The following is a 1,153,433-nucleotide window of genomic DNA, read 5'->3' as shown; positions in this document are numbered from 1 at the left end:
TGGCAGGTGTACCTTTCTCTCTGTGATAAAACCCTGAATTTCTGTGGCTGATTGTCTTCCCTGTCTGGATGTCTAGTATCCAGCTCACTAGACCACAGGCAGCTCAAGGACAAGGACTCTGTCTATTCGGTCTTATGTCTTTAGCACTGAGCACAGTGCTAGGCACATGTTTGTTGAATGAATTTATCCTGAAAGATGAAAATAAGCAGGCTTAAGGCAGGGCGCCTCCAGGTGGACTGGCACGCAGTGTGGGGAACAAAGCTCCAGCATGCATGTTGGCTTCTTGCCTCTGTGAACTTGCTTCTCTCCCCAGCGGGGTGAGGTTCAACCCGCCCCTATGGTGCCAGGAACTGCCAACAGAAATTGTGGGTCTGATGCTGTGGGTTATGCCGGTCAAGACAGGCCTAAGCCACTACTGTTCACAAAGACTGTCAGATGTTAATGGCATGAGGACGCTGGCCATCTGCCATTGGAGGCTGAACAGCTGCCTGGCAGGGAGAGACGTACCATCTATTTACCAAGAGCCTGAAGGGGAAGCTTAAGGTCTGAGACATGAGTGAGTCAAGAGTCGGGCAAGAAGGGGCGATGGGGATTTGCTTGGCTGATGAGAATGACTAATAGCACTGGGCGTTGATGGCATGCCAGGCAGCATGCCCAGACTTTCTGTGTGTTATCTCTTCCAATCTTCACAACAACCCTCCGAAGAAGGTATCCTTAATCCCGGTTTACAATTGAGAAAATGAAAGTCGCAGGGTTCAGTTTTCCTAGGGACACTTGGCCAGCAAGAGGAGGGCAGAGAATTGGGCCCAGGCAGTCGGAACCCACAGGGCATGGTGCACCCCCAGCTGCAGGGCACCATACGCTCTCCTCATGCTTCCCATGGCCTCAGAATGCTCCCCAGTTGGGACATGATCCTGCATCTCATCTTTCTGACCAGACCATAACTTGCCACATCTTTTAGTCCCCCACTAAACTTTGCAAATGTCTCTAATGAAATTAGACTGCAAGGGGGTGGGAGGAGATACCCAGGACTTGAGCCCCAGCTCGGCCACTAAGCAGCAGCCCTCCAACCTGAGGTCACTTTTCTGCCAAATAGGACTAGTTGACCCCTAAGAGACTCCCATTCAAACGGTCTATGATTCAGTGAATTGCTATCCCACTGATTGCATTTCACAGGACTGCACCCAGCCTGCGTGGAGATCATCAACCCCAACTAGGCTCTGTTTAAAAATGTCACTCTAGAAATCTGTCTTTAGGGTCGGCCCCGTGGCCGAGTGGTTAGGTTCACACGCTCCACTTCAGTGGCCCAGGGTTTCGCTGGTTTGGATCCTGGGCGCGGACATGGCACCGCTCGTCAAGCCATGTTGAGGCGGTGTCCCACATGCCACAACTAGAAGGACCCACAACTAAAACATGCAACTCTGTAGCAGGGGGCTTTGGGGAGAAAAGGAAAAATAAAATCTTTAAAAAGAAAAGAAGTCTGTCCTTAGAGATAAGTGTGCAGGACGAATGGCAGAGTCTGGCTCCCAAATAAAACATATTAAAATAAGCATGGATATTTTGAGTGCAGGGGCTGCAAAGTTGGCTACGAACATCAGAAAAACTGCAAGGAAGACCCCAGCCATCTAACTGGCAGACCCTGAGGCTGCAATTCAAACAAACAGGGACAGGTGTGGCTTGAAAGCACACATCCCCTGTTAGCAGTCTCTCGCTCTTATTGGCTCAGCTCCACCCAGAAATCTCATCACTAAGCAGCCCAGACAAATGGTTTCAACTCTATCCATTACACCAGCTCTCCAGTCCCACAGGGCGGCCCAACATAGGGAGGATTTCTTAAGGGAATAAAACATCCAAAACCTATAGATCTTCTGCCACAGGAAACCATCCCCTCTCTGGAGCACAGCACACATTTCTCCTAAAGCTGTTTCACGTAGCATCCGCATAATTCCTGGCGCCGTGAAGGAGAAGCTACAGCCTGAGCAGGCTCCTCGTGTGCAGCCCCTGGCGCCTCTGACGAGACGATGCTGTCGACAGCAGCACACAATATTGGTACTCAGATCAACGTCTTTAACGTCTAGCTCCAAAATGAACAAGACCTAAGGAAAATAAGGAGCCCAACTTCTACTTTACAATCTTTGAATGGGAGCAAACCAGACTTTCTGGCTAAATTCTTAGATTTTTAGCAGAGCCACCGAATTTTAGACACTTCACAACTTCTAAAGAACCCATGAAAATTGCTCAACAACCTAGAAATAGATGGTGAATGTGGAGGACGTCTTGGTGAACCAAGGGTCTGGGCACTGCTTTTCCTCCCGGCAGGTGAAGAGCCTGCCTATCCCAAGGCCAGCTCTAATCCATCATCACTCAGGCGCTATCTGCCAGCCGTTGGCAAGTTTTTGGCCCCTTGACAGCACCTGTCTGGTGATCTGGGCTGATTGCCAGCTGCTCTCCAGTCCCTCTTGCTGAGCACAGGGGACAGCCTTCCCTCAGCCCCCATTCCTTCCAATCCACGTCCTCCCCCAACCCCAACACACACACGCGCACGCGCGCGCAACTCCGGGGTGACAAATGAGCAGTCAATTTCATTTCACTGCCCTCAACAAGAACGCATACCAGATGGAAGGCCATAGAAAGCGCTGAGCGCCTTGGAAGGCGAGGGGTGGGCTGTTTGGGGGGCTGTCACCATAACAACAGGAAAAGCACTGCTGAGGTTTCTATTTTGGTGCTGCCACTAATTACCATGAATGTTTCATTCGCCCTGTGATCAGCCGTCCCCAAGGCAGCCTGTTACCGGCAGATGGCTTGTTTTCTTCTCTCTAGAAAGTAAGCCAAAGACCACAGTTGTATTTGGTTGTTTTATTCTTTTTTAAAACACTGACAGGCTTAAGAATGCTTTGTTTTTACATTGTATTGCAAGAACTCAGATGCCTCAAGATTCTCTCCAAACAAACCCCATTCTGTGGAAATGAAAGGGAGCATTAGCTAAGTTAGTGTTAAACGCATTCGGGCAGGGTGGGAGGCTACCCCGCACTTACACTTCGAGATACTTCCTAAGTCTCCCTGTTGACCCCTCTGACAAGTAGATCAATAAGAGATTATTTTTGCAAGTTAATCTTTCCCTATTTACATATTAGAAGTTGAACTCTCCAAGATTGATCCTGGACAAGCTTGGTGTTGACACGGAGCCACCCTTCAAACCAGTGCAGGGTTGGGTGGGTTTGGTGTGGCTCTGGGGGCAAAAGTGACACCAAGTTTCACCAAGGATGACAAAAATTCAACGTCCTTTAAAAAATCTATTTCTATTAACAATGTTTCATAAAGGTTTGAGGCAACTGATCAAAAAATATGTATAATATTTAAAAATAAATATTTCAGGGAAGTGATATCATAAAAACAATGGGTATGAAAATAATAAAACTAAGATGAGAATAAGACAAAGAAATGCATGCCATATAGCTCTGTACACTGGCTAGAGGAAAAAAACCACCACGTTACAAGATATTTATTTCTCCCAGAAGCTAAAACAAACCAGATATTCACAAGAAGCACAGCTTTTCCTGATGCCGGGCCCTGCGGGAAATGCCCCACCTCCTCGTGAAGAGACGCTGTTAAAGAGAACATCATGCGACACTTGTGAAAGAATGGTCAGGCAGACTTCATTCAGGGAGCTGTTGGGCCGGGTGTGAGGACCCTGCGGTGGGATTCTGAGGCGGGGAGAGAGAGTGGGCTCGACTCCAAATACAACAAGGGAAAGTGGGAATTGACAGGCAAGAAGCAGAGTCAGGGTCAGTGGAAGGAAGATCACTAAGAGAAACATCAAGGATAAGGGGGATTCTGGCTGAATCTCCCTGACAGGATTCTTGCTGAAGGCAGGCCAGGTGATCAGACGTCACCAGGGGTGGTGAGGGATGAGGATGCCAATCAAATAGCCAGGGTGACCAGATATGGAGGGTAAGGGATTCTGGCTAAATTGACTTAGCAGGATTCTTGCTAAAATGCGACAATGCAGAGACAAACACAGAAGCCCAAAAGTCAAGGCCTAGTTGAAAAAGAGCTCAGAGGAACCTCGTTAGAGTTTGGTCAAGGAGAGCATCTTGGTCAGCACTCATGGCAGCTTTCCAGTTGGAGCAGTCTCTGGGCAGCCTGCATGACTTAGAAAGTACCTCATGCTCTTATCTGAGCAGGCAAAATGCAATGCTTCAGGTGCACGGCCCTCAGATGCTCAAGCACCAGGAAGAATCTTCTGACAGAAATTGCTGTCCACAATGGAGCCCATCTTGCCCCTGCAGATGAGCAATTCAAAATGGGAGAGGGGTGGAGAACCACTCTATCACTGAGTCAGAACCAAGAGGGTGTCATTTTAAAAAGTGTATTCATTATTATTATATAATTTTCTATTGAAAAATCAGAAAAAATATTTTCAAGACAGAAATAAAAGAAATAAATTGACAAAAACCTAGATTCTGGAAATCCACAGAAGGCAATAATTCTCAATCAGGAGGATGTAGCATAATCTTCAGGGTACGTGAACTTTCTGTTAATCAAAAGAATGCAGAATCAAAAGCAATGAGAGGAGGATTCCAAGATGGCGCCGTGAGTAGTCCTCTTTGTCTCTCGCTCTTCGAGTCTACAATTATTTGGATACTTATCGCTTGACAAAGGATATCCAGACAGCATCTCAGGACGTCTGAGACACCCACGCGACTATACATCGGAAGGCGGACGGACTTTCCTCCGGGAGGATGTGGAAATAGGTGAAAACTCTCCGACCCCGACGGGCAGCCTAGTACCCGCAAGCGGCTTTCTTCCAACGGACGCCCCCAGAGGATCCACACACATCTAGGGCAGGAGCGAGAACACAACAGAGGAGCGACGGTGGAAACAGGTGACCAGAACCCTACTTAAACCCCCTGCAATTACTCCTAAACGCAGAGGGAAACTTTGGAGTTGCACACCTGAGCCCGCGGGGAGAGTCTCTCCCCGCCATTGGCGGGGAGACCCAGCCTGGTGCTCGGGGCGCCCGGAGGGTCCCAGAGAGACGCCCGCCCCGGGGGACTAGGGATTGCCGGAGATCTCGGAGAGGACCGGGGCGGGGGAACTTTCAAAGGCGGGTCCGGCGACCCGGTGGGGAAGCGCCGGAGCTCCGCCAGGCAGCAGACAAAACTCTGTCTGCCGGTAGCAGAGGGGCCACGCTGAGCACTCAGGGCTCCCAGCAGAGGCCCGGAGAGAAGCCCAGAGGGCGGGGCGACCCCCAGCTGCCGTTGCCCGCCCCGGGGGACTAGGGATTGCCGGAGATCTCGGAGAGGACCGGGGCGGGGGAACTTTCAAAGGCGGGTCCGGCGACCCGGAGGGGAAGCGCCGGAGCTCCCCCAGGCAGCAGACAAAACTCTCTGTCTGCCGGTAGCAGAGGGGCCACGCTGAGCATTCAGAGCTCCCGGCAGAGGCCCGGAGAGAAGCCCAGAGGACGGGGCGACCCCCAGCTGCCGTTGCCCACCCGGTGAGGCTAGGGATTGCCGGAGATCTCGGAGAGGACTGGGGCTGGAGAGAGTTCCAGAGACCCAGCTTAGTAGCCTAGGGGGAAACCCTACAGGCTCACAGAAGCCTTAGGGAAAGCCTCTGCACAGCACCAGTAGAAGGCACCCAGCCGCCAGCCACAAGGCTGGAAGACCCCAGGGCAAAAGCAGCATAGCTAGGTGTACTAACCACAGACTGTAGAAGATGCCAATAGCTCTCCTGCGACCCATAGAGGACAAGTGAGATTTGGTGGGTGCCGACAGCAACGGAGCGACAAATATAAGTGATCCCACCCCTGGCCGCTGGAAAAGCCCATAACACCGTTGCAGACCCCAAGGAGAGAGCGCATCTAGGTGGGCAACAACAGTAGGCCCCTGCAGCCTGAAGCCCCCCGTGACGGCCCCCACGGCAGAGGAGGGAATCCAAAGGGCCACTGTGGCTACGAAGAGGGGCCCAGGCCCAGTTAGCAACTACGGACAGGGTTCCTGGTTGGTGAAGTATAAACAGCTGCTCCCCCCACCGCAGCAGCTGAAACAAGTGAAAGGAGCAACTAAACTCTATCTCCATGCGGAGGCACAAATCAACATCATCAAGCAATATGAAAAAATACATTAAATCTCCAGAACAGAAAGAAAGTAACAAATACACAGAAAACAATCCCAAAGAAAATGAGATATATAACCTAAATGATGATGACTTCAAAACAGCCATCATTAAAATACTCACTGAGTTAAGAGAGAATTCTGACCGACAACTCAACGAGTTCAGGAGCTATGTCACAAAAGAGTTTGATACGATAAAGAAGAACCAAACAGAAATATTGGAAATGAAGAACACAATAGAGGAGATTAAGAAAAATCTAGATGCTCTGAACAGTAGGGCCGATAATATGGAGGAAAGAATTAGCAATTTGGAAGATGGCAATATAGAATTGTTGCAGGCAGAGGAGGAGAGAGAAGCAAGACTTAAAAGAAATGAAGAAACTCTCCGAGAATTATCAGACACAATTAGGAGATGCAACGTAAGGATTATAGGTATACCAGAGGGAGAAGAGAAGGAGAAAGGGGCAGAAAACCTATTCAAAGAAATAATGGCTGAGAACTTCCCAAATCTGGTGAGGGAGATGGATCTTCAGGTGACAGAAGCCAATAGATCTCCAAACTTTATCAATGCAAGAAGACCAACTCCACGGCATATAGTAGTGAAGCTAGCAAAAGTCAACGACAAGGAGAAAATATTAAGGACAGCCAGGCAAAAGAAACTAACCTACAAAGGAACCCCCATCAGGCTATCAGCAGATTTCTCAGCAGAAACTTTACAGGCTAGAAGAGAGTGGAATGATATATTCAAAAATCTGAAGGACAAAAACCTACAGCCGAGAATTCTCTACCCAGCGAAAATATCCTTCAAATACGATGGAGAAATAAAAACTTTCCCAGATAAACAAAAATTAAGGGAGTTCATTGCCACAAAACCTCCTCTTCAGGAAATCCTCAGGAAAACCCTCATTCCTGAAAAATCCAAAAAAGGAAAGGGGCTACAAAACCAAGAGCAGAGGAGATAAGTAGAAGGACAACAACAGAGAGTAGCAGCTCTACATCAGAACAGATTAAACCATGGGACGAGAAACAAAGGAAACTGAAGAAAACCGGAAAACAAGACACAAAATGGTAGTGGTAGGCCCCCACGTCTCAATAATCACTCTAAATGTAAATGGATTGAACTCCCCAATCAAAAGACACAGAGTGGCAGGATGGATCAAAGAACAAGATCCAACAATATGCTGCCTCCAGAAAACACACCTCAGCCCCAAAGACAAACACAGACTCAGAGTGAAGGGATGGAGAACAATACTCCAAGCTAATAATGAACAAAAGAAAGCAGGTGTCGCTATACTAATATCAGACAAGGTAGATTTCAAAGCAAAACAGATAAAGAAAGACAAAGAGGGACAGTATATAATGATAAAAGGGACTCTCCACCAAGAAGACATAACACTTATAAATATATACGCACCCAACACAGGAGCACCAAAATTTGTAAAGCAACTCTTAATAGAACTAAAAGAAGACATCAACAACAATACAATAATAGTAGGGGACCTCAACACACCATTAACACCAATGGACAGAACATCCAGACAGAAAATCAACAAGGAAATAATAGAATTAAATGAAAAATTAGACCAGATGGACTTAATAGATATATATAGAACACTTCATCCAAAAACAGCAGGTTACACATTCTTCTCAAGTGCACATGGAACATTCTCAAGGATTGACCATATTTTGGGAACCAAAGCAAACATCAATAAATACAAGAGAGTTGAAATAATATCAAGCATCTTTTCTGATCATAACGCTATTAAACTAGAAATCAACTACAAGAAAAAAGCAGAGAAAGGTGCAAAAATGTGGAGACTAAACAACACGCTTCTCAACAAACAATGGATCATTGAAGAAATTAAAGAAGAAATCAAATATTATCTGGAGACAAATGAAAATGAGAACACGACATACCAAATCATTTGGGATGCAGCAAAAGCAGTCCTAAGAGGGAAATTCATCGCAATACAGGCTCACCTCACTAAACAAGAAAAAGCTCACGTAAGCAACCTCAAACGACACCTAACAGAACTAGAAAAAGAAGAACAAACAAGGCCCAGAGTCAGTAGAAGGAGGGAAATAATAAAAATAAGAGCAGAAATAAACGATATTGAAACAAAAAAGACAATAGAAAGGATCAATGAAACAAAGAGTTGGTTCTTCGAAAGAATTAACAAAATTGACAAACCCCTAGCCAGACTCACCAAGAAAAGAAGAGAGAAATCGCAAATTAATAAAATCAGGAATGACAGAGGAGAAATCACAACAGATACCAATGAAATACAAGAGATCATAAGAGAATACTATGAAAAACTATATGCCAACAAATTGAACAACCTGGAAGAAATGGACAAATTCCTAGACTCCTACAATCTCCCCAAACTGAATCAGGAAGAAATGGAGAATCTGAATAGACCAATCACAAGTAAGGAAATAGAAACGGTAATCAAAAACCTCCCCAAAAATAAGAGTCCAGGACCAGACGGCTTCTCTGGAGAATTCTACCAAACATTCAAAGAAGACTTAATACCTATTCTCCTCAAACTGTTCCAGAAAATTGAGAAAGATGGAGAACTCCCTAACACATTCTATGAAGCCAACATCACTCTGATCCCCAAACCTGACAAGGACAACACAAAGAAGGAGAACTACAGGCCGATATCACTGATGAACATAGATGCAAAAATCCTCAACAAAATTTTGGCTAACCGATTACAGCAATACATCAAAAAGATTATACACCATGATCAAGTGGGATTTATACCAGGGACACAGGGATGGTTCAACATCCGCAAGTCAATCAACGTGATACACTACATCAACAAAATGAAAACCAAAAACCACATGATCATCTCAATAGATGCAGAGAAAGCATTCGACAAGATCCAACACCCATTTATGATAAAAACCCTCAGTAAAATGGGTATAGAAGGAAAGTACCTCAGCATAATAAAGGCCATATATGATAGACCCACAGCCAACATCATACTCAATGGACAAAAGCTGAAAGCCATCCCTCTGAGGACAGGAACAAGACAAGGGTGCCCACTTTCACCACTCCTATTCAACATAGTTCTGGAGGTGCTGGCCAGAGCAATTCGGCAGGAAAAAGAAATAAAAGGAATCCAAATAGGTAACGAAGAAGTAAAACTCTCGTTGTTTGCAGACGACATGATCTTATACATAGAAAACCCCAAAGAATCCACAGAAAAACTATTAGAAATAATCAACAACTACAGCAAAGTAGCAGGGTATAAAATTAACGTGCATAAATCAGTAGCATTTCTATACACTAACAATAAACTAACAGAAAAAGAACTCAAGAACTCTATCCCATTCACAATCGCAACGAAAAGAATAAAATACCTTGGGATAAACTTAACCAAGGAAGTGAAGGATCTATACAATGAAAACTACAAGACTTTCTTGAAAGAAATAGGCGATGACATAAAGAGATGGAAAAACATTCCTTGCACATGGATTGGAAGAATAAACATAGTTAAAATGTCCATACTACCTAAAGCAATATACAGGTTCAATGCTATCCCAATCAGAATCCCAAGAACATTCTTCACAGAAATTGAACAAACAATCCTAAAATTCATATGGGGCAACAAAAGACCGCGAATTGCTAAAGCAATCCTGAGCAAGAAAAACAAAGCCGGCGGAATCACAATCCCCGATTTCAAAACATACTACAAAGCTACAGTGATCAAAACAGCATGGTACTGGTACAAAAACAGGTCCACAGATCAATGGAACAGAATTGAAAGCCCAGAGATAAAACCACACATCTATGGACAGCTAATCTTCGACAAAGGAGCAGAGGGCCTACAATGGAGAAAAGAAAGTCTCTTCAACAAATGGTGCTGGGAAAACTGGACAGCCACATGCAAAAGATTGAAAATTGACCATTCTTTTTCACCACACACCAAAATAAACTCAAAATGGATCAAAGACCTAAAGATTAGGCCTGAGACAATAAGTCTTTTGGAAGAGAATATAGGCAGTACACTCTTTGACATCAGTTTCAAAAGAATCTTTTCGGACACTGTAACTCCTCAGTTGAGGGAAACAATAGAAAGAATAAACAAATGGGACTTCATCAGACTAAAGAGCTTCTTCAAGGCAAGGGAAAACAGGATTGAAACAAAAAAACAGCTCACTAATTGGGAAAAAATATTTACAAGCCACTTATCCGACAAAGGGTTAATCTCCATAATATACAAAGAACTCACACTGCTTAACAACAAAAAAACAAACAACCCGATCAAAAAATGGGCAGAGGACATGAACAGACATTTCTCAAAAGAAGATATGAATATGGCCAATAGACACATGAAAAGATGTTCATCATCGCTAATCATCAGGGAAATGCAAATCAAAACTACACTAAGATATCACCTTACCCCTGTTAGATTGGCAAAAACATCCAAAACCAAGAGCGACAAATGTTGGAGAGGGTGTGGAGAAAGAGGAACCCTCATACACTGTTGGTGGGAATGCAAACTGGTACAGCCACTATGGAAAACAGTATGGAGATTTCTCAAAAAGTTAAAAATAGAAATACCCTATGACCCAGCCATCCCATTACTGGGTATCTATCCTAAGAACCTGATATCAGATATCTCAAGAGTCCGTTGCACCCCTATGTTCATCGCAGCATTATTTACAATAGCCAAGACGTGGAACCAGCCTACATGCCCAGAAACTGATGACTGGATAAAGAAGATGTGGTATATATACACAATGGAATACTACTCAGCCATAAAAAAAGACGAAATTGGCCCATTCACAACAATGTGGATGGACCTCGAGGGCATTATGTTAAGCGAAATAAGTCAGTCAGAGAAAGACGAACTCTATATGACTCCACTCATAGGTGGAAATTAGCATATTGATAAGGAGATCTGATCGGTGGTTACCAGGGAAAAGGGGGGGTGGGGGGAGTGTACGGAGGGGGAAGTGGTGTACCCACAACATGACTAACAAAAATGTACAACTGAAATCTCACAAGGTTGTAATCTATCATAACATTAATAAAAAAAAAAAAAAACAAACAAAAAAAAAAACAAAAGCAATGAGATAGACTGCTGGTCAGGTGATTAGTAGACAGAATTCAAAGCATGGGATAGCAGCTACACTTTTAAATACTAGAAAGTACTCTGGGAATTGTGCCATTAAAACCAGGAGTGACACTCATGCTAAAATTCATGTGGAATCTCAAGGCACTCTGAATAGCCTGACCAGCCTTGAAAAAGGAGAACAAAGTTGAAGGACTCACAACTCCTGATTTCCAAACTTACTGCAAAGTTATGGTAATCAAATCAGTGTGATACTGGCATAAGGACAGACATACAGACCAATGAAATAGAATAGAAAGCCCGGAAATAAACCCTTGCATATATGGACAAATGATTTTTGACAACGGTGCCAAGACCATTAAATGAGGGAAAGACAGTCTTTTCAGCTAATGATGCTGGGACAATTGGGTATCTGCATGCAAAAGAATAAAGTTAGGCCTTTCCCTTATTCCATATACGAAAATTAATTCAAAATGGATTCAAAATGGATTAAAGACCTAAACATAAGAGCTAAAAACTATAAAACTCAGAAAAAAATCATTGCGGAAAAGCTTCATGACCTTAGATTTGGCAGCGAACTCATGGATATGACACCAAAAGCACAGGTAACAAAAGAAAAATAGACAAGTTGAGCTTCATCAAAATTTAAAACTTTTGTGCATCAAAGGAAACTATTAAGAGTAAAAAGAAAAGACAACCCACAAAATGGGGGAAAATATTTGCAAATCATATATCTGATAAGGAATTAATATCTGGAATATATAAAGAACTTTCACAACTCAGCAACAGGAAAAACAAACAACCTGATTGAAAAATGGGCAAAAGACTGGAATAGACATTTCTCCAAAGATATGCAGATGGCCAATAAGCACATGAAAAGATGCTCAACATCACTAGTCATTAAGGAAATGCAAATGGAAACTACCATGAGATACTACTTGACACCCATGAGGAGGGCTATTGTTAAAAAGATGGAAAATAAGGGGGCTGGCCCCGTGGCCAAGTGGTTAAGTTCACGCGCTCCGCTGCAGGTGGCCCAGTGTTTCGTTGGTTCGAATCCTGGGCGTGGTCATGGCACTGCTCATGAAACCACGCTGAGGCAGCGTCCCACATGCCACAACTAGAAGGACCCACAACGAAGAATATACAACTATGTACCAGGGGGCTTTGGGGAAAAAAAGGAAAAAAATAAAATCTTAAAAAAAAAAAGATGGAAAATAAGCATTGCCAAGGATGTGGAAAAATTGAAACCCTCACACATTGCTGGTGGGAAGGTAAAATGGTGCAACTGCTGTAGAAAGCAGTTTGGTGATTCCTTAAAAAGCTGAACAACGAATTACTGTATAACCCAGCAATTTCACTCCAGGGTATATACCCCAAAGGACTGAAAAAGGGACTCAGACAGATACTTGTACACCAATGTCATTGCAACATTATTCATAATAGCCAAAAGGTGGAAACAACCCAAATGCCCATTGACAGGTGAATGGATAAACAAAATGTGGTTTATCTATGGAATGGAATATTATTCAGCCTTAAAAAGCAAAGAAATTCTGACACGTGCTACAACATGGATGAACCTTGAGGACACTATGCTGAGTGAAATAAGCCAGTCACACAGAGACAAATAATACATGATTTCACTTATATGAGAGCGCTGAGCGGTCAAATCCACAGAGACAGAAGGCAGAACGGTGGGTGCCAGAGGCTGGGGCGAGGGATGGGGAGTCAGTGTTCAAGGAGGGCAGAGTTGCAGTTTGTGATGGTGAAAAGGTTCTGGAGATGGATGGTGTGATGGTTGCACAGCAATGTGAACGTACCTAATGTTTGTTATTGAGCTGTACACTTAAAAATGGTTAAAATGGTACATTTTATGTTATGCCTGTTTACCACAATTAAAAAACACAAAAGATTCGAAAGCCCATTAGTGGCAACTGTTCCTTCTCTTTGGTAAAATGTAAATTTGTATTTAACATAGTTTTCCCTCAAACAGAGGCTCTGCATCTGTGAGAAGTGTGGGCCCCGAGGAGAGGAGTCTGGGTAAGTGCGGCCAGCTTAGCACCGAGCTGAGCACTGTGAACAGCCAAGGAGCTCTCACTCGTTAATAAGCAGCTTTCAATCTTCCTTATTCTTAGTCTAATCCCAGCTGAAGACGCGAGCGGAAGGGACACTGATGATCAAATCCAACAATTTATCAGGGAGCATAGACTTGGGAATAACTCTGCAAATTCACCTCATCACGTTTTTCCTGTGCTGTGCAGAAATCCTCTTACCCTCCCTTGCCTATATTCGGCAGTCATGGTGAGCCCCGCAGCTGTGGGGCAGATGTGTGGTCACACCTCCTTGGGCAGCAAGGGAGGGCGTGTCCACGTGGTCAGGCAAGGCAGCCCAAAAGGAAGCTCACGAGCATAGAGCGGTTGGGAACACCACCAGAAGTAATGCAGGAAAAGTTGGGGTAGGAGGTAATGGGTGCAGCCAAGACATGTTAGCACCCATCCCACCACTGGGGAGCCTCAGACACACAAAGCGGGGACTGCGTTCCTTCCAGTCGTGCAGCTGATTCTGGAAGCCTGGAGAACTTGAGGAGCTTTGGGTTACACAACTTACACATAAAATGAAGAAGGACAGGAAAGAGGCTTTTAAAGGGCAAAAGTCTGACACAGGTGAAGCCTAGTTTTAAATTCTCAGTGCAGGGTCTTTGAGCCTGTGCAATGCCACATGAGTGATGAATGGGGACAGACCAGCACTAGTCGGGCTTCCAGGCCCAGCTCAAATGTCACCTCTTTTGAGAAGCTACTCTCTTAGCCGTCCCTCTCTGTGCTCCGGTGTAGGCAGTCTGTGTCTCTGTTACTGCACTGAGGAGGGTGGCAGAGAGGGAGGCAGCGTGGTCCACAGAGTGGACTGAGCACAGGCTAGATTTCAGGTCCTGCTCTTCCAGAAGCTATGCAAATTTGGGCACGTGTCTTAACCTTCCTGAGTTTCCTCATTTGGAAAGCAATCATTCCTACCTCCTAGTGTTATTATAACATTTTATAAAAGGCTGTCTACAATGAGCACATAGCACTCACTAAATAAAAGCTACTTTCCTCCAATAGCCAAGATATGGAAACAACCTGAGTGTCCGTCAATAGATGAGGCAGTACAGAAGATGTGGTATGTGTACAAAATGGAATATTATTCAGCCATGAAAAGAAGGAAATCTTGCCATTTGCAACAGCATAGATGGACCTGGAGAGCACTATGCTAAGTGAAATAAGTCAGACAAAGACAAATGCTGTATGATCTCACTCATACATGGAATCTTAAAAAAAAAAGCTCATACAGAGAACAGACTGGTGATTGCCAGAAAGGAGTGAAGATGGTCAAAAAGTACAAACTTCTAGTAATAAAATAAAAAGCCCTGGGGATGTAATGTACAGCATGGTGACTATAGCTAATAATACTGTAGTGCGTATTTGAAAGTTGCTAAGAGAACAGATCTTAAAAGTTGTCAACATAAGAAAAAAAAGGTTTTGTAACTATGGAAATGGATGATAACTAGACTTGTTGTGATGATCATTTTGCAATATATACAAATATTGAATCACCATGTTGTACACCTGAAACTAACATAATGTTATATATCAATTATATCTCAATTTAAAAAAAGAAAAGAATAGAAACTACCCTCATGGCTGTGATGACCATGTCTCCATTCTGCTAAACTGAATCCTCCTGGGAGGGCAGGAATTTATCTTGGCATCTCTGCCTCTCTCCCCTCAGCCAGGACACACAGCTCCTGGCTTATGTTGGATGGTCAGTGAATGAATGAATGAGCAAGTGCGTGAATGAATGAGTGTGGCATCGACCTATTGTCCAGGGGGCCTTCCTGGGGTAGGAGCAGCTTGGATAAGTTACCCCCGGCACCAAGCTTAGTCTCTTTAATTCCAAGTAAGCCCAATGCAAACACTCACCTTCTCTTGGCAGCCGACGGCCTCCTCCAGCTGGTTCCTTGGGACCTCAGAACACTGAAACATCCCAAGTCCCTCTGAAACCAAAGGGCTTCTGCCAAAAAAAAAGAGAAAAAAACCCTCTTGGCTTCCGTTTTGGATTTCAGTGATGTTTGTTTTTCCCAAAGTTCTCATGACCCTTCGTAATGTGTGAAACATGATATCCCATCAGATTTAGGAAAATATCAAGAGAACAGTGTTACTTCTACTCTAACTGCATTGTCAGTTTAATGCTGATAAGACCCAAGTTCTTGTTTATTAACCATAAACCAGTGGTTCATAACTGAGTTTGGGGTGGGGGGTGATTTTGCCCCCCAGGGGACATTTAACAATGCCAGGAGACGTTTTTGGTTGTTATGACTGGGGAGGGCGGGGAGTGCCATAAGCATCTAGTGGATGGAGGCCAGGGATGCTGCTAAACATCCTACAATCAGGGACAGGCCCCATGGCCAAGAATGATCCCGCCAAAAATGTCAAGAGTGCGGAGGTTGAAAAAGCCTACTATAAACTGAAACAGGAGAAGAAAGACAGTCACTGTTAAAAGACGATTTTCAAAAAAAGATAAAATCATGATTGTCACACAGATAAAAAATGAACCCATGTTAAAGATTTTATTTAACTCATGAGGGAAGCAAATCTCATAGCCAGTTCTAAAGAGAATCTGAAGAACACATTCATAGATCAGGTGTGAAATTAATATGCAAATTGAGGCAAAACTGGCTTTCCACAGTTGGGAGGGAAATAAATTGAAGCTCTACCAGACAGGATGTAATTTGCCTCTTTATCAGTCACAGTGACACTACACAGAATGCAAAATAGCTCTCAGAGAACCAGGATCACTTGGAAAGGGTGCCATATACAGTGTGGGGGCCAAACACTGATGCTTGTTAGAATTAAGTGTTTGCCATGTCAAGGTCAGTTTAAGAGTCACGTGGGGATTACTGACTAATTTGAAGCTTCCACATGAGAGCATTGAATCTGTTTTAGTCCCATCCAACAAACCCGCAACCCCAAAGCTGGACCTAGATTCATAAGACTCTGAAATCCATGGCCTTACTGAGATTTCACTTGCTGAAGGGCTGGTGCAGTTCAGTGACTGGTGGGATGGGGAGCTTCTTTCAAGGCTGGTTTGGGACAGCTGTCTCCGTCTTCCTGCCTCACATCTCTGCCCATCATCAGGAACATGCCTCCTCCGGTTGCTTAGCGTGGAGTTTCTCAAATTTTAATGTGCGTATATGTCACCTGGGATCTTGTGAAAATGCAAATTCTGATTGGGTGGGTCTGGGGTGGAGTTTGGTGCTACAAATTTCTAATGAGCTCCAAAGTTAGACTAGTCAACACTGCTCATTCATGGCCACACTTTGAGGAGAAGAGTTAGAGAGAAGAACGTTCTTTATTACAAGGTGAGGAAAACAAAACACAGACTCCACAAATAGATATCTTACAGATCTCACCAGTCTCCTGAGCTGAGAAATAAGCCTTTGAAATTCTGCAAGCACCTGGAGCAGCAGAATTTGCCAGACACAGGACCAGGTCAGGGTTCTGGGATTTCTTCTGGGTGTGGAAAACTAGCACACTCTGGGAAGAGGGGCGGGCGGATGCTGGTGGAGGAAAAGGCTTAAAGGGAAAGGACTTGAGAAGGGATAGAGGGAAGAGGAAGGGCCAGCTGGGAAGCCCTGCAACCGCAGAGTGAAGGAACGTGGAGTCAGACTGGGAGCCGTGAGCCGCTCGGTCCATGTGCAGCTTTGGGAGTGTTACCTGATCTCAAGAAACAAATGCATTGATCTGGGGAACAGCATACACTGAAGATGAGCAGGGCAGTGTTCAGACCCAGCGGCGGGGATCTCACTCTGAGTGATCCGGATGCATCATTCAGGGCAGTAGGTATCCAGGAGATTCTACCTACCAAGAAGTCCTCAGCTAGAGAAACAAAGGATGATTCTGCTTCAGCCCCCTTTCTTCTTTGGAAGTAGCCTCTAGAACGCAGTGAGGAGGCTGCCTCCAACCCTGATTGTAGCTGTTGCCCCTGGTGTTGATGAGGATTTTTAGGCTGCTTAATTTTAAAACGGTTTATGATGAGGACTTTTAGGCTGGTTACTTTTAAAACTACAGATGAGAAGCAGGCTCCAAGGAGTGAATTTGCTTGCTTGTCCCTTTGTTGGCAAAGATTTACATTTCTAAGGGAAACCTCTATCTGTAAAGATGCCTCCCTCTCTGTGCCAGGAAGAAGGGGGATGGCCTTATCTCTAGAAAGTCTTAATGCCAGAGGCAAGAACTTAAGTTGGTTGCTGTCTGGCAATCTCATGTAACTGATTTAGGGTGGTGGCTTCTAACCTTTCTAACCTTTACTTAATCCGATTTGATTCTTGTCTAAAAGTCATGGGATCACCCAATGACCAGACCCCACCTGCACTGGTAACCATTTTAACTTTTTTTTCATGTTCTTTCCTTTATCTTGTAAAGAAATGACTCACATACCCATGCCTTATAAAATCAGCCCTAACCCTCAACTCGGGGCAGCAGCAGGAGCTCTGCCTGCCCATGGGTCCTGTCCCCATGCCAGTGGGGGCAGCAGAAGCGGCGGCAGCAGAAGCTCTGACTGCCCATGGGCCCTGTCCCCATGCTATTCCACACTATTCTCTAAATAAAAGAGCACTACTGCCAGATCTTGAGAGTCCAAAAAAATCTTTCTTTCGACTCCTCAGCTCACCGACCCCGCATCAGTGTGAGCCTCGGGCAGGCTGAGGAGCTCCGAGAGGGTGTGGGTGAGACTGTGTTCTCCATCAGATACCCCAGATGTCGAATCTGAAGCTACGAACTGGGCCTGGACACTGTTAAGTTAAACAAGGAGGCTATTAGACTGCGGTGGCTCTGACGCGGTGGTGGCCCACGTGTACAAACCAAAACCTTCAAATGCCTCAAGGTCGTGAAATCGAAACACAGAGGACAACCAATCACAAACAGCCAGTGAGGCTTTAAGCTACAGCCAGTCAACAATTTCCTGACTTTGCTTCTGGCTTTCTCTATGTAAGTCTTTCCCCTGGCTCCTGGTGGTGGAGAGCTAACCATTTCTGGTTTGGCACTGGCTGATTCAAATAGATTTTTGCTCGAATAAAATCTTCAAAATTTTATATGCCTTAGTTTATCTTTTAACAGCACAAACCAGAGAACCCATGCTTCTTGCAATGCTTGTTTGGAAGAGCAGTGTGCAGTATTCATTTGCTCTAAATTGGGTTTTTTAATATGGGAATGCAGCTTTATTATTTTCTAGTACAAACAATAACTTGGGCTTGGCTAACCAATGTTGCATAATTGAAGGAACCTGCTTTAATATGTAGATAAAATGATTTCTGTTTAGCACAGTCACTCATGGGTAAAAAAATGCTTTGTTGGGGAGGAAAATTCCTCTTACCTTCTAAGTTCTTCTAGCTAGTCTAAGAATTAAACTGACATGAGACAAGTTACCAAGAGAAAATCAAGTTTAATTTCATACATACAGAGCCCCCATAAGAAAAAATGCGACACACAGAGAGTCAGCCAATTGAAGTTTGTATACTATTGTGAGCCAAGAAGAAGTGGGTGTGTCTAGGACTTCAAAGGGGAGGAAGAAAATTCACAGGGAGATGGGAAGAGCAAATGTTTGGTAAACAAATGTTTGCGATGCCCTGCGGAGAAGTCTTTCTTATGTAAAGCGAAGTTATCTTTGGTAATAGCTCTCTCATCCTGGGATAGGCTCCCCATCTAAATTCTGTCAGGCAGTTACAGGGGGAGGTAAAAAGAAAAATGTCTTGACACTTCTTTTTCTTGAAACGAATCAGCCTAAAATAATCCTCATGCCAAAGAGACACATTTTGGGGTGGCAAATTTTGCTCCCCTACAGCTTCCATGATGCATGAAAATAACTTATCTTGTAGAGACATCTGGTTCTGTGATCACTCCACTACTTGTTTGAGTAAGCCCTTCCCGACGCAGAGTTCAAATATAAACTTGACTTCCTTCCCCCAGATCACAACATACATCAGCTTAGTGAAACAAATGGAGGACTTTTACCACGTTGCTGCATGTTCAATCGATGATAGAGACCAACTTTTTGCGACCTGAGCATTTTCAGCAAAGGAACTAAATCTAAATTAATGAAATATGTCTGTTCACAATGTGAATACAAGGACACCCAAAAACTGAGTTTATAGCATTCTGTCACTGACTAACTGCCCCAGTAACTCAAAGGAGGTTTGGGAAGCGCTTAACTGTCTCTTCAGCGATGTTAAGAGCTGCAATTACCAACCCCCCCAACTGGTCCAAACCCACCGCAAGAGAGACGCCTGTGCAGACAGACGGCCCAGACGCGTCCAGGAGCTACCTTCGCTTCATATTAATGTTAAGATCTCCACCCCAGAAGGAGCCTAAGCCTTATTAGCATAACAAGTGATGTAAGTGAAAGCGTGTTTTCAAACTACGTCTGTGAGAACTTATACCCACCTCTGCACGTGATGACAAAACTTCCCTTTTTGTTCATTCCCCATCCAAAATAAAAGACACCTGTTTTCGGGGCTGGCCCTGTGGCCGAGTGGTTAAGTTCGCGCACTCCGCTGCAAGCGGCCCAGTGTTTCGTCGGTTCGAATCCTGGGCGCGGACATGGCACTGCTCATCAAACCACGCTGAGGCAGCGTCCCACATGCCACAACTAGAAGGACCCACAACGAAGAATATACAACTATGTACCGGGGGGCTTTGGGGAGAAAAAGGAAAAAAAATAAAATCTTAAAAAAAAAAAAAAAGACACCTGTTTTCCTTTGTTTAGGGAGCCACGGTTTTGGAAGCGATTCCCTGTGGTCTCCTTTATTTTCTGCAAATAAATTTTACTTTGTGTGACAACTACTTCTGGTGAAGGCTTTGATTTCGGCTCACCAAGAAGCAAACCCACTTTGGTTTGGTAACAATTCCAGTTAATAACTTACTGGTTTAAATATGCAAAAAACCATTTTATTTGGGCACATTCATGAAGAGTAGAAGTAGCTGGATTCTTTAAGCTGCAGTAACCAAGAGGGTTTACACTGGTCAGGATGTAACAGTAGCTTTAAGCAATTGAATGCTCTAGGAAGGGCTGAGAAGGACTGCAAACGCAGTGCAACTTGATGGCAAACATCCTTTTGTTTGAATGATACTGAGCCTGACCATTCAGCCTGATTAGCCTGATGTAGTGATGCAAAGACTATCCAGTAGTCCATTTGGGGATTTATCTTGGAAAAATTCACGTTCTAGAGCAGACACAGAGAAACTCTGGTCAGACACTGCCAAAAGATGGTGAGTGGGCATGTGTGTTGCTTTCCATTTTGATCAGTAGTCAGCATTTAAACTCAGGAGCTTTCCCCTAAGTATCGGAGTTCTGGCTTCTCTGGAAGACTGGGAAGAGCCGGCCACACAGGGCCGATGTTCCTGATGGCTATGGCCATGGACATGAGCACAGTTGCCCCCTTAGATGTTCTCCCCTTCATCATGGATGCTCCAGTCACCTGCGGTCTCCCCAGCATGAAGCAAAGGTCAGTTACCAGTTACCCTATGATCATGCATTTTAATTATTGGTAGAGCTATCAGGAAAATGAGATGATTCTTCTACCCATAACTCTAATAAAACCTAAAGTAGACCAAGACTTTCCTGTGTAGGGGAGGAAAACATTTTCCTCAACCCTCTTAGTGTCCCCGGCTGGGTCTGAAAATCAAAGTGACAAAGACAGCTTAATAGGAGAAAAACACACGGATTTATTTAATGTAAGTTTTAGGTGACACAGGAGCCTTCATAAGAAAATGAAGACCCCACAGAAGCAGACCTGTGTCCTTTTCTGCTGGGTTTGGTGAAGAGCGGACTGTTGTGGAGGAGTGGGATGCGTTAAGGAGGGTGAGGGAAGTGTCACACACTGGGGGAGACCGAGCAAGGCCTGTTTCTTCAGAGTCCTCCCGCCTCCCTCCTTTCCCCTGGTTCAGCGAGGCCACCTCTCCCATGGGGGTTTATGACCTGTTTCAGGGCAGAAGGACCAGAGAGAGAGGAGGCCGGAGTGACCTTCCTGCTCCTGCCATTTTCAGCTTAAAATAGTCGCATACCAAGGTGCCATATTTGGGGTAGCACGTCCTGAACCCTATCACTAAACAGAGTGGGGAGTTCATATTTCTTTGGAAATGAAGTATATTCCTAAATGTTTAATATAAAAGTGTGTCTGTAATGAAAGGATATTTGTTTTTTAAACCCATTTCACTCATTTGCAGTTCCCTACCTGATGCCTAGGGATTTGAGTTTTCCTCCCTGGTGTCAACCAGTTATAAGAAAATGTTTTCTTTAATTAAAAAGGGCCTACTGACGTGTCAACTAAACACAATATGTGGATGTTTTTTGGTTCACGATTAAACAAACCAACTCTAATAAAACAGTTTTGAGACAATCTAAAGTTTAAACGTAGACTGAGGTTTGCATGATATTAAGGAATTATTATGCTTTTTTTAGTGAGATAATGGTTTTTTTTTTTTTACGTTTTAAAAGTTTTCACTGTTTAAGATGCACGGTGACATATTTACAGGTGAAAGATGATCTGTGAGATTTGCTCTAAAATATTCCAGAAAACGTGCTCTTTTGGAAATTTTCCATAATAGATGGTTTAAGGAACACTGTCTCCCTGACCTGGCTGGGTCTCTGAGCCTGTGTCGTGCAGTGGCCCTGTGTCCTCCTCCCCCGTGTCTTCTTGTTCCCCTGAAACTGCTGCAGATCAACACTCCTGCACTGGTACTAACGTCTTTCTTTATGCTGGGAAACCTTTCAATAGTACCATTCCTTTAAATATATTAACAGATTATTCGACAGTAGTTTTTATTTAAGACACTTATTTTTGAATTTTATATTTACATATATATTTATGTTGTATCTATTTATATATAATAAATTAAATTATAATTTAAAGTAATATTTAAAAGGATATTTATTTAAAAATGAGAATGTTTATAGTTCTGGAGGATTCTGTCTCCATTCCACCTTACTACAAGTCGGAACAGGCTGAAGTTCAGTGGGGGCCTGACGCTGGCCCAGGCGTGCTCTCAAAGAGAGAGGTCTTGGATCCGCGAGGTTCTCTTCCCACCACGCCTTCCTCACCCCTCGATGAGCTCAGGAACACAGGCTGCAGATGTGTTCGGTGATGTGGTTCACAGAGGACCCCCTCCACGGGGCTACTGGGGAGCCACTGGTGCCGGATGAGAAGCACAGGGGCTGAGATTTTCAGTGTACCTGTCTTTCAGTCAGCCTAATTCCAGACAGGAGCTTCCTCAAGAAATTCCCTGAAGCTAAAAATGATCCTTTTCTAGGTCCACAAATTATAGTTCTCTTTTCCGATGTCGGACATAATTATTTTCCTAAGAGGCACGTATGCCCAACACTGCCCTTTGCATCTGCTGGCTCAAGTCTTAAATGCTTGAAGGAAAACTGCACTTAAATGAGTCAGTCTGCACCCTCCTACCATACCAGGGCAAATGGAAACTAACTCAGCTGTCAGGAAGACATGGAGATTTTCATAACTGTAGGACTAAAGGCCGTATTATAACCCTCAACTCAAAATTTCTTACTTTATAGTTCCTGCTCAGTCTCTTTAAGAATATTGTAAGACTCCGCTCTCAGTCCACGCATTACAGACATTGTACCATTTGTTTCACAGGCTGCCTTCTCTGTGAGTGGGAAGGGCTGGTAGGAGAAGATACACCTTGCTAGATAGATGTCCTTAACAGGCTGTGTGAACTTGGACAGGTCTCTTAACACTCCTAGATCCCCCGCTTGTATATATGAGTGAGAGATGGAATATGCAAAAGGACAAAAGCCTGACCGTATGTAAAAATACAGCTCTGATCCCTATCTACAGCAATATGGGAAACAACACGTTATCTATAATAACCAGCCTAGGAAACCAACAAACTATGTGTAAGTCAGACTTGTAAGAAGTCAGCCCACTATCTCTGGCAAATAGTCCAAAGAATAGCCCCTATAATAACTGGCCCCAAGTGGCCAGGACTTGACTAATAACTGACAGCTTCCCTGATTTTTGTGCCTGCTTCCAATCTAGGACCAAACAGAAAAAGCCAAGTATGTACCACTAACCAACCACATAGGATGCCCCACTTCTAGTTAGCCCACCTGTAGCTTCCCTGTGCCCACAACCTCCATTCAGAGCATACCTTGAAGCCTTCCCTTCTTTCCACTAAAAGCCTTTCTACTCCTCTGCCTGCTCTGACCAACTAGCCTCCACTTGTTCTTGTTTGAGTGGTCTTCATTTATTTCTATACGAGAAAGGGGTAGCCCAGGTGATCAGTCCATGGCCCTGATGTTTTTGGATTCTATAAGAACTTACATTTATTCAACAAATATTTACTAAGCAGCTGGTTCATGCCAAGCACTGTGCTGCATGCAAGAGCTACTTGGTAAGCTTCCAGTCTGGAGAGAGAGAATGTCATCAATCAAATAATTATCCCAACAAATGTAAAATTGCAACTGTGACAAGGAGCTATGCACCATGTTATGAGAGCCTAACTTAGTTGGCCTAGTCGAGGAAAAAGGAGAGGATTTCTCTGAGGAAGTGGCATTTGCACTGAGATTTGAACAGGATGAGCATTTACCAGGTGAACAAGAGGAAAAAGAAGTAAGGTCCAGGCCGAGGTCATAGGGTGGCAAGAAGCACAGAAAGTATGAGGACCTGGAGCAAAGTGAGCCTGGATGGAGTGCAGAGAGCAAGAGGGGACACTGCAGATGAAGTCTAAGAGAGTGCAAGGGATCAAACCACACAGGGTCTCACAGGCATTGTTAAGGAATTTTGTGTCTTTCTGAAAGTAACAACAATAGCAATGTGGTAGCTAATACTTATTGACTGCTAACTATGAATCAGATATACTTCTGAACCCTTTGGAGACTTGTTACACTTACAGTAACATCTTTTATTGATTAAAAGTCAAAAAACTAGTAAGAGGTGGATAAGATTGCTGGAAGTGGAGAAAGTGGACAGCTATGTGTGAAATTTAAGAGGTAAAGGTCAGAGGACTTGGCAATGAATAGGGTGTAGAAAATGAGAAAGGAGGAGATTTCAAGGATGACTTTGAACTTTTTGGCTTTTGAAATGGATAGATGATATTTCTCACTAGGATAATAAACACCAGAAGAGGACATATTGTGGATGTGTTAAATCAGAAGGCTTGAGACACGCAAAAGGAGCTGTCAAGGATCCAGTTGGTTGTGGTAGGCAGAATGGCCCCCGAAGATGTCCCCATCCTGATCTCTGGATCCTGTAAATACATTACCTTACATGGCAAAAGGGACATTGCAGATGTGATTAAGGTTAAAAGCCTTAGGGATATTTCTGGATTATCTATGTGAGCCCAATATAATCACATGAGCCTTAAAAAGCAGAGAGATTTCCTTAAATACGATACCAAAAACACAAGCAACCAAAGAAAAATAGATTCAATGGATTTAGTCAAGGTTAAAAACCTTTGTACAGCATAGGACTCTATCAAGAAAGTGTAAAGAGTAAGTGAAAATATTTGCAAATCACATATCTGACAAAGGTCTAGTATCCTGAATATATAAAGAACTCTTACATTGCAACAATAAAAAGACAAAAACCCAATTGTAAATAGGGCAAAGGACTTGAACAGACATTTCTCCAAAGAGGATATGCAAATAGTCAAAAGCACATGGAAAGATGTTCAATATTATTAGTCATTAGGGAAATGCAAATTAAATCCACAATAAGATACCACTAGGATGACTATAATAAGAAAAAAAAAAACAAAAAATAACAAGTGTTGGTGAGGACTTGGAGAAACCGGAACCCTCGTATATTGCTGGTAGGAATGTAAAATGGTGCAAATACTGTGGAAAGCAGTTATGCAGTTCCTCAAAAAGTTAAACATGGAGCTACCATATGACCCAGCAATTCCACTCCTAAGCACATACCCAAGGGAAATGAAAACATATGTTTGCACAAAAACTCGTATGTGAATGTTCACAGCAGCATTATCACAATAGCCAAGGGTGTAAACAACTGAAATATCTAACAACTGATGAATGGATAAACAAAATATGGTACATCCACACGAAGGAATATTATTTGGCCATAAAAATGATTACGTGCTGATATGTGGTACAACATGGGTGAATCTTGAAAACATGCTGAATGAAAGAATCCAGGCACAAAAAAATCACACACTGTATGATTCCGTTTATACGAAATGTCCAAAATAGACAAATCCATAGAAGCAGAAAATAGATTAGTGGGTGCCATGGAACAGGGAGAGGGGAGAATAGAGAGTGACTGCTAACAGGTATCTGATTCCCTTTTGGGAAGATGGAAATGTTCTGGAATTAGGTAGTGGTGATGGTTATACAACACTGTGAATATACTAAAAGCTACTGAATTATGTGGTGAATTTCATCTCAATAAAAAATTGCAAAAATGTCAGAGAGAAAAAGCAGAGAATTTTCTCTGACTGCAATCAGAAAAAATGAGATTGAAGGAGAAGCCAGAAAGATTTGAGGCATGAGAAGGACTTGAGGCACCATTGCCAGGTTTGAAGAGGGAGGGGGCGGTGTGACAGTGAATGCAGGTGCCTTAAAGAACTGAGAGAGGCTCTCAGCTGACAGCCAACAAGGAAGCAGGAACCTCAGCCCTACCCCGACAAGGACTGAATTCTACCAACAATCTGAATAAGCTGCAAGTGGTCTCTTTCCTAGAGCCACCAAAGGGAATGCTACCCTGCTGAGACCTTGATTTCAGCCTGTGGGACTGTCCACAGAGGTCCTGCTGAGCCACACTGTACTGGCACTTCTAACCTATAGAACACTGAAATAATAAATGGATATCGTTTTGTGACTAGGTTTGTGGTAATTTGTTACAGTAGCAATAAAAAACTAATATGTTAGTTCTATGCAGAAAAGGAGTTTGGACACATCACCATGCACCATTTTTCCATTTTTTTTTTTTTTTAAAGATTTCATTTTTTCCTTTTTCTCCCCAAAGCCCCCCGGTACATAGTTGTGTATTCTTCATTGTGGGTTCCTCTAGTTGTGGCATGTGGGACGCTGCCTCAGCGTGGTCTGACGAGCAGTGCCATGTCCGCGCCCAGGATTCGAACCGACGAAACACTGGGCTGCCTCCAGCGGAGCGCGGGAACGTAACCACTCGGCCACGGGGCCAGCCCCACCATGCACCATTTTATACAGGGGCTGACTGCAGCGTGGACATGGATGCGAGTGTCAAGGGACGGGGAGGACAAGAAGATGAAGGAGCCTAGGACTGAGCTCTGGGGACTGGTTCATGTCGTGGCGGATGGGAGCAGAGGGAAGAGTCACGAGGCACAGGGAAGACGAGGAGAGTGCTTGGTCATCCTCACTGGCAGTGCTCAATCAAGTGGCAGTATGGAGCCAGCCTTTCACAAGATAGACCTTCTGTTCCTAAGAAATTTCTGGGAAGACCCTCTGAGAGCTGGTGAAATCATTGTTTTTAAAGTTGAAGGATGAGACATTCCAATAGTTCACAGAGTAATCAAAGTTCATGAAAAAGATAATGGAGATACCAAATTTCTGACTAAAGGAGATAATAATGCAGTTGATGACAGAGGCTTATACAAAGAAGGCCAGAACTGGCTTGAAAAGAAGGTCGTGGTGGGAAGAGTCAGAGGGTCTTTACTATCTGTATGTCTGGTCACCATAATAATGCGTGACTATACAAGATTCAAGTATGCTCTTGTGGCTGCAATGGGTACATGTCTGTTACTAAAACATGAATCCTAAAATGAGAAGCAGTTCCTGTGACCAGATTGAAATGAATTTTGTTGAAAAAGAGAAAAAAACTAATATATTTGAAATGTTCCACTTTCTGTATAAAAGAAAACAATATGGAGATGTTTTTGTCTTGTCCAAATAAATGATCCATCAGTTTAATAAAAAAAAAGAAGAGATCACTGTTTTGGCAATATTCTTAGTCTCAGACAACAGAATCCATGCTAGCTAATTCAAATAAAAGAGATTTATTAAAAGTCATAGGCAACTTATAGAATTGTTAGGAAAGGCAAGGAAACAGACTCTAGGCTGAACTTCCAGGAATAACTCACAAAAGCACACTGCAGAATAGGTCCTCCACCACAACGTGCACCAGCACGAAGGATACGTCAAGCTGTCCCTCTACCCTTTGTCTCAGTTTCAAATGGTGGTCCTCTGAGAGGGTATCTAGTTGGTGAAAGCTAAATCTCATCTGGAAACGGTGGCAAGGGGAAATGTTGCTAGCTTTCTCCCCTCTGTCAAGAAGGTAGGGGAGAAGGGAGTGAATGAATGTGGACTGAGCCAACCCACTGTGTTGTCCACAGAAGGCAAGGAAGACAGGATTTCAAGGAGGGAGAGGTCAAGTCAGTGGTGCCAGTGATGCTGAGAGAGCAAGTTCAATTAAAACTGAAAACATTCTTGAACAGAGTGATCATTGGACACCTAAACAGGAGCTGGACCAACTCATTCACAGAATTGGAGCAGCTGAAGAGCGAATGCAAACAAAGGAAAGGAAGCTGGCGAGTATCATCAGGAATTTTGAGAAATTTGGCTGTAAAGAGGTGGAAAGAGGTAGGGCAGTAACAGCTTTATGGCCGGGGGAGAAGCGGTGTTTACCTTCTTTTCTTCTGACTTGGATTGGTTTGGTTTGCAGATATTTAAATGCTGATCATAAAGAGCCCTTTGGGAGGTGAAAGATGTGTACACTGAAAACTATAAAACGTTGAAAGAAATTGAAGAAGATACAAAGTAATGGAAAGATATTCCATGGTCTTGAATTGGAAGAATTAGCATAGTTGAAGTGGCCATACTTCCTAAAGCAATCTGCAGATTCAATGTAATCCTTATCAAAGTTCCAACGCCATTTTTCACAGAAATAGAACAAAGAATCCTAAAGTTTATATGGAACAACAGAAGACCCCGAATAGCCAAAGGAATCTTGAGAGAAAAGAACAAAGCTGGAGGTATCACACTCCCTGATTTCAAAATATACTGCAAAGCTGTAGTAACCAAAACAGCATGGTACTGGCACAAAAACAGACACACAGATCAACGGAACAAGAATCAAGAGCCCAGCAATAAACCCACACATATACGGACAACTAACTTTTGACAAGGGAGCCAAGAGCATACAATGGAGGAAGGAAAGTCTCTTGAATAAATAGTGTTGGGAAAACTGGACAGCCACATGCAAAAGAATGAAAGTAGACCATATCTTACACCAGGAACAAAATCAACTGAAAATGGATTAAAGACTTGAATGTAAGATCTGAAACCATTAAACTTCTAGAAGAAAACATAGGCAATACACTTTTCGATGTTGGTCTTAGCAGCGTTTTTTTCAAATATCATGTCTTACCGGGCAAGGGAAACAATAGAAAAAAATAGACAAATGGGACGAGATCAAACTAGATAGCTCCTGCACAGCAAAGGAAACCATCAACAAAACGAAAGGACAACCTAACAATTGGGAGAAGATATTTGCAAACCATATGTCAGATAAAGGGTTAATATCCAAAATACACAAAGAACTCATACAATTCAACAACAACAAAAGTGAACAGTGCGGTTAAAAAATGGGCCAAAGATCTGAACAGAGATTTGTCCAAAGAAGTTATATGAATGGCCAACAGACACACGAAATGGTGTTCAACATCATTAACTATCAGGAAAATGCAAATCAAAACTACACTGAGACATCACTTCACTCCAGTCAGAATGGCTATAATTAACAAGACAGGAAACAATAAGTGTTGGAGAGGATGTGGAGAGAAGGGAACCCTCATACACTGCTGGTGGGAGTGCAAACTGGTACAGCCACTATGGAAAACCGTATGGAATTTCCTCAGAAAATTAAGAATAGGTCTACCATATGATCCAGCTATCCCACTGCTGGGTATTTATGCAAAGAATTTGAAAACACAAATTCATAAAGGTACATGCACCCCTATGTTCATCAATAGCCAAGAAGTGGAAGCAACCTTGGTGCCCATCAAGGGACAAATGGATAAAGAAGATGTGGTATATATACACAATGAAATACTACACAGCCATAAGAAATTATGAAATCTGGCCATTTGTGACAACATGGATGGATCTTGAGGGCATTATGCTGAGTGAAATAAGTCAGAGTGAGAAAGTCAAATAATGTATGATCTCACTCATAAGTAGAAGATAAAAACAACAACAAACACACACATAGCAACAGAGATTGGATTAGTGGTTACCAGAGGGGAGGGGGGAAGGGAGGAGAGTGAAAAGGGTGATTAGGCACATGTGTGTGGTTATGGATTGTAATTAGTCTTTGTTCACCATGAAGCAATCTACACAGAATTCAAAATATATTACCACGTACACCTGAAATTTATATAATGTTATAAACCAATGTTACCTCAATAAAAAAAAAATTTATTTTGAAAAAAAGAGCACTTTGGGAAGGAGGAGTTGAATATAAAAGATAAAAGGGATAACGCAAGAAAAAAAAAAGAATGATCCAGAGTGTGAGGTTTCTGAGAAGGCAAGACGGGTAGGGGGCAGGTGGCATCGAGCACAGGTGAGGAGTGGAACCTTGGCTGGTTTCTCCCTGAGAAAGATTAGAATGGGGATGCTTACAGGAGGTTTGCAGAGATGGTAGCAGAAAGACAAGGGCATATCCATCTGGTAGCTTCTATTTTCTCCATGAAGTGGGATGCTCAGTCATCTGCTGAAAGGGAGGAGGAGGAGTGGGCATCTGAGAGTGAGGAGAGGTGATGTTTGAAATGATCATCTGGAGACTGAGGGAGTGAGGCCTAGCAGAGAGACATAAAGGACCACGAGGCAGCTCTGTGGTCCCATGGAGCTTGATGGTCCCAGGGCAGAGTGGGACCAGTGGGCTCTGGTGTGTAATTCTTCCCAAGCAGAGAGAAAGTACATATATGTAAAGTTTTTTTGTCTCATCTGTGATTGGGTTTTGCCAGATGAGTGCAACAAGAAGAAAAAAGAGCTGGGGAGCTTGTTCTGTAAGCCAAGCTGGTTGGAGAGGAAGTAAAGAAAGGAGAGCTGCTGGAGTGGGAGAAGCAGAGGCCGCTGCACCAGGAGGTTGGGTGGGCTCAAGGAGCCTTGTGGTGGGGGGAGGTGAGCAAGCAAGCTGAGGGAGAAAAGGTCATGCTCAGAGAGGGGTTCTGCTGATTTAGTGATGTGCACTATTTTTGAATGACTACTATTTCCCAGGCCATGTAATAGACTAAAAAGTAAGCAGTCCCAGTGAAAGTCTAATGGCGACAGCATGTCAACAGAGGGCAGATTTACCACGAAGCCGTGAAACTTAAGCTTCGAGGCTGCTTACTGGCAGGGCTCCTTCTAAGGCCCCAGAAGGGCCCTATCAATTTCATATTTGTTATTTCACATTTATGGACAAGCTTTGGGGCCCACGAAACTGGGATTCATCCCTGGGCCTTCCCAATCTTGGAAGAAGCCATGCAAATGAGGAACCCCAAAGTCGAAGCTTCCTTAGCATCACAGTAATTCCATCCCTTCGTATCATCTAACTATAGAGAAATAAATGAATATAGTCTAGTGGCAAGATTATGGCTTTTGGGTTCAATTAGAACAAGGTTAAAATTCTGGCTTTTGCCTCTTAATAGTTAGAGTATTGCCTGATCTGGCTGAGTTTAAATTTCTACTTATATATGCAGAGAGACTTTAAGGTGGCTGCCTTGATCTCTGTGACTTGCTCCTAACCAACAAAATATGACAAAGGTGATGGGATGTCACTCCCATGATTGTTATGTTATGTAAGACTCCATCTTGTTAGAAGGCTTGCTCTAGAGGCTTGCTCTCCTTGAAAGTTTTGAAGAAGCAAGCTACCATGAGATCTACCTCTGCAAGGAAATAAGTCCTCCTTTTACCTAAGTGAGACTGGAAGCAGACCTTTCTCCATTCGAGCCACCAGATGAGAACCCAGCCCTGGTCAAGACCTTAATTGCAGTTTTGCCAATGACCAATGAAGCTGTGCCTGGACTCCCCACCCACAGACTGAGATGATAAATGTGTGCTGTTGTAAGCCACTAAGTCTGTGGTAATTTGTTACACAGCATAAAAAACTAATACGATATGTAAACATAGGATAATAGCATTTGCTTTGCTGGTTTGATGTGAGGATAGCACGAGAGTGGCCAACACACTTCCAGGCGTGGGTGGACACTTCCTAGTCTGTCTTTCCAGGGCGTCTTACAGTTCCAGTAAGAAGTGGCTCATTCCAACAAAGGGATCAGGAAAAGCAAGAAAGGAGTATTTCATCTGGATCTTGAATAATTAGTGGGATGATGCTTTGTAGAGAATGAAAGGAAAAGAAACTCCAGATAGAAAGAATAGCAAAGCAAAGGCAAAGAGTCCTAAAAGTGAATGACACGGGCAGTAACCCCAAGTAACACCATGCAGCCCAACTGTGGTCTCATTGGGAAATGTCATGAGAAACCTGACAAGGTCGTTTGGGACTAGGTCATGGGGACCTGGGAACATTAAGCTAGGGGAATCTTAATACTTTCAGTTAATCACACGCCCATTTATTTTTTTTCCAAATTGAACTTGAGACTAGAGGATTTAGTCAGATTTAAACACCGATTTAGCAATCGTAGAGTATATTATCATGAAGACTTAAATCTTATGCTTTTACCCAGAAAAAGATTATTTAATGATAGCAATAAATCAAAAGAAAAACTTTCTTATGTATCTGTCTATCCTTTGTGAGACGCTGTGTGTGTGTGTGGCAGCTGTGGGAAGCATCTGTCACATCTCCAACTGCCTGGAGAGTGACTGAGCGAGGACCCAGCTGCTGCTCTCTGAATCCATTACTGAGTTCGCCCCGAGGCCCTGGTTTTCATGCTCTGCTCCTGCCCACGACTGAGCACAGCCGGATGCTAAGACAGGCCCTTCCTGTGAGTCTGATGGGCAACTTTGTCTTAAGGACAACAGCCTTGTGGAAGTTCTGTCTGAGAACTGCGAACCAACTGGAAGCTTCCATCTACACGTCCCGCCCTCTCTTCTGCTTTCACTTGTGCTCAGACTTGCACTGCAGGCTGATGGTTCATCTTTTCTCCCCCAGCTCCCGCCTCATCATCTCCCACAGGCCTTTACCCTAATAAATTCTTGCACAATTAATGCTGTCACAGCATCTGCTTCTTGGAGGACCCAGAATAACACAAGTTGGGACAGGAACAGTTTGAGAAATCAGGCAGTAAGATGGGCATGTGGAACTGGCCCATCCACCTCGAGCAGGTGAGGAGCTTGCTGTTCTGGTCAGCAGGCGGGGCACTGAGAGACCCTGGGGTAAGGCAGTGGCTCACTTGCTCAAGATGTCACAGTGGTAATCTGGAAAATGTCCTGGTGGAGGGGAATGCTGTGGCAGGTGTCATGCGGCAAGCATTTAAAAAATACAAGTGGAAAAACACTTACAAAAACAGGAGCGTGTGCTGGATGCAGCTAAGTTGTTTTGATGCCCCGCAGAAGAAGAGTGAGCGACTGCGGCCTGTAAACATAGGGTCTCTGTGATCACTTACAAAGGGGCCTTCATCTCCTGCAGAGGAAGGACAGACACAGCCAAGACGCAGGCTGAACACCTCATTGTTAGAGTCCTGGAGCTCCAGAGAGGTTTAAATGCTCAGCCCAGTCAACTCTGTTAGGCAAAACTAGGGTCTTGCTGGGGAAAACCTGGGATCTTGAAAGGTGGAACAGAGACTTTTAGATGGACAGTCCCGAGGAAGTTGATTCTACAGTGCCCCCTGGACCCTCTGGGTTTGCAGAGGTGGCCCACCCCTCCCTAGTGAGGTCTAGTACTTTCACTGTGCCGGCAGATGCTGCAGAGGTCTCTGCTCCAGACAACAGTTCCCTGGAGGAGCTGCCCCACCTCTTCTCCTGGCTTAGCAAAGACCTTCAGCATGGAGAAGAAAACGGAGGACTGGAGAATGATAGTGAGAACTGCCCCTGCCTTAAATAATCCTGGGAACAAGCAAAAATTTCTTTATGGGCTGGCCCAATGGCCTGGTGGTTAAGTTCAAGCACTCCACTTCAGCAGCTGGGGGTTTTCAGGTTCGGATCCTAGGCGCAGACCTACATACCACTCATTAAGCCATGCTGTGGCGGTGTCTCACATACAAAATAGAGAAAGATTGGCACAGATGTTAGCTCAGGGCCAATCTTCCTCACCAAAAAACCAAAATAAAACAAAAAAACTTTGTACTTGGTCCTGGAAGATAAAACTGTGAACCAATTAAAGTAGCTTATCAAAATAGCTTGGTCATCAAGAAATGAATAAGGAATTATATCAATGAATGCACTTCACATGTGAGGTTGAAGGAAACAGTTGTCTCCTCACCTGAGGGAGGAAATAAAACCTGTTATCAATGACTTTCTTACTCCTGTAAGAGTTCCTTGATGCCCTTACCTTCTTTATTCAACCTAGAATGTTACATACTCTGTCTGCATTTATTCACTTGAATAGGATTTATCTTGGCTAGTTAATGGCTAACTTTTGGCTGGCCTTTCCAGGTTCCAAAATAGTTGCCAAAGGTGTAATTTGTGCACTGGTGATATGAAGAGCAATATCTAGCACACCTGGGCTATTTGGGCACTTAAAGGACAGGTCACATTTTGATAGGAATGTCTCTTTCAATGGCTGCAGACTTTGGCCCCATTGACAAGAGACTTCATTGTCAAGTTGCTCATTTGAGGGTCTCTGTGATTACTCTGGCAAACAAAGGAGATAAACCTATGGGAAGATTTGTGTGTTTGTCATTGTTCTTGCTATGCATGTTCATATTTTTTAAATGTATTTTTATGGATTTAAAAATATATTCCTAATATAATGGGCATTAAAAGAAACAGATACAACTTTCCACATACACCGCCTATGTCTCAAATACAAACTCCAAACAAATACATGCAGGCCTGCACAGCTTCTACTCCCTGCTCAGGAGATACTCCCTAGAGTTGAGAACAAATCAAAGTTCACAAGTCTGGTTCTTTTCCCCTTGGTGTTCATTATAACTTCCTGTTTCATTTTCATTTCTAATAAGAAATGTGTCCTGAGCAGTTACTATGTGGGTTACTCACTGACTCTCCCAGTGAGTCTGTAATTTGGTTATCTCGTTACAGATCTAGGTACACGCGACATCGTCACCGTAGTTCAAAAGAGTTGGTGATCAATGCCAAATAGGCGGTCACTCAATAAGGTCCTAGTTGCAGTTTGAATATCTAGCTTTGAATATCTGCCTCATCCCTGCTGACCTGTGCCTTTCTGCCAAGTAGTTAATCTGCAAATAAACTCTTAAATATACTCAAGGCGTTCCTATTCTTAAAGCACTGTTTTGATTGTATTACTCCCCTGATCCAGACTTTCCACCACCTCCTGATAAAAGTCCAAAGTCCTTAGGCTGAATTTCAGGTTTTCTAAAATCAGATCCCTATTTATCCTTCCAGGCTTAACTTCTAGTAGTCTCTTCTGCAATCCAGAGCCTCCGACCTGATGGAACTAGTCACTATTCCCTGCACATTTCTGGCATTTTTCTCCCCCAAGCCCTTCTGATCTTCATCATTTCAGGGCCGTCCTCCCTGCTTCAGAGGCTCAGCCAGCTATAGTGTTTAGAAGGAACCAACCTGAGGTGAGGTGACCACAGGGAAGGAGGTGGGCCTTGCACTTCAACTGGGGTGGGATAATTAACATAAAGATGCATCACTCTTAAGATCTCTTTCTCTACTTGTTTCATCTCCTGCTTTCTTTAAACTTTCTGTTAACATCTTTTTAGTCATGATTTTAGCAATAGTCACGTGAATGTCAGGGCAGAAAAATTTTCTTTCTACCCTTTTAGGTTCTTTGGATGGTCTGATAATTAAATTGACATGAGACAGATTAACAGGAGAAAAACAAGTTTAATTTTGTACGTACAGGAGGCCCATAAAAAAATGAGATCCAAAGGCAGTCAGGTAATTGAGGATTATATGCCATCTTGAGCTAAGGAATGGGATAGGCGTCTGGGGCTTCAAAGGGGAGGGGGGAAATTCCCGGGAAGATAAGAAGAGCAGATGTTCGGTAACCAGACGTTTACCCTGACATGCAGGTAGCTCTTTCAGATGAAAAGTTGTCTCTGGAATAGCTCTCTTTCTGGGCCAGGCACCCTATCTACATTCTTTTGGGCAGTTAAGGGAGAGGTAGAAGGTTTTCTTGAGTCTGCCGGGTCTTGATTGCCTTCCACTCAAAAGAATCCACATGCCAACATGGCACATTTTGGGGGGACATATTCTGCTCCCTTTCATGAACATACCTTACAAACTATTTAAATATGCTTGGGGAGAATGACCACTTCTCTTGCTTCCTGACCCGCAAACACCATCTGGCTGTGTTCAGTCTGCTCTGTCTCTGCGCATTGATAGCACTGCTTTCTCCAGCCCCAGCTCCTCCCTCCCCCATTGGATTCCCATGGACTTTTTTTGTAACCAGCAGTATGATACTAGGGTCCTTCACACATACAAATATTTTGTAGGTATTTGGGTTCCTTCCTCATCTGTTCTTTGAGGGCTGGGATTCTGCCTCACAGGCATCTCTATTCCCAAATCTCCTAGTAGATGGTTTGCCTGTGGTACATTATATTGAATCAACCAAAGAAAAGCAACAAAAGAGCAAATATTTTTGTAATCTGAAGAATGCCATTGTAATGAGAGTCATCATTTGTTAATTATCTGTAGTGTGTGTCAAGCTCGGTTAAAGAAGAGCCACATGTGTGGATCATCAACTTGCTTCCCTGTTTGTTCACTCTCTCTCTCAATTTTTGCCTAAAGTTGGAAGAAGGTGAGGAGGAACAGAATTTGCCACTCTAAAATATGCCTCTTTGGATAAGGATTATTTTCAGCTGGTTATTTTTAAGATGCTCCAGACACAGGAGAAGCTCTGAAAACCAAGTAAAAGTTATCCTTTTATAAGAGACATTTACATTTATAAGAAAAATCTCCATTTGTAAGACTGTCTCCCTCTTTGTACCAGAAGAGGAGGATGACTAAATCTCTAGAAACTCTCATCAGTGGAGACAGAACTGACTTAAATCTGCATAACAAGCATATACTTGTTCATTGTGCTTTGCATGAAAATCTCCCATAAGTGGCTCCCCAACCCCCAACGTCATCTTTTGTCTTTAGCTGGAGATGGTATTTAAGGTCATGGCTTGGACCATTTCACGGAATTGTTTGGTTTTCCTGGGCCTCTCCTATGGATACAGGAGGTATACATGTTATTAAACTTCTGTTTTTCTCCTGTTAGTCTGTTTTTTTAATTGCAGGGGAGACTCAGGCAAGAAGCTGGAAGGGTAGAAGGAAAATTAGTTTTCCTCCCCTCCAAAGGCAAGTGTCCACTTTGGGTCTATCTCGTCTAGAAAAGTGGCAGAAGTTGTCTGTAATTCATACAATAGGTTGTTTTATCTGTATAGTGCCAAATAATTAGAATAACTTGTTTTTTAGTTATTGAATTGATTTGAGCAAGCAATAGTTTAGGTAACTCAAAACAGCCTGAATTGACTAAAGAGAAAGAGTCATACAAAAACAAGGGTATTTCATGTAGCATATGAGGTTTTATTTTTGAGCAAGAAGGTTTCCAAGGTTTCAAGGCAAAAGCCCTGAAGTGTAGGTTTAGAAAAGGCAGCAGCAAATTCTTATCCTTACTTTAAACCTGAAGTTCTTGGACCTTCGTGAAAGCAGTGCTTTGTGGAGTCCTTATCGAGCAGGCAGTTGCTAGCGAGTCACCTCTTGTGAGGCTTTGCCCTCAAAAGATGCTTTAGTAGGCCACATAATAATGATTAAGGCCTCCCAAAGAACAGGCCGTGACAACAGTAAATGGCTTCTTTGCTTCCTGCACCTGTTTTTGTTCCCTTCTAAGTCCCTGGAGAACCAAGGAAGGCTTTCTGCTGCTCTGAGAAATTATTCTGTCTAGAATATTTGATCACACACCAGAACAGGTGCCAAATAGAAAATAATATGCCAGCTGTCCACCCGGGCAACAGGAAGTTGGCCAGAACACTGCATCTCCTCATTTAAAAGACCCCAAACCTCACATTAAGCCTGAACTAATCTTCTCTGTGATCCCACTGTCACAGATCCTAGCGTCCCAGCATGCTGGAAAACAGAAGTCCTGCGGTTCATTGCACTCATTTTTCAAGCGGAGAGTCAGACTCTCTGAGACCCAGACGGGTTAAATGATGTCCCCATCAATTAATTGCTAACTAGCGGCAGATCCGGTTCTAGAAGGAACCCAGGTGTTATAACTGCAAACTAACAGGAAAAAGTGATCTTTATTCATTATTACATTCCAGAACCTAGGATGAAGACAGTTCATTTCAGAAACCATGACTCACTCCCAGTGGATTTCAGTAGATAACATGGAGAAGACTTGAACCAGATAAATCTATCCTAGAAAAGTGTACGGTATGTGTCAAACGCAGGGAAGGTAAGGGTTTGAATATTCATTAAGTCAGACTCCAAATTTTTTATCCCAAGAAATCACTGGAGAATAAAGAGTCATATTTTTGGCAGTCACACATCACAGAACTGTGTATTAAAATAACACCTTAAGACTGCTTGGCTATCTTTAAGGAAATTAAGTATATGAATAGGCTTCCATGATCTGTTGGAATTTTTCCCCAAGTGCATTTGTAAGCAGGCAACTTGGAGCTCAGTGGGCCTTTTGCCATAGGAAAAGGATCTTCTGTAGAAGGGAGATTACTGAGCTGGCCTATCTGACAACAAGGTCGGAGAACTCCAGTCCTTCCAGGCCTGTCCTGAGTCCTCTCTGGACCCCAAGGGACCCCAAGACTCTGCAGAAGTGAGGGGAACGTCAGTGACCAGAAGGAAGGTGGCATCAGGGAAAGAGCACGGAGCCTTCAACAGCTACTCTGACCATCACCAGCCCCACGACCCTTGAACTAATTCCTTATTGTCTTTGACCCTCAGTTGCCTCTCCTGTAAAATGGAGATAATAACTGTTGCGAGGATGAAATGAGCTGGGTGTATGTGAAGCTTCTAGCACTGTGCCTGGCACTGAACCGGTACTCAGTGAACTCTCCTCCCTAACCTCCCCACCGGCCTAGTGCGGTCAGCCCTAGACGAGGGTCTGAATACTCACCTCTTTCCCTGGATTACTGTGTTTTTTCCCCAAGACCCCAGTTTACTAATCGTGCCCTAAGCCCTTCACAGGGGCACCTCAGCTGCTCTCGCATCCCTGGCCCGCAATCAAAACCCTCTCCCTATGTCCAGTTAGGTGTTAAAAAGGAAAAATATCCGATTGACTGGGTCCACACTCCATGGCTATCAGCTTCAGCATCCTCTGGGAAGTACGTATGTTTTTGAAAGAAGCTGCTCAATAACCAAGGTGAATCTCAAATCAATTGAATTTCAGGCATAATAACAAAACCAAAAGAAATTCTTTTTTTTTTTTTTTTTTTTTTTTTCCATTTTGTAACCTTTTAGTTTTTATCCAAGAACTGATTTGACAAGACTTAAAAAACACTACACAAATTCTAATACAATCCTAAAACAATTTACACAAACCACAGAATATGACAAGTATTAGAAAATGTTGCTGTTCTGTATCTGATAAACATTTTAGGGCTCGCAAATCTTATCTGAAACAATGTGTGGATCAGGTGTGTTTGATGAAAAGCATCTTTAAGCAGTCTTTTATCACTTTTAGACTCTGCTGCTTGAATTTAAAACCTCTTCTCACCATCTCACCCATTCAAAAGCTTCAAGCCACATCAAAATAAAGGTGTATGCACTTCCAGAATTTTGCCATCTTTGAATCCAAAAGCTACATAATATATAAAGAACTGCAAAGTCAGCCACCACAGTATAGGATAATGTTCAAAGACGGTATTGGTACAAGAATGCTTAAATGTCACCACCATAGTAAGTAAACCTCAAGCCAATGAGATCATGCATTAATATGCAAGGAATTACTACATTTTATTCTAGTTTTCAGATGTCTGAAAACTAGAGACATTCTGCCTCATTTCTAACTTTGACACATTATTTCTATCCAACAGCAGCACGAAAGGCTTAACATATTTGTGTGTTGCAACTCTAGTAAGTTTAGTTTGCTATTTTATTTATCCACGCTACCCCTAGTTCTCCATTAGCCATGGTTATCAGTCTCTGCTGTACAGAATAAGCCTATTTAAACAATTCAGACTTGAATTTTCAATGAGAAGCTATTTTCCACATGAATTCCTTCAGTAAATATAAAGAGTGACATAGTATATTCTTTAAATCATGAAGATTGTTAGATAAACTTTGGTAAACAGACAGAGAGACTTCAGAAAAACATATTGAAGTGATTTCATTTAAAAACGTTATTATGTGTTGGTTAAAAAAGAGGATCAACATCAATATCAGTGAAATCAGTGTAACTATAACAATGTTTAGAATCTTAAAAAATTCAACTTCTCTTTCATCCTTATCAGACCAGGAACATGACATCCTTTTTGAAGAAATTTTCATTTCAGGAATGAGAAGTTTCTTGATTTGTCCAATTTCCGTTCTGCTCCAATCTTCTTTCAATACTTGGCTGACTCGAGGATAAATTTCAACAGGCTGGAGCTCAGGAAGTGGTCTTCGTTTCAAGGTCTGCACACGTTGGCGGACATCATCAACTTTTTCAAGAAATTTAAGTGGCGACTCTTCTTGTAAAGATGTTGTCAATGTCATTAATTCAAGCTGCTGCTCTCTGATGTTTTTCATTCTTTCAATTTGTGGAGTATATTCTTGATTAATCAGATTGCCAACATTGCAGAGAGCACTGAGAAATTTTTTTTTTTTCTGTTCTAATGTATCACTAAGCTCCTTAAAATACTGGAGAATAACTTCCTTATCACCTTGGACCACTTTCTCCGAATGAGATTTTTGTTCTTCCAGCTTTTCAATAAGACAAGTAAGATGTGTCCAGTGTGTGTCAGTTAACTGTTGGAGCAGTTTTTGAGGAGTGTCCTTTTCCTTCAGATAGGCACTCTGAAGATCATCTATAGGATGACCATGGTGCTGACCTATCGTAAGGCAATGACCACATACCAATTTTTTATCTAGTAGACAGTAAACATTTAATGGTTGCCTGTAATGTTCAGGGCAGGTGATGATGTCTGGATGGTCTTCCTGCTGGTACTTTTCAATAATAGCTCTTAATGCAAAATTAACAGGTAAAGATTCAATGCCAGTTGGAGCAATTTCAATAATACTTCTGCAATTAGGGCATTTGAGTGGAATTCGTAAAGGTCTCCATATATAAAAGTTACCAGATGCCTGAAGAACGTTTTCTAAGCAGTTTCTACAAAATGTATGAGAGCATGGGAGTACACGAGGATCTTCAAAAATACTGTAGCAAATAGGACACGTTAACTCATCCTCAAAATTGTGCATTTCCTACTTTGATGATCTTCTGGCTTGGAGACGGAATACACTTTATCTTCTCCAGCTTTTTCAGATTCTTTTATTCTAAAACTAAAACAGTTTTAAAGTTTCAGATTTACATTCTCAAGAAACACATTAACTACGGCATCCCAGGAATGGTTACTCCACTGCCTTTGATGTTCACCTCCTCTGCCTCAGGCGTTTTTCCAAAAGAAATTCTTGAGACAGTGCTAAAAGAAACCATCATGATGGGCGGATCCAGACCTGCCAAGCCTACGATAAATCATCCACCAAAGTATTCTTGCTTTTCCTATTGTCTAACATTTCTCTGGATGCTACCTCTCCCACCAAACTTTGGTTGCCGGGGCCCAGGAGTGGGACTCTGGCAGATATAGTGAGAGGGTGGTTGCTAAGACCTCTAATGGTCGGGGTCATTTGTAGGTAGGGGTCACATTTGCTAGTCTGCCCTCCCTCTGGGCAGTTGTTCTCCATCCTTTAGGAAAGAGATATTCCAAATGATGTATTTGTTTGAGTATGGGTGGTCAAAGTCTCAAACCCCATCTTCCTCAGCCTGAGATATGGTGTCTCCTGATTTTGAGGGCAAGCATACTTTACTTGTGCCTATAACCCCCATGGATATAATTGCATTTAGTACAGGCATCAAATACAATTGCATCTAGTACAGGCATCAAATACATTAATTGAATGAATGAGTGAGCGGAGCAAATGAAATTCTAATATCTGGTAGACATTACTAGCGCTCACTTCCAGGTCTCTTCTCCTCCAGGCACTTGAAAGGCTAAATGTCAAACCTCCCCGCCATTAAATGGGGCCATCTGACTAGTCCCGGCCAATGATCAGCAAGCAGAAGTGGTATGTGTCACGTCTGGTCTGAACCACAGATGTGAGCTCTCCGTGCAGAATCTTTCCTCGCCTAGGCTACCATCCACATTAGAGATGGCAAACCCTCTGTTCCTGGGTTCCTGGGTGACTGTGTGGAACAGATTACTCCTCCACACCTGCTGACCTGTGTTGGATATATAGCATGAACAAGAAATATGCATTTGTTGAACGAGTTCGGGGTCTCTTTGTTCTGCAGTATAACCCAGCCTATCCTGACTAATATAGCCAGTGGTCACTTAAAAGGAAAGGCAAAGAAGCTGCATATTTTATAAAATACATAAGTGCTCCTGAGGATATTTTCTTGTCCAAACTTTGGCCGTTCTCTGGCTTCACTTGTTTTAGTCAGGCAGGATCTGGAGGTTACAAGCCTCTTAGGAAGGCTACTCGACCTGCAGAGTTTCACCCATGGCAGAGCAGAAAGGTACGCAGCCTGCCGTTACAGTGAGCCAGGCCCCTGTCGCGTGGCAAGCTAGAACAAGGCAGACCATCGGGGAATGTGCAAGACACTGTGAAAACAGCCCCATGGCATCAGACTCATATCCTTGGAACCATATTCTTGATTGATCTGTGCATAAATGTTTAAAACGCACTTTATTTCATTTTTGGGGTTTGAAATGAGGAGCTGACATTTGCAAGAATGAGCACCATATGTGCCTTGTCAAGTCAGCAGCAGCATGCTCAGTGGGGCAAACCCAGCCCCCGTGCATGGCGTCATCTACTTAGCCACCTCCCAGGAGACCTTGTTGTTCATCCACGGACAGCATTTGGCAGAGATGAGAGGCAGGCGGGCCGGCGCAGGGAGAGCCCACTTTTTGCCTGTGTCTCCAAATTCACCTCACCAAAAATTCCAATTGTTTTGGTTCCCGTGTTGGCAGTGAATTTCACTACGATGGGTACCATGTGCTCTAGTGTTTCTGAAACCATCCCAGTTTCTAATATTTTACTTGTCTCTGTAACCCATCAAAATGCCCCAGAAATTCCAATATTTTAGTATACAAACTGTATCTATCAGACAACTTCTCTCACTAGGAAGCAATACAAAAATCCATTTTGAGAGCCTGTGGCTCAACTTTTGGTTGAGACTAATTCACTGTACCTTCATATACCAGCAAACTAAATGACGATGAGGTTTACTTCTGCCCCAGGAAATTCCAGACGAAAGGGCGGTGTATCAGGTCACCAGTCTGGAGCATCTGTTTCAGAACGCGATCCCACTGAGCCCCTTAGTGGTATCATGCATTCTTTAGCAGAAAGTTTCTGCTCTGCTCACCAGTAGTGAGCACATCCCAGGGGTTCTGTGAGATGAACTTCCAAGCATGGAAATATCACTCACCTCTGAACAGTTCCGTCAGAAACGTGTGCCACCGCAGGTTCCGAGTGACCGGTCAAGTTCAGATTTCCAGGCTGCTGTTCCCTCCACTCCAGCACTAGTCTCAGCCCAGGAAGAGTGGGCGGTGGGGCCCACAGTGGGATCTGAAGTGCGGAGTGGAGGTCAACTCCTCAGTCGCTGCTGCCCAGGGTTCTGTCCCAAGAGTCTGAAGTGCTGTCATTAAGGAGTCCTCCTTAGGTTGAAATCAGGGGACCTGTTAAACCAAATGCCCCAGGGAGCCCCACACCTTAAATTACAGACTGCTAACCTGTGGTGTGAGTGTGTTAGGAGCTGCTTTCCAAGCCGCATCCGCAGGGAGGGCAGCCTGGGCCGAGGCAGGTGGGGGCTCTGGGGGAGAGGGCAGCAGGGCGGACTTGGGGTGCAGCCGGAGGGAGAAGGGACTTCCAGGTGGAGAGGGTGTGGCCACGACATGCAAAGGACTAAGGGGGTTAACCTTTGTCAAGCCTTTATTCTACTCCAGGCCCTACACGAAATGCTTTCTGTGTGTTTTTATCTGTTTGAATTCCCTCAATGATCTTGGGAAGTAAAACATTACTCTCCCTTTACAGGTGAGGAATGGACCAGCCAAGGAGGTTGATGACATCCCCAGGATCATACAGCTGGGGGTGATGGAGCCATGACCTGAGCCCACTCTCCCTCTAAAGCACTTACTGTCCCACTCTCTGAGTTGGCCTCGGCCTCAGCGCCAACTCTGATATAATAAACCCCTATGACCCAACCTTGTTGGTCCAGACACTGAGACGGTAGAGTTTAACAAATTAGGAGGAAGAAAACAGTTCAGCAGTTTCTCAAAAAATTAAACATAGTATAACCATATGATTCAGCAAATGCACTTGTAGGTATACACCTAAAAGAATTGAAAGCAGGGGCTCAAACAGATGTTTGAGTGCACCAATGTTCATAGCAGGATTATTCACAATAGCCACAAGTGGAAACAACCTAAGAGGCCACTGATGGATGAATGTATAAATAAAATGTGGTCTATTCATATAATGGATTATTCAGCCTTAAAAAAAGAAGGAAATTCTGGGGCCAGCCCAGTGTCATTGTGGTTAAGTTCACCCACTCTGCTTCAGTGGCCCAGGATTCACAGGTTCGGATCCCGGGTGTGGACCTCGTCAAGCCACACTGTGGCAGCATCCCACATAAAATGGAGGAAGATCGGCACAGATGTTAGCTCAGTGACAATCTTCTTCAAGAGGAAGATTGGCAACAGGTGTTAGCTCAGAGCCAATCTTCCTCACCAAATAAAAAGAAAAAGGAGGAGGAAATTCTGACACACGCTGCGACATGAGTGAACCTGGAGGACACTATGCTAAGTGAAATAAGCCAGTCAAAAAAAGGACAAATACCGTATGATTCCACTTATATGAGGGACCTAGAGTGGTCAAATTCAAAGTAGGAGGGTGGATGCCAGAGGTCGGGGGAGATGAAATGGGGAGTTATTTAACGGGTACAGAGTTTTAGTTTGGGTTGATGAAAATGTTCTGGAGATGGATGGTAGCGATGGTCGCACAACATTGTGAATGTACTTAATGTCACTGAGCTGTATATGTGAAAATGATTAAAATGGTCAATTTTATGTATATTTTATCACAACAAAAAAGGATAAACTCACAAGGGCAGGAATTTAGACTTTGCCCTTAAATATCCTCTTCCATTCCTGAGCACAAAGCATTTTCCCCATACTATGCTATTCTGCTATGTGGTCATGAGGTGGGCAAAGTCAGTAGCTAGAAGAAGCCAGCCGGAGGAAATAAATATAAACGTTCTGAAGGAAACAGGCAGCTTTAGCTACTTGAGAAAACTGACTAGTTCTAACGACTAAATTTGCAGAAGGGGAAGCTGAGAGCTGAAATAACCTGGCTGAGGCCACGAAACAAGGGAAGTCAGCCTTCAGTGGCCTGGGGCACCTAAAGCCTTGGCTGCCCTGCCCAGCTTTATCCTCTATGACACGCTTGAGAAATGGAGAGGATGAAACGGATGGAATGGTGTGCACGTGTGCACGTTTACTCATCCAAAGGTAAGAGCACGTACATAATTTGCACCTGAGATTCCAGTACAATATCGTTAACCGTTTCAGTTTGCCAAAAGATCCTGGAACTGAACGCTTACTTCCTCTCGCAGTTGCTGTTCATCAACCTTTTTCACCCTGCGTGTGCAAGAAATTAGTCTGTTGCCTGGCTCTTAACTGTCAAAACAAATTCCTGCTAAACAGAGGGAAAAATCTTCATGGAAATAAAATTCCTTCGATTTTTTATGCATCAAATACTTCTTGAGCACCTATTCTATGCCAGAGACTGTGGTAGCTCAGGGAATATCGCTGAGAACAAGCCATGCGTCGTCCTGCCCTCATGAAGTTCTGCCCTCACACACGTACACGGGATGTCACACGAAGAGATATCGAATAGCTAGGGGATGACTTGGGGAATTACAGGATTGTGTTGTAAAGGCTGTGATGGGGAAGTTTGCATAGCTAGGGAAGGAGCTGGGATGGCATATCAGGGCTCAGAGAAGCAGAACCGCTAGGAGATAGAGGGAGAGATAAGTAGTGCCTCGAACTGAAAGTTTGTGTCCCCCCAAAATTCATATGTTCAATTCCTAACCCGACATGATGGTCTCAGGAGGTGGGGCCCATGGGAGATGATGAGGTCACGAGGGTGGAGCCCTCATGAATGGAGTTAGTGCCCTTAGAAAAGAGACCCCGGAGAGCTCCCTTGCTCCTTCCATGTGAGGTTACAATGAGAAGATGGTGTCACTGAGGAAGAGTGCACTCACCAGACACTGAATCTGCCAGAGAAGACTTGACCTTGGTCTTCCTAGACTCCAGAGCAGTGAGAAATAAATTTCTGTTGTTTATAGGCCTCCCAGTCTGTGGCATTTCGTTAGAGCAGCCTGAACTGACTAAGACAGGTAGGTGGGTGTTCAGGGATTTTGCTGAGGTCAGCCATGTAGGCATGGAGTGCTCTCCTGACCGGCCTCAGCTACTCAGATTCCAGCCTCTCCAAACTGATGCAGCATGGCCAAGCCGCCCCCGTAAATCACGCTGTGAGCCTAGATTATCTAATGTGACCCAGTGCCCCGGGGAAATAAACCACTCTGATGGGGCAGGGAATTCCGTGAGCCTAGAGTTCTCTCTCAGGAACGAGTCAGGGGCTAAGCTTTTCTCTGGAATGTGCAGGGTTTGAACAACTCGAGCCTGCTGGGTCAGCCGTGTACTGCTCATCCACTTGTGTTTGTTCTTCAGTTTTCCCGTCTCTAGTTTCCAGTGTGGAGTCTGAGAATCGCAGGGTCTTCCGTTGGCAACGTCAGTCAAAAAGCTTCCTGTCACTAACATGTTAAGACCTGTAAGGTCTCTTTGCTTTGTTTCCTCACCTGTGAGAAGATGGCAGGAATTTCCTGAAAGGTGCAATGGGAATCACATGACCTGTGGATCGCAGCTGAGGCCCAGGTGTTGCTAACGTCAGGGCCAACAAGGCGTGGAGGTCAAATGGCCACCCTGGGGCTTCTGTCTATCGAACAGCCATTTCCTCTTTCCCCCCAAACGGTTATCAAATGCTTACTATGTGCCAGGTACTGTGTCAAGTGCTTCTGTGGACTATCTTGTTTAATCCTCCACTCATTCTCTGAGGATGGCGCCATTGTCACGCCTGTTTGAGAGGACTGAGGTTCGGTCAGGTTGCTTCAGGCACCTCTCTAGTGCAGTAGCAGAGACAGCTTTTAAAGTGCCCAGAGATGACCAGAGCCGGAAGAACAAACCTCAGGGGACGGCTTGCCAGACAAGGAAGGCTGCCTCCCTCACTCCATCGCGTGCTCAGTGAGTCTCCCTTAGTTAAAAGGAAAGGCTGCATATGGGATAAGAAGGAAAGGCTTTGCTACCACAGGTGGGATTCTTATTGAAGGGTGTCATTTGATTATTTGAGAAGAGGGTTGTGAAGTCTCCTTTGGAACTGTTCATCACTCTGGGTTTTGCCACAAAAGTGCTGTTGTCAACAGGTCTAAATGAGGTGTGCAATTAAGACTAAGCAGGCTCAGGTGACAGCTGGGGTGTTGGTATGCACCTGAGGACTGGGGACATCTTTCTTTGCAGAACGGAGGCGTCCGTCTCCAGGGCCGGAGATCAGACGTTCCCATATCCGACCAGCTTTGCTCCGCGTCAGCTGTCTTCCCTCCAGCTCCCAGCCCCTCAAAGCTAAACAACCCATCAGGGAACTCAGATTGCCTTTTGAATTCACATTTTGTCAGTATCATTGTCTTTAAGGAAAACCTCATTTTTATTAGAGAATTGCAGAAGTAAATACCACATTTGGCAGTGATTTCTTCTTCTATGTAGGCTAGTATGCTGGCCTTGTATTCCAAGATAAATCTAGAAGAGGTGACAACTGTTCAGTTGCTACAAATCACAGGAACACTGGTGCAAAAATCTCCATACAGGGCTTCAGAGGGATCTATGTCATAAGGCAGAATCTAAAGGAGAGGCAGAAGAGTGGGCGAAACGCAGAAGGATTTACACAGAGGCAGATCTGACATTCTGTGAAAGGAATGAATGAGGGAAAGGCTACCCGCAGTGGGGACAAATGCAGGCTTCCAGTGTCACCTCGAGTCTTGTGGACGAGAGCCTCTGAAAGGAGCCTCGATCAGAAAATATGCATCAAGAGGAGATTTGGGAGGGTGTGCAGGACGTGGAGATTGCCGCCAGGAAAAGAATCTGCTTTTGAGAAGAGAGAGCTTAGAAGGGCCCCAAATGTCCGGGAAAAAGAAGGATCATCAAAACAGAGTCAGTTTTCAATAAGCCACTTTAGGGATTATCTGAAACATTTACTATTGTTATTACTTTAATGCCAGAAAGAACGGAGGTGTTCTCAGAATATGTAAACATTACTTACAAACAAAAATGGAGAATTAAAGTTTCTAAGTCCATTGCTCCTTACTCTGCCCCACCCTCTCACCTCCATTCACGGAAATGTCAATAAAGAGACCCTCTGTCATAGTCCCAAGCAGACTGAGGAACAGATGCTGTGGAATTTGAGTTTCTGACTGAACACGGCCTATTTTTCCTGCCCCAATGATCTAGAACCTGGCCCCTGGGAGGCGTTTCTTTTTCTGACAGTGTAACTTCTGCCCGTGAGGTGACACCTCATCCAATGACAACAGTATTCAACACTGCAGTTCAGTTCTGCTGCTAACTGCCTGGAGTTGGCACAGGCCCCACAGGTGGAGGGCTCAGTCTCCACTAAGTCTGCCGTCACTTCACACAACAGCTGCAAGTTTCGGGGTCCCCAGGCCACTCGTACTTCTGACCAACTGGCTACAAATTTGGGGTTCCCGTGGCCCCCTCAGGTTCAATAATCACTAGAATGATCTGTAGAACCCAGAAAGTGGTATACTTACAATTACAGTTTCGTTATAAAAAATGCAAATCAGGAATGGCCACATGAAGAGACCCATAGGGTGAGGTTTGGGAGGGTCCTGAATGCTGACCTTCCATGTCCTCTCCCTGTGGAATCCAGACACGTCACCCTCCAGCGCATCAGTGTGCTCACCAGCCTCTGGTGATGTCCAGGGTTTTCCTGGGGGGTCCATTAGGTAGGCGGCGTGATTGAGTCATTGGCCACGTGATTGAATTCAAACTCCAGTCCCCCTCCTCAGATGTCGGCAGGTTAAACTGACATCACAACGGACCCACATCCTGAGTCAGCTCGTTAGCATAAACTCCGTGTGGTCCAAGGGCCCAGCGTGAGTAACAAAGACGCTCCTATCATTCAGGAAATCGCTAAGGTTTAGAAGGTCTGTGCCAGAGACCTGGGACAAAGGGCAGACAAATGCTTTATTATACAGCACAGTGACAACAACTAACATTTAATGAGGTTTTCTGGATGCTAGGGTCTGCGCTGGGTACTTCATAAACATCTCGTTTGATCTTTAAAATAATCTTATCTGCTAGATATATTATTACCCCATTTTACAGATGAGAAAACCAAGGCACAGAGAGGGGGAAGTAACTTGCTTAAATTCACATGGCTGGTAAGTGGCAGAGCAGGGGTTTGGACTCATTTGTCATGTATGTGGCTACGTCCCTCTAGAGCTGATTATAAAAAGGGAGAAACCAAGAGGTTAGATATAACTCAAGGACCCAGACTTACTTCAAATTCTTGGGGGTAAAAACAATCTAGGTTTTGCCTTTGAAAGAATTCAGTCTTTTAGAGTCAGAAGAGCTGCTCTAAATCCCAGCTCTACCAATTACTAGTTGAGTGGTGCAGGAGAAAAAAGGCACCAACCTCTTGGACCTGCAGCGTCTCCATCAGTCAGTGGAGATACTAGTAACACCCACCTCACGAGCTTCATCTGAGGAATAGAGGGGATCATTCATTTGAAAGTTAAAAACACCATACCAGTGTCAGCCTTTTCTTTTCTTTTCCATTCTGTCTGTCCCTGGTGTTTCACCCACAGAATTTATTTTCTCTCTACCCAACCTGCTACTTATCCCTCGTGTCTCACATGATGCCCTCAAGCCTCTCTAATTCCCTTGGATTGTATTTTTATTTCCTTAGCTCAATTATTTTTACCCTGTTCACATGGACTATTACTTCAGCTGCAGAAAACACCAGCCTGAAAAAGCATTTATTAAGCACCTAATTATACATGGCATTGTAATTGGAACAGCCGACGGGAGCCCGGGCCAGCATGGTGTGGTGGGAAAGGTCAGGAGCACGCCTCAGAAGACCTGGGTATAGCCCCACTTCTGCCTCTTACTAGCTTGTCATCTGAGAAGAGACCCTTAGCCTCTCTGAGCGTCAGGCCGCTCATTGTAAAATAGCACCAATTCCGCCTGTCTTGCTAACTTCATGGGCAGGTGGGAGGGTTGCACCAGAGAATACATGTGGAGTCTTTAGAAACCGATACACCTCTTTATGAATAGAGGAAATAATTATGTAAGACTGCATTTAAGCAGACATAGAATCCCACATGCAGAAATCTACAAAAATCCAAGAATAATCTCATACAATGAGCATAGAGAAACATGGCACAGCACATGCACGAGAATAAACAAGTGTTCAAATCACAGCGTCAGGTTCATTTCTGGAAGGCAGTTGGCAGGGAGGGCTGGAGAGGAGGTGAGGGGTGGTTGGTGTTTGCAAATCTGACTGTCTGGGAGCAGAAACACTTATGAAGCTGGTGGCCATGTGGAAAAATCCAATGACAAAAAGGAAGAATGCCCGTAAGTGTGTCTTGAGGATGACCTGATGTGATTCCCCGGGTGGCTCTAGTGCATTCTACAACGGTGTTCGAGGTGCTCCATTCTTGTAATGAACATGGATTTCTGTGGCACCTCCACATGAGGTGGGTGGGAAGAAACCCACAGCTGCCCAGGCAGCTGGTTCAGATGAAAGCCACGTGGCTGGCTTTGTCTGCATAAAATCTCCAAACATTATTTCCTTACAGGACACAAAAGAGATGAATTGAGTGTCTTTATAAAAAACAAAGACAGCTTTGGGTAATACCTAAGTTGGTGCTAAAGTTGGAATAAAATACCTCATTTGACATCTTGCCTTGGCTACTTTTGTTCATTCATTTAACAAACGTTTACTCAGCATTTACCTTGTGGCAGCAATCTTCTAAGCTGTTGGGATACCCCAGTGATGTAACTGACAAAAATCCCTGCCTTTGTAGGCAGGCGGATTCCCGTGGGGGTGGACAGAATATATGCAATAAACCTCATAACAAGGAAGCTAAAGGAGAAGCGAGAAAGTGATCAATGCTGCAGGAGAAGAAAAGAACTTCAAGGGCATTAGAAGTGCAGGGTAGGGCAGCTGCACTTTCCAATCCTGGGGTCGTCTTGAGCATGTTGCTTAGCCTCACCAGACCTCCCTTCCTTTGCCATAAAATGGATCTCAGCCCTGCCTCATAGGGTCACAGTGGTGACGGAACAAGGTGGTGCTGTTCACACACTTAGTACAGAACGATGCCCACAGAGCCATCACGGGCACTATCATTTACTTGAGTGTTGTACACTGGACTGCCCGTACACATAGAAAGAGACAGTTAGTAACTGGGTGACTGTGGAATTTCTGTGCTCTCTCCCACCAGCACCACTGAGCCTAGACTGACTTTAAGTGGGAGCAAAGGACTTTTTGATCCACGGTAATAGAAAAGGTTTTGAAAGCAAACACGTTTGAGATAGAAAGCACAGAGAGTGAACTCTCAGTTCTTTTCTCCTTGTGTTGAGCACTGTGTGGGTGGAGGAGGGTAAGGCCGGGATGAGAAGAGAGAGCATAGCGGCCTGAGGGCCGGAGGAGGAGGCAAATATCCACAGGGGATGGGAAGACGGCAATTAAGGGCCCTGAGTACTAGCTGGCTTCTGGACTTTATTCCCAATTTTCTGACCAAGAGATGCTCAGTAACGCTTTGTTTAATGAAATGCCAACTCTACCCAAAAAGCTTAGAGTTCAAGGCACAGGGCAGAGCTGAGGGAACCTCAGTGAAGGTCGAGGGCCTGCTTAGTCTCATGGACTGTGTGGGGAGCCGGAGAAACAGCTTGCACTGGAGATAGGCGCTCCAACCCGGGAGCAGAACTAACAAGGAGGTAAGCCTTCATGTTTGGTCTGTGGTGCTCAAAACCAGAAATGACTTCTTACTGACCCCAACTATCTACCATCCTGGCCAGTTTATGCCTCACGACCCCCCACTTGCTGCAGGCCAGCATTGGTTTTAGTTCCAATAGCTATTGAGGCTCAAGGCTAATGTGTTTGTTGTTCTTTACTAGCTGTTTACTTCTGACAAGTGTCATAAGGAACTGATCAATCAAGAATTAACATAGAAATATATTTCTATTTATCTGTATAACAAATGTTATAAATCCATTGTAACGGTCTCTAAAAATTCAGCTCCTTCTGGTTTGCCTTGGTCACTTCTAGGCCTGGGAGGGGGCATCCGATGGATCGGATGCCATACGAGGAAACTATCCTCTGGCTGTGCCAGTTGCTAAGGAACCAGGGGACGTAGATGCGAACTCAAGGGCTGGCTTTGCTCATCCTCACCACCGGTTACTGGTGGGAGTGGCCACCCACATGCAACCCACCTGGGTCAGGGGAGCCCCCTCCACCAGCCTGTAAAGCCACAGTTCCCCACCATTTCAGGTATGAGATGTCACCAAATCAAAAACTTCACGGGCCTCATTAAGAGTACTCGCGCCATTTGTTTTAAAAATACTTATGGACGAGAAACTGCAATAAATTCGGTGACATTTTTCAGTTAATTTCACCTTTCTTGGATCGCAGCAACACCCTCCTACACTGTGCACAGTTCAGTCTACAGACAGCACTTGGTGGACGTGTTGACGTGATGATCCACACAGGTTCTTCAGACACAGGATTTGGTAGGAAAAACATGGGGATTATTTTAGAAGAACTGATGGAATGAACAAACGGCCATTTGCCAACAGTTAACATAAACCTAATACACAGGGGAAAACTGCGCTCACGCCCAGCTGCAGGTGGGTCGTCTGGGCGCCGATCCTGAGCTGCCGTTTTCTCGGGTGGGCTCTGTTATTTGCCTCCAGCCGTGATGGACACTGTGTGGTGCTCACGGAGGGAGCACTCCGTCACTTTGCATCTCTCCACCGCAGCTCTTCAAGCACAGGTTTTCCGCCCAACTTCACAGAACAAGAGCGTTGCAATTGTTCTCACTCTTGCTCTCGTGCTTCCTGGGGGTCCAGATCCATAAACCCAGCCCTTGCAGGTGGTGGCCCTGAGGACGGGCCCTGTGGCAGAAGGGAGAGGCTTACAGCCACAGGCTTTGTGCTGCCTGAAAGATTCTCCTCCGTCCTCAGTGGCCTTTCCCGCAGGCCTCATTTCCCTTTCTCACTGCTCATGAGCTCAACTCTCCTTCCAGGTGGACCCTGGGTGAGCCCCCCGAGAGCCATGGTCATTACTGCAGGCGGCGGGCCAAGGGCTGGGATCTGGGCTGCTGTCAGCATCTGGCCGAGTTCCTGAGACTCTGCCAAGGAAAGAGGAGAATTCCCATGAGAAGGGACTAACAAGTCTGAGTGGCCATTTCAGTGCCTAACTGGGGGACAGTGGCAACACTGTGAGGACATCTCAGGGCCTTCAATATCACAGCAGTAGATGAGAGAAGGGGTTCCAATTTCTCTCTTCAAAGCTGCAGGTAGGGGAGGATAGCTGAGGCATCTCCCACAAGGGCAAGAAGCCCTCAGGAGGCCCTGCCACAAGAGTGCTCTCCTGAAGGTAACATCCCATTCTGCGGGGAGCTCTCGCGCTGCCGGCCCTGAGCATCCTGGGCGGAGCCTCAGCCCAGGTCCAGCAGAGCTGCGAGTGATGGGGCTGAGGGGAGGGATTCTCGACTCATCCTACTTGTTATTATTATTTGACTGAACCAACTTCTGAGAAGCAGTCAAATTAAAAGTGAAAAGAAGTTCAACCTGGCAGCCAGCCAGTTCTGGACAAATCCCCACTCTGGTCCTTCCTGGTTGTCAGCTCAGCAAGCCCTGAGCCTCTGTATGTCCCCATTTCTTGCCCTGTAAAATGGCCATCACAGCAGCACCCACTTACAGGGTACTAACAGCAAATAGGCTTGCAATGAACTTGGACTATAATTGTAGCACGATTCAGGGCTGCAGGTTAACAAGCTGGATTCCAAATGTGGCACAAAGTATGCGCTCAATAAATATGAATTCAATGAATCAAGATCAATAACAAATTCTGCAGGAGACATAGCTGGAAGTAAATGTCCCACACAGAGTGAGTTTCACAAGGGAATGAGGATACTTGGTGAGTTGACGTGGCACAGAGCCTTAAATGGAAAATTTCAGAGGAAAAATAAACACGTGGTTCTGTGGGCAGGGCCCTGGCATCAGGAGACCTGAATTCTGTCCTCATTCCACTGTGGCGCTGCCTGGTGGCATTGTGCAGGCCTGCCTCAGGCTCTGCTTGTTTTCCCTCTGTCAACGGAAGAAGGTGGACCTGATGACATGTAAGGTTCCTTCTGCTCAGTGTCTGGTTCAGTGATGGTCTCAGGTGCTTCTGCAAGAACCGCTACTTGTGGAACAGGTCGAAAGTGGTTTTAAGGAGAGAAAAGATCTGTATCCTATTGAGAAATATGCCTAATTGTCACCAGGATAAAAATCATCATCATCGTGAGTCACCATTATCACTATCACCATTGTCCCTGTCACTTACTGTTCACCGCACGCCGGATTCTGCACCAGAGCATGTCACACACCCCATTTCAGCCAATCCTCTCAAAAATGCTTAGCATTTCATAAGATCCCTTCAGAACAGAGATTTATGTTCCCTGAAAGAAGAATGGGACAGTTACGGAGTGTGTGACTAAAAGCCACCATTTAGCAGAGTCTCCTGCGTGCCAGGTGCTGTATGACCCAGTTTTTGAATCCCCACAGCAACCCTGCAAAGCAGGTGGTCCAGTCCTGAGGTAGTTTTCTTTTGCTGCGCACAAATTACCCCAGTTGTGGAGGCTTAAGCCACTCATTACCCTGGGTCAGGAGCCCCTCATGGCTCGGCTGGGTCCTCTGCTCAGGGTCCCACGAGGCTGCAGTCAGGGTGTCAGCTGGGCTGTGATCCCATCTCATCAAAGTCCTCTTCCAAGTCCACTGCTTGTCACCCCCCGAGGTGACTGGCCCCTGAAATGACAAAGTTCCTTGCGGCTGCAGCACGAGGTCTCTGCTTTCCTGCTGGCGGTCGATGGGGCCGTTCTCCGGCAGGTGGTCTTCTCCACAGCACGGCTGTTTGCTTCTTCAAGGCCAGCAGAGGAATCTTCCTGACTTCTCTCTTTGACCTCTAGACCGTCTTTTCTAGGGCTTGCCTGATTAGGTCAGGCCCACCCAGGATAATCTCCCTTTTATTAACTCAAAATCAACTGATTTGGTACCTTGATTGCTTCTGCAGAATCGCCTCACCTTTGCCATATAACGTCAGCCAATCACGGGTGTGATATCCCACCACATCACAGGTCCCGCCAGACTCAGGGGAGGGGATCATCCAGAGTGTGCTCACAGTGGGCAGGAATCTTGGGGACTATCCTAGAACTCTGCCACAGGCCTTATCTTAGGAGTCATAAGGTGCTAGTCTAAAGCCCCATGGGTAATAAGGAGCGAAATTGGACTTGCTTTCAAGTGTGAGAGTCCTGAGCCCAAGCCACTTCTTTCACACCACACCCCTGTTCTAACAGCAAACTTCACGTCCCCCAAATAAACCCTTTACTGAAGACATCTGGGGCACCTGTGATTCATAAAATACTTTACTACATGTAAAATTCACTGTGAGTAAATTGAGTTCAAGATTTCCCTGGGAGCCTCTCTCAGCACACATGTCAATCAACTCCAGGCTGAGCCATCAAACCCAATCATGCAGACACCAGCTGATATAAACTAATAACAAAGCCATACGAAGCATGGGAGCAGACATCCTTCCTCTGCCGTCTTCTCTCTCTTCTCCTCCCCCCGCACTGGCTTTGCCCGGGTGTCACACCAGTGTTCACAAAGCTTCCGCACTTGGCCAGTTCCCCATCTCGGCTTGTCATACTTCTCTTGCCTGGTCCTGTGCCTTGCACAGATCGAGCACTCGAGAAACATCTGGTGGACTGAACAGACATCACCTGGTAATAAGCATATTTCAGTCCACCTTGATTTTCTCCCCTAAAGTTTCAAGTGTTTGGGGCGCTTGAGTTGGCTGGTGTTCCCTGTGTGTAGAGCTGTGTCCGTGTGGACAATGCCTTCACCCTCCGGCATCTCCCCAGCCAAGCACATGGAGCACATGGCTGCAAGTGGGCTTAGACACCTCCCTCCCTTCTCTGCACAGGAGCGAGATGTGGCTCTTCTCCTCCACTAGAGAGCAGAGGGTAAGGAACTGACATCGGTTGAACACGCACCAAAGGCCATATACTGCACACATACAGTTACCTATGACCTCTCACACTTGTGGAACCCAAGGCTCAGAGAGATTAAATAACATGTTGGAACATGCAGCTGTTTGTGCAGCAGCGAGGAGCTGAAGCCGGAACTGTGTGATGGGAAAGCCACGCTCTTTCCATACTTTGCTGTTGAATTGGTTTTCTTCCTCAAATTGAGTGTGGTCCACAAAACTTTGAACGTGTTCAGTTAGGTATGAGCTGTAAGGGGAACTTCATGGGTCCTGATGGGGCTTCATATGACAGATACGTATTTCTCAAACGCGGCAACAGAACAGATTAATGTTCTAAGATTTGATATTTCTGTAGAATTTCCCACACATATCTGCTCCTTAGTGCCTGTGCCGGGCTGAGACCTATTAGTCTTTGAGGACTATCTGCAGAGGGAAAGGCAGGAAGGGAAGAGAGGACAGCGTGCGGGGGCTTGGTGGGAGGGGGCGCGTGCTCGGGGGAGCAGCACAGCCTGGAGGGGACACTCTCAGCGCTGCCGCGTGCTTCTGGCGCCACCTGGCCGTCCTGGGGAGGAATGCGCCTCTTGGGCAAGTTGTCCGCCGTGTCAGTTGACCCCTTCAGGTGAGTGCCTTTAGACTCCTGAGTCCACAGTCCTTCCCACGATGAGCGCCTGTTTCTTTTTTTCATTAGGAGCCTTCTTTAGTAGTTGTTTCCAAGGCCTATTGCATTTAAGGAGAAATGTAAAAATTTGTATCGCTGAGGATTGGCAACACTTAAGTCTTCTCAGCCCCAAAGAGGGGGATTTGTCACCTCCTGAGAAGCTCTGTGCCGGTGAGCACAGTGCCTTGTTCCTCTCTGAGTCCCCGACTCCACCAGAACGGCCCGGGTGCGCCTGTCCATAGCCCGCCTTGGCTTTAGGACCGGGTGCAACGCTGTCTCCTCCGCGGCCGCGCACGGCAGTGGCACCTGCTAATCCCACGTTCGCCACACACCAGGGGCTGCGGGAGCGCGGGGTCCTGCAGTGCTCACGGCCATCCTGTGAGGTGCGTGTGATTATTTCCCTCTTATAGCCGAGGGAACTGAGGCAGAGGGAGGGACCCAGCTCATCCTTGCCAAAGCTGTATTCAAATCCGGTTAGTCCCCTCCCCAGGCCTCGGACGCTCGTCTCATCGCAGGTTCCTTTTCTCTCCTGGCGACTTTGTGAGCATTTGTTTCTGGCTCCTCTGTGCCATTTTTTACCCCTCCCTCCTTTAGATTGTATTTCCTCTTTCTCTAAATTCAGACTCCATCAGGGACATTGTCCTCTGCCGTGTCATCTTTCACACAGAGAACCTCACACGTGGTGGGTGCTCAGGAAATGTGCTCATTCCTTCACTGAACTTGTGAAATTGCAACTGCTTCAATTACCAAAGGGCGATTGGTTCTGAGTTCGAGTTTCCCAAAGGTGGGCTCTGAGGAACCCTGGCGTCAGAAGAACTGGAGACCTTCAGTGAGTTACTGGCGTACAAACGTGCTCTGCTCTGAGGGAGAATGGTCAACAGGGTGTTGCTGGGAATAAAGGCCAAGTGAGATTCCCAGCTGAGCAGCCACAGCGCGCCGAGAGCTGCCGGTGTCTGCAGACGGGCCTGGCTGGGGACAGCGAGGCGGTCCACACGTGTCTGGGAAACTGATCAGCAAGGGGGCAGAGACGTCAGTCTGGGCTCCGTGTCCTTGGGCAGGCTGAGTAGGGGCATCGAAGAAACAATTCTCACAACCTTGGGAGTCTGGCTGTGGCATGAGAGACGGGCTGTCTGCGTAACATGTCCAGGGTCCTCACCTTAGATAGGCGGCCCGCACCGCACCATACCTGATCCGATGCCCCACCCCCCCCCCCCACCCCCCCCAAGGTGAGCGCTCTCTGACCCAGGACGCTGCCGCGACTGAGCGGAGGAAGGCCAGCCATCCTTCCGTGCAGAAGGGAGAGCCAGCCTCGGGCTCGGAGAGAAAGGAGTCCTGGCCCGCAGATTGAAGGAGCGTGGGATCAGGGGGGTGGCCCAAAGCAGAATTTGGGGTGAATAGGCAGGAAACTAAGAGTGAAAAAAAGGAAAAGAAAGAAATAAGTGTAGGCAGAGGTTAAGTCCACAACTTTGAACAAGCATGCAGGGCGGACACGGGCCAATCTGACAGATGGTGTTGAGGTTCTGAAGGCCCTGCTATGCCAGGCATGATCCTTCCCCCCCACTTGCATTCTTGGGGAGGTCCAGATAGCCAGAGAGGTGCCCAGTGAGTGGGCACGCAGGGACCGGGACACTGGCTACTGACCACTACAGAGCAGTTTAGTAGTTTGTCAACCGCTGCTCTCATATGGTATACACTGGTTGAATATCTGTACTGGGAGGAGGCAAGAGAAACTTGAATATTTAGGATCATAAAAGGCTGTGGAAGCCAATGACAAAGGGAAATTGGCAGCAGTATTGAGGAGTTGCCCTTCAGGTCAAATTAGGCTTCCTCCTGTAACCTCCCATCAAGATGGGTCTGGCAGCCCCTATGGTCATAGATGTTGACCCTGTCTACCTGGGGAAGGCAGCCTGGCAGGAGCACCCGTCCAGCTGGCTGAATGGCAGCCCGGATTTCCAAGGCAGGGTAACCAGCTGGTGAGCTGGGTGGAAGCCCAGAGCGCTGAGACTTGCAGCCTAATTCCTCTCATCACTGCCCACAGCCCACAGGTGGCTCTCCTCCACATGCTGGAGTCAAAAACAAAATCCTGCCAGCTGAGAAGGAGCAGCTGAGCCATTTGCCTTGGACTTCACAAAGTGTGTGATACCACTCACACCCTCCGACCTAGAATTTCTAAGAGATCCAGAACTTCTGACTATCCAAGAAGGAACCCAGCACCCAGAGCTTTGTGAAAAATAACAGATATAAACATTTTCAGAGTCAGTTCCTCAATGTCTACAGGTTCCAAAAAATTGCAAAACCATAATCACCTCTTCAGAGTCCCCCACGTGTCATTAAAATCGCAGTCAGCAGTTGATCCCACAGCGCCCTGAGTATGTTTTTGTGGTTGTTTCTCATTACTCCCTGCACTTGGGGAATTCATTGCGCTCACGGTTTTGCTTTGGGCCATCGGAAACTATTTCTGTCTTGCCATATGTGTTTGGCTATCGCTAACTGGGGAAAGTTATTTTTAGTATTTCCTCTCTTTTCCATCTTTGCAGATCTGTCCTACTTAGGGGAAAAAATCTAGAAAACAGTAGTTTTGGGTTTTTTAGAGGAATACCAGAGACGCTTTTAAAGTTGTACAAGCAATCTTTTCCTGGTCAGTGTATGGGTCGGAAAGGGGAGTAAGAATCCCAAATCCTGAATTTTCTCCCCTACTGTCTGCTGTCGTGGAAAGAAAACCGAGGACCCTTTTAACCTTTCAAGACCCAAGTCAGTGTCATCTCCTCTAATAGGTCCTCTCCTATGTACCCGCCTCCCACTCCTGCTTCGGGCAGACGGGTGTTCCCTGAATTCAACAACCACACTAGAACTGCACCTTGCTACCTTGCTATGGTTTTTTTTTAATTGAGGTAACGTTGGTTTATAACACATAAATTTCAGGTGTACATCATTATATTTCAACTTTCAATGTGCAGGCTACATTGTATTCACTACCAAAAGTCTAGTTGTCGTCTGTCATGGTACAAATGTACCCCTTTACCTCTTTCGCCCTCCCCGGACCCCCTTGTCCTCTGTAACCGCCTATCTCTTCTCTGTTATCTACCTGTTTGTTTGTTTGTTTATCTTCTGTGTATGAGTGAAACCATATGATATTTGGCTTTTTCCATCTGATTTATTTCATTTAGCATAATACCGTCAAGGTCCATCCATGTTGTCACAAAAGGCAAAATTTCATCTTTTTAATGACTGAGTAGGATTCCATTGTGTATATATACCATATCTTCCTTATCCGTTCGTCCATTGATGGGCACTTAGGCTGTTTCCAAGTCTTGGCTATTGTGAATAATGCTGCAATCAAATAGTGATGGGTATATCTTTTTGACTTAATGTTTTCATGTTCTTTGCACAAATACCAAGAAGTAGAATAGCTGGATCGTGTGGTAGTTCTATTTTTAATTTTTTGAGGAATCTTCATACTATTTTCCATAGTGGCTGCACCAGTTTCCATTCCCATCAACAGTGTACGAGAGTCCCCTTTCCTCCACATCTCTCCAACACTTGTTATTTCTTGACTTGTTAATTATAGCCATTCTTATGAGTGTGAGGTGATATCTCCTTGTGGTTTTGATTTGCATTTTCCTAATAATTAGTGACGTTGGATATCTTTTCATGTACCTTTTGGCCATCTGTGTATTTTCTTTGGAAAAATGTCTGTTCAGATCCTCTGCCCATTTTTAAATCATGTTGTTTGTTTTTTTGTTCTTTAGTCGTGTGAGTTCTTCATATATTTTGGATGTTAATTCCTTATTGGATATATGATTTGCAAATATCTTCTTCCAATTGGTAGGTTGTCTTTTCATTCCATTGATGGTTTCCTTTGGCATGCAGAAGGTTTTTTGTTTGATGTAGTCCCATTTGTTTATTTTTTCATTTGTTTCTCTCACTTGAGGAGACTGCTAAGACTGATGTCAAAGAGTGTACTGCCTATGTTTTCTTCTAGGAGTTTCATGGTTTCAGCTCTTACGTTCAAGTCTTTAATTCACTTTGAGTTAATTTTTGTGTGTGGTATAAAATAATGGTCTACTTTCATTCTTTTGCATGTGTCTGTCCAGTTTTCCCAACACCATTTATTGAAGAGACTTTCCTTTCTCCATTGTATGTTCTTGGCTCCTTTATCAACAATTAGCTGTCCATAAATGTATGGGTTTATTTCTGGGCTTTCATTTCTGTTCCACTGGTCCGTGTGTCTGTTTTTGTGCCAGTGCCATGCTGTCTTGATTACTCTAGCTTTGTAGGATACTTTGAAGTCAGGGATTGTGAGCCTCCAGCTTTGTTCTTTTTTCTTGGAATTGCTTTGGCCATTTGGGGTCTTTTGTTGTTCCATATAAATTTTAGGATTCTTTGTTCTATTTTCTTGAAAAATGTCCTTGGGGCTTTGATAGGGGTTGTGTTGAATCTGTAGATGGCTTTAGGTGATATGGACATTTTAACCATGTTAATTCTTCCAATCCATGAGCACTCATCTCTCCATTTCTTTGACTTCTTTCAACAATGTTTTATAGTTTTTTGTGTACAGATCTTTCACTTCCTTAGTTAAATTTATTCTTAGGTATTTTATTCTTTTTGTTGCAATTATTGATGGGATTGTATTCTTGATTTATCTTTCTTCTAGTTTGTTGTTAGTGTATGGAAATGCAACAGATGTTCGCATGTTGATTTTGTACCCTGCAACTTTGCTGTAGTTGTTGATTATTTCTAATAGTTTTCTGGTGGATTCTTTAGGGTTTTCTATATACAGAATGATGTTGTCTGCAAACAGCGAGAGTTTCACTTCTTCCTTTCCAATTTAGATACCTTTTATTTCTTTTTCCAGCCTTATTGCTCTGACCAAAACCTCCAGTACTATGTTGAAAAGGAGTGGTGAGAGTGCGCACCCTTGTCTCGCTCCTGCTCTCTGAGGGATGGCTTTAGTGTTTCACCATTAGGTATGATGTTGGCTATGGATTTGTCATATATGGCCTCCTTTATTATATTGAGGTACTTTCCATCTATACCCCTTTTACTGAGAGTTTTTATCATAAATGGATGCTGAATCTTGAATGCTTTCTCTGCATCTATTGAGATGATTATGTGATTTTTATTCTTCATTTTGTTAATGTGGTGTATCACATTGATTGATTTGCAGATGTTGAACCATCCTTGCATCCCTGAAATAAATCCCACTATATTGTGACGTATGATCCTTTTAATGTATTGTATTTGATTTGCTAACATTTTGTTGAGGATTTTTGCATCTATGTTCATCAGTGATATTGGCCTGTGGTTTTCCTTTTTTGTGTTGTCCTTGTCTGGTTTTGGTATCAGGGTAATGTAGGCCTCACTAATGAGTTAGAAACCATCCTTTCCCCTTCAATTTTTTGGAAGAGTTTGAGAAGGATAGGTATTAAATGTTCTTTGAGTGTTTGGTAGAATTTACCAGGGAAGCCATTTGGTCCTGGACTTTTGTGTTTTGAGGCTTTTTTTTAAAGATTTTATTTTTTTCCTTTTTCTCCCCAAAGATCCCCAGTGCATAGTTGTACACTCTTCGTTGTGGGTCCTTCTAGTTGTGGCATGTGGGACGCTGCCTCAGCGTGGTTTGATGAGCAGTGCCATGTCTGCGCCCAGGATTCGAACCAATGAAACACTGGGCCACCTGCAGCGGAGCGTGCAAACTTAACCACTTGGCCACGGGGCCAGCCCCTGTGTTTTGAGGTTTTTGATAAATGTTTCAATCTCCTTACTAATGATCAGTCTATTCAAATTCTCTATTTCTTCTTGATTCAGTTTTGGAAGTTTGTATGATTCTAAGAATTTATCTATTTCTTGTATGTTATCCAATTTGTTGGCATATAGCTTTTCATAGTATTCTCTCACAATCTTTTGCATTTCTGAAGTATCTGTTATAATTTCTTCTCTTTCATTTTTGACTTTATTTGAGCCTTCTCTCTTTTTTCTGGGTAAGTCTAGCTGAAAGTTTATCAATCTTGTTTTTCTTTTCAAAGAACCAGCTCTTAGTTTCATTGATCTTTTTAATTGTCATTTTAGTCTCTATTTTATTTATTTCCACTCTGACTTTTATTATTTACTTCCTTATACTGATTTTAGGATTCATTTGGTCTTCTTTTTCTAGTTCCTTTAAGTGAATTGTTAGATTGTTTATTTAAGATTTTTCTTGTTTTTTTGAGGTAGAGCTGTATTGCTATAAACTTCCCTCTTAGTACTGTTTTTGCTGTATCCTATAGATTTTGGTATGTCATATTTTCATTTTCGTTTTGATTTCTTCTTTGATTTCTTCACTGACCCAATGTTGTTCAGTTGCTTTTAGTTTAGTCTTTTCCAGTTTTCTTCTAGCAGTTGATTTCTAGTTTTATACCATTGTGGTCAGAAAAGATGCTTGATATTATTTCAATCTTCTTAAATTTATTGAGAGTTGTTTCGTGGCCTAATATGTGATCTATCCTGAAGAACGTTCCATGTACATTTGAAAAGAATGTGTATTCTTCTGTTTTTGGATGAAATGTTCTGTGTATATCTACTAAGTCCATCTGATCTAATGTGTCATTTAATGCCAATGTTTCCTTATTCATCTTCTGTCTGTATGATCTATCCATTAATGTAAGTGAGGTGTTAAAGTCCCCTACTATTATTGTGTTACTGTCTATTTCTCTTTTTATGTCTGTTAATAACTGCTTTATATATTTTGGTGCTACTACACTGGGTGCATAGATATTTACAAGCGTTATATCCTCTTGTTGAATTGTTTCCTGTATCATTACGTAATGCCATTCTTTGTCTCTCATTGTAGTTTTTTTTAGTCTACTTTTTCTGATATAAGTATTGCTACCCCAGCTTTCTTTTCATTTCTGTTTGCACGGAATATCTTTTTTCTTCCCCTCCCTGTTAGTCTAGGAGTGTCTTTAGGTCTGCAGTGTGTCTTTTGTATGCTGAATACATATAGGTCTTGTTTTTTTTATCCATTCAGCAACCTGTGTGTTTTGATTGAAGCATTTAATCCATTTACATTTAAAGTAATTATTGATAGTTATGTACCTATTGCCATTTATTACCTTTTTTCTGAATGTTTGTAGGTCGTCTCTGTTCCTTTCTTCTTCTCTTAATCTCTTCCCTTGTGATTTGATGACTTTTTTAAGTGCTATGTTTGGGTCTTTTCTTTTTATTTTTTGTGTGTGGTTCCTATGAGGTTCATATATAATGACCTATGTAAATAGCAATCTATATTAAGTTGATGGTCTCTTAAGTTTGACCTCATACCAAGAGCCCTACACTTCTACCCTGCCCCCCATGTTTTATGTTTTGACATCATATTTTACCTCTTTTAATTTTGTGCATCCCTAACCTCTTATCATAGATATAGATGATTTTAGTACTTTGGTCTTTTGACCTTCATACTAGCTTTATAGATGGTTGATCTGCTACCTTTACCGTATAATTGCCTTTACCAGTGATGTTTTTATTTGATAATTTTCTGATTTCTAATGTGGGCTTTTCTTTTCCACTTAAAGAAGTCCCTTTAACGTTTCTTGTAAGGCCAGTTTAGTGGTGATGAACTCCTTTAGCTTTCTCTTGTCTGGAAAACTCTTTCTCTCTCCTTCCATTCTGAATGATAACCTTGCCAGGTAGAGTATTCTTGGTTGTAAGATTTTTCCTTTCATCACTTTGAATATATCATGCCACTCCCTTCTTGCCTGTAAGGTTTCTGATGAAAAGAGAGCTCACAGACTTATGGGGTTTCCCATTGTACGTAACATGTGACTTTTCTTTTACAGCTTTTAAGATTCTTTCTTTATCTTTAATTATTGACATTTTAATGATAATGTGTCTTGGTCTGTACCTCTTTGGGTTCATCTTGTTTGGTGCTCTCTGTGCTTCCTGTACGTGGAAGTCTGTTTCCTTCCCCAGGTTAGGGAAGTTTTCAACTACTGTTTCTTCAAATAAGTTCTATGCCCCTTTGTCTCTCTCTTCTCCTCCTGGGACATCTTTAATGTGACTGTTAGTATGCTTGATGTTGTCCCAGGAATCCCTTCAATTGTTCTTTTTAACTCTTTTTTCTTTTTCCTGTTCAGCTTGGGTGATTTCCTCTACTCTATTGTCTAGATCACTGACCCATTCCGTGTCATCTACTCTGCTGTTGATTCCCTCTAGTGAATTTTTCACTTCAATTATTGTATTCTTCAGTTCTGATTGCTTCTATTTAATATTTTCTAACTCTTTGTTGAAGTTCTCACTGTGTTCATCTGTTCTCCTGAGTTCAGTAAGCATCTTATGATACTTACTTTGTACTCTGTTTTTCAATTTTTATTTTTTACTTTGTACTCTTTGTCAGGTAGATTGTTTATCTCTGTTTCACTTAGTTCTCTTTCTGAGGATTTGCCATGTTCTTTGATTTTGAAAATATTCTGTCTCCTCATCATGCCTACTTCACTGTGCTTATTTCTGTATATTAGGTAGATATGCTACATCTCCTGATTTTAGAAATGTAGCCCTATGTAGGAGATGTCTTATGGGGCCCAGCAGCATGCTCACCTCTCATCACCTATGCTAAGTGTTCCAAGGGTGTCTGCTGTGTGGGCTGCATGCACCCTTCTGTTGTGGTAGGGCTACTATTGCTGTGGGTAGGTAGGAAGGTGAGGCTTGCTTCTGGGCCAGCTGGTTGCAAGGACCAGCACATATGGCTGCTAAGAGTGCATTACTGGACAGGGCAAGCCCCTGATGCAGCTGGCTATGAGGCCTGGTAGTGCACAACTACTGAGGGTTTGCTGGTGAGCAGGTCAGACCCCCAGTGTGGCTGGTTGTAGGACCCACTGGTGAATGACTGCTGCAGACTCACTTGTGTGCAGGGCAGGCCCCCGGTGTGGCTGGTTGCTAGCCTCAGAGATGTGCAATTACTTCAGGCACCCAGTGTGGCTGGCCACGTGGCCTGGCGGTGTTTGGCTGCTTCAGGTGCACTGGTGGGTGAGGCAGGCCATCCCCACCCCCACCCATGAGGTTGGCTGCTGGCCCATGAGGACTGATGCTAGTTCACTGGTGAGTGGGGCAGATCCACGGGGTGGGCTTCCTATACTGCCTAGATGCACTCAATTGCCTCGGTGCTCTAGTGGGTGGGGCAGGCTGCTGCACTAACAGGCTAGAGGAAGGATTCCAAAATGGTGCCTGCCACTGTCTGTGTCAGCATGGCTGAACTGTGTCACAAAAATGGCTGCCACCAGTGTCTCAGTCCCTAGAGGAGGGGCCCAGCTGCCTCCTGCTCTCTGGGATGCTCTCCAAGCTTAGTAAGTGAGTCTCTTTTACCAATGGAATACACACTTTTCTATCTAGTGTTTTTTGTGCTGGTTTCTGGGTTGAGCGAGTCTGTGCATGGGATCTCTAAGAGCAGGTTTGTTCTATAGTTTTCCTGGACATATTCCCCATTGGTTTTTAAAGCCTGGTATTTTTGGATCTTGTCTCTCTTGTGCTGCATCTAAGGGCTGGGGTGCCTAATGTGGAGCTCAAATCCCTCAGTCCTTTGGGAAAAGCTCCATACCTTTGAGAAATTGCTCCTGACTGTGAAGCGTGGCGGCCGGGGTGTGGTTTTCCCCCAGCAGGGCTGTCCCTCTCCCTCTGCCCCGCTCCATGTGTCGTCCCTTGTTGTGGGCATTCTTTTCACCCAGTTTCCAGATCTCTCTCAGGAGAAATTGTTCTACAGGGAGTTGTAGGTTTGTCATGTCTGTTGGAGGAGGTGAGCTCAGGATCCTCCTGTGCTGCCATTTCCTCACTGTGGGGTTTATATATATATATTATATATATAAATATAATATATATATATTATATATATGTTAATAATATATATATTAGATACTGCCTGCACCCCCAAAGAATTCTGTGAAGTTTAAGGTATATTTTTAAAATAAAATATGAAGAATTGAAATCAGATTTTAAATTAGTTTTACCTAATCTGTACCCAAAGAAACTTATATCAATTAGTAAACTGACAAGCAGCTTTAGAATTATTTTAGTATTGAATTTAAAATAACAATCTCAGCACTCAAATATTCATTTACTGATGTCAAAAATAAGAAATGGTATTTTGTTATCATTTGGTTTAATATTTTGTTTTTAACTATGATTTATCAAAAATAATAAAGAAGCAGTTTTGAGCCACATAGAAACATGAATCTTTTACTAACTTTGGTCGGGGTAGACCTGGTAGTGGTACTCAGAAACCAGTTACCATTGAAGCAGTTGGATTTTTTCAGTTTTTCATTACTCAGAGACTCACGATTAGCGCCTCTTTCAAATATGTGAGCAGAGAGCTTCACAAAAAGTTAATTAGAGAAGAATTAACTTATTATGCACATATTAGAATGGTCCAAATCCAAACTACTGACAGCACCAAACGCTGGTGAGGATGTGGAGAAACAGGGCCTCTCACTTGTTGATGACGGGAATGCAGGATAGTGCAGCCACTTTGGAAGACAATTTGGAGGTTTCTCACAAAACCAAACATACTCTTAACATATGATCCAGCCATCGCTCTCCTTGGTATTTACCCAAATGAATTGACAACTTATATCCACACAAAAACCTGTACATAGATGTTTATGGCAGCTTCCTTCATGAATGCCAAAACTTGGAAGCAACCAAGGTGTCCTTCAGGAGGTGAAGGGATGAACACACTGTGGCACATGCAGACAATGGAATATTGTTCAGAGCTAAAAAGAAATGAGCTATCAAGCCAGAAAAAGACATGGAGGAAACTTAAATGCATATTAAAGAAAGAAGCCAATCTGAAAGGCTACATGCTGTTGTAGCCAACTATATAACATTCTGGAAAAGGCAAAACTATGGAGACAGTAAAAGGATCAGTAGTTGCCAGAGGTTGGGGAGGAGAGATGGATGACTAAGCAGAGCACAGAGGACTTTTAGGGCAGTGAAACTTTTCTATATGATACTATAATGTCATTATACTTTTGTCTAAACCCACAGAATGTATAACACTAAGAGCGAACTCTACTATAGACTATGAACTCTGGGTGATAACGATGTGTCAGTGTAAATTCATTGATTGTAACAAATGGACTACTTTGATGCAGGATGTTGATAACGGGGGAGGCTGTGTGTATGTGAGGGCAGAGAGTATATAGGAAATCGCTGGACCTTCCACTCAATTTTGATGTGAACCTAAAACTGCTCTAAAAAATAAATTCTATAAAAAAATAAAATAAAAAAGAATTAACTAGGTCTTATTCAAAGACTTTGTAGAAAATTAAGCTTAAGAAGAACTATAACTATATTTTGGTGATCGCTATCTTCCCAGTCTCTCTCATTATCCTGTACATCCAAGAAACTAACCTGGGGAATGAGGGGGGAAGCTCTTGTTTTCATACGCTGGTAAGACATTCTAGTATCACCATGTCCAAACATAGGCTTTACAATTATAGCCCAGTGTGGGACTCTGCTGTTATTGGAAAATAAAGTAGATCCATCTCTGCTGGTTAAATAAGAGGGGATATGTAGAAAATACAAGCAGGGTCAGAGCAGACTAAAGCAGTGCTTCTCAAACTGGAATATGAGTACAAATCACCCAGGGAGCTTGTTCAAATGGAGATTCTGATCCAGTAGGTCTGGGACAGGACTGGAAATTCCTCATTTCTGCCAAGCCCAGGTGTCATCTATGCTGCTGGTTCCAAGACCTCTTCGGTGGCAAGGATGTGTATCTATTGTTGTAATTAGTCTTCCTATTGGCCCCGAGACCTTCTTACTTGTTTTATGCTCACCAGCACCTAGAAAGTACCTAATATCAAGCTGACAGTCAACACATATCTATAGAATGAAGGAATCTGAGCCTTTTTTTCTATGGAAAATGGGGAGAGCACCTCTCTCAGATCTGGGTGAGAAAACATCCAAAAGTATGTCCTACTCTTCCAAGTTGGAAGGAGACCTGCAAAGAGAAAATCTGAAAATCTTCCAGCACAACACGTGCTCATCATTCTGCCCATATCCACTTCCTCTTTGTAGAAACGATAGATGCAAAAAGAAAGAAAATATCTTGGTGAGACTAGATGGTTACTCTCTAACCTCCCAGATTAGATGAGAAGATTCCAGAGGGTGTGAACACGGTAAGGGCTCCAGCTAGCACATTAGGAAAGAGTCCTTTTCCTAGCAGACGTAGTCAGGTGCCACATTCTAAATGGTGATTTGCAAACACAGCCATGAGAAACATCGTTAGAAACTGAACCCATATGTGCCAACATAACAATTTCCTTAAAATTGTTTGATTCTAACAAGATCAACAGAGAGTATGCATGTCCTTTCAATGACATTCTGGGGCATTAACAAGCACACTGGGGATTATTTAATTCTCTAGGAGAATATCCTTGTGTTTGCCTTTGTGTTTACTATTTGAATATAGCCCAGACACTATGAAGTTATGTGTTACTTTATAGATTTCTGTCTGGTAAAAAAGATTGTCACAAAAGTTGTGGTCTTCTTGCCCTGTAGGATATGAAGCAGTTTTGTATCTAACCTGGCCATCATATTTGAACATCCTTTTTTTCAAAATGCCTATAAATACCCAGATCCTCAATTTGTCTTTTGAACCATTTTTAACATCTTACTGTATCCCTCATTAATGGATAAATATTTGACACACGTTCATTTTGCATTTCTATGAGAGTCACGTTTTTAACTTTTTGAAAATTATGTTTTGACAGAATGCATTCCCAGAAGTAGAACTTGTCTCCCTACTTTATGTGTCTTCAGATCAAGAGCTACTGTGCCCAAGAGATTCTACATTCTTGACCATATTTGAGGAACCTCACTTGTAGCTGAAATACATTCGATGTCAACATCCTGGATTTTCACTGATAGTTTATAAGGATGAGACTTTTGGGGGATCTTGACAGGGGATGAGTGTATTTTGCAAGTGGAATGTAATTGATCTGTGGCCAATGGGCAAACTGTGCCAGTTTTTAAGATATGTCCACAAATTCTTTGATTCTCATCCCTTTGAGTGTGGGCTGAACTTAATGACTCACTTCTAATGAACAGAATTTGTTCATTTCATAAATGACATAAAAGACATTGTGGCTTCCATCTTGCTCTTTGATTACTTGCCCCAGGGGAAGTCAGCTGCCATGTCTTAATGACTCTCAAGCAGGCCTATGGCCCACATGGCAAAACCAAGGCTTCCTGCCAACAGCCATGAGAATGAGCCATCTTGGGAGAAGATCTCCCAGCCCCAGTCAAGCCTTCAGATGACTGCAACCCCAGCTGACGTCTCAAGTGCAACGTCATAAGAGATCTTGAGCTAGAGCAACCTAGCTAAGCCCTTCTCAAATTCCACAGAAACCAGGAAATAATGCATACTTATTGCTTCAAGAGACTAAGTTTTGGGTAATTTTTTATACAGCTATAGTTGACTAATACAGCTGGCTCATCAGGCACATGTTAAGGCTTTTCATGTATATTGCAAAATTCCCTTCCTGAAATGTTATATCAATTTACACTCCCATCAGTAGTTTCATAATAGTGCTCATTTCTCCAATCACTCTTGTTAAATCCTACTATTTTTTTATCCTTTCCCCATATGAAAATAGAAAATGGTATTTCATTGTTCTATCGCTTTGATTTTTATCATTTCAAGTGAGGTTGAACTTTTTTCATATATTTATTGCCTATTTTGTGAATTTCTGAGTAGGTGCATCCTTAGCATATATTTTAAATTGTGGCATTCATTTTTTGTTCATTGATTCCTTGAGGTCTTTGACTGTTAAGTGTTTTAACCTTTTGCCTGTCATTATGCTGCAATGTTTCCTCCACTTTGCCTATAAGTATCTAGATATCCTTGTGTAGTGGATATGGAGGTGCAGTGCCTGCAACCCTTTCAAGGAAGGACTTGTGCCAGCTGTCAGTGATCTCCAGCTGCCCCTTGAGTCATTTGCAGAGAGCTGACTTGCCCGAGTACATGCTCTTCCTGGGAGAACCGTATCCACTGACCGATTGTGGTAGGAGACAAAGGGCCAGCCATTTCATCCCAACATGGGACCCCTGTGACAGGCCATTTCTGCTCCAGAGCCCTCCAGAGGGTCACCATTGTTGGCCTGCAGGGTAGTTTAACCCTCAGACAAATCCTGCTTCCTTCCCCTCCATTCCACAGATGTTGATCTCTAATGGATACCCTGCACATTAACTCCATCTCAGCCTGTTTCTGGGAAACCCAGCCTGTGACATCTTGGAACTTAATTGCTTAATTAATAATTGACATAATATATACCTTTACATACAAATACACTATCCTTGAAACGAGTGTATTTTGTTTTTATCAAACGGGAAACTGGTTCTTTTATAGACTGATTATTGGAATGAAAGATTCAAAAGTTGAACACCAAAAAAGCAAGTTGAATTATCAAAACACAGTATTTTTCTAACCACTATTATACAAATCCATTATCTAAATTATGTTCCTCCAAATATAAACCACCCTTTTACTTGGAGATATATTCCCTATCACTTGTTACCCCATTTATCTTGCTTTATTTCTCTTCATAGCCTTTTCTTTGGATACCTTTTATATCTCTATCTGCCTCCCAGCACCTAGGATGGAGCATGACGTACAATAGGTGTTCAATAAACATTGGCTGAATACATAAATGAATAGATGAATAAATGAATAAGCGACTTAGGGCCAAAGGCGGATGAAACATATAGAATAATACCACAATTGGGGTTCTTCTTCAGGAAAATGAAGTGCAGCATTAACTCACCTCATACAAAAGTTGCCCCAAATATTCACTGTGTATGCACAGATGGCCAGAGACCACTCTGGACAACATTTTCCTTTGCTCCCTTCTTTCTCGCAGCCTCACCCTTTAGTTGCAGGCTGCAGGATTGCATAGCTTCAGGGGAGCTTGCAAGAAGGTTGTGTTCAGCGGATCAGGAATGGTAACAGATGGCTAGATGGCCTCAATTTGCAGATGCCTCTATATCTGAGCTGCTTAAAAGCATTTTAACTAGTATAGGGTAAGATGTGTATTATCTTTTGGTCACAGCCCAAGTTTCTAGAGTCCCAGATTAGTGCCCAGTCCCCTAAACCTTGTGGCTGCTAATCTTCTGTGATGGTTCTCATGCACCTGTTGCTGTTTGGTACTTTCAGATCTCAGGGAGTTCTGCTTCATTATATCTCGTTTGGGGCTGGATTTTCCCCAACATTAGATCTTTGGCTAATGTGGTCAGCTCATATTGTTTTGTTAGACTATTTAAAGACAAGCAAATAAACCTGAGGAGGTCAGTAAAGATGATACAGGAGACCCGAGATGGAGCTAGGACTTGCCCTCGATCCTAGTCATCAGAAGCAGTCACGAACCTTATCACTGTCATGTGCCAGGATGGTGGGGAAGCACGGGTCGATTTAGAGATTTGGTAAAATGGGAACAGCCAGTCCCCAATTCTTCTGTGGAAGAGCTGACCCAAGAACATAACTGCAGTGCACGGAACATCAGAAAGGCACAGTCCGTGTTCATATTTAGGCTCGCCTGCAGCATTTTGGTCACCTTTAGCTACCGTCAGAAGACCTTTAAAGCTGGAATTGCCCAATAGCTTTCCATCTGAAAGAAATGAATGTTTGTTATGCTCAATTTTTAAGCAGTAGAATCTTTCTTAGTTCCTAAATGAACCTTTTCCAGTTTAAGTAGTTTTCACAGGGGGAAAATGTCATCTTTTGTTTTTTTTCCTCAGAAGGAACTGATTAGACAGAACAAATACAGAGGCCCTAAATATCAAAATCAGCAGACGTTTAAATTGCAGAGAATCAAATTTCTTTAAAAATTTCTACCTGTGTTGCTCAAAGTAGAGCTCAGAAATCCATTAGCTCTTGGCCTTTTTTTCCATTTTTGTAATTATTGTTATCTTTTCCTCTATTGTAAAGTATCTATTATGCAAATCCCACAGGAGTGGCTTTTCCACCGTAATCAGCTCATCCCCACTGTCAGCACAGAGCTCCCTGGAGCCCTCACTGGATGTCTACCCAGAGAAGAAAGGAGACGAGAGCTTGAGGAGTTTTGTTAGCGGGCGATTGTTGCAGTCTCCATTGCAGCTGAGCTTTGCCGAAACGTTTGGGATGCTTTTGACATATGAAATCATCTCAGAGAAGATATCCAGGCTTTGGGGTATTTTTCATCCTTTTTCACAAAGACGTGACCAGCCACATTTTAAGGGCCACAGACGGAATAAAACCTTTTCCTCTGGTGGTAATTATTTTTGTTGCGTTTGTAATTTTAGAGTAACTGACATGGGGGAAAAGTCCATCGCCCCCAGGAAGGCAAGTGGAAGACAGAACCTGACAAATCTTCTCAAAGAGGAGATTTAGGTAGACTGTAAAATCATAATCCTGAAGAATGGGACCATTCATCTGTCAATAATCTCTACTATGTAAGCCAAGATTCGAAGATGTCTCTCAATTAGGAACCAGGGAAGTAGTGTCATGTACAACAGAGCATATGAGCTTTGAAACTGAAGGACTATTACTGGCCACTAGCAGGGAACTAGTGAAGACAGACAGGCTTCTGGAAGTATGATTTTTGGTAAATATAGTTGACTAAGTGTGCATGGAAGAGATTTGTTGCCATCCCCCTACCATCTTTCTCTAAACATATATAACTCCCTAAAAATAGGCTTAAATGCATAGCCCAGCTTCCACAATTTAGGAATGTGGTCCAAAATAAAAAGGAAAGGAAAGCCAGAGCGGTAACTAAGAGGTGAGGCAGCGTGGCCCAGGGATTAGCATGCCCAAATAGAGGTCCTGTCAGCGGGGAGTTGGCGTTTTAACACATATTGGGACAGGAGGGTGCCTTCCAGGGCCGTGGGAAAAGGAGACCCGCAAAAAGTCAGGAATCTCAAAATTCCATCTTTTTCATGAATTTATGAATTAAAAAACTCTTCTTATTTGCCTGGGGAAGAAAGAAGAATATTGCCATCTACTGCAGTCTTGGATAAAAAGAGCCACTCACGATACATCAAAATGGAGGTGTGACGTCTGAATTTACAATTTGGATATGGTGGGGAAAAAACCCATGCTAAGAAATTAATGTAAAAATACAGAAATGCGTGAAGCCACTAGAAACACAGCAGAGGTCCCTGCAAATCTGTTCTATAGAGACGTTGCTTTACCCTCGTTATGCGCTGAATTATGTCCTCCCACAACGCATATGCTGAAGCTGTGGCCCCAGCGTGACTGATTCAGGAATAGGGCCCTTAAAGAGGTAATTAAGATTCTGTGAGGTCATAGGATGAGGCCCTGATCCAATAGGACTGGTGTCCTTAAAGGAAAGGAAGACACATCAAGGATGCTCACACACAGAAGAAAGACCATGTGAGGACACAAGGGTAAGGTGGCTGTGTGCAAACCAAGGAGAGACGCCTCGGGAGAAACCAACCCTGCTGACACCTGGATCCTGAACTGCCAGCCTCCACACTTATTTAAGTGGGAAACTAAATGATGGTTGTTTCAGCTCCCCAGGCTGTAGCGTTTGTTGTGGCAGCCTGAGCTGACGGAGACACGCCTGGGTATGTGGCACCCTGGATACCCTCACTGAAGATAACTTCACAAGAGAAATCTGTAGACTTCACAAAGAAAGAGTCACAAGAAATGACAAACAGGAGAATTTTCACTCTCCCAAATGAAAGGTAATGGAAAAAGCTGGATGTGGTTATAAAATAAGTTGGTTTAATATATTTAGAGATAAAAGGTGGTAAAGTGGGGCAGCCCTGTGGCATAGTCGTTAAGTTTGCGCTCCACTTTGACAGCCTGGGGTTCATGGGTTTGGATCCCGGGTGCAGACATACACACCTCTCATCAAGCCATGCTGTGGCAGCAGCATCCCACATACAAAATAGAGGAATACTGGCATAAGATGTTAGCTCAGCAACAATCTTCCTCAAGCAAAAAGAGGAAGATTGGTAACAGATGTTAGCTCAGGGTCAAAGATGTTAGCTCAGGGCCAATCTTCCTCACCAAAAAAAAAAAAAAAAGAGAAGAAGGTATAAAAACCATAAGTACAGGGTAATATGGGAAAAGAACACCTGCTCTTGAAAGGCAGCCATATATAAACTGTGGAAATAAAAGGTATAACTATTGATATTAAAGATGTAGTAGGTGGGAAAACAGCATATTAGACCCAGGTAAACAGAAAATTAGTGAATTGAAATATAAATCTAAAAAAATCTTTAGCATAGGGATAAAAATAGCAAAGAGAGGCCAAGATACATGAAGGATAGAATGAGAAATCCCCAAATATGTCTGGTAAGAATTGCAAAAGAACACAACAGAAAAAATGGGGAGGGGGCAGTCTTTGAAAAGTTAAAAACTAAAAACTTTCCTGATTGAGGAAGGAATCCGTCTTCAGACCAAAGGAACATATCAGGACCTGAGCAGGAAAAAGAAAACAAAATCCCATCTAGACATATTGTAATGAAATGGCACATTATCAAAACTAAAGAAAAAATCCTTAAAAACTACCAGGTCATTTATCAAAGAATGGCAATCATCCTGGAGAAGGCTTCTCAACAATAGAAATGACGATGGAGTGACATTTCAAAGTTCTGAGGAAAAAAATGACTGTCTCCCAAGCATTCCATCCAGTGTCACTATCATTCAAGAGAGAGAGCAAAGTAAAGATGTTTTCAGATGAGCCAGTTCACTAAGCGCAGACTTTCCCGAGACAACTGGCTAATCATCTACCACAGAAAGAATGAAGTTGAGCGGTGAGCAAGAAGCCCAGGGAAGGAGGTTGGTAAATCTAAGTCAGCATTTACTGTAAATAATGATAGTGAGGATGCTGACTAGAGAGATGGAAGTCGGGGGTAAAAACAAGGTGGAATTCAAGCACCAGCAAGTGAGAATGCGGCAGATAGAAGAGTTCCAAGGTCTTTATATCGTTAAGAAAAAGGATAGAAATATTGACTTTACAATCTAACTAAATATGTGTGTTAAAAATTAAGAATAACAAATAATTTCTTAAATTAACGGAGGGGCGTAGAAAGGAAAATAAAGACAGACCTGATCAATTCAATAGAAGTCAGGGGTTGGGGGGAGGACCATGGTAAGTGGAAAGCACAGAATAAAATGATAGAAAAAATCCAAAGTATCAGCAAGCAACATAAATGTAAATAGAATTCATTTGTCTGTTAAAATCCGGAGACTTTCAGACTCCACGTACAAAATCCAGCTAGATACTTCCCTACTCTTTCTGTCTTGCATTTTTACTGACGAGAAGTTAGTCTGCTGTTGTTCCTATCTTTGTTACTCTCTATGTAATGTGGGGTTTTTTTCCTCTGGCTGCTTAGAAGCTTTTTTTTTTTTTTTAAGATTTTATCTTTTTCCTTTTTCTCCCCAAAGCCCCCTGGTACATAGTTGTATATTCTTCGTTGTGGGTCCTTCTAGTTGTGGCATGTGGGATGCTGCCTCAGCGTGGTTTGATGAGCAGTGCCATGTCCGCACCCAGGATTCGAACCAACGAAACACTGGGCAGCCTGCAGTGGAGTGTGCGAACTTAACCACTTGGCCATCGGGCCAGGCCCTAGAAGCGTTTTTTTTTTTTTTTTTAAGATTTTATTTTTTTGCTTTTTCTCCCCAAAGCCCCCTGGTACATAGTTGCATATTCTTTGTTGTGGGTCCTTCCAGTTGTGGCATGTGGGATGCTGCCTCAGCGTGGTTTGATGAGCAGTGCCATGTCCGCGCCCAGGATTCGAACCAACGAAACACTGGGCCGCCTTCAGTGGAGCACGCGAACTTAACCACTCAGCCACGGGGCCAGCCCCTCAGCCCCTAGAAACGTTTTTTAATTATTGGTTTTAAGCAATTTGATTATGAAATTATAGTGGCATTTATCCCCAAATTGACCTACAGATACAACACAATCATAACAAGCTTTTAAAAAAAATTTTGTAGAGCTTGATAAGCTTACTGTAAAATTTATGTGAATATGAAAACGACCTAGAATAGCTAAAACAACTTAGAAAAAAGTTGGAAAACTTATAGTACCTGATTTATACTACCTGATTTCTAAGCTTATTATAAACCAACAGTAATTGAGCCAGTGTAATCAAGACAACAGATCAATGGAACAGAATAGACAGTCTAGAAATGGACCTACACTTATATGGTAGATGGATTTTTGACAAAGGCAATTCAGTGGAGAAAAAAGTGTTTTCAACAAATTGTGCTGGAAAAATTGGATACCTATAAGGCAATGAGAAAATGAACTTGAATCTATACCTTATACCATATACATAAATTAAATGGATCAGAGACCTAAACGTACGAACTGAAACCATAAAACTTCTAGAAGAAAAATAGGAGAAAATCTTTGGTTTGGTAAAGATTTCTTAAACAGAACAAACCGTGAAAGCAATCCTTCCCTCCCCTTTCCACCTCCCCCTACCTGTTTCCTATACCACTGATGTTCTTTCTGTCACTATGGAATAGTTCGAATTTTCTAGAAATTTCATATAAATGGAAACATACAATAGATAGTCTTTTGTGTCTGGCTTCTTTCACTTAGCAGAATGTTTTTAAAGTTCATTCTTGTTGCGTGTGTCAGTAGTTTTTTTTTTTTTAATTGCTAAGTAGTTTCCCATCGTAAGGACATATTCCACATTTTGTTTGCCCATTTCCCAGCTAATGGACTTCAGGGTTGTTTCCACTTTGCGGCTATTATGAATAATGCTACTATGAATAGTCACAAATGAATGGATACAAGTCCTTGTGTGTGGACATATATTTTCATTTCTCTTGGAGTTTTTCAATTCCCCAGGAGTGGAACTGAAAGGTCATATGCTAAGTGTATATTTAACCATTTAATCAACTTCCAAAATTATTTTCAAAGTGGTTGTTATGTTACATTTCCACTAGAAATGCATTAGTGTTGCAGTTTCTCCATATCCTCATTAACACCAGTTATTATCTGTTTGAGTAGAGTCATGGGTGATATATAGTAGTACCTTATTTTTATTTTAATTTCATTTCCCTAATGATCTTGGGTCCCTTTTCATGTTCTTATACATCATCAATATATCAATTTTGGTGACTATTAAAATATTTTGTTCATTTAAAAACTTGGCTTGCTTGTATTTGTATTGATTTATGAGTTTTTAAAAATTCTAGATACAAGTCCATTGTCCGCTATATAATTTGCAAAGATTAACTCCCAGTCTATGGCTTGTTTTTCATTTTTTTTAAGGTGTCTTTTGAAGGACAAAAGTTTTTTATTTTGGTGAATTTTAGTGTACCAATTTTTTTCTTTAATGTATCATTCTTTTGGTATCATATATAAAAATCTTTGCCCAGTCTAAGGAGCCTAGACATAATTTCTCCTTTGTCTCTTTCCGGAAGTTTTATAGGTTTACTTAGTTCTTAAATTAGATCTATGATACATTTTTAATTATTTTTTGGGTACTGACTGGGTTCATTAAAGACATTTTTTTTGAGTACAAAGACAGTCAATTGTCTGTGTCCTACATGTTGGATAACAAATACAACCAAAAAAAAGACTGTCTTTATATACAAGACAGATTGAACAGTCATACATAAACACATAAGCACAATTATTGTCTGGAAAATTTTATACCATCTCAAGACCTTCTGTTAGGAACAGGAAGCATTTATTTCGGCTCCCATCTCACACTGGTTAAAGTTTTGACCCACGAGCACTAACTCTCTCACACTTACAGCTTGCACATACGCGGACACTGAACATTTCCGAGGTGTTCTACACCCCGGGATCAACAGGGAAGCCCCAGGACAGGAAGCAAGAGGCCACAACACGTGCCTGAGGCAAGAAGCTCCCAGGCTGTACCCGCATGAAACTAGCTGGAACCCATGAGAACTGGTCTCAGTGGCTGGAATGCAAGTCAGGTAAACCAAGGGATCTTGAAGTGATGCACAAGAAGTGTCCGAAATAATGTCTTATCCCTGTCTGCAAAAAGAGGAGCTGTAGTTGCAGGACTATTTTTCTGGACCACAAGCAGCAGAATGCAAAGGTGGCATAGTTGAAATCCGATTGCACAGCAATAACAGCACGAAGCAAACTCTCTGTCACAGCAAGAGAGACAGCTGCATTAGCAGCCGAGAGGAGCACCTCAACCTCGGGCAAAGGAGGCTTAGAGGGAGATTGGGGGCAAGACCAAGGGTCAGTATCAGCAGCAGTGACGCTCCCGAGCCCCCGGGTACCATCAGGGTGGCCTGACCAAGGATCCGTGACGAGTGCCGTGGGAACCAGGCGTGCCAAGTGCAAAATAGGAGTGTGGGGGACTAAAGTGGCAAGACCTCTAGTTTCAAGGCCCCTGTGGATTAACGGCTGTTTGGGAAGTTCATTACTTAAACACGCCAGGCAGGCTGTTGCCTCACCTAAGGTGTTACAGGGATGGGAATGACCCTACATCGAGAGAGGTGCCTAGGGTAGGAGGCTACAATGTAAGCAGAACAGTGCCTCCTGGCACTGGGGAGACAGCCTTGGGTAGGTCTGAACTGTCCCAGCGAAGAGCAAAGCTAAGGTTGTGGCATGAGAACGTGTGTGACAATGACCGTCTAATCCAAGGGTGGTGCTCAAAATACTTAACCACAGGCAGGCACGGGCGCTGCCTAGTAAGAACGGATGCTGGCTGTAAAGAATCAGCGGGTCATACTGGGCACACGGATGAACACTGGCCCTGACCTGGGCCTTGTCTTGCGCCAGCTAATGCAGCTTACACAAGGGCAACATTAGGTTAAAACCAAGTGACAGTGGATTTCTCCTTGTGTGCTAACCATGATCTATTCATAGTTGCTGCCTGGAGCGCTGTCAAGAAGAATTCTAGTGGTTACGTCCCAGCTTAGTGGGAAAGAATGTGTGATCAGTGATCAATTAGTGATGTCTGCTATGGTCAAGGTGCTGGAAATGTCAGCATTTGGGCTGGTACAGACTAACTGGCCCTGGGTTAAATGTTTACATTCATTCATTCAACAAACATTTATTGCTTTTGTACTGTGTGTGTGGCCTCTTATTAAATATAAAGTTGATACAAAGATGAAAAAGGCACAATTCCTACACTGAACAAGATCTTAATCTAGTTAGGAAGACAGGTATGTAAACAGATTATTTCAACACAAATAAGAATAGATCATTAGAGATATACACAAGGTATCATTATAAAGACATAAAAGAACATTACGTTAATACAATTTTCCAGGCATATGAATTTAGATGTGGTAATAAATGTATTATATCAGAGTTCACATAAGGAAAAGAGAAGGATTAGGGCAGAGAATACCCACTTTATAAACTGACCTGCACAGAGTGCTGAAAGCTTGGAAAGCTAAACACTCCGAGTGGTCACCATCTGCATCATCCAAGCTTATCTGGATGTTTTTGGTATTTGTAGATTATGCCCAGAGCAAACCGGTGACCGATTAGTAAGCTTCCGGTTCTCCACAAGTTCATTTTTGTGAATTGGTCCGTGCATTCCGAAGGCCTTTGTGGACTGTGGGGCAGGTGTGCTGCCGTCACGCTGCCGTGCACCCCTCCAGGATGGGCTGTTGGCCAGGTGTAGGCAGTGGGGGAGAGACAACTGGTGAGCAGAAGAAAAGTCTTAATACACATTCTTTAATTCTCAACTCCCTTAAAAAGAGAAATGCAGAGATGGAAAGAAATCACTAAGTCTACTTACCTCTGAAGCCAATACCTTAGCAAGCAGCATTGCTTTTTTTAAAAAAGCATATAAAATCAGAACAAGACACATTAATTCCACCAAATGGACGGAACGTTCTCTTCAATAAGACCAAATGTGACCACATTCACTTACCCTTTTTTTCCACTCTGGCTGCGGCTTTCCAGCCAAGGAGTTCTGACTCGTTGCTTTTCCTGGCTCATCCGGGCTGGACAATGGGCCCTGTGAACCAGCTACTGCAAGCTTAACCTCAAGCTGAAGGTGGAAGTGTGAGGAAACTGAAGCCCAGAGAGGTCAAATGACTCGCCCCAAATCACTCACTCAACAAGTGTTTGCTGAGCATCACTCTGTGCTGCGCTCTGTTTAACACCTGCAGGACCACACTGTGGAGGCAAATTCCAGACTGGAATCTGTGATCTTAAATACCAACTTAGGGCCTTTTCCCTGCCCCGCTCTGCCCTGGCGGTCCCATGTGTGGGTATCCAAGGCAAGCAGGATTTGATTCCAGGAGACCAGGGCTTCCAGGACTGCAGGGCAGAGACAAGAATCAGAGAGTCTCAGTCCCAGATGAGGGAGAGGCTTGACACTGCTTGAATCATGAGAGAACAGAAGTGCTGGGGCTTAGAAGAAGGTTCTCCTGGTTCTGGAAGGGGATGAAGAGTAGGCCCAGGAGCAGAGGGACCTACTACATTACAGAACTCCACATGGGGCAAAACCTCGGGGAATGGCCTGCATGGTACGCTAGAGGGGTTGTCCCCTGGGTTTGAGGGTCTCGGCCTCAGCAAACCTGTCCTGGGCCGGTTTGTCATGGAAGTCATGGCGCCACACATCCTTTAAGAACTGTAAGAATTCAGACCTGAGCACAGAAGGCCCTCCCCAAAAGCTGGCCTGCAATGAGACTCCATAACCTTTGCAGGACCCTGAGAGGGTTGGAGGACAGAACCACAATAATGACCCAGATCAAATTTTCAACAATCCCTAGAGAGTAGGAGCTTGGGAGTTAACTTACCTTGATTTTTTAAAATAAAATAGTTTGGGGTCAGCCCAGTGGTGTAGTGAAGTTGGCATGCTCCACTTTGGCGGCCTGGGGTTCACAGGTTTGGATCCTGGGCACGGACCTACACATGGCTCATCAAGCCATGCTGTGGTGGCATCCCACATACAAAAGAGAGTATGATTGGCACAGATGTTAGCTCAGGGCCAAGCTTCCTCACCAATAAATAAATAAATAAATAAATAAATAAATAAATAATTTGTTGTATCTTGCTGTGAAGGTCATGGTACAAAAAAATCCATATGCACTATACCTATTTTTAGAACTCTAAGCTATTATTAGACCAATGTGTTTCAAGCTGTAGGTTGAAACCCACTAGTAGGTCATGAAATCAATTTAGTGGGTCTTGACCAGCCAGTTTTCATTAAATGGAATAGAAAAGAAAAAAATATCCAAGTGGTATTTCTGGGTTTTCTTTTCAGTTATAGATCAGTATGTGTATACAGGGTAGCAATGTAAATGTATTTCATATTCTGGGTCATGGTCAAAAAGGTTGAGAAGCACTGAATCAGACCGCATCGCTGTGAGTAATTCCCCCTCCACCAGCTAGTGACATTTCCTCTCCTATTTCTGTAGGAGGAAATATATAGTCTAATGATTCCCAACCTGAGATCCTTAAAAGAAATAAAGGGGATATTACAAGCTATTTTTAGTAAAAATGATCACCACTTATTAAGCCTACCCTGGACAAGGGGTATATGGAGTATACCATCTCTATTTTCTAGATAAGCTAAGGTCACTCATACACACCTTTTAAATCCAGGTTCTTCCAACTCCAAAAAAGCTTCTTTTCCAATATACTACACTGCATCCCCCCTTCAAAAATTTATAAAGCTTACTGAAAATACTATAAGTGCCCACAGTAAGGCTGCCCAACCAAAAAGAAAAGAACAGCTTTGAGAATATTTTGTAACATTGGCTAATTCATGTGAAAAATCAAGTAATAAGAGGACATGTGTGAAATATTTGATAAATAATATAGCAAACAAAAATACAAGGTGGTCAGACAAGACGGTTTTGGTGTCTTTTCGTCAGATCTCCCAGCTCCAATAAGTCATCTCATCCCACAACAGGTCAGTTAGGGTTGGCCTAACCACGCCATCTGGAGCCCTCTTTCTGGAAATTTCCGTGCGCACAGGAGCCTTCGTGTCACCTCCTGCGTGTTCCTGTCCTGCTGCTGTTCTCTCCACTGGCGTTTCCTCTCCTGCCCCGTCTCCTTTCCATGCAAGTGCACAGCAGACTCCTTCCTTCTGCCTGAGCATCTGTGCCTCTCACTCTCAACACGGTCTTGGCAATTTATCAGGATTCACTTCTAGCAGAAAAACAAGCTGAGAGCCAAATTTATGGTCAATTTCTATATTAACTTCAGGCTCCATTTCATATCCTTATCTTTGTTTTTATTCGTATGTTTTCTCTCCTGCTTCAATTTTTGTGTCTCCTTGTATTGCAGTAAGCCATCTTAAATCCTTTCTGGAACAAGATAGGGACGGAGATAAATTTTTTTAACTTATAAAGAGAGGCGGTTTTGTGTTCCAGGTTTTCTGAGTCAGCACTGTCTTTCTTCCCGGTCTAACAGAGGCGTGCTGGAACGGTCTCCGCCGGAAGATTCCTGGCTCAGCTCGGCTTCTATAGTCATGGATCCGGTAGGAGCCTATTTTATTTCGACAACTCTGCATCTGTCTTCTTCCGGCCCCAGAAACAATTATGTCCAGGAATTGTTCAAGAATAGAATGGACTCTTTCAGCCTGAGAGCTAATGCTCACCTGATTGAGTCCCAAACAACCTCATTCTCAGGTTTTGTTCTCGTTTTTTTTTTTTTTTTTTTTTTTGTTTAACAATGTACCTTTAAAAATGGACCAATGAGCTTCCTTCATCATATTTTTGTCCTCAGCTTCGAGCCAGAGGATATTTATCAAAGGAAGAAGGAACAGTACATTTAAAAAGGAAGAGTCCTAGGGCTGGCCTGCTGGCGCAGCGGTTAAGTTCGCAAGTTCTGCTTCTCGGCGGCCTGGCGTTCACTGGTTCAGCTCCCGGGTGCGGATATGGCACCGCTTGGCAAGTCATGCTGTGGTAGGTGTCCCCTGTATAAAGTAGAGGAAGATGGGCATGGATGTTAGCTCAGGGCCAGGCTTCCTCAGCAAAAAGAGGAGGATTGGCAGCAGTTAGCTCAGGGCTAATCCTCCCCTTCCCCCCAACCCCCGGCAAAAAAAAGAGTCCTCAGGAGTAAAGTTCCTCAGAACTAATTGGAGACTCAGGGTCCTAAGTGGGGAAGGCTGGGCAGCCCTGTGAGCCTGCTGGAGAGGGGCCTTCCACACAAACCAGCCGAAGCTGCCCCGCTGGATTGCTGTTTCGCTCATGAAGACCTGAGCCAATCTAGTAAGTAACTGCTGTCTACTGAGTGCCTGCTATATGCTAGGAAAACGGTTTTAAATTTATATTTCTAAGCAGGAGACTTTTAAAAAATGAAATATTACACTGAATTTCGATATATAAATGGTAGGTGGAGCTGGCTGGACTAAAGTGAGGGAAATGGAGGGCGGATAGTGGGAAAGAGAAAGCATCTCCGTGATTGGACTATTTCATTCATTCATTCAACATGTACTCCCATTTGGAGATTCTTTTTCCAGAATCCTTTAGCAAACCTGAAGTGCCTTGTGTTCAGTTTCAACAAATCAATGTTCTCATACACGGAATGTGAAAGGACTTTGTAAAGGTCTTTCTCTGCCTTCCTGCTCTTGACCTGGGCCCATGAGGCCAGTTCAAGACTGTGGACAGTTACACATGTTATATACTGCACAAGGACATTACATTTAAAGGGGTAAATTTCACATGTATATATATCAGGACAGCTTTCTGGCAGATGGAAGTACGGGCTTGTACTAACAGGGTCTAGTGTATTATGACAATTTTCCCGACGAATAGAAATATAGTTCCTTGAGGAAGATGTGCCTTTTCCCACCAGCATAAGGGCGCTGTGCCACACCCAGTTGGTGCACCTCCCCAGATGTGCTTGTCCTGACTCCTGGGCCCCAGCTGCTTGCTCCAGGAACAGCCCCACTTGCCACACCTCCGCCGGATACTGCCGCCCGCCTCAGCCTCAGGCATGGCGGCCACCACATCCGCTGTGGTGGGCCTGAAGCCCTAGCTCCCCTGTGCGAGCAGATCCAGAGGCTCTGACCCCTGGGGGCTACCCAGAGAGGCCGGGTCTCTCACACCCGCACACGCACACGTTCGCGCGCGCGCACACACACGGGCAGGGGCCGTGAGGGGTTAATGGCCGGGGGAGTGCACCTGGACCAGTGAGGGTCAGGAGATGGGAAATTGCTCACTCATTTTCACACGCGCAGTGGCTAGCCCAGGAGCAATGGTCCCACACAGCCTCTCCAGAGTGACCTGTGCACACTGCTCTCTTCCTCGGGGGTCGGGGGGGGGTGGGGGTGCGGGGGGGTGCGGGGGGGTGCGGGGGGAGGGCTGGCCACTTTGAATTGTACCTCCTTTTATTTGCTTTCCCTCCTTCCCTGCCTCAGGGTCCTTTCTCCTCCCCCCACGCCCTGGGCTGTTGTCTGGGGAACCTGGGCGGAAGCTGGCATGCTGGGCCAATCGCTTCCCTGGGCCGCTGCACTTACAAATACACATAGAAACGCACATCAGATTCCAATGTGGGGAAAAGCAGTTTGGGTCTTTACGGAAGTGTTTTTGAGGCTATGTCAAGAGAAGAGAGTTTGCCCCACATACCACATGGAAAACCTCCTAAAACCCCAGTTTCGATCTACCTTTCCCCCAAAGTCTCCTGCCCTGCTCTGGCGGCTCATGTTTCCCTCTGATATCTCCGGACCCTCCACACCCTTCCCGGCAGCCTTCCCACCACTCAACTGCAGATCGATCACTTTCCTCTCCCTTCCCGGGCTCTCCCTTCATCGCACACGTTTCCCATTTAAATTACCCCTTCCCACGCACCTCCAGGAAAGGCTGGTGCACAACCAAACAAAGGGTCAGTCTCCTAGCAGGGAGACAGAGGGCTGTGATGGGTCAGAACTGTACCCCAGGTGTAAATCACTTAACGCTGTTCTCACTTTTGTTGTCCATCCACACCTTCTTACCACATTTGACCTTGAGACCAATGGCGTGTTTTGAAAAGAGGGCTGGCGAGGTGCAAGGGGGCAGTCCGTGGCCGTGCACACCCCGCTGGCGCAGCCTGGCCCTCTGGGCACAAGGGGCCCTTGCAGGGGCGGTTCTCTCCCTGCTGTCGGCCCTCCCAGCCCAGGTCTCGTCCCCTTCACACAGGACGTCTGGTGCCCTCCCCCATCCCACAGCTTCACCTGAAGCTCAAAGAGGAAGGAAGGGACTGGAGCATCTGGGGGACGTGAGGTGGTCTTCCGGCTTAAGGACAGACACGGCCCATGGCCAGAAGCAGCCTGTCCGAGTCACGCTGAGCTGGCCGTGACTCAGCGGCGGGCGGCCGGCGCCCTGGCGGCCACACTTGAAGCCTGCACCCGGGTAGATGTGTTCCTCAGCGCAGGGTTTCTCCGCTTCTCTGCAGAAGACAGGGCAGTCTCCGGGTAGGCTGCTCTCTTGAACAATAAGCAATCCTTTTCCTCCTAAAGTGGGGTTTCCCTCTGAGACAACCGTATGCTCCCGCCAAGAGGAGGTGGGCGCTGCCCCTGGGGTGCCCGGCGTGTCTCCGCCTGGGGCCAGCGGGGAGGGGAACAAGCTGCCACGGAGAGGGTTGCCAGCACAGCCGGCTGCACAAGTGAGCGGGTTGCACAAGTCAGTGGGCACTCTGTGTTTTTTCCCCAACTGCCTCCTCTTTTGGGTCCCCCCTGAGCCGGCAAATGGGCCTCAGTGCAATTTCTCCTGTGGGTTTGGTGAGTCAGGGCTGGCTCCCACGCAAACACCACGCAGCAGCCCGGTGACTGACGTGCTTCCAGGGACAAGAGGAGCCGTTCCCTCTCCCCCATCTCGGCGGGGCCCACAGCTCCCGAAGCCTCGCGGGTGCAGTTCACGTCAGTGAGAGAGAAGGCTCCACACGCCCCTTGTCTAGCAGAGGTGAGTGCACAACAAAGACCAAGACCCGGATCCTGTGGTGAACCCCGTGAGGCGGGGCGCAACCACGCCCAGCGGGAGGAGGCCCCCACTGGACCAGGACCGGCCGTTTAGTCACAGTGGGCCTCACCATTTCCTTAGTGAGAAGGAACTGAAGACAGGTTCCAGAGCTTGCTCTATTTGGAACGTGTGGTTCATTGCGTGTAAGTAAACTCATACGATCTGATTCCATGGAATTGATTCAGCCATTTTAGAAAAATTATGCTGTTGTTTACATAAAGGCTGCAGTTTGCAAAAATGTAAGTATCCCCCTCTAGGGATACCCGAAACTCACCGGGCCCTACCTTTTGAATAGTTTTTTATTAGTTTTAATTTTGAATAGAAAATACATTCATATATTCAGATAACAAATCCATATAAAATGATAGACAGTAAGAGTTCTCTCTTCCACCCTGTCCCAGTCCCCATTGCCCGTCTGCATAGATGGCCACTTTTACTATTTTCTTATGTATCCTCCCAGTGTTTCTTTATGCAAATAGAAACAAAAATAAATATATATATGCGGTAGTCAGAATAATGACCCCTAACGATGTCCATATCCTGATCCCCAGAACCTGTAAATATACTTCTTTACGTGGCAAAAGGGACTCTGCAGACGTGATTCGGTGAGGGATCTTGAGATGGGAAGATGGTCCTGTGTTATCCAGGTGGGCCCAGTGTCATCACAGGGGTCCTTATAGGAGGTGGGAGGGGCCAAGGACAGAGGAAAATAGAGAGGGATTGGGAGATGCTACACTGCTGACTTTGAAGATGGAGGAAGGGGCTACGAGCCAAGGAATGCAAGAGGCTTCTAGACGATAGAAAAGACAAGGAAGTGGGTCCCCCTCCACCCTCCAGAAGGAACCTGCCCCGCCTACCCATTTCAGACTTCTGAACTCCAGAGCTAGCAGAAGATAAATTTGAATCGTTTGACACTGATGCGGGGTCGATGAGCCGAGGAGTCGAAAGAAAGATTTCTTAGACTCTTAAGATCTGGCAGTAGTGCTCTTTTATTTGGAGAATAGAATAGCATGGGGACAGGACCCATGGGCAGTCAGAGCTTCTGCTGCTGCTGCTTCTGCTGCCCCCGCTGGCATGGGGACAGGACCCACGGGCAGTCAGAGCTCCTGCTGCTGCCCCGAGTTGAGGGTTAGGGCTAATTTTATAAGGCATGGGTACGTGAGTCATCTCTTCACAAGACAAAGGAAAGAACATGAAAAAAAAGTTAAAATGGTATCAGAGACAGGTGGGGTCTGGTCATTGGGTGATCCCATGACTTTTAGACAAGAATCAAATCAGATTAAGTAAAGGTCAGAAGCCACCACCCTAAATCAGTTACATGAGATTGCCAGACAGCAACCAACTTAAGTTCTTGCCTTCCCCATTAAGAGTTTCTAGGGATAAGGTCATCTCTCTTCTTCCTGGTACAGAAAGGGAGGCACCTTTTACAGATAGAGATTTACCTTACAAATGTAAATGTGTCCCAACAAGGGCAAGTTCCATTCCTCAGAGCCTCCTTCCCTGTCCCAGTTTATCAAAAGCAATCAGCCCCAAAACAATCCCGATGCCAAAGAGACATATCTTGGGGTGGCCAATTTCAGGTCCCTACAAGGTCATCCCCCTTCCTTCACAAATGCAAACGTCTCTCAAAAGGGCAAGCAAAATTCCAGTCCTCGGAGCCTGCTTCTCATCTGTAGTTTAAAAAATAACCAGCCTAAAATCCTCATCAGACACCACTAGGTTTGTGGTCATTTGTGACAGAAAGAACAGGAAACTAACACAACTTATCTTCACTATTGTCTTAAACAAAAACTAGTGCACCCTGGACAGGGCGTCCCAGGAGGCCTGGGCCGAAGGCTTTAATAGCTTCTGAAGTACAAACGCCACAAACTTGCAAGCAACACGTTAGCAAGTTTTAATATTTGAATCTCTTTTACTCTTGTTGAGTTATGTGAATTTTAAGTAATACATTTGATTTTAATTTTGTTTCAGTATCTCTGAGTGAAGATAGCAAATACTGACTGCAACAAAAGCATTAAATTAAAATTTATTATTCCAAATTCATGAAACTAAGTGAAGAAGAAATGTACACAATTTAGTTTTCAAATCATCCTTTTCTAAAGTTTATAGTGTTTGTACTTCTGACATTATTAAGGTTTAAAACTGCACTAAGACTTTTGGGGCACAGTGTTCCTTCTTCAGCATTTTGATTTTCGTCAGTCAGCAATATGTCCTAGACACCTCTCTGTGCCCAAACATCAGCACCTCCTAATTCCTCCTGCAGCTGCAGTGTCCTGCCGTGTCGGTGTGTTACTGAAACTGAAGTGGGCTCCCTCCTGGCGAGTTAAATCAGACTGTCCGCCAGAAGCAGTTGTCTCACCAAGTGAAGTATATTTGTGGCAAATAGGAGACCATGCAGAATCATTTCAAAAGTCATGGCGTCCTCGAACAAAGGGAAGCAGCGACATTTATTTTGCATGGGGAATGAATATGCATAAGGGAGAGGTGGGGATTCGATGGCACAGGCTCAGTTGTGTTACCGCACCAGGTTTGTTTTTGCCCGCCGCCCAGAAAGCCAAACAGCAAGACAACGAGATTGCAGCAGAGGGAGGGTTTAATCACAAGGCAGCCACGTGAGGAAGCGAGAGCAGGAGCCTCAAATCCGCTTCCCTGGAAACAGGGACTCAGGGATATCTGTGGGATGGGGGCAAGGTGGTCTGAAATGCGGAGAGAGGTGATTGGAGGTGAGGAGAGGTGAGGGAATTGATGATCTTCTCAAGCATTGTCAGACTTCATGCCTCTTCACAGGACGTGTGCTCACAAAATGGCGGTGTTAGCATGAGCTGAGGGTGGAGTTTTTAGCCTCTTGACAACAGAAGGTTGCCTATTGACATCCACAGGCCCAGTTGATGAGTTGGTGGTCTAAACCGGCCTGGAGTAGACAAGGGGTTCTAATTCCTGAAGAACAGCTCACACACCCGTTACCATTGTGACCCAGGCTCCAGGGAGATGTTGTCTATAGGAGCTTAGCGGGAGTCAGGTAGCATATTGCCCAAGCAGCATAGTTAAGGATGAGTGGGTTAAACAGCTAAAAGCTGTAATCAGTGATTGCAAAAAGGAAAAAAAACTTTAGTTCCTAGCTACTTAATTATCACTGGCTAACTCTCTGCTGGTTTCAGTTGGAAAACATGCTTCCACATACACTGCAGGTTACGGTAATAAGGCCTCAGCTCCTCCTGGAGGGATCTTAGCATTAAAAATAAGGCAAAGGTCATAGGCGTGGCTCACGTGGTGAGGCTGGGTCTGGTTCAGGGTGGTTGGTGATCACATCTCATTAACATAACAAGAGGAAAGAAAACAATTTAAACAACAATTAAATGCTTCTGAACTCACCCTTGACTTCCTCAGGCAACTAGTCAGTGCCAAAATCCCTCTAGTGTTTATCCTGCTCCTCACAGGTTGAAGGTCCATCTTCTGTAACTGCTTCCTGCTGAGCAGGGGCATTGCATAGGGACCAGTAGAGAAGCAGAATTTACAGCTAGTCTCAAATAGGTTTGTGGGTCACCACAGGCAAAGACCCGAGTTGTTCACAGCAACCACCTGTAATTTAATAGCCTCAGTGCATTTAGTACAATATGTTTAGTACATGGTTAGGATCTGGGCATACTTGTCTCCTCCCTCCAGATTCCACCAGCTCTTTTGTAGTCTAGATACTGGGTTGCCCATCCCTCTCTGATGGACCTAGTCTTGCTGCCCAGGAACGTGCAAACTTCTTGGAAGCACAGCGTACCTAAATGGTATAGGGTTGGTTAGGATCCAGGGCAGAGCCTGGGGTGGATAACCAGTCACTCAAAGGTTGACAGTGATGAGGATTATTTTGGGCTGGTTACTTTTAAAAACTGCAGACGGAAAGGAGGCTCTGAGGAGTAGAATTTACTTACCCTTTGTTAAGAGACATTTACATTGTAAAGGAACTCTCCATCTGTAAAGGTGTCTCCCTCTCTGTACCAGGAAGAAGGGGGGATGACCTTACCTCTAGAAATTCTTAATCAATGCCAAAGGCAAGGACTTAAATCTGCATTTTGTTTACTGTACTTGTGTGGTAATCTCCCATGATTGACTCCCCCTCCACCCCCAATATCCTCCTTTGTCTCTAGCTAAAAATAATATTTAAGGTGGTGGCTTCAGCCATTTACTTAATCCAGTTTGATTCTTATCTAAAAGTTATAGGACCACTCAATAACCAGACCCCACCTGCACTGATACCATTTTAACAACATTTTTAATGTAGTCTTTCCTTTGTCTTGTAAAGAGAGAACTCACATACCTATGCCTTAAATTTAGCCCTACCCTCGACCCATGTTTGCAGCAGCAGCTCTGACTGCCCATGGGTCCTGGCCCCATGCTCTTCCACACTATTCTCTGAATAAAAGAGCACTACTGCCAGACCTTGAGAGTCCAAGAAATCTTTCTTTCGACTCGTCAGCTCACCGACCCACATCAGCAGGTCGTTGGGATTTACTTATCTGTATAGTGTCACTGAAACAACAGTTTCAAATCAGAGAGTGGTTTGCAGGCAAATTTGGAGTTATCAGTTGTCTGTGATGATCTCTCGTGATGTTCAGGCGTGGGTGCCTTTTCTACTCTTGTGTGGTGGGTCCAAGGAGTGACTACTTCTAATTTTAGGGAAGAGTGAGTGGTTAAACACCAAGTGAGGCCCTAACCAAATAGGATTTAGCGGATCTTGGGGTTAACAGCTTTTCCAAGTTTTAAGACAGCATGAACACTCTTAAGTAGCCCCCAAGCTGTTGGTTTTGGGGCCCAAATCTTCCCTTGTTGGTTTATTGTCCAGCCCTTGACTATTGGGGACCACTGGTAACCCTGTGTAGTGGCTTCCCTTACTTCATCAGGGAAATATACTTGTGTAAATTCATAGAAGGATAGAGTGGGAATTAATGGTAATTGGAGAAGCTCTCCAGATATAGTGGCCCTGTTTGCAGCTGCATGTGCCAAGTTATTCTCTTTTGTGGCCTCTCATTCCCCACTTTGATGGCCTTTACAATGGACCACAGATACATCCTTGGGACCCTGTACCATTTTGAGCAGTTTAACGATCTCTGGCCCATGTTTAATTTCTTTATTGCTGCTGTTAAGAAGTCCTCTTTCTTTCCAAATGGCTCTGTGAGAGTGAATTACAGAGAAAGCATACTTTGTCTTTCTGTGTATATTGTTATTATATCTTCCATTAGCAAGTTTTTAAGCCTGTTGAAAGCTTGGTCACATAGCTCATCCCTGTCAAAGGGGTCCGTTTCTGGCCCCTGTAGTTTATCATAGAGAGGCTTAGCAATTAATCCAAAGTTAGGGATCCACATGCAGCAAAAGCCAGCCATCTCCAAGAATCCTCGTAGCTGCCTATGAGCTTTTGGTGAAGCAAATTGACATATTACCAATTTCCTCTCTAGGGAAAGGCTGCCTTGTCCTCTTGAAATAATGAACCCCAAATACTTTACAATCTCTTTAGATATTTGTGCCTTCCCTTTAGACACGTTATATCCCTTACTGGCTAAGAAGTTTAGATATTTAACTCAATTCTGACACTATCTACCTGGGGATAGAATCATGTCTCACAGGTGTGGGGGACTGGAAATGGCCACCCCAAGATATGTCTCTTTGGCATGAGGATTATTTTGGGCTGGTTACTTTTAAAAAGCTACAGACAGGAGAGAAATCCTGAGAAGCAGAAGTTACCCTTTGTTAATAGATATTTACATTTGTAAAGGAAATCTCCATCTGCAAAGGTGTCTCCCTCTCTGTACAGGAAGAAGGGGATGACCTTATCTCTAGAAACTCTTATTAATGCGGAAGGCAAGGACTTAAATCTGCATAATAACCTTACCCATGTTTACTCTGCTTTTCTGGTAATCTCCCATAACTGACTCCCCTCACCCCCAACATCCTCCTTTGTCTTTAGCTGAGGGTGGTATTTAAGGTGAGAGCTTCTGCCATTAGGCGAGTTGCTCAGTTTGCCTGAGCCTCTCCCATGTATACATGTTATAAAGGTTTGTTTAATTTTCTCCTGTTATCTGTCTCATGTGAATTTAATTCGTTCTCTGCCAGAAGGACCCAGAGCGGGTAGAGGAAATGTCTTCCCCTCCTACACAGATTAAGGATTCAGTCCCACAGGATTATCCTTCAGCTTCCAGTTTAGATGCCAATTGAAAGTCCAGGTTGTCACCTGTGCATCTGACCAACCAGCCACAGACAAGAGGTTACCACAATCCCCTCCTTTGGTTTGATTACTTTGATAGAGGGGCTCACAGGACTCAGGAAAACATTTTGCTTAGCCAGATGGAAGAGATGCATAAAGCAAAATACGTGGGGAAGGGACTGGAGCTCCCAGATCCTGTCTGGGTGTGCTGCTCTCTCCCAATCTCCACGTGTCCACCAACCCAGAAGCTCTCCGAACCCCATCCTTTTGGGTTTTAATGGCATAGTTTTTGGGTTTTATATAGGCATAGTTTATTAGATCACTGGATGTAGGCAATTGAACTCAATCTTCAGCCCCTCTCTCCACCTCCCCAAGGTGTGGGGAGGGAGATGGGGCTAAAGCTCCAACCCTCAAATCACACAATTGGTTTCCCTGGCAACCAGCCCCCACCCTTAGGGGCTTTCCAAAACTTACCTTTCTGACATAAATTCAGGTGGGGTTGAAAGGGGCTTGTTAGGAATAACACAAGACAAACCATTTCACCTTTATTGCTCTGGAGTTATTTCAGGAACTGAGGGCTAAAGTAATTATTATAACAAAAGATGCCCCTATGGCTCTTATATGGGACATTACAAGAGTTTTAGGAGCTCTGTGCCAGAAACAAATGAAGATACTTACTGTTATAACTCCAGGAGCGAGCATACAGCATTGACAGCACTAAGGTCTTGAACAAATCTATATTCCCCGGTTCTAAAAGACTATTGATTACAGGAAAGGTTCCTCTTTGTGGCTTCTGGTTCCAAGGGGTTTTGTTTTACCCTGGGGCCAGTGATCTACCCGCTTCAATTTTACCTTTATTGGCTTGGCACTGGCTGCTCATTCCACCTGTCCCTGTGACCATAATTCCGAGTTAGCTTGGGTTAAAACATTTAGGGGAATCTCTTCCTTCTCAAGTGCTGGTGTATCCTTTAAGAGGGCCATAAGCTCACCTCCCCAACTTTTGGGGACTTGGATCTCTATTTTATCTTGTTCCCAGCCTGTTGAGGCCCCTAACTTAGATAGCATGTCCCTCCCTAGAAGGAGAGTGGAACGGGGCATTTGGTACACACAGTAAGGAGTGCTTCAGCAGTTTTGATCCTATTTCACAGGTCCAGGGCTCCAGAAATCTTTGGGTGTCTCCTTTTCCTGAGACCTCTTTCAGTTCACACTTTCCTTCAGAAAGGTTTCCCTTTGGGACATTCAACACCGAGAGCATGGCTCCACTAAGGAACAAAGATTCAATCTGCTCTCCTCCTCCTGTCAAGGTCACCCAGGCCTCCTGGAGCCAACTGGGGAGCACCACAGCCCCATCACATCTCATCTGTAGTCAAGGGAAGCTGCCACAGCTCAATCTTGTTCAATCCCTTCCCTCTCTAGGGACGGTTCAGACAATCCTGCCACCAATGCGCTTCCTGTAGGCAGTATGCACACCGATTAGCCTCAAACGTTGTTGGTGGTTTTCTGGTCCCTTGATGGGCACCAGGGTCACTCAACCATGGCATATTCCTTCTCTCGCTCTGGTTACCTTGAGTAGACTGGAGGGCCACAGCAAGCAGGGTGGCTTGCCTTTTCATCTTCTTGTCTTCCTTTTCATCCTCAGCTTCATCTTGGTCATGAAGCACCCTAAATGCAGCCTCTTGTAGTTGTGCAGGACTGATATCGAGACCTATAGCCAACTTTTGGAGTTTCCTATGGATGTCTGGAGAACTTTCATATACTGATGCCAGCCCTGATATCAGTTCCCCTACATTAAACGCAGCATATGTGAGGTTACAACTAAAGCACTCTTTTCCCTGCTTACTCCCTGGCTCCAGAATCCACCATCCACCAAAAGACAAACAACCAAGGTCGCCCACCTGCAATTCCCTGATCATCCTCCTCCCTGCAAGCAGTGTCCCAAGGCTGAATGCAGGCTGGTGGGGAAGCTCCAAGCAGCAAGGTCACTGACTCACCCCCACCCCATCTACAAGCAGCCACACTCCTCACAAACCTTTAAAAACCCTTCACCTCACCTCTTTTGGGGAGAGGAGATGAAATGAGACAAATTTGAGGCTCAATCTCGTCTCCTGGCTGATATCACCCACAACAAAAACCCTTTCATTGCCATAAGCCTGGCGTTCCAGTTTTTATTTGGCCCCTCTTGTGTGGTGGGTAAGGAACCTATGTTTGTAGGTGGTAACAATCTAGTGAGCCGGCCAGGAGGCTCTTGCCCATGGCTCTGTGGCCCCAGGCTGACTGGGACTTCCTGGAAAGCAGTCCAGCAGCTGCATAGGTGATCTGCCCTAGGGACTGTCCCCAGTACTTTCCGTCTGACCTGGCACCGCTGACCCTAGGTATGTTTTCTTATGGCAAGAAAACAGGTTCTAGATTTGTTTGTAATGTTTATTTGTTTGTTCTTCGTTCTGATGAGTTGACAGACTCTGAAATAGGGTAAGTCACCTTGGAGACACCGTGAACTTCCTTCCCCTCCTCTGGGGTCCCTTCCATTCATGGAGGGGCCATCTGGGGTCCTTTTCTTCCACGGAGGGACCATCTGGGGTCCTTTCTGCTCTAGGAGGGTCCATCTGGGTGTGCATTCAGAGTGGGAACAGTTATAGGACTTTCTACCCTCAATCTGGGAACCAGTTCACTAGTGTCTGGCTTTTCTGTGTCTGGATATATGTGTCTGTCTGTGTGTATCGGAATGGGAAACATCCTGTCTGTCCGCAAGCAGAGCCCATTGGGGCTAATTCTGAGTAGATGGTCTAATTATAGTCATAAGCCAATGTCTAAAGAGGGATGATTTTCTTTTTTCCTTTTTTATTGAGTTCACAATAGTTTATATCAATGTGAGACTTCAGTTGTACATTATTTCTTGACTGTCACCACATGAGTGCTCCCCTTCACCCCCTGTGCCCACCCCCCACTCCATTTCCCTTAATGACCACTGAACTGTTTTCTTTGCCCTTGTGCTTGTTCATATTCCACATATAAATGAAATCATCTGGTGTTTGTCTTTCTCAGTCTGGTTTATTTATTTATTTATTTATTTTTATTGAGTTTATGATAGTTTACAACCTTGTGAAATTTCAGTTGTACATTATTGTTTGTCAGTCATGTTGTAGATGCACCCCTTCACCCTTTGTGCCCACCCCCCACCCCACCTTTCCCCTGGTAGCCACTAATCTGTTCTCTTTGTGCACATGTTTAAATTCCTCATATGAGTGGAGTCATACAGAGATTGTCCTTCTCTATCTGGCTTATTTCACTTAACATAATTCCCTCAAGGTCCATCCATGTTGTTGCGAATGGGATGATTTTATCCTTTTTTATGACTGAGTAGTATTCCATTGTATATATATACCATATGTTCTTTATCCAATCATCAGTTGATGGGCACTTAGGTTGCTGCCACATCTTAGCTATTGTAAATAATGCTGCAATGAACATAGGGATGCATGGGACTTTTGGAATTGCTGATTTCAAGTTCTTTGGATAGATACCCAGTAGTGGGATGGCTGGGTAATATGGTATTTCTATTTTTAATTTTTTGAGAATTCTCCATACTGTGTTCCATAGTGGCTGCACAGTCTGGCTTATTTTGCTTAGTATAATACCCTCCAGATCCTTCCATGTTGTTGCAAATGGGATGAATTTGTCTTTTTTTCTGGCTGAGTAGTATTCTATTGTATATATATATACCACATCTTCTTTATCCAATCATCAGTCAATGGGCACTTGGGCTGCTTCCATGTCTTGGCTATTGTGAATAATGCTGCAATGAACATAGGGGTGCATATGTAACTTTGGATTGTTGATTTCAAGTTGTTTGGGTGGATACCCAGCAGTGGAATAGCTGGGTCATATGGTAGTTCTCTTTTTAGTTTTTTGAGAAATCTCCATACTGTTTTCCATAGTGGCTGCACCAATTTGCATTCCCACAAGCAGTGGATGAGTGTTCCCTTTTCCCCACACCCTCTGCAACAATTGTTATTTTTAGTCTTAGTGATTATAGCCATTTTAACAGGTGTAAGGTGGTATCTTAGTGTAGTTCTGATTTGAATTTCTCTGATGATTAGTGATGTCGAACATCTTTTCATGTGGTTATTGGCCATCTGTATATCTTTGGGAAAACTTCTATTCATATAGTCTGCCTATTTTTTGATCAGCCTTTTTTTTTTTTATCATTGAGTTGTATGAGTTCCTTATATATTATGGACATTAACCCCTTGTCAGATATACAATTTGCAAATATTGTCTCCCAATTGGTCAGTTGTCTCTTTGTTTTAATTCTGGTTTCTTTTTCCTCGCAGAAGCTCTTTAGTCTCATGAACTCCCACTTGTTTGTTTTTTCTTTTGTTTCCCTTGTCTGAGAAGACATGGTATTCAAAAAGATCCTTTTTAGTTCGATGTCAAAGAGTGTACTACCTGTATCATCTTCCAGGAGTCTTATGGTTTTAGGACTTATCTTCAAGTCTTTGATCCATTTTGAGTTTATTTTTGTGTATGGCATGAGATAATGGTCTACCTTCATTCTATTGCATGTGGGTGTCCAGTTTTCCCAACACCATTTACTGAAGAGACTATCTTTTCTCCATTGTATGTTGTTGGCACCTTTGTTGAAGATTAGTTGTCCATACATATGTGGTTTTATTTCTGGGCTTTCAGTTCTGTTCCATTGATCTGTGTGCCTGTTTTTTTACCAGGACCATGCCGTTTTGATCACTATGGCTTTGTAGCACACTTTGAAGCCAGGGATTGTGATGCTTCCAGCTTTGTTCTTTTTTCTCAGGATTGCTTTAGCAATTCAAGGTCTTTGGTTGCCCCATACGAATTTTAGGATTCTTTGTTCTATTTCCATGAAGAATGTCATTGGAATTCTGATTGGGATTGCATTGAATCTGGAGATTGCTTTGGGTAGTATGAACATTTTAACTATGTTTATTCTAATCCATGAGCATCGAATCTCTTTCCATCTCTTTATGTCATTATCAATTTATTTCAGTAATGTCTTATAGTTTTAATTGTATGAGTCCTTCACCTCCTTGGTTACATTTATTCCTAGGTGCTTTATGTTTTTTGTTGTGGTTGTAAATAGAATTGTATTCTTGAGTTCTCCTTCTGTAAGTTTGTTATTAGAGTATAGAAAAGCAATTGATACTTGTAAGTTGATTTTGTACCCTGCAACTTTAATTAATTTTTGTACCCTGCAAAAATAATTGTTAATTATGTCTATTAGTTTTCTGATGGATTCTTTGGGGTTTTCTTTATATAAGATCATGTCATCTGCAAACAGCGAGAGTTTCACTTCTTCCCTCCCTATTTGGATTCCTTTTATCCCTTTCTCTTGCCTAATTGCTCTGGCCAAAACCTCCAGTACTATGTTGAATAAGAGTGGTGATAGTGGGCATCCTTGTCTTGTTCCTGTTCTCAGGGGGATGGTGTTCAGTTTTTTCCCACTGAGTATGATGTTGACTGTGGGTTTGTCATATATGGCCTTTATTATGTTGAGGTAGTTCCCTTCTATCCCCATTTTGTTAAGAGTTTTTATTGTAAATGGCTGTTGAATCTTGTCAAATGCTTTCTCTGCATCTATTGAGATGGTCATGTTGTTTTTATTCCTCAATTTGTTGATGTGGTGTATCCACATTGATTGATTTGCAGATGTTGGGCCATCCCTGTGTCCCTGGTGTAAATCCTACTTGATCATGATATATGATCCTTTTGATGTATTGCTGAATTCAGGTTGCCAAAATTTTGTTAAGGATTTTTGCATCTACGTTCATCAGTGATATTGGCCTGTAGTTCTCCATTTTTGTGCTGTCCTTGTCAGGCTTTGATATCAGAGTGATGTTGACTTTGTAGAATGTGTTAGGAAGTGTTCCATCTTCCCTAATTTTTTGGAATAGCTTGAGAAAGATAGGTATTAAATCCTCTCTGAAACTTTGGTAGAATTCCCCAGGGAAGCTGTCTGTTCCTGGGGTTTTATTCTTTGGGATGATTTGATTACTGTTTCAATCTCTTTCCTTGTGATTGGTCTATTCAGATTATCTATTTCTTCTTGATTCAGCCTTAGGAGGTTGAAAGAGTCTAAGAATTTATCCATTTCCTCTAGGTTATCCATTTTGTTGGCATATAGTTTTTTGTAGTATTCTCTTATAATCCATTGTATTTTGTGGTGTCCTCTTTCATTTGCAATTTTGTTTATTTGAGCTTTCTCTCTTTTTTCTTTGTCAGTCTGGCTAGAGGTTTGTCAATTTTATTTATCTTCTCAAGGAACCAGCCCTTTGTTTCATTGATCCTTTCTACTGCCTTTTTTGTTTCAATAGTGTTTATTTCTGCTCTGATTTTTATTATTTCTCTCCTTCTGCTGACTTTGGGCTTTGTTTGTTCTTCTTTTTCTAATTCCGTTAGGTATAATTTGAGATTGCTTATTTGGAATTTTTCTTGTTTGTCAAGGTGTGCCTGAATTGCGATGAATTTCCCTCTTAATACAGCTTTTGCTGCATTCCATGTGAGTTGGTATTTTATGTTTTCATTTTCATTTGTCTCCAGATATTTTTTGATTTCTCCTTTATTTTCTTCAATGATCCATTGTTTGTTCAATAGCTTGTTGTTTAGTCTCCACATCTGTCCCTTTCTCAGCTTTTTTCTTGTAATCAATTTCTAGCTTTATATCATTGTGATCAGGAAAGATACTGTTATTATATCAATTTTCTTAAATTTATTGAGGGTTGATTTGTTTCCCAACATATGGTCTACCCTTGAGAATGTTCTGTGCGTACTTGAGTAGAATGTATGTTTCCTGATCTTTTTGGATGGAGGGTTCTATATATGTCTATTAAGTCCAACTGGTCTAGCTTTTCATTTAATTCCACTGTTTCCTTGTTGATTTTCTGTCTGGATGATCTATCCATTGATGTGAGTGGGGTGTTGAGGTCCTCTACTATTATTGTGTTATTATTAATATTTTTTTTTAGGTTTGTTAATACTTGCTTTATGAACTTTGGTGCTCCTGTGTTCAGTGCCTAGATATTTATAAGTGCTATTTCTTGATGGAGGGTCCCTTTGATCATTATGTACTGCCCCTCTTTGTCTGTCTACCTGTCTTATCTTAAAGTCTACTTTGTCTGATATAACTATTGTGACACCTGCTTTCTTTTATTTGCCATTAGCTTGGAGTATCATCTTCCATCCCTTCACTCTGAGCCTGTGTTTGTCATTGGAGCTAAGATGTGTTTCCTGGAGGCAGCATATTGTTGGGTCTTATTCTTTAATCCATCTCTTCACTCTGTCTTTTTATTGGAGAATTCAATCCATTTATGTTTAGGGTGATTATTGATGTATGGGGGCTTAATGCTGCCATTTTGTCACTTGTTTTCTGGTTCTCCTGCATTTCCTTTGTTTCACGTCCTGTGTGTTTTTGTCTACCCATTGAATTATGTAGTTTTTTATGATGTGTTTCTTTTTTTTCTCCTTATTTATTATTTGTGTCTCTGTTCTGCTTTTTTGTATAATGGTTACCATGAGGTTTGTATGCAGAATCTCGTGTAGAAGATAGTCCATTTTCTGATGACTTCTTATTTCCTTAGTCTAAACCAAACCAGTTCCTTTCCTCCTCCCCTCCTAAGTTGTTTTCCTCACATCTATTCCATCTTGTGTTGTGAGTTTGTGGTTAAAACGACAAGATTATCTTTGTTTTTGGTGTTTTCCTTCCCTTCGTCTTTAATGCTATACTTGAGTATTTGCTGTCCTGTCCTGATTCTGTCTACCTGTTCATCTCCTTACTCCATGCTTTGTGACCCCTTTCTCCCTTTTTTTCACGTATTAGGGCCTTCTTGAGGATTTCTTGTAGGAGGGGTCTCGTGGCTATGAACTCCCTTAGCATTTGTTTGGGAAAGTTTTTATTTCTACATCATATTTCAAGGATATTTTTGCTGGATAGAGTATTCTTGGCTGAAGATTTTTTTCTCTTAAGATTTGAATATGTCATTCCATTCTCTCCCAGCTTGTAAGATTTCTGACAAGAAATCCACTGAAAGCCTGATAGGGGTTCCTTTGTAGGTTATTTTCTTCTGCCTTGCTGTCCTTAGTATTCTTTCTTTGTCATTCATTTTTGCCAGTTTTACTACTATATGCCTTGCAGTAGGTCTTTTTACATCGACATATCTAGGAGATCTGGAATCCTCTTCCACACACGTTTCACTCTCTTTCCCTAGGTTTGAGATGTTCTCTGGTATTATTTCTTTGAATATGCTTTCTGCTCCATTCTCCTTCTCTTCTCTTTCTTGAACACTTATAATTCTTATGTTGCATTTCCAAATTGAGTTGGATATTTCTTGGAGACTTTCTTCATTTATTTTTATTCTTAGTTGTCTCTCCTTCTCTGTCTGGAGTATTTCAACATGTCTATCTTCGATTATGCTGATTCGCTCCCCTATGATGTCTACTTGAGCATTTAGGGAATTTGTATTTTGTTTTATCTCTTCCATTGTGTCTGTCATCTCTAATATTTCTGATTAATTCTTCTTTATAGTTTGAATCTCTTTTGTGAAGTAGCTTCTGAACTTGTTGAATTGTTTCTCTACATTTTATTTCACCTCATTGAGTTTTTTGATGAAAGCTATTTTGAATTCATTGTCACTTACATATTTTTGTGTCCTCAGGACTGAATTCTGAGTACTTGTCATTTTCTCTCTGGTCTGGAGATTTGATATAATTTTTGATATTGCTAGAGGAGATGACTCAGATCTTATGCATCCTGATATTATTTGGTTGCAGTTACTGCCTATCACCACTGAGTGGGGGTCAAGAACTGTGTATGCTGCACCCTCTGCCTTTAGCCAAGATTCTAGGCTGTGGAGCAGGCACAGAGCAGGTGGGGGGAGGTGTGCTTTCTTTTGTATGCACTCTGGGCTTCCTCAGTCTGCTCTCACTATCTGCTCTCCTGGGGTGGGTTGGCTTGATGATGTCACCCCCAACGAAAGCTTTCCACCCAGTAGAGGTCTTCCTTGTAGGCTGCAGAGCTCCTTGGGGGTCCTTGAAGTTCCCAGGAACAAACCTCCCTTCCCCCACTCCTTCCCTCACGGATCCTCCTGTAGTCATGGATTGCAGTCTTTAGGGGAGGGAATGAAGGTCTCTCTTACCCCATTCCAGCTCCCCCAAGTGGGGCTCCAGCCTCTCTGCCCTGTGTCATATGGCTGCATGTCTCTCCAACGCTTTTGTGTTGTGTTAGGATGTCCTCTGTTGGAGTGTGGATGCCCCTTCTTGTTTCACGTTGGAGGGGAGAGAATCTCAGGAAAGTTCTCTCTGCAGTGATGCTGACTTCACTCTGGATGATTTTCTCCTGTATCACTGCATGGCCACCATGTTCTTTAAACTCCAGAGAGAAAATAGCCAAACAATGGATCCTTAAGGTGGAAAATTTTTAGAGAGCTCTAGTCATAAACAGCTGTTTTATTGGTACTTATGGAAAGACCAAATTAAAAGGAAAATAGAATGACTAGTATTAAAAACTTAAACTTGGGGTCTCAGCTTCTTCTAGTGGTTTTACAGATGCTAATGAAAACAGCAAATTAACAAAGAGAAATCAGAAAAGGAAGAGTCACAGGACTCATCCGAATAGGATGAAAATCTTTAGTCATTAAAAAGGAAAATGGGATAAATAGAACAGACATAAATAAAGTTAAAACAAAGCTTTTATTAAAACACTGCCTAAGGTTGGATAGGCTAAAGGGACCCCCCTATTTGCCCTCCAACATAAAAGGACATCAGACAAACCTGTTCTATTCACCCCAGTTTGAAAAAAATTTAAAAGGTCAAGAGACTGAAATCACCGTGAGAAAGCTGACCAACAATTGTTTGGGGCAATAGTTAGGCTGCATGGATTAACAAGACTATAAAAATTAAAGTGTTTAATCTAATATTATGTGAAGAGTTTATGGCAACTTTTCCTGAATATTTTTTTTGGAATAGATGTTATGTCTAGCTCAGAATGCTTTCCCTACACAACATTGTAGTACTGAAACTTGTTAATGGAATACTAATATGTTATATTTAAATGTATAAGAGTTGGTAAAGGTTAAGATAAAGTTTTGTAAAATTGGTACATTTAAATGGGCTTTATATAAAATAATTACATCTCTTTTGCCCAATTGTATTATAGATTATGTTGTGGGGATAAACATGCCTCACTAGGGGACATTTCCTCTGCCTGATATTTTAAGAGCATATAAATCAACCCTCAGACAATGTTAATTAAACATGCTAAAGTACATCTCACTTTAATATGGACAAAATGGGGCAATTTCAGTTTACCCAAACTGATGTATGCAATTGGAAAAAGCCAGCTACAACAATGGGAAGCCTGTTTTAATCTTTTGAGGCTTCTAAATGAAATCAGAAATACTTTACTGCCTCTTTAAGAGAAAATAATTAAATAATTAAACAAACCAGCAGCAGAAGCCAAATCTGCTGCTTCTCTCTCTTCTTTCACTGAGATTTGCCACTTCAACTCCTCCAAAATTCCTGATCTAAAATTAAGCAAGTAAAAATAAATAAACTTTTGAGACAATTTGGGATTGTAACAGCCATTCTGGGGAACCTCTGTTTAGAATGAGTCCAACTTAGATGTCACTCTTAAAAGAGAGGATTCAAAATCTCTCATAATGGAATGCAGTCTTTGATTAATATACAGAAATTTCTACAAGACAAAGTTATTTAACACGATATAAAATGATCTTTGGTAAGTAAAAGGCTATTTAAGTTTACTGGTTTGATTTAAAATAGACATGTCCCCAGAGTTATCAGCACTGGCCGTGATGCAGACATACAGCCTGGGTTTCCTGGTCGAATGAGCTCATGTTATCTCTGTTACAAAATTTATCAGCAACACTAATAACTTAGTATAACAGCTGATTTTGGTTAATGTCTCGTGAGGTTTTTATAGATGGACTAAATATAATTGTTGAGAACAGGTAAACTAAATAAATGTAAAAGGATAAATATTTTTTAAAAACTTTTTAACAATAATTATGTGTTATAATGTATGTACTTAAAACAACTTAAGATGATGTTAACTGCTTTGATGTCACATGAAGTTTTTAAGAGTAATCAAAACATAATTGTTAAAACTGGATAAGACTTCTTAAGTACAATAATTATGTTTTATGGTCTATGCACTTAAAAAACATCTTCCAAATTCTTTTTGGAAACAAACCTTAAAGCTTTACTAAGTTAAGTTAAATAATAACAGTTTATTGGGTACCTAGATCATTTCCACATAAGATGAAATATTCAAAGTTGATTACTAGGCATAGATTTGTCTCCCTTTGGTTTCGTGTCTCAAAGAAACTAAAGGGTGCTTAGGTTTATTGATAAACATGTTTTATGTATGGTGAGGAATTTTCTGTAAGAAAACATATATTTATAAAAGGTCTGTGTACAAGAAAAGTAAAATGTATGTTTTCAGTAAAAGGTATAAAAAATAAATGTACTTTTACTTGTTGGACTTTAAAAAAAGATAAATTTGTCCTAAAGTACTAAAAGAAAACCTGGGAGAAATCCTACATATAAAAAAGTAAGTGACAAAAGTTTTATAAAAGTAAAACACTGAGGAGTTTTATGCCTGGTCAGGTTGTCTAAGATTAAAGTAAATCCAATTAAGTAAATAAGTTTTAAATGTCAAAAGTAAACTGGTACAAAATTAAATCTTGGTCTTCTCTTTCTTAAAAAGATAGCTTTCATAAACTTTTAGTCTGCTCATAGTAAAAAAAGATTATAAAATGTTTCTTTTTTGAGTTGTCTACCAGAAGGATAGGGATGTTATGTTTTGTCAAAATAAATTTCCTATATTCTTTTTTTTTTTAAGATTTTATTTTTTCCTTTTTCTCCCCAAAGCTCCCCGGTACATAGTTGCATATTCTTTGTTGTGGGTCCTTCTAGTTGTGGCATGTGGGACGCTGTCTCAGCGTGGTTTGATGAGCAGTGCCATGTCCGCGCCCTGGATTCGAACCAGCAAAACACTGGGCTGCCTGCAACGGAGCGCGTGAACTTAACCACTCAGCCGTGGGGCCAGCCCCCCTATATTCTTTTTATCAGGTCCTTAATCACAGATGCTAAGGTTTTTCTTACAACTATTTGATTCTCTGCATTCACCTAAAGTTCTTTAACTGTCACCATGATTAAAGGGATAATTAAACATTGCTCCATGGGGACCTATAATATTATATGGGCAAATGTTATTGATATAAATGTTTAAAAATTGTGTAAATTTCCTGAAATTCTGATTGTCAGCCATGATTCTGGTTATTATCTCAAGGTGTTATATCTCACAAGAATGGTAAAGTGTCTTTGTTAATTGCCACTTTAAAATATTTTATTATCTACAGATGGTTGTTTTACTCTGATATCTTTGCAAATGAAACATATTTTCAGAGAAATTCATGGAAAGGACTCTGGCGCTTACTCTAGAGTACGGGTTTCTGATAAACTTCCAGATCATAAAACTACACTGGGAAAAAAGTTACAGAACTCTAACAGAAAAACTGATGATCTCATAAAACTGCTGACAGAAGATTAAGATCAAGAACCAATTACATGAGACTGAATAAACTGATAGGGGTGATTATAATTTTTGTGACTTCTTCTTTAAAATATTGCTGACATTTTCAATTGTTTTGTGTTTTGTTTTCTCAGATTTAAGGAAATCTTTTCCTCTTTTCTCTTATGCTAACTATGACTTATAGCAATTTAATAAATTATACATTTGTAAACAGAATTAAGACATTTATCTTTTTCTCCCTGTCTGATCCCTCCAGAATTTAAAAACTCCTGATGAGTAAATATTCTTATTTTCATGGCTATATAGTTGTTTGCATAAGTTCAACAAGAGTCTGTTCTTCTTATAACAAGACACAATTGGAAACACTGGTTATAATACCAAGGGTTTGACTGGAATATCATATTTGAAAAAAACATACAGGCTCAGATATGATCAGACAGCTTTTGAGGAAAAAAGGTTGACTTTCTGGAATAAAGCCACTTGGAAATATTGGCCTGGTACCTTGCTTATGGGTTGTCAGCAACCTAGTAAGGTTGAGTAAAGAATGTCACTCCCTCTGGGAGGTGCCAAGAACCCCAGGACATTTTGGGGACTTCAGAAGAGAGGAATTCACCCAAATCTGTAGGTGTTGCGAGTGATATCTTCTATTTTTTTATTTTTTGAGGAAGATTAACCCTGAGCTAACTGCTGCCAGTCCTCCTCTTTTTGCTGAGGACTCCAGCTGCCAAAGCGGAACATGTGAACTTAACTGCTGCACCACCAGGCCAGCCCCTGCAAGCGAAATTTGATGACAAGTTCTTGCTCTGGCTTTCCTGGTCTTGAGAGGCCCCTAAAGTTCAATCTGAGATTCCTTATAAAATGTTCCAGCAAGGCAGGTTTAAAAGAGCCTATATGATTTGTTGTTTGTCTTGCTGTACTTATGTAAATAAGTGGGCCAGGCTTATTAAAACTAGACTTATTTTGTAAACCAGTGGGTCTTAATTTGGCTATCTTTGGTAAAAATGAGTGTGATTTTAGAGAGAAAAGTTATGTTTCAATAAAAACTATAATACACATTTATAATTATTGGATTTTGGTTTTGTCAATTGTCTCTGAGGTTTTTGTTTTATATCTGTAAACTGAACTAGATCCTGAATTCTTCTCATCTCCTGAAATATGTGAAATAATAAACCTGCAAACTAATGTATTCCATTTTTTCCACCATTTTCACTTGAAATCATTAAAAACTGAATCTGCACTTTTTCCTGAAGGCTTACAAACTGGAGCTGTACAACTTGATATAAACTCAAGAGAGATTCATGTCTGCTGCCATGTAAGCCACTCAAAAAAGCTACCTGAGTGCCTGATGACACCATCAGAAGCATTCAAACTGCAAAAGATGCTTTGACCTTGACGTGTAAGAATCTTGACTGACTGCTCCCTGGGCTCAGGAACTGATTTACAATTTGCTCCAACCATTAACCTTGTTTTTTCTTTTTGTTTCTCTAAAAATGCTTCTTATTAAATACGTTTACTTACTTATATGATACAGGCCTAACTTTGGGAGCCCACCTATATCGTCACCTTATTATAAGGCTGCTTCAGTGAGATGAAACAACCTACACCTCAATTCAGCAGGAAGTAGCTAGATTGGTCGTCACCCCAAATCCCCCAAGATTGAGAAATGAATATAAATTTAGGGGGAATTGATGCTGGCCCTGATATCAGTTCGCCTACATTAAACCCAGCATATATGGGGTTAAAACCAGAGCACTCTTTTCTCTTCTTACTCCCCAGCTCCCTGGCTCCAGAATCCACTATCCACCATGGTGACAAACAGCCAAGGTTGCCCACCTGCAATTCCCTTATCATCCTCCTTGCTGCAAGCAGTGTCCCAAGGCTGAACGCAAGCTGTTGGGGAAGCTCTGACCAGCAAGGCCATTGACTCCCCTCCTCCCCCCCATCTACAAGCAGCCACATTCCTCACAAACCTTTAAAACCCTTCACCTCCCATCTGTTGGAGAGACAAGATGAAATGAGACAAATTTGAGGGCTCATTCTCATCTTCTGGTTGATATCACCCAAAATAAAAACACTTTCCTTGCCATAAGCCTGGTGTTCCAGTTTTTATTTTGCTCGTCTTGGGTGGCGGGTAAGGAACCTATGTTTGCAGGTGGTAACAGTATGAAATAGGTATTAAGAACCACTGTACTGCCCTGGGCCTTGGGGTCCCAATTCATACATCTCCTGAGGCAGTCCTTCTGCCTCTGGAAAAAAGCAGAGGGGTTTTCCTCAGCATCTTGTTGGACCTCTCTTAATTTAGACAGAGAATGGGTGGCTGGCTTACTATTTTCGTGGCTTTCAAAGGCAGAGCTGAAAATATCCTAGCTTTTCTTGATCATCAGGATGATACTGAGCAATGGGCTCACTCTGCTCGCCGTGATCTGAGCCTATTAATTACGGGTTAGAGATCGAGAAAGGAAATTTTAATTCAATTAGCCAGTATAATTGGTAAGATGGCAGACTAATATCTCAAAAAAGAAACATTTTCTAGGGTTACAGAATCCTGAGGCCGTTATATAGGAAACACGGGCAGTGAGGAGGGGTCCGGGGATGTTGATCTCTAGGCATGATGAGCTCCAGGCATCACATTGTTCCATTTTTCTGTCAGCTGTGATGGATAGCTTATCAGTGTGTTTCCTGCCTGAGATCAGCCTGTTCCTAGAGAGAGAAACTCATAGAACAAAGTTTTAATTTATCAAGGTATGGGGGAGTACATATATAAGCAGAGGCCATAAATCAGGAGAACACATGAATTCTTTAGAGTATGTGCAGAGCAGTGAGTAGTCACACAGAGGAGGGACTGGGGCCATTTAGCATAACAAGATGGCCTCACTTATGCTCATTTACAAGCATCTTTGGGATTCCATGCTGGATCAGTCCCTGGCACACCTGTTCGGTCCTGGGTCATCTTCCTTATCTGTGGATGTCCGGTCCTGGGTCATCTTCCTTATCTGCTTGTTCTCTAGCTTTTAACAGAACAGATGACTTTCCCTTGGCAGTGAGGAGTGTAGTTAACAGGCTTGAATATCTGCCCAGGTTGGATCATGAGTGGAGAAGATTCCCTTGGTCAGCTTTATGAACTCCTCTGGGTCAGCACTCAACCCTTTAGTGTGTGCCTTTGACTTATACAGATCAGAGGTGGGAAAAGGGACATGCACATTAATGTGTCCCCTGTCCATCAGGCACCTCTCTTAGGGGCTACATCCCAGGTGTGTAACTGGTTCCTAATCTAGTTGTACTATCTGGAAGAGGAGGGTGAAGCGTCTTTGGTTGTTGCAGAGTCCAATTCCCTGTAGAGGGATTGCTCAGGGGTTTGGGGGGTGGGGGACAGTAAGCAGTTTGACCCCATTACAGCCTCTGGCTTAAGGAGGGGTGAGGTAGGGGAATAAGGTGGAGGTCTCAGGGCTCGCTAGCTGGTCTAATGGTGGGGCCAAAGCTGGGGTATGTGAGTGAGGTGTATTCTGAGGCGGGCTTTCCTTATGATACTGGCTCAACACAAGGTTAACATAAGGGGAGCCATATTGTAGAAAATCATATTGCAACTTTAAATGACCTCTGATTAACTATCCCAGACATGCTCGGTAGGTTTTATGGCCCCTCCAAGCTGCAACAAGATGATAACTTCCTTCTTTTGAGTTCTCTAGGAATGTGATGACTCCTGGGCAGAGAGTCTGCTGATAGCCATCATCAATGACAACTCTAACATCAGGGTTTAGGGCATTTTTCCCACCTCTGATGCATATCTAGTAAAACAAAGGGCTATCAGCAACTGGACTCCCACCTGGAGACCAGCCACCTCTATAACTGGCTTATAGTCTCCGTTCTATAAGATGGTTCTTTCAGATGGGAGTCGGCCATCTTCCCTCTTGCTAGAAAGCAGTAGTAAAAAACCCTTTCTCTCCAACATCTTGCCTCCTGACTATTGGCATGTCTTGCGGTGAGCAGACTATACCCCTTGGGCAGTAGCAGTCTCATGTTTCCTGAGTTGGAGGAGCAGGTCTTCCTCATCAGAAAGATCTTATAATACGGGAAGTATTTTTGAAGACTTAGATTCAACCTTTAACCTTTCATTGGAACACAGTGCCACGAAGCTCTGGGTAGAAGAGATTTCTTCCTCTTTCTTGGTTCTCTTGCAAATTAGATCTAATTGTAGTATGGTGTTAACACTTAGGGTCTCATTTTTGGGCTGTCTTTCCCCATCTTCCAGTGAATATTGTGGCCAGGCTCAGTCACATAAAAGCATCATGTCCTCTTGGGTCAATGGGGAATACCTAAGGCCTTCCAACTCTGGAGGATGCAGCACAACGGGCTTTCCTCTGGGATGGAGCTTGCTCCCCCATGTTCTAGCGTCTTTTCCAACCTTCCAGGCACAACTTGTAACAGATAGTGGTGACACAGATGCCACAAGGCTGTGCCAGAGGAGGTTTAGTCCCCTAATAGCCTGAAACTAGACCCAGGCTGAGTCACTAAACCCTTAAAGGGAAAAGAAAACTGCTGGATGCTGGGTTTCACTCAGGGGTCACTGATGGGGAGGATGAGGGGAAAAAAAGAAAAGAAAAAGGAGACCCAGGAGTCCAGAAAAGCTAGAACTGTGGGAAAACAAGATTGATGTTGAGCATCCTCAACAGAAACAGACAAACAAACAAACAAAAAACAGACTCAGCAACTCCAGAGGGGGCTTGACCCCATCTAAGGGGACCCCTCCTCTGATCACAAGCACAACACAAAGACAGACTCACTGACTTCAGTGGGCCCTCAAACCCCCACCTCATCACTCCAGAAGAGACTCCATTTCCAGAGGGGACTCGAGCCCCTGACTAGTCAACAGGGATTGCTCCCGTTCCACCAGAGCTGAGCATTGGCCGTTCTGGAGTGGCCAGGTCATGTACGCCTTCCAAGCAGAGGGGACTCTCACTCCGCTGAGCCAGGCTATCCCCTGATGGGGACTCGAACCCTGAAGCCAGGCCCCAACAGAAAGGCTTTGTGAGACAACTTAAAGAAAGAACTCTTATAGCCGTGCTGTGGGGTTGGCACCATTCACCTCCACTGAGAGATCCTCCAAGCAAAGTGCTCAGTGTGGCTTCTGGGTCTCCTGATGAGGAAGTGACAGCAAGCCAGCAGCACAAGCACCACGAAGGGGTAAGCCCCACTTTGGGCGCCAATTTGTTACCTACTGAAACCGAAGTGGGTTTGCATCCTGGTGAGTTAAATCAGACTCGCCAGAAGTAGTTGTCTCACAAAGTAAGGTATACTTGCAGCAAATAGGAGACCATCAGGAATCGTTTCCAGAGTCACGGTGTCCCTGAGCAAAGGGAAGCAGGGATATTTATTTCAGACGGGGAGTGAATATTCCAAAGGGAGAGGTGAGTATCCTCTTGCGTAAGCTCAGTTGGAAAACATGCTTACACACACATTGCAGGTGATGGTAATAAGGCCTCAGCTCCTCCTGGAGGGATCTTAGCATTAAAAATAAGGCAAAGGTCATAGGCGTGGCTCTTGTGGTGAGGCTTGGTCTGGTTCAGGGAGGTTGCTGATTGCATCTCCTTAACATAGCAAAAGGAAAAAAACAATTTGGAACAACAGTTAAATGCTTCCAAACCCACCCTTGAGTTTCTGGGAGAAACCAATCGGTGACAGGTGTCCCAGGCCCCTGCTGATGGCCACTTGGGTTGTTTCTAATCACAGGGAATGCTACAGTGAATAATCTTTCACATACATCATTTTGTATGTGGGCAGGTCTCTCTGCAGGGCACGTTATCAGATGTGGGGATGTGGGGTCTAATCCTACTTTTTAGAACAAGAGTAGGGTATGGCTGATTGTTGGCAAAGATGGTTATGGTAATCCCTCCCATCTCTGTGTGCACATCCTTTTGCAACGTGACTTTCCCGTTCCTGTTTTCAAGAGGTGGAGTTCATTTCCCCACGCCTGGAATCTGGCCTGTGACTTGCTTTGGTTAATAGAATGTAGGGACGGTGCTATTGTAGGACTTCCAGATCCTCAGCCTCCAAAGGCCCTGCAGCAACTTCTCTCTCTCTCTCAGAATCCTGAGTCCTCAAGTGAAGAAAGCTGGACGAGCCCCGACGAGGGGAGAGACCTGAGAGACAGGCGCAGCCAACAGCCAGCACTAAGGAGAAAGACCATCCAGCCACAGCCCCAGTGGAGCCGACAGATGACCGCAGCAGCAGTGCCCCCGGGAGAGACAGCAGGAATGTCAAGCTAGGCCAGCCCAGCTGCCAACCCAAAGACCTGCAGGCGTGTAAAGCCACCCATTTTTTAGGTGATTTATTATGCAACAACAGACAACTGATATCTCAAGGAAGCAGTTTCTCTTAACGAGACTTATTTTGAAAGCATGTATAATATGTTAGCCACGGCAAGTCAATGACCTCCTTCTAGAGCAGTCTGTGGACTCTCAGAAGTTTTCTGAGCAAGTCCGATTCAGTCTTGTGTTTAGCGGTAGGTGTCATAACTACTGATACACACCTCAACTGTGAGCATGCCAAAAAACCTACAGGCCCACCAAATCATCTCACTTTCAAAAAGAGACAATAGACAGCTGGCGTGTGTGGCAGGGTGGCTAGATTAGGGGTCCACTTCACGAGGCATCACATTTCACTGTTGGACAACCTTCATTGTTAAGGAAAACACTCCCCTGCTCATCCCTCTGGCGCAAACCAGGCTCTTCTCAGTCCAAGACATCAGGAACATGAAGAGTCAGAGAGTGCCCAGGTTAGCTTGCTCTGGCTCAAAGGAAAGAGGACATTTGATTTCAACATATGAACTAGCACGCCAGGGTTTCTCAAGATGAAGAAAATCAATTTAGTGTGCTGCATTAAAATTTTTAAATGATATTTATACAGCCATGTTCATAGCAGCATTATTCACAATACCCAAAAGGTGGAATCAACCCAAGTATACATCGATGGATGAATGCATAAACAAAGTGTGGTCTCCATACAATGGAATATTATTCAGCCTTAGAAAGGAAGGAAATTCTGACACATGCCCCAACATGGATGAGCTTAGAGGACATTACAGTAAGTGACATAAGCCAGGTACAATAAGACAAATACTGTATGATTCCACTTATATGAGGTCCTTAAAGCAGTCAAATCCATAGAGACAGAAAGTGGAATGGTGGTGGCCAGGGGCTGGGGGAGGAGGAAATGAGGAGTTGTTGTTTAATGGGGACAGAGTTTCAGTTTGGAAAGTTGAAAAATGTTCTAGAGATGGATGGTAGTGACGGTTACACAACAGTGTGAATGTACTTAATGCCACAGAACTATATATTTAACAATGGTTAAAATCATAAATTTTGTGTTACGTATATTTTACCACAATAAAAAAAATAATTATAATAAAATGAAGTGAAATAAAATATAGGTTACATGGATGTGTTCACTGTGTGAAAATTCACTGAACTCTACAATTATAATTATGTACTTTTCTATGTATTTGCTATGCTTCAATAAAAGAATTAGTTATTAAAAACTAGAATAGAATAGAAAATGTCAGAGTGCATTGCCTGTAATAAAGGTAAGTGCTGTTTTGTGAAACTTTTGTTATAGTTAGGTGCGTGTGTGTGTATACTGAACCATCACATAAAATGTATTTCTGATTGTGGTTTTAAAAAATTGAAAAAACATTGTGCTAGGGGCTAGTCTCCATTTCCCATTGCTGTAGCTCCTTCCTTTTAAAATTTGATATGCTTTTCCCAGTGGAAGTGATTTAATTTTGACATTCATTTATTCAAGCAGAAAAATCTTTCCCTGGGGTCTTCTCTTCATGATAATCATTTTTCTCCATCTGACTGCTCACGGTAACTAGATTTCGTATGTTAGATTAGCCAGTAAATTCATGGACAGACATTCTATCATCTTGTTCCACGAACTGTTGAGGGAAGCATTAGCATACACTGTGATGAGAGATTATGATGTGGGCTTTCTGCTTCAGTGCAGAAAAACCAGAGTTCCCTTAAGTCATAGAGTGTTTGAATTTAAAGTCCCTAGTGGTTATGGCTTCTAAACCTCTTCTGCTCATAGGCATCCTCTCTCTAACATCCAAATGGTGGGTTGCTCATCTTGTGTCTGAATACTTCCAATGACAATGAGTCGCTCACTTCATTGAGTAGCTTCCATTGCTAGAGAGTGTGTAAGAGCAGTTTCACAGCAGAATTGGGTGGTGAATCACTCTAAAGCTTATAGGAACATCTCTGATCAGCTGAGCTGTGGTCAAGCGAACAGATGCTTGGACATATTCATTACCCGCGTTTCAAAGGCATCCTTCACAGGGCGTGTGCACAGGCCAACAAGAGTGCACTTTAATGTTCCATGTGCTTTAACAGAAGTGAGCACTTAATACCAGGCACTCCCAAAATAGAAGGAGAGGAGCCATTTCTCTGGGGATTGTGAACAAAGGATCAAGGGGCATTGTCCACTGGTCATTCCAATCTACACGCATGGTCCTGGGGAGAGAGTGTCTCATGACCTGGGGGATCTTCCTCTTGGATGGATGTGGCCTCTGCTCCCCGTACCCTCCCTGATATAGGACCCACCTCCAGTGGGCAGTGGAGAGGCCTGAAGTGCTCCAGCAACACTTCTGGCTGGTGAGTGTCTAATGCTGAGAATTAGTATTTGGAAGTCCACTTGTCTGGTTATATAAGCCACATTCTCCAATATCTGTTTTATCTATAATGAAGGCGATATTTTAGCGCCCCTTGTCTTACATTTTTATCTTAGAGGATGTTGCTCAATAGGCCTCCTTGAATGCCAGGAACAAAGACTCCTACACGCAAATGGCTGACAGAAGTTGCACAACTGTGCAGATTTGTGGAACCACAAGTTAGACTCAGGCCATCTATGGCTACTCCTCAGTCCTTTCACCTGGCTTCAGCCAATTTCCTTTCCTATCCTCCTCATCAGTTATTCCAAATCGTCCTCAGTCATGAAGCCTCCTCCCCACCTTTCCTACTGCCACTGCACATTCCTCCAACCTCAAGAAGAAAGTGAGGCCATGGCAGAAACATCGCAACTCCCTTCTTCCCTTCTATGAACTCTTCCCCAAGGAAAGAAGAGAATACCAATGTCACAGACATTCTGAAATTATTAGACTTATAGGCAGGAGGAAAAAAACAACTTGTCATGGTGAAGATCTTCCGTTACCAGCACACTGTACAAGAAAAATTAAGTGGAACAGTAGATAAAATGGAAACTAGAATAGAGGAAGAAAAGAAACAAACGAAAAGAATGTGGAAAAAGCTCCTCAAAAGAGGCAGTTATTGGGGGCTGGCCCCGTGGCCGAGTGGTTGAGTTCGCGCGCTCCGCTGTAGGGGGCCCAGTGTTTCGTTGGTTCGAATCCTGGGCGCGGACATGACACTGCTCATCAAACCACGCTGAGGCGGCGTCCCACATGCCACAACTAGAAGGACCCACAACGAAGAATATACAACTATGTACTGGGGGGGCTTTGGGGAGAAAAAGGAAAAAATAAAATCTTTAAAAAAAAAAAAAGAGGCAGTTATTTAGCAGTACTACTGTCACATGTTCACAGCGTATCTATTTCTACTTAAATTCCCCCCAAGACTCCGAGACAATTTCCTAAAGTTATGACCCAGTCCATCCTTTCTGATCTTTCCAAGATGCTGCTTCATCAATTACTCCTCGTGCTCCCAGGTTGTCATCTCTCCTTGAACACTAACTTACCTCTTTAGCTTATAAACAAACTCTCCTATCCCTGAAACACACCCTGATCCTGTGCCATGTCTGTTATCAACCCATCTCTCCTGATATTTACATCCAGATGTTTCAAACATCCTTTATTCACTGTCTGCACATCCACACTCCCCATTCACCACTCCAAAATCTGCCTCATGCTTCCACCACTGCCCTAAAATTATGCTTGCAGAGAGCATAAATAATACCCGAATTCTCAGATCTTCTGAGCATGGTCCAGACATGTAGCATTTGACTGAGCTACTTTCTTCTCCTTGAACACTTTTTGTCTCTTGATAGGAACTGTTTTAAGCATATTTCCATATCAATGTCTGACATGGAGCCTATCATGATGAATGCTTAATGCATCTCTAGCTTTGGATGTCTCGGTTAAAACTGAAAGAGAAGGGGCCAGCCCGGTGGTGTAGTGGTTAAGCTGGTGCATTCTGCTTCGGCGGCCCAGGGTTTGCCTGTTTGGATCCTAGACGTGGACCTACACACTGCTCATCAAGCCATGCTGCAGTGGCATCCCACATACAAGAACCAGAAGGACTTACAACTAAGATATACAACTATGTACTGGGGCTTCAGGGAGAAAAAACAGAGGAAGATTGGCAACAGATGTTAGCTCAGAGCCAAAGTTCCTCACCAGAAAGCGTACCTTTAAAAAAAAAAAAAAACTGAAAGCGAAATGATGACTTTCTAACCGGTACCAGATTAGCTTCATAAGGTAAAATTACTAGGGCAAACTTGGGAATTTCTGTGAACTTTTTATATATTGTATATTTTTTCTAATTCTTCAGGGATCAGGACTGTTCTTTGAGTACCTAGAATTCTGCCAGAAGATATGTGGACAAGATCATGGCTATTTCCCACCTTTCCATTTGCATGGCTATTTCTATAAAAATTAGTACTTTCTGTTTCTTGGTAACAAATTAATTTTGTTACTTCAATGAAGTGATAAAAAATCTTAATGAAATTACTCCTCATCTGGGGCATATAGTAGCAATGGCTATATTAGATATGATTGGTGGATTAATTTGTCTTTCATAAATGAAAATCCTTTTAATGCCCTGTTAGAGACACTAGATTGCAGAACACTTTATTAATCATTAAATTGTGTGAGTCCCAAGGCTCTAAGCACACTGAAATACTTTGGAAAAGTGGAGACTTCTGGAACAATGGACCATCGTGTTGTTCCTCGTCTCAGGATACAAAATGAGAGTGTTCAACCTGTGAAACTAGATGCAAAGCAAGAGTAGGTATGGGCCCTTCAGATGAGTGGGAAAAGACAATAGTGAAAGCTTACCCACTGGTCCTCACAAGGAGTCACAGCAAATTTGAACTGAAAAAGGCAAGTCAGCCCAGCTGTGTGGATAGGGAGTATGGGGACCACCTGGCACTTTGGCAGTTGATTCTCATGTACATGAGACTGAACCTGAGAAGTGAATGGAAACAGAAGAAGAAAATAGAAGTGCCACACCATACTCCCGATGAGCAGTCATCACCACAAGACTCTGGTCAGAGATTGGATTAGCCAGTGGGAGTCCACAGGTGGCCTGGACATTATTTTTGTATTCCTTATCCTTATTTTAGTAATAGGCAATTTTCACTGAATTGGAAACCACTTTGTTTGAGCCTGGAAGTGAGTTTCAACAGTGAAATCGGAGACCGAACAACTTGACACAGACATGGATATCTTGCACTCATCTCTGTAGGTATACCATGCACTTTGAGGGAGATAAGTTCTCATCAAAAAGAAGGCATGATAGAGAGGTATTGGTGTTACCGCACCAGGTTCATTTTTGCCCACCGCCCAGTAAGCCAAACACCGAGACTTGGAGCAGAGAGAGAGTTTACTTACAAGGCAGCCTTGTGGGGAAGCGAGAGCATGAGCCTCAAATTCACTTCCCCAAAAATAGAGACTCAGGGATATTTATGGGATGGGGGCAAGGTGGTCTGAAATGTGGAGAGAGGTGATTGGAGGTAAGGAGAGGTGAGGTAATTGATGATTTGCGGAAGCGTACTCAAACTTCATGTCTCTTCATAGGACGCATGTTCACAAAATGGTGGTGTTAGCATGATCTGAGGGTGGAGTTTTTAGCCTCTTGACATCAAAAGGTCGCCTATCAGACATCTGCATGGGCTCAGTTGATGAGTTGGTGGTCTCAACAAGCCTGGAGTGGACAAGGAGTTCTAATTCCTGAAAAACAGCTCACATACCCACTACTATGGTGACCCAGGCTCCAGGAAGATGTTATCGATAGGAACCAAGTGGGAGTCAGATAGCATATTGCCTAAACAGCACAGTTATCAATGGGTGGGTTAAACAGCTAAAAGCTATAATCAGTAATTGCAAAAAGGAAAAAACTTTAGCACCTAGATACTTAATCATCAATGGCTGTTTGCCAGTTTCATTGGGAATATTTATGTAATCATAATACAGAAAAAGAATGAAGAAACTAGAAGACAAAATATTGACCTCAAATGTATGAAGCCAAAGCTGATTTTTCAGTGATGTCCTATAATATATCTTAGGGAGACTTATTGGAAGACAATTCACACCACGATAGACATTCCCATCGGCCAGTATTACAATGGAGTTTTAGGTTTCTCAGTATTCCAAGAAACTACAACATTAATGTAGATGTACTTTGATGGCAAGAAGTCCAAGACAATTATGAGACAGAGGTTAGATCAAGTCTGGAATCATTTGCCACCACTGGGAATACAAATGTGGACAGGAAGAAAACATGACGACCTCCATTTGCTTCTCACGTTTCAGATGTTAGCCCTTATCAGCGAACCCATAGGATTTCTACCACACTGACATTCCTCTGTTGGAGAGAGAGTGTTAGATTAGTGTTACTCTTGCAGCTCAACATTCAGTGTGCTGCTCCTGCAATCTCTGTAGCTAATACACATTTATTATAAATCCAAGTTGATGTGATGTCAAGCTGGCCCAACTGGCAATACTAGCAACAGAGATGCTCAGTGTTGCCCATCAGAAAGATGAAAGCTTCTGCCACGTTATTATGTTTGGTAACTTTAATTCCCTTCTTGTTCTCTACTGTTTCACAAAGGAAGGAACACTGAATTATAAAGAACTTGCCATAGGAAAGGTATCAGGCCAGGAACCATCTTTATAGGAACAAGGAATTTTACCTTTTCTAACTGTGGGCATGAAGTAAAGCAAGAATCAAAAGTAGAAAAGACAGAAGGTGATAAGACACACAGACAGCTGGAGAAAACAGAGGTCCTAAGTGATTGCTGAAAAATTTTATCTTCAAATGTACAGCATCCTTTCAGCTCACCATCTGTTTACTACATCAATTCCTGTCACTAGGATTCTAGGAGTGAACACTTGTCTTCATGAAGTGCCACACCACACATTCTATTGTCTGCTTTTCAGTAAAGGAATGTATGTTCCTGGGCAGTCTCACTTGGTGGCTTGAAACTCTAGCTACGCTGTCACTCCAGAGCAAGACTTTCAAGTTCATGAGCTTCCAGATGAAAATAACTTCCCAGCTCATCAGCCCTTATTGTCAAGGTTCAGACTTGAGCTCTCACACTTCTTCCAGTCTACACACAGTGTTTTTCCCATCCTGTTTTCTTTTAAAGGAAGGCGAAGTTGGTCCTAAGAGTTTGCGTGTTATTAATTTTTCCATCGTGGAGTTTTTGAAGAAGTTACATAAAGTGATTACAGAAGTGTCCTGCTCAATGAGATATCAGGACAAACAAGTTTACAATAATTTTTTCAATAAAGAAAATATTTGCCAGACTACTGAGATGTAAATGGTTTTATTGCAAAAGAGATGTAGATATTTTTATATTTGAAATTCCAGTAGAATTGACAGTGGTTTTTAAATACAATGTACCCACTTTAGTCCTCTTTAGCAAGTTATATCATGATTCAAAGTATCTTTATTTTGACTCTTGCAAACTACAACTAGTTTCCTTTCCAGAAGTTCTGATTTTGTTGAAAGAATACTGAGTTTGTAAAATATTAATTAGCTCACCTGAGAAATCGTTATGAGCTGTTCACAAATGTTCAACAAACCAGTATAAGTAATTCTTGTGGAGAAGAGAAATGCCTTTTAAGACAGTAAAAATATGGATTTCCTGATATAACTCTCCTGGACAATCTAATGTTACTGCATTTTCTGGTGAAAGGTCTGGAAATGCAGGCCCACCATCCTTAGGCAGAGGACAAAGTACTTCGCGGAGGCCCATTCTTTACATCTTGGTAACCTAACAGAGACATGAACTCTGGAATTCTGCCTTTGTTTCTTTGGCCTTCTTTTTCTATCTTCTATTCAATCTCAAGAAAAGATCCCCAGGTCAGGATATAGGTTTTATTTTACTGAACAAATTTATAGAAATTTGTTTTTTTAGGAAAATTGTCTTTGGAATGCAAAAGCAGCTATGATTGTTTTGAAGCATAAGCTGTTATGCCTCAAAAATGTGAGAAATAATGGTGAAAAATGGACAGGATTTCCCCTAAGATTAGGAACAAGATAAGGATACCTGCTTTTGCTACTTTTATTTAACATTATATTGGAAATTGTAACCAGTATAATTAGGCAGGAAAAAGAAATAAAAGGCATCTAGATTGGTAAGGAAGAAGTAAAACTATCTCTATTTGCAGATGACATGATCTCATATAGAAAATCAAAGAACAATAATAATAAAAACCCCAACCACTGTTAGAGCTAATAAATAAATTCAGCAAAGTTGCAGGATACAAGATAAACATACAAAAATCGTTTGTATTTCCAGACACTAGAAACAAATAATCTGAAAGGAAATTAAGAAAACAATTCCACTTACAATAGCATCAAGAAAATACTCAGCTATAGATTTAACCGTGGCAATGTAAGACTCTTAAAACTAGAAAACATTGCTTGAAGAATTAAAGACCTAGACAACCCTTAGAAGAAAACATAGGAGTAAATTTTCATGACCTGGGATTTGGCAATGGATTCTTAGATATGACACCAAAAGCACAAACAATAAAAGACAAAATAGATACTTGGACTTCACCAAAATTAAAAACTTTTATATGCCAAAGGACACTAGAAGAAAGTAAAAATATGCTCACAGAATGGGAGAAAAATTTGCAGTTCATATATCTGATAAGGATCTAGTATCTAGAATATACAAAGAACTTGTACAATTCAACAACAAAAAGACAAGAAATCTAATTTTAAAATCAACAAAGGATGAATAGATGTTTCTCCAAAAAAGATACAAAAATGGGCAATAAGCACATGAAAAGATGTACATCACTAGCCACCAGGGAAACACAAATCAAAACCACAACAAGATACCACTTCACAGTCAGTAGGATGGCTAGAATCAAAAAGCCAGAAAATATCAAATGTTGCTGAGGACATAGAGAAATTAGAACCCTCATACATTGCTGGTGGGAATGTAAAAACTGCAGTCACTATGGAAAATAGTTTGGCAGTTCCTCAAAAAATTAAATATAGAATTACACCATATGATCCAGCAATTCCAGTCCTTGGAATATTCTCAAAAGAACTGAAAACACATATTCACACAAAGTCTTGTACATAAAATGTTCATAGTGGCACTATTCATAATAGCCACAAAGTGGGAACAGCCCAAATGTCCTCCAAGTGATGAATGGATAAACAAAATTGTATCAACACAACGAAATGAAGTCATAAAAAAGAATGCAGTACTGTACATGCTACAACATGAATGAACCTTGACAACATTATGTGAAATGAAAGAAGCCAGATGCAAAAGGTCACATATTGTATGATTCCATTTGTATGAAATATCTAGAATAGGCCAATCTATGGAAACAGAAAGCAGATTAATGATCACCAGAGGCTGGGGAAGGGGGAGTGGGGAATTGATACCGACCCTGATATCAGTTTCCCTACATTAAACCCAGCATATGCGGGGTTGAAACCAAAACATTCTTTCCCTGCTTACTCCCTGGCTTCCTGGCTCCAGAATCCACTGTCCTCCCTGGAGACAGACACCACCAAGGACAAGCACCTGGATTCATCATCTCCCTCCTGCAAAGGGATACAGGCTGGTGGGAAAGCTCTGACCAGCAAGGCCATACACTCCCCCCCCGCCAAACCCCAAATAAAAACCCTTCCTTTTAGTTTTTCGGGGAGTTTGGGATTTCAGCGTTAGCTGCCCTTTCTCCCTGCTCAGCACTGTGAAAATAATAAAAGTTCTACTTTCTTCTGCTACACCTGGTGTCAGAGATTGGCTTGCTGCTCAATGGATGAGCGAACTCACTTCAGGTTCGATATCAGAATGACTGCTTAATGGATACCATACATTAAAGTGAACTTGAAAAGAATGCTAGACCTAAATCTAAAAGTTAAAACTATAAAATTTATACAAAAAAATATGAGAAATCTTTGGAAGCTTGGGGTAAGCAGAGATTTCTTAAGACATCAGAAACATGGGTCACTAAAGAAAAAAAGTAATAAATTAGACTTCATCGAAATTAAAATTTTCTACTCTTCAGAAATATAAATAAGAAAACACAAAGACAAGCCACATACTGAGAGGAAATAGGTACAGTGTCTGACAAAAGACTCATGTTCAGAATATATAAAAAATACTTGCAACTCAATAATAAGAAGACAATAATCCAATTTAAAATTTGTAAGAGATTTAAGTGAACTCTTCACCAAAGAAGATACACAGGTGTCAAGTGAGGACAGGAAGTGGTGCTCAACATTGTCAGTCCTCAGGGAAGGCACATTGTGACTGCAGGAGATACCTCTGCGCACCCACTGGAATGTCTGAGTTAGAAGCTTGAAAATACCAAGTGTTGGGGAGGTTGTGAAGCAACCAAAACGCTCATACATATGTAAAATAGTATAACCACTTTGGAAAACAGCTTGGCAATTCCTGGTAGAGTCAAACACATCCTTACCGTATGAGCCTGCCATTCCACCTGAAGGATTCTTCTCCAAGAGACATGAAAACCTATGTCCAAAGACCTGTACAGTAATGGTCATAGCAGCTTTACTCATATCAACCCCAAACAGAAAACAACTCAAATGCTCATCAACAGTTGAATAAATAAATTGTGTATATCCACTGAACAGACTATGTCAGCAATAAAAAGGACCAAATTACCGACACATAGATGAATCTCACAAATATGCTGAGCAAGAGAAGCCACAAAAGAGTAAATACTGTGTGATTTTATTAATACAAAACTCTAGAAAAGACAAGCCTAATCTTTAGTGACAGAAGGGAGATGGGGCAGAGAGGACTTTTTGGAGTGATGGAAACGTGCTGTATCTCAGTCACAGTGGTAGCTCATGGCTGTACGCAACCATCAAGTTTCACGGAACAGAATACTTACAATGGGTGCATTTTAGTGCATGTAAAGGATACTTCAATAAAGTTGATTTAAAGAAATTCTCTCTTCCCTGTATTTCCCCTTCTCCCCAAATCAGCTTACTTTATTATTATTTTCAATAAACCTTTATTCATTCATTTATTTAATCTTTCCTGGATGGAAAAATATGTAACACATACATATACTTTCCCAGAGTAATTCTACTTTATTGGGGTACACTTATGCTGAGGATCAGAAAGATTTAGAAAACAAAACAAACAAACAAAAATCCAAGCTATCTAAAACGTTCAAGAATCTTGGATGAGGTTAGGAGTCCACAAAGCGAAAATTAAATGTGCTTAAAAAAATCTCGCAAAAAGTGAGAAAGCTAGTAATCATGAGAGATTCTTTGAAGATGTCTAGAAGAGTTTCCCCCTCAGATTGTTTCATTGGTTATTGCTGACCCCCCCACTGCCGCAAACTCAGCCTATTAATTTCCCTTTTGTCCTTTTAAAACAAGAACAAGACTTAACAACTCTCTCTGAAGCCTTGGTTTTCCTTCATCAACTGTTTTCTGATAGGATGAACGTGTTTCTTGTGCCAGCTGCAGTTAGTATACAAAATCCCCTTTTGTGTTCTACTTTAATACATAATATTTGAATAAACATCAGATAAATCCCATATTTTCTCCAGGAGGTTGGCGGATGTTAATTTACGATTATTATCAGATGTCACGTGACCCAGACACACTGCTTTACAGAAGAACCTAGGTAACTATCACAAGCAAAGGACACACACAAATCAAAGGTCCTTTGAGCAGAAGTTATTTGACTTAGGGATTTGGTGATGTTCTTTGTTGTTGCTGCTGCTTGTTTGTTTGTTTTGTTAAAAAAAAAATAGCAGCCAAATGCACAAATTTAAGATATTTCAATCACAAGTTTACCGAAGAGCAATTCACTTATTGTCTTTCTAGTATTTCCAGCTACCTTCATGCTCTCCTATGTCCTAACCCAGGACAACGTACTCAGTGGCTATTTCAGCAGACCTTATTCAGGAACTTTCAGCATCAAAGCAGTTTTTGCATTGTTGCTGTTCTTGTTTATATCAAACTAGAAAGGTTGGCAACAAAATGATACAGCCAAAAATTAGGGCAGGATACACTTCAAAGTACTCAGAAGCAAATTTACATATGTCCAAGTGTTCCCGGCTTTTTGTTCCAAATCACACGGGAAAAATCTCAATACTAAATTCTAAGTAGGAAAACACTCAGAATAAAACATGTATAATTAATTCTTTTTAGGAGCTAAATCAGATAGAACGGCTGCTTGTGGTAGTAATGAAATTAGAGCCTGTTCTTAAAGATTTGTCTAATGGGTATTTTTCTCTCTTAATGACTGATGGGGCACAGGACACACTCCCCTAGAATCTGGCACCGGGGCATATTGAGGACCTCAAGCTGAGGGGACACAAGAAACAGCAGGTGCAGCAGGGACTCTGACCGCCCACCGAAGCAGGTCAGAGGCCCTCCTGTGAGAGGGGCCTCCCTGTGCCTGGAGGAAGGGTGGGCCCTGATCCGAGGACATAAGGACACTGAGGGAGGCTGCGGAGCCCTCGCTAAGTCCCTGTTTAACACACTCAGCTCACACCCATTGTCCTCGCACATCTTCCCTTGACTTTTCCCTCTTCATCAGGCAGCATAAAAACACTCAAGTTTAACTGCTTCTTTGGGGTCTTCGTTTCCTTGTGAAGGCTCCTGGGTCACATGAAACTTATATTAAATACATTTCTGTGCTTTTCTCTTGTTAATCTGTCTTTTGTTACAGAGACCCAGCCAAGAATCTAAGATGGATAGAGGAAAGATATTTCCCCCCACCACATCACAAACTAAGTTTGGTTTTAGACTCCCAACATTAGAATATTTAATAAGTTTTTTCACTGACTGGAGATTTTGTTTTCAGATACTCGTTTAATTTAAGGATTATTCTAAAGATCAGGACTAATGGACAGATTCTAAGAATCTCTCCCCAGTCCTGTGAGTTCTCCCAGGTATCAGATTAAGGAGGAAAACAATTCAAGCCTAATTGTCTTGGAAAATAGGACTAGAGGACTTTTTTGCTTTTTTTAATCAAGGACTGTTAATCCACAGGAAAAGAAAAAAACCAGCCACAGGTCCCCTGGTTTGGCTTTTCTGCCTTTTTTTAAAAGTAACGTTATTTTTTAAGATAAAGATATAAAATCTCCTACTTATCTGCTTTTCATATTAATAGCAAGAACTATAAAGCTCAACTGATTATGTAAGTTAAAATGCATTTTTTTTGTTTTTTGAGGAAGATTAGCCCTCAGCTAACTACTGCCAGTCCTCCTCTTTTTGCTGAGGAAGCCTGGCTCTGAGCTAACATCCATGCCCATCTTCCTCTACTTTATATGTGGGACGCCTGCCACAGCATGGCTGCCAAGCGGTGCCATGTCCGCACCCGGGATCCGAACCAGCGAACCCCGGGACACCAAGAAGCGGAACGTGCGAACTTAACCGCTGTGCCACCGGGCCGGCCCCAAGTTAAAATGCATTTTGTTTTTATATTAAGACCAGTTACAGCAGACAAGAAAAGTAAGACAAGTGAAGAGAAGGCATGGACACATGCCTGTCAAGGGAAGTGCAGGGGCCACCTGTAGAGAAAATGGGACCCAGAAAACAACAGGGAGTTTAGACTTTCGTGGAAGAATAGCCCTTTTCCCCTATCTGGATATTTCCTCAAAGACTTTGAAAATCCTCGTTTCATTAGTACAGACCTCAGCATAAATATCAATATCACCAGGATCCAAATAAACTTGAGTGTGAACATGGGTCTGCTCACTGGAGCTATGAGATTTCAATCTATGAAACCGCTTACTCCACTCACCCAGGGTTTTAAACTATCTTTAAACCTCACTTTTCAGAACTTGGTAAATCAGGAAATCCAAAAGCAGCCAAGACTCCAGATCAAGTCCTAAGTCTTGGGTCCTTTCCTCACTTTTGACCTGTAGTCCAGGAGCAATGGAGGGCCCCAGCTTCTCAAAAGGCAGAGTGCCTAATGGGTAAGGACTAAGACTCTTGGCCACAACCAGACCGACCAGGGAGTGAAGACAAGCTCCACAACATACTAAATGACCTTTAGAAACAGCTTCAGCTGTAAAGTAGGCGTAATAATAATGGCACTGTATTTACTAATAAGATTTTATTACATCCAAAGAAAGAAACTATTAAAAACGCTTGACACAGTACCTGTCATTGAATAACCACTCATTAGATATCAGCTATTACCCTAACTAAGCCTACCTTCTCTTTAGTGACACTCAATCTTGCCCCTGAAATAGACTGATGTGTATTGTCTAGACAACAGAAATAGGGTTTAGGGAGACACAGTTTCAGCTCAATAAAGAGTCCACGGCCTCTGAAGGGGAAGCATCTCTTTGTGATTTGTGTCACATGGAGAGAATCTGGATGAGAGGGTCCCTAAGGTTGCCTGCAACCAAATACCTGTAAGGTTCTTTGAAATCTAGGGTCCTTAGAAAGAGATCTGGAGAAGCAGCCATTCTGCCCTCTTGTACAATCATACCCGCTTCCCACCCTCCTACAGTCTCTAGCTTCCTCCTTCCTCCAGCACACAGCTGGGCTCAAACCACACATTAATGAACAGCACTGGCTTCCTTATCAAGTCATACAAATATGGATTAGATCCTGTCGAGGTTCCTTTTTACTGAAAGACAAAAAGAAGAGCTCAGTTTCTGTTCTGTATGTATGGAGCTTGGAAGTCACCACTCCATTCTAACAACAAGTAGAAAGTTGAACAGACTGAAAAATCAACAACTCTTCTTGGATTCATAAGTGAGAGGAGGACACAGGGCAAAGTGCTGCCCCAAGATTGGAGAGATGGACAGGCAAATACAGAGAATGACAACTTACTGGAACAGAGATTCACGAGCAGAAACCACCATGGGGACAGGGCTGGGGCAGGAGAACCCGCACTGTAATGGACAAATTGCTGGAGGCTCAGTGTGGACAATTCAGAGTTAGAAACTCCAGAGGATCCGATCATAGGGAGCCCCACAGTGTTGTGAGATTTATCTCTAGTTGCTGGACCAGGTTTGAACAGGAGCTCAACCACAGTGAGTATCAGAGAAAAACCCCCTCACATCCAGGACAGGGAGGGCAAAAGGAACCATTTTGAAATACGCCAGAGCACTGCGTCTTCTTAAGAAAAAAACCTGCCCTTGGGAGAAACTAGTTCACCAAAGCCTAACCTGCAGGGGTATTACCAGAGCCTAACAGACTTGGGGGAAGGGAAATACCTAACTCCAGCTAGCTCTAGCTGTCCTGTCCCACCTGAGCGGGAAGAACAAAACTGAGAAGTACTTGTGAAGGTCACAGTCCAGACGCATGGGCTCACTAAAAGACTGAGACCTACTCACAGGACTACAGAACGCTCCCCTCCCCACACCTCACCAACACATTGGTAAAGGCCTATTTATAGCAGTTCCTTTCACCAGGCCCCTCATGTCTGGCTATCAAGAAAAAGTTGCAAGGCATACCAAAATGCAAAAACAAACAAACAAAATTTGAAGAGACAGAGCAAGCATCAGAACCAGACATAGCAAGGATATTGGAATTATCAGGCCATAAATTTAAAATAACTATGATTAATATGCTAAGAGCTCTAACAGATAAAGTAGACAGCATAGAAGAACAGATGGATGATGTAAACAGAGAGATGGAAATCCTAAGAGAGGACCAAAAAGAAATGCTAGAGATCAAAAACAATGCTGGAGAGGGCCAGCCCTAGTGGCCTAGTGGTCAAAGTTCATTGCATTCCACTTCAGTGGCCCGGGTTTGGTTCCCGGGCATGGAACCGCCCCACCCATCTGTCAGTAGCCTTGCTCTGGTGGTGGCTCACATAGAAGAATTAGAAGGACTTACAACTAGAGTATACAACTATGTACTGGGGCTTTGGGGAGGGGGAAAAAAAAGAGGAAGATTGGCAACAGATGTTAGCTCAGGGCAAATGTTTCCCTGCAAGAACGACAATGCTAGAGAAAGCCTCTGAGGGACTTACTAGCAGATTGGACACGGCTGAGAAAAGAATCTCTGTGCTCGAGGGTATCTCCATAGAAAACTCCAAAACTGAAAAGCAAAGAGAACAAAGGCTAAAAAAAACAGAACAGAATCTCCAAGGATTGTGGGACAACTACTAAAGGTATCACATATGCATAATGCGAATATCAGAAGGAGAAGAAAAAGAGAAAGAAACAGAAGAAAGATTTGAAACGATAATGAGAATTATCTTTCTCATTATTCCCAGTCTCATTTGAGATCTAGGATGGTCCAGGAAGCTCTGAGAATACAAAGCAGGATAAATGCCAAAAAAAAAAAAAAACCCTAAACAAACCCCACTACACTTAGGCATATACTTTTCTAACTACAGAAAATCAAAGATAAAGAAAAAATCCTGAAAGAAGCCAAAGGGAAAAACACTTGACCTACAGAGGAATAAAGATAACAATTACATTTGACTCCTCCTCAGAAACGATGCAAGCCAGAGAGTGAAGTACAATGTTTAAAGTATTGAGAGAAAAAACCCAGCAATGTAGAATTCTGTACCTGGCAAAATGGTCCTTCAAAAGGAAAGGAGAATAAAGGCTTTCAGACAAACAAAAATGGCGGGAATTTCTGCTTTGCAAGAAATGTTAAAAGTTCTTTAGAGAAAAGTAAAGTGGTATAGGGCAGAAACTCAGATGTACCTAAAGAAAGGAAGAGCATAAAAAAAGAATTAGTTGAAGGTAAAATAAAGACTCTGTTTTTCCTATGCTTAATTGAGTGAACAGATAGTTTGTTCAAAACAATAATAGTAACACATAGTCACTGATCTTTGACAAACGAGCGAAGGCAGTACAATGGAGCAAAGAGAGTCACTTCAACAAACAATGCTGGAACAAGTGGACATCCACATGTAAAAAAAATGAATCTAGACACAGACCTTACACCCTTCACAAAAATTAACTCAAAATGGATCACAGACCTAAATGTAAAATACAAAACTATAAGACTCCTAGATGATAATAGAAGAAAATCTAGACAACTTTGAGTATGGTGATGGCTTTTCAGATATAGGATGAAAGACATGATGGATGAAAGAAATCATTGATAAGCTGGACAATGTCAAGAGAATGAGAAGACAAGCCATACACTGGGAGAAAATATTTGCAAAAGACACATCTGATAAAGGACCATTATCCAAAATATACAAAGAATTCTTAAAACTCAGCAATAAGAAAACAAACAACCTAATTAAAAAATGAGTCAAAGACCTTAACAGACACCTCATCAAAGAAGATTTGTAGATGGCAAACGAGAATATGGAAAGACACTCTACATCATACATCATCAGGGAAACGCAAATTAATACAGCAATGAGATACCACGACCTACCTCTTAGAATGGTTAAAATCCAGAACACTGACAACACCAAATAGTGACAAGGATGTGGAGCAACAGGAACGCTCATTCATTGCTGGTGGGAATGCAAAATAGTACAATTTGAAAGACAGCTTGGCAGTTTTTCACAAAACTGAACATACTCTTACCATATGATCCATTAGTTGTGCTCCTTGCTATTTACCCAAATGAGTTGAAAACTTATGTCCACACAAAAATCTGCACACAGATGCTTAGAAAAGCTTTATTCATAATTGGCAAAACACAGAAGCAACCAAGATGTCCTTCGGTAGGTGAATGGATTAATGAACTATGATACATCCAGACGGTGGAATATTATTCAGAGCTAAAAAGAAATGAGCTATCAAGCCACAAAGAAACATGGAGGAAGCTTAAATGCGTATTACTTAGTGAAAGAAGCTAATCTGAAAAGGCTACATACTCCATGATTTCAACTATATGACATTCTGGAAAGGGCAGAACTATGGAGACAGTAAAAAGATCAGAGGTTGCTGTCAGCTGGGAGCAGCAGGGGTGGCGGGAGGAGATGAGTAGGAAGAGCACAGAACATTTTTAGGGCAGGGAAATACTCTGTGCGATACCATAATGATGGATATATGTCATTATATATTTGTTCAAACCCATAGAATGTACAACGCCAAGAGTGAACCTTAATGTAAACTATGGACATTGAATAATTATGTTGTGTAAATGTAGGTTCATCAGTTGTTCAACAATTGTAACAAACTCTGATGGGGGAGGCATGTCTGAGGGAAGAGAGCTTATGGGAAATCTCTGTACCTTCCTCTTAATTTTGCTGTGAACCTAAAACTGCTCTAAAACAAAGAAAGTCTTCAAAAAAATAAAATTTAAAATATAAACATTAATTAATTAAATTATTTATTATTATTATTTTTTAAAAAGCTATGCCTTGCTCTGGGATGGGAGTGCTCACTATTGAATAGCAGGGTGCCTGGTAAATTAGGTCTTAACCACCAGAATTATGCTGGTTACATCTACTTTTGGAGGTTATATTAGCCTGCCTAGGCTACCATAACAGAATATCACAGATTGGGTGGATTAAACAATGGGGATTTACTTTCTCACAGCTTTGGAGCAATGAAGGCCAAGATGAAGGTGCTGTCAGGGTTGGTTTCTGGTGAAGCTCTGTCCTTGGCTCACAGAAGGCACCCTCTCTCTGTGTTCTCATGTGGCCTTTTCTCTATGCGCACACAGAGAAAGAGAGAGCGCTAGTGTCTCCTCCTCTTCTTACAAGGACAGCAGTCCTCTTGGGTTAGGGCCCACCCATGTGAGCTCATTTGAACTTAAACACCTCTTTAAAAGGCCCTGTCTCCAAATACAGTCACATTAGGGCGTATGGGCTTCAACATGTGAATTTTGGGGGACACAATTCAGTCCGTAACAGAGGTAAATGCTGTAAGTCACTCTGGAGAAAATGTTTATTATTACAGGAAAAATCACTTTGGTAATTCTAGTGTTGATCTAAAGCTACCTCTTGCATTAGACCAAATTGTTTACCAATCTAGTCATTGAGGAGGCAGGGAGTAAATTGTCATAGAAACCATGGAGTCTACAGAGGGGACAGGCTCTGATACTTTCCCTTTTGAGGTTCAATGTTAGAATAACTCTAGCAGGTTGAAGGCATTACAAATGATGAATGCTAGCAAGAAAGCACACCAAGGACCCTGATGGGGAACTCAACCTGAGGGAGAGGGTAGTCTAGACTGGTGACCCAGGCTTAGGCGAGGAGCCTGTCTCTGTAACGGCATAGCAGCAGAAGTTGGAATGCCTTTCTCACCAGCCACCCTCAGACAGAGTGCCATATTTGCAGAATGACTGTAGCATGCATGAATTAAAACAGCTCTAACATTGGAACTCTGGCACAGAGTTCTCTTCTTGATCAAGCTGGACCGGTAGGAATGCCACTGTGGGGAAGAATAAGAATAGATCAAACTCATATGAAAATGCATGAGACTCAAACTAGCCAAAACAATCTTGAAAAAGAAAAACAAAGTTGGAGGACTCACACTTCTTGATTTCAAAACTTATTACAGAACAATGGTAACCAGGAAAGTGTGATACTGGCATAAAGATAGACATATAGACCAATGGAATAGAATTGAGATTTCAGCAATAAACCCATACATTTAAAGTCAATTGATTTTCTACAAGGGTGCCATTGTAGTGTCAACAAATGATGCTGGAACAACTGGGAAGCCACATGCAAACAAATGAAGTTGGACTCTTCTCTCACACTATATACAAAAATTAACTCCAAGTGGATCAAAGACCTAAACATAAGGGCTAAAACTATAAAATTTTTAGAAGATAACATAGGGGAAAATCTTCATAACTTCACATTTGGCATTGACTTCTTAGATATGACACAAAGCATAGCCAACAAAAGAAAGAATAGATAAATTGGATTACATCAAAATTTAAAACTTCTGTGCATCAAAGAACATAGTCAACAGATTAAAAAACAGCCCACTGAATGATAGAAAATATTTCCAAATCTTATATCTGATGAGATATTAAAATCCACAATATATAAAGAACTCTTACAACTCAACAACAACAAAAAAACCCAAAAGCAAACAACTCAATTAAAAAATTGGCAAAGGACTTGAACAGACATTTTTCCAAAGAAGATGTACAAAAGGCCAACAAGCATATGAAAAGATGATCAACATCATCATCCATCAAGGAAATGCAAATTAAAACCACAATTAGATACCACTTCACACCCACTAGGACAGTTAGAATCAAAAAAGTAGAAAATAACAAATGTTGGTGAGGATGTAGAGAAATTAGAACCCTCATACATTGCTGATCAGTATGTAAAATAGTGCAGCCACTGTGGAAAACTGGCAGTTCCTCAAAAAGTTAAAGATAGAGTTATTATATGGCCCAGCAATTCAACTACTAGTTATATAGCCAAGAAAAATGAAAATATATCTCTACACAGATATTTGTACATGATTGTTTACTTGAGCATTTTTCATTATGCCCAAAAGGTAGAAACCATCCAAATGTCCAACTGTGGAAATATGGATAAACAAAATGTTGTATACCCATATTATCAGCTATAAAAAGAAATGAAATACTAATACAAGCTACAACATGGGCAAACCTTGAAAACATCATGCTAAGTGAAGGAAGCCAGTCATAAAAGACCACATATTACATAATTCCATTTATATGACATGTCCAGATCCGGCAAATCTATAGAGACACAAAGTAGATTGATGATTGCTTCTGACTCGGGGGAGAGGGGTTGTTAGAGGGTGACAGCTAAAAGGTATGAGATTTCTTTTTTAGGCGATGAAAATGTTGTAAAATTGACTCCATAGTCATCCACTGATGACCTCATATATCTGCGGATATACTAAAAAATCATTTGTTTGTAAACTTTACATGGATGAATTGTATGGTATGTAAATTATAGCTCAATAAAGCTGTTTAAGAAAAGAAGAAGAGGGGCCAGCCCTGTGCCTGAGTGGTCGAGTTCATGCACTCCGCTTCAGCGGCCCAGGGTTTCGCCAGTTCGGATCCTTGGTGTGGACATGGTACCGCTCATCAAGCCATGCTGAGGTGGTGTCCCACATGCCACAACTAGAAGGACCCACAACTAAAAATATACAACTGTGTACCGGGGGGCTGGGAGAAAAAGGAAAAATAAAATCTTAAAAAAAAATGAAGAAGAAACAGGCCTTTGAAGACCCAGAGGAAGGCACCTAAAGCATCGTCTTAAGGTTTTGTTGTATCACCAATGCCTGGTGCATTGTGGGTGCTGAATAAATGTCTGCTGAATTGCATTAACTTCAAGCTCCATTTCAAAGAAGTAAGTATCTGGAATACCTATGTTTAAAGAAAAAGCATCAACCTGAATTCTAAACACATTTTCCCTCTTCAAAGATTTGTTGCTTAAAAATGCCAAACCGCTGTAGATTTTTTCCTCACCGGAGAATCTGAACTCAAAGGTATAGTGTTGAAAGTAAACTGGGTAGATATTGTGTTACATAAACATTTTCACATCATCCTAGAAAAGATGCTCTTTCTGCCAAATTTGCATCTGTAAAATGGAGACTTAACATCTATCTCATAAAGTTATCTGGAGAATTAAATAAAATTATGTATGAAAGTGCTTAGCAAAGTATCTGGAACAGAGTTAGTCCTCAATAAATGGTAATTATAACTATTATCCCCTGCAAGAAAAATTTTAAAAATATCTTTATTTATGAATCTGACTATCCAAACAAGAACCAGACATCAAATTGTATTGATTTATAATCATTTCAATTTCTTTCACTTTCTGATTTGAAATGATTTTTTTAAGCAAAATTGTTTTAAAAAAGTCACTCACTTAAAATTTGCAATGATGGAGGGAGGAATAAGACTTGTAATACTTTAATAAACAAATTAATTTCTTTTGATTCAAGTCCAAAAAGAAATCAAATTCAACAATTATATAGACAGCTAAGGAGCTATTCAATATATGTAACATAGTCACGTTCACTTAATTTTTTGGCCTCAGCTACATAAAACCCTCTTTTTAAAATTCTACACAAATGGCAACTATTAAAGTGTTGGTTATATATATGAAGAAAGGATACTAGAGGGAACGAACTTTGCTTTACTACATGCTAAAGGAAGGCTACCAGCCCTGAATATTTTATTTCAAAAGCATATTTCAAGATACTGAAAAACAAAAAGAATGAAAGTCAGAGGAGTGGTTTTATTTGGAGTCTGCAGTAGAGGACTATTATTGCTGTCATAGCAACTGGACCACTAGATGGCTTTGCAAAGGAAGCATCTCTCCAGACCAGCTGCCTAGTGTAAAGGATAACAGCTGCATTGTTACTCTCCCATTATTTACATCTTTCCCACTAAAGGTGCTTCCAAAATGTTTCTAGGAGATGTCATCATCATGGTGGTGTGAGAGGATGCTTTTGTCTCTCCTCTTTAATCTATAGCAAGTAAAACATCCATAACTTGGCAAAGGCTACATTGCACAACACACCAGGATGCCAGAAAGATTCACTCATCAGTATATACAAAGGTGGGAGAATTGGAGCACACAGAGGAGTCTAAATAGAGAAACAGCAGAGGCAGAGCCCAGGATCCTGGATCCCTGGCTGAGGCAGCTGAGCCAGCTACCCCCAGCCCCAGAGAACTCGGTGGACAGCAGCAGAGGCATGCATGTGACTCCAGCTAGCCAGTCACAGTGGTACCTGTGGCCACAGGAAGCAGAGCAGCTGTGGAGGCAGAACCCTGTGATCCTGGGTCCCCCTGCCATAGCTAGGAGCCTAGTAGCAGCAGCAGAGATGCACACAGGACACCTACAACCCAACTGCAGTGGCACCTGTGGCCACAAGCTAATAGGCAACAGCTGAGATGGTGCCTTGCATACCTGGCTCCTTCCCCATACTCTTCCCTCCCCCGCCATGAGAGCAGAGCTTTCAACCCAGGTGATCTCAGATGTCTGAGGCATCTGCCATCCCTCTGTCCACAGTGGCAAAGCCAATGACCACAGTGACACCAGCAACAGCAAGGCAGCAATGACCCCCAGAAGTGTGGGAGGGAGATGATAAGAGTACCAGTGACACCCCAAATAGAAGCAGTGGAGGGTAGAACATGCAAAGCCTCAAATATAGCCAGAGGCAGTTCAGGTAAGAAAGACCAACTAGCACTATAGCACCACCTACTGAAAAATAGAAGAAAGGTTTGTAATCTCCAAGCAGTTGAAAAGCTTGAATCAAGAGAAACGAAGTTATACCTAAATAAAAAATGTGTTTACTACAACAAATGCAGAAGAATAACTCAAAAGGCACCACAAAAAGCCATGGTACCACAGCATTACAAAAAGAAAACAATTCTCCAGAAGCCAAACATAAAGGCAAGGAAGATTGTGACCTAATTGATAAAGAATTCAAAATAATGCTCATCAAGAAACTCAAGCTACAAGAAGACTCATAAAAGCAATTCAATGAGCTCAGGAATTAAATCAATGAACAGAAGGAATACTTTATATACTAGAGTGAAGTTCTAAAAAAGAACCAAACAAAAAGTCCGGAGCTGAAGAACTTAATAAATGAGATGAAGAATGCACTAAAAAGCACTGGAAATACAGCAGATCATATGAAAGAGAGAATTAGTGAGCTCAAAGACAGAAACCTAGAAATAATGCAGGTAGAGGAGAGAGAAGTAAGACTTAAAAATGTAGAAATTCTTTGAGAATTATCAGACTGCTAGAAAGGGCAATGTAAGGGTAATGGGCATCTCAGAAGGAGAAGAGAGAGAAGGACACAGAGAGCTTACTTAAAGAAATAATAGCTGAGAACTTCCCAAACTGGGGGAAGGAATCGGATATACAAATCCATGAAGCTAATAGAACACTCAATTATCTCAACACAAAAAGACATTCTTTAAGACACATGATAATAAAACTGTCAAAAATCAATGACAAAGAAAGAATATTAAAAGCAGCCAGGGAAAATATAAGAAAATAACCTACAAGGGAATCCCCATTAGGCTATCAGTAGATGTCTCAGCAGAAACTGTAATGGCCAGGAAAGAGTAGAAAGATACATTCAAAATGTTGAAAGATAAAAATTGTCAGCCAAGAATACTCTATCCAGTAAAGTTATCTTTCAGATATGAAGGAGAAGTAGAGGCTTTCTCAGACAAAGCTGAGGGAGTTCATCTCCACTAGACTTGCCTTATGAGAAATGTTGAAAGGAACACTCCTACCAGAAATGAAAAGGTAAAGGTATAGAAAGCTTTAAGCAAGGTGATAAATAGAGAGACAGAATCAGAAAATTGCAAATCTATATCAGAATAGGATAGTATACACTTAATTATAACATAAAAGTTAAAAGGGAGAGAAAGCATTAAAAATAACTATAACCACTTCAATTTGGTGATGAACTCCAATACAAAAAGGGATGATTTGTGACAACAAAAACATAGGGGAGGAAGAGGAAAAGGATGGAACCTACACAGGAAAATGAAGATAAGAGGCTTTCAGCAGAAAAAGGACCGTCTCATCTATGATATCTTTTATACAAAACTCATAGCAACCATAAAACAAAAATTTGGAGCAGAGGCATGAAACGCAAAAAAGGAGGAAAATCAGAAACGCATCACAGAAAACCACTTAACTGAAATGGCAGACAGAAACACAAGGAAAAAGAAACAGTAGAGATAGTAGACATTATATAATGATGAAGGGGACAATCCATCAAGAAGAAACAGCATTTATTAATATATATACACCTAACACAGGAGCACCAAAGCATGTAAGGTAAATATTAACAGACCTAAAGGGAGAAATTAACAGCAACACAATAATAGTAGCAGATTTTAATATACCGCTTACATCAATTCATAGATCATCCAGACAGAAAGTCAACAGGAAAAAAAATAGCCTTAAATAAAACACTAGACCAGATGGAATTAATAGACATATAGCAAACATTCCATCCAAAAATAGCAGAATACACATTCTTTTCAAGTACACATGGAACACTCTCAAAGATCGACCATGTGTTGGGAAACAAAACAAGTCTCAATAAATTCAAGAAGGTTGAAATTATATCAAGCATCTTTTTCAACCACAATGATATGAAACTAGAAATCAACTATGAGAAGAAAACTGGAAAAGCCATAAACATGTGGAGACTAAACAACATGCTACTGAACAACGATTGGATCAATGAAGAAATCAAAGGAGAAATAAAAAAACGCCTGGAGACAAATTAAAATGAAAACACAACATACCAAAATTTATGGGATGCAAAAGCAGTACCAAGTGAAGAAACAAGAAAAATCTCAAATAAACAATCTAACATTATAGCTAAAGAAACTAGAAAAAGAAGAACAAATGAAGCCCAAAATCAGTAGAAGGATGGAAATAAAAAAAAAAAATCAGCAGAAATAAATGAAATAGAGATGAAAAAGACAATAGAAAAGATCAATGAAACTAAGAGTTGGTCTTTTGAAAAGATAAACAAAATTGATAAACCTTTAGCTAAGCAAAAGAGGGCAGGCTCAAATATATAAAATCAGAAACAAAAGAGGAGAAATTATAACAGATACCTCAGAAATACAAGGAATTATAACAGAATACTGTGAAAAGCTATATGCCAAGAAATTGGATAACCTAGAAGAAAGGAACAAATTCCTAAAACCACAGAACATTTCAAAACCGAATCAATAAGAAACAGAGATTCTGAATAGACCAATCACTAGTCAGGAGATTGAAACAGTAATCAAAATCTCCTAATCACAAAAGTCCAGCACCAGACGGCTTCTCTGGTGAATTCCACCACACATTCAAAGAAGACTTAATACCTGTCCTTCTCACACTCTTCCAAAAAATTGAAGAGGAGGAGACTCTTCCTAACCCATTTTACAAGGTCAACATTACACTGATGCCAAAATCGGACAAGGGTGACACAAAAAAGGAAAATTACAGGCCGATATCACTGATGAATATAAATGCAAAAATCCTCAACAAAATATTAGCAAACTGAATACAACAATATGTTAAAATGATCATACACCATGATTGAGTGGGATTTATTCCAGGGATGCAAGGATGGTTCAACATCCACAAATCAATCAATGTGATAGACCACATTAAAAAAGTGAACAATAAAAATCACATAATCATCTTAACAGATGCAGGGAAAGCATTCAACAAGATTCAGCATCCATATATGATAAAAACTCTCAATAAAATGGGTATAGAAGGAAAATACCTCAACATAATAAAGGCCATATATGACAAACCCACAGCTAACATTATACTCAATAGTTAAAAACTGAAAGCTATCCCCCTGAGAACAGGAATAAGACAAGGATACTCGTTCTTGCCACTCTTATTCAACAGTTTTGGAAGCCCTTGCCAGAGCAATTAGGCAAGAATAAGAAGTAACATTTCTCCAAATTGGAAAGAAAGAAGTAAAACTGTCACTATTTGCAGATGACATAATTTTATGTATAGAAAACCCTGAAGAATCCACCAAAACAACTATTAGAAATAATAAACAAATACAGTAAAACTGCAGGGTACAGATTTAACATACAAACATTAGTTTCCTTTCTATATACTAACAACGAGCTAGCAAAAAGAAAAATCAGGAACATAATCCCATTACAATCACAACGAAAAGAAAAAAACCTAGGAATAAACTTAACCAAAGAGGTAAAACACTTGTACACTGAAAACCATAAAGCATTGTTGAAAGAAATCACACAAGATAATGGAAAGATATCCTGTGCTCATGGATTGGAAGAATTAGCATAGTTAAAATGTCCATATTACCTAAAGCAATCTACAGATTCAGTGCAACCTCTATCAAATCCCAGTGACATTTTCATGGAAATAGAACAAAGAATCCTAAAATTTATATGGAACAACAAAAGGCCCCGAATAGCCAGAGGAATCTTGAGAAAAAAGAACAAAGCTGGAGATACCACACTCTCTGATTTAAAAACGTACTACAAAGATATAGTAATCAAAACAGCATGGTACTGGCACAAAAAAAGACGCACAGATCAATGGAACAAAAGTGAGAGCCCAGAAGCAAACCTACTCATCTATGGACAGCTAATTTTCAACAAAGGAGCCAGCATCATACAATGGAGAAAGGAATAATAATAAGCGGTGTTGGGAAAACTGGACAGCCACATGCGAAGGAATGAATGTAGACCATTATTTTACACCATGCACAAAAATAAATTCAAAATGGATAAAGACTTGAGTGTAAGACCTGAAACCATAAAACTCCTAGAAGAAAACATAAGCAGTACACTCTTTAACATTGGTCTTAGCAGTATCTTTTTGAATATGTCTCCTCAGGCATGGGAAACAAAAGAAAAAATAAATGGGACTACATCAAACAAAAAAGCTTCTTCATGGCAAAGGAAACCATCAACAAAAGAAAAAGACAACCTACCAATTGGGAGAAGATATTTGCAAACCATACATCAGATAATGGGGTTAATATCCAAAATTTACACAGAACTCATGCAACTCAGCAAGAAAACAACCTGATTAAAAAACAGGCAGAGGATCTGAACAGATATTTTTCCAAAGAAGATATACAGATGGCCAATCAAAACTACAACAAGATATCACCTTACACCTGTCAGAATGCCTGTTATTAATAAGACAAGAAATAAGAAGTGTTGGAGGGGATGTGGAGAAAAGGGAACACTCATACACTGCTGGTGGGAATGTAAATTGGTGCAGCCCCTCTGGAAAACAGTATGGAGATTGCCCCCAAAAATTAAAAATAGAACTACCATATGATCCAGCTATTCCACTTCTGAGTATTTATCCAAAAAACACAAAAACACTAATTCAAAAACATATTTGCACCCCTATGTTCACTGCAGTGTTATTTGCAATAGCCAAGACTTGGAAGCAACCTAAGTGCCCATTGACAGATGATTGGATAAAGAAGATGTGTTATATATACACAATGGAATACTATTCAGCCATAAAAAAGATGAAATCTTGCTATTTGTGACAACATGGGTGGACTTTGAGGGTATTATGCCCAACAAAATAAGTCAGATGGAGAAAGACAAATACCATATGATTTTACTCATATGTGGAAGATAAACAAATAAACACACAGATACAGAGAACAGATTGGTGGTTACCAGGGGGAAGGGTGAAAGGGGTAAAGGGACACATGTGTATGGTGACAGATGGAAACTAGACTTTTGGTGTTGAATGTGATGTAGTCTATACAGAAGACAAAATATAATGATGTATAGCTGAAATTTATATAATGTCACAAATCAATGTTACCTCAATAAAAACAATGTTTCTCAAACGTTGATTTAAATTTTATGAAACCATAGTTATGACCTCCTCTCTGTTCCTCTCTATCCCACAACCAGCTCCCTTACTCACAAAGTTCAGAACCAGGATCAATTCTCCCCCTCCCCACCCTGCCCTTGTAGAAGACAGTGATTTATCACATGATGAAACAAATATTGCCAGCGGACTTGGAGTCAGCCCTTTTATTCTTAAAATATAATCCTCGGCAGAGACCCATTCAAGTTTTTAGTTATGAGGCACTGCTCTCAATTATTGAAACTAAGGCCAGTACTTGGAGAATGGAAGTAGCAGAGAAGAGTGGTTGGGGCCTAGACATTACGGTTGTATACACTGGATGCCAAAGGTCAAGTTCCCCCTGCCCCACCTCCCCATACCCCCCAACCATGGAAACTCTGAGGCAGAGATTTTTATGTAGGAGTTATTGGAGAACACCATCTGTAAAAGGAAAGGGGAAGCAGGATTGTGCAGAGGGAGGAGTTCAATTGCAATTCATTTGCAATAGAGGCCTGGCCGACCCTGCGGGGAGCAATGGAGCTGTTCTGGCCCTTCAGGGTAGGCCTTCCTTGGCTCCGATTTGCCAGAAAGTTGATTTGGCAAAATCGGTGCACCACAGAGACTTGCAGCTCAAGAAGGTCATTATACCGTTGGACATCAGAGGTCCCACCGGCTTCCTAGCACCCGTAAAACAAACCTCTACCTGGCAGCTGCAGACTGAAGTGGCTTACGTGAGTGTTCAGTGATGCTGAAAACCATCCATCTTGAATGAGGTCCGTGTGTTCAGTGTCTTCAGCAAGGACCCCTCCTTCAAGTAACTCCAGAAATAATTCTAGACTTTTGTCGAACACTTCAGAGCCTGATGCTAAAGTCTTAAAAAATTGCTTAAAGGTGTTCTTCCAGAGAGTAACCCCTAAGGTCTAGATGTCCCTGTGCTTCCTTTAAGATCAGGAATTCCAGTTAATAGTGTATAAAGATGTGATTTTGTGTACCATTCACATTGGTCTTTTAACATTGCTTTGAGCTTATGCACTGTACGTACTGGGGTTTGTTTTTGTTTTTTTCCCTGCAAAAATGGGTATAATTTTCCCTAAATACAGGTATATGACAACAAGGGAAGTTGCTTGCATGCTGATTCAAATTGTTCTATATAAAAATGCTGTTAACGGATATGGCAAATTTATCTTAGTATCTTAGTTGTTTTTTTTATTTGAAACTTTAGGCCAAGCCCTTCAAGAAGACCATGGCAGTGAAAAACAGTGTACTTTTTAAAAAAAAAATCACCGCATATAAAATGAGAAATCTGATTTCATTTCACATGTGCAGACGCAAATTATGTAGGAATACAATAATCAACACTAATTTTTGTAGATGTTCATGACACTTTTTTTACACGGTTTCAATGCTAGTCCGTATTCTACAAAAGAAAATGGTCTTATAAATTACTCGATTTAAAAGTAGGTGCCAGTGGTCTATATTTTTTATTTAAAAAGTAGATTTCATGTAGTGAATCTTAAAAGAAAGTTGCTGGACAGCTTCTAATGTTGGTTGGTTTGGGCCCCATTCAAAGGATACTAATTAGCAAGTTATTTTCCATTGCTGCTGAACAAATTGCCACAAACTTAGTGGTTTGAAACAACACCCATTTATTAGCTCACTGTTCTGTAGATCAGAAAGCTTGGTGAGCTTGGCTGGGTTCTCTGCTTAACATCTCACATGGCTGAAATCAAGGTCACAGGCAGGCTAGGCTCTTATCTGGAGTTTGTTCAGCTGCAGGACTGAGGTCCCCATTTCCTTGCTGGCTATTGGCCAGGTGGGTCACTCAGTCCTAGAAGCCAACCTCCGATCCTCATGCGTTGCCCTCTCCATCTGCAAGGCCAGCAAATGGGTTGAACACTTCTCCTGCTTCCACTCTTTCTGACTTCCTCTTCTGCCACCATCTCATGAAAACTCGATGCTTAAGAGGGCTCATGCTGGGTTAGGTCCACCTGGATAATCTCCCTATTTTAAGCTCAATTGATTATTAACCTGAATTACATCTGCAAAATCTCTTTTGCCACATAAATGACATAAGTGTGGGAGTAAAACTGAGGGGGAAGACCACGGAGCCATCTTAGAATTCTGCCTACCACAGCCCCTGTAAAGGACCAAGCAGAACGCCCAAGTGAGATACACTGTCCCCAACACTCTGGCCTCCTTTGAGATGCCCAGAGGCCAAATAGACAGCAAGTTTTCCTTGATTGCTGGAGGGACTGATCATGTGAATCTACCCACATAGTCCCAAGAAACTTTTCTCGGTGAGCAGACCCCAGAATCGTGTGGAGGTTTATCAGACCCTCCTACAGACAGACGTGTGAAAATGCGGATGTCAGCGTCATTGAGACTGAGACTTCTGACTCATCAACCAACAGAATATCATCTATTTAGTGAACACTTTGGACATCAGAGGGTAGAGGCACTTGCATTAAATCTTGACCTGCTCATTGGTACCAAGTAGCAGAGAAATTTATCTCACTCACTCTTCTTCCCCAGTGGCTCCTCCTGATCAGGAGGATGCCCTCTGGCACTCATGGGATGGGGAAGTGCAAGCATATAACACATCTATTCCTCCTTACACATTTAAATGTAGATGCTATAACAGTACACTGATTTGGCCCAAAGGCTCCATCTGCTAGTTCATATTAGCTCCCTTTTCCCCATGAGATTCCTGCCCAAACCCCATCAGTGCACCCGAGTGCCCTTCTCCCCAAAGGACCAGATGTGATGGTCACTTGGGTGCCTGTGTTCAGCAAAGCCATAAAACTTTGAGGCACTGCCCACTCCACCACCCAAATCCCCCAGCATGCTTAGATGGGTGTGTGTGATCTCTGTGCTTCTTGGGGACAGAGAGACCTGAGCCACCTCTCTAATCATTTTATCCTTAAAGCAGCTAAGGGCCAGGGAGCGGGGGGGTGAGGGGGGTGGTCAGAGGACACAAAAGGAGAGAGCTGCTCTGTGCCAGTAAACAAGGCACATTTATTTTCAGTTCAAGTGACTACCTACTCAGGCTCAATCAAACAACTTTGGATTCTGGCCCACCCAAAACTCTATGTCCTCATTGCTGACACCATTTATTTTAGCGTTGGGGACCCTTTGACTTAGTAGCCAAGCCACATTGCCTTCTGGCCGGGTTTGCAGGGCATGATAACATCCCTTCCTCCTCCTGCACGTAGGAGAGTCAACAATAACCAAAGCACCATTTGGAAGTCTTGTTTCAATCTCGCCACTCAGACTCTAAATATTCATTAAAAGTCAAGATGGGGAGGGAACATTACTCCCCACCCACCATTACTTTGGCACAAGCATTCACTCCCACATCCCAGGGAGCCTTCTCATATCACCTAACCCAGCCCATGGGACCTTTCTCTTTCCTATTCCAGAAAGCCAAGACTTTATCAGAATCCCGTCTTCAAAACCAAAACTGTCAAGAACTGGGAAGGGTCTGAGATTTTACCCTGGTTTCAAGCTAACAATTTAGCCTGCTACTGTTTCATGGATGCTGGTAGAGACGCAAGACTCCTGAGTCAGAGACAAAGAACTTTATCACTCATGGCACAGCAGGCAGTTAGAGCTTCAGATTGGAGTCACTTCCCACCAAGCTCCACAGGGGCAACATGGAGGGACCCAAGTGGAGGTTACACACACAGTGGGTTTATATCACAGCTGAGGAACCCTGAGCTGCAAGCAACCCTACCTGACCTTTGCCCCAGAGGGAGAGATTATCTTTATTATACTGGACAGCAGACAAACCTCCCCACTGCTCTGCCTTCCGAGATCCTTGAAAAGATAGTCCAGAACAAGAGCTGCCAGTGCTCGTGCTCACAAGACATTCAGAAATGTGAGAGAGCCATGGAGATTTGTTTCCCTATAAGGACATACACTCTACCTCGTGGGGGGAAAATGGCAAGTTTCCAGAAGAGCACATATGATGGGAAATACTGTTGGACCCATTTCTGAAAAAATACTATTTGCTACAGAGAACTTGGGCGATTAATCTTTCAGTGCCTTCCTTTCCCTAACTTAAAAGTGGTGGTTTGATAATATCTACCACTTAGGGTTGTTGGGTAGACTCTTTAATACATGTAAAGAATTTGAATAGTGTATTCCACATAGTAAAGGTGAAGGAAATACTGCCGTTCTTATGATTAATTACACATAGCTAATACATTCACCTTAGTATTGCTAAAGGATAGAGTCTATGAAGTGAAATTGCTGGGTCGTGGGATATACGTTTGTTCAATTTTTGATTAGATAGTAGTAAGTTGCCTTCCTAAAATGTTGTAGTCTACATTCCCACCAACAGCATTCAAGAATGCAGATCCAGTCTTTAAAAAAATTTTTTTAAACATCTTAATGTTGGTCTTGTTTTTAAGTATATACAGCACAGCACTTAAGAATCAAATGTGGATTTGTGTTCCAGATCCACAGATTATGAGTGACCTTGGCCTGTGTGCTTTACTTCCCCAAACTTCAATCTCTTCATCCATAAAATGGAGACAAGGCTGTCCATATCTACCCCATGAGACCAAATGCATGTGAAGGCAGGTTACAAACAGTAAAGGTGTCATTTATAGAGCAGGTCTATATCTTTATAGCCTGCGTTACCATATGAATATGTAGACCTACTAAATAAATATTAATAAGTACTTAAGTGATTACGGTAAACTTCAAGTAGCTATTATGAATCTCACAACTCTGGTCTCTATTGGCTCTAAAACCACCCAGGACACTCACCGTGAGAAAAACTATTCTAGGATGAGGGTAAGGAGATTTTCAAAGTGATCTACCAACTTCCTAAGCATAAAAACAATGGAATAAGAACTGAGAAAAGAACTCAATACATTTGACTAAATAACATTTTTCAATTTCTCTTTTTAAAAAAATATTGAGAAACATTAAAAGTTAAATGACAGGGTGGGAGGAGTTCACCATGGACTCGAGAGTCCAGCAAGCACTGAGGAGAGTGTTGGGAAGGAGGTCCTACAACAGGAGGAACTTGGGAGGAGAGCCCAGCAACAACGGGGTGGGAGGGCATGGGAGTAAAGCAGAGAGCGGAAAACTAGGAAAATTGGGATTTGAGGTGACAGTGGCAGAATATGATGAAACTCAAGGTTGGCAATAAAATTGGTAGAGTGACGACCCATGGCCATGAAAACTAGAGCCCCAATTAGTGTTTTAGATCTAAACAAGCTTGGCAGTCTATAGCCTCCACTGGCCTTAATTCAGGAAGTAGAGTATGGAGCACAGTTACGATCTTATAGCTGAAAAGTTGGCTCCCTGCCTGAAAGGGAAGAGGGCATTCATTTGCCATGAAGGCCCTCACCTTTTGGTGGAAATAATGATTGCCCACAGAAAAATGGGGAGTTGAGGCTTCTGAGGAATACCAAATGCCCCACAATATCTTAATGAACAAAGAGATGTACCCAAAGTCACTCACAGTCTCAGGATAGGAGATCTCCCCGTACTGAGAGTCCCAATATTTTGGACGTAATTTTTTGCTCTCTACACCATTTTTAGAGATATTCTTATTTTCCCACTCCCCTTTTTTGTCTACCATGTTACTGTCTCAACGATCAAGGTCCCCCTGGCTCTTTCTTAACATATCCTTCAGAAATAACTCTAATCTTTCTCTCTGAGCCTAGAGGCTTCTATGCTTTCTACTTTTTAAGCCTCTGACTCACTCCCTTGTATTCTTCAAAAAGAAGGAAGAGGATCTTCAGCAAAGGTACCAAGAATACACAATGGAGAAAGGATACTCTCTTCAACACATGGTGTTGGAAAAACTGGATATCCACATGCAGAAGAATGATATTGGACACATTGTGCACTGGATTACAGACTTAAATGTAAGACCTAAAACTATAAAATCCCTAGAAGAAAACATAGGAGAAAACTCCATGACATTGGTCTTGGCAATGATTTCACGGACATGACACCAAAAGCACGGGCAACAAAAGCAGAACTAGACAAGTGGAACTATGTCAAGCTAAAGAGCTTCTGCACAGCAAACAATCAACAGAGTAAAAAAGCAACCTACGGAATGGGAGAAAATATTTGAAAACCATTTTTCTGATAGGAGGTAATTCTTAAAATACACAAGAAACTCCTGCAACTCAACAGCAAAAAAAATAACCCAATTAAAAAATGGGCTAAGGACTTGGATAGACATTTCTCCAAAGAAGTGATCCAAACAGCCAACAGGTATATGAAAAGATCATGTCACTAATTATTAGGGAAACGCAAATCAAAACCACAACAAGATAAATCACCTCGTACCTGTCAAGATGGCTATTATTGAAAGAAAAAAAAAGACAACAAGTTTTCGTGAGAATGTGGAGAAATTGAAATGCTTGTACACCATTGGTGGCAATGCAAAATGGTGCAGCAGCTATGGAAAACAATAGGGAGGTTCTTCAAAAAGTTGAAAATAGAAATACTACGTGATCCAGAAAGCCCACTTCTCAGTTTCTATCTCAAAGGATTGAAATCAGGATCTCGAAGAGATACTAGCACTCTTGTGTTCACGGAAATACTGTTCATAATAGCGAAGATGTGGAAACAACCAAAATGTCTATCCACAGATGAAGGGATAAAGAAAATGTGGTATATACACACAATGGAATACTATTCAGCCTTAAAAAAGAGGAAATTCTATAATATGTGACAATATGGATGGACCTTGAGGACATTATACTAAGTGAAATAAGCCAGTCACAAAAGGACAAATACCACGTGATTCCACTTATATGAGGTACCTAAAATAGTCAAATTCACAGAGTCAAATTGTGGAATGGTGGTTGCCAGGGGCTGGGGGAAAGGAGAAGTGGGGAGATGCTAATCAACAGGCGTAAAGTTTCCGTTAAGCAAGATGAGTAAGTTCAGAGATCTGCTGTATGACAGCGTACTTACAGTTAACAATACTGTATTGTACACTTAAAATTTTGTTGAGTAGATCTCATGTTAAATGTCCTTACCGCAATAAAATAATTTTTTTTAAAGAACAAAAAAATTAAAATAAAAAAAGAAGAAGAGGAAGAGAAAGTCCCTTTCAAGGCACTGTCCTCTTCTTTTTTATGAGGGAAAATAGAGATGTGGAGTAATGGATATGAACCTGGATCTAGATACACACTTCATGGGTTTGAGTCCTAGCTTTTCCATGTTGGCTATATGACCTTGGACAAGTTACTTAGCAGCCCTGTGACTCCATTTCCCCAGCTGTAAAATGGACATGATAGTATCTTTTCATAGGGGTTCTGTGAGCCATATAGGAGTCAATCCATGTAACGACACTTTGGCTCTGGGACCCAATAAATGTTAGTTACTACTAAATGGATTCCTGAATGAATGATTTAAACAATAACTCATATGGAATATGTAAACCAATTAAACATTCATCCTTAGAATATTTATACAAGTGTAGTTCTATTATTTATTTTCTTCAACTGACCAAACCACAATAATGGTGGATATACGTGTAAGTTTTCCTAATAGGAAGGAAGAGGGCGTAGGGTGATTGAGTGACGGCTGTTTGCCAGGCACTGTGTAGGTAGTTTCACATATATTGATTGTTTCACCTTATTCTCATAACAAGCCTGCAAAATGGGTATTTTGTCACCATTTTTCCTTGGTGCCTAGGGAGGTCTGGATGTGAACTCAGGTCTATCTGACTACAATAGACAATGTATCAACACAGGTGCCCATAAGTTTGTTTTGTATGTAGCCACCTGATTTCATGAATGGAGAAGACGAATTGAAATCCTTAGTTTTGAAGGAGTTCAGTGCCAGTAAGAGTCAAATTATTTATTGGCTATGCCAGACTGTCCTATTTAAGCAAGACACTGGTGTAGGTGTAATAATCTAGATGACCAGACCTTTGCTTTAATCAGTAAGCAGCCTATCTCGCAAGAAAGCAAAGTTATAAAGGAAAAATATTTGCTGAGATTTGAAGGATAAATTAATGCAGATGCCTGAGAAAAGATGGGATGGGGTGATTGGGGCAAAATGGACTACCGCTATTTCTGAGTTTTATTTTATTCAATACTCTCTTGGCACGTGTAGACACAAGCTACCATTCAGTGAGACCTACCTACTCTCTGTCATAGGGGAATCATCATGAAGGTTTTTAGGAGGCCCTGTTTTAAAAGTTCAGACATAGAAGCAACCATCCACTGCTGGAAAAGTAAATCAAATAAATAAAAGAAAATGTCTTGTATTCGTTTGCTGTAGCAGTATCTGTATCAAGTCAGCAATGTTGTTCTAAAGAGGCTCAGGATATGCATTATTTACTTGCTTAGGTAACTTTTACTCACTATTTTCCTTTTGTGGTGAGTAAAGGAACGGGGGAATAAGAACAAGACACCTTTCCATTTTGTCCTAAAACAGAAGACGGGAAAAGTGAGCGCTGCCATCTGTTGGTTACACAAGGTAATAATTTAGATATTACACTTTGGCCAGAAGAATGCTGTTAGTGAACAGAAACACTTGCTTCCCTGGCATGAATCAATTCTTTAAACTATTTCCTAATAGCATCTTTCTTCTGGAAAATAATCACAAAGATTCCAAAATCTAATTTTTCTTTTAATAGAGCCGTAGATCGAAAGTCCTGGTGGGTTGTTTAGACACTCTTAAAGACTACTGACAGTCCTGATTATATCTAATAATTCTAAAGCATTCAGAGTGGACAAGGACAGAGGAGAAGTGAAAAACTTTTTTTGTTTAATCATTAAAGCCAATTTGGCAATTGCCTGAGGGGCTGAGACCGTGAGTGAAAGGCTGGACTTCCTTAGATGAGGAAACGCTGCGGCAGAGGCCGCCAGATCACCCACTACAGGGCTCCACCTCCACCAAGCAAGAGAAAAAGGATAGGGAGACTGGGCAGGGAACAGGCATCTTCGGGAATGTTCTCTCTCCCAAGGAAATAGTGTGCTACCATAAAAGGAAGCTCTGGGAAGTTTCCTGAAGGGCCTGTCAGGGGCGGCCTCTCTGTTCCCTGTGCCAGCTGCACGCAAGCTGCTGGCCCTGTTGCAACAAGACACACGTTTCCCTAAAGCGGACCTGAAGAAAAGACTCGGAGGAGGTAGGTAGAGAGCATAAACTTTTAAGAGGAAACTTGTGTACTTGAAGAAAAGAGAAATCTGGAAAGGAAATATACTCCTTTCGGATCACGTGTGGATCCAGAGAGGAAGATAGCAACATAAGCTTTTTAAAAGCCTCATCAGGGTGGTAGAAAATAAAAACCCAAATGAGGATTCTAGGATATTTGAAATAAAAAAGGAAATATGGAAATACTGTAGCAGTTGAAAGGAAGTGAACTTGACGCTTATCTGGACATCCTGGAGGCTGTCCTGATACTGTCCTCTTGCTGTAGAGATGCCTATCATTTTTCCACATATACTGACATGTTTTTGGAGATGAAAGAGCGGAACGTACCTCTTCCTGCTATTAAACCAAACGTTTCCACAGCGTACCAGAGAGCACGCTGGGTGGGGTCCTGGTTTCCAGCTCCACGTCTCCGCGGGCGGGGCGCCCTGCTCGTGAGCGCCCTCTCCTGATCCTCACGGTCAGTGTTGGCTTCTGTCGGGGCTTCTCTGGCTGGGGTCCGAGGACGACTCCGCCTCTGTGGATCATTTTCAAGGGCCCCCTAGGTCCTCTCGTTAGAGAAATATCAGACTAAATCATTTCTAATGGCCTTGCTAGCTCTAAAATTCTAAGAGAAAAATAATTTTTTTTCTTCACTAAATCCGCCAGGACTTAGAGAAGGAAGAAAAGTCAACCCACTTCTTTTTTCCTGTGTATTCCTTCTCCCTTTCTGACGTGAGTCATTCTACTGTTCTGAATTTTTAGAGCAGTGCTCTCCAACAGAAATCCATTTAATTTAAAATTTTCTAGTGGCCACATTTGTAAAAGTAAAATGAAACAGGTGAAGTTAATTTTAATATTATATTTTATTTAACTCAATATATCCAAAATATTATTTCGACGTCATATTTGTAAAACTTAGTGAGATGGTTTACAGTCTTTTTTTTTGGTACAAAGTCTTTGAATATCTGGTGTGTATTTTCTTTTACACTTAGAACACACCTTAATTCAAACCAGCCACATCGTGAGTGCTCGGCATGTGGCTGATGTTGGAAGATCCCATGTCCAGGAGAAGACAGTGCACCAACAGAGCCCTGTTGATGAGAGCCAATGCTCTGCCGCAGGTTCTCCAAAAAGTAGCCCAGTTGGATTTCTCAGTCCTGGAACCTGGAGATCTGGAACCCACAGAAAAGACTCAGAACCTGAAAGAAAATTTTTTTTTTTTATTTTGGTGAGGAAGATTGGCCCTGAGCGAACAGCTGTGCCAATCTTCCTCTATTTTGTATGTGGGAAGCTGCAACATCATGGCTAGATGAGTGGTGTGTAGGTTCGCACCCAGGATCCAATCCAGAAATCCCAGGCTGCTGAAGCGGAACATGTGAATTTGCTGTGCTACTGGGCCGGCCCTGATTTCTTCATTTTTTAAACAACGTGGAAACTTCCATTAATTTGCCAGCTCTATTGCAAGAGACTTGATTCAGAGACTGTAATTAACGTATTTTTTGTTGTATGACATGACAGCAAAAGAGGATGGAAACAGAATCTAATTTTTCGTCAGTGATCTAGATTTCACTTTGATACATTATGCCTGTCCTTTTACATAAACAGATGGAACAGCGAGTAAAAGGAGTAAATTAGAAATTTTACAAATTGAGATAAGGTAGTGTATTTTGTATGAAAGAAGATATTCTTTTTTTTATTGAACCAACACACCATGTAAAACGAAAGTACCATATGCATAGAAGTCAGAGCCTCCTACTTCTTATCAAAGTGGCTTCTGGCATCTCCAAATTTCATCTTTCCACTTCCTCATCTATTTGGGATGGCAGCAGTTTAGAGGGGTAAAGAAAAGCACTGGATTCAAGTATTTCCTGCTTTCTTAGGGAAAAAACGAGCACAGACTATCTAGACCAACATCAGCCTATTTATGTATCGTTTGCCACAGTGTGCCGTTCCAATCCGCTCCTGCATCCCTCTAAGAACAGATTTTGGCTAGAAGGGCTGGAGACGTTAGTGGGGACATTGGATAAACCACTGACGACATTTCTGGTGGGAAGATGAAACCTCGCTCTTGCTCACTCAAGCCTGTTGCTGCGATATCAACTAATCTGTGTGCTCTTTCCCTTGATGGTTCCAGACACGCACCATCCCCCTTCCTCCCCCCCCACTTTTCCATCTTTGTGATCAACTCAAAAAGAGGAGCCCCAACAGGAAAAAGAGGGATTACACCGCACATAGTATAAAGATTGGATTTGCAATGCTGCGTGAATTCAGTCCATTACTGAATTAGTGCTATCCATTTTTAAAAGGTTGGCACATGCTGAAGTGATGTCCCTTCCAATGTTCCCGTAAACAATCGGTAACTCCTCTGCGTCTTTGCACTCCCCCCAGCACGTGCGATGGGTGTCTGCCAGCTGCTCCTTCTCTGAGCATCAGTTCCACAGAGGAGGGAGTTGAACTCAAGAGTAAAGATTGTGAATGGGGAAGCTTCAGCACTCCAGTGGCCTAGCCAGGCTTAAATTTCTTAAAAATAAGTCCACGACCCTCTTTGTAAAAATAAAAGTCCTGCATTTTTTGTGGTCTAGCTACCTGTCCATCCCTAGGCAAAAGTGGACTAGGATTTCCTTTGTTTTCAGCCGCCATTATCTGCTAGCTTTACCCTGAAAATGATCTTTCTGCTCGTCCCCACCCTTTACTCAATCCTAAAGGAGTGTAGAAAGGACTCACATTTACCACCATATGATGAGCAAAGGGGTAAAAACAAATTGAAAATTAGTCTAAGTCCTTCAGCTCCAATTAGTCAGTCTTCTTCATGGTGCCCCACCTGGTACTTCATTCAGAAGCGAAGCCCCTAGGATGAAATACAGGCATCTTGCAGTTTCAGCTAGAGACCACCGAATAGAGCAAATATCGCAATGAAGCAAGTCACACAAATTCTTTGGTTTCCCAGTGCACATAAAAGTTATGTTTATGCTATACTGTAGTCCATCGTGTGCAACAGCATTATGTCTAAAAAACTGTACATACCTTAGTTAAAAAATACTTGATTGCTAAAAAATGCTATCATCTGCAGGTGGAAGGTCTTGCTTCTGTGTTGTTGGCTGCTGACTGGTCAAGGTAGTGGTTGCTGAAGGTTGAGGTGGCTCTGGCAATTTCTTAAAATAAGATGACAATGATGTTTACCCCGTAAATTGACTCTTTCTTTGACAAACAATTTCTCTGTAGCATGTGATGCTGTCAGATAGCATTTTACCCCCAGTAGAGCTTCTTTCAAAATTGGAGTCAATCCTCTCAAACCCTGCCGCTGCTTTATCAACTAAGTTTATGTCACATTCGAAATCCCTTGCTGTCATTTCAACAGTCTTCACAGCATCTTCACCAGGAGCAGATTCCATCTCGAGAAACCACTTTCTTTGCTCATCCATAGAAGCAACTCCTCATCTGTTCAAGTTTTATCCTGAGATGGCAGCAATTCAGTCCCATCTTCAGGCTCCACTTCTGATTCTAGTTCTCTTGCTATTTCCACCACATCTGCACTTACTTCCTCCAACAATGTCTTGAACCCCTCAAAGCCATCCATGAGGGTTGGAATCAATTTCTTCCAAACTCCTGTCAATGTTAATATTGTGACCTCTTCCCATGAACCACAAATGTTCTTAATGGCATCTAGAATAGTGAATCCTTTTCAGAATATTTCAATTTACTTTGCCCAAATCCATTAGAGTAATTATCTATGGCAGGTATAGCCTTCTGAAATGTATTTCTTAAATAATAAGGCTTGAAAGTCAAAATTACTCCTTGATTCATGGGCTATAGAATGGATGTTGTGTTAACAGACATGAAAACAACATTAATCTTGTTGTACATCTCCATCAGAGATCTGGAGTGACCAGGTACATTGCCAATAAATGGTAATATTTTGAAAAAAAATCTTGTTTTCTGAGCAGTAGTTCTCAACAGTGGGCTTAAAATATTCAGTAAACTGTGTTGTAAACAGATGTGCTGTCACCTGGACTTTGTTGTTCCATTTATAGAGCACAGGCAGAGTAGATTTAGCATCATTCTTAAGGACCCTAGGATTTTTAGAATGGTAATTAGTTTCATCTTATAGTAATTAGCTGAATTAACCCCTAAGAGAGTCAGCCTGTCCTTTGAAGCTTTGAAGCCAGGCATTGACTTCTCCTCTCTAGCTATGAAGGTCCTAGATGGCATCGTCTTCCAATATAAGCTACACTGAAAGGCTGTTGTTTCGTGTAGTCACCTTCATTAATGATCTTAGCTGGATCTTCTGGATAACTTGCTGCAGCTTCTACATCAGCACTTGCTGCTTCACTTTGCACTTTTATGTTATGGAGATGGCTTCTCTCCTTAAACCTCATGAACTGACCTCTGCCAGATTCACATTTTCTTCTGCAGCTTCCTCACCTCTCTCAGCCTTCATGGAATTGAAGAGAGTTAGGGTCTTGCTCTGGATTGGGCTGTGGCTTAAGGGAATGTTGTGGCTGGTTTGATCTTCTATCCAGACACTAAAACTTTTCCCAACAGCAATAAAGCTATTTCACTTTATTATCATTCACATGTTCAGTGGAGTAGCACTTTTAATTTCTTCCAAGAAGTTTTCCTCTGCATTCACAACTTGGCTAACTGTTTGGCACAAGAGGCCTAGCTCTTGGCCTGTCTTGGCTTTCAATGTGCCTTCTTCGCTAAGCTTAATCATTTCTAGCTTTTGATTTAAAATGAGAGGTGTGTGACTCTTCCATTGACTTGAACACTTAGAGACCATTGTAGGGTTATTAATTGGCCTAATTTCAATATTATTTTTTCTCAGGGAATAGGAAGGCCTGAGGAGAGGCAGAGACATGGGGGAATGGCCTGTTGGTGGAGCAGTCAGAAAACACACAACATTTATCTGTTAAGCTTGCCGTCTTATATGGGTTTGGATGTGGCGTCAAAACACTTACAACAGTAACATCAAAGATCACTGATAATAGATTGCCATAAACATAATAATAATGGAAAACTTTGAAATACTACAAGAATTACCAAAAATGTGACACAGGAACATGAAGTGAGCAAATGCTCTTGGAAAAGTGGTGCTGATAGACTTGCTTGACACAGGGTTGCCACAAACCATCAATTTCTAAGAAACACAACATCTTTGGAGTGCAATAAAGTGAAGCACACTAAAATGAGGTATGCCTATATAGGAAACAATGAGCCTCACATGCCCTTGCCACCCCACGTAGCTGAGTAACATCCTTTCCCCAGCTACATCAGGAGACCAGAGATTTTCTGGCAGAAAAATTGAACCAGAGGAAAAGAGGGTGATTAGATGAAAAAGTATATACTTATTGATGAGAACTTAAGCTCCCTTCCCTCATGTGGATCCAAGGTGTTCACAGACAGACTCACACCTCTCAGGGTCCCTCCTAGCAGAACCTGATCATGCCAAGAGAAAAGGCCTAAAGATGTTGATAATTGCAGACCCTGAAATGCAGTGGACAACCCAACTTACTGTACAGTGAAACACATTGGTCAATAAATAATCCCTCCCCCAATACACAGAACTTCTAATGAACTTTTTTAGTGCCTTGTCCTGAAAGAAGGCAGCCAAAGATCACTAGACATTCCAGGACACCCCCACAACATGGAAGGCAGAAGCTAAGACAAATAAAATAAGGAACTTAGAGGAAACAATGACAACACAGGGAACAGAATAAAAGCTCTAAAAAATTATAATTTAAGTGATATCAGCAGCATGGCAGAGTGAGTTGCTCCCTTTGTCTGTCTCCTTTAAGTTACAACCAGTAGGACATTCACTGGCCAACAAAGGACTCTCTACACAGCACACCAGAATGCCTGAGAGATTCACAAAACTCTACATCTGAAGTTGGGTGGGCTGGACCTTGTGATAATGGTAGAACCAGGGGAGCAGTGGCAGCAACTCCCAAGACCATAGTCTCCAGGAACTGTGACTGTGCCTATGACCAGAGGCTCCAGAATCTACGGTAGCACCTGAAAACAGAGGCCTCGGATCCAAGGCAGCCCACACTCTTGGAGGCTTCAGGAGCCACTGGGGTGCCCATAACCAGAGACTCCAGGAACTGTGGCAGTGCCTGTGACCAAGCCCATCCCCCACCACGTGCTGGTGCCTCCAACTCCAGCCCTCCCAGCAGTGGGGGCTGCATCCAAGACCATGGCACGCCTGGCAGCAGTGGTGGTGCTGGTGACTGAGGTTTCAGGAATCACATTGGTGCCTGAGTCCAGAGGCTCCAGAAACCACACTGGCACTTGTGACTCAGCCCCTCACACTCCCCCAGCACTTGTGAGCAGAAGCTTCAGGAACTGCTGCTGTGCCTCAGACCAGAGGCTCCAGGAACTGTAGCGGTGCGTGAAACCCAGCTACCTCTCCCTCCTCTGGTGGTGGCAGCACCTCTGACACTGGCTCTGACAACATGGGGCCTGCATCCAGGATGCCTGTGCCCCCAGCAGTGGTGCAGTTCTTGTGGCCTGAGGTTCCAGGAACCATATTGACACCCAAGACTAGATACTTCAGGAACTGCAGCAATGCCCACAACCCAGGTACCTCTCCCCCCGTGGCAGTGGCAGTGGAAGATGTGACCTCAGCTCACCCAACAGTAGCAGTGCCATCTGCAAACCCAGTGCCTCTGTCACTGGTGGTGCCAGCTCCCCCAGATAACCTGAGAACAGCAGCACAGGTTGGGCATGCTGCAGCAGCATCCAAGACTGTGGAGACCCTGGGAGCAGTGACTCACAATACAAACAGGGAAAAGTTGTGACAACAAAAACGGAAGGGGAAGAGGAAAGGATGGAACCTGCATAGGAAAATGGAGATGAGATGCTATCAGTAGAAAACGGGCTATCTCATCTATGAGATCTTTTATACAAAACTCATAGTAACCATAAAAAAAAATTTGGAGCAGAGGCATGAAACATAACAAAAGGGGGGAATCAAGAAACACATCACATAAAACCACTCAACTGAAATGGCGGACAGAAACACAAGGAAAAAGAAACAGTAGAAATATAGAGCAACCAGAAAACAAAAGATAAAATGGCAGTATTAAGTCCTCAAATATCAATAATCACCCTAAATGTAAATGGATTGAATTCATCAATCAAAAGACACAGAGTCATTGGATGGATTGAAAAACAAGACCCAACAAGATGCTGCATCCAGGAATCACATCTCAGCTCTAAAGACAAACAGGCTCAAAGCATCAAAGTGAAGGGATGGAAGATGATACTCCAAGTAAACAGCAGCCAAAAGAAAGTAGGGGTAGCCATATTTATATCAGACAAAATAGACTTCAAGCAAAAAAAGTAACAAAAGACAAAGATGGACATTATATAATGATGAAGGGGACAATCCATAAAAAGAAGACATAACATTTATTAATACATATATTTCCCTAATATAGGAGCACCAAAGTATATAGAGCAACTATTAACAGATCTAAAGGGAGAACCTGACAGCAACACAATAATAGTAGGGGACTTTAATACCCACTTACATCAACAGACAGATCATCCAGGCAGAAACTTAACAAGGAAACATTGGCCTTAAATGAAACACTAGATCAGATGGACTTTATATATACATATATATAGAACATTCCATCCCAAAACAGCAGAATACACATTCTTCCCAAGTGCACATGGAACATTCTCAAAGATAGACCATGTGTTGGGAAACAAAACAAATCTCAATAAATTTAAGAAGATTGAAATCATATCAAGCATCTTTTCCAACCGCAATGGTAGACAACTAGAAATCAACTACAAGAAGAAAGCTGGAAAAATCACAAATATTTGGAGACTAAACAATACACTACTGAAAAACCATTGGATCAATGAAGAAATCAAAGGAGAAATCAGAAAATGCCCGGAGACAATGAAAATAACATACCAAAACCTGTGGGATGCAGCAAAAGCAGTACCAAGAGGGAAGTTTATAGCAATACAAGCCTATTTTAAGAAACAAGAAAATTTCAAATAATCTAACAATACTCCTAAAGGAACAAAAAAAGTAAGAATAAACAGAGCCCAAAGTCAGTAGAAGGAAGGAAATATTAAATATCAAAATGGAAATAAATAAAATAGGGACTAAAAAGACAGTAGAAAAGACCAATGAAACTAAGAGCTGGTTCATTAAAAGGATAAACAAAATTGACAAATCTTTAGCTAGATTCACTAAGAAAAGAGAGAGAAGACTCAAATATACAAGATCAGAAATGAAACAGAAGAAAGTACAATGGATAGTCTGAAATACAAAAGAGTATAAGAGAATACTACAAAAAGTTATATATAACAAGATGGATAGCCTAGAAGAAATGGACAAATACCTAGAATCACAAAATCTCCCTAAACTGAATCAAGGAAAAGATAATGTGAATAGATCAATCACTAGTAAACAGATTGAAACAATAATCAACATCCCCTACCCCCAAATCAAAAGTCCAGGACCATGCAGCTTCTCTGATTAATTCTACCAAACATTGAAAGAAGATATAATATCTATCCTTCTCAAACTCTTCCAAAAATTTGAAGAGGAAGGAATGCTTCCTAACTCATTTTACGAAGCCAACATTCCCCTGATACCAAAACCAGACAAGGATGCCACAAAAAAAGGAAAATTACAGGCTAATATCACTGATGAACATAGATGCAAAACTCCTCAACAAAATATTAGCAAATCAAAGACAACAACACATTAAAAGGATCATACACAATTACTGAATGGTGTATTTATTCCAGGGATGCAGGGATGGTTCAACATCTGCAAATCAATCAACATGATACACCACATTAACAAAATGAAGAATAAAACCAGATGATCATCTCAGTAGAAACAGGGAAAGCATTTGACAAGACTCGGCATCCATTTATGATTTAAAAAAAAAAACTCTCAATAAAATGGGTATAAAGGGAAAATTACCTCAACATAAGAAAGGCCATATACAACAGACCCACAGCTAACATCATATGCAATAGTGAAAACTGAAAGCTATCCCTCTAAGAACAGGAACAAGACAAAGATGGTCACTGTCACCACTTTTATTCAACATAGTACTGGAAGTCCTAGCCAAAGCAATTAGAAAGAAAAAGAAATAAAACATATCCAAATTGGAAAATAAGAAGTAAGACTGTCACTACTTGGGGATGATATGATCTTATATATACATAAACCTCTAAAGAATACACCAAAAAACTATCAGAAATAATAAACAAATACAGTAAAGTTGCAACATACAAGATAAATATACAAAAATTAGTTGCATTTCTATACACTAATAATGACCTAGCAGAAAGAGAAATCAAGAATACAATCCCATTTACAATTGCAACAAAAAGAATAAAATATCTAGGGATAAATTTAACCAAGGAGGTGAAAGACCTGTACACTGAAAACTATAAGACATTGTTGGAGGAAAAAGAAGAAGACACAAAGAAATGGACAGATATTCTGTCCTCATGGACTGGAAGAATTAACATAGTTTAAATATCCATATTACCTAAAGCAATCTACAGATTCAATGCAATCTCTATCAAAATCCCAATGATATTTTCCACGAAAATAGAATAAAGAATCTTAAAATTTACATGGAACAAAGAAAGACCCCAAGGTAGCCAAAACAATCCTGAGAAAAAAGAACAAAGCTGGATGTATCACACTTCTTGAATTCAAAATATGCTACAAAGCTATAGTAATCAAAACAGCATGGTACTGGCACAAAAAGAGACACACAGATCAATGGAACAGAACTGAGAGCCCAGAAATAAACCCTCACATCTATGGACAGCCAATCTTTGACAAGGGAGCCAAGAGCATACAATGTAGAAAGGAAAGTCTCTTCGATAAATGGTGTTGGGAAAACTGGACAGCCATATGCAAAAGAATGAAAGTAGACCATTATCTTACACCACACAGAGAAACTAAACTAAAAACGGATTAAAAACTTGAATGTAAGACCTGAAACCATAAAACTCCTAGAAGAAAACATAGGCAGTACTCCCTTTGACAACAGTCTTAGCAGCATCTTTTTGAATAGCCTGTCTACTCAGGCAAGAGAAACAAAAGAAAAAGTAAAGAAATCGTACTACCTCAAATCAAAAATCTTCTGCATAGCAAAAGAAACCATCAGCAAAATGAAAAGACAATTTACCAACAGGGAGAGGATGTTTGCAAATCATATATCTGATGAAAGGTTAATATCCAAAACACATAAAGAACTCATACAACTCAACAACCAAAAAGCAAACACCACAATTAAAAAATGGGCAGCGGATCTGAACAGACATTTTTTCCAAAGAAGATATACAGATGGCCAACAGGCACATGAAAAGATGTTCAACATCACCAATTATTGGGGAAATGCAAATCAAAACCACAATGAGATATCACCTCATGCTTGTCAGAATGGCTATTATTAACAAGACAAGAAATAACAAGTGCTGGAGGGGATGTGGAGAGAAGGGAACACTGATAGTGGGAATGTAAATTCGTGCAGTCACTATGAAAAACAGTATGAACATTCCTCAGAAAATTAAGAATAGAATGACCCTATTATCCAGCTTTTCCACTTCTGCATATTTATCGAGAGAACATGAAAACACTAATTCAAAAAGATATTTGCACCCCTATGTTCATTGTAGCATTAGTCACAGTAGCCAAGATTTGGAAACAACCTAAGTGTCCATGAACAGATGAACGGATAATGAAGACGTGGTATATATATGTCTACATACACAGACACACACACAACGGAATACTAGTCAGTCATAAAAAAGATGAAATTTTGCCATTTGTGACAACATGGATAGGCCATATTATGCTAATTAAAATAAGCCAGATTGAGAAAGACAAATACCATATGATTTTACTCATACGTGGAAAATAAGCAAACAGACACATAGATACAGAGACCATATTGGTGGTTACTAGGGAGGAAGGTGGGAGGGGGAGGGCAAAAAGGCTAAAGGAGCACATTTGTATGGTGATGGATGGTAACTGGACTTTCAGTGGTGAATGCGATGTAGTCTATACAGAAGGCGAAAAATAGTGATGTGCACCTGAAATTTATATAATGCTATAAATCAATGTTATCTCAATAAAAGAAAAGAAAAGAAAACATTTTAATTTCTACGTTCACAGTTTCATGAAACAAGAACAATGGGTTCATCCATCGTCAGGAAATAGTAAAACTCTGAGAGCAGAAATGAATAACTGAATAGAAGAGTTGGATGATAAAGTGATGATAAATCTCCCAGAATGCAGAACAACAGAAGATATAATATAGGAGAAAAATAATCAGAAAACTAAAGGATCATTCCAAGATGTCCAATGAACAAACAATAGGCATTCCAGGATTGTAGAATAAAGAAAATATAGGGGGAAAAATTCAGACAAATGATTCAAGTTTTATCAGAGCTGAAAGACAGGGGTGCCCAGTTTGAAAGGATTCATTGAGCATTCAATACACGTGTGAAAAAAGGCCCATATGAAGGCATGTTAACATGAACTTTGAGAGCACTAGAGAAAAGAATAGATTCTTCTATCTTCCAAATGAAAAACAGGTAATAGAAAGTGGTTCAGAAATCAGAATGGCAAGAGACTTCCCAGCAGCAACACTGGCTGTTAGAGAAACAGTGGAGCGATGCCCTCCAAATCCAGAGGGAAAGGAATCCCGGACCTGGAACTCTATCATCTCCTCACGTTATCCATCAAGGACAAGGGTCGGGTGCCGAGATCTCAGACGTGCAAGGTCCTACATTTCACTTTCCATGTATTCTCTCTGAGAAAGCCACTGGAACGCATCCTTCCTTCAGGTAGGGAGCCGCCCAGAAGAGGAAGGCGCTGGCACGGGAAGACGACAGGGCTCCCAGAAGGAGGGCTTGAGACAAAACACCACGTTGATAAGATTATCTGAAGGGTTTGAACACACGGAGAGGAGATTATATAAATGGTAGAGAATTGGGGGATAAACTACCAATAGATAAAAAGAAAACTAAGACAAAAGCCACAACAAAATAAAATTGTAAAAGAGGAGAAATTTAAGTAGTGTACATGTATGACTCAGCTGCAAATAATATTTAATTATCATTAGAATGTAAACTTGAGGGTGGGGGGATGTGTGTGTATGTGTTTCTGTGGATTGGAGTAAAAAAGAGCTATATCTTCGGGGCCGGCTCAGTGGCGCAGCGGTTAAGTTCCCACTTTCCGCTTCTCGGCAGCCCGGGGTTCGCTGGTTCGGATCCCGGGTGCGAACATGGCACTGCCTGGCACGCCATGCTGTGGCGGGCATCCCACATATAAAGTAGAGGAAGATGGGCACGGATGTTAGCTCAGAGCCGGGCTTCCTCAGCAAAAAAAGAGGAGGACTGGCAGTAGTTAGCGCAGGGCTAATCTTCCTCAAAAAAAAAAGGGAAAAAAAGCTATATCTTCATCTCCTATAACAGAAACCAATAAGCACTAAACTAAAAGTTAAAAGAAAATTCAAGAAATTGCAGCACTCACATTTTATTTAGAAATATGGAGGCAAAAACCAGAAATAAAAATTAAAAGAGTGGTTGCCTTCTGTGGCATCAGAGCTGGCAGTGAGGAAGGGTGGAGAAGCGGACTTCTCTTTTTTTGTTAGAAGCCTTTTATAAATATTTATTTATATTTTGAGGTGCTTGTATACATAAAATGTTGCTCAGAACGGAGGAGAGGAAGAAAGAGAGGAGGGAGGAATGAGGACCTGATAAATTAGTTCGTATTAAGATAATTATGATCCATAACAGTTTAATGCATTACCGTTCCCAAGAGTACTCACATTTTAAAAGGTGACAGAAAATCCATTTACACTTTAAGCCAAAGAAATTAACCAGGCCCTGCAACAGGTAAATGAGGGATACAGGTGGGAGCCGTGTCATCTGGGGAGATTACTCAGCACCTTGCAAACCATGGGTGGAAGAACAGGTACAGTTCGGGAAGCTGGAGAGAAGCCAGTCAGTCGTTGCAGAAGGCGAGAGGACCACGCAGCAGGGATCGATCGCTTTCCTAATCCGCGGCTATCTAGAGCCCAGCACCTCTCGGGCGAGTGATGGAACATGGAGTCGAGCATGAGCTTGGGGAGCTTAGGGAAGGACCTGGTCCTTCCTGAGAAGAGGGTGGGGTGCAGACAGGAATAAAGGTGGAAACTGTGTGTGTTGCTTGTGTGTGTGTGTACAGGATGGGTAGGTACCTACTATGAAGGGCGTGGGAATTCAGGCCGAGGAGGTGTCACTGAACCTTGCCGGAGGTTTCACTTACTCACTGAGAGAAGGATGGTGATGACCTGGTTGGCAGTCATTCTGAGTCCTTTCCTAACATCATGTACCTTGTGCAAAGAATACAGCTCACATAAGTATCCTCAGGCATTGTTTGTGGAATGTCAATGGGTACATTCTTTCGGAAAGCCATGGTAACAGAGGCCTGGGAAAATGTTAATCCCCTTTGATGCAGGCATTTCACTTTTGGGACTGTATCTTGGAGCAGTAATTCCAAATCTAGAGTGACTTTTGCTCAAAGATGCATACTGCAGTATTAGTTATAATGGCAAGGAACAAGAAGTAATCTTGGCTTACATATTTATTTCTTGTTTTGTGTATTTTTAATAACAATGTAAATGTATGTCTGTGCAAAAATTTTTGTCTATATTAATGTTGTTAAGCTGTCATTAAAATGACGTTTATAAAGAATTTGGTAACACGCAGATACTGTGTTGTAATGTTAGTGGGAAAATGAAACAATGTATCTATTATTATTACAAACTATGTTTAAAAAATGACATAAAAAGACAAAAAACATGAAAGCAATACAATAAAATATTAACAGCAATAAGAATATGAGTAATTTATCTTCTTGTTATATTTATGCTCTCTTTCAAATTTGTATAACGAATATGCATTGCTTTTTAATGTAAAGTATAATAAACGCTTGCAAGCAAAGCTCTTATAGAATTGATAAATTTGTATCATTGAAATCAGGTAATATACAACCTCTTCAAAGATCCCAAGATTTTAAGACCCTTTTAACATATTTAGCTATGAACACTTATATCAAATATTGAATTTTTAAAAATTAATTTAAAAATTCAATTATTACAATATCTTTCTATCTGCAGAGTTATTGTGGATCTCAAGTTATTCTTCACATGCTCTGCTAGACGTGTCAAGCTTATTCCAAGTGGTTCAAGAAGTTACTATACCGTACACTCGAAATTTATAGAATTTTATAAACCAATGTTACCACAATGAAAATAAAATAAAATGCAATTTAAAAAAAGGAAGTTAGTATACTATTCCTTTAAAGATTTGCTAAGAATTTTTATTAGATTTTCTCCAGGCTACATAGCAGTCATAATTAACAAACCCAGCTGTCATTCAAACTGGAGTACATCAAATCCAAAGGCCACAGAGCATGTTTGCAGGCAGTGCTGTCTGCGTCTCCCTGAAAGCAGGATAATGCCAGCAAGCGCAGAGCCTGCGGATGGTGCATTCTTCCTATAGATAGTGTATCCGGGACACTGACATCGACCTACACTGTTTCACAGAAACACTGAAACACAGAGACATCTGACTCATTCTGCTGAAATTTCTTTTCCCAAAGGTAGCCAGGTCTCAGACCTTGAGAACTGCTGAAAATTCTGAAATGTCTCCTATCTATTGGTACTGTCTTCTCGTCACATGGAAAAAGCTAGACAGCCTTTTCTCCTGGCCTCCAGTAAATTAGTTGTGTAGGGCCGGGAACAGATGAACATGGTTTTCGTGAAGCTTTAGAGATTCCCAGAGCTCAAGTTCTTGTCATCCTTAAGCTGCCCTCTTCTTTGCCTATTCATTCCTTATTAGCCACTTTCCCCTACTCAGAAGGGGTCTACAAACACTTGCACAGTGTGGTGTGAAGGGACACATATTATTGATTACAAACAGGGATTGGTCCCCAGCCACACTGGAGCCCCGCTGGTACAGGAGAAAGGCTCAGGGCAGTGCGTGTCCTTGGAACCATATCGCATGGAGCCACAAGATGGCTCTGTCGCCACAGCAAAGGTTTTGCTAAGTCCCTGGGACGTTCTCTATTATGGAGTCTTCTACTGGTGGCAAGCCCTCCCCCAGGCCTGTGTGTGGCACTGTTGATGGTGATGACAGCTACTCCGTCCTGGTTAAGTTCTAGAGGCAGCCAAGCTTTCTATCTTTTTCTTTAATAGTTTCTTAATTTGTTACTCGGTTACTTTAATGTGCTAACAAACAGGACACCAACACTATATAAAAGCACATTTGTAAACAGGTAGTTTTTACAGGGTTGTTCCAGGCACTACCATTTTTTTCTTATAAACTTTGTTTACTTGGGGAAAAAATAAGCTGTGCTAAAATTGCAGAACAGTTTTTGTACTATAAATCCCCAAGAACACATTTCTCACTGCAATTTTCAAAATGGTTTGGTTTCTGCTATTAATAGGCAAGAAACACTGTATCTTGTAGTCTGATTCAGTTGGAAAGCACTTAGTTCGGTGTCTCAAGGGCAAGGGCAATTTATTAGGGTTCAGGCAGCTCTCTGTTTTCACCTACGGAAAACGGCATTTTCCTGAACAGACCAAGTGCGGGGCTGTGGTAACACGAGCAGTCATGTTTGTGTTGGTTGTTCTTGGCAAAGGTCCCTTCTTCCCCAGCCATGACAATGAGTCTGACACACATTTACTTGGTCCTAGAGCAGCCCAGCAGAGTTAGCAGAGCATGAAGCATGAAGGTAGGGGCTTCCAGACTGAGGGGGAGGGCAGTCATCTCTCCGAGTGGGTGTGACATGAGACGTTCTGAAAGGAGCCGACATACCTTCCCCACCGCCCTGCCTGGGCACTGCCCTCCAGCAGGGTCCTCAGAGCCAAGTGAGAGAGGCACGAGCTGGGAGCACATAAGACATGTGTCAAACAATTCTGAGGTGTGGATTTACAGTCTAGGGTGGGGACAGGCAGTGATGTTTGAAAACTACCCCCGAGTGTGTCCAGACAGGGCAAAGAAGCATTGGGTCAGTGAGCTAACGGGATAGAAGGTACCAGAGTAGGAGACACACACCAGCCCCCTCCCCGCTAAGAACCTCGAGAGTATTTGAGAGGTTGCCCCACAGCACCTTAGATCCTCTGGAGGCACAGAGAGGTTGAGGATTTGTAATAGTGGCTGGGGCCATCAGAGGCAGGCAAGGTAACTTCTACAGGAAGTGTTGGACCCCAACCAACCCTGAATGTGCAGCAAAGGAGAAGCAGAAATGATCCAATAGTCAGGACCCTCAGGGACCGCGTGTCTGCATTTATGCTACTTCGTGTACCCTCACCACCTCCCCTGTACGGTGAGTGTCACCCCTTTACTGCTGAAGAAAGTCCAGCATCTCTTGGTGATTCTCTGCTGTGCCTAAAGCCATGTAGGAAGTGAATATAAAGATGAGGGCTTGCCACTGAAAGCAAGCCTAGGATGAAAGGATGGGGAAGCCTGGAGAACAGACACGTGGCACACAGAGATGGCCACCAACCAGTAAAAGGGCATCTGGCTCCAGCAACACACAGCCTCAGTCTGCACCGACTCGGGAGCAACTTGATCCTGGAGACCAGTGACCCCGCACCATGCCTTGTGCCGATGGTCTTGGTCCTACTATCATCAGCCCCATTTTACAGATGAAGAAACTGGGACTCAGAGAGGTTAAGTAACTCTCCCAAGGCCTCACAGCAAGAGTAGGGCCGGGATGTGGTCTCAGGCACCGCACTGTGCTCACTGCCTCCCTGCAGGCTCATGCTCCTCTCCCTCTGAAGTTTCTCATTTGCTTTGAAACCTTTGCTTCGTGGCACACTCTTAGCATCCTCCATCTCCACCTCTCCAGCTGCTGGCTCTACCTGAAACTGGCCTCTCCACAAGGCCTCTCCGAGGAGCACCTGCTCACCCTGTACCCCAGGACCACACGGCCCAGAGGCAGGGTCGGCATTTGCCTGCTCCCCAAGCTGTTTCTGAGGAATTACCACCCCCCTACTCAAAACCCTCTGCTCACAGCCTCTGCCGTTCAGTTTTTTTCTTTTTTGCTTGCCTGTGCTCCTCGTGTACCGAGGCTGCTAACTCTCTGTTTATCTAAAGTCCCTGTCACCTGAGTGAGCTCACTGTCCCCCAATGACAAACCAGCTCCTCAGCAGCCCTATGCCCTGAACCCTAGTCACCTGGGTCTCGATTCCACGTTGGCCACCCACATTGTCCTGGACCTTTCTGACATCTGGATGATTCCAACTCCAGAGACCTTGAACTCCACTGTCCCCTCTCAGAACCTGCAAGCGAGTGGTGCTCACGCTTTAGGTGCAGCAGAGGCTCCCAGAGAGTGTTTTAAAACATGGCTGGCTGGGCCCCCTCCCTGAAAGTTCTGATGCAGCAGGTCTGGGATGGAGCCGATCACTGTGCCTGTCTGAGCAGCAGCCAGGTGCCGCTGCTGCTGCTGTGGGGCCCGTGGAGAGGCTCTGCTTCAAGCCGGTCCTCGGCCCTGACTGCGTATTTGAGTCACCTGGGGAACATTACAAGCCAGCTATGCCCACAATCCACCCTAGGCTAATTAAACCAGAGCCTCCGGAGACGGGCATTCCTATACTTTTCCGGCTCCCAGGTGATTCTGAGGAGCAGCCAGGATGCAGAGCTGCTGCTGTAACTATCTTGACCTCACATCTGTTTCCTCAGTCCTTGCCTTGCTTAGCAAAATTGCAATCCTAGGTCAGTCCAACTTTCTTCTGCTTCCACTTCTAAACCTGGGCAGCTGAACATGCACAACTGCGGATCCAGACCATCAAAAATGTAGTTTCCAGTCTCCGTGGGGTACTCAACGCTGCTCAGCATCCCTTGACGGGTCCCTCGTCAGCTCTCTCTCCCAGGCTCCATGACAGCACTTTCTTCTTCAGGCTCCTCAAGCCCTGTGCCTCAGTCACAGGCCTCCGCCAGGTAACAAAACCTCTTAGCCCCAGTTATCCCGTCTGTCAAAGGGCAATACTGACTACCCAGCAGAGGACAGTCAGAGGAGTAGAGGTGGTGGCGCAGTGCCAGGCGCACGAGGACCTCACCTACAGTGTAGGTGCTGTCAGGCTACGTGGGTGTTGCTTACTCTTGGTAGATGGTCCCACCATCAACTGAATAAGGACCATGAACCCCTCCATTTCCTGTTTGCCTGCCTCCAAATTTTTATGAAAGTGTCAGGGGAAATATCTCCTCCTGCTGTTCCTGCCTAGGACTATTAAATATGAAATCTTACCCTTCTGGAAAAATCCAGACATTAGGAAGAGCCTCTCTGCCCTTGTCTCCTCCCCCTGGCTCACTCCCACCACAGCTGAGTCTGGGAGAAGGATGAGCACCGAGGACCCGCCCACTTCTTTCTCGCTCTTTGGAGGGGCTGTCGCTAGAAGCCAATGGCTCCTCCTTGGCCACGCCGGGTGAGTGGGCTTCTCTGCACAGGACGCTGTGATTGCAGCTTGTGCTGTGCCCTGACGGGGAAGGACAGAACGCTTCTTCCAGGGCTGAGCTCGGACAGTGTGTGTGTTGGGGTGGGGTGGAGAGCAGAGAGGAGGTGCTCTGGCCCCACGCGCAAACCAAGCTCTCTCAGCACAGTAACTCGGGTGCTCAGTCTCCGGATCCTTATTGCTCAGTTGGTTCCAAATAGGGAAGGAAGGAACACAGGGGCATGATTTCAGCTCCCCGAGACCCCATCAGAGGTCACATCTCCCGGTGCCCCTCCACGGCTCATTTTTCCATCTGGGCCGGAACCTACGCCCTCTGCATTCCTCAGGGACGAAGCTCTCTCAATCACCCCTTCTCCCGAACGCAGCTGCAGCCTCTCTTTTTTGGCCGGTTCTTTCTCGACAGCGTTTGTATCTCCATATAGCATTTGTATAATATATAATTATACATAATAGAAATAAATTTATTAAATGTATAATTTACTTAATTTTCTATAATTTAATTTACATAATATAATTATGTATATAAATATTACAAACATAATACATATAAATATAAATTTTAAATCTTTTCTCTCTTAGATAAAACACAAAAACCCAGCTCCCTCACTAGGCTGGGCCTCCATCTCTGCTCACAGCCAGCTGAGTGCTCACGCCGTCCACACTCGCCCTCCCCCCTTCCTCACCTCCGGCCCCTCTTCCACCTGCTCCTGCCTGCAGCTCCAACCACTCAGTGGAAACTGTTCTCCCCAAGGCCTTTGCTGGCCTCCTTGTAGCTAAATTCAGTGCTCGCTTTCACCCCTTAGCTTACTTAGTGAGGCTACAGCACTTGACACTGTTGACCAAACCCATTTGTTTGAGAGTCAACTCAATTTATTTCCTTTCTCGGTTCTCCTTTTGAGAACTGCTTGATGCTCCTTCTCCGACCCTTTTGAAGCCTCTTTCTCCTCCTGCTGCCCCTGAAATGCCAGTGCTCCTTGGGGTGGCATCTGTCCCTCCTCCTCCCACACGTCCCCTGGTCTGAAAGGACCCTCCCATTTCCTCCTGGAGGGCACTCTCGAGCCCCAGACCACATGTTCTGCTGCTGTGGACCACCCTGCCTGGGTGTCTCAGGGGCATCCCAACCAGAGGCCAAAACTCACCTAGCTGGTCTCTAGTCCCCACTGTCCCCCACAGCCCCACCGGTGAACCCCAGCAAGAGAGGGAATGCTTCAGCACCGCGCCCTCCCTACCCCAGTGTGGGAGGGGGCCTGATGCTCCGTAACCTCCCATCTGACTAGCTGTGCAGCCTCGTCTCCAGTCACCGCCACTTGAGCCTTCGTGCCCCAGGAAACAGGAGCCCCTGTGGGTCACCCACAGGCTGAGCTGATTACCCCCACCACACTTTGCTCATGTGGTTGACCCTGCCCAGCCTGGCCTTTTTCATGAAGCCTGAAGACTCAGCTTGCCATCATTTCCTCTACGAAGGCTCCCCAGGTCCCATCTGGCTGGGTTGGGTACTCCCTTATGAATTACCCCAACACCAGGTGTACGGATCTAGCATATCGCTGAAAGCTTTGTGTTGTAAACTATCTTCCACTCTGTCCCTCACACCCTCCTTAGAGGCTGTGAGCTCCTTGAGCTCCCTGGGGATTCTGCATCAAAGCTTAGTACTTAGGGGTTCTGCATCAGTACTTAGTACTTAGTACACAGACCTTAGTACCATGTGCTCAATAAACGTTTGGTCTCACCAACGATCAGGCTCCACTCAAGGAGTCAGAAGACAGATGGGAATACTGCATAACCCTGGCTCTCTGACTTAGCGGTTGGGTGACCTTGGTCTTCGTTTCTGTAGCCATGAAATGTGATGGTGACTTTAAATGAGTTAGTGCTTGTTGAGTGATTAACTAGCCGCTGGCACTCAGTAAGCATTATTACTGATGGGGGTGTAATCTAGATTCTGTGAGGAAGGATCTGCTTATCAGACCAGAAAGGAGAGGGGAAACGGCTTTTCTCTACGGAGAGGTTGGAGGGAGGGCGAAGGGAGGGAGAGGAAGGGACAGGGAGAGAGCAGTGTAAGGTGAACTCTGGGAAAATGGGTGGATAACATATCTTCGTTTCATCAAGAAAAGGAAAATCTCCCATTTCTTCTTCCCAGTGCCGTGTTGGGGTGCTTGGGTGCATGTGTGTGTGTGTGTGTGTGTGTGTGTGTGTGGAAGTGGCACAGTTTGCACTCTGGGCTTTTGGATGTTGGAAGCTTGAGCATGAGTCTGTAAGGGTATGGCTTATTCTTTAACCACTTTAAATCCTAGATTCCTCATTTATAAATCAGGGGTTATAATGCTTTTTTCAGAGAGATACCACAAGAATTAAGTTACGATTGTAAAAATTTTTCTCAACTTCTTTTGAAGGTATTACATAAGGAGAGAGCATTCTAGTGATATTATCGTGAGTCAGGCCTATAACCTTCAAACCATGCATCTTGTTGAATTTTTAAAATACATTTTTAATCCTTTTTCCCACTGGCTATCACAGATGCCAGCAGAACTCTAAAATATAATGAACAATGATAAAAGTAAATGGAAACTGAGTCAAATATTGAAGCAAATGGTAAGAAGTCCTGACATATGGCTCTGTTATAAAACAGATCAGAGATAAATGTACATGGAAGTGATTTTAGTTCATATAATAATCACTTTGTGAATTATGTTTTCAAATTAAAAACACTCCCAGTCCAACAACAACAAAAAAGTCAAAAATGTTTTTTTCTCTTAGATTTGCTAGACTGCCTTTCAAAATACCCTGTTAGAGTTGAGGCGTGCAGCGCTGAAATTACTGAAGATGCGATGGACTCACTTCCCTTTGCTTCATAGGACACTTATATCAAGACATACCAAGTTCTACTACCTTCTCTGTGAGGGCAGACCACAGATCGGGTCATGCCCAGCATTCCCTAAGGACAGCTTGTCTTATGTCACCTAGAGAGGTAGGCTTTAAGAAGTTAGATGGCTCACCACCACCTGTAAACACCCCTGAAGATTTCTTAGCTGTGACAGAATCTTAAACTCGGTCGGTTCCTCTTTTCAATCACCAATACTCAATAAAAGGTAGCACACTGTTTCTAACTTCTTAGCATTCGTGGGTTCATCAGGGGGACATTGATGATTATCTTGGCTTCCTTCTCTGGTTGTCAGCGCCATCCTTGCTGACAAGGAAAGAAAGATGGCAGGTGGGAGTGTATGGAAAAGAGTGACTTAAGTAAATGGCACAAGCACGTGAGGAAATGAGAGGGGAGGGGAGTTTAGAGAGGACGCGCTGCTTTGGCATGGGGGCTGGAATTACTACATCCCAGGCCAGCTGGTGTGGTTGACTGGAGCCAACAACCCTGACTCAGAATTGGCCCTCATTAGGTGTGTCACATGAGGGGAGACTGGGACATCTTAGGTCTTTGCTGTCACTTCGAATGTTCATCAGCAACAAACTTAGTGTCTAGGTTTGTGGGTCAATCCAGAGAGGCATTCGCTGTTCATGTATTTACCCATTCATTCCATCAACATTCCTGAGTACCACTTCATGGGAGTGATCTAGTAAAAAAATAAAATAAAATAAAATCCAAACTCTTTGGCCATTCTGGAAAAATCCAGATATACTCTTTTTCCTCTGGGCCCTTTGGTTTTTCTCCCTGCTGCTATGGCTCTTGCCCTCGAAAGACTCAACCTGGTTTTCCAAGATGATGAGAGTGGGCTTGAAGATGCAAATAATCAAAACTAGGCTGCCTTAGCTGACTAACTTGCATATTTGAAGATATGATATCATGGCCTCCAGTCTCTGATTAGTTTAATGAATCTCATCTTGTGATGACTCTGAAGGAAAACATATTCCTGAGTGCAAAGGATGGTCAGGTTTTCATTACCTCCTGGAAGCTGAGTGCCCATTGAGGAAGGCTGCGTCCAACTGAAGAATTTACCAAAGAAGAAAAGAGGTTTAAGTGGCCTGACACCATTTTTGTCATCAAAGCCTCTAGAAAAAATTTAATACATAGTCCTATACTCTAAATAAGTGACCTCTAATTCACCAGCTCCTTCCTACCCACTCTTAGAAAGGACCCTGGACAGTAGGTAACTGGCACGAGCCTCTTTCTCTCCTGCTTACGCTGCTGCTGCTGAAAAAGACGTGCCTGGCCATGTCTGAACAAACTCAGAGTACAGATATCATCTATTCTAAAATGGAGGCCAATTTCCTAATTTTCTACAGAGAACTGTGTGGGTTTTGCATCAGAAAAAAAAGTAATTTTTGATGTAAAACACTGAATATGAAAACTTCTTGATACATCAAAGCAGACCAGAACACAATACTTCGATAAGAAACATGAATGTCCCCTCCAAGACTCTTAAAATTAACCCCCAACTTTTGTCAACTAGCAGCGCCCGATAGAACCGTGGTGGTCGATGTGCTGGGAAAAGCGCACCAGACCAGCTCACCACTGGGGGCAAGGGTGGAGACTGGAACCCGCGCATCGTGCCTGAGCTGAGCAGAGACCAGCCCAAGTATCCATAAAAGGGTACATGATAAGTTTTTCCTGTTGATCAGTGAGAGTATCAGTGGTGACTGAGCTTCCTGAAGCTTCAAAGGTCGCAATGACTCATTTGATCCTTCAGTTCTGCTGGTGGGAACTCTCAGGCTGCCAGTCCCGGTCATGGGAATTATCCATGTGGTTTCTTCAGATATGGAAAGACTTCTCAAACCTGGCAAGTCCTGGAAGATGGCACGGATCCACTGAATAGTGGGTATTTTTCCTTCTGGGGAGAATGGGTTTTTTGAAAATCCTTGTGCTTTGAATCCATCTTCTTTAAGACTATGAGAAAGGGTGGTTCCCTTAACATACGGAGACTAACAGGCTACCTTCTAGTGAGACCCGCCCGTGTGCTGGCCACTGTATGATGCACTTGATGTGCATTTTCCTCACTTAACCCTCCCAACAAGCCTGTGAAACTGGTGTCAATATCTAGATGAATAGATGAGGAAACTGAGGCTTTCGGAAGTGACGTGACCACACCAGTGACGTGCTGCTAAACTGGCACATAGAAACAGACAATGAAATTAGATCACCCTGCCGTGCAGCATTTGCAGATTTCCATGGTGTAGTATTTCCTTTCTGGCCAGTTTCAAGGTACCAACAGTTTACCACTGGCTCACAAAATTCATGCATATTTAACCATCAGGTCACCCAAGCTGACAGAGCCAGCTCCAGCAGAGACCCGGCTATGGCACGAGGGCACTTCTGAATAATCCCTGAACCCACCACACCATACTTCCCTTTACATAAATGGACGTGGGATCAGTGAGGGCCAGGCCAGTAATTAGGGCAGTTCCCCACTGGATTTAGGAATGAAGGCCTAGAGATTCACTGATTCATACAACAAACATTTATTCTGTTTCTACAGGTTCGCCTGATAACCAAGGCCAACAGGATTTTATTTCCTTTGAAAGACTTTTGTCTCATGTAAGAGTGATAGATGTTATTGCCTCATGGAGGGCACCCCACAGATTGCTACAATGATGCAGGTGGCTGCCCAGCACAGACAGAGGAGACCTCTAGGAAGCCCTCTCTCCTTACTCCGTGCCTGTATCACTTTCACTCTGTCATCTGTGTGTTATTTTCTGCCTCACCCTGCTAATGTCGTCTCCCGGTGTTAAAGGCTTATCCCTCTAGCTGGTCTCAAGTTCCTCGGTAGGGCTCAGAGAGTCAACCCTGTGAGTGCACAGCTCAGCATCTTGCACAAAGTACAGGCTCAAAAAATGGCTTTGGAGCCGTCAAACTCCATATACTCATGTCAACAAGCGCACTTCCAGAATTGACCGTGTCCCAGACAAGTTTTGTTCTGGTCTCAATTTTCCGGCTAAAAAGCATCATGCACAGAAAAGCCTCTCTCCATTGTAATTAGAGGCAGATGGCAGGGTGCAGAGATCATCCTGGCTACAAGAGAGCTTGGGTTGAGATGACTGTACCAGAGTTTGCAAGTCCCATGCCCAGGCTGGCCCCTGGGACTCAGATGTCCTTCCTTAGGAACTACCTAGGAGAGCAATAGTCAGCCCTCAGATTAGACTCAAAGTATTCCTCATGGCAAAAGCAGGAAGCAGTGTTCCGGAACTTGGAAGAAGGTTGGCACAATGAGGACTGAACAAGCTAGGGGGAAAGCAGAGCTCTCTAGATCCTCTGCCAATTGCTAGGTCTAATGAGCATGGTGTCAGGGTAGGAGACCGCTGTTAAAAACGCAAGTGCCTGCAGCTGGTCTCCATAGAGATCATGGCAGGAACTCTGTTCCTGGTTCAGAAGAGAGCTTGGGAAAAGAGATGGGGCTGGCAGTACTGGGAACCCTGACACTGACTCAGCCCTAACTCCCCTCAGTTTCTGTGGCAGAGCCCAGGTCACGTATTGTGGGATTGATTTGTTTTGTATCGCGTCTTACATAAAATATTTCACTCCTCTTTCTGCTCAGATGGCAAAGCAGAACCCACGTTGTTCTGGAGACGGCATCTGGAATGGCAGCCAAAAGTGCAGAGCTGAGAGCACAGAAGCCAAAGGCTTGTCTCTCCATGAGACGCCGTGGGATTTGGGGAAGTCACATAAGCCCACATACCAAGTGGGCTCAACTGCCAGATACAAGTGACAGCACGTCCAGCTAGAACCTGGCCACAGGTGTGGCAATGGTTACTCTCTCCTTAGATGTTGTATTTGGCTCAGAACCCATCAGACAGGAATTGAGAGAGACAGGTGTTAGGATGGCCGTTCACAATGAGTCTCACGGGAAGTTAGCAAATAGGATGGAGAAAGTGGTTTTGGTGGCTCTTCCTTGGGAAAGATTGAGGGCAAAGCAGAGCATTTCTTTTCTCTTATTTGTTGATTTAATGTTGTTAGCCCACCCCGACCCCAGAAGAGAACTAGATGGATGAGTCAAATCTGGTATGAAGGAAAGCACAGCTGCGATTGCATCATTTCTCATGATTGTGGCCCACTATACAGGCCAGTACCCTGCCTGCCTCCGTCAGGGAAGCCGACAGGGTGCCTGGGACAGCCAGGTGGGTGTTTGCCTCTGGAAGCTTCTCATCCTTTCTGGAGAACCCTCAGGCTGTCTGTCTGAGCTCTTGTTACTCCGTTTTGCCTTTTGTCGTGTTTGGATCTCAGAGAAACAAGTCAGCAGGGTCTTATTTCCAATCTACTTTACCCCCTCTGCCTTTAAACTGAAAATAACAAGTTTGGGGAAGAATTCGTCCACAGCTCCTACCCCAATCTGGACTCACACTAATAGCATTAACAACAACGCAACCAGCTGCTGAGAGGCACGTCATTTCTAAGAATAAATCATAACCCTGCTCCCTGACACAGGTTTCCAGGCCTGAGGCTTTGCTTCTGGTTCCTGCAAGCGGACAGCTGCCATGTCCCAGACCAGCGGATGTCACTTCTGCACCTGGGTCCGTGCACCGTGTGCCCGATGTGTGCTCTGGGCAGAGAACTGCCCTACCATCGAGAAGAGGCTACCCTGGCAATCACGCTAATAGCGAGTGTGCCAGCAGGAACCGTTCAGTCGCTTCCCCGCAGGGTCGGCCTTCTTTCACCTGCTGTTCTATTTCACAGTCCACTTACATCCTATTGCAATCGATAGACACATCAGCACGTTCTGCTGCAGCCAGGCACATGGGCAATCTGGGAGGTGGGTTCCCAGAGGGTCCTGGCATGGCGCATTAGGCAGGGGGCCAGCAGGCTCACATCCGAGAACGCTCTCCATCTCATTAGTTTCTCCCTATACAGCAAAAAGCATGGTCATCTAGGTTATAGCAATCAGGGCAGAATAGCTCAAAGTTGTGCTGGGAGACGGACTAGATTTCGGAGACTTTAGACAATGCTGTTCTGTGGACTGTAGAGGCCTAAAGCAGAGCTAACGCAGGCATGGGGAGTGGGTTGATCCAGCCCAGACATTGGGGTTTTTGCTACTTTGTTCTGAAGGGCAAGTGGAGAAATGCTTCCAGGTGTCAGCGTTAGATCGTCAACAATCTCAAAGAAGCTCTTCTCTTCCTTAACAGCAACACATAAGTCGTTTTGGGAAAAAGCAGAAAATGTATTTTGCTCTGCTATGAATCCTAGTAGGGGCTTTAGAGTCAAACAGGATTTGAGAGCCGAGAGATCTTTCTATCTATGAAGTTCATTTGGGCCACAGGGGCCCGCCCCGTGGCCGAAGGGTTGAGTTCACGCGCTCCACTTCAGTGGCCCAGGGTTTCGCTGGTTCGGATCCTGGGCGCGGACATGGCACCGCTCACCAGGCCAGGGTGAGATGGCATCCCATATAGCAGATCTAGAAAGACCTACAACTAGAATATACAACTATGTACTGGGGGGCTTTGGGGAGAAGAAAAAAAAGAGCAAGATTGGCAACAGATGTTAGCTCAGGGACAATCTTTAAAAATAAATAAATAAATAAATAAATAAATAAATAAAAATAAATTGGGCCTGAGAGTAACGCTGAAATGCCCGTGGTGTCTGGGCGTATGTGGATGGACAAGGGAGAAATTGTTTCACAGGATTATTATTGATCCCACCATTCATCTAATTTTCAGGCGCTCATGCACTTTCTTAACTGAAAGAAAGCTAGGGAACCAAACGGGTAGATGACAGGCTTAACACCCATGAACACATTTCTATAATTTCTATGAATTGTTCAGTTCAGTTTGACACTTTTAGAGTCTGCTAAATTTTAGTCATGTGCTGGGCCTAAGATTGATCCTTGAAACCTCCCAGTTTATGGGCTGATGGGCCGGGTAGACAGACACTTAAACACATCGTTTCAGTATAATGAGAGATGGTGGCAGTCAGCCTCAGTCCCGGCCGGGGCCTAGAGAAAGCCAGCACGTGAAGTGAGGCCTGGGCTGAGTCTGGGTGCTTGTCCGCACAGACTCCAGGTCCGGGCTAGGGAGGTTTTTTGCTGGAGTGGTCTGGCCCGGCTGGTCTGGTGAGACCTCCTACTGGTGGCAGAGACTCAACACCCTCCTATGCTTAGCCCGGCTGGAGGGGTCAGGCGTGGAGGCCTCTGGAACTGGACGGCAGTCAGCTGTGAGAGGGAAGTTCTGGAGACAGGTGCAGGGAGGGGTGGGACCTATTACCAGCTGTGGGTAATAGCAGTAAAGATGAGACACCCACCGTGCTACAGTGAGCCTGTCTCTTTCCTGACGGAGCTTCCCACCTTGGGGATACACAGGAACAGCCTAGAACCTGAGGGGCCCCCACAGAACTTTAGAAGCAGTTTGCCTTTGAGCTTTTGTAAAATATGCAGGGCTCCCTGGGCCTCTGTCTCCCACCTTCCAGGCCTCAGGACAGGCTGTGTGTGAGCTGCATGATGGGGTCTGAGCACCCCTGTGAGGTGATTGGAAGGGGGGATGCACTTCCTCGCAGGTCCCGGCCCAGTTCCTGCCTTCCTTCTGTATTCTCTCAGGTGGGTTTCCTGCAGCAACAGCTCCTGGCATGTGACCCTCACCAGGAAGGCCTAAGGAAAGGGCCTGGGCACAGGAGTGACGATGCCCGGGTTCCAGACCTCACACACTGCACGTGGCTGCAAAGCACAACCACCTGTCAAGCAGCAGCCACTTTCCGCTTATTCCTTTCCCTCCGTGTCCAAATCCAATCCATCAGTGAAATCCGCCAATCTTCCCCTGTCCCACTCCTGTTTGTTGGGAGGTGGGCATGCTGGTGCCCACGTGCCCCTTCCCAGAGCATGCTGAGCTCTGTTCAGGCTCCTGCCCTTGCACTCGGTGGGCCACGTGTGTCAGGGAAAGCTGGCCTTGTTGACCTGAGGGTCAGCAAGTGCCTCTTGCTTGGGATTGGGCAGGACCTTGGCCACAGGCATGGGTTCAGGAACTGATACTGGCTCTGGTGTCAGTTTCCCCACGTTAAACTCAGCATATATGGGGTCAAAACCGAAACACTCATTCCCTGCTTACTTCTTGGCTTCCTGGCTCCAGAATCCACTGTCCTCCATGGAGACAGACACCACCAAGGACAAGCACCTGGATTCATTATCTCCTCCCTGCAAAGGGATACAGGCTGGTGGGAAAGCTGCTGACCAGCAAGGTCACAGGCTCCCCCTCCCCTACGTAAAACCCCAAATAAAAAACCCTTCCTTTCAGCTTTTTGGGGAGTTCAGGATTTCAGCATCAGCTGCCCTCTCTCCTTGCTCAGCACTGTGCAATAATAAAATTCCTACTTTCTTCCACCACACCTGGTATCAGAGATTGGCTTACTGCACAACGGGTGAGGGAACTCACTTCAGGTTCAGTATCAATTTCGTGACCCAGATGGGACAGTGTCCCAGGTGGACGTCTTGCCTGTGGCACACTGGCCTCTGGCTAAAGGCCTGTCTTGGAAGCTGTCCTGCAGCTGCCTGAGCCCCTTGTCTCAGGGACAGCCCCAAGTGACTGGCTGCTAGGCAGACGTCGTTGGCCCATGGCACTGTTGCTTTGGTGGTGGAAGAAACTAGGTTTAGGACTTAGGGAGACGTCTCTTGTAAGTAGCTGGTAGTTTTTGGTTTTGTCCTTGTGCTAACCTTTTCCAACAGGACTGGCCAGAAATAACGGGTACCTTGGCAGCCCTCTGGGCTCCGTTTGTTTTGAAGTCATGACGCCCCGGCCAGGTTTTGGTGAGTCCCCCTGGTGTGCACAACCGAGGTCCCCTGTCCTTGCTCATTTGGGAAGATTTGCATAGCAGATCTTCATTTGTTGGGCGCCCCCCGAGTGTAGGACACGGACTAAGCTGGGACTGGAAGCACTTTGGTTTTTGGTTTTGCTCTTTGTTTTGGCTTGTTTGTCACCAAGGGTTTTTGGGAAAGTGTGCTTGTTTGGTATTTGCTGTGGTTTGTCTGTTTATCTGTCCTTTTAAAAGTGTTAACATGGAAGGTGCCGCATCTATTTCACCTAAGAGCACCTTGGGAAAAACTTTGGCTGGTGGTCGACCTATAGTTATAAGCCAATGTTTAAATGGGGATGATTTTCTTTTGTAACACCACGTGGCCACAATATTCTTTAGACTCTGGAAAGAAAAAAATGGCCAAACAATGGATCCTTAACTTGGAAAACTTTTAAGATGGCTCTCATGATAAACAGTTGTTTTATTGGTACCTATGAAAAGACCAAATTAAAAGGAAAATACAATGACTAGTCTTCAGAACTTAATCAAACTTGGAGTCTCAGCTTCTTCTCATGATCTTACAGATGCTAAAGAAAACATTAAGTTAACAAAGAGAAATCAGAAAGGGAAGAGTCACAGGACTCAGCCCAACAGGGTCAAAATCTTTAGGTAGTTATTAAAAAAGAAAAATGGGATAAATGGAACAGACATGAGTAAAGTTAAAACAAAGATTTTAATAAAACCCTGCCTAAGTTTGGATTGGCTAAAGGGACCCCCTAGTGGCCCCCCCAACATTAGAAAACGTCAGACAAACCTGTTCTATTCACTCCAGTTTGAGAAATTTTAAAAGATCAGGAGGCAAAAATCAGAGTAAAAAACCTGACCAGTAATTCTTTGAGGCAATAGTTAGGCTACTAAAGTTGATAAGACTATAAAGATTAAAGTGTTTAAGCTAATATCATATGAAGAGGTTATGTCAACTTGGCCCGGATGTTTGCTTTGGGAATAAATGTTCTGTCTAACTGGGAATGCTTTGCCTACACAATATTGTAATACCAAAAGTTGTTAATAGAACTCTAATGTAAGTTATAATTAAAAGTATGAGTTGAAAAACTAAGATAAAGGTTTTAAAAATTGATATACTTAAATGGGCCAATTTCAGTTCACCCAAACTGGTATATTTACGTGTGCAATTGGGAAAAACCAGCTACAATAATGGGAAGCCTGTTTTAATCTTTTGACACTTCTAAATAAAATCAGAAATACTTTACGCCTCTTTAAGAGAAAATAATTAAATAATTAAACATGCCTACAGCTGTACCCAAATCTGCTGCTTTTCTCTTCTCTCTTGCTGAGTTTCCCAGCAAGCTGAGCTTTGCTTCAACTCCCCCAAAATTCCTGATCTACAATTGAACAAGTAAAAGTAAGTAAACTTTGCAGAGAAATTAAAATTGTAATGGCCATCTGGGAAACCTCTGTTTCAGAAAAGAGAGGATTCAAAATCTCTCATAATAAAATGCAGTCTTTTATTAATATGCAAAAACTTCTAGGAGTGTTATTTAACATGATATAAAACAGTCTTTGGTAAATAAGAACCTGTTTTAAGTTACCAGGTTTGATTTAGAATAGATGCGTCCTTAGAGTTATCAGCACTGCATGTGATGCAGACGTACATCCTGGGTTTCCTGGTCAGATGAGCTCACGTCACCTCTGTTACAAAATTTATCAGCAAAACTAATAACTCAGTATAATAGCTAATTTTGTTTGATGTTTCATGAGGTTTTTGTAGACGATCTAAATATAATTGTTAAAGACAGGTAAACTAAATAAATGTAAAAGGATAAAAGTTTTTGGAAAAACTTTTAGACAATAATTATATGTATTATAATGTATGTATTTAAAACAACTGAAGGTGATGATTAACTGCTGTAATGTCACATGAAGTTTTTAAGAGTAATTGTTAAAACTGTGTAAGAGCGTTAAGTACATTAAGTATGTTTTGTAGTCTGCATACTTAAAAAGCAGCTTCCAAAATCTTTTTGGAAACTTAAACTCTGTAGCTTTACTAAGTTAAGTTAGATAATAAAAATTTATTGGATATCTAGGTCATGTCCACATAAGATAAAATATTAAAGGTTAACTACTAAGCATATATTTGTCTGCCTTTGGTTCCTTATATCAAAGAAACTAAAAAGTGCTTAGGTTTATTGATAAACATGTTTTATATATGCTGAGAAACGTTCTATGAGAAAACACATATTTCTAAAAGGTCTGTATACGAGGAAGGTAAAATATATATTTTCAGTAAAAAAAGGTATAAAGGATGAAAATATTTTTGTGTCTTGAGTTAATAAAGATAAGCTGTCCTAAAGTACTGGGACAAATTCTGAGTGTAAAAGATAAGTAACCAAAAGTTTGTAAAAATAAAACCCTGTATAATTTTGTGCATGGTCAAGTTGGCTAAGACTAAAGTAAATCCAATTAAGTAAATAAATTTATATGTCAAAAGTAAACTGGTACAAAATTAAAACTTAGTATCCTCTTTCTTAAAAGAATAATTTTCCTAGACTTTTATCTGCTCTTAAGAAAAGATTATAAAAAGGTTTTTTGACTATTTTGACTTTGTTTCCCCTTGACTGGTTCTGTTGTCTCTTTGAACAGATACCTGAACATGACTTCTCAGTGAGCTTTGTTTCCTATCTGAACAAATGTTTTAAAGCTTTTAATATTTTTGACAAGCTCCCTGACACACACAAATATTTGAGTCCTGAATAAAAGCTTTCTTTTGACCTGAAAGAGGAGGGAGAGTTTCTCTGCGGACTTTTAGAGGGCCCCTGAGGGATTTGCTCTCTTCCTCTAAAAAAAAATGCTAAACTAATTAGGCTTGTTTGGTATGTTAAGTTGCGTGGGAAGCGTTGTCAAATAAGTAATGATAAACTTTCTTAAATGGTATTATGTGGATGAGTGTTATTGATACAAGTATTTTAAAGATTATTTAAAATTCTGATCTGTTCTGATTGTTAACCATGATTCTGGTTATTATCTGAAAATATTGTACATCATGGAGATGGTCAAATGTCTTTGTAAATTGCCACTTTTTAAATGTTTTGTTATTTACAGACAGTTTGATATTTTTCCAAATGCGTTTCATCTTCAGAGAAAATCATGAAAAGGACTCTGACACTTACTCTAGAGTACAGGTTCTGATAAACGTTCAGATTGTAAAACTAAACTGGGTAGAAATTACAGAACTCTAACAGAAAAACTGATGGCCTCATAAAACTGCTCACAGAAGATTAAGATCAGGAACCAATTACACAGGACAAAATACACTGATAGAGAGGATTATAATTTTTATGGCTTTTTGCTTAAAATATTGCTGATTTTTGATGTTTTGTTTTTTCCAGATTTAAGAAAACCTTTTTCTCTATTCTCTTAAGGAACTGTGATTTATAGCAATTTGTAAACAAAATTGAAACATTTATCTTTTTCTCCCTATCTGAGCCCTCCAAAATGTAAAAACTCCTGATGGATAAGTATTCTTATTCTCGTGGCAATACGGTTGTGTGCATAAGTTCAATAAGAATCTGTTCTTCTTATAACAGGACACAATTAGAAACACTGGTTATAACACCAAGGCTTTGACTGGAACATCATATTTGAGAAAAACACACAAGCTCAGAGATGACAAGACAGCTTTTGAGGAATGAAGGTTGATATTCTGGAATAAAACTACTTGGAAATATTGGCCTGGTACTGTTCTTATGGGTTTCCAGTGACCTGGTAAGGTTGAGCAACCTAGCAGGTATGAGGAACCTCAATATTTTGGGGACCTCCTGAAGAGAGGAAGTCACCAAATCTGTAGGTATCACAGGCAAAATTTGATGACAAGTTCTTGGTCTGGCTTTCCTGGCCTTGAGAGGCCTTTAAAGTTCAACCTGAGATTCCTTATAAGGTTCCAGCAAAGCAGATTTAAAAGAACTTATATAATCAATTACTATTCTTGCTGTACTTGTGTAAATAATTGTGCCAAATTTATTAAGACTAGATTTATTTTGCAAACCAGTTAGTCTTAATTTGGCTATGTCTAGTAAAATTGAGGGTGATTTTAGAGAGAGAAAAATTATGTTTCAATAGAAAACATAATACACATTTATGGATATTGGATTTTGGTTCTGTCAGTTAAGATTTTTTGTTACATCTGTAAACTGGACTGATCCTGAATTCTTTTAGTCTCCTAAAATATCTGGCTACAAACCTCCAAACTAACATTTTCAGGGTTTTTTTCCCATCACTTTCACTCAGAATCATTAAAAACTAAACCTGCCCTTTTTTTCCTGAAGCCTTGCAAAGTGAAGCTGGAGAACTTAATATAAACTTAATAGAGATTCATGTCTACTGCTGTGTAAGCCTCTCAAAAAGCTACCTGAGTGCCCGATGACACCATCAGAGACATCTCAAACTGCAAAAGATGCTTTGACCCTAACTTCTAGGAATCTTGATTGACTGACCCCTGGGCTCGAGAACTGGTTTATAATTTGCTCCAACCATTAATTTTGTTTTTCTCTTTTTGTTTCTCTAGAAAAACTTCTTATTAAATATCTGGTTACTTACTGACATGATACAGGCCTAACTTTGGGAGCCCACTAACATCACCGCCTTATTGAAAAACTGGTTCAATGAGATAAAACAACCTACACCCCAATTCAACAGGAAGTAGCTAGATAGGTCGCTACCCCAATCCCTCAAGATTTAGGGATGGACATAAAATAGGGGGGAATTGATACTAGACCTGATATCAGTTTCCCCACATTAAACCCAGCATATATGAGGTTAAAACCAAAACATTCTTTCCCTGCTTACTCCCTGGCTTCCTGGCTCCAGAATCCACTATCCTCCATGAAGACAGACACCATCAAGGACAAGCACCTGGATTCATTATCTCCTCCCCACAAGGACATACAGGCTGGTGGGAAAGCTCCTGACCAGCAAGGCCATATGCTCCCCTCCCCTACCTAAAACCCCAAATGAAAAACCCTTCCTTTTAGCTTTTCGGGGAGTTTGGGATTTCAGTGTTAGCTGCCCTCTCTCCTTGTTCAGTGCTGTGCAATAATAAAGTCCTACTTTCTTCCACTACACCCAGTATCAGAAATTGCCTTGCTGCGCAACAGGTGAGTGAACTCACTTCAGGTTCGATATCAGAATGGCCAACAAGAAAGGCCAAAGGAAGTTTTCCAGGGATCTTGAGGGAAAGAATTGTCCTTGCTCTTAAGAGTGAGCCACAGGAAGGATGTTCATTCTTGCTGAGGACATGGTGTAGGGGCTGAGACCTGAACCTGCTCCAGCACCCCAGTTGCTTACAGGAACCAATGAATCTGCACGGGAGAGTGGAGCCAGGATAACCCCATGAGGTGCAGTCGACCAGCCATGCTTTCCCTTATGTGGGCCAACAAATTCCAGTTGTTGTTTAAGCTGATTCTACTGGGGGTTTTTTCTTGACCCCAAAGCATCCTAGAGGAAGTTATCTTTTTCTCACTGAACCTACCAGAGCTTCATTTAAAGTGTTGCCATCCCGACTTACCTGGACCAGCCTGGCCTCCCCATGCACCCTCCACACACCGCCAGAGGGAGGCGCCCACACACAATCGCCCTGCCCCTCCCCTTTCTGCAGTTGCCATTGCCTGCCCCTGAGAGTGCAGGCTGGTCCCAATCTGTCCCCACCACCGCACCACCTGCTATTTCAGCTTCCGGCCCAGATCTCCCAGCCTGGAAGGCTCAGGATGCCTCCCCACTCCACCACCTGTGGAATGACCAACCATCCTGGCTTTCCCCAGCCTAAGAACGTTGCCTGGACAAGAGACTCTCAGTGCTAACACCCAGAAAGCCCCCACCTAACCAGGGTGACTTGGTCACCTTAACTCTCTATCCCTCAAACTCTTACCATGAAGCTCACTCAAACCTGCCCTGTTTCACGTAGTCTGGACAGTGGCCAACCAAACATTCAAACACATGTCTTCCTGATGCCCAAAGCCCTGCTCCTTCTGCCATATCATGTGGCTTCCTCACAACCTCCTGGCCCAGCTCCAAGAGCAAGAAGAATGAAAGGAGATGCCGGAAGTAAAGTATGTTTAGAAAATCTTTTACATTGGAAGGTATTCCAAACTGCCTGTCATAGACTTAATTGTTGTCTCCTCAAAATATAGGTATGATTTTCACCATATTGTTAAACTTAACCATTTTCTGTCGTGCTAAGGAAAAATGCTGCACATTAAAACCAGCAGGAGACCAGCGTGGATGCTTCTCCAATTTGTAGACAGACCACTCTGTGGTTGGATTGGGAACAGTGGCCTGTCCCACAGTCCCTAAACCCCCTAATAAGCAGAATGGTCATATTGGCAAGTGTCCCTTAGCACACCCCAATATGGTGCTGATGTGAGTGACTGACGTCTGGGGTACAGGTCTATTAAAAAGTGCCTAAGCTTTTGGCCAAGAAAATATAAGAACATAAATCACATGTTGCTTTACACAGAAATTGCATGTTAAAAATTTATTAACCGCACACCCTCCTTATTTTTCCATTACATTGTGTTGTGAGAACTTACCCGCCTCCCAGTGAGCTGCCTACCCCTAGGGGGACTGGAGATTTGTTGGTCCCATTCCCTCCTTGCCCCCTAAAGTAATAAAAAAAATAGTAAAGACCATCAGTAGTGATTGATTAATTTCAATAACATAAATAATGGTTGTAATTGCAATTGAAAGAGAAATCCTTTCCTCTTTGATTAATCTGACCCTCTGGGCCACCATTAACACAAGCGTTAGAATGCTAATCAGGAAATGAATGCAGAGAAACAGACACACTTGCCAGGAGTCCAGCTCTGCCCAGTCTTCCCCAACACAGCCGGCCGCTCTCCTTCCAACCCAACCCGTTTATCTTTTGCACTGTGACCCAGCACACCTCTCTGCCAAACAGGAAACACCGCACTCCACTTTCAAAGCCGGCTCCTCTCTTGGAGCTGTTACCACTAGAGAAGCATCCGGGTTGGTACCATGAACGTCGCCCTTGGTGATTTTAAAGCTCTGTGTGACCATCAGTGGCTGGGAGAGTTGGCTAAGTGGCTGGATCATTATCCCCATTTACAGATTACTGGGTAGAGACACTGAGAGATTAAGTGACACCCCCAACCAGCCAGCAGGTGGGAGGCAATAACGGAAGCAAATGTGTTCCACCAGATCCTACATTCCAGCTGAGTCTCTCGCATAAACTACTGAAAGTGCTCCAGGGCCGCCTCCCCTGCTGACTCACCCTGCTATCCCTTCTTCTGGGGTCATCCTCAGGCCTCCTGGGCCACTCCCTGCCTCCTCTCACCCTCTCCACCTGTCACACCCAAGCCTACAGAGCCCTTGCTTTTGATCAGCCAACTGGACTACCTTTAAGCTCCTTTTTCTATTACAGCTCTTAGGGTCTGGGACAGCATCCAGGGGACTGACCTCAGGAAGCCAGCTAGTTTTCATTGCTTTTAGTCCCGCTTGGAAACACTGTCACTTTGTCCCTGCACCCTGTGAAAGCGGGGCCAAAGTGCAGAGTGGCAATAGAGAGAGGAACCTGGCAAAATATGTCTGTGGGGACCTGCTACCTAGGAGCCCTCATGCCTCATCTCTCCAAGCTCCCTCACAAAGCCTGTTCTCAGTGATCTTCCCTCACGTGTTGCTGACAGAGGTACTCTACTCCCAGCCCCTGCAATTTAAAAGGAGTCCAAGTCTTAAGTTAAAGGAATACATCCTTCAATGAGAACATTCTGGACCTCATAGGGGAAAGAGGGTCATGGAAAAAAAAAAAAAGCCACGGGTTCTACTTTGAACTTGGAAGAGCAGACTGGTTATTATGGGCTGGCTGGCAGGCAGGACCAGGGGAATGTCAGCCCTGGGGAACATTCCTGGAGACTCCAGCCTTCCAGACACCCCTGAAATCCCATACCCAAACTGATCCTAAACCTAGAAATTCTTTCCCAGGATTGAAAAGCACTCTTTGCATCAATGAACGATCAAAACAAGGCATTTGGTCCTCCTTTTCCAGGGAAGCCATGCCTGACGTGCCTTCCCTTGAGTTCCAGGAGAGTTGAGAAACGTGTGGCTTCTTAATCTTTTTACAGAAACCAGAGCCTCCAGATCCATTTTGTAAAAGAACGTGAAGCCACATGAAAGAAGAAAAGGTCATAATTTTATGTAGACAATTTCCCTTCATTCATTTAGTAGTGCTGCGACAATGTCTAACACTCTTTTTATCGGCAAGTGGTCAACAGAGCCTTCCTTTCGATAATCTGTTTGAAATTTAGCAGCTTATGCATTCTGGCGCCAACCATCTTGCAGCTGGCACAGATCCTCCATGATTCCAGAGGGTCTGCGAGAACTTTCTAGAGCCGCGGCAGGGATCCGGGGTGGCACAAGGCGGCCTTGGAGACTCACTCACCAGGAGACAGGTGGCAGTGGTGTCAGCTTTCCAGATGCCCATCAGAGTCCTTTCTCCTTCGGTGATCAAGAGGAAATCTCACATCTGTGCTGTGAATGTTAGGCCTAAATTAAATCAGTTTTTGTTTGTTTTTTTAAACAGTGAATTCCAACAATCCCACTTTATATATGTCTGCCTTCATCTTTTTCCATCTGTGTCTGAGTGTTTCTCTGCACCACGTTCACTCTTTTTCTTTGTCCTTCTCTCTATTTCTCCCTCACGTCACTATTTTCTTCTCTGTCACGCTTAACTGATCACCATATAGATAGGAAATTTGTTTAAACTTTTTGCTTTATTTATTTGAAATATCATTCTTGTTACAAAAGATGAATGGAATATTTTTATTCCTCTTTCTGTCTCAAAAAACAACACCCAGCAACTCCACAATGTAACATTGTCCATACACGTGGCCTCCGACTGAGTGTCTGTCCACGGGGAGTCAGCAGCTCTCTAAAGGCAGCTTCTCCACTTGCACAAGAACAGCCGCTAAGTGCATCCACTAGGGAGTGGAAAGGCTTAAGATTTTCTTAGACAACATTATGTCCAAAAGGAATGGAGTTGATGATTTAAGAAAGGAAAGATGAGGAGTTTGTGAGATGTCTTCAATCTGATGCTTGAGGACCATTAGGAGGAGTTTAGACCACTATCCAAGCAGCCAGGGCAGGACTGAGTGTTCTGTTCTTCAGGCCTGCATCACTGGAAAATACCCATTTTTGCTTCCTTTCCCACTAAGCCAGACATGAGCCAGCACTGTAGGGAGCTGCTTTCCTGAGAACTGACCATCCGGCAACACTACCCAAAAATTACCCTCTCCCACACACTCACACTCATACTCACACACTCTGTAAAAGTTCTCAAAATCTAAAAGGGGGCACTTCATATCCCAGAGGTATTGATTCCGTCCTCAGAGCCTGCTCACCGTCATTCACTTCTGCTCTGAGGTCTGAGGGTCCCAGATCAGGAACTGTCATTGTCACCTTTGGAGACTGACAGCTTATGCAGTGACCCTGAGAGAGAGTAATTTGCGTGGAAGAGTGTGTAAAGGCTGAAGTTATATTCAGAGATTTGTATCTAGCATTTCTGTTTGTAAATAAAAACTCAAAAAAGATATGTGATTATTTAACTATGTTAAATATAACATAGAGGTCAAATGGATTTTTCTCAAAAACAAGTACAGAAAAAGAAGACTAATTGGGTAATTCTATACTTTATAAAGATGCAGGATTCTAAGTATGTCAGAGTGTGTAATTCTTCTCAAATTTAAAAGCAGTTGAAATGATTTTCTTTCAAGAAGTGACAACCATGATTTGCCTTGCCCACGCCCCGAAGGGCCAGCCCCTCCTCCCGAGCAGTTCACGCCTTTTTCCTGTTACGGCAACGGCAACGCAGGGATGGTGCTGCGAGGCTGGCTGCTGCAGCGTGAATTCCCGCTAAACTGTGGGGAAATCCTATGGCACTGACATGACTTTCTTTTTGTTACCATCAAGCCTACAAAAGACAATTTTTCAAGATCACACTTATCTATGCTGTAGATTTCATGTGTCAAACTGCAGTAATTTCTTAGCAGAGTGAAAAATATTCACTGCTCAAAAATAACATTGGGAGTAGTGGAGGTTTTTTTCCCTTTCTGGGCAATCACTAAACTTCAAACAGCTGCTGGTGAATAGCTTCCTTCCCCATCCTCCTGTCAGGTTAAAAAACAAAAACCAAACCAATACAAAAAAACACCACAACAGCAGGAAATGCGACAACATACACTGCGCTTAAATTCAAGCAAAGAGAAAATCTAGGTTGTATACATTATTCTGCCCTGAGCTAAGGAAAGTATCTTAGCAAATAAACGTCTTCTACAAACAGAGCATTTTTTTCTCTCTTTTCCAATAGTCTACATTCTTGGGAAAGGGGATTTCCGCCCCTAAGGTTATGGTATATTAGAAGAAACAAGGACAGGATATTTTTCAGGGAGATCATTCCAGGGAAATGACAAATTCTTTAGAGCACAGCTTGGCTTGGAAGTTATCTAGAGCCCAAGAACCTCCTGGCCAGCTCCCAGTCCTGAAGTCCTACAGCCAAGAATCTTAAGCAATCCACATTTCTTCCAAAAATTGAGGGGTTACGTTTCTAGCTGCCCTCGGGTTTCCTTGTTGCAATCGTGTACCGTCTTCCCTACCTGAAAAATGCTTTCCACTGGTTACCTCCACTTGTCCAGGGAAGGTGTTCTGATTTGAGGAATCGATGTAAGAATTCCACGTTTGCTCCATGGTGACTGAGATGTTTTTCTCCCAAGGGACGTGGTCAGCATCACTCAAGGAGAAGCTGTCCTTCATGGGCAGGTAATCAGCACATGACCAGGAAAGGGAGAACAGAAAATGGCTCAGCTTGTCCAGAAGGAGGGCTGCGATGGAAAATACTGATCATCTGGAAAATACTCTCTCTCAGCTCTGTAGGACTCACCTCCAGATCACAGTGTCTCAAACTCCAACGTGCATAAATCACCCAGGATCTTGTGAAAATGCAGACTCCGATTCCGCAGGTCTGCAGTGGGTGGGGTCTGGTCATTTGCATTTCTGGCAGGCTTCTAGGCGATGCTGCTGCGGCTGCTTCTTAGATACTCTTTGAGGAGCAAGGTGCTAGAGAAGTGAGAGCTGCAGGGCGCTATCCAAAGTGTGGTCTGTAGATCATAGCATCACCTGGGAGCTTGTTAGCAATGCAGGTTGCCTGGTCCTGCCCAGACCTCGGCAGTTGAAATCTCTGGGTGTGGGCCCAGCTATCTGTGTCTAACAAACTGTCCAGGACAGTCTCGTGTATGCTGAATTTGAGAAACTGCCCTGGAGCCACGCCACTCAAGGTGGTTCTCAGACGGGCAACAGCCCTGTCACCCAGAAGCTTACTAGAAATGCGGAATCTCAGGCCCTGCCCCTGACATTCTGAATCAGAGTCTGCATTTGAACAAGACGCCCTAGTGATTGGTTTGTCCTAGAGGACTTTCAGAAAAGCAGCAATGACCCTGAGCACTCAAGGTGAGGACACACGTTAAACCTGAGGGGCGGCCGCCGTCCAGTGTGGATTGGCCCGCCTGCAGCCTTGGCCGAGGAGTCAGTGGAGGGCCTTCTGCCAGGGCCCACTCCGCTCAGGACTGAGCCTCCCTGCAGGACATAACCGGACCCAAGAGGGTCACCTGCAGGCTCAGCCACATGCCTCACCCACCACAGCCCACCAGGGCCGGCATCCACTACCCCAGCCAGTGCTGGCATCCAAGCCACTGGGCCACTGGGCCACTGGGCCTTCACTCTGGTATGTATTCTTCTTTATTTAATTGGAAAAGTAATATACGTCTACTGTGGGAAATATAAAGTGTGAAGAAGAAAAGAAAGTCCCCCATAATCTCATCACCCAGGGAGAACTATTGTTTACATTTTGGTGTATTTTCTTCTGGTCTTTTTTTCTATGCATTGTTAGAATTCCACATGTTTTCACTTATTATTGTTTTAGGCCTTAAAAGTGCTTGATAAGCACAATTTTAATATCTATAAACACTCAATTGAAATAGCAGGAATTAAAAATTTTTGTGCTAATGTTGACATTTGGATCATTTAACAATCTTCTTTCTATACATGCAAGGAAGATCTTTATATATATTTTTAATTTCCTTCCAAAAGAGTCCTAAAGGTGTCATTACAGTCATTACTGAGCTGCCATGTTCTAATAATTTGTAGGCTTTCGTTATCTATGGCCACTTTGCTTTTTGGAAGGTTTTGAACAATTGAAACTCTCACTGGTACGTCAGGGCGGCCTCACCTTGCCCTCACCAGTTTTGTGGACTCTTGTGGGAACATTTGCTAATGTGATGAAAAATAGCATATTGTTGCTGCCTGCCTGTTTCTCCACGTGGTGATGAGCACCTGTTCATTTGTGCGGCCCATACTGTGGATGGAACCTGCAGGAGCCATACAGCCCAAGGCAACTCTGCTTCTTCCCTTGTCTGGCCTAGCAACCTCCCTCCACTTCTGGGCATCCAGTGGCCACACCCAGCCTTTTCTTTGGGGGTCTCCTCAAGCCTCCAGAGCATGACCTTGTGCAGTCTAAGCTGACCCCAAGCCCCACCAGGCCCACACCTAGACCTGGCCGTGGTCCAGGCAACTGCTTCCCAGTCCAGCTCTTACTCCAGGACTTTGGTTCCAGGTCAGTGTAAGTTGCATGTGCATGTGGCAAATTAGGTGTCTTTCCTCCTGGTGGATGCGGCCTGTAGGGGAGGAAGAATTTTCCTCTACCTAATGTGGGTTCATCTGGCCGGAGAACGAATTAAATTCACATGAGACAGAATAGCAAGAGATAATTAAACAAAGCTTTATGAGGACCACGGCCCAGGGCCTTTCTTCCCAAAGGAAAAAAGGGCACCAAAGAAGTGGGGTGCACAGAGTGGTTATATACCCCCAAACAGGATGTTTCACATATGATTGAAATGTCCCTCCCACAATAGTCACAAGATTGCCCTGTCGGCACAGCGCTTTAGGGACACAGCAGGTAGTGGTCTGCTATCTCGGAGGACGTAGCAGGAGGCAAGTCTATTGTCTCGAGCTGGGTGGTCACAGGTGAGCACAGCAATCAGTTCCTAGCCTAAGGAAAGATGCTTAATCCTTAAGGAGATGCCAGCGTTGGGAGCGGGAGGGAAGTCAGTTACAGGAGGTTACCAGAGAAGCACAGTGAACAAAATGCAGATTTAAGTCCTTGCCTTTGGCATCAATTAAGAGTTTCTAGAGACCTTCTTCCTGGTACAGAGGGAGATATCTTTACAGATGGAGAGTTCCTTTACAATGTAAGTGTCTCTTACAAAGGATAAGTAAATTCTACTTTTCAGTTGCTTTCCTGTCTGCAAAGTAACTAGCCTCAAATAATCATCATGCCAAAGAGACATGTCTTGGGGTGGCCAAATCCAGGTCCCCACAGGCCCCATAGAGGCGTATGCAGGCCTTGGTGAGGGGAAAGGGTTTAGTTTCAGCCCCACTTACCTGTTGACCAGGTATCCTTCTGCAAGGCAAACCTGCACAGCTCTACAAGGTGGCCCCGAGGATGGAGCTCTCTGAGGAGTCTTCATGAAACCTCCACGCTAGATTTGAGAAAGGAAAATACCTGCTCCCCCTCACTGTGAGCAATGGCTCTCTCCAGGAATCCTTTCCTCTCGTCTGGACATTTCAGCAACTCTTCCCCTTGAAGTGGGTGTTGAACTAAGGGCTGCACACTCTAGGTTTTCCTGTATCCGCTTTTGGAATGAGGAAGTTGCTGAGACAGACACTTGTTTTAACTTCCTGCTACACAGGTTTATTATCTATTTGCTTTTTTCATTCTAAAGCTAGATCTTCCATCTGACAGTCTCTGAATGCCTTCCTCCCAAATCCTTCCTCTTCTCAGCTGGGGCTTGTGGCCTTGGAGCTGGACCAGCCTACATCTCTCTTGGGGAAGAAGCAGCTGTCATACCATGACATGTGCAGGTCTTTACTTTTTTTTTTTTTTGGTGAGGAAGATTGGCCCTGAGCTAACATCCACTACCAATCTTCCTCTTTTTGCAGAGGAAGATTAGCCTTGAGCTAACATTGGTGCCCATCTTCCTCTGTTTTTTATATGGGATGGCACCACAGCATGGCTTGATGAGTGGTGCCAGGTCTGCGCCAGGGATCTGAAACTATGAACCCCGGGCCACCAAAGTGGAGCATGCGAACTTAGCCACTACACCCCTGGGCCAGCCCCTACATGTCTCTACCTAGGGCCCAAGAAGGAGGATGTGGTTGGGGTGCTGGCTTAGGGAGAAGAGCAAGTGGAGAAGAGAGTCTACCTGTCTTGGTGTAACAACTGGAAAGATGGAGAAGTCACAGGCCATCAGGTCTAAATGACAGTCCCCCAGGAAAGGAACTCAGTAGTAGTTTCCTCCTGGTATAAAAGATCATCAGAGATAAACAGAAATGACAGTCAGTGTTGCAAACCCTGCTGCTGTCATACCTAAATGTGAGAGGCATGCTTCTGAAATCCCAACAAAGATCTCATCCTGGGGTGTCTATTTTCTGCTACTGGTAGCTGGAAACGGTATAGAAAATTGTCAGGGTTATGTTTTTGTCTATAAGTTTAGTTTCTAAATGAATCTCCATGCTGTTAATAATCATCACCAAAAGTAATACCCTTTCAGTAGCAACCTCATTCACTTTCTGCATACATCCCCCAGGGGTCGGGGTGGGGTCTGCAGGACTCTAGTGTGAGAGAAGTGGGGAGGAAAGGCTTCCTGGGGGAGCAGAGCACCCTCTTTCCCGAGCCACTTTGAGTGTGTGCAGTGTTCTCCTAAAATGACATCAGGCTTATATGTTGAAGATCATAACAGAATGCTATGGAGGGAAAAAAATCTCTCCACAAACTTACGTAACACTAAATGTAACAGCTCACTCATGCATCCATGAGCATGAAATACAAGGTCAGCTCCACCACAGATGATGCCCAGAACCATCCCCATTCATGGACAGAGTCTGAAAGCACAACACAAAACAAAGACACTCTGAATGGGAAGCAGGTCAGGCGACTGGGTTTGCTGTTTTGGCCACTGTATGGAAATTTCTTTCTTATAGGAAGTGTGGATGAAAATAACCAATCTATAAATGAAAATTGGGGTGAGTTTATTATGAGCCAAATCTGAGGACTAGTTTAGTGGGAGCCTTCTTTCTTCAAGGAAGGAAGGGCACCAAAGAAGTAGGTTGTACAGAGTGGTTATATACCCTCAAAGAGCATGTTTCACATATGACTGAAATGTCCCTTTCACAATAGTCACGAGACCGCTCTGTTGGCACAGCAATTGAGGACATAGCAGGTATCAGGTCTGCTGTCTCAGGGGACACAGCAGGTAGCAGGTCTGCTGTCTTGAGCTGGGTGGTCACAGGGTGAGCACAGCAATCAAATCCTAGCCTAGGGAGAGATGCTTATCCTCAAGGAAATGCCAATGTCGGGGAAGTTGCACCTTTATCTTAAGGGCATTTGTTTTTGTCTTTGGGACACAGAAAATGCTTAAAGCAGATACACAACGCATGCTCAACGGCCACGTCAGGCCCTTTTGGAAAAACAAGGTCAGGCCAAATTAGGTTTACACTAAATGGTTTCCTCATATACTCCAATATATCCTAGTGCTTGCCATTTGTCTGTCAGAAGCAACCCTCAACCAAATAAAAGATTTGACCTAACTAATTAAAAGTGAACTTCAAGCTGTCTGGGCAGCTGAATCCTACAGAATTTGTGTATATGTGGATTTCCTCCATAAACAAGCATCCCATGCAGAGAAAACAATATTCTGAGATCATTATTTTTTACCAAAAAGGAGTTTTCCTTGTAGTTATGTTGCTCTTTTGTTCAAAATTCTCAACACCGTCCAGGGAGGTGCTTTATTGGTGTTTCATATATTATCAGGTTTATGTTTGACAATTTTAATTCTTCTGAACCATTGTATACTTCTGCCTCACCAAAGAGTGACACTGAGTATAACAGTTATATTAGAACATAGTAACACAAGCGAACAAAAGATTTATAGGTTACAAGTCCTTGAAACCGCTATCAATGAAGAGTGTTGATTGAATTCTGCATAGATGTTTTGGGGTGGCCTCCTATGGAAAGCAGAGAACCATGTTTAGGAGGTCAGGCTGACTACCAAGCTCATCCTGTGAGACAGAGCCCAAATCCACCATGCCAGGTGAGTCCCGAGACTTCTGATCTGCAGACATCCAGGGCAAATGGGGATTGAGAAAGGAGAGTGGGGAATGAGCCCTAACAGTGCGGCACAACTGCATCTCTGCCTGCAATGAGTGAGCGTGGGGGCAGGTGTTACCAGATTCTCCAGTGATTGAAGGCCCAGAACTTCAGCCCATCTTTTCATTCGACATGTGGGCAAATTTCGCCTGTGCAATACAGAAGTCTCAATGCAGACAGACCAAAAAAACTGAGTGGCAACATGTCCCAGAGGCAAATGACCACATCGGATGTTATGTGCATTTCCATTTTGGCCAAATTGCATTCTAAGCCCCAGAGGCCTTACACACAATGACTCTTAACTGCTCAAGAAGGTGGGCAGCAGCCAGTCAATCACACAGTCTCTCTGGAAACCTGGAGCTGGGAAGGATGCCTTCTGGCCCCTAGGCCAACATCATCCCCAGAGAGGGAATCCCTGGCCTGGGGGTCTCATTTAGCCTCTAATGTTAGAGGATTCCTTTCCTTCTGCGGCTGACTATTCTATTGTAAATCACTCTGAATGTTGTCACATTCTTTCTCTTTTTGACTTAAATTTCGCTTTCTCGAAACTTCTATTCCTTGGCCCTATTGAATCAACCCAATATGTAGGTCTACTTTGTCTTCTTTTCAACTGTTTTCAAAATATTTGAGGACACTCCCATGTTTAAGTGTTTTCATTTTCAATGTTAGCACACTGAGTTTTCCCACTTTTCTTCCCGCGGCATGGATTCTATTTGCGCTTTGCAGTCAGACAGTCCTGAGTGTGAGGACCTTGGGCAAATTACCAAGTCTCTCTGAGCCCAAGTTTTCTGCTTTGTAAAATGAGGACAGTAATGCTGTCTTAATTACTTATTGTTGCATAATGTCATAGGTTAAAAAGTGTTTATTTAGGCTTATGGTTCTGCTGGGTGGTTCTTCTGTTAAGGCTGAGTGGGCTAATCTCAGCTGGCCTTGTACGTGTGTGAGGTCAGTTGACAGGGTGGCTGCATGTTGGTGGTCCAAGGTGGCCTCATTCATGTCTGATGGTCAGAGGTGACAGGAATGACTGGGTCATATGTCTCTCAGGCTGGCCTGGGCTTATTCACATGGTGATAATGTTCTAAGAAGCCTCAATGCACACACCCTTTGAAGCCTCTGCTTACATCTCATTTACCAAGGTAAGTAACGTGGTCAGCCAGATTCAAGCGGTAGGGGACGGGACTCTGCTTCTTTACAGGGAGAGTGGAGGATTTTGGGTGTCTTTAGAATCTATCCTAAGTGTCAACCACATAGTGACGGCATGAGGATTAAATGATAAAAAAAATGCAAAGGCCCAAGCACAGAGCTTGGCACATAGTAGGCATGCAATAAACCTTGATCTTCCTCATCCATGACACTTCCTCACCAGGTTTAGCAAGTGGGTAGGGCCCTCCAGACCCCATCGCCACAAAACCTGCCCGTCAGGGATTAATTAGGTTTAAAAATTGCCTGGTAAAACTCTATTTGCTCTTTCAAGATATGCAGGATGTAAATTTAAGGTGTTATTACATTATTATGGCTTTCCCATCCTGGCTTGGGCTGCAAAATCAAGACTATCAAATATTATAGGCCTTTATTCTATTTTTACTGTTGGAGTACTGAAATATAAATTATAATGGTAGAGACTGAAAAGTAAGATGACCTCTTTCCTACCAATTGTATCAGTTGAGAATTGAGGTCTAAACTTTGAGAACTGCGAATCTTCTTCCAATGGGGAAAAATGACTTAGTGGTTTAAATTCACGTATGAGGGTTTTTGCAAAGGTGGTAAAAATAGCCTGTCTATGAAGCTGTTCCCTCCTTGGGCAATTTTATTGAATAAAGCTTAATAGTGACTAGTCTTAGCTGAACTAGAGTTTTTTCCATGTCTTTTCATCAAGTCAAAGTATATATTTTTCTTTTTCTCATTTATTTTAAAACACGATTTAAAAATATTGAAGTACTATTTCTTTAAAGATGCTTGTTCCAAGCTGAGCGCCTAAGGGTTTTTCCCCCAGCGTTTAAACTGTAATTTTGTAGGTTACACTCATTTGCAGATTTTAGAAAGTACCTTTTATTCTTCTCTAAGTGTTAAAGCAATTTAGATTAATGGGCCTCGGACTCTTTGATACCTGTTTTTAAGGCTTTTCAAAATGTGTAGAAGACGATATCCTTTTATATGTGATAAGTAAAAATCTTGGCAGATGAAAGACTTTTTTCTTTTTGTTTTTGCACAAAAGAAATCTTTGGAGCAGTAGAAAAACTGCAGAGGAGACAGGAAAGATCTTCCATATCACGATTTTCTTCTCTCCCCCACTCCCCCTTTGGGAACTCTGCTCTTTGCAGCTGCTGGCAGGAAATGGGAAAAGATGCAGCAAGATACCAGCTCCATAGAGAGGGGACAAAGGATGGCTAGGCTGACGCTCTTTATGAGCCACTTTATGCTCTGTGCCTAATGGTCACCGCCTGTTCCTGAAACAAGATGCTTCCGCAGCCTAATATTCCACCTCCTGCCCCTTCCATCAGCACACGATGGCTCTATGAGAACCAGTGTTCTCTAATGAAGATTGTAATCCAGGCCCTGGAGGGTGAACTGGCTGATAGAAGCCCTGAGCGGTGCTAAAGACCCTAGGAGGAGGGCCTTTGTACAGGCCACCAGCTGGGAGCAAGGCCTGTGGAGTAGACGCTGTGTCAACAGTTGTCAGTCATTTCCTTTTAAGGATGGTCAGATCCCAGGTCTCCACTGCACTTAAAGGGGGCTTACAGAGGCCTGTCTAGACTGCTGGCACAGCTCGAGCTTGGCGCGCTTCTGTGTCTGTGTGTCTCTGTGCATGTATTTCTGTCCATTTGTCTGTCTGGTAGAAAGGATGGTTAAGGGTGAGGAGAAAAGGAGACAAAGAAGTCGCATAGTACTGTACCGCCCCTGGTCACAGCCTCTCCCTTTTTCTTTTCTTTGATTGAGACAAATGCCAGGATGGAGGTGAATTATAACTTGGTGCCTATGTGAACAGAGACACCCCAGCCAAACACACAGAGAGGGCTGCGATTGGCAGAGACTGCTGGGCTGTGTGCTGGAGAGGGGAGGTCTCCTGAGAGACCGTGTTAACTCCCCTTGGCTTAGCTCCTGTGACCCCTCCCTCAGCTGCGTGGTAGTGTGATCAGAGTCATGGGGTTTCAGAGTCAGGAAAGGTCACTCCAGAGGTTCCTAATATTAACACCACCAGGGGTGCATTTTATTGTTTTTTCCCTCCAAGGAGTCCACATTTTGAAAGATTTTGTTTATCAAATTGCACACAGTTATGTTAGAACTGAAGACATCCCCCAAGAACCTCCAGAAAGTTGAAAATAATTATAATGCATCTGATTTTGCTAGTAGGTTTTGAAATTTAAAAAAAATCAAGTATGTATTTTTTTCCTTTTATGTTAATCAAAAACATATCAAGAATTTGGGGTAGTTGAAGTAATAGCAGCTGGATAAATCGGGATTTCCCAACATATCCTCGAAAAATCAGTAGAGAACAGCAGGAAGAATAAATGGAACCACATGAAACCCAACTCTCGGCAGAACGGAAGACAGGGAATGCCTGAACTGAAAACAGCCCTGGGTAGAAAAATGAACGACAAACCTGAGGAAGCTATTTTTCACCCCATCTCAAGATTGTGGAAAGCAAGGGCATTCTGGGAAAAACTGAATGGAAGACTGAAGAGGGAATGTAGTGGTAGGACTAAGATTGACCTAAAATCATTTAAACGCAAAAACGCCCAGCCCGTGAGCTTAGCTGGAAGGAGCAGTCTTCAAAAGTCATTGCTTTGGGGGAGAAACTATAAGGAAGGAGACGCACTCTCTGGAGAACGGGTAGTATGGAGGAGAGAGCAAAAGGCAAAAGTTTTAGGGCTCTTCAGGGCAAGAGAGAAGCAAAACCTGTTCACGCAATCCCTTACCCACACACCTCCAGAGAAAGCCATCCAGGAAAGAAAGCACAGTTTTCTACGTTGACAGAAGAGCTGCCCTTGAATGAGGAAACTTGTCAGCCACTCAGTAGAGTGAATAGAGAAACAGACCGAATATGTACAAAACCACTAGAACAGAGAGAACCCCTCGGCTGATTGAAAACTACTTCCCCCAAATGATCAAAGAGCGGAAGAGAAATGTAACGTAAGACTCAAAACTGAATTAAACATCATCAACAAGCATTTTAGCATATAAAATCCCACCTGGATCAGAAATTCAAAAGCTAAAATCAGAAATAGGCAGAAATAGGAAGAAATGAAAAGAGAGCTGATTGATCTCAGAAAAGAAAAGGAAGAAAAAGACAAAATGATCTCAGAAATGAAAAATAAGTTACAAGTTGCTCAAGGGGGAATAGACTCAAATAAAAATTTAATAAGGAGTATTGAAGAAAGGTAGGAAAGTAGCCTAAACAATGAAAATGATATAAAGAAAGAACTAAAAATGCCCAGAGAGAAGGGAATTGACGAAACAGAGGCAGACAAAAAACAGCATAGGTAATTGGGAACACGAAGAAGGAAAACACAGCAAGGAGCAAAACTAACATTTAAAACTATAACACAAGAAAAAATTTCCAGAAATAAGAGGAAACTTGAATCTACATATTGAAAGACCCACTTAGTACCTGGGAAAATTGACCAAAAACAATCAATTCTGAGACATATTCTAGTGAAGCTATTAAAATTTTATTAAAATTTAAAGATAAAGAAAAAATCCCCGAAGCTCAAAAATCCCCAAGCAAAAAGATCAAATCATTTACAAGGGCAAGAGAATAAGGGAGCAGAAAAGAATAATATCTCATCGATGGCTATATAGGTTGTTAGGGGGAGACACGGTAAAAGATAAAAACAAAGTAACTAGAGATTAGTGGAATTTAAAAAGCTGTGAGTAAAAGATAAACATTAGAACAAAACTTTGTTTTCCTAAATACCAAAAGAAAATTAAAAAAGCAATGAAAACACTTGACACAGGAAAAAGAACCCACACAGCATCTTCAACATAATGTGGTAATTTTAACATAAAGTAATGTGACATTGTTGAGACCAAACACAGCCTTCTGCTCTCCAGAACCAAGAGCAAATAAATTCCCATTGGTTTAAGTCACCTCGCTTGTGGTGCCTGTTACAGGAGCCCGAGGAAACAAATACAGCAATTAATAATCAATAAATCAATATCCTGTTTAAAAAGTACCAAAATAGACAAGCCACTAGCTAATTTAAAAAAGAAGAAAAAAAAGCGGAGGGAAAGAAAGCACAAACCCATAAACTAAGAAATGGAAAAGGGGAAGTAACTCGACACAGAAAAAATTTAAATAATCATGAGTCCACTTTATAGGCTTCTCTGCAAATATATTTGAAAATGTAGTTGAAAGGAATAATTTCCTAAAGAAATACAGTTTATCAAAATTGAGCCCATTACAGACAGAAAACACATAAACAGACAAATTTCTGCAGCAAAAAGAGAATTATTAAGGAATTACTACATTAAAAAAAGAACCAGACTCATACGGTTTTACAGGATAATTCTACCAAACCTTCAAAGATTGGATATTCCTAATGATCCATAAATTGTTCCAAAGCATTAAAAAAGAAGGAAATTTCCTAATTCATTTTATGAAGCAACTATAACATTGACACTTTAGATTGACCTAAATCTGATTTTAAACGTATGAAAAAGAGAAAATAACAATGTCACATAAATATTGATGCAAATTTTCTAGATAAAATATTATTGTAAACTTATCTTGTATTAAGAAAATTATGACCAAGTGGGATTTATTCCAGGAGTGGAAGCATGGTTCAATGTTAGGAAATCCATGAATATAATTTACATATTAATAGACCTAAGGAGAAAATCCATACGGTTATTATCATAGTTGCTGAAAAGTCTTTCAGTAAAACTCAATATCCATTCTTGATAAAAACACCAAAGAACGTTGGATTTGATGGCTACTTTTTTAATTACAAGAATTATGTCCTTAGTCCTAAAGCTAGTACCTTAACGGGGAAATGCTAGAGAAATTTCCACTAACTCTAGAATATGGCAAGGAAGCTCACAGCATCTACTACTCCAGCATTACATTGGACATATTAGCACTGTACTGGACATAGTTAGTAACTATAAAATTATACAAGGGAAATAAATTAAAGGTATACAAATTGAAAAAGAAGTAAAACTAGATGTATCTTTGCATGTATGATAAAATACTTTGAAAATTCTAGAGAACCAATGATAAAACTAACTCAAACGATAAACAAAAATTTAGTGAAGTAGCAGGGTATAAAACTAATATACAGAAATCAACAGTCTTCATTAACTAGTCAGAAGGTACGATGGTAGAGAAAACCCTATTTTCAATAGAAACAAAGAAGATAAAATACTCTAGAATAAACTTAACTAGAAATATTCAAAATCTAAATGAGAAAAACTTATAAAATCTCTGAAAAGTGCAAGATTAGGCTTGAACAAGCCTCAAGGCATCCTTTGCTCTTGGATAAGACAATTCAGCAATATAAAGATGTCAGTTCTCTCTATTTTAATTTATAAACTTAACACAATCCCAATAAAAATACCAACAAACTTTTAAAACGCAGACAAGTTGATACTAAAGCTTAGATGGAAAAATAAACGTGGTACAACCAGAATGCCCTTTAAAAAAAAGTATGAGAGCACCTGGCTCTATCAGACATTAAAACATAGTAAAGCCTTTACGATTAAAATTGCTATACTGGCCCATGAAGGGACAAAAAGGGCTATGGAATAATCAGAAAGACAAGAAATAGACCCAACTACATTTGAAAACCTAATATATGATAAAGGTGGCATCTTAAATCCCTGGGGCAAAGATGGACTTTTTAATAAATGATTCTGGGACAACTGGTTAACCATTTGGAAAAAGATGAAAAATAGGTCCATACCTCACACCGCACAAAGGAAGAGACTGGGTCAGAGGTCCAAATGTAAAACTGAAGCCACACAATAACCAAAGGAAAACGTGAATGAATTCTACTATAACCTATAAACTGGGCATAGGGAAAAGCTATCTATGGCCCAAAACCTAAATGAAATAAAGATTGATAAGTTCAACTACCTAAAAATACAAAGAATTTCTGCATATCAAAAGAAAAATGAAGATCTGGGAGAAAATATTTGCAACAAATCTAAGAGATAAAGAACTAATATTCTATTATATATGTATATATAATAGAAAAAATGGGTAAAGATATCAATAATCACAAGAATATATAAAACATATGAACATATGAAACATATGAAAAAGAGTTCATCACTCTTAATAAGAGGAGGACAAATTAAAAGTAATTAAAATAGGGACCAGCCTGGTGGCATAGTGGTTAAGCGCACGTACTCTGCTTTGGCCGCCCAGGGTTCACGGATTCAGAGCCCAGGTGCGACCTATACACTGCTCATCAAGGCATGCTGTGGTAGCATCCCCCATACAAAGTGGAGGAAGATTGGAACAGACGTTAGCTCAGCGACAGTCTTCCTCACCAAATAAATAAATAAATAAATAAAATATACTGTTTCTTATCTATCAGATTGTCAAAGTTAAAAAGTATAGCTACCGTCTGAACGTGTCCCTCCAAAATTCCTGTGTTGAAACTTAATCCTGAATGTGATGGCCTTAGGAGGCAGTCACTTTGGGAGATGATAGGGTCATAGGGCTGAGCCCTCATGAATCAGAACAGTCCCTCGTAACAAGGCCAGAGACAGCTCCCTTCCTCTCTGTCCTGTGAGGTTACAAGGAGCTCTCACCCGACCATGCGGGCGCCCTCCAGAACCGGGAAGAATAAATTCCCGCTGTTTATAAGCCCCTCGTAGGGCTGGTCTCCACAGAGCAGGTTGCTTGCCCCTGTGTGAAGAACGAGAGAGAGAGAAAGAGAGAGAATGGTAGAGATTCAGCCATAAGATGATAAGGTAAATGTGGTAAAATGTTAACATTTTGGGAGTCTTGGTTAAGGATATATGGGAATTTTTGTTCTACTCCTGCAATTTTCCTGGAAGTCCAAAATTAAGTCAAAAAAAATTTTTTTTTCTTTTTTAGGAAATGACTCCAGAACTATACAAAATCTACTGAAGTACAGGTCAAAGACTCTGATCCCCATTTGCTAAGCAGAGCTGCCACATAGGCTCGGTGTACACTGAGCATTGTTCTCGCTTACTTCTCCTAAATGCTTGATTTTCCTACATAATGTTAAAATACTAAACATTGAATGACGAGAACCAGGGATCCCAGACAGTGAGCCACGATTAGTCTCCTTTCTGTGCAGATGGAGACACCGAGGAGGTTCTGCTCTTGTCCTGGAGTGAGCCCCTGGATGTTGACCTTCTAGCTGACACCTAAGGGGCTGAGCGGAGAGGATGGTGTAGGACAGGTGGGCACAGCTTTTGTCACCTCCCCAGGAAGAAGTTCCCACCTGCCACCTCTTTCCCCAGCCAGATCTGCCCACTCGGTTTCATCGCCATTGCAGCTTGAGAGCTTAAAATGAAGGTTTATCTATTGCTCTTCTGTGGTCAGTTCCACCCTTAGTTGACCCAATTCCAAGATGTAGTCTGAGGTCAGGGTTAACAAATGTGGGCTGTTTCAGATAGATGAAAAAGCTAATCTATTGCAGTTGTCCTGTGGAGCCACTTGACAACACTGATAGATTATTCGGGAGCAAGCACAAATTTCTAATATCAGTAGCGATGGTCAGTGCCCATGCATTCCACTTGTCACTTCCTCTAAAGTTTCTCTCCTTCTGTCTCATGAGATATCACTCATCATCTTTACATTCTTCTCATTCTCTCTAAACTTCCTGCACAAGAGAGGTTGAAAAAAGGGGAGTTGTTCACATCTGTTTACCAAGAAATGGTGCAAAGCTCAGTGCACTTGTTTGGATTAATCTCTTATAAAAGTAACAGATACTTCTAAGTTCAGAATCTGGGCTTTTCCCAACTCCCCCCTTGCCCTTCCACTGCTCCCCACCAGCCCACCCTGGAGGGAACTCAGGAGGCCCTGAAAAGGAGAGGCTTCTCCCGGTGGCCTCACACCCCTGAGTGCAGCCTGAGGAGCCTGGGTGGGAATGCTCTTTTGCTAAGGCCATCACTTTGAAAAACAAACTTGGGAAACCCAAAGCACTGCCTTCCCCATTTTTAGAGAGCTGGTTTAAGTAGCGATATTTTCCCACTTGCCCGGTTGGCTGGGCATTTGAGGAATGTTCCAGTACAACATCTAGAAGGCATGTTGGCTCTGGACCCTATTGCCAGGGCTCGAATCTCAGTTTGCTGGGGAACTTGAGAAACTGAGACAACTTTAGTTTGTTTGTCTGCAAATGGGGCTAATACTTGCATCTGACTCCGAGTGGTGATGAGGATTAAAGAAGCTAATAGATTGAAGCGACAGTTCCAGCAAACACCAAAAGGCAAATAAAGGCAGCCCCTCCTCTCCCCACGGAAAGCACGTTTCTCCACGCTTGGCCAAAACGTCACGTGACCAGGTACAGTGGACACCAGTGGCCTGAGCGCCAGGTGCCTTCCTGTTGCACTCTCTTTTTATAGGGGCTCTTGGGGGCTGAGAACCCCAGACCAAGCTGGAGGAGAGAGGACTTTATGGCAGTGAGGGTGCCCTTGCTGGAAGAGAGGTCAGCTGCCTAAGGAGACTGCTGCTACTGCTGACGTCTCCCAGAGACCTTGTGCTTGTGGCAAGTTGAGACCTCAGACAGCTCTCCTCTCCTCTGAGGGGAGAGGGAGCCCTTATTCCCAGGTGAGGTCGGCAGAGTTCTGAAGATTCCCATCCACGATGATCCATCCAAACACTAGTTAGGCACCACGCCAAGAGGGCTTTGCAGATGCAATTACATGGCTCAACAGCTGACTTTAAAATAGGAAGGTTATCCTGGACTTTTCAGATGGGTCCAATCTGATCACTTGGGCCCTTAAAAGCAGAAAAATTTCTCTGGTTGGAGTCAGGTGGACTCAAAGAGATTCAGTGAAAGAGGACAGCAGGGAAGATGAGGCGGGTGGGGGATCAAAGAGATTCAAAGCTTGAGAGAGACTCATTTGCTGTTGCTGGTTTTGAAGAGGGCAGGAATGGGGATGGGGTGGCCTCTGGAATCTGGAAACAACCCCTGGCCATGCCAGCAAGGAAACAGTCCTACCGCCACATGGAACTGAGTTCCACCAATATACAAGATGACCCTGGAAACATATTCTCCCCTATGCCTCCAGAAAGGGACGTGGCCTTGCTGGCTGACGCCTTGAATTTGGCCTCGTGAGACTCTAAGCAGAAAGCCAGCTGAGCCGCGCTGTGCCTGCGCTTCTGACCCACAGAAACTGGATAATAAATGGGTGCTCTTATAAGCCACGATGTTTGTGGTAATTTATCACAGCAGCAATAGGAAAACACTAACACACAGGTCATCGGGAGAGTGTGGGCTGGGGGTGGGGTGACCCAGCCATCAACCCTGTTGGTCTCTCTCAGATCTGTCAAGAAGTCAGGAGAGTGCTTGATTCGGGGTAAAAGCTTGTGAAAAGTTAACGGTGGTGATGACAGTTATGACAACCATGAGGACACGGGGACCTATGGGAGACCACAAAGCTGGGACCTTCAGCCTACAGACTCACACTGAGTCCACCTTTACCAGCCCCTCCTCCCAAGACAACGAATTTGATGATACTTTGCCAGTCAGTCAGAAAAATGTCCCGAGTGTCTGTGTGTGCAGGGCCTTGATGGGGAATGTTCAGGGAGGGGAACGGGGACGGCTCACGCGGGTGCAGTTACTCAAACCCCAAGGCCTCTCTGAGTCCTGGGGGCTCCATATCTGTTGTGGAGGGCCCAGCAGAACTGCAATCATTTTATTTGAAATTTTTTTACAATTATTTTTCATTTTTATTGGTTTTATACTTGGGTCAATGGTACTATGCCTTCCAGGATGTGGGGTGGGGCTGTACCTAAGTTTGATGATTGTTCAAGGTCATAGGTGTCAAGGATGATCCCTTGGTCTCTTCAGCCACTCTGAGTGACACCTGGCCCCACCTGGTGTGCTCCATGGGACCGGGGTTGGACTTCACTCAAGCTGCCTCAGATTCTTAGGCCTCAGTTTCCTCATCTAAAATGAGAGGGAGGGGTGAAATTAAAAAGTCTAAGACTTCTTTGACCTTTAAAAACTTGTGATTTCTGCATCTGGGCAAAGTGTTACAGCCCCTGCCATCTTCATCCTACTTAATTGGTCGCCATGTCTGTCTCTTGGGGTGACCACAGGGTAGGCCCTTTCTCACAGCACCACTCCTCCTTCTTGCCATCCCACTCAGTCATAAGATCTCTTTTGTGAGCAAATAGGTATATATCTTTGGGGCCTAGGGGGAAATTCTGACCACAGTCCTGGAGGGGCTAACTGCTGATCTCTGAGGTCTCTTCCTAGTTGCACACAGCCTGTTTGTAAACGTGTTTTCAACGTATCCGTTTTCCTAATTGGGTGATATAAACACATGTCACATATGTGTGGTGCGTTCAAGCTGTGTGATAGCTGCTGGTGGTTCGTGTGCAGGCTTTAGTCCTGGTAGCCCTGAAGTGCTGCTGCTGTCACAGCAGTCTGGAGAGGCACAGCACCCAGGCGGGGTTTCATCCAAGCCCATGAGCTGGGCTAGTTAAGCCCACCACTCTCCAGAGCCGACAGAGCTGACTTTGGAAGGTCAGGCACAAAGGGCTCTGTGCTTCAGAACTAAGCAACTCCCGTTAAAACAGTCAGTCAGGATCCAGGCAGGAGACAGAAACTATACTGTAATTTGAAAGTTTAATGTAAAGAATCATTAACTATTATAGGGGACATATAATAGTAACAGGAAACTGGCTACTAAGAAACAAAGGGAGCTCTAAACAACACAGGGGTCACAGACACAAGCAGCAGCCACACCTAAGGGCTGAGACAGAACACCCAAGGCAGAGGTGCCCACACCCCAGGGCTGAGATCCAGACCTCACTGGAGGTGGAGGGCACGGTTGTGGCTCATGGGTGGGCAGAGAAGAGACCTGGTGCTGCCCCAACAGAGCTTTATGGTCATCTGCCCTCTGAGAAGATGGGGATCCTGTCCCCAAAGAGGGGCCGCATGTCAGAACTCGCTGCAAAGCTGTCCTCTGGCGTGTTGGGGACAGCTGCTCCTGCTGGCCACTGGCCTGCCAGAAGCCCGTCCTGGGGAAGCTGCAGGCTGTAGGAGCCTGGTGAGAGATGCACGCCAGGACCAGAGAGAGAAAACACCCTCCTTATCCAGTGTCCCTCCAGCGGCCTCCTCCGACAAAGGGTAACACTGTGCCAGCCAGCAGGGGAGAAATACTTGCAGGGCCCAGCTCCATTTTTTCAGAGCAGCCAAAGAATTTTGCATTTGGAACTGAGAGGCAATCAATTGATAACTGAATTTATTAACTGAGTTAAAGTTGATTAAATTAATTGGTTCACTGAATTGAAGTCAGTTGAATCCCCAGCAGTGAAGAAGACTGAGGTGTGGCAGAGGTAGAAGCACTTCCCTCCTCTCCCCTCCCGGGAGCCAGCGCCCAGGAGGAGGTCAAGACCAGCGATGGGGGCAGGGCTGCTGGCTGGGGCTGCCCAGGCTAAGGACCCAGAACTCCAGGGAGGCCCCTCCAAGACTTCACTGTGAATGGCCCCTTGATGCTGTGCAACTTGGCGTCCTACTTTGGAGAGGTTAGTCACGTGTTGCCAGATGAGGACCAGTTGTCCCTAGGAAAGGACAGAGTCAGTGGCAGAGTAAAGACTGTAGACCTGGGTTCAACACCATCGGCCCTCCCTATGAGGACGCAGGGAACGCCTAACACAGCCTCAATGAGACCGACCAGCTGTGCATTTTTGGGAAAGTTATTCTGCACGCCTCAGTTTCTACAACTATGAACAAAGGGGCTGGGACGAGATAATATTTTATGTCGTATTAGCTCTGAAATTATACATGTGCATACTTCATTTATTCATTCTCCTACTCAGTTATTTATCAGCTCAGTGCAGATTTACTGTGAAACCACTGGAGTTGAAACCTCAGAGTCCCTTGCTTGCACTGGCCCCTTTGAAAGCTCTGTCTTTTTCTGTCTATAAGTTTCATTCTTTCTCTTCAAGTGGACCCCCAAATTGTATAAGCTTCAGGTCCCACAAAACCTAGCTTACCCTGTGCCCTCACCAAATCTTTGTTGAGAACCCCTTCTGAGGTCAGACACTGCACCAGGCTCAGTGACACCTGTGCTAGCTCCTGCCTCTGTCATGTGACAGCTGCACTGCCTCGAGGAGATTACTCCACTCTCTGAGCCTCACTGCTGTCATCTCAAAGCCCAGGTTGTTGTGAGGACCCCAGGAGGGAGCACGTGCAAAGGCACTGCACGCTGAGCAGATCCTCCAGCAACAGCAGCCCCATCCCCACATGGGGAGAAAAAGGGGAAGCTCTGGGAAGTTTGGGCAGGAGGCTCAGAGTTGAGAGGTATGCCCTAGGCTGTGAGGCTGCAGGGGAGCCTCTGAGCTGCAAGATGCAGAATCAGCTCCTGTGTAATATATCAAAGGATCCTCGAAGCAGCGGAGGGCAAGGGTGTGAGCATACGACGGCGTGGGGTCTATTTTTTGTGGGGTCCCTGTCTATATAAATAATTTGATTTAAAATGTATTAAAAAATTCACGAGCCCACGTGAGGTTTAGTGACTGACTGCTGAAGATTCAGAACAACAGTGGGAAGAGGCCGCTTCCTCCTGTCTGTTGTCCAGTCGGTGTGTGAAGGTTCTTCGTGGCGTCCAGGCACCATCTCTTCCTGCTCTTTCTTGTCAGGTCACCATTCTGGCTAATGTCACAGCTCCTGTGTGAGAAGCAGCAGCCATGTGGTCACTCCTCGCAATGCCAGGGCTCCGCCACATGTGGGCTGACACAATGGAGACCCTTCTGCCTCGGTGGCCCCTGGGGATGACGGATGGCTGTGACGCTGCTGCATCGTCACTCGGGAGGCTGCCCACGTGCTCACGGCTGAATCGTGTCCCCACAAATTCATGTATTGAAGTCCTATCCCCCAGTACCTCAGAATGTCCCTCTGTTCGGAGATACGGCGTTTACCAAGCTAAAGTGAGGCTGCCAGGGTGGCCCTAACCCCGCATGACTGGTGTCCTCATTACACGGGTGAATCTGGAGGCGGACTCACGTTCAGAGAGAGTGCTACGCGAACAAGAAGACAGCCCTGGACAAGCCAAGGAGAGAAGTCTGGAACAGACCCTTCCCTCGAAGACCGCAGGAGGAACCGATCCTGCCAGCACCCCGATTCTGCACGTCTAGTCTCAACAGCCGCGAGATAACAAGCTTCTTGCGCGCGAGCGCCCCAGTCTGCGATGTTCCGTTACAGCCGCCGAGCTGGCTCACGCATAGTGAGCACTGGCTTCCCACGGTGTCTTCTCACGACCTTCTTAGACGCAAACGCTGAATCTTTAGAACGGGATCTCCTTCAATCGTAACTGCCATTTTAGTCCCTTCAGGCTGCTGTCACAAAGTGCCACAGACCGGGTGGCTGAGAAACAACAGACATTTATTTCTCACTGTCCTAGAGGCTGCAAGTCCGAGGTTAGGGTGCAGCACCGTCCGTTCTGGCGGAAGCCCTCTGGGTTGCAGACGGCCGGTTTCTCATCGTATCCTCACTAGGCAGAAAGAGGGTGAGAGAGCTCTCTGGGCTCTCTTTTATAAGGGCACTACTCCCATTTCTGAGGGCTCCACCCTCGTGATCTCATCACCTCCCCAAAGCTCCACGTCCTAACATCACCTTGGGGGTTAGGATTTCAACATATGAATCGCAAGGGGACACAAACATTCATTTAGTCCACAAGAACTGGAGCAGGGACGTTAGCCAGGGGCCCAGGCAGAGTGAGTAGAGGCGCCCCCTCCTGCAAGAACTGCTTGTCCCTCATCTGACACACGCAGCTCGAGACCAAGCAGGAGTGCACACCGTCACCACATGGACTGGGGCAGGAGAGGGTGCATCAGAAGGCCCACTGGTTGCAGTGTGAGGACCTCCAAAGTGTTGGGGAGAGGGTGTGGCCACCCCAGAGGCTCCTGTGTTGGAGTGGTTGACATGGTGAAGGACGCCTGGTGCTGCCCCTGTCCCCATCGGCTGCTGGAGTCCAGAGGTGGCACTGCAGCAGGGGAGACAAAGTTCAGGCCCCAGGATGGGTGGTGGACAGTTGCTATCCTAGAGGCTGAACTCTTTCTGCATCTCACGTGAGTGAGAGTCACTCAGAATCAGTGTGAGCACTGTTCTGGCAGCCCATACATGCACTTCACAAAAAACAAAGTACACGCCAGCAGCAGCCATCTGCTCCCCAGCCCACACTCCCGGCACTGGGGTCTGGCCACAGGCCATTGGGGCAACCCCATAGGCTCCAGTTCTAGAGCTCCTGGGGGCCTCTAGCAAATCCCCACATAGGACAGAGGGTCAGAATGCCCTGAAAGGGAGAAACAGAGATGGGCCCCCGGGGTCTTGGGTATTTTGCCTGGACAGCTCTATTGCCCCTGCAGGTCGCAAGCACCAGACAGAGACTCAGACAACTTCCAGGAAGGTGACTGGAGCCCTGCCGGAGCCTGTCCTGGGTGTGCCTGCCTCTCCCATGGGGAACTGCTGGCCTCTGCTGGCTGCAACCACCGGAAGAGACTTGGAAAATTTCTGAACAGATAGTTTTTGCTACTGGGACTCATGCAGGACTGAGTACAAGCTCAAGGAGCCCTGCCCAGATGGCCCCCTCTGCCCTGGCCAGTCCCAGGCACGAGAGAGAGACAGAAAGTTTTTTGTTTTAGCTTCTAACGTCAACTACTAATTTAATTTTTCCCTGCTTTACTGAGGTATAAATGACAAATAAAAATTGTACATATTTATGATGTTCAACATGATGTTTGATACACATAGACATTGTAAAATGATTACCACAATCAGGCTAATTAACATATCCATCCCTTCACATAGTTATCATTTTTTTTTTTTTTGGTGTGGTGAGAATATTTAAGATCTACAATCTTAGAAAATTTCAAATGTACAAGACCGTATTATTAGAGACAGAAATTTTAAAGAAATTCCCTCCAAAGGGCAAGAAGAAGGTGAGGGAAGATGAAGCGTGGGTCTGGGACAGGATCTCTGCTTGCCTGGGTCTATGGGGGGTACAGGTGAGTCTGTCCGGCTGAGCAGAATGTTCTAGGAAGCCCTCAGCTACAGCCAACTTGAATCAGAAGTCTAGTAGTCAACAGCATGGGCACGACATTCAGACACACCTGGGTAGAGAGCTGACACTTCTACTCAGCTCGGTGACCTTGGATGACTGACTCAGCCTCTCTGAACTTCAGTTTCCTAATGTGTAAAACCAAGAGGAGTAATCATACCATTGGCTACTGGGGCTAAGCTCATACCATCTGGCCTCGTTGGCTCTGTTGTCGCCTTGTATCTGCGTTACCTTGGCATGTGACTGAGGCTTTCTATGCCTCAGTTTCCTCATCTATAAAGCAAGGATAATAACGGTATGTCATAAGAACATGTACAACGGCTTGTGAGGATTCAGTAGCCAGTACAGACAGAGAGCACACAGCACCCACTCAGCGTCAGCCATCGTTACTGTCACCAGGACAAGGTTCAGGCTGCAGGCTTTCCTGCACGTGGCACCTTACCCCATGACTGGCACACGGCAGACACTCAAAGGTTAGCCAGTCCATCTCCACAGTGGGCGGAGGGAGCCCCTGGGCTGGAGTGGGGGATGGGGTTATCCTCCCAGCTTAGTCAAGTGGAGAGTGAATTGACTACACGGGACCTCGCGCCCTTCATGGCCCAATGAGGACTCTGAGGTCCCCGCTCAGCCCCACATTCTACGCTTTCTTTCTGTTCCACCCACCCACTGTGAGCACAAAAGCCAGACCGCGTGTGACAAGCCCCTCAAGGGGTAACAGCTCTGGGAGTGAGCTTCCTAGGGAAGGCCACTGGAAAAGCCAGAAAAGACAAAACAAGTGGGTGAAAAGTCGGCCAACCAGAGGAAAAGGTCAGAAATGGTAACAAGAAAAGAAAAGCATCTACAACGTTTCAGACAAGGCAACAGAGTGAGAGGAGAAAAGGAGATGAGGTGATAAAGAATAAGGAGATGGACGATCTAAGAGGCAGCCAAGAGAGGGGCTGCTGAAGAAGGAAGAGTCAGAAGAAAACGAGCGTGTTGCCTGTTGACAGAGGCCCCGGGACCCACACTGGGTTTGCACTCTCTGTCTGCTCAGGAGCTGCCATCAGGCCCTGTGCTGTCAGCTGCCCGAGGCCTGGGGGACAGCAAGGCTGCTCGTTTCTCCTGTTCCTTGTCGGCAGTGGGCACTTCAGGGAGAACTTGTACTTGGTCGTGGGGTCTGCCACACCAGGGAGATGAGGATGCGTATCTGCGCCTGCACTGGGGGAAGCTGAGGCTGTGCTTTCCCAGGAGTCACATTAGAGGGAAGAAGCCTGGAAACAGGTGTTGGCACTGCTCCTGACATCCAGGCTGTCCAAAGAGGTATTTTCCTTGCTTCCCTCTTTCTTTACGTCATTTAGAATATAATAATAAGAGAAAATAAATGATGCCAGGCACAGCTATACACATTCTACAATTACTGGCTCATTTAACACTCTGTACAACCTTATGAAGCAGTGTGATGCCCGTCCCCCATCCGCAGAGGGGGACATGGAGGCCAGAGAGATGAAGGGGCTAGTTTGGGGCACCCAGCAAGTGGGCGGAGCTAGAATTCAAACCCGGGGCTGCCTCCTGTGGCCCCGGCTGGGAGCGCTCCACACTTGGGGACATGGCAACTTTGCCTTTCCTTTTGTTATTTTTAAATCATACTAGCAGTGCATTTATTTTACGCCACAATGGACTGCTGCTGCTTGATGAAAAGGGAAACAGGACTTCTGCGCCTCTGCAGTTTGGGACGTTTACTGGTTAGATTGAGATTTAACGAGTGGAAATAAAAAAATACTTTGAGCGTATATACCTTATCAGGTAATATATATTCAAAACAAGATATTCAAAAATTAAGCATCTGCTAAGACACACTAATTTGCGGGGGAACGCTATTGCCTCATTCTGGCATAAATTCGCTGACAAAATCCATCACTCTGTACTTGCCAACTGGCTTTCAAGCCCTGGGCAGGCGCCTCTGCCTGGATGGGCCGAGTGTGACACGCGGTGTCAGCGGCTAAAAGGCCGTTAACCACAAGGAAGACAGGAATTGTAGCTGATGGCCTTCTGGGCAGTGTTGACAGAAGACTCTACGTTCTGGGCGTGTCCTTCCTGGTTGCCGCAGTCGACTGGGCTCCTGCTCTTGCCCAGCTCGCTCCCCCGACCCTGAGGAGCTGGATTTCAAATCACACCAGAGAGGCTGTGACAACTAGGTGACATGGAGTGTGCTGCCATAACTAGTCTATCAAAGGGGGCAATGTTACCTCTGAGGAGGAGGCCACCCGTGCGTCACCCCCAACATGGCAGGCTGAGCCAGGAGGCGCTGGATCCTGCTGTGGGAAGGTACACCTCACGCTGGAGGCCTGGCCTGGTGGGACATAGAGCCCTCTGCCTGGCGGGGCTCACCTCCTTGCAGGGAGCACTAGCGGCCATGGAGTGCAAAAGCAGAAGCTTGTGGGCTGTCTTCTCCCCAAGGCCAGACAAGGGACACTCAGGACATAGGTCTTGAAGCTCCTGCTCTCTGGAGACCACCCTTCCCCGGCAAGAGAGACGGAACACCTTCCTGTACTGGAACACAAAGGCCTAGGCTTCTGCTCACACGGAGGGTTTATTGAACAGGCACAGAAACCTATACGTTGCTACAGGACAGAAGGTTCACTTTGAGTAACAGATATGCCGCTCCACAAAAGTTAGGAGGGAGACTCATCCTTATTCACATGATCCATAGACACACTTCGTTTCATTGCACTTCACTTTATTGTGCTTCACAGATACTGTGTTTCTTGGAAATTGAAGGTTTGTGGCAACCCTGCATCAGGCAAGTCTGTCGGCACCATTTCTGCAACAGCATTTGCTCACTTCGTGTTCCTGTGTCATATTTTGGTAATTCTCTCAATATTTCAAACTTCTTCATTATTATTATATTTGTTATGATGATCTGTGACCAGTGACCTTTGCTGTTACTCATATAATTGCTTGGGCGCACCACAAACCACGCCCATGTGGGATGGCGAACTTAACTGATAAATGTTGTGTGTTCTGACTGCTCCACCAGGCGGCCGTTCCATCTCCCTCCCTCTCCTCAGGCCCCCCATTCCCTCAGACACAACAATACTGCAATTAAGCCAATTAATAATTCTACAACGGCCTCTAAGAGTTCAAATGAGAGGAAGAGTTGCATGTCTCTCATTTTAAATCAAAAGCTAGAAATGATTAAGCTTAGCAAGGAAGGCACGTCCAAAGCCAAGATAGGCTGAAAGCTAGGCTTCTTGTGCCAAACAGTCTAGCATAACTTTTATGTGCACTGGGAAACCCAAAAATTCGTGACTTACTTTTATTGTGGTGGTCTGGAGTGGAACCTGCAATATCTCCAAGGTATGCCCGTTTTTGACAGTGCCTTGTTTGTGGTTGGTTGGAAGGGTAAAGCACGTTGATGGAGAATGGAGAACCTGACAAATTTTTCTCTGTGGGGGGTTGGGAGGGTGAAATGGTTGATGGAAAATGTAGGTTATGACAATGCCGCCACATGGAGGTTGGGTGGACAATGGAGATTATGATGCTTTCCCCTTGGGTGGGTGGAGGGTGAGGGGGCTGATGGAAAATGGAGGTTATGACCACACCTCTCCCCACACGGCCAGGGAGTGGCAGTAGTGGAAAGTTATGTGGTGACTTGAGCCCACAGGGCCCTGGGTGGGGTCTAAACAGGACCCATTGACACGCTTGGAATGTGCAGGATTGGGAGAGCAGGGGGGAGCGCTGTCTGCACTGAGGCTGGAAAGATGGGCAGGAGTCCCTACCCGGCCAGACACAGAAAGGCCTGTGATACCAAGGAGAGCCCCACCCACACCCTGGTGTGATTGGCCCTCGAGGCTGCCTCTCTTCTGCCTTTTGGCCAGTCCCAGCTGACCCCCAGGGCCCTCACCTCAACCCCTCCAGTGCTGCCCAGTGACCCCCAGTCTCTTTCCTAGGGTCCATCCACACCAGCAGCATCTAGAGACCACCTACCAATCCCTGATGTGTCCCCCAACCACCACCTAGCTGTGGTGGAGTCAATGGGGGCAGAGCTCAGACCCCGCATGGTGCCCCTGAGTCTGCACCTCCTCAGACTCTGCCACAGTCTGTCCCACTCAGGAACTTCTTCCTTGCTACGCTATGCCATCCTCCCCGTTGGCCCTGTCATCTCTGCCACCTCAGGCTCTCAGCACCTTCCCGAACTGGCCCACATGCAGCCTCCCCTAATAACCTCACCTGTCCGTGGTCCAGCCCCAAAGGATCTCCAGCCTGAGTCTTCTGGAGGAGGAGAAGGGCATCTCCAGCCAGCAGACAGGAAGGTGGGGTGCAGTCACTGTGCATCTCCCGAGGCATCGCTGGACACTGGACAGGCTGGTGGCCGGCCCGTGGCCTCTTTCATCAGCCACCTCCAAAGATGGAAAGTGGAAGAGTGTCCTCAAGCTAGCAAGGACCTGGTAAAGGGAATCCAGAGTTGCTTGTGTATCCACCATGGGGCTGTGTTGGGCAGGAGGTGGCCCGTGGCAGGCAGGGAGCCCGCACTTTCATGTGCTCTTCATGGGGTTCTCCCCACGCCCCGGGGACTGGGTCTCCCATCACGCCCACTTTCAGGGTCGCAGCGGTCTCCTGCCTGAAATTGTACAGTGAGAAAGGGGTTGGGCAGAAAATCCATGCCAGGGCCTTCTGTTTGAGGCCAACACCCTTGCTGGCCCTGCCTGTGCTGACAGGAGCATATTGACCTCTCAGAAGCAGAAACACGAAGGCTCATGAGGCTCAGCATGTGTGAGCACCTTCCTTGTGCGAGGACCGTGCTCAGAACTGGGGATACGGCGGGTAACGAAACGGGGCTGCCTGCTTTCAGGTTGCCCAGTGTCATGGGGAAGGGAGACAGCAATCAGATGGACCCACAAATGCATTTGTGGTTACAATGGTGATAGGACAGTGATAAAGGCAGGGGAGTCTGAGCTAGCAGGGGGCCAGGAGGGCGCCCTGGAGGAGATGACTGAGCTGATGATGGGCAGGCCTAGCCAGGTGGCCGACACCCAGGGCGAGGGAGGAGCACACGCAGAGGCCCAGAGGTGTGAAGGAGATGGGCCAGTTCTGGGAACAGCCAAAGAGGAGGGGACTTTAGAACTGTGGGCATGGGCAGGTGAGGAGCCCCGTTCCTGGGACCGCAGCAGCTGATCGGGAGACGCCAGCCTGGCAGACCCCTTCCCCGGGAGCTGTGGAGTGGGGAGGAGCCCTGGATAGTCAGGGATCAGAGCATCTGCATATAACAAAATGTCAACCTAGCAATGACTGGGAAAAAGAATGTGAAGTTCTTCTCTATCCTGTAAATAAGTCTGGATTCTCCGTGCCAAGATTAGGGCCCTGTCTCTGTCTTTCTGCTCCATCACCCTCCCGTGGCTTCCACCCCTGAGGTGCCACATGAGGGGGACCAGCCATCACGTGCCCACTCCGTATCTGCAGGAGGAAGGAGAGGTGGCAGTGAAGGGGCTGCTGCCTCACTTCCAGATCCTCCTCAGAAGTCCCACACAGCCCTTCTGCTCAAAACTTAGTCACGTGACCACACCAGGGCTCAAGGGAGCCAAGAGCCTGGTCTTCTTGGGATGGGTGTGTGGCTCCATAAGGAAGAGGAAGAGGGTGTGTGCACTGAGATGACAGGAGCCGCCTGAACAACTGCCAACCCCCTACTGGCGTGTCCCCGACAAGCTCATCTGATGGTCCGCAGACGAATTCCTGGGCAGGAGGCAGGTTTCCCTCCCGCAGGGATTGGGGGACACAGGCCCTTCATCCTCGGGGTCCTCCTTCCTCTGGGCCGGGCCTAGACTTGTCCTCTGACTTGCTTTCCCAGCAGAGACCCAAGGAGTCCACTGGGCTGTTCAGGTTCTCCATCTCTCTCTCTGTTTTTCCTTGTTTTGTCTTGTTTTACAGTAGTAAAGATATTGATCTGGGTGAAGGGCTGTGCTCTGTCGATGGCCCCGACTGTAAACCATTCGTTACACACTTGTAGTCATTACACATGTTTAGCACTGACTGTGAGGGAAGCACGATGCTAGGACCCTGGAGGACACAACAGAATGAGACACGACTTTGACCTACAGCGGTCTATGTCTCAACAGGAGAAACACACATTTTGGAAGTTAGTGGAATCAGCACAAGAAATATTTAGATATTTAGATTATTCTGGGGATGAGGTGGATCAGCTAGGGTGCCTTCAGCTTCATATCAGAATTTCCGGCCCAAAGTGGCTTCAGTGAAGGTGGCTATGGTCTCACCAACAAGGAGCCCAGCGTTGGGAGGCCCCAGGGCTGATGAATGCATCAGGGGCAGCCTTGCCTCAGCTCCCCTGGGATTCTCTCCACCTCTTTCCTCAGGGTCTCACTGTGGCTGCTACAGCTGCTACCATCACATACTCACCCCACCAGGTCAAAGGCAGAGAGCGATGACCGATTCCTCCCATCTGCCTTTCTTTAGTTAAAGAGAGAAAACTTTCCCAAACACCACATGCCTCCTACAGAGGCGTCCTCTTGGGCCCTATTGGCCAGACCTGGGTCAAATGCCCTCTTTGCCCTCAGACAATCCTAGTAAAGCAGAAGGGGAGGACCATGACTGATTCCCTTCAGTCATGATCATTCCCTGGGAACAGGCCACTCCCTCTGAGCCCATGGCATCAGGAGACTATAACGATTTACATTTTATTTATTGGTATTACCGTTATTCAGTGTAGAGGAAAGAAATGACTGCTGGGGAAAATACCAACAATGCTTGCAACAGGAGGCAAGGAGGTCAACGACCAAACGTCCAGGTGTAGATAATGGATTGTCACTGTAGATGTAGAAGTCACAGAAATGACCACAGGGGTGTGGTGGTGCCAGCAGAGAGCAGGCGTAACGTCTTCAGTGAGGATCACAGCGATGGGGAAGGGGCAGACAACTGCATCGGAGGGGGGATGGGTGCCGTCCAGGAAGGTGCTTCCACCTTCTCAGATGGGCAGCCTACTCCCTCTGTTGCGCTGGACCCTCAGCGTGAGGACCCTTCCTCTTCTTGGAGTCTCGTCTCCTCTGTCCTTGCCCCAGGCCACCTGCAGCCCGCCTACCCTGCACTCTATCTCACTTTCCTTGAGGTCCCCTCCTCAGAACCTCTGTCAGATGGGAAAAGCTGCAGTCGCAATGGGAGAAGTTGCAGCGTTAGGATCCAGGTGCGCTTAGTGTCACCATGGAAACCCAGGGCGGAGCTTCGGCGATGGGCGGGGCTCCAGGGAGGACCCGAGGAACAGCCCACCCTCCGCCGGCTCTCAGATCCCAGCTGGTCCTGGGAGCACCTGTTGGGGCTGCCTCCTGTGGGCAGGTCACTGCCCCCACCCCCAGTGGCGCCATCTGTGAGATGAAGACTGCAAGGGGAGAGGGAGCCAGGCGCTGCAAGGGGCAAGGGCCTGTGAGGGCGCCTGACCGCCATGTAGTGGATGAAGGATGGTGTCTGCTTGGTGATGTCAGGAGGGCAGTGGTGAGAGCCTCCTGGCGATTGGCCAGCTGAGCTGCCTGGTGATTGGACGCACAAGCAAGGCTCCCCCCGCCCCGCCCCCCGTGATAGCCATCTGGCGATTGGTCTGGGGCACAGATGTGAATGGCAGGAGGAGGCAGGGTGGTTATAAAAGCCAGGGTGCCGGTGGAGGCCTCACTGAGGGGAGAGATGGCATTTCCACGGCAGCCTTTCTTGCTCTTCCCAGCGTTGTCTGCTCTGTTCTCCAGCCGGATGACCATGCCCTTCCACTCCCACCCCCAACCCCCGACACCCATCCTGCCCTGGGCCTGTCGCCCACACCCTGTGCTCCATCTTCATGTTCAGGTTCACTTTGGCGTCCCTCTGGGGTCCCGCAAGTCCTGGAACGCACACCCAGTGCCTCATGGATTTGCGCCCCTGGGCGCTCCTCACCTACTGCCTTCCCAATAGGCAGGGGGAAGTTGAGCACCAGGAGTCAGAGTACAAAGGGAGGACCTCACCAAAGAGTACATCAAGACAGGGTGGACCTCTCCCAGACCTCCAGCATGGCAACCCAGTTCAGCACAGGGCAAGTGAGTCTGCTGGACACCCAGCCCACTGGAAGCCCCTGACCCAGGGCAGCTGCTGACACACACACACACACCCATCCTCCGGGACCCAACCCAGTTGCACATGATGTGTCCAGCCCCAAGTCTTCCCTGTCCATTTCCCGAGTCCTCATCTGCCTGTGGCCGTCAGCACCTCTGCCAGGCCCAGGTGAGCTGGCTGGAAGAGGCCGCTCCCTGGTAGAAGACACCTCACAGTAGTCATCATGTACCCCCCCCACCCCCCACCATGCTGCACTCAAAAAATCTGAGCCCAGAAGTCGCAGACAGTGAGGAGAGCAGCCTCAGAAACCTCCCATCGCCTCCTGGCAGCCTCGGCCCTGGCCGTGTCCTTCGTTCCCAGATGCTGCCCCAACCACCTGAAAGGGAAGAACCGGTCCCAGCGGCCCCTCCTGCTCATGAGGATTCAGTCAGCGTGTAAGACAGAAGGCAGGCCAGGAACCAGGGCAGGGAGAACAAGCTGAATTCAAAAAGTGGGGCATCTTGACGCAGACGTGAGACATCTGAGGTCCCGGGCCAGGCGGAAATCCACCTTCCAGCGGAGGGGCTGGTCGGCGCTGTCTGTGAGGGCAGAGGCTGCTGCCCCTGTCCGAGGTGGCTCAGAAACATCAGTGGTTGGTGTCCAGGCGCCTGGAGCCATTCAGAGCGCATCCCCCTGATGGGTCACTGTGCCCAGGTGCTGGTGGGCTCATGGCCTGAAGACCTTTGGTCTGGGACTGACTTCAGCCTGATGTCCTGGTGGCACGTCACTTGGGGAGCCTTTCTCTGGGGAGTTCTCTTGTCCAGAGGGAGCAAAGGCGGCCATGCGTTAGAACAGGAGAACGAGCGGAAGTTGGAGGAGCTGTCCGTGGAAATCCAGCGTCTAGAGAAGGGTTTGACAGACTCTGAGGGAAAGCTCAAGTTGACCAAAACAGCTCTTAACACTGGCAGGGAAATTAATGAAAATCTGCGTGAGGGAGTGTCCGAGCCAAAGGGTTTCCTAAAACTGTGTGAAGAAAATCAAAAGCTGAAAAATTCACTTGTCAACTTGGCGTCCCAGCAAGGACATGATTTAAAGCACTTTCCAGAGGACCAGGCCTCCCTGGACACGGCACGAGATGAGGAGGGGGCGTGCCAGCAAGTTCTGGAGGAGACCGGGCCTGAGCCCAGAGGAGTCCCGGCTGAGCCCCCCAAGGCCGAGGACAGGGCCTCCGGAGGAGGGGACAGGGCGACGTCACAAGGACAGGCCGAGCAGCGGAGTTGGCCGCACCCGGGCCGTGAGCTGGGGAGCTTCCACCAAGAAATGTGGGGTTCCCGGAAGCATTTGCCTTCCAGGCAACATTTCCACAGTACCAGGGCTGACATCCCTGCATACGGCCACCCCAGGAGGATGTGGAGCTGGCGTGGAATGTGGTCCCTCCTTGAGTGAGGTGGTGTGAGCTTCACGATGTCTGTGGGTTTTAAACACAGAAGTGTCCCAGGTGGTTGTGATGGACAGCCCGGGGTCACAGTCACTACACCGCCACACGAGCTGTCTCATCCTCCAGCTGGCCAGTCCCGACAGGGCCAGTGTCTAATTTGACCCTGAGAGCAGAGCCGTGAGGGGGCAGGGGTCCCCACGGCTCTGAGAAGGTGTTGGGAACCACAGGGAGGTGACACTGAGCACAGCCTGCCCATCCTGTCAGCGCTTCTCGTACGTGGTGACTCCTCTGAAACTCAAAGCCACGCTGAGGTGGGCGCCCTCCTGCTGGGAAGGAGGCGGAGCCAGTCCGCACCCAGGTGTTTCTACCGAGACCAGTTCTGGCCAAGACCTCCCAGCCAGTTTGTGGCAGACATGATGGCTCCGAACTCTGGCCCGGCAGCCAGTTGGAACCACCAATCTGTTCTCCACCTTTGGAGTTGTGTCAATTTGAGGTTGTTGCATGAATGGAATCACAGCTGTGACATTTTGAGATTGATTGTGATTTTTTCCACTCAGCATCATGCCCCTGAGATCCAGCCAAGTTGCACTAGCGGTTCTTTCTCTTTTGTTGCTGAGCAGGGTTCCATAGTGTAAACATACCACAGTTGTCCATCTATTCACCTTTGAGGAACACTTTGGGTGTTTCCAGGTTTTTGGCTATCACAAATAAATAAACTGCAGTAAACATCTGTGCACAGGTTTTGGTGGGAACTGAAGTTTCGTTCTCTGGGATGATGATCCAGGAGTGTGACTGCTGGGTTGTAGGGTACATTTACGTTTAGCTTTTTAAGAACCTCTCAGACTGTCTTACGAGTGTGGCTGTGCCATGCACGTCCTCACCAGCACGTATGAGAGATCCACATTCTTGCCAACATTTGATGTTGTCACTGTTTTTTCTTTTACCCAGCTGTTCTAATAGGTGGGTAGTGATGTCTCATTCATGTTTTCATTAGAATTTTCCTAATGGCGAGTGATGTGGAGTGTCTTTTCATGTGCTTATTTGCCATCTGTATATTCTCTTTTGTGAAATGTCTGTTCATGTCTTTTGCCCATTTTCTATTTGGCTAGTTCAGTTTTTTTACTGTTAAGTTTTGAGAGTTCCTTATATATTCTAGATACAAGTCCTTTGTCAGATATGTGCTTTACAAATACATTCTCCTAGTCTGTAGCTGTCTTTTCATCCTCCTAACAGTATCGTTAATAGAGCAAAAGATTTTAATTTTGATAAAATTCAATTTATCATCTTGTTTTCTTTCATGGATAGTGCTTTTAGTGTCGTGTCTAAGAATTCTTCACCAAGCCCTAGGTCCTGAAGATTTTCTCCTATGCTTCCTTCTAAAAGTTTTACAGTTTTACATTTTACTTTTAAATCTATGCTGTGAACAATTTGAGTTCGTTTGTGTATAAGGGATGAAGTTTAGGTCAAGGTATTTTTGTTCATTTGTTCTGTTTTTCCTGTGGATGTCCAATTGCTCTGGCACCATTTGTTGAAAAGACTGTCTTCCATTAAACTGATTTTCACCTTTGTCAAAATCAGTGAGTTGTGCCTGCGTAGGTCTATGCTGGGTCCTCTATTCTGGTCCACTGATCATGTCTTTTCCTCCACCGATACCACAGTCTTGAGGTGGTTATACTGATTCCTCCCATCTTATTCCTCTTCGAACTTGTTTTAGCCATCCTAGTTCCTTAGAATTTCCATATAAACTTTAGAATAATCTTGTCTATGTCTATAAAAGAAAACTTTCTGGGATTTTTATAGGAATTGTGTTAAACCAGCATATAAATCTGGGGAGAACTGACGTCTTTACTGTGTTGCATCTTCTAATCCACAAGCATGGTATGTCTTTTCATTCATTTACATTTTTTATTTCCTTCATCAGTGCTATATAGATTTTAGCAAACATCTGTACAAACTTTTTAGATTTACATCTGTTTTAATGATTATAAATGGTATATTTAAAATTTCGGTTTCCATGTGTTCATTGCTAGGGTATAGAAATAAAATTGATATCAGTGTGATTACCCTGTTATCCTGAAACCTCGCTGAACTCACGTATTAATTCTAAAGTGGTTTCTTGTTGTTTTGTTTTGTTTGTACATTCACTGGAATTCTCTACATAGACAATCATGCTGTCTACACAAAGGGACGGTTTTACTTTCCCCTTTCCAATTTGTCTGCCCCCCCCCCCCACTTGCCTTACTGCATGGGCTAACTTCCTGCACAATGCTGAATGAGAGGGATGAGAGCGGACATCCCTGCCTTGTTCCCGATCTTAGGAGAAAAGCATTCAGTCTGTCACCATTCGATGTGATGTTAGCTGGAGGTTTTTGTAGATGCTCTTTATCAAGTTGAGGAATTTCCTCTGTTTTGATTTTTTCTGAGAGTTTTTATCATGACTGGGTGTTGAATTTTGTCAAATGCTCCTTCTGCATCAACTGAGGTGCTCATGTGATTTTCCCTTTTCAGCCTGTTGATATGGTAGATTATGCTGATGGATTTTCAAGTGTTGAAACTGCCTTCATCTCCGGAATAAACCCCACTTGGTCATGGTGTACGATTCTTTTCATATAGTGCTGAATTCTATGTGATAATGTTTTATTGTGGATTTTTGGCATCTCTATTCATGGGGGATATTAGTTTGTGGGGTTTTTTTCTATATTATCTTTGTCAAGTTGAGTGTCAGAGTAATACTGGCTGCATAAAATAAGGTGGGAAGTGCTCTCTTGTTTCCTATTTCTGGAAAATATTATGTAAAATTGATGTTAATTCTTCTTTAAATGTTTGGAAAAATTCTCCAGTGAAGCAATGTAGGCCTGGAGATCTTTTTTGAGAGCTTTAAAATTATCAATTCAATTTCTTTGATAGTTATAGGGGTATTTAAATTACCTGTTTCAAGTGGGGGATATATAGTAGTTTGTGCTTTTTGAGAAATTGGTCCATTTCACCTAAGGTGTCAGTTTGTGTCGGGGGAGTATTCCCTTATTATTCTTTTGTTGTCTGCAGGCTCTGGGCTGATCGCCCTTGTTTCATCTCCAGTATTCATAATTTGTGTCTTCTCTGTATCAATTTAACAAGAAGTTTGTCAGTTTTATTGATTGCTGTTTCATTGATTTTCTCTATTTTTCCTTTTTCAATTTCATTGATTCCTGCTCTTATTGTTGTTTTCTTTCTTTTGCTTGCCTTGGGTTTGTTTTGCTCTTCTTTTTTCTAGTTACCTAAGGTGCAAGTTTAGATGATTGATTTGAGATTTTTCCTTTTTTTTTTTTTTTTGCTGAGGAAGATCTGCCCTGAGTTAACATCTGTTGCCAATCTTCCTCTTTTTGCTTGCAAAAAATTATCCCTGAGCTAACATCTGTGCCACTCTTCCTCTATTTTGTATGAGGGACACTGTCACAGCATGGCCACTGAGAAGTGGTGTAGGTCTGTGCCTCGGGAACTGAACCCAGGCTGCCAAAGCAGAGCATGCTGAGCTTAACCACTAGGCAACAGGGCCAGGCCCTGAGATTTTTCCTCTGTTTTAATGTCAGCATTTAATGCTGTAAATTTCCCTCTTGGCACTGCATGAACTGTGTTCCACAAATTTTAATATGCTTTGTTTAATTGTAATTTAGTTCAATGATTTTAATTTCCCTGACACTTGCTCTTTGCCCCATGAATTCTGTAGCTGTGTGTTGTTTAGTTTCCAAGAGTTTGGAGATTTTCCTGAAATCTCTCTATTATTTTTTCAGTATGACTCCATTGTCGTTGGAGAACATACTCTGTATGATTTCAATTCTTTTAAATTTGTTGAGATTTGCTTCATGACCCACAACACAGCCTATCTTGTTATATGTTCCGTGGGGACTTGAAAACAATATGAATTTTGCTCTTGTTGATTGGAGTGTTTTATAAATGTCCATGTCAATAATCTAAACTCGCATCTTGAGAAACTAGAAGAAAGAAGAGCAGAATAAACCCAAAACAAACAGAAGGAAGGAAAGCATAGAAGTAAGAGCAGAAATGAACAAAGTTGAAAAAAGAAAAATAGAGAAAATCAATGAAACAGCAATCAATAAAACTGACAAACCTCTAGCAAAACTGATAGGAAGAGAAGACAGACATTAGATTGTGTTGGTTGGGGGTGTTGCTCAGTTTCTTCTCTATCCCTGCGCATTTTCCGTGTAGCTGTTCTATTGCTCGTTGAGAGGGCAGCGTTGAAGTCAACCACCATAAGTGTTGTTCTTCTTTCAATTCCATCAGTTTTTGCTTCCTGTGTTTTGCAGCTTTGTTGTTTGTTGCATACACACTTAAGAGTGCTGTGTCTTCTTGGTGAAAGCATACTTTTATCTTTCTGTAATGTCCCTCTCTGTCTCCGGAAAGTTTTTTGCTCCAAAGTCTACCTTATTTGATATTAATTTAGCCATCCCTGTTTTCTTTTAATACTCACATGACTTATCTTTGTCCATCCTTTTACTTTTAATCTGCCTATATTGATATATTTGAAGTAAGTTTTTTTGTATACAGAATATGGCCAAATTAAACTTTTTTCATCCACTCTGCCCATCTCTTAGTTGTTTTATTTAAACCATTTACACTTGATCTAATTTTTGATGTTAGGGCTTAAGTCTGACATTTTATTTTTTGTTTTCTGTGGGTTCTCTCTGTTTTTTGTTTCCATTTTTTCTTTACCTTCCTGTGGGTGACTTGAACATTTTTTGTAATCTTATTTTGACTTGTGTTTTTCAGTGTATCTCTTTGTATAGTTTTTTTTGTGTTTGTTCTAAGTGTGATGTTACACATACATAACATCACAGTCCACTGGTCTCCACACTTTACAGTTTGAGTGATGTGTAGGCACCTTACCTCCCCTTAGGTCACCTTAGCCTCCCCTGTTGATAATATAATTGTCTTCAATATTCCCTTTTCTTATATTGAGAACCACTGTCAGACAAAAATGTTATAATTTTTGCTTCAACCATCAAACATAATTTAGAAATATCAAGAGGAGAAGAAAAGTTTATTGTATTTACTCATATTTTCACTCTTTCTGTTTTTCTTTGTGATGTTCCGGGATTTTTAAAAAATTTCTTTCCTCTCAAGAACTTCTTTCAGCTCTTCTTTTAGGGTAGGTCTGATGGTGACAAACTCTTAATGTTCCTTCATCTGAGAGTCTTGATTTCATTTTCGTCCTTTAAAAACATTTTCACAGAATATAGAATTATGGGCTGGCAGTGATTTTCCTTCAGCACTTGAAAAATGGCATGCCATTTCTGGTTTCTATGGTTTCTAATGAGAAAGCCACTATCATTCAAGTGTTTTCTCCTCTATGGGTAAGACGTTATTTCTCTCTCACTGCTTTCAAGACCTTTTCTTTGTCTTTAGTTTTCAGAAGTTTGATAATCATGTGTGGTCTTAGTCTTCTCAGGCTGCCATAATGAAATACCACAGGCTGGCCAGCTGAAACAGCAGAAATTTATTTCTCACACTTCTGGAGGCTGGAGGTCTGAGATCAGGGTGACAGCACAGTCAGCTTCCAGTGGGCACCCTCATCCTGGCTCGCAGACGGCTACCTTCTCACTGTGTCCACACATGGCAGGGAGAGAGCAAGAGAGCATTTCTTCTCATAAGGGCACTAATCCCATCATGGAGGTCCCACACTCACAACCTCATCTAAACCTAAGTACCTCCCAAAAGCCCCACCTCCAAATACCGTCACACAGGGCTTAGGACGTCAACATGTGAATTTTGGAAGGACAAAGCATGTGTTTTGGTGTAGATTTCTTTGGATTTATCCTCTTTAGGTTTTACTCGGTTTCTTGAATCTTTAGGATAATATCTCTTGCAAAATTTGGAACATTATCAGGCATTTTTTCTTCAAATAGTTTTTAATCTCCACTTTTTTTCTTTTCTTATTCTGGGATTCCAATGACTCAAAGGTTAGATTTTTTGCTATAGTTTTATAGGTACCAGAGGTTCTGTTATTTTTTTTTCTTTTCTTCATTCTATTTCTCTCTTTTGTTCAGATGAGGTAATTTTTATTGTTCTGTCTTCAAATTTACTGACTCTTTCCTCTGTCTTCTCCATTCTGCTATTGAGCTCATTTATTGTATTTTGAAATTTCAGTTTTTGTGTTTCTTCAGTTCTAAATTGTCAATTTAGTTCTTCACATCATCTGTTTCTTTGCTCAGACTTTGTACTTTTTAATTTGTTTCAATCATGTTTGTAATTGTTTGTTGAAGCATTTTTATGATGGCCACTTTAAAATCCTCATCAGATAATTGCAATATCTGTGTCATCTCAGTGTTGGGGGTCTTTTGATTGTTTAACTTATTCAGGATGGTATTTTCCTGGTCTTTATCCCCTCATCCCCAACGCCAAATTGTAGTCACAGAAGGAGAATAGCCTGCTGGTCACCTCACCTGGAAATGCCAAAGGCCAGTCTGTCCCTCTCCCTGCATCAGCCCAGGGCAGGCCTCTAGTCCTCCCACATCCACCTGGGCACTCCCTTGGGGAAATGGACCCCTCACCAGCAACTCCAGGACCAGGTGTCTCATGGAGGATTCTCCCTCTAGGTAGCCATCTGGGACCTTTCCCAGGCTCCACCCAGCCTCCTCTGGCTGCAAGCCACAGATGCCTCTGATGCATTCCCTCTTGCTCAGGTTAATCAAGGCCAACCTCTCAACTTGCACCAGAAAACCCAGGTAATACAGAACTGCTAAAATAAGTTGACTTTTCTCATAACCCCAATTAGTTAGAATGAAGGGAATATCCTTACTCTCCCCAAAACATGGATCAGGCATTTCAACCTGAGTCCATCTACACCCAAAGTGCCTCCCCATACCATGGATCATGGCTGGCCCCCTAGACAAGGCAGTCCATTCACTCATGGATAATGAAAACATATCTTTGGGAAATACTTTTGCTGAAAGTAACCCTGACCCCTTTCTACATGGAAGCTGGTTTCCTGAAATGGAAATGGTGGCCTGAACCACATTCTCAGAGTCAGGGGTTTCAATCCACAAGACTTCTTTGGCTGAACTGAAGGTGAGCTCACCGTGTTCATCTCATGCTCCTCAGTGTGGCAGCGGTGGGAGGCCTGGACCAGAGCGGGTAGCCCAGGGTGCAGCTGCAGTGATGCCCCAGATGCAGCTGCTGGACTCAGGGTTCTGTGGGTATTGCAGGACAGTCAGCCTGGAGGGAGCATCACTGTGCAGAGTCTTGTAGAAGCCCCTGCCTTTGTAGACATCTGCTTTCTATTATGAAAATGAGTGCAACTAGGCGGGCTGAGCCCTCTGTCCAACACGGCAAAACGAGAGATCAGATTCAATGACATGGGACCCAGGAGAAGAGGTGCTGGCTCTCTGGACAAATCACGGAAGTAAAGCTGATGTTTCAATACTCCATTTTTGAATATCAGATTTTCTAATGCAAATGTAAAATATAATGTATTCATGTGATAGTTTGCAGTAAACTGTGTTTCCCACAGCTCAGCAGGAAGGAAGACGTCCCCCCATTTTTGCCCTGATTGTCCCTGCTGTCCCCCTTGCTTTCTGCCATCTGCGCTCATGGCCCTGAGCTGGCCTCTGTCCTGCTGGCCACAGGGAAATGGAACGGACGTGTAGTAATTTCTGAATCAGAGCAACATAGATGTCACTGAAAACACAAAATGGGTTGAAAGAAGAGGCAGCAGAGAGGGATGGAGGCTGAGGACTCTGTCCATCGTCCACCCATTTGACAAGGATGACCACAGGGCTTCTCCTGGCTTCGAGGGCAGGGGACGTGCTGGGCACGGGGCGCAGAGGGGGCCTGGGTCTGTGGGACAACCCTGCAAGAACCCCACAGAGATGGTCACCCCAACTCCCCACTTGCTCTTCCTCCCACTTGCTTACGCCCCAAAGTGTCATCCTGGCCCCCCTCCTCCCCAGACAGCCCCCGTCACTGTGGCCAAGCTCCCCCGCCCGGGCCGCCGTTCTCCCTGCAGGAGCCTGAGTGACCCACGGTCTATCTCATCCTCTGCATCCTGCCCAGCCCTGCTCGAACCTCCCGTAGCTTCCAGGACACACGCTCCTCACCTGCCCTGCCCTTGGGAGCCCCTAGGCCTGCGTGCCACCCCCTCCTTCACTGATCACCTCCCCTGGAAGGCTCCTCCCCATCTCCATGCGCCTTTGCCACCTCAGGACCCCCCTGGGGACCCCCGCAGAGAGGGCCTGCTCCCCCAACTAGCCTGTCACCCAGCCCCCTCCGTCCATCCCCTGAGCTCACGTTGCCCCTCCTCACACACTGGACTGGCGTCTGTGCCCCAGAAGGTGACCTCAGTGGGCCCAGGGACTGCTCTGAACCCCTCAACTTAGTGCAGGCCCTGCAGGTTGTTTGCGCTAACGACCGCATGCTCTTTAGGGGAGGCCACGTTTAAGGAAACAGGCAAACTCGAGCTGGTTGTACGCAGTAGAGAGTAACATCTGACAGTAGCTGCTCGTCCGTGGTCCCGCACTGACCCCAGATCTTTGTGAAGGCCTGTGCCTTAGAGCATGGGCCCCGTGAGCAGGACGGGCTCCGCCCGCGGACGGCGTGGGCGGCTCCGTTGCTGGTGAACCACGCGGTGGACGCAAGTGGCGACTGCGAGTTCCTGGGGCAGACGGAGCTTCGGGACGCGGGACCCCGGAGGGACGAAGCCCGGCTCCGAGGGGCCCGCGGCCGGCCGTCGGGGCGCCGTCAGGTCCGCGCTGCTCCAGCCTCATCCGCCTCCCGCCGGCGCCCCCCGCGCAGCATCTCGGCCTCCGCGGCCCCCGCTCCAGAGCGCAGACCGGGCCTGAAACGGGAAAGGGGGCCGCAGCTCGGGTTTCCAGAGCGCAGAGGAGCACCGGGGGAGGCGAACGCGGCTTGTCCGCCCGCAGACGCTGGAAAGGCGCGGGCCGCCCCGCCCAGGGCCCTCCGCCCCGCAGCTTCTGGGCGGTGCCGGCCGTCACGTGCGCGCCCTCCGAGCCTTCGAAAGGCGAAAGGCCGCCGGGGCTCGGGCTCCGCCGCCTGGGGAGGAGGGACCCTGCCGCTGTTCACGCATCGCTGGTCCGTCGCGGCGGGTTTAGGGGACGAGGGGGGTGAGCGTTTCTCGCTACAAATGCTGGCGGCAAGTGCTGTGTCGAGAGGCACTTGGTTCTGGCTGGGTCGGGGTGTTGAGCGAGCCACGCGAGTGACCTCGTCTCGTCTGTCCCAATCTGACCCCACCCAGGGCGCCCTTCACACACCGGTGATGCAGACAGAGACGCGGTAAAGGTTTGTTGAGTGAACCTGTGCACAGAGGAATGAGGCACCAGGGCCAGAAGGGGTGTGGCGGCAAGTGGCCACACTCCAGACCCGGGAATCGGGGATGGGGCACCCTCAAGCTGGACTCCCACGCTTTTGATTTCAGGAGCCAACCGTCCAGGGCGTGCTGGAGGGTTGGCACCTTTCTATTTTAGGAATAAGAGCATGAGGGGCAGTTCCGTCCACACCGTCACCGCCTCATCTAAGGAGGGAGATTTTCCCAGCCCCTGGGAAGGACACAACTTCAGAGACAAGCCAGACCCTTCCAAGAAACAGGGACAGGTGGCTGATTGTCCTGGCCAGACCCCTTTCAGGGTGAAGGGACGTTCCCCACCATCATAGGACAGGGGGACAACAGGCCTCACCAGTGGTCAGGCACAGAGGATGTGCAGTCACCTGCCAGGAGAGGGCGCTGGGACGCAGGTGCACTGCGGAGCCTGCTGTCCTGGAACCCACACGGAGAAGGTGCCTCAGAGAAGCAGGTGTGGTCAGTGTGTCAGTTGCTGAGGGGCCAGGATGGGGGCACAGTTGTGCACCAGCTGGTGGGGGTCAGGTGGTCCTGCTGGTCCCCTTGTGTCCCTCTTGCTGGTTCCGTGGGCCGCCCCCAGCTGCTGCATCGTGGGCCGCTGCAGGCTCCTGCAGAGCACTGCCTGCGTGATGGGCCACTTAGGCCCAGTTGCAGGGAGTGGAAGCGACGGGTACTCAGGCTGCCCCCAGGACCCCCGAGCCTTTAAGCCTTCGGCTGACTGGCACTGGAGGAGGCAAGTGTAACTTGTGCCCAGGGCCCCACAGGATCAGATGGCGTCCGTACACCACGTGGCCTCTGGGATGCTTTGCAGTGGACGTGGCCCACTGGGAAGCAGCCCGCCAGCCCGGACCGCCATCCGCACTTAGAACGCCGCCGACCGGCGGCAGACGGGCTGAGCCTGGAGGGGAAAGCTCTCCCTTCGGAGCCACAGCGGGCGTCCTGGATGGCCAAGGGCTCTGCCCCAGGCTCTGTGCCCTCCTTCCACACACAGTGGAACGAGAGCACGGGACAGCGATGGGTGGATGGGCAGGTGAAGGATTTCCCACCTTTTGTGATGCACAGGTAGCTGTTTGAAGTACTCTGATGTCCTCTATTTAAATAAGCTAGACGTCCCCTGCTTGTCACCATCTCTGGTCCAACCTTTCTACAACCATGTGATCATTTAGGAAACCTCTTGTGTGACTTGTGACCAGTCAAGCCCTCAGCCGGCCTCAGGTCAGGTCACCTGCCAGCTGCGGGAGGAGAACTTCCCGGGCTGGGCCGCCTCCACCCATGGTGGGGGCCAGCTGCTGCCTCTGACGCCCTGTGTGCCCAGCTTCTGAGAGAACGGGGTCTCGGCAGTGCTGAGAGCCAAAGTCAGAGGCTCACACACCCGAGCCAGGTCAGCCCCTTGGCCCTCATCCCCCCTCATCCCCAAACAGAGCCAGCCGGGACCCTGCAGGGGCTCCAGAACCATCAGCATCGGCACCACGGGAATGCGGACCCGCCCGGGACCAGGATGTCCCACCCTCAGAGCAGTCAGGGGTTGGGCCGGAGGAAATCACAGGACATAGGATTTGGAGATGGAATTTGGTGACAGCTGCTGACCTGTCCACCAGTCAAGACCCTCCATCAGCAAAAAGATTATGACTCGCTGAAGGCTCAGATGATGGTTAGCACTTTTTAGCAATAAAGTATTTTTTAATTAAGGTGTGGACATTGCTTTTTAGACGTAATGCTATTGCATACTTAGTGGACTACAGCACAATGTGAACGTCACTTTTACGTGCATTGGGAGACAAGGAATCCGCGTGACTCACTTTATGGTGATACTCGCTTTATTGAGGTGCTCTGGAACCGAGCCAGCACTACCTCTGAGGTGTGCCTGCATTTTGAGCTCTCGAGTTAACAACAACTACCATTTATTAAGTACTTGTTAGGCGCTTTTCATACTGCCTCAGTCGGAGTGTTTTTCGTTACAAATGACAGAAAACATACTTGAAATTTGTTTGAATAAAAGGGACTTCAGGGACCAGCCCCGTGGCTGAGAGGTTAAGTTCACACGCTCCACTTCAGTGGCCGAGGGTTTTCTGGGTTCAAATCCTGGGCAGGGACATGGCACCACTCATCAAGCCATGCTGAGGCAGCGTCCCACATACCACAACTAGAAGGACCCACAACTAAAAATATACAACTATGTACTGGGGGGCTTTGGGGAGAAAAAGGAAAAATAAAATCTTAAAAAAAATTGCCATTGAAAAAGAAAAAAATGGAACTTCAGGGCTCACATAACCAAAATAGCATAGGGACCAGATGAGGCTTAAGTGGGCACTGGCTCAGTTTCTCCCAGCTCTTTCTCCACTGGCCTCCCCCCATGGTCAGCCTGTACCTCAGGATGGCTCCCCCAGTAGCCCATGGCTCTCAGGGTCACAGGCCTCATGGAATCTATGTCATCAGGGAAAAGAAAACGTTGCTTCCCCAAACCATCTAAATCCTGAGCTTGGCTCTCATTGGACCAACCCAGGTCACATGCCACAGGTCACATGACTGGGATTAAGCCAATCAAGCTGTGACCAGGTCAATCCCACCCAAGCCGCATGGTTGTTTACTTTGGGAAGGATGCCAAGGAGCCGACTGTCATTCAGAGGGTCTGCAATGTACACGCCGTCTCATCTGATCCTCCTAACAACCCCAGGACATGGTAGTTAGTTTTCTCCTCCCAGATGAAGAGACTCAGGCTGATGGGCAAAGAGGAGTGACGTGCAGAATCAGCCGGCCTTCCAGGGTGGAGCTGGGGCTGAATCCACGTCTGTGACACGCAGCTCATACTTTTAACCCCGTACCTTACTGCCTCCCATTTTAGAGATGGTTGACAGCACAGCTGATGGAAATTAGTGCATCTGTTTGGCAGCGTGGGGTAGAAATAGGCTGGAATTACACGGAAAGGAGGTGCTTTGAAAAAGAGAAGTGGCAGAAAAGAATGAGGTTCTGAAGCAGGAGAAGGAGCTGCCAGACTCTGTGGGGGCGGGGGGAGGTGAGAAGGGCCTGAGAGCAGGGGCTGGCTCCAGAGAGTCTCCGTGGAAGGGAAAGTCTTGGGGAGAGGGCGCCTCTTGGAATCCAGAGAGAACCACAGTATTGGAGTCCAGGTGGCCGTGCAGCAGGCAGGTCAAGCCTGAGGGCTGGGAATTTATACCTGGCAGTAAAACATCCTGTTTCATAGGAACTAAGAAGCCTTCCATTCAAAGATGCACCCAGATCACCGTGGAAGAAAAACTGGCAATAAAGCTGATATGATGCATTTTTAGCCGTGCAAACTTTTCTTTATATTTATTGAAAGAGCTCTTTTGGACTTCATAGACATGGATTTTTATCATCCATCGCTCTTGTGCTGACATAAAATTGAACGAATCAGTGCAATCCATCAGTTAGGGTATTTCTGATCAGCTACGTGGCGTCCCCCTTGGGTTCAGGGCGCGGGCCTGTGTTTCCCGTGCTCACTGGGCCCTAAAGGGTGGGAGAGAAGCAGCTTTTTTCTAAAGCGTTTCCAGGGTCTCGTGACCTCTCGGCCTCCAGCTGCGTCTCTGATGGGGACGGGCAATCCATTTTCACGGATTACTCTCCGTGGGCGTCTCTCTTTGTTAGCACTCCGCTGTTGCTTTGCAAGAAAACACGAAATTGCAATGTGAAGTATTTGCTTCTTTAACGTCAAATTTACACCCTGACAGTCTGTGTCCATGCTCATCACATACACAATATTTTTTCATTTCAAGGCCGAATCATACTGTAATATTTTTGAAAATATTTTAAAACAGCAATTGAACTCACTGTGTGTAGTACTGATAATGCCCGTAACCGGATTAAAGTGACGACCACAGGAAATACTTTGATGGAGTGAGCACATGCATAGTTAACGACAACCATGGCAGGTTGTCATACCTGTCACCTACCTGACAGTGTTGTAAGAAATGTCCCTGGCTCTTGAAATGTGCCTCTTAGATTCGACTCAGTGTGCTGGTTCCATGAGCATGTATTACCAAAGGCAGGAGAGGGCCCAAGGAAGAGCTGTCCGTGGGTCTGGCCCGCACGCTGGAATTGCCTGGGGACTCTACAGATAACCTCCGCCCAGGCCGCAGCCCCAGAGTTTCCGATGTGGAACAGGACTGAAGTGGAGCTCCCTGCATCCCAGTGGTTTAGAAGGTCCCCAGGCGATTCTGGTGTGCCTCTAGGGTTAGGTGGCAGTGGCCAGGAGGTTCCAAGGTTTCTGGGAGAGGAGGGGCGTGGCCCTTATCAGGGCTGCACCTGCTGCCTGGGTGGGTCCCCGAGAGCTGGCTGTGTCCCCCTGCAGTGCTGCAGCCATTTGCTACCAAAACACAAAACCTGGAAGTGCACACGCGGCTGTGGCCCCTCAGGACTCCCTGGCCAAGGAGAAGGCAGATTGTCCCTGTCCCTCACTCTGTGGAGCACCTGGGAGGAGTGTCCCAGGTGTTCCAGGACAAGAGCTCTTTAGGTTTTGTTCCGTGGCCCTGCCCTCCAGGGGGGACCAGACAGCAGACATTGGTGTGGCTCTGAGACACCTGGCTCTGCCTCCAGGTGTGCACTCCTGAGGACCCGCTTCCCCGTGCAAATCGCCTCCCATAAGGATGGCTGACTATCAGGGCACGAACCCTCCAGCACACCCGGGCATCTGGGCAGAGGCTCAGCCACCAGCTGTGTTAAATCCAGGGGGACCTTGCATTTCCTGTTCAGACGGGGTGGGTTTGTAGGAAATGTTCCCCTCGCGGTGGACGACACGTACTGGCTGATCACAGAGCTCTTGCGACCCAAGCTGGGTAATTCCAGCAGCCAGGGCCCTTCAACTGGCACTGCCCCGGGGGAACTCTGCGCCCATTCCGGTGAAGCCTCTCCTGGGCCACGGGACACAAATTCCTATGCAGTTAACTTGCAAACTATGGTCTCCGGCTCCCTGACTGATTCCCTGTGAAAGTGTGCGCCAGAGGGGTTCAGGATGGGGACTTGTGGCCAGAGCTGCAGGCCGTCAGAGGGGAGAGGCAGGCGTGGGGAAGACTCCTGTTCGAACAGGACAACGGAGGCGGGTCTGCCTCCTGCCCCGCAAGCTGTCCTCTCCGGCACCTTCCCTCCGCGCCCGCCCGCGTCTGGCTCTCTGCGCCAGCCCTGCCCTCCGGGGCCCTGGGAGCTGCTCCCTAACCCGGGGCTGTCACCCCGCTGAGGTCCGCGCTGGGGAAGGTCGCGGTGCAGACATTCAGCTGTGCGTAATCCTCCGAAGCGATGATGCGCTTCACGCAGCGTATCAGCCATGCGCTGATTTGAAACTTTGGGGAAGAAACTAATTATCCAGAGCAGAGATAGACGTGTGGCCCGAGGATGGGCTTCAGGGATGGAAACGGAAGCCGCAGTGTTTGTGGGAGTGCGTGCGCTTTTTTAAGTGGGACAGGGTTCAAAACTTTTTTAGATTCTCGAATGGGTTGGTGGCCCCAGAAATGGTTAAGGACCTTTTCGTTTGTGGGAAGGCTCATTTGATTTTGGACTTTCGTCTCTCACATCGATATTGGAACTCCTGCTGCTTAGGTAGTTTGACAGAATTTCCTGAGGGGCCACAACGGAGGCTGATGTCAGTCACAGGGAAGCATAAATTAGAAGTAGAGGAGAAAGGAAAAGGAAAACACAAGGGTTGGAACACAAAACAGAATTAAGACTGTCAAGGCCAATACCAGCCTTGTTTACAATAGCCCAAAGGTGGAAACCAATCAATGTCCAGTGTCAGAAGAATGGACAGACCAAATGCGGTCCATCCACACAACGGGATATTATTCCGCCTTAAAAAGGAAGGAAATTCTGACACACGCCACAGCGTGGATCAACCTTGAAGACGTTATTGCAAGTGAAATAAGCCTGACCCAAGAGGACAAATACTGTATGATTCCACGTATATGAGGTACCTGGAGGAGTCAGATCCACAGAGGCTGAAAGGGCGGGTGCCAGGGGCTGGGGAGGGAACTGGGGAGTTAGTGTTTGACACCTGCAGAGCTCCAGCTGGGGATGATGAGACAGTTCTGGAGATGGATGGTGGTGATGGTTGCACACAATGTGAATGTACTTGGTGCCACTGAACTGTACACTCAAAATGATACATTTTATGTTATGTGTATTTTACCAAAGTTTTAAAAATGAAAAACAAAAAGACTGAGGCCAATGTCAAAATGCCAGCGTCCTATATACATGTTACAGTGGGTTACACACTTGGCTCTAAGCTTTCAGCAGCCGAGTCTCAAGCCTGTTTCCTTGGAGAGTGAGGGGCTTACCTGACTTATGAAGCAAAACACTTTGTCCCAATGGCCACTTAAGTACTGACAATTAAAACCAATACCTATTACACGGCCATTTAAATGTGTAACAATTTGCTAACGCTTTTATAAGCTAATGGGACCTGAAAGAGAAGGTGAATTATGTTAAAGTGATATATGTAATTTAAAATGAGAGTAATATCCGATAAATTGGTGTTTTACCAAATAGATGGAGACGCTGAGATAGCATGAAGAAGCGGGGAAACTTGGGAGAATGGACACAGATCCCTCTTTAAATCAGCAGATGAATGAAAACCAAGCATTCTGCCTCAGCTTGGGGAGGGAGAGCCAGCCCTGGGGTCACGTGCATCCCAAACCCTACGTTTCCAGCACCAGGAAAATCTCGCTTCAGCGCAGGGAAGGCTGCCACTAGCTTCTGCTGCTTTGCTGACCAGCCAGGACCCATGCGGTCTCATGACCCAGGATCTAATGATGCTGGAAGGATGCGGAAGCCCTTACACACAGCCCCTGAACGGCACATTCTCTTGCCAGGCTGGAGCAGACCCCCAGGAAAGCGCAGCTGCCCCTGCTGGCCGGCTCCTATAGTGGCCTGGCTCCAGCACGAGGTGCCTGGGGGGTGGAATCCGCCTGGGTTGCTAGTCCTGTCCTCCTGGTCCCCTGCTTGCGTCACCTCTCAGGGAGTTCTAGGCTCCTTTCTCCTGTTGCCAGCTCACACTCTCTGGAGGTGGCAAGTGGGCCTGAAACCATCCAGAAAAACAGTCGCCTGCTCTTCAGGGAGGCCAGGGGTCTCCCTCACCCAACTGCGCTCTGGGCCTGAACTCTCAGGAAAAGACCCCTTGCACCCCACCGAGAGATGGCTCCCCCAACCCTCACCTCCTGGCCGCCGGCCCCATTGTCCTGATTCAGTGCCTGTGTGGGCACTGCTCTGTCAAAAACCCACCCTCAAGTGCAGTGACCAGGGCCAGGGCAGGGTTTCCCTGCTTCACAGGGGCTGCATTCTGCTGACCCGTGGATAGCAGGGCCAACCCGCCATCGCCCCGCCGCCTCCTCCTAGGGAGCAGGAGTGCACCCCAAAGCATTAACAGCCAGTGGGGGCGGGTGAGGAGAGGGGCCACCCTCAGCCTCCCTCCCCGAGGGGGCTTCAGTCCCAGCACCCCCTGCAGGACTGCCCCTTCTCCATCCTTCTGCAAGGTGCGGGAGGAGGGAGGCGTGGGTGCCGGACAAGGCGGGGGCCGCGGGCAGCCGGGCCTGTCGGGGGCAGGAGGGCAGCTGCCATTCAGCCTCTGGGGCCCCGGGGGCCTCTCTGCGCCCCGCGCTGTAACCCGAGAGTGCGGGCCACCGGCCTAGTGAGGCGTCCGCCGGTTTCAGCGCTCCCTCCAGCGGCCGGGGGACTCCACCGTCCGGAGGCTCAGGAGCTTGGGGCCGCCTCCGTGCCTGCCGCGCGCGCCAGGGTCTGCGCTGGCCGGGGAAGCCCGGAGCCGGGGGGGCCCCGCGCCTCGGGCGCCTCTGCGTCTCCGCAGCACCGGCCCTGGCGGTCCGCGCCGCCCCCGGTCCCCGGCGCTTCTCGGTCTGGCCTGTTTTCCAGGGACCCCCGGGCGGCGCTGCAGCGAGCGCTCCCCCGGCGTTCACGCGCGTTCCCAGGCTCGCCGATCCCAGCTGCGTGTCCTCCTCCCGCGAAGTCGCCGCTCCTCTGCCGGGTCCACACGGAGAAAGTGGAGGGAGACGCCTCTGCGGAAACGCGCCGGGCGGACTGCCAGGGCGAGAGCAGTCGTCCGACAGCGGTTCGTCTTCAGGGGGAAAGGAAGGGAGGCAAAGAACCCACGTGTTTTCTCGAAACCTGCCAGCTGCCAAGAAGCGCCCGACCGAGCTGTGCAGATGCGGAAACCAAGACAGAGAGATTAGATAGTAGATGGACTGCCCAAGATCAACAGCCGAAGAGCCCAGTGGCCATGGCTTGAACCCAGGAAGTTGGCTCCAGAGCCTGGACCCTCCGGGGAGGGCCTGTGGGGTGCGGGGGTGCAGGCAGCCTGAGTTCAAGTCCTGCCACGGCCCCATGGCAATGGCGCAAGCTCGGGGGAACCCCCCCTCCCCCCAAGAGCAGTTTCTGCGCCTGAGACACGGGGTTGACAACACCAGCTTCCTGGGGCCCTTTGGGAGGAGTAAAGGGCGCAGTCTGCCGCGAGCTCGTGCGGACAAATGGCTCCAAGGCCAGTCTTTTCTACACCGGGAGCAAGGGGCGGCTTTCAGACGCGTTCTTAGTTAGGTTAGCTGTGGTAATTACATTTTCATTCGATCATTTATATTAACATGGAGGGATAAGGGGGCATCTTACTGTGCTTTGATGAACCGAGAGAAACCTCTGCGGACTGCCCAGCAGAGCGTCTGCCGCCCGTGGTGGCAGTATTTCTGTTGACGGGCCCAGTGACTGCTCTCTGAGCTCCAGGGCCTGGGGGCCCCAGCTCGGTCATGGACGCAGCTGCAAGAGCCCGGAGTCCACGCTGGCGTCACTGCCCAGACGCAGCAGCGAAGGGCGACTTCTTCCGATGCCTGACGATTGCAGTTAGCTGCATCGATCAACGCTGTATTTACCGCAAGTTTTACTTTCTCCCTGCGGAAGTCCTTGGGTAGATATAATTCCTCACCCTGACGCCGTGTCGGCTGCAGTGGACGTCCATGTGGCTCCTGTTTCCTTCTGTCCCATACCACGTCCCTGTGGGAAACAGGGAAGACCCTGCCTCTGGACAGGTGAGGGAGTGGAGGCCGGGCAGTGGCCGGCCAGGCGGGCCCTGCGTGGGCTGTGGAGGTTTAGTTTCATTTCCGTCTCACAGGGGGCAGCAGGGGCTTTGGGACACAGTTTCTGCTCTCTTAGAGGAAGAGAGAGGAGTGAATCGCTGTCCTGTTCTTTCTCTAATTACTGTACACTTGACAAGCATCCAGTGACATCAGGTTTCTAGGGTCACTGGTGACTTGAGTGGTGCGCTCAGATTCTCACAACCAGAGAGGCTGAGGCCCGCCCCATTTCTCTAACAGGAAAAGGTGAGGGGGTGAAACGATTAAGTGCCCCCGCCCGCACATGATCGGGAGATCGTATTAAAATGGCTGTTACGCCGCATCTTTTGTTTAATGGGTTCCAAGCTCACCGCTAGCACAGTAACAGCAGCTGGAAGGTCAAGGCAGGGCCCGAGACAAGCATCTGGTCCGGCCCTTTTCTTGCAGCAGCTCCAGCCCTTCCTAGAGAGAGAGAAGTGGGGAAGAAGACCTCGCAGAAAGGGAAGGCTTTGTCATAGAGCTATTACTTGGGCTGATGTTCACATAAGCTGCCTGACATGGATGTTTCCTGAAGGCTGAGAGCCCACTGAGAGACACAGTGAGGGCCCCGAGGGTCTGCGGGCTGCGGTGAGCTGGAAGGATCCGGAACCGGTCAGGAGGGCTTAGAGGTTTACACAAGCAAATGCTCCATCACTGTTCTGCAAGTCATCCGCGTTTGTCGCTTCATGCTACTAAGAAAAAAATCAGCACTTGGATTCCTCTCGAAATCCTCCAAAGGCAAACCTAAGACCCACGGGCGTTCTACGCAGACAGGAAACTCAGGGCCAGGGGTTTTCCAGCTGTTATCCCCAGAGCCCCAGGGCCCCCGCAGAGGCAAAGGCTGTGATAGGCCCTGGGGCTGGGGGACAGTGCAGAGCGGGCTGCTGACAGCGGGCTGATTCGACCTGTGAGAGACGCCCTGTGTGAGCCCTGCAAGCTCCAGTAACGGGAAGATCGAGGCATCTTCTTCACCTCACAGGGAAGGAGGAGAGGTTTTTGTTTTGTTTTGTATTATTGTGGTAAAATATGCAGACATAAAATTTATCACTTAACCATTTTTAAGTGTATGGTTCAGTAGCATTAAATACATTCATATTGTTGTCAACCATCAGCACCATCCAGCTCCAGAACTTTTTCATCTTCCCAAACTGAAACTGTGTACCCATTAAATAATAATTCCCATTTCACCTCTAGCCCAGCCCTTGGCCACAACTATTCTACTTTCTGTCCCTATGTATATGACTACTCTAGGGCCCTCATATAAGTGGAATCAAACAGCATTTGTCCCTTTGTGACTGGCTTATTTCCCTTAGCATGATGCCCTCAAGGTTCATCCAAGTTGTAGCATGTGTCAGAATTTCCTTCCTTTTTGAGGCTAAGATCCCAATGTTTATCCACTCATCCTCTGATGGACATCTGGGTTGTTGCTGCCCTTTGGCTAATTGTGAATAGTGCTGCTATGAACATGGATGTACAAATATCTGTTCTAGCTCTTGTTTTCAGTTCTTTTAGGTATATGCCCAGAAGTGGAATTGTTGGATCATTTGGTAATTCTGTATTTAATTTTTTGAGGAACTTCCATACTATTTTCCACAGCTATTGCATTATTGTACATTTCTACCAGAAGCACACAAGGGTTCCAATTTCTCCACATTCTTGCCAACACTTGTTATTTTCTGTTTTTCTTTCTACAATTTTTTTTTTCCTGAGGAAGATTCGCTCTGAGCTAACATTTGTGCCAATCTTCCTGTATTTTGTATGTGAGTCGCTACCACAGCATGACTGATGAGTGGTGTAGGTCCATGCCTAGGATCCAAACCTGTGAACCCAGGCCACCAAAGCAGAGAGCACTAAACTCAAGCACTGTGCCATGGGGCCGGTCCCCTGTTTTCCTGATAATAGACATCCAAATGGACGTGAAATGGTATCTCATCGTGATTTGGGAAAGGCAAGTTTTTAAAAGGTCAAAACAGGAAGCGATGGTGAAAGAAGAGCTTTTCAGGCCACTTGGCTCTTCCCACCGAAATCTCCATCTGTTGCCCCCTGGCCTAATCCAGTTCCTAAAGATTTCATGTGTGGGCTGCCTCCTTCTCCTCCGGAAAAAGAGGGATGGTAGATTGGGTAGAGAGGAAAGCCTGGGGCTGGAACAGGAATTGGAGAAAGGAACTGAAGTAGGGAGGTAATTGCCAGTGTTGGGGATTTGGCAGTCATCTTTCTAGTGCCCGCCTGATAATAATAATAATAATAATAATAATAGCAATAACAACAACGACAGTAGCCAGTCACTGAGATCTTACTGCTTATTGTGTTCCAGACTTTATTTCATCAGAGTCTCACAACAATCCTTTTTAAAGCTGAAGTTGGTGGGTTTGAGCTCAAGGTGACACAGCTAGTTGATCAGGATGCCGAGCTGGGAACTGGGGCCTGACTCCAGAGTCTATATCCTTAACCTCACATCCTCTTGCATAGGTTCCGTGGAAATCCACCCACATTGCTGAGCACCTGGTAGGTACATGGTGACTGTTCACCGACAAGTAAATTCTAGTAAATTCAGTGTAGGACATCATCAGGCTACCCAAGACCTGCCCCCTCCACTGAAGACTGTTTCCTGGGCTAGAATAAATTGGAGAGGGGTCTCCTGTGAGTGGTCTGTGGCGGAGTTAGGGAGTGAAGAGGAAGCTATGAGGTGGTGATAGATAAGCTGGGCGTGCTTTCTGTAAGAGGACAGGAAGGGTGAGTGATTGGATGGGCTGTATAATGAAGAATTTGTCTAGTCTTTGTCCCAGGTTACTGGCATGAAATTTCTAAACCCTTAGAATTTCCTGAGTGATAGGAGTCTTTGTTGTTTATAAGCCCCCTGGATCACACCTGAGTTTATGCTAATGAGGGGGTTCATGGTGGCCCCTAGATAGCTTCGGGATGGAGACTGGTCACCAGAAAGACAACCACGTGGTTATAGGGTTGGGACTGTGAGCCAGCTTGACCTCCAGGGAGGAATGGGGGCCTGGCGATTGAGTTCAATCACGTGGCCAATGATTTAATCAATCGTGCCTGAGTAATGAAACCCCAATAAAACCTCTGGACACTGAAGCTCGGTGGGGCGTCCTGGTTGGTGGCACATTGATGTCGGGGGTCAGGGGTCATGCTGTGACCCCGTGGGAAGAGAGCATGGAAGCACTGCATTCAGGCCCCCCCAGACCTCTCCCTATGGGTCTCTTCATTTGACTGTTCCTGACTTGTGTTCTTTACAGTAAATTGCAGTCATGAGCATCATGCTTTCTTGAGTTTTGTGAGTCATTCCAGCATACTATCAAACCTGAGGGGGTCATGGGAACCATTGAATTTTAGCCAGTTCATCAGAAGTGCAGGTGGCCTGGGGACCCCTGAACTTTTAGCCAGCATCTGAAATGACAGCAGCCTTGTGGGACTGAGCCCTTAACTTGTGCTAACTCTGGGTGGTTAGTGCCAGAATTGAATTGCAGTACACCAACTGGGGTTAGACCAGTTGGTCAAACTGAAGCCTTGTGGGGAAAATCCTCACCTCCCCTAGGTCTGCAGCTGGATGAAACGTCCCAGAGAATGGCCACAGCCACTGGCCAAGCGACAGGTGTGGGGGGCTGGTTCCCAGTGAGTTCTCAGGAAGCCATTATTTAGTTTGCTATTTTAAATCTCTCTGCTTCCTGAGATTTGGTCAGGATATGGGATTTTTCTAAAAATTAGCAAAAGGAAGGTGGTAGCAGGGTAGAGAAATAGGGGAGTGAACATTTCCAGAATTATGGAACACGCTTCAAACTCTGAAGGGTCATAGTCTGCTCAGACGTGAAGGAACTTGACCTTTTTTTGAAATTGAGATATAATTGACATGTAACATTGCATTAGCTTCAGGTGTACAACATAATGATTCGATATTTGTATATATTATGAAACAATCACCACACTAAGTCTAATTAACATCCATCACTACACATAGTTAAAAATTTTTTTTCTTGTGATGAGAACTTTTAAGATCTACTCTCTTAACAACTTCCAAATATACGATACAGTATTGTTAGCTACAGTCACCATGCTGTACGTTACATTTCCAAGACATTATTTTATAACTGGAAGTTTGTACCTTTTGATCACCTTCTTGCATTTCATCCCCTCTACCTCCCACCCCGGCAACCTCCAATCTGTTCCCTGTATGAGTTCAAGTTTTGTTTTTTGTTTTTTGTTTGTTCTAGATGCCACATATAAGTGAGATCATACAGTATTCTCCTTTCTCTGTCTGACTTCACTTAGCATAATGCCTTCAGGGTCCATCCATGTTGTTGCAAATGGCAGGATTTCTTTCTTTTTTAATGCCTGAATAATATTCCATTATATATATATATATATATATATTATATAACATCATATGTATATAATCATATATATATATATAAGATAATAGATTAAGACATTTTCTTAATTTATTCATCTATCCATGGACATTTAGGTTGTTTCCATGTCTTGGCTACTGTAAATAATGCTGCAATGAACATGAGGGTATAGATATCTTTTTGAGTTAGTGTTTTCATTTCCTTCAGATAAATACCCAGAAGTGGAATTGTTGGATCGTATGGTAGTTCTATTTTTAATTTTAGGGGGAACCTCCATACTGTTTTTCGTAGTGGCTACACCAGTTTGCACTCCCACCAGCAGAGCACAAGTTTTCCCTTTTTTGCACTTGCTCACTGACGCTTGGTATTTCTTGGCTATTAACAAATTAGCTAAATATGCTTAAAAGAAGAAAGAGCAAATCCCATACATACTCCCTGTTTTCTCAAGGAATGGAACCTCTGGATAACTCCACTAATTATAACGAGATACTAAAAGTCCATCAGCTTCCCATTAGGCTAATAGACCAGGTTAATAAACCATAATTATTGGACAAAAAGCAGAGGCCACATACAAAACTTAGAAACCACTTCTTTCCTGGAAAAGACACCAAGTCTCAAAGTCAACATCATTCAGAAAGAAAGATAAGAACCAAAAAGCCCCATGATATTACAAGTGCAGCTTCCTTGTAATACAAAGAAATTCACCTCGATGATCAGTGGCTCAGGTTTGAATCAACTTGGTCTGCACAACCACGTCCTGACCAAGAATCAATAGTCACCAGCTCAAGGCTTCCCATCTCCCAGTGGGATCAGGGCAATATTCACTTACTTAGGGATCTGGTAAGACTTCTACAATTCTAGAAAGGCATAAAGTATCAGTTATTAAACTCATAGAGTTACTGAAATCTTAGGACAATGTAAAGCATGTGACACTGGGTATGTGCAAAAATAAGAATAAGGATCAAAAAAAGGACACAAATTGACGCTGTTATATCAATGTCGTTGTAACCTCTTTTGGTGAAAGGGCATCAGTCAACTTTGTAGTTTCCATTTTTTGTGTGACCATTTTGCATTTAAAGAGTCTTGTAACATTGAAGGGAATTCAGATGTTGGATTTGAGATTTTAATTAAATGCCTAAAAGTGCTGGGTTAAGTTTGTAATCTAGGTTTCTTATTGATTGGGAACATTAGTTAAATCAATAATTTTTTACTTATCAGTTGTAAATAATTGTAAATATTTAGAGCAATGTTGATTGTTTAATATCTAAAAGAATGCTGATTGTTTAATAAATTCCCAAGATTAATGATTGGGTCATTGCCTAAATTACAATTAGTAGTGAATATTCCTGTCCACGCACACATGCCCCTCAGACACTAAGAAATCCATCAGCACTGAAAATGGAAAACCAGCGCTTTTCTAATGCACAGTGAAATAAACTCAGAAATGTTGTAAAAATAAGTGCTCATCGTTTCACCAGCTACAGTTATCTTGTGAACCATCCGTAGTTTGTGCGCCGCACTGTGAAGAACCCCTGAGCAGAAGGTTCCAGAACCAAGGGGATAATAAAGTCCATTGATCTACACCTTTAAATTTCCAGGCTAGAAGTACTTCTTTCTAGAAACTTCTATTAGGTATTTTTAGCACCACCTAAATAGCTAAGATAAATACAGCCCATGGTTAACATAGGTTAACATAAGGGAAGCCATCTTATAGAAGGGAACCATGTTAGGATTATAAATGACCCTGATCCTCAAGACATCCCCCACTCCTTGTCAGCAATGCTTTAGTTTTCACGTAGCCTAGATAAGTCCACGCCTGCTTGTGAGAAATACGCATGCTCCGCTATTTCCCTAGTCTTGGCTTATACATAGACCTTCCTATTCGGTAAGGCAGTAACTTTGTTCTTAAATTTTCCCGGGGATGTGACGACCTCCGGGAACAAGCCCTCTGCTGGCATCCGTCACCAGGGACAAGAGGAAGGGATGATCCGGAGTCTCAAGGACGACAACACCAGATGGTCAACACTCCGAGGCACCCCGCCCGCCCCCCGCTTCAGCCCATTTGCCCTGTATACCTGCTTCAAAGTTTTGTAGTTTTAAGATGGTTCTTTAGGACACTAGTCTGCCATCTTCCCCCTTGCTAGTAAGCTGTAATCGAAAGACCCTTTCTCTCCTACCACCTTGTCCCTGGACTGTTGGCTTATCTTTGTGGCAAGTAGAAGACCCCTTTTGGTGGTTACAGTACCAGAACTGGAATCTAAGTCAGAGATACAGAATTATCCTTAAAACCCAGCACCTTAAAATAACAAATATTTATTATCTCACAGAGTTTCCGAGGTCAAGAATCTGGGAGCAGCTTAGGTGTGTGGTTCTGGCTCAATGTCTCTCATGAAGTCGCACCCAAGGTGTGGGCTGGGATGAGACAGTCATTTGAAGGCTGACCTGGGGCTGGAAAATCCTCTTCCCAGCTGTTTAGTGGCTGTTGGCTGAGGACCCAGTTCCCCACCAGGTGGGTCTTCCTCATGGGGTGTTCATCAGGGCATCTGGCTTCCCCCAATATGGGTGGGCCGTGAGAGAGCGAGGGCCAGCAGGACCCTTCAGTGCCTTTTCATGACCTTGTCTCAGAAGTCCCACACTTTCTTCCACTGCGTCCGATTTGTTAAAAACAAGTCACTAGCCCCAGCCTCACTCAAAGGAGAATGGGCTCCACCTCTTGAAGGGAGGCTGGTAGAGAATTTGTGGACCTATTTTTCAAACCGCCGGGGGAGCACGGGTGCTGGGGACGAAGCCAGGGTGGCTATTCTGAGCGTGGAGAGCAGCAGCCCGTGTGGATGTCGCTCCCACACCTCAGATGGCAGGTTTCCTTCCGGAGCTCAGAGCTGGCATCACTCAGGGCTGAACCCCTGAATCCCTGCAGTCATTTAAGCGCCATTACTTGGAACACGGACAGTGAAAACGACGCATTATCTGCCGACTGCCTGCGTTCTAGCTTCTACTCCTTTAGAACATGTGCACTTCCTTTTGCTTTCCTTTCTTTTTTCTTTATGTCAGGGCCAGGACCAATACCGGATTCCTTCCTTCTAGCCCAGATGAGCTGGGCTTTCTAGTCGTTTCCCAAGCAAGAGCAGATATTTTTTTCCTGAATGTTTCAGAGTTCTTCAAGACCCAGAACAGATTCTCTAAGTATAGACGGCTTGCCTGCATATACTAAAAGGCACAGTAACTTGTTTATTTGTTCCTTCTCCCAGTCTCAATAAACATGCTGAGGTGGGCCCTGAGTCAGGCTCCTCACCCAAGGAGCTCCAGTCTGCTGGGTGACACAGACACGGAGCACACAGATACAGAGCCCTGGCACTGAGGGTTACCGGGGCGACGGTAGGGTCTGAAGAGACACAGCAACGTGTTCTGGAGGCCAGGGAGGGCTCTCGGAAAGGAGGAAGGATACCTTTTTGCGTTGGGGTTTCCTTCTGGTGGGTTACCACTTCCCCTTGCCCATGGAAGCAGGAGCTGAGGCTCTCCACATCCTGGTCACAGGGAATCTTGGTAGGTGGGAGCGGGGTAGAAGTTGCCTGTCTGCCCCATCTGTTGGCGGCTTTGTTACAGGAGTGCTGAGGGTGGGCTGGGGTTGCAGGGTGACTGGGAGAAGCAGCACAAGGAGAAACAACGTCCCAGGGCTGGTAGGGGGAGAGGGCTGCGGATTCCTGGAAAGTGAGTGGGCAGCTATGCACCAGTCTGTGGTTACAACCCAAGGAGGTGGCAAGATCCCAGGGAGGCTGGCTGTATGGTGCCCCCAAAGCACAGGACCCTTGACGCCAGGCTGTCCAATCTTCCTGTGTCCTGTGGTTCAGGCAGGTTGATGCGGTGTGATGCCCCCCCGGGCGGGACAAGGGTTTCCTGACTATCACGGGGACAGATGATGGGGGCTCCTAACTACAGAAGAGCCAGAATTCTGTACAGTTTTGTGGGTGGGTAGTGTGGGGGAGGAAGAACTATTCCTTTGTGCTCTAGGTTCTTCTGGAAGAAGATTCTGGCTGGTCTAAGATTAAATTGACATGAGACAGAATAACAGGAGAAAATCAAAGTTTAATAACATGTATACATGGGAGAAACCCAGGAAATCTGAGTCACTCACCAAAATGGCGGAAGCCGCTGCCTTGAATACCATCTTCAGCCAACCACAAAGGAGGCCCGCTGTTGGGGGTAGTGGTTGGGACTTCAAAGGGGAGGAAGGCAGTTTACATGGAGATGGGAAAGCAAGTGTTTGATAAGCAAATGTTGACCCTGTTTTGCAGAGACAGTGAGGGATGGAGAGGACTTGGATCCAATGGGCCTGGTTGGGCCCCTCCCTGTCCATCACGCCTAGTTTATGTCCTACTGCACTCATCTGTGCTGTTAGCTCCTTCCTGGCACGGGCCTTCTGTCTTAAGTTCTGTTAGGCAGTTAGGGGGAGGGCCAGAGCTTCTCTCAGAGTCTTTTGTTCTTAAAAATAAGCCAAAGAGACACATTTTGGGGTGGCAAATTCTGATCTCCTCCAGTAGGGTGAAAGCCTCAAGAAAGACTGAGATCTAATTTCCCTCCACCTACGCGTAACAGGGGCTGGAATCTTATGTAAGTTGACTTGAAGAAAATAGGACGACGCTTCCCGCATCCCCAGAGTTTGTCGTTGGAACCGTCCTGCTACTTGGAGGGACAGATGTTTGAAACAAAGCTGAGAGCTGAATGGTGCGCCCAGGAGAGGAGTCACAGGCGAGAATTGCTCTCAAGGTTGAGGAAGAGCACGTGTGAGCATTTTTGACATGAGCTGTGGGAGATGTGAAAGATGACTGTGGCCCAGAGGATAGGGGCGGCTGCTGGAGGGGGAAGGTCCCATGAGGCCAATTGAAGAGCCAGGGCTCTTCCTTGAAGGCAGTGCAGTGGGGAGGCAGGAAGGGAGAAGCAGGGATGGGAGGGGTGACAGGAGCACGTTTGGCTTTCTAAAAGGTCTCTCTGGGTGCAGCCTGGGGAATAGGGTGAGAGGGGCATGATCAAACACCAGAGAGGAGTTTGCAGGCTGTTGTAGAGACCAGAGAAATGGTGCCTGGAAGAGTGTTGTTTTGGTGGGGGTAGAGAGGAGAGAACAGGTCTGAGAGATATTTAGAAGACAGTCTGAAAGTGCCCAGGTTTCCTGAATAAGCAACTAGGGGAATGGGCTGTCAAATCACATGGCAGAGAGAAGGATTTCCCAAGGAGAGAGAGAGAAAGCTACCTGCCCATCTCCGATACAGCCCTAGGCCCAGGGCTTCAGAGATGATTCCTGCCCTCAGGACTGTCTCTTGAAGGATTGTCTCCTGAATTTGTTGAAAAGAAGATGAGATGGGTGTGGAGACAGATACCTTTATAGATATGAAGATGGACCATTTGTTTTTCCTGTGAAGTAGGAAATAAAGCCATTGTACAGTGTAGGTAGCTTGAGTGTGGAGAAGGCTTGGATTATTGGAGAGTGGGAAAGGAAAGATGGATACCATGAATTTACAGCATGGATAATATGCCCATTTGAGTAATTTTTTTCTAGCAGCTCTCAGCAGCTTGGATGTATTAAAGAAAGCAGCAGATGGATGGGGTTCTTTATTTGTTTATGTTTACACTGGGTTTCTTGTAGGCGGCATATAGTTGGGTCTTGCTTTTTTTAATCCAATCAGAGAATGTCTGACTTTTAATTGGGGAATTTAGCCCATTTACATTGTAATGTGATTATTGATATAGCCAAGTTTGAATCTACCATCTTGCTCTGTTTTCTATTTGTCCCATCTGTGCTTTGTTTCTTTGTTTTTTTTTCTGCTTTCTTTAGGATTAATTGAGTCTTTTTTTATGATTCCAGTTTTATCTCCTTTGTAGGCTTAGTAGCCATAATTCTTCCTTGTGTTATTTTAGTGTTTGCTGTAGGGTTTATCGTGTACATCTTTAACTTACCGCTCACCTTCAAGTGACATTTCATGGCTGCATGCGGACAGGAAGAGTCTTACAGTGGGGTACTTCCATTTCTTCCCTCTCTGCCTTTATGCTTTGTTGTCATACTTTGCTGTCATACTTTGCTTCTACCTGTGTTATAAACCACACACTGCATTGTTATTATTTCTGATTTAAACAGTCAATTATCTTTCAACAATATTTAAATACTAAGAAAAGAAATCTTTTACGTTTATCCATGTAGTTACTCTTTCTGGTGTTGTCCATTCCGTTGTGTAGATGTATGTTTCCACCTGAGACATTCCCTTCATTTCTTGTATCATAAGTCTCCTGGTGGTGAGTTCTTTCAACTTTTGTATGTCAAAAGGTGCCTTTATTTTACCTTTGTTTTGGTAAATATTCTTGCTAGGTGTGGAATTCTAGGTTGACAGTTTTTATTTTATTCAGCACTTTCAACTGTTGCTCTGCTGTCTTCTGTCTTGCATTGTGTCCAAAGAGATGTCTGCTGTAATGCTTATCTTTCTCTGCACACAGTGTGTTTTTTTCTCTGGCTGCTTTGAGATTTTGTCTTTATCATTGGTTTTAAGCAATTTGCTTATGACATACTTTGGTGTGGTTTTCTTCATGTTTCTTGTGCTTGAAGTTTATTTGGTTTCTAGGATCTGTGGGTTCATAATTTCTATCAAGTTTAGAAAATTTTGGCCATTATTTCTTCAAATATTTTTTCCATTCCCTCTCTCCCCCACTTCAGGGAGAGTTAAAAAGTTCACTGATGCTCTGTTCATTTTTGTCCAATCTTTTCTCCTTGTGTTTTATTTTAAATAGTTTCTAAGGATGTCATCAAGTTCAGTGCTTTTTTCTTCTGCAGTCTAATCTGATGTTAACCCCATCTAGGATATTTTTTATCTTTTTGTAATTTTCATCTCTTAAAGTTCTATTTTGGTCTTTTTTATTTGTATCTTCCGTATCTTTGCTTAAATATGCTAAATATTTTCTCACACTTCTTGATCATCTGGAACACAGTTATTTAATAGCTCCTTTAATGTTCTTGTTCACTAATTCCATTACCCATGTTATTTCTGGGTCAGTTTTGATTGATTTCTTTTTCTCCTCATTGTATGTCATATTTTCCTGCTTCTTTGTGTGCCTGCCAATTTTGATTGGATCAAAAACACTGTTAATTTTATGTTCCTGACTGCTGGATATTTTTGTATTCCTATAACTATTTTTGAGTTTTGTTTTGTGAAGCAGTTAAATTACTTGAAAACCATTTGATCCTTTCAGTTATTGCTTTGTTGGGCAGGACCACGGCTGAGTTTAGTCTAGAGATAACTTTGGCCCATTGACTGAGGCAAAACCTTTCTGAGTTTTTTAGCTAATGGAAACTGGAGCTATTCTGGCCCTGGTGAACTTTGAATATTGTTCTCTCTGGTTTTTGGGGGAAGTTCTTTCTTTGGCCTCAGGTAACTTCCTTACATGCTGATCCTGATCAGGACTTAGCTGAAGGCTTGAGGGGCACAGTCTACAGATCTTCAGCACGCCTTCTCTTGCAGTGCTTTCGTCTCTGTTCCTCTGCCCTGGAAACTCTAGCTGCCTTGGATGTTTCAAACTCTCAACTCAAATAAGAGAACTCTTGTTTCAAATAAGGAAGACCCCTGGGCTACACCAAGGTCCCCCCTCCTTGCACCCATTGTCTGGACATCCTCTCCAGGATGTAAGCTGGGGAAATCCTAAGCTTCATCTAATTTGTTTCCTGTTTTCTTCATTACTTGATGTCTAGTGTCTTGAAAACCATTTTTTTTTTTTTAAATATATTTTCCCCAGTTTTTTAGTTGTTTCACTGAGGAGGGTAAATCTGGTCTTTGTTACTCTAGCTTGTCCGGGATTGGAAGTCCTGGATGAGTTTCTTTAAAACTGACGATTTGCAGGATAGATGTGATGGAACTATAAGGAGTCACGAGCATTGAGGGTGTTGGCGAAACTGGATGGAGTGTTCCATCGTGAGGCTTAAGCTGTCTGAGGAAAGAAAGTAAGAAGGGGAGCCATATTCAGAGAGTGGACTGAAGGGCTTCACAAATTCAGAGAACAAAGATGGCAGGAATAAAGCAAAGAGAAAGCTAGCAATTGAAGAGATTTCGGTCAGAATTTGGGATTTTTTTTTAAGATTTCAGAGGTGAGGCAGTTCAACGTGACAAGCTGCAGGGTGTGGCCATCAGCTGGCTCAAGTGGAGTATGAAGGGCAAGTGAAACTGAGGAAGTTTTTGGAATGTGGAAGAATGAGTTACCTCTGCCTGAGAGAATTTCAATTTCAATTTCTTTGGGAGCAACAGAAAGAGAATCTCATGTTAATTAAGGCTGTGGGGGAAGTTTATTTACAACTGAATAAAAGTTCTTTAAGGCATAGTAAAAATGACTGGACATAACGTCAGCAGAAGTAGCTGGGAGGACAAAAATGTATAGCAATACGGAGAGGACAGAACATGAGAGGAGTGAGCTTGATTGACAGGCTAAGCATTCCAGAGATGAGACTTACTATGTTCCAGTGAACAAGCCTGCATCAGTAGAGGTGCCAGCTGATGTGGGTGTCTTGAAGCAGGCTGGCAGGTGGTAGCCAACCTCCCAGACGGCTTCCAATGAGTCTCACCTCCTGGGATTTGTGCTCTGGTGTATCCCCTCCCACACTGAATAAGGCTGACTATTTGTAAACAATAGGATATTGTGGAAATGATGGAATATGACTTTCAAAGCTAGGGTATAAGATAACTACTGGCTTTTGCTTTTCTCCTTCTTGGGTCACTGGAAGAAGCCAGCTATCATGCTGCAAGGACAGTTAAGTAGCTTTTGAAGAGGCCCACGTGGACAGGAACCGAGCCCTCCTGCCAACAACCAGCACCAGCCTGCCAGGTGCGTGAGTCAGCCACCTTGGAAGCGTGTTCCCCACCCCAGTCAAGCTCTCAGATCACTGTAGTCCTGACCCAACATTTTGACAGTCACTTCGTGAGTGACCTTAGAGCCTTAGCGCTAAGCTTCTCCTGAATTTCTGACCCATAGAAACTGCATGAGATAATAAATATTTATTGGTCTTTTAGCATTTAAATTTTGGTGCAATCTGTTATTTAGCAGTAGATAACTAAGGCTGATCTTGGTACCCAGAACTGGGATGTCTTAACAAAACCTAAAAATCCAGGCATGGGTTTGGATCCAGACAGTGAGCAGAGCTGGAAGGACCCTGAGGAGAGCGCCGGTGGGCAGCTCATGCACACTGCCACTTATCTGCTGGTCCACCTTGTTGGCACAGGGCAGCAGCTGGGCCTGCGGCTGCTCCACCTTCTGAGTGTGAAAACAAGATAGCTGCTGCTTCTCTTCTGCCCTCAACGTCTTGCACAAAATGACCTCTGAGGCTCACCTAACTGGAAATATATAGAGAACGGAATTCTGGGAAATGCAGTTTAGTGAAGCCAAGTTGACATATTGCAAAGCCACCATAGCACCCAAATGGAAGGCTGTTAAGAAGTTGTCCTTGACCAGGACCATGTCAGGAAGTCAGGGGTGGGATTATCTGGTTTGCGCAGTATCACAGGCATTGAAGTCTCTGGGAGGTTGCGGATGCCACAATGGAGGGGAACCCAGAGTATCAGGAGAAGGCAGAGAAGTGACACTTAGCCAGGAGCTCAGCTTCTTTTGTTTGCAAGGGGCAGAGACTCACTCATGTATTGAAAGTAACGGGACTCTCAATCATGATGCAAGGGCTCATGGGAAATCAGGAAAAGACACAAAATGCCTCTTCTCTTCTATCACTATTTCTGCTAAGAGGTGAAACCAAGTGAAAGAAAAATAAAAATCCCAGAGATTCAAAAGTCTAGAGGAAACTATTGGCTTCAATATGAGATGGAGCTTGACAGTGAAGGGATTGACTAGGCAATGGGTGGTATAGTTGAACTCAAGGTCACTTCTGCACCATGCTCAAATGGGTTCTCCTTCATCCAGGCTAGGGACTGAAGACCAGAGCCCTGCCAGTGTAGACGAAAGCCAAAGATGCCACATTTTCCCCTTGTCCTGGCCCAGTGGGCTCAGAAGGGGTGCAGCTTTCCATGTCTCTTCATCCCTCTTCCTGTATCCCGGAGAAACCGTTTTGAAGACATACACAAGAGCAGTTTTTAATCTTTTAGGAGCTTATCAAAGAGAACCGGGTGGGGCTGATGAGAGGCCACGTCCTGCAGGATCCTGAGCAGTGAGGTAGGTGTTCAGTCGACTCAGCTCAGCTCCGGCCAGCTCTTCCTGAGCGTGTGTTCCGTCCCACTCCCTTTAGGGGGGCTGGGAAACTTACGTCAGTCGGGGAGTATGGATTGTATACTCAGAGAACAAAGCAGCGCGGGCCTAAGATGCAGATGTCGACGTCAGTCCCCTGGGCAGACAACCTCCACTCCTCTCCCTCTCCTCCTTAGACTCTTAGGCAGGAATGACCACCCTCCAGCCTCCTCCCTTCCAGAGTGGGCAATGGGACCCGTCTCTCTGTCTCAGGTGTTGTAAACAAGGGTGCCAGCGCTGCTGCCGCTGTCCCTCTGCCTCCCTGGGCTCTGGAGGCACCTGGCGCTGAGTGGCTGGGGGGACTTTGGACAAGTTACTTAATCTCTTCTAACCTAGTCTCTCCCGCAGTAGGATGGCTCCACATCTGTACCCAGATCCTACTGTCCTGGGGGGGATCTCCTGCCACACAGGAAAGCACCCTGCACAGTTTCCGGCACAGGTTGGTGTTTGAGCAACATCATCTATTGGTCATCATTTAGCATAGCCTGGAACTCAGTTTTACACTCACGTTGTAAGTCCACGGCACAGCTTCCTTCTTGAGAGGTCAGGCAGAGCCCGGGACAGCTCGGGCAGCCGCCCTGCCGGCCTCCCTCCTGCAGGAACTGTCTTACGCAGCTTGCAGCTTGTGTCCTGCTTAAATGCGCCTGACCCCATAATCCTTTAAAAAGTTTCAGGCTTGACTGAGGCCTGGAGAGGACAGATATTACCCCCAGTTGGCCGAGGTGAAACAGAGGGAGGAGGGGTTGCTCCCCACTGGCGTCCAGCCCAGAGCGCTCCGCAGCAGCCTCCCCACCCCTCCCGGGGAGCATTCACCCCAGGGCGGACCCCGTGGCTTGTGTTTCCTCGGCACCAGCGGGGACTCCCAGGATGGACCTAGATTTCTCACTGACTAAAGTTCCCTCTCAAAATCCCAACTTGCTCTGCTTCAGGCCAACGTCCCAGGTGCAATCTCTGCCAACGGCCTGGGGTGAGTGCAGCTGCCCCCACCGCTTGGGTGCTGGGACACCAGGAATACACCACAACTGGTCATGGGTCTTTATTTATTGAGTCGAGAATGCACACAAGGTCACATCACACAGCAGATCATTACCAGGGCTCAATAAAAATGATTGTCACTCATTGTGCTTCACAAAAATTTCTTTTAATGAATAAATAATTTGATGAAATCAAAAATATTTACAATATAAACAAGTGGAAAAGCTTTGGATCTTTGAATCTGATCATCGAGCTTTGCATTTCTGAACTGAATTCCTCCCAAGCTTTTCCCTTGGAAACAATATAAATCTGATAGAAACAGCAACTCATACAACATATCTTTGTTCATTATACGTTTATCTGTTAGTCTTGGAAAGCTACATACGCTTATATTATGCAACATGTTAAAATACAAATATTAACTAAAATAATATATTATCATAATGCCAGGGAGCATTCTCCACGGAACAAAAATGTACACTCAGCTGTAACAATAACAAAGGTTCACGGGCCACAAAGTAATACCCTAAAGGTACAAATTCCTTCATAAGAATATAATTGTGCTCTTCAGTTTACCAGATGTCTACGCTGCCCTAGCGAGCCGCCGGCCAGGAGCACGGCACGGACGGCTGTCTGCTGTGGGCTGTTTCTGTCAGGCAGCAGCATTACTGGGAATCGGGCAGTGCAAGCAGGTTTTTTTTTGCAAGCAGTTTTATGAACACTTTCTTGGGCTCTTAAAAAGAGCCAATTATGCAAAGCAAAAAAGCACACTGAGAAGTCTTCATCTCATCCGCACGAACACCATGGAGTCTCGGTTTTGTGGGATGAAAGCATTTGCTGGCAGGGCTCTTCATGCCGTCAGCCCGAATTCAAGTACTCCAGGGCCACCTCGTAGCAGAACTTGTACTGATCCTGGAAAGCAGAAGGGATGAAATGTCATCTCTATGACATCTAAATGTTGTTCCTATTAAAGCAGTTACACCAGATTAGGTTTTAATTGGAAGAAATCAAACTGCTAAGGATTTGAATCAGAAATGACTCGGAAGTGGCAGTTCTGAACCACAAACACGCGGGCTGTTTGTAGCTGTTCCCCACCAGGCCTGATGAAAGGCATTGTGCTATCCATGCTCATTAGAATTCCTGCTATGTTCTAGACAACTGAAACACATATATATGTTTGTCCACGTACATCAACATCCTAAGCACAAAGTATAGGGAAATCAAGAGGTAGAAGGAGAGAGAATGAGGCTGGAGGAAATGCGTTCGTGACTTGCTCATATAAGGCCCTCGATAAATAAACGTGGCTTCACTCCTGGCTCAGCTTTACCTTTGATTTTCAGTCAGCAGGATTTCCTACATTTTACGAGAATTTATTAAGCACCTCTTAAGTACCAAGCACCTTGACCTGGCTTCCCTGACTTTGAGAAGTCCACGGTCCAAGGGGGATGAGATGGGAACCCAATGACAACACCCAAGGCAGAGACCAGTGCGGCCACAGAGGTCCTCTATCAGAGGTCAGTAGGGAAGAGAGCAGAACTTGTCAGGGAAGATCTGCAAAGAGGTAGCAGGCAACAGGAGAGAGAAGGAAGGCATGGAGCTGGGGTCGGTGGTTACACGCCTTGGGTGCCCAGGACAGTCCTGATTTATGCCTATTGTCCTGGTGTGATTGTTAGTAGCATCCTCTTTCACTCTCAAAAGCATTCCAGTTTAATGATGAAGTATATGGTCCTCCTACCTGGGATTGAACAGGTCTTCCAGGGAGACGCATCAGGATAAGGAAAGGCATAGAGGGGAAGTATTTGATCCCTCTGGGAGTCACATCCCAGTTCTGGACCAGGCAGTGAATTCATTTTCCTTGAGCACACCTTTCTTAGATCATAGCTTGGCCTGAGCAAGCCCTGTGGTAGGGGAGGCCATTCTGCACCTGTGTTTATGCAGCGTGCTGATGGATGCTCACCTGGGTGTGGCATCTGAACTGAGCAGAGGGACACCGGGCTTGAGGATGCCACCATCGGCCACCTGGCAGCAGCCAGGGTCTGGGATGGAGGGGTTGAGCAACTGTAAGGCTCTCTTCCCACCTAAGAGACGAGCTTTCACCAGTTGTGAGAGTCAGCGCCACTGTCTCATTATCCAACGCAATGGCCACAACCAAGGAAACGGATCTCTTATTGTTGGATTTGTGAAATTAATTAAAAATAAATTTCCATATTTTTTATATCTGCCTCCTAAGTAGTCATTGCAATTTTCCTTTCTTCATCTACATTTTGTTTTCTCAATGCCCCACTAGTCCAATCTATTTATTTAAAGACAAGGGTCACAGTTTGCCCTTCTGAATATAACACACTAGTTCTTGGCACAGAACCTGACACACAGTTGAGGGAGTCAAATGTTAGTTGTATATGGAAATGATGAGAAAATATGGGTTTAGCAGAATTTGATTCAACACAATAAACATTTAAGGCTACAGACTGGGGATTCAAGATACAGCCTCAGTCCTTCAGGAGCTCACAATCTAGAGGTGAAGATAGAAAGCAAACATCGTTTCAATATACTGAAGGTGCCACAAGATTAAAAATCAGTAGCAGTAACATCCTCCAGGATGGTTAAGATAAAAAAAAGACAATAACAAGTGTTGGTGAGGACGTGGAGAACGGGACCTTAGCACACTGCTGGTGGGAGTGTGAGCTCACGCAGCCGCCACGGAAAACTACGGCAGTGCCTCAAAAGCTTAAACCTAGTTACCCTCGGACCCAGCGACCCTACTCCCAGGTGTACACTCAAGAGAACTGACAATATGTCTACACAAAAACTTTCTGACGCACATTCCAGTATTTATTATTTCAGGATTTGACACTTTTATTTTCAGAATATTTAAAAGAAATTATTTGAATTTCAAAATTCTACAAGGCCATGTTTTCAAATCACTGGGCTGACATTGCTTACGACGTGCTCTCACCATTTCTGTTTTTGTGAATCACAGAACAAGTATTTTCATGGAAATCTGAGAGAGCCAATCCCTTATTGCATAAACATGATTTTGTACAAACCTAACTGTGAAATTAACTTCAGTGCCTACCATGAACCATCCTTTTAACAAACTGAAATGCTTGTAGAGGAGAAATGTGGCTGCTGGCCTCAGGCCACAGCACAGGCTGGGCAGCAGGTACCTGAGGGGTTTTGGGCTTCACTGCTAAGGGGAGGCTGAGCTGGAAGTCACTGAAGTTGCCCTGTCACAGGCATGACTGTAATTTTCAAAACGAACTCTTCCTCTCTCATCATACCCCTCCTAAGCAAGCTGCCAATCCCCACAGATTCTGTGATGACTGGTTTCTGAATCAGAAAAATAAGGGGAATGAGCAAGAAGACCATAAATTGTCGCGTGCCCTCCCCGAAGCACCCTGGGAAATGCCTGGACGCCCCTACATTGGAAACCTGTGGGGCTCGATTGTCAGGTGCAGGGCTGTCTTCTGCTCCTCCCCTCCTCTCACTTGCTTCTGAACAGTGTAACTAAGCCACACAAGCTGTCCTTGTACTTCAGGGAAAAAAGAACATTTACGTCTTGGTCCCAAGCTCTCTGATTTGGGTGACATTAGCTGGCTTTGGGCGTGAAGAAGTGACTTGAACAGGGGCTCCACCTTGCGCAGGACAGCAACCAGAGTGACAGCTATTTCTCTCTGAGACGCCCGACCCATCTTCTCCCCAGACTACATCTCTGGTTCCCAGGAAGAGGGAGAAAGTGACATCTGAATGGGCGCCTAAATGTGCTTTTAAGTAAAACATGCTTTAAAAGTCCCTGCTCTCTGAGGGAGGGCTCCGGAGGCTCCCCAGAAGGCTCACGCTGTGCCTCCGTTGACACACGCTGCCTGTGTCTGAGGAACGGGGCCCACAGTCAGCATGGCTCTCCCAACACCCCGCGTCGCCAGCCGAAGAAGATTCAGAAAGAACGGTCTGCACGGCTCACCGGAGCAAAGCTTCCCTCCCTCGGCACCCACTTACTGAAACTAAGACAAATCTCCCAGCTTCAGACGGGTCTTCTGCCGACAGAGCTCTCAATCTGGACAAAATCCTTCTGATTGATACCCCTTGCCAGGAGGGTGAAATAGTCCCCATGTGCCAATAATTGTGGGTGGGACCATTTGGTTCAATGTTCCCAGCCAGGTCACACTGGGTGATCAGCCACTGTGCCAAGGAGACCCGGCGATGAGACAGCTGTGTGTCTCTGACAATGAACAGAACGGGTCATTGCTCTCATCGACATCTCTAAAAATGTATGGAGAACTTTCTTCCCTCAAAGCCTTGTGCACAGGCCCTGCCTGGTTCTGTATTCAGACCCATCAGCATGTAGCCACAGTCGTCCTTAGGGTCCAGAGGGCAGCCAGGGGCAGCTCAGGATGCATGTGGGTCTGGCTGCAGAGAAGGAATGTCCAGTCACTCAGCAAATATTTACTGGGTCCCTCCTTGGAGCCAGGAGCTCTGCTCGTGCTGAGGGGCGTGGCTGGCCCCTGCTTCAAGGAGATCAGAGTCTGGTGGCAGGAGGAAGGGCCAAGGCATTCACAGAGGTTACTCCAAATGCTTCCCTAAGAGCGCAGGAAGACCGACCACAAGAGGACTCAAGGAGAGGGAGGGCTGTGTGGCAGGGCCAGGCCCAAGGGAAGTAGAATGGCACCGAGTGTCCCCAGAGACAGGCCACACAGCTGGTCGGGGGCACAGCTCAGGGATCTGAGCGAGCCTCTCTGATTCTCAACCCGAGCCTACACCTCCACCCCAACATGCGCACCACCCTCCACATCCACACCCACAAGACACTCACACATATACCCACACACACACACCCCTCACCTTTCAAATAGCCCGTAAATGTCATGTAACTTCACAGGGAGAGCTATAGAGAGGCAGTTTATACACAGAAGTGAGTAGATTTGTTGTGTTGTCCGCACAAGGGGGAGAAGTGTAGACCCCACACCATGTGCCATCTTGCAGGGAGTACCTTGCACAGCATACGGTTTTTAGTATACTGAAGAGGAAAGTGGGGCCATGTCTGGGTGGCCAGTCTAAATTACAGGGCGGGGGAGACACTGCAGAGGTCTGAGACAGAGCAGGGGGGATGGCGGTGAGGGGGTGGGCTTGGACACTCCTGTCAGCCAGCAGGAGGCCTCTTCATCCTGCTGGCCCTGTCTCCCGCCCCGCAGCACAGGGAGTCACCTGCGCTGGCTCCATTCCAGGGCCTGGGCTTTGTTGGTCTGGGGCGTGGCCTGGGCACCAGCATTTGTGAGTGCGCCCCAGGAGATTGTGACGTGCAGCCCGGGCTGAGAGCCATTCTAGACTAGACAGTGAGTTTCCTAACCTTGGCTGCACACCAAGATCACTGTGGGGTGGGGGGGGCGGGGGCTGTTAATGTTCTGCTGCTGAAGCCAGGTCCCAGATCAGTTGGATCAGAGGCTCTGGGCTGGGTCCAGGGATCTGAATTTTTTTAAAGCTCCCATTTAAAAGAACAGCCAATTTTATAGAAACAGAGAATAGAATGGTGGTTGCTAGAGACGGGGGGAAGGCGGAATGGGGTGATGTTGGTCAAAGGGTACAAAGTTTCAGTTATGAGAAGAATAGGCTTTGAGGCTCTAACGTCCAGCAGGTTAATAACATGTATTGTGTACGTGAAAGTTTCTGAGAGCAGATCTTCAGTGTTCTCCCCACAACCATACACAATAGAGCCCACCAGGTGAGGTGCCGGGCACACTACTCATCTTGATCTTGGTAACCATTCTACAGTGTATGTGTATCAAGTCATCACGTTGGCTTGTCCCCACCACATGCCAGGGGAAAGTACGTTCTCTGCTCAAAACCTGTCCCTTAAAGGCCGTGTCTCTGTTAAGACACAGCCCTGGAAACTTCAAAAGCCAAGCGAGGAGGACAGAGGAGAGAGGGGCCCTGCTGGCTGAAACAGGCTGTTTTCCCGCCACTGTAATAGCTTCAGAGGACCTGGGCGCTGAGGACTCCATCTGAATCTGACCAGGCAAGTAGTGGCGAATGTCAGGCTGCACCCGCCTGTCCTGTCCCCTGGGCCCCAGTCCTTTGATGGGGACTCGAGGCTGGCTGAAGAGGAGGATAACTTATAAGCGCGGCTGAAAAAGGGGTCAAGAAAAATCCAGCTGTCCCCGCTGGATAAAAAAATCTAGTCTTGTGTTATAAATTATTCCACTTCCCAGCAATCACCTGGCTTTTCTCTAGAGCCCCCAAACCTAAAAATTCGAAGCAAGAAATCTCAGGGCCTCCTGGATCTCCCTTGAGAGTGCCATGCTTCAAAATGGATGCATGAATTTCAAACTCAGAAGCAATTTAGAAAAATCAGAGCCACAAAAGGAGAGGAGGACGGACACACTGACCTCTCTGCACACTCAGCCCATGTGGCAGGGAGGGTGTGCCGTCGTGGCAGGGGACCATGGCTACTTCTCAGCTTTAGCTTGAATCTCGACTCTCTCTTTAGCCCCTTTATCATATTTTAAGTCTTAACCCTACTGCCGCAGTGCTGGGGACCCAAAAACACAGGCTTTCCAAACTTGTCAGCATCAGCCATCTCTTCCTCCCTCTCTCTCACCCCAGGCCATTCTCACGACCTTGGGATTAGTCCTACTGTTTCCTTCAGATCCTTCCCCCACTGACAGAGAAGCACAAAAACCTAATCTAAAAGCATCCTCCTTTAAGCTATTTTACTATTCTTCAGTCACAGTGGTTGGCATTTCAACAGCTCCATACAAAAAGAGAAATTTTGTGAAAGACTCTAAGAAAATAATTGCACACAGTCCTTTGTTTCTCCACTCCTTTAATCCTTTTCTCAGATATGGTCACCATAATTAAATGCAATATTCTGGATGTCAAACTAAAATTCACAGCTTTGATAAATATTAGGTGATTAAGCTATTTATAAAATATATAATTTGAAAATCTGGCATTTCATGTGCTATGATTATTTCTTCTCCGTGGAGACTAAGCTCTTAGCCATGCGGAAGGCACTGCCAGGAACTGAAATTAATAAGGATGTTCACTTGTGAGTTTCAACTATTTCCACATTCCAAATGTGTTGAGATGAAGTCTCCTTGTGAAAACGCAAAGTGAGAGAGGAAGAGGGAGAAAAACTCTTACAAGCAAAGCGACTCATTACGCTTTTGCAAATCCCGTTTCCCTGCACATCTGTGAGCGCCTCAGCTACCCGGGAAGACGCCCACCCAGCAGGACAGAGGGAGGGGCCTACCAGGAGGTCCACCATGTTGGGCTTGTTGTTCCTCAGCGTCTTCACCGCGTGGAAAACATCGACCGTCCTCTGGTGCCGGAGCATCTCGCAGACAATGCTGATGGCACAGAATGTCCCACTGCGGCCTCCCCCGTTCCTGTCAGAAGAGAAATCAGATGGTTGGACCACATTCGCCCTTAGATGGCATTGCTCACACAATCTGTGGAGATGCCGCCCACACCCTAGAGAACCGGGCCCGGTGAAGCTCTCTGAGGCCAGGAACTTCTAATTAAGGCAAATGGAGGCAACGAGCCTCAGCGTTGGGCCCACAGGTCCCTTGATGGGAGGAGACAAGAAGCTGGCACACCCTGTTCTCCCAGCTCCGCCTCAGCCCTAGATTATGTGAACGGAAACAGCACTTTATCAATTTTTATTGCAAGGGCCCACCACGAAAGCTTTTCAGTGAACAGACACATCATCTAGTATCTGCCAGGATGGCTGGTGACGAGTATGGGTTATGTTCAAAGATGGACTTGGCCTTAAAAAAAACCCATTAGTGTTTCATTATTTAGGTCTAAAACATAAGGGCTCTTTTTAAAGACAACTTTTATTTTGAACTAATTTTAGATGTACAGAATCACTGCAAAACTAGCATAGAGAGTTCCCTTGCATAGGCACTTTCCCCTGATGTGAACGTCTTACAAGCACAGAACATGATGGAACCCAGGAAAGTAACTGGTACAACACTACTAACTAAACCACAGATCTTAGCCCCATGTCACCAGTTTTTTCACAAGTGTCCTTTCTCTGGTCCAGGATCCCACTTCGCATTTAACTGTCCTATCTTCTTAGTTTCCTCTCTTCTGTGGTGGGTTCTCAGTCTTTCCTGACCCTGAGCATTTTTGAAGAGTACTGGTCAGTTATTTTGTAGAACAGAAAATAGAGAATGTAGATGTAGAAAGTAGCCATGGTTGTCATCCACAATTTAAGAAGTCATTACAAAATATAAATTGTAGAATGTCCCTTTATTTGGGTTTGTCTGATGCTTTCTCATGATTGGAAATGAGGTTATGCATTTTGGCCAGAAAACCACAGACAGGCCGCTGCATCCTTTGAGGGGTTCATGGTGGTGTTCTGCCTTATTGCTGGTGATTTTAACCTTGATCACTTATCAAGACAGTGGGTTTGGAGAGATTTGTTTCGCTGTGTAGTTACTATCTTTTTCTACTTTGAATTTTGGATAATTGGAATCATACAGTATATACTCTTTTGAGTCTAGCTCATTTCACTTAATATTATCTGTGAGAATCATCCGTGTTGTTTCAGCAGTTTATTCTTTTCTATTTCTGAGATGAACTCATTGGACGGATATGCTTCTGTATAATTTATTTCTCCAAGAGCTGATCTCAGAAAATTTGGGCTATTTCCAGCTCTTGATGTTATGAGTAAACCTGCTGTAAACCTTCCTCATGATGCACATGACTGATTTCTGTAGTCATATACATAGCAGCAGACAAGCTCAGTCAGAGAAAACATTTCTACTTAGCTTTAGGAGATGCTGTCAAACAGTTCCAAGTGGTTGTACCACACTGCTTTCTTACCAGCAGGGTACAGGAGTTCCAGTTACTCCACATTTTCACCAACACTTGGTATTATCACTTATTTGTTTGTCTTTTAAATTTCAGTCATTCTGGTGATTATGCAGTGGCATCCAAACCTGGTTTAAACTGTATCATCTTGAAAACTAATTATGCCGAGTACCTTTTCTGTGCTTACTGGCTATTCTTTTTTTTGAAAAATGAGGTTCCTGTCAAGTGTTTTGCCCATGGAAACAACTGGCTTGTCTCTTTTTCCTACTGACCTGCAGAAGTTCCGAGCCATCCTGGCTGAGAGTCCTTTGTCAGGTGTGTGTGTTGCAAACTCTGTGTCTGCTCTCTGTCTTGCTTTTTCACTCTCTTACTGGTGTCTTTTGATGAGCAGAAGTGCTTAACTTTAATGAAATCGAATTTATCAACATGTTCCTTCACAGCTAGTGTTCTGTGTCCGGTGTAACACATCCTTGGTTACCTTACGGTCATTAAGATTTTCTCCTAGAAGCTTCATTGTTTTCCTTTTCATGTTTTGGTCTACAGCGCGTCTGGAAATGACTTCTGCATGTTGTGTGAGGGGGGAGACCGTGAACACAGGCACTCTTCCCACTCCCCTGCCGTGGGGGTGTGGCTGTGGAGTCTCTGTTGTAGATCAGGCAACCCTGAGGTGCGGCTTGCCCTGGACCTTCTTTCTGCACCATCAGTCTCTTTTCTATCCTTGCACTGAGACCACACTGCTTTTTCCCCATCAGCTTTTTACCTAATGCTTTCAGTAGCTGTCGACGACCATTGTCTACATCCTTTATTTTCATTAAGTCTTGAAAAATGGCAGTATCTTAATTCTATCCATTTCTTCCGGTTTTATTAGCTGGAAGACATGTATAAAGAAAAACATTCCCTATTGCTCACCTTGAGTATTCACAGCTCAAGGAGCCATTCACAGTACCTGGAGGTCTGACTTGGCAGGGACGCTCTGCCCACACCCATCAGCTGGTGCTACGCTTTGCTGAATACCATGGCTGTTCTTATCTCAGGAACAGCAGGGAGCTGCCGTGGTTTAAAGCATTCATTCTGGCCTATCCTGGAGGATACCAATTTACAGTAACTTCATTTCTCACGACTAAAAATCTTAGATTTAGATATATAAATCTAAACAACAACAAACACTCTCACCAGGCCTGGCTCTCATGCCCAGCCTGATGCCAAGAGAGCAAGACGCAGCCCCATGGGAACCACAGGGGCCTGAGTGAGGGAGAGAGATTCCCAGAGGAAAGTCAAGGTTCTCTCGCCAGCAGAAGGGGACGGGTGCTGGGCCGGCAGGAGGGGTGAAACAGCAGACACCCACCACTGCCCACTACAATGACAGAACAGCCCACAGTTTCAGATATCACATGGAGTTGCTCAGGCCAAGGTCAGCGCTGGGTCTTGGAAGCGTGGAGCCAGTGGGTGCGTACAAGATACAGGGATTTCAGGGCTCCTGGTGTCTCCTCTTCCATGGATCCTGGTGTCTCAGGCCCACTGGGCCTTAGGCCTTTGCCCCACAGCACTGGCCCCTGTTAGGTAGCTGCCAGCCCTGCACGCATTATGCTCCTAGCTCTATATGCTGCTGGTCTCCAGACACAGAAATGGGTATCTGCAAACTATTTTTATTTTTTTCGTGAGGAAGATTGGCCCTGAGCTAACATCTGTTGCCAATCCTCCTCTTTTTGCTTGAGGAAGATTGTTGCTGAGCTCACATCTGTGCCCATCTTCCTCTATTTTATGAGGGATGCCACCACAGCATGGCTTGACGAGTAGTGCTAGGTCTGTGCCTGGGATGCAAACCCACGAACCCTGGGCTGCCGAAGCAGAGTGTGTGAACTTAACCACTATGCTCCGGGGCCGGCCCCTCTGCAAACTATTTTTAGTACTTCAAAACCTAACAGGTATAATACAACTCTAACTAAAATGTCAGTTTTTCTTGCTGGGATTGTATGAACTCACATTGGTGACCCTCTGATCTCATGCTGATCAGAGCCTATATCTGGACTAAGAGAAATAAAAATGGGGATGTGAACTGTTAATCAATCCTTTTTGGCATTTTCTTGGTGGAGACAGTTTCAAGGAACCGGGTCCAGGAGAAGGAAGGGGAAAATCGGAAGGGGGAGGGGCTAAGACCAGTTTCAGAGGACCAAGGGTCGGGCCCTCTGGTTGAGGAGAAGCACGAGCAAGTTCAGGAGACTCTTCCCGAGGGCACGTCCGCTTTCTGCTGGAGGAGGTGCTGCCACGTTCTGACTTGCTGAGCGGCAGGCCAGAGCTGGGCTGCCAGGGGGCATTGCGGGAGTCGTGGGCACCAAGGGGAGAGTAACCCAGGCCCTTAGCTGAGCTTGCCATTTCAACCAGCCTCGGTCTGCCCAGAGGAAGACGTGGGAGAGATCTCATTGTGTGTTTCTAATGACACTCCACTGAAAAGAGACATAAGCTTATACTTAAAGTTTCCACAAATTCTCTAAACGTCTTCCCTAACTGCCATTACTTTCTAATTGCCGGTTCCATTAAGCTGATTCCAGCTGGCTGATTAGCTACAGCTCATCGGCAAGGAGAAAATGCAGGTAAAAGTGCTCTGAAAAGCATGGAAGTCTCTATTCTGCGGCTCTCAGTCTTGGCTGTACATTGAAATAATCTAGGAGCTAAAAAAAAACACACTGATGTCTAGGTCCCACCCCTAGATATTTTGATTTAATTACTTTGGAGGTGGCCCGGGTATTTTTTTGCAAAGCTCCCTAAATGACTCTCAACAGGCAGCTGAGGTTGGGAACGATTGCTCTGCAGCAGAGGTTCTCCCGTTTCAGCACCTGCTACAACTCCTGGCCTGCAGGCCACGCTTTGGAGATGCTGACTCTAAGCAAATCTTCCCAACACAGACACTCCTAGCCAAAACCACCCAAATCCAAAAGTACAAAGAAAAAGGAGCCAGCGCCTCTGAAGTTTCTGACATGATTTCCAATAGAATTACCGACTAGTGTGATGGTAAACCAGCTTTGCTGGGTGGGAGGAGCCCTGATTTGTAGCATTTGCTGATTCCTGTGATGTAAATACTTCCCCATAAATGATTTCAAGTTACCAACAGTTTAGAAAATTCAGCCAGCTCAGAAAATTCTTGAAAACTTAACAGTTGTCTCTCAAGACCCACAAGGAGCCCACCCGGGTGTCTTTTTGCGAAGAGGTCCCAATCACAGTGTCAAGGCTTATTTTTATAGCAGTGACACCCCAACCAAATGCAAAATGTGTGTGTCTTTTTTTCTGCAAAGCAAACCAAACCCTTAATGAGTAGAATGATCATCTCCTTTCACCCAGACCTGCTTATTTCTTCTCCATTTATAGTGAAACAAAAGATAGTGAAGGAGGAGGTACCAGCCGGCGTGGGCCTGGCCATTCTGAGACGGAAGCTCTATCTGAGCACTTACAAGCAGTGCACAACTGTGCGGCCTTCGCCGCCGTTGTATTCCTCCTGCCACTTGTCCACCTGGCGAATGAGCTTCAGGAAGGAGCGCTTGGACACCGGTGTGTCCCTGTACATCGGCCAGCCCAGGAACTGGAATTGCTGCACCATCCGATATCCATCTTGGGGCTACAGAGAGTCAGGCAACAATCAAGGAGAGGAAAGGAAACGGGCATTATTTACTTTACTGAATTCCAGGGGGCTGATTCCACCTGCTTGGTCTTCTCATCAAAGCAGGACATTATGGAAGGAGAGGCCTGGAAATAATGAAGGGCGTTTCTACTGGCCTGGAGAGTTATGAGTTTTAATCTCGAGATGTTATAAAAAAGCAGATGTTTTAAATAACAGGCCAGACAAATAAAAGTGAAGCAGAATGCTTACAATTTTGCAGAAGCCAAGTGAAAAATAACACAACAGGAGCATTGACCACACTGTGCAGTGAGTGGTAAAAGGGCTTTACTATAAGTACTGGTGAATTAAAAGTAAAGGATAAATTGTAATCTGGGGATGTTCGCGAGTTCAGGGTGATACAGATTACATTGTGTTTCCTGTGAGTATAATACGGTTTTGCTTATTTGTGTGAATTTTGCTGAGATATCAATAGTTAATTAATCTTTGGTCATAATTAAATGGAATTGCAGGATTCAAGAAAGTGTTAGACAGCGGCCACACAGCTGCACTCTGGCCATGGCTAAATCACTTGGACTAAAGCTTCCTGGCCTTCAGCAGCGTTTGACCCAGGTGACCACTGTCTTCGGGCTGACACACTTTCTGCTCTCAGCTGTCCCACCCCCTCACGGGTCTTCCCGGCCTGCCCGCCTCCCTCGACTGCCTGCTGAGGACAGCGCCAGGCTCAGGCTCTGGGTCTTTTCTCCTCTCTGTCTCTCATGTGATGATGTCATTCAGTGTCATGGTTTTAAACATTCCAGTAAGTCTCCACTTTATATTGCCAGTTCAGACCTCTCTCCTGAGTTTCCCCCACAGACTCAAAGGCCTACTCGTACATCCACTTCAGTGTCTAGCAGTCACCTCCAACATGGCACGTTTCAGAGTGAACTCGTGGCTCTCTCTCCATGTGTGCCCCACCCCCAAACAGGCCTCTTACACCCACAGTCTTTCCTAACTCTGCTAATATCAATTCCAGCATTCTGGTTCTCGGGACCAAATTCTTGAGAGTCACCCTTGACCCTCTGGGATCCAACCAACTGCCAGTCCTCCCGGCTCTGCTGCCAGAATCTATCCACCGCTTACTTGCTCCTGCTGCCACTGCTCTTGTCTTGCCACTGTCATTTCTCACCTGGATTGATGGGTCTCCCGTACAGTCTACTCACATCACAGAAGCCAGAGTGCTCCTTGTAGAAGGTAAATTATATCATGTGATTCTTCTACTCACAACCCTATAACGGCTCCTTATTTCCTTCAGAGCAAAAGCCCAAATCCTAGGAGTGGCCTGGAAGGCCCTAGAAGATCTCTGGCCACTACCTCCCCACTCCAACTTTCCTGCTAGGTGACGTTAGTTTACTGTGCTCCAGCACATCAGTCCCCTTACTGTTCCTGGAACTCACCAGGCAAGCCCTCACCTCAGGGCCTTTGCACTATCACTCTTGCCTGGAAAGCCATCTCTACAGAGAGCCATACGTCTGCTCCCTCACTTCTATTAGGTCTTTGCTCACAAAGCACATCAATTTAAGACAGAGCCTTGCTCTCTCTCCTGTTCATGACCCTAGCACATTCTACCTCCCCATGTTTTTTTCCATAGCATTTATTACTTTCTAAATACTACATCTATTACTATATCTGTTATACCCATTACTTTTCAGCTGTCTTCTCCCATTAGAGTAGAAGCTCCACACGGCAGGGAGCGTGGCTCTGTTCATTGCTATAGTTCAAGCTCCTGGAACAGTGACTGACAGAGCGGGGGCTCTAAGGATTCAACGGATGAGGAAAAAATGAAACCACAACGTGAGCCATGTTGGCTGCGATTCTTACTCTGGCTGCATTATAAATGCGGAATATCCTGCTGATGATGTCTTCTTCTAAATCAGCAGAAACAAATTCCACTTGGATAGGGCCGTGTCTGTGTACTCCATTCTCTGGCCAGTACTGCGGACACAACTGCATTCAAAACACAGAAACACAAGGTTATTTACAAAAATAAATTTACTCCTAACAGTTTGGACAAGGTCACTGTTGACATTCAGTAATTTTTAATACTTCATTGATTCACTTCCATTTCCTTCTTTTCTCTCTTCCTTCCAGCAAGTAGACTTAGCACTTTCTTGTTGGCTGATTCTTCAACTCCTCCTGTCCTTCTTCTAGTATTATTTTCTCAGAAAAGCATCTTTAAACCATGAGCAGTTCTGCTATCCAAGGAGGTCACGCAGACACTGTTTATCACATCCGTTGTAACATCCCTGTTGCATGTTGTAAGGAACTCTTATCATGCCACTGGCTGCCATGACAAGAGCAGAGATACTCAAGATGGCACACACACCTGTCAATGCCCAAATCTCCATTCTCCCCTGCCCGGGCTGCACTGTCACTTGTAGTCATGTCTGGGAATAGGGCTATTTTGTGACAAGACATCGATAACAGTGTTGGGTTGCATTTTCATGCTCTGGTCCAAACCCTCCCAGCTCAGATCTAGGAAACCCAGTGTAATGAGAGGAAATGCTTTGCTGTTTTATGGGGAAGTGACTTTAATTAAAAAGGAAATTTCCTGGTGTCTCAAACTACAGGTATTGGTGATCCTGGGTAACCAGAACTTTCGTATGAATGTGACACACAGCTCAGCATGCTGGGAGGCCTGCTGGGAGGGTGGCTTATGAAAGAGGCACTTTCATTTGCCACCACCCCACAGAAATACGAAGCCTGGAGACAGGTGAGGGAATGCCAAGATCTCTTCTTCTCACAAACCTTTCCTAAAACCCCAAGACCCTTGCAGGCATTTTAAGTCTGAAAGTAAACTTCTTTTAGGACTTGGCATCCAGTGATGTTTTGGGGAGGGACTTACCTGAGGGACAAATGGCCTGTGGTGAGGCAAGAGGAAACGACTTCATTATTTTATAAGTGGTTTCAACTGGCCAAGAGCAGATGAAAAACATATCATCTCATTTTGAGCAGAATGAGCATCCAGAGGTTGAAATTTTTTTTTGATGACTTTTATTTTCCACAGGATCTAAAATCTCATGTTAAAGGTTGGTTTATACCCAAGATTGCAAGATAGTTTTCAGTTAACAGTGGGTCAGTGGAAACAGCAATCTCCCTCTCTCTATTATAAAGAAGTTAAAACTTTGGACTTTATGATCACGAATGAACGTAGGATGACTAAGAGTACTTTTCACGTCAGCTAAGTTTATAGTATTTTAGAAATTACATTCCCTTATTTTTAAACAATGCTCCCATGAAATTTTTTCTTCCTCACCAGCACTTCCTGATGACAAGTTATAAAACTGCCTTGTCAAACCATAGCATGCTGATGTTTCTTTTCTTTTTTTTGGTGAGGAAGACTGGCCCTGAGCTAACATCTGTGCCAATTTTCCTCTATTTTGTATGTGGAATGCCACCACAGCATGGCTTGATGAGCAGTGTATAGGTCTGCACCTGGGATCTGAAGCCATGAACCCCGGGCCACCAAAGTGGAGTGTGCAAACTTAACCACTACACCACTGGGCCAGCCCCTATTTTCTTTTTGATACCAACATGCACCCACTGTTAAAACTTACAGCCATTATGATGGGACTCCGAGATGGGAATCAAAGCCTTAACATGCCTGTTTGAACTGTTCTGCCCATTTTTCTTCTGACTGGGCGGGCTTCGCTTTTTGCTTCCTCTCTCAGTTCCAGCCCTGATCAAAAGCTTGTCATTCACACCAGAGAAATACAAATGGCCCAGGCCAGCACTTGGCTCCTGGCACACTCCATCCTGCACTCTGCCCAAGTAAACCGGGGAGAAAATGGCTTAAATGGTGCATAACATGCCCATGAACTGGACCTATAAATACTTAAAATAGTTGAGTGCTATTCCTGTACAATTGCAAAGCCTTTAAGTTCAAATGCGCAGTTTGGTGTTCTCTGCAAGACTGGGTCCCAAGAGCCTCTCCTCCCTCACTCTGAAATCAGCTCTGTCTGCCGAGCGGAACTGGAGTCCGTCTCTGCTACCACTGGCAAGCCAATGCCTGGTCTGCGTCCAGCAGCTCGGGCCTGGAATGCAGCTTTAGAGTTCAAACACCATTGTTCAAAAGAACACGCCCAAATCACTAATGTCTGGCTCACGAATGTGAGCAAAACCAGTATATCACTATATTTCAAGATTCACATGAGGGGAAATAGAAGGACTCTGAAGAGGGAACAAGTCTCTTATCCTGTAACTGTCGATGACGAAGGAATCTTGAATCAGTGAAACTTAGCCCATGGCATTGTCAATTAGAAAATCAGGATCACTGCTCCTATTTTGAGTTGTGTCTTTGAAGTTCCCCAAGCTGTCGCGTGTGCTTGTCTTTATAAACGGTTGCAATCTATCCTTCGGAGAGGATCTATGGGGAAGAATTCTAAAACATTTAAGCTTCTTAAGTAAAAAGGACTCACTGAGGACAAGGATTATCATTATTATTTCATTAACTGGCTTTCAGGCTAGAGCCTTAAAAATATAATGTAGTGCCTCAAACATAATTAAAAACATTATAGAGTTGAAGTGATGTCCATGCTATTTATGGCAGGTTGATGGCAATAAAATGGATTTTCGGAAGGGAAAATCTTGTCCAGTTTGGATGCTGAAATACTTCAGACCTCGTTTTTTCTTTTTTTTTTTAAAAGAGAATTTGTAGCTACTAGATGGGAAATTAATTCCATTCCAGAACAAGTTTATTCTTAAAACACACTAAGTTCAAACCTCCCATAATGCCCTAGGTCATGGTAGTTAAGCCTGGACTGGCAGAGCCGTCCCCTAGAGCAGCGAGTTCAGCTCCTAAAGGGCTCTGTGCCCACACTTGCCTGACAAATCCCTTTAAGAAAATGTTTCCAACCTCAACACTAATATTGAGTCATCATTGTCCATTCTTTCTCTTTTTATGTTTAAGAAAGGGAGCTGTGCAAAAGCCACACTTATCATTCTGAGCTTCTCTTACGTTCAAGTCCAGTCTTCTTTCTTTTTAATAGCTTTATCAAAGAGCTGACAAAACTAATTGCTGTCCCTTAAAATCACGTGTTGGTCTCCCCTGTCACCCGACCATGATGATCTCTCTCTCCTGCAGGCTCCAGGTGAGCTGTGCCAGGAAGCACACAGATGCCCAGGACACGACTGAGGGCAGAGTCAGAGGCCCACTCCTCTCTTCACGACTCTCTGGTTTGCCTGCCCTGCCCTCAGCTCTGCGACAGTCACGTTCCAGGTGAGCTCCGGCTCCACCCACACCTCGTGTCTCCCCCAGTAGTGCTTCCATCCCCTGGGAACAGCCCCACTTCTGACCCTGTCTTGCCCTGTTGCTTCCACCATCTATGATTTCAGTCTGTCTTTCCAGTTTCGGTCTACTTTCTGCCCTGATCCCTAATTCCACCTGATTTTTGACATCCATGTTTCGACATGTCCAGTTCTTGATGCTGGCCTGGCTTTTGTGACCTGGCACTGGAGCCTGTACTTCTCAGAGAGCGACAGAGCAACCACAGGTTTGACCTGGGCACAGCCCGCCTGCGGGGATCCACGAGTCTCACCTGGGCAGGATCCACGTCGTTCAGCATCACGACAGACGTGCAGTGATAATCCAGCACTAGTCTCCAGAAGTCTTTCACCGTGTTTGGCAAAGGATGCTGGGTGACTATGAAAGCTGAAGGCTGTTTATAGCTCTGGAATCACAAACAAGAAAGATCCGAATACACCCCAGGAAAACGTGGAGGGCGGGAGCTAAGTTATCAGTGCACACGGGAGCTTGTGACAGAAGACACTGAGCATACTTAACACTGCTGAATTCTACTACCACGTCCATGCCAAAATAGACTAAATGTAAACTCACCCGCAGAATAATACTGATCAAATACTCCCACTTTGATACTAGGAAAGCTTAATAAGTATATCTTACAAATTTTTTGATGTTTCTGGTAGAAAAGCAATATCGACCCTATACATAATTATTTTAATAGGGAAAATTTAACTTTACTTTAAAAAATATGCACAATTAAAACAGTCCTGCTTTCCCCAAAATCTTATCATTTACATGTGTGATGGTGTTACTTAATCCTGCCATAAAAGGACACCCAGGCCTTTTACAGCTCCGGAGAGCTCCAAACAAGTGTAAGGACCTCTTTACTGACACCACACCGGTAGAATTAAGATTTCCATATTAGCACTGAAAATATCCATTCACTTTTTCCATCAACTAAATAGCAAATGCTCATTCAGTTAGAAGTCAACAGACTGACAGGAAGTAATGAGTTGTGTACTATTTGTACTGACAGGCAAATTTTTCCCCATGTTAATTACTGCCTAAATTAGGAGGAACGGGAACTAGAGTAACGCTGCAAACCGTATTATCCCACTTCACTTCCTTAGTGACTTAATAGCTGTCTCTTGCTCTCCGGGCGGCAGGGTGGAAATTAAGAGCTCAGAGAGTAACCAGGACACGCTTCATTTATCAATACTTTGGGACAGGTGGTCCCCGAGAGACCAAGAACCTCGGCCCCGACACAAAAACATACATGGAATCTGAAAGGCACTTTGTTGAAAAACCAGTTTATGTCTTAAAGAAAAACAAGTGCAGATGAGCGGAAGGAGGAGAGCCAGGCCCCGCCTGCCATCTTCCCAGGGCTCCTCCTTGAGAGAAATCTCCCCGTCTCCTTGCGAGGGCAGGTGAGCCGGCTTACGTCCATGAGGGCGGCGTTGATGTAGTTGCTGCTCTCCCCGTCGATGGTGATGAGGAAGGGCAGGCAGCGGTCTGGCGGCAGGATGTCCATGCACCGGTTCTTCTCATGGTTCCGGGGCAGAAGTGCGATGCTGCAGTCCTCCACGCGCAGGGTCGGTGTTACCATGTTCAGGGTCTAGATGGAGAAACACAGACACGTGGGGAAGAAACACTGGATGGCACATGGTTTCAGCTTCACACGTCAGAAGATCCAGCCTGCTTGCAGCTGACCACAAGATGGTCCTGTCCCTCACTTGCCCCATATCGCCACTTACACAGTTACATTTTTATTTCTCTTTTCTCTCCTTGGATTTTGTCCACAGACAGTACCCATCAGACATAAGGGCCACTGTGGATCTGTAAGATTAAGTGCCATAAAGTCCGACTAGGGCTGGACCTCTGGGTCTTGGGAGTAAAAGGTTGAGTAGAGTTTGGCCTAGAGCCAAGTACATTTAGACTGAAAGTGAATATGAGGGATGCAATGAAGAACTCTTGCCTGGTAAGTACACTGAATGCACCTTGCTTGGTGTAGCTGCACCAGTGTGACACTGTGGGACTGCCTGGTGTCTGCTTTCAAACGGGGAAATGGCTCTGCTACACCAGTGGTCCTTGACTAGGTAACTATCCCCCCCAGGGGACAGTGGCAATTTCTGTACACATTTTTGGTTATCACAACAGATGTGGTAGAGGCCTCCTGGCACCCAGGGTAGAGGCCAGGGATGCTGCTAAACATCCTACATGACAGCCCCCACAGCACAGAATTGTCAATAGTGCCGAGGCTGAGAAACCCTATGTTGGCTCAAGAGTTCAAGAGCTAACTTCGAGATACTTCTTAAGGAGCAAAGTCACAGCCAGTCGTCTCTCCCTTTAGCGTGACTTACCCGGAATTCCTCTTTAATCTGGCTTGAATTCGTCTGTGGATCCAGTTTGTTCATGTCATAATACAGAGACCTAACTTGGGAAGCAGGGATGGAGGTGTCTCCACAAAGACAGGCTTCTAGGATGGCATCATGGATAAACACATATTGCTCCTGGTAAAGCAGATGGGACTAATTAGTAACAGAGAAACCAAGGCAACCCAAGAGAACTAGAGAAGGAGAGAAGCAGCTCCACGTGGTCAAGGTAATGGAACCGTGGTCTATCACAGACAATGTATCCCCGACAGAAAGGCTAAGTATGAAGACCTGACTGCTAGGAGGGGGTCTTCCAGCACCAGAAATCCTGTACCCACATGGGATGGCTGGGACATTCCTGAGTGGCCATGTGCGGCAGTATGAGGAAGGAAGGGAGGAAGAGACAAACGGGCTCAATGCAGAAGTGTTACATGGACTGATCAGAACCCATCAGACACGGATAAATCTCAGAGCAGGCACTGTAATTCTGATCCCACGAGTGTGGAACACAATATCCCAGATGATGAAATGAGCAGAATCTTATCTATCTAGGATGAAAAGAGAATTTGCTAACCAAATTAATAGTGCAAAGGAGTTCCAGGGAAACTTGACATCACTGTGAAAACAAACAGTTCCAAGCACTTAAAGCTACTGATTGTGAAACACTAATTAATGTGATAATAACAAAAGTCTTATGTGTCCATAGAAGAGCTCTCGTTTGTATGTACAAATCCACAGTTTAAAAATAGGTACTCTCCTAATTCAGAATTGGCACTGACTTCTCCTACAGTTAATTACCAAAGTTTTACCATATTTATGATTGATTTTCAATTACACGAGATGCAAAAATCTCATTTTTTACCTTGATTTCTATAAATAAGTAGGACTCTTAATCCTTAAAAACAGCCCACTCTCTAAAACAACACCTCAAAAAAGAGGATCAAGTGAGAAATTGGATGTGGCAACATTTGATTAACTGTAACATATATTAAAAAATACATTATCATTATCTTTAAAACAAAGAATCCCTATTTTAAAGAGAAAAAGACCACGAAAGTAGCATTTACAGTTTTTGCTATTTTTCTTTATGTTAGTAAAAAAAAAAAAGGAATTCAGTTTCCTAGTGGCTTTTGTCAACTTTAATGTACAAACAAAATGTAAGGGATTCTTATTTATTCTTCATTCTACTTCAGGAATCATTTTCCAGGTGGTGGATGTAATACCTACTTAAAATGATGAAATAGTAAAAATATGAATTTCCTAAGAGCAGGATACAATACTTATTCTTAAAAACTTAAATTCCTGATAGCCCTTGAATTCTAATTAATGGAAGTACTAGTTTGTACAGAGTGCTTCTACAAAATGGGCAAATGCGCATGAGCCAGGCCACTGCGCCGAAGTTCCAGGAATAGGAGGAGAAGAACAAAATGTGCAGAGATGCCCTTGAGCCACTTGGCAAATGCCTGGCTATTTTCAGGAGTGGTCTTGCTCTGGTTACCAGGCAGTTTAAAAAGAAATGGTATTGAAATCCTGAATGCTTAATGTGGAGACTCTACTGGGCTCCTTGACACAGAAGCATAAGGAAATTTAGGGTCATGGCCACAGACACCAGCACCTGGGAGACTCCTGCCCTTTTCTGTTTGTTTCTGAAAGGAAAAACCAAAGGAAAAAGGGAGGAAGGGGAGGAGGGAGTGAGGGAGGAGGGAGGAAGGGGAGGAGGGAGTGAGGGAGGAGGGAGGAAGGCAGGCGGGATTGCCAGGTATTTCACTGTTTTCTTCCAGGGAGTTCTGAGGAGAGGACTGCTGGGGCTCCTCTCCCCTTGGCTGTGGCTCTGGGAGGTGGTGATGCCGGAGAGGCCCTGGGGACCCAGCCAAGGCCCGCCAGGGAGCACCTACCTCAGTCTGCACCATGTTCACTCTCCGCGAGCGCAGCTCCCTGACACAGTTATAGATGTCTACCACCCCTTCCCTGTCCGCCATGTCCAGCATGATATCGATGACGATGAAACAGCCTGTCCTCCCGGCACCGGCACTGAAGGGAAAGAGGGTCTGTCAGTGGAAGAGGAAGGATCCCTGCGCTGCTGCTGCTGCCGCCTTTACAAAAGCTTTATGATGTTGAAATTCACATAACATAAAATACACTATTTTAAAGCATACGATTCAGTGGCATTTTGCACCTTCACAAGGTGGTGCTACCATCACCCCTATCGGGTCCCAACACATTTTCATCACCCCAAAGGCCGCCTGCACCCACTGCCCACTGTGCTTCCTTCCGGAGGCCCCCAGCGCTCTGCTTACCTGCAGTGCACCACCAACGGGCCTGCACTGGGCGGGCTCTTGGATTTGACCTGCCGGACGAATCCCAGCAGCCCCGTGGCATGGTAAGGGACCCCGTGATCCGGCCAGCCAGTGAAGTGGAACTGTCTGATCTCTCGGATTTCATGAACGCCTCTCTGCCATCAGCCAGTCAGCAGAACACAGGACGAGAGCAAAGGAAAATAAGCGATGAGCAACCCAGAGACTGCAGTACCCCCGAGCAGTCAGCAAGCCTGCCGTGGGACTGTTTACTGCCGGGAAGGAGGGCTTTCTTAGAATTAGTGAGCACCATGAAGCCTTATCGCAGGCAGAAAGGTGTCTGTGGGCGTGACAGGGGAGGTAATATTGGGGAAAACCCTAACTGACAGGTGCAATTCCAGCAAATGAATGGATCTCTCTGATTCCTTGAAATTCCTTTCTAACAGTTTGTGAGTCACTTAGATCCTACCGTGTGAGGGGCAGGTCTGCAGAGAAAGAAGTGCAGAACGGGGACCAGAGGAATTAAAAGGGGATCTGTGGGCTCAAAACCAGCTACTGAAATGCAAGACTCTTGTTCTCTCTCTTCTGTCATCTGGTACCTTTGTGCCAGGTACACACTGTGGATGCTCAGAGAACATCCCTGGAAGAACGAATGAGGACTACTTTCTAACGAGATAGGCCAGAGAACTCATTTTCATTTGCAGCTCAGTTTGTTAGATTTCTCTTTTTAATTTGGGTAAACATTTAATGCATTCACCAACAATCTGAGTAAATGCAGTGCTTAAGGCATGATGCCAGGTGCTGGGGACACACGGGGACGAAGACAGTGTTTCTCGTCTTTAAGCGGCTGTCACAGTCAGCTTGTGGGAAACAGGCATGTAAGCAAAGATCTACCATGGAAATGAAGTTCTGCTGGAATTCTGTTAGATCACTAAGCTGAGGTGGGAGGGTTGCCTGCCATTGAACTAAAGCGAAGGCAGAAGAAAAGGGACTTTAAGGTTATTTGTTTTTTTAATTTACTCTTGTTTTGAGAATAATTAAGTTGATTTATATCTATCAACTTTGTTTTTCTAACTATGAACCTATGAATTAGGACAATGTCTTAAAGCAAAAATCTGCTTTGAAAACAACAATTACTTCCAGAATCAAGGCTAGATGTGAACTGGGGGTCAAATTTGACTTTCTCCCTCCTCTCATTCAATGATCAATTACCAAATACCAGCTCTGTGTTAGGCCCTGGGTTTGGTTTTATTATACCTTAACATTAAATACCCACTAACCTCATAACACTCACCATCAGTTAGTGTTCACACATACTTAATGAGCAAAACAGAAATTTAGAATTTTTACGTGCTTTGAAAGACTAGGAGAGACAAACAATTGCAGATTTTAAGATAAGACTTATTTGCTATCAGTGTGTTAATATGACTTTTTAATAACTCACAAATGCTGAAGCCTTATTTCTCTTTGAAAATCATCCTATTCTTTAATGGAGTTTAAACATTAAGGAATTAGTCCGTCAGGGATTCACATATGAAAATCAACGCTGTCATCGGCTAAACATGCTCTGTAACATACCCCAGAGTAATATTACTAGGTGGTTAGGAGCCCATATTTCTCATCAGTGAAACCATGGTACCATTTGGCTGGTCCCAAAGTCTCCATCAGAAGACGCTGGTTGAATCTGTCACCCTCTAATCCCCAGAAAGCCCCCCCTGGCTTTACTCACAACCAGGGCTGGGTGGTCCCATGAAGTGGGAAAGCCTATAACAAACATTGATTTATTCCAAAGAGGACCAAAGGGCATTTATTTCTTCCGTATACTGTCTTTTTATTTTTACTTTTTGAGAACTTCCCCTTCTAGCTTTGCTAGATTTCAGCTGCAGCATCCCCAAGTCCTGAACTCCAGCTGTCATAGGATGGGCCCCCAACTGATCTTAGACTCGCTTCCTGAGCAACGTCAATGTCGGCTTCTGGGATGCAAAAAACTTCCTCCCAAAATAAACCCCCACCTTTGAATATGTTCACTATTGAGAAGATTAGCAAAGGACATTGCCTCCGAGCCAACTCTTATTCTTGTGCGTTGACATCGCAGTCTCTCCTCTTGCTGTTTCGTAATACATTTTGGGAAAAAACCCCATAGATGTGATCAGTGATCACAGCCCAAATACTTCTCAGTTTGATATCAATTAGGTTTTTTTTTTTCACTATAACACGTATTAATGCTATAGGAAAAAACTGATATTCACTTCATTTTCCCATGTAATATAATGGGAAGGAAGAACCCAAGACATACAATAGGGCCTAGCCCAAAGTGGGTACATAATAAATATTTGTGGAATGAATGAATCGCTAAGTACAGGCTCTGTCTCTGAGATAGCAGGACCATATTCCACTGCCTTCTCTGAGTCCCAGGCACCTCCTGGGCAGAGAAAATTCAGTGGCTGTTGTCAACTTCCTTTCTGCTAGGACAGACGGGGACAGATTCACTAGACAGCCTGGATCCATGGAGACTTATGAGTTCTCTTCCTCCTGACACAAAAGGCACTAAATGTTATTTAAAATCTGTTTAGCTTTGAGTCATCAGCTACATGGGAAAGGAAAGATGACAATCTCATGCAGAACAGGAATTCATCAGTTTCTAACCGCAACAAGTCTACTTGTTTCACAGAGCGGAGCCCAAAACCATTTTTCACCTTTAGGTCCCTCGATGCAACCTACTCTCAAAATAGAATCAGAATTTCAGGACTCTCGCAGTACATGCTTGATTGTTTTTTTCTTTCTCTTCTAATGAGAAAGTTTAAATCCTACAAGAAGTGCTCCACAGAAGTACTAATGATTTGTTTTCCTTAAAGGTTCCAGTTGCCCAGTTAGAAAATCTCTAACGTGTCATTCTGGTTTCCCCAGATGCCTCAGTAAGCTCCTCATCCTTCCCTTCCTTCCACCACCTCTTCGCTGGCTGACTGATGACTAAAATAACCGGGTATTTCGGAAACCTTTCGGTGCAGCCGGGGATGTAGGAGAGCACAATAAGAGGTTAAAAAAGAGCAAAGACATAAACAGACACCCCCCGAAGCAGCAGAGATGCGTTTTCAGCTTATTAGAGAGCTGACTACTGTTCAAAGAACTCCATGTTTAAGTGATGGTCTTTGGATGATTTTTTTTTAAAGAAAAAAATATCGAGGGTCTTTTATCGCTGTGTTTTAATGCAGTTATTCATGAGTGCTCTTGCCAAAAGCTATACTAAAATCCTCCATGTGTTTTTTTCCCCAGTCCTGCCTAGGAAGGAAAAAAATTGACATCAAAGTGTGAGGTTCAGAACTTGAAGAATTGAGTCAAGCAGAACTCCACATTCTTTGAAGTCTCCAAGCCTCCTGCCTGCTTATTAAAAAAGACAGGCTAAGGAAAAAAAATGCTAAATAGTATGAAAAACAGATTAAAATAAAGTCTTTTCAGCCTTGTGATTCAGTGAGAAATACGGATTTGAAAACCAGGATAGGTAGTTCAAAACATCAAGATAAATTAGCCAACAAGCAAACTCTGCCATTTCCTTCATTTCCTAAAACTGGTCTTGTTAATCAGAAAGTGCGCTCGGATGCAATGAGAAGAGAAGGAGGATGGCCAAGCACTGCCCAGCAGTCCCCTTACACCCAGGTCCTCCCAGGACCTGCTACCATTAAATGAGTGCAGGGTTTCACCGAACAAATTCGTGACAGAATAGCTACGTCCACGGCAGGGCTCAGCTCTGGAGAATCAGCTCTTGATAGAAAAGTCTGTGGAACTCAGAGACAAAAGCCTGTTTCCCCTTCATCGAAGGCAAGATGAGGACTGGAAGGCAGAGCATTTCTCAGCCACATCACTTCCACCTTCCCCGCAGCCTACCTGTGACACTTCTCTGGATGGGCTGCAGTTTGCTTCACTTCCGGCCCCTCCCTATGTCAGCGGAAAGAGGGGGAATAAGGAAATTCCCTGTTATGCCCTACAACGAATCCCAGAGAAAAAGCCCCATCCATGCACATGGGATGAGGCAGAGGAGAGCCAAAGCACAGCATTCTCAACCCATCACCAGCAAGTATGAAAGGCTAAAACCAGTATGGGAGTGAGTATGAATGGAGGCGTTGGTTCATGCAAGAGAATCCCGTGTCTACTTGTGTTTCCAGAGGGGTCATTTCCAACTGGAAAGCCCATCAGTCCATATTAAACCACAGGCCTGAAAAGCCTCAAGGAAGCAGAAAGATTCCAGAAGGAGTTAGGACCTGTGTCGCAACACTGATACTAACTCATTCCTGGGAAACCCATATGGACAGACAACATGAAGGACAGTTACCAAACTGCAAACAAAGAACTTAGAGAGATGGGCCGAAAAATATCAACCAGGTTAAAATAAGGAAAAGGAAATAGGCATTATCTTTTGGTTTAGCTGCAAATTACAGATTCTAATGAAATGGGAATGATTTGCTTCAAAGATGGAACTGAGCTATTATAGAATCAGAGGGCAAGATGCAGTCTGGAGAAATCACTAGAGAGCGCCTACCTGCATTCAGGTGTGACCACATCTAAATTACCCAGATACGTTCCTGAGGCCAGCAACACTGTCCGACCACAGCTTTTCAAAGCAATGTGAAAACTTACCTTTTCAACAGCAAATGTTCTTATCACATATTCTGCCAGTAGTTCTGTTTCCATTAGGGTAACTTTAATGTCTTTATATATCTCTGTGTCATCTGGCCAGTATTTGCAGCATTTGACCTTTAGAAACACAAAGGAAATGAAGGGTTTAGCGTTTTTTTTTTGGAGTTCCCCAAATGATGGGTCACAGTATGATTTATAGGATAAAATTTGCACACAAAAACAGAAGTGAAGCTGCACAGTCAAGAGCAAGGTGTATTTATTTAGATCACCTACGCTTTTTTTCTCTCCCCAGAAAAAAGCAAAATTTGAGTTATGGGAGGAGTAAAGTCTAGGTCTAAAGTTAACAAATTATATATATACTGCAAATATCCCAGTTATAATAACCATTAACTTTTTGTTTATGTCTACTCAGGGAATGGCCTGGAAAAATAAACTGTGAAACATAGTTTTTGGGGCCAGGCCTGTGCCTAGTGGTTAAGTTCGGCACGCTCTGCTTCAGTGGCTCGGGGCTCGGTTCCCAGGCGCGGACATACACTGCTCGTCAGCAGTCATGCTGAGATGGCAATCCACATACCAAACAGAGGAAGACTGGCACACATGCCAGCTGAGGGTGAATCCTCCTCAGGAAAAAAAAGGTAGTTTGCAATATTTTAGCTCCTCTGAATTTTAAATTCCTCCTAGTTTCAGAAATCAATTGAACACTTTTGAGGAAGAGTGAGCAGGAAATCAGAGCCAACAGTAAAGATTAGAGATTTTTTCTGAAGAAGGAAGTAGCTATGTATTTTTCCCAAGTTAGAATTACAGATTTGTTTTAAAGTAAATTCAATATACAAAACCAGGTAAAATATGAACACAGTCTTTCCATATTGCTGGAAGCCTCTAATCTAAGGATTTTTCAGGTGCAAGGCACTTGTTAGACTCAGCCCCTCCTAGAAAATTGTTTTTTTGTCCTGTACTGTAGCTCTTCCAGACATCAGCAAAAGCCTGGGATGAGGGAGGAGCAGTGGAAGCTGGGCAGGGCCACGTAGCTTGGTCCCCGTAGCTCTGTCCTTAGCCTCAGCTGCTCTGTCCTGAATTCCTGGCAGCTTCATCCACTCCTGTTGCCATCCCTCCATGGATGAACTTCTGCACCTCTGGCCCTATTTCTCCAAGTGTTGAATCCCATTTCTAACTTCTTTTGTGGGCATTTCCCTTGGCGGTCCTGCCAGCACCTCAAAGGCAATATGTTTAAAGGAGAATTCTTTGTCCCACATCCACTGCTTTCCTCCTGACTCCCTATGTTAATAACGCTATGATTTCCCAGTCACCCAGGCACAAAGTCTGGCGATTCCTTCTCCAAAACCCAACCAACTGCCACATCTAAGAAGTTTTTGAAATATCTCTCAAACATGTTTTCCAACTTTTTATTCTCTCTGCCGTATCTTAGTTCAAGTTCTGGGAACCTCCTGCATGGGCATTCTACACGTGCTAGTACCAAAAAAACCCTTCCAAAGCGTCATCCCAAAGGCTCTGCTCTCTCAGTAAGCTCTATTTTGAACTGCTGCCTGTGAAATTAAAGAGAAAGTCAATCTGGCCTACCATTAGGCATCTTTTATTCGCCCAGAAAGAGCATTTCATCCTTATCTTTCACTACTCTCCTGTCTGTTCACATATATTTTATGTTCAAAGACAAGTGACTTGCCCCGACCCCCAAACAGACCTCATGATCCAGACTCCTACTCATGCCCTTCCTTCTGTTTAGAATGTTCTCCTCCCACCCATACCTTCCTAGCTGAAAATTTCATCCATTCTTCAAGGCATATTTCCAGTGCCACACCGCTTCAAAGTCTTCCTCCATAGATGTGAGCTCTCTCTCTTTGTGATCCTCTGATAAAATGTGCATGTTCTGCTAGTATGACACCATTCTTATACTGCTGGATACCTGCTTATTACCTGCCAACATGGAAGGGGTGTTGTATCGCTTATTTCTGCAAACCTGCAACATCTGGCTTGTGTCCCATATACACCGAATACGCAATAGATACATGTAGAACTGAATTTCATGGAGAAAATCACACGATTAGTGTAGGAAGTAAAATTCCAGATTGGGAAAGTTTACGAAAAGAAATATTTGACTAAGGTGACCTTTTCCACAAAGCAAAACACCTTAGCACACTAGTGTTTCCAGTGTGGTACAGGGCTGGTCATTATCTTAGCTGGCTTCCTCAGGAAACTTTCTGGCAGCTGGTTCCAGAGTAGCCTCATTACCTTGACTTGCAAGATGTAAGCCAGACACATCTGGAGTTGGAGAGACAGTGCAGCATAAGACAAAGGTGGTCCTGCCCCACTACATTTTCAGTTTCCTTTGGGAATCTTTTTCTTTTTCTCATGAGAACACTATCTGTGACTTAATGAAGCATAGATATTTATAAATATTATGGTTTATCCAGAATATCTCAAAGATTTACACCATGAATACCTGTGCTGGATCTAAACTATTCCAGAATGAGAGAGATCTGTAATTTCTCCTGTTTGTTTCCTAGATGTACAGTGAATCTGAGCAGACCATGCGTATTTGTGGAGATTTCTAATTTGATAGCAACCCTAGTTTCACTTGCAGAATGTCTCATTACTTTCACAATGTTAATTAATAGGTGCTTCTATGGTACACACTGGAGTCTCCTCTATATTGGGGGACTTGCTTTACCTTTCTCTGACTTCAATTACTCAAGCAGAGGGTAGTGAATACAAAGAGAGTACATAAGTGCACTTTTAAAATGAAACAATTCTTGATGGAATGAACATGTAATTCAAAAACGCATGTAGTTCTCTGAAAATTACAAGAGAACAAACACACGCCTGCAACCTACGTTAACTTGGTGTTATCTTTAATAAAAGTATCTTATTAGAACGCAGTGGATGCAGGACATCCAGTATGGTCACCTATTCTTCTATTTTAGACTCCTTACCCTTTCAGTACCCAAATTTTCAATAAATATGGACGTGGGGGCTTCAACGCCTTGGAGTCAGAGAAACCAAAAGCCTCTGCAACGTACTGAAGGCTGAGTATCTCTTTCCAATTCCCTTGGGTGAGCTTGGGTTCCACGGGAAATCCGACCCGCCCTGCCCTTCTAGGCCCCTCTGGCCACCACCCCCCGCGCCCCACCCCGCACCCTCGGCCGGACGCAGCCGGGCGCCCCCGCGCGTCGGCGGCAGGAAACAGCCGCGCGGTCCAGGAGGAGCCGCGCCCCCGTGGGACAGGTGCCGCCGGTCTGCCTGCGATGGAAAAAAAAGGCGGTCTGCTCCGAACCGCGGCGTGCTAACTCCGCGCCCTCCGGACGCCGCAGATGGGCGGTAATTAGAGAAAGGAAGCCTTGGGGTTGCTTCCTTCCAGAACCTGGTTACCGGCAGAGCCTTCTCCCGTGCAGAGGCACCTGGCTGGTCGGGCCCAGAAAAGGCAGACCAGCCATTTCAAATCCTGCCGTCACCATCTCATCTCCCAGTATATCCTGAAATGGTTTGCCACATCTGTTTTTAGCCTACTAAAAACCTTTCTAAATTGGGTTCCTTTTAGTGTCTTTTTAACTGCTTGGATTGTGTCAGATTATTATTTTGCTTAAAAAAAAAAGAGGAATGTATGCTGCTTTCTGGATGCAGACTTTCCATGCCTGGGGAGTCTGGGTCTTGAGTAGCCTCCTGTCCTCTGAGGTCTGCATACAGGGACATTAAGACCAGTGGTTTGGGGGTGCCTGTTGGAACCCAGGAACTGCAGAACCAGACGCTGAACCACGCTCCCCTGCTTGTGGGTCAGGCTCCGCTGCCTTCTGCACCCTGGTGCTACCAGCACAGCTTCTAGGAGAGGCTGTGCTTCCCATGCATCTTAATCACCTTCTGCAACAGCCTTCAGCCCAGAAAGCTAGGCCCTGATCAGGCTCCACCAGTTACCTGCCCTAGCCTGGTTCCATGGGCTGTCAACCAGGCACTGGCTTCCAAGCCCTACTGCCTCCCACACGCAATCATTGTTGGCTTTAAATTTGCATTTCAACCAAGCTCCCAGGTGCCGCTGCTCTGCCTGTAGAGCACACTTTGAGCAGCAAGGATTTGATGGCAGTCTGCCTCTCTCCTTAAAGTCGCAGTGAACTTGGGTACATCACTCAAGTTTGCCCAAGGTTCCTTACCTGTAAAGAGGGGATGCATTTAGTTTCTCTCTCAGAGTGTTCTAAGGTTAAATCAGGGGTTGCCAAATTTGTCTGTAGATTAGAATAACTTTGGAGGGTACTGAATTCCAAAGCCGAGGCCACACTCCAGGCCAATTAAATCCTAATTTCTGGGGTGAGACAGAGGCATTCATGGTTTCTTGTAGCTCCCTGGGCGACTCCAAAGTACAGATGGGTTTGGGAATCACTGGATTAAGTGATCTAATGCAATGAAAACATTTGCCCCAGTGCTAGTTTATTCTAAGTGTTCAAAAATGGAAACTCATTTTTATTACGTGATAACTTTGTGATCTGGATTATAGGTGACCACAGGAGTTGAAAGGCAGGGAGCCCACTAAGGGCCTGGAGCGGTGAGCAGGGTTTTCTGGAGAAGGAAGAGGGAAACAGCGGGCATGGCAGCTGAGCATGGTTTATGATGGGGAGACTGCAGGCGAGAACAAAGCAAAGGGAGACTCCAGCCTGGCCTCCTGTGAAGCTGTCCTGCGAACCTCACTCCCGGTGGTCAGGAGGCTCTACAGAGTGGGCGGCAGGTCTCTTCTCCACGAGGCTGCTTTGATGAACTCCCAACAGAAATTCGCAATGGTGTCTGTGATTTGCAGGGAGACGCGTATCAAATAGAGTGGCGAGGAATCACAGAGACAGACAGTTTCCAAACATTCACTTTCCAAATCATTACAAGTGCCAGACACAAGCCTTCCACGCTTGCATTTTGCTGCCTGGAATTGCCGCCTTCTCACAACTGTGGCTTCACTCGGCAGCTCAGGGTGGGCAAGTGATTGGCCTGAGAGAAGAGAGCCAGCACGAGCCACGTGTCCTAAAATGAAGTGGAAAGCAGGCCCAGGGAGGGCGAGTGACTGTTCCAGGGAACAAGCTGGATGGGGCGAGGGAGAGGCTGCAGACCCAGGCTCTGGCCCCAGCGCAGGGCTCTTGGGAGGGTGGAACTCAAGGCGCATATGCTTTCCAGTCTGGCCAGGTCTGGCTTCAGGAGCAGATCCCAGGTAGGAAGCCTTGGACTGCCTTTAGCTACCTTGGCTTTTTGGAGGTGAGTGAGGGTATGAAGGGTGGAGGGGCAGGAAGAACAGAATCACACTCTGAAACCATTACTCATTTTTGTCCCTGATCGTGTGTTGCTGTGTTTCTGCTGGAGCCTTCCATATCACCAGCTCCACGGGCCAGCAGGAAGGAGGCTGGGGTGGGATGTGAAGGGCTGTTTAAGTGCACTGGGCATGGGTCCAAGGACTCACTGCGCTAAGAAACCCATGATTAGAAGGATTAAGGAATTGAATGTTAGCTCGTCACCTGGGGGCACCATAGTGTGATCTAATAAATGTAACTTTAAAGGGGTGGAAGGGAAGAAAAACAAAAAGGCTCTCAGAAGTTTTGATTCTGCAAGAGGTTTTCAACAGATTTTTTTTTTTTTAAGAGACATCCAAAGAGAGTGACCACAGTGCTATTAAGTTGTGTTTGGGCCAGCTGAGGACAGCTTTGATGGAGATATTGGATATGAGAGCAAAAAGGCGGCTTACGCCGAAGAAGTTACCAAGAAGAGGCCCAGCCAAGAGCAGCTGCCAGCAAGGCTTCCAAGAGAACAGACTGCATCCAAATTTGTTTTACAGAGCTCTCACAGCAATAAAAACATTCACGCACTTAAATATCCTGAAAATACGGATTCCTTTGGCTCGGTGTGATGGCGTAAGGGGGAAGCGCATTTGCTTTTTCTTTTTTTGCTAACTTGTGATACTGTAGCCAGTGACTTATACCGCTGAGCCTCAGTTTTCTCATGCATAACACGGGATAAGAGCATTGATTTCTTAGGGAGGCTGAGGATTAAATGAGATAATATGGATCAAGGCTTTGCATAAGTACAGTACCTGGCTTATAATAGGTTTCCTAGTTCTTCCCTTCCACACCTGCCCCATTTGGGCCTGGGGCCTCCCCTGGGCAATGGCCTGGATGCCTATTTCAAACCTGGCACTAAATGAAGAACTTCTGGAGGTCTGGATGGTTTGAATTTGTGAAAACCACTTCATAGCCTGAGTAAATCCCTCTTTCACACCTTCAGGCTCCTGTCTAAAGTTCTCCCCCACAAGGCTTCTGGTTTTCTATCCAGTCTTCCAATTACATCTATTAATTAACGTTATTAATTGATGGACATACAGTACTTATAATGCACACGCTGTCACATCCATATCCATAACATTGGTTTTCCTCAGCTGTGCAGAAACAGGTGGACTGGCACCTCCTGTGGAATTTTAAGTGTCACCTTACAGACCACCCAAGAAATGTGTCTTGTATCTTTTCTCTCTTAACCTCACGTGGATGTAAAGGGTCCTACCCACTAGAGCAGAAAGCATCAGCACTTTGAAGAAACATACTTATCCAGAATGCCTGTTCTCTACTTTATTCAATAGATTTGGCTCTAACTTTTAGCCAATCGCAAAATTTAAGTCCTCTTGCCAAAGGAGGGAGATTTGCCATCAGTGAGGACAATAAAAATTGTGTGCCACATACTCTAAACATTCTGATCAAAGAGTTTCAGAAGTCTTTTGAGCAATGACAATATTATTAGAACATATATATCTATCTATCTATATCTCAATTGTCTGAGGTACATCAGAGAAGACATTTCTTAGAGTGATCTCTGATGTATCTTTGAGAAAAGAATCCGTATTTTCTCTTACTGGCAGTTTTAACATGTATCAGGTTACAATTTAGATCCATGGAGGACTGCGTAGCTCCTAAAGGTTCATGTCTGTTCACTTTGTGCAAGTCACAGAGCGGTCCTGGCTAGACCACGTGGAGGTTACAATCATTCCGAGGCCTCAACCTACCTGATTACTTGCCACCTCATACTAATTTTGTGGAGGACACAATATTATCCCAATTTTCTGCATTATCCCACATAATCTGAATCTGGGAGAGGAGAAGAGGCAGAATTGGAAGATTTAAGGGATCAGCATCATGGCTGCAACGTGGCAAAGCCTGTGTCTGAGCTCAGGGCGGTGACATGCAGGCTGCCCTGGGGCACAGAGAGCAATGAGCTGTGGTCTAATGCGCGTGAAGAACAGGTTAGTGTAAACAGCAAACCTAACTCAGGGCAGAAGGAGAGGCAAGCTCAGAGGTCGAGAGCACATTCCCTGGAGCCACACTGTCTGGGTTCAAATCTTGGCCCCATTTATTAGCTGTGTGACCTTGGGCAAGTTACTTAATCTCTCTGTGGCTCCATTTTCCCATTTGTAGAATGGGGATCATAAGAGTTGTTAGGAAGATTAACTAAATTCTTTTTTTGTGAAGCTCTTGGAACATGCTTGGCACAAGTACATGTTTGCTAAAATTAAAAAAAAGAAAGAAAACTGCTATTGGAATTCAGAAAAAAGAACATGAATTCTAAGGGAAGAGATTCAAAGCTTCACAAGGGAGACTGTGTTACAGATGAGACCAGAAAGATGAAGTGCGGTTTCCATGGGTGGATAGAAGGGGGAGGGCATTCTCATTGAGGAAGTGGGCAGAGGGCATTCAGGGCAGCCTGAGTGGTCCTGGAGCCTGCCGGTGGGGCCTAGAAGGATGGGGCCCCTGTTTCCTGACCTCCGGCCCCTCTGGCACTGTCCTGGATGGACTTCCTTGGTGCTGTATTTTGAAATAACAGGAATGGTATTGGGACAGAATGTGTGTACGTGAGGAGAAGGGGAGGGTGCAGGAAACGGATTTCTGCAGGACTACATTTTTAAAGGGTACTAGTCCCTTTGAGTGAGTACACTTATTCACTGGAACCACCTCGGGACTCTGTGCAGCCAAGCCAGCTGTCCTGCTGGGGCGGGCTGCTAAGTGCAGAGTACAAACTGGATGCTGGAATGCACGTGTGAGTGGGCTGAGCATGGGGGAGTTAGGAGCAGTCGAGTGCCCAGGTACATGTGTTTGGCATCTCTGTCACCAGCTGCTGAGTAGACAGCTGTGGCCTGTTGCCTCAGAAGCAGGATGGTCTGATCCCCATAACAGGGACACCTGAGGGTTCCTAGAGCAGGTGAGCTCAGGGACTGGGCCTTGTGCGTCTCCCAGGTTGCCAGGATGTGACCTCTTGGGCTTAGTTACAGACCTGGAAACGTTCTCAGAGCATACCACTCTCAACACACACACACACACACACACACACACACACACACACACACATATTCTTCTAGGTAGAGGGATAACATTTTGTTTTTAAAGAAGGTTTTTCCAACCTCTCTTAAAAACTCACATTTGATGACACAGCATGGTATAATGGAAAGAGGACTGGCTGGTGTGCAGGAGGGCCTTGGGCTAATTCTAACTGTGGTACAATCTAGCCACATGACCTTCTGCAAGTTGCAGAACCACTCTGGTCCTCAGTTTCCTTTTTTGCAAAAGAGGATGGTAGACCCTATGGCTGTTAAAATTATTCTGAGAGTTATCCAATTACATGACTCTGGAATGAGGTTCTTTGGAGCCATTTAGCATAGCGGTCAGGAGTCTGGTTCTGCAGATCCACTTCCAGGCCTGACATTTACTAGCTGCATGACCTTGGACCAGTTTCTTAACCTCTGAGAGCTTCAGTTTATTATCTGGTAAACTGGGATAACAATAATGCCTACATCACAGTCATTGTGAGGGTCTAAAGATCCATTTCTTGGGTCTTTAGTGAGAAATGTCCTTTCACTGTTAGTGGCAGTTGCCACTGGTGCCGTCTTACCATTGCGTCAGCACCTCTATTCTTAAGGAGGGAAGAGTTCACAGTACAGAGCTCCAGGTGTTCTATTTATTGTAGCAGCTCACACCTTATGGTCTATACCAGGATGAGGAAGACAATGGACTTTAATTTCAGAGACACTGATTTGGGTTAAATTCATCTGAGATAGTCTGAGGTACACCCTTGTCCCAATTAATCTCTTTGGGGAGGTAATGGCTCTGGGGTTCAGGAAGCACGGAAGAGGCACATCCAAAGGCACTGGCCCAGGGTCTTGTATCTTCACTGGTTCCATCGCCCTCTTCCTTAGGTTATCACAGGAGCTGCTACACAGAGCAGAAGACTTTGGAGAACAGAGTGGCATGAAGACCTGAGCGGCCTCATTCTTGACTGAGCATCATGTAAGTTGTCCTAAGTATATGGAGTATGAGATTCAACCAGTCGAATGGATTACAAATCCTACAAATTCACTCTTGATTTGGATACTCTACCCCACAATATCAGAATCTATCTTTGGTGAGATGAATATAACATCTTTTTCTAGAACAAAGAATTCTTTCTCCAGAATTTTAAGTGATAAGGGTTCTGTTTGCATGTCAGAGTGGACAGTCTGAAGGTGAAAGATGTAAACCCACTGTTGGGTTTTGAAATGTCTATTTCCTCTTACTGTTCATATTCCCTTCTGTGGGCAGGATTCTTCCACTATGTCACTGGTCTCCTTCAGCTGTTCCCTGTCAGGCCTTATTCTTCTTAGTAACTCCTAGCAAGGGATCCAGTGAGATCCCTGGAGGTTAACATTTCCACCGCCTAGACTCACCACTGGCCTAAGCGACCCGTCCACTTCCATAATCTGACAGCTCTTTCACAATTGTTATGTAATGTTACCCACATACATATTCCTAATCCTAAGGGCTACTGGGAAGAAAGCAATTTATGAGACAGCTTCTTGTCAAGTGTGAAGGGGGCTCTTCGATGGGATTTTATATCAGATAAGTGTCCAGAGCTATCGCACATTCTCATGGCTAGAAACCTGGGCCCAGAGGAATAAGGTGGTGGCTTATGCCCTAAGCTGTTGTCCTGCTCTGGTCTTAAACATATGGCAGGTATTTAGGAGAAAAGCTTCTGAGGCAGTGAATTCTGGTTGTCTGTCAGCCTAGCAAATTACATTCTTCTGCACTTAAATTCCTTAATTAGTTAAAGTAGAGACACTGATGTCTTGCCTCTTGGTTAATCTGGAAGAAGCTGTAGACAGACTATAAAACTGCTCACTGGCTTATTTTGCCTCTTTGGCTTCCTCCTCCTGGGAGGCACCCAGCATTTACTCACATATTTACTTAGCCAGATAATCCCAAATCTTCAGGGAAAGGCAGAGCGCGGAGGCCTCAGAAGATGAAGTAAGCAGATTTAGAAAGAAGAGTAGGAAAAAAAGAATTCTGCATTCAAGATAGGACATCATTTACTATTTTTCAACAAATTATTCAAGAATAGGATATACCTGCAGTGCAAAGTGGGGAAAAACCCCCAATTTCCAAGTGCTCATGTGAGCAGAACAAAGGAGGAGGGCTATGGCAGCCCTGAAACCATCCCATATTGCATCCAGTTACCTGCCAAGAAACCACAGGGGGACGCTGCCCGAGCAGCTACGAATGGGACTGGGGCTCTGCTATAAAACCTCTCAGGCTATGAGGCATTTGTCCCTGGGACACTTGTCCAGCTGCTACACATTCAGGCCCCACCCTCTAAAGCACTTTATAGACACTAAGGCAGGTGACCACCTACATGCACCCCAAAGATAATGGCAGAAAATTAGAGGTGACAGAGTGAGACAGCAGAGGATCCAATGCCAGGCCAGTAGAACGGGGACTATACAGGAAGCCCAGACACAGAGGAACATGAGGATTGTCCAGTGGCAGGCAACTGTGGCAAAGCAGCGAGTGTCTCCTGAAGGCGGGCGACAGGGCTTGACACTGATGATCATGGAAGCGGGCACCGCCACACAGGTCGTCTCCATGGGTTCAGCCAGAGAATGTGGAAGAGCTGATCCGCACGCAGCTCGCAGTTCCCTGGGGAGCTAGGAGCATGGGCTCTGGGGAACACTTGTTATCCAGACCGGCACATTTGCTTTGATCCTGCAACAGTCTGCCACCGTGGCAGTGTTAGAGATGGCTGATACAAAAGCGTAAGATGACTTACAGCACATAAAGAATTGTTTCCAAACTTAATTTATAATCCATCAATATTTGAGTAAAAATGACTTTGCTTTTTTTAAAGGGACATGATGGATTAGGCTGAACTGTTAAGAACTTAATACAAAAGGATTAATTAGGCTAAATGTAGATATATTTCTGTCATATCAAACAGAGCTGTGGTGAACTCCATTCACATCTAGCGTGACCATGTCATACACACATGTGTGGCTTTAGATTTCAGTGTGTTCTCCCAGCGTAGAAGAAATCAAGGGAAGAAGAGCAGTAAACAGAGGTTCCCCTCATATGAAATACGTAATTTTGCACTAGCTTGTATGTGCCTTTGGAATTATTCTCCCACCTCTTCACAAACATTCACTGCATACTTTCTAATCTCTTCTGTGTCCGGCCTTTTGGGATTCATAGAGGAAACAACCTGGCCTCTGCTCACGAGGCCTGCGGCTGGTAGGGGAGGGAAAAATGGTACCTGTAGGGGTTTCGTTTTTTCTTGTATACAATTGTATGTTGTACCTCTATAATTGGATTTTAAATGTCTTGAAGGTAGGGTTCCTGTCTTCTGTTTTTCTGGCCTTCACCTAGAGTAGGTTGAGAGGTCACTCGATACCCACATGTTAACTAGTTATGTGTGTACCAGGAAAGCCACAAAAGAGATGAAGAAAGACTCCAAGGGGTTAAGATTTCTAACACTGACAACAGCAGAGAAACGGGGGTGTGAGCAAAAGATAGGAGACTGAGCTTGTCTTCCCCATGGGAAATTTACTAATTCACTGTGACAACTCGTACAGAATTCAGAAAAAAAGAGACAATGGTCTGCACTTAGAACAAATGGCAGCTTGCTATTCCCAACAAAGTACAGACACTTCTGAAGCTGAGGTAAAGATGTGTGAGCAAGGAAGCGTGTGTGTGTGTGATACATACATGTGGGAAGAATCTTTTATCAGGTACAGGGCATGTGGACGCGTGAAGAAATCTAGTGTGGTACTCAGGTAAGCAAATGTGAGGGAGGGGAGTAGCTAGCCTTAAAAAAATGCACGTGTGTACACACGTATGTGCGCGCACACACACACGCACATTTATTTCAGGAACACTATCAGAGGAAAGTTTCCCGAAGGTGGGGTTAGCATTACAGAGATGAACTTTTATATCAGAAACCTCATTACTTTAAGCTTTAAAATGCTATACTTAGTATTTAATTTAAAATACTTAATGAGCCTTGAGTAAGATTGAAGAAAAAAGTTTTGTGGTTTTCTCCTTGCTTTATTCTGAGCCTCTTTATTTTCCTTTCATCTCACATTTTTCAAAATCACCACCCAATTTAGTAGTCAATGAAATGCTCCTTTAGATAGATTTGTTTTATAACTGTATCTGTTCTTGCATGCTCTTTATATCACGGTTTACCTTGCAATTAAATAGATTTTCTATTCAAATTGGACTGATGGACATTAAGTGATGATAATGATTCTCTATGGATTTTGGAGGGGGTAAAATAACTATTTCTGTGCACAAGGAGATCTCCTTCCAGATGCAAAAGTCATACTTGCAGTTACACTGAACACAATGGGGTGTGCACAGCTTTCTTTATTAAACGTTCATAAGAGTTCTCCAAAGGCGCCGTGTTCTCCCACGACCCCACTCCTGCTGCATGTGAGAACAGATGTGGTAGCTGATCACCGCTGAAAGAAACAGCAGTGTGCTTGGAAGGTGAGGTTGCTTGATTGTGCTAGTTGATAAACCTGTGGATTGTTATTTTAAGAATTTTTGAAAAGAATATATTCTCTCAAAATTGTAGTTTACTGAGGTCAGATTATATCATTTTCAAAAAAGTTCCATAAATTACAGACTGAGTATCTTTTATGGTCTGCATATATTAAACATCGGTGGAGCACGTACAGACTTCGTCTCGTTGGCACCTAATCACACACTGTGATCCCCTGCCCCACATCTGCACCTTGTGTGCAACAGTGCAGAAGGAACCCAGGTGACAGCTCTCTCCTAAGGAAGTGAATCATTCTACTTGAACATCCAGCCTCCACACTTTTCTCCCACTGTTGATATTCAGAGCACACACAGCGGGAGCCAGGAGGCCACACGGATTAAGCATATCTGGGCTGCAGATGCACCTATTAGCAAATGGATCACTGAGCCAACAGTAAACAACACACAGAAAAATATTTGTCATATAAATAAACATGGAATTTTAGAGTTCGTTTGGCCAACTTTCCTTCATTTCGGGGATGTGTAGAGTAAGGCTTGGAGGTGGGAACTGGTTGGTATAAGGTCACTGAGAAAGGCCTACGATGCCCTAGTGTGGTTACCATTCACCTCAGAGTCAGTTCTCTAGGACTCTGGCCACTGGTTGTCCCAGGATTCCCATGCCCCCAGGTCCTGCTGCCACAACTGAGTCTTGTTTGGTTCTGCCTCTATTCTTGTCTCCTCCCCTCTAAGAGAGGAGCCCGCCAGCTCCTACTCCAGGCCAACCCATCACCTGTGTTCTCCCTGCCTCCTGAAAATCCCCATTCCCCCAATTTCTTCAGGTCTCAGCCCATGGCCTTGCTCCTATCTTCACCCAGAAAACTGATGTTCTCAGGAGAGGGTGCCATTCCAAGTTTGGTGTTTACGTTTTTGTTGTATTTATTTAACTGCATCCTCATCTCCTCTGTTCTCTGGGCCCAGAGGAAAAGGCTCGTCCTTAGACAGCTGAACTGAAGACCTGCACTCTGGAGCCCTTCCCTCCTGCCTCCTTGGGAAACACCCTCCTCAGCTGTCCACTTTCTAATATTTCAATCTCTCCCTCCCTCCTGATTCTTTCCTCAACACACAACATTTTCAAAGATCTTCCACCTTTAAACTGTCCTTTGATTGCAAAGCCTCCTCTGTTTATAGCCGTTTCTCTCTTCCCTTCTCAGCTAAGCTGCTGACCAGTTTAACCTCAGTCTCTCCATCCTCACTCTTGCCTCTGTAGACTGCCTTCAGTCCTCACCCTTTGTAGTGAATGCATGTTGTTTTTGGTCACTCAACATCCGTTTCATCCATTCCTCCTTCCTAATATGTCTTTGACTTCCTTTTAGGAAATTGGGGTGGCTTGTCAATTCGGGGCCTTGGATGGCTAGGGAGGAGCACATGAACCAACCTGGGGGAGTCAGATGCTCTGTTCTTGTTATTTGAATCCTGATCACAGTGAAAAAGCCTTGGAATTGTTAACGCTCATCTTCTTGGTGGCAGTGCCCTGACCAAACTGGCTGTGAGCCCCTCTGCTCCCTGGCCCTCTGGAGTTGGTGCCTGCTTTCCTGTTTGTTGGCAAGCCTTATTCTTCACATCAACATTTTGAGCTCCTTATGTTCTTTCCATAAATTTCCCTTTGGCTTAAATTAGCCTGAGTTGATTTCGGTTGCATGCAATCAAAGAACTCTGATAGGTCATCCCTCTGGAACGACTCAGGCAAAAGGTTACCAATGACCTTTTCCTCGTTAAATCCAGTGGCTATTTTCCTGCTTTAGGTTACTTACTCTCTCTCTGCAGCATCTCCACTATGTCCCTTTCTCCATGTTGCTCCCTCACTCACTCCTTCAAGGGCTCTCTGTTGGCCACAAAGTGAAGCCAGACTCCTCATGTGCCTATCTAGCTCTCTATGACAAAGTCTCGATTGCCTCACTATTTCCCCCTCTCTCCGTGTTCATTGTGAACACATCTGAAGTTTCCCTCAGGGGTCCTGTGTTTGCCTCTGCCCTGAACACCCTTCCCTCCCTTCTTTGCTGATTAAATCCTATTTGTTCCTCCACACTCAGCCCCACACACCACTTTCTCTGGAAAGTATTTATTGACGAACCCCTCCAGCCTCCACTCCCTGTCTGATGAGGCGCCTCTTTCATGAACCGCCAGAGCACTCTGTGAAACCTTTCTCACAGAAGTTAAACACCTTGTTTGATTCTCCATTTCCGTGGACAGGGCTGCACGTAGCTTCTTCGTAGCTCCAGCTGCTTGTGTCTACACATATTGACTGGTGTGTAGCATGTGCTTGTTAACTGAAGGAATCCTCTCCTACCTCATCTGTGATTTTCCTCTGTCACCCTTTTCCCTTTCTTATATTGTACTTTCAATCTCTGCTTCCAATTACATCTTCTTTTCAGACTCTCAGTTATGCTCATGTCTACCCAGCACCGTGCACACACACACGTGCATACACACACACACCCCCAACCACGATAATCATACCTCAACCTTGCTTCCCTTGTAGTTGCTGCTCCATCTCTTTCCTTTGATTCAGTTCTCCAAGAACAAGCTGCACTATTATCTTGACCACACACATAGCCACTACTCCACTGCCATGAGGGGCATGGTTCTTTCACGCCACTGAGGCCTGCTATGTACCAAAGGCCTCTTGGTTGTTAAGAGGGCAGCACTGTGGAGCTGTGGAGAGGGCATGGGCTTTGGAACTAGACAGACCAAGATTTCAATTCTAGTTCTGTGCCCTTGGCCAAATTATGTATCCTCACTGAGCCCTAGTTTCTTAATTTTGAAATTAAGGAATCTTTATGTGTATCTCATAGGGTAGCTGTGATAATGAAGAGAAACAAGCTTGTGAACCATTTAGCAGAATGCCTGGCACAGAGTAGGTGCTTGACACATTTTGTTATCTACCTTCCTCTCCCGAGTCCCATGTACCCTGCCCCTCTGCGCCTTGGTCACACTGCTTGCCTTCTTCTTGCTGAAACTCTATCCTCTCCTACTTCACATGCTTCTGGGGTGCCTTAGTTCTCACCCTGTTTCTCTTGCTGCTCTTTCTCAGACTCCATTCCCAGTTCTTCTTCCCCTATCTGTCCTGGATGGGATCCTCTCCAGTGCTCTGTCTCCAGTGCTCCTCTTCTCTCTCTCTGTTTTCTCTCGAGAATGCCATGCTTCTGGTACAGTGCTTATCACTTCACATTGTACTTTTCCATTTGCCGTCTTTTTTTTTTTAGAGGAAGATTAGCACTGAGCTAACTACTGCCAATCCTCCCCTTTTTTGTTTTTTTTTGCTGAGGAAGACTGGCCCTGAGCTAACATCCATGCCCATCTTCCTCTACTTTATACGTGGAATGCCTACCACAGTATGGCGTGCCAAGCAGTGCCATGTCCGCACCCAGGATCTGAACCAGCAAACCCAGGGCCTCCAAGAAGCGGAACGTGTGAACTTAACCACTGCGCCACCAAGCTGGCTCCCCATTTACCGTCTTTCTATCCCTTAGACTGTGCCATGTCTTTTCATCTTGCTATCCCCACTCTAGCCCAAGGCCTAGCACACAGTAGCTGCTCAGTAAACGAAGGGAGAATTTCACATTTCATAGCTTGTCTCTATGTCTTCATCTCATGTGTCCCTCCTGAGCTTTCTGGAAAGCCCCCGTTGTTGTTCATTCAGTGTCTCACACTTAGCAGGTCCAAAATGAATCATGTTGCCTTTCTCCTAAACCTGCTCTTTTTTGGGGGAGGAGAAAGGGATTCTCATTCTTGGTTAATAAACTTTACATCAGTCCAAGTCACAGTGGTAGAAACCTTGGTTCACAGTCAAGTTCTTTTCTCTTATCAGCATCCCCAAACAACACCCAAATTGTATATTTCCCATAAATTCCCAATGCCACTGCCACAACTCAAGCCACCTCCTTTCTCACCTAGAGTCTTGCTCTAAGCTCACCTGTCTCCGTGCCCTTCTATAACCTGCCTAAACCTTTTTTGAGTGGCCTCCAGAACTGTCTTTCACCAACACCAATCAGAACATAGGATTCACCGGCTCAGTGCCTTCCATTACAACAGACAAACACTCCTCCGCTTCTGCTTCTACTGTTGCCTCCTCCTAGAAAGGCGTTTGAGACCCCCACTGACAAGGCCTCAGTGAGCTTTCAGCCTCAGAGGTCACTATGCTTCCCCATCACCTCTCTGACACAGCTGTGCCAGACCACTCACTCTTTCCCCATCTTGCCATTGACTCCCCTTTCTCTGTGTTCTTCCTGAAGTGGCTGTTGTCTCATCCGGCCATTTAAAATCCTTTCTCCCAGCTCCTCACACATTCTCCATGAAGTCCTCCTGGATCTTCTCAGGCAGAAGTAGGCCCTTTGCAAGTGCTATCATCATTCTGACTTACCCGTGTTACAGTTAATTGTTTAAATGGTTCTCTGTTACATAGTTTATGTTCTTTGAGGACAAGTGAATTATAAATACCTTTGTATTTCTTAGTGCCGTGGATACAGTAAGCGTATCAATAAATGTTGGATACATTGTGCTGACAAGGGATTAGAAAGCCTACTTTTGCGTTAGTTTGTGAACAAGACAAATTGGGCTCTTTAGCTGATTTTCTCACTTTGTACAGAGGGGCACTGAGATCTTTGGGCAGAGAAAACCTCAAAGGTTCAGAGGGGCAGCTAGGGCGTCACCTTTCCTGGAAGAGCCGGCTGGCAAGAGGGGTCTGTAGAGGGCCCCTCTCCTGCTGCTCATAGCTCAGTCCCAGTTAGTCCCTGGTTTCTTGGGTGATGTGCTGGGGGAGGTGACGTGAAGTGTGGCAGTGCCTGGGTGGGAATCATCGTGGGCTACAGAGTGCCAACTTCATCTTTTCCCTAGCTCTGTGTGAAAGTTATGGAGAGAGGGAAGGCTTGAATCAGCTACATTAATATGATTGTTGAAGTGGTCAACAGTAGATTGAAATGGAGAGCAAAGTTTGTTGAACAAGTATAACCTAATCAAAGTTTAAGACTGTAACTACCCGAGTCACAAAATATCAATCTTAAATATCCAGTTCACTTAAAAAGTTCTATGAAAGGCAATAGCAAGAGTTCAAGACAGAATAATTTCAGCAATGTCTATAAAAAGAATTTGTCTCTTCCCTTTCATGTATGAGTTTGATATCTTGGAACAACTCAAGAGATCTTCTAAAAAATACTACTATTATTTTGTACTGTTAGGCGTTATCTACATAATTCTTACTATTAAGCAATATTTCAACATTTTATCCAGGTCAACCTTGACTCTCTCTTCTTCTTCCATTGATCCTGGATCTGGTGGCTTTTGTAGAAAAGCAGATTTTTTGTTGTATGTGATAGGAGCACTTGGAATCTTAATATACCTTCCTTGCATGTGAATTAGGTTAATTCTGACATCAAGTGTTCATCTTAAACTTTTTTCTTTCACTACTTTTTTAGTGATAAATGTTGTGAAAGTCACCCTCTTTTGGTAGATAATAATCTTTAAAGCATCCATTTAGGGGGTCCCTCCCATCCTCTGCATTGATTAGAGGTTAACATCTCTGGTCTCTACTTCTCTTAGCTCCAAAACACTTATCACCTGTTATCAGAACTATTCGGAGCAACTCAACAATAATTTTCCTACATGACTATGAGACTTCATTTGGATTTTTAATAAATAGTCACATTCTAATGAGGTCTTCACAAAACTGACTAAATATGTTTAGAAATCATTAGCTTAAATTACCGGTGCAAAAATCTCCTTTGGGAGTCTCGCAGATTTGGTTATAAGATTTTTGGCAGATGGATCAGTACAACAACACAACAGAGTCTCTGAATCTCCACACAAACACTGTAAATGGGAATGCCTGGGAAACAGGCGACTGGATAAAAAGCCAAATGTCCCCTCAGGTGGGTTCATTAGAGAGGAAAACAATCACAACACATTCCAGCGCAATTTAAAAGCCAGGTGTGCAGCCATGGGCAGGTGCCAGGAAAACTAACAAGGGTCCCTTCCCAGAACACACGGGCTGAAAGGGGACACTCAGCGGTGACAAGGAAGTCTTAGATAATGACAGCTCCTGGCAGATGTACCGAGGACCCGCTGGAAGGAACAGCAGCGTCCGCGTTTTCTGCACCAGGTGCTGCGACAGGGAAAGCCTCCCAGTGGCTCCAACACCAGCAATTACACCGCCTAACGCAGAGTGCTTTGGGCAAAAATCAGGAGGAGTGGGTTCCCAGCTCCGACTTAATGAACCGCCAGCAGTCTGGGTAAACAAACAGGCCTCCGCCTAGCTCATGCCTAATTCATGACGGACACACCATGTGCGTAAACATGTTCAGTAGGTAGCTGCTGCCTGAAAAACCATGTCATTTTGATTTCTTTGGTGGTTTGTTATTGCTGTTTTTAAGCATGGAAAATGGGGAAGTTATCTCCAAACAAATGTGCGGGATTAACAATGGGAACCGGCCTGCAATAAGGTTAGCCCCTTTTCCCGGAGGGAATGTGACCTTTTGTCAAAACCCCCAAATCACGCCAGACATTTCAAGGACAGATGCCATTACATTCATTACTAACTGAAGACAGGCTGAGGCAGGGGGCTGGTGGTAACGAGGCGAGCACGCTTCAGAGCTTACCACACCCCACAAACCTGGTGAGGATATGGAAGGATTTTTTTTAAATAAGCTTACAAGATCTAAAATTGTGTTACTTTAAGCCCATAGGCTTCCATTTTTGGGTAAACCTGAAACCTAGTCACTGTCTCTCCTTCGGCTGCACACTGTTAGCTGGAATTTCATGGTTATTTGTCAGAAGGACTAATTTCCATCAAAAAATACAGTGACCACCCTTATGGGTTAGGTCCTCGTGCTGATGGAAGGAACAGGCCATACTGCATGGCCTTTTTATTTTCTGCTTTTCTAAAGTAGGTACCTCAAGACGAAACCTGGCTCCCTGCAAAATGTGCCCCATCCAAGAGACAGCGGGCTTCAGTGCGAGGCCTCTCCTCCACCGTAGAAATTTGACAACACATGCTTCTTTCCACCTTTCAGCCAAAGCCTAAGTTGTCCTCACCATTCCTGAAAGTGAAAGGTTTATCACAGGAAAAGAGCCTACCTCCTGAGTCACCGAGTCGAATTTCAATTAAGAAAAAATACACATGTGCCTTTATTTTAAAAAATCTAGCAGAAGTTGTTACTTTTAATAATTATCTACTTTTCGAAATAATTTACCTTGGTATTATTTTAGGTGAGCTCTGATGCAAACATGTAAAATTTGAGGTGGTGACTAACTTTTCAGGACCAGCATTACTGTGAAGTAAAGCCCCGTGGGAGCAGCCTCCAGGTGCCTTTCTCCTTATCGTACGTAAGCAGTCAGTGTACATTTGTGAAATGAAGTGAAGGATTCAGAATGAATCACACATTTCAGGGGAAGAAACCCAAGAACATAAACATAGACAAAATATTTAGCTTAGCTATTTCACAGTTAACCTGGCATACGCTAATGGCTCTCTGATGCTAATTTGGAAGAATTCTCATTTGTTCATTCATTTCATTGCGCATTTACTGAGAACCAGGAGGGAGAGGCCCACAATGTGCAAAAGGCGAAAGATTTATGCGATCTGAAGAGAAACCAGAGTATAGAGGCCCACAATTTGTAAGGCTGTCTCTTCCCTTAAAGAAGCTTGCCTTCTGGGGGAGCTAAAAAGTTTTTTTTTTCATGTGTCATTACTGCTTTCATAGCAAAAGAAGGTAGATTTAGGGGGTAAAAAAGGTAATTATAGACACCACTGTAGGTCCCAGGTTTGTTGGTGGAAAGGTGAAGGTTACATTAACACGTATATTCAGGAAGTCCTCAGAAGGGGCTGGAACTTCTCCAACCACCTGACAGGTACGTAGAAACTCCCTGACTCTTTACAGGAACCCTGTGAAGCAGGGGCTACTGCATCCCCACTGCCCAGGCGAAAGGTCGGCGGTGGAGAGGCTCCGTGACCTCCTCTAGGCTCATCATCGGTGAGCACCTGCCACCCCAAGCTCCAGGCCCGCTCCCCTGCTCTCACTGTCTCCCAGAAGGGAGGGAATTGAAAGATATAAATGGTTTTTATACTTTTAGTAGATAAAATATTGCTTTGTAAGTTTTTACACTTTACATAATGGTCCCATAGTACCTCCCCTCTTGTCTTGTCACATATCCTTTATCGTATAGAAAATTTTACATTTTAATACAGTCAAATTTCTCTATCCTTATTTTAACATGTTGAGTTTTTGGTATTTTTGGAACATTCTTAAAAAAAAAAGGTCATATTTTCCCCCATATTTTATTTTGAAAGTTTGTTACATTTTGGTCTTTATTTGGTATTCATTCTTGGGCGTTTTATGAAGGAGGCATTTTTTTTTTTGTCCAGTTGGGTAACCAATGTCCCAGCTCAACTGACTGAAAAGCTCATGCTTTCCCCACTAATTACACATTTTCCCACATATGTCTACAGTCAACATCTGGGTTCTCTATTCTGATCTATTGGTCTTCTTTTCCCAATTTGTGGTACCTACAATATTTCTTTTTCCTATGTCCTTGCCTGGTTTTGATATCAAGGTTATACTAGCCTCTTAAAATAAAATGGAGGAACAGTCTTTCTTTTTTTCTTCTCTTAAAATAATTTTTATAAGATTTGAATTATCCATTCCTTGAATATTTAGTATAACATACCTGTATATATATTTGGGACTGGTGTTTTTCCATGGTTAAATTTTTAACCATAATTCACTTTTTAAATAATTATTGTCTATTCAGAATTTGTTTCTTTTTGAGACAGTTTTGGAAAATCATATTTGTCAATAAAGTTGCCTAATTGATCTCAATTTTCAAATTTATTGTTTGTTATTCATATTATCTATTATGATAAAAAATCTTTATTTTGTTCCTAATATTGGTTATTTTTGGTTTTCTTGCTTTTAGTTCTGATTGTCAGATGTTTATTTCATTAGTCTTCTCACAAAACCTCTTTATCTTGCTTTTTATTAGTTTCTTTGCTTGTCATTAACCATTTTCTGCACTTGTTTATTTTTCTGTTCCTTTTTCTTTCTTTGCTTGTACTCTGTTCTTCACTGTCTTTCTGAATGAGATGCTCAGCTATTCTTTTCTCTTTTCAAATAACAACCTTTAAGAACATATATACCTTTTAGGGACCATTCTGTTTGCATCCTGCAGGTTCAGTGTATGATGCTGTATGTTTCCCAGTTCTAAGTATTTCCTGATTGATATCGGGTGTTTCCCCTTGACCCAGGAGTCAGTGCAAGTGCTTCCTCACCCAGATGCTAAGTGAAGACCAATTCACTTCCTTGTCATCTTTCTGTGCTGGTGTCGGGCTGGCTTCTCCCCACACATACCCCGACCCCAGTTTGCCCCTTCTCTGAGTGTCTACCCTTTGTGGGTTTCTTTCTCCTCCTAGAGTTTCAAAATTACTATCTTAAAATTTTTTCCCCAGTTTTATTGAGATATAATTGACACACAGCACTGTGTAAGTTTAAGGTGTACAGCATAATAACTTGACTTATATATATTGTGAAATGATTACCATAATAATTTTAGTTAAAATCCATTATCTCATATAGGTACAGAAAAAAGAAAAGGAGAAAAAAATGCTTTTTCTCTTGTGATGAGAACTCTTAGGATCTACACTCTTAACAACTTTCCTATATACCACTTGGCTGTGTTACCTGCAGTCACCCTGCCGCACATCACATCCCCAGGTCTTATTTATCTTATCACCGGGAGTCAGTTTCTTTTGACCATCTTCCTCCAGTTCCTCCCCTCAGGATTTTGGTTTTACGTGGTAGGCTCAGTCCAAATTCTTGGTGCTGCACAGGTCCAAGACGTTATCTCCCATTCTTGGTGGGCTTTAAAACCCAAGATCCAAGATCTCGAAGACTGAAGCCCCCTACCCTCTCACCAAGACTGACGTCCACCACGCCGCCCAGCCTTCGAAGGACAGCTGCAGCGTCCACTCTCTCTGGTCTCTAGTCCTCACTTTATTTCTGGTCTCCAGTTGTTTACTTTCCTGAGAGCTAAGCTAATTATTTTTAACTCATATATTTACATATACATGTGATATATACAAACATATTAAGACATTTATATTTTGTCTAGAATTTCTAGATTTTTGTAGGAGGAAGGATTTGGGTTAATTGGCATTTTTGCTAGAATTATAACTATCTCCCACTTCTTAATGTCTCTATTCTTCCTGGATTTTGCCTCCTGATAGCTTCTGAGAATCCGTTTTTTTGACAGCTTTATTGAAGATTAATTGATATAGAAAGAACTGCACATGTTTAATGTGTACAATGTGATGAGTTTCCACATACACAAACACCCTTGCTACCATCACATGGTTGAGGTAATAGAGATACCCAGCGCCTCCCAGCCTCTCAGAGTCTCCTGTGTACCTTTTCTCTTGTGGTAAGAACACATAAAGTGAGATCCACCTTCTTAGTAAATTAAGTGCACAATGCTGTATCGTTAACCATAAGCACTATTTTGTATAGCACATCTCCAGAATTTATTCATCTAGCATAACTGACACTTTATACCTGGCACATGAACTCCCCATTCTCCCTCCTCCAAGCGCCTGGCAACCACTATTGTATTCTCTGCTTCTATGAATTTGACTTTCAGATGCCTCTTATAAGCAGAATCATGCAGTATCTGTCTGTCTGTGACTGGCTTATTTCACTTACCACAATGTCCTCCAGGTTCATCCATGTTGTCATAAATGGCAGGATTTCCCTCTTTTTTAAGCTGACTGAGAATCTTAAGAGACAACTGCTTTATGGTTTCTGCCCTAATCTTTCAATTCTAGGCTAACATCTTTGCTGAGGGTAAGTCTCACAATGTCAACTTCTCTAAGAAGTAATGCGTTCCTCTCTTGAGTTGAGCAGAACCACGGAATCAAGCCTACTATAAAACAAAGCAACTGCACTCTGTGTATTTTCTCATTTTTAAATTTCACTTTGAAAATAATGCTATAGCATACGACTACCGAAATTATAAGTACTTAGGAGTTTCCTGATTAAATAAAAGTAGCACCCCTTAACTGTTACTACAGATAAAGTAATCCAAGGCCTTGAGGGCAGATTATGATCTCCATTTCACAGGTGAGGAGATGGAGGCACAGGAAAGGAAAGTCTCAGCAAGAGGAGATGCTGGAATTCTATCCTGAGGACAGAATCCAGGGCTGCACACTGGTTTGAGAGTCAATATTCCAGAGTTGGGGAATGTAGCCCTGTCTAATGCAGCACCCATTGACTTTTGACACCCAGCAACGATCACTCATGCTTAAAGGTATTTTTGTGTGCTCAATATAGCCAGATGATAACTGCTTTTAAATCTTGACTGCCTTTCCTGTCTGTTGCTATCGCAACAAATGAAAGCAATTCAGGCTATGTTTACTGATAATTTATAAGCAAGCACAGCAAGTGATAGGAGGAATGCAGTAGTAAATGTTTTCGGGAGTACACATAGTACTTCAAAAGCTGGCGCCTGCCTTGCTACCAAGTAAACAAGGAACAAATGCCGTGAGGTGGACGGCCCACTTACCCGCCCCACCTCCACGAGGTTGGTCACCATTATTATGCTTGCGGTGTTTTCGTGCCACACCATCCTCCAGAAGTCATAGATGGTTTCTTGCATTGGTCCTGCGGGAAAACATAACAGAGGCTTTTTTTTTTCTTCCTAAGTCTGTAACTGGAAAATTTCTGGGGCTTACAAATAAATGTATTAATACCCACATATGGTTCCCTCACTTTTTAGAGGGCCAGAGCCCTCCTTTCTAGTGTTATACAGAAGGGTCCTCTTTCTAAACCAGCACCTACAGAAATACTGAAGTTTTCACACACGGTTGAATTTTCTCATGTCATCAAATGTATCTGCATTTGAGCTCTTTTTACTCCTCTTAAACTGCTGCCGTGAAAGAGATTTCTCCATCATTTAGCTATTTATCTCCATAATACTCAAGAGTGAAATTTAAAAAAAATGGATAACATTACTCTTCCTGCTAACAACTGGCAGCTATCCCAGGGAAATGGTACACAGAATGAAATGAGCCTCTATAGGAAAAATGGCCTTTCCTTGTTTCTAATATTTTTCTCATTCCATGCTATCTGTCAAATTAATGCATTTTTTTTGCCTGACTTCCTAAACGGAGAGAGAAGTTCGAGTTTCAGCAGCTGTGCTTCCTCTCACTGAACATGATCAGCTTTTGGGATCTGAATATTAAAAACCTCCTTCTTATGGACTGGGGGAAAAAAAGAGGGGAAATAGATATTACAAAACGCTAGTGCTATAGATACTAGCAGGTACAGAAAATTGGAATTTCAAATTTCTCCTCATCCAGGAATTTAAAAATGTAGACAAAGACAACAGATTAGTGGCTACCAGGGGAAAGATGGGGTGGGGGGTGGACACGAAGGGTGAAGGGGTGCACCTACAACACGACTGACAAACAATAATGCACAACTGAAATCTCACAAGATTGTAACCTATCATTAACTCAATAAAAATTAAAAAAAAAATAAAAAAAAATTTCTCCTCATCCAGATTTTTTAAAAGCCCAAATTCTACTTTATGCCCATGCATATTTTGAGGGTACAAATGTAACAGTATAAATCTGTATAAGACAAGCAGAAATGCAAGGAAATGAGAGGAACACAACTTCAGTGGCATGAAGAGTCCCATACTGTATGTGGATCATACTGATGTTCAGGTGGGAGCTGGGACCAGGACGCAGTCATCCTGTAGTATCTTGACGCTGCAGATTACTAAATTTGGAGCTCAAATATGTGAATTACAGAGTTGCCTCTGCCTTTTAACCAGCTGTGTGATTTTTGGCAAATTACTTAGCCACTCTGAGCTTCAGTGTCTTCATCTTTACCTATATACTGATTTCAACAATGCTTCTCAAGGTTATTTTGAGGATTTGTGGAGTTAACGCACTTAGGCATTTTATGAATAGTAAAGCATTAGAACAAAAACAAGGTGTATTTAAAGATATTTATTAACAGTCGCTCCTTGGCTAAAGTCGGGACACTGAGCAATGATGGCACACACCCGAGGGGCCCCTTCGGTTCCCTCCCATTCGTCTTGGCCAATTACCAATTGCTTCTTGTGTAACTTTTCCTCTCCTTCCTCACCGTCCTCCTTCCCTTCTGTCCACAACACAAACGTCTATCATCCCTCCTTGCTGCTCTGGCTCCACTCTCACCCTCCCCGTGAAAACCGACTCCATTTCCTGATGTCTCTGTGTCTAGTCCCTTTATGGGACCATGCACGCCACCTCCCATGATGCTGCTCCTGCCATCTTGGCCCCTGTCCCTTGGCATGTGTGTACCACTGTCCCACTGTCCAGGCTGCGAATTTCAGTGACTTCAGTCTGAGGGTACAGAGGGGACAAATCAACGTCGGATCCCAGCAACCACTGCATTCCTGGCTTGTGCAGAGGTGCATTCATTGTGTACTTAACAGCTTGTTACTTATTTACAAGGAAAAAAAAAAAACGCCCTGAGTCCATCTCTGCGCAGAGTCTTGCCATTGTGACCCCTGAAGCAAAGGGTGGCCTGTACACTTTGTGCTTCCTTCACTAGATACACAAGCCTGTGCCACCTATTCTGAACCTTACGGAAACAGTTCTGATGACAATGGCTATAGTGGGCGGGTCAGGTGTGCCAGCACCTTAGATGGTGTGTGCCTGCAGGAAGAAAAGCCACCTCTCCTCTTAGTGCCCAACAGGAGTCTCCCAGAGACACTCTGGCCAGGGGCAAGTTCCAAGTCCAACTCACTTACCCTGGTTTACCATCAGAGGCCCTTGATTACTGATTTCAAGTTACCTCCTGAGGGAAACTTGGCTGTCAACTGCCTGCTGCTTCCTTGGTGCACTGTGGAATCTCTGGCACATAGCAGAGCTCAATGAATAAATGAATGAGTGAATGATTCAGTATGCATGTGGATAAAGAGTATTATTTATTATTAAAATATCATATTATATAGAGAGATATGAAATAATATTAACATATAATATTTGTATGAGTCCCTTTCTCAACTGATGGTTCAGAGCTTACAGTAGTAGCTTGAAAGCACGCTGCTTTACCCCTTTCAGCTCCTCGAAAGGGGGGCATCTTTTGCAAGGTTTCTTCAGACGGGAGTGGCGATGGCCCTGGCCTGAGAGCGCAGCCTCGGGGCGCTGCTGTTGAACCACTGCTCCCAGGCACTGAGCAGGCGGCTCCTCTGATCTCCCTGCCCCAAGGCTTTGCCTCCAGGCTTCACTCAGTTCATCACCCTTCTCGATCGAAGGCAGTGGTTCTCAACTCTGGCTGCATATTACAGGTGCTGTGGATTTAAAAAAAAATTCTGACGTCCTAACCCAAGGGACTCTGATTTACTTGGTGTGGGTGAGGGTTAGGTCTGGGTGTTTTCAAATCCCTGTTGGTAGAGAACCATGGACCCACAGCGTCAGAGGCATTTGGCTCCGTCTTCAGACCTACCCGCAGGTGGCTTGCGCAGAGGTGTCATTGTGGAAGATCACACATTTGTTTGTTTTGAATCTACTGATTAGTCTAACGCAGTACACAAGCTCTTTGAATCAAGACATTCCATTTCTCTGATCTAGAAGGAACTTCACTCATAAAATGTCGTCTAGGAACATGGTGTACCACCTCACCAAGGGGCTGAGTCACAGGTAAGATGACACAGGTTTTTTAATGTTTACATAACTAAACTTGGGTTATCTTTAAAATAAAGGGCATTGATAAGCATTAGTGGCTCACTTGGGTGATGACATATACTTTAGTCTTGATGATTTTCTTACCCACTGACCTAGGCTAAAAAAAGATTAGGATGGAAAAATGCATTAAGCGAGGTTCTTTTCAATGCTTAAAATTAGGTAACAAGTAACCAGAAGAACTCAAACAATTTGGTGTTAAGATCTGAAAATGAAATGGGATAACAAGATTATCCTAAATTGATCCCAGGAAGAAAAAGAAGTCTGAGGAAAGGGCCCCCAGCGCCTGCTGCCGCAGCTCTGCCTCGTCCTTCCCCCGTCTCTTCTCCCCACCACTGGCGGGCCCTGTCCGTGCCGCGCCACAAGGGCTCTCTCCCCGACCTGCTCACTAGGGCAGGTCAGCAGTCAAACTGCTCAGAGGTGGGCGCTGGACGTTCTTGGCTGATGATTCAAGATATGTTCGCGAATGTTCATTCAAATCTGTTTTCTTTTTTTTTTTGGAGGAAAAAAATGGAAGAAGGAAGGCACCTGGATTTAAGATTTTTAATGCAAAATTTGTCAATCCTCCTTTTCTTTTCTCTTTGACACATTTCAAATTATTTCCTGAGATCTGCATAAATTATGACTCAGGGATACATGTCTCCTGACAACACCAAAGAGCATTCTGGAGGCCGGGGCAGGGGAGGTTTACTGACCCTGAGAACTACACCATTTGATTTCAGCAGCTCCTGGTGGGGTCTGAGAGAGTGTGGCCATCATGAGCCAACATTCCAGGTCTACAGATGTGTCCCTGGTACATAAGGCAGTTATTCTCAGCACCCATGCCCTCCCAGGGCTGAAAGTCGGGGAGGAAAACCATGGGAGCGTCAGTATTCCTCCACCTGCCACGTCTGTCTTTGGAAAGCTGGTGTGGCAAACACCCTTGCCACGATAGAGAGGTCCCTGGGGATCGCTCACAGGGTGGACAAACAACTCAGCTGCCAAGACAAGGGATCCAACACAGCAAGCAAAGGACTGAGATACGTCCCTCCCTCCAGGTGTGAACATCTGCAGTTGACAGCCCCAGTATCTGATTTCCACAGGTTCTGGCTGGGGCTGCCGCTACCTCAGTGTGGCTGCGCATTTACAGATGCTGCACAACAGGCAAGAAGGTTACTGATGGGGTTCAGGGTAGGCCGCCCCAAGATGCGCCACTCTGGTATGAGGATTATTTCGAGCTGAAGACAGTAAAGGCTCAGACTCAGGAAGAACATTCGACCTTTCCCCCTTAACTTCCTAAAAGAAAGAAAATAAAGGCCCGTTCCCAGGACAGGGCATCACCATGGATAACTTTAGGTTCTAGCAGACTAGGACGATCCTTGCTAAGCCCACTCTTATCAAAGTTCTATTTACCAAACATTTGCTTTTCCATTGCCTTGAGAGTTGCCTCCCTCCCCTTTGAAGCCCCAAATAACTACCCCAAACGTCCTCCTTGTCTGTAGCTGAAGATACTTAAACAGGAAGCCTCGGCCAGTTGGCTGAGTTACTCAGCTTCTCCTGAGTGTCTCCCATGTATACATGTTATTAAACTTTGTTTGATTTTCTTCTGCTAGCCTGCCTTTTTAATTATTTGATCAGCCATAAGGACCTTAAGGGAAAGCGAGGGGAAATTCTCCCACTTCCCCGACATTATTCTCACAGTGCTCTCCCCATAGGGCTAAGCCCCAAAATTTCAATAATATCAGGCTGGTAATATATTCCATTTCCCTCCCAAGAGTTGGCCCCCACAGATCTCTGTGGAGAAGGAACCGTGCAAGGGGCCTACTTCCTACCACCCAGCCCCGCAGGAGCCACAGAAAAGGGCAGAAAGAACGAGAGCACAATAAAAAAATTAAAAACACAAGTGAAAGACACTCAAGAACAGACTCTATAGTGTAAGACAAATTCTCTCGTTAGTGGGACGTGAGAGATGTTAAAAATTACAATTTAAAACCTTGAAAGATGGCTTGTATCCCTTCTTTTCACATTCTAATTTCTATACAGCATGTTTTCTGTGTTAACTAGAGCTGTGGAGAGGACAAGATCCTTTAAGCTCACAATGGCATATTAGAGTGTTTTGAAGGGAAGAAAGATAGTACAAACACGGGTTGGTATTCCACCACAAACAGAATGATACTTAAGGTCTTCTGAGCACTTTATACTTCTCAGGTCCCATTTGAAGTATTCTGCGTGTGTTATCTCACTGAATTTAAACATTGCAATCCCATGGTGATGGGGCTATTGTTCGCCCCCATTTTACGGAAAGGAGCCTGAGGCCTAGGCAAGTCGGGTGAATTGCCCACGGTCACATGGCGAGTGAGTCGTGGAGTTGAGTTTTGAGGCCTGACCCCGTTGTGTCACACTGCCTCCATCTGAATGTCAAAGACCCTCGGGAGGGTTCTGCCTGACAGGTGTGTGCACAGTCATCACGATCCCAGCATGAGGAAAAGAGGCAACCACCCGAAAATGACCTCGTTAAACATGTTTTTATGCCAGGTCCTTGCCCTCCTTTAAACCTCCCATGGTCCCACTGCTGCAGAATAAATCCAACTTCATGAGCACAGCCAGCTCCCAAGACTCCTTCTCCGCTGCCAACCTCTCTGACATCCCGAGCTGCAGCCTCCCAGGAGCTTTTCCAGGACGCAGCACATCCTGTTGACTGCTCCACTCCCCCATCCGAGGCCAAGCCACATGATGGCTCAGGCCAGAGCGCCCCACTCGGCTCTCTCCCCCTACTCTCTGCACCTCAGCCTCAGCCCATCTCTGAGAAACCTTCATTTTCCCCGCTTAAAATCTTCCAAGGGCTTCTACTGCTCTTAGAGCAACACTTACATTCTTTTTTTATTGAGAAGTTTTGTGTGTACAACATTATCATTCAGCTCACATACACACTACAGTGTGCTCGCCACCAAAATCTAGTATCACCATATAATTGACCCCCTCTACCCGTTTTGTCCTTCCCCCACCTCCCTTTCCCTCTGGTGACCACCAATTTGCTCTCTGCAGAACCCAAATCCTTTAGGAAGGCACCCACGGCCCCGCACAGCCTGTGCCTGGCCTGGTCTCTGGTCTCTGCTTTCCCTGCGGCAGCTGTCACCCTCCCTGGCTGCCCCCCGAGACCTAGTGGTACAGAAAAAAAGGGTCTCTGCTTTCCCTCCAGGCACTGTCGTCCTCCTCCCACTTGTGCTTCAATTCAAGCCCACATATCCCATCTCGCTGGTCTCAGCTTGACAGGCTGAAAGTCACTTCCTCAGGCAAGTTTTCCAAGACTCCAGCTTGGTTTCCATTTCTTCCTAACGTTCACTGTTAGGTGTGGTGCCAGTGTGTTCCTAATGCCCGTCTTCCTCAGCGGCCCGTGAACGTGGATCTGCCCATGCAGGTCACACCGCTTCCCTGTGCCTTGTGACATACCCCTAGCTTGCTTCCTTCCTTCAGATGCCTTTCCTGGTGGCCCCAGTGGGAATTTGAGTGCACAGCCTATCTACAGGTAAGCAGTGAGGCTGCTCTGTGCTCAGCATTCTGTGAGGGACGGCAAGCGGTGCAAGGTGAGTAATAGAAATACAGCCCCCACTTTCAGGAAGCCTGTACTTGCATAAGGTAGAGGTGAGGCAAGAACAGACCACATTCTCATAGAAAGTGCAGTAAGGGAACTTCAAAGTGATACAGGCACACCCCTGGAGACATGTGGAGACTTTCCAAGCCATATGTGAGTAGTTTTAAAGTATTAATTTCAAGACATAACTTCTATATGGACTCTGCCAAAACTGATCTCCCTAAGAAAAAGCCCCCATGCAAAAGGGTTTTCCTCCTTCTTGACAAAACCCTCACCCATCTCAAATATTACCACGGGGCACTGCCCAGGTGTAAAACCCACAGGTCTGACATAAGGGGATGGATTGAAACACTGACTCTGAAAACTCACAGGGCTTCCTGCCTTCCATGTCTGAAACATATTTCTGTTAAGAGTAAAACTTGGTGGTAGAAATGGGGTATTTTGGTTCATATTGGGATGCTCTGAATTCAGAACTCCTGAAGCAACAGAGGCTGGTAATGCTTATTGTTTTAAACGTAACTGGAATGTTTTGCAGGGTCACCAAATTTTTTGGGATGAAATCCATGGGTGAAAGTTTCATGTGTTTTTTTCAGGTTAGGTATGCTTTAATCTATGAGGTAGTTAAAATATATTTATCACATTATAAAATACTTATTCTAATTACATCAATCTTCATTTTGTCTTAGAAAATTTTTAATACCGTTCCTCTCCTACTAAAATGCTTACATAAACACACAAATAAAATTTTAGATATCAACTTAAAATGTCCAAAAGAGGTACATAATTTTTTCAAACTTCCTTTGGTGATATACAAGCAAAAACGTTTGAAGACCACGGTCAGTAAGTGATGTACGAGTGCGTCTACAGTAGCCAAAGTCAGGAAGAGATTCCATCTCACCGGCAAAGAGGCAGCAGGAAAGCATTATGAAAGACAGTGCACCTGCAAGGGGCCTCAAAGGATGGATACGACCTTGAAGTGTCCGAATGAGGGTGGAGGGTGGGGGTGGTAGGTCCTCCAGGTGGAACATCCAGCGGAAGTGACTTCAGTGCCACCCGAGAGGGGTAGGGGATACGCATGGAGCCATCTTGTGAGAAAACGTGAAATTTTTATAAAAATTGCAGGTTCAGTGTTTATGAGTAGGAAAACAAGACCGATATTAAAAAACACAACTAGGAAGAAATCTTTTAGATTGAAAGCTCGGCAAGTCAGAGGAAGAAGGCAGAGGAAGAAGTGTTTGGTCATCTGAGCAGACACCAGGGGAGGCATGTGAACTGTAAAGAAGTTTTAACAGCTGTGGGCTCAGCCCAACGTGTGACAAGGTGGAAGCCACGAAGAAGGAAGGAAGGAAGAGGGAGCTGGAGGAGGAGGGCGCGGTGGCCAGCGGGCTGGGCTCTCTTGCGGGATGCACACAGAGGTCAGTGTCCAGGGTGTGGGGAGCTACTGTTTACTGAACAAAAACTCCCAGGAAATATGTTGAATGTGAACAGTAAAGAAGAGTAAATAAAGAGATCATGCTGCATATTGATTAATGAGAGGGAAACATTTTAAATATTTTCCTCTAGATATATTAAAAAATGCTACAGTAACACTCTGAGGATGGCTCCCTGGGTACCCTAAGGGCCGGTGGAGATCAGAATCCCAAGGACAGCAGCATATGGCCCCAGGGGGTGATTCACATGGAGCCCGGGAGGCAGGAAGGTCAGAGCAGTTCTGGGCAGGGTGACAGGCCCCCAGCTGGCATCACACTGCTGGCACAGCTGGGGCGGGACCCAAGTATCCCCAGTGCTGAGACCAGGCTCAGGTAGGCCTCTGGGCTTGGGAACCAGTGGGTCCCGGCTTACATCTGAACAAGAGTGGGGAAGACTGGGGCTGCCCTTGGAGGGCAGCTTTGGATGAAACAGGGCAGGACTCGTGGGGTCCCCAGTACAAGACTTTCACTTTGTCAGCAAAGCAGCTGAGGGTTCTGGGCTGGAAAGTACAGGGGGCCCAGAGAGGGGGTTGACAAGGCTGGTGGACAGTTAATTAAATGACACACAAGGGTGATAAACCCAATAGGCCAGGTGTCGTAAGCTATGCTCATTTATTCACCACTGCAACCGTGTAAGTTTTCATCTTAAGATGAGAACGGGGCTTAGGAGACAAAGTGACTTGGAAGCTGGGATTCCAACCCAGGATTTCAATCCAGCTGCACTTTTTAAATCTCAGAATGACCTGAACAGACTGGGGGCCTTGTCTGTGCTTGTCGGTGCTCTAACTCCCTGACCAGACTGGTCCCGGGAGGGTGCGGAGCGCCTGTGTGTGGTGTGGGGTGCACACTGAAAGGTGCAAGGACAGAGGGCAGGGGCAGCGACCCTAGGGGCAAAGCAGCTGCAGAAAACCTAGGAGTCCTTACTTTGGGCACTGGCCTGGCCTGAGCTTGGTCAAGTCCTTCAGGATCCAGTTCACTCCATCAGAATTGAAGGTGGAATATGAATGTGAAAAAAGATAAACCTGGGATTTACACATTCATCTTAAAGCTCTTTCTCATAAACAAAAGTGGCCCTAAAGTTTTGATCCATTATTGTTATTATCGTTGCTGGTGATCATCTAGAATAAGTATTATGAAGTAAGTTATTCAACATTCAGAGCATTAGGTGTCCCTTCAGTGGTTTCTGAGTTTTTATTATAAAACTTTGTGACTTTTCAATATGATACTTCTACAACACTTACGTCTATAAATTTACATTTAGTAGCTTTTCATGTTTGCAGCAGTGAAACGCAAAAGGTAAAATATGCCACATGCTTTACGGACTGAATCTGTCTCCTGTGTCACAAATGCAATAATGGTGACACAGAGAACAGCTGGCCTGTGCATTCATATTCCTCAGTAACACTTACTGGATTGGTGCATTTTGCTCTCCCCTGAGGCTACTTATGTTAAAATCATGGAATTTTTATGAATAATTTTTGGTTTCAGCTGCAGAAAAAGAAAACCAAAGTTGAGATGGCTGAGTGCACGGGACGTGATTTGCTCATCTTCCTGAATCGCTAAGAACGCCCTCCCCCCAATACCACTTAAAAGCAGCAAGGAAAATCAGCGAATGAATTAAAAGCAAACACTGAGAATTGTTCTATGGTGGGGAAAACTTGTGAATACTTGAACCTAAATTCAAAAATACAACCGGCAGCGTGTTAAAATAGCATTTTCTAGGGATAGCTCTCATGTGAAATACCCTTTATGTCCAGAGTTACAGGCTTAGAAATGTTCACCAGTCCAGTGGAATTCTAATTTGGTGACAGTAAAAGAGGAGAAAATAGTCATTGGAGCTGTAATAAAACGCACCTTTTTAGAAGTGGTGTCAAAAACGATGACTTACATAATGACGTTAAGTAGTGGTTTTCCCGTGAATAACTTCCCGTGCTCACACACAGCGACAATGCCTTCTCGTGCTGGAGAAGGTTCCTCCTGTGGGAGTCTGTCCCTTCCCCTGGCTCGCTCTGCTAGCAGGCACTTGCTTACTACCCTATTTCTTCTAAATTGGCTCACAAGGTTTGTGCTCTGCTTCTACCTAACACTAGGCATGCACTTCCTGCTGTATCTGTGAATAACATTTCCTCTCACACATAATCTGCATGCTGATGTTTACATTTCACTCATACCCTCCCCTAAAATTCTCCTTTCAGACTGAAATAAGAATGTGAGCCAACAGTAACTGTGCAAAGATTCGTAGCTCTCTCTAGATAATTAGTTTAGGAAATGTCGGCTTCCAGGTGCGTCACCAGAACATATGAAATTCTGACTGGACACCAAAAGGTCATGTCAGTTTAATGAAGAGAAAATCGGTGTAAACCAAACACTAACGGACAGGCTGCACGCAAATTCTAAAACAGCCTGGGAACCCTCTGTCTGCAGTATCCCTTATAACCTTCAACCCGTAGCTCTTTTTTGGTTAATAATCTGACTTTCATCTTATTCATTTATTAAATTAAAAGTAATTATGAAATATTGATAATCAAAAAGGACAAAGAATAATATACTACATATTATTTAATATGTCTTAATAAAGATAATTTAATTTATAGCCACTTTCTTCCTAAGAAAGTGTATTTTTAATTCTAATCATTACCTTCCCATTTTTCATATTTGCATTGTCTAGCATCTTAATTCCTATATGAGTTCACCCTACCTTGATTAACCATTATTATAATTCTTTTCTCTTGTAAATTTTTATATGCCTTCATAGCTTTTTATTTTTTGCTGAGGAAGTTTCACTCTGAGCTAGTATGTGTTGCCAATCTTCCTCTTCTTTTTTTTTTTTTTCTTGAGGAAGATTTGCCCAGAGTTAACATCCATGCCAGTCTTCCTCTATTTCGCATGTGGGATGCCAACACAGCATGGATTGACAAGTGGTGTAGGTCTTCACCAGGGATGTGAACCCACGATCCTGGGCTGCTGAAGTGGAGATCAACAGATTTAACCTCTATGCCATGAAGCTGGCCCACCTTCATAGTTTTTATTGCGGTTTTCCTTAATTTATGTTTACTAGGATAAAGTTTGTGCATTTCCACACTACTCCTAACAATGTTTCAAGTCATGGCAAAAACAGAGACAGAGGGACATCTTGTGAAAAAGTAAACTGAGAACAAAATGACTCAAGTATTCTGCATATTTTCTTCCTTTCCCTTGCTCATTATTTTAAAACCTTAAAAAAGAAAATAAATGGAAATACTGACTTTGAAACCTAAGTTTGTCATGATATTTTTAGAAATTTTTTTTTTTCTTAAAAGCCACACGTGCTAAAATTAATCTGAATGAAGCATTTCAAAATAAAAATCTACAAGATCACCCTTGGGAGTCTTCAAATAAATTCTTTCTGATCCACAAATATATACACTCTCCTAACTATTTAGATACCTTCATGTGTTAAGAAAATCCAAAATAAAGATTAAAAAAGAAAAAGTCATTTAAAAAATAACTGGTTACTCTCCTACCACATATGCCATATGATGATATAAATCATAATCATGGGCTTTATTAAAAAATAAAAAACCAACGCATATTATCTATAAAACCACTGGCGCACAAACTCAAAACGAAGTTTCTTCGAAGTGATACAAATGTTCTAAATGTTAAGAAAATTTTTTTTTAAATCTTTATATTCATAAAATAGAAGTGGAATAAGACTGATCTGATTGCGTTGCTAGGCAATTTGTTTTGGAAAGCTGTTAGTAAATTATTGGTTGATAATAAATCATCCTTCTTGCTTTCCCTGTGTGTTAGTGAGGCTTTGGGCGTGGGTCAGTGTGGGAGTCACTCGTAAGTGTTCGAAGCTATGGGCACAATTACTTACTAGTGTAGTGTCAATGTTTTACTGCCTGTATCTAAATATTTCACTTGGTATCTGTATTTTTCTTAAAGAACATAACCATGATACTGTTATATTACTTTAAAAAGAACAATAATTACTTAAAATCAACAAATGGCCATCAACTATTGACTCCAACGTCCTTTTCCTAAGCTGACATGCAGCGTGTGGGGCACACCTGCATTTCCTGGGACTCCACCCTTGGGGAGTCGATCTGAGAAGTGGCCTGGAGGTGTTTCTTTCAGTTCAGTCCACTGTGTCTACTGCCTCCTGAGGGGTTGTGACCGGCCACTTTCAGGCACCTGGTCAACATCTACCCAAACAGAAGCCAGTGTGGGCCTAGCCAGCCCCATCAACACAGTTGAGTTGCAGAAGCAGGCCAACAGTTTACATCTTTCTTTCTGTCTCCTTCTCATTTCACCCCCTGCTCCTCTGTCATTATTAGTTTCGCTCCCAGAAGATCATTTCCCTGTGGTTTCTTAGCCTTTTGTTCTCAGTGCTTTCACGGCCTTCCAAAGCTCCTCTCTAAAACATCCTCGTGTGAATTCTGATCTCAGAAACTGGTTTGCATTAAGCCTGTTGGGAAGGAACTCGTCTGGTCTTTGGAATTAAGCTGTTTCCCTGGTATGTAGTTCACCTTGAAATGTGCATCAGGGAAGCCTTCAGAACTCCAAGGCTGGGGTCCTTTGTTGCTATCAGAGTAGCTCAATTTCTGTAAGACTTCAAAAACTGAAGGAAAATATGCTTTTCCAAGCTTATGATATAGCTTATTGTCTTCCCAACCCCTATTTGTCTTTTGTTTAAAAGTTAACAATGAGGATAATCTTTGTACTTTGGAGGGGGTGCAGAATGTTTGAAAATACAGGGGGCTCCCTTTGATACAACCTTCTGGAAGGAAACATTAACAAGTGTACAACGTAATAGCTTTTATCAAACTATATGAGTATACACTACACTTGAGTTAAAGCCTGAACTGCCCCTGTGCTATTGAGAGAGATGTCTTTTGGAATCCATAGGATCATAATGATAATGATAAGAACTGTGGTTAATATTTATTGAGAGGTTGCTTGCAGAGCTGGTATCTGAGAGCAGGCTATCCAACTCTAGAGTCTATACTCTGTTGCCCGTTGTGGGGGAGAAAGTCTTGTCCCAGTTACTGACATAAGACACATTTGCACATGGAAGGGATTTTAGGGCCAAGTTTCAAAGACTAGGTTGTGAACATGTCGCATAAGCAAACGAATATTTGTGAATCAAATCAATAATGGGGTGACTCCTAGCATGACTTGCACTTGGAAGTGAAATGTCCCAAGGCGTTTCTGGAAACACCACTCCCTCAAACGGGCTGTTGTTTGGATTTTGTTCTTTTCAGCCTCTATTCAGCCCTCCTCTCGAGTTGTGCCCCCCTAGCAGTTACAGAAACATTTCAGCTTGCAGTGGTACTGCTGTCACTGGGAATGCAAAGGCGGCTATCATTCTCAACACGGAACGCGGAATGATAAAGGCAGACAAATCAGAGTTGAGCGCGGCGAGGTAAAGATTAAGCCTCCAAAGAGAAACTCTTATACGGAAAAGAATAAAAGGGTTGGCAGGCAGCGTGTGGCAACAGTCTACCCTTGATGCAGAGACAGAGGCACTGCTACTGGCGGGACCTTTGGTCCCTGCTCCCTGGGACAGGTTGACGGGCAAGAGAAAGTGTTCACAGCCACAGAAGGGAGCAACAGAACAGATGTTCCACCACAAGAGCCTCCTGCTGGCTGAGTCACAGAGCAGTCATCAGGCCTGTCTCCAAAGAGAATCCTCAGAAACCCATCATGAATATCTGTTCATGCTGTAAAGAGGAGAACAAAGACAAGGCAATCAAGGAGGACAAACAAGAATGACAGCCTTCAAAATGGAGGGATTTGGGGACCCAAAGGATCTGGCTGCCTTCTGTCAAGGACAAGTAAAGTGAGGGGGCAACCTACATTCACATGCTTCAGGGGCCCCTGCCAGAGAAATAAAAGCTTTCATTAGTTTCCATCTTCTTTAAGTAAGCTTTTTCCAGTACACAAGTGGGATCTACTTTTATTTAAGAAAAAAGAGAATAAATCTAAGAAATGAATAAAATAGAGGTAAGTTGACTCCCTAGACATAGCTTAGTGCCACCAACCTCAATTTTCAATGGCAGTGTGAGGCACTGCATCAGGAAATTTCCAGAAGCATCCTTTTGAGTGAGAAGGCAAGAAAAAAGTAACTTGCAATGGCCAGAAACTTCCTAAACTGTGTCCATGGATGATACAGGAACCTGGTCCCAAGAGTCAAGAAAAGTGGTGCAAGGACTGCACTGGGTCTCACTTTTTCACCTGCTAAAGGGGGTAGGGATGGGGGAGAGAAATACCTGCAAGCAGTCTCCAAATCTGGTGTTGTGGCAAACTATAATTATTAACAGTTGGTTGTGTATATATACACCCACACTGTGTAATTCCTGAGGTCACTGCTGCATTCTTGACCCTGGACTGAGCGAGGGAACTTGGCAGGTGCAAAGAAATACCTGTTCAATTTTGGATGAACTATGTTTGAAAGGAATGGCTTGGCTTTGCAAGGGTCTGTGGTGCTGGAGGCCCTGGGAAGCCAGCACCAGGGAAAGGACAAGGACATTTAGTTTCAGCTCTGTCCTCTCAAAGGGCTGAATCTGGAAGAAAGACGGGACTTCATATTTTTTCCTCCCTGTTGGACAAAAGCCACTTAGGAGACCAGAAATACATTAGGTTTCTCCAAAGTTGAACACTGCATACACTCTATTAAATAGGAATGTTAGTCCATATAGTTAGCAAATACTTTTGCATACATGACCCACTTGAACTCACATGGATGAAAGTCACTCAGATCAATTTGTTCTTTAAGTTTCAACAATTTCAACTACAAAACAAGGGAGTTGAAGCTAAAGAGTTTTAAAGTTTCTGCCAGCTCTAAAGGATTCTACAATTGTCTGCCTCAAACGAATAACACCTCTAAGTTACCCTTAATGTAAAACTGGGGCCTGCTGAACAGCAGGACATCACTTTTCTTCAAGTTATTCTGTGTTAACTTAGGTTCCACTGCTTGAGGGAGATGTTTCTGCTGTGGCATCTGTAACAAGAGGGGTGGATGTTACCAACATGATCTATTTTGGTTTCACTTTTTAATTTTCAACCTGTTTTTAAACGTTCTCACTACTAATGAGCAAGTTTATTAAGAGCACAAGGATGAGAGATGTCTATGATCTGACCTTTCAGCTAATTGGCCAATATCTATTTAAGTTAATCTGGTGAAGAGACACTATCGTTTCTAAGGAAGTTTGTGGATAAGCTATTAATTGCAATTGTTCATTTCCCTTGGAAAACTACAGATGGAGAGTTACGTGCAGGTGGGCCCCACCTGGAGGACTTGGCACAGGGCGTTTGGCACACACAGACCTCGTGAGGGGTCACTTTGCCTGTGTATCAATCACACTTCCTCAAAGCCTCCCTATTTAAATGTGAAAACTTGAGAATGTTCCACTTTACCAGGCAATACTCTTAAAACAATCTCAAATAGGATATAAATGAATCCAAACATAACGCACACCCACTGACACCGTGGGAGCATCAAGCCGGGCAGAGCCGTGTCAGCTACCACAGGCTCTGTTCTGGAAGCGCAAGCCGCACTGGGGCTTGGAGGAAGAAAAACAAAAGTTGTTTACTGAAGACTTAGCTTTGGATTTAAAATTTTTGTCTTTCAATTCTACTGAGAAATAATTTCAAGTGTTCATCTCCATCTGGAGGCCAGCATGCAGGAGATAAAAGCCTCTTTACAGAGTGTGTAGGACTGGCACTGACGCTCTGACAAGTCTCTGTGACAAGAATGACTTGCTGAGGAAAGTTACGTGTCCTACTCTGAGCACTATTATTTACTGCTTCAGGGGTCTGAAGGAGAATTTTGAGCTGGGAAAATAAAAACCATATTTCTCTTTCTGAAAATCCTTATTAAAAATGTGCATTCCACACTGAGTACGTGGAAGAAATGTAGAAGAAAGCCAGACTAAGAGCAAACAGAAGGAAGTCACGACAGCAAAGCTGCAGGTGCCGTGCAGCAGGTGAGGGTCTGAGACATGCGCACTGTCAACCTTCACCCCACATCGGCATCATTTTCACTAAAAGTCTGCTTCTAGCTCAATGTCTCTGCAGGAAATTTTTTCAGGTTTTTCTTTTACAAATTATCAAGAAATCATTATCATGGACAAATAAGACTGATTATATAAGTGTATATGGGAGGGGGTTATGCATACACAGGGTGAGGGCAGAACAGCAAAGTTAGTTTACCAAGATGGACTGTCTCCAAAAACACTGCCTGGATTGAGTGATGCCTAAAAGAAAGTGTCTGTAAGAATAGGAGTGGACCAACCCTTAATGTAGAAAAGACATAGGCACAGTACAGGAGATAACAATCGCAAATCCACCCAGGTGAACAGATGCTCTGTCAGGCCAGCATGAGATATCCTTCTTGCCTGGTTAGAACAGTCTATGGCCTGACTGCTATCGAGCGCACAGTAACTCCCAAATCGTCATTTAGCCATTCATTCATCCTCACTGTTCTTGTCTTGTCACTGAGCAGCTGCTTTGTGCCAGGAGTCCATTGGGCAGTTGGTAGGCACCTGTGGAATCAATGAACTTCGTGGCCCTTCTGTGCCAGGTCATGAAACAACCTTCTGCCAAGTCATCTTCCTTCTTAGCTGGCCTGTGACACAGAATGCCCTTACGAGGCTGAGGGCAGTTCTGTCTGCTGGACAGTGACATTTCTCATTGTAAATAACTATCTGGTACCTGGTTTTCTGCATCAGTTCCTGTGGCCTATGCCAATGTGACTTGGCATCCAGAAATAGACACTGAGCATCCAGAGTTTCTAAGCATACAACGCAGATGGTGACAAGGTTAATGGCATGTCGTGGAGGCCCTCTGCAGGCCACAATTTCTATGAATTGTGCCTAGGCTTCTTAAAAATATGTAACTTAGCTTTATTCACATGTGAGAAATGCAAGTTCACGTCACTAGCTATTTAGAAGTTTATACAAGACTACTCACATTTTGAAATGTAGACACATTATTAGTAAGACCTGCTTTGTGTTGTTTGTGTACCTTTTCAAGGTCAGTGAAGGAGGATATTATTTATCCTATAAACACCTATATGGTTCAAGGTCCTGGACACTATCCTAAGCTCTCCCACTTCCTAGGTCTATGACCCTGAACAAGTTACTTCAAGTCTCTGTGCCTCGGTCTCCCCATGTATAAATCCAGCACAGTAACAGTACTTACCCTCCATATTCATGGTAAAGATGAAATGAATTAGTAAATGTAAACGCTTAGAACACTGTCTGGCATGCAGTAAACACCAGGTAAGAATTTGCTCTTACAATGATTATTATTACTGTTTTCCAGACACTAGGACTCCACCTTACATAAATTTAGGAGGTTTGGATAACTCTTCCGTGGCAGCACAAGAATTTGGATCCAGGCCTTCTGGCTGAGGTACCTGTGTTACTTCCAGTACATCCACTTTTAAGAAATAAATGCAAGCTATGGGACTGCCGTTCCAGTGTCTCATCATTGAGAGAGACTGTTTTCTAATATAAATGCTAAAATTGCTGAAAAGTGAGCAAAGCCATAAACTTTTCAGCAACAAGAGCAAAATGATAACATCAGCCAGCAAACCCAGCCTGAGACAAACAGGAAAACCCAGCCTTGACTGACCGTGGTTCACAATATTAAAGATTATAATAATAACTCCAGGATCTTTCAGGAAGAGATTAGGCTAGTAAATAATTTTGATGCTGTCAGAAGTATATTTCACACAGTTATAAACAATCTATGACTTTTTTTTTCCCCAAAGGTAAAGGTGTTGCCTCAACAACTTCATGAGTTGTAACAGCACACCCAGCATGATATTTACTACTGTCTTTTTTTTTTCCCGAGGAAGATCTGCCCTGAGCTAACATCTGCTGCCAATCTTCCTCTTTTTGGTATGTGAGCTGCTACCACAGCATGGCCATTAACAGTGGTGTATGTGCCAGGGAACTGAACCTGGGCTGCTAAAGTGGAGCATGCCAAACTTAACCACTAGGCCACCAGGGCTGGCCATCAATGTATGACATTTTTTAACCCCTAAGAAATATGCTTTTTTTTTTTTAATTAACTCTGTGCTTTTTGTCTTACTACAAAATAGCTTTAAGTTTCTGACCAAAGTGAAGCTCTTACTCTGAGGTCCACACAGCCTGAGATAATTTGTAAATGGGAGTCAGTGGCTGGTGTGTGTCCACGAACCATCTTAAATTATATAAAATGTTGCATATGTGTGCACATTTAAAATTTTCTTTCCGGGGAGAGGCTCTCTAGATTTCCCCAGCTACTGAGAGAAGTTCCTTGCCTCCTGAAGGTGAGGAACCGGGGGCCAGGGCACACAGGCTGGGCAGCCCTGGGGAGCGCGTGGTGGGACGCAGGGGTCTCCCTGTTCCCACGTGGCATCTGGGCACCTGTCTGGAGACCCACTAGTCCAAGACTCACCAAGGGTACTGCACGGAGCTAACACTGATGGTGACAGAGAGACTGGAGCCAATCAGTAGCCAGCCCTGTCATACTGCCTAATGCCGAGAAAAGCAACGATGAAGTGAAGTCCGTGTCAAGGCAACTATACTCAAAAGAGGAGTTGTGTGGATTTTACCACTCTAGAGTTAAAGTTACAACATCAAAGACAGTTTTAATTAAGAGGCATTTGAAGATATGACTGTATTGTAGAAAATTTGCTTTTTGAGAAGCACTGTAACTTAGAAGAAAGGGGTTGGAGCCTAGATTCCTTTTATTAAAGATTAACCACATGATTTTGAGGGCTGAGCTTCATAAAGCCCGGGTACAGCATGCAGTACATGAAAAGGAGCACAGACTCAGCCTCTGCTCAGGGCCGAATACCCCGTGTACATGCAGCACGAGGGGTCCCAGGGGCAGAAGCACCGCGCCCCATGCGCCCAGCAGCACTCAGCTACAGGTTGGTTCTGTGGTCAGCCTCTGCCCCTCCTCAGGGGTCTCAATTCTACTTACGAAATGAGACTAGTGATATCTAGAATGGTCAGAGCACAGAAAATGCATTAAATTAGTTATAGCACAAAGTCTAGCGCATTATAGGCACTTAATATTTATTGAACGAATGGATAAATAAAAACGCTGAATTTCAGAAAGAACAGCATCATATCAACCCAAACCACTAATGGAGAAAGAAAACGTATTTATCACTTTTTATTAAACGAAAAGGAAATATACTAAGAAATCAGCAGTTTTTGACTTTATAGTATAGTTAATATTAGAAAACATATTTTAGTCATATGTAACACCTAGATCATTGAATATAATAAAAACACAACTGCCTCACTGCCATTATTGTAGTCTGAATTCTTCATTTCTATCCCAGATTTTTTTGTGTTTACTCCCCATCTTCTTTGTTTCCAGTTCTCTCTCCAGGATAATTCCACACTAATTATTCTCCTTAAAGCGCTCTCTTCGCCACCACATGGCGCCGGAACATCCTTCCTTCTCCCTCCGCGCCTTTCTGCCTTTCATTAGATAACATGCCTGTTCAAAGCCTTCTGACAAGCGTCCTCGCCCTACCTGTCAGTTCTCTGTTCTCAGCCCCTCTGACTCAGGGGATTTCATCTGGGCTGCACAGATGTTTCAGGCTGGATCTTACTAAGTCTGAATGCCTATGTAAAATTGTGCACATGTGAATTTGTCCTGAGAGAGGATCCATTTCAACAAGTGGCCAAGAAGACCCAAGAGGCACAGAGGTGAAGACCCTTCCCAGCTCAGTTAGCTCTCTCCTGTGCCTTCTGCTGAGGGCCAGGGGGCCTGCTCCTTCTGGACTGCGGCAGGCAGTCCTCCCACTCGTCCTGTCCTCTGATAAGGGAACCTTTCCTTCAAGGTTGGCTGAAGACCTGCCTCCCCCACAAACCCCATAACCGCCCTCTACCCCATCTCCAGCTCCTCTGAAATCCCAGGCAAGTGCTGCTGCACCACCACACGACTATGACGTGCCCTCCAGATTTCACGATGCAGTCTGCTCCTCCTGAGGGAATCACAGGCAAGTTCCTGTAGGATCCTTCCATGCATCTCCAGCCCACAGATGAGCTCAGAAGTGAGGAAGAGGAACTCTGTGCTGGGCAGGCCATGTCCATCACAGACTTACAGCATTTCCTTCCACAACTACCTTGCACCGTCTCTCCTGAGTTCTCTAAAGCAGGACTCTTGAAGTCAGCATTAAAAATAAAACTAAACAATAATAAAAAGAACACTTCTCCAGGGCCCCCCTGTTCGTGCACCACGGGCCAGCAGATGTTCTCCCCAATCATTTTGGAGGAGCCGTTCTAAATGTGTGCCTCGAGCTCGTGGCCCACGTCGTCTCTGTGGGGTATCTTTTGGTTGTGAAATATGATCAGTTCTGGGCAATCCTACCCACCTGCGTACTCCTCTGGCCCCCACTGTGAACTCTGCTTTTGAAATACCACCTCTGCCCTGGCTCTGAGTACGGACATGCGGTAACAGACGTGACTTCCTCTCCTTTGAACCCTGGTGTGTCAAATCATAAATCCTGAATGTTACAATTGCATTAACAGCAGGTCAGGCAGACGTGATGAAGCGAATACAGGGTCATCAATATATTAGCTGCCAGATGGAAAACCATTAAATGAAGGGGAGACAGGAAGAACACACTAAAAAAGCCACAGATCTGCCTTGAATGTGGTCCCTTCAATTTGCAGGAACATTACCATTATCATCAAAGGTCAAAGTCAGTTACTGGTAGAAAAATCAATAAAGTTGGGGGAGAGATAGAGGCCAAATAGATAAATTCATGACATGTCTTCTGTACTGCAGGAACTTGGTATTTCACACTCTTGGGGATAAAACTGGTTGTCAGTAAATTAGATCATTCGTGTAGTTTCATGTGTTCCTGCTATGAATAGGTTTTAAAGAATTATATCACTGCAGGATAGGAAAAAAAGAGCAAGGAGAGACTTTAAAATTGCATCTGCCTATTAGTCTTTATCATCTATTTTGTTGGACTCTTACAATTTGGTGTTTATGTGCTTGTTTTTAAAGAAGACAATCCACAAGCATGTTCCACCTCTCCATGGCAATTACTGCAGATGATCAAAAATCTCTATATGGGCAATCTGAGGCCATCAGTTACAATATGCTTATGGCATATACTGGAAAAGAGATTATAATTTTTTAATATGAACATCATGGTCTGAACATATTACTCTTAACGTGATGTTTACTGTCTTGCCTGAAGGTTAGATTAAAAATCTTTGCTCACTTCTTCTCTCTCCCCCTGCACCAATAGCAGAGATGCAGTTTTTGAGTCCAATCTGTAACCCACTCCAGACCGGGGAAGGCGCCAGGCACTGGTGAGCAGGGCATTACGCAGAGCCCTTCTCCTTTCAGGCCCATTGGTCGTCTACTACCAACTGGTTACATTTGCCATTTCTTAGCTGACAACAGATATATTTGCTCATTAACACTTGATAGGTTGAATGTTGCTGAAGAGGACTACTGACAATTCAGTACCATTCAAACTAATTCTGAAGGGGCCAGAAAGTGACATCTCTAGAGGCATTTTTCTTCACAGAATAATCTCCCTCAGGGAGAAAGGGGCTGAGAATGAACAAGGGAAGCCAGCCCAGGGGCCACACATAGGACTTGGGAGTTTCAATCTCAACTTCAGCTGGTTGTCTGGTCACATTAATCTAGAGGTCCTCAACTTTGAAAATTCAAATAAATTTAACTTTATGTTCATGCTATCTACAAAAACATGGGTTGCCATTCAAGGACTCAGTAGTATTTTGTATATTTTATGATCAAATTTTCACATACATTTGTAAGACCTGCTAATTTCAAATTACTGTGAAATTTATTATTTCAGATCGGTTACGACCCTAACTCTAGAATGTTCTGAAAGCCACTAGTATGGATGTAAAGAACTAATGATGCATTCCTCTAAAGGCATTGATTAGTTCAGTTTGGAGGCAGCCACGACTGGACATAGGGGTCCTGGACACATATCCTTGTTCTGTCCCAGATGGGACAGCTTGAGCCAGGCACCTGCTTCCTGAAGACCTGAACAACTCCTATGCAAGAGCCCGCTTTTTGCCAAGTTCACGCTGGCACTCCCTGTGCGATGTTTCTTATGACTAGCAAACGACCTTGGAACGAGACATTACTAACTTCATTTCAGAGAAGGAAACATACTTGGAGGTCAACCAGGTGTCCTAGATCTGGGTGTAGAGTCCGTAAGTGATGACCTGAGACTGGGGACTCTACGTATGGTGCCACCCAGGTTCTCACTGAGGCTGTGGGGATGAGGAGGATAAGGCTCCGTTTCAGCCACACTGTCCAACACCACCAGTAACGAATAGCCAAATGAAGCTATTTAAATCAACATTAAAACTTAAAATTCAGTTCATTTGCAGTAGATACATTTTGAGTATTAGTAGCCACATGTGAATAAGGGCTTCCATATTGGGTAGTGTAGATAGAGAAAATTTCCACCATTGCAGAAAGTTCTACTGGTAGTCCTGCTCAAATGTTGGCATCTGGTCTCTGGGTACAACCACCTCTTTTCCCATCCTGTGACTCATGAACTGAACCTGGCCTCTATCCTTTAGCTCCTTCTCTCTCCTCGTGGCCCTTTGAACACCTCTGGGCTCCCTGCCTCCAAGCCTAGAATTTCCAACCATGGCTCTCTTGGCATCCTTGATTCCCTTGCTCCTTGACTTTCTGTTAGGCATCTCTCTGCCAATCCCTAACCATTGGCAGGTCACATCCTTTTGATATCCCTGTTCCTGCTTCTGGGATATAATGCATCACTGGTAACAATGCTAAAATAATAAAATGGAGAGAATGTACACTTTTCAGCCCTAACTGGGTCCTCTCTGCCTCTTAGCACTTCTTCAGTTCACCTTACACTGATTCACTAACTCGTCCCTGAAAACCTCAGATCTCTCATGATCCTCATTCTCCACAGATGACCTACCTCATAGTCGGTGGGTAAGACAATACAAAAAACATGCCATGAACTTCCCCAAGATGTTTCTCCAGCTTCCCTTTGATTTTCTTTAATCAAAGTGATCCACCAACTGCTTTCCAGCCAGGAGTACTAATTTCCTGCTTTCAGATCTTTGCTTGTGATGTCTCTGTCATTTAGAAGTTCTCCTCCCAATCTCACCTCTTCCACAAAGCTGTTTTTGGATCATCTCATCTGAAAGTAACCTCTTTCTTGCCCAAGTTTTCTTCGCATTTTCTCTGTACTTCTTGCAGCAGTTTTTAATTGGTGTTGCATGTACTAATGTACAGGTCGCCTCACATCCTCCCCACTAAACCACAACCAGTGTGAGAGGGGGTGCTTGCTGGATTCAGCTTGCATCCCCAGCAGCAACTAGCACAGGTCTTTATATAGAGAGTATTCAGTATCTATTAATTGAATGAATATCTATATATATATATATTTTTGCAAATGTCATATTAATTCCTAAGGTAGATTTAATCCAATAATTAATTAATGAACACATTTCTTCTAATGATTTCAACATGAAGTTCTAACTAAACAATTAAATTACCAGAAGTTCTGACGGGAAAACAAGAGTGTATGTGTTAATGACTAGAACTGCAATAAATGGTGCTACAGCAGTGTGTGATATCTTTCTGAGGGAGGTTGAAGCAGGTGCAAAATGCTAGAGAATGGGTAAACAACCAAAGAAAGACAGCAAAGCTGAAATAAACTTACCTTGAGTAGCAATATAATGATTGGGTCGATGATAACCCTAAAAATAAATGAGAAAGAATATTGGACAAACTTAAAATCAATAAGCAGCAGAGAAGTCACATGCTAAGTTTGCCAAAATGAATGCACATACAAATAGCAACAGCCCCACCATCCGAAAGTTAAACCACCACACCTAGTGCCACTGAGTTCCCCTTGACAAGCGAAGGTGCAGCAATATGAGAGTTCTGACGCTTGCACAGGGGTGTGAGTGACGTGACCATACACTGGCTATGAGATGATGGACGAGCAATAAACACTAACGACTTATGGATTCTTTGAAATAACATAACCACAACTCTGATTAGAGTGCAAACAGACCAGGAATATGCAATAGAATTTCATTTGTGTTTGAGATGTTGTTGGCAATGTGCCAAAGCTTTAAGACCTATTCGGTTATATCAGTATAGGCAGTTATGTCAATAATACTACTAACTATCATTCTTAAACCCTGCTAATACCATGCCATGATGCTATAGCCTGGGCCAGGGATTTAAAAAGGCAGAAATTTTGCAAGACCCCTTATCATGACCCTATAAGAGGAGGGAAAGATGATAATTGAGACCAAAGAACGAAAGGAGAAAAGAACATTGTAGATCAATATCTGCGAAAGAGAAAGCCAATTTAGAGAAAACTACACACAGTAACATATATCACCAAGGACCTCAATACTTTCCAATTCTATCCCCTGAGATTACCCAAAATACTGTGTCTAAAGCCAGCTGGAACACAGAATAAAGAAACTTGAAGAGGAAATACAGATTTCTGAGACAACTTAAACGCATACCTGTTAGATTTTGCTCTTAAAGCAAGCTGACAATAATGAACAACCAAGGAAACACATCCTTTTTTTTTTTTCTTCAGGAGGACTGTTGCTGAGCTAACATCTGTGTCCAACTGCCTCTGCTTGGTACGTGGGACACCTGCCACAGCATGGCTTGATGAGCAGTGTGTAGGTCCACATGTGGGATTTGAACCCGCAAATCCCAAGCTGCTGAAGTGGAGCACATGAACTTAACTACTACGCCACTGGGCTGGCCCCGAAACACATTCTTTTATACAACTGACCTGCTGTAGGTCTCAAATATAGAATCATGACATGTATTAAAGAAGATTATTTAGATGATTCCTCATTTCTTGCTAGCTGATAAGCTCCACAAGGCAAGACCCTGGTCCAACTTATTCGCTGTATATGTCAGTCCTAGCAAGGTGCTAGGAGATAGGAGGAGCTCATTTGTTAAACTGAAACAGTCCACACAGTCCGTGAATTACCTACGTCAATGACAATGGTCATTTCCCAGTCCTCATCTAGTTGACCTATGAGCAGCAGGAACACAGTTAATCCTCTTGAAATACCTTCTCCGTTGGCCTCCAGGATACACCCTTTCCTCGTTTTCTTCCTCCCTCCCTGGCTCCTCCTCTTCTTTCATTTGTTCATTCCTCCCTTTCATCTTGATGGTGACGTTGGAATGCTCAGTTCTTGGACTCTTTCCTCTATCCATACTCACTCCCTTGGTGATCTCATCCAGTCTCCTGACCTTCCATACCACCATCTGTGTAACGATGAGTCTTGCATTCTAACTTCCAGCCTGGGTCTTTCTCCTGAAATCCTGATGTGTTATCAATCACCTCCTCAACACCTCCACTTAGATGTATAATATATATTCAAAGCTTAACACATCTAAAACTAAATTCCTCATTTCCTCTCTATTTCCCACCGGAATCTGCTCCACCCTCACTCCTTCTCAGATAATGGCAACTCCATCTCTTGAAAACATCCTTGACCCCTCTCTTCCTCCTACACCCCTTAGCCAATCCGTCAGCAAATTCATCCGCTCTGCCTTCAACAAAGATCCAGGATCCTACAAATTCTCTCCTTCCAGTGCACCACCTGGGCCAAGCCACCATCATCTCTCCGATTGCTTCCACAGCCGTCTAGCAGGTCTCCTTGCTTCTACTCGTACCTACCTACAGTTATTCTCCTCTCAGCTTCCAGATCACGTCACTCGTCTGCTCAAAGCCCTCTAATGACTGCCCATCTCACAGCAAAGGCTAAAGTCCTTACGATTGTTCATACTGCCTGGCCCCACAACCTCTCTCGCTTCATCACCTATGACTCTACCCCCTTCACACCACTCCACCAAAACTCACCTGCTTGTTTTGCTTCAAATGCACCAGGCATGCTCCTTAGTCAGGCCTTTCGTGAGCTATTTCTCAGCCTATAATGCTCATTCCCCAGATATCTACATGGCTCAATCCTTCATCTTCTTTGTTCAAATGTCAGCTTCTCAGTGGAGCTAACTTTAGCCACTCTATTCAAAATTGCAATCCACCTCTAAGCCTGGTGCTCCTATTCCCCCTTTATGGCTTTTATTTTCTCCATTGTACATATTACCTTCTAATACCATATAGAATTAACTGGCTTATTTCATTTATTATCTATTTCTCCCAATTAGAACCTCAGCTCCACTAGGTCAGAGGGTGGTTTTCTGATTTTAGTCTGAATTATTCACAGTTACAACTCCAGTACCTAGAACAGTACCTGACCTATGACAGGTGCTCAGTAAGATCTTACTGACGGTGAATAAAGGGGCCCTGAATATTGACTCTTTTCTCTGCTAAAATTGAAACCGATTAATCTGATATTTTCATTACTTTTGTGTTTCCTTCCTCTGTATCTCTACCCGCTCATTCTTTAAAGCTTAGTTCAAATGACCTCCTCTACAATGCCTACTCTGATCACATTTACTCCTTCAGGCAGTGATTCATCAAACACTTATTATGTGCTTACAATATTTCAGGCACGTACAGGTACAGGGGATACGAGGATGAGTAGGGCACTGTCCCCATGCTCGAGGACCCAGGAGGGGTTGTAGGAGCTGGGACTGGGGCATGAATATCTCCCAAGAGAAGGAGTGTCATAGAGAAGATGTTTCTTACTTCAGCTTCTAAATTGGGAGGCCTTGGGGAGACGGTGACAAGTCTTGGACACCTCTGAGTACTCCATTCCTGTAAGGTACTCATTAAACATTTGCTGAATAAAGGAATAAATGCAATGTAACTTAGGAAGAAATTCTGCTTAAATAAAAAAAAAAATCTAACTTGGGTTGGGTTGTTGTTGGTCATTTTCAAATGTAGGGGTCTTTGTTTGAAGAACAAGATATAAACTGTTCTTCAAATAATCATCCCCCAGGCCCCACTCTCAAATCTATAAATAAAAATGCCACATCTTTCCAATTAGCACTAAAAATAACATTCTTATAGTTATTTTTAGATAACTTTCAGAGATTGTGTTGCTAGTACTTTTAGTAGCATCTGAGTAATACTCAACCAAGACAATAAAAGAATCCACATACATGGATAAAGCCCGTCCACGGAAGTATTGATGGACTAAGAAACAGCGTGAGGTCCAAGCACAGTCTGCCTGGGGAACTACAAAGGAGCTGAAACCTGCTTAATGTAAACTTGGGGCTTGGAGGTAACAGCAACTTCCCCTTGATTTTCAGTCTGCTTTTGATTTCGTTCATTCTTTCAACTGAAAACATGCTGTTTCCTAAAGAATTTATTCTAATGTAAGGCATTAAGTTAACATGATGCAGAATGAACAAAGAAGCAGACTTCAATAATTAAAGAGTCTACATATTTAATGACATGTCTTGCGTGCATCACAAGTCCTGGTTAACAGCTGCAGAGTACTTTGAAGGCAACTTAAAAGTGCAGTGATGACAAGAGATTGCAAATCATCGAATTAGGAATTAGAGTGTTTTGTCCTATTAATATGCAAACATTTTTTTAAGTGCCAAATAATCTAAGTTATTGACAAAAAATGGAAATAACATCTTCTTAGTCCACATAAGAACGGGGCAGCAAAGAAGACACAGAATGTTACAGAGGAGTTCACCAGCCCATAGGCTGACATATCTTCACTGTAAAGTTCTGTGGTGTATGGGGCAACATTAATGTGTGTTTGCTTCTGGAGTTGGACCAACGTGTGTCCACCAATCTCATAGTGGACACACGATGTGGTATGTGTCAGAATGGTTGGGTTTACTGACAGTTTCAAAATACATACATCGATATAATTTCCATTGATATAGTCTGAGTTGGTGTCTCCTTCTATCGTTTGCAGCCTCACCCGGGAATGATCATCTGCAAAGAAAAAGGAAAAGAAAACAACAATTAGCAAAAGCAATCCATTGGGCTGCTCAGAGCTCCCGGATGTAAGCACACTGCAAGAGATAGATCATCCACATCCACGCTGCTTCAAAGATGAACCAAGAACTAAATACTACAGACCTTCTACACTTCCTATTTTGCTATTAAGACTGGGAAGAATTTATGATTCTTTGCATTTTACAGTAAATCTCATTAACTTATTCTTTGATCATTTACAGACGTCAAGTGTTGGCAGAGGTCTGAAATTCCTACGTAGAATTCTGTGAATCGCAAGAGAATCATTTCTTGGGTTGGAAGTTTAGCAACTTCACTAAATCACATGCAAGCCCTGAGACTGTGAAGGTTGCCCACGACAGCCCCCTTGACAAATGATGGTTATAGAGCATGGCTCAGCGTCCTGGGAGGTGCAGACGCAGTTCTAACCTCAGTCATGGTCCCTGAGTTCTCTAAGCACTCCTTCTGCACCAGAGGGCTCTGGCGGGTGGAGCAAGGCTGTCCCCCACCAGCCATGTGGCTTCAGGCCACTCAATTATGCCACCAAGCCTCACCAAACTGGGCTGTTTTAAGGTTTCAGTGAGAACACAAATTGCCAAGCATGATGTCTGATACACAGCAAGTGCTGCAGGGGGGTTGTGACTGTGGTGTGACTTCATTATACTTCAATTTTTTTCTGAATGAAAAATTTTCTCCGCAAATACTATTGAGACTTCTCAATTATTTCCTTGGAAATCTGTATTTCAAAAAGGAAAGTGCTAAAAGCCCTATAAAGGCAGGGTTCTCCCTGTTTTGCTCACTGCTTACTCCTGACCCCTAGATTAGTGTCTGGAACATAGCAGATTTCCCCCAAAATATTTTTTAAATCAGTAAAAAGTGAATCTTTTGTTTTTTAAAAAATATGTCCTTTAAAAAATTATTTTCCTAAATGAATATTCTTTTTAGCAGAGGAACCCTCCTTTCAATTAAAGCTTACACACAAACCCAATATTTGGAACAGATAAGAGGAGCCACTCTGAAAGGGAGGCACTCGAGGTTTCTGAGCGGTGGCCTGGGGAGAACACTTGCAACACTCCAACGGCGCTGGTGCAGTGGGCGGGCCTGCCACCAGTCTGCTACCTCTGCCCACACTTCATTTGGGATGATGGGGGTGAAAGGATGTCCTCAGTTTGAGCCAAGTGCCAGCAGACCTGCAGATGACAGGCCATTTTGTCTGCAATCACTGGAGGAAGCTGATTTGGACCTGTTCCTTGGCTTGACGTGCTAATGGGTGAGTCAGCATTTCTATTGGTCCCTCACATTCAGCCTCCTGTGGGAGGAATGTTGAGTCTGTTTTCAGCAGTGCAGGCAGGAGGAAATCTGTGTACCTTCACTGGTGGGACTTTACACTTCTGTCACGACAGTCACATTATTTCACGTCAGGGCCTTACAAGTAGTCGGGGCTCTATCAGTTTACCTGGAATGTGGTCACACATTGGGCCAGACAAGAGAAAAACTTGGAGGAAGCCATGTCTTTCTGTTCTGCTCAGAAGAGAAGACGGGTAGTGGCACGCATGCGAGCTCCAACGTCAGGTGTGAGGTGATTTGGGGCAAGTTGCTTTATCTTTCTGTGCTTTAGCTTCCTTATCTGTACACTGGGGATTAGCAGTGCCTACCTCATGGAATTATTGTGAGCATGACTATAAGACACAAAAAGAGATTAGAAAAAAGCCTAGGCTAGAGAAAGTGATGGATAGCATCAGTTGTTGTTATCAAGTGCTGTGCAATAAAGCCCCACAATTTTCTTCTATCTTTATAGTTGATGCCCAAAGAGACAACAGCAACCCAGAAATGGACCCAAATGCAGTCAAAATTTTTCCTCATGGTGACCTGCTTTAAGAACTAGTTTCCTAGAATATATTTTGCTTAAAACCTGAGGCTCCCTCTCCATATTTTGCCAGGCTGTGGGGGAGGTGAGTGGTCGGGGCGCAGGGCACGCATGGATTGTGGCGGCTTTTGTATTGTTAGGAGACCCAGCACATACACAGTTATTTCAGAATGGAGCTACGGGCAATTCCCCTGGTGAAGCCATTTGAGCTTTGAGAATGAGAGATGCTACAGGAGAGCTGATCACGGCTCTTCCACAGCACCAGGCTTTCCGTCAGCTCCTCTGAAGGGAGAGTAGGTTTACCTTCCTGTGCTCCGTGACTCTCCCGGGCAAGTCTTCAACAGGCAGGCACTGCCTTAGAGTCTCCAGTCTTGGAAGCAGGGCTGTCTTAGATCTACTGTACCCCCTTGTCAGAATCCTCCCTCTTTCCTACTTTATTTCTCTTAGGACCTCAGGATGATGCCGCCCATTCCCCAGGATTTACCAGCCTTGGGCTTCCCAAATTGTTCTGGAATGTTCTTGTTAGTGACTTCAATCTCTCCTAAGACTGCACTCTCATCTCACACAAACTGCCTTTGAAACAGTTCCCCATTACCCCCTCACTGTTCAGCCGGTTACCCACCCCTCAATTTTTTTAACTTTGCTGCTACTTCTCCAAATTTCATTGCTTCGCTCACTTAATGAAATTGACAAGACAAATGTACAGCATATTTCCTAAGAAGACTAAGCTTGTTTTTATTTCTCTTTATACAGATGGTAGTATCTTTCTGTTTATTTTAAAGTTGATTCTACCAGATTATAACCTCTTGTGGTCAGAGAGCACACGGTGCCCATTCTGAATATCCCTGAGAGCGCCTTTCCCCAAGGCCACAGTGCCCACCCAGGGGCTCCACTCCCAGCGCAGCCTGCACTGCCATACACAGCGGTCCTGCCTAACACACCCCAGACAAGCACAAAGATTTAACTCTTCATCACGCTAACGAATATGGTGACTCGACAGCCACTATCTCAGTGGAAGAAGCGGCAAGCTGTGATCAAGCGAGGCTCACTGGGGCTTTCCAGGGTGCTGGTAATGGTCCTGTTGTAGACCTGGTTTGTGTTTTTTTGGGTTTTTTTGCAGGGAAAGATTCACCCTGAGCTAACGCCTGTTGCCAATCTTCCTCTTCTTTTTTTCCTCCCCAAAGCCCCAGTAGGTAGTTGTATATCCTCACTGTAAGTTGTTCTAGTTCTTCTACATGAGCCACTGCCACAGGATGGCAAGCGACAGATGGGTGGTGTGGTTCCACACCTGGGAAGCAAACCCGGGCAGCCAAAGTGGTGAGAGCATCACGCTTTAACCACTAGGCCATCAGGGCTGGCTTGGTGAATGGTTTTATGAGTGTTTGCTTTACAACAATCTATTAAATTGTATATGAATGTTTTATACCCAGGCCAGCGGCATAGTGGTTAAGTTCACGTGCTCTGCTTTGGCAGCCTGGGGTTCGTAGGTTTGGATCCTGGGTGTGGACCTACACACTGCTCATCAAGCCATGCTGTGGAGGCATCCCATGTACAAAATAGAGGAAGATTGGCATGAATGTTAGCTCAGAGACAATCTTCCTCAAGCAAGAAAGGGGAGGATTGGCAGCAGATGTTAGCTCAGGGCCAATCTTCCTCACCAAAAAAAAAAAAAAAAAAAAAGGAGAAGAAGAAGAAGAAGAAGAAGAGACCACCTTGAGAACATTATGCTAAGTGAAATAAGCCAGACACAAAAGGGCAAATACTGTATGGTCCCCACTTATATGAAGTACCTAAAGTGGTCAAATTCATAGAAACAGCAAGTAGAATGGTCGTTGTCAGGGGCTGGGGGAGGGGCAATGGGGAGTTAGTGTCTAATGGGTGCAGTTTCAGTTTGGGAAGACAGAAGTTCCAGAGACGGATGGTGGTGACGGTTGCACAACAATGTGAATGAACTTCATCCCACTCAACTGTACACTTAAAAATGGTTAAGATGGTAAGTTTTGTCTTATGCATATTTTACCACACTTAAAAAAAATGAGTCCTATTTCTCCCTTTGTGCCTCATAGAACACCTCCTCACGCTGCACTCTGACCCTGGACGTGGTAGGGAACAGTGCCTGCAGAGGGGGAGGACATCTCGCGCACTTGCAGTCTCATAGCCCTTGGGACTCCTCTGCTGGTGGACTCTCCTGAGAGGGGCTGCTCCCCTCCCCCCGGTGGAATAAAGGCAGTGGTGGCAGTGACTCTATGGCTGGATCCTAGAGGACAACGGTCATACATTATTAACATGTTCTCAGTGGAAATGGTTAAGAGTTATGGAAGTGAGTTTTACGAGGTGTTCTTTCTTCCAGTGATAAAGTAAGTGTGAGCAGTGACAAGTGAATGTATCTTAAGGCAGGGAGACAGACATTTTAGCAGAGTGGGCTGAATCTCGAGGAGGGAGTCCCGCTGTGGAGGAGGACACAGGAACATGAGTTTTGTCCATGGAGAGGAAGCTGGTCATCGCATGGCTGCACTTCTTGACCGTAATGGGTCAGCATTTATCACGTTAATCCTCTGCCTTCTGGCAGGTGCATGTGAAAACCAGCCTTCCTAATCAGCAATAAAATAAATAGGAAAGCATCAGTGTCACCCACATGGAGTCAGGGAAAGAAAAAGCACAAGCAGTAGGATGATGTGTTCCTACAGCCGGGCGTGCTTTCTCTGCCCGCTGCTCGGAGCTCTGAGACGGGCTCCTGACGCAAACTGGGCTTCTCAGGTGTCCTCTTTTAAAGCAAGCTCTCAGCTGGCTGTAAGAGCAATAAATATAGATGGTGGGGGTCAAATAAATCAGTACATAAAGGCTATTCACCATATTGTCCTGAAATCTCATTCATCTTGAATCACATACCAATTAAGAAGACTAACATATATCAACTACTCGTTTTAGGAAAACTTAATTTCAAGCCTAGAGGACATTTCCGGCATGTGGCATATATGGCAAAAGCGCCATAGAAATGCCAACAGTCCACTGGCTGAGCCCTGTCCTGCCAGTCTGCTTTGTAGGCCAACCAGCTGGGAAAGGGCCTTTCTCTGTGCCAGGAGCTCCCATTTGGGTTGAAAGGAGGAGGAAGCTTGGAGAACTCAACTGCTCAAGTATAAAAGTTTGGAAAATTCAGCAGAATGTGTGGTTAACCATAGGTCAACTATTGACCATGAAAGCCAAGGGGTGAAGTCTATAAGGACTTGGCATCTGGGAGACACAGCCTGATGAGGCTGAAAAGACCTGAGCTCTAGAGTTACAAATTACCATCCTGTTTCTCAGTGTGGGTGTTTTTTTCTTGGTTATTCCAAAGCCATTTCACGTTGATACCGCATAGTAAATGAAAATATCAGGGCTTTGGTGTCCTGGAGACCATGATTTGAATGCTGGCTCTACTACTCCCACGAATTGTGAACCTAGACAAACTCTGAATCTTGCTGAGTTTCATCTGTAAAAAGGGGGTGGTAACGGGCAGCTTTACAGGCAGCGTTGGGAAGACCAAGTGAGGTACTTGTCAAATGCCTGGAACATAGGACAGTTAGTTTCCATTGAAAAGAGATGACCCTCTTATGTGAATAAAAGTGATGGCTTTCTTAAAGCTAAGCAGTTCACACCAGAAGAAGCCCAGTATGCTCGTCTGGGGAACAGTAGAGCAGGGTAGAACTGACAACTCCAAGAAGCCACTCTTTGGGGAAGACGAGTTTGACCTTGTTTTAAAGAGGAAACAGGAAAAGGTTTGGAAACAGGCTGAATACTTAATAAGTCCTAACTCTTAATCCCCTGGCATCTATCCAACAACTTTTCTCTTCCATCCTTATTTCTGTACAACACAGCACAGAGACTCTGGAGCCAGAACCTGTGGGTTTCCCTCCCAGTCCTCACTCTTTCCAGCTGTAGGACCTGGCGCAAGTTATTTAACCTCTCTGTGCCTCAGTTTCTTCAATTGTAAAATGAAGATTAAGTGAGTGAATATAAGCAATGCATTAGTATGCATCTGGTACATAGTGAGAACCAAGTAAGAGGGAGCTATCATTTGTAGCATTACTGACTCAATTCAAGACCTGACAATTTTTCACCTGGACTATTTTATTTCTGCCTACAATGAATCCATGCTAAGAGTTGCTTTTCTAAAACACAACTTGTTCTATCCCCACCTAGTTTAAACCAGTCAATGATATCAACAAGGTACTGATCAACAGTGGTCTTATAAAACAATGGAATCTGATGCAATCATTAAGAAGTATTACTATACCTTTAATTTCTTTACCTGAAAAGATCTCTATGACAAATTGTAGAGTAAAATACAGCAGGTTACAAAGCTGCATGTCTCAAAAGAGTCTATTTATATGAAATAATAAATAATGCATTTGTATACGTGTGTAGGAATGCATATGGGGTAACTAAAAGGACGGGCTTTCTGCTGGGTGGTAAAATTTGAAGTGATACTTATTTTACTATTTATGATTTTATGTGCTACTTCAATTGTCTATATAGTTTATACTGTCTTAGTAATCAGACAGGAAAACAATAAACCTATTTTTACTTTAACAAATAAAGCCAACAACTTCAAGACATAGAAAAACAGATTTGAAGGAAATAGAAAAAAAAATGTTAGCAGGATTTGAACTTGGTTGCTGAGGTTCTGGGCAATTTTTCCCAACTATTCTTTTATGCACAAATTTTCTTTAATATGTATGAACTACTATAGCCACAGATGACTGAAATATGATCAAAATCCAACTAATGTTTATATTATAATCACACCTCAATGTTACCCCATCAAGAAAGGTTAGAAACTCTGCCAATTTGAGAAACTCAATCTGCATAAAGAACTTGTTGCTATTCCTATCATTTCTTTCATAAAAGCTTTTACTACATAAAATAGGGCAAAAATAATATTTCTGGGTAAGAAACAGGCACATAAAGACCTGGCATAAAGCATAACAAACCATTGTTTACTGCTGAAAAATTATAATCTGTGGGCAGTTTCCCCCATGTATGCATGCATGTATTTATGTATATGTATGCAAGCATATATGTATTTATGCATGCATACATGCACTTATGTGTTTATGTATGAGTGTACATGCATTATGCATGAGTTTACTTATTCATGTGCACACACACCTGCATGTATACACATGTATTCATTTATGCATGTGCACAAAAACACATTTATGGATGGATGCATGTACACGCACACGTCTTTGTATGTGCGTGCATGTGTTCATGTATGTATATGCACACATGTATTTATGCGTGTGTGCATGCACATATGCATTATGTATGAATGTACACGTGCACATGTGTAGGTATGCATGTATTTATGGATGTGTGTATGCGTGCACACCTGCTTGCATTCATGCATTAGGATGGGGTAATTAGAGATTTAAAGCTGGTCTCTATGCTCTACTCTCACTCCCTAAAACATGTTACTTATGCCCTTTTCATCAAATAACATGTTTAAAATAGCAGAAATGGAGTATGTCACTGATAATCTTTCACCTCTAACCAATTCTCTTTCTGCTAAATATTGATGACATATTTAAGGTAAATTGGAAATCACAATGATCTAAGTAACATTCGCCCTCTGAGAGGAGACTTGAAATTAATTTTAACTGCAATTAATCTCTGCAAATACTGGTTTGCTCCTCCTGTGGTTCCATTCTTGCCACGGACTGCTAAACCACCAGCTCCCAGGCACAAGGTGCGGAGGTGCCAAGGCACCCGTTGGGAAGTGCTCCGTGGCCTGTCCCTCGCTGACCCCTTCTCCAGTCTGGGATCCCTGTTCAGGCCCACCTTGGGGCTCAGGCCGTGCAGGCTCCAAGCATGGGGCAAATAAGGAGCCTTTGCGTTCCGTGGAGGGGGCTGCCTGTGAAGCTTTGCTCTTGCTGCTGGTTTCATGTGATGCTAACTTAGTCTTGCCCTGTTTCTGACTCTTTTTTATCTAGACCTCTGTCAGAGACTCTTACTCCTTATTCTTTAGATTCCTGGTAGGACCTCTGACTCTTATTTTGTCTGCTTTTTCTAGATTTTACTCTTTGGCTTCCTAAACACGTTGTGTCGATCTGTTTCTCCCTTACTCTCTTCCACTTCACTTTTAATGCTGAAAGCTCTCCCAGCCAGTCCATTCTTATCTAACAAAATTCTTGTTCCCTCCTCCTCATTTCACCTGCATTTATACATAAACTGGATCATGACATTAGTAGATTCCTAAAGTGACACTGTCGGAGTCGCTCAACTAGCAGAGAGAAGCACATGGCTATAAAACAAAATCCTGGAGAAGTGAAGTCTGCAGCGTGGGCCATCAATACTGGGTTACTGTTTAAAAGAATCACGTGGGACAGATGGGGTCAGGGGTCTCACTCTCCTCTTTGTTACCTCACTATTACCTGGGGAAAAAGAGTAGGAGAGCATGGGTAAATCAATCAAGATGGAAACCCGCGCTCACTAGGGCCCCTTGTCTCTCTTCACCTTCATAACTGCAGCTGTCTATCCTCGCTGTCATGTTCTCACTCACTTGCCTCCTCCTCCCTCTCCGGCTCCATTCAAAGCAGCTCTTGATAATTTCATGAGTAATCCTCACGTTGCCACATCGGGGTCTTCACTGTATCACATATTCTAGCAACACACTATCGATGCCCCCTTTTCTCCATGAGAGAATGCTCCTTTGTGCCTGTTAAGCAGTTTTGTCTTAGGATTTCTCATTATTGAAGTCCCTGCAGGCTGGGTCATAGGCTCTTTATGCCTTCTATGCTCCCTCCACAGATAATCTTAGCACACCAATGGCCTCAACCACCACTTATCTGCCCGTGATTCAGTAATTCATATTCAGGCCCACACCCCCTCTCTGTGTTTCAGAGCAGTCTGTATAACTGCCTGCTTGACATCTCATTTGAATATTTCAAAGGCATCTCAGTATGCCCCCAAATTAAACTCACAAGCTTTCCCTGCCTTTGCCAACCTCATGCCTACCTCTGAGCTCCCCTCCAAATCTGGTTCCCTTCCAGTGTTTCCTATCTGAGTAAATGGGCCATCTTCCCATCTGTCTGTCTGTCCATGCATCCACCCACCCATCCATCCGTCCATCCTCCTGCAAGCCAGAAGCACAGGAGTCATCTCTGATCCCTTGTTTTCTTACCACTCATCCGATCCATTCAGTTTGATCAATTACTTCCCTTGAATCCATCTGCTTCTCTTCTTTTGAGTCCACATTATGATCACTTCTCTCCTGGGCTACTGAGAGACTCTCTTAACTAGTGTCCCCTTCCAATTCATTTTTTACTTTGTAGTCAGATTAAATTTTCCAAATGCAAATTTGATTAATAACCCCTGTCCTTCCCCCCAAAAAGCCCTTTAATGAGGTTTCCCTTGTTCTTACAATAGACTAAAATCTTTAATCTGCCCTAGAAGGCCCTGCAGGCCTGGCTTCCACCTCCCTCTTCCTGGCCTACCTCACCCTCCCAACCCTCCCAGCTCTGGCCACCTGGCCTCCCTTCAGGTCCTCAGACTCAAGGGGTTCCGTCACGTGAAGGCTCTGTTCCCATGAGGCACCCTCTGTCTGCACCACCCCCTGCTCTAGCCCTTTATCCAGTGATCTTCCATTTCACATCCCCAGGGAAGACTTCCCACGCCTTCTGAATAAGTCATCCTCACATTACGGGTTCTCACAGGACCATGGACCTCTTCTTTGTGGCCCTTAACTTCTATTTCATTTATTTGTATAATCATGTAATTCACTTGTATAATAATTTAAGTCTCTCCTCCACCGCCCCCATAGGAAACATCAGGGGCTGTGTCCATTTTGGCTCACTGTGGTCACCCTAGTGTCTTCACACTGCCACCTCTCCCCACTCTCACTCTGCTCCAGTAACGTTGGTTCCTTGCTGTCCCCTAACAGGCACCACGCTAAGGGAGGTGTGTCCCCCGCTCAGGGACTCTGCCTGGACTGGTTCCCTTCCTCACCTGCATCAGGTGCTGGTTTGCATCTTATCCTCTCAGGGAGGCCTTCTTGACCACAATTTAAAAATGGCAACCTCCGCCCCACTCATCTCCCTTCCTTGCTTTATTTTCTCAGTTACAAGCCTCACTTTCTAATATACATACTCTACAGTTGACTTAGTGATTGTTTCTCTGTTGCCCCACAAGAGTGTTAAGCACTATAAGGACAAGGAATCCTGTTTTGTTCCCTGCTCTCTCCCTGACACCTAGAATAGTGCCTGGCGTGAAGGCACTCAATAAATATCTGTTGAAAGAATGACTTCAGCTTGGCACGAAGCCAGGCACAGGGGCGGACCAATACGTATTTGTTGAATGGACCACAGAAAGGGGTAGAGAGCCTGGGAAGGACCTGCAGATTCTGGCTCCTTATCTCCAATTGCAGCAGCACAAAAGAAGATCCCTGGCCCCAGGGGGCTGCCATTAGCAGGGAGATTTGGTGTATTGATGTGAGTCTTAAACTTAGAGTTAATGACAATTAGAAACTGTCTGTCATTAGCTGCAAGTGTCGGGTATCAGGAGGGCTATATTTTGCGGTGGCAATGGTGGCCCGAATATTCCTTCATATGTGGTAAGGGCTATCTCAGCACATTTATGGTGTGAATAAGGGAAAAGTTTAACTTACTTAAGAGGAAAAGCCAATAAACAGTTTTTAAGCACCATAAAGACCATTTTATTTGCAAACACTGTTGCAAAACAATGAATGTGATCATTACAAGCACTGCTCTGTTCTCTGAAAAGCACTAACAAGAGTCTCTAAGATGTGCTGACCGAATCCCCCAATCCCTCATCCCAGTTAGCGTGTTACTCCCGGGCCTAGGCTCTCGGCAGGAGGCTTCCCAATCCGTGAAACTGATCTTTCTACAATTACATAATTTTTTAGGGGGAGAGGAGATGGTAACACTCTTCTCTGTGCCTATAAAGAAACAACCGATATGGGTGTATGCATAAGCGTGATTTAGATAAGTATTTCTATTCTTTTTATTCCCCAAATTCTTCCACAAGTCTAACAGTATCGAAGATTTATTTTCACTGCTGTAACTAAAGACACACAGACAGCCTCAAATGAAGCATTCCCAAATGACGATTCTCAGAGAGGTACTGAGCCCAGCAGTGGCTTCATCAGACTCGACTGGGGAGCCCAGGCTGGACAGGGGCCACCCCCTAGGGAAAGGGCACTCAGACTGGAAGAGGGTGAACCAGGAGGTTCCAGTGCTTAAGCCAACAGTGTTGGGATTCACAACCCATAGCCGCATCAAACTTATCCTATTTATCGAGGGGTGGACTAACAGTAGTGTCTAAGGATTTGGATATCCTGTTTCAAAAGCATTACTAACTGTTTGGCAGGTGGTCTGAGTGACTGCTATCTAAGGATCTGCCAGCAGAGAGCCTTATATGTTATTATATAAATACCCACAGACAGTTCTAGAGGGATTTTAGAAAACAATAGAAAACAAGAGGAAAAGATAACCATTGCAACATCACAGATAAAAGTGAAAGCCAGACACAGAAAGAAAAAAACTGCATGATCTGACTGATATTTGGAATCTAAAACTGTGGAATACATGGAAGCAGAGAGTAGAACTGAGCGTACCAGGAGCAGGGAGGGGAGGACATGGGGAGATGTTGGTCAAAGGGGACAGAGTTATGTGGGATGAGTACGTCCAGAGATCTAAAGTACAGCACGATGACTTGGTTAACAAAACTGTAATGAATCTGGAAATTTGCCAAGAGAGTAGATTTCAGGGGTTTTTACCACACATAAAAAAATGGTAACTATGTGAAGAGAAGACATGTCGATTAGCTTGATGTAGTAATCATTTCACTATGTATACGTACATTACATCATCATGTTGCACACCTTAAATAGAGACAATTTTAATTTTAAAAATACACGGAGAAAAAGAAAAAGATCCTGTGTGTGTAGGGAAAGGCTTCAGGACGCCGCAGAAGCTAAGGAGTAAAACCAGGAGATTGAGCAGCCAGCGTTGAGAAGTCCCCTTTTTGACATTGTTCCTAGAAAGGCACAAAAACAATGCAACCTGATGAAGACACACTGAAAGAGCCTGGGAGGGAACAGGACAGAGGCCAGGTGAGAGCTAGAAAATCAGCCCCAGCGATCAGGAATAAAGGCCACAGCCAGGCAGACTACCCAGAAATGGAGCCCAGAGTCACAGTCTGTCACAAACCAGGTTGACAGCAGAGTGGTGCTAACAGTTAGGGAGCAATTATCTACCAGCTCATCGTTTTGAACCTGAGTCTTCCAAATGCTGATTATTTTTTCCATTTTAAATTACCTTATGAGTTGCCTAAGCTGAAAAAGAGTAAAGAGCAATTCAGGAGTAATAAAGAAGAAAAGATGTGATTTTTCTCCAGGTAACAACAATCAACGTTGTTTTTATGTGGCATTTCAGTACACTTCCACAACGGGTAGTGTTCTCAGGAAACTATGACATTGAGAAGTTCATAACTCACCCAAGGTCATTTGGCTAGTACTTGGTGGGGCGAAGCCTCCCACTGGATCTTCCAACTCCAAATCCTATGTTCCTCTCTCTTGCTCAAAAGGTCTTTCTTCCTTAGTCTACCCTCACTAGTTACCCATCTCCTACCAGCTCATGCATGTCTCGGTCTGCTCCAGCCCATACATTGTAAAGTCATGGGCGTGGGAGGTGGACTTGAACCTTTTCTGCCTCTGGCGACACCGTGCTAGACACACAGACTACACGCAGTGCCTATACATATGGCGTGATGAAATGGTAGGTCCTACGTGCAGGGTCTGGAGGTTGAAGATGGTCTTGGTGGTGGAAGAAATGTGCCCCGGGTGGTAGGAATGCCAGGCTCTGCTGGTGGGATCCGTTCTCCACTACAGCAGGAGTCAGCAAACTCCAGCCTGTGGGCCGAATCCAGCCCAGGGCCTGATTTTGAAAATACAGTTTCACTGGAACATAGACAGGCCCATTCATTCATGTATTGTCTATGGCTGCTTTTGGACTCAACAGCAGAGCTGAGGAGGTGAAATGAGATGGGCAGGTCTGCAAAGCCTAAAATAGTTATTATTTGGCCCCTTACAGAAAGAATGTGCCCAACCCAGCAATAGATTGTGATTGTTGGGAGGGCAGTACCCCACTATGTTTAGCCATCTTTCCGTAACAGTTCCTAGCATGGGGTCTGGCAAATACTAGGTGATAAATAAATATTTGTTGACTGAAGGGATGAACTATTGGGTCTATTTAACCACATACTCTTGGTCTAGCTGTGAGGAGAAATCAGGTAGAGGAACGGGATTTAGTGTTTCTGTGCACACCCAACCCAGGGAAGGGTCAGGGCAGAGAGAAGGTGGCAGCACCTCTGGAGGCTGAAAAGAACTTTACAGGAGAGAATTCACTTGGAAAGCCCTGGAGAGCCTGCAGACTGTCCCGGAAAGCAAAGGAAGCAATCAATACAGGCCACCCCTGCGTTCGCCTTGAGGGGCTATGCCTCTCCCTGAGTCCATAGAAACGAAATTTTCTAAGTAATTAAACTAGAAAATCAATTTTACATCACAAAAGGACAACTACCTACTCACGTGATCACAGGCAAGTCACTTTAAAGATGAGGACAGCACTTAGTAGAGTTAAAATATTTTAAATTTGTATAGATTTTGTGGTTTTTAAATGTTTTCATGAAAAAGACGGTAAAAATTCTGATTGCAGTAAAGTTGGGAGGTAGGTTAGGCCATGCTCATCTCTTATTCTGCTTCCCTTCCCATCCCACATTGAAACGTGCTGGCCAGTGCCCTGCAGCCAGCCCACCCAGAGTACAGACCAGGCAGGATGCAGCTACTGCCTTGCTCATCATCAGCCCATGATGAAATGTCCTCTGACATCTTGTCACCTCGGCACCCATTCTGAGCTAGGTGACAATTAGTGATACTGGGTTAACAATTAACACAGAAATGAGACCCTGTCCACACTATTCTTCTTAGACAATAGACATGAAACTGTCAAAAATGAACTTCTGCAGAAGGCCCTTAAGAGTGGCAGCTCCAGAATTTCTCTCCAGGGGGCCTGGGGGTCAGCATGGGGGCTAGAGGACTTAGCTTGAAGCTACCTTTGAACAGCAAGTGCACAGTTTTTAGTTTGCATACTTATCAGGGGTGGCCTAGGGAGATAAAGGATGGGGAGGGAGGTGACTAAAGTCTCCTTACGCTGCGCCTTGTCACTGACATTGGCCTCTGCAGACTGTGACGCAATGGTGAAAACTTCAGGCACAGCAGCAAGCCGGTGGGGACCAGCCATCCAACTGCCCACTGGGTGGTGATTATAAAAGCTGCTCCTGGCTTGAAATCCTGCCTCCACATCTCATTAACTGTCTAACCCTTTTACCTTCTTTATGCTCAATTTCCTCTCCTGTGAAATAGACACAATCATATTACCTATTTCATGGTGCTATTATGGGAAGTGCGTGAATCAACACTAACACGTGTGAAGTGCTTAGAGTGGTGTTTCGCATACAGTAAGTGCTCAGAAAATGCTAGCTTTTATTAGTTCGTTCACTAATCATTCAAAAATATTTCTCAAGTGTCTACCAAGTGCAGGTATTAAATTATACGTCAGGAAGGAGCGGACTCAAAGTTACACCGAACGGAAGTCAGTTGGATCTCTGAGCGCACTTCAAAATCACCCCACTGACATTGCCTTCTGCATCTCTGCATGTGCCCCACATCCGGGATACTATAGCCGCAGCAAGACAGAGGCTCCTCAGCCTCCCCTTCCACGAGGTATGGAGGGATGCCCCGGGCACTGCTGTGAGTTCCTCATTTTACCTCTGTGAATCCCCTTGGAGTTTGCTACAGAGCTGAAGGAACTCCTCAAAGGATCCTGCAAGCCACAACGAGCAGTCTGGATCCTTCTAACAGTGCAAAGCCTTAGTGGGCTCCTAGAGAATATGAAGGAAGTTGGAAGGATCTACATTGGTTAATTAACACCTCCCATGATGTCTGGCAAGAAATGATGGTTTCCTTCTCTGAGCCTCGATAAGACTGTATGCACAGCTCCTATATAGCCCAGTCTCATGGTGCTAGACAGGAGTCACAATGCTCTTATTATGTGCCTGGTCTGCTCTGTCCTGGGAGCAGGGACGTCGTCTCCATCACCTTGGAGTCCTCAGTGTGAGCCCAGTGTCTGGTGCTCCATAAGTGTCGATCAAATTCACTGAGGGGCAATTAAGCCTGAGATCTCAGGGAAACATCTTCTATCTAAAAAGGGCTCCGACGACCAAATGAAGCACTAACTAAAGGAACAAACAAAGCACTCAGAGCCAGCACTTCTCACCTGCAAAACCAGTAGTTTGGTTTTCTAAGTGGCCAAATGGAAAACAGGGCATGCTCATGCTCAGGCAGGACCATTCATATTAAACGTAAACCCCGCCACCTTTTTTTTTTTTGTAAAACACACTATAGATCTGCACTGTCCAATATGGGAGCCTCGTGTACCATTTAAACTCAAAATAATTAAAATTAAACACAATTTAAAACTCAGTTCCTCCGTCTCACCAGCCACATTTCAAGTGCTCGTGTGGTGAGTGTCTACTGCATCAGACAGCGCAGACACAGGACATTTCTACAGTCACAGAAAATCCGCTGGGCAGTGCTGCTACAGAATCTCTACTGTCCCACTAAGAAATGGTAACTCAGGCAAATACAATTTAACTGCACTTTCACAATCAATAAAGCTAATATATTGCTCCCCTGGACTATCCAAACCTTTCAAGTTTGTTCTCTTAAAAGTAATACGACATGATGGGCTAGATGCTCTCTAGGTCTATTCTCACGTTGCCTTTTTTTTTAATGTATGTATCTTCAGACATAGTATTAATTCGGTGAGTCCTCGTCAGTATGTTGGTGCAGTCATGTGTGACAGTGCGGTGACTGCAGAGGATGGATGGCTTCAGCCTTGGGAGAAGGAGGCTCATCAATCGACCGTGCGCCTCAGCATCGTTACAGGACATTAATGAGGTTGGGCTAGATTTAAGAACCTTCCAAGGTGTTATGAATTGGTAACATTCAGTCTCACCGCAATGGGGAATTTCTGAGATATAATGCTAGCTCTTTTGCTAATGAGTGTTGTGATATGAGGACTACCATTTAACTTCTGAGTTTCAGTTTCCTGTCCTTAAAATGCGGCTATTACTGACCTACCTAACCCAAGTGTCCAGAGGATGAATGAGTCCCTGTTTGCTGAGAACCCCGAGCTCCTGGCATTAAGGCATGCTGTGCATCGTTATTTCTATTTATTCTCATGTAGCAGCTGGGAAACATTAAGACTGTTATGTTTACTCCTTCTAAAATGCATTTTCATTTTCAGCATTTTAACATTACCTACGTTACCCAAACCTTAAATATAAAAGTAAAACTAGCCCCACAGCAGGACACATTGACAGAGGAGGGTATTTAGGTAGTTTCTGCTTTCTTTAATAGGAGCATAACACTAGCTTTTCCAGCAGGATGAAGGCAGTAATTGCACCGCAAATTCTCACTGCATGAGGCTGGCGGCCAGTCTTAGCAGGTGCAGAAAGAAAGTTACACGACAGTGCAATTACAGCAGCAGCACTTACACGCAATGATGTTCCCGTATCTGTTCTTCATCCTGTTCTCATCCTTCTTAGCAGAGTCCCATGGTGCAGACTGCCCTTCAAAGAAGCTCTGGAGGAAGGAAAAGAGCGACACTAAGAGATGCAATTTGGTGCAGGAAACACAGGGAGCTCAATGATGGAGGACATTCTCAAGAAATGGACACCAAGGGTCAGGAAGGAAAAGAATGTTCAGGGAATGGGATAATTGATTATTAAACTACTTTACATCTGAAATATTTCATTTAGCTTTCGTTTTCGTTTAGGTCCTGTGGTACAAATACGGAGCAGGGCTGAAGAGTGACCCACAATTTATCTGTACAATCCATTAAAAACTGCTGAGTGCTCCTCCCTATCCTACTTGAATATTCATTAGAGAAAAATATGACCTTTCGCTCAACTTCTTAATTATGTTACCATTTTTCAACATTCTCCTAAGACATATAAAGATATCATTTTTCTTCCCAATTGCTAACTGAAATAAAGTTATTTTTGGTTAAAACTGTGAAAGTAGGTAAGCTAAGACTTCACGACTTCAAGGCTAAAATCTTGTAATAAATTCTGCCAGAGTTTTCTCTTCATTTTTAATGTACCTTAGCTGTCCATTTATTTAAGGATTTGGCATTATTATGCCCAGGGTCTTTAATCTTCATGTGATTAGTCAGACATATATTTTTCCTGTTCAAGTTATAATGAAAATGTACTCTGTTATCAGTTGACAAGTGAAAGAAAATCTAGGACTTTCAGTTCCATTTCAGCCGCATTCCATTTTACCTTCAGGTAGCCAACTCAATAAGGAGGAAATGGGAAGAAGGCTGGTAGCAAGAAACATTTAGTAAAACTGATTTCTTGTCTTTGCTCCAGCTACTCATACTTCTTGGCACCAACTGGGAAAGAGGAAAGAGAAGGAAGACAGCATAAAGGTGGAGCAGATGAAGGAAGGCACTGTTCCAAAATGCTGTGGGGCTGTTCCGCTCTGGCTTTAGGGCCAGAGATGTGACGTCAGGAACTCACACCCTCAAACATGTGCCAGGATTGCTTTTTAAGTTGTCTCTTTAGAACTGAGGCTCTTTTCTACTCCCCTAATCTCCATCCCACCTATGGTGTTTGGCCGTCTTGGCCATTTCCACCAATTACCAATATTTAGTGATTAGTCTGTGGTTCAACAGGACCTCCTTATTATTCCTTTCTATGGGTCCAGTTATGCCTTATTAGTTAAACTGCTCCTTGGTGCTGCTGCACTAGGTGGGACATCTGCTCACAGACCCTACAGTGAGCCCCGGTCACCTGCATCTCGCACAGACCTGATCATGCAGAGGACAGTGCTCGGCGCCTTCTACTGTCTCTGCCACCAGACTGGATTCTGAGGGCCGGGACTGCGTTTGTACAGAGGCTGTTCCTCACGGTAGGAATCTGATTGATAATCAGTTATTGAATGAATGACTGACTGCAGTGTTTGGCGACAGTCTTTTTGGCTTTGATCTCAAAATGAAACTTAACTTCTGCAGCTTAAGTGTGTGAGTGGTTCAAATGCTTGGAAAACCTGTGTGTACACAGTTTGCAGATTTCATTCTGCCAGTTTGTGAGTCCACACCCTATTTGTGACCTGCTGTGTGTTGATACCGCTGATACCACACAGCTCAGCCCTCATCAGAGCCTGGCTGGAAAAGAGCCCTGTCCCAGCTCTGTCCCACTGGCACCAGGACTTCCAGGCAACAAAACAGAAGGGGAGGACACACTATGTTATAACATGCAAGAGTGAAAGGATAACAGTGCAAACATAAGAGTTAGAGTTTTAGGGGCTGGCCCTGTGGCTGAGTGGTTAAGTTCGCGCGCTCCGCTTCAGCGGCCCAGGGTTTTGCTGGTTTGGATCCTGGGTGAGGATATGGCACCACTCACCAGGCCATGCTGAGGCGGCATCCCACATGCCACAACTAGAAGGACCCACAACTAAAAATACACAACTACGTACCGGGGGCCTTTGGGAGAAAAAGGAAAAGTAAAATCTTAAAAAAAAAAAATTACTTTAAAAAAAAAAAAAAGATTACAGTTTTAAATTGCCCGTCTTAATTTCAGCTCCCATCATGATCATCTTTGACACCTTATTATCATAACAGTTTTTACATTATATTTATGATCTTGAAGAAAACATGGGGGCAGGCCAGGATCAGATGTACTATATACCTACAGGTATATTAACAAATTCACAATATACATTGCTAACTGAAGGGTAAAATACTGTATGATGCAGGACAAATTCAAGTAAAAAAAACTTTCAGGTTATTAATGAATTAAGTCACTAGAAATACTAGCAGTAAAAATCACTAGTTAATTCCACCTAGAACAACACCATTATATGATCAGGGGATTTATTTAAACATGTAACTTCTATTGTCCTATAAAACGTGCACTGAAAAATAGCTTTAGGGATTTTAAAGTCACACTCTTTTTCTGAATAGTGTCTTTGTTACTCTATGAATGACAATCATTTTACAGTTGAGTAATAACTATTATTTGACTTCCCTTATAACAATTTAATTTTACTTTGAGTTTGTCATGATGTAATTACAAATTTCATTTCCTTCTGCCTTTTCCACCCTTCTTAAAGTTTTCACATTTTGTTTATTGTAGGAAGATGAAGAAGGAAGCTGTCTTTGAGGGAGAACTTGCTGTCTTCCAACATGTCCATGGTCACTAGTTAACACTGTCACAGGATGGAGGAGAAAGCGAGGAGAAAGGGGTCAATGGTGGATTAGGGGAGACGCATTTGTTGAACTAGTAAAAGAAAATGCTCCTAAGTAAGTCACCTCAGACAAATCCACACTGAGCCACGCCAGTCCCTTCCGTTCTTGACAAACAGACGCTGTCCTGTGCCGCACGTTGCTCACATCCCAGCTGTGTTTCTTTAGCATTTGTGGTAATCATAGGATTTCCAATAGCCCTTGCTTTTAAAAACAGCTATTTTAATTTGCTTGTTTTCATTTAACTGATGACCAGGAAACAGACACGAATCAACAATGAAACAATAGCCAATCTCCTTATACTTGAGTACTACAAGTAGTTTCCAGCATGTTTTCATAGGGGTGGGCCCCAGTGCTGCCCATCCCCGAGCACTGATTATGGTGGGCATCAACACACGCTTGCAGGATGAAGGAGTCCATCCTCTCAACCAGTCCTCATGCGAGGGGTCAGGCCCGGAGCCAGCCTCCCTGCTCTACAGCCAAGGGGTAAGAGAAAAGACCACAACCAGTTCACAACACACCACCTGGGTCAGACCTTCACGGCTCAGACTCTTATGCCATGGATCTTTTTGTCCCACCTCTACCCTGACAAGGACTTTGAAGGGGAAACCGTGTTAAATCTACTTAAATACACATGGCCAACAACTGCTTTCCATGCCTAGATTGCATCTCCTTGTCTCTAAAGGAAGGTTTACAACAAGACAAAATGAAAGATGTCAAGTAAACTTTGTTTCATTGTTGATTACTTTTACGAGATAGGAACTTTTGCTATCTGTGAGCACAACGTGATCACCGCAGCGAAGCAGCAGCAGGAGGGCCACAGCAGAAGGGGAAGTTCCAGCCTGAGCCTCCCCAACTTCCTATCCAGGAATTATGTGAGTCACTTTAAGTGGCTAAATGCATTTTTTCTTAAACAAAAGCAAATCAAAACAAAAAAGAGCTGTTCCAAGAAACAGATCAGATGGCTAGTGCTATCCAGAGTTCTGACTTCTACAGATATGGTGACCAGGTCTTGCACTTTCTGGAACAGCTCTGCTTCCAATTATTTGCCAATCTCCCCATGAATACATATGCATTATTAAGACCATGTGTCCTTATCCTTGGCCTGGAAAATAAGTAGTATACCTATGTGGAGCCCAGAGAGAGGAGGGAAGGGCTTTCCGGATGGGCTAACTTGGCTTTTGTTTCCTTTTGTTATGGTGATGATTATATTTTTTATTTTCTAAGAGGGATCCAGTTTTAAATGTTATAGTTTTTTGTTTTCATACATTTTCAAAATATCTGAAAAGATATTTACCTTAGACTTGACTCCCTCTTATGCTTGAAGTAGGACAAAATTTCTAGTTAGAAAATAAAACTTTATCTAGAGCTCTAGAGCCAATGGGCACTCAGAGAAATTGACATGATATATAGGTGTCTCACACTGTGGGCCGATGGCTACTTTCCTGGCTTGGGAATTCTAAGCAAGAATGACAATCGTGGCAGGAATGCAGGTCATCAGTGCTGTAGAATACTGTCTCCTGTCTGGTCCACAGCCAGGCCTCGCACACACATGTGACTTCCGAGGCAGCAGACATGCTTCCTCCATTCCTTGTTTCTGGAGAAACTGAACCTTCTCTGACTACTTGTCTCCTTTTTCTGGTACACCATGAGATGGACAGATAGTCACTAAAAAACTCACCAGCAAAATATGTCTTAGGAAAATTAAATAATTTTGCTATGTAATCATTCTACTATGTCCTATTTCACATAGTTTTTGGCTTTTAAACATCTTTTAATAAATTAAGCAAATCAATGCACATTTTATATGACTTTTCTCCTGTGCATTTTTCTTTGGGAAAGAACAAAAAGTTCTTTAGCTATTTTTTTATCTTCAAGAAGGTCAAAAGTTATATGTGTTCCTCTAAAATTACGCAGGGCCCGGTGGCACAGTGGTTAAGTTCGTGTGCTCCCTTCGGCAGCTGGGAGTTCACAGCATAACAAAAGTTATGAGCAGGTTCACTAAATCAGATTCAACCAAAGCACAGGGGGTACTTTGAAAACCGGCCCAATGAGAGAGCTGATGTGATGGCTACGCGAAGTACGGCCAAAATCATCCTGTGGCGACTGATGACGTCTCACCCTCGGGGCAGCTGGTGGGACAGGCTTGGGAGACAGAGGACGGCCCATGCTCCCAGGACACTATTTATGAGAGGAATTGTAAATACAATATGCACATTTAGGCAATATTTAGCGCTTAGGGCAGATTTTTAATATGCCGATACAATTTCACACACAAACTGTGGACTTTTATTTATGAAAAAAACACTGCGTATTTTGGGGATTTAAGTTAATGGGCCCACTGCACCCTCTGTTAGAATTCTCATAAATATACTTATGCTTTGACTCTACTTAAAATGTAATTAAAGTGTCTCCTCTGACCACCTCAGATCATATACACTGAGAAAAGGCAGCAAACTGGGGAGCCACTCTGCAAGGGTAATAAGTTTCTGAAACAGTAAAATGAAACTACGCAAGCTCCAGCGAATGCCAACAACTTCCCCGCTCTGAGACGCTTTACTCTGCAAGGGCTCAGGGCTCGGGCAGAAGGAGCCTGAACATCCCCCACACAGCCATTTATTTCTGCACAGGAAACATGTTTCTGTGATTCAGTAGCCTCCTCCCCCACCTGGGATACCACCGTCATCTTCCGCAGGATAATTAATACATCTCAGTTGCCCATCTCAATAGAGCGTTACTCCAAAATGATGCAGTCTGTTAAAAATGCCACAGCTCCAAGATATTACAAAAGGAGAAAAAAGTCCCATTCAACAGAAAAGCTGCCAGGAAGAAAGGGACGCAGGTCGAGGAGCCTGCAGGTAAGGCGCGTGTGCTTCCAGGCAGGGTGGGGCTAGTGCTCTCAGAAGCTCCACAAATCAGCTTCGCCTTCCTTTCTCAATGAATCAAACCGTGCATGTAAAATGACTAAAATCATCACCCTGAAAGAAAGAAGATGAACCCACTGGGGCATGCGACGTCTCTGAACTTTGTTTTTGGCCCAAACTTCTCTTCTGGTTCCTCAAAGCACCGCATTTTACTGGGTCAGAAACTACTGATTGCTGTTGCAGTGAACCAACTGAAGACCCCAACGTTGCCCAACAGGCCATGGAGTGGAGTGCCATCGGGAAGGTGGCCCCAGAAGCCCAGGTACAGCGGCAGCAGTGGTCACCAGTCACTGTCATTATCCAATACCCTGGACGGGGGCAGCCAAAGGGAGCATGTGATGCCTTAAGGGCAAAAGAGGTGAAGACGGCGAAAACAAGAACTAGACACACGAACTGTGTTAATTCTAAACAAACTGAAATCTGAATGTGAACTTCTTGATATTTTTGAAGAAGGTGCTAACTGATCTCACACTTCAAATGGCCATGTTTCATTGCAACTCAATAAATTCCAAATTTTGCAGAATTTTTCTCTTTGCAGGATTCAGGCAGGTGATGATCTTGGCAATAGCTTCATAGTGCCTTCCTCTACCTAACACCTCTTTCTCTTTTCATAATGGAATTGAGGTTTGCAGCCTAAAAAAATTATATGATATTTTAGTGCCCAGAAACTGTTCCCCCTGACATTTGGCTGAGCTCTAGAACATGTTTTTTTATTCTGTTGAAGATTACTCCAAATGAGTGACTTTTCACAGCAACGTCATATACTTCCCGTAGAATAATATCTGCTTATGAGTGTCTGAAGCTCTATCAGGTAAGCATTTTTATTCCTACTGCGTAGATAAGCAATTTAGGATTGATGGCATGAAGTTGATTGCCTGAGATCATGCAGCCAGTAAGCAGAAGTTGGGACCCTGGACCCAAGGTCATCTGGCTTTGAACTCAAGTGCTTCTGGCACTTGTCCGCAGAGCTGGCCAAGAACACGTGGCTTCATGCCCACTGCAGGGCACTGTGCAGGCAGCTTTCTGAAGTCACCCTTGCAGTGGGTCATGAGCCACCAGGCATTTCTGGGTTTCCACTTCTTATGGAATAAGCCTGTTCGATTCCACATAGCTCTGTTACCATCTGCGCAGTGATTCCCCCGGGACCGTGAAGCTATGCGTACCCTCGAGGCACCCTCAATCTACCTGCTTTTCTTTAAATTTGCCCAATTTCAAAACTCCTTTTCTTTCTACCTTCAGAATTACTGCAGTCGAAGCTCCCACTAATGATGTGACATATTCTTCAAGCATATCGAAGCAAAAAATATTTGAAAACCACTGATCAAGTGGCTGGAGAGAAAGAATACTCTTCACCTGAGTGAGAGAGTAAAAAGTGGTGAAAACGGTAACTGCAAAGCATTGGCTGTTTCAGAACATTCCACAGACAAGGCCAATATTCCCTCGAATTATATAGACTGATGCACAGGAAGGTGGTTTTAAAAGGGGGGCTATTTTGATATAATTGGGGTGAGTTTGGTTGAGCATTACTTTTAAGAGGCAGAGAGTAGCTGTTCAGGAATATTCAACACTGCCTTGGCCTGCCTTTCTCTTCCCTTTGTTCTCTAGAAGAGAGCTTAATGATGAAGCGCTCCCATTTTCAGCTGTACCCAGCACCTCCTCATCCAGGAAGCCTTCTCAGGGCTGGAAGCCTGCCTTCCTGCACATGTGATGAAGTCCTCACCCACTGATGCTGCAGAGGCAGCAAGAAGCTCCAGGGAGTCCCTGGTTCCCTGGCACTTGTCCTTGAAGGAGGCTTTCAAGGGCTCATCACAAGGATATTCATCAGTTTGAAACTCAAAGGCTACACCTGCAGACTCATTCTTCCAGATGGTCGTTGTAGGGCGCCCTCATGCGTCCCACGCAATGAGGACCGGGGTAGTGGAGTGGCACCACTGCAAGGGATATATTAGAAGCATTTATACTGATTATATAAAACTTGGTCGAAGTTTACTTTTTTGAGTTAGGCATTGCCTATCCCTTGATCATGGTGGACATCATGAGATCAATCAATTTTGCAAAGATTCTGGAATTTGGGGCTGGCCCTATACTTACTGTGCTACCCTGGCACCTCCAAGAGGCTACAGTAATTGGAAGGGTGTCAAAACAGTGATGTCAATACGCTGCTTGTCACAGATGGCACCAAAAAGAGGACTGCTTTGCTTTAAAGGAAGGTGAAAGTATCTGACTCAATTGTTTTGTAGTTTCTCTAGATCACTCTGGGTTTGAGTCCTACCTCCAGGATTGCCACCCACATGTCAGAGAGAGCGCAATTTTCATTTCCCTTCAGATGAGATCTTGCCAGGGCTTGCGATGTTAATACCACTAGAGAACTGTAATTTCCTCCGCCTCTGCACCTGCCTTGAAAGAGTGATTTGTCAGCGAGCTTGTGCTAAGGGTGCCTGGATCTTCAGAGACAAGCAAGGGGCCTTCCTTAGGAAGAGCCCCCCCTAAAACATCCAGAGAACAAATGGATGCTTTTACAGAAATCTAGCTGCTCCTTTCCTTCTGAGAGCTGCCAGAAACGTTGAGGTCCTACCAATCTCTTGCCTGCATTATTGCAGTAGCTTTCTACCTGGTTGCTTCACCCCGCTCCAGCCTACACACTTCTCCCAGAGTGAGCTTTTGAAAACACACCTGGGCACCTGCCACTTTGTTATTTGAAAACTGACAGCATGGTGGCCATAAAGACCATGAAACTCACCACGTGCAACACACTTAGTGCACAGTAAGTGCCTAATCAGGGCCAGCAATTACTGTTCTTGTGCTAATATTAAAGCTTGAGCCTTTGATGACAACAAAGCTTTACTGACGCTGCTGTCAGGTTTGTTACTGTCTCACTAACCACAGTCCTTTTCGGTTTTTCTGCTGGCGCCTCTACATTCTTCCTGCACTGATTGTACACAGGATTTAGAAGTGGGGCGATCGTTGTTTTGTTCTTCCCCTTGTTTTTGGAGAACTGTGAGTTTTAAAATGTCCTCACCTCAGAAATCACAGCACATAGGTTTTACCAAATGTGATTGAAAATCTAAGGATACTTTTTAGACATGACAGACTTGGAAATGAATAAGTGTAGCAGAAAAAGCAATTTTAATGAGAGATTTGTGACTCTCTTTTTGACATCTATTAATTTATAAAACCTATCAGCACAATTCCCAGGCCCTGCCTGTAGTACTTAAGTCATGACAATTAAAGATAAAAATTTAGAAGGAAGAATTATTTTAGAAATTTGGAAATCAAGGTTAGACATACCTTTTCAAACAGTTTAGTGAAGAATAATTGAATCTCAATTTACTCTGTCCAAAAGTTCAACTTCTACTCTTAAAAGCAAACATTTTCATTGAAAATTATAACCCGTTATGAAATTAGTCACAACTGTTCTCCTTTATCGACTGATGTAGCCAAACGTCATTTCTTATTGAAGACTGTGGACGCCACTACTTTACAGGTCCATTGACTACTTCTTGTGAGGAAAGTCTTGGCTCTCAGACTTAGTCTGCAGGCATGAGGAGGGGATTCTAAACAAAGTCAAAACAATGAGCCTGCACCAGGCACAGAGGAGAAATCCTTGCATGTGGAAGTCTCTACATGTTGCTGATCACCCCTCCATAGAGACAGAGCCACTCACAACCTCTGTGGGGAATCCTGAAGGAACGAATTCACCTCTCAAACAGATTAAACATTTATTGGTAGAAATCATCTTACTACAGACCTTGGGTGGAACGCCTTCCTCACCTGAACGTGCTCCCTACAAACTGTTATCATCTCAGCAGGAAGCTTTGGGATTGGAAGTTGTGCAGGCAAACAGAAAGATGAAACAAGAACCCTCGAAAGGTGAGAGATGATGAGAGAGGGGTCTGCAGCAACCACAAGTTCTGCCCAAATTGTAGTCATTGGTGAACGACCTTCACCACTTCCCTCTAATTTATTTAAGGATTTAAATACATTTATTTGGAAATGAAATTTCCTATCATTACAGTAAATGGAAAGCCAAAACACCACAGGTAAAGATAACAGAAAAAGTAAATACAATGAAAACAAAACAATGATATTAATCTCAGACGGGCAGTACAGCTTGGCTGTGTTCTGAGCCTGAGGCCTCTACTACGTCGGGTGAGAGAGATGTCAAAACACTACCCCAAACCAAGGCTCACTGATGAATCAAAGGATTGAAAGAACTAACTGGACAAGCAATCACTTTCTCACCCTGAAATTCAGCACAGTTTATGCCTTGTGAGTGGACCTCCTAAAATTCACCTTGTACATCATTGGTTGTCTGCATCTCACACTTGGGGAGAACTCTGAATTCACCGTCCATCTTGGCTCACAACACGGTGTAGGAGAGGACAGAGCACGGGATCTAGGACCAGAGGACTTGGGTTTAAATCCCATTTCTGACTGATTCCCGAGTGTGTGGCCACAGGGCAGTTACTGAATGTGTTTTTTAATTTATACAGTAGGAAAATACTACAATGATTTAAATTACTTCACAGGATTGCTTTCAGTATTAAAACCAATGAATGTCAGTGAAAAGAACATGTAGGGAGCTTGTACACATAAAGTGCCATACAACTGTCACGTGATAAGTGTAACGTATGCACCTGTAGAACTTCTCTGGTGATGCACGGGGCATAAAGCATGAAGGCCTCTCTCCTCGCCACCAGGTGCCCCATTGGAGAGGGGCTGAGCATTTATGGAGCCTCAGTACTGAGAATCGACCTGCCATATAGGAGGAGCTCTGTAAGTATTAAGTGAATGAAAAGGTGACAATTATAAATCAGAAGATTCCCACATCATAAATGTATTTGAATTTAAAATTTTTGAGGCCTCATTCTTCAAAACGTTTTTAAAAATTATATGCTTATATCTAGTTTTAAGTAAATTATCATCATGATTGAGAGAGTAATCCTGAAAAGTCACACTCTACAAGGAGGGCATGGCACTCAGAATTTTAAAAATTCCTCTCAAGTCCTATAGCATAGTTTTTATTGTTGTTCTTTAGAATCACAATCTGCTGAAAGGATAACAATTAGTTTAAGTGAACCAAGGTCAAATGATAAAAGCAAGTAGCCAAAAGTTGTATTTAGAATCTGCTGATGCTTTAAAAAATGAAGACTTGGCTCTAATTCAAGGAACCAGATATTAGAGTAAAACCTTGGGGGCATATGGTTCAAATTTTTGTTTAGAACTACAAGGTTTGGTATTACACTAAAAATAAGATGCTTCGTGTCATTAGAAGTCCTACCTTAAAACATTTTAGAGAAGGCAAGATAGTTGAAAGTAAATTAAAGTGAACTTGAGGGTCAGTTTTGAAATGCAAACAGCAGAGATCTAATGTCCTTGGAGGACCTGCATTACCGTCTCCATCACAAAACAGAATATCCAAAGATTGTTGTTTCAGCAAAGAAAATCCCTGAAAGGGGATTTGAATTTTGGCCAAGAAGAAGTGTAACAAAGAAAAAACTTTGGCTCAAAATATTTTGATTACATTAAGAATTCTTTTAGTGAAATCACAAGAAGCTATCAATTCAGTAGTATTAATAAGAACAGATATTAATAATAACACACGATAACAAGTGCAGCATACTTGCTATGTTCTAAACACTACTCTAGGGGTTTTACCATAATCGCTCGAGGATATTACAGAATCATATGTCTGTTATTTATCTATCACATCTCATAGATGTCTCTTCTTAACACACAGGAATCCTTTAATCATTGTCTTGTTACAGCTGTAACTTACGCTCATGAAAAGAGACTCCAACATATTTATAAATAAAAGTTAACCTTATAATTATCATCACCAGTGAGCTAAGGGATCACTATGTTGGCAACCAATAAGTTTGAAATGAATTTTAAATTATATGAAAGAGTAATTTTAACTTTTTATTTCTAAATAATTATGGATTCACAGGAAGTTGCAAAGATACTACAGAGAGGTCCCATGTACTCCTCAATTTTCCCCAATGGTTCCCACATCACTGTAGTACAATATCAAAACCAGGAAACAGAACTCGGTACAATGTGCCTGTTTATTCTATGACATTTTAGTGGGGAAGGGTGTAAGTTTTCATTTCTCTGAGATAAAAGCCTGGGAGTGCGATTGTTGGGTAGAATGTTAAATCCGTGTTTAATGTTTTAAGAAACCCCAAACTATTTTCCAGAGTGGCTCTACATTTTCTATTCTCATCAGTAACTTATGAGCAATCCGGTGTCTCCACATTCTCACCAGCATTTGGTATTGTCTCTATTTTTTATTTTAGCTAATATGTGTGTAGTGGTACCTCCATGTGGTCTTAATTTGCATTTTCTTAACGGCTAACCATGTTGAATATCTCTTCATGTGCTTATTTGCCCTCTATATGGCCTCTAGTGAAGTGTCTTCCATGGCTTCACTCATTTCTAATTGGGTTATTTGTGTTTTTACTGTTGAGTTTTGAGAGTCCTTTACATGTTCTAGACACAAGTTGTTTGTCAGATATGTGGGTTACAAATACTTTTTACCAGACTAGAGCTTGTATTTTCATCCTCTTAACACAATATTTCACAGAGCAAATATTTTTAATTTTGATGAAGTCCAGTTTCCTAATTTTTTTCTTTTTGGATCACACTTTTGGTGTGATGTCTAAAAACTCTTCAACAAGTATTAGGTCCCGAAAGAATAACTTTTATTTGATTTAAAACACTGCAAAAATCTGTAATGTCTGAAAATTAAATTACTAAATTGAATAGCAATTATAACTGAGTAATCAACATTGAATCAGTGATTCAGTGTTAGTATCTGTACTTAAGACATCAGACGCCTTCTTAATGCATCAGTGGACCTCCATAACCCGGGTACTGCAAGATGACTCTTCAGTGCCCTTCCTTCCCTACTCCACTTCCACCTCTGAATAAACTGGGAGGTGGTCCCCATTTCCTAGGATTATTGAATGCCTTCTGTATGCTCTAGAGAAAGGATGCTGTTGTGAAAGGGCTAAGGCAAAAGAAGCTGCTGATTCTCAATGTATGGCTCATTCAAGCTCCCTGAACAACCCAAAGGGGTTCTAGCCCTGATGCTCAGTTCCTCAGTCACTCCAGCACACTGCAAGTGCTCACTAGCACAAGTGGCTGGTGGCCATGGTACTGGATAGCAGACTTCCGTCCTTACAGGAGGGGCCCTGCTCAATTGATCTGGTTGTCATGAAGGTAATCTTGCAACAAGCATCCTACTGTAGATTGAGGAGGAGAGCAGGAACAAAACAGTTCTATAGGCAGACAGTAGAAAGAAGGAAATCTTTGTAGATCTGCTAGGATGTGTAAGAGCCCAAGGTTGTACCAATGAATGAACAGGAAAGGCTAAGAAAGGAACAAGAGAAGCTAAGAAGTGAAAAGGAGAGAATGAAAGCATCGACATTAATGTAGGTCCAAGATAAAGGTCATAATGAGAGCTGTCTTCCATGTCTATCTATGTTCTAATTTATGAGGGACCTGACATTGCTCTAGCAGGGGGCCCTTCCTTCCCTTGCCTTGCCTTGAAAAGTTGATCTTAATACTGTACTTTGCTCAAACCTACCTCTTCTGTGATTTTCTTCTCCAGTTTCCATTGATCTTTTTTTCTTCCAAAATTCTATTGTGGCTACTGGCATGTCCCACTTACCTTTTCTTTACAGATCTGACATTTAATATTTTACGTTATTGTTTTTAAGCTTTTTTTGTGTGTGTGTGAGGAAGACTGGCCCTGAGCTAACAACTGTTGCCAATCTTCCTCTTTTTGCTTGGGGAAGATTGCCACTGAGCTAACACCTGTACCAACCTTCCTCTATTTTATGTGGGACAATGGCACAGCATGGCTTGACAAGCGGTGCTTGGTCAGGGCCCAGGATCCAAACCTGCAAAACCCAGGCTGCCAAAGTGGAGCGCACGAACCCAACCACCACATCACTGGGCCAGCCCCAATATTTTATGTTATTTTTATCACAATTAGAGTATGTGTTGACTGAAGAGAGGGCCCATGTCCCCACTTTTAATGTGCGCAGCAGAGAGCTCACAAAGCACATAGCTGTAAGATACCTGTTGCAGGGATGACCTTAATGACTGTCAAAGCCATTGAGCATGGCCCTTCCAGAACAGGAAATGTAATGGCGGTTCTACAGTGATTGAAATGTTCTACATTCTCACTCTCTAATACAATGGCTACTAGCCACTTGTGGCTATTGAGTATTTGCAATGAGGCTAGGGTGACTGAGGAACTGAATTTAAAATTTTATTTAACTTAAATTGACTTAGGTTTAAATAGGCACACGTGGCTAGTAGCTGCCATATTGGACAGCTCAGGTTATGATTTATAGCAAACCAGCGAGGCTGACGGACAGGAGCTGCCAGAGGATTGCCTCTCCCAATCTCTCAGGAAAAGCCCCTTGGTTGGGTCTCAAATTGTAAGATCTCTCAGCCTTCCTGGATATGAAATGTAATTTTCTTAGTGTTAAGAGATGAATTGTCTCCCTCCCTGCCAAATTCATATGTTGAAGCCTTAACCCCCAGTACCTCAGAACGTGACTGTATTTGGAGACAAGGCCATTAAAGAAGTAACTAAGTTAAATGAGGTCATATGGGTGGCCTGAATCCAAGACGACTCGTGTCTTTATAAGAGGAGATTTACACAGAGGGATGACCATATGAAGCAGCACCAAGAGGGCAGCCATTTGCAAGCCAAGGAAAGAGACCTCAGAGGAAACCCACTCATCAAGGCGCCCACGACTTGATCATGGACTTCTAGCCTCCAGAACCATGAGAAAATAGATATGTGTGGTTTAAGCCCCTTAGTCTGTCATGGCAGCCCAGGCAAACTAACAAACTTAGCACTTAAGAGCTGAATCCTTCCCAGTCATGGATGTGCAGGTATGAAACTGAAGTGACTCCAATGTGTAACCTCGAATGTTAACGTTCTACTTTAAAACGGGGATACTTTCTTTCCAAGTGTCCGTTATATCCGTGGTGCTGTATGAAGTGGCACTACCCGGAAAGCCGAGCTGTTACGCTGCTGCTGACACTGGCTGGTGAGCGTAGGGTTGGCGTAAGCAAAGTGGGATGTTTTGCGGGAATCAGTCATCGGAGTGCCGGAAACAGAAAACCTGGCTCAGGCAGACACAGGTCTCTTGCTGTAGCCTGACATTCAGTGGTGGATATACACACACAATTTTTGCTTCTCTGAACATCTTTTCCATACTGAACATTCATATTCTTAATTTTTTTGAGTGTTATTATCACTGAATTCTTAGTGAGGCTGTAGTTCACGCAGCAGGGAGACATTCTGCTTCAATACTGCAGACCTGGGATGTGTTGACAAAACAGACCCACTCACAGAGGCAGGCACACCGCACAGCCATAGCCTTCAAGACACAGCATCAAATGAAAGGAAATGTGGTCCATGGGCTACGAACCCACTCCTCAGCTAGGGCTTCTTTTGTAACGATACAGGGTGGGCAACTCCGGCAGCCAGCATTAATTAAGAACTATATGGGCATGCTGAAAAGCCAGCAGCAATCTGCAGAGTCCTGGCAGTTAATTAAGGGTCAGAAAAGAGTCTTCCTGCTTTCTTGCTCTGTCTGCTATGTCGGGCCTCAAAGCTGTGAAGTCTTGCGCATATGCCGACTTCATGCCTTTTCCATTTCACATTCCTAGTGGTAGAAGATGACCTCAAGAGAGGTCATTATTGCACTGCGATCTTTTCAAAATACTCATATTTAAATCATCCTCGACAGATGCAAATATTTTCCAGGATACATGACCTACAAAAAAGGGCATTTCACAACCTTCCTAAAGAGTTTTGTCTATTTAGACTTGCTTTCAAAGGAGGCAGTTACAAAACCACTTTGAAAAAGAAGTAAATGGTGCATGTTAGCTACATAAATGCAACTGTGGGTGGAGAACCAGGTCAAGAAAAAGAGCGGACATTTCACTAGACAGGAGAGTTGGGAGCTAAACAGGGCATGCAGGGTTGGAGATCAGCATCAGTGGTGAGCCCCCTGCCCTCCTGTGCCCATTCCACCTGAGGGTCACCGTCAGGTTCACAGGATGCTGGCTGGCATGGCCCCTTCTGTATTTTCAGCAGCTACGTGCAATGTGCACATCCCAAGAACTTGAAATGAACTTACAAGCAATTACATTTCCACAGAAATGTATAACGTGATGAGGTTTTTCATTTATTTATTTTTTCATCTTGTCTCTGCTCTCCCTGACAACTGCAGCAATCCCTCAATCAGAAGTGAAGGCTGAGGTTTAATGACTTCATGTATAATTTAGTTATCTGCATATGCCTCCTCACTTTCCGTCCTGCAGAAGCTTAGGAAAGTATGACAGTTGATCAGATCTTCAAGGACACCAAAGATACACATTCTGGCTCTACCTTTTTATCCTACAACTTCTTTCATTAGACCTGTGCACTCAAGTTAAATGAGCTACTGTAAAATATCACAAAAGTTCAGCCCAGGAGATAGGAGATGACTTTGTTTTTTGTATTGCTCCCCACATAAAAATTTTCAGGACACTTTAGCTGCTATGTAAACATTATCTTTACACTGACTCCAGGCCTTTCTTTTTCATTAGATTCATTAGAGGTTAATTAGTCAGCTTCCTAAACTATATATGGGGTATGGACTGAGAAGCAGATATAGGGTGTTGGCCAAAAAAAAGAGCTACCCATTCAGGACACCAAAATGAAATATTATATATTAAGAAACCAAAATCCTCTGTGCAGACATGCTCATGTATTTCCATAGTTTTGTGGGTTTTTTTCCTTTTCTACTTTTCCTCCTACTGATGTGAAATTAGAAGCACACAAAATATATTGGCTTTTTTCCATTTAAATCATTGTTATTGGGGCTGGCCCCGTGGCCGAGTGGTTAAGTTGGCGCGCTCCGCTGCAGGTGGCCCACTGTTTCGTTGGTTCGAATCCTGGGCGTGGACACGGCACTGCTCATCAAACCACGCTGAGGCAGCGTCCCACATGCCACAACTAGATGGACCCACAACAAAGAATATACAACTATGTACCAGGGGGCTTTGGGGAGAAAAAGGAAAAATAAATAAATAAATAAATAAATAAAATCTTAAAAAAAAAAAATCATTGTTATCCAAAGACTTGAAAAGCACCTACTGTGCTAGAAACAGAAGTTACTTTAAAAGCTGTATTTCTTCTGGTAGCATGCCCATGATGGTCAGTGGAGCTCCTTCCAGCCCACCATGCCAAGAAAACTTTAAACACAAAACACAAATGCACACGTTTGCACACATAAAACAATAAGCTTTTACAAATCTCGATCACTTTAAGCTTTGCCTTTACCCTGAAAGATTTTAATTAAATTTTGAAAGTTTGTATAAGTGGGAGACTGACTTTTTGAAGTATGTTTATTTCTACATATCAAACATTGACAAATAATTTCAGTGTCTCTTTTTCCACTGCTCTGTTACTTGATCACACATATTGCACTTACTGCAGAAAAGCATTACAGTGTTTGAAGTGCAATACAGCATCACGCTGGTGGCCAGCACCAAAGGACAAATCCACTTTGCTCTCGTCAGCCCTCTGCCACCACGCCTCTTCAGTGGTTGACTGAAGCAAATCTACACTGACGTCTGACTCGTAACACTTCCAAATAAAGAGAAAATTGTACACACAGAATACAGAAAACAGGTCACTTTACAAGATGAAATTTCTTACAACACCATATTATCTTGCAGCCAATAAATTAACTTCCAACATTTCTACCATTTCTTTATATTTTGGGAAATTGTGACCTGCCATTTTCAGTTAGGAGAAAGTTGTCAAGCTTTCTGGGGATCTGATATATATAGAATCCCTGTTCCAACCATCTCATCTTCTCCAGCCCTTTAGGTTTTACAGGCCCAAAGCATGGGAGAGATGACAAGGGAGATTCTATTTCCTTGTGTACCCAGAAGGTGGCATGGGCCTTGGAGTCAGTGTCCTGGGTTCATATTCTAGCAACCCCCAGGAGCTCCATGTCAGGGTAAGAGATTGAACACTCTAAGCCTCGGTTTCCTCATCTGTAGTGAAGGCATATGCGTGGGGAAGGTATGGCAAGTTTCAAATGAGATAATGCACCAAAGTGCCTAGCCCAGTACCCGGCCCATGGCTGATGCTCAACCAATGTTAGTTGCTATTATGATGAAAATGCTCATTTCTATTACTGTCACCATGAAGATGTACACCACCTGTTTCTAATAATTTTCAAAAACATGAAATTATAATGATTGGTTATTAATCTTTGGCATCACTGGCCTGTGTTGACATATCATAAGACAGTCCTGTAAAGATTTCCTTGCTGCAGTCAACCAGCACGCCTATTAGCTGCTAAGCATAGTGCTGGACACTGCAGACACCACAGCACAGAACAGCAGTCCTCATCCTGGAGAAGACACAATCCAGTGTAGCATTTGTGAAACAGACAGCAAATGGTACAGAGCGGTTAAATAGAGGCTATATTATGCAGCATGGACTCTGACATGCAGTAACGGTTTGGAGAAAGGAGAGATTAGTAAGGGGGTGATAGTTGGTGGGAGAAGGCTTCATGGAGATGAAACTCACAGTGGTCCTCCTAGAACCAACTAGAAGGACCTTGAAAGGTAGTGGGAGACAGGATTGGGCTCTAAGAAGAGGCAAGTGACGCCTGCAACAAAGACAGAGGTGTGGGAATTAGGGAAAGGGAGATGATCTGACTTAAGTGAAAGATTTTTATGACTGAACAAGGGGCTACAAGGAGAGGTGGGAAAAGTTCACAGGTGGGAGTCATAACCACTCAGTGCTTTAGACACTGGGAGTTTCTATGCACAGGGGAATGAGCAATATTTCAATGTGAAAGTGAAGCCTGGTGGGGGTATAATAACTGATTTGATTGGGGTGGTGGCTTGATGGCTCTGGCAGTGATGCAAGAATAGAGGGGCCCAGCTCTGGAACACAGTGAAAAGACAAATATTTATGCATGCACACAGATGTACACACCGAATATCATTCCCACAACAGTCCTATGAGAGAGACATTCATCCCCTTTTCTCAACCAAGACTTGGAGGTTTCAAGAGGTGCACAGGAAGGGGCGACCATAGCAAAGTGTGCCTTCGTGTAGGCAGCACAGGAAGATGGCAGGAAATGCCTTTTTTTTAAAAAAAAAAAAAGGATGTGTTTCGTACTTAGTAACCATCATAGCAAAGCTGACTGAAAGAGAAAACTGGATGATAAAGGGCCTGAACAGAAGTGACAGGGGCCTCCTTTGAAATGTCTTATGATTTTAAGACTTCCTGCTCTCATTCATGTCTTACCTAAACAGCAGAACAATTCCTTTAGTTACCTGCTCTTATATTTGTTTTCCTGCAAAGGTCTGAACACAAGAGTCTCTTGGAACCATTAAAGTATTTACTTGTTCATTATTAGCCTCCTCATAAATCACATGGACATCTCTGAAAGAGGATGCTTTGATTTTTATGACCCATTTAATCACAACTTTAAAATCTAGTACTAACTTTTATGCAGTCACTTTCTTACAGCACCTACCAGTTGCAAGTTGCAGTAGAAACACGCTGTCTACAATGACAGTGGGCTGAAGGATAATCACATGTGTTCCATAAATTAAGGGGAGACCCCGCTAGTTACCCTTCAACAGGCGATGCTGGAATGGTGCCTGATGTCAATCAAAATCCCAACGAGCTCTTCCTTGATTAATTATGTATGCAAGCTCTTGACAATGACATTGCAGGAGTGTTTCCTGAGGACAATGAGCTGTGACTCTTATCTACCCTTGCTGAAAGTTTTCTAACTTTCCTTCACCTGGTGTTCTGGCACTGACAGTGGTGCACAGACTGTGTTCCTAAGGCTCTGAATGTCTAACCGTACTCCTGAGGGCCCTTGTGGAAAATGTGTTTAGAGGTCTAATTATTTAACAAGTGCTTAGAGAGATGTCATACTGAAAAACGGTCTTTCAAGAGCAATGCCAACACAGCTCAAGCACTGATTACACTGGTTGGACATAATTGCCAGTTCACAACAGTCTTGACAGCCACTACTCAAACAATTTTGGAGGGAAAACTATTGAAAAGAGTCACATGGGAAAAGCATTGGAAAAGCAATTATGAAGAATCATTTATTTATTTTATGAGAATACCGATGTCAAATATTGGCATTTTTTTTTAAATTAAAGTTATCTGACCAATGCAGTAATCATGGCTAGAAGTGGAAAAGTTAATTTAAAATTTTTATTCAGTGCAAAATAGATCAAATTCCATGTTCTGAAACCACCCAATGCTCCTTAAAATACTTAAGAGGTCAATAATATTAATGAGGTCTCTGCCAAGGTATAAACAAAAAGTTGGACAAGGAGATTGGGCATCAAGATCCTAAACAAAGCATAAACTACTGAAGACTCCTTGAAAGATTTACTCCCCCACCAACAATGCATGGAGCAGCATGACAATGAGCAGGGCCAGCCAGTTGCATTTACCAGTGTCACCCAAAGCTCCTATGCAGTGACGATGGTTTCAAAGCATACTGGGAGCGGGTCAGCTGCCACTCCGCTGTAGAAGGGCTGAGGGACCGAAATGAAAACTTTACAGGACTGCACATTGACAGTCAGAACTAATGGCCAGAGGACTTTCCAAAGGGCAGAGGAAAATGGGCAAACTATACAGGGCTCTTCAGTAATTACTTTTTCATTAGTTTTAAATTGTTTATCCAGTTCCAATTTCTCCTCCTTTGTGCTCATCAGACTTGCACTACAATGCCTAAGTATAGGCAGCCTTGAATTGCAAATACAACTAATAAAAGACCCATATACACCAACTATTACTACTGTACCTGTTGATTCCCCTCAACCTCTGACAAATGAGAAGATGTTTCTACTGGGAGGGTCTTGTTTAAAAATCAGAGCTAATTTTGGACAAAGATCCAAAGGCTCAAGAGTGGAAGGAGGAGAAGAAGGAATAGGAGCTGCGATGGGAGATGTATGGGCCTGGCTGAAGTCCAGGCTGTGGGGCAGTGACAAGAGAGAGAGGAAGATGAATGATGAGCACAGGGAAGCATGAAAGAAGAGGTAACTGAGCAGAGGGAGTGGAACACATAATCTCATTTTTCAAAACCACTGTGATTCATAGAGGAAAGTCAGGCTGGCAGGGGGCTCACACAAATGATCAAGACTAGAGAGATCTGCGTACCAAAGGGAAACTGGACAGGTGCGTTCACTCCATTTTACACATATGTCCTGTGCAGACAGATGAGGAGCAAAACTGGAAGGCAAACATAGAGGTAAGGAGTCTGTGATCAGAGGAGAAAAATGCAACAACTGGCTACTGCAGGAGCATCTCTCAAAACAGGAGGATGGCGGCCGAGCATGACAACTGTCATTAGTCACCAAGACCCAAGGGTAGCAAAGGCCCATGTTGCAAGGGAAGTGTTGCCACCATTGTTATAAGCCTGCGACCCTGCAACCATTGGAACTATGTCACAACCAGGTTGAAGACATGGTTTTAGGATTAAGAAAGATATATACTCTTTGGTAGGTTCCTACTTACTCTGGTAGGGGAAGAGACAAAGGGGTGGTCTTAAAGACTGAAACCAAGATTTATTGATCTTTTTAATCCTAGACCTAGCTTTGACGGTCCTCAGTAAACATCTGCTAAATGCATGAATGAATAAATTAAAGAAGTGCTACCTTGTAGCTGCTGCAAATCCCAGGGGGTCTCTGTTATCAGGGAATCTCCTTCTCATGAGACATTTGGAGAGGAAGAAAGATGTCTGTGAGAAGAAGTGTAAGCAATTAAATTAATTCTAGATTTTTAAATATGCATGCTAACATTTCTAGAGTGATTAGTAAAAGAAAAGAGAGTATGTCATTTCCAGACCGGTAGAGGGAAAAATAGAATGAGATAAATGAAAATTCAATTAATTAAAAATAGGCAGGAAAAGGTAGGGTAGGGGGAAGGAGCATAAGAAAATGTGGAACAAACATAACTCACAAAAGGAGGTGACGGGAATGGACTCAAAAACATCAATAATCACAGCAAATTAAAAAGACACTAAGCAGTCAATTAGTAGAGTTTAAAGGTAAAAGCTATAAGACTTGACTGAAATAATAAAATACAGCTAGATGCTATTTACTAGACTCACAATTAAAATAGAGAGGTTGAAAATACATCCAGGAAAACACTAATGAGGAGGAAACTGGCATAGTCATACTGAAATTAGACAAAAATAAATTGTAAAGTAAAAATATTACTAAAGACAATGGTGTCACTGCCTAATGGTGAAATGTTCAATTTGCTTGGAAGAGATGTCAGTTCTAAACTTGTATTTACCCAATAACTCAGCTTCAAAATATACGACCTCTTTTACCATAACTCTTTCAGTACCCGGTAGATTAAACAGACAAAAGGCTAGAAAATGTGAGCAAAAAAAAATTCTAAAACTTGATCTAAAGAACATATAGACCACTGCACTCAACATTGTTGTTAAGAATACATAAGATATTTAAGAAAATCAACCATGGTAAGGCTCTAAAAAGTGTCCATAAATTTCAATGAATTTCCTCTGATCATAATGCAATGAAGTAAGACATCATTCATAGAAAGACAACAAAAAATTTCCATGCACACACTCATGTACTTACAGGCTCTAAGTAACTCAGGGGTCAAAAAAGAAACTGTAATGAAAATTTTAAGGTACTTAATATTTAATGATAACAGTACTTAACTGTCAGAGGAAAAATTAATAGTTTTAAATAAATGCTTATATTAGAAAAAAGAAAGACGGGGAAAATTAATGTGTTTAGCACTCTGTTTAAGAATAAGAACAGAATAAACTCAAAGAAAGTAGAAGAGCAGGAATAGAAGAAATTTTTAAAATGCAATGTGAAAGATCAACAAAACCAAAAGTTATTTCTTTGAAAAGACTAATAAAACCAACGAACTACTGGCAAGAATATTCAAGAAAAAAGAAAGATAGAAGGCACAAATAAACAATATTAATGATAATAAAGAAAAAAAGGAACATGAGTACAAATAAAAAAGATAAGAATATATTAACAAATGTATGCCACTACATAAAAAGTAGACATACCAATTCCTGTGAAAATATTAACTATAAAATTAACCCGAGGAAAACTAGAAATCCAGAATAGTCCTATAATTACTGAAAAAGATAGTAATTAAAAATTTTGCCATGAGGAAAATGCCAGATATAGCCAGTTTCACAGGCGAGTTCTAAAGATAATCTGAATCTTTCAGGAACTCTTTTGAGAGAATGGAAAGAATACAAAATGCCATCTCATTGATTTTAAAAAGCAAAAATACTTTTCATTCTAAAATGAGAAAATAAATATGAGAAGGATAAATAAGAGACTAGTCAGTCATGAACATAGCAAAAATCATTAGTGAACAGTATTCAGAAATGTTTAACATGTATCATGACCAAGTTAGATTTATCCCAGGAATGAAGGGTTGGTTCAATATTAGAATGTTAATTACATTAATTAACTCACTACACTAACATATTAAAGAGAAATCAAATAATTATTTTGTATAACAATCAATGCTGAAAAAGCCTTTCATCAAATTTAATATCTATTCATGCTAAATAATATTAATAAACTAAGAATGGAAGGGAATATCCTTAATTTAATCAAAACTAATTGTTAACCACTAAAGGCCTTTTCTCTGAAAATCAGGACCAAGATAATGATGCTTGCCAATCTAAGTTTTATTCAGGGTTGTACTGGAGGTTCTAGTCAGCTTTATTAACAAGAAAAAATAAGTAAAATGAATGAGGTTTAAAAAAAATCAAAACTGTCATTAATGAGAGTTGACATGATTTCTCCATAGAAAACTCCAGAATAATATACAGACAAATGACTGAAATAAAGACTGCTGAAAAAAGTTTCTGGACAAAAGAGCAACATACAAAAGGCAATAAGATATATATGTGTGTGTATCTATATACATATACACACACATGTGTATAGATCTATATATTTATACACATACTCTATATACTTGAAATAAAAAGAAAATATAATTTTAAAAGATACTGTTGCCATAACAAAAAAAGTATACATAACTAAAAGATGTACAAGACTCTGGAGAACATTTTGAAACTTTATTGAAAAATATAAAAGAAGATCCAAATAAATGGAGACATAAACCACATTAAGGGACAGGGTGAGCCAATATTGCCAAGAAGTCCACTCTCTAAAGCCTTATAAATAGATCCCATGCAATTCTAAAATTACACAGAGTTTTTTAAGAAGTTGACTGTATAAAACGTCCACATTTTCCAAAGATGAGGTGATCCTAAAATCACGGAAGCACAAAGCCTAAGGATTGCAAACATATTTCTAAAGAACAAGGGAGGCCATGGGAGAGCTCACGCAAGTCAGCAAGAGACATCAGCATTCCAGCAAAAAAGGAGGCAAAGCGTATGGACAATTCACAAAAGAAGAGTTTTCCATGGTCAATAAACACATGAAGGCATGTCGAGTTTCAAATGATACTCTTTTTTCACCCATCAAATTGTCAAAGATTAAAAAAAAGACTAATGCTCATTTTGGTGCAGGTGTGTTAGGTAAGCATTCTCACGGAGAGTGCTGGTGGCCAGGGTGCACTGGTACAACCTTTCTGCAAAGTTGGCTGTCAATATGTATAAAGAACTTTAAGGATTTTTTGCACTTTGAACCAGTAACTTCACCTCTTGACATCTATCTATAGAAAATAACGTAGTTAATCCAAAGAATTATTCATAGCCATGTTCACAGAAAAGACATAGGAAACATCTGTGATATATTTTAAGCGGGAAAACAAGATATGAAACTCTTTATATAAAGGTTCTAATGCATTAAAATATTGGATGGAAATATAGAAAATTGATAGTGGGTTTATTGGTAATTTTTGTCTTTTTTTCTTTACCGCCTATTCTTAAAATTTCCAAATTTCTTTCAAAAACTATGTGCTGCTTTTAAAGGAAAATAACAATAAAATTGGGACTTCAGAACCTTTAAAACCATATCTTGTTACTCTGTATCCTTACAAGTGTTTTTCATTATTAAAACAGGGAAAAAATAAAATCAAGCATTCTCTTTTAGACAGATAAATTATGTTCATTGGATTTATAGTATATTCTCTTCATGTTTCAAGAAGTAAGCTTAAAACACACTTAGTAATCAGCCAAATAAAATGTTTTGGCCATAAAACTGGCAAGCTACTCAAATGTATAAGCACCTAAAGCACATAAATACAATACACATAAAACATACGCCGTATATTTATAATTAACACTGAATACATTATAATTATTCAGTATCTCTTGTATAATTTCCCTAAACTAAACAGATAAAAGGTTTTCCATATGTCCCTAAAGGGCAACAACAGAGGATAAAGGGCGTGAAGAAGTTTTTTACATTTTTAGGATACTAAACAATATGGGTGAATTCCATCAAGGACATAGAACTTATTTTATTTCAGAAGATGCAATAGAAGAAATTGGAAAAGTCAGCATGTTCTCTCTCTTTTCAATGAAACAGCAGGTCAAAAAGATTATGGGCTCTGATTCAATATTATTTTGGTCTGAATAACACATGTAACAATAATGTGAATTTATACTATATAAAATGTGTAATAAATTAATTCAAAACATTTAATCTATATATTTCCTTATTATTCATGATCCTTAAAAACTGGGACAGTGGGGATTAGAGATGTAATGGAACTATGATCACAAACACATTTCACACATTGTGAGTGCTTGATACAAAAATGGATTAATATCATTAGCATATCCTCTCAACTCAGAGTTCCTAGTGCTTTGGAGATGGAGCGGGGTTAGAGGTTAGAGGTGAGAGTGGAAGAGGTTGACATGGGAGAAGAGAGAGGAGGAAAAGATAGGAAGGGCACATCAGAATAGAAAGCCCTCATTCAGAAATGCTGAATAAATTCAAAACTGGCAAGAGAGAGCCAGAGAACTGCCCGTGGATCCTAAGTGATGGCACTCTCCAGCAGTGACCTCCAAGCTGTGGCTCTCAGGCAGCTGGTCAGTGTGGTCCAATGGAAAACATCTCACCCATGGAAATATGTCAACCAAACTGGAAGTCTGGCATCGCTGAAGTGAAGGCACTAGTAATAATATCAGAGCTGTTTAGTGAGCACGTGGTCTTCACAACTGTTGGAGTTGCTTCAGGAAATTGGAGCGATTCTCTCAAGGGCCCAGCGTTAGGGTCTCAGCAGAGACTCTTCAGTGACATGACAGGTCAAAGACTTGGGACCCAAGTCTTCTGATTGTCAATCTATTGTCCTTTCTACTATACAGCACTATTGTTTGGGAAAAATAATTGACTTTTCAGCTGGGTTTTTTTGTATCATTTAATCAAAGCTTACAGGTATTATCTTGGTTCCACCTGGAGGTCAGAGATCCAGTTAACAAGGTTGTCACCATCATGTTGTACCAACTCATTGAAAAAAGATTCAACATCTTCCAGAGAGGATGTTTTAGAAAAACTTGGGCTTTCACACACAACTCAAGTTTACACATGCATTTTCTCCCTCCCTCCTCCCTTCCTTCCTCTACTGGGTTGGTTGGCAGTAACAGTCCAGGGAGGCAGCATATGGAATCTACGCTCTTGAGAGCTATAGCTTGATTTTAACTTACAACTGCTCCTGGTGGGTTTCCAGTGAGCCAGGCAGGCTGATACCTGCAGAATGATTTCCCTGCATTTCTTAACAATCAAAAACTAGAGCAAGAGAGGAGCAATATTGGAGTGACCTCATTCTCCAAGCTGGGGCACTCAGCGAGGTTAATGGGCAGCAACTGCTGCCGCTGAGATGTTGTAACACACTAGAGTTGGTGCTTCAACGGGGCCCCCAGGGCTGGATGGGTCCTCTGCCAAGGGACAGAACACTTCAAGCAAACAAAACTGCACAGAGGAAAAATAACACTCTTGCTATGAAATTACAAGTCAAATCAATAAAACACAAGGTTAATCTCTGTGGTGTTGCATGAGGAAGGGATATGGTGTAATGGAAAGAACATGGAGTTTAGGGTCAACAGATTAGGGAATAAACTCTACCACTCCATAGTGTGATGTCCTTGGGCAAGTTACCTGAATTCTGAGTTATTTCTTCATTTGTGAAGTGGATATGACAATAACATAATAGCCCTGTGGTTAGAAATATCTCTGTGTATGTGTATCTTTGTGCAGTGCTGACACATTAGGTGTTAGACAAAGGTAGGTACCATCAAGATTATCACCAAAATTCTAAGAGCCAAGCAAGACCTTATGAAAAGTCTACTCTTCAAAGCCTTGCTCCCCACTGACATTTGTCCATGATAGCACAAATTACTTCTACAAGCTTTGAAACTCTGTATGGTGACATTTTATCTCTTAGAATAATCATGTTATGAAATGTACTCTAAGTCTCATCTAAATAATTCACACTGTTTCTATATTGGGGTTAAAAAACAAATTTAAAGCAAATATGGATTAAAAGTATTTATCCTAAAATTTTTAAACATACGGTTGGCATTTGACAAGTAAAATGATTAGACAGAACCACATCTATTCTTACCATTTTTAAATGGTATTGGTGAGGTTCAAATTGGTCAGCACAGCTTTTTATGACTGGGTGCTGCTAACCCACTCAATCCTGTATGATGATTTGCACCATTCTGAACATGTATTTCATAATACTTCTAGCCATGTTTATTTTCATTTCTCTTCTAGGGCTGTAAGCATTTAAATACAGAGAAATTAATATAAACTAATTTATAAAGTAACTCATATTTAGTAGTGCTTGTCAAATATCTATTAAGTAAATCAGCTAATATATAACCTACCATCCTATCAGTTAATACACTGCCCATTGTATTATCAATTAACATACTGCCCACTGTATTATCAATTAGTGCATTGCCCACTGTGTTATCAATTAAGGTGTTACATGTTGCCTTCCACGTTTTGAAACCCAGAGCTATGAGACTGTGGAGAGAACGGTTGTTTTTGATCAGGAGATCAAGGAAAGCTTCAGGAGGAGGTAACATCTGTGTTGGGTCTGAAGGGATTTAGCAAGTGAAGAAGAAGCTGGAAGTCCCTCTAGGCAGAGGCCACAACATGAAGCACAGCCCTGAGACATGAAGATGCTCAGAGTGTGAGGGATGGTGAGTGATTCAGAAGAGCTGGACCATAAGGCACACAGTGGAAAGCTGCTGCAGGTAAAATTAACGCCTGAAATGCAGGCAAAGGTCATGTCATGGAGGCCTGAGATGCCATGGTAAGGAGTTTCTTATTTTTTATAGACTCTATAGCAGATACTGGAGCAAGATAGAGTAATATCTATGTTTTACAAAGAAAACTGGCTGCAGAGTGGAGGATAGACTTGAAGGAGGGAGACTAAATGTCAAGAGTTAAATTAGGGGACTCTCACAACAGTTGAGGCAAGAGACCAGGGCCAGGCAGTGGGACTGGAGAGGAAGGGATGGAAATGGTAACCGTGGGGAGGGAAAGTCGTTGGGACTTGTGACCTCTGATGTGGAGGTGAGGGAGGGGGCTGGAGAATGACAACTGTGCTGAAGCTAGCTAGACCAAGTTAGTGGGTGGTGACACTATCCAACTGACACCAGATACACCTGAGGTCAGCAAGTGCTAGGACACAGGGGCCTTTACAGTCCCTTCTGGGCTGGGTCCTGTGACTAATGGTATCTGACACTAAAAGCATGTTAACAAGTGGGAAAAGTACTTAACTTCTTGCAGCATAGAAAAGAAAATGCTAATAACGAGCTTCAAAATGGAAACCAGACAGCTGGCCACAGGTGCTTCAAACAAATTGGTCAATGTTCACCACCATGAACTACCATAAGAGGGAGGAGGGAGGGCCATAGAAAATAACAATGTTTAATGCAAGTTTCTGAAGTTTGAGCTCGTGCTTGATATTATCAGGGGCATGGGGAAAAGGAAACTGGATTAAAAAATCAGCCAACACATAAAGGGTCCTGAAAGCAAGCATAACAAAATGGAGCATGCAACAAATAAAACAGGTTGTTCTGTACTCGTAGTTTAGAAAAAATAAACCAAGTATTCACTGTAAAATCAACTCTACTGCACTATTTAAAAATCTGCAGACTTTTTTCTCCTAAGACAGTATCCATAAATACCTATGCTTGACTTGCCCCAAATATCTTGAGGCAACCTCAAAATTTGAGAGAGCAGCTTTGTCATTTTCTTGTGGACCTGGCCCAGTATTACCATAATGATTAAAGGAAAAACATATCAAAACTCACTTGGCCGCTACAGCATTTGGAGGCACAGCTGTTGTAATTCTCAACGCATTTACAGTGCTTGCCAATGCTCCCCCAACTCCTCATCCTTAGCTTTCAATGGTTTTGTTGTTTGTTTTGTATCCTGTGGGACAGAAAATAACCTGCACTGATTGTAGCAACCGATTGACTCAGCTGGTGCCTCAGAATATGAAATGGGACCTGAACCGCACATCTGAAAAGTGTGTGGACTGGAGGTGAGGGGAAGGGAGCACCTGCACCCTGGACTGCTCAGAAGCATGGAACCAGCTGTGTCAGGCAAAGGTCCTATCAGCCAAGTAACACCAAGTGCCTCTTACTCCACCTGCCCCACCTCTGTTGTCAAACCCAGCAAAGGCCTGCTGTGCACTGTTGTTAGAACTTCTCTAGAAGCACGTGCAGTTCTCCCTTGGCCAAGGAGCCTCTCCCAGGAGACGAGGCATGAGGTAGCCACGTGCTCTCCTCTCCAGCTCTGCTGCGGCCCCTCTGACGAGCAGGGCCTGTCTTCCCAGCTAAGCGTCTGCCCCTTCTAAGGGCATCTGACCAGGGAATTATACTCACATCCTCCGCAGGGAGGAGGTGCTTTTCAGGGAGTGGTTTTCTTTTAGGTTCCACTGGCTTCCCTGTGGTGGACAGCAAGTAAACAGAAAACAGGTTTGGAGGGCAAGAGAGACATTTTAATGAAAATTCCTGCTTAACTTGCCACAACTTTGTCAAACAGAGACAAAGGCATCAAATGTAATATTGTGCTTGCATTTAACAAAATAAGCTATTTTACTTAGAAAACAGAGGGAAGGATGAGCAGGGAAGATAGGCAATCCATACATTTTTAAAAAGATTTACATGGAGATTCAAGGAGCTAGACATGTTTACAGAAAATCCAGGTTCCTCAGAAGAATGCACAGGTTGTACCTAAGCCTGAAGATTTTGGCATAATGTCTTTAATTCCCATTTAAATTGAGCTAAAAAAAACAAACTCCATGTTCCATTATAAGCTCAATCCCCAGTGTTTGCGCCCTGGAGAAATACACAGGAGAATAGTAGGTGGGGTAAGGAGGATGCTTTTCTAAGTCTATGTAGATACATATCTACACACATGCATATTTTTCTCAAGAGCAGGCTGCAAAGAGTTACTTAGGGTATGTAAGTGTCAGCTCTAGTAACTGGAAAACAATTTTGTTTTTAAAGATTGGCACCTGAGCTAACAACTGTTGCCAATCTTCTTTTTTTTCCCTGCTTTTTCTCCCTCAATCCCCCCAGTACATAGTTGCATATTTTAGTTGTGAGTCCTTCTAGTTGTGGCATGTGGAATGCCGCCTCAGCGTGGCCTGACGAGCGGTGCCATGTCCGTGCCCAGGATCGGAACCAGTGAAACCCTGGGCCGCCAAAGCGGGGGGCGGGGCGTGAATTTGACCACTCAGCCATGGGTCGGCCCCTGGAAAATAAAGTTTTGAGCCCCAAAGCGATGTTGTTTATTAGTTAATGAACAGTTCTGTCTGTGTTTTTCAGGATGCTGTATCTGGCAGTAGTTTTAAATTGCTTGTTCGTCCTTGATCTTAATTTTACAATGACAGCAAACCATATTCTTTCAGAATTACATGACTGTTTTCCTACTTAAGGTTAATATCTTTCTCCAAAGAGACTTAGGATCAGTTTGAAAATTGAGGACTAAAGACGCCTTCTGGGGATGACAGAGGGGGAGAAATTCACTCTCCAACCCCACAGGGTCACCAGTGAGGCGGCCCCCTCCATCTCTTCTGGCTCCCTGTGGCAGGATGGAGCAGTTCACAGCTCCAAGGCTGCTGGAGCGAGGAGGAGTAACGTGCCCAGGACACCCAGGTCAGGATGGGGCCCGTGGGTTCAGGGCAGGTAGAATACTGGCACATCTCCCTCTTCCACTCAGGTGATAAATGTCCGGGCATCTGCAGGGCAAGATCGCTCAGGCCTACACTGCTCCCTTGAGTGCAGCTCTCTCCTTTCTCCATTCTTGGTAAACCCACCGATTTTCCCTAAAAGGTTGGCACAGCCTGCTCTTGGCTTGTTTGGAAACAGATCAGCTCCTCTTTCACAGCCACGTAAACAAACTTGCCCTTTGCACTTGCCTTTCTCCTGAGATCCTGAACCCCTTCCCGCTGACAACACGCCATCTTCTGCTCAATTCAGTATGTTTACTTTTTCACTGTGATTCAGGTCTGAGTTTCTTTTGAATCACATTATTGCATTTCCCTGGTGAGATATGCCATGTGACGATCTTGTTAGACCAAAATCAAATATGAAACTTGCACTGCTCTTTTTCTCTGGTTTGGACACACTTATGGCAGCTGCTTGGGCAGGAATGAATCCCTCCAGCCTGCAGGCCAACTTTCAGACATTTTTGTCTTGGAAAAGATGAAGACGAGTTGGTTGAAGCAGTGTCAACAGAGAGGAAGTCACTATTTCAAAATTATTTTACAATCTAGACGGCTGGTTTTCCCCAATACACATGGATGGAGGAAAACCAGAAAGACCGATTGGATGATTATGCTGAGTGACAGAAGCTACTGGAGACTTTCTTGACATTTTATCCCCAGAGACACTTCAGGATTGAAGTAATTCATTGCTTCACCAAGTGTTGAAGCCAAGCATTCCACAGCAATTTTGGAATGGAGATGGAGCAATGTAGTTCATATTACATTTTTTCAGCAAACTTATCCTCTCCCCTTCACTTTTTCTGTGTGTGTGTGTGAGGAAGATTGGCCCTGAGCTAATATCTGTGCCAGTCTTCCTCTATTTTGTATGTGGGACACCACCACAGCATGGCTTGAGGAGTAGTGTGTAGGTCCACACCCAGGATCCGAACCTGCCAACCCTGGGCCACTGAAGCAGAGCACGCAAACTTAACCACTACGCCACTGGGCCAGTCCCTTCTGTTCCCTTTTTTGGGTGTGGATTATCTTTCAAGCCATTCCTATGTGTCTCTTATAAACAATGCTTAAAACATTAAGCTGATCATACTAAATAGATCTCCATCCAAGTATGGGAATGAGACTCACATTATCTGAGTCTGTCTTCTCCTCCCACAGCTTCCAGAATGACGTCCAAGCTTCTCAGTGAGACACATGGGCCCCTGTGCGATGGGAGCCCTGACTACCCTCGCCCAACCAGCCCTGCCCAAGATTCTGTTTCCCAGTGCACCTTGCTCTCTTGCTTTGTGTCTACCTGGCATGCTGCCCTCTTCGCCTTCTCCTGGCCAATGCCCACTCATCCTGCAAGGGAAGACTCACCCCTGCCCAGTCCTGCTCCCCGGGCTGGCTCAGGAACCCCCTATGGCCTTCAAAGTAACACTGCAAATCTCTCTTGTGGGGTTTAGCTGGATGGACGTGCTGCAGCTGCTACAGGGCAGCTTCCTCCTGCAGAGTGAGCTTCCTGAGGGCAGGGTGTGCAGGTCCCCTCTGCGTCCCCAGCACCCAGCAGTGTCAGATTCACAGCATCTGCTTAGTACTCTCTGCTGAACTAATGAGTGCAACTTGTCAGGTTAAACTTACCCCCAAATCCTACCCAGCCAAAGATGCCAGTACAACTATTTTTTTAAGAGTATTCTGTGGCCTGCAGTCACAGCATTCCTTAGGACTTTCCTAACTTAGATATGGAAAGACTATTTTAGCAATAAAAGGTGACAGCATATATTTTAAAATACTGATTTTCCCAGTTCTCAAACTCTTTTTCCACAGAATCAAACCTACCTACTTATTTAAGTTACTTTTTAACGAGAACTTCTGACGATATGACACAGGGTAAAGGGATTACAGGGTAGTCCTGGAGTGGAGCAAAAACGTACAGAGCCCTTTCCATAAAGCAACTGGCTCCCTCTCTCCTCAGAGTGCTGGACATGAGAGACAACAGAGATGTATTAAAACCACAATATGACACAGTTTCCCTAGAAAGAACACGGTGTGAACTTCTTCTCTTGGATCTTACTATAAGTTAGTATTTTTCTTTTACTAGCTAACACTTCAACTGAATGCTGGCTATAATTCTAGCACTTATGATGCATTAAATGAGTTAATCCTCACAATAACCTTATGAGGTCGATAGTTATTCCATTTTACAGATGAGGAAACTGAGGCCCAGAAAGGTTAGAGCTTGCCAGAGGTCACAAGCTGATGAGAAGCAGAGCTGACTTGGAACACACGCAGTCTGGCACCAGAGCCTGTGTCTCAGTGTCTGATCTGTGAGATTCACATGACACCAGGCAGCCACAACATTCCTGACTTTCAATGTGGGTTAAAGGGAAGAACGCATATTTAACAGTATGAGTCAAAGACGTACATTTGGGTAGAGTTCTATAGAACTCTAAAAAATAACTGCTTAAGGACTTTCTAGATTCGCACTAGAATAAAAATTCCCTGGCGTTAGAGAAACTGCAGCCTGGGACCTTTCACGGCCCTGCTAGTTCTCATGAAATTGGCTGTGCCTCTAGAAAAGATGTGGCATGTGATGCAGTGACACGGCAGGCAAGGATGGCGAGGGCCAGGCGTCAGGCTTTAGGGGAGACACTTCCAACTGGCGTCCCCTTCACCCTGGAGCCACTACATAGGTTCCTCGTGAACCCCATCCCTCCTCACGTCCCGCTACTCTCTCCCACCACGGTCCTCCTGCCAACATCAGCATCCCCCCAGGAGGGTAGCAGGAGGGGGTACTTAATAATCTGAAAGTTACTGAGTGCCTTGATTACTCCTAACAGAATTTTCCATTTCATGGTTCTCTTAGTAGCACATTCCTATTTGTTCCTGCTTTACTCTCCAGTGTATCATGTTCTCCCCTTCCATTTTTTTTTTTTTTTAAACAGATACTGGTTTTGGTGTGTAAAAGTATTTACTTCTTTCCCCCACCTTTATTGAGCTATAACTGATATATAACATTATGTAAATTTAAGGTGTACAATGTAATGACTTGATACACATCTTATTACTTTGTGAGTGTATGAGAGGAAGATGACTGGCCCTGAGCTAACACCTGTGCCAACCTTCCTCTATTTTATGTGGGACTCTGCCACAGGGTGGCTTGACAAGCGGTGCTAGGTCTGTGCCTGGGATTTGAACTTGCAAACCCCAGGCCACCAAAGTGGAGTGTGTGAACTTAACCACTATGCCACTGGGCCGGCCCCCACATCTTTTTACTTTTAAGCAATCTTCTCTGATCCACTGACTAGGTAGAATGAGACAAAGAGTTTTTTGAAATGTAATTAATTAAACCTGGTGGTCTAGTGGTTAAGAATTGGTGGTCTCACCACCATGGCCTGGGTTCATTTCCTGTCAGGGAACCACACCATCTTTCTGTAAGTAGTCATACCATGGTGCCTGTGTTGCTGTGATGCTGAAAGCTATGCCACTGGTATTTCAAATACCAGCAGGTCACCTGTGGTGGACAAGTTTCAGCGGAGCTTCCAGACTAAGACAGACTAGGAAGAAGGACCTGGCCACCGACGTCCGAAAAAACGAAAATCCTATGAAGAGCAGTGGAGCATTATCTGATCCAGCCCTGGAAGGTGAGAGGATGGCACAGAAAGGCCGGGCAGGGTTTCACTCTGCTGGACACAGGGTCACTAGGAGTCGGAATCGACTCGATGGCACCATCAACAACAATTAATTAATACAACGTTTTACTTCAGAGTATAACAACTCTTAATGAATCATCAATTATAATGTGCTTGAAAAGAGTATAAACCATTTCAGTTTGCACTTATAAATCATGTTTCTTCAGGAGATCTGAATGGGAAATAATTTTTGCATATGTTCAAATGTGTTATAAAAGCCCCGAGGTAGGTATTTTAAAATAGTCTGTGAAAAATTGGACTCGGGCTATTTTATAAACTGTTATTTGAGCCTATAACTAATCTCTTTGACATTAACATCTTTAACAAACATTTGTGCAATATCTGCATTCAGAAGATTGGATAGAACTAAGACATCATCTCTATTCATTAGGCTTATATTTTCCCAATAACCTAATTTTGTCTTTCATAAGATATTAATGCTTTTGGAAGTCTTACTCTTAATCCTATTAATTCCTAAGCTAGCCTTTAAAAGTGCATGAGGAAATATGCACAGGCAGTCAGTTTCACTGAATTATAAGTTAAATTGCTAAAGGGAAATCTAAGAATTTCAGGGTTGCTAAAAAAAAAACTTCATCTGAAAATATTTTCTGGACTTAAACCCTTGGGGTCTGGTTTGAGTTAGTTTCCTTGGCTTTGCAGTCTTCTGAACTAAGGTCACTGGCAACATACAAGGATGCACATTCAGCAGAGCAAAGTGTGTCTGTTTGTCTGTACTGGACCAAAGACCTAGTCTTCAAGGAAGCATAGCAGTGGCATGCTCTGCCTGCTCTAACGAATCTTTGGTGAGTGAGCTTGGAAATGGAGCTAACCCAAGACAAGGCAGCTTCTGGAGCATTCACGGAGTATATGAGTGTGCCCCTGAGAGGAGAAAGAAGCAGAGTTTGAAACTTGTAGGATATGGAGGTGGTAGGAACTGATTTCACAACTGCTCTAATTCCAGACAAGATGTTTCCTAACTGTGAGCTAGTTAGGTAGATACAGGACCAGAAACACATTCTAAGATTTTAAAAAACACACATCCATATAATCTTATTTTTGCTGTAAGCACAGTATCTTATCTTCACCAATGACTGTGAACTACTTTTAATAAGGTAAAAAGAGAAATCCATCTCCCCACCTTCCCCCGCTCATACACACATTCACACACACCCACACACACACTCTCAGGTGATGGTGTGCTTCTTTGTATCAGACTTCTCCAAATCAATTAATTCTCTTCAGTTCTTGAATGACTTTCCAAGAGAATTAGCTAAGGGCAGAGGCTGTGAAGGGAGTGAGCCCTACATCTTATATTTGGTGAGAGAACATCACTGCTCCTGGAAAAGCCCCTGAAAGCTGTCCGCACTAGATCCCAGGCCAGTGACACACTCTCTGGGCTGGCAGGACAATAACAGCCATGAGACTAGCCAGTCCCTTTACTGTTGTCTAATCTCCACCACATGATATCACTAGTTGGTCTATAATTGCTTTAGGTGGACAGTTTCTTCCTGTGGTAACCACTACAAAACTATTAGGATTTAACATCATACTTAATTATAGGAAAATCTAAGAAAGGCGATCAGGAATCACTGGGGCAGTGAGCCAGGCAGGCCTCTATGTTCACTGCATATTTATGTAGAATAAGGGAAAAGGTGAAGTGGTGCCCCTTTTTCCATTTAACATATGTTAGCTTCCTGGTAACAAGTCTCACAGGCAGACGGAAATACACTCCAGATGAAAGGCCTGGTCCCTTTCTGGCAGCCCTTATGGGGTCTCACTGGCTGGCCAGATGAGTTGGGAGGACAGTAGCTGGCATCAGGCCCCAGAAGGCTGAGAAGGAGCCCTGGTGAGGAGCTCGTGCTCACCTCGTACTCTTCCTTGAAGCCGTAGCCCTCGGCGCACTTCATCTGCGTGATGTGTTGGAGCAGGTCCGCCACCCGGATGGCGGGGTGAAGCTGCCCCGTCTGGTAGGGCACGTCGGCTGGCTCGCGCTTCTTGTAAGTGTGGGACTGCACCAAGCTGCTGGTGTCGCTGGCCATCGTATGGGTCTCGTCTAGGAATAGAAGGCACAGGGAAAGTGAGGGAGAACCAGTGGGCTATGGCAGGGTCACTGAGAACGCTAGGAAGCTGCCGCTGACATCCCTCAACCTACGGCTGCAGTAATCCCTACGATGGCTCCGCAAAAAGGAAAAGTTAAATGCTTAGAAATTTAAATGGGATTGGCAACACTGATAGGAATGAGGCAGAAATCTTTGTTTTTACAAAGCAGTCCAAACGATATATTGCTTTCACAAAGCTAGTTGATAAGAACCCTTTAGCCTTTGGGTGCTAAAGTTTGTTAGAAGTTTCAGTCTGAAACTTCATCAAGGCCTGGTGCAAAACCAGCCTTGCATTCTTCCAAAGATTAGTTGACTAGTTTGTATGATGAAGTAAATAAACTCTGTACAAATGTTCTGTGAGCAAAATAAAAGTGCACAAAATGATTTGGCTTATAAAGCTAGCAATGAAAATGTGGACTTGATACATGAAATCTAAGCAAAGTGGAAAAAGAAAAGGGAAGTTGGTTTGATGAGTCACGGTGCATGCTGCAGGATCAGAAAGCTTGACAACGTGCTGTCGACCCACACACCACACATGGAATGTTCTACGAGAGCTAACATGCAGGCCAACACACAGCACAACTGACTGGCTTTGTCAGAACCTACAGAGAAGACACATACCCCCATTACCTCCACACCTTTTCCATGGGGCGAATGGGGGACTTACCATTTATTGGCACTTTTAAGAAGATACATATAAGGAGAAAAGAGGAAAAAAAGGAAACAGGGCATAAGCAATAGTACTGTGTGAATAACTCCAGGCTGTTGCTATTTGGTGCTTTCATTTTACAGTTAAGTTTTCTAGTCACAGGTGGTCAGGGGGCCAAGCCTCAATTCTCCCTTCACGTCAGGATGGAGGTGTTGAATTTAAGCACTCAATACCAAAAGGAGGTTAAAATAGTATCATAATTGCTTTTCATTCCCCATGAACCAAGTCAAGACTAAAATAAGTCTTATTTGTATTCGACACATTTTCTCATTTAAATTCCTTGAAAAGTCAACCAAATTGTACTATAGAATTAATGTTAAAATTTGGTCAAATAAGCCTAAAGAGGCTATATTTTAATGGAAGACTACTAGTAAATTAGATTAACAAACTGAAGAAATTGTAGCTATTAAAAATGTCTTATGCAGGAAAGTGCTATTAGATTTAGAGTTCCCCATTTTCCACATTAACTCATTATAATGCTGAATCTCTAGCCATTTTATGATTGAGGAGGTGTCTCATCAAACTATAATGCTGAAGTCACTTAAAATGAGACTATGAAATCAAAATTAATTTCAGGTACAAAGAATTAAAACATATAAGAAAGGATATGTTCAATTTTTTTAATAAAAATTACCAGATTGTTTATCAACAGGGAATTCAGCTATGGGGTTTTTTTGTTTTTGTTTCTAAAACTGAGAAACTCAGCTCCAAAGGGTATTAATTTCCTTCAAAGGCGTTTGGTTTGCTGGGCCTGGTTTTGAAACCTCCCTTCCATCTGCATTGCAAAGCACTTGGGGATGCATGGCATGAAGGTGGCACACAGCGTGTCGCTATGTTGCTGTTGCTGAAATGGCACCTGGATCACTACAACGTGGCTAAAGACACAGAGACAAAATAAAAAAGGGTGGTAAGTGGATTTTATGATTTTCTTCATTTGGATTTGCTTTGAAATTTAGCAATTCATATGTTCCCATGTTCTTAGAATAGTCACAAATAAACTGGGAGATTCTCACGTCGGCTTTGCCTGCTGGCACCTGCCAGGCTCCTAAAGCGGGATGCAGATCCCTGCTGAAATCCTGAACCCGCCAGGCTGCAGCTACTCCAGTGGAAGTTCTGCTCTTTATACCAGAATAAATGGAATATTAATTAGTTTCCCCTGTGCCTCTCTCATTCTCTCAGTTTCGTAGCTTTGGGGAGGAACACAGTTAAGGGCCCTCCACTGTGCACTCACTTCTACACTTCCCTTAAATGGATCACTGCGGCCTGGCATGTGGATCCCTGCAACCTCGCAGCACTCTGATCCCAGGGCCAGGCACTCTTGGAAGTTGCAACTCCACAGAGCTGCAACCACTGTCACCACTGTATGTATCACCCCTGCTGCATTAGGACATCTGGCCTCATCACCAGTGTGGATGCGTCCTAAAGCATTTAAACACCAGCCAGGCCATCAAAGAAAAGGCTGCATCCGTCATCTAGTACATAGATAGCGAAGAGGGAATAGGAGGTGTCTCTTGCAATGTGTGTTATGAAATTGGGTCACCCACACTATTAGAAATTCTTGATTTCACCAAAATTAGTGATTAATCAGTTTCCTCTGACTTCTTAAAAGATTACTACTGATAAAATATCACTTTAATTTTCTTATATTTGTTAAAAGTACCCACCAACAATTTTTTTACTTAAAAATTATGCCTAAGAGGAAATCAGAAGTAAAGCTTCTCGCTAACCGTCCTGATGGTTCTCTAAGAACTGAGGACTAATTCTACCTGTATTTTTTAATAAACTAGTTTGAATTTTTAACAACCCAGCTGAAAAATCTAGAATTGAAATGAGTGCTATGTTTTTGAGGTGGGGGAGGTTCTATCTATCAATCAATCTATTTATCTATCTATCTAACTTTTTTTGCAAGAAAATGATGGAAAGGCATCCTAAAGCTCCATCCATTAGGGCTGGGCACCTCAGCACATGAGAGCAAAAGGTGGAGGCAGGTGCTAGAGGATTTAAGTGCTGAGCTCTGAGTCACAACAGAACACTTCTTTTTGTCTTATTGTGAATTGTAATAGTACTACAGCCAAAAAGTGCCAGAGTAAGGTATAGCTTATCTTCTTCCCATGGTTTTAAGTGACACCTCAATAATCCTTACTATACAATATATAGATTCATATTTACAGCAATGTGGAAAGAATAGTCCCCAAGCACTACCATTTGTTGCACTGGTTCATATATAAGCTAGACATGATAACAGTTATTTGTTGATCTGGCTGACTTATTTTTCACAATGTGCATCATTTTTGCTATTTGAATTGTCTGTTCAATTGATTCTCTCTCCGTAAAGCCTAACAAACTTTAAAAGATGCTATTAGTGTTCATAATAACAAAGTAGTGACTTTAAAAAATGATATTTGTTTAATAAGCTTATCTTAAATCCTGCTGCGAAATCTGAACATTTTCTTCCCTCTGACAATGCACATCTTAGCCCTCCCCACTCACAGCTCCCCCGAGGTCAGAACATCTACTAGAGAAACCGTGGAATGAATGCCACAGCACACAAAGAAGTCGCAAATCTTTGCCTATTGAAAGATTCTGCAAATGTCATCTGCATGGAGATTGCATTGTCGGGTGCCTGAGATTAGCCCATGCCCCTCGCTTATGAAAAGAATAAAAATGCCACCTTCTTTCCCTTATAGTTGGTATTAAATGGAGAGGGCTTAGTGAGCTTTGTTTGTTACCCTTCAAAATGATGCAAATTCAAAATTCTGGTATATGTCCATTCTTAAACTTCTGAGTTCACTTTTTTCCTCAGGCAACAAACTTGCTTAAGCCCAGAAAGCACTATAAGGAGGAAAAATCACCCTCTATACAAAAATTGTAACAACTCAGAGAAAAGAGAAGCACAGGGGGAAAAATTATGCTGCAAAGATATAAACCCTTCTAAAGAGAATTAGGAAGCAGAAACGGCATAGCCGAGGATGGAACTCTCGCTCTGATGGACTGTCACACACCTTGAAGTCCTGCTGTGCTCCTTTTCGGTAAGGTTAGTAGCAAGAAAGGAAGGCAGCTGGGACACACTTGGGTTATTTATGCATCTCAAATGCAAGGGCAGCTCATGCCTCTTTGCTCATCATAGCCAGGTAATGCCATTTCTCCTCACCCTTCTTACACTGGACGAATGGGATTTTTTTTCTTTAACTCCCTGCTAGGACCATTTCATACTTTTAATGCATTCTGCCCCACTGAGCTAACATTTTATTTCATTTCTAGTGACATCTGACACATAGTAAACCACGTGATTATAAAGGGCCATCTTGTCATTTTGCTGTTGAGAACATCAGCTCCTTTGAAATTCCACTGTGTGACAGACACTTTGGAATGCTAGGGCTGCCCTGAGTGGCTCCAGGGAGGGAGCTCTATTATGATTGTTTTTCTGTATATGATTTGGCATAATTAGAAAAATGCTATTTTTGGAATTGAAGTTTTTAGCGCTTAGCAATAAGTGAAAATAATAAGAAACTATTTTCACTTTTACGACTGTCACATTGGACAGAATTCAGCTCTTAGAAGTACACAGCTGAGTGATGACATGCTGTGTTTTTCCCTGGATCAGAGCTAACTTTAAATTCCAAACATAGAAAGGAGGAATACTGGAGCTGGGATTGTTCATTTGAACCTTTTGGTATCATTGCCAACATACATGCAGCAAACTCTTCTTATGAATGGAAACTGTTTGGAGAAAAGTCTTTTTATTATCTACATACTCCCCTGCCCCCCAGGCCACCCACCACCCCCATGTCCTGCTTACAATCACTGCATCATACAGAATTAAAACTCCAATCTCCTAGAGAGGCCACTGACTTTCTAAATTACTCCTGCAATAAACTGTGATAAAGGGAAATGTTCTCACCTAAAATTGCAGTTGGCACAAATGGGTCTGTCATACATCATAAGCAGGTCAATGCAGAGAAAGTAAAAAGAGAAAGAACAGTAAATGATTGATGAAAGGCCCCCAATTTTCCCATAGAAAGCATCAGGGTACAACACATCAAACATGTTAAACTCCTAAAGCTTCATGGACAGCAAAGTGAGCACGGACTGATGCTGATGCTCAGGGGTCAGGAAGAGATGAAACAATGGAAAAATCTGTTACCTGGGTAATAGGAGTTCGGCACCGATGTGCTCAGAGTATTTGTTTTCATTGTAAAAGATGATGGTGAAGACACAGCTGTAAACAAGATAAAGGCTAGTCAGCGGTTGTGCAGAGGCAACATCGGGAGACACGGCACTCTGAGGTCACTCACAGGGACACCATGCTGGTGTAGACTGCACTGAAGAAACCTCAGAGAAGCCCTGCAGTCTGTGTGGTAATTATTACCATTCCCCGCCGTCTCCGGGGACTTACTCAGACTTCAGAGGACAAGCACCCTTTTATCACTTAAAAGATTTTCTTACCCCACAAATGAAGAAAACACCCGATAACCACAACTGCTATTTTGAATTGAGAAATTCACTGGACTTCTAGCCTTTGCTTGCAGCAGTCTAGTATCATGCCGAGCTGATTTTTCACAACTAAGAGTGCGAGAATGTGTCCACACACGGCTTTTGGAGCATATCCTGACTGTTAGTGTTTTTGTAGTCTGCTGAGGCCCCTCCTTCCTCATATTGGATATTCCACAACACTATGACCTGGTTTATGAAAAACAAATGCGATGCTCCACGTCTGCTATATTTAAGCTGAAAGTTTGCATGCCTACATATTGTTCTATTAGTCTTTTCAATCCTTATAAAAATGTTCATTTTTCTTTAAAATATTTCTCTGAAATACTGAAGATTTAACCATTACGTATTCTCTTCCTATTATTAAGAGGGAAAGTCAATCCCATTCAACTTATCTGATTCCACTGAAAGTGGGTATTTCCTATTTTTAAAGCCGTTTGTTAAAAAAGTCTTCAACATCTTAATTGATTAGTGCTTTAAAAACACTTTAATTTCATTAAAGTGTAAGGATAAACGATTTGACTATGCTCAAGTGCTCAAACTGGCTAATGTAAACCTTAACTCCTCTGATGCAGGTCCTTATCTACTAGACGCTGAGTTCCTGATCGGACACTAAAGCTCAAGCACAACACTGTATCATGGGAGCCATTCCTAATCCCTGTGGGTATTGCATGTTATCTTTATCCTGATGACTTGTTAAAATATTTTAGCTCTCCTGGAGCAGTTCCTTTAGGACAGTGTTTTTACCTATGTTCATATTTTCAAGTGTAGAATTAATAAATAATAAAACAAGGACCAGGACCCAGGCTGCCTGTCATTTATAAGATATTTTTCTAAAATAGAGAAGTATCACATTTATAATGCTCATTTATGGAAAGCTGCCAGGAGAAAATAAGAGAAATTGATGAAAATAAGAACAAAAAACCTGAGTACCTATAAAACATGTTTGGGTCAGCAAGAATAATGCCTATTATCTGCGAACATTTTTATGTGGTTGGTAAAATGTGCAAGCAGATAAAAAATAACTATGCTTATTTTCACCTTTAAAAAAGATATTTACATTTGTCTTCTAGTATAAAAATTAAACCCATTCCCACTATACCCATCTATTTTCCCCTTCTTATGTACAATTCCCATTTGCTTTGGTGGACAGATGATTCCCCATTCTCATAAATGTGCTCATGCTTATTTCTAAATTCTCCAATCTCATTTTTCTGTCTCCTTTCTAAAAGCCACTCACCTCCCAACTGCCAGCACTTTCTCCCAACCCTAGAAGATCTCAAACATCCCCAGACCTGTTACAGGTTTGGGGTTGGAAGCCTAGTGGTCCAATGAACACTTTTCCTGCACGTTTCCTCCCCCAGTAACTGCTTTCTTTTTTTTCAGGCATTAAGAGAGCATTATGATAAAGTTCACCATTGGCGTCACTCTCAACGGATGGGATTCGATGGAACTACTCATTGCCCAAAGAGTGGGAGGAAAATGGAATGCCCGCTGCCACTTCTACAGGCTCTACTGATGGCAGGTAATGATGCTCAATGGCTGCTGAGCCAAGGAAGCCGGCGCCAGCCTCTGCAGCAGTCCTCTTCAATGGGCACTCGTGGATTTCCACTGACATGTTCACTTTTTAAAAAGGAACTGCCAAATTAAATTTCCTGTCCAGAGGCATTATCCCTTGTTGCTCAAACTTCAAAAGCCTGGAAATTACTAATGTAGGTTTCTGCTCTTTGGGCAGGTAATTCCAAGTAAATTTAGTCATGAGCAATTTCACCATGAAATACAAAATTTGGAACATTAACGGGTTATCCTGGAAAGTGAGAACATATAGCCAGTGGTCCCTTTCAGACTGACTTGCAAGAACTAACTGCTACTACAAAAATTCCAACCGTGTCTGTGGTGGGAAGGACTTTTCCCACCCGAGTCCACAATAAATGCACCAGCAATAAATTGCTTTATTTTGGTAGTTAAATGCATTGTATAGATATATATACGTACATACGCACATACATACATATGTATATACATATCTTTTTAATTAAAAATATAATATTTGCTAAAAAAAAGCAGAAAAAATTCTCTGAAAAAATGGGATGCTGTTTGTGGTATACTGAAGCCCCACAGACTCACCTACACTGAAAATGACGTGAAAGAGCAAAGAACAACGACCAAGGAGGAGGAGTGCTGTCCTGCCCACCCGGGTCTAAGCCGAGTCTCCCTGTGTGTGCACTCCTGCTCCACTGGGCCAGGTGTGCATGTAGAACAAATAAATGAGATAGGGTGGACAACTGTAACAATATAAAGTGGCTCTCCGTGGGATAAGGCAGACAACTGTAGCCACTATAAACAGAAAGAAAAAGCCTCTCTATGAAGGCTTGCTGAAGGGAGGAGAAAGGCACAGAAGGCACATGTGTTGACTACGTGGTGATCAGAGAGAGAAGGAGTCAACTGGGCTGGGCTGCAGAATCAGAACAGGCCCAATGGGTGTCAAGACATGAGCACACACTGTGCACACTGGTATCAGCCCTCTCCCCCCAGAGACGGATTTCTGTGCTGCTCACACTCAGAGGCCCCAAGCCTTTATGCATTTACACTAGTAACAGTGACGGCTGTACTTTTATTCCATCCCCACACTGACTAACACCCAAGCTATGCAGCCAGGATGAGCAGCAGCTTGTGGGTGTGAATTGCACATGGCAAAGAAACCTCTGACCTTGAACCCAGGAGGGCTGTGAACCACAGAGTCAGGCCACATCAGGGATTTACTTCTAGTCTCTGAGGAGATCTCTAGGGACACAAGAACCACTCCTTTTGTACTTCAAATAATCAATGTAGTTGTTAGCTTCCTAAAATAATGCCTTGTACCTGGATACTGGTGGTGGTGTGGGAAGGAATTAGCCCAGCTCAGTTTACCACCTGGCGGGAAATGTAAGACCTGTGAAGCGGGAATACAGTTTAACTTATTAATTGCCACTAACAGGCCTATAATAAAGGCAGAACCTGTCAGCCAAACAAACAAACAATTAACTTGTTACTGCCATTTAGTGAACTGTTTTATAACAGGCTTCTCTTGTGGAATCCCACACCTGACTAGCTTACAAACAGGATCTAAACAACAAAAAGGATGCTGAGAAGCAGGTGCCTTCCTCTTCGAGAAGAGAGAAGCCTTCACATCACTGCTCTCTAAGTCTTTACAGACACTTAACTGTGGCTGCCTCTGCTCTCCCATCTGGCCCTATCACCTTTGCAACACCTTTTCTCCTAAGCCACCCACGGCACACAGAGGGGTTTTGGGGGTCGTTTAAGGGGACTGGAGAAACCAACAGGGCACAAGAATTTCTTAGGGAGTTTTTGTTTTCTAATCCCCCAGTACTATCTGGAATCTTGGAAAACCAGAGAGACGTATGAGAAGCCAGGAAAGGGGTGCACTTACATCTCCCGTTCAGATTGTGCGTGTCCATGAATGAGAACGCCTCGTCGCAGTTTGTGCCTTGCTCGGCATAGCTCTTGTCCATCGAGTTCACCATCACAGTCATCTCCTGGCGGGTGCTGCTCATCGTCTCCTTCCGCTTCTTGGCTAGTTTCCTTTGAACAAAGAATTCATCATATAGACATGCATGTGAACGGAAAATGGGGGCATTGACACGTGTATTAACCAATGATCAGGAATAACTTGTGTTGAATTAATCGTATTCATCTATAACATTGATTTATGGTGACTTCTAGATGTTGGGTTTTCTGCCAACTGCAGAGACACAGAGATGAAAAATATCCACTGCCTATCCTCAAAAAAACCCACTGTGATATTAGCCTAAAACATCACGTTCTGTTTCTCCTACTAAAAGCCAAATTAAAATGGTCAATGGCCCCACTACAATGCAATCATAATCTATTTACTGATATGCTCCTAGAATTACTTTTTAGTTTGGTGCCATATTCACTGTCAAAGAGTAAATACCCCTAGTAAATATTTGCCATACAAAACTGAAATAATCCAAGGATGAATCTAAGAAGCATATTGTAGAGCGAAAGAGCAAAACTGGGCGAGGAATGAAGACAGTCTAACTGCAGTGCATGCGTACAGAAAGCAAGCAGTGACACGGAGCCCACACGGGACAAGGAGCTCAGGCCTCAGGAGCGCTGGAGGGCAAAGCCTAAATGCTCACGTGGTGATCACACTGGATAAAATCCCAAATGAACCCAAATTAGATCCCCATCTGGGCTGGTCAACAGAGCAGAAGATAAAAAATGTCAAGTTGTTGGCTTCCCTGGAAAGTTTAGCAGAGGAGTAAGTCCCCGTGTTCCCTCAGTCAGTGGAAGAGAATGCAAAAAGGTCAAGGAAGGCAGAGATTTCCAAGTCTTTTGGAGACAGTTTAATCCTGGCCTCTGCATCCTACTCATTGACCACCAAAAACTCCTAATTTGAAGTTACAGATACTTGGACAAAAGCCATAAAAACCTAAGTGAAATTGACATACAAATAAACAGATGAAACAAATTTTTACAGGTTTTACTACTGGAAGTTGTTTTATGCACCCAAGACAGACGAGATTAGAATTAGAGCTGCTTAAGAAGAAGGAATAAAGTGAAAAGGTTTAAGAAGACCACAGCATCATAATACCAAAAATATTATGTCCTAAAATATTCTAATTCTGCCTAAGCACTTAGCAGCATTTACAACAGAAAATGGCAGCTATTCCTAGTAAATCATCTTGACTCTGATTGACCTAGGACACAGCAGAATTTAAAGTGAGCCCCATAATCAAAATCACCCCCATATTAGGTGATTGCTAATACAATGAAAGGCATTGACAACATTAGACCATACGGATAAACTTTATTATCATTTCCAAATGCCACATAATCCAAATGCTTTCTTGCCTGTAGTTATAATAAGCTTTTAATTTCATACTTTGAAGGCAGAAGGGTTTCATTAATAATTAGTTGCCCTTTTTATTGCTAAAAGTTGTTGAAAAAAGATACATTTTTAAACAGAAAAATGAAAATCATCTAGAACTTCTTTGACAGTATTAACGTTGTGAAGATTTTTGAAAGGTAAAGCCAGCATGGCTCCTCTGGTGCTGGTGTTCCTCTCTCGTCAGCATGCAGACCATGATTATCCTCTGAGAGCCCGTTGTCCAGACAACCACACTAGTCCGGGCGCCAGGGTCTGGCCCTGGCTGCTCCCCGCAGGTGTCCTGGGCACAGGTAGCATCAGGCTCAAGCTGCACAGCAGTGGTTACAACACCCTTTCTCTCCACTTCTGAATCTGCCAGCTCATTGGAAAAGCATTCTCAGGCCAGGTCTCCCCAGGAACACTGAAGTGGAGGACTGAGATAATTAGTTCCGTAATTCAGGCAAAACGTCCCCTTTTTGCTGAATTTCTCTGATTTGCTTTAGACTGACTACGCAGATAACTGCCTCACTATTCTCTTTTGTTCTGCCTATGAAGAAAGGCATATTCAAGTTCCCCAGACTTCTCTGTCTGCTCTTGCTTCTATTCCTCGAATCCTTACAGGTTAGGAAACGACAGTGAATGCGCTTCCGACATTGACACGAGGTATGTGTACACCAATAAAAGCTGGGCTTGTACTAGAAAAGATGTTTCTCTTTTCTAATCCTCCATTGTGGGAACTAATTTCAGTGCTGTCAAGCTACACGCTTCATTAATGATCTTTAAGCACAAAAGAAGGCCATTAAGGATTTGTGAGAGCCTGCTCAAATCAAAGAGGTCCAGTCAGAGACCCACAGCTTTAAGCTCATCTCCACTAAGCACATACTCTTGGTCTGTGAACCTTCTTCAAAACCCAGCTTACATGTCCTCAGCAAGCCTTCCTGAGTTAACGTTACCTGTTCACCACATTTTTACTCTCATCAGATGTCGCAAACACAAACGTCTCCCCGGGGCCAGGCAGGTCATGTAAGTGAGTAACACAGGTGTAAGAGAATAAGGAGTGGTGGAGACTGGAGAAACGGAAGGGGGAAACACCCACTCAGCTCCAACTGATCGATGCCCATGGACGTCCCAGACATTGTAAATTTCAGGAGAAATCAGAAATCCAAGTTTTATGTAAACTCGTTTAATTTTTAAGTGTTGTCAAATAATTCAAATTAAAAAAATAAAATACAAATGAAGCATGTGTGTGGGCACTTCTGTTCTCCATTAATAACAGAACTTAGACACTTAATTGTCTTGGAGCAGAAGGGAGTGGAAACTAACATAGTGCACAACTAGTGTATGACATGATTCTACAAGTGTGACCTCATGTAATCCCAGGAACCTTGCAGGAGTTCTCCTTACTTCCTACTTCACAGATGAGGGACTGAGTCTCAGAGAAGTTAAGTAACTTATCCGAATGGTGGAGCTGAGATTGCACCCCAGATGTCTTTGACTCCAAAGATACTCATTCTAGAACACTGTGCTATCTTTTCTAGTGTATTTGTTAATTTACATTTCCTAACAAGTTACATTATAATTATCACAAAACTGCTTTCAATTGAATACTCTATCGCTTCATAACTGAATACTATGCTTAGAAACAGTAGGATTAATTTACTGGCACCTAGTCAACGCTTTGTTGTTCTTAGCGCCATTGAGAGATTCTGACTCCTAGTGACCCTGTATGCAGAGTGCAACCCTGCCTGTTCTTTTCACGCCATCCTCTCACCTTCCAGCACTGTATCAGACTATTGTCTGATGCTATTCACAGGGTCTTCACGGCCAATTTTTTTGGAAGTGGGTGGCCAGGTCCTTCTTCCTAGTCTGTCTTAGTCTGGAAGCTCCACTGCAGCCTTCCACCACAGGTGACCCTGCTGGTATTTCAAATACTGGTGGCATAGCTTTCGGCATCACAGCAACACAGCCGCCAGAGTATGAGAACCGACAGATGGGTCATGTGGTTCCCTGACTGGAAACAAACCCAGGCCATGGCTATGAGAGTGCTGAATCTTAACCACTGGATCATCAGTCAATGCTTTACACAAGCTCAATATGCCTGTTAATTGAATTAATCATTGTCATACCAAAGTATTAGTAAGGAGAGTTCTTTTACAGCCTACTCATCAGAAGTAGCTTGCCTGGTCATGGAGGCTGTGAGTTGTTGCCTGGGAGTTTCCTTTGTTCTTATACACAGCTAAAGGCTGTAGTCCATAATTACAGAAGGTTGAGGAAGGTTAGATTTAGAATTGAGGCTTGGGATGACTGGGGATAAATTATTTACTTCTCTTTCTCTTTTTCTCTGTTTCTCTCTTGGGCTTTGTGTTTTAGACCGGCATTTTTTTTTTCCCCAAATGAAAATTGGAAACTGTAGGAAAACTTTGTGACTTAATGAAATAAAGTGTTTTGTACAGGGAAACTCCTAAAGTAGAAGGAATTTTCTTTGCAATCTTATCTAAAGACACAAGCAAATTTATTTTCAATTTTTATTTATTTACTTATTTATTTTTTTATTTTTTTGAGGAAGATTAGCCCTGAGCTAACATCTTCTGCCAATCCTCCTCTTTTTGCTGAGGAAGCCTGGCCCTGAGCTAACATCCATGCCCATCTTCCTCTACTTTTTATACGTGGGATGCCTGCCACAGCATGGCCTGCCAAGTGGTGCCATGTCCGCACCTGGGATGCAAACCGGCAAACCCAGGGCCGCCGAGAAGTGGAACGTGCAAACTTGACTGCTGCGCTGCTGGGCCGGCCCCTCAATTTTTATTTTTAACAAATGGTTTGCCTGAAATATTTTAATCTCTAATCTCCAAATGTGGACTGCATAAATAGCAGAGGCCCTTAGTAATAATAATAATAATAATTCCTACTGACATCTAAAAATGGACCAGAAAAAATTAGAGAGGGCTTCCAGTTTATGTACAGCATGTAAAGAGCTCTGTCCTAACAACAAGTAAAAAGCTGAACAAACTAAAACCCAGCAACTCTTCTTAGCTTTGTCAGATGACTGAGGTCACAGGGAAAACTGCTGCCCCCCCAAATTACAGAGACAAACGGGGATACAGAGAGTCACTTCTCACCAGAGAAGAAACCCATGAGCAGAAATCTCTGCAAGAACCAGAAGCAGGACGGGAAAGCCTAAACTGTAATTGGTAAATTACTGGAGGCTCAGTGTGGACACGTCTGAGACTTAAACACTCCGGGGGGGTGTCGAGTGAGTTTTACCTCCATGATCCCTAGCAGGTTCCCACAGTAAAGAATAGAGAAAAAAATCTCTTTGGGCTTCTGACAGGAGGAGGGGGGAAAGCAGTCATCTGAAATATACTCAGAGCATTCTGTGCTTCTTAAAAGGGCTTGTCTTCAGAAAGACTATTTTACTAGAGCCTAACCTGCTGCAGTTTTATCAGGGCATAACCAACCTGGGGGAAGGGAAATATCCAACTCTAGCTCCCTCCAGCCCTCCTGTCCCATGCAAGGGGGGGCTACCGAGAAGCACTTGTGAAGGTCACAGCCCAGGGTCACGAGTTCACTAAAAGACTGAGACCTAATCAAAGGACTATGGAATGCCTTCATCTCCCTTGACACAATCACATTACTGAAGATCTATTTACAGCAGTTCCTTTCACATCATATCTAGCAGTTCCTAGTATATAAAATCTGGGTTTAAAAAAAATTACAAGGCATACTAAAAAATACAGAGCAAGCATCTGTCTGAAAAGACAGAGCAAGCATTAGAATAAGACTCAGACATGGCAGGGATTTTGGAACTACCAAACTGGGAATTTAAAATAACTATGATTAATATGCTAAAGGCTCTAATGGAAAAAGTAGATCACATGTAGAAACAGATGGATAACATAAGCAAAGAGATAGCAATACTAGGAAAGAATCAGAAAGAAATGCTAGAGATCAAAAATACTGTAACAAACATGAAGAATGCCCTTGACAGGCTCATTCATTAGTAGGGTCGACATGGCTCATGAAAGAATCTCTAAGCTTGAAGATATGACCACAGAAGCTTCTCAAACTGAAAAGCAAAGAAAAAAAAAAGACTGAAAAACAAAAGAACAGAATATCCCAAATCTGTGGGACAACTCCAAAGGGTGCAATATGTGTGCAGTGAGAAACCAGAAGGAGAAGAGAGAGAGAAAGAAATAGAAGCAATATTTGAAGCAATAGTGACTGAGAACTTCCCCCAAATTAATGTCAGATACCAAAACTCAGATTCAAGCAGCTCAGGGAATAACAAGCAGGATAAATGCCAAAATATCTACACTGAGGCATATCATATTCAAATTTCAGAAAGTCAAAGATAAAAAAAATAGTCTTGAAAGAAGCTAGAGGAAAAAACACGTGAGCAAGAAGATGATTATATTCGATGATTATAGTTTATATATAAGTGAAATGGATGACAGCAATGATACAAGGCACGGGAGGGAGGAACCAGGAGGACTTTGTTGTCATAAAGTATTTACACTGTCTGTGATGCAGTATAGTGTTATTTGAAAGTAGGTTTGGATTAGTTGTAAACGTATATTGCTAATTCTAGGGCAATGCTAAAAATACTAAAAAAAGAAAGTAAGAAAGAAGAGAAAATGGAATAATATAAAATGCTCAATTAAAACCACAAAGGTGGAAAAAGAATGGAAGGCAAAAATGGGAATAAAGAATATGAGCAACAATAGAAAACAGTAAAAAATAGAGTAGAAAGTAATCCAACTATACAAATAATCACTTTAAATGTCAATGGTCTAACTACATCAATTAAAAGACAGAGCTTGTCAGAGTAGATCACAAAACAAAACCTAACTAATATGTTATTTACAAGAAACCCACTTTAAAAATAAAGATACATATAGCTTAAAAGTAAAGGGATGCTGGGGCTGGCCCCGTGGCCGAGTGGTTAAGTTTGCGTGCTCCGCTGCAGGCGGCCCAGTGTTTCGTTGGTTCGAATCCTGGGCGTGGTCATGGCACTGCTCATCAAACCACGCTGAGGCAGCGTCCCAATACCACAACTAGATGGACCCACAACGAAGAATATACAACTATGTACCTGGGGGCTTTGGGGAGAAAAAGGAAAAAAATAAAATCTTTAAAAAAAAAAACGAAAAAAAAAGTAAAGGGATGCATACAATATACCATGCTAATATTAATCAAAACAAAGTGAGAGTAGGGGCTGGCCTGGTGGTGTAGTGGTTAAGTTCATGTGCTCCACTTTGGTTGCCCAGGGTTTCTGGGTTTGGATCTTGGGTGTGGACCTACATACCACTTGCTAAGCTATGCTGTAGCAGCATCCCATATACAAAAAACAGAGGAAGCTTGGCATGGGTGTTAGCTCAGGGTGAATCTTCCTCAAGCAAAAAGAGGAAGTTTGGCAACAGACGTTAGCTCAGCGCCAATCTTCTTCACCAAGAAAAAAAAAAGTGGGAGTAGTTATATTAATTTCACACAGAGCAGATGTCAGAGAAAGGGAAGTTAGAGGTAAAGAAAGGCATTATATAATGATAAAAGAGTCAGTTCTCCAAGAACACTTAACAATCCTTAATGTGTATGTGCCTAACAACAGAACATCAAACTATGTGAGGTAAAACCCGAGAGAACTGCAAGGAGGAACAGCTGAGTCTACTACTGTACTTGGAGACTTCAACACCCCTCTCTCAGGAGTGGACAGATCTATAAGGCAGAAAGTCAGTAAGGATGTAGTTGAACTCAACAGCATCATCAATCAACTTGCTACAATTGACATCTACAGAATACTTCATCTGACAATACTAGAATACATATTCTTCTCAAGTTCACAGAGAACATTCACAAAGGCAGACCACATTCCCGACCATAAAACACACCTTGATAAATTCAAAAGGGTAAAAATCATGCAATGTATGCTCTTAGACCCAATGGAATTAAACTAAAAATCACTAGGAGAAAGATAGCTGGCAAATCTCACAATACATGTGGAGATTAAACAGTGTACGTCTTAACACATGGGTCAAAGAAGAAATCTCAGGAGAAATTTTAAAAATACTTTAAACCACATGAAAATAAAAATACGATATCAGAATTTGTGGGATGCATCAAAAGTGGGGCTTAGAGGAAATTTATGGCACTGAACACAAAAATTAGAAAGGAATAAAGATCTACAATCAATAGTTTAAGTTTCTATGTAAGGAAAAAGAAGAGTAAATTAAATCCAAGTAAAGAGAATAAAATAAATAATAAAAATTAGAGCAGAAATCAATAAAATTGAAAAAAGGAAATCAATAGAAAAAAATCAATGAAACCAAAAGCTGATTCTTTGCAAAATTCAATAAAATTGATAAGCCTTTAACTAAGCTATCTAAGAAAAAAAGAGAGAAGACACACGTTACTAAAAGCAAAAATGAAAGAGAGAAGTGCTTGCTCCATGGCATAGCAGTTAAGTTCGCACACTCCACTCCGGAAGCCCAGGGTTCACCAGTTCGGATCCTGGGTGTGGACCTACGCACTGCTGTCAAGCCATGCTGTGGTGGATGTCCCACATATAAAGTAGAGGAAGATGGGCATGGATGTTAGCTCAGGGCCAATCTTCCTCAGCAAAAAGAAAGAGGAGGTTTGGTAGAGGACGTTAGCTCAGGGCTAATCTTCCTCAAAAAAAAAAAAAAAAGAAAAGAAAGTGTAAAAAAAAAAAAGGACATCACTACAGATCTCATGGGCATTAAAATGATAATAAAGGAATGCTATAAACTATTCTATGACCACAATTCGACAACCTAGATGAAACAGACCAATTCCTTGAATGGCATAACCTGTCAAAAGTCACACAAACAGAAATAGACAATATGAACAGGCCTATGGCTATTTAAAACATTAAATCAATACTTAACCTTCCCAAAACAGAAAGCACTATGCCTACATGGATTCACTGGTGAATTCTACCAAATATTTAAGAAAGATATTATACCAGTTCTCTACAATCTTTTCCAGAAGACAGAAACAGTGGGGCTACTTCTTAACTCATTTTATGAGGTCAGCATTACCCTAATACAAAACTCAGACAAAGAGATTACAGGAAAAGGAAACCATAGCCAATTTCTCCCATGAACATACATGTAAAAATCCTCAATGAAATGTTAGCAAATTGAATCCAACAATGTATAAAAAGAATTATACATAATGACCAAATGATATTTATTTCAGGTATGCAAGGCTGGTTCAACATTCAAACATCAATTAATGTAAATCACCACACTGACAGGCTAGAGAAGAAGCATCACATGATGATACCAATAGATGCAGGAAAAGCATGAAGTGAAGTCCAGCACCCATTCATGAGAAAACACTCTCAGCAAACTAGGAATAGAGAGGGGACTCCCCCAACTTGATAAAGAACATCAATAAAAAACCTACATCTAACACCATGTTTAATGGTGAGAAACTAAAAGCTTTCCTGCTAAGATTAGGGACAAGGCAAGGATGTCCCCTCTTACTATTCATTTTCAACATTATACTGGAACTCCTGGCTAATGCAATATGACAACAAAAGGTATACCATTTGGGAAGGAAGAAACAAAATTGTCTTTGTTTGCAGATGACATGATTGTCTATTTAGAAAGTACCAGTTACAGTATATAGGAGTGGAATTTTAAATTAAAAACACAATACCATTTATATTAGCACTCCCCAAAATAAACTACTTAGCTATAAATTTAACAAATATGCACAAAATCTACATGAGGAAAACTAAAAAATTCTGATGAAGGAAATCAAAGAAGAACTAAATGAATGGAGAGATAATCCAAGTTTATGGATGGGAAGACCCACTATTATCTAGATGTCAGTTCTTACCAGTTTGATATATGGATTCAATGTAATCCCAATTAAATCTTAACAGGTTATTTTGTGGATATCAACAAACTGATTCTAAAGGTTACAGGGAGAGGCAGAAGACCCAAAATAGCCACTATAATGTTGATGCAGGAAAACATGCATGGAGGACTGGTACTACACAACTTCAAGACTTACTATAAAGCTACAATAATTAAGACAGTGAGGTTCTGGTGAAAAAAGAGACAAATAAATCAGTGAGACAGAATAGAGAGCCTGGAAAGAGACAGATACAAATACAGTCAACTGATCTTCGACAAAACAAAAGGAATACAATGGAGAAAAAGATAGTCTTTTCAACAAATGGTGCTGGAACAAGTGGACATCCACATGCAAAAAATGAATCTAGGCACAGACCTTACACCCTTCATAAAAATTAACTCAAATTGATCATATTCTTAAATGTGAAATGTAAAACATGTTAACTAGAAGATAAAAAAGGAGAAAATCTAGATGACTTGGTGTTTGGCAATGACTTTTTAAATAAAACAACAAAGTCATGACCTATGAATTAATAATTGGTAAGTTTAGACTTCATTAAAATTAAAAAGTTCTGCTCTGTGAAAGACATTGTCAAGAAATAAAAGAATGAGCCACAGACTGAGTGAAAATATTTGCAAAAGACACATGTGATAAAGGACTGTTATCCAAAATATACAAAGAACTTTTAAAACTCAGCAATAAGCCATATGACCCATCCACCCCACTATGGAATGTCTATCCTAAGAACTTGAGATCAGCAATTCAAAGGGACTTATGCACCCCTATGTTCACCGCAGCATTATTCACAACAACCAAGACATGGAAGCAACCTAAGTACCCATCAACTGATGACTAGATAAAGAAAATTTGGTGTACATATATATAATGGAATACAACTCACCCATAAAAAATGAAAAAGTCATCCCATTCACAACAACATGGATGGACCTTGAGGGTATTATGTTAAGCGAAATAAGCCAGATAGAGAACGACAAACACTGTACAATTCCACTCATATGTGGAAGATAAACACATGGAGAAAGAGAACAGATTAGTGGTTACTGGGGGAAGGGGGTGGGGGTTGGGCACAAAGGGTGAAGGGGTGCACCTATAAGATGACTGACATAATATACAACTGAAATTTCACCATGTTGTAAACTATCATAACCTCAATTAAATAAAACCTCAACAATAAGAAAACAAACAACCTGATTTAAACATGGGGAAAAGACCTTAACAAATATCTCACCAAAGAAGATATACAGATGGCATGAAGCATACGAAAAGATGTTTCACATGACATGTCATGAGGGAAATGCAAATTAAAATAACAAGATACCATTATGTACCCATTCAAATGGCCAAAATCCACAACACTGACAACACCAAATGCTGACAAGCATGTGGAGCAACAGGAGCTCTCATTCATTGCTGGTGGGAAGGCAAAGTGATGCAGCCACTTCAGAAGACAGTTTGATGGTTTCTTACAAAACTAAACATACTCTTCCCATATGATCCAGCAATTGTGTTCCTTGGTATTCACCGAAAAGAGTTGAAAATTATGTCCAGACAAAAATCTGCACACGGCTGTTTAAAGTTGCTAAAAACCATAGTGTGTACAACACCAACAGTGATACCTAATGTAAACTCTAAATTTTGGGTAATAATGATGTGTCAATGTGTGTTCATCAGTTGTAACAAATGTACCATGCTGATGCAGGATGTTGACAGTGGGGAAGTTGTGAGTGTGTATGGGGCGGGGGGTACAGAAAGTATGTAGGAACCCTCTGCTCTCTCGCTCTACTTTCTGCTCAATTTTGTTGTAAATCTAAAACTCTTCCAAAAAATAAAGTTATTTAAAAAACTGCAATACTTGCTGGAAAAAATTAGAGGAAGAAAAATATAGTTATAGCCCTAAATTTTCAAACTAGAATAAAGGTGGGGAAAAAAGAAAAATGTGGGATGAATTAAAATTAAAAGGGTAGTCCTTCATGCTTATTATATTCCAATATTTCTCTTGTATTTATTTCCAATTATAAAAATTAAAAACAAGGAGTGGAGGTGAGGGAAACAGAAGAAAACTTCTTGGCAAGTTATCTATGTGCTGCGTATGAGTCAGAACCAGCAAAGAAAATATGGTGACGAATGAACTCTTCAACACCGTGTCCTACAGAAGGAAGAGCTACAGGACAAACAGCTGCCCATTAGGAGACCCAAGAGCGGCACGGTTGGAAGGAGAGGAGAAATAACTCTTCCTATTTTCCTCTTTGAAACCCAGCCCAGTGGCAATTGTGAGAGGATGAGCACGGAAGGCCACGTTTTCCACGAATACCAAGCAGATTCAAGGGGAAGGAATCTGAGGGTCAACCTCAGTATAGACCCTAGTCACATTCCTTGTTTATTGTGACTCAGGGTTATAGGACATGGTTCACCAGAGAGCCTGACTGCCCCCTCTCCCACCCCTATCAGAGATCCTACCACACTGGGTTATGCCAACAAAGACCACGACTGAGAAATGACTTGGCATCACTGACCTGAAGATCAGTTGTTGGCTCTAGACAAGGGGTCTTCATTTTTAAATTACCTGTCACTTAAAATTCTACAGGGATGGCAAAACTGGAGGATTTACTAGTTGCATCTAGACATAGGAATGAAAGAGCAAATGGTTTTCTGGTTCTGGCTTCTACAATTAAGGGTGTGCTTAGACTGAGGCAGACGCTGGAACTGAGAAGCATTTAATTTTTCTCACAGTAGGGATGAAATAGATATTGGTTGAGTCAAAGAAAGCATACATTATATGAAATTGCCAAGATTCAGCGGAATAAATCTAAATGAATAAGGGGCTGTGGCCTTAAAGATGGATCTCTGAGAATTATCAGATAGTGTTGTTTTTAAAGGCAAAATTTAAAGAAAAAAAAGCAGTGGTGTGACATTTAATTATTTCAACTCAAAAGAACTAGAACTACAACAGCTGATAGAAAAACAATGAAAACAATAATGACCAAACTTACGTAGCACTTCAGATAAGCCAGGCATTTTATGTTTATTAACTCTTTTAATTCTTACAACAGCCCAGTGAAGAAATTACTATTTTATCCCTATCTTAGCGAAAGGGAAACTGAGGCACAGTAGCGTTAAGTTGCCACATGGCTAGAGAACTCTAGGCATCTGGCATTGTTTCCCTATGTTGAGATAAAATCATCTTCATGAGACCGTCATTGGCATCACTAACCAAACTTTATTTGTTGCTTAAATCAGGTCACTGAAAATAGTCTAGTGTACTTTGCCTGCTGGGACTTTGCAGTTGACAACTGAGGCAAGAGTGTTCTTCTAATATCACTGCTAACTGCGTTACCACTTAAGAAAGCCACTCAATCCATCCCTTATACACAGCACTATGGCGCACGCTCCCTGCCTACCCAGCTGCTCTCTGGTTTTCACTGACTAGTAAACGTGGCACGTGGTTAGCACGAAGCAGATAGTTTCACGATAAGATGAGTCAGGGTTTTGATCTTTCTTGGGTCTCTGCTTCAGAGTTTACCTCTTGACCATGTGATGAGATAAAATGATAGGCTGATGTGGCCAAAAGAAGACTGGGAGGAGGGCCTAGAAACTTGTCTTCCTACCCTGCTACCGAGAAGCGCGGACAGGCTTTATTAACATACCACTTTAGACTGCAGCTTTATTTTGGTGACCTAGTGGCAAAGACACCCTAGACGCTTCATTGGCAAGTCAGGGCATCTGCAGAGGAACACAGACTAGGGCAAGGGAAGCAAAGATCCACGGGGACCTCTTAGGCAGGTTGTCAGGGTCTCTACACGTGTGCGCACACACACGTAACCATGTGCCTTTCATGCTGAAGAAGCTCAAATAACAGTTATAGTATACAAATTTAATAAAAATCAGTCTTTCTCTCTCAAACCTATAAGTTGAAAATGAAATATTTGGAAAAGGTTGGCTTTCTTTTGAAACAAGTTGAAATTACATGTATTACAATCTTGAATCACTTCAAAATCATGATGCGTATCTTTTGCATGACTGTGATGATAGTCACTATTATCATAAGTACAATAAACAAGGGGATTGGGATTCATATCTTATTTATTGCAGCAAAATTCAGGGACTCCTAAGTTAACTCAACATGTGGAAACAAAAATCATTTCAATATCCTCATATATTAAACTTTTTATTTTTGGAATTAATAAAATTAAAGACAGAGCCTGCCATTTTTGGAGGGAGCTGAATACCTAAAGCTTTCTAACAGTAGGGTGTTTGACTATGAGAAGGAAACTTTTCCTCAGTCTTGAATTTCAAAGGAAGCTCCGATTAGAAAGTATTATCCGTATAAGGTTTGAGAGCCATTGTTTTCATTCTCAGCCAACAGGTATTTTACTATGCTTCTAGGCAAATGTTACTGTCGACTGCATGAGGACAGGGTTTTTGCCAATTCAGTTTGCTGAACGTCCCCTGTCCTAGAACTGGGTCTGGCATGTGGTGGGCACTCAACAAGTACTTGCATTTGTTCCTATTATTCCAATTATCTGATTAATCGTAATACCTTACTTCCAGATCATAAAAAATATATGATGAACATAACTGTGTGTGTGTGTGTGTGTGTGTGTGTGTGTGCGTGCGCGCGAGAGAGACAGAGACAGAGAGAGAGATGCACAGCTGATGACTTGGAAGCTTCCTGGTCATAGCCTGAAGATGACATGTACTTCTCGTGGCTTAATCCCATGGTATAGCTTTTCACTTTATGTAAAGAATGAAAAGGACCCTGGCATTTGAAAACACATAACCATTTCATAGATGTACATATTTTATCTTTGAATTTTTCTAAGTGGTGAAAAGGAATTAAAAAAAACCACACAACTTTGTTTTGAAACTTGAATTTAAAATTATTCATATAACAGCCTTGGAGGAAAAGCCTGTGGGTTAATCCTGAAATGCACTTAACTATCACTCTCCCTCATTTTACTTGTGTGCTCAGGCACCTTCCGTACTGCCCTAGGTTATCTTTGCCACCAAGGAGAAATGCCTTGTTAACCCCACATTTCCTCATTTCCTCCCTCATTCTATACTTGGCTCGTGTGCCTGCAGGGTGACAGCTCCTGTTTTGTAACTTGTTGATGGTGCCTTAAGCTGGGCTCCTCTGAACACATGCTGCAGCAAGGAACAAAAATGCACACACATTCTATTCTCCAAGATCTACCTGCAGAGACAGCCCTCCTGACCAGCACATCCTCCACTGGGGAGTAAATCACAGCTCATATGAGCACCCAAGGTAATTTCCCACAGCAGCTGAAAATTTTTAAACACTAAAAAAAGTCAGCAGTAAAAATAATAGATGCAGTATCTGTCACCCTGAGTAATATTTTGTTTAGTTTTATTTCTCACATCAGGGCAATATGAACCCAGAGGGACTGGAACCAGCGATGGCACAGAAAATATGAAAACGGGTATAATCCACAAATAGAGCAAAATGGGAATAAAGTGACATCAGTGATAGCAGGGCCCCACTCACAGTCAGCTTATGTTGTTGAATTCTGTGTGTGCACATTATCTTGAAATTTAATGGTTTCAAAAATGTCACTCTGCAGCAAGACTAAATTGGTATACTGTTGATCCTTGATCAAACTATAAATACAAGTGAGAAAGAGAGGAATTTTTAATGCATGTCATAGTGGGATAGTACCTCCAGTTTCCTCTGAAGTTTGTTAAGCTCACTAAAAAATAGGAATGCCGCTGTCTAATAAAAACGGAGCAAGCCATTGGAGTCAGCACAGGGAAATCAAAGCCCAATAAACAAGAAAATTGCATGTTCTGTATCCTAAGTTAAGCAGTGACATTACCATAAAATGCAGGTGACCCCTTGGGTATGCAGAAATAAGCACCCAAGAAGCTCATGAACATACAGGATGAAAATTTTAAAAGAATCATTCTATTCCAAGTTTAAATTATAATTGCTGGTTAATTCATTCAGGAGCAAATACAACCCATTTCTTTAGGGGCTCTAGCAAACTGCATGGAACACAGCAAATAAAAGAGATTGCTCCAGAAGCACTAGCTTTAGCCCAGGAAGGGATGTTCATCTGTGCTTGGATTCAGAGCTCAATCACTAGGCAGAATGGCCCCTCAAAGATGTCCACTTCCTAATTTTGGAAGCTGTGAATATGTTAGGCTACATGGTGAAAGGAATTAAGGCTGCAGACGGAAGTGAGGCTGCTAATCAGTTGATCATAAGGTAGGGAGGTTATCCTAAATTATCTGGGTGGGCTGATATAATTACAGGACGTCCTCATATTTTATCACTTACAGACATTCCTATTGTCATTTGACTGACCATTTTGGCCTTTTTAAAACACCTGTTTATCTGTCAACTCTTCTTCCTAACATAGGCCTACATTTTCTTATTAATTTATCCTAAATGACTGTCATTTTATTGTCAACAATATCTTTTTCCCCTGGAGAAATATAAAAATCATGCTTTAAAAATCTTTACCTTTGAGCGGCGCAGGGAGCGGCGGCCCGGGCGGCCTCACATCGGCGGCGCCTGCCGGCGGGGACAAGAAGGTCATCGCAACGAAGGTTTTGGGAACAGTAAAATGGTTCAATGTAAGAAACGGATATGGTTTCATCAACAGGAATGACACCAAGTAAGACGTATTTGTACACCAGACTGCCATAAAGAAGAATAACCCCAGGAAGTACCTTCGCAGTGTAGGAGATGGAGAGACTGTGGAGTTTGATGTTGTTGAAGGAGAAAAGGGTGCGGAGGCAGCAAATGTTACAGGCCCTGGTGGAGTTCCAGTGCAAGGCAGTAAATATGCAGCAGACCGTAACCATTATAGACGCTATCCACGTCGCAGGGGTCCTCCACGCAATTACCAGCAGAATTACCAGAATAGTGAGAGTGGGGAAAAGAATGAGGGATCGGAGAGCGCTCCCGAAGGCCAGGCTCAACAGCGCCGGCCCTACCGCAGGCGACGGTTCCCACCTTACTACATGCGGAGACCCTATGGGCGTCGACCACAGTATTCCAACCCTCCTGTGCAAGGAGAAGTGATGGAGGGTGCTGACAACCAGGGTGCAGGAGAACAAGGTAGACCAGTGAGGCAGAATATGTATCGGGGTTATAGACCACGATTCCGCAGGGGCCCTCCTCGCCAAAGACAGCCTAGAGAGGATGGCAATGAAGAAGATAAGGAAAATCAAGGAGATGAGACCCAAGGTCAGCAGCCACCTCAACGTCGGTACCGCCGCAACTTCAATTACCGACGCAGACGCCCAGAAAACCCTAAACCACAAGATGGCAAAGAGACAAAAGCAGCCGATCCACCAGCTGAGAATTCGTCCGCTCCCGAGGCTGAGCAGGGCGGGGCTGAGTAAATGCCGGCTTACCATCTCTACCATCATCCGGTTTAGTCATCCAACAAGAAGAAATGAATATGAAATTCCAGCAATAAGAAATGAACAAAAGATTGGAGCTGAAGACCTTAAGTGCTTGCTTTTTGCCTGTTGACCAGATAACTAGAACTATCTGCATTATCTATGCAGCATGGGGTTTTTATTATTTTTACCTAAAGATGTCTCTTTTTGGTAATGACAAACGTGTTTTTTTAAAAAAAAAAAAGCCTGGTTTTTCTCAATACACCTTTAAAGGTTTTTAAATTGTTTCATATCTGGTCAAGTTGAGATTTTTAAGAACCTCATTTTTAATTTGTAATAAAAGTTTACAACTTGATTTTTTCAAAAAAGTCAACAAACTGCAAGCACCTGTTAATAAAGGTCTTAAATAATAAAAAAAAAAAAAAAAAAAAAAAAATCTTTACCTTTGATTCTGAATTTGTAAGTTTCCCTTTTTTACAGATAAAGGCAAAGCAACCTAGACTTATTTTAGAACTTTGTTACACTGGTAGTGAAAGGTTCTTACTTGTTAACAGAAGTGTGAAAAGCAAATAATGTGGCCTTTACATGCTATTTACTTATGTGTGTGTGTGGTGGGGTGGAAAACAGGAATTTACTTTTTTCAAAATTAAAATGAAGTCTCAAAAGTATCACCAAAGTTGTACTAAATTAGCTTATTTAACAAATTGTGTTTTCCCATATACTCACGAACACTTGATATCAATTACCAAAAGGTCTGCCAATCTGATAGGTGAAAAAACGGCATCTCATATTACGTTGATTTGCACATACCTGATTACGTGTGAGGTTGAATATCTTTTCAAATGTTACTTAGCCCTGCACTGCTTTTCTACAAATTGTCTGTGTATATTTTATATCCATTGTTCTATTTGGGTTGTTTTTTCTTACCGATGTCTAGATATTTTTTATATTTAGGTCACTAATACTTTGACATAAATATTAGAAATACTTTCTCCTAATCTATAGCTTGTTTTAAAATTTTGTTTATGGTGTCTTCAGGTAGACACTAGCTTAAAAATTTGATGTAATCTAATTCATCAATTATATCTATTATGGTTAAGGGCATTCCCCACCTTGAAGTCATAAAGATATTCTCCTATAATTTATCATATACCAAAGGCTTTTTTCTTCCTAGTAACAGAAACAAAGGGGAGGAGTTAGATGCTAGCTTGTCAGATATGGCAGAAAGATAAGCAGACAATAGGGTTAAAGATGGTGGTGAAAGTAGCTGATGTAACTTTATAAGCAATAGCTGACATGGTTCAATGATTACCTCTTGCAACCAGATTATGATCTCTAAATGCCATTTATCACTAAAAGAAACCAGAGTTTCTTGGAGAAATGGCTGATTCCAGTCATGGGGAAGGCAATGCATAAGACGAGCTGAGAACATCCTGCTGTAACATGAAGTCAAGAAAGCTCTCAAAGAGTTCTGGAGTGATGTCAAAAGCACACGAGATATAGTGCAAATGGGCTCCTACTGGCCGAAGATGAGACACTCTGAACGTCCAAACACTACATACTGTATAGTATTGAAACATATCAAATACATTAAATTCCCTGAGTCCATAATGACACTATTAGTCGTCATATAAAGTCGTTATGGCACCAATTCGTTCTGAAATTGGAAAATAAAGGGAATAAGTCAAACGTTTATCTCGAGTTTCCTATATGAACTGTATTTCAGGGTAACTAAACAGTTGAGTAGAGAATGGTACTTAGTAAATAAAGAAGGAATGATAGAATTAGAATGTCACCATTTTGAAACCCCTAATAAAATAACAGATCTAAGCAATCATCATCAGTAGCTTAAAAAACCATTAAGTGAAAGACTGATGTGGAACTTTATAATGGATGCATCAGGTTGGCAAAACCACCAGCCATTAATCAATCTGAGCATTCTGTGCTTCCTGATGCAATGTAATGGGAAGTACAAAGCAGCACCTACAAACAACTGTGACCAAAACAAGAAACCCGAATCTGATTAAGCCTCTAGTTCTTGCCTCAGTTCACAGGAAATACAAATAATAAAAGGATATGTTAAATGACACCATAAGAGAGCATCAGCCAAGTTCAGAATGTGAAAAATTCTACAGGATGAATGGTTTCCTCAACAAATAAATGAGCTAGGGATAGAACAGACTATTCCATGTTACAAATGACGGATCAGATATGAAAGGTTAGGTGACTTGCTGTGGAACCAGAATAAAAACCCAGGTCTCCATTACTTTAATTCATTTTGTCCAGTGTATTCTGACCAAGATCTCTAGCTTGATAAGCTCAGAGTCAGAACTAACTTTCATACGGACAATTTGGTTTTTCCATGTTTCAATGGAAATTCATAGAAAAATAAATTGAGATGAACATGCCATATGAGGCCACTGAAGAGGCTGTGCTAAATACCTAGTTCGAAAGGTAACAATAAGGCTGATTTTTGAAGACAGACAAATAGCTTTCCTTTTAAATGAGCGTTTCATCTTGAAAGGGGGTTCTCCTTTTCCTCATTGACTGTCTTCCTCCTTTTCTTATGACTGAAGATCACACGATTTAAAGAAAAAGAGAGAACCTGAGTTTCCTCAGATGATAGCCGTGTGATTCTTAGGAGCAAATAACACAGACATGAAAGACATTTCCTGCAATGTATGACAGACTTTCAGATTATCTCTCTAGCTAATTAGCATTTTAGAAAAATTGAGTTTAATCATTGAAGAAGCCATCTGCTTATCTGGGAGCTGTCTGGTGAATAGTGCTGGCAACTTCCAAGGGATATGTACCCAGCAGGTACTGCACTTTCTTTTGATTTCTGAAGCAAAGAGAAAGACTCTACCATCTCCCTCCCCACATCCAACTAATTCAAACATAATGCCCTGCCTGTGTCAGGCTATGGTGCTCTTCACTCACATCCAAGAGTTAAGGGGGAGCAGAGGCTGGGTGGAAGGTATTTGAAAGCTCCTCTTGCATATACTTCATATACAGAGAAGAGATTTTTGGCTTTAGTTTCTAAAACACCTGTTTTCCCCCCCATATTAAATGTCATGACAGCAAACACATACTGGCATTTGACATACATCACAATTCCCAGACTGTGTGAGGTGTTGTTTTGAGCAGTCTGAACAATTAAGACTTCTGGAGGTGGAAGAATCAGCAAAAATGGGCCCAAATCCTCCTCAGTCACACACAGATTTCTTTTTCAGTCCTGCGACTTCAGATTGCTTTGGTGGCTGTGCCAGCAGATATTCTACTGTGAAGGGTCTGCTCACCGAGTCACGAGGAGAATGCTCAGCAAGTTACTCTGCTAATGAGGCTTAAAACTAAAAACAACTACATGAAAAATATCTGTAATATTTAAGACTGTCATATATTAAGATTAATAGAATTGAAAATCTTTTGCTAAACTATCCATTGGAAAGATTGGTTGCATCTCTACCCACCAACTCTAAGCCACTGACTTGAAGCCGCCCTAACATTTCATTCTCGCAAGATACAATAACAAATTCTTATCATTACTATCATATGGCTCTGCATTTCAGAGTTTATTTACAATTAGCCAACCAACTCTTAGAAAAATAGATAAGGTATGAGTGGTGTATAGTGAAGCCCTGGGGACATTCTGTGGAAGGCCTTGGGGGCAAAGCTGAGGAAGTGGGACACAATGCTTAAACAAGAAAAGTTATGCTGAGCAGGAAATAATAAAATAGGGATTGCATTTAGGAAAACAAATTTTCCATTTTCTCTTATCTCCTCATGAGTCCATTACCCTTTCCCTCTTCTGTCAGATGAATACTTCTTATTTCACCGAGTAAATAGCTGCAACCAGAGAAGATCACCTCCCCATCCCTCCACATACTCAGTCAGTTCTAGCTTTTCATATGAAAGACACAGAAACTTCCCTGAGCCTTGGTCCCCCCATATATATATATTATGGGGAGAGCGTATCACCTACTTTGTAGGGTGATTATGAGAATTAAATGAGAATACAGGTAAAGCACACTTCCTGATACTTGGTAAGGACTCAATAGTTAGGAGGGAAACTGAGAACCTTCTCTAACAGCTGAATGTTGATTTAAACAACACTACTTCATCTTGGATGTCTGGGTATCCATGAAAGATGTCTTTCATCCTTTTCCAGTATTCATTCATTCAGTATTTCATATGCACTCTCTGTGAGCTAGCAATGTGTTGGCAGTTTGGGATACATGGTGAAGACAACAGCCCTTGCTTCGGAGAAACTCCCACTACTAGGATAGATGGGCATGCAAAAACAGCCACAGTGGCCACAACAGCAGCACCAAAGCATGTTAGGGTACAGGCTCTATAAAGTAGTAGGGACAGAGGTAACTGAGGGAACACACTCTTGATTATCATTTGGATAATGCTTTTCTTCATGTCTACTCCTGTCTTACTCTTCTATGACAAATTCCTCTAATAGTAGTTTGCAAAACAAATACCCTCTCAAATCAGCAGTAGCTCAGCAGGGAAAAAATAGAAGAAAAAGAGTTCAAGCTAAACAAAATGCCTCTACTTTTCAAGGGCAATCATTTAACTATTATTTCATCTGATTACCATCATTTTGTTCACGGGAACTTATCTCCTAAGGATTTCGTGCAGTATTTGATGAGTAAACTACCCTCACTCTGATGGTTCTCATTAATTATTATGAAGAAAATGTAGTGTTTAACGACATCCATCAGCACAAAAATGCTTACATTTAGTCCAAAGTAACATTAAGTACTAAGAACAAGAATGACCTTTGGATAGGTAATTCAAGGGATGATCAAAGAAAACACTCCTATTGTAAATGGAACCAGCAAATATAGTCACAGCTGTCAAAACAGATACCCAAGAGCTAGGTTCAGTCTTGGCTCTTTTCCCCAAAGGAGTTTTATTTGGGAGAAACTATAGCTTTCCTAACTAAAAAAAATATATATGGATTTAGTGGATCTATCCACTACACGTTGTGTTTTTTCCTGATTCTCTCTTGACAATTGCTTCTACTTGGACAGGTTCACATGGGGAATGCCCCAACCTGGCCAGCGGGAGCATTGAGTGTAAATTCCTTAGCTTTTTCAAAATAGCAAAAGAAAATGAATCCCTTTGTATGCATATGTGTGTGCATGTGTGTATGTGTAATGAAAAGCAGGAGTACTTTATGACTGCTCTATGCTATATAAAAGGACTTTGATAAATGTCTTGCATTATGTAATGTCTGCATGCCCCAAAATGCAAGTTGATATGCATCTTTGAAGGATGTACATTCAGAACCAGCAGAAATACTTTAAACTTTCTGAAATCAGTACTCACAGTTTCCACATTTTCTTGGTCTTGTTTTTCCCTCCCTCTCTAATCTTTTATCTCCTTCTTTCCCTTTAATTCTTGTTATGTTTCTTTCATAATTTTATATTAAATTTTGCAGTTCTTCTTGATAATATCTAATGATTGTACTACTTAAGGTTGCCTCAATCCAGTACAAAGTGAGCATTAGATTAGAATTTGCATAAAAACTGAAACGAGAAACAATGCCCTAAGAGGAAACAAGGCTGACTTCCATCATCCTGTGAGGCTCCATACTGTGGCATAGGAAGCAAGGAACGCACTGTTCAGCACTCCTTCCACACACAACACGCCGAGGGTGGAAAGCCTGGCTGAGATCATTTATGGCGAGGTTTTCTTCTCTTGAATTCTAAGAACCACAAATCATTACTCTTTCCCAAGGATAGGCTCACAGCAACCTGAATTCTACTTCTTCTTTGGAGGGCATTATGTCACCGTTCAATTCAAGAACAGCCAAGAGAAATAACACCTGCACACGTGGCACTCCTCAGTGCTTTTCCTTTAAAGCCCCAGAAGGCTCTGACAACTATTACCCATTACCAACACTTCACTTACCAATGCTTCACATACAAAATGGACAAAGTGGAAGACAGAGAGAAATGAGAATCAGAAAAATTTTCTTTCCATTGAGCACCACCTTGCCCCTTTGCCATGGCTCCCCAAGATCCCCACAAAAGGGCAACAGTTAATCCGCTGTTTACTCAAAACCACTGACAGAAGTTAATAGACAGTTATAAACTAATTGAGTGTGTCTGTGATGTTGTCTCCTCATTCATCTGGTTATTCAATTTAACTCCCTTAGTCTTCCATAAGGCACAGTGTCCCTGCTGCTCAAAACAGTCGCTTCTTGCAAGAAGGCCCTGGAACAACAGGAAACTAATAGTTTAAGTGTTCCTCTAAATTTGTTTGACAAAACTGACATTTAGTGCATTGTGTCACATTGCCGGTAATCTGCAATTTACCCCTGGGCATGCAGTGCATGCTCATTTTATTTACCTCTCATCGTTAAAAGCGTAATTAATATTCCACTCTGTAACAAAGATTAGAGATTTGACAAACATTGTAATTTAAATTCTCCATTATGGCAAACATTAAAATCAAACATCTTCCACACGCTCCATTGCATAAAGGACACGTGTAGCTGTAATTTAACTTTTTAGTTTTTAACACCACAAACTAATTTCTGCTGTCAGTGTAATGAGCTGGAAAACACAAATCTTGCTGCTCTCCGTGTGGGCACGGGGCTGTGAGAGATGAACTGAAGGGAGGGAGAGCACCAGTTTCTTTCAAAACGTATTTCCAAATGCACCAAGAAAATTGTATATGCATAATCTAGCAAATGCAGTGTGATACCATGGATCCCCGAAACCATTTTAAGCCTTTAAAAAAACAGCTGCAAAAATAAAACATTTCAAGAGAAAAGAAAGAAATTACTCTGGTATTCTTTTAAGTAAAGGTGTGTATGTATAAGGGAAATATATGCAGATACTGACCCCACACAAAACAAAACAACAACAAAGCCGCACTTGTGCATACTGAGACTTACTAAGACCAAGGTGGTCATTACGATGTCCATCACCAACAGAGCCCTTCCCAGAACACTGTCAGGGGAATATAAGGTGGCCAGCCTGCTGACGGAGTTCTCAAAGATGTACTACCACTCTTCTAATTCATGCTAATTTTCACTGGAATCTCAGCTTCATAAATTTTATGTGACTGATTAAAATTATTGTATGTAGAATACCTTCAGGCAGCTAAAATGGCTCATTAAACAAGGAAGCTAGCTGGGAATTATCAGTAATGGAACAAATTTGTATACGATGAATTTGATGTCTTTAGAAAGAACGTAGGAGGAAGTGTAAGTCCCTCTTCCCCACTGGAGCTGGGCTCCGGAGGGGAGGGAAGGGACGCCTTGATCTCCAAGAGGCTTGCCTATTCCCACTCTTCCTCCCTGAAATGCAGAAACCCCCTGACTTGCCGACTTCTGCATGAGACTTCATTAGTCACTGCCAACTTCAATCTGCTTCAGTTATTTCACATTCAGATCCCAGGGGGAAACATACTCTCTGCTGCAATTTCAGGCTAAACCAAAGATAAACTGATTCACTTTAGAAAATGACAAGCCAGCATGTCCCAACTTACACTAACATCTCACAACACAGAGAAAAGTTTGTGCAAATACTATTAACCCTGCCAAAGGATTAAATGAAACAGATACACATTGCCAAGGCAGAAGACTTCCAAATGGTCTAAGAGTCAAACACTCTACACAAAGCTGTTTCCATAAGCAACACAGTTCTGGAGTTAAGCACATCCGTTTCCCTCCACCCAGGGTAGGCGCAAGAGCCCTCCTAATGGATTTCCTCCTAAATGGTTCTTCTCCCAGGCATCCCATCTCAGCGGCACTGGAGGAGACCCGAGATCACTCCTGAGGAGCATGAATAGTGTACTAGTTTATAGCACTTAAAATGAAAATCTTTGCCAGCTCCTTGTAAAAAAGAGCACTCATTTCTATGAAATGCCTGTAATTTCCCACAAAATGCTTACGTATTCCCCATGGAAATAATATGTCACCAGATGATTCAGAGACGATTTATAAACTAGTTGGGCAAAAAACTAAATCAAAACATACCTGGTAGTTAAAAAACAAAATTTTGAAAAAGAATAACCAAATGAGAGATTTGGCCTTCCAGAAAACAAAACAAAATAGAATTATCCTTCCCCCCCCTCCCAAAAACAGGAAAAAAAATTGAAAACAAACTAAAACAAGTATATTATCAACACAATCACACTGAATCAGAAAGAAAGAAATCAGCAGAACGTGTTTTCTTTACCTTACAGTCTATTATGAGCATTAATTACAGGTTTTGCATGTCTGAACTATTATTAATGTTATGTGTAGATACAACTGTCTGCGGGTCTAGAAATTATTTATTTATTGAAATTAATTAGAATAGGATATCATGATCTCTTTTCAACCATAAATTCTCTTTATTCAAAATTTTAGTGCACATAAATTTAAATCTCCAAATATTTGAAGTCATTTCGGAAAATTTCAGATACAGAGGATGTGAATGGCCAGGCAATCCTACTGGGAATAAGTAAAAAGAGAGAGATCTGGGGTCAGAAATAGAAAACCAAGGTAAAGTTGAATATGGAGCAGAAAAAGGTTTTTGCAATAAAACCAATCAACATGAAGGAAAATGAGGAAGAAAGCAGAACCATAGAACTTCACTCTTAAGAGAAAGACACGTCCCTCGGCACGTGCTTTAGCTGAGGCTAAGTAACCCACAGTTATTGGTGGGGAGAGGTTATGTGAAATATGTTGTGTAGAATAGGAAAGGCTACTCCAAGCCTTTTTCATTCAAAGCATCCAAGTTACTCTTGCCTCAGGGAACCAGGTAAAAAGAGGGAGGTAGGACTTGAGGAAAGAATTAAAGCAAGGAGAGAATAATCGAGTCTTAAAATCAAAAAGGCTTTGAACAACTGTCTATAATGCCAGACACATGGGAAATGGCTCTTAATATGTATATTTCCAGGAATAATAAAAAATGCTTTCTGAGTATCTTCATGAAATTTTGGGAATGGCAAGTCTTGCAAAGTTTCTACCAAGCAAGAGATGGTAAATGACACATTGCACAATATTGGTTATTACTATTTTAAAATACATTTAGGCAGTTGATGGCCCATTTATATAGTGCTTCATCTTCATTGTATTATAGAATGGAGATAGGACACTTTTAGGGGTGTCATAGATTCCTCTTCCCATTGCTTCCCAATCTTGTTCCTCAACCATAAATTTTCCTAGTACATGATTTTTCAGAAACCCAGTTCTGGACATAGGGAAGGTACTTTTAAGAGAATAACTTTCAAATTTCATCCTATTCTCTGGGGTTAATGAAGTGGTCAAAATGGTACTAGTCAAAGAAAATCCAGCTTGGTCCTACAGAAAAATGTATTTAAATCATTAACAAGGATGTTCTGAATTTCATATGAGAAACACAAACTACTCACTGAAAACTCAAAGTCTGGATTTAAAATTCAAAGAGCCAGAGTCACTGCAGATAAAAAGAAAATGCATCAAGTGATTTTCAGAATTATAACAATACAATCTGCATTTTCTTTGCCATCATGGGTAATAACCAAACCTCTTAACAACACTTAAATAAACAAAATTAGAAACAACCATCGCTTCAGCTTTTGAAGCTGCGGTTCAGAAACTGCTACCTAATGTTATTGCTGATTAATGTTGTCACTGTGTCGTTACAAATGCACCACCAAACAGAAGCACACCTTTTCTGACAGGAATCCAGGGGTCACAATTTCATCCAGTGACTCACTAACACCTACTTTCCGCATTACTCAGAGCTTCTGTGTGCCTTTCCTCAAAGGCTGTGCTCACAGGATCCTGGTTCCTGCTGTACCAATTGCCACCACCCAAAGCCCTCTATGGGTGGGGCCTGGTATTTCAAACCCGGGAGAATCCTAGTGGCTTTGAGAATTCTTTGAGTCTCCAAAATTTTCTGGGCCTGAATTTATTGTGTGATACGACTAATTCCCATTTCAAAGTTTAACCCAGTCAAAAGTAGTATAAACTTGGGTGACAAATACCTGAATCCCAGGACTCTTTTGTTGAGGATGTCCTTCATTTGTGAAGTATCAAAAGCATGCTGATAGGGAGTCTATTTTATGCTATGTCCTGTCAAAGTCCTGCCATCGAATATGTGCTTAATGAATGCTAGGTGAATGTGAAACTGACCATCCTGAATAGTTCATTTTGAACACAGCCTCATAGATGTGAAGGCTTGTTTAGGCCAAGAATAATTATCAGTCATTCTCTACCTCATTATCCAATTTCAAATTTCTGCACAGCACATACCACTATCTTATATTTGTCTCATACCCTCATTTTTTTCAAGTCCTCTTCTCACTAGAATGCAAGTTCATCTCTCTGGTTCACTCCTGTAGTCCTAGCCCCTACAACAGCAGGCTTTCAGCAGGCATCAGTTGAATAAGGGAATGAATGAGATAGGTGCCACTCTAACACTCTCTCTCTCTCTATGAAATCTATTCATCATATCCTTTACCACTGTCTTATCCACAGATTCCTTTACACAACTGCTGCAAACATGCCACTTTCAGAGAATGTGCTCCAATAGAGCGCCTGCTTTCTTTGCTGCTCCTCCCTCAACATACTTCTGCATCAGGGGAATGTGTATAGCCCCCCTTTCCAATAAACCTTCTCTGGTTCATAAGGTTTTGTTAAATGGGATTTCTCTAGGTTTACGACTAATCAGGTCTAGTGCTAACTGGATACAGCTTCCTTTACCATCTTGGGTGTGAGGTTTCAGAACACTATAATCAGCATGCTGTAGGTCCTAGAGGACTCAATTATGTTACGACACATTCTGGAGCCTGTTGAGTTTTCCTGTGCTGAGTATTACCATCTTAAGTCATGCTGTTACTGCTTAAGCATTTAAGAAAATATTATGCATAAAAACTACCCTCACAGAATATACTTAGCATAAATGACCTCTGTTATTTTTGTGATGAAACAAACCAAAAGAAAAAACTTAAAACCTCCATTGAAATGTTCATGATTCACAGCCAAGAGGCTAGGGCATCAAAGCCTAGTAAGCTCCACACATCACTCCTAATATTGGTGCGTGTTATTTGCTGGGAACCCAAACTAAACATACTAGAGTTTGAGTTTTATATTTTCAAGTTGGCCTTCTGGAATGTTGGCAGACAGAATATAATGAAGGCCAGAAAATGAGGAATTGGCCTAAAAGTGGCTAGGAAGAATGTTCAGGAAGTTAGAGGAAGCAAGTTGGGACGAGGGTGGTTGGTGGGCAGAAGGTGAAGAGAAACAATGGACTTTTGTTCTGTAGTCATAAGATGTAAATGTTAGTTAAAAATCTCACATATATAATTTATATTATAAAAAATTATACATATATACACACATATACATACATACATGCTGGGGAGTGACAAAGAAGTATTAAATTTTTAATTAAGAAATATAATCATTACTGTTCATAACCCTAGACAGTGAAGAACATAGTTTCTAGACCTGTTAAAAAATGCATTAACTACAGACCAAACATTCACTGTCATCCCTGGGGTTCACATTTGTACATGGCATTTTCTTTTCGTATCTGCCCATTCCTCACATGCCCAGCTGTCAAATTTCCATCCTTTCTTTCTGACTTCCTCTCTGAAGTCCTTCCTGTCCTCCTACCCTGGCACATGTGACCTTTTCCCCTCTGGGGACATTCTCATTTCCTCTTCCACAGTCCTCTTTTGTAGCCCTGATCATTGTCTTTTCTTGACTCTTTTCTTTACCAGACTGTGAATTGTGAATTGTTTGAGATGACCGTTTCCTTCGTTTTTTTTAATCTCTGCCCATTCATTTAACAAGGTTTTTATATCTTCTCATGTCCTCACTTCTCTTCTTACCCAGTTATGACAATCATTCCCTTACAAAGCTCGCAACTCTTCAGCTCCTCCATCACATCACAAAACCCTGCAGTAAGTCCACTCTCCACCTCTCTGGCTTGCATCCTTACTGGTGGATATGGCTGGGAAAACATGCGCAGCCATTCTGATGAGGACAGGATCGCTAATCTCCAACGAGCCCTTAAGGCTCTCTGTCAATCACACCGTGTCTCCCTGGACCATTTGCCTTCCTTCTCTGCTCCAAAACAATTTCATACCTATTCCTCTCTTCTTGAATCTTCATTCCACATCTTCACTCTCAGCTGATGACTTTGCTTCCTGTTTCAGTGAGAAAACTGAGGAAATGTAAAGAAACCTACACAAGTGTCCACCGCACCTCTCCCCACATCCCCTGCCTTCCATTCCGTTATGATGGATAAAATGACTGTGCCTCTGAGGCAAACTCTCCCGCTGTGCATCATGTCCCATGCATCCTATTACTCAAAGAGACTGCCCTAACGATTTTCCCCTCTTTTGCTACATCCCCAATTTTCCTTCTGTTATTCATCCTATCTTTACTCTGCATTCTCCTCCACCTGGATCCCATCGCTCTGCTTCTTTTTATAGCAAAACTCCTCTAAAGAGTTGCTTATACTCACTGTCTCTAATTTCTCTCCAATTTTCTCTTGAAACCATTGCAGTAAAGATTTTGCTCCTAGCTGAAGCCATTAGGCAAGATTTCTTGTGACCTCCATGTTGATAAATCCCATGGTCTCTTTTTTTAGTCTTCACCTTACACAACCTATCAGCAGTTTTTGGTCAAGATGAGCAGTCCTCTCTCAGTATTTACTTGGAAACTATCCTTCCCCGGTTTTCCGCCTCCATCACTAGCAATGCCTTCACTTTGCTTGTTCATCCTCATCTCCCAAAGGTAACGCTTAAGGTTTTTAGACATAATTTCTAACTTGTGAATATCTGTCAATCAAACATATTTCTCTCAAATTGCCAAAATTTTTTTAAAGGTTTTATCCTTTGCTATGAATTTTATTATCTGTTTTGTAAGCCAGCAAACCAAAAAATGGTACAAATATTAGAATTAATGCTTTTCTGCAATTCATTATCATTTTATTATGTAAAAACACTTGCTATAGTAAAAATTATAAATTTCATCCTAAAGTTATCACTTTCCTTTAGTTTTTATCTATTTGAACATTCTTAATTGTTGTTTATACAGTTGGCAATGTTCACAGTAATCATTAGTTAGGGTCATTTTTACTCCTTTATAATAAAAACACAGGTATACTTCAAGTGATTGGTAGAATTTCCACCAAAAGAGACCCCAAGGAGATTTTCACTCATCTGTCATCAAGCATTTTGCTGATTTTTGCTGGTTTTAAGTTTTAATGACTAAACAATACTTAATCAAATGGTTGTATCATCATTTTTTTAAATCATGTCACTGTTGTTGGAAATTTAGGTAGCTTCCAAATAATTCAGTCGTATATAATCCTGCGATGACCATCCTTATCTTTAAAACTGAAAATTCCCTTATAAGAAATTCTGAGCAATATTGGATTAATTAGCATGCCCATTTAAAATAACAGTGATGCAAACAATAAATTGCTTTAAAAAAACTTTGTACCAGTTTCTACTCTCACCACAAAATGCATGAGGATGTGCTTCTCACTAGACTCTAACTGGATTTTAAAAGTAATTGTCAATTTGATGTGAAAAATAAACTATTTTATTTTCTAAATTTATATTTCATCATTTATGAATGAAGTTGAACAGATTTTAATGTATATATTGATCATTTGCATTTCCACTTTTATAAATCGACTGTTCATATCCTTCGCCCATTTTTCTATTAAAATCTCAGTGCATCATTCATGGATTTGAATGGATTACATCAAGAGTATCAGCTATTAGTTATTCACAAAATGTTCAGCCTTGATAGCAGTCTTTTGTTGCCTCTACTGTTCTCTCTCCATTCATCTCATTGTGCATTTCCTCTCTTCTTTCACAACCAGAACTAATTCTTTCCCATCCTTCAAGGCTCAGCTCCTTGATGCATCTAACATTTTGGTCTGTGGTGACCTCACTTTTCTCTGAACTCAAAAGAAATCATTACCTCCACCTCATCCTGTCTTATTTAATTAATCACCTTTCAATATGTATAGTGTCCTATGAGACCCATGAGGTAAGAAGCCATTTCTCACACTTCACAGGCTCAGCACATTGCCACTAGACAATAGTGTTCCTAATCACTGGGCCCTCCAAACACCAATGCCAAACAAAAGTTAGCACTGATGTAAAAAGCATTTGCAATTTTCCTCTCCCTGAAGTATGTTTTCCCGAAGAAGGAAAATGTGATCAAATATAAACAATTCTCAGATAATAGAAATTCATTATGTATCTAGATGAGATTATTTTATATTACACAGTCCAAGCTGACATTATGTCCTGAGACGAACAAGTAAGTAATTATGTGTGAAAGCTAGCAGTGTGCAAATGGAAATATTTTTGGCAGATGTGATATCCACTGAACATAGTGGATGTGTCAAATTATTTTTATAACTCAAGCATAACATATCATTCCAAATATGACTATATACGGATCACAGCCATATTGCATATTGCTGTATTCTAAAACACCAAAATATTGAAAGTTATAAGGTCATGACCAATTAAACATATATACATATACTAAAGAATAAGGAAAGCAAATCCAAAGAACTTAGTGTAGTTTATTATTAGTTATGGAAACCATATGCCTGTTTGTACACATTTCTAAATATGAAACCATATAAGCGTAACCTAAGGCCATACATTCACATAGGAATAGAAGGGATGTCTGTCTGGAGAACCCACAAGGCAGCCTAATGGAGTGTTTTTTTAGTACCAAATGGGTAAACTTGATATGTATACTCCTTTTGTGTATAGGGACAGAATTTATAGTAGTGAGAAATGACTGTTTCTGTGTCTATTAAGTGCATAGTTCTTCAAGCTTTCTACTAACTAAATGTTTTAATATTTCAGCTTTGAACTTTAGATCACATTCTTAATTTTTTTATGATGAACATACTTTGTTCCCAAGGCTAGAATAGTTGTCTAATTGTCAAGCAAATTGGATAAACTGAAATCATTTAGCTACATGATATTTGGGCTGTTAACAATGTAAGAGCAACTCTAAAAAAAAGAAAAAAACCTAGGCACTTAATAGTAATTTAAACAGCAGATATCATTTTATGCTTGCAAATGCATATGAAACAAACAGAATATGGCACATGTTGATAACACAAACTCTTTCCACACTCAGACCAGAAGAATAACAAAACCTGATATACTAGAGAGAAAATAAGAGACTATAATTTTCAAAAACTTTTCTGGTTTTAAGGTGGGAAGCATTAGTGTTTTGCTTTGTTTTGTTTTAGTTACCGTATAAGGATTACCTATGAAGAAGAGCTCTTGATCAAGTCATTTTCTGCGTCACGTCCAAATGCAGCTTTGGACAACTCTCACATGAAGCAAAGCACAGTCAGACGGCCCTGCTGTCACACTGCTTCCCACCAGCACACGAACACTGCCTGGGTGGAGCAGCGCTCAGGCTGGGGGGCTTCCCCTCGTGTCCTCCCCATAGCTGGGACTGACATCAACGCATAGGCTTCATTTTTTTTCCTTCCCATTTTTTTGGTATTTTCTAAGATGGCATTGTGCTTCCAGAACTAATCTTCCTTCTATTTATATATTAATTTAAAAAACCCCTTACTGAACTATTTCACTAAACAAGTAGAGGAATTTAAACAGTAAACAAACCTATTTAATTTCAAAATGTCAAGACTAATTCATGTCCCCACACATTTCAACACACACATAAAGAAGAGAGTAAAATACATCCCCAAGTATGGTAAGTGATGATAAATAAAAAGTGTCCAATTTGGGGCGGGGACGCTGCTATTGCTGAAACTGCAGGAAGGTAAGAGGTGAACGATAAAGACTGCCACGCACCGCTCCCCTTCCACGCCCCCTGCAAGCCAGAGAATGACACTGCAACAGTCGGCAATCCTTTTTAGATCATTCTGCATCAAATGATTTAAATTTCTTGGGTTCATTTTTTCAAGAAATAGCAGAGAAAAACCTCTTGCAGTTAGCATGCAGTTTGGTTTACTTCTGCACATAGGGAACCAGTGACTTCCTGGAGCACGCAGAGCACCCTTAGGATGTGTTTCCACCCTGCACCTTGAAAGGGAAGGTCTTGGGGTGCCGGCCTCTCCTGCTGCCCACACCCTTTACTTTGCCTCACAGAGCCTAAGAAAAATCTTTTATTTATCAGTAGGAAAGCTAATTTAGAAACCAAACTTTCACTCACTCAGAAGAAGTAAGGAATGACAAGAATGAATCTTTGCACCTTAGATTTCCCCTTCTCTCTCGTGTGTGCACACATATATAAGTGCATATATATACACACATACATACATGCACGTATTTTGCTGAACCTTTTGAAAGTTAGTTGCAGACATTATGACAATACAATTTACCCCTAACGCTTTAGCATGTATCACCTAAGAACAAGGAATTCTATATAATGCTCTCAAGAAATCTTAACAATACAAAAGTATTATCTAATACATATGCATATTCAAATCTTCCAAATTGTCCTGATAATGTCCTTTATAGTTTTTTTTTTTGGCTTGAGAATCAATCAAGGACCATGCATTGTGATTACCTGACATGTTTCTTTAGTCTCTTTAATCTAGAATAGTGCCCTGAATTTTTTACATTGACCTTTTTGAAGAATACAAGCTAGTTATTTTACAAAAACTTCCTGAAATCTATGTGGTCTTCTTTTTTCAATATGACATATATTGAGGAATTTACTTCATAGAAGTCTGTACTATGCTTCTCTGAGTTCTAGTTATTTTAAAGAGCAAAGGAGCTCTAAGAATGCTAATATTTACAGTATCAGTTACATGTTACCTTCAACACCTAAGAATGGTGCTATACTAGGAGCTGAACCAAATTGAATCAGAGGGGAGTTCCTCCCTGCATTTGCCAAGAATAATCTGCACTAGCAGTAATTACACAGATACACATTCAGTTTAATTCACTGTAAAAAAAATACATATATTTTATATTTTCAAATTAAAGTGCAAGCTCATTTTTAGGGGTGATGACTGGGAAAGTAATCCCAGCTCCATGCCCGCTGAGCTGAGGTGAGTGGGCCCTTCACGTAGGAAGAGGAACCGTGTGGGGACGTGGAGACAAGAAGGAGATAAGCTGGCGAGCTAGAGTGGGACGCTTTCCCCTATAAATGAAGGCCTACTGGAATCATGCGGAGCTTTCATTATATTTAACTAAGATAAGGTGATTGCCTAGGAGAAGGTGAAGCAGAGGACAACTGACACAGAGTCAAGGAGAAAAACACCAAACGACAGGACAATGGTCTCGATTTGTCAGAAATAAAAAATGGAAATAAAAATCAGTTACGGGACAATGAACTGATACAGTGGACAGGTTACACGAATTACCACAGCTTGCTAAATGTCAGGAGTTCACTGAGAAGTCTGCCGATTTCTTACCATTTCCAAAAAAAAAATAAGAGAACCAGTGCAAGTGGGAAGGAAGAATTATAAATTTGACAAATCATACACAAACATCTTAAAGGACTGAATTATTCTAGATACACACAAATCGGTGTTTTTTGTTTCATATAGACAAATTTCTGGATATGAGCTAAAAGGCAGGTAAAAAAGTAAAGGTGCTTACAGGATGCACATTATTCAGTCTTCTTTGGGCCCAAATTGAACACAGAATAAATGGAATATGACAAATATAACATAACAGAAACAGGTACCTCCTCTTTGTAGCATCACTTCAAAATATGTCCATTTATTGTAAAATACGCTTGTATAATATTTTAAAATGTGACCACTAGGTGTTGCCATGGGAAGGCTGGGAAAATGGGATTATTATCATCATTATTATCACTAAATAAAAAATCAAAAGAGTCTGCAGGTGGGGAAGGGAGAAGATGAGATGGCTGGAACCGGAGCAGGCTGATCTGACCTTTCTTCACCTTAAAGGTCCCATATATCTGAAGGAGGGTGAGGCTAGCATCCTGTTCCTCCAGGTAGGCTCTGGAGCATGTGCCTCTTTTGCTGCCATCTCTACACAACACAATAATAATTGGTAATTTGGAGAAGTCAGTCCAGCCAGCCCAGTTAAACACATCATCTTAATAACTGATTTACTTAATTGATTCTGGAATGTGGCAGATATAACCAGGCAGGGCTATATTCATAGAGACTTTGACAAAGCAGGCCATCTAAGTGGTGACAGCCTCAAGGCTGAGGTGGAGAGCTCTCGATTCATTACTCAAACAACAGATGCAACGCTTCGGACTGCATGCTTAGATTGTTCCTCTCACCACTACTGGCCAGCACTGGGCAGGGTGCCAAGCACGAGGAGGTGCTCAGTAAATATCTGTTGAATGAATGATCATTGCAGCTGATTTATTTTGTTATAAATCTGAGGGCATCTTTAATTAAGGAGACACAACTTCAGTTTACAATTATCCAATATCTAACAATCAAAGGCAAAGTTTGACTTTAGTGAAATGAATACACATATCTTCCTTGTTCACAGTCTAGCCAAAGGATCTGATCTTCCAACAGATATTCAGTTTTTGAAACTTCCAGAAGCAGACTGTACACACAGGAAAATGTGGGCAAAGAGCAGGGATGATCTGTTTCCACCCATTAAACTTGGAACATTCTCATTCCGGCAGGCTTCTTAGTGGCCCCTTGGAGGTCAGAATTTCTGGAATGAGCTTCTAGCAATTGGTGAAGGCCTGCATGAAGCTTCACTGAGAATGTGCTTGGCTGCCAAACGCGTGGGCTCTCTCTGTCTTCCCATTATATAGTTAAAGGACATTATCTTGTTCACCAACCGTAACAGAAAAGCTAAACTTCATCTTTAATTACGTCTGAACATTCAGCTGTTAGGACTGCTTCCATACTGCTCTGTAAGGCTTTTTGTGTGTGGTGTGAAAGTGAAAATGCTGATGTAACTGAGAACTATATTAGTGAAACCACAGGACGGCATGTGGCCTGATTAATCTTATGAACTCAGCATCAACACATTGCTGGAACATAATGCAGATTATAAATTTATGAATGTACAATACCAACTCCCAATAAACAGAAAAGCTTACTCCTAAGAATTTCTTAATTCTATTTCTCTTATCCTTGTCCTATGAACAAAAATTAAAGTGCCAAAGTAGTGGGTCATAAAATTTCACAAATTGATAAAAAGTAACATTTTTCAGTTTTCCCATCCTTTTATTATAAATATATCCTTCCAATAATTTAAGGTTGATGACCACATTAAAATTTATATATAATAGTTAATTGCATGATTATTAATGATGTTCCATAGATGCTTAGCTTAGTGACGCAGCATCTGTGTAACATACTATTTTCCATGAAAACATACACTGGGTAGATAGCAACATTATTACCTAAAATAATACATAAGAACCTTGAAGGATTTGCCTTGGCTTTCTACATAATATACTCCCAATTAACTACTCAGAGGCAACCAAAATTTAGAGTTATTAATGGCCCTCCAGTTTGCTTGTTTCCATACCCTCAGGTCAGATATTTGCCTAAAGTATGACACAGATACAGTGGGAGCCATTTTCATCTCACCACATACCTCCTGCAATTCTGAATTCTAAGCGTCCAGAGACTTCTCTGAGGAACTTCACGGTTTAGAAGGACAGCGGCTTCTACCCTGAGCTCATGATAGGGGAGGCCGGGAACAGTATGGGAACAATGCAACATCGCACACCATTTAGAAACGTCAGAGCTGGAGTCCATGCAACTGACAAGTGTTACTCCAAACTGCTTTTTCACATAATCTAATGGTCTTTCTTAACATAGCTGCCGTCAAATGTGAAAAATAATTTGAAAGCCAACTACAATGAGAATTTTCCTGTCAACCCCCATAGTGGGCACTGATCCTAGACAGCTGAACATTCTAGGCAAATGCTGTGTGCAAATAGGACAATTTCTGAGTACTGCAGAACCAGTATGCTGGTACATGGTCCGCCTGCACAGCACTCCCTCATATCGACAGCACTTTTCTTCAAGGAGGCAGCCACTGCTTATTGTACTCCTTCCTACTCCCATCTCTGTACAGTAACAGCAATAAGGAATAGAGGTATAACACTTGACCTGAAAAAAAGAGATGGTATCTGACAGCTTTCACTACATCTGTGGTAAAAACCTTTGACGGACCTAAGGTATCCTAAAGGCAGGCTTACTTATACACTGTGGAAAAAACTGATGTAAAAGGGCCTATCTCAGATTTCTTAAGAGATGCTGATGCAAGGAAATCCCATAAACCTCCCTGACCACCAGTTAAATGCATCCCAAATTACGGCTCAAACTCTAGAGGACAGCTAACCTAATGGGAGCAGGGGCTCAGTAATTCTAGTTCTTGAAGACCTTCTTAAAAGTTGGCTACCAGCTGGTCCAAGTGCTTAACTGGAAAGAAACACCAGCAACAAGATACTACTCAAGGTTGGGTAAGGATGCAAATGCGCCCTTTTTGTTTTTTCTCATATGATGTCAAGATTGATTTTATATTTCTTTTTTTACTGCCCCTTTGCCCATTCCAAATGGATGGTCTAGCTTGGTGCTGGCAGAGTCTCTCCACAATGTAACAGCTACTGAGCTTTGCTAAAAGGCAGCCATCACTGAACAAACTTATGCCAATTTTGTGTGTGATGGAACCACAAAGCAAATATATACTTCAGCCAGAGGTTACAATTTGCTAATGGAGTCAGTGTGAAAGGCTCTGTTTTTGGCTTTCCTGGAACATTAAAAAAAAGAAATTGTAAGAGTTGAGAATTTTGACTCCTTTTCACCCTGGCTACTGCCCAGTGGCTCTCGCCAAAGTGTGGATAACAACACCGCAGCTCCTGAGCGGTTTCTGAGCAGAGATGTCTTCATAGGCAGAAAGCTGCCCTGGGGCGGCTGGCACCTCGGAGTAAGGCAGTTTCCAGGAGATCTCTGACTCCACCGAGGGGAAGAATTTGCACGCCCGATCCTCCCAGTCATAAACCGGGCTCTTGCAGCTCAGATCTGACAAAACAGAGAAGACAACCCAAGTCTTTGGCTGACTAACACTATTTCACTCAAAGTATGTGGATTCCCAAACAGGAGTGCACAGCACAACAGTATTTCAAAAGCAAGCAGGAAAAGAAAAAAAAAAAAAGCAGCACAAAAATGTCATTGAGAAGTGGATTTCTACATTCACTTTGAACAGACAGGATGTGGGATGAAGGCAGCTGTGGCTGCACTATTTCCTGCTCAGAGCGCTTCCAGAGGCCAACACCATAAATCACTCTAAGACTGCAACCGCAACAACAAACACGGCCGAATGAAGGAATGCCCCTGCCACCACAGACAGTCGGGAAGCTCCCACCATAAAGGTGTTGGTGGGTTTCCAGGCTGAAGTCCAGCGTGCTCCATTACTCACTCAGGGCCCTGAGCACAGTGTTCCTCTATGGATAACCTTCCACAAAGTTCTAGACAGAACTTTCTAGACACATAGAACCTTGTTATTTAAATTTTCCTGTTTCCCACATATTTTCTCTTAGTTTTGAACAACTTTCTCATACTTCTTCCATCATTCTCAAAACTTCTGGCTGAAACAACCTGTACACTTGGTTACCATGGTTATCACGCCAACCATTCAACCATGTGACTATGGATGCAACTAGCTTTTAAACCAGAGAAACTGCCAAAGGAGGTTACAGGGATGAGGACAGAAAGACTAGGAAAAGGAGATGGCACAGAAGTGTTAATACTGTCAAATATTCTAAACATATTTTGAACTGTGGTGTTTAGACATGTAAAGTATGGGGGAAAATGGGGGAGGATGAATGGCTGGAAATAAAAGTTGTTGCTTGGTTTCAAAAATGGCTTTTCATAACAAGGAGGACGTTTCTAGCAGAGTGACATTACAGAGGGTCACTGAGAGAAGATCTTCAACGTCAATACAAACCTGTTGTAGCAGACCCTATGACCTGGGGCTTTCCTTAATATGGCATTCAAAATTTAAGACCCTGTGCCTGAAACAATTTAAAAAACCCACAGCACTTTTGTAAGACAGGCTAAAGTACAGAGTGGGCCACAGGGCTGAGGGCCCTGTCCATTTGGCCACCAAGCTTGGAATGGAGACAGCGCAGCACCCTCCCTCTAAACCTTGGCCTGCAGCCCTGGTCTCTAACTCAGGAAGCCCTAGTGCCCTCTCCGCCATTCTGCATCTTAATCAAAGCAGAAGGTGGCCAGCTGTGCACTGCTGCTGCCCTCCAACTCCCCGCTCCCCACATGTTGGGCCCTACTGACAGGAGTACCCTGAGTCTGCACAAGAGGCTGCTCTGGGGGTGGCAGGCATCTGGCCACGGGCTGCAGGACAGCTGCCCTGGGCCACTTATGCTCATTACAGCTGACTCTAACTCATTGGGAGAAGGAAACTCTTACGCTGTCATCTGATAATATTGTTTAAAGGGCTTTGGGAGTTACATACATTTTGTTGACTTAACTTTTATACTGGAAACTATAAAACTGGAAAGAAGAATAAAAATAACAGGAAATCAATCTATAAGCATCTGTAAGAGTAAATGCAGCTGTACTACTGTACTACTTGATAACTTTCTACCCCACAACTTTTTATCCTGAAAATCCTCAAGTCTACAGTAAAGGCAAAAGTATAGTACAATATACATCTGAATACCCTTCACTGAGATTCAGCAATTGCAAGTGCTTGCTTTCTCTCACTATCTTTTCCAGTATCTATATATATCTGTATCTTCCATGAGTTCTTCTCAGCAGCATCTGATAGTTAGTTTTAGATATTATTTCCACATGTAAATACTACTCAGCATATACCTCCTATATAAGCACAATACTATCATCACAACTGAGAAAACTAATGATTCTACAATGTTATTTAATATGCAGTCTGCACTCATTCAGTATGCCCAATTGTCCCCCAAATGCTTTGTTCTTTTCACTCTGCATACAGGTTCAAACACTGCTTTTCGTTATGTCTCTTCAGCCTCCTTTAATCCAGAACAGAACAATCTGCCTTTTTTTTTTAAACATCATTGACTTTTTGAAGAGTCCAGGCTAGCTGTATTGCAGAATGTCTTACATTCTAGATAGATATTTCTATTTGTTCCCAGATTAAACATTTATGTCACAACTACTACACAGGTGATTCTGTATCTTTCTAATTGCACCACATTAGGAGGCACATACTATTAAATTGTCCTACTATTAGCTTTGCTAAATATGACAAGACATTGGCCACTAGATCTTTCCCTTCTACAGGTTCAATTTTCTTTCATAGTAAGTAACCTGTAAGGTGACAATTTAAGATTGTGTGAATATTCTGACTTCCAGACTCTCTCTCACTCAGTCTTTTTTTTTGGGGGGGGGGAAGATTAGCCCTGAGCTAACACCTGCCACCAATCTTCCTCTTTTTGCTGAGGAAGACAGGCCCTGAGCTAACATCTGTGACTATCTTCCTCTACTTTATATGTGGGACACCTGCCACAGTGTGGCTTGACAAGCGGTGTGTAGGTCCACACCCGGGATCTGAACCGGTGAACCCCAGGTCGCCAAAGTGGAACACGTGAACTTAACCACTGCACCACTGGACTGGCCCTCACCCAGTCTTTTTAACAAACACTGATGATGCTTATCTGAATCAATTATTATATTGGGCTTTGCAGAACGGTGATTTTCTAATCCTCTCATTTTTACATTTACTTACAGGTATTGCTCTGTAAAGAAAAACTTCCCTCGTCCCCTTCTCTTTATTTCTTTTTAATTTTTTGGGGTTTTAAAAGTTTACTATAAATGCGTGAATTTTAAAAAATTCAGTGTGTTATAATCAATTACTGCAATTATTCTTTGGGATGATCAAATTGTCCCAAGTTTTGCCTGTGGCAGACCTTTCACGTTGGCCCCTGTGCTCTTTTGACATTATCCCCTTAGTCGTTGAATACAACCTTGCTTTCTGGCATAAGATGCTACAGGCTTACCTGGTTTTTCCCTAACCAGACGTGGAATTAGTCATTTCTCCAAGAAGCTTTAGTTTTTTAACGGGGAAGAGCATTTAGAAATCGAGATCTTGGTGTTACGTACGCTCACTGCAACTAGAGCTTCATCGTTTCTAGCTCATTTGAGTGAACAGAACTTGGGAAATTTTATATCTATTACATATTGTATACTTTTTAATTATGACTCATACTGATATTTCCAATTCAAATTTAACATTACAGAGATTTACTTTTCTTTTTTAAAGTATTTGCATCTTTTCTCTTACAGTGAGACTTTGGTCCCTAGTTATATTAATCTACTAGCTTATTTCCTTTATTCTACTATACATAAAACAATTTTAGAAAAACAATACCAATATTACTGTGAAAAATAAATCTATTGAAAAAAGTTCAAGATTTCATTGTAGTTCTTTTTGTCCTTAGAATACGTCCCACAAGGAATGTATAGTCAGGGAGTTGGATTCAAAAGTTACTGGAATTCATTTTTTTCTCTGGGTGGTAAAATTATCAATTTGATATATACTTAGATTCATCTGTTTTCATATATATTCAATCTCAGGATTAGTTTGCCTTATATTTTTAATTTTATTTTTGAATATGCAAAACATTTACATGCTTCAAAAGTCAAAACTATTATAAAAATAATACTCAGAGAAACCTCTTGCTTATCATCCTTTATTCCTTCCATTCCATTCCCACTCACCTATCCAAATTTTCAGGTGTTCTTGGATTCTCTTTGTAAAAATAATGTGTGTGTGCGTGATAGACAAACATATACGTATATTTACTTATTCCTCTTTTTTTCTTACTCAAGAGATATCACTCCACATACAATCATTTGCACCTTATACTTCACTGGTCTTTTCAAAATGGTGGAATTCTAATCCGACCATTCCTTCTCTATTTATTAGCTGGCATCCTTCTATAAAGAAGAGATTTTTCTTCTTCCTGTTTCCTTCTCTGGAAATCACTCTACTTCTGTTCTGTGAAGTCTTTTTCCATCCCTTTTACAGCTGGGTGGTACTCTAGTGTGTATTGCATAGTTTTGCACAGCTTTTCAATAAGATGGGCCATTCAGACGTGTCTTCTATGTTCTACCAAACTCTACCTTAAACTCAACCTCCAGGCACACTGGTTAAGCATCAAGCGACACAGCCTACATTCAGAGGTGACAACCTGAAGAGCACCCTACGAAAGCTGAGGTCGCAGGTGAACTCAGGGTGGGCTACTTTGACTGGCTGGGCAAGGCTGCAAACAGGCTCAGTCTGACTGCAGCCTCCCTCAGCAATCCTACAACTTCTCTGTTAATTCCTCCTACAGCAAATGCAGACTTCTCCAGGGGCCCAGCCAATTTCCTAATCATGCTCTTAGGAGATGTTCACCTAATAAGATAGTAATTAATCTCTTCTATGCCAGCCTAGAACAGTAACAGTATGACCTATTCCACAAGACACCCCCCCAAAACAAATATACACCTGATTTTTTTCATTAAGAGGAAATCCAGTCTAGTTATATTAGCAGGAAAAAACCTGCCACGAATAAGTCGTTTCCCACATATATTCTCTGGGCTTACAACTATCTGTAGTCAATAAAGCAATCAGCCTGTACATTACTTTTAGTATCTCTGTATTTGAAATCTAATTTATCTGTTAAATTAACTGTATTTTATAAGAAATTACTACCTATAAACGTGGAACATGGATTTATTATTTTCAAACAGGGTAGACTAAAACATAAGACACTCAAATAAAATTTAGGTACTGATTATTAAACACATTGTATTCTGTCTTTTTGAAAGCCAAAAAGTCTAGAACAACTACTAGAAAACCTATGTTTGCAGCTGTAACTGTTCTATCATCTCAGAAAAGTGAGATAAAGTAAACCCAGTCTTACAGGGTCAGTATTGAGTATGTGTTTAAAATATAGCATTGTTACTTTAATTTTTAAGCAAATAATTAAAAGCAACTGTGTAGAAAGATAGGCATATTCCTAACAATTTACAATACAACCAATTCATATGCCAGTCAAATAAATTTATTAACAATATCTTGTTGCATCTTAAAAGACGATTCTTTAAAGTCTCAGGGTGATGGGAAACCCTGTGGTCACTCTGGGGTCAGGTCTTCCAGGAGAGAATTTCCCCTGGACATGCCAGGCCGGCTGAGGAGTGACCTGTGGGCAATGACAACCCCCACACTCCTCATGCAATGGGTTACCTTCCCTTCCACTCCACTCCAAGGAGGGAACAAATGAAGACCTTACACATCAGCTCTGAAGGATGCCAATTTCAGGCACAGACAAATAGTTCTCAAAATTTCTTTGTATTATCTCACTTCGGACTGGAAATACAATTAGAAAGTCCGCTTACTTAGCAGCAGGAGTGCTTTAGCTTTTATAAGGAGGACTGGGCTGACAACATACTGTCCGTGGTGATGTGCTGAAGAGCAGGGTCAGCACGCCATTGCCTTGACGACTTAGAAACAACAGTACCACCCCGAGCTGATCTCTCTAAAAAACAGGGAACTATGCTTTCTCCATTGACCTTCAACCCTGAGATCTTTGAACGCATGAAACAAAAATAACTCATACCTAACAATCTTCAGAAAGGCATTTTCTGAAAAAGTGGTTGAATGTGGCCACTACTCTTGTCTCATTAATCCAACGGCTTTTAACTGGAAGTGTGGTGTAACATTTTTTTTAATGCTATAAATTTTTAAAGTAAACACGTTTGTACATCATCCCTGGAGATTCGTGGTGAGTCTAGGGGAGAGTCTGAATCTCTATATTGAAAAATAAAAGCTCTCCAGGTGCTTCTGATGTACAACCATTTTAACAAAATATTTTGTCCATTAAACTAGTTATAGAGAAACTAAGAAAAATTTCAAATTAAAGAGCTTAACTTAATCGTCTTCACTGTTAAGTCATTCGCTGTTTACCAAATTTAAACAGAGCATCACTGCGTCATTGTCTCTCAAGGGCTGAATATAATATATGCAAGCCACGGTGGCCTGAGACTAGTCCTTAAGATGTGCATGTTCTTTAACATTACGGTAATGCACTGCCTGTTAGGTACAGGAAACATTTGGCACTTACTTCATTATAGAAAGCATTATTCACTTAAATATTTCCTACAGAGTCTGCTTCAAAATTATGAGTTGGTTCAGTGCTATAGAATGCAGAAAAATGTTGGCTGTTGCTACAATGAAGGGCTGTAAAAATTCCAGCTGTGCACATCCTTTGTATAAAGTGCAGAGGAACCTTCCCTCTGACTACAAGGTATTCAAACTTTAAGCACAACCATGGCTAGCTTTATGCTGAACTGCATGCCTTCTGGACTTTTTTCTTTTGTTTTACCTTTTAAAAATAAGATACTCTGCTGAGCATTTCCTTTCCACCTCTCCACCAACATCTGAAAAATAATTTATGTTAGCAAGTTTATTTTTTGGCAGTTTGTTCTGTTTACGGAATGAAATATATTTTTAGCTCATGAAATGGAAAGCTTATATGATTTTAAGAATGGCTGGAAAGAAACAGAAAAAATATGATGTTAAATACAAGCATCTGAAATTGCCATCTGCATACAAATCTCCGAAAGGCAAATGGAATAAAGCATGACGTATTGTTCAACACAAACAGGGGAGCTGTTCCTCAAGGATGAAGCGGCTCAGAGAGACCGTGTGTGCATCTCCTCATGGTGGTCCTGAGTCCATACACTCCCCAGGGGCGGTGCAGTTCCACACCTAGTGCTCAACTTCACTCTCATATTGTGGCCAACTCGATGAGCAGCGCTGCCGTGCCTCCTGCACCCCTGCCTCACCCAACAGCCTAGTCTAAGTCCTGCTAACTTCACCTCTTGAATCTGTCCAGTTTTCTACATCTCCTCATTGTCAACAGGTCTAGGCTTCCAAAATCTCTTGCAATGGGCTCCCTGCAGATTTCTTGAAGCCACACTGGCCCCACTCCAATCTGCTCTGCACACTGTCATCAGAGAGAGCTTTGAAAACCCAAATCTAATCACATGATGCTCTTACTTAAAACACAGTACTGGTTTCTACTTCTCCTTCGATGAGAGCAAAATTCTTCCCCCGACCTAGAAGGCACCATGTGTTCCAGCCTGTATCTTCAGCAGCCTTGCGTACCAGGCTCTGCTTCTACCCCGAGAAGCCTTTCTCTCTTGGGGCTTTTTCCAGTCACTCACACTTGCCATGTTCCCTCCTGCCACAGGGCCCACTGCAGTTGTTGCTTCTACTACTTAAAATGTGCTACCTTCGACTTCAGCTCATTAACTCCTTTCAACATGCAGATCTCACTGGAGTCTCTTTCCGAGGGAAGACTTCTTCGACCAGGTTAAGTCACCCCTCCTATTATGGGCTTGTAGATAGAACACTGTGTGCCCCACCTTCCGTTATACTTGTCACAGAGCATGTGTACATCCGTTTTGTGCTTATTTTATTAGTACCTGTCTTCTCAACTACAGTGAAAGGCCCACGAGGGCCGGCATGAGGCTGCCTTAGTTTTTCACTATATTTTACCTAGCACTGTGCCTGGTCCATTGAGTGTAATATGGTGGCTAAGCAGATATTCTGGAGTCGGCTGGCCCTGTGTTAACTGTATGACTTTGGGAAGTCACTTAACCTCCTTGCACCAAAGTTTCTCCACCTGCAAAATGGACTAAAAATAGAGGTGAGAGGATTAAATGAGTTAATTACATATAGGGCTTAGAACGCTGTCTGGCACATAGTCTTATCTAAGTGTTTGTACCACTATCACCACCACCACTACTACCACTTCTGTTATTATTGTTAAAGGCACTAAAAATATTGCATGAATGAATGATTTTCTAGGGAATTCTAAAAGACCACAGAGTATACTTTGGTCCATATTCCTGTGGAGGGGGAGAAATGGCACTGACATAGAAATTGTCCACGTCAGAGTTGTCCGTGGAGAGCAGCTTTGAGGGCTGCACACAAGGGTGGTCAGGAAAGGTGTTGTTGTAAAAGCAAAAACAAAGCAAAAGAACATCCTGGAAATTACCTGCATCTCCACTAATAAAGGAATGTTAAAACGCTAAGCAATGGTTTAAAGGAATAACACAGATCAACATATCCCGCTGATATGGAAAGAGCCCTAAGTCGTGTTAAACTATATAAAAAGTCATAGACTATCAGGATGGAACGATTCAATTTATAACAGGTACACATTAGTATGCTGTATTTTTCAGATCTAGGAACCAGATTACTTCTCTGGGGAACGAGACTGTGCATGGAGGGGGCAAAGGAGCAGCCTGCGGAGACGCTTTCCTTATTTACTTTACGGCTATACTTGCTGATTAACTTAATTCAATTCAATTTAATTTGTTATTATTATTATTTACAAATGAGTCCATATTCATCTCTTGGCTACAACTCAGATATTTAGCTAATGTTTTATGTTAGTCTGATCCCAAAGAATTCTGTCTCATTTTCCCCCGGCTGAGGAAAACAATAAAAGAAGCTAATAATCATTTAATTTATACATTAACACAGTCTCTAAGTATTTTATCTTACTTTGTTCTTTTGCTCTGTGCTACTCAAGAATCCTCTCTCTTCAGATGAGGCCCCGGGCCCCACATGGTCATATGACTTTCACATTCTGTTGCATAAAGTTGTTCCAGAGAAACTTTTCACAGAAGACCTACGACAGGTCCCCTCTGAGGATGAGGATGTGAACCCGACACGGGAGGCATGTCTGTCGTGACACTCTGTTTACTTGTTTCTTTTCAGTCTCCTCCCCAAACTGTGCACTACATCTGTTATCCCTCTCACGACACTGCTGCTGAGCGTCCCGGAATGCTGCAGGCCCTCAGCCAGGCCTTCCTCCCGACTGGATGAAGGACACTGTCCAGGGAGGCTCCTGAAGGAGGCATGAGGGCAGAGAGGGGCCAAGAAAGAAGGAAAAAGCAGCCGGGAAACCTTGATTAAAAACAAAATGAAAGACTCATCTCAGGACAACAACCCAGGATGCTCAGCCACTCTTTCTTTATATAATTACAGTTTTACAATTTTCCTTCCTCCTTTTTGTCTCATGATAATATTATGGACAACAACAGGGATTCTGATAAGAAAGTCACAACGTCACATCTTTAGAAATAATATTAAAAATTAGGGTTTGAGGGGCTGGCTCCGTGGCCGAGTGGTTAAGTCTGTGCGCTCTGCTGCAGGTGGCCCAGTGTTTCGTTGGTTCGAATCCTGGGCACGGACATGGCACTGCTCATCAAACCACGCTGAGGCAGCGTCCCACATGCTACAACTAGAAGGACCCACAACAAAGAATATACAACTATGTACCGGGGGGCTTTGGGGAGAAAAAGGAAAAAATAAATTCTTAAAAAAAAAAAAAAAATTAGGGTTTGAATCATAGCACAATTTAGTCATATTTAAAAACTTGTAGAGGGTTTTTTTTAAATCAAGAAGAAAAGGTATTTATTTTTAGTATACTTCTAATGTTTAAAGCCATTTAGAAACTATGGTTTATTTTGTTTAGGTTTTAGAAATAAGAAAGCTGGTGACTTTCACTTAGAACAAAGAATGTGGACATGAGGAGCTTTTCCAAATGTTTTCAGGTATCTGTAGGGGTAGTTTAGAATCTGACAAAAGTGAACTTTTTGAAAGAAAGGTAGACTCACCTAATCGTAAGGACTGTGTGACTATAAGGTCAATTTCCTGTTCAAGTGGAGCGCGTGGAGACTACTGACTGATATTGAACTGTTAACTATAACTCGTCACGGCAAGATGTTTGTGACACTGTGAAGAAAACGAGCTTGAAAACAGCACATCAGCACTGTTCCGCTTCCACGGGATGTTCAGACAGACACACTCATGTCCACACACACATGTGCATACACATGGCGATGTGTGAAACGATGGTTGTCAGGACCATCACAGAACTCGGCAGCGGGGAAAGAGAGTAGATTATTTTCCTTCTTTCTTGGCACTTTTCTGCTATGATTAAACATTTTATAATAAACACGCATTAACTTTCCAAAGACAAGAAGACTCTTAAAGCTACCCTTTAGTCAGTTATCTAATCGCCACAGCATGTGCTTTTGAGCAGACTACAATGGCAGTTCCCACATAGCATCACCTGCAGTGCTTTGTAAAGAATAGAGACCTCTGGTTCTTCTCTGTTTGGGGCAATGTGGGGTGGGAGCTAAGAAGTCCCTTAGACGATCTGATTTGGAGGTAAGTTTAAGAGAAAAGGGTACTACAACCTGTACAACATTCATAAAGATCACCTTATCTTTAAAATATTTAAAATGCACTAAGTTTAGCTAAGACAGTATCTCAGAGTCTGAGCCCTGCCTTGGAGGTGAGACTTTTTTTATTTTTTAAAATAAACGAGAGTCTTTAACACATTGAGCAACTATAAATATATTTACACCCCTGTTCAATTCTGCTCTACAGTGAACAATCTGAGGTATTTCCTTTGATGATATAATTATGGCAGAAGAAAAATAATTAAATCAGAATAAGAATGGAAATATCAAAGGCAGCCCATAAGGTGAGCCAGAGACCCAGGATAATTAAAGTCCACAAACTAATGCTACTAATCTTCATCCTAAAATTGAATTAAAGTATTTAAAAGAACAGGCTCCCTTTGATTTCCAGTTTCTCTTTTTTAGAAAGTATTAAAAGGTTGAACTACTTTTAGGATGCCCAACCACAGAGAACTGTCTTTGCAGCGTTGCCAGCACTGATGGAGGAAAATGGGTTCCAAACCATGAATCTGGGGAAAACCTGCATCCGGTGTACATTTCCCCACAGGCCCTCAGCTTGTTTGATTTAACTGAATGTCCTGAGAAGCAGCCAATGGAGATATTTCATAATATAATTCCACTCTTCTAAGATGCATCAGCAGCAGAAAATAACCAAGTTAGGCATAACCCCAGCTGCGCAGAGCAGCCACCTTTTCTGCCCTAGGGCATACTCGTTCACCTTCTCCACTTAGTCCAGCCCAGCCTCATTTAGCCTCACCGCCTTGGTCCAGCCATCTTCCCCCTTCGGAAGGACAAACGTGCTCCACTTGACAGCTCCCACCCTCTGCGAGGCCCCCACATCTTCCAGGGGGCATAGCACAACACAGCTCCAGGTCCCACTGCTCCTATGTCCCTGTCCACAGAGGTCCCTGCCTTCCTGCCAGAGGCCACCTGCTCCCCATGCCTCCCTCCATTCCTGCCTCCCTTCCTCGCCCTGCAGAGGCTCTGATTCATCTCTGCCTCCAGAAGTGCCATGTGCTCTGTGGCCTAGTCTCAGTAGACTGTGGTCATTTCACCAACACTAAGCAAAATGAAGAAGACTGAGCTACACTTGAGAAAGACCAAAGCACTCTCAGCTCCCATTCTTTCCTCCTTGATTATTGCTTATTATTCTAAAATTGCTGACGCATCTTCGAATCTCCAGAGGGGTCAAGATTCCTGCTAATTTTGTTCACTGCTGCATTCACAATGTCTAGAACAGTGTTGGCATGCAATAGGATCTCAAAAAATTGTTGAACAGATAGATAAAGAGGCATGAAAAACTTTGTAAAGAATTACTAAAGAAACTACTTATTTTGTTGGGCGGGTGATGGGCTGAGAAAGTATACACTGTGAGTCTAAGAAAAGCTCATACTTGTAAAAAGGTAAAAAAAAACCCTTAAAAATCCATTAGGTTGTTCCAGTATCTAATGAGTAATATGAAAACACATCTCCTCAGAAAGGCAGGAGAAAATGGAGTTGACAGAAAAAATTTAAAAAGAAGTAAAAAGTAACTAAGAAATCAATGCACATGTAAACAAAGGACAGAAAAAAGGAATGGCAAAAGGAAAAGATGGAAAAGAAACAAACGTATTTCTGTTCAGTCTGCTCCACAATAATTAGAAATAAAACTGTCTACAGGGCTTTGGAGCCACAGTGCAGCATATCAGTCACCAACTCTGCCCGGGTTTGTGCACTGACGGACAGTGGCAGCTGCTGTTGATTCCTGGGGTTGACTTCCCTGTTGGAAGGTTTCTGGCCTTGATCTTTTCCCTTGACTGGCCGTTGGTGTTTTGCTAATCAGAGCAAAATCCTTCTTGAGTAACAACTGGGTGTTTCTGCAGCTAATCTTCGAGTGACCTTTCTCTCAGCCCTTCGTGCGACAGTCATTTGGACATTCAAAAGACATCACAAATTACCATCCTCTGGCAGAAGCTGTGCACTTTGGTTCCCTTTATTAACAGAGATAGCTCTTGGGGTTAAGCTTAATAATTGACAGCAACCTTCTATAATGGGAGTACTGAATTCTAGATTTTTTTTTCACAGAACGACATTCGGAATAAAGAAATCACATCTATATTTATATTTGCAGGAATAAACATGGGAATTACAAAGGGGAAGGGGCTTAAGCAGTCACCAGGTCCGACTCCCTGCCCCCAGGCATTGCATCTGAAATCTATGAAGATGGATGGCTGTCCGACCTATTTTTAGAGATTGTGATGGATAGAGATTACAGAGCCTCCCTTGTTAGCTTGCTTCCAAAAAGAACTTCTAGATTATGTCTAACTGTACTTTTTCTCCCTTTTGTACTGCCATACAATGAGCAATTCATTAATCGCTCAAAATACTAGATGAATTTGCCCTCAGCAAACTATTAACAATATAAGCTCATAAATTTTTAAACTTTTAAATTTGACCCTGGATGGACTAAATCTTTAATTTTTAACACTTTGTGAATATTGCTTCTCTTAATTAACATGCAAAGCTTTTAACTCTTAAAGGTGCTTCTTTCCCCCTTGTTAGTCATAGGAAGAACACACACTTGTCCTCTAGTCTTTGGCATCACAGAAATGAGAAAAACGTAAGAAAACGCAGAGCCACAAGGGGTGGGCAGCTCACGAATGAATCTGCTGTTTGTTTTTAGTGAGAAAACATAATTCTCTGCCTGTGAAAACAATCCTCTTACTGAGATATGTAAGGTTTCAAAGTAGAAATCCTTGCAATTCTAATTCTAAACTCTGTGCAACCAACGAAATTCCTTGAAGATACCTATCTGACTCAGTATGCTAAGCCAAGCCAACCCGCTTAAGGCTATTTACTTCCTGGAAGCTGAATATAACTGGTCACAGTTCACTGGCTGTAAACATTTGGCCTAAGGTATTAATAGGTGGAGACCTTAAAACAAGAAAATTATATACTGTCTAATGCAACTCGCAGTTGCAAATGCTGAAAGTTGGTATAGGAAGAGGGTATTTATAGATCCTAGTGTGATTACTATAACATCGGAATATAAAAACAGCACCTTTCACAAACAACTCAAAAGTCAAAACAAAGCAATTATACATTCAAGCTTTGACAGGAATTTTGGAGGGTTTTTTTTTTTTTGCTAAAATATAGCTTTTATCTCTAATTTCCTCATGGGGTGAATATTGATTAACTCCAGTTAAAGAAGTCTTTCTTGAGCACAAAACATCATTTCCTTATTTTAGACTTCTGCAGGTCACTGAAAAGTCAAAGAATAATATGATAAATTAATTTTTCTTGACTGTAGGATAACAACTGTAATTAGCAGCAAATCCTTTTGCCCTATTTGCATCCTATTTTCATGTGCTGAATTTTCCTTAATTACTCTGCAGTCTAATTAGGAAGCTCAATCTAGAGACGAGCTCACAAAATCCAGTGATGCAGAGAGCAGAAGACTGCTTGTTCCACCTCATCGATTTACTGCTTGGGAATCCTGTAGTAAACCAGTTGGAACAGAGTCTATTTGTGAGGGCATTAACATGTAAACAGTGTCAGAGAGAAGACGCATGGTGCAGACTGGCCATGCTAATGGAAAGTGATATTGAGTTTACTAATTCAGATAAGGGCACACAGATTGCCTTTTCTCCAAAGCACAGGGACTGTCAGAGAAATAAATGCATGGCCCATGTTGCAATTAATTTGATTCTTGTTCTTTTAAGGCTCTACTTGTAGACTTAATTAAAGCTTTCACACACTGGGCACATTCAGGACGTATGTGAGTTTAATGGCTTCTTTTGAATGAAAGCAGCAGTGGAAGTTATGATTCAAATAGTAACAGGCAATCATAAGACAAAGATATTTTTAATAAGAAAGTATGCTCATTCTCACTCATGGAGCAATTCATTCTTTATTTTAATAAGAGACAGCAAATTGCACTTTCTCCATAGGTATTTTCGCCCTCTTCTTACTGCTCTATTATTTCTGAGCTAATTCTTCTCAATAGTCCATCAGTATTATACTTCTACCATTAGGTTGATGATGTCTTTCATCAAATTAACTATACTACCCATTCTTATGTTATGAAACCACAAACCTATCTGCTTTTGATTTGATCTTTAAGTTTAATTCCAAAATCACACTTACTTTCACTTGCTTTGTAAATGGACCAAGATCCTTTGTTGGAAAGCAGTACTTTTCTCAACTGCCCTGTTTCTATCACTCAGCAGAAGCAGTGACATGAAATGAGCAAGCTAGGCACTCTGATGTAGCAAGTGTTATGAAATATTATGAGAACAATTACTAATAATGATAACAGTCCGACAACACATACTGCCACTTGTTTTACATTTTTTATATCTGAAAATTTCAACATAACTGCCACCTCCTCCTTGAAGTTTTCTGGATTCCTACAGCTGAAAGCAAGTTCTCTCTGTGAACTGGCAAAGCCTTTCCTTCTACATCCTATGGTGTTTTATCATTTTCAACCTAATACTGTCTTTATCTACATGTCTTCTGCTTCCTACGAGGCTATAATGCTCTTGAGATCCTTGGCTTAGTCTGATTTGTGTTGTCCTCGCAGCACCTTGGATAAGCAGGCACTCAAGGATTCATTGAATGAATCAGTGTGTCACTCTACCACTCTCAACCCCCAACTGAGCACAAACCTTTATTAAGAATGATGAAACAAATTCATCATAAATTAAGAAAAAAGTATGTGTGTTTGTGTGCATACATACATGTACATACATAGATATACATAGAACTTTGTCCTAGGTATTAGCACACTCTGACACAAGTAATTATGGTAGCAGATGAATCTATCTAGGATCCATTCAAGGCTAGTTTTTGCCATACCAAAGGTGTTTGCTATGGGATTGTCACACTACCAGCCGAATCAGGACCAAAGAACAAGGTTCGCTTGAAATTTTCCTTCTGGTTCAATGGGCTATCCTGAGGTTAAGCATTTTGTTCTTGTGATGTTTAAGCTCACATGCTATGGTTGAGAATCTTCTTCATAATTAGGGTCCTGTTAGGACTCTAACAAGGAATGTTGGCAGCTGGCCCAGCTTTCTACTGGTGGTGTTTTGTCTTTTTTTTTCTGAGGAAGATTAACCTTGAGCTAACATCTACCCCCAATCCTCTTCTTTTTGCTGAAGATGATTGGCCCTGAGCTAACAGCTGTACCCATCAGCTTCTACTTTATATGTGGGATGCCTGCCACAGCATGGCTTGATAAGCAGTGCATAGGTCCACCCCTGGGATCCAAACTGGTAAACCCAGGGCCACCTAAGCAAAGTGCGCGAACTTAACCACTGTGCCACTGGGTGAGCCCTGGGGCAGTGTTTCTTAATGTCAGTAAGGATTACTACATCACCTGGAAACTTGTTATACACATTCGCCCCTCCCCCTATTCTAATTCACTATGTCTGAGGGCATGACCCAGAAGTATTCACTATCGTAAGCACCCCAGGTGAGTCTGAGGCAGGGGGTCCTCGGGCCACACATTGAGGAACACAGTTCTGCATCTTGAAACAGCTATGACCTGCACAATGCTGAACTTCCCAGTGCACAAAAGACCTAGCTATTAATTGGCTGTGAATAGCAGCAAGACCATAAAACAAGGCTGGGATGATGGCCACCTTGCCTGTGTTGCAGAGAGAGGATCAGTTTATAAAGTAAGAAAGGCCAGAAACTTGAAATGTTACATAGGAATAGTCAGGGTTATTTGCACCACTTGCCATCTTTCATCCATCATATAAATCTGAGTGACATGAGGGCAAATGTCTGAAAATGTATTAATCAATCCTTGTTTAATCATTCACATAGTCCCTTAAGCTAATGGAATGATGTGCACAGGGTTGGGGCAACAGTAAGTCATTACCCTAAAGAGAGTAGCTGAGAGCAAGATCAGGTGCATGCGAGAGTACAATTAATAAGTTCAAACTTTATCTGCAGCCATCACATGGAATAAATATAATAAGAAACAAGTTCTCCTATTCAATTGAGGCTTCAGATCTGACAGACTACAGTGATTGTCATAGAAATAAACAAATCAAATAAGTGGACAAGAGTTCTCACAGAAGCACTCTGAGTTTTAGTTTATCCAATTTATTTCTTTGTTGTAAATATCACAGCTGGTAATACTAGAATCGGACCTCAACAGTGCTAAGACAATCTTTAAGCATTATGTGGGAGTTCTTGAATTGATCAAATAAGAGAGGCCAAGAGAGGTCTCAGGACTTGCCAAAGTCACAGACTGACTTAGTGGCCCTGCTGGGGCTATGATCCAGGCGCCTGGACACAGCTCAATGTCTGCACTTCCAAAACAGGATGAGCTTATCCTTTTCAGAAGACTCAGCATTTTTACTTCACTAGGATTCCCTTGAACGATCTGCAAGAAGTGACTACTGTCCTATAAAATGGGTACAAATAAACACAGAGCCATCACCATGGTTTTTACATGGAACTTGACAAGAAGAGGTTATCTTCTTTCCTTTGGCTTTCAACCTCTTTTCTAGGATGAGCAGCTAAGGACTGGCCCAGGACCCGAAGGAATGACACAAGCCAGGTTTCCAACTACATTGTCCACTTCTGTCTAAAAGTACTTAGAGAAAACTGAAGACTTTCAGCTTCACATAAAAGCTAATCCAGGTTACACTGGACATTTAGTTATCTAGACAGAGAATCTCCCCATGGATATGCATCCTTATGAACCTGACGATTCATCTTTAAACCCACAATTTTTGCTTTAATTGGCAAGTACATTTGTATGTTTAACATATCCTTCTCGATGCATGTGGCCCTCTGCAGAGGACTCTTGGGCACAGTTAGGGTGGGCCATGTGGAGACAAGAGGCTCTTTAAATAAGACAGAGACATGCTTTGAAATGCCAACTTCTAAAATTCTAAGCAAAATGAACAGGATGATGCTCAAAAAAGTGTCTGAAGTTGAAACAGTTGCTTATAGAGAAGAAGAAATATCTAATAATACTTATCTTTCCTAAAGAGAAAAATGAAAATTTGAACTCACATGTTGACTAATTTTTCTTTCTTTGAGAAACCACCTTTTGTCCTGACATTGGTAATAAAAAAAAATGGAATAGTCTTAAAACATTAGAGAAAGAGTCTAATTGTTCGGGATCTTAAAATGACATGCAAGAATTTCATTCTTCTTTGCAAAAATCTTTTAGTTCAATCCTGATGCCACTTATCTGATAAAATTGATGAAAATGGGAATATAGCAAAAACATATCCAGTGGAATTATAGGGCTATTCAGAGGATTAACACTGGACAACAACAACAACACAAAAAAGCTCAGCCCCTGTCACCTACCTCCAGATTTAGACAGCTCTTCTGGCTAATGGAAAGGGCCGCAGGCTAGACACAGCCTCCTACTCTAAATGAGCCCAGGATGTGGGTGCCGACGCGGTTGTGTGAAACCTGCCATGTTTTCTCTTGGCTGTGACTCTTTCACTAAAGCCTCAATTCTTTCCTCCTCACAGAGGTCTGAGCTGTTTACAAAGCAACATTTCCTCATTTCTCACAGTCCCACAGCCATGGCAGACCAGTGGCATCTGGTTCAATATTTCATTAAATCCTCCTGAAAACTAACAGTTCAATCTATTAGAAAACTACAGTCCCCGAGGAACATAAATTACCTAGCAGGCTGCGGGTGGAGCACGCCGCACGGCCCATTTGCTGTGCAGACGTTTATAGCTGCAGACTTTCTGCACATTCCGGGTGCAAGAAGCGTAGCCTTTATAAGCCTCCCTCAGACACTAAACACCGAAACTTTAAATAAAAAAGTTTTTACCAAGAAAAGGTCATTTAGGTGTAGAATGAATAATTTTTGTGTTTTGCCTTAATTATCCAGGAATTTAACGTAGACTCTTTTCTTGGGAATACGAGTTTTGTGCCCCTCCTGTAGCCTGAGGATCCTCCATCCTCTCCTCGCCCTCAGCAAAGCGACTGGAGAACATTCACACCATGGTCCCATCAGAAGGCTCTGCTCGACAGGAAATCTAGAGCTAATTTGCTTTTGCTGCAGGGCGTCTGCACGTTTCATGACTCAGAAGTAGCTTCAGAGGAACAGCTTCATCCTGGACTAGCTTTGGCAGTCAGTGGTCAGTATGCGCCACCTTCAAACGTGGTTGTCACCTCACTGGTCATAGAAGCTTGGACACCTCGGATGGCCATCAGGAGGGGTGGGAAGGTGTCCTACTCCAGCTACAGGAATAACGCCGGGGCAGACACAAGGGCCGGGCCTGGCCGGGAGGTCGATTCTTCAGGAATCGTCCTGCAGCTTGCTCCTCTGATGAGTTGTTCCTCCTACCCCAGCCATGAGTCTGAACTTCTATTTGTAATAATAAACAGAAAGGTAGGAAAATCTTTGCACATTACTTTCAAGGGCCCCAGACAAACTAGCCACAGGCCTAAGACCGCCTATATGTAATTTGAGGGCTTTTTATTTCTTGAGTGAGTTTAAGGTTATATGTTTGTTGCATCGAGAAACAGTAAAATGAAGCTTTAATAAGAACAAATGTTCAACTCATTTACAAATTTACTGCTTGGCAGTTTGAGGGAGCAAAGACTGGAACTGTAATTGTGCGGCTGGCACAGCCATCAGTCACACCGGGGCCTTTTCAGTGGGGCCTGTCACAGATTAAGACTTCCTGCTTAGCAGAGCTCACCTAGCTGCACTAGAAAAATACACACGTTCTCAAATGAATCGTGTGGCCCTTGCATTGTCAATGACTTGTCGTGAAATTAGCATAGCTGACATCATTCAGTTAAGCAGTCACCAGAAAAGTCACATTAAAGAAATCTGTGCAGAAATTGCAAATTAGGATTTGCAGCTGTGGGTTCCCCTCCCCCCACCAAAGCATTTAACTTATCTGGGTTTCTGTTTTTTCATCTCTAAAATGAGAAGTTAGGAATTGACGAATTCTGAGGCTTCTTGTAGCTCTTGAAATTCTGTGCATCATTTAGTTTGAACAATCTTGTGCATTAAATGCATTCCAAATGATAGGAGTGTAAAGGGAATACTTGCATACTAAATCATGTTTCTGAATTACTGACACTGTTGTTTCAGGAATAAGGACTTAGAGAAAACAAAAAATGTACCCAGGATTAAAAAAAATCATATTTCTGGGAATTAGTACCCATTCAGCCTATATGAATACACATACTTTGCAGAAAAAGAAGACAAATTAGCAATCAATCCACGTGATTCCCCAAGACTAGAGAAAGGTTCACACATACATCACACTAAACTCCTGCCTTGGGTGGAATTCTTACCAACCCTATGAATTATATGGAATCTCATGACAGCTCCAGATTAGCCAGCTCAGGATTTCCCTCTCTGTCGCTGGTGCTGCTGTCTCTGTGTAAACGCCTGCATCTGGAAACGCCGTGTGGAGGCTCACTAACGACGCGTCCAGAGCAGGCACTCAGCAGCGGGGTAAGGGCTGTAGATAAAGCTCCTCCTCTCACCCTGCCCTCACCCTCAAAAGCAAACAGAAAGTGTTTGTCTTATTGATTTGATAAGTGATATTTCCCTTATTCAACATGATATCTTTGGAAATTTGACTTTTGGGGCAGCGGTTGCTAACATGTGTCTGCCATACTTGGCAATAGGACTTTCTAACAACTTTTTGGGGGAAGAGAAAGAAAATAATGAACATAAGATGGTAGGAGAAAACAGACTTGTCTCCTGTCTTGTGGTGGTTCTCACTGTGATCCATCAGTGACATTTATCCTTTCAGTTTTCATTTTCCTTCCATATACTCACAATATTTCTTTAAGGAAACCATCTTTAAGGGGGTTGATATGATATTTATAGAGAAATTTAATTCCAAAGTCAAACAGGAATGCAGAGTATTTTATTTAGCTTTTTCTATCGAGTCTAGGCAGAGCTTACATGTGGGACATTAGAGAGAATCTGGATGACGGGTGAGCAAATGTTCCTGTTTATAAACTCTCTGGTGATGGGCTCTGTGGGCCCACACAACTGTAAGCCCCTAGTGTGGGGAATCCATTGCAGTGATAGTGTCATTATGCAGATCTGCGTTGGTTAAATCCTGCTTTGGACAGTTAATAAAGAGAGGGGTGAGTGGTCCATAAATCAGCTTTGTTCCACAAAATCCAGCACTTTTCCCCTACATAAACAATTTGTGATTATCTACTGTTTTATCTGGATCTTTTCTCTCCTCCATTAACACAAATAATAGAGTGCTGAATCTACTTATAAAAGGAAGTTTGGAAAATAGTTATTTTAAGAAAAATGAATATGGAACTAGCTTATTTTTTTCATGATGAAAAAGAAACAGTCTGCAAATTACCAAATTTAGCAAATTTGCTAGTGAGAGAGAGGAAAAAAATTAAAACCAAGAGTACTGCAGGCATTAAATGTAGTCTACACATTTATCTTTGCTAAGTTTAATTTAAAATATTTATGATGATACTTCAAAGTGTACTTTAGAATGTAAGAATGACAAAAGACTTATAAAGACCTTACCATAGTTTCCTATTGCTTAGCCTTGGCTATAAAGCAGTCTGGGGCTGCCAGGTTTAATGTGAAAACCAAACAATTTGGCATAAAATTGAGATCAGCCGTGATCAAAAATGAAAATATGTCCTTGTCAGATTCATTTAAAAATATTTAACAGTTCTCAGGAAATACCTTTCAGACTAAGATTAATACTGTAAAATAATGCTGAAATAGATGAAAAAGAACATTCAGATGCCGGTAAATATTTTCAGCTGAGTGCTAGGAACACACTCAGTGCTGTCCAGAGCTGAGAAGCTGAGGCCATTTCCCACCCAGCAGAAGATGATCCGAATGGGAAACACTTACATGTGGGAACAAGCAGGCAAGGGCAGAAAGTGGTACGAAGATCAGTCTAGAGCCCTAAAGTCATCCAAATGACAGGTGTACATCACTGCAAGGCTCTCTGTCACTGGACAGTAACACTTATCTCAGCGTCAGAAGCCGCCCTACGTCAGCAGAGATAGAAAGCAGAGCTGCTCTGCCACGTTCCTCTCACCCCATTTTCCACATCTCAGAACCACACGCCAGCCCCGCCTGTTTCTGAAGGAAGGGTTTGCAAGCCCACGTGGGGAGCCTGGATCTGGCTTGCTAAAGTGCAAACCTCACGCTGCATGACATCTTTTCACTCAGGACACTAGACTTCTCGCCTTCGAACCGCAGAGGCTTCCACCAACACAAGCAAGCTACTCCTCACTAGTCCTGTGGAGGTGCAGCAGCCATGAAATGCAGAGCTGGAGTGTGTTCCAACCACAGGCTGGCAGCCTGAACTTCTCCTCTCAGAATCTAACAAGTGAGCACGTGAGAAACGAGAAGAACACAGCTGGAGTTTCAAGTTCCAGCCTTTTCTGTGGGTTCCAAACAGGCTACTAATTATGGACTTCTGAGTCACAAAGGTGAGCCCAGCTGATCAGGGCAATGCTGAGAAGCAGTGAGCCTGGCCCTCTTGGGTAATTCAGTGAAAACACAGCAACGACAGGTGTTGTTGGTTGGAGTCACGGGCCTAACGCCACACGGTGCTACAAGTGGGGGAGCTATGAGGATTTCCATAGCAAGTATTCACTGCATTTGTATGAGAGGCTGCTAAACCAACTTGGATTTCTACAATGTGTGTACCATGGGGCTTGGAAATTATTTATGCGGGCAGGTGGCCATTCATTTGTAGCATATTTCAAGCCTAGTGAGGTGCTTGATATGGCAAAGGCTTCTAAAGGAACACAGGTAACCCAGGTCATCTCTGCTGCCTGACCTAAGTGAGCAGAGCTGACATCCAGGGGCAGCTTCCAGACCTCCCACCTGGCTCTGCAAGGTCCCTCTCACATGGGGTACAATGTTCTTTCACGAGATGAGTGAGATGAGAAATAGGACAATACTGGTTACAATATAGTCATGGGATTTTCTTGTGGCTTCTTTCCAGCTCAGTGGGTAGATATTGCGTCACCTTTTACTATGTCTATTACATTTCAGCCAAAGAACCATAATGGTTTAGACTGGTAGCTCTGGAGACAGGTGGGCTGGGTTCACCTCTTGGTTCTGTCCTTACCAACTGTGTGACTTTAAACAACTTACTTTTCTCTGTCTCAGTTTCCTTGACTGTAAAAATAGGGTCTCAGAACATATGTCACAGTGTTGTTAGAAAGCCTAACAGCAATAATACTCATAAAAAATGTATGGTGGTGACTAGTATGAGGCAAAGGCTTAATATACATAGGCAATCATCATCATCATCATCATCGCTACGAAGTAAGTAACAAGCAGTAGAAATGCAAAGAAGAATTTAGAAGAGTTAACTCATGTTCACTCATGGATGTGTTATTAGTAATTTAGATTATTCAAGGTAAATCTTGCTTTTATCATTTTTCGAGTCATTATCACTTCTTAATAAATTTATTTGGAGGAAAGATGGGCCCTACAAGGAGCTTCTGACAGATGTCATATACAACATATAAACAAATAGTGCCTCAAATTGGATAGTTAAGCAAAATTCTATTCCTGGGCACTGTCTTCTTCACAGTGACTCTGATCACAAAAAGAAGTTGCAGTTCAGGGAAAGCAGTTTTGCAGGAAGAAGACAGTGGGAAGCAAGAGTAGGATTGATTCCTTGCCTTAGTAATGACATGAAGCAAGTGGTTTTGAGTCAGCCAAGCCTCTTTTAGGAGCTAGGGGAAGGGGCCCTACAAAGGGCTCACATATGGTGGGACCTGCTGTTTACTCGCTCATTTATTCAATGATCCACAGTTATCTGCTCTAGGTTAGGAATGGGGGAGAGAAGGTGATTAACCATGGTTCCTGACCTCAAAGAGTTTCCAGTGAACTCAGAGCTACCAAGACTGCTCTGGATAGAGAAGCTACTTAGAAACAGTCAAACCAGGGGCCAGCCCTGTGTAGTGGCTGAGTTTGCCCACTCTGCTTTGGTGGCCCAGGGTTTGTGAGTTTGGTTCCTGGGCACTGACCTACATGCCGCCCATCAAGCCATGCTGTGGCAGCATCCCACATACAAAATGGAAGAAGATTGGCAGAGATGTTAGCTCAAGGTTTGGTTAGCTTCCTCACCAAGAAAAAAAAGAAACAGTCAAACCAGACAACAATTCAGGATCCACTAACTGCAGCTTCATTTAAGTGACAGGAACACGAGACCTAAGTTTTAGGCAGCATATACTGAATTTATTTTATTTATTTATTTTTAATCAAACCCATAAGAGTGAAATTATACAAATTCTGAGGCCTGCTGTAGCCGCCCCTGATGCAGGAAGGGTTAATAATCACTGGAAAAGGCTTGCCAACAAACTGTGACCTGGAGGTGAGAAGGCTGGTTAGCCAATGACGGGTAAGACCTCCAGGGGGAGGCAACCTAAGCCAGGCACGGTCGCCCAGGGGCACAAATGGAGACACGATATCAGGAGCAGGAGGGGCTGTTGCCTAGGAGGCCTTGCATGCTCTGAGATAAAAATATACGAGCACACCAACAACATGATAATATCAAAACAGAGGCTGAGGGAGGGCTCCTTGAGAAATCACTAAGAATTCTTGGCATTGGCTAATCACTTTGTCCAGAACACCTGTGTATGTTTAACAGATGTAAGTTATGTATATATTGAAACACTGGTTATAATAAACTCAGAGTGGCCATCAGCCCTCTCCGCATCTATCCTGGTGTGTACATTGGATCACAACACCGACACCTGCATGTGGGGAGCTATGTGGATTTGATTTGAAGCACTGTGAGCTTCCAGAATGCTGGACACATTTATATTCTGTTTGTTGATGATGTGTGCCATAGTCACAGTTACTAGTGAAGCAAATAAAAAACTGACAGCTGTGAAAGCCGTTGGCCTTACACTACCCATATTTCACTCTCTGGTGTCTAAAAACAATGCAGAGGACATACGGCTTTCTTCATCATTACTGCGACAATCAGTGCATCTCCAGTAATCTGAGCTCGTGTTTCGGCTGGTTCCAGGTTCATCACTGCCCTGCCTTGCTTCAGGGGTATAATGGTAACAACTGAGGGAGTACTTTTCAGAGGCTGTCACTCTCACCACTGTTAGTAACAGTACTGGAATACTTGAGCCTTCACGCTTCAGATGCGACGATGTATTTCTGTGGCCCTCCTTGCATCAGGTAAACATGTACTAATTGCATCCACATTCTCTTGCTGTGAGCTGGACAAAGAAACTATCCTAGCCAGCCCAGCTCGAACAGTCCAAAAGGCAGACGCTGCATTGAAAGCCTCGTCTACAATACTATCAGCTGGGCTAACACTCTGAGGCTGACCACTGATGAGAATGGTGAGAGCTGTACTGAGAGTTCAAAACCTGTCTACACATCACTCTGTCTACCAATATTGAAACCTTTTTTATTGTGGTAAAATACACATAACACAAAATTTACTGACTTAACCATTATTAAGTTCAGCAGCAGTAAGTACATTCACTTCCTTGTGCAACCATCAGCACCATCCATCTCCAGACCTTTTTCGTCTTCCCAAACTGAAAGTCGGTGTCTGTTAAACACTAACCCTCCATTCCCCATCCCCTGGCATTCACCATTCTATTTTCTGTCTCTATGAATTTGACTCCTCTAGATGCCTCATATAAGTGGAATCATACAGTATTTGTCCTTCCGTGACTGGTCTATTTCACTTAGCATAATGGCCTCAAAGTTCATCCATGTTGTAGCATGTGTCAGAATTTCCTTCCTTTTTAAGACTAATATTCCATTGTATGTATATCCCACATTTTGTTTATCCATTCATCCATCAATGGGCATTTGGGTTGTTTCCACGTTTGGGCTGTTGCAAATAATGCTGAAGTGAACATGGGTGTGTGAATATTTGTTCAAGCCCCTGCTTTCACTTCTTTTGGGTGTATGCTCAGAAAGGAAGGCATTTCTGTAAATAAAACCAGTAGGGCTGTATTTCTGGGTCTCAGTTTGGTTCATTTTTCATTTTATGCACACCTAAAAAAGGGATTGCACGTTGCTAAAGAAATAAATTTAACAGACTATGTTTGCCAAATCACAAAATTAACTAATGAAGAGATTTATTTGCTAATATATCCTCTTCCAGTGGGCTCCTCAAGTCATGATAATAAATAATATTTCAGAATCTCCAAATCTACTTTAATTTGTTTTTCTATAATTCTTCTTAGTTTCTCTTTGAATTTATGGATCTTTCCTTACGGCTATTTCATTTACCTTAGCTTAACCTAATTTATTATTTATTCAGAGCTCCAGTTTAATTGTTTTAAGTTGTTCACAAATTATCACCAAAATGAGCAGTGTAAGATCTGAAAGAGAAATGATTGCTGAGTGCCCTCAATTTAACCTAAAAAATGCTAAAGCTAATGCATTAGTCAGGATACTAATCAAAAAATATTTTGAGAATTCAAAATTTTGTAAGTCACAGAACACATGGTATTAAAAGAACTCTTGGTAATGTCCTTTCACTCTGTGTTAGGACAAGGACCTGAACATCAGTGAAGAGTGGCATACCGTACATACTCAGATCTATAATTGCGGCCTTTCAAACTGTGAACTTGTTAATAATGCTCATTAATCAACCCCATTCATCCTAGAGTCAGTCTGTCCCTTCACATAATGAACTATCATTTTACTTAGCAACTTGTAACTTCAGTTAACTTTCATTGCCACTGCTGTTCTTTATATCAGAGGTGATCAGAAAAGTAAAAAGGTACACAGAATAAGAACCATTTATTTACACTGTGTTCCTTTCTTAAATTATTGTCAGGGGCTCTGTGTTTGGAAGGCTTCCCTTGGGAGTAATCACTAACAACCTGGGTATCAGCCGTGGACGGCAGAAGGACACTTCAGGCTAATTATAGGGTGACACACAGAGCCTGGACCTCACACTACAACACTGATGAGTATGTCATCACTTGTGGGGACATTCAATAAGCTAGACTTAATCTAGAGTTAGGCAAGGTTTGGAGAATCAGGCTAGTACCTCGAAATTCCAGGTAAAAAAAAACCCCACAATTTTAGAATTTAGAGAGAAGTTTTAGAACAAGAGTTAGAAGCTATTTGGAGATCCAAATAGATGGGTTATTTATTTAAGTCCAGGCAACAGCACAGCAATTAGGACAGTGGGAAATTAAATTGCTCTTGAAGCTAAGCCTGTGGAGCTCAGGAATCTGAGCAATTTCCTGCCAAGGCATGAAAGTGGGTTGGCCTGGCCCTGGGGAGCCAGCTGTGGCAGGGCCAGGGAGTGGCTCATAGGCTTCAGTGGGCTCCTTGGAAGGTGCTAGATGTTGCTGAGGAGAGGGTGGCAGGGCTGTGGTGTCAGGTGTGTCAGACATGTCATGATGGCTCCAGCATTCACTGTAGCCTAAAGCAGCAGAACACTTTCATAACTACAGCCTGATGTCAAGACCAAGTGGGGTCACCAGGCTGTGGACTGGACACTGGGACAGCTCAAAAACTTTAGAGCATCAGAGACTGTTTAAATTTGGATTCTTTTTCTTAAAGACAAGTCGTAAATACGTGTGTATCTGTGTATGCCTGCATGTGTGTGTCTGTGTTAGGGCAGAGGGTAAAGAATATACGGGTAAATATAGTATCTTTTCATTCTCGGATTATAGCAGACTAATAAATTTTACTCCTTCTCAAACCCAGCATAAAGGAATCAACAGCCACAGTGTTAGCACACACCCTGTTCTCACACCATCTCCAGGTGTCTTGGCTTTGTTATCTGGGCTGGACTGAGCAGCAGGAGAACCTACAGGTGAAGGGCTCTGACTAGGTCAGTAGGCGCAATCATCAGGAGGTCACTCTAGGAAGGAGGGCCTTGCTGGTATGGGCTGGCTTCCCTCCTGAGAACCCACAATGATGAGCACTGTCATAGTCAGCCTAGGAATATCTCCTACACTGCAGGAACTGTTTTAAAAGACCAGCAAGATGATTAATATGAACCAAATTTAAGAAAGTTAACGTTAGTCTTAAGCACTCTAATAGATGTTACTATCTGAGGTTCATCTAGTCTCCAAAGATTCCACCCCGTATTACAGAGAAATTCTGGAGTCAACAGTAGTTCTAAGGGCAGAAATGCAGGGATGGGCTCAAGTTATAACCTGGAGACACACTTAATTCAAACCACTGGCAACATCACCAACAAGAGAAGCTTAAGTTGTCCTGGATTTCCAAGTAGGAACCACCTATTCACAAAATACATAGCAGGCCAGTTTTGCTATTTTAGGGCATCATGGGTACTAATGAGTACGTGGGTAGAGAGGAAGCTTGGGCAAGGAAAGAGTCTATTGTCTTCTTCTGGCATAAGACAAGACCTATTAAGCAATTCTCAGCAAAGACACCTTCATGCATTTCCAAGTGTCCCTAAGGGGGCAATACCATTCCCAGACGACAGCCACTGAGTTAAGAATTTCAGTAAATGCTATGTCACCATTTCATTTTAAAGATCTTAATATATTTCTGAGATTTCCCTCTCTTCCTTTTTTAGTAAAGGTGAAGAAGACCATACTTAAGAATTAGGCACTGATAGCTGACCAACTCTCTTTCAGGAGTGGCCAATTTCTTTAGTGACTAACTGCTAACTTCAAACCCACAACTCGGCTTCTAGAGAAATCGAGTAAAAGGATAAAGGACTTTTTGCTTGCTCCCAATAACTGTACACTTTCACGCAGCTGTTCAGTAAATAGCCTTTTCCTGATTTTCTTTCTATTAATGTTTTCTTTCTGACATAAGGACAGTGAACTAGCGTTTATCTAAACTTCTTATCAAACACACTGGAAGGAACAATGCCATGCAAGCGTGCAGTGGTAGGGCCATTAGAGGCTGAAGAGCTGGAAATGAGAAGACCCGAATGATTTGCGAGGAGCCCTGGCATAGCCACTGAAGACGTCAGTGTGAACATTTCCACTGTAAGCCGACTTAATAAAAGACCTGAAAAACTGGATATTTTAATTTCTTTAGAACTAATGTTCCTAGCATAAAGAATAATTCATCCTGAGGCTGCTTATTCATTTTTTGAATATAATAATTTTTATCTAAATTGATGTTGCTTGTACAAAATATGCAATGGAGCACATTATTTATAAAAAATGTTTCAAAGGTGGTTTCAAAATAAATGATAATTTATGTAAATGATAGTTTTGAGCCCATTTTTCTTTTATTAAGCTAGATCTGAATTGAAATATACCCCTATTCATTTAAACTATTTTAATATATCATATTAAAAACCTAAGGAACTGTTAGTCAAACTTTTAAAAATCATACTATTTGAAATAGGGAATCTGTCCACCAGAATGCCTACACTTCAGGAAAATCAATAAAATACCTTATGATATTATAAAACTTATATCACTCCAAATAAATAAGATACCGAAGCAATTCAAAGCCCAGTGTTGCTCTGAAGCGCTTGCATTAAAGAAGAGCTTTTGTCTTCAGTCACTGAATCTACCATGTGTCCACTATGAGCAAAGTCCCGTGCTGGACATGAGAGCGGGGTGTCCGAGATGACTGAAAAGGACCACATCACACTGTGAGCACTGTCACCAGGAGTGGGTGAGGACAGCACCACATCCCTGCGTCGACCATGGGACCCTGGTGTTCAGGCAGGGGCTGCTTCAAGCCGTCTCAGGAACACAACTAACTTTTGCAAGTTGTATTCATGCCTGCACGTGTGCAGAAGAGAGAAAATGGGCCATTCTTAGATGGGATAACCTGGGCTACATTTTTACCAATTTTTTGTTTTGTGTTTTGTTTTTGCAAACAAATAGAAGTATGTTGAATTTAATAAATGAGTCAATTTTTACTTGTTGCAGTGAAACCCATAAAAATAGCTTCGCTTTAGTTCCACCGCAGCAGTGCCAACAAGGAAACAGTACATATGAAAACAGCAACCACCACCAAAATTACTTCCACAAGATTTAGTGAAGCATCATTTTCACTTTCAAAGGCATACTCTGTGAAGACACTGGGCAAAAACATGCCTTTCCTGTTCTGGTCAATATATTATTTACCATAGTATTGCATCTTGTATTGGTGAGATCGGCCAAAAAAAAAGAGCATTCCTCTCTCCATCCACGCAGCAGTTCCTCTCCCTCCTCTTTAAATGGGAGCATGTCATTTTCTACAAACGAGCGTAAGTTAAACATTCCAGATATAATTCCTTTCCTGGTTAAAAAGAAATTCAGACTTATGTTAGAAGAAGAGGGATCGCGAATCTAGCCCAAAGAAAATCAGGTTAGAAATTGGCCTTTCTTTTTTAATGTATTTTTTCCTTATATTCTATGTGTTTTCATTATGGTTTTATTCATTAATACAAAACAAAACTAGAAAGAATTGAAGAAGTGATAATATTAAGTTTGAATTCCTGGATTCACTAACCAAGATGACAGGTTTAAACAACCACCCCACAGAGCATCCCCAGTTTTCACACCCCAGGTATTCCCACGACACAAACCAGAAAGCGAAGACTCAATGTCATGAATGGAGATACACACCCTCCAAAGAACACGAAGAGCCTGGGTAGGAATGAGCTGAGGATGTCAACACATACCATCTGAAGACATCAGCTGTAGAGAATGATCAATTTTAGTGGTACACATGCAACCTCCTCTTAACACCTTGTATGTACTGTTAGACATAAGCTTCAAAGGTAAGATACACAGAAAGAACAAGTTTTAATAAGCTTTGCTAATGGAGACAGGATAAGAACGAGCTGTGCTAAAAAGTTACAGGGTAAATGCGTTAAAAACAGGAATCAATAGGACAACTGTGCCCTGAGATGGCTGGTGAGAGCCCCACTCAATGTGTGCAGGTTCAGGGCTGGTGCCTGGTCACACGGTAAGGGGGTTCACACTCCAGATGACTCCGGAGGCCTATCCCCATATCCAGGAGTTGAGGCGGTTGGCTGAGTAGCGTCTAAGACAGGCTCAGGGAGCCCAAATAGATGCATGTTACTATTAAGCACACTGAAAAGAGTAACGCTGTCCTCTTCTGACCTCCGGAGGCAGATCACTCGGCCCCTTACAAGGTCTGGGTCTGACAGGTTTTGATATCCAAAGTTTTTGCGTTGAACGCCAAAGCCATGCCCACTCAGAAGAATTTGGGGCTTAGAGGGAAGTCTCCAAAGTGGTAGTACCGATACCACTGATTTTGCCTGACATCTCTGTAGACAGGGTTTTTTCCATATTCCAGCAGCCCCCTTGACTGAGCAGGAGCCTCTGCATAAGGAATATGGAGAGTGAGGATGCCTGAAGAGCAGTCTCTCTTCGTGATTTCAGCTGTGGTACCTCACCAAGGTCTGGCCTCAAGCTTCGGGACAGTGGGCTATCTTACTCCAGGCAGCTGTGTTCCTAGCTATCTTCATAATTGCAGATGCAAGCTCTCCATGGGCAAGGACATTCCCCTCTAAAGGAGAAACAGCTCCTTGTCCTTGCTCATGTCCTGAGTATGGAAACAAAGACTTGGAGGCATTCACACAATGGGCATTGAAAGGAGAGAGTTAGCTACAGCTCATATAGAAAAGTAGGATAATATGTACATTACATATATAGTTAATATTTATTGGGGCCAGCACTCTAATGGCAATAAGTCACTTTCTTTTCCTAACGCTCTTTTGGGATAAGTACTATTATTATGCTCCTGGTATACCAAGGGAAACTGAGGGACACAAGGCTGAGCAGCTTGCCCATAGTCACACAGCTAGTGAGCCACAGAGCCAAGGTGTGCATGTGGGCAGCTGTCTTCAGGGCCCACTGTCACCTGTGTGGCTCCCAGACTCTCATGCTTGTCTCTGAGGAGGAAGGGGTGGAGCTAATGCTCCCCTGCTTCACAACATACTAGAAAGCTTAGCAAAGTTCTCTTTCGCTAAACCAGACAAGGATACAGCATCCTCACTGTTGTGAGCTACTACAAGTAAACTCGTGACTCAAAGGATGACACAAAACACATATTTGAAAGGATTTAAAAAATACCTCTATAAAGAAGGAAGTGGAAAAACCTTTTATTTAGCTAATTCTCCAATGTTCTCTCAAAAATAAGATTGAAACATGCTGGCAGAGTTTCAAATAGCCGAAGACCTGCAGCAACAGGAAGCTGCAGCAAGCTGACGACTGCAGTGTTGCCCGCAAATGATCGCATGGAGGCCCTGCGTTTTACAGAGAGGCATCTCCGAGTTTTATTGCTGTGGCCAGTATAGCAGGGTGGTTACAAATCAGACAGACCTGGATTTGTCCCGGGCTCTGCCACCTACTGCGTGTGTCACCTTGGACAAGTTTCCCAACTCCTGGGTCCCTAAGCAATTATTTATCAAGCACCAACTATGTACATGAGTTATCTCACTTAGTCTTCATGTTTCCCCCATGAAGTTCACATCATCATCACCATCATCATCACATTTCACTCATGCAAAGTGAGTGAGGAGGTTAAGTAACTCATCTAAATTTACCCTGTTGCCAAGTAGGAGCTGGGATGTGAACCCAGGTTTGTAAATTCTAAAGCTCTGACACTTTCCTCCTATACAATAAAAAGTTGGTACCTACATTTCCCACTCTCCTTCAGACAATAAAATCTTCTTTATAAAAGAGCTCCCAAAGAAGCCCTGGTAGAACATAGTTAAATAAACCATTGGCTTGAGTCCAGAAACAGTGGCTAATACAGAAGCTATTAGGGTAATCATATGAAGTCTAGGTTAGCGGAGGCTTTTAAAAAGGTCAACTTGCTTAACTGACCTCTGTATACCAAACCCACTCAGTTGTCATCTAGAAAACGGAAGGACATAGATAATTGACAGATTAGGGTGACATATCTGTACCTATTTTGTACACATAAATCCTGTTTCACACACCAGAGCCAGTGCTAGAGTAGAAAAGTCTCAGCATCTGGTTATTATTTACATGGCTGCATATTAAGTACACATGTTCTAAATAAGAATCACAAAGCAACGTCTATATATTTTTCAGCGCAGTTTCAGAAAATGTGATTTTGAAAGAGGACTCTGAATGAAGCATCCAGACTTAAGACATTTTCCGCATACTACTCACACTTAGCTATAGCAGAAAAAAAATTCCTCTCTTGTATGTAAACAGGTATAGCGGGAGAACTGTAGTTAACGTCAGTTTGCCTCCAGCCACATGCAGCAGGAATCTCTTTGAAAACAGGGCTTTCATCAAATTTTCTCTCTTATCTTTTTTGTTTCATGACGTCTTCAGAAATAGTTTCTATTTTTATTGAGTTTTTTCTTGGTAGTACCACTATTGCTTAAATATAATAGAACGGGTCCTAATATTTAATGACATGCGCTGCATTTGCAAAAAGTACATCTGTTAAAAAATGTTATGGAAAGGAGACAGAGTTCTAGTGCTTAGGATTAAGTAGTTAGATATACTTATAACAGGTGTTCATGCAGCACAAGAGCTAACATTTGTATTTTGAGCAAGAATGCTTATCTCTTTAATTATTTTCATGCAGCCACAACTTTTATAATTTCTAATTACTACAATGGCTGAAACAGGAATATTACTGTAATTAATACAAATGTTCTCAAATTTCTCAAAGATCTACAGCAATTTTAGAAACAATAGTAAGTGTAATTAATCAGGGTAGAACTGAAGGTGCTTGTACGCTAAATTCCATCAAACGTTATTGAGATAAATTATTCCTTATGAAAAATGTTGAAAATGCAGGTATTTTCATTTATACAAATATACTTAATTATACATGGATGAAACATGATAAAAACTAAGTATCTCCTACTCAACTTGTTTTGAGAGTATGTTGTTCTGTAGCTCTGGATGAAATTTTTATTTCATAGATATTCATCTCACACCCTTTCTTAACATTCACTGCATCAAAACACTGTACTCTCAAAAGAAAATACATTTTTTGGAAAAATAAAATAGTAAGAAATTGCTTTGTTTATAGAATACAATAAAAATAAATGTAAAGGTTTTGTAAAAGTTTTTAAGGAAAAAGGGTTTCACATTATAATAGTCCAGGCAAGGCTCAAATGGATTAATATTCCTATACAAATTAACAGCATCATGAATTTGTGATAGGTTTAGAAAACATTAGTATAGCCAGATAAAACTGATGGTCACCTCAGCTTTTAGTCATTATTGCCTAGATGTAAAGAATTCCGTGAGTCAGGATGAGCTGAACAGATTTTACATGTTCTATCAGAGGCCGAGCTTCAACAACTATTTTTACGGAAGGCCAGGCCTTCAGAAGGCAACATGGTCTTAGCTAAGCTAATAACTGACAGGGCCACCCAATAAAGTTTGCTGTCCCCCTCCCAAGAGCTCAGCCCACCTGGCCTGGCATGCTGACAAACACAGGCGGTATACTGACTTCTCCCCAGCAGGACAGATTTCCAGCTGCATTGTCAGAAACACTGATGAAAGTGGTTTCACCACTTTCTCCTGGCCCCAGTCTGTCTTTGTGACGATGGCGTATATTTGCGTGGGCAGGCTCAGCGCGCTGTGGGTAGAGCCAAATAGGCTAACTAGCCCACACAGGGATGGCACTCGCGTTTGGTCAGCGTCAGGCTCTCACCACGAAACATGCCTGTAATACACCGGAACCGCCCCTGAGGCCCTGCTTTTTCCGCCCACTCTCTCCTTCCTCATTTCCCCACTGCTCCCCACTTTTAACTGAGTGCCTCCTGAGTGACAGTGGGGGACATGTGGTTAAAAGATAAACTGCTCACCAACTAACACTCTGGACTTGAAGTGACTAGACAGAGAGCCTTTGGAAGAGCTGCTGGGCACGTCTGAATGATGAAATACAGTAACGAGCCACCACTGCACTGCTAGAATAGCGAGTGTATATTGTCACCATGGGCAGCCACTTAACAGAAAACCTGATATGCTGGAATTGGGAGGGACTTCAGGGATCATCTAGTGAAATTTTCTCAATTTACAAATGAGGAAACTAAGGGCCAGAGAAGTTCGGAATCACAAAGTTAGTTAAAATACAGATGTAGGAATTCCAGATCTAAATTCAGTGTTCATCTGGGGAGTTGGGGTGTAGGCGAAATGGGGGAAGGGGGTCACAAATTATAAACTTCCAGCTGTAAAGTAAATAAGTCATGTATAGCATAGTGACTATAGTAATAATAGTTAATAATATTGTATATTTGAAAGTTGCGAAGAAAGTAAACCTTAAAAGTCCTCATTACAAGAAAAAATAATTTTATAACTATGTATGGTAAGGAATCTTAACTAGGCTTATTGTGGTGATCATTTCACAATATATACAAATATCATATCATTATGTTGCATACCTGAAACTAATATAATCTGATTATACCTTAATAAAAAAAATAAACTCAGTGTTCTTCTAACCAAACAATGTAGCTTATTACATATCAATAACACTTCAGCAACTTATCCACAATTAATACTATGTTTTAACTATTCTGTTTAAAACTACAACTTTTAAAATTTAGACTTAAATTTTGGGGAAAAACCCTGAACAATTAGAATTTTTAAGAATTTCTATTAAAAATGACAGTTTGTACCACATGACTGTTCAGGTCTAAATCTTACAAGTTTTGTATTTATACTGCATAGTATATTGGCAAATTTGCCTTAAAGAGAACATATTCTATATTTCAGAAAAAGCAAACACAAAAGTGGCACATGCTGTGAAAATAACCCTTTTAAGACTATCATCTAATAAATAATCCTGTAAATTTGATATGAGTTATTGGTGTTTAGTCTAAAGTTGTATCAAGGCCATATGTTACCACAGGCAACCTCTTCAAATGCATAACTTATGACATAAGCTCTGTGACTACCTGAGAGACTTAGGTAGAATAATGAATTAACCCAGCAGAAATCGACCCTTGAGGAATGAGTTAACATTTAGCTAAGGTCACAAACGCAACTGGATTAGTACTTTCAGTCTATTCCTCATAGAGAGCTTGCCAGATGACATGAAAATCCAACATATTTCCACAACTTAAAATAAGTCTCTCCAAAATATTTAGTTTGAATATCCAGGCATGGAAGGGCCCAGTGTTACTTAGAATTTATATTGGATCATATTTTAAAAAACCAGTCCAAAGCACTGGTACCAAAGATAAGCTGTCTACATACACACTGAGGTGGGGAGCGATGAAGAACATGCAGGACGAACATGTATAAGCTGTGACAGAGATGTAAAAGAGGAAGAAAAAGAAGAGAAATATGGAGGAGGAAAGAGAGATACATAGTAGAGAAGATTGAAATGAAAAGGAAAGAAAGAATTAAAAATGAGGGGACTTCCAGCTATAAAATAAATCAGTTCTGGGGATGTAAAGTACAGCATGATGACTATAGCTAACAATACTGTACTGCATATTTGAAAGTTGCTAAGAGAGTAGATCTTAAAAGTTTTCATCACCAGAAAAAAATTTTTTTAAAAAAAGGAGAGAAATTAAATGATTGGTGAAAAAAGAGAGACAGGAATAGAGGACCCACAACAAGTGGGAAGGAGGAGGTGAAATGATGGCACAGTTAGTGATAAACATACAGCTGGGACTGAGCGACGGTTTGTCCCGAGGCCTAACAAGCACATTAAACATAAAATGGAGGAAGAAGTAAGAAAAGAAGAACACGTATGCATATATATTTGGATATTAACTCATGCCTTAAATATTGCTGTTACCCAAGGTTTTATCTTCATCCTTGACATCCTTCTTCTCACACCACAGCAACTTTGAGTGACCTCACCCAAACCCATGGCTTTAGCTCACCATATGTCGATGACTCTGACTATGGAAAGTATTATTCCTGGTCCACACCAGCATATCCAACTGGCCAGAGGACATTTCCACTTAACTTTACAGGAATAGTGAACTGGAAAAGTACAAAGCTCTCCATCTTTACTCCCCACATACGTGCCACTTCCTATATCCCACATTTTGGTGAAAGGTAAGATCTCCACTACGTTGTCCAAGCCAGTAACTAGGTTCTTTCTATACTGTTCCTCCTGCCTTGGCTTCTGCCTCCAAATGGTATGAAAACTTACCTCCTAATATTTCTAAAGCTGCCCCTCTCCTCATTCACCTGGTCTTCCTGACTTGAGTTCTCTTCCCTCCTCACTGCTCAACCCTAGTATCAGAATGATCTAAGGCAAAAATGACATTATGTTACTACCTGCTTAGAGGCCACCAGTGGATTTTAGGACCAGGTCCAGCCTCCTCAGATGATCAGACAAGATTTCAAGACCATGCTTTGCCAACCTCTCCATCCTCACCTCCTACCATCCAAGACCTTACTCTCACTCTGGAATTGTTTTTAAAATACAGAAAAAAGGAACAAGATTTGAGAATTCTCTCTGTTTGGGAGAATTTATCCTATTGTTTCTTACCATCTATATTTTTATGTTGATAATTTTATATAAATTGAACATTGTATTATTAAGCAAATTTTTACCTATTTCTGCAAAACAGAAGACTGCGTATTTCTCAAGAATTGGAAGTGAAGATTGTTTATTACAGCAATATCTGTTTTCTACTCCTTTAGACCACCCCTTGGTTAGACAGGGCAATCTTACAACACCCAATGTGCTCCAGGTCTTGTCCTTATCCATGTCCAAACCTTGTGTTTCTGTCAGGCTGTTAATTACAGGGTCCTGTTCTGATTAAGCCTCCAGCATGGTGCCTGCATATAACATGGGCTCAACCAATTCTGTCATCATCACTATCTTCATTATAATGAGAAGGAAAGGTCTCCTTTCTCATAGCCTCAAGAACATCAAATACGTTAATATCTTGGTAATAAATACTAAAATTTCCTGGTGAATAAGTGGTTTTAAAGATCCTGCAGACCTTTATGTACCAATTTGTGGGAAAACAAATGATTCTTTTGTTAACTAGGCAGAATATGCTTCGCATGTTCATACAAAAATCACAGCCACTTACTCTAAATTTTGACTCATAACCTTGAATCCTATATGATAAAAAATATCAACAATCAGAGTCATAGGTGTGTCTTGGTCATCAAAGCCAGTTCAATAAGTGACTATTTTCAAACACATGAAGCAAGCTGGCAAACAATGAGATAGAACCATGTCCTTGGTAAAGCTAGGAGCTTACCTTTTCTTCATCACCAACACAACTCCAAGGAATATAATGACGAAAAGCAAGATGCCAGCAATGACTCCAGCAATTTTAACTGTATGGTCTGTTTGTTTTTCGGGTTCTGGGACTGGTTTTGGAGTGGCAGCTCCTGAAAATGAAAGGAAATGAAAAAGGACAGACAGTGGGTAAGAGAGAATAAAGACATTACTTTTTAAAAAATTTTGCTGCATTTAACAGAATAATAAGACTTATCAGAGCCAGCAGCAGACAAGCTTTGATTTTTTTCAACAGCTTTCATATGCACCAAAAGGAGTGTAATTGTTCACATTGTTCTTCAATATTTTACTAACCCATAACATAAGATGGATACCCCACCCACGCCTGAGCCTTTTAGCAGAGACTCTTCTCAAACACACCTTTTATATTTTTATTATCTCTATCGGCTCCCTGCTCTTTTTGCCCTTTAAAAACCTGCTAAAAATACAATAGCTATCCTAAGCCTTTACCCAATTTGATTTGCTGGAACTTGATTTGCTCAATTATTTTTCATAAATGAAGCAGTAATTCCATAACATATTAGCCCAAACACCTGGAAAAGTGAGATAAGCTCATTTACCATGCATTTTGCCAGCAATTGTTTTTTTTTAACACAATAGAGATTTTCCCCCTGCCTTTGGAAATCTAAATGTAGGTCACATCTGGTAAGCAAAAGACTCCTTCTAAGCAATTTATTCACAAAGTGGGAAGCAGCTGATGATCACACTCCTAGCACCTACATTTAATATCTGTTTAAATGAGAGAACCAGAGCCTTCCAGTGTCTACTGTCTTAGCTCTCCTGCTTTCCCATTTCCAAAACACCATTTGTCCTGTTTACAGCATATTGTGATGGAACGTCAAATCCATGTCTGATGAAATATCCATTTCCTCTGCTAACTGAGTTCAGGACAAAAAGCATTAGGAACGTGACGTTCAATTCACGAAACAGAAGCCGTTTGTCAAGGGCTTCTACCTCTCTAACCAGAACACAGCGGCGCTCCGCACCATCGCGTCACCCTCACCAGGTAGACACATCATTCCAAAAGTAGGAATTTTATGTCCAAATTTCTCACCTTAGAATTTTCTTCTTGTGTTTGGTAAAAAATATAATTAAAACTGAAAGTCGGTACCAGCCCTTTCTACCCTTTCTTTGGGTTTTCCACTCACACTTCATCTGATTCTTGAAAAACTTAACCATCATTGTGTCTTGTGTATTCCAGCCTGGGCTTATTCTAAGATGAGTCACGGCAGAGAAATAGGGAGTGTCAAGCTATAACTTTCCATCTGTTTCCAATGGGAACATACAAACAATGTTTCTTTCAAAAGTTATTCATATTAAGATTTTACACCAGACTCTGCATCCTAAACACAGCTGTGGCCGCCAGACCGACAAGTTGGTCAAGACTGCAGACAAACATAAGGCAGGAGACGGAGGGCCGTGGTCATCTGAGTTTCCACTCCATGCGCACATTCCAGTCAAAGTGTCAGTCGTAACGAGAGTAGTCGTGATGTGAAAATCACACCTTATCAAATACAAACCCTTCTGGATAACCCTTTATAGGTCATTTTTATTTCTGACAATTTCAGGAGGATGTCCTGTTATTTTGTTTGAATGAATATCCCTCAACTAGTTGTCCAGAAAAGCTTGAAAATATTAATGTTTACTATTTTTTATTGTAATTACATCTTAAGTATACCATTCCACTGGAACATATAACCAAGTAGTAAATTTGAAAGATACTGTTACGTTAAATAAATTGCTAAGAAAAATTTAAAAATAAAATGTGTGTTATAAAAAGATGAATAAGAACTGGAAAAAAAACAATCTATGTAAAAATAAATAACATTTCAAATTCACAAAACTAAGAAAAGGTCCAATGTTTTACAATTTTGATTTTTTTATCCAATTAAAAATACAACTCAAAAAAAATGGCTTCATTCTTCCAAATGTTGGCATATTGGGAGCCATTCCATTTGTCTCACTAGTTATAGACTGCAAGTTCTCCAAATATATTTTCTAAATGAATGATTCACTAAGTTTTTTGTATCTAAATTACCTTAATAAATAAAATACTTGAGAAAGAAATTATTTAGAAAAACTTTATTTAGCTTAAAAAATTTAAATGTAAAAAATAACACAGATGCATTATGACCCATACATGGTAAACACTCAGTGAGAGAAGAGTTTGTGCTGTGAATGGTCACACGTTTGCTCCTGTTGACTAACAACTAGCTATGCTTTCCTGTAGCCTCTTACCTAAGCTCTAGAGACCTGGTGATGACTCTGCACGTGCTTGGGTCAGGAGACGCCATCCCCTGCAGCCTGCCATGGCCTTTAGGAAGCAGGCACGCACACTGAGATGCAGCCAGCATGAGCTCAGTATTGTCCTTCTTTAGCACTTACTTGTAACTCATCTCGCATTGCAGGTCAAGAAAATGAAATGTGCTCTCTCTGCAGGACGCAGTTCCAATGTGATTATGGTAGCAGTCATGCAAAATGGGAGAGCAACTCAAAAAAGGCGAGGGAGGCTACCCTGTGCTGTCTGTGAGGGACCCTCCCTTTGCCTGTAACGGGGCACGGCCACCACATCACTGCAGGGTGCTGAGTGAAGGGACTGATGCTGACGTCTGGTTTAGGGCTGCTCTGGGGAAGCATCAACATAAACCTAAGTTGGGATGAAGTAAGTCACAGCCCTGAGATGATCTCATGGAGGTCTGTGTCATTAATCCCAGGTTCACTGTGGGCCCACACCTGAGATGATCTTGCGGAGGTGTGTCATTCATTCCAGGTCAACTCTGGGTCCACACCTGAGATGATCCATGGATATGCGTTTCATTAATCCTACATTCACTCTTGGTCCACACTTCAGATGACCTCATGGAGGTGTGTGTCAATCATTCCAGGTTCACTCCGGGTCCACACTTGAGATGCTTCACGGAGGTGTGTGTTATCATTCCACGTTCACTCTGGGTCCAGACCATCGTTGCCTATCTCTGCGTGCTCTGCCCCTCTACCTCCCACAGAAATGGGCATCTTTATCTTCTCTCCACTTGTGTTTCTTTGGAAACACTTTCTGTTTCTTGTGTCAGTCAGCCTCAGACAGAGGTTAATTTGTGACAGAATGTGGTTGCAACTGATAGCTTGTTTTTTGTTTTTTCCCTCACCCAAATCTATGAATTTAACAGTACAATTTACAAACTGCTTTTGGCAAAAGAGTTGTTTTCACAATATTTTCCCCTCAGTCTTGTTATTTTCTTGCCAAGTTTCTAACAGTGTAAACTTTTACTCTTTTTCTTGGTATAAATTCTAATTCTTCATAGGAAGGTATATCTCTCCTACTGTGCATTCTGTTTAGAGTTTACTGCACATTTAGTTCCTTTTAAAGAGAATAAATTCAAAGGTATGCATTCAACAGTAGGCATTATGTAGGCTTGAACATATTCATTAAAATGATGAATAAGCTAAATATTTCAAGGAGATTAAGGACGAGAAGCTGCTAGAATCATCTTCACAGATGCCCACTCCATCAAATCCTGGTGATAGTTCTGGGGTTTTTTGTTTTGTTGTTCTTTTAACGACCAAGAAAATAAAAAAGGGGGGTATTCCAGTGAATCCACATTAAGTTTTCAGATATAATGTCTAATGTGAAAAATCTCAAAACAAAGGGAACAATTACCCAATGCCATATTTGGTTGGTTTTCAACTTGGCAGAAAACAGTCAGTGCTGGCCCAGTGTTGGATATTAAATTAAATAATGGCACCATGCCAGGCTGAGAACCCGGAGTACTCAGCCACTGGCTTGATGTTTGGGCCGAATTTTGACAGTGAACTGGTTGCATGGATTTTCCCAGAAGACCCAGGGCTGCAAGCCCAGAAGGCTGTGAGGCCATCACTGCTGCCTGGAGCTCCCGATGCTGCTGCCCTAGCATGAGGACTGTCTCACCTTGAGAAAACAGGAAGCCTTCCTAAAGGGGAGGGAGAGGAAGATCAGGAAGCACCGAGGGGGCAGCTGAGCCACCCAGAACCTCTGCATGATGGTGACTAGTGCTAGGCTGTCCTTGAATGTGGTGGCAAACCAGCAATATTCTTCATCTATTCAACAAGTGTTTGTTGAGTACCCAATATGTGCCATGCACTACATTAGGAAAACAGCAGCAAACAAATGGGAAGCCAAAACCTCGTCCTTGTGGAAGTTATATTCTTGTGGGGAAAGACAGACCCAGATGTAAACAAGTACTGTAGGCAGGATGTTACTCGGTACTCAGTACTGCAGAGAAACGTGCAGAATGGTGTGGGGACTCGAGGACGGGATAGTTGCTACTAAGATCTGAGACGGGGGATCAGAGAAGGAATTATTGAGAAAATAACATTTGAGCAGCGACCTGAAAGGAATGAGATATACTGATACGCAAGGTGGAGCACACTAGGCAGTGGGAAGAAAATCTTAAAGGATACAAGATGAGACTGTGAAATAGTGAGGTGTGACTGGAGTGGAGTCATCCAGGGGCAAGTGGTGGGACACACCTCAGAGTTGGGGGGACACCTCTGCACATCACTGGGAGGACTCTGCTTTTTCTCCACATGAGATGGGAGCTGTGGGAAGATTCTGAGTAGAGGAGCGATGTGATCCAGCTTATCTTTTAACAGGATCACACTGGCAGTGGTGTTTAGAATAGACCATAGGGTGTCCATGGTGAAACAGGAATGCCAGTTATGAGGGTACTGCAATAATCCAGGCAAGAGATTAGGATGGTTTGGAACAAGATGGTAGCAGTGGAGGTGGTAAGACATGGTTACACTTGAGATCTATTTTGACAGTCAAGCTATCAATATTTGCCCATGAACTGGACATAGAGTGTGCTGGGATACCATCCAAGTTTCTGGCACGAGTAACGAGAAAGATGGAGTTGGCATTTACTGAAATGTAGAAGATGGAGAAGAGCAGATTTGGAGAGATAAGTGGGGAAATCAGGAGTATGGTGTTGGACAAGCAAAGTTTTGAGATATTATACATTCAAGGGAGACATTAAATAGGTAGTTGGAAAGAAAGGGGAGAGATCTAGGTTTAGGGCATAAATTTTAGGGTTGTCAGTGAAAAAATGGTATTTAAAGCCATGAGAGTGCTTGAGGGCAATTAGGAGGTGAAAGGCGGGGCGGGGGCGGGAGGGGGGGGGTGTGTGAAAAGGAGCAGCCAACTGTGGAAGGAAGGAAATCAGGGAGGAAGAAGAAATCAGTGTGAATACAGACAAACAGGGAGCATCAATATGGAGGAGTCAGAGAGGAATGTGGGGATCAAGTGAAGTTTTTCTCTCAAAATGGGAGAACTTACAGCATTTTTGAATGCTAATGCTTATGATCCAATAGAGAGGGAAAAGTTGATGATGCAGGAGAGAAAGGAGATGACTGGTGGAGAAATGTCCTTGAAGGGGCAGGCAGGGATGGGCCCCAGTGCACAGAGAGGGGTTGGCTTCAGTCACAGGACAGACATTTCACCCAGAGGAACAGGAGGGACAAGAAGCACATGGACACAAAAGCTTGATATACTGGTCTCATAGTGGAACATTTGAATAGTCTCTTCTGATGGCTTCATTTTCCCAGTGATAAAGGAGGCAAGATGATCAGGTGTGACTGTGGAAGAGGGAGGAGGTGTGGTTAATTTGGGCAGGGAGGAAAAGTTTTGAAATACTTGCCCAAGACAGCGGGGAGGCGAAGGGATAAGGTTGAGGATGTATGGAATTTGCTGCTGACTGACCTTAAGTCCCAGAGGACACAGAGGAAAGTTTTGAGAGTGAGAGACGAAGGAGAAAAAGTTGTACAGGGTGGTAAGGGGGTCAAAGTCTAGGGGAAGAAGGGAGAGCTAGACACCTGGGCTTCTTGAGAAAAAGGGCATAATGAGATGAATCCTGATGATCTCAAGACAGATAGTGATGGTGAGGTGTGAGGGTTTGAGGTAGGGGCTGTGGCTTTATCCAGGAGCACAGAGCTCTGAGGTCCTCTCCTCACTCTTCATAAGTAGGATGAAGAAGGGGAAGAGGAGGAGAAAAAGGCAGAGGGTGGTCCTACTCAGAGTTACATCCCAAAGGTGGGGAGGGGAGTGATCTGTGATCAAATTAGTGGTGGAAGAATTCCTGGAATGGACACTTGAACAATCCTATTCATATGGTACAGCTAATCTCGGTTTTCACAGTCATCAAGTTAACAACTCCTTACTGAGTACCTTTCATGCTCAAGGTACTGTAACCAGGCTCTGCAGGGGCATTTGAGATGAGTGAGAAGACTGACACTTCCTCCTTCAGTGCACAGTAAAGGAAGCCACGTGAAGTGCCATGGGTGAGCTACAGAACCCAACCAGGGGAGAGTGAAGAGGGAGATCTGGAAAGGTCCTTCTCAGAGGGTTCAACACAAACGGGCTTGAAGCACAGGGAGGATTCCAACAGACGGTGGGAAAGATGCCTCTCAAGCCAAGACAGAGAGGTAGGGAGCACAAAGAGCTCTCTGTGATCTTTCACTCATTTAGCTTGGCTGGAGCCTGGATGCACCTCGGGGAACACTTGAGAAACTGAGGTTTGATGGTGTAATGGGCATTGTTTACTGATTGGAACAGCCTGTAAGAAATTTAAGAAGTAAGGAGCTGCAGAGGATAACGAGCTGTGCCTTGAGGAGGGTAGCTGTGCAGTACTGCACAGGCCACTGAAGAAAGGAAGGGAAGGACGTCGGAGAGCACTGGGAAGGCTCCTGCCTCACCTTGGCCGGGAGCCTCCAATGTCTGATCTAAGGAACGACTGGAACTGAAGGGACACAAGGACCTCACGGAGGACAGCTCGGCTCTCAGAGGGCCAGGGACTGGCTGGACGTTGGCGCCATTTATGGAAATAACGCAGCCGGCTTCCTGCCGTGGGAAGTGTGTTTGGGCTCAATGTTCGAAGTGAATTCAAGCAACAAAATACTTCATTCTCACAACATGCAAAACATTTCAGCAGCAAATCAAACACCAAAATACACTCCTGATTATTTGGGGAGAAAAGAGAGAAACGTTAGGGAGAGCAACCATGGGAACTGCTGAAAAGAGAACTGAGGAGGTTGAGAAAACTTATGAGATGAGAGATGAGCAAAAATAAAACTAGAAAATAAAATGGAAGCTGTGGAAATCCAAAGTGTGTTTCAAAGAGCACTAGTCTCAAAAGATATTCTAAAATTTCAACTGAGGAGGCCTCAGCCTCTTTGTACTAGTATTTTTATGACTTTATGGAATAGAGAACCTAGTTTAATTAATTTTCATAGGTTTTGTTTATCTGTTTACCTCTTGCAGCAGTAGATTTTGTTTCTTTTTCTCAAAAATAGCAACCCTGGCTTCACAGAGGACCGTAAGAACTACAGTCGTGTCTTGCTGCTCAGAGAATTAGAATTCCTTGCAATCTGTGTTTAGTTTTCTCGGTTGTACCTTATTATCCATTATCATGGGACATCTCCAAGAGTTTTCATTTAAATTACATATCATTGTTTTTCTTTCTGGGATGCAAAGTCAGTCACTGCTCCTTGAATAGCCTACATTCACACTTTATGTGGAATATGCAACCTGATTATGCTCGTGAATTTGTAACTCTCCCAGTGTCCCTAATTTCCACCAGAGAGCATGCAGAGCATATACGACTTATGCGTATAATCAGAAACATAATTTTTCATATAAAACTGAGAAACTGAATTGTTTGATATATAGTGTCTCTAAAAAATTAATCTACTTTTTTATTTTTCTTCTAATTTCACGACAGTAACTGCTTTCATTTCTTGATGTGGCCAACACCCTGTCGGTAAGATGATCTATGAAAGCCTTCCCACTTACTATCTGGCACTAAAATTTCCAAGAGAATTACTAGTGCTGTTACTATTCTGATGAAATAGCTTTATTTTTTCCATTTGCATTTCTCAAATCATGGTCAAGTAATAAAATGAGGAAAAAATCTGTCAATAATAAGGTACCCGCTCTGTTCCCCTTTCATTTAAAGTGAATAATCAATAAAGGGATGTGAGTGGCTGCTTCTGAAGTAGATGCTTTTGAGGATGCACCAGGAAGAGTGAATTTTCCCAAGAGTTTGTTTGAAACTAAACTTTTAAGGCATTAAAATAAAAATCTACTGTCCCTCAAATATTCTTCCAGACTCTGTGCCTTGGGTCATGGTCTAGCTTATGTTTAGCTCTTCAACATCATTCCTGGGGAAGAAAGGATGACCATAGCTGCCTGCACAAAGTAGTAGCTGTTTGCAAAAACCCTTTGTAGCTTTCTCTGCTGCCTGAAATTGGTCATTCGCGATCTTACCAAAAAGTAAGTGTACCTATATGCTTGCTAGAAGAATCAGTATGTCTGAGGTTCAAAAAATGTACAGAGTCTAGCAAACTGCATGCAGAAGTGTGATGTGTCTTTCACATGGCCAACGAGCCACACGCACAAAGGACGGCCCTTAGAAATGCAATAAGGATTCCTGGGGTCTTAGGAGAGAGTGGGGTCATATAATTCTCTGACTCTCATTTAGTTATATACAATTTTTCCTCAAATAATGAAGTTTTTTAATAAATAAGGCTTATATTAATTGTGTCATTCTGTTCAATATATTCTAGAACAGAGGTTCTCTAATTATAGAGAATTTACGAATCATTTGGAGAGCTTCTGAAACACGCAATGGCTGGGTTCCCCGGGGACTCTGGCTCGAAGGTCTGAGGTAGGACCCAGGAACTGATATGGTCCACCTTAGGGGATTCTCCAAAACATGAAGAGGAGTCAAACCTGAGAACCACTGGTCCTAAATATCTGTGAGGAAGTTTTCACAGACCATGGTAAAATGGGAAAAATATTTTAATTGGGTTATTTTTAAAACCTCCTGATATATTAATATCTTACTTTATCAGTTAGCTAATTTCCTTCACCAAACTAGTTTAAAAGATCCTTTCATACAATTAAGAGCCAAACCTACTGGAATCAGACCCTAGTTTTATGATCAGCCACAGTAAGTAGGGATTGGAAGATATTATTAACTGTAAAGGAATTTAAAGTCTGTGGACCAATTACCCAGAAGCCACTACATTAGATAAGAAGGAAGTGGCTGACCTTTTTGAAGACCTACCTTATGTGCCAGGTGTCTTACATAGCTTTTATTTAATATTACACCATGAGGTATAATTAACAGTATTTTACAAATGAGGACACAGAGGCAGCAGAAGCAGTCAGGATAGGTAGCTTGTCCAAAGTCAGTGAGAAGGGAAGGGAGGGGGCTACACTCTGCATCCAGATGTGCCTGTGAAGCCCACTCTTGTTTCACTGCATCACAACGTTCCCCCATAATACAGAAAACTTGGGTGATCACTGCTAACGCTGTGGAAGACAAGACTCAAGTTTAAAATCATCTTCATCAGTCACAAAGAGGAGAGCCTAATAAAAGAATGAAAAGAAACAAACAGAAGTGCAGAACAATGAAATAAGGAAATTAAAATCCTGAAAGAAAAATAAGGTAAATATATGAGGACAAAGGACTTCCTGGACCTAAATGCAGAAAAGAAAGTCCTAGTAATATAGTCAATGTGATTCTGAAGTGTAGAGAAGTGACATGCATGTGATCCTTCCAGAGTGCAACATGCTGGTCAAGGTAGAGATGCTGAAAGAGAATCAAAGAAAAGAAACACAAATAAATGATTGACAGGGTAGAAAAGAAGGACCATGTAAAAGAGAAAAGGAATTGAGGTCATTTATCTACCCAAGGAGAAGACAGACCAGTGGGTGCTGTGATATCGTCTTCCACTGGAGATTTTCAAGAGTAACAACTATTCCTTATCCATCTCTGACTTCTAGTAATCAACACAATGTTTTTAATGTAGTGGTCGACTGATAAGTGTTTATGGAATGAAAGTCTTAACCACACACAGGAGGCATTTATGAAGAGAACAATGACCATGTGTGATCTGTGCATAGAAGTGGAATATATTTGAACATATAGGCTTCAACAAAATGAGTTCAAGTTCTAACAGAGAAATGCAGCACCCTTTCTCTCTCTACATCCTTAGTGCCTAGAATGTAGCATGTACTCAATAAAAGTCAGAGCAAGTAATGAATTTTGGTTGTGCATAAAGGACATTTTGACCCTCGGCACATAAGAATGAAATATTTTGACATGAAAGGCGGTTCGTCCATTCCGTCCCTGGGTTGAAGAATCATCACCTAACATTAGACAGGTCAGTTCCCACGCCCCTGCCAATCTCTAAGAAGTCAGAAAACGCTGCATTTTCCCCATCTCTTCTCCATTCCCACTGCCATGAACCTGGTTTATTTTTCTGCTGGACTCTTGTACTTGACTCCCAGGAAGACATCCCACTGCAGCCATATTAATCTTCCTGAAGAATAGCTCTAATAAGGTCACTCTTTCATTTAAAAAACACTACAACAAAACAAGAGTTTCCTCATGCTTATTTCGAAGGACAGTCAGGGCCTTCCACGGGCTAGCCCCCACTCCCTTTCCTAACTTCATGCCTCTCCTCTCTCTGCTTTCCTTCCTCCACCTACGTTCCAGCCAGATGGACATGCTCGGTTTTCCCCACACATCCAGCATTCCCCTCCTCAGGCCTATGCTCCTGCTGCTCCTTCTCCCTACTCACTTTTATAGGTTCAAATCCGTCAAAGGCCACATTGTTCAAAAACTGTTCCTGATGGCTTTGTAGAAAGCACTGTCTTTCCTACTGAGCTGTGGCGGCACCTTGTTTCACCCCTCTTGCAGAGAACTTACCATTTTCAACCTTGAGTTCGGTTATTTTGTAAATCCCTTATAGCTATACTAATATAAGTTCCTTGGGACAAAGCTGGTTTTACTTCTTGGCCTTCACATGACCTGTCCTAGTATCTTATTCTGTGTTCACAGTAGATGCGAGAACACTTTGCTGAATCAAAGCTCTCTCACAATAAATCTCATTTGAATTTCTCATTTCTACTTTCTTCATAGCCCAGCTATTCTCTTCTATTTGCGTTGAAGTTCTCAGACATGGGGCAATGAGTATACAGGGAAAGAAAAAGGAGCAAAAAGTAGAAGTGGAAAGTAAAGGCCACAGGTGCTATTTTGTGGTCTTTCCTCCACTGATTCCCAGTGTTTAGTGGGGGGTTATTAAGAAGAGAGGCATCTGCAGCTATTTGCCAATGCCCCTTCATGAGCATCCAGACAACACGCTGAGAAAGGAGGAAAATGCCTGAACACTGGCTCTACTGAGCATGTGGAGAGACAGCCAGTACACAGAAGAAGAGTTTTTCTCATTATGCTGATGATGGACAAAAGTCCTTACCAGGAAATTTACTGACCAAACTTTCATCAATGATACAATGAGATTAATAGAAAGAGCATGGAAATAAACACTAGTGGCAAAATGTTTTATTTTCAGCACCAAAGCAGTGAAATATATATCCATCAATGATGAGAAAGTTAACTGGGTACGTATCAGAGAGACAGGAAGTGAGTACCTGTCAAGAATAAAGTGTTATGAACTCAATACTGGTAATGATTAAGTAACTATAGACCATTTTTCACGATCATATATGGAGTTTGTTTTAGAAGTCTTTAAACTAGCCAAAATTTCTGCTGGAGAGTAATTACAATGGACTCAGCCTTTTTAGAAAGCAAACAAAGAGAAACTTCTAACAACACAAGGCTAATACGATTCAAACTATTCAGAATAATTTTACTTAATAAAATGGTTATATCATTCCTATGACCCTGCTTTGGAAGCATTTTCTAACTTCCTTGTTACTCATAAAAGAAATAAGGTAGAAATCTGAAAAGGTTCTGTATTAAGCTCCTACACTGGCAAAAAGACACACGTAACTCACTCTGATGTGGTCTTTACCCATGTGAATATGTGTGTATGTGTGCACATTTTTACCTAAATATACACCAATATTTAAAGAAATTATTCAAAGACACATAAGGAGAACCCAAGTTGATAATACTATACAAAGAGAATTTTGTTTCTTATGTTTACAGTGAAGTTATATATAATCTTGAGTAAAAAAGACAAAACTAAACCACTGCAAGGACAGCACCTAGGCCAAACTCCAGACACAAATTGGTATGCCGATATGTGCTCTGACCAAGAGCTCCAGCTTGAACGAAATGTTCTAATGAATAATAAGTCATAATTAATAATTACATCATTAGCAATACCAATAAGTAAATTATACATATTTAACTGAATATCAATTACACTGCTAAAGTGATGTATTGCTTGAATATGTACTGGAGTAAATAGGAAAACTCATCAGAGATACTGACAGATGTGCTGAGTAGACGCCATTCATTAACTCCAAGGCAGGTGCCAGGCTTATTTTCAAAGATTGCTTCTCAGAGATATTATTTATTCTTCTAAATGAAAGCAACATGTTGAAGAAAACGTGTGATGCTTCTCATTCCCTTACAAACTGCTCTGTATTCTCCCAACTTCATACCTGTCTCTGAAAAGGTTATTCGGTGAGATAATCTATATCCCTTCTTAATAGAGTTCTATTAAAGTGCGTGCTCTCATGCTCTCTAGAGAATTGTGTCACTGAAGGACAAACACAAAGAAAGGTGTCTGCAGTTAAACCAAGGACAGTGAGGAACAAAGGAACCCCAAATGGCCAGGACAACAAAGGGAGCCTGGTGTTTTTATTCTGCGTGCTGGGCTACAGGGAAGCACAGAATAGGTTATATACTGCTTTAGGCTATTCTTGCTTCAAATAGAGTAGTTGTCTTTGAAAACGCAGTCGCTTTTTTCATCATTATCATCATCACCATCATTGCCAGTAGCAAGATAATAGCCTGGGTCATGCTGATGCTGTTTATATCCCAAAAACAGGCAAGTGGAAAATACCATCTGTGGGGGACACATTACAGGTCTTAACATATGATACAACAATGACGTTCCTCTCACGCTCCAGTGTGCCTGGAGCCCACCGCACACACATGGTGTTCAGGTAAATAACACCCTACTCAGCATCAAGAAATCCACTCATTTTCCCAGAAGTTCAATTTTCGACCTCTCTGAAAGTCTGCAGCATTCAAATTTGGGAGTGGCAGTGGCCTGGATTAATTACCTAGTTCTCTTGAAAGCCCCAAGGGCCATAAAACAATCCTCTATTAGAATAACAATAACAACATCACAAAAGAAGTTACCAGCAAATGCCAATTCCTCCACCTTCACCCAGAGCCAGCTTTGGGGGAGGACCCTTATATATTATATAGGTCATCGTATTCATTCTCCTGCAGCCCACTGTGAGGTTAAAAGGAGTCTCCCCGTTTTGCAGAGAGGGAAGCTGAGATAGGGAGTTTAAGAGTTTGCCCAAGAAGTCTGGACTTGAACTCACTACCTTCTATCTAAAGCAAGTGCTTTCTACATCATGGGCACTGGGATCAGAGTTCCTGTGTGAACTACTCTATTAAAATCTAGTGCAGTTATTGGTCAGGTCCAGATTCCTGTCTGACGTGTTTGAGAACTGCCCTAGGACACCATGTGGTTTTGAAAATGATCTGGAGTCTAAACCAGAGGGCCCTCACTGTTCCCTATCAGCTAGCTTGTCACGGGGATGCCTTGACTCTTCAACTTTTCCATCATTTGCCCCCCAAGGGCAGATGAGAGAGAACAAGTACCAGTGCAAATCTGAGGTTTCTCTCAAGTTGCTTACCACTGGCTTCACATTTCCTTGAAGTCTGTTGTTTGATCTTTTGAAATAAAGCAGGCAAATTTTCCATTTTACTTCATGACATACTGATTTTTAATAAAAATAATGTTTTAAATGATTTATCATCAAGGAAATGATACTCCCTTTGCGAAGCCCTGGATTCCACCAGGACAAGCGTGAGATGGGAAAACAGCTGGAGAGATGCTGCAGTTCCACAAACAGCTGGAGAGATGCTGCAGTTCCACAAGGAGAGCGGCCCTCTCTCTTCCCTTCCCTTAGGGCAGCCTTCACACGGAGGGAAAGGCTATTGGAGTAAGACTGTGGTAGCTAAACTGGAAGAGCCATGGCTTGAGAACACATCAGATATTAAAAGCCAAACCCAAGATCCTCACACATTAAAAACAATGACAATTCTAAAGGTAGTTGGGGGGGGAGGGGTGGTAATTTTAACATGCTAGAATTTCAGAAGTCAAACCTTTTTAAAGACTTTGGGCCTGGAGACTTCAACGAACAAATTTTGACACTGAAGTTGTCAAAAGGAGAAAAGAAAGGAGTCAGTTCTGTTGAAAAGACTGTGCTTTTTCTCCTTTCATTTGTAGGTCCGGGCTTTCCTTGATTCTTTTACAAGGTCAGTAGAATGTTTAAAATAAGAATTTTTTCTTCAAAAAGGAGTTTTGTTTATTCTCAGTCTATCCTTGATATTTTCTGGATATGCTGCCTCCTTGACATCCTGCCTTGTTAAGATAGTGAAGGAAATTCTGACTTCCTTTCCATTCTGACTAAATATATTGAATCGCACTCATAAATACTTTAAAAGAACTCTCACAAATACTAAGTATTTTACAGTATTCTAAAAATACTTATTTACAAGAGAGACTAGTCCAAAGTCAACCAAAAAGTTAATCGCCAGCAGGACATCATGGCCCTCTGCCTACAAATTCTGAATGGAATTCACTCGTACCTTAGATGTAAAGCTATTGGAATGAATTGTGATGTTTATATTCTCAATTGTAGTAACATTTTCTTAAGCAAGTAAAGGGACGACAATTAAAATATCACAATCGGTATCTACCGACAATAGTCAATGAACAGCTACTATGTGTCTGGTTCCATGCTAGGTACTGGGGTAAGAAGAAAGACCTAGTAAAACAGAGATTGTCACTCAGTTTTGATAAATATTTTTAAAATATCCAGGCCTTTTCCACATTTACTAATATCAAGGATGAATTAATTTAATTTTCCCATAAAATTGAAATATTTCCTTATAGAAAAGACAAGAATAATTTAACTCATTGCTATAAAATTTTTCATGTAAAAATCTTAAACTATTTTTCAAACTGCAATTACTTTCTTTTTCCCAGTATCTTGCATCTATTACTAATATCTTGGTTTATTTTGAGCTCAAAACTTTACTTTCAGCATTCCTTTTGGACATGAAATTCAAAGGTAGATTTCTTAAAATATAAAATTTTAATTTATGCTTTTCAAGCTAGAAAGCTCTATGCCCTAAGCAAATAAAAGACGCTTAAATACATTGTTTCATTTTCCTTTATCACACTGCTGATAGAAAGAGAAAACACAAAAGAATCTTGAAAATTAAATGGTTCCCTTACATTGAAAATCTCTTACATAGAAATCCTAATGTTTATGTAGTAAAAATAAAAAACAATACTATTTCAGCGTAATAGACCTTTTAAAATATATTATTTCTGAAACAAAATGCTTGACATTTGACTCAGTATTTCCTTCCAAAAATGACAAGGAAAAAGGAACAGAATCTCCCATGGCAGACCTGCATTCTCTCACGATTTCCTTCTAACTATACTGTTTTATAGATGAAACTGCCATCGCAAAATGACAAATATAACATATAAAAGAACAAAAAAGGGCAATAAATCACCAGTGACACTACAGCCCATTAAAATGCATTCAGCTGGTGTTGCAAAAAGAATGAAAATTTCCCCTCACTTTATATTCTTTGCAGCTGGAAAGGAAATTTTAGAATCTTCAAGCAACCCTTACAAGAGATGCTGCAATTCCTACCAAATTCTCCTCACACTAACTTTCTACACTGGCTCCAAGGCCATATCTATCTATCTATCTATCTATCTATAGATAGATAGATAGATAGCACTGATACCCACATTCACTGTTTAAGAAGAAATGCCCCAGCTGGGGACATGTGAGTTGTTAATCCTCCATACTGATATGATTCTGCATTTGAAAAAAACAGGGTCTAGGGCCAGCCCTGATGGCTTGTGGTTAGAGTTCGGTGTACCCTGCTTTGGCAGCCTGGGTATGGTCCCCACACAACACTTTATGAGTCTAATGACTAAACTCTTGAAAGGGCAAAATATAACCGTCTGCAGCGAAAGGTGGTGAGGTTTTATCTCAGTGCCCATATTAAAATGATATTGCTGAGTCTTGTTTTCCTTTATGTTCTTTGCCAGTCTTGATTCACATGCATACCCCAGTACACAGCTCTCAACATAAATGAAGTGGATGCCTCAGGCAGAGCTTAAATGAAACCATTCTACCTCGAAGGTACTCAAAGTGCCCCTTTGATACCTTTGAGCCTAGCCCTTGACTCCCCTGTCATGTGCTCTCCCATGCCCAGTGGAGATTATCAGTAACCCAGGGCCAGCACTTGGACTGCATAATTTCCTGCATTGAGCTCTTCTATTTACATCCGCTCACTGTTCTTTTCTCTAGGCTGGAGGACACCTTCCATTTCTTAGAGTTTTACTTCTGTCTTTTGGCCTCTTTCATCTCTCCTCCAACGTTTCTAGTGTGGCTGGAGTGTATAGTGCAAACTTGAACCTGTCTGCCACTCCAGAAAACACCTCAATTGCTTCCTACTGCTCCTGGGATCAAGACCAAAGTCCTTGATGTAACTTACAAGGTCACAGTCGGCCTCTTTCTGCCTGTACAACCTGACTGGTTCACCACACAGCCTTCTAGTCATGAATGCCTTTTCGTAATTCTTCACTCTTGGTCATGCTACTTCCCACCACAGGGCCTTTACACCTGCTGTTCCTGCCACTGACTGAGCTAAAGTTCAGTGAACAATCCCACCATCTTCAAGCTGTGCAGTGGTCTGGGCTGGGGCGGCCATGCGAAGGTGAGAGGAATTAACAGGGATCCATAAGAGTAAGTTGGAGGCCAGGTACAGTGCTTGTGTGGTGGTCTAGGCTGGGGTGGCAGCCATGAGAAGGCGAGATGTCACTGAATCTAGAACCTATTCTTGAAGGAGACTTGACCAGACTGGCTAATACAGAAACTCCAAACTTGTATTAGAGGTCTTATAACAAGATCTGAATTATTGGAGAAATTTATCCCATTTTCACAGTCACAATGGTGTGTAAATTTACTAAGATTCCACTGAGAATCTCAGTGGCATTTTGGAGTCTTCCCTGCCTAGTGTGCAGCAGGCTGCTGTCTCGTGCCTAGGACATGTCTGAACACAGCAGATGAGATTCCTGCTCTCAGGTGCTTCTATTTTAGGAGTGGGGAAGACAGCAGCAAATGTGACAGATAAGCACAAGAGGTGATAAGTGCTGTCAAAAAGGGGAAAGTAGCAGCGTAAGGGATCAGTTGTGTGGGAGGGACAGAGAGAGGAGTCATGGCAGGCTGTAGTGTTAAGAAGGGTGAGTATTCGAGGCAGATTTCACTGAGAAGGTGGAATTGTAGGAGGTGAAAGGGTTCGCCAAGTGTGTATCTGGGGAAGAATACTCTGCAGGAAGGGAAATGCTGGAGCAAAGCCTGCAGGTTGGCACACAGCGATGTGTGCAAAGCACAACGGGGGCAGCACGACTGGCGCAGGATGAGGAGGAGGGAGGAAGGGGAGAGGAGTTAAAGACGGAGGGGCTGGGCAGGCCACTGTAGTGGTGAGGGAGTTTTGACAATTAGGAGAAAATTCTAGTTTTATCATAGAATAAAATATCCAGCATAAATAGCCAGCATAATCAAAAGATTATGACAATGGCGTAAAAGAGACAAAGAGGACTACAGCAGAATCTATATGTGAGAACTTAATATATGACAATACGCATTTCAATTCTATGAGAAAATAACTTTATTTAATAGTGACAGCTGGCCTAACTGGTTGTTTATCTGGAAAAAAGCTAGACCTCTGCCCGGGAACACTCTACGCCGTATCAGTGGTAATTTCTAGATGATTCAAGAGCTAAAATTCAGGGTTATGGCTAAACAATCTGAGAGATGTGAAGATCTTCTTAAGCAAAACAAACATCTTGGAGAAACAGAGGAAAATGGGGGCATATTTGATTATCTAAAAATGAAAACTTTATTCCAAAAGACAAAGTCAAAAGAACAGTGATTGACAGGAATAAATATGAACAGATACAGAAGAAGAAATGTAAATGGCCAACAAACGTAAATCCTCAGCTTCAGGTAAAGTCACTAGAATACCATTTTCACCCATCACACTAGAAAAATTAAGTCGTAAACATCCAGAGCAGCTGGAGATGTGAGAAAGGGGCACTTAGACACTTGGTGGGAGAGTGAATTGCTACAATTTCGGAGGAAAGTAATCTGGTCAGTTCTACATAAAAAAATTGCCATTGGACCCATATTGGGAAATACTTAGAAATAAAAGTTGTAATAGAAAGAACATGTATAGAAGGTTCTTTATTCTAGTTTTTTGTTGTTGTTGTTAGTAGGAAAAAACTAGTGAAAATCTGAATGTCCATTAAGAAGGAACTGCATGAATAGATCCTAAGGTCTGTTCCATACAGAGGCCAGCATCCAACCATTAAAGAGAATGTCGTAGACTGGTATGCATTGCTGCAGGGAACCTCGTGACATGCTAAGTGAAAAAGGCAAGTTGCAGAGTCAAGTATACGGACGTGAGGTGAAGAAATCGTGTGTAGACGCTTGTGTACTTTTACATACATAGAGGGAAAGGTGTGGAAGTTTCAAAACCTGGATGAGGTTGGTGTAGACACAGGGTAAACTTTTTCAGTATATCTGAGTGTTTATAAGCTTTGTTTACTGAGCTATCTCAAGAGGCTAGCACAGTGTCTAGCATACAGCAGACAGGAAAAATGTGCTCAACTAATCAAGAAAGACATGACAGAGTAGGCATTCTTCACATAATTTAAAAAGATGTGTAACGGTAGGAAAGCAATAATATCTAACATTTATTGAGGGTTTACTAAGTACCTTATTTGTTCACTTACGAGTAGGTAAAACTATAATTCCCACTTCACAGATGAGCAAACTGAGGAACAAGATGCTACGTAATTTGCCCACAGTCACTGTGATGGCAAGGGGCACAGCTGGGATTTGGATGTATGCCTTTTGGTTCTAGAGCCCACCCTCTTATCCACCATGCCACCCACGGCTCTCCTAAACTGAAGCTGCTGCCCCGCCCAGAGATCTGTGGGAAAAGGGGCTCCTAAGCCTTTTCCAGGGAACCCCACAGAGCACCAATTGAGAACCAACTGGACCAGACACTTCATAGGGTTTCCACCTCTGAGGGTCTATGATATGGCAACTGACTAATGAACGTTTGTGTAATGAAGGATTTGAGATCCTTGCCTTCCCTGGTGTACCCCCCGCCCACAGTCACCACCAAATTTAGATCCTAATTTAGCCTTTCTGCCTAGTTGCAGCCCTTGTCTAGGGCTAAAAATCCATAAACTGGAGACATATTAGATATAGGACTCTGTTTCATTCTTTGTAAAGATGGCAGGATAAACTTCTAGAAAGGTAGTGTTAGGGCTTCAGGGTGTACTTACATTTGATATTTGATATAGACCCACTGATCAATGAGACTCCCAGAAATTTGGTGGAGTTCAATTATGGTTTTTGTTCCTCAGGAAAAGTCGTCCTTCTCTGTGACCCAATGGCTAGGACCACTAGGGGCATAAGGAAGGCCTAATCTGCCAGGGCTGGCAAAGGGTTGCCTGCCCAGAAGAGAGGGCCCAGCAATGGAAGGGGTCACTTGACCAAATCATCTTCGGGCTCATGGCTGAGAGAGTAGCTACGGTGGGGGTGGAGGGCAACGTTCTACCATAGCACATGCAGGAGACACTCATCGATCAGCAAAGAACAGCAAAGGCGGAGGCTTGGGGGGCACAAAGCACACACCTTGAGTAGAATTAAAATCTGCCTGTTTCTGCCATTTCTCCAGCAACACTTGGAAGGAGCCAAGAAAGGTGATGGGATTTTTCTCAAGTGGGGACCAGCATGATGTGTGGTAGAGGGCAAGTTGGCAAGGAGCCAAAGGGGTCCAGGTGTTGGTGAGAACCCAACTGAAAGGGCCGCATAGGGTGTCAGGGCCAGGTGGGAAACCAGTGAGGACTAGAGGGTGAAAAGGGGGATGTTCAAGTGGATGCTGGGGTCAGAGGACCCGAGGGCTCAAGTTACAAAGCCTGGGATCAAATTTACGTCCCCGACTCGACAGAATATTGGACTTCTGGAGCCCATGGAGGTGAGTATAATTCCTCTGAGTTTCCTTTTCTTGTCTGAAAAGTGTAACGATGTTTCTCTCAGGTGACCATTGTGAGAAGTTAGTGAAATAATGCCTGTGGAAGTCTCCAGCACAGTATCTAGAACACAGAAGTTTCTCCATAAATACTATAAGTTGTTTTTCTTCCTCAGTGGGGATCTAGTTCAGTGACTTAGATGTTTTATATTTTACATTAAAAAAATCTACTTGCTTAAAGAGCCACCTTAAGGAAAATAAGAAATTCCTTGGGATTTATTTCATGATCGCTTTGCCTATATACTGTGAAAATCAATAAAGAGGATCCTCATTTAAAATGGAGTCAGGAAGTCAGAAAAGGGAGTTCCCAGGCAGTCCCACTGCAGGTCAATTACAGAAAAGATGGTTAATTACAGACCCCAAAAGAAAGAAGTCAACAGGAAGGAATTGTCAATTATTGGAAGAAATACACATTGCATCCCAAACAGAAATTGACTACCCCAGCAACTCAGCCAATGAGAAACCATGCTGAACTCTCACTTTTCTCCAATGGACTTTTGTCACAAAACAACCCCTCCCAATTTCCTCTTTTTTTCCTTATAAAATAACATTCCTCTCCCTTGTTTGTTGGATTTGCCTATGGTCCACTATAGCACGCACATCCCAAATTGTACTTCTTTGGCTATTCCTGAGTAAAGTTGTTTGGCTGGTAAATAGCTGCTGTTTTATGTTCAAGGTTGACAATGCTGACAAACATTCTCTGTGTGACCATACTCTAGCCAGGCTTTTCAGAGCCCTTTTGACACAAAAGAACATTTGCGTTCTGAGGACCACACCCAGAAGAAGCTGGTCAAATATCCTCAGTTCCTTTTTCAAAGTCATCAATCTGACGAGTCACTGCTCTTCCCATGGGAAGGAGTGAGAAGCGACCAAGTTTCTCTCTCTGCGCACACTCTAGACAGGCTCCTCTGAGTCATCTTCTCCACTAGGCCTCAATGTTGGCCTATAAAGACTGGAACAAACACTAACAGTTTCTAACAGCTCCAGGCTGCTTCCCTACGATGACCGTAGTCTCCCTCATAGTGCCTGCCTGAGAAAACTCAAAGTTGCCAAAAGAATTTACTATTTGTTGCAGTGACATCTGAAGATGGCCCATCTCCCAGCCTCTGGGGGAGGGGAGAAGCCTAACTTGGATCACTGCCAGTTAGCCAACCCAGATGGGTATCACATGGACCAATACGCCATTCCTGCTTTCTGTAATTTTTCACTTCTCTGAGCCCCCGCTCACCCACTCCCTACTCCCTAATTCTCCCTTTAAAACGCCCCATCACCCCTGTACAAATCGGAATGGAGCCCAGCTCTATCTCCTACAGTCAGTAGTTACAGAATAAAAGCTGTTGTCATTGCTTTAACTAAGGTCCAGCTGTGTTTATCTTTGACAACACAGACATATGGTACATGTATCTTTTTCAAAACTTGAAACTTTATGTGGGAATAATTGTTGGCTAGTTATTTTTTTTGGTACTAATTATATCTAGCAAGTAATTCTACATGCTCTGATTATCTGATTTGTACTTGAATCTCAGAAATCATTTTGTCTATAAATTCTCTACAATACAGATCTTATTAGATGTATGGGTAACCAAAATGGATGATAAAAAATTGTTTAAGGCAATCATTCTCCACAGCATCTCAGAGATGGCTGGCTTATCAAATCATAACGGCAATATTTTAATATACAATAAACAGCCTAGAGATATTTATAAAGTTAACTAAAAAATCTTAAAGAGAAATTTCTAGCATGTACAGCTTTTTAATTTTCTTTCTAAAGCCATTCTATATTACAGATAACTAACCACAAAATAAAGGGAATGATGTAGAAACCAGAAGCATTTCCAGTTTCTAGAACTTTCTCTTTAGAGTAGGAGTTTTGAGGTAGATAGGACCTTCATTCCAATTATATATTCTATTCCCTTTCAGAATCTCCTAAATCTAGTGGTTTAGTAAAGCATTGTTTTAAACTGTGGGTTACAACTCATTAGTGGGAAATGAAATCAATTTAGTAGGTAAAAACTAGAATTTTCCAAAAAAATGAAATAGAATAGAATGGAACAGAACAGAGCAAATCAGAGTGAATCTTATTCAGTGAGTAGCTACAGTATCTAAAGCTTTTGCTTCAGTTAAACTTATGTGTGTTTCTGTGTGTATATTGGATGAGGATGTATTTGTACTGTTGACTGAGGACAACAAAGCTTAAGAAACATTCCCCAGTGCAGAGACAGGACTGCTTATCAAACACGCTAGCATGCTGCAGTCTGAGCTCCATTCATTCAGTGAATTAAATCAGCCAGTTGTGTCGGGCACAGTCTTCGTGCTGAAGTCAGGTCCTCCGGTGCTTGCTATCTTTGGTGTTAGGTGAATGGGGGGAGTTTCATCCACAATGAGGGAAACCTAATCAGCATGTGCCACATTCTGGGACAAAAGGAACAGCACTACAGAGGACTCATGATCTTATCAAGGTTTCCTGGTGCAAGTAGAGCCTTGAGCAGCATTTGTAGGGACAAGATGTCAGCACAATTAAAACAAAACAACTGCTGAAGGCGCTTCAGGATGTATCCCTCGTGTATCTCCCATTGGCTTCTGGAAGGGACCGTGTTGATCTAGTCAACAAACTACAGCTGTTCAATGGGTCACAGATGTGAGATGTTCAGATCTGTCCCACTGCACCATCTCCTAAGGTGCTCAACACAATGAGAAAGGCTTTGAAATACATGTCCTTTTCCCCAGTAGTTATAAAGCTGTTGTCTTTTCTTAGCTGCTAAATGACAGCGTGACAGTAATTTTTCATTTACAAGAGCATGTATCTATGTAGGTTTTGATGTTACTAATGCAAATATGCTGATGCCAAGAGCCTGGGCAGCCACACAGAGTGAGACTCTTTGCAAGAGTAGATCTCTACCTGGCCCACAGAAGGTGCTCAGTGAGTGCCAAGCAAGTGACTGAAGGAATGAAGTCTCCAGCTTGCAGTGTGACTCATGAACAAATCTACTAAAAACGACAGTGTTACTGCTATCAAAGTTGATGTCTGATGCAAATGGGAAATGCAAAAGAAATATTACCTGGGTTTTAAGATTAACCATCATTAAAACCAGCAGTAAATACTGAAAAAAGAAGAAGAGTAGTTTTTTTTACTGACTCTTGAGGCTTATTCTAACACTCCATCATTACAATCCCTAAAAAACCAAAGTAAATGATGGAGATCACCTGCAGCCCTTAAAAGACTGGCAGCCATATACTTCAGCGATGGACATGTGCGTCACAGATTACTTCCAAGGTAACTACATGCACTGGATCTGAAAGCCTTGTGAAGGAAGCTGATTTATGAGGCATCTTCTTAACCATGCAAAGTCTACACAGAAAGCTATATTCAGAAGTTTCACTCCACGCCTAGTAAACAGTATGCTTAATTTGAAGGTGGCAGATTACAGGTAAAGCCTGAGAAAGGGGCCTAGTGAACTATATTCCCCACAAGGATTTGTTGGACAGGGGCAGGCCAGCTAAATTTTTATGCTTATTTTTATTTTTTTGAAGACTGGCACCTGAGCTAACATCTGTTGCCAATCTTCTTTTTTCCTTCTTCTTACCCCTAAAGCCCCCCAGTACGTAGTTGTACATTCTAGTTGCAGGTCCTTCTGGCTTGTGGCATGTGGGACGCAGCCTCAGCATGGCCTGATGAGCGGTGTCATGTCTGCACCCAGGATCCGAACCAGCTAAACCCTGGGCCCCCAAAGCAGAGCGTGGGAACTTAACCACTCGGCCACGGGGCTGGCCCCAAGCCAGCTCATTTTTATTGATTTGCTGGCAAGACTGGTGCCAGCTCAGACACAATTCGGGGGGGGGGGTCCCAGATTACCTTCAGGATGGACACCTAACCCTACACAGAGGGCCATCTCTGAAATGTGGGGCTTTAGAGGGGAAGACTGATGTTAAGAAAGACACTATCTCTTACGTACTTTTACTGTGGGAAGAGCACTTTAGAAGGTCAGGATACGAAAGAGTCTGTAACTATAAGAACTCAATCAGTAAAAGAAATATGCTTAAGAGAAACTTGAAAGCAAGGGAAGAGAAGTGTTAATAAGTTTACAGCTTCTGGGCCCTGAAACAGAGGACTGAAATACGTATAGAGTTCCAGTAGAGAAAGAAGTAGAATTATCCTACATTTCTTTACCTTTTAAGAAGCAGTCTGTAATTTTCCTGAATCTCAGTTGCTCTAATTTCCAAAATAAGTTCACAGAACCACCTCAACATTTATGAATTATTACGAATTAAGCTTTCCTTTTTTTCTTAAATGTTAGGGTATATTCCGTAGTTCCCTTCACACAAAACAACTGCTGGAGCACAGCTTCTGTGGAAAGCGCTTGCGTGTTTCTTACTCGGCTTTCATCATGCCTGTGCTACGTGGCTAGCTATGCTGGCTATAATGCAGCAAGCTACAGTATCCCATCGATGATGACTCTGAAACCAGGATTTGAGTCCTGCCTAAGCAATTATGTCAGAAATCTTGACAATGGCTTGCTTTTATTGTAGGACAAAAGTTTGTCTTCTGGCATTCTCTAACCACTCACCTTGGGTCTAGAGTAATTTACTGGACTGTTTTCCTATTTGAGTTTATACAGATATCCACATACCTTTGGAGGCGGTACAAATGAACAAGCTAATTCCTCTTACTATAAAGTAGCACACAGTTCAACTCCCTGACTCTAAACCAGTCAATATTTTAAAAACATCCCTAAATTATTCAATGTATTGACTTGCAGATGGGCCTGTCCCGTATATAAACACCCTGCTTTGAAACAAGGATCTATGAGGAGTGCAGTCAGCTCTGCTCCTGTTGTAGGTACATGAAAAGCTATCTGAACAGCGTTACCCCAAACACCTTTGGGTAGCTTCATTTCCTAACACTGGCAGGCAAGATTGTGTATTGCTAAGTGTGTGTGCAAACAAGACCCTATAAGGTAAAAAAATAAACCTCTCTCGTCCTCATATCACAACAGCTTTTTTAGCTTAATTTGGATAACTGAGAACACATATTTAGGTATTATGTTTGAAATCCTGCTTGAGGTCAGTGCTACTGCAAGTCCAGCAAATTTCATTTCTATATAACATTAGGCGAGAAAGGAACATACAATCGACACACATGATGAAAACATGCAGTGGAGTTGTGCTTAATGCATGGATATAAATGTGCACAGAGAAGAGGCCAAGCACATCACTCGATTTAATGCGGGCACAGGTCTGGACCAAGAGTCTGAAACATTGTAAACAAGCCTTAAGCAAAGGAGGAAATGTAGAGGGGAAACAAAGCTGAAAAAATGAGCAGGAAATGGGCAAGATGACTCATCTATACTTGAACATCTGACCTGTGAGCTGGTCGTCGCCTGCGGCAGGGGCGATGCGAATGTAAGGTGTTGTAAGCTGAGTCAGGATTATCGCAGCTATGGCAAAGGAAGATTCCCAGGTCAGCATGCATGAGGGAAGAAAAAGCCAGACTGAAGCTAGGCTAGCAAGGAGCATCTCCATCAGTTTATCACATTGTCTCAACTTTGTTCCAACAACAACAAAAAGAGAAGGAAAAAGAAAAAAACATAGCAAAGTGTTGAATTTTCCAAATTCTTTTCCCTTACACGAGCTTTAGTCAGGCAGTGAGATTTCTAACTATGACACACTGGCAAGCATTGGCTGAGATTCCGAATAGATCGATGAAGAAAAAAGTAAAAACAAAAACGTCAGTCCTAAATAAAGGCTCTAGACTGAATAGTTTCCAACTGCTACTGAGTGTAGCATATAAAGATTCATTGTTAATGCTGATGATCCAATCTTTAGGCTTTTAAAATTTATTAGGTTACTTAAAATTCTACTGCTTAAGTCACAATGTTTTCTCTTCTTGCTAAAATCACCTTTGTGAAGAATATTATCCTCTTTCACTAAAAACATTTTTATGTAGAGAAATTTCTACGATAAATAAATTTCATGTAGAGCATTTCCATTCAGGAACCTTATTTTGTCACATTAAGGGAATGAAAAAATGCACCTCAAAGCATTGGTTAAAAAAATAAAAAGTCAATCCCTGCCTTTGCTGTAGTTGTCATGGTTAACATGTGACTAAAGAAATGATTAAGATTCCTGAAGCGGACCAGGTGGGCTTCTTGGTTTGCCTGCACAGCTCAGCAGTTGGGTTTAAATGGTTAACATTTATGACACACAGATATTGAAAAAAAATTAAAAATTAAAACATCAGGTCTAACATGATACAACTGGAAAATGATGCAAAGAAAAAATACTGGAAAATTAAGGACAGGCTTACATGAAAGATTACTAATTTACATGGAACAGCCTGGGTGCTATTAGAAATGTGGCAGTGAGTAAGGAAAATAGATCATCTACCATCTGCAGACAATTAAACCCAAAACTGCTGCTGCATAATATTTTGAAATATCCCTCTGCACCGTTCAAACAGTGCTGCTCCTTCTAACTAGACAACTGCAGCAATTGGGTTTAAAAGTGGTATAATCGTCTTTTACGCATTATTAACGAAAACACTCTAGTCTTGCTAAGTGAGATGAATAAACTTACAGTTTGGTCAGAGAATGGAGAACCCCCAAGGTATTACGAAGATAACTTCCTTGAAATAACACAGTATTCAATTTTGCATACTGATATGACAAATTGTAAACAGTAAAATGTTATTTCTAAGACTCATTACAAACTTGGTACCAATTCCAAGTTGATACATAGAACATTTGCTGGGTCAGAGACTACTGTTGTTCAACCAACATTCCTGTGTGGGTTTTCATTACTTACAGGAAAATCTGACCTACGCTACTTTTGAGAAAAATTGTATGGTCTTATACAAAAACAGAGCAGCATCTATCCAATGCAGAAAAAGGTAAACAATATGAACAAAAAGGTATTTGAAAATAGTTATGTGGGGCAGCCATGTAGTCACAACTAAAAGGAAGGCAAACTGCGATCTGGAAAAAGTACGTTACAGATACCAGGAAGGATTTTTATACCATCTCTACGCTCTGCCTTGTAAAGAGTTCATTTGTGACTATTATTTTTAGTTACAAGGAGAAAACTCGATGTTACAAATTACCTTAAAGTAGGGGTCAGCCGGCCTACAGCCTGCTTCTGCCAATACAATTTTACTGCAACACAGTCACGCCTATTTGTTTACGCCTCGCTGACGGCTGCTCTTGTGCAGCACTGCAGAGCTGAGTAGTTGTGACAGAGACCATATGGCTCACGAAGCCTGAAATATTTACCATCTGCCCTTTACATAAAAAGTTGCTGCCCTCTGTCTTAAAATAGCAATGAGAATGTATTATAAATGAGAATATTGCTAAATTTGGTAAAATAAAGTGAGAATTCCAGTCATATACTTTGCAGATAGTATCTGGTGCTGATAAACGTAGGGCCTCCTTTAGGTAAAAAGGTGTGCATGGAAGAGTAAAAACACATCCACTGTATCCGACTTCCCAAGTGCACTTCATGTGTATGTGGCGGGATCTTCTGGAATCTGATGAGCCGGTATTTACCGAACTGTGTTTTATGTGACTGGTGTTCCTTGAAAAATGAGTTGGGGTCAAAGAAATTTCGGAAGCATAGGGTTGAGCAAAGTTAAACAGGTTTCTTTTCCTCCGGAACTTCTCAGGGGCCTTACTGTACTAATGATGCACATTGTAAAGACTATTTCAGATCAAGAAAAGAAAACATTTTCTCTATAAAATGGTGATTGACAAATGTATATCATATTTATCTTCCTATTCTAAATTCACAGCTAAATGATAGCAGATTAGCAAATATGAGTGGTCTTACAATATAATTTTTCTCTGTATTTAATATGAGCAATTAAAAGGAATCTTAATTAGCTTTACATCTCAACAGGCATTCATTTCAGTTCTTTTATCAGTGTACTTTCATTCTGTAGCATTATGGCCTAGAAAGGATGATATTTCTTTGAACAAAACAGTGAACAGAAAAACAGTCTAGAGAAACTTCTCAAAGAGCCTAGTGATTAAAAAAAGAAACATTCAAATTTATGCATATATTTAGAAACCATATCAGAACAATGGAGATCCTTCAGTTTCCTGAAGGTCTTCCAGCAACGCACACCCACACTCCAGAACAAAGGTGGGTTAAATCAAATACTCGACTTTAAAAACAGTGAAGCAGTTTTGCACAGAAAATTCACCTTAAAATATGACATAAGAATAATGATTTGTTTTCTTTTTGTTTATGGTTTATGATCTGACTTCTATGATACTTTTGGAAAGACTTTAGCACGAGTTCTCTACAATTTTTGCTTTGATTTCTAGCTACACTGCTGTTAGCTAAATCACAGCAAGGAAAGGAACAAGTTAACACTATGACCTCACCCCTAGACACTAAAAACAGAGAAACAAACAAACAAAAAAATGCCGAAACTTTTATGAACTCAAAATCCTCAAAATTTGAAAGGTGGCGTATTTATGTATCTGCACTTGGAAGTCTCACAGATGACACTATGCCTAACATATATAGTAGGCACTCAAATAACTTTTAAAATATATGTATAATGAGAATGCTCTTAAATGGCTATATTGTCAAGAAGAACATGGCTGGCATCATATTATGGAAGATATATTATGGAAGACTGATGCAAAATTACAGTTTTTTGTATCAATTAGAATGAATATATCTCATTTAATACAAGAAGTCTAATTCACTAACGACAGATTTCAATTTTTAAACGTATCCTTGTCAGTTCAGAATTGATCATCAACAAGTCTTCCAAAACTAGCATAAAAAGATTTTCAACCCTACTAGTTACCATAGGCAGCCAAAAGGTAAGTAAAAGTTAAAGAAAACACATACACTAATTGCTAAAACTCAGTTGGGCCAAGTGGTCTTGAAAAGAATCCAGCTATAAAAATGTGAATGTGATTGAAAATCAAAATAAAAATTAGGAGAATCTAAGACTAGCTAAAAGCTATTCTATTTCATTCCACCACACAGATTTAAAAGAATCCTATGAATTGGGAGGGTAACATTCAAACTCCATATACATTCTCTCATTGTATGGTGTTTTTATCTTTTAATTCAAGAGAGAGGATATTCTGTGATGAGTTTGCCTATAGTAAACAATCAAAATACAGTCACACACACCAGTGAGGAATTGGGATGTATAAATTAAAGGAGGATACATAAGAATAGAGGCCATTCCCCACATATGGAGATATGTAGTAACACACCTTAAGTTTTCTCCTGTGTCTAATTTTTGTCAGGCTTTATATTTGAGCTAATTAGTGTCAAAAAATATACTCTTGGAATATGATTAAAATAATCACAAGATTAAATTTATAAATAGTATGAAATATATCCTTAAGAGACATACACATACTTGAAATTCAAATTAGTTTTTTGTGAAAAAAAATCTACCTTCACACTTTCTCTATAAAGATACTTGTCAACAGTTGTTTCATGAGAACATTGAAATCCCTGTAAATTCAAAACACTGCTTACGAAAGAGGTTTAGTACCTGAAGATTCAATGAAGCCACTGCACTGTCAGCAATATGTGGCAAACAACAGCCAGGATGTTTGAACTCTTTTAAATTTCAAACATCTTTACTATATGGTACCAAAAAAGCTGTTAGACCTGCCTGTTTCTCTGTTTTGACTAAGTAGTCAAGATGCAATGGCTTCCTACACTGCAAAAAGAATTCTTAGTATGAATAAGGAAAATTTATCTGATTATAAAGGTGGTGAAACATTAGACTGTGCAGTCCAGGAAGGTTGCTGAGTCTATACATGTAAAAATTAATAAAATAAAATAGTAACGAACAGTGTAGTCTCGCCTGGAGGGAGAATATCTTCCAAGGTTTCTTCCAGTACTACGAGCTCATGAATAGAAATGACAATGTTATGTAATGAATATTAAAATTTGTTTTCCTCTTTCCCCAAAAGAGGTTATTTGGATAGAGTCTCTTGCTGTGTAAATGTTTGCAAATGACTCAGAAAATATGAGTGGGGAATATTTAGTCAATCAGGTCATCTGATTGCCTAATCATCCTTTGGTGAATTGAAAAACAAATTACAATATCGATTAAATCTAGCTGATGAAAGAAAATGATCCAAATCACCATCTAATTCAATCTATTGTGGAAACAGCAAACGTCAGATTTCCATATTTACTAGTGTGTTATTTATATAATTATTTAACTATGCAAATGAATGTGATGACAGATATTTCATTGTTTTCAGAGTAAATGGAGCAGTGACTCAGGTCCAATAAAGAGGAGGGCAGCTACTTATACAACACAATACTGTAACTGGCCAGAGGCTCTGCTGGGCGCAAAGCAATGAGACACTGGGGTGGGAGTCTGAACACTGGGGACCAAGCCTCTACCCGAAGGTCATTAGCTAAGTGACCTTGGCAAGTCAATTCATCTCCAAAAATATGCATTTTCTTCATCTTAAAAATAAAAATAGCAATACCTGTCTCCTTTCTCACAGTAATGTTGAAGAAATAAATGAAAACCTGTGTATGAACGCGATTTTAAAACTTTCAGCTGTGATGTTAAACATAAGGCATTATAAATTAGGCACTCTGGAACTGGATTTACTCTTTGAGACCTCAAGGGTAAGCAGAATTCCATACAGCCATGTGAGCGTGGGCGATGATCTGGAGATCCAAGAACCCTGACATCTCATTCGAGGGCCTCAGAGTACTGTAATGGTTAATAGTTAACACGGTATTACAGTTTATAAAACACATCAATATCTGTAATTTCATGTATTATTTATTCCTATAAATAAAGGCACTTAATCAGGTACAAGAGGATATAAAGAATTGAGTGTTTTAAAATCAATATAAGTAGATTATTGGAAATAGAACTATGAGCCCACGAGGATAAAGAAAATACAAATGAGGTGAGCACCTCACACAATGCCTGGCACACAACATGGAACTAGGAAATGTTTTCAGGCGAACTGAATGAGAGGGTCACGTATCTTCATGAAATAAGACTTCAATGAGGATTTTGAAAATGCAGGTGGGTGTCCATGACATATTCAAACTATGTTGTCTGAAAGTTGAACAGGAAGATATTTTCATCCAACAGAACTCATCAAGTGACTAACTATCACGTCATTAAATCTGGTGCTGCAGACGCAGCAGCTTCTCGCCATCATGTCGAAATTAAATCACACAGAACTTCCTCCTTGTACCCATGGTTCTCTGATGGTCTGCTGAAAGACTGTATCTAACTAGAGTGTTAATTTATAATGCCTCATTAATGTAGCGTTTTACATTTCTCAAAGCATTTTCTCCTACTCTTCCACATGTGATGGGTGAAAGCACACTGCAAAGCTGACAAGATGACAGGACAGCTCGCGAACACACACACTGCACTTTCTCCATTAGGAGGCACTGTGTGGCGAGCTGACGTTGGTTTGCCCTCGTCACTTCTACATCTCATCCTTGATCCCATCTTAGGATTTTAACCAGGCCTGGGAAACAGAACTTCCACTAACAACACCTGGTTACTGGGTTCAAAGAGACACACATCATCAGTGAAAAACACCCCTGTGGACTCCACTCTGCAGAGCTCCTACAACTGAGCACTGCTGAAAGAGACCAGGGAATGTCTGACCACTTTGCATATGAAGATTCACTAGATAGAGTGCTAGTACATATGCTACTATGGTTTAAAACACATTTACTGAGATCATATAAACATTGATTTTATTTTAAAAAAGATAACCAGGGGCTGGCCCAGTGGTGTAGTGGTTAAGCTCGTGCACTCTACTTCGGCGGCCTGGGGTTCACAGGTTTGGATCCTGGGCATGCACCTACACACTGCTCATCAAGCCATGCTGTGGCAGCGTCCCACACACAAAACAGAGGAAGACTGGCACAGATGTTAGCTCAGGGACAATCTTCCTCAAGCAAAAAGAGGAGGATTGGCAACAGATGTTAGCTCAGTGCCCATCTTCCTCACCAAAAAAAAAAAAAAAAAAAAGATAACCATTGAAAACTTCTTGGAACACAACAATATGACTTTTTATTTTAAAAAGTATCTACATGAAATACAGTCAGTCAGTGTTAGCTGCCATAAGATCCTAATACATACATACATGCACACACACATACACAGACTTATTCTAATAAAGTTAACGTTTCAAGAAGTTTTGAAATATCACATAACATTTTAAAGGACATAAACTAGGAGAGCATCGCACGATTTCAACCTACCTTTTGTGGCTACTCGGACACAGTCTATTTTGGTTTCCTGTGTCAAATAAAGAGGGGAAAAAAATCACTATTCATGTTTTATTTAAAACAAGTAAAGATATCTGCACTTTTATTTAAACTGATAAGGGAAGATGTCATTATTCCAGGTGTGGTGTTAATCTCACAATGATTACTCCTTGAACCACACTTAGATACATTTTCCGACTTCAGTGCTGGGGGTGGGGGCCGTTTCTGCAGCAGACGATGAGCTAGAAGCTAAACATAAAATCTCTCTGCCTGGTTGCCCACAGCCTCCTTCTCCAGACCCTCACTTGCTCCTGTGCAAACTACTGAAAAGAAGTCTGCAGCCCAGTCTTCCCCCTTTCCCTGGCAAAAGTCAAGTCAGCGATGACTTCGAGACCCTTGACCCTTGCTGTGGTATACCGTGGCGTCTGGAAAACTTGCCCTTCTTTCTGAGGAAACGTTAATATCTCATCAGAGTTCTGGATTGGTCTGAACAAGGAAAGGGAAAAAAATTCAGAAACGACTTGATAGTTTTATTTTGTTTCTGTCTCATCTTTCTTAAGCTGTTTTCTCTTAGAAAAAAAAAAAAGATACCTAATTTAGTCACAGCTTTGGGAAGCATAAAGTCTGTGGAACCAAAGAAATGGGACAGAATATGCGGAAAAGACAGATGTTGTGAATCTCACAAAATTTTAAATGAGCTGAATGTATGTGGTGTAGCTATACTATCTTCCCGTAAAATAGTAAGCTAAGCAGAATTACTAGCCAACTTTTGGTAATAAATGAAAATTGAAAACAAAAACAGTTGACAATATACTTTCCCTACCCAAACAAATATAAATATATTCCTTTCTTTCCATAAATTTCTCTAGATGAAAATAATTTTAAAAAGAGAAAAAAACACATTTTTTCCAAGTAAAAATACAAAGAAGATGAATTTATTTCTTCTATCCTATTTAATCTGTGTTCACATTAATAACTCGCAATAGCCTAAGTAAGCAGCCATCTCTAAAACTTACCCCATTGGCTCTACTAGCAGCTTGGAAATAAATCCTGTAGCTCTTATGGGGGAGAAGGGGCGTGTTCCAGTATCCATTGTATGTCTTATTATCACCAATAGTAAAAGGCTGAGCAGCTTGGAGGCTGTTGGCTGGGAACTCGGCTGCAAAGTAGTACTGGGAGTTCAGTATCGAAGCATTCTGGAAGTGAATTGGCACTGGGTAGCACTTTAAGATTTCTGTTGTCTTTTTAGTTCTTCGAGGACGTTCTTCCTCGACAACTATTTGGTAGACACTAGGAAAAAAAGAGCATCATCAGTGATATTTTATGATAAGTGACCTGATCCTCTTTATCTTCAAATGCACGAATCCACAGGATATCCAAAATAAAGAATATACTGACTATAGTCAATAATAAGTGCTTAGTACATAATGGACAGGCATTCAACACTTGCTCAACGAAAGAGAGGGGAGTGCTCAATGTTCTTTCACAGTACTTCTCACCCCAAAGAATATCATTTATTGAGGGAAACAAAATTCAGCATAATTTTTAAAAATTTATATAACAATCTCTGTTTATATGAGCAGGACACTAAAATAATGTTTTTCTCACATGTAAGTGAAGGTGAGTTTGTAGATAATTCACTCATTTTACCTAATAAATGAAATTATGTTAACTGTAAGTTTGTTAAAAAAGGCAACGTATTATTTCCTTCAATGACATCTGTATGAATGCATGTCAAGTTGTAACAAGTCACAAAACACCATGTGAAATGATTCATGTTAACTAAGATTTAACTTCTCATATTTTCTTATACTCCTTTGTCCTTCACAATATTCAATCAGTGGGAAGAGATGACATAAGAAAAGCAGAGAAAAGGAATTGGAATTTCAAAAGCCAAGGCCTTGGAGTTACAAGGGGTTTCTAAGAGTAAATCATGAACGGGGCTACCTGAATTATACATGAGGCTAAGACGGGAATGAGCATCCTCCAAAGATGCCTGCAAGGATCCAGGTCCCCACGGAGGAGTGGATATCCCAGCACCTACCCACCTTTCCCTTCCCACCCCTTCCGATGTCTTTGAATTTTGAAGTAACCTTAGAAGAAGGGGAGACACTTTGAAGGGATGGACATTTTCTAATTAAGATATATACATGTACTAGAATGATAAACATTTGTGCAGTTTTGTCAGGGGGAAAAAAGTTTCTAATGCTGAGAAAAACTAACTCACAACAGCTTTGAAAAACTGAATCTAGATTAGATTGAAAATCCTTCTGGAAAGGAGATGTATCTTTTGCCCACTGTATCAGAAAAGTGCCATGACTCCCCGGAATAATGCTGTAATCCTACAGTTGCTCAGTATGGGTACTCATTAATGCTGAGGAAAAAGAACAGAAGAGAGGTGCCGCCCACCCCCACTTACCCCGGGAAGGCCTGGAGAGGGCCCTCCCTCTTTGGGCTCTTGTCCATATGAACACTAAATTGCCACTCGGTGTGAAATCACCATTTCTGGTAGTACAACCACTTAGCACATTCTATTACAGTCATGCAACACAGCCACTGTTCAGTTTGTGATTCTGCCTAAATAAAAATCAATTGTCGTAGAACATCAAGATGATTGCTCAGTGGACAGGCAGTCTAGCAGGTTTACAGCGATTTCTGAGCAGGGATGTAAACTTAAAAAAAAAAAAACAGAAAAGAAATACGACTCTTACTTCCTAACATAGAGACTTTCTATTGGTCACGTGAGATGCTCCACCAACTCCACTGGTAGAATCCTCACTGCATGATGGATCCAACATGAAAAGAAGTATTTAGGAAGAATCTTCCTATAGAGAGGACAAGGAAGAGGTGAAGGGGACTTTAATTTCTTACCCCCTTCTCCCTAACTTCTTACATCTACAGTCAGATGTGGCCATTTAAAAATATATCTACATATTCTTTGACACTTCTCCCATCAAGAATGGAGTTGGCTGGGGCCGGCCACGTGGCCAAGTGGTTAAGTTCATGCACTCTGCTATGGTGGCCCAGGGTTTCTCTGTTTCGGATCCTGGGTGCGGACATGGCACGGCTCATCAGGCCACGTTGAGGCAGCGTCCCATGTACCACAACTGGAAAGACCCACAACTATAATATACATCTATATACTGGGGGGATTTGGGGAGAAAAGAAAAAGATTGGCAACAGTTGTTAGCTCAGGGGCCAATCTTAAAAAAAAAAAGAATGGGGTTGGCCAACTTTAATGACTTGCATGCGATCAACAGAATCTAATAGAGGGACACTGTGTAACTCCCAAGGCTTAGGTAAGAGAAGGCCATATATCTTCTGCTTGGTTCCCCAGGGAAGCTAGTTCTGGAGAAGAAGCTAGCCACCATGTAAGTGACCCTGAACCTGCCATGCTGGAGAGGCCATGTTCAGGTGCTCTGCTCCACAGTCCTTAAGAGCTCCCAGCCAATAGTCAGCATCCCTGACAGGCATGTGTGTGAGCCCTCTTGGAAGGTCACACAGCTGAGCCTTCAGATGACAGCACCTTTGAGAGTCCCCAAGCAGGAACTGCCCAGCCAAAGCCTTTGCTGACCCATAAAATCACAGCAAAATAGAAAGGTTGTTTTAAGCTGCTCAAGTTTAAGTAATTGGATATGCAGCAAATATTAACCATGATATCAGCTCATAGAATAGCAACAGTAAAGGGTTAAGGTCAAAGTAGCACAACCACAGGTGACAGCTGACCCATGAAGAAGTTTAGCCCAGGATGCCATTAAATACAAACAGCAGTGAGACGGTGTGACTGTTTCCTTGAAATGCCTTTTGTAGGGGTGGGGGACAGTGGCATACGCCTTGATCTAGGCTCTAATTCGAATTCTGCTAACAACCGAGGTTTTAAATTAATTCCTTTGGGTCTTATATTTTTCCTGTGAGTCAGATAAATCTCTAAGGTGCATTTTATATTTTTTATTCAGAATTTTTATTCATCATACAAGAACTCTCAAAAATGGATAAATCAAAGGAATAATGAATAACTGCGCAAAGGGATTCTCCATTAAATAAAATAATTTTTAACATTGCCTTCTTTCTATCAGTCAGCTTTTCAAATTTATTTGCTATATGACATGATTTTCAAAATATTACTTTAAAAACAGCCTCTGGGAAACCCGTATACTAGACAAAAATGAACATATGTATGAAGAAAAAATGATTTGCAGAAATTATTCCATACAGGAAGTGCTAGGCCAGGTGGCTTACACATGTAGGTTTAATTTTCCCATTTTACTGATGAGAAAACAGGTTCAGAGGTGAAGCGCTCATTCTGTCTGGGGCACACAGCTAATTAAGTAGCAGATGTGGTCTCGTGACCAGCAGACAAGAGAGTTCTAGCATTTCCTGTTGAAAAGTCCTGGTTAAGGCACTCATGTGAAACGTCTGCCCCATGGGCATCTTCACTTGCTCACGCAAACGCAACTTACCCAAAAACCAGTCCCCAGTCTACTTTCCATCATCAATTTATTTTGAGTAGTGTGTAGATTCTTTCTGATTTATCACATCAAGGGAGCTACAGATGGTAACTATACTTTTGACCTGAATTCCTTCTCCCACCTGTATATGTGTCATTAATGATTTCCAGGGAGGACACTCTCCTGGATTCCACAGTGATGCCACCACCTGATTGGTGTCCTCTCACACTCCTGATGCCTCCCAGGAACCTCGTCACCAGTGGCACCGAGGACAGTGATCACTCATTCTCAACCCGGAGGGAGCTTCCACTACATGAAGATTAGCACAGCCACGCCTGGACTTCCCAAGTCCAAGATCTTGAGTTCTCCTACCACAAACATCTCCTCCTCCATTCCTTCACCCTGGCCTGGACTTGCCTTTGTTATCTGAATGCTATTTTCACCAACTGAAATCTTTTGTCACTCTCAGCAGATGACCCTACCTCAAAAAAAAAACTGAGACCTTCTTATGAACTCTCTCTCAGGGGCTTACACGCTGTTCCTTCATTTTGGCATAGTCTTGCTCTGCTCCAAACTCACAAAAACATGCTTTCTGTAAAGCCTTACAGTCATTTGTGTCCTCCTATCAGTATTGCTAAAAGTCTTGTAAGTTCCTAGAGGAGGGCAGCTATGATTTAGTCATTTCTGTATCTCATGATGCTTAGAATGAAGGAGGCCATGAAGGACATATTTTTGAAAGCATAATATAGTCCAGAAATAATTTCTATTTATATACGTTACATGTAGTAATAGGGAGGAAATACACTGGTGTTCACAGATATGCCTCGCTTTAGTAAAATTTAATACTAAGTTTATGTTGTATTCATTTCCTGAATACTTAAAGCTAATAGAGGAGGAAATTTCCAAGAAAAAGGTTTGTGATAAGAGGCTGCTGGTCAGACTGCAAGTTTATCCTGGATAACCCACAGTTAGGTAATGAACCCTGAGAGAATCAGGGTTGCATCTCTGTGCTCTCCACCTCCTCTCCCCACCATCTCTCACTTCCCACCTGTCTTTTCCCCAACGTTACCAGTATGCGTGTTGTGGTGTGTGTGTGTTTACTCTTTATTAACTCAACAAATACTTTTTTTTTTTTAATTTTTTATTTTTCCTTTTTCTCCCCAAAGCCCCCCGGTACATAGTTGTATATTCTTCGTTGTGAGTCCATCTAGTTGTGGCATGTGGGATGCTGCCTCAGCGTGGTTTGATGAGCAGTGCCATGTTCATGCCCAGTATTCGAACCAACGAAACACTGGGTCACCTACAGCGGAGCGGGCAAACTTAACCACTCAGCCACGGGGCCAGCCCCCTCAACAAATACTTTTTGAGTGCCTACTATGTGCCAGGCACTGCCCAACTTTAACAATACAATATTTGACATTCCCTAATGACGGAAAATTTTGTTTTGTAATTTAAATACCATCTAAGTGAATATGGATGAAAAAATTAATTTTCCAAACAGCAATTTTATGAGGATTAGATGAAAATTCGAGAGTTAAGTGATCATTCAGTGGGCCTCCATTTTAGCTAGCTGGTATGTTATATGATACACTCTACTCCAGATATATTACTTTTTAAATGGCTACCATCTACTCATCTTCAGATATATTAAAGGAAGAACTAAGTTGACTAGAGCAATTTCGAACCCAAAATGTCTTTTCAGCCTTACTCCACAAGACAAATTAGATTTGCAAGCATTCAGACCTCAAATCTATTTTCTCTTTAATAATTTAAGCACTGAAAGGTCAAGCAGCTCTTTTCTATTCCCCTTTATCAAAGTCCAAGTGCTAATGAAAAATAGCTAAATCCTGCCTGCTGCCCACTTGCCACACATTGCTGTCTCCCTGATGGAAATTAACACATTATTGGCACGTAGCTCAACAGTACTTCGACAGAACTTTATGAAGGATATGTTTCTTATTTGTACAAATAGCATTTCACTAATGAATTTTATAAAATCTTTCCAACCACAATTTTAATCTCAAACGTGGCTTTGAAAATCTCACTGTTTGAATGGTTTTTCTAAAAAGATGATTGAAAAAGCAAACTCTCAAGGACAGAAAGCCAAGCAGAAGCTTCTAGCTTAGTAAGCCGAGTTAAAACTCTACTATCCTCTCAATGTATTACTCATGCTCTCTGTTTATCAAAGCTGCACCTCTCCTAGCCTTGTTCCACCACTATTCTGGAATTTAAACTAATATAGAATCTTCCTACGGCTTTTGTAATATGACAGCATAATCCATAGTGAAAATGACCCTGCCAAAAATGTGACATCACTATATCATAAGTTTCTCATGGAATAAAATTTAATTTAAAGTTTAATTTATGCTAGACTTTTCTACAACAAAACTCTAAGACTTTTACAAGGAGAATAAGAAATCTGCATTTATATAGAATAGCAGATAAAGTATTTCTTAGAAAAGAACATCTGAACATCTTTCATGCACTCTGTTAAACTTGAAAGTTCAAATGTGGTCTTTCTGGTCTTTTCTAACTTTGAAGATTGTGAGGGGAAGCCTGCTGCAGATTTAAACTGACTTTAAAATTTCTGACCTAATTCATTTCAAGATTAAACCCTTAGTTGTAAGTCCATTTTCCTTATCTACTTATTCTATTTCTTATCAGCATAAAATATTGGAGGGTTATCCAACTGGATAACAGAATGGGGCGCAGGGAGGCAGGGAGAGAGGGAGAGAAGTAATGATCCCTTTCAGTGTTGCTTTTGCTCCTCCCTACAGTAGGCACTTCTGATCATCTTGAGGACGTAGAATAGTGTTCATTTCATGGTGTCTAATAGTGGCTTTTACCTTGATTTGCAATTTTTGGTAAAAACCATCTACTCTATGTTTAAAAGAAGAATAGAGACTAATATTAATATCTTCCTGAGGATAATTTTTTTGGGGAGGGTGAGAGGAAATGAAAGTGTAAGTTATATGCAGAACATGTAAAATAAATGCATAATTAAGGTTTATTGCCACACAACAACACAGAATCTATTTTCTTCCTGTTCTTTGTTCAGTCATATCCTTTTCCTAAAACTGTCAGCATTTACTAAAATGACACCCTAGTAATCCAAACAACCTGGTACAAGCGAACTAAGTTTTAGAAGTACTGTCACCAGTTTAAAATTAGAAAGGAAAAGGTCAGTTCAAAACGTTGAATATGTTTGTTATCATGACTCGGATGCCTTAGGGTCCCTCACGTAACACTGGTGCTGAGAGGGCTGACCTAACAGTCCTGTTCAGGAAATCACAAATGAGGACTAGAATCAGTTTGACACAGAAAGCGGGCACTGGATAACACGTGGCACAGCATAAGTAGGTCTGTGGAGCTGAATATTCCATGTTAACAACTTTAATTTCCCTTTGTCCTGCTCTAATCTAGTAATATTGGCCACAAATTGCTGTGGAACATTTGTGGGACACTACAAATATATTTCACGTTCCTCTCTCACAAGCACGGCTGAACGTGCAGTCCGATGCCCTGCCCTCTGCTAGTTAGTGATAAAATCTGAGATAATAAAATATTAATTACAGCTGAAAGATTGGGTGAGCAATAGGGACTGAAATACAGGCCCACATTGTGAACAAAGGGCAGGAAGGAAAATTCTTCAGTTATGGAGGTTGGGATGTTAAAAGAACAACTAGAAAATTAGACTCAGGCTGAGAAGCGCTGTAAAAGGCCACCTGTTATTAATCTTCACAAGAGGCGCCAAATTTCCAGTAAATTAGTCCTAGATGGAACATCTTCAAGAGTGATTTCTCCCCCTTTTAACAAGTGAAGATATTTCCTTTGCATATTTTATTTCACTTAAGTTTATCATAATTTAATCATTGCAATTTCCTAATAAACATATGACTATAAAAATTATAATTCAAGTTCAGCTACTATTATTAAAGCATGTGCTCTTAAACAGTTCCAGTAATTTGAATAAAAATAGAAATCAAATACTATCAAAGCCACACTAAATGTCTTTACTCTTGTATGTTAGTGTTATATTCAATTTACAATCTCTCAGCCCCTAACATTAGCAGTGCCACAGGCCGGGTGAGACAAACACGAGCGCTGCCGTCAGAGAGGCAGGGGCTACAGGGGCCGCCGAGACAGAACGGACTGGAGCCGCCATACCGTAGACACCTGGCTCCCGCTGTGCACTACATCATCGACTGATCACTAAGGTCCTTTCAAGCTCGAACGTTTCATAACTCCTGGTACAAGATCAGACGAGTCTGACATCAACAGATGAGAAAAAATTATTTCATTCATGTTTCCTCTGTCCTTCCTTTCCACAATATTGATCACATACCAGGCCCTGTGCCGGGCAGGACAAGAATAAAAACAGCAATTGGGTACACACTGTCCCTGTCCTCGAGAAGCCCAGACTAAGGGTGTTAGAGACAGGTCACTCAAACAAAGAACTCCCGTGACAAGGATCTGATAAGGGTTTGTACAAAGGGTAACAAGGCGGCCCAGGGGAGGGGTGTCAACATCCACATCAAAATCCCTTGTAGCAGCTACTTCACTGAGGACATCTGGCCCGGAGCTAGTACCCAACCATTCCTACCGCCAGTAACCCCAAAGACTGCCCCTGCACTGCCCACAGCCACCAGCTCTTCCCCCAAAGTAAAAATAAAGCGACAGCAACAAACAAAAAAGCGAAAGTCTTTAGAGTCCCAGTGCAGGCTCCATTCACTCCAACCACTAGTGCAAACAAAACCCCACTGCAGTCCCCACAAGTTTCCATCAGACTCACTAAAAGCTGCTTGCAAGAACCCATGGAGACCCTTTATCAATAGTGCTGAAGACTGAAGGTAATGGGCCGGCCCCAGGTCAGATTCCTGCCAAAGTCCCGACCTAATACACAAGAGCCCCCCGAATTACCCCAATAGTAATCCCAAGAGTGGCAGGGTTTCCTCACTCTATTTCCACACCGCCCGGCTCCCGGCAGAACCACAATGTAGGGCATGACAAAGCAGGGTTAGTTGTCTTGACCCCAGGGCCACCCACGATGCCTGACGTAAGGAACGGGAGCGGAGGTCTCTCTGCTCTTTAGGGTGCACGGGGGACGGAGCCCCCAAGCATGCCTAGGCTTGATCTTTGTTCCCTCCTGCCTCTCTCCACACCACTGACACACAAATTTGGAACTACCCTTTCTACCTTCTATAGTCACTCCTCAGGTTACAACATCCATAATTTCTTAATTTAAGTATTTCATTCAATATCCATTTTAATCATTAAAGTCAAATCTGAATATTACACATGCATTTTGTTGCTTTTCTGAGGGAGGTGGTGGTGGTGACAGATTTGGCACTGAGAGCCATTTCGGGCCCTCCTGTCCCTGGGCCGCCTCTCTGCCCTGCCTTCTCCAGGGAAGGCCCGGCCGGCACTCCCTGAGGACGAGGGCCTGTGCTCGCTGGCGCACCTGCCCCAGAGGCCCTGGCCATAACACTGGAGCTCTGACCTCACACACAGAATCCGTTAGTGGAGATTATGCTGAAGAAAAGAAAACTTGGATAATAGGGGAAGAAAAGCTATGCAGTATATTTTCATGCACAAAAGCAAGTTTGAAGTAGAGTTTGAGGGAAAGTTAAATTAAGTTTCATTGTATAAAAGCTCAAATACATCTACTCTATTATTATTATCTTCCCCTGCCATTTTTAAAGCTTCTTTTCAAGGGTTCTTGAAGAACAAACTTCGTTTTCAAAATGAATTTTCAAAGAGATGACTGACATTGTCATCCTAGAAGCAACATTAATAAAAATGATCTTTGTTCCTGGCAGTAAAGGAATCCAGAGTATTATTTTTTAATACAATAAAATTTGCCTAAAATCAGGTGGGGGAAGGGTGGTGGTGGTGGTGGTACTAAGGGATCTAACACCTGCTGTTAACACATGGTGTAGCAATTCAGCCATAATGAGTAAGAAAAAAAGAAGCCAACATAGTAATATAAAAACTGAAGTTTTACCATTGGATGACATTTTGATCTTTGTGATTATGTGTACACCCCAAAGAAAAAAGGAAAAATTTTAGGTTGGAAGTCAGATATTTAGAGCTCCTTTCCTTAAACAATTTTAGCAAAGGACAGACCCTTTTCAAAGGGTTCAAGAACTAGGACAAAAGAACATTTAGCCCAAAAGGCTTAAGATGCTCCTGCAGTTTATGTTTCTTCAATAAATAAGAGGGAACAATTTAAAAGTTATTTATAAGCATTTCAAAAGAGCTGGTATTTTCTTTCTTGATTCTCTTGAGACTATTAAAAAGGGTGAAACAAACTCTAATAACAAACTAACATAATAAGAACCCAAGAATACAATCCCATTTACAATCACAACAAAAAGAATAAAATATCTAGGAATAAATTTAACCAAGGAGGTGAAAGACCTATACTATAAACTGAAAGAAATAGATAACGACAGAAAGAAATGGAAAGATATTCCATGCACAAGGATTGGAAGAATAAACATAGTTAAAATGTTCATGCTACCTAAAGCAATCTAAAGATTCAACACAATCCCAATCAGAATCCCAATGATGGGGCTGGCGCTGTGGCCAACTGGTTAAGTTCGTGCACTCTGCTGCAGGCGGCCCAGTGTTTCTTTGGTTTGAATCCTGGGCGCGGACATGGCACTGCTCATCAAGCCACACTGAGGCAGCATCCCACATGCACAACTAGAAGGACCCACAACGAAGAATATACAACTGTGTACCGGGGGGCTTTGGGGAGGAAAAAAAGGAAAATAATAAAATCTTTAAAAAAAAAAAAAAAGAATCCCAATGACATTCTTCACAGAAATAGAACAAAGAGTCCTAAAATTCATATGGAGCAACAAGAGACCCCAAATAGCCAAAGCAATCCTCAGAAACAAGAACAAAGCTGGTGGCATCACAATCCCTGACTTCAAAATATATTACAAAGCTATAGTAATCAAAACGGCATGGTACTGGTACAAGAACAGACACACAGATCAATGGAACAGAACTGAAAGCCCAGAAATAAAACCACACATCTATGGATAGCTAATCTTCAACAGAGGAGCCAAGAGCATACAATAGGCAAAGGAAAGCCTCTTCAATAAACGGTGCTGGGAAAACTGGAGAGCCACACGCAAAAGAATGAAAGTAGATCTTTATCTTTCCCCATGCACAAAAATAGACTCAAAATGGATCAAAGACTTGAAGTTAAGACCTGAAACCATAAAACTTCTGGAAGATAATATAGGCAGCACGCTCTTTGACATCAGACTTAAAAGCATCTTTTCGAATACCATTTCTTCTCAGACAAAGAAAACAAAAGAAAAAATAAACAAGTGGGACTTCATCACACTAAAGAGCTTCTGGAAGGCAAAGGAAACCAAGATCAAAATAAAAAAACAACCCACTAACTGGGAGAAAATATTTGCAAATCATATATCCGATAAGGGGTTAATCTCCATATATAAAAGAACGCACACAAATGAACTACAAAAAAATAAACCAACCCAATCAAAAAATGGGCAGACGATATGAACAGATATTTTTCCAAAGAAGATATACAGATGGCCAACATGGACATGAAAAGATGCTCAATATCACTAATCATCAGGGAAATGCAAGTCAAAACTACACTTAGATATCATCTTACGCCCATTAGAATCACTATAATTACCAAGACAAAAAACAAAAATGTGGGCCAGCCCTGTGGCTGAGTGGTTGCGCTCGAGTGATGCTCTTCAGCAGCCAGGGGTTTCGAGGTTCTGATCCTGGGCGTGGACATGGTGCCGCTCTATGGGCCGCGTTGGCGCGGTGCCCCACATACTACAACTAGAAGGACCCACAACTAAAATATACAACTATGTACTGTGGGGATTTAGGGGGAAAAAGCAAACCCCTCGCCCCCCCAAAATGTTGGAGAGATTGTGGAGAAAAGGGAAACCTTATCCACTGCTGGTGGGAATGCTAACTGGTGCAGCCACTGTTGAAAATAGTATGGAGATTTCTCAAAAAATTAAAAATAGAAATACCATATGACCCAGCTATCCCACTACTGGGTATTTACACAAAGAACTTGAAATCAACAATTCAAAGAGACTTATGCACCCCTATGTTCATTGAAGCATTATTCACAACAGCCAAGACTTGGAAGCAACCCAAGTGCCCACTGACTGATGATTGGATAAAAAAGATATGGTAAATATATACAATGGAATACTACTCAGCCACAAAAAAAGACAAAATTGTCCCATTCGCAACCACATGGATGGAACTTGAGGGCATTATGTTAACTGAAATAAGCCAGAGAAAGACAAACATTGTATGATTTCACTCATACGTGGAATATAAACAAACTTACAGACAAAGAGAGCAAATTAGTGGTTACTGGGGGAAGGGGGGTGGAGGGTGGGCACAAAGGGTGAAGGGGTGTACGTATATGGTGTGTGACAAATTATAATGTACAACTGAAATTTCACAATGTTATAAACTATTATGACCACAATAAAAAATATACATGGTATAAAAGATAAAATAAAATAAAGATTGGCCCTGGAGCTAACAACAACAAAATGGTGAAACAAAAAAGAACACATTAACAAAAAAAGATCGATTAATTTGATTAAAAAATCCAATACACTAAAATGAATTTGTTTAATCCAAGTTCTTCAAGTTCTCAAAATTTTCTTACTAAACATTTAGCAGATTTGGTGGGGTTGGGCTTGACCAAAAAGAAAAGTTTTAAGAATGTTGAAGTTTCAAAGTTAAGTTAGTTTTAAAAAAATGCCAAAGTTTAAAGTTATTAGTTTAAAGAAATAATGAAGACGACAAAGCCCCTGCCTCTAATGTCTAAGAAGTAATAGGGATAACCCCAAAGATTCCAACAATCATCATCTAAAAACAAAGGTGTGGTAGGTTTTCTTAACACTAGAAGAGACAATAAAGAAGGGATGTTAATTTGCAGAACAGCCCATGTCTGCAGAGGAAGTTGTAACTACCTTGGTTCCACAGAGAGTCTGCAGGGAAGGTGTCTGTGGGCTGAGAGGAGGGGAGTGGGGACTGCTCCTGAGAGGGGGCAGGTTCCCGATGGTTCACGTGGCCACATAGGGTTGTAGGGAGTGAGCACTGCTGTGGGGTTAGAGTGGGTAGAGCAGCTAACCTTTCCAGACTTCGGTTCTCTCAACAGTGAACAAGGATGCCAGCAACTAACTAGGAAGTCTGCTCTGGACGAGTAGAAATCATTTCCTAAAGGACCACGCAGGGACCTAGTGCTTTAGAGCTACTTAATCCAAGAAACAATGATTATTCGTGTTTAAATTTATTATTATAATTACTGTCCCTACATCACAAGCTGCTCAGATCATAACTGAAGTTCAGGAATATTATACTAGGACCTAGAAAATTTTCCAACACATGGGCAGAAGAAAAGGGTTACCATGTTATCTATAAGTCATTGCCATCATTACAGGCCAGAAGAGCATCTACAATAAATAAGAAAAGCTGTCCTATATTGAGCAGGTAACATCCGTGTTAGACGCTGTCCTTAGCGCTCGCTTACTGTCATCAGTTCTCCCAGCCACCCTTTGAGGGAGGTATTATTACTCACATCTAAGTGATGAGGAGAATGAGACTCAGAACAGTTACACAACTTGCACAACGTTAACAGGGCAAATGGGTGCCAGGATTTAAACCCAGCATCATCAAACTCCATCCTGTGGTTGCTTGCATTTTTTTTTAATGATTTTATTTTTTCTTTTTCTCCCCAAAGCCCCCAGTACATAGTTGTATATTCTTCGTTGTGGGTCCTTCTAGTTGTGGCATGAGGGACGCTACCTCAGTGTGGTTTGATGAGCAGTGCCATGTCTGAGCCCAGGATTCGAACCAACGAAACACTGGGCCGCCTGCAGCAGGGCGCGCGAACTTAACCACTCGGCCACGGGGCCAGCCCCGGTTGCTTGCATTTCCTTCCTAGGAGAGAGCTGTTATTTGTAACTACTCTAACCAACAAGCTTTCTCACTACTGTGGTGTTTTGATGGAACAAAAGGTCTTCTAAAACTTTGGCAATTTTATAGAATGAACGCAAAGTATTAACACCTAACATATTTCTTACAACCTCCATAAAATTATTGTCAAAATATGGGTTATCTTTAGAACACAGATGCTATTTAAATGATAATCATGGTTTATTGGCATAAAAGTTAAAGGACAGTAAGGATTAGAAATTTTAAGCATATTACCAAAAGCAAGGAATAAACGGAGTGAAGACTGAATAGCAATCTAGTCAACATGTTTTGTTAAGCAAATCCCGGTATCATAGTTTTACTCTTTTTTAGCACTTCAGTTTACAGAGAACTTTCGCCTGTATTAGTCTTCATGACAACGCTGTGAGAGAGGCAGGGCACGTACTGGACTCCAGTTTTAGCACTGAAGAGAGACTCAGAGCTCACAGGAATGGCCCAAGGTCACATAACAGTAAATATACAGCCTAAACACAAGGCTTCTGGTCCATGCCAAGCGTTCTTTTAATTTCTGATGCCACCTTTCTAAAGGATTAAGTCCTACAAATTATTTACAATAGAAAGATCAGATTCCAATCACTCTACATAAGACTTCAGTCATTGGAGAGAACTCAGAGAGCGTACCACAGGAGCACTCATCAGCCTCCTCCCACCCAAGAGCCCCTGTGTTTGATGGGGGCCGAGGCTCCAGGCTCTGGAACACTCACTTCTTAACTTTTCATCCAGAAGATGCATGGGCCTCTTCACTTCCTCTGTGTCCCTGCCCCAGTGATTGACCTAATATGCAAATCCAATCATATCTTTGCCCTATTAAAAATCCTTCTATAGGGGCTGGCCCCGTGGCCGAGTGGTTAAGTTCGCGCGCTCCGCTGCAGGTGGCCCAGTGTTTCGTTGGTTCGAATCCTGGGCGCGGACATGGCACTGCTCATAAAACCATGCTGAGGCAGCGTCCCATATGCCACAACTAGAAGGACCCACAACGAAGAATATACAACTATGTACCAGGGGGCTTTGGGGAGAAAAAGGAAAAAAAATAAAATCTTTAAAAGAAAAAAAACCAACCAAACAAACAAACAAAAATCCTTCTATAGTCCAATCGTCTGTGTGTGTTGGGGGTAGGAGGTGGGACAGAAGAGGGAAGAAGAGAGAAGATTCCATGTTAAGGAAGCATCAAATGCAACCTGGCACATTCTCAGTACCGTGTGTATAGTATATTCACATGATTTCAGCTGCAGCATGGCTTGAAGGGGAAGCTGAGCCAGGGACCGACTAGATAACGGGCACCTTCCATATTAGACGACGAAGTCTGGATACATCCTGAGAGCAATGGCGAAACACTGATGGATTATCAAGCAGGAGAGTGAAAGACCCCTGCAGCCACAGTGTGGAGTGGGATTGAAGAACTGAGAGAGGCACGAGTGTGAACTAGGCAGCAATGGGGGATGGACAGGAAAGGAGACAAGGTGGGGTGAGAAGCAGGCATCAGGTGTCAGGACAGGCCTGCAAGATTACAGTGACCTCCTGACAGAAGCTGAGTTTGTAGCAAGGGCTTACCTGAGGTAGTCTTTCTGAGTTTCTCTTCTCATTAAAAAAAAAAAAACCAGATTAATTCAAGGGTAAAGGTAGGGTATTCTTTTATGCTTCTGCACTACATGAAAGGCTCATGGCATTTAACTTTTATTTAGGGATGGAAATACAAATTTAAAACTCTTCCTGGTCTTGATATGTCCACCTAGTTAAAAGGAGGTTTTAGACCCTTAGCTTCTTATCTATAAAAGTTTCAGTGATAATTACTTCTGCTCACAAGAAAAAAATGAGATTCAATTCAATAAATATTTACTGCGCACCTAATTAGGTGTGAGGTACTGAATGATATTCAGAAACTAAATTATGAAAATCATTTTGTGATCATTTTCATTTCGTATTACATTTACACACATTTTATATAATGATTAACCTGGGAAAATGCTCACTGTCAGCATTAAATACATAAATCTAACACTCCTGAGTGCTGGTCAAACCTCATTTATGAAAGGTGTTTTTAATTATATTTACAAGGATGACCACTGTTTACATCTCTTTACTTTCTCCCATCCCAGACTTTTCTACAGGTTGCTCCTCTCCTTGGTGGACCTACACTCACATTCTAGCCCGATTGGCCCCTTCCTACTTCCTGGCTCCTTTGGGTTTCAGCTTAAATGACAAATGCTGATTCCCTTGTTGAGATTTCTTCTTTCTGTCATATGCTCTTAGAGTCCCCTCGACTTTTCTGTACATCATGATCACCATCCTAGCACAGTGACTTGAACTTGAATAGGCATTTGGTGAACAAATGAAGAATGAATGAACAATAGTCAAAAGTCAACCCTAAAATTTCCCATATCCTTCTGCAGTATTATAAAGGGCAAGAATGTTAACTAGATGCTAATAACTACAGAGAGCTCTTCTCACTTCTCATTGAACAGAAAATACTCATACTGACACTGGACAGGAAAACACTTTTATGTAAAAGTAGAGAAGTGAAACAACTGGGACATAGTTAGAGAACAATTCAAAAGGGATATGGAAACATTGAAAAAACCAGCATCACTCCATAATTGACTAACGGGTTGAAAAATTGAGTATTAATTTACTTACATAGCTGCAAACCAAATATAGGTAATCATCACAGGCATAAAATATAACAAAGTACTTAATAATTTTTGATGAAACAGTAGGCAAATCAGCATTTTCATGACACAATTATATTTTATATACAATTACACTGTATACAGTTATAAGTGCTGTTTAATAAAATATTCTGCTGAAGAGAATGACATAAAACAGAGTTCATTATATGGCTGTGTCCTCCCGAATAGGAGCAAGAAGTACTACTGTAACATGAGGAAAGAAGTCAGATCCTCTCGGGTTGCTCCTCGGCTCTGAAAGTCCGTGCCTCTAAGCAGCACACTGGTTGGCTTTCACTCTCTGCCCAACACGTGACTCAGCCTCTTAGAACTTGTAATCTTTTCTCATGTATAGATGTGGTTTCAACACCTTAAAAAAGTTAAAGTGACGCATCTATAGTCAAGTCAGTTAGTCTCCTTCAGAATTCCCAAGATCTTATCTCCAAAGGCTTTCAGTTTAGCTCAGAACACCTCTAGAAATTCAACCCTTAAACTCTGTGGAATCAATCATTGTCATTAGGAAGACCCAGCAGTTCCTGAGAGCAAATGGCATAGCAGCTTTGAGATTCATAACTAAGGCAATATGCCTTTCAACTCAACGCATTTGCAACCTTTTGGTGCTGTGGGTTTATAATTGAGACTACTTTTAAATTATTCCTCTGGTAACATTTACAGATGGTCCAGAGAGATGGGTGAAAAGAAACGGCATGTAACTTTCTCTATTGTCAACAGAAAGTGAGATCAACTTGTACGTCTACCTCTCTCACCCTGAGGGAGGGCTTTGAGGCTGCTGGTCAGAATGGTGGACCAACGCACAGCAGTGCCTGCTCTCACTGCTAGGGAGGCAGTGATGTTTAACGTATGGCCTCTACTGTAAATGACACTCCAGGGCTTTCAGGTCATCTGTAGTTCCAATCTCAGACATTTATCTTTTCAGAGAGAAGCCAAGCGTGGGTTCCTTTGGGCATAGCAAGAATGAGAAAAAGTATGATCAGAAACTTGGTTCTTCCCTGGCCCAGTTAAGAACTAGCCACAATCTTCCACTCAGCGTACTGCTGGCATTCCTTTTGGAACTGGGAGAAGTATTTGCCTTCTGGCTTTTAATAAGCAAAGACATTGCCACATCCATTCAGTGGTCATTGCATACACACCCCAATACATATAATAATCATCATAAAAGTAGCTAGCAGAGGCTCAGGGTAAAGGGGTCAGGCTGATGCAGTAAAAGGAAGTTAGACAGAAACAAAATGAGAAAGATCCAGAAGGTTCTTCTGAGCAAGAGGGACTGAGTATGCCACATATTTACTGCTTATGAAAACTGGGATTTAAAAATGTTCATACAATTAGTGATTTCCAATAAACAGGCATTGCTAAGCTACATTTTCAAATTCTGGTGTTCTAGTATTCACTTTAACAATGTTTTAAACAGTTAATACCACCAATCACTTTGATTAGCCAACACATTCTCTTCTTTATTCTAAAAAGGCTAGATGTTTTGATTCCTCTAGATCCTGTCTCTAATGAAAATTAACATTTGGCATTTGCAAAACCCTTTCCCTTCACACCGTAAGGGTTAGTTATATCTTAACTGGGCCCTATGAAAAGGAACCCCCGGAAGGCCCAGCACATCCTCTGCCTGCAACTCCTTTCACCTCTCCTATGCCCCGCCCCTGCTAACCCACCTTCCACTGCTGGGCTGATCTTCCTTACATTTTACGTAAATCACTTAAATGGCTACTCACCGCCTAAAGGATAAATCTCCACTCCTTGGCATGGACCTTAAGGTTGCCCAATCCAGCCCCTATCTCCCTTGCTGTTTCCTCCATTCCATGCCTCTCTAATTATAACACGCTTCTCACTCTCAGATCAGGCCAACTGACGCAGTCCTCCTTGTCCTCTTGGAACTTTTCTGTCTCATTTATTATTTATTCCCTGCCACATACTTAACCTTCCCTGCGGCACACCTCCCCGTGACATACATCCCTTGACAATATCCACCTGCCAAGATTCAGCTGCTCAGCTCCAGTCTGCTCCTCTCTGAAATCTCACTGACCTGCTGATGTACAGCCCTTCCCCTTCAGGCACCCTGGTGCCAGTCCTCATCCCTGCAACTGGAGACCATATGACACGTCAGTCTCTTGTGTCTAGACTGCTGACCCCTGGAGAAGAGCACCCATAACAAGCTCCTCTGTGCCCCCGTGCTCAGCACAGTGCTTGGAACCTAGTGAGTACTGAACAACTGTAACCTAACAATGACTCCATGAGGGAAGATGCTATGGGCCTTGTTCTGGAGAGATGAGGGACCCGAGGCTCTGAGATGTTAACACATTTGTAATGGCCACTTAGTTAGTCAATGAAAGAGACAGGATTTAAAACTAGGTTTAACTCCAAAGAGTATGTTCTTTCCCTATGTCATGGGCCTCGTTTTAAAAGTTAGGTCCACAATGCATGTGGCACATAAAGCAGAGCAATTATTTGAATATTAGAATAGTTTCCTCCTTAGAATATGCCACAGGAGCAAAGAGTGATTCCTCCTGGCTAAAAGCTATGCATGACACCTGACGCTATCTTGTATCTTAGGTCATAATGATCTTGATTATTAATTACTGGTAGATTCAGTAGTTTCTAAGTTAATTTATAGCACAGCATTGTTTAGATCTGGAACTTATACATTAATTTATAACAGGTGAATTTAAAATCAAGCTACCTTTAAATTTATATTTTAGAATCTTTGGATCTTAAGGTAAACTTGGCATTATGGGGTACACTATAGTCTTTTCTTTCTCAAAATAATATTGGCATTTCAGCAAGAAAAGAAAATGAAGAGACGAACATTTTTGTGAATAAACAATAAAAAATATTACAAGACAAAAACGGAAAACTACAGGCCAATATCACTGCTGAATATAGGTGCAAAAATCCTCAACAAAATATTGGCAACCCGAATACAGCAATAAATCAAAAAGATCATATATCATGATCAAGTGGGACTTATTCCAGGGACACAGGGATGGTTCAACACCCACAAATCAATCAACGTGATACAGCACATTAACCAACTGAGGAATAAAAACCACATGATCATCTCAATAGATGCAGAGAAAACATGTGACAAGATCCAACAGCCATTTATGATAAAAACTCTTAACAACATTGGGATAGAAGGAAATTACCTCAACATAATAAAGGCCATATATGACAAACCCAGAGCCAACATCATCCTCAATGGGGAAAAACTGAACGCCATCCCTCTGAGAACAGGAACAAGACAAGGATACCCACTATCACCATTCTTATTCAACACAGTGCTGGAGGTTTTGTCCAGAGCAATTAGGCAAGAGAAAGGAATAAAAGGAATCCAAATAGGAAGTGAAGAAGTGAACCTCTCACTGTTTGCAGACGACGTGATCTTATATAGAGAAAACCCTAAAGAATCCATCGGAAAACTATTAGAAATAATTAACAACTACAGTAAAGTTGCAGGGTACAAAATCAACCTTACAAAAATCAGTCACATTTCTGTACTCTAATAACGAACTTACAGAAAGAGAACTCAAGAATATAATTCCGTTTACAATCACACACAAAAAAGAATAAAGTATCTAGAAATAAATTTAACTAAGGAGGTGATGGACATATACAATGAAAACTCTAAGACATTATTGAAAGAAATAGATGATGGCATAAAGAGATGGAAAGAGATTCCATGCACATGGATTAGAAGAATAAACATAGTTAAAATGTCCATACTACCTAAAGCAACCTACAGATTCAATGCAATCCCAATCAGAATCCCAATGACATTCTTCACAGAAATAGAGCAAAGAATCCTAAAATTCATATGGGGCAACCAAAGACCCCGAATTGCTAAAGGAATGCTGAAAAACAAGAACAAAGCTGGAGGCCTCACATTCTCTGACTTCAAAATGTACTACAAAGCCATAGTGAACAAAACAGCATGGTACTGGTACAAAAACAGGCACACAGATCAATGGAATAGAACTGAAAGCCCAGTAATAAAACTGCATGCGTATGGACAGCTAATCTTAGACCAAGGTGCCAAGAACATACAATGGAGAAAAGACAGTCTCTTCAATAAACGGTGTTGGGAAAACTGGACAGCTACATGCAAAAGAATGAAAGTAGACCATTATCTCACGCCATACACAAAAATAAACTCAAAATGGATCAAAGACTTGAAGGCTAGTCCTGAAACCATAAAACTCCTGGAAGATGATATAAGTAGTACACTCTTTGACACTGAACTTTAAAGGATCTTTTTGAATACAATCTCTTCTCAGACAAGGGAATCAAAAGAAAAAAATAAACAAATGGGAGTTCATTAGACTAAAGAGCTTCTGCAAGGCAAAAGAAACTAGGATCAAACCCAAAAGATGATCCACTAATTGGGAGAAAATTTTTGCAAATCATATATCCGATAAGGGGTTAATCTCCATAAAATATAAGGAGCTCACACAACTGAACAACAAGAAAACAAACAGCCCGATCAAAACACGGGCAGAGGATATGAACAGACATTTTTCCAAAGAAGATATATAGATGGCCAATAAACACATGAAAAGATGTTCAACATCACTAATCATCAGGGAAATGGAAATCAAAATTACACTAAGATATCACCTTATGCATGTTAAAGTGGCTATAATCACTAAGACTAAAAATAACAAGTGCTGCAGAGGATGTAGAAAGAAGGGAACCCTCATGCACTGTTGGTGGGAATGCAAACTGGTACATCCACTATGGAAAACAGTATGATTCCTCAAAAAACTAAAAATAGAACTATCTTATGACCCAGCTATCACACTACTGGGTATCTACCCAAATAACTTGAAATCAACAATCCTAAGTAACATATGTTCGTCGCAGCACTAATCACAATAGCCAAGACATAGAGACTATCTGAGTGCCCAACAACTGATGATTGGATAAAGAAGAGGTGGTATATATATATATATACAAAGGAATACTACTCAGCCAGAAAAAAAGACAAATTCATCCCATTTGTAACAACATGGAAAGACCTAGAGGGAATTATGCTTAGTGAAATAAGCCAGACGAGAAAGACAAACATCAGATGATTTATCTCATATGTGGAATATGAACAAGCACATGGACGAAGAAAACAGTTCAGTGGTTACCAGGGGAAGGGGGGTAAGTGGTGGGCACAGGGGGTGAAGGGGACCTATGTGGGGACACACAAGAAATAATGTACAACTGAAACTTCACAGTGATGTAAACTATTATGAAGTCAAATTAAAAAGAAAATAATGAGTCATCTATCATATCTCTTCATGTTTTTTGGTCTTGTCTGTGATATATCTGTTCATAATTTTTAACCATTTTTTCTGCTGTATTTTCTATTGATTTGAACATGTTCTTTACATATGTTCTCAATACAAATATTTTGTCAGTTAACAAATATCTTCTCCCAGTTTGTTGCTTGTCTTTTTGCTTTTTTTAGGTATCTTTTGAAACATAAATAAAATTTAATTTGGTTCAACTTATGAAAAAATAATAATAATCAATACTTCCAAATTGCTATTTAACTGGCTCCTCTGAGCTAGGATCAAACTCTTGGGCAAAAGTATTCTGATTAAAAGAATAATTTTTAGAATCTGGGGATTTGATTCTAACATAATCATAAAATGGCATTTGAATCACAAATATCTTTCTTTTAAGAAAGTGGAAGGATCGGATTCTTCACAGTCAAATAGAACACAGACTTCACTGAGCCACACGAGTTCCATGCCTCACTGTCACTTCACGGGCTGTCATGTGGTAAACTTTACTTTTAGCATGGTTATAAACACAAGATCAGTTTCCTTTTGTTATATTGTTAAGTGTTTTGACCATAATTAGCTAATGATTCAGGGGTCAACAGGGAAACATCTGACTTTCCTTAAGACTTGTCATACTACAGAAGTGGGGCCAGGGGAAAGTTCATTACCTATTTATAATATTAATTTCTAAAAACATGCAAATCATAAACAAACAGGTAGCGAGATGCAATCAAATTTTAAAATGCAGCAGAGATATCAGAATTTATAGAAAAATTATGATTTTATTGATAGAGAAAATTGCTAAATCATTAATTTATTTTTTATGTAAAATTAGAAATTTTGTGATAACAGGTTTGAATAAAATGAAACACACAAAGGAAAAGTTAGAGGACGAGGGCTAGTCTTATGAAAAGAACTAACAGAAACCACCTACTGATATGGTTTGGAGAGCACCACAGCAAGAACAAACATGTGCAGCTTTTAGTATGTGCAAAGTATGGCTTAAAGTGTTTTAAAAAATATGACCACATTTAATTATCACAGGAACCCTACAATGCTGACATCACAAAGGCTCCCTGCACAAAGGAGAAGAGAATGAGAAGTCCAAGAAGCTAGCGTTAATGGAGTGAAATGTCTTTTCTTGGACTTATAGATGGCAGGCAATCAAATGGATTGCTGCCACCTTAACAAAAAACAAACCTGGTCCATACTTCAAAATATCAAACTTCTAAACCATAATCAATTATATGCCAACAACTGTAATTCCTAAGCTAGGAAACTTCTTAAAACAAAATGCACAATTATCTCCTACCTTTCGATAATAATAATGACCTCTTTCCTTGCTTTTACTGTCAAAAGATCTCTTTGTTCCATCTGAGGTGGCAGTTTTCACAGGTTCCCTGAGACTGTCATGCTGAGTCCCTTTCACAAAAACTGCCGTGTGCCAACCAGCTGGGGACATGAGTGAGGCTGATGGCCCACGAGGAGAATCAGTCTCATTTTCTGTATAACTCCAGGATCAAATCAAACATTTTTAGGAAGCGTAACAAATTTTCTTAAAATAAGTACAATTACTTTACTGCTTATTTATCCTCAATGGACTGAAAACTTGTCCTTCACCTTGTTCTAAGAACACAGAATGAGTTTTCAAAGGACAAAGAGCTTGATAATGAGAAAAAATAGTATCCTTTAATACATTTTTAATTTTCTGTCTTTGTTATTTGATGAGTAGCTTGAGTAAATCAGGAAATATTAGAAGTTAACAACAAGGCTTTAATATCTCCACTGTACACATTTTCCTAATCACCTACATAAGGCAAAGCAGCAAAGGAAAAAATGACAGAGGAATAAGTGAGAATAGCACACATCTGTAGTCTATCACGATAATGAATTCAAGGCAAGATCAATATAATAAAAATTTGGACATATTACATAAAAATAAATTCTTGATTTATATATGAAACTAAAGTTGTTTTATGATACAAGTCTTTTTTAAAAAAAATCAGAAGTGTTTTGGATGAATAAAGAATTTATGCTTGCTCTCTACTAACAGGAAATATTTCCTATCTCATTTGAAATCTTACTTCACCTAAGACACATCATTAAAAAAAGCAAGGCAAAATATTTCTTCCATTCCTTACGCCCTCATCTCTTCCCCATTCATAATGTCGTGAAGTCTCTATTTGATTTAAGATTGGCCCTGACTCTCAGCAACAGAAACTATTCACAAACTGCTTTTTAAATATAACTGTTAAGGAAGCATTCAATTGTGAAGACAACCACAGTATAGTAAGTTGCCAATGACAAGAAGAGTAGAGCATTAACATAATTAGGGCTACAAATAGAAGAACAAAGTGGCTACTGTAAATTAAAATTGCATTCACGTGCTTAGGCACCGGTTTGACATTTTGGTCTTGATGTGATTACTGCCCACCTCCCATCCCCACAATAGACAACCATAACAGATGTTTTCCCCACTCAATAGTTTCTCCTGAATGAATGAATCAAAGGATGATTTGGTAATCTTTTAATATTGCACTGAAATGAATATCAGAATGTTTAATTAATTAACATACTCAAGTACTGAGTTTTAATTAAGAAGACATATAGCTCCAAAACATTTATGAACAATGCCTAACAAAGAAAAATGAGAGTCATTTAAAAAGACTATCACCTAAGGCTCAAAAATGTGACTTAGTCTGAAGCCTAGACCATTAGAAGTTATAAAACATCATGAACGCGGGATATTGCACACAGTAGGTTATATTTATATACATATATACACATATGCAAGAGTAAAACCACAGAGAATTTTCATTGTGCAAGCAAAGCACAACAGTTTGTGTAAAACTCATTATTTAGAGTACTGCTCTTTTACTGGCAAATTACAAGGATATTCTCTGTTGGATTGTGTCTGTATGGAATGAACAGTGGAGAGGAGGAGAGAGAGAAATGAGGTGATTCTAAACAAGTAAAAGAAAATTAAGCTTTTCCCTGTCTTACTAAAGAAAAAAAATTGACTCCATACACAGACATTAAAATTCTATCCTAGGTGCTAGTTTACTGGATGGAATGATGGAATTCATGTTCTTCCTGGCCACCTCAGGATCTAAATAATTTTATGTGACAGAGCTGATGTGTTGATCAATAAAAAGACAACAATCATTTACATTGAAAGTTCCGTGCAATTTCAAGAATCTGCATTAACTAAGCTGAGTGTTTATAGTGGAATCAATACACAACCACCTTACTTAGTGAAGTGCACACATGAAGTACGACTGAATTTTCAACACCAGTGAATATGGATTAAAGAAAAATCAAATCCATTGAAAGAATGGGTTTTGGAAATCACACAATGACAGTATTTTTGAACACATAATACTGTGCAAAATCCAGGGAGGCAAACAGATGTTCTCTTCTATTTCCCCTCTTTCTTCTAGTATTTATCTTATCATTTGAGAACAGCTTTCTTGTATTGCAGTCTGATTACATGTGCATTTTGCAGATGTGTTCAAATCTTCTAATCTACATTATGGCTTTATATTTTAGGTCTCTATGATTTCCTAATCAGAGTTCTTATTTCTCTAAACATAAAATAAAATTGGAATTTTTCATATACTCCATTTATTTTGAGACTATTATGGACATTTTTTCCAAAATAGTCTTTCTAGATATATTGGTCTTCCATCTACTCAATAGATAATCAGTCCCGTTATGTTGTACTATAATAACAAATCCTTTGAACAGAAAAAAAAGAAATCCTTTGACAGGTGAGGTTGAGATAATTCCCGCTCTCAAATTTGTGCCAATAAAACTAACCCATTTAAGACAAGCACCCTTCCAGTAAAGGGTTATCTGTAGTGGATTTCCCTCAAATGCTTACTGAACAGTGTCCCACGAGAAGTGATCCTGATTCCAGCCTTAGATTCAGATGATGAACACAGTAAATTTATTAATTTCAAGATGCTACCATTGTGGAAGACGGTCTATTGGAGGCAGAATGCAAATGACCCTGGCAAATTTGAGGAACATTTAGCCAATAACAAGATGATGTTTAATCAAAGCAGAGCAGTACTGAACTGGAAATTAGGGCATTACGACAACTGTGAAAGAAGATGCGACAATACAAACTGAAATCTTAGCAGAGTGAGAGAGCTGGGCCTGATAAAATGATGGAAAACCTGTGGTGAAAGCTATCTATTTTGGACACTCTGAGAAGTATTTGAATCTGTATTTTTTCAGCTATAAGAATAGAAAGCCTGAGGATATCTACAATTAACTAGCTAGTAAGGCTCCAAAGTCTTCAAAAACAACTAGAGATGTGTAGAAGTAGACAACAAAATAATGCCTTAGCAGGGCCTATGATAGAAAATGCAAACAGTAGTTTGAAATGCAAGTAACACCTTAAAGAGATAACGGCTAACACAGATTGCCCAAAGGAATATTATTTGAAAACTTAAGACTTGGAAACATCCATACAAAAACATGGATGGAAATCTGACTGAAAGGGTTTGAAAGAAAGATGCAACAGGACAGGAATAGAAAATGTATAAAAGGAGTTTATATAAGAATAAAGTAGAAAAAGGCATAACTGGCTATGTTGGAGAAAGGTTAGGATTTCACTTCCTTCTGTCTGGAGGCATTGAAACTGCCTGACCTTTACCCTTTCATTGTATCATAATGCTTCTACAGTAGAACACTGACTCCCATCCCAACGGCCCATTATTGCTGAGTCTGGGCAACTGTGAAATTGGTCAGAAAAAAATGATGCTCCCAAGGCCATTGTCAGAGAGTCAATTTTCATTTAATGATAATTCAGCTTTCTGGAGTGGAAAAAGTCTGACCCTCAGCCACAGGTACACTTGAGTCTTGGACAGCCATCTAAGGAGCATGTGCCATGGGTCATCCGGGTTAGTGCAACCCCTCAGCACTGCACAAATCAACCCAAGGTGCCTGCGGAGTGTCAGTGGCATCACTTTTTTAGCAGCAATAATATCTGAAATTTGGAATAGACTTTTTGTATATTTCATAGTGTTCTCACAAACTGCACCTATGAACGGCAATCCTAAATCTCTTACATGAGCTACTAAGTTTGAAAGTCAATAGAGTAAACTAAAAATTGTTGCATAAAGTTTTGTAGATTTTCAAGCAAAAGTTTCTGTGATTCCACTCTAATTTGACTTTACTGTCAACTTATATTGTTCTGTTTTTACTCCTGATTCTATGAACTGAGATATGTCTACATCTTATCAAATAGAAAGAAATCCAAACAATCTCCCTACGATATTGCTGTGAAAACGTGATCAAACAGAGCCAGGTTTTAAAAGGTTAATGAAATAAAATTCTACAAAGGAACATGGAAACAAACCCTATGTTGCCTTAACGTGAATGTAAATGTTTCCTTGGAGTACACTATTCAAAATAATAGATTATTTTGAATAAAACCCATTCTGATAATACAAAATATCTAAATCCCTCTGAAACAGGTAGAAATTTCATTTAAATAGATTAATGAGTTTATGACAAGTTCATACTCAAGCGGTAGTCAGGCATTCCTTTGCTCCTTCCTAGGAAGAATAAATTTATTTTATTCATTCACTGTAAAAGTTACACTTTGTAATTTCTTAGCTATATAAATTATCATGGAATGAGAAATGGGGCCTACATGCCAGTAATAAACTTAAATCTGTTTGAATGAAGACTTCACAGTGATCTTTCCAATAATCTGTTTCTTTTTAAAAAATAATTATATACTACATAGTCAATTGAGAAATTAGCCGATTTACTAAAGTTAACTGATTAAAAAACCCAGGTAAACAAAAAAGCTCCCAAAGGTCCATTTAAAGAATAGATCTCAGGATAAAATGTCATCTGCCCTTGGGAACTAAATTGCAGCAGCAATTACCTTTTAAAAGTAAAGCCACCTCTCAAAAGACTGGAGCTTTTGTTCTTATCTTCAAAGAACAACTCACTTCCATCAGAATCAAACTCTTTACACAACACTTGATCACTCCACATCAAAGCACTTCCCTTTTCCTCACTCATTTCTTTTAATTAGAGTTAATAAAGATATGAGTTTACATGCTGACTGAGGTTGGTAGCAAATCTCTGGAAAACACATTTGAGAAATTAACCAGCTTGATTTTACTTTTTCTCTCTCTAGGGCCAGCCCACCCCTTCCCTGCTCCATACCTGACAGGTGCGCCTCGGCTGTGTGCAGGTTTCAGCATGACCGTCACTGTATTGTCAGTTTGATTCAAAGGGGTCTCAAGTTCATAAGCCGGCATAGAGGGTGCTGGGGGAAATGCAAAACACGGGAGACTCATTATATCTGGTTTATCCTTTTAGTTTTCTTTTTACTTTCATTTACAAAGAACATTAAGAACACAGTACCCTTAGCTTAAATTGCAGCTATCAACCAACCATGAAGAGCCTTTCTGTATACGTCCTACACAGAATATCAGGACAACTGCTAAAACCAGGATGTGCTGACTCCTTTGATCCTGTGTTTAAGTTGGCAGAGGGCATGAGGGGAGCTTGTGAAGTGTTAGTAATACTCTGTTTCTCAATTTGGAGTCTCACTAAATGGCTGCAGTCAGCTTGTGAAAATTCATTCAGCTGTACACTTCTAAGCTGTGAACTTTTCTGTACATATGCTTTTCTTCAAGAAAACATTTACTTCAAATGCATATTTAAGAAATAATTACTAGGATCATAAAACTGAACTTTACGCTTCTTCCATCTAAGCCAAGGTTTCTCGTGCAGCAAAGATCCATCTGGGGATTGGAAGAGGACCTTTGGAGCCAGAGAGGCTCACTGAAATTAGTGCCCACTTGTGGGCTCTCAGAGACAGCATGAGAGTGGAGAAGACATGGGAATTGAAGTAAGAAAGGGTTACTTCTTGGGTTTGACTTTTTGCTGTTTTGTTTTAACCAGCATCAGACCTTCGGCACATTAATTATCTCTGTAATTTCAGTTTACTTATCTTTCAAAATAGGAAAATATCCTCTAGGGCTATTATGAGAATTCAAAGAGATAACAGATAAAGAAAGACAGGCAAATATAATTCTGTAAATGTCAGTTCTCTTCCCAATGTGAATGCTATTTCCAGGGCCACTTCCTCTCATTCTTTGTTCACTAGATTGTTAAGTCTTATCAAGAGAAGACAACAGCTGAGCTCTTTGGTAATTCTGTCTTCACCACGACAGGAGAATTCATCTCATGCAGGCTGTGATAAGGGAGGGCACATGGTCTTTCTTTAAGATCCATAGGTATAGACAGGTATCTGATGAGAATGCTAGAGATCACTTCTTGTAAATACAGGTTTTTAAAATCTCTTACATATAAAATGCTTTTATGTAAAGACACGGGCTATATCTCAGTTCCAATTGTTAGATTTTCTCAGCATTAAAAATTAACTCCAATTCTATTAAAAATTAACTCCAATTCATAATATAGAATTACATTTTGTACAGAGAGTAGTTCTCTATCTGAGGTCCATGAAAGTACAAGATAGGGACCTACAAACTATAAAATTTTTTTCAATATAAAAATCAAATAGTGGGGCCGGCCCCGTGGCCGAATGGTTAATTAAGTTCGCATGCTCTGCTTTGGTGGCCCAGGGTTTCACCGGTTCAAATCCTGGGTGCGGACATGGCACCACTCATCAAGCCATTCTGAGACGGCATCCCACATGCCACAACTAGAAGGACCCACAACTAAAAAATACACAACTATGTACTGGGGGGCTTTGGGAGAAAAATAAAATCTTAAAAAAAAATCAAATAGTTTTTCTTGATGACCCTTCTTAGGCTAACTAAAATGTCAGCTGTCTTTGCTTTTCGATCGAACTGTATGACCTTGGGGGGGCTAACAGTGACTCAAATCAACCAGAATTTTTATCTAATGAAGATGGTAAAAATAAATTATTTTTTTCTAAAAGAATACCCTCTTTAAAATATTAATCTTTGAAATATGGTTTCCGTAGGGGAAAATTACCTAAAAAAGAGCTTGAAGGTATACACATTGGTACACAATTTCTCTTTAAATCTCCATGATAAATTTATGCACCAGATAATATCATCTTAGTTCATACCCAGGGATAAATTCACCTGATCAACATCACAGAGGAAGTACACGGTAAAATTATGACTAGAACCCAGATTTTCTGATTCTAGGTCCAGTGGTCTTTCTACTCACTCATCTGTACAACTTGTGTCATTTTCCTAACCTCTAATTTTTCTATCTCCCAAGGATTTTTCCCTCTTTCCCAACTCTCCACATTGTTCTTAAAACCTAATGCTTTATATCAAATATCAAGAGTATATTAAACTTCAAGTCAAGTTTGTGCTTATAAATAAAATCTTCACAGAATAAAAAATTTTCCCATGTTATAATTGCTTAAATCATTTCAAACTTCCCTCCCTCAAAACCTAGTAGAATGCTTACAGTACTCTAGTTGTGAGTACTTCCCGTCCTTCAATTCTAAACAAAAATTCTAAACAAAAACTTCTACGAAACTAGGAGTGAGGGACAACGATATAAAAATCAGGCTAAATATTATTTAGTAAACACTGACATTAAAAGACTGAGCCCCTTCCTGCCTCTTGCTTACCTACCCCCAGCCAAAACTGTCAAACTCAACACTTCCCCACGCCCTGTTCACCTACCCCAGCCAAAACAGTCAAACTCAACACTTCCCCACGCCCTGCTCACCTACCCCAGCCAAAACAGTCAAACTCAACACTTCCCCACGCCCTGCTCATCTACCCCAACCAAAACAGTCAAACTCAACACTTCCCCACTTCCTGCTCACCTACCCCAACCAAAACAAACTCAACACTTCCCCACTTCCTGCTCACCTACCCCAACCAAAACAAACTCAACACTTCCCCACTCCCTGCTCACCTACCCCAACTGAAACAAACTCAACACTTCCCCACGCCCTGCTCATCTACCCCAACCAAAACAGTTAAACTCAACACTTCCCCACGCCCTGCTCATCTACCCCAACCAAAACAAACTCAACACTTCCCCACGCCCTGCTCACCTACCCCAGCCAAAACAGTCAAACTCAACACTTCCCCACTTCCTGCTCACCTACCCCAGCCAAAACGGTCAAACTCAACACTTCCCCACGCCCTGCTCACCTACCCCAGCCAAAACAGTCAAACTCAACACTTCCCCACTTCCTGCTCACCTACCCCAGCCAAAACGGTCAAACTCAACACTTCCCCACGCCCTGCTCATCTACCCCAACCAAAACAGTCAAACTCAACACTTCCCCACGCCCTGTTCACCTACCCCAGCCAAAACAGTCAAACTCAACAATTACCCACTTCCTGCTCACCTACCCCAGCCAAAACAGTCAAACTCAACACTTCCCCACGCCCTGCTCATCTACCCCAACCAAAACAGTCAAACTCAACACTTCCCCACTTCCTGCTCACCTACCCCAACCAAAACAAACTCAACACTTCCCCACTTCCTGCTCACCTACCCCAACCAAAACAGTCAAACTCAACACTTCCCCACGTCCTGCTCACCTACCCCCAGCCAAAACAGTTAAACTCAACACCTCCCCACGCCCTGCTCATCTACCCCAACCAAAACAAACTCAACACTTCCCCACTTCCTGCTCACCTACCCCAACCAAAACAGTCAAACTCAACACTTCCCCACGTCCTGCTCACCTACCCCCAGCCAAAACAGTTAAACTCAACATCTCCCCCCTCACATCCAAGGGGAAAAATGAGAAAAGAAGACATCCCTGGAACTGTGTTTCCTGCTGTTACATATCCCACACCAGATGGCAACTCCATTTCCTCCAGGCTCAAGCACAGACATGTTCTGCTCAGCTGCACATGCCCAGAAATATTTCTCAAACTATGTCTTTTGTTGGATGGCATAATTGAGTCTCTACAAGCAAAAAGCTAGAGGCCATGAGCGCCTGGTGCCACCCCTCTATTGTCACCTCTCTCTTCAGGACTTGAAACTACTAATGGTGAAACTACTAAATACCAAGGAAGGCTGATCCTTCTGGAAGTGGACTCCATATACTGCTGTCTTTCTGCTGACCACTCAGTCATTCATGGCTCATTACAGAGATCTGTCCAACACTGCTACTCTGGTAACTTGGGATGGTCAAGTGGCTAAGAGTGTACAGAACAGAACCTTCTGCTCCTGTCCAAGTCCTCCAATGCAAACTGTTAAACAGTGGCTGCTTTATAACACAGGATGATCTTAAGCTCCCAAATTATAAATATTTGTAGTACTTTAATTCCATTGAGTCTGATTTTCAGAAACCCCAAAATATTAATTTGAATACAAATTAATCTAAGTTTGGGTGAACTTTGGATACTTGACAATGGGAATAAAAAGAACAAAAATGCTACTTCTGATAAAAGACATAATTCATGAATACACAATATACCTGATATTTTGGTGGTGAACTGATTTGTTGCTGGAGGTCCAAAACCCTTAGCTGTGCTAGCTCGGATGGTAAAGGAGTATGTGGTCCCCGGATACAGTCCAAAAAATAGAAAATGGGTTTCATTTCCCAGTTTTGAAACTCTTCCACTTTGATTGGATAAATCTATTTCTGGGTCAAAGGAACTGACTGCTTTGTAGGTGATCTGCAAGAGAATAAGAATGCGATAAAATATCTGGAGCAGATGGACCAAGACTGCATCTTTATCCAATAACCCCTCTGATGTACACACTGTCAGACACTTTATGATGAGCTCTCCTACTCACTTAGAGTCTTCAAATCCTGGGTCCAGTGAAGGGGCACAGGAACTCAGCCAAAACTGTTATGAGTTATTACTTTTATAGACAGAGGAACTGAAAGCCAGTAGATTAGAACATAAAGGATGAGCTCAGGTTTAAGCTAATTCCTTGAAGTTGTTTGCTTTCAAAATGTCATTTTTGAAAACTACATTACAGTTGGCTTAAAACAAAATAACAAAATATACAACTAGCTCAAACAGATAAGGACCTGACAAGGGTAAGGCCTCATCTCTCATTCAGTGCCTATAGTTTGGTTTACTGCTGAAGAGGATTATTGTCTACTGGGAATAAGGACACTTTTAAAGGTTTTCATCAACGTGGGCAAAGATATCTGCTCTAAAAATAAATCCTAGACATGTGTCAGTAGCTCTTGATACTTTGACTGTGGTGCTTATGATGGGTCATATTTAATTCTTTTCTTTAGAGCAATGCTGTCCAATAGAATTTTCTGTCATGATGGAGATGTTCTACTCTGCTCTTTTCAATACAGTAGCTGCTAGCCACAAGTGGCTATGGAGCACTTGAAATGTGGCTAGTCAGACTGAGGAGCTGAAAATTTTATTTTATTTTATTTCAATTAACTAAAATTTAAATTTAAACTTCCACGCGTGACTAGGAGTTGCCATTTCGGCCAGTGCCACTCTAGAAGGTTTCATGATATCTGCCACGTAACAGGTATTCAAGGCACATTGGATTGAGCCTGGAATGTGTGAAAATAAATATAGCATAGGTGCCTTTAAATTTTGTCCTTTCAAATGATTTTTTAAAGAATTTCACTATAAGTAGTTCATCAACTATTCAAGAAAATGCATTTTAGTGGTGATTACTAACTTCTGTCGGTTGTAATGACATAATTTTTAAATGTGGCATATTCAAAAGTTTTAAATGCAAAACTGAGCACTTTTCTTGCTTTTAAATAGGTAAACTTACTTATAATTTATGTGCATGAAGACTAACACTGTTATTATACAAAGTGATAACTGACATTCTTTCTTCTTATATTTATACCATGTGATTATAATTAAGGAGACCTCTCTGAAAGAATATTTAGATTAAATCAACTAAGCTTTGGCAAGAAAACGTTTGCTGTATATATTAATCACTGCAGTGCATGACACTATCAGAGTCAGGCAGCACATCTGTTGGTAACCCTCTCTCAGACTTCCCTCACGAGGTTACTCTAGTCAAGAGACAAGACCATGTCTACCACCCAGCTGCTGTGGGAGGGACTTCAGCAACAACGGCATTGCCATGTGCTTAGTTGCTTAGTTTCACCTCCATTCTGATGCCCCCAGAGAAAAGGGTGGTTCAGAGAAGGCACATCTAAGCTATGACAGCATACTGCTCCCCCAAAGTTTATTAATTAATTAATTCACCCATTCAAAACATATTCATTGCATGCTTCTTATGTACCAACCACCCTGCTGTGAGTTGGGATGTCATAGGTGATTCAGACATGGTGCCTGCCCTGGAGGAGGTAACAGTTTGGTGGGGAAGGAGAGAAGCATCCAGCAATTATGATACAGTATAATTAAAATAAGAACTAGCACTGCCCGCCAGGGCTAGGTTAATCTTATTCGTTTTACTGCCTTACTAAAAAGTTCAATGGGATACAAATGCTTACAGGACAAAGTCCAAAACCCCTAGCTTCGTGTTTAGGCTATGCCTAGACCTTCCTCTCCAAACTTATTTCTGAATACGTGATATGATGACATTAGATGTTCTTCTGTCCTGACCAGGGGATAAAGATTCACTGCCCTACAAGCACTGGGCTTTTCTGACACTGCTTTTGCTCATAAACTTTCACTGGCCTGGAACATGATAGTGTTATCTCTGTTCTGTTTTCTCCATTATGATCTCAGATTCATTCATTCCATTCAAATATTGATCAAATGTTGACATTCTGTGAGCCCTGGGGTCAGCAGTAGATGAAGGCCTTGCCGTCAGGTAGCTAGGAATCTGGACTGGGGTACGAGGGAGCTAGGGAGACATACGATGAGTAGATTAATAAATTTTAAACACTGCATTCCAAGGAAGAAACAAACTGGGTGCTAAGATAAAGAATATTGTCTGGGGAGAAGGGTACATACACAGCCATTTAGAATGGTTGGGGAAGGGCCCACCGAGGAGACGTCAGTGAATCTGAGAAGACTTAAACTTTGTGAAGGAGCCAGCCATGCCAAGAGTTTGGGAAGAAGAGCCTGAACTAAGGCTGTAAAGCAGGAGCGCTCTGGGCACAGTTAATGGACAGAAGGGAGGCCTGTATGGCTGCAGCCCAGCGAGTGAGGTGACTGTGGTTCACGGGGGGCTGCGGAAGGGGGCAGCGACAACAGCACGCAGCTTCTGTATTCCAAGATACGAAGCATGGACACATACAATGAGGGGACTTCGAACATTTAAAGTGTGAAAACAAAATGATCTGCTTCCCCTTATAAAAACATCATTTTGGCTGCCAGGTGGGGGACTGATTTGATGGAAGGGAGCAATAAAGGTATTTGGGAGACCACTAGGAGCTACTGCAGAGCCCACGGGGTAAAGCTATAGTGCAGGTGAGAGAATAAGTGGCTGGGACCACAGTTGGGGCAGTGAGGAGGGCAATAAATGAAAAGAATTGCCATATTTTAGAGACAAAATGGACAGAACTCAGTGATGGACTGGATGTGGGGGAAAGATGGAAAAATCAAGGATAGGTTAGATGTTGTGGGCTTGAGTAAAAGATGGCTCCACTTACTGAACTGGGATGGAATGAATGAAGAGAAGTTAACAGTTGGATTGTGGACATATCAAGTTTGAGATGCCTATGAAGTCAAGTGGACATACTGTGTATGACACAAAACTGGGGTCTGAGAGCTCTGGGCTGGAAATAGAGACTTGAGGGTGATCAGCACTGAAATATTATGGTTCAGGAAAGGATGAGGCCACTGGGGAAGGGATTTTAGGGGAACATGCATATTTAATATAAGGTGGAGGAGAAGAAGCCAACAGAAGAGCCAGAAAAGTGGGAAGGAAGCCAAAAGAGAGAGAGCTGTCATAGAAATCAAAAGAGAAAAGAAAGTATTTTAAGAAAGAAATGCTTTCAAAGATGCTGTTGAGAGTTCTGGTGAGATTGGAACAAAAAGGTATCCATTGATGTCTCAGCCAGAGTTCCCATGTTACTTCTCCATAAAGCCCCCGACACCTGACCTAACAGTCACTGCATCCGCTGAATGTCCTCTGTTGCAACTGTGTCCATACAATTCACCTGGCAATGATGTTGCATTATATTGCACAACAGGCTCTAGGAGCTCTTGTATAGTCTTAGATTGTGATTTACATATGCCAAAGGAACTGGAACTCTTCATAGAATTGTCTCTTCTTTCTGAGGAGTGACTGATGTCTTATTCTACTTTCTGATCCCACTGTGATCAGTAAATATTTGGCACTTAGTATATATCTTCCTACAAAGACTACTGGGGAGAGCAGGTGTGAGAGCTCTCACACAAATGCTCACACTATAGCAAGCAGGATGTCTGCTCGACTGGCACAGAATGTAAAGCAAAAAGCAAATGCTTTATCAAAGGACTTGCTGTTCTGCTGGGGCTGCTGGGTTTGTATTTGCCTATAGCCATGGAGCTGCAAGATAAGCCAGGCCCAGGGTTCTTAATTGTCTTTCAGTCACAGCCCTTTGATAATTTGATAAAAATTATAGAGCTTCTCTTTTCTACCCATAAAAACTCACATATACACGAATTCATGCACTCCTAAAAACTATGAATACTCTCCCTCACCTGTAACAAATCCCTAACAAACAAATATGTTGTATATTTGTGGACACAAATCATCTGAAAGTTTATGGATTCCCCTCAAACATATAAAGCTCTGGGAGACTGAATTCTAGGGATAAAGAAAAGATCCTCAGGAACAGGGGCAATCTGGCTCAAGAACTCCACTGCCCATTGCAGAGATGATGCTCAATAAGCATCTGCTGCCCTGAGCAGCAGTTCTCAAGGGCGCCAGGATATACCTCCATGCTCAAAGCCAAATGCAGCATGTCCTTTGGGCATTTATTTCTTCACTGTTCATTCAACGAGTGTTAATTAAGTGCCTATTAAGTATCAGGCTGCAGAAAAGCAGCAGGAAACACCCAGAAGGAAAGTTTGGGACTGCTTTCACACTTGCATTGCATCACTGGCTAAGGGCCAAAGCAGTTTTTTTTTTAACTTTTTATTAAGATTATGATAGTTTACAACCTTGTGAAATTTCAGTTGTACATTATTGTTAGTCCTGTTGTAGGTGCACCACTTCACCCTTTGTGCCCTCCCCCACCCCCCCTTTCCCCTGGTAACCACCAATCAGTTCTCTTTGTCTATATGTTTAACTTCCACCTGTGAGTGGAGTCATACAGAGTTCGTCTTTCTCTATCTGGCTTATTTCACTTAACACAATACCCTCAAGGTCCATCCCCGTTATTGTGAATGGGACGATTTTATCCTTTTTTTATGGCTGAGTAGTAGTCCATTGTATATATACCATATCTTCTTTATCCAATCATCAATTGATGGGCACTTAGGTTGCTTCCACATCTTGGCTATTGTGAATAATGCTGCGGTGAACATAGGGGTGCATGGGACTTTTGCAATTGCTGATTTCAAGTTCTTTGGATAGATACCCAATAGTGGGATGGCTGGGTCATATGGTAGTTCCATTTTTAATTTTTTGAGCAATCTCCATACTGTTTTCCATAGTGGCTGCACCAGTTTGCATTCCCACCAACAGTGTATGAGGGTTCCTTTTTCTCCACAACCTCTCCAACATTTGCCACTTTTTGTTTTGGTTATTTTTGCCCTTCTAACCAAAGCAGTTTTAATGAAGCCTCTATAGGGAACACTCACGTTCCAGTGTTGGATCTAGGTAATGTTATGGGATGACTCAAGTCAAAAGCAAACTGAAAAGCAAACAACATACCTAGGGGTTAAATTTAGATGAGATGGAGTCAACTGCTGTTTTGTTGGATGATTTCTGATTTGTATGTAAGTGCCTGAAATATTCCAAAAGTATCTTCCCCTCCTCCACTTAAAGTTTCAAATTCTAAACTGAGGGATTCATAGAGAACCAAAATGTAATAAGACACAATCTTTGACCAGGAGAGGAACCAAAATCTTCTAGGGAGTGTGAGTTGATTGTAATTCCATTCAGTGTTAAATACAGTCCTTTAATGGAGGTCCAAGCAATCAAAGGAATAAATAATTAAGTCTGATTTCAGGGAAGGAAAGAATCTAGGATGCTTCAGGGAAAAGTACAGTATTTGAGTGAAACACTGAAAGATAAACAGAAGTCTCATAGGAGGAGAATGGAGGGGAGGGCATCAGGACAGAAGAAAGATATAAGCAAAAACAGGTGGTATGACAGTTGAGAAGGTTCTTGGAGAAAAGAAAATTCCATATTCATGGCTCCTTAAATTCCAGAAGAAAAACAATGGGAGATGCAGTAATAAATGTAAACTGGGATTAGATCATGGCGGCCTTCAATACTGAAACCAAACTTCTTTACTTGGCCCTAAAGTTTATTTCTTTCTACACTACTACCTATCTCAGTCAACGGTGACTGAGCCTAGTTATCCAGGCTCGGGATCCTGAGGTGTCTCCAACTCTCAATCTGTCAACACCCCAATTGGGTGACAAGTTCAGATCATTCTACTTTACTATGTGCCCAAGCAGCCCTGCACTTTATACTCTTTTCACACATTGTATTGATTTGCACTTACTGATCTGTTACTTATTTCATTCTCTCTATACTGAGTTGCTGATAGGGCCCTTACTTTTAGCAAGAAGGGACAACACTTTTGTATACTTTTGTCGTCACTCACTAGGCAATTGTGAGCCATGTAAATTTAGTGTGGTACAGTGGAAATACTGTGTATTTGGGAGTATTAGTGACTGATAAACTTTTGGAAACAGATGTGATACACAATGTCTAAATTTTGATAGATACCCTCAAATTACCTACAAAAGAAGTTGCAAATGTATCTTCCCATTAACAGTCTAGGCGTGCACATATTTCCCCACATTTCTGCTTAACACTTGATACCTATGAACGTAGTTTCTGTAGCGCTTGTTTTATTGCTTTCTTAATCATTAGTAAGGTAGGGTAGGTATCTTTTCACATGCTTACATGTCATTTGGATTTTTTTCCTATAAGTTGCCTGCTCTTATTCTTTGTCCATTTTTTTCTAATGGAGTGTTTTATCTATTTCTTGTTAATCCATATCGTCTCTGTACATTACAGCCACAAGCCCATGACTGCTATAATATTGAAAATCATTTCTCCAAGTCCTCTGTTTGTATGTAGACTTTCTTTGTGGTATCTTTCATCATTCAGAAGTTTAAATTCTTCTATAACCAAATCTGTCAATCTTTTAAAAAATGACTTGGGCTTTATGTCAAGCTTACAAAGACATATTACAAAAATGTCTTCCTTATTTTTCTTAGAGTTTAAGTTTTGCATTTAGATCATGAATCTATTTGGTATTTATTTCTGTATGATGTGAGGTGGGGACCTTATATGGCATGTTATTCTTGTGATAAAATGCTGGATTTGCTAACATTTATTAAATTTTATCCATCTATATTCATAAATGAACTTTCCCTATAATTGCTACCTTGTAAAATTTGGAAGGACATGTATCTAATTGTTAATAGTAATTACATCTGGAATGTGAAATTGGCAAGCAAGGATATTTTATTTTGACTACTTCTATACCTAAAATATTGTTTCAGAGAACAACATTAGATTTATAACTTGATAACATAAAAATGTTGATAGCTGTTGAGGAAGCGTGTAACTATAAGTCCCAGGTTTTAGGAAGATGACTCTGATAAAATGAAATGGCAGATAGGGAGGAAAGGTAGGAGGAAGGCTGGAGCTGGAACAAAGGTGGGGAATACAGAAAGGACAGGCTCGTTGGAGAAGGCTGAAGATGGATGTCAGGGGGAAATTAGGGCAAAGACTAAGATCAGAAGAATGCTTTAATGTTGTAAATTACCGTAACTCGTGACAAAAAATGATGTCATCAGCATTTTCCAATCATTAACGGTTTGGTATACCTTTCATAAGAGGTAAAGAGAGAACTTGAGAATAACCTGAACCCATGGCATACCCATTTACATCTACAGCATTCAATCTGTTTTTTTTTCTCTCCTTCAGAAACTATCCAGTGTGCTCCCTGCCCTAAAGAACCCCTGTACCACTTGTTAGTAAGCTTTTTTCCAATTATGAAAATTTACCTCCCCTAAATTTTACCTATAGTCAAGTGTGTTTCTATGACAGAATACACTGTTCCTAAGGTCCCTCTTTCCTTTTGGGCAACTGTTCTACTTCCTCAGCATGACGTCTGCTGCAGGAGACGGGTTCTGCAGAGAGGGGACCGAGTCTGGTTCAACATCAGCCCTCAGCTCCAGGAGGAAGCTATGTCTGTCGTAGACTCTGGCACAAGCTGGGCAAATCAGAGCATGTAGTGCATCTTAGCTAAAGAAGAGCTCCCTCCTGAGACCCCATGTAAGGCCTACCCAGAGGAACCTGAGACTCCCTCCCTCCTGCTTCTAGAAAACATGGGGAGAAGAGAAAGAAAGATGGCAGTCAGAAAACTTATATTTAACCACTTAAGCATGATTCACACATTTGACATTTTCCCTCAGTACCTAAAAAAATGAACCATGCTGCTCTACTTACCTATATCTGATTTTTAAAACCCTGATTTATGACACACTGACGTATCCCCATTGTCGTGGCATTTAGATCAGTGTTCAACTGGGAGATCCGGGCTGCTGAAGTCAGAGAGATTAATGGGTTCTTCTTTTAAATTATTATTCCTATTGTTTTCACATTAAAGTTACTTATTACCCAAAGATAAATGTTCAGTAGGATCAGAAAGAATCTGGCTATTATTTTCTGTCTGTCTAGATATCAACATGTGATTTTTAGGACAGATAGACCTATTTCTTGGAACTTAACATTGGCTTCAAAGACTGTATCTTTTCTAGTAAAATATTCTGTTATTCTTAGGTAAGAATTTCCAAAACTGAGACTGCCAAATGGTCTTGGGGCCAAAATATTAACTATAGTTATTATAAGATTATAAAAGATTCTGATCGCTGAGAAAAAATTGCGAACTTGTTTAATTATAAAACTTAGCTCTACTAAAGCTGAGCCATGGATTTTCCTAACACTCGATTCTTTTACAATGAAGCAGCCAATAAACAGCATCAGTAACTTAACATGAAAATCAACTTTTTTCTTTTATCTTTTCCCTTACTTTGTTTGGCTTTCAATTAAAAACAGTACTTTTTGGCATTTCAGTACCAATTTTCAAAAGGGATAAGGAAACATACATGTGAGGCCAGCTGGGTCAGGAGGGTTACCAGTGATTACCGCCTGACAGCTGATCTGCTCAGGCTTTTGTCTGTAGTTCTGAAAGGTATTCAGGCAGAGCTTCCACAGGAGCAACTGCCGCGATTTTTAGAAACCTAACAACATATAATTTTGTTGAATTTGCATTCAAATAAATGCTAGCTTAAAAAAAATGCACCTGCTTGTTTCTATGACAATAGCCATAGTGAAATGATGCTCATACAGCTGTGATGATGACTGCCACCCCATTATTGCTGTTATTTTTCCTTGAATAATTCATCAAGTTCTTCTCTGCTTTCTATCATTCAACCATTTGATATGCCTGAGTAGACAAAACTACGTCACAGAAGTCTAAAGGGTGTTTTGCTAATACTAAGAAAACAAAAGACATTATTGTATTGTTATTCCTGTGGCAATACCTGCTGACTTTGCTAATTGGATAATCAGTGTTTATAATTCAGTAGTAAAATATTTTATAGCTAGCAAGAATTGGATTCTGCAATTGTCTCCTAATCAATATACTCTACAAAATAGCTATTGTTTTTAATAAAGGTGATTTTTTAATATTAAGTTGCATCTTTACATATAATAACATATAATCTGGAAATATTCAAATTATTATAAATATACGTTCTGAAATTATACATAAGTCAAAAACTCAGTTTTAATTTTTTTGATTTTATACAGTAACCATTATAACTATTAAAGACATTCAACTTCTTAAAAGGAATGTCATTATGCATTTTTTAATACTAGAGAGCCTAGATATCATAAAAATTAAAATAAAAAATTAAATTACTAACGAATGTGTACACTACCTCATATAAAGTGATGATACCGTACGTTTGAATGGGTTCTCGCCACTGAAGAAATATCTTCTCCTCAAAGGTACTTCCTTGGATGGATTCAGTAGGAACAGCACCTGGCACTAGAAGGGGAAAAAAAAATTGATAAATGTTTGAGTAACAAACTCCCCCTAAACTAGATTTTTCTAGACTTGATAGGTTTTTAGCTCTCTATTGAGGCACAAGATTTTAATAGCACATAGATACACTCAATTTTCTTTTGAAGATCCAAAATTTAAAACCATTTTGGTTACACCATCCTTATAAAGAAAATAATTCTATCACTTTTTTCTTTAAAGTTTGAATCAACTGGACAAAGCTCAGTAATCAGTAATCTCTCAGTAATGGGAGATGCAGTAAGAAATGTAAACTGGGATTAGATCATGGCGGCCTTCAATACTGAAACCAAACTTCTTTACTTGGCCCTAAAGTTTATTTCTTTCTACACTACTACCTATCTCAGTCAACGGTGACTGAGCCTAGTTATCCAGGCTCGGGATCCTGAGGTGTCTCCAACTCTCAATCTGTCAACACCCCAATCGGGTGACAAGTCCAGATCATTCTACTTTACTATGTGCCCAAGCAGCCCTGCACTTTATACTCTTTTCACACATTGTATTGATTTGCACTTACTGATCTGTTACTTATTTCATTCTTTCTATACTGAGTTGCTGATAGGGCCCTTACTTTTAGCACAGAAGGAACAACACTTTTTTATACTTTTGTATAGGACCTGAATAGACATTTTTCCAAAGAAGACATATTGAAGACCAACATGAAAAGATGCTCACCATCACTAATCATCAGGGAAATGCAAATCAAAACCACAATGAGATACCACCTCACACTTGTTAGAAGGGCTATCATCAAAAACAACAACAAATAACAAGTGTTGGCAAGGATGTAGAGAAAAGGGAACACTTGTGCACTGTTGGTGGGAATATAATTGGTGCAGTCACTATGAAAAACAGAATGGAGGTTCCTCAAAAAATTAAAAATAGAACTGCCATTCAATCCAGCAATTCCACTTCTGGGTATTTACTTGAAGAAAACAAATACACTAATGTGAAAGACAGAGGTACCCTTATGTTCACTGCAACATTATTCACAATAGCCAAGATATGGAAGCAACCCAAGTGTCCATCAATGGATGAAAGAGTAAAAAAGATGTGGAGTATATAAATATAATGGAATAATACTCAGCCATAAAAAGGAATGAAATCTTGCCATTTGGGACAACATGGATGGACCTAGAGGTACTATGGTAAGTGAAATAAGACAGAGAAAGACAAATACCACATGATTTCACTTCTATGTGGAATATGGAAAACAAACAAATGAACAAAGAAAACAAAACAGAAACAGACTCATACATACACAGAACAAACTAGGAGTTGCCAGAGGGGAACAGGGTAAAATGAGTGAAGGGGATTAAGAGGTACAAACTTCCAGTTATAAAATCAGTAAGTCATGGGGTGGAATGTACAGCCCAGGGAATGTAGTCAACAATACTGTAATAACTTTGTATGGTGACAGATGGTGAGTAGAGTTAACATGGTGATCATTTTGTAATGTATATTGAAATAGCAAATCACTATGTTGTACACTTGAAACTAACATCATATTGTATGTCAACTGTATTTCAATAAAGAATAAATATAAATAAACTTAAAAATAAAAATTAAAAAATAGAAACATTGAAAAAATTGCCTTATGTCAGGAAGAGATAAAGTGAATTGAAACAAAACACCAGGCAAGCTAATTAAATTAGGGAAGACAGTACCTTGTAGGAACTTAGGCCCAGCATCTATTCATGGAAGTCCTAGGAATTCAGGATGTGGGATATATAGCCTTAATTTCTAAGTTTGTAGAATTGAGCCCTATTCTGTCTTGTGACACTCTAAACAGTAATAAAAAGATAATTTTTCCCACATACTTTCTCATGAAATAAACAATTCAATAAAAATATTATACTACAACAAAACTCACAATGTTCAATGAATTATAGCCTTTGTGAATGGTAGATAAATAAAGTGACTCCACAATTATTTTTCTCCTCAAACTTGGTATTGTTTGACAATTACTGTACTTCTGTTTTTCTTTTCTCTTTTTTGAAGTAATTTTTGTTGTTGTTGTTAGGAAATATAGTGTGTGTGTGTGTGCGTGTGTGTGAGGAATATTGGCCCTGAGCTAACATCTGTTGCCAATCTTCCTCTTTTTGCTTGAGGAAGACTGTTGCTGAGCCAACATCCGTGCCAATCCTCCTGTATTTTACGTGGGAAGCTGCCACAGTGTGGCTTGGCGAATGGTCCTAGCTAGGTCCACGCAGGGGATCCGAGATGGGGATCTGAACCTGTGAACCCTGGGCCACCAAAAGGGAGTGCATGAACTTAACCACTACACCAGTGAGTCGACCCCAGGAAACACAATTTTAAATAAAAGTTTTTCTAATTAACTACATGGCAGTGTGCTATGAAACAATAGATTTTTATTTGGAAATAATGCATGCACCTCAGGGACTAGCAAGTTAATTTAAACAAACAAAAATAGAAGTTATTCTGATCTCATGTTTTGACAGAACTTGAGAGAATTCCTAGCTCATGTCAGATCCCTGTCTGAAACCCAAAGGTTTAGAGTGGGTTCATGCTCAGCAAGACATATCTATCCACTCACCTCTAGAAATGCCTGCATTTATCTCCCTCTCTCATTGATGAAAACATTACTGTTGATTAGAACACGAATTAAATGATTACCGACAAATTTACTGTTTTATTTAAAGACTAATAAAATATTTTTGTGTTTATTACCTACTCAATATCATGCATGTTGCTATAGAAGAAAAACAGATGGCTTCTTCTCTCAAGTAGTTTATGGTTAAGAGAAAAAAATTTATATATAACGAAAGAGAGAACAAGAAAGGGTCACCATGAGTTGCTTTGAATCGTTACAACAATAACAATAATAATCATTTGTTAAAGGCCCGCCTCTGGCAGCTACAAACAGCTCTCCATGTAAATTTCTTCTAACCCTAATACACCTGAGAATTGTTATTATTCTTATTTCTCAGAAGACGAAATTGAGGCTTAGAGAATTAAGGATCAGTAAGTGCAAATAATTTCAGAAGGATGAGAGTAACATGGCTGGAAGAGTTGGAAACAGTTTTATGAAGAATCTGAAGCTTGAGGAGAACTTCAGCACGTAGCGGAGGAGATGAAATTGAAATGCAGCCAGGTGGGAAGGCACATGGGAGAGGAGAACAGACAATGAGGAAGAGCCCAGGATGCAAGGAGTGTTGCATACAGGAGCGAATTTGAGGTGAGATCTTTGCAGAATGACTGCAGTGGAGGAAAAGTTGTTAGTTCTAGAGTATGAGCCAAGAATAAAGAAGCCCTTGAAAATCAAGACTTGGAAAAAGAGAATCATTTAAAGCTCTTGTGGAGAGAGTGACATGATGCAAACGTATTTTTAAAGATTAGTTTAATGACTGCATAGGGGGCCATTGGAATGGAAAAAGCTGGAACACAAAGAAGAGTTGAAACCATTACAGAGATTTCAGCATTAAATAATGAGGATCTGAACATAGGTCATGGAAGTTGAGAGACAAGAACAATCTCCCATTTTGGAAGTAGAAACAACAGGAGCTACGACCAAATTAAATACAGAAATGTAGGGGAGGAAGGGTCCAGAGATGGACCTATTGACAATACCGACACCTTCTTTCCTCTTTCCTGGGAGATGAAAAAGAGTTGGAAGAAACAGAAATAGGGCTTCCTATCTCAGCCTTGACTGAGTGACTTGTATCAAACTAATACTGCTTACAAAAGTAATTGTAATAGGACAGCTATTTGAGAGCAGCCAACACAGGCAGGACTTGAGGGGCTACAAAAAAGAAAAGAGAAGGATGTGGGGTGAGCTCCTCCTTTACTCTGGCTGTTTCGATGTTCTTCTTCTACAGCAATATGCATGGTGTTGCACAGGTAATAAACATTCCAAAATACTTTGGCAGCTCTTTAAGTGGAACAATAAAGTGTTATTATAAACATTTAATTCATGTTATAATCAACGATCAAAGGGCATAATCAGCTGCATGAAGAAACAGAAAGTTAAACATCTATCTTCCCAGGAAAAGTAAGAGTATTCATTTAATGGTTTCCAAGGTCTTTGCCACTTATTCTGACCCCTAGCAAATGAATTTCACGGCAAATGTATGAAACATTATCACTGTATTTTATGTGCTGTAGGAACACATTGTTGTACATGACAGTCCCCTTTATAATCAGAGGAAAAGCACATTTAGATCCATGCTCTGGGATTCAAGGTGTAATTTTACTATTTTAAATTATTTTAGAGGTTTATTGCAATTGTGTATTTGCTTTTGTTGATGAGTTGCTGGAAATGTGCATGGTTTATTTGTTAAACCCTTGTTTATTGACGTAATATCCGATTACAACATTGTTCCTGTGGGAAAGTATGTTTTTCATGACCAGCACCCTAATGAGGTGGTGCTAAAAGCAAGGGCAGCCTCTGTTCTGTACTGAATTTTTATCTGAACTATGAAAAATGTTTCAGAATGCCATTTAAATACATTTAAGTAACCATTTCATTTAAATTACCTGATACCCCAAACAACAACTCTTCAGTCCAACACGATAATAAAAGTTGAACAAGAAACACAGCATACAGAAAAGTAATTATATGACTCATAAAGAATTAAAATCCTACATCTTCATGCCCTTTACCTTTTTCAGTCAATGCTTAAGTACTCAGAAGCACAGACACACATTTGTGCTGTTCAACACAGTAAGTAGTTCTTTCTTCCAGTTTCATTACAAAGATCTCAATTTAAAAGAAAGAAAAGCTGCTTTTTTAAAAGAATATCTATTTCACACAAGCATATTACTTGAAAGTACTCACGATCTTCATCTGTCTGTACTATGAGTTCTTGACTTTCCCTCCGTCCCTCAGGATTCATGAGGACGAGTTTCACACTAACGTTGGTATATGGTGAGAGGTTGGTGATTGTATGCTGGGGGTGGGAATTATCTGTATCCCAGCTTACTTCTTCCCGCACTTGTTCCTGTCCTCCAACTTGGTAACAGTAGTGAACTGTAAGATTATAACTATGGCAACGAGTTACGTTGTAGCCAAATGGCTCCCAGCGGATAGTGATTTGACGAGATTTAACTTCTACTACTTCCAGTTTTCTTGGGCCACGCATGGGATCTATTAGAAAAGAAAAGAAGAAAAAAGACGACATAAGAGAAAGAATTATAAAAGTTCTGGTGATGCCCACATGTCAAAGATAGTCCTACTTGTCCCCAGTACCTGCTCTCCTCTTCTTCCAGAGTAATAAAATCCCTAAATCACAGCTGGGCATAAGGCCACTGAAAATAAAGACTAAAATGTTCAGCGTCTTCAGCAAGGTGTGGCCATGTGCCTACATTCCAGTGAGTGGCACATAAGATGATACGTCAAGAACAGTTTCTGGGAGGTATCCTTGAAAGGAAGTGGCTCACCATCTTTGTCCATTTTTCCTTCCTATTAGCTGGATTGAGGATATGATGTTTGGAGCTCATGCAGCCATAATGGACCATGAGGTGCATTGGAATTCAAAGCAATGGTGAAGAAGGAGACAGAATTCCTGATAATCACTGAGCTATCATACCATCCCTGAACTTGCAAAATTTTTATCAGGGAGAAATACAATGCTTTTATTTAAAGCTCTTCGCCTCTGGGTCTCTGATACACAAAACCAATCTAAATGTTAATTATACACATATTTTATCTTTTAAAATTAACTTGCAATTATGCAATTGGAAAACATAAGAATAAATGCTTGTGAATTCAGCATGAAATATAATGATTAGAGAACATAAACTTCTGAGCAGAACTCCAGGCCTTTTTGGGTTCTGATTTGTATAGAATTCCAAACAATTAAGGTGAAAGTAGTTCTTTCCTATCGCTGACAATGTCTTAGTTATTATTCCTTAGCTTAAGCCCCAGGTACAGAGCTTCAAGCTTAGAAATCTAAATGACATGCAGGGAATATAAGCATTTTGAATGATTTGAAAAAAAGAATATACACAGAGGAAGCTTAAACTTAGTATGAAAATACAAAACTAAACACAGAAAATATTTATTGAGCACTTACTATGTGCCATACACTTTTCTAAAACTTTCACCTTTCATGGGTTTGGGGAGAACTGATCTGAAATGCTCTGCTTTGGTAGACCCATAAATACATTTGATCCATATATTTGATTTTTCTTTTCCTGAATTGTGGCCATCATATATGAATGTAAAAAGATCTACAATTGGTAAGGGAAATAAGCATGAGAACTTGAGAAATAACAGCTACCATTTACTGAGTGTGCACTTACTACATGCAAGTTGCTTTATATATAGTCTCTATTCCTCAAAACAATCCTGTGGATTAAGTACTATCCTCCCCAATACATGGATGATAAAATTGTGGCTAAGCTTGGTTCAACAACTTGACCAAGGTCAAGGTTTGACTGGGGCACTTGAATTCCTATCTGACAACTAAACATATGCTGCTTCAACTCTACTGCAGTCTCTACCAAAATAAAGAAAATCGGATTGAAAGAAATGAGGACGTTAAAGATACCAAAACTCCACTTAAGACATGACGAAAGAACGTGAACTATAATCAAGATTCCATGTAGTTAATCTTGGGACAAAAGTGGTGAAGAATCCTTCTCCTGTCTCCTAACTCCATAGAAGACGGGTCCAGGCCACGGTCCCCAGCTCAGCTTCCCCAGGCAGCCCGACCTCTACTGTGTGGCTGCTGGATATTTGTTGGGATTAGTACTTAAGTTCATTTCTTGATTTCCATTTATGCATAAATTGCTTGTTTTCTTCATCATTGAAGACCTAGAGAGAACCTAGAATCATCCTCTTTCCCTGTGACCTCCAACAAATGAAAACGTTTCAAGTGAAATCATGTTTTGTGGGTTTTTTTTGTTTTTGTTTTTTTTTTAAGAAACTCACTCTTGGGTTTTCTTTCAGCTGAATTATTTTTTTGGGGTTGGGAGGTGGCGGTGGGGAAGATTGGCCTTAGGCTAACATCTGTTGCCAATCTCCCTGTTTTTCTCTCCAAAGCCGCAGTACATAGTTGTACATCCTAGTTGTAGTTCACTCTAGTTCTTCTATGTGGGACGCTGCTACAGCATGGCCTGGAGTGGCGCTAGGTCCACACCCAGGATCCAAACTGGCAAACCCAGAGCTGCCGAAGCACAGTGTGCGAACGTAACCACTTGGCCACAGGGCTGGCCCCAATGTTTGAGTTTCATATATGCTAGATAGGATTAATCTGCCAGATACCTGCTCAAACCATAAAACAAGGTTAACAGTGATCATTGCTACTCCATCCTGTAATAACTCTAGGAACCAAGGACAAGTGAGACGAAAACTCCCCCAGGGAATCTTGAGTGGCATTCTCATGGGATGTTCCTTATTATTAATTTTTTATATTTAAATTACTAGTGTTAGGGAAAATATCATAAATAAGCTATTTAGAAATAACACTGGGCGTTTTTTCCAGTCTAGTGACTTTTTTTAAAGTTAATTTTTATTGAGTTTATGATAGTTTACCATCTTGTGAAATTTCAGTTGTACATTATTGTTTGTCAGTCATGTTGTAGGTGCACCCCTTCACCCTTTGTGCCCACCCTCCACCCCTCTTTCCCCGGGTAGCTGCTAATCCGTTCTCTTTGTCCACATGTTTAAATTCCTCATATGAGTGGAGTCATACAGATATTGTCCTTCTCTATCTGGCTTATTTCACTTAACATAATTCCCTCAAGGTCCATCCGTGTTGTTGAAAGACTGGCCCTGAGCTAACATCTGTGCTCATCTTCCTCTATTTTATACGTGGGATGCCTGCCACAGCATGGCTTGATAAGCAGTGCATAGGTCTGCACCCGGGATCCAAACCAGTGAACCTCAAGCCACTGAAGCGGAGCATGTGAACTTAACCACTGTGCCACCAGGCTGGCCCCCAGTCTAGTGACTTTTTATAATTTAAAGGAAAGGTCTAATTTTACCTAATGTTTCATTAGTTGAGTGTTTACAAAAACGTTTAATAAGCTCCAGATCCCTTATGCATAAACAGATTAACATGCATCTCTTCGCCCCTTTCTTTATTAATCACAAGTTTCCACAAGGACTGTTCCAAAGCATTTTCCTAAGGTTTTCATCAATTGTACTGACTAATAAAATGACTAAATGCTTCAGATATTAGTTTAAACAAGCAATGCAGTTCTCACTTAATTTCACTAGAAAACTACTTTCCACTGCATAAATAAGCCTGCTTCATCTCAGTATTCCTTAGCCAAGAAAATACACACTTGAATTAAGCTCCAGGATTAAAAAACAAGGGTTCTAGCTGTCTACTGGTCAAATTTTCCTGAAATGCATGTTCCCTTCCCCTTTCTTATTACCTCTTAGAATCCCATAATGGTAAAATTATATCTCAAACTTTCCTTAAATATGCCAAGTAAAACAGCTAGGCCTAGCACAAAACAACCAACCATCTCTATGACCACGACCCCAGAGACTCTGTTGTCATGAATGGTAATTAACAGCCTAGAGAAAGAGGCTGTATGAGGTCTAAGTCTTAGAGGAAAAGAGCCTTTGCTCACTGGCTTGCATCTTCAAGTTCCCAATTTACAAAAACAAAACTATCTCACAGAAGCCTTCCAAACAGAGTATTTCCTTTGTGGGCCTTTGCCTATAGTACGGTTCTGTTGTGTCTCCTGATATGTCGATACCAACATGGCAGGGTCAATCAAATCAATGGGGGTAGGGATGAAAGCTACTTTGACTCTGATTGCTACATACTTCTCCCATTCATCAACAGCTGAAGAGAGAACTTGAATCAATACACAGGTGACACGGTCCACCTTAGATGAAACGCTGTCATTTTCTCTTGCCAGAGCCCAAAGGCAAGAGTGAGTAAGTTGGGAAAATGGCTAGTAAAACACAGATACATCCAGTAACATAAATTGAGTATCGTGTGCTACCAAGTGCCTGTGATAACATCCTCCTTTGACAATAGCATTGATAGGCTAAGTCCAATGATAAAGGAAATCCAACAATCTTTTCAACTCATCCTAAGCAAACTGCCATATTTCATTGCTTTTTTCTTTCCTTCTGCCATTATGCAAAACTGAGTTCTGATCTAGCAATGGCTTATAATGGTTACATCTTAAATTAATGTTTCATAGCACCTTTATCTTCAGTGTTTATACCTGAACCGTTTCTGTCAGTGTGCTGCTCGCTGTGAGTGAGGCACTCCACAGAGACCTTTACTCCAGTGACTACAGTGACGATCACTGAGGACTTTGAAGGGCATCACTGTAGGAATGTCTCACACTGTAGGAAAGAAATAGCAACTTCATAATCAGAAGTGTGTAATTTCAGTAGGCTAATTACAACTCATACTCCATTGCTGGGAGCAGAATACAAACACTGCCAAAAAAACTTGGCATACTATTACTCACTTTCTATGTGCTGAAAATAATCTCTCAGGGTTAGATAACAGGGTAATAAATTATATTCACAGGACAACTAGTTGTAGGATATTTGCTTCTCTTTCCTCACAATCCTAAAGATGCAAGTTGATTCCAAGGTCATTTCTCTTGACTCTCGCACCCCTGGCCACACTGGAAGGGGTATCATGAAGCCCAGCTGGCATGAATCATGAGGCCACTTGGTCCAATCTGGGCACACTGACTCATGATAAGAGACTAGAATGGCCTCTTTAAGTAGTGCAATGGCTGTCGCAGCCCAAGCTTAGTCAGGGAGTTCTTACCGATTTCTCTGCTGGCATGAGCAGCATTTTTCATTTTGTTCTCTTTCTGCCAGTTTGAGCCGGGTTTCAAGCAGAGAAGTCTGATAGTTGCAATCTTGACCTGAGGGACCAGCAAGCCTAGTTCTAGCCTCCAGCACTTTAGCATCCTATTTAATCAGTGATCCTGGCTCCTTCTACATTCAGTCCTGTTTTTCTACGAATGAGGGTAGAAACTGACCGTTAGGATCAATTTCCACTGCAGGTTCAATTCACAGCTCATTTCTCTGGAACTCTGCACTTTACCTTCTATTACTACTCCAGTGCTTTTTCAGAAACTCAATTTCAGAACTTGGGAGAGATATTTGGGTGTAATTTTAGGATCCTGTCATTGATAATCAAAAACGCAGATTACAAACCAATGCTCCTGCTAACAGGTTTCTCTTTTCTCTCTCTTCATGAACTATCCAGAGGTCTATTACCATAAAAGGAGTAATAACCAAAATTGCACGGTGGGCCCTCTTTGGCACCTTCAGCTACTCTATTTCTGCCTCACCAGGCACACAAAGGAAAGTGACAAAATAATAAAGCAATAGCTTTACTTACTTTATTCAGTTAAATCAGAGCAAAGACCTGATTAACTAATATTACATTGACCTACCCAGTCATTCAATATTCCTAAGCAGCAAGGATTCAAGGCACGGCACTATTTTCAAGTAACATAGCTATAGTTTTTGAATTAGTCAATGTTTTCTAGAATTTATAAAGTGCCCTTTGTGGTAAAGTTGAAAATTTGAAATATATCAATCTTCAATTTATGCTATCTATAAGTATCTATAAACCTGTGATATAATTGAATAAATTAAAACGTCATAAAAATTATATGAATTTGAATAGTCTCTTTTACCAAAATACACTTCACATTAATAATTTTTACATTTTATCATGATTAGAATCAAGAAATGCACTTGAAAAATCATCCGTTCTTTTTAAATATATCACATAATCCTATATTAAAGAATAGTGTCTTCTTAAATAATAGACTGAATTTCAAAGATAGTACTAATTTAAGAGATGATAAACAGTCTTACTGAATAAATGAATGAAAGGGTAGCGATGCCAAGCCTTACATAGAATCAAACATTCTACTTCATTTCTTAGTTTAGGATGCACATGTTCTCCACAATGTGTTTTCCAAGTGCTGGTTTGAACTTAGCCTAAATCATAAAGGTAAGTAACCTATGACTCCATGTTGCTGGGAAATGGACTATCCACATATCGATGATATTGATCAGTTTAATTTTGATCACAGTAGAAAGCTGGAATTCCTACTCATGGTTTATGGGAAAAGGAAAGGATTGTCTTACATGACAAAACTAGGACACAACTAACTGGGAATGCAGATCCTTTCAGGCAAGAGGGAAGGCTGCACACGCACTCTAACCAGGAGCAACCACTGAGAGTCTGGAGGGAGCATTCTCTAGTGGCGTTAGGTGGCCCTGAAAGAGCAGCATGCACAAATGCTTTGCTTAGTTCCTGGTCTGGTTCGTACATTTAAAAAACCAAGTAAAAGAATATATCCTAGGCCTTTCGTCAGTCACCCATGGTGTCTGGTTCCAGGATAATGTCACCAACGCTTTTAGGATAATTTTTTAAAGAATTTTTAAATGTAAAACTCTTAAGAGTTTGTTGAATGGAGGTTGGAAAAAACAGGCAGTAAACAAATTACTATTGACACCTTCCAAAACAAAGAAATACCAGCTTTGATAAGGTACTGAATGGCAATAGCATTTGTCATACTTTATTCTGCCTGAATTGATGAACTGTACAAAATAAGGCTAGGAGTCCCACAATGGTTGAAAGATGTTATTCTGTTAAATATAAAGTATTATTTTTTCTTGGGATTAATTTAAGGTTTAATTTTAAGTAATTTTTTAAGAAAAAATTGTAAGTAATAAAACCTTTAAAACACATTGAAAAGTACAAAATAAAACAATCACCTGTGTACTGACTAATACCAAATGTTAACATTTGTGTTTTGCTTCAGATTGCTTTTTACTAAAGCAATAAAATATTACTGATATAAATCCTTTTCACATTTCTGCAGGCGTCTCAAGATTATTATGTATCATTCCCAGACATGTTTTTGTACTTTTATTAAATATATCTGGGATGCTTAAAATTTTACATAAATGTTACCATTCTTTGCAACTTGAGGTTTCATTCAACATTAGCCAAGTTGAAACATGTAATCGAGTTTAGATCTACAGATAGATCACGTAGATCATTTTAACTGGTGTACAGAATTCCGTTAAATAAATAAACCATTGTTTACTTTTCCCTTCCTTATTGGGGAACAGATAGGGTGAGTCTACTCCTTCTCTATCACAGTGCTGTACGATGAGCATCCCTCTCTATATGCCCCCTTGGCCCCAGTTTCCTTTGGGTGAACACAAAAAGTAGGACTGCTGGCTTGTAGAGCTTGCACATATTTAAGTGTACTAGATAAGGTCAAATTGCTCTCCAAAAGGAAAACAATATTCAGATGTTCTTTTCCCCCAAACAGATTCTATTTCAAGGCTAAACAGCTAATGCCGCTTCTTGATGATAAATTTTGAATTATTGGTACCGGCTCCAGTAAACGTAAATAAGCAAAGTCTAATGTGGGACCATTTTATGAACTGCATATTTGACATAATATTTGAAATAAAAATTTATTTTGTACAGCACCATTTCTTTCTTTGACTATAGAAACACTGTTTGACAAGTATTTATGTTAGGAATCTCTCCCAATAACCACTCATCATATCATTATATGTATTTGTATCAGAGCAAAATAAAATAAAACATTCAAACTCATTAAATAGAGGATTAGATAAATTAATAAATTGTCAGATAATAAATTCCTAAAATAATCATTAAGATTTCTGATTACAACAAAATGGCACATAATCTACATAGAAAACTACAAAACCCTCCCACTTCAAAACAATCAGATCCAGCATAAGATAATTTTTTACTGCATATGACGTGATATGTCTCCATTGGCACCTCACACTGTGTCCCTTGTCTAAAAAAAAGTGTAAGCTGACATGATAACTCTGCAATCTAAAGAGCAACATATATCAGCTCTGCAATCTAAAAACCAACCGTTGGTCAGGGGCACCATAGAGAAGCTGAACCTGATGCTCCTAGGTTAAGACAGATACTTGGAAATGTCTAAAGCATCCATAGTCAGTACTATCTCTTGAATCCCAGCAGACATGAACAAAAATCTATTTCGAATGAAATCATCCCTAATTAGGTCCTTTGTTTTCAAAGATAAAGACCAACCAAATATAAGCTTATTACCAGAGATCACCAAAAACCTAGGAAACAAGCTACCATGAGTGAAAGTCAGTAGAAATATGAAACAACAGATTTAGATCCCCAAATTTATCACAGGTAGAATATCAAACTTGACTCACACTTTCAAATTGAAAACTGTAATCACAAAAATGAGCATGTCACTCTGAAAAATGATCAAGCCAATTTAAAAACAACCAAATATAACTTTTAGAAATAAAAAAACTGAAATATAACAAAAACTAAATGGATGGATAAGACAGCAAGATTGAACACAGCTTAGGAGAGGACTGATGAACTAGAAGATAGATCAGAAGCAATTATCTTAGAATGTAGCATAGAGTACTAGAAAGAGGAAAGCAGTAGAAAATAAGAGAGATGGAGGACAGAATTTGAGGATCTAACTTATTATTTTTTTTAATTTTATTTTTCCTTTTTCTCCCCAAAGCCCCCCGGTAAATAGTTGTGTATTTTTAGTTGTGGGTCCTTCTAGTTGTGGCATGTGGGATGCTGCCTCAGCATGGCCTGATGAGTGGTGCCATGTCTGCACCCAGGATTCGAACCGGCAAAACCCTGGGCCGCTGAAGCAGAGTGCGCGAACTTAACCACTCAGCCACGGGGCCAGCCCACAGAGGGTCTAACTTATTTTTAATTCAATTCTAGGAGGAGAACAGAGAGGATAGAGGGGAGGTACTACCTGAAGACATAACGTCTGAGAAATTTCCAGAATTGACAAAAGCCACCAACTAAAAGATAAGGAAAGTATAACATACATTAAAAAAAGAATAAATGAAATTAAGTCCACACTTAGACATAGTGTAATTAATTACAGGCATCAAAATCAAAGAGAAGATCTTAAAAGCATGTAGAGAGGAAAGATGTATCACTTACAAAGTGATGGTAATTTGATTGACAGAATATTTCTCAACAACAACCACAGAAGGCAGAAAAGAGGGGAAAATGTATCCTAAGTGCTAGGAGAAAATGTGTCAACTTGGAACTGCATAGCTAACAAAATTATCCCTCAACAAATAAAGGTGATATAAAGATGATTTCAAAGAATCAAAACTGACTTGAGTTTACTGCCAATAACCTAAAAGAAAGAATAAACTTCAGGAAGAAAAAAAGATATTTGAAGGAGGATGTGAGATGCTAGGAGAAATGATGAGCAAAGAAATAGCTAAATTTATATTTGAAAATGTCTATTTGAGAGAGTTTAAAAAACGATGTAGAATTAAACTACCAGCAAGATCAATATAAGCAGGGAGGGGAAGCTCTGAGTGGGGACGGTGTACCATCCTACAGCGTCAGGAGAGAGGAGTTTAACATTACAGACTGTGTCAAGTACACACTTTGTTAAAATGCAATGTATAGACTTTGTTAAGTATGCGTGGCAAGTTTTCTGGAGTAACCACTATAAAAATGGCACTAGAGTGATAATTTTTGCAATACTAAAGAAGAAGAATAATTTTTAAAAACCTAATACACTCACAGGAAAAAAATAGTCTAATACTATTACTAAAGAAAAAAGCCAAGTCTAATACTAGCATAGTTGGATTTGTTTTGGAAGAAACAAGTCCAAATATATTAATCACAATAAATATAAATGGAATCTTGTCAATTAAAAGATCCAGAGTATTAGACTCAATGTAAAATTAATATCCTGTTTGTAAGGCATAAATCTAAGCCATATGTACACATCAAGTTGAAAGTAAAACAATATAAAAAAGATAACTGGGGCCAGCCCCATGGCCTAGTGGTTAAGTTTGGCATGCTCCACTTTGGTGGCCCAGGTTCAGTTCCCGGGTGCAGACCCACACAACTTGTCAGTGGTCATGCTGTAGCAGTGACCCACATACAAAATAGAGGAAGACTGGCACAGATGTTAGCTCAGGGCAAATCTTCCTCACTTTAAAAAAAAATAGAAAAAATAATTGGCAAATATTAATCAAAAGAAACACAGAGTAGTTGAATTAAGGGTCACAGATAATAATGATAAAATACATTTGATACATAATGATAAAAGTTTCAATTTATCAAGAAGATATAACAATTGTAAATTCTTACGTACCAAATAAGATAGCCCTAAAATATATGAAGCAATTGATGTCTTAATACCAAAACCAAGCAAGGATAATGTGTGTGAGCAATATTTTTTATTCAAGAGCATTAATTAAAAAATTCTAAACAAAATATTCAAATCCAGCCTATATTTATGAAACTGATAACAATGCATGACCACGTTAGATTAAGTAGGAGGGTTTAACATTAAAAATCTATAAATGTAATTCATCACATTTAAAATTAAAAAAGAAAAACATATGACTACTTCAACAGACAGAGAAAGAACATTTGTTAAAATTGCCATTCAGTATAAGAAAAACTTCTGGCAAATTAAGAACAGGATGAAGTTTCACAACCTGATCAGCAAACACTGTTCTTAATGGCAACACATTCAGGAACTATGCAAGAATACAAACCATCACTGCCCCTATCGAACATTTTCCTTGAAGTTCTAGCCAATATGGTAGGAAATAAAAGGTATCAGAATTGAAAAGGAAGAAACAGAACTCTCATTATACAGACACTGTGAATGTCTTAGCACACATGCAGGAACTACAAAGTGTAAGAAACAGCAAAGGTTTAGCAAGGTGGCTGAATATGAGATTAATACTTAGAACTCTGTATTTCTACATATCAACAACAAACTGAAACACTAATATAAAAAGATACCATTTACAATAGAACCAAAATATATAAGGTACGCAGGAATAAATCTTACAAGAGAACCATAATAAATAAAAATCCCAAATTTATTGTAAGGAATTAGTGAGGATCAAAATAACTGGAGAGCTATAACATGTTCATGAATAGAAAGACTCAATACTATGAAGGTATCAGTTCTCCCCAAGGTAATCTATGGAATCAGTGCCATTTCAATCAAAATCTAATTAGAGTTTTGAGAAATTTGATGTTGATTCTATAATAAATAAAGAACACAGGCCTCCAGTCATAACACTCCTGGAGAATGGAATAGAGAAACTTGTCCTATCAGACAGCAAGTTATTTCAAAGCTACAGTAACTAAACAGTGTGGCACTGCTGGAAGAACAGACATGGAGCAGAAAGGAAAGCTAAGATATGACACAAGTGGCATTATAATTCTGACTCCTGGGGAAAAAATGGTGCTGGGAAAACTCTATCCATAGTGGAAAAAAAAAGAAAGTGGATTCCTACTCTGTGCCTCACACAAATCAATTCCTTCTAAATGAAAAGCTTCAACATAGGGGCTGGACCGGTGGCTCAGTGGTTAAGTGTGCACATTTTGCTTCGGTGGCCCAGGGTTCACCGGTTCAGATCCTGGGTGCGGACATGGCACCACTTGGCAAGCCATGCTGTGGTAGGCGTCCCACATATAAAGTAGAGGAAGATGGGCATGGATGTTAGCTCAGGGCCAGTCTTCCTCAGCAAAAAGAGGAGGACTGGCAGCAGATGTTAGCTCAGGGCTGATCTTCCTTAAAAAAAAAAAAAAAAGCTTAAATGTAAAAAAATTTAAATTTTTATTAAAAATATGTGGGGGATTATCTCAGGGTAAACAAGTATTTCTTAAATAAGAAACAAAAAGCACCAGTATCAATGAAAAGCCTGCTAATTTATACTGCATTAAAATGAAGAACTTATGTTTACAAAGTTGTACCATAAAGAAAATGAAAAGCTAAGACATAAGTTTATTCTTGGTAGGAAAAGGGAAACAACCAAATAGAATAAGGACAAGTAGGCATTTCATAGAAACATAAAAAGGCAAGCCACAGGGCAGGAGATACTGGCAACCATTTAACAAAGGAGAGATATCTAGAACACATACAGAATGCCCACAAATCACAAGAAAAAGATGACAACTCAAAAGAAAAATGGGTGAAAGCTAAGAAAAGGAATTTCACAGAAGAAGAAAAAAACAGACCATAAACATATGAAGATATGTTCGAAGTTAGTACTAATCTGAGAAATGCAAATTAACTAAGGTCACAGTGAGGTTCCATTTTATAACAACCAGAATAGCAAACATTAAGACGTTTGTTCACACTAACTGCTGGCAAGATGTAGGTAACAGAAATGAGAGTGTGAACTGGTGCAGCCGCAGCGGAAGACAGCTTGGCATCATCTTGTGAGATAAACATTTGAACACTCAAATCAGCAGTTGTATGCTTAGGTATATGTCTTAGAACAGTCCTTTTAAACTTCTCTGATGATAAGAATAATCTGGAACACTTTTTAAATATCAAGCTTCCTAGGCGTTTTCCCCAGAGATTTTGATTTGCTGGTCCTGAAATGAAGCCACAGTACTTGCATCTTATGAAGCAGCCCAAGTGATTCTCACCTGGAGCAAGAGCAGCTCGGGAAACAGCCTAACACCCTCCTGCTCAAAGCTAGTTCTCCCCCCAGCAGGAGTGGCTGCACCGGGAAGCTCATTAGAAATGCAGGTGCTCAGGGCCCCCTCTGACCTCCTGAGGCGGAACCTTCCTTTGCACATTCAAGTTTGAGAAACTTCAGACAGAGAGGAGTGTTTTTCAGAGTACAGGCTGGGTCTCTGGGTCTTAGACTCAGACTAGCATTTGTTGTAGAGAATAGAAACTAAAACATTAGAATGCATTTTAGGTTGAAAGGTGAGGACTGTAGTGTGCAATTTCTGTTTCAGGTATATACACACACTCTCCTGCAAATTTACAGGTGCGTGTACACTGTGTCACAATGTGCAATATATTTCATACTGCAGCCAAAGAGTGATAAACACATTCCTAGAGATATTACTCCCCGGGGGCACTAGGAGATATGTACAGAAATGTTCTTAGCAGCACTGTTGACAAAAGAATAAGAAAGAAAAATGTGGAAACTACCCAAATATCTACTGACAAGAAAACAGATAAATATTCATACAATGGAAAATTATACTACTGTATAGTGAAAACGAATAAACCAACTATCAACCTTAGAAACACAGAACAGAATGAAAAACTCAAGTCACAGAAGAGTACTATGATACAACTTTATAAAAGTGAAAAACAAGCAAAAGTGAATTAAGAACATAAATATGTGATAAAACTATTTTAACAAAGTAACAGAAGAGCAAAGGAAAACTTTACATGAAAACTCATGATGCGGGTTACCTCTGCCCTGGAGGCAAAGGGATAAAATGGGAAGCACAGTTAGATGCAGAAGTTCTAAGGATGCTTTATTTTCACTCTGATGAGTCAATTATTGTTATGCTGCACAATTTATGTAAGTTACATATATTCTATTGTTTATATGAATATGACATAATAACTTCAATAAAAAAGAAAAAAGGTTACAGGGAAGACACGAATATCCCAGAAACATTGTTGGCTCTTTGAAATTTCCTTCCTGGAGAACAGCCTATCTTCACTTCTTTTTTTTTTTTTTTTTTTTTTTTTTTTTTTTAAAGATTTTATTTTTTCCTTTTTCTCCCCAAAGCCCCCCGGTACATAGTTGTGTATTCTTCGTTGTGGGTTCCTCTAGTTGTGGCATGTGGGACGCTGCCTCAGCGTGGTCTGACGAGCAGTGCCATGTCCGCGCCCAGGATTCGAACCGACGAAACACTGGGCCGCCTGCAGCGGAGCGCGCGAACTTAACCACTCGGCCACGGGGCCAGCCCCCTATCTTCACTTCTTATGAGAGAAAGACTACGATTTCTACCAGCCACACTTAAGGGAAGCAAGATAACATATCACTGAATATTTAACTGTCCTGGATATACACCCATGGATGGAGACCTCTGACTTGAAAAGCACAGAAAGCCCTCTCCTCACAAGGTGTAACAGGCTTCACACCAGTAATGTTCTCTTCCCTGAAACCCAACGTCTGGATCCTGAAAGCTGAGTCTCAGGCCTGGTGCTCAGCCTGGCTCTGACACTTTGGGTACAGTTACTGCTTCCCCCTTCCCCTGCCCAAACTTCTGAACCTCTTTCTCTTTCATTCTTGGATACTTACAGCAAGATCCAAAAGAGAACTGAGGACTGTCACACCAAGAAGGAGAGAGCACAAGACAGAGAACTGTCTAAAGTCATGGCTAGCCCACATGGCAACTTTGTGAACACCAGAAAGAGGGCCCCTTCCTCAACACACTTATTGTCATCTGCGGGAAAACTGCCACAATAAAATATACAAATCTATGTGTCTTATGCTATGAATGGGCACCATATGTTTGTGCAATGCATGGCCTGCACAACTGTATGCCGTGGACCTGTTTGAATAAGTGTGTGTGTGTATGTAGATGTGTATGTGTTTGTGTGCTGTTCAAAATGTGCAAGTTACATGATCAAAAAGACATGCTTTCTACCAAATATATATATATATATATATATATATATATATATATATATATATACTGCATATACCAAAAGTTCTTAGAGAAGACATTTTTAATGAATAATTTCAAAACTTATGATAAACCAGGTCTGCAGAAGTGGATATGCTGTGAGGTTGACGAGGTATTGTTTTTACAGCAAACTAATACCATTTACCAGACTTTAATATTCATTTATGTACATAAAATACTTAAATTGCATTTTTCACAAAGTTACCAATTATACTTACTCCTCCCTAATCTTCTTTCTCCCTCATGCCACTGCCAGAATGCCTTTCATATTCAACAGTTTATCTGAATCATGGAAGGACTTCTAATTGATGTCCCCTTATCATTGGAACCAAATAAAAAATGCTTCCATTGGTAAGTCACAACTATCAACAGATCACATCATCATTCTTACTTTCTTCACCAGTCAGGCAAATCTGCCTGCTGTGCCCCAAATACACTTCTCCCTCCAAAATTGGTATCTCTGCTCTCACTAAGCCATAAACATGCGGCAATAGTTATCTTTTTATCTCCCAAAAAGTAGCCTTCAATTCCTTTCAATCTTGGCTCAAAAATCAATCTTTTTTATGACTATTTCTTCCTAGTTAAAATAAAAACTCAGAAACTTTCATTGACCCATGTAGTCAAAATCCTAATGTCCATATGTTGGTTTTGTTTCTATATGTTTTATTTGTGTTCTGTAACCATCAAGTTCATTAAGCACTGATCCCACGTCTAACATGAATGCTTTATCCTTGAAGTTGCCTATATTTGCTAATCAACAGATTTGATAAAAGGATAGTAACATGTAATAAACAACAAGCATCTTGCTCAGTTCCTTTGTTTTCATAAGTCAATTCAGGAAACATCTTCTTTTCTCCAGTATTTACTAATTTTCTACAAAAAGCCTTTCCAAGTTCTTTCTTGTGACCTGCATCTCTGTTTTACTTTCCTGTGTTAAAGACATCGCACAGGCACTATAAACATGGCTTCTACTAACCACAGGAACAGTCTATTTTTGCCTGAGTTCCTCGGTGACATTTCCAAAGTGTAAAGTTCATCACCATAGAAGGAACACTACTGCTACACAGTAGAATTAGAATCTTCAGTTGTTTTGATGCACTGGCATGAACAAATTGCAATGCATCCTATAGATGAACTTTACAAGAAATTCTTGTATGAAATAAAAATGAGTCTGCAGTAAAAGGCTTCCTTGGTATTTATTTCAGACTATATAGAGTAGAAGGAGGCAAAATGATTTTCACAAAATTTTTCAGAACTGTCAAAAATTGGTTTGCATTGCATTTTGACCTTCTCTGACCCTCATAAAGCTGTGAAACACACAAAAAGCCTTGGATGTCTGGATCTGATATTTTACCCAAAGCAAAAGGGTACCCACACCATTCACTCTTTGTTACAGAAGTAATGTAATCAGTGTTGGAAAAAAGCCAATCAAACACAATTTTACTTCTACCTACAGGAACTATTCTCTCTGGTTGATACCAAGCAGATAAATGCTATTTAAAACCTTTTTACCTGTTCGGAGCCTCCTACTTTGGTATTTACAATCTTTATATGATTAAACAGTTTTCTGTTTGAAGTTGTTTATGAGTCTAGGCAAATGGTTTCACAAAACACCATACTTGACTATGCTCAATTGATTGCTATAATTATTCTTCTGTGTTTTCATCAACAACTTGTTTTAAAAAGAGCTTTCTTCAATTTAAAATTACATATGATTGATAAGTTTGTATTTAATAACCTAAGTTTTCCATCCTTCTAATCTTCTAGGGAAGCTTGGAGAATGAAAGGGTAGAAAACTCAGTTCTGGAAGGACAGCATGTTGCCAGCATCCCACTGAAGACTGTCAATAGCAGGACAGAAAGAAGGATCACCAGAGGAAGAAATGGACCAGTTTCTTTTATTTTAAAAAGGTGAGAGAAAAAACAAAGGTTCTAACTTGAAATTATTTCTGTTCCTCCAAACAAACAACTTAAAAAAAAAATTGTGGGGCCAGCCTGGTGGTGCAGCGGTTAAGTGCACACATTCTGCTTCGGCGGCCCAGTGTTCGTGGGTTCAGATTCTGGGTGGGGACAAGGCACCGCTTGGCAAGCCATGCTGTGGTAGGCGTCCCACGTATAAAGTAGAAGAAGGTGGGCATGGATGTTAGCTCAGGGCCAGTCTCCCTCAGCAAAAAGAGGAGGATTGGCAGTAGTTAGCTCAGGGCTAATCTTCCTCAAAATAAAAAAAAAAATTTGATGCTTTTGTAGTGTAGTTTACCTCTCTGCTGAATTATCTCCAGAATTTGCTATCAGATTAGCACCATTTCAGCATCAATTTTACTCTAAAAGCAGTTTTTGTATGGGATTAACATCATTTTCCCACCTTTATGACTCTGCAATGTTACCTTCCTAACCCTTTCAAATATTATGGCTATGGTAATATGAGAAAGCTCAATTTTTTTATTTGAAAAATAGAACGGCAATGTGGATTTTTTTCTCTTTGCTGTTTTCCTGAAAGCCAGAAAATCAATCAATTATTTATTGAAGATGTGCTGATTCATAGTTATTTATTTCAACACTCTCCCAGGCCGGTCATCTGCTCTACATTTCTTTCAGGAGTCATCTATTACATTTATTTATAAATAACTACCCCAAACTTCTCCTTCAAATGAACTTTTGTCCCCTGATCTCATAGTACTCAACTGGAAAAAGTTCTAGACATTCTCATCTCCACAGTCCACAAAGATGAAGAGGGCTGGGTCACAAAGCCCCCAAGAACCCCGTGCCATTTCGTGCATTCTGACCTCACTCCTCCAACTTCCCCAGCTTCTGACATCAGCTGTCTCGGGTGAGGGCAGCGCCCTCGTCCCACCTGGTGAGGAACCCCTGCATTACAAACATGGTCACATATAATATTAATTTAACACCTGGAGAAAGCAGGTTGTGGGGCAGATATAATACAGCACATTTTTGTTCTTAGGTTGCTTGGTCCTATTTTTTCTTTTTTTAACTTGCTATGTTCTCCAGGTATCACCTTTTTTAGTAAAATAACAAGGGAACTTGTTGTAATAATCACAAGCATAATAAGGATAATAATAATAAGGGTTATTATAACAGTTAATTTTTCACTCAACTTTTGAAAATTAATCACAGTTCACCATACACATTTCTTTCATTTTTAATTCTGCTTATTTGCTACAAAAACTTTTTAAAAAAACCTAACTGAGAAGTATGCTGCATTGAATATTGCTTAGAAGTGATTGAAAAACTATGGAATATATTGAATAATCTTAATAAGGTAGAACATTCATTTGCCATCTAGTGTTCAGTTTAGTTTAAAATACTCATGATTTTTACCATGCTGAAAATTAATTAGACATTTTCATGAGGATCCACAATAATTATAATGGGTTACTTATATAATAAACAGGTTATTGATATAATAAACAGTAAAAAATAGCTTCTTTTCATCCTTTCTGAAGTTGAATTCTTAGCAAAGAATAAAGTCTTCCAGAATTGAAAACCACCTTTCCTTGGGTTAGTGCTCATTTCCCTGCGTTTCTGGGCACTTTTTCATTCACTAATCCCTTGGAGCAAGAGCACATGATGAGTCAGATGCAGCAGGCACAAACCCAGACAGTGGGAGGCGGCGGTCATGCTTAGCTTTGACATGGAGGTCCAGAATCTGGATTCTGCGGAGAGCAGATCACATCTATGTTTTGAGCGTCGCGACCTGACAAAGTTAATTTGCCAAACTGGGGATTCTGAGAGGTGCTAGGTCCTGAAACTAGACCTCCCTGTCGGGTAGAGGAAGATGACAGAATACAATAAATAGAGTCTGTGGCAAAAGATAATAGGTTAAAGGAAGGAAACCACATCACAGAGGACAAACAGACGCACAGACTGGGGGCCTTGGGGAGGGGGTGGTGATCAATAATCATACACCTTCTCCGACTTCCACCCTGAAGATGGGCCCCAGTCTCCCAGCCTCTGTGGGGGAGCCTAACCTGGATGAGTGCCAGTTAGCAAACCCAGGTGGGTGACACGTGGACCAATAGGCCCTTCCTGTTTTGCGTAATTTTTCCCTTCCCTGACTCTACTGAGACCCCGCTCACCCCTCTCTACTCCCTTTAAAATGCCTGGTCACCTCTGAGCAAAGCCAAGCTGAGTTCAGTTCACGCTGTACTCTTTCCCCTCTTGCAACAGTTTTCTTCTCACTAAAATCCGCGCTCCCCACTTTAACTAGAGTCTGGCTTTGTTTGTCTTTGATAGAAAGCAGGAAAGAGAAGGCTGGGGAGGAGGTCCTTTCCTCTCTAATGGAAGCATTACCCCCAACCCAGGTAACGTGGAAAAGAACTAAAAAACATCTAACTAAAAAAAACCCCAGAAAATCAACATAGTACAAACAAAGCTTATTTCTAATGTAAACCAGAATAGCAAGCATTTATTATGAAGACATTACCACAGGAACAAATAATAGAGGACGGGAAAGACATTCCAGGTGGAGGGGACCATATCAATGAAGACAAAATGTCACGTGATGGCATGACATCTCTCTTCAGCAGACTAAAACAGTGCTGTCAGGATAACTTTAGGAAATTCTGCCAGAGACTAGCAAGGTCTTCAGCACAGAAGGGGACCCAGGGAGAATATTAGGCATATTATTAAGAAAGAGGGTCAGGTACTGCCACAGACAGGTATCTACTTGCTTGACAAGGGGTGTAAGTTGGGATCTACTCTGCTCACTTACCACTGGGGTAACATGAAGTTATAAGGCAGCCAGAAGTCAAGTGACTAGGCGCTGAGCTGCACGCCCCCCTCAAATCTCCCCTGCATGAAGTCCCTGAAGGAGGCAGCACAGGATTAAGCTTGCATATGGGCTCCCCTGCACAGTGGCCCCTGCTACGGCGAGAGGGGCTCTGAGGAGCCTGTGAGGCAGACACCGTGACCATCGGCAGCAGAGGGCTGGACTGGAGAGGAGAAAGCCTGGAGGAAGGGCACGTGGCTGGAGTTCTCACAGGAGCACAGCACTGGCAATGGCAGACTCAGCCTGTACCAGGAAAACAGCAGGCGACGTGAGAAACCTCTTGGAAACAAACCACAGGGTGTGGTTGATTAGACAGTCAGAGGGGTAGGAGCGGAGGTGGAGGGTGGGGCAAAGGACAGGGAAAAGACAAATTAAAAAAAAGACTCAAACTATAGGCAGTCTTGCCAAGATGAGGAAAAACGGGACAAGAGGCTGGGTGGAGATGGATTCAACTGTTTGCTGCTGGTGCCACATCCATAAAAGACACCCCAAGTGGCACTTAAAGTGAATCTGAAACTCAGGGTCAGGACAGAGAATTTGGAGGTTATGGGACTGTGCAAGCCACTGACATAGATGGTGGTTCCAAGGAAAAGCATTTAAAAATAAGAGAGGAATATTGGAAACGGCTACATTAGTTGAACTTCATTTTATGTTGATTTTATGTTTTTCCTTTTAAGATTCTTCAAGGCATCTGCTCTCCCCTATGAAACTGACAGTAATAAGATTTTAAGAGTTCTAATTTTTAAACCATTCATTCTTTGATATATGCCATTTTCAATACACTATTTTACAATAGGCTTTACTTGAATTTTAAAAGAACGTAAGTTTTTAGTCAAGTAAAGAATTTTCATCTCTGAACTACAGCCAACTGGTATTTGGATTTTTATATTTGGTACATACTTAATAGTTACACATTTTAGAGAATGCCTCATTTAAATTCTAATGTATTTTAATAAGGAATGAAAGAAAATATCACCCAGCATTTTTTTTTTAAATTACCCCTAGTGCTTGATTACTCCTCCACAATCAAAATCACGTCTTAAATATGAATGATACAAAACAAGACTCCAGCCTGAATGTCTAACAGAGAGATTTTAGCTGCTTGTTTAAAATGACATACCTAGCTATTCAGTAATCACTTCGTAATAACCCCTTTCATTTCCAAATCTACTTAGCCATCAGGCAGCAGTGAGGAAAAAGCTGGCAGCAGTTTTTACAACTGCACATTAGTTTTACATTTCATGACAAGCTAATTCTAGAGAGTTCTAAAGAGAGACAAGCGTGGGTCCTTGTGACTTTCCTTTGCATGAAGGAAGCATGTGTCTAGCTGCTAAATGAAAGATAAAAGACTATAGGCATATACTTTTGACTTCACCCTAAGTCAGTGAAAATTGCCCCAGTTTCACCCCAGTGCCATAGTATGTATCCAAGTCAACAAAAAGTAAGTAGGCTGACAATTGCTCCTCAACGCCAGCCAAAGAGTTCAGAATCCTAGTCACAACTGGACTTAATCACGGTGTGAGGCTCAGGTCTTCATAAGAAGCCCTGGGTCTAAATGCCACATCATCCTAATGCAGAACTTCAGCTTACACATTTTATAAGGCAAGAAAATCTAACCATACTGTATTAGAAATGACCAGGACGCTTGGCCATTTTAAACTTGGTCCTACAAAAAGCATTTCAATGCAGACTAACTCAAGGTCCTGCCTTTTAATGATGCTTCTCATTAAATTCAAAACCCCACTGAGTGTCAAAGGTGAGTCTCTATAGCACTAAACATCTGAAAGAGTAAACTGGTTTCAAAGTATTAGTTAAACCAACTCATGATCCACACCTGAGCAGTACTTTAAGCTCTTGGTTTAAGCTTTTAAGGTTGCCATGAAAATCGTCTGGTAAGATGATAAACCATGGCATAAATCTCAGATTTTTAGCAGCTCCATCCTTGCCAGGAAAGCAGAAGCACAGATGTTGTTTATAATGTTGTACAAAAATAAATGGGATACGCTATTTCATACATCAGTCTGAAGAAGATGTAGCAGGACGTTCTTGCTATCACTGCAGTCTATTGCTGCTGACAAACTCCATTAATTCAAAGTCATTATCCCCAACAATGTTAGCTAAATCGAGAATTTACGACAAGGCTTTATTGAACCAAAGTGACAAGTCTGCATGACCATATAAATCTATGCTAAAGAAATGTTATCAATTAATGCTACATGGCTAAATAGCAGAGTTAATTTTTTTCTAAATGGATACATTCTGATATGTGTAATCAACCTGAACCAAGGAATGTAGGATGAAATCAACTTTGGCAAATTAATTGTCAAATGCAGGAATTAATAAGTGAACAATATTCTCCAGATCAACTGGTGAAATAAACTTTGAACTGCTCCGTGCATTCAGGCCCAGAATGAACAGAAATAGCTCTGTCACCAAGTAATTATGTGTTAACTGTTTTAAACATCTTGCAACAAGACAGACTAGAACACAGACGTGAAATGGAAAAATTTGAGATTAAAAGGTAACAAATGAAAAGAAATTCACTTTTCCTTTTTGACTGAATCTTATTCTTTTTATATTTCCCGACACAAATAATCCATATCATTGTTCTCAAAAAGCCTGTGATTCTTTTCCTTTAAATCCTACCACTACCAATGACCTTGAACTATATCGTCTCTCTCAACCCCAAGTCAGCTTTTGGTTGACTTGCCACATAATTTAATAATAACACACATACTGCTAGCCCAATGCACTCTTATGCTTAATTGTACCCAGCTACAATACAGGAAGCAGGAGTAGCTGGCTCTGGACCTGGGGAATCACCCAAGTACAAAAATAATTCTGAATGGGAATGCTGTTTGGGTGAGACTGAGGAGAGCAAGATTCCTGCTTGGCTGCCATACATGGAAACACATGGTACATATTTAGAGAAAGCATGCCAGCCAGCACCTGCCTGCTTTTCACAAGCTAAAATGCACTGCTCTGTGTTGTTGTTGAAAACTAGAAGCTTGGGATAGGTTGCTCATGAGGCTAAAACTAAAAGCAGTGATGGCAGTGGGTAGCAAAGACACCACATCATTCTCACTAGGGTTCTAAGGCAAGAGGAAGTTGAATTGAACTGGGGAGATGGGAGAGGTGTCAGGGCCTGGGGAATCTGTACAGGGGAAACAAGTTGTCAAGCAGGGAGAGGAACCACACCACAGGTATCTGACCCTCAGTTCAGGGGGAAATTATCCACTAAGGGTTTCCTTTTTCCCATCTCATAAAAATTATTACTTCTTCACTAAAGCTATGAATTTAGATTCATTCAAGCTATGAAAAAGATTTAAATTACTAACCCTAATGTTCTATCAGCTTCTAATATATCCTCTTTGCAATATATCCAAGAAGGTTTTTTTTTTTAAATTGAGATCTTCAATTATTACTTTTGGCCAGAGTATGGGTATCCACAATATGGGAAGGTCTTTGCAATAATCTCAAAGTCTCAAGACCTTCTCCGGCCTTATGTCAATTGCCAACTCTCTCTGAAAATCTTCTGTCCTGAAAAAGAGTAAATATGGATCTAACCTGTATCAAATACCACATTTTAAATAATAACATTAAAGATAATATCTATCATTTTTGAATACTTATGTTTCAAGCAGTATTCTAAGCAGGCATACATATATATATTTTAGCAAAATTATTAAACATAGAAGGAATTATTATAAAATTACACTTAAAACTTAGTAGAAATATAAGATTAAGATCAAACCTCCTTTAATATAAGTCAGGAAGCAGAATTGAACAAGTATCAGATTGTTGAGAAGAGAAATACGGTAATCTTCAACAGTTCCTAGAACTTCTAACGAGGCTTCACTTTTTCATGCATGGTTTATTTGTGTACAAAATAATATACAAGATTTAATGGGTGTTTGCAACACTGACAACTGCATTTTATTAACTTCAAAGGCTGGCTTCTAGACAATAAATCTGGTGTGATCTAATAATGTAGGTATTAAAAATATGCTACTTTAGAATTATGAATTTGGTAATTACTTCTGAGTTGCACAAAATCATAAAATGTACTACGTTTTCTTTACATAATTCTGGTAAAAAAATAAACTAAAAATGTAGTTCCAGTTACTTATTAATATTAAGACCTTTTCAAGATGTTATAAAGACATGTTTCGTCATGGATTATGTTCCTAGGACTCACTCTAGCAAATATCCTATTTCTGGCTATGTATATAACTTTAATCACTTTGCAGTCTCCCAGAATTAAAAGTGTGGGGGCGGGGAGGGATACTTGTCTGAGAAAAATCCAGAGGATGACTAAATGGCTACTGGAAATACTACTAATATTGTGACAATATTATGATTAAAATCTGGCTACCTCCTAAAAATTCAAGAAGCTAACTGCAGATGGGGAAAAAAGCAGAAAACTAATACGTATTCTTAAAACTGTGTAGGCTTCTTTCTTCCTCCCATCCATGCAGCTGTTTCCCTCCTGCTAAAACAAACGGAAATTTGATTAACGTGACAAGTAACCTTATTCTAAATTCCAGGGATGTTATCAGTGTCTGGTGGAAAATACAGGCAGTCACACTTCTCTGTCTATCCTAAAGATTCGCAAGTGGTATCGGGGGGAATCTTCAGTCATTCAGTGAACAGTGAGTGACTGAGCATGCATCACGAATGATCAGGGTATAGGAACATGAAGAATATGAGGTACTCGGAGTCTATCACATCAGTCAGACATAAATAGTTTCACAACAGAGTAAGAATTCTAAAACTAGATCCATGTTCTTTCAGTGGTGACACCTCAGAGGGAAGAAACTCCAAAGGTATTAAGACATAAAGGTCAGTGATCTTGAGCTAATACAAAACAGTGCAGCTCTGGCCTCAGGACTGTTCCAGACACTTCTGGGATGTGTGGGCTTCTCCACATGGTCTAGTCACTATTCCAGACCTCGGCTTCCTCAGATTAGAAGGGCATCGCCACCCAATTCACACTCAGCATTTAAAAGGCACCTCAAAATTAACTGAAGTAAATATAACCCATTTAACAGTTTTACAAATTTGAATTGAAGTGAGAAAAAGAAATAATCAGAGAATTAGAACCTACAAAGATGTGTGAAACTGTTATGTTAGGTGTACTTATAGGGGTTGAGGATGCAGACTCTTTACACACATGTACGTTTAACTCATTTCTAAAAGTGAGAAATTTAGTACCTCAAGGGAAATGGATATTTTTCAATAACTGCAGTTAACTAAATATAGGCTTCTCACACTTAAGATGTTGAATCAGCAATAGGAAAGTCACAGTATGCTGCCTCAGTAATTAAATAATAAAATCATATCTAAAAAGGAAAGAAATTTTCAAAAATGTAAAGAAGCTATTATGTGAGGGACAAAATGTTTTTCCTCATAAGTACATTCTGGGAGCCTAGAAAATTACTAAAGATGCAAGAAACTTATTTTCTGTTAAGTACATGAGACAATGATGTGGTAATTCTAACCAAAGAAGGTGTTACGTGAGAGAGAGATACAAAGCTACCAGGCACAAAAGCACACAAACTTTGAAGAAGCCTTTATTCTGAGAAGACAGCTCGAAAAATGGGACTTTTCCCTTATCCTAGGTGTTTTACTCAACTTCATTTTTTACTTACACACAATGCCCATACTTTGTCCAAATCAGTTATCCAGCTGAAGGACTCACCCTCTTTAAGGTATGTGCTCTTTCATAAAACAAGGAGTTAGTAATGCCAGGCCAGAGGAAGCTCTTCAAGCCAAACACCAGGACTGACAAACACCCAGTAAACGGCAGCCTCCTCTGCACTGTAAAGTTCTCTCACTGAGACACAGCGAGAACGATGTCTACACTACCATTGCAAATCAGGCCATCTTTGAAATGGGACAGCACATATTCAATTCAGCACATTTCAATTCAGAAATACCCACATTAAATGTGCACTCAGGTGAGGTGTCCAGATAACTGTTCAGTGCTGCTGGAGCTCAGGTAACAGAAAAAGACATAAGCAAAAGTCATAATGCTAAGAGATACGCCCAGTTCTTCAGTGTGAACTAGTGTTAAATCTAACTATGGTGAGGCTGGCCCGGTGGCACAGCAGTTAAGTTCGCATGTTCCCCTTCAGCTGCCCGAGGTTCCCCAGTTCGGATCCCAGGTGCAGACATGGCACCGCTTGGCAAGCCATGCTGTGGTAGGCGTCCCACATATAAAGTAGAGGAAGATGGGCACGGATGTTAGCTCAGGGCCAGTCTTCCTCAGCAAAAAGAGGAGGATTGGCAGATGTTAGCTCAGGGCTAATCTTCCTCAAAATAAAATAAAATAAAAAATGAATAGTAAAAAAAAAAATCTAACTATGGTTAACAATATCGCTGAGAAAACATAATTTTTAATTCATGTATAGTTAAGTGCCCACAAACTACATTCTGTCCACAAAAGAAATTGTGTGATGCACTCAGAATAATAAAGTCACTTAGAAACCAAGTATTTTCCATTTACCAATTTCTCCCTTTGCCAGTCCCTCCAACCTTGAGGTAAGCATACAGCTAGAGAAACTAGTTACAAAAGGAAGTCTTCAGCTTACAGCCTAGGTCCCACTGTTTTAGTGTTAAAAAGCAATAAGGGACAATTTATTACAACTTCCTACCTGATGCATGAATACTTCTTAAAAACCTCTAAAAGGTTACTTTGCCTTCTCTCCCAGCATGCATTGCCTTGGGGCAGCCAGTTTCTGTTTGGGACAAATATAATGCAGAGCATTTTTTCCGTTGTGTCAGAACAGCCTCCTTGAATCAATCCACTTTTTCTTTTGAAGTCAAACAAAATATATACATATATATTTTAAGAAGGACTTTTTTTTTTTGAGGAAGATTAGCCCTGAGCTAACTACTGCCAGTCCTCCTCGTTTTTTGCTGAGGAAGCCTGGCCCTGAGCTAACATCCGTGCCCATATTCCTCTACTTTATATGTGAGACGCCTACCACAGCATGGCGTGCCAAACAGTGCCATGTCCGCACCCAGGATTTGAACCGGCGAACCCCAGGCCACCGAGAGGCAGAACACGCAAACTTAACCGCTACGCCACTGGGGTGGCCCCTTAACAAGGTCTTGTTTTTTGGTTTTTTGTGAGGAAGATTTGCCCTTAGCTAATGTCTGTTGCCAATCCTCCTCTTTTTTTGCTTGAGGAATAATAGCCCTGAGCTAACATCTGTACTAATCTTCCTCTACTTTGTATGTGGGATGTCACCACAGCTTGGCTGATGAGTGGAGTAGATCTGCACCCAGGATCCGAACCTACATCCTGGGCTGTGGAAGTGGAACATGCAGAACTTTAACCACTTGGCCACGGGGTAGGCCCAAGCAAAACAGTTTTATCCTTCTAGCCAGAGGTATCCTGCCGTATGTGAAGAGCTATCATGGTCCCCCAAGGCTTCCTTTCTCACAAACACCACCAACTGATTCAATTTTCAGCAGGATATGGCTATTCAACCTGAAACGATGTTTTTTGCTCTATTTCAATAATACCTGGACTATTTATTCAGCTTTGGCACCTCATTCCTACTAAGACATGGATGCTTTCTCAAAGATACCCAACAAGATATACATTGGAGGGTGACGTCAGCATCATGGCGGAATGAGTTGCTCCTTTGTCTCTCGCCTTTAAGTTACAACTATTAAGATATCCAGAGACCAAAAAAGGATCCTCTGCATAGCACACCAGAATGCCCAAGAGGTCCACAGATCTATACATCTGAAGGTATGGGGACTGGGCCTCCCAGAGGCAGTGGAACCAGGGGAGCAGCAGTGGCTCCTGAGACTGGAAGCTCCAGGAACTGTGGTGGTGCCTGCAACTAGAGGCTCCAGGAACTGTGGTAACATGCATGCACAGAAACCCCAGGGATCGAGGCAGCCCATGTTCCTGGAGGCTCCAAGAACTGCAGTGGTGCCCATGACAAAGCCCCTTTCTTCTCCCCTGGTGATGGTGCCTCTAAACCCAACCCTCCCAGCAGCATGGCCTGCATCCAAGACCCCAGTGTCCGTGTCATTGGCAACAGTGTCCATGACCAGACATTCCAGGAACCACTGTAGCACCTGAGACCAGAGGCACCAGGAACTGAGGCAGCCCCTGCAACCAGAGGCTCCAGGAGTCATGGTGGCACCTCCAACACAGCCCCTCCTCCTCTCCCAGCAGTGGCAGCAGTGCCTGTGACCTGAGGCTCCAGGAACGATGGCAGCACCCAAGACCAGAGGCTACAAGATCAGCAATGGTGCCTGTGACCCAGGTACTCATCCTGCAGTGGCAGTGCCAGTGACACCCATGACCTAGTTACCCTTCCCCCCATGGTGGTGGCAGTGACACACATGACCCACCCAGCAGCATTGGTGACACCTGCAAACACAGTGCCCCTGACAGTGGCAGTGCCAGCACCCCCAGAAAACCTAGGAGCAGCAGTGGAGGCATAATGTGCAGCAGCAGCTCCTGGCTGCAACAGTGTCAAAGCCATGGAGAGCCTGGTAATAGCACCAGCAAAGCCCATGACCCCAGTCCCTCTGTAGCTGCAATGGTGCCTAGAACTCTGGACCCTCACCTGTGGCAGCAGCGCCTACAGACCCAACAAACCCAGATGTGGTGGAGGTGGCCATGATACCAGCTTCCACCCCACCCTCCCCAGGCTCCCATCACAATGGGGGAACCCTGAACACAGCAAAGGTGCTCGCTGGCTCGGTGACTCCAGTGGTGATGACTACAACCAGAGTGACACTGTAAGAAGTGAGGCACCAGCAACCTCAGAGGCACAAGCAGTACAAGGGCACAGACAACACCTCTGGCAGAGGAACTAGAGGGTGGAAAGCACAAGCTCTCAAATACAATCAGAAGCAGCTCAGATTCAAATTAAAAAAAAATTACCTAAATAAGAAAGGTGTTTGCTGCCACAAATGCATGGGCAGAGGAACAACTCATCAAACACCATGAAAAATTACACTGACACAGAATTACAAAAAGAAAACCACAATGTGGTTTCTCCAGAAACCAAACTAGAAGTCATGGAAGACTGTGACCTAGCTGATAGAGAAATCAAAATGCTGTCATGAAGAAACACAACAAGCTATAAGAAAACTCAGACAGTTCAATAAGCTCAGATATAAAATTAATGAACAGAAGGAGTACATCGCCAAAGAGATTAAAACTCCAAAAATGAACCAAACAGTAATTCTGGAGCTGAGGAACTCAATAAATGAGATGAAGAATAAAGTAGAAAGCAATGGAAATAGAGCAGACCACATGGAAGAGAGAATTAGCAAGCTCAAAGATAGAAACCTAGAATTGACTCAGGTGCAAGAGGAAAGAGAAGTAAGATTTCTAAAAATGGAGAAATTCTATGAGAAACATATGATTCAATTAGGAAAAACAACATAAGGATAATGGGTATCCCAGAAGAAGAAGGGAGGGAAAGGGGAGAAGAGTGCTTAGTTCAGAACTTCCCAAACCTGGGGAAGAAACTGGACATACAAATACACAAAGCTAATAGAGCACCTAATTATCTCAATGCAAAACACATTCTCTAAGGTACATTATATTAAAACTGTCAAAAGTCAATGACAAAGAAAGAATATTAAGGGAAGTCAGGGAGAAAAAACAGTAACTTACAAAGGCACCCATATTAGGCCATGAGCAGATTTCTCAGCAGAAACTCTACGGGCCAGGAGAGAATGGAATGATACATTCAAAATATTGAAGATAAAAACTGTCTGCCAAGAATACTCTATCCAGGAGAGTTGTTTTTCAAATACAAAGAAGAAATAAAGGTTTTCCCAGACAAACAAAAACTAAGGGATTTCATCACCACTAGACTTGCCTTACAAGAATTCTTGAAAAGAACTCTCCAAAAGGCAAAGCTTTGCAAACTTCCAGCAAGGTGATAACTAGACAGACAGAATAGAAAAATGCAACTCTATAGCAGAATAGGTTAGTAAACATTTAATTATAACATAATGGTGAAAGGGAAAGAAATCATTAAAAACAATTATAAACACTTCAATTTGGTAATGAACTCACAATCCAAAAAGGGGTAATTTGTGACAACAAAAACATAGAAGGGGAAGAGGAAAAGGATGGAACCTACAGAGGCAAATGGAGATAAGATATTATGAGGAGAAAAAGGACTATCTCATCCATGAGATCTTTTATACAAACTTCATAGCAACCACAAAACAAAAATTCAGAGCAGAGTCATGAAACATAAAAAAAGAGGAAACTGAAAAACACATCACAGAAAAGCACCAAACTGAAATGGCAGACAGAAATACAAGAAACAAGAAACAGGAAAAATAAACAATGGAAATACACAGCAGTCAGAAAACAAGAGATAAAATGGCAGTATTAAGTCTTCATATATCAACAATCACACTAAATGTAAAAGGATTGAATTCAGCAATCAAAAGACACATGGTTTAATGGATTAAAAACAAAGACCCAACAATATGCTGCCTCCAGGGAGACCCATCTCAGTTCTAAAGACAAATATAGGCACAGAGTGAAAGGATGAAAGATGATAGCCCAAGCAAATGGCAACCAAAAGAAAACAGGTATAGCCATACTTATATCAACAAAATAGACTTCAAACCAAAAAAAGACAATAAGAGACAAACATGGATATAATATAATGACAAAGTGGACAATCCACCAAAAACACATAACATTTACTAATGTACCTAAAATGTACCTAAAAAAGGAGCACTTAAGTCTATAATGCAGTTATTAACAGACCAAAAAGGGAGAAAGGGACAGTAACATAATAATAGTAGGGGACTTCAATATCCCACAGCCATCAGTGGATAGACCATCCAGACAGAGAATCAACAAGAAAACATTGGATTTAAATGAAACACTAGACTTAATAGGTACATCGAGAGAATATTCCATCCAAAAGCAGAATACACATTCTTCTCAAGTGCACATGGAACATTCTCAAAGATAGACCATATGAAACAAAACAAGTCTCAATAAATTTAACAAGTTTGAAATCATATCCAGCATCTTTTTTGGCCAAAATGGTATGAAACTAGAAATCAACTGCAAGAAGAAAGCTGGAAAAGTCACAAATATGTGGAGACTAAACAACATGCTACTGAACAGCTATTGGATCAATGAAGAAATCAAAGGAGAAATAAAAAAAATACCTAGAAAGAAATGAAAATGAAAACACAACATACCAAAATCTATATGGCTTGTACACAGACAGAAGTATACAGTAATAAAGGTCTGCCTCAAGGAATGAGAAAAATCTCAAACAATCTTAACAGTACACCTAAAGGAACTAAAAGAAAATCATGTCCAAAGTCAGTAGAAGGAAGGAAACAATAAAAATCAGAGTGGAAATAAATAAAGATAATAAAAGGAAATAGAAAAGATCAACAAAACTAAGAGGTGGTTCTTTGAAAAGATAAGCAAAATTGACAAACCTTTGGCTACAGTCACTAAGAAAAAAAGAGAGAAGGCTCAAATAAATAAAATCATAAAATAAACAGGAGAAATTACAGTAGATACCACAGAAATATAAAGGATTATAAGACAATACTATGAAAAGCTGTACACAAACAAATTGAATAACCAAGAAGAAAAGTAAATTCTTAGAATCACATATCCTCCCAAAACTGAATCAAGAAGAAATAGATAATCTGAATAGGCCAGCCATTAATAAAGAGATTGAAACAGTAATCAAAAAGCTTCCAAAAAAACAAAATTCCAGACCAGGCAATTTCTCTGGTGAATTCTACCAAACATTCAATAAAGATTTAATACCTATCATTTTCAAACTCTTCGAAGAAAATTGAAGAGGAAGGCACACTTCCTAATTCATTTTATGAGGCCAACATTACCCCAATTCCAAAACCAGATAAGGACAACACAAAAAAGGAAAAGTACAAGCCAGTATCATGGATGAACATAGACGCAAAAATCCTCAAAAAAAATTAGCAAATTGAATACAACAAGACATTAAAACGATCATACACCACAATCGAGATTTATTCTAGAGATGCAAGGATGGTTCAATAGCCACAAGCCAATCAATGTGATACACCACATTGACAAAATGAAAAAAAATCATACGATCATCTCAATAGATGCAGAGAAAGCATTCAACAGGATTCAACATCTATTTATGATTAAAAATTCTTGATAAAATGGGTATAGAAGGAAATTACCTCAACATAATAAAGGCCATATACAATAAACCCACAGCTAACATCATACTCAACCATGAAAAACTGAAAGCCATCCCTCTAAAAACAGGAACAAGACAAGGATGCCCACTCTCGTCACTCTTAGTCAACATAGTATTGGAAGTTCTAGCCAGAGCAATTAGCCAAGAAAAAGAAATAAAAGGGATCCAAATTGGAAAAAAAGAAGTAAAACTGTCACTATTTGCAGATAACATGATTTTATATATAAAAATCCCTAAGGAATCTGGCAAAAAACTACAAGAAACAGTTAATGAAGAAAGTTGCAGGGTACAAAATCAACATACAAAAATCAGTTGTATTTCTACACACTAAAAACAAACTAACAGAAAAACAAATTAAGAATACAATCCCATTTACGATCACAATCAAAAGAATAAAATGCCTAGGAATAAATTAAACCACGAGGTGAAAGAGCTGTACACTGAAAACTATAAGACATTGCTGAAAGAAATCAAAAAAGACACCAAGAAATGAACAGATATTCCATGTCCATGGATTGGAAGAATTAACATAGTTAAAATTTCCATATTACCTAAAGCAATCTACAGATTCAAAGCAATCTCTATCAGAATCCCAAAGACATTTTCATGGAAATAGAGCAAAGAATCTTAAAATTTATATGGAACAACAAAAGACCCCAAACAGTCAAAGCAATCTTGAGAAGAAAGAACAAAGCTGGAGGTATCACACTCCCTGAATTCAAAATATACTATAAAGCTATAGTAATCAAAACAACACATTACTGGCAGAAAAACAGACACACAGAACAATGGAACAGAACCAAGAGCCCAGAAATAAACCCACACATTTATGGACAGCTAATTTTTGACAAAGGAGTCAAGAACATACAATGGAGAAAGGAAAGTCTCTTCAATAAATGGTGCTGGGAAAAGTGGACAGCTATGTGCAAAAGAATGAAAGCAGATCATTATCTTACACCATCCACAAAAACTAACTCAAAGTGAATTAAAGAGTGAATGTAAGACCTGAAACAATAAAACTTCTAGAAGAATACCGAGGCAGTATGCTCTTTGACATCAGTCTTATCTTTTTGAATACCATGTCTCATCAGGCAAGGAAAACAAAAGAAAAAAAACCAAATGGGACTACATCAAACTAAACATCTTCTGTATGACAAAGGAAACCATCAACAAAATGAAAATATAACCTACCAATTGGGAGAGGATATTTGCAAATCATATATCTGATAAAGGGTTAACATCCAAAATATAGAAAGAACTCACACAACTCTACAACAAAAACCCAAACAGCTCAATTAAAAAATGGGCAGAAGATCTGAACAGACATTTTCCCAAAGAAGATATATAGATGGCAAATAGGCACACGAAAATGTGTTCGACATCACTAATTAGGGAAATGCAAATCATAACCATAATGAGATATCATCTTAGCCTGTCAGAACGGATATTATTTAAAGAACAAGAAATAAAAAGTATTGGAGAGGATATAGAGAAAAGGGAATCCTCAGACATTGCTGGTGGGAATGGAAACTGGTGTGGTCACTATGGAAAATAGTATGGAGTTTCCTCAAAAAATAAAAAATAGAACTACCATATGATCCAGCTATTCCACTTCTGAGTATTTATCCAAAGAACACAAAAACACCTACTTGAAAAGATACATGCACCCATATGTTCATTGCAGTATTATTCACAATAGCCAAGACTTGGAAACAACCTAAGTGCCCATCAACAGATGAATGGATAAAGAAGATTTGGTGTACATATGTATACAATGGAATACTACTCAGCCATAAAAAAGATGAAATCTTGCCATTTGTGACAACATGGATGGACTTTGAGGGTATTATGCAAAGTGAAATAAGTCACATGGAGGAAGACAAATACTGTATGATTTCACTCATAAGTGGAAGATAAAACAAGAACAAACAAACACACAGACATGGAGACTAGATTGGTGGTTACCTGAGGGGAAGTGTGAGGGGGGAGGGCAAAAGGAGTGAAAGGGCATATGTGTACAGTGATGGATTGCAATTAGTCTCTGGGTGGTGAACACAATGTAGTCTATAGAGAAACTGAAATATAATGATGTAAACCTGCAATTTACAAAATGTTATAAACCAATATTACTTCAACAATAAAAGATATACATTGAGGTATAATAAATATATCATACCAAGAATCTAAAATAAATTTCAAGTAGCTTGTTTCTTAATCTACCTTGAACCTGAATTTCTTTCCAATGAGGCACTTCCTCTACATCCATTTTGCAGATTATTTTTCTTGATAGAGAAAATCTATCTGAGAATCGAAGTTTTTGTTCTCTTTCTGTTGTTTCTTAATTTTATATCATTTATTCCAGACAGTTACGCACCTAATTTTTTCTTGTTTCTTATATAAACTTTCAAAAGTCCACGTTGCATTCTTGCTTTCTAAATCTCTTCTCTTTGCCTTCTGCCTTATGCTTACCAGTCTGGGAGGTACACCACAACAAAGTGGGAGAGGCCAGCAATTGGAAGTAGGAAATGTTGAGTCTGAAGCCAAGCTTCACTGGTTTCCAGTTGAGTGACATTGGATGTGGGACAACTTCTAAGAACTCCAGTTTCCTTATTTCTAAATTGAGCTAATAATTCCTATTAGAGGGTTGTTTTAAGGATTAAGTGAGCTAACGCATTAACTACTCCCAGCACAGCACCCAGCACACAGAAAGCTATTCCTAGAAATCTACAAGTAGGTTTTTCCCCATAACTTTTTAATGGTATTAAAAAAACAACAGAAAGTCATTGTTCAAAATTTCAAAATACAGATGAACAAAGAAAAAAATAAGAAAATATGAATCACCTAAAATCTTACTACTCCAAGATATTGAACTTAACATTTTGGTGCATATTATCTATACTTATTCTATATGTGCATATGTCTCTAATTGTAAAAAATTGGAATGATTCTAAAGCACATATTATAGCCTAGTTTTTGTACTTACAAATGAAAATTTTCTGTGATAAAATATTTAAAGGACTATCCTTTCAAATAGCTGCATTCGGGGCTTCCCCATGGCCGAGTGGTTAAGTTAGTGTGCTCTGATTCAGTGGCCCAGGATTTTGCTGGTTCAGATCCTGAGCGCGGACATGGCACCGCTCATCAAACCATGCTGAGGCAGCATCCCAGATAGCACAACCAGAGGCACTCACACCTAGAATATACAGTTATGTACTTGGGGAGGGGGCTTTGGGGAGGAGAAGAAAAAAGAAAGAAGATTGGCAACAGATGTTAGTTCAGGTGCCAATCTTTAAAAAAAAATTTTTTTTAAATAGCTGCACAGTATTCTACTGAATATACATACTATAATTCATCTAACAAATTCCCTATTGTTTGCCACTGAAAGTATTTACAATTTTCAAAACATAAACTTCACTGTAGTAACTATTCTTGAAGCTCTCTTTGCACACGATCCCCCTTCCCTCCCTTAGAGTGTACTTCCAGAAATACAAATGCTAAGTTAAAGGATAGTAAATGTCTAAGAATTACCAAGTTGCCCTCCAGAAAATTGTTCCCTTTTATATTTCCATTAACAATGTATAACAGTATCTCTTCTCTAACATCAAGTACAATAGTGGATTGAATAGTGGCCCCCCAAAAGATTTATCCATGTCCAAGAACCTCTGAGTGTGATCTAATTTAGAAAGAGGGTCTTTGAAGATGTCGTTAAGGATCTTGAGATGAAAAAATCCTTCTGGATTATGTGGGCAGGCCCTAAACCCAATGCTAAGTGTTCTTACAGAAGACACAGTGGAGATTTGATATACAGAAGAGAAGAGGAGAGGGCCACATGAGGATAGAGGCATCATTAAAGTGATTCAACCACAAGCAAGGAATGCTGACAGCTACCAGACGGCAGAAGAGGAACAGAATCTCATCTAGAACCTCTGGAGGGAGCATAGTCCAGCTGACACCTCGAATTTGGATTTTGGCCTCCAGAACTGGTGTTTTATGCCACCAAGTGTGTGGTATTTGTTACAGCAGTCACAGGAAAGTAATATAGATTTTGGTACCAGAAAGTGGAGTGTTGATGTTACCAATGTGTAAAAATGCGGAAGTTGCTGTGGAATTGGGAAGTGGGCAGAGGCTGAAAAAATTTTGAGGCATGTGACAGAGGAAGCATGTCTTTCCTTGAATAGGCTGTTGGCAGAAATATGATTGTTAAAGACACTGCTGGTGAGGCTGTGAAAGGAAATAAGAAACATGTTATTTGAAACTGGAGGAAAGACAATCGTTACATAGTGGCAGAAAACTTGGCTGAATCATGTTCTACAGTTGTGTGGAAGGCAGAATTTGCAAGTGATAAACTGAGATATTAAGGTAAGATTTCCAAGTAAAATGGTGAAGGTACAGCCTTTTTTCTCCTTCTGGCTTCTAATAAAATGTAAGAGAAGAACATAAAATTGAAGAAGAAACTGTTAAGCTAAAGGAACCAGCACTTGATAGTTTGGAAGGTTCTTAACCTATCCAGATTGCAAAGGATGCTAAAATTAGGCTATTCACTATTGGGAAAGGTACTCTGGAGTGAGAGCCAAGGGGATGGCTGGATAACCTTTTGCTCAAGAGATAATGTGTGTGACTCATGGGTCCAATTAACTATCTCAGTAGAAGCTAGCAATTGGGACAGGGTTATCCAGAAAAGTTCCATGGAGAACTCTTATCTAAAAGCCTGGATCCTGTGACATATATAGGAGGCCCACAATGTTTCTGAGAATGTTATATCAGCAAAAACACTATTAGCTTGTATTGAAAGAGACGAAGACAGGATTAAATAAAGAAAGGCTGTCAGACTTCTGGAATTCTATAGGTAAGAAATGGGCTGATAGAGCTACTTGGCTAAAAACATATACTACCCTTCAAAGAAAAGGAAACAATCCTTAGGGTGGAGCCTTGGTCATACAGTGGAGCCATGGGTACAGAGGCAGAGGCCAGTGAGCACAGAGACAGAGGATGGCAGAACTATGAGCTCAGAGAGTGGAACACTGAGCTTTGGAGGTCTTGAAATCTAATGGAATTTGCCAAGCTGGGTTTCAAACTTGCTTTAGACTGTGACTCTTTTATTCCTTCTAATTTCTCCTTTTGGGAATGGAAATATCTATTTTATTCTTGTCCCATTATTTTATTTTGGAAGCAGATAACTTGTTTTTTAGTTTCACAGGTCTACAAATGAAATGGGGTTTTTCTCTAGAATGGATCATACCCAGAGTCTCAGTCATACTTGATTTGGATGATTCAGATGATGAGTTGGGACTTTTTAGCTGATAAAATTTTAGATGAGACTTTAGATTTAAATTCGATGCTGTAATATGTTGAAACCTTTGGGGATGTTGGGTTGGGGTAGACGTATTTTGCACATGGTATGGACATGAATGTTTTAGGGACAGATGGCGGGCTGTGGTGAGTTGAGTGGTAGCACCCAAAAATATATGTCTATCTTCTCAAACCTATGAGTATGACTTAATTTGGAAAAAGGGTCTTTGCAGATTAAATTAATTTAAAGATCTAGAAATGAAGAGATATTAGATTATGTGAGTTAGCCCTAAATCCAAAGATCAGTGTCTTTGTAGTAGATACACAGGGAAGATTTGACAAACAGTTGAAGAGAAGGCCATGTGAAGATGGAGGCAGAGAATGGAGAGATGCAGCAACAAGCCAAGGAATGCCAACAGTCACCAGAAGCTGGAAGAGGAAAGGAATGGAATCTGGAGGGAGCACAGCTCTGCCAACACCTTGATGGTAATTTGTTATGGTCACCAATATCAGGCTACTATAACATAGTACAGGTACACATTATATTTTTTTTAATTGCCAATTTGATACACATCAAAAATATATCATTTAAATATGTATTTTTTTCTATTTATAACACATGCTAACTTTTTAAATATGTTTAAGAGCCATTCTTACTTCTATTTTCATCAACTGCCGGTTGCAATCTTTTACTCATTCTCATAGCATTCATCTTTTCCTTATTGATTTTTTAAGAGCTCATAATATATTCAAGATATTATTCTTTTCACTTCTGGTTTTAAACATTTTCTCTGGGTTGTCATTTGCCTTTTTTTTACATGATTTTTGCATTAAGAGACTTAAAAAGCTGTACTCAAATCTAGCAATCTTTTCTTTAACTGTTTTGACTTTTGAGATTGTGCTGAGAAGGATCTCACATTCCTCAACGCGTATGAGTACAAATGTGTATACTTGTCCTATTTTTTTTAGTACTTCCAAAGCTTCACCTTTTTCAGTTGTCTTCATATATCTTAAATTTATGTTATTAGAGTGAAATAAACATCTAATTGTATTTTTTTCCAAATGACAATTCTGCTGTCCCAAAACCATTTATTAAATAAGTCATTTTTGTTCATCTAGATTTGAAATGCTACTTTTGTAAATTTCATACACTTGTACTTTCTATTTTTATCCCACTGAACTGTAATATTTTTATTAAAATAACTATATAAAATGTTTTAATATATGTAGAGCAAATCACCCTCTCCTGAATGCTTCTGTTTCAATTTTTTTACTAGTTTCATATAATTCTCCAAAGAATTTTAAAAGCATTTTGCAAGTCCCTAAAAGTTACTTGGATTTTAACTGAAATTAAATTAAATTTATGTTAGTTTTGGGAGAACTGACATCTTTAATATATGAAGATTTCCTCCATTTATTACAGTATTTCTTGTTAGGATTTGTCTTAGGCACTGTATATTTTTAGTAGTACTATAAATGGAATCTTCTTAATTACATTTTATATAAAGATTATAGGAAAGCTAGGAATAGCAACAAAAACAAAACAATAAAAGTAAATACTTCTATTGTACTAACTGTGTAGTAGGCATATAATAATTTATTTCATTCTCATAACAATCCCCCTTATGCAGATGAGGAATCTGAGGCACAAACATTAGGCACTTTCCCATGGTTATATAACTGACAGGTGGTACTAGGAATCACTTTTTACTTTAGGACATGGATGCTTATTGTATTTGGTAAGTATTTTGCATCTTTTAAATGTGTCATCAGTCATTTAACTGTTTCTCTTTCTATCTTCCTGGTTAATTCAGACCTTGGCCACGTTTCACTAACTCCAGAATGAGACCAAGCTTGACCAGCCTAGGAAAGACTGCTGATCTGCAACTTGCAAATTCCACCACAGCGATCTGTTACACCACTCTCCACATCTCCACCTATCTGCCAGACACTTGTTTCAGTCTCTTTGATGCCCTGGCTACCTATTATTGAAGACTATAGCTCTGCAGGGGCTGGCCCAGTGGTGCAGTGGTTAAGTTCACACATTCCACTTTGGCGGCCTAGGGTTCTCCAGTTCGGATCCTGGGTGCGGACATGGCACCACTTGGCACGCCATACTGTGGTAGGTGTCCCACGTATAAAGTGGAGGAAGACGGGCCTGGATGTTAGCTCAGGGCCAGTCTTCCTCAGCAAAAAGAGGAAGATTGGCAGCAGATGTTAGTTCAGGGCTAATCTTCCTTAAAAAAAAAAAAGACTAGGGGCTGGCTCCGTGGCCGAGTGGTTAAGTTCGCGCGCTCTGCTGCAATGGCCCAGGGTTCGGATCCTGGGCGCGGACATGGCACTGCTCGTCAGGCCACGTTGAGGCAGCATCCCACATACAACAACTAGAAGGACCTGCAACTAAGATATACAACTATGTACGGGGGCGGGGGGGGGGGGTTGTTTGGAAAATAAAGCAGAAAGAAAAAAAAAGAAGACTGGCAACAGTTGTTAGCCCAGGTGCCAATCCTTAAAAAAAAAAAAAAAAGGAAGATTGGCAACAGTTGTTAGCCTAGGTGCCAATCTTGGGAAAAAAAAAAAAAAGACTATAGCACTGCAAATGTGCCTCCATTTTAACTCTACTACATTGTCTTTCTTTAATGCAATCACTTCAAATGCAAGAGGAAGACACGTTTTTGGCCCTGACTTTTTTGCAGAATTGCCTTGCTGTCCAGACTGCTTTGTTTCTTGTATTTTCATTAATTCCACACATATTGTATCTGACAGAATTACTGTCGTGCTTGTTGACAGGACTCTCTGGCCTCCAAACATCAAATGCATGATGTTCCTATCAAACTTGACATCTGTTTTTCATTCCCAGGCACTGATTTTCCACCCACTAGCCAACATATTTCATAGAAAAAACTGTTAGCACTATCTGCAAAGTATTGATTGCAGTAACACTGAAATCCCTACCTGAAAATTTACAGCCTTAATTTCCAGTAGGTTACATCAGTTATCTTCAAGTGGGTGAAGATTTAAGAGTATGACCAGCATGTGCGAACTAAAAGGTTTACTACTGAACAGCCTACACAACCTGCAACTTAGATAGAATTGGAAAGATAGAAATAAATATTAAGTAACTGCTTGATTACGTTTCTCAAAGATCAGATGAAATGGTCACTGTTTTCCAAGCAAAGAATCAAAATACATACAAAGCACATTCTCTTTCAAAAAAAGCAGAAGGATTTAAAATAGAAAGAAAATGCAACATTCAATGTTGCAATTTAGGAACAGAAGACTGGGCAGTTCACAGGTAATTTACTCTAATATTAAGAGTAAAAAGTCTTATTTTTTGTAAAATGTATGACATAGAATTTATTACTTTATATATAAAACGCAGAGAGTCTTACCATGATTTAATTATCTGACTTCTCATTGAACCACTATATACTGAGGAACTCCTATGTACTAGTCACTGTATTAAGAATTTCATTTGAATCACCTCATGTTGTCCACACAATATTCATAAGACTGGTACAATTTTCCATACTTTTTGAGAAGAGGGACCTCACTTAGGAACTCCGTTTGTGTTCTACACAGAGGAGACACAGAGATAAAGTTTTCAATAATGGAATTGAAAGGACTAAATATTTCAAAATTTATTATGTTAAAATAGATAGATGAACTTTAAGATAATCCCATGGTTGAGACTGGCCCAGTGGCGTAGTGGTTAAGTTCACGCACTCGGCTTTGGCGGCCTGGGGTTTGCAGGTTTGGATTCCAGGTGCGGACCTAGCACCACTTGTCTAGCCATACTGTGGTGGCATCCCACATAAAATAAAGAAAGATTGGCACAGATGTTAGCTCAGCAACAATCTTCCTGAAGCAAAAAGAGGAAGATTGGCAACAGATGTTAGCTCATGGCCAATCTTCCTCACAAAAAAAACCACCAAAAAACAAAAAAACTAAGATAATCCCAGGATCAGCATGCTGACCTATTTCTATAGGAACGTGTCCCACAGAAACAGCACTTACACTTGTCTACAGTACTCTATACATGTGGTTTTGAGTAAATTCTCACTTTAAGGCAACATGGCAAGGAGAGAATTATTGGACACTACCTTAGAAGTGACCTTGGGAATCCAGTGTATCAGGTTCTAGCTCCTCCAATCACTTTTTGCTCTATTCTATCTAGAGCAAAAATTACTGATTACCCAACCATCAGGCCCAAAACTGTGTTTAATGCTACTGGAAATACACAAGAAGCGTAAAATATTACTTATGCTCAAAATAATTATTTTTGTGGTGGGTATGAATCTAATATGTATGGAATACATAAATGAAGAATGTACATAATGTCCACATTGTACTGTACAAAGCAGATGCTTTATTTTCTTCGAGGGTTCTGAGGACAGAGACATAACAAAGGCTGGAACGGGCTATATAGTATGTGGAGACGGTAGTATCTGGGATCTTACTTAAAGGAAGAGATTGGTCTGAACTGTAACCAAAGGGAGAAAGAAGGAAAGCATTCTAGACAAGGACAGCATCATTAGCAAAAGCTCAATATAAAATGAATGTGTCTAAATTAAGAGCTGAGGCCATGTGGAGAGGCTGGCCCAATCACAGGTGAGATCAGATCACCCAGGGCTGCAACAGAGTTTGAAAATTATCCCTCAGACTTCGGGAAGACATAAAGAGGAAAACATTCAACTCAGCAATTATTCACTGAGGGTTTACTGTGTGCCAGGCACTATACTGATGCTGGGGATGCAAAATTAAGTACAACATAATCCCTGCTTTCAAGGAACTCACATTCAGTGGTGAAGATTGACATACAAAGTGATAAGAATTACAAAAAAGTGTTTTGGCACAAGAATAGAAATATATTTAATTTACGAAAGAGGTTAGGGAAGGAAGGAGAAAATTCTTAATTTGGGCATGAGGAAGTAGTGGTTGGGGGTCAGTGCCAGGAAGGCTTCCCAATGGAAGTGACATCTGAGCTGGGAGTAGAAGAGTAGACAGATGATGACCAGGCAGGCAAGGCTGGGAGGGGCACTCCCAGCAGGGCAAACATGTCAGGAGGTGGAAGGGGACTCGAAGTGAGGGAAACCATATGAATGAAAGCAGATAGAAAGCTACTTCACACTCCATTTAGGAAACACATGCATAATCCACTGCATAATGAAGGCCCAGCCCAGAGCATTGTGGAGAAAGGGAATGAAGAACCTACACTTCCATTTCCTAGAGGATTTAGTGGATTACAATGCTCTACAACTAAAAATCAAAAAGCAAGAATTAAAGTGCATCGAGCTTGCCGGCATTTGAGATGCTACTGACAAATTATTAAAAGGCAAATGGTGAAGGTGGCTCAATTTCAAGACTAAATTCACGGTCTTCTTTGCACACTTTGTCTTCCTCCATCAGATCCTCTTGGTAAATACTATTCCCATTCAACCAGTTGAATATGCTAGAAATGCAGAAGTCATCTTTGATACCTCACTTCTGTCCCTCTCTCTTTCCCTTGTACACAATTTTTCATCAAGTTCTGTGTGTTTTATTTTCTAAACATCCTCTGAACTAGTCAATTTTCACCTGTCTACTTCCAACACTACAGACCAAACTACCATCTTTTACCTAGACTATTACAAGGACTCCTAACTCCAGTGTCTGATATAGTAGCTATTTACTAAATATTAGCTTAATTAATAATTTATTAATTTAAGGAATTAAGGAAATTGTTAAGTAGGGCTCTAGGAGGCAGCACAGACAATATTGCACATACGGTTTTAATGGGCAAGTTCTGGACAATAAGTCATATTGATCATGCCCATAAATTAAAAACATACTAACTATAAAAATGCACCTGTTGTATCTACATTTACTTAATAAATTTTCCTGTAGTGACACTAAACCAGGCATTATGCTAGGATCTACTTGATCCTCACCAAGAAGAAAATTAGAACTCAAGGGATTAGCTTCCCAACCACTAAACTAGGATGCCTCCTTAATGGCTACATAGACTAGAAAAGACAAAGTTGGCTTAAGACTGCTGGGAAGATGGCAGCATAGGGAGACTCTGAACTTCCCTCCTCCTACGGACACAACAAATTTACAACTACCCTTGGAAAAATTATCCCTGAGAGAAAACCAGAAACTGGATAAAAAGAACCCCCACAACAAAGGACAGTGCTGACTGATGTGGAAGAGGCAGAAGCTCCTTTCTGGAGAGGAGAAAGCCACATTCTAGCTGCGGCGCTTCACAGCCAGGAGAAATCTTAAGGTATGAAGCCTTCCCTGGAGGAGAGGGGGATTGGAGCAGGAGAGCTTTGCCATAATAAGCAGCTTTTGAATTCAGCACAACTGAGATGAGTGTCATGATATCTGGCTTTGCTGGCTATTAAATAGAACAGGGGATATCCTAGAAAAGCTATCCAATATAAGAGAAAGAAGAGCGTGCTCTTAAAGGGCCCATACACAAATTTACCGATTTCAGAAAGCAACCTAAAGTCACCAGAAAGAAAGGTACATAGTCCTTTGGTGAAAAGAGACTCACCTGGTAGGCTCTGGGTGCATCCTGGTGAGAGGTGAGACCTCTCTGGAAACTGAAACATTGGTGGCGGCCCTTGTTGTGACCTAGTACAGGCATGTTGGCACAGATGATGGCAGACGCCATTGGAGTTCTTCCCTTGGCCTGTCAGCCCAGGGTCTGCTGCACCCACTAGAGCACTGATTTAATTCAGCTCAGCCCAGGCAGGCAGCCTGCCCTAGGAACTGGCCCCACCCAACAGTAAGCCCTCAGGCAACTTGTGGGCCTGCACAGGTAGGGTGTGTGACACCTCTGAAGTGGGGCAAGCGGGGCCACCTCCTTGGGTAGGGCATGCACATGGGGCATGACTGCATTGATGGGGTATGCGGACCTGTGGGCCATGGGGCTTGTCAGCTGGAGCAGACTTGTGCTTCTCAAACAACCACACAGGGGATTGGCCCCACATTGCAACACCTGAAACAATGGAGTGCTGCTATATCTGGGGCCTGCTCCACCCAGCTGCATCACTGAGAGAGCTGACAACAGCCTTGAAGGCTGGAGGCCTACAGCAACTGTAAGGCCTTGAGCCTAGCACCAGCCATTCTGAGGCCCTACTCACTAAACAGAAAAACTGCAACAGGAATCTGCTATTAGAGCTTCTAACCAACTGTGCCGGGGCTCCCCATACCAGATAAAGTGACTGAAGGGACTGTGGCAGCTGCACACAGCTGAGCATTACAACCAGCTGGCCAGGGAGAGAGCCTAGTCTCCCCATGCACCTGCAGAAAGAGCAATCCTGCCCCAAAAGAAGGACACATGTAGCCCACACTGGGGTCACTCCTGGAACTGGTGACAAGAGGGATGAACACTATTTGGGCCTCATAAGGCATCTCCTAAATAATGCCACTTCTTCAAGATCAGGAGATGCAGCTGATATGCCTAATACATAGATATAAGCACAGAGAAAGAGGAAAAATGAGGAGACAAAGGAACATGTTTCAAATAAGGGAACAGGACAAATCCTCAAAAAAGAACTAAATGAAGCAGAGATAAACAATCTACCTGATAAAGAGTACAAACTAATAGTCATAAGGATGCTCACTGATATTGGGAGAAGAATGACAAATACAGTGAAATTTTCAACAGAGAGTTGGAAAATATAAAAAAGAACCAATCAGGGGCTGGCCCAGTGGTATAGTGGTTAAGATCACACTCTCCGCTTTGGCAGCCCAGGGTTCACTGGTTCGGATCCTGGGTACAGACATAGCACCACTCATCAGGCCATGCTGAGGTGGCATCCCACATAGAGGAATTGGAGGAACCTAAAACTGGGATATACAACCATGTACTGGGGGGCTTTGGGAGAAAGAACAAAAAAGAAGAAGGAAGACTGGCAAGAGATGTTAGCTCAGGGCTGATCTTCCTCAGAAAAAAACCCCACAAAACTTAAGAGACCATCAACTTAATATAGAAGCTATACACATAGGTTATTATACATGAACCTCATGGTAATCACAAACCAGAAAGCTATAACAAATACACAAAAAATTAATAGAAAGGAACTCAAACATAATATTAAAGAAAGCCATCAGATCACATGGGAAGAGAGCAAGAGAAGAAGAAAGGAACAGATAAGAACTACTAAAACACCCAGAAAAAAAGTAACAAAATGGCAATAAGTACATACTTATCAATAGCTACTTTAAATGTCAATATACTAAATGTTCCAATCAAAACACACAGGGTGGCTGATTGGATTAAAGAACCAAGATCCATATATATGCTGCATACAAGAGACACACTTCAGACCTAAAAAATTCACAAACTGAAATTGAAGGGATGGAGAAAGACTCCATGGCAATGGCATGGCAAGGAAAAGATAGCTAGGGTAGCAAGACTTATATCAGGCAAAAAAGACTTTAAAACAAAAATGGTAACAAGAGACAAGGAAGGGCACTACATAATGATAAAGGGAACAATCCAACAAGATGATATAAGATTTGTAAAAATCTATGCACCCAACACAGGAGTACATATACATATATATGTAAAGTGACTATTAACAGACATAAAAGGAGAAATACATAGTAACACAATAATAGTAGGGGACTTTAACACTCCATTTACATCAATGGATAGATCATCCAAATGGAAGATCAATAAGGAAACATTAGCCTTAAATGACACATTAGGCCAGATGGACTTAGTAGATATACACAGAACACATCATCCCCAAACTGCAGAATACACATTCTTTTCAAATGTACATGGAACATTCTCCAGGATAGTTCACGAATTAGGCCACAAAACAAGTCTCAATAAATTTAGGAAGACTGAAAAAATACCAAGCATCTTTTCTGACCACAAAGGTATGGAACTATAAATCAACTACAGGAAGAAAATTAGAAAAGCCACAATATGTGCAGATTAAACAAAATGCTACTGAACAACTACTGAGTCAATGAAAAAATCAAAGGAGAAATTAAAAAATACCTGGAGTCAAATGAAAATGAAAATATGACGTACCAAAATTTATGGAATACAGCAAAAGTGGGACCTTAGAAAAGAGGGTTCTAAGAGGGTTCAGAGCAATACAAGCCTACTTCAACAAGCAAGAAAAATCTCAAATAAGCAATCTAACAGTGCAGCTAAAGGAACTAGAAAAAGAAAAATAAACATAGCCCAAAATCAGTAGAAGAAAGGAAATAATAAAATTTAGAGCAGAAATACATGAAATAGAGACTAAAAAACCAGTAGACAAAAACAATGAAACAAAGAGCTGATTCTTTGAAAAGATAAAAAAAATTGATAAAACTTTATCCAGACTCACCAAGTAAAAAAGAGAGAAGGCTCAGATAAATAAAATCGGAAGTGAAGGAGGAGAAATTACAACAGACATCTCAGAAATACAAAAGATTATAAGGGAATACTAGGAAAAGCTATACACCAACAAATTGGATAATCTAGAAGAAATGGATAAATTCTTAGAATCATACAACCTTCCAAAACTGGATCAAGAAGAAATAGAGAATTTGAATAGACCAATCACCAATAAGGAGATCAAAACAGTAATCCAAAACCTCCCCTAAAATAAAAGTCCAGAACCAGATGTCTTCCCTGGTGAATTCTACCAAACATTCAAAGAAAACTTAATACCTGTCCTTCTCAAACTCTTCCAAAAAATTGAAGAGAAGAGGAAGCTTGCTAACTCATTCCATGAGGCTAACATTACCGTGATCCCAACACCAGACAAGGACAACACAAAAAGAGAAAATTACAGGCCAACATCAGTGATGAACATCGATGCAAAAATCCTCAACCAAATATTAGCAAATCAAATACGACAATAATTTAAGTGGACATACACCATGGTCAACTGGGATTTATTCCAGGCATGCAGGTGTGCTTCAACATCTGCAAATCAATCAATGTGATACACCTCATTAACAAAATGAATAAAAATCACACAGTCATCTCAATAGATGCAGACAAAGCATTTGACAAGATACAACATCCATTTATGATAAAAAAAAAAAGCTCTGAATAAAATGGGTATAGAAGGAAAATAACTCAACATAATAAAGTCCATCTATGATAAACCCACAACTAATAGCATTCTCAACAGATAAAAACTGAAAGTCTTCTCTCTAAGAACAGGAACCAGACAAAGATGCACTCTTTTGCCACTCGTATTTATTATAGTATTGGAAGTCCTAGCCAGAGCAATCAGGCAAGAAAAAGAAGTAAAAGGGACCCAAATTGGAAAGGAAGAAGTGAAACTATCACTATTTGCAGATGACATGATTTTATATACAGAAATCCCTAAAGAATCCACCAAAAAACTTTTAGACATAATAAAGGAATACAGCAAAGTTGCAGGATACAAAATCAACACACAAAAATAGGTTGTGTTTCTATACACTAACAATGAAGCATAAGAAAGAGAAATTAAGCATATGATCTGATTTACAATCACAACAAAAAGGATAAAATACCGAGGAATAAATTTAGCCAAAGAGGTGAAAGACTTGCACACTGAAAACAATAAAACATTGTTGAAAGAAACTGTGGAATACACAATGAAGTGGAAAGATATTCCGTGCTCTCAGATTGGAAGAATTAACATAGTTAAAACGTCCATACTTCCTACAGCAATCTACAGATTCAATGCAATCCCTACCAAAGTTCCAACAACATTTTTCACAGAAATAGAACAAAGAATCCTAAAATATATATCAAACAACAAAAGACCCCAAATAGCTAAAGTAATCCTGAGGAAAAAGAACAAAGCTGGAGGCATCAAAACTCCCTGATTTCAAAATATGCTACAAAGCTAGAATAATCAAAACAGGATGGTACAAGCACAAAAACACACAGATAAGTGGAAGAGAACTGAGAGCCCAGAAATAAGCCCACAAATCTATGGACAGCTAGTTTTTGACAAGGGAGCCAAGAACATACAATGGAGAAAGGAATGTCTCCTTAATAAATGGTGTTAGGAAAACTAAACAGCCAAGTGAAAAAGAAAGAAAGTAGACCACTGTCTTACACCATATACAAAAATTAACTCAAAATTGATCAAAGACTTGAATGTAATGCCTGAAACCAAAAAACTTCTAGAAGAAAACACAGGCAGTATGCTCTTTGACATCAGTCTTAGCAGCATCTTTTCAAGTATCATGTCTGATTGGGCAAGGGAAAAAATAAACAAATGGGACTACATCAAACTAAAAGCTTCTGCAAAGCAAAGGAAACCATCAACAAAACGAAAAGACGACCTACTAATTGGGAGAAGATATTTTCACATCATGTATCCAGTAAGCGGTTAATATCCAAAATATATGAAGAACTCATACACCTAAACAACAAAAAGTCAAACAACCCAATTAAAAAATGGGCAAAAGATCTGAACAGACATTTTTCCAAAGAAGATAAACAGATGGCCAAGAAGCACATGAAAATATAGTGAACATCAATAATTATTAGGGAAATCCAAGTCATAACTACATTGAGATATCACCTCATGCCTGTCAGAATGGCTATAATTAACAAGACAAGAAATAACAAGTCTTGGAGAGGATGTGGAGAAAAGAGAACTCCCATACACTGGTGCTAGGAGTGCAGACTGGTGTAACCACTATGGAAAACAGTATGGAGATTCCTCAAAAAACTAAGAATAGACCTAGCACAGGATCTAGCTATTCCACTGCTGGGTATTTATCCAAAGAACATGAAACACGAATGTGTAAAGATATATGCAACTTTATGTTCACTACAGCATTATCCACAATAGCCAAGACGTGGAAACAACCCAAGTGCCCAAGAACTGATGAATGGATAAAGAAGATGTGGTATACATACACAATGGAATACTACTCGGCCATAAAAAAGATGAAATCTTGCCATTTGGGACAACAAGGATGGACCTTGAGGGTATTATGCTAAGTGAAATAAGTCAGAAGGAGAAAGTCAAATACCACATAAATAGAATATATAAAAACAACAAACAAACAAACACATGGATACAGAGATTAGATTGGTTGTTACCAGAGGGGTAGTGGGGAGGGAAGCGGGCTAAAAGGGTGACTGGGGACATGCGTATGCTGATAGATGGTAATGTGTCTTCAGGTGATGAATATGATATAATCTAGAAGAAACTGAAATATAATGATATACATCTAAAATTTATATAATGTTATAATAATTTTTTATTTTACTTCAATAAAACAATGTTATCTCAATAAAAAAAGAAAAAGTCAAGATATAATTTTGCCCATACACGTGTAAGTTTTCAAAAAAAAAGAGAAGAAGAATTAGGTTATCAGGTTAGAGATCTGTACCTCTAAGAATGGTAAACAGGATGGATGATCAGATTTGAATGTATTTAGAAAGAGTAAATGCCCTTGTAAAGCAGCATAGAGAGAACTACCCAGGGTAACCAGGGGCAGGGGTACAAGCTAACAGAGGAAGGGAATGGGCGTAGCAAAAGGAGACAGGGGAGCGGGTGGTGATAGAGGAGGAAGTGGCAGACAGATAGAAAGGAAGCCAAAGAGAAATTCTATTATTTTATTTGCAATTTTTTTAAAATATAAGACTTGTCTTCACGTCTAGTCAATCATTCTTCTAAAACTGTAGTAAACCTATCACTTTACCCATGGTTCTACTTTGTGGAGTCTTCCATACTAACTCTGGAATGAAGTTGCTCATTGAAAGTCAAACTTTCAGAGGTTAAGCTCCTTCCTGTTTTATGTTTCTTTGCTTCCTTGTGTTTTTAAAAAAATTTTGCTATATAAGAAGTCTCTTTAATGTCTGACTAATAAATAGATATTTTTATACATGTGTATATTTGGCTATGAAATATGTTAACAGAAGCATGCAGAATCTAATTAAATGGAATTTCAAAATGACTTACAAAGGTTATTACCTCACAAATATCACATTTCCATACAAAATATATTCCAGAGGAATGTAAAATCCTAGTAACTTTCACATGCCAAAGTGGCAGGGGCTTCCATTTTCTTAAGGGATAAATTTCTCATTCTAGAATATAAGAAATTAATTGTCAAGCTATCTCTCTAAGTAAAAATTGACTGTAACTAGGAATACAAAATAAATTTCCACCTAACTTCTTTATACTAAAATAATCAAAAGACTGAATATGGAACTGAAATTCTGAAAGACCAATCATTAAAATGAATAGATCAAGACTTAACTTTAAGAATATTTTATAGTGTTTTGCTGGAAGTAAATTTTGGTTTTTTGGTGAAGAAATGAGTATTACCAAGCTTAAGCAAAGGCTTTTTTACTTCATGTATATAATACGGAAGAATATACATCAGTGTCAATGACTATCTGTTTATACACTAATAAATAGGAATAATTTGGGTCATTTAGTGTCTGTATTGTAAAAAAAACTCTTTGACAGGGAAAATCATTTGTTTATGAATATGTCACCATCCCAGAAATTAGTGCCTTATAATATAAGACACTCAGCAAAGACCATGTAAGTCATATTTCTAAAGGACATGTTTGATTTTATGTATACCAAAATTTGGAAATATGATAATGGAAATACTGGTTAAATAATATTCCACATACTAGGTAGTTAGCATGAAATTAGGTAAACATAACTACTATTATTGTTCCCTCTACTTCTCCTGTGTGTGATTTTGGATCCTAAGTACTTTGTACTTAACATATTCTTCTACCACTATATGATACTCACAAGTATTATTCTAATCCTACATCCCATTCAACACAGAGTTCTAACAGACATCAAGTATCAGGAGAGGAATTTGAGCTGTGGATAGGTCTAAGCAATGGAAAAAGAGGTTGGTGTTTGATACCATCTGTCCCCTTCTCTAAGTCTTCACCCAATGGCCGCGCCATTCGCAGACTGTCCCTACCATCATCCAATGAGTCAAAAACGTCTCATTAACTTGTAATCCAGAGGTGACCAAGGTGCCTTGCCTCTGCAATGCCAAAGAAATTGTCTCCAACCCTGGGCTGTAACCTCAGGGTGCCCTGCATCTGTGTCCAGCAACTTCTCCAAGGAGTTTTGAGTAGCTGGAAATATATTTTCTCCTCCTTTTGGCACTGAGCTCTTGGTCAGTTCCTTCTCTTGCTGAATCTTATGCCTGTTTCCATGGTCACTAGAGCTGTAGAGTCATTCACTGAACAAGCACTTTTCTTCCCTTGCTCTCTCTTGAAAGTCTCTCTCACGCAGGCATTTATATGCGCAGCAGATCTCCCATCTTCAAATCCCTGTTTTTATTTGGAATGGACTAGCTATCTTTGTTTCCTTGACATCTGAAAACCCTGGCCTCAGGTTCTATGTCATGCCAAGCAGTCTACCAAGGTATTTTCCCACACAAATAAAGTTCCTTCCCTAATCTGGTGCCAGTTGTTGAAATAATTCATTTCTTACGTTCATGAGATTGTATAACACTTCATATTATATGTAGCAAATAAACACACAAAAATAATTGATGTGAATCAATTAATATCTTCCTTGAGTGTATTTATCTTTTATAGAAGCTTAAAGGAGATGGCAATGATTAACATAAAAGAAGAAAGCTCTTGTGGTACCAAGTCAGGCAGATTGGCAAGAGAAATGCCCAGGAGGGTGCTCTTCCCATTGCTCCAGCCATAACCTTTACGTCTCTGTTAGAGGCTGGAGGAACCACAGGGGTGTCCAGATGACTTCAGAACAGAGTCAATCAGTTTTTACAGTCTTCAAAATTTAAGGTCACTTAAGTTCTTTTCAAACCTTTAGACAAAAGTACCACCAGTAGCGGGAGAGAGAGAATAAAGAGGTCCCGGAGTGCTGTATTAAGCCGCTTGCTGCAAACACGATATTTATTTGAAGACCAAAAATTTTATCTTAAAAATATGCAGACTTTCGATCCTATTACATAAACATTTTTAATATAAAATAGTATTATTCATTACTTATTATTGATTAAAATTGCTATGGCAGGAAGGTGCCACTTCTTCCCCATAGTTTTGTCTATAAGGTAGGAGAGAGGTTTCCTGATTTGAGAAGTGCAGACTTAAGCAAGAAAGCGATTTGCTGAAATATGGACATTTTAAGGCTTTGAACAGAAAAACGGTTGCCTATAAGTAGAGTGCCCGTATGTCCTGGTTTGCAATGGACAGTCCCAAGTTTAAGCCTGATGTTCTGGCATAATTGTTATTAGCTAAACATATGTAGGTTTGGATGACAAAATAGATGGTTACCTTGCCTATTAGCTATGAAACTGCTACCATATCCTAGACTCATAGTCGTCTTTGGCAGAAATGCCCACAAGCTATGGGACAATAAGAATGACAACCAAAAGTGTGCACAATTAGATCAGGCCCCAACAGAAACTAATGGACAGAGAACAACCAAACGGTAAAGCTGTGAAAAATTTGACATCTAAATATTTAATTGAAATATTTACCTGAAAGGAAAGGAAAAAATCAACTAACAATACTCAAATCAATTAATAAAATCACTAATACCAAAAAGAGGCAGAAATTAAAAACAGAGAAACAGACAACAGAGCTCATCTCATAGCAAATCTGCTCTCATAACATTTCTGCTCTCATAACAGACTGATATGAGACTTCCTAAGGGCAAGTACAGCATCCTTCACTTTTTTATTTATATAAACATGTAGTGTCAAAATAAAGGCACACATCTGGGCCTTTGATCAAAAGTACATGATAAGTTGAAGCAGTCATACTGATTTCGGACTGAGCTCTCATTCTATCGATTAAAGTAAGTATTAGAAAAATGCCTTCGCTAAAGACAGGAAAAACCCTAAGTCAGAAAACGGTTCATTGTAGAAGATTTTTACAAGCGTGCACATGTGTTTGTGTATGCTGACAATTTACCATTATAAATTGGTAAGTAATTATCAGTTATTCACTTTGTACATTATTCATTACAATTTTTTAAATGTTCAATTCCAGCTGTTATTAATACATTTAAAAATTTTTTCCCTTGATTGAAAATAACAAGTTTTTCTGAGGCTGGCCCGGTGGTGCAGTGGTCAGGTTCGCATGTTCCGCTTCCGTGGCCTGGGGTTCACCAGTTCAGATACCAGGTGCGGACCTATGCACCGCTTGTTGAGCCATGCTGTGGCAGGTGTCCCACATATAAAGTAGAGGAAGATGGGCACGGATGTTAGTTGAGGGCCAGTCTTCCTCAGAAAAAAGAGAAGGATTGATGGCAGATGTTAGGTCAGGGCTAATCTTCCTCAAAAAAAAAAGAAAAAAAAAAGAAAAAGAAAATAACAAGCTTCTTAAAATTTGCCTAACATTGAACTTTTTTTCCAGCTTTATTGTGATATAATTGACATATGACCTTGTGTAAGTTTCCAGTGTGCCATATTAAGGTGATGATTTGATATACATAAATATTGGTTAATGATTACCATAATAAAATTATTTAACACATCCATCACCTTACACAGTTATCATCTTTTTGTGTGTAGTGAGAACTTTTAAGACTTACTTTCTTAGTGACTTTCAAGTACAGCATTGTTAATTATAGTCATCATGCTGTAATTACATCTCTAGAACATATTTATGTTATAATTGGAAGTTTGTACTCTTGACCAACTTCAACTCTTTCCCCCTCCATCCCTCACCCTACCTTTGGCAACCAATAATCTACTCTGTTTCTATCAGTTCAGTTTTTTCAGATTCACATACAAGTAACATCATACAGTATTTGCCTTTCCCTGTCTGATTTATTTCACTTAGCATAATGCCTTCAATGTCCATCCACCTTGTTGCAAATGGCAGGATTTCCTTCATTTTTATGCGTGAATAACATTGCACCATCTGTATATACACATCACATCTTCACCCATTCATCCATAGATGGGCACTTAGGTTGTATCCATGTCTTGACTATTGTGAATAATTCTGCAATGCACATGGGACTGCAGTTATCTCTTGGAGATCATAATTTCATTTCCTTCAGATATATACCATCAAGTGGGATTGCTGGATCATACGGTAGTTCTATTTTTAATTTTTTGAGGAATAACCTACAGTTTTTCATCGGGGCTGTACCAACATACATTTCTACCAACAGTACACAAGGGTTCCCATTTCTCCAAAACCCTGCTAGCACTTGTAATCTCTTGTCTTTTTGATAATAGCCATTCTAAGAGGTATGAGGTGATAACTCATTGTGGTTTTGATTTGCATTTCCCTGATGATTAGTGATGTTGAGCATCTTTTCATGTACCTGTTCGCCATTTGTATATCTTCCCTGGAAAAACGTCGATTCAGGTCTTTGCCCATTTTTAAATGAGATTATTACTATTATTGCTATTAAGTTGTGAGTTCCTCATATATTTTGGATATTAACTCCTTATCAGGCATATGATTTGTAAATATTTGTTTCTATTCCATGGGTTGATTGTTTCCTTTGCTGTGCAGAAGCTTTCTAGTTTGATGTAGTCCCACTTGTTTATTTTTGCTTTTCCTGCTTATGCTTTTGGCTTCACTCCAAAAAGAAAACATTTCGGAGACTGAAATCAGGGACTTTTTCCATATTTTCCTCTAGGAATTTTATGGCTCACGTCTTACATTTAGGTCTTTAATCCATTTCAAGTTATTTTTTGTGAATGATGTAAGATAGGAGTCCAGTTTCATTCTTTTGTATGTGAATATCCAGCTTTCCCAACACCATTTATTATAGAGACTATCTTTTCTCCATTGTATAGGTTTGGTTCCCTTGCCAAATAGCAATTGATTGCATATGTGTGTTTTTATTTCTGGGCTCTTGATTCTGTTTTACTAGTCTATGTGTCTGTTTTTATGCCAGTACCCTACTGTTTTGGTTACTATAGGTTTGCAATATAGTTTGAAATCAGGAAGTGTGATGCCTCCTGCTTTGTTCTTCTTTCTCAAGATTGCTTTGGCTATTCAGGGCCCTTTGTGGGAACTTCCATATTAATTTTAGGATCGTTTTTTCTGTTTCTGCAAAACGTGGCCATTGGAATTTTGATAGGGGTTGCATTGAAGACATAGATGGCTTTGGGTATTATGGACATTTTAACAATATTAATTCTTCCAATCCATGAACACAGGATGTCTTTCCATTTATTTGTGTCTTCTTCAATTTATTTCATCAATATCTTATAGTTTTCAGTGAACAGATCTTTCACTTCCTTGCTTAAATTTATACTTAAGCATTTTACTGTTTTTGATGCTCTTGTGAATGGGATTGTTTTCTTTCTTTTTCAGATAGGCTACTGTTAGTATACAGAAACACAACCAACTTTTGTATCCTGCAATTGTACTGAATTTGTTTATTAATTCTAAAAGTTTTTGGTGGAGTCTTTAAGGTTTTCTATATATAAGATCATGTCATATGCAGAGACATTTTTACTTCTTTCTTTCAGATCTAGATGTCTTTTATTTCTTTTTGTTCTTTTGGTTAGGACTTCTAGCATTATGTTGAATGGGACTGGTAAGAGCAAGCACCCTTGTCTTGATCCTGATCTTAGGGGAAGAGATTTATATCTGTCGTGGTGCAGTATAGTATTAGCTGAAGGCTTCCCACTATGTATGGCCTTCATTATGTTGTAATATGTTCCTTCTATACTCAATTTTTTATCATGAAATGATATTGAATTGTGAAATGAGTTTCCTCTGTCTGTTGAGATGATCATGTGATTTTTATCTCTCATTCTATTAATGTGATGTATCACATTTATGGATTTGTGTATGTTAAATCATCATTACATCCCAGGGATAAATCCCACTTGATTGCTGTGTATGATCCTTTTAATGTGGTGTTCAATCTGGTTTGCTAGTATTTTGTTGAGGATTTTTGCATCTATGTTTATCAGGGATATTGGCATGTAATATTCTTTTCTTGTAGTGTCCTTATCTGACTTTGGTATCAGGATAATGGTAGTCTCATAAAATAAGTATGGAAGTATTCTCTCCTCTTCAATTTTCTAAAGAAGTTTGAGAAGATTGGCATTAATCTTCTTTAAATGTATGGTAGAATTCACCAGTGAATCCATCTGGTCCAGGGCTTTTCTTTGTTGGGAGGCTTTTGATTACTAATTCAATCTCATCACAAGTAATAGTTCTGTTCAGGATTTCTATTTCTTCACGATTCAGTCTTGGTAGTTTTTGTATATTTCTGGGAATTTTTCCATTTTTTCTAGGTTATCCCAATCTGTTGGTGTATAATTGTTCAGAGTAGTCTCTTAGGGTCCTTTGTATTTCTATGGTATCTCTTGTAATGTCTATTCTTTCATTTCTGATTTTATCTGAGTTCTCTTTTTGCTTTTCTTGGTTAGTCAAGCTACAGATTTGTCAGTTTCATTTATCTTTTCAAAGAACCAACTCTTGATTTTGTTATCTTTTCTATTGTTTTCCTATTCTCTATTTCATTTATTCCTACTCTAATTTTCATTTCTCCCTTCTTTCTCCTAAATTTGACCTTAGTTTCTTATTCTTTTTCCTTGAGGTGTAATGTTAGGTTGTTTATTTGAGATCTTTCTTTTTTCTTGGTGTACGAATTTATAGCTGCAAACTTTCCTCATAGAACTGCTTTTGATGCATTCCATAAGTTTTGGTATGTTGTATTTCCATTTTTGTTTGTCTCAAGATATTGGTTTACCTTTGATGTTTTCTTTGATCCATTGGTTGTGCTGGAATGTGTTGTTTAATTTCCACATATTTGTGAATTTTCCAGCTTTCCTCATTTTATTGATTTCTAGTTGCATTCCATTGTGGATGGAAAAGATACTTGATATAACTTCTTTCTTCTTGAATTTGTTGAGGCTTATTTTGTGGCCTAACATATGATCTTAGAAAGGGTTGTGTGTGTGCTTGAGAAGAATGTGCATTCTGCTGCTGTTGGATGGAATGTTCTATTTATGTCTGTTAGGTCCACTGGTCTATAGTGTTGTTCAAATCTGTCGTTCTCTTATTGACTCTCTCTTTATATGATCTACTACTCTCTGTTGAGAGTAGGATATTAATGTTCTCAATGATTATTGTTTTGCTGTTTATTTCTCGTATTAATATTGTTAGTATTTGCTTTACGTATTTAGGTGTTCTGATGTTGGGCACATAATATTTACAATTGTTGTAAATTCTTGATGAATTAACCACTTTATCATTATATAATAATATTCTTTGTCTCTTGTGACCATTTTTAGTTTAAATTCTATTTTGTCTAAGTATAGCTACCCTTGCTTTCTTTTGGTCACCCTTTGCTTGAGATATCTCTTCTAACCATTCACTCTCAGCCAATGTGTGTCCTTAAACCTAAAATGGGCCTTTTGTCAGCAGCATGTCATTGGATGTTACTTTTTTTTTTTTAATCCATTCAGTCATTCTATGTCTTTCATTTGGAGAATTTAATCCATTTATGTTTAAAATCATTATTGATAGATAAGTACTTGCTATTGCCATTTTATTAATTGTTTTCTAAATGTTTTGTAGATCCTGTGTTCCCTACTTCTTCCCTTGTTGTCTTCCTATGTGATTTGATGACTTTTTGTGATGGTATGTTTTGACTCCTTTATCATAACCCTTTATGTATCTACTACAGGTTTTTCCTTTGTGATTATCATGAGGATTACACAAATACCTTATAGTTATCCTAATTTAAGCTGATAACAACATTGACAGCATACAGAAACTTTATACTTTTACTTCTTTCTCCCTCACATTTTAGGTTATGGATGTCACACTTTACATCCTTGTTTTTGTTGTTGTTATTGAGAAAGATTGGCTCTGAGCTAACCTGCATTGCCAATCCTCCTCTTTTTGCTCAAGAAAGACTGTCATTGAGCTAACATCTGTAACAATCTTCCTCTATGTTGTATGTGGGATGCTGCCACAGCATGGCTTGATGAGTGATGTGCATGTCGAAACCCAGGATCTGAACCTGTGAACCCTGGGCCACTGAAGTGGAGCATGCAAACTTAACCACTATGCCACTGGGCCAGCCTCTACATCTTTTTCATATTATGTCCCCAATAATGAACTATTATAGTTATAGTTATTTTTAATATATTTGTTTCTCCACTTTTAAAATTGAATTGGAGGTGGCTTATGCAACACCATTATAATATAAGAGAATCTGACTTTGACTATGTATTTACTTTTACCAGTGTGTTTTACTCATTCATAAGTTTTCATGTTGTTAATAGCATCCTTTCATTTCGGCTTGTAAAATACCCTTTAGTACTTGTTGTAAGGCAGACAGATCTAGTAATGATGAACTCCATCAGGTTTTGTTTGTTTTGGAAAGTCTTTATCTCTTCTTCTCTTCTGAAGAACAGTTTTGTCAGGTATAATATTCTTTTCTTGGTTGACAGTCTTTTTCTCTCAATATTTTGAATATATCATCCCACTGTCTCATGGCCTGTAAAGTTTCCTCAGAGAGATCTGCTCATGGGGGCTCCCTTGTATGTGATAAGTCACTTTTCTCTTATTGCCTTCAAAATTCTGTCTGTGAATTTTGACAATTTAATCATAATGCGTCTTGGTGTAGCTCTTTTGGGGTTCAGCCTATTTGACGTTTTTTGGGCCTTATGAATCTGGATGTCCATTTCGCTCCCTATCTTTGGGAAATTTTTAGCTGTTTTTCTTTAAATAAACTTTCTGTCCCTTTTTTCCCTGTTCTCCTTCCAGGATTCCCATTATGCAAATATTATTTTCTTCCTGGTATCCCATGAGTCCAGTAGGTTTTCTTACTTGTTTTCATTCTTTATTCTTTTTGTATCTCTTTTGGATAATTTCAAATGATCTGTCTTTATGTTCACTGATTCTTTCTTCTGGTTGGTTGAGTCTGTTGTTCCATATCTTTATTGAATTCTTCAGTTCAGTCATGGTATTCTTCAGCTCTAGGATTTCTGTTGTCATTTTTTTCCCTTATGGTTTTGATTTGTTTGTTGAACTTCTCATTTTGTTCATGCATTGTTTTCCTAATTTCGCATAGCTGTCTATCTGTGTCTCCTTGTCATTTGCTGTACTACTTTAAAAGGATTATTCTGAACTCTTTGTCAGACAGGTCATAGATTTCCATTCTTTAGAGTCAGTCATTGGAGCATTACTAATTTCCTTTGGAGGTTTTCCTTGGAGGTGTCACGTTCACCTAGTTGTTCACCATCCTTGTATTCTTGATTTGGTATTTGCCCATTTGGTAAGCAGTCTTCTCTTCTATAGTTTCACTTCAGCAGGGAGAGACCTTCACCAGTCAGCTCAGCTTGGGGTACTAGATGAGCCAGCCAGTATCATCCATGGGCAGGGCTGCTTGCTATTGATGCCTGTATTTGAATGAGGTCACCACCCATGTTCTGAGGTAGAGTGTGTGAGAAGGTGCTTCTGGCTGGGGTGTGTGGTTAAGTGGGCTTGTTGATGTGTTCCACATTCAAGGGGGGCTGCTGAGTTGTCTCACTGATTGAATAGGGCTGCTGGCTGTGCTCCATGGTCAGGTGGGGTCATGAGCTGGACTCTGCAATCACCTCTGGATAGGTTTGCAGGCTGTGTTCCCTGGCAGGGGGTTGCCTCTGGTTGGATTCTACAGTGGGGCAGGGCTGCAGGCTGTATTTCACTCTTGGTCAGGTGGGGCCTCAGGCAGTGCTCTCCAACCAGATGATGCCACTGGCTGGAGTTTGTTTTTAGGCAGGGCCACAGGTCTGTTTTACAGTCAGAAAAGGCCTCAGTCTGTGGTCTGTGATCAGGTAGAAGTGCAGACTGTGCTCAAAGTTGAGTGGGGCTGCAGGCTGGACTTTGCCAACTGGCTGTGCTCTGCTGTTGGGTGAGGTCACTGGTCAGTCTTCTGTTTTGGAGGGGCCTTTAGCTGTACCCTGCAGTGGGGTGAGCCTGGAAACTGCTGTGCAGTTAGTTAGGGTCACTGTTGGCGTCTACGGTTAGGTGGGGCTATAGCCTACACTCTGCAAATGTGCAGGGTCCCTGGCTGAGATCCTTGCCTGGATGAGACTGCAGGCTGTGTTCACTATTGGGCAGAGTCACATGATGGGCTCTGGTGCTGGATGGTATTGTAGGCTGTGCTCCATGGCTGGGTGGTACCATAGGCTAGGTTCTGAGGCTGCTCAGGGTCACTATGTAGCCTCCCTGATTATGCAATGCCAGAGGCTATGCTCAAAACTTGGGTAGGGATGTTGGATTGACTCCCTGCCTGGAAGGGTCACAGGATGTGCTCCACATAACCTGTGGCCATGCTTCCCAGAAGGGCAGGACTAGAGCCTATGCTCAGCAGTTGCATGGGACTGTGAGTTTACTTCTCAGTGTGGATGGGCCATAGGATGGGCTCCATTGCTGGTATGGCCCATGGGCTGGGAATCCAAATCAGGCAGCACTGTCAACCAAGCTCCCTGGCCAGACAGGGCCACTGGCTCAACTCTGCAGATGACTGTAGCCACTGGCTTGGATCTCTGTTTGGATGCCACTACAAGCAGGAACATGGTCTGCCAAGACCTGAGCGCTGGTTGCTATAATTTGTGTCTCTTTCTTTGTCTCTATCTGATCCCCAGTGGTTAAGCTCCTGATCCCTGCAGCGATCCCCATGAAGTGAGACTCAAGTGGGCCTACTGGGAAGTGTCCCATCATGCTGGGAAAGCTGGATGTCCACCTTGGTTGTCTTTTTCCCATTGGAGAAATCATGAGCCCAGGCAGGCCCTTTTGGCATGATGCTGGGCTGGCCAGGGGGAGGGGCATTGCATTCAGAGTGCAGCCTTTCCTCAATGCAGTCCTTCTCATCTCTGTGGTCCAGGGCCGGTTTTAGCCTCGCCTCTGCGGTTCTGGGATTTTCAAAATAGTGTCTTGTCTATGGATAGTTGCTGGTTGGTCTTTTGTCAGGAGGCCTAAAGTTGGGAACGACCTATGTCACCATCTTGATGATGTCCCTCCCCTGAAGTTCTTCATTTAATTTTCTAAGACTACCTTCACATCACTCAGTTAAACTCTGTGAAGAACACCAGAATGCTCTAAAACTTTTTATTTGTATGCCAGTTTACTGCAATGAACCATAAAACTATAAAAAACAAATTGAGTAGGTTCTTAGAATAAAATCCTTCGTGTCAATTTATGAATGCACACTTACGTATGCCAACTGTATTTAAAATAGAAACTATATCTATTATTATCTTAAGTTAAACATAGATAAGTATGGTCTGTTTGGAAATAAATCAGAAGATACAACAAGTATTTTACATTAGTATATGATTTCAGCAATCCATGTTCTCCTGAGAACACGTAAGTACTTTATTAGTACCTGGAATTAATGTCCCCCCAAAATTCCAACTTGATAGAATCTCCAGTTTCTTCAATGTATCAATTTTTTCCTTCACTTTTCTTCTTTCCCTCCCTAGCAGGGGTGGCCTGCTCATCCCATCAATGACTCTCACTTACTTACAACTCCTGACTTTTGTCCTTCCATTTCCTCCACAAAGCAGACCCTACACTCCTATGTTAGACTTCCATATTCTGACTCCTCATTTCTATGTCAAGGACTTCATAAATTGCTGGGTATCTCTGAATAAGAGGTTGGTGCTACATCAGATTGATGATATCCAATCTTCCTGGGGCTAAGGCATCATTAGAAAGCTTCCACTTCTTTTCTGTCCTGTCCCCTCAGAAGTTTGTCAGGTTTCTATAACAAATATTTGCCAAACATTTTATATCCATACCACTTACATAATACCCCATAAAGTTTAGGCACTTAAATATCTTTAAGTGAATAACAGAGGGACTTCTTACATATTAAGGAAGTTGAAGGTCATTCATATGGCTAAAGGATACAACTTCTTTCATACTGCCCCAGAGGGAAAGTGTAGGCCTTGGGAGGAAGCAACAGAAAGATGGACTTCAGACCAGTAGGGGTGCAATTAGGAGCTGCCTATGTCTCACTACCTTCATCAGGTGTGAACTTCCTACCCATATGTGTGCCTGAGTAATAGTGAGTGGACACCTGTTACAGGTTTTGTATAGGTGACTGTGGCTGAGGTGAGAAGATGATCTTTAAAGGTCTCTTCAGAATTCAGATTCAAGAGAGATGTGCGATGAGCTGTGAAATGTAAGGATTGTGTATGAAGAGATATGAGAAAAAAAGTAGGAGTAATAGAAATTGAATTAGAAAATGCCTCCTAAGATTCTATGCTTTCTCTGCATCACATGCCCCCAATAGCTCAGTACTACACTCTTGCCTATGTGTAGTGATAGCAGGGCAGAAGAATGAGAAAGATCAGGAGCGATATATCACCATAAGAGGATGGCTTTTGGGGTTTTTGGAAAGTTCACAAGTAGTCTTTCTAACTGGTCCTCTCATCTATAGAAGTCAGTCCCAGGTTTAATTTTATTTCAAGTGTCCCTGTCCCTGGGGGCACAATTTGGGAGTTAGGGACAGCCTTTTAATCTTCTACAGGACCTACAGGGTAGGAAACAATGTCCCTCAGAGAAGAGAAATAATGAAGAGAGGATGGCAGAGATGCAAGACAGAGAGAGAGTACTGGTTTATGTTCCGGACGAGGTTACAGGTCTTGGATCTGTCCTCCCTATGAGGCATGTTTGTATGCTTATCATCCATGTCTCTTTCATGCTTAAGCACATATCACTTGGTTTCTGTTACTTGGAATCAAAGCAGTTTAACTAGTATACCACAGCCCCTGTAAGACTGCTTGAAGCAGCTGCCTCATATCAACCAAAGCCGAGGTCAGAAATGCTTAACTGTCACCATGGGCAGAAAATATTTCTTATTGCCCAACACAATTTTCCAACATAGCGTGTAGTGGGATGGTCACCAGGAATCGCTACTCAGAAGACTGCCAGATTTTAACAACTTTTCTCAAAGTCTTCCTGACAGGTGCTTCTGGCCAGGATCATCACACATTTTTCATCAGAATGTATCTAGTTATAACGAAGTCCCACTACTGCATTGGAAACAAAAGACTCAGAGAATGCCACTGAAAATGTGCCCAGAAGCTTCAGTGATCACAAGTACCAGGGCTTTAAAAAAAAATCATAGTCCTATACAGAACTATTCCAAATGATACTTTACTGAGCACATTCAGATTCTATGCTCATCTCCTGCACAGAAACGATATGCAAAATGGGTGTTGTTTTTTGTTTTTTTTAATACCATCAATGAACAAAACCGACCAACACAAGTGGAAGAAAAAATTCTGGAAGAATAGTGTGCAGCACCATATAAATATACCATAATTGAACTGTAAATGCACCAAGTAAGTACTAAGAGACCAGGAAGTGATTCAGCTGATTAAGCAAAGATATCCCAAATCTTATGCAACAGAAAGAATGCTCCATGTTCTAAAAGACTTAAAAATTCTCATGGGATCTATAAATATTTTCTAAAGAATTTTCACCTTGCTAAAATGTCATTTTTTTAAAACAGCATAATCTGGAGCATTGTATAAGTCTTAGACATTTTTTCTCTTCAAATTTTGAATTCTCACAGAACCATAAAAATTCTTTTTAATCGCGTGCATTATCTTTCAGACACACAGTTTACAGTAATAATGAAAAGACTGTGCCTTGACTCTCTCTCCTTTTTCATGCCATAAAGACAAATGAACCCACAAATAATGAGAATCCCACTAGTGTGATTCAAATTAAATGAATGGTTATTTGGACAGGGGATTGGGATGGCATTGCCATATGCATGAAAAAAAGGATGGGGTGGGTGTGGTTTTAAGTGGAGAGTAATGAGCACAGATACTTCAGATGCTTTTTGTCACAGATACTTCAATCAAAATAGCCAATGAAGATTAGTGTCAACAGTTAGTTATAAATTATTTGTATATATTAAAACTCCTCATCAAAGCTTCTCCTTGGTAAGATTTTTTAAGTATCAAGTCTTGTTACCCTACATTAGGGGAAAAAGTAACAGTGTCCCTCTTATTAAATAATAATAAAGTTTCTCAGGGGATCTTTTTCTCAGTTACCTTGAATCGCAGCAATTTAAGTCAAGAGAACAATCTCAACAGCTCAACGTTTAGATATATAATGAACTTGAAGTCAGTTTTACAAAGATAAAACACAACCTCTAATCCTCCTTGTTTTTAATTCCATGACAGTCAACAACAGATAAGAAATAGGAGGGGGAATAAAAGATGTTTTCTTTTCCACTGCTACATAGTTTAAAAATATTGAATAAGGACTAAAGAGATGGTGAAATTATTAGAAATAATGAGCAAATAGTAATACGACCAAAGCTTCCTACGGACTACCACATCATTTTGTCTATTATATAGGATAATAATGCCTTTCATGTACTTTTCCACATGGGTTAAAACTAAAAAGAAAAATTTAGGTTGAACTTTCTGATTGTGAATACCAACATTATAATGAATTAACTCATCTCATTTAATTCTTACAAGTCTTAGTATTACATGATATCTCTATAAAGGATGAAACAGACTCAGTCAAATTAAGTAACTTGTCCAAAACCACACCAATAATGAGTGACAAATTCATTTCAAAGTCAAACCACTTGCCTTCCACTGTGCTTCCTCCTGGGCGAACCCATCTTTACATATGGGCTTACACTGTAGAGTTTAAGTGGGTTCCGCCTATGAAGAATGAAGAGAACTGATAATATACTCTCTAGAAGGCTTTTCTGTTGTGTTTTTATTCAGTACCTTTCTAAGAAGTCAAAAGGCTGCCATAGACATTCCCTTATTAATATTTACCGTTTATCTGCGTGCACTAGTTTTGGATGTTATTACTATTTTGGATGGGAAAATTAAAGTGAGCACTGGTGAGCAGAAATGTCAGCAAATGAATGGCAGTTTAGACTAGAAGTCTAGTCACCTAATACATAATCTGGAGCCCTAGCCACTAAATCTTGCTTTTGGTGATACAGCAAACCACACAAGGTCATGCTACTACTAATCTTTCATGAAACCAAATGTCAACAATACTATTATAAATCATTCTTCATTTTCTACCATAATATTCCGTATATATTCAATCTTAAGACCACACATTCATATATAAAGGTTGAAAGAAAATCCAATTTCCTTCTATAATTATATAAATTATTTTTAACATGTCACAATCATTTTACACAAGAAAGGAGAAAGAATTTATCCATCAATTTATACTCAAATATTTTTTCTCTCTTTATGGAATTGATCCTCTAATATTGTGGATTAATTATTTTTCCTTTCCTTAAAGAATTCTTAAAGAGAATGAAGTCATTCTGATAAATGTTCCATTTCCTGTTCTTCAGCAGCAGATGTCTACTTCTGCCTAGAGGACAAGTCTAATGCCCTGTGATAAAGAGGGGAGCACAGCAAAGGACCATACAACAACTTGTGTCTCGTGCACAACAGATACAAAAATTGCCACTTAAAAAGGTTCCTATAGGTTTCCCCATAATCCCTAATATTATTAATAATCAGGTTCCTATTTTAGTTGAGTCTTGACCAAAATGTGTCTTTTATGTGGTCCCTTACAAAACTAGAAATGATTTCAGAAAAACACACACATTAAGGTCAGGCTGTAAGCTCTCAATAGATGACACATCCATTTCACTTAATGGATTCACCTGTATGGTTCAAAATTAAAATAAATAAAAAGTATGTTAACCCCTCTGTGTCTTCGTGAATGTCATCTCTTAAGCCTGGAACATGTTCCTACTTTTCTTCTTTATCAAGAACTATCTTAGTTATCCTTTAAGGCTTGGCAGAAAGACTACCTCTTCAGGTCAGCCTTTGCTGGCACACTATTGGCTTGAACATTAGCTCATCCTGGGTCATATAATATTTTCGTGATTCCTCTATTGAGTAAGCATTTCCCATTTGCTACCTAATAGTTTATATCCTGTCTAAGGCTGTGCATTCCTTGAAAGGTGCAGCCAGGCTGGTTTTAGCTCTGTACTTCCCCCAGGACATTCCCGTATTTATTTCTCAAATAGGTTGGCAATGATTGTTTGGGAAATGTAGTATAGAGGCCCCTTGAGCTATAAATTTCTTGGGTCTAGTCAGAGCTCCAATGGCCTTGTACAGGTGATACCACTCACCTTAGCTACCTCACTGTAACATGGACCCATGATACCTGTTTCTGGGAAGCTCTTTTCCCAACCCCAAAGCATAACTGAAAATATGCTTTGTAAATTGTGTTTTGCTATACAAGTATAAGGCATCATACCTATATATGTGTGTATTTTTTTAAGGATACAATGTTGTATACTGTATAAAACACTTGAAATAATGAATACAGGGTCTATATAATAACATATTTGATCTACTTTGAGTAAAAACATATTTAAAGGTGTGGCCGGCCCCGTGGCCAAGCACTTAAGTTTGCATGCTTCACTGCGGCAGCCCACGGTTTCGCCAGTTCGGATCCTGGGCGCGGACATGGCACCGCTCGTTAGGCCACGTTGGTTGAAGCGGCATCCTACAAGCCACAACTAGAAGGACCTGCCACTAAGATATACAACTATGTACCTGGGGGGTTGGGGGAGATAAAGCAGAAAAAAAATAAATAAAACATATTTAAAGGGAATACTCTCAGAAGTCATCAGGAAATAGAGCCACCCAACGCATGTCTAATTTATAGATGAATGGAGAAAAGCTCCTTGTTTAAAATGTGTGATTGTTTTTGGATTATTTATATGAACAGAAATATTCCTTTGAAAATGAGAGTGCATTTATAGTGATCAAATGGTATCAACAGCTACATTAATTATATGCTATTTTTCTAAGTCACCCTGATGTCAACTCTCCTCTTGTCTTCTAGCTTCTTTGACCACATTTAGTTTCTGTTTTATCCGGTACCCACCAAATGCAGAAATGAGTATCTTTTGGATGCACCAGGAAGAATTTGCTTATAGAAGGAACTGATAACCCTCTAAGACTTTTCTTAAGATTTTTTTTAAGTGAGGCAAAGTAGAGAGTTTGTATCAAACACTCAAGAGCAAAAACCTAATCATCTGTTTTCTTCTATCAGTCAGCAGAGTTCCAGTTCTCTCTTCTTTCCCTGTCTCTCCATTCCCATACCCCACTCCACCAATTATTTCTTTTTCTAGTAACAGCATTTCAAGACCATCTCAAGTTTACTCCAAAATCTCATTTTAGTGTTACACACAAAAAAAGGGACCCGAGTTAATAGGCATACATTCTAGCACCATCTTTTGTAATTTGATTATACTTTGAGGTCTCACCCATCTCAGGAGCTTTTCCAAATAACTTTACTTTTCATTCTGAGATTAATTCTGGTAAATTCAAATTTTTCCTATCTTTAGGCACCTAAAAAGTTGTGGGATTTTTTGGGGCTGGCCCCGTGGCCGAGTGGTTGGGTTCGCGTGCTCCGCTGCAGGCGGCCCAGTGTTTCGTTGGTTCGAATCCTGGGCGCGAACATGTCACTGCTCATCAGACCACGCTGAGGCAGCATCCCACATGCCACAACTAGAAGGACCCACAACGAAGAATATACAACTATGTACCGGGGGGGCTTTGGGGAGAAAAAGGAAAAAATAAAAAAATAAAATCTTAAAAAAAAAAAATAAGTTGTGGGATTTTTGGGGGGGGGGGCAGTGGAATTTTCAATTATAATTCTAATTTAAAATGCTTCAAAACGATAAATTCTCAATTCTACACTCATCTTGAAAATAATTAGTAATACACTTCTTTCAAAGCATAGGAGCATTCACATAAAGATCATTTCCTTCTCTGACACTTAGGCATTTAAACATTCTTGTCACATATTCCTTGGAAAGGTTCTGCTCTAAATTAGGTTTGGAACTATCATACTAATACTAAATCAAGTAAATTCTACCACCAGAGTAAGCTTGGCTGTCAATTATAGTCGTTAGACCGCCAGAGATGCAAGTCCTAGTGAGTTATTCAAAGGGTCAGGGACACTTTTCTTTGTTGAATTTGAAGCTATATTTCATCTTTTGAATTGAGTATAAACAGCTTTAAATGAGAAGAGAACTTCATTTAAAAAAAAAGAAGCAGTTTAAGCAGCTTATTTATTCTCTCATCTTTAAAGTGAAACAAAAAACATGAACTATAGAACTACTACGAGTAGCAATTTTTCATTTTGTCGTTTACCTGTTCTTTAGAGAGAGCCTTTGTCTCAGGGCAGGGATGGGGGTCAGTGATGGAAGATCTGTACTCCTTCTATGTGTCGTCATGCCGACACACGATGCACTTTCTTGCTATGCTTGAGTCAGTGGTAGGCTCCCTAAGCTACATGCACAAATGTGGATTCACCAAGAAGGATAAATTCCAAAATTCAGTAAGCTTATCAAGAATGAGTTCAGCTGATGAACTCAAACAACACTCCCAGACATTAAAAGTGAGGGCCGAGATGAGCCAAGCCCTTTTCTCTGAGGTACCAGGTAACTCCTGGAATACGAAAAATAAACTCTGTAATTGACACAGCGTCTCTGGAACAATGTTTTATTGGAATACATCTAAAGAAGAAGCTCATACAAAGGATAAATCCCATTAGTGTTTCATCACAAACTGTTGACACTAAGTATAGACTTGTTTCAGTGTGTTGGGTGTGTATGTATGTAAGTGTGTGTGTATACATATACACACACCCATCTCTCTCTCACACACACATGTGTATGTATGTGTGTATATATTATTCTTAGTTTATCTTAATTTAGACGTATCTACAAATTTTCAAACAAAACATGATTTCCTTTGTCTTTAGATCTATTTTGTGCATTATTCTTTAGTCTAATATACACTTTTACCTTTCATTTAGCAGTAAACAACTGACACGTAATATATCCATAAAAGGCAATTATCCTAATGGTTCTAATTATCTTGTAACACTTGCTCTTTTTTCCTTAAGTGAGTAGGTACAAAAATGTTTGTTTTCTTCAAGAAGGTAAGAAAAAGGAAAAGAAAAGATGTTCTTTTCAGCAATTCACTAATCCAGGAGAATTGTCACCTCTTTGAAAACAAAAAAATCTTTGAAATGAGAAAGTATGAAAAATAAAATTTCCACTCAAAAAACTGCTTAATTATCATAAATACCAAATCCTTCGCTTAACACAGGCTTTCTTAATTAAAATACATATACATACAAATTTAAGTGTTAACTTTTACATGATATTTTTAAAAGTTTGATTATCTAAATTCCTGGTGACAGATAATTTTCTTTCAAAATATTGGCCCAATATCAATTTCTCGTATTCTAACAGCCAGGAAAAAAGTTACCTAATTTCCTCAAAATCTAATTAAATAATCTCCACCAAAATAAAAGCTTGTTCTTCTTACATTGCCTGTGTTAAAGAAGAGAAAAAAACTGGAAGTGACACTAAAACCTTAGTTTTTTTTCGTTTTAACTTGAATTTGTTGTTTATAATGAAATCTTGAATTTCAGGATGGCACGTTTGTATATAATTTTCACTAATGGATGTAAAATAACTCTACACCTACAACATATATTCGTACTTTCTCTTGAAAGGTCTAAATTTTTGATGCTGAAAAAGTATAATCTGTATAAGGGGGTGATATAACTCCTACATGTTGATATTTTTGAAACTCTAGAAAAACTTTCAGAAGCCCAAATGGATTTTCTCCCTCAAACAAATACGTGGCCATTTCAACTAGTCCCTGTTACTCTTGAAGGAATGGCACTCCTCTATCAGAGGGCCTGACAAAGACAGGTGCCTCAGGGAACAGTATTTTCTAGACTAAAAGAGACTGAAATCTAGGATTCAGGTTACTACAAAAGGACAAATTCTGCTATTTAATACTATTTTCATACTGCTTTCTGAAAGCTTTCATGCTGTTGAAAATTGAACCAGTCTTTATAAACATGAATACACTGAGCATAGTGTTTATACCAAGATATGGTATTTGCCCCCTCAGTATAGCTAGTGAGCAAGGCTTCCCTCCCTCCAGGGCACATGCCCTATGGGAAGGGTGGTGGCTGTTGAAAGATCCTTTGCTACCACTCTTCCTCTTCCTCTTTCATCCTCCCCTGTCATGGAGCAGCTGGAAGCATGCCCCATTCAGCCTTGAGCAGTCTAGCTCTTCTGCGCATTTCCCACTCCTCCACACTCTGGGTAAAACAAAAAACATACTTTATTTAAGAGATACAACATTGAATGAATTGTGATTCCCTTTGTTAACTGAGAGCATTGCCAAACAAGACAGAGGTGCTCAGGCAAAGAACAAAAGGCAACATAATTGGAAGGCTGTGGGATGCCAGAGGGACATCCTGGTAGAAAAAAGGTACTATTCTAGAGAATTTCTATCGCAGAAATGCACTTCCTTTAGAGTTTCAGGAAACAAAAGAAAGCATGTCTAAAATAACTCTTAAGTTTGAAATAAAAGCATATGCACTATATCTCCAAGTTGGATGGAATCAATAAAGAAAACTTTGCATCTAAAAAAATTAACTACCAGAGGTCTAATTACTGTTTTTGAAAGAGGTTAGAATTCCCCATAGTGCAGTAAGTCACACAGATTAACATTCCCTTGGGTCACGTCTCCTCGCCCAGGGGACCGTGATTACACAGACAAATCCACTGGGGAGTAGCCAGAAATATAGAAAGGGAACCACAGTAACAAGAAATCCTGGTTTTCTACTCTAAGGGAGGAAGGGCTGAAATATGAGAAAGAAAAAATGCACAAGAAACATTTCATTTTATGCCTAGCCCTATACCTAAAATTTGGTCATTTTACTATCAGTGATTTTAAGATAAGTACTAATAAACGTATATTTCTTCTTCTAAAGCTGAAGGTGGTATCCCTTCAAGAAGCAACAGTTCACGTTAAATTATTGTTAGTTGTGTTACAAACATGGTAATTTAAACTTTGTTCTTGCTATTCCTGTTGAGTTCATTAGCCACCACAAATCCTGCACATCATCTGTAATAATCCTCTTGAGCAATCCTTTACTAATAGCTAAAGTTTGTCTTTGCATTTGAAAGTTAAGATGGAAGAGGCATAGCAGGGAATGGTTGCAACAAGTTTCACGTTTCTGCAAAAGTCCCCACCAGGTTACAATAGTTTGCCTGGGGCAAAGAATGACTGAGCAAAGAATTTGTAGCAGAACTCACTAAAAATAATCAAATCTTCAAATGAGTCTAAAAATGGGTTAAAAGAAATTTACTAGAATGAACCATGCAAGGGTTTTTTACAGGTACTAAAGGCTACGGATAGTTGGCTGTGAAGAACTGAACACCAGAAAGTGTCCTGTTCAACCTCTCCCTTCAAGGAAAGTCACCTGTTTTCCATTCCCCTGCCAGCAGGCAGGCCCAGGTCCAGAGGCTGGGGCATGGCTATTTCAGCCTTGGTTTTCACTGCCAACATTTGGCTCCAATCTCCCCTCCAGCCTGAACCGTACATGATCTACTCTCTTCTGTCTCTCCTCATAGGGTTTCAACCCAAATCAAGCCCTGCACTGCTCTACAGGCCCCAGTATTCCCTCACCCTTTCTGGAAAGCCTGTTCTGTTAAGCAGTGTGAGCAGACAGTCGCCTTATTTCAATCTGGATTTTCCTAAATCAAAATACTTTCCTCCTCCTAAATATCCTGAATTATAGGAAGGACTCTTGGGTTGGGCTCGTCACTGCCTCTTTTGCACTTTTTTTTTAACACCATTTCCTCACATTCATGACACTGTTGCCAAATTACCTCCATGGCATCCAAATGTCTTCTTAGCCAGTCTCACCTCTAGCTCACCACTCTCTCCGGCCCTTCATCTCCTGGAGTCTATAATCTTCGTATCTATACAAGCCATATTCAAAGTTAATCTGGCTGAAAGAACCCCAAGCCCCTCCCTGCCTCTTCTGTTTGACCTTTGGTTCCAGAGACATCTTCAGCCTAAACACATGCTATGCCCAACACCTTCAGTGTAGATCTCACCCTCCCCAATCTCCACCTCCTGCCTTCAAGGTTTTCTACTCTCTCCATCTTCAATGAGTCTTTAAGCTCTTTGACCTTTTGTATTGGCCTGCCCTGTCCACACATGCTACCCAGCCCTGGGGAGAATCACAATCTGAATGTTTGAATAGTTCCTTCTCATCTCCACTCTTTTCAATGTGAGAATCCTCTTTCTTGAGCTGAGTCTTTTGTAATGGAGAGAGTTTGGCTAGGCTATAAGACTAATGACAATAAAACCAGAATGGTATGAAAAATAGGACTTATCTGAGGTCTGTGAGTTAACCACACTGGAGGAACAGAAATTTCATAAGGAAAATAATAAGAGATAACACCAAATAGAAGGTGAACCCAGACAAGAAAGACTAACACTTTCGTGCGTAATCTATGAGACAAAAGTCACTGCAGGCTTTTAGGCAGGGAAATGACTTGACCAGAGACTTTAGGAAAATTAATGAAGTGAGCCCCTAAGAAGTCATTTAGCCTAGAATGTCCTCCTGTCTCTGTACAACACGCTATCATTACCGGCATCACATCTGCTACAAAACATGTCTAAAAATAGACATTCTCTGACTTTATTTTTGCTACTTGGTAGCAAAACCAGGATTCCAACTAGAACAGGCAATTGACTGTTTCAGGCTCCAGGATTAAAAAAAAAAAAGTTATAGAAGCCAAGGAAATACAACTGCTTTATTCCTTGTCTGACGATGCCTCATCTTTTAACCATAACATAATTCTTCAAAATGACAGTTAATATTTACTGAGCACCTTATGTGCCACACTCATGCTCCATGCTTTACCTACTTCACCATGAAATTGCACCCAGTGCACAAGATCAGTTTGTAAATGAGGAAGGCTATCATAGATGCTCTCACCTTTGAAATGTCCTTGCTTCCTTCCCTCCATTTATCTCGCAGATGCCTCTCCAATTATGGCTTGCATTTCAAAGCTCAGCCTAAATTCTGAACACTCTGACCCTCTGGGAAGCCTCCTCCTGTGGCCACTGCTAATGCCAGCATCTCTCCTGAAGGGCTGCAGCAAAAAGCTGTGTGTAGCACCATGCCATTCATCCATTCAGTTTTAAGTCTCCTTACATTCTTATTAAAGCATTTAATTTTTACTCTTTGCTTTTCCCTCTAAAGTATGAGTGGGCAGGATTTTGCTCTTGCACCTTTCCATAATCCCAGTGACTGCTGAATAATTAATGCACAAAAAACATGGCAGTGGAAGAGAGTGACCTCAGTGTGGATCTCTAAGCACGTGCTTGTTTCCATGGAGTTGAGCATGAAGGATCAGGGCTTCCGGCAACAACGCTTTTCTTCTAGCGAGCGTCCAAAAGTTCAAAGAAAAAGCAACAATCACGTCCAAAGCTACATGAAGTCAAAGAGAACAATCTATTATTTTTTTCTCTGTCAATCAAACACATTATTAAAGCCTAAATCACCCAAAATACAAAGAAATAACATTACTAGTTATTTAAGTTTTGAACCAAGGCCTTCAAGCCCCAGGATATGGAATGCTTTCTTCTCTCGTTCTTTAATTATCCCTAAAAACAATAAAGACCTTTTATTTAAAAATATAAAACAAACAAGGGGGTTTGCTTTTAAGATTTTTAAGATGAAAGATCTAACCTTTCACCAAACTTCTTCGTCAGCCTTTAATTTTCCCATTGATAGTCTTGTCAGCTGCTGTTTATTGATTTCTTGGAAATTTATTCTCTATAGTACAGAACTGAACTGCCAACCTCCCACTGTGCACATCTGATACTCTGCAGTTTCGGGGGGGGGCAGGAGGAGGACCTGAGGTTGGCTGGCGGCAGGGCAGCTACATCAGCCTGTGATTGAGCAGACACTGCCTCTAATACTACAACAACACTTCAGTGGACTTTTCATTCTTCAAACAACAGCCAAGCTGCAAATACCTCAGATATAGTTCAGGGATAATTTTTACTGAAATATTTCTTAGATATTTAACAGTCCCTAAAAAATAGGCAAAGGTGTGCTGTCACTTCAAAAGTGAAGTCAGCCACACATGGGGGAAGGCACCTGGCAGCCCAGGCATCAGAAAGTGGTTACCTAGGGGAATTCAAACTAATAAAAAGGGTCAGGATTGACTTCTCTGCTAATGTCTTAAACCATTCGACAAGAAGCTACCACCAGAAATAATCACAATGGATAAAATAATTTGACTTATAGTTTCCACTCAATGTTAAAATTTCAGTTTTTAGAAGTAAGACTTTCAGTGGCCAATGGTAGATTCAGTATCGAACCTCGAACACTGGGACCCACACTTTTTTATCCTGTTAGCTCTCGTCATTCTCCATAATAGTGGACCTGTACGACAGTGTCTCAAATATTTGGCCAGTTCCAGTTTTTTCCTGCTTGTTAAATCAGGATGAGAACTGACCAAGAAGCCCCCTTTTGGATCTATTCCAACCCGATGGCTTGCTGGGCACTCATTTTAATTTCACTTGAAAAATAGATCGACTGTTTACCTGATTCCAGATTGTTCCAGTTAGAGAGAGAATACAGTGCCAAGTGCTTGGAGAAGCATAAGATAGTAGATAAAGTTAAAGGTAGTATTTACGTAGCAAACATTTATTCAAGAAATTAGTCCCACTATCCAGACATGCCTGATAAAAAGAATCTCCTGCACTTGTGAAAACACAGAATCCTAGATCCCTGAGAATCAGAACTGGCAAGTCAGAATCAGTCTAGGGAAACTGTGCAGGGGACCAAAGGACAAACATGTTTTTTTTTCAGTTTCCTGGTTCTCATGGAATTTAATAAACAGTCATTTAGTTGGAGTAATATTATTTAATTTTGGAAGAGAGGGGTTAGGATCCACTTTAGAAGAGTGAAACAGAATTAAACTCAAACCATTTTGAGAACAAAATAATAGACATTTTTTATCTAACTCAGGTGAGTTTCTTAAAATAAGACTTCAGAGAGTCTCAAATAGAGTCAGATGACTTCTCATAACCAATCCACATTAAAACCCACACAGGTACAAGAACTGACACAGAAGACAGTTTTGCCCATGGACCATTGTTGGTCCACCTCTTGAGGACCTGCATGGGAGCTCTGGAAGATGCTAAAGAAGATCAAGAACTGTGGCACTGTTTGGTGTGACTCAGGAGGCCTGGTACTCCAGTGCAGAGGATCCAACACACCACAGCAGTCCTAAAATCCTGACTCTTTCTGGGGCTGTCACAGTTTTAGGAATACAAGATCCTCCTAGATCTAGCTCTCATTTTCTGGAAACGGGGCCAGAAACACACCAGATTCCACTATCGGGAAAGCCAGCAGAGAAGAGAGAGAAATAAGAGGGGAACCTACCTCTGCCACGTGCTCTTTTGCCCTGTACTACAACAATGATTTTGATGCAAGGACCTTCTAATGTACTTCATGATTAATCAAGGACAGGAAGGCCTCATAATATAATATGCAAATATCTTCTGCTAAACATTCATTATGCCAAGAGTACCACTACAACTCACATGGATGTCATTCACAGAAAACACCCATCACAACACACATGCCTATTCTTTTTTTTTTTTTAAAGATTTTATTTTTCCTTTTTCTCCCAAAGCCCCCCCGGTACATAGTTGTGCATTTTTAGTTGTGGGTCCTTCTAGTTGTGACATGTGGGACGCTGCCTCAGCATGGCTTGACAAGCGGTGCCATGTCTGTGCCCAGGATTTGAACCAGCGAAACCCCAGCTGCCAAAGCAGAGCATATGAACTTAACCACTCAGGCACGGAGCTGGCCCCCTATTATTCTTAAAATGAAGTCTTATATAAGGAATAAGGAAGTTTAAATTTCACTGACATCTCAAAGTATTTATAAATGTATGAGACAAAGGACATGAGCTATTAATTCACAGAGCAGGAGCCAGTAACCATGTGAAAACTCATTTTTCTAACTAGACATCAAAACACATGTAAACCTGTCCTGGTGGGCAGCGGGCCTGGCAGGAGCTCGTTCAGGTCTCAAGTCCACCTGCTCTAACGTGCCTCATCTTGATCTTCTGCAGACGCAGGCTGCCCCCAGAAGAGGAGATGGTGAGTCCTTCTTTTACTTCACACCCCTCTAAGTCACTCCAAAACCAAATAAATTAGTTTTCTGCTTACATGTAGAGCCCCACAGATCCAGTACGATTCAGAGGATTCTCTGAAGGATATCCCCATCTCCAATACAGTCTTATCCACTATAGTTCCTGAAATCACTTTTAACAAGGAAAGAAAAGCCATTTATTCCACAATTAGAAATTAAAAGGCTTAAAATACAAAAGATAGACTGAGGCAGTGCTTAAGTATAAATGAGTTTCAGCTGTAAAACAGTAATAATAATAATAATAATAATACAATTCTTGAGAACTGTAATGGGAGCAGAGGAAGAAAGCAAGCACCCTGGGAAGTATGGGGCTCCTGCAATAGGAGAGGCTGCCTCTGGGGTGACAAAAAGGCACTCTTCTACAAGGACAAAAGCCACTGGAGGTGACGGCAGGAGTCTTGGACACAAATCTGTGTCCCGCTATTCACTTGCTGTAGAATTCAAGGAGAGTCTTCAATTTGTTGACCCACAGTAGACCCATCTATAAAGTGGGGATGATGTCAACCTCCACCACTGCTCTGGGAATCAGATGGGATTACTCACGTAAAAGCATTTGAACGTATACGGCTGTGTATCAAAGTGAAGCAGTGTTTGTGCATTAGAAGGCTGGAGCCAGAAAATAAAAACCTCCCAGAGACACAACTTTGTGCAAAGTGAGCCCCTCTGTTTTAACAGGATCAAGACAAGGAGATGCCATATGTGACACTATTCCAGTTATGCAGCTATGAAATCAGAGGCTCTGCTGAGAGGATCTGTGAATCATTTGGTTTGGTTGTAACACAGCTGATCTGATTATCAAAGGGGATTGCTTAATTGAGATATGCCTCTTCCACAGCTCTGTCACCCTGCTTTAGGTGTATTTCCACGAACGATTCACCAGCCATGCCCAAAGGCCAATCTTTAAACAAGCTCTGAAATAAAGTTAACACTCAGTCATACAAGCTGCAAACATGCTTCCGGAAAATACAACATAGTGTGTGCTCATCATTTACACAGACAGCTGGAGTCTACAGAAATGCAAATATTGTCATCACTAAAATGTACTGAAAAAATATTCTTCACTGAAATACAAAGGGAGGGGGAACCATGAGAGAGACAGAGCTATCAACAAATCCAAACTTTAAGTAAATAAAAAACAAATTCCAGTTTTCTGTAAAAGTAGGGTGGGGGTTGACTTTCTATGAGTCTGTTACCCTGACTTACACCCTGAGCCAGGAGCTTGCTGCTCTCCCCAGGGTTCCCTCCAGCTTTGTGAAATGTGCAGTCACCAGCCGTTGAAGCGTCTCCCCTTTCCCTGGTGCTGTAGGGTTTCCTCCTTTTAGCTTTCTTCTCTCACACCAGAGGCCAGCCATCTTCTGAACTGAATTACTGGGGGCTGCAAAGGATACTAACTCAGGCCACACCCACCCTAGCTTTGCATCCTTCAGTTCAAAGCCTATTGGAACACCTTCTTCTTTAAGTCCACTAGATAGTCAGGCAAACGGCCAATCAAAATACACTAACTGGTGCCAAATATTATCAATATGAATTACCTGAGCCATTTCTCCATCCAATTCCCTATAAGACAGACACCACTCACAAGACACATACATACACACACTTTATATAAAAACATGGGGCCAGCCTGGTGGCACAGTGATTAAGTTTGCACATTCCACTTCAGCAGCCCAGAGTTCACTGGTTCGGATCCCAGGTGCAGACCTACCCACTGCTTCTCAAGCCATGCTGTGGCAGGTGTCCCACATAAAACAGAGGAAGATGGACACGGATGTTAGCTCAGGGCTAGTCTTCGTCAGCAAAAAGAGGAAGATTGGCAGCAGATGTTAGCTCAGGGCTAATCTTCCTCAAAAAAACCCCAGAAAACAGAAAACAGAAAAAATCCACGAACTGCAAAATTACTGTGATTCCATGGCTCACTTGCATTATTTTAAACCCAAGAGGCTTATCCCACATGCACCTCTCAACCCTCACTTTAAATGAGGGGCTGCTTTCAATTTAAAGCCCAAATCACTTTCAGCCTTCAAAACAATCCTCAATTCACCCTCAAATCAGAGAAAGTGATTGGGATTAAAGAAATTCAGTGCACAGCTGAGATACCCCCTCTGTCACTTTCTCTCCAGGCCACATGGGGCTCCTGGAGGTTAATAGGTCAGCCCATGAAGAAAGAATTTCCATCTCTTTAGAGAGATATACACCTTCTGTACCAGGCAACAACTGGCCATCAGAAAAGTTAAAGTAAGTGCTTTTCAGGGTTGGAAGAACTCACTCAGCTTCCATTTGCCAGAACTATTATTGCACTCTTGGAGCTTCTAGCAGGAAATGAGTGACTGAACTTGGTGCTCCTATGGAGAAGAAAAGGAAAGTAATATTTTTCTTCCTTGTTCCTTAAGTTTCCTCTAAATAGAATGGTCACAGGCAGATGGCCAAGAGGCAGCACAAAGAGAGCATAATTAAGGAACGCCACCTTGTATGCAGTAGGCCCTCAAATGTGTATTAAATGAAGCTGTTGAACTAATGGTGCAATCATATAGATGCAAAGAAATATGCAATCTCTTAAAATCTTTAATGTACATAATATAATTAACTCCCAGGGATTTAGTTTAGGGCTTTGAGCCACAGCTTTGACTGTTCTGCAGAAGTTAAAATCTTGCTTTGCCTCTGTGATCTTCAGGATGGCCTGATGGAAGGGGCGGATCTGTTCTTCATTCTGCAGATTCGGGAAAGCTCGGAGAAGACCTTCTGCAAGTACAGAAACCATGTGCTGTGACTGAGGAACATTCCTCTCTCGGAGAATACCAGCTCTGTCGTCCACACTTGAAATGGCATGCCCACTTCGCCAGCTCTTCACCAGCTATGGCAACGTGAGAAGCACTCTAAGAAATATGGCACAAAAATGAGCATCAGACCGTTTTGTGTATTTCATTTTATTTTTGGTCCTAGCAGTGAAATTTTAGAGGATTCTTTCATATTTCAGTTTTTAATAGAAGAGAAAAATTTGAAATTAAAAAATAACTACTCCCCACACCTGTTAGTTTCTTGAGTTGCTTGTCACATTGAAGAGAGACATATCAGCATTTCTTATCCTTCTTCTCGGCCTGAGGATTGTGATCATGGACACACGGAAGTGAAATTCACTTTAATTTCACCTCGGTGGGGAGATGATTATTTATTGGTTCCTGAACATTAGAATGCATCAGAATCACCTTACGTTAAGGACTTGTTAAAACAAGATTTCCAGGCCCCACCATCCAGAGTTTCTAATTCAATACATCTGAGCTGGAGCCTGAGAATTTGCAATTTCTAGCAAGTTCTCACAATGCTGATGCTGCTGGTCCAGAAACCACAGTTTGAGAAGCCTTGACATAGTAGAATATATAGGGCTGAACCTCAGAAGAAATGAAAAACAAGTAGACCCAGCTTCTCCCAGACTCACTGATTTTTCTTAACAGCATTTTCACTCCACACCAGGCGTCCAATGACTTGATATTGTATCTTTTCTGCCACTGGCTCTCACTTCTACTTAATCAATAGCAGGTGCTGTTGGGTGCTAATGAGTTAACATATGTTTAGGTCAAATCATACCTGGTAAGGAATTACTTGTTCTGCTACCTGAATGTATCAACTGAGGGCAGGATGTTCACTCCCTTCTGAATGTTCGCTTTTCAATGTTATCTAGGTTTTTAGAAATCAAGCTCAAATAAGAAAAGAGGAAAGAGACTATGTGTGTATTCTCAGCATTCAGACATCTGAATGTCTGTTAGCCACCCTTCCCAGGTGTGAAGTTTTTCTGCCTTGGGATAGGGCTTCATAAATCTAAATACAGCTTGAACATGAGTGGGTAGATTACCTGCAATTTTTTTATCTCATCCCATGTGGTTCCTTGATGGCCAAAATAATCAGAAGCAATTTTCAACATTTAACAATAACTCTTTTTAAATTCTGAACCTTAATGACATTAGCTGAGGCAGAACTGCTCAAGGAAACCAACGGAAAACATCAATTATAATGCACAGCAGGTGCTGACAGTGAACTTGGTGCCAGAGAGACATAAATATGTGTTAACATTATTTGACATTATTTGTTCAGTAGGACCAGTCTTAAAGCTTTCTGCCTGCATGTATTCCAAATGCCCAACAGAGCTGCCTGACATTAGTCAACCTCATCAGGCCAACTTACTGCTGGAGTTCACCAGACAGGCAATACACAGGGACACTGCCTGCCTTTTTGCTGAGAAAAGATCAGTGCAGAGAATGGGACGGAGGGTTTATGAGCAATGCAGATTTGACCACTGGATTCTTGTAATCACTTCATAATTATTCCTAATTTTGGAATATATATCTGAGGACAGCCCTGTGAAATCACAAAAGTCAGTGTGAATGAAGGCTGGTGGAGGGGCAAATCAAAAACCATACCTTTCACCCAGCCTTCTATCACCAGAAAATCTTTAGCCTGAGGCCAATCTCTCAGCAGCTTTTGTTAATTTCTAGTAGAACTTCCAGTAAACCTTTCAGGCCAGACACAAACACACAGACACCAAATTTCACTATGGTTTTTGTCAACAGTTTGTGCCATTCAGAACTGAGGAGGTGGCAATAATTACCCCAGTAGTTTTGGCAGCAAAAGCATCAGTGGCTACATGTATAACGAGAGCTCCATCCTGGAGTTCCTGAGAGGTCTCCAACTGTATCCCCTCGTGGAAGACAGAGGAATGAAAAGTGCCAGTTCTGCTCAGCAGAGAGTTTTAATGATTCGTTCTGCACCAAGGCTGTCAAAGGGAGCGAGTGGCGGATGCAGCTGCTGGGCGATCATTTCAGGTGTATGCTGAAGCAAGCGTGTTATTCTGCTCTCTTTCAAAGCTTCGGTTGCTCACTCTTCTGCCTCAGATAGTTTCAGTTTGCTCTAAAACGCCATTTTTCACTAAATACTTTGGAAATGATAGTCTCTTTCTGGGTGGCCACAATGTTTCACCAATTTATCCTAACCACCATTCTTCATATGTCTTGGAGTTATTTGCTGTGTTTCCACTTGAGTAGTTTCTTCAAGTGCCTGCCACCACTGGAAAAGGTGAATAAGTCTTTGGGAAAGCACACAGAAATGCTGGCAATTGTAAAAGCTAACTAGCTGGTTGACCTCCTCTACAGGAACATTCAGCATACAATGCTATCCAGAGCTGATTGTTTTCTTCTCTTTCCTCGTGGCTTCATGATGCATGGTTTGCGTTGGGTGAGGCAGCTTTTGTAAGGTACAACTCTATGTCTCTATTGAACTTGGTCTAAGAAGGTAGGTCTAAGATCCCACTTTAGGCTAATGCCCATAAACACGAGTATTTATAATTAAGGATCCTATTTCCAGCTTACTTATAGAGGGCGATTATTTCTTTGCTTAAGTAAATCTCTGTACTATATCAATGATTATTTTTGTATAAAAATGTGAATTGAGGCAAGGCTGTCAGAAAAAATGAGAATTCTGTTATTCAAATATACCTGTAAAAATCCAAACGTTATTTCTTATTGACACATAGTAAGACCATAATAAATCAAAGAGAACGACATAAACAATGGATTTGATTAATAACATACCTAAGTAACTTTAATAAATGTATTTACTAATAGTTTATCTCATACGGACTTTTGCCTAAATGCAGCACACTTTTCAGCTATCCAGAAATGACATTTAAATTTTTGGCATTCACAGTTGTGATGGTTAATTTTACATGTCCATTTGACCGCGCCGTGGGATGCCCAGACATTTGGCCAAATGTTATATTTCCAAAGAGTTTGCTAATCCTGAGACTCTGAAACATCACCCATGTATCTCATGATGGATTCTTTCCCATGTAACTCCCGTAAGTTATGGGCCTTCTACACACATTCCGTAAGTTATGAACCTTTACAGCATTCACTGCTCATGTTTTTCTGTGAATCTGGAACTACATGGACCATCAGCAAAAGCCTTAATGTCAAACACTTACTAATGGGCATGAAGTCTCCTGAATCACCTGTCTAATTAGTTTAAAACTGATCCAAACCAAAGATGTTCTATACAAAAGTGCTAGAAGGGGTTGCTACTGAAAAATATAAATCTTCTTGGTACAGCTGGTTCCTTTCTTTAAGGGAAATTATTTGCTGCAAGGATATTAATGAAATTAAGGCCCTGGATTACTATTATGTGCTACTGCCTTACAAACAAATATTTGTTTTGCTTTAATAATTACTTCTGGAGGCTCCTTGAGATTTGCCTCTGTCCTTTTCCTCCCTTCCTTCCTTGGAACCTTCCACAACCTACTTCCTTCCCTCCCTTCCAGGTCATAAGCCATTTTCCAGTCACAAAGAAGAGTAATTCCATTAACATTACTGCTAAAGTCACCACAATTCTCAAGTGGTTAAAAGCACTGTCACTGGAATAACCTGCACTCTCTATTTTGCATTATCCCTCACTTAAAGAATAGTGACCAGTGGACATGGTGTTCAACTTTAACAGTGGGTATGGTGAACATGGTTAAAAAGAGGATTTTTAAAAATTTCCCTAGTGCTTTCATGACATTCTCTCTGAGGTCAGGACATAAGCTGAAAAACAAATTAGGAACCTCATTCATGGTTTTTTCATTCTCAAGAATACATGGATATTAACTGCAAGCATATAAATTCACTGATTCCACTGAATTACATTCAATTATACTGGGTCAGTAAGCTTCAAGCAAACCAAAAGCTTATTCTGAACCAATTTCTCAAGGCTTCCCTTAGCTACAACAATCACTCATCTAAGAAACCACTAAAAACACCCTGTCACCTGTAAAGCCTGGCACACTGAGACAAGCGTTCTGCAACCCCCACCCCAAGGCCCACCATCACTTTCACATGTGGAACTGGGCTGACATGAACACAGGGAGTTTTCTTGAATGGAAAGAACGACTTATAAGAGGGCATTGTGGAGGGAAGGCCCTCCTCTGTCTAGGTGATCAGTGTCCACTGTCTACATGTGAGCCTACCAGGCTTCTCCCTCAGGGTTGGAAGGCTAACACCTTCATCTCCGTGAATCAGTGCTAGTCAGCACTTAAACCTTCTAGGAAAAACCACTGAATCCTGCAAACAACTCAATTGAAAATTTCAACCCTAAAACATTTTGGCTGTATACTGAATATATTTTAAATTCATATTTTTTTAATGCATATAAGTAGTTACCACTCAAAAACACCCTCAATGAAACCATTCACTAGACAGCAGTCTACATGTAATATTATCCAAAGGAAGTCCACATGGTCTCTCCTTACTAGGAGACTGTAATCTGAGATAAACTGGCTGCAACGAAATAACTAGAGAATCAAACAGCGGAACACATTTAGCACACAAACAATCACACACATACACAATTCTTCACTGCTAAAATGCAAAGGCACTGGTGCATTTTGAATGATGGTTAGTGTTAGAATAGATGTGACAGGTATATACTCAGAAAAAGTAAGATCAGGAGAAAATACCATCTTGAAAATGAGAGAAGGCTTTGAAGAGCTGCATGAAGGAAGAGAGTAACTGAGGTCTGTGGGAGGGGAAGTGAAGACTAAGAGAGGAGATGAGTGGCAGATGAATAATACATATATGTAGCTTTCATATTTGGCACATAAAATATAATAAGTGTGTAAGTGAACAAATACAACATTAAAAATGTTGACTGACATACAAATGGCCAACAGGTACATGAAGAGATGCTCAACATTACTAATCATCAAGGAAATACAAATCAAAACCACAATGAGATATCACCTCACACCTCTTAGAATGGCTGTCAGCAAAAAGACAAGAAAACAGCAAGCGTTGGCCAGGATGTGGAGAAAAGGGAACTCCTGTGCACTGTTGGTGGGAATGTAAATTGGTGCACATGGAAAACAGTATGGAGCTTCCTCAAGAAGTTAAAAATAGAGCTACTATATGATCCAGCAATCCCACTTCACATGTCCAAAGGAAATGAAATCAGGATCTTGAAGAGACATCTGCATTTCCATGTTCACTGCATCATCATTCACAATAGCCAAGATATGGAAACAACCTAAGTGTCCATCAATGACTGAATGGATAAAGACGATGTGGTAGGTATATACAATGGAATATTATTCAGCCATGAGAGAGAAGGAAATCCTGCCACTTATGACGACAACATGGGTGGACCTTGAGGGCATTTTGCTTAGTGAAATAAGCCAGACAGAGAAAGACAAATGCTGCATGGTATCACTTATATGTGGAATCTAAAAAAAAAAGTCAAACTCATAGAAACAGAGAGTAGGAGTTAAAGAGTGGTTGCCAGGGGCTGGAGGTGGGGCAATAAGGAGAGGCTGGTAACAGGGAACAAACTTTCAGCTATAAGATGGATACACTCTGAGGATCTAATATAAAACATGATGCCATAGCTGATAACACTGTAGTGTAAATTTAAATTTGCTATGAGAGTAGAACTTAAATGTTCTCACCAAAAAAAGGGTAAATATGTGAGGTGATAGATGAGTTCACTAACTAGGTGAGGGGAATCCTTTCACAACGTATATGTATATCAAATCACCATGACGTACACTTAAAATATCTCACAATCTTATATGTCAATTATACCTCAATAAAGCTGAAATTTAAAAAAAAATGTTGACCCAGAAGAATTGAGTGGATATGGTAGGAAAGTTGAAATCGACAGGCCAATAGGAGGTTACCCAGCAGGACGCAGTGAAGGGACACACACATAACGGGTGGAGAGGAAACGTGCAGAGGCTGCTGGCGGCAAGGAGAACAGAAGGGCTTCTTCTCATGCTTACAAGTCAGGAACAAGGAGAGTCAGGCTTAAATTTTAATTCATGTTCATAATTGAAGATTGATATGCATTGTAAGGAAAATTCTGTGTTAAGATGGATCAAGAGGGGTTAATTTGGGGATAACAATAGCAATAGGTAAGCAAGATGAGTACAGATTTTGGTTGAGCCCACCGGCCTCTGGCCTACTGCTCATGGTTCAGCACAATAATGCCAGCTACTAGAGGGCATTCACTTTTTCCGCTACTTTGCTTGCAATTCAGATATGTTAGCCACATCAATTGACACTGCTCTCTCAGGTCTGTGTTAATAGCAATTATAGTAATAAACTTAATAACCACAAAATAAAAATCCCGTCTCCTATGATGCAGAGTATCCCGGGCGCTCTGCATTCATCATCTTCTTAGGCTTTGCGGGACACCAGCGAGGAGGAACTGTTTCCAATCCTACCTGAGGGCCTAGGAAACTACGGCCTAGACTGGTTCAACGACTTGACTTGCTCAAGGTCAGGGCTGGGCAAACTCTCTGTACAGGGTCAGAGAACAAACGTTTCAGGCCTCTGAGTAGTTCTGCCCTAACTACTCAACTTGGCCTTTAAAGTGTAAAAACATCAGACAATATGTAAAGGGATGAGCGGGGCTGTGTTCTAATAAAACTTTATCTATGAACACTGAGATTTGAATTTATATAATTTCATGTGTCACAAAACATCACTGTCTTTTTTTGTTGTTTTTTTCCCCAAACATTATACAGTTCACAGGCCATATAAAAACAGGAGGCAGCCTGGCTTTGGCCCACGAACTGTCCTCTGCTGACCCCTGCTCAAGGTGATCCACTAAGGTTTAAGTGGCAGAACCAGGATTCAAAGCAGGCTTCTCAGCCTGCAGAAACCGTGCCACCTTCTACAGGCCTCAAAGTACAGTCTACCGTAACCGGTAACTACATTTGGTCTATGAGGCTACCCCAAGTGTTAACTAATATTAGCATATATAATAATAATTGATAAACAATATAGAGTGAACTTTCAACCTATTTAAATCCAATAAATATTAATTAAATATATATTAACATAATAGGCAAAGTATATACAAATATCTAAGAAAAGGTACATTTTCTCTAACCTTCAGGTGTTAGCAATAGTTCTTTACTCTGTAGTTGATTTTCCCCATTGACCTCAGTCTCCAATCTGACATTGCGTGGGGCCTAAATCCAACTTGTATCAAAAGCTCTTAGAACTTGAACAGATACTTTTATGTGAATGTTCATCGCAGCCTTGAAAACAACTCAAGCGCATCAACAAATGATTGGATAAACAAAACATGCAATGGCATATTAGCTAGCCATAAAAATGAGTGAAATTTTGATATATTCCACAACATGGATGGACCTTTAAAACATTATGTTTAGTGAAATAAGTCAGACACAGAGGTACAAATATTGTATGATTCCACTTATACGAAATACCTAGAACAGGCAAATTCACAGAGATAGAAGAGAGAACAGAAGTTACCAGGGACTGTGGGGCGGGAGGAAGTGAGAGTGACTGTTTCATGGCTACAGTGTTTTTGTTGGAGATGATGAAAATGTTTTGGGTATAGATAGTGGTAATGACCATACAACATTGTGAATGCATTTAAAGACACTGAATTGTACTCCTGCAAATGGTTAAAATGATAAATAGCATGTTATGTATATTTTATTGCAATAAACAGTTTTTTAAAAAGCCCTTACTAGCAAGTCCTATGACTTTTCTTTTAATAAAAACTAGAAAACTTCTAGGGGGGCCAGTCCCGTGGCCAAGTGGTTAAGTTCATGTGCTTTGCTTCAGCGGGCCTGGGTTCACCAGTTCGGATCCTGGACCTATGCCCCACTCATCAAGCCATGCTATGGTGGCATCCCACACAGAAGAACTAAAATGACCTGCCACTAGGATATACAACTATATACTGGGGCTTTGGAAAGGAAAAAATAAAGAGGAAGATTTGCAACAGATGTTAGCTCAGAGCCAATCTTCCTCACCAGAAAAAAAAAAAAAGGAAAGAAAAACTAGAAAGATTCTATTCAAACCATAAACTGATGAAAGGATTACATGTATTTTACCAAAAATTTCAGATCACTATAAGTAGTTCTAAGTCATTTTTATTTTCAAATGCATACTTGCTTTTGAAGACATCAAAGAAGGGTGAAAAGTTTTTGTTTCCTTAAATTTTCAAAATCAATCAATATGCATTGTGAAAAAGAAAAGATGAATCACAATAATGTTGACTCTGAAAACTGTTTTTAATCTTTGATATATTTTAAAAATTAGTACGATATTGAAAGCATTAAATGTATTTGCTTTTCATGGGTTTTTCTAAATCAGGTAAAACTGAAATCAAAACATCACCCAGGAGAATTTTCACATCAGCCCTCGCTGTGTCCTGGAGTCCAGTGGGCCCCACTCCCCATCCTCTGTCCCCTGAGAATCATCACTGACAGCCACTGGCTGTGGGGCTGCCCTCAGCTCACTGGAAATGAGTTACACAGTAGAACGAAAAAGAGGCTGCCAAGAAACACTCACGACTGCTCTTCTCCAGTTCACTGATTCTCACTTCTATTATATATTAAGTATTTTGAAGTGAGAGCTTATGCTATTAATAATTTAAGAAAAATTAAAGACAGTAAATATTTCTCCACTTGTTCCTTTACCAGTGGCTTAGCCAGCTTCAGTTGACTCATATAATCACAATTGAGTCAACCTTCTTTTCGTTATAATGTAAGAATAATCCTTTTAAAATCCTATCACAACACGGTCTAACAGGGGTTTACATAAACTTTTACACGTTTCTCAAGAGGCATCCAGTGGGGAGTGGGGAACTAAAGATAGATTTTGGAGTACAGTCACAGCTCGAAAGACCTGTGTTCAACTCGCAGTCTCCATATTGGGGTAACTGTCTTAGATCTCTAGGGCTGTCTTAGCAAAGCACCACAGACTGAGTGGCCTAAATAACAGAAATTTATTTTCTCACTGACCTGGGGGGCAGGAGAGTCTAAGATCAAGGCGTCAGCAGGCCTGGTTTCTCCTGAGGCCTCTCTCCTGGGCTTGCAGATGCCTGTCGTCTCCCTGTGTCTCCACATGGTCGTCCCTCTGTGTGTGCCTGTGTCCTAATCTCCTCTTCTTATAAGGACACCAGTCATACTGGATTAGGGCCCAATCTAATGGCCTCAATTTAACTTAATTACTTCTTTAAAGACCTTATCTACAAATACAGTCAGATTCTGAAGACTGTGGGTTAGGACTTCAATAAATGAATTTTGAGAGAATACAATCCAGCCCAGAATACCAACCCAGAACACCACTGTAAATTACTGTGTATAAAGATACTCTCCAAACTGAAAACTGTTTGCTAAACTTGGACCATGCCAGTGCATACATGACCTCCACTGCTTACTGGTGCTAGGTTAACTCCAGCGCCTGCCACTGCTGCTGGATCTCTAAGGAACCACAGCACCGTCATGTGGGGAGGTGCATCCACTGTTCCTGAGGCTGGGCCTGGGCTTCCTATCTCCAGGGAAACAATGCTGGCTCCCTCTGGCACAAGGAGGTGATGGGAAACACTGCCCAGGCAATGGCTGGCAATCACAAATTTGAATAAGTGCCAGTGTGGTTCTCTGCTTTGCTCTAAGAACGGACCAGAACCACAGAATGGAAAATACTCCAAGGCAACCAGGTACATAAAAGCAAGGAAATCTGTTTTTTTCTTTCCTGAGAAAATGAAAACACATTGCAAAACCCCACAAAAGATTTTGATTCCATGTGTTAGGCTGAGCTAAGCTGCTTTAAGCCCTGTTACACAGTACTGAGGACTTGAACTATCACATTCATTCAAATTCTGATAAGCTCTCTAGAATTTTTTAAAATGTTTTCAGCCCATCTATTTGAGTATTGAGCCTTAGACAGCTCTCCTTTTATCTTCCAACTTCAAAGTATAATTCTGAAATAAAGGTTTACTTTTCTGTGAGTTCTGAAAGGTTTATACCGTCAGGGACAATGGGCTGATGATTTTGGAAACCTGTCCCAGACTCCCAATAAACTTCCATTTGCATTCCAGCCTGTCCCTTAGATGGTGGTTAGGACCACAGCTAGTCTGGAGTCCACCTGGCCCTTTGACACTCCGTGAAGTTTATTCTCTGAATATTAATTGTGATGGTGGAGTTTCTAAATATTATCTACACTTGCATCACTTTGAAATTTTTAGTTCCCTAGCAACAAAGTAGCTGTGCCATAACAGAAGGAAGCCAATATGGAGTCAGCCCCACATGGAACTGTTTCCGAGTTCTGTGCGACCTTCGGATATCACTTAAGCTCTCAGAACCTCAGCTTCCTGATTTGGAAAATGAGGATACTGTTATCTATCTCACAGCCATTCTAGGAACTAGGCAAAAAAATGGATGTGGCAATACCTTATAAATTATAATGCATCAAAGACAGTATCAGAGGGGGCGTTTTTCTTGATTCGTCAATGACTATGAGTGCTGGTCAGCAGTCATCACTGCCCTTTGCTTAGAAACCCCAGGTGGCCTGGTGGCATGGGGCCGTTTCATACCCTGACTTTATCTGAAGACTATTCCATGAGGAATGCCGAAACACACTGCTTTGCAGACCACATTATATTCTAACAATTTACATTTTTATTCATCAAGTTAACAATATTTCAAGGCAAACTGGTAAGCTACCACCCTTGATAATGCTGATTTACCATTACGGATAAAAACTGCAAATGTCTCTTGCTCTTTAGCATTAAATATTGAGTGAAAGTGGAGCTTTTATTGACAGCCTTATTACTTTATTTTACTACCACACGTTTTTATGTGACAGTAAAGCAGCTAAACACACATTAAATAAGTGCTGAGATAACTTGATAATGACCTTTCACAGACGATGTTCTCCAAGAAGGTTGGTGGCAAAGAAGACAGGAAAATGTGTTAAAAGGAGAAAGTAGCCTGACCTAGACAGCACTAGGAGCAATTCCTTAAATATCAAAAACATGTCTGGGCCCCTGGTGTGTGCTGGCACCGATGCACATGAGACAAAAAGAAACAAGTCTACGGTTTTGTCTTTTTTATTTTACAGACTGATGACAGAGCCAGAGACAGAAAACATTTTTAGAGTATATGAGACAAATGTCATAATGAAGATGTGTGCAAAGTGTTATGGTGGGATGGGGACAGGGCATTGATTCTGAATGGTGAATAAGGCAAGGCCTCATAGGTCCTTTACGCAAAGTGTGTGTTAAGTTTGACAAGCAGAAAATAAAAGGCATTTCTTGAGAAAGCATGTGAAAAGGCACGAAGGCATGCAAGAGAACACCAGAACAATGTGCTTCGGGAAGTGGCAAAGGTTCAGTGTGACTGAAATGTAAGCTCTTGGGATCTGGTCAGCCATGTGAAGTCCCTCACAAACTTGCTAAAGCCTCCTGATTCTCAGAAGCCCCAGAGAACCATCTCTATATGTAACACTTGTTCACACTTAAGGACTGTACCATGACAGCCACTCCTCAAGAGGATGCCTGGAGGTCAGAGGAATTCAGCTGGCAGGTCAGGTGGAGTGAGGGAAGGATGCTGGGAGGTCGGTATTAGATTGACTGCCTCACACTTTGACTGATGTAACTGGCTCCTTTGAGGAAAAAAACTTATCATTCACTGCTCGTTAGACACTAATCCAGACTCTGAATGACCTGGATTCGCTCACTAAGTACATGCTGAGTGCTCACCCTGAGCAGGTGCTGTGCATGCATCAGAGAACGAGGCAGACAGTGTTCCTGAAGACTTGAGGCTTCCATGTAGCAGAGATAGATGTTTACAAAATGACCTGAAGGGGGGCTGCCTGGTAGCACAGCAGTTAAGTTTGTGCATTTCACTTCGGAGCCCAGGGTTCGCAGGTTCAGATCCTGGGTGCAGATCTAGCACTGCTTGTCAGGACATGCTGAGGTGGCGTCCCTCATAAAATAGAGGAAGACTGCCACGGATGTTAGCTCAGTGACAATCCTCCTCACAAAAAATAATAAAATAAAATGACCTCAAGGAAATGCATGGTAACCTCACCTAGAGATAGTTCAGGGAAAAGGTCCCTGAGGAAGCGATATTTCACCAGAGATCTGAAGGGGAGGCACACAGTGGTGAAGCGGGGAAACAGTGCTGGCAGGGGGCACATCTCCCGTGCTTCCCAGGCAGGAAGGAGCAGCTGGAGTTGAGGGAATGAACGAAGTACAATGAAGCTGAGCTGAGAGAGCAAGGAGCCAACGGTGAGAGCTGATGGAGAGGGAGGCCAGGGCCAGACAGTGGGGAACACAGCCAGACATTCGTGCCCACTCCTTCGATGGCCCCAGCGCCACAAACAGGACGGACAGAAACCCCTGCCCTGCTGGAGCTGACATGCTAGCGGGGGAGACAGGTCAGCTCACAAGATGCCCTGGCATGTCAGCCTGTGAGACCAGCGGTGGAGAACAGAGAGGCGGCAAGTGCGGGGCTGCTGTGTGTCAAGGAGTCTGTATTTTATTTTCTTTCCACTTTTGCTTAGACACGGTCTGATTACAACCGCATTTTAAAGAGATCTCTGACTACAGGATAGAGACACTCTGGAGGGGACCAAAAAGAATAAAGAGTGAGGAGCTGGAGGGTGCAGAGTCAGCAGGGCTAGGGGCTGAGGCTAGCGCAGAGGCATTGCAGATACACCTTCTAAACACCGAGACGTTTAGGAAAAAGCATGGGTAGGATTCAGTGATTGATTCAGTGTAGAGGGTGAAGTCGTGCAAAGAGTCAAGGTTTCTGGCCGGAATGAGTGGGCAGTTTGTGGAATTATTTCTTGAGCTAAGGGATATGGACAGAAAAATATTTATCTTGGGGGTAGGGAAGGCTATGGGTGGGGAGGAAGATGCTCAGTTGCATTTTAGGGATGAAGAGTTGGAGATACCCAGGTAGTCCAAGTGGGCATGTCCAGCACACAGCACTCCTGGAGGCAGCCACAGGTCCAGTGGACAGCACCTGGAGCTCCCTTTCAGCTGGGCAGGGGACAGGGACGTGGAGAGGCGGGGAGTGATGGAACCCAGGGTGTGAATGAGCTGGCCCCTTGCTCTGCAGTCCTTCTTAGTCAGGAAGAGGAAACAAGTCCAAAGCAGCTTCAACCAAAATGTCAGTGCAGCTCATCCCACACCCTCCTACAACCCCATCAGGGCCTCTCCGGTGGAGCCCCCCACACTCTGCCAGCACACTGCAAGACAAGAGGACCCCGACCACAGCACCAAGACACCAGGCCTGTGGTTTCCTAGTCTCACTTTTTACTTTATATTTTATGTCTGCTATTAATTATTCAAAATAATACCATTTTCTGAGCATACACTGCTGGAAAAAGATAAGTAATCAGATAAATTATGAGCTGTACATTCTCTTTGGAAAAAAGAAGGTTTAACTTAAATATTTTTCATTTGGACTTACAAATACACGATGTGACATGTTAACTATTTGTCTCAAATGAAACACCTTTGATTTATAATCTGTCCAAAAAAGCAGCTTAGGTCTACCTTTCTAAACCTACTATTAAAATATTTCCAAAGGCGCCAACTCACGAACTTATCAGGAAGATTTATAAATTGCAAACTGTTGGAATTTCTGCTTCCCAAATCCCCAATAATTTTATATACAGAGTAACCTATATTGCTGATTTATTTCAAAGTCATTCTTAGGAACTCCAGGATTCTACCCCAGAATGGACCATTTGTGTGTTTTATATCCTTAGGCAGGGTTAGGCAAAGGCGGCAGAAACGGAAACTACAATGGAGGGTCAGTGATATCCTCTGCCAGCTGGGCACAGATCATCTCCAGAAATGATCTCTCTGCTCTCACTGCTGTTTTCACTTGGGCTACAGAGAGAGCTTCAATAGCCACAATGAAATTAAAGACCTAGCTTAGAGACAGGTCACCCAGGTAACAGTCAATTTTCTTTGCCATGGATCTATGGCACAGAGAAAACACAGGTGCAGAACACAGAGTCATGTTCTGTCAGCTTCCCTGTGAAGCACTGTGTTTAAAAATCACTATAGGCAATTCTGAGGATGGAAAAATATGTGTTTTCAAAAAATTATAAAACGGTATTGCAATTTACATGAAAGAATGCTGTCACCTGCTCACAGATCCTTCATAACAGTTAATATCCTAATATTACTATTATGACACAAACCTTTTTAATAATTAAAGCTGAGATGTGATCAGTATGCTCTAAAGACAGGTATAATATTGATAAAATATAGAGTGAGAGTTATGATTTCACAGCACTACAAAGAAATTTTTTTTTTTGAGGAAGATTAGCCCTGAGCTAACATCTGCTGCCAATCCTCCTCTTTTTGCTAAGGCAGACTGGCCCTGAGCTAACCTCTGTGCCCATCTTCCTTTACTTTATATGTGGGATACCTACCACAGCATGGCTTGCCAGGCGGTGCCATGTCTGCACCTGGGATCTGAACTGGTGAACCCCGGGCGCCGAAGTGGAATGTGTGCACTTAACCGCTGCACCGCTGGGCTGGACCCAAGAAATTCTTTATTAAAGAGAAGAAGATACATGCTAATACATCAAAACAAACAAAAAAATGTTACCGGTGTATACCTAATAAGTGAGCAGGATGGATTTGCTAATGTGCGAGAGCCTAACTGAGGACAAAACATTTAATGTGACCACCTTACTAAGTCTACCTTACTAATAACCTTTTGGCTAGGGGGCTATTTAATACCTCATAGTCAGAGTTCCACATTATAATTTAAAATAAATTGATACCCAGCCTCATAGAATTGCAGCAAGAAGCAAACACACACATCAAGAAATAATAGAGAAGGTCGAGTAATCTTACATTCTAGTTCTTGGTAGAGTTACAGCTAAATGACCCTGTCAGATAATTATCTTTTATTCCTCCAAGTATCTCTTAGTGCTGAATAACCCTGTCAGGTTAAATCTATTAGTTATATACAACTAACCAGCCCATTCAGTTTACGTCAATTTTATCTGGTTCTATCTAGAAATGAGAAATTCTTACTGTCCAACTACATCCTTAAATCAACTCTAAACCAGGGCTACAGGCTTTACTCATGGACCAGGGTTTTGTAGTGAGGCAAAAAGCAAAGTGTACCAAGAGCCACAAGTGGGGCTCTGAGAGCTGCTTCTGTAGCAAGAGACTCACCGTGCACGTGCACATTTGCAGTCACCATGACTTGTGCAAACAGTCTCACGGTGCACCTGTCTAAATAGACTCGCTTTGCACTTGTGCGAGTTGCTTAAGTTATCCAGTCTCAATTTCCCAGTCAACAAAATGTATGAACCAGATGAAGTCATAAAGAACTTAATGTTTTTCTTCTAAGTATATTCTGTCAAGAACTGTGAAGGGTCTGAGATTTTCTCCAACTTTCAAATTAACAGGTTACCTGCCCCAGTTTCATGGATGTTGGCAGACATGAGACTCCTAGGTCAGAGACAAAGGACTTTATTATTAACACCAGAGCAAGTAGCATGAGCTTCAAGTTCCTGTGAGGTGCCCTTGCACCCAAAGTCCCATGGGGTCAACAAGAAGGGTCCAAGTCATGCTATATACAACAGGTTTGTGTTATATTTGAAGAACCCTATGTTTAGGGAATCCAAATCTTTTATTATGGGTGTAAGCAAATCTGTCTGCCCTCTGCTCCAGAAAGAGATATTATTTTTATCATACTGAACAGTAAGACAGCTTGTCCTCTGCTCCAGCAGGAGGCACTATCTCTATCTTCCAAGGCTATTCACTATACAAATGTCCTCGAAAAGATAACCCAGAATAAAGGCCATCAGTGCCCCTGCTGGCAAGATGTGCAGAAGCATGAGAGGCCCATGCAGAATTGCATCCCAACATCCTCTAAACAATTCAGGTATTATCAATTTCTTTCATTGTAACTGACTTAAGCTTGGATCCACACTGAGTATGATGAATGGATTTCTAATTAATGACTACAGCAATTTTTTCTAGTATCCTTACGAAAATCAAGGTTTTTTTTTTTTTAATATGGAAAGCAAGGTTCTTTGCAGATTTCAATTCTGATTCTTAGATAGTACTCAACAATCTTGAACACATTTACTCAAGATCAGAAATAAATCTTACCCAACTTCTCAATAGTAATTTGACTACAAATACTGCATTCAATTCATACTGCATTCAACTCATATCAACTTGTATAACAGACACCGTTAGTTTGCATAATGGACACTGTTAGTTCTTATCCAGCATTCACCCTCCTCTCTTCCTTCCCAGTAGCTCCCCCAATTCCTGATTTGGTTTAGCTATTTAGTTATCCATACCTTGTGGCTCAGGGATGGCTCATCCCATTTCTAGTCCCAAGGGTACACTTTTTTTTTTTCTTAGAGTAGTTTTAGGTTCACAGCAAAACTGAGCAGAGAGTATAGAGAGTTCCCGTATACTCCCAGCCCCACACATGCACAGCCTCCCGCATATTTGTTAGAAATATAAATTCCTGAGGCTGGTGCCAAACTTACTGAACCATAAACTCTGGGGTAAGACACAGCAATCTATCTTTTAACAAGCTTTCCAGGTGATTCTCATGCACACTAACATCACTAAAGTACATTAAAGTTTGAGAATAAGGACACTAAGTGAATCAGTTCATGAAAATTCCCTGGCTATTATTATCGGTCCCTAACTGGCTTAACAGACTGAAAGAAAGGAAGTATATTCTAGGCCTAGGGAAACGTATCTTTCTCTCCTCGGCCAGATTTGAATAAGGGACATTTTCCTAGGTGCTTCTGAAAGCCATCTTATAACCATGAAGAGGACTAGCATTGGCTTGAAGCCAATGTGGTCAAGATTTGGAAAGAACTTCTGACCTTGGTAATATTACTGAGCCACTAAATCAACAAACTATAAACTGTTACTTATCTATGAACTTTCCTGTTACTACAAGTTAATAAATTTCCTTATTGGTTAGCCTGTATAAGCTGGCTTAATTTTACTTGCAGCCCAAAATATCCTGATTAAAACAATTTATTTGTAAAGTTCCTATCTGCCTTAATGTTTATGTTTATTTTAGATAGATTTAAGCACATAATATGTAAACATTTCTCTTTAACAAAATATACTACAAATAAAGTCAAAAGCCAAATGGTAGAATGATGAAAAATATTTAGAAAACATACGACAGACAAACGGTTAATAACCCATTATATAAAAAACTCCTACAAATTGAAAAGAAAAAGATTGGGAAAGCATCCTAAGGCTAAAAATAGATAATATGATGATGAAAAAATATAAAAAGTCAATAAACATATGAAAAAAAGTGAAATGCAAATTTAAACAGTAACATACCATTTCCAAACTGACAAACTAGCAACAAATTCTAAAAGATCACTAACATTCAGTGCTCAAAAGCATGTTCAGAAACTAACATTCTCACACCTTGCTGATGGAGTTTAACTCGCTAGAAACTTCTGGAAAGCAATCTGACAACATCTACTAAAATCTTTTTTTTTTTGAATTTTTTTTTTTTGAGGAAGATTAGCCCTGAGCTAACATGTGCTGCCAATCCTCCTCTTTTTGCTAAGGAAGACTGGCCCTGAGCTAATATCCGTGCCCATCTTCCTCTACTTTATATGTAGGACACCTGCCACAGCATGGCTTGCCAAGCAGTGCCATGTCCACATCTGGGATCGGAACTGGTGAACCCTGGGCCGCTGAAGCAGAACATGAGAACTCAACCGCTGCGCCATGCGCCAGCCCTACTAAAATCTTACATGCACTTATCTCTGGCCTGCCAATTCTAGCTTAAAACTGTAACCTACAGAAATAAAAATACTTTAAGGAGATAGATTGATAGATATTCATCGAAATATTCCTTTTAATAGAAAACAGCAATAACCTGACTATCCATCAAAAGGAAAAGGGCTGAATTATTAGGGTATCCATATTCCAGAATAATAAACAGCTACTACTAAGAATGAGTTAAATCTCCATATGTTGCACTAGACTCTAGCAACTAGAGGGATGGGCAGAAAATACTGACGGATGTGAAATACAGTTGCAGAACACCACATACAATATGATCTGATCTTGTACATGAGATATATGTAGATATTTATATGTCTAAATGGGCACAGAGAGAGACATGGGAGAATAAACACCTACGTACTATCCTTGGGAAAAGGACTGAAAGAAAGATGAAGCAATCTATTAATTACTTCATCATGTTCTTCTGAAGTTTTTGCCTTATGTGGCATCTATGACTTCAGTAATTAAAACAGATCATCAATAAGATATAAACATTAACAAATGTTATTTAAGATGAATTCATGATCCAAATTAACAACATAGTCTACCTAAAAATCAGTGAAATTTCAATACATAACATTTAAAAGAAATATATTTTAATATCTATACCTTCTCTAATGATAATTTATGCTAGATGATTTATGGCTTTTCAATGCCAAATATAAATATGTGTCTAGATCTATATGAAAGACATATTGCTATTTGGTCAACAGAAATATTTTACCTGGATAGTTATATTACTTGTATTACTCATTCTACAAGGATAATAACATAGATGGAAGGTCAGCAATTTTGATTATCAAACAGTTCTATTATCTTTCTTATTTTAATAAATAGGTATAACCATACTTCCTAATAAAATTTCTTGTATTTGTAAGCTTTAATTTCATTTATATGCATTATTCATTTTTAAAGCTTTCTATTTACTTGCAATTTATTCTCATAATTACTCGTTCTTTATATTCTTACAATTAACTTATCAAAAATATTACACAAAGGAACATACTTTGTTCCCTCATAAACCAAAATTTTGACATATCATCAAGCTTTTATAATCTGTTATTACTGTGCAAGTTTTAGCTCTCATTTATTCTACTTCTTACTAATTTAGTTTTTAACAACATGGGTGGCATTATCCTTACAGATAAAGCAGGCAAGTTCTAAGTGGAGGCTAAATGCCACTGAATGTGTTCCTGTTAAGCTATCTGTCCACATTAATGGGGACAAACAAGTTGAGAGCTGGATTGATAAGAGGAGAATGAATCTGAGTGTGCCGAGGCAAGAACGAATAGATCCACACAGGACTTAAGAGGTCAAAGATAAAATCCATCTATTTCCCAATTCACACAATTGATTTTGGACATGCTGAGTTTGAGGTTCCAGGCACCAACACAGAGTGTACCTAGTAAGTTAAGTGAGAGTGAACTTTCCTAAAGTGTTCTAAAGACAAAGGTCGTCTTGAGACTACTTCTTTCCACTCTTGGGTCAGGGTCACAAAATACAAGTAAGCCTGTCTCAAAGCAGTCCTCAAACTAGCAGATTTTACCTGTGTGCTTCAATTCCTCAGGTCCACAGCATCAGAACCCTCATCTCCAGTCTCATTCAACAGAGGCCCTCCGCCTTCCTGAGGTCTGCATGGCAATGAGTAGAGGGAAAGATGTCCCCCAGGACACCTGGGTCATATTGCTGGGCTGCCTGTTGCTCTGATCACACTGTGATTGCCCGGCTTCGCATGTTCTGGGCAAACGTATGGGGTTAGTGTCTAGGCAGTACTCCTCAAGGGTTAAAGCGTCAAAAATACCCATCAAGTCACTAATAATTGCAATACATCACTTTCACAGAATAACTGTCTCACACATGGATAAAGCATTCACATGTATTCTCTTTTCTTTGCCAGCTCCAGTGACTCTGGGTCACTATGTGGTTTTCTATCCTGACAACACTTGAAAGACTCAAAATGCAACATTTTCCCAGGTTCCAGTAAACATGCAATCATTTTTGAATATTTGCTTGAGGACATACATATTATTTGTTTCACTTAAAGCAAACTGTAACTTGACATGTGTGTGGCAAACAAAACCCAACCCACTCAGCTTAAAAGTCCTCTTAGAAGATTTTGCCATACTAGTACTTATCCTCAGTTGTAACAAGTTCATCAATTTTGTACAGTGATCAGAATTTGCTAGCAAGCCTACTTAGAATTCAGGGTACACCAGATGACAAAAGTACTCTGCTAACCATTTTTATGCATAAGAACATTTAATTCTTCCAGCAGAGCTATGAAGAAGGTGATAGTATTGGTAGAAGATCAACCAGAATTATTAGGAAACGCAGGTTCAGGACAGTTATGTAATTTGTCGGGATACTTTTTAGGTATTAGTGTCAGAACCAGCACCCACACCATGTCAGTCAGACTTTAAAGTGAAAGAAGTTAAGCGATAGACATTGTCTCCTCTGAATAAGTCCAAAATATTCACAAAGGTAGTGACAAAATTACAAAGCTCTATGATAATTTAGAATGGTTAATTATGCTCTAAGTCCTATCAAAAAATGTAAGTGTGTAGTACACTCTGGTTATGCATGTATTACAAATGCTGACATCGAGACCATAAAATACAACTCTGCTGCAGCATAAATTTGATAAGGAACTAAGGCATTTATTTACTCTAATAAAATTAATAATTTCATTACCCATACTTTTTTTTTGCTAAATATCTAAGAGACATGGGGAAAGATTCAGATGATGGAGAGTCTCTTCAACAATTGTCCAGGAAGATTTAGCAGATGTCTCCTTTTTTCTAGAAGATGCTTTTGTGGGAAGTAGAGGCGTCCTCCAGCAGTGGCTTTAGGACCACAGTCAACATACTATGGTTGGTGCTCAATAAGGGACTAATACTGAAAATAATGATGTTTCTCTACGAGAGCAACACCCCCCACCGCCCCCAGACAGAGACTGAAAGAATCGGAACACTAGAACGAGAAATTTGTTCAAGCCCCTCATAGATGTACAAAATGTGATTTTCAATGTTAAAGGGTCCATCAGAGGCACAAACGGGTGAAGACAGGCCACTGACTGACAGTCCCCAGATCTTTCTCTTAATCTTCCCTACCTGCTCATCTCATTCAAAGCTACACAGGAAGTTGCCTACAAAGACTTCCAAACCTCGCCTAGAAGATGTACTGCAAGCACGCTCATCTTTCACAGCCAACTGGCCTGCTTGACGCCTTCCAGAGAACTAGCGGGGCACGTGAAGCCACTGCGTAACTAACGGCAACCACTTTCATTCGTCCCATCCTTTCAGAGGAGCCTCCAAACCTTTTCACGCAGAATGGCTCAAGCATTTCCACACTGTCCGCCCGCGGCCATGGCCTGTGGGTTCAGACGCGGAAGGTGCTGAACCAGTGTTTAAAGGCAGCAGGGTTTAGGTTGAGGCATTGCAAAGCCTCTGGGGCGTGAAGGGACTGAAGATACTAGAATAAACAAGGAGCTGGGCTGCTGCTAGGTTCCTGTCCTCTGCCCGGACGCTATGCTACCCAGTGCAAGTGTATTTACACCTGCAGTCTAACAGGAAGATACTTTCTATGCCCTGTTAATGTTTCTAATTAAAAAAAGGTTCTTAATGGTTTAATGTGTTGGAAATGTGTTAAAAACATGTTGCCCTTTGGCAGAGCTATTTTAGAATTAGAACACTCTAATTTTTCCTTGGTAAATAAACTTAGATTAAAAATAAATTATGTTCCATTCAATGAGGTCTTTGACCTGCATTCATTCTGAAAAACAGCCATTGTCAGATCTTAGACGAGCTCCCACCTGCCCCTGTGTGCCTGTGGGTCAGCTGTGTAAGTCCAAACATGTATTGTAACGCTGGCAACAGTTTTATACAGAAAAGACAAATCTGGATGTCCTTGATTTAGGAAGAAAACAAATGAGGTTTCGGCAGAGTTTAATTTCAGATCAGACTCATTCCAATCTGAATGTTTCTTTTTCTCTCACAAAAGGAATAAGAATAATATATAAATAGACACAGAGTGACCAGCCTTCAGTAGAATGTAGGAATCCACAGTTCAGGCTTCATGTAAGGCCCCCTTGTCAAGAAACCCGTCGTCACTAATTTTCCATATGTGAATCTCATTCAGGTGTATTTAAAATGAGTCACTCCAGTGTCACATTTAGCAAATACAGGGAATTAATATTTCAAAATGTGAAAATTCATCAGGGGAACCCTCACTTAAAATGGAGTCAGGAGGCCAGAAGAGGGAGCTCCCACACAGTACCACTCAAGGTCAATTACAGAAAAGATAGTCAATTACAGACGCCAACTGAAGTCCTCAACTAAAAAGAATTATTAATTACAGGAAGAAATGTACACTGCATCCCAAACAGAAATTGACTACCCCAGCAACTCAGCCAATGAGAAGCCACCACAACCCTGAACTCCTGCTTTTTCTCCAATGGACTGTCATTCAAAATGACCTCTCCCAATTTCCTCCTTTTTCCCTATAATGTTTATCTCCTTGACTGTTGTATTTGCCAATGGACAACCAAAGCAGAGACATCCTGAACTGCAGTTCTTTGGCTCTTCCTGAATCAACTTGTTTTGCTGGTAAAATAACTGGCTGTTTTATTTTCAAGGTCAAGAAAGCCAATATTAAGCTAAATCTTGTCAGATTTAGACTGGACCTGGTAGGACAGAGGGTGTGACTACATAAGCTGTCTAAGAGATGTTCTCAGGGAATATGATAAAAGACCACGTAGAATTTGAACCTTGTAGTTAGCAGAACGTTCCCCAGTCCAGGATGCTGGGCCTCCGCCCTGAAGGACTGTTGAGCCCTTGTTTGTGGATGCACGTGTCCATCAAAGCAGATGGCAAGGATGCAAGAGAGCTACACAAATACATCTGTTCTAGTGCAACAATTCAGCTGCCATCACAAAGGACACGAGATACACGAAAATGTACACCATAACGAGTTGGGCACAAACTCAATCTCTTACAGACCAAAGAGCACTGGAAGGTGAAGTGACTTGAAGAAGATGAAAAGTATGTTCCCTATCTTCTGTCACTGAAAGTACTACAGATAAGATAGCAATAACTGCATGTTAGCAAAGCAATTAAGAACAAAAATTAGGGGCCAGTCTGGTGGTGCAGTGGTTAAGTTCCCACGTTCCGCTTCGGCGGCCCGGGGTTCACCGGTTCGGATCCCAAGTGCAGACATGGCACCGCTCTGCAAACCATGCTGTGGTAGGCATCCCACATATAAAGCAGAGGAAGATGGGCACGGATGTGAGCTCAGGTCCAGTCGTCTTCCTCAGCAAAAAGAGGGGGATTGGCAATAGTTAGTTCAGGGCTAATCTTCCTCAAAAAAAAAAAGAACAAAAATTAATTTTAATGTAACACATGTTTGAAGCTCTTACAGTTATGTAAAAGGTTTTAACAACTCATATATAAAATAAATATACACTTCTATGCAAACAGCTATAAAAATTTACCCACCATAACTAGTTTAAAAGAATGGTACTGTATAAAGAAAACCCTCTGCTTTCTTATATAGCACGCTTTATTCTCAACAAACAGAGGCTGACTACTGATGGGAGACACCACCACTCATAGCATTTACTTGTACTGTGACTCTCTGGAGACATGGCAGTACTACCTGCTTTAGTAGGCAAGACTGCCATACGTCAGAGAGATGAAGCATTTCTAAACTCTGAAAATTATTAATTTAATTAAAAACTAAAGTCACTGCTTAAAGTATCAAACTAGTTTGCAAAGAATCACATAAACTAAGTATACACAGTACAATTATCAGAGTAATTAAAAAGGTGCAATCCCATATTTTATAATATGGGTGAAACTTGAGGACACTATGCAAAGTGGAATAAGCCAAACACAAAAGGACGAATTCTGTATGAGTTCTTTTACGTGAGGTACCTAGAGTAGTGAAATTCATAGAGACAGAAAGTAGAATGGTGCACACCAGGGCCTGCGAAGTGGGGAGAGCAGGGAGTTACTGTTTAATGGGTATAGCGTTTCAGTTTTGCAAGATGAAAAAGTTCTGGAGATTAGCTGAATGTACCTAACACTATTGAACTGTACTCCTAGAAATGGTTAAGATGGCAAATTTTGTATTATGTTATTTTACAATTAACATTAAAAAATAATCTAATAAAAAATCTCCTGCCCCTCCATTCTCTCTCTCTCTATTTTCCTTCACAGCATTTATATTATACATGCATAGATATATTTGTTTATTGCGTGTATACTTCCTCCCTCCACTAGCCCCAAGTACATCAGCCTGAAGGTAGGATCTTGCCTTTTTCTCCACCCTCAGGGCCTGGAACAGAGCTTTGTAAATACAGGTGCTCAATAAATATCTTATAAGCACATTTTTAAAAGCTACAATCATCTCTTTTTTCAAAGATTTTTAGTTATCTTAATTCTAAAGAATGCATTTCAGCTGAGCTTTTTCTTTTATTCTCACCCATCTTAATTGTTAAGTCATAAGTTTATCATCATCCTTCTTTAGCTCCTGGGGCCAGTTATTAGCTAGCCACTTAACCACAGTTAAACAATAACTAGGATACATAAAGAGTAATATCCCAAAATAAAACACATAAGAAGTCCACCGTGAAAATTAATCTAGCAGCATCACCTGTTTCTCTTTTTCAAGTACTTACCACTTAATGGGTTATTATATATAGGCTGCACATACTTATAAGAATGTAAGATATAATAGAAAACACAAACTAAATTGCATTTTGCTTAACTGGATACTGAAGTAATTTCAGCTCTCTGGGGTTACCCAACTGGAGCTGAACTGCAGAGCTGGAAAATAACTGGATATATATATACATCTTGAAAACAGCTCCTGACTATAATCACTTTTTTTAAATACCCCATATAGACAGACCATTTTATCATCTGTAAAATGCTTTGACAGATAATATCTAACCTGATCTTCAAAAACACCTCAGATATTGTCTGGGCAGTTGTCTCTGCCCCTATTTAGAGACGAAGAGGTGGACCCAGAGAAGCTAAGGGATTTGATCGAGGTCGCATGTGGACAGCCTGTGCATATATTTGAAAATAATTTGCAGAAGCACAAGAAGAGCTCTGGAAGCACACTACAACACAATTCCTGAAAGAGATCTGCCCAGGTAATGAGACTGTGTCTACAAGCTACACGTGAAAATCAATTCCATTGCACAGCAATGGGCAATAAATAGTGATCTGGCCATTTTAATGCAAGAAGTGAAATGCAGTTTCATGGGTGTCACCAAAACACGATCAGATTGGTTTCACTGGTGCAGCACAGAAATGAAAACAGAGAGCTTGTCCAAGAGAAACAGATTTCACAGAAGAAATGAGAGAATGATGCCTGTCATAAATGCAGTGCTCAATTGCAGGGAATTCTGTGAGCCCATAATATACTACAGCGGTCCTCAGATTTTCAGTTTACCAGATAAATAATATTCCTAAAACACTAAGGCAATAAAATCAGGTTGCCAACATCTAATTCTTTTGAATGAAAATGTTAAAAGATCAAAAATTTTTAATAGCAGTTAGCTTTTTTCTTTTTAAAGATTGGCACTTGAGCTAACAATTGTTGCCAATCTTTTTTTTTCTGCTGTTTCTCCCCAAATCCCCCCAGTACATAGTTGTATATTATTAGTTGTGGGCCTTCCTATTGTGATACGTGGGATGCCACCTCAGCATGGCCTGACGAGTGGTGCCATGTCCACGCCCAGAATCTGAACCAGTGAAACCCTGGGCTGCTGAAGCGGAGCGCACAAACTTAACCACTCGGCCATGGGACTGGCCCCCAGCAGTTAGCTTTTATCAACTACTTGCTGTATGTAAGGTTCTTTTCTAGGTGCCTTATATGCAAGAGCACATTAAGGCTTCACAGCCACACTACGAGATATATCCCCTGTTTTCTAGATAAGGCAACAGCAGCTCAGAGAACATACCCACACTCACATGCACAGCTCCGGGCAGAGTCAGAACTCAAACCCAGGCAGCCTGGTCCCACAGCCTGTGTTCTCCACTGCTGACTCTGGCTCTAACACCCACCAGAATTATCATTTCAAAAAAAGGTTATTTTAGCACAAAAGCCCGGCAGAAAATCTCAGAATAGGAGTCAGTCCCTGAAGTTTAATCTATTCAGCAGGATTAAAAACTCACTATTTTTCCCCTTTTGCTCCAGTTTTTGCAAACATCATCACAGACCTCCAGTGGCCTGCAGAGGAGAAGCATGATTATGGAGTATTTGGACAAGAATAAAATAAAAGTGAAACTCAAAGGCTTTCGGGGTGAAACAGATGACGGAGTACTTCATTAGACAGAGAACACCACGTGAACCATAGGATTTTCATGTTGAAGAGATCTTCAGGGGCAACCAGCACCGCCTCTTCTGAAGACGAGGCCTTCCATAAAGTCCAGTTCTGCTTGGACGGATCAGCCGCTGGAAACTCACTATTCATGCCTCAGTTCTTGTTACATTTGCACAGAAACCCTGTTCTTCCTCAGTGCTTTTCTCAGTTCTTTCCATCATTCCTCAATGGTCAAGCAAGGTTCCAGAACCTTTCCTAGCCTAGTTGCTTTCCCTTGAGCACAGTCTGTTTTGTGCTCCCTCTTTTAAAACACGGGACCCAGAAACAAATGCGATAATTACAGGGAGACTAAGACTATCACCTCCTTCAACACAGGCATTTTGCTTTCTTAATGCAATCTAGGATTATATTAGAGGTTTTCTTCGGGTGGAGGAGGGTGAGGCAATGGCATTTCAGATTGATTAATATAATTCATATTGTAGATTTGTGTGCATTTAAACCAAATCCTCAAGCTTTTTTTTTTTCTATATACGCTGCTGCTAACTATTTTTACTTTAATTTCATACTAGTACTCTTGGCTTTTTAAGTCACCCAGGATAAATGTAGCATTATTCCCACTACATGTGATCCTATTAGGTTCATCCACTGTTAAAGCCTGGCCAAGGACATTTTCCATCTACTTTGTGGAATGCCTGGAGTCTCTCCCAGGTTATGAGATCTATGAATTGCCCTTTATGAACCTGAATGCTCACAAACCTTCTGAGTAACATTCTGGGACCACCATCAAATTTTCAGTCTATAGTTTACAGCACTTGTCTTCTTTTAACTCAGTCCTGCTTCCCACAAGTTCCCACTTCTCACCAACAGCAGTCACCAGGCTTATCTGCAGATTTTCTCAAAAGCCTCAAGCCAGGAAAGGGGGAAACTATATTTCTTCATCCAGTTAAGTCTCATGGGACGTCACTTCCTCAGCCAACCAACACGCCTTCCCTCTTCTTTCTAACTGTGTCTCTTCTCACCTAACAGACTTCTATTTCGCAAGACTGATTTGCCCACTACAAGTGTTTCAAAAATGTTTAATGCCAGTGGGCGACATACTGGGAACACTGTTGACTGCAGCAAGCAAATGTAAGAGTAAAACGAGCGCTTTATCATCAGCTTCCTTGCTCAAGTGAGGTGTAACGCCATGGCCAAAACAGGATGCCTCAAAATAACACTGAAGAGGAATAACAGTAAACTCACTGCTGACAGAGCATGCTTAGAGGAGGATGGCAGATCACGTGGGCTTCTATTTCCCCACCTGTAATCAGGGGAGCACAGTGTCTGCCCTGGGTACTTCACAAGGCAGTTATAAAATAAGTAACAGACCCAAAAATAATCCTACGTCAATCAATACTGCAATATTATGTAGTATTATACATACTATTGTTTGCATTACAACACATGATAAGATAATATAAGAAGTTATTTCACAAAATGGAAGGGAAATTTTATTAAATGAAAGAAAGAGTGGAGGTAGTATGGTTTAAAGAAGTGAAGAAGAGAAAGGATTATGAAACTCGTTTCTCCTTAGAACCACCCACCAGGGCTGTGGACATCACCAGCCCAGAACAGCAGTCCTTATTCAGAGACTCTGCACTGAGGACAACGTGAGCACAGGGGTGTGGTGTCTGGGAAACAGACCCAGCGTTGGCTAAAACAGGCCCGTCATTGCACTCAGTAGCAGAAAAAAGGTACCCCTGAATAAAAAAGGTGCCCGTTCCCTTTTCTAATGAAAATTTTTTTAAAAAAACAAAAAAACAGGGCCCGGCCCAGTGGTGCAGTGTGTTAAGTTCGCAAGTTCCACTTTGGAGGCCTGGGGTTCGCCGGTTCGGATCCCCGGTGCAGACATGGCACCGCTTGGCAAGCCATGCTGTGGCAGGCGTCCCACATACAAAGTAGAGGAGGATGGGCACGGATGTTAGCTCAGGGCTAATCTTCCTCAAAAAAAAAATAAATAAATAAATAAAATTAAAAAAACCAAAATTTTTCTATGAGTTTTTAACCTGTGGAAATAGTTTACTGTAAATTATGAAGAAACAATGAAACAGCTACAACTGTTACGCTTTAATCATTTCTCCTATGAGACAGGGTCAGACTATGCTCTGAGTACTTTTAAAACTTAAAAAAAAAAAAAAGAAACATATTGATAAATGTCTTCTTAAATAATTCTGTCTGAAGAATCAATTAAGTCCATAAAAACGTATGGAATCTCCTCACCTCAGCCCACAGTTCAATATAGGGATTGTGCATTTAAATGATGAATGGACACTATAGCATCCCAATATACCATTTCTCTCTGCTCCCTACCCAAGGGCAGCCCTGTGGAAACAACACTATAAGCCCTCATGGGAGCCTTCTTTAGGTTTTGATTTTTCTAAGACTACGTTTCTCTCTCCATCAACCCTCCTTTTACTTAAGCTGCAGAACGAGTTCAGCACAGTCGATCAGAACTTGATAATCTAAACTTAAAGACTGCATGAAGCTCACAAATCACCTGTGCTTACTTTACAAATGGGCCCCATGTCATTGGCAAGCAGCCCCTCCATTAAATATCCATCAATAAAAACACAGCTCTAAAGCTATCTCTAAGCTGGAATCTATTATTCCAAAGCCCCTCCAGGCTACAAGCACATTAACTGTGAAGATAAAACAAAGGGATCAGGATGAGAGCATCTGACCTATGAGCAGACAGCATTAAAGTGACAGTTCCTGTCAACTTTAGGGATAATTCAATATGAACTATGTGATACTCATGGAAGGTGTAAATTAAAAATAGGAAACAGGGGCCGGCCTGGTGGCGCAGTGGTTAAGTTGGCACATTCTGCTTCGGTGGCCTGGGGGTCGCTGGTTGGGAACCTGGGTGTGGATGTGGCACCGCTTGTCAAGCCATGCTGTGGTAGGTGTCCCACATATAAAGTAGAGGAAGATGGGCACGGATGTTAGCTCAGGGCCAGTCTTCCTCAGCAAAAAGAGGAGGATTGGCAGCAAATGTTAGCTCAGGCCTAATCTTCAACCAAAAAAAAAAAAAAAAAAAGAATAGGAAACATAGGGGTGGAGGTCTCCTGAGAGATACCAAGCCTTGAGGTCCTGAAGTCCATAGGGCTACTGTTCACAGGTGGAGGGAATTTTTTTGTGCCTGTACAGATTCTGACAGAGCTGAGGGAAGCCTGCTGGCCACTCGACAGACACCAGTGCTGCAGGTCAATGCCCAGAACCAGGACAGTTAGTTCCAGGTTTCCCATACTCACCGGCACACTTTGTTCTTGTTCTGAGAGCTGGCCCAGGAGATCCAGTACCACCCTCCCCGGGCCTGGTGAGGAGCACACTGATCTCATACTCTGTATCAGGGTCAAGGTGCCCAATTTTATAACTCGTGGAATCCACTGGCTGCCGGTCATTCCAGCTCCCACTTGCTGTGCAGTACTCTACCTCTCGGGCGACAATGGGCCCATCCCCATTGATGGAGTTGGCGTTGAGCTGTATCCACAGGTAGGTCGCCCCTACAGAGGCAAGCTGAGGTGGGGCAATGGGAACAGGTGGTTCTGAAAGGCAAAGCAGAGAGCCATGTTTCAGACATTTTGGTCTTCAGTTTAGAAGAGCTAAGTACATCAATTATTAAAACACAGAAGACATTAAAATTGCAGGAACGAATTGATGAGAATGGTTTTGTTCAGGTTAATAATAAAAAGCATACTGATAAAGATTTTCACAATGTTCAGATTTGTGAAATAAATCATCTTTAAAACCCAAGCTTGCAGGGCCAGCCCAGTGGCGTGGTTGGCGCACTCTGCTTCAGTGGCCCTGGTTCGTCAGCCCGGATCCCAGGCATGGACCCACCCACCCATGCTGAGGCAGGCATCCCACATATAAAATAGAGGAAGATGGGCACAGATGCTAGCTCAGGGCCAATCTTCCTCAGCAAAAAGAGGAGGATTGGCAGCAGATGTTAGCTCAGGGCTAATCTTCCTCACCAAAAAAATAAGAAAAATAAATAAATAAACATTTAAAAACCTAAGCTTGCTCAAGTAAATATACCCCCAATTTCCTTGGAGGACAGAATTCATTTTTCTTTGGCAGCTACATAAACATCAAAAGATTTTTTTTTCCCCACTAAAAGTAACTTGCTAAATCTCTCTCAAGTGGTAGTATTTAAGCTCTAGGAGGCACTCTGCTGTTGTCAACCCCCTTATTGGGAATGTCTTCAAAATCATCAAAGGTACTAGTTATATCATTAAATTCAGTTTCCTCATATTTATGTTCCAAAAATATCATCACTTTAAAAATATGGCCAAAATTATAGTTTATCTCATCATAAATGCATTTCCAGGATGACTCGTTTCCCAAAAAAACTATCACAGTGGGCTCATTCAGCTCCAGGAGAAGTGAGCAGTCTGGATAATAAAGTCCACCACTGCTACTGTTCAGGGAACTTCCAGTAATGAGTCTTATTAAAGCAGCAAACGGAAAGAAAGCTCTGATGCTCAGCACAAGCTACGCCCAGCTTGATAAGACTCTAAGCAATCAACAGCAAACATTCTTAACAACCCAAGAAAGTCTCTCTCATTGTTTAAAACCTGACACTGACTTTTTCCAGATCATTGTCTGAGAAGAGAGAGAGAGACACCATTGTTTTAAATAGTATTCCCAGTGCATTGGTTAGGCGCTAGCTGAGTGGCTCACTAGGCATCACATAAAGCATTCCATATGCCAGCGTCAACGTGAGTGGCACCACACAGGATATTAGGAAATAATTGTATGAAGAACATATTTCCATCTTAATGAATCTCCAACTGAGAAAAACATAAGATCTAGTGATTTTTTTCAAGAATGCTTCCGCAGGTAGTTTGTTCCTTTTGGGTGTGTTCTGTTTTTAACTCCTCATTTAGCTCATATGAATGCATGGAAAATAAAGTCTGCTACGTTCTATCACTGGCATCTGCTGGCTTGCACGCTGCTTCTTCTGTGCTTGCCATGGCAACACAGCCACTTGATCACAGTCATGTTTCCTGCTGAACTGGACCTCAGAGCATCTACATCTGACCTTGGCCCCCGAGACGATACCAGGTGGGTCCCGAGACCAACTAAGAAACCAGTAACATTAGTTGCTGGGATGGAATGTCTTTGTTCTTTTCTGTATCCAAGGTATGATGAGTCATACCAACGTTTTTAAATAGCTGGGGAAATCTCAATAAACTGAGTAAAAATAAGACTCTTAAGGATGAATTATGTTTGGGGGACTATAAATTTAGTGTAAATTTACTAAAATATTGTTCCCATTGTTTATAAACTACAACTTTATGGTAGCTCTTCATTTCTTTAAATAGTTCTGATGCAACTCATAATGATTTAACATCAATTTATATCATTAGGCAAATCGATTCCTTGAACCAAGACATGAAATGGGTCTCTTATACGATATCCTAAGGCATTTATGCAGCCAGGCTGAAAGAGTAGTTAATTACTTTGAAGTTGCAAATGCTAGCAAGGGTTGCTGAACTGCCATTCAAAATACAACTCATGGGCAAGGCCACAAGGTTTAGTGAGCAAACCAATTCATTTACAACTTTGTTACTAGTATCCTGAAATAGACATGACTTTAATGTTTGTTTGTCCTGAGAATATTTTCTCTATTTATTCCCTACTAAGAAAAGTATCAAACTTGTTAAATCAAATGAAAGATTCAACTACAACCTGGAAATAATTGAGACAGACATTCAAAGGACTTTTGAGGTGCTGGAAGAATCAGTATTATAACAACTCAATATCTAAATTTTGAATAAACTTTCCCAAAGTGAAGGAAGGAAGGAACTCAATCTATACTAAGTGATGTGAAGGAAGGAAGGAACTCAATCTATACTAAGTGATAAAAAGCAATTTAAAAAATTTAATTCAAGCAGAAGTGAAAGGACACCATAAAAGTAATTCTAAATGAAGCCAGCAATGATGAAATTTATATACATAGAGATACATACACGTACATCTAATTGATACATATATATGAATGTCTAATATATATCTCATATAATTAAATGTTATTGATACATATGCATACATACATGCACTGTGGAGTTTATATGAAATATTTTTATGTCCTTGATTACCAAAAGCAGTAGTAGACATGAATAAGAACAGAGTGATGGTTAAAACATGACTTGGGCTTCATTTGGGGGCTGGCACCAAGTCATTGTGTGACCTTGTGAAAGTTACAAACTCTATGGACTTCAGTTTTTCCCATTTTTAAAAAATTTGCACTCCAAATATTACATGTATGTAAAAAGTATTAAATTATATACAGGTGGCTAAAAAAATGTCATTGTATATTTTAAAGTAATTATCTTAAGGTAGTACTTCATTAAAGATAACATGCTAGATTCTACTAGCATGTTACCTTTAAAAATGAAACATATGAAAAATATGGCTATAAAATTCTAAGTGGAAGAAAATTCAAATTTCCAATCTGAGCCATAACTGCAAGCCAGTTGTCACTGGCTTTGGCAGTGTACAGGGATGGAAAGAGGTGCCTGGACATTTTTATCACCATGAGCCAAGCTATCTCTACACTCTCACGAGACAGGGAAATGTGCTGCATAAACGTGAATAAAAATCCATTCATTCTTTGTGTTCATGCTTGTTCTGGAAGGCTTATTTCTGATTTACTTATAGCTCCCAACAAACAGATTTTTCCACAGAGGCGATTTTTAGAGAAGTTACTAGGATTTGCATCCTGCTGTTCATGGAGCAGAATGCCTCAAGAACACGGGCACCAGCAGGTCATGATGAAGCACTGTAGCAATGATAAATCAGAAGACAGAACACAATCACAAAGAACTGAACCAAGATGAAAACTAAGTCATAACCCATTCTTCACAGAAATAGAACAAAGAATCCTAAAATTCATATGGAACAAAAGATCCCGAATAGCTAAAGCAATCCTGAGAAAAAAGAACAAAGTTGGAGGCATCACAATCCCAGACTTCAAAATGTACTACAAAGCTACAGTAATCAAAACAGCATGGTACAGGTACAAAAAGAGACACACTGATGAATGGAACATAATTGAAAGCCCCGAAATAAAAGCTCTTATGTATGGACAGCTTCAACAAAAGAGCCATGAACATACGATGGAGAAACGAAAGTCTCTTTAATAAACGGTGCTGGGAAAACTGGACAGCCACATGAAAAAGAATGAAAGTAGACCATTATCTTACACCATACACAAAAATAGACTCAAAATAGATTAAAGACTTGAAGGTAAGACATGAAACCATAAAACTCCTAGAAGGAAATACAGGCAGTACACTCTTTGAAATTGGTCTTAGAAGCATATTTTTGAATACCATGTCTACTCAGGCAAGGGAAACAAAAGAAAAAATAAACAAACAGGACTTCATCAGACTAAAGAGGTTCTGCCAGGCTAAGGAAACTAGGATCAAAATGAAAAACATCCCACCAACTGGTGGGATATATTTGCCAATCATATATCCAAAAAGGAGTTAATCTCTAAAGTATATAAAGAACTCATACAACTTAACAACAAAATAAAAAACAACCCAATCAAAAAATGGGCAGAGGAAATGAACAGACATTTTTCCAAAGAAGATATACAGATAGCCAATAGGCACATGAAAAGATGTTCAACATTACTAATTATTAAGGAAATGTAAATCAAAACTACAATGAGATACCACCTTACATCTGTAAGAAAAGCTATAATTACCAAGACAAAAAATAACAAATGTTGGAGAGGATGTAGAGAAAAGGGAACTCTCATACACTACTGGCGGGAATGCAAACTGGTGAAGTCACTATGGAAAACAGTATGGAGATTTCTCAAAAAACTAAAAAGAGAAATAGGATATGACCCAGCTATCCCACTACTGGATATTTATCCACAGAACTTGAAATCAACAATACAAAGAGACTTATGCATCCCTATGTTCACTGCAGCATTATTCACAATAGCCAAGATGTGGAAGCAACCTAAGTGCCCATCAACTGATAAGTGGATAAAGAAGACGTGGTATACGTACACAATGGAATACTACTCAGCCACAAAAAAAGACAAAATTGTCCCATTTGCAACAACATGGATGGACCTTGAGGGTATCATATTAAGTGAAATAAGCGAGACAGAGAAAGACAAACACCATATAACTTCACTCATATGTGGAAGATAAACAAACACATGGAAAAAAAGAACAGATTAGTGGTTACCAGTGGGGAAAAGGGGAGGTGGGCATAAGGGATAAAGGGGCACATATATATATGGTGACTGAGTAATAATGATGTACAACTGAAATTTTACAATGTTATAAACTATTATGATGTCAGTAAAAAAAATCCCAGGGCCTTCCCAGTGGCACAGCAGTTAAGTTCACATGTTCCACTTCGGTGGCCTGGAGTTCACCAGTTTGGATCCCAGGTGCAGACCTATGCACCACTTATCAAGCCATGCTGTGGCAGGTGTCCCACATATAGAGTAGAGAAAAATGGGATCGGATGTCAGCTCAGGGCCAGTCTTCCTCAGCAAAAAGAGGAGGATTGGCAGCGGATGTTAACTCAGGGCTAATCTTCCTGAAAAAAAAAATCCAAGCCTCACCCCCCCAAAAGTTAAGTTGTAACCATAATAATAAAGAACTCAGCCCTAGGAACACTGAGGCAGATGCTCTAGTGGATTTGTTGGTAAATGGTGCCCATTTTCTGCATTCTGACTCCTCACTTCCCAGAGGGCCTTCTGCAGAGTAAGGTGTGCATAACTATGAAGAGTTTCAGTTTTCTTATAAATATTAAACTCAAACTCAAATACTAGCCAGGAAGGCTAGTTAAAGTTTCACTACAAACCAAAATTCATAAGAATCTGCGTGGCAAAATATCTCACTCAAGTTGACACTCCGAAGTGCGCTTCCTTACACAGGCCGGTAGTCACTGCAGTAGGTGGACGCTGCCCGGGGTAGGCTCACCAGCAGACCTGTCCTCTCATGAGCCACAGGTGACAGGACTAGCAGCAGTGACTCACAACGGAAGCATATGCCAAAAATAGGTTTTGTAACAAAGGCTATGGCCCCCAGGATTCTGATTCAATATGGGTATGGCGGGGGAGGGGAGAACGGGTGGGCAGGCATTTATATGTTTTAAAATTTGGAAAGGTAGTACTGACATGCATTCCTAAATGAAGCCCACTAATGTACTGGAGCAGAGAATGAGAATCACCTCGTCCCCCTCCTCCTCCCAACTAGGCCTGAAGAGGTGCTGGCTGCTTACTGTGTACACTGTTCGAAGTACCATTCATATACTGTTTGCAGTTGATCCTCCTGATAGCCCTATAGGGTAGGCAACATTATTACATCTTTTTTTTTTTTTTCTGGAGGCAGATTAGCCCTGAGCTAATATCCACTGCCAATTCTGCTTGTTTTGCTGAGGAACAATGGCCCTGAGCTAACACCCATGCCTATCTTCCTCTACTTATATGTGAGACACCTGCCACAGCATGGCTTGACAAGCAGTGTGCAGGTCCGTGCCTAGGATCAAAATTGGGGAACCCCGCCACCCGCCCCCGTGCCTGCTCCCGCCCCCAGCCCCAGAAGTGGAGCTTGCAAACTTAACTGCTACACCACCAGGCCAGCCCCAGTGTCTATTTTATACATGAGGAAACAGAAGCACAGAGGGAGTAAGCCACTGGCCCATGCCCACATAGCTAGTTCTGGGGTTTGAACCCTGCAGTCTTTCAAACTACCTGCATACAGAAAGCTGCTGACAAAAAGAATAGCACGTCCCAAAGAGATCAATGTGACGCTCCATATTTAACAAATCCGGGGAAAATATTTAAAAAGTAGCCATCATTCTATTCTCCTAGGATGAAACAGCAATTGCCTGTCACGAGTTGTCTAAAAATGCCTTATGGTATATCTAAAAGTCCAATTATTCTGTCTGCGACCGAAACTCTGCAGCCTACAAAAAAATAAAAATTACACCAGCCAAAAGAAACTTATTTCCCCTGCCTTTTCTTCCTCCTCCTCCGCCTTCCTGAATATAATGACTCAATCTTTCAGTCAAGCAAAATATAGTAATAGACCTAACTGCAGCATTATGAATGTTAACTCAGTGTTATCAATATGGCTTGTGTGATATGACTGAGCATTTTTATACTGACACTGCTTCATGTTATTAACCACCCCGCTATCATAAACACCCTGGCTGGTGAATATTTGCATTTTAAGTGATTTCTTATCATTAAAATTTTTCATTCCTTAAAAAAATTTACAGGTTGTAATCTTTGTATACAGAGTTGTCAGGAGAACTTGCCAAGAGTACATTCATTGTTTTGTATGCAACTAAACCAACATAAATAAATAGATTGTTTCAAAAATATTGCTCACATGCAGAATTTGAACTTAAAATGCAATCCATCAACATAGCCTGTTGCCAAACCACTGTTCAGAAACAGACAAGGATAAGTTTGAGCTTTAAACAAATAATGACTCACAACCATTTAACATGTCTATTTTAATAGACTATTTTGGGGTATAAAAATACATTAAATACCTTTAACTACCAGTTCTGCATAGTTTGATACTCCAACACCTCCTTCGGTGCGAATCATGCAGCGGTACTTTCCCGCATCTCGTTTTGTTGTGTTCACGACATTAAATGAAGCTATGAATCGCCGGGAATTAGTCACCTTGATTTCCTTCAGAGGAGCATCTCGGACGTCAATGCCCTGTGGAAATGAGGGTAGGGAGGACAAGAGGAAACAACATCAGCTGTCATATCACAACAGTAAGACACCTGATGGCATGTTATCGATGTTTCTTCCATCCAGATCTTGGTTTAGTCGTTTATTACCCACAGGGCGGGAAACTGAAATGCTGCCACGTTCAACACTTTCAAGATTGAAAGACGCAAAATTAAGTGTGCAGAAATGTCTTGTTTTGCCCCTTCAAGACATTAATTATGTTAAATTGGCTCAAGAAGAGAAGACAAAAAGCATATGGAAAAATTCCTTATTTTGCTCCAGAACTATTAACATTTGATCTTTTCATAACACTTTATCTTTGTTTTTATGCTTGGCTGGGAAAAAATTAATTCACACACTACCTTATAACTGAGCTCATTTTATGTATGAACAAACAAACAATTTATCAAGAATTACATTAAAAACCTAAGTAGGCATTAGCATATTCCCTATGGAACAGGGCTGAAGGACTAGTCAAAGCGTCATGACGCTCTCCCTGGACAAACAAAACCCAAGCAGTAGATGCTTAATATGACCTGATACTGAAATGCTACAAGAGAAAATCTTCTCCACATCCTACAGACCCAGGACGCCATACAGCAGGTTCCATCACTGGGGCACTTTGTCTTACACTATCCCTGACACACTCATAGTCTTTAGTTACACCTACTTGGAAATGCATCATATGTTTCTTGTAGTTTAAAGTCTCAAAAGAAGGCTACAAACTTCAATTCCATATATTTTTTCACAAGGATCAGGAAAGAGGCTCTCTTTAACATGTTATTTGCAACTATTAAGTAGCAAACAATGGGCACAGACCTTAAGGTTAACGCACAGCGCCAAACACTATGTCCATTTATTCACCCAGCTACCACTCTGGGGTGCCAACCACATGCTATCACTGTGTTGAGACACTAGGCTCAGAGTCGTGAACAAAAGAGTGGTTGCTGTGCTCACGGCACTTCAGTTAGTGGGAAGTCTAGGCTTGAAATAAGCACACAGTCACAAAGATGCCCAGGGTGGTAAAGGACAGAGCAGGCGGCTGGCAGAAATCACCATGCGGACCATCTTTAGATACGGCGGCCAAGGGAGGCCAGTTTGAAGAAGCGACATTGGAGCTGAGATCTGAAGGGTAAGTGGGAGCTAACCAGGCACAGGGGGAGGGAGGGAGAGAAAGCAGCACTGAAGTCCCAGGAAACGGTAGAGGAAGCCAGAGAGGGTTGGAAAGAGCTGAAAGCTTAGGATGGAATTAAGGCAGCCAGTGGGACTGGGGAGGCGGGCAAGCACCTGTGCATTCAGGGACTTGCAGGCTATATTAAAATGTACGTGTTTACAGGATGAAAATGTTAGGCTAAAAATAGTAAAACTCATCTGTATTACTTGGCGATTTATGTTACGCAGGCTTTTGGAAGCTTTTATGTGTGGTATTTTCTTTGGCGCTATGTCCTAATGGCCGAGTCTGGGAGTTAGACTGGCCAGGGTGCCCAACCTAACTGCAGTGACTTACCCTCCCAGAGCCTCCCTCTCCTCCTCTGTAATGAGGAGAGGATACAACTCACTTTCAGGGTAGCTGTGAGAATTCACGGATATCTGCAAGGACACTGGCATACTGCCTGGCACCACAGGTCCCCATCCGAATTCTGGACCAACTGAACGATGAGTTCAAGGAGAAAGGCAGATAGGCTGTCAAAATGCCACCTTCATTACTGATGAACCTGATTCTGAAGAATACGGCTGATGTGCAGAAACAATGGGGCTGCTAACACTGAAGCACGAATTAAACAGGCTCACCTACCCAGCCACAGGCCGCACAGAAAACCACAAGGCCTCCCATATGTTGGGTGGTGCTGTGAAACTCAAAGGATGGAGGAACAGAGCTCCTAGAGGGAGTTAGCTCCCGCAGAAGTGGTGGGGCTGTGCACACTCACAGTCTCCTTCCCAGGCAGCTCCCACTTGGGCCGAGAAAAGGCATCAGGAGTGCTACACTAGTACACTCCCTGCCACAGGGAAGGAAACATCAGGGGTGGGGAAAAAGAGTTCCACCAACATCATCTGTAGTATTATCTGTCAAAACAACCTTGTTAATAGCTCTGAAAGTCATAAATAAGAATATGAAGTTCCATATATATCTTATATGTCTTATGTGTCTTTTATTTTTAACTAAATCCCCTAAATTTGGTTTGACAGAGGGCACCAAGAAGCTAGAAAAACAAAACAAAGTCAATCTAGCGTTATTAATTACTACAACAGGAGAAAGCATTCCTCTCTGTATTCCATGCACTCAGTCTCCCATTCTCTCCCGAAATAACTAAATCGTCAATTCTACCACCAGGAGTAACATTAGACCTACTACTCTATAAAATTTTGTCTTTTTTCAAACTAAAAAAAAAATCTCATCTCTAGTTTTGAAAAAAAAAAATTAACCCCTAAAGGTAGATTTCATATCCATAGTATTTGTTTTGTTTACCAACAACAAAAGGGCTATCTACTTATTTATTTATTTACTTGTGGCATGAATCATGTAAGAATATACTTTTCTAGTAATCCTGTAATATTTTTCCTAATAGAATAAGCCTATCTCAAAAGAATGTTTATCCAAAAGAATTTTAAAGTATGCAATTATTGTTCCTTCACAACTGTTCAAGGCTGTACTAAGGACACGCAAGTTTAAAACAAACCTCCTTTCTGGATTCTTACATATGCTGAGAGGAGTATCAGTTCACAGTTGTCTTCAGGCCACAGATTTATCCTTTAAAATAAACAGCTTCAAACAAACAACTCTAATGAGTCACATGAACTCTTAGGAATGGGTCTTTCTTCTTAATCCCATGTATTTAATCACACAGAAAGTTAGATTCAGCTTCTTCAAGAGAAATGGTAGGCAGGAAGAAGAAACCTAGTGCTAACTAGCAATCATTTTAGCTTAGGATTGACACCAAATCATAAATATTGTTCAAATCTGCAGGCCATTTTGTATTTAATCATTTGTCTGTGCATGGATCTAAGCATTCACTCAACTAATACTTAGTAGAAATCTTTAACGAGGTGGGCGCCCCATCATATACGGGGAGTATGGAGTTAAAAGAACAATCCCTTACCTAACTGAATTTGCAGTCTGGTTAGAAAAACAGAAAAAGAAGGCAATGATTACAGTACAGAGCAATGAATTGCCTAATACAGTGAACACTGGAGAGAGGTGTGAGGGTTGGCTTTCTAGAAAGCATGACTTGAGGTCAGGCTTGAGGATGATACGAGTTTCTCCTTCTTTCTTTCTTCCTCCTATACAGGAGTGAAGGAGGAGGAATGGAGTCCAGTGAGTGAGAAGAGCTCTGCAAAAGTTAAGAGCCAAGAGCGCACGGAGCTGCAGGGGAAGAAGAATGTATTCTGTACAGCTAGGACAGAAGTGCTTCTAGCAACAGCAGGTGATGAGGCTAGAAAGATAAGCACAGGATAGACCACACCAGGGAATAGGACAGTATAGTTTTTCCTGATGCCACGAATGGAAGGATTCTAGGCAAAAGAGTGACATGAACACAACTACAGGTACAATAATGGACTGAAGGAAAGAGTGTGGGAACCCAATGATGTTAAGCTAAACTGGCTATATTTTTTTCAGAAATCATAGTAGCAAATGACAAAAAAAAGGAATGAAAGATAGGAAGGGAAGGATTCTAAATACATTTAAGAAATAAAATCAACAAAAAGTGTGTTATACTACAGTAACATCTTTCTCTTCTGCAGACTAAAAGGTCCTCAGGGTCAAGAAACATATCTCATTCATTTTGTATACATGGGTGCAGAAGAAATAGAACTCAATAAATATTTGATGACTCTAGGAATCATAGCCTCAGTGGAAAAAATGTTCCATAGGTAGAACAGAAAAGTGAGGTTGTTAAATTAACAGATTTATATTCCAGACCCTAAAACTGGACAATTAATCTTTATTTACAAGAGAGACCAATAGGGAAAATAAAAGGAAATTTTAGAGTTTCTGTGTGTTCCTCATCAGCAACAGTGCATACCCATCACCACTGTGGTAGGCAGAATAATGGCCCCCCAAAATGTCTACTCCCTAGTCTCCAGAACCTGTGAAAATGTTCCTTCCTATACAAAAGAGATTTTTCAGGTATAATTAAAATAAGGATCTGGAGATGGGAAGATTACGCTAGATTATCTGGGTGGGCCCAGTGTAATCACAAGGTAGGCAAAAAGAAGGAGGGTCAAATGCAGAAGAAGATGTGACCACAGAAGCAGAATTAGAGTGATGTGCTTTGAATATGGAGGAAGGGAGTAGGAGCCAAGAAATAAAGGAGATCTCTAGAAGCTACAAAGACAAGGAACGGATTCTCCCCTACAGCTTCCAGAAGGAACCAGCCCTGCCACCACCTTATTTTAGGACTTCTGACCTCCAGAACTATAAGATAATAAAGCCACTAAGTTTGTGATTATTTGTTATAGCAGCAATAGGACACTAATACAATGACCATCAAGATAATGAGCAAGCATGTGGCTTTTCAAAGATGCACAGTAGTCACACATTCTGATTTGTTGGGGCTATACAGCAAATTTTTAAGGTTGGTTTAGGTCTTACGGACTAGCAATAGTTCTATTCAAAAGCCATTACCGTAGCCAAAACAAAAGAACAAAGTCAGAAGACTCACATTTCTCAACTTCAAAACGTACTATAAAGCTACAGTAATCCAAAAGTACAGTGTGCTGCATCGAACATATGGATACGGTTATCTTTTTTGAATTAGTGTTTCTGTGTCCTTTGGATAAATACCCAGAAGTGGAATAGCTAGATCATATGGTAGCTCTATTTCTAATTTTTTGAAGAATTTCCATACGTAGTTACCAGAGGAGGGTGGGGGGAGGGGTAATGAGGCACATTTGTTTGGTGATGGATGGCAGTTAGACTCTTAGTGGGGAACACGATGTAGTCTGTACAAAAGGTGAAATATAATGATATACACCTGAAATTTATACAATGTTGTAAATCAATATTACCTCAATTAAAAAAAAAGCATAAAAAAGTACAGAGTAGTACTACCATAAGGACAGACACAGACCAATGTTATATAATGGAGATCCCAGAAATAAACCCTCATATATATGTTCAGTGGAATTTTGATAATGGGGAAATGATAGTCTTTTTAACAAATGGTACACTGATATCCACATGCAAAAAAAAGGAAGTTGCACCCTTATCTTTCACCATATACAAAAGTTAACTCAAAACGGATCAAATACCTAAAATCAAGAGGTAAAACTATAAATCTCTTAGAAGAAAACATAGGGGGACATCTTCATAACCTTTTAATTGGAATTGATTTCTTAAGTATAATGCCAAAATAATAGGCAACCAAAGAAAAAATTGATAAGACTTCATCAAAATTAAAAAGTTTTGTGCATCAAAGGACACTATTAAGAGAGTGAAAAGACAACCAACAGTATGGGAGAAAATATTCACAAATCATATATCTGATATGGGATTAATATCCTGAATACATAAAGAAGTTCTACAACTCAACAACAATAACAACAACAACAAAACAATCCAATTTAAAAATGGGCAAAGGACTTAAGCAGACACTTCCCTCAAAGAACATATACAAATGGTCAATAAGCAAACAAAAAGATGCTCAACATCATTAGTCAATAGAGAAATGCAAATCAAAACCACAAGGAGATACCACTTCATATCCAGTAGGATGGCTATTATCCATAAAAAAGAAGGAAAAACAGCAAGGGTTCGCAAGGCTGTAGAGAAACTAGAACACTTGTACATTGCTGGTGGGGATATAAAATGATGCAATCACTGTGGAAAACAGTTTGGCAACTCCTCAGAAAGTTAAACATAGAATTATCATATTATTCAGTAATTCTACTCCTAGATATAACCTAAAAGAATTGAAAACAGGGACTCAAATAGAGATTTACATGCCAATGTTCACAGCAGCATTATTCACAATAGCCAAAAGATGGACAACAACCCAAGTATCCACTGCTGGATGAATGGATGAACAGTATGTGCTCTATCCATGCAATGAAACATTATTTAGCCCTAAAAAGAAAGAAAATTCTCACACATGCTACAACATGGATGAACCTTGACAATGTTACATTAAGTGCAATAAACCAATCACAAAAAGACAAAAGTGGTATGATTCCACTTATAAGAGGTATCTAGAATCAGCAAATTCATAGGGACAGAAAGTAGAATGGAGGTTATGAGGAGCTGTGGGGAGAGGGGGACAGGAGTTATTTCTTAATGGTTTTTGTTTTAGGTGATGGAAAAGTTTTGGAAATCAATAGCGGTAATGGTTACACAACATTGTGAATGTACTTAATGCCACTGAATTATACACTTAAAAACAGTCAAAATGGTAAACTTCATGTTATGTATATTAAGCCATCACTATCTACTGCAGTTCAACAGCATAAACTCCAGCTTTTGCACCTACATTTGAAGACTGCTTTAGAATAACCTCTAGTGTAGGTTAAAAATATTTGCAAAGAATAGGTAAAATGTGCTTGGTGAGTTAAATGGAGAATGGAATGAGAGATACAAAGCAGATGTGATATGGCCAAGCAGGGACAGAAGAGGAAAGCAAGAAAGGCTTTCTCCAGCCAGGTAAGATGGGGTGAATGCAGAATCCAGATGGCACAGCATTGTAGATGTCTACAAGATGCCAGATACACCTGTATAAACAAAATATACTCAAGGACGACAAAAAGAAATGATTTTTCAAGATTTTTAAACTCAAATGTTCACTACAGAAACATTTCTTAAATACAGGAAATAAAAAATAAAGACATTTAAAACACATAATGTGTGGGGCAGGCCTGGTGGCGTGTCGGTTGGGTTCCCGTGCTCTGCTTCGGCGGCCAGGGTTTCACAGGTTCGGATCCTGGGTGCAGACCTAGCACTGCTGGTTAAACCATGCTGTCGCGGCATCCCACATAAAGTAGAGGAAGACTGGCACAGAAGTTAGCTCAGCAACAATCTTCCTCAAGCAAAAAGAGGAAGACTGACAACAGATGTTAGCTCAGGGCAAATCTTCCTCACACACACACAAACATAACACATAATCCCATCGCTTAGAGAAATATCATAAATAGTTTAGGATATTTTAACTTTTTCTTTAACTTAACTTAGGATAGTTAACTTTTTCTGTTGCACGTTATTTTAATTTAAATAAAATTTGAAATAGTGGTCCAAAATACAGATAAGGTTTTATCTCTTTGTTTAAACTTCCTGTGATACCTGAAGAATTTTTCATAACATTAGATAATTTCAAAAACATGCTTTTTAAGGCTTCCCACTTTATGGCTGTAGCATATTTATGTAAATTTTTCCCTAATGTTATACATTTAAGTAATTTTATTTTTCACTATTATAAATGAGATTAGGACAATCCCTATTTCCTAAAATTATTAGGTCAAAGGGAATAAAAAATTTTAAGTTTTTTTTGATGAATAACATAAGAGGCTCTATAGACAGCTAGTATCTATTTACAAGAACTGCTTTTTAATGAGAGTTCAGATGGCTCCTAAAATCAAGTTGTTTTCCAACTCCTTTCAAATATTACAAACAGATCAAACAAGACAGAGAATTGGCCTAAATCACTGACCTTTTCTTACTAATACTTCCCAAACAGTATACAATAGAAAAAAAAGTCAGCTTATCTTGGCTAAAAGATCAAATATTAAAAAGAATATTTCTATTTACTTTTGTGGTACTGTATGGCTCCTACAGTATAAATTCAGTTATTCTCTTACTAGATAGCACTTAAAATGGAAATGAATCCCATTTTTAATATTTTAAAGAATGATAAGTTCCTTACAATATTCTGACATGCAGTCTACACTGACCTCTTCCCACAGGACAGGGTATTCCTTGAAATTCACATCTTTAATATCCCTAAGTGGATATTTCTAAAAATGGAATATACAGTGCAAACTAAGTAAGATTAAGTGTGCTTAAGATAATTTAAGTGAAGAGCATGTACCACGACTAAAATGTACACTTAGAATTAGGGACGCATGGCAATATTTAAATATCTATAAGATTAATCACTCAGATTGATGTAAACCATTTAAATTGGTGGCATCCCCAGTAGTTTCATACAAGTAGAAAATCCCACTTTGGAAATGAGAGACTGAAGAATAAAAGGAAGAAAGAGGAAAAAGTGAGACACAAAAGAGAAGAGAAGGAGGCAATGACAGTGTAAAGGTGTAAAACTAAGGAATGGAGAGGAGGTGAGCAAAGGGAGAGGAGAAAGGGGGAGCAGGGCAGAGGGAAGGGTCAGAGATGGCAGGGAAAGAGACAGGGGAGGCACAGAAAGGAGAGCAGAGCCACTGCCCACATAATTCACACGAGAAGAAAGACCACTCCTTGGACAATATTAATCCTTTTCCTTTGAAATCCTGACATTTATACTTTAACAATAGTCCTCTTGTTTCTTGATGATGAGAAAAATCTGACAGGTCCAACAGTAACTTTAGGTTCGTATTAGCTCAATTATCAGATAACTCCCATAAAGAAGCAATCTATAGCTGGGTTAATAAAGGAGAAATGAGAGAACATCCTCAGAGCGTTGGGCAGGAAGAGGAAGCAGAGAGAGATCTCACTCTTTACTCTGTTAGTGTCAAATCCTGTTTATTGGGCCATTAGGAAAGGAGGAAGACATAGGGTTTGCAGCTGTTGGCAAGTCTTTGGGCAGCATCGCCTACGATATCTCTGTGGACAAGGGGAGAGCAACATGGGACAAACGCCAGGAAAGTCGAGTGGACCAGAAAGCTGTGAACGACCAGAATCCGTGGCTGCCTGTCTGCGTAGATGCGAAAGTGTTTCTGGAGCCTCAGCTCAAGGTTATTTCTGTGACTCTTCCAATACACTTGGAAAAAGTCATAGATGTGTTTGTCAAATGTACAGATATTCAGTGACAATTAACCAGCACATGGGTGAATAAAATGCCATAAAAGAAAAAGGTATCTTTAAAGCCTAACAATAAATTTAAACTAACAAGAAAACATCAATCAAAATAAATGCAAAGCAACCCTGTACTTCCTTGTAAAATCAGACTTTACAAGGATAACTGGAGACGTGACTTAGCAGCACCCTCATCACCTGAAGGTATACAAAGATTGTGAAGTGGGTTTTTTTAAACCTAATTCAATTTTCAGTTATATTAATAGAAATAAAATATCTGGAGAGGTGGTGATGGTAGACACTCCTGGAAGACAGCATTCTGTTCTGAGCACCCCGCTTTCTGAGGAGCATACAAGAAGGAGGCCTGCTCAGGGGAACATGCACAGGTCACTGGCGTGCTCACCTTCTTTGCAGGTAAACAGCCCGTAAGCATCTGGAAACAGAGGACTCAAGATGGAGAAGGCAGCCCTGTGCTGGCACTGAGAGACCAGGCATGCACAAGAGGGACTGCATGTGCAGGGCATGGCTGTGGAGCTCCATCACTTATCTGAAACTCCTGGGGTAAAATGTAATGCAGAATTCGGATTTGCTTTTGATTTTAAAAAGGTGTGTATGCTTGATATTATGCAATGCTCCCAGGAGAGTCAGGGTCAGCACCCCATAACCAGACTCACTGATATCTCTGCATCAAAACATATGAACACTGACTTTAAGGAAGAAAAACAGAGGCCATAAACAGCTTCAGGTCAGTTTAGATCAGGTTTTGTCACCAAAGGAATTACCAAGTGGGCAGGTTTTGCTACTAAATTAGACATAGAGAACTTTCAGTTTTCAGATTTTGGAATAAAAGAATGACCTCCAAGAAAGTACCTAACAGGTCCTACCCACCCTCACACACAATCACTGCACCTCCCACTCCCGCCACCGCCCCCCCCCCCCCCCCCCCCCCCCGCTACTTACCTCGGCTCCAGCCACCCTGGGATCCTTACTGTCTCTTCACCACCCAGGCATGCTCCTCCCTCAAGGCCTCTCCCTTCCTCCTCCTGGAATGCTCTCCCCAATTATCCTCAGAGCTAACTCCTTCATCCCCTTCCAGTTACTGCTCAAATACATTCTCAAGGAGGCCTACCTGGACCTAGATTTAAAACTGAAACCTGCTCCTGCATGGTACTGCTTATCCGCTCCATCCTGCCCAGCTTTTCCTATTTGAATGCCACAGATCACAGTGAACAAACTACATCGCTTACTCACTATGGCTATTGTCTATCTCCTCCCTACTAGAATACAAGGCCCACAAAGGTGGGGATCTTTGCCAGCTTTCTTATTGCTGTATCTCTAGCACTGAAACCATGCCTGGTACATCCTAGGGAGGGTTGGAAGTAATATTTAGAGGAATTTAGGCATTGAATGGGTGACTGAACAAGTTGATTTTTAAGATGCCTTTTGGTCCCCAAATACCCTTCCTCAGGTCAAAATGAAACAGGGAAGAGAGGCCAGCCCATTTTCTCTGACATATGGAGGTGTGAAAAGGCCCGTGAGTCCCTTTCCCCATCTGCCTTTCCCCATGAGAGGGATGACCAGACAGGACAATGTATTCAGAACCTTGGGGACTCCTGAGCATCTAGGAGCCTATGGGGAAACTTTTTGTTATTCTGGCAGAACAAAATGACGAAAATGTACATTGGGTAGAGATAGCAAATTTGTCAGCCAGTTTTCTCTCAATTTTCACAGAGTTAGAAAAAGGCAGCTCTGCCAAGGATTGGAGCTCTGTGTTCAAAAGCATTATAGCAGCACAATGAAAAATCACCAAGAATGGGCCTTCTGACTGTTCTTTAGAATATTAGAGTTCACTGAGAGACAGAGCCTAGGACATCCCATGCCCAATGCAAAGCACAGCCCCTGAATGTCCAGGGTTGTTAAAGAAATTGCTGACCCATCTTTCATCAACTTAATGAACAACCATAATGGCCATGTCTGAGAGGAAATGATCTAGTGGGTTAAATACAGCTTTTTATAACAGGAAGAGTATCTTTAAACACGTATGTATTTCAATTTGAGCAAGCTAGAAAAAAAAGTACTGATAGTTATTTAAATTAGACTTACAACCCTCTTTATGCAATGGACTAAGCCTAGGACTTCTAAATGAGCAGTAATTTACCAGCAAAAAGATACATATTAAGTCTTTCAAAAGGACTTTTGCAATAATCAGAGCAATGATTGAAAGAAATTGAGGTCTGGGAAGTTAGCAGCACTTGGAGCAAATTAACCGACCGCAGGCAGTTTGGAGCTGCTGTGAGTGCACAGGCTTAAGAGAAGATCTGGGCCAGTCGCCCTGCTTCAGCCAGACAGGCGGGGGTTAAACTGCACTCCCATTCATTCCAGGGGAACCTGCATTACCCCACTTTCAAATATGCCCATTTGTAAAAGAGTGATTGAAATTTTTACCACTGGGATCACTAATAATATCAGCAGGGCCTGGAATAATTTTGTTTAAAACATTTTATGTAATCTAAATCTAATAATAATTTAATACTTCAAGAAATCTACTTTCTGGAGCTCATATATTTTTTATTTTAATAACTAAGATAGTGCTGACCTTTGATTTCTAGGCCATAACAAAGCTAACCCAAATATTTATCAATTTGGAATACCAGAAGCAGAAGTTCTCACTTACATTATCATATACTATGAATATATATTGACAAATATACTTTGATTTACTAATGGATATACAGATAGTCAAAATAATATGCAGATATCCAAAGTAATATATTATTTGAACATATAATAGTATTTTTTTTTTTTTTGAGGAAGATTAGCCCTGAGCTAACTGCTGCCAATCTTCCTCTTTTTCTGAGGAAGACTGGCCCTGAGTTAACATCTGTGCCCATCTTCCTCTACTTTATACACGGGACACCTACCAGCATGGCATGGCAAGCAATGCCAGTGTCCGCACCCGGGATCCGAACTGGTGAACCCCGGGCTGCCAAAGCGGAATGTGCGCACTTAACCGCTGTGCCACCGGGCCGGCCCCTGAACATGTAATAGTCTTATAGGCATATTCAAGCACAAAATTTGATCATGGAAATTTAAACCTCATTCTGATATTTAGGCGTAGTTCATTCCATTACATATTTGTAATATTTGAATAATTTAACTAACTTGTGTTTAAATTTTATTTATAAGTTCATTCAAATAATATAGAATCTACATAATAAATGCAGTAATTAGAAATACTAATGAAATAAGAAGTTCTTTAGTCTTAAAATCAAATAACCAACTGTTGACTGGATTAACCCAGCCACATCAAACAAAGGAGCCTGACCTGAGCCTGACTGACATTTCCTGTTAGGCTAAAGGTTTGGCCTTGCAAGGCAAGGACTCAGCCCTGTTTACTTCAAAACTGTAATAATGGCCCTCTGACATGAGGAAGACGGCAGTGTCTGCGTAATTGTTCATGAGCTAAAAGATTTGGCTAGTCATAAACATGGCTGGCTAAGAACATCACTTTTTCCCAATCAATATGCCTTACAATACACTACTCCTTCTGAAAACATAGTTGACACAAGATAAAGATGCAATATAAAGGAGGCTAAAAGCCCTGTAGTTCTGAATTTGAATTGGAATTGTCAATATGACCGAAGAAGATTTTACTTTTAAATGTGTGCAGTTGTATATATCCTAGCTCTGTCCGATGAGAAGATACAGAAATAACAAACCGTAGTAAGGAGTACCTCTATGTTCAGATTACAATTTCTTATTACCACTTCTCACTACAAAAGAACCAGGGCTCCATGGAGAAATGGCCGACCCTAGGTCATTAAGGTGGAAAATGTAAAATAAAAGCCTGGAACATACTGTCATACCAGAAAGCAAGAAAGGTATCTGAGATGGCCCAGGACAGGGGTCACCTATGCTGAGTAAGCCTCAATGTTTAGGGGTAGAAGATCTGAGCAGCAACAAAGATAGTAAGTGCGATGAATCAAAACATATCACTTTTTTTGTTTAAATCCCTATCACTTTTTTTGTTTAATTCTACAAGTTGGTGAGGATGACAATGACGACAATAACCCTGTTAACCCCCCTGGCCACTTGTAGGTGATGCCAGTAAACAACCTCATTATTTTTGAAAATTTGCTAAAAGACAAAGTATCAAATATTTATACCATCTTTCCTTTCTGATTTATCTATCAGTGTAACCAACTAGTAGATATGGGAGAGCTTTTCTTTTTAGAAGTATTCTAGGTACTAAACAAGGAAGGACTGATAGAATCGGACCCTTCTGCAACCCTTAATGAATTAACGAAAACAGGAATGATCATCAATGGCTGATAACAGCACAAAAAGAGACAAAATTTACAAGAAACACAACAGTCAGAAGAACATGTTAAATGACCCTACTGGAGGGCAATAAGCAAAACTCAAAATATGGGAAACTGTACACAAGAAACACAGCTTCAACAACAATAACCACCACCACAAATGAGGGGAAATGGATGGAAAACCTAAAGATGAAAAGGACTTAAGAGATGCAGCATCTGATTGCAAAGGGTAAACTCTATTCCAATCATAATTCAAATAACCTGCTGAAAGAAATAAAGTTGTCAGACAGTGAAGGAAACGTGAACACTGACTTTTTCTAGAACTCACATAGTCACTATTATTATTATTTTAAGGCCTGTGATCTCTTAGAGCAGGAGTCTGAGGCTAAATCCAGCCCACCATCTGTTTTGCACAGCTCACAAGCTAAGAATGGTTTTTACATTTTTTTTAATGGTTGAAGAAAATCAAAAGAATAACACTTTGTGACAATGAAAATTATATAAAATTCAAATTCCACTGTCTATACATAAAGCTGTATTAAACACAGCTACATTCCTTCATTCATGTGTTGTCTGTGGCTGCTTTCCTGCGACAATGGTGGAACTGAATTTCTGCAACAAACACTGTCTGGCCTTCAACATTTACTATCTGGCCCTTTACAGAAAAAGTTTGCCAACCCCTGTTTTAGAGAAACACTAAAAGTTAAATGATATGATGACTGAGATTGTTTCAAAATAATCAGAGAGGAAGCAGGTGGAAACACAGATGAAGCCATCGGCTACACACTGTTCGTTGCTAAAGGTGCATGCTGAATGTATTAAGTCCACAACGTTATTCTCTCTACCTCTGTACATATTTACAATTTCCATAATAGAAGTGAAAAGAAACTTTTCCTCAAATAAACAATTAGAAAATAATCTACCATTTTTGTATTTTTGAATGACTTTTTTAACAATGATTATTTCCCCAAGAAAATACATGGCCTATAAATACTCGATGCTATATGAATCAAAGAACCATTGTGTCTGGGTGTCATTCACCTCCTGCAAAAGAATCAAGCCATTTATATGGTAAAAGTACCACGGAAGTAGAAGAGAAAATACAGTTTGGTGAGGGGGGACCATATCCCAGATGTAGCAGCCCTATTCTGCAGCAATCTTCGTGTAACTACTAACCACATACCCAGCACATGAAAAGTATGTAATATGCATTTCTTGAATGAAAGTAATAACTGGCTTCTAAATCTTAAGAATAAACAGAAACTCCATTAATTTGTCACTGTCCTTTGTGTTTAGTGGACATCATTTCTTATAGGAGAGACAAACAAAACTGCATTACATGTAGATAATAGCCAATTCCCTTTCCTTTGAAAAAATGGAATGAAGGATGGCATTTTAACAAGTAGGAGAGATGCAGAAGAGAATAAAAATATGCTTTATGATTTCAAAGTTCATCCTCTGTAGCAGCTGCCTGGCTGCCACTGTGTGCCAGTCAGAGGTATTTATGGCCTTGTCCCAAACTGGGTCACGCTGGGACTGAAAGTATCATGATTTGTTCTCCATTCCACTTCTAAGGTCCTAAAGACAGTTTTGAAATTGAAACCCATCAAAAATTGTCAAATGTTCTTTCCACCTCAAAGAAGGACCTAAGTAAACTTCCCTCTCTCTTTTCTAAGCACATAATTCCAGATTACCAAACTGAAAATCTAGAAATTTAAAGACCACCTCAGGCAGATACATAAACCTCCTAGCTAAAACATTTTCCATTTTTTCCTCCCCTTCCAAAAAGAAAAGACAGGAGAGGAAAAGATCAGAGATCTTCACAATGTCCAAACTCTGCAGGACGCTTGCTCCAAGGCCTGGATCATGAAAAGGAGACAGGAGGGGCAGAGTGTTAGTATTCTCAGCCCTCCATCATCGAAACTCTGGAGCATGGCTGTCTCCATCTTCCCTTCTCCTGATACAGCTGCGGTTTCATGAAAGTCAGAGAGACGAATGAACCTTCTGATGAATATGAGAAATGAAACAGAATAAATGCTTTCACAGGATTTATGGTTCTTGGGTCCAAAGCAAGCAGTCCTGAAGACTGGCAGTTGATGCCTTTCTCTCCTGCCCTCCAAACTGAACCAACCTGACCTGCAGTTTTCAAAGGGCAATTTCACATCCTGGCCCAGCGCCCTGCAGATTGCTGTGGAGGAGAGAGCTCTCCCACTGCTCCTCTACCTCTTTCCGGCACATCCTATTCAGAGCACCAGCTGCTTATCTTTTTTGATGAGTTAGGTGATATCACAAAAAAAGTAAAATTTATTAATTAATTTCGCCCAGAATCTCCATCAATGTAAACTAAATGTTTACCTTTAAATGAAGGTGATTTAAAATCACACTCAGTTAAAACACATGGTATATGCTTTGAAGGCGTTCAGTAGCTTGAGTCTGAGCGGTCACTGTTGTACTATATACAGATATTTAACTAACTAAAGCAGCAATGGATGCAATCTCGACCACTCCAAATTTGAAGGAGCAAATGGTTCCTATAGCAACTGCAGACAGTCCTCTAGGTGCATTCCTGGTGTTTGCCATGACGGTAAGTGATGTTAAATTTCAGTGTTAATATATATGCTATAAAATACCCAAGTTAAGCTTGCCAAGGGATCCATAATTTTACTTCTTTTTAAATCATTTTATGGTTTCTATATATCATACCAAAATTGTTCTGATATACAGTTGTGATTTTTTTCCCTCACAATCTATAAATGCAACTAAAAGCCACCAAGGAACATTGACCAAATGTACATATTTTTTAACCAAAAAGCCAAGGCAACATTCCACACACCTGAATACAATTTGAATTTTAAATTCTGATGAAAACTATCAGTTAAATTACTACATGATGTTTATGAATCCACAAGGAAATGTCTGGGTCTTTGTACTATGCAGGAGGCATTATGTTTAAGGATGTTGTTTCTGAACTTAGATGGCCTGATTCAAATCACAACACTTGTTACTAGCAATGTGCAACCGGAAAAATCAGTGAAACTTCCCGAGCCTCAGTCTCTTCTTCTGTACATGGGCACAAAAGAGTTCTCTTAGGGATCACTCAAGGGAAAAACACCTGAACATAGCCTAGCAGAGGTCCCAGCACACAGCGGTGCTCAGCAAAGGGAGTTGTAATTATTTTATTTCAAACACATCTGTTAAAGTCAGTAATATAAATACTATTAATACAATTTATAATTTACTCATTCATGAACTAAATTCTATAGTAAGTCAGAGGAGCTATTCTTATAATATAAGAGAATCACTTTATAAGTTACAAAAATTTCAAGATTTACCTTTTTCTCCCAAAAAAGGTCTAAAATTATCTGAGCTCAGAAAAGGAATACAAGTAGTTTATTAGGCTGGTGACAAATACTTTTTTCACAATTGGGTAGCTCATATCCTGTTAAGTGGATTATATATCAAACTCTCAGAAAAAAAGATCTCTTGGCTAAGTAAAAATAGTTTTAATTCCAAGTGAATATTATTTTTAGAAAATCAAGCTTCCCAAATTAAGAGCATATATTTAATTAATACAAAAATTTCCATACAAAAAAAAAGAATGAGGTGGGTTTCATTCATTAGTTACGATGACACAGGTCTGTTGCCCTGGTGAGCACTCAGATGGATGATCCTTAATAGAGGTATATTTCTATTACCTTTAACTGAGGTCCCATGGCAAGAAATTTTTTTAAATGGTAGAGTTAGAGAACAAAATTTTACAACAGAGCATAAAAATGCCTAGGGAAAGGATACAAGAAATCAAGGTTTAGGAAAGACGATATATTGACCACACTTGCTTCTAGAATTTCTCTAACTTCACACAATATTTGCTATATATTAGGAAACATCAAAACAGACACCACCAGGCTCTGAATGTCCCTCCTCTCATCAAAGACCATCCCTCTGGAGAGGAGCCATGGGCCTAAAACACACACTCTAGAAGGACAGAGTTCGTGACTACCTCTTTGTGCCTCTGTTCCTGGTCCAACTCTTGGGCCTTGAGATTCACCTGGAGAAGACACGTGATTTGTTTGGGCAGGCAGTAAGCTGAGCACCCTGAGTAGCTACTCACTGAGCATTTGTTACGTGGCAGGTACTCTTCTGGGGGCTGGGTTGCAAGCAGTGTTTTTAACAGAGTACTTCATAGTAATACCACCCGATTTCCTTTTGTATCTCTGTGAATTGATGCATGTTATGAAATTTTAAAATGCTGTTCTGTGCCTTACTTCTAATAAACACCAAGCTCTCTTTGCTAGGAGCGAAACAATTATCTTATGCTATGATCTTTCTAAAGTTAACAGAGGTTACCATCGCAGTAAATCTGAGAATATTTGGTTGAAAGGCTGATATGATTTGAAATACAAGGCTACTCAGTGAAGACAAATGTCCAAGTGACAAAATTCACTATTTATAAAGAAAAAGTATTTTTACATACCAATTGACTTTCCCTACCAAAATGGAGTTATCTTTAATAAATATCAAAATAATTGAATACATGACTACGTTAAAGTTTCCTACCTTTCCTGGCCTTCTATTTTCTCATTAATAAAATGAGGATTTTATTTGATTTGAAGATTGCTCCAAATACAGAAGTTACATAATTTTGTGATTCTAAAAAGTGAGCCACTTAAAAATGATAGGGGCCTCTAAGAGCTGCCAAGAGAAAAACATTTTTCCAGGTTTCCTTCACCAGCTGCTATTCACCCAACATGCACATGTCAGGGCCCGGCTTGATCAAAGCTGCCAGTCCTCTGCTGTTGAAAAGGCATCTCCACTGTCTCCTTGCTTTCTGCCATTTGGCTGAAACGTTTTCATTTCCTACCCACTTCTGAGTCTGATATGCTAGCTGAGTGCTATAGAATGAACGGATGTGTCTCCCCAAAATTCATGTGCAGAAACCTAATCCCCAATGTGATGGTATTTGGCGGTGGGAGCTTTGGGAGATGATTAGGTTTAGATGAAGTCATGAGAGTGGAGCCCCTGTTAGTAGAATTAGGGCTCTTACAAGGGACAAAGAAATCAGAGGATGCATGTGAAGATGAAGCAAGAAGACAACAGTCTGCAACCAGGGAGCTAGTCCTTGCCAAGGATCTGGATGTTCTGGCACCCTGATCTTAGACTTCCAGCCTCCGGAACTATGAGAAATGTTGTTGTTGAGCCACCCAGTCTATGCTAGTTTGTTATAGCAGCCTGAGCAGACTAAGGCACTGAGTAAGAAGAACAAGGAATGGAGAAGTGTCTGCAATGTATCCAAAATGAATTAAAGAGCAGAAATCACAAAAATGCCCAAGCTGCCCCAGAGGCAGGAGAAGAGGGCAAGGTGGCCCACGTTCCCTGAAAAACAATATGCACAAACCATCTTCAGATTTACGAACTTTACTGCTAGCTTTGGTGATCGTCTTTATTTATTGAAAAGCTGAAGTAGGTATTATAAATATTAATACTCAACAGAGAATAATTCTCAATATAGGAAAATAAAATTTAAAATACGAAAGAATAGTAATTTTAATACAATCATACACAGCTTAAAGGGTCAATGCATAAAAAATATATTGCCCATCAGCAAATAATACATAAGAATAAAAAGAACAATATCTAAAATTCCATTTTCTCTTCTCAGTTCTTACCTACATACATATTCTGATATATTTTCAAAATGTAGGCTCCACAAGTGTTTGGAAAGTTGATAATAACAGGAAGTATGGTCATGTTTTGGGTGCTTGAATGATTTTACAAATACGTTTCATTTGAGTAGCTCCCATGGTTACAGTCTATGTTGTGTGCATAGACTGCCATATCTGATAGCATATAGCAAGGATCTTCACAAATTCAGGGCATAGCAGTTTTGTAGTACATACAAAGAGGTTTATAGATGCTGTCATCCTACTTACATTGGAGGGTATTATAAGTACTTTGCAGCTGTAATAGTTGATGCTTATGAACTGTGCTTTATTTTGTTGTTCTATACTCTAGAAACACCGATCCCGCCCTGGCAATAACCTGTGTGGCCTACAGATCAGATGGAGAAAGTGTAAGCAGATGGGACGCACCTGTTAATCATAAACATTTCTTCATTAGTGTCATCATCAGATTTATTTGTGTTATGTTTTTGTGAAAGACTCTGACAGTGATCATATTTAATCCACATTTTAAACAATCAAACAATTGGCCATTTTTCATGAAGGTGGATCAATATGTACATGTAATACATGTGAACATTTCTTCCTATGGTGAGGATGGCTCCTTGATGTTGATCATGTAATGTCGGTCACAACCAAATTCTTTAACAAAGTGGTAAATGCATACTGTCTATGCACCTAGCTCAGGCTCTGAGAAGGCACAAGTGATAATGGAGTTAGTCAGCAGTGAAGTAAATGGAGAGAAAAGGGGTGTACTCTCCCGACTATGCCATTACCTTTGTGACCTGGGACAATCCCACACCTCAAACTCCTCATCTATTAAAGAAGTACAAGACCATAGGATACACCCATGAAGCTGTGCAAAATGCCTGTGGTAGAACTCAAAGACTGTAACAAAGGCAACACAAATTGTTATAATTGATTATACTCAAAACACTGATGTTCTCCAAATAAAAGACGTATTACTAATTTCTAAATCCTGAGTTGGGAAGATTCAAACAATAACAAAAATGACAAAATTTTTTTTCCAGTTTTCTGCCTGGATCTCAGAATTATTCTGAGGATCCAAATGCATCTTATATGTGGAAAAGCACTTTTGAAGCTGTCATGGCATTAGAGTAATAAAGAAGAAGGTCCATACTCATGCTTCTAGACTACAGAGACCTGGTCCAGGACTCCAGGTTTGCTTCTCCTCACAACTTCTGAAGAACAGCCGGAGGCAAAGGGCACAGACAGAGGGCAGGTGGGCTCTGTGGAACCATCACCTGCCGAGAATCCTCCTCGCTTCTGGAAATGACTCCCCACAAATACAGGTTAATAGAAACCATCCTTGAAAGTGAAGGACACAGTCTTATTTCATCAACTAATAATAAAATAAATATCTCCCCACAAATGCCTATCCAACTAGAGGAAATAAATCATTTAACAGTAAAATTATCCTAATATCACAAAGACCCACAAACCAAATAGCACATGGAGTCTAAGTTTCACTTGGAATTTCAAAGTCTCGGCAGTTCTATCTTTATCACCCTCTTCGTGCCGGCCCTCGTGGAAAGCTGTGGGGCAACATGCAGTCACCTCTGCGAAGAAGGGTGAGAAAGGACTTGGTCACAGACAAAGAGAGGCACTAATGGACTGACTGTAAAACAATGTATCAACACTGTGACCAACTTCCACAGAACCAAAAGAAGAGAGACCTGCTACATGAGAAATTCAACATGAGAGTCACAGCAGGGCCACTGAATACAGGGAACGGCTGTATCTGATATTTGCCTTTCCTTCCTGACGTGGACAACGTGTTGCACCTGGCTTCAGCACAGTGCTTTCCAGGCGTGTTGTAATTACCTGGGGAGTTTTGAACAAAATTCTGAATGGTGGGCCCCACCCCACCAATTAGACCAAGTAAGTGAGAATCTGAGTGTAGACCAGATATTTTTTAAAACACTCCAAATGATTCTATAGTGGAGTTAGGGCTAAGAACTCTGCACTTAGACCCTTTTTTTCAAAACAGTAGTCGGCTTTCTTCTTACAACATGACAGATTCTCTTCAAAACAAAGTCTCCCACTTTGCAATAGGATGCAGTTAAAGATCCCCAACCCGCAAGGACATGCTCAAGTTTGAGCAGGAGCATCCGAAGTCCAGGATATTTACAAAAACAAAAGAAGCAAATTGTGTCCTCAACTTGCCTGCAGATTCTTGGGCATATCTAAGACTTTGTTGAGGCAAGAGCGTAGACTTTATTGTATTCTCTCAAGTAACAATAACACAAATATCAGGAGAAAAGAATATTTTTATGTGAAAAATTAAGATTTCTAGAGATAAATCAAAGATGGCAAGGATAGTTTCATTATTAAAAGGTAGTTGGTGCATTGTGAAAAATGTCAATGAAAAAGAGTCTGTCTCATCATTAATTACCACCAGAGATAGGCAATCTTGACCACGTTTAATACCAAACAACCACTAACTAAGAAAATAATTCTGAATCTGTAACATCAAGAATTTAAAATAACTGGAAAGTGGGACAAAAGGGACAAAAATGTTGAATACTGAAGACCAAGGCTCAGCTCAGTTTTCACACGCTGCAAAAAGCTCTTAAAGTGGAGACTGCAAAACTTAGAGAAGGAAACAATAAAGATAAACTTGATACACACAATTTCAGGCCTCTGTATGCATTCCTCCCTGCTAGCTAGGGGAGTCTCTAACAGGGACAGTAGGATATGAAAAAAGACAGTGACATTAAGGTAGGAGGGTAGAGAATCATGTGCACAAGACCCAACCAGTATTTGAGAAGCCACCTCCAGAATATAGTCCCCATTTGTCAACATATTGGTGACTAATCTTGGGATCGTCCATCTGGCTGTCTCCCATTCTACCAAGAAATAAAGAAATAAAAATGATCATTTATTTCAGTAATGATGATTAAAAGGGATAGGGATTTGAAAATTATAGTGTCATGCAAATGTGACACATGACAATCATTATTACACTGCAGAAGAAGGTGTGATAGGAGGGGGAGAGGTCACCCCGACAGAGGAAAAGTCAACATGCATGAAATGGACACCATGTGGGGTGGAATAGTATATACAGAGGGTTAAAACATGAAGCAGCTCAGCAGCAAACTAAAATAAGCAAACAATCAAACCAAGCCCAAACTAAAACCAACCATAGGATCTGTAAGGAAAGCGGGGGGAATTCAACACTAATCAAGGTGAAGGATGAGCAGCCTGCAGACTAATGCTTAAAGGAAGAAACAACAAGTGGGGGGAAGGCCAGCTCAGTGGCATAGTGGTTAAGTTCGTGCGCTCCATCCACTTCAGTGGCCCAGGGTTCACAGGTTTGGATCCCAGGTACAGATCTAGCCCCACTCATCAAGCCAAGCTGTGGCAGCATCCCACATAAAATAGAGGAAGACTGGCACAGAAGTTAGCCCAGGGACAATCTTCCTCGAGCAAAAAGAGGAAGACTGGCAACAGATGTTAGCTCAGGGCCAATCTTCCTCACACACAAAAAAGGAAGAAACAACTGTATTGAATCATTACGTTGTACAACTGAAACTAATATAATGTTATATGTCAACTATCCCTTAATAAAAAAGAAAGGAAAGAAGGAAGGAAAAGAAAGAAAGAAAAAGAGAAAGAAGAATAAAATTGGAGACTACTACGGGGGAAAAATGAAACCTAGAGCCTAAAGAATGGGGTGGTGCTCTGGTTAGAGGGGACCGGTCTCTTAATCCCACTCACTCTGTCAGAATTCTGAGACCATGGCTATATTCAGATGGTGGAATTTGAAAGATTGTGAAACAAGTTGCACGAATGAGGATTACACTAAAAACTGTCTACTTGAATGATCAAAAGTAAAAGATGTGTTATTAATTTCTAAGTTTAGGTGTAGTGCTGTGGAAATTTGAATTACAAAAAGGCTATAAACTTGCGTGCATGCGTGTGTGTGTGAGATTCTTTGGATTTTTCTCTAGAGGAGCAGCAGGGAAGGGGACTATATTTTGGACTTTAATATTCTGCTGTAAAAGTAATTTGACAACCAGATCTTCAAAGCAAGATGACTAAGCAGAAGTAAAGGGAAAAACAGAAATTCAGAACCAGGTCCATTATTAGCTTATCCAGAACTTTTAGTAATCTGGCCACTTATTAATGAAGAAGGAAGGGAACCAGGAAAACTTCTCATAGCATCAATCTTCCATTAGCAAGCTGACGCTGCCTCACTTCTCTGCGCCCCTCCCCAGGGGCCATCTATTCCTCCCACTGCACTGGCTGAACTGGTGAAAATGAGTCACTGTACCTGTAACCAGAGCCTGTCGCCTGCCACAGTCCTGCCGATGGCACTGCACTGGAAGGTGGCAAACTGGCCGGCATTGACTTCCACATTCTGAATCCGCAGGAAGTGGGGAGTTCTGGCTACATGGAGAAAAAGAATTGAAAATGTTAAAAGTGGAGCCCAGTGGCGTAGTGGTTAAGATCACATGCTCCACTTTGGAGGCCCAGGTTTCACGGGTTTGGATCCCAGGCACAGACCTAGACATCACTCACCAAACCATGCTGTGGTGGCGTCCCACATACAAAATAGAGGAAGACTGGCACAGACGTTAGCTCAGTGACAATCTTCCTCAAGCAAAAAGAGGAAGACTGGCAACAGACATTAGCTCAGGGCCAGTCGTCCTACCAAAAAAAAAAAAAAGAAGAAGAAGATCTGTAACTAATATGTGTCTTTTTTAATCTATTTGTAATTTCAGGGCTTTCAGTTTGTTTACCTTTGAAGAAAATAAAGCTTTTGCTTATAAAGACTTTAAAGATTTCATTATGATTGTAAAAGATATTATGGAAAGATTTGGTGTGCTCTGTAAAAGACTAAAAAATCAAGCATTCTGGGATAGAACCAAACAAGAAGAAGATATTTTATTGTTCCTGCTGTGTAAATTATCATAGCTCAGCAGTCTTCTTGTAATAACAGATCTGTATTAATAAAGATTACACTGGAGCCTAATTGATGTTTTGAACAAAAACATATTAGATATTTATACTAGCAACATGAAAAGAACAGTAAGAAGTTAAATGATGTTGTCAAGGAAACTTTTTAAGCCAAGTACAGAGCTGTGGGTAATATATATTTTAATACAACTAATTGGTATGCAGCATTACTTGTGTAATATTTCCCAGCTACCACAAATACTGTCCCTATAGACAGACTCTGAAATTATGCTGGGATTGCCAGAGCATGGCAGTTTTTGCTGATTCTTATTTCCAATTTAAGAAGAAAGAATGATTCCAAATGCTTAACGGCATTAAGTCTCGTAACATACATTGTCCATAGGGGACAGTTGTATAAATAAAGGATAATTCTACCTGGTCTGAGAAGCACAGAGCGATTTCTGCAGCACACTAAAAACATGTGTCAGGGAACTGGAATGACAGGTCAAGAACTACATTTTGTGATAATTTCTACTTTTAGGGAAAAATTCTCTTATCACAACAGTGACAGAATGAAAGAGTAGCAAGGGCTGGGGGGTGGTTAGGGGGTAGAAAAGGAAGAGAACAGGATGATAGTATTTTCTGGGAGGGATGGATAAATCTGGACAAAAACAAGAATAAGTTTATATGCCTTGCCAGCTTTTGCCCATATCCAACATGTCTTTAGGCCATGTCTAGACTCTTCCAAAGAACACTGCCCCATGACTGGGTACCCAAAGATGATAAACGAACATTGATATTAGCCTGTGTAGGACATAATTAGGAATGGAAGGGGTTACTACCCCACAACAAAGAAAAATGCATTTTAATATCAATAACACACAGGAAAACCCCACTACTAATTTGGAGACCACTAATAATTCAGACAATGTATTCAAGATGCTTAGCATGCAAAATGTCCTAAAAAACTTCCAAAAAAGCAGTCTAACTATGGGTCATTTTTTCTAATATTAATATATTAATTTAAAACCCAATGAACTATTTTTCATTAACATAATCAAATGACCCATGGTCAAGAAGAACATGAGTCTATGGTTTTTAACAATCTCTGTAAAAACTCCATAAATCAAATTTCTCCTCTACTTTCTATTCCCAAAAAGCTGAAAGACCCATTGTTTTTAGAAAATGGAAAAATGTCACATTTTTTGAGCATTTATATGCTAGAAACTTTTCCCTTGAATACTCACAAATGTTCTGTGAGGTAGGTGTTTTTTCCATTTTACAGATGGGAGAACTTGTGGGTATTTGGCTAGTAAGTGTCAGGCCCAGAGTGTAAACTCTGGTCTAGCCAATTTCAAAGGCCAGCATGGCCCACTACTGCATATGGCCTCTGCAAGACTCGCCGCCCGCAGTCTGCCTTCCCGTGCGCCCATCCCACTGCAAGTGGCTCTCTGTCTGACTGTGGGCATTCTAGATTCTTTCAAGGCCCTTCTCAAATGCGATTCTTTCCATGAAGCTTCCATGGATTCTCTTATCTTGTTGGTAGACCCTTCCAGCATCACATATCCTCTATCTGATATACTACAGTGATTGGGATGACGCTCCTTGTTGGGATTGTTGGGATGACCCTCACTGCTGTCTTAATCACTTTTATGTGCAATAAATAGCACTTGATATTAATGATTCCCACATGGTAGACACTCAGTATCATAATTAAATCGAGCTCCTATTATTTAAAATAAAACCACACATATCCTTGAAAATTGTTTACTTGCAATTTCAACTTCTTTAGAATTCTGCTCTCCCACTTCACCTCTGATACAAATGAACAAAATTTTACCATAAAAAGATTTATACAAATTATTATTTTAGATCTACCTAGACGAGAGGTCCCCAACATTAACAGAGATCATTAAGAATTTGAGATTTGGCTAAATTAGTAGGACTACATTGGAAGCCGAAAAGCTGTTTTCTTGTCAAAGAAACTGAAGCAAAATTGAGTATGCCTCTTCTAATCCAACACAATATGTCCATTATAGTATATATGTCATCAATTGGAAATGTTTTCAACTGTTTTTTCTCCCCTGTAAAATAATTCTAAGCACATTACCCCTAGCCACCTGGACATTGAACTACACTATGTACATATCATTAGAAAAAAGAAAAACAAGGGAAGTGAAAACTCCTCTGTTCACCAGTGTATTTGTACAACATATTTTAGCTACTTCACAGGAATTCTAAGGTAGCTGATCAGAGAGGTTTATGCTCTGCAACCTTTCAGGACACACAGACACACAGACAGACAGACACAGACACACACACACACACACACACACACATACTACCCTGCATTGCTGATTCCTTAAGGAACCGCTAGGTCCATTTCCTATCAACCATCCTGAGCCATTGGTGGTTCCCTTGTTCAAGGGATCTCCCAGTCACTCACCGTCACAGGCTCCGCCCCTCTATGGAACCATTGTCCTCAGATCACCAACTAGCCCCCAATTGGCCCAACAACCTTCATTCTTTTCTCTTCCTGACTGTCTCCCAGCAACAAGAAATGCTTTCAGCCACACTGATCTTGTTTCAAAACTTCCAAAAAAACTTCCAAATTCTACTTTCAAAGTCATCTTCCATCACTTTTCCTTTTGTTTATTCTTCATTGGGCTCCTCCCCTAACTAAAGATTTGTCTCAGAATTAGACCTTGGTTCACTTCCCTTGCAGAGTGTTTGTGCTCCCTGGTGATGTCTTCTACCACCAGCCAGTCAACAACTCAGAGCAAGAACTCCTCAAGCCAGATCCAAAAGGCTCTCACTAAAAAACACAACAAAGCAGAAAGTAGCATTTCTGAGGCTCTTAGAAACAAGGAACATGTGAAAGTCTCACCGGGCTATACTCCTGTCAGCTACAAGGTAAGTTCTCAATTATCAGGAGCCTTGGAGCCACTTCTGTCAACTGTGTGCCTCCACAAGGGCAGATAGGCACTCCAAAGTCACACCTGACATCACACTGCACTCCAGACAAAGGGCATCCAGACCAAGGAAAAGAACAGCCACTATACCCTGCATTGGTCAGCCTCTCCTGGAGACAGAGTCCACTGGTGGAGTCACAACAAGATGAAAGCTGACAAGCCAGGTATGGTCAGAGGGTGACAAATACTCTGGGGAACTGTTGTCCTATGAAGAACAGGTTTTTAAAAAGCAGACCCTTGAGTCTAGTGGAGGAAAAACTGGGGCACAGGTGAAGGTTAGGGGCAACTGAGAATGACAGCTGACTGAAATTTGGACCCGGTATGCAGAAACAATGGGGAGGCATGTTTCCCTAAAGGTAATGAAGGGTTTTCTAACACTTAGGCTTATAGAACATGTATGAGCTGGCTACTGAGGGAACCATTTGTAGAGGTAGAATTTGCAGCTGGCTGGGCAGAAAGGTGGGTAGCCTGGGCCTCCCATTTGTGGCTGCTGTCCTACTGACTGTTGCCAGCTCTCAGGGGGTTCGTTCAAGTCTTAGCCCCTAAGAGCCCTTGTCACCTCCCCCCATTGCCTTGGCACCGCCTGTGGTGATGGGTCCTTGTTTGCTTTCTCCTTGGCTATCTTTGGGTATGGGGGCTGCATCCTCTGTCCCCTCTTTGGGGACACCTCTTGCATCCACAGTTAAACCACAATGAAGCTTATGTTTGAGACACATTTAGAATGAACATCATCTCTGAAGCTGGGCTAGAATTCCAGGCTTCTTTGGAAGGTGCCTCTTGGGTGGGAAGTTCTGCCTGGTCTTGGTTTTGAGGCCACTGTTCTTCCTTGATACTTTTTTTTGTCTTGGCAGGGAAAGAGTCCCCCTGAGCTAACATCTGTTGCCAATCTTCCTTATTTTTTTCCTCCCCAAAACCCCAGTACATAGTTGTATATCCTAGCTGTAAGTTGGTCTAATTCTTCTATGTGAGCCACTGCCACAGGATGGCAACTGACAGACGAGTGGTGTGGTTCTGTGACCAGGAAATGAACCTGGGCCGCCAAAGTGGCGAGAGCACTGAACTTTAACCACTAGGCCATCAGGGCTGGCTCCCTGCTTCCTTTCTTGTTGGCATGACTTTACTAAGGATAATTTAGAACTTGGCTCCTTTGAGAAAACTTAAATCTCCCAAGCTGTCTCCTGCATACATTGACCACTTTCATATTCCTGTGGGTTGTTCAAGACTTAAATTATGCCACACACTCAGATAGCAGGATGTCTCGCTAACATTTCCATCTCCTGTCCATCTCATGGCCTTCTAATTCTGCTCGCCTCTTACTCAGGTCACTATAATAAGTTGGGTCTCTAACACAAGGTGTTTGGGTGTGTAATCATCTTTCATTTCTTGGGTTACATGGGTGTTATACCTGAGGCTGCTATTCTGCAGTTTCACCTGCTTGGTTAAGCCCAGGGTCAGTTCTGAGCCTGTGCTGGAAGGTTGCTAAATATTTTGAGTATCACCTCTGATATATCCTTGCATAGTTAAGCTACTAAAACTTAAAGGTATTCCCTAAAACTCCATTGCAAAAATCTCCATGTGCTACTCAAGTAAGTTTTAGGCCTTGGCTTCTTAACCTGTACCCACCTATGACTCCTTCTTCTTCTTCCTCCTGTTTCTCCCTCCCCACCTCCCAAGGCTGCCAAAATTCTTAAAGTCTCTTATGCACTGCTACTGAGTTCTCTTAACTTTTCTCAATCAGAAGGGTCCATCAAGGTATTCTGGGAACAGCAGAACACTGCATGCACCCTTCCTCCTGTAGATGCAGAAACACAGGAAAGGTTTTCTTTCCTATAGTAACTTTTCCCTTCCTGCTATAATCATTTCATTAGAAAGAGATTTGCAGCCCTTCAAAGGCTTCCACATTTTCTGAGTGGCACAGGGGGAAAGCTAAAATACATTTATAGTTTGGAACATCAAGAATAAGCTTCCCATGGACTAAAATCATTTACAGAAAATGAATTTCAAACTTTGAATTTTTTAAGTTCATTCCTTATCAAGCATGTCAGGTGAGTTATTTTGGAAGAGCAAGGGGGGGTTATCCACATAGTTTTCTTTTCTTTAAAAGATATTATAGCATGTTTCTGAACTGTCTGAGAAATAATAAAATTTATTTTCCCCAAAATTTGAATGGCCTCCTGAAACAACTCTCTAGACTATCTTCATTTTACATGTTCCTCCTACTAATATGACTAGTACAATAAAAGATCTCCAAGATATCTGAAATCAATTTAATTGTTTTTCCTAAGATTTGTGATTTAAGTAATTTATACTTAACTTTTGGAAAATATTTTCAGTAATAAACATTAAAAATACAGAAGTACTTAAGTTTTTAATCATATATAAATTTATCTCTAAGAAGCAACTTTTGAAATACACATGCATTTCTGCACAGTTAATTTTTTTAAAAATGGAAAGCATCCTGTAACCTGTTGAGGAGATACATAGTATGCTGACCTATAGCTTGGGCCACCTGAGGCAGGCTGGGAAGTTACTTTGACTCATCTAGCTTCATAGTGAACTCAGGAATGTTCACATAGACAATTTATTTGCACTAGGTAGGGAGGCTAATGAAAAGCCAAATCATGAGAACAGCTGAAAATGGGGTAGGGATGGGGAAGGGAGGGGAATGAAGGTAAAAAAAATTCCTATTGGAACCAAAAAAAGAAAGCTTCCAGCACCTGGCAGAATCCTTTCTCATGTGGGCATATTATGGGTGGCTATGCTATTCACAGGCTGCTCTGAGAGGTCTGGTGGGATTTTCTGGCTCCGCATAGCACTTTCAGAGCAATTCTTTGCCATTAAAGAAACTTTACATCCTCTATCTTGGTCTACTGGTATCCTTCGACATCTTTGTGGCAACTATGCACTTTTTTTTTTTTTCAAACTAACAAGATATGATCAGCATCTTCCTTTTCAAATATTTATCTTAAACTATTTGAAAATCTGCCTAATATACATCAGTTGTTATCAGTCAGGGGCAATGTCATCCCCCAGGGGACATCTGACAATGTCTGGAGACATTTTTGGTTATCACAACAGGGGTGAGGAAGGTGGGGGTACTACTGGTGTCTGGTGGACAAAGGCCAAAGATGCTGTTAAACATCCTACAATGCACAAGACAGCCCTCACAAAAAAGAATCACCTGGCCCAAAATGTCACTAGTGTCAAGGATGAGAAATCCTCATAGACATCACATGGACATACAGAAGTTTACTGGAACATTCCCCTACTGTCAAACATTTGAGTTTCTTATACATAATGCCAAGATAAGAATTTTCATAATTCAATCCTCATGTAGACTTTTTGGTTTTTCTTTAGGACAAGTTTTTAGAAATTGAATTGCTAAGACAAAAACAATGAATTTTTAAAAGATTTTTGACACAAATTGCCAATCTGTTTTCCTTAAAGTGCAAAACCATTTGCATTTCTACCAGCAGGGTACATAAGAGTGCTCTTTTCATCACCCCCTCGAAAATACTAATTATTAATTTCTGTAATCTTTCTGGAGAAACTTTATGAAAAACATGTACTCTGCTCTATCAGCTAACTTAATAATAATAAATAATTTGAATGTTGGGATTGTTACTGGTTCTGCTATAGGTTTGTTCATCCATAGGAAGTCTGCCCCTGGGAAAACTGCTTTCCTAAGGGCCTTGTTTCTAGCAATGGGTACCTGAACCAAAGAGAAAGACACAGTAAAACTCATTTATCAATGCAATCTGCTAATCCTTACTGTCTCCAGGGGGTTGCCTGTCAGGATATTTTCAATTTGGAGGCCAGAGAAATGATTGTGTGATAGTCTTTCTTTGTTTACCCCCATTCTTAATAAAGACACGTTGCACAGGATAAAAGTTATCACTTCTTTAGAATGGTTGTGATCTTCAATATGGCTTTCTCAAAGACTGCCACTGCATATTTTACTTGCACAGTGACCTTAAGGATCTAAGCAATTTATACCTCTGTTCAAATTGTATTTTGGGAGGGCCCTTCTGTGGAACAGATTGACTATCTTTGGTTTGGGAAATAGTGTTGCTTGGTTGAGAAAAAGACTGCCAGAGAAAAATAACCTGGTTAATATAATAAAGCCACACCTCAAATGGAAACCAGATGAAGACATACAAACGTATTAAACATAAAGGCTTTTATAAGCAAATTATCCTTTTCAAATGAAAGATAATTAAACAACCGGAATGGAAGATAGTAACTCATCCACCAGGGCAAGACAAAGAGACTGTGGAATCTTATTTTCCAGATCAGTTTCCTCCAAGAACATAGAAGTCAAAATTTCTACTAATGGCATTTATAAGTTTTTTCAATACATGTTAAAGGCCTATATAATCTTTCCAAAGTTTTAAGACGCCTGGATTCTCCCTGTCTAGTGCTGTAAGTCCTGGAATTGTTTTCAGTTGAGAAGTAGTTTTCAGCTGATACTATTTTAAGATTTGGATTTCAGCACATGTGTGTTCAAGTATCAATACTTCAGCCCCTTATTAGAAGCAGAAGTTCTTAAACCCAAGCCTCAGTGGATTTTTTTTTTTAATTTGCAAAATAGGGATTAAAAATATACCTATCTCATAGGGTTGGGATGATGATTAAAAAAGATAATTCTAGGAAGGCATTCTGTGTGCCTGGTACTTAGCCTCAAAAATATTCATTACTATTTAAAATAACTAATCTATCACTGGAAACTGGAAAAGATCCCAAGAAAAAGAGCTCTATAGCCAGGAAAATTTCGATCCCATGCTGAGCTGTATGCTCTGAACCTTGCCAAACTACCTTAATTGTAACACCAGGTAGAGCACTGTTAGAGCGAAAAATTTCAATCCTATCCCATATTCAAAAAGAAAAATTCTCTCTCTCTCTCCAAATTTATAGGCCCACTTGGCTCCTGGATACCCTTTCGAAATGCTATGCCAGCTTTCTTCTAAATTCTGCAGTAGTTCTAAAAACTAAGTATCTTCCATGAATATCAAACAGGTTTTCTAGTATAACTCTCCTATTTTCTCATCTCTGCCATATTCTGTTGCTTCTTACAAAGAAAACACTTTTTAAAAGAATAGAGATTTGGAGGTATTAATTGATTTCAAATCAGCCTTTTGATCCCAAAGCCAGGAATTATCACTGACCAAGATACAAATCTTTTTGTAGATGTTTCCTATTATTGATTCTTCAAAGCCTGCATCAAAACACTAACAACGAAATTAGAGAACAGTAATTTTAGAGATCAAAGTGCAAATTGAAGTAGGACAAAAGAGGACTGTGTCCTAACCCCTTTTCAATTTCATTTACATGTTAATGTAATGGCATAGCTTGAAATGAACTAGAGGCATGCCCAACTGCCAGAGTAAACAGTCAGTGTTTCTGTTTATTTGCATAGCATATTATCACATATATGGAAGTCAACTTCTGCCGAAAAGAACAGCCTGGTACCACCCACTTTTTCAAAATTTTTTTTAATTTTAAAATGAACACTGCTAAATTACCCCCATCTAAGAAATCAATCAATTTAGCTAAGTACGGTTACAATCTGCAGCTAACTCATTCTAGTGGGCCTATCAGGATGGAGTGCCTGATAATAATGATAACAGCTCACATTTATTGAGCTCTTACATTATGCTAAGCACTGTTCTAAGTTCTTTATGTACATCATCTCATTTAGTCCCTAAATTTACCCTATGAGAAAGCATTATTATTATTATCCCCATGATATGAATGAGGCTACAGGGCCAAAGAGGCCAAGTAACTCTTGTGATAGAAGCAGGAAGCTTTGCTCTTAATATGTTTCAGAACAAAACTATTTTTGTTTTGCTTGAAAGTTAAGAATGTTTCTTAATGGGATAATTTTTCAAGTAGAAAAATAGATCCAACATTCTTATCATAGAAAAAGAAGCTAGGCACTATATACAAATAACTTCCTATATCTTGAAGAAGAATAATATTTTTTTGGAGAAAGTTCTAAGGTAAGCTCCTACAAGTTTAAAATGAAATGTCAGCTCTAAGTCTTGTGCATCTCTGAACCAAAGCATGTAGATCTGTCTTTATTCAACAGAACATGATTCAGAAAATAATTCTTTTTATTTATCACTGTTATTCTTATTTTAATCACACTGTTTAATGTCTTCATAAAAAATCTAAATTTGGAAGCAGGCAAGCAATGTTGGGTATGCAAATAAATTAGTGAGTGAAAAAATTAATTTTGTTTTATAAAATAAGAATAATTTTGAACCTAGGACGCCATATTATGAACTCAGTGTTTCTTAAATGTTTAAAGAAACTGTTGACTTATTTCGTATTGCTAAGCAGTAATACAGAATAGTCTTGGATTTTGTATTCAATTTATCCAATATGTGGCACATGGGGTTATAAGGTTTTTCTTCTAATGTTTTACATTATATTAGTGTGTTTTTAAATTGGCAGAAAAATAATCGGGCATGATACTCTGTAATTTTAGATTTCAGAATTCAAGGAATCATATGTGAAAATTAATGTGTAATATGACAACATATTAAAAATGTTATTCACCATAATCAAGTGGAATTTATCCTAGGAATGCCAAGTTGACTTAACATCCAAAAATCAATCAATATAATACACCTCACTAATAAAAGATAAGATAAAAGAAAAAAAACCCACATAACAATCCAATAGATGATGGAGTTCAGGAAAGGCTACCCCAAAATATGGCACTGTGGCATACTGAATATTTTACGCTGAAGGAGTTTGAGAAAACAGTAGAAGTAAGAAGGTCACTCCGACCTTCCCCGACTCTGACTCTTCTCCCCTGAAACAGTAATAAAACCCTCATGTGAGAGGTGTCCTCCCTACACCAGGGGAAAGAACTTCCTTAGTCCAAAGGTAAAAGGACACAGAGAAGAATTTGGACAAACATGTCTTGCTGAGTTTCCCTTCGTTTCCTATACTTACCTCATATTCTTTAACATCTGTACAAAACTTGTACCCTGAACACTGTAAACACTATTGAAGGAAATTTTAAAAGACTCCAATAAAGGGAAAGACATCCCATGTTCATGGATCAGAACACCTAATATTGTTAAGATGGCAATAACCTGCACCCAAAGTGATCTATGGATTCAATGCAATCCCCATCAGAATCTCAGCTGCCTTTCTGGCTAAAATTGATAAATTTATCCTAATATTTATACGGAAATGCAAGACCCAGAACAGACAAAACAATATTGAAAAAAGAAGAACAATATTAGAGGATTCACAGATCCCCATTTCAAAACTTACTAGAAAATTACGGCAGTCAAGACACTAAGGTGCTGGCAGAAGGACAGACATATAGATCAACAGAACAGAACTGGGAGTTCAGAAATAAATCTTTATATTCACAGTCAATTGATTTTTGACAAAGATGCCAAGACAATTCAATGGGGAAAGAATAGTCTATCACCAAATGGTGCGTGAATCATTGGATATCCATATGCAGAAAGAATGGTTACACCACTTCCTTATATAATATACAAATATTAACTCAAAATAGATCATAGACCTATATGTAAGAGTTGAAACCATAAAACTCTAGAAGAAGTCATAGTGTTAAAACCTTATGATCTTGCATTAGGGAAAGCATTCTCAGATATAGCAGCAAATGACACAAATGGCACACAAGTGACAAAAGAAAAAAATAGAAAATTGGACTTCATCAAAAGTAAAAACTTTGTGCTGCAAACAATGTTATCAAAAAAATGAAAAACTAACCCACAGAGTAGAGGAAAATATTTTTAAATTATATATCTGATAAGGGACTTGTATCCAGATATACAAAAAACCCTCTTATAATTCACTAATAAAAATATAAATAACTCAGTTAAAAATGAGGAAAGGATTAGAATAGTCATTTCTCCAAAAAAGGGATACAAGTGGCCAATAAACCCATGAAAAGAAGTTCAACATTATCAGTCCTTAGGGAATCAAAACCACAGAGATACTACTTCAAACCCACTAGGATGGCTATGATCAAAAGAGACAGTAACAAATAGTGGCAAGAATATGGAGAAATTGGAACCCTCCTATACTGCTTTTCAGAATGTAAAACGGCGCAGCCAATTTGAAAAAGAATTTCACAGTTTCTCAAAATGGTAAACATAGAGTTACCATGTGACCCAGCAGTTCTCTTAAGTACACGTCCAAGAGAACTGAAAACAAATGTACACACAAAAGCCTGTACATAAATGTTCATAGCATCATCATCCACAATAGCCAAAAGCTGGAAAAAAGTCATGTCCATCAATTGATGAATGAATAAAAAAGAATGTGGTATATCATACAATGGAATATGACCTGGCTTTAGAAAGAATGAAGTATTGATGCACTCTACAACATGATGAACCGTGAAATGTTATGCTAAGTGAAAGAAGCTAGACAGAAAGGATCACAAATTGTATGATTATATTTAAATGAAATATGCAGAGCAAGCAAATCTACAGAGACAGAAAGTAGATTAGTGGTTGCCTAGAGCTGGGGCTGTGGTCCAGGGGAAATGGAGAATGACTGTTAATGGGGACAGAGTTTCTTTTTGGGGTAATGAAAATGTTCTAAAATTGACTATGGAAATGTTACACAACTCTGTCAATATATTAAAATACACTTTAAATGGGTGAATTGTATGATATGTGAATTATATCTTAATAAACCTGTTAAAATTCTGCATGACTTATAAGATATAAAAATATATATCAACACCACAAGGTAATGATAGAAATAGCCATATATGCATAGCTTATAACCTCCTTAAAAACAGGAGACAACATTATGAAGCTGATAATATGCTTCTTCAGTTTCTCCTAGGATTATTGAAGAAAATTCAAAATATATTTTTAGTGAGCATACCAAATACAAAATTATTGATGTCCATTAGAAATGGTCTTAAGCCAGAAAACTGCTGACTCTGCACAGTCATCTCCACATTTCAAGCTGATACTGCATCTTGTCACTACATTAAAATCAATTTTAGGAGTAACTGTATACTCTTAACAGAACAGCTACTTTTAAAAAACTGTTCTAATGCCTACTCATAAACCTATATGAATCCAAACAGGAGCCTTCAGAGTGAAGCAAGAAAGTTCAGCACTTTTGCATCTTTTTGGAAAGCATAGTTTTGGATAGGAAACAGTTACCTCCTTTATGATTTAAATTTAACGAACATCAAAATTTCAAAGAAATTGATTATTATTTAGAAATCTTGACAGGAAAATCCCTCAAAATATTACCGTAAAGCTTTCCATTTTAAGATCAAACTATTGCCTTCTTTAAAGTCTTTATTTGCATGTTTTCCCCATAAACTTAAAGATTCAGGAAAAAATAACTACAAAAAGGCTATCATCAAAAGCATTTAAAGCTTACAGTTCAAAATGCCATTGTATCATACATCACCTGAATACAGAGCCTGTTTTGCAATTCTGTGTCTCCTAACTGCAGTTTGCAAAGCCAATTAGGTATTAGCATGGGTACTCTCCTCTCCAAAGGAGAAACTTAATCACTGTCTCTATGGCCCGGGCAGCCGGGCTTGGAAGGAATGAGCAAAACTGCAGGAGACGTGTTCAGGAAGGCTCTGATAGAAGGACAAGCCTTAAGTCTTTATGTCTTACTGAAGGCACTGACTCATGCTGTGGCATGGGAGGGCCACACTTCGGGAACTCTTGTTCGCCAGATACAGAAGAAGGAACCAAGAACAAAAAAGCCCCAAGCAAAGTTGGCACGGCCACTGCATCTGCACCCAGGCAGCAATGCCATCTACCTTGTGGTGAGGTTTGCTCTGAGAAACAGGGAGCGCCCAGGAGAGAGTAGGGATGCAGTACTACCGTCTGATTTTTTACCTCTGATACAAGGTGACTCAGAGGCTGGGAACATTTATGCACATTAGAAGATCCCATGGCACTTTTCCAAGCCTGAGGCTATTACTCCAAAGGTGTGGCCAAGTTCCAACTCAGGTAATTATATTCCGCATCCCAAATTTGCCTGCTGTTCCAATTACAGCACTGTCCGTTTCCTGACTTTTCAGAATAAAGGGGGAGAAATTCTTCTTGAACTTGCGGGTCTTGGTGACAGAAGAAAAGGCAAAAGGAACATGCCACAAAAGTAACATCCGCCTTAGTATGAACAAGATGACTGCCATGCTTGAACTCCAGGGTTGTGGCAAGCTCCGAGCACCAGATAAAGACCTCCGGATGGAATCTGACTAGCGCATGAAGACACCCTCCTCAGATGACAACAGGCCGGGATTCTCTATAACTACTTCAGCGAGTGCTCGCATGATCTAGTCATTCGTGCAATAAACGCAGAGACAATCCTGCAAGTGTTTACATTTCTAATATCCTTGTACATACAACCACTCTCTCGTGAATTTGGGTAGGGACCATCAGCAGAGATCCAGGAATGTATGAACTAGCGAGTTTTCTCTTTAATGCCAGGGACCCTAAAAATAAAGCAGGCTGCCATACCTCAGATGGTCAAAGATTTAAAGTCTGACAATATCAATTTTGGGCAAGGATGTAGGGAAAATAAAACCTCCGTGCATTGCTGGTGGGACTATAAACCGGTTCAGACACTTTTCATAGCAATTTGGCAGTATCTAGAAAAGCAAAAATGTTTCTACCCTGCATCTCAGCAATTCTGCTTCTAGGATTTGCCCTGCTGAGGCTCTCAAACACTGCACCCAGAGGCACACACGTGGTGTTCATTGCAGCAATGTTTGTCAAAGAGAAAAAGTGGAGGAAAAACTAAACGTTCATAGAAGAATAGAAAAATAAAATGTAGTATATTGATATGATAGAGCATCACGGACTGATCTAAAAAATGTAATGCTAAGTGGGGGGAACAAAGAATACAGAGTAATGTGTATAGTTGAATACCATTCATTAGAATTTGCAAAAGGCAAACATTACTCTCTCACTTTCTACGAATACACAGTGATTAGGGGAAACAGTGTGCATACATGCATGGACACTTGCACACAAACACATGCACACACACACACTTGCAGTGTTTTGGTGGTTCAAGCTCTCAGAGCCCTGTTCTGGGCTGGGAAATTCCCCACTGTGTGTTTTTTGGTAAAAGTCTAGTCTTGGCTTCCACGACAGAAGTTGAAAAAGCCACAGCTTGCTTTCTTAAATCACCCTGGTTGATAGTAGGGAGATGAGCTCAAGTCTAGCTTGCCCACACTGACAATCCCACTTGGGAGTCTGAGCCTAAGGCTGAGCGTGCGAAGGCATAGAGACAGTGACGAACATCCAGGTACTGGTGGCAAGGGTCACCCTGAACGGGTCAGCTGGCCAGAGGAGCAGGCTCCAGCACCTATGTCCTCACGGATGGCCCCTCTGGCACAGCAGCCACTGTGGTTCCGGCTGCAGAGCCTCCCTTTCAGTTCCTGCTCATTACATGAGCCAAGATCACTGACATTCCGAGTGGTTCTATTTGCCAGCCAATTCCCTTTTAACACAAAGCTTTTCTGCTTAAATCAGCTATGTCTGTTTCTGCTGCTTGTGGACAGAAACTCATAGACGGAGAGGAGCAAAAGCAAGTCACCACTGTGGTGGCCCCTGGGAAGGTGGGGGAGAAACGGGACTGGCAATCTGCAATATTTTATTGATTTAAGAACAAAGGTTCAGATGCAAATGACAAGCTGTTAATAGTTGTTCCTACTGGGTGGTAACAAGAAAAGGCTTAGTTTATCACCCACTGGACTTTTTAAAAGTACAGTCATGCCTCACTTAACAACGGGGACGTGTTCTGAGAAAGGCACCGTTAGGCGACTTCATTGTCCTATGAACATCATAGAGTTACTCACACAAACCTACATGGTACAGCCCACTACACACCTAGGCTCTATGGTACTGATCTTATGGGACCACCATGGTATGTGTGATCCGTCATTGACCAACACGTCGTTATGCAGCGCATGACTGTACTAAGTTTGGAAAGATGAAAACAGGCCATTTCTGGGGTCCCCAGGTGGTTTGGGTAGATTTCTTATATTCAACAGATCCCCACCTGTTTGGGGCTATACTGCTTCAAACTATGCCAGAAACATACTGGCTATAGGAAAAAAATGCACAGATCCTCAATGTTCAACATTGTGATACTGTTTATAAAGGAAATCCAAAGATGTTTGCGAGGCTGTCTGAGCACACCAAAGCATCCCACTAGTCCCCATTCCTGGTGTTCATGTTAAAGACACTTAGGTACACACAGTGACGTTCCACATGAAACACGTGTGTTTGACATCCAGGTGGGCAAAGCAATGCCCTGGGACTTGTCAGGGGACTCTCTCAGCAGGACTTGTTTCCCCAGGTGTGAGCACCTACTTTAAACCTGTAGCGGAAAGGTGCCCCCAACAATGTACCGAAATGTTTAAAAGTTGAGGCAACTTACTACATGGATGTCCTAACACCTTCACTTCATCGATAGCGAGGTAGCCTTGATGTCCAGAAGTTATAACTTCAAAAATCACCTAGAAAATTAAAAAAGATTTACATTATTCCCTCATTTTTGTCAGACTTTTACCAAATGCCTCCTATATATAAGACACGTAGTTTCACTCATTCATTGGTGTTTCCGACAAACATTAATGGAGCACTTAATATCTGCCAGTCAGTGTTCCAGGTCCTAAGACTACAAAGAGAAGCAGACCCAACCCCAGTTTCCAGGAAGGATAGTGGGAATGGGTGGGTCAGACAGCGCCCTTGCCTCAAGGACTCACCCAGGAAGGGGTCTACCATGGTTAGGATCAGATATTTGGAAGACAGAGGCTTAAAGTCATTTACCAGGGGCAATGTTGGGATTGAAATTGCTTTATGAGAACATATTTTCTGGCCAGCTCCTTTGAAGAGACTCTATGTCCAGACTGACCATGTGTGGCCCTAGGTTTTATAAAACTAAAATTAAAAAGCTACCATAAGTGCCATGAAGGAGAAGTACACGGTACTAGAAGAACATACACCAAGAGGACATCCCATGAGGAGGTGACATTTGAGCCAATAGCTGAATGGGAATGAGCTAACAGTGTGAAGAGGGTAAGGCTCCTTCTGGGGCATGTGCAAAGGCCCCAAGGTAGACAGGACCACGGCCATGAAGAGCAGAATTGGGACCTACAGCAATAAAGGTCAACTGTGGCCAGGTTATAGAGGCTCTACTCATAGGGCAGAGATTTCAAGAAGAACATCGTATTGATAAAATAGAGAAGAAACTATGCTAACTGAAATTCAGATGGCAGAGGTTTGAATTAAGAAAAGAATGATACAAAAATCTCTGCAGTGGTGAAATCAAGAGGGCTTTAGCAACTGCTTGATCATAGGAGAAGCAGGGTAAGAAAAGAAGAGCAACATGCTCTGAGGTTCTCATAGGACTGGCATTTTTGAGATGGTGGAGCCACTCAGAGAAATTGAGGTTAAAGGAGAAAGATGAACTAGTAAGAATATTATCAATTTTCCTAATATGATTGTCTAAAAGTGTCTGTTGTCAGGCAATTACTAAAAAGGTTCACATGACATTACTTTAACCTCTATTTACATATAGCAGGAAACTCTATCAGCAGGGAGACCACAGCTCATGCCATACGAAGATGATAAGTCTTAAAACACAACACGGCAATTGCACTCTTGGAAGAATGAAAATTTTCAGTCACATAAAAACCTGCAAGCGAATGTTTAGAGAAGCTTTATTCATATTAGCCAAAAACTGGAAACAGTCCAGATGTCATTCAAATGGTAAATGATTAAACAAATTGTGGTACCTGTATAGCATGGAATACTCCTCAGCAATACAAAGGAACTAGCTAGTGATAGACCCAACAACTTGGATGAATCTCCAGAGAATCATGCTGAGTGAAAAGCCAATCACAAAAGACTTCATACTATACAACGCATTTATGTAACATAGTGTAATGTTAAAATTTCAGAAATGGAGGACAGATTGGGGTTGCCAGAGATTAAAGATGGAAGGAGAGGGGACAGGGGGAGATGGGTGTAGTTATAAAAAGACAACACAAGCGATCCTTGTGATGGTGGAACTGTTAAAATCTTCACTGTGGTGGTGGATGCACGAACCTACTCAGGTATTAGTATTAAAACTGTATAGCTTAGAGTGTTAATCACATCAGCTAAAATATGGAAGCAACCCAAGAGCCCATCGATGGATGAGTGGATAAGTAAAATGTGGTCTATATATACAATGGAATATTATTCAGCCTCAAAAAGGTAGGAAATTTTGACACATGCCACAACCTGGATGAACTTGGAGGACATTATGCTAAGCAAAATAAGCTAGTCACAGAAGGGCAAATACTGTGTGATCTCCCTTATATGAGGTACCTAGAGTGGTCAAATTCATAGCGAAAGCAAGTAGAATGGTGGTGCCAGGGGCTGGGGGAGGGGTGTACAGGGAACTATGGTTTAATGAGTAGAGAGTTCAGTTTTACAAGACGAAAAGAGTTCTGGAGATGTGTGATGGTGAAGGGTGCACAACAACGTGAATGTAACCAATACCACTGAAGTGTACACTTAAACATGGGTAAGATAAGAAATTTTTTGTTATTTGTATTTTAACACAATAAAAAAGTGAAAAAAACTGTGTGGAACTAAACATACACACACACACACATGCATGCACAAGTACAAGTAAAACAGGAAAACTGAAAAAGCTCGGTAGATTTTAATAATGTCGATATGCTGGTTGTGATATTATACTTCAGATTTGCAAAACATTACCATTGGAGGAAACTGGGTTACATGTACACAGGAATCTGTATTATTTCTTACTACTGCATCTGACTTCACAATTATCTCCATAAACATTTCAATTTAAAAAAATAATTCTAAGTTACCTTTTACTAAGCACATTACATGTTACAAACACTGGGAAGATATCGCTCCATTATCTTATTTATTAGTTCATGTGAAAATTCTCTGATGATGTCAGATTTAAGAATGAAGAGATTTAGATACAAAGTGCAATGAGTCTACCGTAGACGTAACTTAAAAACCCGGTCTTTTTGATTGAAATGTCATGATGTTTTCACTACTATACACTGCCTGAAGAAACACTTCAACCCCAGGACTGCATTATTTATGTTTGTGCAATGGATGTAAAAATGGAGAAAGCAATCAGCAGAGCCCAAAATGGAAAAGCTCAGGGGGCTTCCTAGATAAGAAGTCATCCCAGAAACATCTGCTAGACTAGATGACAATGTGTCATAATGCCACCACATTAAAATACAAAACACACAAAGGAGAGAGAGGCCCAGAGAAAAAGAGAAATGAAATAAAACTTTGTCCTGTTCATAAGTATAATATATTTTTTTTCACTGATGATACAGAGAAAGAAGAGATGCATGGATATTCCTGCAATGGGATGTTGCTAATTTATCTCTCTACTGAAGTCTACAGGAGAGCAATCGAGGGGACAAAAGCAGATGAAGATTGAGAGCGAGTATGGGAAACAGCCTTCCAGAGGCCCTCCAAACAGAGCCCTAGGGAACAGTCATATCCGGCCTCACGGGAGGCAGCAACAGTAAGCAGTGCAGGAACTCGCCACCTGCTCTGGTCAGAATGGCCACTGCACAGACTGATGCCCACAAACACCAGCCACCCAAGAACACCATCACTCTGGTCATGAAAAAGGCATTTTGAAAGCCAACCCTAGAAATATTCATCCATCCTTCCTTCCTTCCTTCCATGTGTCCTCCCTTCCTCCCCTCCCTCTTATTCATTCTTCAACTCAAGGTTCCCATGAGTGTCATCTCTATTCCAGGCGCTGTGATAAGCACTTGGAGCATCTCAAGAACAGAACAGATGAAGACACTTTCTTCATCAAAACTGCCCTTCTTCTTACAGAAAATTACATTTTACTTTATCAATGACAAGAGCCAAACCTTCTCATAAAAATGGGATAATTCTTATTTTTGAAGGGATGCACTGACTCTGAGAATATAGCGTACATATAGAAGATGCTCATGTGGATCTATTTTTGAAGTTGACATGTGTAAATTTAATGCACAATATTTTATTTAAACCAATACAGGGCCATGGCCCTACCAAAGAAAAGGAGAGAGAAAAGAAGGAGGCTAGAAAAGCCACCTTAAACCCTCTGAATCTGTCTTATCATCCATCACACTAATATAATTTATCTCTCTCAAAAGTTTTACCCTCAAAAATTCTGAGTCTTACTGTCCAGATATTTATAGAATATTTACTACAAGCTCTAGGAGGAAAAATATTAGACAATTTTATGAAATTTAAGCTTTAGTTGGAGAAAAAATAAGGAACACAATGAAAGAACAGAACAAGACAACAATGGCCAAAGGACAGATGGGAACAATAAAAAACTCAAAGGAATGTGATCCTTCTCCACTACAGGACTGTCACCTCTTCCTTACCAAACCAACCAGGACGCCTAAGATACAGCCAACATGACCTTGAATACAGTTTCTGAACCTGCTGGTATAAACTCATAGATGCTCAGTATGGACTCACCAGTGTCCTTACCAGACTAGAGGCAGAGAGAGACTCAGCAACAAGCCAACAAACTCCACATTCCCCAGCACATTCACTGGCCCATGAGGCCACAAGGAAAGAAGTAAACACATGCTTATTTCCAAAACCTTCTTTGCTCCCCTCAGTCCTCCCACTGGAATACCAAAAAGCAAAGAAAGACAGCAACTTATTATAATACACTAAGAAAACAATAGGTGACCTTTTCAGTTCATTACAAACTTCCAAGAGTAAACTTCTGGAACATGGCAGGTTCCAGCACTGACTGACAGCTCATTGTAGAGACAAAAAGAGGAAAACAATCTTTATAGATACGTTTATGTGTGTGTGTGTGTACTCCCACATGCACACATACAAACATACACAGACACGTTTTTATATATAATATATAAGTAAATATTTCACGACACATTTAGGTTTTATCCATAAGAAGGTGGATTACATGTTACAAGTTTGAAGCAATAAGTTCAAAGTTTCTTTCTAAAACTTGAGGCAAGTTTTTCAAAAGACTATTTTCCAGCTCTTTTTTAGTAATTTCAGTCAAAGGATGTATGAGCACAAGTTTTATTATCTGCTTCATCAAGTTTATAATTCAGTATAGAAATGTTTCAACACATACCACAGTTATAAGGCAGGTATGATTTGTACTAAAAGTTTGCTATTTTGAAAAAAACATGATTAAATGAAGACAGCTGAATTTATGTGCTATAGAACAATCTTAGATCAACCTAACTTGATTTAACACCTGACCATTAAGAGATTTACTTTTTTGTTTCTAACAAACAAGAGGGTTAAAACATGCAGCTCAAAAGATGAGGCCTATCTTAAATAGGTTTCTTAAAAACAGATTTTAGAATCCCACACAAAGGTTTCCCTGTCTTGAACTCTTGCTGTCTGGCAAGTTTCCATCTTGTACATTTTTCTAGCCAGCAACCTTACCAAGAAGGCTTCAAAAGCAAAAATATTTTTGTTTCTTTTTGTCAAATAAGGGAGAACTCTATTGAAGGTATATTTATTGCTCTGGTGAAGTACAACAAGTGTATGCAGGACCCACTGGGAGCCCCTGGAATGTCTGAAAATGCCAGCATCCAGGGCCACAAAGCCTGAGGCCAGAGGAAACAAGAAACAATAACAGGAGAACACTAGGGCACCACTGAAGAAAGACAAAAGAAAGGTATAACGAATTGATCTGGGGATGTAGCTGTGTTTAATTTTATCAAACAGATAGAATACATTGAAAATCCATATTAGAAGTGAGGCTTGGCTCTTTTTAGGGATTCATACCATGTCTTTTCTTTCAAGAAGAAATTCAATAAGTCAAAAAACATTTATATATTGCATATATCCATGTCTCAGTTAACTTTCATATAAATTATCTAATTTTCCCCAGTCAACCATATGAGGTGGGTAATACTAACTTTCCTTTAGGAATGAGTAGGACTGACTCAAAAAAGTTAAGTAATTTTTCTAAGGTCACACAATTAGTGCACTGCAGAGTTGGGGCATAATTCTAGGTCTATTTCACTTCTAAGTGTGGACTCTTTTCATGTTACCAAATTGCCTTAACTAGCAGGTATGACAGACTATGTATGTAGAACACATATTCCTACGTGTATATATATACACATATTCATACATACCTATATATACATACACACATATATAAAACACACAACCATGCATACACATACACATCCTTTAATGCAAACATATATTTATATATATATATGTTCTAAATTTTTTACTTCAGATTTCAGTAAGGAATGTAGTAACCATCTATTTGGCCTGGAAATGTAGATGCAAGGAACAATTACATAACTTAGTCTTAACAGCATAAATTTTAAGAGAAGTCGGCAAACTATAGCTAATGAGCCAAATTTGCCCCAGCCTCTGTTTTCATATTGCCTACAAGCTAAGGATGTTTTTAAAGTTTTCAATGGAGGGCGTAAATCAGAAGAAGAAGATTTTCTGTTAAATTAGTATTATATAAATTCAAATTTTAATGTCCATCCATAAAGCTTTATTGGAACACAGCCACACTCATTCATTTATGTGTTGTCTACAGCAACTCATGCACAACAACAGCAGAGTTGAGTAGTTGCCACAGAGACCATCTGGCCCGCAAAGCCAGAAATATTTACTATCTGGTATCCTGCTTTAAGAGAAAACTTTCCTGCTTGGCTCACCAACACACTGTCATTATTCTAGATAACAAGAAAGGATGTGTCAATAGCAATAGTTTGTCACAGCCAAATACGATAGGCCTTGCACTTCATGTAGGAGCCTTGTATTCCAGCAATGGCAGAGAGAAACCTCCTCCCTGGCTTGACTTGTTTCCTTTGTCTTACACAGGTGGTGTTTTAAATTCCACTTAAGCCTGTAGTATCATTACTGAATTTTTTTTAAATGCCTAATTGCAATATACCAAAACAAAATCATAGAAACCAATTACTTTATAGACCTCAAAATACTGTATACAATTAAACTAAAAATAAAATAAAATAAAACCTAACTCATTTAGAAGTCAGATCTTCTATAAAGAAAATGAACTGAGAATTTATAACACTTTAATATTAAAACCTGACCCTGAGATTTCATTCTACACAATGTTCTTTAGCATTAGCTAGATTTCAGCTAAATGTTCATTGTTTGTTTTTACCAAAACACAGACATCTTTAGGAGGAATGTCTTTACCTTCTAGCCCAACCTAAATTGTGATTATATAAAAAACTGAAAGCTAAAGTGGTGGATCAGTATGACAGAATCAGAGAGCCATATCTTTTTCTGGAATAATTTTGCCACAACACAGAATTTAATTTTGCATCACCTTTTTTTTGGATTTAGCTTAACAGAAGATATAATCAATCCTAATTTGTGGATCCTCTATTTGTGAATTCCCATACTTGCTACTTTATTTGAAACTCCAAAATCAATACTTGCAAAGCTTTCATGGTCATTTGTTCACATGTACAGAGTAGCAAAAATGTGAGGTGCCCAACACACATGAGCCATCTGAGGCAGAACAAGGCGATGCTCTGCCTTCTTGTCTCAGTTCTCATACCCAAATAAGTGTCCTCATCCTGGGCTATTTAGTGCCATGTTTTTCATTTTTTGTGCCTTTATTGATGATGCTGCTACTTAAAATGGCCCCAAGGCAGTGCTGAAGTACTGTCCAGTGTTCCTACACGCAGGAAAGCTGTAATGTGCCTTAGAGAGAAAAATACGTGTGTTAAATAAGTTTCATTCAGACATCAGCCATACTGCTGGAGGCTGAGTTCAATGTTGAGAATTAACAATATATATTAAATAAGGTGTTTTTAACAGAAGTACACCTAAAACAAGATTAGGTAGTGATCAGTTGATAAAAATATTGTGACTAGAGGCTTGCAGAATAATCCCATATTTCCCACAAAATTCAGTGCTCTCTGTGACTTTAGAGCACTTAATGACCACAAATGAGAATCACTCAGTTCACGTGTTTGGATTCACAGAGTCCTCATTTCTATCAAAGAACTCGGGCAGAGGAAAGACTCAATACTCATTTTTGCTGATGGTTCCAATATATTATTTGCAGTCACAAGATGTAAAGAAATTCAGACTAGAGAGGATCAATATTTCTTAAGTCACTCAACAAATAACATCTCAGGAGACAAGGCGTCATATCCGTACTGTCTTTGGAGGCTGTGGACAATTGCTCTCAGGTAGGAACAACAGGTTAAAGCCCTGACGGGTGCTCTTTCGTTTGCTCATGGAAAGCCATGCTAGATGTCGGCCTGTGAGGGGTTTGACTTCAGGCTCTCCTTCAGATGCCTGCCAAACGGGAGAGCGGAGCAGTTTAACACCCAGCATCCTGACCCTCCCTGCTTCAGTGAAGAGCAAAATGAGCTTTCCATGCTGCCACTGTCCTGAGCTCTGTGCGAGTGAAGAAAAGGGGTCTGCTGACCACCACAAACCCTACAGAAAATGTGTGCTGGAAGTCAGTCATCAGTTCTCCAGAACAAAGGGGATTAAACAGTACATGTCTTTCCTTCCAGACATAACCTAGTAGATCCTTTCTGATTTGATTTATCCAAAAACCAAAGATAGATCGTACCCATTTACAAATACTGCTGTTGTTGAGTTTTTTCCAGATGGGTTAAATAAAAAACAAGACACAGGAAAAGAAAAGTTTCTATAATGATAAAGAATCAAAGCAAAACCACAAACTGTGTGACCTTAAAAAATCAGGAACAAAATATTAAAGCATTTGTTTATATGGATATGTTATCAAAGTAAAGTAAAAATCTACTTTCCCAAAGTTAAAGGAGTTCAAAGGACAAGATTCACAGATTATCGGTGCTCTGTCAGCCCTATTCATTTAAATTATTCTTAAATGACCATCTATTTTTTCTACCAATAAACACAACTTTCCTTACTTTTATTTTTGTTTTCCCTTTCACTTTTGAAAGGACTAGCGTTCTTTTCAAATCTTTTCTAATCATAGCTCAAATACTCATTCTATAAAACAGGACATAAAAGAAAATTAAGGTAGAGGAAAAAATAGGAAAGTTATAAGGCAGCATGTTGTGAAGCAAGAAGCAACAGACCACAGAGAAGGATAAGATGTTAACCCAGAAGTACTTATCCTTGATCACCAAATAAATAGCACAAGCTAAGAATGAAACTTAGAGATGTGCTAAGTTTTTTAAAATAAATAAATAAAAACATTTTCTTTGAAGATGAAAATCGTCACGTGAATCGATCTATTCCCTAAATGCAGCACTGGGTTCATATGAAATTGACAGCCTAGGGTGTCCCCACTGATTTCTTAAAACAGACTGTTTATCTTTTTTAAGCACAAAATGCAGAAGATGGGAGCAACTGCTTAAAATAGCTTTCCTGATGGAGACAGAGTTATGTTTCACTGCCACCTCTAATTCCCCACATCATCCTAAAGGTATGAAGCAATTCAGTTGTCCTGCACTTGGAATAAGGGCCATAAGCTAAGGAATTTACGCGGTCAGAGAAAGTCGTGTTTTTCCATTGGTACATATCAGTATTTCCCAAGTATACTCCAGGGAATACTAGACTTGAGATGCTCAGCAAAAGCCCAAACTGATGCCCAAACTCCAGCTGCGTACCCGTACCCGCCATTTGTCCCTCCTGGAGATTCAGAAACATTCCCCAGCTCTGAAATGGCTTGCAGGACAGAATGTATTCAACTTTGTTTAAATCAGGGCTTCTTCCCATTTGGTCAACTAATGCCTTTCCACATGCCTGGGATTTGTGGAACACAATCCAGAAAACACTCACTTATTCAGACTTAAAACACTGTCTCTGAGCAGCAAACATATGTGGAGCTGTTGCCACTCAGGGTGGCTTTACATGACTTTCTGGTAAAATAAGTGGGCTGAAGGCAAAGACAGCAAAGGGACCCAGGTGGCCATGCAGGGACTAAAGGCTGGAGCTTAATGTGAAGAGATGGGCAAGATCAAGTCATTCCCATTCCCTGCACTCCTCATTTACAGGAACAGTGTCGGACTGCTAAAGGGTAAATCTTGGTTTAGCCTTCCTAAAGTGTAGATCCCTTTGTGTCCTCACTGCACAGAGAATTTAGAGTGGGGCTCAGCTGGAATCCACTCTCCAGCTTCCCCCAGGACCCTGCACTACATCTAAGGCAGTTGTTTTTACAGGGAGGCCCCAGAGAAACAAAAAGACTCTGGTCATTCCATGACATCCTCACATTCCCCCTGTCACTGCCCACCGGCCCCCAGCCCAACCCCTTTACTGAGAGGCCTTGGGGAGGGGCTTTCACCGTCACCTATGCATTTTTCTCTTTGCAAAGCAACCATCTGTATTAAAGATCACTGCCTCCTTGGGCTCTGACTGGATTCAGAGTCACCATATTCCAAAGCTGGGAAAAAGGCAGTGAGCACGGGCTGCTGGCGATGTCTCTGGGGGCATGCAGGGTTAGGAACCCAGAGCAAGTGATAGGGGGCCTCTGGAAACTTGTGGGACCAGGGGAGAGGAGAGACAAGGGGAAGAAGCAGAATCAAAGGAAATCTTTTTGTTTTTAATTAGCACAAAAAGCAAGATGGTGCTTGTGAGAGGAAAATGCTATTCTTAAAATGGCAGGAAGTCAATGTCCACATCAAGGGCGCAGATGCAAGAGCCCAGGTACCTCTCACTGCTGCCGCCCAACAGAGGGGCAGGTTCTGAGTAGCAGCAATTAGGACAAACATTAATTAAGGAATTAAATATGTGTTAATCACCAAATACTTGGCAATTTATGTTTTAAGGAACAGTAATTAACCTGCAATTAGCTGCATCCTGTGCAGGTTACCATTAGATTTGTACCTATGGAAGACTATTCTCCTATAAATGGGAAAAGCTACAGAAAATGTGGCAAAAACACTTAACTCTGTTAAGAAACGTTGTACAACTCTATAAATGCCTAATAAAGATAATGTTAGGGAAAGACTGTGAAAATGAGAGATGCCTAGGAAAACCTAGATGTTTCTCAAAAGGACACAGGGCAGTTGTGTCTTGTTGTGTTGAAAGTCTCCCCCAATCCAACAACTACAGGCTCAGATTCTGACCAAGGTGAAAAATGACTCAGTATGCTGCAGCCAAAACTGAGTGAGAAATGGACATTCTTGACAAAAGCAGAGGGGAAGGGACAGGACAGACAGAAGGAGCCCAGAACAACAGTTCCAAATCATGCTTCCCAGAGCACTGGATCCCCAAGATGAGGTAGAGAGTCCAGGGAACGCTGACCCCCGACCCTGCGATGCCTCCCCTCGCACTTGTGCGTGACAGCAGTTCTCAGACGCTCTGGTGGAGAGGAACCTGGTTCACTTCACTTCACCAGATGTTTCCCTAAAGCGTTTCTTCCCAGAACACTTTTTAATTGAACACCTTTGCCATTCCACTAAACACACTGAAGGAGGGACTTAGCAGGGAGAAAGCACTCAAACAGTAGCTGTTTCTCTTTTTACTGCCTTCCACAAACCTTAATCTCAATAAACTACCACCATTTATTGAGAGGCCAGCACGTCCCAAACGTGCTTTTCCTTTCATCTTCACACCCTGCACAGTCTTTATATTTAGTCCCATAATTAGGGAAGTGAGGCTCAGTACATTTAAATCAGTTGCTCAAGCTGATAAGGAAACAGGGTTGATATTCAAATCCAGTTTTGTTGGACCCAAAGTGTATGTTCTTTTACTGCACTATGAAGCTGCCCATTTTCAAGCAATATTATAATAGGAAATTCTTTAAAAGAGTTAATTCATCAATCTTAACATATTACATCAAAACTACTTAATAAAGTGTGAAAAGTATCTTATAGAAATACACTAGGATTTCAATTATACAATAACCTTACACTAATTTTTTAGATCTCTATAACGTAACTTGCAGCCTAAACACTAACCTAGAGGTGCTGTCTGGGGGAAGCTGAGTATCTCTGCGCTGAGAGACAGTCTCTCAAGGGCACCATCCTCTTTAGATGTCCATGTCCTATTACCTTGTCCTCAGCTGTTGGGCTCCAAAACAGCCAATCTGTATTCTAAGAATGCATCATTTGGATGTTGACTTTTATAAACCACATTCATAAAAGAAAATGTCACACACATGCATGCACGTGTGATACCAGAAAACTATTTTTTATATTTTGTGATTAGAAATATAACAGTCACGTAAAGCACACTCACATCCTCAGGCTAGTGCAGACCTCCTTATAGAGAAGTCTATCTTGGAAAATGCTTCAGAAGCAGACAGGCTTGTGCATGGTTCCCGTTTTTAAGAGCATCAGGATATGACAGTCACCTCCTCAGTAAGGGTGTGCTAGCCCCACGGGCTGGGGGCTGCAGTCCACAGCAGGGAAGCCCCTACCTGCGGCAGCGATGCCTGAACACAGACAACTTATTTTTCTGATCGTCTCCAGTTGGGCTGACACCTTGGGCCCGAAGTGGAAATAGGATCTGGTAGGTGTTTTCCTTCTTCTTCACCTCTGTTAGTACAGCTTGTGTTTCTCATCCAAACTGGGAAATACATTCAGGTCTTATATGGCAATTTTAAGGCTTAACATTCGGCGTTTGGGAAGTTTCCTGCTGATGTCTCTCTTGTATCCTCTACAGAGTGCCATTTACCTAACAGCTTATGCTACTATTAGTGTAATGACTTCAGTATGTTTACTGCCCAGCAGATAAAGGGGAAATAGACAGAAGTACAACCTTAACTGTGCTGTTAAAACTTTAAAGGCTGATGCTTGGTTGGGAGTGCTCAGGAACTGAATGAAAAGTGCATTTCAGGGTATCCAAACCCTTTACAGTTGTTGATCACCAGGTTCTTAAACATTTAGCAATGCTATATTAAAGAATCTCTACAAATCTACCTTTAAATCCAAAGTCTGAAGCTATTTCTAATGAATTACCCATTGAACTAAAAAGTATAATAGGAATGAAGTTCCAGTTCAGTCTGGCAGGTCACGCACTGCTCAGTAACGTGAAAGAGGTCACAGAAGGAAGTGGGAGAGCTTGGGGGTGAGGGGTCAAAGGTTCACAACCGGGAAGGCAAAATATTTTATTCAAAATGTTCAAGAAAGTGAGAATTCATTGAAGATAACAATGGTCTGATATACAGGACCACCTTACTTTCAATACAGTTTGTTAATTCCTTTTTAAAGGCTGGTCTCCTAACACTGTTTATAAATTAAATTATTCCTTTAATTTTGACTGTATAAGCTAAGTTGATAAAGCCTTTATGGATTGAAAGTTCTGCCCCCCTCAAATTCATATGTTGAAGCCCTAAGCCCTGATGTGATAGAATTTGGAGACAGAGCATTAAGGAGGTAATTAGGTTCAGATGAGGTCATGAGGAGCCACTCTATTGGCATTAGTGTCCTCATAAGAAGAGGAAGAGAGACCAGGGCTCGCTTGCTCTCCACATGCACACACAGAGGAAAGGCCATATGAGTGCACAATGAGAAGACAAGAAGGTGGCCATCTACAAGCCAGGAAGAAAACCCTCACCAAGAATGGAATCTGCAGGCACATTGATCTTTCTGGTCTCCAGAACTATGAGAAATAAATGTCTGTTATTTAAGTCACCCAGTCTGTGGCATTTGTTATAACAGCCCAAGCTGAATAAAACAAAGGCAAAATAAAAATCTAAGATCTGGATTGAAACCAATGCCAAAACCAATACAATGCACTGAGCTCTGGAAGTTGTGAAGGGTTCCAAAAGAGCTCACTCCTAGAGGTTTTCAGTGGGCACCATTAAGGTGAAAGAGAAGAAAACAAGGGCAAAGGTGGGCAGGACATGCCTTCTGATCTGTCTAGGAATGTGTCCTACTAGCCTCCATCCAGCAGATGCCTGGAGACTAAGGAGGACCTAGCTCAGGTCCCAGAGGAGCAGTGGGACGTCACCGAGCTGGGCCTTATCATCTTTGGGAAGGTCTCCTCCAAAGGAAGTTTCTAAAACACTCAGCCTCTTAGCCTAGTCCACTGTAGAAAAGCCTTCTGAAGCCTAGCTAGCCAAACCCACTTCCACTGCTTCCATGTTAATCCCATGAAGGAAGAACTTCGTCCCAGAGGCCATATTTTTGAATTAGACCACTGATTGGTTATTAAAACATTTATAAAAAAGAAGGTTATTCATTAAATAGGATATTTTCCCTCTGCAAGAACAATTAGTTTTTACTATTTTTTGTTTCGTAAGTAAAAGCAGTATGTGTACATTAGGGAAAATTTAGAATAGGACAGACGACAGAAAGAAAAAAATTCAAATCACTAGCTGGGGAGATACCACTTTTTAATATATTTATTTCAGCATATATTTTAGCCTTTTATAAATATATAGTATATATATTTAATGTAAACAATGGAATTTAACATATTGTTTTATACCGATTTTTTCCACTTAACAATATAATCTTAAATACATTATTAAACAGTCTTACATAACATTATTCTTAATCATTGTAAAATGAACTTTTGTACTGTGGTAGCATAAATTTACTAATCCTCTATTGTTGGAAATACTATTTCTGATTTTTCATTATTATAAATAAACTGCCATGAATATACTTGTGTCAATTATTTGCAAACGCTCTTTTATTATTTCCTTTGGATGAATTCCTAAAGTAGATTCCTAAATTTAGACATATCTACATTTTTAACACTTTTAAAATGCATTGCTGAAGTGTACTCTAAAAAGATTCTAACAATTTACACGTGGACTAACAAAGCTTTTACTACCTCTTCACTTCCATTTATTTATTAAATACCAGAAATTGTTGTAGGTACGAGGGTGCAAAGATAAATTAAGCAAGAAATGTACAGCCCATTTCTTCCCACAATCAAATCCAGGAATAGAGAAATTGGGGATTGGTGCATCTTCCCTAATAAACACCAAACCCATAGGATGGATTCCGGGTGCTGTTCATGCCATTTGGATGACAAGCAGCCTTCAGGAAGACCCAGTTTTCCCATCCCTGAGTCTAGCCAAGCACCTCAATTCATGAGAGATGATCTGGTAGACATGTTCCAGCTGGCTCCTGAGTGAGTCAAAGGAATTAAGAAAGGGAAAAGGAAAATATTGCAATCCTCTTAATGCATCCCCTTAGCTTGAAATTAATTGAGTATTCTTAACAGCAAGTTATATTGTAAAGGCGTTGTGGGCAAAATGAAATAGAGCGGCCAATGCCATTGTCACTAATTTCTCACCTTAGATCCTGAGTTTGGATGCTCTGTGGTGCAGGCACTTGCCGACAGGACAGATGTGACATCATGATTGCTCTGTACTACTACTTAACTGCTCCTGGGCCTCCACCCTTCACTTACTTTAAACAAGAACTCAAAGTGGGCAAGTGGGTCTCAACAGAACACCCCAAATAACAGGACAGCAGCCCCCACTAAAGACAAGGACTCAGTTCACATGCGTACCGGGTGAGAACAGGGACCTGCACCTCACTAGCCAGTCTCCACAAGGGGTCCATCTTAATAACTTATTTACTCCTGAGATCCACTCACAGGAGAAGGGGCTGCTTCTTTTAGAATCAAGTGCTGTCTCCCTGGGTCAGACAGGGCTTACTTAAATACAGAAAGTAACATTTCCTTGCAGAAGGCACTCCCTGCCCTGCTGCAGGTTACTGCTTTTATTTTTTTAAAACAACAGATGCATAAACAAGTTTGAAGGGTATTTTACTCAATTCTCAAGGTAGTGTAACAACAAACAAAGCCTCAATATGCTCCCTATCAAAAAGCATAAGCTTTCCCTACATTGGCATAAAATATACCAACACTTCTTATACTTTCTCTGATTAGACTAAGATAAAGGCAATTCATAACTTTAGAAGTTAGCGGATGCATCAAAACACGAAATGAAATCAAAGAGCATACCTGGTAAAAGTTAGGCCAAAAAGTACTAATGGCCAGTTCTGCCCTGTTCCATGTTCGCGTCGGGTCTCCAGATGTGTTCCAGATAGGATTCCCCAAAGGCCCATTATTGACCTTCACGTAGACACTGAGTATCCCAGGAGCAGAATTACTCTTGCTGGATACAAAATAGTGAAAATCAATGCAGTGGGTATCATTTTCTTTAAGCTGAGGTAAGAGGAGGTGGGCTCTCTGCTCCTCAGGTCTTCCAGATGTGTTCACCAACATGAAAGAGCCTATGAAAACAAAATCAAAGGAGAGTCACAATGAGAAACACTACTTTCCAGGCATTTCTGAAAAGCCACCATCATTTACACGAGTTGACACTGCAACTCCACATATCTTACTTAGGTTTTAAAAGTCCCATCTCTTTCATATCTTTTTACCCCCAAAGTGTTCTCAAGATCAGCAACCGGAAAATTCCCTTGATGTCACCGCAATTAGCCTCCTAAATAAAAATATGCATAATTTGCAGACCTGCACTGATCAATCTGGTAGTCACTAGCCACATGTGGCTATCTAAAAAAATAATTTAAATTCCAAAACATTAAAAGTTCAGGTCTTCAGTCACATTAGCCTCATTTCAAGCACTCAGCAGCCACATGTGGCTAGCTGCTACCATATTGAGCAGCACAGATACTGAACCTTTCCATCATCTCAGAAAGTTCTATTGGACAGCACTATTGTATAACGGTACCACCAGTTAGTCATCATAGCCACTTTAAGATTCTCGCATAATCTAGAGAAAGATTACAGATTGGTCTGGTTTGTGGAATCTTAGAACACACTATTAGCCCTAGGATGCTCCTTATTGTCAATATAATATGATTCTCTTGCAGTTCAGCACCACAACCCTGCCCCACTGCGGTAACCGTTGACTTCTCCTTGACAGTGGAGGTGTTTTCATGACAGGGTATGACTGAGCATAGTGATGCGATTGCTGTGCCAATTGGAGGATGGTCATTCTCAGAAATCCCTATGAGGTTTTCGTATCTTTACATCTGTGGCACTAACCAACCCATAAGTGCTGAAGAATTTCCAGATAGATTCAAGCTTTCCAGATACTCTGGCATCAGAGATGTCATTTGGGCCCTCCTCATGTTTAAGATCAACAGAAAAGGCAACTAAAAAGATTGTATGAATTTTATATATCACACAAAGAGAGATAAAAGCAAAATGTTCTATGATGAAAGGGAAAACAGGTCATCCTAAGTCCTCTTTAGCAGAGAGGAAAAATATGCTGAAATTCCAAGGAGGAAGTACATTTAAATTTGGAGTACACAAATGGAAAAAAAAATACTACTTGGGTGAGGTTAAACTCATGATTTCTACTGGGTGAGCAGACTATTATCAACAATTGAGTATTCTTCTCAAAACTTCCCTTATTGTGAACCATAATCTTCAAAGTAGTGTGTGTATGTATGTATGTGTGTATACATCCACACATATCTATAAACATACAAACACAATACTAGAGAAAGTGTGTATTTTTAATCTTGTCTACAAACTGAAGTCCTAAACAGAAAAATGAGAAGATTACCTTTCCCACAGAATTATTATAAGGACTAAATAAGATACATAAATGTAGACATATCCTTTATAAATTAACAGTCTATTATTAAGAGATCAATATTATAAAATGTTTGCTTCTGGCTTTTACCCTCAGTATGCCCTTATATGAGGTGAGGTGTTGTTAATGCCATTTACAACAAACAGGAATTGAGTCACAGAGGAATTAGGAAGCAGTTTATCCAGATTTTAGGATGAGTTAGTGACAAAACCAGAACTGTGAGCTTCTGCGTTTCCAGCCCATTACTCATCTTGCCACACTCCAATACCCCATGTTGCTTCATGTGCCATTTGAGCATATATGAAGAAAACAGACCCCTCACAACAGTGAAGCAAAATCATAGTACCTATGTGAAAATAGAGCAATTTTTCAAGAGATGAATGCCATGCACCTGGAAATACGAAAGCCAAGCCACAGGGAACGGTTATCTACAAGACGTGTGTCCCAGCAATGAGGAAGAACTGCAAATGTGATTTAAGAAAGAGTTGGGGTCAGAGAAAGGGAACAGGTTCTAAGAGAATATCACTGAAATAATTCGGGTTAGCTAGAGTCTGCACAATGCAAAGTAATCTTCAAAATGTGCAGGGCTCACCAATCCCATCATAAATCTAAAAGCAGGCTGTTAGTGTTTATAAAATGAGTTTAAATTCTACTTTTCCACTTTTAGCAAAATATAAGTGGATTTACTCCATATTCTATCATCTGGAGCTCTGTTATCTACAACATAGTTACCATGTACACTCCTACTGATGGGGCTGAGGTGTGACATGGCCTTGAGGCCAAGCGTGAATCACCAAAATCTTTAGTATTGCCACACTGCCAAGAGTATGATTTCTTGCAGTGTTTCCATCAATTGAACTTGGGCAGCCCGGGTGGTAAACAGGGCCGTATGCAAAGGATGGCCAAAGCACCTGTTCCCACACCCCGTGAAGTCTAGCGTGGATGCTTGGATGAAGCTGAAACGAGGGAGTCTCTTCCCACATGTTGCCATAAGCTCGGTAACTTTCTACCATTACTGCTCAGGAAATCACCAGGGTTCCCTAAAATACCATTTTCCTAGTTACACAGCCTGTCCTCCAACACTCACTCCGCTGTGCTCCATTCCAGCACAAAATGCTCTGTCAGCTTTTGAGCTGTCTGAAGTATACAGAAATTTTTATCTTGAGGTCACGGTGAAATTCAGGTACTCTAAGTGACACACACTCAACTGATCCTAATTTTTATACTCCTTTCTCCCTCTCTCCCCCCTCCCCCCCCCCCCCCCCCCGTTTTCAAGCCAGAATATAGTCTGTTTTGTTACATGGCATGCTTCTGTAATGCATATTAGCTCACAAAGGGCAGTGACATCTATCTAACACAGGAGTCCCTTTGGTTCATGTGCAATTTTTTACAGGACATTAAAGTTTTAGAGTGATTGGGGCAAATTTTTTCCCAGATAAAGGAGGCTACCTGGCCTCCTTTAAACAAAGCTAAAAATCCTACAGAAGTGCCTTTGCTTAGCATAAGAAGTGGCAAGAAGTTTAGTGGTTTCAAGAGCCATTCCTCTTCCCACTCTCTTAAGCTGTCTGGGAAACTGTGAGAACAGATGAAGAAACTGAAGCTTCTGCTCCCCTCCTGTGTTGAAAAAGGAGAGAACTCTCACTGATGAAGAAGATAAACCCTGGGTCATATTTTTAAGTCGCCAGAAAGTGGTCTCTATCAGAAGGCAATGACTTCAAGGGCCTCTCTAGTGAGGAGGAGGAAGCTGGAGCCCCAGGGTACAGGGCTCAGGACGTACTCGCTAGGATTCTAAGTTAAGGAGACAGTATTGTTATTAGGGTTGTTACCATTTTTGTTGGTTCCCTGGCTACAAAGCTCCATAGATTTTTGAGTGGTCAGCCCCATTTTTCTCACAAGATCTATCACTCTCAGTGCATCATTTTGTGAAATTAGTCAGAGGTTTTCCAAGAACACATATGGCATTGGTAGGAACGCCTACTTCACTGCACTGTCTTCCTCCTTCCCTTGTTCTGGCCCACAGGAAGCAATTCCGTCTGGACTGCCCCACTGTCACGGGCAGAGTTACTCTCCTTCCAAACTGTCCAGAAACCAAGTAAGCAGCACTCTGATGTCAATATGCACAATTTTTTAGAGGAAAAGTCTCTGTTTACCCAGCACTTGTTCCCTGGGGTCTGGTCCCCTGAGAGATCTCTTTTTTCTTTCTCCAGAGGCTTGCAGCTGGTATTCCTATGCAGCCCCCACAATGAAGAATTAATGCATATAAAGGAACTTGGGACAATGTTTGCCACACAGCACAAGATCAAAAAACGTTTGCGATTATCATTATGATTACTTTGTTTCCTAATACCTCCTAAATTCATGGCTTCTCTAAATTATCTGTAATTCTTTAGCATTTGGCTCTATATATTTCCACTTGTCTGCTTCACAGACCTGGTCCTATCCTAATTCACTTAAGTGGTCATTTTTCCTTTCCTTATGAAAGAGTAAATATTTTTTGAAATATTACAAAACCTTCACCTCAGTTAATCTCTCCCCTACATTAAGCTTTGGGGAGGTAATCTGCATTTCTGTGTGTGGTCACGAAGACTTACCTTATGGCTTCAAAGTATAGAAGATGACATTTCAGTAACACAAGTATTTCCTGACAGTGCTGCACTATTGTTTTATGGTGAGTTTACAGAAGAAAGTGTGAATACTTCTGTTTAGCATAGTCTAGCAACCCAGAATCCTGGGGTAAATTCACAGTTGTGCAAAATGGAATGGCAGGTGGGAGGGAAGAGATGCCTTTTAATTGCTTGAATTTATCACCTATCTGCTATGAAAGTAAAGTCAACTCATGAACCCAAACCCACCGTTTAAAGAAATAAAAGCATTTCTATTCAATTTTAGACTATTAAGTCTGTTTTTTAAAAATCTCCCTATATGGCTGAATGTTTAATTTTCACCTTCTACTTCAGTGTTTTGACTGTGAGGAAATGCATTTTCAAAGAGTAATTGGGTCTCCCTCAGTAGGTACTTTCTTATCTCAATTTTTTTTCCCCTACAAAAAAACACTCCAACTGGGCAAATAAATAAAAGAAATCAGAATTCAAATTAGCATAGAAATTCTGTTTGTGTTCAGATAACAAAACACCCTCTAGTCACAAGTACAGAAGTAGAGAATGCAACATCGCAGGCGAATGAAAAGGGCTCCACGTAATGGAGTCGGCTTCAGAAGGGGCAGTCTTTACATGCAGTCTTTGAGGGTCTTTAAGAATAATTATTTTGGTTTCCCTGAAAAGGAAAACTCTGTTTTTAGAACATGCAATGTTCTCATTCTTGAGTCTTCGGGTGAATTAAATTTAGCTTAATCACATCCACTGGCAAATGCTTTTGATTAGACTATCTTGCATCATTGTTTGTGACAGGAGCAATAGCTACATATAATTAGTTATTCCCTTCCACCCCATCATTAAAATCTGCACTGGTGTGGTAGAGGCTCTGGATTTTTAAAGGCTGAGAAAACTGCATGAGTTCTCTTCCTACATTTGAGAAAGCTTGTGCACAGAACAAAGAAGGGGTGGTTTTCTGTCATCAGCAGGAAGCAAAATTATGTGTGTTATTAAATACTTCAACTGACAGAGATGTAGCATTTTAGAAACTTTAAGGCTATTATAACACTCACTTTTTAAGCTTCTTAGTTTTAGTAAAAGTGCACAGACCATTGGTCTTTCTCTCCCTTTGGCTGTTTTGTCTTCATTTTTCCTCAATGACCGCGCCTTCAAATTTGTGGACTTAAGATCCAAAAGCTACGTAAAAAGTTTACAAGTTCCATCTTTGCTGGCACATATCCTGCTTCTCTCTAGTTCACACAGCCATTTGTGATGTGGATTAAGGCTGCCCCAGCTAGAGAAGCCCAAGGTGACCTGGCCTACATGCCAAACTATATGACCCAGTGGACTTTTTTTATGGTATGAATTAGGACTGCCCCAGGGAGAGAAGCCCGGGGCATCCTCACCTGCATGCCGATCTATGTGGCCAGATTCGTATCTAAAGTTATATGACCGCACAATAACCAGACCCCACCTGCACTGAAATCATTTAATGACTTTTTACATCATCTTTTTCTTTTTTTTCCAGTAAAAATAAGTCACGTACCCATGCCTTATAAAATTAGCCCTAACCCTCAACTCAGGGCAGCAGCAGAAGCTCTGCCTGCCCATGGGTCCTGTCCCCATGCCAGCGGGGGCAGCAGCAGGAGCTCTGACTGCCTGTGGGTCTTGTCCCCACACACCAGCTCTGCCTGCCCATGGGACCTGTCCCCATGCCAGCGGGGGCAGCAGCAGGAGCTCTGACTGCCCATGGGTCCTGTCCCCACGCACCAGCTCTGCCTGCCCATGGGTCCTGTCCCCATGCCAGCGGGGGCAGCAGCAGGAGCTCTGACTGCCCGTGGGTCCTGTCCCCACGCACCAGCTCTGCCTGCCCATGGGTCCTGTCCCCATGCCAGCGGGGGCAGCAGAAGCGGCAGCAGCAGGAGCTCTGCCTGCCCATGGGTCCTGTCCCCATGCTATTCCACACTATTCTCTAAATAAAAGAGCACTACTGCCAGATCTTGAGAGTCTAAGAAATCTTTCTTTCGACTCCTCGGCTCACCGACCCCGCATCATTTCGTACTTCTTCTGACCTATTTAGCTACACTAGTTGTAACAATTCAGTTATCCAGAGCAGCGCTTCTCAACCAATCTATGATGAAGGACCAGTTTTTAAAATTTCCGATATATCTCAGATCACATTTATGTAAAATACAATAAACATGAATTTCTAGAAAAAGGAAATAAAAAGACATGCAAAATGCAAGCCCAAATTTGTTATTAGATTAAATAAACATAAAATTATCAAGTTCCTATAAAAATTTCTAAAGACTTGCTCTCAATTTCCACACTGGTCATGGACCAGGAAAAAGGTGTAGACCCACTCTGATCTGTAGACCACACTAAGTGGCAGGGGCTTAAAGTTATAACGGTACAGCATCCTGGGTACCCAAATAAATATACATTTTTCCTCAACAGCAGAAGAGGAAGACAGACAGACAAAATGAAAGAAAGGAAAGAAAAAAAACTTCTGGTTTCTTAACCCAAAGATAATGGCTATAACCCCAGTCCCCTGTCTATGAAAGAAGGTGGTGGCAGAAGAGAGAGCATAGGAAGCAAGTGGACAAAGAGGGAGGAGACAAACGCGATCGTGGTGAATGGAAATGCAGCACTGAGACTCTGAACTCACAAAAGAACCAGCTTCAAGGCAAGGCAAGACAAGACAGAGAAGTCGGTGGGCCACAGCACGGGAATCACCACTTACACTGGCTGTTCTTAAGGAGAGCACAGGGAAATGTGCCCCTCAGTGCCTAGGCCAGAGACTCCATACACTCCATCTCATTCACTCCTCCCAAGAATGAAGACTCCATGAAACACAGAGAACCGTTAACTCACCAGATCACCAAAGCGGCCCACTGACAGCATCTGACAGAGCTAGGAGAATTTGAACTTTTTACGTCACGCTCCAAAGACAATGCTCTAAAACCAGTATTTTCCAAACAGCTTAACCATAACTCAAAGTACCAAATATAGTGTATACTGTAACCCAGTATACATGTGTGATAAGGCGTGTGCACTTAGGCACACACACACATTCAGACACAAAACTTTCCTGAAAAATGTGTGTTGCTGTTTCTTACTATGTGTGTGTGTGTATTATAGCCACATTTCCTATTCTACCCTATTTCATTCTGCAACATAAATCAGCAAGTGAACGCTGGGTACAACCCACATTTGACTGCACAGCCCACGGATGCTTCAAGGCCACACTGCAACTCCTCCTCTGTAACCAAAACCAACAAGATCTAAACCACGCTCTGCCTCCACAGTAAGAAGGCTTTTTATCTTTAATTGTAATTTTAAATTTGATCTCATCCCTCAAATATCAACATGGCAGGCTGCATGCCTTCTCCGGCTCCCTCAGCCAGTACTAACAGTGGTCCTGAAGAATATGCCTTTTCTGACAAGAAACCTCATGAAATAGGGAAGATGAAAGCCTGTGGAGAAATAAATGAACTCGGAGCAAAGCTCAAAGGGAACAAAGCCTCTGCAGGGAGCTGCCTCCATCACTTTAGAAATACTTATTAGCACCCATTTCAGCCTGATGAAACCACTGTCTCCACAGCCACAGTCACGTTCCACAGATCAGATGTCATCCGTCCTTCTTAAGCTACTGCCTCTTCTATGCGACTTTCAAAAATTTCACCCTTTCACAAATGTGAAATACTTATTTGCAACCACTAGAGAATAAAAATTTAACAAACAAAAATTGTCTCTTCACCCAAATGTCATATCTCCCTTTCTATTTTGCCCTCTCTCTTCTTGCCTTTCTTGTGGATTTTCAACAATTACTGGGCAAGGCCATGTTAGTTCCACTAATTTTTGCCATGTTTGCAATATGGTGGTGAAAATACAGTAAGATGGCAAAGAAGTAGCAACATGCACAGGGAAGCCCAAGCAAAGGTCTAACCAACTGCGCAAGCTTTTTACTCCTCAGGAGTCCAGCTGGCACCATCCCTGAGAGAGAGCTGAACTGCTCCCCTGGCGTGGGCCTTCGTACAAGTCACACTGGTTAGTACATGGCACTCTGTTCTCCTCGAGGGAATTCGGCATCCATCTAGATGCTCTAAAATTAATAATAAGCATAGCTCATACACCTAAAATGTGCACAAAACACTTCTTACAAGACATTTATATTAAATATCCCAAAGATATGAAATTGTCAATTTAGAGATTCACAAGCTAACTGAATGGCTATTTTTATTATTGATTATTCGTAAAAATACTGAGCTGACCAAATATATTCATTCTCCTTAACTAGTCACTTTTAGCCATGACAGGACTCCTCTGAGTGCCCATTATGTACTCGGCATTTTTAGAAATACAAACAATAAAACTTGGACCCATTCCTCCAGCAAGAACCTCACAGTTTAGCTGTATATTTTAAATATTTTGTATTCCGCACAGAAAGAAAAGAAAAACACAGTATTAACAAATCAGGTCCACTAAGTTTACCAATATTTACATAACTACAACCTGAAGTGCCTGTAAAATTTGCAGATTTAGAACTATCAACTAGTAACTCTTAAAAAAACAATTTTGAGACAGCAATCACATGAGACAAAGAAGGAATGAGGAGGCTCAAGGAAAAGTGAAGATGCCCTGGGGGCTCCCCTAAGTCCCACCATGTGCTCTCCCTTCCGAAGAGAAGTGAAGCTCTAATGAGAATTGATGCATCTTAGAATGTGTCATGCAGACAATCGGCTTCAGTGACTCAGCTGGAAAACACTAGGTGTGCACTTCATAATTTATAAGGAAAGAACAAACAGCAAGTAAAGTAAACACAGCCTTTTAACTGTCTGACAACACTAATGACTGTATCTCGGGAAATGAGCCACCAGTACAATGCAGAAGTGACAGGTAGACTGTTTAGAACGTTCTTAAGAGACTGCTTAATTTCCCATACGTCAGGCTTTTATTGATTGACATCTTTACGAACTAGTTCATTTTATTTTAAATCTCAGAATGACACAAGCCATCACAATATAAGCTTCCACTTATTTTTTTCCCTAAATTATTGCTGCTTTAGAGATGATTTTTTCATATGTGTATCTTGTGATAGTATACCAGCTAAACTACGTCGTTCTTAAAGAAGAAATTATACAGTTAGCTTCTATAGAAAATGTAAACCAAACAAATATTTTAAAAGTGCATCATCTTTCACCTTTTCAGTTTGACTAGAAACCTGCTAATGCTGCTTAAGGAGCGAGCTACCTCATTCTTTGTCATATAGAATAGTTCTCCAAAAAACTCCAACAGTTCTGTTAACATCCCCGGTTGAGAGCTCCCCATATTCCTGAAGAGGAAACCAAAGGATTTTGCTTAAGATGTTTCATTAGCCTGGCTGGGGTCAGAAGTCAGAGTCACACGGGGATATGCACTGATTGATCAGAGGGCAGAAAGAAGGAATTACCAAAACTCAACAAAGTTAATCAGCAGAGAAAATTAAACTGGTCTCCACATTAAACTGATGATATAATATCAAATTTATAAAGGATCAAAACAGCCTTGAATTTAAGGAATGTCTTGGGGTAATTAATCAGAAAAGGCATCATGATACCAATAAATAATTAGCAAATGATATGAAAAGGCAATTTGCATTAGCAGAAATACAACTACCGAAGACATACCTGCAAAAATACTCATCTTCACCACCAAATCAAAAAAATTAAATTAAAGCAAATGTCAAGCAAAATTTTAAACATGAGTAAATTTCTTAAATATGTAAAGATTTCAAAACCAAACGTTTGTGAGATTCTGGTGAAGCTCCTGCACGTGTTCAGGAAGGAAACATGATCATTTATTACAGTAGTCCAATGTAAAGACCTTAAAGAGACTCATGCTCCTTGCCCTCCTAGAGAGGGGAAAGAAATCTCACCTACAAAACTTACCTAGCCCTGACCTTAGGAAAATCACTCTAAACCTGAGTCAGCTCATCTATAAAATAACAAAAGGAGTGCCTACTTTGAAAGTCGTTCTGAGAGCCACATGAACTAAAGTGGGCAAAGGACTCATCCTGGTGCGTGACAAGACATGGTGTGGCTCCTTGAGCTTGCTGGGAAGAGCTGGGGCTCTGCAGCCAGTCAGCCTATATTTGGATCTTAACTCAGCCACCTACTGGATGTCACTGAGCAAGTTACCTAACTTCACTATGCCTGAGTTTCATAACCTGGGAAGTGGGGATAAAACTGCACCAACTTCAAAGAGGTTGTTCAGTGAATTAAATGAGATGATTCACATAGAATGCTTCTTAGAAGAGTGCCTGGTACATGGTAGTAATGGCGGCCCTGATATCAGTTCCCCTACTTTAAACCCAGCATTTATGGGGTTAAAAACCAAAGCACTCTTTCCCTGCTTACTCCCTGGCTCCAGCTCCAGAATCCATCATCTACCATGAAGACAAACAGCCAAGGTCAGCCACTTGCAAATTTCCTTATCTTCTCCTCCTCCCTGCAAACAGCCTCCCAAGGCAGAATGCAGGCTGGTGGGAAAGCTCTGACCAGCAAGGCCACTGACACTCCCCACCTCTCTACAGTCAGCCACATTCCTCACAAACCTTTAAAACCACTCACCTCACCTCTTTCAGAGAGACGAGATGAAATGAGACAAATTTGAGGGCTCACTCTCGTCTCCCTGCTGATATCACCCAAAATAAAAACCCTTTACTTGCCATAAGCCTGGTGTTCCAGTTTTCATTTGGCCCCTTTTGTGAGGTGGGTAAAGACCCTATGTTTGTAGGCGGTAACAGTAGGCCTGCACCAAAGTTTGACCTTGGCTCTGGTTTTTATCCAAATGTATCTGGCCTTAGTTTAGGAAGATGGAATGGCTGAAAGCCTACTTAAAGGTAATTTCTGGTGCCCCTGTACTTACGTGTATCAATGATCATGTGATTATATAGGATACAAACATCCACATCTATTCAACACAATATGGTCAGTGACACAAACCAGGTATGCCATTCAGATTTATTTTAAATATCTAGACATGAATCTTTAAATATATGTAATCATTTTGGATGTAACTTGGAGTGAAAAATCTCCTAATGTGATTAAAAGGTTGAAATTTTACCAAATCTGTTGAATTATTACAAGAGTAAACTGCTACAATAATTAACACTGAGAAAGCTGTTAATTGTATTTACAAAACTAATTATTAAGAACTTTCAAATAGTAAAATAAATAGGTAAATATATTGACTATTAATGGAGTAATAATAGGTAATATTTATATGATATTTAATATGAAACAGGCATTATTCTTTAAGGGCTTTACATATAGTAACTTTTTTAACTCTTACAGATGATGAGAAAGCTGAGGCACACAGAGATTATTCAGCTAGTAAGCAGTAGAAATGAGATATGACCCCCAGGCAAACTAGCTCAGAGTCTATGCTCTTAAGCACAGATACCATGCTATTTCTCATTTTAAGAGACAGCACATTAGTTAGAGAACTTTAGGAAGAATATTATATCCTCTTGAGTCTAGAGATAGAGATAGAGATATAGTCTAATTCAGATAAATGAACCTAAGACTACCAGAGAAGAGGGAACATATGAACATGTTCACTACCAGGTGAGCAACTCTGGGCTAACCTGCTGGGGATGGGGGCTCCTATGAAGCAGAGATGAGCCTTCCCAGCCAGGCCCCAGCTGATCCAACAGCTGACTGCGGAGGCCCCAACTGATCCAACAGCTGACTGCCGATGCCTGAAGAAGCCCAGTCAAGACTAGCCATATACAGCCCCAATCAGCAGAAGCATCAGCTGAGCCCAGCCCTACTGCTGACCCATGGAAGTGTCAGCTATGGGCATTGTTTTAAGACATTAAGTTTGGGGATGGTGTATTATGTAGCAAAAGCTAACGATATCTGGTTGAATCTAGTTGATAAGTATATGGGGGTCACAGAAGTACCCTCTCTACCCCTGTATATTTTGAACATTTTCATAAAGTTTTAAATGATGAAACAAATTTTTTAAAGCTAACTATCTAAATGGGCTGAATTTTGGATCATGTCGTATCACTGAAAATGCATTACAGAAAATTAATGTGTCTTTCTGAGAGCACTCAGTTCTACATATGATTCAAAAAAAGATAATCTATTTGGAAATCTAATTTAATCTAACTTAATTTTTGAAAAATCATCTAAGAATGAGTTTATATCAATATAAACCTTGTGAATTACACGCACACACGTACTTATACATTTATACAAACATACATATACACAGGGAGAGAGAGAGAATGGATTTTACAAACAAATTAACTGAAAAAAGAGTAAAGATGGTAAAGCTCAGGTTTTTGGAAAGAACGGTGTTTGTTATCAAAAATGTTCCATTTATACCCATGGTATTCTTGAATATAGCATAATATATTGAACAATTTACCCACTGTTAGATATTTCAATTATAATTTCTGAAGAATTTCTAAATGAAGCTTTTGAATTCTCTCTCTCCTTAGCATTTTCAACCTGTAGGAACTATATTTTAATTCAAACAGTTCAATTCCGTACATCTTGATTTAGTCTATTAGACAGGTGATCTAGAAACACATTCAGATATATTATTTTATCACTGTGTCTCTAAGCTTAACTGGGTGGAGAACTACTTTTACAGGAGTTCTACTATTTAATTTTAGTTGTTTTTTTTTTCAGAATACAGTATAACTGCCTACATTTCTAATAAAACCTAAAGTGTTAAAACACCTCTCTCTGATTTTCACGGAGTTCTAAAGACATGTTTTTCCCATCTCCAGCCTATTTTATTTTCCCTTTTAATTAAATTTCACATAGCTTAAACTTTAACCAATTTAAATTATTCATTTGTTTAAGCTTCTTTCAAAACATACTCACTTGATGATGAATTGATCTGCATATAAGAGAAATAACGGTATACCTGGAGAATTTCCAGGGAGAAGTCAATATATCAGCTTTCACAATAGCAAAAACCTAGGTAACTAAATTGTAAACATCCTTGCAGACTTTATCTTTTTATACATAGGCCAAGTTCTTTCTTATCCTGGGCTTTAAGTCTTTCCTTTACCTTTTTTAAACAACAAAAGTAACATTAGCCATGAAAAAAGTCAAAAAATAAAGGAGGAAAAATTAACAACTTCTTCCTCACTCTTACTCAAACACCCACAACTTATCCCATTGAGGCAATATCGTATTTCCTTCACACTCTTCTTTATACACATACAAACATAAATTCACATACATGAAGTGAGTATTTTTTTAGCCTCTCTCTATTTTTTTCAAAGAAAAATCACCTGACACATTCCTTTACAATTCGTTTTGTCCCTTAACCAACAACATAACATGGACAACTCTCTGGGCCAGTACAGACACATGGACTCAGCTCAACGTGTTAATAGTACTACACTGAGTAAACCCCAGCGAACATCCACGTGAACACACCGACACTCTCATTGCTGTATACAGTCTTACAAGTCAGGTTTCTGACCAAAAGGTATATGTAGTTTTAATTTTCCAGTGTTTTTATTTATTGGATATAAATACTAAACAATTGCTCCAGACATGAAAATAGTAATTTTTTAATTAATGATAATAGTCAGTCATGTACATAAAGTGGCCCTGTGACTTCAGAGAAGAGCAGATTGGCTAATGTGAAAGCAGGTTGGTGTCCAGAGGAAACTGTTTCTTGGCCTCCCCTGTTCCAAGCAGGGACAATCATGACTTCCTCCTCACATTGTTATTATTGCTATTATGAATATTTATCAAGTACCTGCTACGTGCCACTCACTCTGCTAAGCACTCTGTATCTTTAAAAACTACCAAGCTTCACTGAAAAATATGAATTTTAAATAAGACATTTAATATAAGGTAAACAATTAGATCAACCTCTGGATCTCTTCAGAAGCCCAGAGTATACTGTTTATTCTTGTTGTTTCCTAATGTAATAAAACGATATAATAACACTCATGTGGCTTTACTTAAAAATGTGATTTAAGGCCAAATTATTCAAAACAGATGTCCAATTTCCTTAGCTTACACAACCCCAGAGAAGACAAACATTATCTGCTAAGTGCTCACAGAGTCTGGGGATCAGAAACATTTGTGATGTATCATAGAGACACTCAACAATGCTAAGTGCACTCCATCTTCCTCCTTAACAAAGAGTTCCCCATTCGCATATTTTGTTAAGAGGCCACACAAGAATCACTCCCAACCTTCGTTACTGTACAAATAATATGTTCGTGATTGCTGGTAATGAAATGGGAAGAAATGTAGGAGAGTTAAAAATGTTGATTATCTTAGGGATTCTTATTCAAGACTAACTTCTCTTTTATTTAACCAATATTTTGGTGAATAACTTATACAAAGTATTGCTCTTAATCCAAATGGAGATACAGACCACGTAGACATAAACACACTAGATACAATTACAAAGAAACATGAATATAAGTGCACAATAATATAATTTTTTATGTTAACATATACAGGAAATATTAGGAACGATATACCAACAATAGCAGACGAATATAGAGAAGTGACATTGGAGAAGTCGGGAAAGATCAAAGGGACATTTCAAATTACAATCAAAGGATTTATGTCTGAATGGATACTGAGTGGCTGGAGAGCTGACGGTGTTCAATATGATTCTTAGCTCAAATGATGTAGAAGAACAGTGATTGCATATTTTGTTGACAACTGAATTTTACCTAACAAAAAGCAAAATAGGAAATTTTGTACTTCAATATCCTTAACCTTGCATATTACCTGGCATATGAGGGGCACTCAATTAGCTGTTGAATTAACTACCTGAATATATCAGAATCAAGAAATGGCAATGGATGCTATTTTAAAATCACTTCATGTATCTTACTGGTAGAAATATTTTTTCTTTAGTTTTTCCTCTTTATTATTTATATAATTGACACACTAAGATAAAAGAGCAAACTTTTAGTATTTTACAAGTACTTCCACAATACATTCCAAATTTCTGAGCAAAGCATTCAAGGTCTTATCACTCTTCAATTACATTCTTATCTTTTTCACTCTTTAAATCTATAAACATGCAGTGAGTAAGTACTGTGTGCCAGGCACTGTAGTAGGCACCACTGATTCAAGGTTGACTAGACTCAAGCCCCATTCATTTTTTTTCTTCCTGCTTTTTCTCCCCGAATCTGCCCAGTATATAGTTGCATATTTTAGTTGTGGGTCCTTCTAGCTGTGGCATGTGGGACGCCGCCTCAAAGTGGCCTGATGAGCAGTGCCATGTCTGCGCCCAGGATCTGAACCACCGAAACCCTGGGCTGCTGAAGTGGAGCACACGAACTTAACCACTTTGCCATGGGGCCGGCCCCTTGAGCCCCATTCTTAATTCGAGTGGGGTAGGTTAATAATTACATTGGAATGGTGTAATAGAGCTATCCAACAGTCATTTAGGGCATAAAGAAAAGGGGCACTGAAGCTAGTTTGGGAAGTGGGGGTAAGTAACAGCTCTTTAGAGGAAGGGATCTCTGAGCTGTCTCCCAGGATGAGTAGTTAGCCAGGCCAGTGGTGGAAGGAAAATGGATTAGGGGTTCAGTACTTGGCCATTCAACAAACGTTTGTGAGTTCCCAGAGGTAACAGACACCGATATTGGGCATGAGGAAGACATGTTCATGGCCCTTCAGAAGCTTCAAGTCTAACAGGGTAAGCAACCATATAGTCAAATAATTAGAATACAAAGCTCTAAGTGTATGTCAGAGCGATAGTCAAAGTACTAAGCAGTAGAGAAGCATGGCAGAAAAGAGTGACTAGTGCAACTTCAGCATTATTATCAGGGTAATTTAAGAACTGGACCATCACTGAGAAATTTTAAAGCACCACACAAATACAAACAATGATCACCCTTATCTTTAAAGATGGAAGAATGCTTGTGATTCAGGTTATTCACTGGGCAAACTTTAGAAGAGTTAACCGGCACTCAACAACTGAAATTGAGATGTGATTTGACTTCATGAGGAGCAGGATTTCCACAGTTGTTTTAGAAATTGTAGTATGACTTCCAGGAGAACAACTGAGCTCTTCCAGAAATAAGAGTGGTTCACATTAAAATGCTTTGTTCTTTACAGCTTGGCGCTTTGCTTTTATAAAATTTCTTTTGAGAGCTGCATTGCTGTCTTAAGTGGTCTTCCAGGGAGATGAACTCCCACCTGGCAGACAAACAGGTCAGATACTTTAAAACTAACCATTTCTGTGAGGGGTTTGAAAGCTATTTTATCCCCATGAGAGTTAGCTGCCAGAGAAGCCGTTCTCTTAGAGAGCATTTTATTAGGCAGAATTACTTCCACACCCAGAGGAGAAAACTGAACTAAGGACAAAAAATACTTAAAAATCATTCTGGAAAAAAGACCTTAAATGGTGTTTTAATATTTTCAATAAAAATCATTCAGTTGGTTTAATATTTAAAATGATCTCTCAAACTTTGTATTTGTTTGTGGACAGTGAAATGAAGAGATGAGAGGATGGGTACTATTTAGAATTAAGTTATTTATCAGGAACATAAAAAATTAAGTCCTAGAGAGTAAGAATACCAAAACAAAAACCATGAACAGCTGAACAGATGTCATCAAGTCCATTCACTTATTTAGATGACTTGGCATATACTATACTCGGCATATACAAAAATTATGTTATCCAATTTCTGACCCTTCAAAAATTCACAAGAAAAGAAGAGACTGCTAAAAGCAGACATGCAGGCAACAATGAGGAAAATGAGTTGCCAAAAGAAAAGACACTATAAAAGAGAGCCAATGACACGTCCAAGCACTGCAGCTGAGGGCAGCTATCAGCATGGGTAAGCCACCATGCTGCAGCAGGTTTTGGGAAAATCTTTATATCCTTACTGATGACCTTAACTTACTACCAAAAGGGTGGCTTATATTCAGCAAGGCAGGAGGATGCCGGATAGAGTTCTGAATGACTTTCGTCTAACAGTAGTTAAGATAATTCCTGGTACTAAGGGGGTTAGTCAGCCATCTTAAAAATTCAGCTTTACAGAACTTCATCTGCCAAGGTCTAAGGACAGCCATGCTGTGTTGTAATTTTAACTTCAGTTCCACTTTCATTTCAGAACCATTAGCGTTCATGATGACACGACAAAGATTAACCTACACATGACCTAATCTCTAGCCTGCGGGGTGATGCTGGGCCCTCAGATTTTAGGATATTCCTAATGCTCCTGTCAGTTAGGAGCTTGGAGAACAACCACATGTGGTTAGACACCAAGTGAGCTGATACTCGTGGCCCCACAGGTCCTCCTGCTGCTCACCAGCCATTTTAGTTCCAGGCCTCTCCCTAGCAAGCTTCACAAAGGTTTCCAGAGAGTTTTCTACAGAAAATTAACTTACCTGCATAAAATGTGGGATATTAACTAGTCCCATCATACTTTGGATATCTCTAGACAAAAGATTCAAATGAAAGGTTGCTTGCACTCTTCTAGATTGCTGGAATTCACCTTGTCCAGAGAGGTGCCTAAAAAGCCCCATTACTGTGTAGGGGAACAGACTTTGCCACCTCAAGATGAGTCTCCTTGGCATGAAGATAATTTTGGGTTATTTTTTTAAAAAATGCAGACAAGGGAAAAGCTCTGAAAACCAAGTAGAAGTTACCCTTTGTAAGATACATTTACATTTGTAAGAGAAATCTCCATCTGTAAAGACACCTCCCTCTCTGTACAAGGAAGAAGGGGGGATGACCTTGTCTCTATAAACTCTTGTCAATGTGGAAGGCAATGACTTAAATCTACATAACAACCTTACACTTGTTTATTGTGCTTTTCTGGTAATCTCCCATAACTGACTCCCCCCCCCCCCCAAACATCCTCCTTTATCTTTAGCTGAAGATGGCATTGAAGGTGGTGGCTTTAGCCATTCTGGCGAGCCACTCAGTTTTCCTGGGTTTTTCCCATGTATACGTGTTATAAAGCTTTGTTTGATTTTCTCCTGTTATTATGTCTCATGTCAATTTAATTATTAGACCAGCCAGAAGGACCTAGAGGGTAGAGGAATTATCTTCCTCCCCTATGACTGATTCCAAAAGTCTGGGGATCACTAAAATCTGGCATTGAACAGAGTCCCAGGCACAGGAACTCTTGACGTAAAGCAATTTCCTTCCTACCTGCGAATTAAAGAATGCCTCAGGGCTGCCATGGGGTGAGGGTGGTGGTGACTGCTTTATCCTTTAAGGAGATAAAATTACAATCTTAACCTGAGTTTAGATCATATATTACTTTTATTAAAGAAGAATGGCAAGAGATACCATTTGCTTTTTCCATCATAACCTACAACTGGAAAGGTTTTGTTGAAAGCCTTTATTTCTTTTTGAGACTGTGGTAAGTTCTGGAATAAGCTGTTGACTGCTAACATACAAAATGTTATTATTTATTTATTTATTTGAGGAAGATTAGCCCTGAGCTAACTACTGCCAGTCCTCGTCTTTTTGCTGAGGAAGACTGGCCCTGAGCTAACATCCGTGCCCATCTTCCTCCACCTTATGCATGGGATGCCTACCACAGCATGGCCTTTGCCAAGCGGTGCCATGTCTGCACCCGGGATCTGAACTGGTTAACCCTGGGCCGCCAAGAAGTGGAACGTATGAACTTAACCGCTGAACCAGCGGGCTGGGCCCCAAAACGTTAATATTTTTGTTGGCAAATGCACAGACCATCTGTAAGACCAAAATAAACATCTAGAACATTATAGAATGGCACCTAAATTTCATCATGTAGTTTAACAAAAGATAATACAGCTGGTTTTGCCTCTGGTTCCTGGCACAGAGCTGCAAAAATCCTTGGAATTTCCTGAGTGACAGGAGTATCTTTGTGATGTTAATAAGCTGACTCAGAGAGGGACCCCTCCATTGCTTCAGGACTGGGGCTGGTCACCAGAAAGACTACATGATTAGAGGGCTGGAATTTTTAGCCCCCTACACTCCAACCCCCACATACCATCAGGGAGGGGGACAGACTGGAGATTGAGTTCAATCCCATGGCCAATGTTTAACCAATCATGCCTCTGTAATGAACCTTCAACAAAAAGTCTGGACACCAAAGCTCAGTAGAGCTCCCCAGTTTGTGCCCCGATCCCATGAGGAAAGGGCATGGAAGCTCTGCATGCTCCCACAAACCACCCCAGATCTTCCATCTGGCTGCTCCTGAGTTGCATCTTTAATAGCAAAACTGTGATTGTAAGCATAGTGCTTTTCTGAGTTCTGTCAGTCATTCCATTGAATTATTGAACCTGAAGAGCAATCATGGGAATCCTCAAATTTGTAGCCAAGTTAGACACAGGTGTACGTGGCCTAGGGACCCCACTTGCAGTGAGCATCTGAGGTAATAAGGGCAGTCTTTTCAAGGGGCCCTCTCCTTTAACTTCTGAATCTGATGCTAACTGTGGGTAGTTAGAGTCAGAATAGAAGGACTTTGCCCTTAACTTGTGGAGTCTGTGTAAACTCTAGGTAGCCAGTGCCAGAAATGAAGTGAATTGTAGGACACCCAGTTGGTGCCAGAGAGTTGGTGTTGGAATGTAATCAGTAGGCCCTTCCTCCCTGGCTTGTATTTTTCTCTAGCCACTCACTCTTCCCATGTTACAATATAGCAATACCAAACCACTACAACCTTCCCCAATGTCATGCTCACACATGCCTACAAGACTTTACAAATCTCCTTCTGGAACATTCTCCATGTTATACATAAGGAAAACTCTTACTTTTCCTTCAAAATTCAGCTTAAGGGCCATAATGTATATTCGTTTTCAAACAGACAGAAAGAATATTCCTGCCTAAGACGAATGAACCACAAAAACAGAACCATCTTTTGTACAGTACTCCACTTGTCCAACCCAGCCTCAGCTTCTGCTTGTCCTCCTTTAAATGCTATGTTGCACTAACAAAAATAGTCATTGCCTAACACACTAAACCTCCAAGGCCTTACAGATCTTATTTCCTTCCATCCCCACCCTAATCCTCCTGGCAAACTCCCACTCCTTCCTCATCAAAGCACCCTCTGAACAACTCTCTAGAAGTCTTATGATTCATCTGCTTTTCCCACCTGGTGCCCCACTGTTCCCACAATAGCCCCCACCAGCATAACACCTCATACTGCTTGTCTGTCTACCTTAAGGGCAGAGAACTTCTCTTTTCACCTTCTATCTCTAACACATGTAGCCATAGTGCCAAGAATACAGTACAGGTGGAGTAAACATTCAGTGAATGACACCTGAGTCTCTTAGTTTCTTCCACAGCAGTGTGGTAGGGCTGAAAGCATAATCAGCTGAAACCCACAGCCCTTTGTTCCAGACTTAGCTTACTGCAAAATTATCATACAACCCCCAACAGATCTGGTCTGGATATTAGGATATTAATATCTGAAGTCTCCCTTAAGCGTGTATCTATGGACACATACAATTAGTAGAGAAGGCGGCAAATAACTGTGGCATAAGTAACTCAAGAATTAGAAATAACTTCTATTAGGTATCTGTGAAATTTGAACTAAAAGAAATCCTAGCTCTCTAACCACAAAATGGTACCAGTGGTAGGAGAAGCAAAATGTCCGCTGTACATAGAAAGCGTCCAATAAACAGTTGCATTAGAACGTGCTCAGAGAAATCAGCACTCCTAAAAAAGCTATCCATTTAATAATTGCCACTTAGTGGCCACTTTAGAAAGCAAAGATCATTTCTTTCCCTAGGAAGGTTAACATCTAAAAAACATTAAGCCTCATCATTCATCTACCCACATTTTAATAGATCCACCAAACCCCAGATCAATTAAATCAAACCCATAGTTTATATTACCGCTTTATACTTAAAAAAAAAAAAAAAAAGACTAGCACTTAAGTAAAAGGGCAGTGGAATCCTGATGACTAATGCTGTTGCCAAACTTTTCCCCATTCCAAACCTAACCGCACAAAGATAAATACAATTATGGGAAGCTGTACAGAGTTTCCATAGAAATCTCCCTGAATAGGATGTGCATGTTTCATTTTTTCTGGTCAAAGTTTCTACAGTGACTTCTGATAACCAGTCTCCTTAGAGAGATGATAGGGCCCGCCTCCCCAAGCCCCGGGTGACTTACCCAGGCAGGCTGCACACGAAGGCCTACCACAGGGGATATCGCAATTCTGTATTAATGAAAGAGGGGTATCATTTCTTCTTAGATTCAAATGAAGGTGAAATTATTCAGAGACTCAGTTATCTTTACGGAGTAACTGCACTTAGCCTTCAATATTATCGGGACAACATTTAATAGTTTTAACAGAACTAACCCCAGCAAAAGTGTTAAGCTCATCTTGCACCTTGCTCACCCCATGTTACTTCTCTCACCCTTGACCTCTGTGCCCCTCCATTCATCTACTTAAGAATTTCTTCAGAGAAATCCCTGCGAGGAGTCCATGGCTAAAAGCCAGGGGGTCCATGAACTTAGATGAACAAAATTACATCTTAATTTTCAATACCTTCTAGCTGAATACAGCATTTCCTTCAAATATAGTGTAGGCAACAAACCACAAGGGTGTTAGCAGAACTTGTGACTCTGTCATCAAACGGAAAATCACCGAGATTTTCATATCATGTTACCATGCTACATTAACTACTTTGAAACTACCAGAGTTAATAGATGTACTCATTATTAACGCAATGATGTATAAAGACATCGCTATTATATCACAATTGTTTTTAAGATTTGGATTCCTTCATTTTGATTTAATTTAATGTTCCATTGTAATCTTATGGATTTTATTTTATGTATTTAAAATCATCATTCTGAGAAGGGGCCTATGGGGTTCACCAGGCTGCTGAGGGCATCTATGGCACAAAAATAATTAAGAACTCAAGCTCTAAATGTTCACACCTTTCTATGATTCCACTTCCCTTAAGATGATTTGCATTTTTTAAATGTTTTCAAAAAACATAGCATTTCAGGCACCTCTTAGATAATATATGAATCTGAAAGAGAGATTTTCTACCCAATATTCAATCGAATGTATGGCCTACAAATTCCGTTTTTTTTTTCTGTTAGGTACTGCTGTCCATATCAGGATTTTAGCTTCCCGGATATATGAGGGTTCTCGCTCTCCGTCGCCTCAACATATGAGTTAGTTTAACAGAAGCCTTCACATTGACGGTTTTTAGACTTGTTTTGTGTATATTTGTAGAGTTTGTTTGTTTGTTTTGAAAAGAACCCAGAATCAGAAGTTCTGGGTTCTTTTTTTCTTTTTTTTTTTTGAGGAAGATTAGCCCTAACTTAACATCTGCTGCCAATCCTCCTCTTTTTGCTGAGGAAGACTGGCCCTGAGCTCACATCCATGCCCATCTTCCTCCACTTTATATGTGGGGCGCCTGCCACAGCATGGCTTGCCAAGTGGTGCCATGTCTGTACCTGGGATCCCAACCAGCGAACCCCGGGCCACTGAAGCAGAATGTGCGCATTTAACCACTGTGCCACCGGGCCGGCCCCTATTTGTAGAGTTTTTAGGTTCCTTTCAATTTATCCAAAATAATCTGTAGAAAATGCTCATTAGGTACAAGAGTAAATATTTTTAAGTATTATGCTGTCACTTGCAAAACCCTTCTGTAACAAGCCAGACTGCATTCAAATATTAAAAACATGAAAATCCTCAGTGAATAATTGTTAGCCTCACTTAGTTTTCATATTACTATAAATACAGAGTGTGTTTCATTTTAATCATTATTCTATTTACTTTATAAGCAGAAATTTAGAAGCACAGAGCATAAAGATTTTTAGGGGATTTACAGAACTGCAAACTTTCAGTTTTAAAAAAAATTTGCAGGGAAGGCTGAGAGACAGAGAAATAATGCACTCAGTCACTGAGGACATATTTATTCATGGTCTAGACACTGGGCTAGGAGCTGGGATTCACAGTTGAAGAGGATAGGGGCCTGGGCTCAGGCGACACAGTCTCATCTTAGAGGGGAAGGCAGACATGTTTAAGGCATAACTAAGAATACAGCATGAACGTGGAAGCACACAGGAAGGAGCAATTACGGAGGGATGGAGTAGGAAGGTCAGATCAGATATGGCTTCCTTCTCAGAGGAGAAAGCTTTAAAGGATGCGTTTGCCATATGAGCTGGAGAAGAACAAGAATAAGGATTCAAATGGGAGGCAAGTAAGAGCACTGGTGAGCATAATTCCTTTGAAGCAGCAGGGGCAGGAACCTGCGGACAGGAGATGGCCTGTAAAATAAAGATTGGCATGTCAAGATAGAGTAAGGAGTGGGCCTCTACCACACTTAAGGGTATCACAATCCCTGGGCAAATTTAGTGCAAATCACATACCTTTACAATTGTTCTTTATAATATACATCTCAGATAATTTCCCTGCATATTGGGTAAAGCTTGTTTCTGCTAAATGCAAGTATTCCAGAGGGACAAGACAGCGGAAAAGGTGAGGCAGGAGGCTGAGCAGGTGATTCCCTTCTGGAAAGGCTAATAAGGTCTCATTATGACTTTAGTGTTGGGTTTCCCAGTCACACGCACCAGGTACTTCACCTGTTATCTGAGGCTGAACGAGACACAGGCCCTGTTCTGCCCTCACTGAGCACATAAATCCATCTGTTTATCTGAATCTGCTTTATCTCTCTCAAACTAAAAAATGAAAAAGTACAAAATCTGGTAGAAATTCCCCACAAATTTTCTCAAATGTGAACCTCAAACCCCTAAGCCCTGAAACTCCACTTTAGCTGGCTTCCTTCAAAAACGGAGCCTTAGAGGGGCTGGCCCAGTGGCACAGCAGTTAAGTTTGTGCACTCCGCTTCAGGAGCCCAGGGTTTGCAGGTCTGGATCCTGGGTGCGGACCTACCCACTGCTTCTCAAGCCATGCTGTGGCAGGCATCCCACATATAAAGTAGAGGAAGATGTTAGCTCGGGGCCAGTCTTCCTCAGCAAAAAAAGAGGAGGATTGGCGGCAGATGTTAGCTCGGGGATAATCTTCCTCAAAAAGAAAAAAAACAAACAAACCAACCAAAAACCAAAAAAACAGAGCCTTAGGCAAAGACTTTCTGGCTTCCATGTGAAGGGGAGCGAGTGGGAAGGGGAGGGAGGGAGAATGAAGAGAAGGGAGCTGGTTACTGACCTGGACACGGTCCGCAGGTTCACAGCAGATCAAGGACAGATCAAGGAGCTATAAATCTCCTGAACCTGCAGACAGCCTGTCTTGGAGGAAGAAGTTATTCCCTAGCTCTGGTCTCCTCCGAAGGTCAAGGTTTCTGATCAAGGTTTGCCTCATGGGCACCAACCCCCCATATTTCTGATTGGTCCCTGGCTCCCCTGGTGGCTGAGTCCCACCATAGGAGTGGCATCAGCTGTGAGGACCAGGGGGTGCAGGGCGTGCAGGGAGTACCAGTGGGTCCCAGGTAGCACTGACTCTCAGAGGCACAGGACATCCCCCATGTGTGAGGTGAAAATGCTGGTTCTTGATCACAAGTGACATCAGAGTGGGGGACAGGCCTAATGGCTGGTCTGGCTGGCTCAGCAAAAGTGCCATGACGACATGGCTGCCACCACGAAGGATCAGGGTAGAAAGCCATCCTCTGTGTCTAGAGAATGCAGCAGGCATCAGGTAATCCACCTTGAGGGATGTCAGTGAAGCAGAGCAGAAAACTGTGGCAGGAGCTTCCTGGAAGATGCATAAACTGGGTCTAGCACAACATGTCCATTAATGTATATATCACACATGTCTATACATATTGTAGATCTAACATAGGTCTTAATCACTTGGCTTCAGCTTTACATGGAATTCATTTTGAAGAACTTTACACAAAACAGAGACCATCAGTAGAGGTGTTTGCCTTGACTAGTGTCATTACAGTTATGAGTTAAGCAAAACTGTTCAAATTGCATTTATATGCTTGGATTTCACATTTCCTGCACTTTGAGGCAGGACTTCAGAATTCACTAACTGCTTCAAGGAATTCCTTCTGTAATCAAAGGATGTGGTATTTTTAAAGCAGTCATATGATTAGAGTGACTGGCAAATTAAATCATGAATTGTTCCTCTCAATAGAAGATTGACTGGTCAGTTGTTTGCTGGAATGTCAGCTCCCGGAGGACTTGTTCACAGATATCCTCTGCATCTTGACACACCATCTGGACCTAATAGGTGCTCAGTAAACAACGTCACATTCTTTATCTAGTGGATGGAACACAGGGAGCTAGCCTACCAAGATCATGGATTCCCCATCACAATATTCTTATTTCAAGATTTCTCTCCAAAACGTTTACAGGCATTGTGCTAAGTATTTTACGTATATTAACACTTGTATTAAATTAAATTATATGGGTAACTCCCATCACAATAATAAAAATACATTTTGCCACCAGAACGAACTTAATTTTGCAGTCTCTAAGTGCCACATTTCAAACCAGCATTGGTGAAGCAATCCTGCACTCTTTCAAAATGTGCCCTTCCCTTGTACAGCACCTTTATTTACCCTATTTGATAAGAAAAATAAAGTCCACATCAAGATTTAAATCCTTAATAAGCTCTAAGTGACCCTAAGCTTAATGGGCTTTAATTTAACTGCAGACTACTTAGGGCCAGGCAGAAGGAGCCTTATAACCTGAGAAATCGGACAGATTCCAATGGAAGATTCGCCCTTTCTTTCTCTTCTAAAGAAAAGAAAACATTAAGCAAGCCTCTCGTCTCTTTGCTCCCCTTTTGTGAGGGTCCCATCATCTGTTTCACTATCTCTGTCTGCAGCTCTAAAAAATGAACGCTATGATGTAATCTCAGCTTTATTCCTGCCCACACCTCCCAGGTCTGTATTCAAGGGCTTTGTTCTAGTGTTACATTGATACAGAAAAGTTGACTGTAGAAACAGCTAAAAACAAGCCAGACAGTAGGCCTACTATGAGAAAGGTAATGTGATAGGGTCCCAGGATGAGGATGAAGGCCCTGGAGGAGGGAGGGCAGCAAGGATGCCTGATTCAATACCAAATGGAGCAGAATCTAGAGCTTTCCAGGCAAAGGCCCCTTTTTCTAGCCACAGAACCCCCGAGTGAAATGTAAACACATGTAGAGTCTCGTTCCTCCTTCAGCACATTAATCATGCATTTTTTGTAATAATTCTTTCCTATAATTTCCAACCGTCACACGAACATTTTCCTTCATGCAGAATCGGTGAAGCTGGTGTCCCAGCTGTATGGTAAGGCTACCTGTTAGCACGGTTATTAGATCACAGTGCCAATCAGACCTGGGCTGCTTATTTCAACACGATTTAAAACAATTTAATCTGGTTATGTTACTGCAAGGTTTAAACATCGAGCTTCCCAGTTGCTTATGAGATAAAGCCCCACACAAGATCCTTCAGACTGGGCCCAGAGTCCTATTAAGTGTTACGCCCTGTCAACCTCTGTGCTGGGGCCTCTACATTGCTCCTCAACACTGAGACCTTCCACCTTCCACAGTCTCCCACAGCAGAGCGGGGCCAGCCACTAATTTTTTCTGCCAGAGTCAAGAAGGTTTCCCAGAAGAGACGGCATCTGAAGGACGAGGAAAGGAACAGTGAAAGTCTTCTGCATCCACAGGCTCTCCAAAAAGTGGTTTCAGGAGCACAGGCCAGGGAAGGCAGCCTGAAGCTCCTCTCTGCGAGCTATTTATAACCAGGTGTATCTGAGATGAGTGCTGCCTCTGTATGAACAGAGAATATAGATGTCACCCCCTTGTCCTCTGAAAATGCACAACCTGGCTGCAGTTTAGACATATAAATGAGACTTTGAGACCTTTTTAATTGGTCCAATACTTATAAGCATTACTTAAAATAGTTTTTAATTTCTACTTTTAGAATTGTCACTATAGTTGCATTGCATGTCTATGAGATGTGGCTATGTCTTTGTAAACTTTTGCTATCAGGATAACTAACTACTGTTTTCAAGGGCAGAATAATATAAGAATGCAAAAATAAGAACAGAGCAGGCATCAGAAAACTTTTCCATTCTGGAGAAAGTAGAAGGGAATCCAGAATACTGGATTATATTAACTTCATTAATCACACAGTCACCATGAAACAATATTTAAAAAGGGGATGAGGACGTCTAGCACCTATAGGGCTTATATGCAGTGAATGATTTAATCAGTAAACCAAGCCAATGAGCAGTATTATACTCATTTTGTGGAAGCATAGAAATGGTGAGTAACTCACTCTAGGTCACGAAGGCCAGTGGTACCCACACCCAGGTGCATCTGATTCCAGTCTATGCTGCTTCTCTTGTGACCCTTTCACTGTGGGGATGCTGCTTTTAGCCACATTCCCAGGCAATATTAAACATTTGAATTGTGCCATTAATTCTCCTTATTCTGATTCTGTGTTCACTAACTTACCCAAATGTTTCTCCAGGTAGTTAAGGTGCTAGCCAGAGAAAACTAGTGTTCTCTCTGATTGATGGTTATATTTTGTTCATTGCAAAATAGTAAACTGGAATTTAGCTTTACACAAGTCTTTTAGGAGCTTGGTTACCAAGAAGCTGATCCATTCTCACTTTACTGACAAAAGCTCACTTAGTCATAAGATACTATAAGGTGAGTTCAGTATCATTTCCATTTTACAAATGATAGAGTAATATTAGTGAGGGGAATACATTGCCCAAGATTATTCAGCCACAAATGGGTGGAGATGGGATCCAAGGGCAAGTCAGTTTCTGAGTCTTTGTGTCTAGGATCATACCATGGCCACCTTCCTTCCTTGAGTGGGTCCCACCCCCTCCCAGGAATGGAAGGCAGAAAAGAAAAGGAGCCAAGGGGAGCCTTGTGGGTGGGGAGCAATCCTGCAAGACAGAGGCATGCCAGCTGGAGTGTGGATGAGGTGTTTCCCAAGCCACAGAGCCTGAGTCCCACGCCAGTGAGGCTACTTGAAACCATGTCTCATTAATCAGTGTTTGCCAAGCGTGGCACATAATGTCTGGGACATTGCTCAGGACAGCTGAACTTTTTTTTTTTCCCCTGTGTTGAGATCTCTTGGGATTTACTCTCTTGCCAACTTTCCTATATAGTGTACAGCAGTGTTATCTATAGTCATCATGTTGAACATTACATCCCTAGTACTTATCTATCTTATAAGTGGAAGTTCGTGTCTTTTGACCACTTCTTCCAGTTCTCCCTTCCCCCACCCTCTACCTCTGGTAACCACATGTCTGATCTCTTTTTCTATGAGTTTGTTTTTTGTTTAGATTCCACATTTAAGTGAGAGAACATACACTGTCTGTCTCAGTCTGACTTATTTAACATATGGTGTTGCAAATGGTAGGATTTCGTTTTTTTATGGCTGAATAATACTCCACTGTATATATACACCACAGCTTCTTTATCCTCTCCTCCATTGATGGACACTCAGGTTATTTCCATGTCTTGGCTATTATGAATAATGCTGCTATGAAGATGGGGGTGCAGATATCTTTTCCAGTTAGTGTTTTAATTTCCTTTGGCTATATTCCCAGAAGTAGAATTGCTGGATCATACAGTAGTTCCACTTTTCATTTTTTGAGGAACTTCCATACTGTTTTCCATAGAGGCTGTGCAAATTTACAATTCCACCAACAGCACAGAAGGGTTCCCTTTTCTCACATCCATAACAGTATTTGCTATCTTTTTGATGATGGCCATTCTAATAAGTATGAGGTGATATCTCATTGTGGTTTTAATTTGCATCTCCGCAATGACTAGTGATGTTGAGCACCTTTTCATGTACCTGTTGGACTTTCATATATCTTCTTTAGGGAAATTCCTATTCAGGTCTTTTGCCCATTTTTTAACTAGGATTTTTTTTTTGCTATTGAGTTGTATGAGTTATTTATATATTTTGGATATTAACCCTTTATCAGATATATGCTTTGCAAATATTTTCTCCCATTCCATACATTGTCTTTTCACTTTATTGATTGTTTCTTTTGCTGTGCAGAAGCTTTTTAGTTTGATGTAGTCACACTTATTTATTTTTTATTTTGTTGCTTTATTTTAGGTGTCATATCCAAAAATCATTACCAAGACATCCATCATGGTGTTTTATTCCTATGTTTTCTTCCAGGAGTTTCAGGGTTTCAGGTCTTTCATTTGAGTCTTTAATCCATTTCAAGTCAATTTTTGTGAGTGGTATAAGATATGGGTCCAGTTTCATTATTTTACATGTGAATATCCAATTATCCCAGCACCATTTATTGAAGAGACTGTTTTTTCTCCACTGAGTATTCTCGGCTCCTTTGTCAAATACTATTTGACCATATATGCTTGGGTGTATTTCTGGGCGCTTGATTCTGTTCCATTGGTCTATTTCTCTGTTTTCATGCCAGTACCATGTTTTGATAACTTTATAACTTTATAGCGTAGCTTGAAATCAGGAAGGGTGATGCCTCCTGCTTTGATCTTCTTTCCCAGTATTTCTTTGACTATTCAGTCTTCTGTGGTTCTGTAGAAATTTTAGGGATGTTTTCTCTATTTTTGTAAAAAGTGTTATTGAAATCTTGACAGAGATTGCATTGAATCTATAGATGCCTTTGGTAATATTGACATATTAACAACATTAATTCTCCCAATCCACGTACACAGGATACCTTTCTATTTATAAGTGCCTTCTTTGATTTCTTTCGTCAATCTCATGTAGTTTTCAGTGTAGAGATATTTCACTTCCTCAATTAAATTTATTCCTAAATATTCTATTGTTTTTGATGCTACTATAAATGAGAGCAATTTCTTTATTTCTTTTTCAGAAATTTTACTGTTAGTGTATAGAAACACTACTGATTTTTATAAGTTAATTTTGTATCCTGCAACTTTACTGAAATTATTGATTAGGTCTAACAGTTTTTTGATTGAATCTTTAGGATTTTCTATAAACAAAATCATATCATCTGCAATAGAGAAAATTTTACTTCTTTCTTTCCAATTCTAATAACTTTTTTTCTTTTTCTTGCCTGATTGCTCTAGCTAGGACTTCCAATACTTTGCTGAATAGGAGTGGTGAGAGTAGGCATGCTTATCTTATTTCTGATGTTAAAGGAAAAGGTTTCAGCCTTTCATTTTTGAGTATTACGTTAACCGTAGGTTTGTCATATTTGGCTTTATTATGTTGAGATATGTTCCTTCTATGCCTAATTTGTTAAGAGTTTTTATCATGAATGGATGTTGAAATTTGCCAAAACATTTTCCCACATCTACTAGAGATTATCATATGATTTTTCCTTTGATTCTATTAATGTGATGAATCACACTGATTGATTTTCATATGTTGAACCATCCTTGCATCCCAGGGATGAATCCCAATTGAAGATTATGAATGATCCTTTTAATGTGCTGCTGAATTGAGTTTGATAGTATTTTCTTGAGAATTTTTGCATCCATATTCATCAGGAATATTGGCCTGTAGTTTTCTTTTCTAGTAGTGTCCCTTTTCTGTTTTTGATATCAAGATAATGCTGGCCTCCTAAAATGAGTTTGGGAGCATTCCCTGCTCTTTGATTTTTTGGAAAAGTTTGAGAAGGACCGGTGTTAATTCGTTAAGTGTTTGGTAAAATTTGCCGTCTGATCCTGGACTTTTCTTCATTGGGAGATTTTTGATTACTAATTCCAACTCCCTACTAGAAATTGGTCTACTCAAATTTTCTATTTTTTTCTGATTCAGTCTGGGTAAGTTGCATGTTTCTAATAATTTTTCCATTTCTTCTAGATTGTCCAGTTTGTTGGCATATGGTTGTTCATAGTAGTCTTTTCTGATCCTTTGAATTTCTGTGGTATCATTTGTAAGGTCTCTTTTTTCATTTATAATTTTGTGGATTTGGGTCCTTTCTCTTTTTTCCTTGGTTAGTCTGGCTAAGAGTTTGTCAGTATTGTTTACCTTTTCAAAGAACTAATTCTTAGTTTGGTTAATCTTTTCTATTGTTTTTCTCTTCTCTATTTCATTTATTTCTACTGTAATCTTTATTATATAATTTCCTTCTTTCTGCTAACTTTGAGGCTCAATTTGTTCTTTTCCTAGTTCCTTAAGGTGGAGAGTTAGCTTATTTATTTGGGACCTTTCTTACTTCTTAATACAGGCATTTATTTGTTTATTTATTTACTTTTAAAGATTGGCAAGCGCCAATCTTCTTTTTCTTATTCTTCTCCCAAAAGCCCCCCAATACATAGTTGTGTATTCTAGTTGTAGGTCTTCTGGTTCTGCTATGTGGGACACTGCCTCAGCATGTATTGATGAGCATTGCTAGGCCAACGTCCAGGATCCAAACCAGCAAAGCCTTGGGCCGCCAAAGCAGAGCCCACAAACTTAACCACTCATCCATGGGGCTGGCCCCAATGCAGGCATTTATTGCTATGAATTTCCCTCTTATAACTACCTTTATTGCATTCCGTGAGTTCCAGAATGTTGCGTTTCCATTTTTGTTTGTGTCAAGAAACTTCATTTCCCCTTTCATTTCTTCTTTGATACATTGGTTGCTCAAGAGACTAAGTTCCATTTCTTCATGAATTTTTCAGTTTTCCTTGTGTTACTGGTTTCTAATTTCATGCCATTGTGATCAGACAAGACACTTGGTATGATTTCAATATTCCTGAGTTTGCTAGGACTTGTTTTGGGCCTAACATAAGGTCTATCCTAGAAAATCTTCCATGCACACTTGAGAAGAATGTGTATTCTGCTGTTGTTGGACAGAATGTTCTATACATGTCTGTTAGGTCCATTGGTCTACAGTGTTATTCAAATCTGCTGATTCCTTATTAATTCTCTGTCTGGATGATCTATCCAATGTTGAGAGTGGGATATTAAAGTCCTCAACTATTATTGTATTATTGTTTTTCTCTCCTTTTTAACTCTGTTAGTTTTTACTTTATATATTTAGGTGCTCCACTGTTGGGTGCATTAATAATCACAACTGTATATCTTCTTGATATATTGATCCCTTTATCATTATATAATGACAATCTTTGTCTCTTTTTACCATTTTTACAGTCTTTTTTGTCTGATATAAGTATAGCTACCACTGCTTGTTTTTGGTTACCGTTTGCTTGAAATTTCTTTTTTCCATCCCTTCACTCTTGGTCTATGTGTGTCTTTAAGCCTAAAGAGAGTCTGTTGTACGCAGTATATTGTTGGATTTTGTTTTTTTATCCATTCTATGTCTTTGATTGGAAAATTTAATCTGTTTACGTTTAAAGTAATTATTGATAGGTAAGAAATTACTATTACCATTTAATATTTTCTGGTTGCTTTGTAGATCCATTATTCCTGTTTCTTATCCTGCTGTCTTTTTTGTGTACATCAATGTCTTTTGGTATCAGTATTCTTTGACTTCTTTATCATGTTCTTTTGTGTAATTACTGCAAGATTTTCCCTTGTGGTTACCATGAAGCTTATGTAAAATATCTTAAACAGAAAACATCCTATTTTAAACTGGTAACAACTTAACTTCAATACAATTTGTAAGCTTTACACTTTTATTTCTCCTCCCCCTCACATTTTAGATTATTCCTGCTAAGATTTACATGGTTTTATATTGTGTAACTAATAATAGATTATTGTAGTTACAATTATTTTTACTATTTTTTTTTACCTTTAAGCTAGAGTTGTTCATGATTTATGCACCACTATTACACAATATTGCAGAATATAGCTATGACTATATACTTACTATCACCAGTGAGATTTATGCAAACTTTAAATGTTTTTAAGATGTTAATTAGCATTCTTTTATTTCCAAAGAACACCCTTTAGCATTTCTTGTAAGGCAGGTCTAGTAGTAATGTACTCCTCAGCTTTTGTTTGCTTGGAAAAGTCTTTTTCCTTTCTTTCTTTCTAAAGGACAGCTTTGCCACATATAGAATTCTTGGTTATTTTCTTTAAATATTTTGAATGTGTCATCCCATTCCCTCCTGGCCTAAAAAGTTTCTGTTGAGAAATTCACCATGTGGGACCCCTTGTATGATATATCCTCTCTTTTCTCTTGCTGGTCTCAAAATTCTTTGTCATTGATTTTTGACAATTTACTTAAAATGTGCTTCTGCGTAGCCCTATTCAGGTTCAATTTATCTGGGGTCCTTTGGGCCTCATGGATCTGGACGTTAGGTTCCCTGGGTTCAGGAAGTTTTCAGTCATTATTGCTTTAAATATACTGTCTGTCTCTTCCTCTTTCTCTTCTCCTTCTGGAATTTCCATAATTGAATATTGTTTCTTTTCATCAGGTCCCATAATTCCCATAGGATTTCTTCATTGTTTTTCATTCTTTTTTCTTTTTGCTTCTCTGACTGGGTAATTTCAAATGTTTTATCTTCCAAGTTGCTGATTCTTTCTTCTGCATGATCAAATCTACTTTTGATACTCTCTATTGAACTCTTCAGTTCAGTTATTGTATTTTTCAACTCTAGGATTTCTATTTGGTTTCTTTTGATGGTTGCTATTTCTTTGTCAAACTTATTTTGTTCACTTATTGTTTTCCTAATTTCATTTAGTCGTCTATGTTTTCATGTAGTTCACTAAACTTCCTTAAGAGGATTATTCTGAATTCTTTGATAGTTCACAAATCTCCATTTCTTCAGGGTCAGTTATTGGAGCTTTATTAGTTTCCTTTGGTGGTGTCATATATACCTGATTTTTTGTGATCCTTGATTCCTTATGTTAGTATCTTACATCTGAGGAATGGGGCTCCTCTTCCAGACATTATAGGTTCACTTTGGCAGAGCCAGTTCTTCACCAATCAGCTCACTTTGGATTTCTGGGTATGTTGGTTGGTAATGTCCTTGGGCAGATGGGGCCTGCTATTATGGTCTATTTTGAGGAGAGACAACTGTTTGAGCTCTGAGGACAGGGATGGGGGGTGTGTGCCACTGGCTGAGAACAGCTGGAACTGCTGGCTTGGATCCCTACCCAGGTGAGGCTGTAGGATGTGCTCCACAGTTGCCTCGATTCTCTGGTAAGGCTTACTAGATGATCGGGACTGGTACCATATTTAGAAGTAGAGCTATGAATTAGCTTCCCTGCCTTGGCAGGGCTGCAGGGCATGACCCAGGGCCCGTACAGCTCACTGTCTGGGGGCCAAATGAGGCCTCAGTGTGCAGTGAATTCCCTGGCCAGGTGAGGCTACTGATCTTTCTCTGCAGACAGGGAAGCTACAGGCTGCACTCTCTGTTCAAATGCCACTTTATGTAGGGCTGTTGAACCAGCTTCCCAGCTTTCCATGTGCTCTGCTTAGGTTCCGTGGTCAGACCATCTGAAGGCTGTATTCTAATTAGGGATACCAATTAGATTGTCTGCCTGGATGCAGCAGGAGAAGCAGCTCTAAAACCAGTAAAGCTCCTTGTTTGTTGTCTTAACTCAAGCTGACCTGCACCCCAAGTTTCCTAGCTGAACAGGGCTACTGGCTTGCTCTGTAAACTACTGGCTCTGCTTTCCCTTCTCTTGGCTCACGTGCCACTGGGTCACACAGCTTTCAGGTTTTTTCACCAGCCCTTCTGGTTAGATGGGGCTGGGAACCACAGTAAGCGGGGCTATGTCCCAGCCCCCTTGCCTGGGCAGGAAGGGGAGGGGGCAGTGACAGGTGACTGGGAGGGGCCAGGAGCTACCTTCAGTCTTGGCTTTGAATTAATCCCTCTGCTTGTGTACAGTAAGAGAAGCCTCCATGCCTGACACTGCCTTTACTCTGGGGGTGATCAGCTCTGCCTGCCTGCTCACAGTTTGAGTGTGCCACTGGGCCGCACAGCTTCCAGAGGTTGTCACCCGCCCTTCTGGTCAGATGGGACTAGAAGGCATTCTCCACAGTGGCTTGGGGTGTGAATCAGTGCCTTGCCTGGGTGTGGGCAAACTGGGCTCTAGGATCCACAAAACTCCTCATTAGAGGATCCAATTCAGGCAGATCTGCACCCTGCCGAGCTCCCTGCTCAGAGTGCACCCATGACTTGGTTCTGTGAGTAAAGCCACTGGTTGGGATTACTACTTAGAAACTGCAGATATGAACTCCATCTGCCAAGATCCATGTGCTGGTTGTTGTAAGCCCCTCCCCACTCTCCATCACCTTCAGATTCCCAGTGGTTGAGCACCACAGATTCCCCCACAATTTCCATGGGGCGAGATCAGAATAGAAGCTCTCATGAAGCAATCCACAATGCTGGCAGATGGGCTGGTTGTTCCCCTTGGATTCTGGAGGCTCAGGGGAGACCTCTCCTCATAGTGCTGCACTGGCCTGGGGGAGGGGCCATGCGGTCAACACACAGCCACTTCTCTTACCCTTTCTAATGCAGTTTGTCTTGGTCTCTGAGGTGCAAGGGTGCTTCAGCCTCACCCCCATGTTCTAGGATTCTCTCAGCGCTGTCTCATTCTTGAATAGTTATCAGCTGTTCTTCTTGTAAAGAGGACAAAAGTCAGGAATGACTTACGTCACCACCTTGGTGATATCACACCATAAGCTTGTTTTTTAATTGTGATGAGATAGAAATTTCAAGAGAGAAAAGGCAGTACAGACATACTTCATTTTATTGTGCTTCACTTAATTGTGCTTTGCAGATATTGCATTTTTTACAAATTGAAGGTTTCTGGCAACCCTGCATTGAGCAAGTCTATCAACGCTATTTTACCAACAGCATGTGCTCACTTCATGTTCCTGTGTCATGTTTTGGTAATTCTCACAATATTTCAAACTTTTTCATTATTATTATATTTGTTATGGTAATCGGTGATCAGTGATTTTTGATGTTACTGTTGTAATGGATTCGAGGCACCACGAATTGTACCCATATAAAATGGCAATAAATCAATAAACGTGTGTGTTCTGAGAGCTCCACTGACAGGCCATTCCCCCATATCTCCCTCTCCTTGGACCTTCCTATTCCCTGAGGCACAACAATATTGATTTTAGGCCAATCAATAACCCTGCAATGGGCCCTAAGTGTTCAAGTTGTGGGGGACTGGAATTGGCCATCCCAAAGTACTTCTCTTTGGCATGAGGATTATTTTGGGCTAGTTATTTTTAAAAACTGCAGACATGAGAGAAACTCTGAAAAGTAGAATTTACTTACCCTTTGTTAAAAGACATTAACATTTGTAAAGGAAATCTCCATCTGTAAAGGTGTCTCCCTCTCTGTACCAGGAAGAAGGGGGGATGTCCTTTTTTCTAGAAACTTTTAATTAATGTGGAAGGCAAGGACTTAAATCTGCATAATAATCTTACCCTTGTTTATTGTGCTTTTCTGGTAATTTCCTATTACTGACTCCCCCCACCCCCAACATCCTCCTTTGTCCTTAGTTGGGGTTAGTATTTAGGGTGAGAACTTCAGCCATTTTGGTGAACTGCTCAGTTTTCCTGAGCTTCTACCATGTATACATGTTATAAAGCATTGTTTAACTTTCTCCTGTTATTCTGTCTCATGTAGATTTAATTCGTTGCCTGGCCAGAAGGACCCAGAGCGGGTCAAGGAAATGTCTTCCTCCCCTCCAAAGTCAAAGGAAGAGTTACACATCTCTCACTTTAAATCAAAAGTTAGAAATGATTAAGCTTAGTGAGGAAGGCACATTGAAAGCCAAGACAGGCCAAAAGCTAAGCCTCTTGTGTCAAATAGTCAACCAGTTGTGAATACAAAGGAAAAGTTCTTGAAGGAAATTAAAAGTATTATTCCAGCGAACACATGAATGACATGAAAGCAAACTGGCCTATTGCTGATGTGAAGAAAGTTTTAGTGTCTGGATAGAAGATCAAACCAGCCACAACATTCCCTTAAGCCAAGGCCTAATTTAGAGCAAGGCCCTAACTTTCTTCAATTCTACGAAGGCTGAGAGAGGTTTGGAAGCTGCAGAAGAAAAGTCTGAAGCTAGCAGAGGTTGGTTCATGAGGTTTAAGGAAAGAAGCCATCTCCATAACATAAAAGTGCAAGGTGAAGCCGCCAGTGCTGATGTGGAAGCTGCAGCAAGTTATCCAGAAGATCTAGCTGAGATAATTAATGAAGGTGGCTAGATTTTCAGTATAGACAAAACAGCCTTATACTGAAAGAAGATGCCATCTGGTACTTTCAAAGCTGGAGAGAAGAAGTCAACACCTGGCTTCAAAGCTTCAAAGGACAGGCAGACTCTCTTGTTAGGGGCTAATGCAGCTGGTGACTTTAAGTTGAAGCCAATGCTCATTTACCATTCTGAAAATCCTGGGGTCCTTAAGAATTATGCTAAGTCTGCTCTGCCTGTGCTCTATACATGGAACAACAGAGTCTGGATGACAGCATATCTGTTTCTAACATGCTTTACTGAATTTTTAAAGCCCACTTTTGAGACCTACTGCTCAGAAAAAAGATTTCTTTCCAAGTATTACTGCTCATGGACAAGGCACGTGGTTACCCAAGAGCTTTGATGGAGATGCACAATGAGATTATTGTTGTTTTCATGTCTGTTAATACAACATCCATTCTGCAGTCTATGGATCAAGGAGTAATTTTTACTTTCAAGTTCTATTATTTAAGAAATACATTTTGTAAGGCTATAAGCTGCCATAGATAGTGATTCCTCTGATGAATCTGAGAAAAGTCAATTAAAAACCTAGAAAGGAGTCACTATTCTAGATGCCATTAAGAACATTTGTAATTCATAGGAAGAGATCAAAATATCAACATTAACATGAGTCTCTAAGAAGTTGATTCCACCCCACATAGATGGAGGAGTTGAAGACTTCAGTGGAGGAAGTAACTGCAGATGTAGTAGAAATAGCAAGCGTAGCAAAGTAGAATTTGCCCCGTCAAGATGTGTCTCTTTGGCATAAGGATATTTGGCTGGTTACTTTTAAGAAACAGCAGACATGGGAGAAGCTCTGAAAAGTAAAAGTTACCCTTTATAAGAGACATTTACATTTGTGAAGGAAATCTCCATCTGTAAAGGTGTCTCCCTCTCTGTACTGGGAAGAGGGAGGTGACCTTACCTCTAGAAGCCCCTAGCAATGAGGAAGGCAAGGACTTAAATCTGCATAATAACCCTTACTCTTGTTTACTATGCTTTTCTGGTAATCTCCCATAACTGACTCTCCTTACCCTCAACATCCTCCTTTATCTTTAGCTGAAGATGGTATTTAAGATGACAACCTTGGCCATTCTGGTGAGTCACCTAGTTTTCCTGGGTTTCTCCCATGTATACATGTTATAAAGGTTTGTTTGATTTTCTCCTGTTATTCTGTCTCATGTCAATTTAATTTGTGGTCCAGCCAGAAGGACCTACAGGGTAGAGGATTCGTCTTCCTCCCCCACACAAGAGAATGAGAATTAGAAGCAGAGCCTGAAAATGTGACTGAATTGCTGCAATCACATGATAAAACTAACAAATGAGGAGTTGCTTCTTCTGGATAAGCAAAGAAAGTGATTTCTTGAGATGGAATCTACTCCTGGTGAAGATGCTATGAAGATCGCTGAAATGAAAACAAAGGATTTAGAATTTGACATAAACTTAGTTGATAAAACAGTGGCAGAATTTGAGAGGATTGACTCTAGTTTTGAAAGAAGTTCTACGGTGGGTAAAATGCTATCAAATAGCATTACATGCTACAGAGAAATTGTTCTTGAAAGCAAGAGTCAATTGATGCAGCAAACTTCATTGTTGTCTTTTTAAGAAAGCACCATGAACCACCCCGACCTTCACCAATTATCACCCTGATCAGTCAGTGGCCTTCAATATCTAGGCAAGACCCTCCACCAGCAAAAGGATGACTCGCTAAAGGCTCAAACGATGGTTAGCATTTTTTAATTAAGGTACGTTCAATTTTTTAACACATAATGCTATTGCACACTTAATAGACTGTTGAATAATGTAAACACAACTTTCATAGGCATTGGGAAACCAAAAAATGTGTGACTTGCTTCCTTGCAATATTTGCTTTATTGTGGTGGTCTAAAATTAAACCTATAACATCTCCAAGGTTGCCTGTAAACTGAGCTTTAAGTGAAGAACCTAATGCACAGCACTCTAACAATTTAAGAGGCTGTGTACACAGAGGCTGGTAACCAGCTGCTCTTCTCCACTGAGGAGAGAAAGGGAAGAAAATGACTCATGCTGTACCACAAGTCACTGAAAATATATATATTCAAAAATAGTTTCATAGCAAATAAAGTTGTAAATTCTCCCCTGGAAACTTTTCAATATAAAATGCTCATCTGCCTAGGGGTTGGTGGGCGTGCTCATGTCTGAAGGCCAGGTATATTGCTACCTAATCTCTAAAGATATATGTGTAAGATAATTAACTATTGAAAGCTATTTCCTGGGAAGCAAATCTGTCAAGCAAAGATCAAAAGTCTGCTGGATGAAGCAATAAGAAATGAAGCTTCTCTTCCATACTTCTTACATGATAATGTAAGAAAGAAAATTCTAAATCATTAAGAATCCCTTCTTAAGGGGGCTGGCCCTGTGGCTGAGTGGTTAAGTTCGCACACTCTGCTTCGGCAGCCGAGGGTTTTGCTGGTTTGAAGCCTGGGCGCAGACATGGCACCACTCATCAAGCCATGCTGAGGCGGCATCCCACATGCCACAACTAGAAGGACCTACAACTAAAAATATACAGCTATGTACCAAAGGGCTTTGGGAGAAAAAGGAAAAATAAAATCTTTAAAAAAGAGAATCCCTTCTTAAAAATGACATATTGGGGCTGGCCCAGTGGCAGATTGGTTAAGTTTGCACACTCTGCTTTGGCAGCTCTGGTTCATGGGTTCAGGATCCCAGGTACAGATCTACACACCAATCATCAAGCCATGCTGTGGCAGTATTCCACATACAAAGTAGAGGAATACTGGCACAGATGTTAGCCCAGCAATAATCTTCCTCTGGCAAAAAGAGGAAGATGGACAACAGATGTTAGCTTTGGGCCAATTGTCTTCAACTGTCACACACACACACACACAAAAAAGACATATTAGTGTAAAAAATTCTATCAGTTCAAGAGTTTAAAAAGCAAAAATTAAAAGTCTCCCACTCTCTCAAATCTTTAATTCCATCCCTCAGAGGTGACCAAATGCTAACAATCTCATGTGTGTGCTCCCAGACATTAGCTTCATCTTTAAATAGTACTGTAAGTTTAGGAAGCAAGCCAAAGAATATTTCTGTTCTGGTACCTGCATTTTCAAGCAGTTGCCAGTATCTTATATTACAAACTTTCATTCCATAATGGAATTTCAAGTAAAATGAAATTAGGCTCCGTTTCATTTTCCACACTAAATTTTTTTTGATGAGACCTGTCAAGATTTTACATAGAAAATTCACTTGATTCTTAGAAAAGAAGAATGTTTGCAGAAGTATAAAGAGGTAACATAATAGATCCTCTTTACTTCTACATTAGCCAAGAAAGGAGAAAAAAAGTGTGAACCAGAATTGGAAGCTTATGGAATTCTTTCCCTAATACGCTCTTATTTCTCCTATATTTCAGCAATAAAAACCAGAGGTCACACAGTAAAAGCAGAATGACAATTACTGGAAAATAATAAATAACCATTTCTTTAAAAGCAACTATATCCATCATTTCCTTAAGACAAAGGATTTATTTTCTTTCATTTTCTTAAGGTACACAAGAACTCATATTGCTGTCAAAATTCTCTGTTATGTGGAACTTCAGGGGGAAATCCTGAAATACATCCTAACAAATGGCCAATTCAGCAGTCTAGGTCCAACAGATAGAGAAAGATAATTTTATGGCTCATTTTCTCTCCAACACCTGCTCTCATTAGCTAGGCTTCTTTCAATGAAAAGAAAACCAGACTGAAAACGTAATCTCACTGACTAACAATTTACAAAATCAGTTTTCATTGAAGTTCAAAGCTGTAGACCTGATTAGGAAAAACTGCTCCCTGATTGAAGCTGTTTATCTTGGTGGACAACAGCAGTTCTAACAAGAATCAGCTTGATAAAGAATATTATTTTAAGCTCTTTCAAGAATACTTTTTTCAAGTTCTCTATTTCTCTTCCACAGGCATATACATGTCTCCATCACTTCTAGTCAATGGAGGTGCTTTCATTAGGCAAAGAATAACTGGAATATGAGACACAAAATGAAGAAGAGATTCAGAAACTTGGTGCGATTTTCTTGATGCTCACATTTTTGATGTACTGGGTGAAATACCAAAGAATGAGGGAAGGTGGGCTCCTCAATCTTCTTGGATCCTTTCATTTTATCTGCCTACTTCTGGAACCAATGTACTTCCAGTAAAATTTTACTAGCACAAAAGAAAACTGCCTTACTACCAATTCTGGACTTTACCTGAAGCTCCCAGGTGTGGCCCACACAGCACCAACTTCAAGCCCTGGAAAGGCAGACCAAGTCCATTCTCTTCTCACTCACACTGAGCCCTATGTTCCATTTCCTCAACTACACAACTGAGATGACAGAAAACATCAATCTCCCTTGAAAAGGACTTTGGAAAGGAATGACATGGGCTGAATTTGAAAGCTGCACAAAGATGGGGTCAGCATCAATATTTTCCCAATGCCCTGAGTGCTATCTGTTCTGTCTTCGGCAAAGTCTATTCATTACAGTCAAGTCTCCAGAATATTAGGTAATATACTGTCTGTTATGAATGTTGAAGTTACGCTATCAGGTAGACAGACAACACTTAGAAGGGTTCTATTTTCCTTTTACTTGGCATCTTTTATCCATGTAAAGTTTTCCATTGCTACTAATGCCTCTTGTCTTAAGTCAACTTTTTCTGATTTCAGTTTAGTACACCAGCTTTCCTTTGGTTTAGGGGATTCAACCTTTTATTTTCACCCTTTCTATACTTTCATATTTAAGATGTGCCACTTGTAAGTAGTAAATAGGCTTTTCCCCCCTGTCCTTTTTATCCAATCTGACGATCTCTGCCTTGGAAGTGGAGATCTACTTTCTGTATATTTAGGATCATTATAGCTATATGTGGGCTGGAACTTTCCATTGAGCCACCTGTTCCTTATTCCTTTTTCTCCCCTTTATTGCCCCGTTCTGGACTGAATGTTTTTATTATTTGAGTTTCCATGCCAGCACCTTGTTATTTACACATTCTTTCTCTATTCCTTTCGTGATTGCCCCAGAGATTACCATATGACTTCCTGAATACTGAAGTTCAATACCAACTCATACTTAGACCACTTCCCGATAAACTCAAGTTTAAAACACTTTTAACTCCATTTTATTTTTCCTGACTTATTTGCTATTGCTGTTGTGCATTTTAAACCTCTATGTGAGACCCCAAAAGCTACTATTACTTTTATTTTTGACAGTTTTTATTTAGATTTACCCTTGCCATTACTCCTCACTGCTCCTTGCAGCTTCATGCTTTATCTAGAATCACTTTTCTTTTGCCTAAGGAACTTCCTTTAGCATTCCTTTAGTGCAATTGTGCTGGTAATTACTTTCCTCAGCTCTTATGTGTTTTGTGATTTTTGGGGGTATAAAAATAACTTTTGTTTCATCTTCATTGGAAGTAGAATGCTGAGTTGGTGAGTATTTCTTCTTAGTCCTCTGAAGGCACTGATCCGCTGACCTTCTAGCTTTTGTCGTTTGGCCGTCAACCTTACTATTGCTCCTCTGAGGGTAACATGTCTTCCTTGCTGGCTGCTTTTAAGACATTTTTTTGTCTTTGGTTTTTATCAGTTTGACTACAGTGAGCTTAAATTTTCTTTGCACTTATCATGCTTAGGTTCATAACTCTTCTTGACATTTGTGGCTTGATGTTGTTTGCCAATCTTGGAAAAACTTCCATCCTTATCTCCTCAAACATTCCTTCTGTCCCTTTGTCTGTCTCCTCTTTTTCTGGGACTCCAATTACATATGCCAGACCTTCTACTCCCTACGTCTTGTGTTTTCCATCCTTTTTGTTCCCTTCTGAACTTCAGGCTAATTTTTCTGCCCAAATTTTGCTTAATTAATTCTTCCTTTAGTGGTGTAAAATCTGCTAAACCAACCCATTGCGTCTTTTAACTTATTACAGATTTTCATTCTAGAATCTCCATTTGATCCTTTTTCATAGAATTAGTTCTTTATGAAATTTCCCCATCTTGTTATTAAATTCTCTTAATATTTTAATCATTGTTATATTAAAGTTCTTTGATTAATGTTATATTAAAGAACTAACTCCACTATCTGGATCACCTAAGGGTTTCTATTTTTATGCTTTTTGTCTTATTGATTTTCAGTTAAATCCTGTGTTTTGGGTTACCTGGTTATTTTTAATTGAACAACACTGTCAATGACAAATTACAGAGAAAATTTGAGACTCCAGTTTATGTTACCTTCCTCCAGAGAGGATTTACTTTTGCTTCTGGAAGATGGACAGGTTAGGAACAGAGCCCTTTCTTTCCGAGCTTCAATCACTCTAAGAACCAGTCTCTTTCAGGTTCACTCTCATTCCTTTGGTGTAACCCTTTGGGGTCTCAAGTGAAAGCTTGGGCTGTTTACTGGGGCTCCTCTTCCTTGGCATGACATGGGTTCCAAAGCTTCCCGAGTTATCCACAAGCTCTAGCCCGCTCTTCAGCCTCCCAGATGACACTTGTGACTCAGGAAATGCCTGAATGGGAAGAGTGGTGCCAAATGCTGGGCTCATCTTTTTGGACTGCCTTCTATCTTGAATATTAGCCCCACAAATTCTTGTTGTCTTACAAATCTCAATGCTTTTAAAATCATATCCTTCACTCCTCCCAGACTGTCTAGTTCTAAATGAAGAATGGTCCCAAATGAGCTAATTGGCCACTGCTAGAAATGGAATTCTCACACTGTCATTTAAAAGCTCAAGAACCAAGCTGAAAAATTTAAGTTCCCATATCATTTTCTCCCAAATTACATATACTTTAAGATATACCTTGGGACAAAATTGTTGTAAACATGCATGTATAATGCAAATTCTTATTCAAGATGGATGCAAGGGTACATGAACTGGCCACGTCTGAGGACCGCCTGGGTTCAAATCTTGGCTGTTAGACTTTGGACAAGTTACTCAACCTGTGCATTCACACCACTATTTATCAAATAGGAATTTTCCTACCTGTGGCATAGGTAGCTCTGAGGATATAAACAAAACACATGAAAGTGTTTAGGAAAGTACATTCTACTCTAGTAGTAAAACCTCAATAAATATTAGCAAACTATTATGATAATTACTATTAAAATAAATATTAATGTAAGTAGCATCTTTTATAACATGCATTTCTAAAGATAGCTCCATGGTTTATACTGGAAATCTTTCTCTTGAGTTTGTCACCTCTGGTGACTGTCTCTCGCTCCCATATTTTGCTGTCAATCTTTGCTGATTTCTGCAGGGTGGCCAGTCTGTTCTTTTCAGTTATTTCTCACAATTATTACTGGTACCTCATTATTTTAAGGTGTTTCCAAAAGTCTACATATCATAGCTGAAAAGAAATATATTAACAGACAACTGAATTCCATTCATTTAATGTAAACTGAGACACAGACTGAAAGCACAACCTCCTTGAGTTGGTACCAGCACACCCGTAGATATCTGCTCTCATTTCCCACTCAAGAATTGGAGCTAGAGTTATATATTCCTTTAGAGACCTACTGCATCTGAATACTTCAGCTATATTTCTTTATGTCTAGAACTCTCAAAGAGACAAATCTGGGATTCATTCTTTTGTTTCATAAAGATTGCAAGGGCAGGGAGTGAGCACGGGGTGCAAGACGGAGGCATGGGGGTAATGTCAGCAAAACACACACCAGACTTCTCAAGAGAACAGCACTTTCTCGACAACCTGAAACATACTGGACCCCCACTGAAACCTATGAGACTTTCTGCCTGCAAGGAGGAAAACATCACAGTCAGCCACTAGAGGAAAATCCACTTCACAGGTGAGAGGGAAAGTCAGAGTCATTCTGGGTGCAATATATTTTACAAATACATATATACACTAATGAGGCAGATGCCAGCTCAGATCAAGCCCAATCAGCCATCTGCTCCCCTGTGGCGCTGGAGAGGAAAAGAACAGAACTTTCAATTCCTAAACCAGAATCAAGGCTGAAACATACTTGATAGTTTATTTACAAGGAAATTTGCCACATTTATAGTGAAAGCTATTTAACTTTCAGAAGTTAATATGCTACTTTATGTAATAAATTACCACAGTTTTAAAAGAAAATGAAAATATTTCATTTTAGAAACAGTAGGTTTATCCTTACTGTGTAAAGTAGGAGCACTCCCAAGCAAATTTTACTTTTAAGCAATTCTCTGTAATTCAGAACTTAATGAAAACAAAGACATTAAATGACAGTAAGTCACACCTTTTTTCCAGGTGAAATATGGTGGTTTGCCTATTATTGCAGGAATAAAGTTTATCAATATCATGACAACTTGCAGGTTAAACTTTTAAGCATTTTTCATACTGTTTCACCTGACTGCAGAAAGACAAAATCTCTCAGAGCCGCCTGGCCAATCTGACTCTGAAACAGTCTACTTATTTAAGTAGGGATGCAAATCAACACCTTGACCCACCAGCTTCGGTTTACTCCAGTAGACATTATGCAATGCCTCCTACAGGCTGGGCATGGTGCCAGTGAGCAGAGAGACAGAGCCTGGTAGGCAAGACTGGAAGGAGGAGACTGGTGCGAAAAAAACAGAGGTAAGTACAAGGTGACTGTCAGGCAGCCCAACGTCCACGTGTTGTGAAAGGCAATGCATTTGGGTGCAATTCTGACTCATGAAGTTGTTGACCTGACAGACCTGTAATATGAAGCTTTTGTCCATTTTCCCTTTGTCCATTTCTCTGCTGAAACAGTTCTCTGTACGTGAGTAGCCACTCCCCCTGTGGGTGACAGAGGACACGTGTTTGCCCAGTGTCCCCTCCCTTGAGAGGACTCTCCAACTGCACAGTCTGGGTCAGTCTGTTAATCAAGGTGAGCAGATGCTTCAGGTAGGGAAGTGAGAATTCTTCTTGCCCGGGTAATGGTGAGTGCATTGTTTGGATTTGGCTTTGTGACCTTCTCCACAAAATGTGTAATATGGATACTGAGAGGGAGAAAGAAAGTTCCTCCTCCTTTTCAATCCTAGTTGTAGAGAACTAAGCTTGAGGTTGTCCTTAGTCATCTCTCGAGCCAATGCAGAAAATGTGCCTGAGAACAAAGCCATAGCATAGGGGGAAGTAAGGTGAGCTACAGAAAGGGAGACAGAGCATGGCTGGCATTGGTTGAGTCCCTGGATCCAGCTGTGCCTGAAGTCATACTCCATTCACCCACACTCCCAACTATATAAACCAATAAATCCCCCTTTATGATTAAGCTAGATTTGGGTTTCAGAAACTACAACCAAGCAAGCAGACTACAATAGCCTTCTACATCCAACACTTAATAGCACTCTGTCCAGTCAAGAAGAAACTGCTGGATAACTAGTACAAATTAAATTCTAAGGGACCTTCCAAAGATTGATAGTTTAGACCTGCTTGGTTGCTCTGTTCTTGAAAATAAAATGATACTCTGAAATACATAAAGAGGCCAAATAGAAGGTAGGAAGTCCCTGAGATCAGACAAAATATAGTAGAAATAAGGAAGAAGACAAGTATTTGGAGGGGAACATCAGCTACAGGTCCAGAAAAGCCAGTAAGATTAGGGATCAGAATTAGGAGCAGGAAGCAACTACTCAGAAAAGCTGAGTGGAGTGCCAAAGACAAGAAGGAAGGCAAAACAGTGTCTTATGACAGTGAACAGCAGGCAGGAGTCAGTCAGGAAGCATTTACTGAGTGCCTTTGAGTGCTAGGTATAGTGCCCTGCAAATGAGATAAGATTAATAAAACATGGCCCAGGCGTCCAATCCACTGTGAGACAAGAACACATCAACCAACAGCAACCTTGTAAGGACAATAATCACGCTATGCACAGGTTACTACCACAGACATATGGGGGAGGCCCACAGCCCAAGACCGAAGGATGAGGGCACAACATAGCATGGTTGTTGCTACAATGATACCCGAACATCCTAGAGGAAAACAGTTTTCACTAGTTGTAGGAAATATAGGAAAAAAGGCAAAAGCATTTCAAGTTACCTAAGATTCTTGTGGAAAGGAAGTCATTGTTTTATTCATTGCACAATGATATAAAAGTAATTCTTCCTTGATTTAGTAATGAAGATAAACAAATCAACAAAAAAGACCATGCGTTCTATCTTACGAGAGATCTACTACTACCACACACAAATAATTTCTCTGGCCTCCCCTGACCTCATCCCATTTTAAGAGTGTACAGTGGACACATATGCTGCACGGTTCCTCCCCACCTCTAGGGCTGATGGACGCATTTCCCCAGCTGTGGGAACACTGCTGGCCATCAGCTGTGGGCCTCTAGTATTGCCTTGGATGAAGAGAGTGACCTTGCCCAAGGTAACCCACATCCAGTGACCAGTCAACACCGGGCTATGAAGACTCAGCCTCCTAACCCCAACTCAGGACAACTCTGAAAGGCCCTCAGAGTTTCAGCGGTTTCAGATGGGGTTGGCTGAGGCTTCAGAGCTTCGGAGGGCTCAGCCGAGACCTTTGTTGAGACGGCAGCATAGAACTGAGCAGAGGAAGAAGTAGGGCTGCTTCCTTCCCTACCCTTCCCTTCCCCAGACTTGCTCCCAAGGGCACCCCTAAGAGATACCCAGGGAACCCAAACTGCAACAGTGTGCTATGTCTATGGACTTTGGGAACCCCGCAGTGATTCTGGAAAGAAGGAAAAGAAACTCATTTCTAAATTTCCACTATTGAAAGATGAAGCGCAAAAATCAAAAAGGTACCGCCAAACTTATAGTAAAAGGGAATTCTGTCTATGACTATAAAAAGGAGGAATCAATAGCAACAGAAAAATATTGCTAATCAGGCTGTTTCATTTATCCCATAGATATTTAGGCTTCAGCGTATTGAAAAATTTTCACAAAACAAAAGCTTTGATCATAAGAAAATCCTGCAGGACCTGTGTGGTCATGAGAAGGTGAGATGCTGCTCATGTGAAGGAGCATACAAGAGTCCACCGCTTCATCAAAGAGTGACTGAACACATAAGCTCACTTCTGTAAAGCATACAGATCTAAAGATTTCTCATGAAGTTCTCAAAAGCGTCACACATTCTTGAGAGACTTAGCCAATGCAAACTCATGCAATGCAATTTTGAACATGATTGGTCGTATTCTAATTGTTGTTTCAGGAAAAAGTAGTTTCAGAACCTCAAACTTTTCTAGTTTAATGCTCTTCTAGGAGAGATAATGAATTCCACCCAGCAAACAACTTTTGCTAATGAAGCAAATCCTTTAATAAAATCTCATAAAGACAGAGAACTGTGCCATCAGACAAAAGACTATGAATCTGAAGGGCATGTCTCAGTGATTCTGTCTATTACACAGCACTGTCTCTAAAGATCTTAAGGGTGACATTCCTCAGTAGAAGCTCAAGAACTTATCTCTAAGAGATGGGTGTGGCTTTTGTCTAAAGGAATGAACCTCAATTAGATTCAAGGGAAACTCACCAGGTTTTTAAAAAAATTGGGCTGACAGAAACACTGCCAGCTCCAACTAAAATGAAGAGACAGTTCTAATGAAAAGAGACCTCTGAATGCCCAAACTACTACAAGCAGAAATCAGGCTGGGAAACTATTCAATACAATTGGCCGTTTCTTATGGAAGAGGAAGAATGACTTAGACAGAAACGAGAGCTATGGAGAATCATTCCTAGAAGTAGGACTGAGTCCTAATCAAGCAGCTACATCACATGCCAGGCAGTATCTCAGAGTTTCTATGAACCAGTGACTCCAACATGCTTCCCATTCCAGCCCTTTCTGAATAGGAGACTCTATCTAGCAACATTAACCATCACAGGGATAAAAAAATAGTACCTACTTCATCAGGTTGTTGTGTGGCTTAAGTGAGATAATGCCCATAGGTGCTTAGCACAATGCTGGGCACAGAGTAAATGCTCAATACATGCTAATTATTACTGGGATGACCATGATTTTGCCCTGGACAGCCCTGCTTTATACTTGTTTTTCTGGCATAATTATAAATAACACCCTTGTGTCTCTTAGTTATTACCTACAAATTAGTCTTGCAAACCAGAGGATCCTTCAGCCCCATGCTTCACCCAACCTTTATGTGAAAGTGGCTCTAAGGGAAAGAGCCAAGGGACATGCTGCACGTCCCTGAGGAGACAGATCCAGGGCATCACCCTCTTCAGCTCTGGCTGCCCTCACCTGCCAAAAGCACTAGACCTCCAGTCGCACTCCATCACAGTAGCTCAGTCAATTGTGAATCAACAATAAAAGCAAGATTATGTTTACCATATCTTTATTTTGAGCATCAGAAAAGTATATCATTCATTTAAGAAAAAATAAAAGTTTTCCTTAAGCTAAATTCAAAATGTTGCCACTTAATGTGTTAAACACTTATTACAGTGACTCCTTTCTCAGATTCTAGAAAGCTTAGGTATTATATACTCTAGTAACCTCAGAAACAGTTTAAATTAACCTCAAGTATTAAAAAGAATAGGCAGCACAAATGTCATGTTTCTATGCCGAAATGACAGGACTTTCAGTAAGTTAAATAGCTTTTTCTTTCGTTCCTCTTCCATCTCCCACTCCCAAGCCAAGGGGCTCATCTTACGAACTTTCTCAACCTACAGTTCAATCTGGCATCCTACAGAATTCTCAAATCACCCTGCATAGGCTATCCACAGCATCAACACCATTAAGTCACTTCCCTTTCTAGGTAACTGGCTATTTTCATGATTATACTAATGTCAGAATATTTTAAGCAACTCAGGTGTTGGGAAATCTACAAATTGTACTCTGAATAATCCAGTGCTGAAAGGTGCCTCTCATTAAGCAACGATTTGAGCCCAAAATGCCCTCATCTGCCTGATCTAAAGTTAAAAATACAACTTTCGTGTTCTTGTAAAGAGGCATTAAGCAGAAGAGAGGCTCCAGAATATCCCTATATCTTTTCTGAATTATACAATTTTGTTTATATTATGATCACTTAAAATTTGCTATGAGCTTTAGTGTATTGACAGAAATTCCTTCTATATGATTTGCTGTAGAACTCAGAAATCTGAAGTTATGCCACGTGACTCACTATAAAATAATGAGCCTGGTTTTTGTATATAGCTTCTCCAATTACTTTCATTGTGGTACTTTACAAATTGTATCTTGTACTTTCATCTGAAATCAATTTGAGATTAGAACGAAAAAAGTGAAACCTGTCTTATAGAACAAAATTCCCAATAAAATTTATATAAAGTTTAATACAAGAAACACATTGACAAAAGCATCTTGCATTTTCAAGGACATGTCAAACCCAAACAGTAGCAGCTTCTGGAGTTCCAACAAAACAAACAAATTCTGCAGCTAACCGTTGTACCATATGTTTCTAATGGTTTTTATTCTACATAAAGGCAATTCATCCTTTGAACAAAACACATCACAGAGGCATGTCATTGAAGGCACATTTCTGACCATTTGTCAATTTCTTGCTACAACAAGCTCTGAAGTCTGAACAGGAAGCCAAATCCTGCCTGAAATTAATGGACACATTGCCAATGATTTGCCAGCACAGACCCTGCCAGAACAGTGAAAACTCTGGATTACTTTCCCTGTGAACTTTTGGAGGAAGACCCACAAAGCGATTCTTACAGCTGCCAGATATCTTCCCCAAGAGCTTCAAGATAGGATAACTTCAAAAGAAGAATTTACCTACTGACTATACGTGCATATTGTCCTCTCATAAGTAAGTTAACTTATTTCTTAACGAACCACATGTTAGTTAATTTTTCCTTGCAAATTATCTAGAACAAAATTTAACACTCAGGAAGCCTTCCTCTGCCAGTCAGTGATCCTGCTTGCAATGTTAATCGGAAATGTTCGGAAAATAAATATACTTTTGTGTTGGCATAAGACCAACATGATAAGGAAGATAGAGTTGCTCCCAATGGTTTTATTTCAAAGTAAAATAGAAATAACCTTTGGCAATATTTAAGACCACTGCTCCACTTCCCCATACAGATAATCAATAGTTGACAACTGTAATCCAACCCTTGTTGAAAATAAAAGGAGTATGTTATTTTCCTCAAAAACTAAGTGCAGTAAGACTGAAGACTGCGATTGTCCAGAACTTTCAAGAAACTTAAATCCTCCCCACATTATACTACAATTCTGCCTAAATGCTATTCTGGAACTTCGCAGAATACAGAACACAGTCAAACAAATCCCTTACATATCCTATCATGTCACTCGAAATTTTTCAGTAGTGAAGTGAGAGATTCAGGATAAACTCCACACCCTTCCCCACAAAAAAACAAACAAAAAAAAATAGTAGAGTCTATTTTGTTCAGTGTGACAGAAAAGCTCAAATCAAAGTAGGCTAATCCAAAACGGAAATATATTAGCTCCTATAACTAACAGACACAGGGATAAAAATGCTCTGAAGCGCAGAGTGAAAGGACTCAAATGATGCCTTGACTCAAATCTCTGTCCATCAGCTCTGTCCACCAATGGCTGCCTTCATCTCAGCCAGGATGACTGGCAGCAGCAATGCACCTATATCCCACCTATTCAAGGCCCACGGGAAAAAGAGCATACCTCTTCCTAGCAACTATGACGTAAGTCTCCTGATTCACTCTGACTGGATGAACTCAGCCTTCTACGTAAGTAATGGTGGCCAGGGAGAGCCAGGGAGATGGGACTCGATCGACTTGCAATATCAAAGTCAGATTCCCACCTCTGAACCAATCTTTATGACTAGGGGAAAGTGAGCCTCTGGCCAGCCTTGTGTGACATGTCCCACTCCTGCAGTTGGAATGGAGCCCCACCTGAAGCACACAGTCAGCAATAAGAGAGGTGGCGCCCAAAGGAAATGCAGGTTTTGTTACAGAAAGGAAGGGGAGCGGATACAGGAGAGCAAAACACAACATTTGCCACATTCTATTATATTTAATTCATTAAAACAATAAAGTATATTGAATTATGTTTATGAGATTTAACTCACAACAGTTGAAAGAAAGGAGATATTCCATTTAGGTCCAAGTTAACCACAACATTCATTCAGAAAAGTACAAGACAGTATCATTAAATGATTTAATTACCAGCTAAACATAAAAAATGAACATAATCAATACTCAATTATTAAAATGCTGGACACTAAAATAAAGGCAAAGGGAACAGATAAGTAAATAAATAGAAAGAAAGAAAAGACAAGAAAGAAGAAAAAAATACAGATTCCCAAGGGAAAAAGAACCGTGATTAGGCAGCTCTTTCCCAAGAAAGAGTAGCCTAATTTCCACTAAAAATAGAAAAATTTTAGAAGTAGCACCTGGAAGTCTTTACTCTTCCTTCTACGACCAAATGAAAGAATTCCACTTCATGAGATTCACAATTACAAATATGAAAGGGTCTTGCATATGATCCTGCACATCCTTTATGACATGCTTAGATTTATATGTCATGTTGACTTAAGACATCTTTAAGGGTGGTCTCACAGTCAAGATTGTAAAATATTAACAACATAACACAAACGTGTTTTGGTTACTTATACATATAATTTTTCAATTGATATTCCAGATATCTACAAACTCTTCATATTAAAATGTCACTTTAGCCACTGGCCCAGTGGCAAAGTGGTTAAGTTCGCACGTTCCACTTCTTGGCAGCCCAGGGTTCGCTGGTTCAGATCCCGGGTGCGGACATGGCACCACTTGGGAAAAGCAATGCTGTGGTAGGCATCCCACGTATAAAGTAGAGGAAGATGGGCATGGATGTTAGCTCAGGGCCAATCTTCCGCAGCAAAAAAAAAGGGGAGGATTGGCAGTAGTTAGCTCAGGGCTAATCTTCTTCTTCAAAAAAAATTAAAAATAAATAAATAAAAATAAAATAAAATAAAAATGGCACTTTACATTAACAATCTAGTTTTAGCCACCTATTTCTGGAATACAAATACCTTGATTAGCTAAGGTGGAATATACTAGTATTTTCCAGGAAATAAAATATGCATCTATTGTTATCTTGAATGTGAAGAGAGTGTCATTCTGAATTCTAAGGCAGGCAAACATATAATTATTATGTACTCAGGTTTTCAGGTTTCCTGAAAACATTATGCATAGAAATGTCTCTAACATTTATGTACATTGTTTTGTTTGTTCTTCTCAACACAGAAGAGCTTTGAACCATACACACTGTCACAAAGACATCACTATTATTATCATCTATAGTCAGGTTTTAATTATTTATGATAAAAATGGTATAGATAAGCTAAATGGCAAATAATCTGAAAAGCATTTCATTTTGATTCCAAAATACAGTTTGCTCTTTACAGTCAACGCACGTCTCTGATACTGTGGGACTCAACAGCACTGCGCGTGAACTGTTGGGACTTAGTGGAGGCCAGACAAAAAAAGAGAAGAAAAGTGGTTCTTTATTGCAATACTTATAGAATGTCATCATTCATTAGTGTAACTACTTTTTCTTTTACAAATACTTTTCATACCTATGACTTCATCTTTTTTTTTTTTGCTTGAGGAAGCTTAGCCCTGAGCTAACATCTGTGCCAGTCTTCCTCCACTTTATATGTGGGTTGCCGCCATAGCACAGCTGATGAGTGGTGTAAGTCTGAGCCCAGGATCTGAATGCACGAACCTGGGCTGCCAAAGTGGAATGCACCAAACTTAAACACTGCGCCACGGGGCTGGCCCCCATTTATCTTTCTGAGAATACTCCCTACAACAAGCATAGGTATTAGATCAACTGCAGTGCCAGCAGGGCTCGTTCCACAACCCAGTTTTCCTAGATGGCTTCCAACACACCTTTCTCCATTAGACTGGAATAATCCCTTTCAGTGTAGTCTTTCTGACTTCTTATGTCAGTCTAAAGAATAGAGCATCCTCCCCACCAGATGTGTGGCACAGTGCACGTCTATCCCTCCCAGCCAAGTTCACTCAGGAATGCAGTGCCTTTCCAGGTGCCCTCGACAGGGCCCAGGCAGACCCTGCACACACGAGGTGGATAAGACTCAGCCCTGCTCGAAGGGCCTGCAGTCGTGGTGCTTTCAGGTTTCCATTTCCCTGCTCACAAAGTTTTCCAGGTGTTAAGAATTCTAACTCAGCAGTTCCTCAACCTGGTTACTCATCAGAATCACAAGAAAGGCCTCTGAAACTCCAGGTCCCTGCTCTCGTTTGATTTTAGTTAGTATGATGTGGGACCAAGTATATACATGGTACCCATGTGCACATATTTACACACTCTCACACACACACACACACTGCCAGGATATGTCAGCCATTGTCACACTGCTCTGGATTATAAACTACCTGTGGTCATGGACTCTATCTGGCTCCTTTCTAAAACCCCCAAAGCATCTGGTAAAGCATCTGTACAAGACAAGTGGAATATGTCTACTGACTTTTTAACAGGTAACTGATAATGTCCACAACTGGGATAAAAACCATGTTTCCTGACAATCTCCAGACACGTCTCCATTATGGATATGTGTCCAGTGATGTGGGCAAGTGTGTTCATGTGGAACACCATAACTACACCAGCAGTTCTGCAGATGGGCCCTGATAAAGATGCAGGCATATTCCCTGAATGCTTGGTGTGGGGGTCGACTCTGCTTTGGCTTCTGTTGTCAAACTTTAGGTGATCCTTGGTGCTCAGTGACCGTGGCCAACCCAGATCACTGATGCGTGGGGCACCAGTCTAGCAGGAAGGAGATGTACACATTTATTGAACACTTACTATCTTTCAAGGGTAAGAAGATGGATAAGCCATAGTCTCTAACCTCAAATAATTTGCTCTCTAGAGGAGGAGAGAGATTTTCAAACCATAGCACAGCTATGAGAAGTGCTACAGCAAAGCAATAAAGATGGGACACATTGTCTTTCACCACTGCCCATAGGTGAATTTTAATGAAAAAGTGAGAAAGGCTACAGGCCACAGCTATGTTTAATGAAATCAATTCCATGCTGTGAGAAGAAAAAGAAGAGAGAGACAGCAGACTGGAGGGGGATGTACGGTTGAGGGGAAGTATTGGGTTTGTTTGTTTTTAAGATTAGGGAGATAACAACTTGCCTTTTTTTATACCTGTATTAATGGAGAACAGATGTGCATGCTACTTTGCACCAAACTGCATCCACGATACCCTGCATACAGTCACTGCACAATTAAGTTTTTGTTAAAGAAAAGGAAGCATGTCTTTGCCTAGAAAAAGAGTAAAAGAAATATGCCAAAAAAGTAAAGAGTCGTTTTCTTTGGATGATATTATTGGAGTCACTTTTATTTTGTTATACAATTTCCTGATTTTCTAGGATGAGCAAGTATTACTTTCATTATGAGAAAGAGAACAATGGCATGAGCTTTCTTTACATCAAGGAAATTCCACTTGATACAACCATCAACTATTCAACATCTTTCATTTCTTACTTTCTGCTGACTTTTGCCTTTCAAGGAAACAACTGAGCCTGCAAGATGGAAAGAAACCATTTTACAATGTCCAGTTTACATTTCCGAAGTCACAGCACTTGACTTTACTGGGTAACACAACTCACAAGTAAGCCACTTCATTATGATCAGAAAGAGCTTTGGTTGGCACTGCCCATCCACATCCACCTCAGCATGCTGTGTCTAGAGCCCTGGAAAGGCACGTTAATAGGGGACATGCCCACTGTAAGGCTTAACATGTTTAGTGTAGCTTCCATTAAGTCTGAAATATAAATCTCACACATGGAGATGAGGATACAATCAGACAAAACTTTGTTAGACAATGTATAGTGCAGTTTACTGTGAGCTAATGTGGAGCAGGTTCACAGCACCCTATCAGAGGATCACACAGTGATACATGGACACAGATTCATGGAGACTTGTTTCATTCAGGTTCTAAATGTGCAATCGTGCCTGGCTGATATTAGGTTGACGAGGATGCAATCCAATAAGCAGGAACAGCAAGGTGGTCTGAGAATCACCATTATGCCAGACACGTGTACATGGCAATAATAATTATACTTATGGAACAGGTTTTGTGAGGATTAAATGAGTTAATATATGCAAAGCTTTTAGAACAATGCCTGGTTCATAATAAGCACCGATAATATCCTATTAGATATATTCCAGAAAATGTAAGCTTCAAGACATGAGAGATTTCTGTCTGTTCTACTTACTCCCATCTCCCCACGTAGGTGATATCCATAAATAAATATTTAGTGAACGAACAAATACTGGGGTAAGAACAAACAGGCAAAGGGCTTGTTCTGAGGGGTACAGGGCAGTGATGACTGGCAGGGGATAGGAGCATCAGGGCTCGCCTATCAGAGAAAACCTAAAGAGTCTCTAGTTGAGGGCACTGAAGACATCAGTGGCTACCAGCCAACCTGGGACCCTTTTAAATTAGAGTCATTTTGACCCAATAACCCAACTTCCAAACCTGCATTTTCTTTTCCCTCACCCGCCTTCCTAATACTCCTGTGTCTCTCACAAACACCTGGCTCTGAAGGACCTTCGTTGTTCTTAGAGCAGAAGTCCCTAGACTTCCTCAGTCCATGGTGCTCTCAGCATTTCAGCATTCTTTTCATGGTACCCCTAGGCCAAAAGAAATATCTGACCACTGTTTATTAAATATCTAAGTCTAAACAACTGAAGAGTAGTCCTTTACATGGTGTCCAGCTAATACTGCAGTGTTCCCCTTGAAAAAGTAAACATCCCACAATACTCCTGTAAATTTGTTCCTTGTATGCCAAGGAATGCCAGAACCCCAGGGTTCCTTGGCATACAGTTTGGGAACCAGAGCCTTAGCAATTAGCCTTTATTCTCTTCAGGATAAACTGCAACTAAATTAGGAACACCATTTAGTTCAGCATCCTGGCTCCTTGCCACTTCCTCCTAGCCAATGTCCTCCTTTAACAGCTGGACAGAGACCCTGGTCCCAGCGGCACTGACAGCCACTGCATGTGAAATGGCAGTAAGCCTTATACTAACTGAAGCAAGAGAAGACCAATCTCTCCACATCTTTAAAAAAGACAGACAGACAGACATGTTTAAGCATTTGGCATAGATCCATGAAGAAAAACTAAAGTCTAGAAAGCCCAGTAGCGCGTCCATTCACCTAGGAGCTCCACCAAGCAGCCAACACCTTCTTGAGCAGCATGGCCCTCCCTACAAACAAGCTTCCCCTGGGCCAGAGTCCATTCACCTGATGGCAGGTGCCTAACATGCTCTCAGTCAGCATGGACAAAGCACGCTGGAACACTGAGGTATTTCTCCTTTCACCACATCCCAAGAGGGAGACCTGTATTTGAGGTGGTGTTTTGTTTTATTATAAATGTCAAGGCAAGGCTTTTAACCTTAGTAATTGGACAGGAAAATACAAGGTACAACTGAATTTAAAAAATGTATCTTGCTGATAGGACTAGTCTTACTAGTTACTAAAAGGAAAGGGGAGAAAAAGGAGAGAAGAAAAACCCTGAAAATTATGGAGGAAAAAAATGAGCAACAAAAGAGAATTTTTATAAAACACTGAAGGATCTCTTCTCTCAAAGAAAGAGAATGCTATTGAGCAAAAATTAAAACAAAACAACCACCATCACAAAAATGCAACAACTTCCATCTGCTGTTGGGTTGGTAGGTAACCACCATTAGACTACCATGGGGTTGTTATATGCCTCCACTGTGGCTGTGAGCAACCGTCCAGAGAGATGTTGCCCTGCGGAACACTGAGAATCCTACTTCCTCTAGAAAGCTTATTCTGAAACTGACATTCCAAACCTAAGTGCAGCACAGGAGAGTGGGGCCGACCCCCAGCAGGGTCTAGGTAATGCTCATAGGAGAGTAACTGTGGCCTGACCTAGGGGAAGCAGAATAGAGAACCACTGTGAGTCCTGCATGGAGACAGGTATTTGTCTGAGAAGTGACAAGGAAGTGGCCCAGGAGTGGGGATGGAGAAGGTTAAAGAGGCAAGGGCTGGGGGACACTTACTGCTGTGGCTCGCATGCAGCCCAACGTGAGGAGACAATACAGACTAATCCAGCCAGCAGGCTTGAATGCAGGCGTAAGGGCTCGGGGCCCCTCTGATTCAAGCTTGAATTTACAACTGCCTGGTGGGACCACTCGCGTGGATATCCATCTTAGTCAGTTCAAGCTGCTATAAGAAAAATACCATAGACTGGATGGCTTAAACAATAAGGATTTATTTCTCACAGTTCTGAAGTCCAAGATCAAGGGGCCAGTCAATTCAGTTCCTGGTGAGGCCCTCTTCTGATTTGCAGAGGGATACCTTCTTGCTGTGTCCTCACTTGTTGGGAAGGGGAGGGCTCTGGTCTCTTCATGCCCTTATAAAGACATTAATCCCATCATGGGGGCTCCACACTCATGACCTCATCTAAACCTAATTATCTCCCAAAGGCCCTGGCTCTGAATACCATCACACTGGGGATTAGAGTTTCAACATAGGAATTTTGGGGGAGACAAATACTCAGTACATAGCAGTACCCTTCTGTTCATGGAACTGAACATGTGTGAAACAGTCATTTTCCTCCCCCCACCCCCACAATGTAATCATTCTGTTTTCTTAATCTGTACTCAGACAGTTTCTAAACTGCCTTCACCCAGGTAAACACCACTGTGTCATCTTCCTCCATTCTGTGTCTTTGCAGGGAGGAGAGGCAAGAGCGTTTCTATGCAAGGGGAGCTTTGTAAGCATCCTGAGGCCGGGAAATATTAAAGCCTGAATAGAGCAACAAAAATAGAATGAATACTACAAATGCGGATGACATCAGGACAGTGGTCCTCAACCAGGAGTGGTTTTCTCCCCCAGAAGGCATTTGGCAATGCCCAGAGACATTTTCAATTATCATAAGGATTATGCGTTTAGATGCCTCTCGTGAGCAGAAGCCAGGGATGCAGCAAAACATCCTATATTGCACAGGATAGCCCAGAGACTCCACATAGACGACTGTCCCTGTAAAGTCAAGTCTGGACAACGGCACTGAGCTACTGCAAGAAAGAAAGTGTGAGAGACAAAGGGAAAACACCCTAGGCTACAAGTCCTGGAAATACCTATGTGCCAAGGGCAGGTAAGGGAAGGAGCCTGTGGAGACTGAGGGGACGCCAAGAAGACACGTGTGAGTGTGCAATGTCAGGAGAGCCCCAGGAGGAGGAGCTTTCAGCAGGCGGAGGTGGAAAAGTAGGAGAAAGATGAGTTGAATTTGGCCATTTTATTTATTTACATCCTTCTTCAGTCCAAAAGAGATTTGAGACATTTGGATTTGACAGTTCAAGATCCACAGAGGCCTAGAGAGCCTCCGATGTAAGGGCAGCGACGAAAGCCAAGGCAGCCCATGAAGAATTGCCTCATTTAAAAAAATGACCATAAAAAACAAGCCAGAGGTAACGATTCCATCCCATCCACAGACCACATCAAACTAACAGCCTGAGCTACTTAAACCCCACCTAGAAATATTTAGTAGTGCATATCTTTATTTGACTAATCTCTCTATTGGCAAAATTATAAGTATTATTCTCTAAGTACATAGTATACAAAGTACACTTCAGAACAGAACTCTCAAAACAGAAACTCTCAAGTCAAACACAAATTAATGAATTCTATTACTAGCGTTGATTTTTTGGTCACTAGAAATTAAAATGTTATAGTTGGCTGTTATTATAACTCAAAGCAATCTCAATGGGAGAAAAGACTATTTCCACACTATAGCCCAGGCCAGGCATTCTGAAACACATTAGGCGTTTTTGAGTTTGCCTCAATAACGCTGGATATATATGCCTGCAATGAAACTGGATGGGGAGAAAAAATAGTACTGAAGTTTACAAGGAGGGAAAATATAGTTTGAGTTAGTTAGATTCTAAGTGTTCTTTCCCCAGGAATAATGCAAAAATAAAGGCAAAGCAGGTTCAACTGTATAGAAAGTAAATTTAGGGTTACTCTCCAAAGCAGTAGAGAGGCTGCATTCTAAGATAACTACCTACCTTTGATTTAGTTGGAGACACTGATAGACAGGAGTCAGCTAGGGCAGCTAGAATCCAGTTACTTCATTTACCCTCCAAGCAGGCCCTGCTCTGGACAGGGCTTGGGCAGCACAGCAGAGAACTCACCTGGAGAGAGGCAGCAGGAGGGAAACAGAGGGACACCTGGAGCCACACAGCCTACCTGGCAGCTCCAAGGAGAGCTCTCAATAGGGGAGAACACTTCCTGCTACCCTGCAGCACTGCATTGAGATGAGGGTAGATCTGGCTACTATCGGGGGTCTAGGAGGGCAAGCAGACATACCAAAGGGTCCTTTAGGAGATGCACCCATTTTCTTCCCCAGAAGATCCTGTACAGTCTCACCCTTGTTTAAGATATAGCAGTAAGTATAAATTAGCAATGTACCTCATCAAGAGAGTTGGGGACTCACCTGGTATTAATTTTTCACAAATTAATATTTGACCATGACCCTCTACTTTATAAAACTCTTCAGTGGCTCCTGGCTGCCATTTATGGAGGGGCTGGCTTCTCTCTCCAGTCCCTTCTCCAGCATTCCCCAATCCCTCTCTTCTTTTCAATGTCACACCCTAGAAGTATTAAATCACTTGAAATCCCTCAAGTATATTATCTTTACTTTACCATACTGACCATCTAGAAAACTCTGATATTCTTTCCTCCAATCACTGCCCAGGCTTTATCTCTCCTGGGAAACTTCCTCAAACCTTTCACTCCTGAGTCTTCCTAGATTCCTCATATAACCCCTTCTGTACTTCCGCCCTACTGTCCTTCCACCATGAGTTTCTGCCTGTCACTCTGCTGGAACATCAACTCCCCACGAGCATGAGCTCTGCTCCCTCTCCTCATGTTCTACCACAGAAGTCACCAACTACACACATGCATTCCTGCATTCGCTCCAGCCATAAGAATAAAATGGCAGTTAATGTTTAAGCATTCACGGGCACAGGCACAGAGTAGTACTTCATAGACATGTAATTTTGACCACATCTCTGTGATGTAGTTTACTATTCCATTTTGAGATGCAAAAACCTGGGCCAGAGAAGTAGGTAACTGCCCCAAGATGCCATGACTACTAAGTGCAAGCAAGGATTTAAATAGGCTTAGGACAATTCACTATATATTCCCTCCTAGAATCCCCTATGGGCCTGGTTCTGTGCTAGATACAAAGATGAATAAAATCCCAGAGTCCAACAGGCAAAGACAAAATACATAAGGGTGCAATTAAGTGTCACAGGGGCTAGGATGTCAATCTGTGCCCAGGAGGAAGAAGCAAGAAGAAGGGATTAATCTTACTTTAGGATGGAATCAGAACTGCTTTTGAATGATTGAATGAAGTAAAGGAAGTGAATGTGGTGAAAAAGATTTTGAAGCCTTTGCAGAGAAGCAATAATACCCAGATATAACCAAGGAAATTAATAATGCTTTCTTTATTCTCTGAGCTATTTTTCACCATAACTCTCTTAAAAACAACAACAACAACACACACCTAAGTTGGTGTAGAAGAAATGGTGTTGCATGGAATCATATTCCCTAGAAATTAAGTTACACCTCTCCCTGAAAACTTTAGTTAAAAACTCCCTCAAAAGAGTGCGTTGGCCAAGATAAAAGCAACTAATTTCCCCTGGGGGGAAGGAGTGACTAACCTATCAAATCTCTAGGCCAATGAGACCCGCGAGTGTGAGGTTAAGGACAGATGCGCGCACAATCTACCTGGCACGACCTTCCTTTCTGGCATAAAGCTTTTTTCATCCTTAAGCACTCGGATAGAAAGGTTGGCAGCCTTTGTCTCTCCTGGTTTCCCTGCAACTCACAGCAAGTGAGGACCAGTGGTGAGATTAACGCTGTTCAGAGGAGCGCGTGACAGGCTGCCCTGGACCTGTGCCCAAATTCGACGACTTCTGAGAATCACATGGTGCACAAACAAGTGCAATTTTACAATGTGACCCCAATTATCCTACCAGAGATGGCTCAATCCATCATACTGTTACAGAACAACAGAGTAGACAAAGTGCATCCCCATACAGGTGTGCATTACTTCACCAAGTAGATATGAAAAGCAGCACAGACATCATTTCATAAATTGAACCATTTAGAATCCTTCACAAAGCTAGGAATCTTTTGTTATAATAAAAACCACATCTTATATTTTATCCATTGTGCAAGTTTAGGCTCATATTATGGTCAAGTGTCAATTATTACAGCAGGAGTAGTACAAAAATAGCCCAAAATGGTATCTAATTCTCTGTTATATATCCAATTTCATGGAAAAAATGCAGTTGTCTCTGAAACTCACAAACTTCAAATAAATTATGTACAGAAGTTACATGTCATTAAATTTATATCAACTTATTTCACAGAGTAGATAAATATTTTAGGAGTTAATGACTGCATCTTTCCTTAATGTCAAGTTTACCTTGGATTAGCAATATGATCTATTGACCTGGTCTTAGTCTAGCAATAAGTAATTATCACTCATGGGTAAACAGACTAACTAGAATAAAATAAAAGACCCTCTCTTCTGAAAGGACGGACTTCAAATAAAATTTCAGTCATTATGCTGAAATATTACTTATCAGTCTTTTATATATTTATGTTGTTTGGATCAACTGTATGTTACTGATAATTGTAATGACAACTCAATCCAGAAGAATTTGATTTTAAAACATAGAACTTTATGGTAACAAGAAATCTTTTAAGTATTAATTTAATTTATATGTTTATTTTAGATGTAGATAAACAAAATAGGGTAATTCATAAAAGAGTGAAAGGAGCAAACACATAACATTAGAAATTCAGTGAGGAAACTAGGGTGAAAATATGACGCAAAGAAGAAAGACAAAATGTAAAATTTCTAAACGTTAAAGAAGTTGTTCATTATTTAAAATGAAAATAACAGCCCTTAAATTACTATGGTATTTAGATTCCAGATGACATATTTAAAAGAATAATTATAACATTTTATTTCAAAATGTTGATATTTATAATTTAATGAGAATTACATCCTTTACCCATATTACAACTTATGATGAAAAACTTTGCAGGTCAATTCACAAGTTCAGAAGGGGAGTGCATTATTGTTTTTTAAAAAATCTACTTTGCAAACACCTAGACTATAAGATCTCTATGTCAACTCTCTATCTCATGCCAATGCTGAGACTCCAGCTTCCAAGGACGAACACATCAGAGAAATAGTTCTTAACTAACAGAACACAACTTTCTCTCTTATTACAGTGGCATTTTCCAAAGGCAATGCTAGTCCAATCAGAGACTCTTTGGAAAAAGGGCTCCATGTTCAAAAGCTGAAAAAACACTGCAAAGGGAACTCTACTTGCCATAAAGACAAAGTAACAGGGACCAGATTTACTGTCTCATGTGAAACAAATAAAACGCAGACAAAATATACAAAACAACCATTTATAAGATACTAGATTCCAGGAACCGAAGGACAATGATCTTTGAAAGACAGGAAACAAATGAAGTGAACCCTACAATTACCCCAGCTTACTCCCTTGAGAGTCTCCAAGCTGTGTGCAGGTGGGGGAATTCAGACAGAGCCCAACAGATTTCCTGGTTTGAAGGGACAATCAGAGAGGGTCTGGAGAGGCCAAGGTGGCCAGAGTTTGCAAGACAGAGTACCAGAGAAAAGAGAGCTGCACAGAGCAAGTGAGCACTGGGGATCCACAGAGCACTCCCCTCAAGTATTCAGTTGAGTAGTCATCAGCACAAGCACGTAAGGAAATGACCCACGTCTGGAGAAAGAATCATCCAAAAGGATTAGAGGTGACAGTGTCCACACTGGGCCAGGAATAGTGCATCTTCCCACCAGGCATTCTGAAAAATCTCAATTCACAGAGGGTTGTGAGGATCCAGGATGGTCTTGCCTCAGCAGTCAAGAACAATTAATCCTAGATTGCACACTGCTCCTATTCTGCCTCACAAGTTTTAAAAGCAGGATGAAAAAGGATCAAAATGTTTCCAAATAACTTAATACAGCCCAGAACAAAGCTGAAGAATATTTACAGGAATGTAAATATATCTAGTACTCAATGTAAAGTTCACAATGTCTGGCATCCAATCTAAACCTACCCAGCACACAAACAAACAGGAAAATAGGACCAATAATGAGGAGATCAATCAATCCATTGATACACACCCAGAACTAACACAGATATTGGAACAAGTAGACAAGGACATTTAAATAGTTATCATAACTATATTCTCTGTATTAAAAACATTAAGTAGAGACATGGGAGAAATTAAAAAGAAAACAAGTAGAACTTTTAGAGATGAAACTCACAAGGTCGGAAATGAAAACTATGCTGGATTGGAATAACTACACATTAGACATTGCAGAATAAAAGATCAGTAAACTTGAAAACATAGCAATAGAAATTACCTAAAATGAAACATAGACAGAAAAGAGAATTTGTTTTTAAATGAACATCAGTGATGTGTGGAACACTTTCAAGAGGCATAATAAATATATAATTGGAGTTCTTAAAGAAGAAGAGAAAGAGGGGCAGACAGCAAGATTATTTCAAGGTATAATGGCAAAAGTTTCCAAATTGGATGAAAACTATAAATCCATAGATCCAAAAAGCTCATGAACTTCAAGCACAAGAAATGTGGAAAAAACTATGCCAAGGTACAACATAAACAAATTGCATCTAACTAGTGATAAACAGAAAAATCTTAAAAGCAGTCAAAGGAAAACAACAACACTTACAGAAGACCAAAGATAAAGATGAAAGCTGATTTCCCATCAAATACAATACAAGCAACAAGAAAGTGGAGCAGCATCTTTAAAATACTGGAAAAAAAAAAAAAAAAAAAAGCTGTCTAACTACATCCGGAATTCTACATCCAGCAAAATTTTTTTCAAAAATAATGGAGGCAAAATAAAGACATTTTCAGATATTCAAAAGCTGAAAGAACTCATTACCCACAAGTACACACTATAAGAAATGAATGAAGTTCTTTAGGCAGAAAAAAAAGATACCAGATGTAAATATGGATATATACAGAGGAATGGAGAGCACCAGAAATAGTAACTATATGGGCAAATATTTAAGACTTTTTCCTATTCTTTAAATCTCTTTTAAAAATTGTAGAAATATAGTTAATAATATATTGTGGGGTTTATAAAAAATATAAAAGTAACATGTATGATGATGACAGCACAAAGGCTGAGGGGAGAGAAACAGAAGTTCACTATTGAAGGTTCTTATATTGTACTTAAAGTGGTATAATAACATCACTTGAAGGTGGCCTGCAATAAGTTAAATACATAAACTATATGAATACTATTAGAGTTATAGCTAATAAGCCATCAAAGAAGATAAAATAGAATTAAAAAGTAAAATAAAAGAAAGCAGAAAAAGAGAGGAAAGTCAACCAAAAAAAGATAGGACAAACAGAAAACAAATAACAAAATGACAGATTTCAACCTAACCATATCAATAATTACATTAAATGTAAATGATCTAAATATGCCCATTAAAAGAGAGTACCAGATTAGACAAAAAAGCAAGTCTCAACTACGTACTGCCTACAAGAAATGCACTTCAAATACAAAGATATAATTCAGTTATAAGTAAAAGAGTAGAAAAATATCTACCTAATACTAATCAAACAAAAGCTAGAGTGGCTATAAGATAGATTTCAGAGTATAAAATATTACCTAGGATAAAGGAGGTTATTTCATAAGGAAAAAAATGGTTAACTCATCAAGAGAATGTCATAATTCTAAACATTTATGTACTTAATAACAGACTTTGAAAATGAATGAAGCAAAAACTCATAGAACTGCAAGGAGAAATAAACCGATCCACAATTACAATCAGGTATTTTAATACTCCTTGCTCAATAATTGATAGAAGAAATAGACAGAAAATCAGTAATGATATATAAGGTTTGAAAAATATTATTAACCAACTTGACCTCACTGACATTTATAGGACACTATAACCAATAACAGTAGAATACATATTATTTCCAAGTGCACACAGAACATTTGCCAAGATAGCACATATTCTGGGCTATAAATAAACCTCAACAAATTTAAAAGGATCCAAATCATACCAAAGTATCTTTTCTGGCTACAACAGAGTTAAATTGGAAATCAATACTATAAACATACCTGGAAAATCTCCAAATATGTGTGTATTTCTAACACACTAACTACACATTTCAAAACAACCCACAGGTCAAAGAGGAAACAAAAAGGGGAATTATATAAAGTATTTTTAACTGAATGAAAATAGAAAAACATATCAAAATTTGTGAGATGCCACTAAAACTGTACTTAAGGGTGAAAAACATTGTATATATTCAGATGTGTTGACTTTGGTAAGTCCCAGAAGAAAGGAATTGTCAAACTTATTTTGTTGCAGAAGCTTCTGGTTTTGATGAAGCTATTAAATCTTACAGAACATAACTTGGGACCCAAAAGTCCGTATTACTCACTCCGCATTCAGCGATATACTAGTCAGTGCTACTGAATTTTTCACTCACCATGTCTCACCTCCCCTGTTAAATTAGAATCTCTTCGAAGGGAGAGGACATAACATACACTGACATCCTTCAAACAGTGTAGCACAATACACAATGCACATCCTCCCTTGCACTTAGGATTTTGCACTGGTTTTGTGCCTTTCTTCATTGATTTTCCCTTCAAACACTGTCTATTCCCATACTTTGAACTATAATCTCTCCCAAACATGCAGCTTTTGCTCTGACCTTTTCCTCAAATACTAGGCCTCTATTTCTAACTGGACATCACTATAAGGAAAACTTACCATTAATAAGATAGAAACATGCCCCAAACCAAATGTAGCACTTTACCCCACAATCAACTTTCCTATCTTCAAGAATGAAAGTATAAATTGTGGATATTTTGTCAATGACTGAGACAAGGGTGGTAGGAATGAGAACAGAAAACCGTGGACAGATTTGAGGGATGTTAACAGGGAGAAAGTACAGGAACTGCTAACTGCCTGGATGAGAAAGGAAGAAGCTGGGACCACTCCCTGATTTCTGGCTTGTGCAACTGGATGGATGGTGGTGCAGTATACAGAGTGAAAAAGCTTCTCTATGCTTGACAGATTAAGTCTCAACTGATTTCAGTTTTCCCAGGAGGATGCTGACACCCCTGGAGGAACAGAGATCCACACAGCAGCACCAAACACCCCTCTCAGTATCCACCTCCCATAAACTTTGGAGAAAAGCAGCTGAAAACAAATACAGCCTCATGAATTGGGTAATATCAAACCTCAACTACAGAGATGGACATACAACCACAAACTGTTAAACACTTGAAGAAAATGAACACCACAAAAGCGAGACAGCAATTACAACAAATAGTAAAAGTAACACTCTAGCAAAGAGATATTAGAGCAAAGAGGAAATTTTAAAAGAGGTCTGAATAGAAAGAGACTACCATGTTAATAACAAAAAAAGTGATTTCGAAAATGTTTAAAAAATGATATTTGAGATGAAAAATGCAATATTTGGTCTAAACAGGAAAAAGGATACAGCTGAAGAATAAATTAGTAATCTGGAAGACAGAGCCAATGAATGATCCTACCCACCAAAAGAAAAGAGAGAGAGAGATTAAAAAATGTGAAAGAAAAGACAGCCAAGAAGTTGTAACATATGTCTAACATGAATTTTGAAAGAAAAAAAAGAGAAAGTAACAGAAAAGACCAAAGAAGAAATAGAAGAAAACTGCAGAGTTGAAGGCACACGTCCTCAGTCAAGAGAGCTCATGAAGGTCCAAGCATGACGAAGGGAACAATGGCCCAAATCTGGATGAGAAGCTCCTTGGAGCCATGTCCTCTGTTTTAAACACTTGAATGTTTCTTACGTGGCTACCAGAAATGTTGCACTTAAAGGATACTCACTACTAAAACTATGGCATGGAAGGAGAGCACAGAAATGAATGACTGATTCTGTCTTAGAGAAACGGTTTTACTGGCTACTGAATCCAAGCTGTTGAACTTTGTCAATCTCAGCAAAGTTTCTGCTGCAAAATTCATCTTTGAGATCACAACACAGTAATGTGTATCATTGTATCCTTACGTTTACATTCATTCTCAATCTCTCCTTTTTTTCCTCTCTCTCTTCCCCTCACCTGTACTCCTTGTTCCCTCCTACTTTAATTTGCATGCAAAACCATGGGAACCTGGTCTTGGCACATGTTTATCTTTCAAGGAATCGCATAAGAGATCCTCTTGAAGGGAAACCTCACCAAAATGGGCATACTCTGTAAACACATGAAAGTCACAGGGGTTAATCCATCAGCATAATGTCTCATAGAAAGAGGCAGCTGAAACATTGTCAGTTGCATTCTGTGTGAACAGCACAAATAAACTACAAATAAGCCAGGCTTTAGAAATACCCGGCTCTCTCCTTTAGTCCAACCTAAGACCGACAAGTTGTACCATGACCCTCTGCACTCCTGCTGCTAGTTATCATTCCATACCCCATTCACGCACTGTGCAGCCGTACTTAATCTTCACTCTTCAAAGAGCTAGACCATCTAGACCCAATTTCTTCTTTGTAAGCAAGTACACTTTGAACATGTATCGCTGTAAAAGAAAAAGAACCTTTCTGAGTCTCGGTTTTCAACATTCAGTAGTAAAGTTGGCAACTGGATATTTTAAATTCCGTACTGATTGCAGAGCTCTCCCAGACTGCTTTGTAGAGTTTTATTTTCATAGAGTGCCATGACAAGCCATCATATTCTGTCCCCTAAGGGAAGAGAAAGATCCATCTTTTTAAAATAGCTGCAGGAGATTCCTGGGGCAGATCACACCCCTCTTGTACTAAACCCATGGAGCTTAAGATCTAAAAGGCTCACCTCCCACTGTGAAAGATCATTCTTCACCTTTGGTCCCACAAACATTAATGGGGCTGCCTCTAGGTACCTTGACTGGAAAGAGAAAAGTGGCTTATAAGAAATGCTCCTGCTCATGGAAGGGGAGTGACAAAAGTGAGAACAGTAAAGGCACACAATGGACAGAACAGAACCTACAGCCTCATTATAATAATAAAAAAGGGTTAAAAGTCACTTGAAAAGCTGAAATGAGGAAAAGAATCAAGCCCTAAGGAAAGTGAATGATGGCCATAGAGGAACTGGGGATTGGAGGAATAAGTGTCAGGAATCTGTCAGTAATGTCTCAATTATCTAATAATGCCATCACAGAGATAGGGTTGCTAAGGAAAATACATTAAATTGAAACTGGATTCAATTCATTTTTTTCTTGATTAGGAATCAGTGGGCAAGGGCCTCAATGGACATGAACTATGATACAAAGGGTTTCAGAACCAGGACTCACACTCACCCCAAGGACATATGCTGGAACTTAATTTTCTAAAATGTAATCCCAGATATTAATCTATCTGGGGCCTCTCATAAACAGAGGCTGCCATATATGTGCAAAACTCACCCCAAACCCCTGGTGATATGAACTCTTTCAAGTGTTCAGAATACAGATTATAACCAACCGACAGTACTTCCCACATGAAGTTCCATGATCTCTGTCTCTGGTGTACCCTGGGCCCCTCCCTTTGGCTCTCAGCCCGCATACTACAGCTTCTGCCTGGCCACAGCCACGCTGCAGACATCATGGCTTTTGAGTCTCTCAGCATCCTGTGCAAAGCAAAGCCTCTTGCTGGGGACATGCAGTCAGGGCGAACTGCTCCTGCTGCAGGAGGACAGGACACCAGGGAACTTTCACACACTCTCAAAGAGGGTGGTTCAGATGGAAACCAGTTTTGGGCTTGCTGTCACAGGCTGTGGACACTTTATCAAGTCATGCTTGCCTCTCCTCTGCTCCTTGCAGAAACTGTTCTAGGGAACCTCATCAATGTCTGCATACTTTTTTCCCGTGGCATTGTTTCACAAGGCAAGCTGGTTGCCTATGCTGCAACATGACTTGCGGCAATTGGCCCAATATTGATTAAAAAGAATTGATGCACAAAAACTAGACTAGAAAAAGTGTCCAATTTTTCAGAAAAACTGTAAACCATGGATTAGTCTTGATTTTAGTAATTTAAAATGAAGTTACTACCTTCATTCAAAATAGCAGAAAGTATGAAAGGTGTTGAAAAATGGCGTGTGCTTTGGTAAACATCTAAACATTTCAAATAAGGAAAAAACTGCTAAGGAAAATAAACCCTCTAATTGAAGCCTATGTCATGTAAGATAGGCTTGACAAGCACAATGCATTTTAAGGTACATACTTTAGCAATTTTGCTGATGTCAGTCCACAAATTTAACACCTCTGCTGCCCCAAACTCCAGAGACAATACCTTCCAACTGTCTGTTCAAATTACACTCTCCCTCCTTCCATCTCTCTGTCTTGCACATGTGCACGCAGGCACATACACACACACACACACACACTACAAAGTAGGTATCTTTCAGGCTAATAAGGCACTTAACTCACACTATTTCTCTTGTACCTCTAATGCTTTAAGAGTCAAGTGTAAACACATACAGCCTGTAAATAGGCCACCTGTTTGTAAGCAATGGATTCTATTTCTTTGTTCAAGAAATTTCTTTGCTCAAGAAATTCATTTGTAAGCAGGCTACCTGGAAATCATAATTATTCTTACGGGAAACTATGTACTTCAAGTTAATTTGTATCCCCAGGCTATTCATAATGAGTCCACGTAGCACACTGTGTCCCACACTTAGCGCCATAACAAGTGTACCACTGAACCTAACTATGAGATTATAGTGCCACCGGGGGACATGCAGATTGTCTCCCATTTTAGGGACCTATCCACACTTCCACCTCAACTTGCCAAACGCTGGTTCCTGAGGCCTCAGAGGAACAGGAACTGGAGCTTAGGAAGGGCAGGAGGGGGTGTGAAAGGGGTGGGTGGTGGTGGGATCTTTGCTACTCTAGATCCCTAAGAATAGATATCGCTGATTCCAGCTGGTACTCCAGTTGGGTTTTTATTCCCCACTCTCAGGCTCTACCTGCCTCCTATTAGTCCAAAGTCATCATGTACTGCAGAAGCTCAGGATGACTGACTTTCTCTGGAGAACCTGCTGCAGAGAATGTACTCTCACAGGTTTGCCCCTGAAGCCAGCATGAGACCTCGAGGCTTTCTTAGGAAATGTATTGCTGGTATCCTTACAGTGCTTCACTCTTACGGTCCAACCCTCCAACTTCATTCCCCAGTCTGCTACCCTGCTCCTCTCATCCTAAACTCTAAAAGAAAGACAAAAATCACACAAAGGGCTGTACTAAAACTTACCTTTACTGCAAAATTAACATGCAATCAGGTTATTGTGAGCACTCAGTCTCAAAAGGCCTGGTGTGGGGTGGGAGGTATGTCAGCGACTGTGGAGAAGGGAAAGAGTTGGGGCCTGAGCCGAGTTGCTGGGACACAAGGAGACAGAGGTGGTAACGATGGGAAGACAGTGGCTGCATCAAGGGTGGAGGAGCTACAGTTACCGTCTCTCCCTCCATCCTGCACCCTGCCCAGACCCAGGAGGGGTGTCAGTGGGGCCAAGAGCAGGTTGGAGCAGAGTGGGGCCAGGAGCAGCAGAAAGGAATGCTCCCTAGATCCAGGTTACCTTTTATTTATTTATTTATTTATTATTTTTTGGTGAGGAAGATTGGCCCTAAGCTAACATTCATTGCCAATCTTCTTTTTTTTGCTTGAGGAAGACTATTTTTGAGCTAACATCCATGCCAATCTTCCTCTATTTTATATGTGGGACACCACCATAGCATGGCTTGATGAGTGCTGTGTAGGTCCACGCCCAGGACCTGAACCCATGAACCCCAGGCTACTTAAAGGGAGCAAGGGAACTTAATCACTACACCACTGGGCGGCCCCCACCAGGTTACCCTTTAAAGCTCTCTTTACATGTTAACTCACTGGACCCTACTGAGGAGGCAGGTGCTGTTATTCACAGAGGCGAAATGGGCACAGAGAAGCTGAGTAGCTTGCCTGAGGCCCAGAGGAGAAACTTGAATGCAGGCTCCACAGAGGGAGTTTGCTCTCTTACCCACCTTCTCTCCTGGGCATCCAAGAGAACACAAGGTGATCCCAAGTGGCCCAAGTCAGAGAAAGCCAGCACAGAAGCCTTGCTGAACGTTTGCCTGCTCTGTGGCAAACCTCTGTGAGTCCCAAGTCCTTAACCGTCCAATGTGGGAAGTGATCAGTAAGAATTAAATGACGGGAAAGCAACACCGTGTCTGACATAGAGCAGGTACTCCATAACTGATGGCTATTACTACTATTATTATTTAAATCTGGGAGTCTCAGTATTGCTTCCATTTCTTCCAATCAGGAAAATGATGCAAATCAGAGATGAATATTTTTACACTTAGTTTATATTCACTTTTAATATTATAGAATATTAAAATGTTGGAGAAAATTTAGCAGATAGTCATGACATAATACTAACAAAGCTAATAAAATATTCTTTATTCAAAGAAATTCCTCATTTCTCACATTTAGAGTTTAATTGCATATCCAACTGATCAAAAACTTTCTTCAAGATTAGCTGAAATCTTTTGATACTGTATATGTAATTTCAACAATTCAACCTATGTCAAACAGTAAGTTGACGACAACAGGAAAAAAATCTAAAGTATGTCACCAAATTCAGGCTCATTTTCTACTACTTAACTCCAATGAAGAATTAAAAATTATGCAACTCTTTGTTTTAAACCTCACAAAGGAAGAGTATCCTTCAGAGATGAGGCCACATTTTCTCTATGTGGTTAGGTTTATCCTTTTAAATGAAGTGGACGCAGATTTTTTTTCCAGGAATCACAGCCCAGAGTCTCCCTATGAATGAGATCTATTCCCCACTGGTGCCAGCTCGCCTCTCTGGTCAGGGATGGCAGCCTCCTAAGCCAGCACGCCCATCCTCCACGTCTCCTCTCTGCCTCCGGCCCACTTTTGAACCACTTCTTCACACAGCTCTAACTCTTCAAGGCAGTGTGAGAAGACAGAAATAGGAAAGATAAAAATCACACTCTGTCAGTTTTGCGTCTATTTCACAGATTTGAGGAAATAGAGACACAGGAAGTTTGGGGAACGCCTTTAACATTTCTTTCCACTCAAGCTCCCTCTAACCCTCAAGACAGACAGACTCCACTATGTCACGAATATACATGAGACGCTGGGACGCAGAAAAAAACATCTTTTCCTAGGACAGCTGGAAAGATTTACCACTTTATCTCTAAACTTAAAAAAGAATGTTAAGAATTGGAGACGATAAAATAAAGGCTAAGTCTGAACCTCCAGAGTAATTCTGTGAAACAAAACCTATACCATGTACCAAATAGTGAGACGGCATAGACTCCACCCACACTGACTCAAATGTAAAAAAGTAAAAAATGACGTATATCCAAATATTTGTATCTATTTCCTCAAACACATAAAACCAAAAACCGATCAGAGCCTCAGCAGGTTAGCTATGCTTGTTTTTCATTTCTCAGTGGTGGGGCACTTACTCATTTCACTTGGGGGCCTTCTTGGGTGTTAAAATCACAAAAATAACTAAGATTACAATGAAAAAGAAGAAATGCAAGCAACCACTTTGCAAGCACAGATACATTTTTTTCAGATGCCTTTTTGATATTTAAGCAATAACTTCAATGAGACATCCAGAAATGGTTGGCAGTGGGAAACATAAAACAGGCAGGTCACAGGTAGATGGATATGTGGGTGGGAAGCAAACCAGCTTTTTAAATACCTACAGGTATCAGGTTTTGTGCTTGTTTTTTTTTTAATTTAAGACAACAACTAAAGCATCCAAGGACTGCCCATATCCTGTATTTTAATAAAGTTAACTTTAATTTTTCTGTTTCTCATTTTTGCTGCCAATGTTCCATAAAAAGGGACACTCTCTCCTAAAGGAGACATTTCAGCAGTTATCTTTTCAAAAATCTATTCTTATGTCAGAACTACAGGAAAAATAACGACATCACCAACAATTTCACCTTTGAAAATTGGAATCTGTGAAGACACATGAACACTTGGAAGCAGACCCCAGTTTATCAAAGCAGAAACAACTAGGAATACAGGAGGAAAACTCTCTTCTCATGACGGGCAGGCCTGGGATCTCAAAAGGCACACTGCCCAGGCCCCTAGGATGATTAGATGTCACCTGCAGCTTTCTCAAGTGGAGCTGCAGAAGAGTTGTGAGGACAATAGACACCTGGCAGAGAACGCTGCGGGCAGGGAAAAAGGAAGAGAAAAGAATGTCTGGTCCTCCTGAAAACAACCTTGTTTCACATCTCTCCCTTCCAACGGTGAAACCATTTTAGGCACCATATCATCTTACCCATGTGGTAGCCCAGCCATGCTGCTCTTGAAAAAGCTCTACAACTTCCCCTCTGTGTACACACGTAACCAAAATAAGGTCATCTCAATTTAAAGGAAAAGGGGCAAAAAAATCAATCAAGCATGTAGCATCTGGGCCTATCAGCTGCTCCGAGTCCACTGAAAAGGGGGCAATTGAGTGAAGAACGAATATCCGTGAGCAGCACCATCTATCTAGAGAGCAGCCGCAGTGTCTGGTCATGGCTCAGCTATGCATAAAGCAACACCCATGCGGCCTCAGAGCCATCTTCCAGTACAGCAGTCCTCTCTCCGCTGTGTTTGGTTCACTCTTGAGCAAATATATTGAATTTTTTTTTAATTTAATGGCTCTCTTTTATTCTTGATGTCTCTAGATTCTTCTTCCTCAAATTAGTCTGTAATTTATTTTTAATGGTCTTATCATGTCCTGCAGATTGTATTCTAGTTTTTATTATCTATAAATGATTAGTTTGATCTTGTTTGTTGTGTCTGCTGACTATACCTCGTGACAGTGGATTTTCAGATGTGTTTCTGATATTCATTTGTAAGTTCATAATAATTCAGAATATTTCCTTCCATGGAGGTCCCACACATCTATAGGACCAATTCATAAGAAGTGGTTTAATGTAAGTGGTAAGAAGTTTTTTCATAGGAGAACCTTAGGTTGTGGAGGCATCCTTGATGAGGTCCTATGGGTACAATAATTTTCAGACCAAATTTTACGTTAGTTTCTGAGTTTGCGGCTTCCACATAATGAAAATTTAGCTCATCAAACATGAAAGGGCAAGGTAGAGGTTCCAAATTCCCACCTGGATTAAGTTAAGAGTTTTTCCAGTGGGCCTTCCCTGCCCAAGTCTACGCCTATCTCCAGGGTGCCACGAGGCATGAAGCCTACAGCCTCCGCCGAAAACTCTAGCCCCTAAAGCACACCCTGCTCAAGTCATCCCCTCGCCGCTCACTGCTGTGGCCTCCCTCTTCATTTCTGGCGCCTGAAGATCTCCCTTTCTTGGTTCTGATCATGAGTATGTATTTTAAAAATATTTTTAATATTAAATTTTTCATATATTTTTCTAGCACTTCCTTTGATTTAGGATTGGAGGGGGCTTCCCAAGTCAACTGCTTCTGCCATCTTGAAGAACAACAAGCTTCTTACCTAACCTCAAAACTCTCTTTTATCATTTTCGTACTAAATTTACTGAGCATCTGTCTTTTATAAAGATTAGTACTTGGTTCTGTATATACTTTAGACAGTGAAGCATAAACCATGCTTCTTCCCTCCATGAATTTATAGTCCAGAATGAAAGATAAGACAATTGCCCAGGGAACAAATAAGTATCAAGTAAATAACGTAATCATCAAGGGTTAAGAAGTTCAGTAAAACTGCTTCTAAACTTGCTGTCGAAAGAAGGATTGAGATATTAAAGCTCAACTCTCAAAACTCTTTTGATTTGAACAGTGTTTTAGAAAGTTTTTATCTCAATAGTACCAAGATGGAAGTAAAAGAGATTTAGACAGCACAGCAAGTTATTGAAGAGTTTCAGAAATCTTCTAAGAAACTGAATAGGTTGGTAGCAATCATTCTGAAAAGAAATGGGTAGAAACTGTGAGAGAAGAAACAACGAGCTATGGTGGCATGGTGTTATGAACATGCTGAGTGTGTCTGACAGAAAAATCTGAGATAATGAGGCCAGTCTCAGGGATGTTAAGTTTACAAAAAAGTGTTATCAACAGACGAATGTTAAAAACAAAGCTGGAGGGGCCGGTCCCATGGGTGAGTGGTTAAAGTTCCACGTGCTCCACTTTGGTGGTCCTGTGTGCTGGTTCAGACCCCGGGTGCAGACCTACTCCACTCATCAGCCACGCTGTGGAGGCATCCCACATACAAAGTAGAGGAGGATTGGCAATGGATGTTAGCTCAGGGCTAATCTTCCTCAGCAGAAAACAAAAAAGAACAAAGCTGAAATGTGGAACTAGAGAAAGATTTCAGATTTGGAGATTTCTTTCTGTGAATCATCTTCAGAGAAACGCTGGTAGAGGCTGAGCAGGGAATGGTAGTGCCTCAGAACAGAAGATAATAAAAGAGGGAAGCAATTTCAAGTGTTTCTGTTACTGTGAACGTAAATAAAGCCAATCAGAGAAATAACCACGCTCTAATATATTTTTCATTTGCTCAATATGAAATTGTGCCCTTAAAAAATTGGAGATGGCCCATTTACAAACGACAGAAATGCTGGGAGCAGGATGTCATTACATGCTCAATGTATAAAGAACTTGGAATTATCCTAAAGCACATCTGTATTTAAATGAAAATAATGTGACTAAAAGGATTTACTGGAAGTGAGATTCAATCTGCTGACAGAGACTGAAAGAGACATTCAGTTGCTTAAGGGAAGAAAGGGATCTAAAATAAAGGCATGATTTTATTTCATTTTTATATGAAGTTTAATTAAATATTTCCATTTTCAAAGTCAGGCAAATGATGTGAATTATTGAAAGTCTTTGTGTTGATTTTAAAGGATACTTTTTCGGAACACAGACATGTACATCTTAAGATTTCAAATCCAGGTCCATCTGCAATCAGAGACTAGTATATAAAGTAGATTTCAGATCCATACTGATGATAACATATGTCAAAGAAATTTAGACAATGCACCCATCTGAGCAGTTTTAAATGAAATTCGGTTACAAAGCTCAGCGCAACTCTCAAAACATGCTGTTACTTTCAGAAGGAAGCTGTCTAAAACACTACCTAATATCAGAGTATACAACTATTGCTCTGGCCTGTCCAATTCATGTATCACATCTCCCTCGCCACAGTGAGTGGTTCAGGAATGAACATGGGACTAAAGGTGGTCCAATGAGACCCAATCCTAGGACTTCTACTTGAACTACTGCCCACCCCTTAGTGGGGTGACTGATCTAGTAAGCTTACAGCCTGGAGCTCTTGTTGGACATCTTGTCTCCACAAGGGAAGAGCCTACTCTGATAAACCAACATGCAGGGAAGCAGAGATGGCATTATTTGAGCTCCTGGATCCAGCTATGCCTGAAAGATTGCCGTTGGAATTTTCACTTACATAAAACAATAAATCCTCCTGTGTAGTTTGGGTCCACCTGCGATGGGTAGTCACTAGATCGAAGAGTCTTAATCTAAATATTGATCAATATTTTGAATAGCCTGTCATCAAATTCTTTCCAAAACTGCATTTTTGATGTTCTGCATATATATATACAGGGATATTCATTTTTTCTTACTATTTCATATTTCAGATTGAGTTCTGATAATTCTAAATTAATAAGCTTCAATTTATAGTCAATGAAGCAGGAATGTGTTACCAGTTAAGAGGTTCCAAGTGCAGGTAGAGAAGTTTTCAATAACTCAAATCTAATTATTTCACTCTTTAATGGTCATCCATTTTCCTTAAGATGAAATTCAATCATGTTTTCTTGGCTTCCCTCTTCAGTCCCTTCTCTTGGTCATTTGCTCCCCTGGGCTAAGCTTTTAGCCATTCCAAGTTTCTTTCTGCTCTTCAAACATGCTATGTTCTTTTTCTTCTGTGATAGGTAGAATAATGCCCTCCCCCTACCATTAACAATGTCCGTGTCCTGATTCCCCAGACTCTGTGCATATGGTAAATTACATGGAAAAGAGGAATTAAGATTGCAGATGGAATTAAGGTTGCTAATCAGTTGACCTTGAGATGGAGAGATTATCTGGGATTATCGGGTGGGCCCAATGTAATCACAAGAGTCCTTAGAAGTGGCAGAAGGAGGCAGGAGGTGAGAGTTAGAGATGTGAAGGTGCCAGGCGGCTGGCTTTGAGGATGGAAGAAGGAATCACAAGCCAAGGACTTCAAGCAGCCTCTAGAAACTGGAAAAAGCAAGGAAAGGGATTCTCCTCTAGAGCCTCCAGAAGGGATGCAGCCCTTCTGACACCTTGATTTTATCCTGGGAAGACCCATTTCAGTACTTCTGACCTCCAGAATCGTAAGATAACTTTTCTTATTTTAAGTCATGAAATTCTGGTAATTTATTATAGCAACAACAGGAAATTAATGTATCTGTCTAGAACATTCTGCCTTCCCCCATCCTCTCACCATAAATCCTTACTGTCCTTCAGGTCTCAGATTAGATATCATTTCCTCTCTGAAGCATGGTACGAGCATCCAATGTTAGGTACCCTTCTTCTGTGCTTCCATAATATCCTGTATTCCCAGGATTGGCTTTCTATAATTCTAACTGCCATTATAAATTGGAATTACCTCTATACCTGTCTATATTCCTCAAAAAATTGTAACTTCCTTGAGGGTTTGTTTACTCTTGAATATGCACTACCTAGTAGACTGTCTGATACATAATAGTTTTTCAATAATTATTTGAGTGAATGAATGACATAATCAATGAATGAACCAATTAATCAATAAAGAGACGTAATACTTTCTATGGAACTCAAATAGACTAACTCTCTTAATGTAGGCAGAACTCAATTTATTAGGAGGTTGGGTTCAGAAGTGACATCAATGGTGATCAAGTGCTCAGATTAGTCTACATCTTTACAAACTGCAATACAGGTTAAATATTGCACATCTGTAATAACGGCAGTGGGTTGTCATATAGAAATGTCAGAAAACAGGCAGAAATGTGAAACAGGTAGCCATGGTAAGCTGCCCATGGTAGGGGTCCTCAGGAAACAGAAGCCAGCAAATGAAGCTTGGGAGCTGCCTCAAACCAGAAGAGGTAGAAGAAAGCCTCAGAGAAAGGAGACAAGAAGAAGCAAAAAGTTCTTCTAGCTAAAGGATGCCAGACTTAAGAGAAGGAAAGAAATAGAATATTTCTAGGGGGCAGGCCCCGTGGTTGAGTGGTTAAGTTTGTGCGCTCCGCTGCGGCGGCCCAGGGTTTTGCTGGTTCAGATCCTGGGCGCGGACATGGCACCGCTCATCAGGCCACGCTGAGGCAGCATCCCATACGCCACAACTAGAAAGACGTGCAACTAAGATATACAACTATGTACCAGGGGGGATTTGGGGATATAAAGCAGAAAAAAAAAAAAAAAGATTGGCCACAGTTGTTAGCTCAGGTGCCAATCTTTAAAAAAAAAAAAAAAAAAAAAAAGAATATTTCTAAATGTGGGTTCTCTACTATACTCTCCAATACAGTAACCATTAGCCACATCTGGCTACGTACATTTACAATTTAATAAATTAAAATACAAAATTTAGTTCCCCAGTTGCACTAGCCAGCTTTCAGTGCTCAAAGCCACATGTGGCTAGTAGCTACCAAACTGGACAGCACAGATATATAACACTTCCACCAACACAGGAAGTTCTACTGGGCAGCACTCTAATAGATTTGCTACACGCTTTTGGGCTCTCCGGCCTGGTGAATGTAACCGCTGGCAACTAGAAAGGGCGGACTTTAATGCTTTCAATGTTGCATTTAAATAGTTTCTCATTATACTAAGAAGCTGCAAAATTAATTTTAAGGGCTTGGGGTAGCTGAAACAACTTTATTGATTAGGCTCCACCTAGACTCATATTTGTAAGATGCCCAAATCCAAATATCCTGCACTCATTCACAGGTTTGAGGCAGGGTAGCATCATCTCACATTGACAGATACGGCCATGGCATGCTCCCCAGTCACAGCTGAGGACAGCAATAGGGAAGCCTAAGGGATCACCACTGATTTAACAATGATTAATGAAGATGCATTGCGATCTTTCCTTTTAAAATCAGTAACAAGATAAGGATGCTATGTAAATAGAAGATACAAAAGAATCTACAGAAAACATTTAGAATTAATGCGAAAATTTAAGAAGGTAGGTGGATACCAGGTCAACATAGGAGAAAGGAATATATTTCTATGTACCAGCAACAGTTAAAACATGAATTTTTTTAATATAACATTTACAACAGCATCAAAAAATATCAACTATCGAGAATCAAAGCTGTTCAAAGCCTCTCCAAGCTAAATTATAAAACTTTACTGGGGAAGAACAGAGAAGATCTGAATAAGCAGAGCTAACAAATCAAGTTCATTGATTAAAAGGCATGCTATATTTCAGATACTAAATCTCTCCCAAATTGACCTATAGATTTAACACAATCCCAATAAAAATATCAACAGGTATTTTTGTAGAACTTGACAAGCTGGTTTTGAAATATGAATGGAAATGCCAATAGTATCTAAGATACTCTTACAGAACTTGAAAAAGGACAAGGTAGGACTTGCTCTAGCAGGTATGAAAACATAGTATACAACTGCAGTAGCCAAGACAGTGTAGTTATTGCTGCAGGTATAGACAAGCTGACCAATCCAACAGAATACAGCGCAGATACATAACTACAAATATGTATATAGTTATCTCTTTATGTTGATTTATGGCAAAAGTTGCACTGCAGAACAGAGAAGAATGATCTTTTAAATAACGTTGTTAGAGAAATTTGGTTTCCATACTGGAAATTAATAGGAAGGAAAGAAGGGAAGGAGGGAAAGACGGAGAACGAAAGGGAGGAGAGCGGCGGGGCCCACGGTCGAGTGGTTGAGTTCACACTCTGTTTCGGTGGCCCAGGGTTTCACCAGTTAGGATCCTGGGCGTGGACATGGCACCGCTCATCGGGCCATGCTGGGGCTGCATCCCACATGCCACAACTGGAAGGACCACAACTAAAATATACAACTATGTACCAGGGGGCTTTGGGGAGAAAAAGGAAAACTAAAATCTTTTAAAAAACAAAAAAAGAAAGGGAGGGGAAAAAATAAATCCCTTAATTCACTTCATGCACAAAAATAAAGTCTGAGTAGATTAAACAGCAAAATAGAAAGAAAATATATAAAGGTTCTATACAATAATACAGAGTATCTTCCAGACCTTGGTATATAGAAGGATTTCTTAAATAGTACGCAAAAAGTCTTAACCGTAAAAGAAAAAATTAATGTTTAACTAAGGTAAGAATTCTATTCATTAAAAGATACCATGAAGAGAATGAAAAATAAGACAATGATAGTTAACACACAACTAACAAAGGATGTATAAAAAATATTTAAAGAACTAGTACAAATCAATGAGAAAGCTTCACAAAAGAGGAACTCCAAATGGCCACGAGCACAAAATTACATCAATTTAATTGGTAATAAGGGAAGTACAAGTTTCAACACCGAGATTCTATCACATACCTATCATCTTGGTAATTTAAGCTGATCATTTAAATCGACAACGCCTAGCGTTACAAAGATGTGGCACAAGAGTAACTCTTACACATTGTTACTGGGACTGGTACAACTATCTTGGAAAAATTCGTCAGTACTGAAAATAAAGTAGAAGTCACACATACTCTATACTCAATTCCAATCTTTGTGTGATTATGTTCATTAGAATACATACATAACACTATGCACAGCAGCATTGCTCCGTGGAAACCTAAAAACAGAAAAAATTCAAATGTCCAGCAAGAGTAAAATGAGTAAACAAACTGAGGTATATTCATATATAGGAATATCATTAAGCAACATCAGTGAACTAACTACAGCCACATACAACATTCTTGAATCTTAAATGATATTGAGAAAAAGAACTAAGATACAAGCTAAGAGAGTGCATATTATTCCATGTAGATAAAATCCAAAAGCAGGCAAAACTAAAACTGGGTACAGTATATGCGTAGGTGTTAAAATTATATTTACAAAAGCAATGAAATTATTAACGTAAAACTCAAGATACTGGTCACATCTGGGCAGAAGAAAGGGAAGCACAGCTGAGGGCTTCTTCAGTATGGAAGTTTCAGTATGTTCTGTTTCTTGACCTGGATTATGGTTAAGCAGATAATAGCATCATAATTATTTAGCTGTACAGTCATATTTTACTCACTTTATTGTTAGCATATTTCACAAAAAAATGCTTTACAAAAACCAAAACTTCAATGAATGACATAAACATGTAGGATCTCTTGGTAAGATCCTCTACCACGGCACCTTCAATATTGTATGCTTTTTCCTCAAATTTCCCTAGAAACTTAAAATAATTAAAAATAAACAAAAAATAACAATGGAGGATCATCACGTATGATCCTGAGTCACACATAGTCAAGAAGTGGTTGAAGTGTAGGTCTTTAGTAAGGCAAACCAGAGGCACACAATATTAAGATGGGCAAAGCATGAAACATATGTGATCTTATTATCACTATTGCCAAATATTATACGTTGAAAATAATTTACATTAGCACACAGCACATTATCAATTTAAATTAGCCTAAGACAGTCATGGTTAGTATTTGTTCAATACTAAGATGTGTCGAGAATCTGAGAACATTTATAATAAACTCAAAGATAGATAACGAATATAAGAAGTTCCAGACTAGAACAGATTTTTCATCTTAAACGTATCTCTGAAAAGATGTTGCCTTCTCCATCATGACCACATAAAGGGATCATTTAATGGGTTTACGGACTAGTTTTCCTTTCTTTCTTTCTCTTTTTTTTTGTGAGGAAAATCGGCCCTGAGCTATTATGTGTTACCAATCTTACTCTTTTCTTTTGCTTGAGGAAGACTGGCTCTGAGCTAACATCTGGCCCAATCTTCCTCTATTTTGTAGGTGGGATGCTGCCACAGAAAAGCTTGACACATGGTGCTAGGTCCATGCCTGGGATGTGAACCTGTGAACCCTGGCTGATGAAGTGGAACATGTGAACTTAACCACTACGCCACTGGGCCGGCCCCTGGACTAGTATTGCTTTACACTCAGTCATTCACCAGGTTTATGACTGAGGTATTAGGCACATACTGACATGCTCCTTTTCACAGTCACAAGCAGGTACTGCGAGCATTACAGTCACGGTGCCCTGTGACTGCAGGGTTAGAGAGCTTTAACATATGTAGTCCAGCTCCCTCATTTCACTGCTTGGACTCCCCTTTTCCCGGGAGTTACATTAGATGAGCTAATCTATACATCTGTTTAAAAAAAACATTCTTAAGAATTCAAACACTGATTTTGCCATGAGTGCATTCTGTGAGGATAGATCGAGGTGGTTCAATCCTAACATAGTTGGAATGATTCCATTTTCAAGGTTGTATGGGCAATGAAGTTTTGTCTAGCTAAAAGAATATTAATATACTTTAGTTAGGTTTTTTAAATACCATGAAGTCTTACACTAATCATTTTAGTGCTGATTAAGGAAAAAAATAAGCCTTTATTTCTCATTTAAGCCAATGTTCACACAAATCAGAAAATAAAGACCTATAGAAAGATGATAAAGAAAACTCAAACTGTCATAAATACTGTGGCTATACCCTTCTAGATACTGTCTGTAGTTCTGTATTTTTGCACAATTCAATCACACTATATAATTTTGTAATCTGACTTTTCCCTTAGTTAATACTGTATCTTTTTTTTCTATGTTTTTTGTAATTGAGGTCATATTGGGTTTTAACATTGTATAAATTTCAGATGTACTTTATACTTCAGTTTCTGCATAGACTGCATTGTGTTCACTACCAATAGCCTAGATTTTGTCCATCACCATCCCTGAGTTAATATTATAAAGTTATAAATGTAAATAAAGGTATATCTACAGCCCCCTTTAATGGTTTTAGGGTCTCTAATATAGGGATGCCCCATACAGAGTATAGCCAACTTGAGGTTGCTAGACATTAAGACTTTTTTAAACATCAAATCATAAAAAAAAAAAAAATAGAGAACAGGTTTAACTCTCTGTAGACTAATTTACATTTTGTTTCAAAAGTAATCATACTATCAACTTTTATGTAATATCCAGAATAGGCAAATCTAGAGAGACAGAAAGGAGATGAGTAGTTTCCAGAGGCTGGGGGTGATGGGAAGGAACAGAAAGGGACTGCTTAATAGGCACAGGGTTTCCACTGGGGTGATGAGAATGCTCTGGAACTAGATAGCGATGGTTGCGCAACATTGCAAATATTTTACTACAATACAAAAAAAAATACTAAAACGTAAATACAAGTAAAAAACTTAAAAAAAAAACCCACTAAAACAAAATATTGCCAAATGCTCTATGGCTCACCCACATTCTTCTAATTTTACAAACCAAAACCAAAAATGGGTACTTGAAATACTCATTTTTAATGACTCTGTTGTCTTGACCACTAGGTTCTTACAGTAAATTTATCAGAGACTGGCAAAATCAAGACATAAACATAGATGTACTATTGAACATCTTGAGTTTGAAGAAACTTACCAGTAGGCTACTAAAAATACAAGTCTGATTGCAAAGAAAAATATGGCCTAAATATTTATAACTAGAAGCCAGAGGCCTACTGGTGGTAAATGAAGAGTATTTATGAAATAGTATTTATGAAATAGTACGTTATTTCATAAATTCTTACTAACATAAAATATCAACATAATTATGAACAAATGGTAGAAAAATTAACTTTAAATATGCACATTGAGGGGCCAGCCTGGTGGCATAGTGGTTAGGTTCGTGCACTCCGCTTCGGCGGCCTGGGGTTCATGGGTTCGGATCCTGGGCACGGACCTACACACCACTCATGTGTTCACTGCTGAGGTGGCATCCCACATACAAAATAGAGGAAGATTGGCAACAGACGTTAACTCAGGGCTAATCTTCCTCACCAAAAACAAAAAAAAGCATATTGAATGACCGGGTTTAGAGCAGCATCTTTTAGCCTACTGAGATGGAGATGTATTAATCGTTTCTGAGTCCTAATTCCCAATAACCAGGGGAATCCTGGAAGAGACTTTGAGGTAGTTTTCTTTTAATGTTTAAAAATTTTTAATTGTGAAAAAAATACACATAACACAAAATTTACCATCTTAACCACTGTTAAGTGTGCAGCACAGTGGTGTTAAATATATCCACATTATTGTGCCACCAATGTCCATGATTTTTTTTTTAATTATCAACCTTCATGGGTACTTTATTTCCTCTTTTATGCTAAGATCACAAACTCATGCATTTCTGTCGCTCCAGAACGAGAGTTCTAACCCTAGGGCAACTATAACCAGCAGACAAGGGGTGGCCTTTTTGTGAATCTAGCTCTAGTCCTAAATTAAATGGGAGAGTTCTCCGCCACTTCAGGGAAAGCAGCGTAAGACATCTAAAGGAGTTGTTAATGGCGGTGGTGGCAACAGCAGCCGTAGACCTTGAACCTGGGATTAGCCACTTCCAAGACTGTGGCTAAAGAACCCACTGGACTGCCAAGAATACCACAGGAGCTGCCGGGACAGGAAAAAGGCGGCTTCTGGGGGCTGAAGTCCCAGGGATTCTGCTGCTCCTGAGGTCACATGTATTCTCCTTGGTGGTGCTCCCTCAGATCTGAAGGCCAGAGGAAGCCAGGGTTAGGCTCAATTAAGTACTTTCCAAGGCACCAGACAATAGCCTAAAAACCTACAATAGTTCACATCCATCTAAGTAGCTGGTAAGCCACAGCAGGATCTGCATAATTAACTCTTCTCCATGCTGTCATCTTCAATTACAGAGGACCACTGCCTGTTAAACAAACAAGCCTAAAGGCCAAAGATGAGGCTGCTCTGAGTGGACCTCCTGCTTGCTCTGGAAAATCTCTACTGGATTACCCAGAGATGCTCTTTGAAAATTTTGCCAGCGTTTTCTCATGCCACTGTTTGTGAAGTTTTATGACGGTCCACTCACTAAGAACTGGGGGCCACTGCATCGCACACAGGACAAGTCACATCTGCCTTTCAGATATTCATCATCTTCTTTTCTATTTAACCCATTTTGGCAAATTGTATGAAACCATCACTCTTTTAGATACCTTTGTACCAGCACATACTAACTTACATTGTATATTTGCATTGCGAGTTTTGTTCACCAAGATACTATTATTCTGAACTGTAATATTTTTGCCACTACTTTTAATTTTAATAGGCCACTTTTGAAACCTGGATCCATTATTGCCACTTTGGGATGAAGTACCACACAGCAGTAACAAAGACGACAGATTTAACAGATGTAATTAGTAGCAAGATGATGATATAAATGCACTTTAACCAACTTGAACTTCAGACTTGGCCGAACTTGGCAGAGATGAGCCGGCTTAGTGCTTGCGGGTGGCAGGTGTATGTGGTCATTCAAGTCACAGACATGGCTGCAGATCAGATTACAAGTCCCTTTGAGTTTAGAGAGAGGAGAAACATACACATACACAACCTTTCAGATTAAGCAAAAAGACTTCCATACCTGTATGTACTTTGACCACACGACTCAGAAAGGGCTGACTAATCCAGGAGAAGGGAAGTCAGAGCTCATTTCACTTCCCCCAGGAGGTCCTAGCAGGGTCAGTGGTGTCACTCACCAAATGGAGTGTCCCTGATGCACTGTACCATTCCCAGGAGATGGCATCAGACTGAAGGCTACTATGTCTCATGGGGCTAATGGGTGTAAATGCTTGTATTTCAGCAGAGCCCAGGCATCTCTGGGTGCTTTTGCCAAGTTCCAGTCAAATCAAATAACCAAATCCAGACCCACACCAGTATCACCGTAAACCAGGGTCACAGCTTTCCACCTAGTGATCATCTCAAGGGGTTGTTGTTACTGAGCCTGGGAGTGCCACCTCCAAGAGGAATGTTCTCATAAGTTCCCTCTGAATGCACTTATATAGAACATGTAGAAGTTTTAGGAGCCAGAGAGTTATCAGTATCCTAACAGGATGACTGTGAGCAGCGTCATAATTCTATTTCAAATCTGTAAAATGTATGTATGTAAATAAAAAGCCTCAGCCCCCTTTTTTATGCAATTGTTCCATCTCCCATGGACCACTTTGGGGATTGCCAGATAGAGCTAAATGCCAAGGACAGAATTCCCCCCCTACTGTCTTTCTGTTCTTTCTCTGCCCTGAGCCACTAGGTGTCCAGGTTCTCTAAAAGAAAGGTGGGATGCCCTATACTTGAGTCGAGTGTCTGGGACTGTGCTCTAATCAGGGCAGGTGGCCTCCTCCTTCCTTCCTCCTTGCTGTCCTGGACTACCTACAGGTGCCAGGCATTGCCTGTCTCCAGCACCTTTGCTGCTCGAGATACCTTCCCCTGTGAAGACTCCCCCTCCTCTCCTGATGTGTCCCCCAGTGTTTGCTCTTTGTGCTCTGTGCTCCTGCTGCTTCCTGGGGAGATGTCTGTGGTGCTGCCCTTCTTTGTTTGTTGTAATGTTCCCACATCTGACATGGTCTCTCCCTAAGACCCAGGGATATCTGAAATATCTGAAAGTCAGCTGTGACTTGTCCTGTGTGTGATGCAGTGGCCCCTAGTTCTCAGTGAGTGGACCTTCATAAAACTTTAACAAACAGTGGCATGAGAAAATGTTTGCAAAATTTTCAAAGAGCATCACTGGGTAATCCAATAGGGATTTTCTAGAACAAGCACATTAATTTCGTCTATAAACCTAAAGAATGTTGTCATGAAAGAAACAGAAGACCCTCAATTACAGAGGCACCATTCAAAATTGTTCTCGAAGGAAAAAGAAATGTACAAATCACACTTTGAGACCCTCCTGAAGCCAGGTGCAAGGTTGACAAACAATATTATGTGCAGAGAGAAAGCAGAAGAGTCTTCTGACAGAATTTCTACACCAAATGACACTGCTGGACACCAATCGAATACCAAAATAAATGGCAATAGAAAATCCAAGTCACACAATGGAGAATGACAACTGCTGTCCACAATACCTTCCAGGAGATAGCCACTGAATGCAGTCTGTGAGTCAGCTCTTAGAACAGGTGGGCTTAGAAGGGAGAACTGCTCTACAACCTCCGGCATTTTGACAGGAGTAACGCATTTTGCTTGATGCGTTGGAGGTTTGTTTTACAAAGCATGAGGTAGATCTGGAAAGCGCTCTGAGGTTGTCCTGCTGGAGCCCTGGCCAGGCTTCCATCAAAGGATCTCAGAGCTGCACCTGGCTAACACCCCACACCTGACTTATACACAGGCAACTGTCGGCACAGGGCAACTTGAGGTCCAAGAGTCCCATGCCAATGCTATTTTTGAGATCTCTGGCACACTGAAAAAAATGCAGAGATGCCAAGATATAATTTTTAAATTGTGTTATTTTAAATTTTAACATATGAACACTTTAAATACTAAAAATATTATAATTCAATATAGCTACGCTATTCATATGATAAAATAGATTAAAAATACTAATTTCTGGTGTACAGTGTGATCCAGCAGTGAGATACAGATTTGCTCATATGATGGACATATTCTACTTTCAATCTAATTCACGCATGTCTGTGCCCTAAAATGTATTCTTTTCTGAAGATAATGTTGAAAGTCTAAGTGTGAGGCTTGGGCCCATGGCCCTCTTGTCACTCCACCCTCACCTCAGGACACACCAAGGTGGACTCAACACCATAAGCCTCCTGATCTTGATTCACTGCTGAATAAAACAGTGAGAAAGGGGAAATGACCAAATTTTAGCCAAATTTCCAGCACATTGCATGAAGAAAGATAGCTGCTTGCTACAGTGAAATGTCCTGGCTGGTCACAGACAATGCCAGTAAAGACAGTTTATGACTTCACGGTGCCAACTCAAGCCACCTATTTCAGCAACATATTAACTATCTTGAACAGCTTATCGCTCTATAACTGGGAGATAAAAATAAACCCCTACAGGTGCCAAGACAATTCAACAGGAAAAGGATAGTGTATTAGTTTGCTAGAGCTGCTTAAACAACAGAAATGTATTTTCTCACCGTTCTGGAGTTCGGAAGTCTAAGATGAAGGTGCTGGCAGAGCTGCTCTATTCGGAGGCCCCTCCCACGGGCCTGCAGAAGGCCCTCTTCTCACCGTGTCTTCACACCGCCTTTCCTGTGTGTGTGCACATCGCTGGGGCCTCTTCCTCCTCTTGTAAGGACACCAGTCACACTGGATTAGAGCCCATGCTAAGGGCCTCATTTAATGTAATCACCTCTTTAAAAACCTAATCTCCAAATACAGTTACATTTGGGGATAGAACCTCAACACATAGATTTGGGCCTGGAGGAGGGGGGACACAATCCAGTTCGCAACAGATGGTCTATTCAACAAATCGGACTGGGACTTTTGGATATACAAAAATAAACTAATAAACTTAGGCTCTTACCTTACACCATATACAACAATTAACTCAAATGAAACCTGAACCTAAATGTAAGACATTTCGGAGGCAAGTAAACGTGAAACTTTTAGGAGAAAACATAAGAGAAAAATCTATCTGATCTTAAGATATAATACCAAAAGCATGCTCCATAAAAGAAGAAAATGATTAATTGGTTTCTCTACCAGACACTGGTCTAAGCTCTTTACACACTGTATCTCACTTAATTCTTGTAACAGTATTATGACATGAGTCGTGTCCTCTTCATTTTACAGACAAAGAAACTGAGGCTCAGAGAGGTCAAGTAACTTGAACAATGTAATATAGTCAGGAGGTGCTGAAGTCAGAGAGCAATTACTAAGCATGCTAACAGCAACCTTCCTATTGGGCAGATTGCAGAGCAGAATTAGAACCCACACCCTAATACTTCCATAGAATTAAAAAATATTTTCTAAAGCTGAATACAACCAAGTCTTGGTTTGGGAATCTATTGTGATTATCTCCAAGCTGAACTATCCAAACTTCCAGCTTTCAGTTGTGGGATGTTCCTTGATGTGGTTCTTGCATAGTCTGCAGGGAGAAATCTCAAGGGCCAGCTAGGTAGATAACTTGAAAACAAAGTTAAAAAAAATCTTTCATGGGAAATAAATCACTTTTACTTCTGCCAATTTGAAATACGACCTTTCAAAATTTATTCTAAAATTTGTGATTGACCTTTTGTGATTTTTTAAAAAATGTATTACATGTCAGTCATATAATCAGTGGGCACCAAAAGTTTGAGAAATATAGCCCATACAAGGGGAGGTATGAGCCCCAGGAAGTTGAGCACAGATGTTGCCAGAGGGATGGTAGACAGGAGAGCAGCAAAACCACAGAGCACTGAGCAGAGCAAAGCAGAAGGGATGAGAACAGAGGCGCCAGGGACTCGGCACCCTCTGGATTTTCCTTCATAGAAAGAGAAGCCAGAGAGGTACTTCCATACCTCTACAATAATCCACTTCTCCCAGGCCCAAGGTTAAAACTGAACTTGACATATCGCACAGACTACTATGAAGAATAATCTACAAAAATTATCATGATGTCATCTATTGGTATCCATACCTTTAAATTATAGGTTGGCATTTTAGTTTATTAAGAAGCTCCTTCAAAGGTATTAAAAATCTGTTTACTCTTAGTATTGATTTTTTGATAAATATATTATCCAGCGAGGTTATATGCAGTGATTTCTCTGGAAAAGGTGACATTTACTCAATGATATTTACTTTACTGACTTAAGTAGCAATATATGCTCATATATCTTTGCTATATCTGGGACATTATCTTTGCAGAGTTAAAGTCAGAGAATATCTGTTTTATAGAAATATTTCGGCACGGTTAATAACATAAAGCTTAAGAAGGACTCTAGGTGTGTAAGATCTACTAGTTATGAATTAATTCTTCACTGACTTTAAATCAATATGCCATAAAGTTAAAGTTAATTCTCAAAACTTATTTTAGTCAATTAACTGGATGTTTTAAAGATAGCATTCCTTCAAAGAAAAAAGAAAGCCATCATTATATTCAATTTCAAGTAATTTCCTCTTATAATAATTTACTAGGACCACAGCCTTTTCTTAAATGAAATTCTCCAAGGCCAAGTGTGGCAGAGGCTGCAAACCAATCACTAAATGTTGTTCTTCCTCCTGGGCACCAACTAAAGGAGCCCCCACTGCCCTTGCAGTTTGTAGGGACTGCATGACTTCGTTCTCTCCACTTCCAAATCTGGTCCATAGACAGCCCCCACCTCCCACCCACATTCCCCACAGACTTTCTCTTTTGCCGTCTAAGATGATGTCTACAAGAGGGCAATCCTGCACACATGCTAAAGATGGCAGTCCTTCTCAGCCTGGACGTTTGTGTGGGACAGGGTTCCCACCCTAGACTATCATATGAATGGAAAATAAAGGTCTACAGTGTTAAGGCACTGAAATTTGGGGATTTATTTGTCCAAGTCTCTAGTACATTTTTGTATTCTATAAATTTTTAACAAAAACAAAGAGCTTCATTTTCTTTAAAAGCTCTTTAATCTTAAAATAAGGATCTAGATCACAGGACCTATTGAATTTGGATGTATAATATTCTCAGAATTCATTCAATAAGTCAATAGACATTTGTGGAATAATCATTTCATTTGCTCTTACAAAGACAAAGTAAGTGAAAATGTCTCCCATGAATGGAATTAATTATTTAGCTTGGAAAACAACCTATTTGTAAACTGCATGTTCAAATTATAGAGAAAGCCTAACAATACAAAAATATGATAAACTACCAGCTCCTTAAATAACATTGCATTTGGTCACAATTGGGTTTTTTATGTATTTGTTCGATTGGTGAGTTGTTTTTTGTGTTTATTTTTGTTAACCAATTTTCATCTCCAATTCTTAAGTGTTAGCAGCTACTCCCATGACCCACCTCAGGTCGTCATCTTTCTTTCCTTTTTAATTTACTGGATGATAACTCATCAGCTTAGAAAGCACTGAACTTAGGAATTTGAAAAACAGTCATTTTTCCCCATTGATAAGTAGAAGTAGCAAGAAGGGCAAGAAACGCAACAAATGACATGACTTTAAAGGGCTTCGCAACAATTAGTATTTTTGAAAGGTTTAGTTGAAATTGTCAAAGATGAAGTCTTAGAGTACTCTTCTTTAACTCACCTAAGCAGAATGGTATAAGTATTCAAGGAAGAAAGGAAAACAGTCACTTAACTCAGAAGACCCCTTGAAACTAAGATTGCTTTAAAGTTCCTCTCTTTGTGCTAGTGGGTAAGTAAAGAGGCAAATGAAGACAACCTCTCTCTATTTCCTACGCTGACCTCAGAAAAGCTGTGACCAAAGTTTACCACGCTGGCTGAAAAAAGATCTGCCCTCTCCGATTTACTCTGCATCAAAACATGGGCCTGTTGTGGCCTAGGATTCAAATCTGCTCCCCTGGAGCTCAGGGGGTTCCTCTGCTCTTTCCTTTGCTGTGGATATGTCATTAAAGAAAATATTGCTGTTATCTACTGAGGAAAGTCACTAATGATAAAGACCTTATGAAATGCAAGAATGAATAAGAACTCTGAACCAAACCAAAGGAGAGGAGGGAGAGAAGTGCAGAAGGCATATTCAGAATTAGCTCATTCCCAACTAGAGCAGCACAGCAGTGTCACCTGGGGCAAGAAGCGCACCCTCCAAGAAAAGAACAAAGAATTACATGTCTCCATCTGCTGGGGGACTTAAGGAATTACCCAAATTAGAAAGTGTGACTTGGCAGAATGCTTATTTAAAATCCTATTAAAGATAAATTAAATAAGAAAAGAAAATACTACCCCATTTCAGGGATAAGAAAGTGTGACTGGCCCTATCAGTCACAACTATATACTTTTGTTACTTAAAGTTTGAAATGAAACAAATAACATGCCATTTCTCTTTTCAGTGTCAAGGTAAATAATGTATGAACCAAATACAGGCATTTTATAAGGAGGTACTCTCTCTCACTGAAGGCAGCCCCTATTCCACACGATTCTACTGGAGAAAGAAGCAGGCTGTATGCCAGCTACAGCAGATGGGCAGATGGCCACTTCCGGCTCTTGATCACATCTATTAAATCTTCTTAGGAAGCCTAGATAAAGGCTTCTCAGTCTATGGGGGACTCCAAATAATGGACTCTCTAAAGGGAGTCCCAAGCTTCAGAAGCCACCATAATGGTTAGGCAATTTGTAGACGAAATTAATCCTTGGTGAGTCTTTGCCCCTTCATGAATTTAGTTTTCTTTTCTTCCATTCAGTGCATTATTCTATTTTAATACTTGGTCTTTCTGTCAGGTAAAGCATCATGTCCCTATGCTTGGGTTGTCTGTGCTGTTCTTTATCTCTTAGGATACAAACATTGCCTGCCCACAGCAGGTGCTTCATAAGTATTTACTGAAAAAAGGAGAAAAGGTCCTAGCACTAGAAAGGGCTAGAAAGGTCATCTGCTCCATTTTCCTCAAGCTTAAATATTAACTGTCTATAATAGTTGGACAAATCTATAAAGTTCACCAGATTCCCTTGCTAACACTTTCCATGACTATATGAATATTAAACTCAGAAAATGTTTATCTATCATGCCTTTTAAATATTAGCAAGTTCTGTTAGAACCCCTATCTTTGGAAATAAACGTGTTACCTTACATAATGGGGCTATTGATGGGAGGTGTGTGACTGGTAAGTTCACCCACAGGATTTGTTAGCAGCTCACACACAATCTCTATCAGGCACAGTTCCCACGTTTTCCTGATAATGTTCAGCCATCTTTATACCATTTTGTCACTATACATTTCATGATAAAGGGGGTTGAAATTATTTTATCCTGACATATATATGACAGTTCCACAGTTACTGAATGAATTTATACAGGCTTACCCAGATATGAATAAGTTTAAATAATTCACTCTAGCCAAGCTTCTGCTGTCCTGAAAGCTATACCCAAACAATTTCAAATAGATGAATCTTAATCCTACTTTCAAGTTTTTCTAGAGCATGAGACTTCATACACGCAACCTTCATAGAATTAGTAGTACTCACACTTAATGTGGCTTTATACAATGTAATTTTATGTGTATTATTTCATTTAAACTGGGTATTTATTAGTATAAAGATGTAATACATTTCAATAATAGAAACGGACTATTTATATTGTCTTTATTCAAAAAGAAAAAGTGAATTATGACACTCAGGGATATCCTTTTGCAATGTTTCCAAAATCTTTTCCCTGTTTTCTTTTCCTTCCAGACTCCTCTGAGCCTTTAACTGTAAATCATCAAGGTAGGCATCTCCCTTAAGATGGTCTAGGTCCAGTTCTCAAAGTGTCTTCCAGGGACCCGGAAATTCCTGAGGCCCTTTCAAGGAATCCCATAGGTCAAAACTGTTTTCATGATAATAATATGACATTATTATTCCGATTTTGCTATGAATTACTAACAAGTGTACACCATTGCTCTGATGGCTAATAGAATGTATGCTCTGTTTTAAAAATTTCTCAGTTGTAATTTCTAACCCAGAAAATGTAAATAGATATTACCCACCTGAACAAAAAGCCCTTTGGATGTTTCAAAAAAAACTTTTTGAAGAATATAAAGGGATCCTAAGACCAAAAAGTTTGAGAACCACTCAACAACCCACCCCAAAATCTCAGTGGCAAAATACAAGGAAGTCTGTCTCACTTAGGCACAGGGATCTGCAGTCAGCTGAGAGTGTGTGTGTGTGTGTGTGTGTGTGTGTGCTCATGTGTGTGTATGTAGGGTCAGGAGAAGTCACTGCTGCATTTCCTCACTCAGCTACTCAGGCTTAAGCATTTCAAGGCTTGCTCAATCTCCAAGGCACGAAAAGGGGAGAGAACATGGGGAATCCTGTACTGGTTCTAGAAGTCTCTGCCTGAAAGTGACACATGTCACTCCTACTCACATTTTACCAGCCAAATGAGATGTGGCCACATCTCAATCAAAGGGGACAGAGACACACCATCCTCACACGTTTCCAGGAGGTGAAAGCTGAAAGCAGTTATTCAACACTACTAAGTACCTCAAGGGCTATCTCTTCAAGCAGCTAATCTCTTCCCAGCATCTTTTCCCTAAGTTATTGGCCCTCACAACCAAGTATTCATGAGGCCTCACAAAACACATTTTTGGAAGTGTGGAGAGATGGTATTTAAATATGACACATACATGTTCACATATTTAAAATTTTCTTTCAAAACAATTGAGAAACATCAAATCTAAACAAAATATATTATGGTAAACTCTTGCCAAAGCTAGTATATACTGCTATTGTGTAAAACAGGCTTTCTCAAAGCCTTTGACCGACATGTAAAACCAATTATTTATAATAATTTGTGCCATTAACAAATGTCCAACACCTTTTCATAGGAGCAAGACCCAGATCGATTCAAATAAATTAACATTCCTGTCTGAACTGGCTCATCCAGCCCAAGTAACAAATTCATACGTCAAGGGTGTGCTGACCCCATGACCCACCTGCTGAAAAATACAAACTGTATCATTTTGTTTTCCACATAACAAGTATTGATTGCAATGTTAGAAAGGTCAATTGTCATCAGCTCATTCACTGACCTGCTGGCAAATTGCAGCCTGTCACTCCACAGTGAGCCAGGACCATCAGGAGGAACTAAGGCATGCTGTGTTTATAGAGTACAATTGGGGAGGTGACACCATTTTCACAAGATGTGTGTTTAACAGGGTGAGTGTCACAGTCAACAGAGAGGGAAAGAGGAAGTGGCATGAAAAGAAACGACTGTAAGAGAGATTTCATAATTTCCCAGGATGACTACCAGAAACTTTATTGGTTTATATGTGCTTTAAAATGCACTGGATCAAACCTAGTCTGTTTCTAAGTCTTATGCCAAGGGTTTCAATATTTTGTGCATTTTCTATGGTTAACAGAATAAATACCAAAAATTTCTATGAGTAACAAAATAAAACAAAAAATAGCAAGTTCCCCAAAAGGAGAAATAAAATTAAATAAAATTTAGGAGAAATAAAATTAAGAAACAACCCCATATTAGACAACCTAAATCAGACAAGATGGGTCCTTTGAGAAACACATTTTCAGTGGCATCCCCTCTAGGAGGACCACTATGTTCATATGCTACCCACAGATCCTATTCAGACACTTCCTGCTGCATAATCAGTGTCTCAACTTATCCACTCGCCAGAGGGAGGCATTATGATTGTCCAGCTGACAATTAATTAAATAGCCACATGTATTTCTCTTTCACCCACTTAAGCTTTTAAATATCACTTTAAGATATAATTTATCATAGTCTACTAGAATAAAATATCAGTCAACTATGCATTAAAGACTACTTATTTAAAATAATGATCTGCACAATCATTTCATGGAGTTTGCCAAGAAATTCTGTATGATTTTTTTCTTTATTCAGCCCATATTACAGACAGGATACAAATGAATGCAAACATGCATCCAAAAATAAAATTTAATAATTCCTTATGTGTTTTCTTACAAAGTTTCAGCTAGCCACCAAGATATCTACCAACAGGATAAAGATCTTTATACTTGATACACCCACTGAGGCATAAGACCACAGCGTGTAGCATTTGTCCTATTTTAGGAAGTCCTAAAATTACATCCCTAAAGTTAGTCGCTCTAAATTAGTCCATAACCTCCACTAAACCTCTCCAGTAAAGACCAAGGAATCACCCCAATATGCTCAGAAAGGGAAGACATGGGTCCACCTAGGTTTTTAAAATATAAATATTTTCAATGCAATTTGACAGGAGAGCATTTTGCCTCAAATGCATCAGAGGATAAGAATCACACTGGCATGGCCCCAAGTTGGTGTACCTCACTCATGTGTCTTTCATTTCGCCTCATAGATAGCAAATTTTGCTCAGTTTCAAAACTAAAGAAAAGTTTAAAAAGTAGTATAATAAATACTTACATATACTTCACCTAGACTTAACAATTGTTTACATCTTGCCACACTTGCACACACACTCTCTCTCTTAATACACACACAATTTTTTTCTGCACAGACATCCAGACACTTACCCCTAAATACTTTCACATGAATCTCCCAAGAACAAGGGCATTCTCCTACACATTCGTAAGTTTTGTGGTACTTATTCACTAACCAACTTTCCTTATTACATCTTTTCCTAAAAATCTCTTATGAGGAATTTTGAGTTTTCCTCTAGAAGTAGTCAAATAATTTCTTTTTTCCTCCCTTTTCCAGAAAGCAACGATTACCTCCTTGCTTCGCATCCTTCACCAACTTGGGAAGGCCTCTGAGAGTCTTCTCTCCAGTGCTCACCTCCGCCCCTTCCCCTCCCCAGCCTCTGCAGTTCCCTGTTGGCAGTTTCCTGACGCTGCAGAGTCAGAGCAGCCGTGTGAGTGCACGTGCTCTTCCACCCTCCACCCACTGCTTGGGACAGCAGGCTCACTCTGCCGGGCGCGCCCACCTGTTCAGCCTCACTTCTCACGCTCTCATGGCCCCTCTTGGGGAGCCGCCTCCTCCCAGAGGCCTTCCGTGCACCCTCACCCACCAGTCTCTGTCTGGTCCCTACAAGAGCACTGGCCACACCACTTCTACAGCTCCTGGAAGACTGGGCGTGGTTCATCACTACATCCCCAGTGCCTCACACACAGCTGGTGCTACAAGAGAGGACTTCCATTTCTTCCTGGTCTTCAGGCAAAAAGAATAATTCAGGCTTAACCATTTCTTTTTCCGTTTTTTTTTTTTTTTTTGGAACTTTTTTTAATGGTCATGTTTCCTTAATGGCGATCTTTTTTAAAAAATTTATTTTATTTGAGGTCATATTGACATATTGTGTAAATTTCAGATTACATTATTATAAATTACTGGTAATCTTTTTTTTCAAGTAATGTTATTGAGATCATAATGGTTTATAACATTGCATAATTTTGGGTGCTCATTATTGTTAATCAATTTCTGAATACACTTCATAGTGCTCACCCCCCAGTAGTCTAATTTTCATCCATCACCATACATATGTGGCCCTTTATCCTTTTCGTCCACCCCCCAAGCTCTTTCCCCTCTGGTAACCACTGAACTGTTCTCTTTGTCCATGTATTTGTTATCTTCCACATATGAGAGAAATCATGCAGTATTTGTGTTTCTCTGTCTGATATATTTTGCTTAACATCATACTCTCAAGGTCCATCCATGTTGCTGCAAATAGGACAATTTTGTCTTTTTTATGGCTGAGTAGTATTCCACTGTGTGTATATACCACATCTTCTTTATCCATTCATCTGTAGAAGGGCACTGGGTGGCCTCCACATCTTGGCTGTTGTGAAGAATGCTGCAATGAACACAGGGGAACATAAATCTCTTTGGATCACTGATTTTAAGTTCTTCGGATAAACAATGAGTTGTGGGATAGCTGGGTCATATGGTATTTCTATTTTTGATTTTTTAAGAAATCTCCATACTGTTTTCCATAGTGGCTGCACCAGTTTGCATTCCCACCAGCAGTGTATGAGGGTTTCCTTTTCTCCACACCCTCTCCATTTGTCGTTTTTTGTCTTGGTAATTATAGCCATTCTGACTAGTGTAAGGTGATATCTCTTCGTAGTTTTGATTTGCATTAGTGATGTTGAACATCTTTTCACGTGTCTGTTGCCATCTGTATATCTTCCTTGGAAAAATGATTGTTGATATCCTCTGCCCATTTTTTGATTGGGTTGTTTTGTTGTTGTTGTTGAGTTGTATCAGTTCTTTATATATTTTAGAGATGAACCCCTTGTCTGATAAATGATTTGCCAATATTTTTTCCCAGTTGGTGGCTTGTCTTTTCATTTTGTTGATGGTTTTATTTGCTTTGTAGAAGCTTTTTAGTCTGATGTGGTCCCATTTAACTTTTTTCTTTTGTTTCCCTTGCCTGAGTGGACATAGTATTCGAAAACATGTTGCCAAGACCAATACCAAAGAAGGTACTGCCTATATTTCTTCTAGGAGTTTTATGGTTTCAGGTCTTACATTCAAATCTTTAATCCATTTAGAATTAATTTTTCTGTATGATGCAAGATAATGGTCTACTTTCATTCTTTTGCATGTGGCTGTCCAGTTTTCCAAACACCATTTATTGAAGAGACTTTCCTTTCTCCAATGTATGTTCTTGGCTCCTTTGTCAAAGATTAACTATGCATAGGTGTGTGGTTTTATTTCTGGCCTTCCAATTCTTATCCATCGATCTGCTTGTTTGTTTTTGTGCCAGTACCATGCTGTTTTGATTATTATAGCTTTCTAGTACTTTTTGAAGTCAGGGATTGTAAGCCTTCATCTGTGTTCCTTTTCTCAGGACTGCTTTGGCTATTAAGGGTCTTTTGCTGCTCCATATAAATTTTTGGATTCTTTGTTCTATTTCTGTGAAGAATGTCACTGGGACTCTGATTGGGATTGCATTGAATCTGTAGATTGCTTTAGGTAGTATGGACATTTTAACTTTGTTTTTTCTTCTGACCCATGAATATAGAATATCTCTCTGTTTCTTTATATCTTCTTCAATTTCTTTCAATGATGTCTTATAGTTTCCAGTGTATAGGTATTTCACCTTTTTGGTTAAGTTTATTCCTGGGTATTTTATTCTTTTTGTAGCGAGTGTAAATGGGATTGTATTCTTGATTTCTCTTTCCACTAGTTCATTGTTAGTGTATAGAAATGCAACTGATTTTTCTAAATTGATTTTGTATCCTGAAACTTTGCTGTAGTTGTTGATTATTCTGGTGGATTTTTTAGGGTTTTCTATATATAGAATCATGTTATCTGCAAATAGTGAAAGTTTCACTTCCTCCTTTTCAGTTTGGATTCCTTTTTCTTGCCTAATTGCTCTGGCCAATACCTCCAGTACTATGTTGAATAGGAGTGGCAAGAGTGGGCACCTTATCTTGTTCCTGTTCTCAGAGGGATGGCTTTCAGTTTTTCACCATTAAGTATAATGTTGGCTGTGGGTTTGCCATATATGGCCTTAATTCTGTTGAGATACTTTCCTTCTACATGCATTTTATTGAGTTTTTAGCATGAATGGATGTTGGACAGTGTCAAATGCTTTCTCTGCATCTATTGAGATGATCATGTGATTCTTATTCCTCATTTTGTTAATGTGGTGTATCACATTGATTGATTTGCAGATGTTGAACCATCCCTGTGTCCCTAGAATAAATCCCACTTGATCATGGTGTACGATCCTTTTAATGTATTGCTATATTCAGTTTGCCAATACTTCATTGAGGATTTTTGCATCTAAGTTCCTCAGTGATATTGGCCTGTAGTTTTCCTTTTTTGTGTTGCCCTTGTCTGGTTTTGGTATCAGGATAATGTCGGCCTCATAGAATGTGTTAGGAAGCATTCCTTCTTCTTCACTTTTTCAGAATAGTTTGAGAATAGGTACTAAATCTTCTTTGAATGTTTGGTAGAGTTCTCCAAACAGGCCATCTGGTCCTGGACTTTTGTTTTCTTTGGAGGTTTTCGATCACTGTTTCAATCTCTCTACTTGTCATTGGTTTATTCAGACTCTCTCTTTCTTCTTGACTCAGTTTTGGGAGGTTGTATGAGTATAGGAATTCATCCATTTCTTCTAGGTTATCAAATTGGTGGGCATATAGCTTTTCATAGTATTCTCTTATAATCCTTTGTATTTCTGCAGTATCTGTTTTAATTTCTCTCCTTTCATTTCTAATTTTATTTATTTGAGCCTTCTCTCTTTTTTTCTTGGTGAGTCTGGCTAAGGGTTTGTCAATTTTGTTTATCTTCTCAAAGAACCAGCTCTTAGTTTCATCAATCCTTTCTACTGTTTTTTTAGTCTATATTTCATTTATTTCTGCTCTGATTTTAATTACTTCCCTCTTTCTGTTGACTTTGGGCTTTGTTTGTGCTTCTTTTTCTAGCTCTGTTAGGCGCATTTCAAGATTATTTGAGATTTTTCTTGCTTGTTGAGGTGGGCTTGTATTGCTATGAATTTCCCTCCTATGACTGCTTTTGCTGGATCCCATAAGAGTTGGTATGTTCTATTTTCGTTTTTGTTTGTCTTCAGGTATTTTTTAACTTTTATTTTGATTTCTTCATTGATCAAATGGCTGTTCAATAGCATGTTGTCTAGTCTCCACATATTTCTGACTTTCCCCGTTTTTTTCTTGTGGTTGATTTCTAGGTTCACGGCATTGTGGTCAGAAAAGACGGTTGGGATGACTTCAATCTTCTTAAATTTATTGAGGCTTGCCTTGTTTCCCAACACATGGTCTATCTTTGAGAATGATCCACGTGCACTTGAGAAGAATGTATCTTCCACTGTTTCTGGATGGAATGCTCTCTATATATCTATTAAGTCCATCTGATCAAATGCTTCATTTAAATCTACTATTTCCTTATTGATTTTTGTCTGGATGATCTGTCCATTGATGTAAGTGGGGTGTTGAGCTCCCCTACTATTACTGTGTTGCTGTTAATTCCTCCCTTTAGGTCTGTTAATAATTGCCTTAAGTACTTTGGTGCCCCTGTGCTAGGTGCATATATATTAATAAGTATTATTTCCTCTTAGTGGAATGTCACTTTTATCATTTTACACTTCCCCTCTTTATCTCTCATTGTCTTTTTTACCTTGACGTCTACTTTGTCTGATAAAACTATGGCAATACCTGCTTTCTTTTGTTTGCCATTATCTCGGAGTATTGTCTTCCATCCCTTCACTCTAAGCCTGTGTTTGTCTTTAGAACTGAGATGTGTTTCCTGGAGGCAGCATAGTGTTGGCTGTTGTTTTTTAATCCATCCAGCTACTCTGTGTCTTTTGATTGGAGAATTCAACCCATTTACATTTAGAGTGACTGTTGGTATATGAGGGCTTAATACAGACGTTTTATCTCTTGTTTTCTGGTTGTTCCATGTTTACATTGTTTTTCTTCCTTTGTATTTCTGACTGCCATTTCATTTTGGTGGTTTTTTGAGGGGATTTTCTCAGTTTTCTCACTTTTTATGAACTGTAGCTCTACTCTGATTTTTTGTTTAGTGGTTACCATGAGGATTGTACGAAAGATATTGAAGATGAGATAATCCATTTTCTCAGTCTCTTACCTCCATTAACCTAAGCAGATTCCTTCCCTTTCTTCTCCCCTGCTGAGTAATTGCTGTTACAAATTGCTCTGTTTTTAATGTTGTAAGTTTGTGACTAAGTTGCAGCGTTTATCATTAATTTTGGTGCTTTCTTTCCCTTTCTCTTTTAAGTTGTGATTCAGCATTTGTCTTCCTGTTCTGGTAGAAAGCTGCAGGTTTCTGATCATGTCTCCCTATGTATTTTCTTGCACAGAGCGTTGTAGACCTTTGCCTTTTTGTTGCTGTTGTGAGAGCTTCTTTAATTATTTCTTGTAGGGGAGGTCTAGTGGTGATGAATTCCCTCAGCTTTTGTTTATCTGGGAAAGCTTTTATTTCTCCATCATATCTGAGGAAAGTTTCACCCGATAGAGTATTCTTGGCTGAACGTTTTTGTCTTTCAACATTTTGAATATATCATTCCATTCTCTCCTAGCCTGTAGGTTTTATTCTGAGAAATCTGCTGAAAGCATAGTAAGGTTTCCTTTGTAGGTTATTTTCTTTTGCCTTTCTGATCCCAATACTTTTTATTTGTCCTTGACTTTTGCCATTTTTACTATTATATCCCTTGGAGAAGGTCTTTTAGCATTGATGAAATTAGGTGTTCTATTAGCTTCTTTTATTTGTAAATCCGGAACCATCTCCAGGTTTGGGAAGTTCTCAGAAATTATTTCTTTGAACAAGGTCTCTGTTTACTTCTCCCCCTTTTCTCTTTCTAGAATACATATAATCCTTATGCTGCTTTTCCTAATTGAGTCAGATATTTCTCTAAGAATTTTTTGATTGTTAAAACATTTTAGTTCTGTCTCCTCCTCTACCTGTAGAATTTCTAAATTTTTATCCTCTAGGTCAATAATTCTTTCCTCCATAAATTCAGTTCTATTTCTTAAGGATTCTAGGTTATTTTTTATTTCATTGTGTTTTTCATATCCAGAATTTCTGCTTGATTCTTTTTTTTTAGTTTCAATCTCTCTGGTGAAGAGACTCACTTTATTGCTGAGCTCCTTGAATTGTCCTTCCATGTTTTCTTGTAAGTTGTTGAGTTTCCTTATGACAGCTATTTTGAATTCTCTGCCATTTAAGTTGTAAATTTCTGTGCCTTAGGTGTTGGTTTCTGGAGAATTGTCATTTTCCTTCTGTTCTGAATTGCTGCTGCAGTTTCTCATGGTGTTTGATGAACTAATCTTTTACTGGGGCATTTGTGGTACTCTTAGTTTGAAGATTCCACCTGGTACCGCTAGGGGGAAGCAGGAGCAGAGTTTCTGGCCCCACCACATCTGCTGGAAGCTGTGTGAGTATTATGGGTGCTTTCCCCAGCCTGGGGTGTCTTCAGGCACTTGTGTGGACTGTACTTGGTGGGTGGGGCTTCCTTGCCAGCAAGGGAGAGCCTGTCAGAGCTAGGGAAAATCCTTGGCCCCGCAGGGGCACTATGGGCTCCCCTTTCCCACCAGGAAAGTGATCACCAGCAGGCTAAAAGCTGCCACTGCCTCTTCCCTCAGATGGCTGCACATATTCCTTCTTTGGGGGCTCAGCAGCACTATGAGTGTTCACATGGCCCTGGGTTGTATTCACCCCAGCATGTAGATCTGCTGCAGTGTCTGCTTGTGGTCTGCAGGATCGCTGTGCTTGGCAGGTGGGGCTTGGCAGCAGAGGGGCATGGTAGTCTTCCTTCCTCGCCAGGAGGGTAATCATCAGTGTGGGCTAAGGGTTACCACCACCTCCTCCCACGGTCACTCGGGTGCATGCTCCCACTTTTGGGGCACTTAAGCCAGGATGGAAAGCATTTGTGTGTGTGCACAGGGCTACCAGGGAAGAACAGGGCATGCTCACCTATCTCTACCACTTCCCGAGGGGGCCAGTCCATCCACCCACAGATGTATAGCTGCATGTGTCTCTCACATGTCCTGTTGTGCTATGTGGGCTTCCTCCATCGGTCAGTGAATGTCCATTTAGTTGTAGTTCAAAAGGGGGAGAGACAAAGGGAACAGTTCACACTGCCATGTTGCTGACGTCACACTTGGGCTTAACCATTTCTTATTTAAATAAAATTCAGATTTCTTGGGCTATGGAAAGTCCCAAAGTTGCTTAAAAGGGAGGCTGCACCTGTGATAATTTGACCTGACACAGGCAGAAGGTGAATGGGATGAACCAGAGCCCCCAGGCCACACAGAATTTTGAAGGCCCTCCCCTTGCTGGGTGTCTGTGCGAGGGCAACTTTAATGGCACCGTTAACCTGCCAGTGGCCGTGCAAGCTAGCTCATCAAGGGCACACTCCAAACCAATCTGACAAAAAGATCCTGCCCTCCATAAAGAGAGGTTGCTGTCTGGCAGCCCTGGACCCAAGTGGCTAGTCTTCCTCAGGCCTTGGGCTTTCTGGTCTTTAGAGAAGTTGTTTTCAAAACAGCTTATCCCCACTCTACCTCCCCTGTGCAGTCAAATAAGGAATCTGCACTCAAAAGACTGAAAGACTGTGCCTGAGTTTCACATCAAAACCCACTGTCTTTTCTCTTGACTCTTATTGCCAAAGTGGGCCCCTCCATCCCAAGCACTTGACCATGCCCATATAATCACTTCCCCATTGCCCCATCACTCTGAACCTCGCCTCTCCCACCTCTTGCCCCCTCTACTCAGATTTTGAGAGATTTACAATATCTGTCATGATTGGCTGCCTGTTTATTCCATTACTTGGCTTCACATAACTCTTATGACATCATCTGGTACAATTTCACAGGAAATCAAGCAAGAAATAAACCTATTTTAAAAACATTTATATACAGAGGCTCATTTGTATATTTTTAAGCAAATATTTAAAAAAATAGCTAGCCACTGTTCTTACTTTTTGTAACAGTTTCCAATCAGCCTAGACAGGAATTTAGAAAAAAACTGAAGAAGAACACTTCTGAACACTGAATATAAACTATAAAAATAAATACTCATAGACAATATACTGTCCCCTTGAAACACTTAACTATTAAAAATCAGGACAGTTTTCCAAAAAAGAAAAGATGATTGCTCTGATCTAGAAAGTCTTTGAAAGATCTTGAAAGTCTATAAAAACTGAATCACTGAAAACATTATGCCAAGGGAAATAAGGCAGACACAAAAGGACAAATAACCTATGATTACACTTATATGAAGTACCTAGAATAGTTATATCCATAGAGACAGGAATTAGGATTGTGGTTGTCAACGGCAAGGGGAAGGAAGAATGGGGTATTAGTGTTTAATGGGTGCAGAATTTCAGTTTAGTAAGATAAAAACTTCTGGGGATGGATGGTGGAGATGGTTGCACAACAATGTGAATATACTTGATGCTACAGAACTGTAGTCTTAAAATGGTTAAAATGTAACTTTTATCTTACGTGTTTTCACCTCTGAGTGGAGCACATTGTTTACACCCATGTTAAAAAGAGGCTACCCAGAGCCCTATGCTGTTTAACTAAGAACTCCCCAAGATCACTGATCTGAAATGGTTTTTTCTCATTATCATCTGAAATTATTTTTCTAAATTTTGTAACTTAGAAACTGCTGACAGAATGTAACTCCAGTCCAATTTCTTTCACTGTGTCTCATCATTCACTCTTCAAAAGCTAACTGGAAACCCATTGTCAGCCTCACCAAGGTGATCTGAGTTAAGACACAGGGAGTGAGAATGTTCATCAATGACCATCTTACATCTGGATGCCAGGCAGGCACCCCACTGGGGACACTTGAATGAGACACTCAAGGACAATGAAACTTTTCATTTCCTGAGCTCATGGACTAGAAATCTTCAGGATCAACCAAAATAATGCCAAATACAATGATCCCTCCCCAAAATAATTTTAAGTGTTACTTTTTATTATAAAGGTATACTTGATCATAAAGGAAATGTGTGAAATAGAAATGATAGGGCAATTATCCCAAATCCTACTGTCCTGACAAAAACATTGTTGGTATTTTAATGGACTTCTTTCAGCTTGTTTTTTTAACACCTTCAAAAATCATATGAAGACCTGTATTTTCTGTTTCTTGCTTGGTATCATTTAGAAGAGAAAATAAAAACTTAGCATGAACTGCCCACTTCACAGAGAGTCCAAATTAAGCTAAGAGATGAATTCATACCAAATTGCTCCTAAAAAATTACTTAATAATAATAAAAGGAGTGCATTTCTTGAACTTTGTTCTGGGCCAGGTACCAGGCTCAGCTGCTGAAGTGGATTATTTTGTCTCACCTGATCAAGAACTCAATGAGGCAGGTTCTAAACGCTTTTCCATGGCTTTGGAAAGTCTCCTTTGAGACTGACTGCCTCACTCCCTCAGGCGGAGCTCACCCCTGCCTCAGTCTTTGCTCCTGCTCTTCCCTCTGCCCACTTCACTCAGCCTCCACGGCCTCCTTGCCGCTGCCCGGATCCTAGTCTTTGCTCATGGACAGCTTCCTCAGAGAGGCTGTCCTTGTCTGTAACTCCCACCACTCACTAAGCCCTTATCCTGATTTAGTTTGTCTTCACAGCCTTTGGTACGTCCCGCCATCACCGTATATGTCTCTCTGCTTATTGGCTGACTGCCCACCTCCTCCACCAGATACGTCAGCAAGAGGAGGAGGCTCTACTACTGCAGCCCCAGCACCAGCAGCCAGGCCCAGGGTGGCACTCCACAAACACACATTACCAACACTGGACAGACGAGGATACTGAGAAACTGAGAGCTGAAGAGCCTGCCCAAGATCAATAGCTATGAAGCAATCTGACCCAGGTGGGGCCTGCAGCCCCCACAGTGGAGAGTCCTCATGTTCATTTTGAGAAGATCCAAATAGGGGCCACCTGGGATGAAGACAGTTCCCCTTCACTAGGCGCATGTGCTCCCGTGGAAAGATCAAGGCACTTAGAAGGGCAAAAATGGAGGCTATTTCTCTTAGGTCTAGGCCTGGGGCAAGTTTAACTTCTCTGAACATCAGTCTCCTAAGGTATAAAACACAGATAATGCCACCCGATCTGTCAGAGTCAAAATGGGGATCAAATGATACAGAGCGAAGAAGCAAATTTCGTCAACTGCTAAGAGTCATTCGCATGTACCAGATTACTTTGTTTTATAAGGGAGAACGATGGAAGGTACTGCACTGCCACTTGCCTATGATTCAGACTTTTTGCTCTTTTTTTTTTTAAGGAACAAAGCATACAAGAAAGCTAAATTTGATGCTATAGTGTGCTAAGTCTAATGAACTGAAATTTGTATTACCTTTTAAGTATTCATTTCAAAAAAGTCAATAAATGAGGGATAGCATGGTCTTATAGGATATAATCTTTCAGCAATCCAAGAGCAATCTTAGCAGACTGAGAACCTAAGGTACACCGGGAGGGTCCCTGATTTGTTCATTCAATGATGAAGCCCAAGCATCTCTAGCAATGCCTAACCCATAGCAGGTATTTAATAAATATTTGTTGAACATTTACAGATTCAAAGAATGAATAAGATAATTAGACAACTGTCTGAATATTCTGTGCCAACATATCACTCACTAAATATACACTGATATTTAAGGAGTAAAAATGACTTTTCAAGCACACGGTCTTCTTTTCTTCATCATGCACTAAGCCCTCCATAAGCCCTGAAGTGTGACTAGATAGGGAAGTCTTCCCGAGCATGAGGAAATTATGCCGAGATGGATGCACCCAAAGAGAAAACTTCAATTTCTTTGTCTATCAATCCACCATCTCTCTCAAATGTGAAACTGACTCTAAACAAACATATGCAGTCATTTTTTCCATTTTTCTGGGTCATCACACTAAGAGTGCATATTGCTTCTCCATCTAGGCACTTCCATCTCTCTGCCTTTCATATGGGCACCCAAAGAAATCATTTAATCCTTTGTTACACTATCTCCATGAAGATCCAGAAACACCACTCAATTTGTAATATGTAAAACTACAATACGGAAGCTAAATGAGACTTCCACTAGTTGCATGTTACACTGCCTGGAAAAGAACTAAGAGTATTACGTTTTCCCAGCAGTAGCACCCAAATTCACTTAATAATAGCCTTTAGAAGTATGCTATCTTACGGGGATCATGTGGGGTATAAATAAATGTTAACTTTATGAGGAGCAAATGGCTATGATTACAAGCTACCTTTACATTTTAATATCATGGGTGAATTTATTGTTTAACTTTTTTAATAACAAAGGGTCACATTTTCTTATATATAAGATATGGAACTTGTTAAATATCTATTCTATGGAACTGCAGCAGTAAGGTACAAACATTATACTTTCATGAAATATAAAAACATCAACCACTGTCAAACTGTGCAGGTGTTTTTACATCATAAAACACCTATTAATCAATGCTTCTTAGTCTACTCTGATAATTACATGTGGACTGCAGTATATAAAGTGATAGAATACAACACTGCTAACAGAATGTAGCAGGTTATCATGTGGTTAATTATTTGGTTCTTGGGCTCAAAGTAGTAGTCTTATAATAAAGTTTAAGAAAGTTTCCACTGCTAAGATCAACTGATATGAAATGCAGCAGGCACTTACCAATAAAAGTGAAACCACGTGTGGCATAGATTCACTGTCAAGAAAACCATAGTTCAGAGCTAGTCACAAAAGTATCACCTACTCTAACATAAATGTCAGCTTCAAATACAAACATTTAAACGGCATTTGGTATTTATTTGCCCTAAATATGTATTTCCAGAGCCAATGTCACTCAGAATAGTTATCAAGTCAGCTTGTATAAAGCTCCACACTGTATTTAAATTTTTTCAACGTGGTTAAAAATAACCTCACACATGAAGATACAAAGAAACAACTCCTACACACTGAAGCATCGATTTCAAAAAGGACAGAAGTAAAATTCTAATTACAGCAAATTTAAAAATTAGAGTAAAACTTTTAGTGTCTCACTGCCATAATTTTAAAATTCATCTTGATGGATTATTTGCTTATTAGAATCACAACAGTCCCACAAGGATTTTGGTACTAAATAACAAAAATCATGATGCTTTTTCAATAGACAGCAAATTTATGGGAAAGATAGAGAAAAATCCCTAATCAACACGGTTTTTTCCTCACTAATTTTAATAGCCCAATGCTTGGAGAACATATAATCTGAAAGTGAAAGAAACAGTGAAGTCATGTTTGTATGTTAATAATTATAATATGAATACAAAAAACAGTAACATATAAACTGAGTCCAAAGCAACAATTATATGCTGGAACCAAAACGGTCTAAGAGAGGGGTCGGCACAATTTTTCTGTAAAGGGTCAGACAGGAAATACCTAGGCTTTGTGGCCCTGACAGCATCTGCTGCAACTACTCAGCTCGGCCGCTGTAGCTTGAAACCAGCCACTGATAATGTTTAACAAATGAGCATGGCTGTGTGCCAATAAAACTGTGATTATGGACACTGAAATCTGAATTTCACGTGTCACAAAATATTACTATTCTTTTGATTTTCTCCAAACATTTAAAAATGTAAAAATCATTCTTAACCTGAAAGTACACAAACACTGGCAACACGCTGGACTGGGCCTGCAGGACACAGTTTGCCAGCCCTCAGTCTAGGGCATCACAGAACCAGGCTACCCAAGCAAGACCAAACACAAATGCATACATGAGAACAAATCCAATAACATTTTGAATAAAGGTTTAAAAAAATTAACCTTCAAAAAGCTATGGTTGTATCTGATTTTGCCACCCATTTATGCTGAGAAATTCATAAAACTAGTTTCTGTTTTAGTGTAAGAGGGCCAGCTTTGGAATCTGTTTTTGAAAGGAATAAATCATGTTACATATATTAACAGAAAGAAGGAGGAGAGGGCCAGCCCGGTGGCGCAGCAATTAAGTTCGCACATTCTGCTTTGGCGGCCCAGGGCTTGCCAGTTTGGATCCCGGGTGCCGACCTATGCACCACTTATCAAGCCATGCTGTGGCAGGCGTCCCACACAAAGTAGAGGAAGATGGGCACAGATGTTAGCTCAGGGCCAGTCTTCCTCAGCAAAAGAGGAAGATTGGCAGCAGATATTAGCTCAGGGCTAATCTTCCTCAAAAAAACAAAAAAAAGAAAAGAAAGAATGGAGGAGGAAGAAGAGGAGACCAAAGAATGGAGGAGAAAATCCATCGAACTAAACAGTATTTAAAACTCACAGCTGTATATACATCTAGGAAACTCAGTGTTAAAGTCCGTACCTTAGGATGCTACTATATGCAATTTATAAGGTGATATTTCCTTACTTCCTGCAACAATGCTTCACTGAGTGTTTACCTTCTCACTTCAGGTGGATAGGTCAGCTGGGCACAAGTCCATATCCTTTATAACAAACATATTGGGCTTACAGTAAGAAAACTGCTCTTAGAATACCTCTAATCTACACCACATTTAATCATAAATAGTTTTAGATTGTTCACTAATTGTATTTTTGTAACTTTCTCTCCCTAGTAGATAAATTCCTAGAGAGAACGAATAATTTCTAATAATGCTTCATCTCCCACAGTAATCTGCATCGTGATTAGCATACGCTAGGGCTCTAGGAAAATTTTTTTAATGATTAAAGTTAGTTTAATGAATAGTAGGAAAAAAATACCCATAATCGCAGTTCTATATTATAGCAAAACACCTGATGGAACAACTATCACTTTTCCAGAATCTCCTCCGGACCCATGCCACAGGCCTGACGAGAGGAGGGAGGAGCAGGGCCCTCCCCAACTCCCTCTATTCTAGACCTTCCGGCCTCCAACCACCCACGGCCCGACAGCCACTTGTCTGGCAGTGGGGGCTGAGGGCACACCTTCTGTAACTATCAGAAACCAGAGAGAACTGATAAAAGTTTTGGAAGATATAACACTCAGAGATTTTAAGTTACAAAGGCCTAACATTAACATTAATTAGGCCCGATAAGTATTCCATTAGTCAACAGAAGTAGAATAAATTCAAGTAGAACATTTAAATGCCCCCACTTCATTCTTCCAAAGGCAGTCATCACAGGGCAGATATTTGCAAAGTTGCTTCTCCTTTATTCCTTCAATTACCCAAGTGATTGTTCTAGGATATAAGTGGTCTTTGATCTTTATTGCCATTTTTGTAACGGTCTCTGCTAGGAAGCCATGCTTTCTGTATTTAAAACTTGGACAACTTGGTCTGAGATGGTATTATGGGACATCAGAAAGAAGGAAAAACAAGATCAAGATCGTGACAAGAAGCAATCTCCTCCTCCCCTTTATGGAGGGAGGTGGATCATCGTGTGACAAAAATAGAACCAGTGGAGGCTGAAGAAGATACTGCAATATAGGGATACATTTGTAAAAGTCAATTTCTCTAAGTCAGCCTTCAAACTAAAGAACCATAATAATGAAACCTACTACCTCGTGTGAAAAATTACAAATTTTTCACCAAATTAGCAGATAACACAGACAGCCCGAGTGCACTCATGTGGAGATATCTCTCAGGACTAAATCTGAGCACCCTCCACGCTACCACAGACTCAGCCATCCCCAGCGTCTCTGGACACAGGCTGGACCCTTGAGAGAGAAGAGGCGATGACCAAAAGGCCTTGAGGCTGAGAAGCCTGTTTGGAAAGGGACAGCTCCACAGGGAGCACTGCCAGCTCTCCTCTGCCCCGTCCCAACAGCGCTGAGAATGAAAGCAGGAAGTGGAAATTGGAAAAACAAGTAAAGCACCACTGATTCAAACACAAGCAATATTCAAAAGCACACACACACACTTCCAAGAGAAAAAGAGCGACAGAAAAGGGGAATGTCAGCTGTAGGGAAATAACTCAGAGCTAAAGAGGTTTCGAAGTCCAGTAAAGCCATGGTGCTAAGGAGCTCAAGGTTCCTTCCTTTGAAGTTAGAAGGAGTTGAATGTGGGAAGGAGAGGGCAAGAACGTGGTGGGCATCATAATTGTTAAAGCTTAAGAATAACATTAAACTCTACTTCATGTTTAAGAGCTACTTTTATAAGATGACAATGTAATTACTGCTAAATTGAGGTACATTAATGAAGAACTTTATAGTCATTAAAAAGTACAAAAAATGTGTTTTATCAGAAATCCAAATCAGAAAACATGTTTCACAGTTTGAATCCTGAATGGGGCACACTCACCACCCCATTTGTAAAATGAATCTATAAATCTAAATTTTTTTTTTTTAAAGATTGGCACCTGAGCTAACAACTGTTGCCAATCTTCTTTTTTTTTTTTTCTTTCCCCAAATCTCCCCAGCACATAGCTGTATATTTTAGTTGTGGGTCCTTCTAGTTGTGGTATGTGGGACGCCGCCTCAACATGGCCTAATGAGTGGTGCCATGTTCACGGCCAGGATTGGAACGGGTGAAACCCTGGGCCACCAAAGCTGAGCGCCCGAACTTAACCACTTGGCCACGGGGCCGGCCCACAAGTTTTAAAGGGACGTCCAACACCACAGCCTGAAAAGAAATCATTAAAAAAATCAACCTCCAATGTGATTAGGGTTCACTAGTCACCATCCTCCCACTCATCCTTCTAAAAGAGAGAGAATTCTTGCTAGTATTCAGTGCAACAAAATATGTCTCATTCATTGGAAAATTTACTAAGCACCTCTACAGGGAAAAAGTATCCACATTGTGCATCACCATTTTATCTTCCGAATGCTTTCAAAATCACTGGCATCCTCCCAGATCTCCAGGTGCCAAGTGAGCCCCTGAGGCTGACAAAGGTTAAGTGACCTCCCAAGGTCTCCTATTTGCAAACGGAGACGCTGTTATTTAGATTCTTCAGCTAGAGTTCCATCCACTGGACACATCCAGGAGAGACAACAATCTATTTCCCATATCTGCTGCTTGGGAAGGGATCAACTGGGTGATGCCCATTAATCTAGCTCAGATGTATCCAAAGATAAAGGAAGCAAACTTCAATTAGACTTTAAAGGGAGAGAGACAAAGATTAATTCTTTGCAGTCGGTGCTCTTAATTGTACTATCCTCACTAGCTAATTGGCCTTTGACTGCCACACTCAAAAACCAACACCTTTACTCATTCAACCAATACCCAGTGAACATTTGCTATGATTATGACTCTTCTGCACCTTTGATTTTAAAAAGAAAACTTAAAACTGAAGGCAAACCTGATGGCATCCATGGATCAGAAGTTGGTTTGGTCAAGGTGTTCACCTGTTCCCAGTTGAAGTCATCATCTTCAGCTTGACTATATCCACACGTGTTATAGGGCTCATCAAAGAGGCAACCACCTAAAATGTAAAAGAATGAAAAGTAACATAAATAACAACCAGACCTCTGGAATAAGCTATGATGACTGCAGCTAATTGTAAACCTACTTAATGCTAAACCAAATTTGACTTGACCTTTGTGCTCAGGAACTGTGGCTCTTGACCCTACTGTACACTTGCTAAGTGCTAGCTGATGTTAACCACGCCCTGCCAGTACTGCTGTTCCCCCTAAAAACCCACCATTTGTATAATCCACTTGAAAGTAAAACCTAAGCAAATTTATAATTCATATTTTGCAGATTTACATAATTTTGGAATAATTGATCTTGTGTTCAACGTAAGCGCTCAACGTGTTTTCAATAGAAAAAGTATTGTAATTTGTCCAATAAATTAAAAGAGAAATGCTTTCACCACAACACCGGCACAATGGTAGAGGAAAAAATGCAGTAGAAATCACGGATGTAGCTTGCAAAATATTTTTTCAAGGATTATTCTAAATCTAACATAGAAGGAGGTTTCACTTTAACACTTTGGAGACCTGAGGTCTCAAAATTAAAAGAGATTATAAATTTGCTTATAGACCACACAATTTTTAAAAGCAAGAATAAATTCAAAACTAAAATATGGTAAACATCTACTCAATTCAGTGCTAGAAATAAAGCTACCTAAATAAAAAAACAAAGAATAATAGAGAATGTAGTATACGCAAAGAATTCAGCTGTTTCAGCATCCTGGGAAACACTGATGACTTGAAGTCCCACCCCACATCCTTTCAAATGTCTCCTGTTACTTTGAATTATTCCAGTATCAAATCTTTTCCCCAATGTTTCATATTGCAAAAGTGAGTGATTATAATGATCATCTTAATTATTCTGAGAATTGTACTGCCCATTATATAATGCTATTATATTAGTTTAAAAGATTATAATCACTTGCCAATGATAAGAATTAAGGGTCTGGTTAAGAAGACAGAAAAATAAGAATATTACTACACTATGTCTGTAATGTATGCTCTGCCGGCAAGAAAATAAAACAGCAATTGTACAAACTCAGAAGTAAAATAGATGTTAGAGATCACTTGGCCCAACTTCCATCCAAATTCTTATGTCAATTCTACAATCTTCTAGACAGACAGCTTCTGAACAGATGAGATACTCAGAATTTAGAAAAGCATCCCCACCATGTAGACAATTCCTCCTTAAAAAAGCCCAAACTGCTTCTTGAAATGTATACCATCTATCTTAGCTCTACCCATGAAGAAATGGTAAAAAGCCTCAGTTCTTACACAGGAAAGCTGGTTATTTGAAAAGAGCCGTCATGTTCTAAGTCTTCACTTCTCTAGGCAAAACATGCTTTGCTCCCCTTAATTCCTTCTACTAAAAGGTTTTCAGACTTTCACCATCCTTGCAGGTGTCCTCTGAATACTCTCAGTTTAACAGCACTCTTCCAAAAGAATGACTCCCAGGACTGGAGCCAGACGTCAACTGGCTCCTTCTCTTGACCTCGTGCTCTTTCAGCAGTCTGGGTAGAGTACTGGTCCATGCTGAGCTTCTGCGAGCCTGAAATCCCATACGCCTTTTTCATACCACTGCCACTGAGCCACTTCTCCTGTCTTGTAATAAGGTGAGTGACTTTCTGGAATTCAAATAGAGGACTGTATATTTATCCTTACTAAACCTCATCTCATCGTTTTCAGTGTATCACCCCAGCCTGTTGGGAGCTTTTGGAGTCCTGATTTTGTCATTCTGGTATTAGTCATCCTACCTAGATTTGGGTTATCTGCAAATTTGATAAGCACGCTTCTATGTCTGCCTCCAAATTGCTGATAAAACATATTGAACAGGGCAGAAACAAGGGACCTCAGACCACTTTTAAAGGTCTCTCCCAGTTTTATAGCTTTGTTTTAGTCATTAGCTCCAGACATGACGATGAAATTAGTGGCCCTGGACATTGCCTGCTGTAACAATTTTAACAGAACTGGTCAATTCAACATTCTACTGGGAACAGAAAATTCATTACAAAGATACAGCATTAACTGAACATTCCACCTTGGCAATAATTGGTAATTTATACTTCCCTCTTACTTAGATTTAACAAGTTCACAAACAAAGTGGATTTGTTTAAGGTACATAATACCAACAACCTTCCAAAGAAGGGCAAGAAATGTTAGAAAACTACGCAAAAAATATTTTTTGAGAAATGTTTTTCCCTTGGTTGCAAATCCTAATTTTGATGTAGAAAATAGCTTCAGTGCTGTAGGAATAAGCCCAAACAGCAGTATCACTAATAATATTCAAAAAGAAAGAACTAAGAATTTTGACAGAATAGGGACCCCACAGTGGAAACATAGATAGCATTTTGATGAAAGTCCTGCGGTGCAATCTTAAACAGTGAGAAACAGCTATACTCATCCACAAACAACTCAAGGCTGGTTAAAGATCTGGTTTACAAAACAACTGTTGGCACTGAAGATACAGCCAAATATAAAGGGAAGAGCATGCCTGGCTGTCAGCAAACCCCAGAGACTAATGCAATGCTGGTGCAAGGATACAATTTTCCCATTACATAAGGCTGTTCTCATCACTTGAAAAGAAACGTAAAAAGTATCATACAGTCTTTCTAGACCCGTGTATGATTATTGAACTTCTGGAAAATGAGATACACTATGAATTTCCTATTGCCCAAAGACATATGCCCCTGCATGCCTATTTTCAGATTTACCACTGGCCTTCATCCCACAGACGCTGAGACCCTAAGAAGAGCAAAGGTGAATTACTGAGCTAAAATAAAATGAGATTAAGGTAAATGACATTGGAATTGATACAACCAATTAAAGAGAAAACAATTAAGCACTTAGTTTTCAAGGAAGCTTTGTGTAGAGGTGAAGAGAACAAGTTCCAGAGTCAAATGTCTGGCACATCCCCATTCCTGCCCTGCCAGTTCTGTGATTGCAGACAAATCATTTACCCTCTCTGAACCCAGTTTCTTTACCTTTAAAATGGAGATAACATGTCCCTCCCATGGTATTTCTGACCATTTACTTAAGTGGCAAATACAAAGTTAGCATAACATATTTTAGGCATGTCAAGCAGTATTAGTAATTATTAATCCTTAAATCCTTCATACCATATATACCTCATACAACAATTATTCTCAGGAGTTCATTTCATTGCAAATAGTTGGAATACATACTTGGAAAGTAAAAAGTGTACTTCATAAGATGCTGAAGAGTTGTGAACATTCATGCAGGCACACTCCTGTTCGCTCCTCTGGGGCGCATGCAGGAGCAAAGAACAGGGGGACAGGGGCCTGGCTAGGTTTTCCAAGTAAATGGTCTCGGGCCAATGAAGAACACGATAAGGAAGCAAAGTCCCCTGAAACACCGAAATGAACCATTTCCAAAAGTAAGCCTTTCTGATTTTGAGAATAACCCAGACAGTTTGCCATCATGTAAAGGAATGTGGTCAGCAACAGACTTGCCAAGGTTTCTCCAGAATTGTGTTACTTGGACTGATGCCCAACAGCTCATGGTTGGACTATATTCTTCCATCAAAATCAAAGTAACTTGTTTCTCTTTTGTGGAGGGGAATCAGGACTGAACCAAAAGTCATACAAGACGGAGGAAAGGCGATGCAAGCTGGATGGGGTGGTGGTCTGCATCAGGCATATTCTCTCTCTCACACACAGACATGCATGCGTGCCCACATGCCTCCCTCCTACCTTGAGAAAGGCTTTTCCTCAGCAACTCTGGATACAACACAGATGTATTGAATGAATAATAAGTTATTATGCAAAGGAAGTGTCAACAGATGTTAAATACTCAGGTAATCAACAATGATAATGATTTATGTATAACGATGTTTGCGTGGCCTGTTCCAAGACACGCAATGCAAAACAATAACATAAAAATTAAATTAACAAAATCAAAGAAAAGTAAGTTAAAAGGCAAGGAAAGAAGAGCAAATAAACAATTAAGAATAACACCAGGAATATGGCTAGGGCACAATCATCACCACCAAGTAATAAAAAATGTCACTAGGTTCATTTACTGGAAGTAAGCCACAAACTTCACTTTGTGCTTTCGGGTAGCCAGTGAAAAGAGGAAAATATGATTGATTACATAATTCACAGTATCTATGAGATAATATTAATACTAAAACTAATAATAGGGGCTAACATTTACTGAGGACATGTTTAATCCTCATACCAACCCTATATGGCAGATACAGAAACTGAAGCACAGAAGGTTACACAGCTTGCACAAAATCTCAAAGCTGGAAGGTAATGAAGCAGAGATTTGAATTCAGGCATCCTGTCTTGAGAGCCCACATTCTTAACGCTATGTGATAGTATCTCCAAGCTGAAAACCCAAAAGTAACACCACTACTCCTAATTCTAAATCCAGAGAGAACTGTCTTCCCAGGGCCCTGGTAAGAAGCAATCAACTTAAGTTAATGAAAAGACTTTGCGATGGCGTCCACCAGCACAGAGCACTGGGTTTTAGGGTCTATTCAGTAACATGCCATGATAGCATGTCATCAAACTTCAATTCCATAAAGAAGATTTTGTGGGAGCTCGGTGCATTCTAGGACTAAAACTGTAATATCCCTTAAAATGGTCTTTATGAATATTTTTTCTCTCACCAAAGTCACAGTGGGCTGCCAAGAGTTTGTGTATTTACTCCCCAAGAAGAAATTGCAACTAGACTGAGCTATGACTGAAGTATAGAGCCACATGCTTTAGAAATGAGATGAAATGGCATTAGGCCTGATATACTTCATGAGAACTGCAGGTTTTAAAATGAACAGATGAATGAAAGCCTATAGGCAGGGTAGGAATTCTGCTCAAAAGTAATTTTGATTATAACTGTATCTTAGTCATCCTGGTATTCCCTAGACCTGGTGCATGGTAGGCACCCAATAAATGCTTTTTAGAAAAATGGGTAACAACTTCCCCAAAATTCTATGCAGAATTTGGCTGCAATAATCATGCCTGGAAATCTTTAAAAGAAGTGTAATGTAATATCGACCTAAACAATGAAAACAATCTCAGTATATCCCCACAAAACACCCATCTCTGTCCTGGTGTATTCCAAGATGAACCAGCTACAAATGTGACTAAATCACTGAACTGTTCATTTTATATTATGGTTGAAAACTGTAAGACGGTTAAACGTTAATGAAGTTTCCACAAATTATGGCTTTTGCTTTAGAAAAGTTGATTTTTTTTTTTCTGGTGATAATTAGATAGAAAGGCTAGTTGTCTATAAAGGTCATTCTTGATTTACTGAAATAAAATATTGTCATTTGCATATTGGAGGGAATTCATCTGTCTTCTTTCTTTGGAGTAGCAGACAATTCTTCAGTAGATCCAAGAATAGTATGACATCATTAAGATAGAAGCTATAAAGGAGAGGATGCTCTACTTTCCCCCAAAGGAAACTTTATAAGATCTTTCACATGCCCATCCGATAGCCTACTGAAGCCCTAGGCATGGAGAGCAGACAAAGGAAAACACATTGATGAGGATTAGAGCAATATTTAAAAATATTTTTGGTATTGTGATCCACAGGTATGACACCTTGATCCAACACACATATATGCACATTTTACAAACCAAATTTATCTGTCCTGAGATACACTGATACTTTTCATTTCTGTTCTAGTCGATTTTGTAAAAGGCAGGTCTACATCCACTAACTGACTTCAGGGTCCTTCCGAGGTTGCTGCCTATAGTCTTTACGGTTTGGGGATGAGAACCACTACCTGGGACTGTTTCTTTATCCTGCAGTTATTCATCAGCACTACTATGTGAGAGACCTACCAAGGCAGTCAGAGTGCCACCTTTGATCTAGAAAGTTCTCTGGGACTAACAGCTACCATTTCCTGAACATCTGCCACATGCCAGCCAGATTCTGCTTAAGGCAATATGTAGTTTTATTTCATTTACTCCTCACAACCAGTATAACACTTTTGTCTCAATATGCCTGTGTCAAATAACTTGTTACATAACAAAACCATGCAAATGTTTTTTAAAACCCTAAAGGCAAGCATCGATATGCTTTGCACCAGTTATCAACGTTTTACGTCTCAGCTCTAAACTCACTTTTCATTGCTTGCTCTGCAAAAATGCATCCAGGTCCTCTACCTACGTTTCCTGCCCCAGCTGGCAAGATGTTAAGCGTCATCAGTCAATGGTCGAGGGTTTGGGAGAGGCACTGCAGGAGGAAGGGTGGGCTTAAAGGACTCCCTTGAAGGCTCCTCAGCACACAGCACACGAGGCTCTCCTGGCACCAGGTCTGCAGTGCAGGAGGCTTCCCCGTGCCCAGCTCCTATAGCGCATGGCGGCCAGCAGGGCCCAGTAGACAGCAGCTAGCCCTAGCACCCCCTCTGCGGTTTTGTAGAGAGCCCTCAGAGGGACATCTCCCATGAGCAGCTTTCCCTGCCACTCTAGAGGACACATTTCCTCCAAGTTCTATCAGTGTAGCCCCAAAGCGACTTCCCTGTCATCCCCTGAGCCCTGGATCTCAACTCTAGAAGGATCTCCTCCTTGGAGCCCTATTTCTGCCCTGGAGCAATGGCTGTTCCCCAAGCCTGCTCTTCCTTTATTCTTAGAGCTCTCTTTAATTTGTACTAGCCAATCTCTTGTATTGCAATCCACTGTGTATGTTAATTTTTCTTTATATTAAACTCTCCCTGTTCAAATTACTGCGTGGTTTCTGTCTCCTGGTTGGATCTTGATTGACACATTGCTATTTTTACAAATGGCAGTTTGGGGTGATAAATATCTCGCCCAAAGTCACAGAGAGTTCTGTGTATGGCTAGCAGTTCAACCAATGTCTGAGTCCAACGTTCATGCTCTTTCCAGTCTGCACATTTCCACCCTTAACACACACTATGAAGTTAACAACAAGGTGTAATATTTATATAGGGATTGTTACACGAATTGCATTGCAAATAAGCTCCTGAAAGAGCTGTTTCTAAGAAGTTAGTGGAGGACAATCAAATGTTAATATCATAAACTTATTTATTAGATACATATACACTTTGAATTGTTTTGCCGTTAACAGGTTAAATTGACATATATTCCAGCAATGGTTCTTCTTGTTATAATTACAGTCCATTTAAAGTTATTTTGTAAAAAGACTGTAATACTCCTTAAGGAGATTTCTGGAACACTTTTCTCATTTGTTCTAAATACAGAACGACCCCATTTAAGGCAGCCTTTTAAATGCATAAAGTATTAAATGGGTCTCTCTACAGAGAGGGAAGATCAAAAACTAGTGCTAAAGTATCCCTCAAAAGAATTGATGTTACATGTTCTATTTTCCTAAAATAGATGTAATCTCAGATGGTCCTATCCACTTATTTCAAATTTAAAACTGTGAGATAAATGACTATAAACTACACATTTCAAAGGATAACTAGAAAATGAGCTATAATATACATAATTGCTTTAAGAGTTAAAAAAACAAACCTACACCAACAAAGCACAGCCACTGCTTTCTGCTTGTAAATCAATCCAGTGATGCCTACATTTAACTGCCTGTCAAACAATGACAGCATATAATGCCTCTTAAACTTTGAGTGCCCCAATGATGGTTAGTGAATCAGACACTAAGCATTATAGAACTCTTCTACATAATTTAATCTACCAAGCAGTTTTTACACATTGCACAGGCATTTAAGCAGCTAATGCTATGATTTATTGTAAAAAATGCTATTTGCCGATGGATATATTTTATATAATTCAAATGAAGTGAGTTGTCTTGTTCTTAAAGTTTCTACGGTTTATCACACTCCCTGCATATTTCATTTCATATCAATCTATTGATTTCTACTTTTTAAAAAAGACTAACTGCAACAACCAATCATGTATTTTTTTTATTGATCTTAAATCTGTTTTTTTTTAAATGGGTAATGGTGTTATTTCTATTCCCAAATATTATATGCATCCAGCCAAATCATTAGGACTTGGCTGTCTCAGTTTTCCATACACAAACAAGTACTTCATCAAGTTGCTACAGGATTTAATTAAACCACTCATATGAATTCCCTGTAAATAGGAACCTACCTGAATATAACAGTGTGCTTTTATCCTTGACACCAATATTGAAAACTATAGTGTGAAAAACAGTTGTTTCCCTCTAACACAGCAATAGGAGTGACAAAGGAAAACAGAATGATGGGATATCTGTAAGAACAGTCCAGCGGAGCAAATGAGCAAGTCTAGAGCAGCATCAGTACCTCCTCTCCAGAGTCACCTCTGTCCCAAGTCCCACACTGGAGCAGTGGTTCTCAAAGTGGCTCCCTGGACCAGCAACAGCACCTGAGAACTTGTTGGAAATGCAAATTCTCAGGCCTGGTCCCCCACCCACTGAATCAGAAACACTGGGCAGGGTCCATCCATCTGGGTTTTAACAAGCCAGACCTCCAGGTGATTCTGATATGTATTAATGTTGGAGAACCACTATTCTAGACTGACCTATTAACCAGAATCTTCTGGGAGCAGCCCCAGGAATTTTAAAAAAATTCCCAGAGTAATCTAATCATTGACCCATTTTAGAAAAGTGCTCTAGATCAGTAGTTTAAACATTTTTAAGAAGGTATCGTACCAGTTTTTTTTAAAGGCACAACCATTCTATGTTTACTTATGTATAAATTATATATAATGTAGTACTCGACATATGCAGATTATTACTGACACACATTTAATTGACCTTTTAAAGTACGAAGTTGAAAATAAACATAAACTGAAGTTCAAATATTTTCTTTCATACATCAGTGGATGGTATTATACACCTCAAAGAGTGTGGAGAAAGACTTTTGGAGACCAGTGCTCTAAATAACTCTTTTTAGTCATAAATATGGGAGAATAAGGGCAACAGAAGAATACTGCTTGATCAAAGTGTTGAATTCTATGCTCTGATTTCATGCTATGAAACCCCAAGATGTGATTTTTCTCCTAAGTAGAACTACTCAACAAGAAGAGATATCCTAGGTAGAAAACAATCCTGGTTATTGGTCAGAGATACCCAGGAAATTAATAAAAAAAAACAGAACTTCATTTTATGCCCAATAGCACTCCTGCCAGTTTACTATGATTTACAAATCCATCTCTTGATGATTTTATTAGCATAAAGTCATTATCTGGGACAGCTGATAAACTCCTGAACTCACCAATACACAGTCCAGTCAAGCCATGTTATTCAGCTTGAAACAGCCAGCCAATTGTTTATTTTCACTGGATGCTGATTAACCTAAACATAATTAATGCATTTCTCTCAAAGAACATTTTTCACTGGGTAGAACCCAATTATAAGGAAAAAGGAAATATGATTTCCTAAATCCTCTTGATAAAACATTCGTTCCAATTTCCAATCATTAGGAGTACTTATTGTAAAACAAAAATCGGTAACCTGTAAGACTGATTCAACTTAATTGGAGTCCAAGACTCAGGATACATTAAGTCCTGGATCTGTCAGCTACCTATTCTATCTTTGGACAAGTCACAGACCATGTGTCTTGCTCACTGTATGAAAAGGGGATGCCCAGTTCACACATCATGGGTAGAATTAACATACCTAATGTCAACGATGAAAATGGGGGGGTCATAAAGGAGAGTCTTCCATTTATTCCAGGAGCCCCAATGAGCTGGAAAGTAGAAATATGAACTGGCGTCCCCAACTCCCACTTGTCAGTCACTGTTTCTTTATCCTTCAGGCCTTTCTTAGTGTGCACATCTCATTGGGTCCAGCATGATCTCACATTTACAGATGTGCATTTTTTAGAAAATATGAGTCCAAAATTCAAGTCTCCTATCTAATTTGGTGCTCAAACAAGGAAAAAGCAATCTATTCCAAAGAGGGGACGGGGGGGTGGGGGGGTGGGTCTCTGTCTGACTTGCAGGGAAACAGTGTGCTGCTTCAACCCAGAAGTTTCCTAAAGGATTTTCAGAGGCAATTTGACCATAGCAAATCCCCGAGGATTTATGCCCTATAGAGGACACAACTCTTGTAATATTTATTACGTATCTCCCAGGAAAATTGTGAAGGTTGAACTTGGTGGTAAATGTGAAAGTATACTCACTGTTACAAGACGATGCACATCAAAGAAAGCCAGGACCATTCTGGTGATGCTATCTGAAACAGGAAATTAAAGTGATAGGCAGCTCTATATAGATATTGCCTATTTTGGTTGATGGCACCACAAACCAGAGGCTCAAGCCAAACCCTGTCAGTCAACCTCCTCTCTGCCCAACAGCTCCGCTCCCAAACAACTTCCTGAGTGTTTCCCCTATAAGTCTCCTATTCCGACCATACCATGATTTGAGTTTCAGCTCATGTCCCCAATGAACTTGACCCATCTTCTCACATCTAGACTCTGCCCTCTCCAGTATATCTCACACACTACCAACAAGCTGACCTTCTATAAAACACACAGCTAAAAATGGTTTCCCCTACTTAAAGAGATTCATCAGCTCCTCCCCGCCCATGGGATAATATTCAAATGTTATCACGTGACATAAGAGAATTTCCAGATATGATCCTTACTTCTTTATCTTTATTTCTTGCCACCACTTCCCTTTCAGTATCCTCTGGTAATTCCTGACTATCTGTAGCTTCACCCCAATGACCGTACTGCCCACATACCACACATCTGCTCATGCTGTCCCTGCACCCCCATCCCAGGGTCTGGCTGGCAGACTCCTGTCCACTGTTCAAATCCCAGGCCCCCTCTCTTGGGTACCTCTTACTGATTCCTTTTCACTGATAAAATCCATCACTCCTTCCTGTGTACCATCACTGCAAAATATACAGGTCTTCTAGACGTCCTTACCACCCCATACAGCAATACAGTTGTGAGGCAACACACTTACTTGTCTCTTCTACTGCACTGTGAGCTCCCTGGGCCTAGACAATGTTTTCGTCACCTGTGTCTCCAGTCCTGGAAAGGTGCCTGCTACTCACTACGTATCTGCTGGGCTTAATGAAATTTGGTGAAGTTTTTTGAAACAAAGGTAAGAAGAAAATCCTTTTACTATTCTATCTTTATTAGAAAGGAACACTGAAGAAAAAATACTAATGGACTCTATTCACTAAACACTCTGGCCACACCAAGGGAAGAAGAAACCCTGTTTCCAGAGTTCTTGCTTTTTTGATCTGACTCATGGCATCTCTTTCCCTTCCTCCCTCTCACTTATGTGCCAGGCATTGTGTCGGGCACTGGGCAGGAAGGGGAGCAGGTTAGAGGGAATATGCAGAGGATGAAAAAGCAACTCTTGTCCTCCGGGGAGACAACTTGGGGGACAGGAAGTAGTTAAAAACCAGAACCGTGAAAAATGATGTGGGATCCAAGAGCAACAACAAAAACTCATCCTGAAGATCTCTTGTCCCTAAACAGTCCAGATAAAAAGAAAACCAGAGTCAGCAACTTGATGTGAGAATCTAAGATATCCACGGCCTATTATTCTGAGAATCTGCATAATAAGGCAGTTATTTGGCAGACCTCAGCATAAGTCAACAGAAAGCACACAGACTTTCTGTGTATCTGTGTATCACACTGGAACTCTGGTTCAAGGCCGCAGTTGGTTGTGTTTGCTTTTATGCTTTAAACATAACAAGAAGGTTAACCATTCCATATTACATATCTTTCAAATTTGGGAAACGTTAAAGTAGTGAATACTTATTCAATACTAAATTTCAATTCTCAGCATAAAGGAAGTACACTTTGAAGAAGAATAATTCGTTACATAAATTTTTAAATTAGGAAGCTGGATTCCATGCAAAATTCTCCAAGCTAAGACCAATACTGACACAGCACAACAATTATTGTGAATCAGCTTTCCTTCCAGTCATTTTATATGACCAATCAGTTGCTAAAATATAGGGAACTAAGTGTTACCCTTCTCCAGGTCAGTGCAGCTGGAGTGTTTTTCTTTTTTCAACTGACCGTTTACTCAATATTCTATTTACCTTTTTTAGGAGGTATTATTTTGCCACTGACTAAAGAGAACAAGTGGTCTGAGGGAACAACTCTGGACCAGGAAGCAGGATCTGGGTCCCAGTCCTGTCCCTGCCTATGTGTGGCTTTGGGCAAGGCAACTAGCCAGCAGTGCGGAGATACAATAGAAAGAACATAGATTTGCCACCAAAAAGACCTGAGGTTAGTCCGAATCCTATCAACTTAAAAGCTTTCCTCATCTATTCATCTGTAAAGCCATCTACCTTCTAGAATGCTATAAGAATTAAATGACTTTGTACATAGGTGTGTGTTTATATATACATATAGATATTAAACTATCTATCTATCTATCCACTTACCTACCCGTCTACTTAGTAAATAGGTAAATGCTGGCTCCCTTTCCTTTCTGGTCCCAGTGTTCTGATCTATATAAAATAGCATGGATAAACTAGATCATTGGTTTTTCAAACTGTGATCCTGAGAACCCTCAGATCCCCTTAGACTGTGAAAGTGAACCCAGTGCAGGCCTTACTAAAACCCTACTTCAACCTCATATATTTGACATTCATTTACTTTAAATATTGGGGTCCCATGAGCAATAAAAGAGTTGTACCAGGGGCCAAGCCTGTGGAAGCATAGTGGTTAAGTTTGGCATGTTCCACTTTGGGGGCCTGGGTTTGCGGGTTCTGGTCCTGGGTGCAGACCTACACCACTTGTAGCCCACACTGTGGCAGTGACCCACATGTGAAGTACAGGAAGACTGGCACAGATGTCAGCTTAGGGCTGGTCTTCTTCAAGCAAAGAATGAGGAAAACTGGCAAAAGATGTTAGCTCAGGGCTAATCTTCCTCAGCAAAAAAAGAAAAAAGAATTATACCATAAAAAATTAATTTTAACAATATTTGACAACTTCAGGTCTAGATGACCTCTAAGGAATTATTTCCACTCTAAGATTATACATTCTATTATTTTTCTCTCTCTTCTCTTAAATATAATACTTCTTTACCAGGAACATAATGGAGGTTAAAATGTGTAGGCGTATATCCAGATATACGGTTGAGTGGGGGCTAATAATAATATAAACCTCAAATAAAATAGTGTTAAATAATAGAAGCAAAATGATGGCTGAGCTCAACGTTTAAGAGAGAAGAGGGGCCAGCCTGGTGGTGTAGTGGTTAAGTTCACATGCTCCACTTCGGCGGCCCAGGGTTCACATGTTTGGATCCTGGGCGCAGACCCATACACCACTCATCAAGCCATGTGTGGCGGCATCTCACATACAAAATAGAGAAATAGAGGAAGACTGGTTCAGATGTTACCTCAGGGCCATTCCTCCTCACCAAAAAATAAAAAAGGAGAAAAGAAGGTTTAGGAAGAGGGAGTGACTAGAGGTAGAAGAAACTCTCTTGATATGAAGATCTGTGTGAGGGCTGGCCATGCTCCTGGCTGGGGAAGAGCAGAGAACATGAAATCACAGGACTTGGCACCCACTCAATCCTATGTGGGCTGGGATCGATTTAGGGTGATCACTCCTATCCAAGTCAACCCCAAAAAGATTACATTACATTTGATGAAAAGATCTTTTTTTTTTTTGCGGAAGATTAGCTCTGAGCTAACTGCTGCTAATCCTCCTCTTTTTGCTGAGGAAGACTGGCCCTGAGCTAATGTCCACGCCCATCTTCCTCTACTTTATATGTGGGATGCCTACCACAGCATGGTGTTTGCAAAGTGGTGCCATGTCCAAACCTGGGATCCGAACCGGCAAACCCCGGGCCGCCAAGAAGCAGAAGATATGAACATAAGCGCTGTGCCACTGGGCCGGCCCCTGAGAAGATCATTTGAGAACACAAAATATGACTTCAGTAGGAGTCTTCTCAACCTGCCCCCCCTCAGCATCTGCTGACTCAAGTCCAAAATTATCTGAATCAGTTTACATTTTTCAGTCTACAACAAAGAGGCTCAAAATCTAAAACTTGAACAAACACTATATGAAAATGGATCCATACAGCCAGTCCTCTAACCACATTCACTCCAAAAAATATTTATTTAGAGCTATCACATGCAGGCCCACACAAACAAACTCCAAGTACAAATAACTAGATATGGGGTATTTCTTATTTTAATAAAGATAACTTAGGGAAATTACACATAGGAAAAGTTGATGGGGAACAGGTTCAAAAGAGAAGATAACATCAAGGTCAGTGACTTCCTAATATGCCTGGGATGGGCCGTATTTGCTTCAGAAACTATTCACTGGCATATTTTTTTTTTTTTTAAAGATTGGCACCTGGGCTAACAATTGTTGCCAATCTTTTTTTTTCTGCTTTATCTCCCCACCCCCCACCCTGTACATAGTTGTATATCTTAGTTGCAGGTCCTTCTACCTGTGGGACGTGGGACGCCACCTCAATGTGGCCTGACGAGCGGTGCCATGTCCGCGCCCAGGATCCGAACCCTGGGCCACCGCAGCAGAACGTGTGAACATAACCACTCGGCCACGGAGCCGGCCCCTCACTGGCATATTTTTAATAGAAATCCAGGACAGTGGAGAGCTGTGCTTCTCATGAAACTCTTCTTTCTCATATGGCTGAGTTGTTATAAGGAACTGTGGTCCCTGGGATTAGTTAATCAAAGCATCACCATATCGTTGATTTTAATCATCTGAGTGTGTAATTCTACACTTGATTATATGTGGCCTGGATCCCTCTTTCTTATTAGATGCTCTTTAAGTAAGCTTACTGTCCACCCTTGGCCATACTGGACACTTACCTTGAACAACATCTAACCTAGCACTGGGCACCTCATGAATAAAGAAAAACTCTTGAGGATCAGTGTAATATTGACTGGGCTTAAGAAACAGTGACCCTTCATGGGGCCAGAAATTTGCCTGAGGAAACTTCACAGACTGGTTTAATTTCTGTAACGCTGAATCCAAGGATCCAATGCAGGACTTTGGGAGCCAAAGCCCCCTGCTAAGGACAAGCTTCGGTCACCAGCAGATCGCTCAGCCTCAGTCATCGCTGGAAAACACATCTCTGATCAGAGCCCTCCACTAGAGTTACTGTATCCCATATGATTTTGCCAGTACAAACAATGTGCCCCCTCTTCCATGGGTTTAGGAAAAAAGAGAGAGCAGGCACCACTTCTCTGCATACACTTGACTGAAATAACATTTCTTAGGCTGAAAGTAAAAACCAAGTTGCATCAATATCAATTTTTGGCTCCATAAATTTCAGAAAGATGTTTATCATAGAAATGCAGACCTGACCTTAACCACAGGAGAGTAAAATGTGGCACCATTACTAACAATTCTCAAGAAAGACCTTGATTATACTGAGCTTTTGATATATTGATAGCTTCAAAATTAAAAAGCAAAACCCAAAGGAAACTAGAAGATTTAATTAGGTCAGGACAAAACTTTTTTTAAAAAAGACCTATAATAGATAAATTTTTAAATCTCTAGATCCACCAAACATTGTCCTTTAAGCATTGAGATATTAACACAAATATGAATCCTGATTTACAAACTGGGTGGCAAGCCTACTTCTCTGACGTGTTTACAGCTGAGCTCCTGAAAACACTGTTTCCCTACGTCACAGAACATTTCTCTAAGGTTACTGATCTCCAGGATTCCTGCCCTAGCACTGTTCTCATTCTGTTTTACTTACTTTTCTTCTAGCTCAGTGATTCTTAAACTTTTGGGAATTTATGGATCCTTCTGAGAATCTGAATAGAGTTATCCATGATCTGTCTTCCCAGGACAAATGGATAATGTGCAAATTTTATAATTCCTTGCATTTACAAAGCCCTCGGGGATAATTCAGCACTTACTCAAAGGGCCGCTCACTGACCACCTGTGTCGGAATCAACTCAGATAATTTCTTAAAACACAGATCCTAAGCCCCACTCCAGACCTATGGAATCACAACTGTTGGAAGTGGAGTTGGATCTCTAAATTTTAGGTGGCTTCCTGCTGATTCTTCTGCCAGTTGAAGTGCAAGCAAGATCCTCTACTATTGCCATTTTTCTATCCTCTCATGGCATCGAGTGGTTCTGAAACAGATGCTCCTCCAGCACCCACTCACCTCGCCCAAGCACTCCAAGGTCATTTCCACATGACCAAAGGGCACTTCCACCTGCATCTTCACTGGCTCTATGTGCCAGGTTCGTACTTCCACACACAACCACTCCCAGTCCCCACACACAGCAGGTTCCTAGACTCTTCTACACACTTACTGGAGGCCGTCCCTGCCCACCTGCCCAGCAGACTACTGCTCACTCATCCATTAAAGCCCATTGCTAGAGAATGTATCAGCTCCCCTCTTTCTTCCTGGGTTATTAGCTCTTCAGTGAATGCCACAATTCTCACATGTACGAGACTGTCCCTATTCTCACTCTGTACAGTACATGTTCATGCACTGGCCTCCTGACTACAAAGTGAGCACCTGGAACTTACTGCAGAAGCAGCGCCTGGCACCCTAACTGTTTGTAGTAAGACTGAAGGATGTCCAACTTACATTTCCACATGGGAACACAGATCACCCAAAGTATTACGCAAGTAAGGAAACTGAGGCTGGAGGATTTGCCCCATTTATCACAGGCACTCCAGTCAGCAACCAATAACTCCTGATCCATACAAGGGCACTGTGTAGTGTGGTAACAGAAGCCAAAACACAGGATCCTGACCCTCTATTTTAATCTAGTTAGCGATACATGACACATATGTGACCAACTATAATTCAGCATTGTGTCAAGAAGGTGACCTATTACCAGAAATTACTAAGAGGCTACTATAAGTTAGGAAGAAGAAGGGGGAATTCATAGGGTAGAAGGCATTTAAGGTGTGGCTAGGAAGAGGGGTCAAGTTCTGAGGGGCAGATAGACTGCAGCGAGCATAAACACAGAGGAGAGAAGGCACACCGTGAGAAGGCTACTGTGTGAGCGTGGAATCAAAGTTCACGGCAGCATGAGTAACACAAAGGAGGGCTGCAGACCAGGCCGCAAAGGCAGACCAAAGCAGTCTAATGCCACGCTGGTGTCCACCCTAGGCAGGAAGGGGATTACCACTCTGCCACATTCATGATTCCATGTGGTCATCCACAACAGTCTGGTGACATAGGGGGGCAAAAATGTGATCCCATCTGACAGACAAGGGAAGAAGTCAGAACATGCTCTGACCTGCCTACAGTAGAGAGGTAGATGACGGCAGAGGTGGACCTGGGCTCTTGGTTTCCTAACGCCTAAGAGGCACATTTTCCTTACAGTATAATCATTATACATAATTACAGTAGGATGACTAGTCTATGGATGCTCCTTTCATTTCTACTACTTAAATAAAGTGCATCTTTACTAAAGCAGACACCTTAGACGTCATCCTTGAATGTATCCTCAAACAGCACGGACATCTTAACACCACTGAAGATCCTTTATAGACTTATTTAATAAAGATTTGATGACAACAGAAACAAGTTAATTAAAGAAACACACGAAGTGAGATTTATTTCCTGAAATAGATACCAGAGAAAATTCACTCCTAGTACCAACTACCAATAATTCTGCTCAACAAATCAATCCTTTACAGACTGAAGCATGTTAAGCAAAAGTGCTTCGAGAGGCAATACACTGAGGTACGCATGTTTACAGCAAAACACAGGGACGTGCAGATTAATCACTTGTTTGCTTTTTCCATTTGCATCAGAAACCTGACCTTACACTGAAAGCAGCCACAAGGAACCATCAAGAAAACTCAGACACTGCAGCAGGGTGCTGAGAGATCAAATCTCCCTTCAAAATTGAAAAGAAATGCTAATGCTCTCCAGCTCAGAACTGCTGTACTAGAAAGGAAATTAATATCAAAGCTGGAACAGCATCTACTGTTCCATCCAGTAAGATGAAAACAATGGTGTTTGATCAAAAAGCACAAGGAAATATAGGAGGCTGATAGGAACAGAGGAAATGAAGATGGATCTTACAGAGTATCCAAATGGAACACAGTTGAACAAGAGAAACTCGAGAGGGAGAGCAAGGTTTGTGTGGAAAAGGTATGACCACAGTAGCGTCTCAGCCTAAAATTCTGTATTCTTTAAACTCTTACCTTAGCCTCCCACCAAGAGAGTGGCACATAACTGGAATGGCATTATAAAATAAAAACTTTGTAGAAAAGTACAAACATAATTAATTGCATCCTATCATTTGTTGGAGGCAGGATTTTCTATACAAAAGGTTGGTCACACATAGGGCCAACAATATTTAAGAAAAGAAACAGACGTGGAGGGAAACTGTTCTCATCTCATTTTATTTCGAGTCAGTTTAAAAGCCAAATGATATACACCGCACAAAATTCTTGCACTGTCTTCAAATCCTATTTTTGCTTTGGGCCCGAATTCAACCAGCTGCTACGCATCTCAGTCCCTCTTCCACGTGGACTGTGCATGTTCTTCCCTCACGGCAGCAGGAAGATGATCCTCACCCATGCCCTAAAAGAATCTGTTGCCATTTCCTATTTCTCTTACTTCTGGTCCTCCTTCTCACTATGAAAAAAAATCATGTTGACTGAACAGATCACAACATCCCACTCCTCAAAGGACCTATGAAATCTTGGCTATTTCTGGCTGGTCTTTTTTTCCTAGACCAATCTCCGGTTTGTCTGTATTTTCACTGATAATTCTACCCCTTCCTGTAGGGTACACGTCCCTCCTCTACCACGAGTTGTTTGATTTGTCTCATTATTACCTTGAGATTCTTGGCTCCACTATCACAAAGTGTACCCTGGTAAATTTAACGAGAAGAGTAATTCATCAGAAAGGTAGTTAATAAATGGTAGATTGGAGAACCATGCTCTGGCAGGGACCTAGAGAGGAGAGACAGACAGGATCGGGCCACAGGAACAGGGTGCTTAGGAACACCAGACTCTCCCGTCACTCTGTGCTCTGCAAAAGCCACACAGTGAATCATCTCTAACTAATCCCACTGGGCATTCCCTCAAGGTTCGCATGTCCTGCATTAAGCTTCTGGGTAGCTGCAGGTAGTCGCTGAACCACCTTCTAGCTACCAGGGAGAAGATAGAGGGACTCTGCATCCCCTTTGGCCTCCCTAGAGTGAGGTGCGTCTTGCCTTCCTCTTGTCCTGAGATCCCCGATCTATTGCCGTCCACTTCTGCTGCTTATTTCTCGAGAGAACAAACTGTGAAAAGAATAAAGTAACACTGCTGTAAAGATGCTACCACAGCTAGTGCAAGTGGCAGTTCAATCAAAGGACTTGTTACCTCATTTTCAAGTGGCACAACTGCCTAGCAATTATTCCCACCAATATGGAAAGGAGCCTGACATCTCAATACTTAGAGAAAACGAAGACAGTGAAGGGAGATAACATCTTGGGAGCCAGAAGTCTGGTCTATGGCAAATGATGCACATGTCTATTTGTTTACTATTTACACACTCTCTCATTCAAATATTTGCTTGGATTATATGTCCATTATTTGTTTCAGATTCAAGAACCTAGATGTTGCCAATTCACATTCTATGAAATTCTGCCTACAATAAGCAGAGGAAGTGAGGAGTTATTGTAAGAGTCTCTTAAAACTGCTCCACGCAAGACCCAGCACGGTGCTAGGCACATTAGGACCCTTCATCATCATTTGCTGATGACAAAAACTATGAGGTGTATGATGAAAAGGTAAAGAAGAAACAGAAAACCGAAAAGCAACTACACAGCACTAGTTAAGATTTTAAATGCCCACTAATCTACATACAACCTGAAGTTCTAAGGCATTTTCACATACTTGAAATATAAGATTGTCATTTTGAAAAAGAAAAAACAATAAAAAGGAACACAGCACATGCGTGAACAGTTATGTTAGCAGTGCCAGAAGGAAACAGGAGGAGATGGGCCAAAGAGGAGAAGGAAAAAAAGGTGAGTGAAGCCAAAAATCCAACAGCATAACAGGTATCAAAATGAAACAGTATGCATACAGCCAAAAAGAAAATAGAATTATAAATTAAGCCAACAGAAATGGTATGATTCCAGCAAAAACATTATCAAATACATCCAAAACAAAATGATATGAATGATGATAAAAGTGGCATTTTAAAGAGAAGCAAATTTAACTATTTGAAACTTCTTAAAGGTCATATGGCTGAGCTAGTCTGCAGTAGTATACGAACTCACTCGATTGTTGATTTAAACCCTGATTATATTACATACAGGGAATAAGAAGGGAATTTAATACTTATTGATCATCTACTATGTCACAGTTACTTAACACACCTCACTTAACACACACTCATACTCAAAAGCTCAATCATATAGGAAACATTGTGCTCATCTAACTGATGAGCAAACTAAAGCTTGCAGAGACAAGTTTCTCAAGATTATATAAGCAAGTTAATAACAGTAACTAGCACTCAAATCAAGATGTGCCCGCTTTCAAAACTTAACCACCTCAATTTATTTTCCTTTCATAAATATTACATGGGATATAGAGATCACTGGCTACTTCTCAATGGATGTTTTACAAAATTACTAATTTTTCCAAACAGGTTCAATCAAATTTATATAACTAGAAAAATATCTGTATCCCCTTCCAAACTGGCTTCAATACTCGACTAAACCAAAACATCTACGACTGCTCCTTCATGTCTGATTCATCATAACAGTTCCAGAATCCACTCCTCCCCAATTATTAAACTTCTAAGTGACTTTTTCCTTTAAGGAGAGGCTACAAAGTTATGAGTACTTACAAAAAATAAACAAAATAAAATTTAAGCCAAGAGCATCCATCATAGTTACTAGTAAACTTAGAAAGTACATTCCTTGCCAAGTGGCCACAACTAAGAAGCCAAAGGACATCTGAGCCGAGTAGGTAGCTTTCTCTGAGTATTGTTTCCATGGGTCACAAGTCCATGTCCAACAGTAATAAAACCTAAAATTAACCATTACTGTCATGTTTCCTTACTAGTACAAATCACAGAACTATTAAAAAAAGAAGAAAGTCCTCAAGGTCTATCATATGTTCTTTCCTAGAATGTCATATTGTCCAAGCAACAAATGATGTTCAGAATCACACCACAAATATTACAAGATTCCAGAAAACACAAAAATACATTCAGCATAATTAAACACGGTTTAATAATTCAGGCAGGAAACTTGGTTAATCCTTACGAGATAAGATTTTCATTAAGAATTGAAACCAAAAACATTTAATTCATTTATCAATATGTATGTGTGTGAGTTGAACAGGGAACAGGAGGGAAGAAAATAATTTTAAAAATGCGCTATTAGGGTTGGTAAATGCCAGATGGAAAAGTCATTCATTCAACTAATATGCACAAGCACCAAGTGTGTGCTGGGCTGAGTACTGAGAGTGGGGATATGGTGGTAAACACCACATGGTGGAAGCAGCGTCTGCCCTCATGGAGTTGAATGTTTAATATCAAGAATCTACTGCCTAGTAGACAAGACTGGTCTTCTCTCTAAAGGTCGTAAATGAAGAACACACAGTCTCTGTTTGAGAGGTTTATAATTTTGGGAAGAAACAAGATAAAACAGAGGGGTGGGGCTCTGCCAAAAGATAATCAAAGACAAACAAGCTCAAAGCAGGAAGAGAACACCACCATCCTCCTGATTCTCTCCCTCTGGAGGCAGTCATACTGGCTGTGATGGTTAATTGTATGTGTCTACTTGACTGGATCACAAGATGCCAAGATCTTTGGTTAAACATTGTCTCTGGGTGCATCTGTGAGAGTGTTTCCAGAAGAGACTAGCATTTGAATCAGTCCACTGACTAAAGCAGACGGCCCTCCCCAATGTGGGTGAGCCCATCCGATCCACTGAGGGCTGAACGGAACGAAAAGGTGGAGGAAGAGAGAATTTTCTCTCTCTGCCTGATTGAATGAGCTGGAACACCAGCCTTCCCCTGCCCTCAGACTGAGACTCACACCATCAGCCCTCTGGTTCTCAGAACTAAACCACCAGCTTTCCTGGGTTTCCAGTTTGCAGAGGACAGATCATGGGACTTGTCAGTCTCCATAATCAAGTGAACCGATTCCTTATAACAAATATCTTTATGTAAATATATATATTTATATATATAAATCCTACTGGTTCTACTTCCCTGGAGAACCCTGACTAATATGCTGGCCTTTTGCTGTCTTGGCCTATGTCACAAGTGTTACTCCAGGGCTTTGCATGTCCCTCCTCCTGGAATACTATTAAAACCTCTCATCACAGAGCAATCGCCCACGACCCTGAGGACTCAGCTCAAACACCACTTCCTCAGTGGCAGCATCCCTGATCAGTCCATCCCAACCAAATGAAGTCTCCCTACGTTCCTGCAGAACTTCCACTTCACACTAGTAACAGTCAATTCATTTGTGATTATTTATTCAGTGTAAAATAAATACGAAAAATGTTTTTAGAAAGTAAAGATTATTATTAGCTTGAGAGGCAGTTATGAGGAAATTCTTCACAGAGGAAGAATCATACACTGAAGAATGTAGCCAGGTGACCAGCTTTGGAGACAGTAGGGGTATCTAGCAGATGTATGCTAGCTGCCTGGTGCTGTGCACGTCACACTGCAAAGACGGCTCTCAGTGAAAGCTCACAGCAACTCTATCGGGGAACTGTGTGTACTTCACAAATGAAGAAACTTGGGTTTGGAGGCAATACATTTTCTACCCAAAGTCACACAACTTGTAAGCAAAAAAACTGTCTTTCCAGACAAAAATCTAATTCCAAAATTACATGTGAAAAACCCATTCCCAATTCCCTTTGTTTTCAGATAAGAAAATCAAGACTCCAGGCCATGAAATCACTTACATCAAGTGGCAGAGCCAAAAAGGGCAGATAATGGTAGTGGCAATATACAAAAAGGAAGGAAAGTGAATATCAATGGGAATGAAAATCCAACCAAGTCAAATGAAGGGATGGAGGGATGAAGAAAAGTCCAATGTGACCTGAACATTTCAGGCTGTTTACAAGACTAGATGAGTCAGGAAAGGTGCTTGTGGAGAAGGATGGCAGACACACCCAGCAGACAATTAGCAAGGTCAGATCCTCCTCAAAGGTGTGTGAGAACAAGAGTGAACCAAGGAGCACAGACATTCATGGGGTCAGCAGATGAGGTTGGAAACATAAGCTGGGAGCAAATTGATATTGGCCTTGAACGTCGAGCATCCAGCCTCCCTCACATTACTCTGCACATCTGTACGTCTCACTGGAGTCAGTGGGTGACAAGCCCAGTCTCTGTCCTCCTGGGGGGAAAGTTACATCCAGAGCCCATTTAGGGGACACATGCCGGAGAGTTCTGCTGTGCCACGGGAACCAAGAAGAAACATCTTTGTTTCCATGCCAAGGGGACTTGCTTCCATCTTACCATTTCTGGCCTTGTATGCTCAAGCCTGGACATTGGAAGTCTCAGTTACGCTGAGAGTTCAGTTTTGCTGAGGACAGAGGCTGTAAAGGAGACAATTCTAGCTGGATATAGAATGGTCCAAAAATAAAGAAATTAGATGAAATAAACTGTGGTCATGAGATGGCACACATTTTATCCAGAGTTGTGGGGAAAACAGCTGTTCTGGAAGTGACCAACAGGTAGGGAGGATAAAGGGGATGTGGCACAATTGAGGTACGAATGTCAGGAGGGTCTTAAATGTCAAACAGAAAACTTTTATTTGCTATAATGACCAATAAAGAGCCATTCTGGACACCTGAGCAGAGACTGATGCGAGGAATAGTATTCAATTTGCAGCTGTGCAGTGTGAACCAGAACAAAAAAGAGACTAGCCAATGCCAGTAAGTACATAGGCAGCTTCAAAATTAGTAGAAAGGGTTAAATCCACAAAGTACTTTGGAGGAAGATGAGGCAGTGTAAAAGAAGGAGTGCTTAAAAAAATAGCCTGTAACAAGCCTGCTACAATAAAGGGTTTAGAAATAATTTGAATTTGTTTAATAAAACAACAGAATTTTAAAGTGAACAAGTATATAAATTTAAATATAGCTTATCAGAACAAAACTTATCCCCATAGCACTTCCTTTTACAGTTATTAAAATGATAGAGGGGCCGGCCCGGTGGCACAGCGGTTAAGTTCGTACGTTCTGCTTCTTGGCGGCCCGGGGTTCATGGGTTCAGATCCCGGGTGCAGACATGGCACCGCTTGGCACACCATGCTGTGGTAGGCACCCCACATATAAAGCAGAGGAAGATGGGCGTGGATGTTAGCTCAGGGCCAGGCTTCCTCAGCAAAAAAGAGGAGGACTGGCAGTAGTTAGCTCAGGGCTAATCTTCCTCAAAGAAAAAAAACAGATAGAGAAAAATATCCTTTAGTCAGAAAACTATCCTGTAATTCCAATTTTCTTAGCAAAACCTAGAAAGATATTATACATTTGGAGATTTATATGGAGACTCTTATCAAGTAAGATACTAGGTCTTAAAATCTAAAGTGAATAAGGACCTTGCTTAAGAAGTCAGAAGGCAACCGTTGACCGACATTAACTGTCATCATAACACTAGATATCAGGCCTCTCAAACCATGTGCAAACACAGGCTTTTATCCAACTTGCTTTAAATGAATTTTTTAAATGCTTGATAAAGCAGAGACAGATCTGACCTCGCAAGGCAAATAACTTCACTTAAAAACAGAATTGTTTAACCCTAGGGATTTCTGCAAAGATTGTTTTAAACATCCCTAACATGGGGATTGAGATTATATATCTTTGCTTTATAAACCACAAAGCACTAGATCCAGGTAAATTACCGTTAAAGTGAGTGACTCTCCCTGCAAGCCCCATCCTTCTGCCTGTGACGCTGTAAGCACAAACCGTGTGCTATCCCATTAAAATGGCTCAGGCTATTAGGAACAAATGGGGTCAAACTGTAATCACACTTAAATAGGACTCCAAGTCCTACTGGCAGACAAGACATGCATTTCCCACATGGTCCCCAGGAAATTTTTTTTAACACACCCAAAATCTCGGTTAAAATACAAAGATTATTAGCTCACATCTGTGGATATTCCAAAGTATACAAGGAGACCAGGCAGGTTCTGGATTGTAGGGAGAAATGCAATTAATGAGCAATTACTATTTAAAAACCAAATTATTGTCAAAACAGCTTGACAAAAAATGGTGGTTTTTAACATGCACAGCTTACAGTAGTGCTGCCAACAAAACCAGTGGGTGGTTATTCTGCCAGCTAAAACGGTTCTATAATGGGGGCAGGGGCCAGAAGAACCGTTCTGCCCCCTCCCACAGACTCTCTTTCCAGCAGCAATTCATTTGGCTACATCCCAGTCCTGTTTCTGCAGAGCTTCCTGGTTCTTAACAAGGAATCAACTTTGCCAACACCTTGATCTTGGACTTGTAGCTTCCAAGACTGTGAGACAATAAATTCCCATTGTGTAAGCCACTGTCTGTGGTTCTGTGTTACAGCAGACTAGTACACTACCTCAGATGGCTGGCACAGGAAATCCACTTCTCTCTAGGGGAGCTCACTGAGGCACCCAGCCCTTCTCCTTTCCACAGGCTCTCGAAGGCACTATGCCTGTTCTGGCACTGACATGAACAGGCCAGCTCTTAGTCCATCTCCAGAATGCAGCTGAACCTCACTTCTGTATCCTGGACAAGCCCACATGTTCCATTCATGGGTATGTTTGGGAGGGGTGATTTGACCCATTACATGCTTCATGTCATTACACTAAAATAGTTCACTGGTAAATTTAAGAAACAAAAGCAAAACTTTAAATGAATTGTGTGCTTGTTTTAGGATCAAAAAGAGAGAAAAGTTATGAGACTAAGAATCTCTGTTAACGTAGCGAAAGGCAAAAATCATGGCCACAAACCACAGAAAGAAGAAAGGAAACGTCCTGGGAGTCCAGTGAAGAGAAAGGAGGTAACAGATTTCACCAAGAGTGAGAAACAGCCCTGAGGGTTCATGGCTGTCAGAGACCCTGGAGCCACAGAGGTTTCACTGTCTTCCTTTTCTACCTCCCTTGAATATCATCCCCTAATGCCTTTCTACCTTCCTCCAGCCTCCCCTGCGAGAAGAAACAATCACCTTGCACTCACCATCCAGCTGGGAGAAGAAATGTGGGAGGGAGGCCTCGTCCTAATGTTAAGGGAATGATGTCAAAGGCTACTACTGTCAAGGCTATAATGGGGAGAAAAGGCAGGGAAGAAATGTTGTAGGCATTCCAAATTAAATTCTGATTTAATTACTGATTTAAAGTATGATTTTTCGGGTCTATTTGGGGCTCTAAAGAATTTAGTGGGCTGATACAATTGTATTCTGAATATAATGTAATTCTGAAATATAATGTAATTCTGAAAATATCTGAATTATATCCTCACTTTTGAAGGATATTATCATTGGATATAGAATTCTAGATTGGCAGAACTCTTCCAGGACTTTGAAAATATGTCACTGTCTTCTGGATGCCATTGTTTCTGTTGAGAAATCAAGTCAAAATCTTGTTGCTTTTTTGAAGACCATATGTCTTTTTTTCTCTGGCTGCTTCCAGCAGTTTCTCTTTGTATTTGATTTTCAGCAATTTGATCACAGTGTGCCCAAGTATAGTGCTCTTTGTGTTTATCTTGTTGAGGTTTGTAATTATCCCAAATCTCTGCCCTATGTGTCTTATCAATTTTGGAAATTCTCAGACACCATCTCTTGAGACATTGCTTCTATCTCATTCTTCTCTCCTCTTTTTCTGGGCCTCCACTTCCATGTTAAGTTAAATGTATCCACCATGCCCATGTGTCTCAGACTCTTTTCTGTATTTTTCATATTTTGTCTCTCTTTGCATCCATTTGGATATTTTATTCTGTCTTTTCACTATTTTTCTCTTCATCTATTTAAATCATCTATTGAGTTTTTAATTTTAGCTACTGTATTTTTCAATTTTAGAATTTCTAGTAACTGATATCAAAATTCTCAACCTTGTCTTTTAATTACTTTAACATATTAATCATAGCTACTTTAAAGCACATATTGCTCAACTCCTTTTTCCAGATACCTTTAGATCTGCTTCTAGTGTCTGTGTTTTCTCTTGGTTTTTGGTCACAGGTTTGACACCTCTTCCCACGCTCGGTTATTTCTGACGGGATTCTGACAGGCAGACAGGATTGGGGTACAGCAATTCTAGACCACCTCAATCTAATTAGTCATTGAGATGATCTGAGCTGGTCTACTTCCTATTCACCCTAACACCCAGATGTGGCCTTTGAGGTCCCCAAGCCTGGGGTGTCTACCTTCTTTGTGGCAAGCCCTGAACTCCAACTTAGTTGCCCTTCCCCCAGCCCTGTGAGTCTCTTAAAAGCTCTGCTCTTTAATATTTATTACCAATTACCAAAGCACACACTGAGAGGCTGATACACTCAGTTTTGAGGAGAAAAGAGGCCCCAAATGCAGGGCTTATAGCTCTGTGCTTCCTGGATCATGCAATTACTATTTAGCAACCCTCTGGGAACTTCAAATAGACAGCTGTATATACAGTCCAGTTTTCTAATTGTTCTCAGCAAAAGGAGTGGCCTAAAATAACTTAGTCCTATTGCCATCGTCTGATGTAGCAGAGGAAGACAAATCTTCTACTCACTCTAGGTCCTTCTGGCTGGGCAGAGAACTTAATTGACATGAGACAGAATAATAGGAGAAAATCAAACAAAGCTTTATAATGTGTATACATGGGAGAGACCCAGCAAATGTGAGTAACTTAACAAAATGGCTGAGCTGCCAGCTTAAATACCATCTTCAGCCAAAGACAAAGGAAGATGTTGGGAGTGGAGGAAGTCAGTTATGGGAGATTACCAGAAAAGCACAGTAAACAAGAGTAAGGTTATTATGCAGATTTAAGTGCTTGCCTTCAGTATTGACAAGAGTTTCTAGAGATAACGTCATCTCTCTCTGGTACAGAGAGGGAGCTATCTTTACAGATGGAGATTTCCTTTACAAATATAAAGGTGTCTTACAAAGGGTAACTTCTACTTGGTTTTCAGAGCTTCTTTCTTGTCTGCAGTTTCTTAAAAGTAACCAGCCCAAAATAATCCTCATGCCAAAGAAACACATTTTGGGGTGGCCAATTCTGATCCCCAACATTGACAATGAGCTGATCAAATTTTACTTCCATCCTTACAACAGCCCTAGGAAGTACTACTTAATATTGACATTATATAGCAGAGAAGATGGATTCCAGAGAATTTTGATAACTTACCTAGGTTCGTCAGCACCCAAACACTAAGGCAGGATTTGAGCCCAGTTCAACAGAACTTCAGAGCTGAGTCTCTTAACCACCATATATTACACCTTCTCTGATTTTCTCCTTAATACCACCTAAGTGATAGAAAGGCTCAGAAAATGGCATGCTGGAGTTCAGAGGTAGTATTCTCACTCCAAAATCCCATCCTCCTGATGGTCTTTCTACTAGAGTTTGGAATCTAAATACATTTAACTTTTGTTTTTTCCTATGGGAAATCTGAACTTCAAATAAATGTGATTTTGAAATGCAGTTCTATCTCCATTGAAAGTTAAGATAATTTTTACGATCAAAATTATCCTCTGGTTGTTCTGGGAAAATGTGGGGTGGTGTCCAATTTCCTTCTCATTTTTTAGACGAATAAACTGAAGACCACAAAGATAAAGACTTTGGCTTCTGGTTTATTTATTCATTCAAAAAATATTTATCTATTATCTACTATATGCCAGGCACTGTTCTCAGCACCTGAGACATATTTTAACAGGCAAGACAGAATACAAACAATAAACATAAATTAGCCAATTCTATAAATCTTGAGTTCTATGGGGAAAAGAGAGAGCTGTGTAAAAGGATTGGGATGGCAGGGGATAAAGGGCAGGTTGCATGATTTTACTTTCACATAAGATTTTCTAATATAGTTGATAATTACTCCACCTCCCTCCCACTCTATTCTTCATAAAGACATGCTTCTTTACAGAATAACTGAGCCTTTTCTCACCTGCCACTTCAGTTTCCTACCACCTTTAAATGCCCCAGAATGAAAATCATAGCAGTCAATAGTCATTCTGAGTAACTATCATGCCTTTAAGGACTGGCGGGAAAACAAATACACTAATCACTCCTTTGTAACAGAATCTGGTATTCTCCACACCGTGGTCTTTTTGAGCCCAAAAATCTTCAGACAAATGTGGTCCAATTTTTTTCAAACCTGGTTTCACTTACTTTCCACAACACCTTTTAAAGAAGCTCTACTGAGTAATTCTTAAAAATACTACATAGTCTGGTTTAGGCTGTAAAAGGATTTCCTCAGTTAATCTAAATAACATAAATCCAAGTGTGATGCTTTCCCACTAACTGCAGAAAAATCTAAGTCAGAAGCCTGATTTCACCGTAATCACGGCCATTTGTTTGATGAATTTTGCTGTTATTTCAGAATACTTATGAAGCCTCTCAGATAAGACACTAAGACCAGAATAAGCACTACTGAATGATGTATTCCTGCTTTTATGTAAACAAAAGTATTAAATCTTGATAGTTTCTATGGATATTCTTAATCTACAACTCAAAAGAAGAACACAGATTTCTATATAAACCAGTTTATAGACCAAAACATACGTAAGAAATAATTACACAGCATATAAATTCCCCTTTTTTGTTTTACATCCAAAATATTCAAGGGAAAATTCACTGACATCAGCCAGCTACATACTTAACCCTGTAGTGGTAACCTCTTAATATCTCTTAAATACGGCAGGAATTTCATTTCTCCAGTTTGTTAAAATGCCTGTGCTGGCCAGCATTTCCCTTTTTATTTTAAAAAAATATTATTCAAAATTTGTCAAGTAATTGTCTCTATTTCTACCACTCTTGTATTTCACAGTAATCACACAGTAAACACTTAGGAACAAACTGTCAACCCAGTGACACTAGCTAGGACAGAAGAATTTCTTAGACTGTGTGAAAGATTCCACTTTAAAAATGCTGGAATAAGTATAAGAATATTAACTTTCATTTACATAACATGATACATTGCACTAAAGATGCATTATTGCATGACATCCTCACAATAGTGTATTAAATTTGATAAGACAGGTATTACAACTCCCTTTGTTGTAAGTGATAAAAATCAGGCAAAGCAAAGTGAAGTGATGATCAGTGACCCACAGGTGGTGAGGAGAGAACTGGATATTTGGACCGTTTTTCTTCCTACTCAGAACAACTTAAGGTTTAAGCACTGAACAATAATCATTCCAACCTAGATTTGAAGCTCATGGTTAGGTGCAACCAGACGTGTTACTTAACATTTTGTGCCTCTCTTTTCTCATTAGTCAGACGGGATATGATCCATGGTTCCACAGCACTGTCAAGAGGACTCAACCAGGAACAGCACATGAAGCACAGTGCTGGCGGCCCACGTAATGGGCAAACACTCTCCTACAGAAATCAGTGCAATTTCATTTCCAATTTTGAAGTTAAATTTTTACTTTCAGTAGAAATTATTAACAATTTTATAATCTATCACAATCTATCTCTAGCTGTTTCTCAGACCTTTGTCTTTTAGGGCTCCTATATGCTTCAAAGTCTTTTTCTGTGTCCGAATGCTGATCTGCTACACAGAATCCCAGGGTCTCCTTCAAACCAATAGAGTTCTTTAAAAAGACAGAAATACATTTCCCAAATACACATCTTTTAATCCATCTAATTTCCTAGTATAATACTTTAAATATAAATGATGAATAGACAGTTGGGTGAATGGATGAATGGAAAGACACACTACTGGATAGGAAAAATCCGGTGACTCAACTATTTTGCACAGTCAGACTGAGAAAATCCTAAGAGCCCATGTACTGCACAAGAAAAAGAAATAAAAGCTCAGTTTTGCATCCACTAATCCAAAATTCTGTGTTGGGTATTTTTTTAAGTTGTTGGAAATAGCCAACATATTTTTCACTCACTGCAATTTAAAACAAATTCTGCTCTAAATGTATATAATGCCTTACAAATGGGAAGGTGAAAACTGCATGCAGGATTCCTTTACACTGTCCTACCCTAGATCACCCTTTTGCAGGTAATTCTAAGTTTATCATCTTTAGTTTTAGGTATCTGAGGATATTTATCCATAGCTTCCCACACACTCATATCTCATATCTTCAAACTCTAGGAACCTTCAGTGGGGAACAATGTGTTAACGCTGTAAGTAATCAGGTTCTAGATGTCATGTTTTTTTACAGAACTGGAAAGAGTAGAAGGCGGTATATCAGAATAACAATAGCTCTTGACAAATGGATGCACAGCCATTCCTGTAAACAGGAACTTCCCTGCAGGAAAACGTCCTCCCCTGGGATCAGCAATTTGGCTGTTGCCTTAGAGAACTGATGAAAGCAATGACAGGACAAAAAGGCTGATTTCCCCCGCCTCTGTTGAGGGGAAGCCACTGACAAGGTTTGATTTGCACTAAAAGAATTCTGGGTTTCTTTCGAAACAGACCCTGAAAGAGGAAACCCATCTCATCAGAGGCACAAGCACCTTACTGCGATGTAAACCCCGTAGAGGTGAAGCCACTTATTAAGAGTTTTGACAGTTTTGTCAAAAATCACCACCTCTAGTGCTTCACGGGAGCCATACAGGAAATATGGAGCCATTCCTCTGTTTTCATTAACTGAAAAAATTAGTGACTAACAAATATAACATTTTATTAAAAGCCACCAAGGAAATCAGTCACAAGAAAATTTCTTGCTGACAATGTTTTAAAATGCTCTGGTGCAGGAGCCCTTGCTCCATGGCAATGACAAACACTAGCTCCACACACTTGGAGTAAGGCAGGCCTGGCAGCAGGTGGAATGGGTTCTCCCCCTCCTCAGCAAAACCTGAGTGCCACCCTCAGCCTAGAAACCCAGGTGGCTGCCCACCTACTTGCTGGAGCATGAGCACAGCCAAGGTGGGGAGGTGTGTGCTCTGATGAAATAATGACAAGTAGTAGGATATAATGGAGTACATGAGGAAGGCACTTGGTTTAAAACTAATTCGGCCTGACCTTGTTTTTCTGAAAGGCCTGACATCGCCTGTTGAGCACGCTTTGTACATCTGCTTTAAACATTTACAATGTCCCAAAGCCAAGAATGATGCCTTAAAGATAGGGATATTGCCTCCTCATATCAGCATTTCTTTAAGGATAAGCATTTCTTCCCAGAAACTAACAATTAATTACTGACCTGCTTTAACTTATCTCATGACCACTGACCTGCTGTGTTCACATAGTGAGTGCTGACCTGCTGTGCCAGCAAAGCATCTCGTGACAGTAGTAAAAGAGATATTCCTGTCATATGTGATGTATGTTCTTTGTTCTAAGACAGTACACAACCACTCTGTACACCCCACTTCTTTGGAGAGCTTCTTTCTTTGGGGAAGGAAGCCCCTAGCCTACAGTCCTCAAACTGGCTCATATAATAAACTCACCCCAATTTTGATTTATAGATTGATTATGGATTATTTGCACTGACAGCTTTCAGGCATGATGCCCAATGAACACCTGTCATATGCAAGGAATATTCACTAAATACCTACTGTATGGCCACCGCCATGCTAAAAACTTTTCATGAAGCATCTCATCTTGTACTTAGAACACCACAAAGTATTGTATACATTACGATTATTCCCATTTACCAATGAAGAAACTGAGATGAAGAGAGGATAGCACCTTGCTCCAGTTCACAAAGCCAGGCAGTTAAACTCCAGTCTACACACTTCCCACCGCCCCACACTGCTTCCTTTGCAATCCCTAAAAATGGGGATGGCTACAGACATGATGCTTCATGCTTGGAGCTGAGGGTGCGGTGGAGAAAACCACCAAAGCCCTGAGAGACCTGAGAGTGCCCTGTTCTGTAAAACCATCTCTGACGATGGAAATGTTCACAACTGTCCAATACCGTCCCCATCAGCCACATGTGGCTAGTGAGCAGCTGAAATGTGGCTAGAGTGACTGAAGAACTAAATTTTTAATTTTACTTTTTATTTGTTTGAATTTGAACAGTCAATGTGGCTAACAGCCACCATATTGAACAGCAACCTTAGAGTTTAGGAGAAACAAGACGTTTTTTCCTAAGTGTCGATACAGGACAGGAAATATGAAGAGGTAAATTCTCTAAGAGATATTCAGATAAAGCCTCTTCTAAAATTCAAAGAACACATTACCTATAGTTGTAGAAAATCAAAGCTGATTTGATCACACCATCATAGGTGGTGAAAGCAAGAAGAACTCTAAGAAAAAGCAAGGAGACTGCAAGCAAGCATGAGTGTTGCTACAAGTACCACGTGACTGGACTGTAAAACATGGGAAGATGAGTAACAGGGAGAATGTGGCAAAATAACGAGAGACAAACACGGAAAATCTAATTAGCTATTAAGATGTTTATTGTGTGCATTCTCCACTAAACAGTAAGGTTAAAGAGTGAGAAAGCAAAAGGAAAAGAGTCTACTAATCAAAAGAAAGGCATCATTAATACAAAGAAACAAAACATAGAACTACGTGTCCACAGAGAAGGATCATGATAAGTAAAGGGCAATATACGGAGAAAGCATTTTTTAGAAGCACGCATTGAAGACAGCAGAGTAGAACTCAAAACACTGATGAGCATGGTCACTGGGGAAGCTACAGTGCCCACCACTGGCCACACAAGGGCACCAGTGGGGTGTGCCAATGGGTAGCCAAAAGCCATCACCTGGGTTTGGGGGAGCAAATATTCGCCTTTAGGCATGTTTCATTGCCACACTACTGGGAATGCCAAGTCCTCTTCAGGGTCTGGGCCCACATTGGCCCAAAGGGTTCTCATGCTGGTGGCTGGGGCAGAGGAACTGCCATGGACAGGTTGGCAGACAAGGGGCTAGCATAGGCCCCCACTCCTCCACCCTAAGCATCGATCACACACAAAGATCCTGGGAGCACCAGTACCAGGCCATGGCTATGTACCAACCGCCCCACGGATATGTTAACACTGTAATAACCTGACATATACTGGTTTAATATGGGTCTGAGTCTCATTTAATCCATGGGGTCAAACTAAACCTTACATCACAGAGAAAAAGCAAATAGGTGTCTTGAGGCTACTTTCAGGTTTCTTTTGCTTATGCAGTGTTGAACACCAATGGTCTTTATTTCATTGCATTAGAATTAGTTAACAGCAGAGAGAGACCAGGAAGTTTCAGTTTAAAAATTCCAGACTTGGGGCTTTTATGAAAACTCAGAAGATCTGGCAAAACTAGGCCCATATTCCCACCTGGAGCTGAGCAGTGGCGGCTCCTCTTACATCAGGACTGATTCACTCACTAATGTCACTTGTCCCTTGCCCAAGAAGTTACCTGGGTTTGTGGCCCTTGCCATGGAAGGTGAGGTGTCTGTGCTATAAAGCAGCATTGCAGTGAAAAGAGGAGCTCAAGCTGAAGCAAAACTCAATGCCCAGAGGAAGAGAGGCAATTTTTGTCCTAATGAATTTGGAACCATCACTCTACAGAAAATTATTTTCCCCCAGCCTGCCAATAGGGCTACCACAGACTTTTTAACTGAACTTGAGCAATGTCACAATACTTCCTAGGACATTAATGCCAGTAAGGCTTTTTCAAGCACTAGTAAAATTCCATACCACTTTCTCCCTTTTTCTTTTTTTTTAGACGAAGTCTTTTTTTTTTTTTTTAAGATTGCCACCTAAGCTAATGTGTCTTGCTAATCTTTTTTTTTCTTCTTCTTCCTCCCAGAGTTCCCCATTGCATAGTTACTTATCCTAGTTGTGAGTGCCTCTGCTTGTGCTCTCGCCTTTTCTAATTAACGTATACAATACATCTGTAACCTGCTTCACTTCTTAAGAAACTACAACTCAGATCAATTTTAAATATCAACTCTACTAGAATTCAGATTTGCCTGCCCTCTCCTCCAAATTTTTATCTGTTCACAAGAATTCCATGACACTCTTGATTTAGTACTTAGAACATTAGTATCAACAATTACAAAATTAAACTCAAGTATACACAAAATTACAATTATATGAACACATCCCAGATGTATTAGATAAACCAAAGCCTAATTTAAAGCTGAAATTTGACAGCATGGGCAAACGCACTACACTACACTGCAGCCTCATTTGCTTTGGACAGAAACAACGTACCACCTTGTTCCTTCTTTTCCTACTGAACTCTCCGTCAGTCCCTCCCCCAAACCATACTGCCTTGACTCACACAGATTTAGGGCACCTGTTCTCCATCCGCCTTCATGGTGCTTGATATGAATACTAATCATTTGTCCTCAGCCAACAGGCACAGCTGGCTCAGAAAAGGCTTCTGTAGGTTTAATACAAAGCTGAGCCACACTTTGGATGTAAGTGTGGAACATAGGACTGGGAGTTTCAAGCCCTTCATAGGTGGGAAATGTTTAGTGTGGAGAGCATTCTTCTTTTTCAGGGAGAAGGAAGGGGTTACAATGCCTGTATTGTAGTGCAAAGGTTCCTAAACACAGCAGGAAGCTGACCACCTAAGGAGCCCTGGAAAAGCTTTGGAAACCAATCCAAAAGCTTTATACTCAGGGTTAGTCTGATTCAGTGGTTCAGGTATGGGACCCAAGAGTCCACACTATAGATAAGTTCCTCCCCAGGAGTTAAGGAAGATCAGGTGGATTAAAGAAGAACTGCTCCCTACTGGTCTGCATCTCCTCTCTCAAGGATGCAGCGAGGGTGAGGCTACAGGGAGGCCAGAAGAGGCACTCGGAAGGCGGTGCACAGATAGAGAGGAAGAGGAACCAAGGGCCTGGTTGGGGAGAAAAAAGCCTGAAGATACGCTTTACAACAAATCTTCTATATAGCTAGCCCTGTATCTTGTGTGCATAAGGCTATCTGGTGATGGGCTGTTACCATTGGGAGGGCATGGACCTAGAAACTCTTCCCGGAGTCTGACTTTTCACCAAATTGTACCATTCATCTCAAGTAACAGACATCAAAAACACCTGAAAAATAACTTCGGGTGCTCAAAAAAGAAATGCCCTTATTAGAAGGTTCTAGGGTATTTACAAAATATTTTTCATTCTTTAGACTCATGAGAGAAGAAAAAACGGACTGGTCAAGGGAGAATGCATTGACTACAAACATGGACTTTATAGAGAGACTGTGAGATAGAGAGTGTGGTTAACAGTCAAATCTTTAATGGCACTATTGGACACAAATGGCAAAGTCTCCACATGGCTCTCCAAACTTACGCCAATAAAAAAATGGTAGACTAAACTTTCAAATTCAAATACAGTAATTTGTCAAACTCAAACACAGTAATATAATCCTGATTTAGCTGGACTTCTGACCACCCAGAATATAAACTGCATTTTCCAAATTCAATCCAAATTTTCCCATCTTCCTTGCAGCAAGTATTCTCATAACTAAGTTCTGACCAATGACAATGAAATGTAAGTGGAAGTATTATGTGGCTGCTTCCAGAAACACCAGATAAGTGAGCTAATAATGGCCCTCTCCCCCCATCCCACTTTTCTTCTTCATCACTTACTCCGTCAAACTAGCTAAAATTAGGAGGTGATGGCTGGAGCTTGACCAGTCATCTTGAGCCTTGAAGAGCCACATTAGGATGGTAAGGGAGCGAGAAAGATGGAGCCTAACACACCAGTCATGGTCTTTTTATTTCTGCACTCTGTTTACATGAAAGAAAAAGTAAAATTCTACTTCCTTACATCATTCTTCTTTTGTGTTTTCTATCACTTTGGGCTGGATCTAATCCTAACTGATACATAATGTTTTATACCAATAATTTCCATTACGATGCTAGAAAATATTTTTTTAATTGGATTTTCTTGCTCTTCAAAAAATAACTATTTGGTCTTTGCCTCTGCAGATTCAGAAGTTATTTAAGATGGCATCGTACAGCAACTCTATTAGCAACATTCATGAATCAATTTTTTGTCAGCTCACAAGTGCTGAGTAAGCTGGAGAGAAACAGGAACAGGGAATGATCTCCTTTCCCCTACTTTCCCCCACATATTTGCTCTTTAATTCAAAACTGATGGCAACAAGTTTTTTGCTTTTTGGGTATTTTTTGGTGAGGAAGACTGGCCCTAACCAAACATCTGTGCTGATCTTCCTCTATTTCGTATGTGGGATGCCGCCACAGCATGGCTTCATGGGCGGTGTGTAGGTCTGTGCCCAGGATCTGAACCCACAAACCCCGCCAAAGCAGAGCATGCAAACTTAACCATTATGCCACCAGGCCGGCCCTGGCATCAACTTTTAAGAGTCCGTTATATTTATTTTTCACCATGAACATCCTTTCCCTTACCCTTAACTCACCAAAGATACTGATAAGATTTGAGGGTCACAGAATCCATGTAGAGTTGATACATGAAGATGTACGGTGGGGATGAAAAGAAAAGCTATTCCTGGGAGTCAGGAAACCTGCATTCTTATCCTGGTTCCACTGCAGACAATCCAGATGACCCTGTTGTGACAGTCATTTACCTCTTAAGGCCCAGTTTTCTTAGCTGTGAACTAATGGGATTGGATGAGATTATCTCTAGGATTCTATGATCCTAAATGATAACCCATAAAGTATCTTAAAGGACTCGAAATTAATACTTGAAATACTAACCCAGCTTATTTCAATTCAGAACATTTATATTTAAGAATAAGCTAGTATTTTTATACCATTGTATCCTAAGAATACATTTCCATTGCTGTTCTACTAAATTCATATTCATTCTTATTGAACGTTTTGGAACAAATTTGAAAATCTTAAATTGATAAGCAGAAAGCGAAAGCTTGATGAAGAAGTGTTACTCCCTTTCAGGGTGTGTAAATCCTGTAAGATAAAAGTTGTTAAATACCATTTAATCCACTCTGGAGTACAGTTAAACACATATGATGGATGGCAGGTTATCTTGATCTTTTCCATTTGTTAAATTATGATAGATGAATGACTTTCACTGCAGAATTTCCAGGCAGAGCCTGTGTTTGAACTCCCTGTCTTTATCAAGAGCTTCCAGTCAACAATTGTTCTAAATCTGTCTCCATCAAACCAATGTGACACTCCACAATTATGATAAAGGGAAAGGGCAGAAACCCTCCAGAATAAATTCCTCAATTTCGTGTGTGATGTGAAGTGCAATCAACATGTCAGTGAAGTGAAGTGAAACTGCCTCAACAAATTGACAGCGTTTTGGACTTTTAAGTAAGCTTTCTAAGCAACCCTCTCTTAACCCCAAGGCGGGAGAAATGCTTCTGGCTCCACAATTACTTGCCTTTAGGGAAAGAATTTATGACACCCCATTGGTACAAAAACTTTGCACTTCATGTCTCCTGCTCTCTGAGTAATACAACAATCACAGATAAAGGACTTTTACTTATCTGTTCTAAATCTGAATGAAGAGTGATAAAGAACCGTTAAACTGTGGATAATCCAAAAATCATCGTCAGGACTTTAGGTAACAATATAGGTGTTTGTTTACTCTGTGTGTATTCAGTACATTTATGTTTCTAATTACTTGTGCTTTAAGGAAATATAGGTACTTTTCTGCCACCCCATGAAAACACAAATTTATAAGTTGGGGAGATAATGTAGGAACAAATAAATGACTGGCAGTTTAAATATTCAAATAGCTTAAGAAAATAATTTATGCACCAAATTTCTAAATAAATAAGTTAAATCATCAAAAGAGAAAAAGTAAACACAACATGGCTCATTTTCAGCAACCTATGGCAACATTCTCTCAAAAGCCCAGGAATAAAGATTTTTTAAAGTTATGTGTTTCAGCATAATTCTGAGAGTCAATTTTCATTTACAAGGTTCCATCTTGGTCCTTACAAAACAGGTCTTATTATATAAGTGCCAAATATTTATAATAATAGGACCCTCCAAACCTACTCAACTTAAGGACAATGTTATAGTGAAGTTTTAGGCATAATAAAGATTTAAGGTCAAAGCAGAATTTTTTCCCATAAATATTTGACACTTGGAAGGTATTTCATATAGGCATTAAAGTAGGTTTAGCACATATATATGTATATGTATAATATGTATATATATATTTGTGTCTGTGTGTGAGGAAGATTGACCCTGAGCTAACATCTGTTGCCAATCTTCCTCTTTTTGCTTGAGGAAGATAATGGCTGAGCTAACATCTGTGCCAATCTTCCTCCATTTTAAGTGGGATGCCGCCACAACGTGGCTTGACAAGCGGTGCTAGGTCCATGCCCACAATCCGGGCCTGCGAACCCCGGGCCATCAAAGCAGAGCGTGTGAACTTAACCACTACACCACTGGGATGGCCCCTAGAGTGTATATTTTTCATTTGTGGAATACACTAGAGATAACTTCAACAACACAGAATGTCCAAAAGCTTCACCTTAGTTCATTATTTTATCACTAAGATAAAAATGAGACTAAGATTTAAATTTAGCTTATTAGCTTTATATGGTCCAATATGATTAGAGGTTTTTAAAACCCCTGAAGTTAGAGGTATTTTAAAAATCAAAGCAGCCAATGAGGATGATAATTTAAGTAATAAACTCAAATGCGTGCTTTGGATAATAAGGAAAAAATGCCAAAGAGTGGCTTTCAAACAAACAGTGCAGAAAGCAGGAGTCAGAGTTGGAGACCAGTTTTAATTGCTTTACTTTGGTGACTGCTACAGCTTCCTTCTGAAATGAACTCTACCTCAACTGTATTCTTTCGTATGGTTTTTACTGTTTGTTTCAATGTTAGCCTTAAAATAAATGCTATTTTTAAATATAATAGAAGTTCCGCTTGAGGCAGAAAACTACAGAATAAAGGAAAGATGGGGAAAGAGATAATATTCCACCCAGGGGCTATTCTAGAGCATGATTTTCTAATCTATCCTATGATAATCACCACATCACTGCCTAAAAGGGATCCATGTGCCCTGAATCAAGGACACACAAGCATCCCGGCAAAGTCCCCTGGGAAAAAAAAATTAAGCCAAAATTGAGGAGCATTTCTCCATTTGTCTGACATACAACGAAGGTTAAGGCATTTCATTCAGGAATACCTCACATACAAATTGGAGAGAAATTAATTTTCAAAATGATTAATAGTTTCTTGATGATCTTTCAGTTTTTTACCAATGAAAATACATTTAAATTGAGGTAGGGTTCACAAATAATCCAGGACACAGAAAAATTACTCCTGTTTTTATCAAATAAAATGGGAAAATGCTGCTATTTTGGATTTGAGATGGTCATGAAAAACCAGAATAATTAAACACACTGAATTACTGTAATATGAATCAGAAGTAATATTCTTAAATATCAAAATATCTGGATGTTAAGTATCATATCGTATTATGGTACAAAAGAGCTGCAACTGGAAGAATATGGAGAAGCCTTAAAGAAAAAGGCCTGAGACTGGAGACCAGAAGATTTGGGTTCTAATCCCAAATTCATTGTTCATACTTACTGATTCTGCGACCTTGACCAAATTACCTTAAACTCTGATGCCCTTGATTTTAGTGCCTATAACACAGAACTTATGATAAGACCTACAGTGCTATTTCAGGGCTTAACATGAGATAACATGTAAATGTCACATAACGTTTGTAAAACACCTAGAACACAGTGGATGATGCTAAGCAATAGAGATTTTTCAACCACTTAACATAATTCTTCGAATTTCTCACATTTGGATTTGCTACAAAATTGCAAATGTTTAGCACAGCACACAGGAAACCTATTGATCCATTCTCAAGTTATTTTAGAAATAAAAGCCAAACACATACTCACTTTCCCACATCCAATTGGGGAGAAATGGTAATTTGGCTGTTTATTTGGATTTCTATGTCTGCAAAGCAGCTTTTCAACATAAATTCAAATTTGACATGCCATTGGCTTGCCACAAAAAATCAGTTACTTGGCTATCTCTCAAAAGACTTTACTAAATACTGCTGTGAAATTTAAGGATAAAACATGAGAACACACAATCAATAAAAAATTATCTGAGTATACACTTAAATTCACTAAGGATTAACACTAAAGACAGCATATTTTCCTTACAAGCCAAAATAACTTAGTAAAGAATAAAAGTAATCTTTGAGATTAAAAGTATCTGTTTTTGATGAAAACATATACTGAAAATATAATCTCAGCATGCACACAAACACAACAAAACTGGCTTCTCTCATAATTATCTTGGCATAATAGAATTAGAGGAGAGAGAGGCTGGTCTTAAGTGTTACTCAGTCCATGGTCCCTTCTGGTCAAGAGTCCCTTCTACCATATTCCCTGACTGGTGTCCATTCAGTCTCTACTTACATACTGTCAATGACAGGGAAGTCATTACTTTTCAAATAATCCATTCCATCCTTTCACAGTTCTAATTGATAGGAAGCTTTAATTGAAACTAAAACCACCAAGAAACCTCAAACAACAACAACAACAACAACAAAACAAAAACTCCCAACAATTTCTGTCCTAAGATTGAATTATATATAATGAGTAACTGAAAAGCCCAGTCTTTTCATATGAACTACTGGCAAGGCTGATATCCTCTATTCTTCACTTACATACTGATTTCTTCTTAAACTAAAGGCACGGCTTTATGTCACTTAGATCTATTATTCCAAGATAGAGTATTACAGTTCATTTTTATTTGCAAAAAATAAGAGCTGCATTAAAAAGTCATGAAAACTTAGGCCGAGCAAACAGAAAAGTAGTGTTGAGTTCAAAGAAGGTAATAGCCCCAGTGCATCCACACTAATGATGCTGCACTAGAAATCCAGATGGGAGCATCACTCTTCAGCAAGGCATGATGGCAAAACAGCGGACTTTCAGAGAATGGCCATCCCCACTTGGAGAGAGATTGAAAGATGGCAGAATATGAGACTCAACTGAGGAATGAAGGATATTTAGTGTGGTTGATAGGCTGAGAAGGGAGGTGAAGATACATAACTCATTTACTCATAAACCTCCACCAAAGACCTTCTAGGTACCAGGCAAGTATCAGTACCTTCTATGCACTGTGCAAGTCATAGATTACTAATCTTTAAATATTTCAAGGGCTATGAAACTAAAAAATTTAAAATAAATGATACTCTCAACAACCCACGGAATGGGAGAAAATATTTTTAAATCATATATCTAATAAGAGATTTATAACTAGACTATACAAAGCACTCTTAAAACTCAATAAGAAACTAATAACCCAATTAAAAATGGGCAAAGGATCTGAAAATCATTCTCGAAAGAAGATTAGAAATGGCCCAAAAGCATAGGAAAAAATATTCAACATCAATAGTCACTAGGGAAATGCAACTCAAATCCACAGCAAGTACCACTTCACACCCATTAGTATTGGTAGAATCAAAAAGATGGACAATAACAAGAATTGGCAAGGATGTGGAGAAATTGGAACCCTTATACAATGCTGGTGGGAATGAAAATGGTGCAGCTTCAATGGAAAAGTTTGGCAGTTCTTAAAAAACATATACATAGAGTTACCGTATGACCCAAGAGTTTGACTCCTAGGTATCTAACAGAGAAATGAAAACAAACATCCACACAAAATGTTGTATACAAATGTATAGAAATATTATTCATCAATAGACAAAAAGTGGGAAGAACCCAGATGTCAATTAACTGATGAATGGATATATAAACTGTGCTATATCCACATGATGGAATATTAAGCCATAAAAAGGAGTGAAGTATTGATACATGCTACACCATGGAGGAACTTTGAAAACATTATGCTAAGTGAAAGAAGCCAGTCACAAAAGACTAGGTATTATATGATTCCATTTATACGAAATGTTTAGTATAAGCAAATCTGTAGAGACAGAAAGTAGATTAGTAGTCGCCTAGGGCTAAGGTTGACTGCTAACGGGTACAGGATTTCTTTAGCAGTAATGAAAATGATCTAAAATTAGATTGTGCTAATGGTTGTACAACTCTTTGGATATACAAAAACCATTGAATTATACACTTTAAATCAGTGAATTGTATGGTGTGTGGATTATATATTAATAAAGCTCTTTAAAAAAAATAACAGAAAAAGACACTCTATCATTTCAGAAGGGAGACCTACACATCAATCCTTAGAAGAAAAAGAAAGTTAAATTTGGGGACAGAATAAATTATGACAGTTCATCATTTAGATGTGGCCAATAACCAGGATAAGCTATCTTACTGCTGAAGACTGCAAGTTCAGGGAGAAGCTAAATAAGCTTCTAAACTAGCTGCCATAGATGGGATACCTACAGTTGGGATAAATCAGTTGAAATTTGGATCAGTTGACATCTAGGTTTAAATGCAACTTTAAAATAGTACCAGTCTATGTAACTCATAAGTGTATGAAAAATATGAATCTTGACATTTTAATTCCATACTTATTCTTCAATAACACTATAATAATAAATAGTTTAAAATAAAAAATAAAATAGGAGCCAGAGTCCCATCACCCTACAAATTTTAAAGTTTATTTCAAATACATGTATATACTAGGAGCAGTCAACAAATCTTTAAGACTGATTTCTTAATCTTTACTAATCTCTCTGTCTTATATTGAACAGTAAGCTGCCTTCAGTCATACTGTTAAAATTATCTGAACATACGTGCTCTGACCATTGGAAATTATATACACCCTATGTGCCCATAATGGAGTTTAAAAAATAAAAAAAGTTCACTGTTAGATTCTGAAAAATTTTTTGCAGCCAAGGTGAAGCAATTGATCCTCATGGAAAACCACGTTCCAGGAATAATGCAATGCACCAATATTCTGAACGTGTGATGATGGTATAAATGAATCAGCTTTCTTTATGACAGTCACTACTTGTCAGGGACCAGGTTTCTTGCAGGCTTGATCTAATTTAAATTAGGTTTTACTAGTTCGATGTTGCTTTCCATTCTTTATTTTAAAACTAGAATTGGGAAAAAATAGTTAAAGCCACACTTTTCCAACAACAGAAACCATCATGATTGTCCTTTTATCAGTAATTCCTAACACTTCGGTTGAATAAAATAGAAAATATATTTTAAAAAATATATAAAACACAAAAATATATAAATGTCAGTAGTGCACACAAGAACGATGCTATGAAAAAGCAGAAAATTTGTTACTACTTTCATTCAACAAATGTACTGAGTGACAGCTATCTAACAGGCCAATATCTGATCCTGGAGGGTCACACTTTTTGTCCTCCAGGAGTTTATACCATATATTAAAAGAAAAAAGAAACAGGAAATCACTATAGTACGTAAAAGGGACATTAGAATAAGTTTCATGAAAATATATAGGAAATCAATAAAAACATTTTTTATTGATCTTTTAAAATAAATAGGTAAATCAATAGGAATTCAGAAAGAGGTCACTTTTAGAGGGTTGTGTGAGCAGAGCCTTGAGGCACAGAACACTAATTTCAATTTCAATCACCAGAAGGTATATGTAAGGAAGTTTTAACGTACATTGCATTACACAATCCAAAATTTAACATTTTATAATATGCACTGATTCAACATACCCTCAGAATAGCTTTCTAAAAATATCAGGATCTACTCTACAAAGAGAACCCTGCTTCTCAACAACGTCAATACGTACACTCATTTACTCCATCCAACAGTACACAAATATAATTCAGAAGATCTACACCAATGCCACTAAGGAGAGTTCAAGATTTCTTTGTGGTTCTGTCTTTTCTCCCAGAGGGAATATATAATGGACGGAGCCCAAAATTTACCCGAATTAGCTTTTTCTTCTGTGTGGTTACATCATCATCAGGTTTGTTTTATTTCAATTTTCTGGTTTGTTTTTCTCATTCCTTTTACTTTAACTTTAAATTTGAATATTTAAAACATTACATTGTTCAAAAATGCAAACCACATAAACATTCCCATAAACCTTCTATGCTTTGTACTGGGATGCAGTTAAGTTACTCAGACACAGTCTGCTCCTTTCAGATCTTGTGTTAATGATTTGATAGGTGGATCTAAAATCAAGGTTTAATGACTCCCCACTTCTGAGTCAGTCTGGTTGGTGAGAACAGCCCTGCATATGCACTCCAGGCACTGTCCCCTCCAATCCTTCCTGAGGGTTCCTTTCCCAGGCTGAACTAGGTTTCCTCACCTGCATGTGCTGAGCTGGGGCATACTCAAGTGGCACACTGTGTATATCTAGGGCCCTCCCTTCTGGCAGTCTCTCTTCTCTTGTACTCTGTACTAGGAACTCTGGCCATCTTGGTCTCCCTAGACTGACTCTGCTGGGCTCCCCCTGGGCTGCTCTTCCCTGCGCTGTGGTCTGGAGATTCCCCCCAGGAGTCAGCAGAGGCAATCACAGGGCTCACTGCCTAGGTTTGCCCTCTCAGTAATCACTGTCTTTTGTCGCCAGATGTCCATGTCTTGAAAACCCCTCTGTCATTTTGTCTTTTTTTCTTAGTACTTTTGTCTTTTTTTTTTCAGTTGTTTCAACTAGAAGGTAAATCCAGTCCCTGTTATTCCATCTTGACTAGGAGCAGACGATGTATTAAGAGAAATCTCACCCTCATCCGATCCTTTCCATCTGCTTCCCAAAGTCATCATGTTTAACAGCTTATGGTTTATCCTTCCAGTGTTTATACAAAAATAAGCAGATATATGTATATTTTCCTATTCTGTCATTCTTGCATAAAAGGTAGTATAATTTACATACTCTCTTTAGTAACTTTCTCTTTCCTCTCATCAGTGTGTCCTAGAAACCACTCCATAGCAGTCCATAGAGACCTTTGGCTTTATTTCTAATGGCTACAGAATATTCTGTTTCATAGACGCACAATGGTTTAATCAGCCAGTCTTCTAGGGCTGAGCATTTAATTTGATCCCATTTTGCTATTTCAAATAATGCCACAATGAGTAACTGAGTAAATCTTGTTCCTTTTTTTGGAGAGATGCATTTTCAGGGTAAGCTCCTAGACCTGGGATCGCTGGTTCCAAGGGTAAACTGCATGTGGCATGCTCTTTGTTTGAGTTCCAGAGAAGCAGACCTTGTGACCAGGAAACAACTGCAAATGTCTATTTGAGAGATCTGGGGAACACTGATGACACCAGAAGAAAATGCAGCCAAGAAAGGGTGCTCTATGGAGCCTGCTGCCCTAGTGGAGACAGACAGTTAATCCTGAAGGGAAACCCTGGGAAATGGTGCAGAGAACAGGCTTCCAAATTATACCACCTGAGGAACTGAATCAATGCTCAAGAGTCAGTGGGTGAGAGCTTCCCCCAGAGAAGGTAAATTCCTAGGCATTTTCAACTTGCCATGCTGGTGAGCAGAGGAAACTCCCAAGGTTCTGGGGGAAAACCTCAGCGTGCACTGAAAGATTAGGGGGAAGTGGGGGCATGGACAAGGCTGGCTACGGTGATTCTCTTAGTTTTTGGCCAATCTCCCTCCAAAGGCCAGGGGCCATCTTGCACTCACAACAGGAATGTGACAGCCTGTTACACCTCAGCTTTGCCAACAGAATTTGTCAAGATTTTGAATTTTTGCCAGTCTTTTAGGTGAAAAATGGTATCTTGGTAGAAGTGCTGTTTTAATTTGCATTTCTTTTATTATTAGTGAACTTGAACATCTTCGTATATGTCTAAGAGCCATTTCCATAACTGTTTACATGGACTGTCTGTTATATCCTTTATCTTTCTCCTGAGTTTTTGGTCTTTTCTTTGATATTAGGAAGCCGATGTCTTTATTTCTAACATGTTGCAAGTATTTTTTCCCAGTGTGTCATTTCTCTTTTGATTTTGCTTATGGTGGTTTTTGTCACACAAATCTTTTCATTTTTCATGTTGTTACAAATTTATCAATCTTTTCTTTTAGTCCATCTAGATTTTAAGTCATAGAAAGGCTTTCCTTATATGTAGTGAATTCACCCATGTTTTATTTTAGTATTTGTCTGGCTTCATTTTTTTCCTTGATTTTTCTCTTTTTTTTCCCCTACAATTAGATATCTGATTGATTTGAAGTTTATTCTGGTATGTGGTGTGAGCTATGAATCCTATTTTGTATTTTCCAAATGATTATCAAGTTGTCACAACACCACTTATTAAAAGTCTATCTTTTCCAATAAAAATAAGTGAACTATCAAACCACCAAAAGACACAAAGGAACCTTAAATGCATACTGCTAAGTGAAAGAAGCCAATCTGGAAAAGCTACATACTGCATGATTCCAACTATATGACATCCTGGAAAAGGCAAAATAGGCATAAGAAAAAAAATCAGGGGTTGCTAGGAGCTTGGGGTGAGGGAGGGAAGGGAAGGATAAATAGGTGGAGCACAGGAGATTTTTAGGGCAAAGAAATTCCTACTCTATGTGATACCATAACCGTGGACACACAACATTATGCATTTGTCAAAACCCATAGAATATACAACACAGAGAGTGAGTCCTAACGTAAACTATAGACTTAAGTTAACAGTAATGTATCAATATCGGCTCGTCAATTGTAACAAATGCACCAAACCCATGCAATAAGTTAAAAATAAGGGAAATTGGGGGAAAGAGGTTTATGGGAACTCTCTACACTTTTTGATCAATTTTTTCTATAAACCTACAACTACTCAAAAAATAGTTAAATTAAAACAATGTAGTACTGGCATAAAGACAGATATACAGAACACTAGAACAGAATAGACAGCCCAGAAATAAACTTTCTCTTATATAGCCAAATTATTTTCAACAAGGGTGCCAAGACCATTCAATGGGGAAAGGACAGTCTCTTCAATAAATAGTATTGGGAAAACCATATGTCCACATGCAAAAGAGAATAAAGTTGGACTCTCACCGTGCACCATTTATAGGCATACCTAGTTTTACTGTGCTTAGTTTTATTGCGCCTCGCAGGTAAATTGTGTTTTTTACAAACTGAAGGTTTGTGACAACCCTGCATTGAGCAAGTCTATCAGTGCCATCTTTCCAACAGAATTTGCTCACTTTGTGTCTCTTTCACATTTTGGTAATTCTAATATTTCAAACTTTTTGATTATTATATTCATTACGGTGATCTGCAATCAGTGATCTTTGATATTACCACTGCAATTACTTTTGGGCACCACCAACTGAGCCCATATAAGATGATTAACTTAATAGATAAATGCTGTGTGTATTATGACTGCTCCATTGACCAGCCGTTCCCCCATCTCTCTCCCTCCGCTCGGCCTCCCTATTCCCTGATACATAAGAATATGAAATTAGGCCAGTTAATAACCCCACAATGCCTTCTAAGTTTTCAAGTCAAAGGAAGAGTCAGACACCTCTCACTTTAAATCAAAAGCTAGAAATGATTAAGCTTAGTGAGGAAGGCATGTTGAAAGCCAAGACAGGCCAAAAGCTAGGCCTCTTGTGCCAAATGGTTAGCCAAGACATGAATGCAAAGTAAGAGTTCTTGAAGGAAATGATAAGTGCTACTCCAGTGAACACATGAATGACAAGCAAGTGAAACAGCCTTATTGCTGACATGGAGAAAGCTTTAGTTTCTGGATAGAAGATCAAACCAGCCACAACATTCCCTTAAGCCATAGCCTAATCCACAGCAACGCCCTAACTCTCTTCAATTCTATGAAGTCTGAGAGAGGTGAGAAAGCTGCAGAAGAAAATGTGAAGCTAGCAGAGGTCGGTTGGTTCATGAGGTTTAAGGAGAGAAGCCATCTCCATAACATAAAAGTGCAAAGTGAAGCAGCAAGTGCTGATGTAGAAGCTGCAGCAAGTTATCCAGAAGATGCAGCTAAGATCATTAATGAAGGTGGCTACATGAAACAACAGACTTTCGTGCAGCTTATATTGGAAGACGATGCCATCTAGGACCTTCATAGCTAGAGAGGAGAAGTCAACACCTGGCTTCAAAGCTTCAAAGGACAGGCAGGCTCTCTTGTTAGGGGCTAATGCAGCTGGTGACTAAGTTGAAGTCAGTGCTCATTCACCATTCTGAAAATCCTAGCGTCCTTAAGAATGACGCTAAATCTACTCTGCCTGTGCTCTATAAATGGAACAACAAAGCCCAGATGACAGCACATCTGTTTACAACATGGTTTACTGAATATTTTAAACCCTTGTTAAGACCTACTGCTTAGAAAACAAGATTCCTTTCAAAATATTACCTGGTCACCCCAGAGCTCTGATGTAGACGTATAACAAGAATAATGTTGTTTTCATACCTGCTAACACAACATCCACTCTTCAGCCCATGAAGCAAGGAATAATTTTAACTTTCAAGTCTTATTACTTAAGAAATACATTTTGCAAGGCTACAGCTGCCATAGATAGTGATTCCTCTGATGCATCTGAGCAAAGTAAATATAAACCCTTCTGTAAAGGATTCACCTTCTAGATGGCATTAAGGAAATTTGTGATTCATGGGAAGAGATCAAAATATCAACACTGATAGGAACTTGGAAGAAGGTGATTCCAACCCTCATGGATGGCTTTGAGGGGTTCAAGACATTGTTGGAGGAAGTGCGTGCAGATGTGGTGGAAATAGCAAGAGAACTAGAATTAGAAGTGGAGCCTGAAGATGTGACTGAATTGCTGCAATTTCATGATAAAAGTTTAATGGATGAGGAGTTGCTTCTTCTGGATGAGCAAAGAAAGTGGTTTCTTGAGATGGAATCTACTCCTGGTGAAGATGCTGTGAAGACTGTTGAAATGACAACAAAGGATTTCAAATATGACATAAACTTAGTTGATAAAGCAGTGGCAGGGTTTGAGAGGACTGACTCTAGTTCTGAAAGAAGTTCTGGTGTGGGTGAAATGCTATCAGACAGCATCGCACGCTACAGAGAAACCATTCTTGAAAGAAAGACTCAATCAATGCAGCAAACTTCATTGCTGTCTTATTTTAAGAAGTTGCCACAGCCACCCCAACCTCCAGCAACCACCACCCTGATCAGTCAGCAGCCATCAGCATTGGGGCAAGACCCTCCACCAGTAAAAACATTACAACTCGTTGAAGGCTCAGATGACAGCTAGCATGTTTTAGCAATAAAATGTTTTTTAATTAAGGCATGTACATCAGGTTTTTTTACACATAATGCTATTTCACACTTAACAGACTACAGTATAATGTAAACATAAATTTTATATGCACTGGGAAACCAAAGAATTCGCGTGACTCGCTTTTCTTGTGATATTTGTTTTGCTGAAGTGGTATGGAACCAAACTTGCAATATCTCCAAGGTATGCCTAAACAAAAATTAACTCAAAATGGATCAAAGAACTAAACATAAGAGCTAAACTATAAAACTCCTAAAAGAAAATATAGCAGAAAAGTTTCATGATATTGCATTTGACAATGATTTCTTGGATATGACGCTAAAAGCACGGGCAACAAAAGAAAAAATAGATAAACTGGACTAATTCAAAATTTAAAACTTCTGTGTATCAAGTCACAATCAACGGAGTGAAAAGGCAACCCACAGCAGGAGAAAATATTTGCAAATGATAGCTCTGTTAAGGTGTTAACATAGAGATTCTATAAAGAATGTCTACAATTCAACAACAAAAAAGCAAACAACCCCAGGCCAGGCCCAGTTGCCTAGTGGCTAAGTTTGGCATATCAGTGGCCCAAGTTCAGTTTCTGGGCGTGGACCTACACCACTCATTTCATTAGTGGCCATGCTGTGGTGGCAGCTCACATACAAAAAGAGGACCACTGGCAGTGGATGTTAGCTGACGGTAAATCTTCCTCAGGAAAAAAAACACAAAAACCTGATTAAATGACTTGAATAGACATTTCTCCAAAGAAAATACACAAATGGCCAATAAGAGTATAAAAAGATAAAGGATGCTGAACATCTTTCATCATTAGGGAAATGCAAATCAAATCCACAATGAGATACCACCTCATGCCCATTAGAAGGGCTACTACAAAAAAATAGAAAGTAATGAGTATTGGCAACAAGATAAGAGAAATCAGAACATTACCTACTGTTGGTGGGAATGTAAACTGTGGAAAATAGTATAGTAAGTTCCCAAAAAAGTAAAAGTAGAATTACCATATGATCCAGTAATTCTATTTCTAGGTATATAACCCCCGAAAGTTGAAATCAAGGTCACAGAGATAATTTTTCACCCACATTCATTGTAGCATTATTCACAGTAGCCAAAGGGTGGAAGCAACCCAAGTGTGCATAAATGGATGAACAGATAAATAAAATGTGGTATATACATACAATAGAATATTATTCAGCCTTAAAAATGAAGAAAATTCTGACACATGCTACAACATGGATGAACCTTGAAGACATTATACTAAGTGACATAAGCCAGTCACAAAAAGAACAATACTGTATAATTCCGCCTTGATGCAGTCCCTAGAGGAGTCAGATGCATAGAGACAGAAAGTAGAATGGTAGGTGCCATGGGCTGAGGGGTGAGGGGAAACTGAGAGTTTCTTTTTAATGGGAATGGATTTTAAGATTTGCATGATAAAGAGAGTTATGGGAACAGATGACAGTGATAGTTGAACAACAATGTGAATATACTTAACATTACCATATACCTAAAAAAATGGTTAAACTGGTAAATTTTATGTTTTACCACTATTAAAAATGAAACAAAATAAAGTCTACTAATTTTTCAAAAAGTCTATTTTTTCCCACTGATTTGAGAATCCGCGTTCATGATACTGAATTTCCTTGCGTTCCTGGGTCTATTTCTGGACGTTTTCCCCCAGTGGCCAAATGGCGTGTAATTAGCACCACACTACTTCATCACTGAGGCTCTACAGTGTGACTATTGGATAAAATAAATCCCTCAGGACTCTTCTCCTTCCAGGTTTTCCTAGATATTCTTGTATGTTTGTTTTCCATGTGAACATGAGAACCAAATTATCAAGCTCAAAATAAAAACATGTCACTTTTACTGGTTGCATTAAATTTTTTAACTTTTCGAAAAATGACATCTTTATGACGTTGAGTTCCCCTATCCAAGAACAGGTTATGACTATCCATTCAAGTCTACTTTTGGACCTTCCAGGAGAGGTTTTGAGTTTCTGTTATAAAGATTGTGTATATATACACTTAATTTTACTCCCAAGTATTTTATTTTCTTGTTATTGTTGTTGCTGTAAAATAGGATTTTCTCTTCCATCTTACCTTCTGCTCAGTTAATGTTTGATTTTTGTATGTTAATTTTATATCCTAGTACCTTCTAAACTCTTTTATTGTGTTCCTTTTCTCAATTTGATTCTTTTCGATTTTCCAGGTATCACCTGCAAAGAGATACTGTTACCTCCTCTTGTACAATTTTCCTTCCTCTAATTATCTTTCCTTGTCTGATTTCAGCAGCTAATACCTCCAACATAAAGTTAAACAGAGGTGAAGACGGTGTTATCCTTGCCTTGTTTGGGGGCTAGCAGGAATGCTTCTCGTATTTCAACTAAGTAAGATACTAGCCGTGTTTCTGCAGTCTAAATATTTTAGCTAATGTTAAAGAATTATTCCTCAATTCCTTTTTATTGAGTGTTTTATTTTAAGTCAGCAATAGGTGCTGAATTGTGCCAAAGGCCCTCTCAGCATGTATAAAGAGAATCATAATAAAGGCCTTGACCATAATCCCATAAATTCCATGAAGGCAGAGACTTCGACTGCATTTTTCAACACCTATCTATGGAATGTTAACACAGAAAGTTTAGTATTACTTATTTAATTTTTTGTGAGGAAGATCGGCCCTGAGCTAACATCTGTTGCCAATCTTTCTCTTTTTGCTTGAGGAAGATTGTTGTTGAGCTAACATCTGTGCCAATCTTCCTCTATTTTATGTGGGATGCTGCCACAGCGTGGCTTGACGAGCAGTGCTAGGTCAGCACCTGGCATCAGAACTGGTGAACCCTGGGCCACCAAAGCAGAGCGCACAAGCTAAACCACTATGTGACTGGGCCAGCCCCTAGGATTATTTCTGATACATGCACGAATGAGCCATCAAGTTTCTAATTCTGCTATACAACATACTGATTATTATATTATTTTCTAGTGTTTATAATACACCACAAGCACATTATAACTATCAGAGTATTCACACTTGCTCATCTAATAAGTGGACCCAAGGGGGGAAAACAACAACAACTGGCAGTGGGAGGCTACAGACTTCACCTGCACAATTTAAGTTTTAAAGCATTCAATAAAAATTCCATCTCTGGGGGCTGGCCCCGTGGCCGAGTGGTTAAGTTCGCGCGCTCCGCTGCAGGCGGCCCAGTGTTTCGTCGGTTCGAATCCTGGGCGAGGACATGGCACTGCTCGTCAGAGCACGCTGAGGCAGCGTCCCACATGCCACAACTAGAGGAACCCACAACGAAGAATACACAACTATGTACCGGGGGGCTTTGGGGAGAAAAAGGAAGAAATAAAAATCTTAAAAAAAAAAAAAAAAAAAAAATTCCATCTCTGTACTAAGGAACCTGTTTCTTTTCTCTCTCTGGAGGTCAGAAGCAGCAATAGAGAGCTAATCTAAGCTTATTTTAAATAATCTATACCAATTTCAACATTCATTATGCTCTCATTGTAAAAACGTTCAGGTGAAAAGCTCAGGGCATCTAACAGCAGGTTGAAAGCCTTAATTCAGTGGGAGAACGGGACACCATAAGCCAATAATAGAAAAGCCTTTTTAACAAAGGACGTTATTCTCTTAAAGTAGTAATCTATAGTAAATTACACAGAAAGAACTTGATTATAGTTTTCAGTCTTTTAGAAAAGGATAATTTCATATGAAGTTAAAAGCTGATTCATTTTTGCAAGGGCTTTACTAGCTGTCAATTATATTCTTTATGAATCGTCCACTGAGTTGATGTAGAGTTAAACGCAGATTGGAAAACATTATTTGGTTACAATTAAGGCTTTCAATATGATATTGTAAAAGCTGGATATACTACCAAAAATATATATTCTTGATCCCGTTTAATTTATATTTCTATAGACCAGATACTCACTTTATTTAAAAACCTTACTGTATGCTTACTCAAAGCCAGTTCAAGAGCTGAATACAGCAGTTGGGCATAAATAATCAAAACACTTTTAAACAGGACATTCTGTAATATTCTAGTGCTAAAGTAATTCTTGATAAAATACTGGAAAAAGTCAACAGATAGGGGATCAACTTTTGGGATAACCTATGTTTATCAAAAGATAAAAGATTAAGAGAGTAATGAGGATAATGTAATTAGGTTAATGAAGAATTTGACCCAGAAGTTATTCTTCTGGAAAGCTGTTACAAAACAAGTAAAAGAAAACAACGAAAAAGCAATCAAGTAAATGAAGCTTCACCTTCAGGGCCATGGAAGAGTAAAGGGGGACTCACACTACTGATACTCAGTAGAAGCAGGAAAGACAGAAGATGAACATATCTTCCACCTCCAGCTCTGTGGTTGACTTCTAAGCATCAACAAAGCAGGACGTTCAGAAAATTCAAAGATCCCTGCTTTATTCTCAACTGTCCCAGGCAAAATTCTGCTCCAGTCATGCCATATAACAAGCTATTTGTAGCTACAAGAGATACACCAAGTAAGTGGCTCCTTTGTAGGAAATCCTAATGCTCTTCCCACTACTAAAATCAAATCAGCCGCACAGAAAAATGAGCAAAAGACATTAAAAAGGAGGAATACAAATGAACAATAAAAGTTTAAATGATGTTCAACTCACTATTAATCCAAGAAATGCAAATAAATCCCCTTCCACCAACCTAGTCCGAGAACAAAACTTCAGTGGTAGTCAGTCTGATTCAGTGCTTAGGCTTCTCTGGACACATGGCTACATTCCACAACTACTGATCTAAATGTCTACACCTAGTCAGTAAGTGAGCCTCCTCAAGTCCTCCTGTATGCCAGATTTGTAGTAGCATTGCTTCTTGACTGCCAACCCAGAGTTTGTAGATATCATCTCACCAGGAAAGCAATAAACAAAATGCAAGGGGAACCACTGGCAGGGAACAGCAAAGGAGAGAGCAGGGGAGGAGGGAAAGGAAGCAGCAAGAAGCAAGAAAGGAGGGAGAAAAGATGCTCATTGTTGGGCATGGCAAAATGCCCACAACAACTTCAGATGCCCCCATTACCACAGGCTGTAAGTCCTGACTTTGCATCTTTTTATCTTTGTGTATTTACTGATAGTGTACTTCTATCCCCAGGTGACATGTGGAATCAGATGATCTTAGCAAACTTCTCCTGCTACAGACTTTCATACAATCCAGAAACACGAAAATGTGTATAGATGCTCTGACTGATTATAAATCATTACATATGTATACATGTATGTGTACATATTTGTGTGTGTGCATAGGAACCACTAAGAAATTGTTTATTGGTGCAATCTAAAACTGCAAAATAACAATTTAGAAATAAGAATGTCTGGAGATCAGATGAGCCAAATATCCAAGGAATGGGTAAAAAGCTTCAAATCAACGTTGTTCTCTAACTGATTTTTTTCAACTGCACACATTTAAGAGACTTGTAATGCTGCAGGAACAGAGCAGTGGCAAACGTCCCATCTCTCCCTGTGGCATTCATCCACAGCCTGCTTTTCAATCTACTTGCGGGACATCGAATCTGCTAAAACACATTTTTTAAAGTGAGGGATCTCTTAAGTTTGTCTTATGGTGAATGCATATTAATCAGCATTCCTCACTCACAAACTTACTCCTCCTTCAAGGGCAAGTTCAATTAGTACCTCAATCATGTACTTATTCTGCAAACACTGGTTGTGCACCTACAACATGTGGGGCCCTGGGAATGCACAGCTGAATAAAACAAATTCCTACACTTGAGAAACCCGGAGAATATTGAGGGGGACAGAAGTTGAAATGCTAGGGGATATGTGCATCCCTGGGGTATGCAAGAGGCACTAGACTCTGAAGGAGGAAGGAGGAAGTTGCATCCCCAAGAAGCTAAATTTTGAAGGCTAACAAGGAATTCACCAGACAAAGTGGGAAGAGTCCTCCAATGGAAGCAAAGGCAGAGGGAGAGTCACAGAAGGGTGAACATCAGCGGTCTGCTGTGGGAAGGTGGGAGAAATGGCAAAAGGCTGCTGGGGTCTTCCTCAGAAGTTTGGGCTGTATGTAAGGGGTGATGTGTACACCGCACAAATGATAGCAATATGGCAGATGGCTTGAAGGGAGACTGGAAGCAAAAAACCAGTTAGAGCTGACTTCAAAGGCCCAGGCAGGAAGGAGGCTGCCCAGAAGCCACAGTCCTGTGGTGCTGAAGAAGAGACAGTGAGGAACTGAAGGTGGCAGCAGGACTCAGGTGGGAAGAGGGACTTTTTTTCCCGTGCAGACTTTGTAAAGGGAGTATCCGCACAGAGTGAGGGAACAAGAGACCAAATGCAGGGTTTGAGAGGGAGTTTGTTGTCATTATTTCAAGAGGAGGTGATGAGACTTTTGTGGCAGACACTTTAAGTGTGGCCAACAAGCACATTAAACCACTCATCTGTACTTAGTGTTCCCTCTGTACTTGCACATATCTCCAGCACACAACTCATGAACTATTTGCAGGTATTATTTATTAACAGAATCAGTCACACTGCTTGCAACAGAACCAAAGGATGGTGATGTTCTGACTCACTATTCCATCTTGAGCATCTGGCAATGACTGGAACAGGGGAGGAACTGGGAGCATTTTCTGGGGACAACATTTTTCTCCATTCTATAAAAAACTATTTGAATTTGAATACAATTTTTAAAGATCCACGTCTTCTCCCTCCATTCCTACGTATGGAGTGTAGACAGACATGATACCTGCTATTAGTACCTAATGAGGACATTTCCCATGCCAAATTAGGGTAGCTCTCTAGATTACTATTTAAACAAACTGAATTGCAAGACTACAGGACTATTATAAGAATTGAACCTCTTATAGTTTGATAAGGACAAACCTGCTGACTTTATATGCTCTAGTCAACTACAGAGCTGTCCCCTAAGGACAAGAGTAAACAGTAATTCAGTACTACTCCAAGAAATTTGACAGTTGGACAAGATGCCTATTAAACTCCTCAAGTGTGCATATCAAGCTGTCAATAAGATTGAACACATAGTAAACCCTCAATATCTGTTAATCTTGTTTGTTAATGATAGTCTTTAATTCTTTCAAGGATTTGGAGAACATTGAAAAAAAAGGAACTCAGTAGGACTTGAAAGAAGGGGTACACTTTAATTCTGGCATGGCCAAGTACCCAGGTATCTGCATATCTAGAAGTCTTCCAGATGGGTGATGTTCATGATCTTGAAAATCTCCACCAAACTGTTCCATCGAGCTAAACTCAAATCAGCTCTTGGAAGATAATGTGTTAGTAGTGATCCTTTGCTGGGTTTTATTCATTTCCCTTCATGCTAACACACCCCGACATTCAATAATGATCAAGCAGCACATATGGATAATGCTATGGTATATGCTAACAATCTTGGCAGGTTTCCCTTTAATAAACCACTCCAGATGTCAGTCTCAGTAATTATGCCTGCCATCATTCAGCTTTAGAAATGAAATACTGCTGCTACAATTCCTTGTTTGTGTTTCTATGGATCATCTACAAACATAAAGCCTGCAAAGACAGCCCATGAACAGGCTCTGCATAGAAACGTGCATAAACACAGACCAAGCAACAAGACAACCAGCGTTAATTGGTAACTATGAAAACACTGATGCTGTTAGAAGTTTTCACATGATTCTTACACAGTGCATTTGCACCTCTATAGCTAATGAAACATTTATACATTCTGGTGCATTACTCTTTCAAAATATGCCAGAAAAGTGACAAATCTGATTCAAACAATTATCTGTGGTACCTGAGTTGTATATGAAGAAAACATCTACTCCGAATACTTGTTTCTACGAAAATTAAAACTGAGATGTATGTTAAACTTTTAAGAGTACTGTTAGAATCAGAAGAACATGAGATTGTTTTCATTTTTCAAAGGTTAATTTGCAAAAAGTCAGCCCAAGTGCTCTACTTCAGATTTGGCACTCTCACTGCCACGGCCCAGGTTTGTTTTCTGGTCAGGGACCCACACCCCTGTCTGTCAGTTGTCATACCGTGGTGCCTATGTTGTTGTGATGCTGAAAGCTATGCCACTGGTATTTCAAATACCAGTAGGGCCACCCATGGTGGACAGGTTTCAGTGGAGCTTCCAGACTAAGGCAGAGTAGGAAGAAGGACCTGGCCACCCACTTCCAAAATAACTGGCCATGAAAACCCTGTGAATAGCAGCAGAGCACTGTCTATGCCAGAAGGTGAGAGGATGGTGCAGAAAGACCGGGCAGGGTTCCACTCTGCCGTACTGAGGGTCTCTAGGAATCGGAATCAACTCGAGGACACTAACAACAAACAAATTTGCAAAAAGATTTTTTTGAAATACTATTAACTAATAAAATAAATCAAAACAGATCTGTAAGTAAGCATCAGATCAATAAGTTATAATGATTTGATTTAAAGAAAAAACCGTGAAAAGGCATATCTGATGTTACAAGTGATGCAATTTTCTTGGCTTGAAAATCAATCTACTTGGTGAGGAATAATCAACCCAATCTTTTCAGATATTTAAATGATCATGCTAAAAAGCCAACATTAACCATTTAATTAATTAAACTGATATCAAATGACTGCTGACATTAGAATATTAAAATTACTAATAATGCCATCGGTGTCATCGAGGCATTGAGAAAGGCACAGTTATAAGAACTAATTTTACATTAAGTGGTGTAAGCAACATTTTTACCCATTTATCGTCAAACCATCATGAGACCACTGTCATATTCCTGTCAAAACCCATTTGCTTCCCTGAAGGTATAAAGTGAAAACTGCACTTTGATGGGAGGCTGGCCACAAACCGTGGGCTTTACCACTTGAACCACGTTAATGAGCAGCATGGCGCCAAACACCACTATTCCTACTAACTTCAAGAAGTCCATAGTCAGGGCACTTAATTCCATATAAAAGCTCTCTGAGGTAGATGAAATCTAAACAAGAAATATCAAGTAAACTGAAAATAAACAACTATATGGCAAAGACAAACAAGGGCATTTTAAAGCTTAAAATTACATGATGATGCATAGAATGCACTCAAAACTTTCAGAAATGCAAGAGACACAAGGCATCGTCCCGACCCCAACAGCTCTGGCACTTTCCATGGAAGCACTAAATGCCACTGACTGGCACATGTCACAGCAGCACAAACGACTGTGTGGCAGCCCATCTCTAGGGCTGAAGGAAATCCACGTCACATGCTTCACTGCGCCCCTATACACACAACCAACAACCGGAAGGGACAGGGTATTACTAAAACCAGTCCAACATTTAAAAGTTCCTGTTTTCTATCAAGTATAACTCAAAGGACGTGCAAGTCCCTTCTGGTTTCTATGTCTTGCTAAGAAATCTGACTGACATGGTGAGCTCTGAGTTATACAGGAGGTTAGGTAGCAGCAGCCTCTAAAGTGATGCCAACCTGGGTTCAAACCCCGCCTTGTTCACTTGTGAGCTGTTCCAGCACATCGCTCAGGTTGATCAAACTTTCCTCATGTGCAAAATGAGGATAACATCAACCCCTCCCACTCAGGGCTACTGCCAGCATTAAAGGAGATGATGCTCAGGAAAAAATTAATGCAAGGGTTGCCCTCAGTAAGCCTTCAACAAAGCTGGGTTTCCATTTCCTTTCATTTTTTATTTTTTGGGGGGGGGGATTAATTTTTTTTTATTTTTTATTAAGGTTATAAAAGTTAACATCCTTGTGAAATTACAGTTGTACATCATTATTAGTCATGTTGTAGGTATACCACTTCACCCCTAGTGCCCTCCCCCTATCCCCCTTTCACCTGGCAACCACCGATCAGTCCTCTTTGTCCATATGTTAACTACCACCTATGAGTGGAGTCATACAGAGTTCATCTTTCTCTGTCTGGCTTATTTCACTCAACATAATACTCTCAAGGTCTATCCACGTTGTTGTGAATGGGACAACTTTGTCCTTATTTATGGCTGAGTAGTATTCCATTGTATATATATATATATACTACATCTTCTTTATCCAATCATCAGTTGCTGGGCACTTAGGTTGGTTCCATGACTTGGCTATTGTGAATAATGCTGTGATGAACGTAGGGGTGCATGGAACTTTTGGAATTGCTGATTTCAGGTTCTTAGGATAGATACCCAGTAGTGGGATGGCTGGGTCATAAGGTATTTCTATTCTTCACTTTTTGAGGAATCTCCATACTGTTTTCCATAGTGGCTGCACCAGTTTGCATTCCCCCCAACAGTGTATGAGGGTTCCCTTTTCTCCACAGCCTCGCCAACATTTGTCATTCTTGGTTTTGGATATTTTTGCCATTCTAACAGGTGTAAGGTGATATCTTAGTGTAGTTTTGATTTGCATTTCCATGATGATTAGTGATGATGAGCACCTTTTCATGTGTCTATTGGCCATCCGTATATCTTCTTTGGAGAAATGTCTGTTCATGTCCCCTGCCCATTTTGTGATGGGGTTATTTGATTTTTTATTGTTGAGCTCTGTGAGTTCTTTGTATATTATGGAGATTAACCCTTTGTTGGATAAATAACTTGTGAATATTTTTTCCCACTTAGTGGGCTGTTTTTTTCTTTTAATCCTGTTTTCCCTTGCCTTGAAGAAGCTCTTTAGTCTGATGAAGTCCCATTTGTTTATTCTTTCTATTGTTTCCCTCATGTGAGGGGTTATGGTGTCCGAAAAGATTCTTTTGAAGCTGATGTCAAAGAGTGTACTGCCGATATTCTCTTCTAGAAGACTTATTGTTTCAGGCCTAATCTTTAGGTCTTTGATCCATTTTCAGTTTATTTTAGTAAATGGTGAAAAAGAATGGTTGATTTTCATTCTTTTACATGTGGCTGTCCAGTTTTCCCAGCACCATTTGTTGAAGAGACTTAATTTCCTCCATTGTAGGCCCTCAGCTCCTTTGTCAAAGATTAGCTGTCCATAGATGTGTGGTTTTATTTCTGGGCTTTCAATTCTGTTCCATTGATCTGAGTGCCTGTTTTTGTACCAGTCCCATGCGGTTTTGATTACTGTAGCTTTGTAGTATGTTTTGAAGTCAGGGATTGTGATGCCTCCAGCTTTGTTCTTCTTTCTCAGGATTGCTTTAGCAATTCGGGGTCTTTTGTTGCCCCATATGAATTTTAGGATTCTTTCTTCAATTTCTGTAAAGAATGACATTGGAATTCTGATTGGGATAGCGTTGAATCTGTAGATTGCTTTAGGTAGTATGGACATTTTAACTATGTTTATTCTTCCAATCCATGTGCATGGAATGTCTTTCCATCTCTTTATGTCGTCATCGATTTCTTTCAAGAAGGTCTTGTAGTTTTCGTTGTATAGATCTTTCACTTCCTTGGTTAAATTTATCCCAAGGTATTTTATTCTTTTTGTTGCGATCATGAATCAGATTGAGTTCTTGAGATCTTTTTCTGTCAGTTCATTGTTAGCATATAGAAATGCTACTGAGTTATGTATGTTGATTTTATACCCTGCAGCTTTGCTGTAGTTGTTGATTGTTTCTAATAGTTTTTGTATGGATTCTTTGGGCTTTATTATATATAAGATCATGTCGTCTGCAAACAGTGAGAGTTTAACTTCTTCGTTGTCTATTTGGATTACTTTTATTTCTTTTACCTGCCGAATAGCTCTGGTCAAACCTCCAGTACTATGTTGAATAGGAGAGGTGAAAGTGGGCACCCTTGTCTTGTTCCTGTTCTGAGAGGGATGGGTTTCAGTTTTTGTGCATTGAGTGTGATGTTGGCTGTGGGTTTGTCATATATGGCCCATATTATTTTGAGGTACTTTCCTTCTATACCCATTTTATTGAGAGTTTTTATCATAAATGGATGTTGGTTCTCGTCGAATGCTTTCTCTGCATCTATTGAGATGATCATGTGGTATTTGTTTCTCATTTTGCTTATGTAGTGAATCACATTGATTGACTTGCACAGGTTGAACCATCCCTGTGTCCCTGGTATAAATCCCACTTGATCATGATGTATAATCTTTTTGATATATTGCTGTATTCGGTTTGCCAAAATTTTGTTGAGGATTTTGGCATCTATGTTCATCAGTGATATTGGCCTGTAGTTTTCCTTCTTTGTGTTGTCCTTGTCAGTTTTGGGGATCAGGGTGATGTTGGCTTCATAGGATGTTATCAGGGAGTGCTCCATGTTCCTCAATTTTCTGAAATAGTTTGAGAAGGATAGGTATTAAATCTTCTTTGAATGTTTGGTAGAATTCTCCAGAGAAGCTGTCTCGTCCTGGACTCTTATTTTTGGGGAGGTTTTTTATTACTGTTTCTATTTCTTTACTTGTGATTGGTCTATTCAGATTCTCTATTTCTTCCTGATTCAGTTTGGGTAGGGTGTATTAATCTAGGAATTTATCCATTTCTTCCAGGTTGTTCAATTTGTTGGCATATAGTTTTTCATAGTATTCTCTTATGATCCTTTGTATTTCTTCGGTATCTGTTGTGATTTCTCCTCTCTCATTTCTAATTTTATTTATTTGAGACTTCTCTCTTTTTTTTTTTTTTAGTGAGTCTGGCTAAGGGTTTGTTGATTTTGTTAATTTTTTCGAAGAACCAACTCTTTGTTTCATTGATCCTTTCTACTGTCTTTTTTGTTTCAATATCATTTATTTCTGATCTAATTGTTATAATTTCCCTCCTTCTACTGACTTTGGGCTTTGTTTGTTCTTCTTTTTCTAATTCCGTTAGGTGTCGTTTGAGGTTGTTGATGTAAGATTTTTCTTGCTTATTGAGGTGAGCCTGTATTGCAATGAAGTTTCCTCTTAGGACTGCCTTTGCTTCGCCCCAAATAATTTGGTACGGTGTGTTTTCATTTTCATTTGTCTCCAGATAATATTTGATTTCTTCTTTAATTTCTTCAATAATCCACTGTTTGTTCAGTAGCATGTTTTTTTGTCTCCACATTTTTGGCCCTTTCCCAGCTTTATTCTTGTAGTTGATTTCTAGTTTCATAGCACTGTGATCAGAAAAGATGCTTGATATTATTTCAACCCTTCTCAACTTATGGATGCTTGCTTTGTTTCCCAAGATATGGTCTATCCTTGAGAATGTTCCATGCACGCTTGAGAAGAATGTGTAACCTGCTGTTTTTGAATGAAGTGTCCTATATATATCTATTAGGTGAATATGATCTAATTTTTCATTTCATTCTATAATTTCCTTGTTGATTTTCTGTCTGGATGATCTGCCCATTGGTGTTAATGGGGTGTTGAGGTCCCCTACTATTATTGTATTACTATTGATGTCTCCTTTTAGTTTCGTAAAGAGTTTCTTCACGAGTTTTGGTGCTACTGTGTTAGGTGCATATATATTTATAACCGTTATGTCATCTTGGTGGAGTGTCCCTTTTATCATTATATACTGCCCCTGATTGTCTTTCATTACCTGTTTTGCTTTGAAGTCTACTTTGTCTGATATAACTATGGCAACACCTGCTTTCTTTTGTTCATTATTGGCTTTGAGTATTGTCTTCCACCCCTTCACTCTGAGTCTGTGTTTGTCTTTGGGGCTTAGGTGTGTTTCCTGGAGGCAAAATACTGTTGGATCTTATTGTTTGACCCATCCTGCCACTCTGTGCCTTTTGATTGGAGAGTTCCATCCAGTCACGTTTAGAGTGATTATTGAAACGTCGGGTCCTACTGTTGCAATTTCATCATTTGCTTTCCGGTTCTTTTGCATTTTGTCCTGATGGAGAGCTGTTACTTTGTGTTATTGTCCTTCTGATTATCTCCTTTGTTCTGGATTTTGTAACCCCTTTCCTTTTTTTGATTTTTCAGGAATGAGGTTCTTCCTGAGCAATTCTTGAATAGGTGGTTCTGTGGTGATGAACTCCCTTAACTTTTGTTTATCTGAGAAAGTTTTTATTTCTCCATCGTATTTGAAGGATATTTTTGCTGGGTAGAGTATTCTTGGCTGCAAGTTTTTATCCTTCAGAGTTTTGAATATTTCATTCCAATCTCTTCTAGCCTGTAAGGTCTCTCCTGAGAAGTCTGCTGATAGCCTTATGGGGTTTCCTTTGTAAGTTATTTTCTTCTGCCTGGCTGCCCTTAGTATTTTCTCTTTGTCATCGACTTTTGCTAGTTTCACTATTATATGTCTTGGGGTTGGTCTTCTTGCGTTAATAAAGTTTGGAGATCTATTGGCTTCGGTCACATGAAGTTCCATCTCTCTTCAGAAGTTTGGAAAGTTCTCAGCTTTTATTTCTTTGAACAGGCCTTCTGCCCCCTTCTCCTTCTCTTCTCCCTCTGGTATACCTATAATCCTTATGTTACATCTCCTAATTGAGTCGGATAATTCTCGGAGAGTTTCTACATTTCTTTTTAGTCTTAATTCTCTCTCCTCCTCTGCCTGCAGCATTTCTATATTCCTGTCCTCCAAGTTGCTAATTCTGTCCTCCGTATTATCGACCCTACTGTTCAGAGAGTCCAGATTTTTCTTAATCTCCTCCATTGTGTTCTTCATCTCCAGTATTTCTAATTGGTTCTTCTTTATGGTGTCATGCTCTTTTGTGACATAGCTCCTGAACTCATGGAGTTGTGTATCTGAATTCTCTTTTAGGTCGTTGAATTTTTTAATAATGCCAGTTTTGAAATCATCGTCATTTAGGTTGTACATTTCATTGTCTTTGTGATTGTTTTCTGGATGCTTATCATTTTCCTTCTGTTCTGGAGATTTAATATATTTTTTCATACTGCTTGATGGCGTGTATTTGTGCCTCCGCATAGAGATAGAGTTTAGTCGCTGCTTCCACTTGTTGCGATTGGTGTGTGTCGGGGGGCAGCTGTTTAGACTACACCAACCAGGAACCCTGTCAGCTGTTACTGACTGGACCTGGACCCCTCCTCTTAGTCACAGTGGTCCTGTGTGGTCCTTCGTCAGTTGTGGGGGCTATCGCAAGGGGGCCTCAGGCTGCTGTTGCCTACTGCTGCAGCCCACCTAGACGCGCTCCCTCCTTGTGGTCTGCAGCCGTGTTGTGGGCTTTCCCAGCAGCCAGGAGCAGGATCACCTATAATCTCCGATTTGTCCCTAACAGAGCCCACCAGATGACACTCGTCCACTATAGGTCCCAGAAGAGCTATGGGTATCTTCTGCAGTCTGACATTAGCTCACTTAGCTGTGCTGCTTTTGCCCCAGGGCCTTCCCACCTTGCGATTGCCAGTCTGGACCTCTCCGCTAGTGCTGTGCAGAGGCTTTCACTGAGGCTGCTGTAAGAACCTAGATTTCCCCCCTGGGCTACACAGTCATTTCACCAGAGCTCTACTCTGCCCCACTTTTCTCTCACGGGGTCTCTGGGAGCCCCTTGCCTCATCTGGGACACGGTCAGAGTCCGTAGGCCTGGCAGTGGCTTGTAAGCTGCTGCCTTGTGGGGAATTCTACTCTAGGGAGCTTCCTGGTGTTTCGAATGCTGTGCGGGGCCTCCCTGCCAATGGCAAGCAGATGTCCTCCCTAGTGGGGGGGGTGTGGGACCCTGGAGCAACCCCTCAGGCCACAGAGCCGGGTGTTGGAGCTCCACCCAGTCCCCAGGCACATCCACGGGAAGTCCGGGCACTCCACTTCCTTTCTTGTGAGGATTTTTTTAATCTCAATTTTTTTTTTTTTCTTAAAGATTGGCACCTGGGCTAACAACTGTTGCCAATCTTTTTTTTTTTTTCTGCTTTATCTCCCCAAACCCTCCCTGTACATAGTTGTATATCTTAGCTGTGGGTCCTTCTAGTTGTGGAATGTGGGATGCTGCCTCAACGTGGCCTGACAAGCAGCGCCATGTCCACGCCCAGGATCCCAACCCTGGGCCGCTGCAGTGGAGCGTGCAAACTTAACCACTCGGCCACAGAGCCGGCCCCTAATCTCAATTTTTAAAGTACTGTTTTAAACATATTTATTCTAATTTTATAAACTTACCACATTCTATAAACAAGTTATAACCTCTCATGAATACATTCTTACAGCCAGTTCCTTCTCTTTATATTTCATAATGCTGTGGAAAGGAGTTTCCTATGCTTGCTACTTTTAACTGTCCACACCTAATCAAATCCAAAGTACGTGTTTTCCAAAGCATTCTTTTCTACGAGGAAGAATCATCATTACACACCATCAGGAATTTCTCATGACATTTCACAGAAAGGAAAATGATTTCAGAAACACAAGACACATGGTATTTATTAAGACCAGAATGCACACCTGACCTATGTTCTGGAGTAGCTGAGTCCTCAAATTTAGGGGAGTTGACAACACAAAGGAAAAGCAACATGGACAGGGGAGTCATTACAAACCCCAGGAACACCACAGCCCAGAACTCAAACTACCAGGCTTCTGTGATCACTGGCTATGCTCGATCACTAGGTTGGCATAGCAGACAGCAGTCATGCCTAAAACAAGTGATCCCAAGGCTCTCTGTGACATCCCACTGCCTACTGAACAGTGGTCAGGTCCTAAGGCTTTCTAAGACTGGCACCACCAAACTTCTCTCCATAACACATTACAATTCAAATTATGCCTCTCATTTTTTAAAACACCAGTTCCATCTCTTACTTTCCCTGTACATAGTCATACTTGCCCCAACCCCTTAGGCTCAATCCCCTGCCCCTCCACAGCCCGAGTCTGCAGCTCTGACAGCCATCTGGGATTCCAGAGCCCAGCACAAATGCCACTTCCTCCATGATGCCTTCTTAGATTTTCCTTAGATGCAATTATTCTCTTCTCCTTTTTTTTTTTTTTGTGAGTTAAGACAGGCCCTGAGCTAGCATCTGTTGCCACTCCTCCTCTCTTTGCTTGAGGAAAATTGTCGCTGAGCTAACACCTGTGCCAATCTTCCTCTATTTTATGTGGGTTGGTGCCACAGTGTGGCTTGATGAGTGGTGCTAGGTCTGTGCCCAGGATCTGAAGGTGTGAACCCCAGGCCACTGAAGTGGAGCATGTGAACTTAACCACTGCACCACCAAGCCGGCCCCTACAATTACTCTCTTCTTATAACCTTTAAAAAGCACCTATTTTCCACTTTGAATTAGAGTTCTTTACTGCTACTCTAGATTGCCTCTATTATACACTACACAATCCTAAGCAAAGAGCCTTGAGTGGGACTCCTCTTCATATTTTCCACACAGCATTTCACATGTTAGACAATCAATACAACTTTTTGGTAGAAGGAATGAATTAAGTTAAAAATTTTCAAACGTTAGGCATATATCACTGGTTACCAATGCACCATGTGTTTCTGTTTATTTCTGTTTATTGGCCTTTTAATATTTCTAAAACAGAAGGGCATTACAAAAGAGCAGGAAGGTTAGTCTCTGAGATCAGACTGCCTGGTTTCCAGTCCCAGTTCTGCCCCCATCTTAGCTGTGGAACTGTGGACAGGTTACTCCCAAAAAACGAGGCGGATGTAAAAGTGGATGATGACAGCGTCTACCTTCACACGGTTGGCAGGAAGTGGAATAAGATCATGAATGTGGAATGCTCAGCAAGTAGTAACACTCCAATTTTAGCTCTTAAAACTTTTATAAAAACACATTCATGCAGGTCACTAGTTTGCCTCACGTAAGAATAAAACAAGCAACATCAAGGCAAGCTAGTATGCAGCCTGTCTCAGCCCGCCCCAGCCACCTTCAGGGTGAGCATTTACAGTAATTACATTTGTTCTAGGTAATGCACGAGTATTTGATAAGATACTGGTGTGAACTCAATGCCGCAGAAAAACTACTCCCAAAATATAAGCCAATTAATTCCAGGAAATCTCACTTCTTCCGATTCCTCTGTAACTTTCAAGGTTTTGTTCTCCAACTCTCTCTTTCTTGTTGACAATTAAAGGACAAGAATCCCTCCTCCAACCAAACCCCTCACGCACACGTACTATACAGTTAAGTCATTTCTAGAGAGTCACTGTATTTCTCTCCAATCGTCAGGTGATCCATGTATTTTGGTGGTCATAAAGATAGCATGGTCCTGGTATCATTACAAAACCAAAGATAATTTGGTTATAACCAGCGAAAACAGAGGAAGATAGAACTTTATGACTGTAGCAGCACTCAGTGTGAAACCCAAGAACAAGTATGGTCGGCCTCACAAACCAATTAAAAGTTTCTAATTACCCAATTGTTTTCATATAATCATTCAAAATGAAAATCATTCATTTCACAAAGATCAACAGTTCCAATTACATGTCAGGCTCTGTGAAAGTCACTTTGGATTAAAAGAAAATTAAGATACGGTCTCTCTTCAAGGCACTTACCGTCAGAAAGGGGTCCAGTTTAACAGAGATTTAAATCTCAAAATAAAACATATAACCCTATTCAAGTTTTCTTAGAGCACTGCTTAAAACTTTCCATGTTTTTCCCATATATTCAAAACAAACATTTTAAATCTTTTACTTCTAATGTTTCCAAACACAAGCCACTCTGATTTTCATATTTTCTCCTGTAAGGAACTTGGTTAAAGTAATTAGAGGACCTAAAAATACAAAAATGTACAGTCAAAACACCATTGAGCAATTCTCTTTTTAAAATTACTTAATCAGTGGAGATGTGGCATCTAAGAAATATTCATCCCCAAAGTGAAAAAAGGTAAATATTTTTCTGGGTCATAGGACTAGGCTTTTGAGATCTATTGTAATAGCATTATTCACATTCCATTAAAATTCCAGAAAACAAAGAACTCAACATATAATCATAATTTAATTTCCCTTTGGATTATAAAAGAATTAAAGCTCTGGAGAAGGCCTGTCCTGAAGCCCAGCACTAAGCCTTCACTTGTGAGCACTGCACAGCTGAAGAAAGGCGAGGCTTTTCCTGAAGGTTTTTACCAAGGGGGTCAGAATTCATCAAGTTTAGGTAACAACCTTAATTTTAAAACACTAAACTATATTGCTTGCAGACATTCTTCAATTTACCTATGCTAGAACTATTTCCTGGCTTGTAGACTTGGAATTCTGACTAGATTTCCCTTTTGAAAACACTTATACATGTGGTTCCCTATAACCTATTAAATGTTACACTTTGATTCACTAAAAAAAAAAACAACTTCATAATGAATCACAGCTGCCCAGAATAGCCTGGAGCACTTTCTAAGACACACTGTCCCTGCTCATAGGGAACTCTCAGGCCAAAAAGCAATACTGACAAATAAAAGCAGGTGTAATATAATGCACTAAATGTAATAATATAAATAACATATAAGATAGAGGAAGGGAAGAATATACAGTGGTTAAATATGCATTTGGGGAGCTGGCCTCAAAGCCTAACCAGGGTTTAAAACATAATCTTTTCTAAAATGCCATTCCTAACAATTAACAAAATATTTATAGAAATGCAGCCTTCTGCTCCACGCTGGGGGCTGCCTGTGACCAGAAGGCCGCTGTAAATCTGCATCTACTCTCCCATGCTTTTCCACACAGGAACAGGAGCTGAGATGTCTAGGCTCCTGCAGCTCCTATCATATAGGGCTCATCTATCACAAATTAGTGTTTACTACTGAGTGAGATTAATTTCTATAGCCATTAGTAAAAGACCTTGCTCATACTCATTTAGCACATAGCTCCCACTCTTCCATTTCTGGTACTCGACACAAACAGTGTCAATACAATCGTACTATATAGACTTAACGTATACATACCTAAGGTACCTGGCCAGGAAAGATCGTGTCAATAGAGCTCTTGGACAGTCCTTTAATCAGGCTCTTTGTGGTGCAATGATAAAGGACAATGATTCATCACCTTCAAGGTAAATAAACCCTTTTTAGGAAGGCACGTTATTCAGTAAAAACACAAAGTATAAACCACTCATATGAACTAAGAAAATTATTTTTAAAAATTAGAAAGTACTTACTACTAATTACAACTTTAATGAATATAAAAAATAATAAAGCCAGAGATGTCAACTGACCAGGAAAGCACACACATGCAGCAGGCATCCCTGGCTGCCTACTTTCTGACACTGGTCTGTAAAGTGTTCAGTAGATCACTGTCAAATTTTTTAAGTTCACATTTTTACTGCTCACTCCACTCCCTCATGTAAGAACAGTACACATCAGTGTTGTTGGTCTGTGCCAGTCTCCTCTGCTCCTTGCCACTAAAAGGAAACAACACACAACAGCGTGCAGTCCCAGATCACTGGGCAAGGCACCACACTGTGAGCTGTGAGTGTGGGCTGCAGAGTGGGATGGCCTGGGTCAGGTTCAGATTTCGGATACTCTTTATCCTAGGGCAAACTGTTTCCTTATCTCTAAAACATGGACTGTTGTGAAGATTAGGTGAACACACAGGCCCTTTGCTGAGCACAAAGCCTGGTGCTTACAAATGCAATAAATCATGCTCGTATTTCATCACTCCTGCTCCGTAAGTTCTGTCATGACCTTTCAGGGTCTTGTACTTCATGTAACAACTGTGGCTCCACCACTTACTGTGAAACCTCAGGCGTATCACTGTCTCTCAGCGGCAGTTGCATCAACTCAACTAAGTTCAGCAGTGTCACCTGCCCCAGGGGTAGGATGTTGGATGAATCTTAGGGGATGATTTATGCGAAAGAACTTGGCAGTCTGCAAAAGACGGTCATGCTGTTGATGATAATGGCATTCCCGTGCTGTCAGGCAGCCTGAACATAAGTTAATATAAATTTTCTCCATGCCATGCAGATGGGTGAGACGTGGTTACAAACCAGGAAACGACAAAGCTCAAAGGGGGTTACAAATAATTCCAGGAGACCTGTCTGAGAAATAACCCACAAAATGAGGGGATCTTTCTGGTTAACTTTAGATCTAAGATCTAGTCAGTGAAAAAGGGGGTGAGAAGTCATAAGTGTAGCCACCCAGGGTAGACTGGACTGGGACTGTAGAAGTCTTGTGGAATATTTCCTATGTATGAGGAGACCAGCAGCTTCCCTGGTGGGGTGAAAATTCAAGAGCTGCCTCGAAGACAAGGATAAGCAGGGTGGGAAGAGGTTGCCACCGCAGGTCCAAGGGCCATGTGGATCTGACGTCCTGCAGCACTGGATGGGCACAGACACTTAGTGTGGCTGGGCATGAGACCCCTTTCCAGGACATGGAGTCCAATCTTTCACGATCTGAGGTCACAGTGCCCAGACCTCAGGTACCAATGCCATACAGCAACTTCTTGTTTAACTTTACTTCACTGCATTAATTCCCTGGTCCAGTCTGTTTTCAGATTAATCTTACTCAGATCAAGTCACTGTCCTGCTCAAAAGCTTCCAGTGGCTCCCCATTGCCTTTAAAGCCTAAATTCTTTACCACGCAATTTCCCTTCTCTTTCGTCCAAAACATGACCCTAAGCAACCTTTCTAGATACCTCTCAAGGCCTTCTTAGGCAATCCGTATCCAAGCACATTTAGCAATTGCCTTTTCCTGTGTGGTCCACTCATCCCAGAGTTCTTGCCCCTGCTCTTGGCTACTGTAGTCCGTGCACCCTGGAATTCGGCACCTTTCCTCAAAATCCTCACATGGTCACCATGGGCCAAACTCACCTCAGGTCATCTATCATCATCTCCAGGCACCCTGCCTTCATTGTCTCTCACTTTCTCAACACCCAAAGCCTTTTATATGATTACCATATGTTTATCAGAGTGCTTACACATAATAAATTCTCGTTAGGCATGATCAGTCAGCGAATACATCTTTAATTCTTTTCTAGAATCTTCTACTTCAAATTATAAAAGCTTAATACTTAATCCATCTCACATACTAGGTTTTAAACTATGTAAGGACAGAATATCAGTCTAATTCATTTTTCATTCCTCATAGTACCTAACAAAAAGGTCTACCTATTATAAACATTCAGGAAGCACCTATCTAGTCAGTTCCAGCTTTGTGCCCTAAAAGTCTGGCATTTTAGATCAAGCCTCTTATATTCTTAACATATTGACTATTACATGTTTATTAAGTTTATATCAACGTATAACAGAAAAACAATAGTATCTTCAAGTATTTAAAATTAGTTTAAATTAGCACTTATAATTTTGAAAACCTAGTATTTTAAATCTAAAAATAGAATAGAATAAAAATCAACATTAAGGATGTATTCACTCACTGGCAAGTAAACTTGAAAATATCTCAGGATATTATTAACCTGTGGTTTTAGACACAAAATATCTCAGGATATTACTAACTTGTGGTTTCAAATGTGTCATTTAGGGTTGTATCATTCTATGATTTGTGCTTATGAATTATTCAAGTAAGACTACAGTAAGAATAAAAGATGGAAACTGGTCAGTGTCTGTCAGCAACAGCAGAGAGAGCCGAATGTAAGTAGTTTCTTTATTCCAGTGAGAGCTCAACTAAATTCAATCACGCTGGGTCCACCAGTGGAACAAATAGGGGAAACAATTTTTCGCTCTCTAAAAATTACGTCAGTTTTCTTTCAGTTTGCTATTCTCTTTTTAGAATCTATTATTTCCCAATGAACAGTTCTCCCAGAAGCTCACCATACACAGCAAAATTGAAATATAATGATGCACACAGAGGTTAACTTAATAACACATTGACTCATTCAAGCCTGCTTCAAGTAAACCTAGTTAGGTGAAACTCTATACCACATCAATTACTTACCCAAAATCAGGAAAGCTACTCTGATCATTGTATTTTATTCATACTATCTGAGAATTATAAAGTAGTGTTTTATGCTTAAAGAAGGTGACAGCATCAAAAAAAACTTTAAAAAGAGAGTTTTACTGTTTTATATTTTTCTCTCTCCATTTCACCATCTATACTGTATGACTCAGATGATCATGACCCTCAGTGCACTTAACATGTGCTCTCCACTCACCTGGACTTCCCAAGAGGAGTAAAATGAGATCAAGAAAATACCTGACCCCTTCTATGTCTATGGTTTTAGATTTATCAAGAAATTTTTTTTTTTTTTCCTGAGGAACATTCTCCCTGAGTTAACGTCCATTGCCTATCTTCTACTTTTTGCTTGAGGATGATTCACCCTGAGTTAGCATCTGTGCCAATCTTCTTCTATTTATACGTGGGTCGCTGCCTCAGCACAGCCACTGACAAATGGTATAGGTCCACACCCAGGAACCAAAGCAGAGTTTGCTGAACTTAACCACTAGGTCATGGGGCAATTCTGATACAAGAAGATTGTAAAGAAAGTAGTGAAAGTACAAAGACTATTACTGAACCTGCTTTGACTTAAGATGAAAGTCAAAAAACGCTCCACGGAAATCACATTTGGCTCACTTTGGTAAAACACACACACACAGAATTTTGAAAAGAATAATTATTTCCCAACTTATCTGACACGTATGGTACAACTCTGCGTTCTTCAAAATATTTTACATCTCTTCTCAGCCAAGGAAGAGAGGGGATTAATAGATCTCAGATGTCGTACATACTCTACTAACTTTTACTTAGAATTTACTAACTTTAACACAATGCAACAATTTTTCATCTTCAGATTACCAAGATTTGAGAAGCTAAATAGCATACACTCTCTGCTTTAAAATTTCTCTTCTTAGCTCAAATCATTTGACTTAGCACACAAATTATACTCAAGTTGAATTACAAGCACATTTTATAACTTTATTTTTAGGATAAAGGTGACACGATTACCTTCCTCTGTAACAGCCTTCCTTATACTAAAACCAAATAATTGGATTTATCACATCCACTTGGTATCAATATTTGTTGGATTCATTCTACACGAAAGTACAAGGCTTTCATGCATGACTCCTCACTAGCTTCATTTCCTTTGTAACATATTTTAAGGGTCATATTTTTATTGCAGATTTAAAAGATACACATAAAATTATATTATTCAGGAGTTATTCTAAATTATAAAAATGTTCTTCTAGAACCTTACTACGGTTCTGTCACATCCTGAGTTTTTTTTTTTTTTTTTTTTATAGTACTTAGATAATTTTCCTAAGAAAATTTCTCCCTTGTGTTGTATTGGGTACACTTTATAACTTGTTTCTCAAACTAAAAATGGTTCTCTGCAATACCTCTGAAATTTGAAGTAATCCACAATATTCTATTGAGAAATATACTAAAACTCTGAGTTAACAGTGTGCATATGAATATTAGAGGCAAAGAGAAAAAAAATCCCTATTTATGGATAATATATGAGGTAGACAAACTGGGTCACCACACACAAAGAAGAAAGCTAGAATCATCCATAGCATGGGGTCTGTATCTCTCTGTCCCCATCTCAAGGGCATCAATTCTCCACTCAAATGCTCTATGTTATGATCCTAGTTTGTTTACAAGATTCCTTTGGATTTTTAAAGTTTACCATTGTACAGCTTCTACTAACTTCACGCCTTTAAAAAGTATGCCAAGAAAGGATGGAGAAAAGTTATCACAGCTCAGTTTTTGGGTTCTGTATGTGTTCAGTATCCTTACATCTCTGGAAGTGCTCTGGAGGGTCAGGAAAAGCACCAGGTGATGAATTCCTCTGATTACCTACTCACATGCAGAAGAATGAGAGACAAGATTAAGGTTTTATAAACTAAATATTATCTGTAAACCTCATCTATAATTCATTGTGTTTTAAACTACTCATCACAACATGGAACGGTATATAAATTTGTACACTTCAAACTTTTATATAAAGACTTTGCTAGATATTCTCCACTGGCTACTCCAAATCCACCTTCCACCTTTCTCTACTTTCTCCATGTGCTGGAGGTCAACCTACAGGGGCTCTGCCTCTGGTTGGGTTCCATCAACAGGGGGCTCCAGTAGGGGGTCAGAAGGCTCAAGGAAGGATAGGTCTGGCATTTTAATCCACAGCCTCCATCCCTGAAGCCTTTGGTTTGGCACCAGTTGAATTCATCTACAAAAACAACAGTTCCTCTGAGTGACCCCCTCCAATGGTTGTTGCCAGCCCTGACAGGAGCTTTGCCATCCCCTGTTGGTGTATCTTAACCCAGGCTCCACCTTTTTAAATAGTTCCTCTATTAAATCCTCTTCAATCACCCATTTTAAACGTAACTTCTGTTTCCTTCAGACACCCTGCTTGATACAAATTTTCTTCAGTTCACCTCAACAATGTGAGCTCTTTCTCATATGAATTCTACTTACTTTATATTCCATTTATATAACATCCATACTGGAATTACCTTAATACCTAACTTATTTTTTTCCATTTAATTATGGCATGTTTGAGGACAGGAACATGTCATACTCCTTGGTGTTCAGACAGCGGGAACAAAACAAATACTTAACAGCTAACTCCTCAAGTTACGTTATGCTAGAAGTCTGGGACAGAGTAGTATGCTAATTTGCATCTTGTCACTGAGACCTCCTTCACAGTCATCATACTGAGAGTTTTTTCCTGTATTGGAAAGGCATAAAGCCCCATGGGCCCCATAAAGAGCACTGTCCCCTTCTGAGGGACCTCCTGCCATAGTAGCTCTATCTACATAAATCTGCTCTGGTCGACAAAGTCAAATTCCCAAATAAACATATCCTACCAACTTGGTCATAACCAACTGGGCTGAATGCTCCAACAAAAGGACAAAGCACAAGGAGAGAGACTTGAAGGGCAACTGTCATCACCCTACAGCAAATCCCCACGGCTTGGAAGGGCCTGGGCTCCTCTCTTCCTGACTTCATGAAGCACCTACTGTTTATACCTCAGGCATAAGTCTTCTCAGCCTTCCTCCATAACTTGTATAGCTTTATCACATGCTAACCTTGGGATTCACTTGAATGCCATCATCCAGGATTTATTCTTCCCCAACACCTATACCCTGCCTCAACATTTGCAGGAATAGAGGCAGAAGCCTCCATCCTCCAATGAAGCAGAGGATACTCAGAAAGTACCCTCAGAAGTTTGGGGTAACATCATCCCCAGAACTTTTTGGGAAGGACTATCTCTGTATTTCCACCACCATCTTTCCTTTGAAGATTCTCCATCTTTCCCTCTCCTTTCTTCTAGTGAGGGTACAAGCAAAGATTTCTGTAGCAGTTCCCCCTTGTGAAATAAAGCTCCCTGCAGGGGAGCCATGGTCACGGACAGGAGAGGACTGTGCCTGTCAGGTGTGGGGCACAGGTTCAGAAACATGGTATCATGGCTTCTGAGAAAAATCCAGTCCTACCCATCCTCCCAGGACAAAGGCAGACGTAGATCTTCAAAAGTGCTACCATGCTGGGGAAGTAGCTGGAACTGGAGTGTATGTGAGAGCTGACAAAATGGAACATAATCTCAGTTTGCCCCATGAAGGCATTTCTGGGGAACTGCTTTTATTGTTTTAAACTCCTATAGCTCCTTGTTTATGCTACAAACATAGAAGGCACATGTAGTAAAAAGGAATTTTAGTCCATCTCCATTACCATAAAAAATGAAGCACAGCATTGCTGTCCATTAAGAAAATTATCATTCAACGTGAACATAAATATCATCTGTCATCAATACATACTTCATCGTGTTTAGATGTGAATTTAAAAATTTAAATTATTCTAGGGAATAAAATTATCACTAGGAAGGTTTCCTAAAGCAATTACGGTAGTAGGGGATTTTTAAATTACCATCTAACAGGCTGCTGATATCAGATAAATTAGAGTAAATCAAAATAAGATCAAAAGTGTACATAATACGCTGTTCCAATTCCACTATAGGTGTAAGTTGTTACATGGAATAGTTTTTATTTAAAATGAAGAACATTTACCAAAAGTATCATTTTTTATTTTCCCTGGTGGTTTTATGCCATTATTTTAATTCCTTGCCAGAACACCATTAAATCTTAGATTTTATCTAACTCACCAACAAACCTCCTTTTGCCTATTTATCCATTTAGAAATCTCATATTTTAAGTATAAAAAAGTCTGTGCTATCAAAAGTAACGATTTGCTCTTGTCAAAATTACATTATCAATATTTAAAACATTCTTTGCAATCTAATAGTAAAACTGGTCTGTGTCATTCCCAATGTACACATTAAATTTTTACTTTGAAACATTTACAAGATTAGTTGAGGTTATAAACTAGAAAAAAATCATTTTGAATAAGCCAGAAGCAATAACCTTATTCTACACCAGTTCTTCCTACAGCAGCTTACATTTGTTTTATAAAACAGCCAAAATCTTTTTGAAACTATTACTTCTTTCAGGAGCCTTCTCTTTTATGTCATTAACTTTGGCCTCTTTTTTTATCTTCAATCTTAAATTAATTCCCTGGGAAGCATGTAGCTTGGTGGCTGGTTGGAGGGATTAAATATAACGGTTTATAAAGAAAAGCAGCTTTTGATACAATGCTATTACAACATGATCACTTACCCATAAATTGTCAGATACAGAGGGCTTTTTATGTTAGACACAAATGTTGTTCGTTTTAAAAGCTATTATCATGCAACAAATAGTATGAAGATTATTTCTGTAGTTTGTATTCATTTTACAAATAAATAATCAGCATGACTCCAGGACAACAAACAATGCTTTTTGCTCATGTGTTATTTGCTTGCAGAATTTCTTTCCTTTTTTTTTCCCCGCCACAGGTTTTCATTGTGATATGCTAAATGGGCCCTTCTTATCAACCTAGTCAAAGGATTTCATTCATACTATGCAAATAAGGGGATATAACTGAAATATTCTAATTTAACATTAGCTTTTGGGGGCTTTTGGGTTTCTATGATTTAAGACAGCAATTGTGTAATAATAAAAGACTATCTTGTTTAAGGCAGAAGTATGTTTTTTAAATCACACTCAATATATTTTTTTGAATAGTTTTTGAGAAAGCATTTTAAGGAAAAAGATTCTCGAATGAGGGTTGGTTTTCCCTAGCATCTACTCCCTCCTTGCTTGTTAAGTGCACCCTGAGGCCCTATGAAGGATGTATCCTTCCATCACTGGGTGCAGACTTGGGGTCCCTGCCCTTCTGGAGAAAGGTCCATGGGACTGTCTCTTCAGGACTTTGAGTCTTGATTAGCGGGGTGCCCAGAGACAAAAGGATTCTGTCTTGCAGCATGCTCTGAAAAGACAGAGCAGTAGTTAGGTAAAAAATCTTTCTCCCTGAAACTACTCTAGATTTCTCCTGACCTTTATCCCGAGCCCAGTTTTCTGGCCTGCCACTGGATTCTGTGAGTTTCCTGATGTCCTTACAATAAATTCCTTTTTTGCTTTAGATTAACCATGGTCCAGTTTTATTGCGTGCAACCAAAGAACTCTAACTGCTACAGGAGGCCTTTTGTGAGACTAACTCCGTGGTAAGTAGTGGACATTGACTCCATTGTAGCCATCAGGTGCTCTTCTCAGTGATGAACCCTTCCCTGACCTTCCCGAGCAGCCCTGAGGAGTCCTTAGGAGGTAAACTCAAAACAATCAATAGCCTTAGGAGAAGTGCTTTAAGGGTTTTTGTTGCTATGTCGCCCTAGGACTTGGCAACTGATCAGCATGGTAATGCTACATTTGCCCATTTATATAACGGACCTTCTAATTTATGACCTATAGTCTCAATTATATTCGTAGAAACCCCAAGTGACCCAGTTCCACAGACTCATTCCCACAATAAAATGACAGTGAACTGCCACATAATATGTCTTCGTCTCACCTATAAGACACATTAAGACTCTGGATATAGATTGTTTTGGAAGACTTGAAACAATACTTTCTCCTTTTCTAGTATGTTTACTATCATCTTTAGGAATCACTAACACCCTTTGAAGCATTGAGATATAATGATCATACTTTAGCTGAAATTTCTGCCCACAAATTTCTTAAAATCAAATGAAATTAGCCATCTCTACTGAAATAAGATATTTGCTGGGCCCCTGAGTAACAGGACAGGCTTCTGCTTGTTTCGGCAGGTTCAGATGGAGCCAGGGGCACTTGGAGGCGTTCTGACATATTCCTTATGGCGGGTGGAATTCTAAAAGTGCACCCACCTCACCCAAGATTCCATATCCTGCGAAACTTGTGAATATGATGACATATCATTCCTGTGATTATGCTCATTGTTAGGCTTATCTTATGCATAATTATAATTAGGATAACATAATTATGCCATGTTGTTATACTGCAGAGTTGAACTTAAGAGTAGGACATTTTGATCTCTGGCTCTGATTTAATCTCTTGAGCTCTCAAAAGTGGAGAGTGGTCTCTGGCTGGTGGCAAAAAGGGGAAGTCAGAGAGATTTGACTGGATGAGCCATTACTGGCTGTGAAACTGGACAGGGCCATAAGAAGGAATGCAGATAACCTTAGAGAGGTTGAGAACCACCACTGTAGAAAATCACCAGGGAACTGGGGACCTCCGATGATAGCCACAAGTAACTGGATTCGGCCAGCAACCTGAATGAGCCTGGAAGTGAACTCTTCCCCAGAGCATCCAGATAAGCACTGAGGCAGGGGACACCTTGATTTCGGCCTTGTGATGCCCTGAGCACAGCAAGCCAGCCCAGCCTTCTGATTTACAGAACGGTGAGCTCATCAGTGCATGCTGTCTTAACCTGCTAAGTCTGTGGCAACTTGTTATGCAACAGCAGAGAGCAAATAAATCCCTTGATCAAGAAACTCTTGGTCAGCTAAACTTACTTCTCACCCCAGAGTTTCCAGGTCTCTTTCCATGGAAAAGAAGATGTTTTTTGGGAAATTACTCTCCAAGTTCTGCTGCCAACCTCCCATGCCCAATACGATGCACTAGTTGTCACTGAAGGGGAAGAGGGATGAAGGGAAATGATGGCAACACTTAATGAGTGACTATTCAGTGTCAGGGATGTCACGAGGGGTCTTCATCTAACGTGCACAACATGGGGTTGGCCCGGTGGTGCAGCAGTTAAGTGTGCACATTCAACTTTGGCAGCCCGGGGTTCGCCAGTTCGGATCCCGGGTGCAGACAGGGAACTGCCTGGCAAGCCATGCTGTGGTAGGCATCCCACATGTAAAGTAGAGGAAGATGGGCACAGATGTTAGCTCAGGGCCAGTCTTCCTCAGCAAAAAAGAGGAGGATTGGTAGCAGATGTTAGCTCAGGGCTAATCTTCCTCAAAAAAGGAAAAAGAAAAAAAAACCCACTTCACCGTGCACAACAATCCTGGTGGCAGAGAGTGTATCCTTATTTCACAGAAGCAGAAACTAAGCCCCAAAGACGTCAGGTTACATAGAAGCTCAAAGTTACACAGTAGCAGGTGAAAGCAAACGAGGAACAAGCTATTCTCTAAACTGGGTTTTTACCTTAAATTTATCCAAAATTACACTCACTCAAAAACTACTGCAGGACACTAAACCACAAGGATGAAAGAATCCTAAAGCGTAGGCTTCAGGCCTGAGGTCCTCTGTCCAACATAACTCACGTAACTCACACCTCACAATGCCTGAGACAGAAGAAAAAGATAGCTTTGCAGTGCCATTTAAAATGAAAACTCCTAAACAACTTCCCCCAAGTCCTGTAAGCAAGTTATTTGTGAGCCTAAAAAATTTGTGATTTCTTATAAAGATATAGTGTCTAATTTTTAAGCTACATTTTAAAACTAACTTGAAGAGATCATATATTTCATCAACTCTACAATTACACCACAATGGGTCTTTTTTTTGTTTTTTGAAATCTCTAACAAATAGAACTGTTTAAATACTTTCTACTATCAATTGCAAACCAAGTAGACACTGTACCAATCATATAACAATTGACCCATATCCTGAGGAAGCGAGAATAAATCAAGTATAGCATAATAAAAGTCAGGGAGCAGAATCGAGTGAAATCTAAGATGCTACAGGCTTTCCTCCTTTATTCTTTATTTTCAAGAAAATTTATAATCCTGATGACATGGAACCCACAGCTAAATACTTCTACATAAAACTGCCAGTTAGTATGTTTTTCAATGCTAGTTTCTCAATCCAGCTGTTTCATATACTTTTGTAGACATTTCCTCGAAATAGCTCTAGCTGAGATTCTCTCCAGCCAGAATATTTAAATACACATGAACCAGGATAAGACTAAAATCTAGCCTGTGGGTTACAAACTGGGACTCAAGAATCTGACCAAGTGAATTGGAATCCCAGCTCTGCCACTTACTATCTGTGTGGCCTTGACAATGATATACAATCTTAGCTTCCTCTTTGAGAAAATGGAGAACATAATAGTACAAGCCCACAGGGTGGCAGAGGTGAAATGAATTAGCACACACAAAGTTTCATACAGTGTTCACGGGGTGCCAAGCACAGTTCTAAGTATCAGCTCTAAGGAATGTTTTGCTCTATTATATGCACAAACTCTGCCTATATCCACAGTCAGTGCATGAGGAGCAACCAGGACAGACTTCTGGGGAATTCTCTTTCAGGGTCCACCATCCCCACATCTGCCCAACTGAACCACAACTATACTCATCTACAGCCATAGGTATGAAAGGACCACATTTTTAGTACATAAAGCAAATCTTAAAATGAATGTAGAAACTTCAGAGTCATTATTAAAGGAAAAGTAAGTAGCCAAGAATCAAGCAGGTAATGTGGCTAGTGAAGTGGGTGCAGCTTATCTGGAAGGCAACGCGAAGTAGCAGCATTGAGTGGTTAAACCAGGGATGCATTTGGGAACCATTTCTGAAGAGGAATAAGGATTCTTTTTAGGAATGTAGCACTATTTTAATTCCAAAATGCAGGGAGTGAGAGAGTCCCAAGCAGAGACATCATGACCAAACTGATGCTAAAAACAAAATTACAGGGAGAGAACTTGATGGCATATGCCAATAGGCTCCAACTGCCCATTAACCAACAATTAAAAATTTGCTCATTAAGAAAACTGCTTTTACGGGAGCGGGCCCCGTGGCTTAGCACACTCTGCTTCAGCAACCTGGGTTTGGTTCCTGGATGTGGACCTACACCACTCATCAGCAGCCATGCTTTGGTGGCAACCCACACACAAAATAGAGGAAGACTGACATAGATGTTATTCAGGGCAAATCTTCCTCCGGGAAAAAAAAAAAAAAAAACCCTGCTTTTAGCAAAGTCCTATAAAATGTGGACTTTGTAGGCAGACATACACTCTCTCTACTTTATAGCTAAGCTTAACCTTAGCAAGCTACTTTAAACACCACTAAATCTCAATTTCTTCAACAACAAAAAAGGATAACATGAGTACCTTCTCACAGTTATCTGAGGATTAAATGAGATCATGCATAACAGTTGATAAGAAGGGATCCTTAAGCTTATCAATTATTATTATTCAGTTAATTCTGAGATTCACATTTAAAAAAAGGAGCTACTTCACAAAAGGGGGAAAAAAACTTCAAGACAAATTACTTCTTTTCTACACGTTAACCTTAAGAAAGTTAAGAGTTTCTAAAGCACAGGGTCTAGCCTTTCCTCTGAGCTCAAGCATGACCTCTACACTCAGTCCACACATATCTCCCCTTGACTCCACCAAACATTCCATGTTGGATTCCAAGATCCAAACATGTCTGCCAACATTAGAGAACAGGGAAAATGGTTACCTCCCAGGGGCTGGCAGTTCACTATGGACTGAGCCACATGCTAAGCCAGCCACCCAAGGAAGATGTGGAATCAAGGGTGGCTTTTCTTAGGGGATGGAGGAAGGAAGAGTGACACCCTGCATGGCACACAGTTAGATGAGGTCATGGCCAGTGTAGGGTGTGAGGACCAAAGAGAAGGATACATTTCATTATTTTCAAGGAGTACTTATATCACAAAACTTTAAGACAACAGGTATCTGTTTAGTTTTCCCTATGCAAGCAAAAAATGCCCAGTTCCCCAGGTAAAGTAGCAAAGAAGAATTCCCCACACGCATCAGTCCCTGGTCTATGTGCATTTGGATAGAGGAAGTATAGAACAGAAGTGCTAACACGTGGGAACATTTTTCCTACATCTACTGGAAAACGTCATCCCTTACAAGCACGAATTGTAGTAACACAGTTCCCTTCATCATTAGCAGACAACAATATATTTTTATTTTGTGCTGCAACATGGCAAGCATAAATCAATGAAGTTTTCACAATACACTAAGGCCCTTGAAGAGAGAAACTTGCCACCTTGAATAAAGCACGCTGTTGTAAGCAAGTTACTGTTCACATAGTTGCCTTTGGTTTTAGGGAGAAAAATCCCATTATCGCATGGCACAGAACCACACATGCCAATGAGCACCACCACTCATTAATCTGCCCCTTTCCATCACATGTGATCCCTTCACATTTGAAATATTTAGAATTTACAGCTTCCACTAAATTATACTTCAAAAATGGGTAAAGTCTATTGTCAAGGTTAACTACTAACTTAAAAATTACTTGACACATTAATGGTCCACAGTCCCCCTATTGTATTATCAAAGGTTTTATTTTTTTAGAGCAGTTTTAGGTTCACAAAAAAACTGAGAGCAAGGAAGTGATCTTTTCACTGTCTCCATTAGCAGAATGTCTTTAGCAGAATGTCATATAGTTGGGATCATACAGTATGTAGCCTTTCATATTGGCCCCTTTAATCTAGAAATATGCATTTAAGTCTCTCCCCATGCCCCTTCATGGCTTGGTAGCCCATTTCTTTTAAGGTCTGAATAATACTCCATTGTCTGGATGTGCCACAGTTTATCCATTCATCTACTGAAGGACAGCTTGGGTGCTTCCAAGTTTTGGCAATCAGGAGCAAAGCTGCTATAAACATCCATGTGCAGGTTTTTGTGTGGACATAAGTTTTCAACTCCTCTGAGTAAATACCAAGGAACACAGTTGCTGGATCATATGGTAGTATGTTTAGTTTTGTAACAAACTGTCAAACTGGCTGTACCATTTTGTACTCCCACCAGCAATGAATGAGAGTCCTGTTGCTCCACATCCTCACCAGCGCTTGGTGGTGTCAGTTTTGCCATTCTAACGGGTGTGTAGTAGTATGCCCTTGTGGTTTTAATTTGCATTTCCCTGATGACATATGATGTGGAGTATCTTTTCATGTGCCTATTTGCCATCTGTAATCGTCTTTGGTGAGGTGTCTGTTAAGGTTTGTGACCCTCCTGTATTGTTTAAGGCACACAAAATCTAAGAGAGACAGTCATTATTCACCACCAAACTTTGAATGCTAAAATTTTACATATACATCTCTGAGAAAATAGAAATACTCCCAACTATAAACCCTGATCTGAAAGTTCCTAAGCAATACTTAGACATCAAACCTGGAAATATGTAAAAAATATCGTATATGTGAAATAAATGGCACAGCATGGCATAGGAAGATGGAATCAATTTTTAAAAAATTTAAACAGCATATCTTCCTAATTGTCTAAATTTTAGTTAACGAATACCAGAAGTTAGTAAAAGCTGCAAATCTTGGAGGTTCAGAACGCAACAAAATACTGGACTATATGAGAAAATACATATTCAAAGCTAAAGAACAGGAGTAAAAGATAATCTCATTTCTTACCTGAAGGATTAGAAAAATAAAAAGATTTGAGCATCCACTACTGGCAAATGTATGAGGAAGAAGGTATGCCCTACATTGCTACAGGGAGGATGAATTGTACATCTTTTGTGGAAAGTAGCTGGTAATGAGAGTTAAAACTTAAAATACACATACCCTTTGATTCAGCAATCCTGCTTAGGAGTCTGTTCTATAGAAATAAAAGCATCAGCAGTTAAGGATAGATACATACAAATATATTGTTAAAAAAGCATTTGTAATAGTAAAAACTGAAAATAGCCTGAAAGTACATCAACAGGGACATGGCTGAATAAATGATGATATATCCATCTATAGAATATTATGCTGCAATCAAAAGATTGAAGGAGATCAATACATATCAAATAGCAAAGATGTTTTGAAATGCTAAGTAAAAAAGACTTTGGTAAGTATTGGGCATGGCCTAACGTCACGTGTGTAACATAAAACAGAAGTAGACTTCATACATATGTACATATTTATATACCTTTATATAAGCACAGAAAATACGTAGAAAGACACAAACCAAAGTGTTAACATTGAAAATCTCAAGAGGGCTGGGTTTAAAAGAGAAAGAAACTTAACTCTTCTAACAGCAGGCTTAAACGATTTTTGTAATAAAAATAAGGAGAAGAGTTGAAAGGTAAACGATAAAGTTTAGATTGGCATACTACATTTATTATAAGTGAGCATGCACAGATATACTCTTTTATAATCTTATCACTAACTTCTCCCTGTAAAAATATAGCCCATATGATTCTATTATCTGCCTGATTTCAACTGCTCCCCACCCCAAACTCAGGACATATTCCCAGTCATATCCTGTCTGTTTCTTCATTTAATGGGACATGCTTTCTATTAGCAGGTCTACCAGCACCACCAAACTGTCCCAGACCCCAAGAGCTGAAGATAGCTGGTCTGGGGGCTTGTGGGATGGAGTGGCTGGGGGATTGGCTTGCATGGGCCACGCAGACAGTCTAGGATCTCCTCAGAACATTACTATTCTTGATCACTGCAGTGTCTACTTCTACAGGACCTGATAGATGATGAGATAGTGTTTGCTGGTCCAGAATCTCACACATTCAGCAGTTCTTTCAAGGGAGACCTTCCACTCCCGTAGGGCCCTGTCCAGGCAAGGGTGCAACATGCTTGTGCCCCACAGCTGCTTCTCTTAGTGCTTTCCACTTTCAGTTCCCATACACAGAACTGCATCCATCCCCGGATGCAATCAAATCTCTTAAGTAGGATGACCATATATTTTATCATCCAACCAGGGAAATTTCTGAGAATGAAAGAGGGTGCTATTAAATGTTAGGCTGGAATAATAGGTGTATGCCAGGTCTATTCCAAGGAAAAAGAGACATACAGTCACCCTACCCAAGAGCAGTGAGCCATTACTTGCTACCACCCCCTTTCCTCATCATGACCCCTCTTTAGGGATGGGTGTCTTCCTTTATCCAGCACAATCATCACCTGCTTTCCAAGGGACAGGGTCTTGAGTCCTTCCACATTAGGTGCCATACGTGCCATATCCTCCTCCGTCCCTCCCTCATTCATTCTACAAATACATACCGAGCACCTACCAGTCTTTCATTCACTCCTTCCACTAATAACCAAGTGCCTGTCATACACTCAGGTACCAGGGATGCAACAGGGAGGAGCACAGAGAGCCTGTCTTTGTGGAGGTCACATTCTGCTTGGGGTAAACAGACAGTAAAAAAAATAATCAGATACATAATAGGTTAAGTGCTAAGTCCCACAGAGAAAAGTAAGACACGCAAGGGGCATCGGGATGGGGGGTGAAGGGAGTGGGAGCTGCTCTCTCCACGGGGTGTGCGGCTGTCCTCTCTGAAAAGGAGGCATTTAAGCAGAGATCTAAGGAAAGGGCAGGACATTTCAGGCAGGAGAAATGGCAGGAAAGGGCTCCAAAAGGAGAGCAGGGTGCTCAAGGAGTGAGCACAAGGGAAGCAGTGGGCCTGATCATGGAGGAGAAGACTTTGGGTTTTACTCCAAGAAATGAGCCAAGTAACATGTGCCAAGACCTCTGCCACATGATGAGCACAAACAGAGCAGCCTCTGTCTGAATGAAATTAGTCTCTAAGGGAGGGCAGTAAGATATTAACCAACCAGAGAAACAAAGGCCTTCTAAGGAAGGCAATTTTCATCAATTCCCTTTTAAACTGTGGTCCATCTGCTTCTCTTGCTAAAGATAAGAGGGGAAAAAAGCCTAAGTTCTGGCGGGCTGCCATCTCTATAGGTAGATATTGAAACCTATTGTTATGCTATATCTGCTGAAACATACAGCTGTTAAACCAGTAATCACTTGGCATTTTTGGTTGCAAACATTTACCATTATCACTGAAAAAATAAAATAGTTCCCTTACACGATATACTTATTAATCTCCAAACAATTCCAAAAGCTCACATTCAGAGAGAATCTGGTAGGGTTTTATAAACTATAGGAATGTGTAATCACCGGCTGCCTCTGAGCAATTCTAGAAATACCATGTAGGTTTTACACAACTGCTTTATCAGACTTAAAAGAGAAGGATCTTAAGAGGAAAAGAGATAGGTGTTTGGAATGAGTAGGATATTAAATGTAGTCTGTCTAGAAAGTGTCAGCTATAATAAAATTAAGAGAAAATGTCACTCTTTAAATTAAATTCCCAAATAATTTCCATGGCTGGCCCTAAACTTGGCTTATCAGTGACCTCACTGGGAAAACTGTGCAAAGTGCAGAAAATCACTATTTGTCCGGAGACTTATGAACGATTCTCAAAGAATTAAAAAAGTACTTTTTAAAAAATATTTTCATATTCTCAAGACTAACAAAAATCTTCTCTTCTAGACTGTTCTAGTTTTTAAATAATCTGGCACATTCAAGCAGTACAACACTTGTCAGTAAGATTTGTGCAGCTAAAACATTAGATTTGGGTGGTCTCTTAATACTCTAATCCTTCACACACACACACGGCTAGAATCATCTTCCAGCTGCTGGAAAACTTGCCCAGATGGGACATCAACATTCTGAGACATATAATTTTGGTGAGGGTGGGGAGATGAGAGTTTAGTTATAAAAATCAGTAATACTGATTTCAGCTACACATTGATCCTTTACAGCTGACCTTAACAAGCTAGATACCATGTAAATAAGGCTAAAGGACAAGGATGGGTTTAGAAGTTCAAGGTCACCAAAGCACTGGAAACAGCGATGACAACACCCCCACAGTTGGAACTGATCAGCGGTCACCAAATTTTCTTTCCTCCATGCCAGGGCTCCGAGGTGACTAAGAGGTTTTCTGTCTAGGGACCTGTCACCAAAGAAGCTAATCAGAAGATGAAAGAATTTTACCAACAATTGCAACAATAAATAATTTCTGCTTTCTAATAGCCAAGAATGCTATGGAAACACTAGGAAAGTAAGCCAAGAGAAATGTCTTTGCTTCCTTGAGCTTCTAAAAGCTTAGAATACACTTCTTGAGGACAAGAGCCAAATCTGAATTATGTGTTCAGCCCTTGATGCCTAACATAGGGCCACACATACAGCAATTTCACAATAAAAAAATGTGCTGAACAAGTAAACAAAATCTCTAGATTCAGCTTGATTGTGCACATTGTTTCAACACAACTCTTACCATTCAGTCACACAGCACTCTTTACTCCCCATCACCCACTAGGCCTAGAACAAAAGCGTCACTTTAGGGAGATGGCTAGGGCCTTTAGCACTTCCTACTTTTTGAACCACTAGGACTAAAAGTCATTTCTTTTCTATTTAACTGAGCAAAACAATAGCGTTTCACTTCATTTCTACGTATCCACGGAAACAGAATGAAGAGCTGACCAAAGTCAATCTAGGCAGAATTTAATCTAATGCATTATTTTTATTTATTTTACTTATACCAGTGTCTGATTCTCTAGGTTGTGAACAAAATCAGAGAACCTCACAAGTAATTAACTTCTCTCCTCTTTGCTAGAAAACTTACTACTCCCCTCATCTATATCTGCGTTGTCTATCCCTAGGAAGAAAAAGGAACTGCCTCTCTACAATTATGATCTTGAAAGTCAACCCTCTCCCCAGTGCCTGCCCAGCCTTTGGTTTCCTCCCCAGCATTCTCTCTCATTCACCAAAGACTGTGCAATTTGCTCCGCTCCTCGGGTGCGTCCCATCTGCCTCCCTAAGTTCTTCCCCACCTCCTGCCCCTTCGCAAAGAAAACAAAAGCCCCAGCAGGGAGGCCCTTCAGCTCCCATCTAACAGACACCTGCCCCATTTGAAAGGCCCTCCTCCATTTCCCCCAGCTACAGTGGAAGAGGAAATCTTACTCTTAGTTTGGGATAATTCTTCTATCTATGCTTAGGCTCCAATTCCCCCCCATCTTCTGGAGACCTTGTTTCAACTTATATAAGAATGGTTTTCAAATTTAGCTATCCTTTAGAATCACCTGGCAGCTTTTAAAAGTCCCAGCCCCAGCCAGAGAATAATATCAATTACATCAGAACCTCAGTGGGGACCCAGCATCAGTATTTTTTTCAAGATTCCAGGTGGCTTGAATGTGCAGCCAAAGCTAAGAACCGTGCTCCTCCATCTTAACTCTTTTGAAGACAGACCCTCCCTCAATCCCACGTCCCCCTGTAAGGACATCCACATCTTCCTCAGTTCCTTCATGATGAAACTTCTTAAAAGATTGGTCTACTCTCGTCTCTACTTCCTCATCTGGACTCACTTCTCCACCCAGTTCATTCCAACCTCTGCCCTGCTGTTTCACTGGACCTGCTTTCACTGCAGCCATCGATGACCCTATTGCTAAGGCTAGTAGTCTTCCCAGTCCTATTGTTCTCCACGTCCTTGGCTGCTCAGCAGCACATTTCTTCTTATCCATTTTTTTCCTGAATAGTTGTTTCCCTATTAAACAGTGTGTGATTCTGACTTAACACACAGAATCTTTCTATTTCATTGGTAAGGTTTTCTCCTATTACATCTTTGAATATTTTTTGTTCCCATTTTTATTCTCTTCCTTAGGAAAAACAAATATGTGATAGATAATCCAGTGTACCATCTTCAGAGAAATCATTTTTATCTCATCTTTTTCACTTCTTTTGTCAGAGTTTATCAAGTCTGACTTGTATATCCTTGTGTTTTCACTTGGGTTTATTACTTTTTTTGTGGCTTCTAATGTGGTTTTCATCTTTCTAATGGTTTTATTTTTCTCTTTTATTTCTTTACTGAGATTGATAACCTCACTTTTTCCATCTCCTTTCTCTTTTCTTTCATTACATGTATCTTTCCTTAAACTTTTTTTGCAGGAAACCCAGTGATTCTTCTTCCTTGGAGGCAATTAAGAACTATGAGTTAGAATTTTTCTTCTGTTTGTAAGATAATTTGCCTTCTGATATATACTCTTCCTCTATCTTTGTCTGTGTTCCTTTCTTCTGTTGATTTGCACTATCTATGCCAAGGTGTGGTACTAACCAGAAGGCATTCATGCTGGAATGGGGACAATCAGCCATGTGCTGAAAAATAGCATAGGAAGATTAGCAAGCCTCAAGTTCAGTACTGATCTCCAACATTCTCTCCACCTCTGTTAACTCTGTTAAGTTCTTGCACCCAGGAGTATTTCATACTCAAGGTTTTGGTGTGACTCATCAGTTTAAGCAGAGAGTCAGTGTAGGTTAGAGATCTCACGACCACCACTACCTGACTTGCTTCCAGCCTCACTTTGAGCAGTCCTCACTTTTAGGATCCCACATTAGACATTTAGAGGGCACTTGGTCACCATGGTTGCTGAGGTATGTTGGACACTGACTCCAGGTGACTCCATTCACATAGACTTTGATGTTAACAGGGTCCCTGGTGTTGTTTAGTTCACAACCTGCCCAACTGTACACAATGACTCTTCTCCTCCACCAGCTCCATGTCCAACTTTCTGTGGTATACGGCCGAGTTGCTACAGCGAGAGTCTCACTTCTACTATCTTAACATTTTAGTGAAGCCATTTAATTTCTATGAGCCTGACTACTTGAGCAATCTGTACCCTGCTCAAAATTTGAGGATGGTGTAAGCTCACAGCATCTTCTCCCTTTGGTCCAAATTTCACTATGTTTGGCAGATATTCCTTATAGTTTGTGTTCAAGGTTGTAGCTATTTAACAGAAAACAGTAACGTCTTCCTTGTTTTTCATTCTTTTTGTTCATTTTGGGGCTTCAAGACGGAAAAATGGAATAAAAATGCCTTTGCTCCACTATCTTTAACTAGGTCTTTGTTTAATTTTTAAACAGTTTAAACTAAGACAAACATTTTTTTAATTAAAGCTGACCAAATACTAACTATCCCAAAAAATTTAAGTTGATTAAATTATGAAAAATTACTTACCCTTCAATTTACTATTCTGAATATTTCCAAAGTTGGACTCATTTCTAAAAGAGAAATTCTTATTTTTGCTATATTTCACTATGTTACCTTATGTGCAAATCATGAATATATATTTTGCTTTCTCCTTATTAACAATCCCCATGAGGAAGCACTCCACCATGGATTTTAGTTAACCATGGATCCCAACATTCATTGAGCTTGTGAACTCATTTTAAGAAGCAGGTTCTTGAAAGACACCCTTAGAAAATTATGATTCTTACCAATGTCATGGATTAACTTTCATTTTTCTTAAACCTGAATAAATTGAGGCTGAATGATTTAAGGAGGATGGTTTTTCCCTGAGAAATTACATTGAAAAGTTAACAATGACAATTATAGATGACCAGCTTCTTCTCTCAACCTTGCTAAGTATGAATGAAGCTTTTATAAACTCCACCACTTGTGTACTTTGGTACACAGCCAGTACAACATTCTAATTTCGTCTCCATTTACGTTTTAAGTTTTTTCTTTCTTTCTTTTTTTAGTCAATAAAAAAATTAAAACTAAACCAACTGTATGGGCTTTAAAAAGTCCAGCTTTCTCTTCCACTCCCACCTCCCACCCTTCCCACCCCCTGCCACTGAGCTATCACAACCTCAAATGCAAAATCATGATCAACTGCAATGGCCAATTATGTATTTCACTGACTTACAAATGAGAACGAATTTTCTCTAAATCCATTTACTTTCTTTTGGGAGAATATTTTAGAAATAATAATTGTTACATATTTCAATTTATTATATATTCCATTTACACAATAATGAAGCATTCCTCTATTTTGTAATGTAAATATTTTCTTCATAAAAAGATAGTTGTCTAGGTATAAAACAAATAAAAACTTCAGGTAAGCTATTATTGTCTTTTTTTCTAATTGAGAGTGACAAAATGAAGAACTGCTAGATTGCGACCCCTTGGAAGCTGGCGTTATATGGTCAGGAGGACGGAAAGAGAGGAGAGGCAGGGCAAAGCATTTCTCAGGACCAAGGCACATATCCTGCTAATGGAGGCACGGCAGGAAACGCAACCTGACAAGCATTCAGAGACTGGAGCAATATTCCATCAAGCACTTTTAAATTCAGTTCCACACAAGTCAACTCAGTTTTGCCTGGAGATTTTACCAGACATTTAGCTAGTGTGCATATAATTACTCATCTCTCTGAACTGGGGGTGGGGAGGGGAAAACAGTACACAAGGGGCAAAGTGTTTACAGAAGGGAATGAACTAAAAGAGACAATGTGAAAAAGAGCTGAGACTCGGGGATTCATCCCAACTTGAAAAATTTTTTTATTTTATTTTAACATCTTTAAGCAATAATTTTTTTTTTAAATCTAAAAGTTGTCACCTTTGTTTTGCTCAGAAGGCTAAGAATGTGTAATATTTCTTATTCCTGATGGAAGACCGACCTTCTTCATCTCATTTATCACAGCTATCTGAGATGGTTGTAGGATTCTTAGCATGTGTTACAACTTCCAATCATCTTTCACAGTCATCCAAGTTACTTGCCATACCATGAGCATCCTTAGAATATTATCTTCAGAATTCATATGAAGTGTTTAGTAGCTAAAACTCCTGGAAGAAGTCCTACTACTTTATAAAATCTTCAGCTGAGTTTTGAAATGACAATAATATTGCAATATACAAAGGAGCAATAGTACATGAATTCTTAAGCCAGATCTCTACAAAGCCTCATGTACCAAAACAGAAACGTGTATCAGACTGCTCCATGAATGTCTACATAGATCCCAGTTCTCATCTTCTCTGCTTCTACTGGTCATATCTTTGCTACTTGATTCATCAAATATTGAAGTGAAATACAATTCTCATAACTAATAAGTATGTTCGTGATCATCTAGAGAAATACACATTTTCTTGCTGTGTTCCATAGACTGACTTCATAACACCAAGCATGCTACCATACAATTTATAGACTGAAAATATACTTTGAATCAATGCAAACTTTTTTAACAAAGAGAGAGAATCTATACACACTAAGCTTTTTATCTTAACACAAACTCTTTATAGCTACAGTGTGCAATATGATAGCTACCAGCCACATATGGCTATTGAGCACTTGAAAGGTAGCTAGTCCAAATTGAGATGTAAGTATAAAACACACACCAAATTTTGAAAGCTTAGTTTAAAAAAATGTAAAATATCTCATTAATAAATTCCATATTGATGACGGGTTTAAATGATAACATTTTGGATATTTAAGTTAAATGTTTTTAAATGTGGCTACTAGAAAAGGTTACATTATAATTATGGCTCACATTATATTTCTGTTGAATAGTGTGGTTTTCTAGACTAATGCTGAAATAGTCTATGAGGCAATTCAACCATACATTAGAGTAAAGGTATAAAATAATAAGCATTCTCTCCCTAACTCTCTCGTGTGTGTGGCAGGGGGCGGGAACAGCGAAGCTGTCTATCAGGAAAGTCAATGAAACAAAAGATTCAGCTTGTTGCCTTTAGCCTTATCTCTGACATTTAACTCTTCCAAAAATTTCCTCCACTTCACTGCTTCCTGCTGTGAAAAGTTTCCAAGCAAATGGTGACCGGTGTCCCAGAAGGCAAGCATGTGCTTTATAGATCAGCTGAGCTATGGCAATCACCACTGCTCTAGAAACTCTGGGATCCAAACAGGTATGCGAATGGACAGACACCTATAAGAGTTCATGAAATTCTCTCAGGTTAAACACAAGCACAACTTCAACACAAATCAGGCCACCCACTCAACACCCAAGCCACGCCTGCGGTTCTCATTCTACTATCACTACTGCCAAACAGAGGCATTCTTTCCATGAGACTGATCACCACGAAGGGGCAAGGGAATGGGTTATGGTCTCCATGCTAAACTCTAGCCCTAGCCTGTGAAAGCTCTCCACTGCTTCCCATCTCCCTGCCCTTGATTCCCTAGATTTCTACAGTAACTGAAACTCCATTTGGTCATGGACCAGTCACAACATGGCGATTGGACACTCTTTCATACACACCTTGGGGGCAGCAGATTTAGCATTTCCACAGAAGAGGTTCAGGATACACATACATTGACTCATTCATTCAACACATATTTACAGAGCTCCTACCATGTGCCAGGTGGTGTTCTAAAGCATTTCACACACATCATTGAACAAAAGAGGCAAAGATCCCATTTGACAGGTCCACAGGCAAGACGGACAACAAACAAGAAACATAATAGAAAGGTGAGTGTTCTCAAAGGTGGTGAATGCAAACCAGAAAATAAGCAGCAGGTGTCAACGGTTAGGAAGGCCTGGGACTGAGGGGGCAGTGGTTATGGAAGTGGTCAGGGTGAGCCTCAGTGAGAAGGTGGGGTCTAGTCAAAGACCTCCGAGGGTGAGGAAGTGAGGGAGTGGGCCTCCGGGGAGTGGGGCTGAAGGCCAGCAGGGGCCCAAGTGAGGAGCATAGCTGGCATGGTCCACGTGCAGGAAGGAGGCCAGTGTGGCAGAAATGAGCTGGGTGAGGGGCTGAGTGACAGAAGGACCCAGAGGAAACAGGGCCAGACCAGGGAGGACTCAGAGGACACTGTGAGGACTTCAGTTTTCCCTCTTGAGATGAGAACCTGCCAGAAGCTTTTAAGCAAAGGAATGATTTGCTCTGACATCTGCTTTGAAAGAATCATCCCGTCTATTGTTCTGCATACTCTAGGAGTCAAGGATAGAAGCAGGGACTATCTAACTAAAATCTGTTAAACATTGTTGCAATTGAAAGCTAAATAATAACAATCAAGACAAAGAAAGATAAGAATCATGGTTTTTGATCTGGGTTGAAGGAGGAGAGGCTGCAGGTGGTAGAGTGGGAGAAGTGGGGAAAACCTACCGTTGCCAGGACACCAAATGGTATCTCTCTGACCCATCACTCAGGAGCAGGTGTGACTGACATTCCACACATCTGCAGGCATGTGCACAGTGAAAGCCCTGACTGCTCTTGTCCTTTGAAAAGGACTGCAGTAACCAGAGTTCCACTTTTCCCTTTCTATGAAAGAGACTCTCTCTCTAAAAGCAAACTACAACAACAGAAAAGAAAAGGATGAACACATTCCAACCTGATTCAACATTCTTTATGAATTGTCTTCAGATTACCTCTAGCAGGAAAATGTGAGCATGTAAAGAAAAAAAAATATCAGTATAAATAAACAATAATTCAGAACTAATTTCCTTAGTTCTCATTTCACTGAATAATTATACCTTAGGGCTAACGTGAATAATTTATTAAGTAGCATGCAGTTTATATGTAGCCCTGCAACTTTCTGCCCTCATTATGCAATCATTTCAAATCATTCCAGAGCAAACCAGGGCGAAAAAGTGACTTCCATGCAAATATCCTTTTCCTATCAATCTATGGATACTTTACCAAGTATCTTTTTAGATTAACAAGAGCTATTCAAAAAGTTGTTTAAAAATCTTCTGTCTGAAATAAATTCCATAACCCATTAAAGTTCTAAAATGCCAAACTTCCTTTTTTTGTTAGATTATGCATACTGATTCTTAACTCAATTAAGCCTTCAAGGAATGTAAAACCATATACTTGCTTCCTGGTTTCTCCACAGTTATCAAAAGTAACCTATACTTCAACTAGGACCATTGTTACCACGCTATCCTCACAAAACAATTCAGTTTTGGTGGTTTGGGACCTAAAGGCCCCAGCAGACTTCACATTAAAATTGTGTCCACTTTTAGCTATTATAATAAGCCAACACGTAACGAAGCAACAATACCTTAATTCTTAGAGGTGGCCTGTTTTGATAAGTCTCACATAGTGAAGAACACTGATTATACAGACCTGAGTGGTCCTCATTTTTCTTGCTTCTTCATATTCCCTGTTACATTGCAGATCATCATAAAATCGCAATCTAATTACTACAATTATTAATTATGCTCATGATTAATTTGAAATACCTAACACAAAACGTAAATACTACAGTGAGAGACAACACAGTCTTAATGAAATTCTAACATCTGAAACTGTTTGTCATCATTATCGGTCAAGTAACTGTGCTTAATTTCCTCTCAGCCAGGCATATTAATAGAGTTGGTCCTTAGTATTATTTACTAAAAATGTGCTTCAATACAAAACGATTAGTGTACATCTGAACTGTGGCTTGGTACTGCAGACTCTCTTCCTCTATCAGGCTCCCAAGCCAACACTAAAATAAAATGATTAGTCTTTGCTTTTGACTTACTCAATACCTTCACATCCACTCCGCCTAAAACCCAGTCCCTTCAAAAAGTCTGCTGATTGCTTTGAACCCTCCAAATATAATAAGGTATAATAAGGAACACAGCCTTTTGTAAACTGCTATGCAAATTGTTTATATCAGAAATAGTGAGGAGAAGGTTGGTTGAGGGGGATAAATAAAAACAAGCATGCTTAGCCAAAAACACCAGGGCCCTTGTCTGAATATAGTAATCCTGAGCTATGGGACTGAGGAGTGGAGGGGCAGACAGAACAACCAGCTGGATTTCCAGAAGACTCAGCCTAGAACTATGGGTGATGGAATTAAATCTGTATGATAGCCCTGAGGGCTGGGACAAAGTATTGTGAAGATTCTTCAGGCATTGGAGCCTTTCCCTTACTTAAACTAAAATAGAACTGTTAACCAGAGCACAAGGCTGCCCAGTGTCTATTCTGGCCAAAGCCCCCTAGTAACTCTGCTCTCTTCAGATCCAGTTATGGTGGAAGGAGGGAGTAGCACAGCTATTATTGATCCAACCTGGGTGTTCCTAACCATCTACTTGTCAATTGCCCCATGCAAGAAAAACTCAGGTCTTCGTTCTGGGAAGGGAAGGAAAGAGAAGGTAAAGGAAGAGAAGGGAAGAGGGTGGGAAAAGAGAAATAGAGGGGAGGGAGGGGCTATATATGAGGAATTAGGGCAAAAGCGGAGGGGAGGCAAGGTATGGGGAATCCAAGAATAAATGCTTCTTAACCAAAACTTTCATTAATAGCTTTACCTCTTAAGTTTCTTTTAATTAAAACATTTTTTAAAAATTTATTCAGGTCACATTGGTTTATAACATCATATAAATTTCAGGTGTACATCATCATATTTCAACTTCTGAGTCGACTACATCATATTCACCAAAGACTAATTACCATCCATCACCATACACATGTGCCCCTTTCTCCCTCCTCCTCTCCCCACATGCCCTCTGGTAACCAATCTACTCTCTGTGTCTGTGTTTGTTTGTTGTCGTCGTTGTTTTATCTTCCACGTATGAGTGAAATCACATGGTATTCGACTTTCTCCTTCTGACTTATTTCACTTAGCACAATATCCTCAAGGTCCATCCATATTATTGGAAACGGCAAGATTCTTTATTTAATGAAATGTACTTTAATGATAGATCTTTAAAATATTTTATGGCATGTCTTTCTCCAAAAGTCAAAACACATCCTGTCATTTTGCCATCAAGCAGTGTATCTCACTGTTTGAATATACTAGAATATTTGCCATATACAAATCACAGAATATTAACAAAAGTTAAATAGATATACTCCATAAAACCCTAACTCAAGGATAGGTAGGGTAAGCAAGCTGATCCAATGAATAGCTCCAAATATCCTAATTTCAATGCTCTTTTAAATTATAATACCTTCAAAAAGAAGCAGATCACTGGAAGACAGCAGGAGGAATAATTTGGTCTCCCAATCTTAGAAACACTACTCAAGCTGGAGCTGAGTTTTACACAGTCATCTCTTAGATATCTTTTGAAATCTCAAACTTAAAATGTCCAAGCCAAACCTGATTTCTCCATCACATCCCATCTCCCAAACCTGTTCCTCTCATGGTCTTCCACATCTTGGTTAATGGCAATGTCATCAACTCACCTGCTCAGGCCAAAAACCTTGTAGTCACCCTTGACCTGTCCCTTCCAAACTCAAATCCAATATGTCACCAAATCCTACTGGCTCTACCTTTAAAAACATATCCAGAGACTGATCATTCCTCATCACCTCCATTGTTACCACCTGGTCCGAGCAACCATTAAGCCTTGCATTGACTATTTCAACAACTTCCTAATGGGTCAGCCTGCTTCCACCTTTGTCCCTGTACAATCTATTCTATAAAAAGTAGCCAGAGTGATCTTTTTAAAAAGTCAGCTCATATGACACTATGGCTCAAAGATCTTCAATGGCTTCCCATATGTGAGGAAAGCCATAATGTGTCCTCCGAGACCTGAAATGACTGACCCATGTGCCCTTTTCTCTTTTGAGGAAGATTATCCATGAGCTAACATCTGCTGCCAATCCTCCTCTTTTTGCTGAGGAACACTGGCCCTGAGCTAACATCCATGCCCATCTTCCTCTATTTTATACGTGGGATGCCTACCACAGCGTGGCTTGCCAAGTGGTGCCATGTCCGCACCCAGGATCCGAACTGGTGGACCCTGGGCCGCTGAAGCGGAATGTCCTTGTGCCCTTTCTGAACCCCTCTCCTAGGACTCTCCTCCACTCTCACTTGGCTTCTGCCTCTCTGCTTTCTTAATTCTCTGTAGACAGGCTCTCTCTTCTGCCTAGAACATTCTTTTCCCCGATATCTATATAGCTCCATCTCTAGCTTTCTTCAAATGTCAGGGAGGCATTACCTGACTGTATTATTTAATGTTGCAAAGCACCTCCCCCCACCAACACTCCTTTTCTGCCCTTCTCGGCTTTATTTTTTTCCATAGCACTTATCCCCATCTCATATACCATCTTACTGTGGCAGATTATGTCTTGTAAAAATATAGCTCAAACAATATGTCCAGACCCATGTGTTTCTCTGGAATATTGCCACTCACCTGTCAAGAGGTGGAGTCTATACGCTCTTCCCTTGAACCTGGGTGGGCCTCTGCGATTTCCCCCACTAACAGCCTCTGGTGGAAGTGACTCTATATGATTTCCAAAGCTAGACCACAAAATGCAACACAGCTTCCGCCTGCCTCTCTAGAGACACTCATTCTTGGAATCCAGCCGCAATGCTATAATGAAAGCCAAGCCACATGAAGAGGCCCATACAGAGAGAAAAACCAATCCTTTCTCTACCCATCTTACCCTGGACTGCACTCCCAGCTGAGAGCCGGCACCAACCTGCTCACCCAGAAGTGAGTCACCCGGAAGCACCTCCTCCAGCACAGGGCCATGGATGTGGGGCCAGCACAGTCACACAGGGCCCTGTGCTCACAAGGGCTTGAACTTGGGGTTTAATGCTCTGTGGTCACAGTCTTGAAATTCCTAAAAATTTTACCTTTGAATTTGTATTCTGATGAGACAATGGAACAGAAGCTGAGGATTTGCAGCCCTGGCTCCTGCATGGTCCCTCATCTCTGGAACAGGTTCTCAGCTGCCCACTTTCTCAACTGCTGGCTCCCCTGCCCACCCTCATGCAGTGACTGCCATCTCCTCTGCTCCAGGTGGAGAACTGGGTGCAAACACAAGGAGGCTATCCTGTGATATGTCAAGGTGCAGCATGACAGGGGTTGTCCCCTCCTTGAGCTGGCAGCCATGGCATATGTGACAAGTGACTTGATGTGAGAGAGCCCTCATTCACCCCTATCCAGGTACCAAGCAGATCTGGCAAAGAGGCTGCACTCTTGACAGTCGCCAGTCCACTGAGGGTTGGGGTGGTGGGCCCAACGGAAGGGGAAAAGCCTGGCTTGACTTCCCCACCTTCGGCCAGGGCAGAAGGCATCTGTGCTAGAGCTGGCAGCTGGTGGGCTGCATGTGCTGACTGGCAAGGCAGAGCCTCCAGGTGCTGGTGATGGTCTGCACTGCCCCACAAGTGTCACCAAGTTCAAGGAACCCATCTTTACAAAGCAAATAAAAAACACCTTGACATGTTGAGAAAGAAACAGTGGAAGGAAATATGTTCTATATTTTAATGCCGTTAACAGCACTTTTTTCTACTGCTCAAACAAGGGGCCTCTTATTTTCACTGTGCATCGGCCTCCTCCAGCCTTCACATGAACTGTCCCAGCTGATCCACGTAAGGCCAAGAGGCACCTTCCCCACTGAGCCCTGCCCAGACTGCAGATTCCTGAGCAAAAGAAATGGTTGTGATGCTGTTAAGTCACTCGGTTTGGGGGTGGCTGGTTGTGCAGCAGAAGATAACTATAACACTTAGCTCTCTATTGCCTAAACTCCTTCCCCCACACAGGCATGCACACACTGTGTGAAGGCAGTGATCTTGAGGGTGTGTTGTTCACTGCTGTATCCCCAGACCCTAGAACACTGCCTCACACATAGTGGTCACCCAATAAGTATTTGTTCAATGAACTGAAGTCCTGTTCATATGAAACTTTATCTTTAGACAGGGACACATTAAGCGAGTCACCAGAATGGGAAAACTTTACTAGGTTAAAATACTGAGGAGTAAATAGTTGGAAAGTGTCCAGTGCATGCTTGCTGATGGCCAGTGTGCTCAGGAAGGTGTGGTCTTTCCTGACATCCATTAGTGGCCTGGCAGTTCTAGAAGAGGGCACTGAGTTAGCACCATGTAGACAGGACTGCCATCCCCCACCCCGACCCATCTCTTACCCCTCAGAAGACAATGTCCTGGCCCCTGACCACTGTGCCTGCCACAGGCCTGCTGGGCGGAGAGGAGGGCATGATGCATTTATTCTGCGAAGATGGACAGATGCAAAGAAGTATTCTGAGCCATCAAAGGAGGTACAAATATGAACAAAACATGGTCCTTAGCATTAATGTTTTATTAGGATTATATACGTGAACATGCTTGGCAAAGTATACTGCCACTTGAAAATAAAACCATCAATGGTTGTAACAATTATTATTCAGGCTCTTTCCATGGTACCACATTGTCCCTTACCCTCAGATATCACTCAGTACTTGCTCAACTAGGACAAAGAGGGTATACACCAGGAGTCTATGAAGAGTACCACAGGCTGGCAGTGTAAGTGGTTTTCCATGTAGCAGGAGATAAAAGTCTGCAGTAGGAACATGCTCACCTTTCTGCAGGACTGCTGGATATTTCTGAACCACCCAGGTCATTTTTACCCATGACTTCATTGTTACAAAAGGTTGGGTGAAACCCACTCTTCTGACCAAGTGCGGATTATGTTTCCATTTACTGGCCTGGAAGTAAGAGACAGATTTCTCTCTCTCTCGTCACATTCCTTGTCACTGTCTTCCCAAGGACTCCTCCCAACCTTTCCCTGCTGAGAACTCAGTCAGGGCCGAGATCTCAGAGCAGCAAACTCATTGGCAGGACCCCCATGAGCAGAGTGAGTAGCCCACAGAGGCAGCTGACGCAAGAGACTGAGCCAAGAGCCAATCTTGGGTGTTCTTTTCTCTCAGTCAAATTCAGACACTGAACCACATGCATAACGGAAGCTTCCAAAAGCCACATGGGTGCCACATTAGCTGGTGTTATAAACATCCTGAGTGTCAGAAAACCAAATGAAAATGGATGCTAAATATCATTTCTCGTAAAAAGAAATACAGCTTTTTAAAAGTAAAATTTTGTTACAAATACATCAATGGTTTCTTGAACAGATCTTTCGCTCTGCCTCCCCATTGCTCTGCCCTGTGCAGACAGTCCTGTTCTCCTGTACACAGGTCTCCTGTCGCCCCCAGTGACTCATCCCGCCATCGAGCTGACTTGGACACGTTAGAGAGCATGTCTATCACGGTCTCAGGAAGGCTGGCGGGCTCCCCTGAGGGGAGGCAGAGCTCAGGCTCTCCTCGAGCCCTGTGTCTGGTGAGGTCGGTGGCCTCCAGGTATTTGGGGAAGAGGATCTAAGCGTTGCAATTAAGAACTCTGCCCGTCCTCGCAGGTTCCTACAGAGGCTCCGGAGCTTCCCCTCCTGAGCCTCCCACCTGTGGGCTCCCTCTGTCATCTGCCCTCTGGTGTACAAGTGCAGCGCCTTCCAGGGTCCATTTGTATTCTCTAGAGGCTGGGTGGAGAAGAACTCTTTAAGCCATGCTGTCCACAGACCCCTCTGAACCCCACAAAATGAGGAAACATGACAGACAACTTTAAAATGAGGCAGACGAATCAAAATCATTGACCTTCTGGGACAGTCTAAGGCTTCTCCACTAGATTAAGCCAGTATACAAAGACTGGGCCATTTTCTTTGGTGCCAGTCTTCTCCACTAACCTAAGCACACTTGAGTTTCCATTGTCCAGAGGATACCCCAAAGTCAAAAAATAATACATGCATCCCAAATGTGGAAAAGACATATTCAGTGAGACTGCTGCACAAGCAAGACAGAGAGAACAAAGAACATACCATGCACTGAGCCAACTGCTATTTACTGAGCACCTACGATCTGCAAAGCAGTGCTGTAGGGTCTGGCACGTCGGTTAAGTAAGGCAAGCAAGGCCATTCCTCACTAGAAGCTTTCTTTTCACTTGCAGAAAGGAAAGACAGGCAATAAGTAGGGAAACAAACAATGCCCAATGTAACTTCAGATTGCAGGGAAGAGCTTACGTAGAAAAGGAATCGGGGTAGGGGGGTAATGCTGTAAACAGGGTGGTCAGGGATGGCCACCATGCATTCACTTATTCAGTAAATTATTTATTAATTTCTTAAGCACCAAATACTGTTCTAGACATTGAGAATACAGAAGTGAAACCAGAGAAGGGAATACAGAGCCAAGAGATTCCTGAATTTGTGGACTCACATTCTAGTGGGAGACAAACAAAATAATGAAAATATTTAGTACATAAGACGGAGAAGAGTCTGTGGAAAAAATAAAGCAGGGGAGGGGGGTTTGGGGGTGTGTATGTGTGTGTACACTTATAATTTTGAATAAGATCACCAAATCAGACTTCATTAGCAACCAGGTACCATTCGAAGGGAGATTTGGATATGGAAACACTGGCCATCTGAAAAACTGTGGGCAGAGCTCCAAGCAGAAGGACAGGAAGTACCAAGGCCCTGAGGCAGAAACAAAGCTAGAGACTTAAAGACTGGAAATGTCATCAGCATGATTGAAGCAGAGAAAATGAGGAGAAGGGAAGGAGATGAGGCCAGAGAGGTGACCAGCACAAAAGCACTCCCAGAAACCAAAGTAAGGTGGCCCCAAGAGAAAGAAGATACAGTTTCTGCTGATAGTCACCATTCAGTCTATTTAATAAGAAAACTTCATGCCTTCGGCTGTTTACTAAGTCAACAAAATATTAAACTGTGGACCTACTATGACTAAGACACTATGTGCTGCTCTTTCTCTGTAAGTATGTCATGCTTCAGGACCAACTTCGGATCCTACCAATAAAAATTCTTTCCAGGAGGAGAAAGCAAGCACTCAGAACAGATTAGAAAGCCTAGGTGTGTAACCTATCATGGCTGAGCTCGTATATATGGGAACAAGGAAGCAGAGAGGCCAGGCGATGCACTCTAATCTGAAGCTGAAATCCTGGAAGACGTCTACGTCAATCACTGAGCATTCTGCTATCCCCTGCTCTGAACTTACTCACTTAAGTATATCTATTTATGAAAGAAAGCTACCTGTCTTTTAGGAGGTCTCAAAGTTTTAAATAGGTTCTCAGGCCTTCTAGGAATTGTTTTGGAGACAAAGCACCAAATTCCGGTCGCTCCATTAGAGTCACCCCACAGCCCAGAAGAGCACTCAAGATGAACAGCAGATGTCAGGGGACTCTGCCCAAAAGAACGTGACTAAAAATCCTCAGAGTTCTTTCCTGGGGAAGAGGCTTCGGAAAACAAGGCAAGCCCACGCTGGCAGGAGCAAATCATAAATGAAACACCCCACTGCTTTTTGAGCAGCGATGCTTTGAGAAAATTTCAGCCCGTCCTGAATGACGCCCCGCACGAGGCAGCGTACAATTAAAATCATAATGCCCCTTTCATGGCTCAGCTCGTGTAAACCCACCGTGTAATTTGACCAGAATACAGCATATGAAATGAGTAATGGAGCTTGTGTGTGTGTCCTGTCATTCTGCATTACTGCTGCGTAAAGAATAAAAGATGCAAACAGCAAGTGATGAGCGAGGTGAAGGAGGGAGATGAAAATGTCAGGAGTGGGAGGAAACTGTTAAATGGCACCGAATGCCCGGGCGGGTGTCTGTCTGCCCATGTGCTGCCTGTCTCCCTCAATCCATCATCGGAAAGGACAAGCCACCTCAGGAGGAATGAACGTCCTAAGTCAGGAGGATGGAGAGGCCACCGTCCTCACCGCCTACGGCAACAGCATGCCTGCCCTAAACTGTCAGTTCACGGGCTTCACTGTGGTCTGGCTGCTGTCAATGGGAGATCCAAAAACAGCTGCGCACAGGGGCCCCCACCTCAAACCCTGCCCACGATTTGGCAAACACTAAAATCTGAGGGTAAGCATGGTAATTTTAAGCATCCTTTAAAGGAATAGTAGACAGACACAACTATCTCTTCTCAGTGTTTGTTCAATTAAGAATCCAAATTTTAGGAAAAAGGGTCACACCACATCTGCAAATGCGGGGCTAGTAAGCAACAGAAAGATTCCAAGGGAAAATGGAGTTCTCTCTGCTCCCTACAGTCCACATTCATCTTGGAGCAGCAAAAGGTGGCCTAAGACCACAGGACACTCCACAGGACAACGCTGCTACTGCTGCAAGCCAACTGCTCCCTCAGGAGGAGAGCACATCTCAGGGTTTGAGAGAACAGAAAACTATTTGCACAAAGGAATCCCCTCCTCAGATAAGAAAACAGGAGAACTTCTCCTAGTTTTTTCAGAGAAGAGGGAATACCAAGTGCTGCTACCCATCCCTGAAAAGAAAGGCAGGTCACCAGCTGGGCCCCAGAAAGAACACAGCGCACCTCCAAGGAGGTTCTTACTGTATGTTCTTAATATATGCTCATCAAGATATGTTCCTGTTTAGGGGCCAGCCTGGTGGCATACTGCCTAAGTTCCCGTGCTCCACTTCAGAGCCCCAGGGTTCACCCGTTCAGATCCCAGGTGTGGACCTACACACCGCTTATCAAGCCATGCTGTGGCATGTGTCTCATATATAAAGTAGAAGAAGATGGGCACAGATGTTAGCTCAGGGCCAGTCTTCCTCAAAAAAAAAAAAAAAACAAAGAAAAGAAAGAAAAGAAAACAAGATATGTTCCTGTTTAGCATTTCAGGTAAAAACAGGGCTTTTGTTCTCCAATGCAGCACTGGATTCTTTTTTTTTTTTTTTTTTTTTGGTGAGGATCTGCACCAATCTTCCTCTGTTTTCTATGTGGGATGCTGCCACAGCATGGCTTGATGAGTGGTGGGTAGCTCTGTGCTTGGGATCCGGACCCATGAACCCCAGGCTGCCAAAGCAGAGTGCACAAACTTTACTATGCCACTGGGCTGGCCCCCAGCACTGGATTCTTCAACAGGCATGTATTTGGTGATTGGGGGGGCAGGGAGAGGAGGTTAAAAGAACAGAGAACATTTAATTATATGTTAATGGCTCCATGATCTCAGGTGGTTGATTTTACCCAGACTATTTCCAGTATGTGAGTTATTTCAAAAACTAGGCCAATTGTACTATTTGGTTCTTTAGCCACATGTGTTTTTCTTAAGTTTCTTCATTTGTTTGTTTGTTTTAATTATTAGACTTTACTTTTCAGAGAAGGTTTACATTTGCAGAAAAATTGAGCAGAAAGTACAGAGTTCTCACTATTTCCTCTCCCTTCCTCCACTCTCAGTTTCCCTGTATCATGAAGATCTTGATCAGTGTAGTACATCTGTTACAAGTGATGAACTAATATTGATACATTATTATTAACTAAGTCCACAGTTTACACTAGATTTCCCACCGTGTTGTACAGTTCTGTGGGTTTTGTCAAATGCATAATGTCATACATCCACCACTTGGGCAGTGTCACTGCCAGAGAAATCCACTGTACTCTACCTAGTCATCTCTCCCCTACCCCATCCCCAACCCCTGACAACCAGTGTTTTTTAATTTATTTCTCTCTCAAACTATAGTAAAATATACATAACATAAAACTTACAATGTTAGCCATTTTAAGTGTGCAGTTCAGTATTGTTAATTCACATTGTTGTGCAACCAGGTTCCAGAACTCTTTTCATCTTGAAACAAACTCTGCACCCACTAAACAATAATTTCCCATTTCCCCTCCTCTTCCTCCCCCAGGCCCTGGCAACCACCATTCTACTTTCTAACACTATGAGTTTGACTACTTTAGGTCCCTCATATAAGTGGAATCATACAGTATTTGTCCTTTTGTGCTCGGCTTATTTCACTTAGTGTAACATCCTCAAGGTTCATCCATGTGGTAGCACGTGTCAGAATTTCCTTTTTAAGGCTGAATAATATTCTGTTGTACATACAGACCTCATTTTGTTTATCCATTCAACTGGCGATGGACACTTGCGTTGGTTCCACCTTTTAGCTATTGTGAATAATGCTGACATGAACACTGGTATACAAATATCTCTTCAAGATCCTGATTTCAATTATTTTGTGTACATACTCAGAAGCAGAATTGCTGCTATACAATTTCCCACAATGGCTACACATTTTACACTCCCACCAAGCGTGCACAAAGGCTCCAATTTCTTCACATACTCACTAAAACTTTTATTTTATAAAATTTTAAATTTTTTTTGATAGTAGCTACCTTAATGGGTGTTAGGTACTGTTGATCTCTTTACTGTCTCTATAAGTTTGCCTTATCCTTAATGTCATAGAGTTGGAATCATATAGTATGTAGACTTTACAGAATGGTTTCTTTCACTTAGAAATATGCATTTAACCTTCCTCCATGTCTTTTTGTGGTTTGATAGCTTATTTCTTTTTAGTCCTGAATAATATTCCATTGCATGGATGTAAAATAGCTTATTCACCTATTGAAGAATATCTTAGTTGCTTTCAATTTTTGGCAATTAGGAATAAAGCTGCTATAAACAGTAACGTGTAAGTTTTTTTATGAACATAAGTTTTCAACTCAGACCTATGAGCACAACTGCTAAATCATTTGCTAAGACTATATTTGGCTTTGTGAGAAAGTGCCAGACTGTCTAAGAAAGTGACTGTACCATTATATATATCTACCAGCAATGCATGAGAGTTCCTTTTGCTCCATATCCTTGCCAGCTGTGGGTTTTGTCAACATTTTGGATTTTAGCCATTCTGATAGGTGTGTGATGGTATCTCTGCTGTTTTAATTCGCAATTGTCTAATTCCATATTATATTGCCCCGCATGTTTTCATATGCTTACCTGCCTTCTGGATATCTTCCATGGTGAGTTGTCTACTCAGATCCTTTGCCCACATTTTAGTTTAACTGTTTATTATTGTTGAGTTTTAAGAGTTCTTTGTATATTTTGGATATTAGCCTTTTATCAGATATGCATTTTGCAAATATTTTCCCCTAGTCAGTGGCTTGTCTTTTCATTCTCTTAAGAATGTTTTTTGCAGAGCAGAAGTTTTTAATTTTAATGAAGTTCAACTTACCAAATTTTCTTTCATGGATAATGCTTTTGGTGTCATATCTAAAAATATATTGCCAAACCCAAGGTCACCTAAATTTTCTCCTATGGTATCTTCTAGGAGTTCTATAGTTTTGCATTTTACATTTAGGTCTATGATCCATTTGAGTTAAATTTTGTGAAAGGTAAAGTCAGTGTCTGTATTCATTTTTTGGCATATGGATGTCCACTTGTTCCAGCACCATTTGTTGAAAATACCATGTGTTTTTTATCATGTTCGTTCAATCTCCTCTGCTGACAAATGCTGAATGAATAAATGGGATGGTGTAAGGTGCATCAGTACAGCCTGGACCATGAATCTCCATATCACTGATACCAAACACAAAGAGTCTTCTTTCTAGTAATAAGAGTCTATGGGACGATCACAGATAAGGGTAAAGGAAAATATCGTCACCCATTTCAGGTAAACTTTAAGCCATCTTTAATCCAAGAATTAAATATTTTTAAACTAAACTATCTGAAATTCCTAAAAATTTTTAACTCTTTTTGCCAAAAACTACAATAAATTATGGTTTGGGGGACTATGAAACTCGTACGCTGTTTCAATAAAGGACAGAATACACAAACAAAAAGTTTTTTTCATTAAGAATTTCATCAAGCAAAAGATTCATTGGCTTCAGACATAATGAATAATTTGTTTTAAACACTTTTTATTCTTTTGTTCATAAATAAGTATAGGGCTAATTTAAAGAGATTAAAATCTACCAAGACTATCATAGAAACTTAGCTTTCAAAGCACTTCGTCATATCTATCTACACCAATGGTTCTCCCAGTGTAGTCCACAGACCAGCAGCATCAGCCTCACCTGAGAACCTGTTAGAAATGTAAATTATCAGGTCCCACACTAACTTTGGGGATGCAGCTCAGCAATTTGTGTTTTAACAAGCCCTCCTGGTAATTCTGAGGCATTCCAAAGTTTGAGAACCCCTGCTGTATTCCATATGACCACCTCAACCACCCTTTGAAGTCCATGAAACAAGTGTCCTTAATCACTATTTGCCAGATTCCAATCTGTTAAGAGACCGGCTCAAAAAGAGCTGGCTAGGGGGCATGGCTAGGACACACTCAGGTAGCCTTACAAATCCAGAGCACTTCTGACTATACCATATTTCTTATTAAGCTAAAATTAAAAGAACCAAGATTTCAATATCCTGTAGAAAACAATTATCTTCAGGCGATATTTACTCTCACTATGCACGAAATACACCCCTCATGTAGAATGAGCCTCTATCTGGAATGTTGCCTATGGGTACTGATCATTTACCTAATAATTTTCTTACTCTAACTTTTACAAGAAGTAAGGGATAAGCACAGAACTATCAGTATATTAGTGAGAGACAACACTTTAAAACCTAACTCAAGATTTTTAGACCAGGTTTTATTTTGATACATTAGAGAAATAATCCGAATTTACCCTTGTGAGATTGATGTTTTCAATAGAATTCCTGCATGTGACAGGAGACTATGGGTTCCCATTTGATCAGAGTTTTGCCTGGCTGATTTATGGGTAAATCTTGATCCTCAATGTGCATCTTAAACACATTTCTCATTTAAATCATTTCTCATTTAAAATTATTTCTCTTAATATATAAGAAAATGATATCTTAAATTTATTTCAACCAACCCTGATTTCACCATAACCTGTCTCATGACCAAGCTGCTTAAGATGAAAAGGGCTTGTAGTGGCCTCAGAAAGTGCCCATGATGCAAGGTAAATGATGGCAGAGGACAAAAACGTTAGAGATAATATCTTAAAGGGGGAACAGAATCCATTTCTCCTCCATCTGTGCCTTCTCCCTTTCCAGGATTGCCCCCACTACTCCTAAAAACACACAAACAGACACCTCCCCAAAACATTCCAACTTGGAGGAAGCAAGGATGATGTAAACACAAGTCCACATGGGGGTCCCTCAATCTATCAAAGGATACACAAATAATGGTCCTAGGGTAACAAAGTGGGCAGGGCCAGCCTGGATTGTGAACAAAGCGCTCCAGGCACACTGCAGCAGGAGCTGGCAGTCCTGCTCAGCTGGGACAAGGAAGACAACTTGGGGCTGTCCTTGAAGAAAAGCAAGAGGGCAGCACAGGAAGGGCAGAAGAAGGCACTTGGCAAAGAGGTGAGCATAATGAAAGGCATAGCCAGGGAATGAAAACCAAACACTGCATGGTTCCCAGCTTCCTCTGGGAAGGGTAAGTCATCTAGGGTGTAAGGGACAAGGGCCTGCCTGGGAGATAAAGTCAGAACCATGGCAAGACGGCAAGACTGGAAGAGTCTTGAATGGAGAAACAGACAAGGAATTTTACATTTACCTCAAACACTGCAGTGGACTTGTTTTTTACACATTATGTCATAAAAGTTTTACAACAACTCAAAAAATTTTGAACTTCCTATTTTACAGATTAGGAAACTGATACTAGAGAAGTTAGGAAACTGATCCATAGACAGCTAATAAACAAAAGTGCCAGTAAATAACTCCAGGTATGTCTAATTCCAGGTCAGTGTTAAATGCTGCTTTTGGAAGGCTTCCAGTCAAAGAAAATGAGGCTTTATTTTCTGGGCAGTAAGAAGCCACTGAGGTCTATAAAGTAAGTAACAGATGGTCAATCTGTCTTTCAAGACAGGACTGGAAGATCAGGCGGGTATTACAATTAGCCAGCAACGGGAAGACGTAGCCTGAGTAGGGCATACCCTGCAAAGAGAGAAGCGAATCCTGAGAACTGGGAGGTGCAGCAAAGGAGGCTGCCATCTGAAAGTCAAAACCTTCACAAGTCAACACAGTAGACCAAAAAGATGCGCAAAGTAAACTTTCAAAGAAGCAAATCAAAGGAAAGGTTACGCTGATCACTGCTGTCACCTTGTCATCCATGGAGATCCTGGAGGCAAACTCCAGCAACACCCATCAAGGCCAGAGGAGAGGGAGGCTGCCCCAGCCCCCGGCTGCACCAGCTGGGGAACACAGGTGTGTCCTACTCTGGCAGTGGATGGATGAGGCCATCCTAACAAGGACCCCAGTTGTGACGAACAGATTTTAAGGTGAATCCACTCTAAAATGGGGCAGCCCATGAGAAATCTACTTGCATAAAAAAAAATGAGGATCCTATAAAGAGGCTGAAGGATGAAGAACTGGCAATGCCACCTCCTTCATCAGGACAGAGAGACACTTCTCAGTACCATGACACAGCTGCTGAGACCTGCCTCCTGGTTCAACCTCCCACTAACTCATAGCCAAGTGCTGTGCAGGGAAAGTTCTAAAGTGAAAAAAAGACCGTGTCACTGACAACTCTGGCCACCAACATCTCCAGTTTCGATCCTCTCTAATAAAAGGAAACAGCAGGAGGACAGCAGCCCTCACTTTGGCACATGGGACAGCCATGGAGGAATTGGGGGTACCAAACAGGCAGGAAGGCTAGGCCCAGGGACACCCAGGTGGACAATGCACACTGGCCTGTCTCTCTCCAGCCCCGCCAGCTCTCCCCTTCCTCATCTCACCTCACTCTCAGCACTGGCCTTCTCCCCTTTCCTTAGAAACCCATCCTCTGCACCTCAGCATCTCTGCACGCAGGGTTTCTCTCCCTGCCCTGCTCACTGCCCCTCATTCCATATGAGTAACCCTCTCTTCCTTCTGGGCTCAGATTGGTGTCAAGTCCTCAAGGACCCCAGACTTCGTTTGATTCCCCCCATCCCACGCTCTCATAAAGTCTCAGGATGTATTCAAGATGCCCCCCTCTAGATGGCAAGCCCCATAAGGACAGGACGCCTGCCTGCACAGCTTATCAGTATGTACAGGATACCTGCAGGGGACAAGAATGCATTACTGTTAATGTTAACATGGCCCCAGTTTCAAACCTAGGCGTATGTTTACAAAAGAAACTTAAATCTCCCAGTACATTCCATTCCCTGCTTCCAGGCCCACCAAGAACACTGTGATTATAATGGGCTCCCCACATAGCTTGCCAACAAAGAAAGGCTGTCTTGGCTAAAAGTTGTGGGTGCCCAGTTCTTTTAAGTCTGTCTCATTTTCTCATTATAAACAATAAAATTCCAATTTGCCTCTAGTTTGGGAGACCTAGTCCTGGTGAACTGACAAAACCCAATTTCTGCTTCTTCAAAGACCAAAGGCCAGACTCTGTATCTTAGCAAATTCATAAAGGAGACACCATCCTCTTAGGACCTTCTGTGCAGCCAGTCAATTCCTTTACAATGTCACTCAAAAGATGAACTTTTTCCTTTAATTTCTGCAGGCATTATAAATCCAGGAGAGAATAGTACCATGGGCTGGTCTTTATGCCATATATTGAACTACTATTGGTCTGACAGCCAAAATGAGCAGCATTCCACACTGGCAGAGAAGACAGCTCACGCATTTATTGCCTCTGAGACTATGGCTGGTATGAGGATTTGTGCTTTTAATGCTTTGCAACAACAAAGATGCATTTCAGCATTCTACCACTAAAATGGCTTTAAATTTTATTCTACATGCCTTCTCAAAATGTCTTTCATTAATTTTTTTTTAAGATTTTATTTTTCCTTTTTTTTTCCCAAAGCCCCCTTGTACATAGTTGTGCATTTTTAGTTGTGGGTCCTTCTACTTGTGGCATGTGGGATGCCACCTCATCATGGCCTGATGAGTGGTGCCATGTCCACACCCAGGATCTGAACCTGCGAAACCCTGGGCTGCCGAAGTGGAGCGCGCAAACTTAACCACTAGGCCACGGGCCCAGGCCCACAAAATGTCTTATTTTTTAATCATTAGCAGTGACCAAAACAAAAGAAACCAAAAGTTTACCATTTTGATAAAATAGGTGGGTCATGAGTCAACTTCATTTCTAAACACTAAGGATCTTCCTGGAATTTTTGAAATGATTACATACGTAGAAGTGAAACATGAACAAATCACAGGCATGCAAATACACCAGATACTGAACTACTCCCCTAATAAATACCATCAAATGGGGTGGGTATGTAAAATTGGAGTTTATAAATTAAATTAAAAACTGGCTTTTTTTTAATTAAATACTTAATATTTAATTAAATTCTTGCTAGATTTCACTTAAAAACATAATATTTCTGTAAAATTTCTCCAAAGTTTAATCATACAAGTATTTAGAGAGTTTTAGGGAGAAACAAGTTCTTTTTCTATTTAACTACTTTAATATGACAGAAGACACGCACCTGTTTGAAACAGCTGACAAAAGTTTTACGTAGACACAGTAACTGAAATGAAATCTATGAAGCAAACATATACTGAATACTTAATAATGATCGTTAGAGGAGACCCTCCTGTTCAACTGTTGAGGAAGGATTAGTTTTTTAGTTAATTGGAAAGAAGTTTCAGAATGGGAACTAAAAAGTAATAAATTAATCAAAAAATTTATTTTGAACTTCAATGATCTCAGTGTATATCATTCTCCAATCTTTCATGTATGACCAAGATCTTCTCTCAGAGTGTAGGTCTGCTGAATAGAGTTCCCACTCATCTATCTTGCATAAACCTCACCACTTATGCTTTTTCTCATGTTTCCAGTTTAGGCTTCCTCTAATTTTTTTCAGCTGGTTTGCTTACCTTAACACAATAGCATTTTTTGTTTTCCTAAAGGAGCTCCCCTTTAGTCTTTCCAAAGGATTCATCTAAATTTTTATAAGACAACTCTCTTTCTAACCCCTACTCATTTTCATCAATTTTCTTGATAGGGTAATTTTTTTTTTTTTTTTGAGGAAGATTAGCCCTGAGCTAACTGCTGCCAATCCTCCTCTTTTCTCTGAGGAAGACTGGTCCTGAGCTAACGTCCATGCCCATCTTCCTCTACTTTATATGTGGGACGCCTACCACAGCATGGTGTCCCAAGTGGTGCCATGTCCACACCCAGGATCTGAACCGGTGAACTCCAGGCCACCGAAGCAGAATGTGTGCTCTTAACCGCTGCGCCACAGGGCTAGCCACAATAATATGGTAATTTTGTAAATTAATTAAATTACAAGTACAATTGTCATAAACAGTGCTGAGAACATACACAACTGGCTCTCCTAGGCATACAATTCTACTGTGCTTAGCATGCGGTGGACATTAATTAGTATGTTTTACAGAAGTAATAGAGAATATTAGTTGGTAAATTAGATTAATAAAAAATGTTTCAGGGACTGGCCTGGTGGCATAGTGGTTAAGTTTGGCACACTCCACTTTGGCGGTCTGGGTTTGCAGGTTTGGATGCTGGGTGCAGACCTACACCGTTCACCAAGCCATGCTGTGGTGGCAACGCACATACAAAATAGAGGAAAGACTGGCACAGATGTTAGCTCACCGCCAAGATTCCTCACCAAAAAAATGCAGTTTCCACAGTAAAGATTTTCTAATTTGAAAATAAAATAAATAGAAATGTTCTTCACTCTAAGAAGAGAGAAAACAGTATATAATAATCTAAATTTATGAACACAAATAACAGGGTGTTTATTTTTTAAACTTATTCCTCATTTTGCAAAAGAATTAATCTCAGACCATCTTTAATAAGTGGAAATTTCCAAAGAATTATAAAATATTCTTTTTATGGCATTTCACTTAATATGAAGCTTTTAAGAGAAAAACATTCTTATTATAATAAGTAATACTAGTGTAGAGGGAATTTGTTTACAAACAAATTCCCACAGAATTATTTTTAAATATGGGCTGCCTAGTTACTACAAGTTTTCTTGCCTTTTAACTTTTTAAACTTTATTTCACTGATATTAAATAGTTTTAATAGAATATTTTGAAATTACTCAATAGACTATCCATTCATGAACTACGCTTATATGTGCAACTGCAATGGAAGAAAGAAAGAGATAATCTGAGTAAAAATTAACTTTTCTTTAGGCTGCTAAAAAAAAGGCCAGATTATTTTAAATTGCATATTTGCTTTACTATTTAAAGAAACAGTAATTTGGATTTCACAGTCCACTGAAACAACCTGAGAAACATGGATTCACGCTAAAAATAAAGAAATGTAGCTTGGGAGTTCTCATCAAGATGGCGCTGTGAGCAGACATTGAACTCGCCTCCTCCCACAAACACAACCAGGTTACAACAATTTTAGGAAGAATCACCCTGGATTGAAAACTGAAAACTGGATAAAAAGAACCCCCACAACAAGGGACAGTCCTGACGAAAGCAGAAGAGGCAGTAACTCCGGCTGGAGAGGAAAAAAGCCACCTTTGGGAGCAGCGGAGCTTCTCAGCTGGCCAGGCGGGAGCCACCCTAAGGTGCGCAGCCCTCCCTGGAGGAGTGAGGTCCGGAGAGGGGGCAATACTGCTATAACCATCCTTCGGACTCAGCCCAGCTGACAGCGGGGGTCTTACTGTCTGGCTTTGCTGGCTATTAACTGCAGCGAGGACACCCCAGAAAAGCTATCAGCCAAAAGCCGAAAAGATCCAGGTCTTAAAGGGCCCATGCACAAACTCACTCATTGCAGCAAGCTAAAATCACCAGAGAGAAGGCTGACTGTCCTTTGGTGAAACAAGACTCACCTGGTGGGCTCTGGGGGCATCTTGGTGAGAGGAGGATCCTCTCCGGAGACTGAGACATTGGTGGGGGCCATTGTTCTGAGCTGGTCCAGGCCTGCTGATAGGGACACAGGTGGGGGCCATTGAGGTGCGTCCCTTGGGCTGTTAGCCCAGGGGTCTGCCACACCCACTAGAGCACAGATTGAATCCAGTTCAGCCAGGGCAGGCAACCCGCCCTAGGGACTGGCCCCACCTAACAGCAAGGCCTCAGGCTACTTTTCAGCTTGCATTGACTGAATGCCTTGATCCTCTACAGGCAGGCAAAGGTGTCTGCCTCTGTGGGGCAGGGCTTGTGTGAGGACCTGGTGAACTGTGGGGGTCATTGGAGCAGAGGAGGAGGCCTCTGCAGTGTGGCGGTGGGCTATGCTCCAGGGGGTTGGGAAGTGTGCATGGACCAGGACTGTGCTGACAGTGTATGTGGTCCAGTGGGGGTTGAGGCTTATCAGCGGCAGAAGACTTGTGTTTCACAAATAGCCATAAAAAGGATCATCCTCACCTTCCAAAGCCTGAAACAACTGAGTGCCTCCATGCCAAGGGCTAGCCCTACTCAGCTGTGCTCCTAAGAGAACTGATATCAGCCTTGTTGGCCTCAAGCATATCACAACTGTAAGCCCCTGAGCCTAGCAACCAGCTAGACTGGGTACCAACCCAATTAAGAGGACAATTGCAATAAGAGTGTGCTAATAGGCAGGACCAAGATGGCAGAGTGAGTGGTCTTTTTTGTCTCTCCCCCGTCCAATCTACAACTAATTGGACATTCACCAATTAACAAAGGATATCCAGATAGCATCTCAAGATGCCTAAGAGTCTCGTACTACTATACATCGGATGGCGGATGGACTTCCCCAGGCAGGAGGTGGAAATAGGTGAAAACTCTCCGACCCCCGACCCCCGGACAGCCTAGTTCCTGCAGGAGGCTCTCTTCCAGCAGACTCCAACATAGCATCGCCACACAGCAAGGGCAGGAGTGTGCACTCACCAGCGGAGCGACGGTGGAAACAGGTGACAACAGCCCTACTCAAGCCCCCCGTGATTACACCTAAGCCCAGGGGGAATCCCCAGGGTCCCGCACCCAGTGGCAGGGAAGGCCTTTGCTCACCATTAGCAGGGAGGCCTCGCCCAGAATCCAGAACCAAGGGAAGCTCCCGGTGGGCGGATTCCCCTGCAGGGCACCAGACCGCAAGCTGCTGCTGGGCCCACAGTCTCCGGCGCATGGGTCAGTGCAGGGGGCATCCGGACTTCCCATAGACGTGCTTGGGGACACGGCTGGAGCTCCAGCGCCCAGCTCTGTGGCCCAGGGGGAGGCTCAGGGGTCCCGCACCCACCCAGCAGGAAGGGCCTCTGCTCGCAATTGGCAGGGAGGCCCCACACAGCATTCGGAACACCAGGAAGCTCCCTAGAGCAGAATTCCCCACAAGGCAGCAGCTTACAAGCCACCGTCAGGCATGCGGACTCTGGCCATGTCCCAGACGAGGCAAGGGGCTCCCAGAGATCCCGTGAGAGTGGACTTGGGCAGAGTGGAGCTCCGGTGAAACGGCTACGTAGCCCAGGGGGGAACTCCAGGTTCCTACAGCAACCTGAGCAAAAACCTCTGCACAGCACTAGTGGAGAGGTCCCGACTGGTAATCGCAAGGCGGAAAGGACCTGAGGCAAAAGTAGCACAGCTAGGTGAGCTAACGACAGACTGCAGAAGATACCTATAGCTCTGCTGGGACCTATAGTGGACCAGTGTGATCTTGTGGGCTCTGTTAGGTTCAAAGTGGCGATTATAGGTGATCCTGCTCCTGGCTGCTGGGAAAGCCCACAACACTGCTGCAGACCACAAGGAGGGAGCGCATCTAAGTGGGCTGCAACAATACACATCAACAGCCTGAGGTCCCCTTGCGATTGTTCCCACAACCGACGAGGGACCCCACAGGACCACTGTGACTAAGAGGAGGGGTCCAGGTCCAGTCAGTAACAGCTGACAGGGTTCCTGGTTGGTGCAGTCTAAACAGCAGCCCCCCCCCACACCAGTCGCAACGAGTGGAAGCAGCGACTAAACTCTATCTCTATGCGGAGGCACAAATCCACGCCATCAAGCAGTATGAAAAAATATATTAACTCTCCAGAACAGAAGGAAAATGATAAGCACCCAGAAAACAACCCCACAGACAATAAAATCTATAACCTAAATGATGATGATTTCAAAATTGCCATTATTAAAAAACTCAACGAGTTAAGAGAGAATTCAGATACACAACTTAATGAGTTCAGGAGCTATGTCACAACAGAGCAGGACACTATAAAGAAGAACCAATTAGAAATACTAGAGATGAAGAACACAATGGAGGAGATTAAGAAAAATCTGGACTCTCTGAACAGTAGGGTCAATAATATGGAGGACAGAATTAGCAATTTGGAGGATAGGAATATAGAAATGCTGGAGACAGAGGAGGAGAGAGAACTAAGACTACAAAGAAATAAAGAAACTCTCCGAGAATTATCCAACTCAATTAGGAGATGCAACATAAGGATTATAGGTATACCAGAGGGAGAAGAGAAGGAGAAGCGGGCAGAAGGCCTGTTCAAACAAATAATAGCTGAGAACTTCCAAACGTGGGAAGAGAGATGGAACTTCATGTGACAGAAGACAATAGACCTCCAAACTTTATTAACACAAGACCAACCCCCAAAAAAATCAAAAAAAGAAAAGGGGTTACAAAATCCAGAACAAAGGAGATAAGCAGAAGGACAACAACACAAAGTAACAGCTCTCCATCAGGACAAAATGTAAAAGAACTGGAAAACAAGTGACAAAATGGCAACAGTAGGCCCCCACGTTTCAATAATCACTCTAAACGTGAATGGATTGAACTCTCCAATTAAAAGGCACAGAGTGGCAGGATGAATCAAGGAACAAGATCCAACAATATTCTGCCCCCAGGAAACACACCTCAGCCCCAAAGACAAATGCAGACTCAAAGTGAAGGGATGGAAGACAATACTCCAAGCTAATAACGAACCTAAGAAAGCAGGTGTTGCCATACTTATACCAGACAAAGTAGACTTCAAAGCAAAACAGATAAAGAAAGACAAAGAGGAGCAGTACATAATGATAAAAGGGACGCTCCACCAAGATGACATAAGACTTATACATATATACGCACCTAATACAGGAGCACCAAAATTCGTAAAGAAAGTATTAACAAAACTAAAAGGAGACATCAACAGCAATATAATAATAGTAGGGGACCGCAACACCCCATTAACACCAATGGACAGATCATCCAGACAGAAAATCAACAAGGAAATTATAGAATTAAATGAAAAATTAGATCAGATGGACCTAATAGATATATATGGGACACTTCATCTAAAAACAGCAGGTTACAGATTCTTCTCAAGCACGCATGGAACATTCTCAAGGATAGACCATATCTTGGGAAACAAAGCAAGCATCATAAGTTCAAGAGGATTGAAATAATATCAAACATCTTTTCTGATCATAATGCTATGAAACTAGAAATCACGTACAAGAATAAAGCTGGGAAAGGGCCAAAAATGTGGAGACCAAACAACATGCTACTAAACAAACAATGGATCATTGAAGAAATTAAAGAAGAAATCAAATATTATCTGCAGACAAAAGAAAATGAAAACACACTGTACCAAATGATTTGGGACGCAGCAAAGGCAGTGTTAAGAGGGAAATTCATTGCAGTACAGGCTCACCTCAATAAGCAAGAAAAATCTTACATAAACAACCTCAAATGACACCTAACGGAATTAGAAAAAGAAGAACAAACAAAGCCCAAAGTCAGTAGAAGGAGGGAAAGAATAAAAATTAGAGCAGCAATAAATGATATTGAATCAAAAAAGACAGTAGAAAGGATCAATGAAACAAAGAGTTGGTTCTTTGAAAAAATTAACAAAATCGACAAACCCTTAGCCAGACTCACTAAAAAAAAAGAGAGAGAAGTCTCAAATAAATAAAATTAGAAATGAGAGAGGAGAAATCACAACAGATACCGAAGAAATATAAAGGATCATAAGACAATACTATGAAAAACTATATGCCAACAAATTGAACAACCTAGAAGAAATGGATAAATTCCTAGACTCATACAACCTCCCCAAACTGAATCAGGAAGAAATAGAGAATCTGAATAGACCAATCACAAGTAAAGAAATAGAAAGAGTAATCAAAAACCTCCCCAAAAATAAGAGTCCAGGACGAGACGGCTTCTCTGGAGAATTCTACCAAACATTCAAAGAAGATTTAATACCTATCCTTCTCAAACTATTCCAGAAAATTGAGGAAGATGGAACACTCCCTAACACATTCTATGAAGCCAACATCACCCTGATCCCCAAACCTGACAAGGACAACACAAAGAAGGAAAACTACAGGCCAATATCACAGATGAACATAGACGCAAAAATCCTCAACAAAATTTTGGCAAACTGAATACAGCAATATATCAAAAAGATTATACACCATGATCAAGTGGGATTTATACCAGGGACACAGGGATGGTTCAACATCTGCAAGACAATCAACGTGATTCACTACATTAACAATATGAGAAACAAAAACCACATGATCATCTCAATAGATGCACAGAAATCATTCCACAAGATCCAACATCAATTTATGATAAAAACCCTCAATAAAATCGGTATAGAAGGAAAGCACCTCAACATAATAAAGGCCGTATATGACAAACCCACAGCCAACATCATACTCAACGGACAAAAGCAGAAAGCCATCCCTCTCAGAACAGGAGCAAGACACGAGTGCCCACTTTCACCACTCTTATTCAACATAGTACTGGATGTTTTGGGCAGAGCAATTCAGCAGGAAAAAGAAATAAAAGGAATGCAAATAGGCAACGAAGAAGTAAAACTCTCGCTGTTTGCAGACGACATGATCTTATATATAGAAAACCCCAAAGAATCCAAGGAAACACTATTAGAAACAATCAACAACTACAGCAAAGTTGCAGGGTATAAAATCAACATACATAAATCAGTAGCATTTCTATACGCTAACAATGAACTGACAGAAAAAGATCTCAAGAACTCAATCTGATTCATGATCGCAACAAAAACAATAAAATACCTTGGGATAAATTTAACCAAGGAAGTGAAAGATCTATACAACGAAAACTACAAGACCTTCTTGAAAGAAATCGATGACGACATAAAGAGATGGAAAGACATTCCATGCACATGGATTGGAAGAATAAACATAGTTAAAATGTCCATACTTCCTAAAGCAATCTACAGATTCAACGCTATCCCAATCAGAATTCCAATGTCATTCTTTACAGAAATTGAAGAAAGAATCCTAAAATTCATATGGGGCAACAAAAGACCCCGAATTGCTAAAGCAATCCTGAGAAAGAAGAACAAGAGGCATCACAATCCCTGACTTCAAAACATACTACAAAGCTACAGTAATCAAAACCGCATGGGACTGGTACAAAAACAGGCACTCAGATCAATGGAACAGAATTGAAAGCCCAGAAATAAAACCACACATCTATGGACAGCTAATCTTTGACAAAGGAGCTGAGGGCCTACAATGGAGGAAATTAAGTCTCTTCAACAAATGGTGCTGGGAAAACTGGACAGCCACATGTAAAAGAATGAAAATCAACCATTCTTTTTCACCATTTACTAAAATAAACTGAAAATGGATCAAAGACCTAAAGATTAGGCCTGAAACAATAAGTCTTCTAGAAGAGAATATCGGCAGTACACTCTTTGACATCAGCTTCAAAAGAATCTTTTCGGACACCATAACCCCTCACATGAGAGAAACAATAGAAAGAATAAACAAATGGGACTTCATCAGACTAAAGAGCTTCTTCAAGGCAAGGGAAAACAGGATTGAAACAAAAACACAGCCCACTAATTGGGAAAAAATATTCACAAGTTATTTATCCAACAAAGGGTTAATCTCCATAATATACAAAGAACTCACACAACTCAACAATAAAAAAATCAAACAACCCAATTACAAAATGGGCAGGGGACATGAACAGACATTTCTCCAAAGAAGATATACGGATGGCCAATAGACACATGAAAAGATGCTCATCATCACTAATCATCATGAAAATGCAAATCAAAACTACACTAAGATATTGCCTTACACCTGTTAGAATGGCAAAAATATCGAAAACCAAGAATGACAAATGTTGGCGAGGCTGTGGAGAAAAGGGAACCCTCATACACTGTTGGGGGGAATGCAAACTGGTGCAGCCACTATGGAAAACAGTATGGAAATTCCTCAAAAAGTTAAGAATAGAAATACCTTATGACCCAGCCACCCCACTACTGGGTATCTATCCTAAGAACCTGAAATCAGCAATTCCAAAAGTTCCATGCACCCCTACGTTCATCACAGCATTATTCACAATAGCCAAGTCATGGAACCAACCTAAGTGCCCAGCAACTGATGATTGGATAAAGAAGATGTGGTATATATATACAATGGAATACTACTCATCCATAACAAAGGACAAAGTCGTCCCATTCACAACCACATGGATAGACCTTGAGGGTATTACGTTGAGTGAAATAAGCCAGACAGAGAAAGACGAACTCTGTATGACTCCACTCATAGGTGGTAGTTAACATATGGACAAAGAGGACTGATCGGTGGTTGCCAGGTGAAAGGGGGATGGGGGGAGGGCACTAGGGGTGAAGTGGTGTACCTACAACATGACTAATAATGATGTATAACTGTAATTTCACAAGGATGTTAACTTTCATAACCTTAATAAAAAAAAAAAGAAAAAAAAGAAATGTAGCTTGCAGCCTTGTTAAGAAACAGAAGTTTTCCGATAAAGGCTTTTATTTCATGCCATGTCAGTACGTAAAGTTTTATCTTATGAGTATTATACAAGGAAAAAAACGAGACACAAGTAATTGAAAGGAAGCCAATAACTGGGGACATGTGTTTTCACTGTCATAAACACCCCCATCTCATGTTTCACAAAGGAATCTGTGTCTGTTCTAGTAACAGAGCATAAAGAACATCTATTTTAAAAGAATATATTTAAATTTTATAAAATACTATACTAAATCTATTCCTAAATATTGGGAAAGAGTAAGTTCCATAAAACCAGCAAGCAAAATTCATTCCCCATATGCTATTACCCCAAATATGGGAAATTTATTAATATATAATTATTAAAAGATAAATAATACAAAGATGAAGCTTTTTTTTAAAAGTTCGTAAGATACAGAACAAGAGGCTATTACTGAAGTCTCAGGTCCCTTTACCTTTCAAATGTTTGTAGGCTGATGTGGCTGCAGGTAATTAAGCCAGAAGGGTAAAAATCACCCACAGTTTTCATGATAAATGTCGAAATAAGCACACCAAATGGCCACGTACCACAGCTTCTCACAAATAAAGTCAACACTTAAACTTTCTGTTATCCAGACATGATGCTGCTATGAAAGAAGTACAAAGTAGAAAAAGAGAAAAAACAGGGGCTTGTGATTGTTTTTTATTTCCCACTGTAGAATAAGTTTTTCCACTCCCAAGATGATTTAAGTTGACAAATTGGTTCTTCTGTTCGCTTAGCTTCCTGACCTCGAAAAGTCCATTTTCTAACTTCTGTCTCATCCAGCTGTTGACAGGCTAATGCCACCAACCAATGTAATAAAACCTCCAAGGGGTTTAGGATTAGGGTAGGAAATTGTAATGACAGCAGAATAATTAGATGTGAAGTCTGCCCAACTTTTAAGACCAGATCTCGTCTCTAAAAGAGAATAAACAGTTCTCTGGAAGGAGGTTAATGTATATTCCATCCCTCCCAGGGTACAATGTTGTGTGCATTTCTTGAGAAAAAACTAGAAACTCTTATTGCCTAACACTCTTCTTGAAAGTCGACACAATTTAAGGGCACTCTCTACTTTGGTGCAGTTTTTCTCAGAAACAAATGTCTAATTTTCCTTTTTTCACAGAACCATGAGTCAGTAAGCCTACTACAGCTACTTGCTTTTAGATCCTAAGATATTTGAGGCAACGTCTGCCATGGATGCAGGCAGAAGAATTGGTGGCTGGAAAGTCAGACGTCTGCCCACCATACGCATCTTCTGTAGACGGTGCTCTGGCACGTGTCTTCCACATCCCTCCTAGTACCTAAGGGCATCGGGGTCAGACCTGGATCCACCTTAGATCAGTGACTGATCTCTCGAAGCCTCAGTTTCCTCATCTGTAAAGTGGAGTATTATTTGCAAGAGTCCTCACCTTGTGGATGGAAGGGAAGATCGATTAGAATGCATGTAAAGCACAGTGGTGGACCCAGATAAGTATTCAATCACATTTTCACCTATTTTTTTACCGCCCTGTTCTCTGATCCTAACAAATTAATGCCTATAAATAAAAGTCTTCCACTTTAAAATTAGCTTTGATTAACCACTATGTTCATATGTGGTATCACACCAAATCCTTTAAGAAAGTTTAGTGATCACAGTTACCATCTGATACAGAAATACAGCTTCAGGTAATTACCCTCTTCTTAGGAACCATGCTATCCCTCTGGTTTTATAGATGGGGTATGATGAAAGTATACACATTTCTGTTATTAATATCTGGAAGATATGTACATCTTATTGAATGAGAGAATGTCAACATTCTGTGGTTACGTTATAGCAATCATATCTTGATATATTATGCAGTTTTGGATTCACTAAGCCTTTTCTTGTCTCTTCCTTTCTTTCCTGATATTATGGAATATTTCTGATCACATTTATAACAACTCTAAAGGATAATTAGGAAAAATCAAATGTAAAACAAATACACACATACGTAAAAACACACTTATTTAGTACTTAATACATAAAAGGACAAATTAAATCTATTAGCTGAGGTGAAACTTATCTGTGAATTATACTTTGGGCAAGCTTTCTCCTTCATACTTCATACTTCATTGTGGGTTAACAGCATATGACTAAGAAATGAAGAACTATATAATTAATATAATTTAGTTAATTATATTAATTTAATATAATATAGTTAAATATATTAATTTAATATAATATAGTTAAATATAATTGAGTCTAGCACAGGCCTCTGAATTTAAAGGTGCTTCCACAGCAAATCAAAGCAAAAACACAACAAGCATTTTGAAACTCCTACTTCGTACTCAGCACTCTATTTGGAAAGATGAGGAATACAGAAAAATTCAAGATGGGCCCTACTCTCGAGGAACTTAAAGTCTGGCAAGGGAAATGGAAGCACCTACTGAACTGAACAGGAAGTGGTTGAGAAGACAACAAAAGGTTCATGGAGAAGGAACGCATGGTTGCCTGGAGCAGGTGGGGACGTGTGCCATGAAAGGGCAGGACCAGCAGCCCCAAGGAGGATGCACAGGGCCAGGGCCAGGTCTGCTTAGGGGCGGAGAAGGAAAGACTGGAGGGACCTGTGTGTTGAACAGATCACGGTTTACATGCTCTCAAGAGGTATTTCCACTCTCATAAAAACAAACAAACCACAAACTTCTAACCTTTCAGCAGATTCATGCTTTATTCTGGTCTGTTTATCAAGACACTGACACTGAATTTGTTTTATAAAAGCCCTAACCTCCAAGACTGTAGTTACAAGCTTTTATTTGCTTCAAGTCAAAGCTTTGGAACCCAAACTCCCGGGTACCCTAAAGTGAGAACTAAATAATCTTCTCAAGTAAGATTTAGGCATCCTTCTAATCAATCCATCATCCTATAATGTATTAGGGTTTTGATGGAAATGACATTAGCTTGGAAGACTAAAGGCCAGAGCCCACTTGCAATTCTACCACTAGACTAGGTGGGTTTGCTTCCTTTTTCAAATCTGCTTCTCCCCTTTCAGGTGGTTCTAGTGGATCTGCCATCACGCGTCCCTCTCTCATCACATCCTCAGGAATGAGGGCATGACCTAAAATTATGATACCCAACCTCTAGCCACAGCAATTGTCTAGGAGATCTACACATGAGGCAAGGCAGGAAAGTCACATATTTCCTGATATTTTAAATGCAGCTACAATACACAGGGGGAAGAGGAAGCTGCACTCCTTTCTTATTGGGATGGCTAATCTGGAATAGGCTCAATCACCACTATTAATACAATTTATGGTTGTCTTGGGGGCCTGGTGTAGGAAACATAAGGAAGATGCATAATTACTTACTATCTTGTTATTTTCTTTTGTCATTGTAGGAGAGAAGGAAGCAAACACTTAGAGGAGAACTGTGCCAAGAGATGGAGGGACATGCCTAGCAATACTGGTGAGGCTCCAAATCCACTCCTAGACTTCCTAGCCACACAAATCAGTACTGCTTTGTTTGTTCAGCTGGCTTAAACTAGTTTCAACTGGGGATTCTGCCACTTGCAACTGAAAGTGTCCTGACTAATACATAACAACCTGTGAAAAGTAAGCTTCCTTGGACCTAAGTTTTCCTCAGCATCACAAAATTCCTCCCAATAAGATCTTAAGCTTCTTTCATATAATTATTTGTTTCAAATTATGTAACTATCAGATAATTTGGGTGGTATAGATATTTGTAAGTAATGAATTCTTTCAACTGGACACAGGAAAAAAGTTGCTTTCTTTCTGCAGTGAGTTCTGGCTTTTAAACTGCCTATCTGTACTGGTGCAGAAGAAAGACCCCAAACGCTAATTGTCAATATAATAAAGTATAAAGTATATAACGTTTTTCTTGATCTTCTAACGTATAGAAACTTATTTTAAGTATCATTCTTTTTTCTTAGGTCACTGTCTGTCACTGCCAATTATTCCTGCATTCTGCCATTCATCTTTAACTAAACAGACCACCTTTATCCTCACTATTCCCACCAAATAAATTATCTGGAAAAGACTAGTTATTCACTTCCTTTGAATGACTTAGGAACTTGTATCTGGCTGGAAGTAAAATAAAGCATGATAACAAGGCTGTTTCCTATGTTTCTAATCTACTTGTTAAGATGTGGCAGCATTCTCTGGGTAAGTTTTCAAGCACAGATAATATACTAGCTGGAAAAGAAAACTAACGTAAAGACATTCTTTTTGTTCACAGGAAACGAGCCAATGGAAAAACAAGAAATTGCACGCAACATAAGGATAGTATCTGCTTGCTCAACATACATAATTAGAAAAAATGCCTAAAAAGTGAAAATGCGATACCTAGTTTAAATACATCACCTGGAAACCAAGGAAAGTTACAAAGTAAAATACTATACTTTTAGAGAAACATACTTAAACGTATTTGAGAAAATCAACTTTTCCACTGTGAGAAAAGAGTTTATAGTGATTATTGCCTGTGGAATAATTTAATATTTAATTAAATTTAGAAGTGTTTTTAATGAAATATGTCTTGTACCAAGTGAATAAATCAAAAGCAAATCATTTTTTAAAAGACCATAAAGAATGAATCTTCATTTTGGACTAAATAAATGATTGCTGAATCAAGAGAAGAAATAATAATTGGTAGACTTGAGCATATTTGTTAATAAATCTAAAATTAACATAAGAATCAACCTAATAATATTCAAATAACAAATGCATTAAAACTGCAATTCTAATTTAAATAACTTGATACTGTAATGTAATACTTTATGATTTTGCCTAAGACAGTCTACATAACATTCTCAAACAATAAAAATGGACTTAAAATCATTAAAAGACTGGAGTAGACACAAAGGTGGATGCTTGCAAGCACATGTCATTAGACCAATGATTAGGAGATTATAAGCCACTGAGAAGTGTATACAACACACAGCAGGCACAAACACTGATAGTTCTCTTTAAAATAGAATTTGAAACTTTAATTGTACTCTTTCTTTCTCCATTTCTAAAAACTCAAGCCATAGACCAAAATATTAAGAAGCATAAATTTTAAAATGAAAAATAAATTAATCTCATAAAGTAAAAAATATTAACCTTCAACTTCTGTCTTCCAAAAGATTTCTTCGTATTGATATAATGCTTTAACTAACCAATCTTTAGTTTTCTGTTTGCTTGTTTGAATGGTTTTTTGCTCACCTTCAAATCAGAGAAGATCTGAAATGGGCTAAATAAGTTTTAGCATTAATAAATGTATCCAGAACTTTACATATCTGTTCTGCTGGCAAAAGGCAAGCAAAGTCCTTCATACTAAAATTACTACCAAAACCCTATTAGATGGTAAGGTTAGTCAAAATGCAAAATTAGATTTTTGAACACTGATCTGATTCATCTGTGGAATTATCTGTTAAATTAATGCAGCACACCAGAAAAGTTTCAAAAGCAGTAAACACATTCTGTTTCAATGAAGGTCTAGGAAACACAGCGCTTAATATTTGTATGCAAGTCCAAAACTAAACTGGCATTTCCAGCAAGTCCACTCTGCTCATCAATGCCCTAATTCCCTTCTGAGATTTTTCAATATACACTCATTTGATGATTATTAAGAACCCACTATCCCCCAAGGAAATTTTAATAGAGTAGGAGAAAGAAAAAGAATATGAAACATACTACAAGTCATGCAAGCACAACTGAAGACACTAGACAGTGCCTGATGCATAGTAGGTGCCTCATAAGTATCTGTTGAGGGAGTGAACAAATGAGCGAGGTAGCTCCGAGGCCAGTGGGAAAGAGGAAGCGTGCGTGCATTACTGAGTAAACTTCCACTTCCCTACCTTGACCAGGGACACCACCCAATGTATCTTCAAAGGATACCACGACATGCAATCATATTTCCTTTTTATTTGATTATGAAGAATCCCAATACTTAAAAGAAATAAAACAATAAAAGAACAAAAAAACCTAAACATAACAAAACTTTACTCTGAAATGTCCTGTACCAAAAGGAGATAAAAGGAGAAAATAAAATTTATCTTAAATTTGACAATACATTACTTTACTTAGATACATACACATGTATGAATAAATTAAACTTTTACTTACCATAACTTCACGGATATGACAGTACAATTACTAATGACCATGCCAGCTGCCTTCTCTTATGTTAACGCCCTCGTTCTAAATCTCTCACCCGACCCATTTCTGTAAAGCCAGTTTCCTTCAAAGCCTTCTTCAAAATGCAGCTTCTTGTCTGAAGTCCTTTGGACTTTTCCAGCTATACACAAAACGTCCCTCCTCTGAAGTCGCTCAGCAGGTGATAGGCCCTCTATCCTGAACTGACAGTGCTGGGAGCAGGTCTTATCTCCCGCCAGGCTGCATGCACCTCCAGAAGACACAGGTACCCTATGTTAGCCCCACTATTGCCCAGTAGAGTGACTTACAATTCTGAGATACACAGTATTTTTGAGTCATTAAGAGAATAAATAAAATTAATATCATCATGACAGGAAGACTGGTTTTACTTGGAAGTAAACGGTATACTACAATTAATGATGTAATGATCAATTCCATTCACCGATCTGAAGATGATTTAGCCTTCAGGCAAAACACAGGGCCTTGGGAGAACCAAAGGCAGCTCAGAATTGCGCCATCTCCAAGTGAGCTATCTCCTCTACCTGGAATACCATCTCCCCCAGTTTGTCATCTAGCCCCTCAAGTATTCCTTGAATGCCTACAATATTCCACGTCCTGCAATGGTTAATGGGTATACAAAATAGAACGTGTTACACGTAAGGTCCCAGCTCTTAAAGGTCCACTCTCGTGATGCACCTAAGCAAGTGCTTTCGGAAAGGCTTTCTTTCATGTGACAACAGTTAGAAAACAGACGCAACTGTCTGCTGGCACAGGCTCTGACATTCTCTCCACTGCTTTTCCTACCCTTCTCTAACAAAGGGAAGCCAAATGAGTCATTAACCATCAATAAACCGAGTAACCAATCTTAACCAAATGGGTAACTATCAAATTTAGTTGAAGTGGGCATTCTATGGGTTTTACAGTGCCTTAGAGGTCTCTGAACACTGTAATATATCCCCTGTTAATTTAGTCAAGCTGCCTCAGCAAGGAAGCCATAGACAGGCAAATGTGACTTCTGCCTAGTCCCCAGGGCCTCCTTCTGTCTCCAGTGGCTTTTCTGGGATCATTTAGGCATTAACTTGTCTGTGCTCAGGCATTTCCATCATGTTTGGGCTCAGTGTTATGGAACATCAAATAATCAAAGCTACTTAAATTTTAAAAGAATGTTCACAAGTTCATTATTTATTCAGTGGATAAAAAGTTTATTAATCCCTCACAATGTACAAAAATCTCTACAATCCTAAAGTATAGTTAGCTAGAAAAGACATCTAAAAATAAGCATAACATACGGCAACGTATGATGAATGATAAGTCAAGGAGTCTGAAAAGAGGTCACTTCTTCATGAATAACAAAAGCTAACATTTACTGAGCGCTTACTATGTATTAAGCACAGAATACTGCACTAAGCATTTTATATGAAATATTAGCGCATTAAATCATGAAGTCCTGCTTATCTGGTGGGAGGATAAACATGAAGAAAATGAGATTTGGGCCCTGCATCATAAAACCGTTTTAAATGTGAGAATATAAAATAAATGTTGATTTAAAAATGAACATAAGTCAATTTTTTCTATGTTTCTATACTTTGGTAAAAATATTTAAAACTCTAACATACATGGAGTATTCATTCCAATACACTTGAGGCATAAATTCTAAATATATGAGAAAATTTTGGAAGACTCAATGCAAATTTAAAAGCTATTTTTTTAACTAGTGATTTAAGTAAAAATACTCACTTCTGAAATCCTAAAAACAACCTATTAAGACTCAATTAAGATCAATTTAGTTTTATTTTTATATTTTAAAAACAAAAAATGAAATAAGATACATGCCCATGTAGTACATTAATAATTCATTGTCTATTATCTTAGGGACATTTAATATGAAAATAACACATTTTATTATATGCATGTTATTTCTTATTCTGGTAAATAATTCATATAATTTCCACACTAATTAAAATCATTTGAAATATGAATTCAGAGCTGTTTCTATCAGTAAGTTGGGCAAACACAGTGTACAAGTGATAACTAAGGACAAAAATGAAAGGAAAATAAACCTATCATCAAGGAGTTTTCAAGGATAACGAGGAGAAAGGTGTTCACAAACAACTTAATGTGAGGCCAAATGCAATTGAGGCTCTATAAGTAGTAGCAAAATTCTGAGGAGAGAGGGATACATTTTTATCGGGAATCTAAGACATTTTTCTGTTGTGTCAATTGAGCTGGGCATTAACAATAAGAAACAGGCCTTTAATAAGTAAAAGTGAGGAGAAAACTCTTCCGCATGTACCATCTTCACAGCCATGGCAACAAAGACACAGCCAAGGCCAACCTGGGGCGGGGAGGGGAGGGTCAGGTAAACACTCAGGTGTAGCTAAGATACCAACTGTAATGGCCTAAATTAAATAAGGATCAGGGCACGTGGATTGAATGCCATGGTAGGGAGTTTGAACTTTATTTTACAGGTCTGCATTCCTCAAATTGGAGAGGGGATATAGAGAGAGGGTGATGGAGGGGATGGATAAAGCAGTGAATAAAATGGAAAAAAAATCCTGTTCTTTACGGAGAGAACACTCTAGTGGAGGATATAGACAACACAAAGTAAAAAGTAGTAAAAAATAAAACCACAGTATTTTGATATAAAATACAAGGGTAGGTATTTTAATAAGGAGTGATATTTCACCTGAAGGAATTGAGGGAAGCCATGAGGGATATTAGGGATGTGTATTCCAGGCAGGAGAAGCCGCAAGAACAGCTCCAAGGAGAAAGTGTGCCAGCACGTGCGAAGTACAGCAGGGCCATGTGACAGGAGAAGGGATTGAGGGGAGAGCAGTAGGGGATGAAATCAGGGAAGTGTTGGGAGCAGATCATACAGTGCCTGGGGGGCCTTGACAAGAGTTCTGTATTTTGCCAAGTGAAATGGTAAGGCATTGAAGTTCCCTAATCTTTTCACACTTTGCAAGTAATCTCAACAGACTATCATGGGGCAATGTGGGAAACAGGAGGGCCAGCTAATAACAGAATAATCCCAGAGAAGAATCACACCAACAAAGCCCTTGCGTGATGGTAGGGAATGTGGTTAGAAATATTCTGCAGGTAGAATCAACAAGATTTGCCAAAAGTTGATGGTGAGTGTGAGAGAAACAGAGAAAGCAAGAATGACTCCAAGTTTTTTGGTCTGAGAATAAGACAAAAGGCATATTATTTACTGAGATGGGAAAGAGGCAGGAGGAGCATCTGGAATGAAAGATGGGAGAATCAAGAGTTCCAGGTGAGTGATGCCTGGTCACTCTGCCAGGATGATATAGAGCTGGTCAGACTGAAACTAGATCTGTCAAATGCCAAGACCCATACACTCTCCATTCAGCTTGATAAAGGCTGAGATGCAGGAACAAGGGGTAACAACACGAGGGATTGTGAGCAGAGTGAAGGGAAGGTGGGAGAGTTGACAAGAATGGAGAAGTTAAATAGAAGGCAAGGCAGGGTGCCAGGAACAAGGGGAGAGCAAGAAACCAGACAAGATGTGGGATGTTTGCTGAGTGATTCTGATACAGAATCAACCAAAGATGAATTAAAGAAAAAGCAAGAACATGGAGACTGCTGCTAAGACTAGATAACATGTTCACAGCATCTATGAGAGAGAGCCCATTTCAGCAAGGAATGGTTGCCCAATCTGAACTCCCTTGAATTTTAGCAGCAATATTCCTCTTTCCAGGAGGCACTTGGAATGTCTTCCTTTTACAACGTCTTATTAATGGAACAACTAAAAAGCCCACTTACCTCCAAAAAGTGTAGGAGTTCACGATATAGACTATTGTTAGTAATGTGCTGTGTCATGTAGCACCCTGAATTGAATGAAGAAAAGGAAAGCACTGCTGCTTTTCGAGAATTATTGCTGTAGCATTTTCTGCTTCCATGTGCTATCTCAACACCACTGCTGTAATGACATACTGTAGTGTGATACATCAGTGGCTAATCCTGAGGATTCTCTATTATCTCCTGCTTTAGGATGTGCAGCATCAGAAATCTGATGGATTAATGAAAGACTGTTACTGCTAATTGCTGACATAAGACTATTTAGGGCACTGAGGCAATCACTGAATTTTTTCAGATGTTTTCACAGCTTTTCAGAGCACTGTACTAATCAGCCATGCTAATTCCAACAGTAAACAGCACAGAGCTTTGGTGAGAGACCATTAAAACTCTCCATCATTTCATCCTACAACTCCTTCCCAAATACCATCCCTAAATCCAGATAATTTGCCTTAGACAACTTACCAGCTGTGAAGTTTACTCTAGCCAGACTCGAGGCACAAGTGATGGCCAGAATTTTACACGTCCCTAATTAAAACAGATGTGGCCCCCAGTGGCAGCCAGGGAGCCTTTTTCAGCTGCCCTAGCTTAGAATATGCCTCAGCAAAGTGAATCAGACCTCTGTTCAGGGAAAGGCCATCAAGTGCTGAGGCACAAGGTTTCTTGAAGATGATCTGTTCCACTGAAGACCTATGGGCCACCGAAATCTCACCAGTAGAGCACTGTGAGTAGAAACAGCATTTAGAATTAAACATGAGCTCCAATTCTAATTCTGACCCTTATTATCTGTGCAACTTTTTGGCCAATTACACAACCTCTCTGAATCTCACTTTTGTCAGCTATAAAATGAGGATATCACTTCATGACTTTGCATATAAAATGTCTAGCAGCCCAGCCAACAATTCAGAAAATACCATAATCCAGCCCTTGCATAGGTGTGCCACTATATGGGAAACAGGTACACTAGTCAAACAGCTTGATGACAAGTGGCCACTGACATCATCCCCTGTGCTGATTCAACGCACTACCAACCTTCTAACTCAGCTTCCCCTTAGGCTGTTTGGATCTGGGTACAATATGCCTATCACAGAATGTTGTATCACATTCTCACTGATAAACTAGCATTTGACATTAGGGTCGTTATACATCTGCACCTTGTGATTTTGTTTAACCTGCATGAGTAGAATCAGCACAGGATATATTGGCAATCAAATTTCATTAACCTCCAGAACCTGGAGGACATTATGCTAAGTGAAATAAGCCAGGCATGAAAAGACAAATACAGCATGATCTCACTTATACGTGGAATCTAAAAAAGTCAAACTCATAGAAGCAGAGGGTCGAATGGTGGATGCCAGGTGCTTGGGGATGGAGAGAAATGGGAGATACTGGTCAAAGGGCACAAAGTTTCAGTTATGCAGGATGAATAAGTTCTGGAGATCTAATGTGCAGCATGATGACCATGGTTAATAACACTGTATTGTGCACTTGAAATTTGCTAAGAAAGTAAATCTTAAATGTTCTCACCACCAAAAACAAAAGTAACCATGCAAGGTGAAGGATGTGTTAATGAGCTTGATTGTGGTGATCATTCCACAACACATACGTATATCAAATGTGCACATATATGTATAATTAAATATATACAATTTTTACTTGTCAATTACACCTCAATAAAGCTGGAAAAAAACTCATTAAGGTCCATAACTAGTGTTACTGCCTCTCCCTGACAGATAAGTGGCAGCAGAAAAATCACTAGGGGAAGCCCAGACTTGGGAGAAGGGGCGGTATGAGGGAACCGTTTATCTATGGAGGGAACAGTTCTGTGTCTAACTCCCCAACTGGACTCTGTAATCCCCAGGAGCACCCAATGAATCCCTGGTATATCATGAAATTAAAACGTCAGCCCTGTGTTAGGTAACTCCCTCTCATTTTGAATACAAATGTGTTATATATGGCAAAGTTCATGGGAAGAAATCTATCTTATCACAGTTACTAAAGTTGAGAATCAGTGCTGTAGAAAATCAAGCTGATTGATTATTTAGGAAAGGAAGGGTGAAGACAAAGAAGAAAATTAACACAGGTTTTGATGAAACTAAGTAATGTTTTCTCAGTGGGATTCAGTTTCAATTTAAAGCTGAAAGGACTCTTTGAGCTTAAAGATATTGGATGATTTGGTTAAAATTCCCAAGGATTGGATTCAAGATTACTTTGTAATCTCATGACTTTAAAACCTTCTTAATTAAAGACTTACATTTGTTTTAAATGAAACAGGACGTAGATCTGAAGACCAGAAAAGCAAATCAGTATGAGGGAAAATAGTTCTGATGCTGGGTAGTCCCCGAGGCTCCCAAATTTAATGTGATACTCAATAAAGAGGAGTCAGAGCCTGGATGCGGGCTCTCACTTTCACACGTGAAGTGCACTGACCCAAGGCCTGGAGTACAAAACCACCTGCTCATATCAACACTACCACATCCATCTGGAACCACCCTCCCCTCCTTAGATTACAAGGAAAAATGTGGTATTAATGGTGTGTTATCTTATCTCAAAGAGAGAAGAACAAAGCCTTGGTCTCTAGAAAGTCGATTCACAAGGGCTCACTGGTGTAAGAGACTGGAATGGAAATCCCTCATCTTCTCAAAGATTTCTTCAGAGTTCAAGACAAAATATTTTAAGATAGCAAAGATGAGACCTTAAAAGCATTACTTCACAGTTTTTTTTCAATTCCCTCACACACAATTCTAAAATAAATCAGCAAATAGGCCAAAAGTCTACTCCACTTTTTAAACTGTTTTAAAACCCCCTCCACATTCCCCGTCCTACTTGTCTGCTCCTGCTCATAACCCAGTTTCTCAGGAGAGTTATCGAGAATCACTGTCTCTGTTGCTCACCCCTCGAGCTCACTACAGCCTTGCCACACACACAAAGGGCTCTCGCTAAAGCCTCAGTGATCTCCACAACAGTGAATCAAGGCCGTTCTTAGGCGCCATCTTTCCTCCTGTGCTCACCACTGCACCATCTTGAAACTCTCTTCCTTGGGCTTCCCTGACACCACTCCTGGTTTCCTCCTCCACCAGGCATTCAGTATCAGGAGAGTCTGCCTGGCCCTGGGTCTCTTCTCACCCTTTCTGCTCCCCAGACAATTTCATCTGCCCCCTTGGCTTTAGTCCCTGACCTCGCCTTCTCAACTCCCACTAGCGATCTCAGAGTGGCTGTCTCTGCACCTGAAATTCCATACATTCAAACCGTTCCTAAAACCCTGGCTCTCCTCCAGGGCTCCCTTGATGAGTAAATGGTATCACTCTCCACTCCTAATACCCTCTTTCCCTTATCCACATAATCCAATCTATCATCATCCTGCTGATTTCAGCTCTCACATACCTCCTCATTTCCCAGTGTCATTCACCTGGAATACTTCCATGGTCTATGAATCAATCTTTCACTATCCACCTTGCCCCTCTCCATCCACACTTCTAAATCCACTCTCTTCAGAGCCCGAGTGATCTCTAAAAATATTATGTGTATTTGTGTGTGTATGCACATTCACACACACTCATATCATCTTGCTACCTGGTGTTGCTCTAACCTAAACTGGTTTATAATTGCACTTAAGATCCTTCACATGGTTCAGCGGACTCTCTCATTTCCGCCCCCCATATCTCCACATTTTTCTAATACAATTCTCCCTTTACCCTCTGTGTTACAGCCATGTTGGCCTTTCAGTTTCTAAAACATTCCATAAACTCTCTTCAAAAAGGGGCTTTTGTACATCTGTGACCTCTGCTATACCACCACCACCACCCACCACCACTCCTACCCCACAAATGGATCACCTATTATGCGGATTAAAAATTCAGATGATCAGACCCCACCCTAAACCTAATGAATCAAAACATCTCAGGGTAGCCAGAATACATCCTTTCAACTAATGGCCAGACAATTCTGATGAGCAGGTTTGGGGACCTAATATAAACAATCACCCTCCTAAATACGTGAAACATCCTGACCACATTCACAGGCCCAAGATCTCCATCACCACTCACCATTAATGAAGTAATCCATTCCTCCTGTGGAAGTTAGACAGCTCTTCCTTATATTGACCTGGTGCTTGCCTTCCGGAACCTTCTACCCATTGGTCCTAGTTCAATAATTCCTTAAAAATCTCCCTCGTAGGACATGATTGGCACCTCCACCATCTTAATGGCTTTCCTCTGAGGCTGCTTCCATGCCATCTGCCGTCTTTGTTTTTTAAGGCTTTCATTTTTTAGAGCAGTTTTAGATTCACAGTAAAGTTGAAGGGAAGGTAAAGAGATTTTCCCTATATTCCCTGCCTTCAAACATGGTTAGCCTCCCCAATATCGACATTCTCCCCCCGAGTAGGACATGTGTTACAACTGATGAACCTACACTGACACATCATTATCACCCAGAGTCCACAGTCTACCACCATTTTTAAGTGTGGCTCCTAATGCCAAATGTAAATGGTTCCAGGCCAATTCTTCATTGAAGCTAACTCAGTGGTTCAAAAGGACTCTCTCAACTGGGTAGTGGTCATGAAACCAGCACGGGGGCAAATGGAGATAGGCTGGAAACCTTGCTGGTCATTTATGAGGCTTCAGATTGCAAACTGCACCAAGTGTCAGCTTCCTCATTTATTAAACTGGGACAATGGTAGTGCCTTCCTCTCTGGGCCAATATAAGGATTAAAATAGCTCATGCCTGGAAACCACACAGCCTGGTGCCTGTCGCATAGAGGTGTACATAAATAGAATTGAGCTCCCTGAAGACAGGGCTTTACGTCAGTTTGCTTTAGCCCCACTGGCACTTCAAACAGCGCCGGACACACATGGGACATTCAATTATTTGTTGAATGACTGAATTATTAACAGTCATAGACAACTAGAATTTAAAATAAGAAAAATTTAAAATTTGAATATAGTAAAAAAAAACAGAAGTAAAATGAAAATGAATTCTAATTTAGTTTTCCTTTTTGTTTAAATTAAAGTATATTCTTTAAGGTGGCTCTTAAAATCCAACTAATGGTTTTGACATATCATACATTCTTTTAAATAAAATGGGATAAGAAATGTTTGATTTAGAAGCAAGTTTTTGTACCATATTTGCAACGTTCAGAAAGCTATATTATGTTTTTCAAATCTCATTTCAAAGATAATAACTATCGTGCAACAGTAGCACACCAGGGAATAACAGAAACACATTAAATCAGTTGCATTAATTTTAAGTAGAATCATTAAACTACTTAACATTTTTTGTTTCTAAATTATTTTAATGTTTTGACATTAAAGTGAAAAATAGTGAATGCTTCAGATACTTAAAAAGATCCACTCTGGTAGACAGACACCTAATAGTGGCTCATAGGATATGTATCCTGAGATATCTACCTTTTATATTAGTATTCAATATATTCTTAATATATTTAGCATATTCACCATATGGCCATATGAAAATTCTTCAAACTCTTTTAGAAAAAACAAGGTGGCATTTTGTTTTCAAATAGGAGTACAAGGGGAGCCACACACAGCAGGATTTCCATTTGCACAGGGCCTCTTATTTGGAAGGAACAGAACTCTGCTCACCTTAGCATGGCACAAGCAACCTGTTGTGTAACTCACCTTACTGTTATTTTCCCTTCTGCTCCTTTTAGTGGGAAATAACTGGGTTAAGTTCAGTTCTACTCCCTACCACAAAAGCTCCTGAAACGTTTCAGATGGCACTTGAGGCAAGCAAGGCCCACGTACCCAGACTCTAGAGCCTCTGGGACCCACCCAGAGGCCTCGTCTTCATGCTCCTTAGGATTCAGCACAGGGCCCGCAGGGAGCAGGTGCTTCCTAAACACTTGCTGGAATGAACTGAGCATCACCACAGGTCCCCGGGCATCCTATATCCGAAAGTCTGCCTTCCACAGTACCCCAAGCCTAGAGTCCAGCCAGAAAACACTAGGATAAAGACCTTCACCCAACAGATGGCTGTGCACTGGGAGGGGCCAGCACTCTGCGCAGACAGGATGTCACTCCCAGGGCCCTGGCCAAGGACAGGACACATGACCTGAGTCAGTGAAGAAAAATGACTTCCCTTCCTGGCTTCTGGGCTTAACCAGGCCCTCAAGGAAGGGAGCTGTGACCCTGACAAGGGAAAGGCCAACGTTTGAGACCCAAAAGGACTGTGACTTTTGGAGGCCAAAAACTGACAAAGGAAAATGTCCTGCCAAAGTGAAGACAGAGTGGCTGGCTATGCAAGTCAGTGGGGGTCAGGAAGTGAGCAGAAATCGCATGGAATGGAGGCAACAGCTCCCAGAAGGAATCCTAATTCCACCACTATTGTAGTGTGAGTCACCCAGAGCCTTGAGAAGGGGAGAGCAGAGAATTCCCCCTGCAAAGAGGAAGGACACTAATCCACCTGTATAATGTGATAGGCCTGGAGTCTGGCGTCCAAGTGAGGGGCAGCCAAGTATAACTCATTCCCCATGGGGAAGATGATTGGATAGAGCATAAGAGCGTGTCAAAACCTCACAACTATACCCCAGGCAACCCTGGTATGGAACCTGGAGTAACACAGGTCAGGCTTATACTGTGAGCCGAGTGCTGGGGTCATACACATTACAATCTTGTGACTAGCAGGCTCTTATGTTCATGAAGCCATCAGCTTTTATTATGGCAGGGGGTGGGGGCTCTGCTAACAGAAGTTATCTGTGTGCTCCCTCCCATTCTCCTCACAAATTTTATTTTCTCGTCATCCACCACCAGGTCAACAGCTGCAGTCTGTGATAGCAGTTTTTAGGTCCCTTTGTATCAGATTGTGAAATGGGAAATTTCCTCTCTGCCTAAAGTCTATGCATCAGGTCTACACTGTATGAACCCTGCTAGAGTCTACAGACTGTGAAGCCCTTTTAAGTGGGGGTGGTGACAACAATCTTTGCCAAAGTTGTGCTTGTCTCACAGAGAGCATGCCATTTCCTATGTCATATCACCTAACTGGAAAGTGTAAGAAAACAACCCAATTTAAAAACAGACCTAGAACACAAGTCCTGGTTTGAAGGGTTAAGTTCTGATAATGGGTCTACGCAGCCTTTCCTTTCCTCTGTGAACATCATAATCCGGGAAAAAGGTGGGAAATTAAGGGAACCTTGCATTAGATGCGCTCACAAATGTTAACTTATTCAGGGCTCACAGCAGGAAGTATCATCGCTATGTTATGGAAAATGGAGGTGGGAGGGGACTTGGCTGTGACCTATTCCAGCTGACTCTGCTGCACACTTTGGTTTTGGGTTTCAAACCCTGGCCTGCAAGTGCCAGTGTCACACACTGCCCACTACTAGCGATCCTACTGTAACTTTGCCGGTGACTGACGAAAACCCATGAAGTACATCTGGATGATGTGCAAGGCCCTGCCATCTCCTGGTGTTTTCTCCCAGGAAGGCCTGGAGGAGCTCTAATGAAAGCTTTGTTTTCTATTCTCCTACCTCACAGTGTCATTTCACCATAGGGCAAGGATTAGGCCATATTCCTTCTTCATTTTTAAGTCAAAAATAGCAAACTGATTCCAATAGTGTAGGAAACCAGACTTTTAAAAACATCTATTTGCATTCAATATAAGAGCTAGAAAATTACTAGTAGGTGAAATCAAATCGGGAAATCTCTGACTTATTGATATTCTATTAGGTTGCTTTGTTCTGTTTTGTTTTTCAACGACTTTCATTTCATGAAAAGAGGAAACGTATTTGAAACCACATTTTAGTGCCTGCTTAAAAAGACTTGAACTTGGAGTTTTCCAAGGCTTCTACAGGTTTTCACAAAAACTTTTATTACTCTCCTTAAATATACACTCTCACTGATAGCTGTACGTGTACTTCGAGCTTTTACAGAGTTTCTATAAATTTTGTTGGAGGCAAAAAATGATTCCTTCCAGGTCCTTGGAAATAGGTGACATGGGGAGCTGGTGAAGCCTCATGCCTGGTTCCTCAGCAGCAGCCGCCACATGCACACAGTGCTTGCCACAGGCCAGGCAGTGGGCCAGGAGCCTCGCACTGGAGATGCTACCGCTGTCTCCATTTTACAGAGAGGAAACTGAGGCCCTGAGAAGTGAGACAGCTTGCCCAGGCCCCACAGCCAGGAGAAGGAAGAGCTGAGATTCAAATCCAGCCAGTCCACAGTCCTGCCCCCATGCACTTCAGGAGACACTGCCCAATGGCAAACTAGGTGACGTGGGGAGAAGCCCATCAAGCTGTGACCTGACCTCAGGATGAGCACAGAATGAGCACCCCTGGCTGCTCAGTCTTAGGAAGACTGTAGGGAAAGAACATGGAAGACCAACTCAAGTTATAAGTAATTAGTCTAATTAGCCGCGTGGCCTTAGGCAAATCACTGGAGGCCTTATTTTTTTAATTTAAAATGCCAGAAGCTGATGAAGGAGAGTTTGTATGATAGTTTCCAGTATGTTCATGTCTAATGCAGTTTTAGGCTGCACAGTACTGACAGGATTTGTTCAATGATAATAGCTTTTTCCTATATAATTTTCAGTAGTCCTTCTCTCATAATTCTCTCTGTGTGCCCAAGCTGGAAGAAAGGAGCAGTGGAGAGCTGGGGCTGCATCCAGGAGGTCACCTCACAGGGTTATTCTCGAGGTACATAAAGCTGCCTGTCACGCGGGAGGAGCTTGTGAATAGGAGTCATTTTTATTATTCTAGGCCTTAATCATCTCTCATCTAAACTATTAAGCCTCATGAAAACATGAAAACAAAGACACTCAATGTAGCATTATTAATAGTGAAAGACTGCTAACAACCTAAATGTACAACATGGCAAAAAGTAAGAATTATGGAACAGTACTAAAGTCATATATGGCTATTGAAAATCATATTCCCAAGATTATTTCTCAGCATGGAAAATAATGATGATCTTGATCACTAAAAGGTGCAAGCTGTAAAAACTGCATACATAGCATATTCACCACTACACACAGAAGTACACATGTTTAATGCATATATACACACATGGACATCTGGAAAAAATACAATAAATTGCTAATAATGCTTCTTTGAGTAATTGGATTATGTTTTATACTCCTTTTGATACCTTCTGGTATTTTCTAGTTTTTCGTACAATGACAATCCAGGACTCATACAGTCAGAAAAAGCATTAAAAACCTAAAACAATTTTTGACAAAGAACAAACACATTTTCAAATAAAGGTAAAATTTACACTAAAAGCAAAATCATTTTTAAGTAACCAAAGTTTAAAGGATCACCCCAAAGAAATCAGCTCACACCAAAAAGGAAAAATACAAAAATAATTATTTTCAGAAATTCAAATAGCATTAAAAATAAGAAGTTTAACATACTGAGAATTTAAAAATAAAAAATATATAATAAAAATTTCATACAAATGACTGGCCAGAATCACAGAAAAATCAGAAATGGAAAGTCTTAGAAAATGATTTTTCCTCTTATGCCTGGAAAAATATCTTGGAGGGATTACGGGTTCAGAGGAGAACTTGGCCAAACTTTGGCTTGTTTCAACAACCCCATTTTTTGTTCTTTCTCTCTCTCTCAACACAGGCACACACACACACACAAAGCCAGGCCCAAGCAAGTATTTAACTCTTGACTTGCAGATTAGAAAGAATCCAGCTTCCCCAAGAGCCTCACCGACACCTGAGGGGTGTTCCGTCCGACTCCACGCTGAAGCTGACGTGGCAGCCTGTTCTTTGCTTCTGTCCCCACCTCACTGACACCCTCCCACACCAGCAGGAAGGCTGCTGGCCCATCTCAGGGCTTGCTTCTTGATACCCACCCTATTTATCTAGGGCTTTGCCACGGCATGGTCCATAGCAGACGTGTCATCCAGGCCCTCAATTGAATTGTGCCTCTTAAGGTTCCACATGACAGCACCTCTTGAAGACTAACAAATCTCAGGGCTGGTCCCAGCATAGTTCCCGACGGGGTCTTTTACTCCAATTGTTTCCATTCTACAGAAAGTAGTCACATTAACAGCTCTTTTTGAAAGGATAAAACCAATAAACTAGGGAGCCCAGTATCAATTCCTCTCACAGGAGAGGCCTACCCCTACCATGGGCTGCAATGGTAAAGGGAGGTGTGGGAGGGTGAGGGTGATGCCTAGAAGCTTGAAAGGTAAAGCAATAACGTATGCACACAGTACATATTTTCTTGACTTTTAAACCAAAAAAAGAACCATTAACTACATCTTTCAGAAAATGCAGACCATGCATTACTCAGAAAAATTCAATTCAAGAATACTCTTCTTCATTTAACAGTCAAATTGTGGTTCTTTAGAGCAAGTATTCTAGAGCCTGGGTTCAAATCTCAGTTCACCAATTAGCTGTGTGGCCTTGGGTAAGCTTCTTTACCTCTCTGTTTAAAGCACTTAAAAAAGCACAGCATATAGTAAGCACTATAAAAGTTTTAGCTACCATTATTATTTTATCATTGTTGTTTTATTATTGTTGTTACCATCTATTTAAACTGGACTTCTACAGTTTCAAATATTTCCAACTCTGTCAACTATGTCTATTTAATTATACTCAACAGCCGTGTGATAATTAAGTACAAAATGGTCTGTTTTGGAATCAGAGGATCTTTTGCAGCTCGTTCAGCTATGTAATGGTCATGTGGATAATCTGAGTATATTATTACCTTCTCTGAGCCTCAATTCCCCATATATAATGCATATTATATCACTAACCTCCTAGAGTTTGTAAAGAGTGAAGAACATTCGTGAAAAGCAGATTTTATAAAGCACTGAGACGTACCTGTGGAAAATAGATCTAGAATGTGATTTCCCAACAGCTCCGGCTCTGTGAAATACACAAATCTTACTTGCTTGGCAATTACAGTGACTACTTTCATCAACCTTAGGACACAATTTTTTCCTCATCTGTAGGCAACAGGAGGGTGCCTAGGGTCCCATCACTCAAGGCCATATATCTAAAGGAGAGAAGTTGCTTTCCACTTTAGGGTTAAGATGAAAATGAGAATTCCTGCCAAGAAACCATCCAAAGGATAAAAACGGAGTTAGCTAGTGGAGGGAAGAGGAAGAAGGTTCAAGGCGACCCATGGCAGAAAAAGAAAATGAAGACAAAGGCCAATTCCCCATAAAGCTGTTCTTGTCCAGGAGCCACAGGCTGGTCTAGCCCTCTCTTACCACCTACCATGTCAGCACAGGAATTTCTCTACTCAGCATAAGGTGATGAAATACTGATGGGCCTCTTGAGCACATGTGTTTTCCTCAAGAAGAATCCAGCACCTATGGGTTATATCAGTCAGGGTGGGCCAAGCTATGCTGCAGTAACAATCACAGAATATCAGTGAATAGATCACTCCTCCTTCATACTCCAGGCCCACTGCAGGTCAGCTGGGGCTCTTTTCCAAGTCATCCTACACTGGGGCCAAAATATTGCAAGTTGCCATGGCAGGGGGCACAGGATGTAGAGAAACACACACTGGCTCTTAATGCTTCTGCCCAGAAGTGACATTTAATTGGCCAAAGCAAGTCATAGGGACATGTATGTTCAAATGGACAGGGAAGTACAGTCCTACTCTAGACAAGAAAGAGTGTCAGAATGTGAACATCCATACATCCAGGTCCCCAAGACCAGCTTTCCCACCTGCTCCATAGAGAACACATCCAGGAAACGTTCCCACCAGGATCTCAAACGACTGACTGGAGAGTGTGAAGCAGAGCTTCAACTGGTACCCTTAGACAAATGGTGACAGCTTCTCTCCCACCTCTTCAACAAGTGTTTCCTTATAGCCTACACGCTGGATAGTACCAAGCTTAAACTGTTACTCAAGACTAAATGATCATCGCTATCCCGTATTTCAAACACATACACGTGCATACATACACAAGCAGAAATTGCCTACCATCTGTCCTGAAAATAAAATATTCTTTTTTTTACGAATAACACTTTTCTAGGATCGGAGTCCCCAGTGAAATGTTTCTTTACAAAGCTCAGTCAATCCCAAGTGAAAATTCTTTCTGAGAAAATGTCACCATCTGTAAATGTTCCCTGGGGCCAAGCTCAAGTAGGTGCTGCAGAGCTTCTCCCAGAACTAAACCCTCCGTGAATCAAGCTTTTAGATACTCTCAACACTCTTGGCATCCAGACACTCGTATAACCCTGAATTATTTATTCACCAATCTTTGCACAACTTTCTAAACACCAATGGAGACCGGGACAGTTTCAGCTATTTGATGTTACATCTTCTCAAGTGGCTAAAGAGGCTATAAAGCACCCCATTGCTTAAGCCTGCCATCTCAGTTCCATTAGCAGTAAAGACCTCTCTATTCAAACTGCTAAGTAAATCCTCCGAGAGCCCAGGGACTGTTTCATGCTTGAAAGCAACTGTTAAGAATTTGACAACAACCAAACTGTTCCTATTTAATCCTTCTCCCAAGGTAAAAAGAATTATAGGTAAACATATGCCTTCATTATTTGCTTTGCTGCATTTCAATACCCAATCCCACACAAAATTGCCAGCCAAGAATTTAATGCAATCACTTCTGTATTTCAGAGTTATTGCCTGTGCAGAATGCAAAAAGCTTAACAAAGGGCTATGGAGCTGGTTAGCCCGCACCTGTATTTTGTGAAGCATACATCTTAAATGTCACAGGGGTAAAGTCCAATTGTGGTGATGCTTTCTACAAGGTTTTTAGAGGAGATTCAAAATAACACTTCCAGGTTTCTTTTAGCTGGCAACAAATATTTAGTTTTGAACTAAAATCAAAGGGTACACCAAACTACAGAAAGAAAAATGAAGAAAGAAATTGCAGAACCGAAATTTTTATTATTTGGTTTTGAAAGATAGTAGATACGGGGTACAGGGTTTGGGGTTTATTTCTGGATTTTTTTCTTTCAAGCTTTATTGTTTTTAGCCTTTACTAATTTATATGCTTATAAAACTTCTGAAAACCAACAAGGGTTAGGCTGGTCATCTTCTCCAGTAGAGGGCTATTTGGAAAACCAGAGCATTGAAGCAATTTCTTTGAACTGCTCTACAATCTCCAGTACTTCCCCCACCAACACACACATGCAAATAGTCACCAAAGCACCAGTTTCCTCATGGAAATACCCTGCAGCAAGATTATCAAGTGAACCACCAATGATAAATATTCTGTCAGTTTCTATATCTTATGATAACCTCTCTTTACATACCTACACTATGGAAGAACCCACCGAGGTATCACTCTCAAGAAAGCAGTTTTTGCTGTCACTTACTTAGAGGAAAGACTTCTATGTTACTTCCACTGTGGAGTAAAAAGCATTTGGTACCTACTGGCATCTTGACTTAAAAAACAATGACACATTGTCTATTTTAATAATACTTAATCCTGTGCAAATCTCCCTAAATTAAAGAGCTATTGTAATTTCTATAACACTGAAAGATTATTTGCCCCAAAGGTACATGCTCTGTTTCTGACTGGTATGGCAAAGACGGTATAGATTAGGGCACACTCTATAGGCCAACCAATGGTTAAAGGACATCCTTCAGAAGTCTATACATCTCAACGTGAAAAGAGAGCATTTTCAAATCATGTTAGAACAATTACTTTTGCTTTTTTTCCTTCCAGGTATACTGTATGTCAACAATCAAATACACATCATAATTTCCTTTTTCTTTTACAGTATTTTAGGTTGCTTCTAATAATATGACATTTTACTAACCAAGGGCACTTACTAGCTTTGTTATTATGAGCAATGAAAATATGAAACGAGGTCTTATTATTCCTGAGAGATTCAGAAGCACCCAGGTAAATTCTTGAGATTTTCTCAATAATATCCTAACTACAATGACTCTCTATTTGAGATAAGATCACCTCATTATTTCAAGACATATTTTTAATCCTAATCTGTTTTCTTCTGCCCATTTACCACATTTGGGGACTCTTCTCTCCTTAATCCACTTCAATTTGGCAAACTAATTTCAACAGTAGGCCAAAATGAACTAAGAAGATAAGTGACTCCTGAAGTAAAAGAGATATGACTGTCATTCTTTATATTGTGTTATCCTTGTCACTCAGGAGTGACCTTTCTGCTAGATGGAAACATGCCTTCTCGAGGCTAGCCGATCCTATCCTGGGGACCCTTTGCTGCCCAACGTGCTATCCAGAGGAGCAAGGGTGAAGATCTGTGCATGGGCACAGTGCACTGGGCAGGTGCCAGTCAAGCGGACTTATTCTCAGGTATGAGAGCCTGAGAAGTAGAATCAGAAGCAAACACACCACCAACTCGCCAGGTACAATACTGAGCCAATGTGTTCACTCAGTCTAGGTGGTAGGTCCTAGATTTATGGCTCCTACTAAAGCTAATTTTATTACTACATTAAAAAGAAGTTCCAAAATGTAATAAATTGAGTGAAAGTGAGGGGAAAAAATACACTTTAAAAATCTATTATTCAAGTAGAATAAATAATCAGTAAATCAGAAAAAGAGAAGTGGCAGTAATGAGAAGGGAAAGATAGAGACATGAAACCTACTTGACTGCAATACCTTTATATATTCAAGCTTGTTAACCCACCTCATTTCCCTCAGGGAAGGAAAGACACCATTTTCTTTATCGCAGTGTTTTATTCAACTGTCTACGAAATGTGTACTATTCAATAATCACTTCCAGGAAAAAATTTTTTTGGTTTTGCTTTGTTTCAGGATTTTTGGCTACATTATTAGCAAGTTGCATGTGAAAATAAGACATTTTTATTAACGGTGGAAGAATATTTCCAATATGGAGCTGTCATCAACAAGTGAGACTCAAAGCAACATCTTAGAGAACAGATTCCAGTCCATTACTTCTCAAGATCCCAGGCCCCGAAGCCCATAACTCCAACAGCTACTTCTAGCATTCCTCTTCCTCCGAGCCAATTCACACAGAACCAAGAACCCAGGGCAGCGTTCCAGATCTTCCAGACCGAGAGTAGGTAAACCAAAGTGAAAGCAGAAATGTTCACAATTTATTCAACGACGCAGCATTCCTGAACCTCCCACTTCCCAGACATTCCGCCACACTAACTCATGTGGTTAACGATTATTGTCTTCTCACGAAAGGCTTATAGAGAAATATGTGTATATATTTATACACATCCCCAGTGTTCAAGCTTGATGCAAACCCTCTTTAAAAGTAAGCTTTTTAATTAAGGCTTATATTTTTTCATTTAGGCAAATAACTTCTAAATTTACTCAGGAAAACAGAAAAAGAAATACTATCTGGGATGTTTTGATACAATTCAATAAATCATTATTGAGAATGTAATTTTGCTACAGGGAAATAGAATGAAAATGGGGAGGTTATGCTTTCAAAGAGCTTACAGATTAATAGAGGGGAAAGTCATTTAAACAAATATCAGTAAGTTCTGCAACGTAAAATGGCCATATATTCTGGGCACTAGAAAATCATCAAGCAGGGGACATTAGTTCTAGTCAGGAAGAATTTGGGGAGGCTTCAGAGAAGAGGTGACATTTAAGCAAGGACTTGAGAGTTGAGGAGAATTTTGATTATTCAACCTACAAATAAAAATGTCCCATCACTTCAAGTTTTCCAAGTTTCCCTGTCTAAATTCCTTAAAACCATAAAATCCCCTTAGAAAATCCTGTTGTCAGAATCATAATCTCCACACATCCACTGACATAGGCTGGGTGCCTTTCAAACAGCCCATCCCCTAACATGGTAGAGAGCCCTGGATATTTTATACTGGAATAGAACTCTATTTCTAATGCATCTATTCAAACACATTATTTTAAATTCCCTTCTGCTTTTTGTGAATATGAAATTTCTCTCTCTATACTCCTTTTGATCAAAGAAGAATGATGGTGAGAACAGTGTCAAATGACCCAGCACAGCCCGGCCACTCACATGTGGAAACACTAAGAAACTCTCATCTTGGGCACGGGCCAGGAAAGCAAGCCAGACAAATAAGAGACATTGGGATCAACTTAGCCCTGAGAGTGGTACGAATGGGAGGGGCTCCGCAGGCCTCTAAATCCTCGCCCTGGAAGCCACCAGCAGCTCTGCTCTCCTAGGAAGGCAGGCAGGAAGGGAGACAGGAGGGGAAGCTCTGACAGCCACACTTTCCTCCAAGTACAAACTGGCTGTGGGCCCTGGAGGTGTTCTCTAGGAAGCCAGCCCTGGGGCAGGAGAAGAGAGGAAAGGGGCCCAAGAGGGAGCGAGGCACAGAGCCAGCCACCCATCCACAGCGGGCCAGTACCTGGTGAATGGACCCAAATCTCTACAGAGCAGCACAGGGCCTTTCTGAGAAGCAGAACCAAAGACGGCTAGACTCAGCCAGAGTCTCAAGAAGCAAAAGAAATTGGCAAGCAACCCCCAAGGCTTTGCGGGTGTTACTTTGGGTCAGGTCTGTGGGAGTCTGATAGCTGAGAAGAGGGTACCAATGCCTGTCTGAAACACCAGCAGTGTCCCAACCCAGGAATCCCAGTTTCCTGAAGACCCATCTGAGAAGGGAGGGGAAACATTCCTCAAGAGCACCTCATGGGGAAGAGAGAATGGGCACATCTTCCTCCTCTTGCTGCTGCAGAATGAGAGGCCAGGCAAAGGCCTTCTGCACGCTTCCTTGCTGCCTCCCATGTACCAGGCAGCTCCTCAGGTCACACGGCAAGGCTCCCCTTCACTAAGGTGGCACGATGCAAACACCAACATGGCTTTTGGCCCTGGTCCAAAACCTTGCTACTTTGGATTACAAAAAACCTTTCCTCATTTGTCTCCCTGTTTCATCAAAGTACACATCAGACTTTAGAAAGGGCCCCAGGGCTCATCCCTCCACACACACACCAACACAAGAGCCCGTCAGCCTTGCCAGTGGCAGGCGCCTATTACTCCCACAGATTCCCGAGTGTGTCCCAAAGGGCACGAGCCACTCAAGGGGCTCCATGAGTGCTCACATTTAGGATATTCTGTAAACCATTGCAATCTGGGCCTTCAACGAAGAAACCTGTTTAGCTCTGTTTAACCTCAAATTTCAAACCATCTTAATACCATCAATCAACTTTTTTCTCATATAACACTTATTCCTATATTCCATACAACATATGAGGGAAACGGGCCCATTCCACCAATGGAATGCACTGCCAGAAAATTCCTTCTCTTTATCTTGGAATATCAACCTAAAATCTTAAAACAGAGAAAGAAGCCACTTGTTGAATCTTACTAGAATATTCTATTTGTTGTCGAGGGGAGGGACAAGTAGGTTCAGAGTTAAACTCTCAACTCCAGTCTCATACTGATGTTAAAAACTGACTGTCCCTCTTAAAAATGTGATGAAACTTTTAAAAATAGTTGTTAGAAGGAAGTTTGTGTACACCTCCCCTGTAGTGGAAAACAACTCTTTAAGTCCATGCTTTAAGAAGCCACCTTACAGGATAAACATAGGTCTGTGCTAAAGACTGATGGCAATATTAATCTCGCGTCAAACTTGTTATCTGTTTGTCAACGGCAGCTGACAATTTCCTAATGAAAAACGAGAAGTATAGTGAACTAGTATTTCACATCAGGCAGGGAAATTCATTGAGATGATTTGGTTGGGGTTGATATAATTCAGATTATTAACTGGATCAATTGCCTATAAGGGATCCAATTTTCTCTGAAGAAAAAGGCATCCCTTCAGAGTGACAACAAGCTATTTCATTCTTTTTAGGATCACTTATCATTCAGTCCCAACTTCTAAGTTTACAAGGAGCTCTAATCACCTCAGACACGAACCTTCCCAGGTTCTTTAATATTCCTTCAGTTCCTTAGCTTCGAACTGATCTTAGATCACACAAAATGAAACTTCCAGCATCTTTTTCTCCTTCTGAAACTGGATTCCAGATGTGCTGTAACTGTGGCCTGACACAGCCCACAGGCTCATTATACTGTGTATACTTTATTACTATGGCAACACCAGCTTTGCCTTGTATTTGTGCTGTTTCATGCTGAGTTGGCAGTTTAAGTAAATTTCCACAATAACCCTTAAATCATTTGCACAATTAGTAGGTTTGATTTGGATTCTATCTAACACATGTTCTCTGGTTCTGCTTCTTACCCAGAGGATAGAGGTTTTTATCCATTGTGATGCATTCACCACCACAGACCCTCAATGAGTCAAATCCATCCATCGCCCATCAAAGCATCCATGTGTCATCTTCTTATTTCCAATAACTATCTAGCAGCCTGAATAAAGCTATCAATGTTATCAGGGAAAATTCAGATTTCCACTCAACAGGGTCATTTCTACCTAAACAACATTACAATTTATCTACCTGGTGAAAAAATTATGAGTTAGCCCTACTGGAGCTGACAATAGTCATCTGTTGATCCTAGGAGATTAGTCAAACAGTGTCGCTTCTTTGTTACACTGAAATCAACCAAACATTTATGTCCTGATCAGTATCTGCATGGGCAACATAGTCCCAGCTCTCAGGGGAGTTTCAATATCAGAAGAGACAAGGTAGATAGGTCAGCATCAGCTGCAAGCATTATTTATTGAGTGACTGCTGAATTAAACAAAAGTGACTAAAATAATATAAAACTAGGAGTTAAATTGTATTTTTAAGGGTTTAATATAGATTATCACAGGGACCCAAGTTTGAGAAACCCATAATTATCCTTTGAGGCCATAAGCAAAGCTATCTTCTTATCTCCCCTAAAGAGGATAAATATTACCAGGGCAAAAAGGTTGAGTCACATACAGGACATTGGCTTCCTTAGCCATGTAGGAAGGGTACCTGTGACTCTCTAGATCCTGTTCTTTTGAAGAGAGACAGGGAGGTAGGCCAGGAGCTTGAGCAGCAGACACACTTGAAGGGAGCCCTCCTATTGGAGCTGAGAAAATTCTACTTTATTAATCCAATTAACTAATGACATGTTATTTTATGAAGCCTTGTTGAGGTGGTCCTCAATAAGATGAGTTGGTCCAGCATCATCTATACCATGCTAAAAGAATTAAAGATCCCCTGAGGTGAAAAGAGAAGGGGCAACGGAAATGAGTGAGAACCATAAGGAGAAGGTCATGTCAGTATCTACTCCTCACACACCCAATTTTGGAGGACTGTGCTGGAATGTATGATTTCATTAGAGCTTCATTCTCATTCACTGAAGAGCTATGACTTCATGCAAACATTAAGATATAGTTGGGATTTAGATGGAACAGGAGACATTTAAAATAAGAGGTTTAACAGGAAGCAAGGTTCCAAGGCAGATAGAATCCAGGTAAATTTGTGGAACAGGTCTGACAGTGTGGTTAAGAGATGCTGGGAAACAGTGGAAAGCGCACTGGACTAGTAAGGTCAAGTCAGGCTAAGGAAAGGCCAGAACCTGGACATGCATTATCTAATGCACTTAAAAGGGAGGCAGTGAAGATTTTGCAAGCAGAATAAGGATTACTTGTCCTTAAAGCCACCTATAATGTGACCAGCACCTCTACACCAAGATCCACATACATTCTGGACATTTACTCAGAACAAAGAACAAAAGTAAACTGTAGCATGATACCAGCAGACCGCTCTGTGACATGCACACAGAATGCACTAGTTCACTTCACTTTCTCTCTCTTCTGAAAAAAAGATACAAAGAAAGAAAGAAGTTATTCCAAAAAGATGTGAGAAAAATTCAAGTAATGTGTGGTCTTAGTTACCCTGGTATCCCTCTAAGTCAGTGTTTCTCAAATCTGAATAAGGTTCAGAAACTTTCTGAAGAAAAGTAATTATCAAGGACCCAAAGAATATCATACTAAAGAGTCCTGGGGGAGTCTGGTTTGAGAAACACTAACTTAAAACTAGAAAAACTTAAACAAAGACTTTATAACTGACAAAATACACTTTTAAGAGATCAAGACAAGGTTTAAAAATCATGTAGAACTCTCGCCAGAGAATTACCATAGGAACTCAAGTTCAAGAACTCCATTTAGAACTGTGCAAAACCCAGAAATTTCTATCAAACAAGCTACTCTTGTCAGTTTGCCCTAATGTCAAGATAGTATAAGAAATTTTTCAGTTCAAGGAGTCTTTATGAGACATTTCCTAAAATGACCACTTATCTTATCAAGTTTCCATACTGCTCAATACAGCTCGTCTTGTGTCTTTCACATCTTCCATATCTAATGGGTCTCCCTGTTGATGTCTATAATATAATTATCATTTTCATTAAAATGTCTCCCAATCACCAATACTAAACTAAGAGTTTAAGTCATTTGTCTAGGGTCCCCCCCCTCCAGCCACAAGGGAAACAAAGTTGTCATAATTGCATCACCAACAACATGGGAAGCATCCCTCATCAGCCGTTGTCATTAGTAAAATTCTGAGGCCAGTACCCCCCTACACCATTAGAAATCCACTGGAATTATCTTTTTGCCTCTGCGGAAATATTTTTCCCTAACTTAAGGCTAATGGCCATAACTGGGTAATAATCAGAAATTCCAGAGCTGATAGGGTTTGGGGGATCCTCTAATTCCAACAGATCAAAAATTGAGGTTTTCCCTCAATTGGAGGTGGTGCCTGGGGGGTTATAAAAGGAACTGACAGGGAGGTGAAGTGAATGGATATCAGCTCCATGCAGATACATTTTCTAAATCGAGGTTCCCTATAAAACCGTGTGAAGACTGAAAAGAAGGGCAGTTTTTGGAATGCACTGCTCTTCCATGATATCATTCTATGTGAGAGAATTCCGAGTCTCTGCAAGGGGACATACTGGGCTAAGGTAGGAAGCAGCCAATGGCAGCGGCTGAAACAGAACACCTAGGCCTGTCCCCAAGCCAGTGCTTCACCCCAGGACCTACCTGTGCACCTGTCTCTAGGCGAGTAGTGGCTTCTTAGTGAACTGGGAGCTCAGTCTGGTCAAGAATCTCCTATCATTACAGCCATGCAAAAAAAAGAATGTGAGGGGAAAATTCACTATGATTTTAGAAGACCAAAATCTCAGAAGACGAAAGAAAGGGAGCTGGGTAGAAAAATCTCAGGAACTCTTAGGACTACAGAATTATTTTTAGTTTTAAATGACATTAGCTAGAAAGCATACACTAGGAAGGAATGAACAAGTACATGTAATCATTTAATAATAGCATAAACATACCCTAGGGGAGAAAAGAGGAATTAGGAAGAGCATCCCAGATAGCTGACCTTGACATCTGCCTCTATTCCCTCTGATCAGCCGACCTTTTGGGGCACAGAGGAACTAGTCTGCACTTGCAGAGTTTTCCAGATGTTTCTGGAATTGCTCTCTTTACTTCTTACATCTGTTCTAACTGGGAGAGGCTACTCTTTAATCAAACTGCCCCCACCAGTACACCCCCACCACAGTTCCCAAGAGAGTTCTTCTAAAAGTTCTCTAAGCTGTTTCAGAGCAGACAACACTACCACAATTTTTCATGCTCCAGCTCATCCCCAAATCCACATGGCTCAAGAATGAGACCCAAGAATGGAAAAAGCCTGACATGGAAAATTTTAGTGCCTTGATGCCAAGGCTCAAGGGGTTAAATGGAAAATCCAAAGGAAATCTGAACTCTACAGATACACACACAACAACTTCAGTCACCTTCTCAGGATTGAAAAAGAGCCAGGTCCTGGGGGCCGGCCCAGTGGCACAGCAGTTAAGTGCGCACGTTCCGCTTCTTGGCAGCCCGTGGTTCCTCGGTTCAGTCCCGGGAGTGGACATGGCACCGCTTGGCGCACCATGCTGTGGCAGGCATCCCACAAATAAAGTAGAGGAAGATGGGCATGGATGTTAGCTCAGGGCCAGGCTTCCTCAGCAAAAAGAGGAGGACTGGCAGTAGTTAGCTCAGGGCTAACCTTCCTAAAAAAAAAAAAAAGAGCCAGGTCCTTCCCATTCTTATCTTAGAGACCTCAAAAGCTCACCCACAATAATTCCAGAGATCAATGTGGAGATTCCAGGAGAAAATATCCAATACATCTTTCTTATCTTGGACAAGCTGTGTTGAAATTGTGCAATGTCAGGAGTGTGCAGAAGCATGCATGCCGGAAATAACACTTGAATCAGGAGAAATGATTCTTTGTCTCTCCAGACTATCCCTGCCTCCCTTTCCCATTTCATCTCAATATTCTCAGGGTACTTCTATCCTATTGTCTCTAAAAAAAAGCCTACTTAAAAGAAAGGGGATGTTCATTCCTTTGATGTGAATATGGTCAATGTGATGCCTCTCCCAGAAGCCCTGGCCTTTCCAGCCTCTTCCGTAACTAGGGAACGGAAGGCTTTATGGTTTCATTCACTACTGGAACAGGTGGGAGAGCCATCCTGCAGAGCAAGAGGGTGCAACATCCCTAAAAGGCCAGCATATGGGCAGCTGGTAAGGCTAGAATGGCAATAAGGCAGCTACTGAGCTGCTCCTCCACCCCCATGCCATTTGGGATTAAATATCAGACCTTGGGGCAGAAAAAAATCACACTAGGGGGGAGGAGCAGGGCGGGGCTGAAGTGTCCACAGGACTTTGACATACGTAGAGAGGATGATCAGTTCTCTGAGGACCACAGAGAGGAATGAGCAGCTTACCTATGGCATCCGGGATTGTTATTTTAGGAAAGTGACATCTTAGGATTCAGCAGGCAGTGAGCAACTTGAAACTTACCAGCCTGGAGGCCATCACAGAGAAGGCCCCACAAGACTAGCCTCTACTACATGAAGTTGGCAGATGTGAGAGAAATCATTACTCATTTTCTGGTAAGAGACTATTAGAATCGTACTCAAATGTTTAATTTACTTAACCAATATCTCTAATTCTGAGGCACAGAGAGGTTAAGTAATTTGCCTGAGGGCACACAACAAGTTGTGGGACCAGAAATCTGCCTCCCGAGTGTAAGCTGCGGTCTAAACCCTAGGCTAGGCTGCCTCCCTCAGGTGGGAGATGCCTGCAGAGGAGAGCACTCAGCACATGGAACACAGCCACTGCCTGCACTTCATCTGCAGGCTTTTCCATATGCAATGAGCAAAGAAAGGAAGCACCAGTTAACTGGCTGCAGTGAAAATTTCCGTAGTAAATATGTGTAAGATAGCTCCACTCCTTGTAGCTCCAAATCTCAGTTTCTGCATCATTAAAATGGTGAGAAGAACAGCATCTCCCCTCAGGAGCTGGTGTGAACATTTAAGGAAGTAGCGCCTGTTACAACACTGCACCCAGGGCCTGGCACACACCCAGCTCCGTTCTCCACCTTTCAGAGGACACTTGCGAAGCTCGAATGGAAGACTCCAGGTATGGGTTAGGAACCCCCAAGGTAAGGCACCTGAGAGTCTATCTGTAAACAGCAGAAAGGGAAGTCAATGACAGAGTAGAAATAAAATTTAGGGAGCCACGGGATGAGCTGGCAGGTCAGGGGACCCCCAGCAAAGCAGTTTCACTCAAAGTGGGATGGGGGCAATGTGCAGAGACACCAAGGCCAGCCAGGTCAGAAAAATCTGCTTCCGAGGGAATCTAGGGACCAGAAACTAACAAGGAAGCTTCCTCCAGCAACTGTAGCGCAGACTGAACATAATAAAAGAAACTTCTCCCATCCATTCAACCAAAGCCAGGGTCTGAGTCTGGACAAAAAGCTTAGGAACTAGGAAGGTAATTAAGGGCAGGAGAGCCCGAACCGCCTCTTCATGCTTTAAACAATATAAACTGGCCAAATAACACAGCATTACCTTGCTTACCTCCACAAAGTAGGTACTGTACAACATCATCACATTCCGCTAGCATGTGTGACTGTGTGCATATGGCATGCACAGAAATTGTAACTTTTGGGTGAATTCAACAATTCAAAGTCAGCCATAGGAAAAAACCCACCAAAAATGATTTTTACCCTCTCTGACTTCAGAACCGGATCCTAGGACAAGATGCTCCTCACTTGCACTGCATACCTGATCTCTGGGAGGTGGAGAACAAGAAGCAATGCTCTTGCTGCCCCCTCCCCATCCAGCCCCCACCCATCCAAGATCAGAGCCTAAGGTTGAACTGTTTCCTTCAGAGAAGGGGGCAATAGACCCCATAAGCAACCTCGTGAGACTGTGTCTTCTTTCTGGAGCTGTGCAGACCCAAAGGCCCCTAAATCACCTGTGCCCAGGGACTAGGGGTGGCGACCAATTTATTCTCCAGCCTCAACACCAGTAGACAGAAGAGTCTTCTCCCAAACAGCCAACACAGGCCATTACGCCCTTGGGAGTTTTAAGGATGATCTCAGTCTTCATTCCAGAAAGACGGCAGGTAGCAAGCAGCCAGGCAGCCCCCCCACAGTTGTGGGAGGGGGTCTAAAGGTCCCCCTACCCTGCTCCATCCAGAGGACAGGTGAAGGGAATGTCTGCTTTGAGGGGCTTTAGAAGAGCTTCCTGCCTTCCCTATTCCCAGGCCCTGTCCATCCCCAGAAACACTGACTTCTCTGGTTCCAAAGCACAGCTTCTGTCTTTGTATAGTTCTGCAAATGCTTATCCCAGGGTGAGAACCAGACTCCCCCTGACACCACCTAACCCCATGGCAGCTCTTGCTCTGTGCCCAAGGAGGCCCTGGGGAGCTGGACTGGGCGAGCTGGGCTGGCAACACAGCAGACTCCTCCCCAAATCACTGCCACAGGCCTCAGAGCTGATAGATGATGGCCAGAACGTCACGACCTACACAAAATTGAAGCTGTCCAGAAGAGGTAACATCAGAATGAGCTGTGCATGGCTAACATCAACTCACTGCACACAATTCAACTCTGCAAAGTAACCAAGGAAATAATCCTTAAAATAACCAAGAAGATTTGGCTTGATCCACTGCAAGGTCTTGAAAAGACAAGCTGGTTTTCACCTGCGACTTATACTTCTAGTGGAGAAAAGAATGCTGATGTGCTATGAACAAGGCTCTCTTTTCTTTCCTGAAACTTTTTGCTACCAAGCATGCTACCAAAAAGCGGGGGGAGAGGGTATGTATGACATATTTGCTGATTTCTAAAAGGAAAAAAGGATAAGGTGATAAATACAACTAATTTCTACGACTGTGACATGGAAATTTTATATAAGCTCAGCCTTTTTGCTATAGTATTTATTAATATTCTAGTGAGTAAAACTGACACAGTTGATCACATTAAAAATTCATCTGTGGAAGTTTTTCTCAGTATTCCAAATTGTACCAAACTGTCAGCACCAAAAGAGAAAAGCCAAAACTCTATTTTGGCGGAACTATGACAGCTTTACTGTAATGTAAATTGAAAATTACTGTGTAATACCGCTGAGAAATATGAGAGTATTAGAACTGTTTTATCATTCCATCCAAAACTAAATGAGAAGAAATACTTGTCTTCCAACTATGGCTGAAGGATCCCTGGCTGCCTGCTGTGCTCTCCTCTGTATCGCCATGGAAATGACTGTGGCACCAGGTGAATGGGATGCCTCCTGGGCATCTTTCAGCAACCAAACCCTCTACTGCCTCTATTTTTGTTTACAGTTACTGCTAGATTATGCATTTCACAAGATGGTAATATCAAAATAAAATTTTAAAATCCTTTTATTTCCTCCTTCTGAGTACACACATTCCTACAATATTCATGCATTTGACATCACCATCAATACGTAACATTCTTGAAAAAAAACACCGCTTGCAAATTTCCCCCAGCAGCCCCCACAGGGGCTATGTCAGACCACTCTGAACTGAAATAGTACTTGCAGGTGCTACCACTAACGTTGCAAACTCCACAGGATTTTCTGCATCAGAGAATCTTGGTTTTCTAGATTTTAGCAAATATTCTATTTTAATCAAGTTGGGTTTTTGTTTTGTATTAACAGAGAAACAGCTATGTCCAAATCCCGTCATGAACCTCCAGCCTTACCTCCCGGCATCTGGCATTTGGCCATGCAGCCACCGTGTCTCACTCTTAACTCTGCAGATCCTAAATCTGTCTCCTGAGGTACCAAATTTAGCATGGAGACTTGCTCGGCATGAAAAGAATTGGAACAACTCATTCACAACCTGGATCACTTTTCGGTCTCCCAAGGAGAGAGACAATTTTAGTAAACCTCAAATAAAAAAATAAATGGATCAGGCTCAAGTCGCAGTAACTACACTGATCAATATGTTGACTGAAAATCATTTCTTGTATGAGGGAAAAAATCAGCACATGTGATGCAATGTGATGACTTCATAAATGATTATGTCGGCATCAAAAATCTATAAGGCAGCTGATCACTACATTATAAAGGATGGAGATGAAGGGGAAGCAAGCTCCCGATTTAACTATAAACAAAAGCCAACATGTCAGGTCTAAACACCCACTGAAAGTGCTTTCTGATAGAGCTCACGCTGAGCTGCAGAAGTCTGGATGCCACTCAGCTGTGGGGATCAATGCTCCATTGTGAACCCGCAGGCTTAGTAGAAACTCAACAGGCTACTGTGTGTTTCACAGCAAGATCCCTGAAAGGATAAAAATCAGTAATTTTTAACCAGGGGAGCAGGAGAGTTTGTCCATTTTAAAGCCAAAACTATCAACTGGCAGTAGGAAGAAAGGAAGATGGAGGAACGGACAGAAGGGGCAGGCCTCAGGCTAACAGTCCTACAGCAAAGCAGGGAGGGAGAGAGAACTGGGAGGTTCTGTCCTGCTCAGGGCCTGTCCACCAGACTCTCTTCCTGAAGGATATCTGGCCTCACGTTGGTCTCACACACCAGACACCCAGCCTAGGTTAGAAGGAAAAGCCAATGCCAGATAAGCAAGACCTGGCAGATGTTAACAGCAGGAGCCCTAAGCAAAGTTGCCTAACATCCAAATCAGACACGTCCAGAAAGATGCTAAATGACTCTGCTAAACTGGAGCTGCAGGAAGGTATTTTCGGAGTTTTGCAATGGATCTCAACAAAACAAATTTTATAGTTACAGAAAACTCCAATTATTTCTTTACCATAAAGTTAAAGGATAACATCAACGAAGATTACAATAATGATTCCAAAGAAATTGTTCTTAGACATTTTCATAATACCTTATCCTTTTCCCCTAATATTTTTAATGTCAAATATTGACATATATACTTAAACTCACTGAAGTATTAATACTCATTTTTTTTATTGCAACAAGTTTATTTTTAAGGCACCAAGGTCACAGTCAAAGGAAAAGAGACTAACTGAATAGCAGCATCATTTAACTTTTGTATAGTGCTTATTAGTTTACATAGTGCTTTTTACAGAAGCTTCGTCACAATCATATTTCCCAGATAACCCAACATCTAATGCTAAAATCAACCAAACCAACCAAACCTTTGCCTAAAGCTTCTCGTTGGTTTTCTTGTGATTTTTCCCTCATTAATTCCTCTTCACAGTCTTTTTACTAGGTGAGACTGAAAACCAAGCTCACAGAGGTGGACTAACTAGCCCATGGTCTTACACCACATTAGTGCTAGAAACTAGGACACCAAGCCCCCTGCCCAGCCCTGACTTGCAGCCACTTTTCTGCCCTGACAGTCTTTGAGAGCACAGACTCCGAAGGCAACTGCCAGGAGTGCACTGCCGAGTCTGCCAGCAAGCAGATAAGCAGACCTGAGGCAGTTACTACAATGCGCCACACCTCAGTCACTGCGTCAAGAAGACGGGGATAACGGTGGCACCTTTCTCCCAGGGCGGCGTAAGTCAGTGCATATCACAGTACTTGGCACACAGTAAAGCCTCAAAAAACCATACTGTTTCTGGAGTTATCATTCTCACTCCCTCAAATGTGAACAATTCCTGGCAGCAACCAGATTACCAAACTTAACTGGCACAAGACTAGCTGATGGAATTGGTATGATATAATGCTGTATGATCACATAAACTATCATTACACATGTGTGGCACACTGAAGAACGGCCGCCCAGGGACATCAAGTCCTAACCCCTGGAATTGGTAAATGTTACCTTATTTGGAAAAAAGGTCTTTTCAGATATAATTAAAGGTCTTGAGATGAGAAGATAACCCTGGATTATCCAGGTGAGCCCCAACTCCAATAACAAGAATCCTTGAGGAGACACACAGAGGAGAAGAAAGAGACGAGAAGGCCACGTGAAGATGGAAGCAGAGACAAGGCGAGGTAGCATCTAGAAACAAGGGGAGAGGCCTGGAACGACTGCCCCACTGAGCCTCAGGAGGGAGCGCAGCCCTGTTGACAGCTGGACTCCGCACATGTGGCCTCCAGAACCATGAGAGAATAAGTTTCTGTTGGTTTAAGTCACCAAGTTTGTGGTGATTTGTTACGGCAGGACAAATTTCCTGGTGTACACCAGGAAAAACGTAGTGATCTGTCAAGCAAGACATAAAAGGGGGAAGAGAAATTTCCACAGCTGGGATTGTACTTCTTGACGAAGCTGCTAAGGGGGAGGAAAACCTGATTGAAACTTGGACTTAACATCCAAGAAAATGTTTGGAAACTGTCCAATCTGGGGAAACAGTCATTTGGACACTCTGGCCAGTTTCCTCCCTTCAGAGGTAGGAATGTGGACCACTGTCCCCTGCAGGGCAGGGCCACGTAACCTGGGAGTTGGCTCTGTCAATGCACAGGTGCTCTTTACAGGTTCGCTTCCTTTGGAGGACTGCTGTCTTTTCCAAATGTGCCATTAGGCTCTGCGTTTCTGAGGAGAGGAGCTTGTTCCTAGGCAAGCAGCACTCACTGCCGATGAAGGAGCCGTTTCCTCGGAGGCAGCACCAGGAGGCCCACGGAGAGTCAGGTGCGGCTCATGAAGCTGCAGGCACCTTCTGGGGCATCAGGAGGGGCCTCCTGGGTGCAGATGCCAACAGCCCACAGTGCACACAGCCAGCAGCCACCACAGGTGCTCTGCCCCGCAGCTTAGGAGGACCCGGAGGGAGGGCGAGGCCTGGCACAGAGACTTCTTTAGGAGCAAGAGAAGTATGTCCTTCGGGGAGCCTCCAAGGGAGCAACGAAGACATGTGTTCTACAGTCCACTCCTCTGAGGTCTGGCGACATCCAAGTCAGGAAATGTGTTTCAAGTAAAGTCATTCAATTCAATCAACATTTGCAGGGCAGTCTAGGGAGCAAGCAGTGTTACTTGCTGGAAACGTAAGGGGAGACAAGATTCTTGCCCTCCCGATTTCAGAGGGAGTTCTCTACCATGATGATGAAAATGACAATATTAGAGATAATAATGAAAACAATGGCTGACATTTGCTGCATGTTTACTACTTAACAGTCACTGTCCTATGTCCCATATATTTATTATTTCATTTGGTCCTTGCATTGAGAAATCTGAGGCCCAGAGAAGTTAAGTAACTTACCCTTCCTCAAACAGCTAGAAAGGAGGAGCCAGGTTTCAAATCCAGGCAGTTAAATTCTAGAGTCCTGCTCTTAACAACTATAAGAAGTGTGAAAAGGGATAAGAGATTTGGGTAAAGCATAATGAAAACACATAAGATAGCCACTGACTCTACACCAAAGTAGGGTGTGTTGTAGGAGGAAAGGACAGTGAGGAGGGGACATGAAATTAGAATGTGAAAGATGAGAGTATCACCGGGAGGAAGGTGGGGGTGGACCTCACACCAGAGCTTGGGCAAGAGAACAAGCATGAGAGTTTTGTGAAAGCCAACTGTGCATCAGGAGCAGCCCAGCCATCTGTTAGGGGTTCACCAGGAAATTCAAGTCCCGTGGAAAAGGAGGCCAAGATCAGCTTTTGACCATGAAAAGGCCTTTGCTTTCTTTCAAGAGGCCTTTACAACCACCTGAGTTGCTTTTGAAAGTGCAGATTCTCCTAGGACCCATTCCAGCCTCCTGAATCAAAACTGTTCAGGGTGGTTCAACTCTCTGCACTTTAGCAAGCCCCTGAGATGATGACGTGAATCCTAAGGCTGGAGAGACCTGCTATAGCACATGAGACTATTGTACCAATGGTCTAGCCAGAAGATGGGAGGGTCCCAATTAGACAACGGAATTTCCATATAGAACTTCTTATTAAACTTGCAATTGTATAGACAAATTGAAGAATCACTTGAGACTAATTAGACCTGCATTAATTCTCATAGTACAATCCACATTCTAACTATAGCAGTGCAGCTCCTAATTACAAATTCAATCTGTCTCAGGGTGGAGCTATTTTTTATTTCGAGTTTGAATACTGCCCTGTAGCAATTAAAAATAAGTATTTTAGCTATATCTCAAAACGTAAAGCACAATGAGTACATCTTATTTTCTAATCAAGACTTCAAAGTTCCTTTTCCTTTAACAGCTCTTAACAATAACATACTTACAAAAGCTTCATAGTGACTAAAGAATGACCTCGCTCAACAATAGCTGAGTTAAATTCTTCTAAAACAGGTTGCAGCCAAGAAATTCTAAACACGATGCAACTACTCAAGCCACAGAAGGCCACTGTGTTTTGGAAGGGCAAAAACTGGAATGACACAGAATATTTTTATTTGGTCTAAAACTTGGTAATAATGCTTAAACATGTACAGAGTTCCAACGATTTAAGGGTCCCTGGAAGGAATACGGAATTTACATCCTTTAGGAATGAGACTTCACTGCTAAGTAAGTGGGTACAAATCATCTTGAACTGGCTACTGCACCAAGGGACACACAGTTGCTTGCTTACTCCATGTTGCTTTAAAAAAAAAAAAGGGTTCAAAACTGAATTCTCAGGCCAAGGAGTCAGTCAACAAAAAACAAACACTAAGATAACAGCAATGTTTAACAGAAAAAGACCCAACGCGGGGCAAAAGTTGAATAAGCAAAGAACACTTCTCTCAACAAAGTGCTGACATCAACAATACTATTAATAAGCCAAGCTCAGCTATGGGTAGGAACCCTGGCATGAAAGGATGCCCGATTAGCACTATTCCATATCGGCCTAAAAGGGAATGTGACTTAACTCTGGAAAATTCTGAGTACCTAACTTTCTCCTCCTCCCCTCAAAGAACTAAGCTCTCAATTGAGCACCTACGACATGATCAATAAACACACGCAGACACGACCAGTAGAGACAGTGTAATGAATAGCAAACAGGTTTTTCCTAACCCCAGAATTATGCTTTGTACTCATTCCTATGAAAGTATATACAACTTGAACAGAATCACAAGCACTTAACTCACATTTCAGTTAGATAAACAGAGGATCATAATTTTGAGCCACACTGTTTACTATAAGATATTACTTGGCTGTTGGTAATAAACATTTTGAGTTTGGAGAAACCAAAGCTTTTCTTGGTAATTCTGAGCTCAGAAACAAGAAAAATCAACCAATATATATTCTGATTAAGACAGAAGGAATTTCATCTTGTTTTTGTTTTATATAAGTAGAATTTTGAAAAACATAGGCCTTTGTTTTATTCAAGAATCTAATCTAATGTTATATCTAAAACTTCTCATTAATTTCAAAAGGACTCTTTCTATAAATGCCATTTTGAAAATGCAAAATATCCCATTTTTGGAAATGCAATGTATTTTTGAAATGCATTGTTCCAAGTTTTGAACATTTCAGTATTAATGCTAATATGCGTTATTTATAAATGTTCTGACACATGATCCTAAACTGCCCATGTCTGGACAGTTTTAGGGAAGAAATCTTTTCACCTATCAGTTACATTTTTATTATTTGCAAATTTGCATTCTCTTTCAAATAGTGTGGTATTTGAAACCAACTTTCGAAAAACAACTTTTTAAAAAACCTCAGCTGACCTCAGGGTTGTGACAGTGGCTAGCTCCCTCTGTCTAATTTCATCCTACCTGCATTTTCCCACAAAGAGCACAACAACTGATTAGAGTAAGTCAATAAACTGCCCGTTTGGGGCAAGAATTACCTCCAATTAGAACACTGATAGGATGGATAAAGAAATGATTAACACTCACATCTGAAATAAAGCAAATGGACCAGAAAGGAAAGAACAGCCTTCTTCCAACCCATTTAGCACCTCTCTGCCAATGACTCAAGGCCTCTACTACTGGTCACAAAAGCAATTCTTCATCCCCCTTACCACACACATGCACGCACACACACACATATACACACAAAGTTAAGTTTCTCTATGTTAAGGAAATGCTATGAATTAAAAGATAAATGAAGAAACTGGGGAAAAATACTTTAAAGAGAAGGCTCACATTCCTACAAAGAATTTTAACAAAACCATAAATAAGATGATGACTCTAGTAGGAAAAAAAAGTAAAAGACAAGTCAATAAATAAATACAAACAGCCAATAAAACTTACCAATATTTTTTCAATATATTTCCAAAGAAAACCATTTTTTGTCAAACAATTTGGCAAAGACTGAATTACTTCTGGTGTGTTTGGAGGTGTGGAATATAAATGGACACAACCTTTCTTGAGGGCAGTTTGTCAGAAATCCACAAACACATTTACAGTGATTTGTCCAACGTAAATAAACAGGGATGTGCAAAAAGTTGATGTGTGTAGAAAGATGCTCATCACGGCACAATTCAGCATTTCGCATAACAGCCATAGGTTGGAAACAATATCCAGCCTAAGAGAAAGTTCCATAAAAAACATGTACTTCTACATCAAGGAGCATTATGCAGCCACGGAAATATGCTATCAAATGTCTTCTTAAATTTTAAGGATATAGGAAAATACACTTTTAAGATTATTTAAAGTTAATTTAATTTAAAGTCATAATTTAAGGTTAAGTTAAAAAAAGAGAAAGACTGACTTATATATATATGACTCTCATTTCTTAAAACACATACACAAATTGCAAACTGGAAAGAAATATATTGACTTATAGTGATGACAAGTGGCAGCATTATAAACATTTTTCTTCTTTATGTTTACTATTATCCAAAATTGCTCTATGAAAACATAAGTATTATTTTTAACAAAAAAGAGTTAAAGAGAAAAGAAACTATACAATATACAAAGAGTAAAGAAATAAATTAACTGTAAAGCAATGTTTCTATCAAAATATTCCTAGAAGATTTCAACTCAAAATTTTAAAAACTTCATTTTAAAAGGTTATCTACATAATGAAATTTATGATAGAGATGTTTTAGGGTAAAAGGTAAGCTACACAATGCTATAATTTATGAAACTCATTGACTTATTGAAAAAATGAGTATCTGATATGTGCCACACACCATTCTAGGCATCAGGGACACAGAATGATCAAGTTTAATTAAAAACAATTATTTAATTATAAGGTAGGCACTGGTATGGTGAGAACCTTCACTGGGATGTTTGAGGAGCACCCTCTTACTTATTTGGGGAGGGGACAGAACCCCTTCGAAAAACTGTATGGATGGAAGGAAATAACACAATTCTCTAGTTATTGCCTCCAAAATAAAAGAGAGAAATTAGGTCATTTTTCTAAAAATGAAAAATGGGATCTTAACTGAGCAACCTTTATCAGTAATTTTTTTTTAACAAACTCACCCACCTTAAGTATCAAGTTTATATATTTAGTCCCAATTTGCAGCTAAATATTTAGTGGAAAGGTATTCAATAACTGCAAATCTGGAAAAAAAATTACAATATTAAAAGAAAGCAACTCTGAAAATAATTTATTACTTTTCCATTTGCTTTGTTGACTTTTGGGTCTCCAATTCGATATCTTTAATCCTTTCAAAGTGAAATGGCTGAATTCGACATTTTAACATACGAGTGTTTATTCTCCTAGTCTCTATCAAACAGACATCTGGGGAAAATTTCTCTATGATGTTTTCTTTAATACAGTCTCCTTGTGGCAACAAGAATGATCACCTCAAAAGTCACTTCTTCAAGGAAGCCTTCCCTGATTAGCCAAACCTTCCCCATTACATGAGCTCCCAGTTCCTGGTGCGACTTTCTTTGCAGCACTCACTTCAGTGTGTCATTCAACATGTATTTGTGTGCCCCCTCCACTAAAATGCAAGCCCATGAGAACAGAGAGCAGGCCTGTTTGCTCCTCTCTCGATCCCCAACACCTAGCAGAGTTTTAGCATTCACGGACTAAAAAGATCAGGTAAGGAAAAGCCATAGCGTTCTGGCCGTGAGAAGACTCAGAGACAGCTTAATAAAACGTAAGGATAATTAGGTCTCAAGTTTCCTCATGAGTTAGATTAGCTTCATTCAAAGAAACACCCTGCTTTCTTGCTCCAGGCCAGCTGGGGAAAGGGCACTAAACACCACATATCCTATTCCAGATGGGGGCTGCTGTGAGGCCATGGGAAGAACACCGAGTGTGGACCTGAAGGCCAGTGTTCACATCCTGGGCTCTGCTGGTTAACAGCCATGCCAGGCCTAAGTACATTTCCCTGTGTCTTTTATGTGAGAGCTATTGCCAATTTCATGGGATTACTTTTTTAGAACAAAATTAATTTTTTGAGGAAAGAAAAAATAAAAACTGCAAAACTACAGAAATGTTAGGCTTCATTATCATCTTGATAGGTGAAGACTATACTGCTTCAGCCTCAACTGACCTCAGGATATAAGATGTACACCAAATTCAAATATTCACAGATGAACAGCAGAGCAGGGCAAAGACCCAAAAATGGGACCAGAAGTATTCTGTATCTAATTAACAGGAAGATCTTCACCAATTACTGACAGTTAATATGTTAAAAACGTGGAGAGAGCAACATTGCTATTGAATTGCCTGTGCCAACACCTTCTTCCATTAACAAAGCCACCTGAGACTTCACTGAAGGGTCAGGAGCATTTGACGCGCCGAGCCTCCCTTGCAATGCTGCATCTCCTCGGACGACAACTGTCATGAACCGCTGTTACCAAACAACCTTCACCTAATTACTGTCCCCCAACAGTGGCCGAACATTAACCCTGCCAGAACAAAAATCACCATGTGAGAGACATTCCCCAGCACTTCAATAGCTATAGAAAAAGCCATTGCATACTCAGGCCAATCTGCTTGATTCCTAGAGGGGCTCTGTGCAGCCAACCCCTCCTCAGAGGCACATCGGGAAGGTTCTGATCTTGCTCAGATTTGACACTTCACAGGCGCCTTCCTGAGGTTTTCTTACAGCCATGGTGACTGCCTGGGTACTACATGCTCCAAAATCCTCCAGGCAAAAGCCACTTCTGCCATCATCAATGGCGGGGCACCCTGGGATCCCAACCAAGCCCTGTCTGAGCCTGAAGAGAACCCTGGCTCCTGCCCACATCCAGCCTGGCTGACCTCACTGAATGAGCCACTCAGAGAATGGAGAGACCCTAGAACCCCAAGGTACAGTGGCAGTACTGCTGTGGTCTCAGCTGTCAAAACTCAGTGCAGAGAAGTCATGGCTTCAATGATGTTCATTTAAGAAATAAGTGATTTTTCACTCTGCTAGGATGCTGATTTCTGTCTCTAAATCAACCAGCTATACATCATCTTTGCCTCCCACAGAGTTACCTTTGCTGAATTGTTTTCAAGTTATTCCTTCAATTTGGAGGTCAGGTTGAAAAAAAAATAGCTGCATACATTTTGCTGCCCCAATGTCACCGAAACTGTTACTGAGAAGAACATGCCCCAGCACCTCCCTCAGCCTGCTGACACACAGCCCTCAGCAGGAACCCAGGAGCAGCAAACAGAGATACTGTTTCTCGCTCTCAGAGAAAGACTTTCTGCATTTCCCTTTTCCAGGACTGCCAGGGAGCTTAAAATCAATATCTAACAGTATATACATCTACCTTTTTCACTCTTATGTTAGTAATTTTCTTATCTTTTTATGTCCCACTCCAAATAAATTAAATGGAACTGACTCTACTATTTCTTCTAGAAATGTGATTTTTTTTTCTTTTGCCAATCAAAAATGTCTACTGCTTCCTTCACATCTACAGGAACTTGACTGGGGAAGAGGTGGGAGGGAGGGAAGCTTTATTCTATCCTCAAGGAGTTCACTAACCCACTTAGGTAAAAGAGTATTACATCTGACTGAAGGAGTTCTAGGTTCCGATTTTACTCCAGAAATTAAATCCCAGCTCCATCATTTACCTACCACGAAACCTTAGATAAGCCACATAGGTTTTCTGAATCTTGGTCTCCACATTTGTGAACTGTGAATGTATGGCCTTCCCCACCAAGCTGCTGAGATTCACAACGGGTAGAGGGGGTTCAGGCAAGTTATACTCTGTAGACCATTATATCTGAGTAAGCTCCTTATGTCATTAATACAGAGGTTCAAGGTTAAAGGCTTGTAAAGTAAAATTCCTGCAATGCCGTTTCCTCTAGCAGGGAACTAGTGGGTAGAAAGCGGACCTAAGTGATTGCTAATGCATTAATGACTGACATGTGGCAGCGACAGTGAGACACACAGATGCAATTTGACATTAATGGAGAGATTTGCCTGTGGTCATGTACATGGCGGGGAGGGGGGACCCACTGCCTCTTGCCTTTAACTTGGATATGAAATCAAACGTCAGCCAAGATTAATTAGAAGCCTGGAGTTTCATTCCACGCTGTTGATAGGAAAAGTACATTTCCATAATGTGAGGAAACGTTTCTGTGGGACGCAAATCTGGCTGACATTGAGGGAAGGGCTGCTTCATTGTGAATGCTGCCTGTGCGGTGCTTGTCAGGGCAATTACTTTCAGCTCAAGTGGCTTGCTTTTTAACATTTTATTATCTTAACAACAAAAAACCCTGGAAGCAATAATTATTTATTATGTTAATTCTTTAGCTTTCTTCCTGAAATTTCTGTAAAACCATTAAAAACTAGCTGTGCCCTTGAAACAAACCATGAGTTTATTAATACTCAACCAATTAAGGGGAAAAAAGCAAAGTAACAGAACGCTCCACACCAGCAATTATTAACTAAGCAGTCGGTCTGCACACTTTCCTTGCCAAAGATTTTATTCCAGAAAGCATCCCATATATTTAACTGACTGGAAAACAATGTGAAATGTGTTTACATCATTACAAGGGCTTAGAAAATCTGAAGGAACAGTAAGAACCTGCTGCAGATGTCTAGAAAATGATCACATGCGAGTTATAATGGAAGCCATAGTCCTTTTTCACTTCTCACAAATATGGAAAGCACCTCCACAGTCTTCCTGCAACCCGCTAGGGAAGGCCTCCAAAGCAAAGGGCAACTTTATCTTCTCAGTTCAACTCCTTTCTCCAGCATGTACACACGTGCACACATAAATACACACACACACACACACACGGGTGCACACATACACACACTTGACCCCCTTTGTATTTATTAATTAAACCTTAGCAGTTTCTCTTTCTGGAACACTTTGTCAACATCACCCCTTTTTTTATAACACACACTCCAATCTTTTAGCTCCCTAGCTCAGGACCCCATGGACAGAAAAGGTCAGGCCAATTCACTAACAGCCCAGGGTAGGGGCCAGTAACTAAGGAGCCACTTGCAATGCTCCAGCGGGAAGCTGAGAGCAGTAACTGGGTGTGGTACTCCCCTCCTCAGGCAGGCAGTGGCCTGCCAGCTCGGGAACAGGAAGAGTCCAGAACGGGCAGGACACTGCAGCCCGCAAGGAGCAAGGCCACAGGACTGGTCCACGCTTGTGGCAGTAAGGCGCAGAGCCACCCCCGTGGCAGTCAGGGCAGAAGACCCTGCCTAGGCAAGGAGAAGAAAGCTTTTGGGACATCCCATAGACTTTCTAACTGGGTGGGTGGAACACATGATGAGCTGGAGGTTCCAGAGAGCTGAGGAGGCAACATCACCTCTCCCCCCTCCTCCCTTATTGTTCTATGACTTATTTTTACCCTCCAAGCCCATGTCGCCCACACAAATATGATTATGGAAAACTTCAAAAATTAGTTATAGCCTTTATTTTTCTATTTTCCAGGTGACTCTTAAAACTTGTGGGACTATCCAATTTAAAACAACAACGCGACAAGAAAAACACTCAGTGAGGTCTAGTGGAACTATTAAGACAGCAAAAATTCTGACTGCTTCTGGGTTTGAATCCATTTTCATCCTTAATGGTACTTCAGTATTTCTTACTTTCAAAGTACTAAAATACATAATACAAGGAGTCAATAACTTCAAATCAAACAATAGGCTGCTAAAATGTTTTACTCAGAGTTCTGTTACTGTTGCAATCATGCTGAATAATAAACTTCAAACTTTTTTGGGAAAGGAACACAAATAGGTGCATATAAGCAATGGGGGACACAGTCAGAGCGTCCAGAGGTCAGCATTAATACCTCCCCATCTACTCTCCCCGTGCCCGCTGCTCAAAGCGTGGTAAGCATTCCTGGGTGCCGAATTCATCTTCCCTACCTGCTAAAGAAAGCAGCTGCCAACCAGGGTTTTTAAAAATTAGTATATTTCAGGTTATTATCTTTAGTTTTCAAAATAAACATGGTTCAATTATATTTTCTGAAATTGTTTTTCTCTCTTTCTTTAAGCACAGAATACCTGTCTGGTGTCTAAATATAAACACAGGCAACCAGAATTAAAAATCTAGCACTCTCAAAATTTTGTTAATTCTTACCCATTTCCTTTCCCCCAAATAAAAGTGAATCCTAGGAGGTCTAAATAAAAAAGAACAAGCTGGCTCTCATTCTCTCTCTCTGTCATTAATGGTGTTTAAACATATAGCAAGGAAGCTGTTTCACGTGCTTTAGAGTATTCTCTGAATTTTTAGCAGTGGGGATTTCAATCTGTGTTGTATTTGTTGGGGGGCTCAATTACAGCACAGACTCACTTGTTAGCCTCACTCATCCTTTCTCCCCCACTCCCTCACTGGCACGCTGCTTCCCCAAGCTCTGTGATCTAATTCTGCACAAAGGCTTAATAAGGTTGTAGAGATTCAATACAATTAGGAGTGTTGCTCACAAGTTAACCAATCCATTAACACTCCAACAAAGAAACAATTCCAAAGGAAAAGCCAGCCAAATGAGGATTAGAAGACAACTGGCTAAGGGTACAATCTGTTTAAAAAGTCACATTGCAATACATTTTCACACATGCACTTACATGTGTTGTGTTTTATACATTTCAGAGCAAAGAAAAATAGAGGTAAATTGTGTCATCTGAGAATTTTCCTCTTTCCCTGTTGGGTTTCTAGAAGTAGGAGATGATCACCGACTGCTCTTTGTCTGTTCATACTCACAAAATCATCACAGTTCTTCACTGAACTAAATACTCATGGATTCAACTCTTACATAATAACTATTTGAAATAATTTTCATCATAAGATGGATATATGAACACACAGAAGGAAATCGGGTAAATATAGAAAAATTAAAAAGAAAGCAAAAATATCAATAAAACCACTATCCAGAAATAACCACTATTAATATTTTGGCTTGCATTTTATACATTTCCATAGATTTTTAAATAAGCCTTTCAAATCATTAAATAAAACTTGCATTATCCTATACTTATGATTTTGTCACCAGTTTTTACCCAATATGTGATGATCTCAAGTCCTTTAATATTCTTCTTTGTCATGATTCTTAGTGACTGCATGGCATTCTGTTATACACCATGACTTAATTCATTCTCTACTGGTGGGTATTTAGGTTGTTCCTAATTTTTCACCACTCTAAATAAAGCTTTGATGAACACGCTTTCAGGGGATTCTCTGTACATATCCACTCTTATTTCCTTAGGAGGAATTTATCATATTTTAATAAAGTCCCACTCTTTTTGCATCCCAATGCTCCAGGGGTATACAATCTACTTTAGAGACCTGTGCTTTAGATGACCCATCACTCTGGAAACAACCACTGGCCAATGGGTTTACCTCGGATTACCCACCACCTTGCCATCTTTTTCAGACCCACGCAAAGCATACTATAAATATCCTTATGTAGGAAAATTACTAAAATACTTACTAGATGCTAGTGTTGTATTTTCTGAAAGAAATTTAAAGGAGAAATTTGACTTAATATTAGTAAAGGCATACGAGCTTCATCATTTTCCTAAGTAGCGCATTATAAAAGATTTGCTGCCTTGCTTTAGAACTCAGGGAAAACTGAGCCCCGGCTTTCTCTAGGGCCTAAACAAACCATTTAACCTGTGCTTCAAGATCTTTGTAATGAGATAATTCCCACCCACTTCCCATGAAAGCAACATCAGAGAGACCACACAGAGTGAAGAGGGAATCTCAAACCATCAAGCACCTTGGACACACAGGCCATTTCAAGCATCTCTACAGCTCCCCATGCTGCTTGTTCCCTCAAAGTTCTGCTGCCGGGAAGGAGGTGAGAATTCAACTGGAAACTGTTAATTGTCTGGAAGATTTAGTTACATAATAGGAAACTAATTTTTTCGCAAGAGTCTTTCAGGTCAAATTGATTCTTTCAGGTCAAATGAGGAGTTTACTCCATCATTTGGTTTTCATACAATTATTAATAACTTATAAGCTTAAGCCCTAATATCTAAATTTTTTGAAGTCATAATGACGTGTTTCAATTCAGAAGGGGTGACTGAAGCAGAGAGACAAAAAATATTTGCCAAAGTCACAGACTAAGTCAAGACCAGAATACCAGAGTTCACCAGCTGGGTTTCTGCCTCCTTGTGTTGGGGATTTGGGGGAAACAAACAGGGGGAACACAGAGGAGTTTCAGGGCAGTGAAAATAGTCTGTATAATGCTATAATGGCAGATGCATGTCATTGTACATTTGCCCAAACCCATAGAAGCTATAACACCCAAGAGTGAATCCTAATGTAAACTATGGACTTGAATGATAATGATATTTCAATGCACGTTGATCGATTGTAACAAATGGACCACTCCAGTGGGGGATGTTGATAATGAGAGAGGCTGTGCATATGGGGGCAGGGGGTATAGAGGAAATCTCTGCACCTTGCTCTTAATTTTGAATCAAAACTGGTCTAAAAAATTGTTTTTTAAAAACATTAAGGTCTCTATTCAGAAAGATAAAAGCTACAGACTCCTTGCCGTAGGACCCTGCCCCATCATTTCTGGTGTTGGTGTGAAAGTCCTAAAAGAGTCACAGAGCAAGGGACCTCTGCAGCTACAGGAAAATTAAGACGTACACAGAGCTGATGGGGGAAAGGGCACCAATTTCCATCCTAGCATCAAGTAGGTTCTTCTTTCCTGTCTGCCCTTTCTCAACAGACCTCACACCTTACAAAAGGAAGGCACACCTCTCAGTGTAAGAACCTCCACAGCAGCCAAGAAATAATGTGCGCCATTGCTCTGGAGGCAGCCTTCTTTAGAGATTAATCAAACAGCAGACACTCCCCGTAGGGCTTCATGTCTTTCCCTGTCATGTCCATATTTCATTTAAGGGTAGAACAATGTACTAGAGATAGAATATTTAGCCCTTGTGGAATGTTATAAAGTCAGGTATCTTACAGAATTTAAGGACCACACATCTTCCTTCCCTTGACTGTAAACAACTTTTTTCATAGCCAAAGAATTGGTAAAATTAAAAAAAAAAAAAAAGATGACATTCATAAATACAAATTTACAAAAAATTACTTTTAAATGTACCTAAATGTAATGATCTTTTAAGCATATATATTCACACTCAAATATGACAACAGCTGGAAATAAAAGAACCTTCAAACAACTGAAAGTGTAGATGTTCCTGACACTGATTCTTATATAACTGCAATGCTTTCCAAACTGTTCAAATTATACAGAAAAAATTCACAAATAAAAATCCATGAGATTTAGTTTATATTCAGTGTGTATTATACAGTAATACAGTTAAAATCCAATTTATCAAATATTTATTTATGAAGTAATTTTTTCAATGAAAGTCAACCCTCATGTTATAAAATATTTAATATTTGCTAACTCTTATTATCAAAAATATGCTACATCAATGTGCTGCTGTGTCAATTTATTTTGAGAAGCATATACCTCTCTTTTATTAAATACATAGGAAAAGTTGGATCCTGATATCTTCAGAAACTGATGCAGTTATTTCTGAAAGTATGTCATGATTCTTATTTAATTATTCCTGGAAGTCAAACACCAGAGTTCAAAACACACATTTACCAGAAAAACAGCATGCTTTTTAATTGCAATCCTTACTTTATAATACCTCATAATTTTAGGTGCTCATTGTATTACATTAATAAGAAACAGAATAGATTTGCCATGGTTTTATAACTTATTAAAATATATAATTAATTATATTAAATTTACATCATTTTAAACTTGGCTAACCTGCTTAAATAATCTATCATATCATTTCTTTTTGCTGTTTTTTTCAAGTTTCCCTCAAAACACAAATTAAACACTTATCTGAAATTAAAAACTAAGTTAGACCTTTTCTGATAAAAAGTAAGGGGGATTAGACTGACAGCTTTGATGAGGACTGCTGTGCTAACCAGATCGTATGACAGATACTTTTCATTCACTGATTAGCGTAAATTTTCACCTCTAAGGTTTGACCAAAAAATTTACACATATACACTATATATACACATTTATATAATATATACGTATATTTAAAGCAAGCACTGGCCAAAGTGTATTAAAATTCTTTCTGTTTTCAAAAACATTTCTGGATATTTCTGCATTTCTGGGTTAAACATGGTGGCTTTAACTTAAAAAATAACAGGTGTACTTAACAGTTACTGAGGAATCTGGGTTTACTCAGCCTGCTTGGTTTACTTCCCAGCAAATTAGAAGGCGCATGACTGGATGACAAATCCTTTAGAGACTAGTTGGTTTAAAAGTTTTTGCTTTGAACAATTCTGAGAATGAAACTAATCAAACTGTCAACTATAGGTCATTAAAAATAATTTCTGATGCTAGACCTCAATGTGCATCTGGCAAGAAACGTGGAAAGAATTCAAAGTGGCACTGCTACACAAAACTCCTCTGTGCTACCTATGTACAGAACAAGTTTCCCAGCACACATTTATACAAGTGAAAATCGGAAATAGAATCAACTGGTGTTTAACCCTGTTTAGCAGTAGGTAAAATCTTTCAACATATACATGAGCTAATTTTTAAAACTCCAGTTGATTTCTGAAATACTATTCCAGTAAATTTTAGCAATGATTCGATTGTATACTAATAATTTTAGTGATAACTCAGATAAAATTTAGCACGCAGAGCTTTATGATTCCATAAAATTAAAGACAGAATTTTCAATTTCATACCTATTTTTGTTGCAGAGAAGTTTGGTAAGTAATCACTAAAAGACTTTCAAGCTTAAATATGTTATAATAAGATTCTATAGGAAAATAAAATGTAAATACGAGTTCAAGAAGAAAAATTATGCTGGTAAAATTTCTCTCAATTAAATAAAAGCTTGTTCGTGTAATTTTAAATGGACAATGGAGAGTATCAAATCCTTTTGGGATCTGGAGTCTGTTTCTGATGGATGCCTTTAAAAGAATTTTTTTAAGTTTTATCTTAAAATGTCAATATTTACCATAGTGCGTAAAATCCCTCCTTCTCAAGCTTATAAACAAATGATGCAAAATTTCAGATCTGAACTTACCAATGTACAAGGAAGTGTCCAATTTTTTTAAATTCTTCAGTTGGATTCCCAAGCATAAAAGTCAGAAGACTACCCACAGGCAATGCCCCACAGATGCTGTAAGTGAGCAGCAGTGGCTCCTTGCTCAGGAAAGCCATGTCACTAGAGTAGGAGCCGTAAAGCACTATCTGTCCCTAGTTTTGTCCCAACCCTAGCAGTTTTGCTGGTTATGTTACAACACAGTCTCCAGAATAATAAACGCATCCACTGAACTCTGTTTTGAGTCATCCTCCAAAATAGAAAGACGAGCCCAATAAGTGTCCTGAGAGCTGGTGTTCTCCTCCGTTCCTTCATCTTGTTATGCAGGGGCCCGTGCCCTTCACACGCGAAGCATCCGTGCACCCTCCATGGACTCTTAGCTAACCCATCAAAAGTGTCACACACAAAAAGATTCAGGGTCTTGAAACAGAGGCAGGTTAAGTTCCTGGTGTGTGAAGAGTGATTCTAATTGTATGTGATATAAAGACCTGGCAGGCTCTGCGGCTTAGCGGCTTCAGATACAGGCTGATCAAATTCAAGCCTCACCTCTGCCCTTGCAACTTGTCTGAGCTTGGTCGCTTTGCTGGTTACTCTGAGCTCATTTCCCAGCCTGTAAACTGGGGGTAATTTAGGTGGTTATCAGTATTAAATCAGGTAATACATTTAAAAAAGCACTTAAAATAATGCCCAACATTTTAAGTATCCAACAAGCATTAGCTGTCCTTTTGTTACGTTATAAGTACTTCTACCCTTAAGTCCTGCTGTGCTGATTAGAAATATGGTAAATAGAGCACCAGCCCACCAGCCAGGTGCCTGATGCAGACATGGTGCTTACGCTTTGATCTACCACTTCTCTCTGTTCAGATCAACACTCACTGTCTTGACTACACCCTTCAGAGGACAAACAGGATGGCTAGTAGCCCGTCCACTGGCTATTCCACCACAGTAAGAGGATGATGGTCAGTGGGATATAGACACTTGTGTAGTTCGCCACTTTCATTTAAAATCCATCTATTACAGGAGATGCAGATGAAGGAGGGGAAAAAGGAAAAGAAAAAGAGAAAGCCTTGGAATGCGATATCAAGCACAGGGATAAAAGAAGCTACGTTTCTGATTCCTGAACCTTCCCTAACACCTCACACTTTTCTAACTTCTGGCCTAAATCCCATCCCTCACAAAGTCATCCTTAAATACAGTAGCAACTACCATCTACCGCATGAATACAGAAGGGAAAGACACCAAGTCTCCAACAACATAATCTTCTAATTAAAAAAAAAACTATGACACGTGTGCTCTCCCTCTGCATCTACTCTAAGTAGATGGCCACTACCTTCACCAACTCACTTGCTTAGGAGGCATCCCATTTTAAGAGGGGAAAAAAAGACCATTTAAAGCCAATATTTAGAGGTCTCTTGTCTCCCTTTCCTCTGAACAGTGCCCACTTTGCATTGGCACCCTGCAACCCCACAGCCCGCCCTGCAAGGGCCTGCATGCTGACCCCTGGAGAGCCTCCCCTCAAAAGGCGTCCTTCCCACAGACTCAGCTTCCAGCACTTTTGCTGGGCCAGCCCTCAGCTCAACCCATGTGCCCCTCAAGTTCTTCTGCAGGCTCCTGTGAGCCAACCATCTTCTTGGACATCCTTACATCCTCAGCACCCAGCACAGCGAGGCCCCAGGCCCTCAACACAGAGTTCACCAAGCAGTCCTCTCCAGCAGAAGGTGTGGCCTCTTCCTATGGCAGGACTTCATCTTGCCTCATTTCACTCTCAGTCCTCAATGATTATTTATTTTCAGAAAAGAATACGCCTTGCAAACAACTATTTTTTCCAATCACTGAGGAGTTCTCACTCCTGTATTCAGTTTTAGTCTCTAGAACTGAGGCAGGAAGGAATAATCTTGGGGTACAAGCGGTGGTCCAGAATAGAATAAACAATACGCATTCAGAAAGCATCCCAAAAGGAAAAAAAAAATGCTACTTAAATTTCCCATTTACAAAGACACAGAGAACCACCACCTGGTGGCTGGAGCTTTTTTATTTTCAGTAAAAGTAGGCTAGGAGAAGGGTCGCAGGGGCAGAACGAGGAGCACAGGGTAGCTCCACAGAATGTCTTGACTCCGGCTGAAATCCTAAGAAACAGCAAACCAAGGGGCGCAACAGCAAAGGTGGCTCACCCGTGGCGAGGACTTTATAGCTGAGAAAGCAATTTTTAAAATTATTTCATCTGATCCTCATATCTCTTTAGGCACTCGAAGTAGTTATTATAATATCCATTTTATTCTTCTGGGACTTAAGTCACAATTAGAAGAGCTGACCCCAAGCATGCCAGACAGAAGGAGAACCAAACATCAGAACCTAAGGTCAGTCCCGGGACCTCCCTCTTCCTTAACAATGAACAAACCATCTCATCTGACCTCCAGCTGCTCAGGAATCTTTCAAAAATAAGTACTTATGTATATATTTGCATCTGTTGACAATGATCATCATTTCATAAATGACTTTCACAAAAAAATCTAAATCCATAATTTTAAAAAAATCACTCTGAAAAATGCTAATTCTCTTAATATTCACTTACTCTACTTTTAATAATGCACAGTTATTTTGCTTATTTTCCCCCAATGATGTTGCAAAGAAAGTGATTTAAATAAGCAAAGTACATAACCACTGTAGACTATTCTATACCAAATACTTCTTTCCCGTGGTGACTACAATTAGCCCCGACTCATTGGATTCTAAGTCCTTCAAATACGGATCTACATGTTTTCTGTGCCTTTGTCCAACCTCAAAAGAAAATGCAATTTGCTCCAAAGAAGGTGATTAACATCAAACTCCAAAGGCCTGACCACTTCGACCTGGAGTGGCAGGTCTTCAAACAAATTATCACTGACATTGGTGGCATTTGCCCAAGACCACTGACGCACACACACAAGAGACTTACAAAGGATCTTTCCCTTTTCACCTCAATCAGATATCCAGATGCTAAACACAAGAAATTACAAAAACACATTCTATCTAGAGGATTTGAAACCACGGAGAAGACAACATTCTGCCCCCCTCTGTTCATTAAAAATATGGACAATGTCTAATCAATTAATTTCATCCAAGTTACTCAGAAGCTAAGAACTTCTTCTAATTTACTATTGCAGAGGGCAGCAAAATAGCAGTAGCGACAGTGCACTGCTGGGCTATGCCAACTTTACAATTGTTTTTAACATCAGAATAAGAAACTGTACCAAATACTTAAGCACACTTAAAAATTATGACATGTGCTTTGGGCCCAAGAGGCAGGGAGAGGAACAGAGGCTTTGGGCCCAAGAAGCACTGGAGGAATGGAGCCGTTTGGGGTCCACAAAGAGCTGTACCCACTGTCTGTGTGACATCCTCAAATGTGTAGGGCCTCAGTCCTATAAACCATAAAATGACAGTGCCACCACATTCTCCGTATAGGATTGCTTTGGTAGTAAACAACATGTAAAGGAATCAACACCCAGGTGGCACGTAATATTCCTTTCTCCTCTTCCCTTGCCCCTGGGAAGCCAGAGGAAATAGCGGCAAGTTTATGAACTGAATTACAAAAGGAAGAAAACCTGAGGCTGAGTGAACCATACCCTTTGGGGTTTTCAGACATAAATGGAACACACAAGGCAATGACTCAAGGTTACTCCATGGTCATAGGGCTCTACCAGCAACAACAGCAGCTCTTACAGACCTGGCACCGGGTTTTCCATAGGATGACAAAGGAGGGAGACATCATCCCCTCTTTACAGATGAAGACACTGGCCTCAGAGAGGCAACGTGACTTTCACAGCTGATAAATGACACAGCCAGGATGAGAACTCAGGTTTAATCAGTCCACAATCACCTTCAGAATACACCCAGAGACATGATAGTTTGTATAAGTCTCTTTTTATACAGTCGACTATCATATTTGATCTCTGAAGTAAATCTATGAATCAGAATGCCACTGAACAACCCTATTTACAGATGAGGAACTGAATTCACTCAGGTTAAACAGCTTCCCTCTCAGAGGACAGTAAGCGGCAGGGTGGGCCCTTGAATGCAGGTCTTTTAAACCTAAATTCCTTTTTCCCATGCTGCCAGTGATGTCCCAACAGTGTTCTGCAAAGCAGAGGCGACTCAGAGCAGAGGTGCTGGGTCCTGGCAGACCCCTGCGTGGCACCAATTCTCTACCTCTCCTTGTAGCCATACTCTTTACAATGTGGTCCCACAGCCCCACACACCAAGGGGTGAGATCTGTTTTTTCTACCTTTGATTCTAGCCTGGCCTTTGACTGGCTTTGACCAGAAGAATAAGGTGAAAGTGACAATGTGCCCTTCCCAAGCATGAGCTAAGAGGGCCCAGCACACTTCTGCTCTTTCTTTGGAAAATCTTCCTGCTAGAGAATGAAGGACCACATGGAGGAGAGTGCAGTTGTCCCAGCCAAGGCCATCCTAGACCAACTTGCATCGAGCTAACCCCAAAATATCAAGAGAGCCTAGCCAAGCTCAGCTGAGTAGAGACACGTACATAAAGTATAGTTTAGACGAGCAGACGTCCTATGGAACATAAAAAATAGTAAATGCTTGTTGTTTTAAGCCATCAAGTTTTGGGGTGGTTTGTTACACAGCAACAGCTAACCATTATACCTTGTTTCCCAATTTGTAGAGTCACTTTTTTAATCCACCCACATAAAATTTTGCTTAACCAAAAGATTTTGATGCTTTAAAAAATAAAGTAGAGAACTAGTGAACTGGGCCATAATAACCTCCCTACCATCTTCCCACTCCAGTGTTCTTCACTTTTAGTGAGTTACGAATGTGTTCCATGGTGTCCTAGGAAGTAACGGAAGTGCGCACACACTAAAGTTGTATCCAGAACACTAACTCAGATGTTAAGGTTTGGAACTCATTTATTTTCTGCCACCACCACCTAGTTCCAAAAGATTTAATGCATTTATAATGATACATAAAATGCTGCAAGATAAATTAGAATGAGTTGAGAAAAGTGAAGAGAAGACTAAGAATCAGGCCAGGAAAAGGAACCAGAAATGAGGTCCTCCTGCAAAGATGGTGGCTCTGGGCGTTTTGTTGCTTTTTGCCCAGCCAGCATCCACTCTCTTCAACAGGTAACAGTATCCATCTTTCCATGGAGAAACCTCCACTTCCCCACTCTTATTCCATGTGGTTCATGTGGGCTGACCACATGCCTCGTCCAGTGGGTGGGTCAAGCAGAGCATGAGGTCAAAGAGGAAGCAGGTGACATGAGCCACTCAATGAGCCCAACAGCAGGAGTGGTTTGTACCACTGGGGGAGAGAATCTCTCTTTTCACCGGGCTTGGAGCTGGAGGATTCAGCTTGTAACCCCTCAGAAACATCACACACACAGAGGAAAGATGCTTAGAGAAGAGTCAGAACTCCATGACTGCATTGAGCCCCCAGACCAGCCGTGCCCATCCACAGCCTTCTCTGTCATAAGAGCCAACCAATTCCCTGTTTGATGAAGGCCAGCTTTGACTGAGTTCTTCTGGTTGGAAAAGTTCTAACTACTACAAAACACACATTTGAATCTGGCTTTCTATCAGCCAATATAAAGAGGCAAACTTGATGGGTTATACAATTTGCTATGTCCACAAGAAGAAACTAGCTGCACAGAAGAATCACCTTTTCCTGGAACTAAGACCTGGAAAGAAATCTCCCCAGAGGATCAGTATAAAAATTCTACATCGTGTAATAAGACCTCACTCAGCATCTCTGTACCAGACACAACACTCCACTGAACTGCTTTTGCTTAGGCGCACCTCCACAGAGGTGTATGGCATCAAATCAAAGTGCAAATCAGGACAAGGCAACTGCACCTGTGTGCCTGGGGCTGGGAGATCTAACATGGTACACATACCCCATGCTCAGATGGCTGGACTATGCTAGGAACGGAGGCAGCTTTACCTGCCAAAGCTTCCATCAATTCTCTCAGCCAAGCTTTAAGTAGCTCCTGGTCAGCAATAGGTTTGACAATATCATACTCTCTCAGCACACAACCTAGCACATAATTAGTGCTCCAGTGAGTTATGGTTATGGTGAATATGGTTATCACTTATTACTATCAATTCTAAGGGCCTGAAATAAGGTTTACCTCTGTTGCCAATATTTAAGTAGAAAATCACACCTAAGCAGTCTAGTTGCTGCAGAGCCTCTGGTGGCACCTGTTAATGGCCGCGTGTGAATGGCACATATGCATGTGTAGTTACATTCTCAAGTGGAGAGGAAAAGAGTGAGCTTCATTTGTGCCTATCCTGGCAAAGGCAGCCTACGGCAAATGTAGGACGCATCTAAAATCTTTCAGACATCCCTTCAAATTGACTCCATTTTAACAAGCAACTTCATGCTATATCAGGCAGACTGGACCCAATGTTCTAGACATCTCTCCCATCATCTATCCAAAACGACCCATTGATCCACATCTCATTCTCTTACACCATGCTATTTGACAAACTAATTTGAACTAAGATGACAATCCTCATACTCTTTAAGTGACTGGAGAGACCTTATAGATACTTGCATCACATGTCTTCATTTTACAAGTGAGCAATCTGACATCTAAGACGTCAACTTATCAAGGTGACAGCTAGTTGGGGATGTCATATTTAAGATGACTTAATGAGCCACCTCTCCCAGAGACGACATTTCAATAAGCACCTTTCTTCCTTGGTCAAAATGATGAGCTAGTAGAAATTTTAAGTGCTTTAACAGACTGGTATGCCCATTTTGAGGTTCGTGAGTATTTTAGGAACTACAACCACCAAAATGCCAAGATTCTGGCCCATGCTTATGGGGCCCCTGAGACCAGTAATTCTACAGTGTCCATATGTTTTAGCGAACATGAAATAAAGGAATAAGTGCTGGAAAATAATCTTCCCAATATCATCTTGTCTCATGATCTTCTCTGAATGAGTCATCTAAAAATGTGGGCTAAAATCTACAAACATAAAGATCTAAAATCATCTGTGTTCAGATTACTCTGAAATGTCTTTATTCTTTCACTATAATATCCTAAAAATTCCAGATTGATATCACATGTACTAGAGGCCACCAACTTGGAAGATGGATATGAAGCAGATAAGTTTCTATAAAATACCTTGTTTCACAATTCATTTTCTCTTCTGACACCAGAAAGTCTCTGCTTCATAAAAGAAATACTCTCTAGCCAATTATAGTTTGATATGTAAAAATTCATGTAATGATCCTCAGATGCTTTCTTAACACAGTCAAAGAAGATGTGATAAATTCTCCAAAAGGCAGGGTCTCCGAGTCATTGCTAAGTTTTTACCAGTGATCTTTCAACTTGAATAAGCATCAAGATCATCTGAAGTGTTTCTTTACCAATTTCTGCGGCCCTAATCCAGAGATTCTGACTCAGGAGGTCTATGGGGCGAGGAATCTACTTTTTTCACAAGAGCCACAGGTGACTCCAACACAGGTGTCTAACACTACCTTCCACGGCAATGAGTAGCGATGGCTTCTCACGGCCAATGGCCAATTCTCATGGTCAATTCTGAGGTGATCATTTTGCATTTTCGGGGGAGGGGGTTCTTTTAAAACATAATATTGGCCATATATTTATAACATATATATGCGTATAACAGCATCTACATACATACCACCTATACAATCTCCAGGCACAACTATCAAGGCCTCGGACCCAGAAAGGGGACTTACTGGTTTGAACCGTATGAAACTGCCAATATGCAACTCTTTCTGACTCACAAAAACAGCAAATTCATATGGTTAAACCTACAATGGACATGGATGACGGCAGAACAGACCAATCCCCTCTTTTCCTCACAACTGAACAGAAGCAGCCTTGTCACCTCAAGAGGCCTCCTAATCCTGCAAGGTATTTTTCAAGAAAAGAAAACTGAGGCTCAGAAAAATTAACATCCCAAGGCTACACAGCTGCTCAGTGGTAAAAAGAGAATTCAGACTCAAGCGTACCTGACCTGCCAGGGGCTCTGCCCTCTCTCACGGCGGCTCAGTGGTAAAAACAGAATTCAGACTCAAGTGTACCTGACCTGCCTGGGGCCTCTGCCCTCTTCCCATGCCCTGGGAACCCCACAGCTGACGTCAGGGCTTTAACACACTCCACTTGTTCAAGTCCCTCTGTGACTGGGCAGGTCCCCCACTCCAAACCTGCCAAGGGTCAGTAACACAGCACTCTCCAAGAGCTTCCCCCAGGGCTCCCCGCCCACTGAGCAGTGCCGCACAGAGGGGAGGGACTCTCTAAAAAGCCACCCAAATGGGATGAAGATGGTAACTAGGGCAAGAACCCCCATGACATACATACACGACATAATGCCAATGGATGACAACTGTGGAGATTTTACACCACAGCAGTCAGGATTTCAAAAGCCAAGCAAGTGGAGAACACAGTTTACAAGACTGTTGTCAGAGTAGCCTCTTTTTTATCAAGTTTCATCCTTTGAGAGTATACCACACCAAACGAAAAGGACCGAGAACACGCCAGCTACACTGAAGATGAGCCAGATGTTAACAGGATGGAGTCTGAGCTCTGTATGGGTACACCTAATCGCATTCCACGTCAGAAATAAAAACTGCAGAGATACTATATGTTACTCCCTGTCACGGAACCTGCTTACTAGGGAGCTCATGCTTCTTTTAAGATACCAGCAACTAAAATCAAATCCCCTAGAGTTGAGGCATGATAAATCTACCACAAGGGGATTTTTTTCTTTAGTGATCAGTATTACATCAAAATTCTACTTTATGGCAATAACTGATTTGTAAATTTTTATTATACATGATAAAATTACAGGCTTACTTTTACATATTTAGCAAACAAAAGGTAACACTTTTTCCTTTAAATTTAGCAACTGAATATCTACACGCCTACAAATTGCTAAGGGTACCAAGCACAAAACCCACAATCTGGGCCTATCGTTAAGGTTATTAAAAATGCTCAAAAAAGTCCAACTTGATGGAAAGAAAGAAAAAAAGTCCAGCAATAAGCAAAAATAATCTGATTTTTTTTTCTGTAAGGGAACATCATTCAATCATTTGTTCATTCATTCAACAAATATTTATTAAGTGATTACTACATGGTAAACACTATTCAGTTATTTGATTTTATACATCATCAGTATTTATTTTAACAGGAATGTTTTAGACCACTTTTCTATCTAGAGAGAATACGACAGTGAGTCAGTTTTAAGCACGTGGCTGTGACATGATTTAAAGTACCTCAAACTATACCAACTGAGAAGAGAGATCAAATAGGATCCATCAAAAATGGACTATAAAATGGTGTGGTCCAATGTCCTTTCCTAGACTGTCAGAAGCCCACCTTCGAGTCTGTTCTGATTCCACCTCTGGAAGCAGGAGAAGCAATGGGGCCTCCGGCTTCCACAGTAACCTGGACTAAAACATATTCTTTTCATTGGATGCGATTAATCTGCTTTTTGCATACTGAATAGGAAAGAGAGATTAAAATAAATATTCACCCATCTGAAAACAAACTGATGCTCTATAAGCTTTTATGCTTTGCAGCCCATGAAAACTCAATGCTTCACTTCTGCTTAGGCTGCCATACTTTATTTAAAAGTATGATTTATTTAAAATCTTTCTGTTAAATGGTGGCTTTTTTTTCGAAAGGAGGTTCTAGAACTGTATCCTTCTGGACCAGTCTTTGACAACTCTTACTCTTTCTCTCTTGCACGGCCCACAGTCATCGCTCTTTCACCACAAGGTCCCTCTCCTTCCCTGTCAGCCCCAGTTCGAAGGTAAGCTGCACAGCCTTCTCTGGGATCCTCCACCCTTCTCTTGCTTTCAATTCAGGGCCCAACATTTGTGCTTCATATAAAAAGTTTTTAATGAGTCATCAGTCTTCAAAGTTTTAAGCAGGAAAATTGACTGAATCAGATTTCCATGCAAATTTTAACGACTTCCTGAATTATAAACTTAAACTGACAAGACTGCAGAAGTAATCTCTTGCAAATGTAAGTGCAGTACACAAGCCACTTCAGGTGGATGTTACACACCTACAAATGGCCGTTCACGCACTGCCTTTTCTGGTCTACTAAAAGGCCTCATCGAGAGGGCCCCAATGGTTAATATGAACTCTTACTTCGTTGGCAGAAATACAACTTCTTCCAATTCCACTGCTATATATAGAATAGCAGTTTATGTTTTGATACAGCAAAAAGAACAAAGAAAAAATGAGAAAGATAATAACAGAGGCGTTTAAAGTTGTCTTGGGGTCAGTGCTGAACTACAACAAACTAAATTACAACTACGACTAGTGGAACAAGAACTTCCACTACAGAATGTAACGTTACAATACAGAGTTAGGGACCCGCACACAGGCGCCCTCCTTCAGCGGGAAGTGGATGAGTCCGGGAAGCCTTCCGTGGGTAAGGCTGGGCCTTTCCCGCCCCAGGCAGGTGGGCTCAGGGATGCAGCTACACCTAGCGATCAGCTGCATGTCACAGCAAGAGGAACAGGAAGCAGGTGGCTAGCCTGCCTTGGAAAAGCACTCTGCGACAGTCTCTGAATTCAGTCTGGTAACATTTTTAAGATAAATTTGTTAAATGACATCACAATCACTTTTATTTACCTCGAGGTTTAAGTGATGGAGATGCAATGACTGTCTTTTGCCCATAAAAGAAAAACAAGGCTCTGTTTAGGATATACACTGTTAGTACTTTAAAGAGATACATAATGAAAAACTTTGATTTTCTATCGGGAGGGTGAGTTTATCTCCAAGGCAAAGGTTCACAATTTCCACATTAAAATTCCAAATTTTACGTACATCAATTTCCAGTTCTCTCCTAAGAAAATCCTTCTTTCTTTTTATTTCAGTGGATTTTGAAACTTCTAATAAATGGACAACTTTTCAAAGTATGGTAACTACATCTTTCTTTGTCCATTACCACCCCAGCGCCCCCTCCGAGAAAGGGGCCTTACGAACAGTAAGTGCTCGATAAATATTTACTTGAATTAAAGGCATTATTTGAATAGGCACATTGGGACATGTGCTTATCACAACAACCAACAAATATCTTCTATACACAATATCAACCCAGAGAAATTTCTAACGGCCAATCATTACTGCAAAATTTAATTAAAACTTTATGTTTTGGTACCTAAAATTACAGAAAACTTTTCTCATTTAAGCTTTACAACTGGCTGGATCTAATATCTTCCCCAGATAAGACTATTATTTGAAATGTCACGCTAGCAGTTTCAGCTAACAGGCTGAGAGTCATCCCACAATCACACCAGCCTGTTCATAATCTTGGCCGTGGTCATCAGGAGGCTAATAAGTGCATGAATATGAATTATATTTTACCCCTAGTTCTCCTTCAGCTCTTGTCAAGAGAGGCTGATCATGTGGTTTGGAACAGTAGTTCTCACACTTTATCAAGCACCAGAATGCCCTGGAGGGCTTGTTCCAATACAGCCTGCGCCCTCCCCCCAGGCTTGCTGATTCAGTAGGTCTGGGCAGGGCCAAGAGTCTGTGTGTTTAACAAGTTCCCAAGCGATGCTGATACTGCTGGTCCAAGGACAACACCTCAAGAACTACTCTTTTAGAACGTTTATCAAACTGTGGCCACAAACCAGGCTCACCCAGGGATGCTATGGGACCCTCCATGGATCTTCCACTTCAGAATCACCACGGCTTGACCCCAACAATCAACATGGGAAGGCCTGCTCCAGGTGATCCCTGGGTACACTAAAGTTTTGAGAAGCCCGGGTTTTAACACAGGTGGCCATCAATGCAGGCTCAATACCCACAGGCCCTCCCAAGGCCCCTGAAGCCGCTGAGGGGCAGGATGTCGGCATGATCTACGTGCACGTCTATCCCTCTTGATTATCCTCCCTTAACTTTCCATGTTTCACCCTCAACAGCAAAGGGAGTATAAGGGCAGCAACCCTCCACAGCCAGGATCTCCAGAACTTAGGGTGTTTATGCCTGAGCACACAACCCTTTTCTTGTCATCCTTGTTTTCTTTTTATTTTCTCTCACACACTCCCAACCCTTAATTACGCCCTGGCCTTGCCAGCAGCTCCCTGCCCTCGCCCCAAAAGTGGGGGGACTACAGACTACCAAGGTTGATGACTAAAGCTTTCCTGCTCCCCACCCAATACCAGCCTTGCTTATTTTTCTCTATTGAGTTTTTGGAGCTACAGTGTAAACTCAGGCTCTCTGATGACTAAACTGAAAACCACGGCAGTATTTTAGGAACCTGAGAAGCTGTATCCTCTGATGATGGGAGGTTTACATTATTTTGTAGCTTTTTAAAATGTTTCATTAGTGAGTCAGAAAAACATTAGTAATTAAACCTCCTCTCACTTACAAAGAAGGTTATTAATATGTTGTAGTCATAAAGCTATAAGCACACTTAACATATCAAACTGCAAGGAAGTTTGTAGGAAAGTCGGTTTTCAAAGAGAGGAATCTTAAAAAACACGGTGGACAATACCCTTAAGAAAGATGTTATACTGTTGAAAAAGTATGTAACTACTTATTAAAATGCCTGACCCCTGACTGAACACTATGTCTTGGGATATTTAGATAATACACACTCATTCCAGAAAACTTAATAAAATCTAAAACAAAAACTGAAAGGAAACAATACTTAATCCAAAACACAGTTTCTCTACCAAAAGATATAGACAGACTATGAATTCCTAGAATGGATTACAATTGTTATGGAACTACTAAAATGCAAATAAAGCCACCTATTTTTTATAGAATTATCACAAAAATACTTAAATTCTAAAACCTACATATCCCAAAATGAAAGACTATGCTTTATTCATATAGGGCTTATATAATCTGAAGACATAATTCAGATTACTTGCTCATTAAAGAAAGTTCATTTAGATTTCCTCAGGTCATATACACACTTATCCATATATCACTGTATGTAAGGAAATTCTCTTCTGCAAACCTGTAAAATAGGCCTTGTAAAACATGAGAGACTAAAACCTGTAATATTCCAGATCAGAACAATTTATTACTCTCAAGAAATATTTCTTTACATAGACCTAACACTAAAAATGTTACAGTAATTTCTTGGCATATTTCTTTCATTTCTTTAAATTTGAATGGTTTTCATATCAATTATCAATCTAGGCAAAGCACCACAAAAATGTAAAATGTCATGACAAGATATCTGAAAAAGAAAAAATAAATCACTCTGCTAAACAAATCTATTCCCACTCTTTATAAAGGGCACTTTAAAATTTTGTATTTTGAAATAATTTTAGACTTACAGAAAAGCTGTAAAAAGAACACAAAGATTTCAAGCACATGCTCACCTGCTTCCTCTAACGTTTACATCTGACATAACCATAGAATTAGCAAAACTAAGAAACTACACATTGGGACAATACTACTAACTAAACTATGGACTTTACTCCAATTTCAGCTATTTTTCCACAGATGTCCTTAAAAGAGTATTTTAAAAAATAAATTTCTCCACAAGAGTCCCCCAAGGTTATGTTAGGGATTAATCTGTTCCAAATACTAGAGTGGAAACAAAGGGCCAAATCTGTTTGTATTTCTATTTCTGCAAACCAAAGTGTGCCAAGCAGAACTTAACACATCAGTCCCATTATAATGTAAAACTAAACACTTGGTCACATAATATATTAATAACAACTTGGCTTTGAAGAAATCGGGTCAAAGAGACTGCCAGCTCTTTGGCTTCTCACTTGGAAAAGAGAATTTCAAGCAAAAGTAAAATGACTTAACTTTCTTCCTCACGTCTTACTTGTGTACCTTTTTATAAAAGTTATTTTTAATGATCATTAAAAGCCTAGAAGGCAGAAAGTGAACCTCCAACATTTTGCCTAACAAATGAGAAATCATAAAAGTAGAAAGTGATTTTTTTAAATGGAATGTTTATAGTAAATAAAGTCCTCATAGACCAAAAACCTAATTCTTTTCTTTTTTCTTCCAATAAGATTAGCACTCTATTTCTGATGTCTGGCACCCAAATTATGTGTAGTTACCTCCAGAAATGATAAACTGACAATCACATAAATTCCAAAACCATTCCAAAAGAGCATATGAGAATGAGGAGTGCTGCAGAAGAGGAACAACAATGTACCTTGTTTATAAATCTTCGTTACACCAAAAACCTCCACTGATTACATAAAACCTCATGACTGAGTCCACCGGGTGGCCTAAAGAGAACCTGAGTGGAAACTGTCCATTTCAAGGAGAGAAGATACAAGCCCAGTCTGACTTCTAACAATCACTCCTCTCACCCTCCTGTGTCAGTCATTTCACATACAATTTGAATGTTTCCGAATGATCGGGATTCACATTAATTGTTTATTCAATGAATAGTGAGCGCCTGTTAGGTCTAAGACTCTACGCTAAGTGCTTTTTGGAGACACACGGAGAAAAAAACTGACTTTGCCCTCAAGAAGTTTACAATCGAGCTCCTGTATCTTTAAAACTGATTTCCACGTCAGATGAAAAGCAGTCAACTATCATAATTTTTGGAAGAATCATAAAAAGAAATAAGTGCCAGTGCCATCATAATTAACTTTCCCAACATACAAAAAACCTGACTTTTCTAAAGCATTCACCTGTAAAATGCAACATGGAGAGAAAAAAATGTAATGTACTGCACCATATCTGATCCTCACACGCACAAAATTTGCCAACATCAATTTTTTTTAATTTCCACATTTCCAAGCAATCTCTTAGATACTGCCCTTCACATCCCCTTTACCCGCTAACATCCCAGGATAACCCTAGATTTCCAAATAAAAAGAAAGCACTTAAATTAATGGTATGAAAACTCAAACAAATAGAATGATCCATTTCCCCCAAAAGAAAAACCTGGCTTTTAGTAAAAGTCTCTTTGGGTTTGACTGATAATTTAAATCAGCCTTAACAAGGACCACAGGTCGCTACTACTAAGCTGAAATCCTTTTTAATGATAAGAGGCCTATGGTTTAAATAAGCTACGTAAATATTCGTTTCCACCCCCTTGCACAGAACTAAAAAGCCATCCAAAAGCTATTTGACACAGCTTAACTTTAAACAAATCCCAGGCAGGGAGTTTGGGATCTTAATAAAGAGAAAGCCATCACCAAGGGCCTCGCATTTGGCTTCTCATCCTAACGAGTCACCTGGCTCTAAAACTGGCCAGTCTGCCCCATAATTCACTAATAGGAAAGAACTCAGGCCCAAATCTGCATCAACTTTCTATCAGAGAGCAGCGCATCATTTTGTTAAGTCCTCTGGTGCACACGCAATTACCAGAAGTTAAGGAAATATCAAACTTAGGAAAAGGGTTTTTCTCTACCAAAGTTGACAGGTGGGGTTTTACAGCACAGAGCAATCAGCCAACTACAAATTCAACTTCATCTCTGTGGCCAACTGTGGTCCAGGGTCCTGCAGCTCGGTAACACAGGAGACACAGCCTTCTGTGCCTGTGTGTACCCTGGGCTCCAAGAAGTAAAAAGCTATGTTTCCACGAGCCAGAGAGCCAAACGTCTACACGGTCTAAAACACGCGTTTTACTGTTGGTGAAAGTCTCCTTCATCAAATTAAAAAGAAAAAGTCCAACTTACTCATCCCTCCCGAATAAACAAAGAAATCTATTTTACAACCCAAATTTAAAGCCAAATAGCAAGCTTTTTATTAAAAGAAAAACAAAAAGCCCAGCGCCACCACTGCATGTAGACCTTCATGAAAACTAATACACACAAGAAAGTGTGCAAATGTGCGACGTTAGCTGTCCATGCACGTGCGCGCTCCAGAAGCCGACGGCGATCCAGAGGTCATCGCTGTAACTCGGTGTGGGTCTCGGCCCCTCGCCTGACCCTCGACTCCGTTCCCAGGTCCTCTCCGCCAGGAGCTCCCCCGGACTCGGGACGCCCGCGCGCAGGCAGGCACACACGCACACTCATGCACACTCGCACGCACACTGCCAGTCCCCTTGCTGCCCACCTGGGAACCCGGGCGGCGAGGCCGGCGAACGAGCTGCCCCCGGCCGCGGCGCTCCGCTGGGGGCCGAGGGCGGGGAGGGGGAGCCCGGCGGGCGCAGGGCCGCGGCGCGTGGGGCCTGGGGGCCTGGGGGCCCGGGCCCTCCCTCTGGGGCGCCGGCTTCCCCCGCTGGGACGGCGGAGGAGCGCTCCCTTCTGCTCTCGGGAGCCAGGTCACCGACCGCAACGGGCTGGGGGCGGCGGCAGGAAGGGCAGGGTGCCGGGCGATCGCAGCCGCCGCCGGAGCTGCGGCCGGGCCGGGGAGATCGCCGCGGGCGCAGCGGGCACCGGCGACCCGGCCCGGCCGCGGCTAGGGGTCGGAAGGACAGCGCAGCGCCCACGCCCGGCGGCCGGCGGCTGCAGCTCCGAACTTCAGGCAAAGTTTTCTGCTGTTCCTCTCGGAGCCGGCCGGGGCCTCGGAGTGGCGGCGGCCGCCCCACGCAGGAGCCCAGGCCGCGGAGGGCCGGCGCCGAGATGCGGGTCCCGGCTCAGGGGCTCAGGCTGGGTGCCCGGCGCCAGCGACACGGCGGGCGCAGTGCCCCCCGCCACCCGCCCTCGGCTCTCGCACCCGAGGGGCTGCCGGCGTCCGGGCCCCAGCTCCGGCCCGCGCGCCCCCGGCCATGGCAGCAGGGGCCCCGCTTACCTGAAAACGCCTCCCCTGCCGCAGTTAGCAAAAGTCCGGCCAAAGTGGCCAGGCAAGTCCCAAGTCTCCTCATGTCGCGGCGTGCGCGCCGGGCCGCTCGCCGGCGGCGCCGGTGGGCGCGCGAGGGCGAAGGGCGGGCGGGAGCCCCGGCTGCGAGGCGGCGAGAAGAGCCGCGTAAACAGCCAGACACACAGGCAGACCCCGAAAGTGCCGGCGGTGGCACAAGTCCGGACTCCAGCGGCGGCGCCGCCAGGGAGAGGCGCCGGGTCCTCCGCCCCTGCCGCCCGCCTCAGTCGGCGTCCGGCGCTGCTGTGAGAGGGAGCGGAGGGCGCGCCCGCGGAGCCAAAATCCGCCCTCCGTGCCGGCGCTGCGCCGCCCTTGCTCGGACCCGAGCCGCCGGCACCCGCCGTGGCCGTGGCTGTGGCCGCGCGCGTCCCGCTCGCCGCCTCTCCGCCCGCAGCCCCGAGCCAGCCCCCGGGCGGCGGCGCGCCGCTGGCCGAGCGCGCGCCGGCTCCGCGCGGGGCTCTTGCACCCGACTGACTGGCGCTGCCCCGCAGGCCGGCTGAAGGGAGCGCCCACGTCACGCCGCCCGGCGCAGCCGCGGCCCGCTAGAGGGCGTGCGCGCCCAGCCCCGCCGGCCCGGCCGGCCTCGGGGGGACTCGGGGGCGGCCCGCGGCCACCGCTGCCGCCACCGGTGCGGCGTCCCCGCGCGGGGAGCAGCGGCGAGCAGACCCCGCCCCCTGCTCGCCCCAACTGCGCGCGGCCTCTGTTGGCGCTGGCTTCGGGGACCTGCCGTGCAAGGGCTGCGCCTCGACCAGAAGTTTGTCCAGGGGCGCCCGCCGCGAGGAGTTTGTGAGAACGGCGGCGGCCCCGAGGCCTGCGGCCCCGCGGGCGTGGCGAGCCGGCTGCGTCCCTGCCGCGCCGCGCCGGGCGGCGTGCCTCCGAGTCGCAGAGCCCGCGCCCCCGGCAGCTCGGGAAAGCCGAGCCAGGCGAGCGGCAGGCTGGAAGGGCTGCGGGCGGAGCGAAGTTGGCGGGCGCCGCGACCCCGCGGCGGGCCAGGGCGCTCCTGTCCCGGAGCCCGCGCCCGCGGAGCCTGCCGCGCTCCGCCGCCTCGTCGAGCCCCGCGTCCCCGGCGGCCCGCGGCGAGCGCACCGAGACGGGGGTTTGGACACAACCTGTGATTTCTGTATCTGGTGCGAAGTGTTGGGAAACGAGGGAGGAGGCGGCGTGACTGATGAATCAAATACTGCCTTGAAATATTTAATTTACCATTTTGGCTCTGGGATGACTAGTGAGTGAATAAAAAAACTTCCAATGCTTCAGTAAAGAGGTTCACTTTGTGAAATTACCGGAAAAAAAAAAGAAAGTGGTCGTTCCATCTCCCTCGGAGTGAGCGCCTTGAAATCGGCCCTGTGGACGGCAGGCCTGGCTGACTGAACGCAGTAGGAGGCCTGCGAAGAGGTTAACTTAGAAACCAAAGTAACGGGCCGTGAGTCACACGGTGTTCCAGCACCGGCAAAGACGTGGGCAGGACGCCGTGGGCAAGACGCCAAAGCCACGACGCAGGCATGCCCCAGAGCTCCCCAGCGTGCTTCCACCCACTGCTTATAAGGCCGAGAAAGTAGGGGGATCCCGCGCGCACCTTGGTCCTGTCTCCAGAAGACCTCACAACCGACAGACGAGGGTATGTTACAGCAGTCACGTCCCCGGGGCAGATTTAGGGACTAGAGGACTTGTGCCTTTGGCGTCCCAACCAACAGCTCCTCTTTCTTCAGGAATTCCACTTTCTAGATCCTTGTCAGAAGTGCTCTTTAAAAGGCTCTGTGTTAATAATTTACTTCTTAATATGACGTTACATCATCCTGCTACTTCTCCCAAGTATGTCCTTGTTGAGACTTTAATTGCAAAATGAGCATTTGAAGCATCAGAGAGGTAGGAGAATGGCATACCTCAAATGGGTCAACAAATGAGGGTGGTCCAGTCTGGAACCCAAATTTGCTTTTTTTTGAATGGCAATATGCTTTCCAATAGAACTTTCATGCTAGTAGATGCATAGAGAATCAAGATGAGGTAAAAGTAAATCTAGTCACTTTCCTTCTGAGAAACTTCAAGTTGGGTGAAAAAGCTAAGATTGGGATAGGTTTTCGTTGGCAACATATGTTAATTGCTTCAGCAAATGTCTGTTAAAGCCATATTATACGCCAGGCACTATGCCACGTCCTGTAGGTTGTGTTAAGCTGGGATCCCTCAGAAATAGACCTGGAGGTAAGATTTTAAGTCCAGTGGTTTTTATTGGGGAAGTAATCCCAGGAAGTCAGACAGTGGGAGAAAAATAAGTCAATATAGTCCCTCAAAACTTGTGACAACTACTGTCTGTTTACTCCCTCTTACAGGTGACTGGCCAGAGCAGCCCTGAGCCCAAATGGAAGGCCTCTGCTGAAACTGGATGGCTTGGACTTCCTCTAAGGTGGGGGCCCTATGGGAGTCCTCTGAGAGGACATTTGCTTTGACTTGTTTTTTCAGCAGTGGAGGTTCTTCATTTTAGTCCAACCATGGGATGTGTCCTGGCTCTCTGGGGACAATAGTGACATTTTCAAAATGGTCGGTCAGAGTTAGGGGTGCTGTGAGGCCAGCCTCCAGCATTGGTGGGCTTGGAGCAAGTGTACAAATGGAAACCCATCGTATGTCTAAATATTTCAGTTATTTATCAAGCTAGCAAACCACTATATCATATGTTACATCTTCCTACCTTGACAAATATAACAATATTGAAAGATAAGAAAATCTATAGTTTTTCAACCGGCCAGGGAGGGAAACACTAGACTCCCTGGGTACCTGCAGAAAGAGCAACCCTGCCACAGCAGAAGGAGACGAGTAACCCACACAGGGGTCATTCCTGGATCATTTGGACTAGTGATGAGAGGGAAGCACACTGCTGGGCCACAAAAGGCATCTCTTAGAAAAGCCCACTTCTCTAAGATCAGGAGACGTAGCTGACGCACCTAATACATAGATATAAGCACAGAGAAAGAGGCAAAATGAGGAGGCAAAGGGATACATTCCAAGCACAGGAACAGGACCAAAACCCCAGAAAAAGAAGTAAATGAAACAGAAATAAGCAACCTACCTGACAGAGTTCAAACAAAAACTCATAAGGATGCTCACTGATATTGGGAGACAACTGGATGAACACAGAATGTCAACAGAGAATTGGAAAATATAAAAAGAACCAATCAGAAATGAAGAATACAATACTAGAAATGAAAAATTCACTAGAGGGACTCAATAGCAGAGTAGATGATACAGAGGAACGGATCAGTGAGCTGGATGAAAGACTAGAGGAAATCACCCAAGCTGAACAGATAAAAGAAAAAAGAATTTAAAAGAATGAGAACAGTCTAAGGAACCTCTGGGAAAACATCAAGTGCACTAACATTCATATTATAGGTGTCGCAGAAGGAGAAGAGAGAGAGAAAGGGGCAGAGAATCTATTTGAAGAAATAATAGCTGAAAACTCTCCTAATCTGAGGAAGGAAACAAACATCCAAGTAGAGGAATCATACAGAGCACCAAACAAGATAAACCCAAGGAGGCCCACACCAAGACACATTATGATTAAAATGTCCAAAATTAAAGATAAAGAGAGAATCCAAAAAGCAGTAAGAGAAAGGCAACAAGTGACATACAAAGGAAAGCCCATAAGGCTATCACCAGACTTCTCAGCCAAAACCCTTCAAGCTAGAAGAGAGTGGCATGACATATTTAAAGTGCTGAAAGGACAAAACCTGCAGCCAGGAATACTCTATCTAGCAAGGTTATCATTCAGAATGGATGGAGAGATAAAAAGCTTCCCAGACAAGCAAAAATTAGAGGAGTTTATCACCAAGAAACCAGTTCTACAAGAAATGCTGAAGGGACTTAGTTAAGTGGGACAGAGAAGACCAAAAATAAGGATAAGAAAATTATCAAAACAAACACACAAACAAAAAACAACCAAGCAATAGAACCACTAGTAAAGGCAAATATATAGTCAAGGTAGCAGATCAAACACCTATGAACATAATATGAAGGTTAAAAGACCAAAGTACTAAAACTATTTATTTCAATGATAAGAGGGTAATGGAAAGACACACACAAAACAAGAGACTAGATATGATTTCAAAAACATAAAATGTGGGAGGAGGGGAGTAAAAGAGTAGAGCTTTTAGACAGAGGTCTAGCTAAGGAGACTATCAACTCAATATAGGTTGCTATATATGTAGAATATTATATAGGAACCTCATGGTAATCAGAAACCAGAAACCTATACAGAAAATACACAAATAAGTAAGAGGAAAGAAATCAAGCATATCACTGAAGAAAGCCATCAAACCACAAGAGAAGAGAGCAAGAGCAGAACAAAGAAACAGAGAACTACTAAAGCACTCAGAAAAAAAAAGGAACAAAATGGCAATAAATACATAGTTATCAATAGCTACTTTAAATGTCAATGGACTAAATGTTCCAATCAAAAAGCATAAGGTGGCTGATTGGATAAAAAAACAAGACCCATATATATGCTGCATACAAGAGGCACACTTCAGACCAAAGGACACTCACAAACTGAAAGTGAAAGGGTGGAAAAAGTTATTCCATGCAAATGGCAAAGAAAAGAAAGCTGGAATAGCAACACTTATGTCAGACAAAATAGGCTTTAAAACAAAAACTGTAACAGGAGACAAAGAAGGGCACTATATAATGATAAAGGGAACAATCCAACAAGAGCATATAACACTTATAAATATCTATGCACCCAACATAGGAGCAACTAAATATATAAAGCAATTATTAAGAGACTTAAAGGAGAAATAGACAGCAACACAATAATAGTAGGGGCCTTCAGCACTCCACTTACACCAGTGGATAGATCATCCAAACAGAAGATCAGTAAGAAACACTGACCTTAAATGACACATTAGATCAGATGGACTTGGTAGATATATACAGAACATTCCATCCACAAACCAAAGAATACTCATTCTTTTCAAATGCATATGGAAGATGCTCCAGGATAGATCACATATTAGGCCACAAAGCAAGTCTCAATAAATTAAAGAAGATTGAAATAATACCAAGCATCTTTTCCAACCACAAAGGTATGAAACTAGAAATCAACTACAGGAAGAAAATCAGATAAGCCACAAATATGAGATTAAAGAAAATGCTACTAAACAACAATTGGGTCAATGAGAAATGAAAGGAGAAATAAAAAATTACCTGAAGACAAATGAAAATGAAATTCCGACATGCCCAAATCTATGGGATACAGCAAAAGCAGTTCTAAGAGGAAAGTTTATAGCAATTCACGCCTACCTCAACAAACAAGAAAAATCCCCCTCCCCCCCAAATCTAACACTGCACCTAATGGAACTGGAAGAAGAAGAACAAACAAAACCCTAAATCAGTAGAAGGAAGGAAATAATAAAAATCAGAACACAAATAAATGAAATAGAGACTATAAAACAGAAGAAAAAATCAGTGAAACCAAGAGCTGGTTCTTCGAAAAGATAAACAAAATTGACCAACCTTCAGCTAGACTCACGAAGAAAAAAAGAGAGAAGGCTCAAATAAAATCAGAAATTAAAGAGGAGAAATTCAATGGACACCTCAGTAATACAAAAGATATGGGAGAATACTATGAAAAGCTATACGCCAACAAATTGGATAATCTAAAAGAAATGGATAAATTCTTAGAATCATACAACCTTTCAAAACTGGATCAAGAAGAAGTAGAGAATTTGAATAGACCAATCACCAGTAAGGAGATTGAAACAGTAATCAAAAACCTCCCCAAAAATGAAAGTCCAGGACCAGACAGCTTCCCTGGTGAATTCTACCAAATGTTCAAAGAAGACTGAATACCCATCCTTCTCAAACTCTTCCACAAATTGAAGAAGAGGGGAGGCTTCCTAACTCATTCGTCGAAGCCAACATTATCCTGATACCAAAACCAGACAGGGACAACACAAAAAAAGAAAATTACAGACCAATATCACTGATGCACATCAAAGCAAAAATCCTCAACAAAATATTGGTGAATAGAATACAACAATACATTAAAAAGTTCATACACCATGATCGAGAGGGTTTGATTCCAGGAATACAGGGATGGTTCAACACCTACAAGTCAATCAATGTGATACACCACATTAACAAGATGACAAATAAAAATCACATGATCGTCTCAATAGATGCAGAGAAAGCATTTGACAAGATACTGCATCCATTTAGGATAAAAACTCTAAATAAAATGGGTATAGAAGGAAAATAACATAATTAAGGCCATATATGACACAAAAAACCACATCTAATATCATCCTCAATAGAGAAAAATTGAAAGCTATCTCTCTAAGAACAGGAAGCAGACAAGGATGCTCACTTTCACCACCCTTATTTAACATAGTATTGGAAGTCCTAGCCAGAGCAATCAGGCAAGAAAAAGAAATAAAAGGATCTACATTAGAAAAGAAGTGAAACTGTCACTATTTGCAGACGATATGATTTTCCATATAGAAAAACTTAAAGAACTCACTAAGAAACTTTTACAAATAAATGAATACAGTCAAGCGAAAGGATACAAAATCAATATACAAAAATCAGTTATGTTTCTATACACTAACAACGAAGTAGCAGAAAGAGAAATTAAGAAGACAATCCCATTTACAATTGCAATACAAAGAATAAAATACCTAGGAATAAACTTAACCAAAGAGGTGAAAGATCTGTACACTAAAGACTATAAAACACTATTGAAAGAAATTGAAGAAGACGCAAAGAAATGGAAAGATATTCCATGCTCTTGGATTGGAAGAAGTAACGTAGTTAAAATGTCCATACTTCCTAAAGCAGTCTATAGATTCAATGCAATTCCTATCAAAGTTCCAAGGACATTTTTCACAGAAACAGAACAAAGAATCCTTAAATTTATATGGAACAACGAAAGACCCCAAATAGCCAAAGGGATCCCGAGGAAAAAACAAAGCTGGAGGTATCACATTCCCTGATTTCAAAATATTCTACAAAGCTATAGTAACCAAACAGCATGGTACTGGCACAAAAACAGACACACAGATCAATGGAACAGAATCCGGAGCCCAGAAACAAACCCACACATGTATGGACAGCTAATTTTCAACAAGGGAGCCAAGAGCATACAATGGAGAAAGGAGAGTCTCTTCAATAAATGATGTTGGGAAAACTGGACAGCCACATGCAAAAGAATGAAAGTAGACCATTGTATTACACCATGCACAAAAATCAACTCAAAATGGATTAGAGACTTGCATGTAAGACCTGAAACCATAAAACTTCTAGAAGAAAACTTAGGCAGTACGCTCTTTGACATCCATCTTAGCAGCATTTTTTCAAATACCATGTCTGGATTGGGCAAGGGAAACAATAGAAAAAATAAACAAACGGGACTACATCAAACTAAAAAGCTTCTGCACAGCAAAGGAAACCATCAACAAAACGAAAAGACAACCTAACAATTGAGAGAAGATATTTGCAAACCATATATCAGATAAGGGGTTAATATCCAAAATATACAAAGAACTCATACATCTCAACAACAAAAAAACCCAACAACCCAATTAAAAGAATGGGCAAAAAATCTGAACAGAGATTTTTCCAAAGAAGATATAAGGATGGCCAACAGGCATCTGAAAAGATTTTCAATATCATTAACTATCAGGGAAATGCAAATCAAAACTACAATGAGGTATCACCTCACTCCCGTCAGAATGGCTATATTAGCAAGACAGGAGACAACAAATGTTGGAGAGGATTTGGAGAGAAGGGAACCCTCTTACATTGCTGGTGGGAGTGCAAACTGGTGCAGCCACTGTGGAAAACAGTGTGGACTTTCCTCAGAAAATTAAGAATAGATCTACCATATGATCAGTCTATTCTGCTCCTGGATATTTATCCAAAGAACTTGAAAACATGAATGCATAAAGATACATGCACCCCTATGTTCATTGCAGCCTTATTCACAATAGCCAAGACTTGGAAGCAAACTGGGTGCCCATCAATGGATGAATGGATAAAGATGTGGTATAGATACACAATGGAATAATACTCAGCCATAAGAAGCAATGAAATCTGGCCATTTGTGACAACATGGATGGACCTTGAGGGTATTATGCTAAGTGAAATAAGTCAGAGGGAGAAAATCAAATACCGTATGATCTCATTCATAATTAGAAGACCAAAAATAATGACAAACAGACACATAGCAACAGAGATTGGATTAGTGGTTACCAGACGGGAAGGAGGGAGGAAGGGAGGAGGGTGAAAAGAGTGATTAGGCACATGTGTGTGGGGATGGATTGTAATTAGTCTTTGGGTGGTGAACATGATGTAATCTACACAGAACTTGAAATATATTACACAGTACACCTGAAAGTTGTGTAATGTTATAATCCAATGTTACTGCAATAAAAAAGAAAACAGTCAAGAAAAGAAAAAGACCTATAGTTTTTATATGACAAAAGCCAGCAAAATATCAAAGACAACTGAATATATCCTCATGCATACCTAGATTTTCTGTTGATAGTCTGGCTATATGAATAAGTAATAAAATAAAGATATACATAATTAATACATTATTATATATTTATTCCATTAAATTGATTTTTTCCTTTATTTGAGTAAAAACTAATATGTTGTTATAATTAAGATGGTCACATAATTCGTGTTACAGGGATGGTAATGATCTGAAGCTTTGCTGTTCTATATGGCGCACCTAGCCACATTTCAGTCAGTTTTGTTCCTCAGTAGCACTGGCTATATTGCAAGTGCTCTTAGACACATGTGGCTAGTGGCCACTGTATTGGACAGCACAGATATAGAATATTTCCATCATCACAGAAAGTTCCATGGGACAACACTGATAAAAGATTAGTGTACTAAAATTTTACAAAATTGGAGTATATTTTTCATCAAAATTTAAATCAAATTTTTAAAATTAGAAAATTAAAATACTTTCCCATAGTTGTTGAAAGTTATTTTCTTCCAAATGGTTCAAGGTTATCTATTAAAATTAAAACGCGAGCTACAAATTATGATTATGAATACCAATATTTAAATAAAAATTATTCATAAAAAGCTTAAAATTTTTATTTAGCATTTGAACATTCAATTATACCTTATTAAATTTTTTTTTGAGGAAGATTAGCCCTGAGCTAACTGCTGCCAATCCTCCTCTTTTTGCTGAGGAAGACTGGCCCAGAGCCAACATCCATGCCCATCTTCCTCTACTTTACATGTGGGACGCCTACCACAGCATGGCTTGCCAAGCGGTGCCTTGTCCACACCTGGATCCCAATCAGGGAACCCTGGGCCGCCAAGAAGCGGAACGTGTGCACTTAACTGCTGTGCCACCGGACCAGCCCCTAAATTTTTGATAAAATAAAAACTATTAGCAGTTCTAACATTCAGTGTCCACCTGGTTGTCCATGTAAAGAATCAGTGTCACATTTCACATGTGTTATAAAGACATTTCTACCATTTTAACTGTCAAATTAATTACTTAGTTTGGCAAAATATTCCTCAGTCACCATGTTCAACCAGGTGCCAATACTATATGAATGGGCGACTTCCTTCTGAACCATGGATTGGAACACGAAGGGAAGCAAGAAAACTGATGCTTGACACTACTGGAAACAGTGTGCATTATTTAAGACTGTATGATATTCTTGCTGTCTGAAAGGAAAGACTTGATTCTTAATTAATATGACTTCAAGACAGTGCCTCTGCCATTACATCATCCACACAGCTAAGTGTCCATCCGCCGTGTCAGCAGCAGCACACACCAAAAACCTTCACAGCAGTATTTCCCAGACAGGGGACCCAAGTTGTGGGGAAGCGTTTCTCTGGGGCCTGAACAGAGTTGGTTTTGAGAGCAGATGTTTAGGATTATGTTTATGCTTCCTGAGCACTAAGCACCAGACCCTAGTGACAGAAGTGACCATGTCTCCCTTAATAAATTTATTTTGATAGGTTTGTGATACTCAGGCCCTGTAAGGCACGGGCACAGGGCAGGAGCCCACCTTGCCAGGTCTGTGGGCAGAATGGCCAACTGCACTTATGGAGTAGTGGGATCTCTAGCAGCAGTTCGTGAAACTTGTCCAAACTGCATTCAAGTCAAAATGTAAGTTAAGAAAAGGAAGGAAACTGGTCTGACCATAAGCTACCCCTACCTATCCAAATTATATGTTGACTTTAGACCTTAACTTCATGCAGAAAGTCCCTGATCCATCCAAAGTATCACCACACCTGCCAAAAGGCATAGACAAAGTTAGGTCACTTAAATGCCCCAAGGTGGCTTAATTGAAAAGATTGTCCTTATTTTCATTACTCATGTTTTCTTCTCTAGGCCTTGTTGCTATGATTATTTCCCACTTTTTGAGGTACACTGAGATCATGAAAGTGTATTTCGAGACAATGAAGGGAAAATGTAAGCACCCTGTATAGGTTTCCACAAAGACGTATTGTCTTTCTCTGATCAAAAGACAGTATGTCGCTGAAAAAAAGAAAGGAAGGAAGGAGGCAGGGAGAGAGGGGAAAGAGAGGACAGATGGAGAGAGGGAAGGAAGGAAGGAGAAAGGGAGGGAGTCGGAGACAGAGAGCTAGCTCAGAATGTGGAGTGCACCTTCACTGAGTCCCGACTGCGAGTTAAATTAGTTGATTTCCACTCCCTGCTTGTAGCAGTGGCATCACACGTGAAAGCTCGGTGTGGTTCTAGAGGCACTGGACAGACTGATGGTTTATTCTGTGGATCTCAGACTAAGCAAAGCTTTAAGTGTACAGTGCATCACAGTCTCTGCCCAGCCCTCAGAGCAGTGTGTGCGCCCTGGGCAGCAGCGGGGCAGCGGGACACGGTGATGGCAGACCCCTGCCCTGCACACACTCGCCACTGGAGTCTACTCTGCTTAGCTTCAGACAGGAGAGGAGCAAACAGAACTTTTCACCCAGGACTTCACATCATTGCTCACCTTTTGAATGTGTGCACATGAAACTGGGGAGAATGGCATGAGATGGAAAACTCATTGTTTTTCTCAGGGGCCGGAAGAAACCAGGTCATTTAAACTTTCCCCGATGCAGCCCTGTTCTCACCTGAACAGAAGAAAGAATGGGCGCAGGTGCCCTTTGTTATAGCTGTTCATGTCCTACCTAAGGCCAGAACCTGTCACCGACAAAAGGCAAAACTCATCCCAGCATAGTTCAAAGCCACTTTTGTATAAAGGATTAAATCACTAGGGTGACATTTTTGATGCCCCAGGAATTCCTTCTCATGGCTTAATTAAGACAGGAGAGGTAATACGTTTTAGTTCTTTGTTTTGCCCCCATTACCCTCAGAATATAATCTCCTGAAGTGTTGATGCTAGGGCAATGCATTTGCATATTATTTTTAAAAATCTTAACCCTCACACTATTAATCTGCGTGACATTGGGCAAGTCACTTAACCTCTCTGTGCTTCAGTTTCCTTATCTGTAAACTGAAGGGAATAATTGTACCTACTTCACAGAGTTCTTGTGAGGATTAAATGAGTAATAATACAAAGTGTTTGGAACAGTTTCTGGCACATAATTAGTGATATATAGGTGGTTGTTGTTAGTAACCACTGATTTTAGAATCAAATACTAAAGAGAGTCTGCTGTGCACAAAGTTCTGTGCTAGGGTTCTGTACAGGCGGAGATGGGATAGAAAAATCTAATTGGGCTCAGTTACCATTTGGATGGGAAGACCGTCAACAGTTGTTCCCATCCTTTCTCATCAGACTCTTCTTTTGGGCATACTGAGGTTCTGTCAGCTGCTAGACCCCACCCAGGACCATATCCAGTAAACCCCGTGGTTTGTCTCAGCAGGGCTTCCTGTTTGCTCATCTGCAGATGAGAGTAAGAGTTTTTGTCCTGTCTGCCGTCTTGCATTGTGAGAATCAGTGACAGTGTGTATGGCGCTGCTTTAGAAACAGGCCCTCGCTTACTGGACTTTGAGTTCATTATGTGGCTCTCATATTTCATTTTACCAGGTGGGATTAGAAGTTCAATTTGCAAATAGGTGATATTTTTATAAAAATCTGTTTCTAATTGGAACTTTTACCTTTTCACTATTTTAGGTAAAATGATTAGGTAGGTTGATATTCTTGAAAAATTCCCCACTTAGTCATGGGTTCCGTAGCAAGGTGAATGCTACGTGGCAGTCTCAATATACTGGAAAATATAATTATGGCAGCCACATCCAAACCTGTGTTCCCAGGAACAGTAGATGTAGGAAGTGACCTGCTGGAGAGACCCTGGCAACAATCTAACCTTCAGAATGCCTGTCACCTCTGTAGATTGTTTTGTATGTTCTGCAGGGAATGACACAGATCTCCCTGTGACTTCCCTGCCATGTGTGAGCAGGACACTAGGGCTGATTTACGCCGAGGAGCCCCCTGGGGAAACAGGTCAAGCTGTACCCTTTCCTTCCGCTCCTGCATCCTGGACGAGGGGAAACGACTGCCTACAGGAGGCACTCCTCTGACCAGAAGGCTGTCTGCCCCGCCCTCTGGGAAGGGAGAGCCAGTGGTAGGCTTTTTCCTCTCTGGAAGCAGGGATCCATCTTAAGTGACCAGAGGCAGCAGCAACCTTACAGACACAGTAACCACTCTCCCAAACACACATCAGTGGTAGTTCTCAGGCTGGTTCCTTGAATATGGGAAAAGACAAGGAAAAAAACTGATTTATGAAGATTTTATCAGAGCCCTCTGGTGGTCATTGTAGACTCACTTCCTTTGTTTAAGTCACCAAGAAGTCCTAGAGGAAAATGCTTCCTGCAATCTCTGGAGCTGGGAAGTTTTAGAGATCTGCTGGCTCACTCAGAACGTGTGCAATGACACATTGCTGTCTGCATCACAGTCGATTCAAAGGCACAGACAGGCACCAGCTCACCAAGCTGCAGCTCCTTTCCACACGGGTGTTCAATACACAAGCAAGTGTCGGTCTTTGTATCCCTCTTTTCTCCCCAGAGGCTTTGAACTAATGTTTTATATTAGTTCTTGTGCCTTTGAGTGAGATAACTGTTTTTTCTCACAACACAGTTTGGAGGTTAGTCAGATTTTCCAAAACTCAGGGTGGAAATCATGGTACCGTATCATGTTCCCATGGATTCTTATTTCCTTTTTATTTCGCTTTCTTTAAAACAAATCCTTTGAAGTCAATAGGTACATTCCTTAAATCTCTGCTTGACTAGTACTATTAAGAAACGTACTAACAATGTCAGTCCTACCTCAGATTAAATTATTGCAACAATGGTGTCCTAGGTCCTGTGATCTGTAATATAGCTGGGTTTCCACTAGAATAAGAAAAAAGCATTTCAATGCTAACATCAAAGAAAAGATCATCTTTACTTTCTCTTCATCTTTGATATTTTAAAGTTTCCAAATGTTGCATTTTAAATTGAAGATTTCTAGAAGTCATTACTGTCAAGATGAGACAAGCTGTAGAAGAAAACATTCAAACTTATCTCAGTGTGTTTTTTGAGCTAACATTTACTGAAGCCTTACTAGGAGCAAAGCATTTTGCTCGAGCAGTAAAACTCTGAAAGACGTATATGATCACCATGGCTATTTTAGAGACAAGGAAACTGAGGCTTAAAGATAGAATGACCTAGATCTTATAAAGATAAGTAATATAATTAGGCCACAATCACTCAGCTGGTGGCAAGTGGTGGAACTTAAATTTGTAGGCAAATATTCTAATTTCCAGGGCTCCCTTTCTTAATCACTCTGGTGTAATTTCCATCTTCATCTTTGTCTCTTCCTACCAAAAATTCTTTGTCACATGGTTGTCTAACTTGCCATTCTCTGGCCACACACTGCACTGATCTTTGTTTATGTGATTATCTCAAAGCTCCTAACTAAATTTTTTCCATCCTTGAAGGATGTATAAGTCAGGATTTTGTTGATCTCTGGATAACAGATGACCAGCCAACCCTGGCATATAGAACAATGGTTAAGGATGTAGGATTGAGTAATACACTGCCTGAGTTCAAAGTCCAGCTGCTCCACTTACTAACTGAATAACTTGAGTAAATTATTCAACCTTTCTATGCCTCAACTTCCTTATCTAAAAATTAGGATAACAATGGTACTCATTTCTTTAAGTCTTTGTGAGGATAACTGTGAATTTAAGTAAACCACTTAGAAAGTGTTAAAAAATAAGTTACCATTCTGTAGTTTCTTATATGGAGGTAGGCAGTCCAGGTGGTGCAGCCATGTCACCATGCCGTTGAGGATCCAGTTTCCTCCTGTTCTCCTGCTCATTCTCAGCCTTGCAAAACCTAAGTGCCTCCTGCATTCCAGGCAGAAAGAGGAAAGGCAAAGGACAAAACCACTTCTTGTGGGTATTTGGCTTTTCTATGAGAAGGAAAGGCCCCCAAAGGACTTTCTCCTCCAGCAAAAATGGTGTCATATGACCAGGCCTCGCTTCCATGGTAGCTGGGAATTGTAGTCATATGTTTTCCAGCCTCTCTAGTGGAGGAAGGTAGGGGAGAACGCGGTTGGGAATGGCTGTTAAGTGAACCGACCTCTAGTACCGCCCAAAAGACCCAGCTCCTAGCCCACCTACTTGTCTTCCTTAATTACCGACTTAAAGGGCAAGACTTAGACTATGTCTTTGGAACTAATTTATGGTTCTGTCTGCCTGGGACCCATATTTTTTCATGGTTGGTTTTTTCTTATCTTCAGGCTCCGGTTAATGCCTTCTCCTCAGAAAGGAACTCTCTAACCACCCCAATGAATACAGGTTTCTCCTCCTATCCTCCTTCGCAGCACTCTGCTTATTTCCTTCCTGATGCTGAATTTAATTGGTGAGATGAGAAGGACGATATTTTTTATATTCCCAGTAAGCAGGGTTTTTTCCCTGCCCTTGGTACACCACTATGGCCCCTCCTAAGAGGGCAGGATGCTGTCACTTCAGGAAGGAGGAGAATATACTGTGGAAGTTCAGGTCAAAGAGAACCGAGGGTGGAGAGCCATCCCCTTGCTGCCACAGTGAACACTGGCAGAAAAAGGAAACGAAAGTAGAGCTACGAGGCCAGACATCAAGGCGGAGGTGCCCAAGAACACTGAGGTCAGTGGCCCAATTTCAGAGAATAGTCACACCTCTCATAGAAATCCCAGGTTCAACATGTCACTAGTCTGACCAGGTCAGTCATATCATTCAATAGCTGCACAGGAACGTAGCTGGATTTTTTTGAATGAATGAATAAACGAATGGATTATTTTGAATGATCTGTTTTGACAGAATGTGAATACCCCATGTTTTGATGAGATGTGAGATTTTGGCCTCACTGCAATTTAGCTACAAAATGACGTTTTGTTCCCTCAAAGATGACTTCTTCAGGGCAGAGACTGCCTTTTTCTTCTTTGCATCCCCTTTGGGGCCTCCTACAGAGGTACTCCATGGATATTACTTAATTGATTAAATGAGGTGCTGAAGATAAAAATGACAGAATTAGGAAGAAACAAAGGATTATAAATCCTAGGTTACCTGTATTTTTCTTCAGAAAAGAGAGATACTAGCAGATGGAAATGGCAGATACTGTCGGCTCACTTCTGTGCTTAATATAGAAGAACAGCCATGAAGGAAATAAGATTCCCAGAGGGCACCTAAGATAAGAAAATCAGTATTTAACCTTAAGAAATATGGCTTTGTACTTAGCTAATGACTTGTGTTGTACGCATGCTTACCAGGGAATCAAATTTGATGTCTTGAAATCTTGATTAAATTTCTAGGTTTCATTCTGTTTCCCTAACCATAAATTTATCTGAATTTTTTTTAGCGTTTGCTTGGTAGAGACTGGAATCTTTAATTCCTGCCTAATACTCTCATTTTTGTCAGACTATGTAGACATTGAATCAGCCACCAGAATCAGCTCCCTGCTGTTTCATTCTCTCGGTCCTCTGTTCATTTCAGGAGCTCCATTAGAGCACATGTGAACAGAAGCATGGCAGCTCCAGTTCCATCCATCGATGGCAGTGACCTCTGGGACGTGAACCTCTATGATCCTCAGTTTCCACTTAGGTTAAAGGACTAATACCTGCTCAAATGGAATTATAAAATTATGAGGAGGATGAAATGAGGTCCATGTGAAATACTTTATATAATGTACAGCGATATACAGATGAGAATTATCATATCTTATACATAGCATCATGAGCCTGTATTTCATTCCCTTTTTACAGGAAAAGATACTGAGAGCAGAAAGTCCAAATTTATTAGGGATTTGTGTTAAAGATGGTATACTGAACACACTCTTGTACCTTTGCCTCCTCCTGAAATCCTAAAATAATGACAATAAAGAGATAGGGAGAAAAAAAGGAGGCAATAGCAACACAATTTTGAAAGTGGAAAAGCAAAAGTGGAAAGAAGAGTGGCAACTTACCAGCAGAACAAGGGAAAACGAATCCTAAGCTGCAACTTGAGAAACTCAAGAAGCACTCTACTCTGCACCCCCAAAGTCCCCAAGGCTTCAGGAAGTGGGGTCTAAGTGGGCTGCAAACAGGAGGGTTGTTAAAAGTCTGTTTAAATGTAGTGAACACCCGCTGACCAAATCATCTTTTCTCTGCTTGACCAAGGTGACTGCCTCTCATCTGCTCTGGCTGAAGATTAGAGGTTAATGCTCTGGCAGAGTCACAGCAGGCAGTGTTTGCACTGCTTGGGGACATCAGGCACAAGTGAGGTTGGGACTACCATGTTGAAGATGGAGCTTAAGTGACAGTGTAAATAATGAATTCTGAAACACCTCAAACTTTTTTCCCCCTCAGCTTCCAGAACATTGACCACTAGGCTTCTCTTCTCCAGACAGAAGATGAGAAGATTCTTCTCTGAAGAATCCGACCAGCTCAAGAGATAAGACCTAGATTCCGATGTTGGGGTTCTGCCAATGAAACCGTCCAGTAGCTGACAAACATGTACATGCCTCACCCACATGCTTGGAACTTCCCACAAGCTTCAAAATGCCCCATTTTTTTTCTTCTATCTATTTATAGCTCTACTGAGGTATAATGTACAACTATAAAATAATGTCCCACTTTTAAATATGATAGAGAATCAGGGGCTATCAGAAAGCTGAGGAACATCTCTAATATGAAACATAATAAACAGAAACAACTAACATCAGATATTAGACGGAGACATGAAAACTTCAAAAAATATCTATCAATAACAGTCTTAGAGCCTCTTTAAAATAAAAGCAAGATGCTATAGAAAGGAGTATCCAAAGAACAAAAATGAATTCTTAGAAATTAAAAATAAAATAGCAGAAATCAAAGACTCAATAGAAAGGATGGAAAATAAAGTTCTTGAATTTATTCATTAAAGTAGAACAAATTTACTTTCCATTAAAGCAGGAGGAAAAGACATGGAAAAGAAATATAGGAATGAAAAGATGAGAAAATCAGAACATTAGGCCAGGAACATTTATCATCCAGAAAATGAAGTTCCAAAGGAAAAGAAAAAGAGAGAAAACAGAGGGACATAAATAATCAGAAAATAAACGAAGAACATTTTCCAGAAATGAAGAGCTTGGATCTCCAGATCGAAAGGGCCCTTTGAAGCCCAGCATAAAAGAGGAGAATAGCCCTAGAACATGCACATCATCGTGAAATTTCAGAGCAGTGGGACAAAGAAAAGATATCCCAAGCTTCCAGAGAGGAAAAACTGGCTTCAGAAAATGGATTGTGAAGCAGAATGAATTTAGACTTCTCAACAGCATTCAGAAGCCTGGAAAACAACAGAATAAAGGCTTCAAAATTCTGAAAGAAACCTATTTCCTATCTGAAATTGTATTCTCAGCCACACTAAAATAAAGTGTTATGGCGAAATAAAAACATGTTCAAATATGCAAAGTTTCAGAAAAATTAACTTCTTCTAAGGAAACTACTGACAGATGTGCTCCACCCAAATGAGAGAGCAAACCAAGAATTAAAAAGGCATAGAATTTGGAATACAAAAGATTCAACACAGGAAAGACAGAGAGAATTCTCAGGATTATAGTGTAGGGAGATCTCAGATGACAGCTGTGCAGAACACCCAGGCAAGACTGGGTTGAGTCAGGAGGTCCATGAGAGTTGTCTCCAAGAAGATGAAATTAATAGAATCCTTGATATGTTTAAACATAGTGAGAGGAGATTTAGATGTTCGTGCGTAGAATTTGGAATGAATTGTTGATACAAATTAGATGATTAGAAAATTAAGCCAGCAAAAAATAAGTCTATTGTTAACTCCAAAAAGTTGTGAAGGAAAGAAAATGTGATCATAGAATACAACATGTCACTGTGAACAGCATTTGGTTGTTATAATAATGTTAACAATAAATATTTATCTCACCCAAATTATTATATAACTGTATTGAGAGGCTGGGAACACAGAAGAGTGGTGTTTCTGCTGTATGGGGGTGATGGTGGTGAGGGAGGGTAGTAAAGGAGAGCCGAATCTTCATCCTCCCACATGGAGAGTCAATAGCAAAGTCTTAAATTAGTAGTATATAAACATGGTATTTAGATATGTGAAGGTAAATATCAAAAGAAATGGTTAATAGTGTTAAAAGTGATTGTCCCTAAGAATAGGAAATGTGTATGGGGGCGGAGGAGAGTGGTCATCATGTGGTCATTAGAACAGATTTTGTGCATTTGTAACTGTAATAAAACTATAAACTAAATTGCTCAAAAAGTCAACTAAATTGCCAAACTATATTTTTGGCACAGGAGACAAAATTATAGTTTCTCAACATCTTTTCTTTGGATTATACAACTTGCCCCATTTCTAAGCACTTGAGACACTGAAATTACAAATAGCCAATGGCTAGACCAAATATAAAAATAGAACTCTGACCCATAATCTGCAGCAACCAGCCCAGGAAGCCAACCTGCTATAAGCCCACCTTGTAGGAAATCAGACCATAACCCCTTGCAACAATTGGCCCCAAATGGCCAGAACTTGATTAATAACTGACAGCTTCCCTAATTTTTGTCCCAGCTTCCAACTGAGGACCAACTCGCGAAAGGCAAGTGTACACCCCTAACCAATTACCTAGGATGCATCTTTTCCAGCTAGCCCGCTAACAGCTCCCCCATGCCACCATCCTCCAAGCAGTGCATACCTGAAGCTTTCCTTTGTCCCACATAGCTATCCCACTCTTCGGGCTGCCTTTGAGTCTTGACCAAGCACAAGTGTTGGTGGCTGACTCCCTTGCTAAGCAAGTTCTTAATAAATACCCTTTGCTTGTTCTCATTTAATTGGTCTTCAGTTATTTCCACACACTATTTTGTGGCATTGCAAATTTTTGAAGATTGAAAACCATTTTATTTGTCAAGAATTAATGTCAGCTAAACCAACGATACAAATTCAGGAAGATTTACTAATTTCTTGACAAATCCTTACATTTATTTGCTCATATATTGTGCTCTATTTCAACATAGAAAGTGCTGCACTGGGTGTCATGGAAGATACAAAGATGAATTAGGTAAGTTGAGTATTTCAGTTAATTGGATTTAATAATTTTAGAGTTTCTTAAATTCAGATAATCAAAATTATCTCAAGTTTAGACAACTCAATTAAAGCTGTATTCATACTTTTAAGAAAATGAACATAATTTTAAAAAGCAAGTTCCAAAAAGAGAGATCAACTTAGTATTATACTTTTTTATTTAAAATTTTCTCTCAAATTGCCCAATTTAAATTTTCTTACTTAACTATCTTGGCATATGTGTAAAATATGTTTTTTTTTTACCCCCTTGAAATCTCCTCTTATGTTTACTACTACAAATATAAATGTTAAATGAATTTCATTTATGCTCATTTTCCTCTTTGTGCTTTAGAACTGAATTGCAGATGTCATATGAAGGGCACATATATGATTGTGGAAAATTATTCTATTGAAAATAACAGTAGTTTTTATAATGATGTAAATCTGAGAACGCAAAAGAAATTGAGGTTAGAAAAATAGATGTATTTACTAAAAAACTACTGTGTGCAAATGGTAAACTAGTTTTTAGCAAGACGCAAATAATGCAATCAGTGGGAGTTTGACTAGTCCATGCAGTTGTCAAAGGCATGTGGGATGTGCAAATAATAGCTGGAAATTTGTTGTGGACATGAAGCTATTAAACTTGTCTCCTGCTGCATTCAATATGGTAGTAAAAACTATTATTAAATAACTGATTTTATAGCAACTGTTAAAATTATTTGGCCAAAGTATAAATTAGAGTTTATGATGGATGCAAATGTATGTCTTAAAATGTATACCACTAATTTAGGCTCTTTTCCCATTTTAAAATAACCACTCAAACGAAAGAACAGTGATTACCACAATAAGAGCAAATCAATAAGGCTGCAGGAAGGCTTCACAAGCCTGAAACACGAAATGTGACTTTGCTTTTCACACACAGAATCCCACAATTATTGGGGATCTCTTCCCTAGTTGAGGGCACATAGCTTGCATTAGCAGTAATGGGGTGACACACATGAAATCCTGAGAACCAATTAAGGGGCAGAAACGATGGATCTGATCCCAAGAGCCTTCTGTGTCACATGCAGATATGCAGAGGGTCTGTTGGCACCCACCACATCTGGAGACGTAGAAGTGTAGCTGATTAACCAACTCGTGTTGGTTAGCCTTTCTAGCCTTTGTTTCTACAGGCATCATTTCTTCCCTCACAGTCCCTGAAATAAAACTTCTCACTTTATGGAAAACAAAATTTTTTAGCAAATGAAATGTCTCATTGAATGTCTCATTCAATGTACCATTGAAACTTTTTAGAAATGAGATTCCCAGGCCCCGCCCTGTATTTATAGTCTCTGAGGCCGATGCTGGGGCATGGTGTTTCCTAAAGCTCCTCAGGTGGTTGGGGGCCAGGGGCTGGGCAGGGTTTGAGAAGCGGTAGCACTGGCCTGTAATATCTAACTCACGATTCAGCCAAAAGTAAACACATCATCTATATTTGAGGGTAGATCAATTTTATGGAATATTTAGAAATACATGTACAATTTGGAAAGCAAAAATTCTTAGGAGCATAAAATGAGTTGGAAGCTGCTCTAAAAGTCATATAATCTGAGTTTTAAAAATTAATCTCTCTGATTAATTTTGGTAAAGATAGATTTGTTTGTAAAGATAGATTACTGGTCTCCTGCCTAACTGCTGAGTCTACATTTCTGAGAATGAGGCCTGGGCTCTGTACGGTTTAAAATTTTGAAAATACATCTTATGATTCATCTAGGAATTATAATTTTTCCCACTAAGCGTCCCTGTTCTTTCACTACTTCCCCAGATGGCATGGTTTCCTGCCACTTATCACCCAATCACTGTCCTTTGCACCAAACTCAGTTTGCCTACTTCTCCTTGAAAGCACCGTGACTGTATGGAGCATCATCCTTGCCCCAGTTTTGCATTCTGGTGGTGCCAGAGAACCAAGATTCAGTCAACTCTTCTGGCATCTTTTTCACATTTTTGGCTCACGTTGATCTACCAGTTACCCAAAAATGTTAAGTTTTTTGTTTTTTTCCAAAAGTGCTATTGCGCCATAGTTCTTCCATCTTGGGTTTGTGGAGTGGAATGTTAACCTAATACAGAGCCACTTAAATTTGGTTTTGTTAGACTTAGTTCAAGATCCAGCTTGACAGGTTCATTTTGGATTCTATCATTCAATATGTTAATCTCTGTCTTTCCCAGCTCATGTCACACTTGAATTTGATAAACATGCCATTTCTGGCCTGACTGAAGTTATTAGTAAACATATCAAATGGAAGAGAACCTTTGGCAGATCTCCTAAAGATCTCCCCTGTGTCAACATTGGTCACCACCTGGGCAATCTAGTTTTCACCTGGTCACACATGCGCCACATATCTGACTGCTCAGTCCAGGTTTCACCAACTTATTAACAAAAACACTCTTAGAAACTTTAAAAAGCTGCCTTGTTAAAATTGAATCTTAACAGCTACATTATTTCACAGTACCCAAAATCTCTGTATCTGCAACATATATTTCATTTTATTCCTTTAATTGTCAACAGATACATTGCCCATCTTACAACTTGACTCTTTTTTCCCCTCTCTTCATAGGAAGAACTTTACCAGTGTGAAATTTCTTATGATTCTTTTTTCTAAACTTCCACCAACATACACTGTCTTCTCTCATGACAAGATTCTAGCTGGTCCAAAGGTTACAGTGTCTGACAGTAATTCGTCAAGGTACCACATTTCAATTGCTTCAGCACATTTCAATTAGGAGACCTTTGAAGTGAGAAAGGAAAAGAAATAGACTGGGAGTCAGGTAATACGAAAAGAAAAGCAGCATGAAAAGAGAGGATAAGAAACATCTCTGGACAATAGAAAAAGCAAAAAACCCTAACAGGAATTCTCGGGAACGAGTTGATTCCACCTGACTCAAAGTAAACGTTCATAAAATGCATGCATGGGTATTTCAAAGCATTGAGTTTAAGCAGAAAATTCCCAAAGCCTTTAAGATTGTGAAATGGATCCAACGTGAAATACTTTTTCAGAATTCTAATAGTGGAGATGTAATTTATGCTAGTATATCTGTAAACAAAAAGAAAAAAGTCTGGCTTAAGCAAAAAGGGGACTTACCGGTTTAACCACTTATAATCCAGAGGCTGGCCTAGCTTCAGGCCTGGCTGAATCCTGAAATGATGTCATTAGGACTCCATCTCCCTCTGTTGTTCTTTATTTTATCCTCCTGCTGATCCCAGCCTTAGGCACGTAATGTATTCTCCTCTTGGTGGCAAGATGTCTGCAGGCTCACACACTCAAAACCCAGTCCAGAATAAAAGAGACAATGTTTCCTCTCATTAATTCTGCCCAGGTGTAGTAGGCTGAATAATGGCCACACAAAGATATCAGGTCCTAATCCTTGGAACCAAGAAAAAAAGAGTCTTTGCAGATGTGATTATGTTATGAAACTTGACGTGGGGACATTGTCCTGGATTTTCCATGTGGACCTCAAATACAATCACAAGTGTTCTTATAGGAAGAAAGCAGAGGGAAACTCCACACACATACAGAAGAGGAGGAGGTGATGTGACCATGGAGGCAGAGACGGTCGCCATGTGGCCGTAAGTGAAGGAATGCTGGCAGCCACCAGAAGCTGGAAGCTGCAAGAAACAATTCTCTCCTAGAGCCTCCAGAGGGAGCACAGCCCTGCTGACACCTCGATTTTGGCTCAGTGAAACCGATTTCAGACTTCTGGCCTCCAGAACTGTGAAAGAATAAATTTCCGTTATTTTAAACCACCAGGTTTGGGGTAATTTGTTACAGTAGCCACAGGAAACTAATACATCAGGTACTGGGGTTCACTCTGATCTGACCACCCTGAGTCACATGACTAACTGAACCAATCACTTGACACTGACAAGTCAGGCTGGGTTATCCACTTCATCCTGGGACCATGGCAGAGCCTTTCATTGGGCAAATGAACTCCAAGTGCAGGAGGGGGAGGTTGGCCAAAAGAAAAGCATAACTAGAACTAGATGCTTGCTGGAGAGAGGGCAAAAAACAGCAGATACCCATCTCGTGTTTGAAAGGAGATGGTGGAAAGGAAGTGCAAAGTAAATGCTTACATGCAAGACTATTATAACATTAGCGCACTTAAACTTTTTTTGTTATTGTGATGATGTTGTTAAGCAGCATATTATCAGGAATACACTGAGTTGAACAGAGACCACTTACTGAGAGCAGATTTGTTTTTATTACCAATCACTGGAACTTCTCCAGCTTTGACATGTCTCCTTTTGGAAAAGTAGTACATTAAGATCACACATATTATTGCAAATAGAAATATACTACGATATTAAGTATTTATGTACTATGACATTTTGTATCTATTTTCTAATATTCTTTCCCATAATGTCTAAGAAATTGTAGTAACAATGTTTGCTACAGGAAGAACTTGTGCAGGTCTGCAGTGTGAGGTCTATCCAACTTTCCACACCTCTTCTGGAATTAGAACTAACTGGCCTGTGAAGACAGCGCTCAAGGTTGGCTCTGCCTCTTAGGAGCTCTTCCATCTTGGGTAAATTACTTACTTTCCTAATGTCTGTTTCTTCATATGTAAAATGAAGATGCAAAATTTCACAGAATTTGTTTTGAAAATTATCTAAAAATATGTGTGAAAGCATCTAGCAGGGTGCACAACACAAAGTAAGATGCTAATAACACTCCATTATGAATCTATAATCCAATAAGCACAATTTAGATCATTATTCCTATAATTTGTCCTCTTCTTCTTACCCACACTGAAGCTCTGCCAGTGACTCATTTCAGCTTCAAAAGATATAGTTTCCATTTGGCTTAGTATGTTGATTCTCAGAAGAGCCTGATGTCAAATGTACTCTTCAATGTTTTACCCTATTCTTCACCTCTTGAAACTTTGTGAAATTTAAAGTAAGATCACTTTCAATGCTGAACCTTGCAGAGCTATATCTGCTTACTTATTCCCAAACTGTTTTTGATGCTAATAAAATTTCTTTGATAGGACTGAATATCCTGGCCCACCTCCTCAACCTGACATGGCTCATTTGCCTTTCTTTTGAAGCCTTCAGATTTTATTTTGAAGGTTTAAATTATTTGGCTCTATTAGTTTTCCCTTAGCTCTTTCATTATTTACTCTCAGAAACTCTAGTTGATAAGGCAGGCATAATTTCCCTTTATGCACATTTGCTGGAGGGAAGAGGAAAGCTGGTACTATTGGATCCACAGGGAAGAGAAGGCCCCAGTTAGGGCGCACATTAGCCCCTGGGTTCCTGTGCCTGTGAGCCAGTGTCTGCCCTTGTGAGCAGCGCCATAGCAGCTCTGAATGCCCTCGGGACATTCAGGAAATTTGGGACCCAGTTGGACAGGTTTTGGGGGTTTATATTACTCCATCTTTGACCAGGAAATTTTAGAACTCTGTTGCAGAGCCCCGATAACCATTTGATCACTGGCCTTTTTTATTTAATGAATATCTGATTATAGTCAGGGTAGTTGTTATTCCAAACATAAGCTACATCTAAAATAACTACATTTTACTGGGCTTCAGAGACTTAGGGAGACATAGAGATGAAATACAGAGAGACGACTTTTATAGATGTAATTTAAACGTTTGCTAAAAATTTAAATAATGAAGCTTACTATTTAATGAGGAATTTTAACCACCTCATATTTATAATTTATACCTTGTTGAGTATCATAAGATTTCACCTGTGAATACCGTACATTCTGAAAATAGGTATGCCAAAACCCCAAATCCTAAAAGTGGTAAGATTATGAACAATTTTTAATTTCTTTTTTCCTAGGCACATTTCCTAAAACTTCTATATTTAACATGTCATATTCATAATACGAAATATTTTGATTAATACTTTTTAAAAGAAAAAATTTCTTAAAGAAATAACAATTATGAATTTGCATCACAGTGTTTGTTAGTTTTATGAGTTAAAGCTGTAAATATATCCAATAACATAAAAGTGTTTAAGGTTTCATCCTTATACAGTAGAATGCAATTATCCTTTACTTAACAAGTATTTGCATTCGTTTGGGTGGGGGGATACTATCTTAGAAATTTATATCCATTTCTCAATTATCTATTCTTTTCATTGTTTGGCCAACAAGCCATCCTTTTGACTCAGTTCAAGTCTTCACCAAAAACTGTTGTATTCTAGTGCTGAGATGGAAGGCTTACATCGATGAAAAGCAAGAATGATGTTAATTAAAAGAACATGATTTACATTTTCACTTGGCTCTTCTGAGAGTCTGACTTTAAGGCTAACAGCCAACTGGAGACTGAGAGAAAAGGCCCTTTAAATGTTGAAGAATTAGTATCAGTAACACAGGGACATTCAGACTATAGCTGAAAGTGTCTGGAATTCAAAAATGAATGTGAATATGAGAGGGTAGAATGTTCATAAGTATTTTTTCTCTGAGGTTGGATAATAAAAATATGGTGCAAAGAAAAAAAAAAATCAAAACTCCCTTAGGATAAAAAGTGATTGTGGAAAGCATTGGGAATGGTTGTAAAATAAGAGAACTCAGGATGAAGCAGAGCGATTCCAATGTTAAATCCGTTTCTGGTGACCGGGTGATACACGCCTGTGGTTGCCAAGTAAGCGGCCCAATAGGAAGGAGAGTAACATTTCCATGGATGGGTCTCCTCAGGGCTGTTTCCGTCTCAGCTGGGTAGAGGAATTCCAGGCCTTAGCAAAGAAGGCATCCCATGTCTTCTCAGTGTTGTCCAAGACCATAACTTGAGGGGCAGGATCAGCCACTTGCAAGGCACTGATAAGGACCTATCCACAGTAATTAAGGTTGGCAGATAACACAGGCTTTGTCACTCGAAGGCAGGATAGACCAAAGTGACAAATGTTTGTATCCTATTGCTCTAAGGTCTTCAATACAACGCACAATGAGCGAGCAGAACGGAAAAGTTTCTGAGCGTAGATAGAGACTCAGACTGAGTGGGATGTTTGTTTTTTATTTAGGCCCGATGAGGAAAATAAATTTATATTGAAGGTACTGATGGCAGTCGAAGCTTAATGATTATAAATTTTACTTTGCCTTGGTGTATTTTTTTTAACATTTTTCCATATTTTATCCCATTTTTATACCAAGAAATTAAAGATAGGTGTAAATGTTTGTCATTAATTTCACAGAGTTGAATGCATAAAGATCACAATTAGATACATCATGTATTGTATTCTTGCTTTTTTCTTAGTTGTCCCCACCTGAAAAACCTAATCAGTGATCTACGTAACCAAAGCCAGGCCTCATCATTCACCCAAAGGGAGTCTGGGCGACATACCAGAAATAGAATGTAGTTAATCTTTCTTGTTTTATCAACATGGTCTCTTAGCCAGCAAGCCCCTTAGGAAGAGATCTAAGTAATTCCTTCTCTGTGATCTTTTTAATCAAAACTAAAAGACCCAGTCTTCAAGAGAATGGCACAGAATTTTTAACCCACTCTGGCTATTCTTTACATTGTTGTTACAACCTTTATACACTAACTCAGAATCTATTCCTTTCCACTCAATCAGGGCTACAGACCAGTAGACCTCGAAAGTGAAATAAGAACTCACTGCAGCATGGAGAAAAATCTCCAAGTGTGGCATGGTTCCAAAGAGAAGTTTCTATTCCGTTTAGGCATTCAAAGAGATTAAACAGGGCTTCAGCACCTACCCCATCTATAACACACACGTTTCCATGTAAAGTCATCTTTGGCAATTTTAGGTCATATTTTTTGTTACTGAACTACACTTGGAGTTATCAGATTGGCTCTAGAGAGTCTTTGTTTCTTCCTAGAAGCAGAGTCTGGAACTCATGTCAGTTCTCCCAGCTATAGAATGACATCTCCTTGAGGACAGGTATATTTCCAAGGCCTGTTTCGGGTGTAGATGACAGAGAATATCACAAATCTCCCACCTCAGATATGTATTTACTCATGCTTCAAGTTTTTCTCTAGTCTGTTCTCCACAGTTCTTTACCGTCTCCTCTTTTCTCTCCTCTTCGAATGGCTCGGGATCAGATTTTACACAGTAGGTGGAACTAGATTTAGGCCTCACTTCCAGAGTGTTTATAGCCAGCTCTCTACTCATGAGCACTCTTTTCTTCTCATGGTTTATTCAGAGGGACAGGACTTTTGTTAAAACTTTGAAATCGACACACACACACCACACAAGATAAAGCCAGAGGGGTTTCCTCTTATCTTACTATTGAATGTTATTAGTTTTTGCAAGTGATCATGTCCATTTGATCCTTTCTTTTTAGATCCTATTATATGTGCAAGTATTGGATTTTCACACAAAAATGAACATTTCTGTAGAAAACACATACACACGTACAAATAACGGTAATTCAGAGGGAAAAGTGATATAAAGAGGCATGACCAACCACTATTGAACAAAAGGAAGAAAAATTAAAATTAGTGGAGGGAAGACAGAATTGACGAGAAAACCAAAAAGTGGCAATTGACATAGGCCATAACGAATGGACAGGGCTATTCAGATTACTATATAGCTTTGTTTTTATATGATATCAACAATACATATAAATTACATACATGTATATATGTGACTGGATATAAATGGTCAGACCTTAAATATAAAAACTAAACTGTTTTTTTCTTCCCTTTCCTTGTGATACCAGAAGAACAAAATGGAAAATGTTTCCGTCATCTCCTGGCAGGTTGAAACTTTCCGGCCCTTAAGGAAAGGGTAACCAGTTTTGGAGGTCCAAGCTCTGGCTATAATGAGCCACCAAATACATTATGAAAGCTCACCAGGAAGGGTTGGGTTAGACAAAAAGGCTTGTGTTCTAGAGAAGGAAGGGTGGGGCGTTCCCTAGCCTAGGAGGGGAAATATGCCCAAGGGTCCCAGGGAAAGACGACTTGCTCTTCTGGTGACCTCCTGGGGAAGGAATAGAATCCCAAAGAAGCTATGTGACACATCTCAGGGGGGATGTATCTAGGGATTGTTAGTTCTCAGTAGCGACATGGAAACCACAGAAAGTGTGTTAACCATGTCTTTTTACTCTATATTTTTTGATACTTTGACGCCTTGGGGCTTTGCTGACCCTGCAGAGTACTAATCTTATGGGACCATCATTACACATGTGGTCTGTTGGCGACCGAAGTATCATTACACAGCCATGACTGTATTTCACTGTATGAAAGAAGTATAGTGTATTTAACCATTTTCTTGTCCTTGTATATTTAGATTGCATTAATCTTTTACTATCAGGTTATGCTGTCTTGAATATCTTTCTAATGAAAACTTTATCCATATCCATTATTATTCCTTTAAGAGAAATTCCTAGAAGGGCAACTTATATGCCAAAGAATATGCATATTTTAGGGCTTTTCTATGTGTTGCCAAATCATCCTCCAGAAATTTCCTCTCAGCAACAGTGTATGAGAATTCTCACTTCTTCACATGGTAAAAGATTCAGCAATAGATTAGTTACACACGTCATATCCTTGCCATATATTTGTGTGCAATTTCTGTATGCTGTTCATGATTACATAATAAAAAATACACTTTGATAATTTTTAGAGTAAACCAAGGAGAACCACTAATATAGTTAAGGGTTTGGAATTATTTTTTTCAAAGGCTGAAAAATGAAGTTATTCACAAAGCACGTGACTACAAGATTGCTTCTTGTCAGGCCTTCAGCAAGGTTAATGATCAGCTTTTCTCCCTGCTATTCACCGAGTCCAGAAGTTATCAAACATAAAAAATGTTTGTCACAATAATAGTTATTGTCGGCTGTGGTAAGCAGAATGGCCGCCTGAAGAAGTTCACGCCCAGATTCCTGGATCCTGTGAATGTGTGACATTTCATGGCAAAAGGGACTTCAGAGATATAATGAGGGTTATGGACCTTAAGATGGGGTGGGCCTGTCCGTTATTCTGATAACAGGAAGTTAGGGGCGTTCCAAGCGGCAGCAGGATGAATGCCCTGTTGTTGGCTCTTGTATGTAGAGGCCCACATGCACAGACCGGAGAAGGGCGTCTAGGAGCTGAGGGCAGCCCCCAGCTGGCAGCCAGAAAGGGAAGGAAGACGTTGTCCTACATCTGTAACGAGCTGGATTCTGCCAACAACTCAAATGGGCTTACAAGCGGATTGTTTTCTGAGCCTCCAGATAAGAGCCCAGCTGGCTGATGCTGTGATTTTCACCTGTGCTTCTGACCTCCGTAACTGTGAGATAATACGTTTGTGTTGTATTAAGCTATTAAATCTGTCGTATTGGTTACTGCAGTGGTAGGAAGCTAGTACATTTGTTGAGTAAATAAATGAAAAAACATAAATAAAAAAATGAATTAGTGAATAAATGAATCAAATATGGTTTAAGAGTGGAAATTGTCATATACTTTTTCTAAAAGAGTTGTGGAATCACGGGTCCTTCTTACTTCCGAGGTCCTTTGAATCCCTCCTTTCATGTTGCAGATCCATGTCAAAGTTTTGTCCCATCTACGGCTTCCAAGAAAACACAATTATTTGAACCACCATCTCTGCCTGGTTGTGATAAGATTTATTATTACTTTTAGTGGGTAGTAACTATTTCGTGCTTGTGATTCCCCATAATTATTGCTTGAAGAACGTGAGCATTTCCCATCCAGCACACAAACTGTTAATCTTCTTAAGCAGTGAATTTGGAATTAAGCACCTGCATACATTCACTCTTTTTCCAACAGGTATTTACTAGATGCCTGTTCTGAAATAGTTTTCTGATAGGTTCTGAAGCTATTACAAAAGAAATACAGATAGTTCCCAAATTAAAAAGTGATTTATGCTCTAGAGGTTTATCTCTAAGTTAGGGCTTTGACACTCAGGACATACTTCCACATAGAAACAATACCAAAAACAGTGACTCTGTACTGAAATCAGCCCACAAAAGCCCATCAAAATTTACTTGAACGAATCCTAAAAGAATTTAACCACTATTTGTTTTTCCTACGGGAAAAAGATTTAGTTCTCCAATTTGTAATGTTAGAAGCTGAACACTCTGCGGGGAAGAACTGGCTCCTACAGCAGTGACTTGCGCAGCAGAGGCTCCACTGGGCAACGGAGCATATAAGCCTGCATTAAACAAAATCTTTACTATATGCTTGCTTGAAGTGCCTTGTTTGGTTTTGTTTTAGCTATGTATATTAGGAAAATCAGTTATCCTTCTGTTGGATTATCTTGTTCTCTCTTCCACATCTACTATCTTCCCTCTAGCTGCTTTTGTCATATCCAGATTCTGTAATTATCACTGTTAACTCTCAGAATCTGTACATCTGTCACCTTAGACATTCATTTCCTAGAAACACTAAATGGGAAAATAAATGGCAATTAGCTCCGCAGAGAAGCCAGTGCTCAGATTCAGAATTTAAGTTTCCTTAACCTATCATTTATTACTTAAACTTTCATTTCATTAATAAAGGTGGTGCCACTCAGTCAGAAATTATCTGTGATCTTTAAGATGTGTCACCCACATCCAGCTACTTGGAGACAAGTCATGTGCCTAAACCATTCCAATAGGTAGGTTGATAAATAAATTAGAAAAGGTGGTATATATAGAGAGATGATATGGTATAGACATAGATCTCAGTTACATACAAAAGTAGGTGGTACAGACAACAAATCTTTTAGGCTTTAAGAAAATGGAACTCAGCTTGTGCTTGATTCAACCATTCAGCAATCCCCAGTGGGTAATTTCCTTGCTCATGGTTTTACCTCTTCCTTGTAGACTCCTCTTACCCTACCTTCTCCATCTCTGTATATCTTTATCTTACCCACTTTTATCACCAAGCACATATACATACTTCTATGGGGCCTTCCCTGACAACCCCATATTGAGAGAATCTAACCTTTCTCTCATTTCTCGGGGCAACTCATCACTACTTTTCTTATGACATAGCGAATGAAAATGGGTAGGTGTGTTAAGAAAACTTCAAGGATGGACTTTAAAAATATGTTAAGAAAATGATAAGGTAAATTGAGATTTACATAAAATAAAGAAACAGGGAGAACATTTTAGATGTGGTGAAGCTGGTTAGAGAAGATGATGAACAAAGACACAGAAGCTGGAAGTCAGAGGGATGGCTTTCAGGAGCCAGAGGGTTCTACTGAAGGTGGCAGAAGGTGAAATGTTCAAAAGTAGTTGGGGAGCAGATGGTGTAGGGCCTTTCACAATGCCTCAGGGATGAAGACTTTGGACTTCATCCTGAAAGCAACAGGGACCATCAAATGTACTGTTAAAGTAGGCAGTTAGGAAGATTAATTTGGCAGCAGTATGTAAGCTGGATGCAGGGAGCTTATTAAAAAGATATTTTAGTAATATGAGGGGGGTAGCAGGTACAAATTTTAGAGGCCCTAGTCAAGTGTGCAACAAGAACACGAAGAAAACCCGTAACTGTCCTCATTTTCTAGAATTCATTTTTGAGTGTGTGTGTGTGAGGAAGATTGTCAGTGAGCTAACATCTGTGCCAATCTTCCTCTGTTTTATGTGGGGTGCTGCCACAGCGTGGCTTGGTGAGTGGTGCTAGTTCTGCACCCAGCATTCAAACCTGTGAACCCTGGGCCGCCAAAGTGGAGCGCGCGAACTTAACCACTACACCACCAGGTCAGCCCCTAGAATTCATTTTAATTCCCTTCTACTTGCTGAAGAAAATTTACTCTAGTCACTTCCAGGTAAAACAAGTCCAATTCTGTGTTTTCTCAGCTTTTTGGACTCCATCATTTCAGGAAGGGGTGGAAGGTGTACGTGGGAGACATTCATTTTAACCTTCTCCACACTACGGTGGAGCTTGTTCCCAATGTTACTCATCTTGTCCTCTATGTGGGCATGCGATGGTGGTCCCTCAGACAAAGCCTGGATGCTCATTGGGAGAAGAGGTTGTCCACACAGAATCCTCCTAAAGAGAAGTTCCCTCATTCTGACTGGGATATCCCTTGCAGGTCCCTCTCTTAGATGACCTTAGTCTCCAGAATTGGAAGGCCATGGCAACTTTCAGACACCATCCACACCGCTTCTGCCCACAGGGCACTAGGTGAACTGTCTCCAGCTGTCACTTGCATGTGAGCCACACCACCAGTTTCAGCTTGCAGCTTCTTCTCAGTGACGGCAGGGCCATGGGGGATTTCTCTCCCAGTTTTGCTGTCTGCTGGCTCCCAGTCCCACTCTACCAGAAGAACTTTCTGTTCATGAGTCCCCACACTCAAATAAGAAAACCAATTATGTCCTCTCTCAGGACTCATACTGAGAGGGCAGAGGGTAGGACACAAACTCTCACATCCATGTTTAACTCCCCTCCCCTCATTTCCCTCCTTAGCAACTTCGAGATTCTTTTTTTTTAGTCTAGGTAGGGGAGTTGTGCATGTGGATCTGAATCTTTCAGTATTACCTCAAGGATTTTGAACTTAAGAATCAAGAATTTGCTGCCTCTTGTTTTTTCCTGGTTCTACAATGGGTTCCACAATGACAGTGGGCATCTCCTACCTAACTCTGATCTGGAAGGGCCTCTTAGGAAACAAATGAATGACTTAGGTGGGAGTGGGAGTGGGCATGGGCAATCACATCACTTTGTACTTTGAAATACTTTGCCACCACATAATTATGATATCCTCAAGGCCTAGACTTAGATGGAAGAAAGGATAAGAAGGAAAAATCCATTGGATTTGATTAGTGTGTTAGAATCTGATGTAGATACAGAATTCAAAGAAAGTTTTTAAGATATTGAGCCTGAGTGAATGGGAAATGAGTGAAGTGGAGGGGACTTAAGAAAGAATGAGAGAGAGAGAGAGACAAACTAGTTGTTTATGTCCCATGGCTGATACACCCGAACCTGGATGAGAGCAACACATGTAGAGTGTACATTAATTTTATTAGTGATCTAAGATTAGCAGGCTCTAGAGGATCAAGTCCTTTGATACCACTCACTAAGTGTGGTTTGGAAATGAGTATACCTGTTCGTTAATTTACCTTGGGGATTATATCTAATGGGATGACTGTTAGCAGTCATTTGCTCATGACCACTGGGCCACTCAGATGGGAACTGGTGCTTGGCCCTCTGTTGGATCAGCATGTTGATTAGTGAGCACGGAATAAGAACAGATCGAGCTGCTGTAATTAGGGGCTATCCAACTATTGAAGAAGATGAATGGCTCTTCTTAGTCCCAGGAATATTCCTAAGATACACCCTTGTAGTCTTTAGAATCAGCCTGTTTCCTTCCCCAGAGACTGTGAGGACACACTGACAAATTCTACGATACTATTCTTTTTCTATATTCTTTATCTGTCATCCAAAACCTCTATCATTTCCTTATGACAGTTTGCAATTTCTTAAATTACTGCTAATCTTCTACCAGTTACATTTTAAATTGCTAACTTCCCTTTTAGGGAAGCATGCTAGACCCCTGGGGAGCCTTAGAAAGCACCCTCAAATTGCTAGCAATATGTCTGTGAATCATCTTTTGGGTGGCTTATTTCCTGTGATGATTTCTGCAGATGGCTAATCTGACCCGTTTTATGTTGGTTCCTGTTAGTGCTAACCTCTAAGCATGAGATCTGATTCTGTCCTGATTTTTTGTTGTTTTCCTTTAGCTTTCCTTTCTAAATTTCCATATTTCTGGCATTTGCCAGGATTTAGAAAGTAAGGCAGTGGGAAAGAACTGACTTTAGTTTCGGATATATGGAGAATTTGATATGTATTCCATATTGAACTAACTAGAATGAGAATATGTTAATTGTAGAGGTTAAGGGGGTCAATACATAACACGTTTTTCTTTCCTTCCCCAGCTTTTTTTTTTTTCCTTCCCCAATGAAGCAATGAGATCCAGAAATTGGGAAAATAGAGGAAAAGAAGATAACAGCTTTATTACTCTGTCCCAAGTGCTTAAAACAGTGCCTGGGAAATAATCAATAGTCAATAAAGATTTGGTAGATGAACAAATGAACAAAAGCTCGGCTGAAGAACTTCCTAACACTTCATTTCTGAGTTACAGTCACCTACCCAGCTCTGAGAAGATCTAGACAACCAAAGCATCTTCCACAGAGATGCACAGGCTGCCTTCCACAGCAGCTCCTGCAGGCAGGCTCGTCCAGAGACAGCGGGTAAGAGCTTGCCCAGCAGGACAAGTCACTTTTCGTCTCAAGGAAGAGAGTGAGTGAGAAAGTGGAGAGAGGCCAGAATGTTATTCTGAGGGAAGTCCTTTTATAGAATAAAAGGCCTTGGGGTGAAGTCTCCTTTAAAGTATCTTCAGCTTATGGCTCCTTTAAGTCACTGAAACTAACAGAACCTGTCCATGCCTGAGGAGCAAAGCCATAGGAATTAGACAGAAGGAGATTATTTTTTCCAATTTTTTTTATTGTGGTAAAATACACATAACATAAGATTGATCACTTTAACCATTTTTACGTGTACAGTTCAGTGGTTTTAAGTACCTAAGTACTTTCATTTCATTGTGTAATCATCACCACCATCCATCTCCAGAACCCATTTCATCTTGCCAACCTGAAACTACATACCCATTAAACAATAACTCCATGTTTTACCCTCCCCCCTAATCCCAGCAACCACTATTCTACTGTCTGTCTCTATTAATTTGACTATGGCAGAAGGAGATTTTAAAAAATCAGCATTATCTTAAATAGATGCTGGATTAGAGGATGAAGCTTAGGTGTATGGCCAGAACAGGCTTCCTAACTCTAAACGACTCTCCAGAATTAAACTCACCCAACCACTTGCCAACCATAGATCCCTCCCACCCTCTCCACCTCTCCCACAGAGGTAGACCACCCAGGAAGGTCGGGTGGAGGTTAGACCACTCTGTGGACAGGCAGACCCTGACAAGGTGCCCGAAAGGGCCTGACATGAGCATGCTCAAGCCATCTGTCAAGCTGTCCAGGAAGATGTGACGAGTCTTCCCACAGGGAGGAGTGGGGATAAAGTGGGAGAGGCCAGGAGCCTTACTCTGATGGAAGTCTCTTCATGAGGACACAAGGTCAAAGGATGTCAGGCAATGTGGAAAGAAGGCCTAGAAATTTCATCTCACTCTCACACTAATCGCTGTCCAACCAAACAAGAGGAAAGCCAAAGCCAGGAGGAGTGGGGAGGATGCTGGCGCTTAGCTGGGAGTCACAGCACACCATCATCCAGTCATGTTTGCCCATCTAGTGGAATACATAAAAGAAGCCGACTGCCTGGAAGTGGGTGACTGACAACTTGCATCCATATGTTTTGTTTCTAAGTTGATTTTTTTTTTTTTTTTTGTATTACAGAAAGAGTGAGCAACAATTCTGCCATCATAGACTAAAGAGATTGTTATCCTCAAGAGATCACTTTTTCAACCCAAAGTGAATCAGTAGCCTGTGTCAGCTGCTGTCTAGATAAGCTATCTGAAGACACTTGCAGAAAACTGCAACAGAGCTGGGAGAGAGAGGGCAAGAGCCAAGCACTCACTTCCTCCTCGTCTTTCTTCTCTTTCCCATTAGAGTGTGCAGGCTTCCTCTCCTCTTTCTTCTCTTTCCCATTAGAGTGTGCAGGCTTCCTCTCCTAGCAAGAATTGTTCCCACATCTTCTCAGAGACACAGACACCTGAAATGCTTTCTAGCACATCTTTTCTCTCAATGTTATTCAAAATCATGGCTGAAACTGAAGCCAATAAAAGATATGCTAGTCCAGGGCCCTTTGTGTGGGCTCGAAGGAAGCAGGCACTTGCACTGCAAGAAGCGTCAGTTCTTTATTTTAGAAGAAACTCTGATTGCTTCTGTTACCAACACACTGAGAAGAGCAGATAACCCAGGCTTTTGGTTAACTTGAACTGGCTGTGAATTCTTCTCTGAAAGCTTTCAGGGTCTTAAAATTTTTTATACTTTCAGAAGTTGGAATTCAAGAAATAGTCTCAGGTTGGAAATCTGACAAGCCAGCAGCTGGAGGACTGACTTTCCTGGGAAAATGCCAAATCACCCTAGATCTCTCAGACAATACTTGCACAGATATTTAACTAGCTCTCTTGAGGTTTTTCTCTGCTCTTCTCAGAAGATTGTATTACATTTGGTGTTCCGAGAACCTTAAAGAGAATAGGTACCATGCTGAGGCAATGATGTAAAAAGATATTTTGCATGCAAAGAAAGCTGCTCCCATGAAACCCACTCTTGCGGGCCCCTCATGGTGTCACAGATTTGTCTGACTGGTTGGTGGCCTTTAAAATATAGTTCTCATACTCTTCTATAGAAACATATGATAGCTTATTTTTGTTTGTTTGTTTGAGGAAGATAAGCCCTGAGCTAACTACTGCCAAACCTCCTCTTTTTGCTGAGGAAGACTGGCCCTGAGCTAACAACCATGACCATCTTCCTCTACTTTATACGTGGGACACCTGCCACAGCATGGCTTTTGCCAAGCGGCGCCATGTCCACACCCGGCATCCGAACCGGCAAACTCCGGGCCGCCGAGAAGCAGAATGTGCGCGCTTAACCGCTGCGCCACCCAGCCGGCCCCCTGATTGCTTATCTTTAAACACTTAACCGTTAAAACTTTAACCGCACTTAAAAAAGTTAAGTTAACTTAACTTAACCCAGCCGGCCCCCTGATTGCTTATCTTTAAACAGAAACCAGTGCTTTCATACCCTGAACACTACCCTGCGACAGTAAGAGTTCTTGCCCCAAAAGTGCTTTAGGAAGAATCAAGTAGAATTCGCTGCTTCTCTCCTCTTAGGCGCGGATTCTGTTCTCTTTCTAGGGGATGGTACTCTGTCTGCCTCTTTGTTCGTTTCTCAGGATGGGGAGGAAGGAGAGAGCATAATGGGATAAGGAAGGTCCCTCTGGGCGTCCTTCCTCCTATCCCAAGGACAGCTTCCTGCCGCCTGCCACCCCCTTATTCTCCCAGCCTTAGGGTCTGCTCATTGTTCTTTGAGTTGTTCTTAGGAAAGCTCTGCAAGAGACTTGACCTGGTGGATCCCGCTGGCAGATGTGCGTTGCCTCTATAGGCCCGAATTTCAGAAATCTCTGAAGGCAAAGCTTCTTATTAAGCATTTTATTCTCTATAAAAGTACTGACACATTTTGTACAATTACCCTTCTAAAAGAGGTTATTTCGCCATTAATGGACTTTTTAAGCTGATCTGCAATTCCGCTAAATAAATAAGTAGACATAGAATGCAGACTCAAAACACATTACTCTTGAATCAAATTAGTGCTTTGAAAATTTTGGCTTTTAGGAGGGCGGTCTTTGCATTTATGTGGTATACTAAGCTGAGACCAAATCATAAATAAGTTGAAATAATGCACTGATGACTTTGTTTCAATTGCGGATGTGTTTTTTTCTAGGTTTCGATCTATTCTTTCATTTGTATGTAGTTAAAAGTTTCCGTTTAATGTGCATAGTACACTCAAAGTGCCTGTGTACTTGGGTCTCAGCTACTTTCTGTTAATCTTTGTGGAGACAGGGACTTTTAGCCCTGATGAAGTGGAGTAAGCATGGCAATTTCAGTAAAAAGATTGGCTTTGAAATTTTGCCAGTTTCCTTAGTTTCTGTGAATATCAGTTTCCTTATTTCTAAAGTGAGGAAAGTAATATTTACACGACAGCAGGTGTTTCAAGAATTAAACGGTATAATAATGGAAAAGCAGTTAGCTCATTACATGATCAAATCTAACAAATATTAAATCTGGCAGTGAACTGGGAGTTAGTTCTTAATGCCAGGTTCACCACTTCCTCACAGTGTGAACTTGGGATAGCTACTTAAACATTTTAAGCCTCAGTTTCCTCATCTGCAAAATGGGAACATAGAAATGAGATATTGTTATGTAAAATGTTTAGTGCTATGTTAAGTTCATGGTAGGCTTTTTCTTTAAAAAAAAAACAGCTTTATTGAGATATGAGTCACACACCATACAGTTCACTCATTAAAGTGTACAATTCAATGATTTTTAATAAATCCAAAAATATGTGCAACCATCACCATGGTTTATTTAGAACATTTTCATCACCTCAAACAGAACCCCGTACCCTTTAGTTATCCCCCCTCTATTCCCCTATCCTTAACCCTCAGTCCTACTCAACCCCTAATAGCTACTTCTTGTCTCTATCGATGTCCCTGTTCTTGACACTTCATGTGAATGGAATCAGACGATATGTGGTCTTTTGTTTCTGTGTGTTCTTCCACTTCGCATAATTTTATCAAGGTTCATCCATGTTGTAGCATGTATCCGTACTTCAATCCTTTTTCTGGCCAAATAATATTCCATTATTAAAATGTGGTATGGATATACCACATTTTGTTTATCCATTCTCCATGAACCTATTCAAATATCGATGGACATTTGGGTTATTTCCACCTTTTGGCTATGATGAATAACACTACTATAAACATTCATGTAAAAGTTTTTGTGTGTGCGTAGGTTTTCATTTCTCTTGGGTATCTACTTAGGAGTGGGATTCTAGGTCATCTGGTAACTCTATGTTTAATAATTGAAAGAAATGCCAGACTGTTTTCCAAAAGGGCTGCACCATTTCACATTCTCACTCTCAATGTACAAGGGTTCCAATTTCTCCAAATCCTTGTCACTGCTTATCTGACTTTTTTATTTTAGCCATCCTGGTGGGTGTGAAGTGGTATTTTATTATACCCTTGACTTGCATTTCCCTGATGATTAATGATGTTGAGCATCTTTCCGTGTGCTCATTGGCTGTTCTTCCTTGAAGAAATGTCTATTCAGATACTTTGTCCATTTTTTAATTGGGTTATTTGTCTTTTTTGTTATTAAATTGTAAGTGTTCTTTATATATTCTGGATACAGGTCCTTTATCAGATATGTACTTTGTAAATATTTTCTTCCATTCTGTTGGCTGTGTTTTTACTTTCTTGATAAAGTCCTTTGAAGCACAAAAGTTTTTAATGTTAATGAAGCCCAATTGATGTATTATTTTTTCTTCTGTTGCACATGCTTTTGGTGTCATATCTAAGAATCTTCTGCCAAATACAAGGTCATAAAGATTTGCCCCTATGTTTTCTTCTAAGAGTTTTACAGTTTCAGCTCTTACACTTAGGCCTTTGACCCATTTTGAGTTAATTTTTGTATGTGGTGTGATGTAAAGGTTCAACTTCATTCTTTTCCATATAAATATCCAGTTTCCCCAGCACCATTTGTTGAAAAGTCTATTTTTTCCTCCATTGGATGATCTTGGCAACCTTGTTGAAAATCAGTGGACAATAGATATATGGGTTCATTTCTGGACTCTCATTTCTACTCAATTAACCTATATGTCTACTCTTGTGTTAGTACCACACCAGGTCAATTAACATTGTTTTGTAGTAAGTTTTGAAATTGAGAAGTATGAGTCCTTCTGTTCTTTTTCAAGATCATTTTTGCTATTCTGGATCCCCTGCAATTCCATATGAATTTTTAAATCAGCTTGTCAGCTGGGAATCTGATTGGGATTGCGTTGAATCTGTAGATCAGTCTAGGGAGTAGCACCATCTTAACCATGTTAAGTCTTCCAATCCATGAACATAGGATGTTTCTCCTGTTATTTAGATCTTTCAACATTTTGTAGTTTTCAGAGTATAACTTTGTACTTTTTTTGTTAAATTTACTTCTAAATATTTTATTTTTTATTATTCTATTATAAATGAAATTTTCTTAATTTTGTTTTCAGATTGTTCAAATGCATAGAAATATAATTGATGTTTTTATATTCATCTTGTATCCTGAAACCTTGCAGAACTAGTTTACTAGTTTTTTTTTAGTGGATTTCTTAGGATTTCTATCCACGAGATCAGGTCAACTGTGAATAACAATAGTTATACTTCTTCCTTTCCAATCTAGATGTCTTTTATTTCTCTCTCTTGCCTAATTGCCCTAGTGAGAACCTCAAGTATAATGTTGAATAGGGGTAGTGAGAGCAGACATCCTGGTCTTGTTCCTAACATTTGGGGTGAAAACATCCAGTCTTTCAACATTAAATATGATGTTAGCTGTGGGTTTTTCATATATGGTCTTTATCACGTCGAGAAAGTTCCCTTCTATTGTTAGTTTATCAGGTGTTTTTATCACGAGACAGTGTTGGATTTTGTCAAATGCTTTTTTTGCATCTATTAAGATGATCATGTGATTTTTTCCCCCTTCTATTGATAATGATGTATCATATCAATTGATTTTCAGATGTTGAACCAAACTTGTATCCTTGGGTTAAATCTCACTTGGTCATGGTGTATAATTCTTTTTAGATGCTGCTGTATTCAGTTTGTTAGTATTTTGTTGAGGATATTTGTGCCCATATTCACAAGAGATATTGGTCTTTAGTTTTCTTTTCCTGTGATTTCTTTGTCTGGTTTGGGTATCATGGTAATACCGGCCTTATAAAATGAGTTGGGAAGTGTTCCCTCCTCTTCTATTTTTTTAGGAGAATTTGTGGAGAATTGGTATTAATGCTTTAAATGTGTTGTAAAATTCAGCAGTGATGCTCTCTGGGCCTGAGCTTTTCTTTGTGGGTAGCTTTCGATTACCAATTCAATCTCTTCACTTGTTATAGGTTTATTCAGATTGTCTAGTATTTTTAAGTTAGTTTCAGTAGTTTGCGTCTTTCAAAGAACTTGTCAGTTTCACTTAGTTTATCCAATTTGTTGGTATTCAGTTGTTCATAGTATTATTTTATGATCCTTTAAAAAATCTCTGTAAGGTCATTAGGAATGTCCTCTCTTTTATTTCTGCTTCTAGTAATTTGAAGCTTTTTCTCTTTTCTTCTTGGTTGATCTACCTAAATGATTGTAAATTTTGCTGATCTTTTGAAAGAACCAGCTTTTGTTTTCATTGATTTTCTCTATTGTTTTTCTATTCTCTATTTTGTTGACTTTTGCTTTAATCTTTATTATTTCCTGCACGTGTTAGACTAAGTTTTGCTTGCTCTCCTTTTTCCAGTGTCTTAAGATGGAAGGTATTGATTTGAGATCTTTTTTCTTTCTTAATATATGCATTTGCAACTATGAATTTCCCTCTAAGCTCTGCTTTAGCTGCTTTAGCTGCATCCCATTAGTTTTGATATGTTATGTCTTCATTTATAGTCATCTCAAAAGTATTTTTGCATCTTTCCACGATTTCTTCTTTGCCTCATTGGTTATTTAGGAGTGTGCTATTTAATTTCCACCTATTTGTGAGCTTCCCAAATTTTTTTCCTGCTATTGCTTTCTAATGTTTTTTTTTCATTGTGGTTGAAGAATATACTTTGTGCTATTTCTATCCTTTAAATTTTACTGAAGTTTATTTTGTGGCTGAGCATACAGTTTATCCTGGAGAATGTCCCATGTGCATTTGAGAAGAATGTGTATCTGTTGTTATTGGGTGCAGTGTTCTATAGATATCTGTTAGGTATAGATAGTTTATAGTGTTGTTTAAGTCTTCTATTTCCCTGTTGATCTTCTGCCTAGTTGTTCTATCCATTATTGAAAGTGAGATGTTAAAGTCTCCAACTATAACTATTGTTATTGAGTTGTCTATTTCTCCCTTCAAATATATCAGTTTTTGCTTCATGTATTTGGGTCTCTGTTTTAAGTACATATATGTATATAATTGATATCTTCCTGATTGATAGGGCTTTATTTTTCTCTTTCCTTGACCATACCCAGTTGTTAAACTGTAGTAATTGCTGGTTTATTGCTCTAGCGTTTTCAACAATGCTCTGGGGCATAACAATTTAGCTAGTATCTTGAATCTCCTCTCACTTGCCTTTCACTACCATCTCCACTGTTCTAGAGAGCACTTTAGGTTTAAACTTATCCATTCTTTGTTACAGATGAAGTCAATACATTTGGAAAGAGATGGAGAGCTATGGGTTTTAAAGTCTGCTTCTCCCCAAGACAAAATCTGTAAACCAGAGCTCTGGAGCTGGGAGTAGGGATAATGGCAACCTTCTCTCTGTTACTCTGCTCTAAGACCTGAGCGCTTCGTGGACTGTGAGGTGTGGAGAGAGGCAGCAGCCTGAGGTTCTCTTGGCTTGCTTCTAGCATGGGACCACAAAGTGGGGCAAATGTTACCAGGGCCCAATATTCTCAGTGACCTGTACCCGAGGTGGAACTTCCATCCCATGAGTTGGAATGGGTTGGGGAAGAAAGCCCCCATGTCTCAACCACACTTGCACAGAACCTAGTCTCAGTAACAGCAGCTGGGGCAGGATGAGAAATCCTGAGGTCTTGCTTCTCTTGGGAAGAAAGCCTTTCTACTGGGGGATGGGAGGAGAGTGAGCCCCATTTTCTTGGCTGCAGCAGACTAGAGTGGTGCCCTTGCTGAGCAGGGAGTGGGGAAAAGAGAATGGTCTTGGCTCAAATATCATAGACTCTCATCTTTCTTACAAAATTTTCTTGAATAAATGTTTTCTTTATTTGCTCTTTGCCCTTTGGACCATTTGCAGAGGCTTTAAATGGTTGTCTTTTCCTGGTAAGTATTTAATACATGTTAGTTGGCCTTCCTTTTACCTTTATTTCCTCCCCAAAGACTGAAACAATCTTGAAACCCTCTTCTAGCCAACAACTTTTATTTTAGCGTTTCATAATCATTAATCGCATTAGAAAGATTTCTTTGATCACACTCTATTTTCTTGTGATGCCCTTAGGGGTCAGCTTCTTTCTATATGCCAGGTAGAATCACAGAACACTCTAACAGATGATGAGGAGGGATAATGTAACACCATTTTTTTCTTATGGTCCAGAACCTTCACTATCCTTTAAGCCTTTATATTTTACCCAGCTCCTGAGGGTATTTCTAAATAAAAAATGGCTCAGTGCTGCTTCTGAGTCCTTTCAAGAGCAATGCTGGTTGGTCATTTATTCATAACAGCAAATTCTCAAAAATCTTTGTGAACCATAATAATATCCCATAAACACTTTTGCTTACTCCACTACTAACCAGATTTTTTTCAACAGTACAGTTAGTATAACTCCTTCCCCACCATTCAGGGGTTCTATTGACATGTCAATACCCCTCAAGGTTTATACTTTGGTCTATTCAAACTGCTGATATGATTTTCCTACACTCTGGCTTAGTGATTTCAAGTCTTAGTCGTACTCTAGTCCTCATATCTGCTTTCTGCATAAACACAGTGGCCTATCATTACATGATCAAGCCATAATGCTGAGCAACAGCACAGAGAGTATATCATCACGTCACTGCCATTCTGTGTGGAAGGCTTCTTTGCGTTCCTGTCAAGCACTTTTGAACTCTATGACAGCTCACCCTGGACTGTTGTGAGTATCACCTTTCTCATTTCCTAATCTGACAATTTGCCATATTTTCACTTCGGAATATCTTGACGACTACCTGAGATTATGGACTGGTAAATCTTATTTCCCAACTGGTTACAATTCAAGGGTCCATTATGACTAAAAATAAGGAAAAACACAGAAAATAGATTTATGTACACCTGATAGAAGTGCAGCCTCACAAAGCAAACGTAACTCAGAGAATAAAAAAATGAGAGGAAGAAAAGTCATGAGAGAATAGAGAAAGAAAATACTATATCAGTCAGAGTTAAAATTAAAAACAAAAATCTCCAAATTTTTATAATAATTTTTAAAATATTGCAAAGCAATACCTGTTGCCAGATCAAAATGAAATTCCTTGTAATATATACTGTATGATTGCTGATCTCTGTTTATGACATTTATCTTTATGAATTCATTGATTTCATAAGGGAGAAAGGCTAAAATAGTATTGGCATTATCCTGCTTGTCTTCATGAAGAGAAATGTCAATGTCGTAATAAAGATGAGGTATCCTTTACAGATACATACTCCTTAGATATTACATTTTGAAATTACAAATTTTAAAGAATCAGCCTAGTTTTTTAAATGTCTTGATTAATAAGATAACAAAGGAAAATATATTCATTTTTTATTGAAAGATCATGGAGTTGTGGATATTTAAGATTATTTCTATATGGCTTTGGGAAATAAATTTTGGACTACAATATGAATTTGGGTATATTTGTTATTCAAGGGATTCATATCAACTGAAATATGAAGGCTGTGTTGTGGAGATTCACTCAGGAGGACGTAATAAAGTCTCCACATTTCACCTCTGTTTCTCTGATCGGCTCCAGCCTGCAATTCCACGTTTGCGAAAGTTGCTATCACCTTTCAGTCTTAGGCAAAGCACATTTGCTTTTCTAAACTTGCTTGTCTCTCAAGCTCTCAGCTTTCCCTGGGGTTAGAAGAGATAAATAAGTGTTTTAAGTTTTGAAAAGACTTTCCTGGTAATTGGGAGTAAGAACCTCGACTATTTTTCCTTCTAGGTTCTGCAGGCTGCATATGTAATCACGGGAGGTGACGAGTCGATAAGAGTTCAGAATAGAACAGAGGACCACTGGGAGAGACTTAAAGCTTTTCTAGGAATGGATAGTGGATCGTTGTTCCCCAAATGGGTTTGTAACATTTGTTAAGCTGCTATTTTATGTACACTCAAATCCAAATTTCTGGTTATATGTCCATTTCTGCATATTGTATAGTTTATGCCATCTACAGCTATAGATGCTCCTCATAAAATGAGAGAAAGAAGCAGGTAGATATAGACACAGTCACCTGCATAGAATGGCAGAATCCTTCGCCATGGGGCCATCTTTCTAGAGACAATCTTGCTGACTTCCACTAGCTGAATCTCTTACTGCTTGTTAATGACCAAAATCAAAGACATTTCCCATTTGTTTGAGACACACTCAAAATTTGCACATAAATCCAAAGTCATTGTATCAAGGATGAATTCCAATAATCTGTGGAAAGCTAATTATTGTTATGATACCGAAACAATGAGAATACCTTGTTAAATTTGATTTTCCTACCTATCGGTGTCTTACCATGTTTTTTCCAGGATATTTCCCCCAAGCATATGTTTTTCATTTGCATCAGAATTTCCCTCATTAAAATGTGTGTGTCCAGCACTCGCTCCAGCAGGTATTGAACAACAGACCCACCGACTAACTGCACGAATAAGGCTTCGCTCAGGCAGAAAGATGAGTTCCTTTTTATTTTGTCTTAGTTTCTGTGACTTAAGGAGGGAAACAGTGATATACAGCTTATGTTCCTGGTGATCTAAAATTGAAGCACATAATGCAGAAGCTGAGTGTGAGAACAGAGACAAAGGGTCTCTAAAGCATAAAAGGATCAAAGGGAAATGTCAGCGTGAAGTAGATTGAGAATAAAGGAAAAGGGCAGAAGTGGGAAGAAGAGGCTGGGAGGGAGAGAGAAAGCAACCTGCCTTCAGCAGCAGAGGGTGAACTGGGGAGCGGCAGAGGCACTGCAGGAGGGAGGCTGAGGCCAAAGCAACAGGGCGTCCTTCTACTTTAATAGCTCACGGAGCAAACGGCTCAGTGAACTAGACTTGCCCAATGAACACCATGCTTCGTATTATCAGGAGGAGGAAAAGGGCTGTATTAAAACTAAGAGCAGATCTACGAGATGGAGGAGGGGATACTTAAGACTATAAAGATCTAGAGAGCTCAGAGAGGTGGAGCAAGAATCCGTGTTTTCTGACTTTGTCACTTTAAGAACTTGGCCACATGAAGTCAGGATGGGAGCGTTTTACCTCTTAACCAGTGTGGGGAAGTGCTTTACCGCCTCTGGTTCCTGAGAACAGAGAGTCCCAGGTGAGACACAGCAGGTGTCATGTAGAGATGAAGTCAGAGGCACCTGCACAGCTCCGACTGAGGAATCTAATGGGCACCCAATTTCAAAGGGCCAACCTACTTGAAGCCATTCCTTTCTTAAGGCTTCACTCCTCTGGTTCAAGACATGTTTTCCTTTGCTTAGCAGGAACTGATGGACACTTAGAATAAAGCACCAAGTAGCAAGGAATGGGGAGAAGGAGGCGAAATAGGGAGGAAGCCACTTAGAAAAATGTAGGCAGTTTCCTAGGACTTTGAAAGGGTTCCAAGTGTTAAACATTTTCCTTCTTTCTTTGACCTGAATTAGATCATTGCCACCATCCTTTTCTTAATGAATGTTTTATAGGAAAACCTGGCAAGTTAATGTCCCAGTGTCTCAAACAGGATTATCCACACACACCCCAGCCCCTCCCCTCCAACAGGGAATATTTGGCAATGTCTGAAAACATTTTTGGTTGTGACACTGGGAAGGGTGCCACTGGCATCTAGTGGGCAGAGGCCAGGGATGCTGCTAAACATCCTACAATGCACAGGACAGCCCCCCACCACAAGGAATTATCTGGCCTAAAATGTCAAAAGTACCAAAGTTGAGAAACCCTGGTGTGCTGACACAGTCATATAAATGAAAGACAGGAGTTCCATGCAAATTCCTTTGTTCATCCATTCATTCATTGGCAAATGTTCAGTGAATATGTTCAAGACAGTGTGCCAGCTGCTAAGATGCAAAGATGAGGTGCACACAATCCTGGCCTTGAAGAATTTGCTGCTTCAACAACAGAGTATATGACATAAACATTCAGAGCAAAGAGGGATTATTCCCAGGTGCGCATCAGAGAAGGCTTCCAGAAATGGCAGCGTTTAAATGCTGGGTGGGAGACATGCGGAGGAGTGGGATCCACTCTCCAAAGAAAGGAAAGGGAGGCGCAATTAGGCGGACCAGGAAGCAAACAGTGGGACAGGATCAGAGCTTACTGGAGTGGAAGGAGGGAAGAGAGTGCGGGAAGAGCAGTTGCGACTGGGCTGTGTTATGCCTTGAAAGCCAGGCTGAAAAGATTTTGTTGCTGCTTGTTCCTCTGTTTATTTGTTTTTACTGCATCTTATAGTCAAGGGAATCCATTAAGGGTTTTTGAGCAGAGATTTGCCATGAAGCTGCAACGTTTTCCTAGCAGAAGTGGGTGAGTGGTGGCCTTTGAGAAGCCCTATGTCCCCACTGCTCCCTGCACTGGTCACCTAGTGAGAGAACTGAGTACACTCTGCTCATGGCCCTGAGTCTGACAGTCCTCCTTAGCCTGGTCTGTAAGCCCGGCTGCCTTTCTCAGACACTGATCTTGCTGCTTACCTCCCATTTCCTTCCTTTCTTCACTGTTAGCATTTCATCTTTATTCTTATTTTTTGAGCCACGACTCTAGGTCCTCCTAATCACGGAATTTGTTTCAAAACCCCATTGGTTCTAACACAGTAGCGTCAGAATCACTCAAGGATGGGAGGGGTGGGGGGACAGGAGGGAGGAATTACCAAGGGGGTGTGTTGATTGTCGTGATGGTTTTATGGCGTGTGCTTACGTCAAAGCTTATCAAACTGTACATTTTAAATAGGGACAATTTACTGTATGTCAATTTTATTTCAACGAAGTTGTTAAAAAAAGAATCGCCAGGGGGGCTTGCAATTTTGCGTTTCTAACACTCTTTGAGAAGCACTGCTCTAAACCCACTTGGATAAACCAGTTCGCCCCCACTTTCTGCATGGTTTCCAGATTTCCCTGTCAGGATCCCTTGTGAAGAGCTGTCAGGCACATGCTAACCTTCCATCATCGACAGCTCCTCATCCTTGGCCATTGCAGTCTGGCTCCGCCTTCCACCACTGTAACAAAATTGCTCCTTTGAAGATTATAGATGATGATGATACTCAGCATTTATATTGTTCTTATGTGCCAGTTTTATTCTAAATACTTTACATGTATATTGACTCATGAATCCTCAGAACAAGCCAATGAGATAGATACTATTATAATTTCAACTGTAAGGTGGGAAAAGTAAAGTACAGGGAAGTTGACAAGTGGTCCCAGACCTCATAGCTGGTAAGCAGTGGAGTTAGGACTGGAATGCAGGCAATCTGGCTCCAGAGTCATGTTCTTAACCACTGCTTGTCTTCATTGCCGTATCCATGGCCTCTTTTAACTTGACCACTTAGAAAGAAAAAAAAAGTACACTCTGAAGCTGGTCTGGCAGTCAGGGCTGTCATGTTATTCTCCTGTTAGACATAAACAGACTCATAGAACAACAACTTCAGCCAAGCCTACCGTTAGATCATGTTAAAGTGAAACAAAATGAGGCCACTTCATAATTTTTTCTAAGAAGACAAAAGCAAGGTTATTGTGCCTCCACAAAATACCAAATAGCCTCTCTCTCAGACAAAAAAAGTGATTACTTCTTCTTTACCAGTTACAATTTTATCTTCTTTCTAGCTTTCCCTCCCTACAGATAAGATTTATTAAGACATCCAATCATAGAACTGTCCTCGCTTTCTGACAACACCCAGTTTGCAGTGAGCTCCTGCTTCCTCAGACGCCCTTCGAATGACTCAACCAAAGCCCAGATCCTATAGCAGGTTCTAACGCCATCTCACTGAGACACTCTGAGGTTCCCCACGGCATGGGCCTTCCCTCCTGCAACAAGCAATACGTCCAACTTGTTCAACTACAAATGGGTTCCTGGTGGGCTTTGGCTGGAGAGCACTGACATTTCTGTGCTACATATGACTTCCCAGTCTTGAAACTCTCTTCTTCCTTGGCTTCTAGAACATTGTCTCCTGATTCTCCTCCTATTTTTTGATGACTTCCAATGATTTCTATCACTTGGTATTCATGTCCTCGTGTAATTCCCTCCCCTCAAGTGTGGGCTGGCCCTAATGACTTCCTTCTAACGAACAGAAGATGCCAAAAACAGTAGAATATCCATTCTGAGATTAGGTTACAAAAAGACTCTAGCTTCCATCTTGCTTGCTCTCTCTTGCTCTTTTGTTTGCTCACTCTCATGGAGCCAGTTGCCATACTGTGAACTGCTCTGTGGAGAAGCCCATAGAAAGTAGGTTTCCCACAGAGAAAACCAGAGAGAAGTGTCAAGGAACCAATGTAGGCCTCCAAGAAACAGTCAGCAAGGTACTGAGTCCTGCCAACAACCACTTGAGCTACCTTAGAACTGGATCATGCCCTAGACGAGCCTTGAGAGGACTGCCATCCTGGCTGATGCCTTGACTGCAGCCTCAGGAGAGATTTTGAAGAGAGGCATTCAGCTAAGCTGTGCTGGATTCCTCGCCCACAGAAACTATAAGATAGTACATTTTTATTATTTTAAGTCTTTAAATTTTGGGGTAATTTGTTATGCAGACATAGATAACTATTACAGACCTCTCTAATACAAAAACTAATTATTCTAGGCATACAACTAGTCATGTCACTGGCATGGACTCTTTCATGGCTGACCACTGCCTCTAGGATAAAGGTTCACAATCTGATGCAAGCTTTGACATATCCTTTGCTGTAGCTACAATAAAACTGCTCACAGGGCCCAGAACATACTATGTGACTTTGTACTGTTGCCTTTCCATAGAGTGTCACACATCCTGTTAAGTATTCTCAAGAGCTCCCCTATCAGAATTAATTTCTCCTCTTCTGTGGTTCCAAAGCCAAGAGAAACAGGTAGAAATGAAGGCAGGAAAAGTAGAGAAAGCACACAGAAATGAAGAAGTAAAGAAAAATAAATATAACGATAGAAGAGATGGCAGCTAGAAGAATGATAAAAGAAACTCATCGGCTCCAAAGAGAAAGGACTGTGCAGCGCAGCAAAAGGCAGACTTGCCCGCAACGGGGGTAGAAGACCTTGTTTGTAAAAGCATCAGTCTAATCCTTAGGTTGGGAGTTACATTTGTAGCTGCGGGGAATGATGGTAGAAGCCTTAGGTGGAAGCTGGCTGTTGCTATTTTTGGACAACCAACATAAGCAGCCTGAGGCAGAGGCAGACGCCTAGGGCCCTGCTTCCGCGGTGCCCATCATGCACTCGGCTCTGCGTACATTTACAAATATTATTTTTAGATGTCATTTCTGGCTCTCAGAACTTTTGGCTCTCAGAGTTACTTCACTCCCCACCCCTAAATTAGCTTTCTTTCCTGTGGAATGACAGGGATTCTATGATGAAATCAGGTCAACTCTCCTCAGAATTGCCATTAAATCTTCTTTTGAGAATCTTGCTTTTATTTTTCCTGTTGGGGTGGCCATTTATCTAAGGAAGTTCATAATGAAAAACCTTTGCTAAAGGCAGCAAAGGCCAGAAATATCTAACAGTATGCAAATCCCGCAGGCAGCTCCTAGACTGAAAGAGAAGGAAGGTGGGCTGTTCTCCTCTTATGAAGAGGAGATGTATTAAAATGCAGTCATTAACTGGTGGAGTGTTCTAGAATTGGCGGTTACCTGCTGGGCATTCAGGTTTCGTTTCTCTGGGGGTAGGACAAAACCGTACATGCTCATGGGAAGCTGCAAGAGAGGAAGGCTGGGAGCAGTGGAGCGTGGATCTCAGCAAAGTGAGGCAGAGATGGAGAAGGAACGCCTTCGCGTTCATTATCCTGATGGAGGGTGGGAAATGTTGCCTGTGGCTGAGACAGTAGGAGTGGTTGTTAACAGCAGGAAAGCAGTCCAGCCAGGGCAAGCCAGTGGCCATGTGTTACTCATTTACCCTGCAAGAGTTTTGACACGAGTGAGGAGTCCAGGCAAGTTTTAAAGAAGCGCTCTAATCACTGTTTAGGACTGCCGGTAGTTGATTAGAAGGACAATAAATTGAAAGAGAATAAGATACACAGTCTATCTGCTGTCACTGAACCGAGGATTTTTAGGAACCGAAGAGGCTTTAGTACTGATTATAAGGTTCCCTACTTTGATTGTCTAAGGTCATAAGGAGACCTTTTAATATGAAAAGCATGCTAATATTTTATCTGCCTTACAAATCTCTAGAACTAATATGTGTAGCCCAAACTTGTCATTGTAACTTTTATTTATATGGCTTGTCTGTTTGCCTGCTTGCCTTTCCCTCTCTCTCCTTCTTTCCTCTTTGTCCTCTATATCCCAGGGGCTCGTTCAGGAATTAGGCGGTGCCTGTACTTGAGGAGCTGCCTCCAGACCAGCCGCTAACGAGACTGACTCTCAGAGATGTGCACTGCTGCATGTTGCCGGGCATCAGTGGAGGACAAACCAACTTTCTGTGCTCTTCAGTTGCGGCAGGCTCCTCCTGCTGCCTCAGCACCTACATCCACATGGAGATCCTCCAACCTGGGGTGTCCCAAGGGTCCAGTCCATCAAGACTCTCACCTCCCTGGCTGCTTCTGTCACTACGAGAAGTCCAAGCCTCAAGGTCACCATCATTGGCCAGATTGCCCTGAATATGCCCTAATCTGACCTCATCCTCTGCCTTTCACCATCCTCCCAAATCATGCCAAAAGGTCCCTTTGAAATTCATCTCCATCATTAAGAAAGTCTCAGTGTGTCTTCAACCTCTTGCCCAAATATTCTATACCCCTTCTTGTTCCAACTCAGATTTGCAAACATTTTCTGTGTAGGGCCAGGTAATACATATTTTAGGCTTTGTGGGCCATATAGTCTCTGTTGCAATTACATAACTTTGCTATTCTAGTGCAAAAGCAGCCACAGAAAATACGTAAACAAAGTGTTCCAATAAAGCCTTATTTACAAAATCAGGGGCAGGCCAGGCTTGGCCCAGCGGTGGTAATTTTCCAATCCCTCCTCTAACAGAAACCTGGCTACTGCCACGGGAATCCTGCTTCGCTCAGCTTTCAGGTGAAGGCAGTTTTCCCCTCGTACAAACTTCCTAGGTCACAGCTCTCAATGGCCCATCTTTCTGCTACGTTCTCTTATTTTTTGATGACTTGAACACTTGAGTCACTTCACCCTTAACCCTATCACCAATCTTGGAGACTTCAGAATTTAATAAATGGCCATCCAGCACCCTGGTCTCTCAGTTCCTTAGTCTTTTAGAGCCACTAATTCTTTTTTTTAAAGATTTTATTTTTCCTTTTTCTCCCCAAAGCCCCCCGGTACATAGTTGTGTATTTTTTTAGTTGTGGGCCCCTCTAGTTGTGGCATATGGGACACCGCCTCAGCATGGCCTGATGAGCGGTTCCATGTCTGCGCCCAGGATCCGAACCCGCAAAACCCGGGCTGCCAAAGCAAAGTGCGAGAACTTAACCACTCGGCCACGGGGCCAGCCCCTAGAGTCACTAATTCTCATTCCACCTCACTTCAGCCACCTACTCACAAAGCCATATCCCAGAACTTATCACCAAGCACACTCCCAGCATCTCAATTTCAAACATCTCCTCTCCAACCATCACCGTCTATTCTCCAGAATATCTAGTAAGTTCATCCCAAAGTTCCCTGAATTTAACAAGACCTCAAATCACACATCACTCACTTCCTGTCCTCACTTCTCTCCTAGACTTGATGATCCAGTACTAGAACCATTCCCCTGAAAACACACAGAGCCCTTTGCTCTCCTGTTTCCTCACTGAACTCCAACCCTGGCTAAGCCCAAATACCCTCCAATCTGCACCTGCTGCAGAACAATTCGGTGTGGCAGAAAAGAACCACACAACCACATGACTGGATTCACTACAGACAAATCTCAGCAAACCCAACAAAAATCCCCATCCTGAAGGAGCTATGATTCTAGTGATAGAGAAAAGACAATGAGCAAAATAAATTAAGATATATAGTAAATTAGAGGATGATAAATTCTTTTTAAATTAATTAATTAGTTTCAGATGTACATCTAATATATTTTGAGTTCCGTGTAGATTACATCATGTTTACCACCCAAAGACTAATTACCATCCATCCACACACACACATGCCTTATCACCCCTTTTGCCCTCCTCCCTTCCCCCTTCCTCTACAGCAACCACCAATCCAATCTCTGTTGCCTTGTGTTTGTTTGTCATTGTTTTTATCTTCTACTTATGAATGAGATCATGTGGTATTTGACTTTCTCCCTCTGAATTATTTCACTTAGCATAATACCCTCAAGGTCCATTCATGTTGTCACAAAAGGCCGGATTTCATCGTTTCTTATGGCTGAGTAGTATTCCATCGTGTATAAATACCACATCTTCTTTATCCATTCGTCCCTTGATGGGCACCCAGTTTGCTTCCAAGTCTTGGCTGTTGTGAATAAGGCTGCGATGAACATAGGGGTGCATGTATGTTTACGCATTCGTGTTTTCAAGTTCTTTAGATAAATACTTAGCAGCAGAATAGCGGGATCATATGGTAGATTTATTCTTAATTTTCTGAGGAAACTCCATAGTGTTTTCCACAGTGGCTGCACCAGATGCACTCCCACCAGTAGTGTACGAGGCTTCCCTTCTCTCCACATCCTCTCCGACATTTATTGTTCCCTGTCTTGCTAATTATAGCCATTCCGATGGGAGTGAGGTGATATCCCATTGAAGTTTTGATTTGCATCTCCCTAATAGTAATGTTGAGCATGTTTTCAGGTGCCTGTTGGCCATCCTCTATATCTTCTTTGGTGAAATCTCTGTTCAGATCTTTTGCCCATTTTTCAAATTGTGTTGTTGGTTTTTTTGTTGTTGAGATGTATGAGTTCTTTGTATATTTTGGATATTAACCCCTTATCTGATATATGGTTTGCAAATGTCTTCTCCCAATATGAGGCTGTCTTTTCGTTTTGTTGATGGTTTCCTTGCTGTGCAGAAGCTTTTTAGTTTGATGTAGTCCCATTTGTTTATTTTTTCTATTGTTTTCCTTGCCCAGTCCAGACATGGTATTTGAAAAAATGCTGCTAAGATGGATGTCAAAGAGTGTACTGCCTATATTTTCCTCTAGAAATTTTATAGTTTCAGGTCTTACATGCAAGTCTTTAATCCATTTTGAGTTGATTTTTGTGCATGGTGTAATACAATGGTCTACTTTCATTCTTTTACATATGGCTGTCCAGTTTTCCCAACATCATTTATTGAAGAGACTCTCCTTTCTCCATTGTATGCTCTTGGCTCCCTTGTTGAAAATTAGCTGTCCATATATGTGTGGGTTTATTTCTGGGTTCTCGATTCTGTTCCATTGATCTGTGTGTTTGTTTTTGTGCCAGTACCATGCTGTTTTGGTTACTATAGCTTTGTAGTATATTTTGAAATCAGGGAGTGTGATACCTCCAGCTTTGTTCTTTTTCCTCAGGATCCCTATGGCTATTTGGAGTCTTTTGTTGATCCATATAAATTTAAGGATTCTTTCTTCTCTTTCTGTGAAAAATGTCGTTGGAACTTTGATAGGGATTGCATTGAATCTATAGATTGCTTTAGGAAGTATGGACATGTTAACTATGTTAATTCTTCCAATTCAAGAGCATGGAATATCTTTCCATTTCTTTGTGTCTTCTTCAATTTCTTTCAACAACGTTTTATAGTTTTCGGTGTACAGATCTTTCATCTCTTTGGTTAAGTTTATTCCTAGGTATTTTATTCTTTTTATTGACATTGTAAACGGGATTGTTGTCTTAATTTCTCTTTCTGCTACTTCGCTGTTAGTGTAGAGAAACACAACTGATTTTTGTATGTTGATTTTGTATCCTTTGGCTTGACTGGATTCATTTATTATTTCTAAAAGTTTTAGTGAATTCTTTAGGGTTTTGTATATAGAAAATCATACCATCTGCAAATAGTGACAGTTTCGCTTCTTCTTTTCCAATTTGGATCCCTTTTATTTCTTTTTCTTGCCTGATTGCTCTGGCTAGGACTTCCAATACTATGTTAAATAAGAGTGGTGAAAGTGGGCATCCTCATCTGGTTCCTGTTCTTAGAGGGATAGCTTTCAGTTTTTCTCTATTGAGGATGATATTAGCTGTGTTCTTGTCACATGTGGGCTTTATTATGTTGAGGTATTTTCCATCTATACACATTTTATTTGGAGTTTTTATCCTAAATGGATGTGGTATCTTGTCAAATGCTTTCTCTGCATCTATTGAGATGATCATGTGATTTTTATCCTTCGTTTTGTTAATGTGGTGTATCATATTGATTGATTTGTGGATGTTGAACCATCCTTGCATCCCTGGAATCAAACCCACTTGATCATAATGTATGATCTTTTTAATGTATTGTTGTATTCTATTTGCCAATATTTTGTTGATGATTTTTGCTTTGATGTGCATCAGTGACATTGATCTGTAATTTTCTTTTTTTGTGTTGTCCTTGTCTGGTTTTGGTATCAGGATAATGTTGGCTTTGAAGAATGAGTTAGGAAGCTTCCCCTCCTTTTCAATATTTGGAAGAGTTTGAGAAGGATAGGTATTCAGTCTTATTTGAACGTTTGGTAGAATTCACCAGGGAAGCCATCTGATCCTGGACTTCTATTTTTGGGAGGTTTTTGATTACTGTTTCAATCTCCTTACTGATGGTTGGTCTATTCAAATTTTCTACTTCTTCTTGATCCAGTTTTGAAAGGTTGTATGATTCTAAGAATAAATCCATTTCTTCTAGATTATCCAATTTGTTGGTGTATAGCTTTTCATAGTGTTCTCTTATAATCTTTTGTATTTCTGAGGTGTCCATTTTAATTTCTCCTCTTTCATTTCTGATTTTATTTATTTGAGCCTTCTCTCTTTTTTTCTCGGTGAGTCTAGCTAAAGGTTCATCAATTTTGTTTATCTTTTCAAGGAACCAGCTCTTGGTTTCATTGATTTTTTCTTTTGTTTTATAGTCTCTATTTCATTTATTTCTGCTCTGATTTTTATTATTTCCAGCCTTCTACTGATTTGGGGCTTTGTCTGTTCTTCTTTTTACAGTTCTGTTAGGTGCACTGTTAGATTGTTTATTTGGGATTTTTCTTGTTTGTTGAGGTAGGCCTGAATTGATATAAACTTCCCCCTTCAAATTGCTTTTGCTGTAGCTCATAAATTTTGACATGTTGTATTTTCATTTTCATTTGTCTCCAGGTATTTTTTGAATTCTGCTTTGATTTCTTCCTTGACTCATTTGTTGTTTAGTAGCATTTTGTTTAATCTGCACGTATTTCCTGCTTTTCTGATTTTCTTCCTATGGTTTATTTCTAGTTTCATACTTTTGTGGTCAGAAAAGATGCTTGGTATATTTCAGTCTTCTTAGATTTATTGAGACTTGTTTTGTGCCCTAATAAATGATCAATCCTGGAGACTGTCTCGTGTGCATTTGAAAGGAGTGTGTATTCTGTGGTTTTGGGATGGAATGTTCTATATATATCTACTGAGTCCATCTGGTCTAATGTGTTGTTTAAGGCCAATGTTTCCTTATTGATTTTCTGTTTGGATGATCTATCCATTGTTGTTAGTGGAGTGTTAAAGTCCCCTACTATTATTTTGTTCCTGTCTATCTCTCCTTTTATGTCTGTTAATTATTGCTTTATATATTTAGGTGCTCCTATGTTGGATGCATAGATATTTATAAGTGTTGTAGAGGATGATAAATTCTACAGAGGAAAAAATAAAGTGGAGAAGGAAGTTATGAAGTGGGAGAGGGGTGTGAAATATTAGATAAGGTGGCCAGGGAAGGCCTACTGAGAAGATGGCTTTTGCATGTAAACAAGAAGTGAATGAGGGCAAAAAACCATGTGTACATCTTGGGGAAAAGCATCCCAAGCTGAATGAACACAGCAAATGTAAAGGTCTTGTGATGGGCATGTGCTTGGCTTACCTGAGACTCAGCAAAGAGGCTTGTGCAGTTCAGTCAGAGTGGGTGACCAGAACAGTAGATGTGATCAGAGAAGTAACAGGACTGCATTAGTTATCCATTGCCACGTACCAAATTACCACAAACTTAGAGGCTCAAACAACACCCATTTATTAGCTCACAGTTTCCTTGGGTCAGGAGTCCAGGTGCAGCTTAACTGGGTCCTCTGCTCAGGTCTCATAAGGCTGCGATCAACGTGTCAGCTGGGCCGTGTTCTCATCTGGAGGGTTGACTACAGGAGGATCTACTTTCAAGCTCTCTCAGGGTATTGGCAGAATTCATTTCCTTGCAACTGTAAAACTGAGAGCTTCAGGGTTTTTTTGCTGGGTCTCAGTGGAGCCCTCTCTCAATTTTTAGAGGCTCCATGGAATTTCTTGCCACATGGTCCACTCCGTAGGCAGTTCACAACACGGCAGCTTTCTTTTTCAAAGCCAGCAGGAGAGTGAGAGAGAGTCTGTTAGCAAGAGGGAACGTTATGTAAAGTGATGTAATTATAAGAGTGACATCCAACACCTTTGCTGTATTCTGTTGGTTAGAAGCCAGTCACAGCTTCCACCCACACTCAAGGGGAGATGATCACACAAAGGCATTGACACCAAGAAGGAGGATCATGGTGCCTCCTCAGAGTCTGTGCCGCAAGGACTCAGATCACATTGAGATATATGGGCCCTTGTTAGGACTTTGACTTTTTCTCTGAGTGAGAGTGGGAGCCATTGGAAAGTTTTGAGCTGAGGAACGACAATGATATGACTTGTGTTTTAACAGGATCCCTCCAGATGATGGGTTGCGAATAGTCTGCAGGGGGCCAGGGATGGAAATAGGGAGATCAGCTAAGAGGCTATTCCAATAATCCAGTTGATATTGGGAAGTTTAGAGTGGTGGCAATGGAGACGTTTAGAGTGGTGGCAAAAGGAAAGAATTATATTCTGGGTATAACTTGAAGGCAGAGCCAATGTTATTTGCTAACAGGTCAGATATAGAATGTGAGAGAGAGAGGTCAAGGGTTATCCCAAGGTTTTTGGCTTGAACAACTAGAAGGTTGGAGTTGCCATTATTTATGATGGAGAATAGTGAGGGAAAGCAGGTTTAAGGCAGAATATCAGGATTTCAATTTTTGATATGTTTGAGCTGCCAGCCACTTGATGACAGGTCAATTATACTGGTCACATTCTACTCTGGAAGGAGGAGTGATTTTTCCTTATGGGAACTGACATTTATCCCAGGTTTGAGTTTGCATTCCACACCCGCAGCACATCTGCAAGCACCACTCTGAAGCTTACAGCGTGCTTCAGTTATAGCTACAGGCTCCCAAATAACATTGTCTTGCACCAAAGGACCCATTTTTATGCCAAAGGAAGTATGACAAAGGGCACATGACCAAGCGATACAGCAGGTTCTCCCATACATCTCATCTCCTGGAAGCCGGAGGAATGTTGGAGTGGCTTATTATGCATTCCAGAAAGGCATGAGCTTGGGGATAGAGGATAGGGTATATGCTTTGAACTACTGGCTGGTGTGGAGTGCTGTGTCTCTGATAGCTAGACTTCACAGGTCCAGGAACTAAGGGGTAAAATCAGGATTGACTCTTTCACCATCGCTCTCAGAACCCATCCATCTGGCAACTCTAAGCTCAATGGCTGAAAATCCTGGTTCCCCAGAGAAGACTGCTGTGACCTGGGCACAATCAAGCTTCCACAGAAGCTAAAGCAAGCGTGCAACCTGGGCAAGTTGGTCTCTTCAAGACGAGAGACTGACAGGCAAGGAAAGCAGTTCCTATACTGGCAGGGGAAATCAATTCTGATTATCGTGAGGAGCTACTCTTGCTGCTGCAGTGTGACAGGGAGGAGAGCATCTGGAACTCAGGGAATTCAGTGGGGCATCTTGTAAGTGTGAGTAAGTGGGGTCACCAAATGAACCCACTGTGGACACGAGTAGATCTTAGAGCTGCAAGAGGTTTGCCAGGAGACATGTATCGTCCCCATATCTCACCCCACTGCCTACCTCAAATTTCAGCTTCAGGAGCAGTGGACAGTTCCTGTGTATGCTGCTGTGTTTGGCCTAAGTGCCTTCTGCATCCTTGTTTCTCTAGTCTAGAACTTTCTCTGAACTTGCACTAGCTCACTCAATTGAGGGCATTGTAGCTGGAAAGCTTAAGGGATTTAATACCTTCAGGAGCAGTCCTGGAGCAATACGAGATGGGACCTAATGGATAATGCTCAGCCTCCCATCTTTTTGGTGGGGCAATTTGGAGTCACATTCTGCATGGCGCCTCAGAAGGACTGAGCCTCAAGTGCCCAGAGCAGTAACCAGCTCAATTAACACATGCTATAGTGGCTTTTATTCCTCCCATCTCTCCCACTTTTCCCTCTTCACTTCTACTTCCGGGAGTCACCTCCAAAATAAATCACTGTTCTGAAACCCAGTCTAAGTCAGTAGGCCCCCAGGCCAGCACTGTGTGTGTCTGGCTGATGCCTGTGGTGAGGAACCTGTGATGTGTGGGTCTGCGCTAAAGGAGAGGGTTTGCAGGCTCTGGGGCTGGGAGAGTACCACAGGGCAAGTCTAGGGCCTCTCTGGGCAACAGAGCACAGGGCTCTGGCCTTCTCTAAGCTCCAGTCTCCTCCTTGTTCCTAAGAAGAAATGATGATGACTCTCTTCTCAGGTTGTCATTTCCAATTATAGCTTGTTGTTTAGGAATGCAATTGGGGAAAATTCTGTACTGATTAGAAAGAGTTTAAGACTTCTTCCTGACTAGAACTGATCTTGTACCCTCAACCTCCCTAGCCCTACCCAACACAGACTGTTATCCATAATCCCTATCTTTAAATCATTTTTGACTTGAATTCAATGAAAATAAGGCACTGCATATTCATGCATGGTTTATTGCTTTTATGCTGAAGTTTCTATTTCATTTATATGATTTCTACTTGGAATGGCAGCTCCTGAAAGCAGGAATGAAACTGTAAGTCTCTTTGATATGCAGTTAGATGCCAGTGGTGGAAGTGTGTCTTTCCTCACTTGAGGATGAACTCTCCTTCTTCTGCTCATTCAGTTATGACTATAGATAAATATACCATGCATGGAAAAGAAATCTTTAAAATTATATGCATTCTTTCTTGTCTAAGTCAGTTCAGAACTATTATTTTGACGAATGTCCTAAAGTATTAACAGACCTAATTTTCCAGAGGTCGAATGGTGGTAGAAAGAGAAATGAGATGGAGGACATTGGGTTAATGGTCTTCAGGCCTGGGTGGGAAAATGGAGCCCATCAAATACAGTGATGAGACAGAGGTGCCTGTCTTCCCACACTTCATCCAACTCAGATAATACAAAAAGTGCCAACTTTTATTAGGTCTCTAATGGATTGTTAGCAGTTCAAGCAAGGGAGTGTCCCTTCTCATGATCCTTCTTTCAAAGAGCGTATTTCTTTTCTTCCTAATTAATTGCACTCCCTCATAAGAATGAGAGCAGTGGTTCACACAACAGGGCATCTCTTAGATCAAGTGAAATCAGTGAAGAATCAGGAGATTTCTCCAGGGCATTCCAACAGCCTCTCCAACTCTCCACTGCTTCTGGTAACTCATAGTGCTCAGGCGGTTTTCCAGCAGAACCCTCTACTCCAGTTTGGCTGTTTGCTCACGTCTGTGAGGTGTGACACTGGTGGCTAGATGTGAGAAGTGAGACCAGCACAGGCATCACACCCAGATGGTGTTTTGTCCCCTGGTGAGTAGCGATTCTCTGAACTAAGAGTGGTACAAGGCGATTAGGAATTCATTTTCCTTGTTATCCGACACACTGCCTGGGGTAATTAAAAGACAACTAGTAAAAGCAGTGTTTCTGTCTTTTGTTCTAATTTAGTGACACAGATTTATTACTTATGTAATATAAATGAGGTTCATTTATTAATCAGTATAAGAATGTGCCACTGGCCTTTTCTTAGCTTGGCTGCTACTTACATTTAAAAACAACAAAGATTAAGTCAATGAAAAAGGCACTGTGTTTTATTAGTATAAGAGTCACAGCAAACTGCCTAATGGAGTTCCTCTGACTGTACAGCTGAGGAAAACGGTACTAGAGATGGGGGGGCTCGGTCACCTTGCTGAGGTTAGGTCATAGTTACATTGGCTAGAAGCTCTCTTACCTGGAGCCCAGGGCTGGGAGAAGAACAGAAACTCAACAGTAGATGTTTGAACGGAGGGATGAATGAGGAAGGAGTGAATGCATGATACTGAGGGTAGCACGGATCGGTGGTGATTGGCCAGTTCAGGGATATTTTTTCTCCATCAAGTTACCCTGAAAATGACTCAGAGGGCTCTGTGCTTTGAGGCCACCGGCGGTTAGGAAGATCCGACGCAGCAGATGGCTTATTGCCCCATCATTGTATTAAAGGGACCTGCATTCAGCGTGCTCTTGAAATGAAATCTAAGTAATTATTAAAGGAAATAGACTGGTTCATTTTTTCCCCAATTTAGAAAACATAAATAATACAGGTAATGATTTTTCCTATTGTGTTCCTCCTTTTTTTTAAAGGATGAAATAAAATTCGAAAGATTAGGAGTTCAGACATCAGCACTAACTTTCTCCCAATCTGCTATAGAATAGTTGAAGATGTTCAACGTGTGTTCCTGCAATTCTGTTACTTTACTTTACTTTATTCTGTAACTTTACTAAGGTTGCTTCATGAATTCAAAATGTCTGTTGTTTGGGAGTCACATTGCTCTCAAAAGTTCAATCCTTTAAAGATTAGCTCCTAACCTCAAATTTCTATGGCTTTCCTTGCTTACTCTAGTGAAATAAATTTGGCTTAAATTGCATACATCCTCCTAATTACATGTTAAATTATTTTTTAATCATTTTATTAAAATATGGGGAAAAGATTTTCAACAAGTAAATATGATCAAATGAAATGTTTACATAGAATTTGTTAAAAAAAAAAGAACCTCTAGATTTTTGTTTTTAAAAGATGATATGAATTTTTAATTAAATTTTGGTCCTCTCCATGTCTGGTTGTGGTTCCATTTCCTCCAAAACTCCTCATTAAAACATCAGGAGTTTAAAGTTGTTTATAAATATTTTTAGAGGATCTTACATATCTTAAGTATTCACCATATTCTTGTAATTAAAACTTACCCTGAAAAACAGCACTTTGCTATGTTACTGCTGTTTCAATCAGGTCTTACTTAGCCTTGACCATCCATGTTCATTTTGCCTCACGGAGCTGCAAACCCTTGGCCATGGGCCAAGCCTGACCAACAGTCTGTTTTCACATGGCTTGTGGGCTAACAACTAATTTTACATTTTTAAATCATTTAAGAAAATCCAAAGAATAATATTTTGTGATGCATGAAAACTGAATAAAATTCAAATTTGTGTCCACCAATAAAGTTTTATTGAAACACTGCCACGCTCTTCCGTGAATATATTGGTTGCTATCATACTACAATGACTGAGATGAATAATTGCATCAGAGACTGTATGGCCCTCAAAGCATGAAAAATCTGGCCCTTTTCCGAAGAAGTTTGACATTTCTGTCCTAGTCTGTTAGGTTTTCTCATGAAGAGAACCCTGTTCACCTCCCCTCGTTTGCCAGTCCCTAGTGTTAGTAACCTTTAGCCTGAACTTAGCTCCTAACACACCGTGAAGCTTTTGTTCCTGTTATATGTCCACACTGAGTTTTCTTTTCCCTAATGCCAGAGAAGCTATCCCCAAACAAATGAGCTGCAACATGGGACTTGTGGTAGCCAGCCTTTAAGATGGCCCCGGTGATGCTGTCATTCACACCCCTCTGTGGTCCCCTTTCATATTCGTAGGGTTGGTGTTTGTGACCAGAAGTATATGGCGGAAGCGTTGTATGTTATGTCTGAGATTATGTTATAAAAGACGCTGTTACTTCCTTTTTGGTCTCTTTCTTGCCCTCACCCTCAGATCACTTGGCTTTGGGAAGTAATGTTGTAAGCGACACTATGGAGAAGCCCATGTTGGGGGGAAGCCTCCTGCCAGCACCATGTAAGTTAGCTTGAAAGTCGATCCTCCAGCCCTGTAGTCAAGGATTCAGAGACTGTAGCACCAATCAACAGCTTGACTGCAGCTCACGAGAGCCCTCTAAGCCAGACCATCCAGCTAACTCATTCCCAGCTCCTCGACCCTCAGAAAATGTATGAAAGAAGTAAACCTTTGTTACCTTAGCAGCTAACATTGGGGTAATTTGTTATGGAGCAACAGATAACCAATACAGAACTTGAAAAGCCTCATATTGTCTACCACGGCTCTATCTTTTATCCCATTACTATATCCTGTCTATTCTGGTCGTTTTTGAAATGTGACTTTCTTTCCACTTTATGGCCTTGCCTCATCTGTGGAACCTGATTTTTCAAAAGTTTTTCTTGACTTTGAACTTTCGCTTCTCTTCTCGAACTGGAATCCAGCTTCTCCCCTGGGCTGTTTCCCTCCCAAGTGACTTTATAGTTTAGTTCAGACTCCTTGGTTCTCCCTGATCCCAGAATATAAATCACTTCTAGGTTGTTGATGTCAAGTTCTCCAGATCAATATTTCCAATAGGAAAATAAGGTGAAAAATTCCCCAGAGAAAATATTTTTTGTCTTTTTGAATATTCTTGCTAATATATTGTGTTATTTTTAGCTTTTTATTTGAAGAAAGTAAAAGATATAAGAAAATTTAGAAGCAGGAAGGAAATTTAGAAGTGGTATAATCTGACTACGTGATTTATACATGATAAAAAGAAGTCCCTGATGTTATGTGATGTTCCCAAGGTCACTCAGCTAGTTACTGGATCCCTTAATGCTGTGAAAGAGCATTTAAATGTAATAGGTCTACGAAGGGTAATTGAAGCTAAATCAGGCTTTTTGGGGGGGTGAGGATAGAGTGAGTTTTTGCTGAGGATATTGATCAAGCTCATCTGCCTGAGTGAGTCCTGGTTCAATTACCAGAGAGAGGACACTGAACACAACGACCATGGTATGAGGCAAGAGGCGTGGGTCAAACAGCAGCTGCTAGATCCCAGTATCCAGCTGCTATAAGAAGATGTAAGAAGCTTTTTTCTACTGATGATTTGATTCAATGGTTTGCTATACAGACAGAGAAAATAAGGCCTAATTGAGTCTTGAGAGAAAAAAACCCAAAACAGAGCAAAACAGATTGACAGAATGCCTAGGAACTGGACCGAAGGTGTAGACAGAAAACGGGTTGGATGTGAAATCTGTGGAGAGAGAAGTGAGAGGAAGTGTTAGTGTTTTAGTCTATACACTTTTATAGTTTTAATCTTTTACAATAAGAATGTATTTGAGCATTTCTTATGTAATTTTTTAAAAAGATTTTATTTTTCCTTTTTCTCCCCAAAGCCCTCTGGTACTTAGTTATGTATTTTTAGTTGTGGGTCCTTCTAGTTGTGGCATGTGGGACACCACCTCAGTGTGGCTTGATGAGTGGTGCCATGTCCGCGCCCAGGGTCTGAATCTGTGAAACCCTGAGCCATCAAAGCGGAGCGCGTGAACTTAACCACTCGGCCATGGGGCCGGCCCCCTCTTATGTAATTTTCACAAGGTTTTACAAAGTTTTTACCAAAAAAGTAGCCCCATTCATTATAACCACTTTAGAAAGTGAGTTTGAAAGTAGAATTTTGGATTGTGTGTTACAGGTACACAACTCAAACAGCGGTCTATGTGAAACGAATAAGCACCAGTGTATTACAAGCAAGGAAAAGCCAAAACAGCCTAGAAATCAAGACATATATTTTGACAGAAGTGAAAGTCACAGGGAATAGACTCAAACACAACTGATCTCATGAGGAAGAAATGGGGTTCAGTTACACCTTAAGAGATGTGAATTAGCCATAACGAAGAGCTTCTTCGTGGTAGAGCTATTCAGAGCAGGAAGGAAATTTAGTAATGAATTATTTGGGCAAATTGGGAATCTTTTCCCTTGGATATTTTACAAGTGGAATTGAAAAGCACCTGTTTCAGACTAATTAGATATAGTTGAGATTGTGGATTGAATTAGTCAACAGCTTTTCCATTTGGTTAATAGAGAAAAAAACTGGTAGCAACTTTGCTAGTGACAGTCAGCATGCAATCATTTTAAAATAAAATAAACGTGGGTGAAAAATCTGCGTGTTCTAAGTACCTAACTAAATCCTGGAAAATCAACTCACATTTAATTTTAATATCTCTTGTAAATATCTTCCTTTTCACCTATGGTTCAAGCTCAGACCTCCAAATCGTTTACATGTTTTAAAACTTAGCCATGTTTCCTATTTTTTCTATAACGGACACATATTTTTGTGTAATTAAAAAATATATAAAAACTACAAAGAAAAAAGGCAAATTCCTGGAACACTGTAAGACAGTAAGATCTCACTATTTTGGACTTGAGAGAAAAAACAAAATACTTCATTTTAAATTATTTTACTACCTTAAGGTAAATATTGTATATAACATAAACCAGGATAAAAGATAGTTTTAATAAAGAAATGAGTGATATATCTCCAAAATTATGTAAGACAAGCTTGTTATTAGACATATTTTAAACATTTTATATTGATTAAGCTATTAATTTGTACTAGCAGTAAAAGAAGACTGACTTGCTTGAAAAGCAGCCCCCATTACACTCAGTCACCATTTTCAAATAGAACCTGTGTCACCGCAGTGTTACTAGGTTGTCATCCTTCTGTGAAGTGACAATCTTAGTCTCTGATTGCTGAACGGACTGAGTGCGAGACAAAGACAGGAAAGAGGAGCAAAGACTGTGCATAACTTGTGCAGAGGAGAGCAGGAAACTAAAATGCCAGCAACTAAACAGAGAGGCCAGTGTCTCCATGTGATAAATTATTGGGCATAGCAATGTGCTTTGAAATTCACCCCTCAAGGAGTAGATTCATCACTCCCTATGCTTATATCCTGGTCAAGAAAAGATCCCGGGTAAATGAGACTTCAGTTAATCCAAATATCATATTGAAATCTTGCTTATTAAGAAATGTTAGAAATTACCAAAAATAATGGCTGTTTTCAACTGAGACATTTTCAAATCTTTTTTTGGTATTGTGATTTTTAGATGTGATACTAACATTCTTGTTTAATTTAGTTTACTTTTAATTATCTCGGTAACCATATTAATATTTAGGAATTAAACAATTATATGAATGGTAGAATTACAACTATTTAAATTTTTTATCTTTCATACTTTGATATATTTTCTGCTTTTTAAAAAACACTAATGAGCATCTATTATTTTTACAATAGAAAGAAACTCCATGTCGTGGGTTAGTAAAAGAACAATGGATTCAGAACTTTGTGTCTTTCAGCTCCCTGGCTGTGCTGCCCTGGAATCCCATCTGGAGAAAGATTTGGAGGAAAGTTCTGTCCAGTGATATCTCCCAAACCGTAAAGTCTGGGAAGCTCCAGGCTGGAGCGAGCCTCCACCCCGTTTCAGGCTGTGCTTGGGACAGCCGGAGATCGCTTCTGCATGTCTCAAAGACTCCATGAGCCAGGAAGAGGAAGGAGCTGCTCAGCTCTGGCCTTCTCCTTCCCTCTTCCTCCTCCTTCAAGAGGAGGAGATGATGAGCACAATTTTTAAAAAATTCTGTTAGGAAAGTATTGTAAGCAAAAAAGGAAAAAGTGTCTGTGTCCATTCATTCATTCATTCATTCATATTGGTTGCCTCCAGGAAGGAGAGCTGGGTGGGGGCTGGGGAGGGAGTGAGACATTTTCCAGTGTATACCCTTTTAGACCTTTTGATTTTTTCACCATGTACATGTCACACCTATTCAAAAAGGTAATTACCTAAAGAGAGTTAGGTCGTCTATGTATTCTCTTTCCTTAATATTCCTCCAGGACAGGCACATGGTTTGCTTCCTCACTTATTCAGATTCTGCTCAACTGTGACTTTATCAGTGAGGCCTTCTGCCCAATCCCCCAACCTCCGTCTTTCTTTATGCCCTTACCTGGTTCTTTTTTCTTCACCTGACATAACCTCTCGTCCTTATTTGCTTATTGCCTGTCTCTCCCCTCTAGTATTTGGATTCCAGGAGCGCAGTGACTTTGTTTCGTTTGCTGCTGTGTTCCAAGAGCCTAGATTAGTGCCTCGCATGCAGTCGGTACTTAGTACGTATTTGCTGGTGAACGAATGAGTGAATGACTCGGTAGACATCCATCTCCTTTACCCCCTGCGTCTACTCGGTTGCTGACATCTGTAACTTCTTCATAATGCCTTTCATGCCTTTCCTTGTCATTACCACAACCTAGTGCACCTTCTGCCTGGAAGCCTATCCCCCAACTTCTACTCAGTCTGCTCCTCAAATCTACTCTGAACACTGAGGTCTGTTAATATGCCCAAAAAACACTTTCACTTACAGCTGAAGTAGAAAAGTATTTAGACTTTCTTTCTCTATTCAGCCTAATATTTGAAAAGCCAAGTCACTCTCTATTGCCCTAATATAAGTACAAAATCCTTAGCTTGATTTTCAATGGACTTCGCAACATGGTATTAAAATATTGTCAAGTTTTATTTCTAATTACTCTCCTAAGGGAACTTCTCTTTCCACTGTCTTGGGACTATTCCAGGTCCATTCTGGGGTTTTTTGTTTTTCGTTTTTTTTTTTGCTGAGGAAGATTTTCACTGAGCTAACATCTATGCCACTCTTCCTCTACTTCATATGTGGGTCACCAGCACAGCATGGCTGAAAAATGGCGTAGGTCTGTGCCTGGGATGTGAACTCACGAACCTTGTGGCTGAAGCAGAATGCACTGAACTTGGCCACTATCCCACAGGTCCAGCCCCCCAGGCCCGTTCTTAACTAAAGATCCTTACTCACATTCTTGCTCCAGCTTCTTCAGATTTGACCTAAATTATAAGGCTTAGCACAAATCCCACCTTCTTTAGTGAATCCTTACTCCAGCCCTGCAGCCCAGTGACATTTCCTCTGAATTTGGAGTCTTTGCTCTCCGTGTCTCTCACTTTTCACCTAATCACATGACAGCCTCAAGAAATTTTTCTTCTGTATATATATATATATATATGTTTTTGAGGAAGATTAGCTCTGAGCTAACATCTGCAACCAATCCTCCTCTTTTTGCTGAGGAAGACTGGCCCTGAGCTAACATCCATTCCCATCTTCCTCTACTCTATATGTGGGACGCCTACCACAGCATGGCTTGACAAGCCGGTGACATGTCGGCACCCGGGATCCAAACCGGCGAACCCCGGGCCGCCAAAGCGGAACGTGTGCCCTTAACCACTGCGCCCCTGGGCTGGCCCCTCTTCTGTATGTTTTTTTAAATTGCTGCTTGCCTTTCCAATGCCAATTATCTTTTAATTTGTTTTCAATTTGTTGCTCATAAGCTGTGATAATTTAGGTTGTTAGTTAAGTCATTCAATATGAATATTAGTCAGTGTAGACTAGATTTGCTGCAGTGACCAAGTAACCCACAGATCTCAGTGGCTTAGCAGAGCAGAAGTTCCTTTCTCATCCACGCCACTTAGCCAGGGCCGGTGGGTGGGGGGCTTGCCCCTCCAAGTCTCTCAGAGACCCCACTGATAGACACTGTAGCACCTCACAGGAGAGCTCCACGGTCAGTGCAGTGGGGAGCTGGGAGCATGGGGCGCTTACACCAGGTCCTGAGTTCCTCAGATAGACGTGACGCTCATCGCTCCCACTCATAGCCTTTTGACCACAAAAACTCACATGACTCCACTGAACTGCAAGGGGACTGCAAAATGTGAAAGCACACTAGATACTATTGAAGCAAAATGTTTACATCATGAATAGATCAAGTTACTCACACAAGTTGGTTGACTTTACCTAGGATGGACCAGACTTTGTACAGCTGAGAAATATCATATAATGCATTTGCGTATTGAGAATAAGTATCCTATTACTGTGGTTTAATTTAAGCTGAAAGCTCAATTCAGTGCCAAACCACAACAAGCTTATTTTTATGCCTTGGAGTTAAGAATCAACTGATGTTGACTCCCGTGTGTGTGCACAAAGCCACTATTTTTAAAGCTTATTTGCCGAGTCTTAAAGGATTTTCATATATCCCAAGATGACTATGGAAATCATCTCCTTATTTAATATGTGGTTGACGCCTGGTTAGAAAGAAATGTCACTTTCTTAGCATCTCTTTCTAGCAATTAGATGGGGAATTGTAATACTTGGTATGTCACTCAATCTCTACCAAAGGATTTTCAGGTCAGAAGTGCATTTCTCAGTTCCCCCGCAGAAGTAACAAGATCCATAATCAGTTAATGAAATGTTTTCATGAATCATGACTAGGGTATTTCACTCAAATGTAACTGAAATAGCACAGCCTATTCTGGCTTGAAAAGATAAAGCTGTGTGCAAACTTATTATGCAATAAAGAATAGCCTCATGTTCATTACGTTCAAATCATGCTGAGTAGACTTGCATTTGGCTAAGTTAAAGTCAGAGTGATGGCTGGGTTACTTTGTACGATGCAGATTTGGGGACATAGGCAGGCTGTTGGTTGGCACTGCTGAAGTCCGCAGAGCTGTTCCTTACTATGTATCAAACAATATTCCTAATGCCTTTCGAATCCAGATTTTCTGGTTGCAACTTTCAAAATACCTTTCTCATCATGTGAAATAAGATTTTAAAAAGAATGTTTACAATTTGCACGTGTGGCAGATACCTGGAGTATCCAGCACTCCTTTTCTTCCCCCCTCCCTCCTTCCACTTCGTCTTCCTCCTCTCTTCCTCCCTGTCCCTTTTTTTTCCTTTTTTGCTTTGGGTACAGGGGTTGACTTAAGCATTAGGTTCATGGGTATTATTATCGTTAGTCCATATAAGGCTTTTCTCTCATTTGTGAGTGAGTGAGTTTGGCTGTCTTTATATTTAGTCTCTTTTATCAGCATACTTCACTACCCTTTCTGTCTCACTATTATAGGCAAATATTTAAATTTAAGATGTAACTTTGTATTTGCATGCCTTCTTGAAAAATGTGTATTTTTTTTGCAGGTATTTTTAATTTATGTAAATAGTTTTTAAAATCTCATTCTCATTACTACCGTGTTTCTTAGGGCCATATAGGTTGATACGTGAACTTCCGTTGGTTCTAACTGTTGCATGGTCACCATGATGTGCATCTGCATGGGTCATTTTCCCAGTGATGGGAACCAGGTCACCCCCGACCCCCTGCCACCATAGACAATGCTTCGGTGAACATCCTCATACATGTCCCTTGATGGGCATGCATAGAATTTCCATAGCATTTGCACCAGAGGAGAAAATTTGGGTCACATATGACTTAGGCATGTCATATTACTCTCTGAAATGAGTGTCCAGAACTGTACTGTGAACTCCTCTCCCCATCCTCGTGAATGCTGAGGGAGCCATCATATTGGTACCATTTGATCTTGCCTCCTGGCCTCAGTTGCTTTGACCAGGGGTCCACATAGATTTCATACTGGGTCAGTGAGCTCAGTCCTAGAGTGTTAGGGCTCAGTGAAAGAAGGATTGATTTGGGGGAGAAGGAATTTCAGTGCAAGTCAGGGCAATAAGACAAAAGCCCAGCTACCCCTTGTTGAAAATTTTGGGGGAGCTGAAATGTGATGGATGTGAGGGTACCCAGGGCACAGTGGATTCCTAGCTTAGGGGACTGCAGACAGGCGCCCCCATGTAGAAACCCCCTGTGCCTCAGCAGTTGGTGCCAGAGCCATGTGGTGAGCAATGATCCAGTTTCAGTAAAACATCATCATCTCTCACATTAAATTAATGATGTTAATTTGAATGTTATTGCTTTTGTAGCTCTGCTTGTAATTAATTTGTAAATTTGTTTTGGTTTTATAACTGTAAACGAGCCATGATCATAAGGAGTTTATACTTAATTTTATGTTTCTTTATATTTGAGTAGCAATGTGATAAAAAAATTAAAGTCAACCCTGAGGGGGTCTCTTTGTTTCTTAAAAGTGTCTCTATTTTAAAAACTCAGGCTGGAGAAGTATTGCTCAAGTAAGATCTCATGGAGTTGGCTCTTGGGCCCAACTTTAGGCATACATGTTTATCCCTGTTTGATATCATCTTATTAGGTTCTAGTCCTGGGGATCTTTTTCATCTCAATTCTGTCATCCAGCAGAGTGCTTTCCTTCCAGCTTTATGCCTTTGGCAGATCTGAAAAGCATGCCACCAGTCAATGTTCTTAGTTGCAAGCAATGGAATCAGCTCTGGCTGATGCAAGTAGAGAAGTAATTGGTTGCAAAGAGTTGGGGTGGTTCATAGGTTTACTGGGAAGGCCCCAGAACTGTGGGCTACGGCAGGGAGAGGGCAGCCTGAGCTGCAGAAAAGATGCTATCACAAGCCAGTCTACAAAACTCCACTGTGGAGGACGTCACTGTCCCTCGTGCCTGGATGGCATAGCCTGCCAGGCGTCTGGCTCTGGACCATGGACACAGGCTCTGTAGTGTCCCAGTGCTGCCCGGAAGCCTGAAGCTGCTGCTGCAGCCCGTCTCCTACCACCAGAAGGCATTTGCCCCCGTCACTTCTCCTCTGTTTCAAAGTTGGGGGTGTGTGAACCTGGGTGGCTGGCCTAGGTCACCCACCCACACTCTAGATGCAAGGGAGGGTGGGAATCCAAGTATCTGGTACTTTCAGGATCTACTTTTGGAGGTGAGCTCTCCCTCCCATCAGGGCTTGTTATGTAAGCAATTCCCCAGACACAAGAAGGAGGTTCAGATTCCAGGCAGGGATAAAAAGACAAATTTACGCTCCCCATGCATTTTATGTCTTTATCTAAGTAATTGTCAAAAATGTAGAATAAGACCAGAGTGAGGATGGCTAGAGTTGGCAAGAGGCCTTCCTCCTGCCACTCTGCCCACAGCGATGACTAGCAGGACGATTCCATGGGGTGGGACCGGGTGGCATCTGAGGTTTGCCTCTGCTCTCTGCCTCATCCACAAATCACATTTTCTCCCAAACCCACACTCATAAAGGGAGGGGGAAGGAGGAGACAGGAGGAAAGCATGTTAGTTCTTGTTTCGTTTGTGTTCTTTCATCTTGCTAGATGCATTTCCAGAACCATGTAAATCAATGGCTTTTTTCATTACTGCAATAAAATTTGCCTTTGTACCTGACTCCCCAAGGAGCTGAAACATAAGCAGAGCTTCCACAATTCACACTCCACCACACTCCAGCGCAATGTCTTTGTTAAGGCTCTGTTTGATCATTTCACTTTTGATCTGTCTGTTTGCTTGGCAAGAGCCATCCTAGTCTGCTGAGGGCCCTTCCACAGCAGCTCCTCTGAGAAGGCCTCTCAGAACAAGATCAGCGCCCCTTGGAAGTGTGTTTTGTTTACGTTGGCTCATTGCTCAATCATGCCTGCTCTATGGGAAACCTGCCAGTTTTCATAAAGTCAAAATCCATGAAAAGTCCAACGCATGTTTGTCAACACACTTGTCTTCAAGCAACCAGGTGTAGGGTGAGGGTGGGAGGCAGGAGGCTGGTAACGGGACAGGAAATTTTATCAGCAATCCCCAGTGGTCAGAAGCTGGTCAAGTACAGCCAAGTTATTTTCCCCTTTGGACCAGAGCAAGAGAAAGAAGGGGAGCCCAGGGAACACTATTTTCCTTCATGTTCAGGAGGAAATGCTAAAGCAACAGATGTAGAGGGAGCCCAACAAGTGTTAATCAAATAAATGTATATAAACAAGCTATATATATTTTTTACAAGCAATATTGGATAAATAAGACTTATAAACAGCAACTGTAATCTGAGACCAAAATCCAGGCAGTCACTTACTTTCACATGAAATAAGTTATAAAAGCCAAAGTCTAAATATGGTAGGGGAGGATCTCAAGAGAGCTAAAAAATATCATAGAACAGCTTGAATTATAGCTGCTCCAGGCTGCCCACCCAGCTGTCCTGCAGGCTGGCCAGGGCCTTCATATGGTAGGCGGCAGCCACCAGCACCGAGGGCTTTGGCAAGCCCAGTGGGACACCCTCCCTCCTCAAGGAGGCAGTCCCACCCTGTCAACCACATCCCTGGGGCAGAGATGCAGGGTTGGGCAGCCCACAGAGCCTCAAGCCTTCATGCCGAGATGCTCTAGTTCCCAGACACTGAAGTAGCGGAAGGTTCCGACCCTTCCTTCCTCCACCACAAGCACTTTTACTCAACCTAGGAAGGGGGATGCGTCCACATATGTTCATTGTGTGGATAACTAAGACATCTTCTAAGACGAAGTGACTGAAATCTGCGGAGAGATGTGTAGTCAGCTCTTAGTATTTAATTATTTGTAAATGTTAAAATATTGGCCCCAAATATGATTTCTTAACTATTTTGTATGGAAGCTGTATTTGGCTTAGCTCTTTCAATGTGGATAGACGCTTCACTGGAAAACGCCTGCCCTTTTAAGCTGAATACAAAAGCAGAAGCTCAGCATTTGTTTGTTTCGCTCATCATCAAATACTAGGGAACTTTGATAAAGAAAGCCTTTTATCTGTCCTTGTTTAGTAGAATTGGAAGCAGAGAGACAGAAGAGCTGAGCCGACCGAGGGTCACAACTATCTGGCATCAGAATACTTGAATAATTGGAATGATTATTAGTAAATACACTATAGCAAATTAATCATATGTAAGTGAAAGCGTGTTTGTTCTCTCTTCAGGGAGAGGCAAGATGAGGAAGCTCGACTTTAGGTGGTAAGAAGCCAAGCAGCTTCTTTTTCCTGGTTCCCGAGGGCTGGCGCCCGGGTCAGGGTGTGTGCTCTGCTCACTGTCCCCCGTTCGAGGCGGTGCAGAAGGCGCTCAGAAGGGCTCTCGCAGTGCAGGGTGGGTGAGATCTGGGCCCCTCAGGTCCCTCATGAACTTGCAGTAGGGCATCTTCGCTCTGCAGAGGACTGATGGAGTCACAGCTGTTAGTCTCTGCTTGGAGTCCACCAGTGACTGAGGTGCAAATCCTGGAAGAGGCAGCCCCCAAGTTTCCCCTGTTATCTGACGGTAACAGATGCAGGAGTGCAGCCATGTTCGTGAGTAAGCGAATCTGCCTAGAACGTTGGTCAGAGGGCACAGCACTTACTAAATCCTCAATAAACGTCGTTCATTATTATTTACGTAATCCTCTTTATTGTGCCCTTTACTTGGCAAAATGACTGGAAGACGTCGATATATTACTGATCATTCATTTTTGTTCACATGTGAAAGGAAGAGACTCTCAGATGTTTGATGAAAGAACACTCGTGCTGTTTTCCGTGTGGTGGGGATGAGGGCAGCCCGTGTTATATGATTACCGCACACCTGCGCGTGTGAGGGATCTCCAGCATTGCCTTCATTTAGGAGACACTTTTTGGCCTCTGCCACTTCAACTAAGCACAAATTCAGTAATTTCCAAGTAATTCTTACGTACTGTACACAGGTACACTCTATTCTGGATCTTCAAATTTTGATCCCAAAACATTTATTGTCCTTCTTCGTTAAGCCCAATACCATGACAATATAATTCTGAGTGGAAAGTTGTCTTATTTATAGTCTTCTGGAACACTTTTTTATTTGAAAAACATCCTTTTTCAAAAAAGTACGTTTTGACAATGATGAAAACAAAGAAAAAGAGAATGGAAGTGTTTTGAGGGGTGAGATGTTTTTACTTTTACTAATTTATTCTTCAGTCAAGACGTGGTTTTCATTTATAGAGATCATGCTTAATGTGGGGATGGTGAGAACTCTGTTAACGTGACAGTTTTAGAAACTCTCAATGTTTTTTAAAAAAACAGCAATAAAAACTGCTTAAAAACAAAGCAATGTATTTTCCTTTCTCAGTTTTTAGGACATCTGAGTTTATAACACCAAGCACACTAATTTCTTTTACTCTTTTACCATACACTCCAGGATTATGTGTCTACCAAATTCCAAATCTAAGGTCAAGTCTGTTTAAAACACATCTTTTGTGTGTGTGTGCGAGGAAGATTGGCCCTGACCTAACATTTGTTGCCAATCTTCTTCTTTTTACTTGAGGAACATTGTCACTGAGCTAACATCTGTGCCAATCCTTCTCTATTTTACGTGGGATGCTGCCACAGCATGGCTTGACAGTGGTGCTAGGTCCGCGCCCAAGATCCGAACCCGCAAACCCCAGGCTGCCAAAGCAGAGTGTGTGAATTTAACCACTATGTCACTGGGCTGGCCCCAAGAACACATCTTTGTAAGGATTTCTCCCCAGTAAATGGATTATCTTTGCATGGATTTTAGGTTATGCATTTTTATGATGTATTTGAAGGGTTGGGGATTCTGAACATACATTTTCCTCAATTAATAAGATAATTTATTCCAATTCCAATCCATTCCCAAACATATTTTGATGACTTCCCAAAAGCTTTTATTAGAGACATTGTTAGGAAAGAGAAATGAATATCATAAGCTTCAGTCTAACTGCTTCTAATGTTATTGCTCTGAGCCTCCTTGCAGTGAAAACAAAGAGGAAAACGAAATTAGTTACGATATTCACATTTTTTAAAAACCTAAATGCCCACTAGTTGCTTATGAGGAGCACATTTTGTCCTGGCCCTGGGACCTGAGAGAAATCTCTCCATTGCATCTCATAAAGATAAAATTATGTAATATGATTTTTGGAATGTTCAAAAAAATCCCTAAAACAAATGCAATACTGAATTTTATATGGCTGTCTTTACATAAGTAGAAAACATGATGCAAAACCAAAATTCCATAAAAAAATTCTACAAAAGCCCAAAGCAGAGAAGAGTAATCTAGGACCTGTGGGCTATGGGAGGCCTGCCATTCTTCCATCACAGACCAAAACTGGGTTCCAGGAAGCCCCCACATGTAGGGAGATGACTTCCCCCATCCATGGCAGGTTGACAACAGAGTCAGAACAAGATAGGGCATTCTTCCATTCAGACTGATCTCACAGAACTCCTCGCTCAGAAGCATCAGCTGCAGGAAATATGATGTTTTCCAGGGCAGTGCTGTCCAGGAGAACTCTCTGCGGTGGTAGAGATCTTCCATACCTGGTGCCGTCCAATGTTGTAGTCATTAGCCACATGCGACTATTGGGTCTGTGGAACAGTGAAACTGAGGAACTGAGTTTTAAATTTTATTTATATTTAATTACTTTAAATTTCAAAAGCCACAGTGGCCAGTGGCTGTTTTATCAGACAGTGCAGCTCCAGGGCACCAAGAAGTGGGCAGCAAACTCAGCTTCTTTCTGCTCTGATTCTGGGCCCCTGTTGAGGCTGGATGATTCTATTGGTCTGGCAGAGAGAGGAAGATCCACAAATTGTGTTTGTCTAGAGCGTGGCTCTGAGCATGAGTTTGTGAAGGCTTCAGGCAGGGATGATGGGGAACAGGAAAGGTTGAGGCATGTGGGTGAGACACCCTATGTGGCCCATGCCGGCAGTGGTCATGGGGTCCTGGCACCTGCAGCCCTCTAAGCCTTCCAGAACGGCCGCTTCTGCTGCACCGTTCCTGATGGCTGTACCTGGGGAGCGGGGATGTGGGCATCAGGCTGGGGGCCACAATGGCCTCTCTGGTGACGGATTCAGGCTCAGCTGTGTGTTTGCTTCCCGGCTCCTTTCTCAGGGAGGAGGTGTGGATTTCCCCAGCTGAGGAATCACAGTGCCCTCGAGTAATAATATCTTACCTCGTTTTAGTTATGCTGCTTATAATACAATCTATAAGCTTAAAATTTTAAATTTTAAAAAGAATGCAATCATAAGAGGTAACAAAACACAAACCTCATTTCACAATACAGGTCCAGTTAAGGAAAGCAAAAATAAACCAGATCCTACAGTGTCTTACTCAACGACAGAATGTGTTTAAAAGGCAACAGTACAAGTTGCTCCAGAGCATTCCAGTAACTTCTGAAATTTTAACTCCCAAAAGGATACGCTGGTGATACAGGAATAAAGGCAATATTTTGGAACAGTAGCAGATATTGCATTCTTTATTTGAAAATATATAATTCTAAAATAAAAAAGAATAATGCTTGTAACATTTTATTATTTTTTCAAAAATATTCTTTCTTATGCAAAAAAATTTCTTGCTCAGAAACAGACCGTTGTCATACAGTTCAAGTACAAAGCTTCTTATGCACTGGCTTAAACCAAGGATTTCCCTAAATATGATTATGTGATTTTTCATAATGATCATAAATATTAATGTAAGTGAAAAACCATCCCTCTCTAGCATAATATAACGTGTTAGCTATAGAAATTGATGTCAGATTCAAGTCTAATTACTTCTGTTTCGTTTCTGCTATTTTTTTATTCTCTTAATGTTTTGCTGTCTGAGCTTCCAACCATTTCTTAAAAGATGCAATATTTCTTTATAAAGTAGCAACAGAAACTATGTAAATAAATAATTCTACACAAAGTAAATGGAGCCAGTCATAAGAATAGGTTGAAACAAATTATTGCTGTCTTCTAACAAGAAATTTTTGGGTAAGCAAAACGATGGATTAAATAAACATAAGACTCAAGCTCAGGCCTTCCCGGTTCAAGCCCCCGCTGCTGACCACACTCTGCAGGGACAGGGGCAGGGGCACCGGAGGCCTCAGCGTCCAGACAGCTCGAATCCAGTCACAGTTCCTACTGCTCTCCCTTTTTGAGTAAGAGTTGCACAGGTTATCATAGACTTTTAAAAGCCTTTCCTCTTATTTCTTCTTTTCATATTGAAATATAATTGACATATAACATTGTGTAAGTTTGAGGTGTACAACGTGTTAATTTTCCACGTTTATATATGGCAGTGTGAATACCACCATAGTTTTAGCTAACACCTCTGTCATGTCACAGAGTTGTTTCTTTTTTGTGGTGGGAACAATTAAGACCTAATCTCTTGGCAACTTTGAAGTTGATAACACAGTATTGTTGACCATCCTCACTATGCTGTGCGTTAGCTCTCCAGGACTTATTTATCTCCTAGTTCCCAGTTTGTACCCTTATACGGCATCTCCCCAATACCCCACCACCCAGCCTCTGGTAACCACCATTTTATTCTCTCATTTCTTATTTTGTCTCAGCTTTATGAGAAGGCCGGTAGGTACTGTTCACCCAGTAGTTTGATAAGTACCAGGTTAATTTTTGTAATGCCATGTAGTGCAAGCCTTGCTGCCAGGCAGACCTGGGTTTGAATCCTGGTTCTGCCACTGTGTGCTCCAGGGAGTACCTTAACCTTGCTTTGCTTCAGATTTCTCGTGTATAAAAAGGGGCGATCTTATAAACGAGGGTGTGAGGTTTTCATTGGGTAGGAGGTGAAAAGCCTGGCCCATAGTAATTGCTATGACAATAAATGACAACACCGTGCTCCAGGGCTGAAGTGATGCTGTAACTGCTCCAGGGGAACAGAGACAGCACACAGCAAACCACGTGGTCTCTCCTTCCTACGGCCAGTTCCCAGCAGACCTAGAAAGTGGTGCCTGGACAGCTCTAGTTCCTTTGGGTTCTTGCCTGATTGAGACCGTCTATTGCTTTTATACCCAAAGAACAACCTGGCTTCTTATACAACACTGATGTCGCGCTCTCTCTCCTTCAGAATGCCGCAGGCGTTGCACATTTCAGACTGGCACTGATGCTCGAGGAAAAGGCGTTGCAGCCTGGTTCCCCCCCCCATCCTCCCTGTTCACCCCATAAGGTATTTTCTTCTTCTTTCTAGATCCCCATGGGATTTTTTTTTTGAAATTGAGGTTCTGTAAATTTACCAAATGTGTCCTGGTGTTGACCATTTGTATCACTTTTTCCAAGGACACAGATGTGTTTAAAGAATTCATTCATTCAACAAATTTATATTAAGTTTCTCCCATGTTCCAGGCACTATTCTAGTCGCTGTGGATATGTCAGTGAACAAAACGGACAAAAAGGCTTGCCTTTATGAAGATTATATTCTCATGGAGGGAGACGGTCAGTTATTATATTATATAATACGTTATATAAGCATAATATAAAGAGTAGATTATATAGTGTTGTGAAAGGTGGTGAGTGCTCTGCAACGGGTGGAGGGCCTGCAGGATAGAGATGTGCTGTAATTTCACATGGATTGGTTTGGGTGGGCCTGGCTTGGAAGCGACGTTTGAGCAAAGGGTTGATGGAGGTGAGGGTGAGAGGGCATGGTTATCCTGGAGGATGGAGGGCCTAGCAGAGGGGTGGCAGGAGCTGAGGGGAAGCAGCAGGGAGGTGGGGTGGCGGCTGCACAGAGAGAGAGAGAGGAGGCTGGAGAGTGCTGGGGGGCTAGGTCCGGCAGCCCTGGACCACTGTGGGGTCTTTGGCTTTTAATCTGGGTGACATGGGAGCCATTGCAGAGTTTCCAGCACAGAAGAGACGTAATCTGACTTACGCTGTGACAGAGCAGCAGCTGTGGCAGCTGTGTTACGAAAGACTAGGGTGGAGAAAGACTAAACTCTTGCTTTTATTCAGAAACACTTAAAATAAACCCATTGTATCTTTGTTTTCATTCGATTTACCTTGGTATTTTCTTCAGAAATAAGAATGATGTGTATCTTGGGTCTCTTGGTCAGTACCTCACATTTATCATCTGTCACCTTTATACATTGCTGCTTTGCTTTCCATCATGTTAGTAAGATTTCCTCAAATGTGTTCTCGGCTTATTTGCTCATTTGACAGACAGTTATTCAGTGTGTTGGGTGTGTTAGACACCGCTCCACAACTGGAGGTACGGAGGAGCAGAGGGCAAAGGCGCCTGCTTCACAGACGCCCACATACCAGTGGAGGAGACAGACAACACACCAAGTAGACAAACACACACAATGACGTCGTGTAGCAGCAGTGCCAACAGGAATGGAGTGGGAGTTATGTTCTAGAAAAGGATGAGGGGAGAAGCATTAGATACTCGGGTCAAATGAGATCTCCCTGAGGGATCTCTGAGCTGAGACCTGAGGGACAGGAAGAAACCAGCCATGTGCCCCGGCAGGCAGAGATCCGTGAGGGCGGCAGGAAGTGCCAAGCCCTGAGAGCCAGCGCGAGCTCGAGCTTGGAGGACTTGAGGAAGGAAGAGGGGGTGCCTGGAGGCAGCTATGGAGCAGTGTGGGTGGCCAGGTCAGAGAAGTAGGCAAGGAAGGAAACTGGATTTCATACTCAGGGCAAAGGTGGTCACTGGAGGATTTTGAGCAGGACGCAAAGGTGGTCTATCGACATTGCTGAAAGACCGAGGTGGGGCAGGATTTCTTAAACAAGGAATGAAAAGCAAATCATAAAGGAGAAGATTTAGAAATCTTGTTGCATTAAAATCAAAAGTTCTATTATCAAAAAACATGATTTAAAAAGTGAAGCAACAACCATAAAACCAATCAATGATTAATATCAAGAATGTCTAAACATTTTTCCTATAAATCATTAAGAAGGAAAAAAGTCAATAGAAAAATAGGCTGAAGATATGAATAGGAAAACAGAAGTCAATAAGCATGTAAAAGATGCTCACTATGACTGGTGTTCAGATTTTAGAAGACACGAGATACTATTTCACAGCCATCAGATTGGTAAAAACCACTAGACTTGCAATATAAAGTTTAGGAAAGGATCTAGAGCAATAGGAGCTCACATATTGATGGAGGACAATAAATTGGTAAAAAACAGTTTGGAGAATGGTTGGAAATATCAAAAAAAGTTGAAGATTCTCATTCTCTTCAACCCAGAAATTTCACCACAGAATATATACCTTAGATAAATTCTTGCACATGTATGCAAGGGAATATCTCAAATATGTTCACAGTAGCTGTCTCAGTCTGTGCAGGCTGCTATAAAAGTATCATAGGCTATCTGGCTTGTAAACAATAGACATTTAATTCTCACAGTTCTGGAAGCTGGAAGTCAGAGATCGGAGTGCCGGTATGGTCAGGTTCTGAGGATATCCCTCTTCCAGGTTTCAGACTGCTGTCTTCTTGCTGGGTCCTCACAAGGCAGAGGGGGCAAGGGAGCTCTCTGGGACCTCCTTTATGAGGGCACTAATCTCATGCACGATGGCTCCATCCTCATGACCTAATCACCTCCTAAAGGCTCCACCTGAAAATAGCAGCACACTGGGGCTTAGGTTTCAACATATGAATTTTGGGGACACATTCAGTCTACAGCAGCAAGTAGCATTGTTTGTAATAATGAAAAACAAACAACCTAAATATCAACAGGAAAATCTATAAATTATTTTATGTATTTGGAATACTAAACAGCAGTTAAAAATGAATGAATAAGAGTCATAGGTATCAAAATAGATTAATATCACAAATATACTGTGGAGTGAAAGAGAATTGTAGAAAAACTACGTATTTTCTTAGAAATACTAAGCATTATACTCATAAGTGCAGTTTAAAAACATACAGAAACAACATATTTTTTAGAAAACCAAACACAAGGATAAAAATATGTAGAAATACATGTGAATGACAAACACAAAATTCAGTTTAATGCTCCCCTTTGATGGAGAGGAGAGGGCGAATAATGAGGCAGGGCTACCCAACAGCTTTCACTAGTCTGCAATATTCTATTTCTTGCGCTGCATTGTGGGTATATGGGTATAGATTTGGAGTTTTGAGCTGCTGTTGATTTTACATTACAAAATGTTATTATGAAATATTTAAATCTAGAAACAGGCATAAAGAAAAAAGATCCCTTGGTCTGGTTGTGGAAAATGGTGGGCAAGAGTGAAAGCAGAGATAACCAGTGGAGGATTGAGTAATGCATTAATCCAGACAAGAAATGGTAGACATGGGCGAAAGTCAAGGTGGTGCCAACCAGAGTTGGTGATGAATTCGTGGAGTGAGTTGAAGAGATGAATTGAGTATGACTCCTAGAATATTGGCTCAAGGAATGGAATGGGCACAAGACTACTTATGAGACAAAGAAGACCAGGAGACAAATATGTTTGGGGGTGGGAGGAGATTGTGAAGTTCAGTTCAGAATATATTAAGTTTGAGATGCTTATTAGACATCCAAGTCAAAACATCAAGTTGAGAGTTAGATATGAATGAAGAGCTCAAGGAAAGAGAGATGAATTTGGGAGTCATTAACATATAGATGGCATGAGAATACCTGGAGAGAGATGGTAGGTAAAGTAGAAGAAACCCAGAATGATTGATGGACACTCTACTATTGGCTGAGGAGGAGCTAAGACAGAAACCTGAAAAGGAGTCAAGTGACTTCAGAAGTCAGGTGACAGAATGATATCGGAAGAAGGGAGGGTTGATCCTGCTGAAGTCAAGCAAAATGTGGATGGAGAAGTGGCAATACGGAAGTTGTTGACTCTCCTGACGAAAGATGTTTCCGAGTCATGGTCAGAGCAAAACAGACTGGACTGAGCTCATGAGTAAATGGGAGGAAATAGGGCTGGATTAATCCACCTGCAAAAAATAAACAAAATACGAATACCACTGAGCCCATTTTTTAACCCCTCATCTTTCTCATTTCCCTCCCATCTCAGAGTGAATCACTGTCTGGAAGCTGCTGAATATCCCTTCTGCCACATTTTTACATTTTCACCACATAGGCATACTTACGTAATTAAAATGCTTTGTATTTTTAACGTTTATAGAAATGCTCTCATAGTTGACATATCAATATGCAACTTGACTTTTTCACTCGACATTATAATGTTGAGATGTGGTTACATGACACCTGCAGATTAGTAGACTAGCTACTTATTTTTAACTGCTTTATAGGAGTCCACTGTATCAGTATAAGACAATTTATTCCTCTATTTATGAATAGTTAGGTGGGTTTTCATTTTTGTTGCACATGACTCCTTGGACTCATATTCAAAGGTCTTCTTGTCCACATACCTAGAAGTCGAATTTCTGAATTTCTAAATTATAGGTGTCTTAGTCTGCTTGGGCTGCCATTACAAAATACTACAGATGAGGTGGAGCTCAAACAGCAGAAATTTATTTTCTCACAGTCCTGGAGGCTGGAAGTCCGAGATCAGGATGCCAACATGGCTGTTTTCTGGTGAGAGCCCTCTTTCTGACTTGCTGTTGGCCACCTTCTTGCTGCGTTCTCACATGGCAGAGAGAGAGAGATCTCGCTTTCTTTTCTTACAAGGCCACAGTACTATAGGATTAGGGCCCTGCTCTTATGACCTCATTTATCCTTCATTACCTCCTAAAGACCCTATCTCCAGATACAGTCTCATTGGGATTAGAGATTCCACACATGAATTTAGGGGCGGGTCAGGGGAGAGGGGAACAAAATTCAGTCCATAGCGATTGGTTACTGGCATTTTCAACTTCACTAGATACTGTCAAATTGCTCTCGAGAGTAGTGGTGACAATTTACCCTCTCATAAACAGAATAAATACTTACTGTTTTAAATTGGAAATCAAAGGAAGAAATTAAATTTTTATAACAGTTTTGGGCATAAATTGATATCTGAAACATGAATGTGAATGGAATTCCAGATTCTAGAAACTATTAATGCATAGACTCTAAGGAACCTCATCTTTAGGAGGAACCTTAAGTGACACGATATTATCAGAATCAGGCAGGGAGTCTAGTCAAACACCAGGCATCTGTTGAGCATGCAGCATGTCCCAAACATCTTTCCACCATGGAAATCAGTTAACTTAGAACACATATATCCTCTCATGAAGTCACTGATCTTTAAACTACAGTGTGGGAAATGCTAGTTTACAGCACGGCAGGAGCAGAAACCAAGCACAACATTCAGATATCCACCTTCTCAGTTCCTAGGACAAACACCACCTCTTACGGATGACGTAGTATAGGAAGGCCTTGGTTACGAACTCAAGAGGTTCAGAGTTAACTTAGTGACGGTATTGATCCTTTTCTGATCTGATCTTGGTTTCTATGACTGGTTTCTTGCAAAGGGCTAGATGGAACCTTGTAGCCTTCTTTCCAGTAACTGAGTCCCTTGGTTTTATATCTGTTACTCCAAGACCCTCGAAGGGGGCCTACTTTGCTCTTCCCTTCCTTCATGGACTAGAGTTCTGTCCATCTACCTAGGTCTTGTCAGCTCCCTCATATAGCACTCACCCACCGGCCTCAGCTTCCTCCTTTGCCTTCAGTGCATTCTGGCTACCCTTGGTCTGACCCAAACTGCTGTCCTATTCATTCAACAACATTCGAGAGTTGTGAAGACTGAAGTGAGCAAGAAATACTCCCAGAAGAGGTGAATTTTGAGCTGAGATTTAAAGGATGTAAGTGTGTAGGTGAGAGAAGGCATTCTAAGTGAAAGAAACACCCTTAGCAAAAGTGTCATAACTCTGGAATGGACGAGGCATGAGAAGTTACGTAAAGCCAAATGAGAAGGCCAAGGCCAAGGACCAAAGGGACAGACTCAGTTCCAGGTGCTACCAAGAAAATCACCGGGATAGGAGGCTAGCTAGCATGCATCCATGGAGTAGCTGCAATATTGGTGGCAGTCAAAGCAAATGGGGCCCAGCTGAGAGGATGTGGTTTTGGGATGACATATTTAACATAGCAAGAGGTCCCAAGAGGCCGAGAAGAACAGTAACAGTGGGATACAAGGTGCGTAATCCTCAAGACAGCAAGGCAAGACAGTCAATGGCATCAGGCAGATGTGGTGAGGGATCAGTCCCAGCTACCCAGCTGGGGTTCAGGAAAGAGTTAGCGACTTAGGCCCTAGAAATGAAACAGGGAAAGTAAAACTTCTTTCAGGAGTCGGAGGGGCTGAGGCTCATTACCAGGTGGTGATATCTAAGTGTAAGAGTGGGAAGCACAAGGAGAGCCCTGGGGCCCTGGCCAAGACTGTATCAGAACAAGAGCACCTCGGCAAGAGTATGGTTAGTGTGTCGCCCCCAAAGATTAATTTATACATCTTTTTAGATTTGCACTGGTCCTGGGAAGATTAGGATGACCTCCCCTGCATGTGGGAATCAGCAGGTTGTAGCTGTGGCCGGGGAAGGGATGCCATGGTTGAAATGAATCAAGTGGTAGGATGGAGAACAACTCCGCCCTGGGGTCTCATAGACCTACGTCCAAATCCTCAATACCACCATGAAGGAAGGTCTTTTTGGAGTTGAGAGAAGCAGTAAAAGCAGATGGATGTGAGTAGGAAGAGCAAATATGTTGGTAAACAGGATTAAAGGTGGCTAAATAGAAAATGTTGGGAGCCAAATTATTTTTAAAACAGTTTGCAATGTTTATATACACTGCCACAACCTTATGGTTGTTTTCCAAATATTGTGCTTAGACTGATGTAGATCTAAGTAGGAGTCATATGTTGTACTTCTTAAAATATAAAAGGAGGGACATTATGCGGGATCTGTTGACAATTGCACGAACGTAGTGAACTACTGACAAGTTCTTTGTTCCTGTCAGCACAGCATGCTGCCTTGCATAGGCATTTCAAGATTTTAATCAACCTTAGAGTAAACTAAATTGAGAGCACTTTAGAAAAAAAGCTTCCTAACGAAATACTGCCTATGGGTTCTATCAACCACAGACTTCTTACAGATTCTGGCAGCCTCTTATACCAGCACCCCCCACAAAGCCTGGAACAGATGCCACATCAAACAGAGGAGGGTTTACTGGGGACCATAATAGGGCTTTTGGCATATATGAGCCCTTTTGCTCCTTCCTGTAATTCAGGCGTGTCAGTGACTTTAAATAATAATAGTAATTATAGTCTATGTCTAGACAGCAACTTCCCCCTTTGTGTGAGGATAGCTACGAAAGTCTTTTGACTCACATGCTCACAATTCCTCTGAAAATAAGAGGCAATATTGGTTGCCATGCAGAGGTTCTCTTGTCCTTTGGTGCGGGGCTGGGGGGGGGGGGGCGCAGGAGCAGCTCATCTCCCTGACCCCACAGCTGTGTCGGGGTCTGGATGCTCTGTACCAGTGATATGGGCAGCTGCCCCTTAGCCCAAACACTTCTTTGTGTTTACAAAGTTGCTGTATTTGATTAAATCTAAGATGCCACCAATTGTAGAATGCGCTGTTCTTTTATGTACCACTAATTTTAAAAGTTGTTGCTAATTCTAATTGTAAGACACTATCAACGCTAGGTGCACCCTGCTACCAGAGACATGCATATGTGGAAATGGGAAGACATGGAGGTGTGTCTTAAAGCAGATGAAAAAGGATGCTTATGCTGTTCCCTGGAGCTTGCTGGAAGAAAAGGGGCAGGAACCTTAGCACAGTTGGAACTTTCAAAGACAAAAATAAAAATTGCAAGAAAAGCCCATAGGAGCCCTGAGAAGGAGCTCACCAGGAGGGATGACAGAGTCTGGGGATGTGCCCTAAGAAGGCCCAAGGGTCAGTGGAGGGGGCTCGTGCCACCCGTGGTCCCTGGTACACGTGGAGCAGATGAATGTGTGTGAACTGGAAGGGCTGCAGCTCTGGGGCTGTGGGACACGACCCTCTCCAGGACGTGGAAGAACAGCCTGCATGAGGACAGGTGGGGCAGGAGCTCGGCCACACACCTGGGCTCGTGGCACGGCTTGCAGTCAGATGGCAGCAGGTGCTTCATCGTGCCTGGGCTGGGAGTGGGAAAAGGTGGGAAGCACTCTTCAGGTTGGGCTTAGAGTGGGTGCTTCCTGGGCAGGGTCCGAGGCCACATGTTGGAGAAGCTCGGATGGATTTAGATAGAGTTACTCCTCCCTGGGAGAAGCTAGGACTCTTGCTGGAAGGCAGACTCGGCCATTTGAGCACATATATAAATCCAACCTCATCTATGCTCATGTGAGATAAGGATGAAACAAATTCGTTGCGTTTTGATAAAGGAGGAGCCATACAGATGTTGGAATAAAAGTGCGTAGACAGTGGTAGTAGTAACAGAGGTAGGCCAGGAGCAACCAACTACCCAGGATTTCTCATTGCTGGGTGGGAACAATGGGAAAGCCCCCCAAGTTTCTGTTCCCAAGCTATCAACAGGGCTCATTAGCTGAGGTGGTCTCCTCACATAGGGACAGTATTATGACGCTCAGGGAGGGCTATCTCCCCTCAGGACCTTGTCATAGCATCTTGAATCCTAGTCAACTGTGTTAGTAAAATGAGAGTCGTTTGGACGCACGCTTGTGTAGGGAGAGCAGAGGCTACACACATGGTGAGGACTTTTGCTGGGGGCAGCACTGCTGGCGGTTTGTACAGGGGGGCTCTGGCTCAGAGTTCAAAAGGTGCTAAGGGGAGAGTAAGAAGCCTGATGTGCTTCTCAATGGAGTTCCAGCAGGAGAGAAACGGGGAAGATGGGGGAAAGGCAATATACAAAAATAAGTGATGGAGAATTTTTCCAAACTGATGAAGCTGAGTAGAAATTAGAATGTAAAATCTCCAAACTAATAGAGAGAGCAAATAAAAGGAGAGGGCAGGGAGGATACTCTCAAACAATACAAAAGAAGGCCAGAAAGGGAAACAGCAGCCTAAAAAGTCGGCACAAACAGAATGTACAGAATAAAAAGGTAGCAGCACATCCAAATACATAAGTACTCACCATCGATGTGCTTGTACCACATTTCTGCCGGACTGCATTTAAAAAGTCCCCAGCAAAGGTTGTTTATGAGCCCATCTCTAAGACAAAGTTTCAGAAAGATGAAACGTACCGGGGGCCTCAAAGTACGCCAGCTGTGCCAGCTTATGTGGAGTTGACCTGGTTATATTGGAATTATGCTTCAGAGACTCTTTTCATCCTAGACCATGACTTTGGATTTTCAGATGCCCTAATTTTTTTTCTTTTCTGTAGTCCTGTGCTAATTTTCTGCACTAACTTAAATCAGTAGCTGAGCAGCATGCGATCTGTTTCCTGATTTCTAGACAGTGTTGCGTTCTGCCTGAGATTTCTGTGCAGGGAAGGACCTGGGCAAGTAAGCATCCCGCTGCCAAAGGGAGACAGGGAAGGACAGGTAACTTTCCCAAGGTCATGCATGCAGTTAGAGGCAATTGGTTAGCGTGTGTGCATCCTTTGAGCTTTCAGGCCAGGAAGGTGATGCTCAATGGTGAAGGGCTCCTTCATCCCACTCATGTCATGGGCAACCTTCTTCTCGAGGTCTGTCTGCCTGTCTCATCTCTCTGGTCCCAGGGACCCACCTCCTCATGCTCCTCCTGCAGCTACTGCCCTGGTTTTCCCTTGAAAATTCTACTCACTCTTGTCTCCTCTCCCTCAAGAGACGAGATATGAACTGGCTAAGGGGATAAACTCCAAATACATCATAATTTTCTTAGGAAGACATTTCTCCAACTAGGATAAAACAACTCAGCAAATTTTGTTTGAGAATCTACTATGTATAAAATACCATACCAAATGTCAATGATTGAAAAATAAATCAGACCCTCTAGTCTCTGCTATTGAGGCCTTGGATTCTAATGGAGGAGATAAGTAAGTAAACACACGGTTTCAGGGTCATCTGTGTTATCCTGACAACAGAGGAGATACAGCCTCCCTCACTCAGCAGGAGTCCAGGAAGGTGTACAGAAGAAACACGCCTGAGAAGGAAGTAGGTGGAGATGAAGAGCATTTCATGCAGATAAACTAGCATGAACAAAACACAGAAGTGAAACGTGTGTGATTTGCGAAAGTGCCTGCCCGATGGTGTTACCTTGCATCATGTGCAAAGGAGGTGGCTGAGAACTGTTTAGCAGCCCTTGAAACTTACCTTCTTGAAGGTGTGAAAGGTTTGGAGTAAAAATAACCAAGAAGTAATTTTTGTGTATGGTGTAAGATAACGGTCTACTTTTATTTTTTTGCATGTGGCTGTCCAGTTTTCCCAACACCATTTATTGAGGAGATTTTCCTGTCTGTATTGTATGTTCTTGGCTCCTTTGTCAAAGACTAGCTGTCCATAAATGCCTGGGTTTATTTCTGGGCTCTCAGTTCTGTTCCATTGATCGGTATGTGTGTTTTTCTGCCAGTACCATGCTGTTTTGGTTACTACAGCTTTGTATGATATTTTGAGTTCATAGAGTGTGATACCTCCAACTTTGTTCCTTTTTCTTAGGATTGTTTTGGCTATTCCATGGGTGTGTTGTTGTTCCATGTGAATTTTAGGATTCTTTGTTCTATTTCCATGAAGAATATCATTGGGATTCTGATTGTGATTGCATTAAATCTGTAGACTGCTTTAGGTAATGTGGACATTTTAACTATGTTTATTCGTCTAATGCATGAGCATGGAATATCTTTCCACTTCTTTATGTTTTGAACGTAAGACCTGAAACCATAAAACTCTTAGAAGAAAATATAGACAGTACACTTTTTGACATCAGTCGTAGCAGTATCTTTGCGAATACTATGTCTACTTAGGCAAGGGAATCAAAAGAAAAAATACACAAATGGGACTGCATCAGATTAAAAACCTTCTGCAAAGCAAAGGAAACCACCAATAAAACAAAAAGACAACCCACAAACTGGGAGAAAATAGTGGCAAATCATATATTTGAAAAGGGGTTAATTTCCAAAATATATAAAGAACTCATATGACTCAGTAACAAAAAAATGAGCAATCCAATCAAAAGATGGGCAGAGGATACGAACATTTTTCTAAAGAAGATATGCAGATGGCCAACAGGCACATGAAAAGATGTTCAACATCACTAATTATTAGGTAAATGTGAATCAAAACTACAGTGAGATATCACCTCACATCTGTCAAAATGGATATAATTAACAAGACAAGAAATAATAAGTGTTGGAGAGGATGTGGAGAGAAGGGAACCCTCATCCACTGCTGGTGGGAACGCAAACTGGTGCAGCCACTATGGAAGACAGTATGGACACTTCTTAAAAATTAAAAATAGAACTACCATATGATCCAGTTATTCCACTACTGCGTATTTGTCCAAAGAATATGAAATCACTAATTCAAAAAGATACATGCACCCCATGTTCATCACAGCGTTATTCACAAAATCCAAAGTGGGGAAGCAAACCAAGTGCCCATCAATGGAAGAATGGATAAAGAAGATGTGGTATACAATGGAATACTACTCAGCCATGAAAAGACAAAATTGTGCCATTTGTGACAATATGGATGGACCTTGAGGGCATTATGATAAGTGAAATAAGTTAGACAGAAAAAGACAAGTAGTGTATGATTTCACTCATATGTGGACAATAAACACACAAACACATACGTAAGGAGAACAGATTAGTGGTTACCAGGAAAAAGGGGTTAGGGGAGGCTGAAAAGGGTAAAGGGGCACGTGCATATGGTGATAGATAAAAACAGGCTATTGTTGGTAAAGACGATGCAGTCTACATAGAAACTAAAATACAATAATGTGCACCAGAAATTTACACAACATTAAAAGCCAATTATGATCTCAATAAAAAAAAGTAACCAAGAGCTGGCAACTGGAGAGAGGATCTCTTTTGAGAGTGTTGCGGGTGTGCTGAGTCTCTTCCACCCCCTTGGAGAGGATATGAAGTGCTTGCTCCCCACTTCACACCAGGGGGAAACGCTACACTGAAACTCTCTGGAGAACTTGATGTATGTCTCTGGGACCCGGGGGCACAGTTGATTGGTGTCTGACTTAGGCCTGAAAAGCCTAAAGGTGTGAGGCTGGGGCTGGCCAGCTATTGTATGGCAGAGCTAGGAGGGGTGAATGCATTGGGCATGTCTCATGTGGCTGCAAGCCCAGAGCTTGTCAGAGCTGGGGGTGCATGTGGGGAGAGAGTGCTTACCCTGGGGTGGTCTGTCTCAGATCACATGCAGAGTCCTTCCTGGAGAGGTGACATCAGACCAGCAGAGAGAAGCTGAAGGTGGTCAGAGTGTCCAGCTGGTTACAGGCAGGTGGGAGATTGCCAGGGGGGGGCGTTCTCTGAAGACCCAATGAAAATGCCCCATGAAAGGGAGTCAGCTTCTACACCTGCCATGCCCAAACAGCAGCGATGCTGACCCATTCTAGTAGTCATCAGGTAAGACCTCTCTTGTCTCCTTACTTCTTCTTCCTCCCTCTCCCTACTCCCTAAGCCGGGGCAGGGGGCTGGGAACAAACTGGGGTTAGCAGCTGGGGGAGGAGGATGGAAGTGCAGGGTTGGGAAAGAGAAAAAGCCCACTGAGACCCCTTGTCAGTGCAGGGGACAAGTCTGCAGCAGGCACAGGTTGGGGACAGGGAGACTCTCCCACAGAAACGCAGGTCCAAGACATTTGAACTACTGACACACATCAGTAATTGATGTGTGTGTGTGTGATATAGGTGGCTGAAGGACTAGCTGCACTTTAAGAGTGAGCAGAGAAGAAATGGAACATGGTCTAGATTTTATCCAATAGGCAAGAAGAAACCTTAGCCATTACCAAAGAGACAAGCAGGTGCAGTGGGGAGAAAGAACACTGTTTGGGTCATGTCCATTTAAGGGTTATATTTGCAGGCATCACACTCTACTGAAACTGGCTTGCCTTAGTATGGTTTCAGCTCACAGGGTCTCGGGTTGGACTCTATTTTATTAGGTCCCCCACATACTCCCGTGTGACCTCCGCTAAGTTACTTGATTCCTCTAAACCCCATTTTATACATAAATTAAGATAAAGCAAAGTTTTGTTTGTAAAAGTCTCAGCTCTGTACTGTCTAATACAGTAGCCATCAGCCACACGTGGCTATTGAGCACTGGACACGTGACTGGTCTGAATTGAGACATGCTGTGAGCATTAATACACACCAGATTTCCACAACTTAGTACACTGAAGTGATAATGTTTTAGATATATTGGGTAAATAGGATGTGCTATTAAAATTAACTTTACTTGTTTCTTTTTATTGATTTAACTTGTCTATTAGAAAATTGCAATGACATACGAGGCTTACATTACATTTCTATTGGATTGCACTGGTTTAGACAACGCTTGACTCTTAGAGACTCGGTAAATGTTAACTCTGTTATTTCTGAAGAAACTTCATGAGGGCAAGGAATGCATGTTGGTTAGTGTTGTGTCTTGAGTACTGAGAGTGTCTGGCACGGGACGGGTGTTCAGTGAGTCAGCTGACGGGTCAAGGAAGGACTGCTTCGTAGCCAGTCTGCTCATGAGGCTCACTGCTTGGTTCTGGCCAGAGTGTGTTCTGTTCTGTTGATCAGCATCCACGCTGTATGTGTTCTGAAATACCTCAATGTCACCCTTAGCTGGTTGCATCCTTGTGGTCCAACTCACTTATCACTTCCTCCAACAACCTATCCCTAGTTCCTCCTCCCTATTATCTCTCCACCAAGAAACCATCTCTCCCTCTTATAACGTCATACATTTTTGAAAAAATATTTTGGAAAATTCTTTCTCACAGGAGTTGTCACAGCCTTTGGCCCCTCTGATATATTAATGTAAGTTCCTTACGAGCTTGCTCGCTCTGATGCTCCTCTGTTCTTAGCATATTTCTCTGTGCAGAGCAGGTGCTCAATATGGGTTTGTTGAATTAAATTACCGTTTTCTTTGCATCCTTCTTATATTCTTCTTTATAGAGCTTAGCATCAGGCTGGCTGTTTAAGAGTCCAAAGAATGAATAAACCAATGGGACTGACCTGCAAAGGGAGAGAATGAGGAAACCTCTCTTAATGTCAAGGGCATTTTAATGGTGGTCCAGGAGACCTTCCTTCTCCATGGTTGGAGCCACTGGGGCTTCTAGTTAGGGCCAGGAAGAGTAAAAGGCAGGTCTCATTGGACTAATGGGAAAGGTGGGACTGATCTCACCCCCAGGGAGCTGTCAATTGGCAGAGCCCATATTTGTGCTCAAGCAATGAACTCTGCTGACTACCCCAGTGACAGCTCTTCTATGCGCAAAGCAATATTAGCAGGTGACCTTCTTCATGGCCTTTCCAGTACAGGGGCTGCACGTTCTCATTTAGGACTGAGACCTGGGCAAGACAATGGCTCGCTACTCAGTGTTGGTCAGTCAATGCCCAGCATTCGTCAAAACAAACAGAACAGAACAAAAGCGAAACCAAGGTTTCTATGCAGCAAATACAGTCCATCTCATAATAAAAACCCAACAACAAACTCCCTGCCCCCAAAATGAAAATCCTTGGATTTTCTGATGGTTTTCCATAAAGTTCTCTCTCAAGGAGAAGGTGCACTGAGCCCGGAGAGCAGCCGTGTGAATGCCCAAAAGAAGAATGGGGGCCCACCGGAGCTGGCTTTGGGATTAGAAAGGTTTGGCTTTGGATCTGAACTCTGCTTCCCACTGCCTGAGCGGTCCTTGGCAAGTTAACCTCTCTGAACCTCAGTTTCTCCTTCTGTAGTGATAACACTAGGTAACCTATTCTGAGAGCGACTGTGTGCCAGGCCCTCTGCTAAGTGAGACAGGTTTCATCGAAGCTTAGGAGGTAAGTATCATCCTCAGGCTCATTTCACAGACGAGGAGATGAGGTACAGAGAGGGTGAGTAACTGCCAGAGTCGCCCTGCCTCAAATGTAGTCAGTGGGTGCTTTGGAAGGTTTTAACATCCATCATGTGGGGCTGCTGCGAAAGGCGTACTCAGACGCCTGGCTTCCAATAGGCACTCCAGAGAGGATGGCAATGACCCACCGCCTAAAGCCTGCCCCGCCCCACCAGCGGCCAGTCCTTCTTTTGACTGTGGGTGGAGTGGCGTTGGAAGGAGATGAGGAGCTCTGAACCTGTTGGCACTGATGATCAGAAGGCCTTCCTCGGGATGATCTGTAAGGGATCACACGTGTCACTGCTGCATTGTGTGCGGTTTAGATTCTGTTTATACTGCTGAAATGTAGCCTTGTGACACCATTCACAGTCACATTCTCTCTTGTACGGATAGAGTGTTACTAATTTCCTAATCCTGTCTGGGACTTCAAACCCTGGATGTGGCTACGTTGCCCACAGAGAAAGCAACTTGGTGACACAGGCATTTCCTTCTTCTGCTGTAGGATGACACTCTGTTTTATCTTTGAAAAGAATCTTCCTGGTGAGTAGTGTTAAGAGTGTGTTGTGAAGTGAAGCCAGGCAGCAGCTAGACTGGCAGCCCAGATGTCTGTGGAGAATTAACTTGTCAAAACACAATCCACTTGTTAGACACACTCCTTTTGTTTCCCTCTTTTGTCTTTATACCATTCCAAATTTAGACCAAATCAGGAAACATGAAAAGGATACGAGGGGTGATGGAAGAAGTTGGTAAAGGAAAGAGTCTATCCTATCCATTGCTGAACATTCTGAAACTCTTTTTTTCTTAAGCTAAATCATGAAAAAGAAACAGTCGCTTTTATTCTGGGTATATGTTCTGTCTCATGTGTAAGAACAAAACAAAATAATACAAATACATAGAAAACATATGACATTTAACTATATAGCAGTGTTTGTTATTTGGGTTGTTTTGAAAAACAAAAAGGAATATTTCCTGAATTTAAAAAATTATAACAGATGTGTTGATATGATCACACCTTCAAATAAACAATCGGATGATTTCAGTGAGCTTAAGAACTCAAGTTTTTTGCCAGCTTTCAGGTGTTCACTCTTGTAAGTTAAACATTGTTACTCTCTTCGTATTCCTATCAACAAATTCTGTTATAATTTTTTATTGAGGTTTAGTCAACATATAGTGAAACTCTTAACTCTTGCTGCAAATTGTACATTGGTCACGCCTGAGCCCCTGCCTCTGGCCGCCTGATGGAGTCTCGGGCTCAGCCAAGCAAGGCCGCTGTTCTCCACGGTAAGTGTTTGCCTCCAAGCTCTGCCTGGAGCCCAGGGCACTGAGTGGGCGCCTGGACTGTGCATGACGGCGGACAGCGAGCTGTGCTCAATGTTGGCACATTGTGAATGTGAATGACTGTGATTTCCCAAGCTAGAAATGACCTGCTTTACTAACTGCCTAGGAAAAAGCCACATTTACTTAACCACATGTCTTTCATCTGACAAAATATGTATCACCAGTTTCATCTAATTACTTAAATGTTAATCATTTGTTGAATTTAAAAATTTTTAAGCCAATCCTAAAAAATTACACTATTTTCTAACACATTTATTATTAGTATTATATATAGAAAAAGAAAAAATGGAACATGCTACAATAATGGAGATCATCACAAGCACATAGCTTTAGAAAATATGTGTTTGGTTTTGTTTTGTTTTTTGTCCAAAACGCGAGCACCTGCTCTGCTTCCTGGAGGCACGGCCAGGCTTCCTGAGCCGGGCTTCCTCAGGAGCTCGGAGTGCAGCCAGGGTCCAGACAAGAGATAAAACAGTAAGGATTTCAGATCGAAAAGGATTTATGGGCCAGCCTGGCTGGGTGGTAAAGACAGCGACCTTGAGGCAAAGAGGACTGGTGAGCCCCTCCTCCTTTCCAAAGGCACCTGCAAAAGCCACGTGCCCCAGCCTTTGGTTCTCAGTTCCCCAAAAAGCCAATAACAAAAATAATTATGCATTGCCAGGCTGACCAACAAGCATGCTCCAGAAAAGAAGGCTTCCTCCTGCAATCCAGTTTTTGCTTCCCAAACCCAAGACTAGGAAGCAAAATGTTTCAGCAAAGCCCTCCCCCCCCCCCATCCCAGAAAGAGCATTCTCCCTTCTTCCTGCCTGAGCACAGTCCGCTGAGCACCACTTAGTTTTCTCCCAACTTGGTTGGACAAAATAGGTGCTGTCTCCACGTGTCAGCCTTTCCACACACATGGCAAATGGGTATGGGAGCTTCCTCTGAGCACATAGATTGTTTCGAAGGAGTCAGGGAAACAAGGCTGGGATGGACCCGGGAGAACACCCCTTTTTGCCCACGTGGGAGACTGATTACCTGTTTACAATGGAAATCCGGGTGGAGCATTTTTCATTGTAGAACGAGAGCTGACATTATGCTGCTGGTGTTTGAAGAGCCAAATATCAAGACGGCAGTAAAGAAAGAGACTGTTGCATCAGAGGGAAGATGGCCTCCTGCCCTCACTTCTCTCCTCTTGGCGTGAGTGTGCACATTCTTTAAGCAGGGAGAAAATCCTGCTAAAAGGCCTCTCCGTGCTGTTTTAGAAACTCAGAATAATGGTACGTCTGGAACTTTTTGTACCATTTTCTGTAGTTGAATCTAGTTTGTATTATCTTTCAACCCCTTCTAAACACAAGCCAAAACTGACTTTGCGACAATCTTTCACTCCTGCAAAGTGTTCTAAAACTTGTATTTATTTCTCTCATTTCTAAAACACAGTTTGAATGCCTTTTGGGAGCTTTAGTATTTGGGGTCTGGCTGAAGCAAAATGAAATGGCATCATGCTGGCTAGAGTTCAGCATTTAGCATTTTAGAGAAAATCTTTAGAGAGAGCACAGCTGAAATAGACTGGAATCTACATTCATACGGCCATCAAAGGAACAGAAACACCCCGGGGGCCCCCATGTGCAGCAGCAGGCCTCAGAAGAAGTACCAGTGATGCACAGGAACATGGACAGGGACCAGGAGAAAGAAAAGCTTTCTTGGGGCAACTGTTCCTGAATTTTTCACCGGTGCACAAAGGGACAAGAGAAACTGATCTCTGACAAGGACATGGCTACATCAAACCTAGCTTCTAGAGACTCCTTAAAATGGGTCCCTGGGCTCCTTGGTACCCTGATTGACATGCAGTGGGGTGGAAGAGGAGCGTGGAGATGGCTCCAGCCCAGCGCCTGGCCTGCAGGGCTGGAAGGGAACAAGCAATAAATGTCTAGGGCCATAGAGAGGAAAACTGTGCATATGTGGTCCACGCCAGTGAAATGCCAGGACGGCCCGGCATGTGTGAGACGCCAGTGAAACAGTGAAAGGAGCTCTACCGAGGCACCACGGTCTGTGGGCTGCGAGTCCTTCACCTGTTGCCTGTGCTTGCAAGGGCAGGTGGACGCGCTCCGCAGCTCTGGGAAGGCTAACGAGGAGCAGACGTCCCTGCAGCTGTGCTATGATGTCTCTCCCAGGCCTGGGGCTGCCACGCTGAGGAGGGCACAAGGGCTGCAGACTGATGGCACCGGGAACTTTCAGCTCCCACACACGTCTGAAGGAAGGCAGGTAAGGCAAGAACAAACAGCCCAGGAACAGGAGGATGAATACAGGGGCTGCCGACAAAGGGGGAGGCCCGTAGCTACCCAGGGCAGCGTTTTCTGATGATAAAACAGTTGCCTCCCCAACAGTAGATAAGGACATTTTTACTGATGTGCTCGAGAAGAGATTTGACAATTTTTGGCAAGTAGCTGAATATTAAAGAAATAGCAGATTTAAATATCAATGATTTTAAAAGGTAAAATTAGCTGAACTCTTGGGGAAAAAATGAGATGAGATAGGAAGATGCATACCTATTCAGAGAATTTGCTGGAGAAGATTCCAAAGGGTTATTGTTGTGTTTTTGTTTCCAGTAATAACAGCTCTATCAGAAGCAGGGTAAACTATGAATAGAATAATAATATGTAGCAATCCAGTCCCAAGGAGAATGTTGAAAGCTCATAGTCCCATTTCTTTTTGGTCCAATTTTAGATTTTTCAATAAAAGAGAAATAAGGGTTGTGGTAAAAACTCTTTTTCTCTCTTCTTTTTAAAAACACTTACTCCATAATTAGAATTTTTGATTCCGTACTAACGAAGTGATACGGATACAGGAATATTTGAATTCACAGCTGATTCATAAATAGCATCTTGCCAGGAATTCCAGTCTCTCCTCCAGTATACCTCTGTCTGCGGAGCGCTGGAAGGAAGCAACCTGTTTTGGGCTTGGATGTTTCAGCTTTTTGTGCCTGCTGTCGGGTGGACTGACACAGAGGCAAATTCTGCAGTCATGGCTCAGTTAGAGACTATTCTATAGGGTGTCCGGAGACTTTGGTGAGCACTGCTAGAAACTGAGCCCCAGTGCCAGCTGTCAGGAAATCTGGGAGTGTGGAGCTGTAATCAAGTCTGGAGAGGTCAACCAAATTCTAATTCTATTCTATTAAATATGCATTTCCAAAGGAGGTTGTAATCAGAAGGGAAAATTGGGCAGTGGCCCTAAGAGTTCTGTGCTGAGGCTCAGTGTGGGCAGGTATATTGACTATGTTTTTTGTTTTCTGTATTCTTGATGCTCTGGCATTTGGGCCCCTGATCTTGGAGGGGTTGCCTTTCCCAGGGCTGGCCAAGTCCTAGAGATAGTGATCAACTCCCCTGTGAGCACACCTAGATATATAAATCAACCAATCAAGAGCCCATATCCCCTGCCATCTCCTTCATCAAACCCTCACATCACACCAATGTTCCCTCTGCCCTAAATCACCCCAGGGCCAGGTGCCAGACAACTAGAAACCAGCCCTATAGCCCAGAGCCTGCTGAAATCATTCAAACCATCCAATCCTAAGCCTATTCAGTGTACTGATTTGCCTGGCCCATTCCTTCAGGAGAAACCCCTGACTCACGCTCTGGGCCATACTCTCCCCTCTCCTCTTCCCGCTCCTGATACAGCCTGGTGCTTCTGCATGTGGCTCTGCGTGTTTGGCGTGCATCCTGGTTCCAGGGATCTGAGAGTATAAACTTCTTCCTTTATGACAATCATGTCTGCGTCTGTTGCCTTACCATACCTGACTAAAACAAATCTCGGGTATGTTTACACACAACAGGGTTACTGATCATGCAAGACTGGGTGGTGGTTTGTAACTTTCCTGCTCCTGAGCAATGCCTGTGAAGAGGGTTAGGCTGCAGACCCTTGAGCTGCAGCCCAGGAGTGGCAGTTGGGGCGACTTGACTCTGCATGTAATTCTGCTAAAGAGGTCTGAGGATCAGAACTGGCAAACACAGGACTAGGAGAATCTAGACATGGGAAGCAGAACTGGTAGAACCAGGTCAAAAAGAGAGTCCCCCTTGAAAAACGTACTTACTTTTTGTTGTAGCAATTCCAATTCTGGAAACTGATCATAAGGAAATAACAAGCTATGCACAAATATCTTTGGAAATCTTTTTATATTGTATATTATCTATAGTAAACAAAAAGAAGTCACACTAAACAGGCAGCATTAGAAGATTTGTTAAGTACGTAATGATACAGTCAGGCGATGCATTCCTTAGCAGTCATCTGGCACAGTGTTTCATGTCATGTGAAAATAATAAGATATTGTTAACTTAAAAAGTCAGTTAATAAAACAGAGATATAATCTTTCTTCATAAAATAGACATCAACATTTATGCAGAGATTAAAAGCTGGGGTTATCTCTGGATCATGCCATTACACTTATTTTGTGTATTTGTTTATTTTTCTGCATTTTCTAAATTCTGTGCAGTGAACATGTATTAATAAATTAATTTCATTATTCTCCAGCATACAGGCTGGGTTGTCCCCAGAGCAGGACAGAGAAACCCTGAGTACCCAACAGATACCTATAGAAAGAACATGGACAATGTGCTACCCCGCCCCCAAAGACTGGAGAGATGTACATACACCCTACACCGAGGGCTTTGTCAATAGTGAGGGTTCAATAAGCCCAGGCGGTTTGGCCTTCAGAGAAAGCATGCTGAGTTTATCTCCAAGCCCCATCTGCTAGTAGGTGAGAGGTACTCATCTCTGGCTCCCTGGCTCTGAGATGAGGCCTGGTGGTTCCAAGTGACAGGGAGGCCACAGTAGTGTTATCCCCTGGGCAGGGACGGTGATGCTGGAGTGATGCTCCAGTTGGTGTGGAGAACTCATAATTAGCAACAGCAGGGGTACAGAGCAAGGACCCTGAGGAGAAGGAGAAATAACCTACCAGCGAAGGGCAAGAATACTCCACTCACCAGATCATCAATCCCTTAATAACTGAGGGGTGATGATACTTACAGTAAATGCGCTTTAATAGGAAAGAAGGCAAAGACTCTGATAAGTATACGATAATTTGTGAAAAGGGTAAACATAAGAGCGTACAGTAGTTAATCCATCTACGAGGAAGGGAAATCAATATTGATCAATTCATTTCAAGTGATGATCTCTATTTTCATTAGGAAACCATATTTCTTTCTAAAATTTAAGGATGAGGGTAGCAATGCCTGTCACTTTTCCGTCCCTCAAGGATGTTAGAAGAACGAAACCTGGGAAACAGCTGCATTTGAAACGATCACTCAGAAAACACTTGTGGCATTCATTGAAGTCATGCGGTATTTTTATAATTACAAAGAATTATTATTAAAATGTGAGTACTCCAAATTTTAACTCTGCTATATTCACAAGGCTGCTGCTTTCTGACAAATAACCTGCGACAATTTCATAATACAGGGTTCAGAAACCTCATTAGACCACACGCGTGGTGCCGCTGAAGCCCTCGGTGGTTTCCAAGGCCATGTGAAAATGTAATTAGACAAACCACAGGCGTCTGCCAATGTGGTGCTTTGGCTCCAGACAGGTGGAATCTCAGGGTGCCCCAGAGCTTTCGCGGGACGATTTACTCTCAGTGTCAGCAACTCGAACACAAATCAAAAATGGTCTCTTTGCTCTTGCAGGAGAAAGTATTGCCAAATGCACAGATTAAATGATGTCTGGCCACCACATTTTGTTCTATCCCCCTGTGTGCCACCAAATGCCAATGGGACACTTTCTGAGCTACAAAATGGGTGCACAGTCCTGGTCACTGATGTGTGGGCCCCTGTGGGATACGTCTACGGAATTGGCTATAGCTATGAAGCAGAAAATATCATCTGATCCTGTGGAGCTAATTCCTGGTGCTCCACTGCATGCGTGCAGTCAAGGCTCCTCCCTGGAAGCGGCATGTTGGTTGTCCTGACAACGTCAGTAGTGAGCCCTTCAGTAGATGTCAGATCTAAAGCTGGTGAAGCAAACGGTAATGGGAGGAGGCAGATGAGATGCCACCTTACTGTCTGGACAGTATTTCTGGAAGAAAAAGATCCTGGCCAAGGGACCCATTGGGATGTGCTGTGGTGGAAGAAACAGAGGCTTTGGAATCTGACAGATCTGAGCTTGGGCTGTGGATGTGTCATCCGCCTTTGTGGTCTTTGACATGCTAGTTGATCTTTGACATCAAAACTGAGCCTCAGTTTTCTCTTCTGAAAATTAGGGTAATTGTATTTCCCTTATGGGGTTTTATTGAGGATTAAAGTGTACGTGGCAGTATTATTTTGAGAAGTATTAATTGATGCATACCCTCAAATTCACACACACACATTCCCTTTTACCTTGTCTATGCTTTATATGATCTGCTAACACTGAGGCCTCTTAGCTCCAAATGAGAGTTGAACCAGAGGAACAAATATGTCAAATTCTTGGCTTTTAATGAAAACAAAACAAACAACCCTCGTTGAAAGAGGAGGACAGGAAAATCTGAGAAGAATTCTTGTTCTGTCAGAGCTGTCTCTTTCTTAGCACTGACCCTGAACCTTCCTTGTACATTATGCTGCAGAGATAGGGCAGGCTTAAGGGCATGTAGGAACCAGAAAGGATCCACTGGTCCACTAGGAACCCAGGCTCAGAGGGTAAAATTTTCCATCTTGAAGCCCAGAGGCCAGGCAATAACTGTGAGAATATTGCCTGCTCTTGTATAAATGCTAGCTGTCACGAACAATGCTGATACGGACATGGGGGTGCAAACGTCTCTTCAAGACCCTGCTTTCATTTCTTTTGAGCATATGCCCAGAAGTGGAGTTGCTGGATCTTGGTAATTCTGTGTTTTTTAAGGCACTGCCATATTGTTTTCCACTGCAGCTGCATCATTTTACATTCCCACCAACAATGCAAAAGAATTCCAATTTCTTCACATTGTTGCCAACACCTATCTTCTCTACATTTTTTTTTTCTTTGCTATTATAGTAAACCTAACGGGTGTCCCATAAGTTTTTTTTTTTTTTTTTTTTTTTATTAATGTTATGATAGATTACAACCTTGTGAGATTTCAGTTGTACATTTTTGTTAGTCATGTTGTGGGTACACCACTTCCCCCTCCGTACCCTCCCCCCACCCCCCCTTTTCCCTGGTAACCACCAATCAGATCTCCTTCTCAATATACTAATTTCCACCTATGAATGGAGTCATATAGAGTTCGTCTTTCTCTGACTGACTTATTTCGCTTAACATAATGCCCTCGAGGTCCATCCACATTGTTGTGAATGGGCCAATTTCGTCTTTTTTTATGGCTGAGTAGTATTCCATTGTGTATATATACCACATCTTCTTTATCCAATCATCAGTTTCTGGGCATGTAGGCTGGTTCCACGTCTTGGCTATTGTAAATAATGCTGCGATGAACATAGGGGTGCAACGGACTCTTGAGATATCTGATATCAGGTTCTTAGGATAGATACCCAGTAATGGGATGGCTGGGTCATAGGGTATTTCTATTTTTAACTTTTTGAGAAATCTCCATACTGTTTTCCATAGTGGCTGTACCAGTTTGCATTCCCACCAACAGTGTATGAGGGTTCCTTTTTCTCCACAACCTCTCCAACATTTGTCGTTCTTGGTTTTGGATGTTTTTGCCAATCTAACGGGTGTAAGGTGATATCTTAGTGTAGTTTTGATTTGCATTTCCCTGATGATTAGCGATGATGAACATCTTTTCATGTGTCTATTGGCCATATTCATATCTTCTTTTGAGAAATGTCTGTTCATGTCCTCTGCCCATTTTTTGATCGGGTTGTTTGTTTTTTTGTTGTTAAGCAGTGTGAGTTCTTTGTATATTATGGAGATTAACCCTTTGTCGGATAAGTGGCTTGTAAATATTTTTTCCCAATTAGTGAGCTGTTTTTTTGTTTCAATCCTGTTTTCCCTTGCCTTGAAGAAGCTCTTTAGTCTGATGAAGTCCCATTTGTTTATTCTTTCTATTGTTTCCCTCAACTGAGGAGTTACAGTGTCCGAAAAGATTCTTTTGAAACTGATGTCAAAGAGTGTACTGCCTATATTCTCTTCCAAAAGACTTATTGTCTCAGGCCTAATCTTTAGGGTGTCCCATAAGTTTTTGAAAGCTCTCTAGTTGATTCTATTTTTCGGTCAAGGCTGAGAGCCTCTGATCTCGGCTCTGCCAGGCTTATCAGAGAGTCAGCTGAGAGGAGACTCTGCCTCCTCCTCTGGCTAAACCACCTGATGTGGAGAAGGAGCCTAGAGACAACACAAAAATCCACTCCTAGTGGAGGGAGGAGAGATGTCAGCAAGTATCCAGATCACCTGCCAGGCTGAGGGAGCCGTGAGAGAGAAACATCCCTTGTAGGATGATAAAGATCCACTGGGAAGGATATTTGTGATGATTATTTCAATGTATTAATTGGTATGTTTCCCTTACATACACTCCCTATTAAACATTGCCCCTCCCACCTTTCATTCATTCAGGCCCCAGGATATGAGGTCTCCAGTGCCCTAGGAGGGAGTGGAACTGGAGAACAACAAAGTCAAGTTCTTGGCTTTTAAGTTAAAAACAAACCAACATCATGGGACAAAGACAGAAAGATTTTAGAAAAATACTACTGTACCTCCTCTTTCCACCAGATAAAATTCCTCTGAAGTGAAGGTGGGGGCAAGCATCAGGAAAGAAACAAGGAGACGGGATGTTGGTGATACATTGGTGCAACCACTGACATAACATCGGTGGTGGTGACAACGGTAAAGCCTGAGATTTGGCAGAGGGACCATGGGCTCCCTGTGTGGACAGGGCTAGTCCCCTGCACATCGTTCCTGTATAGGAGTGCACGTGGGGCAGCTCTCCAGGTCACAATTGTGGCAGGGCTGGTCTGCATGGAAAGGACCCGGGACAGGCCCCTGAGTCCTCGGTGTCCTAAGAAAGGTGGATCATTTGAAAGCTTTTCCTGCCCTAGAGAGAGGATAGGCTGAGAGAGGGCAGTGGGCCAAAGAAATACTGTGCAGAAAGTGGCGGGGGGCTCACTCGTCTCTGTCTCTGCCACCCAGTGTTCCAGGCATCTGCACACATCATCATAACACCAAACTCACTGCTGGCTCCAGGCAGAGAAGATTTTTGTCTTTTCCTTCTAGCCCTGTGTTTGTTTTCCCAATCCACATTTTCTGCCTCAGCATAGGCCCCCTTTCAGGGCGAATGACAGTAAGACCATCAATTCTCTTCAGTGGAAACCCTGTACCCCACGTTATCCCCAGGGCTCTGTCCTGACCCTGTGGTTCTAACAACACATTCGAACAAGTCTGATAGAAGGGCGGGTGTCAAAGTCTGCATCATTAAGTCTTACAGAACAACATATAAGAGACATCGGCAGTCCAGTTGACCATGGCTGCATGATGCTCAGACTAGATCCTTTTAGACTTTCCCCATCAGCATTTCAATAAACCTCAGAAGCTAGTCTCACCCAGGGCCGTTTTGTTATTATTTTAATAAGCTTCATAGCCATCTCTGGACCAAGGCCACCTGCTCTCATTCTAGTCACTTCTTAGCCCTCATCTGCTGTACCTCACCCAAAAGGCTTCATCTTTTTAAAAGTTATGTTGTAGGGGGGTGCTGTCTTGACCAATTTCAGTGCACCATGTGTGATGCCCTCTTGGTAAGTGCCCTGGTCCTATGAATCCCGCATCTTTGTAAAGGCCCCTAACCATTCTTCATAAAACCTGGAAAAGAGCTTTTGTCTCTGTCCTGAAAAAGAAACGCAACTAAGAAATAATTAGTGAAAAATTAGCCAAGCAAGTGACCTCTGGGGCTGAACATAATTTTTCTGTCCTCATGGGCTCCAAACAGCAATTGAATAAGAATTATTCTAATTATCATTCTGGAGAGGCCACAGCCCTAGGACGAGGAACAGAAGATGACATCTGATGCCTGGACTGCAGCTCATGCCCGCGTGCCACTTAACCCTGGTAGCTACCAGTCAAAGTGATTGCTTCCAACTGCCACCCAAGGGTTTCATGAGGAAGAACTCATTCCTTTTATAATGGGGTGACTCTCATTGAAATACTCGATAACAAGCAGTGAGGTGATCCGAGCCAAGACTCGTGACCATCAGGCCTTTTTCCTTTACACCCGTTTTACGGAGTTGCACGGGTTTTCTGGTTTTAAGCACAAGCAAGATGTAACTCATCTATAATTCTTTACAAGTTCATGTCAGGGTCTTTTTATTCTACTCAGATAATATACTGTTGCACTGAAAATCCCAATGAAGCCTTTGGAAAGGGACAAAAAAATAACAGCCAATTATTGTTAGCTTATTTTATTTCTTCTTAGAGTGACTTTTTTTTGGAACACAGAACGATGGGTTTTGAAGACGCCTGCTCTACTGGACCGTACAAAGGAAATTAATGTCAAGTGTGACAGCCAATCCCCGGGCCATTTCAGTTTTTAATATTCTACAACTGTAATCATTTTTCAAGATTCTATTCATAAAGAAGATTTTAGAGTGCTGATGTCCATGTAATCCTTACAGACTAGTGGATACTTTTCAGTTGAATAACACGTTACATTCAAACTGGCGTGGGCAGTCTTTACAGTGCTGTCACTCAGCAGTCTCTCATCTCGTCCTATAACTTCCCATGAAACAGGCACAGGTAGCCTTGCTGTCACACAGCTGAGCAACACAGAGATGATCTGAAGACAATTTAAGGGCTTGCATGGCTGGTGAAGGGCCAGAACCCCAACTAGAACTCAGCTCTTTGAATTACAGTCCAGTTACCTCATCACGCATGCTGGAAAGAGTGTCGGATTTGGTGTCAGAATACTCGGCTGTACACCTGAGTTTGCATATGTAGCTGCTTATTTCACTGAGTGGTTGTGCCAAGTGAGTGCATGAATGTAAACATGCCACACAAATGTGGACACCTTTTCTGCTTGTGAAACTGGACAGTCTGGTCATATGAGGGCATGAAAGGACCTCCTTCCACTCGGGAGATGATTTCATTAAGTTCCTTGGGTGTCTCTACCCCAGCGGTTCTCTACTGGGGAGGGGCATTGTCTGGAGATACTCTGGTTGTCACCAACAGGCAGGGTGCTCCTGGCATCTGGTGAGTAGAGGCTGGGATGCTGCTAAACATCCTGCACTGCACAGGACAGCCCATGATAAAGAATTTTCCAGCCCCAAATGTCAATAGTGCTGAGGTTGAGAACTCCCGCTCCAGAGTAGGCTTCTGAATCTGAGGTCCATGGACTCACAGTTTGGCTGGGAGGATCCAGGAACCCACCCTAAAAACATTATATGGTCTACTGGGGGCAAGTGCGGGTTTCTCTGTGGCAAGGGTTCATGACCGTCAATAGGTTCTCACAGAGGTCTGTAGTTTCAGAGCAGCTATGATCCTTGCTCTAGCTGTGTCTTAATACCCAATGAAACTGCTGCCTACACAAACTTTTGTGTCCTCAAATCTTTTTGGGGAGCCAGGATTGACATATCGTTTAATAAATAAAATATGATATATTGACCTCAAGCAAGTAATGAGTGAGAAAGATGCACTGGAAGAGCTAGCAGGTGATAGGGCCCCAACAGTTGGGACCAGGCAGAGCGTGGGTAGTGCTGGGAGAAAAATATCATTTCCACTCTTGACTTCTTTGCACTTTGTCCAGAGAGAATCAGAATGAGACTCGCAGGTATCTCTGAGAGTGGCCTGCTCACCAGGTGAGGGATATATTTTTTAGGGCAACAACATTTTCTTCTGTGTGTTTAATAATACCCTTGGAAGTTGACTTATGTTGCCTCATTCAAGATGATTTTACTCCCACAGTACAGCTTATAAACTTCAGAGCCAGGTCTGACTCTCTTACTAGAAGGAGTTGGCAGCCCTGCTGGAATCCAAACATCAATTCAGACATCCTGGCTAAGTGACCAACAGTAAATGCCATCACAGTATGAAAGAGTCAACACTTCCCTACAGCCATGATTCATAACCTGTTAAATTGTAACCATAGACGCGCACCTGATGAGGTGATGAGCACCTCCTCAGAAGACTGCTGTCTGCCCCAAACACATTAATGTTGCCTTCTCAAGGTGACAAGCGTTCAGAGTCTCTCTGGGCCACAGTTTCGTCTTGATTAGAGCATGTACATACTTCTTTGTCCCTATATCCTGTAATATTTATTTCATAAGGTTTTGAATCAACTTTAGCCCTCTCTAGCTTAACTTTCTAAATTACCTTCCTAGATTTCTTGACAGTCGGGGGAAATAAGATAGAAGAGAATAGTTCAGTCTGACTTTCAGACAGAATACTTTCTTTTAATGGCTATGACTGTTAAATTGCAATACATTTTTCTTCTCTAATCTCTATGCATTGAACATGTCCAAAATACAAATAGTTATTGCTGGTGTTGCTGCCCAGGTCACACTGTTTCCAGTGGGGCATGAATTCTGTGGGTGAAAATAACCTGTTCCTCTTTCTCTATTCCTTGACTATTACACAAAAAGCCCTGGAGGTTGAGTATAAGCCTCACCTTCCATTTTGTTCTGGATTATTTTGCTCCAAGTCTAAGCCTCATTCCCAGAACATAAATGAAGTTTACTGCAAATGAGACAGTTATAAAACTTTTTTAAAAGACAGCTTTAATGTGAAGGTAATCCTTTAAGAAAAAATTTAAAAGCCAATCATATCCTCTCTGAAAAATGGATAAAGTCGAGAAGCACTAATGGGTTATAGAGTTTCTCACCTGCAGCTCACATGGTCCAATCCTCTCAGAGCGGAAGGTAATCACATTGTTTATAGCCACTCTGCTGCCTGCGTGATCTCAGCCCAGCTCCTAATTCAAGTGTCCATGTTACAAAAGCTCTTGTCAACCGCCATCGGCTCAGCAGGGAGCAGCCACGGAAGCTGAGCTACTCGCCCTTGGAGTGAGCACTTCAGGGTAGGGTTCTGGCTCATTAGTTGTGACAGAGGATGGCCCTCGCCACATGGTCCCCGTGTAAGTATAAACCCAAGAAACTTGTTTCTCCAGAGGTTTCAATAATGCATCTATCTTCAGAGCCAAACTCATTCAAAGACTCTGAAAGAAGAGCAAGCCATCTTCCGTTAGTACAGGTCGGTAATCCAGGTGGAAGTGAGGACTCCCCACAGGATGGAAAATAGGGCCATATCCTGACGTCCATCGTTAGTTGCCTTTTACAGGCTGACTTCTGCAGATTGGTCAATTCAGACTTCACTGGAGACTCACACACAGACACTAAAAGGGCACTCAGAGAATAACTGCAAATCTGGAAGGCAGTGTTGCCAAAGTGCCCGAACATTTACAGCAAACATCCCAGAAGGAGGGAAACAGTCTGGTCACAGAATATTTGGAACAGAATAAGGTTGGTTACATTTTGGTATAAAATAAGCGTTAAATACTGACTTGCTAAGATAATGAGAGTCAGCATGCATGTGATTAAGAGTACATACACAGTCTGCAAACAGACCACCAGGGTTTGAATTCTGAGTCTTTCACCTCTGAATACGTGATCTAGGGCAAAGTACTTAACTTCTCTGAGACTGGTTTTCTCATTAGTAAACTGGGGTGTGCACAGAATCTGTATTATTTGGGTTGTTGAAATTTAAGTGAAATAATGTACATAAAGTATTAGAGCCTATGGGCAGTGCTCAAACAATCACCCATCCAACAAATATTCCTTGAGGGCCAACTACGGGCCAGGGGCTGTGCTTGGCAGGTGGGAGATAACAATGGACCAGAGAGACAGAAATTGCGCATACACAAAAATCTCAAAAATACTTGGAGGTCACATTTTACGAGTACTCAATAAATGTTCACATTTTGTAGCAAACACTCAATAAATAGTGCTATGAAGAATCTAATCAATTCTTTTCGTCATGAATGGAACATGCATTCCAGGAAGCCTGAACCCGGTTTCCCCAGGGCACTGCTCAGAGGATGTGACCACCACTGGAGGATTTTCCTGGTCTTCTGATGAAGCCCTTCTCTTCCTGGACATTTTTAATATTGCTTACAACATGGCATCACCATGGCCAAGAAACTGGAGGAGAGAGACTGTGCAGAGAAACTCACAGCCTGCAAGGCCCTTTGCTGTCCCTCCTAGCACAGGGGCCGTCTCCGGAGGGGAGGGAGGCCCTCGGCACAGTGGTCTGCCCTGATCACTGTGGCTGTGGCAGGTACAAGTTTTGGCTTCAGTGTGACACCTGAGCCTATTTGTCTTGATAGCCACAGCCCTTCCTGATGTTTAGGGCACTTTGCCTCTACTCAGTGCAAGGAAGCCGTGAATAAAGGCATTGTTGTTTCTTCTTCTTGTCTGACTTGGAGCACGCTGGCGAGTGGGGGCTAAGCCTGTGGTCTGTCTCCAACGAGTCACAGAGGTAAGAGGCAGTAAAGAGACCTGACACCTGAGACATTGCTCTCCCTCGTCCCATGGGCAATGGACCAACCAAAGTTGCTGACCCCACTTCCAGGATGTTCCAATTCACTGCTGTTAATCTTTTTCACATTTAAGATTGCATGCACAGCTATGCAAATTAGCTGAGGCTTATCAGCTCAGGATTTGAGAGAAATTGAGCTGATTTGAAATGAATTGATAGACAAGAAAGAACTTATCTGAAAATTTAGAATGCATTCCACAGCCCTGGAGGAATACTTCTGCCTACCACCCGGAAGAGAAGGGTTAAAAAATAAATAAATAAATAAATATATAGTTAAAATGTCTTGCATGAAAGATAGTTTTTAAGCTCCCTGTAAGGCATAGGACTATTACATTATTGTATACATTACATTATATCGATGTACACATGCACATTACACATATATATACACATACATACATATCTGATCAAGTTACTGAAATGATATATAACTTTGCTGCATGAGCACAATCTATACTAATGTGACCCTTTTAAAATAAAATCTACATGATGGGCTTTAGAGGATGATATATCCAAGATAACTTTTAAATAAGATAATGAATAAATAAAATCTATACATTTATAGAACTGAAATGTAAATCATATAATTATCAGTTTGATTCAGGTTCAGAAATTACTTTCACATTCCAATACTTTTATATTAGAAAATATTCAACTTTTTTTGTGGTTAAAATATGTTATCTCATTGTCTTTAGTTTGCCGAATGGATCAAATAAAAAAACATATGTCATTTAGATTTGGTTTAGACTGAGGCTCTGAAAAGCTCATGCGACTTCTTTTGGTTCCATTAAAGTTTCTGCCAAAAATCCATGAATTTCATTATAGTTAAAAGAGTCAAGTTTTCTTCCATTAAATATTTACCATAATACGTTGTAAAGTGGACTTATTTGAGTTTTCATTTGAGATATCAGAGGGTAATCATAAGGGGGGGAGTGATATAATCCACAGACTGCATCAGAAAACTCCCAAATAGTTGAGTTGAACATCTGCAAGATTCATGTCTCCAAAGTTAGAAACTGTAAGAATTAAAAGAAAACGTAGAATTATCTCTGAAAAAGCAGAAAAATGCCTTTGAAGTTTGACTCTTCCCTCCCCTAACACTTTCCTTATTAACGGAAGTAAACACTATCACCTTAGTTCTAACTTCAGTTAAACTTAACTTTAAACAGTATCACTATTGCCCGTATGCCGCATCTGTTTGAAATAGGATATTCTGAAAAGGCTCAAATCTTTTTCTGTTCTTTTTTCTAGCTGCTAAAATGTCTTAGAAAATTATATATTTTTGTATTAACTGGTTTCAAAAGCCTCTTTAAATAAAAGTGACCCAGCAGCTGAGTTAAAATATTTCAGTCTTACAGAAAAAGTAAACACAATACTTCCTTCAGGAAAACACCATTTTTCAACGAGATGCAGAGACATTAATAATGTTTACTTTTTATGCGTTTTCCTCAATTCTCAAAATATCATAGTGACAGAATCATTAAAATAAAGGTTAAGAAGAGCCAAGAAAGACAATTGAACTGATACTTGTGCCAGACAAGCCAGGTTAAGTGACAATTTCTGCAAGAGACAGGGAGAGCCACGAAATATTTCTTTTACAAATTTTCTATTTTCTGTTTTCATTTCAATTGCCTAACTTGAATTATAACAACCCACAGTCACTGGTTTTTTAAAGCCTTGTTCGTGATTGAACATGCATTTGTAGACCTGGAAGAGTCTATAGAGATCACTCTGCTTTGCCTTCTCACTTTACCAGTGGAATCACAGAGACTGGGCCAGCCCACAGAGTCACTCACCTGGAGCCACGCACGCGGAAACCATCTGACTTCGCCCAGGTTTTCCCCCACCCCCAGGACACGTCCTTGCGCTAACACTCCTAGCCACCAAATTTGCATTGTCTGATGTACCAGAGGGAAGAGAGAGGGTGTATCTGGTCTCCCCACGGCACCTCTTTTCTCAAACGTTCAGAGCTTCCACCTAACTCCAGCCCTCCACGTCCAACCTGGCATTAGGAAAATGAAAAAGAGTATATGGAGTGTTCCCCTAAACTTTTGTAAATTAGCGCTTGTGAATATCAGGCACTGGAAGGTCTTTCAGAATAACGTCCTGTGGCCATCTTTTACTCCTCACCAGAAGTGGAAACAAATACATTTCTGGCTTAAAAATAATTTGTGGGAAAAATAGCTGGGTGGTTGCCTATGACCCTGGCGGGAGGGAGGGAAGGACGGTAAAGGGCAGGGGGAATCCCTGAGGGTGATGGAAATGTTCTGTATCTTAGTTGTGGTGGCAGCTCCTCGGGTATATACGGTATAACTCTCAAAACGCGTGGAATTGCACACTTTAAAAGGACTCAGTTTTTGTACATAAATAATTTTTTCATATATTTGAGTTTAAGAAAACTGTGTCAGGAATCCTATGATAAAAGCTTCTAAATTATTATTTCTGTTGTTATTAATGAATAAAATAGGCTCTATTATTGTTTAATGTAGTTTTAATAAGATTATCATAAGGAGATTTCAAGAAAGCAAAACCACCTACCTATATGATACGGAAATGAAAGATGTCTGAGTATCAATACACTTAAAAATAGAAGACTGTGTAAGGAAGGTGAATTTAATTCAAGATTCTTCCCTTTCCTACTCAGGAAAGGACTGGAAACTGATCTTCATGGGTGTGAGAAGGAAGCAGCCCTGTCTCTTTACCACTTTGCTGACCAGAGTGTCCTCCCCAGTCCACAGGCGAAAAAGAAATACCTTTTAAAAGCTTACTACTTTCCTTTACTTATTTTCCATTTGACCTGATATCTAAAAATATACAGCTAAGCAATAGTCTCCCTTTCTCCATCACAGCAGATAATTAATCTACAGTTCTGGTCAACTATCTTAAGTCCGCCAATTAACTTCTATCTTTAAGCATGCCATTTCACATTGCCTCTCCCAGAGTCTCTAGGGAGAATGTCTAAATGCAGTGGCCTATTTTCATGCAACCGAATGCTCTTAAACCTGATACTATCTCCTGGATCTTGGATTCGGCGTGGTGTGGAAGGCACAGCCTCACAGCAGCTGAAGAGGCCTCAGGACCTCTCCTGCAGCGCCATGGGAAGTGCACGGTGCTACCTGTGCTCCTGTGACACAAGAGGAAAGCGTTAGAGGTTTAATACACTAAACGGGTGGAATTTCTCTCAGCAAATAGTAAGTAACACCAATTAGGCCCTTTGCCAATGCTGTCGGGTCTTTAAATAACAGGGCAGAATGCCCTCTGGGGAAGATACTATCTGCAGGCAGAGGCGGCCCTGGAATGGGCAACAAAGAGGGTCTCGCTCACCCTGCACATGTGGACTGGAGCGCCCGTCCCTGATGCCCTGGCGTACTCAGCTCTTTTGCCAGACTGAGATGCCTTCATTCTGTCCTTGCTCACCTCTTTCCTTTCCTGTAGAAGCTCTCCTATTTATGTGTGACACACGAGAATTCAGGACGATAAGTAATTTAATGATGAAGATTAGGAAAACAAGCTAGATTTTTCTCTCTGAAGCCCTTCCCCTAGGATTATCATTGATTCCTTGTGTAGTGGTTTTATTTTTCCCTTTGATCCGGTGTATTTCCATAAAAGACTGCAATGTTTTATGCAATGTTTCCCGTACAGATGTATATTGCATCTGTGTACATAAGGAATACAAATAAGTAGGGATGTGTCTGGAATGGAGATCAGAAGGGGCAAACCACAAACCATGGTGAAGGGCAGTGGCCAGCATTCTTTATGTGCTGGTGTTTAGGAGAGGTGGAATGGGGCCGAGGAAAGCACACGGACTCTGAAATCACACTTACCTGGAAACGAATCAAACTCTGCTAACCTACCTGTTGGGTGACCTTGGGCATGCAAGTTAGTTTTACTCAAACTGTTTCATCGTCAATAAACAAAGAGGTAAAAGCGTTGTTACTAGGAAACTCACCGGGTTAGCATTTCAGTCCTTGACTTCTGGGGACTATCTACTTTTAAATTCCATGATTCTGCTAGCTTGAATAAGAGTTTATTCTTTCTTATGGGAATCAACACATCACACTGTGGACAGAAGCAAGTGCCCCTTGTTTGTGAGTATTGCTCAAGGCAGGAATGGAGCCTGGAGGACACAGCGTGGATCTGGACTCAAAAGACCTGGTCACGGCAAAGAGCACCGCTGTATTCGTGGCATGACTGTGGAAAAGAGGTTTTTTGTTTTATTTTGTTTTTAGTAGTAAAATTATGTGTTCCAAACCTTCTCTGTAAAAAAATGGAATTTTGAAGTACAGGTTTGGTTTCAAGAAACTGCTAATGCCGAACTACACAAGAACTGCTGTTTACAATTCAGCGACATCTCAGTTGACAACAAATTAGAATTGGAAGCTAACAACTGAAAGTGTAGAGAGGGCGGAAAATGTCACAGGAGGGACATGAGAGATTTAACCTGGAGGAGAATAAAAGTAGTGGGAAATGCTCATCATTAGAAAAGAAAAGTGCCTCTGAGTGAGGTATTTGTAATAAAAGGTTGGGTTTAAGTAAACAAGGAATCTTCAGAGGGAAATAAAGGTATGTGGTCGACACAGGACAACAGTGAGGCCTGGAGGCCCGGGCCCAATGACACAACCTGTAGAATTCACTAACGGTAAACATTTTTCTTACCCACTAGAAAAAGAATAGCAAATTGGCTGAATGTTCGGAATTTTAAATTTTTGCTTCACAATTGAAAAACCAAAACCAACAATATCTAGTGGTTGCAAATAGATCCCAGTGGACACAAGACAAATGAATCACAGAGAGACGCGGTGGAAAGACTCAGAATAGCCATTTGGGTGACGGAGCGCGGGTTCCTTCAGCGAGCCTGTGCGCTCAGGGCAGTAGTTCTGTGTTAACTGCATATAACATAGTCTTATTTTTCTGCTAAGGGAACATTTATCAAAAGTTTACTGTGTGCTTTCTATGCAAAGCTCGTTTAATCCTCACAAGAACCCAAAGACATAGGTCCAAATTTGATTCCCTTTTCAGAAAGCAATATGCTGGACAACTGAGTGGTCAGACAGTGTATGCAGGCCACACAACTAGCAGTTGTCTGCAGTTTGAACCTGTGCCTCTGACCGCAAAGGGCTCTTCATTTCTACCTACCCAGCTCCTCACTGCCAAACTAGAATGACAATGCCAATCTTCTCCGACTCACAGGGCATTTTGGGAGAAGCATACAACAGGAGATGTGTGAAGATGCACCATAAAACATAGGCTCCCTTCTCAATATGTATCATAAGCTGATGAGGTGCTAGCTGTAGGCTAGCTGAAAACAGTGCAAAACATTTTGGAGATTCAAACACATTATCCTTTTTTAATATTAACTAAAAATTTTTAATACATTTTAAGAGCCTAAGACAGCTTATTTAAACCAAACAATTAACATTGATAAAGTGTGAACATTCACCAACGTGGATAGATCTCAAAGACGTACTGTTGAGCATAGAAAAGCAAGTTGGGGAATGCTTTGTACCATTTTTTTTTTTTTTTACCATTTGTTCCAGCATTTGAAATACAAAGTTGTACTATATATTATATATGAATAATACATATTTAGTAAAATCATAAAACCGTGGATCATGTTGAAATTCATATAATGCCAGCTGCACTAACAAAGAAGCCCTGAAATTTTAAAGGCTTTAATGCAAAAAATGCTTAATTCTTCTCATTTACATCTCAGTCTAACGGGGATGTGCCTGGCTCCACATGGCCATTCGAGGACCCCGGCTGTCTCCATCTTGTGGTCCTGGGTCCCTCTCTCTTCAGTAAGTCACTCCCCTGGCAGAGAAGTGCCATTATCCCTTCCACCCAGGTTCCAGGGGCCAGAATCCGTCACACGCCCACCCCTAGCTACATGAAAGTCTGGGGGCCACAGTTTAACCTCAGGCCCGAGAAGAGAAGGGAAGTGATTTTAGTGAATTGCGACAGATTGGAAGGTGTGCAGTAACTTCTGGATAATGGCTATGTGTAGTCAGGAAAAGAGGAAAGCTAAAGCAAATATGCAAAATTTAATATTTTTATAGCTGGGTGAAGGGCATGAGTATTACATTACTCTCCATAATTTTCTTTATGTTTAAATGTTTTACAGTTTTAAAAAGAACAAAAAAGGTGCAAGTGGGACAACTTCCTTAATGCTCCTTATTAGCCTGCCTGTGGTCCTTAACTAACACAGAGTTGGCAAACTAAGGCCCACAAGCTAAGTTTTCATTCTTTCAAAGGATCGTAAAAAAGAATAATAATGATAATAAATGACGGAAGCTGTACATGGCCCACAAAGCCTAAAATATTTACCACCTGGCCCTCTGTAGAAAAAGAAGCGGTAGTCAACCCTTGTGCTAGAACAAGAAGAAAATATAATTTACTGCCTTCAAAACATAAATTAAAACTCACTATATGCCAGGCACTGTGCTCGCACATGAATTCTTTTTAATTTAAATAGCTTAAACAGCTCTATTCAGGAGATAAACAGGAAATTGAGGCACAGAGAGTTAAGCAACTTGCACAAGCTCACACAGCTATTAAATGAAATTTAATAGAATTCAAATCCTGGTTGTCTGATTCCAGAGCCTTTGTTTTTCACTATTATACTACTTTTTCTTCCTAATTTACATTTTGATTTGTCATATTTACAAGAATTTTCTGAAAAAAAAGTATTTTCGTATTTTCTGAATCTTAATCAACTGATGAAATTACAGTTTACATTAAAGTCATGTGTTTACATTCAAATTTAATTTGACGTTTACACACCCCCCCGCTTTATTTTCAGTAAAGGAGGCCTCCAGAAGGCGGTAGCGTCATCCATGAATTCCGCCTCAGGACAGTAAAGGGACCTTTCGGAAACATTTGCTGCTAAAAGGGCTGTCGGTTCTGCTGGTTTAGAAACCGCTGCTGCGGCGTGGGAAGAAGGATTGAGGAGGCACTGGGGCTGAAGGACGCAGGGCAGGACGAGACAGTTAGTGATCAGGAAGTCGAGGGAGCCAAGGGCTGCAGGCCTGGGGGTCTTGGCTGCTGCCCTAGAAAGGGCCTGAGACTGAGCTTCTGGGAGGCGATCTGCGGAGCGAGTGCTCCTAGGAAAACCCGTAGGGAAGTGAGGGCAGAGGACAGACAGCGGAGGAACAAGGGAGGGCGCGGATTTAGCTGGCCTCTGGCCTTGGCCTCGGCCTCGGCCTGACCCCTGGGGACACTCTGGAGCCTGGGCATCTTCTCAGCCAGGCGTCGCTGGTGGGCTCCCTCAGCTGAGGGCCCTTCTCTGGAGAGGGGCTCAGCAGGGGGCCCTGAGCAGTCCATAAAGCACCTAGAGGATGGTGCACAGCTCAGGCGGCGGTCTGGGCGTGGCAGGAACAGCGCAGCCCCGGAGGCTGGTAGATAGAGCCTGCTAAGTGTTTCTGGGAGAAGTCAAGCAGGAGGCCACGCGGAGAATGAGTAGAGCCACGGCGGCTCCTGCGGAGGTGTTGGGAGGGAAGTCTGAGTGAATTAGGTTGAGGAATGAAGGTGGGGACAGCAAGTTCAGACCACTTTTTAAAAACTTGGATTGAAAAGAGAATCTGAAAAGTGAACTAATAGCTAGAGGGACGTGTGACATTCTCAATACCTCCTAATTCACAGCCTCTTCTGAGTGGCTCTTTACGTGCAGGTTGCCATGTCCTGTCCCAGCTCTGGCCACACCTAATTGGGTTAGTGTCTATCTTCAGAAGCTGTCGGTGGCCTAGTGAAAGAGTCTTGCCAGAGCCACAGGTAGTGAGTTGGCCGAACTCATCTTACCTTCTCTTTCAGGGAGCTTGAATGTGGGGCTGACTTTGCGGCAGCGGAGATGGGGCAGCTGAGTCATGAGCTGGCTCCAGACTTCCTCCTGGGCCAGCAGCACTGGGTTGAATCGTGGAGCCCCTCTGTTCACCAGTGAGCCACAGCCTTCCAGGGCTCCTGGCTGGGGCTCTGCTGGGACTGTTTCCTCTCTCAGGGGCGCCTTTATCGAATCCTCCTTCAGTAAGATATCCACAGGGTATCCTCCTTTTCTGACCATCTGAGAGCCTAACCCTAGGCAGGAGGTATGGGCGACAAGGAAGGCTTCGCATTGTATTGCACCAATCTAAGATGTCATCAGTTGAAAGGCATATCACCATTTTATGTTCCAAGAAAGAAAAAAAACCTTCAGGAGAATTGTAAGAGGCCTTCAATTGTAAGAAACATCCTGATTTCAGAGATGTTAAATGTGAAAAAAGTGAGTCTTAGAATTGATGAAATATAGCATGTTCAGAAAGTGAGCGTTGAGGAGGTTTACAGACTGAGTGGAGGGAGCTCTTTGGCAGATAGCAGATGAAGACGCGCCAGGAGGGAGAGTGGGATAAATAAAGCAGCAAGGATGGCCGGAAGCAGGAGGGACTGGCTCAAGGACACAGGGATGTCCCGCCCTCCTGCCCCTCGGACCAGCTCTGCAGATGTGGGCGGAGCGTGGGTTAGAAAGCTTGGGCCTCTCTCTCAGTTGCTGGAGCAGTGTGTGTTTCATTTGGAATTGTTTCAGGACGTTTTTTAGGAACTCTTTTATAAGCTCAGACTTGTGTTTCTTAGTGTTAACTGCATTTTGCCGGGGATTTTCGAGACGGCTGAGAGCAAACGGATGTACAATCTAGTGTTTAATAAAAGGACAAACAAGCTCCAAGGGGAGAGCGTTGCTCGCATGACCGCGCCGCTCTTCGGCAGAACGGCACACAGTAGTGCTCACACAACGTTACCAAGATGTGTGCTCAGACGACGATGTTTAACGAAAACAGTGCACGCTTGAAGGTACGATGCTAGAACAGCCTGAGTCCATGGGAGGTGTTTCTTACGCTGACAAAGGCCTGAAAGTGCAGCTGGACCGTCGCTTGATATTCAGATGAGAAGATGAGGCCAGCAGGCGACAGAAGGGCCCAGAGTCCCAGGGGGAGTGCATGGGACCAGGAGTCGAGATCTTCTCCTCCTGGGCGAGGAGGGCTTCCTCCAACCACTCCATCACTCACTGGGCAGTTTTATAAATTCTGTCTTCAGGTTAAATATTTTCATTCATTTTTGAACCAAGTTATGTGTGATTATGGTTTGCTTTCCACAAAGATAGTCGTTTTACTAACCTTCAGCTCAAGGTGAAGAGAGTCTGGGCTGGGAACTCGGGCACTCAGAGCATCAGCACCATGTTGGGACTGATTTGATTTGTCCTCAGTGGGCAGAAGCTCATGGAGGGCAGAGGTTGCAGTACACTCTGTTCTGTGCAGCTGGGTCTTCACTCAGGACCCCACTTGCACTTTGACCTCACCTTAGTGCTACTTCACAAAAGGCTGAGTGTGCAGGTGTCCCATCACCTCAGAGAAGACCATCCCCCCGAGGCCAGCTTTGGAGGACCCCTCCATCGGAGATTGCAGCTCCACCCCCCACTGGCCCTGCCTGAGCTCAGGTGGCTATGGTTGCCTGCTGCTACATTGGCCTCTCTGCCTTTGTTCGTGCTAACCTCTCAGGCTGAAGCATTTCTACCCACCAACCTCTTCAAACATATCTGCCCCCGTGGACCCACCCAGTACTTAGCCAATGCCTGCTGTGCACAGGGACCGAGGCAGGCATGGGCCTCCAGTGGCACACCAAAATGACCTGGTCTCTGCCATCACAGTGCAGTGGGAAAGAAATACCCCAGACACACAGAAATGCGGCCATTGCCACAAATGGCAGAAACTGATGCTATGAGATAGAATAGGAGGGGCGCTTACTCCAGATTGCCTGGTGGTCTGGAAAGGCTCCTCTGAGAAAGTAACGTGCAGGATGAAACCTGAAAACCCTCTAAGCTCCAGCCACATCGACATGATCATCATTCCCAGCAAACACCAGGGCGACTCCTGCCTGAGTCCTTCTGTTCCAGGTGCTCTGCTGTCTGGAACCTCCTTGTCCACCCACACTGCCCCTTGCTACTGTTTCCTTCTTCCCTGACCTGTTCCCACTGCACTCTGGCATGCAGCTTGGGTATCACCTCCTCAGACAGCCTCAGACAATCGGTTGGGGTGGTGCCTCAGTCTGCCGTCCCAGGGCACCTTGTGCAAACTGCTGTCGTCCCACCTCTGGTGACGGACATCGCCTGTCAGCCAGCATCTCCCTGACTACGGACTAAGTCACAGGGCAGAGCTAAATCACCCTTGTAGGCCAGGCTCTGAATCAGCATCTTCTACATCGTAGGCACTTGGCAAATGTTCTTGAAGATCCATAATTTATTTATCCAATGAGTCTGAAGCATACTGGGAAGTCATGGTTCTCATTTGTTGAAAAACACAACAGAACATACATTTTGGATGGAAGTTACCTTTGATATCACATTTGTTTTAACCACTGCTCGCTTGTCTATGTTCAAGATTTCAAGACTCAAGAAATATTTCTGAATTTGGGGAATCAGACTGTGAACCAGGACGCGAATGGTGCAGGCAGATGGTCACCCACTGTGAGGTCACACGGTCTCCGCTCTGTCCAGCTCCTGTCCCCCAGCTGCAGGCCTCAGAGAAGTGACTCCACGCCAGGCCTCGGAATTGGGCTCTGTAACATGGGAACCATATTATCACCTAGCTTATACAGCTGTTGGAAGATTAGAGGACACAACATATATAATCACTGTTTATCATGGTGATACTTACTACGTATGGTAGTAATATTGCAAAGGCTGTGGAAATAAATTTTCTCTAAAGCTGTGAGCGCCCCGAGTCTTTTTGTTTTACTGCCTCCAAAGTGCAAAGACTAAAAAGTGTTTGGTTTTTTATCATCTGGCTTGAATTTTCATAGTCTTTAAATAAATAACCAGGTGCATCAATTAAGTCAGGTTATATGTTTTACGGGAAAACGTTAAGGTGGAAAGGGCCAGTCATTCATTTAGATGTTGTTCCTTCTTAAATTTTAACATATGTAAGAACCGTGTTTAATAACCAGAAAGTACTATTTGAATTTCTCACACTGAGAGACAGCCAGAAGGAACATTAGCAAGGCTCTAAGGAGGGGATTTCAAACTGGATTCCTTGGATCCCTGGGTCTGTGGCCGTGACTCAGGGGCTGTGGGGTCTCTGGGGCTTCAGTGTCATGGCTGTGGCCCCATCTAAGTTCCTCCATCCTCTGTGCCACGAGGAGAGACTATCTCGGGACTGGCCTTTTCCTTGTTAGGGACCCCTCGCGATTTATGTATGCCTTTGCATTTTCTTGACATTCTCATGAATTTATGTGGAGCTCTGGCTTGAACATGCACTATGGAATGTTGATTGCTCACTCAACCTCATTACCCTCGGCTGCAGCCCTCAGACTCTGCCTGGCCCTCCCCAGCAGGGACCCTCTGTGTCCTCATTTTGTGCATGGTCGTCCCTGCTAGATGAACATTCTGGAGGTTTGGAGGACCTCCGGAGCTGCGTTTTGTGAAAGCTCTATTCCTGAACTGGAGTCTAAGCTGGAAATGACCAGGCAGGGGTGGAGGTGCACCAACGGGGATGGCTCAGTGTGGGGGTGGGTCCTTAACCAGGCCGTGCCCAGTGTCCAGGCCACGGGGAGACAAGTGGCCATTATTCAAACCATTAAGTAAGAATTCAGCTACATTTATTTTTCTAAAATTAAATGCAGTTAGGTTGAGAGTTTTAGTAAATGTTAAGTATGTGTAATTAATGGCAAATATTTTGCTCAGAGACTCTCAACAGATCATTTGTGATTAATCAGTTGATTTGGAAGGTTAATCAAATAAAAGAGCCACATTTCCTAGACTAGACCCTTAAAGCTCTCTCTCTCTCTCTGTCTCTCACATACACACACATGCACTCTCGTGTTCACATGCTGGCATTTCACATATTAGGCCCTGAAGAAGATAATTTCCTCCCAGGTTTGCCACTTCAAATGTCTCTTGAAGTCATGATTCATTTCCACTTTCTCCATTCCCCATTGCCAAAATTCCTCATCTCTCCTCTTATCAAACATCAAATATAAATAGACTTGAAAATAGTTTTATGTCAGAAGTAGGTTTGTTTTTTGGTGAGGAAGTTTAGCCCTGAGCTAACATCCACCAATCCTCCTCTCTTTGCTGAGAAAGATTGGTCCTGAGCTAACATCCGTGCCCATCTTCCTCTATTTTGTATGTGGGATGCCTGCCACAGCATGGCTTGATAAGCGGCGCGTGGGTCCACACCCAGGATCCGAACCTGCGAACCCAGCGGACCACTCAAGTGGAGCTGGCGAACTTAACCACTGCGCCACCGACCAGCCCTGTCAGAAGTAGCTTTTGCTTACAAATTGCACATTGCCATCAACGTGTGTCAGATCACAGTGGCAGAATGAAAAGCTCCCACGCTCCCTCCTTCCTCCATCCTGGCCCTGGTCCCTAAAGCAGCCACTCCAAGTCATGTGCTGGTTATAAGCCACATGCTCTCAGACTGCCAAATGCTTTCAAGGTTTCCATAAAACTTTGAGTTTGTGGCTGATTTCAAAAAGTTGAATTTTAAAATAAGCAGAAAAATAATTTTCTTTGGAGCTTTTAAGTAGTTTTGAAACCAAATATAAATTCTTAACTAAAATAAAAATTTTAATGTCCTCTTGTTATTTGCCTCTCTTGAATACTGAGGAACATAACGGTTCCACATTTTGAACTAATTACGTATGACAAAAACAAAACTCTCTACACTTGTCCAATTGTTCTGGAAAATTTCTGAAGCATCATCAACCGTGTTTACCTTATATAACATCCTTTCAATATAGTTTAACCTCTCTAATATTGAAGCCCAAATGAAGACTATGATAGCAATGAAAAAGAAAAAAGAAGAAGTACCCTCATGGTAAAAGTGGTATTTTTAGTCCACCAGATAGCTGCCTGCCTAACTTATGGACTCTTCACGAGGATCCAATGAGATCATGGAGAGGCGAATACCAGTGAATTCAAAATGGTGTACAAATGTAAGGGACTAATTTTATTGTTGTAGTTATTATTTTCTTTTTATTGTTAACATGGCTAAGAGTTTGGTGTGCTCCTGTAATCAGCCAGAGAATCTTTAGAAGGAAATAATAGACAACCACGTAGAGCTGAGTATGAAAACATCACCAATGTTCCTAGTGCCTTTCCGAGCTGTCCTGGAGCCTGACTGTCAGCGCCGTGCTCCTGTGAGCTCCATTTGATCATGACAGCGCTTTGCTTAAATCTTACCAGGCAGGAAGGCTTGTGGGAAAGATTGTTAAGCGGTTCATTAGACAAACATTCCTAGGTGGCTGCCTGTGTGCTAGGCCCAGGTCTATGTGAACAAAACAGACAAAAATCTGCCACTGAGAAACGTACAATCTAGTGGCGGCAGACTATAAGCAACACAGAAAGGTTAAAACTAAGTGAATTAAATAGTTAGGAAATGATAAGTAGGTGTAAAAAAGGAAAACACAGAATAGGTTGAATAGGACTGGAGGGTGGGGGTGCATTGCCATTTTAAATAGGATGACCAGGATGGGCCTAATTGAGCTGCTGACACTTGAGCAAAGACTAGAAGCACATGAGGGGGAAACCACATGGATTTCAGGCAGAGGCATGGCCAGTGCAAAGGGCCTGAGGGACCTGCACAGCCTGCTTGAGGAGCAGCAACAAGGCCAATTTGGCTGGAACCAAATGAGTGAGCAGGTGAATACAAGGAGATATAACGTCAGAGGCTGAGCTAGATGAGCTGGGGGTGGTTACTGTGTCACGAGGGCCTTAGAGACCATAATAAGGACTTGATTTCTTTCTCTTAGTGAGTTGGGATGCTTCAGAGTATGGAGAGAAGGAATGATGTGATCTGATTTGTCCTTTAAAAGGATCCTCCTGGTGATAGTGCTGAAAATAAATATGGGAGTGTGTGTGCAATTTTGGAAACACAGTGACCAGCTAGAAGAGTATTGCAATAATCCAGGTGTGAAATAATAGTATCTGGACCAGTGTGGTAGAGGAGGAGGTGGTGAGAGGTGGTAGGATTCTGCACATAATTGGACGTTAGAGCTAACGTGACTTCCTTTCAGATTGGATGTTCCATGTCTGACAGCGAGGAGCCAGGGACCACTCCAAGCCGACACAACAGTGTGCTTTTCTTATTGCAGCTTCTTGGAAAGTATGATATAGTTATTGAAATCTTAGATTATTTTGTTAAAGTGCCCTTTAGAAAACGGTATCAATTTACATTCTTATCAATTGTTGGTTTTCTTTTTTAAGATTTTATTTTTTTCCTTTTTCTCCCCAAAGCCTCCAGGTACATAGTTGTATATTCTTAGTTGTGGGTCCTTCTAGTTGTGGCATGTGGGACGCTGCCTCAGCGTGGCTCGATGAGCGGTGCCATGTCCGCGCCCAGGATTCAAACTGAGGAAACACTGAGCCGCCTGCAGCAGAGCGAGAGAACTTAACCACTCGGCCACGGGGCCAGCCCCTCTTATTAATTGTTTTAATTCGTATTTCTTTAATTACAACTGTTGAAACTTTTTTTATATTTATTGGACATTTATGTTTCTTTTTATTGTATAATCAAATTTTCTCCCACTGATACAACTGTGAGCTTGATAGTATATGAAATTCCCACATTTCCTGGGCTAAACATTACCTCTTATTTTCAGACATATTATGTTTATTCTTTCAGATAAAATATGGAATTGTTTTGTTCAGTAATGTCATCCTCCTGGGAATTATACAGGAACCAGATTGAATTTAAAGATTAAATTAGGGAGAATTGACATCTTTCCTTTCAATATCTTATTTTTCAATACGTATTTTGTAAGCAATCACCTTATAGGCTTTCTTATTTTTCCTAATCTTTGGTCATTTGTTAATCCTACGTTTTCAATACATGAAAGTGTGGCATCAGGAAAAACAATAATTTTGCTTCCTTTTTTCCATTGTTAATACCTCTTATTTCATGCTTTCATCTAATTCTATTAGTCAGCATGTCCAAATTAATGTTAAAAGAAATTTGTGTTAATTGAAACCTGAACTGATTCTAACCATAATTCAAAGGATTGTGTTTTTTTGTTTTGGGTTTTTTTTTTACTATCATGCTTGCTGTTTCTAAATTATATATATTTACATATAACAATAATTTTTCAGAAAAGGTAAAGAATTTAGAAGATGGCCTTTGGGCACCTATTTAGATGATCATTTTTGTCTTTTGACTAACATGGTAAATTGTACCAATAGTTTTGTGTGTGTGTGTGTGTGTGTGTGTGTTTGTGTGTGAGAGAGAGAGAGAGAGAGGAAGATTGGCCCTGAGCTAACATCTGTGCTAATCTTCCTCCATTTTTTGCATGTGGGACACTGCCACAGCATGGCTTGATGAGTGGTGTGTAGGTCTGCACCCAGGATCTGAACCCATGAACTCTTGGCTGCTGAAGCACACAAACTTAACTGCCATGCCACCAGGCTGGCCCCATCTAATAGCTTTTGTTATACTGAATGTCTTTGCATTTCAAGACCTAAGGAATAAATCCAATCTGGTTAATTTTTATTTATTAAATATGGTTAATATATTTTGATTAATGATATAAATAATAGCAACAACACACAATTTCAGTTTCACTTCTGGTGGCTCCTGTTTATTAAATCAATTATTAAAACTAATCACAGGTAAAATGCCATGTAAGGAAGTTCATAAAATCATGGACTAAGTTTAATTTTACATTTTGGGTGATTCTGAAGATATAAGACACAATTGGCAGCAAAAGCTTAATATTTCAGCTTTACAACATAAAGTAAGAAATAAGATGAAACCCACTTTGGGCTGTAGATGTGGTAGCAAATAACTACAAAGTTCCTGGTAAGATGATGAGAGCGAAAGCATGTTCCACCCCAAATACATTTTGGAAAAGGCCAGCAGCCAGGAGCCACTTGACGTGCCTCCTTTTCCTGGAAATTTATGTTTAACTGGAAAATCCAACATATAAAATAGTAAGTTGTTTGACATTACATTCCTTTATCTTTCAACCTCAGGAAAAGAAACAAAAAGAAAATCTCTTGGAGGCATATTTCTGTAGGGGATAAACCAAATTAGATTTGCTTTCTCTCCTTAAGTGGTTAATCAGATCAACTTTGAGGCTTCAGTTTTGATAAAAACAAAACGAGCAAGGTTGGGGGAGAGGGATGAACAGGTGGGGCGTAGAGGTTTTTCGGGCACTGTAAATATCCCGTGTGATGCCATAATGATGGATACGTGCCCCACATTTGTTCAAACCCATAGAACACAAGGTACAACACCAAGAGGGAACCCTAATGTCAACTATGAACTCTGGGTGATAATGATGTGTCCATGTATGTTCATGACTTGTAACAAAAGAACCACTCTGGTGGGAGATATAGATAATGGGGGAGGCTATGCATATGGGGGCAGAGGGTATATGGGACGTTGTTGTACCTTCTGCTCAGTTTTGCTCTGAACCTAAAACTGCTCTGAAAAAGAAAGTCTCAATAAAAGAAAGCAAAACAAAACCAGCAAGGCTAGTGAAGAGGGTGTCTCCATCCATGCCTGTCGTGTTCTGGCTTCTTCAGCCTTAGTCTCAGCTTCCTTTGGCCCCAATTTCTCCCCAAGTGTCTCAAAGCTAAACACTTGGGTTTCCGTCCTGCTCTTGAAAGAGTCTCTAACCTTTAAACTCCCCTCCCTTTTCCTAGAAGCTCTCATTTCTTGTGAACTGTGTACTCCCTTAGAGACTTCCTCTCTGGTCTTCACAGAAGAGACTGGGGACAATACTTAATGTAGAAACACTCACCAGTTGTGGAGGGACGAGGATGGAGGAGATCTCAGGTTCTATTGAAAACTGCATTTCAATATTTATAAGGCCAGAAATGAATTCAATTTTCAACCCTGAGTCCTAAAAACTGATCAAGACAAAGAGAAATGTTGTGCCTGCTCTCCAGGCCTGCGGAGGCATCTGTGCAGGACTGCAGCAGATAGCAAACCTCCCTGCAAAGGGCGCTGCCCACGTTACGATGAAAGCGCAATAGTAATCGGGTTTAGCAGATACTATGAAATTATTGCCCTTCAGAATGTGTATCTTTTTAATCTTCCAGTTCTAAACAACCTTTGCGAAGGCTCATGTCTGAGGATTTCCTCGGCGATCTCCGTGTGCAGTAAAACTCTCTGTCTCTATGCCGCCGGACACTTTGGAATGAGAACTTCCCTTAGGCCTCAAGACGACTCTCCTGGTGGGAAGTCTCGACATGTTTATTCATCTCTGTCTTTCCAGAGTCTCAGGGACACCAAGTTTGCTGTAAAGAGGTACAAGTCTAGTACTTTCTGTCTCAACCAAAAGTGACACCATGAAAAGGACTGAGAGATGCCATGAGCACAATGCTAGTAGTTGGATTTCTGAGAGCTTTACACAGTGAAAGAGACAAACCTCTTTATGCCTGTGGTCTCAGATGGGGAGTGTTTCCACAGTGGGCATGCGAATCTGTGGAACTCCTCTTTGTAAGATGAAAAAGGCACTTTATACAGTGTTTGTATGATTCTGTGGGTCCCTGGACGCCATTGCTGGAGATGGATGCTTCTTCCCTCTTTATCTTGCCCCGCCCTCTTTCTCCTTCCTCCATCTTCATCAGACACTTCCCAGGTGCTCCTGTGTCTGGACCCAGTGCTAGGCTCTTTGGATGCACAGGGGAGCAAAGCACTGTATCTCTGCTGTCACAGACCTTGCAGTCCAGTGAGGGAATAGAAAGTAACTGAATGCTGACACAAATAAAGATGCGATTCCAAACACGATAACTACTGAGAAAAAATATACAGAAAGCTGTGTAAGACTCTGCCATGGTACTATTTAAACTACGACAATAAAAATGAGGAGGAGATAAGTAGGTAAAGAAGGGAGTGGGCAAGAGCCTTGGATTCAGAGGCCCCAGCACGTGTGAAGGACCACGTGAGAGGGAGCTGGAGCAGCAGCTGAGAAGAACCTGGTAAGGCAGCACGGGGCCAGTTGTGCAGGCTCTGAGACCACGTTAAGATTTCAGTCCAATGCTAAGGGCAATGAGAAACCACTGACGGTTCTAACTGGGAGGGGGCTGGGTGATAGGAGCAGATTTGCATTTTCGATAGACTTTATTTTTTTTTAAATTATTTTATTGAGGTCATATTGGCTTATAACATTCTGTAAATTTTAGGAGTACATTATTATATTTCAGCTCCTGTATAGACTGCATTGTGTTCACCACCAATAGTCTAGTTTTTATTTGTCACCGTACATATGTGCCCCTTTACCCCTTTCGCCTTCCCCTGACCCCTTCCCCTCTGGTAACCACCAATCTGTTCTCTCTATGTATGTGTTTGTTTGTTTCTTTATCTTCTAAATATGAGTGAGATCATACAGTGTTTCTTTTCCTTTGACTTATGTCGCTTAGCATAATACCCTCAAAGTCCATCCGTGTTGTTGCAAATGGCATGATCTTGTCTTTTTTATGGCTCAGTAGTATTCCATTGTATAAATATACCACATCTTCTTTATCCATTCATCCCTTGATGGGCACTTGGGTTGCTTCCAAGTCTTGACTACTATGAATAATGCTGCAATGAACATAGGGGTGCGTATATCTTTTTGAATTATTGATTTCATGTTCTCTGGATAAATACCCAGTAGTGACAAAGCTGGATCATAGGGTATTTTTATTTTTAATTTTTTGAGAAATTTCCATGCTGTTTTCCATAGTGGCTGCACTAGTTTGCATTCCCCCCAGCAGTGTATGAGGGTTCCCTTTTCTCCACATCCTTTCCAAAACTTGTTGTTTCTTGTCTTGTTAACCACAGCCATTCTGACAGGTGTGACGTGGTATCTCGTAGTTTTGATTTGCATTTCCCTAATAATTAGTGATGTTGAACATCTTTTCATAGGCCTGTTGCCCATTTGTATGTCTTCTTTGGAAAAATGCCTGTTCATATCTTCTGCCCATTTTTTTATTGAGTTTTTCATTTTGTTTTTGTTGAGTCCTATGAGTTTTTTATATATTTTGGAAGTTAACCCATTGTAGATTATACGATTTGCCAATATTTTCTCCAAGTTGGTGGGTTGTCTTTTCGTTTTGTTGATGGTTTCCTTTGCTTCACAGAAGCTTTTTGGTCTGATGTATTCCCGTTTGTTTATTTTTTCTTTTGTTTCCTTTACCTGAG

At 41.4% G+C, this 1,153,433-nt stretch overlaps 3 protein-coding genes, 2 long non-coding RNA genes and 1 pseudogene across 13 annotated transcripts; 3 read left to right on the top strand and 3 right to left on the bottom strand.

Moving 5' to 3' along the window:
* Positions 1-39,026: 39,026 nt before the first annotated feature.
* Positions 39,027-40,868, bottom strand: LOC139084795 (tripartite motif-containing protein 59). Its single transcript, XM_070629477.1, has one exon. The coding sequence runs from the start codon at positions 40,673-40,675 to the stop codon at positions 39,464-39,466; it is 1,212 nt and encodes a 403-aa protein (XP_070485578.1). The 5' UTR covers positions 40,676-40,868; the 3' UTR covers positions 39,027-39,463.
* A 42,074-nt stretch (positions 40,869-82,942) lies between these two features.
* LOC139084498 (uncharacterized) lies at positions 82,943-107,244 on the top strand. Of its 2 annotated transcripts, none has more exons than XR_011541919.1 (3): positions 82,943-83,355; positions 106,406-106,551; positions 106,932-107,244. It is a non-coding gene; the product is annotated as an uncharacterized lncRNA (long non-coding RNA). The 2 variants fall into 2 exon arrangements; XR_011541920.1 differs by lacking the exon at positions 82,943-83,355 and adding an exon at positions 85,619-86,331 and having other exon boundaries at positions 106,932-107,242.
* A 99,289-nt stretch (positions 107,245-206,533) lies between these two features.
* LOC139084911 (uncharacterized) lies at positions 206,534-208,448 on the bottom strand. Its single transcript, XR_011542850.1, has 3 exons — positions 208,314-208,448; positions 207,832-207,977; positions 206,534-206,869 (listed from the first exon to the last, which is right to left on the bottom strand). It is a non-coding gene; the product is annotated as an uncharacterized lncRNA (long non-coding RNA).
* Positions 208,449-254,037: 45,589 nt separating this feature from the next.
* PTPRM (protein tyrosine phosphatase receptor type M) lies at positions 254,038-1,025,830 on the bottom strand. 8 transcript variants are annotated; one of them, XM_070629469.1, is made up of 34 exons: positions 1,025,278-1,025,830; positions 833,810-833,932; positions 720,531-720,802; positions 705,034-705,112; positions 689,004-689,119; positions 665,582-665,756; positions 658,288-658,581; positions 550,098-550,406; positions 545,157-545,266; positions 535,598-535,799; positions 531,358-531,460; positions 503,742-504,015; positions 502,720-502,756; positions 495,843-495,917; positions 470,268-470,400; positions 395,237-395,388; positions 391,460-391,534; positions 391,217-391,243; positions 386,373-386,560; positions 349,902-349,989; positions 333,324-333,400; positions 329,216-329,252; positions 305,301-305,398; positions 280,897-281,013; positions 280,147-280,197; positions 276,268-276,422; positions 275,866-276,001; positions 273,959-274,108; positions 273,040-273,213; positions 271,894-272,025; positions 268,178-268,303; positions 266,154-266,317; positions 261,140-261,275; positions 254,038-254,805 (listed from the first exon to the last, which is right to left on the bottom strand). In XM_070629469.1, the coding sequence occupies exons 1-34, from the start codon at positions 1,025,348-1,025,350 to the stop codon at positions 254,752-254,754; spliced, it is 4,512 nt and encodes a 1,503-aa protein (XP_070485570.1). In that variant the 5' UTR covers positions 1,025,351-1,025,830; the 3' UTR covers positions 254,038-254,751. The 8 variants fall into 8 exon arrangements, with proteins under 8 accessions (XP_070485570.1, XP_070485572.1, XP_070485571.1 ...); XM_070629471.1 differs by lacking the exon at positions 280,147-280,197; XM_070629470.1 differs by lacking the exon at positions 391,217-391,243.
* LOC103552887 (Y-box-binding protein 1 pseudogene) lies at positions 410,770-412,409 on the top strand (annotated as a pseudogene).
* Positions 1,025,349-1,043,702, top strand: LOC103562793 (serine/arginine repetitive matrix protein 3-like). Its single transcript, XM_070630312.1, has 4 exons — positions 1,025,349-1,025,834; positions 1,025,890-1,026,961; positions 1,027,671-1,027,744; positions 1,041,280-1,043,702. The coding sequence occupies exons 1-2, from the start codon at positions 1,025,349-1,025,351 to the stop codon at positions 1,026,574-1,026,576; spliced, it is 1,173 nt and encodes a 390-aa protein (XP_070486413.1). The 3' UTR covers positions 1,026,577-1,026,961; positions 1,027,671-1,027,744; positions 1,041,280-1,043,702.
* The last annotated feature ends 109,731 nt before the right edge of the window (positions 1,043,703-1,153,433 follow it).

Source organism: Equus przewalskii, chromosome 7 (genome assembly GCF_037783145.1).
Source record: "Equus przewalskii isolate Varuska chromosome 7, EquPr2, whole genome shotgun sequence".
Classification (NCBI taxonomy): Eukaryota; Metazoa; Chordata; class Mammalia; order Perissodactyla; family Equidae; genus Equus; species Equus przewalskii.
Note: the sequence above shows the minus strand (reverse complement) of the source record. Positions and strands in the feature narration are given on the sequence as shown.

What these genes read in the sequence shown, in the direction of transcription:
- LOC139084795 (XM_070629477.1), bottom strand. Translation starts at nt 40,675, where the DNA reads ATGCACAATTTTGAGGATGAGTTAACGTGTCCTATTTGCTACAGTATT.
- LOC103562793 (XM_070630312.1), top strand. Translation starts at nt 1,025,349, where the DNA reads ATGTCGCGGCGTGCGCGCCGGGCCGCTCGCCGGCGGCGCCGGTGGGCG. An exon ending in TGACTGGCGCTGCCCCGCAG is followed by an intron (nt 1,025,835 to 1,025,889) that starts GCCGGCTGAAGG and finishes GCGGCCCGCTAG; the next exon opens with AGGGCGTGCGCGCCCAGCCC.
- PTPRM (XM_070629469.1), bottom strand. Translation starts at nt 1,025,350, where the DNA reads ATGAGGAGACTTGGGACTTGCCTGGCCACTTTGGCCGGACTTTTGCTA. An exon ending in TGTGCCAACTGCAATTTTAG is followed by an intron (nt 386,561 to 391,216) that starts GTGAGAACATTT and finishes TTCTATTCCTAG; the next exon opens with ACGAGACCCATACGATGGCC. An exon ending in AGATTAAAGAGGAATTCCGG is followed by an intron (nt 273,214 to 273,958) that starts GTAAGTCACGCT and finishes TTCTCCATCTAG; the next exon opens with ACCCTGAACATGGTAACACC.